General features: G+C 42.8%; 11 protein-coding genes, 2 long non-coding RNA genes and 1 pseudogene across 27 annotated transcripts; 11 read left to right on the top strand and 3 right to left on the bottom strand.

The window, feature by feature from the left end:
- Nucleotides 1-150,925: 150,925 nt before the first annotated feature.
- Nucleotides 150,926-154,367, top strand: LOC137452393 (uncharacterized). Its single transcript, XR_010990065.1, has 3 exons — nt 150,926-151,139; nt 151,328-151,408; nt 153,823-154,367. It is a non-coding gene; the product is annotated as an uncharacterized lncRNA (long non-coding RNA).
- A 13,384-nt stretch (nt 154,368-167,751) lies between these two features.
- MYLIP (myosin regulatory light chain interacting protein) lies at nt 167,752-187,324 on the top strand. The gene is made up of 7 exons (XM_068160821.1): nt 167,752-168,008; nt 169,052-169,242; nt 182,697-182,882; nt 183,662-183,859; nt 184,197-184,361; nt 186,235-186,655; nt 187,006-187,324. The coding sequence occupies exons 1-7, from the start codon at nt 167,922-167,924 to the stop codon at nt 187,093-187,095; spliced, it is 1,338 nt and encodes a 445-aa protein (XP_068016922.1). The 5' UTR covers nt 167,752-167,921; the 3' UTR covers nt 187,096-187,324.
- Nucleotides 187,325-230,707: 43,383 nt separating this feature from the next.
- On the top strand, nt 230,708-275,726 carry GMPR (guanosine monophosphate reductase). 2 transcript variants are annotated; one of them, XM_068160818.1, is made up of 9 exons: nt 230,708-230,869; nt 236,056-236,175; nt 236,799-236,882; nt 238,536-238,709; nt 245,245-245,326; nt 247,637-247,743; nt 253,239-253,281; nt 260,129-260,288; nt 275,546-275,726. In XM_068160818.1, exons 1-9 carry the CDS (start codon nt 230,723-230,725, stop codon nt 275,724-275,726), a joined length of 1,098 nt encoding a protein of 365 aa, XP_068016919.1. In that variant the 5' UTR covers nt 230,708-230,722. The 2 variants fall into 2 exon arrangements, with proteins under 2 accessions (XP_068016919.1, XP_068016920.1); XM_068160819.1 differs by lacking the exon at nt 230,708-230,869 and adding an exon at nt 230,928-231,183.
- A 9,622-nt stretch (nt 275,727-285,348) lies between these two features.
- On the bottom strand, nt 285,349-731,136 carry ATXN1 (ataxin 1). Of its 4 annotated transcripts, XM_068160811.1 has the most exons (14): nt 731,121-731,136; nt 519,836-519,991; nt 519,071-519,198; nt 518,561-518,841; nt 512,432-512,552; nt 486,379-486,477; nt 451,010-451,146; nt 399,938-400,071; nt 376,363-376,488; nt 364,477-364,558; nt 363,981-364,016; nt 345,335-345,437; nt 297,925-299,965; nt 285,349-287,377 (listed from the first exon to the last, which is right to left on the bottom strand). In XM_068160811.1, the coding sequence occupies exons 13-14, from the start codon at nt 299,803-299,805 to the stop codon at nt 286,847-286,849; spliced, it is 2,412 nt and encodes an 803-aa protein (XP_068016912.1). In that variant the 5' UTR covers nt 299,806-299,965; nt 345,335-345,437; nt 363,981-364,016; nt 364,477-364,558; nt 376,363-376,488; nt 399,938-400,071; nt 451,010-451,146; nt 486,379-486,477; nt 512,432-512,552; nt 518,561-518,841; nt 519,071-519,198; nt 519,836-519,991; nt 731,121-731,136; the 3' UTR covers nt 285,349-286,846. The 4 variants fall into 4 exon arrangements, with proteins under 4 accessions (XP_068016912.1, XP_068016914.1, XP_068016913.1 ...); XM_068160813.1 differs by lacking the exons at nt 345,335-345,437; nt 363,981-364,016; nt 364,477-364,558; ... (1 more) ...; nt 519,071-519,198; nt 731,121-731,136; XM_068160812.1 differs by lacking the exons at nt 345,335-345,437; nt 363,981-364,016; nt 364,477-364,558; ... (2 more) ...; nt 519,836-519,991; nt 731,121-731,136 and adding an exon at nt 517,729-517,959.
- On the top strand, nt 651,498-660,914 carry LOC137452407 (uncharacterized; annotated as a pseudogene).
- RBM24 (RNA binding motif protein 24) lies at nt 694,551-704,363 on the top strand. The gene is made up of 4 exons (XM_068160810.1): nt 694,551-695,092; nt 695,649-695,772; nt 696,848-696,902; nt 703,681-704,363. Exons 1-4 carry the CDS (start codon nt 694,925-694,927, stop codon nt 704,018-704,020), a joined length of 687 nt encoding a protein of 228 aa, XP_068016911.1. The 5' UTR covers nt 694,551-694,924; the 3' UTR covers nt 704,021-704,363.
- A 7,255-nt stretch (nt 731,137-738,391) lies between the features above and the next one.
- CAP2 (cyclase associated actin cytoskeleton regulatory protein 2) lies at nt 738,392-819,149 on the top strand. Of its 2 annotated transcripts, XM_068160816.1 has the most exons (14): nt 738,392-738,625; nt 740,594-740,686; nt 750,301-750,425; nt 754,412-754,512; nt 772,601-772,678; nt 789,345-789,488; nt 789,742-789,827; nt 791,849-791,954; nt 808,976-809,162; nt 809,998-810,173; nt 811,977-812,100; nt 812,320-812,402; nt 815,941-816,081; nt 817,585-819,149. In XM_068160816.1, exons 3-14 carry the CDS (start codon nt 750,302-750,304, stop codon nt 817,666-817,668), a joined length of 1,434 nt encoding a protein of 477 aa, XP_068016917.1. In that variant the 5' UTR covers nt 738,392-738,625; nt 740,594-740,686; nt 750,301; the 3' UTR covers nt 817,669-819,149. The 2 variants fall into 2 exon arrangements, with proteins under 2 accessions (XP_068016917.1, XP_068016916.1); XM_068160815.1 differs by lacking the exon at nt 740,594-740,686 and having other exon boundaries at nt 738,394-738,625.
- A 7,511-nt stretch (nt 819,150-826,660) lies between these two features.
- On the top strand, nt 826,661-835,570 carry FAM8A1 (family with sequence similarity 8 member A1). The gene is made up of 5 exons (XM_068160820.1): nt 826,661-827,428; nt 830,946-831,066; nt 833,643-833,766; nt 833,945-834,084; nt 834,350-835,570. The coding sequence occupies exons 1-5, from the start codon at nt 826,882-826,884 to the stop codon at nt 834,492-834,494; spliced, it is 1,077 nt and encodes a 358-aa protein (XP_068016921.1). The 5' UTR covers nt 826,661-826,881; the 3' UTR covers nt 834,495-835,570.
- Nucleotides 835,571-838,288: 2,718 nt separating this feature from the next.
- On the bottom strand, nt 838,289-887,881 carry NUP153 (nucleoporin 153). Of its 3 annotated transcripts, none has more exons than XM_068160806.1 (22): nt 887,303-887,881; nt 869,189-869,405; nt 866,753-867,001; nt 865,437-865,576; nt 865,184-865,312; nt 863,321-863,437; nt 863,146-863,190; nt 862,997-863,050; nt 859,164-859,310; nt 858,278-858,330; nt 855,263-855,395; nt 853,409-853,546; nt 852,152-852,244; nt 851,819-851,909; nt 851,405-851,530; nt 849,703-850,317; nt 847,571-847,765; nt 846,228-847,067; nt 843,689-844,057; nt 841,291-841,572; nt 839,869-840,028; nt 838,289-839,409 (listed from the first exon to the last, which is right to left on the bottom strand). In XM_068160806.1, the coding sequence occupies exons 1-22, from the start codon at nt 887,405-887,407 to the stop codon at nt 839,325-839,327; spliced, it is 4,383 nt and encodes a 1,460-aa protein (XP_068016907.1). In that variant the 5' UTR covers nt 887,408-887,881; the 3' UTR covers nt 838,289-839,324. The 3 variants fall into 3 exon arrangements, with proteins under 3 accessions (XP_068016907.1, XP_068016910.1, XP_068016909.1); XM_068160809.1 differs by having other exon boundaries at nt 851,819-851,906; XM_068160808.1 differs by having other exon boundaries at nt 869,189-869,402.
- Nucleotides 887,882-889,693: 1,812 nt separating this feature from the next.
- On the bottom strand, nt 889,694-902,512 carry LOC137452414 (tRNA selenocysteine 1-associated protein 1-like). Of its 4 annotated transcripts, none has more exons than XM_068160798.1 (9): nt 899,540-899,621; nt 898,486-898,562; nt 898,254-898,387; nt 897,593-897,724; nt 896,553-896,672; nt 894,507-894,708; nt 893,833-893,878; nt 892,889-893,055; nt 889,694-890,005 (listed from the first exon to the last, which is right to left on the bottom strand). In XM_068160798.1, exons 2-8 carry the CDS (start codon nt 898,513-898,515, stop codon nt 892,919-892,921), a joined length of 801 nt encoding a protein of 266 aa, XP_068016899.1. In that variant the 5' UTR covers nt 898,516-898,562; nt 899,540-899,621; the 3' UTR covers nt 889,694-890,005; nt 892,889-892,918. The 4 variants fall into 4 exon arrangements, with proteins under 4 accessions (XP_068016899.1, XP_068016901.1, XP_068016902.1 ...); XM_068160800.1 differs by lacking the exons at nt 889,694-890,005; nt 898,486-898,562 and adding exons at nt 900,880-901,056; nt 902,425-902,512 and having other exon boundaries at nt 892,664-893,055; nt 899,540-899,620; XM_068160801.1 differs by lacking the exons at nt 889,694-890,005; nt 898,486-898,562 and adding exons at nt 900,880-901,056; nt 901,948-902,041 and having other exon boundaries at nt 892,664-893,055; nt 899,540-899,620.
- Nucleotides 901,989-911,216, top strand: PAK1IP1 (PAK1 interacting protein 1). 3 transcript variants are annotated; one of them, XM_068160795.1, is made up of 10 exons: nt 902,193-902,317; nt 903,099-903,261; nt 904,238-904,358; nt 904,452-904,526; nt 905,161-905,213; nt 906,402-906,547; nt 906,641-906,738; nt 907,529-907,628; nt 909,309-909,438; nt 910,050-911,216. In XM_068160795.1, exons 1-10 carry the CDS (start codon nt 902,255-902,257, stop codon nt 910,202-910,204), a joined length of 1,104 nt encoding a protein of 367 aa, XP_068016896.1. In that variant the 5' UTR covers nt 902,193-902,254; the 3' UTR covers nt 910,205-911,216. The 3 variants fall into 3 exon arrangements, with proteins under 3 accessions (XP_068016895.1, XP_068016896.1, XP_068016897.1); XM_068160796.1 differs by lacking the exon at nt 902,193-902,317 and adding an exon at nt 902,719-902,927; XM_068160794.1 differs by lacking the exon at nt 903,099-903,261 and having other exon boundaries at nt 901,989-902,317.
- Nucleotides 911,217-913,641: 2,425 nt separating this feature from the next.
- Nucleotides 913,642-922,037, top strand: LOC137452415 (transmembrane protein 14C-like). 3 transcript variants are annotated; one of them, XM_068160802.1, is made up of 5 exons: nt 913,642-913,791; nt 913,970-914,053; nt 917,145-917,246; nt 918,991-919,078; nt 919,273-922,037. In XM_068160802.1, the coding sequence occupies exons 2-5, from the start codon at nt 913,978-913,980 to the stop codon at nt 919,328-919,330; spliced, it is 324 nt and encodes a 107-aa protein (XP_068016903.1). In that variant the 5' UTR covers nt 913,642-913,791; nt 913,970-913,977; the 3' UTR covers nt 919,331-922,037. The 3 variants fall into 3 exon arrangements, with proteins under 3 accessions (XP_068016903.1, XP_068016906.1, XP_068016905.1); XM_068160805.1 differs by lacking the exons at nt 913,642-913,791; nt 913,970-914,053 and adding exons at nt 914,448-914,760; nt 915,556-915,628; XM_068160804.1 differs by lacking the exons at nt 913,642-913,791; nt 913,970-914,053 and adding exons at nt 915,324-915,341; nt 915,556-915,628.
- A 13,656-nt stretch (nt 922,038-935,693) lies between these two features.
- On the top strand, nt 935,694-947,913 carry LOC137452416 (uncharacterized). The gene is made up of 3 exons (XR_010990078.1): nt 935,694-935,885; nt 940,229-940,349; nt 947,686-947,913. It is a non-coding gene; the product is annotated as an uncharacterized lncRNA (long non-coding RNA).
- Nucleotides 947,914-951,915: 4,002 nt separating this feature from the next.
- On the top strand, nt 951,916-1,034,250 carry GFOD1 (Gfo/Idh/MocA-like oxidoreductase domain containing 1). The gene is made up of 2 exons (XM_068160793.1): nt 951,916-952,612; nt 1,026,636-1,034,250. The coding sequence occupies exons 1-2, from the start codon at nt 952,360-952,362 to the stop codon at nt 1,027,553-1,027,555; spliced, it is 1,173 nt and encodes a 390-aa protein (XP_068016894.1). The 5' UTR covers nt 951,916-952,359; the 3' UTR covers nt 1,027,556-1,034,250.
- The last annotated feature ends 1,349 nt before the right edge of the window (nt 1,034,251-1,035,599 follow it).

Genomic DNA, 1,035,599 nt, shown 5'->3' with positions numbered 1-1,035,599 from the left:
TAGTTTGGGGTTTTTTTGGGTGGTGGGGGTTTTTTGTTGTTGGGTTTTTTTTAATTATTGGGGGGAGGGTTGTATGGGTTTTTTTCCCTTCATTAACAAGATGTTAGTCATCTGTCATTGTGGCCTTTCTGGTGACAAATATCATCCCACAAGTGAATTTAATTACTTTTTAAAAAAAACTGTTAACTCCTCCTCTTGTTTGCTGCTCTTGCTTAAGGCAATTTTTCTTGAAGTCTTCTGGCTGCCTGCCTAGCATTTGGCTAATAATTCTGTGCAATTGCCAAATTCATACTGTTTCAGTGTTTGAAATGGAATTCTCTTTCCTCTGTTACTGTGGGTCTGCTGTTTACTAGTCTATTATGCATAGAATCTAATCCACTTAAGCTGTAAATAGCTTCAAGACAGAGGGTTTTTATCATTGTCTTATGTTTTATTTATTGAGCATAATTCAATCTGAATGAAATGAAATAGTCATAATGATTCTTGTACTGTTGCAGAACTTTCTTATCACAGTGCAATTTAGCAGTTTGATTTATTTTATCTATTTACAGTTGTTGTGACAACCCAGAGTTGCTTTACATCAAAAGTACTTCATCCTCCTGGAAAGTACTCTGTATTTCAAGTTACCTGGCTTCAGGGTGGACCTGAGAATCGCGTAGGTGGGTTTTGATTTAAAGTGTCATCTGCTCTCTCTGTGTATTATTTGGTTTGGGCTTGGTTTTTGCTTTTGTTGTTTTTTTAAGTATACTTTTCATTTACAGAGTAGCTGTCATTGCTGCATGTCAAGGTGCCTATTGTTCATATGAAGCAGAGAGACCAAATGCTCATATTTAGGGGCCTGGATTTACAGAACTGACTTTTAAGGTCATTGAAAGTAGGATGTGCCCATTCTGCCACATATGACATTAAGAGCACATCAGTGCCAAATTTAAGGCACTATGTTTGCTCATCCTGGCCTCTATGTCTCAGTACATAAAATGGAAAAAATGGACTGCACCTGTTTGTTGATGATCTACTGCTGTGGGATATAATATTGGCTTCTGTAGGAAGTCTTTACAGCATGAACTCTCCAGGAATGAGAGAGTGAGGTTAATGTTAAGGCCAAACCTTTGACATGGAATATATGGGAGGCTTAAAGAGCCTTCAGCAAAATGTCTGTATTAACTTGAGAAATAGAACTACCTTGCATTTAGAGATGCATCTGAAACCTTGCCTTTTCCCAGTAACAGAGATAAACAACACTTGCAGCAGAGTAAAGGAAGTAGATAAGACTTGAAAATACAATTTTTGTTCTCAGAAGAGTTGTAAATGTTATTTGTAATCAGAAAACTTTCATAGTATCTATACTTTTCTAAGAGAGTCCCAAGCTTTCAAATGCTTTAAGAGTATCATGCATCCTTTCTTCTGGAAAAGGTCAATAAAAATAAACCCAGACAGAGTGTTTCTAGCATTCCCTTACAACAAGGAATTGTACTTCAGCATTATTTAAGTTCTTTTAGTGCTGTGTATTGAACCTTGCTTCAGTAATACATGCATTCAACTTTCAAACACCCAAACCTTACATGCATATTTATGTAGCAATGATATATATGCCTAGTAGCCAAATACCCTTTTGCAGTATGCTCTCTGGCTTTGAGTTAGAACTAATTCCGTTCAGTGATTTTACTTTTCAGTTCAGTCTCTTCGAAGTACCTGCACTTTCTGCAGTTAGTGGCATGTTTTTGCAGACAGTGATAATGCTCCCTGTTTATAGTTAGTACCAAGGATAAGTGTGCAGACCAAAGTCACTGCTAAATTTTGTGCATCACATCAGGGATATGGGGTAAGAAGCTGCCCTTGCAGGGAGAAGTGGACAGTTCAGGTGACCTTAAACTGACCAACAAGGAATTGCATTCTGTCTACATTATATTCATTATAAAGCTGAGGGATCGTGAGGGTCAAGCCTCTTCTTCAGTGGCCAGTGTCTGAGGAGGACTGTTCTGCCTTTGATCCCAATCCATTAACTCAATTCAGTTCCAGAATCCAGATCCTAATCCAGTTCCTGTCTGCTGCAGAGTCCAGTCTGCTACAACATCAGTGGTGACAGTGGTGTAGTTGCTCTTAGGGAGTTGTGCTTGATAGTGGTTTTCTGTATATTTGTACATTTTTTATTTTATTGTTATTATTTTAATTAAAGCAATTTTAGTTTTCCAATCCATACGGCACTCTACTGCATTTCTTTTCCCCTTTGTGTAGGGAGAGGAGTTAATAGAGAGTCTGCCACTCAGCAGCCAGCCCAGCCCACACCCTTGACACGTGCCTCCAACAATTGTGTGATAAACTAAGAATTTCGGCATAATTTATTGTTTAGACTCATGTTGGACCCCAGCACTATGATAGAGAGCTGCAAGGACTATGAACTGCTAACAGTTTTTAAACTAGAAACTGGTTTCAGTCCAAAGATAATGTATTAGAGGTCTGGCTTTAAATGCCTAGCTTAAAGTCCCTAGCTCTTCCATCTCTGAATCTCTGTTAGCCTCAGAAAATACCAAGTTTTTATTTGTTTGTGTTCATAGGTATACGCCAGCAACTTCAACTAGGAAATTATTTTAACTAAGCAAGCAGTAAACAGACTTAACCACTGCTGCACGTATTAGCTCTGACTGTACATCCATCTACCTTGATGTTGCAAAGTCACCCTGTGTATTTAAATAATATGTTGAACGTGAAGAAAGTTTATTTTGTGAATATTATTTTGTATGATGGGTTCTGGTGAATAGAGTAGAATAGAATAGAATAGAATAGACCAGACCAGACCAGACCAGACCAGGTTGGAAGAGACCTTCAAGATCATCGCGTCCAACCTATCATCCAACACCACCTAATCAACTAACTAACCCATGCAACCAAGCACCCTGTCAAGTCTCCTCCTGAACACCCCCAGTGATGGCGATTCCACCACCTCCCCGGGCAGCCCATTCCAGTGGGCAGTCACTCTCTCTGTGTAAAACTTCCTCCTGACCTCCAGCCTGAACCTCCTCTGGTGCAGCCTGAGACTGTGTCCTCTTGTTCTGGTGCTGGCTGCCTGGGAGAAGAGACCAACCTCTGCCTGTCTACAAGATCAAGTTGACCATGAGCCAGCATTATGCCCTTGTGGCAAAGGAAGGATGATGATGTCCTGGGCTGCACTAGGAGGACTGTTGCCAGGAGTGCTGAGCTCTCCAGTACAGGAGAGATATGGATGTGCAGTGAAGGGCCACAAGTATGATGGAGAAATGGAGCATCTCTCTTATGAGGAAAGGCTGAGTGAGCTGGGGCTGTTCAGCTTAAAGAGAGGGCTCAGGGGAGATACATACTGCATGATGTCAATGTGTGTAAATACTTGAAGAGAAGGTGTAAAGAAGACAGAACCAGGATATTTGCAGTGGTTTCCAGTGACAGAGGCAATCGGCACAAACAAGCATGGGAATTTCCCTCTGAACACCGGGAAACACTCTCACTGTGAAGGAAACTCAGCACTGGCAGGAGGTGGTGGCATCTCTGTCCTTGAAGATACTCAAAAGCTGTCTGTACATGGTCCTGGGCAACTGGCTCTAGGTGGCCCTGCTTGTCCAGGTGACCTCCAGATGTCCCTGTGATTCTGTGATGTTCATATAATCTTCTTTGCTTGAAATACTGTATTTAAATTTTCAGCTTATGATGATCTATGACTGTATATATACTTCCTTATCATTCTTATGTGCAACTTGTGGAAGTAGCCTGTACGCTGAAGATACATATCTTTGAAAGTAGAGGTTGCCTTGCATTTTATGTGGAAGTCTGGGCTAAAATGGTGATTCTTTCATTCTTACTGCAATACCTTTGCTGTATTGCTTTCATCAGGCAATGCTAGGTTTTGGGGTTTTTTTTCCTTCCACTAAATCATCAGTCTCTGGGAACAATTCAGTAATTTCAAATTAGCTCATTTGAGGATTCCGAAAATGTTTTATCAGTAATTGAAGACTCAAATACATGCAAGCAGAAGATTTTAGATATTCAGCAATTACTGATGGAATTGTGTAACTAGAAATCAGGTCTTCTCAAGGTTCTCAGTCTTAAATATTCCTGTTAGTCCAAAGATGGATTTCAGCATGAGATTCCATGCATTTTTTTCTATTAAGAGCCTAAATACATCTGAGAAAAAAAAATAATGGTGTGGTATACATCATATTTTATCTGTGTAGGTGTGTGCACGTATAAATTAATGTAATGACTGTAATATTTTCACTTTTTGTGGTAGCAGAGGAAAATCTTTGCTATCTAATTTATACTAGACATTTTTTTTTCCAAAAGTTACTTCATTTTAAATAGACCATTAAGTGTCTTCAAATTGTCAGAACAGACATTGGGAGATGAAAAACAACCCAGCTTTATTTACTAATATTTAGGGATTTTATTGAGTCCATATGAATTGAGTTTACATAGAGATATTGATGATGCCATTAGTCCATTCTGTCATTACTAGAGTAAGAATGCCTACTTCATTCATCTTTCTGTTTAAAAATCTAACAGCTCTTGCTTTACATTGGCTTGGTCCTATAAAAGCAGAACAACTTGCTTTTCGTTCCATTCTCAAATGAAGCATAGCTTCTTTTCTCTCCAGTGAAATGCATCTTCTTATAAATAAATCATCACTTAAAGAAATACAGACTAAAAGGCAGAATAACTTATGTTAAAGTACATATACATCTTCTGCCTTTATCCAAGGCAAAATTTACAGTTTTAAGATACTGAAATAAGTTGTGTAAACAGTAAAACTAATGAAGTTTTGAACATTATTTTTCCCCCACATTCCTCAGTCCTTCCCATCTTCAGGGCTGAAATAGGATCCAGGGAACTATAGACCTGTCAGCCTGACCTCAGTGCCTGGCAAGGTTATGGAGCAGCTCATCCTGAGTGCCATCAAGCAGTATGTACAAGACAGCCAGGGGATCAGGCCCAGTCAACATGGGTTTAGGTAAGGAAGGTCCTGCCTAACTAACCTGATCTCATTCTATGACTGGGTGACCTGGCTGGTAGATGAGGGGAGGGCTGCAGATGGAGTCTACATAGACTTCAGCAAAGCCTTTGACGCAGTCTCCCACAGCATCTTCCTGGAAAAGCTGGGAGCCTGTGGCTTGGACAGATGCACCCTTCACTGGGTTAAAAACTGGCTGGATGACTGGGCACAGAGAGTGGTTGTGAATGGTGTGGCAGCCAGCTGATATCTGTTGACCAGTGGTGTCCCCTGGGAATCAGTACTGGGCCCGCTTCTTTTTAACATCTTTATTGCTGACTTGGATGAGGGGATGGAATCTAACATTAGTAAATTCATGGATGACACCAAGTTGGGGGGGAGTGTCAGTCTGCTGGAAGGTAGGGAGACACTTCAGAGAGAGCAGGACAGTTGATGGGCTGAGGCCAAACAGTATGAGGCTTATCAAGGCCAAGTGCAGGGTCCTGCGCTTTGGCCACAATAACCCTATGCAGCACTACAGACTGGGGAATGAGTGGCTGGAGAACAGCCTGGCAGAGAGGGACCTGGAGTGCTGGTTGACAGCTGGCTGAACATGAGCCAGCAGGGTGCCCAGGTGGCATGGAAGGCCAGTGGCATCAGTTTGTATCAGGAATAGTGTGGACAGCAGGACTAAGGATGTAATTTGGCCCCTGTACTCTGCACTGGTGAGGCCTCACCTCGAGTACTGTGTGCAGTTCTGGGCCACTCACTTCAAGAAAGTTACAGAGATGCTGGAGTGGGTCCAGAGGGTCCCCTGGTAAAGGGAGAAAGGGAAAGTCTTATGAGGAGAAGCTGAGGGAGTCGGGGTTCTTTAGCCTGGAGGAGACTCAGGGGAGACCTTATCACACTCTACAACTCCCCGAAGGGAAGTTGTGGTAAGGTGGGGGTTGGGCTCTCCTCCCAGGCAACTTGTGACGAGATGAGTGGGCATGGCCTGAAGCTGCATCAGGGGAGGTTTAGGTTGGATGCTAAGAGGTACTTCATGACAGAAAGAGTAATTGGACACTGGAATGGACTGCCCAGGGAGGTGAAGTCACTGTCCCTGGAGATGTTTAAGGAAAGATTGGATGTGGCACTTAGTGACATAGTGTAGTCAACAATCTGGACTTGATGATCTCAGAGGTCTATTCCAGCCTCAATAATTCTGTGATTCTGTGATTCAGTGTTCAAGTATTTCTTCCAGCTCCTTCTCATGTCTTTTGCCAGTTTGGCTGAGAATGTGGCAACATATGCTGTTGCTGAAATAATCCTCCGCTGATTGCCTCTTCATTATATCCACGGTGATTGGCCAACTGGCTGAACTGCAACTGGCTTTTCCTTAGAGGTAGCACTAATTTTGATCCATCTCTATAAATCAGTTTCCACAAAATGTATAGGAAGGTGCTGACTTTGAGCGCTGTGTATCTCTCTGAAGGTTGAAATGCCCAAGGGACTCAGGTTTTAGATGGAGAGTTGTTGAAGTACAGTTGTGTAAAGGCTTACTTTCTTGGGAGATCAGGTTTAAATTTAGTGTCATATTGTGCTTACCTCTCAGAAAAAAAGAATCTGGAAGTCTGAAGTTAATAAAATTATCAGAACTATCCGTTCTAACTAAAATTTCTCAGGCCAACACAATTACATTTAATTCTGTAGTGCTATTAAAGGGAGAGCCATTTGTGAAGTTTTAGTGCTTTTTGAAATTAATGAGGTTATCTAAGTGTAATGTTGTAGAATAGAATTCTTTAGGTTGGAAGGGACCTTTAAAGGTCATCCAGTCGACACCCCCCCCCCCCTGCAGTGAGCAGAGAGACAACTTTAACTACACCAGGCTGCTCAGAACCCCATCCAAACTGACTTGGAATGTTTCCAGGGGTGGTGATATGAACTGTAGTTTTGAAATACTATTATACTATATGAAATAAAGTTTGAAATTGTTCTTATACTGTGTTTTCCAGAGCAAGTGAAAGATTAATCTTGATGCAGCAAAGCAGAATACTCAAATTGTAAAATAACATCTGTATCTCTCAAGGGATTATTGAAGCTACATGAAGTTAAAAACAAGTGGTATATGGTCAGATCCACTGATACACAGGCACAAGGCAGGTTATCCCACTTTTCTTAAAGGCCTTCTCATTAAGGAACTCATTTAGACCTGAAATGTCAAGACAGTACACATTTTTGTCTAGGTCCAGCTTGCATCTAGTGTGTCTTTGTGTCTATAAGGTGTGGCTATTATTACTATTTTTCCATTACAGTATTCATGTTAAGTGATTTCAAGGAGCTCCATTCCATATATTAAAGAAGTAATTCTTGCTGCCTCACTGAAGACCTCCTCATCTTCCCTGGAGAAGAGGAGCCATGTAGCAGAAATCCATCAGCCTGCAGAGTCTGACAGGTGAACAAGGTTCCTGCTGAGCAATTTCAGTGAGTAGATGCAGTCTTCCATCAGTTATATTCCATCAAATTGGCATTTAGCATTTGACGCCTGGTTTTCAAGACATTTTCTTAGCAGCTTTTGTAAACAAGAAGAGTGAGCTGAATATTAATATTCTTTAATTTGCTTATTTCTTGTGGTGCCTTGTTTTAAAAAAATGCATGTTTAATTTCATTCTTTTCAGACAGCTTGGTTGAGTTAATTGCATTTATCAATAGTCCAAGTTATTTGATATGAGAAACAGGATTCCCAAACACTTAAACAAAATGACTGCATCGTCTATTAAGGGTAGCAGTTACCTGTGGTACACTGGAGCGAGACTCCTTGTTGGTTGTGAGAGAACTACACTTTGTCTTAGACTGCTTTCATCAGAGCAATCTTGAGTTTAAGGTATAGTAACTATTATGAAAACTTTTTAGAGACCTACAGAAATTATTGGAGCTGAAGTAATAGATGCCTCCTGATTTCTGGAATTAAAAAGGGCTTAATCTTGTGTTTCTGTGGTAGGTTAACTGTAGCCAAGGGCCAGACTTCTACCCAGCCATTTGCTTACTCTCTCCTCCTCAGCAGAACAAGGGGGAGAAAATAGGAAGAACAACAGGCACAAGAAAGCTCATGGGTCAAGGTAAAAGCAGGGGAATTGTTACCAGTTATTGTTGTGGGCAAAGCAGACTCAACTTGGTAAAACTTAATGTAAATTATTGCCAACTGAAATAGGTTTGGGTAGTGAGAAACAAAGACAAATGTTACACTTTTCTCCCCTTTCCTGTGTTCCACTCTTTACATCTCATTCCTCTGCACTGTCCTAGAGAAGCACAGGGGAGAATGATGGGATGCACTACAGTCAGTATACAGTGATTTCTCTTTGCCATTCTTTCCTTCTCCCACTTTTCCTCTGATCTGGCATGAAGTCTCCACAGACTGCAGCTGCTGTCAGTAAAATCTTGTCAGATATAAGATTTTCCACAGGCTGCTTGAAATACCTGCTCCTGCACTGTGGAGTGCCTCTTCCTTCCCCTTCTCTAACTATGATGTCCCCTCTGTTTCTCACTTTTTTCCCTACCTCTTCCTGTGCCTCTCCAGCATTTTTTGTGCTTTGTTAAACATGTTTTCACTGAGGCACCACAAACAACTTTGCTAATGAGTTCAGCTTTGACCTGTTTTGAATCTACTGCTGAGCCATCTGGGAAGGGCTATATCCAGCAAGGGCAGCCCCTCAGCACTTCGCACAGAGACCACTCCTGCAACTTCTCCTGCTATCAAAGCCTTTCATTTACACCAAGCAGTTTCTTATTATTCTTATTATTTTCCTTCCTTCAATACTAAAATACCAGTGATCACAACTGTATATAGGAATAATAGTGCTATGTAAGAATAATCTCAGTATTATACATGGTATATTCAAGACTCTGTAATAATAATAGGCAGTCACTCCAAAATGACATTAAGAGACTTCACAGATCCTTTTGTCCCATTCATTATGGATGAAGCCTTGGTGTGATGCTCCTTTTCAGAAGTGGGATGCAGCTACAAGTTGTCAGTTCCCAGCTCTACCACTTCATTTCCTTAGCAGGTTTAAACCAGCTATTTTATAGATGATCCCTTTCCATCCTACAGACTTGAATGTGGAATTCTTTGGGGAGTTCAGGGAAATTATAATGTCACAGACACAAGGATAGCTCTCACTGTCTTCAAAGAGAACTATGATAGCAAAAAAGCAGCAGAACAAGACCTGCTTATCATAGGCCTGATAAAGTATTCCAACCCCCTGGCTGTTGGACATGTATTAAATCCTTGCTCTGCATATGGACTGGGAGTTTATGTACTTCTAAACTTTCCAGCTCAATACAGATTGCAGGCAAATACTGTGCCTTTCTGGGCACAAACTGGGCTACTCAATGTAATTGTAGTGGTGGTACCTCACAGACCATGAGCTCTAGTCACCTGGGAATCCCCCTGTTGTAATTAGCATCCCTGCTAGTCCTGCTTAACACAAACAAAACAGTGGAAAAGGAATTTGAGGCTAAGTAGGTGGTGATTAACTAAATCTAAACTTTCTAAGGAAACTGCACTTTCAAGAAAGAGTTTGGAAATTAGGAATATTCTCCTTCTGGGGAGTGCTTTCAAAGCAAGCCCAAATAAGAATGGCCAGTGAGGTACAAACTGCAAACACTACAGGGAAATAGTTTTGAGCAGTTATTTGACATTTAGATTAATATAGTTAAACTGAACAGCCCTGTCTGCGGTCTTGGCCTGTGGAGCTGCTCCATCTCTGCGGCAGACATTAGGAAGAAGTTCTTCACTGTAAGGGTGGTGAGACACTGGAACAGGGTGCCCAAAGAGGTGGTGGAAGACCCATCCCTGGAAGTTCTTAAGGCCAGGCTGTATGTGGCTATGGGCAGCCTGATCTAGTGGAAGGTGTCCCTGCCCACGGCAGGGGGGCTGGAAGTAGATTCATGAGGTCCCTTCTAACCCTGACAATTCTGTGATTCTATAACTGAAATACACTAGCTTTAGCTTTTGCTAGAAGAGACAATTGTTTAAAGTCCATGAACTACTAGAGAATGAATGCTATGAGCTGCAGCCTGCTATTTATAATTATTTTCAGAAGGGAAAACTTTATGGGAAAAGCTTAAATTTATCCAAAAGTTGCTGGGTGTTAGATTGTCTGACACTCAACCAGTAGGAACTTTTCCAACTCATCTGAGGTCACTGTTGTCTAGGAAAGACTACGATTCCAACTGATTATTTCTATCTGGTTGGACATTTTTCTGTGTTGGAAATTCTCACTAATGACAGTCTCATTAAATAATCTAATTTAATGATAGGGACAATAATGGAGGTGTTGGCTATAGGGGTAAGTGAAGAAACATTCTCACTGGCATCCAGTGAGATTCCTTCCTTTGAAAATTGTGCAATTTGTAATGCCTATTCTTTTATCAAATTAATCTGTCTTAATAAGATCTATAATTATGAAGCAGGAAGGCATAACAAGATTGGCTGATCATAATGCAGGGATCATAGATGAGCACTTCTAGTTCTCCAGAGGATGAAGCACTCTGGTGATGGTGCTAGCATGCTTAAGACTGCTTGGCTGATGATTTTAACATCTTCATTTTGAAGGAGTTGTGTTTACGGGATCTTACACTGCACTGGTTAGGCCGCACCTTGAGTACTGTGTCCAGTTCTGGGCCCCTCAGTTTAGGAAGGATGTTGACTTGCTGGAACGAGTCCAGAGAAGAGCAACAAAGTTGGTGAGGGGTTTGGAACACAAGCCCTATGAGGAGAGGCTGAGGGAGCTGGGGTTGCTCAGCCTGGAGAAGAGGAGACTCAGGGGTGACCTTATCACTCTCTACAACTACCTGAAGGGAGGTTGTAGACAGGCAGATGATGGTCTCTACTCCCAGGCACCCAGTACCAGAACAAGAGGACACAGTCTCAGGCTGCACCAGGGGAGGTTTAGGTTAGATGTTAGGAAGAAGTTCTATGCAGAAAGAGTGGTTGCGCTATGGAATGGGTTGCCCGGGGAGGTGGTGGAGTCGCTGTCATTGAAGGTGTTCGGAAGGAGACTTGATGGGGTGCTTGGTGCCATGGTTTAGTTGTTTAGGTGGGTTGGATTGGTTGATGGGTTGGACATGATGATCTTGAAGGTCTCTTCCAACCTGGTTTGGTTTGGTTGTTTTTTTTTTTTTGTTTTTTTTTTTTTGTTTTTTTTTTAAGTTATTAGTCTGGAATGCTCAGCATATTTTCTTGTAACTGCTGTTTGCTTTATTTCTGGTACTAATTTGTGCCTCTAGTGGAAGTAGCACACCATAGTAACAGAGAATCTGTAGAATACTGTTGGAACAACTCTGCTTCTGTGACTGCAGACTCCGGGCCTGCAAGAATTTAATAATGCAGCTTTTCAGCATGGTGGCTTATTTGGATCAGAAAGGCCTTGCTGCATCTCCTGACCTAGTGGGTGACCTGGACAATTTCTTCAGTTCTGTCTTAATATCTGTTTGCATAAAAATCAAACTTCTTCCAGATCTTCAGTCTGTCTTACTTAGGATTCCCAGTATGTATGGCAGATGCTTTGAGTTGAGGACTGAGATAAACAGTATTTTGGATTTTGTCCTCATTTCTGAACTGAAATCTAGCTGATGGGAAGCTGGAAACCTGCATCTCTCACCCTGCTCCTTAAGGTAGCTACCCCTTGCAATTTATCTTCCTGCCCATATCCTTAGCATCATGCTAAGGACGCTAACCTTCAAATGAAAACATAATATCTATGGAGAATCTGAGGGTTGCTCTCTTTCCTGTTCTAAGCATTGCCTAATTCATTCTCTCTTCCTCCTTATTGCTGTGTGGAAGTCTTTGCATTTTAATGGTAAAAAACTTGTCTGTGGTGTTTTGAATGGCTGACTGGTATGATGACAAATTAAACCAGATGGCTGTACTTGCTTAGTAAAAGATGCCAATTGCAGAGCGTGTGAAACTCCACAATGAGGGGACTTATAAATGAGCAGAAGTTTGAAAGAATGTCAGGCCCAGGTCAGGGAGAGGTTCATGATACTAAACTGCACTAGCTATGCTTGTCTCTCAAGGTAACAAACAAAACATAGCAGGAATAAAATGCTCTTCCCTGTTTTATCTGTCACTACCTGTTACAAAGGCAACTGCTCAGGTAGGTTCAAGAAAGCAGCCTCTCAGCAGGCAAACACAGGAACTGGTGGAAAAGAAAAGAGAATACCTGAGACTCCAGATGTCATCTGGGAGGGAACACCAACCAAGACAGTCAGCTGAAACAGCTGATGAGTATTTGACACTATGATGATGATTTGCGTGCTGTATAAAGAAGGAGCTGGCTGGGGCAAAGGATGATGGGGCTTGGAGTTCAGACTGTGATGTGAGATGCTTCGTATTTCTGGGTTTCACTCTCTTTTTCTACTGCTTCCAGGTTTTGTGCCCTCTCTTGCCTCTCACTTTGCCTTGCTTTGCCTCAACTTGGCAAGTGGTGGAGTCGCCGTCACTGGAGGTGTTCAGGAGGAGACTTGACAGGGTGCTTGGTTACATGGGTTAGTTGATTAGGTGGTGTTGGGTGATAGGTTGGACGCGATGATCTTGAAGGTCTCTTCCAACCTGGTCTATTCTATTCTATTCTATTCTATTCTATTCTATTCTATTCTATTCTATTCTATTCTATTCTATTCTATTCTCTATGAAAAAACACAGTATATTTTTACTATTCCATTAAACTCTCCTTATCTCAAACCACAGGGCTTTTATTTATTCTTTGGTCCTAATCCTCCTAATCCACCAGCAGGCTGGTGCGTGAGTTTTGTGTGAGCGGCTGTGTTGGAACTTGGCTGCTGGCTGAGTCAAAACCATAAGAGCTGTTAAACATGTGAAGCAATGCTGAAATTTTGGAACTTTGCAAAGGGGAGAACAACTTTGCAACTGTGACTATACAGTTTTCAGAAACTTTAATGTGCACCTATTTACAAGGATGAGAAAAGGATAATATTTTCCCTAAACTAAGATTTGTCTTTGCTACTTTTGCCATTTCTTAATGCAACTTAGCAGTTAAATTGAAACAGACATTGATTTTGTAAACATGTTGAAATAAAATGAAACCTGACTGCACACTTTAACTGCTTTCCGCATTAGAAATTGTAATATAGAAAAACTGCTCTCCTCAGAATTTGTCTACACACAACATAATGTTATGGCAGAGAGAGAACCAATTCAAGAGTTGAAATTAGCCACGGGAGAGCCTCTGAGGGAACACAGAAGCCACTCAAAGCCAGGTCAGATCCCTCTGCCTCAAGCTGTGCCATGCAGGATGTGTTTAAGTATTTTAGCATCTTGTTTAAAGCTCTTCCTGATTGTTACTGTCACAGCCTCTTCATAACAGAATTTATCAGGATGTCATATTTCTTAAATCATTGTAATGCAGTTCAGTAGGATGTTGTATTTCTAATTCTGCTTTGCAAGGTGGAAAGATCCAAGGAATTATTTTTGGCTCAGCTGAGTTCTCTCATTGCCATATAAACCTACAGATCTTGGAATTCTGCAATGCAGCTCACACATCCAGTAAAATGCTACAAGTATTTCCATGAACTTGACTCCCTTGCTTCAAAACAAATTTGTAAGAGATGATAAAATTTTGGAAGAGACCTGAATCCTGCCCTAGCAGGTTAAAATATACTCAGATGTAATACAAAAGCTTTTAAAATCACACTCAGTTCAGCTATTTTACTTTTGTTCAGGTTTTTGGGGTTTTTTAATCATTGTTGGGCTTGTTTTGTCAGATTTTCTTGGTGTTGTTTTTTTCTCTCTCTTTTGATATTAAAAGTAGTGTCCAGTTTACAATAGGGTTTGAAAACTTTCATGCTTTATAAACTGCTCAAGGATAGAGCAAACCACCAGTAGCCTACATCAAGTATGCAGATGGTATCCATGTCTCAACAAACACCTGAAAAACCTCAGGTTAATGGGAAAAAGAAACTTGAAAAATGAGTTAGAATAAACTCAAAGACTAGAAAAGAAAAGAAAAAAAAAAAAAGAAGGCATAATTCCCTTGCTTATTCTTGTAAAACAGACTCTCTGAACTTTCTGAAATAGAATATTCATATGGGTAAAGTTACTCACCCTTGAAAATGTTCACCCTAGGGTCCATCTGTTAACCCTTAAACCAGAACAGCATAGTAACCAGACCTGCACATGTTCTTGCAATGTTTACATTTCAACTTGGCAAACTCCCTGTGAAGTTTACTTCCTAAATATATTGTCCAAGGTTTTGAAACACTGCTGCACCTGCCTTTACATCATGCCTATTCATGAGTTCAGAAAGGATGTCTCACAGAAAGAAAGAGTAAGCATCTAAATAGATGCTCTCCCAATCCCTACATGAAGTCCTTTTCAGATCTTCTCCTGGTTTAATGGCATTTATTTTGTCTGTGCTTAGTTTTGCTGTACATCTGTGAATTTTCAAGTGTGTAATCAGAGAAGCAATCACACATCACCCTGTGCTCTGCATGGGACTAATAGAAAACCAATATAACAACCTTGTTAACTGCTTATGCCTCTGTTACTCTTATCTGAAATGGGAAGTGCATTTTAATTTTTTTTTCTTATTATTCCTCTTAATTGTTTATGGGAATGAACCTTTCCATTTGTTTTGTTTTATGAATGTATTTCTGCTTCTGGATTATGGTCACGTTCTCTTTTCTGGTTCAATCCTCTCTCAAATGTAGGTATACAAGCTCCTGCTTACTTAGCAGATGCAAATAGAAAACACCATAAGGAGATGTTGCCATAGGGAATTCTGAAAGTCACATTCTTCTCTAGAGTTTCTGCTCTGGATATTGTTATTCCTGAATGCTGCCGAATGCTTTGAACAAAATCCTTTCTTTGTAATATCCTTCATTCACACATACTCTTTCCCTCCTGACTCCTAATCCTGTTCTCTCTTCATTCTCTCATCTTTCGTCTTATAATCTTCCTAGGATAATTTAACCTGAAAGGCTAACTGGAAAATCCCCTCTGAACTGTAAAATTGTCATGTTGTCTGCTGCCACACCTTGGCTGGTAATAAATTGCACTACTTTTTTCTCATTCTTTCTTTTTGCTTCCTGTTTAGAGCCTGAGATCATTGCCCAGAAAGTCTTACTATATTACATCTGAACAATGTCTGGCACAATTAGGCCCTGCTCTGAACTGTCCCCCACACATTGATGCTTCAGTATCTACCTGCTAAGCCAAGGGGAATCAATAGTCCTGTTGGTAACACTGGGGAGAGGGAAGTACTTTACCCTGTGCCTTTAGGATGGAAAGAAGCAATGACTCCAGTGTATGTCTTTGACTCACCCAGCAGCTGAGTTCCAACACACAAAACTGACATGCACACCAGCCTCCTGGTGGGACAGGAAGGAAGATTAAGAGCAAAGAATAAACAAACACCCTGTGGGTTGAGATGAGGAGAGTATAATAAAATACTGCAAAACATAATGGATTTTTTCATAGAGAAAAGCAAGGCAAAACAAAGTGAAGCGAGAGATACAAGAGAGGGCACAAAAGCTGGAAGTGGTAGAAAAAGAGAGGGAAACCCAGAAATAGGAAGCATCTCATGTCACAGTCCAAACTCTAAGCCCCATCAGCTTTTGCCCCGGTCAGCCCTTGTTTTTCACAGTGTACATGACATCAGTATGGTGTCAAATACCTATTTGGAGTTTCAGCTGGCTGTCTTGGTTGGTGTTCCCTCCAAAAAAAAAACCTGGACTGCAGCCCTTCGATTTAGGTCAGGTTTTTGCTTTTCTGTGGGTGGTCTGCCAAAGAAATGACCTTTGAAAGACTTCTTGCTGGTGGACTGTTCATGCCACAAAGCAGAACTTTGTCTGTCCATGCATATATCAAATGAGGATGGGTTTGCTATTGCCAGTGTATTAAGGATTTCTTCCTTTTATTTTAACTATCCCTTTCTCCTTGCCCTCAACCTATAATCTACTTTTCTTCAATTATTGTGACCTGGCTTTATATCATTTCTGTCTAGAGAGTGCATTCTTTTGTCCAGGGTTTATCAGTAGAGGCTGTTGCTAAACACGATACTGAAGCCTTTAACACAAAAATTGCAAGATGTTTGTTGTACAAGAGTGAGGGAAATCATAACACATCTTTAGAGGGGAGAAGATATGAGGAGGTCTGCCCATGGTCGGACCTGTTTGGGAATTGATGTTGGCCTATTTTGGCACTTCTAAGTCTCCCATTTCTGTTTCAACAGCCATTGTATCACCTGCTGGAACTGTGGAAAATATGGGAAAGGTTCTTGAAACAAACACAACATCACAGAGGAAAAATGGATTCTTGAGAGGATTCTTCAGATGAGAGAATTTCTATTGGTGGCACCTTGTGTACACAGACAACTTTTAAGTAATATGCTGCTCAATAGCAGCTACATTCATAGTATCGTAGTATCAGTCAGGTTTGGAAGGGACCACAAGCATCATCTAGTTCCAACCCCCCTGCCATGGGCAGGGACACCCCACACTAGATCAGGCTGGCCAGAGCCTCATCCAGCCTGGTCTTAAACACCTCCCGGGACGGGGCCTCAACCACCTCCCTGGACAACCCATTCCAGGGCTTCACCACTCTCATGGGGAAGAACTTCCTCCTCACATCCAGCCTGAATCTCCCCACCTCCAGCTTCATTCCATTCCCCCTAGTCCTATCACTACCTGAGATCCTGAGAAGTCCCTCTCCAGCCTTCCTGTAGGCCCCCTTCAGATACTGGAAGGCCACAATTAGGTCACCTGGGAGCCTTCTCTTCTCCATACTGAACAGCCCCAACTCCTTCAGTCTGTCCTCATAGGAGAGGTGCTCCAGCCCTCTGATCATCCTCGTGGCCCTTCTCTGGACACGTACATTGTTGAGCTACATAATTTTTTGTTAATATCCATGTTAGCAGGGATAGAGTACTACATCCAAAGCTTGAAAGTGTTTACTGAGAAGTGATTATTCCTCTTTTTACAAGGAAAATACGTTTCTTTCATAATAAGTTACAAATCCTAATTTCCATGGGTTTATTCTATCATTTATTTTATTATGTTTACACAATTGTCCAGATTTTCTCATAGATTAAAATTCCATGCATTGTTTTCTGCATAATCTGATTCTACTCAGCTGGCTTCCATGCTATGTCACAATTTTCTGACAAAACATTACATGTCAAAGAGCTCTCAAATGTCAGATGAAGATGTTTTGTAATCTCTTCATGTGGCAAAAATGAGTTTGGTAAAATCAAATAGAGCTACCATTTGAAACCTAAATTCTCTGTAGCCCCAGTAAAAATTTCACCATCTGTTATGGCTTCATAAAATTCTCATAAAATATCCTTGATGACAAATGACTTTGTATAGTACACATAATGGACTTGTAATTTCTCTCTCTCTCTCTTTTTTTTATCCCTTTTAGCTCCTAAATGAATTACTAAGATTGCTGCAAAGTAAAGTGGTAGTGCACTGTCTGTCCAAACCCCCTAGTTAGGTGCACCTTTTTGTAAGTGACATGAGTCTTTAAAATGCAATACAACTAGCACTACAATTTTTTTAATTACTTCCCCTCTGTAGGGGCCTATTAACTAATTATATATTAATACTAGCAGGATGATCAAGTTGTATGTACCTTTCTAGCTTCCTGATGATCTATTTGATTGACATAATTAGGCTTTTCGTTATGGAACAGCATCTCAATTATGTCAGTATAAATGTAGAGAAATGTATATTTTTTCAGTTTAGAAGTCTATGAAAATTGTCCCTAATCTTGAAACCCTGTAATGTTTGATTTTAGACCAGAACATATAAGAGCTTTTACTATTCTTACTATTGTTATTACATGAAAGGCACTTATTATTGTTATGAAGTAAAAGGCAAACAAGAGAAATGGAGAAAAAAATGTCATTGGCTTTTTAGAAGTTTTAAATACTGCACAAGATACTATACACGAGTAGTACAGGAAGGAAGGTATGGAGCACAAGCCCTATGAGGAGCGGTTGGGGGAGCTGGGGTTGTTTAGCCTGGAGAAGAGGAGGCTCAGGGTAGACCTTATTGCTGTCTACAACTACCTGAAGGGTGGTTGTAGCCAGGTGGGGGTTGGTCTCTTTTCCCAGGCAGCCAGCACCAGAACAAGAGGACACAGTCTCAAGCTGTGCAGGAGGAAGTTTAGGCTTGATCTTAGAAAATTTTTCACAGAAAGAGTGATTGCCCATTGGAATGGGCTGCACAGGGAGCTGGTGGGGTTGACATCCCTGGAGGTGTTTAAGAAAAGACTGGATGAGGCATATAGTGCCACAGTCTAGTTGATTAGTTAGGGTTGGGTGACTGGTTAGACTTGATCTTGATCTTCCAATCTGGTTGATTCTGTGAGAAAAACACAACTATGTATTTATTTTCAAAGTTGTTTTGTCAGTAGATGTGCAGAGATTCTGCTTTTATTTTCCCTCAGTTAAACCCATACAGGTTAGAATGAGAGATCAGTCTGGCAAGATTGCATATTTAGCATCAATTTAAAAATGGAGATAGAATAAAATGCAATACTACCATCAGCAAGTTTATTCTGGTAGCTTACTTCCTGCAGCAGTCCTTGGAGAATACCTTTCCAAGAATTATTCCTATGTCTGGATGCTGTTGCATTTTAATTCAGCCAATTTAAATCCCTTCTACCAACACTTTAGCATGTGCTGTATTTATAATAGTTCACTCTCTGAAGTTTTTCTTACATATATGAATTTGATCCATTGGATGAAAGCTTCATTTATTTCAGAAACTAAAAAATAGCTGCAGTCTTCAATTTGGTTTTGGAGAAGTAATTGTTTGATGATTTCATGAAAGGCATTTGTCCTGCCTTCTTGCCAGAGGCCAGCAAAGTTTATGCAAATGACAATTTGAATGCCAACTGTGAGTTACTAACAGGGGGATGGTCTCAACTTGGAGCAAAAGAACTGGAGGGCATTAGTAATATAACAAGCTACAAAAAAGAAATCATGTCAGTTAATACTGTGTTCTTGCCTGGAAAATATAAATTCCCTTTATGTTTTATAGAAAGAATTATTCTTTTTTCTGTCCACCATAATTGGAAACCACAAACGTATCTCAGCAATTTAATAACTGCATATTTAAATCAATAAGCTTTTTTTTTCCCCCTTTGGGTTCTAGAAAATGCTTCCCACCTAGTGTGTAATCATAAATTAATAGAATGGTTTGGGTTGGAAGGGATCCTGTAGTTCCAACTCCCTTGCCATGGGCAGGGACAGCTATTACAAGATGAGGTTGCTCAAAGCCAGCCTGCCAGCATCCTTCTAGGGTTGGAGCCCCCACAACTCCTCTGGGTGACCTGTTCCAGTGCCACACCACCCACATGGTAAAAAATTTCTTTCTAATGTCTAATCTAAATCTAGCTTCTTCCAGTTTGAAGCAATAAACCCTCATCCTGTCACTACATGTCTTTGTAAAGAGTCCCTTTCCAGCCCCCCTTCAAATTCCGGAAGGCTGCTATAAGGTTTCCCCAGAGCTTTTTCTTCTTCAGGCTGAACAACCCCAACTCTCTCAGTGTGTCTTCGTAGGAGAGGTGCTCCAGACCCCTCGTCATCCTCATGGCCCTTCTCTGGACCTGCTTCAGTAGTTCCCTGGTTTTTTTTGTGCTGGGGGCTCCAGAGCTGGACACAGTACTCTGGGTGGGGTCTTAAGAGAGTGGAGAAGATACTCATTTACCCCTTCTTTTTACTATGTGACTCCTTATGAAGAGGGAATCTCTATCCCTCTTGTAGCCACCCTGCATGTGCTGGCACATGGTAATAAGGTCTGCCCAAAGCCTTCTCGTGTCATGGCTGAACAAGCCCAGTTCTCTCAGCCTTTCATCATATAGTAAGTCTTCTAGTCCACTGTCATTCTCATGGCCCTTATCTGGACACTTTCCAGCAGGGACCAAAGGGACAGTACTCCAGGTGTGGTCTGACAATCACTGAGTAGAGTCAGATAATGACTTCTTTATCTCTGGTGGTAAACAGTGTTGGGCTCAGTATCAGTCTCAGTGGGTCCCCACTTGTGATTGTTAGCCAGTTTGAGAAAAAACTATTTACTGCCTCCCTCCCCTCGGGGTGCAGTCTATCAGCCAGTTCCCACCCGTGGCACAGGCCACTTATCTAGGCCATAATGTGTCAATTTTTCTAGGAGGAAATTGTGAAGGGCCATGTCAAAAGCCTTGGAGAAATCCAGGTAGATAATGTGAACTGCTCGCTCTGCATCAATCAAGCGAGTTACTTTGTCATAGAAAGTGATTGGGTTTGTCAAGCATGATTTGCCCCCCAGTCATGTGCTTCAGTTGACTTGTGACAGTCCCCAGGAGGATTTGTTCCATAACTTTCCCAGGAACTGAATGTACAATACCTTAGCATATTTTTTATGCCAAACATGGGGCAGCAAAAGCAGCTGACTTAATTAAGGCAGTCAATTTTGGCAGGAGATAAAAGGGTTGAGATAAACGAGTAAATGAGAAGCAAGATAACAAGAGGATTCAGTTAAGGCTTGAAGCTTGTTAAGAGAGTATTATGTACGTTTTCTTTTATGTTTTCCCCCTCATCTCCCTTTTCTGTGGCATGTTGTATGTCCTTTCCAGGGGCTGATGTGCTGGGGTCCTGTATGTGCTTGCAGTGGTGATGTGTGTCACCTTAGGACAGTGGTGAAATGTAGGGAGAAAGAAGCATAAAGTAGTTTGTCCTTCAAAAGATAAGGATGAACCAGGGAGCAAGAGAACAAGAAAAATAGAGAGGTGATTGCTGTTTGCTCACTCAGCTCTTATCAGGCTTTAGAAAATGGCCAAGGACAGTAGATAGACCTATCAAAAGCCTCAGGGAAGTGAGAAAAATATCCCCTCCTCTCTACAGGCCTGTGTTTCAGCCATGAGGAACAGATGCTCCCCTGTCTGAGGGAGAGAATCTGGGAGGTACCCACCCCAGCATAACCTGTGGTATTACTTGTGTGGCCGTGGGGAGGACATGAGTAAGTGGGATGGAAAACCCACTTCAGTCCTAGCTGCATGACTACATGAGTTAAAGGGGAATTGTCCCCCAAAGAATGCTGCCTCAATATCCAGGGGAAAAATCACCCAACAAGGGCAAACAAACTGATACTGATTCTGGTCCTCCTGAAGGGACTCCCAAGGCATCATCACAACATGAGAAAAAAACTTGTTTACTATGAAGGTAAACCTCTGTTGCTGTGAGGGTAACAGAGCACCAGAACAGGCTGCCCAGAGAGATTGTGGAGTCTTCTTCTCTAAAGATCTTCAGAACATGCCTGGATATGTTCCTGTGTGACCTGCCCTCAATAGGGTGGTTGCATTTGTGGGAGGGAAGTTGCAACTTCTACTACCTGTAACCTGGCTTCAGCAAGAAAGACTGTGCACTTAGTTCCACCCCTCTGCCAAACTGCTATGAGGATGGTCTAGCTTCAGAGACTTATCTCAGTGACTGATCTCTATGATCTGGCCATTATGAACAGATTAGAGGGTGTTTAAATAGCTCACATGACTCTGCAATGCTACCCACACTTTGCCTGCCTCTCACTTGACCACAGCCAGCTTGGTGGTGAAGGGTTGATCTGTTCACCATGTGTAACCTGGCTTTGGGGAAAAAAGACCCTGTATGCTGAGTTCTACCCTTCTGCTGAACTGCCACAGGAACGGTCTGGCTTAAGAGGCTGATCTCATTGACTGATCTCTATGGTCTCACTGCTAAGCTCAGGAAGGTGTTTAAACAGGATGCTGAATCTTTGATTCTGCTCACATTTTGCCTGTCTCTCTCACAAGAGCAGATGCCTTGGTGATGGGGCAGTTACTCTGCTCGGCATGTGTAATCGGGCTTCAGGAAAAAAAGACCCTGTACACTGACTTCTGCCCCTCTGCCAAACTGCCACAGGGACAGTCTGGCTTTGGAGGCTGGTCTCTATGATCTGAACAGTACAATAAGATTAGAGAGCCTTTAAATAGCCCACTGAGGCTGCAACTCCATCCACACTTTGCCAGCCTCTCTCACTAGAGAGAAGCCAGCTTGGTGACCATGGTGTTGCTCCTTTCACCATGTGTAAACCAGCTTCAGGAAAAGAAAAACCTGTGTGCTGAATTCTGCCCTTCTGCCAAACTGCTGCAAGGGTGTTTCAGTTTCAGAGGCTGATCTTGGTGACTGATTTCTACAATCTGACCACAGCTGAAGCAATCCCAAGTACAAATAAAAGGTGGATGATGAGTGGCTTGAGACTATTCCTGCAAGAAAAAGACATGGGGATACTGTTTGATGAGGCACTTGACATGAGCTGGCATTGTGCACCTGTGGCTCAAAAAGCCAACAGTATCCTGGGCTGCATCAAAAGATAACGTGGGCAGCAGATCAAGAGAGGTGCAATGGTTTTAACCTAGAGCAGAGTAGATTTAGATTAGATATTATGTGAAAGTTCTTTGCTACAAGGGTTGTGGGATGCTGGAAGGTGTTACCTAGAGAAGTTGTAGATGCCTCATCCCTGGAAGTTTTTAAGACCAAGCTGTGTGAGGCTTAGAGCAACCTGGTCTAGGATGAGGTGTGCCTTCCCATGGCAGGGGGGTTAGAAGTAGATGATCTGTAAGGTCCCTTCCAACACAAGCCATTCCATGATTCTATGATTGAGTCTATGATTTTTCTTTTGGCTAAGGTACTCCTAGTTTCACAGAGCAGATATCAGGTCTTGACTGTAGGAACTGTTTGTAAATACAATGGTTTTGTGTTGCATTGCACATAAAAGATAAGTCATGAATAATGAACCAAAGCGCTAAAGTTTCGGGCTAGAACAGCAGTGCAGAGTAAGTACGGTGTATATTCTTTTCATGTGGCTTTATTTTGTCTCTGAATTCTGTCTATGATAAAATAATGGCTGCATTTTCAGTTAGTATGACCTAAGAAAAATATTTCTTGACCAAAAATGTATATTGATCTTAACTGCATAGAAAATATCTGAGAACACATCTTGTTTGAATGAGCAAATTACATAGCAGCGAGTTTAGCTTTCATTTGTGTAGATGCAAGCTTACACCACACTGAAAATGTTAAGGGCCTTAGCATAGTTTAAGCAAATATATAAATATTAGAGTATGCAAATTCTATGCTGTGCAGGTGTTGTGACTTACACATATGAATTACCTGTACTAATGGCATCACCATTGTCTGCTAAAATAAAGCCTGACATGCCTTCTGCTAAACAATTTGGATTGGTTTGTCCTTACAAGAAGGGAACATTAGAGAAATATCTGCACCTGTTTTTATTGGTCTTTTATGTAACTATTACTTTGATTCTTTTATATGACTACTTCTCTGAATCAGTTTTATGTCCTAGTATAGTACATGAGCTTTCTAGTGTTGATCAGAAAGCACTGGGCCTGCACTAGTCATTTCACAGTCAGGTGATTATTTCTCACTGTCAAGATGTCTAGGAGAAATGGCTTCTTGTAGTGAAAGGAGAGAATTACTTGATATGTAAAAGCACAGAAATATGTCTTTAGGAATCATGTGCTTGCATCTTGTGAAAGTACCTGTTTCAGTTTGCGGCAGCTCTCCTGACACCCTTGAAAGAGCATGAAGCTATATCCTTTCATACCTCCTCTACCTAGTGTCCTGTAACTGTCCTGTGAATGGTGGCTACCCCAGGCACCTTCCCTCCCCTTCCTGCTCATGGCAGGGGTCACCTGGCTTCACAGCACCACCACATCTTGGTCATTCCCCATGCTATCAACTATGCATCAGCCTTTATAATCCAGTTTCCCCACTTTTCTTATCTGACCATTCTAACCAACAAAAAAACATCCCAGTAAGCTTTCGCATGCACCTTTTAAAGTCTGAGTTGAAGTCTGGTCTCATGTAATAAGTTATCTCAGGCATCTTCCTGTTCTCGATGCAGGATGTGTGTGTGTGTGTTGTGGCAGAAACATGTATCTCCTGCAGCACTCTCAGTCTCCCACAGGAGGGCTGATGCCACTGGCACTATTAATGCAGTACCTTGCCTGAATATGTGTTGCTTTTGTATGAGAGCACAAGTTAGAAAGGTTTCCTGGAAGGCCTAGTGTATCTTTGCAGAGACTTGCATGCCTGGTCCCTTCATGCAAGCTATTGCATGGGCTTCTTATCATCTGCTTTCAGGATCTGGATCCAAATTCCTGGAGGATGTTTTGATCCTAACAAGCTTTTTGTTATTTAACAGTAGCTTGTCACTGACAGTAATGAGTTGCTGATTACTGCACATTACATCTTTCAATGTACTTAGGTGCTGAGTGTGTTGAACAACTTCAAGTGTGACATTGAATACCTGGAAGTCACTGTAGAAGCATGTAGTAATACCAGGGCTTGACCTGACCCAGGTGCAGTGCCTTGCACTTGGCCCTGTTGAACCTTATAGATTCAGCAGACCCACTTCTTCAGCTTGCCCATATCTCTCTGGATGACTTTCCATCCCTCTGCCAAGTTAACTACACTACTGACTGGTGTCATAATGACTGTATCAGATATTTAAAGGGTCTATTTTTTTCTCGGCAGATGTGAAGAATTTGGATAATTATTGTAATTTAGTTATCCCAGACTATGTTTCAGCACTGGACAGTGTGTATCAGGCATACCTGTACATGTGGGTTTCTGGCTCCACCTTCCTTGTGGAATAGCTCCTTGTGGAATAGCTCGTACCAGGTTATTTCTGTCTTGGTTTTCTGCTCTATGTGGATCATTTCCATAATGCTGTGGTGTTTGACGTGTATAGCAATTTTCCTTCTCCTGTTAAATGGAGGTTATCAGTACTACCATTTATGCTGTAAATTATAGTCCCTTCTGTAAAATTTTTGCATATCCAGAACAGATGGGAGCTTGCTTTCAAAACTCTTACAAATTGTTTACATTGTATTGCCAATCCTTTATCTCAGTAATAGTAGTTCTTCCAGAATTTCATTTTTGTTCTGCAGACTGTTTTCACCTCTCCCAGTTTCTGTGAAACTGTCATGCTGAGATGGATATTCCACACTAAAAATATGGGAAAGGGATACTGTATTGTTTCAGAGGAGTAGTGAGGAATCTCCATTTGTTCTCCACACATGTCCTCCAGTGACTAGAAACTTGTAATTGTATAATGTGCATAGATAAATGCACTTGGTGTGACCTTGTTGCTATAGGTCTAGGATCATGTTATTTCTCTTTTACTGTTTCATTACTTTTTCTTTTCTTCCATCCTGTTAGAAGTGTGATTTAATGCATCTGTCCTGAGGACAGGGGCATCCTCTTCTTGCTCTGTTTTCACTCATTTATTCCCATGGCCCAGGTACAAATGGCTAGAAATAGTGAAGTAGCAAATTCTCAGCCAATAAAAGAACTGTAATGTCATTTCAAAACTACCTTCTGGTCTAAATACTAGGAGGCTGTTTGCATTCTGAGATTGTTTGCATTTGCTGTTTTCAATGTCCTGCTTGTGGGTGGTTACTGGGAGGACCAAGGGCTGGTGTCCTCCTGCATCAGTTTTGTTTTCCTGTGTGGAAATCCCTACCATCTCTGTTTACAGTTTGGTTTCCTGTATTTATACTCTGTTCTAGTCCCTGCCATACAGAGAGTGGGAGAGAAGGCTTACATCTCACTTGCCTTCACAACATGGATATTGGAAAGAAGGTCATTAGGCAGGATGAAGAGATTGCTTGCAAAAAGTGCATAGCTACCACAACAATTTTCCCTAATCTACAGTATATTTGGAAGCATTCTGAAGGGTGGAGAGAAAAGTGAGAGAAAAGTGTCTTATTTTCCACCCTCTCTGGCCATTGGATTTTATAGGTCCCCAAAGCTGGGAAAGTCAACAATACATTGCCTGCAGAAAATTAAGCAGTCACTTAATGCTTTTGAATTCTGGAAACAAAGCTATGAAAAACAAGTTCCTTGCTAAAGAGTTACATCTCTCTTTATAAACATGTACTTTGTCCAAACTACCCTGAAATGCCTGCTGATATCTGATGTGTTACAATAAAATTGCAAGCAGAGGTAAAAACACACAGTGTTGTGAATGACAAAAAGTCAGACTGCTGGGTTGAGATGATCCTGTATAGCATTATGTCTGTCTCTCTGTTGAGCTCTTGCAGCTGCTGAACCATCCATGTTTGTCAGAATCCATAATGTCATGTTGATAGATACTCTCAGTGATATGTATCTACACCTCTGCCATCAGGGACAGTGAATCATGCTTCATGTGAGTGAGGGGGCAGATGGGAGCCTAGAACTGAAATGACAAGCAAAAGTTATTATTTTGAACATATGAATGAAAAATTGTATCATGGGAAATGGTAGCTGATGCCATAGAATTGACACAACTTTAGAATAGAACCAAAACCAAGCACTAGAAAAATGGTGTGAGCATTTTCACTTGATCTTAAAGAAAAAATCTTTACTTTGAGGGTGACATAACACCAGAACAGGCTGCCCAGAGAGGTTGTGGAGTCTCCCTCTCTGGTGACTTTAAAAATCCACCTGGATGCATTCTTGTGAAAACTACAATGTCTGTGCTTTAGCAGAAGAGTTGGACTAGATGATCTACAGAGTCATAGAATGGGCTGGGCTGGAAGGGACCTCTGAAGGTCAGAAGTCGGTTCCAACGCATGCCATTCTGTAATTCTGTGATTTTGCAAGTGCTTCAGTAGAGCCCTAATGAGTGATGTGGTAAAAAAAAAAGAGTAGAAGGCAAATAAATAGACTTACCTATTTTATCTAAGGTGTTTCTAAAATCTCTAAAAGCATTATCTAAAGCATATCTCTCCCATTTATCTAAATGAAGATGAGAAGGGATGTTTGGGTTTGTTTTGGGTGGGTTTTTTTTTTTGTGGGTTGGTTGTTTGGTGGGTTTTTTTTCCTATTTGAGAAACATTAACAGCAATCTTCAGGACCTCATTAGGTTTTCTTCTCCTACGGCATCCTTTCTCCTCACCACACATTCATTAATGTCTACTTCTTTCTCCTGCATTTTTTTGCTCAGACATCTGACCTTACTGTCTCTGTTAGGTACACTGTGACCTGATTTCTTTTTCTCCTGAATTGTTTTCCTTCTCTTCTGTCTCCTGCTTCCCTCTCTCAGAATGTGTTCTTGAAAGATTATTGCAAAGGAATATGACCTAGAATAGTATCATAGTATCATAGTATCATAGTATCATTCAGGGTTGGAAGGGACCACAAGGATCATCTAGTTCCAACCCCCCTGCCATGGGCAGGGACTCCCCACACTAGATCAGGCTGGCCAGAGCCTCATCCAGCCTGATCTTAAACACCTCCAGGGACGGGGCCTCGACCACCTCCCTGGACAACCCATTCCAGGGTCTCACCACTCTCATAGTGAAGAACCTCCTCTTCACATCCAGCCTGAATCTCCCCACCTCCAGCTTCATTCCATTAGCATTTAGTTTATCAATTATTAAGCCACAGGCATAAATAAATCCAGTAGAATACAAATACAAATACTATTGTCTAAAAGTTAGTAATTTTGAAGCTTTCCATGAAAAAATTTAATTTGATTAGTTAATGCAGAAACTAGCATGTAAAATTTTATCCCTGTGTCTATTCTTGTGTGGGCAAGAGCAGCATGAACATCTTTGTCCCATTTCTGTGTGGACAGAACTTTTACAGTTTGTGCAACTTACTGACATAATGGCATTGACCGTCAAAATTGCCAGTGTGTGGCAAGGACCAGGACTCCCTGATGGTCGGGGTCAGATGCATCTCATGTCTTCCACCATTAGCTTTGGATTGTCATTTGCTTTTTGTCCACTTGTGAGGTTGCCAGGTGTTCAGTAGTAACTGGATTTGCACCTACAGTAAATTTAAAATGCTGGGGCAGGTTTATACGGTTTCCAACACATATCAGCAGTTGATGAAAATAAGCAGAGGTCTTGGGTCATAACTTAAACAAATTTCACTAACTTAATTTGGTCAAAAAGCCTTACTTTTACCTGAAAATAGGTCTACACTTCTGAGTATCTAAATATTATCTGAAAATTTTAAAAGACAAGGTAGTTTGATATACTCTAAAGCAGTTGATTCATTAATTCCGTTGTACAGACACGATATACTGTTTTTCTTTTGGGGATGTAATTTTGTTATAGATAAGACTGATTTATTGCTAGACCACAGGAATACAGCTGTGCTCAGTCTTACAGAAAATGTCATGAATAATATCCTCTGAAATGTCCCTCAAAGATACAGAGGACTATAAATAATAGGAAATAATTGTGTAATGACTCTCTACAGTGTGTTGATTAAGGCATTCAGGCATAAAGCCAATAACACAAAGAAAAAAAATTAAGGACATAGGGCAGGGATAATATCTATGCTTGTGACTGAGATTTGAGAAGAGGGAATGAATTGATGAGGCAGAGAGAAAGAAGCAATCTGTTTTAGGTGGCAGGTTAAAGATGAGTAGTAAGCGTGAAGAAATAAGCGTGGCTCCAGACTGCAACAGTAGAAACAGATAACAGAAATGTGTTGAACTAGATAAAATTGGTGGCTTTGGAAAGCAAGAATATCCAGGCTTCTAGCTGGATCATGTACCTTGTGGAAATCTTAGTTGAGCAGGACTTTATGTATCCAATTGTGAAGAATAGAATGGAATGGAATGGAATGGAATGGAATGGAATGGAATGGAATGGAATGGAATGGAATGGAATGGAATGGAATAGAATAGAATAGAATAGAATAGAATAGAATAGAATAGAATAGAATAGAATAGAATAGAATAGAATAGAATAGAATAGAATAGAATAGAATAGAAAATGGGCATAAGACTGTAAAGGGGCTATGTTGAAAGAGATGACATGAAAAGCTGTGCTTGTGGGGTAATGATACAGAGATCTCTGCACTGGAGATTGAATCCTGGCTCATGTTAATGCTATTTCACATCAACAGCAAAAGGTTGCACAGCCCATACTTTTGAATATATTTTCAACTGTGCAGGAAACAGAATAGAGTCTTTTCTAACTGCTCAGAAAACATCCTGGATAGGAAGATTGACCAGCACAGAACTTAAACATTGCAAATCAAGGCTGAAATTGTCTATCAGTAATAACCAGGCTGTAATTAGCTTGCAGCCAGGCTGTCGGCAGAGCCCTGCTTTCCTATTGTTCTGCTCCCCCCTCATATTTCATGTTGTGCCTGTAGTTTGCAGTGAAGCATTCCTTCTCCACTGGTGCAATGAAGTGACTGAATGAGCACCTGGATGGGTGAGATGATGTGGGGGTGGTTATCTCTTAAAACATTACTCAGGAAAAAAATAGAGTTGAGAGGTGGGATGCCTGGAAAGTGGTACACTGCAAGATTTGGGCTTGTTCACCCAGGGAATGAAAGCTCTCTCCAATAGGTTAGCTTGGTAGTTGCAAACCACACCAAGCCATGCCGTGATACTCTGCCTTTCCGCAAGGCAGAGAGTCACTATATTTCTGGGTAGAGGAATTAATGTCATCCAGAAACATTCTGTTTGTATCTAGCTTTGTATTTATGAAACTAGCACAGAAGGCTGTGATTCTTTTTGAGAAGAATTAGTTGATTGGTGTTTAAAAAAGCAAAAAAGGCAAACAGAAAGTTCCTTCTAGCGCAGCCACATGGACTGGAACAGATTCCCACAGAAGCTCGTTATTTGTGGATGCCAGTATCGTGCCTTTGAGTAAGATGTTGAAATGCAGTCTGGGCATGCTACTTATGCACATTTTCAGAAAGATACATCCAGTGAAAACTAAACAAGCTGAAATAATAAGTAGTTAAAATTCTAGTGGAATAAAGGAGGTTGAGCGGAATCAGTCAGTCAGTTAATTACCAATAAACAAAAGTAGACACATAGGAAGAGGTCATTTATGCTGCATTCTCTCTGGAAGTCAAAACCTCTTCAATCATTACGAAATGAGGTTCTGCAAGAGCACAGCTCCTATTTAGATCCTAGTTTGGCTTTTTTCCTAAAGATATAATTTGTGTCGCTTTTTTCAGGTTTGGTTGGTTGGGTTTTGGTTGGTTTTTTGGTTGTCGTCTCCCCTCCAACAACAATTATTTGAACTTTAAATACAGGAAATGTTTCTTATTGAATTTCTGAGTATTTTTTTCCTAAACTGTGGGGAGCATATAGAAATCACAACAGTAATAATAATAATAATAATAATAATAATAATAATAATAATAATAATAATAATAATAATAATAAAAAACAACCAGGTTGGAAGAGACCTTCAAGATCATCGCGTCCAACCCATCAACCAATCCAACCCACCTAAACAACTAACCCATGGCACCAAGTACCCCATCAAGTCTCCTCCTGAAAACTTCCAACGACAGCGACTCCACCACCTGCCCAGGCAGCCCATTCCAATGGGCAATCACTCTCTCTGTATAGAACTTCTTCCTAACATCCAACCTAAACCTCCCCTGGTGCAGCCTGAGACTGTGTCCTCTTGTTCTGGTACTGGCTGCCCGGGAGAAGAGACCAACATCAGCCTGTCTACAACTTCCCTTCAGGTAGTTGTAGAGAGTAATAAGGTCACCCCTGAGTCTCTTCTTCTCCAGGCTAAGCAATCCCAGCTCCCTCAGTCTCTCCTCATAGGGCTTGTGTTCCAAACCCCTTACCAACTTCGTTGCCCTTCTCTGGACACATTCCAGCAAGTCAACATCCTTCCTAAACTGAGGGGCCCAGAACTGGACACAGTACTCTAGGTGCGGCCTAACCAGTGCAGTGTACAGGGGCAGAATGACCTCCCTGCTCCTGCTGGCCACACTGTTCCTGACGCAGGTCAGGATACCATTGGCCCTCTTGGATGCCTGGGCACTCTGCAGGCTCATGTTCAGCCTACCATCGACCAGCACCCCCAGGACCCTCTCTACCTGGCTGCTCTCCAGCCACTCTGACCCCAGCCTGTAGCACTGCATGGGGTTGTTGTGGCCAATGTGCAGAACCTGGCACTTGGATGTGTTAAATCTCATGCCGTTGGACTCTGCCCATCTATCCAGCCTGTTGAGGTCCCTCTGCAGAGCCTCTCTACCTTCCAGCAGATCAACTCCTGCCCCCAGCTTGGTGTTGTCAGCAAATTTACTGATGATCGACTCAATGCCCTCATCCAGATCATCAATTGCAACACAAATTAATTAACCTATTTTTCAATCTGTGGTGGTCTTGCTGATTCCAATAAAAGATTCACCTATAACAAATGGTAAAATCATTCAGTTGTTCAAGTTCCCATAGTAAATATTCATGCTTTTATGAGTTCCTGTATCTGCAACACCTTATTAGGTATGCAGTCAGCCTTTTTAATTTGTTTCCTTTTCTTAGGAGAAATGTTTTTTAAATTGTCAAACGAGTAGTGTGGCCTCTATCAGCCTAACATCTTGTTAAGCTAGTGGCCAAAAACAAGTCTGTAAAGCTATCATCCTGCATATTTTGAGCCTTTCAGTAAAATTGGCTAGCATGATGGTTCACTGCTTATTATATTAATGAGAAGATATTCCAACAATATTGGCCACCTTGAAAAGGCTCTTTTTTTTTCCTTCTTTTTTTTAAATGACATTGTCTCAGGAGGAAAAAGTTTAATTTGGTACTTCAAAGGAGCGTTGTTATACTTTGAAGATGTTTCCTGATATAGGGGCAAATATTCTTAAAAGAATGTGTGTAATTTGTTTTGGAAAGTTTTTAAAAGTCTAACATTTCTTTTGATGAACTGAGAGAGAATTGTTTTAGAAAAAAAAGACATTCACTTTACTTGCTGGAACAAGTCCAGAGAAGGGCAGCAAAGTTGGTGAGGGGTTTGGATCACGAGCCTTATGAGGAAAGACTGAGGGAGCTGGGATTGCTTAGCCTGGAGAAGAGGAGACTCAGGGGTGACCTTATCACTCTCTACAACTACCTGAAGGGAAGTTGTAGACAGGCAGATGTTGGTCTCTTCTCCCAGGCAGCCAGTACCAGAACAAGAGGATACAGTCTCAGGCTGCACCAGGGGAGGTTTAGGTTGGATGTTAGGAAGAAGTTCTATACAGAAAGAGTGATTGCCCATTGGAATGGGCTGCCTGGGGAGGTGGTGGAGTCGCCGTCGTTGGAAGTTTTCAGGAGGAGACTTGATGGGGTGCTTGGTGCCATGGGTTAGTTGTTTAGGTGGGTTGGATTGGTTGGTGGGTTGGACGCGATGATGTTGAGGGTCTCTTCCAACCTGGTTTATTCTATCCTATTCTATTCTAAAGAGAAAAGATTTTTTTATAGGTGAGTCTACCATTATGCGGTGGTTTTGTTCATCAAATTCTGATCCATGAGGTCAGTGCATTGAAGTGGTGCATGAGTTTTGGGTTAGGCAGTAGTCGATTGGCATTTGTTTGTGTAGAACACTTGAAAAAGTTTTGTGTGATGGAGACCAAATGTGGAAAACAAAGAATATCAGATTTTGAGTGAAGGCTAGAAATATAGCGTTGCTTAGCAGTGAACATGCTGTAGAATTTCAACATGTAAGAGCTCTCTCACAGCACGAAATTTATCTGCTCACTGGTTATATGCTGCACTTGCAACAGCTATTAAAACACACATTAGAGAGGGAGGAGTCTGCTCTGTAAACAGGCCATCATGACTGTCTGACTGAGGCTGCTTCGGTGCAGCAGCAGGAGAGCTAAGCTAGCATTTTAACAGCTATTTGAAGATTTACTTCAAATGGGTATGGTTTCCTGCTAAGCATCTCACACTATTTTTCTTTTCATCCTCATTTGCCTGACAGATGAATTTGGAGCCAAACAAAACCTGAAGGTACCAGAAAGAAACCTCAAGTATTGCAATTCTGGCTGGCAGGGTCAATTACAAAGTCTCGATAGGAAGACCTGAGAAAGTTCCATGAAAAAAGGATCCAGATCTTAGATGTACATGATAAGGAGCCCATGCAATAGCTTGCATGGAGGGACCAGGCATGCATGTCTCTGCAAAGATACACTAGGCCTTCCAGGAAACCTCTCTAACTTGTGCGCCCTCATAAAAGCAACACATATCCAGGCAAGGTACTGCATTAACAGTGCCAGTGGCATCAGCCCTCCTGTGGGAGACTGAGAGTGCTGCAGGAGGTAGGACAGTCTGTGCCTCTGAAAGCGTAGCCCAGCCCAGGCTGCTCACGCATACAGCTTTGCATCATATGTGCCTCTGGGATGAGAAAAGACAGACGCATAGGAGCTGTAGTCTCCTCAGGGATCCTAGGCATTAAGTTGCATCAGCACGAATTGAGTAGGACACAAAACCTGCTGCAGTACTTCATCTAACCTGTAAATCAGGTTTATCCTGTGTATGTGAAGTTTTGTGGCATTTCTTGACAGAAGCAAGGCTGTCTTTCATGAATCTCCTCTACCTATCTTTCTTGGACAGGATTAGTGCTTCCATAGCCCTGGCCTGATGCAGTGCCCAGGGCTTCTTCTTCATGGAGGAAAAACTGTGTGTGTGTGCGCTCTTCCTGTGCATGACTGGGTGGCTGGCTGCAAAGCAAAACGTCACCAAAATTTTGCATGCTTAAAACCAACAATTCTTCACTTCTTTTGTTTTCTGTGTGTCTGAGGTGTGTCATATAATTCTGGCAGATGTAATTCAACATCTCCCTTCTTTGTGTGGGGAAGTACCACACTTGGCCCATGCTGGATTACTGTTGGCTCATTCAGGTAACACAAGTATCCCCGTGTTACACTGAACTGTCTTGTCACTATGCAAATCATCTACTCTGGGTTTCTGTTACATGCAGTAGTACCTTATTTCAGAGCAGTTTCATATTAATTAGGGGATGGTTCTCAGAAAAAGGAAGGGGTACATGTCACAGACATAGTGGTTCCCACACAGGTAAAGCACTGCACTAAATGCTCATTAATAATACATAGCTTGGAAAGTCCTAATGATAATAGAAACTGCAGTGACAATGTCCTAGGTCAGGGCTTTGTGTGCATTTGTGATTCAAATGCATGCAAGGGATTCTATTAGAGCCTTAATATCATTTTAAAGGCTATGCCTCAGCAAGTTTTCATGCTCATTTAAACCCCTGGTTTATCATTATGAAGTGTATTAACTTTCCCATGTTTAAAACTTATTTCTGTCCTGAGAGGAATAAACAAATAATACTTTGCAAATGGGTTTCTTAGGAAAGGAGGCTAAGTGGCAGCAGGGTATCATTTGCACTTACAGCTGATTGCTTTAAAAAGCTCTTCTCGAGTTCAAAAGGTGAAAAAACAGATTTGGTGAACATGTGCATTTCACTTCCCTTTTTTTTTTTTTTTTGCTCAGAATGGATTTACAGCACAGTCTTTTGACAGGCATGAGGCAGTGCCAGCTATTCAAGTCTTGCATGAAAGAGGAGAAAGCAGTAAGTCATATTTGTACAGTATTTCTGTGAGACTGCTAGCCTCAAGTGTAGGCTGCTTCCTGCTGCTGCTACTATATATACCTCATGAAAGACTGGTGTAAAATGTAATGAAACCATGGTGGGAAAAGATGTGCTCCTTTTTCACAAGCAGTTAGAAATAAATAGGCATTTTTATGGAACAATAATGTCTCGTGCGCCAAAACACAGACACCCACAAATTCATGCTCCCCAATGGGATGCACCCATGAGTGCTGAAGGAGCTAGCTATTCACAGGAGGTGCCACAGGTGAGGACTGGAGGAAAGCCAATCTCCCTCCCATCTTCAAAAAGAGCAAGAAGGAGAATCTGGGAAGCTACAGGCCAGTCAGCCTCACCTCCATCCCTGGAAAGGTGATGGAACAGCTCATTCTGGAGGTTATCTCTAAGCACGTGGAGGAAAAGGTTATCAGGAGTAGTCAGCATGGATTCATGAAGGGGAAATCATGCTTGACCAATCTGATAGCCTTATATGGTGGTGTGACTGGCTTTGTAGATGAGAGGAGAGATGTGGATGTCTACCTTAACTTCAGCAAGGCTTTTGACACTGTCTCTCCCATTGACAAGTTTAGGAAGTGCGGGTTAGATGAGTGGACAGTGAGATGGATTGAGAACTGTCTGAATGACAGAGCACACAGGGTTGTGCAGGGTTCAGCCAGAGTCCTGTGGCTAGTATTGTTCCCCAGGGGTCAGAATGGGGTCCAGTCTTGTTCAACATAATCATCAATGACCTGGATGAAGGAATAGAGTGTACTCTCAGCAAGTTTGCAGATGTTGCAAATGCATGTAACTACCTAAAGGGTGGAGGTCATGAAGATAGGGCTGGGCTCTTTTCATTGGTGGCCAGTGATAGGACAAGGGTAACAGGTACAAACTAGAACATAGTAGGTTTTACTGAAGGAGAAACTTCTTTACTTTGAGAGTGACAAAGCACTGGAATGTGCTGCCTAGAGAAATTGTGGAGTCTCCTTTTCTGGAACTTTAAGGACCCACCTGAATGTGTTCCTGTGCAATCTGATCTAGGCATACCTGCATTAGCAGAGGGATTGGACTAGATGATCTCCAGAGATCTGTTCCAACCCCTACCATTCTGTGGTTCTGTTAAAACATGGGCATGCAGCTGCTCACAGCAAAGGTTCATGTAGGGCCATTTAGGAATGTGTATTAGAGGGTTGAATGGAGTTCAAATAATGTTGTTTGAATGAAAAGGAGTGGGAGTTAAAGTGAAAGTCACTGAAGAAGAAAGTGGAGGGGGTGAAAAAAGCAAAAATCAGCCCTTGGGAGCATGATCCTGTATGCTTATCGTGCTGTAGGGTCATGGAGTAATGAGCAGAGTTGCTATCTCTTGCTGTGCACTGGTGTATTTAGGAAACAGCTTTGTAAATAACCAGGGGTCACCAGGGACATTTTGTTTCATCTCTGATTGGTTTTTTTTCCTGAAAGAAGTTAAAGTCTAATATGGAAATGCCTTTTATTTTCAACAAACAGTGAACTTCACAAAAGATTTCATGCTGTCCTTCTGTACATTTAGCGCCACCGGGTGCGGCTAGTATTCAGACTTAATTTCTCCTAATCTCCTACTACCAGTTGGAATTCTTTTTGGAAAAGCAGATAGTGATTTTTGTAATGTGGGAAGCCAGTTGAGGCTCAGATGGCCATCACATTTTGTGTGATCTAGTCTGCTTTTCCAGTGGAAAAGACTACTATATTAATTTGATACTTTTAATACTAGAATTAATGGAATATGCAAATATTGGAGAAGAAGTGCTCAGTCAAACCAGATCTTCATGCCTGTTTCTTGGGATTTAAACAAAAGTAGCTTGGCTTTTCAAATAGTTCAATATTTGCATCATCCCTTGGTTTAATAAGCATATCTTCTTTGCCCCTATCACAGTACAACTCATTTATAAATCAGTCCTTATAACATCCATGGAATTTGCTTGCTATAGAAATGTGCTGTGGCAGCGGGTGAAGGAAAGGTTATAAAAAAATTATTGTAGCTGAATTACTGTAGGGCTGTACAGCAAAATTGCCTTGCAGGAGGTGCAGCAATTCTTCACAAAGACTGCAATTTATAAATGGAAACTTTTACTCTCCAGCACTTTCTCCATGCATGATTAGGCTTCTTAAAGAAGAAGAAGGAAAAAAAAAAAAAAAAAGAAGGAAAAAAAAAAAGGTGGCAACCATATTGCAATGCTAACACTTATGAGTGATGCATGATTGATGATCCCCTAAAGGCAGTGAAAGAGAAAATTACCTCCTTCCCTCATTTAAGTACATTATTAGAAGACTCAATGAGTTCAAAGCTCAGGAAATTATGTTAAGAGGACTGAATCAGGCTTTTAAAAAAAATCAGGATAAATTATTTTCTCAGCAGTTCGAGGGTAAGATTTCTTCTGATGCACTGTTACATAGTACTCTTAAAAAAATACCTGTCACATCATTTGTGATATACTTGCACAGGTTCTATTCTGTCCACATACTAAATGGACTGCAATCTGCAAAGAATGCAAATTAATACTACATGTCTTAATGCCTCAGTGAGAACAGTAAAGTGATCCTTCTGTCAGCTGTGGAGACAGCATGATAGTGAAATAACAGGTTGAGCTAACAAACTATTCAAAACATCAATGTATTCTCCTACAGGATTTGAGAGTGAGGCCAAGACTGAGAGTGAGACTGAGTCAGTGTCAACTGGCAATGTACACTTTCTGCTAAGGAAATGAAAATGGAAACCATACTAAACAGATATAAGGACTTCTTTTCTTTCATCTTTTTGTCTTTCATTCCCTGTAATTAACTGTTTTATGGCAGCAACTGGTGGGAGCTAAGCAGCAGCTGATTAGGACATAGAACTGGCTCAGTCCTACTGGGGGCATGCATGGCAGCTTCTTTTTACTGGTTTCAGAAGTAAACAAGGGTTACACAGTCTCCCTCTGTATCTGTCTGATCTATGCCTGATGACTTTAGCAGCAGTTGTGTGAATTATTCAGAATTTGGAAGAGCTAGTTGTCCCAAAGATACTCTATTCAACACCATTTCCAGGGTGCAAAGAAGCAGCAGCTTAGCAGACTTGTAAAGGGAGTATCTGCTGTAGCGTGAGCTATGTCCCTATAAGGTGCAGGAGTCTATATGCTGCAAGCATTCGAAACAGGAAGAGTTCAGCTGAAACTGACGCCATATGAAGTGCTGGTGAATCCAGTCACAAGATATATCGTGAGGAAATCAGGTTTCCTTACTCTTGTTACTTAGGAATTTTGTAAAATACTACTGTCCTCACCTGAGCTGAACAAAATGCAAGGTCCTTATTCCAAAGCTGTCAAGTTTTAGCACAGCCTTTAAGATAGGGGACATTGAACTAGTACAGAATACATTTTGTCTCAACTTATTAACCAAAATATCCCATAGAAGTGGTCTCCAAGTATGATATTAAATATCCTTAACTTATGTCAGCATTCATGGATATTGTGCTTAAGAAAACTTTTATGTTGAAAGTGTAAATACATTTTTAGTTAAAAAGTAGATCATTTGGGATGTGTAACATATGTCTGCTTTATCACAATCCCTTAATGTGAATTTAGATGTCTTTTTGGGGGGGATATGGGGACAATTTTGAGATTTTTATATTCAAGTAGGTGAGAAAAAATATTTCTCACCTGTCAACAGACAGGAAGTTCAATTGGTAATTTCCTTATTGCAGAACCTTCATTTGATGTAATAAGGAAATAAAACCCTAAAATCCCACATTATCATCTGCTGTTTAATAGATAATAAGCATAAAGAATATATTAATGACAGACCATCTAATTTTTTTTTTTGTCTGGGCCATGTTGACAGGCTGGAAGCACCACTTGAGTGGCAAGGGAAGTAAGAGAACAGCATTATTGTTCCAGTATTTTTTGAGCAACTTACACATGTTCCCTTAACTGGCATAATATCTCTTGTTCAAGGACTCGAGATTACTTCAAGTTTCAGAAGAACTCAGAGAAATTACCTGCATTGTAATAGTTACTTAAGCTTTAAGAAGAACATGTAAATCAATTCTGTAGTCTTGGTTAAGACTAATGATTTCCTAATAACCATATCTTTGCAGCATCATAAAATAATATGAATTTGAATTAATTTCTTGAAGCTACCAAGCAGAGTTGAACATTCCCACTTTCCCTTTTTTTAATGGAGATTGACTTTTTTTCTATACACAAAAAGTGTATAGAAAAGTGTTTAAGTGTGTTCAGACTGAGAATCTCAAGATCTAGAAAAGCAACAAATCAAGGAAATGTAATGCTCTTAATATTTTGCCTTAGTTGCTGTTACAAAACAGCAGCTGCCTCATAGCTACCACCACAGAAGGACAGAAACTCTCCTTCATTGGAAGTGCAGCAGACAGGAAAGTGGCAGTGGCTATGCCCTTAACTGAACCAGAGGCGCTTCTCAGCTCTTATGTAAAGGCATAGGAGTGATGTATCTGTGAGAGGCTCAGATACACACCATTTCCTGTCCACCTTCAGATTTGTGGTTTGTTTGGAAAGGAAACAGTTGTGTAGGTGTGAAGAGAGACACATTTGTCTCTTGAACAAAGTCTGCTGTTGAGACAATTGGGAACATGTGTTTAACGCACAGTTTAGAATTAGCTGTTACCTACATACCTTCACCTAGCTGAATATACCAATAAAAGCATTATGTTTTCACATGAACAGGCTTCCTCAAAAATTTGGCTTTAAAAGCTCAACACAAACCATTAAAATGCTGGCTTCATCGTCATTAAAAACTAATCAGGCCCATCACTGCTGAAACATCAGCTTCTCTTGTTTGTATACAGAGTGCATCATTAATTTATTTAAATGTCAACAACAGACTTCATCAAGGTTTCCTACACATCATCCTAAATCCCCTTGCAAGATGGGAAGAGAAGTTATTGCTGCCATCTCAGTTCAGCACAACGTAATTCAGATGTGGCCTTGGATACATCATTCAAAATCTTTGAGACTTATGTGTCACAGACTATTCTCCATGCTGGCAACTTAGCACTTTTATGCCAGGAGTGCTTGTTCAGAACATGTACATCTTTTTATTTTTCTGGATGTTTTCCCCACAGTGGCATAAAAAGCATCCTGTAAAGGCCAGAAACAGCACCAGATGTGTATGCGTGTGGCTGGGAAAGAAAGAGGATAATTGCATATACTTCTAAAGTGAAAAAACATTTTTCTTCCAAGAGTCAATGTGCTGAATTCAGCTGGTAATTCTCATTTGCTTAGCTTTGCTGCCCACTGGGACTAAGAATATCATCCTTTTCTATTCTGCCACAGCTTACTTCCCTTGCATCCTAGATGATCTGTGCTTCATGAAAGCCTGGGTGTTGTTTGGCTCAAAGGAGTTTTTTGATACAAACTTCTTGTTAAATTAAAGAGGCAGATAGTACAATTAGCATAAGGAGAAAGAAAGTCCCTGAAAGCATCAGATTCTTTAAAATGTAGGAAATGGAGAGTATTAGCATTAACTTCTGCATAATGAGATGTGCTTGACGTGAGGAGTTAATGCATTAGCCTTTCACCCTAGAAACCTGCATTCAAAACCAGAATCAGACAGAAATTAATTTGGTAGCTTCATACTATTCTCTTTTGAACATTAATGTACCTTGTACAAGTCACAGCACAGTCTGATCTGCCTAGATGCTAATGAGCAGGAGACAAACTGCACGGAATGCAGCCAGCTCTCTTCTACCTACAGGGCAGTTTGGTCCTTTTACTCCCATGAGTAAAGTTGTTTCTACTGCAGGATTTTTCTTCAGCTGATGTCTGTGCTGCCTGGCTATACTAGTTGAAAGTTTGCAATAGACAAGTTATAGTTTGTTACTTAGATTTAATTTATTTATGATGTGAACAAAAGTTACCTTAGCTAGTTATTTCAAGCTTACAGGCTGTGAAAGAGAGAGGGGTAGAGAGGCACCTAAAGTCAGCAGCCAAAATAAAAGCTGTGAAAAGAGAAGCCTGGTTTTCATCACTGTGCTCCATTACATTACATTAAAATCAAATTGCTTTAGGCTAGCAGAGCACTGGCTGACATGCACATTCAGTCAGGGCTTTCCAAAGCATACTCCCATTTTATTACGTGCATTATGGGCCATACTTAAATATTAACTGAGTACAAATTCCACTTGGAAGCATTTTGAAAATAACTCTTGATGCATTCTTTTTCAGGCTTTTGACAACAGGGTTTGGGTGAGGAGAGGGATAGTGCTTAGTTTCTCAACAATGCTAAACAGGTAACAATTAGGAAAAATTCAGGGTAAAATCCCTAGTGTCGAGGTCCTTAGAGCATACACAACTGGGAAGAGTTAAATGCAAGCAGCCAATTCAGAATCAGACCTTCAGACACAAGTACAAGGTTTTTCAAATTACAAACTTATCAAAATATCCAAATCACAAACATATCAAATTACAAACTGATAAAAACAATTCTGATTTGCGTGGTAGCAGTTCTTATGCCCACAAAAGATGAACATTTCTTCTTTCCATTTATAACCCCTCAGAAAAGATATTGTGTACTTGTGCAACTGTACAAGTTGTAGGAGTTTTCCACCCCCTGTTCCTGGCTTCACTATTTGCCAGCCTGACTGCCAGGACAGTGCAGGTCTTGGATTTGTTGTAAACTGGAGCCGCAGCCCTATGTGTTTTTGTTTCACTGATGAATCTCTTGGATTTTGTTTCACTCTTTGCCGCTGAGACACATTGTTCCCCTCCCTCCAGAGAAGGCTACACTGATGTCTCTTACAGAGACCAGCCTCCCACCATGCCTGGAACACTTGCGGGCTTGTAGATTTGATTAAGTCTTTTTTCCAAAAATCACTACTCTGTCGGGGCTATGATTAAAAAAAAGAAAAAAGAAAAAAAGAAAAGTCCTGGGAGAAGGAGCTAAACCCTAGCTGATTTAACTAAGAAACATCGTTGCCTAAAATAAAGCACCCCATCAACATTTTGGCAGTGTGTTTCGTGCCTACCTTTAGGCTTCTGTGCATTCACACTAGCCTCTCAGTCTGAGCAAGGAAGTGATTAATCTCTGTCTCAGCTCTGCTCTCAGGCAATAAAGTTACCAAACACCCTTTGTGTTTCTGTTGTATTCAGTGTGTTTATAACACTCTGGCATCCGTCTGTTCACAAAACAGGGAGCCATACTGATCCCTCCCAGCTCGTAGTGCTGGGCTATTCCTGCAATGTCAGGTTCCCTCTTGCTGGCTGCCTGTGGCAATCTAAGCAGCCCAGTGGCACAGCTGTAATGTGGCAAGTGAAAGGTGCTCCCCCAGATCATACACAATGCAGGCATTTACTGTGGAGTTGGAGGAAGTATGGTTGAGATCCTGTGAAAGATCTCCACTGAAGGAGGGCTAGAGACTGGAGCTCTCATTTCCTGAGCAAGTTCAAGGAGCAGCAAGCAATTACACAGACAATGTATCCCACTATCACACTGAGAGAAGTGTGTTTAGCCATAACAAGAGGGATGAAGTACTTAAGCAGGGAGCTCTAACTCAAGCAGATGACCTGGAAAGAATACATACAGCTCAAAAACTGCACCCTTCTGATGCAGAACATTTTTCTCTTAAGCATGCTGCAGTCGTGTTCCAAATCGTAGTAGTACCTATGGTACCTCTCTGTGTATCACCTTCAGCTTTAACGCATCCCTCTTATATAAAGCTACCATGCTTTGTCTCATCTACAAGGACCTCAAGCAATTTCTATAAACTGTTATCCACCTCTTGCAACACAGTAATGCAAAGATGAAGCTGTAACCAACCAGTTAGCACTTTATAGCCCTTTCAGCAGGTTCATTGTTCTCATCATACTTCTGTGTGGGAAGCTGGGGTGCAGCATATTATGCAGGTATGACATGTTCCCTGTATTACTATCCAAATAACTCAGTTTTGTCTTGAACTGCTAAAAAGGGGTGTTGGAGCTGCATCTTGAAGTGGTGGCATTTCTATAGTCAAAGAGCACTGGTTAGTTCATGTCAGTCTAGTGTTGGACACTGCTAGAGGGAAAAATCCAGTCTTTATCATCAGTTTATTCTGAAGGACCTGAACATCTGTAATAGAGAAACATTCTCCCATGAAACATTTTCCTATGAATCCTGGCATTTCACTACTTTACACTTCAATTATTCTTCACAAAAATAATGCAACAGGAGGATTCCAGAGGCTACCCAGTGGAATAAACAGCTGCCTTTGTTATTGCAAAGACTATAAATAAGCAGGCTGATAAGAGCTGCGTATCTGTCAATTTAAATGGCATTCAGCATGTGAACTTTTAATTGAGATGAAGCCTTGTGGCACTATGTATTCCATTTATTACTTTCCATTAACTTTCATGTGACCTATTTCTCTACCTCTTGACAGGTTCATCTTTCTGAGAACTTCACAGACAAGATGATATTTTCCTTTTCTGCCTGATCAAGTGTGATCTCAGTATGAAGCATTGCTTAGCATTCACTGCTAAAAGAAAGAATGCCAAAGGCATTAAACATTGCTTCATACTCCTCCTCTTCTTCAACTTCTTTTTTTTTTTTTTTATTTTCTGTTTCCTGACCCTACTTATCTTAAGGTCTGGAAAAAATATTTGGTCATACATCTTCCTTTTTGGCCAGTTAAAATGAGAGACACCTCTTTCACTTGATAATCTAGTGAGTAGGAAGCAAGAAACCCTAGAAACTACTGTTAACCTCAGTCCTTAAAAAGGATATGGGCATATGTTTCCATCCTTGTTCACTTGATTCCTACTGTAAAGGCAGCAAGGATGTAATTTTAGTGGTTTGGGCTATAAATATAGAGATCAGATACCTCTTACTGCGTCTTTGCTGAATTTCATCTTCCTGAAGTGAGGTGGGATTCTGCTAGGAATGTTGCCTGCTTCCAATGTCAGTTAAATAGTGGAGGCTCTGAACCTTGATTTTTATTTTCTTTTTTAACACACAGAACATTTTCAAGTCCTGCTTAAAGTTCTAGTGGTATAATGTGATCCTAGCAGAGGGTTTGTGAGCATGGTAGTTCTTGGGGCCACTGCTGCCTGAATAAAATGAGTGAAGACTACTAGAATACAATTCATACCAGCCAGAGAGTGGCAGGGGAAGGATCTATATATCTGCAAGGAAAGGGAGAAAAGAAAGGTCTCTAGTTGCTGGATAAATCACTTTGTTAGGTAAGACTTCAGAGTTTTTATTTCTCTACTAGTGCAAGCCACAGAACTACAGTCATGCTGTAACTGACAGTGATTTATTTATCATAATCAAGATACATTTTTGTATTTCCTATGGAAAAGACACCAATATGGTTTGCTCATTTACCATCCATTTTATGCTTCATTCCTAGCAAAGGAGTTTAGGCTGAGAATAATATTTTAATTTATTTATTAAGTCTGAATAGAGCTGCAACTCCATGACTGAAGGTCTGTATGAACAGTGTCATTTTAAAAGCTGGTTTTGAAGAAGTGGGGACTAAATACTTCTAGCATAGTCATAGTAGTTTACAGTAGTTATAGGGTAAGTTACATTCACATCTGAATATACTTTTTTGTATGAAATGTGTCTGTTAAGAATTGGCACTAGATGATTCTAAAAATATTGGGAAATGAAAATGGTCACTTATGCAAGATCTATTTCCTGCTTGAGTTGCACCTGGAACATATAAATGCAGATTTGCCTAAGCAGAAAAACAATTTCAAGTGTATCATCAATTGGGAAGGTTATCTGATTATGCTGAACTTATTTACCTAGTTATGTAGTTTTATAAAAACATTTGTTTAATTTCATTCATTAAAATGTACTTTAGTTTGCTCCAATGTCCCATGCAGAAAGTAGCACACATATTTTAAGCACCATCTCTTCCATACAAACCTAAGGTTATTGTAAATTGTTATCCAGATGCTCATTAATAGACAAGCTGGCTATTTACCTTTGGTCAGATAGTTCCCAAGAGCTAACATGGGAATGAAAATTTCAATGACAAATATTTGAAAGCAAATTACAAGCCTCCAACATGTTCTGCATGAAAGATTACCTGCATCCTTTGTAACCTTTTAATCTGCAGCCCAGGAAATCAACAATTTAAATTCCCATATTGCAATAAACCAGAAGATGCTGACATTCAATTGCTATCTTACTTAGCCTTTGTTCCCTGAAAGTCTCCTCTTCTTTCCCTAGTCACATAGTAGAGATCAAAAAGACACATGCAATTTCCTTACTCCAATGTCTTTCCTTCCTTTTGCTGAAGGACAGCTTATTGTATTCTGAGCTGTAAAAGGAATAGAACTGAATATTGCCATCTTGATTTATTGAGAAGAGAGTTAGACCCTACAGGCTAGTTTTTGCTTCCAGAGTAGAGAATGTGGTGCAGATAAGCTCTTCCCATAGGTACAAACACAGGACCTTCACTTCTTGTAGGTGGTTAGAAGTGCTGTGGGAGCAGAGAACTCACTGCATACCTAAGAAAATGTTTTTCCAAGGAGGACATGTTTCTTGTCCCTAAGCTGTTACATGCTCAACAGTCAGGAGCAAATGGGAGTATTAATTTCTGTATGATCAAGGCTGAGAGACTGATACTAAGTATCACAGAATGGTTTGGACCAGAAGGGGCGTTTAATGGTCATCTAGTCCAATCCCCTTGTAGTAAGCAGAGACATCACAGAATCATAGAATCAATAAGGTTGGAAGAGACCTCAAAGATCATCAAGTCCAACCTGTCACCCAACACCTCAGGACTACTAAACCATGGCACCAAGTGCCACATCCAATCCCCTCTTGAACACCTTCAGAGATGCTGACTCGACCACCTCCCTGGGCAACGCATTCCAATGGCTAACAACTCTGTGAAGAACTTTCTCCTCACCTTGAGCCTAAACTTCTCCTGGTGCAGCTTGAGACTGTGTCCTCTTGTTCTGGTGCTGGTTGCCTGGGAGAAGAGACCAACCCCCTCGTGGCTACAATCATAGAATCATATACATCTTCGACTAGATCAAGTCACTCAGAGCCCAGTCCAACATGACCCAGAATGTTTCCAGTGATGGGGCACCTACCACTTCACTGGGCAACCTGTGCTAATGTTTCATCACCCTCAGTACAAAAAAAAAATCTTCCTATCTCCCTTCTATCTAGTCTAAATCTCTGCTCTTTTACATTAAAACTGTCATCCCTTGTCCTGTCATAACAGGCCCTACTAAAAAGACTGTCCTTATCTTCCTTATAGGCTCCCTTTAAGTTGCAATAAGGTCCCCCCACAGCTTCCTTTTCACCAGGCTGAATAATTCCAACTCTCTCAGCCTTTCTTCATAGGAGGTGTTCCAACCCTGGATGAAGATGTCCATAAAAACACCAAAATATTCACTTTTCAGGAAGAATATTTAATCAAGTTTCATGATTTCTCATGGATATTTGCACTCCTCTGAGGCATGTAGCCTCTCCTCTGAGAAGGGAACATGCACAGCACCCTATTCTGTCATACCTGGGTCTGAAAGTTATTTGGAAAATGGAAAAGGAAGCATGGACTGTGACATGTTCTTTGGGGCTGCCTGCTTGTCAGGAACTAGAATACATGAGGGAGATAGATGCCAGCTAATTGAGACAGTGGTGGAAGCATTGCTGAAAGTGACTGCATTATGCCAGCAATATTTTAAGACATTTTGCTGTCTGGAGACCTTACTACCTTACTAAATGCTGCCATTTTTTTACATGAAAACAGTGCCTACTGCTTTATCAAGGTTGTTGCTTAATTCCTTAGAAAGAGCTAAAAGCCTTTTCTGCTAATATAAACATGTGAGCAGTCATTTATACTGTTTTTGTAATTGAGTTTGTTATTTAATAATTACTTGTTAACTGCAAGGCAATCAAAACTGAAGTGGAATCACAGAAACGTGGTGAATCTGGAACCCTGGTTGCATGCATTGATAAATGTTACACGTGAACTGTTTCCCTGTGTTTGGCTCATGTTCTGTGCAGCTGAGGATACAGTTTACAGAATCACAGCATGTTAATCGGGGCTGGAAGGGACCTTGAAAGGTCATCTAGTCCAACCCCCTGCCAGAGCAGGATCACCCAGAGTAAGTCACACAGGAATGCATCCAGAGAAGGAGACCTATCTGGGCAGCCTGTTTCAGTGTTCTGTCAACTTTACAGTGAAAAAGTTTTTCCTTATGTTCACATGGAACCTCCTATACTCCAGCTTGCACCCATTGCCCCTTGTCTTCACACCAAGGAGAAGAGTCTGGCTTCATCCTCCTGACACTTGGCCTTCATGTATTTATAAACATGAATGGGGTCATCCCTCAGTCTCCTCCAATCTAAAGAGACCCAGCTCTCTCAGTCTTTCCTCTTAAGGCAGATGTTCCACTCCCTTAATCATTTTTGTGTCTCTGTGCTGGACTCTTTCAAGCAGTTCACTGAGGTCCTTCTTGAACTGAGGGGCCCAGAACTGGACACAATACTCCAGATGCAGCCTCACCAGAGCAGAGTAAGGGGATAGGAGAACATCTCTCAAACTGCTAGCCACACCCCTTCTAATATACCCCAGGATGCCACTGGCCTTCTTGGTCACAAGGACACGTTGCTGGCTCATGTTCATCCTTCTGTCCACCAGGACCCCCATGACCCTTTCCCCTATGCTGCTGTCTAATAGGTCAGTCTCTAACCTGTACTGGTCCATGGGGTTGTTCTTTCCCAGATGCAAGGCTCTACAATTGTCCTTGTTGTATTTCATTAATTTTCTCCCCTCCCACTTCCCCAGCCTGTCTGGGTCTCACTGAATGGCAGCACAGACTTCAGACAGTTTTAAGTTCCTAATTAAATCTGTTCAGTATTTCCAATTATTTATCTATACTTCAATAAACATCTGCCTAAATTGCGCACTCAAGTATGAAAGTAGTTAAAGTTTACTGCTAATTCATTTCTAAGGCAAAAGAACTGCCCAACACAGTCTTGCAGTAAACCCTACAGTCACTCCTCTAGTATGCACAGTCACTCATATGTAGTACAGTCACTCCTATATATGTAGGGTCTACTCCCGTACAGTAGACCCTACAGTCACTCCTATTAAGTAATTTTTGAGTTCCCATTTGCTACCATTATCTGTAATTAGCAAACAAAATTTCATCTCTCAACTTTTCCAATCAATTTATAGAATTGTGCATTCCTGACCTGAAAGCACTTTTGAAAATCTAGTCTTCAGAAGAGTCCTACAGATCCTTACATTCACTGCCTCTCACACATCTCCCACTTCAGTTACCATCTGTAGCTATCACACCATGTCAGCAATGTGCTCTTTCCCACCAGATGCAAAGAGCATCGCTATTCATGTCCTTTCAGTTCTTAATTACATCTTGCTTTTCTAGTTACTCTGCCTCAGGTAGCTGAAGAATTAATCACTTCACAATCACTTGGGCTGACTGGAACTTGGATATCCACTTTCCTCCCTATCATCACCAAACCAAAATGTTCTGATTGCACATTTGAAAGCAGACTGGCATGCTGTTTTTTCACCAGGACACAGGTGGGGATTTTTGAATGTGTACAAACTGGTCTCAATCTTCTGTTCATTTCCTCTCCTCAGACATCTTTTGCACTATTAAGTTGTTCAGCAGGCATGCAATCAAAAATATTCTTTATGAAACTACTTTCAATCTCTCCGGAATGGCTTTTATTAACTCTCCTCAGGCTCATTGTATCTTGTTAAACTTGTTTTGCATTTTCTTCTCTCAGAAATAACAGTAATTCCCTCTGTTATTCACTGAAATACTGCTAGGAAGCCTTCAGTCTGTACTTCTGTTCCCTAGTGCATGGTTTCTAAGTGGGTTAAGTTTAGAAAACAGCAGAGACACCTTTTTTTTCTGAGATACTTAAGCTGTTGCAGTTTGCCGACAGCATTAGGAGTAGGAAGAGATAATGGGATGACTCATTTCATTTATACTGAGTTCTGAACTGATGCAGTGCTGGAGAGATGACATCTACCTATTAAACTGAGTTATCTAGAGTCTGCTTTTGGGGTAGAAGTGGTGGTTTCTTATCTGCAGTGCCCCCAGGAGGTTTAAAATTGTTCATAGAAGACAATATGTCTACCTGCCAGTGCTCACACAAGCATGCACTTATCATTGTGTTAACATTAGCAAACAATGCTCTAGGCACTATAGGTCTATCATTCCTCTAGCTTTTTATTTGGCACTCAACACTCACTTTAACAGGATGGCATTTTATCAGCTTTCTGGAAACCTGTATTTAACTGTATACTCCAATATCCCTGCTAGATCAAGAAGACAGCATTGCCCTTCAAGACAAAAAATGGGGGGGGGGGGGAGAAAGACACTTTGGATGTACATTGGGGGTTAGAAATGAGAATGAGCTGAAATCTACAGCAGGTGACCTTCAAAGAAAAACTGTGAATTGGTATTACTGAGAGTCAAAAAGTAAAAAGTCAAAAGTCTGGAGAGAGTTGAATTAAAAATCATCAAGTACATGAAAGGCTGCTTCAGAAAGAAAAAGAATGATCATTCTCTCTCTTCATGATGAATGCATTAAAAAATACTCAGCTACAGCTGCAGCAAGGAGATTTACTCAAAGTCCTAATGTGACATTGGTATACATAAGAAGTTGATTATCACCTGCTCTGTGCAGACTCACCATTCTAGCCAGGTTCTTTGCAGGCTGGTTCTGTGAAATACATTACTAGAGTATTTTTTAAAACCATTATTTCAATTTTAGAGCTCTTTGACCTTTTAATTTAATTGTGACCCTGTTTTATTAGGTGTCCTATAAGCACAAAAATAGTCCTTGCCCTGAAGTGACAACTTGGAGAGTATTAAAAACCATTATAATTGATTTTTTGCTTTGTGCTGCACTTAAAAATGCCAGACATGTTTTCAACTCCTCTGTGTGAGACAGCATGTACATGCCTGACCATCATAAATATCCAAGGGTGTTGCAGCTAAAATGCATTCTGCTCTGTGATGATATAATACAAATCTCTTCAGTTTCTCAAGCAACTATTGCTCATGAAGTGGAACAATAGCTAGTAATAACTAACGACTCATAACTTCTGAACCTGTTTCAGGCTTTGCCTAACATACACCTTTAAAACAATTAATTTGTTGTTTTTCCTTTGGACAACCCTGTGAAAAATAGGTTTACAACAAGAATAAATCTCCACTCTGATGCCACTCAGAGTGGAAATTTTATCATAGTATCATAGTATCATAATATCATTCAGGGTTGGAAGGGACCACAAGGATCATCTAGTTCCAACCCCCCTGCCATGGGCAGGGACACCCCACACTAGATCAGGCTGGCCAGAGCCTCATCCAGCCTGATCTTAAACACCTCCAGGGATGGGGCCTCAACCACCTCCCTGGACAACCCATTCCAGGGTTTCACCACTCTCATGGTGAAGAACCTCCTCCTCACATCTAGCCTGAATCTCCCCACCTCCAGCTTCATTCCATTCCCCCTAGTCCTATCACTACCTGAGATCCTGAGAAGTCCTCCCCCAGCCTTCCTGTAGGCCCCCTTCAGACACTGGAAGGCCAATTTTAAAATTACACAAAGCCACTCATCATTTAAGTAGCTTCTTAGGATGCTGCTTACAATTTCTTGACAGCTATTTGGTAATATTTCAGCTAAGTGTTGAAGACTCACAGTGAAAATTGTTCATCTTTGTTTAAAGAGGGACAATTCAATCAGGATAAGTCTTTTATTTTTGTAAATAAGGAATTTTACTGTATAGATGATTGCAGGAGACAAGTGCTTTGGCTAAGAAACTGAGTGAAGAATGGCAACAAGCCAGCATTGTTGAGATTTTTTTTTTTAAATTGCCATTGTTAAGCTTTCCACTTCTACAGCATCTCTCATTTTACTCTTGAAGTGCTGAAAAAAAAAACATTCAAAGAATCCTGCAAGACACATGGATATTAAGAATCTCCCCTAATATAGAGACACCAAATATATTCAGCCCTGAAGAGAACTTGCAAGGACACACACAAACAAGTTCATACACATGTTCTGATCAGTGAGAAACACAAGATCCAGCAAGAACATTTTCATTTATATTCTTGAATTCGCATCATTCTGACTTTCTTTCAGGAAGGTGATTGCTGTTGTACTAATGTATGAAATTCTATCTGAAACATGTAACACTCTTTCTACGCAACTTGGTGGAGAGGATTTGTGAGTGACCAGATGATAGCAATGATATGCAATGGCTGCACTTCAGAAATGGTTAATCTTTCAGGGAAGTAACTGGTTCTGCTGTCATTTCCTGTCTAAGTATAGGGATATGAATTTTTTTCCAAAGTCAAAGAGAGTTGTTAAGTAACATACCTGTATTTAGCACAAGGAGAAGAGCTAGTTCCATAGTTAATACTTGTAAAGATAAAAAAGTCTTTGGACTATGGAATAAAATTTCTTCCCCACTGCAGGGGAAGTGTATTATCTAATACACTCCCAACTGAATCATGTTCCAGTATAATCTATTTTAAGAATAAGTTTAAAGATACAGATGCATTTAAATTCTGCAGACCTTGAAATACATGGATTATACTTACAATACATCTGCTATATGCAAAAGATTGAGTGGGGAAGTAACAGGCTTCCTGCTTCATTTATTCAGAGGAGGAAACTTATTTCAGCTGTAAATCTGTTCTTCTATGACTGATGTTTAAATTGACTAGTGCTAAAACAGAAATACATGTCATCTACTCCTGACACTAACCCAGCTTGATTTTAGAATGAGATGAATGCTTGAGTTTTTGGATTGTTCACTGTAACAAACAAGTACTTAATGAGCAAAAGAATGAAAAAAATCTATGTGTTGTGTATGAGTATGTTTGGCCTGGTTTGGGGAGACAAATGCTGTCCCTCTGAATGTCCTTCTTTCCTCCCTAGTTTTTTTATGCTGAGCATGATGTCATATGGAATGGTATAGTCATTGGTCTGTTGGGGTCAACTGTCCCTATTATGCCCCCTCCCAGATCCTTATGCACTCCAAGCCGACACACAGGTGGGGCGGTGTGAGGAGCTTGAAAAGGCCTTGGCTCTGTGTAAGCAGTGCTTAGAGATAGCTAAAACATCCCTATGCTATCAACACTGTTTCCACCACAAGTCCAAATCATAGCCCCTTACTAGCTACTGTGAAGAAAATTAACTCCATCCCAGCCAAAACCAGCACAGCAAGAATGGGATAATCTGCAACAGATCTCTTTCTAATACCCAGTATCAAAGATTGACTTAAACTCTCAAACACACAGTTGGGTATTTCTTCCAGTTTGTGTATTAATAGCAGTCACTTAAGTTCCAAATGGTAGTGTTATCCTTTTAAATGTTCAGTCACTTTTTATATCATCGTGTTTTGAACTGTAGCCATGGTCTCTGCAGTTTGATTGAATGTGCTGTGACAAATAGTTCTGTAATATCTTTTTAGAAGTGTCCAGAAGAACTGGTGGACTTTTTTGCTGCTGCTGTTAACAGTGATATGTCTTAACAAAACATGCCAGCTGTCATGAACATCTCTCAGGTGCAGACTGAATTTTCTGGAAACAAGCAGCCCCACCCCGGAACAGCCAGTAAGCCAAAGGCTAGTGTAGTTATCTAAATCATTACTGAATGAAACCATGGGTCTCATGTATCCCAGGTGAATTCCATAATTGCTTGCAGTCCATTTAAAAACTAACAGCAGATGTTCCATAGTGCATTGCATATTCATAGGGTAGGGATGGCTTCTACACCTTGGCATTTTAAGAACTGGGTTGGAGTACATGAAATGGAGTCTTGGGTCTCTGCTGCATCCCAGGAAACACAAGCTAAAAATAAATATTCTGTTTGCTAGGTGGGTACCTGAGCATCCAAGTGCTTAGCATTGGTCTACTCTGTTAAATGCTGCCCTCCCTGTCAAGAGAATTATGAAACACAAAATCACATGAGGATAATAAAAGTGTGGTCAGTGGGGTTTTTTGTTTCAGTTTGGCTTTCCTTTTGGAACAAAAAAATATTTTAAAACTGAATAAATGCAATTGTTTTGCTTGTTGGTGATAAGAAATGGTGCTTCACACTGTGGTCCAGATAATGCCTCATACTCTGGTTTATCTTATGTTTCAGTACTGTTGTCCATTCTCTATTCCCATCTTTGGTTTTGGTATTGGTTTTTTCCTTTCTCTAACCATTCCTTGTATGAGGATGGAGAGCCACCATCTTCCATGCAAGCTGTCAGCAAGTCTCATTCTCAAAAGCTTGAGCCAACCAGTGTCGGATAGGTCAGCAGTTATTCTCCCTGTTCCTTCCCATATGTATTAGGCTGCATTTAGCAAAACTGAGTTAATTTGCCACCTTGCTATCTCTTGGAAGGTCCAGGACTGAAGTATTTCCCTTCTGTTTCTGTCCTGTGTGGGTACCAAATTTGCTATGAATCTCAATACCAAAGCTATGGCTAACACATTAAGCCCTGCTGACAGGCTGTCGAACTTTCAAATGGAAAAATATGACCTCACTGATGAGCACTCCTCTCTGAAATTCCAGCCTCAGAGCAATGAAATACCTTTTGTTCTCAGTCTTTTCTCAAAGGATAAACTGTACTAAAACAGTTTTAGAAAGCTTAGTTCTGCTTTCAGAAGGTCCTGCCTTTTCTCTTATGTCTGACTACTTTCATTAAAGTGTCAGACAAGTCGGGAAAGGCCACTCCTGCAATCAGAATAGGGGTAAGACTCCACAAAATGGTTTGATTTGGCCCAAGCTTGCAACAGATGCTGTAGTAACACTCTTAAATCTGACATTATTGGCTGTCTTTTGCTAGAATTATGTGGTTCATATCATCGTCTCTTGTCACTGAAGAGTTCAGAAGCATATTTTATCATTTTGTAGTCATTAACATAAGCCTATTAAAATGCAAAAGCATTGCATTAATATGGGGTAAATCACCCAGTCTGGAGCCTTTAAGGCAGACTGTGAATTATTCAATACCATGATAGATTTAGCCAGCACAACACAGCAAGCCTCTGATTAGCCTCAGGATAAATTTTGAGAGGTCGTTAAGATCGACATATTCCTTTAAATGTACCCTCTGTCTGTGAAAGTGGAAAAAAAAGTTTAAAACAAGTGTAATTCTTAGGAAGGACAATCAAAGAGATCCCAGTATAACAAGTTGTAATAAAACATGGTTGATACCAAACCCATGTGCAACTGACCTCGAGGCACCTCTTGAAATGTTCTGCTTACAGCAACAATTAGGAGAATGTAGTTTCCAATAAGAGATGTGAGCATAAATCCCAAATAACTGAGTGTCAGAGACCATTTGTCAAACACCAGGTAAATAAACAAACTTGGTTCCAGTGGAGCTGCTTCAAACAAAATGGAAAGCAAACACAGTTTCAGCAATATCCAGTCATCACTAACTTATGTGCACATATTTGTACACTATTTGTAGAGGAAGTAGTGCATACAAACAAAATATACGTAGGGTATTTTTACACTCATTTAATTGGCTTTTGTAAATTTAATCTCAGATGATACCAAGTAGTGTCTTTTAGTCTCTAATTAGAAATACCAAGCATTTGTTCCTGTAATCTGGCATTACAATTAGTTTTGGTTTGATATTGCCTGTCCTGTATGCTTCTAGCACAGACAGGAGTGCAGTACAAATGTGTTTAATCAGGTATGGGACCTTCTTGCTGCTGCATGTGTAATCAGCTTCTGCTATTAAAGCTCCTCTGAGAGCTAGTAAATGAGTGGCATATGTAATGTCTCCATTATCATACCTGTTTACTCCCAACTGTGCTTTGAAGTAGATTGGAGCAGCCTTCTAATCCAGCAAACTCTCTCCCTAGACTGGATCCATCACAGTGGGACCAGCCTTATGAAACTTAGGTAACTTGCAGTTGTTTATACATATTCTGGCACCTCTCCATCATCAAAAATGATGGAGAGCTCAACAGCATGTTCATAGGGTTTGTGGATTGGAGGTTATCATGTGCAGTTCCACTGCAGAGTGCTTCAATTCCCTTTGGGATGGTATGTGTGCACTACTCAGTTCAATACACAGAAGTAATGGAATGAAGCTGGAGGTGGGGAGATTCAGGCTGGATGTGAGGAGAGAGTTCTTCACCATGAGAGTGGTGAAGCCCTGGAATGGGTTGTCCAGGGAGGTGGTTGAGGCCCCGTCCCTGGAGGTGTTTAAGATCAGGCTGGATGAGGCTCTGGCCAGCCTGATCTAGTGTGGGGTGTCCCTGCCCATGGCAGGGGGGTTGGAACTAGATGATCCTTGTGGTCCCTTCCAAACCTGACTGATACTATGATACTAAGTGAAATCCTTACTACAGTTCCTCTTCTGCCCTCCTGGATGTAAGAGTGCACTGGGAATATATTGGCAGGTCATATATTAACTTCTAAATTGCCAGTAGATTGCACATAGTGTCTTTACACAAATCTTCTGAGGCAACTGTAATGTCCAGCTGTAACAGAAAATCAGGGTGAATTGACTGTTTATGTTGAAGAAAGCCTTTTCTTTGCCTCTGACACACAGCTCTGGCACTTCTTTCCAAAATAATTAGGGAAAACAGTGAACCTGCTGAGCTACCAAGCAAATGTTGAGACTTACCACTTTGAAATAATTGTCCTATAAACCCCCATTTCTTTATGTTTTCTGCTTCTCAGTCTACTTTCTTTCAGAGCTCTGCAGAAAAGCTCTCAACAGAGCTCCCCCTCTGATGTATTTGTGCTCTTTTTTTGGTGTTTTTGCTCTAAATTTTCTAGTGGCCCCAAAGCTCTGTGATGTCTTTCCCCAAAAAGGCTTTACCTTCACAGACACCATTTGCATTTGCTACAGTGGCGTGAAACTTTTGAGAAGGCAACCCTTAAAGGTTTTCTCAGATAGTTCCTGACTGTGCTCCTGAGGCACTGGAACAACATGACTGACTTTTTATGGCATAAATTACAGAAGTGACATGAAAACAGATGAGTATATTAAAACAGAGTGAATCACTGATGACATTTAAGTCTAATTAAGTCAGGCTACTCAGCTTAATGATTTTGTTCCAGAGGAGGTAACTATTTTGGAATTCATAATATTTAACACAGATCTTCTGGAATAGGGTATGGTACCTAGGGGTGCCATTATCAGGGTCTGTAATAGCAAATGCTTTCACTTCAAGGGCTGTGCCAAGTTAAATCATGGTGAAATTTATCTCAGCCATTTGATAATGCTGTCCCAAAATGTTGTCATGGTTGAATAAACAGTTGGGAATGGGAAGAGGGCAAAGGTTATTCCTGGTGCAAGGCAAGTCAGATTCTTAGCCTGAAATAAGACGTCAAGCAAAAAAGGTAGTTGTCATCCTCACTTTGAAAATGGCCTAGTTTTATGTTCAAAAAATACAAAAGTGAAACATCTATTTCAGTCTCAGTAACAAAAGCACCCAAATTAAGGGGAAAGCTGCTAGGTGTTATTCCCCCACCCACTAAGGTACTCCATGCTTTAAAAACAATAAATTTCCTTAAAAGTTCATCAGTGCCCTGGTTGGCTTTTCTGGTTTCTCTACTGTGCTGCAGCATTTCTGTCTCTGTGCAGCCAAGACACACTTGTAATTAATTTTGATTTGCAGTCTTTGCCTGCAGCTTAATAGTTCAAGAATATTTTGTTGTGTCAACTAAATATTGCTCCTCTGACATGGAGGCTGTTACACAGACAACCTTCCTGCAAATGAGACCTTAGACTCCCTCTTTCAGTGCTAATATGACTGGCTGCTTGCTGCTCAGATATCTGAATAAGAATGCTGTTTATTTCTTCAGCAGAGTGTGTTTAAATAGCCCTGTTACCACTGACGGCGAGCAATGCTCAGAGGGGCCATTGCCTGCCCGTATGTTGTATCTGCACCTTCTGGGACTTTCCAAAGTCGTATCTTTATCAATGTATTAGACAGATAGACTGCAAATGGAGTTGTTGTTGTTGTTTGGTTGTGTTGTTTTTTTTCTTTTCTGCTGCTAATCTGCAGTCAGCACAAAGTTACAATGGACAACAAGAAAGTTATTGACCCAGATGTAATTTAATTTAGGACTTCATTTTTTGTAGGGTTTTGCAGATGGCACTAAAGGCAGCAGAAAGCAGAACTGCATTTGAAGTGTTTCTTGATGACTGCATAGAGCAAGAATTATATCATAGAATCATGGAATTGTAGAATGGTCTGGGTTGGAAGGGACCTCCAAAGGTCATCTAGTCCAACACCCTCTACAGTAAGCAGGGGCATCTTCAACTAGATCAGGTTGTCCAAAGCCCTGTCAAGCCTTACCTTGAATATCTCCAGGGATGGGGCCACAACACCACCCCAGACAACCTTTTCCAGTGTTCCACCACCCTCATGGTAAAGAATCTAATCCAATCTAAATTTCTCTATTTTGAAGCCATTGTCCCTTGTCCTATTGCTACAGGCCTTTGTAAACAGTCTCTCTTCATCTTTCTTGTACATCCCATTCAGGTACTCAATGCTGCTATTAGGTCTCCCTGGAGCCTTCTCTTCTCCAGGCTGAACAACCACAGCTCCCTCATCCTGTCTTCATAGCAGAGGTGTTCCAACCCCCTGGCCCTCCTCTGGACCTGCTCCATGAGGTCCAAGTCCTTCCTGTGTTGAGGGTTCCAGACCTGGACACAGTACTCCAGGTGATGTCTTGCCAGAGCAGAGTGAAGTGGCAGAATCACCTCACTCGATCTGCTGGCCATGCTTCTTTTGATGCAGCCCAGGATGTTATCTGCCTTCTAGACTGCAAGTGCACTGTCTGGTCATGTCCAGCTTCATGTCCATCAGCACCCCCATGTCCTTTTCCACAGGGCTGCTTTCTATCACCTCATCCCCTAGTCTGTATTGATAGCGAGGCTTGTTCCAGCCCAGGTGCAGAACTCTGCACTTGCTCTTGTTGAACCTCATGAAGTTCACCTGAGTCCACCTCTCCACCTTGTCCAGGTCCCTCTGGATGACATCCCATCCCTCTGGTGTATCAACAGCACCACTCAGCTTGGTGTCATCTGCAAACTTGCTGATGGTGCACTCAATCCCACTGTCCATAACATTGATCAAAATATTAAACAGTACAAGTCCTAGTACAGACCCGTGAGTGACAAGCCATTGAGCACTACTCTCTGGATGCGACCATCCGGCCAATTCCACTGGTACAGTCCACCCATCAAATCCATATCTCTTCAGCTGGGTGAGTAGGATGTTGTGTGGGACTGTGTCAAAGGCCTTGCAGAAGCCCAGATGGGTCACATCCATCCAGATAGATCATATCTACATCTGTAATGTGCCTATCATCAAAGGCACCCTTTACAAGTCGTCCTCTTGCTGAAGATCTTCCTTGAGGCCTTTTGGCAAAGGCTTAGCAAGATGGTATGAAAACTCTGAGGTGGTCTCTGGCACGACTCTTTTGTAAACCCAGATTTCTGTGTAGCATGATTGGGTGTGTTTAGGTTCCTCAGTGCAAGTATTTTAAGTCAGTCATAATGAATGCAGAGACTTACAATTACATGGGCAAAATGAACACACATTTTTGCTTGCCCTTTTGTTTGCAAGGTTATCATCTTTCCTATTTTGATTTGAACAGCATCACTGTCTCAAAATGTTCCTTCTTACTATAGCTGTGTTACTAAGAAGCAATTGGCACTGGAGTCCAAATCATGAAGTGGTGCACTCAGAACATTACAGATACTAGGCTCTTACTTTGGTAATGATGATCTATATACAAAAGCGAAACAAGCCTATAGTGTTGCATGGGGTGGTTGTGGCCCAGGTGCAGGACCCAGCACTTGGCCTTGCTGATGCTCATACAGTTTCCCTCAACCTATCAATCTGTCCCTCTGTAGAGAATCCCTATGCTCAAGCAGATCAACACTCTATCTGTTCATGAAGATCATTGATGTTAAGCAGACGTAGTCCCAGTACTGAGCCTAGAGGCTCACACCACTTGTGACTGACCACCAGGTAGATTTAACTCCATTCACCACCACTCTTTGGGCCCAGCCATCCAGCTAGTGTTTTATCTTTAAATGCCTTCTCTAACTTCTCAGAGGAAATGTAACATATATGCTTTTTGATAATCAGAGAAACAAGGTACAGTAGTTCTGATCATGGACAACAAGAGTGTATTTCCCTTGTGTTTTGAAGGCAGGTGCAAGCTCGCTTTGCTCAGACTGAAAGACTTCTAGCAGTTATATAGATGGGCACTGAGCTCAGGGTATGTCCTGCTGAGAAACTAATGGCTTTTGCTTGGCTTGGAGCAAGAAAAGTGAGCTCCTGCTTGCTTGCAGAATAGAAATTAACAGTCTGATGAAAACTCCAGATTTTACTCTGCCATTCTCATTAAGCTAACTAGTAGTCTGAAAATAAAGGAAGAACTGGAACACTTAGCGGTATGGGTAAGGTGACCTTCTGAAAGCAAATCCCAGTGTCCAGGTTCAGTTCATTCTATGTCAAAACTAATCTTGGAGTTGTTGAAATGAGAGAACTCTATAAAAGACTGGGATAAATGCTGATAAAATCAGCTGGGTTTTGGAAAGAAAAAGGAGCTCATTACTTTGATAAAGTGTAAATTCTTTCTTTATCCTCCAATGTGATTGTCACATTATGAAAAATTAAAGCACTTGACTACATATAAGTACAGTAAGTTCCTAGAATAATGGAGAGACCTCAGTTATACATCTCATCCTTAGGATCTTCTACACAGAATAATCTGTCTTGGAACAAACACTTCCTAAATAGAATGCCCTTGAGGGCAGAAAGGAAAGAAGGAAAATCTTCATCAAACTCTAGAAGAGCAGAAGCTATAGCATGCTTAATTACCTTTTGTAATGTTTTTCTAAGTCAACCATATAATCTGGGGACAGAAGGAACTGAAAGCTACCTTATAGTTGGGTATTCCTTTTTAATTTAGATATTGCTTAAAATTTATCATTGGAGATACAGATCCTGTGCGGCAAATCTGAACCTACTGAATCTAGACTTTCCTTTTATCCTTAGAAGTGAACCATGTCTCTTTAGAGATCCAGAAACCACAGGCTGAAGTAACAGAGATACTCTAATTACCAGATTCCACACTTGCTGATTTTAACCAAGGTGGCATCTGCAGAATACTGCCCTGTAGATTGCTTTAAGGAAGAATTTCCATGATCAAATATGGAATGAATCTCAACGAATTCATGAACTTGTATTTTTATTGTATCCAATATTAATGCATCAATTACTTTGAGCAAGTGCTGACTCTAATCAAAATCTGCAAAATGGAAAGGAAGAGATTAACCATGCAGCCTCTCAGCTCTGGTACCAGAACACACTATATTTATCCTTATCTCTGGGTAAATACAGTTTTGTAGGCTGCTTTCTTTTTCACTACCCTTCCTTTTAAATTCAGCGTTGCACCAATGTGACATCTTCTTACCATGACCCCAGAGCATGTTGGAACATCAGATATTCTCCTTTGCCAAGAAACTGAACTGAATATAAATGCCTAATTGTCCCTTATCCAACTATTCATTCTCTAAATTTTCAGAGGTCACCAGCCTTTGCTCCCTCAGGTCTCCTTGTGCCTTCCTCTTTCCTTGTCCATTCAGCTACACCCTCTAAATTACTGACAAGTCTCACATCTGCAGCTCCAGGTCTCATTACCACCTGCTCCTTTTTCTCCTTTTTCTGTAGGTTCTACTTTGTATTACTGTTTGTACTTGAGTGATGTACACCCAACCACAAGTCACATCTTTCTTCTGTTTCTTCCACTACTGAGTGCCTTGTAAGGGCATTTCAGAAGCAGAGAAACTGTACTGAATTATTTCCAACAGTCCTCTCAAATCTTTCTCAAGCAGAAATCCCACTTCTCTCATAAAATCCTTCTCTGAGACTTTAATTTCCTTCCCTAAGCCTTCTTGTTGCCATTCTTTATTTAAATATCACAAGTATTACTGACTTCAAGAAAAAGGAGGAAAGGCTCTGGCACCAATTTTTACCTTCTTTTCTCCAAACAGCTTTTGTTCCTGGTCTTTTCCTCATCTGCTTCTTTCCTCAGTGACGCATGCCAACATGACTGAACTAACTCCTCGCCATCTGTCTGGTGCCTCCTTCTATTCATGTCCTAAATGCATTTTAATGTTCCATGTACTTAAACACCTAAAAGTAATACCATAATAATCCTACTATCTTTCATCTTGAGTATTGTTTGATGATAACCTCTAACCTTTCCCCACCTTCTACATATCCTCATTGTTCCCTATTGGTCTGTCAGAAATGCAACTACTACAACCACCTTCTCCTGCCTGACAATCAAATCATGTCTCACTGAATCTTCCATCTCTCTTTTCCATGATCAAATGCTTCATCCCAACATTTTACCAAACTAAATCTCTGACTTTGGTTCCTTTTGTGTCGGTATCAGCACCAATCCCAGTGCTCTGTTCACTGTCTCTCCTTCACTCTTCCTGGCTGCTGTGTTAGCTCCCAGCCTGTGAGTAGCTCTGTTTCCTCATTCAAATTCTTCCTCAAAGTGAATTTCATCAGAGCTGTTGTCCCTAGCCTACCCTCACCATTTTATTATCTTTTACAGGCCCTTTAATGATAAGGAAAAAAGTAGAAAGCAAAAAGAAAAGTAATGGGAATGTTGCAAGTAGTCACTTTTGCTGCACCTTCCAAAGAGTTTTTTTGACATCTATTGTTCTTCAGGATAAAGTAGGACAGTGTTTACCTTGTAGAGCGCCACAATGCTACTGGTGCCTAACAACTACTGATAGTAACTGTAACTGGTCCTTTCTTCTAAGCAATGACTAGGAATTGTCTATGTTGAGGGGTTGTATAATCATGCTGCTGTCTCAGGGGCCTGCTGTCAGTATTTCCATCCAGCAAAGAATGACTATGTATTAATAATGAGCTATGAGATGCTGCAGATTTTCAGCTCTTTCGCTAACTAGAAAAAGCCAGAGGAAACATATGTAAGAGATCCTTGCCTGAAGTGAAGACAAGATGCCATTTTCACACAGTTCTAAAATACTCTGCAGATTCTTTGCTTGCATTGTATAAGAAGCTGCTGTGGCATACAGTCAATGTGGAGAAACAAAGGCATCACTTATGTGGGACATGAATACTATTTCCTGAGGTACTCATACTGCCAGTGGGAATTGCAGTTACTCGCTGGCTGAAGACATGGGATCCTGCTACTGACTTCAACGGAAGGGGAGTTTAGTCTGGACTTCCCATTTCAAAAGCTGGTCAAGAAAGATATTAAGCCTTTAGAAAAATGTGGCCCCAGTACTGAACAAAATAGCTTACAGAGTGACTGAAGAATGAAATCACTTTCATAAACGTGTTTTCAGTTGTAAGAGCCCACATCATTCAGTGGTTTTCCTCTTCCAGCTTTCAGCATAAACTGAGATATTGGTGAGTGGTTTATCTGAAAACAAGGTCCTTGTCTTGCATCTTGTTTTCCATAGCATGAGAATGTATGCCCACACTCAAATTCAGTGTGGATTTTTAATGGCTTCTCTCAACAGATTGTACCATAAAACATCAGCAGCTCCCTGGTGCAGTGGAATATGGACACAAAAGGAACGAATGGACTTTCATCAAGGAGGGAACAATTACACAGAGACTCTAAAAGTCCATTTGTGCTACACTAAAAGTTTTGAGTTTTAGTAATAATACTAAGAAATTACAAAACTCCCTTTATGTCAAATAAGGAGTTCTGTCTTGGGTTGCTTTGTTGGTTTTTGTGATTGTTGTTGTTTTGGGTTGGTCTTTTCTGGTTTTGTTTTGGTTGGTGTGGTGTCTTTTGTTGTTGTTGTTTGTTGTTGGTTTTTTAAGGGAGAGTTGTTGGTTATTTTCTTCCCCTGAGGACTGCTACCAGCTAATTAGCACATTTTAACTTATTAAAAAAGCCTGTTTCTCCACAATCTGAATTCTCTTTTCCTACAGATTTAAAACAGAGCAGTGATGGAAACACAGCTTGGTTCTGGTGGGGTTTTTTGTTGTGTTTTGGTTTGGGTTTTTTCCTGTGAAACTGAACTCTTTTAACAAAGCAGACTTCTGAACAGATTGAAGGAAATATATACAGGGGATATTAAAGCAGAGAATACCTAGTCTGAAGGTATTTTCACTACATTGCTGTCACGTTCACTTGTACTAATGGAAAAAAACTCAGTTTCAGCAGCACTTCTTTACCCATTCAGTGCAGATCTAAATAGCCATACAATGTGTGGGGTAAGCTCTTAGGTTTCAGCTTATTGATGCTGTCTGCAGTTCATGTTGGCAGAGTTCCCAGAAGAGGTTTTATATCTGAAGGTTATCTTTGCTAGCTTTTTGATCGCATATATGGTATCTCATTCCAAAGGTGTATATAACTTCTAAGGGTAAAAACTACTCCACTATCAAAAGGAGAAAATATCTTTTTGCAATGATTTTTTTAGTTTTGTAAACCAAATGGTACACCATTACTTAGGTCTGCAAGTGAGTTTTCTTATCTGCTGCACATGAAACCCCTCGAGACACTGAGCATGTGCCTTTGCCAGTAGGTATTAACATGCTTTGCTTTGCACTCTTAGGCAACTATTTCCATTAGATCCTAACTAATACTTTAGGCAAGGGACACAAAGTAAGAGAGGCGCTGAGGGAGAGAGCAAATTCCTCTTGAATAACACAGCTTGCTTACAAACCTTCCACAGCCTGAACTAAGCCAGCAGGAGGTCTCTAAATTAGCTATTGGAAAAGCATTTCAGGATGGTTTGTGTGGTGGAATGGAATTGATAATAAAAGTTGTCTGTACCCTGTGAGCTGATTAGCTCAGGAAGAGTACACACAGTGTTACAATTAGCATTCAAAGCCTATTCATCTGTACACTGGCACAGAAAACAGTCGCTGTGGGAGGCTTAACTGGGAGAATTATTCCTTCTTCTATGCTGTTTATAGCTAGTTGGGCTTTAAAGAATCCAAAGCCTTTAAGAGAGACTTGGTCTTCAGCAAATCATCGAGGATGATAGGCGCTAAAGTGCTTCACAATTGGCAGGGCAAGGGCAACTGCTGTATCACCCTCTATCAAGCCTGGCATTTTGCACTGTTAAAAACGTGACACATCTAATGTGTCAGTGACACATCTAAAATAAAGTCAGTAGTCAGGATTCTTTCTGCAATGCTGCTGTTGCCAATATTGATCTAAAAAACCCAAGGACAAATTAGTGGTCCCATAGTGATGTTAATGTTCTCATTTTTGCTTGTATAATAACAGGTAATTTTAGCCCTACCTCTAAACAAGAAATTAAAGTTTAAAAGAATGAGGCTAAAATACTGTGGAGAACCACAACTATGTGATTTCCTAACAGCTGTTGCACTGACAACGCTCCTGCGTGAAGTTTTTTCCATACAAAGTCAAACCATCAACTTCCTTCTGACCAAATTGTAACAGCATTAGGGAAGGTTTACAGAAAATCAAAAGAAACTCACACTCCTTCCCCAAACAAATGCTACATTGGCACCCCTGGAGTCCCCTATCCCTGACTAATGTGCACAAAATAAGCTACCTTTAGACATAACCTGCAGGCAAGCTTAGGGGACTGCCAGTCCTGTGTGCAATGTTGCATTTTGACTTGTGCATCCTTGGAGCCAAGGTTTTCAAGGACAGCAGCTCCATGTGAGAACAGTTGTGGGCCACGTTGGTACTTGACAAGCCTCCCCTCATCAAAAGGAAAGACAAAAGCCTTAATGCTCTGGGCTTAGCTTGACCTAAAAACTCTCATAAACTCTCCAAGTTAATACCGGTTTTGTTCGGCTTTTGATTTCGGAATGGTCTTGCTTCATGTCTGGTTTCTTACCACTGTGGTTCTTGGCTGTCCAGCTACTATGTTACTGTCACACTGCAGGAACCTGAATGTTGTAACATCTGTCCCAAGGGTTGAAATCTCTTCAGGCCATGCCTGACACCAGACAGATGCGGGTACTGGAAATGTTGTGTGGTCAGTCATTGCAATTGTACTCATTGTACTCATTGCAATATTTCACCCTGTGTGTATTTCTTCCCAGGAATGCCTCACCAAGTATGTCTTTTGAGAATTACTAGGATGATAGCAAATTTAATGGTCTTTTTCAGACTCTGACTGGTTTTAGCATTCACAAATATACTCTCAGCTTAGTCTCAACTCTTTTCTTTGTTAGCTTGTGTCACTGTTTAAGGTTTTCAGGGCAAAACCCCCACAGGACAGAATTTATATTGCCCCCTCTCTCCCCTCTCCCTCTCCCCCCTGAGGGAAAAGATAGGCAGAGGAGGTAAGGGGTAAACAAAAGGACTTGCACAGAATTGGTAGTTAAGAAAGTAATTTTACCAAATGATAAAAGGCATTAAGGGAAAAGGGATATAGAGAGAGATTGAGGCAAGGGATATATACAAAACCCAAACTCGGATGGCAATGGATTCCCCTACAATACGTGGATGTAGGCTTGGCCATGTGGAAGCAGATCTGACTGTGTGGCAGTAGCTCCCAGCCAGCAAACAGCTCTTCATGAGGCAGGAAGGTGAAAAGGAAGAGAGTCCACAGAACCTTCCTGCCCCCTTAAATGGAGGATAGGCAGGATAGGAGAGGGAATAACATGACCAGGGGACCCCACCGGGGTTGGGCTTCCATCTGGCCTCCAGTTAACCCCTAAACCACAACAGCTTGCCTCTGTGTCTCAGCTTTTACTGAGATTGAGTAATTCCCTTCATTTATACTTGTATTTTAAAGGTATTTATATATTGAAGCTATAGTTGCTTGACTTTTCTCTGGGTTATATTTATAGACCTTTGATGACCATCCCTCATATTTTGCATTTACCTTCCAATAGCTACATACTGTTTGTTAGCCATTGCATTGCTGCCTTTCACCCCCTTCATTATTCCAGAAGTGGTGATACTAGGACTCATTTTACTGTAAACTTGTTAATTGAATATGATGCAGCCCCAGAACATATGTTATCTATCAACACTCCAGCCCTGAAAAATGCTCTTAAACAGTGGCTATTTTCTTACCTTTTAGAACCTTGCTGCTCTTGGGGCAGGGACTGTCTCTAGCTGTCTGTACAGTGCTTGGCACAGTGAATTTCCAATTGCCTCTGGATTCTTTTTGTGGTTCTGTAATGTGAGATAATTAGAAATAAAGGCAGCAGTGAAGGAAAAGTGAAGAATCAAGTGTAAAGCCAAAATCTCACCAGCTCTGCTTTTGTAAGGAATTTAATTTTCACAGTGATCATTCCCAAACTGCTCTAACTGTAAGAGTTAGAATCGAAGGTGATAATGATATGGACTGGTGCAGATTTCTCTGAACCATATGCAATATCAGTAATCTAGGCTCATAATTCAGTAACTGTGAAAGTGCCTTGAATTATTTACTTTACTTGTCCAGTGAGAACTCAGAATTTTTAAACTTTTGTCAGCATGTAAAATCTTTTTTCACAACAAGTTTTTGCTTGTGTGCAGTTGCCATAGTTTTAAACACACAGGGTCAATTACCTTTCTGTCCTCTGACAAGAACTCATTTTGAGTTATTCTGTTTATAATTTTTTCTTGTTTGTCCCAAATCACTCTTAAGTTTGCCTCTGAGTTTCAGACAGAACCTTGATCATATCTTAACTCTCTTTCTGACCTTAAAATATCTTGGCTTAAGAATTTGTCTGTGGGCTAATACAAGCTAGATTCAAGAAAGAAGAATGTACTTTCCCTCTTAGTTAACTGATTTCTGCTTTTAACTTTTCAGAACAATTAAAACTTACCTTGTTCTGAAATGACTGGGATTTTTATTTACCTCTTTCTAGGCTTTCCTCTGGTGAGAAGGCATTTTCATAAGTCACATCAAAAGGGAGATGCTTCTCTAATTTCAAATACTGGTAAAGATCCAGCTCTTGTTCTTGTTGTCATCACTCATGGAAAGCAATCACAATTCACAATGCAGTCTTCCTCCTGCATGCTGAGATCCTTGGTTTGTGAGCAGGGCACTGCGGATGGAGCACAGCCTGATCTCCATGTCTTCCTTGGGAGAGAAATCCCGAGAAATTCAGATTACCCACTCTTCTTGATGAACAGCCTCTTTGTCACTTTTCCCTCAAACTTTTCAAGCAGTTTTAAAAGCCCAGGATCTTTTCTATAGTTAATAGGAACATTGGAGTGTGTATTTGCTTTTGTTACAAATGTTCTTCTCTCTTTATCAATGAATGGGTTCAAATAATTCTAGTAAAGTGACATTTACATGGACAGTTGTAGAATCTAGGAGATAAGGGGCATATTTGAAGTATCTGATTTCTTAAGCATGCTTCAAAAAGCAACCTAGCCCACAAGTAGCAAAGGAAAAGTGTATGTTTGTTTTTCTTTTAACTCAAAAGATTTATCCTTTTAGATGAGCCAAAACCCCACATATTCAGTATCAACAAATCTCATGAACCCATCTGGGGTAGTGCAGAGAGCAGAGTAAAGCATTTGCCTTAGCAGAGGGGAGGATGTCACAGTGAGGGTATCCATGTACTTCTAAGTTTGCACATCCCACACTGGTTTAACTTTTTGTTCTGCCTTGAATCTCTGAGTGAGTGCTTAGGTTAGAAACCCACAAAAGTCCAATGGGGTGAGATAAGTGAATGCGTGGCAAGTCACAACCAGTGAGTTCAGTGATTACTAGTATGTCTGCAAGATTAATTTACACTTTATAGGGGAACGTTTCTCTGAGAGGTTTACATCATCAAATGATTTCTTTTACCCTTTTACTGGGGTAAGCAGTCTTTGAGCATAGAATCATAGAATAGCTTTGGGTGGAAAAGAGCTTTAAGTTAATCAAGTCCAACCGTTATCTAATTCTGTGAAGGCTGGTGCTAAACTATGTCCCTCAGCACCCTATCTCTATGTCTTTGAAACACCTCCAGGGATGGGGATTCAACCAGTTCCTTGGGAAGTCCATTCCAGTGTTTTATAATCCTTTCAGTCATGGGGTTTCTGCTAATACCCAACTTAAACCTCCCCTGGTGCAATCTGAGACTAGTTCCTCTCTTGCTGTCACTTGTTACTAGGTAGAAGTGACTGAAGCCCACCTCCTTTAGGGTAATTGTCTTCCCTCAGAGAAGACCTGTCCTCATCCTTCTTCAGATTAAACAGCTGCAGTTCCCTCAGCTGCTCATCATTATCACCATCATTTACTACATTTTAAAACTACAGCCTCCTAAGTGTGCAAACCCATAATGGCCATAGAGCACAATTTGAACACACCATTGCTGACAAACCTGGAGGGTGTTTGCTAAATTTTGATGCTGTTAATGGCAGCAAAAAGCTAATGGCATAATATAAGACCATCACTGGGTGAGAAAAGGCCATTTCTATAAAGAAATGCTTATCCAAGGTTGAAAATGTGTTTCAAAAATTCGGAAAGAAATACTAGAATAAAAGCTTTATTTATATCCAGAAATACAGGACACTGCTGTAAGAATAAAGTGGGGAGACACTATGTGAGCTGCTCTGTAGCACAATAATATCTTTGCTCACTTCTGTAGCTGAAAAATAAAAAGCCTCTTTGCCCCCATATTAGGCATTGAGAAGTGGTAACCTAAATGCAGTGTGCTATTACTAAGGGTTTTACAAAAAGGCATTATAGTAACGGCTGTAAAAGCTTCATGGTCCCTTCCAACACAAGCCACTCTATGATTCTGTGATTCTATGTAGCAGACTGAAAAAGAAATCCAACAGATAAATCCCCTTGTTTTATGCTGTTCCAGCTTTGACAGGCCCTCTTTCAGGACAGTTGCTCCTAAGATGCATTAATTCCAGCACTTAAGCTCCCATGTTCAGTGAAATAGAGGCATCAACTGACCTTTCCAGAAGAAAAAGGTTAATGTTGAAAAAAAAAATTGTTTGAGCAATCCATCTTCTCAAGGTAACCCTAGAGTTATGATTTGCTTAATTATACAGTCTTGCTCTTCCCTTGAAATATAACTTCCTTTCTAATGTGATCCATGTAGCTGAACCAGTATTCCTACTCATAAACTGTTTGAATTTTAATTGCCTGCTATCTATTTCATATGTCTTTGTCACCTGATAGCATGGAGCAGATGTTGAGAGGCACCTGCAATTTAGATGCTGCTGAGATAGCAGCCAGAGAGCTTTTCTCATAAAATCATTCTGGTGGTTCTTGCATACAGCTGATCCGGGAGGGGCCTGAAAATACTGCAACGGATCAGGAGATGACTGTCATAAATGGGATAACATGATGTTCTTAGCTATTTTGCATCAGTTGTTTCAGATACTCCAATTACATAACCATGATGGTAATCAGACAATTGTGTCAAAAAAGAGCTTTAGCTGAGGGTTGAGTAGTAAATCTGACCAAAGGATAATTTGAGGAATAGCATTACAACCAGTTCTTTACAGGAGAATATGTTAAGTGGGAAAATGTCATCAGTCCTTCAGTTGCCTGAAAGTGTCTAGACAGGGCTCTTGAGCAATGTTGTAGGAAATTACTTTCCATTGACTATTCAACTGGTAACCCTAACAGCTGGTATCTCACTTGATATCATCTGGCTCTGTCTTTTCCAGCAAACTTGACAGACACATCTGAGGAAAGAGTTATTTTCCATTGGAATATGCTGCCCAGGGAAGTAGTGAAGTCACGGTCCCTGGAGGGGTTAAAAAAGGATTGGACGTGGCACTTGAAGCCATGGTTTAGTTAGTCATGAGGTGTTGGGTAATAGGTTGGACTTGATGATCTCTGAGGTCTTTTCCAACCTTGTTGATTCTATGATTCTATGAATGCAGGGTTCATGACACATATCCCTCATGTCCCTGGACCTTGAAGCTACCAAGTAACAAGGAAATATTTCATATCTGCTGTCCAGCTTTTCAGCTGAGATCAGTTAATGAATATTTGATAACCTGCTGATGTCATGCCCTCAGTATGGGGAAGGAGTTGGCTGAGGCAAAGAATTGTGGAACTTGAAGTTCAGACTGTGACTTGTGAAGACTCCTGTTCCAGGTTTTTGGTGGCTCTTTTCCCACTTCCAGGCTTGGATGTTTCCCTTTTCCACTTGTGGGTTGCTGGTGTGGGTTTTGTCTCTTCTTATGCTTGCTACAAAATCTGATATTTTTTATGTTATTCCATTAAACTCTCCTTATCTTAACCCATAGGGTTTTCTGTTATTCTTTCACTCCCAAATCCTCCTTTCTGACCCTCCCGAGAAGGGTGGAGGTGGGGGAACAAGCTTTCTGCAACTTTCTGTGGCAGCTGTGGTGTACATTTGCACACCGCTGGCCCCAGGTGGTCTAGCAGTTAAGATTCCTTGTGCCTTGTGCCTTGTGTAAGATTCCTTACCGCCATGGCCCAGGCTTAATTCCCAGTCTGGGAAATTTGTGAGAACAGGGTGTTGGAACTCAGCTGGGTCAAACCTAAAAGCCTCAGAAGTGCCTCTTGTGGCTGCTCTGTGGTTCTGCATGAAGCAAGACTTCCACTCACAGGTCCTTCTGCTCTTGCTCCAGATAACCCAGCCTTCTCCTTCTTGCTTCCAAATGAACATATAATGGACATCCTTGGTATGGGTGAAGAACAGACCACTACACCAGTTCCAAAAGTTCAGCTGAAATGCCGATACAAGGGCATTGCATTAACTGCTCAGTGTGGTACTCTGTGGCCACAAAGATCAGTGCTCCATTCATTGCTTTGCCTTGTCTTGCTTTAAATGATTTGAACTAGCGATGCTTCCACCCACTTCCATCAGGATATTATTTTGCAGTTTAATGGAGTTCCAGGACCTCTGTCCTGATACCATCTGACTTCTATTTTATTTCTTTATTCAGCTTCATGCTATTAATTTCACACACACAATCTTTTAGACGTTTGTGTTTTTATATGCTCTGAATATTCTCAAGCTGTCTCATAATCCCCAAGTAACCATTACTGAAAATATTTTATTCTTCCTTCTTGCAAGCTACATGCTGTGTGTAATTGTAAGCTTGAGATTATCATGAAGATAATAAAAAGTCATTTAATATAGATCTGATTGGAAAACATAGCCGTGGGACAGGAAACCAATAGGAATTCTAAGCAAAGTCCAATAAAGATTTTAGACTGGGACTCTATGCAGGAACTAAAAACCTACATTAGGAGGTGTGATTCCAAATGCTTTGTTGGACACAATCCTTTGTATTTTATACAGTGAAAGTCTCAATATTTGCTGGAAGTACATCAGAGCAGAAATCCTTGGCCGTGGGATGCATGGGACTGGCCATTTGCTGCTTTCATTGGAAGCTGAGAGAAGATCACAACTTGCTCTAAGGACATCACAGAGTGTGGGCTGGTGCTGTACATATTTTATCATCTGTAGGTCAATGACCTTATACAAAATTTTAAAAAGCTCTGGCAGCTGACTGAGGAGGCAGGGGGCAGAAGGGTGGCCTAATCTGCCTAGGCCCACAGCAACCCATGAAAGGCACTGAAAATGGCTTTCAACCAAAAGAAACACTGATTAGCCTGATGTTTTATTCCTTATGTATGTGTAGTAGTGTTATGACAGTGGACATCTCTACAGTGCTGCTTCTGGTAAATGACAGCAAGGGATAGGAGAAGATTTGGTGGGGTAAAACTCCTTTTTGAAGCTGTTAGAGGAAAATTGCCAGTTTGAACAGAAATCAAATGGTGCCCCAGTCCTCCAGGGATAGGAATGCTGTAACCATGGGTATCCAGGGAGATGCAGGTTTCCTCCTGTCAGTGCCAGTGCCAGGCCAGGCCAGTCATCACTGACATGCGGCTGTAATTTTCCTCAAAGTGAAGCAGTGCTGGTGTGTGCCTTTGGCAGCACAGAGGGAGCAGAGGACTAAGTGTCATGGCCTGATAAATCAAATGGTTTGTTGGTCAGAGCAGACAGAGTTGGCAGTGATGCAAGGGAAGCTGCAAGGAGAAAGTGACCCAAGAAATGGGGTGCCCAGTAGAGGTCTCTGACCTTCCAGCAGTACACCAGGAGACCTTGATCCTAGAGCCATTAGTGAGGTGAAGAGCCTGGGCATAGCCCCAGGGGCATTCTCCATTGCACAGAGAACATGGGCAGTGCAGGCAGAAGCATCCTTTTTCTCCTCACAGATCAGCATCCCTGTGGAAAAGACTCAAGGCCTTCAGAGATCTCTCCAGACCAGGATCTAAACAGTCTTAGAGCTCTTCACATCTTTTGGGAACCATTTCACTATTCAATGGCAATAACGCTGTAACTCCTGGAGATCAACCACACAGACAGTTTTCTCTTCAGCTATCCTATTGACTTCTTTGCAGGCCAAACTTAACTTTAAAATATTTATGTTATTTCAAAGATTACTGTTTTAAATGTTGTTTTGTTTTCCCTGATGTTGTTTTGGCTGCTTTGTTTGCTGCAAAGATTCCTTCTTTTGAAAACCCTCCTTCATTTCACATTTTGATAGAACAAAATTTTCAGGAGAAATGTTTATTCCAACAAAAGTGGTCAGATGACACAAGCTTTCCAACAAATGCAATGATTTTAAGATGCCCCAGAGACACTGGGGAGGGAAACAACACAAAGCCAAATCTTTTGTAAGAAATCTATGCTCGGTTTGTTTATTTTATTTTAATGAATACAGGCCAAGTAGGTTTTCATCATCTTCAACCTTGATCTGTGCGTTCCTGAATCCAGTTTCTGAATCCAGTTTTCATTTGCCGCTGAGTCCAGTCTAAACTTCCCCGGTGCCTGACAGCAGCGTCAGTGGTGATGTTGGTAACATAATTGCCATCTCAGGTGTTGGGTTTAATAGTGGGTTTGTATATATTTGCATCTTTTCTTTTTAATTGTTTTTATTTTTATTAAAACTGATTTAGGTTCCCCCCCCCTCCCCCCTCCCCCCCAGTCCATACGTCTTTCCCCCTTATTCCTTTTCTTTCCTCTTTGGGAAGGGAGAGGGACTAATATCTGCCACTCATCTAGTGGCCAGCCCTAACCCTTGGCAGCTTTCCTGAACAACATCCTGCATTTGTCCTGAATATTTCTGGATCTATCCAACTGTGTACAACTTCACCTGTGAGGGACCCAAGGGCACCACCAACCCCAATATCTTCGTCCAGTCCAGGACCCCATCTCAGCTGCCCAGTGCCATCAGTCCCTGCCCCAGCAATGCTGCAGCAGTGCCAATATCCAGCTCCCCACATGCCTTCCCTGCCTGGCTGTGGATCATGTCCCAGACTAGATTTGGCTATCCCTTTCCCCTGTTCATGATGCCTCCTGGGCGTCCTGCTCCCTGCCTGGCATGGTGGGATGAGCCCTGTTGAGTCCCATGAGGATCTGCCACTCCTTCTGGTCCTGCTGCTCTTGCTATGCCTTAATTATTATCTTGTTTTCATTTTATTAATCTGTCAAGGGTGCATAATAAGATGCAAAAATAAGATGAAGAGCTGTCAAGAGCCAGTGAAAAGTGTGCTGGGGGCTGCCCTTCCTCTCCTGTGTATCTCCACTGTAGTGATTCATGTCTTTTACTTCTTGTTGTCTACCTTCTTCTAAACCCCAGGTGGACTGCTATTGGAAGAAGTATGCCCCTGCTGCTCACACTGCCTCTTGTCTAGCTTTTCATGTCCTCAAGCACAATAGTTTAGACACCTGATTTCCAGTGTCACTGCAGCAATGCTTCTAATCCCAGATGCTTTGGTTTCTTTCTTGGTGCTATTGCAAATTCCTGGAAATGCAAACTTACAAGAAACTCAGTGATAAAGGAAAAGGTGCCTGAGTTTGCTGCTATTTGTCTCTTTCAAATGGTATAATATTTTTACTTAGAGACCTCAGAAAATGCTGGTGTGGCACTTCAAGACTGTGACCGTTTGACGCTGTCTCCTTAAGAAAGGGAATATGGTGGACGGAAGTTGGTAAATGAAAAAGAAGGATCTAAACTAATTTCATTGGTAGAGTGGGAGGAAGCACCTTCTGAACTGGGAGTGCAGGAGGGTATCCTGGGCATTCCAGCACTTTTCTATCAGTCTTGCTTCCGCTCCTCTGCCGAGCAGCAGCATTCTGTGCTGGGCTTTCAGCCAAGGCTTTGGCCTTGAAACTGATAAGGCCTGTATTAACTGCTTTCCAATTAACACAACTGCTTCTAACCTTTTTTCTCTTTCTCTCTCTTTCTAACGCGCTCTGGGGAAAAGGGGGAGAGAGGGGGAGAGCGGAGGTGGGGAACCCCCTCAGCAGAGGGGGGGAACTCTCATTTCTGTGCTACTCTGTTGTATATCTTTGTATATATTGTAAATATTGTAAATTTGCATATATTTCCCTGCATATCCTATATTGCTTTGTAAATATACAGCTCCCATTGCTTTGCTAATTCAGCTGTGAGTTTTTTTTTCCCTTTCCCTTCAATTTTCTTTCCCTTTACTTTACAGGGGGGAGGGAGGAGGCTTTTGGGCCTTACCCTTCCAACCCTACGACAAAGACATGCAACAAATATTGAGCAATGTCTATTTTAGGAGCCTCCAACCTTTGACAGCCCAGTGTAGTGATTTGAAACCCATAACTAAACCCATAACCCAGGTACTGATACACAGGAAACAGCATGTTACTGCATTGGATGTACTGCTTTGCTCTTCTTTGCTGTCTCCACATCAACATTTTAATCTCATACTGTTATTACCAAAATTACATCAAGAGTTCTTCACCCAAGCCAGCATTTCTCACCACGTGAGTTGTACAGAAAGAATTACTGTGCCAAGTGCTGGCAGTATCCCAGGGTTTTTTTGCTGTGTAAGGACATCAGCTCTCTCCTTCTTGAAAGGACCTAAAAATAAATGCACTTCCTCATTACCAGCTTAGTTCTATGGGAGATAGCAGCACAGACCAATGTGATCTTCCTGTATTAGACCATTTAAGTCCTTGCAACATTTTTGTGATTTTTTAATTTGTTGTGATCTCTGCTCCAATCTCAATACACAGTTCATGAGCCATTTGGTGTCATTTCACCCCAAGGGAATTTGCACAGCTAGCCCCCACCCCTGCTGATCAGAGTTGTTAAGGGGAGGACTGGGTCATGACACCCTCATCTTATGACTACAGGCCTTTGTAAACAGTCCCTCTCCAGCCTTCTTGTAGGCTCACTTAAGGTACTGGAAGGCTGCTATTAGGTTTCCCCAGAGCCTTCTCTTCTCCAGGCTGAACAAACACAGCTCCCTCAGCCTGTCCTTATAGGAGAGGTGTTGCAGCCCCCGGATCGTCTTTGTGGCTCCAGCAGGTCCATGTCCTTCTTGTGTTGAGGGCTCTAGAGCTGGACGCAGTACTCAGATGAAGTCTTACCAGAGCAGAGTAGAGGGGCAGAATCACTTTTCTTGATCTGCTGGCCATGCTTCTTTTGATGAAGCCCAGGATGCTATAGGCCTTCAGGATGCCACTGGGCTGCAAGTGCACACTGTTGGCTCATGTCCAGCTTCTCATCCACCAGTACCCTCAAATCCTTTTCTGCAGGGCTGCTCTCAATTTCGTCACCCCACCCCCCCACCCCTCCCCAGCCAGTGATACTGAGGATTGCTACAACCTAGGTGCAGGACCTTGCACTTTGCCTTACTGAACCTTATGACAGTCTCCTCAGCCCAGCTCCCTAGCCTGTCCAGGTCCCTCCGGATGGCATCCTATCCTTCCGACTTTCCTTTCAGTTTCCTCAGCCTTATTCTCTTTCCACTGGGGAAAAAATGAACGAAGAGATTCCAGTTTATTGTGGCAGTATCATCTGAGAGCTTCCTGCAGATTTGAGGGGTGCAACAGGTTGTCATCTGTTCCTAAGCTGGGAAATGTAAAACAGCATCTCACTGTTGTTCTGACAGTTACACCACAGTGAACCTGTGAAAGTAATCTGAGGTAACTCTTAAACCACAATGTACAAACAAGTGTGCATCTTCACTATATGGTTAGCACTTTAGCTCATGCATTAGTGGGGGGAAGTAACATCATGCACTATTTGATTCATAGAATCATAGAATCATTTCTGTTGGAAAGGACCTTTAAGATCATCAAGTCAAACCATTATCTAACTCTGCTGAGACTGGGTCTAAACCATGTCCCTCAGCACCGCATCTCTGCCTCTTTGAAATGCCTCCAGGGATGGGGATTCAACCACCTCCCTGGGGAGCCTGTTTCAGACAGGGTTTGAGAACCCTTTCAGTCAAGGAAGTTTCTTCTAATATCCAACCTGATCCTCCCTTGGTGCAACTTGAGGCCATTTCCTCTCCTATCACTTTTTACTAGAGAAATATACTATCATTTGGGGGAGCTGTGTGAGAGTGCTTTGGTTTCAGTCCAGATCTTAGTACTCTTTCAGTCCGGTAGTGAACAAGCACATGCTTGTGCCATTGAATAAGCTTCAAGAGTATTTTATTGTCAGAATTTAACTGTGAATGCTAGAAGTATACAAAGAAACAACTATTTTACTGCTTAAGCAGAATTAGAAATAACAAAACAAACATGCAGCCTTTACAATGCTCCTCTATTAATGGGATTTAACACAAGTGCAGTGGGTGTCTGGTGGTCAAATAATAACACAGAATGGAAATCTTGCATGATGGCATAAGTAACTCAGAGCTATCTCTTTGCTGGACCCTTGCATATTTTTAGCAAGTAGTTTTTATGGAAAACATGCTTTTTCTACTTATGTAAGTATCTTCCCAGCAGATACTTTCTTGCTTCAATGGCAATAATGACATCTTTCCATTTTGGTCTCCAGAGCTCTTGTGGGTATCATTTTCCAGCAAGAAACTATTCCATTCCCAATGAAAGCAGATGAAGCTCTTTGCTTAAAACCTGCAATCCTTTAAAGGCTTCTTGAAGTTGCATCAGAAGTTGCATCATTTGGATCACTGCTTAGAGAGAAATTGCTCTACAATTTTGAGAATTTTTGAGTTAGTTTTCATTAATTTTTGTCTTGCGTCTTTGGATAAACTGGTGACATTTCTCCAGGACTGACCAGTACTGTACTGAGGACCGTATGCAGCTAGCCTTTTAATGGAAACTTAAAATGTGAGCATCAGGAGCTCAGAAGCTGAAAAACTCTATTTCTCTCAGCTTTTTTAATTAATTACCTAATGGACAGATTGAATGAGTAAACTGTCTGAAGGGGCTGTTATATGTTTTTCTGAGATTTCTTTTAGGAATTGCAAGAGAAAAGTCACATAGCCCCACACCCCTTAAAAAAAAAGTACTTTTTGAAAGCCACTTAAAGCACTGACATTCTGATTTATAATTGTTTTACCAGAAGCAATAGTGACTTGACTTTAATTTCTTTCACAGGAGATAAATCTGAGGTTGTTTGGCTCAGGCACAACTCTTCCCAGGGAAAAAAAGGCCAAAAGCCAATTTACAGAAAGACGAGTTGAATACTAAAGCTCAAGATGACAAGCTGACAGCCACTTGGCATCTGCTCTCAGATGGCAGCCAGCTGGCTTCTCACAACAGTACATGCACCAGAAACATTGTTAGGAAGAGCTTGCTGTGAAAGTCAATGCAGTACATGCATAGATGCAACAGCTCCTGTGAAGTTCCTCCTGTACAAAACCCACTGGGTTGGTGCATCACAGCAGCATTGCTCTAGCCCTTGTGTCTTTCCTCACAACACACATGTCCCTCAATACCTATAAGGAATTCTCAGATTAGGGTGTGAGTACATATCAGTACTAACCACCTCTTTTTCTGGGCCCCATCCTGGTAATATACCACAGGATCTAGCTTTATGCAAAGCAGGAGTACTCATTTGGCTTTAAGGGCAATGTGATTCTTGGAGGAAGGCATTGTACTGTTGATGCTTTGGAAGTGGAATTGCTTTTGTCTGCACAGTGCCTCACACAAGATGATCTCATCTATCATTGTGGTTTCTAATGCCAGTACAGTTAAAATTATAGACCTTCTATTGGGAGAAGATGAAAGTTTCCATCTCTGTTGTGCCCTAGAGACAGATGGTAAAGCAAATGGCATACAATGCTGTCATACTCTGTCACATTTGCAGGTCCTAGTGACTACAGTGCTGAATATGTGCTAGTGACAGTGGTGAGTACTTTACCTGTAAGCCATTGTCCCCCCTAGTTGTATCAATAAGAGCAGAGAGAAATGCCTGCATCTACAAAGACAGACCTCATTGCATTAAAACGGATCTGGGAAGTCTAAACCGGATCTTCTGTTAACAGCTGCTAAAAGTGTATCAACTCCAGGTTTTTTCCACATCCTGTCTGTGCCAGCTTTTACAAGTGCCCTTGGTTTTGGCTCTGAGAATCTCTATTCCATCTCTGGCTTACTGGTAGCTATCATAGCCGCACAATCCATCACCTTAAGTATTTCTATGATCATAAATTCAGTGCAGAATGTCGAGAGCTTGCCACTTCTGGCTATTAACTTGAGATAAATAAATGTGTAAGAGGAGGCATTAAGTTTCCCACCTGCAGAAGCCTGGTTCAGTTCTGAGTGCTCTCAACCGATAAGTGCATCTGAAGAAGTGCTAATTGCAATGTATTCCGTACAGTCTTTTGGTTGATGCACAGATGATTGAGGAAATGGGAAAGAAAGGAGCATGCCTCTGTCTTTGGAGTCACTGTGGAAAATACAAAGGAGCTGGGCTCTAGAAGAAGACCATTTATTCTCAGAATCTGTAGAAAGAATGCACTAAGAGCAGGGGAACAGAGGACTGATGCCATGAATAGAAATCTCCATCTGTGCTTTGGCCATGGTACAGGCTGTAAGACATAGCTCACAGGATACAGTGCCCATTTGGATTATTTATATAACACCATAGGTGCTATGAGTATTGTAGGAAGATGAGCTGTGTGACCTGAGAATCTTGTCATGAGAGTGAGACAGATACAATCCGATGATTAATTGTAAGGTGCACACATGGGAAAGAGCAGCATTGAATCAGATTACAAATAAAACTCAGGTAAAGAAGCAAATGCTTCAGGACAATAAAAATGGTGGAGAAAAGGCAGAGGATTGCTAGGTGGAGACAAAGTGCTGCAAAGTAAGGGAGACAAGGGTGAGGACTGAGAGTAGGACAGAAAAAACAGATTGGGCAGAGCTATGTGTCTCTGGGAAGTGAAGTCATGAGGATTGGAAGAAAACAGGAAACTGGGTCATAGGTATAGTGGACTGCAATATAATATACATATATGGTATGCAGTCAATGAAGCAGAAAATCTGACTTGGGCTACAATATTTGGGGAGAAAAAAAGAGATGCAGGAAAAAGACAAAGGTGTTTAGATTTGATTTAACCAGTGCAGTAAATGTCTGGCGTGATGAGAGCTATGTGAGCTGGTTGGCACTGCTCTCTTGCGGAGGGGTGCTTTGGGATGAGTAGAGTTTGTGGGATGGGAAGGAATTACAATGTACTAGCATCCCTATGGCCATAGCTAATGGAAGTAGAGAGAAATCCACCAACTAACACTGCATCCTGTATCTGTCCTTAAATGACCACTAAGTGCACCTCATGTCCACTGGACTACAAAGACCTCTCAAAAGTGAGTGTGATAACATTTGCTCAGAACATGGATCCAAATTTAGTTGTAGTAGAGCTGAATTAACCCTTTAAACCAAGTGATTCCCTCAATGTCAGTATCACAGTAATGCAGTTTCCCACCTGCACACATCTGGTTAAATGCCTCACCCTTAGAAAGGGAAAATGCATGCACAGCAGGGAAGCCAGATGCTGTGATGTGCTGGAGACCATCACTGTAGTCCTGCATTAGCTCTTCTCCATGCTATATTGAAATTATTATTATTTTCTCTATAGAGACAAAAATACTGTTGAAGAAGTTCTGAAGTTTTTGTCAGAGGTAGGGCAGATACTTTGGCTATCCAAGTGCTGCCCCTTTGGGAGAAGAGCAGTCAGGATCACATGTGGTATCTCTGGAATATCCTGGAGAGCAATACAAACATTCATGACAACTGCTGGACTGCAGCACAGAATCTGCCCTGTACAGGTCAGGAATGATGACTATACCATGGACCTGGCGTCAGCCAAAGAGTACAGCATGTTCGAAAGCCTCACTTAACACACAATTCCAGGTCAGAAAAAGCCAGGAAGGAAATTGTTTGAGAGTGTTTCTTCACTGTATTGTTTACAGGATACACAGGGAAATTTTTGGCTTAGTATTTTGGTAGTTCAAAGGGCAGAGCTAGCATAGCTGAGAAGAATTGGCAGCACTGAATTTGGCCACAGCAAAGGCAGATTTCTGTGCTGACTGCCATGGAGATTGTCTTTGCTTGTTCCTTCAGTGACAGTTCTGACAGACTCCCACATCAAATCACTCCAGCTCAGTCCAGCAGAGATATTTTGGCAGATTTTATCTGCTTACCTAAGTAGGGAAAGTATAAGATGCAACCTTGACCAGCATAACCAAGCTGTCAACAGCCTTCAGTTCAGAAACCGTTTTCCTGGAAGAACCTCACAGTTACCTGTGTGACCTGGTTTGTTCTATGAGGCTTCTAATGCCCTAATTTTTGACTGTGACTGTGTTGCAGGCTGCCTACCTAGACCTGCCCATGGCTCTTAACTCTATATGCACAAGTTGATTTAGCCTCACTGGAGTTTCCTGGAGAAGGATAGCCCAAAGTACTGTTTCTATAATGTATATATTTATAAGGTGGCAAGGGAAAGAGTGAGAGAGTGTTAGTGTGATTAAATGTTCTGTTGTAAGGACAGGGACAGTCTAATAGCCAATATTACTGTCCTATTATATTTTGACAGAAAGTTCAGAACATCTTTTAGACTAGGATTGATGACTGAATCACCAACATCATTCAAACAATATTTGGGTTAGATTTAAAAAAAGCAGGATAAACTATTCCTCCAGTGGCCTAATCCTCTCTGCCTCATTAAAGGCCTACTGTATTGCAGGAAAATGCATTTCAGAGGACAAAATTCTTCAAGCAAAAGGAAATGGCTTTAGCCTCTTGTGCGTGAGAAAAAGACAAATAAAATGATTATGGAAGCCAAATTCTGACACATTTGTTTTGAATCATTTGAACAGCTCTGGGCACGGGTTGTATTTTTCAGCTTCTTTTAAATTATTTTTTCATGTGCTGCAGTAGGAGTGGAAAGCAGCTGATATAATTGATGCTTTTATTTCTGTACAAGGATGGATCACTAATCACTGTTAGCAGCTCTGTATTAATGGCTTACTCTTCAAAGAAAAAAAGAAAGAAAAAAAGGATTATTAGGGTCCCAGAAAAAGCATATTGGCTTGATCATTCCTGTTTTAAGCCAAGTTGTAAATCTGATATTAAGAATCCTTAAAAAACATAGACCAACAGCCAAGAATTAGAACAGTTTTGTTGCTCAATTGTTTTAGCTCAATTTTAAAAGCAAAATCACCTGTAGGATGGTTTCATGACATACCAGTTGCATCAAGTGCAGAGCTGAGATCATTTCACTAGAACATTCTAGTGAATGAATATCACTAATGCATCTGCCTTTTTTTACTGAGACTTCACCTTCATGGCTCACCACTTCTGAATGCACCTCTGTAAAGTAAGTAAATTTTAATCTCTGTGGTACATAGCAGGGTTGAACTGGTCCTTCTTCCTGATACACACTCTATTTTTGGTCATTTTTCCTATGAATATCTTATATTTCTATAACGTGTTTTAAGCTATGTGTTGAAGGAGAATAGTATTAGTCCTTAACATTGCACATCTGACTGCCTAGCTGCTTGAGACTAAACTAAATAATGCTAGTAGGTTTCTTCTTCCATTTTTTACCTGAATTAATGGGGCAGGTCTGAAGAGCTCTAAGTTGTTCTCCTGATTTCTGCTTCATCCTTTCTCTCCTGCCTAATCAATGTCCCTGGAGGTGTTTAAGAAAAGACTGGATGAGGCACTTAGAGCCATGGTCTGGTTGATTAGTTAGGGTTAGGTGATCAATTGGACTTGATGACCTTATAGGTCTCTTCCAACCTGGTTGATTCTGTGATTCTGTGATTCTGTGAAGTAGACAAAAGCTAGCTGGAAAGAACGGCAAATGGTTTCTTGTGGCAATGGTCATTTGTTAAGCTCTTTGGTGGCATGAACGGATTAGTCTTGCTGAAGACATACTGGACATATTGTTAACTGAGAGTGCTCTGTTCTTGAGATGCACCTCAATCAAGATATGTGAATTTAAATCAGAACCTGAGGATCTCCAGAATATGGAGGTAAACTAACTGTAAGCTTTGGTTTTCATCCACAGCTGAGAATACTGAATTGATCATGAGGAAGATATAGCAATCAAAATGCTACTTAATCTAATGTACCTGATGTTACATCAAGTTCTTTTGACACTATCAGCAGAAGACCAGCACATTCCAGAGTTGCCTCTTGACTCAAAGCCCTTCTTAGTTATTTGTTATAACTGCTTGTTTATACTTATTTGTAAGACTTGTCCAGCACTTAAGCCACTCTATGGGGTTTTTTGCAGCCATTAAATATTTCAACTTATTCGCCACCTCTTTGTATTTCAACCAGAGTCTGCCATTCTTGGGCTCTGAGACTCAAGCAGTTGCAGTGGTTACAGGTGTACTAGCGAGCGAGTCGTTCATCATTGGAACGGGTTGCCCAGGGAGGTGGTTGAGTCATCAACCCTGGAGGCATTCAAGAGGAGATTGGACGTGGCACTTGGTGTCATGGTCTAGTCATGGGGTCTGTGTTGATAGGTTGGACTCGATGATCCTCGAGGTCCTTTCCAACCTAAGTGATACTGTGATACTGTGATACTGTAGAAGTGGCCAGGAAAAGTGTAAGAAGGAATAAAGCCTCAACCCATACTTGTTTTTAAAGTGAAAGCCATGAAAAAGTGATAAATTACCTCATATTCTTTTTCTTGGCCCATTCTTTTCCTCTGAAATTAATAAATAAACACAAAAAACAATGCAAGAACTTTTGCATTTTCCAGTTTGACTTCTATTTTGTATTATTCACAGAGGCAGATGCATATAGTCTGACAGAAGTCATTAAGCTCAGGGAACATTTTTCGGTTCAAAAGCTTCACCCCCCCCTCTAAGCAAAATACTTCAAAAGGAGAAGAGAAAGAGCAATTGCCCATTGCTGCAAACTTAGCAAACATTTTTGATACTCAGGGCACTTTCTTTCCTGCACATCAAAGGAAAAATTCAGTATCACTCTTCATTAAAGATATGTATTAATTAATCATGGGATCTAATTGATATTTCAATTCCAGCAAATAGCACACTTACATTTTTGTTCTATAGCTGCATAATATCTGACGGTTCACTGAGCAGTCAGTGTTGTGGAAAAATCATGATCAGTTTTGTAAAGACTGTCAATCATTCAGGAATTCAAGAAAAAGACTGTCTCTGAACTATATTGGACACTGTGAGTTTTAGTCTCAGGCAAAGCCAGAAATACATGAAAAGAAATAAACACCTGAACAAACAATTTCTAAGTACATATATTAAGCCCCACAGAAGGTCACTCGTTGATTCATTCTCCAAAGTGGTTATCTCATTTTAACAGGATCTTCTGGATTCTGATGTGAGCAGAAACAAGAGCCTGTTCCTGTGTACGTGCTTGAAGAGGAAATTTAGCCTTGAGCAGTCAAGGCTAAAGGACACAGTTTGTTTTTTAAAGGGTGGGAGAGGAATAAAATGGAACAGACTAGGTCTTCTTCCAGAACTTCAAGCTTACACATTAATTGTCCTATGACAAAAAGGACAGTGACAACTGCAGAAAATGATCTGACACTTGCTACAGTCCCTCAAACTTTCTTCTTTCTATGCAAGTCTGCTTCCTCTGTGCAAGTAAAGAAGGAAAGATAACCTAGATGAAAAGTCATCTTATGACAAAGTATTTGATTGAAATTTAGGAGCCCTGGTTTAATTTCAAGTACCTACTGTGGGCTGTGTAGACCTGTGCACACTCATCTCAAACTCTTAGCCCTGCAATGAGGAAGTAGCATAATTGTGTGATATGTGATAAAGTTAATGTTTGTATGGTGATGAGGCTTTAAAAATACAGAACAGCAAAACCAGCACCACCTCCAGAATCCAAAATTAACCTAAGCACGTCATAGAAAGGCTGCGTAAATAACAGGTTTTTTTCCTGGGTTTGCGTGTTTTCTGTTAAAAACAGAAAGATCGAACTTTGTTCTATTCATTTACATTTGACTTATCCCAGCTTGAACTGCCCTGAGGAATGTCTCTTTGCCACAGATCAAATTAATCTTCCCCTGGGAACTTGTCTGAGTCACTAATAGAAGGCAGAGTGCTGAATCTAGAATGAGAATCGTTGCTCCTGAAATGTTCTGGATGGTAAAGATGAGGCAGGGAAATATGCTTGCATTTGAACTACCAACAAGGGGTCACATTCTGAAAGAGAAGTTTCCAGAACATGTATTTATTCTGGTTGGTGTGGAAAAAGTTTGAAAGGAAGATGTAGCTTATCCCCCTACTCTAGTACTTTCCAACTGCTGTTGCTCATACTGCCCTTATTGTGTCCCTTTTTCTCCCTCTTCACAATTTCTTCAGGCAATGTTTCAGGCTGTTTCTTGGGTCCTTCAGACTGAAGACTGGTGTCCCACAGATCCCACAGCCTGATTACCTTTCCCTGCCCCAGTGCTTTTCAGCTCTGCATCTGTGGATAGTAGTTGCCCAGAGTTTTGAGAGCAGCTCAGGTTTTTGGACAAGCCAAAGCTGAAATGAAGATACAATCTATGGTTAATGTGAGATTGTAGCAGGAGCTGGTGAGCAGAGTGGACTCCATTCAGCGTGTGAAATATTGCTGATCTTTGGTTATAGTGGAGTCCCCCTGAGCAACAAACATGCTAATGGCCTTGGAGACCAAGACTGGAGATCTGCTTGAAGTCTCCCCATGGGCTGGCAATGCAATATATGCAAAGACCCGAGTGCCAGGGCTGGGGGAAGCCTTAAGCAGCCCTTCAGAGCTGCCTTTGTCATCCAGACATTGAGCCTGAGACCTTCTTAATGAGGCTAAGCCAGGAATTGTTTTGACTGGTTTTGAATGTCTGAGCTGGAATTCTTTGAATAAAATTGTTTCTCTCTGCAGACTCTTACAGGCTTGATTATTCCTCTAGAGACATTTTGAGACCAATCCCAAGAACATATTTTGAGCTTATTAAAAGCCTGTTTTAAAACTGGCACATACAAGCAGTAATCAATGAAAACCTGGCACTGGTACACTGAACCGCATTGTGCTGGCCATAATATTGATGTTTGCTGAATACTTATAGCATTAAAGCAACAGTTCATTTCAAAGAAGCAATTTGGAAAGAAGCTTACACTGAAAGCAGTAAGTAAATTATACCAACTATCATATGAGCTTTGATGTAGCATAAGTAAACCGATAAAGCCAGCTAGAACTGTTTTGAGTAAAGATCTGTGTAAGAAGTTCTGCATAGAAGTTAGTGAATTAACATAGGTTTTGGTAGCACAGCTTGGTTTTTTTCTCCCAAGAGGTTGGTTTTCAGAAGGCAAACTGATTCAGAAGTGTCTTGAGCAAGTGTGCACAAGAGTTTAACTTGGTTTGGCTATGTGAGTGCTTCATTTCATCTTCTGGATGGATCCAGGTCTGTGTCCAGAATGTGATTTGACTACTGTGTGTCATAAAACAGGACATGGGTTGTTTTGCCAGGAAGAAGATGAAAGAATAAATGTGTGCTCAAGAAAATGCAACTTCTCCCAATTAGCAAAGACTTAATATGTTCTCTCAGAAATGGAGAGCAGAAAAAAACTTTTCCTCAGCTCTAACACTGATGAAGTATAGGTACCTGAAAAATGCAAATTAATAGATATTTTTGTTGTTAAACAATGTAGCCTGAGCTTTTCTGCAGCATTTTCCTTACTTTGCATGCATCACTTCTAGCTAGGCAAGGAAAATATCCTTTTTAAGTCATGATTAATTTTAGTCTTGAGAGGAAACTCACCTGATACTGAAAACGCTGAAAATGTTACAGTCAGCTTTTATGACTTCCACTTCTGCAAAAGTCAAAGTGGACCATAAACAGCAACCAGCTGTGCTCCATGTTTGTACCTAGGATGAAGTACCAGCTCTCCTAGGTGGGGAAATGAAGGGCATAGAGGAAACAAACAACTTTCTTAGGATCCCACAGTCAGTCAGTGGCAGCAAAGTCAAGAATGAAGCCTGGGTTTCATCTTTTTCAAGCCCTTATTTTATCTGTTGTGCAGAGGTTCAGTCAGAGACTAACCTAATTTTCCAGGAATTATATTGGAAACAAGTATTTATTTCTCCTAGTTTTATCTGGTGCCTATCTACTATGTATGATACACAAAAGGTATAGTCAGAGGGCCATTTATAATGAACTCCAGGTCCTAGACACAGAACTTGAAAGCTCCTACCCTGGCAGAGCCTTCATGCACAACTTTGTGCAAATGACTCATTAAAAGAGACCCTGTCTCTGAAAAAAAGAGACCCAGTCTCTGAAAGCATCAGAGTGAGTTAATATTTTTGTTCTCAGTCTCAAGATCCATGACATTTGAACTCACTGTTAACTGGAATTTTCAGAGTATTTTTATACTATGCAGTATGCAATATTTTCATATTCCTTCTGCTGGACTCTGCTTTAAGCGATGTGGAGACACGGGAGGAAAATCCCTGCCTGTGAAGCGAAGATGTTCAGTTCTCTTACTCCTGTGTGAAATAGTTCCCTGCTTTTGCTTAGGCAGATGGGAAGAGTGTGGCTTTGGGATATCAGCCTCACTGGAGGAAGCTGAGAGAGAAGAAGCTGTGCTCACTTCACTCACCAGTCAAAAATAATGACAAAAAGGCAAAATTACTGCATCAGTCACCACCGTGACAGCACACAAAAACATGCATTGTGGAGTGGTTAAATAAAATATTTAAGAGAATGCACCGGTATTGGCATTCAGTTCCAAATGGTTGGGTGAGTTGGAAATATAGATAAATGGATTCTTCTAGCCTTTGTTCCAGGAATCTGAACAATAATAGCAATAGCAGACAGTGGTTTTTTCACTGCAGGAGGTGTCCATTTGGTTCTCTTCAGCTAGTGACAACTCTTGTATTTTTTCTAATTCTATTTGAATACCTGTTTTTTATGAGATTAATGGCTCACAATCTCTGAGACACTTATTTAAGATGCAGGAAGATGGATGTATCTGCCAGACACATCTGTGCTCTGCAGTCTAAAATTGCCTCCTGTTGTGAGAGAAAAAGACAGAAAGAAGTGGCTAGAGTACTCTTGAGCTGCTAATGAGCTGCTTTGTAACCTTGCCCCTGGCATTTAGTAGTTGCCATTTAAGAGGCAACTTTTACTGTGCTGTTGTTGGGCTACATTGTGATTATTTCCTATTCTAAGTGGTGCTGTTGAAAACTGTATGGTTTAAGAACTCTTGTCTTTTCTTAAAGGATACTTCACATGCAATAAAACAATACTGCTATCCATTGAGATCTGTTACAACTGCATTGGAAACCTTTTCAATAGCAAACACTTTTCCAGGGAATCTAATTCATATTTGAGATTATTTCCCCTGGAACTGAGGCACTGACAACATTCACTAAACATGAGCATTGTATTAGACAGGTATTGTGATGGGCTTGCTCTCTTTCAGTCATACATCATAAGTCTCTGTGGAAGGCATAGTGAAATGGAGGTTGTTTTCACTTAATGGTGGATGGTGGTTTGTTGAATGGCTGTTACCTGCATTTTGAAGGACTAGTTCTAATGGCTTGCAGCGTATTCTGGGATCCCACCTCTTGAAACAAGCTTTGAGTTATAAAATAGGGCAAATAGATAGTGAAGCCCAGCTGCATAATGCCTAATTCCTGCTAAAATCCATAATGGATGAGGATCCAAATGTTCCTACAGAGCTCGGCCAAACTGGCAGAGCATGAAGATAAAACACATTGCAGGGAGTCTGCTGTAGCTGATGATTGTTAATCAGCTCCCAATTCGTTTTTTTTTAGGCTGCAAGCCACAAAAAGGAATCTTCATAACATCTATTTCATATATTCTGCACCTGCAAAGGGTTGTGAAACAAGAGGGTCAGGGAACTCGGTTTTTTGCAGATATTTTCAGTCTGAAAACTGAAGTTGCTGCTGTAACTGCAGTGCCAGGCTCAGGCAGCAACAGCTGTCCAGCCTCAGTGGTACAGCATCTGAGCTGCAGCAGGAGCATATGCAAAATTAGATGTGGCCCTCTTGGTGGATGTTCATTGTAAACACTTACCAGAGCCATTGGCAGTAAATCAAGGTATCAGCCCCATCTGCAGTAATGTACAGGATTTACAGAGAGCTTTTCCAGCTACCATACTGACTTAATAGACTTGTACTGATTAATTGGTCCATCCTTTCCCTTTCAGTGAGATGACATAGATTATTAAGGCTGCAGTGAAGACAAAGTTTTCAGAAGATAAAAAAACCACCAAATGTCAAAGCTGTGCTTCTAGGCCACTACTTAGAAGTTCTGAATGATTTAGTGCCAAATAATGAACTAAACAGTCTTCAGTATACTTTTTTATCTTCTTATATTCAGACCTTAGCAACTCTTCACAATTTCACCCCTGTAAAAAGTAAGTTGGTTTACACAGTGTCACATTATGAGTATGATCCTGATGTCTGTCTGGGACTCTTACTGGAACTCTTTGAAAAATTAACATTGCTTCTCTTTTTCCACTGTCCCAGTGAGGACTTACATTGATGCATCCGCAGAATGTTAAAACAATCAAACAGTTTAATTGTCTGAAGAGACAGATACAACAGGTTTGGGACTGCTGGTGATATATGCACTAACTGCAGGATGGTCCCAGGTTAATAAATCCTGACACAGTCGGAGACACAAAGCTTTGCAATAGCTCTAATGTAAAACTGAAATGCTAGCAAAAGTTAAGTCGTATATTGAAGGCACAATTCTCACCAGGAAAGGTGTCCCTGTTAGGTCAGTACAAATATGATGGATGTCTGACACTTCATGCTATTCTCTACATGCAAAAAACCCAGTCTTGTTTAACATCTTTGTTGGTGACATGGACGGTGGCATTGAGTGCACCCTCAGCAGGTTTGCTGACAACACCAAGGTGGGTGGTGCAGCAGACATGCTGGAGGGAAGTGATCCATCCACAGGGGCTTTGACAGGCTGGAGAGCTGGGCCCATGACAACCTCATGAAGTTCAGCAAGACTAAGTGCAAGGTCCTGCATCTGGGTCAGGGCAATCCCAAGCACCGATACAGGCTGGGCAGTGACTGGCATGAGAGTAGCCCTGAAGAAAAGGACTTGGGTGTGCTAGTGGATGAGAAGCTCAACATGAGCTACTAGTGTGCACTTGCAGACCAGAAAGTCCTGCTGCATCAAAAGAAGTGTGGCCAGCAGGTTGAGAGAGGTGATTCTTCCCCTGTGCTCCCTCTGGTGAGACCCAACCTGGAGTACTTCACCCAGTTCTGGAGCCTGTATTACAAGAAGGATGTGGATGTATCCAGAGAAGGGCCATGAGGATGATCAGAGGGCTGGAGCACCTCTCCTGTGAAGACAGACTAAGAGAGTTGGGGCTATTCAGTCTGGAAAAGAGGAGGCTCTCAAGAGACCTCACTGTGGCCTTCCAGGCCTTCCAGTATTTTAAGGGGGCCTACAAGAAATCTGGGGAGGGACTTTTTAGGATGTCAGGTAACGATAGGAGTAGGGGGAACGGAGGAAAAATAGAAATGGGTAGATTCAGATTGCATGTTAGGAAAAAATTCCTCACCATGAGGGTGGTGAGACACTGGAACAGGATGCCCAGAGAGGTGGTAGAAGCCCCATCCCTGGAGGTTTTTAAGGCCAGGCTGGATGTGGCTCTGAGCAAGCTGATCTAGTGTGAGGTGTCCCTGCCCATGGCAGGGGAGTTGGAACTAGATGAGATCCCTTCCAACCCTAACAATTCTATGATTCTATGATTCTATCCTAAAAGGCACTGGTGTTGGCCTCTGAGTGTGCTTTCTGTGTGCCACAACAGGACTGATCAAAGTTCAATCATCCAACATAGTGGGCCCACAAATATGACTATTTGAAACAGAATAGCAAAATAGGCTCAGATGCATTCATTTTTAATGAGTTCTTTTACGGCTTAATTTGATCTAGTCACGGGTATATGCAGTCTTCACACAGAACCAAAACAGGATCCAAATTACTGAAAACTCCAGATTATTGAGGAAGAGGAAAGCAAACCTGTTAACAAGGAGAAAGACACAGAAGACCACCCTGCCCACAAAATGCTAGAAACTGGTGTAACAGGGCTGACGACTGAAGTGGTTGAATAAACATGGGCCCAGCAGCAGGGCAAGTAGCTCTGTGTTTGTCAGGCAGAATATCCCAGTCTGACACCTGCTCCCTCAAGAGCAGAACATCAGTAGTTCATTTTCCACTGCAATATTTCCAGCATCTGTATGATGAGCAGCTGTTCAGATTGCATAACCTTCTAGTCATCTGGGGATCTCGGTCCAGTTGGAAGAAGAAAGCAGCACAACAGTATCCAAATATCAAATAAAAGTTTCTGGAGTAGGTAGCATGATTCCTCTCCCCATCCCTAATACTTTTCAGTTGGAAGTTCCAAGTTTTTCCCAAAAAGGACCAAATTTTATAATAGGGGACTTAGACTTGGGAACTGCTTTGCCTCATCTAAGCAGTGGAAGTTTTTTCCAATCATATTTCTGTTGATTGCAAAAATACCAGTAGCAGATTCATCAGTTTACAGAAATCCTAGCCTGGCAAGCTCCAGCATGTTGATCATGTGGAATGAAGAAGGGCTTAAGAGGTAGCTGGGTAATCTGCAAGGAACAAACCTTGCAAGTTTTCTGAGTACAAAAGCCCTGTTGTAGTTTACAGGAGACCAAATGCTTCCAGGGTAGGTTCCAAGTGGGGCGGAACGGGAAGAGTGGGAAACTTTCCTTTTTAGGATACATACAATTTCTTCTTTTACATTCATAATACAATTGGGGTAATTGAATTGGATGGGTGCTCTGTTTTCCTCCATAATGATCCCATTCCTACACTGAGATAAACTACAGGGTTTAGAACTCATAGTTAGTCCCCTTGGAAACCAGATTATTTCCTTTTAAAATAGAGCACACCAATTATCCTCTAAATAGTTTCGATTATTGTGCTTACCCACATAGTAACAAAAGATGTATTATCCACCCTATCATGTACAGTTGAGCTTCATCCTTAAAGGATACTGGCAAATCTGTATGAAGGACTGAGGCAATAGCCTCCTTCAGCCCCATAATTAAACAGCCTGGAAGCAGTGATGAGTCATGCATTTAGTATATCATTATTGGGCAGCATAGCTTCATTTTAGGCCACCTTGCAAAGGCCCTCATATCCTCAGCAGTGATCACAGAGTTTGCAGCCATTATTCAACCTTCTGCATAAAGGACCTCAGTGTTAAAGAAGGCAGAAAGAATTCACCTGACATTAAGACTCAGATCTCCGAAGTCATTTAGGTTCCTAACACCCACTAGCTTCACACTGACTTGGATATTTCAGTGCCTGCAGGAAAATATGTCAGAGAAATGTTCAGAGATTTTTCAACATGAATACAGACAGATGAGCACTGTTCAGGTAGGGAAATGCTCTGTTTCAGGATATCAAGTCTGATTTTCTGTGCTCATGAGTATAGTGGATGTATGCAGACTACAGCAATGGAAAGCTGCATGATAATTTATCTTACTTTTAAACTTTAAACATCAGGCAGCAGATATGTATAACTGTGTTTTGTATTTATGTATCTGCTCTTGAAGTTACTGGTGGAGTAACAAATAATTCCTCCTGATAGTGATGTTTTAGATACTAAGAAATGCTTCATTAGGTGTTTGTTCACATGTTGTGAGGCATCTCAGTAGACATTAGAAGCATCTCAGTAGCTACTACTTTCTTAGCTTGCAGAGGTATTCATGATGTTAAGCACTGTAGACATACACAGCCCCACCCCAGAAGCTGACAATCCAGTGTCTAAATATTTCTTTCTTTTGTGCTTTTTGGAACAATAATATAAATGCTAGCATTGAGCACATACTATTTTATCTTCCATGGGAAGACTTTCTGACTTCCAGATAAAAAGCACTCCTGCTAGAGGTGTTCTGCCTTCCTTTGGAAGGCTGTTGGGAGATTGAGTGACACATCAAAGGTGGAATCAGATCTGTTTACAAGAGCATAATTCTGTGTTTCCTTCTCTCATAGCTGGTGGAGGGTGAATAGTCTGCACTGCAATGACTGAGATAACACTAAACTTGAGAAAAAGTCCACTGGATCTGCATTAAGCTGCAACTTGTTATTCTGGGCCATCAGACAGTGAAGTCAGCTCCAGCTCAGCAGACTTGTTTCTTCCTTTGGTAATAGAATTAACCAGGTTGGATAAGACCTTTGAGATCATCAATTCCAACCTATCGCCCAACCCTATCTAATCAACTAAACCATGGCACCAAGTGCCTCATACAGTCTCTTCTTAAACACTTCCAGTGATGGTGACTCCACCACCTTCCTGGGCAGCCCATTCCAAGGGCAAATCACTCTTTCTGTGAAGAACTTCTTCCTACCATCCAGCCTAAACCTCCCCTGGCACAGCTTGAGACTGTGTCCTCTTGTTCTGGTGCTGGTTGCCTGGGAGAAGAGACCAACCCCCACCTGGCTACAACCTCCCTTCAGGTAGTTATAGACAGCAATAAGGTCTCCTCTGAGCCTCCTCCAGGCTTTGGTTCCCCTCCTTCTCTGTTTAAGGCATACTCATGTGATGGCTTTGGTGACACTGTTGCTGAGCTGATCTGTTGCCATTGGAGTTGTGTGAGTAAGTGAGCCTGGGTGTGGGAAAAAGAGGTTCCTTGATAGCTAAAAACAGAGCCCCATAAGCTTCCTCCAGAGCCTGCTAGGTGTGTTAAGTGAAAAAGGCAGTGAGTGCTCACCCCTAGAGATACCTGTAACTGACAAGTTTTTTTTCTGTTTGGTGTACTCATTTCTGGTAAGACATGATTATCTGGTTCTGACTACTGCCAGCAGTACAGCACATGCCTTTTGACACCCCCCAAACCCTTTTAGTGTTCACTTTCTATGGTGAACAAGCTTTGTGGAGCTCAATCAGCTACTGTCATGAAAGGTCTTTATTTGCAGAGAATAGACTGCTTCTCTCCTCTGTCATTTTCATATTCATAGGATGATTAACTCATCTGGCTGCTTCTCTGACCCCACTGACCTTCATCTCTTCCAGGTGAACTGCCATAGCTTCCATGTTAAAGCAGCTTGCTAAACCCCATCAAAAGAGCTCAATTAGAGAAATGCAGTTCAAATGGCAAATGCAGAAGTCAGAGAGCATGTCTATGTGAATATGACATGATACATCAGAGGCCTACAAAAGACTGAAGTGATAATTGCCTGTCTATAAATACTGGCAAATATTTGAATTCATCCTGTGCTCCTCACATAGCACTGTCTGCCTCACTCAGCCACAAGTATTGCTCATTGATTTGTTTCAGCCATATTCCCTTGGCGCCCTTTCTTTCAGTCATTTGAAATCTAGCTACTATGAGAAAGAAGAGAAAGTTTATTAGAGTAAGCATGAATTATCTGCAAGGATTACATGGATATTCTGTTCACCAAACTTCACAGAATCACAGAATTAGGGACTGGAAGGGACCTTGAGAGATCATCTAGTCCAACCCCCTGCTCAAGCAGACAGGTCACACAGGAACTCATCCAGGCTGGTCTTGAGTATCTCCAGTGAGGGAGACTCCACAACCTCCCTGAGCAGCCCATTCCAGTGTTCTGTGAGGAAAACCCACAAATCTGTGGTCATATATAAGGTCTTTAAACACAAAGAAAATTTCTGGGGAATGGAAAAAACACAAAAGACTCTTCAGATCAACTTAAAATTCAGTTATTTGCCACCTTTTGTGTTCAACAGCAATAGTATTTTCTGCAGTGAAAAAGCAGAACCAAAAGGTCTGTGCTAGTGCAGTGTGAAAAGGTTTGAGATAACTTAAAACAGTGTATCTGAAGCACTGAAAGCAGTCTAATCATGTCAGAAGCCTGTTCCAGCTAATTTACACAGCTTGCTTTTACTCATCTTGACTTGTTAGCTTAGGTGTTTCTATCACAGGCTACTGAATAAACACTCTTCAGTTGGTCAGGTGCAAATTGCTTCGGATCAGTTGATCTCAAGATCAAAAAACTGTTCGCTCTTCCAATTTTTTTGTAGGTAATTAATCAGCCTCTTCCTTTCTCCTGCAAAAATTTGATCTGTTTCCAACAGGTCTCCTATTCCTACTAAAGCTAATTATGATTAATTCTCCTTTTCATTTTAGCCTGTCAGTTCAGCAGTTTCAACACAGAGAGAGCTCTTTATGAAATGTCTAACACATTTAGTTTCTTAAGTCAAAATGTTTGTGACTGAATAATTACCAAAAATGAAAGCTTTTCATGTCTAATGTTTTACCTCCAGTTGAACTAGTTCATAGATTTGCACATACCTAACTGGCACTTCTCTTTCACTCCACTTTCCCGCCTTGTATCATAGTATCATAGTATCAGTCAGGGTTGGAAGGGACCACAAGGATCATCTAGTTCCAACACCCCTGCCATGGGCAGGGACACCCCACACTAGATCAGGCTGGACAGAGCCTCATCCAGCCTGGTCTTAAACACCTCCAGGGACGGGGCCTCGACCACCTCCCTGGACAACCCATTCCAGGGTTTCACCACTCTCATGCTGAAGAACCTCCTCCTCACATCCAGCCTGAATCTCCCCACCTCCAGCTTCATTCCATTCCCCCTAGTCCTATCACTACCTGAGATCCTGAGAAATCCTTCCCCAGCCTTCCTGTAGGCCCCCTTCAGATACTGGAAGGCCACAACTAGGTCACCTCAGAGCCTTCTCCAGACAGAACAGCTCCAACCCCTTCAGTCTGTCCTCATAGGAGAGGTGCTCCAGCCCTCTGATCATCCTCGTGGCCCTTCTCTGGACACGTTCCAGCACCTCCATATCCCTCTTGTAGTCTCTTGTAGTCTCCCTCTTGTAGTCTCATACCTGTTACATATAAATTATTAAAAACTTTTTTGTTTAACATACTTTGGGTTAGCACAGTGTGGGAATAGAATAGAACAAGAAATTGATGAATGAAGTATTATAAAAATCTCAAATGCAGCTGATTCCAAGGAAAACAGTGCAGCTTTGTACATGTTGTGCATTACACTGAGTGTTCTGAGGCACTGTTCTAAGATTTACCTGAGCCTCTCAAATGTGTGGCCTGAGAAAAGTTGTTTTCTATAAGTAATTTATTGTTTGATTTGGTCTGCAATTCTCTTTTAATTTCTATGAGTCTCAACTTGGAAATTGATTTTCAATTTAAAAAGATGTCTACCCTCAGACAAGTCATGTTGTCACATTTTGTGGCTAAGAGAACAGTTGACAAACTGTGTAAAAATATCTTCAATATTATTTGCCATGACAAAAATAATTCACAGTGAAGAAAATAAAGCTATTTTTGTGGCATGAGCAAAGCATGTGACTCAAAAGGCTGTTCTGCCAGTTTAAACATCATCCCTCCTGCATCTTCTCTGAAGTTCCTCTGAAGTCCTGAAACTGGCCTGGTCCATGGTAGTTTTCCTGACCCTGAGCAAAAGAAGCAGTGTTGGAGAGACTTGAAGAAACAGGCTGGTCTGGCTTCCTCACAAGATTATGTCAACTATATTTAGATCACCAGATTGGTACAGAACTTAATACCTTCAGTAAAGAAGATCCCAAGAGCTTCCCAGTGAAGCTATTCCAGTGCTTCAGTGTGTTACTGCTAGAAAGTTTATTTTCATAGTGCCTGCCCTGAATCTTCCAACAGTTTTAGCACATTATTTCTTGTCCCATGTAACAAGAAAATAAGAAAAGAAGCTGCTTCTTTTGCAGGACTTTTATGAATTTTGAAGTCACAATGTTCCCTTTCTGTCTTCTCAAGAATAAAGAGCACCATGTTGCCTGCCTTTTTTTTGCCCTGAGTCCTAAACTGCATTCATTCACTCAAGACTTCTTCCAGTTGCCACATGCTGCTTGAAGTGCACACGTTTGTGGCTGCCAATTCACATTAACATGCAATAGAGACTTCAGATAGAAATAAGCCTCACTGAAAAACACCTGCAGCTGAATGTGGAGTTTTGAGGAGCTTCAGTCAATGGTTCTGGTTTTGTTTCTCTCTAAAAGCATTTGTACTTCCAGACTTTGTTGGAGTGTTGATTTCTTCCTGCAGGTAGCATGCCTCAGCCAAGGGTTGCTCACATCATCAAGAAGTGAGCTCTGGCACTGCAAGGCATTCTAGTGTCCTTCAGATTGTTCTCATCTCTGAACACGATTGCTATGCCCTCCTTCTTATCATAGACATTTCAGGGAAATGTCAGAGATTTTGATTTTATAATCCCCAAAGGGCATTACTATGTAGAATGTCTTTCAGAAAACAGGAAATAAATTTCATTTTTCAAAGTTTGAGGTGTATGCGGTTGACCCCTGGGAAATAGGCATACTGCTTTGCTTGCTGCTTTAATGAAGGTTCTGTGCCAGAGAACCCGAGGTTCCTTGTGGAGTTTGCTTTGTAATATTGGCTTACTTACCTATACTTGCAAGGAGCTCACATCTCTCCCACAAAAGTCACATTAACTGCTTCACTGCTGCCCAGCATGAGGTGGTACAGGTGGTATAATTTGCAGCAGCAAGACAAATTGGGGTTTGGCTCTTCTTGTTGCTAGCCAGGGAAACTCAAAGATTTGCTAGTCTCCTGCCTGCTTGGTCCCACCTTCCTGAACTGCAGTTTGTCCTTAGTTACAGATTCTGGACATCAGATCAATTCCTATAAAAGTAAGTTACCCAGTGATACATAGCTATTGCAAATGGAAAACATACAGACTGGATTGAGCATCTGTTATACTGTTGCTCAATACTCTGTAGCATGATTGATGACTACTTCTTTAGCTCCCGGTCCTGCTCCAATAGTAGTCAATATATTCATTGCCAATCTGAACAAGATTGGCTCTCTATTTCCATAAAATGCAACCCCCACAAATGTACATCTCTCTATTCATGTTCCCCATTGTGGCCTCCCAGCCTCAATGCCCTTGCTGGCTGTCACACATCCCTAAGTAACAATGCAAGGGAGGAAACTGCAAAACCAGTAAGACATTGGCAATGTGTTCAGGGTGACCAGCAGACTGGAACAAATGGCATGCTTTACTGTGCCTGTTTGTGTATGCACTGGCCTCACCTAACTTATCTGTTAATTGCTTTGACCTCTTTGTTCATTTCCTTCTCAGGAATCTCAGAATTTGCCACACTAAAAATGACTTCTGGATTGCAGCACTGAGCAAACATTGACTTAACCTTTCCTGTTACTTTATGTCAATATTTCCAGTCTATTCATATGCATGTGCTATTGCGCTGGATAAACCAGGATTGTGTTCAAAACTAATGCTCTTTCATTTATCTGGAGGTATCATATTGTGCAGGCACACAAAGCACCCACATGAACCCATATGAATGTCTTTAATAAAAAGCTTAACCCTTATCAAACAAAGAGTGTGTGCCCACAGAGTGCTGAATCAGAACAGCTCCGATTTAGGAAGCTTTTCTTCTTGTTGGTGTTCTCTTCCTCTCTGCGTGCTCTCACTCCATGACCTGTTACAGCCAGAGCACTAGGTATAAGCAGTGGACAATTTCCATTTCCCAGCAACAGTGAGCCAGCAAAAGAAAGATCAAAGATACTTTAAGTGAGTGGTGTTTGAGATACAGCCTTCACCCTTGGCTTGTACTATAAAATGGTCTCTCAAAGGGCATGATAATATTGACCATTAAGCATTCCAGGAATGCTAACACACAGCAGTGAGCAGTGCTATCAAAACTATTAACATCAATAGACTGTACAGGCCCTCACGGCAGCATTTTATACATGTTATGTGATTGGTGAGCAGAATGGGAAATGAAAGCCTTTTAGGAATGTTTAATTCTGTATTTGAGATGACAAAACCAATTATTTCAGTGCTGATATTCAGAATCTCTCTTTATTCTGATAAATTCTGCATTTCTAGCTTATTACCTGATAGATATTATATTTCTCAAAGGGCCATTTAATAAAGTACTTTGGGGACTCTCACATCTAAAGGAGACTTTGTAAAAACAAACTTTGATCCAAATCATTTGATCTAAAACCCAGCTGAGGTAGGTAAGAGATGAAGAGCTGTTTATGCATTGGCTGCCTCTTTGAATAATACTTTCTTTAAAGCAGTGAAAAGTTCAACACAGTTCAAACTAATCACAATATTTCCTTTTCATGGATGATAATTGGAATTTTTCCTATTTGTAGGATACATGGTTCTCTCCCATGCAACATTTGTCAGATTAGCCTTGAAAGCACTCTTTAAACTGTGCCTTTTTCCAACTGTGATTTTTTGTTTGCTTTTTAAACCCTTTCTTTCCCCCTTTTTTTCCCACAAGCTGGTGTTCACTGCTACTTTATGGTTTTTTTAGTTTCCACAGCCCAGCAGGCATGCCCCCTCTTCCCAAAGCCTGGAGTGCACATGTAAGTTCATGTTTAGGGGATTAAAGAAAGAAATAATTAAACAAAACAAAAAGTTTTCAGAATCCCAGATACACAGAAGGGAAACCACTGGAATATTGTCCCACTGTTAGGGTAAACAGAAATCTGGATGTTGTGGGTTTGACCATGCCACAACCAATTGGAAATTTACCCTCTTTGCCCCCCAGAATAAATTTACCACACTTTACTCAGAATTTTGGAAGTACAAATGAAATTATATTTACAAATTCAAATGAAATATAAAAATATGGAATGCAATAAACACGTTCAAGGTGTATTTACATATATTTTGCAGCTCAACGACAGCACAAAACCACCCCCACTGGACAAAGGACCCAGGGAGCTGTATTAACAGCCAGCCCGCTGTCTCTCCCTCCCCCCTGTATCTTACACAACCAAAATAGAAGACAATTCTGCTGACATGCAAGGTCAGAGGTAAAGCAGCCAGAAGCAAATCAAGAGCAGCCCGTAGATAAGAGAGAAAACAAGTTTTGTGCTACAGAATATAGGATATTCAGTAGACCAATTAAATGAGATAAATTTCTCTTTTATTATCTGTGTCAAATCCCTAAAACTTTTTATCCTTAGACTCAAATTCTCTGAATAAATCAGGCATAGCCTTGAAACAGTAACACTGGATTTCAGGAGAATCCTATCTTTACCCTCTGTCCTCTTGCCTAAAGACTGAACTCCCTGTTCACACAGACAGAAGCTGAAATTTCTTCTGTGATCAGACAGCATATCTCTAGGCAGAAGGCGGCAAGTAGTATTCTTGACATGATTCTTGACCACTTGCCCCCAGATTAAACAGGCCAAGCACTTTAAATCAATGAAAACAGTTTATTAGTTAGTACAGAAACTTATCATTGTTCCCTTTTCTTGTTATATTTCAGAAAACTAATGGACATGATCCCTTTAAAGTTTTTATAATCTTTCTTATGCGTAGTCAAAAGTCTTTTATTCTGTGCACTAGTTCTGAGTATTGAAACAAGATACACTTAGGTCTGAAGAGAATGAGTTATGTCTTAGGACCTGTCTTGAGTAGAGATTTGGTTTTGGTTTGTGTGTTGAGTGGATGCAGGATGGACAAACTAAGCAGCATTCTGGGGTATTTTTGCAGACTCTGACCAAACAAGAAGTATATCTCTTCAGTCCAAAGCCAATTCTTATAAAGTCTTAGCCAAAGAAGCATTTGGAACCCTAAAGTAGGACAGTTTTTTGGTAAGGCTGATGCAAGTTGGAAATTGGAAGCCAAAACCAGACACAAAAGGTTTCTTTGCTCACAGATCCAATTGGGGAAGTTTTAATGCAGCTTCCCTTTGTTTAAAAAGCAAAACACATGAATCAACCCTTTTACTTAAATCTTCCAGTTTTCTGAGAAACGATATCCTTTTCAATGAGCCTCGGGCATTCCCACTTGACTCAGGTTAATGCATTTGGTCTCTATAGAAACAGCAGCAGCTCCCACATGTAACATTGAAAGGTCACCTCACTTTTGTACAAAAGCTCACATTGTCTATTCCTTCTGTTCCATAAAACAGCAGTAAAAGGAAGCAAAAGGCGATGCACTGCACTCATCCAAAGTCTCAGAGCATTTCTGCTGTTGCAGACGCTGATGAAAGACCAGGCCCTTCAGTGTTTGCGCTTGCTGACCATCATGGGTCAAAAGGAAACACGAGCTTTTAAATACAAACTAAATAATACCATTGAATTGGCAGGAAACTCAAACTGCTCTGAACTGTCTGGGAGCCAGCAAAGCTAATGAGCTGTACCATTTCCAAATGGGATCTTGGTAACTCTGTCTGAGAGTTATACAGGTTTGTCTTAAAGCATAATTCAACATGGATTTAATTAAACAAGAGAAAAAAATCATATGAAAACTTAAATAGATATTAAGCAAGCTTATTTCAATTTGACTAAGGGAAAAGTTTAAATTAAACAAGACAATCCTATCATAAATAGAAGAGACCTGTCTCTTATCCAGGTCTTTCTAGTGCTTTAGCTGCTCTTGGTTTAAAAGTGCAGCCTGCAAGTCAGTTCTTAACCTCACAATCACATCTGTTAACAGATGTGAAAGTTTTGGAATGTGGTGATCGGTGAGAGGTAAAAAAGAACATCTGGACATAAGAAACTACCTGCAAAAGAAATTTTTTGTAGGATTATTGAGTACTAGAGAGAAAAAAAGTCCTGATTTCCCATATGATTTGAGAGCACTTCTTTATGTGTTCAAATGTTCAGTTAGGCAGCCTTTAGTGCAAGGGATATTGTTTTTTGCAGATGAAACGTAGGTGAGAGAGCTCTGCTTTACATGCAGAAACATTCCACAAACAAGTCCTATACACGCAGAGCAGTGATTAGTTAGGCCACAGCCACAACTAGAGATTCCTAGGGCAACCCAGTCAGCCCACCACTCCCACTCAGGTTTTCTTTCTGAGGTTTCTGGATTGCAGAAGACATGCAAGACCCATCCATATTCTTTCACTCTGTGTTCTTTACACGTGTGTTTTCTGCATTTTGGCATGCAGGGCAAAAGTAAAGCTTTATGCATACGATACTAATGTAAAGATCAGCTCTGTATTTGATAAAAGTCAGACCTTACCTGTGCAAAATTCTGGTAGCTAGATAGTGACACCAAGTCACTGGCTTTCATTAGTTACCCAGAAGAAGGAGCAGTTGTTTGCTGTCTACAACTACCTGAAGGGGAGTTGTAGCCAGGAAGGGGTTGGTCTCTTCTCCTGGGTGACCAGCACCAGAACAAGAGGACACAGTCTCAAGCTGCACCAGGGGAAGTTTAGGCTCGAGGTGAGGAGAAAGTTCTTCACAGAGAGAGTTGTTAGCCATTGGAATGTGCTGCCCAGGGAGGTGGTGGAGTCACCATCCCTGGAGGTGTTCAAGAGGGGATTGGACGTGGCACTTGGTGCCATGGTTTAGTAGTCATGGGGTCTGTGGTGACAGGTTGGACTTGATGATCTTTGAAATCTCTTCCAACCTTATTGATTCTGTGATTCTATTCTATGATGATTCTAAGACACCATCACTCTTGGGAATGGAGCACATGGCAAGTGACTCCAGCTGATGCACATCTTCAGCTCCTATTAAATTATCTGCCATCTTTGTAGGTCATGCTACACTAGTCTGACTTTGCACTTGTACCAAATCTTGTAGAAGGATGCTGCTGGAGTCTAGCCAGCCAACTCCTTTCAAAAATAATTTCCTTAGAAGTCTATAGCTATTATGTAAATTCATATACAATTTAGTTCAAACCTCTTTATGTCTTAAGTTTGCTTATATGCAAAGCGGAGAATATCTCAGGACATCTTTCAACTTTCTGTCTCTCTCCCTGCTGTCTAGAAAGTGCAACCAATCGGACTATGACTCCACAGAGACTGTCTCTAGTTCTAAGTCTGAATTGTACCTTGTTCAAAGGACTTCCAGGAGCAGGAGGAACCTTCAGATACCTCTGTAACACATACTTCAATAAATTGAAGCAGTACAGAAATGCTTCAGAAGCAGACCTCATAAATGTGCATGCTCTAAAGCCAGATTTTTGTGTATGCTCTCCATTATTTTTCCCAAGACCTGAGAGTATACATTTCTGAGGGTCAAATTTGGAACTATATGGAACTACTCTGTCTTTTTCAGTGTGAGAGATTTGGCAAAGCTATATTGATAATAGGATGCACCATTTTAATCTAGTGTTTCACAAGTCAGAGCTAAGGTGTGCCATGCAGTTGTAAGAAATATTTGTCTAATTCTGAAATGAGTCAATCCATCTTTTTTCAGTAAGTGCTCTACTAAAAGAAGTACCTGAGATACTTCCAGATACAACACTGTTCCTCACTTCCCTTCACTGACACAATAAAATTCCTGTCCTTATACTCAGTTGTTCTTTATATTCAAATCAACCAAACATTTAACACTCTGGCATTTGTTGCTAATTTAAAAAAAACTACTTTCTTTTTTTTTTGCTGCTACTCCAGCTCTGCCTGTGCCCAGTCAAATGCTTCACATGCTGCTTCTAACATCTCCGTGTTGTCAGTCCTTTTTCTGCTCACCTAGAGCTGTTGCTGTTGAAAGCACAATTTCTTTGCCCCAGATATTGCTAAGATGGAAATAATCAGTTGTTGTGTAACAGAAATCCAGCTCTGCTCCAAGCAGCCTGTTCCAAGTTAGAAAGATTTTATATCTTTTCAAGGAGCTCTGCTGGCACAATGGAAAGCACATAGCTACTCTCCTCTGCTGAAGATTTAGCAGGAGAAGGGAAAGGATCAATGCCAGCTCTATCTGCAAGACATTTGTGTATTTTGAATGCCTGCAATAATTTTTTAAGCTTTTCTAACTTCACTGGGGATTGCAGGTATTAAAAATCTCAGCACCCTCATCCCAAATCTTCACTATGCAAACCAAAATGAATGAGAGGTTTAGCAAACCACTGATACATAAATCATAATGTTCACAGAATGATAGGGGTTGGGAGGGACCTTGAGAGATCATCTAGTCCAAACCCCCTGCCAAAGCAGGATCACCTAGGGTAGGCAACAGGAATGTGTCCAGTCAGGTTTTGAAAGTCTGTAGAGAAGGAGACTCTACAACCTCTGTGGGCAGCCTCTAGCACAAAAAAGAACTTTTTCCCCATATGGAGGTAGAACTTCCTGTGTTCCAGTTTGTACCCATTGCCCCTTATCCTATGACAGGACACCAGTGAAAAGAAACTGGCCCCTTCTTGACACCCAGCCTTCAGAATTTATAAACATTCATAAGACCCTCAGTCTCCTCATCTCCAGGCTGAACAGCACCAAGTCTCTCAAACTTTCCTCCTAAGACAGATGTTGTAGTCCCACAATCATACTCATAGCCCTTCATTGGATTCTCTCCAGTATTGAAAGAATCACTCTTGAACTTGAGGAGCTCATAACTGGGCACAGCACTTCAGATGTGGTCTCACCAGGGCAGAGTAGAGGGGGAGGACAACCTACCTGGACCTGCTGGACACACTGTTTTTCATTCCATTTAATTAAATGGTTATGTGAGGTGCAGTGTAATGAAAAGGGATAATTGATTTTAGCAAGAACCAGAATTTCCAGTAAATTTTATTTTTATTTAAATTTAATACTCATGGAAGGATGTGATGACAAAGTCAGCTCTTAGTCCAGCATGCCTCGAACCAAGTAGCTTGTGAGCACACCAACAACACAATGCCTGTCTGTATTCTTCTTCTCAGTTCTTGAAAGGGACCGTGATGTCTGCCTGCATGTCAGGATGCAGTGCTTTGCTGGCTGCTCAGATCAGCTCTGAAATAAGTAAGTTCCACTCTTGGACATGGTGTCAAGGTGCCAGGTGTTGCAAGAAGGCTTGCTCACAAATGGACACCAATGCAAAGTAAGTGGGTGCAAGCAGATCACATCATATAAATAGCCTATAAGATGATGTGAAGGCTTAAACATCCTACAATGAATGTGAGCTTTTCAAGGAGACAGAGGTGATATCAGAGGGACTACTTTGACCATGTGGAAGCCTGCAATACTCCACGTGTCACTGAACAAGCAAGGCAGAGGTTGTCCTCACACTGCATTTTGTCAGCTTGTTTCAACCACCTCCAAAAAGGACAGACTCACAAAGAACTGGGCTTGGATCACCATGAGAGCTAAAGGGGCAAGAAGAGATTTTGCTACTAGGAAAAGCTTATAGCAAAACACAGAAAATGCAGGGTAAGAGAGGTCACTGCTGGAAGCTGCTAGCAGTGCCCAAGAAGAAACATTAGAAATGTAGATCTGCTCAAACTAAGACTGACAGTCATAGGCCAGAGGAAGGAAGTACAGTGAGGATTAGAAAGCTGTGTAATTATAACTTATGCATGGCATGCAGTATCAGTCACTGAGTGGGGTCTGAGATCTGGAAACAGCCTCATGAAACCTGATGTGGCCACCTCTAAATAAGTGGCTGCCTGGCAAGAATCCTTCAATGGCTGGTGTCTGAATCCTGACAGTACTGTTTGTGTTAATCTCCCTCAGAGCCTTTTTGCATGCAGATTTTAGATCACTTGTGGATAATAATTCCATTATAAAGCTTTCAGGATGAAAGGTGATACACTACAAATTTCCAAAGTCAAACTGGATATACATTGGAACTTAAATATTTTAGAACTTAAGTATGTTATATATATTTGTTTATATATATATGTATGTATATATGTGTGTGTGTGTGGGGGGGGGGGGGGGTGTTATGTTATCTATATTTGAAGTGCCAAATCTAAATTGCTGGCTAAGTTATTGCTACTTTAGTAACACATAGCACAAGGAAATCTCAAAAAGCCCCAACACTCTTTTTAAGGCCCTAGTTCATCAAAGAAAATCTAAGACTTCAAGCAATGCTGTTGGATAAACACATGCTTACAAGCAAGTACTTGTCTGAGTCTGGGCCTGACTGGCTGCATACACTCTTGCACAAGTGGCAGGATATGCTGTGTCTGGCACTGCAATAGTCTGTAAGAAGCTTTCCTTCCCAAAGTTTGCCTCCAGTGAGGGCAGTATCACAGTACATTAGAGGTTGGAAGGGATCTCCAGAGATCATTGGGACCAACCCCCATGCCAAAGCAGGATCACCTAGGGTAGTCTGCACAGGAATGTATCCAGACAGGTTTTGAACGTGTCCAGAGAAGGAGACTTCACAACTTCTCTGAGCAGCCTGTTTCCAGTGCTCCATCACCCTCACTATAAAGAAGTTTCTCCTCATAGAATCATAGAATCAATAAGGTTGGAAAAGACCTCAGAGATCGTCAAGTCCAACCTATCACCCAACATCTCATGACTAACTAAACCATAGCTTTAAGTGCCACATCCAATCCCTTACTCCACTATTACTTCAAAATGACTGAGGTCAGGTTGTGACCTACAACAAAACCTTTTCAACATTTCTCCTTTATCCAAATATGAAAACAGTATCAAGGACAAAGTACTGAATGCTCTGCCCCAAGTAGGATTCCAGCTGAATAATGTTCATTCTTTGGGTTGTATTCAAGGATTAAGCCTTTCTCAAAGTAACTTAGCTGCAATTTGATTGTCATGACTGTGACAGTTTTGCAAACAGAACTCAAAGTTCTGACACAGTCCCTCAAAACCATTATGACATACTGTGTTTTACGTTAATGATATGGCCTGAAACACTTCTGCCCCTCAAACAGCCACCCAAATAGGGTAAGGCAAATTATTCCCACCCACCCCTAAGATATTTATAGACATTGATGAGATCCCCTCTCAGTCTTCCCTTCTCAAGACTAAACAACCCCAGGTGTCTCAGCCTCTCTTCATAGAGGAGTCCCCTAATCAAACTCATGGCTCTCTGTTGGACTCTCTCCAGCAGCTCTCTGTCTTTCTTAAACTGGGGAGCCCAAAACTGGACACAGTGTTCCAGGTGTGGTCTCACCAGGGCAGAGTAGAGGGGGACACGAACCTCCCTAGACCTGCTGGACACTCTGGTGCCTGTTGTTATTCCTCTCCAGGTGCAGGACGCTGCACTTGCCCTTATTGAACTTCATGAGGTTTGCCTGCACCCAGCTTTCCACCTGTCCAGATCTCATGGGATGGCTGCACAGCCAATCCCCCCAGTTTTGTATCATCAGTGAACTTGCTGAGGGTACACTCAATTCCTTCATCCAGGTTGTTGATAAAGCTATTGAACAGAACTAGACCCAGTACTAATCCCTGGGGAACACCACTGGCCACAGGCCTCCAGGTTGACTCTGTGCCACTGATGACAACCCTCTGAACTCTGTTGTCGAGCCAGTTTGCAATCCACCTCACAGACCAACCATCTATGCCACATTTCCTGAGCTTTTCTATGAGGATGTTATGGGAGACAGTATCAAAAGCCTTACTGAAGTCAAGGTATATGACATCCACTGCTCTTTCCTCATCTACCAATTTGGTCAAGGTTTCATAGAAAGCTATCAGATTAATCTCCCCTTGGTAAATCCATGTTGGCTACTCCTGATAACTTTCTTGTTAACTTTCTCTAACCATGTGGTTAGAGATGACCTCCAGGATGAGCTGCTCCATCATCTTCTCAAGTATGGAGGTGAGGCTGACTGGTCTGTAGTTCCCTGGGTCCTCCTTCTTGCCTTTTTTGAAGACTGGAGTGACATTTGCTTTCTTTCAGTCAACAGGCACCTCTTCTGTACTCCATGACTTTTCAAAGATGATGGAGAGAGGCTCAGCAACAGTATCAGCCATCTCTCTCAGCACATGTGGATGCACCCCATGGGGGCCCATGGATCTGTGTGTCTTCAGTTGGTATAAGAGATCTCTAACCCAGTCCTGACTGACCAGTGGAGTGTCCTCTTCCCTCCAGTTCTGCTCCCTTGCTTCCAGAGACTGAGGTTCCTGAGGGCTGGTTTTAGGAGTAAAGATTGAGGCAAAGAAGACATTCAGCAACTCTGGCATCTCTGCATCATCAGTTACCATATCTCCCATATCATTCAGTAGTGGCCCCACCTTTTGCCCGCTCTTCCTTTTATCATTGATGTATTTGAAACAACTCTTCTTGTTCTCCTTCACCCCTCTGGTGAGATTCAGTTCCAAGAGGGCCTTGGCCTTCCTTGTTGCATCTCTACATTCTCTGGCTGTATTTTTACAATCCTCCCAATTGACCAGACCTTTTTTCCACATATTGTAAACTTCCTTTTTTCTTTTTGAGTTTTCTAAGAGGTCCTTACTCATCCATGCAGGTCTTCTACCTCCCTCACTTGATTATTTTTTTCCAAGGGAATAAATTTTTTTTGGGCAAACAGTCTTTCAGTTCCCTAAATTGAAACTCAACATCTCTGCATGACAATATTTGTAACCCAGACAGGGTAAACAGAGAGGGATTAGCTGCCTAAGATCAAATAGCCATGCAAGGTACACCATGCCCAAAACTGTTCTGCAGAGATCTGGGTCACAGGAAAACAGGAGCAGAGAATTCAGTGTTCATAGGTGCAAAATTTGCACAGATGTCACTGCTGTATGTTTGTAATTAATTACACTGAAACCTTTGTGTTATGAAATTAAGTATATGTGTAACCCCACCCATAATTTCTCTCTTAACAATGCTTTGTGTGTTGTCTCACTGTCAGGGGAGCTCAGCTGCACTTGCAGATCAGTGTTAACGTTGCAATGCAGCTGTCATATGCAATGGGTCAGAGTACTGAAAGGGTTTTAAATACAACTGGAAATTAATTAAATCGCAGTCTCACAAGCAATTTTTCTACAAGAGGAACAAAATACTAATACCTCCTTTGTATTCCTCTGGGAATTCAGCATTCTGATATCATATCAGTCACCTCATTTGCATTTTGTCAAATTTTCTGAATTATTCAGCATTTAACTGTGGATCCTTCTGAGTCAGTGCAGTGTATGTGCTGAATGCATATTACTAATAGTTCCACAATCAGTATGCTGCATTTGTAACATGGAAGGAATTAACTGATTTTATGTGTTTATGACATTCAAAGTAGATTATCTGAAAGATATTAATGTAGATAACATCACTGTATGCATGCATAATAGCACTTATCCAGATAATAAAAATTACAATAGAAAATAGACACTGCTGCAGTTGGAGTACTTCTCAATCAGTAACAAAATAACTGAAGTTTAATCACATTTGTGTTCTTTTTAATGGAGTCTAATTAAGGTATATTTTTCTAGAGCCTTTTGTATCTCTTTCCCTAGGCAGCAATCCTGCAGACACTTTGATATGTGCTTGACTATCAGTAGCCAAGTAAACCCAGAAGGTGACTGTTCAGATTTAAACACAAGGAAGTGCTTAAATATTTACAATATAGAGCACTTGGACTGTGCCCCTGTAAATGATAACCCTCTGAGACAGCTGAAACCCGTGGAGTATAGCAGAAATGTGCCCTTGAGAATGCACAAGCTACAAAGTGAAATTTAGTCTTGGAATGTGCAGGTCCTTTAGAAATGAATAGCCACATCAATGTTCACCAAGGGAGAGAGGGTTTCTATCCCTGACTCCTATGCTAGCCCTTGAAGTGACAGACACTTAATCCACCATCTTTGTGCATGCAAATCCAGAATACAATACTGATTATTTAGTTAAGATTACATTCAGACCAAATCTGCCACTTTTCCACAGTGTACTATTTCCTGGATGCTTCTTAGTTTTTTCCCTCTGTAATCAGATTATTATTTGAAGTTACATCCATCACACATGATTTGCTCTGTAATGCAATGAATTGGTGCAACATGTAATCTTCTAATGTCATCTGATGCTTCTTTCCCTAGTGCTGCTTCAATCATTAAGCAGCGTCTTGATGTGAAGATATTAGACAGAGGAACACATAGTGTAGGTGCTAGTTGTAGGCAAATAAAGAGATGTTCCTAACATATGAATTGATGAATGTGATGTAGCTTTACCCAGCACCAGAAGCATTGCAGCAGTCTGCAAAAATTCTCAGTTCTTTGCACCTTTGAGACGTCTTGTCCCCTGCCCTCAGAAACCTCTTACCTGTTTCCAAAGCCACTATCTTTTTAGAGTCACAAGGGTTTCAACATTCACTACCAGCCACTGATTGCCCAGACCCTGTGTTGCAGCTGGCCTCAGTTAGGGAGGGTCAAGCACTCTTTTAGATGATATTCAGGTGAGGACTATATACAGAGTGCAGCTCCTAGAGCTCAGTCAACATACAGAGCAGTTTGTTCAAAAAAGTGTAATGAAGAGGGACTTGGATGAATTTGTTCTGCTGTAGCAGTTTTGGGTATGGCGGTAACATGCCACACAATAGTTTTCCCAGCAGCTCTCCATGCCAAGGTAAAAGCTTCAATACAGAATGAGCGCCAGATGGTGACTGCAGACATGCAAATGCCCCTGTGCTTGGGGCTGCTTTCTGAGGCCAGGAGGGAGGCTGTCATTTCTGCAGGAGCTGCACTGCAGAGTGGAGGGGTTAAAGGAGAATGGCACATAGAAAAGGAAGGGGAGATAGGATCTTCTCTGAAATACAGCAGCCTGAAGAGCCCTGAATTCTATCTGCAATAAAGGAAATCAGTGTGCTCATCCCAGTATGAGGTAAATGCAATCTTTGGAGAAGGTGAAGCTGGCAAGTTCTGACACCAAGAGGAAGGCTCCTGTCCTATCTAAGGGCTTGCAAATACAAAGTTTACTGTCCTCAAATTTCAAGAGAGAGAGCATCCAGAAGTGCTGGTCTTTCAAAAGGAGCAAGTGGCTCTGTCTCATTAGACCCTATCAGCCATATGCTGGAGGATGAGGCTGGGACAGCTGAACCTCTCACTGGCTTTCCTCTTGTTTGCCTATGTCATGGGTTAGAACAGAACAAAACTATAAATTATTGGAATCTCAGCTTTCACTCAGTTTCTCTGGATGGCCTTTTTCCAAACTCTGATGCCAATTGTCATTAGAGTAATTTATTATATCCTTTGAAATTAGCTTTGCAAAATCTCTTCCTGGAACTGCAAAGTAGCCTTACTTCAAGAAGTAAATATTTGGCCAATATAGTAATAGCGTTCTTTGCTTTGTAGAGCAGGGCAAAAGTGTTAGGTGCCTTCTTTTTACCCCTGATCTGAAGTTTCTTCTGCTTGCTTTAGAGACAGTACAGATACAAGTAGAATCAGCAAGATCTTACAAATGCTGCATCTGAATTTATTCTTGTTCTAAAAGCGTCCAGTTCTATTTCAATGTTCAATGCAGCAGATAGTTCAAATGGCTGCTTTGCTTTTGAAAAGGACTCTGTTCACAAGAAACTGTTTATAAGATGGGTGCTTTGAAATTTTTATTGGTTTAATAGATAAACTTAATTTGTTCCCACAGCATAAATGTTTGGATTATGTGTCTACTGTTGGAATACATTTTTAGTGCTCAGTGTCAGTCCTGAATACAAAAAAGACCATGTGCCTGTCTCCTCTCATCAGGAACCAGCATTTTCTTAGGAGGTATTGACATTAGGACATGTCATCCATGGTCAGTCTCAAACAGCATGACTAACCTGTGTGCTTACATTGTGTTTTTTAAGCTCTGTGATATATTTTAACTTAACCTGCAATCTAATGGCTTAGCCATGCTCAGAAAAGATGACGCAAGCAGTAGCTATGTATGTAGCTCCTTTCATTGATGCATGTTTTCCAAAAAAGAAAAAAAAGGAACACTAGAGGAAAACTAAAAGCTATGGGAAGTGATACATATTGGACAGTTGGTTTTGGCTTGCTTATTGCACACAAATTTCCATGGATATCTTCATTTTGCTGGGAAATTCTGTGCCTTTGTTCTTGTGATTTATCTTTTTAATTTTTCTGGGGTTTTTAGTTGGTGTGGTTTTGGTGTGTTTGGTTTTGGTTTTTTTTTGTGGTGGTGCTTTTTGTTGTTGTTTTATTTGGTTGTGGGTTTTTTGTTGATTAGAATAGAATAAACCAGGTTGGAAGAGACCTTCAGCATCATTGTGTCCAACCTACCCTCCAACACCACCTAATCAACTAAACCATGCAACCAAGCACCCCATCCAGTCCCCTCCTAAACACCTCCAATGATGGCAACTCCACCACCTCCCTGGGCAGCCCATTCCAATGGCAAATCACTCTCTCTGTGTAGAATTTCCTCCTGACATCCAGTCTGAAACTCCCCTGGTGCAGCTTGAGACTGTGTCCTCTTGTTCTGGTGCTGGTTGCCTGGGAGAAGAGACCAGCCCCTGCCTGTCTACAACCTCCCTTCAGGTAGTTGTAGAGAGCAATAAGGTCTCCCCTGAGCCTCCTCTTCTCCAGGCTAAGCAACCCCAGCTCCCTCAGCCTCTCCTCATGTTGCCAACAGTTGCTAACTGTTGCTAACAGTTTGTGTCGTTTCCACTTGTCCTTAGGTTTCACAATCACAGATAATCTGCCATACAATTTTTCAGTCACCACATTGCCTTGAAGAGGTCACATTTCAACATGTATTTTGGGGATCCCAGTGTGTAACGAGCTTCTTGCTTATCCATCTTTAAAACACTTTATTAAATTGAAGTTTTAGTGTGTTATTGGTATTTAAATTGCACTGCATATATGGGCAAGGGTAGCTGCCAGAGCAATTTCACTGCCTTGCTTGAGGATACCATCTACTTCTGGTAAGAAAAAGGCAGTGCCATAACCATCAAAGTTATCCTGTCAAAGCAGCATACTTCTTGTATGCTTGACTGGGAACTTTTCATGGGTTTCCCAGCTGATATTTCAGCAGAAATCCTGCACTGTTATAGCTCAGCTATAGATTTTTCTGTTCAGCTGTGCCACTGCAACACACTACTAACATATGCTGCTATGTTCATGCAGACACCTCCATCTAGCTATGCTTCTTTCAGGAACAAGTGGTTTGAAAAGCACATCTTTTTCTCTCCAGTATAAATATTCTCAAGTGTCATGTGCATAACTGGGCTGCCTTACAATAGCAAAAGTTGTCTCTGATTTCTGATCAGCTTGTTTATTCCTACCATAATTGTCCCAAAACTCCATTGCTTTCCAAAAGTAAGGGGAAGCAAGTATTTAAAGAACCCTCTCAATGTCTGGGGGGGGTTGGTTGTTTGTCAGTGTTTTGGGGTGGGTTTTTTGGTTGGTTGGTTGGGTTTTTTTGGGTGGTGGTGTACTAAACCATGAGGACTCGGAGCATTAGTGAAATCAAACATGAAATAATCACCGGGTTTATATGGTCGTAAGCTTTGTAAATGACATGCTTGGGGATGACAAATGCCTGGTTTTCACCTATTCGTCACATAAGACACCACTGAATCTGGGCTATTTAACTGAAAAAAATGAAAGGGTCTGCTTGTTTCATCTGTTGAAGTCCCATGGGTGTAAGTTCAATAATGGCAGCACTACCCTCTTTGGTTTCTAAGATATTGCTAATCTATATTTAAAACCTGTGTTTTATTTAAGCCTGAAAATTAATTTGTTTTAACATCTGTGTAAAAGAGATTAGAATTAATGAAGTCTGACCCCCTTATGGGTTAGCGTGAGTGAAATAATTAGTCTTCGGCAGCACAGCGTATATTGTACTGGACTTTCTGGCTTGAATTGCCAGTTAGAGGTCAGAGAAAGTTCAGGAAATGCCAGAAGTCTTGAACTACACTGGGAAGTTTAGGTTTTCAGTTTCTCTTGATGAAGACTGAAAATGCATGTGTTAGACTTGCTTTGTGTCACTGCTAATGATAATTATGGACAAACTGGCATAGGAATATTTTAATTTGGAACTTGAAACTTAGTACAGAAAAGTTAATTCCTAAGAAAGATACTCTTTAAAATGATGCTCATGCAGATCCCAACACATTCCAACTGAAGAAATGTCTTTCCAAATCCTTTCAGCACCTATAGAAAGCTACTGCTGCTGGCTGTGACTGCTGCTTACCAGCCCAGGTGCATCCAAAGGCTGAAGTCTCATTAAGCCTCAGCAGAAAAAGAAGCCAACAACAAAAAGATGTAAGTATTACCCTGGCTGGAGATATTAACAGAAAGCACTTGAAAGATATAAGGACTTTTTTTAATGCTGGAGGTGGTGAAACACTGGCATAGTTTGTCTGGAGAGGTCATATAGCCCCATCCCTAGGAACATTTAAGGTCAGGTTGGATGAGGCTCTGAGTAACTTGAGGTAGTTGAAGATATCCCTGCTCACTGCAGAGGGGTTGGACTAAATGACCTCTGAAGGTCCCTTCTAATCCAAAACATTTTACAATTCTATGTTTCTAAGAGAAGGAAATTTAAAAACAAAAAATCACTGAGGTTTACACAGACCTCTAGTTCTTAAAACCAAACCAAACAATAAAAAGGCACTTTAATCCTCAATGCTAATGAATTTGCTTGTGCCAATATTTCTCATTGAACCTGCTGGCCCCAAGTCATAATGCCTTGCAGCCTTCTTGCAGCTCAGTGACAGCTCTTCCTGTTTAGTCCCTCAGGGCAGTCTGGGAGACCTTAATTAGAGAGATTCCCTACTGTTTTATTGCTTTGTTTTTTCTTCTCAGAATGATTGCTAGCAGGAGAAATGAAATGTGGCTGCCCTAACTGATAGATATACACACACACACACACACACATATATACAGTAGCCCAGTCCACAGTCATATAGAATCATAGAATCAATAAGGTTGGAAGAGACCTCAGAGATCATCAAGTCCAACCCATCGCCCAGCACCTCATGACTAACTAAACCATGGCTTCGAGTGCCAAAACTGTGATGCCTCCTTTCTGCTTACCAAAGAAAGGCAACCCAAGTTGCTGAGATTTTGGCAGCTTTGGTTCCCCCCCCCTTTAAAACTCTGTGCTTGGCTAAAGGTCTGAGAGAGAATCAGTCAGAAGACATATGGTTAAAAGGTGTTGTTAAAAGACATAGATTTTGGGGGAAAAAATGTTTAATTAGGCTATGGAACTAGAAACAAACCAACCAAAGGTTGAATAAACAGGCTCTGCGGATGCACTTTCTTCACCACAGAGGACTGTCTTTGCCAGTGGTGTTTCAGGTGCCTTCAGGGGCTACTTTTGCTGTCCAGCGCTTGTTCCGCAGGTGAGAGAGAAGTCTCATCCACCAGTTCTGCTGTGGGGGTGGTTGGGCAGCCCTCTCAGTCTTCTCCTGCTCCTCCAGGATACTTGGGGAACCAGGCAGCAGCTCAGCTGGAGCTGGGAGCTCAGCAGCAGCAGCCTCCTCCATCCTCTGCCACACACACTGCTGCCAGCAGGACCCAGATGTGCTTGGGCTGGACGATCCTCTGCCCTTCCCTGCACAGCATAGAGGACATTTGGAGACAATGAGACATGTTGGCAATGCCGCAGGAGATGCTGAACCCATAGCAGTGCTCCTCCAGCTCCCAGGGGTGGGGAGATGAAGCAGAGAGCCACCTCTCATCTCTTCCAACCTCTGCGGTCACTCCAGGTGTCCTGGCAACGGCCAGCCCAGGTCCTTGTGACACCTCCAGCCCCACCAATGATGTCTCAAGGAGCAAAGGCTGCTGGGAAATGCTGCAAGCAAGGGCCTTCCATATGCAAATGAGCATGGTGACACCATGCAACCAAGGGGCTTCCATAGAGTGGAATAGAATAGAATTAACCAGGTTGGAAAAGACCTCTGAGATCATCAAGTCCAACCTATCATCCAACACTATCTAATCAACTAAACCATGGCACCAAGCACCCCATCCAGTCTCTTCCTAAACACCTCCAGTGATGGTGACTCCACCACCTCCCCGGGCAGCCCATTCCAATGGCAAGTCACTCTTTCTATGAAGAATTTCCTCCTATCATCCAGCCTAAACCTTCCCTGATGCAGCTTGAGACTGTGTCCTCTTGTTCTGATGCTGAATGCCTGGGAGAAGAGACCAACCCCCACTTAGCTATGACCTCCCTTCAGGTAGTTGTAGAGAGCAATAAGGTCTCCCCTGAGCCTCCTCTTCTCCAGGCTAAGCAACCCCAGCTCCTTTAGCCTCTCCTCATAGGGATTGTGCTCCAAACCCCTCATCAAATTTGTTGCCCGTCTCTGGACATGTTTCAGCAAGTCAACATCTTTCCTAAACTGAGGGGCCAGAACTGGACACAGGACTCAAGGTGTTGGCCTAGCCAATGCTGAGTACAGAAGCAGAATGACCTCCCTGCTCCTGCTGGCCATACTGTTCCTGATACAGGCCAGGATGCCATTGGCCTTCTTGGCCACCTGGGCACACTGCTGACTCATGTTCAGCCTGCCATCAACCAGTACCCCCAGGTCCCTCTCTGCCTGGCTGCTCTCCAGCCACTCTGACCCCAGCCTGTAGCACTGCATGGGGTTGTTGTGGCCAGTGTGCAGAACCTGGCACTTAGATGTGTTAAATCTCATGCTGTTGGACTCTGCCCATCTGTCCAGCCTGTCGAGGTCCCTCTGCAGAGCTTTCCTACCCTCTAACAGATCAACTCTGCCCCCAGCTTGGTGTCATCTGCAAACTTACTGATGATGGACTCAATGCCCTCATCCAGATAACTGATAAAGATATTAAAGATCATGAGGGCAGGCACTGATCCCTGGGGGACACCACTAGTGACTGGCTGCCAGCTGGATGTGGCACCATTCACCACCACTCTCTGGGCTTGGCCCTCCAGCCAGTTCCTGACCCAGCTCAGAGTGCTGCTGTCAAAGCCACAGGCTGACAGCTTGGCCAGCAGTTTGCTGTGGGGGACAGTGTCAAAGGCCTTGCTGAAGTCCAGGCAGACTACATCCACAGCCTTCCCCTTCCCCCTTGTGGGGATCCAAGCAGCTAAGGAGGTCTCTAACTGCTTCCTCCTGGATTACAGGGGAACTGTACTGCTCCCTGACTCCATCTGCCAGCTCTGCAGGTCAGCTGTCTGGAAGACAACCTATCCTGCTATAAAAACTTGAGGCAAAGAAGGTGTTAAGTACCTCTGCCTTTTCCTCATCTTTTGTTACTATGTTCCTCTCTGTGTCCACTAAGGAGTGGAGGTTGTCCTTGCCCCTCCTCTTGCTATTAATGTATTTGTAGGAGGATTTTTTGTTATCCTTCACAGCAGTGACCAGTCTAAGCTCTAAACGGGCTGTTGCCACTCTAATTTTATGCACGCCTGTTCTGCGGAGGTGGTTTCCAGTATGACACTTTCCTTAGCAGCAGCTCTGCAAATTCAGGGTGGGGTCTGAGGAACAGGATGGCTCTCTTGGTTCATAATTTTTTTGTGAAGGGGTTTTTTATTTAAGCCTTTCATGGAGGGACCTTATTGTTTCAGGGTCTGCAGCCTAGAGGAGAGGCATGTGTCAAGAGCTGACATTGGCAGCTTCCCAACCTGTGCATCTGAAAGTACTTCCCTGGAGCAAAGTGCCAGACAGTGATCAACCCCTCCTGCTCCAGAAGCAAGGCAGGCATGGGTGCCAAGCAGGTAGGCAGGGTTTGTAGGCTGTACCTAGGCTGCCTAATAGATTACAGCAGTTTCAGCTTTATGGATTTGAGCAAGGTATTGAAGTTTATGTCCCTGTCAGCAGCACAGTACTTTGCAAGCAAGGTGTGACAGTGGTGTTTCAATACCTCATCACGTGAGATGAAGTGTTGGAGAGCTGACATCTCCTGCATCAGGTACTCCTACTTGCCTTTTTTTTTTTTTTCCTACTCACACCAAAACCTCACTGACCAAAACTGAGCAGATTGTGTGGTGCAACAAAAAAAAGGTATTGAGATTGCAGGCAGACTGCTTCCTGCAGCAGTAGTTCTGTTTGAATGGGCTCATGTTTATGTTTATGATTGGCTGGCACAGCTGTAACTGGCAAAGCCCATGATCATTTGCTAAAAGGAGAGGTGAGTCTGAAGTGCTTTTGGTCCTTATGACCCTCATTTCTCCTAACACAGTATTTCTTCATGTTCAGTCTCTGCAAATAGTCTGTCCTGACACCATTTGTGTTCTGGGGAGGAAGCAGAGCGGTGAGAGAATGAATGCTTTCAATGCTAGAAACTGCTGCATAGATTTACCCAGAAAATGGGATTCATTTGGCCTAAAGAAGCAAAATCTTTCTCTATACCCATGTATACACCCTCTAGTCAGATTTCTCTTAAAGGTGCACAATGACAGGAGAGGCAGCAGACACAGCAGACAAGTTACAAACAAGGAAACTGCAGTCAGGTACAAAGAAAAATGTTTCACAATGCAGGTGATACCATGCTGGCATGGATGTCCAGAGAGGTACCCCTCTCTGTAAGATGCAATAAAGGTCCTGGCCTTGTGCAACTTGACTTCAGCTGGTCCCTCACAACCTCACAAAGATCTGATGCTCCTAAATAGATATCTGGCTATTTCTTGTGTTCAGTAACACATTCTGCTACTGAGGTTGGTACAACCTAATCCACCCCAGTCTGTATTTTCAGTTAGAGCAATAGAGGAATGAAGTTCTATGAAAGAGACTCATCTGAAGTTTCCATTAATGCAGGATGTCAATCTATTTATAACAACATCTGTAGCTTCAGACACCTTTGATAATTTAATTTTAGAATAAATCTCTTCATCCTGAAGCCACTCTCTGCAGTACATGAAAGGTCATGGCAATCAAGTGAAGTTCCTGGAGACTGGGAGAAGAGAAACATTACAACCATTTTTAGAAAGGGTTAAAAAGAGGACCCTAGAAATTACAAATATGTCAGCCTCACCTCTGTGCCTAGAAAGATCACAAAATAGATCTTCCTGGAAGCTATACTTGAACACACAGAGAACAAGGAGGTGATCTGAGACAGTTGGCATGACTTTACCAAGGGCAAGTCCTGCCTGACCAACCTAGTGACTTTCTATGATGGTGTAACTACATCAGCAGACAGGGGAAGACCAACAAGTATCATCTGTCTGGACTGTTGTAAAGCCTTTGACACAGTCCCCCATAATATCCCTCTCTCTAAGCTGGAGAGATATAGATTTGATGGGTGGACTGTCCAACAGGTAAGGAATTGGTTGGATGATTGCATCCAAAGGGTAGTGGTCAGTGGCTCATTTTCCAGATGGAGATGGGTGGCAAGTGGTATCCCTCAGCAATCTATACTGGCACCAGTGCTGTTCAGTATCTTCATCACTGATGTAAACAGAGGGTTTGAGTAGACCCTCAGCAATTTGCAGATGACGCCAAACTGAGCGGTTGGTTGATGAGTCTGAAGGATAGGATGCCATTCAGAGGAAACTGGATAGGCTAGAGAGGTGGGCTGAGGAGAATCTCATGAGGTTCAATAAGGCAAAGTGCAAGGTCCTGCACATAAGTCAGGGCAATCCTCACTATAAATACAGCCTGAGGGATGATGAAATTCAGAGAAGCACTGCGGGGAAAAAAAATGGGGGAACTGGTGGACCAACAATGCACACTTGCAGCCCAGAAGGCAAATCTCATCCTGGGCTGCACCAAAAGAAGTGTGGCCAGCAGGTCAAGAGAGGTGATTCTGCCACACTACCCTGCTCTGGTGAGACCTCACCTGGGATATTGTGTCCAACTCCAGGACCCCCAAAACGAGACACGTGGACCTGCTGGAGCGGATCCAGAGGAGTGCCACAAAGATGATCAGAAGTGTACCTCTCCTATGAAGACAGGCTGAAAGAACTGAGGCTGTTCAGCCTGGATAAAAGAAGGCTCCATGAAAGAACTGAGGCTGTTCAGCCTGGATAAAAGAAGACTCCAGGGTGATCTCAACTACATTTCAATATCTGAAGGGGACCTACAGGAGGACTGGGGGAGGACTGTTTAGAAGGACATGAGTGATAGGATGAGGGACAATGGTTTTAAACTGGAGCAGGGTAGATTTAGGTTAGAAGGAAGAAGTTCTTTACAATGAGAATGGTAAAATACTGGAACAAGTTGCCCAGGATGTCCCTAGAGACCTGGGCAGCCTGATCTAGTTGGAGATGTCCCTGCTCACTCAGGAAGGGGCTAGACAAAATGGCCTTTGAGAGTCCCTTCCAACCCAATGCAATCTGTGATCTGTATCCTATACTCAGTGCGGTGATCCCTATTGCACAGCATTCATATTTGGCATGTGGGAGCTATTGTCCACTTCCAGAGGCAAACAATAGCATAAATTCCTTTACCAGAACTGGTATAACTAAGAAAAGAGAATTTAAGAAAAGAGATGTTGGAGGTTGGTTAGCAATGTTCCTCATGCCAGAAGTCAATCAGCCAGCAAAATGCTGCTGAAATATGTCATGTTTTAAAATACATCTCTGAGGTGTGAAATACTGGTTTGCCATTCTGATAGCCTGACCATGGTGGGGCATGATTGAAGGAGGGGGAAAAAAGCAAGCACAGCTGCTGAGTCTGGTGCCAGCACCTTAACCTGACTTAGCAGGATGTGTTTCTCCAACCAAAGCCAAAGGATCGTGCACAGGGCTCAGAGCACAGAGGACTCTGCGACTCAGTGGTTTGTTACATAGCACCTTCAATACTGGTCTTGATGTGATGTTGCTGCACTACCCTGAACTTCTCTTATTTGTATGTTCTCCCATCCTAAACTTATTCAAAACTTTTGTTCTGCCAAACCAGATATGAATTATACATGAAACACAGCAGGAAGCAGGTTTGGGGATTTAGTTTTTTTTTAGTGTTTTGTTTTCATTTTCAGGAAGTTCATAAGTGCCAAAGCATGAACTGCTTAAGAAGGAGGAGGAAAACTAGGATGAGTGATATTTGGCAAGATCCACATGTTCTTGTTGTTTGTGCAACAACTGCTGCTGCTGAGTTACAGCTTCAGAGGCAGCTGTGTAAATACAGGGCTGCGGTGGCTGAGGAAGCCAAGAGACAAGCTGTGAAGAAGGGAAAAAAAGAGGCAGATAAAACCAGACACATTGTAGATGCCACAGGGTAAGGCAGAGCTGAGCTATTCTGCAGTCCTCTTGCTGTGCTGCCTCAATACCTTCAGCTTCCTTTTTTGAAATATCTTTTCTCTTATTGTTGGGGGGTGGTTTGTTGTCTTATTTTTTTTTCCTATAAACAATTTAGATTTGTATTTCTTTATGAAAGAGACTCAAACCTTTCCTGAAACCTTTCAGAAGACACTGATGCAGGCAGCCAAACTCTGCTGACTTGCTGTACTCCTGAGCACAAGGGCCAGGAAGCCTTGAACAGATCAGCTTGTGATGTTTGCTAGCTTCTTAGAAATGAGATTTACTTGTTTGTTTTGTGGAGCAGTCTCAGAAACTGCAAAGCAATGCATTCAGGTACTGGAGCTGCTGCCACCCAGTCTCCATGGGACCTGACCTCCCCCAGATAAGACCAGTGTCGTGGTTTGAGCCTTAACTGAGAGTTAAAAGCTCAAATGGGGAAAAGGCTGAGAATCTCTTCCCCACTTCCCCCCCACCTCCTCCCTCCAAACAGGGAGAGGAGGGAAAAAAAAAGGTAAGAAGCAAACCCACTACGCAACAATCTGGAGTCAGCTTGGAAGTAGAGAGGCAAGTAATTTTTTTTTCCTTCAAAATATATATATATATATAGCAATAACAGGGAAAAAAGGTTCACAAGGGCAAGGAACAAGAATGGATGGGAGGGGGATAGAAAAAGAATAATACAAAACCAGTCTGTCTCTGAGGAGGCGCAGAGGCAGCAGGGAGAAGGATCAGGTCCGGCCACGTGGCTGAGGATCAGGAGAGCAGCTGCAGTAGCTCTCATCCAGCAGAGGCAGGAGCCAAAAAGGAGATCCAACAGCTATGAGGTCCTGCTTTTTATACCCTTGCTGGGCAGGGAGGGGGGAGTGGAACAGACTCAGCTTTCCCAGGGGGGAGATGCCCTTCAGGGAGTGTAAAGTACCCGCAAGCCCTCCACCCTGCTTTCTTCTTTTGTTTTCAGAAAAAGGTGTTAACCCACCACAACCAGTACATGCTTTTTCCTACAATGCCTGCTAATGCCTGCAGCCTCCTGGGAATTCTGCTGTACAAGTTAAGCCTTACCAGGCTCTCCAATTTCTGATAAAACAGCAAAGAGATCATGGATATAAAAAGGTAGCCTGGGCTAGAAAAGGTTATCTCTGGAAATTTTAATTGCAAATGTTTGCCTACAAAACTTATTAATTTCTGCCAGAATTAAGCATTATGATGGAGTGCAATATTCAGCAATGTTGTGACACAGTTCACAGGTAAATGATGCATCTGAGCAAGTGCACCTGGATTTCTGTTTCCAAAACACCATCTTTATCTTTTTTGGCCAGTACATTACTGCAGGCTTTCAATTCCACTTACACACAACCCTTTGTACTGTTGTATTAGTGAAGAAAGGAGAAGACATAGTAAATCTTGCATCTACTTTCAGGCCACTTAATACTTCCAGATGGATGGGAAGAGATCACAGTGCAAATGACAGTCACAACCAGTATTTTTCACTGAAATTATTAGATTCACCAATTTTGGGGAACTGAAATGAGCCAAACTTAAAGCCACACCTTATGACTTCTCTTTATGTGTGTTGATTCTAGCCTATAATTGAATACATAACTTCCCCTTCCTGAGCATGTCAGATAATGTCTCTGCCAATGACACTTATAAATTATTCAGTAGTAATTCCTACAGTATTATTAAATCCTAGAATTCTTTTGTTTCTTATGTATCTGCTACATTTATTACAATATCCTTCTAGATTCTTCCTCACCTTAAACCACTGGTTAAGTAGGCATATTGAGTGTCATTTAGCCTAGTGTTATAGTTCAGAAGCTCAGCAGGATTGTCTTAACCAGGTTGCAAACTATGCACACATTTAGTTTCTCTACTGCTGCTTACAATTTTCATCTTTTCTCTGATTTTTGCGATGAAATTCACTAATATATGCAGAAATTCTCAGTCTGCCTGTTATCAATCTCATCCTGGGCAGAAAGACAAAGTTTTGGTCATCATAAAGAGAAGTAAAGACAATTCTATAATACTCTGGACTGTCTATCATCAACAATTTAAGGAAACAGTCTTGCGGAAAAAGGTGTCTATGGCTCATGTAGCGAAAGGGGCATTTGTTTGCTCATCTGATTCTGCAAGGCATGGTGCTGGTTTTCTTTAGCAGTACCACTGTCATTCCTGTATTCCCATGTTCTGCAAAAATTTTGATTGATTTTTCTCCATGCTTTGTGCAATCTCATAAAATAACATGAAAAAATGTCATGTATTGATCAGCTGATGGAGTTAAGTAGATCTCCATCTTCTGACTTCATCCCACCAGGCGAGGGCTGTACTTGGACAGTTCCTGCAGGTTCTGTCAAAGTTTGTTATTCCCTTTCCAGGGATACTAGTAATTCACCACTGCAGAGATGAGTCCATATTCCAATTTAAATAAATAGTTTTTAACTAGAATAATAATTTATTTTTTTCCTCTATTTTCCTTGCAAGGAGAACAGTACTTTTCTGTGACATCTCTCTGGAGCTGTGTGAATTATCCTGGCCTGCATCAAGAATAGTGTGGCCAGTAGGAGCAAGGAAGTCATAGTGCCCCTGTACTCTGCACTGGTTAGGCCACACCTTGAGTACTGTGTCCAGTTCTGGGCCCCTCAGTTTAAGAAGGACATTGAGACTCTTGAACGTGTCCAGAGAAGAGCTACAAGGCTGGTGAGAGGCCTTGAGCACAAGCCCTACAAGGAGAGGCTGAGGGAGCTGACATTGTTTAGCCTAGAGAAGAGGAGGCTTATGGGAGACCTTATTGCTGTCTACAGCTACCTGAAGGGTGGTTGTAGGCAGGAGGGAGTTGGTCTCTTCTCTCAAGCAACCAGCACTAGAACAAGAGGACAGAGTCTCAAGCTGTGCCAGGGGAAGTTTAGGCTTGAGGTGAGGAGAAAGTTCTTCACTGAGAGAGTTGTTAAACATTGGAATGTGCTGCCCAGGGAGGTGGTGGAGTCACCATCCCTGGAGGTGTTCAAGAGGGGATTGGATGTGGCAGTTGGTGCCATGGTTTAGTCATGAGGTCTGTGGTGACAGGTTGGACTCAATGATCTTTGAGGTCTCTTCAAACCTTAGTGATTCTGTGATTCTGTAATTGAAATTAGACAAGACATTTCTTTATATTAACTAACAGTTTGGCTGAGCAAATCAATCCAGAAAGTGTCTCTAAAGCTTTTTAATGGGGCTTCATCCTGTATTGTTGATTGATTTCATTGAAAGATGTGAACCTTAAAGGCATGCTTCCATATGGAGTTATTTTGGAAGGGGGAAAAAATCTATTGAACCGTTGGGTAATTCTATAAGCAGATAAGATATGTAGCATGAGTGCTTTTTGATGGTCTACTTGGGTCCAAGTAGTTAAATTTAACTGCTGATACCAGCTTTCCTGGTGGACACAGTAAAAGTTATTTACCCAGTCACAACAGAATTCTGCTGTGTATCTGAAAAGACCAGGTTCAGTCCACAAAATAAGAGTTGCTTGTAAGACAGAAAACATCCCAGCATTTAAAAACTGTTTGGCTATCCTATTTAAAAGCTTTTTTCAGCACCATTTTATAGATGAGGCAACCAAGACACACATAACTTTAGCAACTGTCTGATGTCAGAAACCTGGAAAAGGGCAGATCCAAAAATAACAGCGGGGTCTGGATAGCAGTAACCTAATCACTGGCTAATATTGTCCTAGAGCTAAAAGCCTGAAGGGAAAAGCTGAAGTGTCTGTCTTTTCCACTCTATCTATGTCTGCGTATCAGAGTCACTGAGGTGGAAAAATGTGAGTGTTGCTGTACAGCATGAATGAACTAAGTTGTCTCTTGTGCAGTAAGCGTGTTTCCCAGCTGGGTAGGACATTGCAAAGCTTTTATGGGTTTCCAGCACCATTTCACTCAAGCAAGACCCTCTTGAGAAGGTCTTGGTTGAACACTGCTTTTGTTTTTTTCTTTTTCTGTCTGGAGAGACACAACAGTCTCCTGTTTTCAGAGTAGTCTTTTTGCCAGAGCCTATGACAGGCCACATAAACAGAGGTCTCTGGTGCAACAGGCAGTGCTTCGGAGATTCAGGAGTCCTGTCTGTGAGTGGAAAGGGTCTTCAACAGTTTATATTGTTACCTCTTTATTGTCTGAAAAAGAGCCTTTGCTGAAACCACTAACTAGAAAAAATTGCAACAAAAATGCTCAGAGTGCTGCAGATAAAATCAGTGCCAGCATGATTAGACTGCTGCTACTTCCACATCAGATTACTCCAACTTTGCACCAAGTAATCAGAGTTTGCCTCCTGCCCAAAGTCTCCAGAGGAAGATACCGTGAACCTTTCTTCACTTTGAGATGATTCCCAGACTACAAATAATATACTTTGTATTCTCCAGCTGCATTTCCCATTGACATGAAAGGGAGATGGTCAGGTTGCCTTCTGGTGCCTGTCTGGGCCAATAACCACTGGCAGTGGCTTGCTTCTCTGGCAGTGTTCAGCAGTGATGTGCAAAGGGAAAGGAGTTAACTGTTTGACAAGCAACAGCTTTATTTACAGAGTGCTGCCAGGCTAAAATCAGTCGAACTGCGTGAAATAATGTGCACTTGTTTGGAAAAAGAGATGAAAAGCTGTGACACTGATTGGCACTGAAAAGCCTATAAAGCAGCACACATCAATGGAGTAATTGACTGCTTCCTTCGCTTAAAGGATTTTTCTCTTTGCCATACTCCTTATGCACTTGAGTAATCTGCAATTCGTGTTGATAGAACATAACAAACTTTCTGAAATCCATGTAAGATATGAGACAGACATTGGATGAGAGAGTCTTTAATGGTAATATTCCTAATATTCATAGAATCATAGAATCAATAAGGTTGGAAAAGACCTCAAAGATCAAGTCCAACCTGTCACCCAGCACCTCATGACTACTAAACCAGGGCATCAATAGAAATAATTAATTATCTACAAAATCACTCTACTGGGGGAATTTCCTTTGCAGGAATTCAACCAAGCAGGGGAACAGGATGGTGTTGACTGCAAAGCTAACACACCCATCTCCCTGTATCCATCTGCTTTCTGGAGCTTTCAGCATCACCATCTTGAACATTCAGTTGTTACCAGGGATCTGGTATATAAATTTTGGAAAGGCAAAAACCTTTTTGTCTCCTGCTGGCTTTTTTGCTTTTAATGGCATTTCCAGCATGTGAGCATTGGGTTTGCTCCCCTTGTGAGGAGGAGGTTTTCTGAAAACCCAGCAGGAGCCTGTACAATTTATAGGAAAACCAAATGTGTGCAGGGCCTGGATGCCCAGTCCAAACCTCACGTGTTGCTGGTGCATTACCCTTCAGCTAGGCAGAATTAACCTGTGCTGCATGATTACAGGACAACATTGGCCATAGCAAAGACCTCAGGAAAGCATAATGCTTCTTTCGAAACAACATACCCTGCACAAGCAGTGATAACTGAGCTACCACACTAGGTCTGGCACCAAGCTGTTCCAAATTTGGCCTGCTTACATGTAGAGTTTCTTCATAAACATCTCCACAAGAGGAAAAGGTTGTTGTTCCTTTCTTGCTGTACTGGATTCATTATCCCAGGCATTCTGCTGTCAAGTGTGTTCACCTTATGGTTTTTGCTTAGCTGTTGTAAACTAAGGGATAGTGTGGAGTGGGTTTGGGTTTGTTTTGGTTTGTTTTTTTTTCTGTTCAGCTTTGCTTTATTTTGAAGTGAAACCATATGCTATTCTTACCATCTCACACAAGCTTTTGTGAGCTTCTGTCAGCACAAACTTTACAGATGCTGTTGTGTATCAGCTATGCAACTTTACTGCAGGATCAAAGGAGAGGAGCTGGATCCCCCTGGTATGTGTGAGAATGAGGCCTTGCTTAAGTGGAGGTATCTCTGAATGCTTTTCTGACCTCTTTACCTAACTCTTTGTGGGTTATACAAGGCAATGAGTTGCAAGCATTTGGAAGTTTGGAAACTTCCAAAGGAAGGTGTGGCAGAACAAGTGTGCCTACCTTGGTTTCTGCTCCTTGATAGGGCTCATAACTGTTACAAGCACCAAAAACTAAGAGCAAGCATCAGTTGCCAAAGATGACTACTGGTGCCTGATACTTCAGCAGGATGTACAACTGACAAACATGCTTTCCTCCATGTCCAAAGGGCAGAAGAGGATGTAATCAAAACGTTTTCTCAGTGTGCAGATAGACTTCAATGACATGACTTGAGGGATTGTGTTAGACTGATACTATAGAAGACAATTAAATCATGTGATAGTTTATCACAGTAGATGCCCAAATAATTGGTAATTTTGCAGGCCTTTAATTTGTGGGTTTGTAGCCTGGCTGTATTTATGAACTGGAAGGAGCTCCTGCAGGTTTTGCTTGGCTGTTAGGGTCTGTGGAGGGGCAATCTGTTTGTGTCTGGTTGAGTGATGCTACCCCATGAGAAATGAAGTACTGACCTGGCCACAGGCAGTAGACTTGCTTGCTTTCAAATCCTCATTTGGAATTTCACAGAGGATTAAAACCATCAAAAGTTTAAGTGAATGCCTTGATATGTCGCTTCCATTCACAACTTCTTCCCTTTGTCAGTTATTCCTTGTGCAGTTTCCTCTCTTTAAGCAAATCAGGAAACATTGTCTGCAATTCCTGTATAATTTCCTTTATTATGTTGGTTTCTGATCATGGGAAAACAGATCAGCAAACCCCCATTTCTCAAGAAAGGCCATGCACGTCGGAGTAGAGTTCCTGATTGTAGGGGACAAGGCTACAGCTGCTAGGAGATATCACACAGGAATTTATGCCCTAAGTTTACAACATTTTTCAAACCAATTTTTCCTGCCAAATTGCCAGCATACAGGAATCACAGGAGAGAAAACTTCTCAGGCATATGTGATTGTTGCCACTGAATGGTGGTGCATTCATTCCCTCTGTCATCATGTTGACTCAAAACTCTCAGCCAGTTAGGTCTCAAAGGGATTTTTAACAAGGTAACCATATTAGCCAGTAAGGCACCTCTAATAGATCCTAGGTGTTTTATTTTGCAAAAGTTCCATCTGGTCCATTTGTGTGCTTCCTGTACCACCATTTTAGTTCTTCATTTCTCTACATCAGTATCTTGGTGTATTTTCAATTCCTGCCCTAGTCATGCACAGATGCAAATTTCTACTTTGGGATTCCAAACAGACATCAGCATATGTCAAAGCTGTAACTGTGACCTGGACCCTGGAAGCCTGAAGCAACACAGTCTGTGAGAACCTGGGACTGTCTGAGTTTGCCTTGAGTGTTGATTTAGGACCTTAGAAAACCTCAGATTGGCTTTTTGCATAATTAGTCTCCATGCATGACGAGGTGTACATATGCATGTATGGAGAGAGACAAGCACAAAGGTATGTGTAATTAACACTTGCCTTCGTAGAAGTGTAATTTATGTGTGTAGCCTAGAGGCTTACATTCAGCTTACAGCTGTGTCTTTCTCACTGGGCTCAGGTATCACAACACTGATTAACTACAGATATCTTGTGAGATGTGAGATGGAGCTTTTTTAATCAGTCAATTATCATCTAGTTACTGAATGAAGAAACAATAAATTCAGAAGTCTCTTGTTTTTCCTGTAAGAGCGAAGGGGAAAAAAGGTGCAAGTAGAACTTTGTTACCCTTGCATTATTTGTAAGTCAGTCTGTTGCAATCAGTGAAACCCTGTCTGTCCAGTTCTTTCAAGATTCGAGGCATCAAATGTGTTATCTGAAATCCACAAAATAGGGGCTTTTTTTTAATTCAGGACCCAGCTGCATCAACATGAAAAAGCTGTCATACTTGGCACATTCTGCTATCGCTTAAGCACTTCTAAAAGCAAATGCAGTGACTGTGTCCTGCTTTCAAATAATTTGAGATTTAAAATAAGACTGATTTAGCAATTCACTAAGACAATGTCAAGAACTCTGTATTTCCAACTCTGAATTGCAGGAATGACGTTGCAGTCAGAAATGCTTTGCACATGTTCTTAGTTCTGTGGTACCCATCTGTGTATGTGTAAAGGTTAGATTTACAAAACACCTTGTTAAAGGCAAAGTTTCTAAGGCTCAAACACTTGTGAGGTAGGAAATGGCAGAATTAAGGCAGCTTTGTGCAGGTTTAATTTGCTATCCACATATTTTCTGTTGACGTATATACATTCGTGTGCAGTCTTCAAGGATAGCAGTTTTGGTGTGTTTCTGGGGTTTTTTTCCCTAAACTTTCTCTGGGGGTTAATTAGGGCTGCATGTAAGTCTTTAGAAAAAGAAAATCTTTCATGAACCACAGACCTAATAAAAACTGTTTTCCTGTGGTTTCCAGCCTTCCATTGCCTAAATGCCTTTCTTTACTCTTCTGTAACTTCAGTTTGCCTAAGCAAATGGCTGCATCTTGTGTCTAAGCCATTCTGGGTCCCCACTTCTACCTAAGTGCATGCAATCTTAAGAATGTTAATTATCTTTGACATCACTGACTTTCCATAAAGTTGGGCAGGAACTGCCCAGCAGTTTCCACATTGTTAAGACAGCAAAGCAGGCAGGTGCAGGGATGGATGGAGAATGAAAGTTTGACTACCCTCATGTTAGTTATTCTTAAATTATTTATAAAAGATAAACATACTGAGTAACTCCCTCTGACTTATACAACAGATTCCTGTCATATGAGCTAAGTAATTTGAGCCAATTTCCATAAACAGTCACAATTTTTTCGTCTTAATTTTGTGAGCAGCTTGTTTAAGGAGACTGACACGTGGAAGTGCTACAGCATTCGTGACTGCGTGTGAAATCAGTTGGACTCTGTAATCTTAAGCAGTCACAAAACATTAGTCCAAAAAAGTCTTAAACTGGGCCAGAACATGCTGGTGATTTACCAAGACACTCTAGAGATGACTGTCAGTCATAACCCCTGGGAAAATTTATAATGATCCTTTTACTGGGCTTTGGGTGGTGATGTTAATGGACCTTGGGGCTTTATGCTAAGCAAGAAGAAAGCAGCTTATTGAATAGCTCCTCACTAATTCAGCTCTATCTGGCCATGCTCCAAATGAGGTATGTTCCTATAAGAAAAAGAATTTGTCATCATGGCCTAAGACTCTACCATTCTGAACACAAGAAAATTATTTCCCACAGGCATGATATGAATGCAAGAGGAGAGAAGCAGCAGGCTGAATAGCCTTAATTCAATACTAACATATTAATTTTGTGCCTTAGAAGCTCTTAACTGAAGAACATTGTTCTCATATAAAACATGTTTATAGACAAATATAACAAAAATATTTTTCCAAAACGAGTTTCTTGTGGCTTCTGTGATTAAAGACTTCCAGTAAGTGATTCATATATAACTGCAAAGCAAATTTTGAAAAGCAGCTTGGTAGCTTTCATAAATCCTAGGGCTGGGGAAAAAAAGAAGGAGCAAGAGGAGGGAACTGGTCCAGCAAATCACTTATTGTTCACCAGAGACCAGATCTTGATGCTCAGTAGAGTGGAAGTATTGTGAATGTGAAATACAAGTAGAGTGAAAGTGAAATGTAATTCTAATAAACTGATATCCCTAGCACACAATCATCTTCCTGAAAATACAGCCCATGATTTCTCTGTTGGAGTGCCAGCTTTACCTGTACTGCTAAAGAATGAAAGCCCTTACCTTACATTAGAAGACAAGATATTTTCTCCTATCTCACCATCCAGACAATGCTGGAAGAATTTCCATCCTCAGATGCTTGCTTTTCCTCTAGTTTGACTCTTTTTCACTGTGGCCCTGACACTGACCAGAACTTTTGTTTAATGTTATATAGCATTTCATCTTAAATATAAGATATACCAGCAACCCCTAAGATGAGAAAATAGAAAAGGACTGTAGAATTATGGTTCCATCCTCCAGAACTGAAAACCACATTTCAGAGACAAATAGAGAAACTGTAGTTTTAAAAGATGACACCCCCCCATCATACTGGCAAGCTTGTTAACAGAGAAGAAGGTATTTATTGCTTATTGTCTAAATGCATCAGTAACTGACAAAAGCACCCAATACCAAGATACACATTAATGCCAACTGCAGGTTTGAATCCAGCACATTTGGAGATGGCTAGAAGTGTGCAGTACTTCCTCACTGTTCCATTTACTGCAGGGCTAGTCTTGAATAGTTAAATATCAGCTGAGTCCTAATTTCTTTTAGAACAGCCTCAAAATTCACTGTTGCTCTTCATATTTCCATGGTGCAGTTTGGATGTTTGACAACTTTGGTAATAGTTTGGTGACCAATTCACAACAGGGAAACTGGACCATCAGTTTTCCAATGTGCCAGTGAGGCAGGGAAATTAATGAGTTCCTTTTAAAAACAGCAAATTGAAAAAGAAAGTGGAAAAGTGATTTGCCAGTTTCCTCTTAGCAAGCCACAAGTCCTTGGTCCTTGGTGTGAGTCATTTTTACTGTATCAGAACAGCTGGGAAAAGAAAACAGAAACAAGGATCGTATGACTTGAATTCATGTCAGCTCAGAGGTAAAAACAGAGGTTCAAAGAGTAAGAAAATTGTGTGAGGTGGACTTGTAAGCTCGCTCTTTGCCCTCCAGGGAGTAGAACTAGTGGGGAATGAGGAGGATGGATCAGATTAGGATGTTATAAACTTTATTACTAGCATTGATAGTGTTGAAAAGAGTTACTGACTAAGAATTTCAGTATATATGATGCAAGAATATGAGCAATATGCAGGGCCAAGTAAAACAAGTCATCCATCAAACTGCAAAAAGAGTCTGTCCTCATCCTTTACCCTTTTAACAGTGTTTTCTTCCTTTCCCAATTTATTTTACTCTTGCAGAGGTGAAAGACATTTCAGATTGGCCAGACTGCCCAGCCATTCAGTTTTTCACCCAATAAAGTATGAACCCATCCAATCCATGAGCAGACAGCTTCTCCAGGAAGATGCTGTAGGAAATGTTCCCTCATCTACCAGGTGGGTCACCTTGTTGTAGAAGGATATCAGACTGGTTAAGCAAGACTTGCCCTTGCCATCTGTTCCTTGTTTCTTCATAACTGAGATCTGAAGCTGATGTAGAGAGCAACAAAATTAGCACAGAGAGTGAGCCATGAACTCCACATTGGTGACATCTGAAAGAACCACAGAAGCTTTAAGGTAAATAATTTCCTTTCATGCTCACATGCTGGTTTGCATCTGCAAAAGCTAATGTTGTCTTCCTGGTGGTACAAATAAATAAGTTCAAAGTATAATTCTTTCAAAGGTCAGTGTTTTGGACTCTAGTATAAGATAGACTATAGTCAGAAGGAGGTAAGACCACTTTCTGAAAGACTGTCTTATCAATATAATAAGCAAATTATTTTGCCTACAAACAACTGGTGTCTTTCCAGTTGCTGGAGTGTTTTGCTTGTGATTTCTACATTTGCAGAGCACTCCTTATCCACAGTAGCAAGGCAGGACAGAGAGCTTTCATGATCCTAGGTGCAGTGATTTAAGTTATGGATGGAGTGCTTGATCATGATAATATGAATTTAGGTCCTTGTCTGAGGAGTGAATCAGACAATGTATGAGCCTGCATTTACTATATCTGTAGCAAGTTTCTCATCCAGAAGCATCATGGCCAACCGTAAGCTATGAGTGATTCTGGCTTTGTCCTTCTTGTTGCATGGAAGGATTTGATGGGATGCATAAAATAGGGTCTAGGAGTGAAGTTGAAGAAAGTCATCTTAATGGTTGTTGCAACTGATCACCTCCATGTTGGTCGCTTACAAAAGTTTTCATTGTGGAACATGATACATGCTAAAAGTTAATCACACCCATAATAATTTTATCCAGCCTCAATTAAATAGTCTTGGCAAGACAATCCAAAGAGTAGGTCAGCAGATGTAGTTTGGCATTGGCATCCATTGACTGGAGACATAGAGAAAAAAATCCCCTTGTGTAATCTGGCACTTGTAGGATGCGCAAACAGTTTCTAGCCAAGAAGAATTGTGGTCATTAAGTAACATGGAAAAACCTGGGAAAGTAGACCATTCAGTGCTGAACAAGTGGGTGGAGAGGGCATAAAGATTCCTAGCAGCATTTCTGGGAGATACAGAGTAAGACCACCCAGGTGAGCTGAAGAAAGTTAATACTTAGAAATGGCATTCAAGGTAGAAGATTTTTGGTGGTTCTTTCAGTTTCTTAAGTCACAGAGATCCATAATGATATCCTGGAATGTATTTTAGTAACTCTACATTTTACACAATTCTTTTATTATTATTTTATTTGTCTTCTTTACATTCAGCTGCAATCAACATGCACTTTCCTCTTTAAAGATTATCTGGTTTAAGAGAGATCCTGGGTGACTTTGACAGGAGCAAGGCATACTGATTATCCACCATACCCATACTCACTCTTATACCTGCATGAGGCATGCATTCACAAAGCAGCCTCAAGGCCAGCTTAAAATGCTCCCATGGTGGTCTGTTACATGAAACTACATCATTAGACTGCCACATTAGTAGTCTAATGGATGTCAGCAAGTATTTAATTTACTGCTTTCTTTAGAGGCAGTGACAGCCTGGTGATACTTGGTTTCATAAGCCAACGTATTTGGAACTGCTATCTTTAAATTCATTTCATACAGACTATCCAACAAGCCAAATTCTTCTCAGTTTCACCAGGACTTGCTCTTAGGAGCAGAAATTGTAATGACAATATGAATTTTTGTCATTGTACACAAATCCTAAAGTTATCTGACAGTCTCTGACCTGGAATGTGTTTCAGGCTTTCATGGGTTGAGAGTTGGTGTCATGAAAAGCAAAGTTTTGAGGATAAGTCTTTCCTTTAAGGTATTGATCAGTAGTCCTCTGACAAGGAACAGAGAATTAGAGAGAAGTTTCAATGACCAAGTGTCTTCAACCTGTCACAGGCTGTAAAGAGAGAAGCAAATCAAGTACTTGTGGATGCTGTTCAGTAGCAAGGCACAGAGAGCCTCCAAGGATATGAATACTCAAGGGATGTGATTTCACTGTCCTAGAGTTCATGCAAGCTCTCAGTGAGATCTAGGTTTTGCATTCCATTCATAATGCTGAGTATTCCAACCTGAATACTAACTTCAAGAACCTGAATACTAACTTCTGAACCTCTGAAGTTCAGAGGAAAATGTTAATGAAAACAGCTTGTGTAAAGCAACTTTATAGGACTTTTAAAGTCAAACATTTATAGAGTTGGTATGACATTTTGAACTGCTGTTTTTGCCCACCCTTTGCAAGTGAAAAAAAAAAAAAGAAAGACAGAAAAAACACAAGTGCAGTATCATGTCTATGTTTTTATCCATTGATATATACACACATATGTACATATACACATATAAGTAGTTATCAGTGTCACTAAGAATCTGAACCCCTAGCATATGTGGTTCAGCATAGCAAGTATATGAACTATGCAACATGATAGTTATGTATATTCAGGGACAATTCCACTTGTTTCATGGTTTGTGGTGAATGATTTTTGATAGATGCACTAACAGAGTGGCTACAGTTGAGACACAAACTTTTCAGTATGATCTTCCGTTTCCATTTTGCATTACCCTACCAAATAACGTAGTCTTCATTTCTCAAACCCCTAATAGTAATGCACAAGGGTCATTACTGTAGTAATCCTTGTTAAGGTATTTGTGTTCACCTAAATGAAGTTTTCAGACCATAGACTTGTTTGGGTTGGAAGGGGCTTTTTAAAGCTCACATATGTAAATCCCCCTGCAGAGAGCAGGAATATTTTAAACTAGATCAGGTTGCTCAGAGCCTCATCCAGTCTGGCCTTGCTGACCAATTCTGTTAATGTATGTTTTTCAGAGAAGTTAACAGACTTTTCCCATTGACTGGCACTAGTACAAGTAAACTAAAAACAGATAATACACAGGCATACCTCTATAGTGAGCAAAAAGTTTTGGCTGGATGGTGATACACATTGTCACATAGACACAAAGCTGGTTTGCCTATGGAAAGGAGAAGCTCATATTTCCTTGGGAAAATGCCCTTCAGTTCCTCCATGCTGTCATCTCCAAAAGGATTGCTGACAAAGGCTGGATTGTGACAATTAGCACAATCTTTTATGCAGTGGCCCCTCTTGATAAGGAAGAGCTCTCATATCAGCCAGGAGCAGGCTTTCAAATTTTTCATGAAGTGCACTTGGTCGTGTGTGAACTGCACTGTCTACAGTGTGTCCTGGGTTTGAGCCACAAGCTGCCCAGGGCAAAAGGACCCCTTTCCAGGGAGTAAAATAATAAATGCTCCACACTGGATTGGAAATTTTAAATGGAAATCCTATTTACAAATATATACAAAAGGCATTCAGGTAAAAGGAATACACCTGGGCCTACCAGGCCAATACCTGCCAGAAACCTCTATCCCACTCCACCTCAGCAGACCCAAAAGCAGCCAAACTGCCCCACCCCCACCCCTTGCCTGAGCTCAGGCCCACTGCAGGCTTCACCAGGCCCTGGGCCATAGCTCAAAATTCCCTGCCAGCCAAGGCCAGGAGAAAAGCTCTCCCCCACAAAGCATAAAGACAAGACATGCATGCTACCTGAAGGGGGGTTGTAAGCAGGCAGAGGTTGGTCTCTTCTCCCAGGCAGCCAGCACCAGAACAAGAGGACACAGTCTCAGGCTGCGCCAGGGGAAGTTCAGGCTGCAGGTCAGGAGGAAGTTTTACACAGAGAGAGTGATTGCCCATTGGAATGGGCTGCCCGGGGAGGTGGTGGAGTCGCCGTCACTGGAGGTGTTCAGGAGGAGACTTGACAGGGTGCTTGGTTGCATGGGTTAGTTGATTAGGTGGTGTTGGGTGATAGGTTGGACGCGATGATCTTGAAGGTCTCTTCCAACCTGGTCTATTCTATTCTATTCTATTCTATTCTATTCTATTCTATTCTATTCTATTCTATTCATCCTGACCAGAGAGCAGGGAGAGAGAGATTTGGTTGTACACTCCCTTAGACAGAGAAATACAGGAAAACAGAATAGAACAACAGGTTACAATATCCTGGGACGAAGTGCCCATCCCCCTGGGACTCTCTAACCCTTGGAGAATCTTTCTTTGTGGTTATACCAATTAACTCTTTATTTCCCTTAACCTACCACAGCAGTGTATTCCCTTTGGCTTGTTCAGCAAGGTGGTAAAAACAGGTCCACTATACTGATCATTTGACCTTGGCAGCTTCCCTGGGGGAGCAGTAGGACAGAGAGAGAAAACAAACAGCTTCTTGAGTATCAGGGTTGCTCTGTGGGTGACCAGAGCTGAAAGGACAGGGAGAATATCTTCATACACTTCCATAAATATAAATAAGGGCAATCTCTGCATGAATTAGATGTTCTCCCACCTCCACCTTGCATTTTTCAGGAAGAATACAGAAAAAGGCCCTGGCATATGGTAACTGCCATGCCTGAACTTGAATTCTTGTTCCCTTTTGTGCTCTGAAAGGTTTAAACTCGTTCTGCACATCTTTCACTAGCAAATGACTCCTACAGCCCTGATGTTCTGCTGTGATCCATCAGTTTCATGGGGTGCAGCACAAATGCATACATTTGTTCTTGTCATAAATTTACTGTGTGTTTCACCTTCTCTCTGTGATGTTCTCCAGGAGACATGTACATTCGCTTCATGGCAACGATCTACAAGCATAGCATAGGTTTGAGGGACTGCTGAATCCACACTACAGTTTAATTGCACAATTGTTGATCAATGTTTTGCCACCATGTGCAGCCCTAGCTGCCTCTGTATCCCTTAGTAGATGTAACTGATCATCCACACACCTGTGAGTAGAGTTTCCTAGGATTGTTGCCACATACTTCTTCTGTAATAAAGGAGTCAGGCTGACTGATGATCTGCATATGGATGTCATCTCCTGTATAAAGACTCCGGGAAAGGTGAGTATGAAGTGCTGCAGTAAGGGAAGGGAAATTAAATGTAGAAATACTAGTTGGGGAATATCTGGCAGCGGAACATCATGGCGGAAAACAAAGTGTTAATAGAGAATTACAGGTGAAATATGAGCCAGCAATGTGATGCCAAAACCAGGAAATGGTACTCTGGGGCATATTAACACAAAATGTCATAAAGAACACATGGGAGATATTTACTGTGTTCTGCTCCTTCTGTAAAAGCTTCTGTGGGAGATAAGTGCCAGCTTAGGTGTGTGCCAGCTTAGGTCAGTGTGCTCTGAGGAGGCTTTAAGAGAGAACAGAAGGAGGAAGAGATTCAGAAAATATGACCTATGAATAGAGTTTGAAACAATTGTCTCTTTGGTCTAGAATCAAGAAAGTTCAAGTGAGATGTAACCAAAAAAGGGCTATAAAGGAGGGACTGATAAAACTGTGGCTGTATAATTGTCATTTTTCCTACGGGAAATGGCAAATTACTTTAATTTGCGACAAAGGAGAATTTAGCTGAACAGCCAGCTTTGGCATTTGGAGGTCTTTTGGTTGGTTGGTTTGGGTTGTATTTTTTGTTTGTGTTTTGTTTGTTTGGTGTTTTTTTTCTTGAAAATATATTCATGTGGATGGAACAATTTAAAAACTTTCTCCTCACCTCAAGCCTAAACTTCCCCTGGTGCAGCTTGAGACTGTGTCCTCTTGTTCTGGTGTTGGTTGCCTGGGAGAAGAGACCAACCCCCACCTGTCTACAACCTCCCTTCAGGTAGTTGTAGAGAGCAATAAGGTCTCCCCTAAGCATCTTCTTCTCCATGCTAAGCAACCCCAGCTCCCTTAGCCTCTCCTCATAGGGCTTGTGCTCGAGACCTCTCACCAGCCTTGTTGCCCTTCTCTTGGCACATTCAAGTGTCTCAATATGTTTCTATTTAGATCTCTGTGGGTACAAATTGTCTTCTAAACTGTACATGCCAATGCCACACAAATCTATGGGCAATGTTTTTCTCACAGGAAATAAGGCAGGATATTAGGCTCTTTTCTGAAGTCTGTCATATATATTCTATCAAAATGCATAACCTAGAGTTCTGTTGTATGCCAACTCTAAGTTGTGATCAGCACATTAAAACGATTTTCCTAATGTAGCATTTGATTTCCATCCCCACAAAGCCTTTGGCTGCTTGATATACACTTGCCTTCATTTCATCCAGGACACAAATAGTGAAACTTTACAACCAAGCAGTATTTCAAAACCTACAGTAACCAAGTTAGACCACGACCTGATCACACGCTGCTCCTCTCCCACCCCATTTCCCTCCCCAATATTCCACCTTTTTTTCCTCTTTTTTTCATAGATTCATAAAATAGTTTGTGTTGGAAGGGACCTAAAAGATGATCTGGTGGCAGGGCCACCCTACACCAGACCAGATTGCTTAAGACTTCATCCAACCTGGCCTTGAACACCTCCACAGAGGGAGCATCCACAATCTGCCTGGACCTGTGGATGGATATCATTCGGTCCATGTACTTGTGCACCTTCAGGTTCTTCAGATGGTCTCAAACCTGATCTTCAAATATAGTGGGTAAATCTTCCTTTTCCCATTCCCTTCCTTTGTTTTCTGGAGCTTGGGGCCTGCAGCTATGGCCCTTGCCAGTAACAGTGTGGCAAAGTAGTCACTGAATGTCTCAGCCTTCTCCAAACCCCTTTTGACTGGGTCTCCATTTTTCTTTTGGAGAGGCACACATCATAGAATCATAAAATCATTAAAGTTGTACAAGACCATTAAGATCATCAAGTCCAACTTTAACCAAACTACCATGATCAATAAACTATATCCTCAAGCACCACATTTATGCATTTCTTGAACATGTCCAGGGATGGCAACTCCCCACCTCCCTGTACAGTCCATTCCACTGCCTCACTACTCTCTCAGTAGAGAAGTTTTTCCTAATGTCCCATCTGAACCTCCCCTGGCACAACTTAAACCTATTTCCGCTTGTCTTATCATTAGTTACATGGGAGAAGAGACCAACACCAGTCTCACTACAACTTCCTTTTAGGTAGTTGTAGAAAGCAATGTTCCCTACCCCTTTTTTTGTCACTGAAAAAATTCTTATTTCCCTTTATGTCCCTAGCCAAGTTTAATTCTGTCTGTGCTTTTGATTTCCTAAGCTGATCCCTGGCTGCTTGGACAATTTCTTTGTAATCCTCCTATGTAGCCTGTTCTTGCTTTCATTGGTTATAGAACACTTTTTTCCCAAGTCCAGGAGCACCTTGCTCATCCATGCCAGCCTCATGGCACTCTTGGCTACTTTCGTCTTGGGATGGTCTGCTCCTGGGCTTGGAGATGGGCCTTGAATATTGACCATCTTTCTTGGGCCCCTCTTCCCTCCAGGGCTTTATCCCATGACACTCTACCAAGGAGATCACAGAAGAGGATGACATGTGCTCTCTTGAAATCCAGAGTACCGAGCTTTCTTTGTACCCTCTTTGATGCCTTGAGGATCTTAAACTCTCCCTTTGTGGTCACTGCAGCCTACTTGTTAGCAGCTGTATCTGAAAATGTGTATCTTAAATTTGAGCAGTTGAGACAAGAACTTTAAATGCCATGGATTAACACTCGGAAGGAATTTTTGGTCTTTGTAATCTGCCCTTGGGAAGGTGCCTAGCCAGGAAGGACACTGCTTCATTGATACTCTGAACCCCACAGAGGAGGTGCCATGAAAAAATGAGTGTGATAGTGCTTGCACAATCATTTTGAGATCATTTAAGCAATAGCTGCTGATGAAAGAGATGGTTGCTACACACCCCTCTGCTCAATGCCATGTTTTCCCATGCTTCATTTTGTTTCTGTTGACATTTGTGCACTCTTACACAAGTGAGGTCAGGGGGCTGCCCTGTCCAGCAAAACGCAATCATTTCTGGCCAGATTACTTTTTGCTCTGTTTCACATATTTGTGCAAGTGCCAGTGCAAAGTTGGGAGTAGCAACATCTTCCAGAGAGACAAGAAAGGATGAGATCATGTTTCAACTGCTGTTTGTGCTTGGACTGCCTTAAAAATGTGTGGTGGGTTGAAGTTTCCCCCCAGCATTAACTTCGCCAGACCAACTCAGTTAGAAGCAAATGAAGCTGTAATTACAAGCAAAAATTACACTCTACAATGGAATGCAATGAGTATGTACAAACTATACAGTATTTACAATATTATACAGATATTTACAATTAGCAAACCACACAAAAATGTCCTCTGGTCAGAGACCAGGGAAGCCATTCCACTGCCCCCCTCCCCCTGTCCCACAAGAGAAAAGTTGCTGGGTTAGACTTAACTAAACAACTCAGCCAAGGCCAGCCAACAAGCAGGTTAATCTCTCCTGAGCAAAGCAGAACAGCAGAGATCAGGAAAGAAGAGAGAGAAATGTTTTGGTACAACTCGTCTTATACTAGATATCTATCCAATGAATTTGTTTAGAATAATCTTTTGGTTTCCTTTTTACCCCCAATAGTGATTTATTTATATTTTTCTACTTTTCTGCTCAAAATTTGTAACCAAATTTTAAAGGCACAGCCTAAAAGCACCACAAGATGCCATGAAAATTTGTGCACTCTTATGCAAGTGAGATAGGGAACTGCTCTGTCTGAAAACCCAGCAAGAAGCAATAGTTTTTGGCCAGATTACTTTTTGCTCCCCTTCACACATTAGTGCAAGTGCCTGTGTAAAGATGGGAGCAGCAACATCTTCCAGGGTGCCAGGGAAGGGTGAGATCATGGATTTCAGCTGCCATCTGCAACTGGACTGCCTTAAAGATGCCACAAAAATGCAGCCTGCAGTCTGCTGCTATGCCTCAGGTTATTTGGATGAATATGGCAGGCATGTTTAAGGAAGCTTGAGCTCACTCTGGTTCATCTGTAGAAAGAAAATTGTCATGTCTCCCTTTCAGTGAACATGGGTAGGCAGTCCTTCTGTGGAGCCATCACAAGACTGCAGAGCTGGGAGTACTCACTAATGTTCCAGAATGCAGCTCTGGTGGGTGATGGTGACGTGCACTTCAGGTAGATACATAGTTTATAAAATATATAATACATATAGAAATAGGTCTGTCTAAAAACTGAAGCTACAAAATCCTTTTATGCTTTACCTTCCTAATTAACTCATTCTACTTTAGTGGATAAATTTATAACATGATTTCTAGTTTCAGTGGAAGGGTATTTCTAGAGTCAAAATGTTCCCTCTGACTCATTATTTCTGTCTTTGTTCTCACATCTTGGTGACAGAAAATGGAAGAAAAGAAATTACACAGTGAATGGCCTCATGAAATTATAAATTGTAAATGAGGAATCTGATCTGCAGTTTGTGACAGGAGATCTTGCCAAGTGCTTTCTCAATCTTTTCCTTTTTTTATAAGTAACAACTCCTTTCCTAGGCAAGAATGAATGCTGCACAAGTTGAAGTCATCATTTTATGAAACAGCTGAACACCTTTTTAAGTTCCAGTGGAACGTTAAGGAGTGTGGTAGGTGAATTCCTAGTTCTGCTGTAAAATGTTCTCTTCCTATTTTCTTAAGTTGTGTAGGAAGCCTTTAAACCACCATGACTAATAAGGCATTTTCTAAAAAAACTTGCTCTCAACATTATTCTTTGTGAATAGATGTAGTAGTTGGCTTGGACTGGTATGAATGCTTGCATTTTTGCATTGCTACAAGGGCTGTTGTGATCAGAGGTGAGCAATTTGCCATAAATTCAGCTCTGGCCTCCAGGCAACTTTGCAGGTTTCTACAACTCTCATTCCTTCCCCATGCTTCTATTATGGTAACATAAGGTGTGACTTCTTCCACTTGACTGCAAGCAAGATAAGTCAGCTTCCAGTCTTGTTCCTTTCCCCAAACCAAAGCTTCTTAAAGTAACTGAACATGCATACTTGTTTTCAAAGACCTGGCTTCAAGATGAAGACAGGTTGCATGCCTGGGCTTTGTGAATTATCACAGAATTTGAGCGTTATCACAGTCTTTTTGATGAGGTGGTGTAAACTCCTCTTTGATGGAAGCATATCTCTCTCTAAATATAACATGGGTATTAGCAAAGCTGAATTTGAAGATTCCATTAAAATAAGCAAAAGGCAAATGCCATTTACATACAAAACAAATTTATTGCTCCAGGCCCAAACTCTGCTCTTACTTGTTCAGGGAAGATTTGTGCATTGTTGTATCTACCTGAATGCTATTAGTAGTTTCTGCCTACTGCATCTATCTGGAAAATACACTTTTTAATAGTAAAATGCCAGCCTGTTCTATGCAAATAGGTTCTGTCTCTTAGATTTCATCTACCCTGAATGTTGAGGTTTGTGTACAAATACAGAAAATCCAAATACAATTCAGTTAAAAGTGTTGAGTGTGGCCTCTTTGGTGTTTATGTGACTGTCACATCTTTTCAGTCAGTAACAAAACACCTACTTGATGTTTTTCCTCAGACTTGCAAAGTATCAATCAAGGTAAGCATAGAGTATCCTTTCTTTCCCACAAATTGTTGCTTCCTTCTCCACGCTTGTACATCCAGTGTAAAGGTTAAAATCCTGTTAAAGTAGGGATTTCCAAAAGCACAAGAGTATGTAATTGAGCCTACAGAAAATTGATGTCTGACATCATCATGTGATGTAAATGCTAGTTGAAGGCATCTCTGGAAGTCCCCTTAAAGCGGAACTACTGCCAGACATGGCTTTGTCTGGCACAGACCTCAAAACCTCCAGGGACAGGGGTTCCACCATGGCTCTGTATTTTCCTTAATATTCAACCCAAACCTCTGTGTTGATCTCCTCTTTTTGCATAGTCTGTAACTACCAGGAAGAATTCGTTTCCATCATCTTTGTAACTGTCCTGTAATTATTTGTAGACTGCTCTATCTTTTGTTTCTTTTAAATCTATCCCTACCTATCAGGGAAAGCTGTGAATCTTTTTTATCTGCACAAGAGCTGTGCTAGCTCTCTGCTAGCCAGCACCTAACACAACCTCAGTCTCTCTAAACTGGTATATTAAATACTATCCTGGACTTTGAATAACTTAGAAGAGGGAATTGCCTGAATTCAGAAGGTTTGGGACTGATTGTTTGCACACCTTCCACAGCACATTAACTACTAAAGAGACAAACACAAATGTAACACTCCTGGTTTTAAGTACTTGCTAATTTGGAGACAGATTCTGTTGTTTTGGCAAATGACCAAGCCTGAGCAGCCCTGGAAGACTGCTCCACGCCCTGCTTGCACAAATAAGACTATGATCCAGCCTTTGCACAAAGGGTTTAAGCAGAAAAGCTGGATTCTCACTTCATTTCCTTTGAGTCTACTCCAAGAGCCTGAGCTTATGGTTCAGAAAGCCAATTGGAGTCTTTTCATAGGCACTAGAGTGGGCCTTAGATAAAGAAAAGAACATATATTTTCATAGAAGGTAGTCCAATAACTTAATATTGGGGCTCTTGACAGCTTTGGGGAGACAATAATCCTATTCAAATCCACAAAAGAGAAACAACTGAGCACTACCCCAGAGCTAGAAAATAGCTGTTACAACAAATCAGTAGTGTACAAAAAGAATGCCAGTTGGACATAGTTACATGTAATATGGCAGAGTAGCAAAGTCAACAATTTACATGACACAGTTTATTTAGAACTGTATTATCAGAAAAATATTTTCCACTTGCTTTGCAGATGCTTTTCTAAGGGCAAGACAAGGATTCCTTAGATACTGTAGGTGTGGGGCTTGTATGTTGCAGGTTATTTTAATTTTGTTAACATTCAGCTGTATTCAAATATAGGAACTTTTGCAAACATTTAAGTACAGATGAATAGAGAGGTCTAAATGTTTGGCAGTTCAAGCCCTGTCATGGTTTGAGACATGGGTGTCTTTAAGAAACCATAGAGAAATCTTACAAGAGGCTGGAGGCTAGCCCAGTGGCTGGACACAGGAAATTGTTATTTCATTCCCATAGTGCGCTGCTTCTCCAATACAAAATTGGTGCAGAGGCAGTGTCTGGCCCTCCTCTTCCCCTTTCTCTTCTCCCATTCCCCCCTTTTCCCTTTTTCCCTTTCACCCTCTCTCCCTTCCTGATGCTGCTCCCTTATCTTTGCAATGTGGGGGAGTAAGGCTTTGCATGGCCTTGGCAAGGGCCTGAAACTGGTGAACTGAGTTTTAGCTGCACACAAGGGTTTGGTACTGGGGGTGCAGAGAGGCTTTGTATAGGTGAGTCATTTGAGGAATGAATTTTTTGCCTGATTGGTGGAGGTTTGGAGAGGGTTTTGGCCTGATGGAGTTTTGAGTTAAACTCAGACTATGGATTTTGTCTATTTTATGCTTTGCACGGTAGATTGTAGTTATGAATAGCTCTTCCATTTAATCTTCCAATATATTCTGTATTTCTGTCCAATGCTGTGTGTGGAGTTTTCTTTAATTCCTTTGAGAAGACTCAAAGAGACTGTCTTGCTCCCTTTTAACCCAAGACAAGCCCTGAACGTACAGAATCTAAAAGACATTTATTGCAGGACCTCAGTGGAGCTCTGGGTTTCACTGTAAAAGTTTTGAGCAGATTTCATCGTCACCACAAAGCTCTAATCTCCTGCTTTTTTATTTTAGGAGAAATCAGTTGTGATTTCCTGACAGATTTTTTTTTTTTTATAGCTGGAGAAGCAGACTGTCTTTGCCTTGAGGTTGTGAAGACAGAATAATTTTACACTCTCTAGATTACAATAAGAAACATTTAAATTGCCCCTTGTAGCTCTTTTCTTTGTAAAGCCATCTGAAGGAGTATTTTCCTTTAATTCTCAGTAACATACACACATATATTTATATGTACACTTCAAACATCATCTCATCCTGTCAGTTTTCCTGTCAGCCTTCTCTTTTCCAGGCTGAATAACCCCAGCTCCCTCAGCCTGTCTTCATAGCAGAGGTGCTCCAACCCCCTGATCATTTTTGTGGCCATCCTATAGACCTTCTCCATCAGATCCATGTCCTTCCTATATTGAGGGCTCCAGACCTGGATGCAGTACTCCAGGTGAGGTCTCACCAGAGCAAACTGGCAGAATCACCTCACTCAGTATACTGATCACGCATCACACTGATGCACATCACTCTGATGCAGCCCAGGATGAGATTGGCTTCAGGGGGGTAGAGGGTAGATCACTGGTTCCTGCTGCTGCTTCTGCTTTTTGCTGTGCTTTTCTCCAAACAGGGTAAATTAATTGTGCATCTTATCATCTCATTGAACTCTCTTTATCTCAGCCCAGAGGTTTTTTGTGTTGCTCTTCCTCCCATCTGTGTGGGCAGAGAAGTAGGGCTTCTGAGAGTGGGCTGCGTTAATCCATTAAACCTTTCTGTTCTTCCGTTTCTTTGTCTGCTCAGTTCATTTATTTAGCAATAAACCTACATGACTCAAGAAGAGCTATTTACAACAGTTGTTTCAGGGCAGTTTGGCAGGGCTTGTGTAAATATAGATCTAACAAAGTACCCGACACAAATTTCTAACTGACATTCTACAGACTTCAAAACTGCACATTATCCATGGGGTAATTGGGTCTGACTGTGAGTAAGAATCAAAAAAGTGCTTTCATTTTGACCTATTGCTTGAGGTTATTGTATGCCAGATGTGATAAATTCATGGTACAGTGTATTCTCTCTGATGTGAGATATTGCATAACAGAGTCTGTATTTATTTAACACCAAGTTCAAACAAATAATGTATCATACAATGCTAAATTTGATATGTTATTAGGGCCATGATACATTTGTGGGGTTTTCTTCTTAGCATGTCTTACCTTTTGTTTATACTTGAGAGTCCCATATAGGCGGAATTTTGGTAAATAAAACCTGAACCTTGATTTTTTCATATGCCACAAGCAAGAGTTTTTAGGGAAGGTGCTGAAATCAAGAGGGAGCTAATTGTGTGGTGGTAGCCATGGGAGCACAGACAGCAAGGAGAAAGACAGCAAAAACAGCAGCTGCCTGGAAAGAGTTGAAGGAGACTCTACTGGTGTGACATGTACCAGGGCCTCCTGGGGACCTGAGCAGGAGGCGTAAGATTCCAAGCCTGGAGGAGTTTGATCTTAGCAGAAAGAAGATTTGTTAGAAGTTCTTTAGGGGATAGGGATATGATGGGAGGGGTGGGGAGCACAGCACACTGTAGATAAAAAGTTACTGGGGTTAATTGAGGACAGTCTTTGTCCTTGCCACCTTGTAGAGCAGGCACAGGCATGGACGGATAGACATGCACAGTGTTGTTCCGCACCTACCCCTTCTAGTTCTGCTTCAGGGATATTCTCCTCTCTCCCCTGCTCCACTTTTTTAGCTTTTGAAATGTGACAGCTCAAAACAAGTCAAGCAGACAAAAGTCTGCTTTCCACAAGCAGGATATTTGGTTGGGTGTTCGTAAGAACTTCCCTTGCTCTCATTAATCCGTTGCATCTATTTTTCAGTCTGATAACAAGCAAACATAGACATAGCAGCCTTCCAGTAGTTAAAAGGTATCTACTGGAAAGCTGTAGAGAGGCTCTTTATCAGACAGCATAGTGATAGAAAGAGGGGTAATGGTTTTCAACTGAAAGAGGGTAGATTTAGATTAGGTATTAGGAAGAAATTCTTTACTGTGAGGGTGGTGAGACACTGGAACAGGTTACTAGAGAAGCTCTGTTTGCTACCTCCCTGGAAATGTTCAAGGCCAGACTGGACAGGGCTGGTCTGGTGGAAGTTGTCTCTGCCCATGGCAGGGAGGTTGGATCTGCATAATCCCTAAACTGCCTTCCAACCCAAACCATTCTATGACTACACAAATATCTTTGTAATGCGTTCTGGCAAATGTTTCCCAAATGAAAAATCAGTACAATGCGAATTTATCGCTGGAGTGCACACAAAATACTATCAGTCAGATGTTTATCTCCGTAATAGCACTGTATTTCATTAGCAATGCTCCATCACCGCGCTGCCATAACTGAAATGGCAGTCTGGTTCAGAAACAGGAATAGTAACATCATATAAATAAAAGGCTGGGGAAAAAAACATCTTAATATACATTCTTAATCCTCTCATACTCAACTCTAAACACTTAATTAATGTTAGCTTTGGTATTTAGTTTCTTCAACTTACAAAAAGGGAGACAAAAAGAGAAAATAAAAAATATAACTATATTGCTTTTTTAAAAAACCTGACTGAAACTGAAATGCTTTGGGCTAGCTTTGCAGCTTGTGAAAAATCAATGTTGCTTCAATTACTTCATTGACTTCAATGTACTGATGTCGATTTACAGCAGTGGGGAGCTACACAATGATTAATAATAAGAATACCTTGGACTTTGATAGTGCTTTCTATCCTGAGTTTCCTAATTGCTTGTCAAACTCTGCCTTATAGTTTGTAAAGATGAAGTATCATATTCAGGATCGCATGGACACTTTTAACTCAGAACAATTAGAGATTTATTTGGATGAATGTCTTATTAGGAAGTCTTATTTAATTTTCTTATTTCTATGTACATGATATAAGCAAGATAAATGCCCAGAGGAGGTTGAAATCATTGTTTGTGAACAGTCCTTTCAAGCAGTGTAAAACCTTTTAGAAGCTCAAACGCAACTTTCAATCCTGTGGCTATGTTGCAATCTAGATGAGTTAAGTCTACAGTCATGGCAAAGTACAATACAAACTCTCATCCCTTGAGATGATTCAGGTTACTTACCTACTGCTCACTCTGTGCTTCCTTTGTTTTGCTGCAAATCCACAGATGTGGTCCTAGCCCTTTCTTTCCTTAAGCATAATTTGCCCTTGTCAAGCTTTTCTTAACTGTTTTTTGGGGGGAGCTCCATGGTTGGAACTAGATGATCATTGTGGTCCCTTCCAACCCTGACTGATACTATATATCACCATTTATTCCATAGCACAAACTATTGCAGACTTTTCATGGCTATTCTAGAAAAGAGATTATAAAGATGATCCTCTGTAGGGCCTACGCAGGGATCATAGATGATTACAGTTGTTATGATTGATGTACAAAATCATCCAGCATTAAAGCTTCCAAAGAACGCCTCTTGGAAAGCGGGTTTGCCCAGGATGATGCCCTGTATCATCTATTCTTGCTGATAGATGGACCTTCATGGATGTAAACCAGGGGACAGGAAATTCCACTTCAACATGAGGAAAAATTTATTTACTGTAAGGGGCACAGAACACTGGAAAAGGCTCCCCAGAGAGGTTGCGGAGTCTCCTTCTCTGGAGATTTTCAAGACCTGTCTGGATGCATTCCTGTATAGATTCTATGGTCCTCCCCTGGCAGGGAGCTGGACTCAAGATCTCTAGAGGTCCCTTCCAACCTTTAGCATCCTGTGACCCTGTAACCTGCAGGCAGGTTCTGTATGATAGATTTTCCTTTAATATGTAATTTCCTGGCTTCTTGTATTCTTTTACTTAATTTGCTTTAGTTAATTCTGGTGAAGGTTTAAAAGGCACTTTGGCCTATAAATACCACTGAATGTGAGATATTTGTTTATCCTTCAGATCTTCATTATCAGCACATTGTGCTTTCACATCGAGATGTATCCACCTCCAGACCTAGAACATATCAATATTATTTAGGGCCACTATAGCATAAGATACTGATGAATCTAATAGCCAATAACACCAGCAACCCACATTATATCAACATAGCTGAATAACTCAGAATCTGTTTCAAAATGATATCACTCTGCACTCTCCAGGAGTAGAAGCAGTGATAAGCTTTACCCCCAAATTGATCAAAGTCTCAAATATAAGACTGATACTATATTGTACATTTTTGTGGATATCTGTGATTTGAGTTTTTACTTAAATGGGTGATTTGACAGGTTAGTGATACCTATATAAAATACCTCCTGTTCTTAGATTGATACTGACCCGTTTCAATACATGGTGAAAGCAATTCCTGTTACAGAGTCCTCAATCACAGCTTTTGTACAAATATGAAAAGTAGAAAATGTATGTCCCATCTGTTGGAGTGCCTAAAACATCAGGTATGGCAGTGTTAGGCTATGCCTAAAACTATCAGGACTCTGATCCGTGCTGACGATACCTTGATATTTTAGTACGTTCAGTAACAAAGGAAAATAGTAGCAGGTACATCTAAATCTGTAGGTTGTACTGCATATCACAGTATCACAGTATAACTAAGGTTGGAAGAGACCTTGAGGATCATCGAGTCCAACCTATCAACACAGACCTCATGACTAGACCACGGCACCAAGTGCCACATCCAATATCCTCTGGAATGTCTCCAGGGACGGTGACTCCACCACCTCCCTGGGCAGCACATTCCAATGACGAACGATTCGCTCGGTGAAGAACTTCCTCCTCACCTCGAGTCTAAACTTCCCCTGGCACAGCTTGAGACTGTGTCCTCTTGTTCTGGTGCTGGTTGCCTGGGAGAAGAGACCAACCCCTTCCTGGCTACAGCCACCTTTCAGGTAGTTGTAGAGAGCAATGAGGTCACCCCTGAGCCTCCTCTTCTCCAGGCTAAACAATCCCAGCTCCCTCAGCCTCTCCTCATAGGGCTTGTGCTCAAGGCCTCTCACCAGCCTTGTAGCTCTTCTCTGGACACGTTCAAGTGTCTCAATGTCCTTCTTAAACTGAGGGGCCCAGAACTGGACACAGTACTCAAGGTGTGGCCTAACCAATGCAGAGTACAGGGGCACAATGACTTCCCTGCTGCTGCTGGCCACACTATTCTTAATGCAGGCAATATTGGATTCCCATCAAATTATTCAAATTTGAAAAATATTATTTTATTCAATAAACTGTCTGCAAGATGTAAACATAAGCCTCCACAATCAAGATCCCCTGCTCCCTGTTCAATAAATCCTTGCCCTGAGTATGAATGATGGAAAAAACTGAAATTTCACACATAATGCTAGAGTAAATAGGTTTTATTTCTACATCTTTTAGAGCACAGAAAACAATTTAATGAAATTCTGCATAACTTTCAATAAAATCACATCTTGATCTAGTACCCCTGTTTACAATTTATTTCTTAACATTGGAACATCTTTGTCTTGTTTTGTAAATTAGTCTTCATGGATTAGTGCAGCCATCTGCCAAAAGTGCTTTAGGAATCTGCTTTGCAGAGTTCACCCTATGCTACTGTTTCTCTTTCATTATGGTTATTAATTGTGGTTAACTGTAGACTAATGCCATCAGAAACTGGGATGCCAGGGTTGGAACAGGCTTCAAAGTCTGTGACTTTTATGTTCTGGACCTTCTTTAGATTTGCCGTGAAGAATATATTTAGATATATAATACCAGTGTTTGGGAGAATACTTCTGAAGAGCTGTGTTTTTAGGAAGCTTGGACATGAGCCAGCTGCCAGTGGACATGGATTACTCAGATATCTGTATGACACAGTGCTGATCAAAGTAAGATGCTGGATGAAACAGGGCTCTGTCAGATATTTAGCTCTGAATGACTTTTATTTTTTTTTTAAGTAAGGAGGAGTAGTGGTACAAATGAAAAAAATAACCTCAGTAAAGGGATGGAGCAGTTAAAAGCTCTGCAGGAGAGGTAGAGTGCAGAGGACAACTGGGGGAGGTAAAATCAGTGAATGCCAGCAAAACAGGATGATTAACAGAAGGTAGCTTTATTTTGGGTAACAGTACTGCATGACTCCATAGCTTTCAGTTAGCTCAAGCAGAAAAAGCTAAATATTAAACTTTATAGAAAAGTAACATTATAACATCTAGAAATAAAACACATTGAAACGTATTATTGAGCAGTTAGGAGTACTCAAACTCCTTAAATTTAGTCTTATGTCAGGTAGCTAAATTAGAGGGATAGTCTTCACAGATTATTAATAGAATGAGAGAAGAAGGGATGGATTGGGAGTGGGAGGCTTTTTAAAGTGTAATTCAGAGCCCCATTTAAATGCTGCAGTTGTCCTTGTAAGTGTTTCCTTTCTCTCTTCACTGACTACATAGGAAACTGTAGGAGAGGAACCTTCTAACTGAGTTATCTAAAGGTATGTTAAATATCCACAAAAGAGTAAATTTGCAGATGATACCAAGCTGAGTGTAGTGTAGTTTTTGATAAGACTGAAGGACATGATGGCATCCAGAGGGACCTGGACAAGCTGGAGAGGTTGGCTGAGGATAAACTCGTGAGGTTCAATAAAGCAAAGTGCAAGGTACAGGCAGCTAGGTCAGGGCAATCCTCCATACCAATAAAGTCTGATGGATGATGAAATTGAGAGCAGCCCTGGAGAAAAGGACTTGAGGGTTGGTGGATGAGAAGCTGGACTTGAGCCAGTAATGTGCACTGGCAGCCCAGAAGGCAAATTTCATCCTGGGCTGCATCAAAAAAGTATGGTAAGCAGGTCAAGAGAGGTGATTCTGCCACTCTACTCTGGCAAAACTTCACCTGGAGTATTGTGTCCAGCATTGGGGCCCCCAACAAAAGAGAGATGAGGGCTGGAGCATCTCTCCTATGAAGACAGGCTGAAAGAATTTGGGCTGTCCAGCCTGGAGAAGACAAGGCTCTGGGGAGACCTTATAGCTACATTTCAATATCTGGATGGGACCTACAGGAAGACTGGGGAAGGACTGTTTGGAAAGGCTTGTAGTGATAGGACAAGGGGCAAGGTTTAAACTGGAGCAGGGTAGATTTAAGTCAGGCATAAGGAAGTTCTTTACAATGAAAGTGTTAAAATACTGGAACAGGTTGCCCAGGGATGAGGTTGAGTTCCCATCCCTGGAGACATTGAAGATCAGACTCAGTGTGACCCTGGGCAGCCTGATCTAGTTGGAGGTGTCCCTGCTCACTGCAGGAGGATTGGACAAGATGACCTTTGAGGGTCCCTTCCAAACTGATAGAATCTGTGAATCTGTGATTGCACAAAGACTTTAGAAGAATAGTCTGCATCAAAGGGGGAAGGAACAAACTGATTATTTGGGGAGGCAATACAGAACTTACTAAAGACCAAAGATAATGGAGAGATGTGAGAGCACAAGTGCAATAGGCAGGCTAAAATTAGTCCATAACAAAAGAACCGTAATCTCCTAACAAGGAATTATTTTGTCCAGAACAGTTTTAGAGAACAGACAATGTTCAGCTGATGCAGTTCTGATAAACGAAGCTTGAGGCAGGAAGACATGTGGAGGTCAAAATAAGTCCGCAAAAAAAGCAACACATGTTGTGGTAAAAAAAACACAAGCAAAGCTTGCCTTTTTAGTCATAACATAAGATAGAGGAACTTCAGTGAACTGTATCACTTTGCAAGAATTTGCAAGTACTAGCAGAGCATGCTGGAGTGCATACAGCACAACAGAATGACAGCAGCACCGGCATTTCAGAATAATCACCATCATTACAAAATCCAATATTTACAGGAGAAGATGGACACCTGACAGTAAATGGGATACTCCTTTGTCCATTTCAATTGGGCAACAATGTACAAAACCACACAGTGCCCCTAAAGTAACAGATCACTGAAGGAAAGACTATCAGCAGTTAAAGAAATTACATTAAGCCCCTATCTCTGTCTCCATGAGGCATGTAATTTGCAATAGTATTATATTTGAAGTACCTATTACTGACTCCAAAATTATAGCAAGTTCTTGCTGTTATCAAGAGGTTGATCTCAGCTGAACTTCAGGACAATAGAACAACTGAGAAAGGGTTTAAGGATCTCTTCCAAGGCAAAAGGAAGCTCTTCACAGAGCTGAAAGAGTCCTGCTGGACCAGATTTTGAAACTCCAGCAAAAGGCCATGGAGCACATGACCTACAAGGAGTGTCTGAGGGAGCTGGGGTTGTTGAGTCTGGAGAAGAGCTTCAGGGGAGATCTTACTGCTCTCTACAGCTACCTAAAAGGAGGCTGGAACGAGGAGGGGGGCAGCCTCTTCTTGATGACAAGTGATAGGACCAGAAGAAATGGTTACAAGCTACAGGGGAGGTTTAGGCTGGATGTTATGAAATACTTCTTCACTGAAAGGGCTCTCAAACACTGGAATGGTCAGCCCAGGGCAGTAGTGGAGTCACCATCCCTGGAGGTATTCAAGCAGCTTGTGGACCCAGCACTTAGTGTTGACCTTGCAGCCTTAGTGGTTTAGTGTTGACTTTGCAGTGCTGTGTTGAAGGTTGGACTAGATGATCATGAAGGTCTCTCCCAAACCTATACTCTGTGATTTTGCAAACAAAGCATATGCTAAAATAATGTTTGAAATGCTTTTTTCCTCAGGAAGAAATGGGGCAAATAGAGGAAATAACATATAAAGAAAAGATGCCAAACTTCACTGAAGTAGGACCTCACATAGCAAAAGTAAGTAAATATCTAAAATATCTACTTTCTGCTGTTTACAAAGAAAGAAATTCTAGATGAATTTATGCCAAATATTTTGTCTCTTTTTCTGTATCTGCAGGGTTCTGTCAAGTTCTGTTGGCAAAACAGAGTGCATATTAGCATACACTTAAATAGCTGTCTTATAAAACACTTGCCAAACATTGCCAAATTTGTTTCATTTGGCATAAGATGTTTCACCACAAAGTGCCAGAGATTGGGTTTGATGTAGTGTAGGAAAGTTTGCATAGAGGTTGGCTTTGATCTAAGACAGACCATCTGAAAACACTCGAATACAAATTGGAGTAACAACACGATTGCAGGGCCAGGGCTGTCAATATATGATAATAGAATTAGCATGCTAGGATTGGCAAATGTATAGATACTCCCTGAGGTATTGGTCTTCACTGATAATTCTTTCCAACAGAGACGGGGTGCAAATAGTCATCAGAAAAACAATTGCTGTAGAAAAACTCCTGCATAACCTGGTTTTCCTGCACAAACAATCTGAGGGCAGTGCTCTGTCAGGCAGCCAGTACTGCAAGATGCCTGGAACAGAAAATTGAATGGAATATATGACACCAAAGGGTACTTACAGAGTCTGCCCTATGTGAAACAGACATGGGGAGTTCAGGAAGCTTACCAACACTCTCTTCTTGCAATCATAATTTATTCCTTACTGGCAAAAGCTGATAGACATGCATAAACAAATAGACATGAAAAGTGTGGCCTCAGTTTCTAGATAAAGAACAAACAAACAAAAAACACCTAAACAAAACAGAAAGCTGAGCCTGGTTTCCTAAATAAATATCATCATGTATCAGACTATTTTCTGATTCCTAATCTGGTAATTACTGAAACCATTGAATAGTCTCAGCTAAGTCTGACAGAGAGAAAATGGTCTCAAGAATATCAAGTCATACAAGTTTTGTGAAACTGGGTACCTGTGCAAAGAAGAGAGGCAGTATTAGTCTCTTCACTGAGGAAAGATTGCAGCACAAACTCAGCCTTTATTGGACACCAGAGAAACCACATGAGGCAAAGGAACAGCCTCAGTGAGGTGCAGTAGGTTATTAAGCAACTGGAAATTCAACCACTAGACAAATCCATAGACTTTATTAGTTTTGATGCTGATGGAAGTAGTTGTTATTTATGGGATGCCAGCACCCACTGAAACTGCCCCTTAATGACTTCCTGCCATAGCAAAAAGCAGGTTTGTAGAGAGATTATTTTTTTTTCCACCTATCGAAATAGGATTTGCAAATTGAATACAAAACCAGGAATGGTTCGATGTTAAAAAGGTAAAAACCCCAACAACTACAACCTTTCTGAATATCTGGTAAAACGATAGCAGAAGAAGATTGAGGCCTATGTTACCTGCAAGCTGACAGCTTAAAAAGGGAACTGTGTTTTCACAAAATGTAGGTTTTGACTCACAGAATTCCAGCTGAGCATGAGTTACCACAACAGAAATTAAGACTAGTGCACAGGACACTCTATTTCCAGCCACGAGTTAATAGGAAAGCCTCAGTAATAAGAGGAAGGAAATATTTAAAGGCATCAGGTTGGTGATTCTTAAGGCACTACAGAGAAAATGAAAAAAAAAAAAAAAAAACACAAACCACCTTTATAAACTATCTGGAGGTCATTTAGGGATTGAAAAATCTATGGGAAGAGACAGATGGTTTTATACTGGTCTTAAATGAATGTTGACATTAAAGTTGTTAGAGCTCTGTGAAAAATACAGAGCAAGTCAAGTGGAAGAGTCTGTGTTGATGGCACATGAAAAATAGGTCTCCTCAAGCAAGAGAGATGGTCCTGTGCTCTTTCATGGGTACATCACCTCCTCAAGCAAGAGAGATGGTCCTGTGCTCTTTCATGGGTACATCACCTCCTCAAGCAAGAGAGATGGTCCTGTGCTCTTTCATGAGTACATCACCTCCTCAAGCAAGAGAGATGGTCCTGTGCTCTTTCATGGGTACATCACCTCCTCAAGCAAGAGAGATGGTCCTGTGCTCTTTCATGGGTACATCACCCTTCTTTTTTTTTTGTTTCTAGTTTGGTTTTGTTCTCTTCTCAGACTGAAATAGTAATTAATATAAAGAATATATGATCCTCTTTGTAAATGGAATTTCTGAATCTTTTAGACCTTCTGCAGAAACAGAGAAATGGCAGTTTCTGTTTTGAAAGTTATAGTTGTGCATGGATTATTTTGTAGCCACACCTCCTTGTTTTCTTTAGACTTTTGTGAGAGTTGCCAAATGCAAACATAATATTTTAGCCAAGGGAGTCTTCAAAGAGATGCTATCTAATGGATGTTGAACTGTGGTTTTGGAAATTGCAAAGAATTGTCAGTTCTTAAACACTTTTTTTTTTCTTTCTTTTCTGATTCCAAGAACTGATATAGAGCTGGAAGAGAAAGTTCTTCACAGAGAGAATGGTTAGCCATTGGAATATGCTGCCCAGGGAGGTGGTGGAGTCAATATCCCTGGAGGTGTTCGAGAGGGGATTGGACGTGGCACTTGGTGCCATGGTTTAGTAGCCATGAGATCTTGGGTGACAGGTGGGACTTGATGATCTTTGAGGTCTTTTCCAACCTTATTGATTCTATGATTCCAAGAGTAAGTCGAATCATAAACCAGACATTTTCTTTTTAACTGTGGCCCACACAATAATGATGAGTTTACAATGGACAGGCTCCGACTTTAATAACTTGCACATGACTCATGCAGACTACAACCAAACACACTGGGAAATCTTTCAGAGCAATACAGCTCTCCCACAAAAACTGCAGATGCAGAAACAGAGATGGAGATTATTGTTTTTCTTGCTAAGCTGTAGAGCATACAAAGAAGCCTCTGAGAACATGGATCATTTACCTGACTTCAACTTTTGTAGCATATATTTTATAGAAATTCCTACAAGTTTATTTTTTCCCTCTTTCCAGCTATGGTCAACTGTTAATCAACCATAACATTAAAATTGTTCTGAAACAGGATTACCTATTTCTGCATATTCATTTCACCTTTTGAGAAATGTGACTGGGTTTTTGTTTCTAAGGTTAAAAGCAGTATTCTGACACACTTTCTTTGTGTTTTGTCTCAATCTCTCTGGCTGATCTTACACACTTTCACTTGTGGCAGTAAAGGCTATAAAAATATTCTGCTACCTAGAGGAAGGCATGCTCACTCATCAAATTCAAAAGATGGAAATAGAGAAAAACTTCTTCTAATATCCAACCTAAACCTTCCCTGGTGTAACTTGAAGCCATTTCTTCTTGTCTTATCACATATTACTAGTGAGGAGAAACTGATGCCCACTCTGCTACAACCTCCTTTCAGGAAGTTCAGTGAAGTTTCCCCTGAGCCTCCTTCTTTTCAGGCTAAACAACCCCAGTTGTTAGCTGCTCCTAGGAATACCAGTTCTCCAGCCCTTTCATCAGCTTCCTTGCTCTTTTCGGGACCCACTCCAGGACCTCAATGTCTTTCTTGGAGTGAGAGTCCCAGAACTGAACATGGTATTCAAGGTGCAGCCTCACTGGCGCAGCCTCAGCAGTGCAGTGTACAGAGGCACGATCACTTTCCTGGTCCTGCTTGTCACACCATTCCTAATACAAGACCAGGATGCTGTTAGCCTTCTTGGCCACCTGGGCACACTGCTGGCTCATATTCAGCTGACTATCAACCAACAGCCCCCGGTCCTTCTCTGCTTGGCAGTTTCCAACCAGTCTTGCCCAATTCTGGAGCACTGCACTTGATCACAACAACTTGGTCTTTTTAAAATCTCATACAATTGACCTCATACAGATGCTCCTTCCCAAATACTTGCTCGCCTTGTATCTTCATTAATGTTCTTTTCATGCTCCATAGTAGATTCATACCTGTACCATAGAACCACTGCAGTGCTTGTAAGCTGCAGATGTGGGTTGTGGAGCCCTTCACACATATTAGCTATGTATCTTTAAAGATGTACATTTGTGACTTCTGCTTGGATCATTTACTGTACTAGTTTAATCAAATAACATACCAAGTTATTTCTACCAGCTTTGTTAGCAGCTTCATTACCTGCTGTAAAGGCAGCTACAACCAAGTTTGGGGGGGATCTAAGAATAAAATATCTTTTTTCATAAGCTTACTAAACACATTTGTAATAAGCAGTCTACCTGTCAGCTCATACCTTTCAGAAAAATATTACTGTTTTTCTTTTGTATTCAAGAATACACTAAGCAAGTGTCAGCTTGGGGATCCAATTCATGCAAACAAATCCATTCAGAACATAGTATCATGAGCTTCGCCTCCAGTCTTAACAAAGTCCTGGTCCTGCTAAGAATGTGTCATGTAACTGTGAGACAAGTGTTTCAGAAAACCAGTTGTTACACTTCATCCCTTTCTTGAAACCGGCAATCCTTTCCATTGACTTCATGAACCAATTGGTACCACCCATTTGGGGAAACAATTACAATGCAAGATCACTAACCTTTCACACCTGGAATAATCAAAGCACAGGTACACATATACATGCATATATTATGTTTGTATTTTCAGCAGGAATGATTCTTTCTTCAACTAAATGAGAAAGTAGCTTTTTCATTTCGCTTTCCCTTCCCTAACCCTACACTAAATCTTTGATATAGGCTAAGCAGTTAATTTGTCAGTTAATTTTCCTTCAGGGCTGTGAAAGAAGCCATTGCCTACTCCATACCTCAGCCCAGAAAAATGCTCTGTGCCACCAGAGTGGCAGAATTCTGTGGCACTTAAATCTTCCCTTTTTTGTACAAAAAAGTGTACAAAAAGTGGTAAGTACTGGATCCATCAGGTGACAAAATCACTGGCTTTGACCTAAATTCTCCCTAAAATATGGCACAGAAGGAGAACCAACATACACTGTATTAACTTCTCCAAACCTACTCTATCTACAGTTGCTTATTTTGACTTTTCTTAAGAAAGAGTAAATTTTTTCCCAGAAAGGTGTAGTCATATCAGCAAAAGGTTTACTTCCCTTTTATGGCAGAGTTGAAAGTTTCTCACCTGTCTTAATTTGGTCATTGTATTTCTACTTAGCTAGAATTACCACAACTTGATTTATGTTCCTCTTCTGCTCAGAACAATTTCCATTCATGCTTTGAGCACTAAAGAAGAGGAACTTCTGGTTTGCTTTTGTTAAAAATTAGAGGAGACATTTGAAAATTATTAAATATTTATCTTGCCAATTAGTTTATGACCTTGTTATTGTGGTCATAAAACCATAGACTCTAAACTGTTTTCTAAGTATGAAGTAAGAACACTGAAGTTACTGAACATAGACCTGTGAGGGGGAAAAAAATATCACTAACAGTGGCAAATTATGTTGGTTCTAAGATCAGCCAGCTTTGCTTCTGTTTTGTTGGCAATCTTGTTGGCTGAAACATAAACCAAAACATAAGTATCAAAATGTTTCCTGAAAACTATGCCTATAAAATTGTGCAATCAAATAATTTAGTGTTCAAGCACTTTTGTTTCAGCCATTCCATTTACTAAATACTGGGACTTTAATTCCTAGAGACTACATTTGTTGGAAGTAAATACCACTGATTACTGTCAAATGCTACCTCCAGAAACAAGCTGTTTTAATAATAATAATACTTGAGAGACATGACATTTAGTGGCAAACAGTATTGCTCAGAGTATATCAAAAGACACAGAGATATATTAACTCAGGTATTTCTTATTTTTCCCTTTTAGTGTATATGCAGATTATGTATTCCATTGCTGTTAAGAATGGTATGAGTTAAATGTATAGTAATTGTAACTGAGAAATTAGGATGTAGAATAAATATAGAATATAGAATAGAATATAGAATATAGAATAAACCAGGTTGGAAGAGACCTTCAAGATCATCGTGTCCAACCCTTCAACCAATCCAAACCACCTAAACAACTAACCCATGGCACCAAGCACCCCATCAAATCTCCTGAAAACCTCCAATGATGGCGACTCCACCACCTCCCCAGGCAGCCCATTCCAATGGGCAATCACTCTCTCTGTATAGAACTTCTTCCTAACATCCAACCTAAACCTCCCCTGGCACAGCCTGAGACTGTGTCCTCTTGTTCTGGTACTGGCTGCCTGGGAGAAGAGACCATCATCCGCCTGTCTACAACCTCCCTTCAGGTAGTTGTAGAGAGTGATAAGGTCACCCCTGAGTCTCCTCTTCTCCAGGCTAAGCAATCCCATATTCTGGAGATACTAATCATTAAAAAATGTTGATAGGTTAAAACAAAAGTGTGTTACTATGAATTATAGATTAAATTAAAAATATAAACCTAATTAATAATAGCAACCAGAATATCCTTTTCCTCAGAATCAATATTTAAAAGAAGCCAAAGGAAAACCTATTGTTAAAGTTCTTGGCAGAAAATAGCCACATGCCTTTCTGCCTCTTTGTGAACAACTCATAAGATAGAGTACTTTTTAAAACTCACTATGAAATTTTTTGACCTTCACATGGATCCATGAAATCTAACAAGTAGCTCTAAAATCCAAAGAACGGGCTGTTGTTACTGAGCAAGAGAATCCAAAACAGAGCCTTTTGTCCAATCAACATTCTGAAGGAATTCACCTCATCTAATTTCAGGTTCTGCAAGCAAATGACCAGTGTCATCATTTGACTACTGAGCAGTCTCTGAAGCTTGTATTTTCCACAAAGGAAAATGTCCTTTCTTTTTTTTTTTTTTTCAATAAAATACTATTGCTATTAATAATTCTGTTACTTTCAGTTAGGCCAGTGTGGTGGAGCTCATGTTTCAGTAGTGCCTAAGAATATCATACTGAGGCTATTTGATGAAACAAAATATAGCAAGGGAAAGAAGGTAAAGAGGCAGAGGGGAGATTTTTAATTTCAAAAGGGAAAAAAAATATTACTATATAAATTCTTAAATAGTTAGTTCAAAGCCATGAACTCCAAATATTAATTAAAATCAGTGTGCCCAGGCATCCAAGAGGGCCAATGGCATCCTGGCCTGCATCAGAAACAGTGTGGCCAGCAGGAGCAGGGAGGTCATTCTGCCCCTGTACACTGCACTGGTTAGGCCACACCTCGAGTACTGTGTCCAGTTCTGGGCCCCTCAGTTTAGGAAGGAGGTTGACTTGCTGGAACGAGTCCAGAGAAGAGCAACAAAGTTGGAGAGGGGTTTGGAACACAAGCCCTATGAGGAAAGACTGAGGGAGCTGGGGTTGCTCAGCCTGGAGAAGAGGAGACTCAGGGGTGACCTTATCACTCTCTACAACTACCTGAAGGGAGGTTGTAGACAGGCTGATGATGGTCTCTTCTCCCAGGCAGCCAGTACCAGAACAAGAGGACACAGTCATAGGCTGCACCAGGGGAGGTTCAGGTTGGATGTTAGGAAGAAGTTCTATACAGAAAGAGTGATTGCCCATTGGAATGGGCTGCCCGGGGAGGTGGTGGAGTTGCCATCATTGGAGATGTTCAGGAGGAGACTTGATGGGGTACTTGGTGCCATGGGTTAGTTGTTTGGGTGGGTTGGATTGGTTGATGGGTTGGACGCGATGATCTTGAAGGTCTCTTCCAACCTGGTTTGGTTTATTCTAAGTATTCTTTCCCATTCAAATTCATCCTGCTTGTACATAGGCTTTATCATACATGGTTTTGATTACCCAGACAGATACCTGAGTGAGGATGAATCTGAGCTCGGGATCAAAGAATCATAGAATAGTTTGGGTTGGGGTTGGAAGGGGCATTTAAAGCTCATCTAGTACATTTCCCCTGCAGTCAACAGGGACATCTCTAATTAGATGGAGGTTGCTCAGATTCCTATCCAACCTCACCTGGAATGTTTCCAGGGATGGGGCATTTACCACCTCTCAGGGCAACCTGTGCCAGTTTTTCACCACCCTCACTGTAAAAAGTCTCTTCCTGCTATCTAGACTAAATCTCCCTTTTTTCAGTTTCAACCATCACCCCTGTCACAACAGGCCTTGCAAAAAAAGATATCCCCATCTTTCTTATAAGCACCCTGTAAGTACAGAGAAGGTGCCATAAGGTCCTTCTGGAACCTTCTCTTTGCCAGGAACACTCAATGATGTACAGGGTCTGTGAAACGAAGGAAAATATGCTCTCCTAAGTTCCTCTATTACAGTTGTTACAGAAATGTATTATTCACACTGAATACAATTGCTTGGAAATAGTAACAGCTGGGAACAGATCAATCTCATTTCACGAGCACTGGAGCAGTATTACATCATGCACAATAAAAAAGAGACAAGGCAGAGGTGATTAAACAATTCAGCTGATGCTTAATTTACTTAGAAATATATGCTCAGCTCTAAGAATTAAAATGTCAATATACATCAATATCATCTAGTATATTATCAAATGCTTCACTGCAAAGGTACAAATACCTCTTCAGTCTTACATCTCGTAGGAAATGTCATACTGAAAGTAGGCCTGACTTAGTTTCTAAAATTAAGTTCCATCCCATGAGATCAAATCATGCTAAAACTCAACTGCTGCTGTAAGCCTTACGCTTTATTGCTGGAAAAAACCATAGACATTAAAAAAATCAAACTTGGGAAAAACAGATGAACTAAGAAACAAACAAGCAAACAAACGAAACCCCAAAACAAACCAAGCCATAAACAAAGCAGAAGAATTGAGGATGAGAATTTACATTATTTTACTATTTTCTAGTCTCCATTGTCAGACCAAGCCAGAACGATGCTATTTGGTTTATTTCAGTTTTTCCAGCATTGACAGTGTGTTGCCTTTTCTTCAGACAAACAGTTGATGGGTTTGCACTAGAGGAACAGGGGAAATGAGTACAGGCAAAGTTAGGTCATATACACAGACGAAATCAACCGAAACCAAAGAAATCTCTATTCTGTCAGGTGTCTTTTTTAGGTGCTACTTGTAACAAAAGCACATTCAAAAGGTTTTACTGGTTGATTGACAGAGTTAAAAACACAACGCTTAGACTACAAAACTTACAAAATGACTGTTTGACAGCTGTAATAATACAGAATTTTCAAAATACCTTTGATATTAGTATTTTTTTTTATTGTACTCCTTCATATTTTGTAGAACTGACTTTAATTATGATGAAAATGTGAAACCTTCCTAGATATACCTAAGTTTCTTAAATTGTGGTTACTGGCTGTTTGACACATACCAATAACTATTATTCTATGTTTTTGTGCTGGGTTGAGGCAGCCCCCTTCCCCACCCCTGGCAACAATAAACACTCAGACAAACGGATTGCAAAAGTGATGGAAAGTTTAAATAGAAAGCAGTGAACTTCTACAGAAAGCCGAAAGTGCAGTGACAAAGAAAGATCCCAAAGCAGACCCAGAGAGATCCCATCCCCACCTGAGGGTACATCCAAGACCCCCAGGGCTCCTTCTTCCCCCTCCCACTGCTAGGCTAGTCTCAGCTGGCCAGATCTGAGACTGCCCATCCCCCCCGTGGCCTTGGGCCTAGCCAGGCCCAAAGCCAGGAGACATCTCCCCCAGTTACTGGCTGACGGAGGAGGAAGAAAAGAGAGCATGCTAGACTCCGCACTGCATCCTGCAAAGGATTGTGGTAGGAAATACTACATAATTCCCTGTGTCCACCCCTCTGGCCTGGACTTCTGGACACAGGAAGTAAACATTGCAGGGGGGCACCCAGCTCAAACTGCAACAGTTTTTCATCATATTTTAATCCATTTAAATTCCAACATATTTTTCTCAATGTCCTGGCAGTTCTGGAAGTGGTGTAAGGAAGGGGAAACAGCTTTAGTGTATGAGGTTATAGTGACAGTAGTAGGAACAAACATTAGTGAGAATTTAATTTGTGACAGCTTTGATTCTAGACCACAAGATCACATTTTAAGACTATGAAAAGAATCAATAATGACTCCATTCCACAAGCACTAAAGGAAGTAAAATGCTCAGAAATGGAGTTGATGACCTGGAAAACAAGCTCAAATTCAAAAGTGATTTGATGTTAGAAGCAATTCTACTTGATAAAAGTATTTATCTAACACAAAAATAGACCAGAAGCCCCTGAGCTGTGAATCAGTAGAAGCTTGGAGGGGATTCTAGGGAGTAAGAATAAGAGTTTCTTCTTATACTTTTTGATATACTGTGAGGTGTTGGCCTTGGACACTTTGCAATATATAGGCATCAACAATTACCTCTCGCATATTAAGCATGGAGTCTGCCACAGGACTAAACCCCCAGGAAACAAGATTCAGAGCTATGTGAATCCCAGAATCACAGAATCACCAAGGTTGGAAGAGACCTCAGAGATCATCAAGTTCAACCTGTCACCACAGACCCCATGACTAAAGCATGGCACCAAGTGCCACATCCAATCCCCTCTTGAGCACCCCCAGAGATGGTGACTCCACCACCTCCCTGGGCAGCACATTCCAATGACGAACGACTCTCTCAGTGAAGAACGACTCTCTCAGTGAAGAACTTTCTCCTCACCAATCCTTGGTCTGATCTGGTAGGATTGTTTTTATGTTCTTAAAATGACCCAGGCCAGATACTTCAGGATTGAACTGATATCCCTAACTTTTGGGTTTATGTTTTCTCAAGAGTCTGGGGGATGAGGAGCAGATAATGCTTCCTAAAGCAGTCACCTTATGGCCTGTCAGCTGCGTGGACAATCACAGCACATTGTTCTGTGTTCATTATTTAGCTAGAGCAAGCACGCCAGTCAGTGACACACACTTTTTTTTCCTAGAAGATGATTAAGCACTGAGAACAGAGTGGAGCAGAGGAATGTTTTTCAGAAAGTTCAGTCAGAGGCATGATATATATAAGAACACTAAAAGAATCTTTCAGGTAGAAAACAAAGTGTGTGTTTATGGATGGATGATGGTGTTTCTCCCAAATGACCATCACTGTCAGAACAGATCCTCAATCTTATGTCCTCCTCCATGCTTCTCAGTTGGAAGATCATTATCCATGTGAGTGATGTGTGTTTGCAACACGACCAGCAGCCTTGACAGTGACAAGAAAGAAGCTAGACACTACTGTTGTGTTTGTGCAAAAAGCAATTTCACCCAGCAAGGAGACAAGAGAAGATACTGACTACAACTGTGTCATCCCACTCAGTTTCACTTCAAATCATCCTAAGATGCATTTCTGATGATCTGATCCTTGGTTACTTGATTTGATACAGAATACAAAGAGACAGTCAGAAAATAAGAAAAAAGGAAAGCAGAACTAAAGTAAAAATGGTGTAGTACATGCTTTTTAGTGCTTTTCTTGAAGGATCTGTGTAAGTGGAAAATATACCTAATCTGGCAGCCTAAGAGAGGCAAGGCTGCTGCCACTCCATGCCCCCAGGTCCAACAAATACTGAGGCTGAAGATGTGTTCCCAGTAGATGCATGCACACAGCACATGTACACACCACAAATATACAAATATACACTGCTGGCTATACGAATAACAGACACACCAACACTGACAGCACCACCAGCCTCATCTTTCTCTCTGTTCTTACTGAGCAAGGTGGAGGTCCATAACTGGGAAAATATATATAGACACAGATATCTACAAGGTGGAGCCCTCCTGCAGTAGGGTTTAGACAGTCTGTCTAATAGTTGTGCTTTTATCCCAGGCTCCACAGTTGCTGCCATCTGGTCATGAAAATTCTCAAGGCTGCAGGTCCACTTCAGCTGCTGGGACAGACCATCATACCCATACAGAGCCAGTGGTGCCCAGGACTCCCATGGTCCCTGTAGCCACCCTCTTGTGCTCTCACCCCTACAGACATGCAGCCACTCTTACACCCAGAGGTGGCCTTCATAGACCTCTAAACCCATCCTGGCCCCTAGCCCACTTTACCACTGGCTTGTCCGGTATGATCTTTGCTAGCAATCACACCCACACTCACTCCATTTGGTGCACCACAGACACTCCTCACACACACACAAAGTAAAGAGCCTCTTACTGGAAAACAGTTGAAGATGGAGTTTAGTAAGGAAACAGAACAGAATGTGCTGGTCACCAGACAAGCATCCTGGTCAGCCAACTCTTTACAGATGAACCCTTTTATTCCCTTATCCCACACTTGTTACTGCTCAAATCTCCTAAATCCTTCCTTTGTCCTGCTTTTGGCTCTTCTCCTGCACATTTCATAATAAATCCTGTGCAATCCCCAAACACTCCTGCCCCACATTCCCTTATGTATCCCACACCTCCGACTGGCAATCCCCTTTAGTCCAAGAGGTAACCTGGAAGGCTGCTCCCCATGGCTCATGGTGATGGGTTGCATGCCTGGATACTGCGACTGGCTCTGCAGGGAAAATCCCAGAAGGCAATCAAACAGGGTTTACTTTCCTCTTAGCATTTAATTTGGGTTATTGCCTGCCATTGTGCCCTCTGTGATCCTCTGACTTATGAAGACAGGCCTTTCATGGCCTTCCTGTGATGAGTGTGGGCAGTAACCAAACAATCTCTCAGCAGCCTTACAAACTGCATCCATTGAAACCTATTTAGTATCTCTTATTTAGGCCAAGCAAAATGAGAAAGCAATAAATCAGAACAGGAGAAGAGCATATACAAGGTACAAGAACAGGGAAATATGAAGCCAGGGTCTACGACCTCATACTGCCTCTGACTATTACGTAAACTGGGATTACCATTCAAAATATTTTGTCATGCAGCCATTCATCCTTTCCAGAACAAAAGGCAGCACAAACAACTAGCACTGGGACAAGTCTGTTGGTGTTCACCTTTCCTAGAAAAGGGCAAGCTGCCATTTTACACAGGGCTACAGAAGTTCATCATTTGTCTAGGTTATCATCCTCCCTCACAGTCTGCAGAGCACACCTTTAGCACCAAGACTTGTAATAAGGCACTTCTATGCATGCCTTTAATGTGATGCCACCAATGGACAGTAAAGATAAATGATAGGTACTTCTAAATACTTGATGAAGCCTCATCCTGAGCACGTGCAGGAGATGAGCATTTTCTAGAACTGTAGAATGCTTTTGGTTGGAAAGGATCTTTGAACATCACTTAGAATAACCTGACCTGGAATGTTTCCAGGGATGGGGAATCTACCACCTTCCCAGGCAACTTGTGCCAGTGTTTCACCACCCTCTTTGTAAGGAATTTCTTTCACAGATTCACAAATTGCATCGGGTTGGAAGGGACCCTCAAAGGTAACCAGGGAAAGCTTGTGAGCAAAGATCTACACAAGGAGAGGCATTAGCTTTTACTGGACATAAGAGGCAATATGTCCATGCTGGGGTCTAACTTCATAGGCTTTCCATTCAGTTGTCAGACAACAATGAAGTAGGACATGACCAGAAATGAACCCCGTGGAGGGATTACATTAAGGAAAAATAATCAACCAGTGTTAGGCAAGGAAATTTAAATATATTAACATATAAAAAAGTAATTACTTATGCAAAGTAGCAGAAGACTGACCTATCATAAGATGCTACTGCTGTATAGTACAAAGCATTTCATGCTCTGAGTAGTTTACCTCAGTGTTGTTATTTCATCAAAGAGACCAGGCAGGAGACTGTAAGATGTTTCAGTTTTCAGTCTCAGATAGAGCCCAAAGGGTTGCAACAGGGACTTGTCGCAAGAGCTGTCTCCTGTGTGTTAATGCAGGACTCAGTCCTTTACTCTTTCCTGTACAGCATGAATAAAATATCACAGGGAGACTGTGAAATAGAATGTATTTCTATGACAGTGGTGTCCAGATGACACCCTTGAAAAGGAATACTTGTTTTACACAGGGCTTAAACAATTTATGCAGTTTATTGCCACAAGCTATTTTTGTGGCTTACAGTTTAGCAGATTTCAAAGCAGGATAACACTTCTACAGACAGAATAAGAACACCTACATTTATATTAATTCAGATAAAAGGAAAACACAGAATGGATATGAAAAAGTAAGATTGCTGGAACAAGAAATGTCTGTGTGTCTGGGCAATGCCTAACACAAGATGAACTGATTCCTACTTAGACAAGTAACATGGATCAATAAGTAAAGGTGAATCTACTAGGTATAAGCCAGCTTTATCTACTTAGTACTAGAGAAAATATGCAAGCACATTATCTCACAATTACATAAAGATTTCTTGCACTTTACTCTGTAGCATCTGATCTGAGCTACAGATCAGGGAGAGGATATCAGAATACTAATGGTATGAGTCATCATGGCAGTTTTTGTGTTTCTTCTTCATAACAACTCTAGGACTCTTTTGATTATGACAGAAACATTGAAATCACACAAACTACAGTAACATCACAGTATGTAGAAGTAAAATCAAAAGAAAACTTGCATTTTATTTCCTGCATCCTCTCCAATAGAAACTAAAGAACAAGTGGAAATCCAAGCTCTTTTCTATAGTAAAATATTCTGTGTGTTTTTTTCTGTTAGAGCTTAATGTCCTCATAATTAATGCCCTCCCAAAGAGATGGCTTCCCCCCACTCACCGTAAAGTCACATATTTAACATAATTTTGCAATTTCATTAATCTCTCTTTCAAGCTGTTTCCCTTTTTTCTACCCTTTACTCCATTGTTGTTTTAAAACTCTAAGCTCTTCAACTTAAACATTGGGCATGAAAAAAACCTGGGCATGAAAACCTGAGCTGGTAAGCATACAGGTGAAATGCAGCATCATTCAGGTTTGGCATGTCATTGCCTGACTCTTGCCTCCTACTGTTCTCCTTGGTTCAGAACACAGCAGAGTTCTAGTTACAGAGTTCACATGAACTAAATGGACAGAGCTCTATATACTGTGTTTGCAGAGTTCCTAAGAGAATGAGCATCCATTCTGAGAGTTCATTAAACACAAATTAAAAATACCAACAACCCTGATAAGCACAGCAGAAATATCCATGTGGAAGCAGGTGACCCATCCACATGAGAACAAGCTAATATTTACCCCAGTGGTGATCTTGCGTTAGTGCTTCTTCCTATTATCCTTCACTGCATTTTCAAATCTGCATTTCCTCTCTTAGTTCTTCCCCTGACAGCCTACTTGTTCCTCACCACTACACTGCCCAGTACTTCTTTGGTCTGCATTTCTTTCAGGGAACCTGCTCATTCCTTAATTTGTACATGGTTCTCTTTGCTGCTTCAGTTAGCATTGTTAAAGCAGCCATCATCAACTCCACTTGATAGACCTTGGGTAAGTTTGTCCAATATTTCTAAGGGATCACCTGGTGCAGGTGTTCCTTCCCTGGCCTTGAATGGTCCTTAAAATTTTCACATTTCCACTGCTTTGAGTGCTGCATAACACAAAGCTGGACTAAGGCCAAAGAGAGTATGAGAGAGAAGGCATTAATCTGGTCGGTATTTTCCACACAACAAGAAGGAGTGTTTGCAAAACCTAGAGGCAAGTGATGAAAATATTTGCTTGTCACATAGCTCATGGCTGCTTATTCTCAAATTAATTTTGTGCACAGTCCCCACTGAATGAATTTGGTCTCTGCTTTCATTGAGCAGAGACACTGAGGTGCTAGAGTGTGTTCAAAGTAGTGCAACAAACTTGGTGAAGGGTCAAGAGGACAAACCTTCTGAGAAGTGGCTAAGGGAACTGGGGTTGGTTGATCCAGAGAAAAGGACTCTGAGGGGAGACCTTCTCACTCTCTACAACTGTCTGAAAGGAGATTGTAGCAACATGAGTGTTGGTGTCTTTTCACAGGTAACAAGAGATGAGACAAGAGGGAACAGCTTGAAGTTGCACCAGGAGGGGTTTAAATTGGACATTAGGAAAAAAAATGTTCACTGAAGGTGTTGTCAAGCCCTGGAACAGGCTGTCCAGGGCAATAATGGAGTCATGATCCCTGGGCATACTTAAAAACCGTGTAGATGTGGTGCTGAGTGACATAGTTTAACGGTGACCTGGCAGTGTTGAATTAACGGCTGGACTCAGTGATCTTAAGTTTTTTTTCTAACCAAAACAATTATGATTCTACGAGTCTATTATTTAAGTGGACCTAATTCCAGGGCAAAAAAGTACTGGGCTGTTGCAAGTGGCGGCTAATGAATCTAATTTGGAGAGGCAAAGCCTGCGGCTCGGCTGCTCCGCTCCGCGCCCGAGAGGACCGGGGGTGTTGGGGGTAGTCCGGTGGGCGGCCTGCTGACCTTGAGATCCGTTAGGGGGCGCCAGAGAGCGACAACAACAAACGCCCCCCCCGTCCGCCGCCGTTTGCCGGGGATGTCGGCGGCGCTGATTGGTGGCGTCGGCGGCCCGCAGCGATGAGCGGCGTTTCGCCATTGGTCCGCAGGTGCCGCTCGGGGTGGGGAGGGGGAGACGGAGGGTATATGTGGAGGGAGCGGAGCCGGCGGAGCGCAAGCAGTGGGGACAGTGTGTTAGGCGGTGGCTGTGTGTCCAGGCGTGGGCGGGCTGGTTGTGTGGGCGGTGGCCGGGGTACGCGTGCTTGCCTCAGCCTGTAGCGTCAGCTGCGATTCTCCGCCGGCCGCAGCGGCTGCTCCGGGTGTCCGTGACGGCGGCGGCGCTGGCTGTCCTTAGCCATGCTGTGCTATGTGACCAGGCCGGACGCGGTGGTGATGGAGGTAGAGGTAGAGGCGAAAGCAAACGGCGAGGACTGCCTCAACCAGGTGAGGGGCCGCGCTCTCCTCCCCGCCGTCCTGCTGCCTTCCCGGGGCGCGAGAGCTCGGGGGGTGTGTGGCAGCGGCGTATGTGGGGTCAGTGGTGACCGCTGGGCAGCGGGGAGCGCTGGTCCCCGGCAGGCGCGCACCGGCTTTGGCGGAGAGAGGGCAAGAGGGGCGCGAAGAGCGGGGCCTCGGGGTTGCGTGTTCCGGCCGTTGAGGGCGGCGGTGGCGCGAGGCAGGGCCGTGCGGGGGCGGCCGCGCGGTGGGGGCGGGGAGCTGCCGCCGCCGCAGTCTCCCTGCTCCTCTCTGGCTTTTTTTTTTCCTTTTTGGCTTTTTTTTTCCCCTTTGATTTTATTCAGCCCCCCCCTTCCATTATGGATGCTGAGGTTGCCGTGGGGGCTCTCCGGCCCTTCCGCTCTACAGCGCCTTTTGGGAGGGCGGGCTTCGGCCTCCCTACTGCAGCCCGTTCCGTTCCCAAGGTGGGGGGCGCGGATGGAACCCACTTGGCTGAGATGACGCCGCCCAGGCGGTGCCAGAACCGTCTCCGTGGCCTGCTGGGGCCGTGCTGGCCCAAGCTGCCGTCCAGGTGCTTTTGCTCTTCTGTTACTGTCGCCTCGCTGCGGCGGCTGCCGTGAGGATGCTGGAGAGGGCCAAACGTAGCAGCTCAGCCTGTTGGTGGCATCTAAATAAAACTTGTGGGTTGTACTTTTTTCTCATTGTGGCCTAGAAAGTGTTACTGGCTGTGATGTTAACTCTTCTGGAAATCCGCTGTCTAAAGTTCCCTACCTGAGGGTGAGAAGGGGAAACAGAATTTGACCGTGGAATTTTATGTATCTTTCAGCTAGTAGAGACATTCCCTGTTTATTCTTAGTATTTGCCCACACGCTGTTCTGTGTGCAACTTAAAAATCCAATTAAGCAATCTTTTGTAGAAAGATGCTTACAGAATGATGTATTTTTTTGAAGTGACCAATCTGAAACAGTACTTGGTTCAGATAATACTTTGTATCATTGTGTTGCAGCCTCGCAATAAAGAACTTCTTATTTCAGGTTTGCAGAAGGTTGGGAATAATAGAAGTTGATTATTTTGGACTGCAGTTCACTGGCAGCAAAGGGGAGAATTTGTGGCTTAATTTGAGGAACAGGATCTCCCAGCAGATGGATGGTTTAGCCCCTTATCGAATGAAATTGAGAGTCAAGTTTTTTGTAGAGCCACATCTTATCTTACAAGAACAGACAAGGTAAGTTAAAGATAGCTGTAAGTAGATTTAACTTTGTTTTTAGCTTCTATAACTTATGAAAGTGATTATACATTCGTTTTATTTATTCTATTTGGTAACCTTGCTTGATGTTTCTGTATAGTTTTGAAACCTTAGTGGTGTTTAAATGTATAATTCCTTTTTGACTTTTTAAAATAACAAGGCTGGTAATAATGTAGGTGTCATGTAGCTACCAGTAAGTAATGAGTATAGGTAATTCCATGAGCACTTAGTGCTGAAAGAAACTAATCTACTAGTAGCAAATTATGTATACGGTATTTGTGTGTCCGATAGTAACCTCTCTTCAGCGGTGTTACTCTAGGTCGTTTGAAACCACTGGTACAGAAAGGCAGGAAACAATTCCTCCCACAGAGCAAAAAAACTTGCTGAGTTCCTTTTTGTCTGGTATTATGTTACACTAACTTTCAAATAGCTATGGGCCCTTTGAGGCTACAAAAGAAACAGCTGTTCAGCTTCTTCTGTGAACAGTTTTAACTGCATTGCTTTGCTGTTAGCCAGTTGTAAGAATTAAGTCTTCTAAGATTAATAGCACTTGCTTTTACTCCTTGAGTTTGATTGCCACATGAATTGCAATTGAGCTGTCCTTAAAGTAGAGCACATACCTATTTAATCCTCACCTTCCAGCATTTTTTTCTGTTAGTTTTTGATAGTACAGTTAATGTAAATGGGGTAGACTGAAATTAGTGTCTATATGACAATGACAAAACATGCTTGACTACCACTTTAACTTGGTACTTTGAAAATTAAGACCATGGATACACTACATCTGCTCTGCACAGAATATTTGTCTAAAGAATCATGCTGTAGAAAACAGTTTGTTAGGACCGTGCACATGTTTTTTGAACTGATGTGTAGGGGAGCAGCTTCTGGAGTGCAGGGACTTACCATTTGGGTTGAAGTTTCTGGGATGTTAAAGAGTTAGCCCCTAGTTGTCCTGTGTAATAGCTTTAGATAGGCAGGTGCTTTCTAAGCAAATTCCAGTTTGGATGTACCTTATTTTTTGAGAAGATGAATTGAATTCTCTATAGTGTATCATTGGGCTTAAAGAAATTTGTACTCCTCTTGAAATACTCTCAGTGAGGATAAGTATAAACCCAGATAATGAAAAGTTTTGTCATGTACCACAAAGGGAGCAAAACAATTTTATAATTGATGTTGCAGCAGAGATTGCCCTGAGCTTATTTGCATCTCTCCACACAGACCAAATCAGAGTGAATCTGAGGAAACCTAAAGCTGACATGATTGGCATTTTTATGCTGTCCTTGATGAATGTTTACCCAGTTTTTGCAGACACCTGTGTTCCTGCCTTCAACACTGTCAGTGCAAGATGTGGCAGGTTGTGTAAGTTAATAGAGGGCTTGAACTGGTGAAACATACCCCAGGGGCCTAAAAGACAGGTTGTGTGGGGAGAATAACAGCTTGTATGCATACATCAAAGGAGCAAGTGCTTGTCCACTACAAAGATGGTGGGATAAGCTAGCTTTTATGCATGAAATGAGAATGTCCTAAATTTAACATGTTAGAATACTGAGGCACAATCATCAAAAGAGATGTATTAAAAATCTACTCTGGAAATACTTATTTTGGAAAGCAACAGGCATTGAAACTAGAATTTAACATCACACTGTCTCTGAAAACATGAATAGTCCTGAAGCCTCAGCTAAACTGTTCAGAGGAGACCTTATTGCTGTCTACAACTTACCTGAAGGGAGGTTGTAGCCAGGTGGGGGTTGGTCTCTTCTCCCAGGCAAACAGCACCAGAACAAAAGGACACAGTCTCAGGCTGTGCCAGGGAGGTTTAGGCTGGATGTTAGGAGGAAGTTCTTCACAGAGAGTGATTGGCCATTGGAATGGGCTGCCTAGGGAGGTGGTGGAGTCACCATCACTGGAGGGGTTTAGGAAGAGACTGGATGGGGTGCTTGGTGCCATGGTTTAGTTGATTAGATAGTGCTGGATGATAGGTTGGACTTGATGATCTCAAAGGTCTTTTCCAAGCTGTTTAATTCTATTCTTGTCTCATCTACATCCTGAGGATTTTTAGCATTCCTGCTAGAAATCCAAGTTGTAAACTAGTTTGCAGTAACTGGCTTCTAGTTGTATATGCCCAGTAGTCTGTGGGTTGCAGACCTAGATTTCCATAGTGCCTGTGGTCAATGTGTATTTTAGTGGGTTGACAGTTTTAGTAGATGAAGTTTTACGCTGGGGTCTGCTTGAAGATTTGCATGTATACATAACTGTTTCTTCACATTGGTTGCATGTAAGCATCTGTGGTAACAAGGAGAAGCTGAAAAACTTAAGCCTGTCACTGAACTTTACATCCATAGTTATGTCATAGGCTTGTAAGGATTAGCTGTACAATTGGAGCACTGACACTTTCTGTCTTATCTTTACTTAGAAAATCAGTGTACTGCTTGACAAATCCTGATGGATATCCTTGGTTCCATTTAGCGGTTATGTGCACAACTGATGCAGAGGGTGTTTCTGGCAGAGTTTGTTGCTTTCTGGTCCCTTGTGTGTAGAACACTGAGGAAATTTGTCATGCTGCCTATGGTGTAGTTCTTAGATATAAATCAGATGCATGTTGAGACTGCTTTTGGAATCTAGGAAGCTGCAAGTAATTCCAAGTTTTGTTGTGCTTCATGATGATTGTAGAGAATGTTGTGACTGAGTTTTGCCTGTACTTAGGAAGCTTTGTTAACCTCTGTCCAATTGCTTCATTAGAATCCTTGTCTTGCACTTCAGTTTAAGACTCAGGAGTATGTATCAATTTAACATTCAGGTTTCTATAGTCTATGTGAAAAGCTATCTAGCAACTGAACATGAGGGTCTTCTGTTACCTTTCATTGGTGAGTGATCCAGTAGAAGATCAGGACATTGTGCATTTTAATCTCAAGCAAAGGAAGCTCTCTTATTACTGAGAGCAAAGACAGCAGGTTATTTGTACCTTTGACCACTGTAGCAACAATCTACCTTCACCAGGCCCTTTGTGAATGGGAGAATTCATGGAAGGAAAAACCTTCCTATTACACTTTCTTTCCTTTTACAGGGTTGTGACTGGTTTAGTTCTGTTTTTCTTTGGATCTCAGTTTTGGTTTCCAGCTTAACTGCGTTTTTGTAGATTGGAATTGTTTTCAGTGGAATCAAAGTGCTTCAGTGCAAGAATGCTTTTCAAATTTAATATGCTGCTGTCAAATAGAGTTGTGCAAACAAGTCTGAAATGTGAATGGTGTGCTTGTTTAAAGGGGTTGGAACAACCCCACATTTTTTTGACTGGAAAATCACACTGACTTTAAAAGGACTGATATCATTCTGCTTAAGAGACAGATGTGATGTCCAAGATCTAGATTGGTTGGGTTTGATCCTAAAGGTCTCTTTCAGCCCCCATAACGCTATGATTTTATAAACTTCTCCTTGTCATGTTTGTTTTCACTGCTTATGTATTTCTTGATGGAATAGAATTGTTTTGGTTGGACACCACATCTGTCTTTTAAATACCTCTACCCCTTTCCTGGCCTGTCTTTTCCAGGGCTTGACAACCCTTTCAGTGAAGAAATTTTTCCTAATATCCAAACTAATTGCAGCTGCAGTTTGCAACTGCAACTTCAGGCCGTTTTCTCTTGCTTGGGAGAATGAACCGACCCCCACCTTGCTACAAACTCCTTTCAGGTAGTTAGAGTGAGGTCTTCCCTGAGCCTCCTTCCCTTCAGGCTAAACAATCCCAGTTCCCTCAGCTGCTCCTCAGAAGACCTTTTCTCCAAACTCTTCAGCTTCCTTGCTCTTTTCTCGACTTGCTCAAACACGCCAATGTCTGCCTTGTAGTGAGAGCTCCTAAAGTAGGTAATGCTACAGTTAGTTTAAAAACAAAAAGGCAGGTTTAGTCAGTGATTTATGGGCGTTCTGTGTTTTGGGGGTTGTGTTGGGGGTTGTGTTGCTGGGATTTAGAAATGATTATCCTTCGCTGCTCAGGAGGCTGTGATAGGGGGAAGAAAAGGGGACTTACCGCGGGGCACGGAGCGGTGTAACCCCAGGTCAGAGACCTGCAGTAACCTCGGTTTGCTGCTAATCAGCGGCTGCGGCAAGCCCCGGCAGGTCGGGCAGCGCAGCTCCCGATTGGCTCGCACTGTCTCGGGGCAGAAAGTCCTGCTTGGCCTAAAAGCATTCTTTGTGAAACTCAGGGCTGAGAGGTCTTGAAACTTGCATCCACCGTCACAACGAGAGTGTTTGCTGAGCCGCACAAGAGGCCTATTGTGCCAAGCCCTCGTCCAGGAGAACAGTGTATTTCAGTGTGGCAAGATAAAGTTGACGTTGCAGGAACTGCACAGAAGCAGAAATAATCCAGAAGCAAATAATGTTTTGACCAATGTAACATTTACCCAGATGTACATCAAAATGGGTAAAGTTACTTGTCCTGTGTAATGTGACTGGAAATCCAATATTCCTATATAAGCCATGACAATTTAACATTTCAGGTGCTAACAAGTCGTGAAGTTTCACAAAGCATGCAAAAGAGCTGTATGTTGCCAGCCATGAGATGGGTAATTGTTTTGGAAGCTGTTGAAAAGTTGTTTGCCAGTATGTTAATTGTATTTGCAGAGTACCTTGGGTTTGCATCATTGTCCAGGTCTAGTAACTATAATTAAGAACTGTTTTGTAAAATACTTTGAGCAGTTAGATATGTGTAGAAGGTAGAAAATCTGAGAAACATGCTGTTATCTTACTTCCAGCACTGGTTAGCCAATGCAGCAGTGGTGTGGTTTGTGTTACAATGCAGTGAAACAGTCTGCTGTAACAGCCACCAGGGTGAGTTTAATGGATCTGTTTGTTTAAATTAGGGCTGAATTGCAGCTGGTAACCTTTCACCCACTTAGTTGAGAACAAATAAGATGCTGAAGAACATAAATTGTAAATTGTAGCTTTGCTTTTTGTTATGGAGCGGTCTTACCTGCTTTAAAGAGGATTATATTACTAAGGTACTTTTATCAATGTGTACAAGAACAGTAACATCTCTTTAATTCCCTTAGACCCAAGAGTCACAGATTTGCTTCACAGTAGGAAAGAGCCTTAAGATGTGGTAAGGGATGTCATACCCCAAAGAACAGACATTTCTTTGGGATGTATGCTAAGATTTCATGCTGGTAGTCTAGCAAGAGAATGGGGTTTTTTTTGTTCTATTTCTAGTTAAGGAATTATTAGTTGCATACAGGAACTTTATGGCTAAAGGGTTGGGATTTGTCACTTTTTTCAGTGGCAGTAAAGTTTAGAGCTTAAAACTTTCAATAGAGTCTTCTTCAGATATCTCATAGCCCTGTTTTCCTTTCCTAGATTGTAGTAGAAACAATGCTTTGTGTACAACTTTGAATCCTGATGCACAGAATTGTCTTCAGTGAGCCAAGAAAGAAATTAATCCTGTAGTGTGTATTACTCCACACTTCTCATAGCACTTACCAATTCCACTGGCAACAATGAAGTGTCCTGTAGGGATTTCATTGTAGTGAAATACTGATGTCTGTTTCTGGTAGTGGTTTTCAGTATAGTCGGCCTGCATAAACTGTTTCAGAGAAAGGCAAAAGGCAATTGAGGTGATGTCTAGGTTTGTGACTTCAGTGGCATAGTTTTTTGTGAAATTGACTGTCTGCTGAAATCTCCTTGCAGCTTTCTCTTTTTGCAGCATTTCTTTCAAATTATTTGTGCAACTGAAATACATCAATCACAGTGTACTTTTGATTTTACTGAAGGATTTACTGGGCACAAAACTTACTGTATGTAAAGCACTGACACACAAATGAGGATTCAGAATGAATATAAAATTCTTCAGTGTATCTGAAGAAACCAGGTCATCCCATTCTAATTCTAAAAATGCTTTTTCTTTTCAAAAGGAAAAAAATCTGCCTGTGCAGTGACTAAAGAAGTCTAGCTTGGGCAAACTTCATGTTTTCTCCTTGAATCAAGTACTTGTGTGCTGTTTTGAACTATCAAGCTCAGAGGAAATGCTCTGTAATTGAATATACAGGAATATCTAGTTAGCATGAGTCTGGAGGGGGAACTATAGGGCTGGTTTAGATTATATAGACTGCCTTTTGTACTAATGCTGTCATGTGTGCAACTCAGACCACAAGTGAAATGGAAAGTTCTGTTTGTTCTTAAAGCTGCCATTAGTTCAATGTCCCAACATGTCTGGCATGTTTTAAGATGATGAGGAGCCACAACCGTTGATGATTGGTAAAGTTCAGACTTTTGGACTCAGACAGCAGGGAAAGCAACACAAACCCCACAACTCTGGGTTCAGATAAAAGGTTTTACTGGAAATTATACAATACACAGTTACCTTAGTCTATTTGCAGAAAAGCACAGCAAAAATGCAGAAGCAGCAGAGGCCAGTGATAGAATGGCTCCCTCCATCCAAACACACAGAAGCCAGTCCAGCAGAAAAGACCTAACACCCCAAACCCCCAGAAACTGGAAGGAGCAACCAGAACAGGAAGTCTCTTGTTACAATCTGAACTTCAAGCCCCGTGATACTTTGGCTGCAGCCAGCACTACCATTTTGAAACTGGCAGGATGGCAGCAGGGTATTGACTATCATCTGCAGATTCAACTTAACCCATGATATTCTCCACTCCTTATTCTATACCATCATGCCCAGCAGCAATTAACATCAAACAATGTACATCATACATCATTTCACTGTCTCCTCTCACTCAAAATGAGATGTTTGCAGTGCACAGAATATTTCTCCCTGGAGATGCTTTGGAGCTCCATTGTGATCCAGTACCATCTGGATCAGTCCATGACCAGTCCAAATGGTGGAACTTTGTTTCCACCCTGTGGCAGTCAATTCTAGCAACTCCTTCCACCTATCCAAGTGAAAGCAAACTAGCTTGTGTTGCGGTGCTCTGCTTCCAACATATCCAGGTGCTGGGACCCCCATGTCACACCAGAAACACAAGCAGGTTCCACCCTTTGTAGTTTCATGGCATCAGACTACACTGTGTGCCTATGTCTCCTAAAGGTTCATATTCTTATGGGTCTGTACAGTCTGAAAAAAGTTGTCCTTCTCCATCTGGTTGGAGGCAGAAGCCCTCTAATTCTGACTGGAATTACTTGCATCTTGTGTAGATGTTTTGGGAGTGCAGGCAGATGAGAAGCAGTACCAGCTTGTCTGCTCTTTTCTACTGGAAACTGAGGCAGCATTATTCTGGGGAGAATTTCCGTGTAATTCATGTACTCATGCAGCTTATCCCACTTTGTATTTTCCCCATTGTCGTGTAAGTAAAACTAAAGGGTGTGTGCTGTGGCATGTACCTCACAGATCTTCCCCAATGGACAGGGAAGCACCTGCTCCTCATGGCTGAAACATGGGACCATACCTGTGGGGAACATAAAGTGCTCTCTTGGATTTGTTCAGTCATGTGGGACAGCTCCTTCACACCTGAAACACAGACCTGGATGAAGAGAGACTTCGCTGCATTGCCAGAGCCTGCTAGTCATGTCAGCCTCTCTTTGTCCATGGCCATTTTCTAAAGTGAGAGATAAAAAGATTGAGTGACCACCCCTTGTTCTGCTTCCCCTTCCCATGATGACCTTGAGTGATCCCATCCTTTACCAGAGGCTCTGCTTTCCTTATGTTTCTTTTTCTGTACAGGGGCAGCTGGTACTGGTACAGGCTGGTTCTCTGGGGTGGCTGCCATGCCCTTTGGTCTGTCTGTATGCCCAGAGACCTTCTCTTGTTTCTGAGCACTCTGAACAGTGATGAGAAGGGTTTAAGAGGCATGGGCCAGACCTCAACACAGTGATTTTTGTCTCTTGGGAACTTGTGAGCTGACTAACAGACTTCCCAAACATTTCACCAGCTTGTCAGGGTTTTGGGTGAAATTCCAAACCACAGGAGGTGACCACCATCTTGGTGCTTGCCAATACTTTCACATATTCTGCCTCTCATAATTATCTAGCCTCAGGACAGGTCTCCAAAGGGTGTTCTTGGAAAAGATCTGTATTATCATGGTCAAGACCAGGCACACACACATTTAAGAGACATGGCAACAGAAGCAGTCTGGTGTTGATGTCCCAAGGATATTCAAAACCATCAAAAGGTGAACAAGTGTTCTCTTTCATGTCAGCTGTGTCAGATTACTGATAAATGATAGTACTGCATGCAGAAACCATCTTAAGAACCAGTGAAATAATCCACTCATAATATCAAACATGCCACTAAACAGCACAGTACCGCCACAGCCTTACACTGTTTGCCCAAGGTGACAAAGAGTACTGTGGAGGATAGCATAGGGAGAACAAGTTGGAAAAAAGCATAAGAGCTTATGTAGTGTAATCAAAAACAGCAACACAGACAGTAAAATAAATGCCTTGACATGAAGGGGAATATACCAGAACAAGTATAGGGTGAATAAATCTGCTCTAGCAGAATTGAATTCTATTGTTATTTCAACTTGACACTTGGGCCCAGACCTCATGTTGGGTGCCAAATGTGGACTGTCCTGGGTTAACACAGCCTGCTCTCACAAGCCTTCCTCTCTCCCCACGCAGATGGGAGAGAAAGTAACACAAAAAAAGCCACCTCTGGGTTAAAATGAAGAGTTTTACTGGAAATTATACAATGCACAGTCACCTAAGCCTGTTGGCAGAAAAGCCTAGCAAAAATGCAGAAGCCAGGGATAAAATGGTTCCCCCCAGCCGAGCATGGAGAAGCCAGCCCAGCAGAAAAGATCCAACACCCTCAATGCCCAGACACTAGAACCATCAACCAAAACACAAAGCCTTTCATATCACAATCTGAACTTCAAGCCCCATGATACTTTTGCACCAGCCTCACTTTCATTTTGAGACTGGTGTGACAGCAGCATGGTACAGAACATCATCGACTCAACCCATGACACCCCATTTCACTGGCAAGTTCTGTTAACTAGTTTCTGACCTCTTATAGGAGGGGTTTTGGCAATGGACTTGGGACAGCAATGGTTTTGTTAGGTGCAGACCAATGACTTTGAAATGGACTGTTAAATACAGATGGTTTTGTCTGTTTTCTGACTTAAAGAATTAGCTTGTCATAGTGCAAGCCAGGACATCAGTTTGCATAGCTTTGGTTACTTTGCTCTGCCTATCCCTTATATGTGCTATACCTTTGGCCCCAGTGTCTGAAAAATGTAAGGTGGCTTACTTTCTGGGATACCTTCCCCTAGGTGATCCAAGCCACTTCTGGGAAGTTACTGCACACTACTTGATGTGACGCAGCTTCACGCTGTACCTTAAACTTCTTTGTCTCACTCTGTCATTGCTAGCCTTTTAGTACTGGGATGTGACAAAGCCATACCTCTGCTGCAGTTCTTTCTTTAATACATCTGTATTTGCAGGAATGATCTTTTTTTCCAGCTCCTTCTTGCTGTCAATAAGGTCTTCCCAGAAAGGGGAGAAGGCTGAGTTTTTCCTCTGTAGTCAGTGCTGTCATATGCATAAAATAAAACCACAAGCATTGAGTTGTAGTAGCTGTCAATGTGTGCCAGCTAATGAGAATAAAATTGTCAGATATTTCTTTAAAATACCGTGTGTGTAATCAATACTTAGTTATGATGAGTGGAATACCTGGTCTGATAGTGACAGAGGATCACAGGTGCAGGAAGAGAGTAATTTGTTTTACAAAGTGTTGATTGGTATTTAGGCACATGCCTACTCTCTGAATTTTTTGGCCAGTGCTTTAGTTATTCTCAAATACTTTAGATCTGTGGACTGAGCCCCAAAAGGAGCGTACATCATTTCTGAGGCCCAAGCCACACAGAAGAGAGGTAAGAATTAGGTCAGATAAAGGGATCAGAGCAGAGGTCTTGGACTTCCTCCAAGAAAAGCCTAGACAGTGGAGACAACTATTCTGTCTGAAGTTATGGTCCTCTTGCCACTGAAGCTCTAGCATGTCTCAAACTGCTTGCAAAGGCAGGCGTTGGAGCTGTGACTTGCTGCAGGAAATGGGTTGTAGGGCAGCATTTGGGATAATTTAACAGCTATTTTTTTTCCTGATTTCAAAAGTTCTGGATGTGGGGCATCTTTTGGGGGAGAGTGTGTTTGCAGCTGCAGCATTTACCATAGAGCTAAGAGTAAATACAAATTTTGCAAGCTATGTAATTGTTCATAGTAATGAAGAAGTAGCTGTGTTTGCCCTGCTACACATGGAATTGCAAGGTGCTGCAAAAGGATGTGTGTAAGATAATATTAAAAATTGCTGTTTGAAGGAAAACAAATCACTTACTAGCATCTTGAATTTCAGTGATGAGTAATTCAATACATCTCTTTAAGAGAAGTAGGCTGTGCTTTATTAGAAAAGTCAGAAGTCAATGTTCCATTACAATGGATGCTATGACACACATTCCTGTGGGCAACAGGCTTCATTTACTAAAAGATTTAATTTTTGTTCAGTGATACATAGCCACATCATCTGGCTTTAATAAATATGTTAAGGTTTAAGAACAAATGCTCATTTTTATTGTCTTCCTTGAGGCAAGATACAGATGAAGTCATGGACTTTTAAGGTAGACTGCAGGGGAAATTACCAGCCTGCTGTTAAGTGTTGTAGGAAATTTCGAGTTGTCTAATTACCTGATCTATTAGCTAATTAAGAGCAGATTTGTGAATTTTCCAACTAGATGTCAAACCTGCCTGCATCCCAAGCATGAAGAAAGGTTTTTCTGGCAAACAGGCTTACACTATAGATGTTTTTGTATTCTACAGTATCTTTTCAGTTGTTTAATTCCGTTAATCATGTTGCTGGCCAAACCACCATCTTCTTTTGGTGGCAGAGATTTCAGCTGTGTAGAGAAAACAAGCTTCTGTGGCATGACAAATAGTTTCATAGTTTCATTCAGGGTTGGAAGGGACCACAAGGATCATCTAGTTCCAACCCCCCTGCCATGGGCAGGGACACCCCACACTAGATCAGGCTGGACAGAGCCTCATCCAGCCTGCTCTTAAACACCCCCAGGGACGGGGCCTCGACCACCTCCCTGGACAACCCATTCCAGGGTTTCACCACTCTCATGGTGAAGAACCTCCTCCTCACATCCAGCCTGAATCCCCCACCTCCAGCTTCATTCCATTCCCCCTAGTCCTATCACTACCTGAGATCCTGAGAAGTCCTTCCCCAGCCTTCCTGTAGGCCCCCTTCAGATACTGGAAGGCGACAATTAGGTCTCCTCGGAGCCTTCTCTTCTGCAGACTGAACAGCCCCAACTCCTTCAGTCTGTCCTCATAGGGGAGGTGCTCCAGCCCTCTGATCATCCTCGTGGCCCTTCTCTGGACACGTTCCAGCACCTCCACATCCCTCTTGTAATAGGGGCTCCAGAACTGGACACAGTACTCCAGGTGGGGTCTCACCAGGGCTGAGTAGAGGGGGAGGATCACCTCCCTCGACCTGCTAGCCACACTTCTCCTGATGCAGCCCAGGATCTGATTGGCTTTGCGGGCTGCAAGTGCACACTGAGAGCTCATGTTGAGCTTTTTGTCCACCAGCACCCCCAAGTCTCTCTCCTCAGGGCTACTTTCCAGCCAGTCACTGCCCAGCCTGTATTTGTGCCTGGGATTGCCTCGACCCAGATGCAGGACCCTGCACTTGCTCTTATTGAACTTCATGAGGTTGGCCTGTGCCCACCTCTCCAGCCTGTCAAGGTCCCGCTGGATGGCCTCCCTTCCCTCCAGCGTGTCTGCTGCACCACACAGCTTGGTGTCATCAGCAAACTTGCTGAGGGTGCACTCAATGCCACTGTCCATGTCCCCCACAAAGATGTTGAATAAGACAGGTCCCAGGACTGATCCCTGAGGGACTCCACTTGTCACTGGCCTCCACTGGGACATGGAGCCATTGACAGCCACTCTTTGGGTGCGACCATCAAGCCAGTTCCTTATCCATCTAGTGGTCCACCCATCAAACCCATGTGTCACCAGTTTGGAGACCAGGATGTGATGCGGGACAGTGTCGAAGGCTTTGCTCAGGTCCAGGTAAACGACATCAGTTGCTCGCCCCTCATCTATTAATTTTGTCACCTGCTCATAGAAGGCCACCAGGTTGGTCAGGCAGGATTTGCCCTTGGCAAAAAAATGTTCACCTGCTGGTTTCTTCACAAATTTGCTTCTCTGCAGGGTAACTTGTAAGTGGCAACCAAGAAAACTTAAACATGTGAAACTAATCCAAATACATTTTATTGATATTTTACTCATGGAATTCAAATTACTAGGTGGCCTTAGGAGTTAAGCAGTTCCTAGTCTTATGATGTTAAAAGTGCTCATTTCTTCTAACAGTGCTTTTAGATACTGCCTGCATTTGTAGCCTCATCTTTGTAAGTATCTTCATTGATGATCTGGATGAGGGGGTCGAGTCAGTCATCAGCAAGTTTGCAGATGACACCAAGTTAGGGGCAGATGTTAGTCAGTTAGAGGGTAGAAAGGCTCTGCAGAGGGACCTCGACCGACTGGACAGATGGGCAGAGTCCAATGGGATGGCATTCAACAAGTCCAAGTGCCGAGTGCTGCACTTTGGCTGCGGCAATCCCATGCAGAGCTACAGGCTGGGGTCGGAGTGGCTGGAGAGCTCCCAAACAGAGAGGGCCCTGGGGGTGCTGATCGACAGCCACTTGAATATGAGCCAGCAGTGTGCCCAGGTGGCCAAGAGGGCCAATGGCATCCTGGCCTGCATTAGGAATAGTGTGGCCAGCAGGAGCAGGGAGGTCATTGTGCCCCTGTACTCTGCTTTGGTTAGGCCGCACCTTGAGTACTGTGTCCAGTTCTGGGCCCCTCAGTTTAAGAAGGACAACGAAACACTTGAACGTGTCCAGAGAAGGGCAACAAGGCTGGGGAGAGGCCTTGAGCACAAGCCCTATGAGGAGAGGCTGAGGGAGCTGGGATTGTTTAGCCTGGAGAAGAGGAGGCTCAGGGGTGACCTCATTGCCCTCTACAACTACCTGAGGGGTGGTTGTGGCCGGGAAGGGGTTGGTCTCTTCTCCCAGGCAACCAGCACCAGAACAAGGGGACACAGTCTCAAGCTGTGCCAGGGGAGGTTTAGACTCAAGGTGAGGAGAAAGTTCTTCACCGAGCGCCCAAGGAGGTGGTTGAGTCACCATCCCTGGGGGCGTTCAAGAGGAGATTGGAAGTGGCACTTGGTGCCATGTTCTAGTCATGGGGTCTGTGTTGATAGGTTGGACTCGATGATCCTCGAGGTCCTTTCCAACCTAAGTGATACTGTGATACTGTGATAAATGAATAGTAGGATGGAGGCTCTTTGTCTTGCGCCAGACTTTCCTCTACTTGGTACATCCATTGCAAAATCTTGATTACCAAACATCTGATACATTATCTGATTAGTGTCTTGGTTACAAATATCTTGTAACATTTTGTGAAAGCAAACATTTCTGATTCTATTGCAGGCATATGTTTTTCTTGCATATAAAAGAAGATCTCCTTGCTGGTAATCTTCAGTGTTCTTCAGAGCATGCAATTGAACTTAGTGCATTGTTGGCACAGATGAAGTTTGGAGATTATAACCAGAACACAGCCAAGTACAGTTATGAAGAGTTATGTGCAAAAGAGCTCACCACTACCATTTTGGAGAGGTAAGATTAGCACAATGATAGAACCTCCTTTTTTGAGACCAAAAAGTTCAGATTTTTGTTAAACCTCTAAGTGCTGATTGCTGATCTTGCGTTGTCAAAGGTAATGATAAGTAATTTTGGAGGTAAATATGCAGGTTGTATTTTGAACTAATGTTCTCATTTCAGTTCAGTTTTCAGCTCAATTGTGAGTACTTTTTATGAAAAGCAAAAACTACTGAACTCCAGTACTTGGGGAAATACAGATGCCTAAATACTGTGAGCAGGGTAATCAAATTGCAAGTATGCCTTAAACCTCCACTTGTGAAAGAAAGCAAAAAGAATTTATTTGGCTCAGTACCCATAAACTGGGAAGTAAACAGGGTTCCTGAGACACCCTTGTAGATAGTTCTGAATATCAAGAAACTTTGTGTGTTACAATTTCTGTAGTTTTTTGTTGGGTTTTTTTGGGGGGGTGTCTTTGGTTGTTGGTTTTGTTGTTGGCTTTTTTAATGAACTTAATGGTTGTTTAGGCAGTTGTGTTGTGGGGGTCTTAGTTGGAAAGCCTTGATTACATGTAGCTTTTTCATTTCAAAGCAGTGTCTCCCAGTGAATATTCTCAGGATGTTTTGGTAATTCTTAATTCCCTCTGGTTTGTGATTACTGGAAATGTGTAGCCAGATAAAGCAAGTCAGGAGCAATTAATCTAACTAGGTCATTTAAAAAACAAAGTTAAAACAGGCTTCTAACAGTAATGGCATCAACTTGAGTTTTTCACCTATCTTCAATCTTCTTATCAACAGCATTATTGCAAAACACAAGGAGCTAGAAGGTCTCAGTCAAGCTTCTGCTGAATACCAGGTTCTACAGATTGTTACAACGCTGGAGAACTACGGGGTGGAGTGGCATTCAGTGAGAGACAGTGAAGGGCAAAAACTCCTTATTGGTGTTGGACCTGAAGGCATATCCATCTGTAAAGATGACTTCAGTCCTATCAACAGGTATGTGCTTTGTGGAACCATTTTCATCTACTTTTCTGAAGTACTGAGCATGCCTGTAGTCTTACATAAATAGGCAAAACTGCTCTGTGAATCACTGGAAGGAGCTATCGGAATCTAGGGTCTGAGGTCACTATCTGCTTATAATCGAGATGATAGCTGGCCTTAATGCTCTTGATTTCTTTATATGCATTTTTGAGGCAGCATATTCAATCCAGCATTACAGACAGGAACTGTAGATCATTGTAACTTCTGATGAAACTCCACTGTAGCAGTGTGTGGGAAATGCCTTTATCCTTAAAAGCTAAATAACCTTTCTTTTTTTTATGTTCCTTTACAGAATTGCTTATCCTGTTGTTCAAATGGCAACTCAGTCTGGGAAGAATGTCTATCTGACTGTTACCAAGGAGTCTGGTAATAGTGTAGTTCTCTTGTTTAAGATGATTAGTACAAGGGCAGCAAGTGGACTCTACAGAGCAATTACAGAGACACATGCATTTTACAGGTCAGTACTGCCACTAGAGGCAACTGCTGATGCTTTTTATTGCAGTATTTGAATTAAGTGCTTAAGCATCTAGCAGCCTGACTGCACCTCAGTTCTTTGCAATATTTCATTCTTTGCAGTCTCTACTTTCCTCTTAAGTCCAGAAGCTGAACAGGTTTTTGCTGCTTTCCATTTTGTGGCATGGGAATGCAAGACAAGTAAGCAACATTTCTCAGTCTACTGCAATATATAACAACTCTTCAGAATATAAACTTAAAGTGGTTTTTGGTACTTCATAAACAAGATGTACAATTTTTGTCCCCATATAAGAGGGAGGACGAGAGTGCAAAGGAGATCAAAGATCCTGTCCAGAATATGTAGATGCAGCTCATATGCACATGTGGTTTTTCTCCTTTGTCTCCTCCAATTGCTAGAAGTTATTTGTGTGTCACCTTCCCATCCCATGTATTTTAATCCTCCTGCAGTTCCACTGTCATTGCCCATATTCCCAGGACTTTGTTTTGTGCCAGAAGCTATCCTGTTGTTCTTTTTATCCTGTTGTTCTTTGAAGCAGGAGTGCTAGACTCATTTGTTGTGTGCTGATTTTTTTTCCTACCCAGGTCCAACATTGATAAGTAGAACTAAGTATAGAAGACAATCAATTTTTGTATGTATTTTTTGAGGAAGCACCTTCAGTCCATCATTACAGACACCTGGAGTTCATTTTCACTTTGAAAGTGCAACATAGCAGTTTGTGGAAAGTGCCTTTATCCTTAAAAGCTAAATAACCTTTCTTTTTTTACATATAGTCATTTATAGGATTGCTAAGCCTGTTGAAATGGCAAGTCAAAGACACTTGGAGTTTTCTAACTACCACATACTGGTTTCAATTACTTCAAGAGAAGAAATGGACTTAAAGCAGAGGAAAATATGTACACTAGGCAAAAATCTGTCCAGCTTTTCAAATTAGATCATTTCAATAGTTACAGCAATTAACATCAACCAGCTGTCTTTCTAACCACTGCTTATTTTTTGGGCTTGATGTTAAATGTGTCTCGTTCTGCCCTGTGATGACATGCCATTCCATTGCTGCTTTGCACTCTTCATACTTTATTTCTAGGCTATTCAAACATAACTTCTTAAATCAGTCTTAACTTTTTGATATTTGGCTCTGCTTCTAACTTCTGCTGTCCTTTGTAGTTTCTGATTTTATTTGTAGCATAATTTTAGTTAGGCAATAGCATTTGGCTATAAGCTTAGATCTTTGATCTTAGACCCCGTGAGGCCCTGCTGGGTGTTTGTATTTTGTTTCCTATGTTGTCTAGGGAAGTGATTTGCCTTAATAGGCTTCTGTGGATTTTAACTGTAGCACAGAAATATGTGACAGGCATGGTTGGGGTGGCTGAAATACTCAGCAGCAAATGCTAATGGCTTAATTCTCTATGCTGCATTCACACTGGTTCCCTTCAGATGGTATAATACTAGTATGTAAAGTACTGGGTGGAAATTTGGTTAAAGACATTACTTGACTATATGCTAAATTCTTGAGAGCATCTCTAAAGAAAGAGCTGTTAGGCCAAAGATTAATAATTGGAATTCTTTAATGCAGTGTTTGGAAATTGCCATGTAAAGAGGTGTTGTGAAGTTGAACTCTAGATTAAGCAAGTGTTGGCTCTTTGTATAATGTGTTAAGGCCCTTTCCATGGGTGGCTCTTAAAATATCTGTCACTTTTCCACTTTATACTTTTCAGAGAGTTGTCACACAAACAGCATTCAAGAGCTTAGTTTGGTTGAATTTCAGTGCTGTTACTTTTAACTTCGGGAACAAATCATTGTAGGGATAATTTTAGTGGTATTAACTAACAAAGCTTGCATTTGTCCTGTTGTTTTATAGGTGTGACACTGTCACCAGTGCTGTCATGATGCAGTATAGCAGAGACTTAAAGGGCCACCTAGCATCTCTATTCCTGAATGAAAACATTAATCTTGGTAAAAAATATGTCTTTGACATTAAAAGAACATCAAAAGAAGTTTATGATCATGCAAGGCGAGCTCTTTACAATGCTGGCATTGTGGATCTTGTTTCAAGAAGTGATCAAACCCCACCAAGTTCTCCCCTTAAATCTTCAGAAAGTAGCATGAACTGCGATAATTGTGAGGGTCTTAGCTGCCAGCAAACAAAAGCTCTGCAAGAGAAGTTGCGGAAGCTAAAGGAGTCCATGCTTTGTATGGTGTGCTGTGAAGAAGAAATCAATTCAACCTTTTGTCCATGTGGCCACACAGTATGCTGCAAGACCTGCGCTGCCCAATTACAGGTAATTGCCATGCTGTTGACATGTGACATACCAAACACTTGACATGTTTGGTTTTCTGAATATCTGAGAGTTATGGATTAAAACATTTATGTTGATACTCTAGTAAAACTTCCTTTTGTTAAAAATACCTGTTCAGATGATGTTGGAAAAGGTGAGCTTTCGAGGTGCTAGCTTCACTGCCGTGAGGGGAAGAATTAGCTGCATGTTTCTGCATGTTTCTGACAATAGGTAACATTAAGTTTGGAGATGATGGAAAAAGTGCTGCTATGTGTGCATGGAGGGAAGTCTGCAATAAGTGTAGACACTCAAAATACCAAGTAAGCTAATTTCCTAATGTTTTTCCTTTCCAGTCATGTCCTGTTTGCAGGTCTCGTGTAGAGCATGTCCAGCACGTGTACTTGCCAACCCACACCAGTCTTCTCAATCTGACTGTGATATGATCTGCGATCTACTTTAAACCATCATGTACTCTTTAAACTGCACTAATACGAAACACAACCATTGATTGTGAAGAAGGCATTCGCTCTGGCACCTATCCACGATCAAAAGCAAAAATACTGCATTTCTTCACATAAACATTCTTCCTTCAGCATGTCCAAAATGGGTTTGGGTCATCTTTTGAGAGCAGAAGCATAAGCAATTCATGTTACTTAGGAGAAGGATGTATAAGTTTGTAGCATGGCAGCATTGCCACAAAGTTTAGTAACCTGGAGAAATGTGGTGCACACACATCAATATACCCAGTGAGAGCAATGCAGCCTTCTGTTTTACACTCTCAAAATCCTTTTTTAGTACTGGCATTCCATTTATTTTAATAGTGAGACTGGCTTTTACAAATACTGGTTTAGTATGGCTCATAGTTTTTGCTTTTAGTAAACTGCTTTAAAGAGGAGAGAACTTTTAAGAAATGGTTCTTAAACTAAAGTTACAAGGCTTCATCAAGCAGCTGTGTTTTAACTCAGAATTCTATTAAAGAGAGAATAATTCTGAGATAATAGCTTTGGAAGAGTGGGAAGGTTTAATCTCAGCGTGGAGGGTGGGTCAGGAAAGTATGGCCGGCAGCGTCCTGTGGCAGCGCTAACGCGAGTCTGCTCACAGTGAAACTCTGGATGGGCGATGCACTCCCGCATTTCCCACATCTGGTTTACCTGATCATCTCGGAGCTGCAGTCAGCTGCCCTTTCAGTTGGCTTTATTTTTGGAGACTGATTTTAAACTGTTGAACATGTACCATTAATTTCTACAATAAGGGTTGTGTATAGTTTTAAATGCTTTCTTCAGTTAACATCTTTATTGGGTATGTCATTTCCTGCTAAAACTTCTTGATCTCTACCCCCTCCTACTTGGGCATTTTGGGCTCTGGTTTCCTAGTGTATTTTCCAGGGTACAGAAGGAACTAGAGGCTGTGTTTGGGTGCAATACTGGCTTAATCAAAGCTAAAAAAGTACACTGTCACTTTACTGAGATTTTCTGACTATACTTTCATATTGCCTTAATGTAGCAGTAATGTGTGTTTATGCATCTGTTTCTTTGCACAGACATTTTGTCAAAATATTAAAACTCTACTTTTTTATGACACATTAGCATATAAACCTTACTCAAAGAGGGTATTTATTTTTTCACTTTGTAAAGAAAATTTTGTTTCCTCATGAAGCAAGAGCTTTGTCCTATATTGTAGGCAACTTCTGTCTTTTTATATTCAGGTTAATAAAGGACTTTAAAAATCTACTTTTGTGTTCTCAGTAAGACTTCAGTTTTGTTCTGAAATTCATCTGAGGCATTTCTGAACTGAAATACAGTATGAAGTAGTTTCATGTTTACGGTATTGAATGTTGTGTCCTGGCTTAAGAGGTAACATTTGCTCAGGTGTGTACAAATTTCCAGGGAGGGAAGGAAATAGAATGGTATAACCACCTTTGTTCAGGCCCTGTACTTGGAATAGCTAACATATGCCAACTGTAAAACAGCCTTTGGAATTAACTTTGTGAAGAACTTCCTGCAGTAAAGTGTCCAAATATGTGGGGTATGCTCCAGTGAGATGAGAGAAACACAAAATGTCACTTGAGAGTTGGAATTTTAGCAGAAAGTGCTTAATTACAGATGTGTTAGTGTGGTTTTGTCTGAAGCCATTTGTATTTACAAACTTAGGACTCCACTTTTCTTGAAGAGATGGAGCTTGATTACTTCCAGTGTGGTCTCAGACATACCACCCCACCGATAAGCTGAAGGATGTAAGAAAGACGTGCTGGTATCAGACCAAAGCTCTCTGGAATCCTCAGGAATCTACTCTGGCAGCTGTGAACTGAAGTCACTTAAAAAGTTGTTGTGACAACCTGTATGACCTTTGCAAAGACAAAACTGGTAAATGAGTGTTTTTGGATAAGACTATCCAGCTTCAGGTAAGACTATCCAGGTGCTGTGCCAGCGTACAGTAGTGCTAAAGCAAACCTTCCCTGCTTCTCAAGATCACTTTGTTCTGCACTAACTGAGTTGAGTTAGTAACATTAATCCATCATTCTACAGCAGCTGGATGACATAGATTGTAAATTAATACAAATAGGTGTTAATATGGGCATCTGATTTAAAACATTCAACCAGATCAAGCTGTTAAAATTGGCAAGCATTAACTTCAGGTCCTTCTAATTAAATTGGCTCTGTAATTAGACATCCCTAATAAAAATAATTCCAGTAGTTAGAACTCTAATCAAGGGGGGTTATGACATGTTTTAATGGCATCAGTGGAATGCAGGCAAAGTCTGCAATTTTGTAAAAGTGCTCTGCCTAGTCTTGCAAAGCTTTTCAGAGAGAATGGGGCAGAAGTTGTGCCGCAGGTTCAGATGGGTCTGGCGACTCCTGGTTGTACCTGAGACTGTTGGGATCCCGGGTTTGAACTGGCAAAGGAAAGCATTGAGTACAAAAAGAGGCTCATGAGTTTCTTCAGATAGGAGGGGAAAGGACAGCTGGTCAGCATGCTTCACAGCTACTGTGGTTTTAATGAAATGCTATTACCTCTTCTGAGAACTGAGCATTGGGTAACTTCTGAATGCTGCAAGTCGCTAAAAGCCTCATTTAGTTTATATGTGAGCTTGATTGGATATAAAGCAATGTAAGAATAGCTTTGATTTGTTCAGACAGTTTTCTTTAGAAGGATTGTTTGGAATAGAGTTGATCATTATATACCAACTATCCAAAATGGCTGTGGTGAGCATTGCTCAATGTTTGCAGTTCCACTACACTGTCGTCTATAGTAAGTGCTGAGTCTAACGTGAGTTGCCAAGTGCTATGTGAGTAGCATAAAAGAGGAGAAAATCTTGAACTCCGCATGCCTTGTATCCATACTGCAGAAAGAGTTGGCTTTTGTTTGCCAATGTGCTGTTGGGTCACAACCACCCCAAGCAATGCTACAGGCCTGGGGAAGAATGTCTGGAAAGCTGCTTGGCAGAAAAGGACATGGGGGTGTTGGCTGACAGCTAGCTAAATATGAGCCAGCAGTGCACTCAGATGGCTAAGGCCAACAGCATTCTGTCCTTTGTCAGAAACAGTGTGGCCAGCAGGATCAGGGAAGTGGTCATACTCCTGTACTTTGCACATGTGAGGCTACACTTGGAATACTGTGTTCAGTTTTGGGTCCCTCACTACAAGAAGAACATTGAAGTGCTGGTACTTACCCAAAGAAGAGCAGCAAAGCTGGTGAGAAGGGTCTAGAGCCTTTGTCTTACAAGGAGTCTGAGGGAAGACCACCTACCTGTGAGGTGGTAGCAAGGTGGGGGTTGGTTGGTTTGTTCTCCTGAGTAAGAAGTGATAGGATAAGAGGCAGGGGAGGCTTAGGTTGGACATTAGGACAAATTTCTTCCCTGAAAGGGTTGTATGTTCTGGAACAGGCTGCCCAGGGAAGTGGTGAAATCGCCATCCCTGGTGGTGGTTAAAAGGCATGTAGATGTGCTGAGACAGGGTTTGGTGTGATCATAGAATCAATAAGGTTGGAAGAGACCTCAAAGATCATCAAGTCCAACCTGTCACCCAAGACCTCAGGACTACTAAACCATGGCACCAAGTGCCACATCCAATCCCCTCTTGAACACCTCCAGGGATGGTGATTCCACCACCTCCCTGGGCAGCACATTCCAATGGCTAACAACTCTCTGAAGAACTTTATCCTCACCTTGAGCCAAACTTCCCCTGGCACAGCTTGAGACTGTCCTCTTGTTCTGGTGCTGATTGCTTGAGAGAAGAGACCAACTCCCTCCTGGTGACAACCACCCTTCAGGTAGTTGTAGAGAGCAATAAGGTCTCCCCTGAGCCTCCTCCAGGCTAAACAATCCCAGCTCCCTCAGCCTCTCCTCACAGGGCTTGTGCTCGAGGCCTCATTGCCCTTCTCTGGACACGTTCAAGAGTCTCAATGTCCTTAAACTGAGGGGCCCAGAACTGGACACAGTACTCAAGGTGTGGCTTAACCAGTGCAGAGTACAGGGGCACAATGACTTCCCTGCTCCTGCTGGGCACACTATTCTTGATGCAGGCCAGGATGCCATTGGCCTTCTTGGCCACGTGGCCACACCCGGTAGTGCTGGATTAACAACTGGGCTCAAAGGTCTTTTCCAAGCTAAACAATTATGATTCTATTATTCTTTCTCTTAAGAAACTTTATCTGAATGTTCCAGTGGGGAGAAAACCCTGTCAAAACCAACAATAAACCCCAGCAAATAGTTTTGGGGGAAAACTCTGTCCCTTTACACTCTTCCTTAAGTGCAGGAGGACCGATCACAAAGCTTTCTTTGGTGCCTCTCACACCTTGTATCGTTGTGTGCATACTTGTAATGAAGTCAGTTTCTGTGCTGCAATTTACTACCCAAAGCTAGTACAGCTTGACAAGAGAACTCCTGGAATATTCAGTTCTCGTTTATCTTCAAAGTTGAGATGCAGCTGCTGTAATCCCATTGGCTGTTTGCAATGTAATTTTTAAAGGCTTCTGTTTCTGCTACTAGGTACCTAAATGGGAAAATCTTACCTTCAGAGGCACTATGACTTGCTGGGTAATTCTGAGAGCGGGAGCCTTGTTAGTTTTTTGGACCTCCTGATGGTAGAAGAGCATTCAGAAGTGGCCATATGGAGAGAGGGTGGTGAGTTTCTCTCTCTTACAGTTCATTCTTACTCAAATACTGTTACACTTAAGTGTAATTAATAAACAGTCTGGGGGATTAGCAGCTCCCAGCCCTCCTCTGGTATCTGCTTTGCTTTCATCTTATCTCTGCTCCATCAAGATCTGTTTATGGGAAGGACTACAAAGACAGGATGTTGAGATGTTTCGAGTTACAGCTGTTCCAAAAGCAGAGTTGTCTTCCACCATGCATTTCCTCGTTTCAAGGTACATACAAATGTTAAAACACTAAAGCAAAAACTGCACAATGATTTTTTCCTCAAGAGCCATAAAAGCACATACACAGCAGCATTCATCTGCTTCAAGATACATTTCCTTGCTAAATCAGCACTGTTGCTTTTCTAGCGCAATGCCCTTGGGGGAAAACTCTCATCTGTCAGCCGACACTGTTTCACTTCAGAGCAGCACGCTGGTGTGTTGATCAAAGACTGGAAAATTACAGCTCACATTTCCCATGTATGGTTTTAAACAACAAACTTTCCATGCAGTGTTCAAATTGCTTCAGTAATTCCTGGTCAAATATTGTTCTTGAAAACCCCCTGCTCTGAAAATATGTAATAGTGCCATGTAAAGGGTTTGGCTGCCTTTGTGCCCATGGATTTAGCCAGCAGGAGCCTGTTCAAACTCGAAGTAGCAACTGGCAAATGGGTTTAAAAGGAAGATCTCAGTAAAGTTGTGAAGGGGAAAACCACAACTGCCAGAAGAAAGGTCGACTACATGGCAGGGCTTGAGCATTGATTTGCTGGAGGAAGTCTGTGCAGGGAGTTCCTGGGGTGGCTCCTGGTGCAGGATCCACAGTCATGGGTGTTCCTGGGACAGATGCCGCTGAGCCTCAGCATGACGAGTGAGTGGGAAGCAGTCTGGGAGAGACACAACAGGCCCAGGCAGGTGCTAAGGCATGCTGGGGCAGGCAAGCCACTGCCAGGATGGTAACTCTCAGGGGAACTCACTGGAGCACACCCCAGGCAGGCCACAGCTGAGCTTCCTTGTCTGCAAGGAGCTCATAACATCATATGACTTCAAGGTAAAGTAGCTTGAGCCCTTTGGTTCAACACAACCTTCAGCAGTAGTAAGTGGTAAAAGCTATCAAAGTCTCAGTCTTCTAATTTCCTCTAAAGGGTTGTGTGGGCTGGGAAGAGGCTCCAGGAGTAACACTGAGGAAGGACTCTTAGAACCCTGTCTGGTTTGTGCAGCAGTGGGAAAACACAAACTGTGCCAATGTTGAAAACTTAGTGGGAATCATGATTCCTTCCTTTGTGAGCACAGGATGTGAGGGACCCAGAAGATTTATGTGGCTGATGCTTGTCCTATGCTCAGAGATGGTGACCAAGGTTCAGAATGACCTCCAAATCCTGCCAGGATGGAGGAAGTGGTGCAGGCTGACCAGCAGCTAACTTTGATAGCACTCATGCATACACCAAGTTCCTGGGAAAAAAAGGTCAAACAAGAAAACCATGCCAGCCTGCCTAGAGCTTAACAACAAGTCACTTGCAGATTTCTCATCAGCTAAAAGGCAGAAGCCTTTTCAGCTGCTTGGAACCTGTGGGAGGGTGAAACACGAGTGAGAGGGCAATCAGTGTGCTAAAGCCTGATGCCTTTCTCTGCCTTCATTTTGACCCTCTCCTGAGTGACCTGATTTAGCCTGTATGCTATTTCCTGACCCTTCCTTATTCCTGAAGACTTTGGTTCTCTTCACCAGTGGTTTCTGGGATCCAGGCTCTGAAGCCAACCACCTTCTACCAGCTGGCCACATAAACTCCCCTCAGGGAAAAAGTCTGACTTTCTTTGGTCAATGCTGTTCAGTGAGGATCTGCAAAGGTCATCATCTCCATCTGCGTAAGTGAGAGAAAAGTAAGCAGAAATTAATGTTTCCTCTTACCAATAGGGTGCCTTATCAAAAATGTTTGGCTATAGCTAAGCTTTTATGGTCACTTAGCATTTACAATGGGATTAACTAGGTGTGGATCTGTGAAGGTGCTTGCCATCTCTATTTTTACCCAGTTGTTGATGTCTAGCTTCTCTGCTTCACAGCAAATCAATGCAGGTAATAATAGATGGTAACATGGCAACTTTCTACACAAACAGGCTTGTCTGAGCCAGATCATACTCCATCCTGCCAGAAAGCTGTTTGTCTGAGGAATCCAGGCATCTGGCACCAAATTCCAGTCATAATACTACAACTGTGGGAATTGCAGAGACATTGGCAGCTCATCTGAAGAGACAGTATTTGTTTTCCTTGTTTAGCATTATAAATAGTCAATAGAGGACTCTCATTCATACAGTATTGATCATTGAAGTAAACCAGGCACAGAGACACAGCCAAAGATTGGACTTCCACTCCAAAGCCAACCCAGCTTTTGCTTCAGAAGCTGAAGTTCCAAAAGTAGCAGCAAACTAGCCCTGAAGATGCACTGATATGCAGGTGTGTGTGTTTGACCTTAAAGCTGTTTGCTTGTGTCATTGTTTGAACTGGAATTTTAAAAAACACCTTCAGCTCTGCTGTGCTTTAAGCAGCTGACTTCCTCCTTCACCTCTCCTCTCCACAAAGTGAAGCAATACCAAAGTAGCCTGAGAGCACATGTGTTATTCTTGAAGGGCAGTTCCAGAGTCTTTGTATTTAGTGCACTGAGAGTGGTGCTCTGCCACCTTGTCTCTAGAGTCGTCCTGCCCTGGGGAATACACGCACTGAACCTCTCCTGGGGCTGAAGAAGTAAAGGATTTCCAGTCCATTCACTTCCTGTTACAGTATCACAGTATATTAGAGGTTGGAAGGGACCTCAAGAGATCATCGGGTTCAACCCCCCTGCCAAAGCAGGATCACTAAGAGCTTGGCCCCCCTCCACTTGACACCCACCCCTCAGATACTTATACACATTGATGAGGTCCCCTCTCAGTCTTCTCAAGACTAAATAGCCCCAGGGATCTCAAGTCTCTCTTCATAGTGGAGATGCTCGAGTTCCCTAATCATCCTTATGGCTCTCCATTGGATTCTCTCCAGCAGTTCTCTGTCTTTCTTGAACTGGGGAGCCCAAAATTGGACACAGTATTCCAGGTGTGGTCTCACCAGGGCAGAGTAGAGGGGGAGAAGAACCTCCCTAGACCTGCTGGACACACCCTTCTTGATGCATCCCAGGATACCATTGGCTCTCTTGGCCACAAGGGAACACTGTTGTCCCTTGGAGAACTTGCTGTCTGCCAGCACTCCAAGGTCTTTCTCTGTGGAGTTGCTTTCCATCAGGGTAGCCCCTAACCTGTACTGGTGTATGTTGTTGCTCCCCTCCCCCAGATGTAGGATCCTGCACTTGTCCTTATTAAACTTCATGAGGTTTGCCTGAACCAGCTCTTCAGCCTGTCCAGATCTCATTGGTGTCAGCTACCCCCCCAGTTCTGTATCATGAGTGAACTTGCTGAGTGTACTCTCAATCCCCTCATGCAGGTCATTGATAAAGATACCAAACAGAACTGGACCCAGTACTGATCCCTGGGGAACACCACTGGCCACAGGCTCTTCCATCATCTACCCATTTCATAATTTCATAGAAAGCTATCAGATTAGTCAGGCAGGATCTCCCCTTGGTAAATCCATGTTGGCTACTCCTGATAACCTTCTTGTCTTCCATGTGGTTAGAGATGACCTCCAGGATGAGCTGCTCCATCATCTTTCCAGGGGCAGAGGTGAGGCTGACTGGTCTGTCGTTGCTTGGTTCCTCCTTCTTCCCTTTTTTTGAAGAATGGAGTGACATTTGCTTTCTTCCAGTCATTCCCTGAGTGAACCTTCCCTCTGAACCATGTCTGTCTTAGCTCAATTTAAGGCTTCAGATTGTCATTTTCTGCACACGTGGTTCCTTGAACACAAACCTCAGGAGCACAGCAGCTTCATCAGCTCTACATCAACTTCTACGTGCATGCTGTTCTATTCTTTGCTACACATTGAAGCTAAAGTCCTGCAGTTACCTATAAAGTTTTGGCTCTTCCTACAAAGTGCCTGTTTCCCCTACTGTTTGCCTCTTTCATAAAGGACATTGCTGCATTTTTTGAAACATGGACACTTGCATCTCTGAGTATCAAAAGAAGCCCAAGACAACTGGCCTTCTAGATGTGCAGTCCAAAAATGGTGATGCTGCTTTATCTTTTTGAGGAAAAAGACAAATAGGAACCTAAACTCCCATAAGTAATTCTGATACTTTGCTAGTGATGTTCTTGCATCTATGGAGGTTTTGAGAAAAAAGCATGTCTGTAGCTAACTCATCCCAGACAAGAATTTACAGCAATGTTACCTACAGAGTCTCCAAAAAATGAGTTGATAATTGTTTCACCTCTGTAATCCTTTGCTTCTCTTTGCTGTGAATTAGCCTGAAGCAGACTTCAGCCTGGAATGGAATTTTTTGTTCCTATGACCAACTGGATTCCCAGTTTCTCCACAGCACTGTTAAAACAGCTGGGCTGTGTAAAAGGGACATATTGAGGTCCTATTTCATGGTGACAGCAGCATAACAAGACCTTCATCTGGCCCCTGATGGCATTTTTCTTGGCACAAATGCAGCATAATGCCAAATAGCCACAGGGTGTAGCTGACAGAGATGGAATGTGTCAGCCTCTGCTGCTCCACCTGGCCAGTCAGACTTCTTTAGCTGTGCAATGGGATTACAGGAATAAATTACTCAGGTTTATGAAAATTAAGCCTCAGGTAACTCAAAGGCTCCTTGCTGGTTGCTAATGTGGCTCTCAGTTGGGTAAAGCTTGAACAAGAATCATCAGCTTCCTGGAGCAAATGGTCCTGCTTTTCCTCCTGGCAGGTTTGAAGTGAAAAAGAAGCACTGAGAAACTTCAGGGAAAGGACCTGGAGCCTTTTGCCAAATGGAGGTAAACCCAAAGCAGGGCATTTGGAAAAGGCCTATATGAGATGAGTGCACCAACTCAGTGAGGGGAATGTACTGTGCAAGATATACCATACAGAATCAGAATATATTTGGTTAGAAGAGACCTTCAAGGTCATCCAGTCTAACCTTCAACCCAGCACTGCAAATCAACACTAAACCATGTCCCTGAGCATCAGGACCACATGCCATTTAAACACCTCCAGGGATGATGACTCCACCGCTGCCCTGGGCAGATTATTCCAATGTTTGATAACCCTTTCAATGAAGAAGCATTTCCTATTATCCAGCCTAAACCTGCCCTACTACATCTTGTACCCATTTCCTCTTGTCCTGTTGCTTGCCACCAGGGAGAAGAGGCTGGCCCCCTCCTGTCAGGTAGTCGTAGAGAGTGATGAGGTCTCCCCTCAGCCTCCTCTCCTCCAGACTGAACAACCCCAGCTCCTTCAAATGCTCCTCATGTCATGTGCTCCAAGGCTTTCACCAGCCTTGTTGCCCTCCTTTGGACACACTCCAGCACCCTAATATTCTTCCTATGGTGAAGGGCCCAGAGTTGAACACAGTATTCAAGGTGTGGCCTTGACAGTGCCAAGTACAAAGAGACAATCACCCCCCTGTTCCTGCTGCCACAGTGTTTCTAATACAAGGTGGGATCCCATTGGCCTCCTTAGCCACCTGGGCACACTGCTGATTCATATTTAGTACAACTATCAACCAATACCCCCAGGCTGCTTTCTAAGTGGCCGCTTTCCAACCACAGATCCCCAAGTCTGTAGCTTACCATGGAGTTGTTGTGACCCAAGTGCTGGAGCTGGCACTTGGCTTTGTTGAACTTCATTCAATTAACCTTAACCCACTGATCTAACCTACCTAGATCCTGCTGTAAAGCCTCCCTACCCTCTGGCATATCAACACAGCCACCCAGCTTGGTGTCATCTGCAAACTTACTGAGGGTGCACTCAGTTCCCTCATCCGGATCATTAAAAAGATATTAAAGAGAACAGGCCCCAGTACTGAACCCTGGGGAACACCACTTGTGACTGGACACCAGCCAGACTTAACTCCATTCCCCACCACTCTTTGGGCCTGGCCATCCAGCCAGTTTTTTATCCAGTGCTGAGTGCACTTATCCAAGCCTTGCACTATAAGTTTCTGAAGGAGAATGCTGTGGGAGACAGTGTCAAAGGCCATACTAAAGTCCAGGCAGACAATATCCACAGCCCTTTCCTCATCCACTGGGCAGGTCACCTTGTTGTAGAAAGAGATCAGGTTAGTCAGGCAGGACCTGCCTGTCATAAACCCATGCTGACTGGGCCTGATTGCCTGCTTGCCTTGCATGTGCCATGTGATGGCACTCAGGATGACCTCTCCATAACCTTCCCTGGCAGTGAGGTCAGACTGACAGGTCTGTAGTTCCCTGGATCATCTTTTTGGCCCTTCTTGTCGATGGGCGTCATATTTGCTAGCCTCCAGTCAACTGGGACCTCCCCAGTCAGCCAGGACTGTCGATAAATAATGGAGAATGGCTTGGTGAGCACTTCTGCTGGGTCTTCCAGTAACCTTGGGTGGATTCCATCCAGTCCCAAAGCTCAGTAAAAAATAATCCCAGCAAAGAAGGATAGAGGGATACCAATACCACCTGCCTTTGTAGCTTTATTGCAGATCAGCGAAAATCAGAGTGAAGTGACTGCAGAGCCTGTGTGTGCACAGGTGCATGCCTGTATGAGTCTGTTGCTGGTCCCATATTTTAAAATGCAACTGTACAGGTGCTCTGCCAATCTTTGAGTGACTTCATCAGGTATTTTTCCTTTCAACAGCAAATTATTTAGAAGTCATAAAAAGTATTTGACGTCCTTAATTGCATCCCAGATCACCAATCTGAGGAGTTAAGAGCTGGATCAACAGCTCAAGGAAACCAAAGGAAATTTTGTACTACTTGCAGATGACAATTGCCCAGAGAAGAGAACAAGCACCAAGGACTAAGTGCTACGGAAAGAATCTGACCCTCCTCATTAAACTGCTCACTCTTCAACAACAGATGGTGAGTTTGCAAGTGTTTGCCATTAAGGAAGTCAGAGCCTGGGACCAAAGGGAAAATATAAGCCACATTTAACTTCTTGCATATGTGGACTTTTGGAATCGTTTCCAGTCAGATATAATGTCAGACATCTTACTCAGTAACACCTTGGTTTTGTTTGCCTGTGCTTATCATTTGCTTATCGTTATGTTTGTCCAGTGACCCAACATGAGAGTGAAATGTTCTGTATTGTTTTACCATAAATAGGAAAGAACTCAGACAGCTGCTTGAGTTGCAACTCGCGAGGTTTTGTATAGCAGAGACATTTTAATACAGGCAGGCAGGAAAAAATATTATGTCTGCCTCTAACTCTATTCAAATAACTATGCCAATTTGCAGCACTCCAAACTTACTTTACTGTGTTGCCTGTCTGCTTCAGACTGATGGAGGGTTTTCTAAACCTCAACTAAAAATGATGCTGAGGAAAAAAATGTTGTTTTGCCATCTTAAAAATTCTTCCCTATGCAAACCCCTTGTGCATGTACCATCCAGATCATTTAGATACACATCATCATATATATCTATGCATCTGTGCATATAGGGAGATGTATTTTATTCATTTGTGGTTATTTTCCTTCCTACCCTGCCTCATTCAAATGGCATTGACTTGGAGAACACATTAGTGTTGGGGAGAGAGGGGGAAAACTGCTTTATGTTTAAGCAGCAATTCTCAGCACTGGTGAGCTGGATTTGAATTCTGCTTTTATGTGGAGTTGCCACATGATGCCAGACATGTGATGTAGGATGCTTTCCCCAGATGGCTGCAGACTGTTGTCCTGTACCTGCAGGACAGCTTCTATGCTCTGCCATGAGTACCTGCACCAGGCCAGCACTGTGCTGCCTGGAATTCCCATCTAGCAGCACCCCTAGGTCTTCTGTCCCCCAGGTCTTGCTCTACAGACAGGCAGTGCCAAGAGGAGAGAGTAATTACCTTTTGTAACTGGATTTTCAGTCAGATCTAAGCAGAGTCAGATTACTCCCTACTCTAGTCATGAGGTCTGTGGTGACAGGTTGGACTCGATGATCTTTGAGGTCTCTTCCAACCTTAGTGATACTGAATACTGAATATATCGGAAGCAGTGCTCTAATCATGTGCCTGTTTGATTTCAACATGTACTGCCCAAATGGATTTCCTCCCTCCTCATCAGGACATTTCCTCTTGTCTTTGCATTGAGAATTTCCTCTGTATGTTTTCTGCTGAAGTCTCTGATTCTTCTGTCTGTGCTACAATGAATTGGAATTGGTCTCAGATGCAGGAAGGCATACTCCCTTTTCACCCCATGCACACCCTGTACATGTCTTCCCAATAAATTAAGACAGTGTGCAAAATGGTTACTACCTCAGGTATGAGCACATCCTAAGTGCTATGAGCACATCAGCAGTGCCTCTAGTTCCTCTTCCAAAGTAAGCAGCACAGCAGGTAGAGGAGTGTTGCTTTCTCAGAAGAGAGCTGGGTAAATACCCAGCTGGGTAAACTCCCAGCTTTGCCAAGGTGAGCTCCCTCTACCAAGCATCATAGCATGGATCTTACAACTGGCATTAGAGATGCTAATGGGCAAAATTGATGTTCCCAGTTACTTTGGTGAGGCTGTGTGAGTACAATTTACTCCAGAGTTTAGGTCATGCAGCATCTGCTGTCACCATCAAAACAGACTCTTTAATATTAGATCAATCCCAAAGGTGTTCCTGAAAGATTAAAAAAAATCAGCCATGTTCTGTCTTTACTGGAAGCAGCAAAATTCTTTCCATTCAAATGCAGAATTAAATCTCTCTCTTTGATTTCATTGTGAAGCAATAGGAAAATGATCTCATAAGCAGGATTTGTCTAAGATTTTTTGAAACAGCTTCACAGCCTTACCCCTGTCACTGATGCTGTCAAATTGGCACACTGTATACCTTGAAACGCTGTGCACTGCACAGCCATAAATCCCACATGAATTTATCCAGCAGGCTTAGTGTCATTAGCCTCTGTTATAGACAGGCTGCATTGCTGAACGAGCACATAACTTGACAGAGGTCATACAAGGTAGCAAAGACCTCACAAGAGAGCAGAGGTTTCATAACAGCCTCTCATTTTCTGAGCGTTGCTGGGTAAGCAGCCTGGATGCAATGCAATGCTCTCTCACCATCATTTCCTTTGTGAATGCATCTGTGTAATACATAAAACCAGCATTTTGTTGCCTGTTTTCTGACCCTAGAAAAGCTACCTGTCATTTTCTAGAGTCACTGCCAAATCTCAGTGTGCTCTGCTCTTTTTAATATTGGTCATAACTGTGTTTAATGTGCTTGCTGAGCGAGCACTCCTAGCCTGTGCTGACCACTTGGAATTCAAAATTAGCACAGTAATTATATTTCACAGGCTACTGGTCAATGGGAAATTTCACCTCACTTGTGAATTTGCATGTTCTGAAATAGGTCGGCGGAGCAGATGGCTTTGAAAGAAGAGAAAAAATAAAAAGGGCTGGGAGGCAGTCTCCTGCTTTGCTTATTAGATTAAGCCCCTTCCACAGGGTGAGTGCTCACATCCAGTTAGGTGGTTCACTAGTGCTGCCTGAATCATCAGGAGTGTCTCTGGAATTTTCCTGGAGGGTATTTTCTAGGTAGCTTCCTGGAGCGTTTATGCACAATGCATCCGGAAGCACCAGCTTGTTATTCACTGCAGCTCCATCAAGGAGTGGGAAAAGAGCAGCAGATAAGCCTGACATCTAAGACTCTGAGGGCAGAGGAAAAGCAGTTTTCCATTACCATGACACAGAACTTGTAACTAAATATAGGTGTTGCCAACTGTAAGGTCTGTTAGCTAAATGAACAAACATACCTCTGGGGAAACAACCTTGGCCTGAGGTATTTTTCTCACTCCTGTGGACACAAGGAAGAGTACCAGCATCCCTACTCAAGCCCTTCTCTGACTATCATTTCAATCCCAATTAAGGGCAGTGTTAGTAAGTTAAAGTTCCTGGAGGAGCATGAACAGGAGGCCCACCTCTTCCAGTGTTTTAGCACATTATGAGGCCTATTTTCCCCCACACTATGGTGAGGTGAAAAGTAAATGAGAACAGTGCAGGGACACACAGCCTACTTCTGTGAGCCTACTTCTGTGAGTGCTTTCATGCTGTGTTGTATGAATTTGCCTCTTTCTGCATTTCTGTTTTCTCTTTCACTTGCCTTCCTTCCTGCATACCCACAGTTACTTTATCTCTCAGTTTAATAATGTCAACAAAAAAGAACAGCGTCACTTCAATCACCAGCTGTGCTGGAAGAAGCCAACAGTCATGTATAGCCAACTTGCATGCAGAGTCTTTTGCTCAGAGAAGAGGCAGCACCATATGGAAACCTGTCATAATGCCTCTTTATGTTACCTCCTCACTATGAAAGATATCCAGAACTATCACATGGCCTCAATATCTCAGCAGATAGAACTGCACTAATGGCCATGGATATCTGGAGATTGCTCACAGGCTCCTGATACAAAGATGTAAGTCCTTTCCATGTATGCTGAAGGAGAATCTCTGTGGTCCTTTGGCTGAACACAGACCATACTTGTTGGACAGCAGAACATGGAGTTCAGAGATACTTAAGTGTCAAAACTGCTTGACAAAGTCCAGTGCAGAGCCACAAAAATGATTAAGCGAGTGGAACATCTTCCTTATGAGAAGAGACTGAGGGAGCTGGGGCTCTTTAGTTTGGAGAGGAGAAGACTGAGGGGTGACAGTTTTGATTGGGATTAAATTAATGAGGCAGGAATTCTAAAAAGACAGTTATCTTTATTTTCCTGAAAACCCTGCCCCCAAATTATGTACAAACTAGTTAGCTTTTATTTTACAGCTTCGATTCAGTCACGAATTCTACCAGGATGCTTATGGGCAACTTTAGTACAATTGAGAGAATTCTGAAAATGGAAAAGGCTAAGCTACCAAATAGCTTTACCCCACTTATGAAACGGAGGCAAGCCAGGACCTTAGGGAAAACCAATGAGAGTGCAGGTTGTACACTCCAGGACGCAGCAGGAATTGGGAGATAGTCCCTAGGTCTCTCTTCGGTGGCAGGCTCCAGAACTGGAAGTTTATAATCCAGCGTGTGTGTAATGCGGCACAAATCCAAAGGAAAAGGGACCCGCCACAATCAAAGTGTCCTGAGGCACAGCTGCCGCGAGGCAAGACTCGTGCAGCAGCCCTGCCTGAGCAGCGCGAGGGAAGCCGCACTGCCGGCCCGCGCCAGCCAGCAGCCGCAGTGTAACGGCGAGCAGGGTCACTCCAGCAGCAGGCAGGGAGCAGGACCCCAGGGTAGGCAGGTTCGGGGAGAAGCCAGGTCTGAGTGCTGATCTCTCCAATTTCGCCGTGAATCCAGAGCGAGAGCAGAGCGAGTCCAAAATGAGAGCCAAAATGAGACAGCAAAAATGAGAGTGGGCGCAGGCCGCTTTCTGGTCCCTCTGTTTAAGATTTCCCTAGACAGTGTCCAGTGCCAATATACATGGGCGCGAAGAACCCAGCCAGTCACAGCTCCAAATCCCAGCGCAGGCTTTCCCCCGCGGGGGAATACCTGTGAGGGGCTTCAGCTCCCGGCGGGAAGAGTGCAGCCTTTTTACCTGTCCCCCAGCGGGAGGGGAAGGCAATTTCACGCCTTTGTCTTCCCCCATCAAACCTCCGCTGACGGAGGTGGGGGAAGGGGGTTTGGAGCACCCCGTGACAGTGACCTCATCAATGTTTATAACGATGTAAAGGGTGAGCGCCTAGAGGATGGAGTCAGGCTCTGCTCGGTGATGCCCAATAACAGGACAAGGGGCAACTGGTGGAAGTTGAGGCATGGGAAGTTCCATGGAAAGATGAGGAAATGTTTTTTTCACTGTGAGGGTGATGGAACACTGGAACAGGCTGCCCAGGGGGGTTGTGGAGTCTCCCTGTCTGGACATATTTGAGACCACCTGGATGCATTCCTGTGTCATCTGGTATAGGTGATACTGCTCTGATAGGGGGTTGGACTAGATGATTTCTCAAACTCCCTTCCAGGAGGAGGGATTCTGTGATTCTGTGTGGAAATAAAGGCTTTTACTTTGCTATGTGGTAAATTTACCTGGGTATGCCAATGCTGTAATACCCTCTTTAAAAAGAAATGTCTCAAAGTCTGCAGAAGAAAAACACGACAGGATTTTTTCCTGTTTGTTGCTCTCCTGCCTGTGTGTGGCAGACAGAGCTCATGTCAAAAACTACAGGTATGCAAGGAAGCTCCTGAGAAAAGCATGACCCAAGCATTAAGTTCCACTTATCAGAAAAGAATTACAGAATGATAGAATGCACTGGGTTGGAAGGGACTTCTAGAACTCATCTAGTACAAAGCCCTGCAGTAGGCAGGGACATCACCAGCTAGACCAGGTTGCTATGTCCCATCAAGCCTGACCTTGTATGTCTCTAGGCCTGGGGCCTTCACCACTGCCCTGGGTAGCCGGTTCCACTGTCCCATCACCCTCATAATAAAGAACTTCCTAATGTCCAATCTAAATCTACCCTTCTATAGTTTACAACTGTTACCCCTTGTCCTATTGCTAAAGTGCCTTTGTAAATAGTCCCTCCCCCAGCTTTCTTGTAGGCCTCCTTCAGGTACTGGAAGGCTACAACAAGGTCTCCCCAGAGTCTTCTCTTCCCCAGGCTGAACAACCCCAACTCTCTCAGCCTCTCCTTCATAGCAGGGGTGCTCCAGCCCTCTGATAATTTTTGTGGCCCTCCTCTGGACCCACAAACTAGGTCCATGTCTTTCTTGTGTTGAGAAGAAACTTACTTAGAATAAACCAAACCAGTGTCACAGGCTGGGGTCAGAGTGGCTAGAGAGCGTCCAGGCAGAGAGGGACCTGGGGGTGCTGGTTGATGGTAGGCTGAACATGAGCCTGCAGTGTGCCCAGGCAGCCAAGAGGGCCAATGGCATCCTGGCCTGCATCAAGAACAGTGTGGCCAGCAGGAGCAGGGAAGTCATTCTGCCCCTGTACACTGCACTGGTTAGGCCACACCTCGAGTACTGTGTCCAGTTCTGGGCCCCTCAGTTTAGGAAGGTTGTTGACTTGCTGGAACGAGTCCAGAGAAGAGCAACACAGTTGGTGAGGGGTTTGGAACACAAGCCCTATGAGGAGAGGCTGAGGGAGCTGGGGCTGCTCAGCCTGGAGAAGAGGAGACTCAGGGGTGACCTTATCACTCTCTACAACTACCTGAAGGGAGGTTGTAGACAGGCTGATGATGGTCTCTTCTCCCAGGCACCCAGTACCAGAACAAGAGGACACAGTCTCAGGCTGCGCCAGGGGAGGTTCAGGTTGGATGTTAGGAAGAAGTTCTATACAGAAAGAGTGATTGCGCTATGGAATGGGTTGCCTGGGGAGGTGGTGGAGTCGCCGTCATTGAGGGTGTTCAGAAGGAGACTTGATGGTGTGCTTGGTGCCATGGGTTAGCTGTTTGGGTGGGTTGATGGGTTGGACACGATGATCTTGAAGGTCTCTTCCAACCTGGTTTGGTTTATTCTAATAAAGGTTTATTCTAATAAAGGTTGGAAGAGACCTTCAAGATCATCGCGTCCAACCCATCAACCAATCCAACCCACCTAAAGAAGGGGCCCCAGAGCTACATGCAGTATTCCAGGTGTGGTCTCACCAGAGCAGAATATAAGTGAAGAATCACCTCTCTTGATCTGCTGGCCAATTAGCAATAGCTTTTTATTTTTTCTTTTAGGAAATGAGATCCACCATCTAAGCTGACTACCTGAAACAGGTCAGAACACAACAATTACAGATCTCTGCTCATCCATAGTGCCTCAGACACAGGTGCTGACTCAGGTCAGCCAAAAGCCAGAGGCTTTTGTGTGTGCTAGTTTATCTGTGCTCTAATTTTATGCTAAGCATTGCAAAAATCAAGAACTAATTGTTTATTTATAATTAACAGGAGCTCTTTCCCAACACTGAGGAATGAATTTCATAATGACATTCAAATCAAGTGTACATTGAGATGGAAATGGAGGATTCTTTTTGTAAATATATCAATAATCCTTGCTGCTACCAGCCTGGTAGATTGTTTTGCAATTTAAGTCACAGTGCACTGGAAAAAATTATGAAGGCAAAGGAACCTGAAGTGCAGCATCATGGGCTGCCCAGGGAGGTGGTGGAATCACCATCACTGGAGGTGTTTAGGAAGAGACTTGATGGGGCACTTGGTGCCATGGTTTAGTCGATTAGATAGTGTTGGATGATGGGTTGGACTCGATCTCAAAGGTCTTTTCCAACCTGGTTAATTCTATTCTATTCTATTCTATTCTATTCTATTCTATTCTATTCTATTCTATTCTATTCTATTCTATTCTATTCTATTCTATTCTATTCCATTCCATTCCATTCCATTCCATTCCATTCCATTCCTATTCTATTCTAATTCTATTCTATCAAGTACCTTTGTTTTTTTTATTTATTTCCTCTCCTTTTATTTTTTAAATAGCTTTACTGACATCATTATGTCACATTTTTCCCTGATAAATTTGTTATTTTGGTAAGCCTTTCTTCAAGGCTGACGATAAGATGAATTAATCAAGGCATACTATTGTTCTGCAGTTCATATTGTTTAGCCTGGAGAAGAGGAGGCTCAGGGGTGACCTCATTGCCCTCTACAACTACCTGAAAGGTGGTTGTGGCCAGGAAGGTGTTGGTTTCTTCTCCCAGGCAATCAGCACCAGAACAAGGGGACACAGTCTCAAGCTGTGCCAGGGGAAGTTTAGGCTCGAGGTGAGGAGAAAGTTCTTCACCTAGCGAGTCATTAGTCATTGGAATGTGCTGCCCAGGGAGGTGGAGTCACCGTCCCTGTAGCTGTTCAAGAGGGGATTGGATGTGGCACTTGGTGCCATGGTCTAATCATGAGGTCTGTGGTTACAGGTTGGACTTGATGATCCTCAAGGTCTCTTCCAACCTTGGTGACACTGTGATACTGTGATATCAACCTCATTTGACATTGATACCTTCTTTGTACATTGATATACTTTTTGTTTTGGTTTTGTTTGTGTTTTTTTTTCCCTATATAAAAATCAAATGAGAATCAAAATAACAAAACAAGAAAACATATGCTACAAGATTATCCAGAAAGATACCCGGATATTTTATTGTATTAAAAAGTGATGGGTGTCAATGGCAGCCTTTATTTCCTTGAGAAATCAAAAAGAACTAGAAGAAGAAGGATAATACTGATTTGCTGAGGTTTGCTGGCTTAAGGGTTTGTGCAATCTAGATTGACACTAGACCCATGCCACGGCCTACTGGTGCAGTCACCCAGAATTTTGCAATGGGTCCAGAAGTCTGACTCAAATCTCATGGCTGTCCTATATGGAACTCAAGACAGTGAATCCAAAGCAACTCAACATGGTGTTATCATACCTCTAGCTGTCGGGTGCAGAAACTTCCTCACCTTTACCCTTTGGCCTGAAGTATCACCAGTGTGCAGGATGTGCCTTCCCAGTGTATTCTGTGTTCAGAATAGCAGGAAGACAGAAGGAGCTCTGATGCATGAAGCATGGAGCAATCATAAAGCATATGAATGCAAATAAATCCCCCCAGTCTTCTACAGCAGAGTTAGGGAAACACTGAGGTTCAGAGTATACCCAGCACAGTACTCAGCTCACCAGGAATGCTCTGGACTCTTAAAATTTTTATTTGGGGAATGAAGCATGTGCAAGGGGCAGGACAGTTAATATCACTGCTTTTCAGAGAGAAATACAACACTTAATGCAAGCAATGTAACAGCAAATAAGCCACTTACCCTCAGCCTTCTCAACAAAATTGGAGCTATATAGGAAAAATGTGACAAAATGCTGTCAGCAAAGTCATGTAAACAGTAACTAAATAGTTTAGACCACAAAACATTTAAGTGAAGAAGTGGGTTTGTCTATGTCAGGGCCATGAAACAACTGCTGTAGGCCAGCCATGGATATGGGCTAAACTCAGACAGAGAAAGATGGAATTGTTCAGTCAGCAAGACTGACTGACATGCAGCAGTCATCTCCAGGGAAGACACTGATCTGCACCAGTGCTATTGGATTTACTTGTCTGACTTGATTTGACAGTTCAGGCTGTATTTTTCCCTTCTGCCTTTTGCACAAGGCACATCTAGAGCTTGAATTCATCTGGTTTCACACAGTGTGCCATCTCATTATCCCCAGGCAGGTGGTTTGAAGCTCTCTGATGGATGGGCATTAGGTTATATCATCACAGGGAGCTGGGGCATGTTTGATGCCTATCTGGAGGAGAGCTTTTGGTGCAGTTCCTTTCAATAGAAGCACAGTTCCCATATGCCAAGTCATTTTTTGTACCACAAATGGGAATGACCAGGGGGTTCATTTCAACACTACAGTGCTGCACCAAATCAAAATGCAGCTGTAGATGTGGCCACAGATAAGGCATTTCATGTTACCAACCATATATAATAACCATACATAATAACCATATACATGATCACAGTGTTCAACCTTATCTATCTGAAACAAGAGCAAATGAAAAACCAAACAAAAGCTCAGAAAAAGTATTGTTCCTTTGGAGATGTTGTCTGGGAGGAATAAACACATCCATGACATGAGTGATTTGGAAATCCTGTGGAGACGTCTGAAGGAATAAAATCCAGAAAAAGCACAGAAACTACCTTAGTCATAAAGCATTCAAAAATCTCTCCAGAGCTTCTTGTAGTTCATGAATATTAATGGACTTTGTGAATTTTATTGTTTTACAGGCTGCAGCCTGTTTGTGAGAAGTCTCTAAAGGGAGTTAGGGTTAGAGTTAGAAAGAGGTACATGAATGGAAAATTGCCTTTCTTTGCAAAACCCTGTTCAAGGCATGTCACAGCTGCCTGTTGCTAAACAGCACAGGGACTTTATTAGATAGGGTGTGGATCAATTTTATTCTTAAAATAAAGATATAGCATGCTTCTCACATTAGTCCAGAAGAAAAAGCAAGAGCAAGTCACTGGTTTTCTTCTGTTTGGGAGTGTCTGATTGACAGTTGGCTGAACATGAGCCAGCAGTGTGCCCAGGTGGCCAAGAAGGCCAATGGCATCCTGGCCTGCATCAAGAATAGTGTGGCCAGCAGAAGCAGGGAAGTCATTGTGCCCCTGTACTCAGCACTGGTTAGGCCACACCTTGAGTACTGTGTCTAGTTCTGGGGCCCTCAATTTAAGAAGGGCATTGAGACTCTTGAACATGTCCAGAGAAGGGCAATGAGGCTGGCAAGAGGCTTCAAGCACAAGCCCTATGAGGAGAGGCTGAGGGAGCTGGGATTGTTTAGCCTGGAGAAGAGGAGGCTCAGGGGAGACCTTATTGCTCGCTACAACTACCTGAAGGATGGTTGTAGCCAGGAGGGGGTTGGTCTCTTCTCCCAGGCAACCAGCACCAGAACAAGAGGACACAGTCTCAAGCTGAACAGGCACTCTTTGGGGTCAGAAGTCTGAGGGAAATAGTGCAGACTACCCTGGCATTCAGCACAAGTTCTGCTGCACTACCACTGGTCATTGAAATAAATGAGAACAGTCAACACTAGCTCACTGCCTTTCATCTTTCTTTGCAGGTAAATCCTATGTGTCTTTCTGGCTCTTGTGTGCTCTTGAACATGACACTGGTGGGCAAAGGAGATCAGACTGCAGACTGACTTTTTATACCATTGAAAAGAAAGCTCAAAAACCCCTCCAGGTAAGACCACATAATACACCATGTGGAAAAGAGGGAAGGATAAATGGCTAAAATCAACTACCTTTAAAACTTATTCCCAATGCTGCTGTTGTGTTTTGTTAAGAATAGATGGTGGCAGGCAGGAGTTCAGGCAGGTGCAAGCCATGATTCAAAGCTGTAGTGACCACCATGTAAATCCTGCACAGGATCAGGCCCTCATGTGCCTAGCTAGGTCCTGAATTTGTAAGCATCCTGAATTTGACCTCCATTCTTCTACAGAAAATTAGTATACTTTTGTAACATTCCAGAGCCCAAAATACCCATTTTAGAGCTAACTTCCTGAGTGCTTCTTTCCTTTTTCTTTGGAGGGCCTGACATATCACATTGCCTTCCCTTATGAAGACAATAATGCTTTGCAAAATGAGTATAACTTGCTGGTCCTGATACAGTTGTGGCTCATATCCACTGAGCTGAACACGGAAGTTCTGGCTTCACGCTAATTTGTCTTATTACTTCAGGGTGATTCCTCCCCTTGCCTTTTTGTTCTTGTGGGTTTTATTCAATTCTTCCTTTGTTTCACCTCATTTGGACTAAAAAGCTCTCAGGCAAATGCTGTCTCTTATTAAGTGTTTGTAAAAATCAGGCCCTGAGCTGAACTGCTGCCTTCAGGAGCTATTACAATAGCAATGAGAGTAAAAATCAGAACAATGGCACATCATGGAACCACCAGTGGTAAATCCAATTCATGAACTTTGATGATACTGATGCCTACAATTCTGTTGCTTTACTTGCATGGAGCCACGCCTAGACAGTTTAAGGTACCCATCCTGGCATAAGCAATTTTCTTCCAAACCCACTAGCCACCAGCTCTTTTTCTGTCAGGATACACCCAACTGCTACTCAGCAACATCTCCAGAGTTGCACATGACATCAACTGCCTGGGAACTAGCAAAGCTGCATCTCCCTAATCCTCAAAGCTTGCTCAAACAGATTTGCTGGCACTGTGCCTGTGCTGGAGGACAGGAACATTTAAAATCACATCATTTTTTTGGCTCATTGAAACCATTCTGTTGCCCTGTTTTTCCATTGCCATTCAGCCTGATTTGCAAGCGGTTTTCTCAATGGAGCACTTCACAGAGGTTGGGAGTACACTGTGCTCAGTACTGCCTTCTAGCCATAAGCCTCCCTGGTGTTGGTTTATTTTTTGGTGCTGTCATCTTGTGAGTAATGCTTACCTTCCCAAGTTTTGGCACAAAACACTTCCTACTTAGTCATCAGATGCCCAGTGAAGCTGACTTCATTCAGAGAGATTCTCTACCTTTTTTTTTATGTATAGCTCACTTTCAGGATTCGTTTCTGCTTGTTAATGCAAGCCTCCGAGCATGCTGCTGCTGTGCATTTTTAAACACTTACCCAAATGTCATCTCTATTATTTCCAAACTCTCAGACTCTTTGGGGATAGCTTAGATGCAAATGAGCTGTCAAAGAAAGATTACTTGAACCAACATTCAGAATGACAAAAGGCTTACAGACTGCATGCACAGCACATGGCTTCCAGCTTCCTAGTCAGCCGTTACTTGCCAAAATCAAGGATTTATACACAGTCCAAAAAACCATTCAGCTTTGTTACAACAGGCCACAGTCACTCTCCACTGGAAAAAGTTAAACCTCTTAGATCTAGGAAAACTCTGATTTCTGCAGCTTCTTAGATGTTGCTCAGTTACTCACCCCACACTTGCTTGGCATCTAAAAATTCACATTAGAGCCTGCTGTCCTCTGCAAAGTGGAGGTGTTTCTCCTTGTCACACCCTTTTTGGTGTTGTTGCATAGGTGGATTCAAAATAAAACTGTATTCACCTTACCCTGTGCAGCAGCCTCAGAAACAGCAAGTGCTGCTCTGATAGAAAAAAAAAACCTAGGACCTCGTTTTCAAAATAAAGACCCACATTCGAGAGGCTACATGAGGGGATGCAATGCAGCTACTGAAAGCAAAAGCATCAGCAAAGGTATAATTCTGTGGAGTACAGCTTTCTGTCTGGAAATGGCACCCCTGATTCTGCTGCAGTGACATACATTTTGCTGTAGAGCTGATTTCTTCAGCAGGAAGAAAGAGAGCTCCAGAGACTGAGGAATTTAAACCAAATCCTGACCTGCTTTAACACTCAGTGTTACATATAGGAGATACAAACACTCATATAGTCATTAAAGTGGGACAGTCAAATTTGCCTCTCCTACAACTACTGACATTAACAGAAGGCCTACTGTGTTTGAACAGCAGCTGTCACAATTTGTTCCCTGAATAATATTTAGCCAAAATTGAACCTGTATAGAGACAGCAGGTAATTTGCAGACATTCTGGTCTTGCAATGAGCACTGAGCAAGTCCTGGAAGAGCAGGGTTTGGGGGGTACACAAGACATGCTTAGTTCTGATTTCCCATGTCTGCTGAGAACTCTTCTCTCCCCACGCTGGCAGTGGTTCAAATGATGTCTTTTTCAGCAAGATAGTAAAATAGTTTCAAATGTAAATACATACACTGCATTTTTCATCTCAAGAGGCTAAAAAGTGCAGCTGGGCATTAATTAATCAGCACATCTCTGCAAGTTAAAGGAATGTTTTTATCCCCTGTGTGGAAACTGAGGCACGAGGAAGTGGAGTATCTCTGAAAGCTCAAAAAAGAAGTTAATCACAAGAGAAATGAATTTGCCTAATTGGTGATAACTCTGGGATAAGAAATTGATGATAATGTCTTCTGTGTTTTTCATGGTTTATTCCTGCTGAGAGATGCCCTTTGCCCACAAACTGCTGCCTCAAGACTGAATGCTAATCTGCATGTCATACCCTATTGGTCACCAGCCCAAATCACTGCAGTCTGTAATTCCTGCCAGCACATTTTTTAGCTTTATGGCACGAGAGTTTCAGGTTTTAAAACAGTCAAGACTCTGTCCCACAGTATCTTCAGAGATAACATGAAAGAAATACTGCAGTGTGGTCAAATCTACATGTTACACACTGTTGTCTTGCAGGAAAGCATTATTCAGTGGGGTGAAATGTGTCAACTGCTGACGCTACTGTTCACAGCACATGAAAGAGAACTGTTCTCATACATTGTGTCCCTATACTTGGACATGCGTAGTTAGGAATCCCTTACTGTTTCCAAGGTCATAGATTTATTGTCAAGTCTGATATAGGGCTGGACTCAGGCATACCACAACTGTCTTTCTGCCTGGTACCTTGGTTTGGAATCTGCCTCTCATTTCGAGCAGCATCTTCCCGCGGATTCCTTGAACCCTGGCATGTACACCTCCTGTCTCCTAATTGACTGGAATTGCTTTATTCTCTCACTTTATTTTGCATTTGTTCAGTAGGATGCCAGGGACGTGATTCTTGGAACCAGAATCTTTGTTAGCCTCACTGTCCATAGCAAATCAGGGGAGTGCAGCGCCCCAAGAGGATGGGGAAGAGATGAGGACTGCATTGCCCTGAAAGCACAAGCATCACCTTGGGCAGTACTAGCTAGGAAGGGACAACGCAGGATAGTTACAGTCTTCTCAACTTGCCTGTTTAAGTCTGCTCCCTTAAGAATGATTCATGCTGACCTAGAAAATGTTGCAGGAATGGATATGTCGGTTACCAGGTTACTGCTGTGCCGTGCAAAATTGTGGCAAGCTCTTTCCTAAGGGATGAACTTTCACTTCCTGCCCCAAGTGATTCTGTCCTCTGCAAGCACAGGAGTAACTGCAGTTTAAGAGGATTTAGTCGTAGCACAGTTGACACTACCTATAGGGTGGAAAAGACAGTAGCATCTGTGGAAATAAGAAAAACATTCTGCATAAAATTCAAAGAAAGAATTCTGCAGGAGCTCAGACATCTCTCCAGCTGAGCATCAGAGAAAAGCCACAGTGGGCTCTCAACACCCCCAGAAACCTCTGCAGCCACACTGTCAAATCTACAAACAAAATTTTTGTGTGTCTTACAGAAGAGAATAGCAGAACTTTAGAGACAGAGGAAATGCACTGGGCCTCATGGTAGTGATTATTACTGACTTCAGTATGAGATTGTAACTGGTGTAGAATCCTCTGCCTGTGTTCCCAAGCAGCTTGGAACAATAGCTAGGAGGATTGTGAAGCTTGCCCATTTGTTTACAAACTGGTGATAACTCTGAGACTCAAAAAGGACATTGCGAACCTATAATCTGCTGCTTGGTCCACTGCCAGGACTCCTAATCTTTTGTCCTATACCCATCATTTTCTAGGAATTTGTGTTATTCTGGCTCAACAGCACTGCAGCAGAGCAGAAAGAGAAAATCTGAGAACTAGGGGGAAAAAAAAGAAAAAAAAAAGAGTTTTTTTTTAGCAGCAGTAAAGCTGCAACTCTGGATGTGGTTTTTCCCTTCCATACTTAATTCTAAAGAGGGATTTTCTAACTAATCTGCATTTGTTACAGAATGTGGAAGATTTCTACCACTGTGCTACTGTGCTACAGACATGGGAGATCACATGTTGGAATTTAGGCTTCCCTCCCTACAGTGTATACCAGTTCTTTGTTGCAATGATGGCAGGGGGAAAAAAGAAAAATGACAAGAAAGGCTGAACAGAGGCCAGGAAGGGCTGTATGTGCTGGGGTCGTGGAGAGTAATTTGTGGCACAGGTTTATTTGCCTTTACTCAGTTAACTTGTGTTAGCAAAAATTTGCCAGGTCTGCAAGAGGTGAGGTAGGATCCAACTAAGTGACTAACAAACACTTTTTATCTGAAATGGCACATATCTGTCCAGTGAACCTGGAGGTGAAGAAGGTGAGCTTTAACAGAGTAACGCTTCTGATTTAGGATTGCTGATTATGAAAGTGTCAGAAATCTGTACATATGAAATCAAAAATCTGGATTTTTTGGGTGTTTTTTTGTCCTAGTGCTACTAAAACTAGCGTTACACATCTTGAGAACCTATCTGAGGGGGAAAATACTGGGGAAAAATGTGTAGATATAAACCAAAAGATATTTCACAACACTGCTGGAAGTTTGTTTCTCATCATTATTGTTTTGGTTATGACTCAGAAGTTTGACTTGTAAGGCAACTTAGTATTTTGTTTACCAGAACACTTCTTAGTGCTTTGGACAATGTCTGCACTATGGTTTGAGAGTTGATTTAGCAAGAGTAAGTACACAGAGTCCTGCAAACAGCACATTTTCCATCATTGCTGGCAGTGTCCCAGCTGTATTCAAAGCACTCATACCATGGTTAAGAAGAGCTGGAACTGGAATATTTGCAGGTCAGCTGACCTGTGGCATGTTTGGCCTTGCACAGTTCACACATAAGAACTTGCTCCTGATATGTGATCAGGCTCTTTCCTTGCAGAGTGCATACTTGCATGCAAACCAGTATAGGTGAAAGGTAAACCCAGTCATGACCACAGGGTCAGACTTGCATTTCCCAGCACAGTCTGCATTTCACTTGAAACATTGATGTCCTCTACCACGAAACTGGCACTACTTGTGTTCTCTGTGCTAAAAAAACATCAAAGTTAACACCAGCACACAGACTCTGGGGTTTGCAGATGCTCAGCACATCTGAAAACCAGGCACTTTATTTTGGTGCTTGCTTACAGCTGCCTTAAGGGTCTCATCTCAGAAATGCCATTTGCAAATTCAGTTCTAAATATTTTATCATGCCTATTCCCCTCAGAAGGAGATGCACGGATTACATACAAAATGCTTGTAGAGTCCTCAGATAAGATGCACTGCTGACACTGAATGTATTGTTAATCATGATTAATTATTATTATTCTGCTGGCTGACAGGCATCTGACTGATGGATACTTCCTAATCCCTATTCTTTCCCCAGAATTTCTTCCTAATTAGCATCCTCCAGAACCTTGTAATCACATGCCATGCAAATGAACTGTGTGTTATTTAGCCAAACAGATTATAATAGATTGAGGGACTCCCTGTCTCACAAGAATGCTAGGAGAAAAAAAAAAAAGACACAGAGAAAAATTACATGATGTAAATTGTTGTTTTCTCTTGTGGGGAAAGCAAGGAAGCAGCACTGCTCTGAGCAGTGATGACACAAAGCAAGCGGCAGAGGCCTATGATGCAAGAGTAAAGCTGCCCTCTGCAGGTTACTGTCACACATAATAAATCAAGTCACAGCATCTAAAGGCATTCTCAGATACAGGGGACAAACAGCTCCTTACTATGTTGTTAATAGAATGTCTTAGCTGGAAAGAAAAATAATTTAAAACCTACCAAAAAGGAATCTGTAAAATATGCCAACACCATTTTCCAGTGTGTGATGATTCCTCCATATATACATTCAAACAACGGCTCAGAGGCAAGGCCAAACATAGGGATAGGCTCTCAGCCTGCCCAGCCTGTGGTCTGAGGTGGGCACCTGGCTCACACACCTCTGAGCCCTGTGTCCTCTGAGCAAGAGTCAGCAGGCAGGTGGCATCAAACAGAGCCAAGGAGCTGCAAGTAGCCATACCCTTTGTGTCCCAGTACTAGGTGCTGAAGACAGGATTGTGGAGCCTCTAACACATAGAGGGCATTTCGCCAGTGGTTTGAAAGTGACTCTTCCCCCTTCTCCTCCTGGTTTATGCAACCTCCAGAATGGCAGTGGCTCAGCTGCTCCTAGCTGCAGAGGTGATGCTAAATCTTCCTCGCCTCAGCAGAGACTGACTAAAAGCAATTTGCAGTTCCTTGGCTGAGGAAAGCACAATGTACAGTCCTCCAATTCACTGACAGCCTGTCCTCTAACTCACTGACACCCTACTTCCCAGCCTGTCTAATACCACCTAACTCATCTAATATTTGCAACCATTTCTGAACCCTTCAGCACTCCCACAGATCCCAGAGATGCTGCCATGTGTGTTTTTCCAAGGCACTTACACCTCTGCTTGCACCAGTGCATCTCTTTCTCACTGAAACTCTGGCCCAGCCCATCATGTTACCATATATGAAAGCAAATGAGGGAATTATCTTTCAAACTGAGTAGAACTTCTAATGCAGCTGTTGCACAGAGGCACAGAAGAACTTCTGGAATGAAAGGGGTGTGAGGAAGCATGGAGAACGGGAGGAGGACTGCCACAAAGGCGTGGACAAGCAAAGACTGGACTTGCTGCCACACTGCACATAGGACTGTTTTTTACCAACAAAGCCTACAAGTTCAATGTCACCAGCAGTATCATCCACCTGTCAAAATATCTGAAGCCACAGCTATGGCATCACAGACTTGACCACTGCTCATTTGATGCCTCTACATTATATCAGACTCTCATGTCACCTCTTGGTGAGCTTTCCCTAGTGGGTGCGTACTGAATTGCTGTGAAAGAATCAGATGCTCATTCCCATAAGCTCTAAGGTCCACAGTTCTTGACAATATTTGAAGATCTTCTCCAGTTCTTGTATGTCAAGGTATGTAGTCCATTTAGAATTTCACCAGGAGTTATTTAGAATTTAGAATAAACCAAACCAGGTTGGAAGAGACCTTCAAGATCATCGTGTCCAACCCATCAACCAATCCAACCCACCTAAACAACTAACCCATGGCACCAAGCACCATGGGTACGTCACAGAACAACAGAATGATTGAGGTTTGAAAGGACCTCTGAAGGGTTTCTGGTTCAACCTTCTGCTCATCAAGCAGCAGAGCAGTTTGCCCAGGAGAAAATCCAGATGGCTTTTAAACATTTAAGCCTTCTCTTTGATGTTCCCATCTGAGCTGCTTAAGCTCTAGAAGCAGCAATGCCACCCTCAAGTTTCCATTTTCCTGAAGGTCACCTCTTCAGGAGCATACCCTAGTGTAGTGTGTCACAAATATGGCACATAACTCCCTCAACCACAAAGAGACTTCATGCAGAATTTTCAGCACTGCTGAATCTCCCTTAAGGAGCACAAAAGATGATTGAGTCAGAAAACAATCAGCATCCCAGGTCTCCACCTGTCTTTCTCATCAGAGTCAGTGTGGTCAGCTGTAATACCAGCTCTCTGCAGCCTCAGGCTATAAAACTGGGTGACCAAAACAATACAGTGCCTGCTCTATTAAGTAGGAGGACTTCCTATGGTGGCAGGGACAGAGCACTCTCCAGCATGGTAAGTGGAATCCACACCATCCTTTCAAAAACACTTCATAGAGGCATAGGTGAGGTTGGAAGGGACCTTTAAAAGTCATTTAGTTCATCACCCCTCCACTACCTTTCTCCTCTGCCACCCAACTCAACTCCCGTGTTCATCTCATCAGCTGGTTTGATTTTCCTTTTTTTCTGGTGTAAACCACACTTGACCCAGCAAATTTTAACCTAGGGATTACTTTTTTAAATATAGTCTAGAGTGACCAGGGGAACAAAGAAGCTGTGGCCTCCATACTGTTGTCATTCCAGAGGGAATTAACATTTTGCCCTGTTTCCCCACTTACACCTCACAGCTATATGCAACCCTACTCAGCTGAGATTCAGAAACAGACTCAGGCTCCTCTCTATTAAATAAGAAAATTATCATCACATTTTATCACATTATATTCTCCAAATGTCCTGTCAGTAGCCAAGAACAACAACAAAGACTGGAGGCAAGGGGAAGCGAGGGGAGCATCTTCACTTTGCAGATGCAGAAATCAGCTTTCATAGTGATGTCTGATGGCCCAATAATTGATACAACCTCTTAATGCACACACTCTTCTTGTGGCAGTTAGAGCTGTAGCTTAAGCATCTCTGGACTTCTTGGCAGGAAAGAATTGTGAAATTAATGAAAGCAAATTAATTATTTGCCCCCATAGTTTGTGATGTAAGAATACAGCTGTTCTTTAGCAGCATAATTCATTATTAATGTCTCCCAAAGCTCAGCTCAGATATATGCTGATGTTCTTCACATGCCACATTTCTGTTGTGATTAAATAGCAAATGGTTTTTAAATATGAAAATGGTTCTGCATTTCTGAGCTCTGTTTTGAGTTGTCACAAAAGAAAAAAATAAAGGACTCTTTCTGATCACAGACACAAGTTTTACATGGTGACACTATCACTGCCTCCTAAAGACATAGCCCCAGTTCACACTTAGGTAAGTGAGGGAAGCTCTCTTCCATGCTATACCACAACCAAATGTAGGCTTAAGAAAGTAATCATCAGGAGTAAAGACAGATGGCTTTTGGCCAAATCTGGCATCAGACATAGTAATTCTGCCTGACCAACCTGGTGGCCTTCTATGAGCAGGTGACAAAATTAACAGATGAGGGGCGAGCAACTGATGTCATTTACCTGGACCTGAGCAAAGCCTTTGACACTGTCCCGCACCACATCCTGGTCTCCAAACTGGTGACACATGGGTTTGATGGGTGGACCACTAGATGGATAAGGAACTGGCTTGATGGCCGCACCCAAAGAGTGGCTGTCCATGGCTCCATGTCCCAGTGGAGGCCAGTGACAAGCAGAGTCCCTCAGGGATCAGTCCTGGGACCTGTCTTATTCAACATCTTTGTGGGTGACATGGACAGTGGCATTGAGTGCACCCTCAGCAAGTTTGCTGATGACACCAAGCTGTGTGGTGCAGCAGACACGCTGGAGGGAAGGGAGGCCATCCAGAGGGACCTTGACAGGCTGGAGAGGTGGGCACAAGCCAACCTCATGAAGTTCAATAAGAGTAAGTGCAGGGTCCTGCATCTGGGTCGAGGCAATCCCAGGCACAAATACAGGCTGGGCAGTGACTGGCTGGAAAGTAGCCCTGAGGAGAGAGACTTGGGGGTGCTGGTGGACAAAAAGCTCAACATGAGCTCTCAATGTGCACTTGCAGCCCGCAAAGCCAATCAGATCCTGGGCTGCATCAGGAGAAGTGTGGCTAGCAGGTCGAGGGAGGTGATCCTCCCCCTCTACTCAGCCCTGGTGAGACCCCACCTGGAGTACTGTGTCCAGTTCTGGAGCCCCTATTACAAGAGGGATGTGGAGGTGCGGGAGTGTGTCCAGAGAAGGGCCACAAGGATGATCAGAGGGCTGGAGCACCTCTCCTATGAGGACAGACTGAAGGAGTTGGGGCTGTTCAGTCTGCAGAAGAGAAGGCTCCGAGGTGACCTAATTGTGGCCTTCCAGTATCTGAAGGGGGCCTACAGGAAGGCTGGGGAAGGACTTCTCAGGATCTCAGGTAGTGACAGGACTAGGGGGAATGGAATGAAGCTGGAGGTGGGGAGATTCAGGCTGGATGTGAGGAGGAGGTTCTTCACCATGAGAGTGGTGAAACCCTGGAATGTGTTGTCCAGGGAGGTGGTCGAGGCCCCGTCCCTGGAGGTGTTTAAGAGCAGGCTGGATGAGGCTCTGGCCAGCCTGATCTAGTGTGGGGTGTCCCTGCCCATGGCAGGGGGGTTGGAACTAGATGATCCTTGTGGTCCCTTCCAACCCTGAATGAAACTATGAAACTATAATTCAAATGCATTGATTTCAAATATCAGGAAATCAAATAGCCTTTTCCCCACGTGACAGTGTAGCTCTATGCATCTCATATAACAAATTCCACAAACTTCTTGGCGTGGCCCCAAAAGGACACTCCATTTTATCAGTTTTCCTGACAAATTCTTGCTCTGGTGAGCTATATATTGCCACCTGACAGCAGTGTATCAGGGTGAAAAGAAGTAGCCTACGGCTGAATGCAAGAGAATCCAGAAACAGGGAAGCCAAGTTAATTGAGCTAATATAATGAGGAATGAAGAAGGAGGAGTGTGAAGAAATGTCTCAGCATGTCCTGCATTTACTATCTGAGCTTTCTAAGGGCCAATTGTGTGGCTTTGGGTGAGTGCCACAGCAGCACATGAGAAAGGGTGGGGAGCAGCGGCGTAGACACAGCTGGAAGCAGCTGGTCGGCTCAGCTGTATTTGCTGTGTCCTGGCTGTGGTTCCAGTACAGTGGGGTCAAATAAGGGGAGTATAGGGAAGGCAAGGGACTGCTGGCCCTGTAACAATGAGGTAAATTATTCCCTTTCCCACAGAGCTGGGCAGAAGGGCTTAGAAAAGCAGGTTTTGGTTTGCCTCTTTCTTTCTGAGAATGAGGTGCTGCTCAGGTAGCCTGGAGAAGCTGATTGTTGCTTTCCTCACAGTCTGAAAAGGAAGTGCCTTTGCCATCTAAACACAGGGGAAAGGAGAAAGAAAGACATAAGACTTAGAAAAGAAATATACCCCTATGCTGGTCCCTTTTTGCTTAGGGACAGAATCAGCACAGACTTTACAATGTATTGCAGGTAAACTGACATGACAAATGGGAATGGGATCTGAATGAGATACAAAGGATTAGACTGAAGCCAGAAAACTCAAGGGAAATTGTTACAGAAGCTATTGAGGACAAGAAGAAGGAGAAAGAAACATTTGGTAGTAGGAGAGTCAATTGTGAGCCTGGAGAATAGCCATCCTTTTGTAAGGATGGAGCTAACAGAACAGTGATTATGATTGTGCCTAAAGCAAACATTCATGGTATTACTGAGATGTTTGACAATTTAGTCAGGGGAGCTCAAGATGAAAGCAAAACCTATTAGCACTCTGTGTGCTGCAGAGAAAAGGGAATGAATGGTATCTTATATTTATATCACACCTTTCATCCTGAAGGATCCCAAAGCACTCTGCATACCACATATGGAAGTGACTTCTACCTTTGCTGAAATATGGACGACAAGGGTGAAACATGCCAACTCTTTTAACATCGGAAACCAGCAACGTTGCACAGCTGCTCAGTAAAAAGGGAGAGACAGGTAGGCATGACTCAAAATGCAAAATAATAATTTGCTAGGCAAAGGAGTGAAATAGCAGACAAAAAATACGCAGTATTTTTAGAAGTCTTCATTGAACTGACAGAAAAAGACTGTAACCAGGATCCACGCCTTACTGACTCTGGGTGCTGCATAGACGCTGCAACGAGTAACGTTCTTGCTCCACGGAGTTTCCCAGCAAAAGCACTACAACACAAGACTAAAATCCAAGTAAATAAATTAGATTGAATTTAGACCCTTGTTAGCCTACCAGAACAAAAACTCTTAAATTCCTTTGGATTTTCTTGACAGAACACATGTATCTATCTACCACTTCTAAGGACTGTATTTCATTTTAGTTTACCCCTGGATATATTTTTAAACACATGCATTCACAGGAAGGAAAGAACAGCTAAAGGCAATCTGCTTTCTTCCTAAAAAAGAAAGAGGCAGGCAATTAATGAGAATTGCTCCATCAGTTTCATGTCATATTTGTCCTATTTGACTACTGAAATACTATGACACCCAAACCGCATGTTAGACATAAACCAATAGCTACAGATGTGCAGCTACTGTGGCCTCACATGCTGATAATCTTCACTCTCTAAACAGCCCTGCAAAACTAGTGCATATTTTACAAGATCAGGCAGTGAATTTTCCCTTCCTATTTTATCATAATGATATTCAAGAATATCTAGCAAGCTTTTATTTGCTGTAGGGAAGAGAGGCAGCATTTTCTAGGTCATTTTAAGAATAACTTTAGGCAGCGAGGAATTACGGGTTGAAAAGGCAGAGTGATGACAACTGAGTTGATGTTAATCATAATCCCCAGGTAGGTGTATTTATGAAAAAGTGTATGACAGCTGATAAATGCAGCAGCTTTTATCTGCATCCCATCAAACTCTCATTAAAATACAATAGAATTCCAAGCCAATCTTGTCTTATATTTCCCCCTGATAAGCTGCAGATTAACACAAGTTTTGTGGAAGGAAAACTTCCTGGCCAAAGCGTACAAGATATGAGAAGTTGTGGGAAATGTAATTTTAAACACAAAAGGCATAAATCCTCCTACTAATTGAGATAAAAACCTGGGAAATTCCACTTTTATTTATGAATTGCAATGATTAAAGAAAACGCTTAATGCAGTTCTGACATTTTGTAGTGTCAACAGGGAGATATTTTTTTTGCCTGTAGATGGTGCAGTAGGGCAGCAAAGTTACCAAGTTTGTCTTTAAACAAAGATTAAATTGGGTTTGAAAGCTAGTCATTACCAGATGTTCACAGTTTAGAAACATTTTTCCAGTTAAAAATTGTAGCAAGACTTCCACCCAACACAAAAATGTCAAGGAAACCCCAGAAAAGAAAGAAAACTCCACTTGGTCACACAGTGTTTTGTTGTCTTTAATTGATCAAGTGCCTTTCGTTTTGTTCATACAGTGATGGCAGTGTGCTTATTCAAACAGGCTTTAGGCACCAAACCAGAAAACAACAACCCCAAAACAATTATCAAGGCTAAAAGAGCCAATGTCCTGATCTTTCTCCATAAGCAGGAAATGGACTTTCAGGACTTCAGTCTGTCTCATGCCTGAGAGACTGGTGTTAAGTGCAAGAGAAACCATTTCCTTGTTAACCATCTTGATGCTGAGTAGCACAAGCTCAGGAATAAACCTACAACTCACTAATTCCACAAGAAATAGGCTAAGATGAAGGAAGCTGCCTGTTTATACAGATACCTTAAAAATAAGTACATTTTTTAAACAAGAACTAAACATCAATATTAGTATTTGTACTGCCTCAGCAGTGCTGTGACTGATCTACTGCATACTGCAAATTCAGGGGCTGGCCAGAAAACACTTGTGCAAAACTGCTTCTTGAATCCAGCATTATCCTCTCTTTACATGAGCAAGTTAAACTGACAATGGATTCTTAAAAAGTTTCTAGATTGGAAATGATGAAGTTCAGGTGCAAAGCTTGCATCCAAGTTTGAATGCAAACACTGCAGGGAGGAGGGACTATGGCCAGACTCATTAGAGTCTGGCTTGTAATACAGCGAAATTCTCATGCAATGTCATGACAGTAGGTGGTTTGCTGACAAAAATAATCAGCTGGTACACAGGGATCAACAGATGTTATTTTTTGCTGAATTATTCTCAGCTCAAATACTTCTGCAGTTGTGTACTATTGCTTTTATGTTTATTTGCAAATGTAATTATTTACTGAGGGAGTCTTGCTACCTTGCTTGTGTTGCCGTTTGGTCTAGCAGCTTTTGGAAAACCCTGGTAAATCAGCTCATGTCCAGCCAAGACAAAAGACCTCCATTCCCTCGATCAAACATGGGCATGTCAAGGAGCCAGGCTTTCTAATGGTATGCATTAGGCTCCAGGACCAAAGAATGAAAGGGGAGGAAAATATACAGGAGGTCCTAGAAATACCCACCCCTGCCAAGAGGAGTCTGAGGCACCATGAATGCCACACCAAAGGATTTTTTGAGAGATGTAAGGATAAACAATAGACTCCACTGTCAGAAAGCCCCTTTCCTATTAAGTTTTGTGATGTTGTTGGCTAGGAAAAGGATGACGAAGAAGTGACTGTATGGGCCATCAGGTAATGTGCGTACAAGACAAAACCTTGAGAGAACAGAGGAGGAGCTTGAACAGAGAGCATGAAGCTGTGCCAGTCTGAATATACCCCATGATGAGAATTGAGAATTCCTTTTTGGTTACACTAACAACCCTAAAAATGACCCTCTGCATGACTGGCCACGAGGACTTCACAACTGAAGGCCAAACTTCATCATGCTTTGGTGGGAAAAAAGTCTCACTAATGCTGATGGGAATGAGTTCACTCTATTTCGCTCTTTGAAGTCAACTTGCTATAGATGCCAAATTATGTAGGCTATGGCACTTCATCACTTGTCTCTGATGAGTTCACAGCCTGTTTCTCCCTGTTAATGTTACCAAGTAGGGACAACTCCACCAAAGTCAGTAGGGGTTGGGATTTACTGCTATAAAGCCAGTGTCAGATCCTAATGAGAGCTCTGATATGAAACTTGGATATGATTTTGCTTCATCCCTGAATTTGTCTTTCTGTGCTTTCCTCTTACATACATGAGTTTTCACAATGCTCATGACCACAGATAAAGTATTTATTTATGGAATTTTTAAAGTCCCTAGAGATCTTGCAAGGGAAGATACTCTGTAAAGAGAATGCAATGCTTAAATCCACTGAATCACAAAGCGGCTCAAGCAAAGTCAGCCACAGCAGGCTGCCCAGGACTCTGTCTAGTTAGGTTTTGAATGTCTCCATTTAAACAGACTTCACAACCTTCCTGGGCAACATGTACCAGTGTTCCACCACCCTCACAGGGAAAAACAGGGTTCTTTTAGGATCAGGTAGAATTTCACATGTTTCTGTTTGCCCCCATTGCTTTTCATTCTACCAGTGGGCACCACTGAGGAGAGGCTGGCTCTGTACACAAAGCTCTGTAGCAGCAAGAGAATACCTGTTCTGTCTTGTGAGACAGTTTAAAATTTCCATGGAGATAATCTTACTTTCTTTTACAGCATGTGGGACTTGGATATCATTTACAGAAATATCAGGTCACAAGGGGTAGTGTATAATTGATTTTGTCCCATTTAAACTAAGTCCAGAGACCCTTTTCATAACAGTAAAGCTCTATCTCAAACCAAACTGGACCAGTGCACGGCTATAAGGTCTGCCATGTAATGGTGCATAATTAATCAGTTAGCATCCCATGAGACAGTCTGAGGATAGTTCAGGGAGCAACATCAGAATTCCTCCAACATTCAATACAAGTGAAACCCCTTGAAGTTCACATATGGCATCTAAATGGATTTTACGTGTACAAAGTACTCTGTCTCTTGTCCTGCAGGGGCAGAACCTCCAGGGATGGGGCTTCTACCACCTCCCTGGGCAACCTGTTCCAGTGTCTCACCACCCTTATGGTGAAGAATCTCTTCTTAACATGCAATCTGAGTCTACCTATTTCTATTTTTGTTCCATTCCCCCTAGTCCTATCATTACCTGACACCCTAAAAAGTCCTTCACCAGCTTTCTTGTAGACCCCCCTCAGATGCTGGAAGGCCCCAATAAGGCCTCCTTGGAGCCTTCTCTTCTCCAAACTGAACAACTCCAACTCTCTCAGCCTGTCCTCATAGGAGAGGTGCTCCAGACCTCTGATCATCCTCATGGCCTTTCTCTAGACACACATGTCCATGTCCTTCTTGTAATAGGGGCTCCAGAACTGGACACAGTACTCCAGGTGGAGTCTCACAAGAGTGGTGCAGAGGGGAAGAATCACCTCTCTTGACCTGCTGGCCACACTTCTCTTGATGCAGTCCAGGATACAGTTGGCTTTCTGGGTTCCAAGTGTACACTGGTGGCTCATACTGAGCCTGGACACATTCTTGTGTGACCTTCTCTGGGGGATGCTGCTCTTGCATGGGGGTTGGGCCAGATGATCTTTCGAGGTACTTTCTAACTGTTAACGTTCTGTGATTCTGTGATTGGGTTGGTCTATTTTATTTATCACAACAGACTCTAAATGTGTTTCATAAGCCAAGAAAGATCAGAGTCCAACTGATCATTAATTGCTGTGACTACTTACAATTAGCATTTGAAACCTGCTAAGTACATTTTACAATAAGGGTGGAGAAGCCCTAGCACCGGTTGCCCAGGGAGGTGGTAGAAAGGCCATCCCTGGAAACATTCAAGGTCAGGCTGGATGGGGCTGCGAGCAACATGATTTAATTGAAGCTTATGCTTACTGGTGGACCCTAAGACCTTTGAATTTAATGAAAATATTTATGGCATATGAGTCTCTTCATACAAGTGATCTTCATGGATGTGGCGTGGCTAAAGTCTGCTTGACATAGCTCTGCAAGTCAAGGGTGTCAGCCCCACTCCTCCCATTTCTGGTGGCTATCAATGCCAGCAAAAGCCCTAGTGTAGATGCTGTAACACAAATGATAGTTGAGAGAATCCCCCTTATCTCCACCACCAAAAGAAATCTTCTGCTTGCACTTGCAGTGTTTGCTGAGTTAGGTCTCTTGATCTTTCTACTGGGAAATGCTATTCAGTGTAGGCAAGGTCCAAATTCAAACTGAATAATAAAAGTGATTTAAATTTCTTGTAAGAAAACCAAGGCTCTTTTCCCAAATGCACTGCTTCTCCTTGACAGTGAAAGATCATCACATGTCCTGCAGCATGTTTTTCTTTCCAGATATGGGATTGTACTGGGAAGTTGTGACACACAGTTTGCAGGAACACTTGCCAGCTGAGCAATGCTTTCACTACTGCTCACCACACTCCTTAAACATGCATGCTAATTATGTTACAGGCTGCCTGCATGGAGCTATATGAGGCTATAGCATTTTCCTAGGAACCACAGTGAAGCAGTCAGTGTGTACCTTCAATTTTGTCAGCTGTGCATATGCTGTGACCAGTTTCTGTTGATAATTCATGACAACCTCACTAAGTGTTCACCCTAGAGGTGTTTCTGGTGCTTAGAAGTGCTCATATTTCAAGGTTATCACTGAATGCTTTTCAGCAGCAAGGAGCTGGTAAGGAAATGTTCTTATTTAAATTAGAAGAAAACTAAGCTTGTATAAACAAGGGTGTTTTTAATGCTATAATACAATGAACCTGGTATTCCACAAATGGCTGACCTCTGGCTGGCTTTCATGTTCTGATCACAACCCTTTAAGCCATTTAAGTTTAGTCAGTATTCAGTCCACTTCATTGTCCTTTGAAGACATTATGGGAGTCTGTTAAAAGCCCTGCCAAAGCAAAAATAAACAATATCCATTGCTCTCCCCTCATCCTCTAAATCAATCATTTCATCATAGAAGGTAATCAGGGTAGCTGAGCATGATTTTGTCTTTGTAAATTCATGACAACTACTTCCAGTCATCTTCTTAGCCTTCATAGAGTTACAAATGGTTTCCAGGATTATTTGTTTCATCACCTTCTCAGGCATCAAAGTGAGGCTGACTGGCCTATAGTTACCCAGACCCTTCTTCTTTCCTGCTCTTCTAAAAGACAGATATTTTCTTTTTGTAGTCCTCAGGAAGCACACACACACACCCCCTTCTCCAAAACTGATCCTGTTCTTCTGAGGGTAGGTCTTCACTGCTTCTGTTCCCCATGAGTCTCAGAGGCCTGGGATTCCTGCAGCAAATATTACCAGCAAAGACCAAGGTGAAGACACCAATGAATACCTCTGCCTCTTCCATGTCTTTTGTCACCACATCTCACTGGTGAACTCATTTCTGTTATGAAACACAACAGCATTTACAATTACATTGCAAGGACAACTATAACTCTTAGATAACCATAAAGTCAGATAGATACTTCTTGAGTCATGGTAGTAACTTTGTGCATTATTATGACCACTTCTCCCTCTTCTCAAAAAAAAACACCCAAGTTCAGGAAACTTCCAGAAGACCTATGAAGCTATGCTGGCACTGGTCTTTTCAGCTACAGTGGCTTATAAGTTCTCTTCTGAGTGCGTTTTTCCATCTGCTTTTAAATATAAGTCTAAACCAATGAAGTAGAGAAAAGAACAGGTCTGAAGGAAAGTAGATGTAATAATTTACATGTGTTAATTTCTGAGATCAGTGATAGCTCATCTGCACTTAAAGGATAAATACTAAAACTACAGCCTAGTTGAACCACTCTTTCTTCCATAGCACAAAGAGATACTATGGGATCACTGCAGGTATAAAGAGAAATAGCAAAGATACAGAGCAAGGTGATCATCCTCAGTGACCTGGATGAAGGGACAGAGCAAGTTTGCTGATCATTCAAAATTGGCAGGAGTGGCTGGTAACACCACAGGTCTGTCCTGCCATTCAGTGAGCCCTGGACACACAAAATTCTTGGGTGGAGAGGAATCTAATGAAGTTGAACAGGGGTGAGTGTAGGCACCTAGGGAGGGAAAAATCCCATGCACCAGTACAGATAAGGGTACTGGGAAGCAGCTCTGCAGAGAAGACTCTTGGAGGCCTGGTGCATAACAAGTTAATCATGAGCCAGCAATGTTTTCCTGTGACCCTGAAGGCCAATGGTATTCTGGGGTGCATTTAGAGCATAGCTAGCAGGTCTAGGGGGGTTCTCCTCCCCCTCTACTCTGCCCTAGTGAGGCCACATCTGGAATATTGTGTCCAGTTCTGAGCTCCCCAGCTCAAAAGAGGCAGAGAACTACTGGATAGAGTCCAGTGGAGGGCTACAAAGACGGTAAGGAGGCTGGAGCATATCTCTGATAAAGTATTGATGAGAGATTTGGGTTTTTTAGCTTGGAGAAGACTTGAGAAGGGATCTTATTAATTTATTAATGCTTACCAATATCTAGAGGCTAAACATCAGGAGGATGGAGCTGGGCACTTTTCAGTGGTGTCCCATGACAGAACAAGGGGCAATAGGTACAAACTAAAAGAGAGGAAGGTCTATCTGAACCTGAGGAAAAACTTCTTTCCTGTGAGGATGGCAGAGCAGTGGAACAGGCTGCCCAGAGAAGTTGGGGAGTCTCCTTCTCTGGAGATGTTAAAAACACTCCTGGACATGATCATTGGAAACCTGCTCTTGGTGAATCTTCTTTAGCAGAGGGGTCAGACTAGATGATCTCCAAAGAGATCTCCAGAACTCCTACCATCCTGTGATTCTGTGATTTTGCCATCTTCCTTTCTTACTATGATATTAATGTGATTACTGATCATGTCCTTTCCACTATCTCTACTTCAGACAGGAAAGACAGAGCTGGTTCAGCAAAAAACCTGAATATTAATGACAGAAAATGTATCTTGAAGTAAGAAACCAGAAGATTTTGTAAATTTTCAAGACTACCAGAGCAGATCTGAGAGATCCAACTAGTCTGTTGGTGTATGTACACAGGGAAAATATTGGGTATCAGCAGATACTGTAATCTACAGAAAAAATAGCACAGGGAGTTCTGTGAGTGGAAACTAAAATAAAAACACCTAAAATGAAAACCAGCACCAGGCAGGATTTTCTGGGACATACAAGTATGCTAGCCTCCATCTCCTACTCCCCACGACAGTGCTGACCTTTTGCATTCACAGTGTAGTTGCAGTTGCTTCTTTCTTTCTTCCTTCTCAGCATCACATGCCTGCCATGAGGGCAAAGAGAAGACATGGTGCCAGGCACAGACAGAAGGCATTTGTTTTTAGTCCATTCTCAGTTCTCTGCTACAGGCATGCTACTCTCACAGAACCCATTCCCATCAGTAATCTTTGCTCCTGAACAAAATGTTACTTTATTATTGAATAGTAAATGATGGAAGATTGTTATATTGTTGAAGCTGGTAGAGAAACCACCAAGAGAATGGCCTCTGTCAAGCAGGTGAGAGTAATGATAAATTTCACCTGAGTATTTCTGTGAGAAATACCCATGGTGCCAAGGCTTTCTGACAACCAGATTCAAGGTCTCTCAACCTGGACATTCAAAACTGCAAGCATTCAAAGGCCCTGCTGGCTGTGTAAAGCCTAGACCTCATGCTTGGTCATACTGAATTATCTTGGTAGTCTTGGACAAGGAGGTGTAAAAGAGCTCTGTTGGAGGCAGGGTGTTGACCAGACATGCAGCTTTTAGATAAAGAGAGCACTGCCCCATCCTGCAATGTGTCTGAGGAAGGGAAGCCAGCCATGCTCCTGTGCTTCAGCTTCCAGTCACTGACAACACTTAACTCACGTGTCTTCCAAAGACAATCCACTGACTTTATAATTAAAGAGACTTTAAGGCTCAAAGCTCCTGTGAGTCATCTCATGATACCTGGTAACCCTGCACTGACCCCTGTGCCAACAGATGGAGATGGACTCTGTGTGTAACCCTGTTGCTATGGGGGTTTTGTGACTACACATGGAACAATGGCTAGTCATTGAAAACAGATCATATGAAGTAACACATAAGGTTCTGCTGTGCTGTGGAGGGGGAAAAACTCCCCCCAAAACCAACAAACCAACAAGCTTCCTGTTGCTTTTCTATTTGTACTAAAATAGGAAATTACTGTGCAGAGGCAGTTTCAGGTGGCTGGTGCTGTGACTGCTCTGCTTTGAGCAAGCAGCTGCACATTTCTCACTGTTTCCAACTCCAGAAACATATGCCAGCCCTTTGCTCTGCAGATGGGGAACCAGCTAGGAGGATTCATGGAGCTGGTCAACTCTTGGTTTTAACTGAGGACAACTGGCAAGGGGGAGGGGGGCAGGTCTGGGCTCAGCACCTCGGAAAGTCTTATTCCCAGCCCACGGAGACCAAAGCAGGGACTTTTATAGGGTTAGAGACAAAGGTTTGGACCGTGCCTCAGCCGCCTGAAAAATGCTGGGGAGCGTCTCCAGCCGCTGCCGGTGCGGTCGCCTCAGGGCTGTCCCCGCGGGTCACAACCGTTGCCGGGGGTGGAGGAAGCGGGAAGCGAGAGAGGGACAAGGAACATGTCAGCTCAACCCCGCAGCAGCTACCCGACAGCGCCAAGCTCGCGCGGCGGCGGGCCCGGCAGCCGCCCGCTCGCTCACATGGAGGCGCCATTTCCTCTGCCCTTGCTTTGCCCTTAATGCCGCTATGCCGCCAGCGGTGGCCGGGCCCGCGCCGCGCCTCGCCTCGCACTGGCGGGCGCCGCGTCTCATTCTCCCTCTTCCCCTCAGCCACACAGAACGGCCAGGCCGATGGAGAAGCAGGGGTGGCTGCGGCGGGAAAAGGGGTAGGTGAGAACCGGCCACTCAGCTAAACGCAACCCTCTCCTAATAAAGCGATGGGGCACGGGCCGCGGCGTCGCGATCCCCGCGCCCTATAAATAGGCTCTGTGCGCGGCCCGCGGGCTTTGGCCGGCGCGGCTCTGCAGGCGGCGCGGTGCAGTGGAGCGGAGCGAGAGCAGCGGGGCCACCACTGCTGCCGCCAGGAGAGTCCCGGTCCCCGCACCTCAGCAAGATGCCCCGGGTAGATGCAGACCTCAAACTGGACTTTAAAGATGTCCTTCTCAGACCTAAAAGAAGCAGCCTCAAAAGCAGATCAGAGGTGGGGGCACTTAAACCCAGCATGCTTTTTCTCCGCTCTCAGCGCCTGGCTTCCTTAACCCTCCTTCCCTCCCTGCTTTATTTTTATTCCTCAGTCTAACGTAACAATGCCCTCCCCGATCGAAACGCTCTTACGTGGCGGGACAGATGCCGCTGCTCCGCGGAGGAGGGGAGGATGGGGCTGGGGTTACGGAGCCTGCGGCGTGCCCACCCCCCAAGCCCCCCCGCCTTGGAGAGGCGAAACCCGGCTGAGCAAGAGGCGGCGGGCGCCGCAAACCGGTGCTGCGCTGTCCGCTCCTGCTCCTTTTGCCAAAAGAAAAAGAAAAAAAAAAAAAACAACGAAAAAAAGTGGTGGGGGGGGGTGGGGGTTAAGGAGGATTTTTTGCTTCTAACAGGTGCCTTTGCGGATTTCAGTGGCTCAAAGTGGGGGGGTGGCCTCCGGTTTCCGTGAGGGCAGCGATGAACCGAGCGCGCTCTCCGGTGCTGGGGTGGGGGGGTGCCTGCTTACGCGCTCCGCAGCTCGGTCCGGCAGAATGCTGGTGGGTGCGGGCCGGCTGGCATCTTTTACCTCAGCTTCGGGGACTGTGGGCAGTGCTTTACAGACTAACCAACGTTCTCGTTGTGAAAAATAATAGTACTTAAAAAAAAAACCAAAACTGAAGATGCTGTGGAGTGCTTCCCACGGCACAGAACGCCCCGGGCTGGGATCCCGGCTGGGGCGGTCGGGTTCATGGCAGCTTCACTCGCAGTAACCCCGCCGCGACCTGCCTCCCGTTGCTTAGGGACCTAAGTGGTAAAAGCCCAGCCGTAGTCCTCAGGCACTCCTGCCTGAGGCTCTTCGTCCCTGCTGGCCCTGGGCCACTACTAGCCAGGATATTGCTGTACTTACTTCTCAGGAGAGATCAAGACCCCGTGAAATCCCATGGGGGTTGCCTCTACCGAAAAAAAAAAACCCCAACAATAAAATGGCTGCCTCAGTGCCTTCTTGTTTACCTCATGTAACCTCAAGGTTAACCAAAGATTTAGTTTGACTAATGAAGGAATTACCTCGTATTGGGGGATGGAAAGCAGATTAAACTTTCCTCCAGGAGGAGCAGAGTTATAAGAGGGGGAGACCAAGACAAATCAAGTGAGGTAGGAAGACAAGACTGGAAAGGGAAGCAGAGTGCCCATGTTTATTACAGGCCTATGGCCAGGGATTTTGAGGGCAACAGTTAAGCAAAATGTTTTTGCCATTATGAAGGTGTAAGGTTGCAGAGGCCCTCTCAGTAGAAAGGTAATCTCAGGCTAGGAATTTTTCTTTTACAAAAAACAGTGTCCTGATTGAATAACTCCTCATTATTTCCTTCTGTGCTTGGTGCTGATGAGGCCACACCTTGAGTACTGTGTTCAGTTTAGGGGCCCTCACAAGAAGACAGACACGAAGGTGCTGGAGCAAATCGAGAAGGGCAGGGATGCTGATGAAGGGTCTGGAGAACAGGTCTGAGGAGTGGCTGAGGGAACTGGGATTGTTTAGTCTGGAGGAAAGGAGGCTCAAGGGAGACCACCTTGGCCTTTACAACTCCCTGAAAGGAGGTTGTAGTGAGGTAGGAGTTGGTCTCCCTAGTAACAGGTGATAGAATGAGAGGTAATGGCCTCAGGTTGCATCAGGGGAGGTTTATGCTGAATATTAGAAGAGACTTCTTTACTGAAAGAGTTATCAAACACTGGAATAGGCTCCCCAGGGAGGTGGTTGGATCTCTGGAGGTGTTTAAAGGACTAATAGATGTGGTGGTGGTTTAGCACCAGACTTGGTAGTTAGGTGATGGTTGAACTTGATCTTAAAGATCTTTTACAACCAAGCCAATTCTGTGAATCTATGATCGTGTGAAGCCTGTAAGGCTCATAGGACTTTTCCAGCCATTTGCTTGGGGAATTGTGATGGCTTTTTAAAATTCACTGTGGTGGCCTGGCAAACTGGTGGAGCTGTGCTCCACCAAATGACACATGGCTCCTTCAAATGCAGTGTTGCATATATTTAGCTGTGTGCAGGCTGTGGAAAAAAGGCCTGCTGGGAAAGGAAAGTGATAGGAGGAACATGAGCTGATAGGGCAGGGTTGTAGCGGGTGGCTATGATGAACTGTTAAAAACATTTCACATGAGAAAAAGTGCATTTCATGGGGGGGGTCAGTGAAAGCCGATGAAGGTTAAGAAATTGGACACCATCACTGAGGCTGTAGCAACAGGAATAAACAGTTTCTGTGAGAGCCAGATCTGAAATGGACAGCCTCAGTCTGCTTCAAAACAAGAATATAAATAAGTAGTTCTGGCAGAGGAGCAGAGGCAGCATACTACAGTGCCTGTTACCCAGCAAGCTGCAGCTTTGAAGCTTATATCAGCAAGTGTCTGCTTCTCTGCTGTGAATGCCTTGTTTTGTGCAAGGATAGCTTTTTATGCAGTGACTAGGATTAAGTCAGCTTCTTAGAGAGGCAGTTTGAGGTGTCTGCAGCTCTTCTTGTATGTTTGCTGTGTTGGTCCTTGGTTTTGATTCCTTATGCTGCCTTAATTTCCCATGATTGCTTTCTCTTTTTGAAAAGATACCAGAAAATTTGAAGCTTGAATTCAAAAGTGATTCATGCAATGATTGGAGTGGGAGCAGCATTGTCTATCTGTGGGGTCTCAGTAGCCTGCTATTTTTGCCTTTGCTAGACTTGCTTCTGCAGGCAAGTGTTCTGTGGGAAGTCTAGTCATTAATTAAAACTTGTTAACTCAGGTAAGTCCAGGGAGCTTTAACAGAACAGCCAATGTCCTAGTACTTTTATATGTCACACGCCTAGGTTTATGGTTTTTCTTTCTAAATAAACTTTTACGGTTGTGGAGTGATGATCAGCAATCTTAGGGTCAGAAGTTATTTTCTCATAATGCATATAACAATAAGCTATGGATTAGCTGTTACCACTCAGGAAAGAGATGATCCCGAATCTTACTAGAAGAACTAAAGAAAACCACTTAACTTTGTGATGTTCCTTGCTGTGTTCACCATGAGTACACAGTTCTGGTGATCCCTCCAAGAGAACAGCAAAATGTGCTAAATTGGGTAGATAAAATGGCAGCTGGGATGATCGCAGTATTTACTGGTTTCCACATGAGGGAAAAAGTAAACATACTAGGACCTTTTAGTATGGAGAAGCAGCAGCTGTGGTGGACATGCTAGAAGTCTGTGAAGTGAGGACTGAAATGGAAAAGGTGAAACTGATAAGTGTCTGTTGATTGTCTCTCACAAAACAAGAACTAGGGAGCACTGAATGTTATTGTCAGGCAAAGGTCATAGTTTTTATACAGTATATAATTCATCTGTGGAATTTATTGCTATGGGATATTGGAGAGACTAAAGATGTGAGGGATTCTTTGTGAATGGCTGTTCAGCACAGTGGATTGGAGACCTTTTAAGGTCTCTAAATAGAAGTCTCTTGCAACCTGGTAAGGTAGGCTAGGGAAAGACGCTTTCAAGACCTGCCTCATTCTTATGTTCCCTTCCCAGACATAGCACTGGCTGTTTAGAGGGCATCACATAAACATCTCCAACCCAGTGTGCCATTTCTCCTGTGCTTACAAAACAAAATCCTCATTAGGGAAAGCCTCACAATTATCCCTCATAAATGCCTGCTGTTATGGAATTGCCAGTTGTGTACATAATTGCACGAGGTGCATCTGGCTAGAAGTCACACATGAGCATCTATAGTAAGTGGAGGTAAGAATCATTTCTTGTGTGTTGGCTGCAGCAGAAATTCCCATAAGAATGCTATGTCATCAGTGGTGGGTGGAGAATTGGGCCTCTCTGATAATAAATGGGAAGAGGGGTAAGTCTCCATTAAAGATGTATCTTAGCTTGTTCACCTCAGTGACCCTTCCATTATGAACTTACACAAAACAAGGAGCTCTTTTACAATACCTCGAGGCACTAAGTTCTTTCTCTTATACAGGTAATAAACCCTCCATCATAATAATCAATTAGAATGTAGCCTGCTACAGTGCTCAAAATCTGTTAAATTATTGAAGTCCTGTACCTTTTTATATGGCCTCCTTTCTGTTGATGGGTTTCAGTTCATTTCAGGTCTCTGAATGTTCCTGGATTAAAGCTGAAGTAAGAAGGAAAAAGCTATAAAAGATCCTTAATTTTCACTGTTACTAAAGAGACTAACCTAATACCTTAAGAGTTGTGCATTTCTTAAGAGTTATTTTCTCGTATTTCTCTATTGTAAGATGCTAAGTAGACCAGTAGGAACCAATCTGAATATGATACTACCTATTGTAAATGCAAGGAACAAAATGACTGTTGTTACCATGATCATTTGAGGATACTGGAGGAGAAATAACTTTGAAGGAGAAGGCTGATGCAGTTGTAGAGAAATGAGCTTGGAAACTAGCAGTCTTGTGGTTTAATAAGCTAAGGTATGATTGTTCATATTGTTTGGCAACTTGCTTTATTGTATTCTCATTTACAGTAAAGACTGAGACAAAGCCCTCTGTGCTCTGCAGACTGAGTTCCAGTTCTGAATTCAGTGGGGTTAGGATATCAGCTTGAGTTTCTCAGGCAGCCAAAGAACAACTGAGGATTACTTCTGTATAAAACAATCCACAGTCCTCATTGCCCCTTCTTACCTCTCCAACCCCTTCTGACCTGTTAATGAAAAAACAAATTATTCTCTATTCCTTTAGCAGGAGCATTCTGCAACACAGAAAACATTGTTTTACTTACTGATTTTTATTTGGAAGGCAGAAGTTGTAACACAATTAAGTGAGGTCATAGTGGAACGAAAAGAGGAAGATTGAGAAGCATGACTTGTTAGATTGCAATCAGTTACTTAAAGGAATGTGTCCCTATGTGTTGCAGGTTGACCTCACGCGCACCTTCACCTTCCGCAACTCCAAGCAGACATACACAGGAATTCCCATTATAGTGGCAAACATGGACACTGTGGGGACATTTGAAATGGCTGTGGTTATGGCAAAAGTAAGTCTGGATTCTCATTACTGCAACAATTGGGAAGCCACTGGGTGACAGTAAGCAGTCTTTTCTAATTGTTACCTGTGTTTGGTGGAGAGCAGGGGGGCGTGAATTAAAAAATCCAGAGCAAGAAGGTGTGGTTCCAGTGCAAAGCAGCTGTGCTTGTGCAGCAATACAGCTACCAGAGACAGGGCTCCACGTACAAGATGGAGACACTTACTGGGAAGCTTCCAGCTTTGATGTAGCTCAGATTCAGATGAAGCTTCTAGAGCTCAGTTTGTGAGGTCTTTATTGTGCTTCCCTTACAACAGTTTTGAAAGTGTTGATTACTGGATAAACCTGCAGCAGCCAGCACTCACTGGTTAATTGCCTCTGGCCTCAAGGCTCACCTTCAGAATATTGACCGTAACTTCAGGAAACACATCAGAAACCTGATCTCAAGGGGTTGGATAAGTGTGCTACTTTTCCTTTGGCAAACTCCTTGGAGGTGCCTGGTCTGTTAATTACTGTTTTCTTTCAAACAGGACAAGGCTATGCTTAAAATGGGAATTCCTAGTATCTTGTTACTCCACAGCTGAGGGAAAGATTACTAACTTGGACATTAATATCAGTTTCCTTATTTTCGCTAGCATGCAATGTTCACTGCAATTCACAAGCATTATTCTCTGGAAGAATGGAAACTGTTTGCTGCCAATCACCCAGAATGCCTTGAGGTACTTTTCATACTGTAAATTATTATGGCTTGTTGCTTTGTTCTGAGCTCATATACACTGGAGTCTCTTGTGAATACTGTTGTCAAGTGAGGTTTTTGGGGATTGAAGATATTTGTTGTTCTTAAATGCATCAAGGGAAGTGGTTTGTCCTGGTTTAAAAAGAATAGCTATGTGAGTCCATTATGAAAGTGCTTATATTAAGATGCAAAAAAGCAAAGTTTGTGTTTGCCTGGAATTGAAACAGAGAAATGTGCTGAGCAAATAAGAAGGAAATACTTGGTGATAGGTCTAACTGCTCTGCCTCTGTTGCTGTCGGGAGCTGTGGTAGTCCTGGTGAGAGAGAAGCCCAAGACCACAAATGCCAATAGCTTTGAGTAACCCACCCTCAAGCTGGCCCTGTGTGTCCTCATGCTAGGCAGAGTCTTAGCTATTAGGTATGAAGGTGGATGCAAAGCCTTCAGGCTGGAGGGGGCCAGGTTCTGGGCCCAAGCAGGGATGAGCACTGAAAGTTAGCACAGCATATCTGTCCTCCGTTTACATCCTTGCATTAGCGCTCACACTGTGTAACTACTAGCTGTGCTGCCCCGCTTGTTCACAGGGTCCTAGCCTGAGCCATTACAGAGAAACACCATTTACTAAATTCAAATACTGACTTTTTCATATCCTGATTTCTTCTGTGTCCTTCTGACAGGCCCCTGCTATTAGAAAAGGTGGTGTAAGAGCATTCCTGGCTGTCTCCCCTCCTCCTTGGAGTTCTGTACAGTTTTGAAACCTTTTTTGTACAGAAAAGAATACCACAAAGCTGTACTGCATCTTTACCTGTGGCACATTTTAGAATTACATTATGAAGTCTATTAATTACAGGATTGTCTGAAAGCAGCCTATCACATAGGATCATCAGGATTGTTAGTATGCCACTGTAGGGTAGAAAGTGGTCCCAGGAATATCCTGTCTCTGGACGCTTGGGCACTTAGAAGGTCTATTTGTGGTTCGTAATCACCGGAGTAGGTTCTCCTAGTGATTAAATACTGACTTGTTCTGTGACCTTGGATCTCTGCAGAGGTTTTGTGGGCCAACAGCTGTGGAAACTATTTTTCTGTTGGAAAGAACTTAAGGAGGATAAAGGAGGAAGCAATCTGCTTGTTTTGAATGGTAGCTGACCCTGCTTGATGAGAGAGTTCTACTATACAGTCTCCAGAGGTCCCTTTCAAACTCAACTGTTCTGTGATTCTGTAGATCACAGTAGTATCTGTTGAACTTAAAGGCCCAGATCCCACTCTCTGACAGTGCCCCAAATTTTGCCACTCTGTCTTCCTGGAAATATGCCAAGTTAGGGCTTCTCTTTCATTTGTGTTAATATGAAGATGGCTGAGCTGTCAGCCATCTCAGGTGATGATTATATTTGTCTGTGAGAATCCACTTGTGAATGAAGAGCTGATAAAATGATAATTTTACTTTGTTTTAAAGCCTTTAAACAAAACAAAAGTAACACTGATGTTCCCAGGAAGGTATTTATTTCATGTTAAGCAGTGTGATTTTCTCTAGTTTTCAGTACAAGTCCTCTCAAAACTATACAGAAAAAGACACACAAGGTGGGTGTTTATCCCAGTTTTCACAAACTGCTACTCCCTTTTGTTCTCCCTGTCTTTCTAGCATGTAGCAGCAAGCTCAGGTAGTGGAAAAGATGATTTGGACAAGTTGACAAGTATTCTAGAGGCCATTCCATCCATCAGGTACATCTGCCTGGATGTGGCAAATGGCTATTCTGAGCACTTCGTGAAGTTTGTGAAGTCTGTCCGTGCCCTGTTCCCACATCACACCATTATGGTAAGTGTGTAGACAGGATGGAGGGGGTGTGTGGGAGTTCTGTCCAGGAACAGGGCCCAGAGTTTAGCTGGTAGGCATCAGAAGCTCTGTGGTAGCTCCATCAGTTTTAGAAAAGGAAGACAGAAAGAACAAGTATGACTCAAACCTCTTGTCTTCCAGACACACACAAGTGGACAGGTACCCTTCTGGGAATACAGAGGGCAGCTTTATTCACCTACCCTTTCAACTCAGCAAGATGTTGACTCTCAGCCATATGACAATTGTTTAATAGTGTGTTGGCTTTGTCAGTCTTCCATTACTGATAATTTCTGTGGGACTGTTCAGTGTGTGCTCTGATAGAGCAGCTTGATGTTGGCAGGACAGGCTGAGTGGATCAGATGCTTTTCCTACTCACGTCCTTCTTGCCACACCAGGTGTGACCTCTGAGCATAAAGCATGTAGGCGTATTTTGGTGATTCCAAGGTGAGGTTTGCTGTGGGAATGCACTGATGTTTCGGGCTAGTTGAGGCCAGTAACTGTTTTCATCCATTAGATCACTGTGAAGACAACTGAACATAGACTAATGTTTGCCTATGATAAGTATCATAGAGTGTTATGTAATGAACAGGGTCATTAGGGAGCAAACAGTCAGTGCTGGTGCTTTTTATATCCTTTCTGTGATGTTGATATCCCTTCTCAGTGCAATAATGCCATTATTCCTCTAGCCCTTTTGCACTAAGAGCAGGGTGTTTGCATTGACATAGGACTCCTTGCAAGAGAGCCCCTACTCCTGTGTGTTTCCCAGGGCCCTTGAAGAAGTGGGTCTGAATTTGTTTCCCTGATAATAGCAGAAATTGACAAACAAGCAGCAGATTCTTCATGAGGCTACCAGCTTTTCTTCCAGCCAGTGTAGCAAGCAATCATGTTTAGGCAACACTTTCTCACTTTTTCATGCCAGACACAAAGCTTCACACTTGCAAAGTAAACGTGGAGTAGAAATGGTCATAAATACACACTGGCTTGGTTCAGCAGGGAACTGCATGGTCAAGCCACTCAGGGGAGACTATTTTCTTTCCTTCCATATTGGAGAAAGGTGGTGTTCTTGCCTCTGAATTATGGTGGCATTGGAAAATGGAATTAAGCCTTAGGGGTTCCAGATTACCATAGGCTAATATAAATAGATGTCCTTCCACAGCTACTAGCAGACCTTAGGAACCTTTGTAGTATGGCCATATTTCCCATGGCTTTGGAGAAAGCTTTTGGAACCGTGAGTAATAGATGTGGTCTTTCTGAGGTTCTTGCTCCTTTTTCACTGCAGTGAGAGTTTGAATCTGAAGTATTGCCCTTAGTAACATGCTTACTCCAGTGTCTTTGGCTTGAAGAGTTGTGGGAGGGACCTTAAAGCATGTCGTTAAAAAATTCTGTATCAAAAGTGGAAAGGAAGTTGTGTCCTCTGCTCCTCCACCTCCCCACAGACTGCTGACTTTGCTGACTGAGGAGGGAAAACAACCAAGATGAATTGCCCAGAAAGCACAGGTCAATGTCAAAGTCACATATTAAGCCCAGATTTCAGTCTTGGGTTCTGGAGCCAGTCTCGTCTACTTCCCAGAGCTGTTAAGCTACCTGCTTAGTTTCTCTGCTTCTGTGACTGAGGTTATTGTTAGTCCAAGTCTCATTGTCCTGACAGTACCACCTGCTTGAACATACACACAGCCCTGACCTGTTCAGCTGCCTTTTCTGACTAGCTCCTTTCTGTGAAGGCGGCTTACTATGGCTCATGGTTTTAATCTCCTGCATGTGGATAATTTACATTCCTAAAAGCTTGCTAACAAACTTGGGGTGTTCAAAAAGCTTCTGTTTTCTAGAGTCTCTGCAGTCCCTGAAATTCTCTGAACCAGAGACACACACTTCTACCCCACTTCCAAATGAGTTTACTTTACACTCTGTGCCAAGATGGCCTTTTGCAGCTATTCCTGGCTTAAATGCAGGCTCCTTTTTATGATACTCTGGAAGACATGTCCTGCTGCTACTTGTTCTGTCTTCTTTGAAGTCTCTCTGCTATGCCTCCTGTAGCTCTGCTGTTGTAGCTTTCAAACAAAAGGGTTAGCAGTTAAAGAGAAGGTACAAAAATAAAGAAGCTTTCTCATAGCTGAAAGTGATCTCCAGGACCTTGCAGGCTGCCTTGTTTGCTTTCCTCAGCATGACGATTCATTCCACAGTCAGCTGCAGAGCAGTACATAACAGTAACCTAACCCCGGGGCACAAGGAATGTGTGTCCTCAGGGGCCATGGAATGGGTTCAGCTCTGAGGCTGAAAGGTGATGTACAAAGCAACTGTGCTTAACGTAGTACACTTTGTGGCTGATACTCCAGTGCAGATGGAGGATGTCTCTTATGTGATGACCTTTCAAATGCACGTTTTTGCCTTTTTAAATGCTTTCTCTTATAATCATGTTACCTTACGTTGTTCTGCCTGACTCTGACAAGCTCTTTTCACTCACTTACCTTTCATAGTAATTTACAAAGAAGATCAGTCTTTTGGAACACAAAGGATAGGGTGGACAAACAGGAGCACAAAGGCACAACATGACTTGCCTTGAATCAATCATTAAATTGAGGATGAAGGGAGAACATTATTCAAGCCTCTTACAAATGCAGCACTGCCTCCCAGAATCAAGAGTAATGGTCCAGTGGGGTGTTGTACTGTAGCACAACATCATGTGCTTGGGTTTTGCCTGCCTGCTGAAGTCTAAAGCAAAACTTCAGCTGACATTCACGATTGAGGGTCCGAGCCGTTATATTGCAGTAAGCGTAGTCCTTATTTGTTAGTGTAACTGTAGACATTATGGTTCCTCTGTGCTACCAGAAGTCTGTTTAACAAGCTCAGTTGTCTTTGCCAGCAAGCTTTTCCAAGTTTTTGTTGTGAAGTTTTCTTTTCATAGTGTTCTCTGTTCACTACACAGAAGAAACCCTAGGGACAGGAACAAGGAGTGTGGCAGGAGTGAAAAGCAGGAACACACTTGCGGACTGTAGCACCCACAAGATGTGGGCCAGAAAGGGAAGCAAGTGGAATCATAAAGCGGGAGCATAAGTAAACAGCATGGGCCAGAAACTATTGCTCCACTTTAAGTCAGCAGCAGAACTTATCAGGGCTTTAGTAGAGGGAGAATTCATTCAAAGAATGCCATGCAGACTGATCTCAGTTTCTCTCTGTAACACACAGCAAGAGTCAGTCTAGTCGTGGCATGTCCAGCATGGGGGTTCTCAGAGCAGAGACCAGCTGGGATACTAGGGTAGGGTACAGTGATACTGCCAAGGCTGTCTTGGGTCAGTCACAGTAGAGTGCAAACACCCACCTGGTATGGCTCAGCCTTGCGAAGGCCATCATCTCTCCATCTTATGGTAAAGCACCCCTTGCTTTGGTGGGTGGGAAGTGTCCTTTGGCAGTGATCCTGATAGTGTGGAGGCACAGACTGTGCTTTCCTCATAGGATACAAGAAGAAAGTTTGAGAACTGTTGTCACAGACACTTCTCCTCAGCTTGATCCATTGCCATTTGCCAGCAGCTTTCAATCAGGGCGGCAGTGTTCCTGTCTTAGTGCGAGTTGATATTTATAGCAGGCTTTTATGAGGCACAGTATCAAATGCCTGACTGAAATTCAGAGGCACTGCCCTACTGTGTTCACTGATTTTGTATCTCTGTCTGAGAAGCTGTAGCCTTTATAATCCTGTTAGGTGAAATCTTGATCCCATTAAAGTCAGTAGTGAAACTCCCTTTGACTTTTCTGAGGCCAGGATTTCCCTCAGGACTGACCCGCAGTACAGTCAGCCTCGATACGGCTGGAATGAGCCAGGGTAATGCTCACTTGAAACCTCACACAGAGTGATGGTACAGCTGAGTGTTGCCCTGAATCTGTAAGGCCTGGGTAATATTGTTGTAGCCCCTAATAAATGACCACACTGAAAGCATTACTGATGCTATTATTTTACTGCCAGGAGTGGCAGTTAGGTTAGCAGTAACATAATTACCAGGCTACACCTCTTTCAAGAAAGCCAGATCTGTAGCAGATTATGCTATAGATACAGATAAATGCATTAGTACATGGCTTGTTAGTCACATGAACATAGTTTTCACTAATAGAGTACATCCACCAATTTCTGTGGCCCTTAACTACTTGCCCAAATACACACCAAAATTTATTGTCAGTAGTGGCTTCTTAGTACAAGTTCCATTTTATATTCTGAGTTAATTTTAAGGGGGTTTCATCTCTCTAGTCTCAGACTTTCTATATTCACCTTTTCACATTTTTTTTTATAGTTGAAATATTCTGGCTTTACCTTACAGGTGGGGCTTTCAGAAGCCCTTTTGTCTCTCTTCAGCTGTCATACTGACATCAGTGGTAAAGCAAGCGTTTGTTTCTGTGGAAGCAGAGTTCAGCTGGATGTGAGAAAACAGCTTTCCCTGCTCTTCAGCTGTGAAACTAAGGTCTCTTCACATGCAGTTAGCTGTGCCTCTTGTGTTTCTGTGCTCTCATGAGGTCTGCAAAAGATTACCTAAAAGAAGGCGGCCTGTCATCAGCAGGTTGAAGCCTGCTATGTAGAGCTGCATGTCTTCCCTGAAAACTCGTTAAGGATCTGTAGATTGAGAAAGACAGAAACCACTGATGTGTGTACATGCATTCCAGGAAAAAAAAGCATGCTGGGGACATAACGTGCTTTTCCCTGCTAGGATGAGCATTTTGAATCAACATATGCAGTTCCAACATTCTCTGGTAGTAACTTAACATTAAACGTCTGGTTAGCATTTCTGAAAAGACAGTTTGACAACCTGCTATGCTCTGCTAATAAGACGACACTGCTGTTTAACTTAAATACAGACCTGATCTCCAATCTCATGGAACCACTGACTTTAATACCCAGTTGTTCCTGCAGGTACTGCAGTATTTTACCAAGTTGTAATGTGCTGCATGTCATACTGTGCAGGTAGTAGTCATCTGCCTTCCAAATGTCAGCTGCTTCTGTAATGTAAGCAGTGTGCTCTCTGCCGCACCTTACTGTGGAGGGCACAGCACTTAGTGTAACAGATTATCACTGAGACAGAAAGGAAGCACAATTAAGCTGGAAACACTGTGCCTATTCTATATTCTTTATTTCCTGACTTTTCTGGTTTATTCTGGTTTATTTTATTTTTAATCAATATCAGCAGTTTTGAGCAAAAGCAAGCAGTGCTCTGTCATAGACCACAAATTGCTGCCTTACAGTATCATTGTTTCGTAAGTGCCTCAGGTGGTGGCTTGTCAGCTATTTCAGGCCGATGAAAGGGGGAAGTAAAATCCATTAAAAATAAATAAATGGTAAAATAGGAGGCAAAAATCAGTAAGTGGAGAATAAGGCCTGCCCAACATTCCCTTGGTAGCTGTTACCTTCAGCAAGAGTTTTGTTTCAGTAGAAAATAAGAAAAGATTAAGTAAGGATTTAAGGATTTGCTTCCTGCTTTGCCCATATCAGCTCTGCTACAAACACTTGCTAAATCCGGGAATATCACACATAAGAGGTTTTATGAACCTATCTAGATCCTAAATTCAGGTGTCCACAAATTAATACCCTATCTCAGGACAAGTGCATAATGGATGATGCAGGCAATGACTTGTGGTTCCTGCAGGTTTATTGTATGCATTTTTTCCTAGTTAGGAGCATGCTGTAGACATGAAACAAGCAACAGAGCTGAAATGCAAACCATACTTAGTTTTCAAATATCCAGTAGAACAATGGGTCTGATGAGATCCAGAGTACTGACAGAGCTAGCAGATGGTACAACAGGACCCCTCTCCATCACCAACCAAAGGGAGAGAGGTCCCTGCTGACAGAAGGCTATCCAGCATTATTTGCATTTATAAGAAGAATGTGAGTGAAGACCTGGGAAACTAGAGACCTGTTAGTCTAACCTCAGCAGCAGGAGAAATTATGGAGAAGATCATGGTGAGTGCTGTTGAAAGGCATTTAAAGAACAGTGCAGTATGCAGGCATAATCAACATGGGTTCATGAAAGGAAAGTCCTATTTAGTTTAATAACCTGTGATAAGATCACCAGGCCTAATGGATGAAGTAGTGGATTCAGTGTTTCTGGATTTTAGTAAGGCTTTTGATACTGTGCCTCACAGCTTCCTTCTGGACAAGTTGTCCAGCTGTGAGATGAGCAGTCTGCAGTGTGCTGGGTGAAGAATGGCAGGGCTTAAATTGTTGCAGTTGCAGATGATGTGGTTGAGAGCATCTGGGTGAGGATTAGGAGGATGGAAAATTAAGCTGCTATCCTAATGGGATCTTGAGGATTAGGGTCTGCTGGACCAATCATGACATTTTTTGACTTGAGAATGTACCTGTGTGATTTGTTTAATCTCTGTGACATGCCCAATGAACAATACAGTGAACTATATTCTTCCTAAATCTATATAGTTCAACTCAGGAAAACTTAGGCTAAAACTCTATATTGTTGTTGTTAGCCTTTACTGCAGTAGCCTTGAAATCCCCCATATATGAGATGCTGTTCCTTCTGTCTAGGCAGGCAATGTGGTGACAGGAGAGATGGTAGAAGAACTTATTCTTTCCGGAGCAGATATTATTAAAGTGGGTATTGGACCAGGTAAGTCAAATCTAATCAAATCAAGGTGACTTAAGGTAATGGTGGTAGAAGAGTTGTTCAGGTGAAACCAGTGTGTTATGCTTTTGCCTGTCCATTGGGATGCTTAGACCCACAAAGGTTAATGAAAAGTAACAGTGCCCTTGCACATAGTATGTTTAAGAACTACAAGGCCAGGGTGCTAGTGTTTCATACTGCAAAGTGTACCTATTGCATCTTCTGGCAGTGAAGATGCCTATTATTGGACACATTTAGTTGCTGACATTATCACTGCTAATATGTGTTGTGTTTAGGAACATTTTTCCTATCCTGTTGAAAAACTGCTGAATCATGCCAACTAAAGCTCAAGTGATACTATGTTCAGGTATCCACTTCTATCAAGGAAATACAGGTTTCTGAGTAGCTTTGTGATTGTGTTCTCTTAAGCTGAGGCTGCCTATTTTGTCAAGTCTTCAAAGATGAAATAGCATTGAGTGTGAAGTATGGATAGTATTGCCTCTAATTGTTACTATTGCTTGGGTGACAAAACTTACATTAATGCACTTCTGTGTTACCTGCTACTGTAACAATCCCATGGATAATTGGGAAGACTCAAAACTTCGTAGAGGTTTTTTTTCCTCCTTTCTCTTCCCTAATAATGTTTTCTGCCATATACTACCATATTACCTTCATTTTTTTTCTTCCCTTGTGCATTTCTTCATGTGACCCTTCATGTCGGATTTTCTTCTTAGTCTGCATCTGGGGTCACCATACATGGGTTAGATTTTAAAGTCGATAACAGAAGTGTCGATAACAGTGTAGCTATAATCAGGCTGTGCAGTGCAGTCACATTTACTCTACAATACCAAACAGTTCTGGTCAATGAGTGGATAATTTGAGCAGAGCAAATGATTTAGTTATGCCCAGGAGGACAGCAAATAACAATAAACACTGCAATATACATGAAGCATAAAAACCAGAGATGTTGTGGTGAAATTGTTACAGGCAAGTTCAGGTATAATAGAAGAATTATTATAGTTCATAGCTTTGAAGTGAAAAAGTTAGGAGTAAATACCCTCCCTAGAGATCTTCCTGAACAGATCTGTACAAGTTGACCACACAAACCTGCAAGTAAAGTTCCTCACAGAAGATATGATCTTGAATCTCTTTTCCAGGTAATGGTGCATCCTGTGTAAAATAGCAGTGATTGATTATAAAGCACTACATGTACAAGTATATACCCTGAGGAGATAGTTTTAAAACTGATTTTCTTCCTACATTGCAGAAATACTTCTGAGTGGTTTCACCATGTCAGTTCTTTGAAAGATCTTTGGAAACTTTCCCTTTACTTGTATACATGGATATCAGCTGAGTGAAGGGATCCAGAGTATACTGCCATTGATTATTTTTCTGTATGGTCTGTATCTTATAAGACCTGGACTGGCAGCAAACCATCCTCATTTTAATTCTTAATTTGAAGAGAAGAATAGGGAAGATATTTCAAAAGATCTATAGCTGTGTTACCATGTTGAACTATAACTGAAGTGGGGGTTTTATATATATATGTATGTACCTTTATGTTTAGATATAGATACATACAAGCACCATGTATGTGTATAATATAGCAATAGGTAATAAAGTTTAGTAATCAGATAAAATTGGCATGTTTCCAGTAATACTACACTGTACAGCTTTCTGATGGCTACTGATCCCACTTTTAAAATACTGTGTGCTGATTTGCCTGTATTCCACAACTACTGGAATCAACCAAGTATTTCTACCATAAATACTAGGCAAAAAATGTTTCTCTCTCCCTTGTGGACTATTGCCACAAAAACCTCACAAATAAACAACCCCCCTTCCCCAAAACACTGCCCTTCCCCCCCAGATTTTCCCTATTATTTTTCAAAACATATGTAGAAAAGAGATAGAAATATTGCTTCTAGTAAATAGTTGGGCATCAAATGTTTCTGCTGAGTCTCATGGCTTATGACTTTAGTCCTTCTTCCTTTTGGGCACCTCAGTCAGATTTGCTTTCTTGTGATGCTGTAATTCCCTCACCAGGTAGCACTGCTGATGTTACCTAAACTGAGAATTGTGGTCCTGGAGAGGAAAGGATTGGTGTTAGTCACCTCAATTACTGCTCTCACAAAGTGGTGAGATGGCATTTCAAAACTCAAGTTCCTACGTGTTCCTTTTATCCACAGGAAGCCAACATGGGCAGTAGAAGGAAAAAATTAATACAGACAGAAACTTTTTTTCCCTCATAAGCAAAAGAAAACAAGCACTATTTTTCCTGACTACAGTTTTGTTTTCTTCTGTTCTCTTTCCTAGGTTCTGTATGTACCACTCGGATTAAGACAGGGGTGGGATATCTGCAGCTAAGTGCTGTTATTGAGTGTGCAGACTCAGCACATGGCTTGAAAGGACATATCATCTCTGTAAGTAAATATCATCTACTCTCACATTCCCACTGTGCAAATCTTTAGAGAATAGAAGAATCAAACAGTCCAGTATCCACTGCATGTTAAAGGCTGTCCTTCTGCCACATCTCCAGATGACCCCTGTACTTGCTCCTAGGGTGGTCAGTGGAAATTCAAATGTAAAGAAACCAACTCCCTCTCATGTTTAAAAAGACTTGAGCACCTTGCTCCTCTGTGTGCTTTTGGAAAGCTGCTTCTTGCTCCCTGAATGCAGTAAGCTGTTAGGTGAACAGAAAAGGAAGCCTGATAGCATTTTCACATTGAAGCAAGCAGTAATTGTTATAAAAGATTTCTGAAAAATGAGTGAAATGAAAGCAGGGTCTTCCCCAGGGAGAGGGAGTGAGGGACAGGCAAGCAGTAGAGGGGAGCACAAGACAAAACAATATGAGTCTGTCTGTGCTCTAGTAGCTGGACTGATTCAGGTAGCACCCTTGCAGAGCTCTCTGTGCAGGGACAGGAGTGCTTCAGAGGTGGCTCTGTTGAGCTAAACAGGCATGTGAGCCACTTAAGTTATCACAAAGTTCTAGGGGAACAAGTCTGTAGAGAAAAACAGTGCATGTATTTATATTGATGGCTAATAGTAGCTTGCATTAGCAAGACCAGATTCACCTCACAGAAAAAGTAAATCCACAAGCAAGGCCTCAGTCTGAGCTAGACCACAGCCTTCAGCACCCAGAGGTTCTGTGTGCTTCAGCATGCCCAGCCCAGTCACTGTGACACACTGGCTGTGTCAGGCTTGCACAAGGCACTGCAGGCTGTCTGTGAGACAGCCGGTAATCTGGAAGGCATAGGGACTATCCATCATGCTGTGCTCACAGGTACACTCACAGACAGCCCTGGAAGAGGCCACACTGTGTTTTAGATCTACTGCCAAATGTAATCACTGCAAAGCCCAATGTTGTTTGACTTGGTTGTGGCTAGTATCCATCTGAGGAAGGGTGTGTGCTGTGTTGTTAAGGAAGGAGGGGAAAGGAGAAAAAACTCCGGATGGGCAAAAAACGTGGATGGGCAAAGGGCTTGACTGTATTTCTTGGAGCTGTGGGTGTATTGGAGCAAGAAAATAAGTGTATGTTACAGTCAGATCATTCTTGCTCTTCATTATCAAGGCACATTCCCTCCTCTCAATAGAAAAACAGTCTTGCACTTTATGACTTGGGTAGTATTACAAACGTTTGTCTATTGCAGACACAGCACATGTGAGTAATAGAGCATGAAAGACTGGTTAATTACTATGAGTGCTGGATAACTATAGGTGTCATCCTAGCAGTGGTTCAGAAATCCATCCTAATTTGGCCATAATTATTTTCTGCAAGCAATCTTTAGAAGAATGTTGTTCTGATTTTACAAGGAAACAGGGAGTGTGTATTTAGACTGTGGAAAAAGGTGATGATTCTGTATTATTTATCCCTCCTCTCATTTCCTGCTTTGGATATAGATCAGTTTCTAACCTGCTTAGGTCATGTTGGCTTCAGTGAGCAGCTATCAATCCCCTAGCCATTAGGGGAGGGCAATTTAATACCTCTCTGCTACAACATCTGGGCTAAGAGGATTACCTTCAGCTGTTACTGGGGTCTCTAACACCACTGTAACTCAACTCTGTCACCCAAACTCAGGAGACTAAAGCAAGGGTGAGAACATTATACCTGAATTCTGCAACATTCAGGTGCATATTGATGGGTTTATTTGGGAAAGAAAAGACTGAACTGCATGGTCATTGCCAGAGCTCTGACAAAGGTATCACAAAAGAGAGGTGTCTTCCTGGGGGAAAAACACCACATGGGGGCAAGCCTAGTATATAATTTGGTCTAGTGGCAAAAAGTATATGTGGCATCCCTTACAATGTCTCACTAGTGTCATTATATAGATTCAGGAGTGGGCCCACCCAACCTGAACTAAAGGAGACCTCTATAGTCAGAGTACTCCCGCAGCTGTTTATGTCCATTCAGCAGGAAAATTTGGAGGACTTCTTTCATTGATATGGAAGTAGAGGGGAAAGATGTGAAAAGATTGAAAGCCTACCAGCTATACCCATGCAAATTATAGCTAATGGTATGATATGGGTTAGAGCATTGGGATGCCTTCTTGCATCCACTTCTGGCTTGTCCAGTACTTTCATCAACCTGCCCCTCTTGTTACATTATGAGTCCCACTCACTCAGAAAATTCTGGTGCTGAGAGCAGTACAGGCACTGTGAGGAACACAGCACAGTTGAAGCTCATTCTGTAGTAGCTCTGCTAGGATGGCAGCACAGACTGGGATCTAAAATATTTGTACTGCTGAAGTGATCATGTATGATTTTTTTTGAGCTGATACAGCCCCAAAGAATGTGGCAATATTTAGGCAAATGTGGTAGTCCAAGTGAACATCTATTGTCTCTACAGAGTCATTTACTCAGAGAAGGGAGAAGGCAAAAATGCACCATTTGCTTTCCTCATGCTAAATTATTTTGAAGAACTCAAAGCTCACATCAGAAATGAATCTTTCATGACTCACTGAAAGAAGAGTGGAAACCCTGTCAAAGATACAAGCACTGTTTCTGTCCTTTGCTATTCGTCTGAGGGCCAATGGTCTCAGTTTTTAGTCTTGCTAATCCATTGGCCTTGAGAAAATGCAGTAGTGAGTTACAGTGGAGGGGCCATTTAGCAGGAGAGCTCTTTCAGAGATGTCCTACTTGAGATAAAGTTTCTGTCTCTTGTAGGTCAGAGAACTGCTCTGCTGGACAGAGAGGCAGTCACGTATTCTAGTAAGCCATCTATGTGAGGAATGGAAAGCAACCTTGCATGTGACCTCTCTTGGCTATCCTTTGATAGAGATCACTATTTCCCCTTCATCCTGCTTGAGTGATGGGCCACCAGAGTTCAGTGAAAAGAATGACTAAGGGGTTCTTTATGCAGCTTCTGCCATACCATCTCTTCCTCCACATAGAAAAAGGCCCAGCATATGTAGTTCAGAATAAAGCACCATATGTATTGTTTCTGCTGCTGTATGTGCCATGGACTTTATATATCTTCTGCATAATAAATAGCTGTCTTGTTTGCTGATACTGTGAAGTGCTAGTTAGACAGTTTATTATAAAGGTTGCTTGAAATACACAAATCATCACTATAAACATAAGTGGCATGTAATACTAAATATTCCACCAGTTCATACTGTTTTTCTATACTGTATTTCTTTTCCTCAGGCCAGATTTTGTTGTAAAATGCTTTATCTGTTTGGAGAAGGAGATTGTGGAAAATAACATTCTTTTAACCAGGTTAAAATAATTCTGTTGACTGGAAAGTTGTTTTGCTCTCTCCTTCATATCAGCATCCAGTTGTCTCTCACTCACACCTTCTACAGGCCCCATGGCTACTCTTCCAAGTAGGCTTACTTCAGGATAGTGTAGGTTGTCATGAATTTCATGGGGGCATTTGTACTGATACATTTCCCCAGAGCTCTGAGGTAGGGGCTGAGCCTGCAACAAGCTCCATGACTCAAGGACAGCAGTTCTACCAGCCATTTTGAGTCCAGGCCAGGCCTCTGTTGGGACAAGCTGAACTGCAAGGGGAAGCTTCCCAGCCAATGCAGCAGAATCAGAGTCTTGCTTGCTCAAGAGAGCATTTGACTTTTTACATGGAATGAATGTATAGCTTTATTATATGACATCCTCTGGCATAACTGCTTAGTGTGTCCCATTTTTGTTCCCCTTTCTGTGAATCACTACATTTACCTGTTTATGTGAAGAAGTGGAGGCATCTACAGATAAAGAAGTGCTGTGACTCATCATCATCAGTTCCTTTTATCTTAAATGGTAACTCGTGAGCTCTTTGGAGAGTCTCTTAATCTGCTCAGGATTTTGTAATTTAGTGACATTCAAAGTGATATTTTTTGAAGCACATGATTAATGGTTGCACACTAAGGCTTCCATCCCCATGGTACTTCTGAAAGCATAAAGCCTCCATCACTGCTACTAGTGGGTTAATTATAAAAGTCAGAAACTGAGCTACTCAGTAAGAATAGACTGAAACCCTTCTGCCAGAGAGCATTCATAGCCAGCCTGTCTCAGTCAGACAGTGAGAGTCAGGAAATTCCTGACATTGCTCTTTGAAGATTATTAGACCCCTCTTTGTACCTTGACTCTTCCTCCACTGACACATGCACACACACTCACACCCTCCTCCAGGCTCTGACAGACTTGTCAGAGGGAAAGAATTGCACAAGCAGAGCCCTTAACAGGAGCAAGAGATTCAGCTGTCAGCCCAGCACTCCTTTCTGGAGCTGACAGCAAGAGTGTCTAGCTTGACAAAAGGGGTAATATGCTAGAGGTTATCAGCAAATGGAATAAAAGCCTTTCAAGTTGTACCAGGCACTGTTTGCAGTGGGATGCCTTTTGAAAAGTCACTCACTTTCAGACCCACCTGCTCAGTTTGTGTCTGAAACCTTTTCTGTGCACAGATAGGTTCTAACACTCAGCTGCACTGCCAGCTACCTGTGACAGCCAGCTCTAAAATGGCTGCTGGTGGGGATCTCTGGCTATGCTCTGCTGCAGGTCTCACAGGCATGCGTTTCTGGCAATGGGGAAGTGAAACGAAGTAACCATCCAGTTGGCAGAGCAGCTTTGAAAGCAGGAAGGCTGTCAGCAGTCTGCAGTGGACCCTGATCCTCAAAGGACTGGGGAGCTCTCTTGGTACAGGGACTGCAGAGTAGGAGGGCCTTTCACCTGATACTCAGACCTTTACAAAAGCTAAGGAACTGCAGCCTATGATGAGCTGTGCTGTGTGCTGTTCCTTTTTTACAGCACATACACATGTAACGCCCCACAATCGAAACACCCTCCTCAGACATTTCTTTGCACTGAAACTGAAACACCTAGGTCTAAAATGCTAAAGATCTGAAAGTGCTGTTTCCTTACCAAACCCATGTCAAACAGGAGTGTGATGATTCATTTCCACTTGACAAAGACTAGATTACCCGGTTTGCTAGAGATTATCAGATCAAAATCCAACATAGCTGATGGTTTATTTCCTCACCCCTCCCACTGTGACCTTCTAATGTATTGTAAACTGCTGAGAAAGTTATTTTAAATGTTTTTGGTGGTTTCAGGTGGGGGTTTGTGGTTCCTCTGCATCACACAACCTTTTAAAATGTCAGGTAGTGATTCAGGGCATCAGATGAGGTCTTGTTTCTAGTTTCTGTGATTTAGGAAATTTCAGACAGGAATTTGCATTGCTACTGTTACAAGTGGTAATATCAGTGCAGTAGAGTAAATGAGCCGAAAGAAAGAAAGCAATAGAAAGGATCATATGAATGGTGTAAAAGCTCAGCCGAGATAATGTGTATCAGTGGTGCGCAGTCAGCTCTTGACACCCTGTTCCTGAGCAGGGGCCGTTCTGCTGCAGGTCGCAAAGCTCCAGTGCTCGCTGGGTCCCCGTGTGAGCCGGTTGCCACTTAACTGTGTGCTTTTCTTTCTGCAGGACGGAGGATGCAGCTGCCCAGGAGATGTCGCCAAAGCGTTTGGTAAGCACAGCGCCTCGTGCCACCCGTTACCCCCCCGCGTCCCCAGCACCCTCACCCGTGGCGCAGGAGTCAGGCTGACCCGGCGTGTGTAATCAGCAGTAGGTTACCTTCGTCCCTCAGGGTAACTCCAGCGAAATTAATACACCAGACACGAATTTGCTCTTTGCACCAGTGCACATTATGCAGCACAAAACATAGAGTGGTCGAAGTCCTATTTAGAAACTGTCTGCCAGGTGTGTGTGGGACACATCCACTGGGACAGTAATACAAAGAAAACTGTTATGAGTTTCTTTTGAGTGGGATTCAAAGATGCCTGTAACATTGCCAGATCTGGCCTTGAATGGACAAAGAGTTAGTGGAATGTGAGTTGGACAGAAGAACAAAACAAAAAGGCAGGCCAGATCCCTGGAGATGTTCTTGGGATCAGCTGTCTGCTTGAAGAGACAAGGTTTTATTTATACTCTATCTCCTAGAGCTGAACAGATGTCTAAAACATCTAAGTTAATCATTAACAGATTTTGCTGTCCTGCCATTAGCTTCAGTGAATGGCACCAGCTCTTGCTGATAGAACAGAGGATTTAATCTGTGGGTATTTTCTCTTGGGCATGAGTGTTACATTGGTGTGGGGAGTCAAGGTCAGGACTGCCATTTAGCCATAATCTTGTTGCAGTGGTGTATGTAAACCAGGCACCAAATGCATTTTAGGCTGACAGGACTTAAAGACACTTCTCTACCCCCAAAATGCCAGACCTTTTGGAGATGCCACAGTCTGATAGTACCTAGAATACAGTGAGACAGCACAGTCTCTCACTGGGATTTCTTGGTGGTATGATACAAGAGCTAGGACATTATGATGCAGCATGCCTGCATGGCAGGAAGCTTTGCAAGTATGGAAAGCAGGGACAGTCTCAAACTCAGATTACAGACCTGCCAAGAAAAACTCAAGGCCTCCTGGAAAGGTTGAAACCAAAATCTGTCTTCTAAGTTTGCAGACAGCTTCTGTTTTTAGACAGGTCAGATGATAAGGAAGACTTAATTGGATAATTTTAAGCACAGCCATGAAGGGATTGGTACCAGCAGGGAATCTGCTCAGTCACAGGATTTCACAGCACACTTGTGTTACCAAGTGGGTGATGTGACTTAGGGAATAGATAGTTTCAGTTGGGTGATTATGACATAGCTGAACAGTGGCATCCACCCTCTTTGACAACAGGACTGTGTTAAAAGACAACCCGACCTCTCCTCAGCCCAGCCCACTCTGACTTCATACCACCTGCAGAGAGGCCTTTGTTCTGCCTTTCTCTGGCTCCACAGCTCACCCAGTTCTTGCTGGCCTTGTCACTGGGAGCTTGTGAACTGGGATTGTGACCTGACCACATTCCCAGCTGCCTGCGCAGCAACCCAGCCTGTAGAAAAGGTCTTTTTTCAACAGCATCTCCAGAAGTTAGAACAACAGGAAGCATCTTCAAGCTGTTTAAAATGTTTTCCTTTGTGATGTTTATAGCAAGTCAGAAGGGTCCTTTCAGTCTCTTCAGCTACCTGAACAGAACCTTACTTAAAACCAGTGAAAAGGCAGATTTTTGTCCAGGAGATTCACAGTGGTATGCAATAACTACCATGGGTAGTCCCTGTAACAGACAAGCATCAGAAAACTTGGATTATAGAAGCAGTAATTCTACTCTGATAGTAAGCCAAACAGATCAGTCTGACCGGTGTGTCACAGGTACATGGCTGAACCTGATAGAGATTACCCTGAGGCAATAAACTTATATATGGTTATGTATAAATTGAAGCAGACATACTGTGGGCATCTGACTAGCTGGAGCCAAATGTGCATTTGTCAAAGATGGGTGGTGAGATGAGCTTCTAGATAATGTTATCACTATCAAGTGTTTATGGATTAGTGTTGAGGTGATTGGCTGTGTGAGCCATGCAATGGTAATCTCCATGCCCAGCCTTTACAAGCCAAAGCCTTGATATTGAATTGGCTAGCACAGAACTCTGCACTTGCTGAGAGCCTCTTGGGTGGGGAGGAGTTACATAAATACATCGGATAGCAAATGCTGGTTGTTACACAGATGTGCACTTTCACCTGTGGATGGAGGCCTGGACAAAGCATGGATGAGACATGCAAAGAGGACTTTTGGTTAGAGAGAGCATGCTGGCAATTTTTGGCAGATCATTGTGGTCTTCATGAAAGGTATCCTGGGTTAACATACCCTGCTCTCACAAGCAAACCTCTACCCCTGCAAGATGGGAAGGAAAGTAACATAAAAACCAGCTGGGTTGAGATAAAAAGTTCATTTAGATGATGTGCTATACAGTTACCTCAGCAAAAGCAGCAGCAGAAGCCAGCACTAAAACAGTTCCTCCCACCCAAGCATGCAGCAGCCAGCACAGCAGAAAAGACCAACACCTCAAACCTGGAAACCAGAAGCAGAAACCCGAACAGGAAGCATCACATGTTACAATCTGAACTACAAGCCCCATGATACTTTGCTCCAGCCAGCACTGTCATTTTTGAAGCTGGCAGGATGGCATCATGGTAGTGAATACACATCAGCAGATTCAACTCAACCCATGACAAAAGGGATGTTGAGGTAGTCATTACAAAGCAGTGACAAAGTAGTCATTTGAGTCACAAAAAGTGTGAGACAGGGAGTCCCAGATGTGAAGACCAGCATGGAAAAATGGCTTAAGATGTGACAGGAGGAGGCAAGTTCATGGGAGCAGGAATAGAGTGGATAGAGTGCAAGTAAAAAATTTTAAAGAACCACAGGGAAGATGCTGAGGAGCTTTGTGAGTGGAAGGTAACACTACTGACTGGTGTCCGGAATTGGAAGCAGACTGGGCACCTGCACAGAGGGGAAACAAGGTAGAAGCCTATTGGGAAAAACAACAACAGAAAAGCACTAAAGTTGTGGGACAAAACTCCTGGGAGGGACAGATACTGTGGGAGAGATTGCTGGAATTCTGAAACTGCTGGATGGCAATCTTGCAAGGATTTGGGAAACTGAAAATGTCACCTCCACATGGATATTGGAGATGATAATGGAAATGATCTGGGTTTATCAGGAAAAGGAGTGAGAGGAAACATGAAAGAACTTTGCATTAGGCTCTTGGATGGTTCAAATGGAAAGGCTGGTAACATAAATACATTTCTCAGAATGCCCCAGGGAAGCACTAATGTCTTCTTTTTTTTAAAGATGAGAAGTCAAAGCACAGAAGTGCTGAGTTCAATTGCCTGAGGTCACATATATTTTTGTGGCACAGCCAGGAACAGAATGTGCCTTTTGAATTCTATGCCAGCATCTTTAACACAATACTGCTGTTCCTTACAGCAGTGGTGAGAAGAGATATAGGAGCAGGGAAGGAAAAGGAAGGAAGAATCACATGGAAAAGTCAACTGGGGACATATCCTGGTTCAAAATACACCTGACAGATCATAGTGGCTTTTTTTCCCTATTGTAAGTAGCTGTGTGTGTATGCCTATGTTACAAAGGCCCGCAGGCTCAGCTGGAGCACAGGTGAATGCTGCTTCCAGGGCCAGCTGTGGTCCAGGCAAACTTATGGTGCATCCATCTGGAGGGCTACCCAGGCTACAGATCCAGGCTGACTCCAGCTGAATTAGTGCAGCGCCAATCTAACTATCTGTAACTTTGTATTGTCAGCAATGCAAAAGATATCTGAGGGACTCCATCCAGGTCCAACAGAATTGTGTGAGTGCATGGGCATCAGCATGCATGTTCTGTAATGGCTTGAAAGGCACTATGAAATGTGAATGGGCAAAATCAGCCTAGATGCAGTGTAGGCCTCGAGGGGAAGGTTCTTTCCAGCACCAAGGCATGGAAGTGGCTGTGTGTGGAAACAGGACAAGTCTAGTAAAGTCTGGGCAAGCTACTAGAATGCTTGTATGTGACATACCCCATCGCATCCTGTTATCTAGAGGGTTGTTGCCAGATGTTGCCAGTTCCCCACAACCAAAAATAACAGCAGGCTGTCTATCTGTACTTGAAAATTAAAGACTACAGCTAGGTGTTACAAACATGACCAATGCTTCTGGACACAAATCATACATAAGCAAAGCAAGACCACAGTGGAAACTACAGCCTCCTGGTTGGATGTTAACTGGTACGAAGTAGTTAAACAGACTTTATATTTTCAGACATCTTTGCAACACTGAAGCAGTGTTAAAAGTTCTGGAGAGCATTAGAAAAATATGTCCATTTAATAGGGACTTGTCATTGCTGGCACTGCAGGGCAGTGAAGCTGTGTCATTCCAGTGTTTAGATGTGTTGCATCTGTTGTTACATGGCTACTCTCTTCTGGAAGAGCTTGATGAATTATGTTGTAGTTTGCAAAAGTTAACTCAAGTTGGATGAGTTTCAATCATGTTATTCAAACATTTGCTTTCCTTCCAAAATACATAGTCAAAAGAAAAACAATAAATAGATACTTAAGAGCACAAGAACCAAGATTCTGTGATTCTGAAGTGCTGATTTCATGTGACTCTTTTGCATTAGTAACTTGGAGGCTGCAAGACGCACAGCCAGAAACAGGACTAGAACTGCGGATAGTATTAACAAGGCAAAGAGCCTGGAGTGTCTTTTGGCAGGCCTTTGCCTTGTTTAAACAGCCTCTTTGAAACCTTGACCTCAAATGTGTACCTCCTCCCTCCTGTTGTTTTCTTCCACCCATGAAGAAGACATCAAGTAGATTTCTTAGGGTACTTGTTTTTGTAAAGGTGGAGCAAGATTGTGCCAGGGAGTAACAGGAGCAGTAATTGAAAATGTCTTAAATCATGAGCATTCCCTTTGATTTTGGCAGGTTAATAGTAGTATTACACATGACTCAAACTGAGAGTTTAAAACTCAGCCACCTGAAACAAGAGAGCTCAGGAAAAATGTGCCTGGTAGCTGGCATGATAGGACACCTGAATGGGTGGTGGTTATAAATACTGCTCGTGATGTGCTCAGCATGTTGTACAAGCCTCATTTTAAACATCTCTTTACCATGGAGGTGTTTCAGGTTGGACTCGATGATCTTTGAGGTCTCTTCCAACCTTGGTGACACTGTAATGGACATACTGTTCCTTTCAAACAGCAACCAGGCAAAGGGAGGGGAGGTCAGCAGAGCAGCTGGGTGCTCTGCTCCCAGCCAGTGCTGCTAAGTCTGCTCTTGGGCACAGGGATAGAGGAAGGGAACAGCCTTTTATAAATCATTGCACACTCCACAGTTGTAATGTTTTTTAAGATGAAAATATTCCCAAATTCAGGTTTGTCTGCAGAGCTTTTAAGCAGATGGCAGAAGCTGAGCAGATTTGATAATTATTTCACTCACTCTTCAGATTTCAAGGTCTAGTGCCATTGTTTGGATAGCAACAGAGATCACAGCAAATCTTAATGCCAGACTTACCTAACCTGAGATCTCCCCAGAGTTTGAGCATATTCATAACACCATGGGGTTAGTTCAGGCTCATCTGCTTTCTATGAAGTGAATTCTGTAGTCCTGTTCTTTTGCCAGTTCTGGGAAGAAGCTGGGCAAAGGGCAAGCCTGTTTTTACATATACACATTGAAGAAGCAGAGTCCAAACAAGAAAATGCTTTGTTTCAGGGATGGGTTACCACAGGCTTATAAAAGACTAAAAGCCAAAGTTTTCCTATAAAGACTAAATATGCCCAGCTGGAAATCATATAATCATAGTATAATGCAATCATAGAATGAGGCTGCAAGGGACCTCCTGAGATTATTGAGCCCAACACCCCTGCAAAGCAGGATCACTTAGGGCAGGTCACACAGGAACGCATCCAGGTGGGTTTTGAAGGCCTCTAGAGAAGGAGACTCCACAACCTCTCTGGGCAGCCTGTTCCAGTGGTCTGTCACCTTCACAGTAAAAAAGTTTTTTCTTATGTTGAGATGGAATTTCCTGTGATTGGGTTTACATCCATTACCCCTTGTCCTGTCACTGGGTATCACTGAAGAGAAACTGTTGCTATCCTCCTGTCAGCCACCCTTCAGATATTTATGGACATAGATAAGGTCTCCTCTCAGCCTTCTCTTCTCCAGACTATTGGAAATCACAGTAAAGTATCAGAGTGATTCCAAAAACCTTCCTAATCTTAGCCCCAGTGGAACTGATTTAATGAATTGCAGAGGCAGGGAAGATGGACAGTCTGAACAGGCATGATTGAATATCCAGTGTTGTTGTTCAGTATCTGGAGCAGATTCAGGAGTTGTAGCTAGGGGTTAGACCTCCTTTGTGGTGCCTGCTGAGAGCCACAGAACCCAGGGGGGGTGGTCCTTGGCCCAGCATTTCTAAACAAGAAGAATCAAATACGGATCCATGCAGATCTCTTTGGCAAGGGATCACCCAGACTTGCTCTGGACACATACAGCTGATGAACTTGAATCTCATTGAAAAATCTGCTTGGTTTATATCCATGTTGGGAGGAGGAGATTATAGTCATGCGTATACCTTCCTTCAGGATACATTCCCACTCAGAGTCTGTAGCCTAGAAAGGCCTTGAAGTAGGAGCTGTCCTCTTCCCTGTACATCATGGAGTTCAGCAGGTCCCAGCTTTATGATTAGGGGAGTAGAATAATCTGTGTCTTTGTCATAACAACAGAGAAGGATCATTTCCATTTATAGTATCAGAGAGATACAATTCAGGGTGTGTAAGTTCTGCAGCAAAGTGTTTGTTCCAGGTGTGCCACATCCACTACAGGACAGGACTCTCTGTGCCAAGCTGTTTAGGGCTGGCAATTGTTTTTGGAGGCCATTGTGTTCTTGCTTTGTCATTCACCAGTTTCTCTCTTCCTTGCTTATGTGTTACTTTGTTGATCACAGGAGCTGGTGCTGATTTTGTCATGCTTGGAGGAATGTTTGCAGGCCATGACCAGTGTGCTGGAGAGATTATAGAAAAGAATGGCAAGAAGGTGAAACTCTTCTATGGAATGAGCTCTGATACAGCTATGAAGAAGCATGCAGGAGGGGTTGCTGAATACAGGTATGAATTCCACACAGGAGCAATTGCAGTGAGCCAGCTATCCAGTAACTTATGGAGTGGAATTGTGTAAAAGGCATCTCTTGGAAGCAGGCCCATGCCTGTTCAGGAAGCTGTTAAAAACTACTTTGGCAGCAGATCTGGGAAAGGGATGACATGAAGGGGGAGAGGGGGAAAAGGAGCGGGAGGTGGCTAGCTGGGAGCAGCCCTGTTCACTTGATCGCAGCCAGTGCAGTGTGCTGTCACTGCAGCTGTGTGGTCTGGGAAGTCATAAGGCACAGTTCTGACTTAGAGCTCAAAACAGAATTCATGCTTTGACAAAGAGACATGCTGATAATAGACATCATGCTACATAGAAGCCATCTTCAATCCTACCTCCTGTCCTCCACCCTGACACTGGCTGCACTGCTTCTTGTCTGCCACTACTGAAAAGTTAAAATGCACCATAAAAACGTGCACTAGTTCACCCAGCATTTTACAAAGCAGTAAGACACAGCCTACTTCAGAGCATTTACACCTGTCTTCTTTGGCCTACCTCACTTAGAACCACAGAATGTGTGGTTGGAAGGAATCTTTTAAGGTCATCTAATCTAACTCCCCTGGGGTGAGCAAGGACATCTTCAAATAGATCAGGCTGCTCAGAGCCCCATCCAACCTGACCTGGAATGTTTCCAGGGATGGGACATCTACCACCTCTCTGGGCAACATCAGCCAGTGGTAAACCACCCTCAATGTAAAAAATTTCTTCCTTATACCTAGTCTAAATCTCCCCTCTTTTTGTCACCCCCCCTGTCCTGTCACAACAGGACCTGCTAAAGTCAGTACTTTTCTGTAAGTACTGAAATGCCACAAAAAGGTCTCTGGAGCTTTTCTTCTCCATGACAAACAACCCCAACTCTCGAAGCCTTTCTTCATAGGAGAGATGTCCTAAATCTCTGATAATTTCTGTGGCCTGCTTTGGACACATCTCAACAAGTTCATGTCTTTCCTTTGCTGGGGACTCCAGAGCTGAACACAGCACTGGGTTTCCCCAGAGCAGAGCAGGAGAATCACCTCCTGCAGCCTGCTGGCCCCACTGCTTTTAGAACAGAATTAGAATAGAATTAACCAAGTTGGAAGAGACCTTTGAGATTTTGATGCAGCCCAAGATGCAGCTGGTTTCAGGACCATAAGTGCACATTACTGGCTCATGTCCAGCTTCTGCTGTAGAGATCAGCTTCAGTGCAGGTAAGGCTGTGCTGGGCAGGGGATCTGTAGCCTAAAGAGCCCCTGAGAAGCTCTTTTTAGGGCTTTTTGAATCCGGGAAAAGTGGCTTTACTGTGTTGGGGGCTGGCAGCTTGTGGGCGGGCTGCTGAGTTAGAGTGGGTGGAACCAGCACCTCCAGTATTCAAACGAGGCATTAACATGGCAAACGGCCTTCTGCTGCAGAGAGCAGCACTGCCCACCACCCACCCGTGTGGGCGGCACCGGCACCACCCATCCTTGATCAAGTGATAAGAAGTCTCTGGGAGAAACAGGCAGCACAGGGTGATCAGACTGTGATTGTGGCTGCCCCAGGGGTTGTTGCAGCTGTTCCATACCTTGTTGGGCTTGGTGACCCCTGTACACAGAACAAGGTCATTCAACAAGCAAGGTAAGTTATCTGGGTGTGTCCCAGCAGCCTGTGAAGTCAGTTAGTGATAGAGATCCAGCAATAGTTATAACCAGGCTGAAGGCTGTTGTTAGCAGAAAACTGGGTACCCAGACAGAGGTTCTGAGCAGACATGGAGGTGTCCAGGCCCCTGGCTGTGGTGAGTGCTGGAGCCTGGCAATGGAGGGTTGCAGAGACAACATAAGTATTAGATGTGAGCAGGTGAATCATCATCTCACCCTGGTCGCTGAGCTCAAGGAAGATGTTGTGAGGCTAAGGACTACAAGGGCCTATGGAGGGGAAATAAAATTAGGGAGTTGGACTCTGCCAGCCCTGGGGGAGGGTCAGCAGGTGTGGGTGGCACAAGAAGCAGGAGATCCCATCCCTTCTTGTCACCTGGAAATAGGAAGAAACCTAAGAGATGGGTAGGAATGGAGGCAGGTCCCTCTCCAGCAAGGCAGGAGAGGCAGGTGAGTCCCCTCCCAGTCCCCTCGGTCTTCCCAGTTGTCCACACACAACAGCCTCTTGAACCAGAGGGCCAGATGAACAAGGACAGGGATGAACATCCATGCATGCAGCCACCCAGGACTTGTCAGCCAGCCCCGCAACTTAGGACTAGTGCAAAGGACAAAAAAAGAAAGGTGGTAGTAGTAGGTGATTGCCTTCTCAGGGAAACAGAGGGCCCAATTTGCAGGCCAGATCCATCCCATAGGGAGGTGTGCTGCCTGCCTGGGGTATGGGTTAGGGACTTGTCTAAGAGACTCCCTGATCTGGTGTGGCTATCAGACTATTACCTGCTGTTGGCTGTGCAGATTGGGAATGATGAGGTAGTGCATAGGAGTACAAAAGCACTTAAGACTTGAGGGCTTTGGGGAGATTACTTGAGGGCTCAGGAGCACAAGTGGTGGTTTCAGTCCCTCTAGTGACAGGAAGTAATACTGAAGGAAAGAAAAAAAATCCATGTGATTAACACATGGCTTAGAGGTTGGTGCCACCAACAGAACTTTGGGGGGTTTGGCCATGGGGAGGTTTTCTTGGCAGTGAGTCTGCTGGCGACAGATGGATTTCACCTGTCCCATAAGGGGACAAGAATCCTTGCCCATGAGTTGGCTCACTGACAAGGCTTTCAACTAGTTTTAAAGGGGGATGGTGATGTAGCTGGCCTTGACACCAAGAACTCTGGGTGTAGTAGCCCAATGCTTGTGGAGCAGTGTGTGGGCATCTTAGATAAGCAGAAGGTCTACTCCACCTCAAGGTTGAAAACTATGTACTCAGCTCCCTCCCTGAACTGTTTATACACCAATGCACACAGCATGGGCAATAAACAGGAGGAGCTGGAGGCCACTGTGCTACAGGGAAGCTATGATATAATACCCATCACAGAAACCTGGTGGGATGACTTCTGCAACTGTAGTGCTGCAATTGATGGGTACCAACTTTTCAAATGGGATAGGCAAGGAAAAAGAGGTGGTGGACTGGCTCTCTGTGTTAGGGAAACATATGAAACTATGCAATTTAATGAAGGTGATGATAGGGTTGAGTCCTTGTGGGTAAGAATCAGGAGTAAGGCCAGCAAGAGTGATATTGTGTTGGGAATCTGTTATAGACCAGCCAGGATGAAGAGGTAGATGAAATTTTTTTATATGTGGTTAGAGGTTTCACAATTGCTTCCCCTTGCTCTTGTGAGAGACTTCAACTTCCCAAATGTCTGCTGGGAATGCAATACAGAAGGGAGACAATAATCCTGGAGGTTCCTGCGGGATAACTTCCTGACACAAATGGTGAGGAAGCCAACCAGGGAAGGTGCTCTCCTGGACCTGCTTCTTGCGAACAGGGAAGAGCTTGTGGGGGAAATAAAGGTTGAGGTGCATCTAGGACTCAGTGATCATGAGATGATTGAGTTCTCTATCCTTGGGGAAACAAGGAGAGGGGTTAGTAAAACTGCCACCTTGAACTTCTGTAGGGCAAACTTTGACCTGTTTAGGAGACTGATTGACAAAGTCCCTTGAGAGGCCACCCTGAAGGATATAGGAGTCCCAGAAGGCTGGGCATACTTCAAGAGGGAAGTATTAAAGGCACAGGAGCAAGGCTGTCTCTGTGAGTCAGTGGTGCTCCTCAGGGCTCAGTGTTGGGACCACTTCCATTTAACATCTTTATTAATGACCTTGATGAAGACATAGAGTGTCATCAGTAATAAGGTCACAGATGACACCAAGTTAGGTGGGAGTGTTGATCTTCATGAGGGTAGGGAGGCTCTACAGAGGGACCTGGATAGATTGGATCCATGGCCCAGTGTTAACAGGATGAGATTCAGCGAGGCTGAATGCTGGGTCCTGCACTTGAGTCACAACAACCCCAAGCAATGCTACAGGCTTGGGGAAATGCGGCTGGAAAGCTGTCTGGCTGAAAGGGACTTGGGGGTTCTAATCTACAAGCAGCTGAATATGAGCAAGCAGTGTGCCCAGGTGGCCAAGAAAGCCATGGCATCCTGGCTTGTGTCACAAATGCTGTGTCCAGCAGGAGTAGGGAGATGATTGTTCCCTTGTACTCAGCTCAGGTGAGGTCACACCTCAAATACTGTGTCCAGTTTTGGGCACCTCAATACAGGAGAGATGTGGAGGTGCTGGAGTGAGTGCAGAGGGCAACAAAGCTGTGAAGGGCCTGGAGAACAAATCTTACGAAGAGTGGCTGAAGGAGCTGGAAAAGAGGAGGCTGAGGGGAGACCTCATTGCTCTCTACAACTACCTGAAAGGACATTGTGGAGAGGCTGGTGCTGGTCTCCTCTCACAGGTAATTGGTGATAGAACAAGAGGGAATGGCCTCAAGCTATGACTGGGTAAGTTTAGACTGGACATTAGGAAAACACTTTCCACAGAAGGAGCAGTCAGGCATTGGAATGTGCTGCCCAGGGAGGTGGTTGAGTCACCAACTCTGGATGTGTTCAAGGGTCGTTTGGGTGTGGTGCTTGGTCATATGGTTTAGGAGTGAACCTTATAGAGTAGGGTTATTGGTTGGACTTGGTGATCCTGAGGGTCTTTCCCAACTGGAAGGTTTCTGTGATTCTCATACACCTGTACCCACAATTCCTTCTCTGCCCAGCTTCTCTCCATCCCTTTGTCTTCCAGCCTAGACTGATACTGAGGATTGCACCAACCCAGGTGCACTTGGCCTTGTTGAACCTCATGAGATTCACATGGGACCACATCTCAGGTTTGTCCAGGTCCCTCTGGATGAAATCCAGTCCGTTAGGATTGTCAGTCACACTGCTCAGCCTGGTGTCATCTGCAAACTTGCTGAGAGTGCACTTGATCGTGTTCTCTGTGTCATTGATGAAGGTAATGAAATCGTGATGAGCTCCTAGTCTGCAGTAATAATGGAAACTAAGTTGCAGGAGAGAGCTGGAGACAAATGAAGACATTAGCTTTCCTGCTCTGACAGAAAACTCAGGCTTATTGAAAGGGAAACCTCTGTGAAAATGGGGACATGGAGAGCTTGTGGATGGTTCTTAACTGATAGTGTGTGCCTACTAGGCACAGTGTAGTTTAGTACTGCTTTCTGACAAAGACTTCTGAAGAGAAGAAAATTAGTTGGACATAGGGATGGGAGGTAATGGTGAAGAGTTTTTCCAAGGACAAAAAGCCTCTGAGTTTTGGCAAGTTCCAAGGGTTGTGTAGTGGTGGTTGTTTTGTTTTGTGTGTTGTGGGTTTGTGGTGGTGTTGGTTTTTTTGCTTTGTGGTTTTGGGTTTTGTTTAGTTGTTTTTTGTTGTTTTTCAGGAAGTGAAAAAAGGCATTTCTTAAAAGGCAGAAATAAACAATGACTGCTGTAGTTTGAGGAGAACATATGTATCAGCACTAATCATTATCTCACAATTTAAAACCAGCACCTGCCATTTAGACAGAGATGCTGGCAAATTGTTATCTGAACTACAATTACTTACTGGCCTTTGCTACCCTGTACTTAGGTGAGCTGGAGTGTGGGAAAGGCCTGATGCTGGTAGTTAACAGCAGCTCCCTGAGAGATCAGAGATCACAGAGCAGCCCAAGCATGCTGCATGGATCTCAGAGGAGCATAGTCATTTAGGGCCTTGCCACCACAGAGATGGTCAAAGTCACAGGAAGAGTTTGGGAAAGCTTTGGCCCATGGGTACAGCTAAGGCAGCTGTCAAATTCTGTTCTGCCTAGGTAAGTGTGTGTGTGTGATCTGGTCCCCCTCAAGAATGAGATTAAATGCAAATATTGTGTGCTGTAGGAGTAAAGGATGTGCAGCAAAGTGCTGTATTAGGCACAGCTTAGATAGGCCTTTTTGGTTCCTTATGGGCAATACTACATAAATTCTGCTTAATCCAGAGCTATACTTTGATTTGCTTCCTGATTTTAGAGCTGCCTGGGGATCAAGATCTGAGACCTCAGCAACAAAGGAGAAAAAGCACAATCTGAAATCTTTCATGTGTCCCCCAGGGATCAGTGCTGGGCCCCATCCTCTTTAACATCTTCATTGATCATCTGGATGAGGGGGTTGAGTCAGTCATCAGCAAGTTTGCAGATGACACCAAGTTAGGAGCAGATGTTAGTCAGTTAGAGGGTAGAAAGGCTCTGCAGAGGGACCTCGACAGACTGGACAGATGGGCAGAGTCCAATGGGATGGCATTCAACAAGTCCAAGTGCCGAGTGCTGCACTTTGGCTGCAGCAATCCCATGCAGAGCTACAGGCTGGGGATGGAGTGGCTGGAGAGCTCCCAAACAGAGAGGGACCTGGGGGTGCTGATCGAGAGCTGCCTGAATATGGGCCAGCAGTGTGCCCAGGTGGCCAAGAAGGCCAATGGCATCCTGGCCTGCATTAGGAATAGTGTGGCCAGCAGGAGCAGGGAAGTCATTGTGCCCCTGTAATCTGCACTGGTTAGGCTGCACCTTGAGTACTGTGTCCAGTTCTGGGCCCCTCAGTTTAAGAAGGACATTGAGACTCTTGAACGTGTCCAGAGGAGGGCAACAAGGCTGGGGAGAGGCCTCAAGCAAAAGCCCTGTGAGGAGAGGCTGAGGGAGCTGGGATTGTTTAGCCTGGAGAAGAGGAGGCTCAGGGGAGACCTTATTGCTCTCTACAGCCTGAAGGGTGGTTGTAGCCAGGAGGGAGTTGGTCTCTTCTCCCAGACAACCAGCACCAGAACAAGAGGACAGAGTCTCAAGCTGTGCCAGGGGAAGTTTAGGCTTGAGGTGAGGAGAAAGTTCTTCACCGAGTGAGTCATTCGTCATTGGAATGTGCTGCCCAGGGAGGTGGTGGAGTCACCATCCCTGGAGGCGTTCAAGAGGGGATTGGACGTGGCACTTGGTGCCATGGTCTAGTCATGGGGTCTGTGTTGATAGGTTGGACTCAATGATCCTCGAGGTCTCTTCCAACCTTAGTTATACTGTGATACTGTGAGAATCTGCCTTTTTGTGCCATTAATAGGTAACATAGGAGGAGTCCTCTGGTCTCCCACTAGCTACACCAATGCCAAATATTAAATGTGTAATCCTTGGTTGTTGACTGTGGAGCTGATTCTTCTCTTGTTCACATTGCAACTATGATGCAGAGCTAGCTACCCATACCAGCCTTGGTCTTGATATTGCTTGGCCTATCCCACTGTGAGTGTCACCATGGCTTAAAAATAGCAACTGTTATGTGTCCATCACTGTAAATGTGCTGGACATTGAGGGGATGAGTTAAACAGGGCAAGGCTTTGCTCTGAATTGCACTTACAGGAAAAGTTACAAGAAGTTTAGTCACTTACTGGTTTAGCTTATGGCAAACTTGAACTAAAAAGGTTCTAAGTCAGCGTTTTAAATGCTGGATGCCCCAAACAGGTCAAGTTTGTGCAGCTTCTTTATATGCTTCTACAAAGCCCAGCTGTAAGTCTTTATCAGTGGCACCAGTAAGCTGTTTTGTCTTTCAAAGAGCCTGAGCACTCAGAATGATTTTTTTTCATGTGCTGAGGAGCTCAGTTTGCTCAGTCCTCTGCAGAATAAGACTGTTTGTCACTTAACTTCGTCTTCTCAAAATGGCACATTTTGGCTGGAGAACTTGAGCCTCCATCAGACAGTTAAAACTGACAGGTAAGGGGAGATGGCTGCAGCAGGGGATGAAGCCACGAGAGCAGTTGTTTTTGTAATGAATGTATCAAATGGCTTCCGTTCAGTTCTGTATGAAATCTGTTTACCCAGATGAACTACTTCTGTATCTTTTATACAGGGGTTTATTTTTACCTCCTTCCATAAGGAACACAGATCCAAGCTGGGAGTTTCTGAAAGGCAATTACTAAGCTTCTTTTACAGGAGAAAATAAGGCAAGCAGGAGAGGAGACTGCATGCAGTATTGTTCTGTTACAGCCAATTTACTGTTGCTAACCCTGAGATTTCACAGGATTTGTGTGAATGCTGCAGTTCTCCTGTGGTCACTCAGTAGTTCACAGCTGCTGCTAGGCTTGGTTTTGGCACTTCATAGTAACTGTTAAGATGGAATTTGGGCCACAGAGACAGAAGAGCACCAGCAGCTGGCTGCTGCTTACTGTCTTTTTCTGTAACCCAAATGATAGTTTGGAAGACCTTCCCCCAGTTCCTGCCATTTCTTACATGCTTCACTCCTAAGGTTACCCTATGCTGGGGCAGCCTGACCCACGTTTTGCTGGTCTGACAAAGCACCATCACCTGTGCTTCACTCCATCCTAGCAGGATCCCACCCACTGTGCCAGTGTTAAACTGGGCAGGAATTATGTGGCACACCACAGACTGGACCCTGTGCAAAAAAAGTGTAAAGCAAATAGGTCTCCCTTTCTGTTCACAATTCAGTGGCTAGTGAAAGACAGTGTGTCATCTGAGAGCATCTGAGCACCCCTTTCCCAGCTGTTGGGAGTCCCAGCTGCTCCAGCTTCACCATTCTTTTCTGAGAAAGGGTTAGTTTCAGGTCATAACTTGAGGAGAGATCTTGGAGTGGCAAATTCCTCAGCAGTTCCTTCTGACTTGCATATGCAGCTCTCTGCCAAGTGTGCCAGCTTTGTGACACCCCTTGTAATCCGTGTGCGTCCTGCACACAGGCATTTGTGGCTGGCAAAATGGTCTCAATTTGGGGAATTTTTACTTAGTTTCATTTAATAGAAATGTCAATTTTTATCCACTGCTGGGTAATTAAACAAACACCTAAGTAAATGCATTTCCACCTCCTTTTCCAGACTCCAACAAAGCCAGACAACTAAACCTCTTTGCCCCACCAGATCTCAGCTCCCCTTAAGTTCACCACGGGTCACATTCTTGCTGTCTGGAAGCTTGTTCCACAGCAGTAACAACTGAGCTCTGATCTCTTTGCTGTGGGCACAATTGCTTAACTCAGAGCTCTAGATTTCTGTGCCACTTCCATCCTCTACTTGTCCTTTTCCTTCTGGAATACCCATTATTCCCAACATGTAGGGTGAGAGGATGGAGAGTGTTCAGTCCTTTTTGACAGTTTTGTTAAGGATGAACACAAAATTGTATTCTCAGTATTTTTGGTGGAACTCATCTCAGACCTCTCTTCCAGTGTGCTTCCCCTGGTACACTATCTATAGATGACTTGATCAACAGGACATCCCACTAGCTTACCAGATGATACTAGAGGAGCAGTAGCAACTGTCTAGCTGTCAGTCCTTTGAGGCTCTGATGTTAGGAGGTCACCAGTTCAGTAGGTTTTGGTCTCCAAAACCAAAAGTGGCATGCCACAAGCTTCAGCTTCCTAACACCACCATAGCTACTGTAGAGGCAGTGGCAGTAAGTGTCCCACACTTCTGTAGTTTTGCTCTGAAAAAAGGACCTCCAGGTGTTTGCACTCTTGAGAGCAATGTTCCCATCTCTGCAGGTCTGTTGAATCACTGTAACTGGTGCTGCCTTTGTTTGCAGTCTGCTCTCTGCTATCAAACCCCTGCAGCTTCTGCCCTGTATGATGTCCAAGCTTGAATTAACAGGGCATCCATGTTTGAAGTGAAGGGACATTCATGCACACATTAATTGGGCTCTGCTGTATGAACTGAGTGGGCAGTAAACCCTGCATTTCTTGCCCAGTACAGCATGCAGATGGCAGGATATGGTTTGTAGAATTTGCACTGGTTTCCCCAAATCCCAGGCAGGCACTGTCTTACTGTTCTGGTTTTAACTCAGCTGTCAGCTCTGCATGTCTGCAACCTGACTTGCTTAACCATCTTCCTCAGCAGCTTCTGCAACCTTCCACCGTTGGTGTTTTCCCACTATGTGACAGGACCTGTCAGTGAAGAGGGCATACTGCTTTTCATTGTCTGGCCATTTGTTTTATGGTGGGGCCTCTTCAGCACATAACCTCTGCTTCCTCTGGTGACATCCCAAAATCTCTGCCTCCTGGCCAGTTCATGACAACTTCCAAGATTCCTGGGTGGCTAGGGCTCCCTATTCAAGTGTGTTGCATTATAAGTGTGATCAACTTAATGCACATGACATCAGGTGCATGATGGGGAGAGGAGATTCTTCCTTTGAACATCCATCCCAGCACTGGTAGTCAGGGTGCCAGGAGGAGCTGTGTTTCAGTCCAGGCACCTCCAAGGCAGCTCAAACTCATTCATACTCTGCCAGTATCTCTTTTTTCAGTCAGAGTGTAGTTTGCCTCAGATCCTTTGTAGCTGTGACTCCAGAATCCTAGGCCTTGGGTCTCCCTGAATGTTTTCTGCCAAAGGCTTCATTTAGGACCATTCTTCTCAGCTGCAGTGTTGAGCATGTTTGTAACATCTTGTCCTGTCTGGACTGGCCCAAAGGCTACTGCAGGCTTAGTCACCTATTTGACTTGCTCAAAGGCTTGTCCCTGCTCAGGCCCCCATTGAAAATTATTCTTCTTCCAAGTCATTTGGTAGAGAGGGCTCACAGTAAGACTACAGTCTGGGCTATGCATCCTGCATAAACCCACAACACCCAAGAAAGCCAGGGCTTCCTTGTGATTAATGGGTGGAGACATAACAGCAGTCTTGTTAATGATATCCAGTGGAATCTGGTGATGCCCATCTTTCCATTTCATCCCTGGAAACTGGATCTCTCCTGTGGATCCCTTGACCTTCCTTCACTTTATAGTAAATCCAGCCTTCAGAAGAACCTGGATTATTTTCTCTGCTTTCTCAAAAATGTCTTCTGCTGTGTCACCCCAAACTGATATCATCAATGTACTTGTCCTGGTTTGAGGCCAGACAGATCCTCTATTGCTCCTGAAAGGGGCAAAAGAATGACACTCACACAAATGGATTGGAAAGTGATGGAAAGTTTAACTGGAAAGCAGTGTTTTACAGAAACTACAAAGCATAGTGACAAAGAATCCCCAAGTGCACAGAGTCCCTTACAGCACACCCAAAGAACTCCCAACATTTCCCTTCTCCACACCTGAGGGTATACCCAAAACTCCCAAGGCTCTTTCTTTCCCCTCCCACTGCTAGGCTAGTCCCAGGCTGGCCAGGTCTGAGACTGCTTTCCCCCTCCCCTCCCCCTTCCTCCTGGCATTAAGCCTAGCCAGGCCTAAGAGGCCTTGAGAAACTCCCCCACTGTTACCCAACAGGGCGTATCTCCCACAGGAGCAGAGATGGAAGAAAGAGGAAGAGAATGCCTTTGCAGGTGGATTTACAGGGTGCAGGCTATTATGGGTATGAAATACACTATTTCCTGTGTTCACCCACTGGGTTGGACCCTCTGGACACCAGGGGTGTAGCTTATGTGGCAGTAACAGGAGGCACCCAGCTAAAAACTGCCACAGTTCTGCAAGTGTTCAGAGCTCCACCCTGCTCCAGTACAGTCTGGATCAGTCCATGGCAAATGGTGGGGCTGTGTTTCCACCCTGGGGCAATTGATTCCAGGTGTGCTGCACATCCCTCCAAAGCATTGTAAGAATGCTTTGGAAGTCCCTTCAAGAGGATCAGAGACAGGGCCCCTCTAATCCTGACTGAAATCACTTGCACATTGTGGAAATGCTTTGGAGGTCCCTTCAAGAGGATCAGAGAAGTATTAATTCATCTGCTCTTTTGGGGAGACTTTCTAGTGGAAACTGGGACAGTGTTCTTACAGGAAGAGTTTCCTTGCAATTTACAGACTCATGCAGCTAGCACTGAAGTGGATTTTCTGTTCCACTTTCTAATGTTCTCCCCAGGATCATGTAATTATAACCATAGCATACACTGTGGTGTGTGCTTCCCAGATTCTCTCTTGGACAGGGAAGTGCCTGCTCTTACTAGCTGAAATAAGGGTGAGTACAGGTGAGGAATACAACATGTTCTCTCGGAGGAGAAGCACCTCCCAGGACAGGTCTTTCATGGCAAAACACAGGCCTGTACGTGAGAAGAGAGACTTCCCTCATAGTGTCAGAGCAGGCTAGCTGTTTCATCCGCTCTTTGTCCTTGGCCCAGGTGTTACTGCCAATGAACTAGCATATGGTGGTGGTGCACTCTGTAGAAACATCCTCCTCATGGCTGGTGTGCATATGACTTCATCTGGATCATTTCCTGCACAGCCAGTTCCTTCAAGCACTGGATGCCTTTCTCCATGGTGATCCACCTTTCCAGGTGATCGTCATACCGTCTTTGAAGGGGTACCTATCCTTCATACCTAACAGAAGTTGTCTCCAGAGGCTGAGGGCTTGTGTCAGTTTTATGGTGACCTTGGCAGTGCCCCCTTCCCGAGACAGGGATCCCAACTGTTTGGCTTCCCTGCCTTCTGAGGCGGTGGAGTTGCCATCGCTGGAGGTGTTCAGGAGAAGACTTGACAGGGTACTTGGTTGCATGGGTTGGTTGATTCGATGGTGTTGGATGATAGGTTAGACGCGATGATCTTGAAGGTCTCTTCCAACCTGGTCTGGTTCTATTCTATTCTATTCCCAAACTACTGCTTCCACTATCCTGGCATCAGAGCAGCCAGGTGGGCATGGGCTTGCCTGAATGGTGGCTAAAGTCCTTCCGTATGTACCACAGCTCATGGGGATAAAGACCAGGTGATTACCTCTGGCTCTTCCTCTTGTTCCCATGATGACCCTGCAGCTGCCCCAGTCTGTCTGTAGGCCGAGTGATCTCCTCTTCCCCCTGAGCGTGCTGAATAGTGCTAAGGGTTTGAAAGGCATGGGCCAGCCCCCAATACATTGCAGTGATGTGCAGTTCTTGGGAATTTCCAGGCTGACAACATCCTTTTTTCTAAACATTACACCAGGTGCTCAGGGGTGAAATTCCAAAACAGCAGAGGTGATCACCATCCTAAGCACTTGCCCATATTTTCCCACCTACTCTGCCACTCATAATTGTCCAGCCTGGGGGGCAGATCTTCAAGTGGTATTGAGAAAGATCTGTGTTACTACGGTCCGGACCAGGCACACATGTAGGAGACATGACAAAAGAAACAGACTGGTGGTGGTGTCCCAAGGATATTCAAAACCCTCAAAAGATGAAAAAGTGTTCTCTGCTGTTCCCTCCATCAGCTGGGTGAGATTACTGATAAATGATGACACTGCATACAAATACCAAATCTCATGCCTAAGGATATGAGCGATCTGATCATACCATATCGGACATGCCAGTAACCAGCACACCAACACCATAGCTTTAAGCCTTTTCACTGAGGTGAAAAGAACCACCCCCACATAGAGTGCTCTGTTCACATAGAGTACAAATGCATTAGATCCTATGTAATGTAACCAGAAAAGCAAATACATTAAAGGCCTTAACACAACCAAGTTGGGAGCAGGTGTTGATCTGTTAGAGGGCAGAAGAGCTCGGCAGAGGGACCTCAACCGACTGGACAGATGGGCAGAGTCCAACAGGATGGCATTCAACAAATCCAAGTGCCAGGTGCTGCACTTTGGCCCACAAAAACCCCATGCAGAGCTACAGGCTGGGGTTGGAGTGGCTGGAGAGCTCCCAAACAGAGAGGGACCTGGGGGTGCTGATTGACAGCTGCCTGAACATGAGCCAGCAGTGTGCCCAGGTGGCCAAGAAGGTCAATGGCATCCTGGCCTGCATTAGGAATAGTGTGGCCAGTAGGAGCAGGGAGGTCATTGTGCTCCTGTAATCTGCACTGGTTAAGCCACACCTTGAGTACTGTGTCCAGTTCTGGGCCCCTCAGTTTAAGAAGGACATTGAGACACTTGAACGTGTCCAGAGAAGGGCAACAAGGCTGGGGAGAGGCCTTGAGCACAAGCCCTGTGAGGAGAGGCTGAGGGAGCTGGGATTGTTTAGCCTGGAGAAGAGGAGGCTCAGGGGTGACCTCCTGGCTCTCTACAACTACCTAAGGGCAGTTGTAGGCAGGAGGGGGTTGGTCTCTTCTCTCAAGCAACCAGCACCAGAACAAGAGGACAGAGTCTCAAGCTGTGCCAGGGGAAGTTTAGGCTCAAGGTGAGGAGGAAGTTCTTCACTGAGAGAGTCGTTCGTCATTGGAATGGGCTGCCCAGGGAGGTGGTGGAGTCACCGTCCCTGGAGGTGTTCAAGAGGGGATTGGATGTGGCACTTGGTGCCATGGTCTAGTCATGGGGTCTGTGGTGACAGGTTGGACCTGATGATCTTTGAGGTCTCTGCCAGGCTTGGTGATACTGTGACCACATACTAAAGCAAATACAGGGTAAACAAAATTGCTGAAGCAAAATTTACTTCTCATTATCCCATTAGGTAAAGGCAAACTTACAACAGTGACATGTGCCTGCCATGACTGTCCCTGGCTTGTAAAGGATAAGGAGAGCAATCCCTTTCCCCCCTCTGCATTTCTCTTAGGCTCCTCTTCCCAAGGCTTCTTGTCTCCAATGGAGCTCACATGCTGAGCAGAACAAGCTTGTTCTAAATCCTAATGAGATCAGCTGATACAACACAGAAGCATTTGCTGAGCTTGAGGTTGGAGAAATCTGAAGGGAAAGAAGTGAAGGTTAACTTACCTTTATTCTTCCATCTTCCAGCTCTACAGATGTGCTGTTGGGAATAGCTCAGGCTGTGCTGGCATATGCCTATACTCGACAACATTCATGGCACCGCTATCTTTTCTGGCCTTTTTGCCTGGCTCTGAACTGTGCTAGCTCACCTTTTAGCTTTGGAGGACAGCTCTGCAGCAGGCTTCCCTAACAGGCTTTCCACTTAATTTTTGGGCTCTGGAGAATCAGCCTAGGAGACAGCTGGAGCATTTCCACTGGCAGCTGGTCAGTGACATGGGACAGAGTCCAGAGGCTGTGAAGCCTCTTTAGAGCTGTGCTGAGTGGTGCCTACTGGGAACCAGCTCTGACCTTTCTCAAAGTTGCCTGAGCTTGGCTGTCCCTTGAACTGTAAAGCTTGCAAGTTGCAAGGTCAAAATAACCTTTCAATAAATGTGGAAGTGTTCCCTGCTTGTGGGCAGATGGAGGAGAAGGACAGGTCTGTAAATAGCTTGCTTATGGCATATTGGAGCATCTACAAGATTTGTCTGCTTCTGATTTTCAGTAATGGTGACTGCAGTTGAGGCATTTCAGTGCTTGAGAGCACCAAGCAGCAACAGGCAAGCAAGCAATAAACCTGATGGACCATTTGTAAGCTGCAGCATGCAGAGCATTAAGCTCCACATTGCTCCAGTAAACACACTGTTATGTTTTGCTTCTAGACATAAATTCCATAATTGATCTCTTCTCCAGGGCTTCAGAGGGCAGAACTGTGGAGGTACCATACAGAGGGGACGTGGAACTCACCATCCTGGATATCCTTGGGGGGCTGCGCTCTACCTGCACCTACGTGGGAGCTGCCAAACTGAAGGAACTGAGCAGGAGAACAACCTTTATCCGAGTCACCCAGCAGCACAGCCAGGTCTTCTCTTAGCCCGGGGCTGGGGGGCTGAGGAGAGAGGGGTGGGGGAGAGGGGCAGGTATGGCTGCTGTCTTGGTTTGCTTTCTCCTCCATGTCTAGTGGCAAACTCCTCTCTGGCTCAGAATAGCAGCATCAGCCATTGGAGGGGCTGTGGCTGGGGATTGGAAGGGGAAGGTTGTGCTATGAACACAGTGCCATTGGTTCAAAATGCAATAGCCTCATCTTTTATTGTGCCTATTTTATTTTTTTAATCAGCATTTTTTCACCTGTTTCCCTAGCCCCATCCTCTGATAAATAGCTGCTGAAACCTCAGTTAACAAGGAACTGGCTTGTACAGACATGGCTGTTACGCCTGCACACATTCACACATTCTCTTTTTGTAAGTCTGACCTGTCAGCTACCACTTCTGGCAGTGCTTTGCAGACTGGGAGAGAAAAAGAGGCAGGGAATTGTGTGGGGAAATAAAAAAAGATAAATTACCTTAATCTTAGTCCTGGCAAAAAAAAAAATACATGTTTGTGGCACCACTGCCAGCCTCCAGAATGTCAGCAGTGGATGGGGCCTGGCTGCTGGCAATTTCTTACTGTGATGTTAAAAACAATAGATCTCTCTCACTCTTGGTTCACTCATTCCATCAGGTCCACGTCCTTATGACAGTGACACCAAGAACAGTTACTGGTAAAGAGTTGACTTAGGGTATTTAGCTTTTCTAAATAGCAGTTCTTACCATCATTTTGCTATTCAGTAAGTTGTCTTTCGATTGCAGTTTCTCCTTCTCTTGCTGGTGAGCAGGAGAGAGAGAAGAGCTCCAGAAAGGTTGAGCTGGTGACATGTCTGCATCTTACCCACAGTTACATGCAGGTGTTCAGGGACAACCCTCAGCTAGGTCAGTGCTCACAATCCACACCGTACATGTCCAGCTCTGAGGGCTGCAGAACTGAAAAAAAGATGAGTGTGAGCCATCCTTTAACACCCACTTCTGTGCTCTAGTAGTTGCCCCAGTCATCATTTATCCCTGGTGGCCTGCTCCCACTCGCACAAGGAACTGGAGCCGAGGGCATGCAGTGCCTGCCAAGAGCAGAACCGCTGACAGACACCATATGCCATTTGTGGATCTACCTCACCTGCATTTAACCTTCTGTGTCCTTCTGTGGGAAATGTCATTTTTAGTGGTGGGTGATGGTGCCTAACCTGGTTGTCTTTAACCCCACCACCACAATCCTGTCCTGTCTAGACAAATGCTGTGTGGTAAATTGTGCTGTAGGTCAAGTTCATGACCTCAGCCAGGAAACTGCTGAGCACCCACGAACAATGTTGAGGTTAAAACATACCAAAGATCTACAAGCAGAGACTCTGGACAGGGGACCATTACATCATTAAAACAATCCTTGATGAGTGTGTCCATCTCTGGTTTCCTGAAATGTAAGGACACATAAAACACAATAGCTGCTCCCAGTAATTTTCTGGAGAAGTCTTACTGTTCCACATTCAGCATTGTGGTCCTGCTCCTCTAGCTTACCTGAGCTCTCCTTGGAGAGAGAGGTCTTTGCACAGCAACAGCCTTGCTCATGTCTGAGTGGTGGCTGAGGGGAGTGCAAGTGTAGACTTCTCAGGTGGGAGGCCAGCCTGTGAGAGGAGTGGGTCTTGAACCAGCATCCTGACAGATGCAAACCAGCCACCCAGGTGTCCTTTCTCTAACGAGGGGGTGTCCCTCACCCCCCTGCTCACTGCACAGTGTCTAACTTCACTGGCCATAGGGCAAGGGCTTTGGCTATGTGCTTCTGTGTAGCTTTCTTCTCACATTAGGGCACAGTGGGGTGGTGAGTTGAAGGTAGGATGGGGCCACCTTCTAAGTGTAGAGGTGTGAGCAGGAGCAGGCGAAGCTTCTGCTGATGCTTTCCCTTATGAAGTGTGCCCGTGTATTCCTTCCAGTTAGTCAGTAGCAAAGGTAGAAGGGCTGGGGGGTGAGCAAGAAACACAGCAGCAGTCAGCCAACCCCCTGGACATGATGAGAGTTCTAAGCCTGCCTTCAACGAAGCAGTCCCTAGTTTATACTTCTGGAGCTCCACTGTCTTGAAGAGATGTGCTGCTACATCTTCTGCCAGGGTGTGTACCGTGTCTGTCCATCACTGTTTCCCACTCCTCCGCATGGGAAATCATAGACTGTTGCTTTTTAGTTGTTAATGTCAGTTACATACCAGAAGTTCTTTGTTGGAGCCAGGAGGGCTTTTGCAAATGCCAGGTATGGTCTCAATTGTGTGGGAGAAGGAAAAAAATAGCACGGGCCAAGAGCAGCAGTTTGTTCACCTGTGAGCTGGGAGCCTCTGTGGGCTTCCCTGCAGGCAGGGAGCTGCCTGGGAGCAGAAGGGCTGAAGCATGTTTCAAGTAGGTATACTCCTAAACACAGCATGGACCACCTCTCTGCAGCCTTCATTTCTCTTGTGGTTCAGGTGCTTAAGTGAGGCCTCCCCAGCATTTACTTGATGCAGTGTTTACTGGTGGAAGTTTTCATACGTAAATAAACTCAGAGTCCAAAACTCCATGGTGTTGCCTGCGATAACTGTGAAGCATTTCTGCATAATCAGCCACAAAGAGCTGATGAGCAGTTGACATCCAGCGCTCCACTCAGCCCTGCTGAGGTGGTGATGATGAGCGCTGCCTCCACTCATACCTGCAGCGACTGTGTGTGCGCAACGCCACCATCCTCTGCAATAGAATAAAGCTGTAAATGATTTGATTTTGTTATGCTATAGTGAGCTTTACTCTGATGAGCTGGAACGGGTTTATGGCCACGGATGGGTGCGTGTGTACTTCTGCATCGTGCTGAATAAAGGCAAACGCTCTCAAACGAATTGCTGGGGTGTGTGCGTGTGTAAATCAGATTGGGCAAATGACTTCCCTAGAAACACTCTCCCCTGTTCAGCCATAACTGATAAAGACCAGGCAAGCGCTTGCAATTGGCACTGTTATTTTATTAGTACGAGTATACTGAAACAATAAACTTGTACTGGTATACAGACAATTTCTTTAAAACAATTTTGTTCAAATTTTGAATCAAACATTGTTTTATTATAATAATGAAATCATTTCTACCTAGAAAACCTGCAAGCACCATCAAAGAAAGGGACCATAAAATTCAATAAACAGACGCGAGTGTATCCTACAAATAGACACACCACCATTAGAAAATAGAATATGAATTCTTCCATTTTTTTTTTTAATATTTGTTTTAAAAAAGCTAGTGCAAGTACAATATTTTACACTGGAATTACAGAGAGTATGCACGCATATGGAAAAAAGTTCTCCTGTCACAATAAAAGCTCTTAACTATGTCTGTATGCACTTAAAATCTTCTCCTCTTTTCAATAAGGTGCAAAACGTTATTCCCTCCCTATTTCTCCTTTGTACTGGCCATGTCAGCTCAATTTCTCCCTAACGCAAAGCTGAAATATCCCTTTTGCTGGGCCTACACTAGGAACTACAACTGGAAGTGTGATTTGCAACAACCCTCGTGTCGGCAATACCAAACGATTTAGAAAACAGAAACAAAACCAAAGACCTTAAAAACTTCTGCTGTAGAATGGCTAAATCTTACCCGGCACGGCCTCGTGCCTCCGCCGGGCTGCTGGGAGCGGTGACATAGCTAGTACAAAATGATTTTCAGTAGCTCGCCCAAACTGAAAAAGGTTGGGAAATCCCCCTCCCCCCATTGTAACACTGCAAAAAAGGACAGTGTTGAACAAGTTAATATATTATTCCAACAGAAAAAAAAAAAAAGAGCAAATACATATATTAGTGAGTTTCAACATCAGCTGACTGTCGTGAAGAGCCACATCTATGCCTTAACAGATTAGTAACTTTGCTAAGAGGCCAGCCTGATGGCCACGCAGAAGACACAGACCAAGCCACTTTCAGCAGCCCCGGCCCATTTTTGCCCTCAGCTACACAGATCCAAACCCAACTGACTTGGACAGGAGTTCTGCAGAGCATGTTAAAAGGGAGAGTATGTGGGTCCTGGATTTTTAGAGCGAACGCCAGGGCAGGATTCCCCAGGCTGGCTGGTGTGAAGGGGCAGCTCAGCACTGCCCAGGGTGCCGGCAGTCCCGCACTGGCTCCACACCGGCCAAGGATCTGGGCCCTGAAATTCTGCTCATCAGCAATCCCATAGTACAGCAATGACAGCTTCAACGAGTGACTAACGCTTGCTGCAAACAACACTTCCAATGCATACCTACTGCATGGTCAAGGGAAAGGGCACAGGAGCTTTGACTGCTCAAAACAGAAATGAATAAAAAAGAAACAACCTTGGATGAAGCCTCCATAAAATCTTCAGTGGAAGACTTGAGTCCTTTCAGCTAATGACAAGAAAAAAACTACAGAAACCTTAGAGAGACTGTTAGGTATAAATACTACTGTTGGCTGAATGCACTTCACTGTAACACAACTGTGGCTGGTTTTTTTAGCGCCTGGGGGGGTCACTTGGAACGGGTGAGTTTCTGCCCTGTGTGCCAGTGGGAGCTGAAACCTGGGTTACCTCTTGGGGGGGAGTGGGGGGGGGTGGGGTTGGGGAGAAGCACCCCAAAACCTCACCTGTTCCACCCTGCCATCAGCTCCTGGCTGACCATCTCAGTCTTTGGACAGGAAAAGGACCCTCTCCTCAGAAACTGCTTCATGATCCTCTCCTTTTGGCTTCTGAAAAACACCAGTCTCACCATCAGTCAAGACCACAACTGGAAACTCGCTCTGTGTGACTAGCTGCTCCCCAGCATCTCTGAAAGCAGAGCCGGGGAAGAAGGGCAGTGACAGGTGCTGGAAGGCAGGCTTGCCTTGAGTATCACTCTTGCTGCTAACGCTGGGCTAGGATCCCTTGTTAAAAGCACTTCTTGCTCAGGGTTATACTCTTTGGGTTTTGTCTGGAACAGGAAGTGCTGAAAAAACATGGAACAGCATCCCAGAAAGAAGAAAAAAAATGGGACTGAAAGATTTCAGGCAGGAACTAAGCAGGTCATGTTCAGCTGGCATCGGCTCTCCAGGGCTGCTGCCAGCCCTGGCTCTTGCAGGGCCCTGATACCAGGGTCACCCTGGCCCTGCTGGTGAAGGGCATGGATGAGGCCTCCCTCAAAAGCGGCCATACCCTGTGGGCTGCCCAAGGCCCCCTTGGCGCAGGCAGGAGAGACTTAAAGCCAAAATACAGCTGGAGAGTGAGACTCTCATTCTGCACAGTAGCCACTCTTTGAAGTGCCAAGCAGCTGCACTGGAGAATTGCTGCTCCAAGGTGTATTTTTCAGCACAGGAATAAACAGTGTGAACCATGACTCCATTCCCTAGAAACGGGACCCATGTAATGTGAACAGAAAATTAAGCACAGTTGTTCTTTAAGAGCCTTTTAAGTAGTAATTCTTCCTGGCCAAAGCCAATACAAATCAGGTCATCTAGACAGGACATTTTCTATATACAAAAAACATGTAACTTTCAACCTTTCTCTGCTTTTTTGTATTTAAAAACTTTTTTTTTTCTTTTTTTTTTACAAACAAGGTATGAAACTCACTGTTCAAACAGAGCCATCTCTTTTGCAAACACTGAATGAATCATTCCAACATTCATTTCTTCTTTTGTGCAATTGTTTAAAACATTACCTGTACTCCTCAATGTGAGTGCTTCAAAAAAAGTTTCTATTTTTAATAAGCTTCTCAAATTAGGTTTACATCAAAAAATATTCCCACAAGGTATAGTGCTACAAGAAAAGATCCTATCAGTAAAGGTAACACATCTGAAGCGAGGTCGTCTATGTAAAAGAAATTGAACTCTGGAGTAGAGGTGTGCAACGCGTTTGGAATTTCCCTATCGACACAAAGCAAGGCTGTCCTCAGGACAGGGAATCCAAGCAGACGTGTAGGCATACACGTGAAAAAATTCACACATGCTTAGTTGTGTGCAAACAGACGCTTCTGTCTGGGGGGAGGGGGTGCGCACGTACACTTATCTGCATCGACAAATCCTCATTTTGCTCTTTATGCCAGGATCTGGAGGGTGGGAGGGTTGGATAAACCAGAGGAAAGGAAATTGGTGATATCTTCATTCTCCTTGCTTTTCACATCAGCACAGGCCAGAGGCCTGTTACCTGTGATGATGGGGAGGGGAGAAATGGAAATTACTGGTACGAGTGCATGTCCCATTTGACACCTGTCAAGTTCCTGGGACAGCAGAAGTGTTTCAACAGGCCAAATCCCTCCTGCCCACCTGGGTCTTACACCCTGGTGAGCCTGGATGAACCCCGAGATTTTTCCAGCTGCCTGTTTTAAGGCCAGGATTTGGCCCTGACTGAACAAAGCTTCAATTTCACAAAGATTTATACATGTGCTTCACAGTAAGCTCCTGAGCAGCCTTTGCTGGCCAGTCTGGACCTCACATAAGCACGTGTGTAAGTGTTTGTAGAACTGGGTCCCAGGACACGTACAGAGCATTGTGCCAAGAGCCCCCCTCTTTCAAATAATACTGTTAGTGTTTTAAAATATTGAGGATTTGCTCTCCTTGATACAGGCTGTTGTTTGTTTTTTTTAAAGCAGTTGCAAGTATTAACAGAATTTCACTGTTTCCTCTTTACTATTGGCAACACACTTGAACGTAAAATAAATCTCTGCAGAATGAATTTTCATGATAACCAACAGCTACAGTTCAAACTGAGCCTGCTGCTTTTGTATTGCAATCTAAGTGAGATCTACAAAGTTTAAACCATGAGATGCAGGAAATCCAAACTTGTCTGTAACATTGTACATCCCTACTCCGGAGCAGTAAAAGTGCTGCTTCTGGTCACATCAGTGTACCACACATATGCCAGCCCCATCCCTGAGTAAAAGGTGTGAAAGGTTTCTAAATGTTCCTTGATTTAAGGGAAACGAGAGTAGTGATGTCACTTCCCCATGGTGAGAAAATGACAGAAACAACAGGTCAAACAAAGTGACAGTGGGACAAAGGAATTAAAGGAATCAAAACAGGAACATGTGTTCCCCCCCTCCTCCCAAGGTCTGTGTCTTCGAGGGAAAGCGAGCCCGAGGGCAGCGCATGAAATGGTAAAACAGGTCAACAGCGACTCCCATTTGGGTCTCAACCAGAGGACTCAAGGTAAGTGACATCAAACTCAAATTCCCCATGATGTGGCCCAAACAAACTGAAACAATGCCTAAGTTAAACACTCTAAGGAACAGTCATTTAATATATATAGATATATAGATAGATTAGATAGATAGATAGACAGATAGATATTTTTTTCAGAAATACCTATAAAGAGGTTCTTGTTTTATTTTTCTTTGCCCTGACTAATTTCTTGGTGATTGTATGCATTTCGTTGTAAACTAAACAGGCCTGCTACAAAAAAGAAAGAAAGAAAAGAAAGCGAAGAAGACAAAAAGAAAAAGAAAACAACTGTCAGTTACTATTGCGAAGTGGACGCCGTGCAGAAGCAGCGGCTCAATCTCCTCCTTCAACTTCACCTCGGCATTTATGCCTGCAAGCGGTGTTCTTGTGTGCGCCTGGGGATGGATGGAAATTCCCAGGTGTGGGGATTTGCTGCAAGGGATGCTTGGGCCAGGGGAAGAGGCAAAGCTCCCCTTTGCAAAGGACTTGGTCCCAGAGGGGACTTTTCTTTCCCTGGTGGGGGTCAGGTCTCCTCTGTGTGCCATCCAGGCAGAGGGTGCCACTCAACTGTAGAGGCAGGGGCCACGCTCCACCTGGACAGCAAGCAGGAATTAATATGTATTTTTATTTTTTTCCTTTTTTTTTTGGTTTCTGGATCTTTTTAAACTCAAAAGGGTTCACGTTTCCTGGGGTGAGGGATGCTCGACCCTTCATATGTTTAATTCTTCAATTTATTTTTTTTTTGGCAGGGAGGAGGATAGGGAGGGAGTTATTAATAGAATGGGGGGGGGGGGGGGGAGGGGAGAAGAGTAAACCCAAGGAAATTAAAAAAATATAACCCAATAAGGAAAATCAGAAGAGGGTATGAGATCTAGCTAACACCACACGGGTGAGTCTAAGTTGGCACATAAAGTATTGCACATCCTACAAAAGCCAAAGCATGGAAAGGGAAAATCGTTTGGAAAGAACCAGTTATTTCAGAATTCCTCAGTCTGAAATACAAGCACAGAACTAATACATTCCTATTGCTCCAAATGTATTTATTATTATTATTATTTTTCTCTTTAGTGCTAGTTGAACAGATCCAGTCAGTTTAATAGCCCCTGCTTCCTTATTAACCACAAACGTGTATGCGCATGGTTTTACTTGAGGTTTGTGGTTTTATTCCAAATCCACGCGAAGTATGGAAATAGTGGTATGACTGTGAACTAAAATGTCTAATTCTTTCTACTCCTTTACCATCAAAGCTTAAAAACAAAAGAGAAACCAAAATGAAACAATAAATTGCAAGTGCCCTGAGCAGAGTATATGGAAGATTAAGCAACTTCTCTGAGCAGAGAGATTAACAAATAAGCACTAACTAAGCAGTGTGACTGTGAGAAGAAACCCACTCAGCTATTTGGTAGCCTGCCGAGAGATTAATAAAATTCAAGGAAATTCAAGAAAAGTTTCAAGCTATTTTCAACGTATTTCGACTTTTTGGTGCACCCCAGAATATGGTATAAAAACAATTAGTTCTGGTGTGAGCTAAATTTCAAGTAACAAATGACAGAGTCCAAGCTGGGGTTCAGGGTTAACATTTCTTCTCTTAAATAAAAGCACTGTATTTTAGGGGAGAGGGAAAACCAAGATGTCTTAAATAGATTTGTTCACTTTAGGTCATTGCATTTCTAATGACAACCTTTTATTTCCTTTTCTCCCTATCAGTATAGCTTCTTCAAAACTACCTGGAGGACGTGAACTCGCCAACCCAAACCGGCAACACGAACGCTTGCTCGCATAGGGCCCAAGCGCAACCCCACTGAAATCAACGCAGTCTCTCTAGTGGCAGCAACAGGCTTTAACTCAGCCCCCAAGTACTTCATACTTGCACTTCCCCGAGGCTCATGCAGGAGGCTGGGTGCACAGCACCTCAAAGAATCCAGCCCTACCTGGAGAAAGAAAAGACTGAACAGCGTGAATTCCCTCCCCCCCTCCCCCAATCTTACTTGGTTTGTACCAAACTCTTGAAAACTCGCCTTCCCAATGGAAAATGATGCAATTAAAATAACAAATAATAATAATAATAAAATAAAATAGGTTTGTTTTCAAAACAAACAAACACCTTGCTTACATACAGAAATGTTTCTTGTGGAAAAATTCTCTCAGCAAGTCTGAAGAAAAATATTCTCAGAGCTGTCCCAGTAGGACCTGGTTCTGTGTGGCAGATATGGTAGAAAGACCAAAAATGAACTCCAAAAGGAACACAACCCTATGAAATGGCCTAGAGCGTAGGCAGGTTAGTGAGTAATTGCTACATTTGTTTATGCTCTTTCAGACACCCCCCCCAACCCACAACATTATTAGGTAAAAACTGCAGGAATACCACACAAATGATAAACTCAAGATGTGCAAATTGCAAGATTCTTTAAAGTCCATCTTTTTCAAAAACACTGGACAATGATTTTTTTTCCTCTCTCCTTTTTCCTTTCTCTTATTTTCTTTTTCTTTAATTATTACCTGTCAGCTCACATATGCCTTTAACTCTTTCTCAAGCATTAAAGTTTAAAAAGTGCCTCCTATTAAGTAGTCCTTTGTGGACAATGACTGTCACATACTAGTTCAATAATTCACATTCATCCCTTTGAAACCACGTTAAAACTTTCAGCATCTTGCCTGTGAGAAAACTCTACATAGTTGCATGTAGTTACAGTGTTGAAGAGATTTGTTGTTTGTTGTTGTTGCTTTCTTTCCGAGCAGATTAAAGTGAGATACAGTACATACTGAGTGTTAGACCAGGATGCTCAGCAATAAAGTGTGAATAGCATTTTAAGTGCTTAAAGACATTCTAGGTTCATCTTCAACAGCGGATTCCTGTGTCACACCGAGATTTGAATAAAAGTGGCACCAGTTGTCCATAATCATGAACTAAAAAAACAGTACTAAAGATTTGCAACCTAACTGCAAACAAAGGATGCCTGTGATCTCAAAGGGGCAGTATGCGTCTACCTTGTGGAAGCAAATGTTGATGGCGTTACCCGGTCAATTTGTCTAACACTGCACAGAAACAGGAGCGAGCCCGAGCCAGGCGCATCTGGGGAGCCAGAGGCCTCCTCGTGCACACTCACACACACTCAGGACACATGCACGCACCCCCCCCACCCCCCACCATGAAGGAAAACCCTGCAGGGTGACCGGTGCAAGAGTCTGTACAGCCTCCCCATCTGCTGACTCCAAGCAATGGAACTGCACTAGCAAGCAGAAAGGAAATGTTGGTGTGGCAGTTGCTTTAGGAATAAAAATCAGTGCAGTCAGACCCCATGGGGGGAAAAAAAATATATATACATATACACACACACAAATATATATATATATGTATATATATATATATATACTGTAGAGCCTTGAGTAAGAGTTGGCTTGTTGTTGAGAACATCAGAGACTGTCTGATCCTTTTCAGTAACACCCATGGGTTGTGCCCTCAACATCCACCTGGGGTGAGGAAACCTCTTCACCAAGCCGCCACAGAGCTGCAGTTCCTCCTTGGGAGGGAGGGACACACACACACGCACGCGCGCACACACGCACTCCATGCCTGACATACACCACTGCTACAGTTCCCTTCTCCTCACCTCCCCCCAGAAAACTAGAATAGGAACCAAAACAACAAAACAAAACGAAAATGACAACAAAAAGAAAACAAAATCACAGCTGGACCCTGTCCTACACGAGGTGTTAGAAAACAGGAGCCATGACAACACATTCATTTCCACTAAGGGTGTGTGAAGCAGATACTGCCCCTTCTGTAGCTCTCAATAAACCTAGTCACTGACAAACACTTGTGGAAAAACATATGCACCAGTCTCCTGCATAATACCAGCTGCAACTATAACAACAAGGTTATAACATAAACCTAAAATAAGATGATAACATGTAAATACTGGGTTATTTAGTCTACAGTACAGTAATCTGGATAAAAATGACAAGGGATAGCCTAATTTCCGTTCCCCAAACAGCTTTTACTTTCCTACGTTGGATCGACCTTCAATGCAAATCTTAACCTCCTGAGGAATAAAAGAAGGCTTGGGAAGAGTCAAAGGTGGCTCCTCTTCTGATTTCTCTAGTTTTCGTGATTCAGGGGCTGACCACCTCCTCTTCCTCGTTGCCAGGGGTTTGCTGGGTTCTGTTTTGGTGAGCAAAGGTGCTGCAGGCAATCCTATTTTGTCCGGAAACTTCAGTTCACCATTCTCAGCTAACATCTGTGTGCTTCCCTGATTAATCCCATTTTCCTGCTCTGCATACCTGTGTCTACTTCCAGCTAGACTGTCATTCTTTGAATGCTTCAGCAAGATACTAGCTGAGTCCATGGGCTGGCCCTTTTTAATAGAGCCGTTCTTCAGGTTCTTGAGCGTGAGCGATATGCAGACGTCCCCCACTGAGAGTTTGGAGCATGGCAAATCAAAGAGCTGGCTGGTTCTCTCAGGGCAGCAGGATGACCAGCCTTGTCCAAATACAAAAAAAGGGTATTCTACCAAGACTTCCACACTGACCTGCAGAAAAACAGGAGACAACAGAGAGAGAGACAGAGGGAGAGAGAGGGAAGAGCGTGAGATCACCCATGTGCCCCCACACGTGCTCACTGCAAGCGGCTCTTGCTGCGGGGAGAGGGATAAAGCTGAAATGGCAAAAGTACTGTTCCACAAAATCAGTAACATTGACCACCAGATCTCACACTTGGCCTTGTCACACAGGTTTCTCTGAGCTCAATGTTTCTTTGCACAGGACCTCAGTGGGAGTCAAGCTTTACCCTTATCCAGTCATTCAGAGACTAAGAGGCAAAACTGCTTTGGCATCTGACAAACACCAGCCTCTTGTGGTACCAAGAGCCTGTCCTTCACATCTAAAGACACTTTCCAATCACAGGATGGTGCAAGAAAAGCTTTCAGTTCTGACATGATTTCCTAAATGACCAAGGGAATGTCACCATCACCTCTGCCAGAAGCAACATATACTTACCAGTGTGAAACTGCTGAAGGCATGCTGATTTTGAGGGGAAGGGCATGAGTATGCAGAGTTGTAGCCCCAAGAGCAGTCAATATGAACCGATCTTTCCCCAGCAGTCCTACTACCAGTCCAGCTTCCTTCCTTCTCATGTCTGCTCTCCTACTCTAGCTGAGTTCACATCCCTGTACTCCCTTAGGCAGAGGATCTCTTCTGAGTTCTGCACTGGGTCTCCTTTTCTGCCCTCACTTCACCCATTGTAAAACCACATCTAGTTATAAATCCTACCTAACCATCTTACAAGGAGCTCCTACAGCCAGAAGAGACTAGCAACAGGTGCCCACTGCTCCTTGACCTTGCAAATGCAAGGAGCTTGCATGTGGGACCTTGAGGTCCCAACATGACAATGCAACTAACACTTGCTTTTCTTTGCATGCACCAGCAGTCCAGTGCTCACTGCACAGTGCTGTCTGCAGGCTCCAGCACTTGCTGTGGACTCATGTGAGTCACAATCCATGGAGTAAAGCTCACCCTCCCCCACCCCACACACTACGCCAAGGGCAGGATATTCTATTACGTCTAAATTTGTCACCTGTTTTTAACTTGCTGTGTGTAACAGCAGTGAGATTTGCAGCTCTAAGAAGTCTAAGAAGAAGTTATGCTGAAGTCAGATACCCACTGCTCTGCTCCCAAGGTCCCCAAGTCCTCTGGAGCTCTTCTCAGGCATGTGGGACAGGATCCTGCTCTGCTGGTGTAACCCCTATTTGGTAGGTGCTAAAGGGCAGGAGAACATTTGAATAGATGTGCTCATCTCATTTTTGAGCCATTCATCAGGCATGGAGCATAGCAGCTGCCTGGAGAGCCCTTCCTTTCCAGGAACACTGACTTGCTTGAAAGAAACAGCACAGCAGCTTTGTGAAACCACCACTCACCCTTGGGAGCAAGTAACACTGTCATACAGAGCATGGCTTTGTATTGTTACAATTTCAGCTTTAAGGAACATAAGCAGTTTGAGAAGCACATTGCACTCCAGTGTTCAAATATCTCTGTTCACAATAATGTGAACCTTGGGATGAAGTTGCACAGCCTGCCTCACAAAGGAGATTCGACTTGGTGACAGTACAGCGCCCAGCAGCCCTGCTGCTTCCCTTACTCTTAGAGGCACCTTCCCTGCAAGCAAGGCCCAAGGCAGCTTCTCTTGTACTTTAGCAGCTCCACATCCCATTGGGGCAGGAAGTCTTGATCAGTGAAATCCCACAGCTCAGATACAGAGGCTCCAGACCAGAAAACCAGATATTCCCATCAGATGCTGACTGTGCTTCTGACTGGGTAAGCCCATGCCATGCACCAGCAGTCAATGAGACAGTAGATTCTGATGAGAAAAAAAACCCTTATAAAGCCTGTAAATATATGCTATATATGTAGGGGCATTGGACTAGATGAGCTCTAAAGGTCCCTTCTAACCCAAACCACTCTATGATTCTATGGCACATGCTATATTGTGTCTATACTTCTGCAACTAGGCCAACGAGTAACACTGCATGTTTTATCCTGCCACTCCGCCTGCCCAACCTGGGAGGTCACTATGCAAGGAATTTTAAAAGGAGCAGTTTAGAAGTACAAGATACCCCCCCTGCTCTCTCCTTTATATTGCTGTCTCCCTCCCTTCCTTCAGAATCCCTCCCTTTCTCCCTTCTGAATTCATTCCCTCTCTCCTTCCTTCCCTCTCTTCTTCTCCCCTTCCTCCTTTTCCCCCCGCCCTGTTTCTTCTTTCCCATCCTTGTCAAAATCTATTTTTACCTGTGAGAATCATATTTGCCTTGTATGTATCATCCTCACTGACACCCAAGTTTCTCTCGACGTGGACATGCTTTCATCACACATTATACTTTTTTTTCCCAGCGTGGCATCCAAAACACCTGCCTGAACTGTCCATCACCAAAACAAATCCCAGAATTGGTGCTGGCAATGATGAGTAACATAATAAAAGATGGTGAAATGCATGAATTTCCACGATCCCATCACAGCATGCATATACAACTATGGATTTGAAATGGGTTCCCTCACAGATTATGAAGCCCTGTTTCAGATGGTCACTGATGGATTCAGCTGACTTGGGATTCAAGGTAACCATTCTCTTCAAGCAACAGAAGTCAAGGACCTCTAAAGTATGAAAGTTCAGTAAAACAAACCTGTTCACGATTTGTTTCTAACACTGCATTTAATCACAAAGAAATTACTTTTAAAAGCAGCCTTCCCCAACATCCTGCCATGCTTACTATAGGAGAGAAAGAAATGGGGAATTTCATTTTCCAAAGACAATAAAGCAAGAAAACAAAATACTGGTCCCTCTTCAAGCACACAGAGGCTCTACTGCAAGCCACATTTTAATTTATGTTTTTTAAGACTGGTAAGTGAAAACACCCAAATGCCTCCAGTGCAGGCTGCTGAATATATGCAGTCTCCTATAACCCTTTGTCATTTTATTCCTCTGCCAACCTCAGCATGTAAGGTGGGCAATTTCAGTTACTTCACTGAAAAGCATGTAACTTCAGGTGGGTTAGTTTTCCCCAAGGTTTCCATACCAGAAAGAAGGTTGAATTTGCCAGGTGATTGGAAGACAGGGAAACGAGGGAGAATGACCTCTTGTGCTGGGGAAGGGCGGCCGTGGGCTTGCCGTGGTAAGATACAACAGCAGCTGCACGGTGCCTCCCTATTTACAGTACAGTTGTGAATATGCTTGGCAAAAAGTAATCTACCTCTGTCCCTCAACTGGAGAGAAAATGAGCTCATGTTTGCACAGAGCCTGAAAATGCAAATTCATCGATATCATAATGACTTCCCAGAGATCCCTGGGAGGAACACGTAAGTGAGCCTAAGCTAATGATAACAGTGCTATTTTTGTATGGCACTTAACTCTCTACAACTCACTCTCCCTTGATAATACCACTTGAAAAGCTCCCTCCTTCCATGAGTATGCATGAAACTTAATTGTAACAAAATACTCTGTGAAGCTACTAAACATGCAGATATATCCCCACTGTACTCCAAAGTCAAAATATATTTAAGTGCAGCAGCACTGCAGTGCCTCTGCTCAAAGCAGCACAACTAAATACTCTCGTCTCAAGGAGAAGACTAAGCCCTCTTCACACAGACCATTTTGTAACGAGTCATGACTGCCGCATGCCTGCTAACAAGACCAAATGCTTTCATACAGCCACGGCAGGCTGCGGGTGAGGTCACAGAGACTCAAGCGCATAGAAACCTCTCTCTCTCTCTCTCAACTGAGGCAAGGGAAAACCAGCAGAGCTGTCCCCGCTAAGCAGGGACACAGCTGATCTGGGAAGAGGCCCAAGTCCCGGAATTTGCAGGAAACCTAAATTAAACCCTTGTTTCTAATCATATCTCTATGTGACTCGTCCTCCATTCTGGAAGCATCCCTGGTGGGAAACACAGCTGGGGAATATTTTGGCTGCAATGATGTCAGCCTGCTCCTGATAGGCTTCTCTGTAAGGTGACACTTTGCTGGGTGAGACCCAGCGTGGCCCTGGATTTTCATAGCCTCAGACTCGGCTTGCTTTCTGCCAGAGGATGGCACTCCACCCCATGCAAACCCAGGACTGCAACACATCTCCTGCATTGACAGATCTGCAAACAAGACATGACACAAATGCTACCTGCTAATTTGTACCTCTTCTGCTGGTGCAGAAACCAGTGGCCTGGCTGCAGGGAGAGAAAGGAGAGTAAGATGAAAATTGCAGATGGGAGATTGCTACTTTTGAAATCTCATTATTCAGGGCAAATTAGATTAACTGGTCCTGATCCAAGAATGGTTCCTCTAATCACAAGACCTGAGATGCACCAAAATACAGCTGAAGGGGAGGGGAAAAAAAGGCTTCCTTAATATTGAAGTCACCAGAGGCCCAGCTTCTATCAGCTGTGCAGATGCATGCACAGACATGAACAAAACCACACATAGTATCTGTACATTTGACATGAGAAAGGAGGTCTTAAGTAGCATGTAACCTGGGAAGGGCAGGCTGCAGACTGCTGTGATTATAATAATTTTTTTGTGCAATATGCTTCTCAGTACTGTTGCTGTTGGTCTTTCTTCTACTGTCAGCCTGATGTACTTTTTACTACATGTGTCCAGGCCCAGCTTCTCTCTCTGGTTCTCCAGTGCTGAGGGTTGCAGATGCTGCAGGTTGCAGCACTCAAACTAAAACAAAAAGTTTTGCAACAAGATAATTCAAAATGAGTACCTGCTATCTAAAATCTACATCTACTTTGCTCCAGTTTAAAACTGTTACCCCTTGTCCTATCAGCATATACCCTTATAAACAGTCCCTCTCCAACCATCCTGTAGGCCCCCTTCAGGTACTGAAAGGCCACAGTAAGGCCTCCTCAGACCCTTCTCTTCAGGCATAGTAGACCCAACTCCCTCATTCTTGTCCTTGCAGGAGAGATGCTCCAGTCCTCTGATCATCTTTGGGCCTTCCTCTGGACCGTCTCCAACAGATCCATGTCCTTCTTGTGTTTGCTCCAGAGCTGGATGCGGTACTCCAGGTGTGATCTCACAAGAGCAGAGCAGAGAGGGAGAATCACCTCCCTTGACCTGCTGCCCACACATCTTTCAATACAGCCAGGATACAGTTGGGTTTTGGGGCTGCCAGCACACATTTCATAGTTTCATAGTTTCATTCAGGGTTGGAAGGGACCACAAGGATCATCTAGTTCCAACCCCCCTGCCATGGGCAGGGACACCCCACACTAGATCAGGCTGGACAGAGCCTCATCCAGCCTGCTCTTAAACACCCCCAGGGACGGGGCCTCGACCACCTCCCTGGACAACCCATTCCAGGGTTTCACCACTCTCATGGTGAAGAACCTCCTCCTCACATCCAGCCTGAATCTCCCCACCTCCAGCTTCATTCCATTCCCCCTAGTCCTATCACTACCTGATATCCTGAGAAGTCCTTCCCCTGCCTTCCTGTAGGCCCCCTTCAGATACTGGAAGGCCACAATTAGGTCACCTCGGAGCCTTCTCTTCTGCAGACTGAACAGCCCCAACTCCTTCAGTCTGTCCTCACAGGAGAGGTGCTCCAGCCCTCTGATCATCCTCGTGGCCCTTCTCTGGACACGTTCCAGCACCTCCACATCCCTCTTGTAATAGGGGCTCCAGAACTGGACACAGTACTCCAGGTGGGGTCTCACCAGGGCTGAGTAGAGGGGGAGGATCACCTCCCTCGACCTGCTAGCCACACTTCTCCTGATGCAGCCCAGGATCTGATTGGCTTTGCGGGCTGCAAGTGCACACTGAGAGCTCATGTTGAGCTTTTTGTCCACCAGCACCCCCAAGTCTCTCTCCTCAGGGCTATCCTCCAGCCAGTCACTGCCTAGCCTGTATTTGTGCCTGGGATTGCCTCGACCCAGATGCAGGACCCTGCACTTGCTCTTATTGAACTTCATGAGGTTGGCCTGTGCCCACCTCTCCAGCCTGTCAAGGTCCCTCTGGATGGCCTCCCTTCCCTCCAGCGTGTCTGCTGCACCACACAGCTTGGTGTCATCAGCAAACTTGCTGAGGGTGCACTCAATGCCACTGTCCATGTCCCCCACAAAGATGTTGAATAAGATAGGTCCCAGGACTGATCCCTGAGGGACTCCACTTGTCACTGGCCTCCACTGGGACATGGAGCCATTGACAGCCACTCTCTGGGTGCGGCCATCAAGCCAGTTCCTTATCCATCTAGTGGTCCACCAATCAAACCCATGTGTCACCAGTTTGGAGACAAGGATGTGGTGCGGGACAGTGTCGAAGGCTTTGCTCAGGTCCAGGTAAACGACATCAGTTGCTCGCCCCTCATCTATTAATTTTGTCACCTGCTCATAGAAGGCCACCAGGTTGGTCAGGCAGGATTTGCCCTTGGCAAAGCCATGCTGACTGTTCCCAATCACCTCTTCACTATTCTTTTGAGCGAGTAGTGACTCCAGGAGGATCTGTTCCATTATCTTTCCAGGCACAGAGGTGAGACTGACTGGCCTGTAGTTCCCTGGTTCCTCCTTCTTGCCCTTTTTGAAGATGGGGGCAATGTTTCCCCTTTTCCAGTCTGTGGGGACTTCACCAGACTGCCAGGACTTTTGAAATATAATAGAGAGGGGTTTAGCAACCTCATCTGCCAGTTCTCTCAGCACCCGTGGGTGTAACCCGTCGGGTCCCATGGACTTGAACACTTTCAGGTTCTTCAGATGATCACGAACCTGATCTGCACTTACAATGGGCAGTTCTTCCTCCCCGTCCCTGGCTTTGACTTCCATAACATCAGGAGTGTGGCTAGAGGCCCTTGCAGTGAAGACTGAGGTAAAGAAGTTATTAAGTACCTCAGCCTTTTCCTCATCACATGTGACCATGTCACCATTTTCTTTTCTGAGGGGGCCCACACCTTCCCTAGTCTTCTTCTTCCCATTAATATACCTGTAAAAGTTCTTAGTATTCCCTTTAATCTCCCTGGCTAGATTCAACTCAAACTCTGCTTTGGCTTTCCTGACCAGGACTCTTGCTGCTCGGGCAGCTTCCTTGTATTCCCCCTGTTCTACCTGTCCTTCCCTCCACTTCCTGTAGAGTTTCCTTTTAAGTAATAGTGTGTCCAGTAGCTCCTTGCCCATCCAGGCAGGCCTCCTAGCATTCTTACCTGCTTTTCTCTTTGTTGGTACACAGAGCTCCTGGACACAGAGGAGGTGGTCCTTGAATACTGACCAGCTGTCCTGGGTCCCTCTTCCCTCCAGGGCTTTGTCCCATGACACTTTGGCTAGCAGATCCCTGAAGCGATCAAAATCTGCATGCCTAAAGTCTAGGGTCATGAGCTTGGAATACTTCCTCCTGATTGCCCTGAGGATGTTAAATTCAACTGCTTCATGGTCACTGCAGCCAAGGCCGTCTATGAGCCTCACATTGCTTACCAGCCCTTCCCTGTTGGTGAGAACAAGGTCCAGCATAGCACCATTTCTTGTTGGTTCCTCCACCATTTGGAGGAGGAAGTTGTCTTCTATGCAGTCCAGGAACATCCTGGATTGCTGGTGCCTTGCTGTGTTGTCCCTCCAGCAGATGTCCGGGTGGTTGAAATCACCCATGAGGACCAGGGCTTGTGACCTGGAAGCTGCTTCTATTTGCCTATGGAGGGCCTCATCTGCTTGGATCTGCTGGTCAGGTGGCCTGTAGGAGACCCCCACAGTAATATCTTCTTCCCCTGTCCTGCCTTTAATTTTGACCCATACACTCTCAACTAGCTTATCATCCCTCCCCAGTTGGAGCTCCACTGATTCCAACTGGCTATTGACATAGAGGGCAACACCTCCTCCTCTCCTTCCCTGCCTATCCTTCCTAAAGAGTTTATACCCATCTATGCCTACATCCCAGTCATGGGATTCATCCCACCAAGTTTCAGTAACAGCCACTATGTCGTGGCATCCCAGCAGCACAGTGGCACTTAACTCATCCTGTTTGTTGCCCAAGCTGCGCGCATTCGCATAGAAGCACTTCAGCTGGGCTGGCCCTGTCCTCCTCTTGTGACAAATCCCTTCGGTTTCCACAGAATGTCCTGGTGGATCATTCGTGGCTTGCCTCAGGGTAGCAAGTTGAGAGCCCTTACCAGCTCTCCTTCTCTCTCCTGCTGGTGAGCTGCCCCTCTGTTTGTCACCAGCCAGCAGGAGACTATTAACCCCTTCCCCCTTCAAATCTAGTTTAAAGCCCTATCAATGAGCCCTGCCAATTCCTGCCCAGGATTCTTATTCCACTCTGGGACAAGTGTGTCCCATGAGTTGTTTTCAGCTCAGGTGCCTTGAAAACCAGTCCATGTGCCCTGGCAGAGTCTTCAGGAGGACCTGCTCCATTACCTTGCCAGGCACTGAGGCCTGTAGTTCCTCAGGCCAGACCACCATAACTTTTCAAATATGATGGAAAGTAGCTTTGCAACTTCATCTGTTAGTCCATGGGTCCATGGATGGATCTCATCAGGTCCCATGGACTTGGGCACCCTCAGGTTCATCAGCTGGTCTCAAACCTGGTCTTCTCCTACAGTGGGCAGATCCTTATTCTCCCAGCCCCCCTCCCTGACTTCTGCAAATTGGATGATGAAGTTACAGTCCTTGCTATTGAAGACCGAGGCAAAAAAGTTGTTGACTACCTCAGGCTTTCCATACTCTGTGTGACCAGGTCCCTCGTTTCCTTCCACAGAGTGCCTACATTTTCCCTGTCCTTCCTTTTGTTACTGATATAAAGACTACTCTTGTTACCCTTGATGTCCCTAACCAGATTTGATTCTATCTGGGCCTTAGCATTCCTAACCTGGTCCCTGATTGCCTGGACAATTTCTTTGTATTCCTCCTAGGTTACCTGTCCCTCTTTCCACCCTCTCTAGGATTTCTTGCTGCAACTAATAGTGTCCAGGAGCTCCCTGTTCATCCATGCAGGCCTCCTGGCATTCTTGCCCACCTTCCTCTTTCTCAGTACGCATTGCTCCCGGGTTCAGAGGAAGTGATCCTTGAGCGCTAGCCAGCTTTCTTGGGCCCCTCTCTCCTCCACAGCTTCATCCCACAGTACCTTACTAAGCAGGTCCTTGAGGAGCTAAAAGTCTGCTCTCCTGAAGTCCAGGCTAGTGAGTTTGCTATGCACCCTCCTTGCTGTCCTAAGGATCACAATTCAACCATTTCATGGGTACTGCTGTCAAGATTGTCCTTGAGCTTCACATTGCCCACCAGCCCCTCCTCACTGGTGAGAACAAGGTTCCAGTATAGCACCTTTTCTTATCAGCTCCTCTACCATTTGGAGGGGGGAAATTATTATCAATGCATTCCAGGAACCTCTTGGACTGTTGATGCCTTGTGGTGGTGTTCCTCCAACTGATATCAGTGTTTCTGAAGCCCCCCATGAGGACCAAAGCTTGTGAATGCAAAGCCCTTCCTATCTGTCTATAGAAGGCCTCATCTGCTTTGTGTTTCAGATCAAGTGGTCTGTAGCAGACCCCCACTACGACATCACCTGTCTCTGCCTTCCCCCTAACCCTGACCTGTAAGCTCTTAAGGCAGTTCCTCATCATTTTCCAGATGGAGTAACATGGATTTCATCTGGTCAGTGATGCAGAGGGTGACACCCACTCCTCTTTTCCCTTGCCTCTCTTTCCTAAAGAGCTTGTATCCATCCACATGCTCCAGACATAGGATCCATCCCACCACATCTCAGTGATGTACATGTCACAGCCCTGTAGATGTGCACGTCTCTAACTCTTCTTGTTTGTTTCCCATGCTACATGTGTTAGTATAGAGGCATTTAAGTTCGGTTCCTACTGAAGCTGACTTACTTACTGGCTCAAATTCAATTCTTATGCACTTCAGGTCATCTTCTACTGGTCTATGATCCTTCTCCAGACTCAGGGCATCAGTTACTGGTACTGGCCTCAGAGTGGTAGCAACTCTACTTTAAAGCTCTCCTTGTGATCAATACAGACTCATTCTCAACCTAAAAATAACTTTGGAAAGTTACAAGTTTTCTTCCTACACTGCAAGCCAACGAGAAACAAAGGTCAGAAGCACAGACTGCCCAGCCACCTAGATGTTTTTTCTTTCCAAACTTCCCTTGAACACACAATTTATACGAGCTGTGCAGTGCTTAAACCACCTGCAACCAACACTTTGGAAAAGTCTGTAGTGCATTTCAGTAACTTATATGCATGACGGAGCCACTCCCAGGCAGTTCCAGATTTTCAAGCCATGAAGATTCACTGCCTTGTGCTCTACCTATCTCTTAAGGGAAGATTTGAACTGAATCCAATCTGAGCGTTCTTGTGTGGAAGGCAAAAAATCACCTACCAAAATGCAAACTATATCCCCTTGCAGTGCTTATACCATTTTGTATTTTAATCCAAACCCATGAGGATTGTGTATTTCCTCCTGAGGGTTTTCTAGTTTACCTTGAAGACACTATATTTATCAGTGATGTGACCCTGATCGCCTGAGTTTGTCTCGTAGATGGATGTGCTGAGGGAAGCTGCACCCGTGGGGCCATAGCATGCAGCCCAGTCCAACCCCCCAACCCCACCATTACCTGTGCTCGATGCTCCCCAACCGCAAACTGTATGACGGCAATGCCTGGGCTATGGCTGTCTTCAATCCTCTCCACAGTGCTGGAGTCTATTTTCAGGTCGTTGCTGATTTCTGCACTCTGAATGAAGTCTTCTGTTTTCAAGTCCTCTACTTTTTTCAGCTCCCCATTGGCCAGCTGAATGATTGACCCCTTCATGAAGTAAGGGGGCAGCGTGGGAGGTGCGGCAGCAGGGGAGGCAATGGACTGCACCACAGGCAGGTGGATCTGTGCCTGCACCATGGTGGCCTGGTAGGCAGGCTGGGTGGTGAGAGGCTCCGCACTGAAGTTCTCGCTCTTGGGGACGGTGGTGGTGACAAACGTGTGAGGCACTGCTGCAAACTGAGGAGATGATGTGACAATTGCAGGTGTGACTGCTGACGGCTCAACATCTGCACTGCCAACCGGTATCAGCAAGGACTGGGTGCCAGGGATCACCAGGTGCTGCGGCAGGCTGCCAGGGTACCCGATGGCTTGCTGCTGACTGCTCAGGTAGCCAATCACCGGCGGCTGGGTCCCAGCGTAGAAGGCCGTTGCCGGCAGCCCGACAGGGAGTTGCTCAGAGCCGCTGTGGGTGGTCTGAATGACGGTGTGAGGGGACAGTGTGGCCACCGCCTTCACCGCCTCATGGCCCAGAGCCTGCTGTGGAGACAAGGCGTAGGACCGGTGTGCTGGCTTACCCAAGTGCAAGCTTCCCTTGTCATTGAGCACTGTGGGAGAGGTCTCACGGTTGGTGGCCTGCTGCACTTCCATGTCTGCTGTGGGCGTGTTGCTGTTGGGGACCACCATGACGGAGGCTCGTACACCTGAGGAATCCCGAGCACTGTACTCAATGGGGCTTGAGTGGACCACCACATGCCTGGTCTCATAATGATGGGGAGCTGGTTTATTGCCTGCTTTAACTAGACCCATGTCGGCAGAAGGCGAAATGCCATACCTCCGGCTCTTCTCTATCTCACCGTTCAGTACCTCCTTGGCCTGCATTGCTTGCAGCCGGCTGCTCTCAGGCTTCTTGGGGGCATCCCTGGTGATGAAGTGGCCTCCCGAGTCAGTGTACTGCACCACCACTTGGGAGGAAGGACCGAGGGTGAGAGTGTGTGGGATCACTGTCTGATGGGGGTGCAGGGGGACTGGGATGGTTGGAGGAGAGACGTTTCTGACAGTACTCTGAGAAGAGCTGGAAATGTGGACGTACTGATTCTGCTGGGTGGGTGGAGGAGACCCGGCGGCAATCAGTCCAGGTGTCCTGACCAAGTGCGGCTCAACTTTGTGTCCCTGCTGGCTCAAGCCGCTCATGCTGGCCAGCAAAGTGGAATAGGCCTCCAGCTGGGAGCGCTGGGATGGAGTGGTCGCAACAGCTGTGGCTGCTGCCACGGTGCCGGTCGCAGAATTGGCTGTTGGGGAAATCAGCTGTGAGGGGATGAATCCGGTGTATGATCCACTGTACTGGGGCCCAACAAACTGGAAGGTGTGTGGCAGGTGTGTGTACTGCACAGGGGAAATGGGGGTCCCTGACTGGGAGAGGGCAGGTGAGTACACTGTGGGAAGAGTGGTGGAGGCTGGAACAGACCTTGGCGCACTTGGCGGGGAATAGTCCAGCCCTGCAGATAGCGACTTGTGCAAACCCTGCTGCAAGCCCACCTCCACCGATGATGTGCCCCCAGGCCGGTGCCTGCCGCCCAGGCCCCCCTGGCTGCCAGGTGTGTTGGGGAGCCATGCTAGGTTATCTGCTCGGTGGTTTTCATTTGGCAGGACCGGCTTCACCTCTGAAGGCAGGCTAGTGGCAGGGATTTCTCGCTTCTTAGGTGGCAGGCATTCATTGCTCCGCTCTTGGTTGGATTTCATCTTTTGCCGTCCCCCCTCCACTGTGCTTGCTTCACTGTCTGGCTGGCTCTGATTTCAGTCTGATAAATGGAAAGTCACATTTGATTTCTGCAAGGGATCCAGTGACTTCATGAGGAATCATCTCCCCGTAAGCACGATTTTCCAACAGCTCTTCTGGATTCTGCAACGAGAGGATGGGCAAGGGAAGTGGAGTCACACAATCAGTGCTGGGAAATAAGAACAAGCAAGCAGACACCCCAAAACAACAAGTGAGCCATAGAAAAACCTCTGGTGAAAAAAACAAAACTGGCCAGGCATTGCTGCTCTTGTCTCAAGGAGCAGCTGCTGCACTGTGAACAGCAACAAAAATCCTGGGTACATCTGCTAAGACATCATGAAAACAATTAAAACTTAGGGAAGATTGGAAACTATCTGGCCCTAACTTGTCATATTTAGCAGCAGTCACTTATTTCCTAAAGCTCACTTTCTCCTTCCTCTGAGAAAATCCTCCATGTCTCGTAAGGTGCCTGGTTCACTCTCTCAGCCTTTCCTTCCCCTGCAACAACGACATGGACTTTAAAAAGTGGCAGGGAGTCCCAGAGACCATACATGCAGCAAATATTTACGTTAGCAACAAGGAGCTATTAGTGGTGTGGGCGAAGACAAATGGGTCACTCCTGAAGCCTTGACCTCCAAAGTCACCCACAGGGTGACTTCATGTCACACGAGGCCATGCTGTGGAGTCAAAGCAGCTGCTGCTGTCCCTCGTCTCCCCCATGCCCTGGCTTCTTACGGGCACACGTGGCCTTCATTTACCAGTCTGGCAATGAACCTTGGCCATGTGATCTGTTTACAACAGTAGCATAGAGCAAGAAATGGCTCCGAGCCAAGTCCTTCATGTCTGGGTTTTTCTCCCCAGTGTTTTGAATTCCCTCTGCTACTGACACCTTACATCCAGGTGTTTGGGCAGGATTCTGCAGTGTGAGAGACCCCCTACCACACACAGCTATGCCAGAGCCTGGCACCAACACCATCTCCAACTCATTCAGTTTCGTAGCTACTACCAGGCCACAGAGGCTGCGGGTACAGCACTTGCAGCCACGGCCACATGTCCAAACCCCATGCAAATTTAGCCCTGGGGATGCCTTGGTAGGACTGCTTGGAAAAGTATGGTTAAGTTTCCTGATCCCAACCAGGAGCCCCCACTACTGTAAAAGCTCATGATATTATATTGGGTAGTCTCGCTGTTGGAGCAAAATAGTTAAGATTCTGCGCTCTTCATTGCTTAATTCGTTGACTTCAGCTACCCAAAGGCAATACAGTCAACAGAGACTTCCTAATTCTTTCATTATCTGTGGAGGAAAAATAGCATAACTAAATCCCATCTGGCTCTGAATCAAAAAGCAAATGGAGCTGACAGTCTCCCCATACCCTCCTGAAACCTACCTTGTTTTGTCCCATAACAAACTTTATGGTGAGTGAAAGTCCCTTAGCCCCTACCCAGCCACTACTTGCCAACTGTATTTCTGGCTGTTTTGAAGGCAAGACTGTGTGCTGAGAAACTATGCACCTCACACAGTCAGCACCCAAACAAGAAAAAGCATGCATTATATGACAGAAAAATGGAGAAAGAATTAAGAGTCGATGTGAAAGATGGAAATAGGATATAGCCCACTTTAAAGTGAATGCTGAGCAGCAGTAATGATAGTTATCTTAAGGCATGTAATATTCCTTTGGGGGACTTCTTTCCCTGCTGCCTTGCTTCTAATGAACAATAAGCCTGATGTTTATATGCGTATGCAGTACTTTGAAGACATACTACACTGAGATTAAACCTATCTTTAAGAGCTCTCATTACGTTTATGATCCTCCAAGCTGCTGTAAGCCTGCAGAAAAAAGTCAAAATCTTCTACTGGTTTGATACAATCAGACTTAAGTTAATTATTCAGTTGTTTAAATATTGATAAACAGTAATGAAACACCAATAGCCACAGAGCCAGGGAGCTGGGGGAGGGGGGTGGGGGTGGGGGTAAACCACTAACATTTCAGGCTGGATTCCCTAGTTTTGAGGTGAGAAGAAAGATGAAAGGACTCAGGGTAGCCTCAAAAAAAGAAGGGCCAGTGGATGCCTTGAGCATGGTGGCTCTGGGACAGCAGCACTGCTACCCTGGCCAGCCTCAACCCACTGGTGCTGCCAGATGAGGGCAGCCAGGAGAATGAGTCCTTGCCACATCAGCACGGGTCTTCCCCCTTCTCCCAACAGTTGCTCAGCGTGTCTTGGCAACAGCTAAAATTATTATATTACACATGACTTACAGATTTTTATTTTTAAGTTTGACTAAAAATAAAATCACCAAGCTCACATTTGCGCAGTCATCTTTGGTTAACTTTAGCTCACTGTAGTCTTCTGTCCTGGACAGCTGGCTTTGGCAGGTAAGTCAGCAGCTACTGGCTGAGGAGGCTGCCCAGCAACACTGTGGTAGGACACCCTTGATGTGGGGCACTTGTCCCACTCCCCTTGCACACAGGGAGCTCATGCTGGGCTCAGATGGTGCTTCTGTCTTTTATGAAGATGGATGTGAGCTGCAAATCCAGAATTTGAATACACTCCCAAGGGGAAAAGCTGGGAGCAGAGGGCTGGCCCCTCTGCCTGCAACTGTACAGGGAGCTTGTACGTGGGAGCAAGCAGGGTCAGTCTCTTTTGCCGGGATGGATAAATTGGGCTCCCCAAAAATAGCCATTCCAAAAGCCCCAGGCATCTGGGTTCAGCTTCTCTGCTTTGGAAGTACTACTACGAAGCTCTATGAAACCTGGTGAAGCTTCACGCTGCAGGAGCTGAAGCAAAGGTTTTGTTCTGCTTAATAGCGTTGAACCACTGAGTTTTGGGTAGCCTCCAAAGTCAAAGTCAACATCCTTCAAAAATTCCAGATATAAATCTTTTGGGTTTTGAGGGGGGTTTATGTGTAAATCTTTCATTTGGCTGACTTCATCATCAGCAGTAACAAAAGGGCTACCCAAAATCTCCTGGCAAGCACCAGAGGAATGAACAAGCTTAGCAGAGACAAGGGATGAGACAGCTGTAGAGGGGCGAAGACTGCCCCACTTTTCCAAGGCCAAGTCTTTCACAGTGAGACTTTGAACTCTTAACAGACACAGCACTGGAGATGAAAACATGCAAATGTGAAACATAAACCAGCCTACTTCTGCTTCAAGACTTAAAAGTAAAATGGTAAGTTTCCAGCATATTTCAAGTTTGAGCAACAGGAAAGATAAGACAGGACTGATTTTTCTAGGGAAGCTATGAAAAGGGAGACAACCCAGCCAAAGTGTCTCAAAGGCACGAGGTACAAAACCTGGTTAAACTGTTCCCTGCTGGCTGTCCTAGAAAGACGAATGTCTGCCTTCTGTGGTGTGCCACAGGGTTTATTTGTATGGCTTTTTTTTCCCCCCAAGTAATTTTTCTGACTCTCAAGACTTAATTTCTCTTTAACTTCAGAATTGACAATCATGATTTTTGAGATATGCAAATGAGCAATAAAGACCAGGTGATGTTTTGCTACTGCTTTGTGCATGTGTGCATGTGCACGCCTGTGTAATTATGGCTGGGAAGGTAAAGGGGACAAAGAGATCAGGGACAGCAGCTGGACTTCGGTATCTCTGGCAGCGAGTACACATGGAACATTGCTAAAGTGTCTGGACAGCCAGTGTCCCCTGGCAGCCTGCCCACACTCAAATTCCTGGAAAGGCTTAAGGCAGAAAAATAATTGCTTGGAGGAGTCACCATCTGGGCTTGCTCTGGTCCCAAAGGAATTGCACACTGGAGTTCAGGAAGTGCATTTTTCATGCAAAATTCCAGCATCTCTCTGCAAGGCACTTTAAAACTAACTATGTCTCCCAAATCACTATTTTTCTATTTACTTAATCTAATAAATGCAAAACTCATTACAAGATACTGCATTACAGCTTCAGGGGGGCAACCGCCGTTATTTATCCAGAGTTCACTGCAGTCAATACAAGACTGCAAAGACACCATGATCATATGCTGCATCCCACCACCCAGGACTGAGTCTTAGGGTGCAGAGAAGTTTGGGCCAGACTCACAAATCACATCAGCACCCTGGCTATGCAAACAGTGAGGCTTTCACTGCCTTCAGAAATTGGGCAATTCTGCAGCCTCCAGCCTCCAGCTTCACGGATATTCAATTCAAACCAGTCATTGCCAAAAGGCTCCTTTCATCTCAAACCACAGTAACACACAGATTGGTATGACTTTCCAACTTTCACCTTCTAGCTCCAGGTATGACCAGTAAATTCTCAGATCTATCCATGCAATAAAGAAAAAAACCACCCCAACTATATTTCCCTTCTCTCACACACCATTGCCCTGCCTGGCACGTATACCAGTGTAATATTCGAAGAGTACACCAAATAAAAATAGTCTTTTGAATCAAGTCTGAGACGAGGCTTGTTATGTCTGGGGTGTTACCAGGCAGAACCGGCATGGTAGTCTGATGCTCCCACCTCAAATCACTCGCCCATCCCATCACAAAAGAATGAGTGGGCAATTACAGCAGCACTGGAAATCAGTGGGAAGAAAAGGCACTTAGTCCCACCTCTCGCCTTCGCTCTGAGGCAGTTGGCATCTTGCAGGATCAGATTCAGAAAGATTTAAAGACAGGCACATTGCAGAGGGCTCTGCAGCTGCATTCTGGTTCTCAGATGTATATGCCAGCTTTTCCCCCCTCTCTCTGCACCCTGCCTGCTGCCAGCTACATATTCATAGTTGTAGCTGCTACAGATTTTATTAGCCTTGCCATGTGCAGCTCAGTGCATGCCAACAATAGCTATAGGAGTTTATTGTCCAATCCAACCAACTTCACAGCTTTCTGGCAGATGTCCCAGGAGGGCCAACTGCAGAGATCCATCACTAAGACACATGAAAACCTCTAACAGAATTTGAAATTCTCCTCCCAGAATGAAAGGATTCCTGATCAATGCCACATCTGCAAGACAGATTGTCTACTGCAGTATTAGCTCTTACTATACTCTGGGCATCTGCCACAGCAAAGCGCTACAGGTTTCTGCAAAGTGAGCAGCTCTTCTTCACGGCCCTCCTCTCTCCCTGGTCAGGCTAGACAGCTTCCTCACAATATAAAAAGCAAATTATATGAGCAAAGCTCAGCAAGCTCATTGCTGGATTTGAGATGCCCAACAGCTCGAAGTTCCCATGAAATTTTATGATGCACATATGCATGTTCCAGCCTGAAGAGAGGAAGACTTAGGGAGAAAAAGCAGCATAAAGGACAGAGATGATGGGAGTTCCAGGACAGTCATTCACTTGATGACATTTATAAATGCAGGTGATACAGTTAATTATCCATTCTTGCTACTTACCACCTGAATTTTGAGGATAAGAGGAGATCTGCATGTTCTAAGCAGGGTGCATACTCCTGTAGTCCTGATTTACTACTGTGACACTGCAGTTACGGACACACAATCATTTTGTGCAATGGGCACTGGTGAGCTGCACAGCAGCGACAGCTTCTCACAGTGCTAATATTAGCTTTGGTTTCAGTTAGGCTAATTGCTGAATTAATCAAGACTTGGAAATAACTTCCAGAAGTTTGCAGGGTTCTGCCATCAGTTTATCTCTGTGCTATCACCTGATTCTGCAGGAAAAAAGACGCCAACGTTTTCAACATCTCATGCCATGACCTGGCCATGTGGCACATGTTGCTGTGCATGTGTATAGCAATGCAGCTACACATATGTCCTGATGTAGAACTATGGTGCCATGGGTGAGCTGAGCAGATTCTCAGACGTCATTTCTTCTATGTTTTTTCACCAATAAAGTTATTAGCAAAGGTGATCCCTCCTTTTCCAGCACACTTTGCAGAGAGATGGTACCACAGAGCACAGCACAAGATGCCAGGTAGGCAGACAGGCTAGAACCAAGTGAAGAACCACCAGCTGACCCTGTGGAAAGACTAACACTGAGGGCTGTGTATGCTGGTTACTTCTCTTCCCTTCCAGCCCACCCCGCGGGCAGCACCTTTGCTCCCTGGCACAGAAACTCACTTGTCACACAGTGCCAAACCCAGGCCTTGCTTCTCGCCCCTGAAACATATTTTTATAAGATTTCTTAAAATTATAGCTATGGAAGTTATTAACTTTTTAATTTTTTCTTTTATCTTGCCCTGTGAGGCCTTTCAGGCTCAAGGTCTCCAGTTTTTCCCTGCATCCCCCAAGGCTAGAAGCTTAATATTTTATCTAAAAGTGGAATTTGCCCTCTCATCATTTGGAACCAGGAAGTTAAATTTTGTCAAACTGCATCAGATATCTACAGACTAATAATAAAAATTAAGAGCTCATGATGCTAATAACACTAAAATTTTTAAAAGGGATCACCTTTCCTAACAAATTTGAGGGTGAAGCACCGGACTCCAGAGCCCTCTGCACCTATGGAGGAAGGAGAAAAAGGATTCATCTGCTAAATATTTCGGCCCTAAGGCAAAGCCGTGCAAGTTTGCACTACTTGACACTTTCTCCATTACAGGGCAGAAAGTGCACATCAGTTGACCCTATGACAAGCACCTCTATCTGCAACCACAGAGAAAAGAACTGGGGCAACTTGGACCTGGGGTTTCAGTGCAAGCTGATCATGAACCATGTGATTCTGCAGGCAAAACTGATACAGGTGTGACACTGGGGCACATTCCAGCAGTAGGAGATCTTACTGCCACTCCACACTGAAGCTTTTACAACCTAACAGAAGTCTGCCAAATGCCTCTGAAGCCCCACACCTAAAGCTTTGGAGGTGGCTGTGCCAGGAACTTCAGGGCCACCAACTTGGGTAGGCAGCTTCCCCTTTCACACGCAGCCAGTGCTCTTTGGTGGCAGAGCAGATGCTACATGTTTTTAAATGCTCCTTCAAACACACGGACAAGCAGGCTGGAAAGGTGGAGCCCATGTATGTAGCTCTGCAAGGGGCTAGATGCAGCATCTAACCTTTTATCTCCTGTAGCACACCAACTGCTGTGAGCGCAGCAGGTTTGCAGGACTGGCTTGTCTCATACTGCACAGTGACATCCTTTATTCTGACACCCATCCCCTAGAGGCACTTCTGCAGCTTAAACGAGTGAAGAGAGTTAATTTATAAACAAGTACATTACTCAAATTAATTTGTTGGTGATTTTCATTTATCTAAAATGTGCCTGGCTACAATGGGAGCTGCCCACACAATTTTCCATTGAAAATTTCACGAGTGACTATAAACGTAGCGACACCCACTCGCCGCTCATTTTAACTTGTGACAGAAACTGTCATGCCTGTATGAACACATTCGCACCGCAGATATGTCACACAGGTCTCCTTCCATGTGTCTGAAAACCCTCGCTAAATGTTCTCTCTTCTTCAGCAACAGAATGAAGAGAGATGCCTGGGTTCCCTGCCAAGAGACATGAGTAAGACCCCCACGAAAAATTACAGAAATTGGGGGCGTTTCACCCCTTTGAAGATCCAGCCAGTAACACCAGCCAGCAGCAGCCATTTTGCAGATAAGTAGAGGTGCTCGTTGGGAGGAGTGCACCTTTAAGCCTGGCTGACAGGGAGATGCTGTGAGAGCGTGGCTTTAGGGGCAGGTTTGGAAAGGTCAGCTGCACGCCTGATGCCTTTCCTTGCAAGTCCCCCCTGCCGACTGCTTCTCTGGTAGATTCCATGTGCTAGCAAATTAGACTATAATTAGTCTACCTGTAAAGTGCAAAACACAAACTGACATTAAATTCCCCTTGAAATCGTTTCCAACGCTTCACCTTCTCTCAGGCTCATTTAGCACAGCTTTAACTTCAAGCAGTTTTGCGCAAGCCTTTGCTCATAGCCTCAGCACACACTCAGTGCCTCCTTGAATCAGGATCACTGACCATCACCACTGACAAGACCCAAATGTCAGAAGCTCACCCCGGCCCCAAGGCATACATCATGTTCCCTCCATGCTGCAGAAGGCTAAGAGTAAGCTCAGCATTCCCCCCAGCAACTTCTCCAGGCTTCCTTTCTCTAGTTCATTCATCATTTTTTTAATTCTTCATTCAGAGTCAGCTACATTTGGGTGTGCCCTACAGCACTGCCCACTTGTTCTGTACAGACACTCAAACTGGCAATCTCACCACAGGCAGCATAGTAGGGTCAGCACACATATGAATGCAAGTGGGCAAAAAAACCCACCACACCAACTCCTCTGCACCTCTTCTCCCCATAAAACTCCTGTCTTGGCCCTGCAGCCCACAAAGCTAAGTGACTTGTCATCCTTCCTGATTCAGCTTTGCAGAGAGCATCTACTGTTCCATGGGGAGCATGGTGGGCAGATAAAATGGGTACAGAGAACCAAATCCAGCACTAGCATCACTTGACTAAGGCCAGCAGAGTGAGGGTGAAATTGCCCAGACTGTTCTATCTGACAAGGCAATACTGAAAGCCATTAAAAGAAAACGAAATAATGCAGGTTTATGGCAACATAGCAGGCTCCACAGTCACAAGCTCCACTTGCAATTAAAAACTCCACCCATTCCAACTAAGAATGCAAATCCTCATCAGTGCTGCTCTCAAGCGGGGAACGTTGACAAACGAAGGCGGTGTGCTAACAGGCAGTGCCAATACTCTTAATTTAAGTATGTGAGAAAGAAAGGTATGTACCAAGACTGCCAAAAAGAACTCACTTTAAACAGCAATCTGAAAGAACTGGAAGGGTTTAAAAATTACTTTTCTCAGAAAAAAAAAAAAAATAGATACCAGAAACCCTTTTGCTCCCCTTCTCCCAGCCAAATGAAGAAGGAACAAGAAAATAAAAATCACACAGCTCACATAAAGGTTATTTATACCGGAGCTTTGACCTCAGGAACCAAAACCGTTCCTCTGTTGGACGTGTGGGTCAGTGACTCACAGCCTGGAAATCTGAATCTGGATCTTTTGTAAAAGCCACTGAGCCATGAACATGCTTTCTCAGCGCTGCAATCACTTCTGTGAAAGCATCTTACCGATCTGCCACTGGAAATCCACGGCGCAGAGACAAGTGACTCCCCAACACCAGTGAAATGGACAAAAGGATGACTAGCTACCTGCAGCTGGTTTCAATCGAAAAGCCGAGTAATTATTGCAGCCCTCTCCTGTGGCTCATATGGAGCGCAGCATGGAGCTGTAAAGCGTTATGCAAGTCTAATATGCTGCCAGAGCTCTTAGAGCAGGCAGCAGCCAAGTTGCTCCCTCCCACCATTGGCTCAGCTTCATTAACTTAATCAGGTATTCATTCATTCATTCACTCACTCATTCAAAAAAAAAATTACACTAAACCTGGCAAATAGCCAGTGCCATGCATACAAGGAGCATGCTCACATCAGCTACCAGGGCTGGAAGAAGGGTAACATCTAACATCCCTCAGGCTTTCAGAGGGACATGACAGCCTGGACACACATGCACCTTTGCCACAGCCTTCTCAAAAGCACAGAGAGTGTAGGAACTGTGGTGGGGGCAGAGGCTGGTGCTGGAGATCATGAAATGCAGACCAGCACTGAGTCAGTGCAGCCAGCAGGCAGCAGACTGGAGTACTTTCCCAGAGCAATGGACCAATTAATTACTCTGACTACTTACAGGGCAAAAAAAGAATCATGGCAGGATCAACTCATGTCATTTTACTGCAAGATTGCTACCCTTTCTTTTGCACATACCACATATGCTCCACAGCTTAACCCAGACAGAAGAGAACAAAGCAGAACAGAAAGGAGAGAAGAAAAAAAAATCAAAAAGAGGGAAGCCTCACACGATCAATGTTAAGAGCAACTGGTAATGGAGATCTCTGTTTGACCCCTGTATCTGCAAACATAAGACTACCTACAGGCATGTGGCATTCAAGCATCAGAGTGCCCTCCCCTGCATAGCTCTTCACTTGTTTTTCTTAGTCTTTACATGTAAGTTCTCAAAGAGCGTTATTTCTTCCCTCTAGCTGTCATCAGAATGACTTTTGCTGCATTTTTTTTTCCCAGCAAGAAAGCTACAAGAAATCTGCTTTATGACTATTCCAAAACACAGGCCTCGAGAGTCAGCTTACTCCACTTGTGAAGAATTTCATGCAGTGAGCCAGGCTGGGCATTAAGGAAAGGGGGAGAGGTGTTACATTTCCCACAGTGGAAGCTGGGCAACAGTGGGAAAGCAGTCAGCATCTTTTCCTCTTACCTCATTCTGCCCTGTGAGAAAAAAACTGGGTGGCAGGTTACTCCAAGCTAGTCCTTGAAACACAGAAATACAGAGCACTGAGACTATTTCAAAATAGTTATATGATGAAAGCAACAGATCTTGGTGCAAATCTGGCCAACAAGTGCCAAGAGCATCCACACTTCCCATCTTTCTCCAGTAATGCAAATCAGATCTCACAACCCTACACCTTCTGTTATCATGGAGTGCACAAATCTTTCCTGTAGGAACCTTGATCACCCCATCTCTAGCTAACCTCCAATTTGCTGTTTCTCTTCAGGCAAAACAAGAAAACCCAGACCTTTTATGGTCACTGCCACAAACCACAATACAAATGGCAAATCAGACAGAGACTTTCAAAAGGGGCCAGCATTTAGCTAAAGGTCTGCAGTTCAGGTGCATTTATGTACAAGATGCCAAACCAACGCCTGTTACTCTGACCCTGACTCCTCCTCTGACCATACAGCAGAAACTCACGGTTAACTGCTGGATCCCGTTTTGAATTTCTCTGTAGGTGGACATACTGAAGAACACTTCAGTACCTAGCTAACAAGCAAACAGCTCCTGGGCAATCAGCTTTTGACAAATGTAAGGGCTACCAAGTAATGTTACATATTGCAGCTCAACCAACACGTGAACAATGAAGTATGCCTGAACATCGCCTCTGACTGCTACATGACAGCATGCAGGATTTGTAGACTAAAAAAAGTACTCAGGGTGCTTTCACTGCATTAACAGAACTCAGAAAGAGAAAGGGATGAAAAGGTGTCAGAAGGCAACATGTTTCTTAGTTCTTTGCCTTCTGCACTCCAAAACATATACAACATCAGACAAGCAGCCTCCTTGTACTCTACACTCAAATCAGTTTCCTTCACCAGGAGTTCAGCCTCAGACCTTTATTCAAGTGCTTAAGCTCCATGTCTTTCATTACCTTTGTCCCCATCTCTAACCATTCTCTAAATGGGGTCTGAAGCTTGGAAGTTGCTCCTTTTTGCTTAACATCCCATGACACAACTACTTCATTCAAGACACGTTCAGGATCCTCCTCTGCCCATGCCTAGCTTTACCTCTTCTGCTTGAACTGCTGCTCAAACCTACTTTAAAGCAGCAGTCTCCTTTCTTGGCATCAGGGTAGCAAAGCACTATGACATTCCACCTTTTGAGCCTCTCCACCATACATGGGAGCATGTAGAGAGGTGTGATTTCTGACACCAGGCATAGCTAGGCAAGCAAGCTATCAGAAGGAGGACAATAACGTAAGGGAGTGGGAGAAGAAAATCAGCCCAGGAGCACTGAGTATTTTATCTCCAACGGTCCAAACTTGGCCAGAGGTTTTAGTTTTGTCTAGACAAATAAAAGGGATGTGGTTTGAGAAATTCTAGTTCTTCATACAAATCATTTCACTTCTCCTGCTGAAAGAATCATTAGAAGAATGCAGGGTTTCACGACTCAGGGTAGAAGAATGAGATGGCAGTATTTCAGCACTGTGAAATGAGGCTTGAGTGTCTAACCATACCACCAGCTCAGAGTTCACTTCTCACAAGTGTCAAGTCTATTTTCCCTTCCGTATCTCTGCAAGCCCCAGTTCTGTCTGTTATCATCACTCATGGGATTTACCTAATCCCTGCAATGGCAGAAAAAAATCACCTTTTTTTTTGCTAGAGAAACAGAATCATGTCTCAAACATGCACTGAAAAATTCAGACTGTACTTACCATTTATTGTAGCTCCATTCACCCACCTGGTGCTGACAGTAAAAATACAAATTATGCCTATAACAAAATGCTGCAGTCCAATGTACTAGTGGTATTTCTTAGAGATTTCCCCTCACTTCTGCTGTTTCTCTGCTCCCATTCCTTACACTTCAGCACATTTTAGCATCTGCCTGTTTATACAAACAGCCTGAAACAGAAACATTGATTCTATTCTTTATCAAAGCTGCTACCTTTAGCTATATCCACTGCTCTGAATTGGAAAGTGAGGCAGGAGCAATCAAAGGTAGCAGTTCACTTACAATCGATTATCTCAATATTCAGCTGCAAAGGGGGAAACTTCCCAACTTTCTAAGCATAGAAACTCACTTTTGTGGAATTTTCTTTTTAACAGGAGTGGACTGTGATGCTGACCTTTTAAATTCATTGTATCACATCATACATGGCAGGTACAAACTTGCTGTACAGCTCCTTTCATGCACAAATACACGACTGTGCAGTTCCAGAATTTAGCAGCACTCCTTGGACCCATACCAGCGAATCCAGCAAATGACTGTGCATCCTCTCCTGACAGCTCTCCTACCAGCTACAGCAGCCTTTTACACAGCACCCACTGAAACTGCATTAGCCCTTTCATAGTGACAGATACAGCCAACTGCAGTTTGCCAACACGCTTCAGAGGATACTATCTACATGGGCTTTGAGTGCTTCTTCCTGACTGGGGCTAAGGCAAGACCTAGTGCGAAAGTCTGTTCTCTAACCAGCAATATCTAATGACAGGATTTCAGTTTCCACGTCAGCTAAGGACATTTCAAAAGTGCTCTGACTAAATTAGAGGAAGGGAAAAAGATTCAGCCTGGGATCTGACAGCTCAAAACCTTTGTGTGTTCCTCTTCAAACCAGTGTTTAAGCACTGTTCTCCCAGGGAAGAAAATAGTTAAAATAGGTTCAGATCCTCCCACTGCAAATAGAACTCAATGGGGAGACTTTCTTGGGAGATGAAAGCTCCTGCAGGAGTTCCTTGCAAAAACTGCCTCATCTCACCAAGACATCTGCTCCAACCAGGACAAGTAGGGAACACTAACAGTCAGCCAAGTCTGCTTGCAGAGGCACCCCATGTCTAATATGTGAACTTTGGAAGTGATAGGTGCGGTGCACACACCCCACCCACCCCCAGCTTCCCCCATGGCCACAGCAACATTACCCACCCTCACCATTCTTACAGCAATGCCCTGATTTTATTTACATGGATTTAGTGCTGGACTAAGTGATTCTCCATCTGATTTGTTTACCTCTCTTTCTCTCTGCCTACCTTGATTTTTCCTTTTGAATGCATCATGATTTTACATCTTCATCTGTTTTAGCTTCTTTTTCATATGTGGTTTTTGACTTGTAGACTCCTTAGGATAGAAATGGCATATAATGCTGTTTCTTCTGTCATTTGTTCTTTTTGTGTTTATGAATGAATATTGTGTTTTCTTAGAAATGTGAAATATCTACTGCAATGGATAATACACTGTGGTGGTTTGGCCCTGGCTAAGGTCCAAATGCCCACCAAAGCTGCTCTATCACTCCCCTTCTTATCTGGATAGGGGAGAAGGGAAAATATAACAAAAGCCAGCTATAAGATAGAAGCAATTTAATAATAGTAATAAGCACAAGTGATACACTGCAGAGAAGCAAAAGCAGAGAGAGATGTTAATCTCTGATTCCCATCAGCAGGATGAGGGTTGGTCTTGGGAATCAGGGCTCTCTACGCTTGGTGGTTCCTTTGGAGGACAGATGCCATGGACAAATCCCCCCCTTCCTTCTTTCACTTAGTATATATATCAGAGCTGACGTCACATGGCATGGAATACCTCTTTGGCCAGTCTGAGTCAGTGGGCCTGGCTGTGTCCCTTCCCAAGATCTTGCCTACCCCTCAGCATACTCTTGGGGCGAGGAAGTGTTGGAAGAGCACAGCCTGGATGCTTGCTCAACAGTAGCCAAAACATTGGTGTGTTATCAACTACTGCTGCAAAACACAGCACTAGAAGGATGCTTTGAGGAGAATTAACTCCAGCTCAGTCAAACCAAATACATACATAATCTATTTGGTACAATGGACATAACCATGGCACAACCATGAGAGCATACAAATTGAGTGACTAAAACATGATTGATCACAACTTACTCAGCTCCAGAGGAGGAAAACTTTTGACAACCCTCTGCTATAAAGCTCTTGAAAATAAAACCAAAATAAGGTAAACAGTCACTGTTGCCCTGGGGCTGAAATTAAATAAGAATTAAAGGTTTCTAACAGAAGTAGCAGGAATTTTTCAAGGAAAACTGAGATTAGGAAGTGCTTGCTTTCAGACCTGAATATATGGGTGAGGCAAAAATGTTTAAATACATTTACAGCCAGGGAAAACTGTTGGAATTGCTTTGTAAATATTTTCCCAGTACTACTACTAAAAAAAAAAATTAAAAACTAAAACTCATCCATTTTGCTGGGCCCAAACCCAAGGTTTGTTCTAAACATTTAATGAAGGTGTAATTAAAAATGCTGTGACCGCAAGAGAAATTTGTTTTGAAATTAAACTCTCTTCTAGCTAGGATATAGAGCTATAGGCATTGCTGTATGGTTTTGTAAAACACTTTTACCTACTATCTGATTTTTACCATATCTCAGCTTTCCAATTTTCCTCTCATTATGGCATAAGACAATTCTTTGAGATCTTGGAAATTCTCACAGGCAGAAATATAATTTCCTCCTAGGTCTAGTTTCTAATTAGATTTGAATCTTTCCTAGCTGGGACAAGACCTACTCAAGGATTCTGAAACACTGCAAGGCTGATTCCCCACGTATATGAATAGTCAAATGCTTGCTCTTGCCTGGTAAAAAACATGAAGTGCACTGGAAAAGGAGTCTTTCTTCTTCTGTGATAGCATTACTCAACTCACCCCCCAAGGGTCCAGTTCTGCCTGCAAAAATCTTTCCTTTCAGCTCAGATTGCTGCTGAAACAGCACAGTATCTTTTCTGATGCACAGTTGGGTTGAGATGACGGCTACCACACTGATTTAATGAGAGGGAAATAAAGAAAGAGAGGGAAGGGAACTGCTGGCCTGTCTGGTGAATTGAAGTAAAAGGAGCAGCTTCTCAGCAGAAGCCATCCCATTCAGTGGTGAAGAAGGGAAAAAGAAGATGTGTATACATCTGAGCTGCTGCTGCAAGACACTGGGGCACCACAGAATTTCTTGGCTGTCAGGGTGAGGCTGCCTTGGCTTTTTGCTGTTTGGGGAAGCTGTCTAATGAGGAGGTCTGCATTTCTCACATGGGATGCATTGCTACACCTTTATCAGTGAAACATTTACAATTTCAATTCACTAGTGCTCTACTGGCAAGGATGGGAATATGCTTGTTACACATAACCACTAAAAATGTTGGAAGATTCTTGAAAGCTATAGATTTTAGCAGGTGATTTCAACAGCTACACTTTGTGGCATCACTCAGCATGGCTGCAATGAAACCACTCCCCTAAGGACACACTAAGGTGGGGGTAACACAACATAACATTACTCATCAGTATACTCAAAGTGTACAACATGGGAACTTAAGGCAACCACAGCCACACTGAATCAGCATGCAATGGTTCTTCCATGAAGCTGCAATACCTACACCCATCAAAACTCCATACAGGTTACAGGTAAAGCACCAGCTGACAGCAAAACAAGAAACCTCCTGCCTACCACCTACTGCACAGAACTAAAGCTCCAACAAGACTAGGTGCCTTCTCATACAGCTCACAGAAATACATCCAGTGGAACAGGCAGACAAATCAGCCCTCTGATCACCAGCAACTCATGCTTGCTGCACACAGATTGTGAGCACATCAACAGAGATGAGCTCCTGCTCATGTGAAAATCTCCAAGATGTGGATGACAACCTTGGCTAATTAACAGATACAAGATCAGACTAGAGAAAAACTGTTGCTCAGCAGCTTAGACTCAAAATCAAGTTGGTCTGACACAAAATAGCAGCTTACCCAATTTCCAGTCTGTGGTCAAGTATTTTCTCTACAAGTTCTGGTCTAAAATTATTTTTCTCCACACTCTGTTCTTTTCTGAACTACTGTTTTAGCAATTTCGTTCTTTATTCTCCTCATCTTAGCATTCTGTCACTCTTGCTCACTCTTAAATGTTAGTTCCTGTCCTTACTTCAATATCAGTTAAAATGCCACTGACAGCATGAGACTGAGTCAGAACTGAGACTGCGCACTCGCTCGTTTCTGACTCTAGGAAGAAATTACTAAAAGCCAAAAAAAGGTACTATGGATTACATCCCCACTCACTGATGTCCAGAACAGCAGAACTGCACGAGTCCAGCCTTTCATTAAAAAAGCAGGTGACTGCTATTGTTTATTACATCATTCTCTATAAAAAAAGTTTTGTTCTGTCCTGTCTGTTCCTACCTCTGAACTTTAAGCCTATGGAAAAACACACTGAGAAGGTTGTGAGGCTCACACAGGCGTTAACTGGTATCTTTATCATGGTTGTAAGGATGATTGTCCTTGCATTGCTCCTTTTTTAGTGACATAAACCAGTGATGAAAGAGCCTTCCTAAGAGGGCTTTCCTGTACCCTTGGCAAGGGGGAGTTATTCCATTCACATTTGTTGCAGAGAATCCACTCTTCATGGGCAGATGGGTTCAAAATTCCTGTAAAAATTCAAACTGCTGAACTCAAACAGAGATTAATCAACATGGTCCCTTCCAACCCTGGGTGATACTATACTGTGATACTATGATTAAATGCACATGTGAATTGCCATTTCTTTTGGAATTAATAGTATTTAAGTATAATCTTTAAAAAGAAGAGATAATGCAAGACATTCCCTTTCTGCCTGAAGAAAAGACATTTGATGCAGAGGACCTAACACAACCAGGATGATTCTGGTCAGATAATAAAACTAGTAAAACACTTTTTGAGCAGTATTACTGAAAGTCTTGTTCCTTTACTGCCAAAGTTTCTTTATTGCAATGAGAACAAGATTGGGCCTTCCTTAATCATTAATAAGCCTAATCACAGCAGTAGCACACAAGCAATGTACCTATGGAAACAGCTACAAGAATAAACCAGGCTTTCAAAGGTTTCCCTTGCAGAACAGTATGTCAAAGATTTCAGTAAGTGCAGGTCTCGTTTTGCCTTCATAACATCCAAGAACCTCAACTGCAAAATTATTTGGGTATGTTACTATATCAGTTAACTGTTTCCAAGCTTACTGGAAAGGACAGCCTGAGTCGGTCTCCAAACCAAACTTGTGTCTTCCTTGTAGAGCAATCTCTACCTAGAAGCTCCACCATCCCAAGTGACACCAGGCCTCTAAGGGCCACATATGCTATTCCAAACACCTTTTCCATGGTGGCCACTGAAAACCTTGCAGTAAAATCAGAAATGGGATGGGCTGAATGCAATTAAATGAGCAGAACCGTATCATAGTATCAGTCAGGGTTGGAAGGGACCACAAGGATCATCTAGTTCCAACCCCCCTGCCATGGGCAGGGACACCCCACACTACATCAGGCTGGCCAGAGCCTGGTCTTAAACACCTCCAGGGACAGGGCCTCAACCACCTCCCTGGACAACCCATTCCAGGGCTTCACCACTTTCATGGGGAAGAACTTCCTCCTCATGTCCAGGCTCAATCTCCCCACCTCCAGCTTCATTCCATTCCCCCTAGTCCTATCACTACCTGAGATCCTGAGAAGTCCCTCCCCAGCCTTCCTGTAGGCCCCCTTCAGATACTGGAAGGCCACAATTAGGTCACCTTGGAGCCTTCTCTTCTCCAGACTAAACAGCTCCAACTCTTTCAGTCTGTCCTCATAGGAGAGGTGCTCCAGCCCTCTGATCATCCTCGTGGCCCTTCTCTGGACACCTTCCAGCACGTCCATACCCCTTTTGTAATAGGGGCTCCAGAACTGGATGCAGTACTCCAGGTGGGGTTTCACCAGAGCTGAGTAGAGGGGGAGAATCACCTCCCTTGACCTGCTGGCCACACTTTTCTTGATGCAGCCCAGGATCTGATTGGCTTTGTGGGCTGCAAGTGCTCTCTCCAGGAGCACAGGCTAGGCTATATCCATGCAGAGGCAGCACTTGCAAAACAGAAAAGACAAAGTCTGTCCTTCGCCGCTAGACAAGAAAAAGCCAGCAACAAAACACAGTCTTTAAAAATCACGGTTTGACAGTTACAGGATCTCAGGTAGTGATAGGACTAGGGGGAATGGAATGAAGCTGGAGGTGGGGAGATTCAGGCTGGATGTGAGGAGGGGGTTCTTCACCATGAGAGTGGTGAAACCCTGGAATGTGTTGTCCAGGGAGGTGGTCGAGGCCCCGTCCCTGGGGGTGTTTAAGAGCAGGCTGGATGAGGCTCTGTCCAGCCTGATCTAGTGTGGGGTGTCCCTGCCCATGGCAGGGGGGTTGGAACTAGATGATCCTTGTGGTTCCTTCCAACCCTGAATGAAACTATGAAACTATGATCTAATTACCATCATATCTAATGTTATATGGCTTTAATAATTCTCTGTTATCATCTAGCTGCTAACACTAAAAGAAAATGGGAAATTGGCTCTGATTCCTTGAAAGCAAGAGAATGGGAAGGATAGGCTCTGCCCTCTGGGTCGTGGTTTGGAGCCAGCTCAGGATGGGAGTTAAAGGCATTCCTGCTGGACAGCCTCTCTGCAGTGAGCTGCTGATGTCAGGCTCAGACCAATTCCACATTCAGAGAATAAAAACCATCACCACAGATGGAAGTTCTCGCAAATGTTGTCTCTAGCTTTTTGTTAGCATACGAATAGATTTTAGCATGGAATGAGGATATTTACTCCACAGGAAATGTCAGCAGCAGTGACTGTATGAAACTTGCATGCATCTTATCTTACTGTAAAACCAGAATGACTTGCCTGAAAATATCACGGGTGTTTCTACTCCTGTGCAGCTCGGTATTATTATTGCTCTTACTCCTAAAATATCTGAGCAAGGCTCAGCTTCAAGGTACATCTTGGGTCAGACTGAACCTGGAAGACCTACACTGGCAGAAAAGTTTACAGTGGGTCCATGCTGCCCAGTAGGTCACCTTAAATCCAGCTAAATGAAGAGTTAAACTCAGTTTAATTAATGCAGGTGCAGGTCAATAAAGAGCTGAACAGCTACCTTTGTTTTTTGTTTTTTTAATTGAGGATGAACTCTACAAAAGTCTAAGCGAACACTACACCCCTCAGGACCGTCCCTTTCTCAGCAAAGGCTGCAGCACATCAACAGGATGGAGCAGCTTGCAGAATAGTTGCTGTGTCTGCTCAGTGAATTAATAGAGACTTTGTCCTCTGGGGCTGTCAGTCCCAAACCTTTCAGGAGAAAAGAAATCTCCAAGAGAAAACAAAAATAAGAATCACAAATAAGTGTCTTCCTGACTTTCAAATGAGACCTGAAGCATCTTCATTTACAATTTAATATTTTAGTAAGCACTTTACTGGAAGAGGCTATGTAATGGGTTAATTTCCAAATGTCATTTATCTTTACTCACTGGGGATGACTTTCTGTAATTCACTTGAGGCTGAAACACTCATGGATTAATACATCATCCTCCAACTTGAGAAGATAAAAGCCTAACAAGCTCTAACCTGCTACACAGGCTATATTTAAGCAGTACAGGCTAATGATAAATATCTCCCATAAAATGCGTTCTCTTCACACTTCCTGCAAAAACTGCTGAGCGAGCCAGCTGGCGAGATGGGAGCCGATGGTCCTTGCCCACAGTTCCACCATCTACACATCATGAAACTGGAGCACTTCCTTCCCTAGCATCTCCCCCCTCATCCCAAATCCAGGCTGCCCACTGGCTTCCAGAGGTGAGGCTGATGGCTGATACCGGTGGTTCTACCTATACCTCATCATAACCTTTCCTGCCTGCTTGGCAGGGAAAGACTGCTACGAAGGGAAGGATGTGCGTGCGTGTGTGTGTGTGTAGTTTGGTTTTGCTTAAATGTACCCTGTTTCCTGGGTTAGAACAAAATGAGTGCCTCCTCGAAGTGCTAATAAAACACAGAGGACAACAGTAGCAGGCAGAGTGGGGGTGATGCAGAAATCAGAAGGCGGGGAGACCAGGCAGTTGCACACACTGTTTGCAGGGCCCGGATGCAAACTGAATCATTTCTCGCTTCCTTCTTTCGTGTATGAGTGGTGGATGCTGATAAGGATGCAAGGACCTCACAGCATGGATACTCAGACCACATTTCTGCATCAGGAAGCTAGTGGAGGTCCAGGCAAGTCCAACTACAGTCTATTCAAACTGCATTGTCTCCTGTTGACCAGATGTTACCCCAAGTGCTTTCCAGGACTGCTTTTAACATCACAAAGATTTAACTGCAGCCAAGTACAACGACCTCTGGCTGGAGCTGGCCTTCCTGCCCTGGGCCTGAAGTCTAAGTGAACTAAACACAGCAGCAGGATGTTAACTTAAGCTCCTTACCCTCTGTGGGAATAATCATGTATCTCCGAGCAGTGCTGACACTCAGCATCCTTTCAGCACCATCTTCATCAAGTCCCTCCCTTACTTTACATGTTTTACACATGCTCATCACTCAGGTAACCCCCATGAGAGACAGATGAGCGCTACAGCCCTCCATCTAGTTTGCAGAAGCAGAGAGAAGAAGAAATAGCCTGCCTTTCTAACATGCTGAAGAGAAGCCCTTGGCTACAGCTGTGTTTCCTAGCCATCAGACGCTGGACACGTGCCACTGGGAACTGGAAGGGTAAACCATTACAGTTAAAAATTATAGACACTTTCTACAGATGTAACAGACACCTCACCACAAACCTCCTCATCTCATTAATGATGGACTAGAAGCCATCCTCCCATCTACCATCAGCCATTTTAACAAGCTGAGCACATCCACCATAAGACCGTTTCAAAATGGCCTCTTAGGATAAAAAGTCATTTATTTTGTTGTGTTAAAAGCTCTCTAGGCTTTCACTAAGCCTGACTGTGTGGAAGCTGCAGAAATCTCACCGTCCTCTCCCAGGGAAGCGTCTTCTTCCAGGGCAGTCAAGATCAAAGTCTGGTCTAGTAAAAGCGAACTATCACTGGCTTTGCCCTGGTCCTTAATGAAGTCTTCTCACCACAGCCAGCTGTGCATAGTGCACTCACATTTACACTTTCCTCGATCTCTCATGAGTTGGAAGAGGGTTGGCCCAGAAACAGTACAATCAGATTAAGGTAGTTCCATCTTTTCCTGGTAACTCTACCTGCATTTCATTTACATGGTGCATTTGGCTTCCCAAGGATATTTCTTCTCAGAGCAGCACGATCTCATGGTAGGTTACTGTTTAAACACATTTTTGACAACATACTATTGACCACACTTTTTTTCCAAAACAACTTTGCAGAGATGTCGAATTCAGTTTTTCAACAATGGCAGAAACCCAGTAAAACACTTGTTGCAATCGTGAGCTGAAGCATGAACTGTCATTAGTGTTGTTTTCCCCGTGTTGGAATTTTAAAACATAGAGATACAAAAAGAAATACACAAAGGTATATGAATGGATGCAGTGAAGAAGTAATTCTTAGCATCTGTCATGTATCTATTTCAACTTTCTGATTTGAAATGAAGAACTGCTGAGACAAACAGCTTTTTTTTCTGATTCTACAAACAGCTTTGAGCGAATACAGGAGACAACACTAGGCCACAAGTTTACAAACCCAGCATATTTTCCTTGTAACTTTCTGCTCTATTGGTTTTGGCTTCCTTCTCTTTTTCTGTCCATTTAGACTATAAGCATTTGGTGACATCATCTTGCACAACACTTCCAGCAAAACAAAGCAAATATATTCTTGATCAATTCATAAAGCACTCCCACAGTGTCAGCACATCTGGCCTCCCAGGCTGCTGGCAATGGGCAACATTCAGTAGCCCACATAAAGGCAGAAACTATGAAAGCAAGAATAATAATGCAACTAAGCAGACATAAACAGTGTAAAGCAATAGAAAAGACTTCATCTGACCTCTGCAGCTTCCACCCTTGACTGCTGAATTGCATTGCTGATGTGAGCAGTAGCTGCTCCAACACGTTAGTAAAGAACTGAGCACGAAGGAATGCAGAGCGTAACATCTGTACACCTGCTGCTTACAAGCTTGGGTTTATGTTTGCCATTTCTGAGGAGTCACTCGCCTTGCCTCACTGAATGCTTACACTTGTAAGCAGTAGGATGGAGACCTGAGTTCATAATCTTTTTCCAGTTATCACTATGTTCAGTCAAGAGTGGACACATAGCAGGAGACCAGAAGGTACAGTCACATTCTTCAAGAGAGCTCCTCTGCTCCGCAGGGCTGCATACCTTCATGGCATTTCAAAACAGGGACAAAATTTGCACCCCAGAAGAACAAAAAGTAAAATCTCTGTGAAATTTCTCTGGTTCAGGATATTGTCATGTGTCACCTGGCCTCCTGTCATCAATATTGCTGTACAATGGAAGTTGTCTGATGATACCCTGGGAGGTTTTCTCTCCTAAAAAGCCTTTTCTAGGCACAGCATCAGGACACTGTTGGCTGCTGGGGCACTAACATGGCTTTCCAGATGAGCATACCAGTTTCACACAAACTGCACCTGTGTAGATTATGATCAGGATGCCATTCATGTTGGTCCTAGGAATAAAATAATAGATGGAAACCTGGTGTCCAACAGTGGTATCTTATACAGAGTATCTTTGATTTCTATGAGGGAAACAACTGTAGGAGGAGATAAGGTTGGGTGTTAATAGCATACGATGAAAATGAAGTTGTCCTCAACACGTCTATATAAAACCTATAAAACTAGAGAGCAGCCCTTAGAGTACAAACTGAATGGGTCTCAATTTTAATTCTGAGATCTTTTCTGTATCTAGTAAATTTTTTTTCCCCTAATAGAAACTTTTGCTTATATCCAAATGGCTTATTTCTAATATAGACTCGCTCACTGGGTATCTGGGTGCACAAAACAGCTGCTCAAGGGACTTTAACCCACTTGAGTAAAGATCAAAAGCAGTGCTTCTCTAGGTTTGGACCTAGCAAAACACTCAAATGTCTATTAACTTGTAAGCATGGGGAACTAGCCTGCTTGAAGTCCCATCACTGAGGACATTTAGTGACCCAGCTCCATGGGCAGGCTTAAGTTCTCTGCTGAATCAGACCATTGGGACTCCAGACCTACTTGCCACTGTGCCTGGCAGGGCTATCTGGGGTAGGGTGGAGGCAAAAACCCCATTTAAGTGAATGAAGACAGTGAATCCACTACTTTGCACAATAAGTAGGTTCAGTGCAATGCAGTGTTTCTTGCCCTACTTAACTGAAAAGGAGTCCTCAAGCACAAGAAACATGGACTTGCTGAAGTGAGTTCAAGGAAGGGACAAAAATGATCAGAGGGCTGGAGCATCTCAGCTATGAAGAAAGCCTGCAAAAATCAAGATTGGCCAGTCTGAAGAAGAGAAGGCTCTAAAGAGACTTAAAGGGGCCTACTTAAAGGGGACCTATAAGAAATATGGGCACAGACTTTAGCAGGGCCTGTTGTAACAGAGTAAAGAGTAAGGTATTTAAACAGAAAGAAGGGAAATTTTGATTAGATCTGAGGGAGAAATTTTTTACACTGAGGGTGGTGAAACATTGGCACAGTTTGCCCAAAGAAGTGGTGGATGCCCCATCCCTGGAAACATTCCAGGAGAGGACTTGGAGATGTCCCTGCTGACTGTGGGGCAGTAGGACTAGATGGCCTATAAAGGTCTCTTCCAAACCATTCTGTAATTCTCAGATCTTTGTGCAACCAAGCAGCTTTATTAAAGTTTGAGCCCAAGTTACACACAGCATGCATTCCTACAAAGAAAAGTTACAGACTTGTTTTCTGGGAAGTAAGTGATGCTTGTGACTGATGCATGCTGTAAACTTGCTGGGAAGAGTACACTTAGGTTGGTTGTTTTTTTAAGCGAGCAAACATAGGCAACAAATATTTTCCTTAGCATGACTTCATACGATGCACTACAGCAGAGCTGGTTTCCAGAGAAAAGGTGGAAAGGTGTTCACAGACCCTTGGCAGCTCTATGGGAGTTTTTTGCTTTATTTGCTGGTACTTGCTATTTATATTTATCTGGTCACACCTGTGCTGTTTTGTAAAGTTTTTATTCCTTCACTTAAAATACTTTTTATTAGGAAGGAATGGCTCAGTGGTTAGACTCTGGACTCTCAGATGCTGTTTCAAACTCTCCATTTTTTTGTCTAGTAACAATATGTATCTTTAACAACAAGGAACCTATTCCTAACTTTTATGGCATGAAGTGAGCCCAGGTGGCCAAGAAGGCCCATGGCATCCTGGCATGCATCAGAAATAGTGTGGCCAGCAGGAGCAGGGAAGTCATTCTCCCCCTGTACTCAGCACTGGTTAGGCCACACCTTGAGTACTGTGTCCAGTTCTGGGCCCCTCAGTTTAAGAAAGTTGTTGAGACACTTACGTGTCCAGAGAAGGGCAACGAGGCTGGTGAGAGGTCTCGAGCACAAGCCCTATGAGGAGAGGCTGAGGAAGCTGGGGTTGTTTAGCCTGGAGAAGAGGAGGCTCAGGGGAGACCTTATTGCTCTCTACAACTACCTGAAAGGAGACTGTAGACAGGTGAGGGTTGGTCTCTTCTCACAGGCAACCAGTGCCAGAAAAAGGAGGACATGGTCTCAAGCTGTGCCAGGGGAGGTTTAGGCTCGAGGTGAGGAGAAAGTTCTTCACAGACAGTTATTTGCCATTGGAATGTGCTACCCAGGGAGGTGGTGGAGTCACCGTCCCTGGAGGTATTCAAAAAGGGTTTGGACGTGGCACTTGAAGCCATGGTTTAGTTAGTCATGAGGGGTGGGGTGATAAGTTGGACTTGATGATCTCTGAGGTCTTTTCCAACCTTATTGATTCTATGAATTCACCACACCCCATCAGAAAGAGAACTCTTCTTATTATTTCCACTTCACAGATAGGAACAAACACATTATGTTCTTCAGAGGATGCTGCAAACTGGCATTAGCAGCAGGTTGCACTAAAAAGTCATGCTGAAAACTGCAGCACTGAGGAAAAAAAGCACACATCCTCTTTGAAACACCAGCAAAATGGGCTCAGGGGAGAGGAGGGAAATGGGGTGTGGACAGCTGGAAGCTGCTGCCAGCTCCGTCACCAGCACTGAATTTCAATCAATACCCTCATTACTACTCTATTTAATATTCCACAAAGAAACCAAAACCACCTTCATGCAAAGTAACAGAAAGAGTTGAATTTTGTCCATCATCCTAAAACTACTTAATTTAAAAACAAAAGTTTCTTTGCAGATAATTTAATGCCATTATTCAACTGACTTCAACAGAGAAGTATGGTATTTTAAGCCCCTGAAACTGAAACATACTTGCTGATATTCTGTTTTCTTTTAATAATATTGATGATGATGCCACTGAACACTCAGTAGCAAACTCTAGCAGTTTCTGAGTGACTCAGTACTTCCAGGGCAATGCTATCTTTCAGATTCATTAACAAAAGGTTTTATACCTGACCCTTGTTCCCTGATGTTTGTGAAATGACCCAAATTGCCTGGGTTATCTCTACAGTCCTGGCAAATCACCCCAGATTCAGTTTGGTTTAACACTGCATGTCTCTCATTTTCTACTTCGTGTACGCTGTCCTTGTGTCACCCCAAAGAGCAACCAAGGAATTAACAGGGATTCTTGGGGAGAGCAGAGATAAAAGAGGAGGATAAAGGCAAGCAACTATTTGTCTGCAATCCTGTTAGTGAAGGGAATTTCACAAGGATACCTTGCGGGGAGCATACCCTGTCCAACAGGTAAAAATCCTACACATAGCTGCTCTGTAAAATCCTAAAGTATAAAACACTTCTTTGAAACCAAATTAATGAGCCACAGCATGTTGGAAAGCATTTCTTCTGACATTTCCACAGACATAACGTTTTTCAACCCTTTTGCCTTTTGGAGCCTCAGGAACAGACTTGCTTACATTGATAAAACTCAGGAATAGAAATTGGCAGGGATTGCCACTGTGGAAACTACAATGAGAATGTACAGAGTGTATATTGTGCACACAGCTATTCTAAGTAACTTGAGGCTGAACATTTGGGGGTATAAAGGAGCTATTTTGTGCCCATTCTAATGTAAGTTAAGAATAGAAATGACAAAGAATGTAATTCTCTTAATCTGGCTTCTTAATGCTTCCTCTTGGCTTTATCTGGCTGGCTACCCGTTTGTTTAATAGAAAAGTCTTACATTTGTGAAATTTGGTCTGTAGAGATCTTCTGCAACACATGGATGATTACCTTGAAACAACAGAATTTCTGTAGGTCAAATTTTACCCCTGCCACTAAAATAAAATTAAGGAAAACCAACAAGAAAGACTGAAGGTTAAGAGATTACTTGTAAGAGAGCCTATTCAGGGGCCTGAAAGAGTACAGAAAGCCCTTGTTCCTTCAGCAGAAGCCCCTAATTACCAGTGCAGGCTTGGGCCTCTCAGACAATTTGTAGATTCCTGCCCCTATGGCCTGTTGCCTGCCCTCCACCAGCCACACCTTTCCCTCTGGATCTGTCCATACCTGCAAGGATCAGGGTGCTGCCAACAAGATCATCATTCATTCCCATGTAAAATTCTACGAAACTCTGTGAGCCTTAGCAGGTGGAGCACACCAAACAACTTTGTCCCAGTTTCTTCACATCTCATTTGACAGAGCTCCACATATTGCTGTCCTATGGGAAGGAGCTGGTTGTACATCCTGCTCTCCCTTTTTTACCTACCCACCTATTCCAGTCCTGAGTGGATCTCACCCAGGAGGCCTGCATGAGGTTCCTCCTAAGTTATCCTGTTTTGGGTATGTCTACATTTAGCCTGTATCAGGAAAAGGAGACTGAAAGGTTGAAATTGAAATAGATTTAATTACATACCAATGTCAATACAAGATACATAAAGTTATACTCAGCCCAGCAGAAGTGTAGCAGTCACAATATCAAGGTAGGCAGTCCTCAGGAGCAGGAGAAGAAAGAGTAGGGTGAGGAAGAGCCCAAGGCTCACACAAGGGCAGCCTTCACACCCTTGAGCTGCTTGCCCAGGTACTGAAGATCTGATAAGTTTTAAACAACCTCAGAAGAGCTTTAATTAAATCCTATTTCTGGCCTACAAACTGGGTGAGAGCGACTGCAGCAGTGGCTTCAGACGTGCAGAGACACAGAACTATGGAACAAAATGTATTTAACAGTACACCTTGCAGGGGAGCACTGTATGCACCACACAACAAATGCTGACCTCAGTTGCTAGGAGACTTTCCATTTATCTTATCACAACTGACAGATTTAGACCAAACAGGTAACAAGCTCAGCTCCTCAATGTGCCCTGAGCATATGAATCCAGCAAGTAGCCTTGAAACATCTGGATGGGTCCTCACCCACAGTCCCTTTCAGCCTAATAAAAGCCCTTCCCTCCATCCTTAACACATGCCTGAGCCTGCAAAAAGCAGGAAAGCATCACTGAAGTGCTTGGTGACCCGGAACAACCTCAACAGGTGCACTGCTCTTGCGGAAAACACATGTTGCTCTGTCGCTATTAATACACCAGGAGTGTGAATGGCATATGCATGTTTGTTTGCGTGGGGAGCATAAATTATGGAGTTCCCAGGTCTGCAGTCATCACCTCTTGCAGCTATAACAGCATAGTTTGTGGGTACAGCCCAGGCACAGGACCACAGGCACTTGGAAGTGAGGAGTGAAGCCCTGGGATCAAGCAGTCACAGCGAGGTGTGTGAGGGCAAACTGAGGACGCCATACAGCTGACAATCTTAATACTCTGGTGACCAAGAAGGTTCACAGATCAGTAAAGAAAACCAATCCATCATGCTGCTTCCAGATTACCTGGCTGAAGACACTCTTCCGAGAGCCTCCTGACAAGCTGCTTGCTCTATTAAGTACAAGCTGCTTGCTCTATTGCTGCTCTATTAAGTACAGAGCAGGAAAATTTTATTGTTTCAGATCTAAGAACTCAAAATAACAAGTGTAATCAATTTCCTGGGAAGTGAGGGGAAGTATAATCAAACAGTCTGTCTACACAGCATCAGCTCTGTATTCACCATAGCAAAGAGATAGCCTGTAGAACTACTAGCTGGGGAGTGACATGTCCCAGCAACAGTATTTTCCCTCTGGAACCACATATGGCAGAAAAACAAAGTCTACTTTTGTACCAAGCAAAAAGGAGCACAGATCATGAATTTATGGGCAGAAATCAGTTTACCTGCAGAAGGCACAAAACCCCATTGCCTTCCAGCATGAGCACAGCCACCATTTCCAAGCCACATTGAATAAGAAAAGGTGGGAAATGAAGAAAGTAAAGCACTCAGCTCACTTATCTCAGGACCTCCCAGTTCTGTGTACAGATAGAGGAAATGGTGTCCCTGGAACCTCTCCCTCATGGTTGGAAGATCCCTAGAAGGTGAGAAAGGTGATGATTCCAACTTTCTTGTGATATTATTTTAATTGATCAGACACCACTACTCCTGCCACTTGAAAGCCTTGGCTCAGCAGTGCATGAAAACAGAAAAACCAAGGCAGGTAGCAATATTTTTCCCCCCCTCTGAATTCAGATGCCTGTGCTACAAACCTGTATCTTCTCTGCATTACTGATGGAAGAGAGAGATAGCCAGAAGAAACACACCCTATGCACCAAGTGTACAGGGACTAAAGTGGAGAAAACCTGCATGCTCTACATCCATGGAGAAAACAATGATAGAGCAAACCAAAATGAAAATAAGCCCACTGCTGACAGCTTAGGAGAAGGAAGACTAGCTTTTCATTGCCCCAAAGGGGTCATGCCTGTGCATGGTGAAACCATAGCCATTAACAACAGAGAATAGATGTAGGAAGTGTTACCACCCATGACATCCTTTGCAGCCACCAGGGAGTCCAGACCTCACAGAAGGGTAACATATTTTTCTGCAAAGTGCACTGGTGAGGAGAGCGTTCCCACACCCTGCCTATTCCTCCCCCTTCCCCTGCAAAGGGATAGTTCACAGCTTCAGGCAAAAAAGGCGAGAATCAGCCTCGACCATAACCTCCCACTGGTGACACAATACAAACACTATTGGCCCTGATGCAAGGAGACAATGAAATTAGGATTCTGAGGAGCCAGCTAGCCTTTGGCTGCTGAGACCAGCTTTGTACTCTCAAGGGACAGCCATACATCTCACCTCACTTTCTGTTTCCCCTAGTTAGGTCCATTTCCATATGGCTCACAGTGCTCCTGCTGGCCAGTCAGTACTGTAAGGCAGACTGCATCTGATGCCTGTGCAGGAGATCAAGGAAGACCTCTGCTGTGTAAGACCTCTTTCAGATTTGCCTTCCTCTCACCTTTTCCCCACCCAAAGCCTAGTAAAAGGCACATCTATGAATGCACCCAACCTGCTGCAACCCTCTCACTGTGGCTGCACAGGACAAGGCAGACCTGGGAGGGCACAGGATGAGCGGCCCTCCATGAGAGGTGGCACTGAACCATTTTCTTCTTTTATAAAGCACAGATAAGGATAAAAAAAATAAAAGACAACTAGACTTTTATAGGTCTTTGGAAAAATAGCAGAGCAAAGAAGGCAGGAACCTGATGTTGCTGTGCAGGGCTCCCCCATCTCCACCTACGTGCAGCCTGCCCTGCCTCTCCCCCTACCTTCTCAGTGGGGTCTCCCGTGGAAGCAGTGTAGTCTACAGCACCCCAAGTTAGCATCTGACTCTGTGCAGCATCCATTAGCATGCTGATCCATAACCAGGGGATGTATCTGCTTCCCACAAGAAGATCCAAAGTGTAATATGCAGGGAAGGCAGAGACCCAATGGGCCCAAGCAATACCCTAGAGCATCATAAGGATGTCTATCAACTAATTAATCCCCTTTGCAGGGGAAAGAAAAGAAGCTCAAAGCAAACTGTCCTTTGCAGACACGACAAGGTGTTACACCACTTTTTGGCAGGAGCTGCAGTTCATACTGCATCTCTGCCCTCTCCACCCCTCTCTTGCAGCTCCCTTCCGTTCATGGAACACCTCCACTCAGAAAGCAACTCAGGAAGGCTCATGGCAGCCCCGTGACATCTTGGGACAACTGTAAAGTGTTGTTTCACTGCTCCATTTTCCTGATACTTTCTGTTTACTAGCCTATTTTCTAGGCCACCTTAATGCATGAGCAATAGGGAAAGGATCTAGAAACACTGGACTGGGAGACTAGGATATAGTCTAGTATAGTTCATTAATAGCATTGCAATGGAAACAGGGAGCAGCTGTGGCTCTCCAGCCCTCACTATCCAGGTTGCTAAGGCTTACTCCCTGCTTTCACACAATTTATTGCTTTGAAAAAGGCTGTTTATCACAAAAGCATTCATGTAATTTAACTGTCCACAGAGGCCTTGGATAACATGCTTCACAGGTCCCATTCTCAGACTCATAATAATCAGCTCAATCCCCTGCAGCCCCAAATCCCTTATTTAACAAGCACCTTTGGATCCCAGTACAGCATTACACAGCTGACAAAGAAGCAATTAAGGAGAAATATTTTTAAAAAGTAAGGATGGTGAGAGAATAATGGGAGATACAATTGCCAGATCCTTGAGTTAACTAAGGACACCAGAAAAGCACGGCTGATCCAGCCTCCTCACCACTTAATATGAATAAACAGCTTACGAGTGGGAGAGGCTGAAAGGGGAGTAGCCTCCTTCCTTGTCACGGGAGAGGGAATGTGATGATCACCAAGTACCAGAAAAGCTCCCATTTGTGAAACTCATGAAGGGAAAGAGCCTGCTGCTCCTCCCCACAGCTTCCTAGCAGTGATCTTGAGCTCCCAGCATGTCGCCTCACAGCAAGGCTCATGTCATCTTCACAATGCAGAAACACAACTGGGTTAAAAGACAAAAGCTTTCAGATAGCCTGTTCTTTTCGATGCCTTCATTTACCAATGTCTGACCAAAGGCCTTATGCTTTTGTTTTCTGAAAAGCAGCTTTGAAGTTAAGCCAGTGCCACCAGCCTTTCCCAGAGACAAGTACAAGCCTTTGCATTCACAGAAAACACAAAATACAGTCCCTGCATCTCAAGGAGAAGGATCTTCAAGGAACAGTGCAGGATACCACCGCAGATTGGGTCCTCTCCCACAGTGGGAGGTTTCTGCAGTGGGCACAGGTACACAGCTAAGTCCTAGGTCTCCTGGCCTGGCAGCTGCCCTCCAGCCACTGGCTGACCACAAGCTGTCTGTGAGCAGGGGGTCAATAGCCTTGGGTGTACAGAAACACTGCTGGAAGGAAGGGCTGAACAACTGCACCCTTTACACTGTTTGCCTAACGGCTGGCATCACTTAAAGTAAAACACTGACATTAAGTTTGGTCTCTGGCAGGCTGCAGTAAAGCAAGGCTGCATTTTTCAGTTAGCCGAGAAGCAAAATAAACAGCTGAGTCTTGACCTTACACTCACTCCCCTTGCCAATAAAGCCTAATCAAGGTGTTAGAAAATGTTTTACAAATTTAAATTAGCTTGGGTAGCTTGTGCCATCTCAGCAATTTAACCATATCCTTATTGCCTGTAAGTAACAAAGTATCTTCGCATCCTTGTCAATGAAGCTTCCACGTATATCTCTCCTTAACTAACAAAGAGTCCTTCAAAACTAGAGAAATCCAATTAATATGGTACAGAACCTGGCAAACAAAGTGATGATCTAACTTCTGACCATAAAATGAAAAGGAATTCAAAAGCTCAAAGTTCAAGCATGAAAGACCATCAGAGACCGCGGAGATTATACCTCCCAGCTGGAAGACCCCTGCCCAAAATAAACCCCCCACCCTCTGAGAACGCATAATGAATTTAAGAGAAGCTGAACCTTGAATGCAAAGCAAGTAAGAAGCTGCCCAATGGATAGTTAGTAGGTGCTGACATGAGTTGTAACTTCTACATTTCACTGTGTGTCTGTAGCACATTTCAGCTGGTGGGGCAGATCTGTGGAAATGCCCCTAGGCCCCAAATTTGCACAACTTCATACTACAGTAACACCTCCATGTTAATGAGAAACCCAGCATTAAGGAGTTTGATTCCCCATTTTGGTGACAAAGCAACAAAAGGGACAAAAGCCCAAGCCAAAAGAAATATGACAGAGTGCAATCTTCACCCACCAGCATGCAAGGGGCTGGCTCTTTCCCTGCAGAAGCACTACCAGGCCCCTCCACCACCAAGCTTTCCATGTCACAAACAGATGCACAGCCGTGTGTCTACAACATCAAGGTCTGCACCTTGCAACTACAGGAAAGAGTTGTACTGTTGTCCTCAGAGGCTTCCCTGTGAAGAATGGTTTTGCAAGGACTGGACTCTGGAGAATGGCTTTTGCCAGTTCAGTAAAACAATTTCTATTGCCTAGGTTTCACAGCCAGTTTTCTTCTCAAAAAAGTGGCCTGGAAAAGCTTCTACGTGACATCTGAAAGACAGTTCTGAGACAAGTCACTATCCTCCGAATACACAGAAAAGATACATGTGATGATGGTGCAAATACCTTAACATTAAATGATTCCTAAACAGCAAAATCCAAACTTTCCCAGGATGGGTTCAGGCTTGGACTTGGCTCTAGATCTGCAGTAGGTAACAGCTTTCCTCTGTTTTACCGTGAGCATGCAAGCATTGCAGTTCCTCAGCTTGGCCCTCCCCTAGTTCCTGGCTTGTGAATACAGCCCTCCTTTAGATTGGCATCAACAGCCCTAGCTTCTGTAAACAAACTTATCGCATGTTTAAAAGTAAAACAGAAGGGAAATGGGTCAGGAAATTATCCAATATGGTTCTGAATGAGTATTTCAAGTGGCAGAGACCTCAGGAGTCCCATAGCTACCACTGCTGGGAAATGATCTCCAGCTAACAAAGACATAAAAGACCCACCCAAGTAGGAGAAGGGCTGAAAAGCTAAGGAACTAGGAGAAGCCATGAAAGAAAATACATTATTAAGGAAAAAGAAAAAAAAACCTCAAAATCAAAGCCAGAACACCAAAGGGGAAAGAAATAAGCCTCCAGGATTAGCAGGGAGAAGTACAGATTTAAGAGAGATTCATTGTGTGAGTACAGCTTTATAAAAGCTTACAACACAACAACCTTTAAACATAGCTTTATTTCTACTGCCAAAGCACCACCACAGCCTGTATCAAATAAAGTTACAATTCTTCAAGGAGCTGAACGTGGTGGCTGTAATGGGATTTCATGGTGCTTGGTAACTTGCAGGATTGTCTGGGAAAACACACAAGAGGAAACAACAGTCAACCCTGGAGAGTTACCCTGTGCATGGAGTCTTTTGCGTATAACCGAACACTATCAGCTGGTACAATAACAAACAGATTCAATACCCCAACCTGGAATTGCTCTGCCAATGCAGGGTACTGAATGCTTCTGAAAGGTTTTCTTTCCCTGTTTTCTTTAGCTGTTTCATTGAGGGCAGAGCAAACAACCAGGCTCGTGTGCTTTGCAGTGCAGGGCGTTAACCATTTTTTCTGTGACTTATTGCTTATAAAAGCAAGGAATTGTTATTTATAGCAATGGTTATTCTTGCCATCTACCCCAAACCACCCCCCTCAACCCCCACCTTGCAAAGCCTGCGAGTCCAAGGCACCAGTTACTCTAAACTGCTGGGGGACAAGGTTAGTGCAGCTGCAGTCATCCCTTAGGCCACATTTACATTTAAACACATTTTAAAATCTGGGACTGTCAGTTTCTTAAGAGCAAAGTCTTGGCGCAGAGGGACACAGGATGTGTCCTGAGCACATCAAGGTTCCCAAGGTACAGCCTCATTCACCAGCAAGACTGAACCAGGAGGAATAGCATGGTCCCTGAAAGCATCTCCATGTGAGAAGGCTGCAGCCAGGAAGGGTTAGTTGGCCCCATGCTGTGTCAGGCAGTCATGGCGACGAAGGATGAGGGACTGCATCCCTGCACAATCAAAGAATAGGCCAAAGTTAAGCATCCACAGGCATACCTAGAGTTTCATGAGTTACTTTTGGTGACTAAGACAATTTCTCAACAATTTTTTGAAAGACAAGCACACTTACACTTTAGAAGCAGGGAGATGCCATCAAGGGCATTTTCAGGCACTGTTTTCTGTCAGGGATTAGTTTAGAGAGGTCATTTAACACAAGAGTAGCTACCATCACGCTTTTCATTACCATCAAAGCCCACAGTAACAACCACAGAGAAGACGACTTAGGATCTAAATATTCACCCATAAAAACAACAGAGTGCACAACTTGCACAAAACCAGGTGAAGAGATGGCAGGGGAAAGGGAACTGCCTGTAGAGAGAGCAGGCTGTGCTCACCAGTGAAGAGGGGAGATGCTCTGCTTGTGGGTATTGCTGATGTTAGGATTAACAGGGTGACAGCAACCCCCCAAAAAGAGGAGTTGCCTGCAATAGAAAAGATGGAGTCACCTGCAATAGTCAGGGAAGAAAAAATCTGCAGGTTGCTTGCTCAGTAGGCTGCCATGCTTCAAGCTAAGTCTGCAGTCCCATCAGTGAGTAATGTGGAGCTGAGTTTGAACTCATCAGTACGAGCAGATCAGCCTGGTAGCCTTGCCTACTTGAGTGCGCATCACAAGGCTGACCAGCAACTTGAGAACAGAATCAAAAGAGATCCCTGTAGGTTCAACTTAATCCTCAAGAGCGTGGATGGCTGAACAAAGAGGGGGTGGGTGCGTATGTAAAAATAAAGACCACAAGACACCTGGTTCTTAGTACTGCTACTAGCCTGTTTCTTCCAACACCATTAATAGCATGTTAAACTTCACAGAAACAAAAGCAAGCAGCCAGGCTCTTCTTCCCCTGAACAGCTACACAACAGAAGCAAAGATGGGTTCAATTAGCCCAAGAGCTTTTTTGATAAAGGTTACTCAAATAAGCCACGTATGGAAGCTCTCTGCATCTACAACATTTCTGCACCATCATTTGTAATGATATGACACCTCAGCTTGCAGAAGGTGCCACACTGGATACTAATAGCACACTTATTATTAGATTTTCTGCATGGTTACATAAGCCTGCAAAAGGGGGAAAAATGTAAATGATTCAAGAAGATATTCTTCTTGTGGTTCTCATGAAGTCTTTAGTATCTGAAGATGGATGACAATCCCTCCTGGCAAGAAACAATCAATTTTTATGCTTCATTAGAAGAGTTTCTTTTAAGAAAATGCTCAAAGGCAAGTCAAGTGAAGAATAATATTTTTTTTAATCTAAACATTCTGGTCAAAATTCTCAGATCTTCCAAACGCTTTTCCTAAAATAAAAGGAAACCATGTATGCAACTCTGTTTATGTCTTCCTTGTAACCTATGATCCGAGGACATTTTACCCTATCTAAATCTAGCTGCCTGAGCGGGCACACATTTCAAAGGAGGACATAATAAGGGCAAAAGCAAGGAAGGTAAGCACACTCTGGCAGAATTGAGACAGGAAAACTCCTGCCACAATACAAGCACATAAGTCAATCTCAGTCCAGTCAGAATAACATACACATGTCAGTGCAGTGGCAGCAGGTGCTGAAGAACCTGTCCAGCTGTGTAACAAAGAGCACCTATTTTCCATTTTCAGAAATGCACAGACCATCTCTTAAGCAATTGGTGACCACAGAGGACCTTTTCCCTGAACCCAATCAGTGGCATACACTGAACCCCAAAGTCCACTTCTGCACCCACTGGATCTAAGCCTGCTGATTCTCTCGAAATTAACGTGATAGGTGCCCAAAGGAATGGTGGGCTAAAAGTCACTGCTATTAAGCAAATTTATTTGGTAGGGGTTTCCAGGTAACTTAGCTATATCACAACACTGCACTCTGTATCCTACAACACAGCAGATGCAGAAAGGGTTTACAACATGCTGAAGCATCTGTCCTTACCCATCAACAAGCAGAATGCTAATTGAAGTGTCGTGCTGCCTCGTACTTCACTGCTGTGCAAATGGCACATAAATGCTGCTGCTGCTACTGGTGCGTAAGGGCTGCTCCCAGCTTAGTTAAGGGAGAGAAATCCAACACAAGTTCAGAGGGCTGGCTGACAACTAGCTATGAGCAGGAATCCCTGCTCTTCCCCCACTAAATGTAAATGGTGTCTGGTAAACTTACTTTTTGGAGTGCTTAGCACTCTTGCCTTCATGCACATGGAACAGCCCTCAGCCCAAGCCAAGCCTCTGACAGTAACAAGGAAGACAGACAACAATACCAATGCTGTGAAAGGCTTTTTCACTGCACTACCAGCTCATCTAACCCACCTTATGATCACTCAGACAGCATGACAGCTGGCTTTTTCTCTAGTAAATGTATTATTTCCACAACTTGTATGCAAATAACTCTTGTGCCCTCTGAGACACTCACTGAATTGCCCATGTGAGGAAAGCTTTAGGGTACTGTATCACTGTACCTTTGTCTACTGGAAAATAAAAGAAAAATCAACTACTGCAAAACTACTAAGACTTTGCAGACATAGTAAAACATGGCAAGAATTTTTTAGATCCTGCATTTAGGTCGTGGCACAGAAGGTCAAATTTAAACTCACTTCTTCACCTGGAGTACAGCTGAAAGGAGCGATGTCCTATGTCTACATCTCTGGTGGTAAGAGGCAACCATTACATTCTGAAGGGCTTTTTTTTTTTTTAAGTCCTCAAAGACCAGAACTTGGGGCTTCTATCTCACAATCTCTGTCTGCAGGAAGCAAAATGATTTTGGGTATTACGAGTCGTTGAATTCCCTCTTGAATTTTGGTCACTCTGTGAAAGCAGGAGTTTGAAGAAAGCCTTTTCTCTCCTGCGCTGCTCCACGGCAGTAATTACGAGGTGCAGCTCTGCACAAACAGAGCATATTTGTGTCCCTGCTCAGTTCATGGATGAAATGGACTTTGTGTACACCAGTATTTTGAATGTCATACTCTTAAGTTAGGCATCTCAATCAATTTTTAGAGACCTAAAAAAATGCTTGACTTGAAGTCAAGCACTGACAGGTGGAGCAGCTGCATCTCGTTATTTAAACAGAAGACGCAATTGTTCAGCACCTTTGAGTATCGGACCAGCTTTATTTAGGTTGCTAACTTCAGTCACCCATAGAAGAGCAAAGTCAAGTGAGATTCATACCCTTTTCAAAGCTTCATGCTTTTTATACATGCAAGTGATAAAGCTGCCTGTATTAGTGAACACAAAAACCGAAACAGCGGCATACTTGGAGCCACTTGTACCATCGACATCCCACATCTAAGTAATTCCATTGAAATGTTAATGAGATACATTGCAATTTCAGGATCATTTACTACATTTGTTTAGTACAATCACCTTGCAAGAAGTCTTTAAATGCTTTATTTGCAAAGAGCTGCAAACACTGCCCCTAGGAATGTGGATATAATGTGTCACATTTTATTTTTTTTGGTAAAAAAATTTGAATAAAAACCAAATCAAACCAAGCCCTAGAAAAACATGCTTGGAAAAATGCTTGCTGGTTTTCCCTGCAGGTGCAAGCTACCTACATTCATGGGGGTAAAGGAAGCAGAACAAAATAAAAAAAGAGTAAGAGGACTGATCTGAAATGTCTTGACTAAGTTAACATACCTATACTGAACTTGTAAGCAGGTCATTATATTATTTACAGTCTTGCCTTAAGAGGATGTGGAATTTTTTTGTGTGTGCATGCACATTTGAATTTTTTTATACATCTATAACTGCTGATATCAAGAGTTTTGTTCTTTGTCTCAGAAGAAATGATCTGATTCTGCCTTCACTTAAACTGATCTGCCTCTCAAATCCAACAGTTACACTGCTGTAAAATTACTATTATCGAGGAGAAGAACATTCTAAAATTATCGCTCCAACAGAGAGCACGAAGCCTGAAACACTCAGTGCTTTCAACATCGTTTTGTTGGGCCTGTGATCTCGGCACGGCTGGTAACGCAGCCAGCTGAAGCCATGAAAGGGAGCTTTGTGCCCAGCTACACACCAGGCCATGCAAGACTTCCAGCTTTCTGACTGGCCAACGGGGATGTTGCTCTTAGTAACACGGCAAGATCGATTAGGTACAATGACAACAACAACAACAACAAAAGGCCTTTAGCAGGACAGCAGTGGAATAAAAGTTCTTCATCTATGAAAGCTGCTACAGTGCATACCAGTGAAAAATATCCAGTTGTTGAAAAAAGGCAAAGTGCTCAATATTCCAGATACTCAACTAGTAAGTAGATTTAGAGAGTTGTTTATAATGGGAGAAACCTCAGCCCCATCTGATCCAGAATGAATGCAGTGGGATACCTCTGGTGAATCACACACAAACTTGCAACTCCATCTGCAGCATATGGCCCTGCAAAGGAAAACCCAACTACTCTCACTATCATTGTGACGTTTGCCCTCAAGATCTTATTCTGACTTCTGCTGGTACTTTGCTCCTGTGGGTGGAAGCCGGCCAACAAAAAGAAAGAGATCTTCCCTGGAGAGCTTCCTTTCTTCAAGAACCTCCAGCAGACATATCTTGAACAGGATGCCAGGGAGCAGAGAGAGAGCTGCAGTGAATCAGTCCTCTCTCTGATGATCCCATGTCCCATCTCTTACCCTTCAGGGCTGTTTCAGGGGATCTAGGCTTAGAAATTGGCTTTTTTTCCCCAGGAAGACAGGGGTTGGAGGTAAGCAGTCCTGCCAGCCAGCTAAATACCACAGAGGCAGCTCCTTCACAGCATGCTCCCATGGCAGAAGGATGTGCTGTAGTGGGCTGGGCATGGGAATGCCATATACACAACACTTTCCTGACCCAGGTAAGAACAGCACTCAGCATCTGACCTGGAGGCACATGCATCTGTAAAATTTACCCAGACATATTATACCGTAACAAACATTTCAGCAACAAATGTGCTGGTTGCAAAAGGCCCCAAACCTATCGGCTAATCTTTTCCCAGGGTGATTAAGAAGTATCACAGCAGTGATGTTTTATTAATCTGTTAAAAAATATGACTCACCATGGGCAGGTGGTGAACACCCTACACCATGAAAGGTGAACAGCAGAGCCTTCTAACTCCTTTGGGTTGAGCTGACAAACAATTAGCTGGCACTCTGTTACCTCCACTCTGCTTCCCCATGCAAAGCCTGAGCATGGCATAGCTGGTCCTCACTTTCTGCTGGCTTCTGCCTGCTCTTCAAACCAGGCAGGTAGCTGCCTGCCAAAGGAAGTGAGGAGAAAGATGCAGGTCCTGAAGACAAAGTGAGGTGGGGTAATGATTCAGTACTCCCAGTGCTTTTAAATAATCTCCTTCCACACTTCATCACTCCATGACACCTTCACGGGGTTCAAATTAGATTTTAGACTGGGTAAACCCTCTTTATTCCTTGGACTTTTTCCTTTAACCATATCCTAATCCATGTGCCCATTTCTTAGCATTTATATAGCTACCCACAAATACATACTCACATCATATATACAAAGAAATGTATATCAGTCCAGCTCTACTGCAAGTTCCTGCAGAGACAAACCCAGCTCGATTCTCCCAGTGCCATAAAGTTTGCAGAGCTGCTTTAAATATCTCTCTTCTTCAGAACACAGATTGGCTCAACGAGGTGGTATATACACATTACTCTGTATACTGTGTATGTGTGAACATATGTTTGATAGCTAGATCGCTCTATTCCAATACATAAAACTGTGTATACACTTGTTCTTTTAAAACCTCACTGCTGCTGACTTTAGCAGAGGGTCCCTCCAGGAATTTCACTCCCCTCTCTACCCTGGGAAGGCTTTCCTCCAGCCATCAGCGAGACTTTGCAGCTGGCTCCAGAGCAGAGCAACGATGCTGAGAGCATCAGGCAGAGGGGGCTGCGAGAGTGTGTTGTGAGATGCAACTGCCTCAAAGGGCTGAGCCTGCCGACTGTGCTAGAGGCTTTTCTCGCTTGCGTAAATCATTTCTTGAAATAATAATGCTTAAAATAGTTCATCAAGTCTCCAGGTTTCTCACTTTTTTTTCCCCTGCATGCAGAATTAGGCAGCCAGGATTGAAGACATACATCTGCACACCGGCCTGCTATTAACACCAGGGATACCTGTGTCTGAGACTTTACGCAAAATGAAGTAGGATTCCGATACCACCAAACTCAAGGGGATGCTGCTGTGCAGTTGTTCCCCAAACTACCATCATGTTAACTACCATGTTAGTGGTTTCTTATCCAGATAGATGTTAACAGTAAAGAAAGGGGCCAGACTTCTTGGGATAATACATTTGATGGTGATAAAAATGTTTCCATGGAGCTGTACAGCAAAACAAAAATTGCTGCCCTTTATCTGATGCACACACATTTTATACTTGCAATATGTCTAAAGTGATTTTATGACTAAATCCTGGGAAAAATGCGAAGAATGCTTGGCTAGAAGCATACTTTTCCAGTAAAAACACAACATGGCTTATTAACTGCAGCACTTGGAGGAGGCTGTTCAACATGAAGTGCACTTTTGTTTAGCTCAGGACCAAAAATGTGTTTGGATATACGTTTTCTTTAGCTTCAGGCACCAATCTGACTGACTACATCAGAGGGGTCTCCAAACCCTTTTAGCATACACTAGCTTCACTACAAATGAAGTGGTATTCTATTAAACGTGCCAGGGTACTGCAGCTGAAGGCAAGGTTAACACCTCCTGGCTTCTTCAGAATATATTAAGCAGAAATAATGGAAACAAAAAGCTCCATTAGATAAGTCGTTAAGATTTTTGTAGCTGCTGATCAGCAACCTTGTTATGGCAACACTTTTCAAAGTCATTGCAAGAAATGTTAATTGTGGCGATGGTGGGGTGGGGACAACGCACAATGAACTGCGCCAGCAGTACTATTAGTGTTACCGTGAGAACAGATTATGCCATTTCCATTCTATCTTTGAATTCTGGTGGGTGTAGGGTGATGTGACTCTGAATGATGTCAGATTACCCAGCCTACATTTTTCTTGGAAAGAAGCTCCTTCCTCCACTTCTCTAGCAGGAGGGCTTGTAAATACTGCACTTAGGAAATCTCAGTTTCATCAAGACTCTGGAACGATCCCCATGCTATCTGGAATTTCTTTAATCGGACAGCTGGGAGGTGTATGCTTCTTGAATACCTGGAAACACCAGAATATGCTCACTTGGGCTTGTGAAATTGTGAGAACCAGTAACAAGGGCTGGTTTCCTTGAGTAATCCCCAGGAAACAGGACTTTGCCCTCCCCAGTGTGGGCTGAAGTCCAGACGATCTCGGGCACATTTGTAGGCGGGTCACAATGTCACTCCTCTCCCGTGAAAATACTAACAGTAAGAGGTTTTGTCTCTAAATCTGCAGCTACCAAACCATCAACACTGCACAAGGGGGAAGAGTGCAACTCAGTCCACTGTGCCTGAAAGGTACAGTATAATATGCATGCAATCAAGACACATAAAACTACCCAAGGCAGAGCTTGTCAGGAAACAATCAAATTCTGGCTTTTGCTTTGTAACAGCCATGGGTTTGCACACCTTTGCCCCCTGCTCCCCTCCTTAGCCTACCACAAAAAGCTGTGGTCTAGAGATGTGCATAGGGCAGCAGGGCCAATCCACATCAGCCAGGGCTGCGCACACAACTCCAGGCACTAACCCTCCCCTCCTGCCCCATGAGGTTGGGGGCAAGCAGCTGTCTCCCAAGATGCACTGTTAAGTGCGAACAGAATGAGAAAATCTCCACCCTCCCTGCCCCAGCACACCCACAGAAGCAGCAGGATGGGCAGAAAACCATAGGGATTACTCAGTTTACGTTTGAACTAAAGACAAAAGATTTTAAAGTCCAGTCATGGGCAAAACATGCTCCCTCCTCTCAATCGCCAGGTCCTTTTCCCAGCCACGTGGATAGGCCCTCCCCTTACTCAAACCAGTACAGTACAAACTATCAGGCAACAGACCCTGCATCAAGTCCAGAAAGAAAACTAACATTAAATTCTGTTTATTTCTGCTGTTGCTGAACTCATGAAGGATACAGCTGGGATGAACTACAAAGATCATCTCCTTCCACGTGAAAATGACTTTCACAATGCTACCCTCCTCCTCTTTGTACTGCATCAAGCAAGCTCCCAGTGATACTGAAAGTGGAGATATGCTGATACAAGACATATGAGATGGTTCTTACATTAATCATTTCACATCTATTTTCTTTAATGTTTGAAAATGCCCCCTTTCACAGTGAAAGAAGGAGCTGCACGTGTCATATTCAGAAGCATTTGTTGCTTTTCTGGAATTAAATACAAGAACTGAATTATTCTTTTCCTACAGAAAAAATATGATGCAATGCGGTCGGGTTTTCTTCTCTCGGGTTAAGGTCTTAAAAAACCAAATCATATCTGATTTTTAGACTTCTTTAATGCTTTTCCAATGTGCACTGAAGCTTTACAAATTAATTCTGAAACTCACTGAAGAATTTTAAAAAAATAAAAGTAAGAACGCTTTGATGATTGTTCCTGCACGCATTCACCCCGACATAAGCACACACACGCAAGCTTTTCTAACAGAAAAGTCACACACAGAGGCAAAGAAGCCTGTCCATGGGTGTACACAGAAATCCCAGTCTCAGTACTGGGAAATGGAAGGATGGAAAGGCTCGGCTAAAGCAGCCTGCGGTACACAGATGTGCCAAGAATCACAACAGAACTCCTCAGCTCTTTTCACAAAATAAGAGTTATACCATCTTCTTTGAGGTGAGGCTACTGGGCCTGTGCATGTAGAAGGCAAAGACTGTCTATGATACACCGAAACATGTATTTTTATTTACCACAAGACCAGTGTGTGGGGTTTTCACTCTGCTGAATAATTTCACCCCTGCAAGTCAAGTCCCTTGCCTTCTTCCATTTCCGCCTGCTTCTCCTATAACCTTTTGGTTCCTGCTTCTTCATTCCTGAAATACAGTTACTGCTGAACCATTTATATCTCATCCAAGATGCTTGTCTCACACTTGGCAGTGCTGATGAGTTCTAAAGGGAGCTGCTGCCATGTGAGGCTGATTTGCTCTACACTTTGTGCCACCTCATCGATACTGGTGTCCCATTTACCTTTACAGCTACAACCTAGACTCACTGATATGCTGTCCGCAAATGTCAGGCCAAGATCTGAGTTATCTGTTGCTCACTTCCTCTGCCTCTTAAACTTGCAAGAGAATCTCTAAGAGAACATTTTGCTGACCTATCACAATTTAATTTTTGCCTGCTTACCCCTATCTTCAAGATGGTACTTTGCACATTATGGTTTGTTCGTGAAAAAGAGGTAATTTTTCTCCAAGCATCTTTCTCTATCCTTTATTGCTCTCTATTTTAAGCAACTTTCATCTGAGAACTGACAGCTCTGGAGACCAAGGCATTGAAGGGAGAGAAGCCAAGCACAATTCCCTTGCTCTAACAAAAGCTAAGGGCAAGTTCTCTATCCTCTTTGTTGTACTGTAAGAAATTGCATCCACTTTCCGTCTGGCTTAGTCACTGAAAACTCCCTGTTCACCAAACTGATGTGTTGGGCAGGTAAATGACCAAACCTGTCCACACAAACCCCTTTGAAGGAGTAGGACTCAAATCCTTGACTGAAAAGGATGAGTTATACTGGTGAAGGGATTGCTCTTCACTTTCATACAATCCCATACCTCCACAGACAAAGAACAGAGGCAATACACCCATGTAGGAAGGCCTCAGCAAAAAGCCACAGGAAATACACACTCCTCTGCTGCTGGCCAGGGCCAGATGGAGCCTTCCCAGCTATCAGTCCAAGCAGCCACATCGCCAGAACATGCTTGGCTGAATCATGTCCACAAGGCAAGATGGCTGGAAAAAGTGAATGCCTTGCTTCTCAAGGGGGGGGAGGGGCAAATAAAAATTAAATCAGGATTTTAGCCTTCCAGTTTTGCTGTCAGTGATGCTGAATGTCAAAATTCTTGACCAATTCCTTAGGGAAAAGAAAGTGCACTAAAGAAGTGAGAAGGGCATCTGTAATGGGAAGCTACCACCCAGAAATTCTCCAAAACCACTCTTAGCAGTTAAATGATTTTTCCCACCTGAGAAACAAAAGTATTGCCATACCCTAAGCCATTCACTCATTCAGCGATGAATAGCCTGGCTTCCGATGAGAAAGTTAACCATGTGCCACAGAAATGTTGTACCATGCCTTCTGTAAAGGTGTTAAGGAAGGCAACACTGCAGTTGAGTCATTAGGCTAAAATTAGTTTACCAAAGGATGGGGGTGACAGGAATTTTATAGATTATTCTGACATGGTTTAACCCCAGACAGCAACCTCAGTCAAACAAAACAGCTCACTTGCTCCCCCCCTCAGTGGGATGGGGGAGAGTATTGGAAGGATAAAAGTGAGAAAACTCGTGGGTTGAAATAAAGGCAATGTAATAGGTAAAGCAAAACCCATGCATGCAAGCAAAGCACAACAAGGAATTCATTCACCACTTCTCATCAGCAGGCAGGTGTTCAGCTATCTCCAGCATAGCAGGACTCCATCACGTGCAACCGTGACTGGGGAATACAAACACCATCACTCTGAACACCCCCTCTTCCTTCTTCCCCTACTTTTATGTATTAAGCATGTTATCACATGGCATGGAAATATCACTTTGGTAAGTTGGGGTCATCTATCCTGGTTGTGTTGCATCCCGACTTCTTGTGTATGCCCAGCCTGCTCACTGGTGGGATGGTGTGAGGAGCAGAAAAAGCCTTGACTCTGTGTAAGCACTGCTCAGCAATAGCTCGGTCATCCCTGTGATACCAATCCTGTTTCCAGAAGAAATCCATGGGCTTTAATTCAAAAGGTTCCCAACCATTTTTGAATCTTTTTTGTTTTATTACAAGTACACACTTAGGAAGATACAATGCTGTCTGAGAGATGACCCCAACCGCTCCTTTGAAGCTGGCATATAAACAATGAAGATGACAAAAGCACATTAAGAAGCAGAAGCACCATTTAGTTATTTGCAGGCATTACGCACTGTCAATAAATGCTGATTAAAAAAATGAGTAAATAAGGCAATCAGAGCCCAATGTATTGCTAAGTAACAAAATAAACCTTTTAAAACTCAGTTTTCAAGCCAAACCCTATTTTTGGGTTGTCGTAAACCAGCGGCAGACTAAGATGTGCATGGTAACCAACTGCTATGTTGGTTTGCCAACATCCATCACACAAATTGATTAAATATAGTCTGCATCAGTCATTTAATACAGCAGAAATAAAGCCACTGTAATAGAATACACTGTGCAGGATCAATACTTCTTTCTAAGGAAATAAATGTTTCAACACCACCTTGACATATATTTCTCTGTGGTGGTGCCCCATCCATGTTCCAGTACTGAGGTGGCAGTAGGGAGTCATTAACCTTGCCTTTCAGAGACTCTGAAAATCATACAAGATCCAGCTGTGACATCTAAGCCTGCATGAAGCTACACAAATCCTCTTCCTCAGAGAAAGAAAACACAACACTGAAACACCAGGCAGCAACAGATGCAGGATGCTGCCAGCCTGGTCTGCACACCACAGCGGAACTCTACACTGGAAACACCGTGCTCGCTACCCTACCTTCTCAATACAAAGCATCCAAGGATGCAATCCCTGCAATCTTCAGGGGAACAACCATCTCAGCATCAGACTCTTCTCTAAAATTTCATAGCATGGGCAGGACCTGAAGAAAGCAAGAGGAAGGAGGCAATAGATTTATCTCCTTAAACAATGCAACAATGAGAAAACAGGATCAGCAATCCAAAGCCCCATCACTACAGCAGTCTGGGGAGGGGCAGATAAATCTTTCCTTTCCATGTCATTCTTTTAAAGAGAACTTACTGGTACAGAATAACTATGGTGGATATGGTGCCACAAGCATAAGCAACATTAAAAACTCCATAAGCTTATTAAAAAAACTCAAGCACTAGTTTTCATCATTCACATTGTAACTTTCTAGCTGTGTACTGGAAAACTCAGCTTTATGTCCAAAAACCCTCCCAAAAAAACATAACTACATGAAAAGTGGAATTTAAGAACTTCTGACTTGCTTGGATACAGAAGAAAAGTGAATGAGTAAACCAGGCCTGTTCTGCTCAGTCATTCTCACTTGTAATGGCTGTAAAGCTGTGTGCCAACAACAGCTCTTCCTCAGCCTTTGAGAACAGCCCGATGAGCCTGTTCCAAGTAAGTATAAAATAGTTTTATCACTAGTAGTTTTACAGCAAGGCAACTTCTGCTCTCTTTTGTTAGGTGCTGGTTTGGGTTGTTGTTTTTTTTAAACAAGTACAACAAGCAAAGACAGTTACAGGGCAGAAAGTTGAACAGAGAGGTGTTTTGGTTTCTGCAAGGAAATCCCTTTTCAAATAAATGCTAAAATACAGTGTTCTTAGAAACCCCCACGTGACCTGCAACCATGGTCAGTGTTTTCACCACCCACAGATGATACGAGGAGGAGAGGGGGATGCCCCAAACATGATGCTAGGACCCCTCCCCTATGCAAGACCCTTCCTGTGCCATATTCAAGAGCTCTGCCTTTGTACAGTCCAGTTCAAATAGCTCAAGTGACATGGCTTCCACCCCTTCCCACTGAGGATTATTCCACAGTCTAACCGCTCTTACTAGCTGGAAGCGTTTCTGGATTTCAGCCTACATTTTCTGTGCTGAATTTTATCCTATTATTCCTAGTCACACTGCTTGGATGGCTCAAAACGATTCTTCTCCAAACTTGAATATTTATACCCCTGGAGTGTAGGGCTGGTAGTTTTAACATCACCCTGTTCCTTCACCCTCTTTAGCCCTCATTCAGACAAACCATACATATTTGATTCTTAATCTCTTTTCTCCTCTCTAGTCCATTAAACACTTTTGTTGCAGCTGTCTCAATTTCCTGGAATTTGCCAAAGTCTTTCTGGTAATGAAAGATCCATACACACATGAACTTTGTATCTCTTAAAGCTCTGTCTGATAAAACACATGGACTAATATGCACACACAGAGAAACACACCAAACATTTTTCAAATTCATTCTCTTTATAGAAAGAGCTTAGCTTCATTCAGACAGGAAGCAAACGGCATTTGTCTTTTGAAGTTCCCCAACAGAGCTGCAAAACTAACATACTGTACTACTTTTCAGATAAGGAACTGCCTGACTTTCAACTGTTTTCCACAATTGCTCATTCTGCCTCACAAAAGCAATGTGTTTATTGAAGCCTTCCTCTTCCAGTCCTTTAAGGAAGCTCATGTAGAAACTTCACTGATTTTGGTTTTCAGGAATTGTTTGTTGATTGAGGTCAACAGTACCCTACATCTTCCCCTTGCTCTCTCCTTTGCCTCCTGTTTCCTCTAACAACTGAGCAGGGAGACAGGCCCCAGACATTAACAGGGAATCTCAATTTGATATAACTTTTCCTTAGGATTTTAGAATTTCAAGTCCCTGATGAATGATAAAATAATGTGGAGAAGGGATAATCTTGTTTGGGACCTGCAAGAATAGGGAAAAAATGGGAAAAAGCACATACATCATCCAGATGCACTTTAAACTGAACACACTCACTGTTATGTATGACAGGGGAAAAAAGTCCTTGCAGGTTGGTGCTGCTTACCCACAGGCACATTCCCTCCCCTAGCAAGGCATCTGTGAGGATCTAGCATTAGAAACCACTTAACTCCTTGCAAATGTCTAGGGCGTTTTCACAGCAAGAGAGTTGCAAAGAAACCCAAGCACATAGCCATTGCAAACCTGACTATTTGTTTCCCTGTTTGTATGCTTATACTATCCGACACATGTTTTTATTCAGAAGTTACAGTCACCCAAACCTCTTCTTTACTCACTCGCTTCATACCAACAGAACATGCACATGCAAGTATCCTGAGCATAAAGCGAAACTCCTGAAGTCATTTTAACATTAGTTGTACCCTGAAGCAAGTCATAATTTGTATGCACTTTGCCAAATATTTTCTGTCAAAGCTAAAGTAATTATTAGAAAGTATGAAAGCAGGTGTCACTTCTGGCAAGTTGTAAGATGGTTTTGTATTCTTAGTTGCAATGGGATAAAAATGATCCCTAAAAAGAGCACAGCAGGCTATTACTTTACATCCAGTATATATGTGAAACACAACAGTTGCTGCCTGTATTTCCCCCCCCCCCCCCCCCCGCCTTTGGTATTTTAATTAAAGATTCATGCTCCTAAAAGACAAAACCTAAAAATATGTGTAAAATCAATCCCATTTAGTTTCATAACCAACTGTCAAGCCATCTGACCCTCATTTGCATGTGCTATAAGGCAGACAGCCGAGCTCACTTGCACCACAGTAAGACACATACTTTGTCCCCACTCACTCCCACGTATGAACCTCCGGATTCTGGGATAAATCTCTGCTACAGCACTTCAGGACAGAGGGGACAGAGATTGTTATGATTACAGGGCCAAAACTTTTCTAACTTGCGTGCCTAAATTTAAATGCCTAACTCCATCTTTAGGCATCTGTATAAGCTGCTAGTGTTTCAAAGGTGCTGGGCACCCAGTATCTTTTACTTGTTTCTGTCAAACTTGCCAAGAAGACCATCTGCTTTTAATTAATTCACAGAGACCTGTAGGTAGGCAGAAGCTTTGAAAGCCATCCCGCTTACTTCAGTCCCTAAATAAATTCTAAACATTTTAAAATGCTGAAAAATAAACCCCAGCACTATTAAATAAAGAAATAAATCCACAGGAAGATATACTCAAGGCCTTTGGGGTCTTGATCCGTATCTGACATGCAATCTCATTTTGTTGGACAAGAGCATTTCAAGCTGTAACTGGAGCATGGACCTTTGTGTATTACCAATAATTAATATAATTATAATAAGGAAGGGCATTCAGGGAAACTTCAAAAGCTGTTCCTCTTCCTTGAAGAAGCACCCAAGCAAACCAACCCCTCACGGTGGTTGTATTTATGCTGAGAGTTTAGGGAAACTGCAAGTTTACTAGTGTATTTATTATGCAAGTTTACTTCATTTTTTTTCATTCATCCAGACACCCACATTCCTGACAGTGTAGAACTTGAAAAGATTTTCTTTTTTTTGTTTTTTAACTTCAAAACTGGAAACAGAAGAAAAATACAGGCTACCACCTGCCTCTGCAAATCCTTCGCATGTGCATTTGTGCTTCTGAGCACGACTACCCTGTAAGAATAATATTCAAACACAGCAGCAACATTCCATCCTACCGTAGTACTGGCTCAAAAGGCAATGTGACAACACATGTCTACCTGTCCATAAACTGTCATCCTGCATCAGGGATGTCATGCTGCAATCCTGAGAGATGCTCTTACCAGGGCCAACCAGAGAAGATCCTGGCTCCAGGATGGAGCACTGCCTGCTGGACTCAGTGGAGAGACTCACTGATCTGGGACTGCCCTGTTTCTAACTGGGGCTTGCCAGAGAAGTGCATCTCCATATGCGCACACATTGTGAGCATGCAAGATTGTGCCTATGCTTCAGATTAAAAGAAGACTGCACAAACTAGGTCTACAGTAGACACACACAGCACAGTGCTAGTTTTTATCTCTGCAGAGGAAAAGCTGCTATTACCAAATGTAAACCCATGCAGTCAGACCCTGTACTGTGGCTCCAACTAAGTCATCACAGGCACAAAAACCTCAGAAGAAAAACAATTCATTGTTACTGATATTATGTAGTTTTCTAAAAAAAAAACCCACCTGAACAAACAAACAAAAAACCCTAAAAAGAAACCTCAGGCTCCCAACAGGGCAAATAGAAAAAAGAATAAAAGGGGGGAAAAGGGGGAGGTGAAAGAGAGAAAGAGAATGGAAAGATAGATAGACAGACAGATAGATGGATGGATGGATGGATGCCTGGGGAGATCCAGAACTATGTTTCACAGTCTCAAGCTGTGCCAGGGAAGGTTTAGGCTGGATGTTAGGAAGAAGTTCTTCACAGAAAGAGTGATTTGCCATTGGAATGGACTGCCCAGGGAGGTAGTGGAGTCACCATCACTGGAGGTGTTTTTAATAAGAGACCGGATGAGGCACTTGGTGCCATGGTTTAATTAATTAGATTGTGTTGGATGATAGGTTGGACTTGATCTTGAAGGTCTTTTCCAACCTGGTTAATTCTGTTCTACTCTACATAAGGCTCGTGTAATAACAAGGGACAGTCCTCCACAAAGGTCTGCTTTTCCCCAGGACCAGGATTAGGACAGCACCTGGCCCTGCCCTGCCTGCAGCAGTCTGAAAGATGCTGTTTACTTCATCAAGTGAGCTGCTACCTTTGCTATCATCTCAGAACTGTTCCCATCACAAGTCCTGCTGGCACAGTGTTCACATGGGCCACCACTTCCCAGCCATGCCACACCACCACACCACATTCTGCCCCAGGCTTCAGCATATGGACTCCCCGGGGTGGCAATGGAGGACTTGTCCCATTGACCTCTGTTTGTAAATACCAAGTCTCAACTCCCATGTGCAGCACTCACAGGCATACAGCTGACCACCATCATCTCCTCACTCACAGGAGCTCCAACAGGCTACAACTGAGGTGGCTTTGTGGCCATGCCAAGACAGGCTAATCCCCACAGCTTCTCCAGTGGCATGCCAAAAGTGGATTTTTAATCTTTGCAGACAGACAGCTGTTCCCCCCACCCAGCCGCAGCCATGTCTTGCTGCCACTCAAATCAAGGCAGGAAAGAAATGCCAGAGCTGCTGTCTAGCCATCGCTGCCAGACAGAGACATGTGGAAACTTGACCTGGTGAAGCAGCCAAAGCCATCAAGCTCCAGCAGCACACCGAGCAGATGCTCCTTCTGCTCCTCCTCACACCACATCTCTGTGCCTCTGAGCAGGAGCCAGATACAAAGCACTCTTGGCAGGGCTGCATTAGTGGTTGGACACGGTGATCTTAAGGGTCTTTTCCAACCTACATGATTTTATGATTCTGTGATTCTGTAGCTATCACTCTCTCTGCTCACTCCAACAGGATCCATCTTGCACACCTGCTCTGCTCTTTCCATGGCATGGGGACCCGCTGGAAGATTAAGGGGCTACAGGTTTGGGGAGAAGAGAGGCTGCTCCTCCCTTGAAACACCAAATGACTACTTGTCATTTGCATGTGCAACAGTTGTGCATGAGAGGATGTCTGCCCACGTGTGAAGAGGGAGATACATCTGAGAGCGTCAGAGCACTGTGCTGCATTCTATTAGGAGCATTAACTGGACACTAGCAGGAGATTGATCTCTGCTGCTCTTCTCCTCTCCCATTCTGACTTCAAAACATTCTGCTCACATCACTCTGGTTACCTCTTGGAAGGGGGAGTATTTTTTTAGTACACGGGACTGTATGAGACTTTAGGATTTAACCAGAAAACCTCGATCCAAAACAAGCAGGCAAGAAACTTTGCTGCTAAATGCTTGGATGAAGGACACAAAACCAAACACGTGCATATCTCCTCAGCCCCAAGCCAAAGATAAAATATGTTGGTGGAAGAATGTGCTAATGCAAACCCACATGCTCTGGGTCCTGGCAGTGTAGAATCAAAGCGGCAGTTCCTGGCACTGGCCTCCAATGACCATAGTTTTGTCTGGGAGGCAGCAGGACTCAAAAAAAGTCTTGCACATTATTCCAGAATGGCTTTCCTGGTGAGAAGTCTGCACACTGCATGATTAAATTGGTAAATGTTTCTACAAGTGTCCAATAACAGGCTGTTACCAGTGAGACAAGACTGATGATGAGAGCCTGGACACATGGGCTGGGCTTTGACTTACTTCAGGGAAGGTGGTCTCCAACAAGCTTTGGGATGGAAACAGAGTTGCATTTCACAGGTGGAGAGGCAGCATGCCTTTAAGAAGGAAAGTTGACACCTGCAGCTGAAATAAACCCAGCCATGAGCTGGCAAGGCTGATTTGAAAGCCCCAACACTGACACACAGACACCTAAGCGTGCTCTTGTAGGTGCTTCTGCAAGTGCTGCTGCTTGGCTTCTCATGTCACAGGCTTGTATCACCCAGGCCCACAAATGAAACACCTCTGTTATGTGCTACAGTATCCTGTCACAAAGGGACAGCTGCTAGAAACACTCTGTTTGCAGGGAGACTGAGAAGCATCACTCATCTTCCTTGTGATGCCAATAGGAAATAGCAGAGAGCTGCCGACAGAACAGCTCACCAAAGGTATTCCCAAGGGTGCACGCAAAAAAAATAACAGGCACAACCCTGTTTTCCCTGCACCTCACTACCCCGAAAACACTCAGAGCAGCCACTTTGAAGGGGCTAATCCACCCACTGCAGTATTTCTGGTAATGACTCACAAAATCCCACACAATTCTGATACCATTTTCTTGATAAAACCAAGCTGCCAAAACGAAACTATACTTTTGGTGCTTAAAAAAAAAGGAGAAAGGCAAAACCCTACTAGTTGTTATTAGTAGCAAAGCAGTGGAACACAAAACCAAGAGTCAGCATGTGGTGCAAGAACAAAGCTGATGCCTGCACACAGAGCCTCTGCAGACAGGGTTTTGAAACACAGGCTCTGCAGCTTGCCACCGAGAACTTGCCTTCTTGTATGTTGCGACTTACACAGATGTTTGCATAATTCCTTGCATATGGACAGCAAAAGGAGCATTCATTTCAAGAATGACGTGATTGTCTGTGTGCTAAGGATAAGGGAAAACTTTCAATGTGTATCCAACGATGCAGCTCAATGAGAAGCCAAACTGTTCCCAAATGAACTCAAAGGACTGCTCATGAAGTCACTGACAAAATTTAGATGAGACTTCATAGCACTCTTTCTTCCTCCCATTAAAAAAAAAAAAAAAAACAAATTAAATTACGCTCAGGCATCTTACAGTGAGATTAAGGAGCACAAAACAGATCAGAACGTCACAGTGTTCACTCACCACCACAAAGCATTAACTAAGCTTCCCCTGAAGAACGTTTTGACTATTTATAGGAAAGCCGAAGGGGAGAAGAAAACAAAAGAAGATGCTTGCTGGGCTGGTCGGGTTTTTTTTGGCAGACTTCATTTTAAAGCAGCCAAACTCCCTTCTGCTTCTGTAAGGCAAACTAACACAGCACTGGGTGTGCTGAGGTCACAGGAAGACAGAACTTAAGCTTGGGACAGACTTGTACCAGGGTCTTTGTCCAAAACATACTGAACTGCTTAAGCCCTGCCTTAAGGAGCAATGCTGCTCTTGAGCAGTCTTTTTGCAGGACCCCAGCCTAAAGCCTACTGCAGGTTAGCAGCTGACTTTTCATTCACTTCAAGGGATGCAGGATCACAACACGGGAAGTGAAAACACCAAGCGCTGAATGAAGTGCTGAATGACAGAATGGAACTGTGACACAGTGCCCATGAACTGGGAAGGGGTGCTGGAGCAAGTAAAGCACACAGAGGAATTTTTATTTGTTCTATCTCCACAGCAGAAAGTCCAAATAGGTGGCTGGAGAGTACATGCAGCACGTGAAGGCCAATGCCAGGAAACAAAACCAAAACCAACAAACCACAACCAAACCAAACAATCCACCATTTCATTTGCCCTTCTTTAATGAAAATAAATTCCTGAAATGAAGCAAACCTTGTATGAGAGAAAATTCAGGTAAGGTCATTTCAGAGGTACTTTCCAGCAACATTTTCAAAGCATACATGTCTCTCTAATATAAAACAGACTGCAAAGGAATCCGTTTGCATGTTGTCCTCCCATGAATAACATTATTATCACCAGAAACTTCAAGTAAGTTCCTACCTGCATTCTCAACTGGGCAAAACAACAGGTCTTGAGAGCTGCCATTGATTCAATGAACTCAAAGACTGAAACTGCACAGTCAGCTGCTTGGAACACATTGCCTTCCTCTATTGCTGTAATGATCTGAGCACTCAGCGTGCAAGCACTCTACATCACCTCCTTGTCCTGGTGTTTTCTACATCAGAGAGTAACGAAGAAAGAAGTAAAACAGCAGAAGACAGTCACTTTGGAAAGTTGAGCAGCACCAAACAAAACTGCTAACCTTTTGGCAAGGTGGAGGATTTTTATAACACTTTTCCCTCCTCCTCCATGTATGTACTCTTAAAAATCATTTTTCTCTGTCGCTATTTATTGCTGCACGCTGCTCAGTGGTTCTGAGAAACTGCACGGAAAAACACGATGTTGTACTTGTTAAATTGATCCTACAGGACCATATCACCAGTGCATGCATCACCCCAAGAGGCAAGCCTGCTGAAGTCACACTGTGCATGTAATCACTAAATCCAAGATGAAATGCAAATCTGGCTGTATCATAGCTTATTTGTAAATCTTTCCATTGGTTTGGTACAACCTCTTTAAAAAATGCCACTTCACTTTCCCACAGCTTGTTACCAGTTTGAGGTACTTAACAGCTTTTATACAAGGAGCTTTAGTACTTAAAACATTAAAAGACAACTAAGTGCCTTTTGGAAATAGAACATAACCTTCAACTCGACACAGGTCTTTGGCTCAGAGACAGAAATACCGATGTCCCTTTGCAAAGGGGCAGACCCCTCTCCCTCATGCACTTGAGAGCCACACAGCTTTTACTGTTTCTTATCTGATCTGCAAAGGCAGAAATATTTGCTTGCAAACTATGAAGGGCCTGAATCCAGTTACTGAGTACACTTTTCACTCACATTGATATCAGAATGGACAGCTGCCAGTTTAGTGTCTTGGCTACCATTCAAACATGCAGATTGCTGAGCCTCCTTTGATTAGGAGTTTATGATTATCTAAAAAAAAATAAAATATCCCTGAACACACAACAAAAAGCCCTCCACAAACACTTCTGAGATGCTACTGGGCTGATTTTCCTCCCCTCTTCTTTTTTAAGCTCAGTCTCTGGAAGTGAACACATACAAGCAGCACCCTGTCAAGACAAACAGCTAGGGAGTTTGGACTTTAGCTCCAAACCTACAATGCAATGAACATGAGATCTTTCCTAGCCAAGCAATTTTCACACGTGTACCAGGAGCCAGCCCTCATTCAAGTCAACAACAGAGGAAAAGATCTGTTTACACATCCTTATCTTAACTTGGAGGGGGGGGAAAAAAGAAAATTAAAAAAAGAGAGGAAGAAAAGCTTGAAATGTTCTGAGACTTGTGTCACAGCCAGGTAACAAGGAATGGAAAGGCTATTTGCCTTTCACAAACCTACTTTTCCTTCTTTTTTTGTCCCTTCTTACTACCAAAATCTACCAGTTGAAAGACAAGGCAAGAGCTCCCTGAAGCCCTCCTTCTCCTAAATGCCTCACCTCTACTTGCCACTGTGCAAGCCCTGCTTTCTGTGTCACAGCAACAGCCACTCTGTATCAGGCCACTCAGACATTTCAGTTGAAGTTGGCAGGTGTTTGTTAATCGGCTCTACAATACATTTGGGAAGGGCCACCTGGAATTGTACAATGGTTTATTATGACAGTTTAATAAGCCCAGTGCAGACAGTTCAGTGCATCTTCTAAGGCTGCAAATAACAGAAACCAAAATCTGAACCATACGGCAATGCACACCTAACCTATGACTAAGGCAATTAATGGCAAACTTATTCACAAAGCATCTATACAACTGGACCTGATCCTTCTGGGTCTGTCTGGGAATCCCTGCTCCTTGCAGGATCAGTCTTCCATATACTACCACAATTCACAGAAATCAGGTATATCTATTCAGTCACAACTGCTTAGGCTAATTATTATGAAATTCAATTTATGCTGATTTGCCTGAGGGGAGGGGGGCATAAAATTAACTTGACACAGTTATTTAACTTTTTACAGTATTATTATTATTATTATTAAAATTTTATGACAGCATTGTGCCCAGAGAACCCAGTCAGGATCAGGATCCAACTGTGCTCAGCATCCCACTGTGAGTGTGTGAATGTCCTCCCAGCGTAACTTTGAGGCAAAGGCCTTGTCCCAAGGACTGGGAGTGTAGCCGTGGCAATTAAAAACTCATTAGTCCTGTGGAAGTGAAGTAGGTGAGTTAAGCCACCACATCCTACCATGCACTAGCAGCCCACACCAAAAAGGCTCCTGTTTTGGAAGAAAGTGACAACTGAGTCACTTTTGTTTTCGTCATTAAACATGTAGACACAAACATCTCCTCCCACCCTACTGCTGCCTTGCCTTGCTTCTATCTTACAAACAGCATCATCAGCCAGTGAACGAACAAAAATCATGTGTGGGGTGAAAGACCCCAGAAAGTGAGAAGATATTATGTCAATAGCTGACCTGGAGAGCTATGAGAATCTCACCTTTTATTTTAGATAGATAATGTGTAACAACACAATTTATCCTCACAGTAAACTCTGAAGGACATTTGCCTGAGAAAAGTCACTAGCTCTTTCCACCTCCTTCATTTCTCAACATACAAACACCAGCCCTGAAAGGTCATCATTTGAATGATCACAGCCACTCACTGTATTTATATCCAAGTATGCTCAAGCTCATTAAACAACTGTATTGGTCAGACAATATTAATATGCTATCATTATTTGAACTAAAATGGATTTACCTGTTTTACAACATTTAATCAGAAGTAGGGAAATTTGGAGCTTCTCTGAGTTAGGGCCTTAAACTCTTCAGAGTATTGGCTGTACTGACATCACTTGAATTATGTCCAGAGAAGGGCAATGAGGCTGGTAAGAGGTCTTGAGCATAAGCCCTATGAGGAGAGGCTGAGGGAGCTGGGGTTGTTTAGCCTGTAGAAGAGGAGACTCAGGGGCAACCTTATTGCTCTCCACAACTACCTGAAAAGAGGTTGTAGACAGATGGAAGTTGGTCTCTTCTCCCAGACAACCAGTGGCAGAACAGGAGGACACAGTCTCAAGCTGCACCAAGGGAAGTTTAGGCTCAAGGTGAGGACAAAGTTCTTCACAGAAAGAGTTATTTGCCATTGGAATGTACTGCCCAGGGAGGTGGTGGAGTCACTGTCTCTGGAGGTGTTCAAAAAAGGACTGGATGTGGCACAAAACCTAAGTTTGGTTAAAGCGTCTTCTGCTATCCTTCTACTTTCCTCTGCTTCTCATTCTGCTGCAGATCACTGGAGTTCTTTCAAAGTTCCATTAAATATGTCATATCTTCTACATGCAACTGCAACCTTGCAGCACAAAGCAGAATGGGGGCAGATGAAAAGAAAAACCCCATCACTTAGCCACACAAGTTCTATGTATTTTGCATATCAGTCCTAATGTGGACTAGTAGCCTACACCAAAAAGACTTCTGTGTGTGAAGAAAGAGACCTTTGAGTCACTTTTGGTTTTATGGTTAGCTATGAAGACATCAAACATGACCTCCTGTCTACTGCCTCTTGTCCCTGCTTCTATCTTATGGGCAAGGCACATGTCCTGTGGTCCTTTAGAGCACTGCTTGCTTGACTTAGCACCATGACATCTGTTGGTGCATGCAGGCTATCCCGTAACTTATGGAACGTGGAAGATGCCCCCACGGCTCTGCTGAGCTGCCCTCCTGCAAGAACACAGTACCACCCTGGCCCTGAATACCAGAAAGGTACAAAAAGATCAGGTCTATAAAATGCTATTTCTGCTGCCAGTAGAAAGCACTGGCTTCGCTTGCTGCTACTCACCCCCCTTTCACTCTATCATGTTGTGCTGAAGATGAAGCACCTGGCCTCTGCCAGGTTTTGCCCTGCAGGCCATGCTTTGCCCATGCTAGCCCCATAAATGAGATACTTGGTTAGATTACAAAGTGAGATGAACTTCTTGGAAGGGGAAATTTAGCCCTTTTAACCTCTTACTCTTTGTAATGGTTGGCTCTATTATTTTTAAATCCCCAAATAACAACAGCATTCATTCTTTAGCAACAGGCCTTTATCAGATTTTTAGAAAAGAAGTCAAATGAACCTGCTTACTTAAGTCATGCTCTCATAATATTAGCTGCCATGTCATGAACAAAATGGTCTACAACTAACCTTAAACAGTCATCTGGAGAAAAACAACATATTTTCCCATGTCATCACCACTATAGCACATACTAACCACAACTATTCATCCTGTCAATTTTCAGTTTATGTTATGATAACTTTACCTAAAAGCATTTTGTGGTTCAAAAACAGCAAATGCAATGCCAAGGAAACATTTGCTGAACTGATGAGCACAACAGTGCTGGTGTGAGGAATGTGCTCTCTGCAGAAGCAGAGTAAAAAGAGATTTCACTGGGGACAACAAACTTTGCAGAAATTCCCAAAGCACTGCTTCAGGTTGGCTTTAGTTTGGTCCTCAGGTGGTGAATTTTCCACAAAAAACTCCACAAACTATGATGCATGGGAAAAGAACAGGAATCCTTTTTTACTTGCATTAGCATTTCCACTTCCACACATAGGGAGGTTTGCATGTCCACTGAGCACTTAAGAGAGGTAAAAAAGCAGAGGTTCATTGGAGCTCACGGGAAATGATGCAAGGCACAGAAGCAATGCATTTTAAAAGGACTACAGCAAATACACTTTTAGCTGTTCTGTCCTCATGATTCACAAGGAACTAAGCATGATACAGTCTTCAGTGACTTTCCTCATCTTAAGGACAAAGTCAAAGTCCTCCCTAACAAAGCACTGTGGTTCAAATTCTATACTAAACCTCACTCCCCTGACTGACAATTGTACACACTTGGGCCTCAAAAATATCCTTACACTACAGTGCTGCTTGTGCCATCACTCTAGAAGCAAAGAGAAGTCACTGCATTACTCCCCTGTGATACAGAGCAAGGAGAGGATGCTTAAGCAGGGACAGCAAACCAAGCAAAAAACCCTAAACCAAATGAAAACAAAACAAAAACCCCAACCCTTTAGAAATCTCTGAAAAGATTATGCAGCCCATGGTATCATTCTCCTCTTAGTTCTGATTTGGCCAAAGTTGAGTCACAGTGGCACCATGCAGGCTTCCATAAGAAATTGTTAGCTTTGATTTAGTACACTTCAAGAGCAGTCTGAGCCATTTTACTTTGACTGTACTTTCCCTATCCCTTCTCCTCAGCAGTACTGTGACTTCCTAAGATGTACCTTAGACACACCAAGAAAGTTTTACTCCTGGGACAAATCAGAATGCATTTCCCTTTCTTGGTTTCAGTAAGAGACACACTGAAGGTGATGTGCTCTTCCTAAGGACAGCTGATTTCCGTACCAGCTGGATGTTAAAATAAGCCTCCTTTAAAGGGCTGCTCTGAAGCCAGGTATTATTCCCACCTCCTCACTTTTTATGAATTAGGGAGGATGTGTGTTCCTGTGGGTGCCCTCTGGACAGATCTGCGTAGGAGGAAGAAGGAAACAGTAAGAAAGGGGCAAAGATAGGGGAAAAATGGGTAGGGGTAAAATGCATTTAAGCTTGCATTGATTGAAGAAGTGAGTGTTTATCTGACTGTGGTGCCCCACACCCCAGACTTACAGGCTGAGGCACAAGTTTGAGCAGATCTTCCATGATCTCAGGGTGAGTCTGAGATAGACTGCATCTGGAGCTCACACAACACACAGCTGCACTCCTTCATTGCTCTAGCAGTGGTTTATGTCTATGAATGTATGGCTGCTAATGTGCACCAAGCTCCCAGATGCCAAAGCCATCCTCTGCACAAAGCTGGGTCTGTGTGGTGCCCAGGCACAGCTTGCTATTAGCTGTATTCCTCCCCCCCCCCCCCCCATTTCCTGGAAGTTTTAAGGGAGCTGCTAGGAGAAAAGCAGTTACTCTGAAAGTTGTGTCCAAACACTCAATAAACTAACCTCAGTTTTTTAATGCAAGTGTTGCAACTCAGCAGTTCTACTATGGGATCCCAGAGAGCCTGAGACTTTCTTAATTTAGCAAAAACAACTGCATACTATGTCAACTACTGAAAATCTCTGTGTCCAGGAGAAAAAGTTTTGAGTCAACAGACTGAAAAGCAAGGCTGGTGGATTGTTTTTTTGATTTTGCAGCATGTTCAACCTCTTCAAGACAAGACTTAAGAGGATGTTACAGCAATTTGTAATTTTACTTCTCAGTTGAATCTTTCATTACTTTCAGACTGTGCAATAAAAAAAACGTGTTTCACCGCTGAGGCTTTATTCTATTCACAGTACTTAAACATCTACCTAACTTTAAATCAGGGAAGCTGACAGAAATCAAAGGGATAAGGGTGTGTTGAAAAGGTAAGTGTGCCCTGAAGTGCTGTCCTGAACAGGAATTAGACTTAAGTATATGATTAGGTGTCTCTAAAATAGGTCTTCCTTGTCTAATAATAAGCACATATCACAATATACCTTGCATATCAAAGGGCAGCAAAAGCTGCATGTCTTGAGGAGAAAAACTGAACAGAGAAGAAATGGAAGCCTCTGGGCATAAGTTGTGATTGCTTTATTAGAAGGAAGATTAACACACAGAGGGCAAGGATAACGCTGAAACTCAAAAAGAATATGAGTCAGGGAAGTTGTTCCAGATGGCAGAGATGTGACTCCACCATCTACTGTGGAAATAAAAAGGAAGAAATGAAAATGTTGTGTTGAGAGAGCAGACAGGACTGACAGGAAAATAAGAATGAACTGAGAGCAACAGAAAGAAGTTAAAGGCAGAGTGATGAGATGAGGCCTTCAGAAACTTTTAATTGCAGCCACACCACTTGAATTAGCCAGTTAAAAAAAGGCTCAGTCACTTTGCTTCAAATAAACCCAAACATCTCAAAGTCTCAGTGTCTGTCCAGAGCACAGCCCCTCTCCTTTGAAGTTTGATGTATTGTGTGGACAGCTTCTGAGGAGCGTCTTCCACTAAGTGATGAAGGGACAGACAATTTGCAGTATCCCAGTACTGCTGCTACAGCTGACATGTCCAACATCATAAACGACCAAGACAGCATTATGTTAGATTGTGTATTGTACAACTCAGGACATTTTTAAAAGTGAAAATGAGGCTGAGTATGACATAAGGCTTATTAACAACTCCTTAAAGAAGTAGAGGAAGTCATAAGGTTTGGACACTGGGAACTAAATAGGGCAAAACACTTAAAAATGCATTGCAGAGAGTTGTCTCATCTTGCGAGGAAGGGACGTGACACGATCTGCATATATAGGTCTTCTGTATCTCTTACATCAATGCAAACAGAAGGTACATGAAAATAAAACAAAAAGAATAATAAAGTATGAGCTAATAGACAAAGATCTGAAACTAATCAAAGTCCTTCTGATTCAAAGCTGTGACTTTCAGCTAGAAGTTACAGGCAATCTTCCGGGAATACTTAAGTCCATTCACTGCACAACAGCCCAGGCTACCATCTGCAAAACATACTGCAAAGGCATGTTGATTTGGGAACCAAGGCACATACTCTTTGTCCAAAACCTCCATTCTTGCCCACGTACCCATACACAGGCACATTATGACCTCTGTGGGTTGGACAGTGTTTTTATTACCATTCATGTATTCAAATACCTAGCCAAAATGGGCTTTGACCAAGGTCTACAAGCCTAATGCCGTAATAGTAGTAATAACAAGTTTGATACGAGAGATTCTTATTAAATAGCAGAGAAGTACACATCACACACATAAATAATCCCTGAGAAATAATTTAAGAGACGTGTCTGATCTTGACTTTACTGAAGGCCTAACCTAAAGCCTATGAAGTCAATAAAAAAAAATCTCAGAGACTTCAAAGCTGACTCTAGGTTACAGTATTTTTCCATGACTGATTCTTTTTCATCATGTTCCTTCCTGGACATGGCTTCTCCATTTCAACACAAGTGAACTTTAAATCCACCTGCACTAAAGCAGTTGAAAAGAACTGACCTCAGGGTAGTCAGAGTCTTGGTTTTCATATATTTATCTTTGCAGAAGACACAGAGACTGTGTCCAGCTGGCTACTTGTTTACCTGACCCTTCTTCCCACTGCAAGGATGCTCACACAGATTTTCCCTTTAAAAAAAAAATATTAACATTTGCAAACCTCTTCTCTTGCAAAGTATAAACTTGTTCTTCCAAGACACAAAATGAATCTGATCGCTTTAAACTATCTTGGCATTATCTGGGTGCATAAATGAGACATCTAACTGCTACAGCCACGTATGTCAACATGCCAGACACAGGGCTAGAAACCAGGCTGCAACTCCTGCATATCTTTCATGCTTATTCTTTCAGCCTTGAGGATGTTTTCTTGGTTAGTCAACTTTAAATCTATCTATTGTATATTCAGTACTATTGAAAAACAGCACTCAAGTGTACAAGATAAACATGTGCCCCCACTGAGTTACTAAACAGCAGATAAAAAATTTGCATCCCTGTGATTATTACTGCTACCCAGGAGCTGCCTTCAATGTACAGAGCAATACAAAACCAGAAAACCAGAGAACAGTGCCAAGTAAGTGAGAGGCCCTGTGCAGAGAAAAGCCAACACTCTGGAGGCACAAATAGAGCTGTGCAAAGGAGAAATTCAGCAGTCTCTGAAAACAGAGACTGACAAGCATTAAATATGTATAATGAGGATACAGAAAAAATTTATTTATGAGAACAGGACACACAGGGAAAAGCCCCACAGTTAAAGGGAAAGAAGGCAGCGCTACATTTGTATTTTTTGCAGAAATAAAACACAAGCAGCATGGAGCTGGAAGGTGCACAAAAGTTTTACCAAAGGTGCCAGAAAATATTCAGAGCTCTTTGTGGCACAGGGGCCCAGCTCTACACAGAAGATAAGTAAAAACATGCAGAAGGTCTGTGTAGAGCAACTAGAAACAAAACCATTACCAGTATTTTGAATGGAAGATTCAGATGGAGCCTTTCTAGTAACACATCCTATTGTGGCAAAGAACAGACAAAGAAGAGTTTGTGCTCTGTTTCTCTCCTATTGCCCACATTCACCTGTTTCTGCACCATCTTCCCCTGGCATCCCCCAACAGCCCAGCCTTGCTTCACATCCTGCCATACTAGCCAGGTACATGGACAAGAGCTGCTATGTCCCACAGAATGCAGCACTGAGAGTCAGCAAGAGCAAAGCTTGCCTGTCGCCTCCCCCTCAGCACTGACCCCTGCCTGATGAGTTTAGCAACACAAGAAGTAGAAATTTAATTGGTTTTGAGACTTCTACTTCCTATCAGATTTGATGGGAATTAGCCAAGACATTCAGTGCTACTGGAGAGGGGGAATGGAGACAGACAAGCAGATAGACAGACATCACTACTATCACCTCTATGCACACCTCACTTCCTTGGAATCCAGGCTAAACCCACCCAGTCTCTGAAGCAGAAATACCCACAAAAACATTTCATAATGCTTTACCAAGGAGTGATATCAGTATCATTATCTCTGTTTTATGGCTGCAGCACTGACTGGTCATGACATGCCTCAAGTCACCCATCAGATAGCTTTTCTGTCTGGCTCTGCTACTACATCTCCTGATTTCAAGTCAGTGCCCTACCAGTGGAGTCATCCCAAACCACAGGTTGCACTAGAGGAAGGGGCTGCAGGAGTTGATGCACAAATATCTAAACACCAGCTAGTCTGTTTGCAGACAGGAAGGAATGGGAAGGATTTTAAAGGTACCATAGGAACCAAGAAACACAGTTCTCCTTCCAAAAGGCAACATCTGCCTATACCGGGTTCCATGTACTAGGCCTCACAGATGCATTTCATGAAAAGGCAGCACAGGACAAGACTGACCACACCCAGGACACAGAGGTGATTGCTTATATTAAGAAAACCAGAATCAGAACAGAAACCTTGAAAAGACTGAACAAGGGATAAGATGGGATCTGAACTCCAGTTTTCCTATTAGGTATCCTCATAAACTTCCAAAGGACCCAACTCCAAGGAACCAGTGTTTCCACCATGCTTCAAATCTGGCTATGCTTAGCACTATTCAGTCAAGCCTTACCAAGGCTAAATTTTTACCACTTTGCTTTTTTCCCTTTGCAGGTACAATGATAAAGCAATTGGTAATTGGTTAGGAGCCACTTAAGTTTTAAAATACTGAAGAGTAGACTTAGGTTGGATGTTAGGAAAAAGTTCTTTACCATGAGGCTAGTGGAACACTAGAACAGGTTGCCCAGGGAGGTAGTTGAGGCCCCATCCTTGGAAATATTCAAGGTCAGGCTTGACAGGAGTTGGGCAACCTGATCTAATGGAGGATGTCCCTGCTCACTGCAGGGGATGGGACTAGACGACCTTTGAAGGTCCCTTCCAACCCAAACAATTCTGTGATTCCTTATTGATTAAAACAATGAAATTTCCCTTCTCTCAGCCCTTAGGTTAAAATTTTGCACATCAGAATTACTTCTTACCAAAGGAAGAATGTTTCCTGTCTTTGTAAGTTGAATCTAAAAAAAACAGAAAACAAGAAGACATGAATTACTGAATTTACTTGTAAATGCAAGAAATGGTAAGAAAGAGAAGTGCCATTTTATTTCTCTAATTGCATATCCTCCTCTGTATCTCTTCTATTGCTTCTATTGTTTTCAGGTAAGTATCAAGGATGCATACAATTTCTCCCCTGCTCCACCATAAAACAGAAGGCAAATAATAAGCCCAGGAAGGCTTGACCTCTGCCACCAGTCTCCTACCTGCTTGTCAGCCTGTTCAACATCAGCAGGGTAGAAATGCCTCAGACTGCATACCACAAGCTCTCTCACACTTAGTCTTAAGGCTGATGGTCCACACAGATAATTGCATTTGTAGTGACAAACACTGTCTGAGGTGAAAGTTATTGCAGTCTTTGCTTTGAGCTGCTGCATAGCTACCGCTACAAGTTACTGCATTAATGCAATGTGAAAAAAGTACCATATGGTGATGCCAGGAGACAGCATTGCCCTCATTTTGTGACTTCCTTCATCAAGGTAACAAATTCTCCTTCCTGGGACACCTTTGAAATACATTAAAATAAATTAAGTGAAAAGCTGTCATCAGAAAGGAAAGACTTTCAAGAACACAGTGGTTTGACACAGGGGAATGGTTCCTCAAACGAGGGCTCCTCTAATTCTTCTGCAAGCATGACCATATCATCTACTCTCATCACAGTATCACAGTATAACTAAGGTTGGAAGAGACCTCGAGGATCATTGAGTCCAACCTATCAACACAGACCCCATGACTAGACCATGGCACCAAGTGCCACGTCCAGTCTCCTCTTGAACACCTCCAGGGATGGTGACTCCACCACCTCCCTGGGCAGCCCATTCCAATGACGAACGACTCGCTCGGTGAAGAACTTCCTCCTCACCTCGAGTCTAAACCTCCCCTGGCGCAGCTTGAGACTGTGTGAGACTCATGTGGCAGGTAGGCTGGATGAGAGCCACATGCAGCATCTTCAAGGGTCAAACACTGTTGAGGTAAGACACCGGGCTGACTAAGTGCCACGAGAAAGCTTCCGACAGTCTCTGTTCCAGTAAAACAGTTTATAGACAAACAATCACCAATCTGAGCTCCTCGTCTCCCACACCATCTTCACTGACACAAAAATGGAAAGACAAAAAAAACCCCACAGAACCAAAAAGAGATGCTTTGCTATGACAAGTCTTTTCTATAGCTAATTGTTTGGGTTTTCCAGCGCAATATAGGCACTGAGACTGAACTCTTATGTGCGCAATTTCAGTTTCAGCTACGCTGATACCAGGCTAGCTCTGCACAATCACAATCAGATAGCTTGATTTGCTTCTTGTAACGTTTTGAAGCCCTAGAGGAACATTTACAAAGAAATGCCTTCATTGAGTTTAAATGCATTATGCCATAAACCTTAAAATACCAATCGTAACTCAATTAAAGGCCATTTATCCAGTTCCCATTTGCTTTCCTGAAGAAGTAATTATCACTGCTTTATACATTACCCTTAGCACTGGTCTCATCAGACTAACAGGCTTTGTGTTGACAAGGTGGTTTCCCTCTGACCACTGATAAACACCATTCCCCCTTCTGCTTCAAAGCTCCAGCTCTGACACATCAGACAGCCCTAAGAGCATGCAGAGGTCAATAAGCAGGCCCAGTTGCTCAAGTTTGGCACAGAAAAAAGCCAGCTAATACAGGCCTACAGGGGCCATGGGGTCCAAACACTGCAACCTATCCCCTGCCACTAGTGGTCTGGTGTTCTTTCATTTGCCGTTCTTCACTTTCAATCCCAATGCAGTTCTTTCAGTGAAGAAAGCTCTTGCCACTCTTTCAGACCATTTTTATGTACTTCGTGGGAGCAGATCTGGGATCAAACTGGAAACTGCCAGTCCCAATCTGACCAAGGAGCAATATTAATGTGCAGTTGTGGCTGAGTTGCCCTGTTAAGGTGTTCCTGGTAAGATCTTGTATGGCAGCTCAAGAGAAACCAGTAACTAACAGTGGGAATTTAAACCTGGTGAAATACCTGCATTATCTATATATTGTTTATACAAAACAGACTTCTTGTAGAGAATGTGGAGTACAGCTCAGTTCGAATGTAGCCTGCCTTATACAGGCTCTGGGAGTGCAGACCCAGCACACATCCCTTCACAAGAACAAAATATATCTTTCTAGTACTAGACACACTGAGCCAGTGTTTACATGCTGATCTGCTAATAAGCAGACCCAAGAATTCCAGAGCATGAGATTTATATTTATTACTATTTTACGTTACCACAGAACGTGCCAAATTTGGGCACTTTAAATTACGAGGGCTGCTCTTGCACGTTCCCTTATCAGTCTTTCACACAACTGAGTTACTGAAGCATCCTGATAAGAATGTCTAAAATATGTGCTATGTTTTAAAACAGCAAACTCTTCCTTTTCAGCTGTGACCCAGCCGTTCCAGTCAGCAAAGCTCTTTCTTGTCTTTCAAAACACTTTCTACTCACTTAATGGCTGCAATCATACTGACTGTCTTGGAAACTGCTGCTCCTGAAAATAATACAACACAGCTACTCGTTCATGGTAGTAGCTTGACATATTTTGAAGGACTACCATTTCACAATATGGAATGAAACACAGACGAGAGATCCAACTACCACACTTCAGGCTCCAAACACCGAACATAACCACACCTTTTAAACTAAGAAAAAGCAAGGAACTGTGCAACTAAACCAAACAATTTTCCAGAACCAGCATATCTTTTTGCACTTGCTTTTACATTCCCAGGCTCACTAAAATCAATGTACACACCGATAGGCGGGTGTGTATATTTATGCACTCATTCTCAACCGCATTTCTCAGGGAGGTGCCAGTCAGAGGAAGAACAGTCAGGAGTGTAAAAAGCCACTGCTATTATAACAAGCAAAAATAGTTGTATTTGTTGTCAATTTTGAGAACGGTGTTTGGCAGGGTTGTTTCTTATAGTCTCTTCTAAAACCTGTTTTCGGTGAGCTCAGCCAATGCCTTTGAAATGGTATTTTGCAAAAGCTGGAACTGAATGTTAAAACACCAGATTATGAAAGTCACCTATCCCTGCACTAATTTCATTCTGCAAGAATCCCACTTGGGAGGAAAGGAAGAAAGGAGAGGTGGAGTGGGGAATGCACAGCTAATTAGAGAGGTTTCACAATCTAATTCAACCTGCCAACCCATTTTTTCTGCCAGTCTTACACAGGCAAATAGGATGAAAACCAGAAAGTACGAGCTTTTCACACTTTTATTCCTCAGTCTCAGCATTACTGATTGTCTGCCTGCATAGTTCTGTTCCCTGACCCCCTGGGAGGTGCAGACCACCACGTCCAGAACCAGGAAGACATTCACACACAACAAAAAAAAGAACAGGACAGGAGGCACCTAGTAGCATATGTTTTTCTGAGAGCAAGGAGGGCACAGGCAGCAAGTTGTTCAAGATCTTCCCCAATGCTTAGTATCTTCACTGCAGTCCCATCAAACCACCCAAGGCTGAGTGATTAGGGTTAGCACATACAATGAAATTCCAGGAAATACCTGTGCTGCATGCACAGCTACACAGCACAGACTCGTGGGCTTGTGCTGAGCACACTCAGACATTTATAGGGCACACTGCAGGGCAGGGCTCTACAGACACACTTGTATGACTCTCACCAGTGTCAGGCAGCACCCTGCTCAGTTTAATTAGCATAATCAGAGAAGATGTAAAGGGAGAAGCAGGCCTAATTAGCCAGAGCAAAGCACCTTGTCAGCCTGGGAATCTCTGCACAGGCCTCAGATGCACAAATAGACAGACCCATCGTGACTGAGCTTCTCTTACACCCTGCAGTCAGCAGGCATTTCATTATGGCCAAGAACTACTCACTGATGAAGCAACATGCCTTGTCATCTGAGACCAGAGTGAGGTGATCCTCACTTCTCAATGCTGCTTTCTGGAAGCAGAGAGCTGAAGGGGTCTTACAGATCAATGAGTGATGCTTTCTCCCACTGCATGGGCCTAGGCAGGTAATTCAATAGTCCTTCTGCACAGTCTTTTTGGAAGGAGGAAGCTCCTACTATGTTTGTCATGTATTTGTTATTTCTATTTCCTTGTATAGCATTCTAGTTAGTTAAAAGAGACCGAGAGGAATAACACAGTGCCAATATTAGTTTCACTACTTCACTGTACCTTCCTCATTTCAAAATACTCTCCAGATGGGAAGAGTTTATTTGTAAGAAGGCAAGCAGAAGGCTAACTGAAGAAAAGTGATAATTACATTAGAATAACAACAACAACAACAACAAGAAAACCCAGAGCTAATGAAGACTGCCTGCTTCATTTAATTTAAGGAGAAACTTCACCCTATAATGAAGACATAAAAAGTTCTGCAGCTCACTCACCCTTTCTGTGAATGTCATCAGGAGCAGCAGCACTGCTCTCACCAAGCCAAACCCCTTCAGTTGAACTGGTTTGACTGGTCAATGATAACAAGAAGGAAGTGCTTGTTCTTATATCTCCCTGATCGCTCTGCAGGCTATCCCTCAGGCTGAATAAAGATAGTTTTACAAACATTTTAATGTATCTAATAAAAGTTAAAAAGAACCTTACTAATTCTCACTGTGGACATGTACTAACTCAGAAACAAGTTATGAGTACCTTTCCTACACAAATGGCAGCAGTACATGACAAAGACTGAATGACAGAGACATTATTTTGCCTCTTTTCCCCCCATAAGAAGCTGGTTTTTTTAACCAAGTTGCTTGCAGTGCACAGTTTTACAAGAAAACAAACAAGCAACACTCCTTTGAAAAAATGTAAAATAGACCCAAAACACTTGAACTGTGAACATGAAAAGTATTAGCTTCTCCAGTGCTTTTCCTGTTGCTCCACTGAGTGTCAAACTCACTTTTTACTTCACCAGAGGTTCATGTTACCCGAGGTTCCTTTTTGTGAATAATTTGCATCAGAAATGCTAAATCAAGCGGTTGAGAAGCGAGGTTTTACCTACCAGACAAACAAACTCCTGTCAGTTGAAGGCTCAAAACACCATTTGTCAGCTAGCTCTGTTATGGACATCTCTCTATCGCAAGGAATCTCCAAGCTTTGGTCACAAAGCCCACCCATCAGGGAAGCCAAATCACTCTTACCCAGCTTCTTTCAACTGGCACTTTGCAATGCTTTAACAGGGCTCACTGCAGTTCCAATGTTGGAAGCGAGACAAAGGTAATTTATAAATCACCACCCCAATTCTTACTGAAGGTTACCTGGCCCAGAAACTCACACATAACCTTCCTCTCTTCATCTAATACAGCCCCTGCTCCCCAGATTCCCTCTGTTACTAGTGCAATAAACTTGATTTACCATAGCGGGGAGGCTTTTTGTTTTACTTAAAGAGCTGCCAGGAAAACCCATTAGAAATAAATAAAAGACTACAGCATCTCAGGTTTCCTTAGCCTGTCTCTAGTTCTGACATCTCAACAGGGAAAAAAAGCTAAGAACAACCCTGACAACTTGCTGCTTTATCTTCCTCCTCTTGACCTTTGTGGCATCAGGTGCCTCTGAAACATTCATCAGTGTCTGCAGCTGGAAACACCAATGTGATTAACAACCAGAAACACAAAACTCATGGGAAGGAACACTGATAGTATCAATACTGCCAGTTTGTGTAAGAGTATCTAGTATTTCTTCCCAACATAAGCATTCAGGATCAACACACGTGGCAAGATGCAAACAAACCTGGAATAAATATGAATGAACAAGTTGTTCAGAAGAGTGCTCTGCTACAAAGGGCTTGTCATCCCTTTAACTAACCTACCACTAGCAGCAGCCTTTCCTTTTAAATGCATACTCCAAACAGAAAATGGAAAAACCCCTCCCCTTTAGGAGAGATTAGTTTTTATTCCCTTCCTCCTGCTGCTGCCACCAACATTATCAGCTTTGAGAGAAACTTCAGTGGGCTACTAGATGCTGTTAGGGTCATCATGGATATAGCAAACCAGTTCACCAGTGATGCTCACTAACACAGCAGCACAAGAAAGCAGCAATGAAACAGAGGAGAGGCAGAGGATCAGCAGAAGAAATACTCTCATGGTCATGGGACACCTGTGTTTTGGTCAGCTTCATCCCAGACACAACTTGTAAATACTAGAGAAGCTTTCATGCCATGCTATCAGTCTGTAAAGGGTGGGCTTGGTTCCCAACACTGCTTCTTGGTTTCACTGGACGTCTCTTGGACTGAGGAGTGCTGCCAAGCCAGGACCTAAAAGTTTCTCTAGGTGACAGCAAGTTAAAGTAAGAGCAACCATAAACTACACCACTGAACTACAGGAGATGCTTTGTTCTAATAGATCATGCTGCAGCCACTCTAGTATTATGACCATTAACAAACCCATTTACCTGCCTTCCTTGCAGTGTGTACTCACTAGAGTACCTCCTGGACTTCTGTAATGCCAAATCATGAAACAAAGCTGACAGCAAAAAGCTGGGGCAGCAGTTACAGTGACTGCCAAAGAGAAATCTGTTTGCTCAGGCAAAAGCTGTTCTCAGTCCAAACATGGGAGTCGTAATCTTGCAGCCATTTGCTCAGAAGACAATGAAGGGAAGGCAGAACAGACTGGGAAACTACAAGCTTGCCATGGTAAGAGAAGAGAACAATCTTTGTGCCCAGATTTCTTTGCTCTGCAGGGTAAGTTTTACAAAGCTGACAACTGGTAGCAACATGTAGTGGCCTCAGGCATCATGCCTGCCTATCAAAGACTTGGATTTTAGCCCTGGAGAAATTACAACTTCTCTGTTCTCTGAAAGCTACATCGGCCAAGAAGAAACCAAGAGACTAACGAATGACCTAACTCAAAATTATTTTAATACACAGATTGCATAAATTTAGGGGTGCAGGGAGAACTGAAGGAAGAGAGAGAAGAGGAAGACATCTTGTATCTGACAGGAACATCATAGCCACAGATTACAAAAGGCAACCAACTGGGGGTGCTAAAACAGCAAAGTCATCTACTGGAGTGGTAGGGGCTGGAACACCAAACTGAAAGTATGGATCCAGCAGATAAGCCCTGGAGACAAAAGAGGAAGCTCAGCAATCCAGGCCCAAAATGACAGCAAGGAAGATAGGTTAGGAATCTGTGAGTTGATGAGCCAGCCAACTGGAATGTAGAGAAGAAAGAGGCAAATCCAAGGAAGCTGAACAGACATGAATAAAAAGGTGTTTGACCTTGTGGTGGTCCTTGAATGCTGGTGATGTACGGCTGGACCCACTGTCACCCTGGCCACCTCCCTGCTGGATGGTGCAGACACAGCCCAGCGCTCACACACTGACCAAAGATGCCCATACACCCACTACGTATGGAATCCCCCACTATCGAGAGAGTTTGCTTGCTGTGTGCCACCAAGGCAGGTTTGCAACCCATGTGCTCAGAGAAGAGCAGCTGCAGGGTCGGTGAGCTGACCTGATGTGCTCCTACCACCGCCCACCTCACTTCTGCACAGACACAGCAGCTCTGCTGTATTTCTGCAACATCCATTTTAATCCAGTATTCATCAGTTAAACCAAACTGGCAAAGCAAAGGCACAGAGTTACAATCACAGACTGTTTTTTGAAGCCCTACAAGAGACCCAAACTGCTTCAGCTTCCTCTTCCTAAATGTCAGCCTTGAGCCATTCTTCTCTGGCCAGCAGAAACACATGATGTGAAATAGAAGCCAGAAAATAAGACTTTCTGAATAAACATTTATTTGGTGAGAAATACTTCTGATTTTTGGCAGAGAAATGTCAGAAACCTGAAGCCCTATGTATAGCATGACTACAAGAGTGCAATTTCTATTTAAAGGGAAGCTGCAGCTGTCTGCAGTTCTTAATGAAAAATAATGCCTGGGAATAAATTACTGCCATTTTTGAGAGACATTCCTCAAATGACAGTGAGTCTTCCCTTTTCCCTTCTCCCCATGAATACTGAGTGGCATGTGCTGGGCTCTTGTTTGGAAGAATGGACACACGCAGATCTCTCCTTTGTCAACAGCCTGGTAATTTCCATAGAAAACCTTGAAGTGGTTTAGTATATGGATACCAAAGTGATTCAAAAAGCAATGACATTCAGAAACATTAAGGCTCTATGTGTCAAAACTTCCCATCACTCTTCTGAGGCATGCACAGCTCATCACTGTTTGAACAGACACCAGGCATCGCGTCCAAGCACGCCACAAACTCGGTGTTGAGGCTCAAGGGGTGAGAGAAGGCTTCTCACAGTAAACTACTGCAAAAGGAGGAGAAGGTGATGCTTCAGGGAAAGGGTGCACAGAGCTCCCACTAGCCGGGCCAGGCACTTCAGGAAGCAGAACTGATATCAGCTCCAGGAGCTGCCACTCCCAGCCCCGATGTAGGTGCAGGAAAAACAGCTGGCAGCCAACAGAGTATGGATGAGATAGGACCAGGGTAAAGGAAGCAGATAGAACCACGGTGAAAGGAGCAAAGGGGGGCCAGGGAGTGGAGAAAGGAGGCCATCGCTCAAAAATGTGATGGGACCAGAGCTAAGCCTTGTGTGGATGCAGTCCCCGAGAGCCTCTCTGCAATCAGCCCTTAAAGCAGCAGGATCAAATAAAAGGCAGACAAGGAAAGTCTGTCAGAGTGAGGAGTGGGGATGTTTACTATCCTGCCATCTGCAGTTTGCCCAAAATAACAGCTATAGATACAAGATCAACTGAAGATGTTTCAGTTATTGACACATACTGGATTTAGAAATTTATTCTTCATTTTCCACAAACCATGCCAGAGGTTTTCACATAAGCACAACAGGGGAAAAAAAAAAGTGAAGAAATGCCTGCAAGTGAGGAATACGAGGAGTTTATTCATTGCTCCTGTCAGTACGTGTTTGTGCTTGTGCAGCTAGCGCTCCAAAAAAGCTGCAGCATATGTTTTCAGCATGAAGGGAAAGAAGACCCACAAACCAACCCACAACAGCAACAAAAAAAACCCAATCCCCAAAAAAACCCCAAACCCTATGATACCTAAATCCTACCAGAAAATTACAGAACCCTATTTTGGAATTTGCAATGTACTCTTCTGCAAGAGCAAAGGAGCCTTGCCTCACTTTGTATTTATCCCTCACTAAGTGAAATAAATGTTCCTCCTTAACAAATCCTCCTGACATCCTCTTTTCTCTCTGCAAAAGAGGAATATGGACTTGATTTGCACAAGCTCTGCTATTCCAGAAATGTGCTTCATCTCAATGAGTAGGGCAGGAGAAAGGAAGCGAGAAATTTGTTCTGTTTAGTAAACAGGCAGTTTCTAGGCGGATACAAGACACTAGGCCCAATTTACTGCTCCCCCACCTCTGATATTTGCCTGGGTGGCTGGGGGAGACGGTGGAAGGTATGACCACGGCTACCACTCACAAAGGGAAGTTCCAATTGCTTTCTGCATATCTTAACCTGACAACACCCTGCAAACACAGGGAGCAAGAGCAGCATTTTTCAGTCAAATCACTGCCTGTGAGGATTTCCTTTCCCCTCCTCATCTCTGGTATTCTTGTCTTTTGGAGAGAAAAAAGGACAGAGGTGAGCCAAGAGTAGGAACCTGGCCACCCACCCCATTCTTGAAGCACTGTCTTCCAAGCAGAAGCCAGGTGACAAATACATTCTCAAGGAACTTCTGAAAAGTTCTCCACCACCTATGAATGACCCCCTGAAGCAAACCAGTCCTGGATGCCACAGTGAGAGATATTCTCAACAGCACTTTCTCTCTCCATCCATACCAGGTGAGAAGAGTGTTGCTTCTTCTGCACAAACCCAGGCCTCATGAGTGTAATTTGGGGTTTTGGCACCACAGTAACAGACCACCACACTGCTTTAAGTGGGCTCAGTTTAAACCATTTAGGACAGAGCAGAATGTAATCACCGCACTGACAGCACCTTCAACAGATACTTTATTCCCTGTAATGGCTGATGATTGCCTCCTGCTCTCATGGAGAGATCTGGCACACTACATGCCTTAGAAGACCCAGGGAATGCTCTCCCAGGCATGAGATGGTGCTGCTGTTGCAATTAAGACATCAGTGTGCAAAGTAAGCCCTTGTGGTTTCACGTAAGTCCTTCCAAGTGGTAGGGCCACGTCTGCTTGGATACATAGACAGTGAGAAGCTCCAGGTCTCAGAGGCCCCTTATTCATCTTAATGAGTTACTAACTTGGCAGCTTAGAGGTACTAGCAACTAACAACTCCAAATGTCAGCTTTGTTAACTATTTCAGTGTATATTGAAGCATGCAGAAAGGAGAGAGATGCTGAAGATTTTCCAGTGTCTTCTCTAATACTTGTTTTGCAAGTGACTCTGGGGAAAGCAGCACTGCTTAAGACTGCCTCAATCTGCTTTTCAAAGCCTGAACCCAAAGGGAAAAGCAGAGCAAAGGAGAGCATCCAACTTACTTTCAAGGAGCTAGCAGGCATACCTAGCAGTCAGAAAATAAATTTGTGTTTACTAAATTTAGAAGCACAAAACTAATTTGTTCAGACTGGAAGGATCTGCAGCTGGTTTATCACTACTAGCATCCTGAAGGAGCACTGCATACTTTGGGTTGAAGAGTTTAAATCCTAACTTACCTAATTTTGAATTCTCGAGGTTCCTTATAATGAAAACATGAGAATTATTCCCCAAGCTAGCAAGCAGAGAATTCTTGTTCTTCTCTGTTTGTAAAGATGTTTACATTTGAACTGCACATTTGCCTCCTTCAGCCCAGAAAAGCACTGAGCTTCATGAGAAAAAGAATGAATATAAAAAGATTCATGCCTTCTCTTTCGCCATCCCTCATGGGAATGGTTTCCTTTATTAAATGCCACGGCTGTATCAAGTTCTTAGCTACATGACTGTGTGAGGAAGAGGAGAGGAAGAGGAGAGGAAGAGGAGAGGAAGAGGAGAGGAAGAGGAGAGGAAGAGGAGAGGAAGAGGAGAGGAAGAGGAGAGGAAGAGGAGAGGAAGAGGAGAGGAAGAGGAGAGGAAGAGGAGAGGAAGAGGAGAGGAAGAGGAGAGGAAGAGGAGAGGAAGAGGAGAGGAAGAGGAGAGGAAGAGGAGAGGAAGAGGAGAGGAAGAGGAGAGGAAGAGGAGAGGAAGAGGAGAGGAAGAGGAGAGGAAGAGGAGAGGAAGAGGAGAGGAAGAGGAGAGGAAGAGGAGAGGAAGAGGAGAGGAAGAGGAGAGGAAGAGGAGAGGAAGAGGAGAGGAAGAGGAGAGGAAGAGGAGAGGAAGAGGAGAGGAAGAGGAGAGGAAGAGGAGAGGAAGAGGAGAGGAAGAGGAGAGGAAGAGGAGAGGAAGAGGAGAGGAAGAGGAGAGGAAGAGGAGAGGAAGAGGAGAGGAAGAGGAGAGGAAGAGGAGAGGAAGAGGAGAGGAAGAGGAGAGGAAGAGGAGAGGAAGAGGAGAGGAAGAGGAGAGGAAGAGGAGAGGAAGAGGAGAGGAAGAGGAGAGGAAGAGGAGAGGAAGAGGAGAGGAAGAGGAGAGGAAGAGGAGAGGAAGAGGAGAGGAAGAGGAGAGGAAGAGGAGAGGAAGAGGAGAGGAAGAGGAGAGGAAGAGGAGAGGAAGAGGAGAGGAAGAGGAGAGGAAGAGGAGAGGAAGAGGAGAGGAAGAGGAGAGGAAGAGGAGAGGAAGAGGAGAGGAAGAGGAGAGGAAGAGGAGAGGAAGAGGAGAGGAAGAGGAGAGGAAGAGGAGAGGAAGAGGAGAGGAAGAGGAGAGGAAGAGGAGAGGAAGAGGAGAGGAAGAGGAGAGGAAGAGGAGAGGAAGAGGAGAGGAAGAGGAGAGGAAGAGGAGAGGAAGAGGAGAGGAAGAGGAGAGGAAGAGCTACTCCAATTCCCGTGAACACAAACCTCTGTGAGGAGCACCTCTACTGAAAATACTCAAAGCAATGTAACAAACTGATCAAAGCAATAGGAGTTTGGAATATTAGGCACAAATACCTGCATTTGCATTCCTCTAACTTGAAAATGATCAAATAACTCCAACCCTTTTATGAGCCTGTATAAAGCTCCTCTGTCTGACCTGTAGACTGCTGAACTGTTATCTGTATTTTTTTCTTTCTTGTTAGGCTACCTAATCACAAGCCCTTCAAATACAGGCTTAGATATTTATCTAGAAAGCGACAGCAATGTATTAAATAACTGTAGGAGTCCAAGGTAAAGAAACTCAGCATCTTTGCTTAGCTAACACTGTTCTACCCTTGAAGACATTAAAAGATAAAAAAAAGAAAAGAGACATTTCAGTCTGGCATTGCAGCCCAACCCAAACACATCTGACTTGGGTTTCGGCAGAGCGAAGAGATGCTCAGCACAAGTAAAGGAGCAAATGCATTATCACTGCTAGGAACTCACAACATTCACTATGTTACTCTTCAGGGAATTCTGGAGTATCCTCTAGCATGAAGATTTTTCAGAATCTGTTGGGAGTGCTCACCGGTCCTTGCTGTTTCTCCTCTTTCAGTTAAAGTAAGACAAGAGCTGTAAAAGAAAAGCAAAACAAAGTAAGGAAGGAAAGCAAGGGATAAAAAGAGGAAAATCTACAGAGCTGTTTCACAAATGAACAATTTATGCCTATATCTCCTAGAAGAAAATGCATTTTTAATGAGCACCCAGGATGGAGATTCCAGTATAGAGTGAGAATACATCAAACAGTGATCTAGGATAGGAACAGTTATTTGCTCTGTACTTCACATTACCAACAATTAAAACCCAGTTTAGAGTCGCTGAGGCAGATAAATAATTAAAATAGCTCTTGGATACTTCTGTTGCCATTACAAGAGGAAGGAAAAATAATACTCCAACCTTGACGGGCTGGAGAGGTGGGCACAAGCCAACCTCATGAAGTTCAATAAGAGCAAGTGCAGGGTCCTGCATCTGGGTCAAGGCAATCCCAGGCACAAATACAGGCTGGGCAGTGACTGGCTGGAAAGCAGCCCTGAGGAGAGAGACTTGGGGGTGCTGGTGGACAAAAAGCTCAACATGAGCTCTCAGTGTGTACTTGCAGCCCGCAAAGCCAATCAGATCCTGGGCTGCATCAAGAGAAGTGTGGCCAGCAGGTTGAGGGAGGTGATTCTCCCCCTCTACTCAGCTCTGGTGAAACCCCACCTGGAGTACTGCATCCAGTTCTGGAGCCCCTATTGCAAGAGGGATATGGATGTGCTGGAAGGTGTCCAGAGAAGGGCCACGAGGATGATCAGAGGGCTGGAGCACCTCTCCTATGAGGACAGACTGAAGGACTTGGAGCTGTTCAGTCTGAAGAAGAGAAGGCTCTGAAGTGACCTTATTGTGGCCTTCCAGTATCTGAAGGGGGCCTACAGGAAGGCTGGGGAGGGACTTCTCAGGATCTCAGGTAGTGATAGGACTAGGGGGAATGGGATGAAGCTGGAGGTGGGGAGATTCAGGCTGGATGTGAGGAGGAGGTTCTTCACCATGAGAGTGGTGAAACCCTGGAATGGGTTGTCCAGGGAGGTGGTTGGGGCGCCATCCCTGGAGGTGTTTAAGAGCAGGCTGGATGAGGCTCTGTCCAGCCTGATCTAGTGTGGGGGTGTCCCTGCCCATGGCAGGGGGGTTGGAACTAGATGATCCTTGTGGTCCTTTCCAACCCTGATACTATGATACTATGATATGATACTTGGGATTGTGGCTGCAAACAAAGCCCACTGTGTGCAGTGACATCCATACAGGAAGACTTTTGCTCTCAATTAACTCCTCAAAGGGGACACACAAACACTTATCTATTTCTGTATATATCTGTAAAACAGCAACAGAGGAGTATGGAAACCAAAAATACACTCATGTACTCCTGTTATTCTCCAGCATTTTTCACATCTGAGATTTTTAATAATGTGATGTTCTTTCATATTTGTTTTTTGACAGAAAGTCTTTGTGGACTTACTGTTCATGATACCAAGACTACCCTCTGCCTTTTTACTGCAGTCTGTGAAAACTGCTGTGCTTCATTTTTATGAGAACCCCACACAGAATATGCAAATTAGAGTGTGTATTTCCACAGGGAAATACATAACATATTTTCCTTCAGGTTCCCATGGTCTTCTCAAGCTTCCTAAATTCTTAGCTTCACTTTGTGCCACAAACCCTTCCCATCTCCTCGATGCAACGCTCCTTAAACATTTCACGTGTATTTTCAGGATTTGTGCCCATGGATCCCATCCCATCAGCGCTACAGCAGAATCCACGGCCCTGAACTGAAAATATGTACAGGACAAGAGTCTGCACCTCAGACAGTGCAAGCTCTCTTTACCATCACTGGGGGAAACAAGACAATCCAGAAGATTATTAAATTTGACCTATCGCAAGCATCTCCTTTAGGACAGAATGAATCATTCTCTAGAAAGGTCTGCTTCTTTCTCTCCATAAAGCCAGTCTAGACACTGAGCTCAGATTAGATGGCTACAGATGCATGCAGATGAATCTCATCCTACGTGAAGGCAGGAAACACATCAGACAGATGGACAAGTGCAGTTCATGGGTGAAGAGCAGCGGGAAGGCAACAATTACAACTACTGAGACAGTCAATTCCAGTTGAACAGACAAAGCAACAACAACTAAACCTTCCACATCCAAACCGGTATTTCTCCAGTTGATTCAGCTTTGGTGTAAAACTGCTCCTGGATTTAATGCCTGAGGCTAAACTCTCACAGAGCAGTGTCTGTGAACCAGACACTAGGCTGGTTGGGACTCTCCAAGGCACTTGGGAATGACAATGATGACCACTATTCCCAGTTACATGTGTCCTTCATCCTCTGCCCGATAGACTGCAGTAACGCTAGATGTATGCTACAGAAGTCTTCCACAGCTTAAGAAACTCTGAGCTGGAAGCACAGCTCCTGTGTGACAGAAGCACTGCAACCAACCTGAAGATTCTTGAGCTACCCAGGTCCTAGCTACACCTCTAAGACTTCAGCCAACAGCTTCTCTCCTCTACTAAAATGAGACTCTGCTGCTTACCTGACAGAGAAGCACATGGTCAGACATGATCTAATAAGCTTTTTAGGTTTAGAAAGCAAAAGCAAAAGAAAAAAAAAGAAACACCAACTATTTTTAACTCAACCCTCAAAATTTTGCTTAACCCAAAATAATTGATTTTCAAGCCCTTTATTTTTTAAGTTATGTGAATCTAAGATGAAAAAAAACCTTCCGAGCTCAAAATCCTCCAAACATTTTGTTTCTAAGTGTTGAACACCTCAGCGTTTTTTAAATTATTTGGGGTTTTCCCCCAATAATTTGGCCATCCAAAAAATCCCCTAGAACTTCCATCATTTAATCTTCATCTCTTGTCATCCAACATTCAGGGGAACCTAGAAATGGACTCCAAAGGACTACAAGAAAGAAAGAGCAGGGAAGGAAGTTTACTCCATGCACACCTTGACTCCCATACCAGATTTTGCAGCTCCTGCTTGCATGGAGCCCTGCAGTCAGCACCATGTAACACTGGGCTGAAACACTGAGTGGAACCCCTTCCATGAAGTCCAGCAAGCAAGATTAGGATTTTGATTCTGTTCAAGTTAGACAAGGTTCCAATTGCCTGTACCAGGCCTCTGATCACTGAAGCAGGAGCCAGCATTAAGTGCTAACCATGCAATTCTCTTGCTATCACCCTGGAATTTGTCTTGCAGACCCCTGCCAGCATGTGGACACTGGAATAAGACACAAGCAGCATCTGTGTGATACAGGGCAGTGGTGGTCTATGGCAGATATCCTTTTCCATGGACTCTTATTTCATAGGAAGGATGACATGAAGCATGTTAGCCTACCCCTCGGGGAAAAAAGGGGAGAGACCTTGTATATACCAGAGGGTGCACTGCACACACAGCCAGTTATTATGGAGCATATGAGGTACTGGAAATTCACAAGCTAGTTTAATCTGCTACAACTTGCTCATTTGACCTTACCCGTAGGCACTTCTTTCTGCAAAGGGCAAGGCACATTTGCCTGCAAATGTTCCCAGGTGTTTTTATGCTTCAGATTTAATGACAGCATGACACAAACTTCAGGACTCACAGGGAACACACTGTTTCTCAAAGCACAATCCTTGCCTGAAGAGCAGAGCCCTCATTCTTTAATTGGGATGATCTTTTGGTATGCAGATCTGATCAGCTGCGACAACATAATCTTCTCAGAACACACAAGAGGGTCATAACTTGGAGGGGCAATCAAAGGAAGGCCAGTTTGCAGTACAACTAGATTTTACCTAGGCTTTGCTACTGAAGCTTCATGGTCAATGAATCACATACAGGGATACCAATCACATCTCATCCATAAATGGGAAGCATTACACAAGCAAGCTGTTTTTTGTGGTCCCACAGCATCATGGCTGTTCCAATAACACAGCATAGCCTTGCCTTTGAGTACAAGGAAAGGACACTGAGTTGACAGATTAGAAATCTAATTGATAGATGAAAAGACCTCAAATCAAAGAACATGGGATTACTTCTTTAGAGTATTTTTACACTAAAGTTGGACCCCAGGGCAACCAACAAATAAGGACCACAGTACAGGCAATCAACTGCAAACTGGCCAAATCGAAAACTAGAAGTTGGCTCTTACAATAACTTGTATTTATTCCAAGAAAAGGTCATGCTCTCTATCTTGCTTTGAAGAGCAGGCAAAGAGAGAACACTATTTTTCTAGTCTTTTCCTGCAGGTTTGGTTTTTAATTGCCATTCTGTATTCTCTTGCATCACCTAATTTGGTTTCCTAATTCACAAATCAGCATAAGCTAATAAAACTGTTTAAGAGATGGCAGCGTTGTTCCCAAGTTGTTTGATTGTTCGCTATTATCCCACAACTAATCCTTTAACTCAAATAAAACCATAATTCATTTCCTCCTTTATTCTCCCTCTGCATGAAATACTTTCAGACAGGTTCAATCCTGCCCCACCACAAGTGGGAAAAGCAAGGTTGTATCTTCCTGGAGCACGTGCAGTTTCAATTAATGTGCACATCATCTATCGTTTCAGGAAAAAAAAAACCTTTTACATTCTTTTCAACAGGTTTCACTGCTTTGTCACATATAGAAAAGATTCTAATGGAAACTAAAAAGAAACCAGAATCCACCATCTTTTAGATTTCAAGTTAATAAAAGCTTCTCTCCCCCAGCCATGCCAAACTTCACCCATCTGACAATCTCCTGACATTTGTCTAGTGTACAACAGCTGCTTCTCGTGGGGCTAAGTCTTTCTGTTAACTGTTCCCCTATGGTAAAAAGAAAGACTTAAATCACCACTATGCTTACTTTAAGGCTAGGGTGAAGGAATATCACTTTATCACAGAAGAGGTTTCATTTGCATTAAACAAGCAGGCATCACTCTGATCTCTGTTCAGTATCCATTCCTCATCTGAAGCTTGATTTTCCACAGCGTTGTCACCTGAACAGGCACCTCCCATGGCTTTGCATGTGGTCTATAGTGAAATGCTCAACTTCACAAGGTGTTACACCCACTTTCTGCAGAGTGAATAACTGTATCTGGGTGTAAGGCAATAGTAAATCAAGTTGTCAGCACTTTGCATATCCTGCGGGTCCTAAACCAGAAAAGTCCCATGCAGATCATGGAGCTCAGACAAGGAAGCAATCCATCCTGCCCTGCAATTTGTAGTTGAGGGATAAAGACACATGATGCCTTCCCCTGCTCTGTGAATGTATTCATGAGCCACCCCAGCCTGGAGCAGCTTTCCTGTGTGAATTGCATTTCTAGTGTCAGTGCTCAGTTACTGAGAAAATGAAGTGCTGCAGGATGGGAACATGAGTCTGCAAACAGCAGAAAGACAGGACCAGAATATGGCATTGAAGGGGCAAGGCTACAGCTCACATCTGCCAGTGCAGGAGCCACTACCAAACATGAGAACTGATTTTGCACAACTAACATTAAGTGTTCATTGTGCCTGTCTTCAGGCTCAGGCAAAAGGAAAGCTAACGGGACCATGTCTACATTGTTTTGTCTAAGAAGTAGCAGCACAGAATTTGAAGAAGAAGAATACCTCACTAATATCTCCTATCAGATGTCAATGATATACTTCCTAACAAAAATCCATTACCCTAGTAACTGCACCCCTATTTGCCAATTTCTCATGGCTATCAAAGCAGGAATAGCCAGAGGGAAGAGGGGGAGCTCCAACACAGATCTAATCCTAGTGTGCCGGCGTTCTTCATTCTTACACAGATGTTTTAAGTAAAAAAACCACTTGTGCTGTCTACATGTTTGTAACACAGTCATTCCTACAGGTCTCCCAAGCTGAAGAGACTTGAACAGAATGCAAATGGTACATAACAAGTCAGGCTCAGAGCCAGTAATGTTGAAGAGCTATAAGAAATAAAAATAACCACTCTAAAATACTTCTGTTATACGATGTAAATATTTCTCTTTTCCTTTTGTGGGAGCTATGACGCAAACAGTGCATCTCAGCCCTGAGCTGAGACAATGAGACTCCTGCGTAGTAGAAGAACTGCAGCACCCTTGTGATGAGTCTTGGGTCAGAATGGGCTCGAGGGCTAGGTCTTTGTTAAACACACAGACATCCCACAGTAACTGCCACAGACAGCTGACACAGCTCTCCTGCAAACAGACGGTGCTGAAGGGGCATCCAAATGCTGCGAGTCTCAAACACCCAGCAGCTCCAAACCCAAGAGCTGAGGTCCTGCTTATCTGCAATATTCTAACAAGCCAAACGTAAACCACCTGAAGAAGACAGTTCTACGAGTTTAGCATGTACAAATATGGCAAAAAGCCTTGATTTTTGTTGCAACAGTAATCCCTGCAGAAGTCCACTGTACCAATTCCCTGGTGCCAGTAAGATGAGAGTTGCGGCTGTGGCCCTGGGCTCAGCCACAGGTTCCCACAGCCATTGGTCCACCTACTTAGACAAAGCTTTCAGGTAGCAGCTTCCCTATAGCCTCTACCCGTGCAGCAGGTTGTATTGAGGAGGACCCAAGTAACACAAACCATCAGGCCAGGGACACACATGCAGGCACAGGCACCAACAATGCCACCACATGAGTCTTGCTTCCTTAGGAAGCCAGCCCAGAACCCACCCTTTACCTTCTCCCTGCTTCCAGCACAGCCACGTCTCCTGCTCTGCTGATGTAACATGAAACGCAGTGCTGGAAAACAAAGGCACTATTGACTAACTTTTTTGCAGGATTAAGATGACTATGTTAGCTTACAACAAAGATTTCAATGATTTCAACACCGCGTGCTAAGTAACAGGAACTCGGTTTGGCAGTAAATCCAGAGATTACCTGTTGAAACATTAATGGCGCATACCTTTTGATGTGGGTTGCTTTATGTGGTGCACAAACCAGCACTGTAATTATGCATTTCCTTTCTATGAATCCAGCATTTAAAAGTAAAGTATTACTGGAGGGGGGTGTGCACGTGCACGTGCGTGTATGTGCATGTGCACGTGCGTGTGTGCTACAGGAAACACTGCACAGCTGAGCCTGCCCTTTACCAGCGTAGCTGCACGTAGTAAATCTGCAACAGGGGACCTTGGCCAGTTCATTCATCATGCACCAAGCTGAGGGCTAAAACAATTGCCACACTTGAGACAAATGCCAGCGTGAGTCATACCAGCCAGAGTGCAAACATGTTTGCTGTTGGGTGAGTCAGAATATCACATCCTGAATTCACAAACCAACCTATAAATAATAATTTCCCAAATTGTTGCATTTCTTTCAGACAATGTGATTTTAAGTGTGATGCCAACTCTATAAAGGCTTTCCTGACTACAAAGAAAATGTTTTTCTCCTCTTCCCTTTTGTTCTTGATTACATGTAATCAGGCCTATACACACACAGTGGCCTCTATAGGTGATTTTAGGGGCAACTGCATCAAGCCATACTTAGCAACACGCAAACATGGTTCAAAATGGGTGACAAATGTGATAACCCCCCCAAAAAAAAGGAAATAACTAAACATGAGACATAAAACCTTTTGCTTAGTGCATATGCTTCCTATATCAGCACTTCTTTGATGCTGTAACTCTGACATGCTTTAGCATGTTCAGCTTTCAGAGAAAAAGAAACGTCATGCTGGCATGGGACATACACCAGCTGAGAGAAGGAGTGGGAAAAGATGGAGAAGTGGTGAGAGAGGCCGTGACAGCATGCTGCACGCAGCCAAGGAGGGCCAGGGCCACCGTGCTCAATAGCAGATGTACAGACAGCAAAACCAGGGTCCCCACTTCAAGGAGTGCTCAGCCTTATCACGGCATGCAGAGATTATTCCCCCCCAAGAGGAAAAACATACCTGGTAACAAAATGAATGCACTGCAATAGTTGGTAATGATTATTCATGACTGCATTTAATTCAGGAAAGCATCTGAATCAGAAGTCATGCAAGCGCCTTTTGAAGTAGGGCTGAATGTAAGGATATGACCAAATTTATTCAGCAGAGTGCTGACAAAGACAGGTGATGTCTCTGCAAGCAAGGTGGGGGAAGTGGTTTTGTGTAAGGGTGTTTCTAATTTGATTTTCAGTTTGGAATTTATTCTTGTCTTACATGAAATGCAGTCCATACACATACAAATCTCCTTACATAACATCAAGACAGTCTTGCTTTCTCTTAATTGTTTTGTGGAATAACCACTCAGAAGTTCATTTCTGTTACCTTTCTCAGGCAAAACACAAGTTCTTTTAGAAATATGTTATTGCTAAAACAATGAAATTCTCCTGGGAACAACTTTGTTATGGAAATTAAGTGACAGCTTCTTTTATCTAGCCAAGCAGCAAGTCTGCATTTATAAAAGGCATTCTGTGCACGAAGTACAGTGAGTGGGAGGACACAAAAATGCTATTTTTAATCCAGATTTCAGCATTCCTCCCATACAGGTCTCCTGGAATAATAACAGTAACAACAATAATGGTAATTAATAATGCCAAAAAAAGGAGTATCATCTTAGAAGTGAGTGGCATGCAAAAAATGAAGTTGTAGTTAAGGGCTTGTAAGATTTAGGGACAAATGTAAGGTTCTTTCAAATAAACTGGCATTGCACCATGAATCTCATTTTATATTGTAATTTGTTTAAAAGGCAATACATTATAATTATGTACAACACATGCTGCATCTCTACCACTTGTTTTCTTGCAGTGATTGTTATTTTCATGAACACCACTAAATGAGAAGTTAACTGAGGAGCTGATGTTGTCACTATGGGTAAGTGACCATGACAGCTGTTAGACCTTGGAGAAGAATGCAAACCTTGAGAAAATCTGGGGCCAAGCAATGTTTCCAAACATAATGAGAAGGGTAGGATGCAGATTTTGGCCCAAAGCTTACCAAAAAAAATCCTAAAAACCCAAACAAAAAACACCCTGGAAAGATACTTTTCTGCTTCATTCACCCTTAGGCCTGTCCCTCAGGACACTGCCACAGAGCAAAGACACTGAATTAACACACAAAAAATCCCATGTGCCAAATCCTTCCTCTACCAGCAATTATCCAAGGGCAGAAGTTAGTCCTGATTATCAGAAAATTGTTATTCAGTTGTGCTATCATCTACTAGTGATAATTAGGACAAGCCTTTGCCTTTCACACCTAATGCAAATTAATGAGAGTGAGCAGGCAGTAACAAAATGCATGGGAGGCACACGCATGCCGAGGCGCAACGTGAAACCTGCTGGTGCGATCGCGCTTGGAGTAACCTCACCGCTGGAAATTCCCCATTTCACACAGAATTCGAGCAAGCTGGAGAAATCACACACGTTGTCTTTCCCTCTCACAGATTCAGCAGCTCTAACACTGAAACACATTGGAGTCTGGCACTGCCTCATGTTTCAAACTCAGGAGCACCCCCCAACATGTGCCTGCACACAAACCCCCAGCACACACACACAACCTGCACATCCACTAGCTCATGCTGCTGCCAGGAGGTACCAACTTGCTCCAAGTGATTTCACTCCGTATTTTTAGTCCAATGCAAAACCTACATCAGCACGAAACATGTGGGAACCAGCACCCTTGGCACGCTATCACCCCCCAGTGAAAAATCATCCACTTAGGTACAATCTGTTTCCAAAAAGCTATTATTTAAGGACCATTCAGGGCATGCTTGGAGGCACTTCCACTCTCTCTGCCTCCTAGAAGACAAATTTTCATGCCATTAACCTTTATTTGCCTTTTATACAGTAAAATTTAAGTCTATTAAAATATAGAGTTCCAATTTGATACTCTGATCACCTCCATCTGCTTCATGGGAAACGTATGGCGGTAAGAGAGAAAAAAAGCATGTAGAACTGGAGCAAGTTACTCCCCTTCTTGCTACTGGTCACTTGCCTAGCTCACTGTCAGCAAATGCTCAGCTGGGCACATCAGCAATGTTTAACCCTCAATAAAATCAGATTGCAGTAATACTTTGCACTCATTTAGGGTTTTACATATGACAAACACTGTAAAAAAAAAAATAAGTTGACTGCACACTCCGTAACACCCCTGCAAGGTAAGCTGACTATTAATATTCATACCTTATACAAAGGGGAATTTCACTGGAGAAGGGATAATTGACCTGCCCAAAGCTATGCAACACAGGTGCTCCTGTTTCCTGGTTCTCTCCTTATTTCAACAGACCAGCTTTAGCATCTCCTGAAATTCAGAAAGAATTTAAGAGTCCTGCCTTCAATTCTGCCTCTTTTTATTGCTGAAAGGAAAGAGGGAGCAGGCTTCTGTACCCAAGGGTACAACTGGTACATGGGTGGTATGAGAGTAGTCCCTAGGTGCACTGACTTGCGGCAAGACCAGAACTGATTGAATCCATGGAACTTGTGTTTCAATCTCCCTCCAGCAAGCAAGCATTAGCTGCAGAGAAGCTGCAGGTCTGAGGGAACGTTAGGAGCCCTTTACACAACAGACAAGTACATTTTACTCTCTGCATTTGCCTTCTAGTACCACAGTGTGGACAGCAGAGGACTCAGCAGTATATGTATGCCACACGTGGCTCCTCATCCTTCCCCTCCCTTCCTCTCAATCACAAAAAAGGGAAAGACTGAACAAACAAATGTTTTATCCAGGATAAATGGTGGCAGGGCAGGAGCAGTGCCCACTGCCTGCATTTGCGGACTGCAGCCAACCCTGTCAATTGTCCCGTGACAGAAAAGTCCATGCTTGGATTTGCCTGCAGCCAGCAGTGCTACTGGCATGTCAGACAGACCTGAATTATTTAACCACCTCTTTGAGATGAAATCCCCCATGTCACAGGTTGGACAAGAGAGAAACATAGTCAGAGATCCTGCTACAACACCAGCTGCTCATCCTGCACCACTGCCAATAGCCACAGCATAGGTGGGATCCAGCCACACACTATGTCAGGAATCATTTTTTTCTGCCTGTAAAAGATCTGTACTCATGTTGTGCAGTGACACAGTTAAAGCAGCAACCTTACCTGCTAGCACTGTGGATGCAATTATCCTAGATTTAAAAAAAAACCAAAAAGCTTTTACTAGTAAAACTCATCCCAGTTCACAGACCAAGTAAGCCCCACTTTTGATCAAAGCAGTTGTGAGTGGAAAAGCACTTGAACATGTTGATCAGCTCCTGAGCTTAAGACACGGCTTAGGCAGAAGGATTTATCTCACCTGACCTCTCACTTTTAACCACCTTTGGTTGGGTCGGGGCCAACTTAGCGTAATCAGATCCTCAGCCCAAGATGCAGGTTTTGATGGCCCTGGAGCATTAGCTCGAGCCAAAGCCTCTTTAGCTATCCCACCTAAGAACGATGTCACCCTTGCAGATCAGCAGATGAGCTCCACAGTTTAAGTGGATTAGCTACGCTGAACAATTCTGCTACAATCAGTTCTCATGTCGGCGGCACTCAGGCTTCAGTCAGCAGTGATCTTACATTCAGCTACTCTGGCAAATTTCACTGCAGAGAAATATCTGGGCTAAGGAAAAACTCAAGCCATCTCTGGGCCCAGGGAGAAAGGTGAGCTTGCAGCTTGGGCTCGATGGGCATCCTGAGAGGCTGAGTGAGCCAGGAGCACCCAAAAAGATCAACTCCTTCTGCACCTACCCTAGTACCAGGGTTTGGGATTGGCTTTCCTCCACAACACGAGACTAGGATGAAGAATATCAGCCTGACACACCACACACACCTGCTTGTCATGACTTCTGCAAAAGCCTCAGCAGTGGCACACAGTAGAGTGGTGTTTAAACCAGCACTGTCAGAGGATGCCCTCCTGATCCCACCTACCCGTGAACACCTATCTCAGTCTGAGAGGAACAGCCTCTGCCGTGTCTTATCAGCTATTAAACTCCATTCCAGCAAACTTCTCTCAGAAGGCAATGAATTGCAATTCCCCAGGTACACCATATCCTTCTTTCAGTTACTCCTCCCAAAGGCAGCAGGCAGAAGTGCCGCATAACACAGCATAATCAGTGTGAAGTTGTAACAGTGTGGGAGAATGTAGCAATTCATGGAAAATGTCATCGACCAAAAGGCAATTAGCAGCGAGTCTAAATGCAGAAGCAGAAGGGAGTGGCTTCCTAACAAAAGAAGCCTTGTTAAAAACAAAACAAACAACCAAAAACCCCCTCACAACCAAACAACATGCATTAAAAAAAACCCTCCTAAACATCACCCTAGAACTTGCTTTCCCCAAAATGCAGCATTCTCAGGAGACTGAAAACATGAAAAAAAACCAACCAAAAGAAAACAAGTAAACAAACCAACCCCCACCCAAAACCAGCCCCAAGCAAAACAAAAAACCAAACCTCTGTGAAGATTACTGTAAAGATTACTCTTTACAGGGAGATTTGGCAGCCCTTTCTGCTCTGTCTCACAGTATCACAGTATAACTAAGGTTGGAAGAGACCTCGAGGATCATCGAGTCCAACCTATCAACACAGACCCCATGACTAGACCATGGCACCAAGTGCCACGTCCAATCTCCTCTTGAACGCCTCCAGGGATGGCGACTCCACCACCTCCCTGGGCAGCACATTCCAATGACGAACAACTCGGTGAAGAACTTTCTCCTCACCTCAAGTCTAAACCTCCCCTGGCGCAGCTTGAGACTGTGTCCCCTTGTTCTGGTGCTGGTTGCCTGGGAGAAGAGACCAACCCCTTCCCGGCTACAACCACCTTTCAGGTAGTTGTAGAGGGCAATGAGGTCTCCCCTGAGCCTTCTCTTCTCTGGGCTAAACAATCCCAGCTCCCTCAGCCTCTCCTCACAGGGCTTGTGTTCAAGGCCTCTCCCCAGCCTTGTTGCCCTTCTCCGGACACGCTCAAGTGTTTCAATGTCCTTCTTAAACTGAAGGGCCCAGAACTGGACACAGTACTCATGCTCCTGGCTCCTCATGCTACTGACTATAACTATGTTAAATCAACAAGCAAAGCCACTCCAAGGGTGGGGTTTTTTCTTTTCTTTTTTTTTTTTCTTTTGGTTGGGGTTTTTTTTTGAGGTTTTCTAGGCCAAGAGAGGAAACAGTGAGATAGGAAAGTTTTCAGAAGTGGGAGTTGTGCCTGCTTTGCTTCTAATTGTAGTGAAACTGTCAACCTCTGCGTTGTGTTTCAAGACTTTACACTTCAAAATCATTCCCTCTGTGCTTTGAATTGCTATACTTTTAAGCTAACTACTTCTAAAAGAGCTGTTTAACAAATGACATCTTCAACCATATTTAATGTTGAGAATAGATCTAAATTTGCAAAGTCTCATTGGGTCCCTGCAAAAGTGCAGGGGTTTTTAGTGGCTTTTTGGGTTTTTTTTTGCATTTTTGTACTTGACAACCAATCTCTGGGAAATTATTTGTGCAGAAATTTTGTTTAAATTACTTCATATCAAGACATTTAAGAGAAAATGTGTTTTTCATTTTAAGCTAAATATAACGATGTTCCTTCTGCCTTAGATAAAAAAAAAACAAAACCAAACAAAAAAAAACACCCAAGAAAACCCCCAACCAACAAAACCAAGTCAACACTCAAGCAGTGAAACCAATTAGCAATCTTACAGCCTAAAATCCTGCCTCTGTGCAGGCATGCAATAACTGTATTTCAGAAATGAGCTTCATAAAAATGTGGCTAAAAAAAAATATGGGCTAAGCGGACTTGCTTTCTCCCTAACTAACCACCAAAAGAGAAAGCACATCCGTGTGCTGTGGTGTGAATTACAGGCACTCACTTCCCTTGGGAAGATGTTCTCTGCCTCTGAACACTCAGGTCAGGGAATTATCCCACCAGTACCAGAATGGTAAACTGACAGGTAAGCCAACGTGCTATATTTCTCTCCAGTGCCCAGACTCAATCAAGTAAGGAGACAGATACTTGTCAAACGGCAGGGAGCTGAGGGAGCCCAGCACTTTCCAAGTGGTCTTGCATACATTTGAATTTCAGGGCAATTAGGAGCTCATGTGCCTTTTCATGCTGTTGGGAAACAAAGAATTTTTACCTTGCTTTGCTTTAATTATTTTAAAATATGGAAGACAATTTGGGGATAGTAAAGACAGTTCAGTTCTGTAAGGCTTTAGTATATTTACACTTTGTTGCCCAATGTGGTTAAACCAATTCAGAGTAAATGTTCACTGCTGAATGTTCAGGGAGACAGAGAACAAACAACTCTGAGTTCAGCCAGGACCTACCTTCTACCTAGTGAGACAATGCCCAGCACAAGGAAGCGCCAAGACTGACTCCAGTTTACAAGTGATACTTTCACCAAACAGAAAACTACACTGTACCTAGCAGGGCTGAACAACTTTGAAGTATTACCTTGAGGTCTGCCAAGGTTTGAGGTGTTCCAGATGTCAGGTTTCAATTTAAGCTAATCTATTTTTCATATCCTTCTGCTGAACTCTCATCTTTTTGGTTTAAAGGAGGACAGCACAGCACTTAACCCTGGGGGAAAAAACCTCTTACCATTGCTCATGAATGACTCCTCCTTGTAACATTTGGAGTCTGCATTAATCACTTGGCAAGGAAATCCCACCCCATTCTTTGCTCACTGCACAATGCATGGTGGGCTCGGTCAAACTGAGGTGCTACAAACAAGCTCCCACACTGGCACTGGTTATTCCTGAATCCCTTGAGAAGCTGGGATATGTGGCTTTCCCTCTGCACTCCTCTCCTAAGTTCTCCATGCATGGATATGATTTCTCCCCATCTCTTCCCAGTTCAACATAGAAAAACCCTTGACTAGATGGGCAAAATGCCTTCTACTCCAAACTCCAGCACTAGCTTTGGCAAGAAGGAAATGCAGCCATGTCACATGGGAAACAGCTGAGCTACTGCAAACAACCAGCAACCTTCTCAACTAACCAGAAAGTGCCCAACCCAAATCTAGTTTCCAAGTGGAATGGCTGCCCTCTGCTCCCGCTTCAGACTCCAGCAGAGCTGGATCACCTTCTCAAATATCCCATGTCTGCCACAACAGTCCAGTAAACATTTCCATCTAATCATTCCCACAGTACACAGAACCAGAACCCTTCTTGGTTTTTCTGTAAGGTGAGCACAGGGGTTTTGCTGATTTGGCATTTATTTTAGGCTGTTTTCTTTCCATGTCATGTGAATCATCCCTGCTTCCCAGCATCAAAGAGTTAATGGAAGAAAGAACCACCCTATCTTTTGCTTCACACAAGGGTAAGTGGACTGGCTGGCTACCAAAGCAGACTGTTAAAGACCGCACCAAGCTCCTCATTTTTTTCCCCTTGACTGCAATAAACCTAAGAATTGAATGTGGACAGAAATGTAAACCTACACCACATCTGCTGATAAAGCAAAGTCTTTGTACTTGCACAACTGCCATTAACTGTACACAAAATACTTTAATTTCATGAATTCTACATTCAAAAGCTGACCTGCAGCCTGCCCGAGGCAGCTGAAGTGAACTGCACGCTCAGCAGAATGGCACATTAAAGACAGAGGGGAAGCAGATTATGCTGTAACGCAAAATTAGACTGCTAGGAGAGTGAATCATTTGCACACCTGTTAAATGTTCACAGTGTTTTGGGCACACTTCACCACACCAGATTAAAACACACTTATTCTTGTTCTCATCTGAAAGGCAGTGCAGGGTAACAGGTTCATCTTATTAGTCCCTTTCACCACAGGCACAAGCAAAACTGGTGCCTTCAGGATTCTGTCATACTCCACTACTAAACTTTTCCTTTGAATTAATTGAGGCCACTCTGCTCTTTGAAGATTTTTACATTCTTAGCATTGTGTTAATGGCTTGGAGAAGAGTATATGTGTGTACATACATCATTTCTTCCCAAAATCTCTGGGGAAATGTCAGCTGAAGATCTTGGCCATCAGCATTCATGCTTCTTCTCAGAAGATAACTTTATTCTGATATAGTATTCTAATTTTAACTAACTTCTTTACATGATACTCTCTCCTTACAGGCACATGTCAGACATGCATTGTGTTTCAGTAGAGTTCCCTTGGTTAATTACTACCAAATCACTTGAAGGTTTCTCCATTGCACGTCAGGTATAAGCAGCTAGGACCTACCTACCAGGACTTCATCTTTAGACAGCTTCAATTTGGAAGGCATAAATGACCTTGGGCCAGCTTATTTCCCTGTTGGTTCATGCTATACTCTGCTGTGTTTTCTTCTCAGGAAAACAAATCATGGATCCACTTGCCCCAAACTTGTGATTCATATGGAGAGACAGCCCTAACAGGGAAAAAGAAAAACAAAACCACCACCACCACCAGCCTGCCCCCAACTCTGTGCAACAACAAAAACAAAAGTAAAAATTGAAGTTGCATCTTTGAGTTGAGAAGTGCAGTGATTTCGCAGAGGAATTGCACATACCCCATCTACTGGCTTTTCAGCAAACTGAGAATTTTAGTAGCAACAAGGCAACTGTATTGATATTATTTACTGAGCAATGTCTATGAGCTTAGTGCTTGGTGAAGATGCAGGAGACAACCACCTACCTAAGGTGAACCACAAAGCAATCCAGAACTGACACAACTGTTCAGTTTATAACAGTACAAACACAGAGCATAAGCTAAACAAGTCACCCAAACTGTCACAGCATCTTGCATGTTACAACAGAAATGTAACAGAAGAGTTGGAAGAGAAAATGTTTCAGCTGACAAAGGCCTTGGTCATGCTGTGTGCCAGCTGTGCAGCCTGCCTTGATCCCCTTAGTGCAGGGGCAGCATCTAGTAGAAGAGATAAAGGCAGCAGACATGAACTCTCAGCAGACTTTGGTCAGTGTTGCTGTTGTGCCACCGAGGCACTCAAGGAGCATAACCACTGTAATTTTTAATTCAGGAAGGTTGCATTCCACTTCATTAGAGGAACTCACAACAGACATAAGTCACTGAGTCAAAAAGAGCACTCCAGTTATGCTGTGGCAATCAGGATGCTTGATTATTACTAATCAAAGACACTGCCCAGCTCTTCTGAAAGCTACCCAAAGCCAGTGCAATATGCTGCTCCTCTAGTAGTTTAGAGCGCTTTAAAAGCTGATTTGAAAGAACTGTGGTTAAATTCAGCGCTAGCAGCAGCTGAGAACACTGGCAGTTTTGCTACTGGAGTGCCAAATTGTGAATACCCACACTGCCATGCCAAGGGTATCAGCCAGAGCTTGCCTGCTCATTTCTAACTCCACACAGTTGCAGGCAAAAGCTCACAGAAGCGGCCAGCAACAGCCATGATGTCAATCTGTAGTCTTAGGAGACTAAATACATTGAGATTTGTCCCTACACTCTTTATCTTAACGTGAAACTTTCACAGGCAAGTGAGCTGTTGCTGATGGTTGTACAGAAATACATGGTGGTCCGTGATGTAGATCATGAGAGTCTCAACCCATTTTCACTTGTGACCTACCCTGGATTACAAAAGAGTTTCTTCAGGAAGCATTTGGTATTAATTCACCAGTGCTTTGTCATACTGATGCATAATGGATATGATTTCTGCAAAAGCCATAATGATAAAATCTATTTGCATATAGGGTCAGAGCTGTTTTGAACACAGTCTTTCCAATTATCTATGATGTTTGGAGGAACTCACTATGACAGAAAGAAAACAGGATTTTTCCTTCTTTTTCTACTGTTCTCATCATAGGCCAATGTGTGTCCTTGCATCCAGTACAACCTCTACAGAGAGACCTGGGGTAAGAATGACATGATGCATTACATGTCCAATTTTCAACTAACAGACTGAATTTCTGTTTAAAATACTGTCTTTACTCAAAGCGTTTAAACCCAACTGTTAGATAAGAGGCCACTGCTACTGTGGACCCCTTGTTTCCATTTTCAGTGCCTAGAGCTGTGAAGGTATAGTACCATTTTAAGCTGTACACCAACCAAGAAGAGCACAGTGATGTGAAACTGGTATTTGTGTTTGTCAGTACGGGCAGAGGTGTGTCTGCACAAAGCTGTGATAACTGTCAGCACCTCAAAGCATTTTAGATCTTCTCTTGTTTGCCTGCCAGGCAATCTTAAGAGCTGCAGATCTCTAGCTTCTAAGTGTTAATATCTTAGTAACTTCGGCAGTACAACATCCTCAGATTTAAACAGCACATTCATCCATTTCTAGGAATACACCACAGTTTGCATGACACGTTATTCCAGTGTTCAGTTTCTTCTGGACACAAAGGCATCCTAGAGGTCTTTAAACTCAGCCTTTCTTCAGCTCCAGCTGGAGCTGACCCAAGAGTCCAGGCACTGGCACCAGCCCCACTGCAGTGCCAGAGCATTTCAGAAACTAATCCAATAGCTGGGGAGATGTTTTTAGGAACCCTTTGCAGAAGGTACCTCTGCCAACAAGGTTCAACAAAGTTTCTGCTGGTGACTTGAGAAGACGTACTGAATGTCAGCTGCTTTGTTTACCTTCTTTAAACACTGAACTTCCTTTCAAACAGCATCTAATAGGACAGCTTTACTGGTTTAATACTAATGGAAATTCATCGAAACACCCTAGATTATTTGGTTAGCTTACCTTAAAACTTTTTCCTGCTTTCCTTTCCATGCAAAATAAATCAAGAGTATTCCTATCATTGGAAAGCCTATAAATGAAGTACTTAAGGAGATGGGGAGAACATTTAAAAATGGGTTGTGGATAAACTTGCCAGAAAACCCCCCGATTAACTTAATGACCAGCTCCACAGATTTCCACAAGAGCTAGTTTGAAAAAGAAAAAAAAAAAAGGGCTCAGGGAACTGTGCTATTTAAGGACATCTGAAAATGCAATTCCTTATCTACCAACGGCAGTTTCTTCTCAGTTGCCATCACGGTTCATTTGGCTAGGGGAAAAAAGTAGCTGGCAAACCAGAGTAAAAAGGGAACGAATTAATTCTGACATTGTAAGAACTGTCTCTAAGCAAAGCTGAACAGCAATGGTCAAATAACAACCAGACAGCTCTCTCCCCATGCCTATCTGAAAGGGCAGTGGCTGGGAACTACCTGGATTGAGCCTGTTAATCCATTTAAATGCAGAAAGGCTTTCATGATTTCAAGGCAGAACAAATATTTCTTTTTGTCTACACACATTTTAGGAAACATGAACAGTAACTACAGAGCAGAACATAGATGCCTATTAACAAAGCCAAGAACAATTACTGCCATGTCTAAGAATCAACAAAAAACCAAATACTAGCGTATTCCAAAGGCATTCGCTCACAAAGCAAACTCACTCCACACAAGCCCAAGCACAGAAACCTGATAGTATCTCATGATTTATGTTCCCTCTCAGCAGGTTGTACTGGGTCCTCCAGATTCCGGGCTTGCCTTGGGAAGCAATTAAGTTTCTAGCACTTCTAGCAGTGACAAAAGCTCTCACCACGAAAACCTGCATGCTGTACTCTCGCTGAGTCTGCAGCCTGGCAGACTGAAACAACGGCACCCACAGAGGTGTGAACTTCCCCCCCTTTAACTCATCTGGGAGTGTTAGTACATGAAGAGCCATCTCTAAACTCCAACTTGTGTCTATATAGAGCGCTCAAGCAGCCAGTTGCCACGCTGACTTGCAAAGCCCTCTGTCGCTCTGAAAACCCCCTTTCCTCATGAGCCCACATGAAGGAAATTCAACTTTAGCTAGTGAGAACTATCCATCAGCAAGATGAGTACCCTCATTTATGTTACAGCATGTCCAGAAACCAAAACAAAACCTAGGTCCTGCTGTACCACACACTGTACAAAACACACATTACCAGAAGGCACCTGCTCCATGGAGTTTACAACTTAAAGAGTAAGCTGGACCCAAAAAAAGGCAAGGGTGGGAAGCACATTTACAGAAGTGAGCAAGAAGCACTTCACACAACTAGTGTGGCGAATACTGCTTCTGTATTATTATAGTATAGGAATGCTATCTGACCAAAAATAGATCTATGATATACCCCTGGCTAAGTAACACAAACAGGATAGCAGCAAAGTCAAATTACTAAACACCTTGCCCCAGAAACAAAAGTCCAAATGCTGCTCAAGCCATCAGACTGCCTGGACAAGGCACATCATCTTTACCTCCTCAAGAAATAAAAAAAGCCAAAGGCACTTCATATCACCATGCTTACTCTAGCTGTACTGCAGACAGAAACTACCTCTTAAAGCCAGAGCAAGAGAAAGCATGCCTCAAAGTGAGATGGGCTGGGTGCACAGAAGGATGTATGTCCAGCAGTGCACTGACAGGAGCTGCAGGAGCTGCCCAACACTGGATCTTAGCTCCAAGCAAAGCAGAAGGGCAGCTCCCTCCAGGCAGGGTGGTGAGGCACCTCTTGTTTACCACAACCATTAACCTAGTCTATTGTAAAAGTTTTATACAACTTCTTTATCATTCTTGAAAACTTCTTCTTTCTTTCCCGTGCTCTCAGCATCGTTGAAGCCATGGGGTTGTGAGAGAGTCCACTCTTGAACATACGAATCACTTTGTGATGTGGTGGTTACATTAAGAACTGAAAAGTGTCTCAACAAAGATCAGATACTCGTGAATGGGTCACCTGATGTGTCATCTCTAGCCACCGAGACAGCAACTGCCCAGAGGGGGTGTGGTGGCCACTCAACCACAGACCCCTGCAGACACAGGGAAGACTCCCCCCGCAAATCCATTTATGCTTTGCTGATGTGAGCCAGGTGGGGCTATGATGAATGGACCAGAAACCTAATAAAAGCCCTGAGTTATGCCAACTTACTGGGGGGAACACCACCAGGGAGATCTGAGGCTGGAAGCAGTAGCCCAGGAACATCTCTCCCACACCACCACCAAAGAAGGACCATAGGGTGGTAACTCTCTCTCCTGCTCTCTCTTTCTCCATTCTCTCTCTTTTCATTCTGTTTTCTTTGCTCCATTCTCTTTTTAATAGTCCTGTCTTGATATATGACCTCATTGGTGTCTTAATTTCACTCGTGGGAATGTTCAAAAAGAACCATGTCTCCTTCCCAACTTCTGGACTGAGACAGTTAGAAAAACCATTTCTCCTCTTACCTCCTTCACTTGAAGTTGCAGCAACTTTTAACAATGAGAGAGAAGTACTTTGGGGGGAAGAAATATGCATAAAGTAGTGTACTGGCAGAAGTGTAAGATGCTTTAATGTCCTGTAAACCCCCTTTAAAGTGCTTAGCATCTTTGGACAGCAAGTACTGAGCAACTGCAAACTTGGTCACAAACAGTCCATTTCACACACAAGCATGCAGAGGCATGTCAAAAATGTTGTCAAGCACTAAGAAGACAAGGAAATGCCAGAAGTACAGCCAACTCTGCAACTTTTTTTTTTCTTTCTTAATTTTATGCCACGCAGGGTTTTATTTCCACAGGAAACAGTGTCATTCATGGTATAGTAGAGCTGGTGTTACTGAATAAGCAACACTCAGTAGCTTGCTTCATTCTCACTATTAAAAATGGTCAGAACAAGTTTTTTCCTTATAGGTTATTTCCTGACTGTCACCATATTATCTAAGTGCCCAATACACTAAAATTAGCACATGTTCACAACACCCCTGTGAGAAGCTTTTTTCCCCCCATCACACAAACAGAACCAAGACTCAGAGAAACTGAGGCTGTGGACAAAGGTCCCTTCCAAAACCAGCTACAGCACTTAATGAGGTTTTCCTCCCACACACAGGCTCTGCACCAGCTGCCCCTCTTCCTATGACAACTCATCCTTCAGAAGTGCTAGCAGTGTGGTGTAAAAGCATTCTGTAATCCATTATGGTGAAAATAAACTGAAGCAGCTACAAACTACACTCTTTCATGCTAACCCAGCTCAGCCACACCAGCTGGGCAGCACTCACTCCACCTCAGAGCAGACTGAAGAGGGTGATTTCCAAGGGAAGATGTGGTGAGCACATGGAAGCTTATGCTGACACAGGCAGACCCAAAAGAGGACATCTGCACTTAGGTACAGGGTCAAAATCATTACCAGGACAGACACTTAAATACAAACAAAAAGATCCCTTCCATTGGAGGCACAAGTGGAAACAGATGACAGGACCTCACATGAACCAAAACTCCCAGGTTTAAGACAATTTGCAGTCACAGATTCATGCTGACAGCAGTGACAGCAAGATTAAGGGGCACAAGCAGGTGGAAAGAGATGTATTCACACGAGGTACTACTGCCAGTGAGACACTTGGTGGAGATTGCTTTCTCACGACTGAGCTGCTTGAAAAAACTACATGAATGCTTCTCATCCACTTCATTGCCAAGTTAGACACTTTGAACAGACTTAGCAACAGTTTAAGCTGAACTGTGTGGTTTCACAACAGGGGTTTTGCACTTATGCAGAGGGACAGCACCTGTACAATTCAGTTTGCTGTCTCAGTGGGGCTACAAGGCTTTATCAAGCACTTGGACTACAACAATCAACCAGGGGTGGAAAGGTATTGTATCTTTGCACCAGACAGGACAAGGAGCATCCAGCTGCAACCTCAGGAATCACAACTCCATTTCAGTGTATAGAATACATATCTCCCCATGCCATTCTCTTCTGTTGCTTCAGTCCTGCTCCTTACCTCATACTCTTTACCCCCGTTTCCTTCTGGGTCCTCATCTTAATCCCATTCCCATCACACAATGCATCCCCAACAGTCAGGCCAGCTCCAAAATGCTGTAGCCACAGCTGATGCTTGCAACTATAACCACCCTCACATCTCGCTGTTTGGAACAGTCCCACACAGCTTCTTCTGAACCTCTCCCATACCTTGCATTCTCTCACTATCCCTTACTTTCATTGCACTCTGTCTGGGAAACCAACAGCTTTGCTGAAAACATGGGAAGATAATCCTCTTCCTATGCTCAGGACCACAGTGCTCCTCAGGAGACAGAGGCAGCAATATCAAAGTAAGTCCTTCAGATAAAATACAGTATGTTCAGTGCAGCACTATCCAACAAGCTCCCGCTGTGTAGGTACAAAATGAGACACTTCAGAGTTTTTAAAATGACTGATTATGGACACATTTTCATGCAAATGAGAAGGTAGATTCCTAATACTGGGGCAATTCTACAGCCAGATTTCAAATATCCACCCTCAAATGTGAAGGTGGTACACAGCTCCTCAATGAAATAGCTGGCCTATTTTTAAACAAGGTACAAAAATGCAGGGCTTTGTATCTTGTTCTCAAGACAACCTGAATCATTCATGCTGAAACACAAAACAGAAGAAAAATCAACATGAAACTGCCACCAAGCTTGGAAAAATGTCACTTTAAAAGGTTACCCTGGAAAAATAGTAAATGTTGTGCAATGCTAATTGCAGCAGTACAACCAGCTTTTCTTCTATTACTTGCTATTTCCTACAGTTACTACTGAGAAAGTCCTTTAAACAAATCCACGATGCAGGATAAAAATGGAGAAACACAGACTGTAATTTAATGAGGCAACAGATAGTGAATGTTGAAGACAAGACATCATTGTGTGCAGAGATTTTTTTGATTCAAATATGCAAGGTACAGGAAATCCAACTGCCTCAATCGCAGTCTATTTACAAAAATTAGGAGGAAGTGTTGACTGGTTTCTATAGACACAAACATTGATACTCACACTAGAATCAAACAATTGTTCTTCTGACTGGCAGCAAGGTCAAACTCTGATCATCGTAGCTCAGCAAACACAGAAAGAGAGCAAGAAAATCCTGTTGATACATAACCTTCACCATCTAGAGTCAGATGATTCAGCTACAAAAAAAGCAAACAAAATTACTTTAAAGCAAACATTTAGTTCTTTCTTCATAAAAATATGTAGCTTTTCAGTAGATGACTCAAATGTGAAAGTTTGTGGTCTTTGCTCTGGCAGCTGGGCGGGCTGGATTCTGATCCACTATGCAAATGACTCAAGTGTTTTTTTATCTTCTATGGTGCCAGTTGCACTCCTAAACCCTCTCTTGCAGAGGGGACCACGGCTGCTGCTGCAGAAGAAAAGAGCAGCTGGGTAGGAAACATTTTTTCCCTCAAGGTGTCTAACCACCCAGTTTTAATGCACAACAGAGAGAGATGTTATAAAATCACCTTCTCCTCACGTAACATTTCTGAAAGAGAGAAGTAAGATGTCCAACTTTCTAATTGTATTGAAAAACAGGCAGATTCTCCCACACTGCACATTTGTGCTTTGCAGAGCATCCTTTCAAGACTGATGTTCAGCCCTTCAGATCATAAGAAAGGTGTACAAAAGGTCCCTCATACACAGGATCTTTTCCTTGACTGGATGAGACCTTACAATGAGGACAAACTTCACCCACAGGCTTTCGTGCTTACAACTTACCTCCCCACACAAGAGGCAAACGTGTTGCCAGGAATCATGTAAAAAAACAGAAGAATCTTAAAGAGCAGCAGGCTGCAGCCTCCAAATGCAGGGATAGAGTGGAGCTACAGATAAGCTGATCTCTCAGGCCCTCCAGTGGAAACCAGGGAGCTGGGAACGGGTCTTTGAAAGGTCTTAAAGCACTAATGACACTTCCTGAAAGCCTCTTAAGACAAAAGTCAGGGATCTAAGCCCCATCATACTGCATGCAACAAACTTTGTCTTGCTCATGTGACTTCAAACAGCACAAACCCCGCCTATTTCTAGTAGTAGATACACAAATACCTGACTTCTACTACCCATAATAGACTACTTCTGTGCTGCTCTATGTAATCATGATGAGAGCTGTAGTATAAGGAAAGCCTGTATAATTTCAGTATTCAGTATCATTTATCCCAACTGGACACAGCCCTAAAGTGGCTGACTCCTGTATAACGTTGGACTTCTGTCTCTCACCCATCTGAATGAAACATATTCTGCAAACCTTATTGTCTTGTCTTCAGCATTCACCCATTACATAGATCAATCACATGGACCAAGCTGAACGTTTTCCTCCTCTAAACAGGTAAATATATGTGGGAAGCACCAATACTGAGGGCAGCACAGGTTACAAGGCTTTCCTGGTAACCCTAAAGAGTTAGTCAAAACCAAAGAAGCAGCAAGGAAAATGGAAAACTCCAACTGGAGAGAAAACAAAACTAAGCCTAACTAAGGGTTTTACCAGTGTGCTGGGGAGACCTCTGGCTGGAGACCTCCATTCCTCCAAGCACTGAATGTATCTCAAGAAAGAATAACGAAGCACAATGGACAGTAGCTACAGCTTGGTGCGAGTGCCAGGTTGAGCAATGGGTTCACTCAAATCCTCTCACTCCCAAGCAGAACTGCTGAGAAGACTAAGTCTAAAGATACTTATTTTCTGCCAAAGGGTAACTGTGCAGATCACAGTCATGATCTTTTTTGTGGCCCTTTTTCTCATGAGGCATACTGGAGTTAATTCTGATTAACATGAGTTTTTGACACCTTACATAATAACATCTAAATCCCTCAGTCCCAAGCACTTAGGTCAATAGTTGAGGCAGGTAGGCAATAATAACTCATCTTTCATGTTCTTAAAATCATCCTGATTTTCCTTTGAGTCTGCCAGGAAATTCATTTATACAGCTCTCTCGTCATGACAATTCTTTCATCTCTAGACTATGAAGCAAGTCCCCATAATGTTCCACTTTGGCTAGCACAGCAATGAACAGATGTGGAAAAAAATTCACTGACTAGTGAAGAAACTCAGGACAAGAAAATAACACAAAATTACCTGGACTGTGTCCAGGCCTCTTTACATTTTTATAAGAAAGAAGGTTAAGAAGTGAGGACATGTGTTTGGATCTGAGAGAACCATTTTCCTGAGCACAGCATGACAGAAGCATGGACTATGAAAGGCTGCAAGGAAGATTTCCATCACCATAACTGAACAAGGAGAATGGAGTCACCATGCATACTTAGAACATGGGTTGAGAAAAGTGATACACAGAATCACAGAATTGCCTGGATTGGAAATGACCTTTAAGACCATCAAGCCCAATCATGAGCCTAACACTGACAAGTCTTTGACTAAACCACATCCCTAAGCACTACATCTACACAACTCTTAAAATACCTCCAAGGACAGGGACTCCATTACCTCCTTGGGCAAGCTGTTCCACAGCTCCCTGCCCAGAGAAAACAGCTCAGGGTTTAGCCTCTGCTTCAGTGCTGTAAAACAGCTTTGAAAAGCTGTAGAGAGAAGAGAGAAATCTGGGACAAATGGCTTGATTTGTTACCCATAGTTTTGATACAGATTTGTGGGGGGGTTTATGGTGTTCATGAAAGCAGAGAGAGAAAGAGAAAAATAGCTGATGCAAAGGGGTGTCTGAAGGTCTATGTTTCCCAGCAATTGCTGTCTGAACTTGGAAGGCAAGGCAGTAGCTGACAGAGAAAGCATAAATTGAAAAGGAATTTGCTAAGATGAAGCTTCATCGTCAAGCACTGTTGCTCCATTTTGTTTTGAAACAACAAAACTCCTCAACTAAGTGCAGAAGCCACATAGAGGGGGTGAGCTGCAAATTAAGATGATTGGGACATCAGGAGCTGATACACAGACTGAAGTCTGCTCCATAGCCTCGGGGCAAACTTCACTCACTGAAGCAGTACTACAGAGGCAGAAACTGCTCAGTGACATGACGCTGTGCCTAAACACTCTTAGGCAAGGATGTGAATTAGCTGAGGTAACAGAGCTGTGACCACGGTGGAAAAAAGGGAGCTGAGAGAGCGATGGAATGACACTGGCACCAAACAATAAATACTGGTGAAGGATCCTTCTTTGCAGAGAGGGTTATCATACACTGGAATGGTCTGCTTGGGGCAGTGGTGGAGTCACTGTCCCTGGAGGTGTTTAAGCAGCATGTGGACCTGGCAGTTAGGGACATGGGTTAGTGTTGACCCTTCAGTGATGGATCAAAGGTTGGACTGGATGATCTTTGAGGTCTTTTCCAACTGGATGTTTTCTGTGATTCCAGCAGAAGGGTGACCTACAGGATATTTCCAGTATTTGGAAAACTGAAGTCATCAAATCACAACATTACTGAGCTTGCTCTTATGAGTGTGTCCTTCAGCCTTTCTGTACCTCATCTGCAAAACTATGCAGTAGTAGTGAGCACATGTGAGGTGCATTCAGGCAAAGCAACTCCTCCACTAAGTGACAGATCTCCAGGAGGAGGCCACTAGGTTGAGCAGTATCAGGCAGTGTGAGAGAGAGCAACTGCTGGAATTGCACCCTACATTCCCTAAGACCAGCCAAACTGGCAGACAAGACACATGAGACTGAGAATTCCTTATCCTCTCTCCATCTGGCTGAACACAGTAACTCAAGGGACAGAGGGCAATAGAAACAAGTTCCCTCCCAGTGCAGTAGGCAAGTCTCCTCTGACCACTCCATCTTCCCACGCACCCTTGCATAAACAGGTACAAGTCTCTGCAAGTGGAAATAAACAATAATGGGGACAAGGGTACTTAATGCCTTCTTTGCCCTCTTTAAGAGTTAAGACCAGGCGTTTTCTGGGTACCCAGCCCCCTGAGCTGGAAAACCAGGATGAAAAGTAAATGAACCCCACTCATAAGCCAAGGGGAAATGATTAGCAACCTGCTACACCACTTAAGGCACACACAAGTCTATGGGGCTAGGTCTTCAAGGTCTTTTCCAGCCTAAACAATTCTGTGATTCTAAAACTGGGGTAAGAACAGTTGCCTAGCTCATACAGAGCTCTGGGAAAGAAACCATGAAGGAGAGCAGAGTCTTCAGAAGCTGGGTTCACAGGTCAGTGAAGAATGAATGATTCCCTGTGCAACCAGAGCCTTTGCCTGCCAAAGAAACATAATTTTTTAAGTGGTTGCACCCCACTATAGAAGCTTAGAAGCTTGCTTGAAAATGAAGACACATGCTCAATCCCTGGGGCAGAGAGCATGTGAGAGAGATTCTCTGTTTCCTTTGGCACTGCAGGATTAAAGGAATTTACTTCTTTTCATTATTTTCTCACAATTTCAATTATCCACATCTAGATTTACTGCACACTTAGAAAAGAAGTACTGCTGAAGGGACCATCAAAGTTCTTATTTCATCCCTCTGAAAGCTGAAATTCTCACTAGAGCACAGAAGAAAGGATTTCCAAGCACAAGGCCTTTGGCACATAGAAAACCGGACAGACTTTAACAACTGCTTTGACAGACTCTAAGATTCTGTATGCTAGGAGCCCTCTTGACGTTAGGTAACACTATCCACCAGCAAATACTGCAGAAAACCAGAAAAATCTGAAGAAAACCCTGAAACAGGGTCTTTAGAAAATGCAAAGCACATGCACTTAGAACTCAGAAAAAAATCAAGTTACTAGGTTTCAAATACAAGCTACCAGAGAAACTTCTGCCTCAAATAAAACTGGAAAATACAGAATCTGACTGAGCTTTGTCTCTATCATTTCCTAAGATCACTTAATGGTGGTACTTAGTCAGATCAGGCTTTTGTAGTAGTCTTTATTAGGTCACAAATTCACGCCAACTATTAACTCCTTCCGCTACTGTCAGCAAGGATCTCCTTGAATAGAAGTCTTTGGCAAGTCCCTCAGTTCAATACTTATTTTTCAGATGCAACACTTTACTAAGGAGATGGGGGGGGGGAATAAATAACTCTGACACAAACCAGCAAATCTTAGGCCAGAAATTCATTGGTATTTAAGAAGAAAATACCAATGGTAGAACCAAAAATAGCTCTTCAACCGTTTGTCTTTCCAAACCTGCTCTTCCTTTTCAGAATCCATGCTTCTTCAAATGAAATGTTTCTTATGCTTGCACTGGGTCTCAGAAAGACTCTCTTCCACTGAGATAAAAATATGCATTTTTCTCAACCATGTTATTAACAATCACAGCAAGTGGTTTTATTTTTTTTCCTCCATGACCTTTCTCAAGTTCTGCCTGCTGTTTATCTAAAAGCAAAAGCTGGTTGATGCTTATCACTTTTTTGTCTTAGTAAGTATTCAAATCAAAGTGATGCTGCCTATTATTTTATTAATGTATATTCGAGCTATCTCTAGTTGGGGAGGGAGAGGTAGCAAGCTAGGCTTTCCCTGTGGCAGAACTGTGCCAAATATATTTTCCTCCTACCTACCAGAATTTCTCGTATCACATCCACCTCTATCTTACTTTTCTTGTTTTTTTTCCTCAATATGTGACTTGTTATCAGAAAAATTTTCCTCAACCTCACAGAAGTCAATTTTTGTGCTACCCCAGCATAAATTGAAATGACAACCAAAGCAACAAAACAGCAAAACTATCAAAAGTCACCTGTCAGAACATGAGTACAACTGCTTGTAAAAGTCAATAAATGCCGTATCTTCTGCGTCACGCTGGCATTTTGCTGCAGTTACTCCTCCACAATAATTAACAGATGACAGTTTAGTTTTAAAACAAGGGTGCTCTAAAATCAGTGACCCATCTATGCTGGTCAACCACCTGATCTGTTTCAAGGTCACTGTCTTCAGTAACTGAGTAAGAATTACATCATCTATCCTACTATAGGATAATTATATCATTGATCAATACCTGAGATTTGAGTGCTATCCACAAATCTATGTTGGGGATGAGTTACAACCGGGCAGACACCGCAAAATTAAACTCCTGTTTTGTTCAACTCACATACCCATTAAGACTACATCATAAAACTATCAATTCTATTACTATTAGTTCTATTGAAGCATAAACTGAGAGCTAAGCAGAGATGGGCTGGAGATGGTGCCACAGCAGCAGGCCCTCTGCAAAGACAGAGAAGCTGGGTCTTTGCTTTGAACAGCTTACAGCAGCCTCAAGTGACAAGATTAACGGAGGGTGGAGGAGAGAGGTGTAAGCAGATGGCAGTAGACCACATGTTATTTCTGTAAGCTTTTGGTGGCAATGCAGTCTGAGGCAGTCACATGTTCACCTTCAAAAGCAATATTTTAAGCCATTTTAGTTTCCTCTGCACTGAAGCAGACCTGGAGCAAACAAGCAGCAAGCTACTGTGTCTCAGTGAAAGATGCATGAGTGGACAGCCTCTGGGTCTTCTGCTCCGCTGCAGCTGATTTGGTAGCAAAATATGAGGCTCTGCACTCAGTGAGCAAGAGATCACCTGAATGGAAGGAGAGCAAGTGAATGCTCAAGTAAAAGATGATAAAGACAAGCCAGTTAAGAGTGAAAATAAGGCACAGGGAAGAGGGGAGGCTGGATCAAAGAGCTTTGTGTAGAGAGGATTTATATGCAGCTGTGGCCCAGAGTGTTTTCTGACTGCTTTTGCCATTGTGCCTCTTCTAGCTCATCTTCAGGAAGGGGCAACTGCCTCATTCCCCCTTAAGCGAACGCGTTAAAAAAGATGGAGCTTGCTCTGCCCGCCTTTGCTCATCCAGGGCTCAAGCAGCCCTCAGGATTAGGGTAACCTGAGCAGAGTCCCACAGTTTCAGCAAGAACACGTACATTAAGATTCAATAGAGGTGGATAACTCACCCATGGGGGGATATGTAATATACAGTAGTACCTAGAGGCGCTGACCTACTTGGCTTCTGTACAGGCATATAATGAATGACAGCTCCGGTCTCAAACACAAAGAGCAATGCAAGGAATAGGAGTCCCGGGGAGAGACAGTACTAAGCCAACATTTTCACTCCTGGATACACTAAATTAGGTACCAATCCATACTTTGGGACCTACATAGCTGGCCTCCTTCACAGTAGTGCTGTGTGCACCCAGAGGCCTATTATAGTGAAATGAAGGGTTGCAGGCAACTTGCCTGCACTTGAAATCAGGCCAGGACTAACCAGATTTGATAGCTCTGACCTTAACAGATACATTTGTGAAACACAGACAAGACTCTAGCACCAGCATGGAAATTACATGAGGTTTCTAAAGCATAAATTCAGTGTCGAATCCTACTGCAGCTGCATGTCTTGAAATATCTCTAAGAGCAAGAACCGATAGAGTCATTTAAAATGCTGGATTTTAGATCTCTCAATTGTGCAGGATGTCACTCCATAACCTGAAGGACAGGCAACTTTCTCTCCTAATACTACCAGACATACATAATGGATATTTACTGCCTTTCACTCCAATCTTCTCCCTGTAAATACACAGAAACAGGCAGAAACAGAGTGGTTGTCTTTAACACAAGAAGTCAGTGAAAGCATGGCCTCAGGGAAAAGATTGCAGTGAACTCACCCCAGAGAAAATTTTTTTATTTCAGGCTAAAGCCAGGTAGTTAATAGTAACTGTGGTTTCCTGGTAGGGCCCACTCATGTATACCTCTCACCTTGAGAGAGGAAAACTCACAGAGTTCTGCCTTTGGAGAAAATAGCAAGGCAAAGTTTGCCTCTGCGGGGCTCATTACAGGGTAAGGGCTTAGTTCCTTTTTCTTGTATTAAATCCTTGGCGTACTTGCAGTAACAAAAAATTACTTTCAAAGATTTGTTTCAAGTACTCAAAAATTCAAAGTGTTCAATGCCTTAGATCACATTTGCAGCAGATTTAATAAGGCAAGTGATACTGGCCTCCAGAAAGTACTTCTTACCCTTGCAGACTACAGAATAATTACACACAAAGAAGCTAACTCTGCCTTTCCCTGTGCCAGGTTTATGCTGAAGTAACTCTGCTGTCTGATGAAATGAAGAAGGAGTGAGACTGCGATAATCTAATACTGAATTGGGACATAAATCATAAAATCTGCTTTGTCAAAAATGTAGTCAACTCAAGAGATTACTTTCCTTGTTCCTTATGCAGAAAAAAAAACCCTTGTTTTTTCACATGAGGAATTTTGAAAAAGCAAAGCCCCTGTAGGATTCTGGGTTCTGGGGTGGGTTGGTTTTTTTTTATGGACTATAATGTTATGTGCTCTCTGGGGAAGCTCATCACAAAGTTAAGTGCAAATTCCTCAGAGGTAACAGGAAATTAAAATGCAACAGGAAAATAACCCATCCATACAGCTTACCATGTGGCTTATCAAGCAGATAAATAAGAAGTTAAATAAAAAGTTAAATGCTGCTTCAGTTTCATGACTGCTCGCTCTTTATCTGTCTCAGAACCCGACTATGCTCTGTGGAGGAGGAAACATGTCAGTGCAGCAAATTTCACCTGTGATGAAAAGTAATTTATTGTGCCTAAATGTGAAAAGCAAATTGATATCATCATCTAGGAGTTTGTATCTCACAAGGGCTGTTTCTGTAATTTGCCTTTCGTTTACAAAGAGCTAAGATTAGAATAACAATGCAAAAACTTGCATCAAGCTGGGTTTCATGAAAAGTTGCTAGATGAGAAAGGTCGGAAGGAGATGTACATACAGCATAAAAAAGAGGTACAATATGGTTAGGAAAAATAAAGTTATTTCTGAATTGCTAGGGAGATATGTTTGTCTTAGATAGCACAAAAATACCAAGAAAAATAACTATTTGCTCTAAAAATGTCTTTCTAGGAAGTCAGCTTGTTCATTTTAGAAAAAAAGAGCAAAAAATGGACATTAATTCTGCTGTGTTATCTGAAAAAACAATCTGCACAAGCACAAGTGAGATGGGTGAAAAGGAATAAAGGGGAAAGCTAAACAATCAAATTAAAAATTAAACCTTTACCCTGGAGCACCTCACTGTTGGGTTCCTTTAAAACACAAAAACATCATCACTTTTCCTAGCAGCAAGGATGATAGTATTTGTATTTTGCCACTAGCTATGGTTAAGAAAACTCGAAAGGATGTGGTGGGACAAGGGTTAGAACAGGAATTGAGAACATCTCTGAATGTTCCCATTGCTTTACAACTCCCCTGACTGCATAAGAAAGACTGAAGATGAGACCTTTCCAACAACTGGCTTATGTCTGCTGTGGCAGATCTCTTCACTTCACAGCCACACTGTTTCCAGAAGGGTAAGGTATAAAAGCCTGAGCATCAACACGAACAAACTCCAGCCTTTTACACTGCTAAAGTATTACATACATCCACTGCCAGCACCTTCTGATACATGCTATTACTACTGATGCTCTAGCTCCCATTGCATTTATCTTCCCAGTCCAACCTTCAGCCTGTAGGTCGTCCCCCCATGTTACTTGGCTTTTCTATTTCTCTTGCAGACAGTTGTTACCATTCTGTTGCTCCTTCTCCCTGCTAATAGACTATTTCTAATAACAGGCCCTGGCTTTTTTCTTTACCTAACACCAAAAAGTCAGAAAACCCCTAACAGGTATGTCGAGCTGACAACAGATGAAAGCATTGCCTTTCCCTTTACTCCTTTTTAGAAGGACATGAAAAATATCACCAAAGGCACAGATCAAATTCATAAAAGCTTACTAGAATCAATTTTCAGGACAAATGGCTTCTTTTCCACCAAGCGCTGATCTCACAGCACCTATTACATGATTTCAGAAAGAAGGAATCTTCATCAGCATAAACCTAGGAGATGTTCAGGCTGTGTTGCTCAGAACAGAGTATGGAAAATTACACCCAGATGACTCTGCAAGAAGCCTTCCCATGTGCAAAGAGGGAATTTAAACTCCATAATATAAGAAGAAGAGGAAAATAGGCAAAGAGTGATCAAGTGTAATCCCTCCGCAAGTAAGATTGCAAGTTGGCAACAACAACACAGCCAGAGAGAACCTGGGGCTTCCTGGATCTGGGTCTTCCTTACACCACTGATTTATCTTAAGATGCTCCTCTTGTTCACTTTTAACTTCCTTTGACAGGTTTAACTCTAAGAAGGCCTTGGCCTTCTTTGTTGCATCCCTACATACCCTGACAATGTTCCTGTAATCCTCCCAAGTGACCAGTCCCCTTTTTTCATGCATTGTGGACTCCTTCCCCATAACTTTTTTCAGCAGCTCCTTGCTCATCCATGCAGGTCTCCTGCCTCTTCTACTTAATTTTTTTTTACTCAAAGGAATGCACCTATCTTGAGCTTGGGAAAGTGATGTTTGAATACTAAGCATCTCTCTTGAACTCCCTACCTTCCAGAGTCTTAGTCCACGGGATTCCTCCCATAGGTCCTCCTGAAGTCCAAGCTTAGGATTCTACTTACTGCCTTGCTTCTATTTCATATAATACTAAATTCTACCATGTTGTGATCACTACTGCCAAGGCTGCCTCAAACCTTCATGTCCTCAACCAGACATTCTTTGTTCGTTAGTAAAAGGTCCAGCAGCACATCTCTCACTCTCCTTGCTGGCTCTTCCACCACCTGCATCAGGAATTTATTGTCAATGCACACCAAGAACCTTCTGGACTGGCTATGCCTAGCTGTATGATCCCTCCAACAAATATCAGGGTGACTGAAGTCACCCATGAGCACCAGGGAATATGATCTTGAGGCTGCTTCCAGCTGTCTGCAGAAGGCTCCACTGACATCTTCCTGGTTTGGTTGTCCGTAGTACACAGCCACAAGTTTCTCCCATATTTGCATGCCCCTTTATTCTTACCCGTAAGCTTTCAACACATTCTTCATTCCCCCTGGGTAGAGCTCAATGCATTGCAGTTGCTCCCACACATAAAGAACAACTTCACTGCCTTGACTTTTCTGTCTTTTTTTCCTAAAAAGTACACAGCCATCCACGACAACATTCCAGTCCCACAACGTCTCAGTAACTGCAGTGACATCGTGGCCCTGAGACTGCACACAGATCTCCAGAAGTCCTTCTGCTTATTCCTCATGCTGTGTGCACTGGTGTATAAGCATTTCAGAGAGGGAGTGAAGTGGGTGGTTTTCACCTCTGAGGGGTGGTAGGCCTTCCGGTTCTCAGAACTGCTAGCATGCTGTCCCACAAATGCTGAGCTACTACCCACAGGCCTCACTGTCAAGCCCAGTTACATCCTCCTCCCCCTTCAAATCTAGTTTAAAGCCCTATCAATCAGCCCCACAATCTCCTGTGCAAGGTCTCTCTTCCCCCTTTCAGCAAGGTGTTTCCCATGAGAGGCCAGCAAGCCTGCTGCTTTATAGGCCATCCCACTGTCAGCAAAGCCAAGCGAGTGGTGCAATACCTTAACTGCTGGCCAGTACAGCAAGCATGCTGCATTTCTTCAGCAACAGCAGCTTGGAGCATGAAAATTACTTTTTTTGTCCTTTATTCCCCTCCACCTTCAAAATGAGCACCTTCTACTTGCTGGTACAGCAAAAGCAACTTTTCAAGGGAAGGACCCTGGAGAAAGCAGAACTGCACACCGGCAGCCGTAAGAAAGAATTTGCCTTGCAAAATGGCCAGGCTCCCAGAGACCCAACTGTGATGGGAACACACAGGTTCAACATGTGTTCAACAGCACAGCAAGGTGTACTGTGCAGCCTCTCCTAATAAATACCCATTTTAAAAAAGCAAATATGGCTTTTGGTGCAATGGGAAGGGGACTGGAAAAGGCCTTTAAAAAGAGAAAGAAGGGGAAAGGGCACTCAGCAGGGAAATGAAGGTGAACAAAGCAGAACTGTTTCAAAAAAAAGACTTTGGTGCTCACTGCTGCTGGGGAAGAAGAGCTGTACCCTCATCATACACACAAGATGTCCAGTTTCAGGATCCAGTCTGCTCTTCTTGACAGCTCTTTCGCTGCCAACAGCAGACTGCAGAAGAACTATTGCTTGTTCTTTCTAGCAGCAAAAACAGGACCAGGCACATACACAAATTGATATTGATGCTACGTACTCTCAGTTTTACTCTCAAACAGCAGACACTGGTAGTAGTCAGTAGAGGCTTGTTAAGCATATTCAAATGAAGGCAGAGCATTTCTACATGCAATTAATCATGATTTATTTGAAGGCATTCTGTTAGCACTCCCTTTTTCTGCTTCCTGAAACTCTAATTAATGAGGGCCAAGCCTCCACCTGAAACTGTTTATCTGACGTGTTGAACAAAATCGATGGGGAAAAAAGGGTTATTATCTAAACCAACAAAGTGCTCTGGAAAAAAAATAACAATAATCCCTCTTTGCATCTTTGAGTGGAACAAGTACCTCAAAAAGAGAGGCTGGCTAAACTAGATTAAATAACTATAGCAACTTAAGAATTTGGAAGCAAAGCAGTTTTTATTTAATAAGAAGCTAAGTGGTGTTTCTGCCATGACTGCTGTTAGTCCTCTGTGTTCAACTGTTCTCTGTTTAATGTCTTCATGCATTATGGTCTCAGAAAACAAACTAGTTAACAATGTCTCTGCAGAAAAAGAACAAGGAAATAAGCATGCCTTGTTTGTGATAGGTTAGCTGTACATCTTTTTGAATCTATACTTTGCCTGTTTAAGAACATTTCCAACGGCTCTTATGCATTTAGGAGAGAGAAAACCCCATTATCCCTAATATTACAAGTCAAGTGCTTAGGTATAAGAAAACCCAGAGTATTTCTTGAAACATTTTTAGCTGATGTAGCCAGAGACAGCGCTGGTCATGGGTTTCAGCGATCACAGCTCATCTGCTGAAACACTTCATCTGTCTTCCTTGAAGAACTTGATCCCATTACTAAGGTTAGATCCTCTGCACCAAATTCTGGTAAATTGACTATATCCATGGACTGTCCTTTGTGCTACAACATTCAACAAAGAACGAAAGCAACTAATTTTACTGGTCCATGAGGTTCCAGTTATCCTCTAAGACTGAGGAGGGAGCTGCTTTTATTCCCGTAAGCTTTCATGGTGAGACCGCTAAATACTGCATTTTGACATGGTATAAAAATCTGCAGATTTTGAAAATACTTTGCAAATACCTTTCCCTTATGTCAGTCAAACAAGATAGCTAACTATACATAAGTTGTGCTGGAGAAGCATGTTCTTTTCATAATATACTAAGTGCTTTGATATGATGCTGGCTGCCACTTCAGACCCTACACCAGGTTTGTTAAAAATCTGTCCAAATATCACTTACAAAAGATGAAGAAGCTGTGCTACAAATAGAGCAACTGCAGAGGCTATGGCCCTGCCCACATTTGTGCTTATGTATTTTTACACAGAGCCTAGAACTGTGTGATGTGGGTGCCAGCTATAGCTTGTACCATGCTGCTAACGTAACAGGATCCAAAAACAGGTAACAAGGAACATTCCAGGGCAGTTTCTGTGTACTATGAGGAATAGACTTTGTTGGGATTTTTAAGAATCGCCACTGTCACATGTTTCACAGACACCAAAAGTTTCAGAACAATCACCAGGCAGAAATCATTTCAAGCTCATCATTTCCCAGAGGATTTTTTTTTTAGTAAGGTTCTGCTTCACCTCCTGCCCCCACTACAGACAGTACCATATCATAATACAATGTCATGACAGGTTTGCAAAGCAAGCTGGACCTGACTATGAACAAGTCCATTTTACAGTCACAGACGTGCATTCTTCCAGCTCTGATAGGACACACCAAGCCACCACACAACTTCAGCACAGTAAATCCAGTAGCACAGAAAAGCTTTTTGGGCTCATAGGCAGTTGGGAAAGGCTTTATGAAGTAATTTTCCAGCAACATTTTGCAGCACCAAGTTTGACTTACTTCTTTCCTCCCTCCAGGCTTCTTAAATCGGAGAAACACTGCCTGGCTGTTCTCCTCGTGCCAGAACAAACCGTGGTCTGTGTCACTCAATCTTAACCACAGTAAACTTTTAGATACTGACATGAGAAAAGAGAAAACAAAACAAGAAATGCCACACAATCTTGTGAAAGAAAAACATCTGAATTGTTTCTAACATAAAACCTTGACTTTCTACTTCATTAAACAATAGCCAGACTTTATCTCAGAACAGAAATTTACAGCCTGAGCTGCACATCTCTACTAAACCAGCTGCAGACTCGCTCAATCATTTACTTTCACTAGGGATTGAATGAATCAACAGGTTTGTTATCCTGCAAACATTTTAACCTTTCATTTCCCTTTATTCCAACTATATGACAGGGTGCAATAGTAACATTCTGCTTGGCAGAGATATAGAAGACCCAGAAGTCTGTTCATGTTGCTCCATGTGTCTGCAGAGGAAGCATCTCAAGAGCAACATGATCTACCCTTCCCAGCTTCCCTGGGGTTGAAGGTGCCACCCTTACAGCAGCCAGTGCCCCACTCTGCTCATAGTGACACAAGGCTCCTCTGTTTGTGACCCGCAGGAATGCAGTGCCAGTTGGCACCTGACAAAGCATAGTAATATACAAATCAAAATGAGGGTTTGACAGGAACATACAATGCTCACAAGGTAGTTGGTCTGAGGTAGTCATGGTAAACAAATCCATCTCACAGGCAAGAAGTGCATCAGATGAAAAACTTCCAGTTACAAAGAGCGCACAGCAAGTCCCCAGAAAGAGAGATGCCCAGGCAAACAGCAGATTTTTATGTGCATGTTCACTGATGAATCCTAAAGCACCATGCTGCAGTGCTACTTGCTGGTCTTCCAAGTTGCAGTACAAAATGGAGGGTGCTGAAGGGAAAAGAACATACGGTACTTCCATGGCAGATTTTAATACTCTGGGTTAGAAGCCAAAGAAGCAAGCTGGCAATTCATCTCCTCTCCCCAACCTGCACCCAGAGTGGTCACCAAGGAAACTTACCCTCACTTTTCTGCTATGCCATTTAGATAACACACATGGCACAGGCTGACACCTTCCTCAATACAGTCCAGTCAACATTAACTTCCAGGCCAAGCCAAAGTAATGACCCATCCAGTTTATCACACAACACATCCCCATTTATTATCTAAGATAGCTGCATTAATAGCATTACATCTGGAACTCAGTTAACTCACCCTGTAGACTAGATTTTAACAACATTTAAGCCACTGGCTTTTCCATCAAAGGTTTGAAGGATTTGGTGCTTTCCTGGGGTTTTTTTGTTCTTTTTAATAACCCAATGAAATGTATGAGGGTGGTTTGTAAGACTCCTGACAAGCCTGACTTCTTTAGAAAAATAAATTTAAAGAAAATTTAAGACAACACAGAGTAAAAACATTCCTAGCAGAAATAAGAGATGTCTTTCCTGTCTCTGGAGATCAGGCTAAGCACACTTTAACACATACTTAATTTTGGGGGGTTTTGCCTTTTAATTGGAACAATGTCAGACAAAACTCCTTGATTGTTTCTGCGCCCCAATTTCCAGTGATTTCCTTTTCCTTCCCCCCTCCACCTCCTGATTTCCACTGATTATTAAAGACTGTGGCTGATAAATACTATCAATTTCAGCTAGCAGCTTAATCCTAATCAAGTCATAGCACAGTTCACTGCCTGGGGTCCTGCTCAGCAAGCAACACTAGCCCAGCAGAGCCATCCTCTGTCCCTTGGTTGCCATAGATACTCCTCAGTGACCTCCTGACACATTTATTTGGCTGGCAAACAGAAACTGTCATCACATCAAGTACTGGTCCCTCTTCTTCTCGTTATTAATACCACTCTTTTTCCTAGTTGCACTGAGGAGATCGCTGCATTCATATTCACTCCCTGAAACCACCGTATAAGCTTCACAGCAACATATGAACTGCTCCAAGCATGCCTCCTGTAACTCTACTAAAACGGCTCATACTAACCTCTAAATGCACCCCAAACCCTCTTATAAGACACTGTGCTAGTGGAAGGCTCCAAATTAGAAATCCATTTTCAAGATCAAACCCCAATCACAAAGAGTTTTATTAGCTTGGGGATTTATTACCAAGTGCCTCAAATTTCTGTTTTAAATTATTCCTCCCAGCAGGCAAGCTGTCTTTTCACACTGCCTCCCTTTCCTTCTAAGGCATTTTAGTATCTTTATTTTTACCATAATCTGGAGAATAAAAGAGGTCCCTAATACCTTTACTAGGCTTGTAAAGCTGGAGAACATTTGGATACTAAAATGAAAACAAAAGAAAAGAAAGCAAAAAACCCAAAACAACAAGGAAAAAAAATCACCACCATGCTTGTACCAAGAAATCAAGGGTTTACCTTTACTAAGAACACTCAAATTCCAACAGAGGCAAAGTATCAGCATCTCCCACAGAATAAGTGATTCAATTTTCTGTCATAGAAAAATAGCTATATTTAGAAAGGCATAATACCTTACTTTTTCTTCTGGCAAATTCAGCAGAATTAAGAGAACCAGATGGGCAAGTATCTATGAAGTGATCAGATCTATTACACTGATGCAGAAACATTAGAGAGGAAGAAATCCTACATATCTTGAGAGCAGCCTGTGTGGACCGCATCGTAACAAATGAGATCATTACGTGCAGCCTCGAAGCAAATGGTCTTTTGACTTTCAACAATATGTGCACTGTGGAATGTCAAGTTATCATCATTTTTTTTCTATTAAAAAAAAAGATTTCCTGAAGCACTATTCCTTCTGATTGAGCACAAAGATTATACAATGATACAATTATGCTCTCAATATATAATCATTTGACAACTCCAGTGATCCCAGGATTTGAAAACGCTGGCATTACAAAACATTGGTTTACTATATGAGTGCAAGTGAAAAATGAAGAGCACAGCTCTGAATTCTAGCCTGAAAAAAGCAACACACCCACCAGAGCATCACTGATGCACACAGCAACAAACCACCGCAGTAAAGCTGAAACATTATTATAGCTTTAACACTTCCAGCAAAGAAAGCTTCCCAGGAAAGCTGTGACAGTGGCTCCACAGAATCCTCTCACAATGGAACAAGTTTCACTCGTGCAAGTCAGCACACTTATGACCATTTTTCAGTATTAAATACATTCCAGGTCTTCAAAGTGCAGAACAGAGACAACACAGTGCCAAGAGCCTGAGCATGGGCCTTGGAAGATAAGACTCAGCTCCTTGCCATTCCTCTAAAAACTGACCCTTTGGCCCAAGCATGAGCCTTCCTCCAGGCTTGATTCACAACCATAATATCCCCAAGCACTGTGGGGAAGTCCAAGATGCTCAGATATCTATTGACATGCTACACACAGACTCCCCAGATTGTCCATGGAAAGCAAATTCTGCATTGCTGTATTCTGCTCTTCACCAAGCAGGCAACTGAAACTGGAGGGGATGGAAGGAAGAAGAGAGTAATAATATCACTGAATCATTGAATCATTTCACTTGGAGATCACCTTTCAGATCAAGTCCAACCCTAGCTGATTACAAACTATCTCAAGGCCTGTCTCTATACATGGTGGTAAAAAAAAATTGAATGCTCTGTTGTACAATATGGAACTGAAAAACATGATGACAACTGCAGAACCACATGAAACACAGGCACTATGTTTTCAAGAGGTTCATGGCATGGAAGATCACGAGCAGGTTTTCTAATAGTACTTTCTTCCCCCCCCCCAGCAAATTTTAGTATGAGAATGTCCTACAGTGACGCATCCCTCAAAGGATTTCCCTCCTGCTTGCCCACAAACTGTGCTGCCCCCACAAAACTGAACGGATTGCACATGTCAGCCCAACTAATTAATTCAAGCTTACAAATAGCAACCCAATCACTGAAGGATATGTACCTACACAGTGTTTACCCACACACATTCCACTTGTGTATTTTAGACAGCTTAATATACTAATCAGTATGAAAAGGGCAAGAAGGCTAAATTAAATTAGATCATTTATACCTGGTTCAAGATCTTTTTACTTGCCTCAAGAGTATACAGTGGCCTTTATGTTTATGAAGACCAAGACCTGGAATTTGTATGTTTTTATCACTGGTGGGAAAAGGCTTGACTTCAGTGGTTACAATCCCCAAGAAGGAACATGCCTGTATCATTATTTATAGATACAGATGCAATCCCAAAGGCCACAAGGTTCATTCTAAAAGACACTGAATATGCACTGAAACCTTTAAGCCCTGAGTAACTCTCCTAGGAATACTCCTCAATCAGGCCTTCAACACAGAAACAATTGAGGATTAATTCAAACACGCTGCCCCATGTCCCCCCTCTTTTTTTTCCTTCTTCCTTTGCACTTGACTGAATTGAGGCTTACAGTGAGAAAATACAGTCATGAAACTCAACTGTGATTAACTGGTAGTAACATTAAAATTAGTCAGGAAAAAAAGAAACTGCTTAAAATAGATAGCTATCTACACATACATAATTACAAGCAACTTCTTTGACACCAGATACACCATGCATTCTGCACAAATGGCTGCAGCTTCAACCATGAACTTATCTCCATTTAACCCTTCCAAACACAAGCAAACTGTTACATATAAAACAAAACCGAAACACAGAAATCAACCTCCTTGTGGTTTCCTTAACTAAACTACAGCATCATGCCCTATGCAGGTGAAACCTCAGTGTTTATGTGACCGTGAATCACTTTTTTAGCTTCCACAGTTAATTCAAATCTTTTCCCCATCCACATGTATCAAGCTGTCATAAACCAGGTGGTGCAAATGGACACTCAGGGACAGTACATCAAGTACCTTGTCTACAAGACTACGCGCACCCCTACACAAGCCACATGCAAGTTGGGCCTTTGGTATAGATTTCGAGAATCCTCTGGATTTCTGTCCCAGTGAAGTGCTCTTTATCACACGCACACTCCACACTTGACACCAAAGCTGGCTGGAAAATAGCTGCCAGTGCTACTACACTTAGCTCCACATTTCCATGGTCAGCAATCTCTTACAGCTGAAGCCATGTGCTTCCTCTCAGCAACAAGAGGTACATCATCCAAAATATCAACCTGTAAGGGAAGGGATCAACATCAGCAAGACAGGGGGGTTTGGAGGTTCAGTGTTTGGGGGGTTTTCAACCAGTTTCAACATATTATAACACTAAAGCAACATTACCAATGTTAGCAAGTCCAGCATCTCAGCTTTGGTTATTTCCTTCTAGGAGAAAAATCTCATAATATCCAGTACATTACATCTACTTTTAGTAATGCACTAGAAACTGATACTTAACCAGAAGGCCTAAGTAACAGCTCTGCATCTCAATCACAGGCACAACAGAAGCAGTCACAGCCCAGAGTGCCCATAGCATGTACTACCAGCACCTTGTAGGCTTGGGGATGACAGCTGAGGTGTCACTCCCGCCCTTTCCTCTAGCAAATGTTCCATTGGTCAGCAGTGAGAGATTCTGCTAGGATTCTGCTGTTTCGAAACTAAAAACTTATTTCCATCAAATCACTGGGCAATAAAAAGGGATCCACCTAAGAAGAGCTCACTATAATAAGCACAAATTAGGGTAAGACAATTTCAGAGGAGTCACAGAAAGAGGAGATTTGTCCTTCAGCTATAATCAACAAAGACCAAAGACAAACTAGCAGTTTGGCATGGAAAGGCCTCAACCCTTGAGGAAGAGGTCTTCAGTCATTGTCACTCAGTTCAGTGACAGGTAAATTAGGCTGAGATAGGTGTCTGTTCTTGAACTTTCTCGCATAGCAGATAAAAAGTCAGGTAGAGCAGATAAAAAGTCAGGTAGAGCAGATGGATAGAGAGACAGCTATTAAAAGCTCCACAGATAACCCTCAGTAGTACCACCCCCATAAAACATAGATACTGAAGAAATTTCATAAGCAATAGTCCTGAAGCTCAGATACCATAATGCAGTTAAGAGCCAACAAATAGGTTTTTAAAGTGGCCCAGATAATTGTCCATTTATTTCATAAGAGAAAGCCAGCCACATCTGACAACACACTCCACAACCCATTAACACAGTGGAATTTATTTATTGCTTGTAACTCTCAGTAAACACACAGAGAAGGAATTAATAAGTATCACCAACTGGAGCAACACCAGCCTGCTAAATAGTGATCCATGTAATTTCAAAATGCTCCTTCTGCTGAAATTTAGTGAAAACTTTGTCCCTCTGATCTCCATAACGGCACAAAGTCAAACTGACACAAGTTACAATCTGTGACAAGTTTTTAGGCGCAGCATTTTGAACTTGGAATTGAACAGAAACTATTTTGAAGGACATTTCATTGAATAGCTCACAGAAAAAAGGCTGCAATCTCAGACCTGTAAGGCTTCACTCCCACTGTGTTCTAAATGCTGAGTAGATACCCTCACTCCACACGCACTCACATGTACATGCTCACACGCACTGTCACACCGTGTGCTTCACTTCTAATAGTAAACCTGATAGAAAGGAATTCTATTTTTACACTTTCACACCACCTACTCCTAATTAATGTCAATCAGTATCTTATGCATAGTACACACTGCAAATATACATGACCTTATCTGTGATGGGGGTTGGCAAAAATTTCCACTGCTGCTAAAAACTGAGTGTACTCTGTGTGATGGATTCACACAGAAAGAACTCAGAGACACACAACCCTCCTGAGGGGTGATTAAAATGCTCTGACTTTTGGGGAGACATTTCTCTTAGCTGGTTTGTGCTTTTCCCCCCTACAGATAGGAATAGGAAATAAGCCTGTGCTTCTGAAGAAGCATTGCAGACTTCCTGAGGTGCAAGAGGGAGCATGGACTTGCCAGTATGCCTCGACAGCTGCCAGTTACAGTGGCAGCAGTGGGAAGGAGAGCAAGAGAATTTTGCTGGTGACTTCAGTGGAGCCTGCATTTCAGTCCACACTGTTTAGACAGCCACGGACCAGATCCAGACAATTAAATACACTGTATGGGTACTTGCCTATACTTGCACTCCTCAGCTGTCACAATAAGCATCACAGCAGCAGAAGTGAGAGTGGGAAAATCTTGCCCCTCAAACCCAAAGCAGCCAAACTTGGTTTCCCAGCACACACACCACACACTTCTTTTTATAGACTGCTTTTCTCTTGGATGCAAAGTAAATCCAGCTCAGATGATTTCCCTGCTTTAACTTTTGTACAAGAGGAAGACAGAAAGCTAAAAAAAGAAAATTAGACACTTCATGAAATCCATGATTAAGACACAGAAACTAACAAGACAGATGGGCTGAAACGTTCAGGGAGCTTCAGTTCATCAGCCCATGTTTTTCCAAGATCTACAGTAAGCTATTGTCTTCCCCATTTAGAGCTTTTAAATCCTGTTTTTCATTGCAATAATTTAACACCATTTCCGAACTTGGAGTCCCCTTGTTGGGGACTCCAAAATAAACCCCAACCAGCACGTGGCCCTAGAATCTAACTGTGGGTTTTTTCTCTCCTTTCCTTTGCCTTTCTTTAGGTGTAGATAACAGCCGCTGCGGCTGGCTCAGAGACGGTGAGTTTTCTGGGGAGGGAGAGCAGGCGGCGGATGGTGGGGGGAAAGCAAGAAGCTGCTCAGGCAGCAGCTGGCTGCACCTTACTGTGCTGCTACACATTTTGCTCCCATGTGTGCACCCACAGGAGGAGCTGCCGTCACTGGCTTTAGTCAGGTTATTACTGTACAGACAGAAATACAGGGCCAGCTGCACAGCTTCTTACAAATTCTCTCCTACAAACATTTATCTCTTGGGGGTAAGAAACAGCAGTCAATATTGAACGCTCTAAACTGCAGGGCTGATTGCTCCTAGCAGGGGTGGTCTGGCCCTCCACGAATTCCTTGCTCACATCAAGGAGTCAGGCTGGTCCATTCCTCCCCCGCATCCCTTCTTCCACCACAAATTAAGTCCTCTTTTCTGCGGGGTGCACAAAGGAGCCACTCACCCAGGAAAAAAATGGAGGGGGTCAGGGAGAAGAGGAAGGGGGAGTGGAGGGGGGAAGGAAATCTGCGATTGTGTCTGGCAAAAGCCAGCCATCAGCAGCAACTGCCGAACGCTGAGTCACTTCTTTCCCTTCCACCTGGCGAGTGGCTGCCCGGATCCATTCAGCAGAAAGCCTCTTTTCATCAAAACTGGCATAAATCTGGAGTAATTCCCTCTGTTTCAATGGAGCTGCTCAAGATTTAGGGCAGCGTGATACGACAAGCAGAATCCCGGCTGTTAAGATCTACAGTCCCAGGTTTTCCTGCACGAGACCGTGCTGCACTGCTCTTGCGTGGTGCGAGCTGTGCAAAGGCACTGATGCCATGGCTGCTTCTGTCTTTCCTGACGCTCTCAAATCCAGCAGATTCTCCGCAAGTAACACCTTTGGAGAAATCACCCTCTTTCACATGCTTCAGATTTGTAATTTTTTTTTTACAATCTATGAGCAGAAGAATATTGAAGAGTTTGAATTATTTCTTTTTTTTTTTTCCAGACTGAATTTTTTCCTTGGATTTCATTTAATGCTCTAATTTGGTTTTGCAACGATTTATAAAATTATTATTTTTTTTAACATCTCCCTGGACTGTGTGAAACAGAGTTCAGAAGACAGCAGAAATATCTTCTGTGCAGATGATGTGTGAATAGAGCAAGGGATGAGATCAAGATTTAAAGAATACCAATCAGCTTTACCAGACAATTATCTATTCTATTTATGTTCTCAGCTTAAGAAAAAACCCTTGCTAAAGGATTTATGCATGCACTGGAAGGTTTCTATAAGCAGGGTAAGACCCTAAAACCCCCACGTATTCCCCCTCCAGTATGCAAGGCAGTGGCAGTCAGAATAACAAGTGGCAAGCAAACACAAAACCCAATCTTTGCAAGCAAACTCTTCTAAGACAAGAGTTTCTGCTTCATTATAAACACAACTCTTATGTAAAAAAAAAAAAAAAAAGCAGCACTCACACAGAGCAAGGGGCTGACAGGGCTTTCTAAACAAATGCACTGAATCTTGTCTGTCCTGGTTAAGCACATTTATAACATTCAAGAATAGAATTGAACTGCCTAGAAACAGCAGCGTTCATGTAGTCCTTTCAATATGGGGAACACAGAGTGCTCTACAAATATTAATTTAGCCTGAACAACAGTGAGGTATGCAAATATTGCTCCCAGCTTCAACTGGAGAAGATAGAGCAGAGAGAAACAGAGAGGGGGATTTTCAGCAGTGTTTCAAGGAGTCAGCTCACAGCCAGGGTAAGCTGGGATCATGCACGCCTGCAAGTGCTTTCAATACTCCTGCCATGACCGACTTCTTAGACATGCTGTATAGGCAGAGTCTGAAATTGAAGCCCTCATTTTTTCTCTTCAGGAGACCTAGATGAGGAAATATTTTCTGTATCCTGACTGGTTATGCTGTCAAAAATCAACAAGGTGGTGCACAGACATGGGTACACTGACCCCTCCCAGGTCCTGGTTGCCCCAGTCGTGACGCCTAGCTGGGACTTACTGTTGTTCCTTCAACATCCACACAGGAGCTCCCTCCCCCTGGAAACCCAGCAATGAGAGGTGAGCAGATCAGGTTTGCTCCAGAGGTGGCCTTGAGACAACCAGGCACAGGACCCTGACTCATAACCTGGAAAGCAGAAGGCTCACTAGTTTTGATGTAGTCCAAGAGAAGTCCTTCTCATTTTTTGAGGAAGGAAGGTGCTGAAGAACCCCAGGGGCTCAAGTCACGAAGAAAAGCCCAGTGCAAAAGAGACTGAAACAATGCAGATCTCAGTGACCTGGAAAGAATGATCTGCAGGATCCATTTTTTATATCACTCCACAAAACAGCAGCAGAGGAAAGTGGAAGGTGGAGATATGCTTATCTCAAGGACAGGGTATGTAGTGCTGCAGCTGCTTCCACCTTTAGACCAGCAGCCTGAAGAAGGTGATTCTCATAGCAACATGACACTTACGACTAGTCAACCCTCTCTCTCAAAAGCCTTGAGTTTAGCTTTTTAGAACTCTAGCAAATATTTTAATTAAAATCATTCATGCTAACATCTGCCTTATCTTTTGTGGGAAAGTTTCAGCAAAAAAAATATTCAGCCATTTTGGAGAAACAGAGCAAACACATAAATATGTAGCTTTGTGTTAAATTTACTTCTGCTGCTACTGCTACTGTTGTTACTAATTTATTGAGATATAAAAATGGCTTCAGGATGTGGATCAAGCCTGAAAATTTGGGGAAAAGGGATACTCTGATCCAAAATGTGTTTTTAGCTGTTCTGTGAAAAATCATCAATATTTTGTTAATTTTAAATCCCCGAGGAAAAATAATAGCAATAAAAATAGCAGCTGAAGTCTTCAGACCTTTCTTCAGCGTAAACTTCACACCTCAGGCTTTGACACAGCTCCATACAGGCCATGGTATCAATGAAAGGGTCTGTCCACTGCAAAACAAAAGGCTGAGCTCTTAAGCAGCTTTGGGACTTTTTAAGTCGAGAAACAACAGCTAGTAAAGAGTTATTTCAGTGCCCTGTTCTTTACTTGAATTCATCCAGAAACAAGGAACAGGTACAGCAAATGGAAGAAACACTTGCAACAGCTTGTTAGTTTGATTTATTTATTTTAAAGGAAATAAATCCCTATGAGCAGCAAAGTACACACACTTAAAATATCCCCACCACAGAACTTACTAGGATAAATATTTTCTGGTAACTCAGCATGCCTGTATTGAAGATTTATGGTCTGCTGTGCTCTAAAGTATTTTTCTCTTTCAGGAGCAACACTCAGAAAGGTTGATGCTGCAATGCCAAGTCACCCTCTCTGTATTCCAAAGGACCTCGACTCCAAGTGCCCCCAAATGCCACTTCTTCATTGTCAGAAATCTTTGTTAACAAATTTCTCCTTTCTTGTTTTTGTGAACTGTGCTCTCCTTTTTTTGTTGTTTGTAAACAAAGAAACTAACGAAAAGCCAGAATGTAGAAAGGCTCTGCCAGAACTCAATTAATAAATAATGAGCATCAAGTGTTTTTGATCATTTTCTTCTGTCTAAGTCTCACAAACGGACCGTAAAACAAGAGTATGACCCTTCACAGAACAATTTTACTATCACATTACATTCTCATTGCAAATTAAGCAGCACAAATTTGACATTTGAAATGGGAAAGGCTCATCCAATCTGGTGCAACATTACCCACTGGGACGTCCACTGTGAGCCTGCAGGGCAGGATTTGCAAAGCATCTATCCCATCACACAGTAACTCCTTGTACAACCCGCACAAACTTTTCCCTCACTAGTAACTAACACTTTTCAGCCCATAGAGCTGTCCTGCTTTGCTGGGCTTTTCACACTGTGTGGATAAAGACCTAACCTGAGCTTCAGTTCAGGTGCTTCCTCAGGATGTGGAATCCAGAGGGAAGGCTACAGATGAGCAGAAGAGGAGAGGAATAAAGACATCCTTTATGTAGCAGTGAGAGAAGTGACTTTCATATTCCAAACTGGAAAAAGGAAAAGATGGGAATAGAATAGAATGGAATGGAACAGAATGGAACAGAACAGAACAGGACTGGACTGGACTAGACTAGACTAGAATACACCACACCAGACCAGACCAGGTTGGAAGAGACCTTCAAGATCATCACGTCCAACCCATCAACCAATCCAACCCAACCAAACAACTAACCCATGGCACCAAGCACCCCATCAAGTCTCCTCCTGAACACCTCCAATGACGGCGACTCCACCACCTCCCCGGGCAGCCCATTCCAGTGGGCAATCACTCTCTCTGTATAGAACTTCTTCCTAACATCCAACCTAAACCTCCCCTGGTGCAGCCTGAGACTGTGACCTCTTGTTCTGGTGCTGGCTGCCTGGGAGAAGAGACTAACGTCCACCTGTCTACAACCCCCCTTCAGGTAGTTGTAGAGAGCAAGAAGGTCTCCCTTGAGCCTCCTCTTCTCCAGGCTAAGCAACCCCAGCTCCCTCAGCCTCTCCTCATAGGGCTTGTGTTCCAAGCCCCTCACCAACTTTGTTGCTCTTCCCTGGACTCATTCCAGCAAGTCAACCTCCTTCCTAAACTGAGGGGCCCAGAACTGGACACAGGACTCGAGGTGTGGCCTAACCAGTGCTGAGTACAGGAAGAGAATGACCTCCCTGCTCCTGCTGGCCACACTGTTCCTGATGCAGGCCAGGATGCCATTGGTCCTCTTGGCTGCCTGGGCACACTGCAGGCTCATGTTCAGCCTACCATCAGCCATTGAATGGCAGTTTAAAGAAGAGGAAGAAAGTGAGACCTGATGGAAAGATAATGCTTGGTCACCTGGAAAAAATAAAAAGATGACCAGGGAACACCTTTTGCCACAAGACAGTGTACAAGAACAGTACAAACACACATACAGGGACAACTATACAAGCAGTTTCCAGCATTTTCTTTAAAATGTGTGGCCAGGAGGACAAATTCCCATCCTGCCTCTGTTGGCACAACTTTACTTGATGGGAATGTGACCATTTACAGCAGCCATACATCTGTTCCTTTTTTTTTTCTAAGATATGGGAGATTAAACAAAAAAAAAAAGGGGGGTATTAATACCATCTTTTAAAGTCCTGGTGTTCCTGAGCACACCAGCTGTTTACATTTGGAAACTGCAAGGAGCAAGATGCCTGCCATACATGCTGAATTGCCAGGATTCATGAAGTGAGTGAAAAGTCAAGATTTCCATGACTTCAACCCTAATTTGACTAACACCAGCACCAAGTGATCTCTTTCCAAAGCATAAACACATTCCTTACAAATGGCTGCAGTGCCAGTACTTTAAAGGCAAAACTCTTTGTGTGTTGTAATCATTCTAATGAATAAAATTCAATCATATCTGCAAAGAAAAGGAATCTGGGTTGGTTTTTTTTTTTCTTTGTATCATAGTATCATTAAGGGTTGGAAAGACCACAAGGATCACCTAGTTCCAACCCCCCTGCCATGGGCAGGGACACCCCATACTAGATCAGGCTGGCCAGCACCTCATCCAGCCTGGTCTTAAACACCTTCAGGGACGGGGCCTTGACCACCTCCTTGGTCAATCCATTCCAGGGCTTCACCACTCTCATGGTGAAGAACTTCCTCCTCATGTCCAGCCTGAATCTCCCCACCTCCAGCTTCATTCCATTTTTTGAGACATCACTGAAAGGAAGACACTTATGTGGCTCACAGTACTAAGAAACCTGATGACAAGTATAAGGGAAATTATCTTTCAAGTAATCTGTGCATGACCCCCACGGGTTTTGGTGGACTAGAAGGAATACAAACTCAACAGCTCCATTTTGCTCTCACACTGATACTTAATTTCTTTTATATCTATACATTTTTAATGTGTGTTTACTCTCTTTTTAAAACTCCTTAACTGCTCTGGAAAGAAAAGAGTAGAATTGGCCTCTTGGATGAATAACATGCACAAGCCTTATCAAAAGAGGCAGGTGGGCAATCAGATAAAAGAGGACAACTTTCCTTCTCTGCCTCTTTAAGATGCCACAGCCTTTCAGGCACACAGTGAATGCTGCACTCAAGTAACAGAACATGGATCTCTCTTAGTTACTGTAGCTATAATTGTAAGTACTGCTTAGCTGCTTTCATCTTATTACTCTTATAATTGTCCAAAAAGTAACAATCAACTGAGTTGCCTCAATTTCTGATGAGAATCTTAATTTTTATGCAACAGGGGGAAAAAAGCCACCCTCAGAATGTTACCCCTCTCCTTATTCTGCTTCTTTGGCACCAAGAGTATTAAAAAGCAACACTGCTTCACCTCCCTTTGATGTCTGGCAGCCTTTTCTTAAACCAAAACATTCAGTGGATGCTTTGCCCACTATTACAAATCACAGAATTGTCAGGGTTGGAAGGCACCCCAAGGATCATCTAGTTCCTACCCCCTGGCCATCAGTAGTCACACCCTCCACTACATCAGGTTGCCCAGAGCCACACCAAGCTTGGCCTTAAAAACTTCCAGGGATGGGACTTCCACCACCTCCCTGGACAACCTGTTTCAGTATCTCACCACCCTGATGGTGAAGAACTTCTTCTTAACATCTAATCTAATCACTCCTCCTTTAGCTTGGATCCATTCCCCCCTAGTCCTACCACTACCCAACACCCTAAAATGTCCTTCACCAGCTTTCTTGTAGACCCCCTTCAGACACTGGAAGGCCACGATAACCTGCCTTCTCCAAATCTGAGTCTCTTGAGAACAATTCAGGGTAGCTTTATTTTTAATCATTCTCCAACTATTATCCCATTTAGCATCTAGTAAGAACTGGCTTTTGGTGTTTTCCTCTGCTGCATATGATACCTGCATGTGGTTACTGCAAATCATAAAAAACTAGTAATCAAAATAAATGGTCTATGTTGTCATATTTACTCATACACAGAGCACAGATCCTGGGCAAAGACACATTTTGCTTCTCCTGTTTCATTATGATGAATAAGTCATAACCATGAAGAGCGTGGAAATAGCATGGTCATCCATCTCTCTGCATGGAAATAGCAGGATCATCCATCCCTCCTGCACTGAAACAGCATGCTGGGCAGAGCAACAGCAGTCAGAAACCCAACTTTACCAACTGTTATGTCCCTGTATTGACAAGAACAAAACAGTCCTGCAGAGTCAAAATACTAGAGTAATCGAATCATTTAATGCAATCAGTTACTCCTCCTAGGTTTCAGTCTGTTCCACTGGGAAGCAACTTTTCAGTAGCATTATTAAGGTAGTGTATCATGATTTATTCTTACTCATTGTTTTTCAGCTAAAAGTATGTTTGCCTTTTGCATCTCTCTTTTTTGTTGTTGTTGAAAGGAAAGATGGCCCAATAAAAATTTAATGAGGAAAAAACCCAGCAGAATATACACAACTCTGATTTATAGGGTCAGGAGAAGAGATTGGAAATGTCCACTATAACCAAACACTACTTGTAGTCTTTCTTCTTGAACACTTTCTATCTCACATTTTTTCTTTCTGTCCTTGCAGTAACATATGGCCAGGCCAATCACACCACACATAGTTGCTCCTAAGTAATAGATGCCTGCCATACCATCATCCCATACTGCCAATAGTTATGAGTCTTCTTGCTACCCCATCACAATAAAATGTCAGAATAAGGAAACAACCTTTGGTGCGTGTGGGTCTGTGGCATTTTCACAAGTTTAAGAAAGACAGGAAAAGGTAAAGAGGGGAGAGAGGAGGAGAATAGGAGAGAAGGACAAGAGCAGTACTCACACTCTCACATGGGAATGCATGCCAAGAGGGCAGCCACAGTGCTTCACAGTAAAGCTCAAGAGAACTAAATGGTCTGCAGCAATGAACTGATCTGGGGTACTGAGCACCTGCTGCTCCCACTGAGGCTACAGAAAGCAGATCACTGCCTCACTCAGTAACCAGCTTTCTGAGTCACAGACCATCATGTTCCCTGCAGCACCCAGCATGACAAGATGTATACCAATTGTCATCCACAGGTGAGGTGCTTCCAAGCACCTTTCTTACTACCATCACATGCAGACATCTACAACACGAGATGGGGAGGTGACCACACATATACTGCAGCAAATACCTATCAATTGTTCTACTGTGACACAGAGGTCAAACACAGCAGCAAAGAGAAGCTGTTGTTTTGATGACACAATGCTGGGAAAGTCAGAGAAAAAGTATTAACTTACCATCCAGTGCATCTAAGCCAAGTAATCTTCTCCCTCCAAACACTCTGAAGGAGCACTAAATACCCTCATTAGCTTACCTGAAACAAGTCCTAAGAAGTTACATCTCAATACTTGCAGAATCTTCCTGCAAGCTTTCTGACCATCCCAGGAACACGTGAGTGCACGTTATACCTGTGCATCTCACAGGCCTGCTTCTTCTCTCACTGAAATCAGCAGCCCTTAATTTTAACAGTAGGAGACCTGGGCCTTTTTGACAGCTGTGTTCCTTATCCAGGCTCTATAAATGTCATACCTTTATTTTATCGGTGAAAGATGTATTTTATAAATTAACACTAAGAGCATTCTTGTCTGTGAGGGTTTTTGGCTCCTGTTGTGTCACTGAATTCTTGAAGGTCAGAAAAAGCAGTCTGTAGAAAGGGAGAGAAGAAAATGCTGTGCAATATCCTGTTAACGAGCCTCCACAGTAAAAAGACAATAAATAGCTGATTTGTTACATGGCTTTGAGGGTAACCACGAATGCTAAGACCACAGTTAAATGAACCCAGCCATGAAAGCAGCAGCAGCTCGTCCAGTACTGTATCTGCATTGGTTAACTCTTTTTATGATTCAAGTCCAAGACTTTGTATTGTTCTATTTCCGCCTATTCCTCTGCTCTAGATTCCCTTTGTGACACTTTTATCAATGGAAAATCGAGGGAGGGGTTTCCAGCTGGGAGCCCAACAAAAACCAGGAGGTTCAGTCTGGTTTTTTCGCCTGCGCTGCAAGAGCCATTTTAGCGCCAATAATGAAAGAAAAACTACACAAAGAGAAAGAAGACATGACCTGAAATTATTTTATCATCCTAAGTGCTGCATGGCTCTTTATTCTCTGGTACAGTTAGTCTCACACATGGGCACGATAATTTGCTCGTTCAAACACAGCTCCTTGCAAATAACCTATTTGTATTAAGGGATGATGACAGCTAGAATTCCAGAGAAATATGAAGGAGAAGTTAACAGCACCATCAGTCAGATCTACTCTTTGTCATGCCCTCACCATTTCTTCAGATTTATAGCAGCAATATCACAATTAAAATAAAACTTGTGGTGTCCTCTGAGAGAGATGGGGACAACACAAACAACAAGGGAAGGCAGGCTAGGAGCTATGCAAGATGGATTCTGCACAGGCACATCTATGTGGCTACACCTGGGGGTGTCATTACAGAAGCTGCAGCGCAGGCACAACTGCAGCCAGTTGGGTGCTTACATCAGAGTTGTTGTAACCTTAGAAGGTGGTTTTGAAAATGAGATCATTTGCAGGAAGAGGATTTTCAAGGTAAGTCAACTGATAGAGCTGGTCTCATCTAGGTCCAGAAAAGACTATTAGTCATAGATTGGAACGTTATGGCAGCACAGACCATTCATCTTGGGAGGCACTTTGTACAACAGAACTCACATAAATGTCCAGAAGCACTGACACATCTCCACACACACAGCAGCTCCTTGAACGCTGGAGCAATCTACTGTAGCCGTTTTCATACACCACCAAGAAACTCTGCCCACTACCATCTTCTCAAACAAAAGGACAGGTGCCTCAAAACCTTCAAAAGGCAATTATTCAGCCACGGCAGGCTCTGCGAGTGTCACAAACACAAGAAAAATGTCTTTCTCTCCCATACATTGCCTGAATGAGATGTCTAATGGCTCTTCTGAGAAAAGCACCATTAGATACAATAGAAATCACAGAATCACAGCATGTTGGAAGGGACCTCCAGAGATCATCAAGTTTGGCCTCCCTGCCAAAAAGCAGAATCACCTAGGGTAGTCAAGGCAGTCTATCACCAGAAAGCTGTAGCTATTACCCCAACTGCATAAGTTTAGCAAAGCTGCAACAGGACAAGAGCAAAGCTGAAAGGAAAATGCAAGGGTGGAGAATTAGATGCAATGGCTTCCTGCTTAGATACAGAGAATACTTAGAGATGTGTCTTGTGATGAAAGAAATATGACAGTCTTCATCAACAAACAGCCTAGGAGTTCAGAAGGCACCCACGAGAGCATGGCATGATACCTGAACTCCTAGACAGCAAACTTTAGTCTGCTGGACAACTTCTAATAATGTTTTCAAAAGGTCCTTAGATTCTCAGGTACGTAAACCATAGAAAATAGTAAACCAGTAAACCTTGAGAACTGCCTGCTGGCATTCTTGGAATCATTACTGCAGACCTGGTACAAGAAACAAGTATTTGGGGCGACTCATGTGCTAGATATCTGCCCTGTAGATGACTCTACCAAGAGAACATGCCAAGCAAGTGGGAATAAAACACTTGCAATGTTTGTGATGATACTGGTGACTAAGTACCTCAATTTGTAATGCCACAAAATCATAGTTTTTTTTTAATAGGCTGATGTAAACCTGGTACGTGCTCTGTTTTATGAGCTTTCACGAGTGTTGGTTATATCTTTACTAAACAAATAAATGGACTGCATCAGTGATTACAACAAACCCGTGGATCTGGGGCTTGTCTCCAGCTCCAACCACTTACTTAACTGTCTTCCACAACACACAGAGCAAATCTCATTAAGTATTTGAATGTGAAGCAGCTTAGTAGAGAGCTAAGAAAATGACCAATCCAAAACTAACCTAAGGGGCAAACTACATGTGGAAAAAAATAATTTAACTTATGCAAAGTCATACAAAGCAACTGAAGGAAGCCTACATGATTCTGGCAGACACAACCAATACCATGTAACATAAAAAAGGAACAAGAAAATATCACAGTATCACAGTATAACCAAGGTTGGAAGAGACCTCAGAGATCATCGAGTCCAGCCTGTCAACACAGACCCCATGACTAGACCATGGCACCAAGTGCCTCGTCCAATCTCCTCTTGAATGCCTCCAGGGATGGTGACTCCACCACCTCCCTGGGCAGTACATTCCAATGATGAATGACTCTCTCGGTGAAGAACTTTCTCCTCACCTCAAGTCTAAGACTCCCCTGGCACAGCTTGAGACTGTGTCCCCTTGTTCTGGTGCTGGTTGCCTGGGAGAAGAGACCAACCCCTTCCCAGCTACAACCACCCCTCAGGTAGTTGTAGAGGGCAATGAGGTCACCCCTGAGCCTCCTCTTCTCCAGGCTAAACAATCCCAGCTCCCTCAGCCTCTCCTCATAGGGCTTGTGTTCAAGGCCTCTCCCCAGCCTTGTTGCCCTTCTCTGGACACGTTCAAGTGTTTCAATGTCCTTCTTAAACTGAGGGGCCCAGAACTGGACACAGTACTCAAGGTGCAGCCTAACCAAAGCAGAGTACAGGGGCACAATGACTTCCCTGCTCCTGCTGGCCACACTATTCCTAATGCAGGCCAGGATGCCATTGGCCTTCTTGGCCACCTGGGCACACTGCTGGCTCATATTCAGGTGGCTGTCGATCAGTACCCCCAGGTCCCTCTCTGTTTGGGAGCTCTCCAGCCACTCTGACCCCAGCCTGTAGCTCTGCATGGGGTTGCCATGGCCATCTTTGTCAATGTCACTTTTCAGCTCCAAATCTCGAAATCAGAAGGTCACATTAATCAAAAGCACCAAAGAAAATCTTCATATAATTTCTGATCACCACTCTACCTGTCTAGGTCTCACCTTTCATTGTGGGCAATTTTGAAGGCATCAGAAAAGGAAAATATATATATATATATATATATATATAAATAAATAAGATTTAAATAGGAAAATCGCCACACTCAGAACTCAAACCTAGTAATTACAAGCCAAAAATTGAAGTGGGGAAAAGATTATTTCCTGTCCCTGAAGATATGGTTCAAATCCTAAAGTACTAGACTTGAGAATAATTAATTAGAGATCAACAAGTTAGGCTAACAGGGTCTTTTTAATTTAGTAAATAAATTTTGCTTTAATCACATTAATAGTTCAGAAATCTACAATGATCTTTGTGGTGCAAAATGACTTTGTATTCATTTTTTAATGGAGAGTATTTTTATTCATCTAATACATTATCCTTTTGAGAAAATTACCATACTTGACTACAAGCACTTAATGAGGTGCTAATTAATACTCCTCTTTCTCCCCATTTAAAACTCCTTTGAGAATTGAGGACAGAAACCTGGCTTAAGGCACAAGACACTTCTCAGAGGCTGAAGGGGAAGGGACCCACAAGACACCTGTCACTCTTCACAGAGGACATTCCCCTTGTAAATTGAAGCCTAAGATGACATGGATCCCATCTCTGGCTGAGCACTCATCTGATGCCAGCCTCCTGGGCAGCTCGTGATGACAAGAAGTAATTTCCTTGCTTTCTGTTTAACAGGATGAGATTCACTTTTCCCACTCTCATCAGCCTGCCTCTCCCTGAGAACACAGCTGAAGGGCTCATCCTACTACAGCATGCTCATGAAGCTGCTTATTCCCCTATCTTGATTCTGTCAAGCACCATAACACAGTGACGGGCAGCTCCGCCTTCCTCCAAACATGGCTCTGCCAGAGACATGGCACCCTGCCAGCCTCTCCAGCTGTCCCCATGCCTTGCCAGGGGTGAGGTAGGCAAATGTGGGTTATGAACACCTCTCAGATCAGGAGTGACTGTTTTGGACTCAAAGAGCTGCTGAAGGTTTAAAGAGCAAAAAGCAAAGACCAAGTGCAAGTGTTTCTGGAGCTCTCTGGAAATTTGTGGACACTCACCCATGAACTTAACACTTCTGGGTTTCTCTGCGCTGCAAACTAATTGCAACTATGTAAGAGTGACTCCACAAGGCGAGGAGGGGAGGAAGGCTTCCTTTTGGCACAGCTTCTTCAGAGTTCAAAGGACACATATGGCCTGCAAGCACAGCACAGAGGCTAATGCAAAATGAAAGCAGGGGTGGGAGGAAAATGAGAACTCAGCAGGGACAGGCAGTGTTGTTCTGATCTGCTTGACTGGAATTTAAAATAAAGGACTGGGGGGGTGGATATAACGAAACCCCTTCCATTATTTTAACTCCTTATCTAAACAGAGGGAGGAACCCACAGGAGGGATCTCATCTGAAGGGCAGATCTCCATGGAGCAGACCTGAGCACGGCCTTGGCCAGCAGCAGGACTCAGAAGACCCTCCTGCTCAGAGAGCAGGACTGAAACAGCCAGAGAAACAATGGCTTCCGGAAGCGTACCACTGACACCTCCAAAGAGACAGAAGGGGTTCATTTCAAAATAAACACATGCACAGTACCAAACCTGCAAGGAGGGACAACATGTCCAGAGAAGGGCAACAAAGCTGGTGAAGAGTCTAGAGAACAGGTCTCATGAGGAGTGGCTGAGGGAAGTGGGATGGTTTAGACCGAAGAAGCAGTTGAGCAGAGAGCTAATTTTTCTCTATAACTACCTGAAAGGAGGTTGCAGTGAGGTGGGGGTCAGTCTCTCCTCCCAAGTAACAAGTGATAGAATAAGACAAAATGGCTTTGAATTGTGCCAGGGGGATTTAGATTAGGTATTAGGAACAATTTCTTATTGAAAGAGTATTCAGGTATTGGAGTATGTTGCCCAGGGAGGTGGTGGAGTCACCTCCCCTGGAAGCGTTCACAAAACGTGTGGACATGGCACTTACGGACATGGTTTAACGGTCATGGTGGTCTTAGGTTGACAGCTGACCTCAATGATCTTAGAGGTCTTTGCCAACTGAAACAATTCCATGATTCTATGACTGCCCACAGAGCAAAGAAAGAATGAAAACGTACCTCCCCATGTGCTTTGCAGTGCCCTTGCAGCCATGCAAAGGGAACCACATAAAAGCCAACAGCCTCTGAGATAGCGCCTGTGCCCACGATGAATCCTGACAACCGCTTGTGACCCTGTCCTTAGTTAGGGCAGATACCAAAGCCTGCTCTTCCTGCTGCAGGGCATGTCAGACAAAAATAAATAAATAAACAAACCCCCTCATCCACAACAATCCTCAGTTGTAATTTCTACATAATTATTGCACAACAACTGCCCATAATGAGAGAATGAATTTATAATCACACACAAGCTATATTTAGCAGTGGACTGGTTACAAAGCAAAACAGCAGGAAACCACAGTGTGTGTCTTCATATTAGCTCCTCACCAGTGGTGTGGAGCAGGGTTGCTCATGCAACAGGGCAGGCTGGGCAGGTGAAATCCAGGCACATGGGCCAAAAAGCAGCACAGTCCCACAGGGATGAAAGCTGGACCCAGCAAGGCATAAAGATTTCACAAGATCTTCAAGACAAACTGTTGAGGTGGAGCAAGAAAGATCTGTTTGACTTCAGGGTTATATAATAGGCCACTCAAAACCTGAAAGGAGTCTTACCTCCCAGCTTTCCCAGCTTCTATAAATGTTGATCCCTAGAGAGAATTAAAAAAATAAAACCAACACAAAAAAAGTAAATTCCTCCTCAGCTAACAACGAGGAGTGCAGCCCACTGCAGCAGCCAGGACCCAGGAGGTAAACTGCTCCTGCCCCTTGAGATGAACAGCCAGCTCCAGAGATCACTTTACTCTCCTTTCCTGTCAGCTGTTTAACAGCTGATGCCCCCCAAATACGTGCAATTCAACCCAAACTGGGATGGCACCTCAAGAGGAGGCCTGACAAAGTTAGCAACTGAGCCCCTACTAACATCATTGTATTGCTGGGGATAGCTGACTGGGTTTGTCTACCAGCCACCACGTATCACTGAGCTTTCAGGCAAATTCAGCCAAAACCAATCTCTCAGCTTTGCAAGTTACTGGAAGTGCAGCTGGGCTGATGGACTCGAGGAAAGACAGGCAGCATGCTCACAAGATACTGAGTCCCATTCCCAACCACCTCATCCTAAGTACTCATTCCCACCTCTTCATGGACCAGTACAAGCCCTCACGCTTTCCAGGCTGGTGTGAGAGCAGCGGTGAGATAGATCTGGGAACAGATCTTGCTGAAAAGATCTCTTTTCTTTTTTTTCTTTTTTTAAGGGATTATTTTTTTACTTGGCTCCTTTCCCAGACCTGGCTCAGAGCATGACTACACAACGCTTATGTCAGCACAAGGAAGCCATCTAATGAGTACTCACGGCGGGGGGGGGGGGGGGAAGGTGGTGGCAGGAGTGCTGCCTTCACCACCCTGACCACCTTAATGAGCTTGTAAAACAACAGCCTATGGACAGCAGGTTAAAAAGTCACAGAGCTTCAATTAACTGAGGAAGTCAGATGAAATTAAAAACAGTAGTCCTACACACATACAGGTGATCGACTCACTACCATGTCAGGCTGCCAAACACAGTGAAAGTGTGGAGCCTTCTCTTGAGGAAAAGGAACCCCATGCTCAGCTCCACCACAGCCCCAGCACAGAAGGACGCCTGGCACACTCTCAGAGAAAAATTTTACTCTGTACCAGTTCCTAAGCAGATTCACAGAAAACATGCACCTCATGAAACACTGGTATGCGGAAATTATGCGTTCTCTTATCATGTTCTCCTTGCTCCGTGTTCTCACAACACCACTGAAAAGCCCAGCCCCAACTCACAGTGGAAGCAAGAAGGGAAGAAAGAGAGGTGTAAATGTGAACAAGGAAAAAGCCTTCCCCAACGGAGTATGGGTACAAAGCCACTACAACAGACAGTGTAACCCTAAACACACACTACATGGAGACAAAAATCCATGCTCAGTGCTCCTGGTGCTTGTGCTGACCTGTGTGCTATTATTACTCTGGCAGCAATCAGTGAGCCTGCCATGAAAACAAAGGATGTTGGGCTTGCTATCGATCCTCATAATTCCTGTCTAAGTACAGTCATATCATCCTGAAATGAAGCCCAAAAGGACACTGTTACTCCGGGACAGAGCTGCTTTTGGAAGATGAGTCAAAAGCAGTTCCACAAACTTAGATCTCTTCTTGAGATTGCCAACAATTTTTTCTGGCCATACTTTCTGATCCTTAATGTATTTTCTTTGCTATTGCTAAGAGAATGAGCCACACAAATAAAGAGAAATCTGACTATCCCGGAAATTATGTAACTGACTATACACAGAGGGCTGTCAAATATGCACAAAGCAAACTAACTGAAATAATATGATTTCCACCCCCCACCCCCACTTCAATACCCTTCATTTATAGTCACTGTAAGTGTTAAGGTAGCAACAGTAAGTGGAACAATTTTATACAGCGCTTTCCAGACTGAGACAGCTATTCTACAAAGCCAGGCTACATGGGGCCTTGAGCAACCTGGTCTAGGAGGAGATGTTCCTGCCCATGGCAGGGGAGTTGGAACTAGATGATCTTTAAGATCACTTCCAACCCAAAACACTCTATGATTCATGATTCTATGATCCTCCTGTGCAGTAGACAGTTCCTGTAGCTCACTCTGCATTATGGCAACAGAGCAAGGTACCTCAAATTAAGCCTGGAGCAGTAACTGTTCCCTAGAACAAGCACTAAAACCTAGACTAATGAGCGGCTGTGTCCACAGCCAGATCAACTCCTCCTCTCCAGTAAAGTCTGGACATCACTAGCTGGTAGGCAGAAACACATGCCTCTTGATGGTACATCTCTTGCCTCCCAACAGAAGCACCCAGCAGCTTAAGCAGTGAATGCATTTTTTTCCCAACCCCTGCTCCAAAAATTGTATCATTTTGGGATGGAATACATGCAGAGGACCTCCTAGACACTACAAGGAATGAGGCTTCTGATTGCAAAGCCTTGGAAAAACACTGGGTAAGAAATATGCACTGCTATTAGTACAAGGCTCATGGGGATGAGCAGAAGCCTTGACTGACAGCACTGCTTCCCTTCCATTGTTCATCAATCACAAAGAAAAAAACACTCAGTTGAAACGAACCAACAACAGCACAAAACCAACCAAAACACATGGGAAAAAACCAACCACCATGAAATGCACCAAACTCACAACATGTCCAATCCAAACAAAGAAACACAAAAAATAAACCCATCCTGACCACCCACTGTATTTTATGTTCATTTTTGTCACCCATTACAATTCCCGTGATGTTAATAATGTGTACAGTCACAAATAAACTCAAGAGCACCCAGTAAGACACATGATGAGAAGGTCAATGCATACCACCAGCCATGACATGTCACAAACACTGAGAAGATATTTAGACTAGAATAAACCAAACCAGTTTGGAAGAGACCTTCAAGATTATCACGTCTAACCCATCAACCAATCCAACCCAACCAAACAACTAACCTCATGAACACCTCCAATGACGGCGACTCCACCACCTCCCCAGGCAGCCCATTCCAACGGGCAATCACTCTCTCTGTAGAGAACTTCTTCCTGACATCCAACCTAAATCTCCCCTGGTGCAGCCTGAGACTGTGTCCTCTTGTTCTGGTACTGGCTGCCTGGGAGAAGAGACCAACATCCACCTGCCTACAACCTCCCTTCAGGTAGTTGTAGAGAGTGATAAGGTCACCCCTGAGTCTCCTCTTCTCCAGCCTAAGCAGCCCAAGCTCCCTCAGCCTCTTCTCATAGGGCTTGTGTTCCAAACCCCTCACCAACTTTGTTGCTGTTCTCTGGACTCGTTCCAGCAAGTCAACATCCTTCCTAAACTGAGGGACCCAGAACTGGACACAGTACTCGAGGTGTGGCCTAACCAGATAACACAACTCAGCAGACTAAGCATCACTCAGTACCAGTCATTATATTTTTGCATCCAAAACTAGGCCCAAAAATACATACAAAAACACAGATCCCAAGCATGGTTTAAAAACAATAGCCCCAAAGAGAACACATGACACTAGTTCAAGTGTTAAAACAAATTGTCCATTGTGGCTGGGAAACAGAAGAACATGGCCCTGAAAAAAGATGATACCAACCCTGACCTAACAATTTCCAAGTGTTCATATTTAACATACATTCTAGTATACTCATGAAACAGCATAGTAAAAAATAATAATAAAGGGGGGGGGGGGGGGGAGGGTAAGTAAATAAAATAAATCAAAGACATGAATCGGAAGAAATGTGGGCTAAGAAACATTAAGAGATTTTGTGTACATGAATGTGAAATTAACACAATTCCTACTTCAGGTCTCTTAGAGCACCCTTATGTTTTTCATACCTCAGTTTCAGAGGTGGGTTTGTTTGTTTGTTTTGGGTTTGGTTTTTTTGTTGGTGGTGGTTTTTGTTTGTTTGTTTGTTTTCCAGGCATGGTTTTAGAATAGAACAGAATAAACCAGGTTGGAAGAGACCTTCAAGATCATCGCGTCCAACCTATCATCCAACACCACCTAATCAACTAACCCATGTAACCAAGCACCCTGTCAAGTCTCCTCCTGAACACCTCCAGTGATGACGACTCCACCGCCTCCCCGGGCAGTCCATTCCAATGGGCAATCACTCTCTCTGTGTAAAACTTCCTCCTGACCTCCAGCCTGAACCTCCCCTGGCACAGCCTGAGACTGTGACCTCTTGTTCTGGTGCTGGCTGCCTGGGAGAAGAGACCAACCTCTGCCTGTCTACAACCCCCCTTCAGGTAGTTGTAGAGAGCAAGAAGGTCACCCCTGAGTTTCCTCTTCTCCAGGCTAAGCAGCCCCAGCTCCCTCAGCCTCTCCTCATAGGGCTTGTGTTCCAAGCCCCTCACCAACTTTGCTGCCCTTCTCTGGACACGTTCCAGCAAGTCAACATCCTTCCTAAACTGAGGGGCCCAGAACTGGACACAGGACTCGAGGTGTGGCCTAACCAGTGCAGTGTACAGGGGCAGAATGACCTCCCTGCTCCTGCTGGCCACACTGTTCCTGATGCAGGCCAGGATGCCATTGTCCCTCCTGGCTGCCTGGGCACACTGCAGGCTCATGTTCAGCCTACCATCAACCAGAACCCCCAGGTCCCTCTATGCCTGGCCGCTCTCCAGCCACTCTGACCCCAGCCTGTAGCTCTGCATGGGGTTGTTGTGGCCAATGTGCAGAACCCGGGACTTAGATGTGTTCAATCTCATGCCGTTGGACTCTGCCCATCTGTCCAGCCTGTCGAGGTCCCTCTGCAGAGCCTCTCTACCCTCCAGCAGATCAACTCCTGCCCCCAGCTTGGTGTCATCCGCAAATTTACTGATGATCGACTCAATGCCCTCATCCAGATCATCAATAAAGATGTTAAAGAGCACAGGGCCCAGCACTGATCCTTGGGGCACACCACTAGTGACTGGCTGCCAGCTGGATGTGGCACCATTCACCACCACTCTCTGGGCTCAGCCATCCAACCAGCTCCTAACCCATCCGAAGAACTGTTTAGAACCCATTTAGAAGAACTGTTGCCTCTAAGAGTGAACTGCCTTCCAATTCACACAACACATTTCCACTGATTACAGTCAGCTTCAGTTTAACTACAAATACAATGAAAAATCTGAGATAGTTTGATGCCTTTATTTTCCACTGTTATTTTTTCCTATGTATTATTAGGCTATTCATAATGAATGTCAAATGAACATCATTTTTTTTAATTAACATGTAGGACAAACAAAGGCTCTAATATTATACAAACCTATTTGATGCAGAATACTAGATGTATGGTTTAGGCCTCCATTTTTTCAGACTATTATAACTTAATTCGGCCCTCTTTTCATTCCATTAGTGCTCTCAACAGCTTATTAACATAAAGCAGAGCCTTGCTAATTTGCAACCATGTTTAGGATACCTACTCTAAATTAATGGAAGAAACCAGTACATTCCTCAATCAACAAAAAGGAACAGAAAAGATTGCTGTGGCAATCCTAAATGGTGTTTCAATTACTCACACAAATCTCTGTAATGCATTGCTAAATGTGATATACAGCATATTGATTTCCCCCCCCTCCCCCCCCTTTCTAAGTCTCAGCTCCCATGTTCAGGAAGATGGTTCCTTTGAGGAATACAAATGAGGCATCTCAAGACTTTTTTGTATTTGGTTTTACATACTCAAATGCTGTCCTGCTTTGCTCCAGAATACTGCAAGATAACTTGCTCTCCAGTACTCTCTGCTGAGAGCAGACTCACACAGAAAGTCATACAACATCACACCACCTGTAACAGACCACACAACACAACTGTGGGGCAGGAGTACCTCACTATCACTTCAGCCGTGGCCAACAATCAAATTCCTAGAGCTGTTGCTTGAAAGGGGAGGCAGCCAATATCCCACATTTTGGCATCTCACTGAGAAAACAAGGATAAATAATGAGCTAGAGAGTATCTCTGTGAAGAGAAGCCATGATCTCAATTCCAGGCCTGCCTTGCCAAGCCACTCCTCCTTTTACAACAAGACATAAAACTCCGTGCACCTTCTGCATTCAGCTGTCCAGGCTATGCCATTCCCATTCATAGCCCACCCTGTAGCTTCATGGAGGTAGTAACTATGCCTCTCAACCCGGGAGAGGCATCAGGAGCAGAGACAAAGCTTCAAAACCCATGAGTGCAATTCTGGGAAGACATGGAGTTTCATGTGTTTCAGAAGGAAGTCTCAAGTCTACAGAGTTCAAAAAATACAGCCCCTTTTCATGTCAGCAGGGGAAATAAAGGGTTAACAAGCCACCACTGCTTATTTATTCATCTCACCCCTCCCTTATTTAGCAATTTCCTCCTTAAGTCCTGGCATCTCTTCTCCATTTCCCTCAACATTTTGGGTCCCTTTCCTCCAGAGATTATCAGCTGCTGGAAGTTCTTCCTTCCCTCCACTGCCCACATTCCAGTCTTTGTCCTGGTTCCCTGCAATGCTCAGCTTCTGGTTGATCTCCATTCTCACTCTAAATTTATTGCTCTCCTGCTCTTCCCAGTTTGAGAAGCAGGTTTTCAATGAGCTGCCCTCACCAGCCAGGAGCAGAAGCAGTACATGGAAGCTATAAAGAACAGCTCATGAACACCAGCCACCAGAAGAGCATTAGAAACTGAAGGTGGAAATGCATGCTGTGTGTCTTATTTAGTTCAAAGCTGAAATGTTTCTGTCTAGGATGTCTGTTTGTACCTCAAGTCACAAAGAAGCCATTAGTACCAATAATGTGTCATTACGGGGGCGTAAGCAGCGACTCTGCAGCTAAGGTTAATGTGAGATGCATAATTTAAAGCAGAACTAAAATCCCTCCATTTCACACTTTAGTGACTGAATTCAAATCATTCTTCAAATTTGACACAGCTGCTCTTAAGGGGACACTGGCATTACTTTGTTGTTGTTGTTTGGGGGGTGCAATTTTGAGTGAAATACAAGCCACCTATTGAAGAAAAATAACACAACCATTTTAAACTGTTCCCACTACAGATTTCTTTTCACAACTTGGTATTTCATGAATTAAGACATGTCAGAATATGCCTGATACAGACCACTTCTGCAATTTAAAACCCTCCAATACTTAGAGTTAAACATTTTACTCATTGTAACTCTGTGACTCTGCCAAGAACAGCTGACAACATTGCTTATCTTAAACATACCACATCACTTAGGTAACAGTAGTACCACACAATTCTCTCTGTCCTTTAGTATTTCTGCTCTCAGCACACTGCTAAAAAACAGAAGAGATGTAATCCTTGTTCTACGCACAGAAAACCAAGGCAAAGACAGAAGGATGCTGTGGTTCAACAAGTGCCTCAAGCTGGTCCAAGTCTCCCAATTCCACTGATAATTTGTTTTGTCAGGCAACTTCCCTCAGCACAGCTGATAAAACACAGAAAATAATTAAGCAAAAACTCACCACAACATAATGAAGTGGCGTGACAGGGAACTCTCGATGCTGCTGAAGCGGAGATGCAACACCTCCCTATCAAACACCTCCCACCTTTTACTGTGTGTTCCTCAAAACAGCTCACATAATGCTAACTAAATGCATGGAGGCATACAACAATTTCTGTCACCTGACACAATTCAAATTTGTTCTGAATTTAAAATACTGCAGTTCAGTACATAGACACCCTTCGGAGAAATGCCCTCCATGGTAAAAATGGTAATGGAATGGGAAAAGAGGGAGAGTAAAAAAAAAAAGGGGGGGGGGGAGGGGGTGAAGAAAGAAAATTCCAAGAAATCTTTGACTCATCCATTGTTATTCATCAGGTTTTTGGAGCAGAGAATGGAATGCCGTCAAAGTAAGACTGACAGCGCTATTTTCTGATCTCTAAGTGATGTCAATCCTTTACAAAGCTACAAATGCTGAAAAAAATGTTCTCTACAAAATTCTAAGAATGACTCTTACATTTTGTTAGATTGGAAGGGAGTTGGGGGGGGGAACAGAGCTAAAGGAGGCACCTGAAATTCAACTCCTGCGTAGGTGTGCTATTGAATACTGAGAGTATTAGGCTTCACTGCTTTGTGCCATCTGTGACTCAGACCTGCTGCCACAGGTGTCAAGAGACCTGGGACCTATCTGGAGCTCTGTAGAAATCTCCTGCTTTGTGGTTAGTATTGGATTTTAAAATGGTAAAAAAATTCAACCTCAAAGACAGGGAAAAAGCAGGTTTGCACACTCAGCACAGACCTGAATTTGACTGATGTTACAGTCCAGTCAACCCTCACCTAAGAAACCAGATTTTTCTACTGTTTAATTCTTAAGGTTTTCAGAACAATGCGACGTCAACTAAGTCATAACAGCCAAAATGGCTTCAATACAGTTCTGAGAATAACACAGCTATTCTGACATGGCCAACACACTATTTTTAATTGTGGCTCATTAAAGATGCAATAGAAGAAGAATTATATTCACTTCCAGCACTGATCCATCAATGCAGTGAGATAATTATTATGGTGCTGTATCATACATAAAGCAATATTTATGTACAGTGGTTTAGGTAATCTAATGGAAAGGCAGAAAGCAGTGATTCATTCCTTGATCTATCTGTTGCTGCAACATGGCTTTTGCCCAAGCAGGCACACACAAGTGATTGGTTTCAAATGCTAGTAAAACAGAGATCTGGAAAATGAAAAAAGACAAGTCAGCTGAAATGTCAAACAAACAAAAAAAAAACTTAATCTGGTTTGCAGATGAGAAGTACTTTGCAGAACAGCATAGAACTGCAGGCCTCTGAGGTAATTTAAACCAAATGCAGACTGAAACTGAAGCATTTTGGTGAGTCAGCACAGTAAGTAAAAAGACACTGAAATTACATGTGAGGAAAGTGCAATCCTTTCTGTATAACACACTGTATTTTATTCCAAATTTACCAGAAAACAAATTACTTGCCTCCTTTGTGTTGTGCCTCCTTCATTTCCTTTTGGACTCAACCGCTACCTTCCAGAAAATAACGGGAGGCTGACTAGCTGTGAACTCTGATGTCTAGGACTTTAATTTCCCTTTCACACAAAAATTCATCTTCAGACCACAAAAATGTTAATAAACAATCATTGGTACGAATGCTACTGACCATCTTCCAAGTTAAGATTACTTTCCTCTGGAAGTAACATTTTTTAAAATAATAGTGATAATGGTTAAAACCCAAACTGGAGAGACTCATTACAGGCTCTGACAGGGTTAGATGCCTGCCAGATTCTACCATTCCAGAGGCTTCAGCCACCTACAGCTTGGTGCAAACCAGGACTTGAGTTTTAAATATGCTTACAGTAAGTCAAAGAAAGCTCAGCCTCCTATCTGCCTCAAACATTTTTAAAACCATAGGAGTTTTTTAAACTTACAAAGCAATTTTCATCTTCATTTTCATCTCATTCTTGCCTCATACTTTCACAGGAACGTAATTCTGTGAAAGCCACAACAATTGCTGGTTCAACGGAACACTCTGAGTGCTTTCTGAGATAGATTTGTATGGACAGACGTGGGTAGGAATGAATAATCCAAAAATATCCACAATAGATAATGAGTAGAGTCTACCAAAAAAATACCACGTACTGCAAATGCAGCCCAAATTGGAACGAATGCCTACAGTAGCAACAGCACAGGAAGAGCAAAATGTTATTGTACATTACTGGCACACAGCCTGCAATTACAAAAAATTCTGCAGTATTCCACAGTAACAGCGTAAAATATTATCACTTCAAACAAAGCAGCTGCAGCACCCTGCCCACAGCAACCATGCTGCAGAGAATCAGGGCAGGAGAGGGCAGCCAGCTGCCGACGGACTCCCCGCTGCAAAGTATGAGCCACCGCAGGGTCGCCAAGCCCTCAGGACAGCATCTTGCACCCACAGCTCCACTCTGTCAGGGCATGAAGGGCTGTGGCTTGGCAGCCAAGAGCTCCTGCATGGGCTCCAGCTGCCCAGCCCTGAAGCTGAGGGGAAGCACACTGATAGCTCTGCATTCAGGCTCTTGCCGTAGTATCCCTTCTGCCAAAGTTTTTTTCACAGTGTCTTGGGTTCAAAAAAATCTTCCTCACTCCAGCTCTCTGCACTAACCCCTGTCACCTGGCCCCTCTAGCACTGTGAACAGGTTATAACAGAGGGCAAATAAGAGGCTCCCAGGCATGGGCCAACACACACTGCTGTTCTGATGGCTACCATTTGCTTTCCTGGATGGTGAGCAGCTGCTCTGTTACATACCAGTAAAATGGGACACAAGTGTACATGAATTTGCAACACTCTTCTTGACCACTCTGCTCAAGGACCACCAGCACCAAGCACAGTGTCATCAAAGAAAACAGAAAAAACCAGAAAATTACAATAAAGTCTGCTCACTGGCATGCACAGCACACAAATCAGTAGACCTTGCTCATCCTTTGTAAAAACAACACAGAATCATAAAGTTATTTCCAACCGCAACAACTGTAAGATCACTGAGTCCAACCATTACCTAATTACCAAGTCTGGTGCTAAACCATGTCCCTTAGCACCACAGGCACCTTTTAAACACCTTCAGGGCCAGGGATTCTATTGCTTCCCTGATGAACCTGTTCCAGCATTTGGGAACCCTTTCAGTGAAGGATTCTCTTCTAAACTTCCCCTGGTGCAACTTGAGGCTGTTTCCTTTTGTCTTATCGCTACTTGGGAGAAGAGACTGACCCCCACCTTGCTACAACCTCCTTTCAAGGAGTTGTAGAGAATAAGAAGATTCCTCTCAGTCTCCTTTTATCCAGGCTAAACAATTCCAGTTCCCTCAGCCACTCCTCACAAGACTTGTGCTCTAGACTCCTCACCAGCTTCATTACCCTTCTCTGGACCTGCTGCAGCACCTCAATGGGTGAACACAGTGTCCTCACCAGTGCTGAGAACAGGAGGTCAGTCACTTCCCTGGTCTTATTTCTCACGCAGACCAGGATGAAACACCTATCACATTTGGTCTCTACATGGATCAGTGGAAAATGGCCACCTAAGGAGTTAAATTTTGTCCAAACCTGATGTGCTTGCAACCTGAGGAAAAGAAATATAGAACCCTGAACAGTGAGGTTTGTGGAGAAGGAAACACTTTTCAAATTACTTATTTCTGACTCAGGCTGCAAACAGACAGATCATCCAGACCCCAATCTGCAGTGCCTGAGCTTTGTCTTAGCTTGCCACCTCAGGTATTTGGCATTTCCCCACCGTGTGACAACTCTGAGGTTACTTTTGAAACACCCAAATATTGTTTGGGCAGTATCTTTTAGAGGTATCTGAAGCATCATGAGCTTTCCATATTGCAAACCAGAAAGATGATGTTTTTCAGCAGGGTGCAAATTAACTGCCATACCTAAATAATTCCCAGTTCACCAGCACTTATCACCTTTCCTATACCAGCATTTCTCTGCCAAACACATATTTCTCTGCTGTAGCACACATATGCAATAAGCTGCAGTAATATATGCAGTAGATTGAAATTCTGCATTTGTGTACCTTCATAAGCCATTCACTGGCTTATGGATTCCCAGTTCCACAGGGAGTGCTACAAATCCACATAAAGTCTCTGGGTGCTGGATTTGACTCTCTGACCTATGCAACGGAATGTGTAAAGTAGAACATAACCAGATACCTCTTTAGTAAGTGCACACAGAGACTGAAAAGCCCTAAAAATGTTGTGTCCAGGTTCAAAGGAGAAGAATAAGAACAGTGTTCTTTATCAGACAAGGAAAGAAAAGTTTAGTGTTAAGTCTTTATGAACTTCTTGTGTGCAACGCCCTAATTCGTCATGTCTGTACTTCAGCTACAGTACCATGAGAAAGTGCTTGTTAGGAGGTGGGAAGTCCAGCAATTGTGGCCTGGCTTGCTCCATGCCAGGCTGACCAACTGTTTCTTGGTGTCTGCTAAAATTCCAAGGTCCAACCTCCAAAGCCTCCGCTGTGATTCCAAAGACCTTCATCAAGAAGGGAGGTCTAACTTCTCAGAAGAAAAACTCCTCTGCAAAAATAGGAGATGGCTGTATAATGGTCACCACCATGGAGGTGCCTCCATACACCCTCAGTGGGTATGTCCTGGCTATAGTGGCTTGGAGAAAGTAACTGCTGTGCTTACACAATAACCTTCTAATGAAGAGAATGGTGGGTGAGAAAAAGGCAAGATCTTCTTTAAAAGTCTCAATTTAAAAAATTCTGGCTACTTTGATTTTATGGAGTAAGTTAAAACCACTCGGCATTAGAAACTGTGTGAACTACTGACTTCAGATCTGGATCCTGCCTTCTGTGAAGCTGCTGGTGGGCTTGGATCCAAGCTCTTATCTACTCCATACTAAAATGACTTACACCATACGTCCTTTATAATAAATAGCCTCACAGTGAGGCAGCACAGTATTGGCATGGTTCGTATTTACATCACTCTTTTGAAAGCCAATGCACATGGTTTAAGGAAAGTGTTGGAAATATTACAGCTTTGTAATGTTCTGCCTTATGTGGTTTACAGCTCCTACATTCAACGGCTGCATAAGCCTCGTGCATTTTCATGTGACATGTTAAGTGGTGTGAGTCTCAAGTAATAGTCTCAGGTGCTGAGTAGAATGGACACAGTGGCAGCAGCACAGGCATGGCCATGTTCCACCGCCACAGCGCCCTGGGCTATACCACTGCACTTTCCCAACTCCCCACAGCAAAGCTCTCCACTCTTTCTCCTCACCCTCTCCTCTTTACAAAGGCTCATACACACAGAAACAAATGAACAATTCCATTATATGCCTGGCAGCTCGTGCCCTTTCTTTCTGATTCACAACAGAGAAGCCCCATTGAAAAGATCCAGATAGAGGGGCAAAAGGAATGTAAAACTCTAAGCAAGACTCTGGCAAACACACATATTATCAAGCCTCATTTCCACTTAACACAAGTTGCTTTGGGAACTAATGCAGCAGACTTGAGGGGAAAACACAACCAACCAACCTCTTTTTCCACTAGCTGGGATGGGGATTAGGGAGGGGAGAAAGGGGAAGAATTAAAATCGAACCGGTGCCATCTTTTTTGAAGAGCTCCACAAAACACATAGTTTAGGAGAGCTGAGGAGCAAGGACAGGGGACAATTTGTGGCTGATCACTGCCATCTGAACATGGCATGCTGACAGCTGAAAGAAGAGCAGAGAAAGGCAAAACAAAACAGGCCATGTGTTTCATCTGGGCAGACTCAGTCCTGCATATTCACTCCCAGAAAAGAATAAAAGGCAGCAAAAAATTATTCCCTCCTCTTGATCAGCTTGGCACCCACAAAACTCCCTGACACACACCACAGGACCTTCTCTGGGCACACGAAAGGGGGCATTATTTGTTCACATAGTGAAAAAATAATCAAGAAAGGGCAGAAATAGTGGTACAATTTAATGTATCTTAAAATGCATCTTTCACGACCAAAGAATGTCTCTTTCCTTAATACTCCTCAAATGAGCTCCTGCACTCTCCAACACACAGAAGACTAAAAGAAGATTTAGTGGTTTTGTGACTGCAGAGAGCTGATCAAATGCTTACAAAGGCCATACAAATGTTATGAAGATACTTCCCCCTCAAATTCAAATCCTCAGGAGCAACGAGAAGACAAATGTGAAAGGAAAATCAGGCACATGATCCTGGTCTGACATCAATGAAAGGAGGACACGAATAACAGTATTTTGACTTACGCTCTGCAGAGCTGAGTATGAATGCTTGCCACCAGGACAGTGGACAGAAAGAAGGCAAAGATGGACTGGGAGCAATCACATGTGGGTTGCGGCAGCACAGCTCTTCTCTCACTGATTTGGTCAGGACTGTTGCCCTACACCTGAAACAGGGCTTGCTCCAGGGAAAAAAGCATTTATGCAACTGAGCTACAGGGATGGTGAGAGAGAGGGATAGATAAGACCTGGAGACACTAAAAGCCATGGAGCAGCAGTGTCAAACAGATTTGCATTAACACCTCATTTAACAACTACAAAAATCACCTCAGATTCCTGCTGAAAGAGTCTTGTATTCCTGCCTGGCCTCACAGTCCCTAGTGCAAGTCAAAAGGAGCTGGCTACACTAATTTGCAAAAGTTTTGAACATTTTGGATAAATCAGTACAAATGTCTACAGGACTGTTACAATTTCGTAAGCAATGGCTGTCTGCTGACCAGAAAGGAAATACTGAGCTCCCTGCAGTGATCCTGTTGATTACAAAAGAAACTTAATAGCTTAATTCCTACCAAACAAATACAGAGCAATCACCAGGGCTGGGTAATGCTCTGCTCTCTTCTGAAACCTGGTAAGCAACAAATGTCTGCAAATGCTACGAGCTGGAGGTTTTTGATATTCTGTACACCTGTGGGCTTGTATCCCCTGCCCCTTCTATGTTATCTGGATCTTTACCACTCTGCAGGTTTCTTAATTTTTCTCCTCCAGCACACTTGTGGGGTAGAATGGAGTAAATAACTTCACATTTTTATTTAAGAAAGAAGCTGGAAGGTATTAGTTTTAGTTTATGCAGCATTTTCAGTGGTTAAAAGTTTTATGAGTGTAACATTTTCTATTTACTAGACCAAAAAAAAACCCTCAGAGGTCGTTCTTCTCTAATGAGAAATAAACCCAAACCAAACGACTCGGGGGGAAAGGTGAGCTTTTCCCTGTGACTCACCATTGTCTTTGTTACAAAAAATTATTAACTCAGGACAGCACAATTCGGCCTCAGTCAGGGCAAGTCTTAGTTCGGCTGCTATTCAAATATCCAAGTGCAATTTGCAACTCTGGTTATGAAAGGGGACATTATTTTCTTCATACATTTAACTCTGCCTGCTCAGAGACAGACGGATGAAGCAATTAAGACAGACGTATTATTAAAACTGGTGTAGAACTTACAGGCTGTGTTAAGAAGTTTGGTATTTCAATGAGGTGTTTAAACACAAAAATGAGAACTATGTAATTAATACAAAAATATCACTTAAGAATGCTGTCAAATCAGATTACTCATGACATTATCACTAACAGTAAGAGAATTGTAAATGCATTTTTCTGGCTGTGCATTGTATGCTCTTCAATAGCTTTCCTCTGCAGAGTTCCTGTATCATATAGATTCCACTTTTGGAAATATTCAGGCACATGCCTAACTTTCCTGGAGAATAGCCTCATTGATTTACACAGGGTTTAACCCTTATAAATGTTGGAACAATTGCTTGTTGGTGGGTTTGGACCTCGCAGGGCCAATTTTCCAAACTGTAAGTGCATTGCACATTTTTACTGCTGCTTCTGGGTTTGCCATTAAGCTTCTCTCCCATCTAGTTTTATTGCCTTCAATAGAAACATCATAACACTCTGAGGTAAATAATTATTAACTTAATTATAAACTAACTGTAACTTAGGAGAAGATCTTCCAATCACTTACCTCAGATCATGCGAGTGTTTCAAGAGGTGATTGCAGATCTCTTTTTTTTTTTTACCCCCCTCTCTCACTGGAGATGTTGCAGCCTTTTTTTTTCCTCTGATGTTTTGCAGTAAAACTTTTTTCCTGTGCTCCAGGATCTTAAACAAAAACAAAACAAGAAATGCTCAGAATGAAAATGTCATTTCAAGCAACTGGTAGGTGGCACAGGGGAAATCCCTGACCTTTCTCTGATATATAGTTCATTATCTAAAGCAAGTGTGATAACTACCCCCAGCAGATGCAGCATGAACATTCTTTTGTAGGCTGTACTTTAAAAAATAAACTAAACCATAACAAAGCAAGCCAACAAAACCAAACCAAACAAAAACACACACACACAAAAACCAAACCCCAAACCCCCACTCTGTTAGACCATTGAAAACTATGTTATTTTCTAAATCTGCAAGATAGTACACTACAAGCATTCATTTAAAGCACAAACTACTATGAACTAATTTATGAAGATGAGAAGAAAGCCCAGACTTACAAATAGTAAGAAAAAATCATTATGTAAAGTACCAAACTGTTACATGGGAGAGCAATCGTTGGTTTTATTATTACTACTACCCACTGTTATTACCACTAATAATACACATATGGCCAACACCCTGAATCCTCACTGAGTTACTCTAGTATTTCTGTAGTAGAGGCATGGGGAAGCAGTGGCCATGCTGGAGAAGCAATCTGGCATTAGCACTGCAAAACCCAGCCCGTCTGAGAGAGAGGAAGGAAGGGAGGAGGAGCAACAAAGCAAATGAGTAAGAGAAACTGGCAGGTCTCTAATACAATCAATTCTGACATTCTCCACCATCACCAAAAAAGGTCTGAAGTGTTTTGAATTTTCACGAGTGCTGCTACCACAACACTTTCTCACTGCCCCTCCTCCCTTTCTCATACCTGCAGCAAGGCAGGCCAGGAGCTGGCTGGGTATGTAAGCCTCCAAACCAGGCTCTGTCAGCAGGAAAATCCCCTGGCTACAAGAAGGAAACACTGCCAGCCAGTGCAGAGTTCACTTTCCCTCTGAGAGCGCAGTCTTGCATTTGCACGGCCCCTCTGGATTACAGGCATCTCAGTTATTTCTATACAAATAGTTTTTAGGACCAACAACTATGCTCATTCTTGCTCTGTAAAAAGCCTGAAAGACAAACAGTTCCCAGGGCTACACCTGTGACTACCCCATTGAAGCCAATAAACTTTCACAACACAGCAACAAGAAGGATTTGGCCTTGAGTGCATGTAAGCCAGACAGCTTTGGTTTTCTTCCTCAGTTAGGACAGACAGCACTGAAAAATATTTTCCATTGCTATTAATTAAGAAAGAGACATTATCTGCAGCCTTCTGTGGCTGTACATACTTCACAAAATACCCCTTTTCCAAAAAGCAGGCAGGAATTCAGTAGTACAGGTTTCTACATTGCAGTTTATTCCCACGCAGCCCCCAGAAAAAAAAAAACCTAAAACTCAGAGCAAAGACCAACATACAAAGGGGACAGATGGGCTTCCCCTGACACATGCACAGAGGCTGCACCTAGATGGTTACTCCCTGGAGTTGCTTACAGTACAAACCAGTCCAAAATACTCTCTTTAAATCACCCTGCTCCCCAACAACACTGTGCTTGTTCCTGCTTACGTAGCGTTGCTGCTTGCTAAAGGAGCTTGCTTCACTCAGCATGAGTAAAGGTTTCAACAGCCAAGCCTACAGACTTGCAGGAAGAGGATGAAGCCCTCTAAAGCTGTGACACAAATCCAGAGAAGGCTGGAAGTTCAAAGTGAAATGAGGACACACTGTCCATGACTCATACCACCTAGAAACTATTCTTAAATTAAGAAAAAGTGTTAGAGACTATTTTACGCAGCGTCACCCTGCTGAATCAAATAGGTTCTGCCTTTTTTCTTTCTTTCCCCAACTCAAATACAAGATGGCCAGGGATTCTATTTTAAAATGAAAATCATTATTAAACACTCCTGTTCTCACTTACATTTTTAAAGCTCTGTTTAAAGAGACAAATAATATTTGAGGGACAGATACAAAGCTATCCTCCAGGCTTTGTGTGTGACCTACGGGCAAACGCTTTAACACTTCCTGAAAGGCCGAAACAGCTTCGAATGACACTGAAGTTTCTGTATTGGAACTAAACTATGAGCATTTGGCAAGCAATGCACATTGTCACATAAACCAAATTTTCCTCTGCCTCAGTTTCCCCCTTCCACTTATAGCAAGATAAGAGTACTCCCCCATCTCAGAAGACTGATGGGAGGACCATGACAACCATGCCAATTTGGTGGATCACCTGGTAATGTGGACAAAGTTCAGGTATCTCTTAACTTCCATGAGACTGAAACTTCACACCCACAGAAACAGACCATGTGAACCAAAACGAAGAGCAAGATCTGCTTGTCTTTCTGAAACAGTTTTGCTGCATAGTTATTTCACAAATACGAATCTCTTCTCCCGGGTGCTCTCAGCAAGTGTGGGGGAGAGTGAATGGATTCACTGTAGTCACATAACAGCTTTACAGCTGCTGAAAAAAGGCCTATTGTAACCCTGAATTTTACTATCTTGAGTAGCATACATTAATTTGCTGTACAGCTTGCACTACCCACATGATCCTTACAAAAACAGGAGCAAGCAAATCAGGGATTGTCAAATTAAAAGAGATTTAACTGTGATGGGGGAAAATTTCTGGTTTAACAAAAAAACCAAACAAACACAAAAGAAACACAAAAACCCCACAAACAAACAAAACCAAACACACAAAGCAATGGTAACAATTCATACAGTAGAGCATAAACCACTAAAAATTCAGCATAACAAAAATACTTTAAACTGGTTCTGCCTTTTTTGGGTTTTTTTGCTACATCATGATACTGTGAGCCAAATTTCACAGTCAAAGGAAGCCTGCCACATACATGTGTGCTCTCCCCGCAGTCACTGTCCAGTCATGTCTTGTACCTCTGTGCTTTTATGGTATGTGCTCAGTCATTTGAATGGTATCAACACCAGCTGTGAACTCTTAATACAGAACTATTCAGCCGCACACAGAAAGCCTCACTCAACAGTCAGATAATGCTGGACTTAGCAAAAACACATTGACTGAGTAGATTTGACAGTTCCTTTCTAAATGTCTTGATTTTTCCTGTAGTATCTGTCGAGTCAGGGAGGAAGAACAGTCCTGAATTAGGCACATTCCTCCCAGCATTCAACTACTCCACTCTCCCCCTTCTGGAGAAATGAATGCAGCTTCAAACAAACTAAAGGAGTATTTTGTCAGCTCTTTCACTCTTCCCAGTGCAATAAATGAGGCGGCGCCCAGCTTCTCCGGTACCCAGCAGAGACAGATTAAGGCTCACTCTGAAGTACAAATCCCCCTTCCCCTTCCCCCAGATACAGCACTGACCTTGCCAGCTGTGAAGAAGCTGAATTCAGCCAGGATGCCCTGAGAACCTGCAGCGTGCTATACTGCTAACTCCCCAGAATGAAATGATGGTCAATCAGCACACATCTCCCCAGAACATGGTACTTCCCTCAAAAGCCACAAGACTGGACAAAAGCCAGGGGGCTTTCAGCCTTCCTAGCTTCAAAGATGCAAGAATACAACAGATGCAGTTCTGAGCTGAATTCAGAAGACTGAAATATTTTGTTTTTCAACAAAAGCCAAGACAGACAATACCCTTTGCTTTGGCAGCCTAGGACCTTAAGAAAACCTTAGCTATCATGAGAGTAGTAGCCTGATAAAATGCCACCAGTGGGACTTCTCGTTTCCCCCAGCCTTCCTTTCACAGAGATGCCTCTTTCAAAAGGTCAACGTGCTGAGCTGATTTTTCATTCTAGTCAATTCATACACTTGCTACATTAACACAGCTCTAATCAAAACCAATGAAAAATCACAGCAACAGAAAGAAAGAATCAAGTAAAGAAAGAAATGAACCCCAAGGACACACACTACAGAAAAACTTGGCTCTGACTTTTTTTTAACTGGGACAGGCTTGCCCACCTCCACGCCTGGGCAGCAGATGGGACTGCCAGGCTTGCTCACCATCTACAGGGCAAGCGGTTCTGAGGTGGACCTGGACAAAACCACTATAATACTACAACATGTGATGCGATAGGGCCAAGGCCATCCCAGAGCAAAATGCATTGCTAAAATACAGTCTCATTTTGGGGCAGGCTGTGAAGGATGAGGAAATGGCAGCACTGGGCTCACTGTGCATCTCCTGTCACAGGAACAGGAACTCTTCTTCAGGTCTCACAGGAATGGACCTGCTGCCCTCCTTTGCCTCTGCCTAGTACCTATCTCTGGTATGTATTATTTTTCTTGCCTTCTGCTCATAATCATGAGCACCCTAAATGCCCCTCTTTCCTTAACAGCTGAGAGTGATTTTATCACATGGAGTTTGGAGCCATGACACCTGGCCCACCCTCACTGCCCCATGCCTTGACACAGTTATTTCATCAGAGTGGTGTCAGGTCTTTCCAAGTCAATCACCTCTGGCCTCACCAGACACTGACTTCAGGCTCTTCTTGGTACCCTCTGAAGTGCCTCTTTATCCTGGCATCTAAGCATGGCACAAAGGCCTGCCACAAAGGCCTGAGAGACACTGACTGCACCACAAGTCAGGGGCCCCATCCTGCTATATGACTGCCTTCAACCTTCCTTAGCTTCTGAAAAACAGGATCACAAACAGATGAAGAGCTGAACACCGTCAACCAAGGCTCCCACTGGCCAAACTTGCTGGACAGTAACACCCTTTTGTAAAACCTCGGTGTGCTGCCCATGAAAAGCAGCAGGTGAGCATGTCTCTGTGCTAAAGGGCATGTAATGTTTATAAAGATATTTATAAAGAGCTATTAAGAGGTATGGTGTGATTTACAACATCCAGATACATTCCTGGGCCACATCAAAGGAAATGTGGTCAGGAGGTTGAAGGAGGTGATTCTGCCCCTCTACTCTGGAGGTGGAGACCTCACCTGGAATACTACATTCAGCTCTGGAGACCTCAGCACACAAAACACATGGACCTGTTGGAGTGCCTCCAGAGAAAGGCCACGAAAATGATGAGAGGGATAGAACAGCTCCACTGTGAGGACAAGGCTGAGAGAGTTGGGGTTGTTAGCCTGGAGAAGAGATTCTCTGGGGAGACCTTACTGCAGGCCTTCTAGTACTTAAAGAGGCCCATAAGAAAGATGGGGACAGACTTTTTAGCAGGGCCTATTATGACGGGGGATGAGGTTTTGAACTAGAAGAAGAGAGACTCAGACTAGATATAAGGAAGAAAATGTGTACAATTAGGGTGATGAGACATTGGCATAGGTTGCCCAGAGAGGTGGTAGATCCCACCCATGGAAACATTCAAGATCAGGTAGGATGGGGCTCTGAGCAACCTGATCTAGTTGAAAATGTCCCTGCTTACTGAGTGGCAGGTTGGACTAGATGAACTTTAAAGGTACCCTTCCAACCCAAACCACTGTATGACTCCGGATTCTTCAAGTGAAAGGCTCTAGAAAAAAGAAGACATTTCATGTTCTTTGGGACAGATGAGTCTGGTATTTTTTTCCTACTACCTTCTGCTTCACTTCCTTGGCTCACTTGCCTTCTAGCTATATGAGGCTGGATTTTGAGATGCAGTTGTTTGTTGCTATATAGAAATATTGCACAATCAATACTTCTTATACATTCACATAGCTCCACTGACACAAAGTACAGGACATTTCAGCAAAAACCTGCGGTGACCTTTGTTGTAAGGAACTTTGGAGGCCTCACCATAAGTTCTTTTTAGACAAGAAATCTGACTAAGCCACAACCACCTTAGCATCATTGTAGTTTGGTCTTACTTTTTGAGATCAACAGGACTATGCCAGCAGCTTAGCCAACAAGTAAATCTTCCAGGCAGAGGGAAATGTCCTCTGCCTAGATTCAGTGAGTTGCTTGGCTACAAAAGCTTGTTGACTTTTGTAGCTAAATCTGGTCTTTCAATCAGAGACAGGACACAGGGAAAGATTAAGCTTTTGTGTAAGTCTACTTGTCCAAACTTTTTTTTGTTCTTTTTTTTTTTCCCCAAAGCAAATCATTGTACTACTGCTTCTACTGTCTCTACTTTACTTCTACTTCCTTTTCTTCAGCACAAATCATAACATGAGCATTTCAGCAAATACCAGGTTTAGTAGTATACTCTCTGAGCTGCCAACTGTCAGATCCAGAAAGCAGGACTGTCACATCTGCCAGACAGGCTCTCACATCTACTCTTTAAGGTAACATCATATATTTTTCCAAGTCATCCTAGCAATAATATGACATTACATCTCACTATGCCATATGCTCCTTCTCTGCCTTGGGATACACATCATAAAGAACCTACACACCTTTATTTAAAGAATGCCCAGCCAGTGTCTAACCATCCTCCTCAATTTAAGGGCATAAGCACTGTCTCCAGTAGCATACACTCATGTTAGCAAGTCAGGCACAAACTGCTAGACACAGGTCACTCTTGGTTAAGAATCTAATGTGCATTTGGCATTGTATAAGCTCCTTAAAGAAGGCATGATCCTTCTTTCGGTAGAAGATTTCTTCTTTCTAACTTCTCAAAACAGCCTTCCTTCCCTGAGGCCTACTCACGCCAACCTTCCCCTTTCAGTAATAACTATGAAGAAAAGGGAAGAAAGAACATTAAGAAAGAAAAGTTATGAAATGTGGTTTACTCTCTTGTACAACTACAAGACCAGATCACTGAAAACCACCTTTCTTTCCATCCTTTCATTCCACAGGTCCACACAGAGTACAGCTGCCTTACTGCTTTTGTTCAGATCAAGTGTGTAGCTTTTGAAGCAAGTCTCCAGATAATTCACCCTACCTGGGCTTTTGAGTATACTGTGGGATCATGTGAATTTGGATCATGTGAACTGAATCATCATTGAGAGAGACTCACTCTTGAGAGGGAAGCATCCTGCTCTCCAAAGCACAGTCAGCAACGCCAGACTTCTCAGAGTAAAAACAACCCTGAAATGCGCCTGGTGTGAACCTCAGGATCCCAGCACTAAGCTTTTCTCTACAGAAATACCTCCAAGTTGGTCCACACTACTTGTTAATACAGACAAAACCATAAAACCCAAGTATTCTGCTGCCATTCATCTTTATGCCACCAAACATGATAATGAGACTATTAAACTGTACTATAATATTGCAACAGTGCAATAGTAACAACAGTAAGAGCATCTTGGAATAAGCAAGAGAGAGAACACAGATCAAAGTTGTTTCAGCTATAACTAACCTAATTTCTGTAGTTTCACAATGAGTTCTTCTACTCTTAAAATACCAAATTAGTAAAGAATGATTATGGAAGGGAAAAAGTTAAACTGGATTAAAAAAAAACCAAAAAGTATTACCTTTCCCCCAGTAAAACCCATGGAAAGTAATAAACTTCAGGCATTAGTTGTAAAAACAATCAGCAGAAAAATTTAGGCAGTAGCACTTCTTTAGGGTGACCATGCTGTCATCTGAGCTTATGCCAATTATCTTTTGCTATTTTTTTGCTCACAGTGGTTCACCTGTCTCTTTCCAAATGTCATTAAAAAAGCCTCACAATCTATAAATTTCTCATCGTTAATTCAAGTAGTAAGACAGTCGTCACATCTTTTTCAGTTCATGAAAGGATAAGAACCCTCTGAAACAATGTCTAACTTTCTCAGCCTCTTTAGCCACCTACTAAAAATTACCTGCTGATCCTATGGAGGTTTACAGGCCACTGGCTAGAAACCACCTGTCTACACAATCCACCACATTTGTTGAAAACATAATCAGGAAGGGGAAAAGGATGTTCCCCTCGTAAGTTGTTGGTCTCTAGCAATAACGAGCATAACATTCCAGAGTTTCACTCTGTTGCTAAGCTGTTAAGAAATACTTTGTGATGAAAACCACCTTTCCTGGTGAAGGAAACCAACTAAACCTTGTTGCTCTGTTTACCTTTCGTCAGTCTTGGACCTGACAGCAAAATCATAAACAACAGTGACATTGACCACTGTGCTGAGGACCTCACCAAGATCAAGAGAACACTGTCAGAGTACTTCAATACATCTTGAAAGATGCTCTTCTCTTTCACATGCCTTCCACTGGCCTTCCAAGCTCACTGTGAACAGAAGGCCCAAGAGTGGAGGAAGTATGTGTAAAATCCAGAGTGTCACATCACCACCTTTCATGAAGGTAGGTCAGTAGGGTAAGCTGGGTCCTCTCACAACTGCTACCACAATGCTGTCCTCTTTCTTCAAAGCACTGCAGACCTGTGATCATTTCTTCCAAATATGATTGTTTCTATGTATTAAACCAGCCAGAGACATGGTTTCTAATTTGGTTATTTTTTAAGACAAAGCAGCTTTATGCCTCACTCCTCATCTTGCACTTTCAAGAGCCATCTGAGAAAGTCTGGGATCTCTAATAATAATTCTGTGTGTTTAAACTGCACTCACTGCTGACTCAACAGACAGGACAGAAGATATGAGTGGCTGGGCTCTAACCCCCCCAGTGCTGTGTTACATCTCCTACATAGCCCTGGTCACACCACTCATGTGTCTGTCTCAGGCTCCATTTGCCTCTGGCAGAATATGGGAAGTGAGTGACGATGTTGTTTGTATATGGCAGAGGAATGCTGGAAACCTAAAAATACTACATTTATTAAGAAAGTGTGGGAGAATTAAAAGGGAGTTAGGATAATCTCCTTTCTCAAAGGATCACGAAGTCCCATAAACAGTGGAATCCATGGAGGGTGGTTTCTCGTGGCTTTGCCTCTCAGAGCAATAAGGGCTCTCATTCCTGCGTGCTCTCACATCTGTATGAAGATGGGCAAGCCTTTCCTTCAGAAAGATCACCAATTTCTGTCAGTGTCCTATATTCAACAGCCCCTTTCACAAAACTGCTAGGAGTTCACGGACTTTATGGATCTCAGCCTGTCTGTTAAATTTAGCTAGAGCTGGCCCGTGGAGTCCAACATTACTGCAAGGAGACAGAGAGAGATAGCATGCTCCAGAAACAAAATAAACTGAAATATCCATCTTGGCCCATGAAAAATTATGTTGAACAGCCAAGAAAGGTAAACAAATGGATCTGATGTTAAAACTTGGAACGGCACTGCCAGTCCTGCAAGATTCATTAGTATCAAATCCAAGAATAGTCTTGCCCAGGGAGGTTTATTTTATTTATGCTGGTTTGAAACATAGCTTTACTTTTACTTACTGTGAATTGCATTCTGCTTATAAATAACATTAGGTATGTTTTCTGAGGGCTTAAATTGGTATCTTTTCTCTGTTCTATTTATGTAGCACAGTCAGTTTACTACTGTAACTTGCTTGTGATATTACTGAGCTGCAAGTACAGAAAGTGGGACAATATTTTGTTCCTATGCAAGACAGAAAAAGTTATATGTAGATTTAGATACAGATAACAGATTCAAATCTGCCTCAGATAACATAGGACAAGCAGGTGTCTGGGTTTTTTGGGGAGAGCTGAGACACAGTAAGGGGTTTTCCCCTGGAGGATCAAAACAAGGCATTTTTTCTTAATGTGATTCATAATAGAAGACAGATAATGACAACATCAGGAGCAAAGCTAAATTTATGGAACATTTACAACGTTGAGTATGTCATATTAATTTTGGTTAATGGAATTTGCAATCAGAAGAAAACCCCAAACCTCTGATTTGTTTAGAATATTGCACCTCTTTACATACAGCCTACTAATGTGGGCTGCAGTGCAGCCTAATATCTCCAGCATTTATTCAGACACAGGACAAGACTGCTTTCAACCAGCAAGTATTCATCATTACAAAGCTAGCACTCCATAGTTTCTTTTTCCAGCACCAGCCAGTATCCATGTTAATATTACCAACAAATCTTTTCCAACATTCCTCGATCTTACATCTAGGGTTTCTTTTTGGTGTCTACATCTAGTGACTGCAACACCACGTAATTTTCCTGTCACCACTGCTCTGTGGAAAATGAAAGTAGCCCTTCAGCCAATCTCCACAGGATGACCAAGGTTTGCAAGAAAACCAACTCTACAATTCTCCTTCAAAGGGGCAGATCCTGCTTTCAGCAACCAGTACCAATGATCATTCCTTAACTGCTTTAAAAGTAGAGCAATGTCTAAGAAGCTACAAATGCATCTCCCTGTACTAGTTCCCTGACTCGTATTTTATGCTGAAACACTTGTGTCGCAATATAGATATGTATTGAAATGTAATACAAACTAGAGAAAAATCTACTGAAGGCTGTAAGTAAAGCAATAAGATTTTGGAAGTTAGCAAGGCCCATTATGCTCCTTTAGGTTTACAGTAATCATTGTGACAGTCCATACAATTTCAGCCTAGATTCTTCCCCCACCCTGCCCTGTAGCGGGAATCATCCCTTCGCAACGTACAGGTGAGTAGCACTGAACTAACAAACCTGCAGAGTAGCATTTCCAAACCCTTTCTATAGAAAGGTATCACCCACCCATGAATGCACTGGATTCCTAGGCCTTTCCATAGTTATCACTGGAATTTTCTCATTAACTTTAAAACCAAACTGTTCTTCATTGTGAGAGAGTGAACTGTTCCCCCTGCTCTCCCAAGTCGCAATGAGTGTGATTTTCCCTGTGTTGACACATTTGTACTATAGAAAAATGTTTAATTAAAGAAAAAAATCCTTCACTCTCATTTCAGTATTTTTTTCAGAAGTGCTTTCCACATATGTTAAAAACTTCCTTAAATTAACATTTGCTATTTAAAATCCACGTCTTTGAAAAATAACGGCAGCTGATCTGAAAAATAACAGCAGCTGATCTGCACACACACATACAAACTCATGAGATATTTTAATTTGTTGAATCTTTTTGGAGCACTGAAGATTACTGGCACACATGAACAAATGGACGTGGATTTCCTTCACTTCATATCCTATCAATATCAGGAGCCACTGGGGAAGCAGGAAAAGACTAGTAATTTGGGGGTTTTCCTGCATGATAAAGTTTTGCTGCAAAGTCTCCAGAATGGTCCAAAAAGGCTCTTCCAAGCCCCAAACCATTTGTGTGTTCAACTTCAGAGGCTTCAAGAAGTGAGCACGGCTGCTCAGATTTGTAAGTTAAACACCCACACAGCCATTAACTGCAATCCAGGCCAGCCAGCAGGACCCCTGTGAACTGTCCTGAGGAGCTGAAGATCTTACCTCTGTCTCTTCAGCTTTCCCTCTTTGTATTTCCAGGAGCAAGAAGGATAAATGTGCTTTCTATTTGTGCTAATCACCTGTTAGTCACACTAGTCTGAAAGGCAAACTGACACATCCACTCATTTTGACTGTTTCCAGTATTTATAGTATTATTTCTCCAGGACTGTAAAGTAGCTGCCAATTATTACTAGAGTTTGGCATGCATAAGCTCATGTACATGAAAAAACAGGACCAAACAATATGCAGCTCATTACAGGAAGTTTCTAACGCCATTCCCTGACTTAATACTTTTTCTAATCTCCTGGAAATATTTACCACACCACCTGATTAGGTTGCATTTTGAAAATACAAATTATGCCATCAGTCATTCCTTGTATGACAGCAAACTTGCAATTAGACAACTCCACAAGCTCTTGGAGTGCACCAAGGCAGGCACAACCCAGCCCCGAATGTCAGCACAACACAATGAGCCCACCCAATCTTTACTGATCTTAAACTCTGGTGATGAATCATAGAATCAATAAGGTTGGAAAAGACCTCAGAGATCATCAAGTCCAACCTACCACCCAACACCTCATGACTGATCCCGGGGGGACACCACTAGTGACTGGCTTCCAGATGGATGTGGCACCATTCACCACCACTCTCTGGGCTTGGCCCTCCAGCCAGTTCCTAACCAGCGCACAGTGTTCCAGTCCAAGCCACGGGCTGACAGCTTGGCCAGCAGTTTGCTGTGGGGGACAGTGTCAAAGGCCTTGCTGAAGTCCAGGTAGACTACATCCATAGCCCTCCCTACATCCACCAGGCAGTCACCTGATCATAGAAGATCAGGTTGGTCAGACAAGACCTGCCCTTCCTAAAATCCATGCTGGCTGGGCCTGATCCCTTGGCCGTCCAGCAGGAGTGCTGTGATTGCCCTGCCCCCAAGATGATCTGCTCCATAATTTTTCCTAGCACTGAGGTCAGGCTGACAGGCCTGTAGTTTCCAGGTTCTTCCATCTGGCCCTTCTTGTGGATGGGCATCACATTGGCCAGTTTCCAGTCATCTGGGACCTCTCCAGTGAGCCAGGACTGGTGGTAAATGATGGACAGTGGCTTGGCCAGCTCATCTGCCAGCTCTCTCAGTACCTTAGGATGGATCCCATCTGGTCCCATGGACTTGTGAGTATCCAAGTGGCTCAGCAAGTCCCTAATTACTTCCTCATGGGTTTCAGGAGGATTATACCGCTCCCTGACCCCATCTACCAGTTCAGGAGGCCAGTTATCCTGAAGTCTTCCTGCCTTACTGTTGAAAATGGAGGCAAAGAAGGTATTTAGTACCTCAGCCTTTTCCTCATCTTTAGTTACAATGTTCCCCTCCAGGTCCAATAAAGAGTGGAGGTTCTTCTTGCCCCTCTTTTTAGCATTACTATATTTATAAAAATTCTTTTTATCGTCTTTCACAGAAGTGGCCACTTAAGTTCTAACTGGGCCTTTGCCTCTGTAATTTTTCTCCTACATGATCTAACAACATCCTTAAACTTATCACGAGTTGCCTCCCGCCCTTTCCAAAGGCCTCTTTCTTTCCCTTAATTCCTTCAAGAGCTGCTTGTCCATCCAGGCTGGTCACCTTCCCCGGCAGCTCATCTTTCAGCACATGGACACAGCCTGTTCCTGTGCCTTCAAGAGTTCCTGTTTGAAGTAGGTCCAACTGCCCTGGATGCCTTTGTTCTTAAGGGCTGCTACCCAGGGTACTCTCCGAATTAATTGCCTACATAAGCTGAAGCCTGCCCTCCGGAAGTCCAAAGTAAGAGCTCACATTCTGAGAAACATGTTACAATCTACTGTCACTCGTCTTCCCTCTCCTCCAGTTCACTTTTGAGCTTCTGCTCCTCACACACAGGAACACTGAGGATTCAGTCCTTCACATGTGTGCAGGAATGAACTTCCAGGGTGTTGTTACCCTTGGCCGCCAGGAGCAGAATCTTTTGGACTGCATTGGCTCAACATAATTTGCCTTACTACCACTGAGAGAGACATGCAGTTTAAGGACCTTGAGAAATCTACTCTTAAACTTTTACACTCATCTTCATTCCTGCCTCTCCTATCACACTTTAAAGCCTCTCCCTACACAAAACTGTAGCTAATTAGCAAGCAGAAAAGTAAGAAATTACAGTGTATGTATGAAACCCATGCTGTACAGCCACATACTTTCAGTTTCATATATCCATCCCAATGCAGTTCAACAGCTCCTCCAATGCTAAACAGCTGTTTTCCTCTCTGTTGATCTGATACGCTACCTTGATTCACATGATATGGGATTTGATCAAGTCAGCAACTCATTCAGAAAGCCAGCACAAATGTCATGTCCCATTTATGATCCAACTAAGGCTTTAAAACATTAGCCTAAGTGTGAATAAACTTCATGCCCGACTCCTTCAGAGCAGAGAGCATCACCTGAGCAGGGCTTTCTGCCCCTGAATGTCCCAACCTAACTGGTAGGTAAAGTGGCACAATACAGGTACCAGGGGATTGCTCTTCTGCATCTCCTCATGATGTAGAAGAGAACTGCAATTGGTCCCACAAAGATCTGCATGGCATCAGCAATTTATTTATACAGCTCTAAGCAGCCTGAAACTCTGCATAGAAACCGCAGCCATCACTTGAGTTCTCAAACTGAGGAGGGGTGGATGTCTCTAATTCTGATTTCTATGGTGTTCCCTGCAAAAATGACAATCATTGTAATTTTGTGTGGGGGAGAGCTCCCTGCATGTTCTGCACATCTTTCTCTACAGCAGCTTCAAGATTCTTACACCTCAAGGATTACCAGCCTTTGTCACTTGGTTTCAGATTCCACATCTCTGATTAAATATGGCCACCCAAATTAAATCCAGGATAACCTTTCCCCAGTAGATCCAATTAGCAAGTAGGCACTGCAGCTTTCTCCTTTTTTCTTAAACACATGACAATAACAAAACAACAACAAAGAGTCATTTAGAGTCATACTACATCCAACTGTCATTTACAGTGCTATTAGTCAGAGGTTGTGGTGCCAATATAACCTCCAAGACTGAAACTTAAGTGGTTTATATGTCATCAGAGCCTTAGATAAAAATGCCACCTTATAAAGTGGGAGTATTTCATTTTTTATAATACTTTTGTACTACAGTAAAGCATTCACTTGATTTACATCAGTGACTTCTTTTCTTAAGGTATTTGTAACTATTTGATCTCCTACAAACATCTAGTTCTTCAGATCTAATAGTGCTTGAGTACTTCAGAGACATTTTGTGATGGCTTATTAATCAGAATTCCTATAAACCTTTGGAGTTTGGATGCTTTGTTGTTTACTGTGGGTGGGTGGTGTAGTGCTCCATTTTATTTTAGGGTGGGGTTTTTTTGTGTGTTGTTTTGTTTGTTTTAACCAAAGCAGGGCACAGCAAAACTGGAACCCCCCCTAACCCAATACCACATTCTCTCCATGAAGACGCATGGATTAGCTACGTTACTCGGTAACAGCTGCCTGCATAGTGGTTGGTACTAGGTATCTATTCAAACACTTGTCCACCAGCTGTAAAACAAAACCAGACAATTTTGTAGTTCCTGGAGAAAAGCTAAGGCCTGCTGGAAACTGGCTGTGAAGGAATGCTGGGACTCAAATTTATCCTAGCCATAGCTGCAGACACTACAACACAGTACTAGTAAATACATAACCAGAGCTTCATTACCGACTTTCTTAGTACTGAAAATGCTCATAAAAATTGAATGTTATCAGAGCAAGACCAGGGTCCTTAAAACTGTGCTCCTCAAAAAGTTCGCCTGGTCACAGCTTGAGGTGAAATTAAATGCTTGAAAGGCACTGAAGGTAAGGAAACGTTCAGGTTTAGCAAACTAAAGTCTTGTAGCATTTCTACTAGTTAGGAAAAATCCCATAGTAGCTTTGGAGATTTTCATCACCTCTAGCAGTTTTTGAATAATGCAGAGGACTTTTTGGCAGCTCCATAAAGCTGTAAGCTGCACAAGAAGTCCAACAATGCCTCAGCACTTCCTGGGGCCTCACAGCAGTAGAATAGCCTTGCAACACAAGCAGAGATTAATCATTTTCTAATGCAAAGTAATAAATAATGTAACCCCCATAGTACATAAATTAAAGCTGTAATTCCATCCCGGTTCTGTGATGACACCAGAAGCCCAAGATGGAATTTCAGCCTCGTTATGACCAGTCAGGATATGCATTATTCCTAAAATTATGTTCTTAGAGTTGATAATGAACTGAGAAGCTCTGAAGGCATTACCAAAAAGAAGTAATACTTAATTACAATCAGAAAGCAAAATTATTAAGTCAAATACTGCTTGCAGAACTTGCTAAAGCAAGCAGTAAATCTCCTCCCTGAAAAACCCACTCAGCATATTTGTAGCAAGGCAAGCAATGATCAGTACTACTACCAAAAAAATTAAAAGTTACTCTAGTAGGACCACAAAGCAATGTTCTTATCACAGTAAAGTGAAAGAAGCTGTATGTCAAAGACCAGGTGTGTACATTACAGAGTCATTAGAATGTTGAGTAGAACTCCTCCTACAGCTATACACAGTATTTCACTCACAAATCAAAGTAGTATCCTACAGGTGCACAGTGACAAGCACAAAATATGAAGAGACAGTCATAGGATGCCCCACATCTGCATTCCTATTTGACATGAAAGCATCTGAACAAAGGAAAATGCTCACAATGAGAAGTGTTTTGTCCTTCTAACAAATAAATATACACTGTTTACACACTGTAAATCAACTAAAACAATTTGCATTAAGAACACAGTCCTACTCTTTACTGCAGACAATTTTAAGAAACCTTATGAAGGCTCTAAAGATATTTTACAATTCAGCAAGTGTTTTAATGGAAGTAAGTCTAGAAGTATGAAGACAGAGAGACAAAACAATCATCTATCTGGAGTTAACTGCTACTTTCACCCTGGACTTTTGTTACCAATTCCTAGGATTTTTAGCAAATCTCACAAGATTTCAAGTAGGTCTGGAGCCAGTTTTCATGTCTTGAAGAAGAAAATAACTTTCTGATCATCTTACAGAAAACTATACAGGATTATCCATGGCCTGGAGTAGTTCCAGGTTCTGAACTTTTTTGCACATGGTATTATTCACAAATCTATCTTCCCCCTATCCCTCCCACCACATTCTTGATAATGTGACACTCTAAGTCACATTCACTCTCTCTTACTCTCCCCATAAAGTTTCTAGCTTACTGAGCTGTAAAGAAGGAGAAGCCTGAAGATTCCAACAAAAGGTCTAATAAAATGGTGCAGGAAGTTAGTATTTTCAAAAGCTGAAAATATTTAAGCCTAGAGTAACTGGTTTTGAATATCTGATGCTTTCCCACAAGCCACAATATTATCTGTTCCTTACTTCCTGAGTCTTCCTCTTTCCACTTCCCCTTCTTATAGTGTTCACACCTCAACTTAACATTTCCTACATTCACATTTGAGTACCTTAACAGCAATGGTCTCATATTTAAAGGGACACTCTCACAGAGGTATCTACTGACTTTTCTGTTCTCTTTTAATCACTTTGATAACCAGCAACATTTCAAATCTGAATGTAATTTTGTGCCTACAGCTGTATGTAAGGACACATATTTTCCAAGAACCCATTTTTTCCCCTTTTCCCCTTCCTGACTATTCAAACAAAAAGGTATCAAAAAACATGAGAAAAGGACAAAGAAAAAAAGAAAATTAATGCCTATAGCTCTTTGCCTCCATGGTATCTCCACAAGCAGCATATCATCACCTCTAAATAGCAACCTGAAACCTACTCAAGAGACTTACGTAAGTCGTGACTCAAGAACTGAAGCAATGAGTGTCAAAACATTCAAAGACACAGTACCCTCTGCTCCTAGTAGTAAAGGAGTAACTACTGAGAATATGCAAAGCAGAACCTTGCACTGAAGAAAAGTATTAGAGATCCACAGACTCACAGAAGGGATTGGATTGGAAGAAACATTTAAAGATCATGCATTCTGGTCCCACCCTTGCCATGGGTGGGGACATCTTTCACTGGATCAGGTTGCTCAAAGCCATCCACTCAAAACCATCTCCACGTAAGCTAAGCTACACACTTCAGTAACAGTAGTAACTTACTAGAAAATCTTCAACCAGATGCTGTCTCAGAGGTTTCTTATGTCTCAAAGAAGGTGATGTAAGCTCCAGAAACAGTGGTAACCCAAAGCCTAGTGTATGCTCCCATCTGCCTTTTACTACGAAGTTGGGAAAGAGAAGGCTTTCTCCAAGATCTCTTAGCTAGTAGGTTATACTGCTTGCAAGAGATTGTTCATAAGGAATGGCAATCTAACAGAGAGACTAAAAGGTGACCCTGTAAATAAATGTCAGCTGCAAAATCGAATAGCCCTCCTGGCCTGAGCTGAGCAAACACTGCTATATTGACAATGCAAGCAAAATGCTGAGAAGAGAAATAGATCTGCAATGAAAAACAAAGAAGGAAAAAACCGTCTAGAAGTAAGCAAGAGGGAACAGAGAGGGAAAGGACACACAGGGAATTTACATTAGTGCAAGTCTGACTGACTCAGGCTCTTCCCAAGCTCATCACTGTACCATCTGTGCTTAAGTATAAATGGAAGGGTTCCCTATCATCTCTTCTTTCTTTGTCTAAGTAACATATCCATATGCATATATTCTGAGGACTATGTAGATTCCAAGGACTATGTGACTTATTTGATTCTGAAATTCATGTCCAATTATGTTTATATAATACACACCACATTGATTCACAGCCTCGTTGCACTGGTCATACAAACACAACCAGGCACTGCTGTTCAGAATGCTTTTCTTCTGATCTGGGACTAATGTTACTACCCTCAAACTCTAAATTTAAAGACATCACGTACACCAAAGACTGAGCACCAGCCTCTTAATCTAATAGAAAGGAAGCAAAACCAATTAACACACAACACAAGACATGGGTAAGGACTCACACCAGCAGCAATGAAAATTTCAGTGGTTGCAATCCAAGGAGGGAAGCAGGACCTCAGAACCATGTAATTATAAGAAAGAAGAAAAAGTATGATTAGAGAGTCCCTATTTCTAACACAGCAAAACTCAAACACCAACACTAGTTACAACTAACTGTGGGGTGAGGACTTTCCCACTGATACCATATGCAGAGGTGTGGGCTCTTCACCACAGAGGATTTAAATTTCCCTCTTGGAAACCCAAAGGAGGAGGAAAGAAGTCTTCCCCTCCCCCCCCAACACTTTAAAATTATTTAATTCTACCAACTTAAAAATACTGATTGCCAGAGACTTACAGGGTTGTTCCAATGCAGGCATTAAGAATTCAAAAACAGAAGCCCTTGCTGTTCCTCAGATTACTAGTGGTGATTTCTTCTTGACAAAATATAGGACAAATGAACATACTGCTAATGCATACTGTGTTAATTATTCTCTGGTGCCATGTAGTAACCCTGATGGAAGTTCAAACGGATTGTGACAGATACAGCTAGAAACAGCATTATATATAGAGCTTACATTTGTATTCTCTCAGGTTTGCAGCCATAGCATGTGAGGACTGAACTGTGAGGCTGTGTTACTGCCTAAATCATCTCACATTATGCTATTAGATTAAATACTCCCAGAAGCTAAAACACTGTAGAGGGATGAAGCTCAGGAAATCAATCTCAGCACTATTTTGTAAACTTCAGCACAGCTCCAATTCGCCATTATTGATACGAGTTCAATGAACCACGTTTTCTTTCTAAGGGTACAGGCAGGCTTAAAAATCAACTGGTTAGTGCACAGCACTGAGAGTGCCAGGGCAGACACTTAGAGACAACATGCTGCCAGAAACAAAGCTTTAATTTAGAGGAAAGAATTCTGGCCTCTGGAGCTGCAAGAACCACCCTGAGACAGGAACTTCGAGTACATGGATAAACAGGAGCAATGTATGAGTGATTTCCAAAACTCATCCTCCCACAGCTTTAGCAAAAAGCAGCTGGGTGAGCTGAGCAGCAGCAGTCAGCTTCCATCAGGGACTCCTGAAAGGCTCTGAAACTGGGCAAAACCCTGCTTGCTCTTCAGTCCAGCTATCCAGGACACTCATGCCCAACCTGCAGCCTATGGGCCACAACCTGACCCCTAAGACACCCAATCCAGCCTCCTGCCCACTCACACCTACCCACCCTCCAGCATCCTTCACCCCTAGGGAAGCATGGCAGGGGCTGCCTCACTTCAGGACACCTTCACCTCAGCTCCTACCAGCCAAGAGCAAATCATAGGCTGTAGTTCAAGCAGGATTTGATAGCAAGCCTCTCTCAACACAGTAGAGCCATTCCACAGCAAACTCCACCTGTCAGAGGAAAGCCGGGGTCCAACCACTACAGCTACCGCTCAACAAGGTAACAATGTGCATCTAAACTTAAGACGCACCTAAGCATATAAGCTACACCTGTAAGATCTTGCTATAAAAACACATTCATGTGCATTTGCAACACAGTCTTATTTTTTGATGTTGAAGTTTGGTTGCCTCCTGCACACTCCCGGCATTAAGAAAAAAACACAAACCAAAACAAACAAACAACCCACCCCAACCCAACCCAACAAAAACCTCTGTTAGCTTTCCTCAATCATTAATCATATTAAACTAATAAACATTCTGGCACCAACACCATTTAAACAGCCCCCTCTCCACCCAAAATCCACTGGCAAATATTGTCACATAGAAGATGACCACCCCACAAGCCTGCTATTGAATGCTAATCTAAACTGAGCCCTCCAGCCAGCAGAGTAAAGAGTGGCTCTTTGGGAGGGGGGAGTGCAGAAAGAAATGAGAAAGGGGCCTTTAAGATGAAATAAAAATAGACTCCCTTGATCCCACCATGACATGGCCCAGACATTCTCCCTGTGGGGGAAGAAAATATTTCTTACTGCAGTGAGAGTTTTTGTAACATTTTCTTGTCTCTTTTTTCTATCCCCTGTGCAACTTTGCTTCCTGGAGAACGCTTTATCTAAAAGACATGACATTTGGCAACCCAACTCTGCTGCTTTGTGAAATTCTTTTGGCAAGTGCCCTACGTGCTGACTGCATTAAGCACATCAGTGGTTTTTTCTTTTTTAATTTGTTTTTTTTTTTATTTAGGCAGAAGTCAGAAGGAGCAAAGCCATACAATTAATACACCGAGCAGCACTGCTTCATCCAAAAAAATAACCAGGAGAGGAGCTGAGAGGAAGGGAGGGGCTGGAGCCTCTCCTATTAGGAAACCTCATCATAGGAAAGAAGATAGTTTTGCAGCCTCAAAGTGCTGCTGCTGCTCTGGGGTATATGTAGTGATTTTTGGAGCTCAAGGCATTTAGTGAACATCAATTAATTAATTAAGCCTCAATTCCACAACTAAGGCAGGTTTCATTACACATCTATTTTGTGTATGAGTAAAATGAGCTACAGAGTAAACCTAAGCCTATACATATCCTGCCCAGTGTCCTGAGGCAGGAGGTACACTGCCTTGCTCTTGCCAAAGCAAGAGCTGCCCAGCAGTAATCAGTAGGAGAACGTGGCACCAGATGCCCACACACCCACACTTCCCCCCTCACACCCCGAGTGAAACTGGAAAATGGAGAGGTCTCCACATCCCACCCTCTTCCCAAGGGTGCACCCTAAGTGCATGACTGAGGCACACAGACCTCCATCAATAAGCATCCATCTCCTTTGCATTATGTCTTACTTCACTGGAAGGGTTGACAAGCCACCCAGGGAACAGGCTACCCAGGGAAATGATGGAGTCACCATCCCTGGAGGGGTTTAAAAGTTGTGTAGATGAGGTGCTGAGGGACATGGTTTAGTGATGACTTGGCAATGCTGGGTTATCAGTTGGACTTGATCTTAGAGGTCTCTTCCAACTGAAACTATTCTATGGTGCTTTGTTGTGTGCCCAAGATGTACATCAGCATCATTCGCAGCAAGTTAGGGACAGTACTATGTACACACACATCTGTGATCATGTTCTCACAAAGGTAAGCTCTCCACGGGTTAAGGAATTCAAGGAGCTTCCTACTCAGATGCCACATGTTGGGCAGGAAGACCACACATTTGTGGTTTGAACTTATGCAGCATATTACCTTAGGCTTACAAGAAAACCAGATGCTTCCCAGAAACCATGGCGCATTTTTGCTTACGATCACAATTGGTCCCATTTACTTACACCAGAGAGGGACAAAGCATGGCAGCACACCACCAGGGACACCCACCAAGAGCAAACTCACAGAACCACAAATTTTTCAAGCTAAATAGGAAGGAGAAATGGGAACAAGAGAATACATGACACACCTGACCAGAGACCAAAGCCAACAGCTAGTCAATCCCACAACCTTGGAAGGGCAAAGCTTCCGCACTTTACCACATATTCTCTGATACTTTCAGGCTGAACTGTTAGCAGCAAAGGGCCCGATTCATTCAAGGCACCATTCAGCAGACATACCACCAGGGAAATGCTGAAATGTGGTTAAAACCTTCCATGGCAAGGACCTATTAAGTCTCTAACCAGCATGACCCCCTGCAGATCAAGTACAGAAATCACTTTTCTCCAAGAGCTGAGATAGGACTGAAGAGTGTGCTTGATCAGGTGGTGCTGCTTCAAAGGCTACAACCAAGGGCACAGATAAATCTATAATGCACTTAGCCTCTGGAAAAGGCTTAAAAGCAGCTTGGTCTAAAAAAAAAAAGTTACACATTTAACATAGAAGAGTGTTTTCTAGACACATCTACATGACACAGATGTGTGTTATCATTCGTATGCATCCCCATTAGAAAAAAAAAAAAAAAGTGTCATTACCCCACCTCCTGTTGTAAAACTTTTCCCTAGAACTTCTGTCCTTTGTATCTAGGCCAATTTCTATGACATCAAAACAGTTACAACAATATACAAGCCCAATTCTACAAGGTTTATTCAAGGCAAACAGATTTCAACCAGACTGCCAGTTTTAGCTGAAGTTTGCCGTGACAGTTTTAACTGTACAACAACCTCTGCCAGTTATCTGTCCTCTGCGGAGCATACACCAGGCTCTCCTTGGAAAGGGTTTAGAGATCTTAGCACTGAAGAGGGCCAAAAGGACATAAATTTGTCTACAATGAAATCACTGACAAAACCCCCCTCACCAGAAGCAAGAAAGGGAAAACTCAACACAAGTTTTATGAAGCTGTGGTTTCATTAACCCAACACACAGCAAATTGGAAGTCAAGAGGCTCTGGATCTGTGTGTGTATACTACACATCAAGATATGAAAGAGGCATGTGTTGTCCCAACTCAACATTTTACACCAAAACATTAATAAACACATTTTTCCATTAAAGAGAAGAAAGGGAAATAAAATTCTCCATCATCTGTGAAGGCAAGTAAGAAGAAACAAAATGTTTTAGGACAACCCTGGCAATCTCACGAGCCTCAGCTGCACAGTGAAGAGATGCTATGAAAGACAAAATTACACAGCTTAGAATGTTGTCACAGGTGGTTTACCTGAAGAGGAGGACATGATTGTGACACAGGGACAAGACTTGACAGTAAAGGAATGGGACAGGACAGACACATGAGAAAGGGCCAAGACTAGATTGTTTCCAGCTTGACACTTGTTGAGTGAAAAAACAAGTGTGAGTCATAGTAAAGTTAACTGAAAGTGTGATGTGACTGCAATGGGGAGCTGAGCAGACCACACTACATGAGTCAGCAGCACAGATAAAAAGGGTGATAAGAAGCAGTAGATGGAATGTGTCTTTACTGAAACGACCCTTCAGGACACAGGACTTCTTTACTCATAAAATGGTCATGCCAAGCTGCCATGTGCTAGCTCATACGATGCTTGTGATCCCATGAATCACAGAACACCATGCACAGAGATTAGGAAAGCAGCAGGCTAACAGGTGCAGACAAATCCATGTGTGAAAAAACACAGAAAAGCAAAGCAACAGCCCCCCCTTTCAACACACAGACCCTGATGTGCGTCCTGGGACACCACCCTCCAAACCACTCAGGCAGCAGGGTGGGGAGGAAGGGAAGAGGGTCAGGAAGCTGTCACTAAGATCATGGCATTCAACCTGGCTGGCAGCCAGCTTTTCTCCTCCTGCTAGTTGGACTCTGCCTTACTGATGAGCAATGGCAGCAGGAGGCTGCAGCATAGAAGCCCCCACCCCCACACCCAAGTCCCTTTCTGCCTCCCCAGCATGCACTTGGCAGAGCCAGGATGCAGCCACAAAGCTTATACATGTCCCAAGAAAGGGTACCCATGTACCCAAAAGGGTAGCTGAGATTATTTGCAGAGCTGTCTGTCTGCAGCAGGTAAAAGTTGGGTTTAAATCCCCTTCTTTTTGTTCAGGATTGCAAGCCCTGCTTTACTGTGAAAGCAGAATATTTACTAAGCACCAGGCTTCTGGGTGGCAAAAATCAAACACTCACACACAAGGCCGCATTACCTGCAAAATGCAGCAGCTGCTCTGACCACACAAATGACCTCCAATGGTGGTTCTTTGCTGTCAGGATCCCTACTTACAGTGCTTTTGAACTGGTCAGGAAAGACGAGGCACCTCTGTCACAGCCTCAGAGGAAACATAAGGCAAAGCTCAAACCACCTTTCATCTCACTTCTTGGCTAAGGTAAAATTATACCCTGCCTGCGAGGGGCAAGACGGAAAGTAAAATGGTCTATTTTTAGACAGCAGATTCTGCTTCATCAGGTTCCTCTAATTTCTAAGAAACAAACCTTGGTAAAGGTCTGCATTTAAAGGGGAGGTGAAAGATGACTTCTTTTCTCTTCTTTTAATGCAGCTCATACCATGACTAGCACAAATCTAAGCAAATCTGCTTTAGCCACACACACGGCAGCTGGTTTATTTGGGAGTTACAGTCCTTATATTGTGTGTATGTATATATATCTCATTTTCCCCGATCTGTCCTGCCAAAATAAGCATGTTGTGTCCAAGTATTTCAGTCAAGCTAGAAGGTGTGTCCTACTCCCCCTGCTCCAAATGTCCTTAATAATAGAATTCAGAAGTTGGCAGGTATGCTGAGGAAGAGCAGTTGCTGAGGCTAACACAGTACACAGCAACAGATCTGTTGTAACAGATTAACAGGCAGCGAGAGAAGAGCGAGCCGTACTTTCCTTCTTTACACATGTCCTTGTGCTTTCAAATGCAGCTTTATGGAGATAATGACAGTAACTGTGTGTCTAAAATAAAGCTGGACCCAGAGCCAAGGCTCTTGCAGCCTGACTGACAGCAGAGCTTGGCTCTGCACTTCACTCATGCACTTTTCTAACCCAAGCGTGCACCTTCCAAAAAGCAGGTAGAGGAGCTGCTCCCCTACGGACACATTGAACATTAGCAAAGGGGGAGGGCGGTCAGCCTGTAAGAAAAACAGTGAAGATAGTTTTCCTTTCCTGTCAGTTTTAATCTTGTCTAGAGGCTTTTCTGGCTGCTACTTCCATTTTCTGGCCTGCCTGCAGAAGAACTGTTTCCTTAACTCATTCACAGAAGGTCCCTCTTAGCTGCGTGCAGTTCAGGTCTTTCATGCTCCTGAAATCCACCCCACCCTGGCCACCATTTGCTGGCTAGAGCAACACTATATCAGTCTGCAACCACAAATCACAGACTGTGTTGGCCTCCCCTTTGTAGCTCAATAAACTTCACCAGCAATTTGTATAACAAAAAATGAAGTATGCACAGGATTCACAGAAGCTGACATACAATTTTTTTTCACAGTTTAATCTTCCCATTGCCCCTTGAAGGGTCTGACCACAGAGAATCACAGAAAGTCAGAGGTTGGAAGGGACCTCCAGAGATCAAGTCCAACCCCCCTGCCAAAGCAGGATCACCTAGGGTAGTCCACACAGGAATGCATTCAGGCAGGTATTGAATGTCACCAGAAACACCCTCATATTCATGTTACTGCTGATTTTCACATTCCGTGGCTCTTTCATGTTCTCTGAACTCTTGATGTGAGTGCTTTTACACATTCTGCAGGTGATTCCTGAAGTGCACTGCGCGATTTGCGCAGATGTCAACTAACCTGAAGACAACTGGCAACAAATTGTGATCAAATTCAGATGCATGCTCAGCTAGGACTCCCTAGTAATAATAAACCAGGTTGGAAGAGACCTTCAAGATCATCGCGTCCAACCCATCAACCAATCCAACCCAACCAAACAACTAAACCATGGCACCAAGCACCCCATCAAGTCTCCTCCTGAACATCTCCAATGATGGTGACTCCACCACCTCCCCAGGCAGCCCATTCCAATGGGCAGTCACTCTCTCTGTATAGAACTTCTTCCTAACATCCAACCTAAACCTCCCCTGGCACAGCCTGAGACTGTGTCCTCTTGTTCTGGTACTGGCTGCCTGGGAGAAGAGACTAACATCCACCTGTCTACAACTTCCCTTCAGGTAGTTGTAGAGAGCAATTTTCCTAGGCCTGGAGAAAGTGTTGCACCTATGTAACTCCCCTCAAGATGCTCACAGGCCCTGGGCATGTATGCTGCTAAACTGTGATGAATCAACAACAAACCATTACTGATAGTTCTGCAAAAACACTCCTATGTCTCCTAGCCACAGTCCCTGGCAATATACGCACTTGCACACATCTGCTTTCAAAAGAAGCCATCAGACGCACTCCTCAAACTCAAGGTGCAAGACACAGCAAGGCCAGGGTGACACCCTGCATCAAAGGTGGCCAAGGATAAGTGTCAAGCTAGGAAAGCAGAAGGGGAAGATGTAAGTGATAGAGGGCAGAGCTCGTGCTAAGAGTCAACCATCACAACACATCCAGAAGCAGTAACTTTTTCCCTTGAGTGAACTGTGACCAGGAGCAATGCCAGCAAGTGTGCACAGCTGGAAATGAAGTCATGGCTAAGAGAGCTGGAAGAGGGAAATCACCTAATCCCTTTGCCCATGAACATCTCAGAAGATTTATCTCAGCACCACATCTTTAATTCCTTCACCAGTTTTCAAGAGGTTGCTAAACCCCTCTCTATTATATTTCAAAAGTCCTGGCAGTCTGGTGAAGTCCCCACAGACTGGAAAAGGGGAAACATTGCCCCCATCTTCAAAAAGGGCAAGAAGGAGGAACCAGGGAACTACAGGCCAGTCAGTCTCACCTCTGTGCCTGGAAAGATCATGGAACAGATCCTCCTGGAGTCACTACTCGCTCAAAAGAATAGTGAAGAGGTGATTGGGAACAGTCAGCATGGCTTTGCCAAGGGCAAATCCTGCCTGACCAACCTGGTGGCCTTCTATGAGCAGGTGACAAAATTAATAGACGAGGGGCGAGCAACTGATGTCGTTTACCTGGACCTGAGCAAAGCCTTCGACACTGTCCCACACCACATCCTGGTCTCCAAACTGGTGACACATGGGTTTGATTGGTGGACCACTAGATGGATAAGGAACTGGCTTGATGGCCGCACCCAAAGAGTGGCTGTCAATGGCTCCATGTCCCAGTGGAGGCCAGTGACAAGTGGAGTCCCTCAGGGATCAGTCCTGGGACCTGTCTTATTCAACATCTTTGTGGGGGACATGGACAGTGGCATTGAGTGCACCCTCAGCAAGTTTGCTGATGACACCAAGCTGTGTGGTGCAGCAGACACGCTGGAGGGAAGGGAGGCCATCCAGCGGGACCTTGACAGGCTGGAGAGGTGGGCACAGGCCAACCTCATGAAGTTCAATAAGAGCAAGTGCAGGGTCCTGCATCTGGGTCGAGGCAATCCCAGGCACAAATACAGGCTGGGCAGTGACTGGCTGGAGGATAGCCCTGAGGAGAGAGACTTGGGGGTGCTGGTGGACAAAAAGCTCAACATGAGCTCTCAGTGTGCACTTGCAGCCCGCAAAGCCAATCAGATCCTGGGCTGCATCAGGAGAAGTGTGGCTAGCAGGTCGAGGGAGGTGATCCTCCCCCTCTACTCAGCCCTGGTGAGACCCCACCTGGAGTACTGTGTCCAGTTCTGGAGCCCCTATTACAAGAGGGATGTGGAGGTGCTGGAACGTGTCCAGAGAAGGGCCACGAGGATGATTAGAGGGCTGGAGCACCTCTCCTATGAGGACAGACTGAGGGAGTTGGGGCTGTTCAGTCTGCAGAAGAGAAGGCTCCGAGGAGACCTAATTGTCGCCTTCCAGTATCTGAAGGGGGCCTACAGGAAGGCTGGGGAAGGACTTCTCAGGATATCAGGTAGTGATAGGACTAGGGGGAATGGAATGAAGCTGGAGGTGGGGAGATTCAGGCTAGATGTGAGGAGGAGGTTCTTCACCATGAGAGTGGTGAAACCCTGGAATGGGTTGTCCAGGGAGGTGGTCGAGGCCCCGTCCCTGGGGGTGTTTAAGAGCAGGCTGGATGAGGCTCTGTCCAGCCTGATCTAGTGTGGGGTGTCCCTGCCCATGGCAGGGGGGTTGGAACTAGATGATCCTTGTGGTCCCTTCCAACCCTGAATGAAACTATGAAACTGGCTTCAGGCACACACTAGAGAAAGAAAATTGCTTTGTCTAGTACCTTTACTTCCAGCTTACATTTGCAATCTCCTGAAAAAGAAAAGGCCAGACTCTACAAGCTTGCTGCCCTCCATGGGACCAACAACCATTGCTGTAGTTCTGAAGGGATGATGGCATGAAAAAGTAAGGAAGTGTTTTGCTTGCTTTTTCCTGGGAGAGATCATGTAGCATGCTCTCCTAAAATCTCTCAACAGCGCCCAGCCTCACTTCCTTCTTTACAATTGGATGAATTTGAAAGACAGAGACACTTTTGCAAGATTCAAGAATGTGACTGGAAACACAACAGCAAAGTCCCAAACCCTGTTCTTCAGCCTGCTACGCAACCCTCTGCTCTCCCTCTGGGCACGGTGGAGTTGGGTCACCACGTTCTGCATACCTAAAGTAGAACTATTTAAACTAGCTTGTGTTCAAATACTGTACCTACTGAAACTGTCTGAAATCAGTTCGGTTTTTTAAGCAATATTTAGAGAAGAATGTGTTTGCTGATGAAGTCCCAAAGAAAATCAAGCCTTGGAACTGACATTAGCTACCCATTACACTACTTAAACCAGGACTGACTAACATCTTACATCAGCTTGCAATGGCATTCTCTTCTGCAAAGCCAGAGAGAATGTCTTCATCATGCCAGTGCATTGAGCATGCTGTGCTAAATACCTCACTCAAACACAAAAAAGGAACTGGAAGATGTGAAAGTAAGAAAATGGGAGTTCAAATAATTTCTTAATTGATGTGCCGTGCAAGAGATCAGGATCTCCGATTTCCAAAACTCTTATCTAAGATATTGGGACCAAAAAAAAAAGGCTTAATAACTACAATTAACTGTTCCTTTTAAAAATGGTTTAATTCTCATGAAAAACTGGGTTTTGTTGTCTTTTTCTCCTTCCTAGTTCCCAGCTCCTATTTAAGGAAGCATTTAGTTACATCAGAGAAACGTTTCAAAACCTCATTTTTGTGCATTTTGCTGAACACTTATTTTCATGTGAATGCAGCTGACACAAGTCACATGCAAAATTGTAACCCAGTAAACAGTCAACAGAACACACATCACTGATTAAAATAAAAACCAGAACAATTAGAGGCCCACAGAAATCTATGTTGGACCAGACTCCTGGTGGAACATCTGTAGAAACATAATGTAGTCTATGTTTGAAGAAAAAAAATTAAAAATGAAATTATTTTAAATACTGAAAGCATTCTCCTCTTTAGGGACAAGAACTAAAAAGAGTAAATGAAGGACAAGATTTAGAAACGGATTATTTTACTAAAGTTTTCCTGCTTGCTGCTTTTCAGTCACAACTGAAATAGGGGATTTAAATCCCCCTGAAGAACCCTCCACAGAAGGAGCAGCGCTGATTCATTTCTCCCTCAATGGGATGCTCAAGATCACGAAGAAGAATACTCGTTTGCCAGCACATGGCAGATATCCCAGGGCAGAGAAATGCACACCAGTATTTCAAAAGGCAAGAGGATTAAATACACACAGATGTGTGCATGTGTGAATATATGTCCTCATTCACTATGGTTCTTGATCAGGACACAGACCTGCAGAGCAGGGGACTAGAAGGAGGAAGGTTTTGCAAAGAAGTAATGGTCAGCCCTTGAGTGCTCAGGGCAGTGCTTTCAGATGCAAAAGTACCAGCTCTGGTTCAGCAGCAGGTTTCTTGGCATAAGCACAGCACTGCGTGGCCAGAGCCGCAGGGCCAGGGACATGAATGCGTGGTAACGTCTGACCGCTCGGGGTTAGTGCGGATCCTGCCGGGATTACGATAAGCCTTGCTAAATCCATGCTGGGCACATGGTGACTCTGCACCATCCTCCGCCAGTGCTCCCACTCCGAGGATGACAGTGACGAAACACAGCCTTAAGGCTGTCAAGCCAAGAACCAAGCAGAAGACAAGGAGCCTGGCTGCTCTCGCTGGAACCAAACTGCATTGCCCTACCTATCTTCTACAGGTGACCTGTAGTATCTCCAGCCACCCATGTTGCTCCCACAACTACAGCACACAGACCTCCTCTTCCCTGTCATACATAACAACAAAGGTAGAGGAAGCTGTGCTTCAAAATGAAAATCACCTTTTTGTTCCATAGCAGAAACTGAATTGGAAGGCTCCGGGGTACCTGCAAAAACTTGGGAAGTTAAGAAGGTGATCCTCCAGAAAGAGCAGGAGAAGGAAAGTATCCATGAGGACAACATGAAGCCATTTCACGAGGAAAGAGGTTAAACTATGGGAAGGAACCTCTCCTTTTTCCCCCCCTCTGTCACCCCCATACACTGAACAGCAGACACCTGGGAAGATGTAACAACAGTGGCTGTAGGAGCTGCTGAAATGCTTTTTGGCTAAAAGAGCACAGGACAAGTTTGAGGTTTGCTCTTCAGTTGCTGCCTCATGCACTTAATGTAATGAGACAGCAGAGTAGAGTAGCTCGTGTATATAGATAGCAATGAGGTAATTAAAGCTTTGTTCTTCTCAGCCTGCTCCCCAACTCCACATAAAAGCAGTACACAAGTACACAAACATCTCAGCTGAAAACACAACATCACACTCTGGGGTAAAACTCCTATGCCTCATGGGCAGTGCTGGCTTTACTACGGCCACGTTATCTGTCAGCAGATACTGCCTGTGTTTGCACAATACTACAATAAGCAGAGCCAACCAACATCACTTCCTTTCTTTCTGTATAGAGTAATATATTTACAGGAACAGCCTTTTGAAACGTTCCAGTAAAATTCGCTTACTCACAGAAAATTTTTTTAAAGGAGAACAAAGAGCAGAAGGATAACATCATCTTTTCTTTTTGTGCAGAAATCAGCTGTCTAGTCACCCCTCATATGTTGCAATAATGAACTGCCACTATCTTCTAAATTTAAAAAAAAAAAAAAGGAAAAAAAGGATTTCTTCATTATTTCCTGGGAAATGACCTTCAGAAGCATGCATTCCACCTCCCTCAAGGCAATGCCCACAACATTCCTGCAGTGACAATGCTTCCCTGGCTTCCTCAAAGGCACAACACTCATCACTTGAAAGCTTTCTAAACTGTTTACCTAAGTCTTACCACCTTCAAATTCAATCTATTTCTTCTCACCCTAACCCCAGCAGTCCTGCAGTACAGTTTATTCTCTTCCTCCCTGTAGGAACCTTCCACATACTTGAACACTACTATCATGTCTGTTTCTGGCCTTCTCCTCTGTAGACTAAACAATTCCAATTCTTTCATCTTTCCCAGGTCATGTTTTCCAAATCTTTAATCATTTTCACTGCCTCCTCCATGGACACCATCCAGCTGGCTCTTGACTATGTTGTGCCCCAAAGTAGATGTTGAGCCATTTCCAATCCTGAGTGGAGTGAATGGGTTCTTTTGTGTCTTTCCTTTACCTAACCAAGAACAGTGTTTTTTTGAGGGGCAGAGATGAGGAAGTCTTGTTTCTTGTATGACTGTATGATCAGTCTCAGGTGTGCTGTTCTGCACAGAGTTGCGCTGAGGCTCTTCTCCGCAGGTGATGATGATGGAGCTGCAGGGTTGTCCACTCCAGGGTCAGAGCTGAAGCAGTCAGGGGAGGGAAGGAAAAGCTGCCCACTCAGCAGAGCACTGGCAGCCCAGCTCCCAGGGGATCACTGCCAAAAGGGCGTGCTACAGGACAGTTTTCTTTAGTGGTCTGAGAATTAGTTGTGACTTTTAACACCCTATTCTGGAACAGGTTGCCCAAGGAAGTGGTGGAGGCCACATCCTTGGGAGACATTCAAGATTGGGGGGGATGCCCCCACTTACTGAAGCGGGTTGGACTAAATGACCTCTAGAGCTCACTTCTAACCCAGTGCATTCTACAATTCTATGATCCAACTCAACCAGGCCAAACTGCCTCCAGCACAGTCCACTCGAGATCAGAGACCTGTTGTAGGCCCATTACTGAGTCAGCCATTCCCCACCCTGTGTCATACAACTGGGTATTTCCATCCCTCTACAGCACTTCTAAGTCAGTATCCCAATTTTTTTTTTTCAAAAAAAACCCCATTCTTCCAGTTAACCAGGGTAGGGCTGAACTCAAATCCTGGCCTTCAAGGAGCCTGCAGCTCAACTTCAGGCTTCTTATCCTATGTAAATTTAATAAATGTTCTCTCAGCTCCATCAATCATTTCAATAATGAAAACAATGAGTAATACCAAAGCCAGGACAGACCCCTGGGGAATCTCACTCACACCACTCTTTGCAGTTTAACAGCAAACCATGAATAACTACTTTGAATAGTGTCTGGTGAAATTCTGTGCACCCACATTACAGACCAGCCAATCACACACCCAGCCTGCTTCAAAGAAAGCCCTGCTAGAAAGCATCTAAAGACCCCCATTGAAGAGGAAGCAATTTCTATCAGAGAGGTCCTATTATATCATCCTAAGTGCTGCTGGAAAGTCTTTGCTAAATACTGCCATAAAAAAATGCAATGTATACTGATAAGAGGAATAGGAGGGTTGACAGCCAAGCTTTAAGATGACATGAAGAACTTCAGCTGAACTGAGACAGCAGGAACCTGACTTTGCTTCCAGCTTGAAAGAACTAACCTGAAACAGTATAAAAACTACAGGAATTTCATACCTGCCATCAACTGCTGCTGACTTACCAACTGAAGCAGATACTAGCAAAGAGGTGTAGGTTTGGGGGTCTTTTTAACAAATGAAAACATTTTCTTAGCTCTACCAGATGTTTTTTTAATTGCATTCCTTACCGCTCCCTAACAGCCTATCCTGTTCAGGGATCACAAACAAGCCAGCCAGCCAGCCACAACCATGGGTCCCAAAGTGCCTATTAATGCTTTAATCACCCACTGAAAGCATCCCCAGCCCCACACCAGCAACAGAAGCAGCAAGTGGCAGCGGCCGGTGCCTGAAACCAGGAGAAAGGGTAAGTTCCATGGAAAGTGAAAGGTGAGGCAGCTTTCCAAGGCTGGCTCCCTATGTTTGCCAAAATAGCAATGCCCTGCCCACGCCTCACTCCGAGTTCTGAGAAGATGCGCTTGCTTCCCAGGAGAGTTTACTCTCGCAATGCAGATGTGCTTGACTGAGGCAATCGCGTTGCGTTGCGTAACGCAACCTGGAATTGAACAGTATATGCTGCTTGGTGCATTTGGAAAATGTAAACCAGAAGTTACTGCGGAGCTCAGTGATGCTGCCAAGAATGTTAACGCTATGATTTTAGAGGGGAAGAATATATCATCTCCTCCCTCCTCCCACAGCTTACACTTGAGTCGCAGTTTCACTAAATCCCTTTGTACTTGTCAGTAAAATACAAAGACACACATCTGTGTGGCTTTCATTTTAGTCCTCGGTGGCTGCGGGTATCATCAGCTCAGGACCTAACATGGCCACACCAGCTACAGATGCAGGGCATCTCTGGCAAGATCCTGGTAGGTGACTGCTCTCAGCTGCACAGCACTGAACCATTCACATCACAAACAGACTCTGGTAAGGGGTCTGGAGCACAAGCCCTGTGAGGAGCCGCTGAGGGAGCTGGGGTTGTTTAGCCTGGAGAAGAGGAGGCTCAGGGCAGCCCTTATAGCTCTCTACAACTACCTGAAAGGAGGTTGTAGACAGGTGGGGGTTGGTCTCTTCTCCCAAGCAACCAGCAACAGAACAAGAGGACACAGTCTCAAGCTGCACCAGGGGAAGTTTAGGCTGGATGTCAGGAAAAAATCCTTCACAGAAAGAGTGACTGGCCATTGGAATGGGATGCCCAGGGAGGTGGTATAGTCACCATCCCTGGAAGTGTTTAAAAAAAAGACTGGATGAGGCACTCTTGGTTCCATGGTTTCCTTGATTGGATGGTGTTAGGTAATAGGTTGGACTTGATGATCTCAAAGGTCTTTTCCAACCTGGTTAATTCTGTGATTCTGTAAATATAACATAAGGAGCAGAACCTGCATCCAACTATTTCCCATCCCCTAAGTGAACCAGGAGGAACAAGACTGTAGATGCTGAGGCATACATTGAATACAAATACATTTAGATTCTTCTTACAGTTTCCAGGAGTCACACAACACCATTCCTCTTTAGAGGAATGTCTTTTCTAAAAGATATTATGCATAACCCATTTTTCCTTAGCAGAAAACTCACCAAGGGAATACTGTTTGCTCTTATCAGAATTGTATCCCAAAATTACAGTAATTTGCATCCTCATTTTCACTGACAAAAGAAATAATATCATTCTCTTCTGACAAAAATCAGTAAATTGAAAAAGGAATAAATGCTTATAAACAGGTATCAAATAAAGCAACTATCAATCACTGCAACATTTTAATTAAGGAAAAAAAAAAAGACAGAAGCAAAACCAAGTGACACAATCCAAAATCAAAGTAAAAATCTGTCTATCATGCCAAAGCAGAAAAACAATCCAGAGCACTAGAACACCACGACCTGTTAAAGGACTGGTCATCTAAGGGTTATTTGTAAAGCTCCAAGTATGCTAAACAAGATAAATGTAGAGAGTCAGTGAAGTACTTAGGCATGTGACAAAGCATGTCTGTATTTTTAAAACGTTTTTTATGTGACAGGAAGCTTGAAACTCTGGAACTCTTCATGCAGTGCTCCACAACCATTTATTTTTAAGAAACAGAAAGTACTCAGAAAGGGATCTGCACTGTCCACATTTTAGTATTACAAATCAAATCAGCATTCAGCCTAAGATGAATACATATTTCTGGAGACACATCAGAAAGAACCCCAAGGATTAGTCCTAACACAAAAGGATGAGGGAGTTGCCTGCTGTCATCCTGCCAATTTTGCAGAACAGAAGAGTTAGCAAATGAGGCATGAAAAGATGTGAGCAAAGAAACTCATACCTGCAAAAACTGCAGCAATATCAGGTCTTCAAGAAAATTACAGTAAGTAGTATTGGGCCCAATCACAAGAACTGCTGACCAGCTGAAAGTCCTTTTGACCTCCGCTGGAAATATTGAGCGCCCTTAAGCCTAGTTAAACTTATACAACATACTAATTTAATGCTATCAATTTAATTTGAATATTCAGCATGTAACTTTTTAAGGTTCTGACATTCAATCTGAATCAACAGTAAGGTACCAGCACCAGCGGAAGCTCTAGCTACATCAGTAAAATCCTCCTGTGTGCTGTTACTACAAAAGATACAGCTCTCAAACTCCTGATAGTGACAGCAGTATCAAATATACCTATCTTACTGCTTTAGGAAAAGCCCAAAGCTTCTGTTTCAGGCTTCAAAAATCTCATTAATGCAGTTAGTGGCTTTCAGAGTTCAATGACAAAGGGAGAGCATGTTTCAAGGTGTGTGGGTGCATGCACACACACGTGCACAGAAAGCAAAGACAGAAGAGGCACGCACTATATATTGTAATTCTCTGAACCCAAATATGGCACACAACCACAGTTCAGTGCAGGTGTACAGTCATGCTATGAAACTACAGAGTTGACTCAACCCTACCATGTCTAGCAAGGTGGGCTGACAGGCTCCATATGGCAAAAGCTACTTCTGGGGGAGGGGGAAAGCTGAAGAGTTCCACACCTACCTGAAGATACTTTAAAAGTCACCTTCATTAATCACATAAGATTCAACAAAACGACAGGGAAAATGTATTAACTGAAGAAGAAAAGGCTTAACTTACTGAGTAAGACACCACTTTAAGGGTTTTCCCCACTTGCCCTGCTGTAAAGCACTTCTGAAATATTCAGCCACTGAGCTACTGCTTTTCTTGACCTTTTCACTGAAAGAGAGCAGAGTAAAAACAGTAAACAGCTAAAATGGTATGCAATAAAGATGCTTCATGGTAGGAAAGTCTTTTGAGTCACAGTTGCAAATTCATTCTGTGTCAGATTTGCCAAGGTAATACTTGCTAAGAACTTACCTATTAACAGCACCAGCAGTTACAGCAAGTGTATTGCCTCTCAGCTGTTGCAGCAACACCATACACACCACACAATGCAGCTACACAGCACATGCATCTGTTTGCTAGTTTTCCACACCCAAAAGCTCACTTCATGTCTTATGAGTAATTTACAGTGCCCTGAGCCCCAAGGAGATTTTCTTTTCTGATTGCCCTTCTCTTAACAACACCACAAATAAACATGGAAATCCATTGTCTGAGGAACCCTTCCATTAATTTTGCTCTTTGATGGTTTGGTTGATTCAGTTTAGCCAGGAATCAAGAGTAAAGTGGATCGTAGCTTAATGTGGAGTGTGGTTAATCTTCCCTTTGCATAATTCTGGTACACTATGGCCCAAATACCAGAGATTTATTTGATGTGTACATGCTTTCAAGCATTAGTAAACAAGTCGCAGCCCATTATGAAAGAAGAGCAGACTCCAGCAGTTGTGAAGCTCTTTAGGTACTAGATCGACACAGGCAGTGCAACACACTCAATATCGGCATGTTAAGTACAACATCCGTTCTAGCTTTGTCATTTTGAAGACAATTTCACCAGGAAATATCATTTTGTAAAACATGACTAAAAATATGGCTGAGATCACTTCCCATGTTTGTCTGAATCATGACAGAACTGGCAGAGAGGGGCACAGTCATCTTTGTCTCCTTTTCTAGTTGATTTTATTCCTCATAACGTAGCCAAAAAGAGGAAGAATATATACTAAAGCCTCACAAATGTATAGACACACCAATTCCCATGAAAAAACAGAAAGCTTCTCTCACTTCTCATTCCTCACTCTTCCATTAAAGAATGTGCTGCAGAACACACAAAAATACTCTACCAGACATTACAGACTTTATTTTACTAGACATATCAAATAAATTATTATCCTACCTTCTGTAACGAAAGCATTTTCTGTTGTTGTTCATGTACAAATTAAAGCAAATTGGTCCTGCATAACTTACTCATAAGAGCAAAATATTAACTTCAACAAAAATTAATTTTATCAATGAAGTTTCAAGCAATGGTACCATAGAAGCATTTAAGTGCACAAAAGTTCCTTCCATGCGGCAGTACGCCCTGAGTCAGAGGCTCAGTGAGACTCTACAGCATTTTAACAGACACAGACAAAACCCACCCAAGACGTACTGTCAGATATCAATGAGCCATTCTCACTATCAGGCACAATTTTTTCATCCAATTAGAAGAAACATGCTCTCACACTCAGGCACTCACTTTAGAGGACAGTACCCAACTCCCTGCCCTCTCACATTCATGCATGATGGTCAGTAACTCTTCCAATGTTTATAGCACACTCACTGACTCCCACATAGGCTACAACTAGACATCATCATTACTTACTGTCTCTGGTTTAGATTTCAGCCTATTCTGCGCTGAACACTTAACTTGAGAAGACTCAGGAACCGCTGCCTCTGTTTCCCCTTTCCCCCTGCCCCATAATAAATGAAGAAGTCACGACAAAGATAGAGATAAAGTGGGGTCTGGAGTGGGAATGATCTCTCAGACAGCAAGTCTACAATCTCATCTACAGACATGTAGACAACCTACACTTCTGGAGCAAGCTCTTCAGATAAAAGCCCCAAATCTTGATGGCAATTATCAACTGGACATAAAAACACATGCCTGTGAAGGAGGTGCTGTGAGAACAAACATATCAGTGACTGAGAGACGCCAGGATGCCACACAAAGTAACACAGTAAGAGAGGATGCCAGTGTCTCAGATAAGCAATTATGGTCATGTTTACTTAAACTGTTCTGCTGTGTTGTTCCCATTTCAGGCAGAAAACTTTGATTTAAGGAAGAGACTGGCAATTGTGTTGTCTTCCCCCCCCCCTTCAAAGCATGAAAGAACTTCCTTTTTCAGAACCAAATTAACACAAGTTTACATCCAAACGCTCCCATCCCAAAAGTCTCAAATCTGTACTCTATAAAAAACAGCAGTTAGTGCAGCCAAATGCTCCAACAATGTATTTCATAACCTATAATATTTCTAATGCTTTACTGCCTCAAGTCTATGATCTGGAAAACCCACCCAAGCACACCCACCCAAGAACAATGACTGTTACAGGGAAGACTGTTATCACCATTGGCTATGGCCCTCCGCCACTGCTGGCACGAGCAGACCAGGGTCTCTCCAACTGCAGACAGCAGGCACACAGACCACCTCTCTGGCAGGAGGAAGCCTGAAGGAAGGAGACCAATTAGAAATGAAAGTTGTGCCAAGCATGTAAGCACAGAGCTACTCTTTCAAACTTAAGATCCCGTGGTTTTATGGGTGTGCTTTATTATTTGGTTTTATTGGACACTCCTCCTAGCCTACTGCTCCCCTCATATCAGACAGGGTTCCTCCCATCCGTTCCTACCTCACATCCTTCAGGCTGAGAGATTTCTCAGATCACTTCCCCAGTTCGACTCACAAAATGAATTGAAAAATTCCCTTGATCCCAGTAGGAACCAGATTAGGTATATGCCTTGTGCTCAGGTATGAGCTCAAGTGTCCTGCACACCAACCAACGCTTCTCCCCAGCTGACCTAAAGGATGTTTAGGAGAAAAGCATTTTCATGCAGACTTCAGACTTGCTGGTTGTGACACTGGAAAATACAGTTCCTGCTGTCACCAGACAAAAAGCCATACTGCATGTTCTTCTATGTAAGGTGTACATGTAGGCAAGTAAAAATGTATTTTTTCGTAAAGTTATGCAAAGCTGAAACAGCCTCCTGGTACTATTAAAGCCAACTGGAAGCTAAAATGATATTAATTATCCAGTTCATTTGAACCCCAGCAAGACTCCATGAGCCCTAGCTGTGCTAGCACCAAGAGCACTGCCTGAGTGAACTTGTCAGGCACCCTCCTGCCACAATACGTAGGCAGCACCCACTAAAGTGCCACAGGAACACCGGCAGGAAGGGCAGGCAGCTTTCCTGCCCAGGTAGAACCTGCTGCTCCTCCATCACCCTGCACCACGGCACCAACAGGCACAGGATAGCAGCAAGGCCATGCCCATCTGAGTGAGAATTTACTACCCGTGGCACGGCTCTCTACTCCATCTCATGACTTTTCTAAGCATCGAACCTCCTGCTGAAGAGCATTTTCCACTCACTTGCCAGCCTGACTGCTCAAGATTAAGCAAAGCTGAGGATGACTCTGCAGCTCATTCCACATTATCATGCCAGTGGGTTGATGTGGATTCAAAACAAAGTAGGAGAAGTAGCACAGTCAGCTATGAACCAGGCTGAACTTTCAGGACTAGTTTCTCCTATTTCAGGCCCATCCAACAACAGAATTTTTAAACAGCTGTCATAGATAGCACAAAGCAGGGGGGGAAAGGATTTGCATATATCTAAATAATGAAACATGGGGGTTTTTCACTTCCACGCTGCAGTATCTCAAAAATGGCCAGGGGAGTATTACTATTTACTACAAGATCTGACAAATGGATGGATTCCCACAAACACCAACAGTAAGAGTATTCCTTTTCATAATTAAAACAAGCAGGAAATATTTCACTCTGACTTTGCCAGCAAGCTCTCAGGTTCTCTGGAAACAGCCATAACCATAATGCTGCTCACTGAATGTCTGGTAACTTTACAGAAGACACCTTAAACATTAATTTTTAAATAAATTCACTAAGGTATTACACTGTCTTTTCAAAGTCACCTTGCTGAATTAATCTATTAGACAAGAAATAGTTTTGGGTATCAAAAACCTGCACATACATTCAAAGACAAAGACAGAGATCCCTATTGACCCAAAATGGACAGTTAAGAAGCAGGAGGAATTATGTGAACATGAAGAAAACATAGTTAATAGTCTACAAAACAATTAGCACACCAACAGGGCAACTTTATGATCTCACTTAGCCGACATAAAGGCTGAGCAGACTTTCAATCTTTTTACATTTGCAAGTTCCCTAAGGTTTTCCCAGTAAGAGTGAAGCCCTCTACAGAGTGAGTGGGCTCCCGCTGACAGGTGCCTTGTTTTCCTGAGTCACTGTTCTTCAGAGGTGGCCTCTCAGTCAACTGGTTCACATACACAGTCACTGGTCACTATTGCCACCAAAAGGCACAAACTAAAAACCACCATTGCATTCCAAACCAATTAACAACATAACCACCACGGCTCTGGCACCACACAACCTCCAGCAAGAGCTACAACAGTGCATGTTTTCCTACAGTTCAGCACACAGCGAACAAAATTCCAGGTTTAGCAATTAATTTACTGGTCCATGGTAGGCTGAACATGAGCCTGCAGTGTGCCCAGGCAGCCAAGAGGGCCAATGGCATCCTGGCCTGCATCAAGAACAGTGTGGCCAGCAGGAGCAGGGAGGTCATTCTGCCCCTGTACACTGCACTGGTTAGGCCACACCTCGAGTACTGTGTCCAGTTCTGGGCCCCTCAGTTTAGGAAGGATGTTGACTTGCTGGAGCGTGTCTAGAGAAGGGCAACAAAGCTGGTGAGGGGCTTGGAACACAAGCCCTATGAGGAGAGGCTGAGGGAGCTGGGGCTGCTTAGGCTGGAGAAGAGGAGACTCAGGGGTGACCTTATCACTCTCTACAACTACCTGAAGGGGGGTTGTAGACAGGCGGATGATGGTCTCTTCTCCCAGGCAGCCAGTACCAGAACAAGAGGACACAGTCTCAGGCTGCACCAGGGGAGGTTAGGTTGGATGTCAGGAAGAAGCTCTATACAGAGAGAGTGATTGCCCATTGGAATGGGCTGCCTGGGGAGGTGGTGGAGTCGCCATCACTGGAGGTGTTCAGGAGGAGACTTGATGGGGTGCTTGGTTACATGGGTTAGTTGTTTAGGTGGTGTTGGATTGGTTGATGGGTTGGACGTGATGATCTTGAAGGTCTCTTCCAACCTGGTTTATTCTAAATTCTAATGGCCTTAATATTTTTCAGGTATGCTGAAACAGAGCAGAAGGTATGCAGGCTTGCAGGCAGCCCCCACATGCCACATCACCCTTCATACCCCACACTTTAGTTGCCCCACCAGCATCAGGTGCCCACAAGTGCACATTCTTGGGATAAACCTGATCCTGCAGCAGCAAAGAGAAGTGAAAAAAATCCTTGTGAGGAGCAGCCACTGCTCCTGGTCTCAAAGCAAGAGAGAATCTGGCCACATGCCTGCATGCCATTGCTCCAGGAAAGGTAGTGGGGCTGAGGTTCAGAAAGACAGGCTGGGTAGGGGAAGTGTCCAGCTGCCTTGCCTCACAGCATCATAGAATCCTTCTGGTTGGAAAAGTCTTTGAAGTTCATCAAGTCCAATCATTAAGCCAGCATTGACAAGTCACACTAAACCACATATCTCAGCAGCACTTTTAATACCTCCAGGGACAGTGAGGGGTCTCACACACCCTGGGAAAATCAAATGCCCAGAACTCAGTGGACTTGCTTAAGGCGGAGGATGGATTTCTCACTAAAGCTTAGTGGGGTTTCTACAGGAGTAAATGACAGGTATAACAAATGCATTTCCATTTAGTGCTTTTATCACACAAAAATCTCACAAATACCATGCACTGATCAGCCTCACCAATGTGCAGCAGCAAAGAGCAGGTAGAGGCAGATGGCAAAAATGGAAATCTGGTCATCAAGACCCTGTCCCTCAAGAGCACACCAGCAGGTGAAGCCCCAGCAGTAAGTTTCAGGTGAAAGACCCCCCGAGCATGCCCATAAGCCAGACCCTTGGTCTCTGAAATGTTCCCCCAAGAAGGACAGACCTCAGTCTATTTTCCCAGGGTTTGAACTCCTATTCCCAGTGGTTCACATGCAATTGGCTAGCTCCAACCACGGGCATGAGCAACTTCTTTCTCTTTGAAGAAGTGATGCCAGGAAAACATCTCCAGATTAAACTACAGAAGGCTCTCTGGTCTTGCATGCTCCCCTTCCTAGCTATCCATTTTTCTAAAAGGCAGGGTAATAAACTGCACTGGGGAGGCAAGGCATTTGGTTAACAGGCTTCAGTACTTCACACATATTAATACCAGGACAATAATAATGTTAAATCTTTCTGGGTCACAGTTTCTGATTGAAAGGTTTTTAAATCACTAGCTGGGAAACTCACTCCCCAGCTGGCTAATGAGTCAGCTTTGAAAGCAAATATTTAATAATTACTTAGTAGAGGGAAGTTGTGGACAGTTACACCTCAGGGTATTTCCAGAAATGACAAGTACTGTAAAATGCAAATTCACAAATTCTGCAAATTCTGCAGCATACACAGTTTGAGTACCTAGTGTATACATCCTGGCCACATACCACATCACCAGCAAACACCACAGTGCAAACAGTTTGTCCAAGACTGCGTATGCCCCCGGAGACACATCCGAATGTAGTTTTGAACAGTAAGACAAAGATAAAAGCATGCTGTATATGGCATGGTATGGAGCAGTTACCATATGCTCTGTCAAGAATCTATGGATTAATAGGGCCCTGATGTACAATAACATGTTGGCCACTCAGTTCCATGGAATATTATTCCATTCACCACAAAAATTAGCTGAGGGTGAGCCATAGGCCGTAATTTTTCATTCCTATTTTTTGACTTGGGCAACTCAGTGATAATGCTGTTGTAGTTTAGAAGATTTTTTTCTTATGCTTTAAAGGTCGGACCCTAATTCCATTTAATTTGCATTAATATGAAGGGAGCAGGTTCAGGGACTAAATCAGAAGACTAATGTTATCTTAACAATTTACTTCTGTATCCCCAAGAGCAGCTAGAGCATTTTTTCAAACAAACAAACAAACAGAAGATTTCCTTAACCTATTAACCTACCATTGAGAGTTAGATGTAGCTGAGACACTGATACTTTAAGAAACAGGTGAAGAAATAGAGGAAGTATAGGATGTACCAAAAAAAAAAAAAAACCAAACAAGAAGTGATCTGCTTTGGTATAATTGCTCCAGTTTGGGCTGTCTTTCCGAGCAGATCAAAATGCTTCTCTAAATCTTGGTGTTAGCAACAAGCAGTAAAATAGATCTACATTACCATCTGCAACGGCAACCCACCTTGTAACAGGCCAAAGTCTCCTGTTTTATTTAGAACAGAGGTCTGCATAGTCAGGGGAATAGCTGTCCACAAAATCAAATATCATTTATGAGTTAAAAATTAACCTAAGAGGTAGGAGATTCATCTTCTACTCTTTGTAGCTCTAAAGGCTCCTCATACAAGCAGCAGCATTTAGGCAAAACGACCTCAGAACAGTAACAAACTAGAACACTTCCAAGACATTTTCCATCCACTCTGTACAACATGCTGTGCATCACCCCACAAGCAGCATAGCCTCCACACATTACTATTTTGTCCAGGTCTCCTTAGTGGAAATGAGATTGTCCTTAATTAATTCAACATTGCAAGCAGGCTGTAACACCACTGGCATCACCTGGGGGTCAGGAGTCTGCCCAGTTTGTGTATGTCCCAGCAACAGCAGAGGATTTGCATTGCATAATGGAAGTACTGTTGTTGCACCCTTTGAACAGGAATGCTGATGAATGCCAGGGATCAGAGATTCCCCAACATTCCCCTGCAACAGTTGGTGCTGTGCAGGGTACCACCACTGAGACACAAAGGCATTGCAAGGGTCCAAGTTCCATTTCTCTTCCTAATTACAGTGAGTAACACAGAGCTAAAGGGAGCTGCTTGCACCTAGCAAAGCAGAATGGTGCCACTGTGGCACAAATGTATTGCTGCACCTACAAATATGAGTATATAAATATTTCAGAAGGCAAACTGTATCTTAGCGGTGGCTGGTTTTTAAATAAATACCTATGCTTTTAATTTGTCTGGTAAGCAGTTTGTGCAGAGAGGAGTATTATACAGTGCAAAAGTAGGCTAAAATTGCATTTGCATTCTGAAGATAAAAGTCACCATTAATCATATCGGAAAAGAAGATCGAGTCTGAAAGTACATCATATTTCTGAAGGGAAAGTCCCAGGCACCAAAACACTTTCAGAAAGGAGGCTGACAAACTTTTCCTTCCTGTCCTCAAAAAAGAAAACTCCTTTAGCTAGCTCACACATAGCTAAACAGATAGAATCAAATTGGCACACAAAGCCCAAAATGAGCTTTATGGAGTCCAAGATAATGAATTCTGGAAAGCAACGTACCTATCAGCACTGTTACCATCATAAATGACATACCAAATCACCAATGTAAGATACTTGCCAAAAGCTATCAAGATTTACCAGCAATGGGGTACCACTATCTACACCACAGGACAACAGACTAGAAACATTCTTTTTTCCTCATCTGGGCCTGGCTTTGACTGGCCTTTTCTGTCTGTCATTTTCACCAGTCTTCCCCCAAAGAGGATGCAAAATAAAGAGGGGAGTTTGCTATACTATGAGTGAGAAGAGAAAACAGTCCTTGGGCTCTGTCTTGTAGGTAGGCTATAACTTACTGCGTATTTGTATGTGAAGTGCTGCATTCTCCTGATCTCACCACACATGGCAAGCTGTGGTGAGCTTACAGTGAGGGACTGTGCATGCACTCATCTGCACACACTCACCTGCACAGGGAGAGCAAGCTTGCTTGTTTAAAAAAAAAAGAGGGAAAGTCAGTCCTTCTTTATGCTTACAAAAGAAAGGCCTCTCTTTAATAAAGCAACCTGTAGCCAAAACCAGACATGAGTGGATTACTTAAAACACACCTCAAGCAAGCTTGAGAATGGACAGTAAAGACTGTATCTTTTCATGGATCTTTTCTTGCACCCACATGCACTCAATTTGTTTGTACAAGTGAATCTAAACCACTTTGCAGCCCTGTGCTATTAACCTTTTTGAGCAAATCTACATCAAATTACAAATGGGAGAGGAGAGGAAAAGGCAGAAATGACCAGAGAACATCTCTCTCTGCTTCCACTTTCATGTATACAGGGATACTCCCCAAACTGGAAATAAAATGTCTAGGGTAATTTTGGCCTGGTTTTCCTAAGACATTTTTAAAACCTATCTGAAGGGCTTTTAAAACTTTCCTGTCTTCATCTGATGAAAATGCTGTCCTTCCTCCTGCAGCCCTGGCATTCTTTGTGGTGAGACTGTTTCAGTATCAATATTAATATTAAAATGTCAAGCTTGTGACATTTCCTGTGCTATTTAAAGCATTCAGTACAATTATTATCCTTGAAATACTAAACAGTAAACTTTTGCTACCTGCTTACAATTTCAGCAGCCCTGGCTGTGACTAAACAGCACTTAGACAAGTCACATGCAATTTTCCATAGAGATGTTATTATTCAGCTTTTCTAGCAGCACCCATCCATTTCCCCAAATTGGCTTTTGTTGTTTTTAGCAAAGCTACACATTTATTCTTTTTCTGGAGCACAACCGAGCCCTGAATATCAACTGAATTTATAGTATTTAGTATTTCAGACTTCTGTTCCACATATGTTCCCTAACTGATAGCGACTTTAACATATAGTGAACCATTGAGGGCTTTTTTTCCCAAGTATTTATGGAATAGTAATCCTGTCTTTCCTTTAGCATTTCTACTGCTCTGAAGGGGAAAATAATTAAAATCTTTCAGTTTTGCTTTTTTCCCCTGTCTCAGTACAGAGTTGAGTCTTTCTTTGCTAGTTATCTGGACTGCGGTTATGTATCTTTGGCTGCAAGGGGTATTTTTATTACGGATTTAGAAGCAACATACATTCTAGCTGCACAGCTCAGCATGCACTGGACTGCCATCCCTTCCTACCAAGCTGCCAAAGTCTCAAAGACACTTTTATATAATCGTACGAACTGAAAACAATGCCCTATCTATTGCTACATGCAGAAAAGCCCACAGTACCTGGTTACATACATTTTTGTCATTGTCAACAAATAGCTCTATAAGGAAGCTCAACAGGAGCTCTCAGTGTGCACTTGCAGCCCAAAAAGCCAATCAGATCCTGGGCTGCATCAAGAGAAGTGTGGCCAGCAGGTCAAGGGAGGTGATTCTCCCCCTCTACTCAGCTCTGGTGAGACCCCACCTGGAGTACTGTGTCCAGTTCTGGAATCCCTATTACAAGAAGGATGTGGAGGTGCTGGAACGGGTCCAGAGAAGGGCCATGAGGATGATCAGAGGGCTGGAGCACCAATCCTATAAGGACAGACTGAAGGAGTTGGGGCTGTTCACTCTGGAGAAGAGAAGGCTCCAAGGTGACCTAATTGTGGCCTTCCAGTATCTGAAGGGGGCCTACAAGAAAGCTGGGGAGGGACTTCTCAGGATCTCAGGTAGTGATAGGACTAGAGGGAATGGAATGAAGCTGGAGGTGGGGAGATTCAGGCTGGAGGTGAGGAGGAAGTTCTTCCCCATGAAAGTGGTGAAGCTCTGGAATGGGTTGTCCAGGGAGATGGTCGAGGCCCCGTCCCTGAAGGTGTTTAAGAGCAGGCTGGATGAGGCTCTGGCCAGCCTGATCTAGTGTGGGGTGTCCCTGCCCATGGCAGGGGGGTTGGAACTAGATGATCCTTGTGGTCCCTTCCAACCCTGACTGATTCTATGAATGCACAAAAACCATAGTTAGCTTTCCATTAACAGGCAACACTACAAAGCTACAGATTACAACTGAATGTCCCAAATAACCTAGGGAAAACTTTCTTTTTGGTGCATGGCTTCATCACACAGCTCTACAACTACTTGAAAGGAGGTTGTAGAGAGGTGATGTTTGGTCTTTTTTCCTAGGTAACAAGTGACAGGATGAGAGGTAATGGCCTCAAGTTGTGCCAGAGAAGTCTAGATTGGGTATCCGGTAAACTTGCTTCACTGAAAGAGTAGTTAAGCATTGGAACAGGCTGCCCATGGAAATGGTGGAATTACCATCCCTATTAAGTGTTCAAAGAACATGTAGATGTGCTGCTGAGGCACATGGTTTAGCAGTGGGTTTGGCAGTGTTAGATTAAAGGTTGGATTTGATGATCTTTGGTATCACTGTATAGGTCAGTTATTTCCGCTCCTCTGCCCTCCCACGCTGGAGGCCTGTTTCAGAATGAGCACACTTCTTTCAATCTTAACTAATTTCATTCCAAATGTGAGCCAAAGGGGTCTGATCCTAACCCTCCAAAAGTCAACAGAAGAAACGCCAGTAGGAAAAGGGCCTAAAACAACATGCCTACAATAGTCCACAACTCCAAGTTACATTAGCAAGTGTTTATATATCTGTATTGACTGATCATCAACATTTCCATTGTAATCCTTGCTCTTGGGATGTCAGTATGATGGATGCAATCCGTACCTCTTTCCAGTCAGCTGAAAAGAACTGGGTAAGATTGATACAAGTCACTGTCACTCCATCATAGATCTGCAGCCAACTAACAGAACCCTCATTTTTTGCACAAATCAACAGGATCCTACCATCTTCTGCTGACATCTGGTTCACCTTGCTTTGCTACGATGTGCTCTTGCAGGCTCACAAAAGGAATCTTTGTGTTTGTTTCAGGAAATAAAGAGGTACCAGCTTTTCCATGTAGTATGTCGTGATGTGAAACCACCAAGGCTAGACACGCAACAACCAGGTTGAAATAACTGCCCGTGAATAATGTGCCCCACAACTCCTCATTTATAACTCTCAATTCAGTGCAAGCAGGATGATGAAGTAATAAGCAGCAAAACCCAATCTGCCAAAACAACAAGCCTGTCACAAATGCTTTCAGAAAAGAACATAGTAGGGGTAATAGTAACACCACAACCAGTATTCTTCCCACTCCAATCAGCAAAACCACCCTTGAAGTTAATCAGTTGCACCCAGAAGGATGGCTATGTTTGTCTGCAGAGCCACAACACTGTAATAGCTGAACCCATTATTTTAAAGTGTCTGAAGTACCTTGAGCATGACAGAAGCCACAGAAAACAAATTCCATTGGACAATATGCAATGCATGCTAATGTTAATTAATTTACATTCACAGCTTATGCTGAAGCTGTTCTAAAAACCCCATTATGGCATATTCTGAGAACAAGAACTAGGAACAAAACACAAAACTTGGCTTAGTTTAACCAACCTACCAACACAACTTTACACATCATTCTAAAATGAGCCTGAGTCTTCCTTCTCCTTCCTGCTCCTGGAAGGATGCCAGTAATAGGCCTATCAAACTGCACTGATCAAGGATCAGCTCTAGAAGTAGTTCTCCTCCCTGCAGAAATCCATTGTCAAGGGGACTAGTTTTAAGAACTTTTAGGAGTGATGTGGGTAAAATGTCTGTGAAACTGCTTCATGCCTTAGTTAAGAAGTTTAGCTGAAGGAACGAGCATATGTGTTCCTCCAAGCTTTTACAGCCAAAGAGGACTGCTCCTTCCAGGATTCCTCTGCTGATTCATCTTCAGGCCTCCCTGAGTACCTGGAAGCGCAACTACACAATGGACAGGCATTTGCAAAACGGTCCTACTACTATCAGCCTCCTGAATTTTCAGCTGCTCACCCATATACGACAATTGTGCTGAGAACTTACTCTGAGACCCAAGAGCACTCCATGCCACTGAAGCTGGGCATGCTGGACACCAGTAACACAGCACTAGCTAGGTAAGGTGAATGCTATGTGAAGGCTTGTAGCAGGCTCTTTCTCAAGAGTTTTTCTCTGAGGTACAAACACACAGAGTTTATACACTTTTGTTGAGAGGTGATCAGTTTTGCTCTCAGTAGTAACCAGAATTTCTTGTGAAGTCCTGAAGAGATGACCCAAGTCAGTATTCACACATCACACACCACACCCTCTCTCAAACACAACAAATAAAAAAAGGGCAACAAAAAGCCCAGCTACAGAGTAAACTCCACTTGCACATGCCACAAAAGCTCTTATTTTCCATGCCCATCCAAGAACACAAGTTGTCTAAAGACTGAATACCAGCTTTCCACAAAGGACCTCTGAGACCATCAGCATGTCTCACATCCCTGCCAGCCCGTCAGCTCCAAACAACCTGGCACTTGCACGTAACAAAACTGCCTTCAGCCAGCTACAGCAACACAGTTAGCACCCAGACAGGCTTCTTTTCATTGCATACCTACTTGTACAGGTCTCTGTTAAACACGCATGCAAACTTTACTGGTGGGAAGGGAAAAATCAGTGGCTATGACTGCGAAGCGCCATGTTGCTAGCCAGAGACAAAGAGCACACAATCCAATGCTGAATGGCTGCCAGCAAGGAGGAGTCCCAGCTTAAGGCTTCAAAACTGCTTGGGAAGCTGTTGCCTGGCTGATTACATTCCTGCTGAAAATGTAAGGCTCCAGAGCAGTTTGCACAGCAGATTAGACACAGGGCTCCCAGCACCACCAAGCAAAAGCTGCAGATCAAAACCACCACGTGTGCTCTGCAAGTACACCCTGGTCCATACTCGTACTGTAACGTGCCTTGGAGACATACAAATACAAAAGACAAATAGTAGCCACATTGGTGAAAAGGTAGTCCACGGGCAGTAATCACAATACGTGGTAAAATCCCTCTGAAATTAACTGGTCCATAAAATATGTTAAAAACCAGGTGAAGGTTGTGGTAAAATTCCCATTAAAAAAAAATTAGTCAGGGCAGTCTTGCTGAAAAAAAGGGACAATTTGGCGTTTGCAGTGTGTACAAGATGTCTTCATACACTTTCCTGATTTCTTGCCAGTAACTATTCAAAAAAGACCACTTAACAAGCAAACAGGTCTTCAACACAACAAATAATAAAAAAGAGAGCAAAGCTTGTGCTATTTAAATATCATGAAACATTCTGCTAATCATGCACAGATGGAAGTACAGACGCTTCTGCCAGACGCCTTGTTCAGAAACTTTGCTCTATTTTTAATTATTTGATGCACAGAGGACCTGTTTGCTGATTAAAAGGGCACTGCCTTTAAAAGGACTCTATCAATATGGAGTCTAATCTCGTTTTTAAGAGAAGATTTTAGAAGTAGTAACTCAGACCCCTGAGTTCCTCACAGCCATTTTTTTTCCCCCCATCTTATAGGCACGTGGTTGGAGGGTTTTTTCAGACGCTTCTCTCACCTTGTCTGTGTATGGGAAAAGTGAAACTAACCACACACAACCTATTGTTAAACACTCTGAGTAAATCCATTAGGAAAATGAGTATTTTCCTTTAATATCCTTTAGCTTGTATCATTTTTTATGCTATTTATAAGATGAGGAGTATCAATTTTCACATAAAAGCATTATTTTTGACAGTTTTCTATTCAGTCAAAAGCCTAGATTTTTGGGGAAAAAAAAAAAACCACACCACATATCATCTCCAAAATGATCAAGCAAAATACTTATTAAATCATGCTTTTTTAGATCTACTAGAACGGTATTATCGTCCCAGTAGTCAGTTCCTGGCAAAAACACAGCAATACACACACACAAAAAAAAGCCACAAAACCAACCCTCACATTTTTTCACTTCATACCTTCTGCAAATTTCACTCACTCAGTGGGTGCTTCATTCCTGTACTTCTCCCCAGCAGTCCAGGATTTTTTTCCCCCTCACTGAAGAGTCTCACTCAAAGTGCATATCATGTCCATTTTATTTTCTTTTTTTCTGAATGAAGTGGTTTCCAAACATTATTTTTTGGTTTATTTTATCTTGGGTGTTTTGCAACCTATTACTACTGAACTTTGTCACCGGAGCAGAGTCGTGGTAAGAGAACAACTGGAAGCTCAAGAAAGATTGCCCAAGCAATTTTGTCCCACCAGCATGACAAGTGAAAGATGTATTATATTTTTAAAGCTTACTAACATTAACAATCTGAAGTGCTGCTATTAACAGAGTGAAAGAATCTTTTGCTCAGCAGATCACATGATAATAAAGTACCAGTGACCCCATCATCTTATGAACAAATGACCCAAGGGGGTGGCTCCTGGCTCATGCTCAGGTACAGAGAAAACAACTGAACGACTTTTGGTTTTTCTTACAATGCCAGCATGTACTATTATGCAAACAAATGTATGCAATTGATTTGTTAGAGACCAGCTGAACAAGCCTGAAAAGCAAAATGCCTGCTGAAGAGATACTGCAGCTGGAAACCAGGGACACACAGGACTGAAAATTCAATGTTTGGCCAGGGAAACAGGCACCTGCAGTGAAGCTGCAGAGAAGAAATAAAGGAAGGGGGGTTTCCCCATGAGGAGAAGGAAAAGGCTGTATCGAGTGAAAAGCCAGCCCAGGCACATCACTGGGGCCACAAAGCTCAGAATCCAGCTATGACTAATGAGGAAGGAAGAGAGGTAGATGAAACAAAATTTACATTTGTAGTTACACAGAAAATTACTGAGGCATGGAAACCCTGCGAGCAGAAATGGATTTTTGACACATAGGAATGCACACAAAAACCAACAAGCAAACAAGAACAGGGCAACAGACAACCAAAGTATTGTGCAGGTAACAAACTTAGCAATGGTGCTGTGCAAGCAGGTCAGAGATGCAGCAGTGAGAACTGCTGAGCAAGGGAGAATCTCAGCAGAGAAGGGGCTGAGGAGAAAAATTGACCAGCAATAAAAGAATAAAGTCTGGAAAAGGTTAACACAAGACAGAAGGATGAAAGGGCAAAATACTGCTTAGGCTATATGAAGAAAGATTACTCCACCATCACCAACATGAAGCATGAGAAGGAAAGAAGACACCTGACTGAGGAACAGTTTTCTTTCCCGTTTCACTGGGGGATAAGCCAAGCTCCTCATCAACAGACAAGGAGAAGGCTGAGGTGGTAATTTTTTTGCCTCAGTCTTCACTGGCTATCCTGATTTCTCCTCCTCCCAAGTCCATAGATGACTAGGTGCAGACCAGCAGGGTAAAGTCCCTCCCACCGTAAGGGAAGATCAAGTTCAGGACCACCTGAGGAACTTCAATACATGTAAGTCTATAGGACCCAATGAGATGCATCCCAGAGTTCTGAAGGAACTTGCTGATGTAGTTGCAAAGCCACTCGCCATAATATTTGAAAAGTCCTGGCAGTCAGGTGAAGTCCCTGGAGACTGGAAGAAGGGAAACATTGCACACATTTTTTAAAAGGGTAAAAAAATTGGACCCTGGAAATTACCAACATGTAAGCCTCACCTCTGTGCCTAGGAAGATCACAGAACAGACCCTCCTAGACGCTATACAAAAGCACATGGAGGACAGGGAGGTGATTCAAGACAGCCAGCATGGCTTCACCAAGGGCAAGTTTTGCCTGACCAACCTAGTGGCTTTCTGTGATGGTGTAACTACATCAGTAGACAAGGGAAGATGTGGTGGGTGGAAGGGTAAGGCCAAGAAGCCAACAAGTGTCATCTATCTGGACTTTCATAAAGCCTTTGATACAGTCCCACACAACATCCTTCTCTGTAAGCTGAAGAAATATGGATGGGTGGACTGTTCAGCAGGTAAAGAACTGGCTGGATGATCACATATAAAGGGTAAGTGGTTACTGGCTCAACATCCAAATGGAGATGGGTGACCAGTGTTGTCCTTCAAGGGTCTGTATTGGACCAGTGGTGTTCAGTACCTTCATATAGAAAGTGAGACTAATTGCACCCTCAGCAAATTTGCAGACTGAGTAATGCAGCTGATACGCTGAAGGACGGGATACCATTCAGAGGAAACTGAATAGGCTGGAGATTTAGGCTGAGGAGAGTCTCATGAGGTTCAATAAGGCAAACTGCATGGTCCAGCACCTAAGTTGGGGCAACCCTCTATCAGTGCAGGCTGGGGGATGATGAAATTGAGAACAGCTCTGCAGAAAAGGACTTTGGGGTACTGGTGAACGAGAAGCTGGACATGAGCTGGCAAAGTGCACTGGCAGCCCAAAACCCCAACCTTATCTTGGGCTGCACCAAAGCAGCATGGCCAGCAGATTGAGAGAGGTGATTCTTTCACTCTATTCTGCTCTGGGGAGACCCCACCTGGAGTACTGAGGCCAGCTCTGGGGCCTCCATCACAAGAAAGACATGGATCTGCTGAAGTGGGTCCAGAGGAGGGCCACAAAGATGATCAGAGGGCTGGAGCACCTCTCCTGTGAAGACATGCTGAAAGAATTGGGGCTGTTCATCCTGAGAGGAGAAGGCTCCAAGGAGACCTTACAGATACATTTCAGTATCTGAAGGGGACCTACAGAAAGGCTGGGGAAGGACTGTTAAGAATGACTTATAGTGACAGGACAAGGGGTAATGATTTTAAACTGGAGCAGAAGAGACTTACGTTGGACACAAGAAAGAAGTTCTTTACAACGAGGGTGGTAAAATACTGGAATATGTTGCCCGGGCCACATCCTGTAGATATTGAAGATCACACTTGATGTGGCCCTGGGCAGCCTGGTCTAGTTGGAGGTGTCCCTGCTCACTGCAGGGAAGTTAAACAAGATGATCTTTGAGGGTCCCTTCCAATACAATGCAATCTGTGAATGCCTAACCTTATCTACCAAACTTAACTTCCACAATAAGCAGTGCCTGAACACCAATGCAGATCTGTCAGTCCAGAAGGCTCTCACACATCTCAGAGACCTCACCCCAGATCCCATGCTCTGTCACACAACATTTACATCCACATGGTTCCATTTATACCACCCAAGTACACAGCAGAGGTAGGAACCTGACCCTTTATTCCACCACAGCCTTTGGCTGAGCACCTCAGTGCGACACAGAACATACACAGTTCACATTAAAAAAAATGAGCATGAAAACCTGGTTGCTGCAGCACAGGCTGCACAGCACTACAGGTTTCACAAAGACACTCTGGCTGAGCTGTATAAACAGCACCAAACACTGCAGCCATGCAGCTGACAGCTCAGATGAACGCACTTCATAGCAGAGCTGCACACATAGCAGAAGCGTGTCTTCGTTTGCATTTCTTCCATTCCACACAGCCAATGTGACACTCAACAAGTGTGGCTCCTTAGGTAACAGGGGTGTACTTGCCTGCTGCTGTTCAGTGTATTTGAGGTGCTTACTATATACCTTCTATGCATCTCATCTTTCCTTAAGGCTCTTTCTGGCTGTGCTCTTACCAGATATCAATATCTGGATAGTACTGTCATGTAACAAATGCCAACCTCCCACTTGGGAATCACTTTAATTCACTCTCCACTACACGCTGTATCCCCTCTGAATCTGCTGCCGAGCTGCAATCAAAATAAACTGGAGGTGACCAACACATGGTAGGACATACACATAGAATCATAGAATTGTTTGGGTTGGAAAGGACCTCAAGGATCATCTAGTTCCAGCTCCCCTGCCATGAGCAGGGACACCTCACAGTAGGTCAGGTTGCTCAGAGCCACATCCAGCCTGGCCCTAAAAACCTCCAGGGATGTGGTTTCTACCACCTCCCTGGGCAACCTCTTCCAGTGTCTCTTCACCCTCATGGTGAAGAATTTCTTCCTAACATCCAATCTAAATCTACCCATTTCTATTTTTATTCCATTTCCCCCAGTCCTATCATTACCTGACACTCTAAAAAGTCCCTCACCAGCTTTCTTGTAGGTGCCCTTAACATACTGGAAGGCCACAGTAAGGTCTCCTTGGAGCCTTCTCCAGACTGAATAACCCCAACTCTCTCAGTCTGTCTTCATAGGAGAGGTGCTCCAGCCTTCTGATCATGCTCATGGCCTTTCTCTGGACCTATTCCAGCATGTCCAGATCCTCCTTGTAACAGGGGCTCCAGAACTGGACACAGGACTCCAGGTGGGATCTTACCAGAGTGGAGTAGAGGGGGAGAATCACCTCCCTTGACCTGCTGGCTATGCTTCTCTCGCTGCAGCTTTGTATCATTCTCACTGTTGAAGACCAGGAACGATTTATTCTATCAACTTGTACAAATGTAGAACAACATACAGACTTTTACTCCTTCTTCTGTCCCTTCAGTATTCTATTATCACATATATTTTAAGATTGTCTATGACATACTTTGTGTGCAATCTAAACAAGCACATAATGCAATGTTAAACTGTAAATTATTGATCCATAAGATCCACCACCATCCCCTATTACCCTCAAATAGAATACAGGTGAGTTAGAGACATCACTGAAGTGTCACTTATCTCCCCATAATTTAATTAATCAACTGTCAAGTTCACAAAGGAAGTCACAAGTGATTTCCGAGACTGTGTCATTAACAACAAAAAATATCAGGCCATTTCACAGCAGAGATCCAAGAAAATTTAGCAGGACTGATAAGCACGAAACCTGAAACTCATCCTTGATTCAGAAAGGAGACAGACAAGACCTAAGCAAAGAGGTGAAGCAGCATCTCAGTTCTCCAGACTAGGAGAGGCAAAGCATCCACCAGTTCATCTTTGGCTATTCCATTAGTAAATGTTGTGCACAGAAGAGTGATGCCCAGGGTAGCTGGTGGGGGAAAAGGGAACAAGAATCCAGAGTGGAAATGAATTAAAAAATAACTAAAATCTAGGATGTATTAGGTCTCTCATTTGTAATAAAGAAGGGGGAGGAAGGTACCACTTCATCTGGGTGCAAGGAAGACAACAGCAGCTGTCAATAAAGAAAATAAAGTTAAAAAAAAAAAAACCAAACCAACAACCCTCCACATTAATGAGTTGGCTTTTATTTGTTTGTCTGAAACCAGATGCTCAAACCTTAAGACATCAGTATGTCAGTAAAAACTTGCCTTAACTGAAAGATCATGCTGATGATATTCACATCGTACTGTTTTACTTGCTCAAATATTAAAAGAAATAACAGTTTTGGTGGTGGGGTCCAAATATTTCACTCCAAAGTTCAATCTTAATGACAAGCAATACTGCCTCCTCTTGCTGAGGGAATACCCTGGGCCAAATCTGCAGTCCTCAGGCACAGTCTCTTTTGAAATTAATCTCAGTCTTTAGAGAAATGCTGCTGTACCCAAAGGGAAAGAACAGAGGGTGAGTCGGACAATTCACAGGTAGACAAACCACCTGCGAGCAAATGGTTGAAGATTAGCCTAAATCACCATCATTAGATGGTTTGCTGCCACCATAAAATGAGTATGACACTGCAGCCCATGATGCAGGTCCCTCCACAATGGCTGTAATGGTTTGTAGAAGGAACTGTCAAGAAACAACTCCCGGGTGTGTAAACAAACCTTTCAGGTCACAAGTGGAGCATTATGCTCATGGCCGTATTCCTTTTCTGATTTTTATGTCATTTTCTCATTTCAGCAATGCCTATACAGCACTAACTGAGAGACTTTCAGTCATTAAAAAATTAAACAGGATAAAAAAATAAGATTTTAAACATTTACAAAGTGGATCAATGACCTTCTCCTGGCTTTTAGTTGCTTATTATGCTCCCTACTTACTGCACTTTAGGAAATGCAAAATTTTATGTTTTATCCTCTAACAGCTTTGCTTTTAAAACATGACACATTCTGTAGGAAACAAAAAAAAAATATCCAGAAAGAAAACTTGAACTTCTTGTTGTATTTTAGAACATTTTTCAATAATTACCCAAGCTACAGCAAATATACAGACAGACTGAAAGTAATTGTGTTCCTATTTGGATTCTGTACTTCAAGTCACCTTTGATCAGCTTGATTAATATTCTTTTCAAAATATTTTATAGCTGGTGTACTTCATGAACACAATTAAAGTAGATTAATCTGCTCTGATTTCTAGGTTTCATGAAGTTAGTGTTCCTGTGATTAATTTTACAAAAAAACTCATGTAACTATGTACAAATGCATTTTTTCCCCATTGATAAAACAAGCTGTGACACAGCTTCCAGGACGTGCCAAGAGATACCACTGTGAATATCTGATAAATCAGGAAGTCTGATGATGCAATGTCATGTGAGCTAATATACAAAATACTACTCTTCTTATTCAAGTACAACAAAAAATAACCCATTTTGCAGCTTACAGCACCAGCTCAGCTAAAATGCAGTTTTTCAGGTACCATTATTATCTGTGAGATCATGCCACCAGCTAGTCAAAGTGACTGCAGCTGATCCACAAACCTTCCTCTACCGAAGTCAGTAGTAAAATTTTAATCCAACATAACTATTAAGTTTCACACTAATTTCAGAGACACTGGGTCTGAACAGGACCCATCTGACTTGTGATCTGCAAGAAAGACTCACTTTGACCTTACCAGGCCTGCCATGAGCCACCTGATAGCGCTTCACCCCATAAATCCCCTCGCCTGGCACTGCATTTAAGTGCCGCTGAACTCAGGTACCCTCTAGGAACACTGTGATGTTGTAATGAGCAGTGAGACTTGTAATGCATTCCCCAGACAGAAACAAGGGTTGCTGTGGCCACTAGAGTAAAAGAATGTGAAAAGGGACTGGCGGAGGGTAAAAAGACAGGTAACAGCAGAGAAAAAACAGCCATCATTTATTATGTATCTCACATGAAAACAATGCAACAATCACCAGGATCAGCTGAACTGTCAAATGGATATTACAAGAAACAGTGAGGTTTTTTTTTAAAGAGTAAACTTTCTTTTAAATTGATTATTTCAGTGGAGAGGAAAAATGATACACAGAAGGTAACTCTGACTGACTGGAGCTTTTGCTTCTTACCCCCTAAATTATACTATGTTTTGGTTTTTGGAGAAATTATATATTTATCATCCTGTTTGCAGTACAACAATAACCCAAACCCTCTTTTATTCTTTGGCAAGTGCTGCACAATCACTCACGGTAAACTTACCCTTAGCTGTGAACTGTTAACATGTCCTACCGTGGTTTCAGCGTTCCTATGGCAAGCCTAAACAGCATTTAGAAAACAACGATATCCCCAGGCCTGCACTATAGCTTCTGAAGCACAGATTAAGCACGGTATTCTGCTCAACAAGCTCATCACTGTTAAGTAACTCATCAGAAAATAAAGAGGGAATTATCAAATGGGAATTGCCAAGTAATTAGTTCTCTGAAGCAGATGACATACAACTGTTAAAGGGAGGGGCTTCCCTGTTAGTCATATGTCAGAGTGGAGCCTACTAATCTGTAAATAAAATGCATTACATGTGATTAGTGCTATGGGTTTTTAACTGCTACTGGTACATGGAGAATAAATCTACAACTTCTTCTAGTGGAATAATCTACCTGGATTTTTTTTTTGGTTTTGCATACTGTGAATCTTCAAACCATTCTGGCTCTACTTGCTGTCAGGCTATCTAGGGAAAGCTATGAACACAGCACAAGTACCAGGCAGGGATGCACTCAAGGGCTTGGGAAGAGGAGAAATGCATTTACTATCATATTCATTTGAAAAAAAATCACTCTCTACTCAGCTACTACACATGGCACTGAAAAGAAACCACAGTGAGAAAATACTCACTACCGTTAACATTTCCTCGCACAGTAAAGGAGGATCGAGCCTGCTTTTTGTAATTATCCTTCTCCTTTCAAGCCTGACTTTCTTTCAAGTTAAATTTACAAAACTACAGAGGCCTTCCTGCGTGGGTACCTGACAAACAAAAATGTGGCAACAGTCACAACCACACTCCAGTATGAGTGAATAACTTCAACATTTGTACTTTTTATAGAGCAAAGAGTGACTCAATAAATCCTTGAATCAGGTTTACAGCTAGTCCCCAAATGGGCTGATCACTGCTAAGTAACTGATCAGAAAATAAAGATGGAATTATCAAACTTGGAGTTTGCCTTCATTGCATTATCTCACCACGAGAAAACCCTCAGCTTACACATTCAAATCCAGAGGCTGCTGCTTGGCATACCTTTCAACCAAAACTATACTCCTGGTACTGAGGCACAGCAAAAGCCATCAGCACACCCCTGCCCAGCACACCCCTGCCCAGCACACAGGGCCGAGAGAGAGGGCAGGAGGAGGGCTTGTACAGATGCTGAGGCTTATACACAACTGCACATCACAGACAGTCATCTCACCACTTTCAGCCTTCAGCTTTTTTAAGTTCTACATCTCTCCAGTACTAACACCTGAAAGCCCACAATTTAAAGCAATGCTAACAAGTCACAGTGCATGGGACAAGTCTCTTACTCTTTGCAGATATCCCTTTTTCAAACACAGGTTGGAAGGTGAATCCAACCTCAGGTCATGGTTTATATCACACTATAAACATGAGCTTTGTGTTTTTATGTAGACAGAATGCTACAGTCATCTCCATTTACACTTTAGACCACGTTACAAAACTTTCAGACACCAGACCTTCAGTATGTGCTGAAGGAACAGAGGGAAAATATGAAAGCTCACAGCTGAGGTGACAGGGCAGGAAGGACCAGACCACAAAGCCTCATTTCTAAGACACCAGCCTGTGCTCGTATCACTTCATTTAAGTTATCTTTGAGTTACAAAACAAGCAGCTAAAAAAAATTAAATGCTTTCTAATTACTATCTCCCATCTCCATTTCACGTGGACAGTGGAATTGATTAAAGAGAACTCTTCTTCCACTGTTAAAATGTTTAGTGTCTCATGCAAAGTCCTCTCAACACAACTGTATAAAAGAAAGTATTGAGTCATTTGCCTGCATGGAAGGAGGCAGTGCATGCTCTGAACAAGTAACAATAACTCTGTTTCGTAGAGCAGGCTAAAATTAGCTATAGTAATAAATAAAATCAAAAAGCTGTATCTCTGTCTATTTTATTTTTACTAATCCTTGTGTTCTTATTCAGGCAGGATGCTTAGCAAGCTCTGCAGGAATGCTTTTCGAGTGGAAAGGATAAGATACCTGGAGCTTGCAGACAACAGCAACCTTAGTCCCTGAAGCCATGAGATTCTTCATGGAAGTAAAGGCTTGAACACACATGTAGGGCCACCATTAGGCCCAAAATAAGGTTTCTGAGATGTGATTTCAGATACATTCAAATGCATCCAATGTTTGGTATCTGACAGACGCTGTGGTAATAACCCAGGTAAAAAGGAAAATAACCCATGTGAAAACAGAGCAGGGCTGTTGCCACCTTCACTCCAAAACAAATACAAAAGTCAGCAAGATGATGGAGGGCTCAGCATGTGATGGTCTGCCTCGAGCTGTCACTGCTTGTGGCACAGTGCCTGCTCACGTTTCTTTCATGTGTTACTACTGTGAGCTCCTACCAGCTACATCCAGTGACACACACACTGCTTGTAATCAGGCAGCCTCTACTCCGTAGCTTTTACTTCACTTAGTTTTACAGTGGGCCTGAATCTGATTGTTTCCTATGGAAAATGAGAACTAACTAATGGCCAGCAGCGGTACCCCAACCTCAGTGACTAAAATGTCCAGTGAGAGAAGAAGCCAAAACAAACACAACCTAAGGTCCATAAATCCACTATACTTTAAACTGCAGAGAGGCATTAAAAAAAGGCAGCACAGCACTGTATTCCTGTCATGCTTCTGCTCCAGACTCAACTAGGTTACTTTTTTAATCCAAAGAACATTTAATACATTCTTTCTCATGTAATCACAGGAAATGCCAGATGCTAAAATATTCGAGGTGACCTAGCAATACATTGTGGGTAACACAATCTGATTATTCATAGCACTGGACCAATACACTATAAACAATTACTTCTTCTAATTAAGAGATATAAGCCTTTCCTGGAGTAATCACTTCTGCAAATAAAATTCATTTCATACAGCCCAAGCTAATGCTTACAAAAAATGTAAATGCTTGGTGGAAATTATAACGTTTCCTTCTACTCCATCTCCCAAGTCGATAGCTGCTACTAAGTCAGTTTTCTTCCAAAACTGAAAGACATAATGTGTCAGCAGCACACAGGCACTTTATCTGATTTTTCACTCTCAAGAAATCCTTATTGCTCTGAAGAGGTGTAGTGGTTACCATTCACCTCTACCATTCAGACTCACTTGCAAATGGTAACAGGTACACCTTTGCATGTAACAACTTACTCAGACAACTTCCCTACAAAGCATAGCACCCTTCACCATAGCCACAATAAAATGTGTATTATATGCTGTATAGTTCTATGACATACTGTGTCCATTAAAAAGTTATTCTGAAACAGAGGCTTTCTGATCAGCCTCTCATAAATAGAGCACTGTAGTAATAGAGTTTTCTGGCTGTAAACAAAAGAAATCCTTTGATTTTCTACAAGTAACTGCTACACTTCATTTTCTTTTATTCAAAACCATATGCAATGTTCTTAGAACCCTCTAACGTTCTTTTTAAGCATTAGGAGTATTGCCATTCCCAGGCATTCAAAAATCATATCACAGATCCAAAAAGCCAGGCTGGCTTAATGACAATCAGATTAAGAAAATAAAATTAAAATCTGTGTTCTTTTAACTAGCAATATGACTGCTAAACCTTGAGACTTGGTCTTTTCAAGGTGCTCTCCACAATCACATATGTGAAGGAGAGAAAGAGGAGAGGGAAAGCAGGTTGACATATGTGCACTATTATATGCCCCATTTCAGGGGTAAAAAATAAATCAGATTGTAAAACACTCCTCAAACCAGAGTAAGACACCCAGGCAGGTCAGTAGTGACTTGTTATGCCAGGAAGTATCCTTACAGCAGACAGTTTTGTGCACAGAAAGAATTCAGCACACTGGAGAAATTAAGCAGGCTGCAAGCAACAAGCACTACAAAGAAGTTCATGCAAGTACACTAAGGATTTATGCAGTTTTATGCATGCCATTTCACAACAAAAATCAACGCCTGGTAACCTTTTCATTCATACTATCACCTTTTAGTAACTGAACATGCTCTGACCTGCGGTGAGCACAAAACCACTCATCTGGAACCCACTGTCCTGTAAGTCACCGAACTGAGTCACCACAGTTAATGGAATTTTTCTAACTAGAGATTCTCAAGGACCTCTACTGCCAGGCAAGGGAAGTACAAACACATCATGAGGAGATAACTGTACAGACACTGGTAAGGTGTCCACGCTGATTAAAGCCCAGAGAAAGAAAATAAAAAGCGTTATATTCTCACCTTATTGGCAGTGCATATCTGTTTGGTGAAGACAAAAATGAAGGTGGTCACTGTCTTAGAGGGGTCAAGAATAAATTCACAGCTTGTATTGCTTGCCCATCTGGCTTGGCCTGCAATGTGACTGTTGATCCAGGAGATGAGGAGACGGAAACCAAAACAAAAAGAAACAAAAACAAGACCAGTTTAGAGTCAAATAATTTACAACATGCTAAGGCATCCTACTGGAGACAGAGAGAATGCTTTTGCTGTTATTCAAGCACAAATAAACTATGGATTTAATCCTGCAGACAGAGCACATACAGTAGAGAGGAGAGCCCATTTATTCAAACTGAGTGCTCTTTTTCCTAAATGGGATCTTAATGAGGTGAAGAATCATAAGCGAGTTGAGATGGCTGTCTTCACTTGCCAACAGAACATATTTCACTTGAGGAGGGGCATCACCCAGAAAACATACTGCTGCAACTACTACATCAGGTGAAAAATAATCGGGTTTGTCAATGTGACATTACCTTGGGCACTCTGTTTTGTCACCAACAGTTGCACGCTGGACTTCATGCATATTACTGCAAACTCCTTAATAATATAAGCAAAGGAAAACCCTCCCAATGTGCCCTTTCCAACATGTTTTTTTTTTTTTTCTCTGTATATTTGCTTAATAAAATTACAAAAAGTGCTAGCATTGAATTTCTGCTGACATCACACATAAAACTAAGGGGTTTTTTTAATTTTCTTTCACTTGGAATTTTGCCAAATATTTTTATTACTCTTGGAACAATAAAATGATTTAGCGGGACCATTTTCTCCCTCACTGAGAAGCATTTTTGTTGTTTCGGTTTACGAGCATACTACTTGTTCCTATTTATGGAAGGATTTACACAGATACTTAACTCTAGATAGGTTCTTTAATCAATCCTCATTCAGCAAAACCCTCGCTGCACACGTACTAAAGTAACTTCACAGACTGGGGCCAATGCACACATGCATATTTGCATGTGTCGTACAATTACCTCAGTCTACAGCTTTGGGGGGGAAAACTCAAACCTTACATTCTCAACACATGCACTGAGATAAAAAAGGAATTACAGTCACCAATCTGTTTTGATCTTGTTTCAAAAGTCACATAGCAGTTCAGACAAAATCAAGGAAAAAAAAAAAAAGTTCAAGTTTTTTTTATATAAAGAATGCAAACCACCAAAGAGGATTCCAAAATATAGCACCTTTGTCCAAATACTATTTGTTTTCCACACTTACAAGTCTTGCATAAGAGTAAAATTAAAGGATGAGGTCAGGATTTTCAGTTTGCAATGCTCAGGCTATTGAAGTCACTGGAATATAGCACGTCATTTCTTTGCAATGAAATATTTACCTGTGCCAAGCCTGTCGTACTTCTGTTTCTCATGCTAATTATATTTTTATTTCTTAAAGCAGAGCTGCTTACAGCAGTCTCAGAAGAGACCTACAACTACATCTGTTATCTGTCCCCTATGAATTGTACACACCATATCTGTATGATCCTCCAAAGCAGCCAAATAATTCACAACCTGTACACTCAGCTAAGGCTGTCACACAGCCTGACTTCCCTCAAGTGGCATCAGTGTGAGCTGCCTCACACACTGGAGTAGGTTTGCAGCCAGCCAGAGCTTCAGACCATTTATGCCATTCTGACACACATTTCCTTCAGAGCCTGCCATGCTTCTTTATTGCATTTCCCCGTCCATTAGTACACCACAACAAAAGCAGCACACTGCGTGAACTGCGACAATGACAATCCTGACTGCTATCTACTAAGGTGCTGCTAAACTTCAGCAAGGGGAAAATCAGGCCCTGATTTTGCTTTAGTAAGCTATGTTACTGTAACAATGGATTTTTAAATGCTCACATTTAAATCCTTAGCTGCTTTTCAGATGATAGCATTTAAGTGTTTATTTTCTTAATTAACAGGAAACCAGGCCACTGGATCCATTATATAAAATTGTTTAAGTAAAATTCCAGGTCTCTTGTAAAGGTCTTTTAAAACAAGACTATGGCTTTTTTCAACCTTTCAAAAGAAATTCAATCAGGCCATACAGGGGAGGGAGAAAAGTTACACCATTTGGTTTTCAAAAAGTCTTTTAACTATGTAAATATGGCCTTTTTGAAAATAATTACTTTCTAATGCTCTTAGTCACACAGGTAATTCATCTTGCAATAAAATATGTACAAGCAGCATGCAGCACACAAAGGCTGACTCTACAGAGGCTGTCCTGCATGCTATTCTCTCACTGTCTTCAGCCCATCCTCCTAACAGGCTCCTCTAATTCAAGCCTCCTACTCAGTACAGAGACCCAAAACAGAGGCAGCCGTGCTGAGCAGAGAATGTTCTCTCCTAACCAGAAGGGCAAGTTAGTTGTAAGCAGCTGCACTTTAGGTGTAGGAAACTGCCGGTAAGCTCCCTGTCCCCTCTACCCTTCAAGAAGAGATGGCTCTGCTCAGTAGGCAGGCTGAGACCTGCAAACTTATCACACCAAACCCAAGCCTGCCGGCTGCCTGGCACTATCAGAGCTGAAGCACCAATAGGCATGAGAACATTACCTCCTCCAGCTCCAGTGCATTACCATCAGTGTGATTAAAATGTCTATTTTACTGAGATATTTCTGGATTGCATTATGTTCCAGCCTGGTACTATGAATGCTCAGGAGCTGTGGGTGCTGATGATTTCTCATCACTGAGACACGAAATCCTCCAGGCCAAGCTCAATATTAGTGTAAGTGCACACAAGATTAGCGACTGGAACAGGGGGTGTTAACCACTTCTGCAGACACGCAATGCAGCTCCTTAATCAGGCAAAAATCCTATTTAAGCCCATAGCACTTTTTGCCATAAAAAGATACAGAGAAACTAATGGCGATATGCAGCAGATCACTTTCAGAGCTCCGCTACTCTACTACATGCCTGGATTAGGTCCAATAAATGGAGTTATTCTAGATAATACACCCATGTAAATGGCTCACAATCCCGTCCCCTGGAGTCACTCAATGGAGACATTAGAACAGAGTGCCAAATTTCACGTCTTTGAAAAATTATACTTCCATCTATGAAAAAGTGGCTCCAAAAAGTGGTTTCCAAACACTGGGAATGAAGACAAACACAATTTCCTTAGTGAATTACATTTTTAAGAGCAGTGTGCAGTTCAAAGCTGATCAGACTGTGTACTTTTTCTAGGTATTACTTTGTGGCAGCAAGTCTCCTGCTCTCAGCTATAACATTTCAATGAGCACAAATGACCAAAAAACAACCCCAAACCCACACACACAGAAACCCACCAAAACAACAAACAAACCACCCCAGCAACAAACCAATATCAGAAATTAATTAAATGAATTATTTGCTGATGAGAAATTTGTTCTTAATAGTATTTAGGGTTTTATTATGATAAAATGATGCAGCTTTCATTTAAAACAAAAGAGCCCGTTACCAACCCACAATGTTACAGCCACCAAATGGTTAAACCAGTCAGTGGGACAAAAAAAAAAAGGGGGGGGAGGAAAAAAAAAAACTCTACAGAAACTTTTATGCAAGCTTTTATAAGCTGAAGCATTTTTACGAAGTACCACACCTTTGTTAATTTACTAATAATAAAGGCATGTGGAGCTGACAATTTGGCTAACCCGCTAAGCGTGCCACGTACCATCCCAACTGCCTGACACTACAGCAGGCAAGGAACAACCTTCCCAAGAAGTTCAGCCACCAGGAAACCACCACTGGTATCTTTCAATTTTCGATAAGCCCGCAGCGGTGGCCGTGCTGACCGTACACCACCAACACAGCTCACAGAGGACGGGTGGTAGCCCGGTGGGTTGCCCGCCAGCCACACACACACCTGACTGGACGGTGAACACCGTCTGTTACCATGGCAGCCTGATCTAATTACATGACTGATCAGGGCTGGAGTAAGCACGCTGAAAGCCTACTCCTCTGACATGTCGCTACGTGATGAGAGAGACAGACAGGCGAGAGCAGAGGAAAATCTATTGACCTCTGCCTTACGTAAAAAGTGAGGCGATTACAGCCACCCGTTAAATAGAACTGCTGCCCGTAAAATTCCGGGCCAGTTTTATGAACAAATTAGGTGCAGTAACATGCAATTACAACTTACTATTATCTCGCAGCATCTCAAAAATAATTACGGTGTAATATTTTCCCTGGCCATTCTCAGTTTCTCTCTCCCTCATTCATAACCCTTGCTCCGCATCACAAAACTGAACCCTCTCCATCATCCAAATAGAAACAGATGAAAGCAAAGCTGGGATTTTCTTTTCAGGGAAGGCTTCGTTAGAAACTGAAAAGTCCTTGACTTCTCCGTGTGTAAGCAGAAAACTCACTATGCCTGACCACATCTGACACGTAAAGTAACCATTACTGCATAAAATACATAACCATGAGCGTTAAAGAGTAACCTGCCTTACAAAATATGAATTTATTTCCCATATGGAAAGGGAAAGGTCTCCAGCAAAGGTCATCTACCTGCACCCTTGTCGATTTGTACACAGAAAACATTTGTTAGGGGGGAGGCTTTACAAACACGGAGTTCTTCATCTGGGCATAACAGGAATGCTTAAATTTTTTTGCCAAATTCTATCTAGAGTTCGGGCTCACGGGGGAGAGATGCTGCTTGAAGGAGTCCCTATTACACAGCATACGGTAAACAAAATAAAAATAGCCTGTCGCTCTCGTTGTCTACACAGTGCATTATATAACGGGCTTCCGACTTGTTTTCTTTTCTATTATTACTCTTCAGTAATTCCTTCTCTTCAATAACAAGTAAATCGCTCCCAATTCTGTCATTTCATTATTATCGCTATTACTATTACAGTAGAAGCTAATGTTTTCCAGCATGGTTTAATTTAGACTTTAATATTCTCAGGGATTGCACTGACGGATTCAGCACCCACAGACAGACAAGGGGTCATTTATTTGTTTCCTACCGGTAAATTACGATGCTTTAGGGAAAACGAAAAAAAAAACCCGACACCCAAACCCAACACCTCCGCGAGCCAACCACCCAGCCCGACCCAGGCAATCCCCGAGGCGGAGGGAGGAATGGGGTAGGTGAGCAGCAGGAGGGCAGCGGCCGCCGCCAGAGACGAGCGGAGCCCAAGGCGGCGGCGGGGAACCCCAGCCCCGCTTCCTGCGGCCACCGCGGGACGCCGCCGGACGGACCCCGCTGACAGGCAGCGGGGCGGGGGCGGTAACCCCCCAGTTCCTCCCTCCTCCCCCCAGCAAGGCCCTCCCGCCCCCGCTCCCCCAGCCGGCAGTACCGGGTGGCGTCTGCAGCCGGCCTGGGCCCTGAGTGAAGCGGAGCAGGGCTGCTGCCGGGCACATCCCAGCCCCAGCGCCGCCTCCTCCTCCTCCGCCGCCTCCTCCTCTTCGCTTCATTCACCCTCCGGCAGCCGCCCAGCCCCGTACTACCATACGCCGTGCGGCGGCGGCGACTGGCCCTGCCGGCACCCAGCCCGGCCCCGCGCTGCGCCCCGCCGGGCCCGCCCGGCGCACACGCACCGCACGGCTCCCCCCTCCCCCTGCAGCTACACGCACACCCCCCTGTGTCGCCACACAGCGCGCGCAGACACCGCACCCCCCGCACACACACCGGGGGCAGTCGCGGCCAGCAAAATGTCCACCGTCCCTGCGGCCACCCACACCCCGCCCGGGCTGCGCAGAGGGGGAGTGAGGAAGGAGCCGGCTTGGGGGGGGGGGGGGGGCAGGGCTGTATAAGCAGTTTCTTCGGAGGGCCGCCCCGGCCCCACTGCCCGGCCCAGGCCCCAATTCCCACGGCGGGGTGCCCGGTGCTCCCGCAGCCCCGTTCCGCTCCATTCGCCAGTGCCCTCGGCCATTTCACGGCCGCCCCCCTCCTATCTTCCCTCCCCCCGCTCCCCTGGGGCCGGGCCCGAGGCGGCAGCGCCTGCGGGCCGGGCCGGGGGTGGCTGCGGCCAGGCTAGCTATATCGCGGTGGCGGGGTGGGCAGTGCATTCCCCTCCCCCGCAGCCCCGTGTTTTTCCAGCTGGAAATCTCCGGCGGTTTGCAGCCTAAACAAGGGAAGAAGCCGGGAGGGAGGCAGAAAGCAGAGGAGAAAAAAAAAAAAACACTTACTGTAAAGTGTCAGTGGAGGTGGGGTTGGCGGGGGGGGGGGGTCAGAGAAAGACTCGTACACAAACGTCTTCCTAGCTGATCACGGGGCTTGGGTCTGCTTTTTTGTTTGTTTGGTTTTTTTCCTTCCCCCTGCAGTGACACAGGTCCGGGATGTCTCCAGCACTGTAGTAGAAATGATGTCTGCGGTACAGCGCTCGCTCCCTCTCTTCTCTCCAGCATGTAAATGGGTAATAGAAGCCAAATATGGAGCAGTTGGCTGCCTCTGCAACAGCTCAAGGATCCTACTTCATGCAAAACGGGCGGGGGGGGGGGGGGGGGGGGGGGGAGAAGGGAGGAGGAGGAGGCAAGGCAACACTCTGGCAGGCGGCCAAGAGAGCCACACAGATTATTGCATACGCACAGTACCGCCGGGCCAAGGCGGCCTTAACCCTTTGCGGAGCCGCGGCACGGCGCCCGAAGGCGGCGACCGCTGGCCTGGGGTGAGGTGGGGCGTCTCGCCTCGCCGCTTACCTCTTTGGTCTTCGTGTGACACTGCAAAGGCCAGGCTGGCCCTCCACGGTGGGATTAGTCTGCGCCCGCCGCTATACCACACAAGTCCCCGCTCCTGTGGCAGGCTGCGTTGCAGTGATCTCAAAGCACTTTGCAGGCAAAAAGAAACGAGCTGGTGAGGGGAAAATCCCCCAACCCCAAATCTGTATTGTTTAAGGGAGAAGCAAGAGACAGCTAGCGAAGCGTGCTGTCCTTCAGAAATGGCAGGGAATGCTGATTTAAAGGATGCATGAAAATCAGTTGCTCAGTCAAGGCTGGTCTGTCTCTCTAAGGGAGGAAATAAAACAGTGCTGGAAGCCAGGGAATGCTCTGAAGCAGCCTTTGCGAGAGTCAGAAGAGGGTGATTTTATTTAAGATGCCATATTGCATTTCACCGTGGAGAACTGCAAAGTGTTTTAGAGCAAGAGCCTGCATCCCACTCCCTTTTTCTGAATTAGTTTTATTTATCTGGATCCTTGGCATATGCTTGAGTTGCTTTGTAGAAAGTACCTTCCACTTCATTCAGACCAAAGAGGCTCTGACTCATACCGTCACTGAACTACAAGACAGGCAGGGCTGAACCACGCATGTTTGGGTACTAACTCCCTCTGGATTCCTTAGCACATTTCATCAAAGATCCCCACACATCTCTTCCAGCTGTATGCAGATCACTGTGATCCTTTCCCCAAATCTCTCGCCTTTCCCCCTCCCTCCCCCCTCCCTCCCCCCCCAATTAAGGTGACTTACACTTCCCTGGCACTCCAGCATCAGCTCCTTACTCGTCCCAGCACATGTCCCTGCAGTGCCATAAACTGCAGCGATGGGCAGATAACAGGCATGGACGCAAACCTGACACTGAAGAAAATATCCTCCTTCTGGTTTGGCTCAGTCTGGTCTTCAGGTCTTAGAAGAAAAGACAAAACATCAAATTAAAAAAGCCAGGTACCACTTAGAGAAATAAAACAAATTATGGAAGAAGTGAATGGGAGAAGTATAGCCAAAGGATAGTATGCTTGCAACCTGACAGTAGTCCATAAGGAGCCCTTCACTCTCTGCTTTGGCATCAGGAAGGGAGGTACAGTACAGAGAAGGCCTCTCTCCACCCCAAGGACATTGCAAAAAATGTTGCATAAATACCAAAAGCCGTTATGTACCAGCACACTGTGGTGTCACAGGCCTCAGTTGTGCACTGCCTGAAATGTGGCCACCCAGACTAAGCTGTTTATTGCAGGTTATACCTACCTGTTCACCACCAAGGTACTGGGTTTTAGTGCAAGTCTGTCTGTTATGTGTCCATTATATATTATCACTAGATTTCAGCATTCAGTCTAGCATTACAGCCTAGATGCAAAGTACTCAGCCTACAGATCAGCAAAGCAATCCCCTCTATAAATGACTACTAGTTGACCCTAATTGCTAAAAAATATAATATTTTATGATGCACTTCTCTTGATTTTGAGTTGATACTACAATACAGACTAACTTTATGAAACATGATGATCTTACATCACAGTACCTTCTGTACCTTTAGTTCAAGTTCACTATGAAACCCAACCTCCTTTGCCATTCTAGGAGTGGTCTGGGAACAGAAGCATCATCAGAGCAAAAGACCTGGATAAAAGTGCTGCTCAGTACGAGAGAGTGAATCTACAGCAGCAAAGCAGACAGTAAAATCCTCCTCACCCAGCTAATGCAAGGTTCATTGATTTAATACAAGCAACCAAGGGAGAGAGAAGGAGACTGGAAATTACTGAATATCAAGTGAAAGCCCCAGAGAAGCTTCAAGCCCATCATCAGGGTCCAGTTCTGAGTACACAGTATTCTCCCATCTACCACCTTTTTCATTCCAGTTGTACAGTATGTTACCTCAGGAGAAAGGAATCTTTCCTTCTCAAACGTTCACCTTGCCAAGAGGTGTGGCATGTACAGAGAAAGAGAAGCCATATTCATGCTGAAGCAAGCTTTGGGCAACTTTCCCTTTTGCAGCAGGCTCATGTAAGACGCTTGTGTATTATCCTACTCTGTGGCTATGGTGTTTGCCACAGGACCTACATTTTTTGCCACGCTCCAGGCTCTATGCTTTGTCTATGATGTGTTACATCTTTATGTTTTTACTTCAGAGTTTAAAAGAGACCCCTAAAATGTAAGTCCATTGTAAGTCAAAGCAATATGGTTTTCCTGAACCAGGAGGCAGCTTTAACCCAAGGCTTTAGGAATAGCCACAACCTCTGCCAGCCACATCAGGTTCATAACCTGTTTCCCACCTCCATTTTGACTTGATATATATTGGTTGCATTAACAGACAAGAGATGAAGGGACTATGCCTCCACAGACATTGCCTGATGCACAGGATATACTGTCATGTCACAAGATGTCCTTGTACCTCTGCAGCTGCCCTACACATTCCCTCCGTAAAGAATGCCACAAAATAGGGAGGTGCTGGTGAAGGCAGAGGGGGTGGGAAGCAGCACCTGAGTGTGATCTTGATGAATGACGATGACAGGGGTCCCTCAGTATATATTAAGTCAGTGCAGCCTATTGACCAGGATATACAGAACTAAGAAGAGAAAGTAATTTGCTGTGGAAAGTAGATGTGATTTTACCTACCACTAGGATAGTTCAGACAATAGGAATAAAGAGAAGGAATTTTGCAATGAAGCAGTCAGGTCCTGCTCATGGCAGGCCACCCCGAATACCTGCAGTGCACTCCAACAATATAAGTGCCACCCTAAACCCCATCACCTTGCCCCATCTGGGGAGGCTATATAGCAAGGGCTATATCACAAAAGTAGCAGCAAAATTTCAGAGCAGAACTGTTCAATCCCAGACTTTCTTGCCTGTGGGGAGAGAAAGACAGCAGAGACCTGACAGATGCTGCACACAGTAGACACAAGGGTTCTGACACCACATTTGTGAGTGGGACCAAAGAACCCACATCAGCTTAAGCACCTTTATTTACTCCTGGTGATGTGGTGAAACTGATATAACTCCCAGCTGAATACAGTCCTGACCAAAAGATATGGATCAATTTGACATGTGAGATGCACACCGTCTAGAAGAAACTCTTTCAATTCAGTATTTGTAACATGTCATCCACATTGCAGGGTTTATGCAATTAATAGTGTCTGTGAAAAATGGGATAATAAGAGGCATAGGAAGTTGGACTATTTTTTTTTCCTAAACATTCACATTCAGGGAAATCCAGCAATTGACAATGTATTGAGTGTGAAAAGTAATTTAGCAATTATTGATCGGTACAGTCTTAAGTCTTCAATTTGTCATAAAATGACATTGTTGGTCTCATTACAGCCTCTAGTGGACAGTAGTAATCCACAGACCTGTCATACCGTTCGCTCAAATGATAAGTCTTAGCAAGGTGGAGGTTGCTCCTAGAGAGCAGGAACTAAGAGTCATTCTTACTCCTTGATAAAGAGGATTTCTGAATACAATCAATGGTTTGTTGTTGCTTTATGTTTCAGGAGTTAACACTGGCTTGTAAATAAACAGAGGGCTTCTGCTAATCAGTTCTGTTTCAGAAAGCTTTCATTAAAACTAAATCTCAAGCATTTTTATAACAGTAAATGCTGGTTGCTGTATCTCTGGCTTAAGTAAGATGTTTTTATTCCAACTCAGAACAAGCTGACTGTCCGATCCACCACTTACCTATTTATAGCCTTTCTCACATTCAGATAAGTTTTGCTAATGCAGTTATTTTCATTAGTATTTCAGACAAATGCATCTGATTTAAGGTATTTTAACAGCCTTAACAAATGAAAGCCTATAATTTGGTTTACGACTGGCTAATTAAGATATGCTTTCCTCAAGGATGTTAAGAATGTAGATGATCTGAACAATAATGTATTTCAAATGTATTCTTTAACTTGAAGTGCCGCTTGTGTGAACATAATAAGATATGACTAACATCCCTTTCTTTGTGTGTATGCACTTTGAAATGAGTGCACCTCCTGTCAGGACAGGGATGTTGATGATGTTCTCCAGAACTCTCTGTTTTCAGATGGAAGGAAATTAGATTGGTAGACACAGAAAGGCAATGCTGTCTCTTTAAAGCCACAAGTATCTCATGCAAATTAACATTTAGTGAAGTGAGCGCAAAGCACATTCATGAAGACTAAGCAAGTATGTAGTACTACACTGTGACTCAAAGAGAAAAATCTTATCATCTACAACGTCCAAGTGAATTCAAAGGACAGGCTGCTGTCAACTCCTTTATTTTACCACACTGTGGGTAGGTATTGGCTGTAGGGTGGCTGAACAGATCATTATTTGTTATTCCTTATTGTATAGGTAATAGGATAATCAGGTTAAAATGTTTACCTTACTGTCTTAACCTTTTAAAAGCAGCAACCAAGCTCTCCTTTAAATACCAACAACTTCACTTCATTTACAATAACAATAGGTCCTTAGTGCAGATGCTCTTTTGTTGTTCCTGTTGCTTTTCTTAAACAAGGAATGCAATTAATCAAGGGATTAAGAAAACAGATAAATCCTCTGAAGACTTAAAATCAGGACTGATTTGCCTTTTGCGTAATTTCTCAGTCAGCTACAGGTCATAGATCTGGAAGGAAGATCAGCTAACCGACCAGTGACCACACCTGGATGGACAGCAGCCACAGTTAGCCCCATACATTGTCCGCAGTGACTAGAAGAATAAAAGTGCTAAGCCCTTTTTTAGAGGTGCCTAACTAGTCTAGGAACTTCTCAAGTAATAACTGTTACAACCTGTTAGGTGCTTTATGGCCTATGGTCTTAAGCTGCCTGAGGCCTCCATCCATGTCCTGGTCTCCACGTATCTCCTCTGAACCTGCAGTTAAACCAAAAGGCCAAGGGTGAAGCACGAATGGAAACTAACCTGCTCTTATTCCTATAAGTGATCACCTCATCTTGGGATCAAAGTACGCCAGAGGGGAAGCTCTGGCCTGCAGCAAATGCAGTTTCCAGCAATGTCAAAGCAGTGCTGTTAGTGAGGATTAACATTCAACCAAAACAGGGTGAAAACCTCAGGAGAATTCGACAGCCCCTTTCTGGGAGAGGGCTCTTGGCTGCTGGGAGGGAGTAGTGAGAGAGAGGCCACAAGCCCTTGTAAGATACATGTATTGTCCCTTTAAATAATACCTGGTACAGAGACTTATCTGGGAGTTCACTTGCCAGGTTTTTTTTCTGTCTGTTCAGGGCGTTATGGTCTAGACAGATTAGATTAGCATCTATCATGTAAACACTCAGGGTTGGGAAATAACTCTTGACCTTTCTTAAGGCGTCTTACCCGCATATAAGGCCATGTGGTTTCTAAGGTTTGGTTCAGTCTCTCTGATCAATGCTTTACATACTCTGATAAGTGCAATGAGTTTTTAGGGGAGGAGGAGAGTGGGCTAAACTAGGCTGCTTACCTGTTTGAAAAAAAACCTAGAAAACCAGAGATTTTTGACTCCTAAGTCCTTTGATGGCCTCAGATGAACTGTTCTGGTCTATTGAACAAATCCTTCCTACCTCATGGATCATTGACCTACCAGACCTTCAGAGCCAATGTGCTCAATCCTGCTGTCAAGCCTGCACTTTTTGTTCACACACTAAAAATCTTTATCTTCTGTTGAGAAATAGTGCAATATAGGAATACCAGCTATTTTCTACCCTCACTGACTCTGCCTCTTCACAAAATACAATACACATGGGCTTTGGTCCCAAAGCTCTCATGCAAATTCAGAACTGAAGTTCACCAAATTCACTCAGCATTGGTAAATCTCAAGCCTTGGTTTCAAGTCAGAGATAAGTGCAAGGCCAGGGTTGTTTTGTTCCTATATTTTCACTGCACTGCCAAAAAGAAATTCAATAACTAATAGAGTATTAACCAGAAATACTGGGATTAGTAGCAGTCCTGCAACATGGGCATCCTTTCACAGCAAAAAGCTGTATTTCCTATTTTTCAAATGCTGTCATATGTCACAGAGTTGCACCTGCAGAACGGGAATGACAACTTTGAACAGTGCAAATTTAAATCAAAATTGAATGGGATCATTTTAGGATGAAGGAATTGCTACACTGCTTAGATTTGATCCCTACTCATGGATTTTCAACTGGAAAATGCTCAAGCAGAGATGTACTGCATGCAGTACAGTGAATTGCCTGGAGGATTAGAGGTCCTTAGCCTGCACAGCTTTGACCAACAGCCTGGGTGATCATGGTAAACATTTACTTTTTATCCAGTTACAAGCTGAGGGGGTATTTGTTCCTGTTTCTTCTACAAGGTCACAGGGATATGTCCAAAGAAGCCTGAAACATTATTTTTTTTAAAAAGAAAGAGTCTTGGGAGAAGTGACAGACAGCCTGAAGTCGAATATTATTTTAAATCAGAGCTATTTCTGCGTGTACAGATAATTTTGTAATGAGACTGGCATCAGTTTGACTTCTTCCTCCATAGAAGCAGCATCTTTCCCTCAGAGATTTTCCAGATCCCGATGTTCTCTCTTTACCCTTCAACAGAGGCCTTTGTACAAAGGCAATAGTTGTTCCTCTATTGGCTGAAATGCCATATCATGTGTCTCTTTCACTTGGACAAGAGAGCTCCCATTTATACCTGTCTTCCTACTCTGGACCTGCTCTTATACCATCCTTATATGATACTATTTATTTATTTATACTTAATGTAATGAAAGATACCTGTTCAAAGCTCTAGAAGCCCTGGCACATGGCACAAGAGAAAACACAACAGAATGAAAGCAATTTTCTCAAAAGAAAATTAGCTGGGCACCCAGATACAAACGAAACACCACCCCCACTGAAAGCACATCTTTAGCCTTCCCTCCAAGTATGTCTCTTCTGCCACAATGCCGCTCCAAAAATCCTGAAACCCTTGTGAAGTCTAGAATGACTCACTCAGGGATTGTTCTGCCATAGATTGAAGCATAACCAAGAGAACGGAGCAGACCATCTTGTGACAAGCTATTCCTACTCAAGACATGCTAGTTCTGAAATAGTTCCTCATTATAGTTTTTTTACAGCTTATATTCTCATATTTTCATCTTCTTTGCACAACATAGGAATGGCCACACAATAGCCATAGGGCAACATCTGTCATAAGCAGATGTTTAAGGAGACAGACATTGTATATTTCCATGTACTCTCCAGCCTCCCACTATTTTCAGCTTGAGGGAATTCCTGAGCAGGATATGGTTTCTGCTTGTTTAGTAACCCTCAATGGATTTATCTCCCAAGACTTGTACAGACTCCTCCTGCAGCATGTGTAGACTCTAAGCATCCACAATCTGCTACACCACAGTGCACAGGTCAAGTTCCTGTTGCAAGAAGCATCACCTCATTCTGTCTCTGATTCATTCAGTGTCAGTTCTTGTACCAAGACAGAGTGGCCAGTGCCCATCCATACTTTCTGTGCTTCCCAGAACTTTGCAGACATCTATCGTATTCCCCCTAAATTATCCTTCTTGTGGGCTGGAAGGGTTGTTACGCAAACCATCTATTAATGACTTCATGGCTTCTGCTGCAATTCTAGCCTGGGTTTGGGTCCCTGTGTCCTGGTCTTAATCCTGTGACATCCTCACTACCTCTATTTTTCTGCCTGTAGAATAGGAATAGTAAAAAAATGTTTTTTGTCTTGCAGAACAGTGATGGCACAGTCAAGTGCATGTATTATTACTATTAAAACAATACAGAATACTTTCTTTTTCCCAAGGCTTAGCCAAGGACTCAGAAAAGCAACAATTCCACCTATCAAGGGCAAAAGAAAACAGTATTAATATAAACAAAAATAAACCCAGGATTCTATCTGCATTTTTTTCATACTTGTTTAGCAACACAAACAGACTAAAACCCTTCCCATTTTGTAAACTATCTCTGTCAACCAACCCACTCTGGTGTTAAAAATCTGAAGTGATAGGACGTTTCCCACCAACCTCAGGAGATTATTTCACACACTCATATGCATAACAGGTCTGAAAAATATGACATGCTGCAAAAGTGGGATTACCAGATGGTTTTCCTGTCATTTCATCTGTCTCTCCCCTTTTCATGATACATTTAATTTCTTAGGACATAAATATTAAGTCATTTCTCTCCTGTATTTGGCCCATCTTTCAGTGAGGTGTGTAAACCTGGTGTCTGATTTAATGTGCACAGGTTGTCCGTTGTCTTAATGATTCTGAATCATACATTTAAAGTTAGTTATGTGCTTCAGGGTACATCTTTGTGAATGTGTTACAGTGAGGCAGTCAAGGGTGTGGATTTATGGGACACCAGCTACTCTGCAATAACTGCACGGTTGAACAGCCTTTGCCTGCTGATAAACGCAAAGCAGTCAGCTTGGAAACAGTCCCAGCCAAGATCACCTCTGCCTCCTTACAGTCACTTTTGCTGCCATGTACTGCTCCTTTTGCCAGTCTGTCCCTAGCAGTAACACTATGTGTGGTGGTAAACATGATTGTTGCATAGGGAGGCACTACCACCTCCCTCACTTCCAAGGTGATCCTCCTCCAGACACAACACAAATTACATTGGGTTTTTTTGATACACCCCCATAATTTTGCAAACTGAAGTTCATAGGAGACCTTGCCTCCCTTGCTGCATTACAGCTTCATCCCTTTTTAAAGCTTATATAGTAAGACACATTCTTTGTAGAGTCTTCATAATTCATCACGCATTGGTCCTCAAACTCTTGAACCCCTCTGTTTCCCTCTACCAGTTGAAACTGTAGAGTGGGGGGGAGCCCGGAGGGTGGGAAACAGCAAGCAATCCCTCAAATAATTCTTAGTCAAACCACATGCCCAGTGTGGGAAGAGTGGGCAGAGGGAATAGAGCTTACAAATACTGTATACCAGTGGTTGCTGCCCTAAAGATACTTATGGGAGCCTTTAGGTATTGTTGCAAAATGTATATACTTCACAAGGTCCTGCACAAGAGTTTATCAACTGTACAGAAATTCCTGCATAGTTTATAATCTGGGCAAGCATCCCAGCCCCAGTGTCCTCTCTTGCTTCAGAATATTAGAGGTTCCCAGGAATGCTCCCAGAAGCTTTTAGCTCAGTGCAAGTCACTGCCAAGTTGAACAGTTTCTTTGAATCCCTTGTAGTGATCATCCTGAAAACTGCAGAAGAGGAGCCTGTAAGCTCTCTGAGAGTCCCTAAAAAGATCAACTTGTACAGGAGTCACTGTCTGGCCTTCAAAAACATTTATCTGAACTAAGACAAATTTATCTCAACCTTGCACGCATTTAAGGTCTCTCCAATGATATCACAAAATCCATGTGATATAACTTGAAATAAAAGCCGTCTTATGGAAGTTATTCCTTTGAGTGGTGTCATAAAACATTTTAAATATTCTGTTAATCCCTCAGATCCCTAAATGAGGATCAATGCCCCTTTCTTGTTTGAGCTAGATGCTTAAATCAATTATATGAAGCCAAGTTTCCTCCCCAGGCAGTTTACAACTGTTATGGTTTAACCCCAGGCAGCAACTAAGCCCCACACAGCAGCTTGCTCACTCCCCCGACAGTGGGATGGAGGAGAGAATCGAAAGAGTAAAAGTGAGAAAACTCATGGGTTGAGGTAAAGACAGTGCAATAAGTAAAGCAGAAGCCACGCACACAAGCAAAGCACGAGGAATTCATTCACCACTTCCCATCGGCAGGCAGGTTTTCAGCCATCTCCAGGAAAACTGGCTCCACCACACCATCACTTCAAACATCTCCTCCTTCTTTCTTTTTCCCTTGGCTTTATATACTAAGTGTGATGTCACATGGTATGGAGGATCCCTTTGGACAGTTGGGGTCAGCTGTCCCAGCTGTGTCACCTCCCAAATCCCTGTAGACTCTCAACCTACTTGCTGGTAGGACGGTGTGAGAAGCAGAAAAGGCCTTGACCCTGCATAAACACTACTCAGCGATAGCTAAAGCATCCCTGTGTTATCAACACGTTTCCAGCGCAAATCCAAAACACAGCTCCATACCAGCTACTATGGAGAAAATTAACTCCATCCCAGCCAAAACCAGCACAGCAACACAGGCACACTCCATGATTTAGCATGTCTCCCAGAACAGTTGTTTTCTAAGAAAAGATTGTTTTTTTCAGACCAGCTGATTTTTCAGAAATAGTGGGGTAAAACAGTGGAACTCTCCAAAGGTGAAATGAAAGAGTTCTCTGATTCCAGTCTACAAAAATTATGATTTCCATAACAAAATGGAAGAAGACAGTCCAACAACTACCAAGCCCCTTTTTATTCTTCTGAAGATCGGTAAGCTGATACTCCCTGAAGATTTGCCAGCCTTCTTGCATGTCAGCATTTTTAATACTTCTTACTAGCCAAATTGTTCACTGTGTTTCTCAAGTTCCAGCACGTTGCTTCCTCTGAATCTGCTACTTTTGTAGTAGCACCTTCCCTTAACAGCATGTTGAATTCATGTGTTTTACAGTCACCAGTTCCTAGATTCCTTATAGTGCTCGAATCTTTAATGAAAAGAAAGAAAAGCCAGGAACATTTACCAACTTGAAATCTCTGCTGTCTAGAAAACAGACTTGTTTCAGGACTTTGAACTCTGAATGTCTAGCTGTATAAATAATATCTAGATTGCTTTGTTTTTTAAACTGACCCCGAAGAATTTCACTCTCGTCCATTGTGGTTACCCAGCTGTCTTTTGTCAGTTTTGTATGTAGTTGTTATATACAACTCTCTCTGCTCTTCCACTTTTGCTCTTGTATGCACTGATTAACAGCCCTTCTGTATTGATATTACTTTTAGGAGAGTTAGGAATGCCTACCAGATAATCATCTCCATCACTCGATGCCACTGTGCCTAGTTTGTTGTATAGCTCTTTTATAGGGATGCTTGGTATGTAAATACACTCTCCTTAATCTTCATCTTTTGTTTCAAGGATAAACTAAAACAATAACAAACCCTCCTTTATTTTGCATGCTGGGAGCACATGCCATTAATATTAATTTATTTATTTAAAGTTGGTAAAAGAATTTGCTCTTAGGCTGGGAATGTGGCTGCCAAGTTTCCTGCCTGCAATTTGTTACGGCTCAGTAGTAAACTCCTGAAAACAGGAATTTGAAATGGAAATAGTGACAGGCCTTTTAACTATGCTATAATAAGCAGGGTGTTTTATCCTGCATACTATATATTGTTACACAATGGCAGCCTATCATAATGCGCACAGAAAACAAACAGGGTCTCTTTAGATTCCTCTCCTGGCTAAAACTGGGCAGACAGAGGAAGTAAAACAGGCCAAAAAGACAAAAGACTAGAAGGTCAAGAACACCACACCCAGACCTAAGCCCTTCAGCTACGCAGTGGAGCACAGGGATCTTACAGAATAATTTGACTTTGATCAGCTTGCCATAAAAAAAGAGGTGTAGTCTGCTACATTGCTAAGGAGAATAAAGAAGAAGTACCAAGCTGCAAATTAATGTACCCAGACTTGCCCTGTTACACAGAACGAAGCTCCAAAAACTGTCTATTGCTGGCTACTGTTTCTTACCCACCTACAATAGTACTTCCATTTAATATTGCACATATAACACATAAACTTTAAAGCAGGTTTGCATAGCTGCTTTCAAGCACTAGCTGAAAAGTGTAATTTTTCAGAGTTGCTGAACATGCAGCGTTCTAACAAGTCAGAGCTTCTCCAGATTTACACCTGTGTAAATGACAGTGGTACTAAATCTTGGTGAAAATAAAATACTACCATTGGGTTTTGCAAGGTATTTGCAGCCAGGAAAACAATTTAATCATATGTACAAAAAAAAGTCTCTGGGACTTGAACTGAGTGCTTCTGGTTTGTAGCACACATGCTTAACATGCCATATATTGAACTGCCACATCATGTCTATTTTTACTAATTGAGTTTGCTTACTTATGTTTGGGCACCATACCAGCTACTCAGCAAGTCCAGGAGAGTAATGTAAAAGCCTCTCTGCATTTAGAAAATATAGACACTCTAGATTTACAGATGCTTATTTTGAAGGTGGCTGACTGCTGATCCTAATGTCTCTGAGTAACAGATGGTTTTGTGAACTACACTGATAATGAAAATGATGCAATTTGCCTCTTAACATTAAAATAAAGCACAGAGGCAGAACAAAAGAGAAAGCAATATATTCACCTTCAACAAATGGCATACCTGAATATGGGGCTGGGGAAGCCCAGGCAAAACTGAAGGCTATCAATAGCCTTGGAAATTCACATGAGGGAAAACTTGCATAAAATAACCCAGCCTGATCTGGACTGTGAAGGCATCGGCCCCTGTAATGTTAGAATTTATAGCTTTAATCTTCTTAAGAGCTGCATGGCTCTTCTCACATGCAGGGAAAACTGATTTGATGTTTCTGAGATTAAAACTACTGAGCTGAACTTTGCTTGTTATTGGCCAGAAGCATTTGGAAACCTAATAAAGCATTCCATTAAAATCTTGGCATTTTAGTAACACAAAAGAAATAGGCTTCTCAAAATGTGAGTCCAAGGCAAAAGGACACTTGGGGGGGGGGAGGGGGGGAGGGGGGTGTGAAGATTGTGGAATTTGGATTTTAACGAAGTTTGCAATGACTTAAAAGTAGATCAAAGGAAATGTGAGGTAGAATGGAAGAATAAATGCTTGATGTAACTAGCAATGTGCAATTCTTTGTTATTTAAGCTTTATTACATTTGAATACATTTTTTCATGTTCGTTTAAACCTCCTATTTTGTCAGTACAACACTAGTAACTGACTAGCTGTGTGTTCTCTAACAGGTAACATAAGGCCTGATTTCTTAAAATTGTGTACAACCACAGCTGAGGTCAACGTGAGCTAGTAGTATTCTGGGCTTCAGATGACTGGCTTTACTCTGAACAATAAAAAAAAAAGGAAAAAGAAAAAAAGCAAATCTGTTAAGGCTGGCTAGGCTACAATTTTAGCTGCACAGGAAGCTGATGATGAACACAGTTATGCACCATACAGTCAGCGTATGGTATGATTTGATTTGATCTTTGAGGATGTAACTAGTATTTCTCTAGGAAGAGGCACAGCACTTGTGGGGATGGTATGATCCATGAGTTCAAAGCTGTAATGTGACTGAACAAGGGTGGTGCTAAAACACAAAAAAGAAGTGGTGAAACCTTGTACAGCACCATTTCAGTAAACGAGATGAGAGCTGCCTGGTGCCAGCTGTACTGCTGAGAGCCCTTGCTTGCCTGCTCCACCAAGGTACAGTGAAAAGGAACCTCATAAACCGCTGCTTTTACTGTGCTCTGCAGGCAAACAAACAAAGAGAAATAAAGACTCATAATCAGGAATAAAAGAAGTAAAACTTCATAACCAACCCTAAATACGACAGATCACTTGCTAAAGTTCATTGAAGAGGTCTGGGGTTTTGTCACAAGGTAAACAACATTAATTCCAATGTGCTTTGAAATGGCTTGGTCTTGTCTGTACTGGTAAAGCCAACCACAAAAGCTATGCTAGTGTTTGCCTGTACAAGGTTTTATCTAATGCAGATCTTCTAATTACAGTCTACTTACAAGTTGTCCTATACAAGCAGAAAGTACACAGGCTGTGGCTAAAACTCTGGAATGCCTGCAGTGGTAATCAGGCAACAATCAAATGCCTACAAACAGATTTTAACCTGGATTTTACCCTGCCTAGAGAACCAGAGTGTTGAATTTGGGTCACACAGCTGATATGAATGAGCCCCACACAGGTTACATGAGCTCATCCCACTGTAGATGATGACACAGAGTTCATTTATGCAATTCCACTTTCTGTCCTTTCGAAAGAAATTCACCTTTGCACAGCTGAACATGGCAGGGTGCCCACAAACTGGCTGGTAACATGGGTTTTTTTTGTGGCACTAACATAAAGAGTTTTCTGCTGTAACAGGTGCTCTTTGATGGTGCAAAATAATAGCACTCACACAAATTGTAAATTGTGAACATTCCCTCTCTAACTACAAAATGAATACACAGAATGGGGAGTCTTGTCAACTAAGATATTAGTAAATGAAGTTGAGGAAGACAAATTATTCACTGAAGTTAAAGTCACTAAAACTTTACTCATTTATAACTACTGCTATAACTATTACCATAATTAGTAGATATGAAAGAGAGTAATTATAAGCAACATATGGTAAAATCAGTTATGTGTTTCCTTGCTATCTAAAAGCAACAGAAAGTTTCTGTCTTCCTTTTCATTAATCTCTATTGGTAGAAAAGGTGCTACATAAATACTTACCACCGGTAAGATGTCTGGCTGTGTCAAGATAGCTCCTTCCCAAGGGATTTCATAATTATGTTTTCCCTACCAAACCACAGGGAGGGCCATAAATTAAAAGTGATCTTGTTGGCCCAGTGGTGCAGCTGCCATATATTTGATTACAAACTTATTAATACCAAGGAGGGGAGCTATGACAGAACTGAAAATGAGTTCAAGCATAGCATTCTGCACAGAATGTCCCTGGTAACCTGGCTGCAACAAGCATTCGATGCACAAAGACTTTTCTTTTTAACCTTTAAAGAAAATGCATTCCTCCTGACCTCCTTATCTCTTCATAAAATCCTGACACAAAGTTCTCCAGTAGGATTTGCTTGGTGCAAATACCTTAAATTACAAGCTCTGCAGCAACATCTAGAGTGCTTGTGACATCTCACATCTAAATCTTCTTCAGAAAGGACATGGAGGGCTTGGGAGGTGCATGGGATGTACACTGTGTTGTACAGCATGGTCGAGTTCCTGTGTTATATAGCGTTATGGGGTTCCTACCCCATAATGGCAGCCTCTCAGGAATTCAGGAACATAACCCTGGGGATGGTGAACATAAATCTGGCCTTACTAAATCTATGCAACTGCTCATGATCTGCACGAAGGGGCAAAATGAATCAGTAGTTCATTACTTTCTTCAGTATGCACTGGGAGACATTTCTCTGTTGCTCATTTCAGGATCACGTTTGCAAAGCCTGATTCTTATAGCTTTGGAAGGAACTGGTATGCACAAGAAAAACTCTGACAGCTGTCTGCAGGTAGAATTTAAGACCCTTGCATTTCATGGGGATCCTGTGCAGGAGTCTTAAACTCCTCTTCATGACTAATTCAGCCAGGTTTTATCCCATGCATTTATACTCCCTGCATCTCCTACAGTACCTGGTGCTAGATTCCCAATGCCAGAGTTAAGTGAAGGTATGCATGGATAAAGCTGCCTTATCTAGGTCTTGTGTGCAGGAAACAGGACTAACCAAATGGCTCTGTGAGAGCCAAATTTCCCTTCTTTCTCTTACACAGATTGTGAAACAGGCACTCACCCCACCGACTTTGCTAATGATAGCTCAGGACATGCCCAGAGGCATAGTTCGGGTGCTCAAAGAACTTGACAGCACTGAAAGACCTAGCACAGGAAATGCAAAGGGTCAGGGCTCACCCTCCAGTGCCTGACACTGAGGAAGGAGGCTCCTTCTCTTGCCCTCTCCGTGGTTCTCTCCCATTTCCCTGGAGATCCAGGGTATTTGTGTGTGAGTTATGAGGAAACCAGCAGACCAGTTAGCATGCAAGGGCACCCAGCAGTCTCAGTTAAGATTGTTCTAGGTAACACTGCTTTACTTGGCTCTGGCTCCCATATGACAAGTCTCCTACCTGGGAGCCAGCCCAGCCACAGGCTGGGTAGTGGGGAGGTCCCTCATGTCCCTCAGTCCCTCCTAGTTACAGCTGACAAGTATAATGAATTCAATAGCCTCATTTTAATGCACTTAGCAAAATCACTCTACAGATCTGCATGATGGGCATTTTGTGCCCGTGATGCAAGCTAAACCCAAATCAGGAGTCATAAAATAAGGATTGAAGTTCAACAAGGATGCTGATAATGAAGAAACTTGCCCAGACTATGCCCTATTCTAGCCAGCATTACATTATCTTCTAATTTTAGAACAGATGAAAATTTTTCCCAGACCAGAAGTTGATGAGAGGGCTGAGCAATGCCAATGCCATTCAATCTTTGTTTTCAGGCACAGTGTTGTCTCTACACTGCAAGAAGTTGTTTCAGCCTGTGAAATTCTGCAGGAAGGCACACACTGTTTTGTGGATGCCCATACAGGGAGCTATGTAGTGCACTGAAACCATCTGGCATTTTGTGGTTTTACAGTATCAGTCAGACGCACTGTCTGGAAACACAGGGCTCAAACCCAGAGTCCTTGATTCAGGCTAGATACCTACAGATGCTTGCAGACGTTTGGCTGGCCCAAGAGCTGCAGAATAAAGCACTTAATTAGGTAGCTGAATTTTATGATTGATTTCAAGGCCAGCCAAGCTTAGAAGCCTATTATTGCTAAGGAAGTTTTAGTAATGTAATTATTATGGCATGTTTGATATAATGCACAGTCTTCCTGAAATGCTGCAAAATATCTTTTTAAAGACTTGTTCTGTTGCTGTTATGATTTGTACCTTCTGACTAAAGAACAGATGATGCAAATCCTGATGTGAATCTTACTGAAAACTACCACTAAAATTAATAGAGCCTAGTTACAGAAGAGTATTTTGTACAGAATTACCTTCTGTGGAGTGTGAACAATGCCGCTGAAAGCAGGCTCTGGGTTATATTATTCCTGTGATCCAAATTTTTTTAACCAGCTGATGTCACTAGGGAGATTTGAAGTCTTTATAATTACTGCTCAAGGCCTAGAGGAAAGGGGGAGGAAAGACAATGAAATTATGTTTCATATGTTGATTCAGAGAGTAACCTGCAGTGGCCTGTTAACTTGCTTCGTCTGTCAGGAAAAGCAAATTAATTCTGTTTCCAGTTGGGTTTATGAGTGGCAGCTCAATTCGCTTTCCCAGTTAGGCAGGGAAGAAAGTGGCCCTTTTGTCACAAACAATTGCTTCCTGCAATGCTGCAGAATAAGATGTAAAATAGGCAGAGAGCTTTGGATACAGCTTCCAACGTCCTACTAAGAAGTAAAATTTCTTTCTTTCATCTTCCCTCAGAGAAGGAATTCAGGTTATGCTCTGCACTAAATTAAAGTGTTCTGCTCAGTTATGTACATGTACAGCTTTGAAAACTGTTCCTGCTTCTAGGTCAAGGGCTCTCCCTGTGGCTGGGTGCCAGCTTTATCCCTGGACTCCCATAATCCCTTGAAATAAATCAACTTTCCATTGAAATCCTCTGCCAGTTCCACTTCAGACTAAAATGTGCTGTCTGTAGCATGATGCTCTTTTATACTTTTGTGGAAACAAAACAAAACAAACCAAACAAAAGAGAGAGGAGAAATAATGTGGTCATTGTATACTGGACACAGTTCAACATAACCCATGTTGCATATGTTAAAGGCTAATTCTTTTGTGCTGCACTAACCCCATATCTCTGCATTTATGATGAGAACTAAGAGAAATACCTTCGACCAAAGAATAATTCAAGTGCTTGAAAAGGATCCCAGCTTTGTATGCGTGTGTGTGCATGTGTGTGCATGTGTATTCCATTACTACTCTGCTCATGTGGACTGAAGTGTGTGGATACGTTATACTACTTCCCAGCCTGGGCAGATGAAGCCCTCAAAGATTTTATTCTCTCCCTCCCCCTCCCCCCCCCCCCCCCCCCCCCCCCAATATCAATTTTCTTCTCTGTATGTTATAAATGAACCTGAATACATTCACACATTCTTGTGGAAGACTAAAAGCTGTCACTTCATTTCAGGGAACCAGGCAGCTTTAAACTCAGCTGCAAGAAAGCCCAGATGCTACTACATCTCAGGGGGAAACTTATCTATTCAGAAAGGGGGAAACTTCTAAACAATAAAAACAAAACATGGCTTAAAGATGCTGCTGCCATTCTCCTGCCAATGCTGAGGTCAGTACTTTGGAGAGTGGGTGCCAGTCAGAAATTGCAGCTCTCTCCTCAGAAGACTGACATTTCTGAAAAACTCTGCTTCTCCCCAGATCTCAGTAACTTTAAATGGTCTGCCAGTTAAATCAGAACAGCCTGGTATAAAGCCTCCAACTTTCTGACAACCTTTATATTCTCTTGGCTCCTAGAAGGCCCTAAAGCTGATCGTGTATAATCCTGAACTGAATGTAAAATAAATATGAAAACCTGTCATGATTTTACAGTTTTCCAAAGGATATTTCACTAAATAAAAAGAGCTGTACTTTTGGCACACAAATGCTTCATATAAAAATCACAGTTAGTTCTTTAAAATGAAGTTACACACTACAGTGCCAGACTCTGCCCTCCAAAGTTTCTCCAAGTGCTGGGGAGCAGCTGGCTACATCCCCATGAGCCAGTCAGCCCCAAAGGCCCCATGCTCCTTTTCCCTGCACAACTGCTGTATGAATCAGGGCAATGACACAGGCCTGAGCCAGCCCAGCCCCTGAGGATCCCTCAGCAGCATGAGAGCTGGGGGAAGTTCTTAGGTCTCACCCATGCTGAGATACAGTCCATGGTGGCCAGCTAAATCTAACACTGGCAATTGCTTCCATGCTTATAGTGCAGATACAGCCTCAGCAAAATGAGACCCAGAACGTACCCAGCCTTTAATGCCCTTGAAATCTCTGCCTAAGAAAGCAACAATTGTTTGTGGAAACCTCTTCTGCTAAGCCTGCATTATTTAGCTATCTATATTACGCATGTGTCAAGGCACAGGCTCTAAGCCGGAATGTCCACAGGACTATGGCACTGAAATGAGCTTAAATCACTGACAAACAAGAGCTAATTTCAGGTTCCACTGGCTTTTCAGACCTCAAAAAGATCTGCATGTACAGAGCATGGCTACAAGGCCAGGCAGAGACACCTAGATCTAGCAAAACAGGAGCCAAGAATGGCAACCTGGACAATGGACACAAGGTGCAGCTCGACTGAGACTGTGGCCAGACTAACAAAGCATCTATTTGCCCCCCCAGCAGGAAATCTGTAAGACCTATCTTGCAGCTCCTGGCATAGTTCATGGTTAAAATCACAACATGTTTTATTTGCACTGTTGGGAGGGAGCAAATGAAGGCAAGGCAAGGGGATTCAAAAAAAGGAAAATATGCATTGTCATTCACATTTCCAGGTTTTTCTGCAGAAATCTTCCATCTGAGGCAAGTTTTTAATGTTACACACCTGCTTCTCTTATATTTTCCTCCTGGAACAGGGTACAGGCAACTGCACTCAATATAAAAACCACAGTAAACCATACACGTAGGGCTTTAATTTTAAATCAGACCGAGTGAAACTATCTGGTTTTACACTAGAAGGCCTCAGTGGACAGTTTCTTCAGTTAACTTCACCACCTTCAGGCCTTCCCTTTAAGTGAATCCAAAAGTTCAAAGCAAAACTCAGCTGAAACACTTATGTTTCATCTGGTTACACATCAAAACCTCAAACCTCATGTACACAGGGCTCAAATTATAAACCCATCAGGCTCAACCCCAGAGCCAGACTCAGGTTTGCCCAGACAGCCTGTGAATCTTTTTGAGAAGCTGATAGGAGTTTCAAGTTCAGCCTGAGTGGTAAACCTGAAATGGCCAGGGGACATTTCCAAGGTCAAACAGTGAGTTAGAAGGCGAGCTAAGAAGAGAACCACAGTCCTGGCCACTTCACACACTTTGCTACCAACAGAGGTAGACATTCACTTTGCTTGAACTTCAATCCGTATAACCTTTGCCAAACCACTCAAAATAACAACTTCCCCCTCCCCCCCCCCCCCCCCCCTTTAATTGTTTTAATAAGTCACATGGCAGTGAATGACTAAAGCTACATCATCCCTCTAAGGATTCAGCTGTGGAAAAAGCTAAATGCTGCAGGGTAGTGATTACTGCATAACTTTGATTTTGTTACACAATGCACACCCTGGTTATTGAAATGCTTACACACTGCACTGGATGAAATCATCATTGCTTAAAGGTGTGCTCTGAAGCTAAAAGAATGAGCTCAGATCCACTCATTTAGATCCCAAATGAACCCTGTCCACTTATTCGGATATCCACAATGCTCTCAGATGCTGGTTAATGCCCCTTTGGACATTTTTTTAATGCTACACAAACCTCTGCATCTAAAGCATGAACATAAAATTTCAAGGTGAGAGCCAGTTTCAGTTAGAATGCCTGCCCCTTCCGGTAGCTCGGCTGATTGCCATTTCACAGGGCTCACTGGAGAGCACTGGGGTGATTTCAGTTCATGGTATAACAATATCTTTTCCCTTTTGAATCTAGACCATCATGCAGCGGTCAATTATTTGCCTGTTTCTTATCAATACTCCCACAGCTTTAATCTCTAAGACTTTTGGCAACATAGCAGACAACTGCTCCAGGATCTCGGCTTAATGCTGAAATCCCATCAGGTCTGAGGATTGCTACATACTGCTCTCTAAAAGTCCCTGCTGTTTGACACCTGGAATGGCATCAAGGAGCTCTGGCACTGTACCCAGAGTTTTCTACCAATGATCAACAGTACTGCTACAAGATGGTAAGAGGAGGGGGATCAGCATTCAAGGATTGAGTCTACATACTATACTGAAAACCCTTTTGTGTGGTGATGGGTCAACATTTGAAAAGTGAGGCATGGCTTACATATACACAGTAGAAAACTGAGATTCCAATACATACCTTTTTCCTATTCAGATTAATTAGGAGCTTGCTGCACTCCCAACTAGTTTTGCTTGCAGGCAAATTTCTGTCAAGCCCAGCATCCATGACTGTATCTAGGGCTAAGCTTTCCCACCGCATCACTCCAATATCAAAAGAATTTTTCTGGCTTCCTGTTACATCATGCACTGATTACAAAATTCTTTTCCTTATTTAGGGCCAGATTCAATAAAGCTTCTGTCCAGCTTCCACATCATGCAAGGCCACAAAAGCCCTGAAATATTTTGGTTTTGAAGCACGTGTGGGCTTCCATGGCTCGGATGCTGGGTAACTATTCCAATGAATGTGGTCCTCATAAAGATTTTCAAGGTCCTGCTCCATATGGACCTAGTGATTTCTCTTTATTCTCTCCAGTGTGGATTACAATCCACTTCAGAGAATCTTTGACTTTTGCCTCTCGCTACAAGTTAAATCCTAGAGAAACAGGTCCATTTCATATCAGGTCACATCTTCTGCAGAACACTGACAGAAATTAGTGTTTCTGGAAAGTAAGCAGCACTTACAGAAACCTCGAATATTTTGCATGCTTGATATGAGCCTAAGCAAATGGTAAAATCTAAAAGGAAATTCAATAAACTACTCATTATCTATATTCATATGACTAAGCTACACATGGAACGTAGCTTTTATCCTCCATAAAAAATGTACAGATGTTCTATAGAAAACTGTATGAACAAACTTTAACCTCACGACTGCTATTATTTTGTAATAAAAGGCTTACAGCATAATGTGAGCTTTTTTTAGAATGTAAGTTCCATGTGAGTAGTGTGTTGTTAATTTAATATTAATGCAATGCACCAGGAAGAAGTCTGCACAGAATCTCAAAGAGAGAGACTCACAGTGATGCAGACAGGAGATTTGTGGAATGGGTTTTATTTGCTTCAGCACTCAACACAAAATTCATTGACCAGGATTCCCATTGCCACAGGGCAGCGAATTCATCTACAACTGTTTTCACATGCCTTGATATGAGAATTTTGTTGCAGAATTCTCACTACAGTTCCTGGGAATCATGTGGTTAAATCACCTTGCACTGCACCGAAAATTTACCTCTCGCTGTCAAGTGCATATGAATGAGCTTGGATTTTTTGGGAACAGCAAACGAAAAAAAAGAATCCATTGAATAAACTTTTGAATTTCTTTTGCTGAACCATCCTTCAGGTAGCAGGTGTGAAGGCTTTCACCAAAGTTGCAGACTGCAAACGCGGCACCTGCTGTGCCTGCACCTCAAATGAATTCAAGTGTGGGAACAGAACAGAAATCCAGTTTCATCCAGTCTCCCTTTCCCAGTTCCTGAGCCCTCTCCTCTGCAGTCTGCCATTAAGAATACCCATCCTGTATTCCTCCAAGGAGCCAGTTCACTGTCTCATCTCCAAATGCATTGGTGAACTAATTTATGACTGCCATTATTATAATCACGTCGCAGCTCCCAAACGCATAAAAATAGCAACAACGATCTCTCCCACTTTTCCTTCCTTAGCACCCTGTAGGAGAAAGAGCATGATTAATTCTGTAGGGGTTACCCATGCACTTGTGTGTTGCTGTAACTTACAGAGGGCATTTGATGCACTCTGAAAGCAGTAATGTCTACTGACATCTTATTCATTGCAGAAATACATCTCCTCGCTCTAGATATGGCTTCTGGGAAAGTCTTGTATCCAGAAGCCTCCTTCTACGGCTTGACAGTTTCATTACTTCTGCGAAATGCACTTGCATGCAATCATGATCGTAAAGGAAGGCCCCATCTCAGAAACAGGTAAGGCAATTTCCTTGGAAGCCTTCCAGGATCAAATTTTAAAACCTACCCAGGACTCCATGCAGCGAAGCAGAATTTCCACGCATAGCAGAGAGAAGAAAATGGGGAGACAATTCTGAACAACAGGCCTATGGCAATGTGTGCATGGTAAGCTGACAGACTGCTTCCATTTGTTCCACTTTTCTGGGCATGTGATTTCAAACACAGTTATCATTTCATGTGGACTGTCACGGCTGCACTGCACCCAAGAGAGTGAAGGCAACAGTTTGGTCCTCATGGAACAGAGATGGAGCTTTCCTATTTCTGTGCATGTTTTGTGGGTGAGTTCACAGAGGTGGAATGAGAATCAAAGGCCCTTATCACCTGGAATAGTTGCAGAAGGAAGAGTTTCAAAGTACTCCTAGTCATCACCTCAGTCTAAACTGCTAGGAAAAATTATTTCAGCTCCTCTTGGGGTATAATTTTAAATCCATTTCAGTGAAACTGATGTAAAAGACATCGGATGTTCTCATACTTCAGTGCTGAACTATGTCTGGTTTAAGTTTAAATATGCTTAGGAGCTGATTTATTATTTGCAAATAAGGGGGTCTTAAGCTAGCAGAGTCCATTTAATTAACATGTGATTTTAGGTACCGATGAAGCCATTTAATACAACTGAGATCTCAGACTCATTTCTGGTTCACTTTGCTCTGCAGTGCAAAGCCAACTTTAGGTAGTTACTAAGATAATTAGGAGGAGGCAGTAATTATGCTTGCAATAAGGAATGTGAAGACCTAGATAGCATCTACAGCAAAGCAGGCACTGTACCTCACCATATCATCTCCCCAGCTCTCCGCTGTTTCTGCGCATGTATGGAGGAAGCCTTATTAGCTTCCAGAGATGAGGAGTTTGGACACAGGAAAACAATTACTGCTTACCACTCCTCTCACTTTGCCTTAGGAGAAGGAACAAAATTTCTTCAAGCTCCCACTGATAGGCACAGCTTCTGTAGACATGTTAGCAGCGTTTGGTGATCAACGGTATCAAATATCAAGAGTGATCCAGCAAATAATTGCGCACTACCATTTTTCACTGGCCAAAGTCACAAGGACGGCCTCAGTACCCTGTACTGCCCTGAAACCTCAGTGACAGGGATCAAGTTACTGGCTGCCTCACAGCTGATGTTAGAGATTAATTTTTGTCAATCTGTTTACTGGAGGACAGTTAAGATTTAGGTGGTAGCTTGTAGTATCTCAGTCTTTGAAAGACTGATTCATGAATAAATCTTACTGAATTGCAAATTAGCTGTGATGGACAATTCAAATCAAAGGAGAGATCATAACCTCCACTTACTTATACCACAAATATCCTGTTTCCATACCCACTTGCTCTAACCTGGGAAAACTGTGTTACATTTTTTCTCCTGATTCAGCTTGAGTGCCTAGGATGTTTCATCGGCAGCTATGAAATGAGATATACATGAGACGTGACAAGGTGAGTAGTGTCACATGAGGTTTATAAAGCAACATTTGTTGGGCTCCATCTGTATCGTCAGGGGAGTAGGCACCTGGCAGTGGCAATGTATGTTGCAGTACGTTACCTCCACATCAGTGTCAGGCAACATTTCTGCAACTGGTAGTCACGGGCTGTCTTTCAGTTCTGCAACAGTCATTCTTCATTTCTGAGAAGGACTGGAGACAAACAGAAGAGCAGAAGCTGAAGACTGGGTGTGCCTGGCAGTATTTATATCTTTGTCTCATTGATCTGTGGATATTCCTAATGTTTTCTAAAACCATGGGCAACACAAAAAATAGGTTGAGTTGGCCTGCTTTGTACTGCTCCAACCATATTCCCTTTCTGTGATCTGCTCATTGAAAAGACTGGAGGATTGCTTAGAGAGCAAAGCCCCACAAGCATCAGATCTTTCAGTCAGACTAATGGGACTTGCCTTCTTCCTGCATCAGTGACCATGTCTTCCTTTGCAAATAACTGGAAAAACATCTTGAGGAGAAATACTTCCTGTGTAGCTGATGCTCCCATCTGCAGTAACCTGCATCTGCATATCTATGCCCTGGTCCCTTTTGGGGTAGCGTAAGAACAGTTTTCCTTTGCCAGTAGCCCTGTAACAGAACCAGAACTGAACCTTGCATCTTTTGGCTCCAGATTCTCCTAATTGCCATCAGACTTTGCATGGTCACACAGAATGATGCAAGTGATAAGGACACACATTTCTCAGAGCCCTGCCCTCACCTTTTAGGTGAGGAGCACTGCCACATCCCTCAGAAAGCTCCACATATGCTATTAAAAGAAAATGACCATCACTTAAAAACAACTCAGCACCTTCTATGCTTTAAGTAACAACTCACAGGCAAACTATTCATCTATTAACATTTTTCATTAAAACAATCACTCTCAGCTGGGACTTATGAAAGACCCTGCCAGGCCAAAATGTCAGCCCAGTTTACGGCATTTATTATTACAACTGTCAGGCCAGACAGGATTGCTGCAGAGGATCCAACAGGCATGCTCAGACAGGAGCTCCTGCCTGTGGGCCAGCTGCTTCATGAACAGAATTGGGAAATGTCAGATGTCAAGTTCTTGTTTCACGTCCAAACGTCATCCTCTTTGACCACCATGGATCATTTTAGCCATTTAGCAACTGGCAAAGACCCCATCGGTCAGGGTGAGCATCAGTGCTGTCCTGCTCTTAGAGCTGATGAAGGTCTTTGTCTCAGCTTTTCTTATTTTTAAACTACTATAGCATGGCATCCAGCAGCAGGGGAAGGACAATCTGGAGGATAAGTTTTAATTCCCTCAAGGCGGTGGCTGCTCCCCATAGCCACATGCCTCAGGAGAGGTGGCTGAGGGCCTCTGTAAGCTGCAGATCTGCATTCAGGAGTAACGGGCTGGTCCTGGTGCAAAGAGAAGATTGCACTTGCGTTTCACAATGGAGTTCATGGAAGTCAGTGGAAATTGAACAGCAGCCAAGGTGGAGAGCCATGTAGAACAGATGTCTTTACAAAGGATAAAACAAACAAAACAAAATACTCAGAGCCCAAGTTGGAACTCTTGGCCCACACTAAATCTGTAAAAAGCTCCAAAGTGCTCTAGAGGGAAGCTGTCCGATACTTAAATTCCACATGTATAAAGTAAAACACATTTGCATTGCTAATTTAATAAAGGACTTCTTGACCCAAAGTCAAATACTAGCACAAGTCTTCTGCCTGGAAAAGCTCTGATAAACACGCTTCTCTGAACATTCAGTAATGTTCCTTTCTAAAAGTCCATGTGCTTCTCCTAGTGTCTGATGCTAATTATCTTATCAGATAGCAGGCAGCCCTGTGCTGAGTAGGTATGTAATATATTAGCCTTGGGGAGGGATGGAAAAAAAAAGAAGAGAAAAGGCTTATCTCTCAAGTTGATTTGAAACTGCATGTGATCTTTCTGAATCTGTGGAAAGTTTCCTCTGCAGTACAGAGCTTATATAAGGAAGATAAAGAAGAATGTGTGTGTGTGGGGGGAAAGCAGCAGCAAACTCATGCAGCTTTTGGGCTGCAATTCTCCAGACTGTTCCTTTCTGTTGAATTTTCTCCTCTATCAGTATTTTGGAATGACATGCAGGTTAAACTATTCATCTGGCGTGGAAAGCAGATTTGGTAATTGCAAGTTTACATTACACTATAAATGAGCAGATTATAGTAAACAGATGAACTGTGTAAATAAAATAACACCGCTTAGCTCTCCTTTGTGACTTGTATTCTGATACCACTACAACTGCTTTTACTACAACTACTACTACTACTGCTAGGCTTCAGCTGACAGCTCAGCCTGAAACCTTTTATTCATATTTATTACTAGGTCTGCTATTTTGAGAGCAAAAAGGCATGGAGGGCTTATTGGCCAGAGGCTCTCTAACCTAGCAGGCCTGCCTGGGAAATCAATATGCTGCACTCAAGAGCACAAGGAAGGATTGTAAAGCCAGGGCTGGCGAAGGAACACGCACTGCATCTGGAAGGACATGGAGACAGCCAGCTCTGCTCTGCCAGAAGCCTTCCAGACCGCGCATGTTTGCACACCAACCTTGTGGCATCCTTCCAAGACAATTTGTGAACCTTGGTTCACACCATTTTCAAAGTAGGTCATACGCAGTAATCTCAGCTGAGGAGAGATACACTGTCAGCAGCAGTCGCTGCAAGGAGCCGATAGCTACAACCAATGAGAGAGCTGGTGCAAGCCGAGAGCCTGGGAGCTGTGGAAATACTCGATCTGGAGCCAGCTGCAGCAAGGTGCTCACCCTGCTCAAACAGCTGACAGGCGAGCTCCAGCAGACCCAGCCTCTTACCATTTATAGCTACAAAAGGACTGACTGTTCTCATGGACAAAACCACCAGTACGGCTTAAATATTAATCTGAATGAAAATACAGTAGGAGAAGAAATCTAACCTTTGCATAGCTCTGTGTTGCTGACAGCAGGAATCACAGCTAGTTCTGAATTGTAAGATTTACATTTACTGTGAGTTTTAGATTATTGCTTTCTAACATACTTCTGTCACCTGTCCCTGCTCTGACAGACAAAACACAGATGTGTTTTCGACAGAGAGGATTCCTAAAGAGTTTCCTTCATTTTCCTGTATCCATTGCTTGAGCTGATTTAAGGGCACAGAATAAAAATGGGCACATTTAAAGGTCTATTTTTGAAAGGTAGTGTCCAGGCAAATAAATGGAGAAGTGAGTATGCAGCATATGTTACAGTTCCACACTGTAATAATACAAAGACCATCAAAGAATTACCAGTTTAAAGTGACAGCATGAAACTTTGCAGGTATAGAAGCTGTTAGGAATGCATTGCCTTTAAACACAGCCTGCACATCATCAGAGATGACTTGATGCTAGAAAGCTGAAGGATTGCCTCAAGAGTGCTACTGTGTTATGCAATTCTGTTAAAAAATGGGTTAATTTTAAACCAGGCTGAATTTAACCTTGCTGCTGGTCTACAGTTACATGAATCCGAATGAAAATAAGCTGTCTGCAGAAATTCCCCTAATATAATGGGTGTGCATCATTTTTAGCACTGAAATCGACATGGAAACAGCAGAACTGGGCAGTTGTTGCTTTATTGAATCTGTCAAAGGAAAAGGACTGACTTCCCTCTGTTTGAAAAGTCGTACTTTTCTCTTTTCTTTCTTTCCCTGAGAAGTCTCAGGCTGGAAATCTTAAACAGAGAGGTGCAAGAGTTTCTTGAAGTTACCGTGCTCTACAAAAAGAGAGAGGGGATATGGCATGTTGTAGACTAACAACAAAGCTTATCCTCCTGTCCACGAAAGAGCACACAGAATGATTTTCTGCTTCCTTGGGAGTGACCTAGCTAATCAATTGCTTGTCCAGACAGTTGTAAGACAAGCAGAAACATGCAACAAACGGCTACTGTTATCAGCTAAAAGACTGCTGTAATGACTTTCTGTGCAAGTTTACAGCAAAATCCCTCAGTCCAGACAGGGTTATCACTCAGTACATCATCAAGGGAACAATTTATTCTCTAATATGGGATGTGATACTTACCTGCCAAAAATCATACTACTTGCTCGTTATTACTAAGCTCAGGAAGAAAAGTAACCACCAAAAATCCCTTTTGCTGCATCCTCCCCAGAGGAAAATTCCTTTAAGTTAAACTGTAACAAAGAAAACACCCAGACGCTTTGCTATTTTTTTCCCCAGAATGACAAAGAAATCTTGCTGTGGTTTCAAAAGGGCCCAGTATTGTACAATTGCAAGTCATGTGAGTTTTATTACTTTTCAGGCTAACTTTTGCTTTTTCTCAGCCAACTGCTTACAGTTGTCATCTTAGGATTGAGAACAAGTTACTTTGAAAACAAATTTGTTCAGAAACCTTTTAAACATGATACAGAAAAGAAAAAAAATCTTTTGTGGTTTTCATTTCAGCTTGGATGTAACCTCTTTATTTTTTTTTTTCTCCACTCTTTGAAAGGAATGAGTCTGAAATGCTAAACAGGTCACAGAGTAATTATGCATCCACCTGAAAATTAAACACACATTCAAAAGCTTAACTAACAGCATCTGCTAATTTACAACAGGTGTCTGTCACTCATTTTTTTCATGGCTGATCATTAGGTTGTAAGCAAACCTAGATCCCAGCAAACCCAGAGAAAAAATGCTGTCATCTTTCTGCAGGGTTAATAGGAAAGAGACAACAGCAAGGTGATGCTGTGTTGATGAAGCCAATCTGATACTGCAGGGCAGCCACAGCAGGCCTTGCATGTCTGAAATCCTAGTGTCAAGGCTGGGATGGACAGGGAGTAGGGTCTCTGGGGGTCCTAAGGCGTGGCTGAGCTCCTGTGCTCCTCTGGACCAATCAAACCTGGACATCTGCTTTCAGTGCTGTAAACCTGTGTCTCAATTGAACAGACAAAGATTTTGGCAAATCCTTTTATGTTCTGCCCAGAGCCAAATTTATTTTCTGGGACATGCACATCTTCTTGCACTAGCGTTACTGAATATTTTTGTTAGATTACTGTGTTTTCCCTGATCTTTTCTAGCACAGGTTTGGCAGCAGCATTTCAGAGGCACAAAAAGAATTGAATCTGCATTTCTCTCACACAGCAGGGGTGTTTGAGTTAGTAACATCTCTCTTACAGATTTCTTTGCTAGTAAAAAAAAAACCCAACATTTTTCTTTGACCTGGAGAGGGGCCACAGCACTGGCAGAGATCAAAGGCCCAGTGAAGAAGTGTAAAGGACCTCAGCATGGCATTTACAGAGGTGCACGGTGGCACATGAGAGCCGTGAGCTAACATAGCTGGTTTGTGTGTGACCTGCCCATCTCCAGCTGAGCACCTGCTGTGAGTTTGGGAATTTTTGGAATAAGTGCTGCAGTACTCTTATTAAACTGATGCTGGCTGAGGGAGATCTTTGGCTAATGCTGAGACTGAAAGTGCATTAAAGATGGCTTACATCAACCTTTGCTTCCTTATCCCAAGTTCTCTGAGATCAGCACAGGTAAGGTATGAGTGCTAAGCTATTATTTATTACCTTTTGGATCTGCTGCTGCAGTGAGTTTGAAAAGTAGCATGACCTGGCTTTTCCCAACTATCTTTGCATGTAGTAAAAACTCTGACTTCACAGCATGCCAGATACCTGCTGTATCAGGGAGAGGAACCACACACATCACCTCCCAGACAATTCTTAAACTAAGCTAAGGCTTTTCTCCTGTTTAACAAGTTTTCCCATCCTCCTGATGCTATGGTTTCTGGAATACTCTAGTTAGGAATGGAAAACTTCACATGGTCTCTTCTGCCTAGGTCAGCAGACAGCTAGACAGGAGAAGGATGGAGATAATAAATGGGATTTTTACTACTGCATGTTCACTAACATGCACATACTGAGATATTCAAGGTTTCCATTACAGCATGGATACTGCTGCATAACTCTTGGGTGCTAATGGTTGTTCATTACAGCTTCACAGTTCTTGCTGGCCAGAAAGAACATCCTCTACTTGAACCCCATGAAAGGGGTTTTGTTCCATTCACTTCTTTCTCCTCCCTTCGATCCTCTCAACTCTGCTCTCAGGAGCCTGGGAATAAGCCTGATGTGGCAGCTGTACAGAATTCAATGGATTTATACTGACATAACTGAAGGCAGAAGAGAGCTAAGAGGTTCCAAGATCTGTCCTTATGCATTACACCTGATGGTACTGACCAAACTGCTTAGTTGACCTCTACTGGATTAGCTGCTTTAGTTTAGCGTTTCACACCTCCTACACCCAGAATGTCAAATCACTTAAGCTTACATAACAAAAAGCCTACTCCTCCATCCCATTAATTCATGACAAGTAGCACAATAGCTGGCTCAGCCAGGAGTACTCCATGCCCCAGGGCCACCTGTGTACCTGGGCTTTTAAAACCACCTGATGATTTGCAACATGTTAGTTTAGCACCACCCAGCTAAATGCAACTCTTCAGTTTAAACCACATGAGATTTTTCTTGTGCTGGCATCAAGCATCATAACATACTAATCCGTCTGGTATTAGTGAAACAGGGCTTGAAGAGCCACTCAGATGTTTTGCAGTTGCAAGATTTTCCTGGCAAGTATAGACACTGGTCTTAGTTATGAATTCCCAACAAATCTAAGCTTTTGTTAAGAAAAAAATTAAATACCTAAAAACTGTATGGCAGCAAAACCTTCATTTCCAAGCTCAAACTGAGTGCAAACGGATGGGATATTGGCTTCCTGATTCTGCAGAGACAGAGCTCCTGTGCTTATGCTGCTGCTCTTCCATAACAGTGCTGCCAGCCAGCACCTGCTGATGGAAATGACCAAGACCTTGACCTGTTCTCCAGTGGGGCCTCATGCCATGCAGGGAAACCCAACAATCCCCCTAATTTAATGCTGAAGCTTGCAAAAGCTAGAATTGCAGGCAGGAATGGGCACTGCAATAATTCCCAAGAGAGAAAGATCTTGAAGGAAGAAGGCTGAAGAAAAGGACAAGGAACAGAAATAGCTTGCTTGCTTGCTTTGTCTTCCAGAGAGGCAGAAAGGAGGGTGAGGGATGCTGAAATGAGAACACAATTCTTTTTCCCCTGTGGCTATTGGGAATTTGACAGGAAAAGGAAGACCTGCTCTAGTTCAACAGCTAGGAATGGGAGTTTCACACAGAACAAATACTTACTAACTATAAAATGAGCTGAAGAACATCATGGATATCCAGGCAGGCTCCTGAAGTAACTTCTTTGCAGAAACCTCCCCAATCTCAAGTGCCGGTAGGAGTAACAGACTGAGCTTCTCAGAAAGACACTAATAGCAGCGTGTAATAGAGGTTCTCTCATCATACTGTAGCGTATGTACCCACATCGGCCTTCTTGGTAGAAGTACATTTCTCAAGAACAATTTACAGTATCACAGTATCACCAAGGTTGGAAGAGACCTCGAGGATCATCGAGTCCAACCCATAAACACAGACCCCATGACTAGACCATGGCACCAAGTGCCACGTCCAATCTCCTCCTGAACGCCTCCAGGGACGGCGACTCCACCACCTCCCTGGGCAGCACATTCCAATGACAAACGACTCGCTCGGTGAAGAACTTTCTCCTCACCTTGAGTCTAAACCTCCCCTGGCACAGCTTGAGACTGTGTCCCCTTGTTCTGGTGCTGGTTGCCTGGGAGAAGAGACCAACCCCCTCCTGGCTACAACCACCTTTCAGGTAGTTGCAGAGGGCAATGAGGTCTCCCCTGAGCCTCCTCTTCTCCAGGCTAAACAATCCCAGCTCCCTCAGCCTCTCCTCATAGGGCTTGTGCTCAAGGCCTCTCCCCAGCCTTGTTGCCCTTCTCTGGACACGTTCAAGTGTCTCGATGTCCTTCTTAAACTGAGGGGCCCAGAACTGGACACAGTACTCAAGGTGCGGCCTAACCAATGCAGAGTACAGGGGCACAATGACTTCCCTGCTCCTGCTGGCCACACTATTCCTAATGCAGGCCAGGATGCCATTGGCCCTCTTGGCCACCTGGGCACACTGCTGGCTCATATTCAGGCGGCTGTCGATCAGTACCCCCAGGTCCCTCTCTGTCTGGGAGCTCTCCAGCCACTCCGACCCCAGCCTGTAGCTCTGCATGGCATTGCTGTAGCCCAAATTGTTCCAATTTCCTTATATTCAGTAAAATGGTGAACATCAACCTGCTGATTATTTTTAATTTCATAGAATCATAGAATCAATAAGGTTAGAAGAGACCTCAAAGATCTTCAAAGTCCAACCTGTCATCCAAGACCTCATGACTACTAAACCATGGCACCAAGTGCCACGTCGAATCCCGTCTTAAATACCTCCAAGGATGGTGACAACCACCACCTCCCTGGGCAGCCCATTCCAACAGCTAACAACTCTGTCTGTGAAGAACTTTCTCCTCATCTTATGTTTTAATGAGAGTAAATACTATAAAATAATAAAAATGTTCGTTGGGATGCATTATTATTTTTTGTCACAAGCTTAATACCCCATGCTTTACTAATTCAGGGTACTTTTCTCTTGTTCACTCTTTTGTTCACCTGGCTAAGTCAACAGGAAAGGCATAGCTCTGCTGGTATCTCAGTGGTCAGTGGTACTCACGCAATCACTAAAACTGAGACTTGCCTCAATGTAAACAATGTAACTTTTATTTCTTCTTTTGTTTTTGGCACTTCAGTTGATTTGGCTTAAGCCACATAATGCAGAGTTCTGTCCCATCTGTTTGACTTAATTATAATAATTGCAGAACCTAATTTTGGTTCCAAATATAATTAATTAATGTTATACTACAGGCTGGGTGGGTAAATGGAAGAATTCCTCTGTTTCCAATTCCTAAAAAAAAACCAAAAAGAACCAACACAGCCAAACCAAAACAAGGTCAGGAAGATTTTTATGTTATTTTTCAGTGTTAGTGCTGAAGACTTAATAACCACAGAATGTGCTCTGTGGTCTCTTAATTATTTCATATCACAAGCAAACATTGTTTGCTGGCAAACACTTTGCTAAAACATTTTAACTTGAATTTTTTTCTGTGCCAACATACAAAAGATTTGCTCCCTGTAGGGAAATGTACAGCACAGGATATATCATCCTTGTAAGCTGTATGTAATTAGAAAAATTTGACCAGTTACTAGTACCTGAATTAAGCTGTAGGTAGAATCATTTTAGACAGGTTAAATTTGGTTGATTCCGATCAAGTTGCAAGCAGGGGGGTGGAGAAAAGCCATCTAGTGGACAAAATGCAATTAGGTACTAGAAAATATTTTCAGGCATGAACCTTTGCTGGAGAATTTTTATTGTCACTCATCAGCACTGCTTATCTAGGAATATCCTATAAGTCTCTGGGAAATCAGGGGGTCTACTGGTGGGGAACAGAATAGATCTCTAAGTTCAGCTTTTTGGCAGATTAGTGATTGTCATAAAACATATGAGCTGCTTAGTCCCTCCTATGCCTCACAGAGAATTTATCAGCATATTTCTTACAATCTTATGAGGGTCATCAGTTGACCGAATATCTTATCACTAGATTTGACACTATCTGCCAAGCAGACTGCATTGCCACAGGGCTTAAATAGCTGAGCTAATATTTAAGCTTTTGTCCCCTCTGATCCCTGGAAAATAATGAGAAGAGACTTTGTGACTTAGTAAATGGATGAGCCACATAGCACTTAGAACAGCCTTTTACTCCAATTGTCTTGGAGGTAAGATTGGGAAGATATGGGGAGTGTGATGCAGATCAGCTGAACAGGCCCCCCCCCCAACACGTGTCCAACTCATTCAGCATCTAATGTAAAAAGTGGGGAGAAGGGAACAAAAACCTTTCCTCTTGATGCTATTTACAACACTCATTGGCCTTCACTGAAATGCTGCCTACTAGAGTTGCAGTGACTTGTGCCATGAGTTAAGTAACTGAATATATCGTGAGCAGATGGGCCCAGCTCTGCACAGCTCTCCTTTCATTTAAGCCGGGGAGCTCAGGGGAATAAACACAGCAGACTTTTCTTATGCAACATTTTCAGAGACTCAGCCCCCAATTCACCTTCTTTTACCACAAAGTTCAGAACACATAACTAGACACTTTCAGCTAATCTTGAAGAGCATATGATGATCACTCGTGCCCAGGCAGGCCAAAGTATTGAAACCAAGGTATAATTTCTGTGAGATTACAACAACACAAGCCATCGTCATCAGAGACTATAACGTGATGATGCAAGCAAACATTTGTAACTCCTGCTGCTCCAGGCAGAATACTGAAGTGGGATTAGTGACCTGCCACTTAGAGACTGATCTGATACTGAAGCAACAGGGTTTGTAACCCTTTCATTTCATGTAACAGGTAGCCCCAGGTATTCTGTGCTCCTATTAAAATAACAAACAAATCCCAATTCAGTTTTTGAAATGGTTGGTCTCAGGAGCATCCCATACAATAATTTCCACCTGTCACCTTTGCAGGGGCATGCAATTACCTGGAGGTCTCAGTGGCATTCCTTTCCCATTAACCCTGCATATACATGCTTAGACGTCTCACGTAAGTAGCAAGCATCACCCCGCATTGCTCCTCTGTTTGCCCCTGCACGAGGACTACTTAATGCATCACTTTTGACAGAGCCACCATTGCTGTGCTCACACAATCCTTGGTAAGAGACAAGGGAGCAGAGGCTCCCAAGCTACCTTGCGCAGACTTTTTCTGCAGCTTCTTATTCATCCCCTAATGAATCACAGCCTCTTTTCATAATAACCAAATCAGGATTTCAGGGTTTGGCCCATTCACTACATTCTGTTTTAATACAGACAAAAATGGAATACAAAATACTGCCAAAAGTTTAGCAGCAGGGGCAACCTTTTTGCTGTTTTCATGTCTGCAGTTCCCAGTTCAACAATGCCGACTGGCTGTTCTGCACGACCACAAGGCAAGGAATTCATAAACAATAATAATAATATTAACTGTCCAGCAAGGCCCCATCCCAGCAATGCATAAGTGCAGGACTGGCAGAGAGCAGAAAAATGCTGCTCTGCTCCTTTACAAAGCCTGTAATATAAACTTTGCACTGTCGGTTTAAAACTCTGGCATCTGCCTCTGCAAATGGGGAGGAACCCATTTTCAGATACTTGTGAAATATAAACTTCAGCTGTTGCCAAGCTCAGAGATAGATTTTGCTCCTTTTTATTTTTAAAAGTTTCCTGAATATGTGAAGAAAGCCACAAAGCCATTTTCGAGACGCGGAGCTATGAAAAATGTAACAGGCTTCTGTTTTTTTAAGCAGCATTCTCAATCATTGTAATTATTCCTTGAGAATGCTTTTTAAAAAACAGAACCACGGCTATTTTTCACAGCTACAAACCCCTAAAACAGCTCCAGAGCTTTCTGTGAAAGTTAACAAAAAAAAATTGCTTTTCAGCTAAGAACAGTAAAAATAGATCAAAAACCAATTAGCTGGCCCACATGGCAGAAGACAGGTGTGCCTTGGATGTGGCGCTTATACAGAATCAGGAGAAGCAGTTTTTCACTTTTACACAGATTCTGGAAGACTATAAATACCACAAACCTCTTCTTGCCAATGCCCATCACACCTGTTTAAAGCACTGGCCACTCAAAGAATAACCTTAGGATGCAGCCTGAAACATTTCATCTTGCTTCCTACCAAGTTATAAAGCAGAATTAACATTAAAAGCAGCTGACTGATTGGTGAATTATGGTAATAATGAGCCTTCAAAAGCAAAAACAAGTAAACTCCTTTGGAAAGCACAGCCAGAGAGAAGGCTGGGAATGCTGAAAGCAATTACAACTGCTTTAGCATTACACCTGTTTCAATGAATGCCAAATCCAGCACAGAATTATTTACATTATGTCATTAACAAAGGGACGTATGAGTAATGGGAAAATAGAAGTGGTTTACGCAAAGAAGATTTACCAAAACCAGCCTGAAAGTTCAGGTATTTGTGGTGGAAAGCAAAGGCTGTGGTCAGACGTGCAGCTCCAGCTGTCCCTTCACAAGGCAAGGAGGCTCCTGCTCCCTGAGCCAACTCCAGCTGCTGGTCACTGTCGTCAAGCTGCCTGCCTTATACCAGGGTAAATACTCATATAATTGCCCTGTATGCAATTCAGCCAGAATGATCTTCCCCCTTTTAGATACTTGTAACAGAGGTTATTTTCTAAAACTAAACTGCTCAAGCAGAAACAGCTTGAGGAACTGATCATACAAGAAACTGTGCCAGGAGATCCAAAGAGGGATTACCTCTTGCAGGCCTGTGGTGAGTGACAAGCAAATGGGAAGAAGCTAAGAGCACCAACTTCTTCCCCAGGCCACAGTCTTACTAAAAAAGGAGGGATCAGGACGTTCTTCTTGGAGCTTACAACTCCTCCTTTCCTCCCAATTTTTGAGCATTTGCCTCCATACAGGAGGTATATAAGACACTTCATGTATTAAAGCATGTGACAGGCAAGAAAAGAACACATTTCTAGCTGGACCAAATGCAAAGCTGGGAGCTGAAGTACCTAAAGGAGCCTGCCAAGGCTGCCCAGGGTCAGGGATACCTGTGGAGCCCAAGTCCCAGCCTCCTCTCCACAGGGTTTCTTCCTGAATACCCTACCTTTCTGTCACCTTGAAGATCTTGTCCAATTCCTGATGGTTTGGGTAGGTGGCTATCAATGGAAATTGCTAGACCATAAAAATCAAGCCCTCCTCCTCACTAATCTCATCCTGTCTTGGGAAAATTGCAGGCCATCCCAGGCAGATTGCTTTGATCAGACTTCCCCAACACTAGCTTTAACTAAAATCCTTTTCCTCTCAATTAAGCCTTTTATGATGCACTGACTTTAACTAGTTCAGAGATGGTCTCTCAAGCCAGAGGACAAATCAAGCTGTCTCCTTTGCTTCCAGCAAGCACATTTGATGGCTTTGACCTTGCAATAACTATTGTCCCCTCTTGTCATAGCCAGGATACACATAATTCACCATGATTATTTAACTCAGCAATATGACAGAAAAAGACCTCTCTCATCTTATGCCAAATAGAGCCGCCTTACAAAAGGACTTGCTCTATATGTGTATCTATATATAAGTTGCTATCAAAAGCAGCAAGTTCCACAACTCAAGTTTCACTTGAGCAGCAAAATGAAGAGGCTCTCCTCCATTCCCATACCTACCACAAGCACAACACAGATAAGAAAACAGAGGTTTCTGCACCCCAGCAAAGCTCTGGGGAAAATAAGACCGGAAATAAACATCATATAAGAAGCAGCACAGCACAGAAAGAAAAAAGGCAGAATTCAATGTTATGTTCAGAGGACTTTGCCAGCTCCTCTCTGTCTCCTAAAGAAATGTTCATTCCAAGAGTGGTTGAACCCCGCAGAGTGACCATGGGCTCCAACAGAAGTCTGTGAATCTGTTCCCAAGAAGCTCCCAACCATGCTTCAAAACCCAAGATGACTGCCATTTAAGGTTCTCCAGGGCTGAAAGAGCTTACACATAAGATTTTCCTCTCACAACCAAGAACATCAGGACCCAGAAAGAATTCCAGCTGATTTTCCAAGCAACAAGGGACTGGATTTCTCAACTACAGCTGCTTTCTTCATTAAAAGACTAAAAATAGTTCTGCTCCTAGCAGGCTGACTTCCTTTTGAGCATTCTGCCATATCCATGCGTGTATTTCATTCAGGGCTTCTACATGTCTACGACACTGTGATTCTATTTCAGCCTTTAAGTACATTCAAGAAATTTTTCATTTCCCTCTCCCATATTCATTCCAGATGTCCTGAACTGTCCAAAACTGTTTCATGTTAGGAGAATTTGTAGGGATATTCTGGCATTCAAACTGCTCCCATCTGCTTCAGTATTTTCAGGAAAGATCAACTTTTTTTCCCCAACTGTTCACAAATACGTACAATGAGTTTATGCGTTTAAAACATCCACGATTAACAGTAGATGTTTGGATTGTACTCTGTGCTATAAGAATATGTCAGGCTCTCACTATCTTGAGACATATCCTATGTCTCGGAGGGCATACTGAAACAGAAGTAAACAACTCTTCATAACGTGGTGCTAGCAAGCAAGAACATAGTTTGGAAAAGGAAGACTGAACGTGAGGTGTAAGGCCATGGGAGCATATGCTGCAGTGGTCCTTTCGGTCCCAGCCACCTTGTTTTCCAGGTCAGAGGAAACTGGGCACTGCCACTCTCTTCCAGCTCATGAAAACATCATGGGTGTGAAAATCAAAATGAAAGAGGGTACATAGGAAGGGAAGAATCAGGGGAAGGATATGCTCCCATAATGCAAAGTTGGCATATGCTTGGATCCATCTAGCTCCAGACTCTTCTAGATGTCCCAGTTTAGATCTAAAGTAAAAAGCTGTGGCATATTCAGTTCTGAGTGAAAATGTTCAGTGCTGGACAAACAATGTGTTAAAAATTTGAAGGACACACTCATCAGAGCTAGGCAGTATCAGAGGAATGCATTTACTTCTATCTCAGGAAAGCTTCAAACTAGAGACACCACACCCAGCCTCTGATGAATATTCCCACTGAAGTAAATGGAAAAGTTCCAGGCTTTGGTAGCTGTTCCTGTCCCCCACAAAAGTTAATTGATATCCCATTGATATAAAAGAATGCAGCCTTTCAGACAACAGATAAAAAGTAACTTCACCAACAAGATCAGCAAAAAGGCCATTCAGGAGCAGCTTCATTGCATATAAGGAACCAAGGTTCTCCAGCTTCAGCAAGTGCAAGGCAGCTTCAACCCATCCCAGTACTCTATGTCTTGAACCCTTCAGCATGATTCTCTGCATTGCTAGACAACTTCAAACATCATACTTTGTAGTGATGAGAACAGCAGTGGAAACAAATAAATGGTTGAACTCCTAAAACTCTAGCCTGAGGTGTATTCACTTTTCCAGAGTTTTGGTCGTAAGTATTATGTGCTTCACTGAATCTGTGCAGGATGAAGCTGGGAAGTAACACAGATCCCAGTACTCGAGATATTTCTGGCTGAAAAGTATTCCCATAAGCATCATGAAACTTTGTTAGCATTTCTGCCCATCCTTAATCTTCCTGCAAGTGTAGCTGTGATATCAAATAAGCTTCATTGAGTACAACCTTTCTAATACAGATAAGCTGGCTTCAAAATGTTTATGCCAGGGACGATAATTAAAAGAGAATCTGAGGTCTTTTATTTCCAGTCTTGAGTTTCAGTAATGTGAGTTGTGTCTGAGAACACAAAGACATCCACAAACTCTTCTAATCTGATTTACTTCCAGAATAATTGAGGTTGGTCGTAACCTCACAGTCTCAGTCAAACTTTGAGGATGCTATCACTTTGGACTTTTTGAAGAGGAAAGGGAGAAGGCATTGAAGCCCAGGTAGCACTATTTAAAATAAAACATGATAAATGGTATCTATCTTCTCTCTCAAATGTATACTAGATAGGTTCCTACAGGGTAAATAGTCTTGGCCATTTTCCCTAGTGCTAAAAAATGCAGGTTTCAGCTCTTCCTTCTTGGTAAACAGGAGACTATAGCTCACAAGAAGGCAGTCTGGTGAAGTCCCCACAGACTGGAAAAGGGGAAACATTGCCCCCATCTTCAAAAAGGGCAAGAAGGAGGAACCAGGGAACTACAGGCCAGTCAGTCTCACCTCTGTGCCTGGAAAGATCATGGAACAGATCCTCCTGGAGTCACTACTCGCTCAAAAGAATAGTGAAGAGGTGATTGGGAACAGTCAGCATGGCTTTGCCAAGGGCAAATCCTGCCTGACCAACCTGGTGGCCTTCTATGAGCAGGTGACAAAATTAATAGATGAGGGGCGAGCAACTGATGTCGTTTACCTGGACCTGAGCAAAGCCTTTGACACTGTCCCACACCACATCCTGGTCTCCAAACTGGTGACACATGGGTTTGATTGGTGGACCACTAGATGGATAAGGAACTGGCTTGATGGCCGCACCCAAAGAGTGGCTGTCAATGGCTCCATGTCCCAGTGGAGGCCAGTGACAAGTGGAGTCCCTCAGGGATCAGTCCTGGGACCTGTCTTATTCAACATCTTTGTGGGGGACATGGACAGTGGCATTGAGTGCACCCTCAGCAAGTTTGCTGATGACACCAAGCTGTGTGGTGCAGCAGACACGCTGGAGGGAAGGGAGGCCATCCAGAGGGACCTTGACAGGCTGGAGAGGTGGGCACAGGCCAACCTCATGAAGTTCAATAAGAGCAAGTGCAGGGTCCTGCATCTGGGTCGAGGCAATCCCAGGCACAAATACAGGCTGGGCAGTGACTGGCTGGAGGATAGCCCTGAAGAGAGAGACTTGGGGGTGCTGGTGGACAAAAAGCTCAACATGAGCTCTCAGTGTGCACTTGCAGCCCGCAAAACCAATCAGATCCTGGGCTGCATCAGGAGAAGTGTGGCTAGCAGGTCAAGGGAGGTGATCCTCCCCCTCTACTCAGCCCTGGTGAGACCCCACCTGGAGTACTGTGTCCAGTTCTGGAGCCCCTATTACAAGAGGGATGTGGAGGTGCTGGAACGTGTCCAGAGAAGGGCCACGAGGATGATCAGAGGGCTGGAGCACCTCTCCTATGAGGACAGACTGAAGGAGTTGGGGCTGTACAGTCTGCAGAAGAGAAGGCTCCGAGGTGACCTAATTGTCGCCTCCCAGTATCTGAAGGGGGCCTACAGGAAGGCTGGGGAAGGACTTCTCAGGATATCAGGTAGTGATAGGACTAGGGGGAATGGAATGAAGCTGGAGGTGGGGAGATTCAGGCTGGATGTGAGGAGGAGGTTCTTCACCATGAGAGTGGTGAAACCCTGGAATGGGTTGTCCAGGGAGGTGGTCGAGGCCCCGTCCCTGGGGGTGTTTAAGAGCAGGCTGGATGAGGCTCTGTCCAGCCTGATCTAGTGTGGGGTGTCCCTGCCCATGGCAGGGGGGTTGGAACTAGATGATCCTTGTGGTCCCTTCCAACCCTGAATGAAACTATGAAACTATGAAACTATGAAATGCAAGTGAAAAGCAAATTAATCTGGCCATTTTTCACTCTGAACTATGCTGCTGCACTCCTATGGTAACCCCAACTATGAACAAAGTTTGGCTTGATGTATTTTTTCCCTCTAAATGTCTCATTCCAACCATATAACTACTCTATTTTCTGGTTAAACATTAAAGGGAGTGTGTTAGTTTCTGCTTCAGCTTATTTAGCTACACTAAATGCAAATGCTTCCTGTACTTATGAATACAATCTGTTCATAGTGAATAGTTTTGAAGATTTGGATGAGTTAAAACAGCAACAGTATCCATGTGGGACCAATCTTCCCTGGACAACTCTTATGCTTTGATTCATAAATTCTTTCCATAGGAAATATCTGTGGAAAATCCCCAACTCATCCAGAAATGCACAACTCTGTTGCTGGAGTTATTAGGAGTTCTTAATACTTATTGCTTTTCCTTTTATTTCTTATTTTTATATAAGCACTGGCTCTCAGGTTCACATGAGACCTTTATGCTTATATTCCATTATTATGGATTGGGAGTTTTTAATAAATGCAGTAACATATGTCATTAGGACTGTCACATGAATCTATTAAAAAGCAGCTTCCAACACTGCAATATCTAATTTCTGCATCTACTGGGTGTGTTAAGGCACCTCTTCACTTGCTATGACTGTTCTGTATGTCTGACTTACTCTGTGGAATGAAGATCCAGCTGCTTGATTATGAAATGTGCATACTATAATCTGACAGATCACAGAATTTCAGAAAACCTTGAGAAAACACTCAGCCTTGTGAGGGTGATGGTGGGAGTGCAGTGATCAACCTACAAGTGAACTTCTGAGACTCTTAGCATTCACAATTCAAGAAAAAAATGGAGCCAAAGAGCAAAGAAGACGAGTACGGCTACTGGGATGTCGGAATGTGCCCACTTTGTCAGACATTGGAGGCTGAAGAGTTTGTTTTCACCTTTCAGAAGTGCAAGCCCTCTGCACAGTTGCCCAGAGTGGAGAGTTTAAACATACCTGTGGGGTTTGCTGCTCATCTCAGGCAATAAGAGCAATTTCAATTTGCCATAGATCTCTGCCAGAGGAGTTTGGCTCTTTACTCTGGATTTTGCAGACTCCTTGGGTATGCCCTGTCTATCCAGCTATGGTGGGTTGAAGTTTCCCCCAGCATTAACTTTTAAGCCAGACAAACTCAGAAGCTAATGAAGCTGTATTTACAAGCAAAACCTACACCCTACAATGGAATGCAATGAATATGTACAAAGTATACAGTATTTACAATATTATACAGATATTTACAATTAGCAAATACCAAGGAAACCCCTGGTCCAAAAGACCAGGGAAGCTGCTCCACTGCCCCTCCAAACCTCTCCCCCACCCTGTACCAGAGAGGAAAAAAGAGAGGAGCTGGGAGAAAGCAGTGTTAGCTCCTATCTCAAGGTCAGCCAGAAGCATTGTTATCTCCCAGGCGAAGCAGAACAGCCAAGATCAGAGGAGAAGAAAAAAGGAATGGGAATAGAAGTAAAATGTGAAGAATTGTTATGATACAGCTTCTTTTACCCCAGACATTCATCCAATGAATTTGTTTAGAGTAATCTTTTGTTTTCCTTTTTACACCCAATAGTGACTTACTTATATTTTTCTACTTTTCTGCTCAAAATCTGCAGCTAAATTTTAAAGGCATAGCCTAAAACTGCCACACCAGCCTTTTGTGCTGCAATGCCAGGTGTGGCAGGAAGAGTTCTGAAGCTGTCTTGTTTCACCAACCTTGCTTGTGATTTTGTTCCACCAAAGAAGTCCAAATTTTCCTGAATTAAAACTCATGAACTTTATTAGAACTTCAGGCAACCAACAGGAAATTGCATCTACTCAAGAAGAAAGAACAAGAAACTAGTACTTATGGTCCATGTGGGTCCAGGAACAAAGTTTTTAAGTCTTGATGGCACCTTATTAAAATGTCTTGTCAAAGAAAATACCTTAGGAACTTTTCACTAAGCATTTGTCCTCTGATGTTTGCATTTGATAGACTCCACTTTATTCAACACCTCTTCTCTCTTTTTTCTCTTTCTGCCTCCTTCAAATGGTATCTCTTCCTTGTGACTTCACTGCTCAAGAACTCAGACAGGTTCCTGGGTATAAGCTAATGTCCAGTGGATGCTGCAGCCCTCATGTGTGAGCAGTATTTCTCTCATGCTTTGTACAGATCTTTCCTGGCCACTCCCCTCAAGGCTAGACCAGTAATTACAAATACCATCATATTTCTCACCTCCCAGATCAAGACAAGACAAGTTCACTCTTCCTCTTAGTAGGAATGCTGAGGCAGCAGAACTCTTGGGGTAAGCACTCTGTGGGTTTCTTTACAAAAAAAAACCAAATTAGTCATATGCAGAGTATATCTAGAGTGGAACAGAGCCAAAGATAGAAGTCCATTTTCAGATCTAGCTATGCCAAATGAAGATGATCTTTCCAAGCCAACTCTCACACTTGCCAAAAATTACAGCAAGTTGACATGCTAGTGAGTGAGCACACTTCATGTGAAATGAGGGAAGAAGGTGACTTCAGATGCTTAAATATTTACTCTTCATTCAATCAGTTTACCTTGACTTAAACAGGTTTATGAGATTCTAGCAGGTTTATGAGTGGCCCCCATGATGCTGAGCCACAGGTCAGAGGGGACAGTTATCTGTAGTGTGGGTAATAAACCTCCAGATAGGAGAGGGCTATTAGTAGTAATCTTTTCAGATGGCAGCAAAGTACACAAGAGAGAATATGCTTCCACAGTTCTGGGTTAACATGAATACTCTTCATCACCAGTGTAGTTCTTTTCTTTCCCTCATAAGATTATCCTAGCAGTACAAGCAACTTTATGTAGTATCATCACATTTTCAGATCCTCATGGGGGACTTCAACTATCCCAGTATCTGCTGGAAGAACAACAGAGCAGGACAATAAACAATCCAAGAGCTTCCTGGAGAGCATCAATGAGAAGTTCCTCCTACAAGTGATAGAGGAGCCAGTGTAGAGAGGTGCTCTTCCGGACCTCAAACACATCTGCAAAGAGGGTTTTGTTGCGGATGTGAATATCAAAGTCAGCCTTAGCTGAAGAGACCACATGATGGTGAAGTTCAGGATTCTGAAGGCAGGGAGGGTGAAATGCAAGTTCACAACACTGGACGTCATGAGAGCAGACTTTGGCCTCTTCAAAGATCTAGTTAGAAGTGTCCAATGGGATAAGGCCCTGGGGGGCAGGGAGGCCCAAGAAAACTGGCTTAATATTCAAGGATCATCTCCTTCAAGTTCAAGATGGTCCATGCCAATGATTTAGAGAATGCCGTGAGGCCTGTGTGGATGAACAAATAGCTCCTAGTCAGACTCAAAAGCAAAAAGGAAGCATTAGAGGGTTGTCATGGGCTGAGTGTTCAAACTGCTACAAGGGTGGATGTAAAGACAGGCAGCGTTGGAGGAACATGGACACTTTTTCCAAGCATCCAGGGACAAAGTAAGAAAGTCAAAGCCCAAATGAAATTGAATCTGGTAAAGGACAAACAGCAAGAAGGGCTTCTACAAATACATAGGTGGCAAAGGAAAAGCTAGGGAAAATGCAGGTCTGTTCCAACAGGAGACTTAGTAACACAGGACATGAAAAACACCAGGTCCCAGAAACCAAGGGGTAAAGCTGGAAGAAGGAAGATGTACCCTTGGTGGAAGAGTATCAAATCAGGAAATCATTGAAAAAATAGAGATATAAATATGTCCATAGCCCTCAATATGATGCACACATAACTTTGATCAGTCACAGTGACTGGGGAAAGTTCCTGAAGACCGGTAGAAAGCAAATCTCACTCTTGTCTTCAAGAAGGTCAAGAAGGGAGGATTCAGGGAAATACTTGAGCCTGGGAAGGTGATGGAGCAGCTAACTCTGGAAACCATTTCCAGGAACACTAAGGACAAGAAAATCCCTAGGGAGTAGCCAGCATGGCTTCACCAAGGGGAGGATGTAGATAGCTGAACTTTAGTTGATGCCAGATTATAAATAAATTTTTAAAAATTAAAATCCTTTTGTAAGAAATGGTCTCTGTACTTAGTTCTCAGAACATTTCTCTCTAACACTCAGTATATCCCAAGTAGTTTAGCACAGTTCTGAAGATTTTATTTCAGGGGCACAGGAAACTGGTAAGCAATGTCAAAGATTACCTTCCATTAAGCTTGCCAGTCTGTAAACATGAGAGAAAACACACATAGCATTTGACTATGCTCTGATACTGGCTGATCAGTCTAAGCAAAAAGCAGGTATGACAAATGTTCACATTTAAGTTGTAGTCATTACCTCATGCTTCATCCCTTCTGTTGATAGCAACCTTGTCATGCAGCCAAACAAACAACAACCAGCATAAACAAAATCGATCATTCTCCTTCTTATAGTACAGAAATGTACATAATAAACCCCATCAGTTCCCACAGAGATACACTTTAAAACAGCTAAGTTGCAGCTAGGAAAAAGAGACATAAACCAAAAATAGGCTAACAGCATCTAAAGCTACTCTGTAGAAATGTCTGCAGCTGTAAATGGGTTGGTTTGGCTTCTTGAGTTATAGTTTGCAGATACATCTATACAAGATTATGGTTATGAGCTACTCCCATTTATGTTTAATGGATTTTCCCGCTCTGCTACTGCAAGTTCCTAGAGTCTGGAGTTTTGCTTCTTGCCAGATCTAATCAGCTAATACTATGTTTTACAATATTTACTTGTTAGCTACTAAATTTTGCATTCTCAGACCAAGGAATGAAAGAGTGAGTGCTACACGTTTGATTTGATTATGTGAAAACTGTCACTATTTTAATCTGCTTGTGCTATAGATATATGTGCCTTATGAAAGTCAAAAGGCTTATGCTGCTCCTGCATCTCAGATAAATATTTTACTATCCCTGTTTAGATGAAATTTAAAGCATAGCTCTGTTATCTTAACTTTACATATGATTGCCCTCTTGGTAGTCCTCACACAGTTTCTGTTAGCCTATATATGCTGGGGCCAGTCCAGCCCCATCTTACAACCCTCCTTCATGCAAACAACTTTTTCAAATGCTAACACATGTGAACTCTTCCTTGCCCAGTAACTACCTTAGTTGATAAGGACATTATGAAAAAATCTGAAACAACAGGTAGAAGGCACCTTTCATTTTCACCAAATTGGACTTCTAGTGACACCAGCCGTTTGCTATGGCTCTGCTTAGTCACCCCTAAGAGGCAGGTCTTAAAACACCATCACTTAGCCAAACTAAGATTTGGGACAGTACAAGGACAAACTTACCCTGGAGATTTCTATGTCTGATGTTAAATTCCCTGTAAAGAGTTCAAAAGATCACACTTAATTAGAGCAAGATACACCATAGATTTGCATAAATGATACCTCTGACATCCAAACAGCAGTCTATTGACACCACATAAGAACAGCACTTCAAGGGAAAACAGACAAAGTCTGATGTGGAGTCAATGAGAACTGTGAGATCTACAAGGTCAATAAAACAAGCTTTTGTGTGGTGCAAGAGACTGCTGGGAAAACGAGCATGAAGGTAAAGGATGGAATTTCCAATGTGAGTGGAGCAGCTTTTAGCATAGATTGCAGATGAGCAGCACAATGATAGTTTGCTGTGGTTTTACTGGCAGTAACCAAAGACAGTGCTGTGAAAATTTTAACCATCTTAGTAACTTGGTTCCTCTTTGTACTGCTTGTCTTTCAAAAGCACGTATCAAAGTACCACAAAATGCAACACATGACACCGATCAGCCTCAAACATCTGTTGTGTCGCACATGGCAAAGCATGATACAGAATTTCTAAGGAAAGCTGCCTTGAAAATACACAGGAAAGCTTTACTGCTTCTCTTCTGCAGGGAATTAAATTCAACTAAAAATTACAAATTCGAAACATTAAGAAAAACATACATGGAAAGCAGGAAACTGCAGCAGGTTGGGGTTTTTTTAATTCTCCCTGTGCCTTCTTAACACTAGAGTATTTACATTCAACAGCCAACAGCTGCCTTTTCCATTGCCCCATCAATCACCCTGCACAGCCTGATGAGGGTATTGCAGTGAGTGCTTCGTGACATGGAGCGCTGCCCAGCTCTTGGGTCCAGCTGTCTGTGCTCACAGTGGCTGTCAGTGCATTAAGATTAAGTGTGATTGTGCACCATCTCCTCCCACCTTGATTCCTACAGGAAGGAGATTCAGGTGGGGAGAGCTGGGGGAAGGGGTGCCAGGAGCTCGACTGAGCTGTGTGCGCTGCAGCTGGCAGTGAGCTGCAGCTCTACTACATGTCTCACCAGTCAGAGAATCAAGTTACAGCATGATTCAGATGTGTGGGGCAAAGCAAACTCAGGATATGTCGTAAGCTAGCTAAGACTGGAAAGGTGATCAGCCCTGTCACTGCTGCAAATTGAAACCATGATGTAAGTGGAGGAGGAGATGACTGCATTATTAATAAATGAGAGAGTAGCATCTGCAGAGTAGACAAACCCTACTAATCAAAGATGCGCTCTCTCTCTCTCTACTGACCTTATCACTCGAGGTAAGCCAGTGAGAGGGTATAATCCCTGCTGACATTGCTCAAAGCTTCCCTGCCCAGATTTCCAGGGCAGGCCCTAAATACAAGCACAACAGATGCCTATACTGGGCAGCAAGCATTTTTACAAAGGCGCTTGACAGGAACATCTGTCAATTCCTTCATCACCTCAGTGTTTCCGAGGTCAGCCAGGCTGTGGGTAGCACAGATGCATGGCAAGGGGCAGCCTCACCACTCCCTTTGGCCAGTGCCATCTCACCTGTATGGTCATTCAGCAAACTGCTTGTCATTCACTGACACCTCAAGTGGTTTCTCTGATGGCTGAAGTAAACTCTAATACCTGCATTATGTGTAATGCAACAATTTATCTTGTGATAAACATTTGATATTTCTATAACTGGAGATGAGAGAGGAAAAAAAGCTGTCAGAAATAGATTTACAGATGAGTCTTCTCATTGTCTAACAAGATTTTCATTGTTTTTAATTTTCATTTCTCTCCATGGTTCAGGGCACTTTGGAAAAAAAAAGTAAAAATCTATTCAGCAGTTTCCCACTCATAATTCAAGAAAGAGAGTCATGTATTATAATAGAGATAATTAGCTTTGACTGAAAATAATAAGCTTGGCACCAAATATCCCCCACTACTGCACAGAATAACCATTTATCGTCTTATATACTCTCCATCAAGCCTAATTACTGCAACAGTAATTACTAACCTGTTGAAAGAACAAAAGAAAATGCAACTAGCTCTGCACTGAAATAAGAAGAGCATTGCTGATACTAATAAGAAGCTCTTGGTTGCCCCCTCTTAGAGCACGTGTACTGGCAATTTAGAGCTCATCTGAATACACCTGCTTGTAACTCCAAACAAGGAAAATACATCCCCAAATAGTGTGATTACAATAGTTAGGTCCCACCCTCTTAGGCCAAGTGTCTAGTTGGACTGAAAGAATGACACTGATTTTTGAATTTCTGGGAAGTTAAGGGAGCAGTGCCTGTCCCAGGCTGTGTGCTGCAATGCTGCAGACTTCCATATGCTGGACAGCTTTGCTTGCCTACTCTTCTGACCTGCCAAACCTCTCCCTGGCTGTTATTCTGTCTTTTCTCAATAGATATTCTGCCAATCATGCAAAAAAAGATTAAACAAATGCATCCCTCTGTGTTGAAAGAACAACACATGATGCTTAAAGGGTTGGAAGTATAATCTTTATCTGCAGAAATGCACTGAGTTCATTACAACATTTCTCCCTAGTTCCACTGCATCCCACTGGTGCTTCTGATTAAATTCACTCATGGAGCTTCACTTCTGACAGCTGAGTAAGCCCTGGAAAATGCTTGCAGTACCAAACCCTTTTGCTCCTCAGGGATTCCCCAGGCCATAAAAGAACCTGAGGACCCAGACAGGCTAGAGAGAAGAGTGGAGAGGAACCTAATGAAGTTCAACAAGGGCAAATGTAGATTCCTGCACCTATAAAGAAATAATCCCATACACTGGTACAGGTTAGGAGTTGACCTGCTGGAAAGAAGCTCCACAGAGAAGGACCTGAATGTCCTGGTGGATAAGAAGCTCACCATGGGCCAGCAATATGCTCTCGTGGCCAAGAAAGCAAAAAATATCCTGATGGGCATTAAGAATGTGTCCAGCACATCTGACACATCTGGAGTACTCCATCCCCAGTAGAAGAGGAGCATGGAACTACTGGTGGGAGTCCAGTGGAGGGCTACAAAAACATCTCTCTTACATGGAAAGACTAAGAGACCTGGGGCTGTTCAGCCTGGAGAAGACTGAGAGGGGATCTTCTCAATGCTTATTAATATCTAAAGGTCATCTGACAAGAGAATGGGGTCAAACTCTTTTCAGTGGTACCCAGTGACAGAACAAGGGTCAGTAGGCACAAACTGGAACACAAGGAGTTCCACCTAAACATAAGGAAAAACTTCTTTCCTGTGAAGGTGCCAGAGCACTGGACCACGCTGCCCAGAAAGGTCGCAGGCTTGCCTTCTCTGGAGACTTCCAAACCCTGCATAGATGCAATCCTATTCCATCAAGGTCCCTCATTGGAACCTATCCCTTTCTCTATCTTTGCCAACGGGAGTTTAAGGAAACTGGTGTCTTCCAGACACTATCAGTACTTTCAAAATCTGGACTGCCAAAGTTGGTCTGCTTATCGAATCCAGGAACTGGAACAATGCCACACAGCATATGGAAGCATTCACAGCTAATCAACCCAGCTGAAATTTCAAATATTGAGTATTCTGCAGGAAACTGTTCGCTATCAACCCACAGCATATAAACAAGACAACCCTCCCACCTCCAAAAACCCCACCAAGCTAGGAAGTGGTTGTATTTGTACAACGAACTCAAAAGTACCACCTAGAAAAACTGAGAACCACTAATCTGAAGCACTCAAGTGTGAGTTACACTCTGCTTCAAATAATGGGATTGGTTTAAACCAGGATAAGTTTGCAGCTTTTTTTTTGAGTTCTTGACTTTCTGCTCCCCACATTTGTGAAGCCTTAGTGCCATTATGTTTCAGGGCTTTACCACAAGAATCATGAGGCCTAGCAACTTCCTTTTCCCCCTCCACTTGTTAAATAATTCCTTCTCTCCCTCACGCAATAACAGTCAGTACAAACTTTTAAGGAAAACAAAAGAAAGACTCCAAGAATCTTTTGTAACCAGCATGTTCTCTTCCCCCAGCAGACATGCACTGCTAGAAGGCATTCAAGTCACTGTGAGAGGGCCTGCCAAAATTACAAGAGTATCATCCAATACAGAAGCCATGACACTCCTAGTTATGCTCAGAAAGGGGAATGACATGTTTTGAAACTACAGGTAAAACTTAACAGCCTGGTGGTTATGTCATTTGTGGGTTTGATAACCATATCAAATAGGATAAAATCACCACCGTTTTCTAGAACTTTGCTTGGCTACAAGAACTACATCAGCAGATTTTAAATAAATGCAAACACATTTTGCCTTGCTCAAAACACAGTACCTGAATATAATTGGATATTGTGGTTTAATATTACTGATTTTAGAACATGTTTATATCAGGATGAGAGCCTAGCAGCTACTTACAACTTAAGTTGTAAATGAAAATTTAAAACATCAGTAACATCATCTTTAAACAGCTGAGATGGAACTGAGCACTACTTAACAATGAGAAGGCCCAAAAAAGTATGTGGTGTTCACCACTCAGAATTAAGACAAAATCAAGCCAGGCATGAGAAGCTAAGGGAACGAGTTAATTCTCCAGTTTACCCAGCAATAAAATGTTCAGTTATTGGCTCATTCTGCACACTACCATAAATTTCCCTACTAACTAGTTGGGAAAACCCCCCAACAACCAACCAAACAGAAACAACCAAACAAAAGAGGAGGAGAGGAGGAGAGGAGGAGAGGAGGAGAGGAGGAGAGGAGGAGAGGAGGAGAGGAGGAGAGGAGGAGAGGAGGAGAGGAGGAGAGGAGGAGAGGAGGAGAGGAGGAGAGGAGGAGAGGAGGAGAGGAGGAGAGGAGGAGAGGAGGAGAGGAGGAGAGGAGGAGAGGAGGAGAGGAGGAGAGGAGGAGAGGAGGAGAGGAGGAGAGGAGGAGAGGAGGAGAGGAGGAGAGGAGGCTCAGGGGTGACCTCATTGCCCTCTACAACTACCTGAAAGGTGGTTGTAGCCAGGAAGGGGTTGGTCTCTTCTCCCAGGCAACCAGCACCAGAACAAGGGGACACAGTCTCAAGCTGTGCCAGGGGAAGTTTAGGTTGGAGGTGAGGAGAAAGTTCTTCATTGGAATGGGCTGCCCAGGGAGGTGGTTGAGTCACCATCCCTGGAGGCGTTCAAGAGGGGATTGGACGTGGTCATGGGGTCTGTGTTGATAGGTTAGACTCGATGATCCTCGAGGTCCTTTCCAACCTTAGTTATACTGTGATACTGTAACCCCCACCCACCCAACAACAACAAAAAACCCCACACAAACAAAACCCAACCAAACAAACACAACAAAAAACAACAAAGGAGAGACTCACCAAAGAAACTTCAGTGCAAACATGTTCACACTGGAGAAGGGAATCATGGCAAACAGGGCCAGCAAGGAGCTCTTTTGGAAGGCTTTTTGAAGTCAGCAAAGCAGTTGGCCTGATCTGGGGCAAGCATCTCATGGACGGGTTGCCAAGACAGCGTGGGGAAAGAATTTGAGGCAAAAGGGGCTGAAAAAAGGCATTTTTAGGGGGTTTTCTAAAGCCACAAAAGCCACTGATGGTTTGTGGGTAGGCTGCTGAGGCAGTCTGGGCTGAGGCAGCACCACTGGCGGCTGAAATAAATGCAGTGTCGACACGCCAATGGTCACTTGCCGAGGAGACCAGTTCCAGTAGCAGGTAAACCTGCACTGGGGAAGGGATTTGATGCAAAAAGGGTGAGGGAAAGGCTTTTGGGGGGATCTTTTTGAAGACAGAAAATTGGCTGGCCTATGCTTGGAGCCATTCTATGATTCTTTGAAATTACTTCTCTCCTGGCTTGAGCTAGAGCAGAACAAATTCTGTTCAGTGATTTTACTTTTCAGCTCAGTGTTTTCTAAATAACAGCACTTTGTGAAACCAATGTCATGCACAGAGTGTCTGATTCTGCTAATGATAACACTGATATGTAGAGTTAGTACCAAGGATTGGTGTGCAGACCAAGGTCACTGCTAAATCTTGTGCGCCATGTTGGGGAGCAGTGAGTAAGAGCTGGGACCTGCAGGGAGGAGTGGACAGAACAGGTGACTCTGACGAGCAAGGTATTCAATTTTATCTTTATGATGTTCAATATAAGGCTTAGTGATCATGAGGGTCAAGACTCTTCTGCAGTGGCCACCATCTGAGGAGGATTGTAACCATTCTCCTGCCTTTGAGCACAATCTACAAGTTCCTGAATCCAGTTCCAGAATCCAGCTCCTGAATCAGGCTCTCATCTGTAACTGAGTCCAGCGTGGGGCTCCCCCAATGCCTGCCCACAGCATTAGTGGTGATAGTGATGTAATCACTCTCAGGAGGGATTTGGTTCAGTATTGGGTTTTATCTATTTTTATCTACTTGATTTTCTTGGTGTTATTTTCATCGAAGCTGCTTTGGTTTTCTTTTTCAACTCATCAGTTTTTCTCCCTTACTCCCTTTCTCTTCCCTTTTGGGAAGAAGAGGGGTTAATAGAGAGAGTCTGTCACTTGTCTAGTGGCTGGCCCAGCCCTAACCCTTGACAGCTTGAATGGGATTGTTTATAAATTTCCAGTTTTCCCACCTTCTTGATTCATTTCTTCTTTAACCACCCTGAACTGCATTTCTCTGAGACCTTTTCCAAGCAGCACTTCTCTCATTCATAATACACTAACAGAACCATAAAAAAAAAAAAAGAAGAAAGAAAGAATGAGTTGTAAGTTGTAGGCATTGCTCCATCCAAAGAATGTCTATATAGGTTTTCAAAGACAACAGGAGTTTAGCATGTCTAGGATTTATATAGTTTGACTTTTTACTCTTCCGGAAGCTGCTTTAACACATTCCAAACTAGTTTGCCTTACCCTGCATGAGTCACAGTGAAAAAGCCCACTCAGGGGGAAAAAAAATCCAAAGAAAACATGAGCAAATCTGTGTTTCAGCAAAACTAGAAACTCAAGCATATCCAAACTTTGGGAATATAGACCTTAACTTCAGCTGTATTCCCCATGTCTATAATAGGTCCCAGGAGACTAGTTGGTGTCATTATTTCTACTTGTAATTACGCTGTTTTGCAACTAGTACCTTTTGGCTGCTTTGATGCTTTCAGGAAAGGAAGTGGTTTCCAGAGACAAAGAAAAATGGAGCATAACTATTCTATTTGAAATTCTTACTTTCCTCACTACTAAATACAAGTTCTTTAAGGACTTTGGAGAGTCTTGCCATCCCAATGCATAAACATGCCCCAACACAGTCACAAAAAGTATTCATATCTACCTTCTCTACATATAAATCTGATTTTTGGCTGAACAGAAGCTGCAAGGGTCAATAAACTTAAATTTTCAGTTTTGCATGGATCCAAAATTTTGTTCAAATCTAAAGTAGATACAAAATACAGGTTTGGGGTTCAATACAAGCATTCTTAGCATCTGACTATCTTTTGCCAGAATAGAATAGAATAGAATAGAATAGAATAGAATAGAATAGAATAGACCAGGTTGGAAGAGACCTTCAAGATCATCGCGTCCAACCCATCAACCAATCCAACCCACCTAAACAACTAACCCATGGCACCAAGCACCCCATCAAGTCTCCTCCTGAACACCTCCAGTGATGGTGACTCCACCACCTCCCCAGGCAGCCCATTCCAATGGGCAATCACTCTCTCTGTATAGAACTTCTTCCTAATATCCAGCCTAAACCTCCCTTGGCACAGCCTGAGACTGTGTCCTCTTGTTCTGGTACTGGCTGCCTGGAAGAAGAGACCAACATCCACCTGTCTACAACCTCCCTTTAGGTAGTTGTAGAGAGCAAGAAGGTCACCCCTGAGTCTCCTCCTCTCCAGGCTAAGCAACCCCAGCTCCCTCAGCCTCTCCTCATAGGGCTTGTATTCCAAACCCCTCACCAATTTTGTTGCCCTTCTCTGGACATGTTTTCTCTTCAAGATTCATACTAGTATCTCTGTTAAAATCTCACAATAACTCTTTTCAGAATAGGTGGATTATCTGGATTATCTGATGGAAAACAGTCACAGCCATCCTATTTTACAGGATAAGCTGCACAGAAAATATGTTCTACATTTATTCTTACACAGAAAGCACTGCTATATACATCTAGTCTGAGCAGATTTTTCACTTCATCGCAAACTCTTCTTTCCCCTTTAGAAGACTTTATTAAGGATATAAGATGGGCTGCAAAAAGAAACATATCATGAACTTCTCTGAGTTTTAACTGCCTGCACAGCTGATTCAATAGGACCTACAGAACCAGGTATCAAAAATAACACACACATCTGTGCAGACTGGGGCATCTTAACACCTTCACCCTCTTCAGGCTTTATGATAAACCCTGCATAAATTATGTAATGACTGGACACTTCTCTAGGATTTTATGTACATTCTTTTCAAAAACTTAAAATGTGGTCAGTGGTATCTTAAAACTCTGTGAATGAAGCTGTCAGCTGGTCTGGAATGTCTTAAAGTCACAAACAAAAAAAAAAAATCCAACCCACACAACCCCCCAAAACCCCTAAACCAAACCACAAAAACCATTACCAAGTGAATTAACATTTGCCTTTACAAGATTTTCTGTTGTATACAAAAAGTGTCTTTATCAGGTAGATCCTCACTGTGTATAATTTGGCTTTGATGAAGCCTGGCTGCTGCTGGCTACCTGCACTATGTTCATTCTTTTCCTCTGCTGAAGAAAAGGTCAAACATTAACATCCTGGTTTGGGTATTCAGACATCTTTCTTGACAACACTGCAGCCTGACTGTTGCCTGTAAGTGTTGGCATCTTAAGGCAAAAACTGAACCTGAACAAGATCTAATGAGTATATAAGGAAGCACCATCATCCCATCAGCCTCTCCCAAGAGCAACAAGAGTTTTCCTCCATTCTGTTTTGCTGTTTTAACCACCAAGTATTATAATTTTTGCTGGAAGCACCAAAGGAGAAAACCACTGGAAATGCTCTGCCCACATACTGCTGGATTATTAAAGCCCTACCTCTGCTGTAATCACACAAAACTCCCAGGCTCTGTCTTCCCCTTACTACTGCAACCATCTCATCCTATGTCTTTTTTTCCAGTCTCTTTGCTCACACAGATCCATGTAGCCTGCTCCTGCCTGCTCCTTTGCACTAACAGTATCTCCCGCAGGGAACACCCCAGAGATCAATATCAATAGTATATAGATACAATGAGGTCTTTACATTTCTCTGCGCTAAACAATACTGCAGTGGTCTGACACAGCTACCGGGGTTTCAGCTGTCCTCTGAAAACATTTAATACTATCCCTTCCCTCCTCCAGATGAGAAATGTGTTTCTTCAAGTTTGACTAGTCATGCCTTAAAGTAAACACCTCTTCCTCGACTAGTGCATTTTGTATCAGCCAAGAAAAACTGGCTGCTTTCACCAGCACTCCTTGGCTTCCAAATGTCCTGAATGGATCATCTTTCTTATTTCACATCTGAGACAGGAGAGACTTTATAGTGGCCTTCCAGTAGCTGAAGGGGGCCTACAAGAAAGCTGGGGATGGACTATCGACAAAGACTTATAGCAACAGGACAAGGGGCAATGGTTTTAAACTAGAGAAGGGTAAATGTAGATTGGACATTAAGAAAACGTTCCTTATTATGGGGGTGATGGAACACAAGGAGGTGGTAGAGGTCCCATTGCTTGGAAACATTCAAGATCAGGCTTGATGGGGCTCTGAGCAACCTAATATAGGTGGGGATGTCCCTGCTTACTGCAGTGGTGTTGGACTACATGACCTTTAAAGGTCCCTTCCAACCCAGTGTATTCTATGATTCTATGATTATTGATCTGCAGTACCTTCACCTTTAGCTGTCAGTTCAGACCTAAGATCAGCTCTGCACAAAATGACTGTACCTCTGGGTTCTGTTTTTTCAGTCGCAAATTAACTTTCACATTTACAAGTTTGTCTCATCTGAACCAGGCAATAAATCCCTCTCCCCCAAATCACTGTCAGTAACACAACATCTAAGTAGAAGCCTGTAAATTTCCACAGTTTAGTGTACACAGTGTCTTTGTTCAAAGCACAGACTGCTGTGGCACAGAAAGGGAATGAATACCTCTTCTCCCATGATAGAGTGGTTGCTTCAGGCTAATACTGACCAACACCAAGCACAGTTGAGTAGTGTATCCTGTCACGAGTAAATAACAGCAGTGCTGCCAGACCTATATAGGAACATCCAGAAAAACTATTTCATGTCTCTGACAAATACCATTTTGAAGGCATGTATCACAGTTGTCCCAGAATATCCCAGTCATACAGCAACAAGTCCCAAGAAAGCTTCATAGGTGTCTTCACAGCTATACAAAGAGTAGCTGGTTTTAGAATCTTAACAGATATTTAAAAACAACTGCATGAAGGAAGTGTAAAATAGAAGTATTTCTTATCAATGCTTATCAGTGTCTACAGGAAGGAGGTAAAGAGGATGCGGCCAGACTCTTTTCTGTGGTGCCCAGCAGCAGGACAAGAGGCAATGGACACAAACAAACACAGAAAGTTTCACCTAGATACAAGAAAAAAATACTTCTTTCCTGTGAGGGTGCCAGAGCATTGGAACAGACTTCCCAGAGAGAGGTTGTAGAGTCTCCTTCTCTGGAGAGATTAAAAACATGTCTGGGCACAATCCTAAGCAACCTGCTTTAGTAGCGGGGTCAGACTAGACAGGATCCCTTCTAAGCCCCAGCATTCTGTGACTCTGGGACTTAGCAGTGGGTGAGCTGCAGCCGGTTTGCACAAGGAGTGTATGCAACTTTACATAGGGATCCCCAGAACTGAAGTTACTGGAGCTACTGATTGTGTATACAATATTCTTGAAAAATCTGACCTGTTGTAATGACAGGGATAAAAATTTAATCTTCTGTATCTGTTAGTGGCTCTTCACCTCCAGCATGCCTAAGACTTCTCTGAAAACAGGAATTACAAGTCCAAGTCATGTGAACTTGTCTGTGAGGTCACCAAAGATTAAATGCGGTGACCTAAGATACACACACACAGAGCTTCTGGGCAGTCCGATGTCCACCCTGCCCCAAGCATATTAGCTTTTTTCTGCTTTTGTGACTTAGGTGAAAGGTCAAGACAACATGCACTACAGCCTTCTTTCCCTTCACCTCACAACTTTGGCATGTTTCTTCCAATCAGAGGGAAGACTGCTGTGCCCAGCAGAAATAGGACCATGTGCCTGGAGAGACAGAAACCCCAGGCATAAACCACCTTCTACTGGCTGTGAGCATGCCTGTGGTGTGCTAACCCAGAGCCTATTCAGAAGACTCTCGATGAAACTACATTAACCCCAAACCCTGCCTGCCCCTCTCCAAGCCAAGCATAAGTGTCGCTTCCAAACAGGGCTTGTTGCAAAGTTGAAATAAACAGCATTAGAAAATGGGTTCATCTGGAGCTGAGAGTGCTGAAGCACTAGTGGGGTTTATACTTTTCTTGATCCCAGAGGACCTGAGACTTTCAATGCAACAAGAAAGAAAATGGATATTTTAAGCAGCCTTTTAACCCACTGGCTACATGGGGCGGGGGGAAGGAAGGAGGTTGAAATGGAAGCTGCCTAACAACAAAATCTGTGAACTCTGACCTTCTGTCTGAAGATGAAAGCTGAGTTAGATGATTTGCTATGGATGTCATTAGGGCAGCTTTTAAGGCTACTGTGCTTGAACTCTGAGCTACACTTCAGTACTGTAAACAACGGCCAGAGGGAGAATTAAGTGAGTGGAAGTCCAAAAACTAAGAAGCATTTTCAGCAGCAGGGAATATTGATCACAGTGAGAAGCTATTTATGCCCTGAAGGGCCATCAGCTGTCACTATTTCTCTGGCTCTGGAGCCATATTTAGGTGCCTAATAGGAGTTAATTAGCATATTCATTAATAGGTGGGTGGAGTTGTGTCAGTCTCAACAGACAGGGAACACTGACATCAAAATAGACTAATTAACATAATTTGAACTGGCCTAAACTCATGATTGGTACCAAAGACAGAAACTGCAGGATCATATCAGATGGCATAATATGTACTTAATTCAGTATGCGTCCAGTGAGGGGCCAAAAACAAGCATGCAATGTTATCTGAGTGGTCAGTTGAACTGGCACCCAGGAACAGCAGCTAATCAATAAAGGACTTACTTGATTTTCAACTCACAGCCCTCTAAAACAGTTTATATCTTATCTAAAGCAGTTCTGGAACATTGTTTTATCTTTGGAAGCATCCATAGATGGCTTGTTGCAATGTCTTCCACAGGCTTAATAGGTATCATATAAGACTGCATTGCTTGAATCAACTTTAAGTTTCCTGCATTCAATCTTCTCCTTGGCATTTTTATGCTAGTCATTAATTCATCATCTAAACGCCAAAATTTAGTTGCGGGTATGGCCGCAACTCCAAGAGATCCTGGACAGTACTCAGAAACAGATCCACTTATTCCCTTCTGCTGAGCTCCCAGGTGCCTGATAATGCTGCATGGAACAGCAGGTCCTGCTAGAAACATTTTGCTACAGCAGATACAGCATAATTTCACCTTCTAAGTCCACTGTTAGGATAAGCATTTAAAAACCAAAGCCAAAACCACACAACACAAACCCCACAAAAACAGTTCAGTCCAAACCCAGCAATTAAAACAAAAAAAAAAAAAACCCCAACCTGCTAGTATCAGAGAGGGAGCAGTGAAAAGGAGAGAGAAAATGGGTCCAAAGTGAGATCCTAGCAAATGGGAATGAGATCTCACTTGCTGGCATGCACTTCAGTAAACAGGTTGCACACTACACTCTGCTTTCCCACCACATTCCAATTCAAACGCCGCTCACATACGGAGTGTGAATGTTCTTGTTCAAATCCCATAAGGTTTTTATTTCCTTTGCTTATTGACAAAACAGTAAAAACACTATGTTGAACAATTTTGCTACAAGAAAACAGCAGTTTGTCAGAACGATCGGATCAGGCATTCCTCAATGGAAAAAAACACCACGCCATTAGGCAGTGGAATGTAACAGAGAGAGTTCATTATATGGATACTGAGAGACTGCATCATTTTCTCTGAAAAGGTAGCATTTATACAAGCTGTACAGTATTAAAGGCATATGAAAATTACTTGAAAAGAGACAGAGCATGATGTTGAGAGGTTAAGTGGGGTGCTCCCCTTTATCTCCTCAGACAATACAAAGCAAGTTGATACGCAAGGAATCTGAAAGGCAGGGAATTTACCAACAATGAAAGGGACTTTTTTATTCGGTGCATGATAAACAAGCTATGAATCTTGCAGTCTTGAAACATTATTAAAGCCAACAGCTTATCAAGATTCAAAATGAGATTTTTGTATATGCACACAACAGGAAAACTGGCAGTAGCTCAGAGAGGTAGGTTCTTTGAAAATTTCCAGTGAGACCTGGAAGCTAAAGTTCTGTTTTCAAAACCTGTTTAAACAGAGTGATTACACTTGCATGAATAAACCCCACTTCTGTAACTGACTTAATTCAAGACTCTGATGGTACTAAGAGCCTCTTAACTGAAACTTGCCCTACTCTGGTTGTACCTCTCTGGGTGGCAAATCCAGCTACCATCCATGCCTGCCCCTGGTTTTCTCTGAATATTATTTGTGGTGCCTGTATCTACAGTAACCTCAGGAGGTGAGACCAGATCTAGCACCACAATTGAGGTCCACTGGTAAATTCTCCAAGATACAAGTTCTAGACTCTGCAGAGGCTAGAACGACTGTGGCTGAAGGCAGAACTTGGCCTCCCAGGTGCATTAGCAATATACATGTATGAAGGGCTTTAAAGGCCATTCTAGATTCTTGCCTTGCTTTTTAAACTTTGACAGAAAGGGGCAAAACATTACCATGCACAAAACTACCATAAAGTGAGGCAGGACCTGAAATCGGCAGGGAATTTAGCAAGTAGCAAATCCATGACTGACTGCAACTTGCTTTATTCACAAATACACATTGAGCTCACCAGCTACTTTAATCTAGCAATGGCTATCCACTATTTCAGTATTATTTCAGTAAATGATGAACAAACTGGTTACTCATTTAGTTACTCATTAATTACCCTATTTATAAACTACTCAAGCAATTAGGATAATTCCTTTCAATGGCCAAAGATAACAGATCCCATGTTTGGGAGCAATCCTTCTCCACAGTCCTACCAGATGTTGCCATTGTGCAGTTTTCCTCTTTGCATAAACACACATTCACTAGCAGAGGAACTCAGGTGCTTACCCTTGCAGAGAAGAGCACTAACCATCAGGTTGTTTTAGTCTCACCAGCTCATTTCTCTGCCTCTGCTCTTAAATAGCAGAGTCTGAAGTTCTCTTGAAGGCTTTTGTTTTAGCTGCTTGCAAGCAATATACACTTGCAGCTCAGAAGCCAACTGTATCCCAGGCTGCATCAAAGCAAGTGTGGCCAACAGGTCAAGGGAGGGGATTCTCACCCTCTACTCTGCTGTTGTGAGAACCCACTTGTGGTACTGAGTCCAGTTCTGGACCTTCCAACACAAGAAAAACATGGAACTGTTAGAGGAGGGCTGGAGCACCCCTCCTATGAAGACAGGCTGAGAGTTGGAGTTGTTCAGCCTGGAAAAGAGAAGGCTCCAGGGAGACCTTAGAGAAGCCTTCTAGTATTTGAAGGGGCCTACAGGACAGCTGGAGAGGGACTTTCTACAATGGGTCAGGTACCAGGGGATGCATGTCTAAGATTCTATTCTTGCTGCACTAAAAGTTGTTAATGCAAATTTGGAAAAGATAATGAATGTATCCTTCCACTCAGCAATGCCTACTGACATGGCATCACTGGTGAAAAATAGGAATGTCAAGCCTCTTACAGAATGGAGGAGAACCTGAAATTCATTCTGTGATGTAAGATGCTGGTTTGGACAAAGCTTTGAAGTGGACATGCATATGTCTTCTCCTGCAGTAAGCTCCCCAACAAAGCCTAAAAGAATTTCAACTGAAAAATACAGAGGTTTTGTGATTACAAACTACAGAAGTTATGCAAACAGAGAAAACTCAAGAGCAACTTATATATCTCTCTACAACCTGTGCATACAGGCAGTTCCTTGGTTATACTTAATGCTGGGAGTTGCACTTTTCCAGGCTTAGGATTTCACAATGTGAGCACAGTGTGAGGTATCCTTACACAATACTGTTAAGCTCACTACTTACATGACTCTGTATCATGTACTCAAACAAAACACATCCATCTGCTGCTGTTGGAGGAATGGATATGTGTTTCCTTCATAAAAGAACTTATTTTTCTGTTCCAGACAGAGCCTCTCATCTATAGACAGGAAGTGGTTCCTTGCTGTAACCACTGGTTCCCTCTAAAATATCAATTAGGTGGGGAGAGAAAGTGTTTAAGGATAGTGACAAACAAATCTCTCCCCCTCACCTGCTTCTTGAACAACTATACATAATTTTCACCAAAGCAGAGGAAATCACCTTTATTTCTCCATGTCCATACAAAAAGTACATAGTTCCTTCTGTCATACACTTTACAGAAACATAAAGAAAACTCCCTTTCACAAAACAAAAGTAGCAGTGCAATGACAGAAATGCCTCTGTAAAAGTGACATTGAAGGTCATCTTCTTTCTACTTAAAAGGGAATCTACAGAGCACTTACATGAAGAATTAGTCTGCACTGTTAAAATATTATCAGCTTTCATTGGAGCATCACACACCAGCCGTTTTACAGAAATTATCCTAATGAAAAGAAAATTTTCTGATCAAGGGACCTTAAATATCATCTAGTTCCAACTGCCCCTGCCATGGCCAGAGACACCTTCTACTTGCCCAGGTTGCTCAAGGTCCCATCCAACCTAAATCTGAACGGTTCCAGGGTTGGAGACTTTGCAGCTTCTCTGGGCAACCTGTTCTAGTGCCTCATTGCCCTTATGGAGAAGAATTTCTTCTTGATGTCTAATGTAACTCTAGATTCTTCCAGTTGGAAGCCATTACCTCAAAACATTCTATGATTCTATCTCTTGAACAACCAGAAAAAGGTTTATTTACCCAACTAAGACGACAGTGGCCCTGCTAAACTCAAAGCTGAGATGTACCTCTTCGTGCTAAGCCTGAGTTGGGAGCCTTTTCTCTATCAAAGGACTACAGAAAACAGATGAATGCTACTTATTTGTACCCTAGTGCTGCTAATGGGTTTGATCAATGTTCATGCATTGTTTTGAGGATGTAAGTTTTCTTCTGGAAGTCTCTACCCATCTCTGTTGGCAGACTATTTTCAGCTCTGAAATAATTTCAAAATAGCTGTATGAAATTCAATGCAACAAGGCTAGAGAAAAGTGATTGTGATTATCTGCTGAGTATACACATAAGAAGAGTAAATGCTTTAGACGCAGATACTTCTGAGACAGATCCCATTTGCTGTTCACAATTACAACAGTTTGACAAAATATGGAGATTTGCCAGAAAGGGTAGCAGAAATGCTGCATTGTTTGGCATTCTTACAATGTGCCCCCTCCACTAAATGTGCCTGCCTTGACTGAATAACCTCTAATCTGCATTTATATTCTTGTATCTTTATCTATTATGCATTACGTGCACATGAAGCCAAGTCTCTGATCATACAGAGATGCTATTTAGAGTACACAAAACTTCCCTGGAGGGTTTCCATTTAGGGAAAGAAGCAGATTATCATAACTCTCATGCAATGGTAAAAAGAATACAAAAGGCTCAGCTATTTCCACTGGAGAGTATCAATGTCATTCATGTGTCCCTATTTTAATATATACAAGTACAGCAGCATGGTCCTCCATGAAGAACTGGGGACCAGTTTCCAAGAACATCAGGTAGGAAATAGCTTTTGTTCTCTCTCCTGCTGTTGTCCAACTTAAACAGCAAAGAACTTCAGACCAAAATTTACAACAGTCTGTTATTCGACTCACCTGCAGTACTACAATTAGTGACTTCAGAAGGTTACATGCTGCCTTTCATTTTCAGCATGCTTGGTCTGCACCGAGGGAGGGAAAAAAGGGCAACGTAATTAACTGATACGGCAATAATTGTACAGAACAAACAAAGGGAAAGAACTCAACCAAAGAAAAAGAATGAAGGAAAAAACCCAACAACCCAAACTGTTTTTTCCCATGCAAACTCATGCTGCCTACCAATTTCCCTCAGGACAGAACAGCAATTTGTAACAAAACACAGGTTAACAGTTGTGCTGAAGTGCTCATGACTGGGTTTTGGCAAGGGATGGGAAGTGGAAAGTAAGTGTGTTGGTGGGGTGCAAGTTTCTGAATTCTGCTGCATCTTATCCTTGATACTTAACACTGGGTCATTTATGAGAACACACTTGCATGTCAGGTTATTCCCACGGGTCAGGTGGGAATCTCTCCAAGGGGAGCTTGTTCCAGTAAGGAAAACACTTAGACTAAGTACGTCTGCATATACCAGCTGGAAGCCCAACTCTTGAGACCGCAGAGCTGAAATTCATTCCTGTGGGACTATATCAGGACCCCTGGAGTGACAAAGATAACTTTTTTCTTTTTTCTTTTTAAATAAGAAATAGAAACTACCTTATACTACCTTAAGCTCCTTTTTTGTATTTTCATTGGGTGCAGCTTGTTTTCTTCAAGGAGGCTGCAACAAGTTAGACATGTCAAACCAGTCCACTCTTACCATTGATTTTATAAGATGACTTGTAAATAATATTTTACCAAAATGGGCAACCAGGCATGCCTCATTCAAGTGCTGACACTAAAGCAAGCTTCTTAGTGCAACTGGGAGGGATAAAATCTCTGCCTCACAAGAACTTCCAAGTCTGTGATCATCTTTGCTAGCAGTTTCACTAGAGGTCAAAGGCTGATGCCACACAATTGGGATTGTCCAGATGGCACAAGGCTGTCCCAGTATAAATTTGTAGATATGATGAACTAAAGTAAACACAAGATCAGACCGAACCGTCTTCTAACCTCTCCAGCTGATTCCCTCCCAGTTACAGCAAAGCAGCTACATCCACAGAAAGCTGGGAAAATGGAAGTGATCAGTTAAACGTCCTATGCCCATCTATTCAATAAAAGAGCAAATGGTTTGTGTCCTTTCTCAACACTGACAAAAGAGGGAACAACTCGAAGCCTTATTTCTCTCAGCCCTGTCAAGTTGTTGTGTGTTCTACTGAGGTAATGGGTATAAACAAGAAAGAGGGGGAAGGTTTGTGCAGAATGAGTTTATCACTTCTGCTACATCACCAGCCTCATCCCAACAAGGTACAAGTTCTCTAAGTCAGGAGAGGGTGTTTTGCCATCTTGGCTTATATGGACAGTGCAGTCAATAACTGGTTCAGCCATGTACATGTGCTAAGGGATGGGGCCAAGTTTTGTTCTTATAGACAGACAACTAGGAAAGAGGACAAAAAATATTTTGGGAGGTGACAGCGCAGATCTTAGTGCTGCGATCACTTGTGCTGTAATTGGCTATCAGCAACACAGTTGGACCTATAATGTGAAGTGATACTGGCAATTAGTGCTTTGCAAACAAAAGGGCTCATGACTCTCTCCAGCATACTGGCCAGTTTACCTTCCATGGCAGTGGAAATGAGATTTCACAATCAGTACTCTCCCTCAAGGCCCAGAATTTAATTGACTTCTGGCTGCCACATACTCCTCACAGTATTATCCACATCAAAGTCCACTTGCCTTTGCTTCTCTGCAGTGACTTTTCCTTCCACCAGGATAAGATGACACCTCAGAACACCAGCTGGATTGCACTCCCATGGTATGCTGGAAAGACAGTCTTTTGTAGTTACTCACTTCATGGATTCTCTGTGGCCTGGAAGAAAATGCAGGGCAGGATGCTCTGACCTATGAAGAAGATACCCCAACTGAGTCTTTGCTTCTGTCAACTGCAGTGACTGAAGGGGACATTTGGCTCTTGGTTCATCACCTTTGATTGCAGAGAATCACAGGTGAAAAGAAGGTGGCTGTTCGCTACCCTGGCAAAGGAGTCATGCAGCCACAGGAGATACTGGTGTGCCTTCTAGGATGACCCAGCAGGTCGGGTCCTGTCCCTTTCCTCAGTGTGCACAGGTTTTGGTATTTTTAAACATTTGGAACTAGCACCTTACAGTGGCTGGCATGAAGCAAACCTCTTTTGGCTTTCCTGGTATCTGCACATATTTCTACCAGGAATTCCTGCCAGGAGAAGAGCCACAGAGGAGGACACAATCATCACAAATACATGAATACCTTGCTCCCCACAAAGCCTTGGCCACATCTCTCTGTGCTGATACCTTGCACACTAAGCAAGTCTTTCTAGAGCATCACCTCAGCGGTGTGGCTTGGAGATACTGGGCCTGAGGAGGTACTTTCAGATGCAATTTTTTAATGTCTGGGGAAGTAGAACCTTGGCATGAGGGGGAGGGTGTGCTGATATAGCAGTACCAGAAAACTCTACAGGACTTCAGAAAGGCTTCATTCCCCCTTCAGAGACCAAGCTATCATAGGTGCCTGTATGAGGTGGACAAAATCAGAGGCTGCAAATAATCACACTGTCCCTGTACAAAAGAACATGTGGCTGGACAGTTTGTCTTAAAGATTACAAACATTTCCTCGATATTCTTGGCCTCCTTTTCCTTGACTTCTCTCAAAAAGTTCTCCTTATTTAGAAAGAGACAGAACAAGCATTAAAGATCCAATTCTCTATTTCATAGCTATACAGAGGCTAACATACTTCTGATTTAGAATAGTTGGTGTAAAATGGTGGAAAAGGAAGCACCTGGTACCTAGTGAGATGTTACATGCTTGTATTTGCAATGAAAGTATACAAATTCAAGAGGAAAATGGACTCATGTGGCCTGAAGCCAGGAAAATCCAACGAGTGATGGACTGATCTTTACGCCTTCAACATCAATAGAAGCATTCATACCCTTAAATATTACGTGTATTTTAGCACCTTGCTAAATTAGAGCCTTAGATAGCAGATCAGGAGAGTGCAGCTTGCTTTCAGCCTGCAGAAAAGACAACTGAGTTTGAGAACTGCACTGATTACCCTAGTTTATAATTCCCTTAATATAAAAAGTTCCACAAAGATACATTTTGTTCCCTAGAGCTCCCCAGAAATCAGCTAAACATATGGACTGCTTGCTTACACCTACTACAGAAGGCTGAGTATTGAAGATTTATATATTTTAGTCTATGTGGTGTAAATATGTATAAATTTATATTGTGTTAATTTATGGCATACACTACAGAAGGTTTTGCGTGAGCTACATTGCATTCCTTCCCACGTTTCTGCTGAAATATTCATCTTCGGGTCTTTTTCTCCATGTTTTCCTTAGTCTCGCCACAGATGTTTGGGCAGCTTGCGTTAGAAGGGAATGTGCCTTAGAAGTACATTTAGGAGTTTAGGTGATGAGAATACCAAACTCAAGTGTGTGGCTACAGCCTGACAGGACTAACAGGCTTGGTGAATGCTCACCAGTGTCTCAGACCTGCCTTCTGATGCACAGGCAAGTATCACAACATAGCTTGTCAATTAGCACCACCAAGACAGACACCCAGTGCACAGAGAACTTCTGTCTCCAGGGTTGCCAAAGCAATGCCTGACAAACATTGCATTCGCACACACAACACATACATAAAGTTTCCGTGCCAAAAGGAGGACTGATTCTCACAAGAACAGGCACCTGTGTATCAACAAACTGCACTCAGCACTGCACAAGCAGGCCCTCCCATCTGCCTTCACAGAGCGCTCAAGAATGGAAGTGTATTAATGTGTTCCACTCGCTCCAAAATCAATTGGACTCTTGCTGTTGGCTCAACAAGAGCAAGGTCAAAACACTGGTCCAAAGCATAGCCCTTATCTCCTCAAATCCTTATCACAACTCTATCAACACAGCCTTTGTGTACAAGGACTGGCAGTAACCCAGGAGCCCCAGTGCCAAATCACAGTAACATTAAGAGCCTGCTGCCTGCCATGACATCCAGCAAGAGATACGAAGACACAGAGAAAATTTTATTAATGCATGACCTAGCAGCAGAAACTTACATTCAACTATGCATCAACATGTTGCATTTCATTGACTTACTGGAACGTGGAAATGCACAGCTACAGAAATAGTACCAGAGGGAGTTACCTAAATAAATAAATAAATCAATCTTATATAGCTAAATAAATCTTTCAGCCCTTACAGAGTCCCAAATAGTACTAACTGACAGAGGAATGAGTAAGAGGATGTGCCTGCAAATATATTATCACACACAACTGTGAATTACTCCGAATTTTTGACCATCTTCCCCCATTCACTGTCCAAAAGCATTTCTATGTTTTGTGTTTATGGCAACACAATGAGAGATCTGGATTCAAACTCCAGCATTGCTTCACATTTTCCATTCTGGGAAAGTCACTTTCTCTTTGAGGTCCTCTGGGACAAACACAAGCATGGACAGTTTTCTCCACTACTCTTCACTTCTCTTGTCTACCTAGGATCAGGAACAGATTTTAAAAGGTATTCTGATAACTGAAGCTGCAACCAGCACCCTTGACAATCCCACCCAGTCATTTCACTTTGCCCTTGAGAATGACAGATCTCCTATCCCCAGCTGCCTACAGATCCTCACCAGATCTGGCCCTACACTCCAGGATAGAGTGCTCAGCACTCTATATATTGTCTATACAGGGACGTTGATATTTCACAGGAGAATATTAGAAAAATAGAACATACAGTAGCAAAGAGTCACAGATCCCAGTAGAGTTTAATTTAGCTTTTCTAGAAAGCTCTTCCATAGGTACAGCTATACCACACATAGCTATACCACACAATAGCAGATGCATCCAAAAGTGCTGATAAAGCATTTTTCCATAAAGAAAGGGAATAATTCTAATTTAGCAGGTAAAAATTACAGTAATTGAATGAAGATGGAGGTTACATTACCCTGCAGTATTACTGGATAAAGGTTTAAATAGACCATGCATTTTCCTGGTTTTATTTTATAAACAGGCCAGCTAAAGCCTCACATGTAAAATGATCCATAACCAAAACCACAACTCTCAGACTGCTGCTACTCTTCTACCTCACCTCTCCTTCCCAACCTATTGCAAATCCTTCTTGCCTCACCTGTGGAAAGTATCCCACAGTGGGATGCCTGAAGTTTCTCAGCCAAGGAAGAAGACACCAGGACTAAGTATGGAAATCAGCACTGCTGCCTGGCTGACCTTAACCCTCTTCAACATGAAAAGAGCTATATAACACTGGGAAGATGCTGTTTGGCCCTCTTTTCCTTGCACAACAAAACCAGATTCTTATCTACAGTCCTAAAACAGCCCTCAAAGATGAAATATAGATGTAATACTGATTGGGACTCCCATGTGGCTGATTTCTGATTCTTCTACTTTCCTCCCCCTTTCTTCATTCTCCTAGGGTTTAAATAATGACTGAAAGATTAAAAACAACAGAAGTTAGTAATCACGCCTTCAAGACAACAGAATACAGTCAGTGTTGATGGTCTGAATACCTCAGTAGGCTGGAATATGTTAGTGTTTCAGTGAATTTAGGTAAATGTGGAGAATAGTTAAAAAATACCACAACAACGAAAATCCCCAAAGTCTGATCTCGGATAATTAACAGCAGAAACAGGACTAAACTAAAATAAATTATTCAGTGCAAGTACTTCAGACAGCTCTTAAGAATAACACATGGATCTGTGGCACTCTTTAAGGGACTTTGTGCCTATAAACTAATTAATAGATCTGACTTCTCCATATGTAGTTTTTCCATCTGTAACAGATAAAGTATGGATAGGTTTCTTCATCTAACAGGAAAAATTAAAACTAAAAGTTATTTTTGTAAGTTGTAGAATATTCCCTAACTTATTCAGAATGTGAATGTGTGAAATACCATGACAGAATGGAAATTGATTTTGTAAAATGTGAGAGCGAACGACCGCGCACTGAAACATGTGGTGCAAAGTCAGAGGAAGGGCGTTCTGCTTCCTTCCCCTCCAAACACCGCCCAGGCATGTTGAAGCCCAAGGGGGCAGTTAGTAACCTGCTCCTTGCTACGGTGAGCAAGCAAGAAGGCCACGTCTAAAGTGGTTTCACTCAAAGGTGAAAGAAAGGCTGCAAGTTTCTGGCATTGCACTGTGCACAGCAAAGCTTCGCTTGTCCTAAATGGCTTTGGAGACACGCCTGCCATTTTATGGCCTGATCTGCCAGATTGGGGGAGGTGCTTGGGCCCCCTGCTATAATCAGTGCAAGAGCTTTCAGCCGCTTTTTGGAGTGCTCATCATGCTCTCTGTGTGTGAAAACATTTCTCAAGAATTAGTGCTGGGGCAACCACTAAATGAACGACAGATGCTATCAACCCCTCTGCCTTCCTGAAGGTATTAAGGGAGAGAGACTTACAGATTGGAAAAGGAAACAGTTACAAGTTGCAGCAGGGAAGGCTTAGGCCAGAAGTTAGAAAATGCTTCTTCACTGAGAGGGTTATCAAGCATGGGAATGGTCTGCCCAAGGCAGTGGTAGGTGTAGGACCTGGCACTTAGGGACATGGTTTAATGCTAACCCTTCAGTACTGGGTCAAGGGTTAGACTGGATGATCTTCGAAGTTTCTTCCAACGGGATGTATTCTGGATTCAGGAGCTGGATTCAGGAACACATGGATTGGGATTGAAGGTAGGAGAACAGAGAGTCCTCCTCAGATGCCAGCCACCTGCAGAAGAGGAGCTTGTTATACTGAGCATGGTATAGATGGAACTGAATCCCTTGTTGGTCAGTTTAGAATGACCTGTTCTGTCCACTCCTCCCTGCAGGTGCCACCTCTTACTGCACCTGCACATGGTATAAAAGATTTAGTGGTGACCTCAGTTTGCACACCAATCCTTGGTACTAACTCTAATCATCAGTGTTGTCACTACTAGAAGCAGACACTACCTGTAAAAACATGTTGGTCACTGCAGAAAATGCCATTACTTAGAAGAGCCTGAGCTGAGATGTAAATTCACTGAGCAGAATTCACTGAACATAAAACAATGTTGCACAGCTTACTAGGTCAGGCAGAGCTGCCACACATGAGCTCATCCAGCCTCTTCAACTGTTTAAGAAATAAGACTCCAACCATTTCATCTAGCCCAGGATTTGAATGCTGCTAGGACACAGCTGATAATTAGCTCACTTCTGTTTTTACAGCTAATACCTCACATTTTTCAAGATTAACCTTGACTGCTGGATTTCAGAGATAGCTTCCAAAGTTTCATCTGAACTAATGTACCTTTGTCAGAGTCACCCATATACATCAACTGGATCCCATCTGTGGGGATCAACAGAGTCTTGCATGCTTCTGTCTCCCTGCCTACAGCCAGGTAGAGATGTGGTCAGGGTGGGAAGCTACCATTCACACCGATGTTAGCATACTTATTTGTGAAGATTAGGTATTTTTAAACATTACTTACCATACAGTTTATTAGCAAAAAGTGACACAGTCTTACATTTCAATATTCAAAAAGGAAGACATTTGGACAACGAAATCACCATTAATACTCACCAAAACATCAAACCTACTCAGAGTCTCAGAAGCGGGCAGACAGACTGGCCACCTCCACACTGGAAACCGCTTCTTATCCATCTTAATCACCACAGCCTGATGCCCAGCAATAATCCTGCCCTAGTCTTGAAATGCAACATTTGCTTGAGTGTGTTGACATCAGATCTCATTATAGACATTTAGAAGAACACTGAGAAGAGTTTCACTTCACTTCATTTTCTGTTGCTGAATAGAACCAAGAAGCTTTAATTAGTATGAATAATGGTAAACTTTGGGAGATAAGCTGGCGTTTCATCCAATCGGAAGTTAGGCCTAAACCCAAACTAAATACTCCATAGCATGTTCGAAGATGGTACTCATATGTGGGGGTTTGGTTTCACTTCCCCTGTAAACTGACTCTGCACACAAGACTGCTAAGATATTTCTTCTTTTTATCCTAGCATTTTTTTTCCCTTAGACTTCACTCCTTATCACAGAACACTCTTCCCAGAATTGCCTGGTTGTCTCATTTGGGTTAGTCAAAAATACAACACTGAAGTGTGAGTACTTAAAAAAACCAACCATACACATCTAGACTATTCTAGATTATTCTTTTGTGTTGAGGTTTGCTTGTGAAATTTTGGGGCTTTTTTCTGCAAATGCACATGCCTTTCTAACATAGTTGGAATTAATTTGCTTTTGGCCCTTTATTCGTAGTTAACTTGCATCTTCCTTTTCCCATTCCCCACACAGCTTACACTTTACCAAGCTAAGAAAATAGTATCATATGCCATAGATCAAATTTGGGCTAGAAAAGAACTATGAGCACACTTCAAAAGGAAAAGTGCACATTTGCAAGAGAACCTATTGCACTCTACCATCAGTCTCAACCACCCAGTTGAACACTACTTAGGCAGAATCAGCATGGTCTTTCACAGGGTCCTCCTCTTTCACACTGAGTGTATTAAAATAATTAAAAATAAAAATTGACAATTAAGAAATTCTTCCACTGTTTCATTTACCCTTCTGCTTAAGGAAACAAAAGTTTACCCAGCAGTTTCCCTGATGTAGCCTGGAAGGAAGCCAGCATGTGTGACTGCTCCTCCAGGTGCCTGTGCTCCCATGGCCAAAGTGAGGGCAAACAGGGAAGCAGCAATCCTGTTTTGTCAGCAGTCATCCTATGTATGTTGCTCTTGTCATGGAGTCATTGCATGGCAAGGCAAATGCTGCTCAACAAAACAACCAGCTTTACACTTCCCCACCCCACCATGAGATACCCTGCCATGGGGATATGTCATCTTCACTACAGCTATGCAATTAATAAGCACCTGCTTTGCTATCACCTACTTTGTAAGCATGCTGTCAGGTCAGAATCTACATGAATGCAGCCCAAGAGCCTGGACTCCAGCCATAGCCACTATTCACTGTCCACACAGACCAGAAAAAAAAAGGAAAAAGAAAAAAGAACACCTGCTCTCTGGGGGCTGAGCTTGTTTCCTATATAGTAATTTCAGAGAGGTGAATCTTCTGCTAACCTGGTTGGCTGACACAAATTGTACAGGGAACAACAGGAGGCTTGTCAGCACTGCTCCAGCATACAAATGAACATAGCAGACTGGTAGCATTTAACTCACCTAAAGATAAAATTATGATCTTCAGTCATTGAGAAAGATGATAACTTAACCACAGGATGTATCGCAATTAGCTTCCTCAGCAGCCTACAGAAGCAATATATACAAATTACAAGATAATCTTCCGCAATTTGAAACCATTTAGGATCTTTAGCATCACATACTCAGATCAATTTAAATCTTAAAGTTGCTATCATCTTTCCTTCTTACTCAGAGATAAATATCTTCTCATTTTTAAGTGAAACACAGTTGACATAGGTTTTATCTGGTCTTACTATATAATTTCTTTCTTTTAAGTTAGGTGGTTGAACCATAACAAACTCCACAGGACTATGGCTGAAAAGCAGAAGCAGCACTGCCCACCACAATATCTGTATTAGATTGCCCCCAGTGGCACAAGCTGTAAAAATTCTTTTGCAAAGAGAAATTAAAACTTCCAATCGAGAAATAGGTTTGCTGGTGGGGAAAACCAAAACTAAATTGCTGCATGTAGAAATCTTCAAACTTTCATCCATTTCTAGGAAACTGGAATGGGAAGATCGTCCCTCCTACTCCTGAAGACATCTGTACTGTGGCGATACAGGGAAACAACTGCAGTAACCCAAGGTTTTAACAAATTAAAGCTTGTCATAATGACAGTGAAATTCCCATTCATCTGAGCCCATTTATACTTTCATTACCATGCTCTGTATGTCTTTCAGATGTGCCCCTTTGTCCAAAATACTGAAAAACTAGCTCAAGAACTTCAGAGGCTTGATTTACTGCACAGTCTAGAAGTAGCCAAGACATTTATTTCTATGGCCTTCTCCTTCTTCCTTCTGCCTTGTTTTCCATTTAGCAACTGGCAAAACTGGAAAAAGCCGGGACATAAAAATTCCCTTAACTGTGAGTAAGCACTCATTATTATGTCTTTCTCTATAAAATGGCGTGTTTGGTTAATGCCTGTTTGCATGGAAAATTCTCTCCTCTCTTTTGCTCTCCCCTGCAATTGCTTTGTGTGTTAGTGTCTGCTTTTGCAAGAGGAAAAAGCTGGATGCTGGGTTAAATCATGGCCCCGTGTAGGAGAAGGCTGGTTTCTGAAATCCGTGGGACTTCTGCTGTTCATTTCCATGGCACCAAGATTTGACCCTTATTCTTGACAGTGAGAGCCTCCAACAGTGGCTTACCAAACCATTTTAAGTCTCTGGAGAGAATGACTGAGTCCAAAGTTACTCTTTAAAAATATCAATGATTTTTCAATAGCCTGTTTTTTTCATTAGGCTTTAGCCAACCCCCCCCGCCTTGTTCAGACAAATCCAGCAAGCTGTATTCTTTCATGCTGCCTTTTGCCTTCTAAGTAGCAGCACTTTTAACTTTGCATAGAGTAAGAAAGTACCTCAGAGGGAGAATTTTTGCTGTTGAAATCTGAGACTGATACTTGTATGCATGATGATTTGAGAGTGACTGAATCTTTGCTGAAAAAAAAAAAAAGGCTATTTAAAACCTGAAGAGGAGACTAAGGCTTTGAAACAGAGTAGTCTCACTTGAGTTTATGGAAACCAATAACGGATCTGCAAACTTTCACATACTCGGTAAGGATGGGTAGCTGTCTGGACTCACAGCCAACAGAATTAAACATTTCAGAGATTGTGATGCATGATATAATCTGGTTATGAAGTTAATTACACCTCTTGTCATTGTTGACAATGTATGATTAGAGAGACAAAAATCTTGCTTCTACTAATCTAGTTCCATGGGAGGATACAGACAAAAGGAAAGAAAGCAAAGAAAACAAAAGAAGTCAAACCAACCAAAGTTTGAGGAGTCTGTTCCACATGAAACTGAAATTTTGAACAAGTCTAACTTTTCTTAAGATCATGTTACTGCACTCAGGTGAAAATTTCAGTGACCTGACTGAAAAGCAAATTGAGATTATTTGTGCCTGCTGAGAAACTCGGAGAGCCAGAAGGAACAAATTCAAGTAACATTTGTGACACACGAATCAAAGAAAACCAACCCAACGACCCAAAACAAACACACACACAAACTCCCCCCCCAAAACTAAACCAAATCAAAACCCCACCAAACAAAACCCCAACCAACCCATCCCCCCCCAACCCCACAAAACCCCACAAAAATCCCAACCAACCCCTCCCACACACACAAAAACCAAGCTGAGAATTTTGGTAGATTGAGGATAGGCCCATCATTTTGAGCTTTTGATTGGCACACTGCTACAAAATGAAGAGAGATACTCTTTCATGGTTTTAGAAGCAATACTATACACTGGCCCCAAAAACCCTGCAGGGCATGCTACAAAGCTTGCTTCTTTGTCTTGCCTTGTAGGTGATGAAGAGTCTCTGACAGGAAAACAGTGTCATGGCTTGCTTTTACCTTTAGTTAAGCATTATATGGTTTTGTATAGAACAGTAATTCTTCCTATTTTTGTCCTTTAACTTATCTATAAAATAATTTCTTCAGGCCCACCACAGATTGCTAGTTAGAGGTAGGAAGAAGTAAGGAGCTGAGATTATGCTGTTCCCAGTGGCATTTCCTTGTTTGTAGTTTGTTTGTTGGGTTTTTTTTAGTTTGGTTGGGTTTTTTTGGGGAATTGATACTGCTGTTAAAACTTTGTTCCCAAATCCACAAGTGAGTCCAGTAACTACAAAGATGGTAATAAAAATAGACTTAGAAACAGTCTCCTGAACAAAAACCAGTCAACTCAACAGATGCTCAAGTCTCCTTGTGGCTCTGCATTGGATTCTCTCAGCAGATCCCTTTCTCTTGAATTGGGGAGCCCAAAACAGGACACAATACTCTTGGTGTGGTCTCACCAGGGCAGAGTACAGAGGGAGAACAACCTCCCTACACCTGCTGGACACATTTTTCTTGATGCACCCCAGGATACAATTGGCCCTTACTTAATTTCATACATGCGTGACAGTAAAGCCTGACTGGTTAGTTCTAGGAACAAACTTCAAAAGACTATTTAAAGTGTGACAGAAGAGAACTTTTGTTTTGTGTTGTGGTTTTGTTGTTGTTGTTGTTTTCTAGAAATAAGTTTATATCCTAGCCATAGAAATGTGAGCTGCCCCCAGCCAGGCGCACATACAGCCCTGAAAATGCCATTCCCTTTCATGGTTGCAAACCAAAACAACAAATCATTTCAGAAGGATCATTTTCTGGTTTCTGCTTTTTTATTATAAATAAAAGGCAGACATGGGCCTATCCCATTTTCAAACAACAACAACAAAAAATCCTTTGGGGATTTAACAATGATTTAATTTGTATTAACGATGGCACAACATAAACGTTTTCCTCCAAGCTGAAGCACAAACAGCTTACGTGCATTTTCCATGTGTGCTTTTCTTGTGTGTCTCTGAGCTGCTGCAACTGTTTTCATTAAAACAAAGAAAAAGAACACTTCCCGTATGAATCAGAGTTTCATATTTAAACTGCAGGACTCCTCATTTAATGGTTTACTTGTTGATTGAATTATGATGGTTGTTTAACAAAGGTGGGCCAACTAGAATAACATAGTGAGAAGACAGGGAATACAATTACAGGACAGAAAAAGGGAAGAGAGAGACTCAGCTAGCATAGTGCCAGAGCAAACAGATGTGACATGAGGACTTGTACCTCCTTTCCCACCATTTCCATCAGTTTTAATCTGTGACATACTTCCAAGCCTTGTGGAGTAAACACCTTGAGGCAAGACTATGAGAACAACCTTGCTTTGGACTAATGTCAGAAAAAGATAAAATGCAAAGTACGTAAGCTTTAGCTGTGGCGACTGATGTTGGCACTGTCAATGGACCTCATTCAAAAGCCTGCTATAGAGAAGCCAGGTGTTCACTTAAAATGTCCCTACAGCTTTTTTGTCCATGATCTACATAGAAGGCACTCACTTGAAAAGTGGGCAAGATGGGTGGGAAACTGGCTGTTGTTGCAGGACAAGCCACTTGCCATGGCTGGGTCACCAGGACCCAGCATGCTCCCCATGAGGTGATACTGGTAGACCCATGGGACCTTCAAGAGCACAGGAGAGTAAAGACAACAGACCTGGAACCTGGACCAAGGATTAGGTATTCCTACATGGAGAGCTAGAGGGCTGAATGGCAGCTCTAGACTCCATTCCATCCTAAAGTTATAATGAGCTCCACATGACAAAACTTTACTTGTAGGTGTCTGAAGTTTAATGGACACCCAGAAGGTTAAGGCACTTTTGAAAATGAGACCATGGCATCTCAGTTTGTCAGCATCTTCTAGTAGATAAGTCTTTTATTTGTTTCAGGTATGGGCTTGGTATAATAATTTCTTCTGAATGCTTGTCCCATTGCACTAGGAATCACCCTCCTGACCCAAGTTAAAGAGGATTTAAACTCACTGCTGTTTTCTGTCAAGAAAGCAGCGTCTTTCAGCTTTCTGTGCCCAGCGGCTGAGATGTTAAAATTAGCCACAAGCAATATATTGCTCCCTGAATGCAAAAGAAAGGTACTGCAAAGGAAATTTGTTAAAACCATTGAATTCACAGGTTTCAGCAAAGTTACCTCTGGTTGGCCAAGACAACTGCCATGCACACAAACATCACACAAATGCATATGTTTGGGTTTTATTTGATCAAACAAGAACCACTGTAGGGTCACAGCATCTTACAACCAGTGTTGAGATGCTTTTCAAACCATGGGGCACAGAGCATGCAGAAACTTAGTTGCTTTTTCTGTGCCTCCTATTGCTTCTGCTGGTAGCATAATCATTTCTGTTGTTAACACCTCAGTTAATACCTGTAACATTTCCGAGGCCAGTGGAGGAGCTGAGGGTCTTCCACTAACTTACCGTGTTTCCTACAACTTGGCAGGATATATGAATTGTAAAATGATAAGCAGGTAAAGAAGAAAACACCCTCAGAGTTCACAATGTTTGTGTTCAAACTAACCATGAAACAGATGCAGAATCAGACCCTACAACATGCCAAACAGGTTGTTGCTGCTTCCTACTTCCCTAGGCCAGTAAAAAGGCCTGAGTGAACATCCAAGTGTCTTACCATGCTGGGGATTGGGGGCTGGCTCCATAAAACTCAGGGGTGATTTAGAGAGAGCTATCTCCTTCCACCACTGTGCACTGATTTAACGCACTACTCTGGCAGAAAATGAGCCTAGCTAGGGGAAGCAAGTTGTAGAGGTGGTGAGAGCTGGAGCTCACAGAAAGCATCGTGCAGCTAGAGTAAAGATGACGGAAAGCAGCAGAAGGAAGGTGCAAGTGAGGGCTCCCCAAGAGTAGATAGTGCATTGTCATATTCGATGCCAGTATTGCAAAACTGTAACAATTGTGTGTGCAAATCCCAAGAGCATCTTTAAAACAGAAACCAACACAGATTTTTTTAAATGCACAATTGTTTAGAACCGTGAGCAGAAGCAGAATTTGCCTAGACTGCCAAGTGATCTTTGTCTTTCCCAGAGAGGAACAGCTCTGTGAGAAGCAGATCCAATGAGAAACTGCATCTCAGGTTTTCTTTCCACCATAGTCGAGTCAAGTCGAGTCGGGTAGAGTAGAGTAGAGTAGAGTAGGGTAGAATAGACCAGGTTGAAAAAGACCTTTGAGATCATCGAGTCCAACCTATCATCCAACACTATCTAATCAACTAAACCATGGATGTATGATAGGCACTGAGTTCTGGATCCTCCAAGCCTCAAAACCTTCTCATTGCTTTCTCATTTCTCCCCAGCCACCTGCTTTTGAGAACTTTATAGATACTTAATACATTCCAAGCCACCGTTAAATTTGCTTGAAACAGACCACAAGTTCATAAAAGATTGGTCACGGTATGTGGAAAGAGAGATTAATAATTAATACAGCCTGCCCTAATGCATAATTACTCCTTTTTCATTTGGAAAAGATAAACACAATCCTGTTTTGTTCACAGCCAGTTACAGACCAGTAACCTATAAGCACAGAATTACTCTGAATCATCAGCTAACTCCAGAGACAGGGGAGGATAACCCAAAGGTCCTAAATAGACTGAAATACACTATTACAGTTCCCTACCTAGCAGATAACAGCATATTTATGAGATGTGATGGGTGCACGTCCTGGATTGAATTGAACCTGCTGCTGTTATTCACACCACACCACGCTCATGCCAGCCTCAAAAAGTGAAAGTGCTAACTGGGACTAAGTATTATGGGGCTTGAAGTTCAAATTGCAACATGGGAGGCTTCTTGTTCCGGTTGCTGCTTCTGCATTCACAGTATCACAGTATCACTTAGGTTGGAAAGGACCTCGAGGATCATCGAGTCCAACCTATCAACACAGACCCCATGACTAGACCATGGCATCAAGTGCCACGTCCAATCTCCCCTTAAACGCCTCCAGCCAATGACGAATTACTCGCTCGGTGAAGAACTTCCTCCTCACCTCGAGTCTAAACCTCCCCTGGTGCAGCTTGAGACTGTGTCCCCTTGTTCTGGTGCTGGTTGCCTGGGAGAAGAGGCCAACCCCTTCCTGGCTACAACCACCCTTCAGGTAGTTGTAGAGGGCAATCAGGTCACCCCTGAGCCTCCTCTTCTCCAGGCTAAACAATCCCAGCTCCCTCAGCCTCTCCTCATAGGGCTTGTGTTCAAGGCCTCTCCCCAGCCTTGTTGCCCTTCTCTGGACACGCTCAAGTGTTTCGATGTCCTTCTTAAACTGAGGGGCCCAGAACTGGACACAGTACTCAAGGTGTGGCCTAACCAAAGCAGAGTACAGGGGCACTATGACCTCCCTGCTCCTGCTGGCCACACTATTCCTAATGCAGGCCAGCTTCTTGGGTGTGGTGTCTTTTTCCTCAGGGATGGCAGCAAGGCGTGTAGGAGTTGGGTAGAACTGCTGGGTTTGGCTTTCTGTTTCATGCTGGGTTTTTCCTGTATTTCACTCTAAGCTAAGGTAATCATGCACTGTTTTATTGATTATTAGATTAATTAGATTATTAGTTAAGGTAATTATGCATTGTGCTTATGATAGCTCACATTATATTAAACTCTTATCTCAACCCTGAGTTTTGTGTGTTACTCTTTTCCTCACTTTTGCGTTGGGGGAGCAGGCAGGTTAGCCCTTGTGCTAAACCATTACATGGCAGCACAATTCCTTGCTTGTCCCTGGCAAATTCAAACCCTTGTGTGCTGGGTTGAGGCAGCCCCCTTCCCCACCCCTGGCAACAACAAACACTCAGACAAACGGATTGCAAAAGTGATGGAAAGTTTAAATAGAAAGCAGTGAACTTTTACAGAAAGCCGAAAGCGCAGTGACAAAGAAAGATCCCAAAGCAGACCCAGAGAGATCCCATCCCCACCGGAGGGTACACCCAAGACCCCCAGGGCTCCTTCTTTCCCCTCCCACTGCTAGGCTAGTCTCAGCTGGCCAGATCTGAGACTGCCCATCCCCCCATAGCCTTGGGCCTAGCCAGGCCCAAAGCCAGGAGACATCTCCCCCAGTTACCGGCTGATGGAGGAGGAAGAGAAGAGGAGGTGCTAGACTCCGCACTGGATCTTATAGTGGTGCAAAGGATTGTGGTAGGAAATACTACATAATTTCCTGTGTCCACCCCTCTGGGCTGGACTTCTGGACAGAGGAAGTAAACATTGCAGGGGGGCACCCAGCTCAAACTGCAACACCTTGAAATAGCAGGTAAGATTTCAAAGCACTGTACAGCATATGTTGATGTTCCCTTTTTAGTGGAACAAAAGAAAGAAGAATATTTAAACACATTCCAGAAAAGCTTGTACTCCGTTGCTTGAGGTACAGTATTTTCACAGGACATTGTTAATTCAACAAACAGCACAAGACACAGCAAAATGAACTCCCTTTGCTACTGACCATTGCTGCATTATAATAACAGATTTTATTTTTTTTAATGCAGTTTTATATCATCATTTTATGCCTACTTTTGTATTTTATTGGATTAGAACAATTAGATCAATTTGTCCTAGTTTTCTTTCAAGCCACTTTTTGTGGCCTGGGTCAGCAGCAAAGCTCTATTTTGTTAAAAGAGAACAAACTCACAACAATCTTCAATAAATTTTCCATTCATGCTACAGTTGCTTAAAAAAAATAAATTAACAACTTTAACATCTGGGTTTAGACTGGCTGGAAAGGGAAATTTCTCAGTAAATGACAACACTTCTTCAAATAGTTGTCTTCAGCCCATTTTTTAACACTTTATAGCACTTCAAGCCTTGGATCATTTATTCTAGCTAGCCAAATTCTTGCTCTTACCCCATCACTGACCACTCTGCTCTGGCAGGAAAACCTCAGATACTGCCAATGGAAGAACAAGATGTGGCTTCATGTTTTTTTAAAAAAAGCTTTCACAGGCCTCCCCTCTCCTGTCAGACTGCATCTTCACTTGCCCTGAAAGTCTCCTTGCTGGCCAGAGCAACATTAACATCACCTTTGGAAAGCAGGGAAGCCAGCCCCAGATATACAACCTCTCCTACCTCTGAAATGGGGAAGCTTGTACTGTAGCCACCCCAACAGGTGCCCTCTGTGAGGCAGGGCTCAGCTGCTGGGGCAAACTGGCACCCTCTCCCTGTCTCACCCAAAGGCCTCTAGGTAAACAGAACTTCCCCCCGCAGCATCCTGCCCACTTTATGTCTAATCAGGTGGACTGCTGTCCTTTCCTTTCACCAGCTGCAGGTATTCTTATGCTGAATCACTTCAAAACACATGCACAGAATCTAAATATTCTCCCGTAGCTTTATTTTCTGCAGCATACACAGCAGTGTGCTTTTACCCCTGGTAATTGACATTTGCACTAGCCTGGATTCAATGAAGATCAATTGGATTCCTTCCTAATAACAACAGAGAGTCATCTTGAATGACAGATTTTAGCTGCTAACTTAATTGATCATACTGATAGAGACTGGGGGGAAAACTCAACATAAGTCAAATCAGACAAGCAGACTGAGAGAGTGGTGAGTAACTTTCCCAGAAATGAAATGTAGTTTTACAATATTTAAGGGCTTTGAATGCTATTTTGATACAGAGAAAGCAAAGGAAACTAAGTAAAAGTAAGTCCAGAAAATGCAACAGCCAGATCCCACTGCTATTCCTTAAACTCATTATCTCCTTCCCCTGCAGTAAGTAACACTAAAAACTCCTCACACTGTAGGGCAGCAACAGCAGCAGTTCCCTAGCATTTTGTTCATGGATCACTGTCAGCTTTCTAAATGCACTCTGGGCTACCACAATGCCTTGTAACACCAGCCTTTTAAGGCAGCATAGCTTTGCAAACCGCTAGTGATCAGTGGAGCGTCACTGAGAATCACTGCTCTCAATAATGTGACATCAACAAATCTTGACTGGACTAACAACAGAGCTTGCCAAGGTCAAGTTGTTCTGCTGGCTATAATTTTGCATTTGAGTTGCGTTGAGCTGGGGCAAATGGAATGGTGACAAATACAGCACCTCTTCACTTGGAGTTCACTTAGTTAGATCTCAGACTACTGTAACTCCTGGGATTTTCCTCACCTGTTCAACCCAGAGCATCCTGCTTTAGCAGTTCACTGGACTTTAGCAGCAGCAGCCACCTCGAGGAAACCATCTAGCCTTGTCCTAAGCCTTCTCCTGGAGTCAAATTGCACAGTAACAAGGAATTCCTGGCACTACAGTAGAGTAAACAGTTCTCCCATGTCCAGGATATAACACCAGAACAGATGATAATAAATAAGCCACATCAACAGGGCTGTGAAAAATGATCTGTGACATATCTGTAGTGAAGCAAATGTCATCTCAGAACAGGCTTGTCTGGATGCCTACAGGAGAGCACACCAACCGTCTGGCTCAAATTCACAGCCCACTCCTAGGCCGGCACTGTGAGCGTATTGGGGACTGACTAATGCTGCACAGCAGTTCTCTACCTCCTGAGCGCTCTCTCAAGCTATTAGCATCACACCACATCAAACAGTCTGTCACAAACCTATTTATCGCTCCCTTCCTAGATTCAGGCAGGTATCCAGCAGCAACTATTCAGCATGGATATATGCACACAAGTGTCAGCTCTCTAGTCATCTGGACCACTGCATCGAATTCAGGGCAGAATTACAGCCCTCATGTCTTTGGAGCTCAGCACAGTCATGTAGGATTAGAAGTGCAGCTCCTTGTATTAAAAGCCTCTCCATGTTCACCTGAAGAGCTATTCACAAAAGCTAGCTTCAGCCTGGCAAGACATCTCCTTCTACAGTCAGTGCAGAAGCAGCTCCAATGGAGAACAAGGTGATCCAGAACAGAAGTCTAATTTACCTGTTCTGGTGCTCCCCTCTATATTCACTGCTGTCTCGGGAGACTATACAAATACCCCCTCCTTTTATGCTGCTAACTCCTAAGACTTTATTATGAATCATGTAGTATTTGAAGTTTCTCTTTGTCCTGTTTCGAGCTAGAACAGAACTAATTCTGTTCAGTGATTTTAATTTGTAGCTCAGGCTCTTCTCAGTAACCACTTTCTGCAGACAGTGTTTGCTTTTAGCAGTGATAACACTGATGTTTAGAGTTAGTACCAAAGTCACTGTTAAATCTTGTGTTCCATGTTTGGATGCAGTATAAGGTGGCACCTGGGGGGAGGACTGGACAGGAGAGGCAACTTTAAACTGGCCACTAAAGGATGTAGCCGAGGGATCACAAGGGTCAGGCTTCACTTCTTCAGTTGCCAGCACTTGAGGAGGACTCTGCTTTCCCCTACTTTTGATCCTAATCCATGTGTTCCTGAATCCAGCTCCTGAAACAAACTCCCATCTGCCCCTGAGTCCAGTCTGGGACTTCCCCAGTGCCCGCTCTCAAATTCATGGTTTCATAGTTTCATTCAGGGTTGGAAGGGACCACAAGGATCAGCTAGTTCCAACCCCCCTGCCATGGGCAGGGACACCCCACACTACATCAGGCTGGACAGAGCCTCATCCAGCCTAGTCTTAAACACCCCCAGGGATGGGGCCTCGACCACCTCCCTGGACAACACATTCCAGGGTCTCACCACTCTCATGGTGAAGAACCTCCTCCTCACCTCCAGCCTGAATCTCCCCACCTCCAGCTTCATTCCATTCCCCCTAGTCCTATCACTACCTGAGATCCTGAGAAGTCCCTCCCCAGCCTTCCTGTAGGCCCCCTTCAGATACTGGAAGGCCACAATTAGGTCACCTCGGAGCCTTCTCTTCTGCAGACTGAACAGCCCCAACTCCTTCAGTCTGTCCTCATAGGAGAGGTGCTCCAGCCCTCTGATCATCCTTGTGGCCCTTCTCTGGACATGTTCCAGCACCTCCACATCCCTCTTGTAATAGGGGCTCCAGAACTGGGCACAGTACTCCAGGTGGGATCTCACCAGGGCTGAGTAAAGGGGGAGGATCACCTCCCTCGACCTGCTGGCCACACTTCTGATGCAGCCCAGGATCTGGTGACAGTGACCTAACTGCCATCAGGGGGTCATACTGGTTTTGCATATATTTGGATCTGTTTCATTTTATTGCAACCATTTTAGCTTTCTTTTCCAACCCATCAGTGTCTCTGCCTCCTTCCCTTTCTCTTTGGGAATGAAGATTCGTCACTTATCTAGTGGCCAGGTTAGCCCCTAACTCATGCCACTCTTGAGGGTCCTTTTTCTAAAGTCACTTAGTTTTACAGTAATCTTGCCTTTTGCTAAATACATAATACACAAATATCTGAAAAAATATATAATGAAATACATTTTTTCTGTGGCGGAGAAAACCACAATGTGTGAAGATTAAAAAAAACCAAAAGAGTGTGGGGAAATCAAAAGGCAAAAATAAGAGTAAACCAGAAAATACCACAGCTTTTTTTTGAAAGCCAAACTCATGACATTTCAAGGTTGACACTAGCAATACACTGCTCAGTATTATTGCAATAGTCTAAGAAGTCATTTGAAATTTGCAAAAGGAAGACCTACATTTGCCTCCTGTCTCATTCCAAGGAGTTTTAATATGTTCAATGTTTGGTTTTCTCAAATTCCCCCCTATATTAGAATTCCATTCTATTTGTTATTTTAAGGCCAAATCAGCTTTTCACAGCAGAATGAAGAAAAGTTTGCCGCCTCTTAATATCTGCGCAGATATGAGTTGTAGCAAGTTTTGCTAAAACATCATGAGCATTGCTTATGACTGACAGCCACAGCTGATTTAAGTGCAAAGGACTTCCCAAAGGCATATTGTAAGAATCTAATAAGTCTTTTTAAAAAATTCAAAGAAAATCACAGTTTCTGAAGTTATTTCAGTATCTTTTTTTTAAGGGCACATCTAAAAGTTTGGATGCTCTTTAGAGCAAGATGCAGTCTTCAGTAAATGCTGTCATTGTCAGCTGATGATTTACCCAGCATTAAGACTATATTTTAAGCCTGTTCCTATTTTCCTTCACATGAATAATTTTCACAGATTTTTTTCATGTATTCTGGTTGTGATCTTTTGATGAAAATAGGGAAGATGTTCCCACAATTTAGAGTGATCCACTTTACCAAAGGAACCGATGACTCAATACCTGAAGGTTACCTTAACAAAAAAACAAAGAAGACAAAATTTGAGGTGATGAGGACTTTATTGCTGTTAGACCTCTCTAAACAGCCTCAGACTGGATTTTTGAAAGTTCAAGCACATAACCAGCTAACCCCCACATTTCTGGTAAGAATGAAGAAACTTAATGAAGGGATCCTCCATACTGCTCACTGACATTCAACTAGTAGCAGTACCTTGCACAGCCTCTGGACAAGTCTTGATTCTGTACAGGTCTGCAGCTCACAATCTGCAGACAAGGAATCAGAACTCCAGAGAACGTATATCTTGCCCAGACAGGCAAGTCCTAGACTCTCTCAGTTACAATCATCTCTCTGACTAAACTTTAGGTTATAATTTTGAGAGTTCTCTAATGATACAACAAATTAGAGTAGGGAAATGAAGGGATAATCAGTGGATTACATTTTTTTCTGACCTTATGAGCTACGTATCTCACCTGTCATGCAGCAAAGGGCCATAAGACATGGACCACAGGACACAGATGAGAAGAGGATATAGCAGAAGCTTTCTCTTTTACATACTATTCTTGACATATAGCTTCCCTAATATTTTAGGAATTAAAAAGAAATAGCCATTTTATATAACGTCCTCCAAGCACAGTGGAAGTCTATTCTGTGCACCAGTGGAAAACTCCATTAGGAAATTACTCAACAGACATTCAGTTTACATTTTTTCATATTAAGTTATTGATCTTTCCCTTAGTCCTAATTTGTGGTCCACACTAAACACAGCTGTCTGGGTTTGCCATTAAAATCTGAAGATGATTAACAGAAGATTGATGCAATCAAATTTCAGCTATTCAGGATGTGTACAGACATTTTGTTTTCTGTTCCTCTTTGTAGACTTAGTGTTATGGTAAACAGCATTCTTTATTTATCCTTGGAAAGAGGATGAAGAGTCACCCCGAGGGAAAAAAACTCCCTAATATGAAAATAAAGTCTCAGAGAACATAGGCCTGGCCTATTTATGAAGAGATAGACATGGCATGAAAGAAACAATGGGAAAATTATTTTTCTTCTTGGTAAGTAAAGGTCATGAAGAGTGGGAAGACAGAGGAAGATTATACATCCAGTCAAGTCCCCAAACACATCCTTTGATCTTGAACCCCATCACAACCTGCTTGTGAGACATGGCATAGTTTCTTTAAGCACAGGTACAGAGACTTAAACACATTCCATAGCAAGACCTTCACCTTTCATGTTATTAGTTCATCCCGGTCCCATAGCCTAAATTGATAGTCTTCACACCACCAGTTAATATATAAACCTGGTACACAAAAACATAAAGAAAGATCAGAAACATTGGTAAATACTTGGTATACTTGGTATCCATAGTGAGCTCTGGGCTGCCACAGCTGTAGGATGCCAAAAGCTTAAAGTTTTTGACAGCTGATAAGTGTCTACTCTCAGGTAAACCAAATCACTTGGATCCATAAACTGTGTTGATTAAACTTCTATTAAATACAATGGTAACTAGATTTACACATCTAGATAAATTTCTGTGTAAGTAGCTACAGTTATACTAGGTCTCTATAAATTTCATTTAAGAAGTTTAACCCAGGGCTAAATTCCACTCCAAATGGCAGGAGGAACCCTGCATGGAAGATGACTTGGAGAACCAAAGGCTGGTTTAGGATTACAAGATGTAACATTTAGATGCATTTGATGAGCAAAATCTCTGGTCTCACCAATGTATTACACAGTGCAAGTGTCAGCTGCATCACTCCAACAGATATAGGTGTTGAAAGATGCTCATTGTTGGATTGGACCTTCCAGAAGACTGGTAAAGAGGTATGCACACAAGTGACTTTATTTAAAGCAGAATTCTGCAACATTTCCTTTGTTGCTGTATTTGGCCATGCTGTTTTTCAGACTGACAGTCTGGTCAGAAATAGAACCAACAGTCATATAGATCTCTTCAGGTGCATGTTGTTGTGGGAACATAGCACTTGGTATTCAGGTCCATTGAACTGCTGGAGGTGGCCTCGAGAGCAACATAATTTCTACCTTCAAAACAATATACCTAAAAAGGTTGTCGTATGAGACAGGGTTTGGCAGTAGAGCAGCCTGTGACGTGAACATGTCAGCTTTGCCCGTCGCTCATTGCTGCACCAAAGTCTCCTGCTCTGTGACACGACCAGAGGTCCCAGCTGTCAATTTCTAGCAGAGCACTAGATACAGCTGCAGTCCCACTGAAGCACCAAGACCGATATCATAGGAACATAGAACAGTTCGGGTTGGAAGGGAGCTTAAAAAATATCTAGTTCCAACTCCCCTGCCATAGGGACACCTCCTACTAGACCAGACTGCCCAAGGCCCCATATAGTTTGACTCTGAACACTCCCAGGTTTGCAGTCCCCACAACTTCTCTAGGCAGCCCATTCCAGTGCCTCACCCCCCTCATGCTGAAGAATCCCTTTCTAAATCTAGCTTCTTCCAGTTTGAAGCCATTACCCCTAGCCTTTTCAAGCATCATTTTCACAGCAACCAAGAGATTGAATTAACTGGTTCCTCCTATTCTTTTTCTTACCAATCCCCTTCTTACAGGAGAACATGTCATCAAGTCTCATAATCTCAACACCTACAACCCTATTACCATAAGAAAGGGAAAAAAAAAAAAAAAAAAAAAAAAAGAAAGGCAAGGTGATATCCTTTATGTGCCCTTGTGAAGTCCTCCACATGTTTCTTGCTGTTCCCTTAGCCATCATGGGTCAGAGTCAACCCATTTCCTCACTTCATGACTTGAAGACAGCCCTCTGCAGACACAGTCTGCAAAAGCCTTTTTTCTGCAACGCAGCAGAACCAGCCTGCAACAGATCTATTCATAGAGCCAGAGAGAAAAAACGTCTCAGGATTGGAGGCTCCTAGGTGAGCAGCTACAGTAACTGATCCAAATGTTTCCCTTGTATTATATGATCAGTGAGAACGTGTGTTTTCATTTGCATTTTCACCCTTTGGTTTTCTGCATTTGGTAAATACTGGCAAAGTAAATGTTAAGATGTCAGCTCTCTCTTCTCGGAAGTGATTGACAGTCCCTAAGTGCTCTGGGCTTTTTATAACCAATGTGACTGACAGCTTTTAAGTGGAAGCAGTTCCTGCGAGTTTCAAATGTTAGTTGTCTGCACGAATAATGTGGAATATTGGCTTTTCTTGTATCTATCTAATGGTATTTCCTCCTGTGTCGACAGCAGTTCTAAACCCTCAGTTGTTAAAAGGGGAAAAAAAAAGAAAAAAGTCTGTGTTCTCTGCTCTGCACATTTCTAAAGCTCTCAGTCTAACAAAAGGCAAAGTAAACTAATGCCTGTATTTTACTTCCTGCATTTCAAAGCAGTGCAGCAACAAATAACTCATTTCCCTGCATATCAGGCTTACCTAAGAGGCAATGCTGTCTTCTACAGTAACATTTCTATTTAATCATTTTCAAGCATTCTGCACCAAAAAAAACACCATCAGGAAATCCGGTAGCATTATGATCCCAGACAAAGCAGTTAGCAACCATGCTACTGAGTCTAGTATATCTCTTGCTGTGCTAATAATAACAGGCACGCTAAATATTACACCAAAAAATTAAGGTAAATGCCAGAAATGTACTCCTATTTGTATTTGCTTCACAAATAAATGTGACAAAATCAATATCTTGTACAATTCTGCTTTTCAAGTCCAAGCATAGGTGAAAGACAAAATAGTGTGTTTAGTGCATGAACATTTGCTTATTTAAATGCACCCACTTTGCAACAGAGAAGTAATTTCAGTGCCATGGTAAGCACATTTCAACCATGAGATAGTAACTTACAAAAATGCTGCTGGCCATTCTTCTCAGTAAAGAGTGAGGGATCCAACACTGCTCATTTCCTGAAAAAGCTTCCCAGAATGGATTTGAAGTAGGAGTTGTTGAAGGGCAACCTGGTTATAAAAGTTGCAGAAATATCCTTCATTTCATGTGTACTTTTATAAGAAGGACTTTAATTTTGTACTTCTCCCATGCTGTGTAACTCTGGAAATGTTTTCAGTATGAGCACTTCAGTGTGAATTGATCAAAAAAAAAAGTCTTGTGCTTTCTGAATAAAGCAAGGGATAGAAGCTCTACACAAAACTGGGCTGCTCAAGGGGAGAAAAGCAGCCCATTGGCCACAGAAAAAAGTTATCACCGTCCCATTGTACACAGCCACCATGACAAAAACCAGGTGAAGGCACACTGCCACAATGTGGTGGGGTTTGGCAGATGCCTACTAAAGCCACTCTATGGTTTGCCTTCTTAGATAGACAGGGAAGATGAAAAATATAACAAAAGACCCACAAGTCAAGATAGAAGCAATTTAATAAGATAAAAAGCAAAACTAAAGGCCACATATGGAAGCAAGAGTAAACAAAGATATTATTCTCTACTTCCCATCAGCAGACAGTGTTCAATCATTCCTCGGGAAGTAGAGCTTCAATACAGGTAAGCAGCTATGCCAGAGGATGCTCAACTCTCCCGTTTTCCAGCCCTGGCCCAACACCACAAACACCCATCCCCCAAAACAAAATGTCCAGTTACTGCCCAACAGCAGGGCCAGCAACAGCTGCAGCAGCTAAGCCAGCAACCCGCAAGACATGCTCAGGCTTTGCAGAGCTGTGCCTGTCCCCAATGCTGCTCTCTCTGAGGTGACAGAGCCCTGTGGTGCAGGTGATTGACACAGGATATATGGTGCAGCAGAGGAGAGACTTGCTCTTTACTTCCCCAAGAATTTTTCTTTGCTGAAAGCACCTCAGCATAGAAAGAACTTTGGGTGTTCAAAAGAGTGAGACTGCAGAGTCAGTGAAAATAATCAGTGGGGCACTACTGAGATTCTTCAGTTCCATCAACATACAAAGATTACTTGCACAAAGATGTGCAAGTGTTAGGATAAGGAACAGAGTTTTTCAAACCAGTAAATAAGATGCTACTCTCAGTGGTGAGCCTTTAGTTTCCTATGAAAGACAAAAACCATTTGGATAATAAGTGATATTCCATCTTACTTTCTTGGATACAGTGACAGATTTTTATAGCTGCCTTACTCAGTTACATGACTTCAATGCCTTTTTTTTTTTTTTAAAGGAATGTAAGTGATCATCATTTATTAACAGTACAACATAATCTACCTCAGAGAGTAATACAATTTCCTCCTCTTTTTTGCTTCTCATTTTTCTCATCTTTAATGCAGTTGTGTAAGATTTTCCCCTCTCAAGAGGGCAGGCAATAATCAGGTTAGGTTGGTATCTTTATGACATTGACCTTAAAGTTCACTTAATTTTCTCTCTTGTCCCCATTGCCCCTCCCCAGCCTTTCCTAAGTCCTTTCCGGTTCATTTTTCACTGTTGAATACCCTTGAAAAGAAAAACTGGACAAAGATTAAATCATTTCACCTAAAAAAAAAAATCAGTGTGAAAAACAAACAAATCACTGTCCAGTAAATGCAGAAATTTACTTAGACCTTTAGTATCAACTGTGTCCATTCATTTTCTGTCTTTTTATAAGAACAAATTTAATCTTAAAAAAATATTAGAAGAAGGCCAAGATACTAGTTTTCTTTCCTTTAAAGAAGATTAATGAATGTCCTTCTGCCCTAGCAAGGCCACCTCTGGAGTAGTGTGTCTAGTTCTGGGCTCACTAGTTCAAGGCAGACAAGGAACTACTGAAGACAGAGCACTGGAGACTATGAATATGATGAGATGACTGGATCATCTCTCCAATGAAGAAAGGCTGAGAGATATGGGGCTGTTTAGCTTGGAGAAGAGAAGACAGAGAGGATCTTATCAATGCATATAAATTTATAAAGGCAGGAGATCAATAGGATGGAGCCAGACTCTTCTCAGTGGTGTCCAGCTACAGGACAAGGGACAGTAGCCACAAACAAGAACATAAGTTCCAACTAAACATAAGGAAAAACTTTCCCTTTGAGGGTGCCAGAGCTTTGGAGCAGGCTGCCCAGAGAGGCTGTGGAGTCTCCTTCTCTGGAGATTTTCCAAACCCACCAGGTGGAGAGGGACCTGGGGGTACTGGTTGTTGGTAGGCTGAATGTGAGCCTGCAGTGCGCCCAGGCAGCCAAGAGGGCCAATGGCATCCTGGCCTGCATCAAGAACAGTGTGGCCAGCAGGAGCAGGGAGGTCATTCTGTCCCTGTACACTGCACTGGTTAGGCCACACCTCGAGTACTGTGTCCAGTTCTGGGCCCCTCAATTTAGGAAGGATGTTGACTTGCTGGAACGTGTCCAGAGAAGGGCAACAAAGTTGGTGAGGGGTTTGGAACACAAGCCCTATGAGGAAAGGCTGAGGGAGCTGGGATTGCTTAGCCTGGAGAAGAGGAGACTCAGGGGTGACCTTCTTGCTCTCTACAACTACCTGAAGGGAGGTTGTAGACAGGTGGATGATGGTCTCTTCTCCCAGGCAGCCAGTACCAGAATAAGAGGACACAGTCTCAGGCTGTGCCAGGGGAGGTTCTGGTTGGATGTTAGGAAGAAGTTCTATATAGAAAGAGTGATTGCCCATTGGAATGGGCTGCCCAAGGAGGTGGTGGAGTCGCCATCATTGGAGGTTTTCAGGAGGAGACTTGATGGGGTGCTTGGTGCCATGGGTTAGTTGTTTGGGTGGGTTGGATTGGTTGATGGGTTGGAGGCAATGATCTTGAAGGTCTCTTCCAACCTGGTTTGGTTTATTCTAAAAAATAAAGGTTTATTCAAACATTGCAATCCCGGTCAACCAGCTCTAGATAGCCCTGCGTTACCAGGGGGTTTGGGCTAGGAGATCCCCAAAGGTCTCTTTCAACACCTACTTTTCCAAGTTTTGGACACTGGTGCTTTAGATAATATATTTAAATAATATAAACAGTTAAATTAAAAAAAAAAATCTCTAGCTATAGATTTGAGCACATTTATCTAAGCCACATTATCTCCTGGAAATATTCTCTTTTTAACTGTCTTTAAGGCTACAAATTCTACTCCAAACAGAGCTAGTGGAAGTTCTACATTACAATTTCCTTTCTCATTTTTTCAAAACCTCTTGCTCCCCCCTAACAAATGGCAGTAAAAAGAGGAAGAAATACATCTGCAGTTAAATGGGTTTTGGTTTGGGTTTTTTTTTCTTTGTTTTGTTTTTTAAAGGAAAGAAAATTTCCCATGGATATCAATGTTTCAAGTATTTACACTAAGTAACCTGAATTTAGGATACTTTCATTTAAGTTCCTTCCACTTCAAACCACTCACTTCAGCACTAATAGGCACCACCTGCATTTTTAGAAAGCCAGAATTAGGTTCTGACAGTATGCATTTGCTAAAATAACATATTCCTATGTTTTACTTGCTATATTAGCAGAGATCTAGCTAGAGATAATTTATTACAGAACATTCCACTTGGCGTCTGCTAGACACATTGGTTACTGCCAAGGTTAGCTACACAGAGTTTTCCCTGACTCCAATCTCTGTTTCAGGAGAACATTAAGATGAGGAATATACACTCTGTGATGGGCATATGATAATTACAACACCATCAGCAAAGAAGATGCTCTTCAGAGATTACTTCATTATCCCTCGAAGATGCCCCAGGAAATATATCATGTGAAAAAAAAGAAAAAAAGATCAAGCTAGTCCTAAATTTTCACAGAATTCTCCAAGATGCCTTAACAGAAATGGAGTTGCAGGAATGTCTGTAGGTCAGCAGCAGAATATGAAATCCTGAGACATGAGATGGGAGAAAATTATACTTTTCAAGTTCAGCAACACTGGTTTCTGAAGTTGGGACTTTCACCTGGTCCATTAGAATACAATGAATCAGAACAAGAAAGTTCTAGCTAATGCAGTCACAAAGAGGAGAGCAGCCAGAGAGATGTGTTATGTATAAATGTAGAGTGAAGAAGCTGATCCCTGTTCTGTATCTGTGCATGGCTCTGCGGGATTGTTCCTTACACCCCAAAGGATGTGACTTTTTTGAGGATGGAGGTTTATATGACAGATCTCTCTTTTCTGGATAGAGCATGTTACCATTTAGTTTTGTCCTAGTTTTTAATTATGAAATTCTTTTCACTCTTCAAACTGGGCTTTATCTGGTGAAAGAAAGCAGGCAGATGAGAAAATTTTCATACAGGCTGGAGACAAAGCTTCTTGCCCATCTTACTGTTTCCTGCATGAAAATCTGTTGACTGTTGGTATTGTTCATAGACAGTGACATTTCAGTACACTAAGTGGGATTACACAAAGGCTCTGTGTCCTCCCTGACTCAGCTAGGCATAAGTTGGTATGACTGGAATGAGTTGGTCTATTCTGAATTGCTCAGGGACCACAGCATTTCATGGAGAACATCTGCAGCGACTCAGATACTGTGTTTGCAGAGGGAATTGGGACTAACCTTTCTTTGGCTGTGTGGAATGCCTGGTGATATTATTAAGGTGCATCAGGGATTAGGGAAAATTATGTCACTAAGGGATGATCAGGAAAGTTCAGTAATGGACACTGGTAGTTTACAATCTTAACAGGAAAGAAGTTTCTTCTGCAGCAAGCTATGTTATATAAAAGAGAGAGAATATATCTATAATTGAGAAAGGTATTAGAAAGCTAGGATTTCAAACCACTAGCTTTTAAAGCGTTCCTGCTACCCTATTCTCTTCTATGTATCCCAAATCTGTCATATTTGCAAAAAAGGAAATAAGAGTAAAAAATCCTTGTCCTTTGGGGAAAATTGAGTGTAATGTAACATTCTCTAGCTAGCCGTCAACAGCTCTAACTGCTTAGCTGTAACAGCTTCCTGATCTACTTTTCGAGGGGCTCTTCCTTGAGCTGACATATTCTAATGATGATACTTATGCTCAAGGCCTCTAGAACCTAGTTTTCAGTGGCAGATCACTTAAACTCTGTTGTATTTTGACAGGTCTATGAATTACAGACAATTAAACCCTAGTAAGGGAATACAGTGACTAATACAAGTCCAAGCTGCCCCTGTAGACTTACATTTTCTTTACAGTGCATCTCCATTGAAGACCAAGGGCTTTTCTAAAGGAAAATTCCCGGGGAGTTCTCAATCCCCTGCTGCTACGAAGACAACCAGCTGCACACCTCTAAGCTATAACTCAAGGAGACCTGCAAAAGTACCAAGTTATTTCTGCATCTGGTAACACTCATATCCCATCTTCAAATTTGCATTTAGAGCTACAAATGCTAGGAAAAATCTTTTATTCACATATGTATCTTATTTGTTGAGCCATGATGGTGATCTAAGGACATAGAAAAATGTCTGGTTTGTTAGTAGGATCTGTGTTGCCAGAAGCTAGATCCCATTTCCCAGGTACCAAATCTGGTCTAAAAGAAGACATCAGAACCAAAGGTCTTCTGCTTTCTAACATAAAACTAATCATAGGTGCAAAGAAGTAGGTATATTTAATCAGAAGAAGAGGAATAAGAACAGCCAGCAGGAAGAACAGTTAACAACCCACATCCATAACTGCACGAAGAGAATCACATGGTGTTCTGGATTATCAGGAAGACCCCAGTCTCACTAAGCAAAAGGCTAAGGAAAGTCTGGGCCAGAACAAGTGTGATGAATTAGGTAAGAGAAAATGTCTCCTTGGCCGAGCATGGAAAGGAAAAAACACAAACTGGAAATGCCTTCTTTGGTTAGACCAAATTATGTCTAGAAACTAAGCTAAGGAAGCATTCTGATCTCAGCTCAACATTGTCCCTGTGGGTAGATCCATTTGTTTATTTCGCCTCGAATCTTCCAACATCCCCTTTGAACAAATCACTTGGCCTTCAAACTCCTGGGCACTGTCCTCCTTCAACCACAGCTTGTAAGGCTCCTTCACAAAGCTCCAGACCCATTATACTTCAGCCTGCTTGTCACAAAGCCTAACAAGCTATTCCAATAGCTTCCTCACAATTGAGAGTTACTGAGCTTTTAGTGTTCTTCACCCTTATTTAAAAGGGGCTGTTATTGGAAAACTTAATATATTCAATATGACAGGGCCATGTTTACAAATCTACTTGTCTGGTTTCTATTGACATTTAAAAACAATGTTAGTGACAAAAATGTAATTATTCCTAAATGATGGAAGCAAGGAGCCAGGCGTACTGAATGAACTTTTTTTGAACCACTATTCATTTCACTTCAAATTTTGGCAGAGGGTTGCTATTTTATTCTAACCAGTTTCTCCATGTTCCAGACTTTGTATGTTCTGTGGCTGCAAAGCTTTCTGGTGGAATTCACCCACTGCCACAGAACTGTGCTGGAGGAACTCAGCATGCCTCTGAGAAAATAAGAGAATTTTCTGGTGCTCACACACAAAGATAAAATTGAGAGCATGCAGGGAGCATTTGCTGATGAACATAGCTTGCTTTCCATCATTTTCCAAGCTGCTTTAAATTGCAGTTCTGAAAGGTGTGAACCACCTCAGTCTCAGTTGGGGCTGGAAGGATTCCCCTCTTCCAGTCTGTAGAATCTGGTATCTGTTCTGTGCCATGGAAATTCAGCACGTTTTCCGGATGAATTCCCTGTTCTATCACACTCTAATACTTTGTTTTGTCTTTCCTAACTCCACTAAGATTCATCTGCCTCTTCCTCTGTAATTGCAGTGGGCACAAATACAAGTGAAATACAAGTACTTTATTTAAATGCCCATTTAAGAGAAGACTTTTACTGTAAGAGTGATCAGACAGCAGCATAGATTGCACAGAGATTGCATGGAGTCTCTATTCTTGCAGACAGGCATAACATAGGTGGACAAGGTCCTGGTCAAAATGCTTTGAGTGGTGGGCATGGACAAAATTATTTCCAGTGGTTTCGCTTCACCTCAGCTGTTCTGTGACTTGGTGAGTTTCTCCACAGAGGAAGATGTTTGTTGTTTCATAACATTTATTCCTCTTGCACCATTCCACAGACACCACTCCAACCCAACTGCAGACCTAATGAGCATACAAAGGTCAAGAGCACATGTTTCAGCCCACCAATCAATACTCTGACCTAGTGCAGCTGGAAAATTATATAGCAAAACCCTGCAAAACCAGGAATGAAAATTTCCTGTCCATATGGAAAGGTGTTAGGAGTTTATCAGATTTGTCTGAGTAGGAAGCTAACTTGATAAATACCTGTTACCTGTACAGCCTGAAAGAGTTCAAAGAGGAATAAAGCTAAAAAAACCAAAGATGAGTTTTGGTGCAGAAAAATCAAAGAAGATTCACAGATGTAGGAGCAGTAATGCAAGAAATCTATGGGTCAGGGAGCTGTGTTTATGTCACACTGTTACCACCACAAACAGCTGTCCTGACCAAATTAATTTCTGGTTCTTCCTGCATCTCTAAGGCAAGGTAATGCTGAGACTTGTGTCACAATAAGATAAGGCTCTTCATTGCCCATTTTGGCTCCATGCTGTCCACCTGCAATTCATTTCTTATACTACCATTAGGTTTTGAGTTAAAGTCAGGTGGGATTGCTGTTGCACATTTGGCTATCTCAGATTTAGAAGCTTAGTATGAGATGCTCATCCAGGCTCCCTTCACAACAAATCAAAAGATGTAGCCACCTCAGAGAACAAGATTTTGCTTCCTAGGATAAGTTTCTGAGACAGGTGGAATAAATACAGTTCCAGAGATGGCTGTTGTGCATCTTAAGTTTACTTTAATATTGGTAGATAAATTATAGACACCAACAATTGCTTAACATTCTGGTAAGATTACAGGGTTACTGCAATGCTGCTTCCTATGATGGGGACTCACCTTGTTAGTGTCTCCCCTTGTTGTCTCAGTAAAACCAATTAAACTTCTCACACCACATTTACATATCACAAGTAGCAATAAACTACCACACAACACTAGTTATCCAGACTGAAACATTAGGACCTGAAAAACATATCAACAATAAAATATTTTCTTCCATCACAAATCACAAATAAATGTTCTGATATCTCCTGTAGGTGACAAAGTGAGAGCAAAGACTGGTCAGCACATTTTCTGTTGTTCTCTAAGCATGTACTAATCTATAGAAAATGCTGTAGAGCCACCATCACAAGCTTCACAGCGGACCAAATGAAATTCACAACATGCTTTATTAACAACTGGAAGTGAACGGGGTGAGAGGGATGGGGGGAGGACTCAATCTTCAAAGCCATTAAGAAATGAAAGCTACCTGTGAGATACCATGACAGCAGAAGTTCTCAAATTGAATGAAGCATGAAAATTGCTGGAACAGTAGGACAGAAGTGGGAGTCAGAAACTTTTTTGCCTAATTTTGTCTCTGATGCACTGAAATGACTCCAGGAGATCTTTTATACCCTTTCATTGTGCCTTTGTTTCCACATCTGTAAATCAGCTCACAGTTAACTTCAAGCCTTCTTCTAACCTTGCAAGAGAGATGTTAGGAGATCTTTTCTGAGATCAAAGATGTGGCTTAGGAGGTGCAATTATTAAAAATGTGAGTGCTTGGGAAATGATCAATAGTACCTCTGAACAGTATTTCAAAGTCAGGAAGGGCAGCGTTCAGACACCAATCCATAGAATCATAGGATGCTTTAGATTGGAAGTGACCTTTAAAGGTCATCTAGTCCAAATGCCCTGCAGAGAACTGGGGCATCTTCAACTAGATCAGGTTGCTCAGAGCCCCAAACAACCTGACCTGGAATGTTTTCAGGTATGGAACATCCACCACCTCTCTGGGTAACCTCTGCCAGCATTTCAACACCCTCATTGTGCGGGAGGGGGAGAGGGCGGAGAAAAGGGAATCTTCCTTGTATCTAGTCTATCCCCACCTTTCTTTTCTTACAGGTTCCCTTTATGTAGTGATAGGCCACAGTAAGGTCTCCCCAGAGCCTGGGACCTCTATTCACTTCTAGAGGCACACACAGACTACCTGCAGTGTTGTGATGCTGTGATGCAGTGTTGTGATGCCTAAACACAGAACAAAAAATCCCTAAGCCAAACTGTCCAGACTTCACAGAGCTGCAACTTCTACCACTGAAACAAAGGTCCAATAATCTCCTTGATCAGTAGGAACAAGCATTCCAGGAGTAAGTAATCCATGGAGTAAGGAAGTGCAAGAGCAGTAAAATGCCCACAAACACATAGGCAACAATGCAGGCAGGAATTCAGCTTTAAAGGACAGAGACTTAAAAACCATGCATCATGAGTGAAAGCCAGTCCCATAGAGCACTAAAGGTGATTGAAAAAACCTACATAGTACTGCACATTACATTCACACTTGTTCAAATGTGTATGTGAAGAATAATGTGAAAATTAAGGGAATTCAGTTACCATAATAAACCAGGACAAGATGAAATGTTAGGTAATGGTGTCCTTAAACTAGACTAGAAGACTCATTTCCTTAAAGACTGTTCAAGTGCAAAGCTGTCAGTAGCATTAGCATTAACTAATGACAGCAGGAATTTTGTCCCATTTGTAACAGGCTGTCATGTTTCCACTATCTGTGAAAAGCTGATATAGTTAAGCCACGGGAAATAGAAGAAAGTTACTGGAATTAGTTAGGGTGCATATGTTTCTGGGTTTCTAGGAAGGCTGAAGTATGAGAATTTCACAGATGTGGGAACTTTTGATATCATTCCAGTTTAAACAAACTTGTAAAAAGCCCTGTGGAAAGGTTCATTCAACAGAATGAGCAAACTAAGAAAACAGCCATTTCTGGCTGGTTGCATCGATATTAGCAGCAGCTGTGAACTCGGTAAACAGCTCTGTTTGCTGGTTGTCAAAGAGCTGCTAAAGCAGATGTGAAACTCAAAAATAGGTCACAAACAGAGAACATGCAAGGGAATGCATCAATATCAGAGTGATCTGAAAATAAGTAAGGCTGGAACATCTCAGTGGTGTTTATAGCCCTGAAGTGTACCCAGCACAGAGCTGCACCCAACAACAGTCTGTTTGATGCAGTTCTTAGGACGGGACCTACTGCAGACTGCATGGTCTGTATGAATAGTGGAGCAGCGCTTCCAGCAGTTTAAGTGTCAAGCAGCAGAAAAGGTACTGAATTACACTCTGCTTTCCTTTGAATAAGGTTTTCTGAGAGGCTTTCATTCTCCCTCAAACTCTATAATTAACCCAGACTGAGGTATCGTAATGAGCCAAATACAGAATTTGCCACTACAAAGAGATTACAAGATCACTCTGTCTGACAGGCAGCTATCCTGCAACAGCCATTCCTCCACGGACAGGAATCATGGCCAACACAGCAATTACATTCCTCCTTTTTTGTTCCTTCCCTTTTTAAAAACCCACAGGATCCAATTCCTCAGAATTCCCTCATATGGAGATTCACTTGAATCTACTTCTAGGACTTGTGCAGTACATAAAACACGTCCTTTATTATTGCCAGGTATATGGAAAAACAAGATTTAACTCTACAAGTTGCAGGCTAAGAAAAAAATCATGTACTTTGGCTGTAACAGGACTGACCAAGGAACATGTGTACCCTATCATTCTCCCAGCAAGCCTCCAGGGCTGGCATTCACAGCACAGGTGTGCAACTGTCTTTGGCCAAACACTGTTGACAAGACAAGTCTAACCACCATAACCTGAAGCAGGTTCAAACACTTCCTGCATCAGTCATTTGCAAGGTGAGGACAGACACGCCCCCACTTCCATTGCAACAGCAGGTTTTACTGCTCCAAGACTTAATGACATTGTCTAATTAAAATTAATAAAAAGAAGGGACTTAGAGAAAGCATCTGTTGTTCTAGTTGACCCATATATGTTAGGGTCAATTCACACATTGAATTGAGAATACAGGTCTTCAGTAAATATTCAGCAACTACATTCCTTCATTTAAGAAGTGGTGGCTCAAAACCAGCACAGGAACATTGAAGATGCTTCACATTATTGATGTTTCAAACCAGCAACCAGGCTTCCAGAATATTTGCTCTCCTTCAGAGGAAGGGAGGGGATAAAAAAGCACAAGATAAACTTGCCTCAGAAAAGGCTTCCAACAAAAGGTTATCTTCATTTTAGCATGGATTTCTTATAGCCCAGTATCTAGGGTGAAATTAAGTAGCTCATTACCATCTTAAAACTGGTGAGATAACTATTAATAACAATTATTACCTATGTTTAAGTGACAATACCTGAAGCTGATTTGAAGACTTGTTTAATAATATTTTTTTAAGCTAGTAGGGCTTTTGTTATCGTTGTTCATCTAAACAATAACTCAAAAATACTTCATTTATTGCAATTACAGGTGTGAACCTTGGAGGATGAAGCACAGTGAGGCACTAGGCTCTTTTGAAGAATAGTTTTCTAGATAAGGAAGCTGAAGAAGGATACTAGAAAGCTGTTACTTTCCTAGGAGGGCATTAAAGAACTGTTTCATTCTTTCAGAAGAAATCAGGCTACCTACTTGTACCCAGTTCTTGGCCAGACTGTTCCCTCCCTTCCTTGTGGGGCAGCACATTAATTGCATTTGGCTGCTGTTCCTTGACTGCTGGGGGTGCTTTCGTTCCAGCAGCGATGCGAGTTTGATGAAGCAGCATGGGTGGAGAGGGACAGGAGTGGATTTAAAGACAAACCATTTGAGAAGATACTTTCTGTCCCTACAGGTTGCAGTTCATGGCTAAACTTTCACTTCTGAGAACACAGCAATCTGCGTTTTCACCAAGAGCAGACAAATTAGATGATAACTATTTCAGAAAACTTGGCAGAAGTTCAGTTTATGCAATGCTTTCCAAATGTTCCATATTTGCAGAATAAAGATGAAAACTCTGATCTTTGTAGTTTGAACTTGTCTGTTTGGTTTAATGTTCCTTTTTGGCCTGATTATAAATTTTGTGTATATGAATTCTGATATAATTCAACAAACCCCAATGCAGTCAGGACTGTCAGCTCTTGAGATTTGGCTCAGAATTTGGGGCTTATGACATCTGAACTCTGGTTTCTCAATTTGCTTTGAAATGCATTTGGGCTGGACTCAAAATGAATTTAGTACACTCTTTCTCTGGATTTTTATTGACTCAGTGACAGCAAAATCCCACCTCAAAGATAACTCATCAGCTGTTAGTCATCAGATCCTCAGTTACAATCAGACACCAAGTTACCTTTTGTGCTGTAATCTGGTGATAGACTGTTTAAACTGGTGCTTACCCCAAATTTCCACTAGCTGCAGCATGTTTTGAAAATTTCAAATGGCTTACTTCAATTTGCCTGCAATGATCTGTGTATGTCTAGTAGGAAGCATAAAGGAAGTGAATGATTAATCACATTCTTCCTAGTAATTTAGAAGTGTTGATGAATGCCAGGAAACATTGCAATGAATACTGGATTTAAAAAAAAAAGAGAGAGAGAGAGAGAGAGAGAGAGAGAAAGAAGGCAATACACTGGGAGCCTTACTGTCGCTTTCAACTGAAGCAAAGTAATTATGCTAATTAGATGTTACCTTTTAAAAGAGAAATAACAATAGACACATTTCATGTACTGTCCATATTTGTGTGCAAAAATCCTAAACTGAGCAGATACAACTATAACACATAATCATTCACCATCACAGCTACTTCATCTCAAAATTGGTAATGAACACAGGCATACACAGTAAAACATTTTCTCTTCAACAGACATCTTTTAGCCTCTCATTTCCTCAGCAGCTCTGTACTTTGAGTGTTTACTTTGGGGGAATAAGCATTTATATGTTTATTGTATTTCTGTTGTATAAATAATGAACATATAAATAATATTTCTGCTTTTCACTATCTTTCTGAGACTGTAAGGCACTGCCTTTATTCTGGGCTGTGGTTCAGAGTCTTTTGAACAAATCAGAGAGGAAAGCTGCACCTTTGCACATTGGAGGGAAAAAAACCCACAACCACCAAACAAACCCACAAAACCCCACAAACAAACAAAACCCCACAAACCAAACCAACCCACACACAAAAAACCATACACACAAAACCCCCAAACATGTTGCATAGTTAATTTAATTATTCTGAAGGTGTTATAAAACTGTTAATTATGCACACCAAGAAGTTGCAAATGGAAGTTGAGTGTTTTCTCTGACAGTTCAAAGGGATTTTGTTGCTCTATTCACACTATACTAATTTCAACTCAATGTTGTATAGAATTGATTGGCTCAATAGCTGTACAAACCCTATGACCTACATGAATTTCAATAAACCAAGTTTTAAAGTTGATGTTCTACAGAGCTAACAGGAAAACTGGAAAGTTAATGCATGATAAACAGGTTAACCCTTCTGTTCCCTCCCACCCCCAACACAGAAATGAGGGAAATTCTGTATTGAGACAAGAGTTCACTGAATAAATAAGATAATAATACAAATGCACAATTACCTTAGCCTATTTGCAGAAAAAGCACAGCAGAAAGCAGCAGTAAGAAGAAGCAAAGGAGCTAAAAACCCAAGCCAGGGAGCTACTCCCCCATCCCTATCTGTCCTGCTGCTTAGTGGAAGATAGCCAACACCCAAAACCCCAGAACCCAAAAGCAGCAACCAGAACAACAAGCCTCTCATATTGCAATCTGAACTTCAAGCTCCAGCCAGCACTTTCATTCTGAAGTTGGCATGATGGCATCATGGTATGAATAACAGCAGCAAATATTCAACTTAACCCATAACAACTCTCAGAAGAAAAGCACATAAATACTTCCTTTTTTGCCATCACAAATGGTCAAACTAAGTAGGAAAGCTCTGTTGTTACCTGCTCTGATGGCTGTGGTCTTGTGTAGGGATAGTATGAAAAAAAAAACCCATCCTTTATGGCAAATAGCTGTTTATTTTATTTAAAGCTTCTATCAATATACTTAGAAACTGGTAACAAAATGGTAACATTTCTCTACAAAACATTTTAGCAAAGAGGAAGAAGTGTAAGGAGGGACAATTAATTACTACTATTAATACCAAAGCGTCCCTAGCTGGAATTATCACTGAAAACATTGTTGCTTACAGGGGGGTGCCAGCATATTCAACTGCATTGGCTACAGAATTGAAGTCTACTAACCTTAAAGCTGACAAACAATTTTGACAGATAAGACTTCCTTAAGACTCTGCTTTAGGGGCAGAACACCAAAGGACCTTATAAGCCAACTTTAAATAACTCTGGGGATGACTCCTCCACTTCCCTGGGCAGCCTGTTCCAGGGCTTGACAGCTCTTTTGGGGAAGAAGTCTTTCCTAATGTCCAACCTAAACCACCCTTAGGGCAACCTGAGGCCATTTCCTCTTGTACTATTACATGGTCCCTGGGAGAAAAGACCAACCTCCACCTTACTACAACCTCCTTTCAGGTATTTGTAAACAGATAGGGTCTCCCACGAGCCTCATGTTGTCCAGGCTAAACAGCTCCAGTTTGCTCAGATGCTCCTCAAAACACTTGTTCTCTAGACCCTTCGACATCTTCATTACCCTTCTTTGAATGCCTAGCAAGTCACAGAGCAAGTCAGTGTTTAAGAGAGGTAAGTACACAGAGAGCAACTAGTAAATCTGCTGCTATTTCAGAACTGGAAAACAAAAGGATCAAAGAAACAATCTTTTTGAACTGGAAACAAGTTTAGGCTAACTGCATTTGAAAGTATAAAGTAAGAAATTGTTAGAATTGTGTTAAATTTAGTCACATCTGAACTGGCTACAAAGACCCTGCAAAACCAAAAGCAGTTTAAAACAAATTTAATGGGAAAAATCACAAGATCCATGTGAAGACCTGAGCCAGAATACTGGGAGAATTTTCAGAGTTTACATTAAGAAAAAAAAAAATAGAAACAAAAGTAAAACTAAGCAGTGTTAAAACCACCTCCATCCCACCCACCCTCCAGCATCACTTTTCATTCTTTTCAGAGGTGAACACTCTCTTTCAGAACAAAAGCATTCACAGATTGTTCACACTGATTATAAAAATACTACTGATTAAAATAAAGAAAAGCAAGTGTCCTGGCCACTTATTTTGATGTTTGAGACAGCTCCCTAGTTCTACATAAAATGTTCAGTCTTTATTTTCACATCCATAACCTGTGGGTAGCAGGGCTGCCACGTCACGTTAGCAGCTGTCAAGCTTATTGAAGCTCATAATCAGCGAGAGAGAAGCACCTACCCCGCCAGAAAACGATGTGTCCCTGTGTGTCCAGCTCTGCATGAGTTTGCAGAGGATGAAAGAAGTCTCAAAGAGTAATGAGGAAAAAAACAAAAAAAGAGACCTCAAACCTCTTCCTTGTATGACAAGAGATTTAAACTTATACACACATTATATATATAAATTTACATATTTCTTATCACTTTTGATTACTTACTAAAGACCTTGTGGTTGAGGAACATGATCAAGTGAAAAATAAGCCAGACATGATGAGGAAAGAATTCTGTTTGGGAATTATCAAGCACCCATTTCTTTGTCATTTTGTTCCCAGAGCACTGCTGCTCTGATGAGGTACCTTTATAGGGCAAATCTTAGCCTTTTTCTTTGAGCTTAAGCACAAAGAATTCCAGTTGCAATATCTGAACAAAATCCAAGGATAATAGCGAGCCACTTCTCCATTGCAGCACCTGCATTTGCTAAATTAAATTACTACAATCCAGAATAAAGCAAAAGTGAAAGAGGTTATGCCATAAAAGTGTAACAGGCAGATGTGAATGTCTATACACACACAGAAGATTTTTAAGCTGCAGATAAAGTGTTGTGTCTAGTGGTTACACAGCAATATGCCAACAGGAAACAGAAACCACCATCCAAATGGCTGGAATGCTACAAACATCAACACAAGGCTTAGCATGTGGCAAGAGGATGAGTTAAACAAAATTCCCAGAAAGACAGAGAAACATATCAAATCTGCTTTAGAGAAAGTATCAGAATTCTCTATGGGAATAGCTAGTAATACAAATGAGATCTCTAAGAGCAATCAGAGATGCTCTCTGTGCCCTCTTGGGCAAGACCTAGCCCAGGCCCTTGGATGCCTGAGGTCTGCAGTCATGCAGAACAGTGAGGCCAGAGGTGGCCAAAGCAGCATAAAATGTCATCAGAGGGCATAGTGCTGAAGCATGATTATGATCTACATGCATGTTCCTGTGTGATCTCTAAAGTGCATGTAGAGAACATACATGCTGCTTCATACTGCATCTGCCATACTGCTCTTGCAGCCACAAAACTACAGAAAGAAATATCAATTATACACTGAGGGGACAGATCAGAAACCACATTTTTTATTGTCCCATGAAGCATTAACTCAGCCTGGGATGCTTACTGTCTTCCTATTTCCTTTAGCTTCAGCAATACCTATTGCCAACGTCCTTCCATATTGCACATCCTTAAGAACAACTCAGGGATCAAGAGGCCCAGCCTGAGCTGAAGGGAACAACTAGTAAATGAGGTCCATCTTCCCCCAGAGACTGAACGCTGCAAAGCAGCTAAGAGCAGGAGGAGCTGAGAGTGACAGATTATCACTTGTAGCTGTCAGCCTCCCCTTCTCAGCACTGCTGTGTAATAGATTCACATGGACTGGTTGTTCTCTCTTGTTCTGTCCCGAGAGAGCAGGAATGACTCGTCAGAACAATCTAAAGTCCAATTACAACCCAATTTATGTCACCACCGCCACCCTTGTGCAAGACAAGGCAGACCTTCAAAGAAGACATACCAACTCGACATCTGCTGACCCAGAGTGAGGGAACTTATTTCCCCTCACAGCATATGGATGCTTGTATTTCACAACAGGCACAATCAATTATAATGATTGATGGATCAGTAAGCAGCATTTTGAATGCTCAGCCTGAACAGTAGGGGACTAGAACAACCTGGAGTATTCCCACCAAGACCTGAGGCTCACGTTGCTTACATAAGAAGTGAATTTCAAAGAAAAAAGCGCATAAGAGGTCTCTGTTGTAAACTTTACTATGAGAAATCTAGTTGGACTTTCATCAATGTGGAAAAAAACAACATTCTAGCATGTTAAAAAGGAAATCCTAAGACTAATTGAACAGAAAGTGTTCTGTTCAAGCCCTAAGCAACAATTTATGGCACATGAGGGACACAAATTCATTTTAATTTTATTAGGTAGTTACTTGAAATAAGGTGATTGAGGAAGAGACTTTATCTAGGGATAAAAAAAGCTCAGCTATTTTTTCCTCCAATATAAAAATGTTGCTGTAAGGATGCCAGCCTGAAAAAAAAAAAAAGCCCTATGCTATAATAAATGTAGAAAAGCTCCCAGTGATTTCATAGGTGCATGCTGTGCATTCAGAGTAGATATAATCACTACATGTCACACTGGCAACTACGTGGTACTTGCATCCACATTGGTGCAGCAAACTAGGAAAAATGGCTAAATTAGAGATGGTACTGAAAGGGGAAGTAAAACTGAAAGGATTTGGGAGACAGTGAAAAGGAAATGTTAAAGCAATTGTTTGTTTATCATAGCATCATAGTATCAGTCAGGGTTGGAAGGGACCACAAGGATCAGCTAGTTCCAGCCCCCCTGCCATGGGCAGGGACACCCCACACTACATCAGGCTGGCCAGAGCCTCATCCAGCCTGCTCTTAAACACCTCCAGGGATGGGGACTCAACCACCTCCCTGGACAACCCCTTCCAGGGCTTCACCACTCTCATGGTGAAGAACTTCCTCCTCACATCCAGCCTGAATCTCCCCACCTCCAGCTTCATTCCATTCCCCCTAGTCCTACCTCCTATCGCTACCTGATAACCTGAGAAGTCCCTCCCCAGCCTTCTTGTAGGCCCCCTTCAGATACTGGAAGGCCACAATTAGGTCACCTCAGAGTTTAGTCAGAGAAAAAGCGATGAAGGACGATAATAGATTCCCAAGATGTAAAAGGTTGGGTTTTTTAAACTCAGAAAGACGTTACATGACCCTTTGTTCATGTATTACCTTGAGGGCAATTTTTGGTAGAGAGAATTTAGTTAAGTGTTAAGGGAAAAGCCTTTCTAACTGTAGGTACAGTTAAACAGTACACTCAGCTACCTAGGGGGTCATGGTATCCTCCTCATTGGAGGGTTTTAAGTTAAAAATCCATCTGTCAAATGAGTGAAGTACAGATCCTGCCTAAAAGCCAGTGATGTACATGATGACTTCATGAAGGGCACTCTGGTCTTGCATTTCAGCTGTGCTTCGTAACCTGGAAAGATGTCAAATTGACAATTACCATCCAGGTCCTTATTGCTCCCCTTTTGAGAGCTGGCCTCTTGAGCATTTTGGTCACATTATCGGGTAATGCTCTGAGTGCCCAAGCATTGGTATGACACAAACCTGATCCACACAAAAAGCTGTGTTGCTCCACAGAGTCATTTTTCCTTCACTGTACTCTGTAGCACAAGTGATGCAGCAAAGCTGCTCAGGAGAAGCCTGCCTGTGCCAACCACCAGCTGGCTTTTCACAATCACAGAATGGTAGTGGTTGGAAGGGATCTCTACAGATCACCTAGTCTAACATTTTCTTCTAGAGCATGACCACTTCAATGTCATAGTTAGTTTGCTCTCAAGACCAACCAAAATATACAGAGGCAATTCTGATGAACATGCTTCTAGGTGTTGATCCTCAAACTCCCCAAATTCTGTTTTATTCACAGGTGTATTAATGCTGTGCTGATACTGAGCCCCCAAAACAGTCCTCTGTCAGTACTTCCATCATTCCGTAATCTTGCACTGGAACAATAAGAGTTTCCTTCCTCCTCAAACCTCTTAAAGCTGCTTCATCTGCCTCAGATAACTGTTTTCCCTCCGTTACTTTTGGGTCCTTAGCTAATGTAGCTAGAACAGGCGCAGCTTGTTCCCCTCCCATCATTGATACGTGAGCAGTTGGCCACACAGTTTTCCACAGGCTTTGACACTGGGAGCATGGAAAGCAGCCCAGGGCCAGCCCTTGGCGCCACCCAGCCCTTGCACCTGGGTGTGGCAAGAGGGGCAGCACCATGAGGAACCACATCCATGATCCACTGATCACAGGTACTGCCCTGGGTGCTGCATGGTTCACATTGCACTAAGACGAGTGCGTTAAAAACGGGTTTTAAAGTAGTTTTAAAATGACAAAAAGTAATTTAAATTGGGGGGACGAGACAAAAAAAGACTAAAACAAACAAACAAACAAACCAACCACAGACGTTACCGTCAGCTGGACGTAACCGCAGGAAATTACGCCCTGTGCTAGGTCATTTCTGTGGCGGGAGCCTCGGCCCAGTCTCCTGAGGAGAGGTTCACGCGCGGAGTCCCAAGGCACCCCGAGCAACGCAGAGCGAGAAGAGCGCGCGGAGGCAGCGCGCCGCCTAACGGCCGCCACCCGCTACCGGCGGCGGGAGCGCGCTCCGTCCGTCCGTCCGTCCTGCCTGCCAGAGGTGCCGGCCAGCCCCCCGGCCAGAGCCACCGCTTCGTCCCCGGCAAGCGATGAATCAGTCATCGAATCGTTTCGGTTGGAAAAGATCTTTACGATCGAGTTCAACCGTTATGTAAATTAACTAAGTCTGCTGCTAACCTGTCTCCCTCAGCAGCACCTCCAGGTGTCTTTTAAACCCCCGGGGATTACGACCTCCTCCCTGGGGAGCCTATTCCAGTGTTTGAGAATCCTTTCAGTGAAGAAATTTCTTCTAATATCTAACCTAAACCTCCCTTGGTGGAACTTCAGCCCATTTCCTCTTATTCTATCATTTGTTATTCAAGAGAAGAGACTGACACCCTTTCTTTATAACTACTTTCAGGTAGTTATAGAGAGTACAAAGGTCTCCCCTGTGCCTCCTTTTCTCCAGGCTAAACAACTCCAGCTGCTCTTCATAAGACCTGCTCTCCAGTATGGACAGAAGTGGGCTTTTAATCACACTTACAGAAGACAAAAATGAATGGTGCGGTGGCTTGGATATAAAGAAAAAAGATCTCTCAAATAGCAAAAGTCATAATGAAGGGTGCCTGAAGAGGAAATACAGGGCTGAACTCAGTAAGAGGGTCAAAACAGAGCACGCTGAATTGACTCTCAGCATAAATACAAAACTGAACACACAAGCAGGTGGGAAGCAGGCACACAGCAGTGCTATCCACGGGAGAAAGGAGGAAGAGGTCAAAGACTAAAGGATTTCATTAACCCTCTCTCCAAATCATGGTGTAGAAGAGAAAAATCTCTTTCCTGGTTCTTCACTGACAGCTGTGAACAGGAGAGAGACCAGGCAGGGGCTGGAGAGAAGGAAAGCATAGCAAAATAGACTGTGAGTGCAGAGGAGCATGAGAGTGATTGTCAGGGAAAAGTGCTGCCCAGGACTATGTAGAGGCAAACCTGGGATGGCTCTAACCCACACAGTCAGGAAAAGAGCGGTTCATTTAATCTTTAAAGTTGCAGGTGTTGCACCAACAGGGCTTTGCTGCCCTGCACTTCTCCTGCAACTCTGAGTCAAAGACTCATGGAGACCTCAAGAGTGAGACACACCACAACTCTCCTCTTCTTCCCTCTCCTCTAGCCTGCTGCAGCTATAAAGTTACCTGCCTGCCCTTTCCCATGGTTTTCAAAGCATATCCTGCTATCATAAAGCTTTAACAGACTATATAGTACAAGGTAATACTGCAATCTATGGGGACCTGCAGCTGCAAAGTGATTTTGACATCAAACCACTAGGAAAACTGAAGTAACAAGGTTAAAACCTGAAAATCACAGTTTTTAACCTGAAGTCTCAACTATATTTTTAATTTATATTTTCTGATAAGTAAAGCTCAGATTGTGCTGGTTATTTATTTTTCATTTAAAATTTCCACACATTTGAAAGCCATCAGGTGATTGTTTCTGCTCTGGAAGCATTCCCACATCTGCCTGTCTTTTCTCCACAACAAGATCTACTCCTGCATGGTTTCTACATTGAAACCCACTCTGTTGAACTGCCTGCCTCAGCATGTGGGGGCAGAGGAGGTTTGGTCAGCTCAGTGCTGAAGGTGTTTTTCCTCCCAGGTCACGTTGCATGCTGGATTATGATCTTGCAGCTAGTTGTTTTCTGTTAATGACTCCCGCAGGGCTGGAGGCATGAATCCACCAATGAAATCCGAACACGATCATCATCCCATTACATGAGAGAGTATTGCTTCCTCACAATTTAATTTAGCTGTTTAAACAAGCACAAACCACACAGAGTGTTTGTCCTCTGATTACTCTAGAGATGGTTCAGTGTTCGTAAAAGAGATTCAAGGACAGCAGAATAAAATAGTACAAAACACTCTCTTGCTTTCCAAACTTAAAAAAAAAAAAAAGTTACTTGTTACCAGTTCTACATGGAGAGACAGGAGCACACACATAAAAAGCCTAAGTCCACTCCAACTGGCAGAGGGAACTGTAAGCACCAAATAATTTCAGCTTCCTGGTCTGGCAGCATCTTTGTCTAACCAAGCCAAGTCCCCCTTACCATCCTCACTCCCATAGGTCCAAGACTCAAGAAAACATATCTGGAATATCTGACAGTATTTATTTAGTTTAGGAAAAGCAATTCTTTGAAACAGCTCATGTTGACAGTTTATTTCTTCTAGTTAATACAGTCCTTTTCCAGGGTCATGGCCACATCAAGCTAAGCTATCTCTCTATACAATCCCCATTCTAAAGGGATATAAGGGGGGTCCCATTTCCCCCTGGGAGTAACACATGGAAACTGGGGAGTCTCCTTACATCTAGTGCAGTAGCAGAGTTCAGCCTGCATTTCATGCTTTCAGCACTGCAGCTACAACCTCCATTTTGCAAAGCTCGCTTCTGAACAAACACTGTGCAACAAGCCCACCTCATCTCTCATCTTTAAGGTCCTCCCAAAGAATGTGCTTGAGAATCTGCCTACGTACAATTTAATCACAGTTTGATTTAGCCTATTTAAGAATACCTGTACCCTATCAGTTCCCAGCTCTGATTTACTTCAAATGCTTTCTGCCGAGTGCTGCTCACATGCCTACCTTAATAAAGGGTCCTCCCTAATTGCAGAGCTAACCAAAGGTTGTTTACAGTCAAAGTGATCTGAGCAAGTAGATAGGCCCTTCATTTTGGAGTTTGCTTACAGTCTCTAACTCTAAAGAGCACTCAGAAGTGATAAGGAAGCTAAGTGAGCAAAACCACCCAGATGTTGTACCACATAGCCCGGATCTGTGTATTTCTTAGTATCATTAAATTGTTTCAGTTGGAAAAGACCTCTTATATCATTGTGTCCAACTGTCAACCTAAAACCACCACAGCCATTAAACCACATCCTGAAATGCCATGTCCACATGTTTCTTGAACGTTTCCAGGGATGGTGACTCCACCACCTCCCTGGGCAACCTATTCCAATGCCTGACCTCTCTTTCAGGAAAGAAATTATGCCCAATATCCAAATTAAACCTCCCCTGGCACAGTTTCAAGCCATTTCTTCTCATTCTATCACTTGATACTAGGGACAAGAAACCTACTCCCCACCTCACTACAACCTTCTTTCAGGTAGTTGTAGAGAGCAATGAGGTCTTTCTCTCAGCTTCCCATTCTCTAGACTAAACAATCCCAGTTCCCTTAACCACTCCTCATAAAAGGTGTCCTCTAGACCCTTCACCAGCTTTGTTGCCCTGGGCTCTGGGCACACTGCAGCAATTCAGTGTCCAAAACTGAAGACAATCTTCAAGGCGCAGCCTTACCAGTGCCAAGTACAGGGGTGTGATCACTCCCCCAGTCCTCTTGTCACAGTATTCCTGACACAGGATGTTGCTGGCCACCTTGGCCACCAGGGCACACTGCTGGCTCACGTTTAGGCAGGTGTCAACCAGCATCCCCAGGTCCTTCTGTGCTGGGTAACTTTACAGTCACTCTGCTCCAAGACTGCAGTGTTGCATGTACTTCTTGTGACTCAAGCACAGCACCCAGCACTTGGCCTTGTTAAACCTCATACGACTTGACCGATCGATCCAGCTTGCCCAGATACCTTTGCAGAGCCTTCTTACCCTCAAGCTTGACCTCTATGCACACACCCCCACACACCCCTTGAATCCAATAAAGGACATAGAGTCTTCGTAGACCTCCTTTTGTTGCTTATATATTTGGTAGAAGGATTTCCTCTTTGCTTTTACAGCTGAATCCAAATTTCTGATGCTTCCAAGAGACTTGGTCTAAAAACTTCAATAGAGCCTATAGGTTTACTTGTTTTCAATACTATTTGTCTGCAGAGAACTGTAAATACAGAGTGGCCATCTGCTTGTAGGTCTCAGAGAAGTTGCACTTCAACTGGGAAATCCTCACTTCATCAGCACTCACCTCTGTACGTGGGAAAATCATGGAACAGATCCTCTTAGAAGCTCTGATAAGGCACATAGAGAACAGGGAGGTGATTCAAGACAACCAGCACGGCTTTACTAAGTGCAAATCCAATCCTGCCTGCCCATCCTAATGACTTTCTACAATGGAGTGACTACATCAGTGAATGGGCAGTGGAGGTCATCTATCTAGACTTCTGCAAACCCTTTGACATGGTCCCCCACAATATCCTTCTAAGTTGGACAGGTAGATTTGACAGGTGGACTGTTCAGGGGATAGGGAATTGGCTGGATGGTCATATACAGAGGGTAGTAGTCAACAGCTCAATATCCAGATGGAGATGGGTGACAAGTGGTATCCCTGCCTGGTCCATACTGGCCCCAATGTTGTTTAATATCTTCATTAGTGATATGGACAGTGGGATCAAGTGCACCCTCAGCAAGCTTGCAGATGATGCCAAACTGAATGGTGCTGTTGATATGCCACTGGGATGGGATGTCATCCAGAGGGACCTGAACAAGCTAGAGAACTAGGCCCAGGTGAACCTCATGAGGTTCAACAAGGCCAAGTGCAAAGTCCTGCACCTGGGTCAGGACTATCTCTATTATGAATACAGTCTGTGGGAGGATGTGATAGAGAGCAGCCCTGCAGAAAAGGATTTGGGGAGTGCAAGTGGAGAAAAATCCAGACATGAGCCAAAGCAGTCCCCTTGCAGCCCAGAAGGCCAATTGTATCCTGGGCTGCATCAAAAAGCAGCTTTGGCCAGCAGAACAAGAGAGATGATTCTGCTACTGTGCTCTAGCAAGGCCTCACCTGGAGTACAGCATCCAGCTCTGGGGCTCTCAACACAAGAAGAACATGGACCTAAAGGAATGCGTCCACAGGATGGTCGTGGCACATCTCCTACATAGACAGGCTTGGAGAGACATGGAGTTGCTCAGCCTGGAGAAGAAAAAGCTCCTGGGAGACCTTATTACAGCTTCCAGGAACTGAAGGAGGCCTACTAGAAAGCTGGGGAGGGACTATTTAGAAAGGCACGTAGCACTAGGACAAGAGGCAATGGTTTTAAACTAAAGAAGGGTAAATTTAGATTGGACATTAGGAAGAAGTTTTTTTTCTATGAGGGTGGTGGAACATTGGAACAGGTTGCCCAGGGAGGTGGCAGAGGCCCCATCTGTGGAGACATTCCAGGTCAGGCTTGATGGGGCTCTAAGCAACCTGTTCTAGTTGGGGATCATATAATCATAGAATCAGTAAGGTTGGAAAAGACCTCAAAGATCATAAAGTCCAACCTGTCACCCAAGACATCATGACTACTAAACCATGGCACCAAGTGCCACATCCCTGCTTACTGCAAGGGGCTGGACTAGATGACATGTAGAGGCCCCTTCCAACCCAATGCATCCTATGATTTATGTATGAATTAGTGCATCAATATTTATGCCTGTATGTCTGAATCTAAAATGCAGGTAGATATATACAATACTTACTGAAGTACCTACTGCTTTAGGAGAGGTCTGAACAGAAAAGTGACTAAAAATTCATCTGAAGTTTACACATCTCTTCAGCTGTTCACTTTCAGACTATGTCATGAGAAACAGTTATGCAGACTCACATGCATGCCCTTATTATTCTAGCTGGAGTCCAGACTGAACTTGTGTTCACCCCACTGCCCTGCAGAACCTCTTTGTTTTCCTGCTGCACAGGCACATAATGAAGCTATTTCCAAACTCTTTATTGCAGGAACTTGTGTGACAAGGAATTGGGTGAGAAGGAAGGGACAGATGAGACAGGTTGTTCTATGTTCCACATAGAACAGCAGCTGTCCTTTGATTTTTCCCTCAGACACACGGAATATTTGCTATGATGGAACTGAAATAAAAACATGAATGTCAAAATGTGACTTGTCACTGTTTTCCTTAAGTTCCAAGATGTGTGTGTGAGGCAAGCCTCAGATGTAACAACACTTATAACAGTAAAAAATGTGATTTTACTGCTGTAACAATATTTTTGTTGTTTAGGTCCTGTTCATAGCAGCCAGTCCCTTGAAGAACGGAAACTAGGTTTCTCTGGACACTGGTCTCTGCAGCCCACTGCCTTCCTTCACCCTCTTACCAGAGCATTGTTCTTATGTGTTCCCAAAGAACTCATGTGCTTTCCAACTGGGCAGTTTTGCAGCACTCTTCTGACAAAAAGGACAGACAGAATAGAATAGACTAGACTAGGTTGGAAGAGACCTTCAAGATCATCGTGTCCAACCTATCATCCAACACCACCTAATCAACTAACCCATGCAACCAAGCACCCTGTCAAGTCTCCTCCTGAACACCTCCAGTGATGGCGATTCCACCACCTCCCTGGGCAGCCCATTCCAGTGGGCAATCACTCTCTCTGTGTAAAACAGATTTCTGCTTCCCTCCATTAGGGCACATTACTCAGCAACATGCTTTGGCTGAAGGTAGCAGCTGTGCAGCCAAACACTACTGGCCAATAATTTGAAAGTGCTGTTTCCTTGAAAATTTCCTTTAAAAAGTGCAAGCCTGCTACATGTCAGCCCCTACCTGTTCAGCAGAACACCAAAAATGCAAAAGCTATCCACGAACTGAACGTGTCACTGCTACAGACATCCCAGAATCTTCCTGTGGGAAAAGACAGCCACTCTTCCCAAAGGGAAGGCAGTCCTGGACACACTGGAGCAGAGACTTCACACCCACACATATCCCATACACACACCTCAGCTGAAAAAGACCCTGAGAAATACCCCTGACAACCCACGAAGTAATGAGTCACATTTTCTAAAGCAGACAGTGAGCTACTGACAAATTTTTTGTTTGGTTGGTCATCTTAAGTGTTTGATGACTAAGTAATTTTGAATTGGGCAAGCAAAATACACTTGCACATTTACTAATTACCCAGCTAATTTGTACCATGGTCATAAAGAAAAGCAGCCCTCTCCCTCTACAGGAATCTGTCTCATACGTTTAGAGATGAATACACAAGAGAGAACCTGCTGTTCCAAGACCACAAATCACAAACTATCATTTGGATGAAAGAAAGATCCCTCACAACCTGCCCCTAGCATCAGCAGCTTTCAAGGCTCCACCAATGAAATCTTTCAGCCTCCCTGGTTCCTATGTTTGGAAACTGGTCCCTGCAGATTTGCCAGTTTAGGGCAATGCGACTAAACACAGTGGTCTTGTTTAGTAAGTGCTGATCAGGCAATAGAAAGAACATGTAAAACTGACAGGACACATTATAAAAGGTGTCTAAATGCCAGGTGTCTGGCTCGTATTGCAATTTCTTCAGCCATGGCTCCATGGCTGCATCTGTACTATAGCTGGAAGCAATGCTCAGCCGTTGGGACTGTGCAGGCATGCTAGACTTGACAGACCAAGATCCAGGTATATTCCAACCCTCCCATACAACCACACTTCATTTCTCAGGCAGAAAGCTCTTGTGCACAGGGGGGAGAGAAGCCATGCTATTGCAATTACAGGCCATACGTGAAAGAACGGTCCTTGTAGTCTAGAAACAGATTTACATTAAGTAAGATTTATAGTCACCAAATGCTTCCTTTGGCCTGTGATTCCTAAAATGCTGCACCAGGCCCTGAAAATATTGTGATGAGCAGCATAGAAAGTGCTGAATAAGGAATTCAGTATGCCTATAAAAGCAGAGAAGCCCCCGGGGCCAGGAGCAAAGGGAGATATCACTTCCTACATGAGCTGGGAAGAGAGCAGTGAAAAAAGATGTGTGAGATCAGGGGAATTCCTTCTTGAACAAAACCAGAAAAAAACAGCCCAGAGGTGTGTGAACCCTGGAAGAAGCAAGTGAAGGGAGGGAAAAACCTGGTTTCCCACTCTCCTCCATAATCCCTCATGATCCCTAAAATAGTTGGGGCACTAAAATCATGAAAGAACAGAAGAAATCAGCTATTTAACATAACTTGAGATTGGGCTGTACTAATCTTTCTATTTAACTTTCTGTTTTCAGTTCTGTATTTAAGCACTTCATTGTGTACTGCACTAGAATCGCAGCATTTTCATTTTAAGCATGACCAGTGTTAAGAGCAGCTCAAGCAAGCGGTGCCTCTAAATAGCAGAGTGCCAAAGACACTCCTCTTCTGTTTAGAAGCACCAGGCCATATTCCTCATCTCACTGACAGTGTCAAGTGTGCAGATACAGATAGGTTTTCCTCTGCTGGGTGCTAGCCAACACCCTTTTCTCCCACAGTCCTGGAGCAGGAATGAGACAGCGCCCAGCCTCCTATCATCACAGACACTTTGCCTGCTAGCTCATTTTCAAAAAGCAAATAAAATCTAATTCTACCCTCCTCTGGGTAAAGAACGGGGTGAGATGCACACAAATTAAATACCTTGTTTAAAATCTCTGCCGCAAGAAAGCATCTTAAAGATGTTTTGTATCAGACATGACCACCATGGATCGCTTCCTCTGTATCCTGGAAGGGACCAGCTATGAGGCAAATATTTTGCCCCCCAGTCTTTAGGCAAGCAGCCTGTCTCCATGTTATCACTCTGCTCCAAAGCTTCAAGATAATGAAGGGGGAAAAAAAAAAAACACTCAAACCTCTAAGACTCTCCCATGCTGATTTTAATACACAGTATGCTAGCTTGTGGACCAGGCTTTTGTACCAGAAGAGATTAACCAGGATCTACAGTAGCACAAAGACAAGCACGTGTTCTGCCACCTATAAATAGGCTCTCCACATAAAAACACAACCCAAACAGCCAGTTGTTAATAACTAGACCATAGAGTCTATGCAGCAATTGTTATTTGCTAAATAAATCTGTGCAACCTGCTCATGCTACAATTGGCAAATGATGTATAGATTAAAGTTTGATGAGAGGAGATAATACTAACATGATCTCTGAATAAGCAGGAGTGAAGCATGCTAAGCATAAAAATAATGTTTGAACTGACATTCAACAGGGCTGAGAGCAGGGCTTTCCTAAAGGGAGTATTATTTTTCCTCACAGCAGCCACTGGCAGTTTTGGCAAGAACAGCAAGGATTGGCAACAGGAGGAAGGCTACCTCTGTGCCTAGGGGGTTGTCTTCAGCCATGAGAAAAGTGGGTAGAGTCTTTCATCCTGCCACAGGTTTCCCACATGATTAGTTGTCCAACTCCATGCCAGAGATTCAGAAGCTCCCCTTCTACAAAGGTATTGCAAGGGTGAATATACTGAAGGCAGGACAAGCCAAATTCTACTCATCCTAGATATGGCCCTCGCAGAGCAGGCTTGGGCCAGGGCACAGGAATGCAGACAGAAGTTTGCATTATGCCAAGCTCAGCTAAGCTTGGCAGTTTTAAAGGACCAGTCCCCAAAAAAGCCAGCCTGCATGTACCCTACAACACCACCACCAACCCCAAACCAACCAACCAAAAACTAACAGCAAAATACCCCACAACTTTGAAGGGGTCATAGGAGAGCCAGTGGAAAACATGGTTTCTGCTTGGTGCAAACTATTTACCAGATCTCCATCATCAGTCCAGTACCTTTGTGCCATTCCAAGCTCCCATTTGTTGACCTGACTGTTTGCAAGGCAGAAGACCTGCAAGGCCAACCCAATTTGATTTCCCAATCCAAAACCACCAAAATAAACAAAACTAAACCAAAACACCCAACACAAAGCAAACAACAAACACCTTTGCTTCAATGAAATATCCGAACCCTGTCTTTGGGTCATTCCACTGAATATTTGGTCCAAAAGGCTAAGCAAGGTTATGCCCACATCACTGGGCTGCCAGACAGTTTACATGACACAAAACACAGCCCTTCTGCCAAGACCAGGCTATGTCTTGTGCCCTGTGACATACAGGTGGTTGACACCTGCCAACTTGATTTCAGTTCTGTGGTTAATTAGGAGTTGAAGCTGCTGTTCCATCTGGTTTGTACCACCCATGCCAGAATGCTTGCTCCCTGGCAGGCAAGTCTAGTTTTAAGTGTTTGAACCAGCTACACAACAGAGGTCTTTCATCCCATGGAATGACTTTGACATCAAAATAGCTGTGTAGATAAAATATGTCATATATATCATGTCATAACCTTCCCAACTTCTTGGCCTGCCTGCACCCTGCCCCTCTCCCACCCCCAACCCCCTTTTTTTTTTTTTCTTTTGTGTGTGTGTGTAACTAGAGTGGATAAGAAGAAAATAACATCTTTACACCTCAGTCTGAGCCTGCAACAACTTCCCAGGGTTTAGAATCACAGAATGGTCCAGACTGGAAGGGACCTCTGCAGGTCATCCCCCACTGCAGTAAACAGGAACATCCTGAACTAGACCAGGTTGCCCAGAGCCCTGTCAAGCCTCACTTGAATATCTCCAGAAATGGGGTCCCAACCACACCCCTGGGCAACTTGTTCCTGTGTTCCACCACCCTCATAGTAAAGAGCCTGTTCCTAACAACCAATCTAAATCTGCTTTTCTCTAGTTTGAAGCCATTGCTCCTTGTCCTGTCACCTCAGGCCTTTGTACAGTCTTTCTCCACCCTTCCTGTAGGCCTCCTTCAGGTACTGGAAGGCCACTATCAGGTCTCCCCAGAACCTTCTCTTTTCCAGGCTGAACAACCCCAGCTCCCTCAGCCTGTCTTCATAGCAGAGGTACTCCAACTCCCTGATCATTTTCACAGCCCTCCTCTAGACCTGCTCCATCAGGTCCATGTCCTTCCTATACTGAGGGCTCCAGACCTGTACACAGTACTCCACATGAGGTGTCATCAGAGCAAAGTGCTAGAATTACCGCCCTGCATCTGCTGGCAACACATCTTTTGATGTAGCCCAGGATGTGATTGGCTTTCTGGGCTGCAAGTGCACAGTGCTGCTTTAGGCAAGCAAAAGCAGAACTATACTGAGAATTTGGAAATGGCAACTACCACAGAAACAAACCAAAAAATTCATCCACATCCTGAATGACCCAGGAAGAAGGTTACAACTCACTTAAACAGGCACTGCTGATTTCAGCCATGATAATTCCAAACTGCCACCCTTCTTTCTCCACCTTGCTCTCACAGCCAGAGGTTACTGCTCCTGCAACAGGAATGGCAAAATATTGGTCTTGTATGTAGTCTTCACAAGCAGCTTATAGAATAATTTAAATGGGGAAAAAACCCTTTAAGGCCAACCATTAAGCTAACACTCCCAAGTCCACTGCTAAACTCTTTACAGGTTGGACTCGAAGATCTTTGAGGTCTCTTCCAACCTTGGTGATACTGTGATACTGTAAACCATGTCCCTTAGCACCATGTCTGTAGATGTTTTAAATACCTCCAGGGACAGTAATTGAGCCACTTCCTGGGGCAGCCTATTCCAGGGCTTGACAACCCTTTCAGCCCTACTGTCCTACCTCCTCAGCACAATTTGAGGTAATTTCCTTTTATTTTGTCAACTTGCTAATTGGGAGAATAGACTAACCTCCACCTCATTACAACCTCCTTTCAAGTACTTGTAGAGAGCCAGAAGGTCTACCCTCAGCCTCCTTTTCTCCAGGCCAAACAACCCCAGGTCACTCAGCCACTTCTCATAGAACTTAAGTCACAATGTTGGCTGTATGAAATAATATAATGATATAAGAGATCATGTCAAAATGTGTCAGATCTCACCTGCCAGAGCTCTTAAACTAAGGCCACAGTTTAAAATTCATTCTAGCACTATTATTTTAAAGGCTGTCATAAACTTTATGAAGAACAGAATGCTCACTTTCCCACCGCCAGCAAGACACCCTCTAACTAAGGCAAACTGTATTGTAAATGTTTGCATAAAATGACAAACTGCATTAAAAGCTTGAGACTCCTGTCAGAGGAAACAAAATATAAGTCAATAGATCTCAGAGGAAGATCATAGCACAGGGACAGGGAAGATGATTGATGGCTGAAGGCTGGAGGGAACTTTTGACTCCTTCTGGCTGTGAAGCTCTCACCTGGAAACTGGTTTTGGAATTTTTTCTTCCTCAGTGCTCCAGCACGCATGTCAGATACCCATCAGTTCTAGAGTAGGCACAGTGTGAAATACTTTGAGAAGCTGACATTATATCAATAAGCCATATGTTGTTCTTTAATAGCCACAATGGGAGCCCCTTGTAAACAACAGAAGATGTTATCATGGATATTTAAAGGCTGAACATTTGCTTAATTTATTCTAAGGAGAAATATTACTAGTACCATTATGTTGGTCATATGTTAAACTATATACAGCATTAAAAATCCCTGATGACAGGTATACAAATCACATCACAGTCCCAAATCGACTGAAATCCATTTGCAGTCTTCCTTTATAGGGATGCAAGTTCCAGAGCTCACACGTAACTGAATGTTCTTATCAGTGTCTTTTTCATCATTATATTGTGATCTTACAACTAAAGGTCTCACTTCACAAATGCACAGTGAAACATCATTTCCCCTCACAATATGATGGCCATGCTTTGTTCTAAATACACTAGGACAAGCTGCTAAAGCATTCCTGCAAGGCTTTATCAAAGTCATGAAGGCCGGGGTCTTCCCAAGTCTTTGAGCTGCACCAAAATCCCCCATTTTCACACTCATAGCAGACCTTCTGAGGAGTGGTTGAGAACTGGGGTTGTTTTAGCCTGGAGAAAATGAGACTGAGGGGAAACCTCAAACTCTACAGCCACCTGAAAGGAGGTTGGAGCAAGGACGGCATTGATCTCTTCTTCCTAGCAAGAAGTGATAGGGCATGAATAAAGTGGCTTCAAGTTGCACCAGGGGAGGTTTAGGCTGGATGTTAGAAAAAACTTCTTCACTGAAAGGGTTCTCAGACGCTGGAATAGGCTTCCCCAGGGAGGTGGCTGAACACTCCTGGAGGTGTTTAAAAGACACGATTGTGGTGCTATGGGACTTGGTTTAGCAGCAGACTTGGTAGAGTTAGGTAATGGTTGGACTCGATGATCTTACAGGTCTTTTCCAAATGAATCAATTCTGTGATTTTTAAACTTGGGTTTGTGTGTATATTTCAGTTTTCTTGAAGAAAACCACCCAAACAGAGGAACCTGCAATTATGCTTTGCTTTTGCAATGACTCAAGCACTTCTGAACAGGAAAACGCAGATCCTGGATGCAGTTGCCAAATTGAGACAGTTCTACATTTTACATATCTATTCTCTGATAACCACTGAAATCCTATCTGTTAGTAACTGAATTCCACATGCTATCATCCTTGACAGCAGCAGGCTCTCAGGCACGTAAGTTCTTGTGTAATAATGAAACCATTCTGAAGTGGGAAAAGTACACACTAGGAGAAAGTACAAAGTAACTCCACTAAACATCAGCCCCATCAGTTTTTAAAGCGAGCAATTGGAATACAAGGGGTGAGATTTTGCTGTGCTTGCATTTTGTTTTCTCCTTTTACTGTGGTAACTGACTGCTTTGTCACAGTCACATGGTCCTTCACCAGTTACACTGCAAAACCCGAAGTCATTTGCAGAGGGAAATCAGCAGAGCATCTGTCAACAGAAGAGTAAACATGATGGTCCCATTATCACAGCTCAAGCAAAATGTTGACTTAAGCTGCAGCAGCCTGGCAACCTTCACCAAAAGCTCTGCAAGCCCACTGCAAACTTTCACGTTAGGATTTCACCTCTGATAGATCACATGTCAGAAAGCACAGGATTTTTGTTCTGTCTTAGGAATGCAGAATGCATCTCATGCATAAGGACAGTACATAGCCTAAGAACCAGTTAAATCCTAAGGAGTACAGTTTCCAAAACAGGAGTTAAGTAAGATGCAAGTCTCTTGCTGTCCTTGTACACAGGGCACATCTTCCATCCTGACAGAAGGCCAACCATCTTTTCTTCTGTCTCAGTGCTCACTGTTCTGGACACCTGAAAGGAACAGCTCTGCACTGTAATGCTGATTTCCAAAGCTGACATTTCAAGTGCTTACAGTTCCAGGGCATAGCACGAAGAGCTCTTCTGCAATGCAATAGTTTTTGTTGCTGTGGTTTAGATTGTTCCTTAGCAGTCTTACTACAGGCATGCAGCTGTGTCCATGCTTGTGTGGTTGTATTTCATTTGTCATCCTTCCTTAGTAATTCAGAAGAGTCAACCACGAAGCGAGCTGTGGAAACAGCATGATCCTGCGCTCTCCTGTGTAATGCTGCTGCACAGTACTAAAAATAGCTGCTGCCTTCCACTCCAGAGAGGGAGGCTTCCTGAGAACACAGCATTTCTGTACTCAGGATATACACACAGTACACAGCACTGCTTTACCACCACTTGGCCATATGTGGAGTGAATGGATCTGTAATATTTTCCCAACCTTAAAGCTATCCCAGCCACGAAGTTGACATGCTTCTAGTAAACACTCGTCAGCCTCACTCCCTTCCCACTGCCCTAAACCCCAGCCTGAACGGTTGCATTTTAACTCTAGATATTTTTAGTACTATTTCCACAAGTGCTGAGGCAGCTACAGGTTTCTGCTATTTAATTTATATTTTTTTTCTGAAATAAGTGAAAAGTGTTTCAGGAAGAAATTCTGGTACCTGGTTGGATGTTAGGTTTGTTTAAAAGAAAAACTCCAAAAGTTTGTTTACATAGAAGCCAACAATAAGTTTTTGATCTCAGATCTTACATACAAATCTGGACCATTCCCCAGACAGAAAGATGGAATCAATCAATTGCTGAACAGCTTTTGCATTAGGACTGAAAACACTCTCTGCATAAAAGGATAGCAGAGGACTTCAGAAATTGTGAACAGCAGCTAAATATGAGGGAATATTTAGCTGATTCTTAGCCTGCATATGAAATTTGTTTCCAAATACTACTACACACCACAAGAATGTCTAAAACTCTTACCAGGGCAACCTCAGTTCTAGCCAGGCTTATGCAAGGAAAGCTACAGCCTCCCCAAAAAAAACCCAAGACAACAAATGAAACAGAACTGGCTTGGGGCAAGGATAGGCAAAGCATGAAGGACCCTCAGTATGAAGTGGACAGAAGCTGGAGGGATAGAATAGAATTAACCAGGTTGGAAAAGACCTCTGAGATCATCGAGTCCAACCTATCACCCAACACCACCTAATCAACTAAACCATGCAACCAAGCACCCCATCCAGTCTCTTCCTAAACACCTCCAGTGATGGTGACTCCACCACCTCCCTGGGCAGCCCATTCCAATGGCCAATTACTCTTTCTATGAAGAACTTCTTCCTAACATCCAGCCTAAACCTCCCCTGGCACAGCTTGAGACTGTGTCCTCTTGTTCTGGTGCTGGTTGTCTGGGAGAAGAGACCAACCCTCACCTGGCTACAACCTCCCTTCAGGTAGTTGTAGTCAGCAATAAGGTCACCCCTGAGTCTCCTCTTCTCCAGGCTAAGCAACCCCAGCTCCCTCAGCAGCTCCTCATAGGGCTTGTGCTCCAAACCCCTCACCAGCTTTGTTGCCCTTCTCTGGACACGTCCCAGCAACTCAACATCTTTCCTAGACTGAGGGGCCCAGAACTGGACACAGGATTCAAGGTGTGGCCTAACCAGTGCAGAGTACAGGGGCAGAATGACCTCCCTGCTCCTGCTGGCCACACTGTTCCTGATACAGGCCAGGATGCCATTGGCCCTTTTGGCCACCTGGGCACACTGCTGGCTCACATTCAGCCTACTATCAACCAGTACCCCCAGGTCCGTCTCTGCCTGGCCACTCTCCAGCCACTCAGACCCCAGCCTGTAGCACTGCATGGGGTTGTTGTGGCCAATGTATAGAACCCAGCAATGAGATGTGTTAAATCTCATGCTGTTGGATTCTGCCCATCTATCCAGCCTGTCGAGGTCCCTCTGCAGAGGTCTCCTACCCTCTAACAGATCAACTCCTGCCCCCAGCTTGGTGTCATCTGCAAACTTACTGATGACGGACTCAATACCTTCATCCAGATCATTGATAAAGATATTAAAGAGCATGGGGCCCAGCACTGATCCCTGGGGGACACCACTAGTGACCAGCTGCCAGCTGGATGCTCCCTTACAAAGGGAAGTGACCAAATGAATCAAGGAATGGAAGAAGTGATGACAAAAGGTTAAAATACAACAAGCAAAATGCATCAGTTTCATGTAAAAGAGGCTGGGAGTCTAAATGAAGTTGCTGTTGAGAAAAGGAGTAAAGCTGTGGTGCAACTTCCTTAAAAGCTTTCACAACTTCATATTAAACACCTGCTAAGAGGGTATCAGGTCACTGTGCAAAAAGTCTGTCTCTGATGTTTTGCTTGCAGCAACAATGGACTGTGACAACACAGTAAACCCACTACCTGCCCCATGAACCAAAAAGACCCAGGAAATGAGCAGTGCTGGCTCCATCTTGTTGCATGGCCAGTCTCCCAGCAGCACAGAAATGCCACCACAAATACATAGCTCCTCATCTCTGCTTCTTATTCAGAGAACTCGAGAGGCCAGCACTTTGTGCTTTGCCTCTTCAAATGCAGGAAAATGGTGTTTGAAGAGCTTTGCTCAGCACAGCCAGTATTCTGTGAACAGCAGCAGAGCTCTAATTAACAGCACAGACTGCATCTTAGCAAACTGTTTTAAAAGAAATTTGAAAGTACATGACTACTCCAAGTTTAATCCAGAAGGCAAAGAGCTGAATCACAGGCTCTGACAAGGCAGTCCCTGGAAAGCAGCTATTTTACATGCTCTGTTTCTCATTCCAGGATCACATCAAATCCAATGTATAGCAGTTCTCTATGCAGATAAGCTGAAAGGAGAACACCAGTTTTCCTCATGGGAAAGTTCAAATCCTGAGTCTAATTAGCTTCACAAATATTCTATGCCTATAACATAGGATAATCACAGTCAAGTCAGGCAGTCTCTCTGTATTTCTGACCAGTCACCTGGATTCCAGACAATGGTATTTCTCCTGAGCCCTTCCACAAACCCCAAACTGCAGACAGGAATAGGCAAAGACACCAGCTGCCCCAGGATATAGAGCTATCCACCATCCCAGGCCACTTCAGAGCTGGCGCTTCTCAAGGAGCAGAAAGGGGCTGTAGTGTCACTATGTAACAGAGTAAGGTTGATGCCTCGAATATTCCCAGTCTGCTCCAGCACCTACAAGTGCATGGGAGCACAGGCCCATTTCATTCCCTGTGGGGCAACTTGCCCCTGACTGCAATCTTATCCCAATGATGCGTAGAAGGTCTAGGTTCTGTACAGTCATTAGCACCTCATCTCACATAGCTTGCTCCCAGGGTTGGAGAAATATTGACAAGCTATCTTCACTTACACACACCTTTCTGACCACACATTTAAATTCCCTTATTCTGAGAGGGCTTTGGTTTGCCCCTTTGCATGGGTTTGCAATTCCAGGTTCCTGTATTCCTTTATGAAATTGTATTTTGGCTTAGCCCAAAAGCTTAGAAGGAGAACACTTAGCAACGTCCACAGTATCGAGAACTTAGTCATTACTGTCACCAGCTTCAAATTTGGTGTCAAACTCAGCATAAAATAGTCAGGTAAAATTGCACAGGTCTAAAAAGGCCTGGGAGAAAAGGCAAGCTCAGTGCAACTGATTCAAGACTTCTGAACTATTCTGAACCCATCTGATACAGAAGCTGCCTTCATCCACTGAATGTTTTTGGAGAACAAATGCCACTGTAAGTTGCAGAGGACTCTTTCACATCATGCAGTTTACAAAGACTCCAGTGGCAGAAGCATAATCTTTCTCAGAAGACCAGAACATCCACCAGTTCAGTGAGGGGTGACAACACGGATGCCATGGAGACCAAGAGATACATTTAGAACACTTACAGAGAGTTGCACCAGACAGAAAAGGATGCTGTATTTTACCTGAAAGCAACAGCATTCAAGAGAGAGACATGAGTGGCTTTCACAGAGATTGGTTTAACAGAAGAGAGGGAAACTTTTGCTGTTGCTTTGTAGGACAATAAGAACAAAAAGGGATTCAGGCAGAAGATGTACTTCAGAGAAGCAGCATCTTGCAACTTTAGGAAGTTTTTCCAGTTAGCTAGAGAAACAGAAAGCAACTTTCAGGCATGTTGTGTTCTACAGAGTGTTGGATGCAGATGTGGCACACCACACATGTTCTGAACAGCATGAAGATTTGTCCTTCAAAACCCTTAGGGCAGACTTAGAGTCAGATACCAGTGTCCCCCATCTACACACACAGAGAGCATTTTACCATAGTGCAACTAACCCCATGAAAGCCCAGCAAGACACCACTGCAGTGGTGTTCAAAACACCACTGCAAAAGCTGCTTTGAATACCACAGTAAAGGGAAAATACACTGGCACACCTTACTCTTGGCTAAGTAGCAGAGCACCCAACTCTTCTAGTTGTAGTAACTAGTAGAATTAACTTGCTTATGCTGGAGAGGAAGGAAGACACCGAGTTTTGTCTAAAAATACTATTTCCTACTTGTCAGGCTGTCAAAAGTATCCCATGTTTGGGAGAAACTTGCAACCCCAAAGAGAGACTTTAAGCAAACCCTAGTATCGATTCAAGCTAGGATTCAGTGCCGTTCAGTTGAATGGCAGTCAGTCAGGGAAGCTGAAACAGCAACATATGTGAAACAGCTTGAGTCTTGAGGATGTGAACTATACAGAATTAGTTAGGAATATTTTTTTTAATTGAAACCCACACACTCACCATCACATTCATTTAGTAAATCTGAATAAGAACTATATTCAATAGCAACACAATCTGCACGTGAACATTCTGTGAAAATGAAGATTCAATTCCATGAATCAATAATTTGTTTCAATTGTCTTGGCACTGTTTACTATTTATACTATGAGCCGTAATGTTGGGACGTCATCTGTTTTAAGTTTGTCTGAGGCTCTGAGTGAACAAGGCCTGTCTCTACTTTGACTTCAAAGGGAATTAAGCATCTGAGAAGTGAGCTCCAGACTGAAAAGGACTATTAGCTCTGCTGTCGTAAGTTCAAGGGGGGAAAAAAAAAAAGAGAATCACAAGGTCATCTAAATTTGAGACAACAGCCTTCATAAAAGAGATACTGGATTTTGCAGAAATAATGTTATTTGTCATTTTGCAAAGCAGTATCACAGAATGGTAGGGGTTGAAAGGGACCTCTGAAGATCATCTAGTCCAATCCCCTTGCTAGAGCAGGATCACCAAGAGTAAATCACACAAACACAGCCAGGTGGGCTTTGAATGCCTCCAGAGACGGAGGCTCTACAACCTCTCTGTGCAAATATATATGGTATGTTAAACATGTTGGTATGATATATAGTGTTGTAGTTAACATTAATGGAATAATGACAAAATATCTATTACAATGTTGGCATGTTGATTTTTAGTATTGACAGAGGTGCCTGAAACATCTACTGTTTACAACATTTGTTCTAGCTAAAGTGATTTGGTAGAATTTGCTAATCAACTGCAACCACTTCCCACCCTTAAAACTGATGCAAAGAAGGGAAAAAACAGTTAGTGGGATCCAAAGACATAAACACTTTTACTTATAACTCTGTAAAGAGAAATCCCTCTCTCTCTCCATATGGTTTATCTTGGCTCTTAATCATCTTTTCATTGGCTTCCAGCTGGCTGTCTCACTATCATCTAGCAGTAGCACTAGCAAGACCAACTTGTTATTCCAAAGTCAGGCACAGAAAGCAGAGAGCTGCAGAGCTCTATGATTGGATGCAGCAGGCTTTGCTAGGGGCAAATCCAGCACAAATGATGCATGGCAGGGTCACTTCACTTGCCTCAGCAGAGCAACCACTGCTGCATTCTCACAACACAGCAACAGATCTGTGCTTGCACTTTTTATAATGGGAGCGAAGAACAACTACTACAATTGAAGCTACAGGGAAATTCTGCAGGCAGAAGTGTAATTACCTGAGTGGGAATTCTGGCAAAAAACCCAAACCTCTTTCTCTCCTTAAATAGAAAGAAATGCTGTGCAGTCACCATGGAGAAATTACGTACAGCATTTGGATCACATGCAGCACTGAAATACAACACACACACAAAAGCCAGTCATGGAGCTGGTTTAGAGAAGCACAGCTAACAGTTCCCCATTGACTAAAACCAGCTAGTCAGTGGCTCCCCTTCTAGCCATCTTGCCTTTCCCAGTCTTGCAGATATTAAGCTATATGTCAAAACTCTGGCTCCACACTAAAGGCCAGCTCTGCAAGCTGTTTAGCCCATCTGGGAGACACCCAAGAGCCTGACATGGAAGAGCTATTAATGGAAGCCCTGACAAATTCATCCACTACCACCCAGGTGAGATGTCAAACTGGGAATAGAAGAGAACTACAGGGAAAGACTCATCAGAGTGCCTGTGAAACTGTACTTGGATTTAACAAAGCAGCCAGTCTTTGAAGTGCAGCAGTTCTTGCACAGTCTGTAAAGGCTTTGACTTCAGTTGCAAAAATTCTCAGTTTTGGTCCAACATCTCTGGTTTCCAGTCACCTCACACAGCCAAGCCCACCTCCTCAGCTCCATCCCTGCCTCTTTCTTCTGCCCATTCCACAGGTCAGCTTATTTTTTTGTCCTCCACCCCCATCAGCCTCAAACTCAGCTGCAGCCCCCCTGGGGCAGATTTTTCTCCTCCACTCCATCACCCACATTTCCAGTAGACAGCAGCAGCACCCCAGGGGGAGAGTCACTAGAGCACAAGGAAAATGGGCACCCTTTCCCTTCTTCAGGCACAGTATGGGCTGGAATTTCAGAGTCTTTTTGGCCTCAGATTCTCCCCTAAACAGCTACTTGTGCTCACTAAGAGTTAGAGCACTTCCTCTGTAGCTGCCTAACTATTCAGTCCTATTTTCAGGGAGAAATATTGCTGCATAGTGTCCCTGAAAAAATTCACCCTGGTGCTTTCTATTGTTTGAAGTCAGCAGGAATGCTGTTAGACTAAAAATGTCAGAAATCTGCCTCTCTCCTTCAAATCAGCCAAGCTTTGTTTTGTTAATAACTTCAGCCAGCATCCAAGCCTTAGGAGAGTGCTTTTTATCTGCACATGTCAGGCTGGTGATGATACTACATGGGAATCTTACACTTACTGAGACCAGGAAAGTGTTGCTGTGTCTCAGGAATGCTGTTCCACAGATAGTCCTTTTCTCGCCTCTCTGCAGCAGCTCACTAATCTAGGAGCATAAATCAGAAACAGCTGATAAGGTTGTAGACACCAAGATGTCCTGCCTCCCATTCAGTTTCCTAATCATCCTGCAAGCCACCAAACAGCTTGAGATTCAGGAGTTTTGAAAACAACTCTCCTTATTTTAAAACACACATATATTTACATTTCCCCCTACATACTACCAGCCACGATAGAAACAGCTGGGTTTGATTTTGTAGCATTTTGTAGCAATTTCTCCCCAGTGTGCACATCCCTGTGGCTGGCTTTTGTTTTCATTCTCACAAGACAAGGCAAAAAGAGACTGGGACTCCCACCCCCCACCCCCACCCCCCCTTTCCCACCATGAGCAGCCTCCTCACAGCTCATCTTTCTCTACAGTTTCAATGTTGTGCTCCACACAGGCTCTGTTCCATGGGTTTTCTGAAAGGGAAGTAGCCTATATTTGTATTTATGAAGAATGATCCTCTATTTTTCAACCAACACACACAGTGCCTTGGCTGCACTGAAACTTGCTCATTTTTAATTCTACAGATTGGTGAAAAGCTGCTAAAATGAGAGGCAGGGTTTCTGTTGTCAGTCAGCTTCAGTGTGAGAGCAGTCTGCTCTCGAAAGCCCATATCTCCAATTGTTCAAAAACACTGTTCACCATGTCAATTTAATCATGTCTGTAAGATATTAAAAGCCCAGGCTCTAAGTGCACAAATCCTGGTGAGATCTGAGAAGGTCCTTTTTGTAAATATGAATGAGGGCAAATTTCATGCTGCTTGTTACAAGCCATGCACTCCTGTTGCTTCAAACTATCACTTGTCTTTCTTCTTGTGTGCCTATGATCAATCTGTAAAACATAAAGTACCCAGGTTTGGAACATGTTACAGCCTATGATTTTTCCACTTAATAACTTTTCTTACTTCGATAAGTGACATTCAGTTCCAAATTTATCACCTTATTTGTGTTTGGAGGAACAACTACAAAAATCACCTTTTTGCCAGGATTACCATGTCACCTATTATTTACTGATAAACAAGTTTTAGAACTGCACCATCCCCACAAGCATTTAATCAGAAATGCAAACAAGGAGTCACAGTATCACCAAGGTTGGAAGAGACCTCAAAGATCATCAAGTCCAGCCTCTCACCACAGACCTCATGACTAGACCATGGCACCAAGTGCCACATCCAATCCCCTCTTGAACACCTCCAGGGATGGTGACTCCACAACCTCCCTGGGCAGCCCATTCCAATGGCAAACAACTCTCTCTGTGAAGACCTTCCTCCTCACCTTGAGCCTAAACTTCCCCTGGTGCAGCTTGAGACTGTGTCCTCTTGTTCTGGTGCTGGTTGCCTGGGAGAAGAGACCAACTCCCTCCTGGCTACAACCACCCTTCAGGTAGCTGTAGACAGCAATAAGGTCTCCTCTGAGCCTCCTCTTCTCCAGGCTAAACAATCCCAGCTCCCTCAGCCTCTCCTCATAGGGCTTGTGTTCAAGGCCTCTCCCCAGCCTTGTTGCCCTTCCCTGGACACGTTCAAGTGTCTCGATGTCCTTCTTAAACTGAGGGGCCCAGAACTGGACACAGTACTCAAGGTGTGGCCTAACCAAAGCAGAGTACAGGGGCACAATGACTTCCCTGCTCCTGCTGGCCACACTATTCCTAATGTAGGCCAGGATGCCATTGGCCCTCTTGGCCACCTGGGCACACTGCTGGCTCATGTTTATGTGGCTGCCAATCAGCACCCCAAGGTCCCTTTCTGTTTGGCAGCTAAATAATGGCAATACATCATTTCTGCCATACACCAAGCAGCAATCACATTTCAGCAGTGTCACATATGACCTGCAAATATCTACCAAAGAAATTAGAAAAAAAAAATCTAAAAAAATACAACAGCCAAAACAACCACCCCACACAGTTAAAGGTTATCTGACTTTCATCTGCATTAATTCAAATTGGACACAGGAACTAGACCTGTGTTGATGAGGGATAGAAAAAATTAAATTCCTTGGAAGACATTTGTTTCTCAAGGGACAGTAGACACAGATTTAAGAGGTCCTTGAAGCTCTAGGGTGGCTGCCAGCACAGGTAGGTACAGTCATACATATGCACTCTGAGCTGGGTAGACACTGGCTGCAACCTGGAAGCATATAGAGGAAACCTTCACTGTACAAAGCATTGCACTAAATAAGGCACACCGAGGCAGGGAAGAGCACTTTAGGCTCAGTGCCATGCAAATGAGTTTATTCAGCTTTCCAACCAGACCAGCTGAGCAGTTGGACTGGAGACAAGAACACCACATAGGGCTGCCTGCAGCCAGTCAGCCAGCCAGGGTGATCTGGAGTCTGTTAGGCTGGACACTTCGGCTCTTCGGTGACTCTTAGGCTGGAGTCATTCTGTCTCAGTGTTGAGGTTCCTTTGATTCTGAAAGCCCACCAGCTCTCCTACTTGAAAGACATTAGTCATGTAAACTTCTGTCTCACATACATGGAAAAGCAATCTGACAAGTTTTGCAGAAAGTTTTCCACTGGAAGTCCAAAGTCACAAGCTGACATTGATTTGTTACCAGGGTCTCAGGAAGTAAAAACAAATAAAATCCTCAAGCAGTAATTATTACTTGAGGATTTTGAATCTTCTGATTTGATACAAAGAGATTGTTTCATGTGAATTTGAGATAATTAAAAGAAATAAATTGGTTTTTATAACAGCTGATGATCAGGTGACCCAAGAGACAATCTTCAAATGAAAGCACTGCCTTAACATTTCTTTGCAATCTCTTATATCAAATTCATAGTAACCTCTTTGAAGCAGAAACCATGGCTGTTTGGGTTTGGGGTGTTTTTTTCCTTTTTAAAATCTCCTGCAGACATCTACTTCTAAGTGTGTGAGCAGACTCAAACAAATCAAGAAATTGCACAAGGAATGATTAAAACATTTTTCTCTAGTCAGCGTGCCCTTGTCTTCTGATGACTTCTCCCATTTAAAAGCTTGCCTTGCTGCTTGGGATTCCAGATTCAGGATTCGTATTCCCCAGTAGCTAGTGATGCTGAATAATGCTTAAGATATCCAACTAGAGACAGAAATGTGTAATTTGCATAATGTTATCTCCTTTATCTAACACAAAGTGGGGGGGGAAAGGAAAAGGAAAAAAAAAGGCTGCAGATACTCAAGTGTCTTTGCTTGAGTTCCCACAGCTGGTTCACTAGTGCCCTGAATTACCTGCACAGATTTGCTGCTTTCAGACCAACATCCCAGCTGCACAGAAGAAATATTCCCTCTCAGCTTCAGAGGAGGGTGCCTGGCCAAAGACAATGACGTCTGTATGCCAGGACATAAGAAGAAAGCCTTCTGTGGTGTTTATTTATGTAGCAACAGGCCCTGGCAACAGTTGGACTCCATGGTGATAAGGAACAGCCAAGTTCTGAAGGAAGAGACTAGGGCATTCCTTCACCCTGGACTTGCAGCAAGGGGAAGCAGATGGTCACAATTTCACCATGGACTACAATATTTCTAAGAGGGCTGGTGTCACACAGGTGTCCTCCAAGGAGCTACAGAACAACCAGGAAGCCAAAAGCCAGGTAGTGACTTCTCGGCAGACTCCGTATAAAGTACATTAAGAGGTGCCTTAGCAATTGAGCGTAGAAGGATACATGCATAGAGATGAATGAATTTGCTGATGTTGACAGTAGTTCTAACTCTGTCAGGGAGCTCCTTAAGAGACAGGCTCACTCAGCTTAACACAACTCTTACACTACAGGGATGTGGCCACATGCAAAATCTGATTTTACAGCACTTGAAAAGTTGCTTTTCATAGTTTGTTCCCACTTGCCTCATTAAGGATACAATTAGAGGCACTTGTCTCCCACACCAGTGAAGAATTACACCACTGCAGCAAGGTGGGGTTTGCCTCAAAAAGCTCTTAAGAGGCAGGGGACTTGTATAGGTACAGATATTCTGGGATAGATGTGCACAGTCACTTTGTATAGTTTGCAGAGTTGAGTTGCTTCAAGCCCAAACACAGAGACAAGAACACATCTAGGCTCTAGTTCTGCTTTATTTGGAGGTTCAGAGTTGTTGTTTAGAAGGTCCACAGTTTACCACCTTAACAAATGCTGCTTTAAAACTGTGTTAAATTCTAACCAGAGATCCACATACAGAAGCCACTGAAAACACCAAAACAATATTCCGGTATAGTCACATGGATCATGGACACAATGATGCTTGCGGTCATCGCTTCCTTTCCAAAATGCTCTGGGAGACCTATCCTCATCACCAATATCTACCTGTGACAGAACATGGAATAAGTATCAGGAACACCTCTGTTGCCCACTCCACTCAGAACCTGCCAATCCCATGGGACTATTCTAGATAGCACCTTAAATGTTTAGAAGCTGAATGATCTTCTCTCACTTCTTTCTTCATTATCTTGTAGAATAAAAATGAAAGCATTGCTGGAACAGAGGCTGTCACTTCACTGGATGGGACAACGTGGACAAGGGGCACTTCAAAGGATGGAGCTAAGCTTGAAGATAAGGCCAGTGAGGGAGTCTTCCCTGAGGAACTACCAGAAAGATTCACATTTCAGAAAAGCAGCAATGCACAAAGTGGAGGTAAACAGTAACTTTAGTTCATACCAGCTCCACAAATGGAGACTTAAGAGAAAGTTAACTTGTGATCTATTGCTGCGGCCAGCTTCTGCACCCAGATATGTTCAAGCTGTGACACCACAAGGACCAAGCTCCTAGCACTGGGTTAGAACCATGTAATAACAGCAGAAAGCATTTCCCAGCTGATGGCTATGTTCTGCAGTATGACTCAACCCTCACAACCAGAACAGGCAGCAGAATAGATCTACTTTTCTTGGCAGATTCCTGGAACAGACCAAGAGAACACTATAATGCCTTGTCCCTAGGGTCAGCCCTCACTAACTGGGACTGCAGCACACTGCAAAGATACACTGCCCACATGGGGGCCGTCAGTCTGCTGTTATCATGAGCTGGTTTTTACAACAGAAGGGTCAATACAGCCTGGTAGGGACAATAGGAAATACCATGTTATTCCTGAAGTTTGCCACCAAAAGGTAGCATGGCCTGTTATCATATAGAGAAAACTATAAAACCCTCCAGAAATGGTCACAACAAAGCAAAGGTCTGCTAAGAATTTTTTAAGTACAAGTATCACAGTATAACTAAGGTTGGAAATGACCTCGAGGATCAAGTCCAACCTATCAACACAGACCCCATGACTAGACCATGGCACCAAGTGCCACGTTCAATCCCCTCTTGAACGCCTCCAGGGACGGTGACTCCACCACCTCCCTGGGCAGCACATTCCAATGACGAATGACTCCTTTGGTGAAGAACTTCCTCCTCACCTCAAGTCTAAACCTCCCCTGGCGCAGCTTGAGACTGTGTCCCCTTGTTCTGGTGCTGGTTGCCTGGGAGAAGAGACCAACCCCTTCCTGGCCACAACCACCCCTCAGGTAGTTGTAGAGGGCAATGAGGTCACCCCTGAGCCTCCTCTTCTCCAGGCTAAACAATCCTAGCTCCCTCAGCCTCTCCTCATAGGGCTTGTGTTCAAGGCCTCTCCCCAGCCTTGTTGCCCTTCTCTGGACATGTTCAAGTGTTTCGATGCCCTTCTTAAACTGGTTGATCTTCAATAATGGAAGTGGCTGGGGTTAGAGATCTGATCTTTAATATGATGCTTGACAAGAAAAGAATAATGCTGAGCCAAAATGTACTTCATGTTATTACTTGGAATGAAAAGAAAGTGGGCACTAGTTTCTTAGTCAAATACCAAATCTATACTTTTTTTTCCCAATCTATTTTGTAATAATTTCTTAGTCTGAGATCGAATGTCAGTTGTAGATTTCTCAGACGTGAATGTTTGGGATATCTGAGGTTGTAAGTGTAATTGAAAGCCCTGCCAGCAGTATTTCTTCCAGTTTTGTGGCCTTAAGAAACAAGCTTGTGGCAGGTAACTTTCAGAGAGTTTTTCAAAGAGCAAGTTCCTAGCATTGTCACTGTCTTATTTGTACCCATTTGAAGTAAGCCCAGAAGCTATAAAGAATTGAAACCTACTGCTTTCTGCTGTACTAACATTCCGATAATACAGTCCTCTGATGTTCAACAACTTGCTTCTAAAGCTAGAGAATATATGCTTGGATGCTTTGCATGGGTGCAAACTTTCTTGGAGTGCTCATGTTGGTGTCAGAGCCATAGCAGGGGTCCTGTCTCATATAATGACACCTACCTTGTTTTCACACCTTTCTTCAGTCCTGGCAATGGTACTTTGGCTCTTGATTATTCCCTGCACCCTCAGCTCCTCAAGAATGTCTGATGATTTTTGCCTCCCTGTTTCTTGTAAGGGCCATGATTTACTGATGAACTTGCTGGTGAGCAGTGCGTCTTCAAAAGATGAAAACATTTAAACTTAATGCTTGTGAAGCACTTGGCATTCAAACCAAACTTTGTGATGTATTTCCAATGCCAGAGTTTTTATTTCAGAGGTTACACACTTGAGAACGTCCAGTGGAGAAGGCCTGCTCAAGGCTCTCTTCTTTGCAGTAAGCTTTCAGTTGCTTTAGAATAGAATAAACAGGTTGGAAGAGACCTTCAAGATCATCGCATCCAACCTATCATCCAACACCACCTAATCAACTAACCCATGCAACCAATCACCCTATCAAGTCTCCTCCTGAACACCTCCAGTGATGGTGACCCCACCACCTCCCCAGGCAGCCCATTCCAATGGGCAATCACTCTCTCTGTGTAAAACTTCCTCCTAACATCCAGCCTAAACCTCCCCTGGCACAGCCTGAGACTGTGTCCTCTTGTTCTGGTGCTGGCTGCCTGGGAGAAGAGACCAACCTCTGCCTGTCTACAACCCCCCTTCAGGTAGTTGTAGAGGGCAATAAGGTCACCCCTGAGTCTCCTCTTCTCCAGGCTAAGCAGCCCCAGCTCCCTCAGCCTCTCCTCATAGGGCTTGTGTTCTAAGCCCCTCACCAACCTTGTTGCCCTTCTTTGGACACGCTCCATTTAAAAACAGTACAGACACCTAGTTCAGTTTCTCGCTGTAGTCAGCTCCACCCAGAGGGGCACGTTCAGGAAAGCATGGAAGCATGTGCTGAAGGCCTGTGACACCAATTTTTGAGCATGTTCTCAAAAAGAGTCCATAGGGAGCTCTTTACATTTCAAGTTCTCAACAGTTCTGTGATCTGGTCAGAGAAAGCCAGGCTGGGATGGAATAGTACAAGCCTACTAATGGGCTGTGTTGTAAAGATCACTGTGTTCTTCTGCTAAATGAACTCGAACATTCATATGCTTTCATGGTCTACGGTATTTGTTGTAGCAGCATTGCTAAATTTGAGTCTGATCATAAGCATTCCAACACTTAATGATACATTTCTAAATGGCAATTAAGAATAAAAAACCACATTCTTTTGATAACCCTTCTGAGTGGCTGTTCAGTTTCCACATATTAGACATGAATAAACAACGAACAACTTCATTGCCAAGACGCATCAGGTTTTTCAACTCTCAGTTGACAGTTTTACCATCTGCCCAACCTCTATTGGCAACAGTAAGAGCTTTTTTATGAAGAATGCTTGGACCAAATCAAAATCACAGTTATTTGACATCTGCCAGTCTTTATAAACAGTGGGTATGACAATGTTGGCTTATTTTTCAGTTGTAAAACAAAAATGCAGACCATCTATCACCTTGGAGAAGCTGACTCCATACCTTTCCTAAAATAACTGCACTAGTCAGTGACCCAATAAGCACTGGGGTTCAGCTGTCAGTCAGAACATGCAAATGTCAGAAGCCAGTATATAGCAAAACATAGCTTGGCAAAAAGTAAAAACAGGATGAGTGGGCAATGTCAACAAGTGATGTGAATTTGTATTGGGTTTACTAATCTATTCATTCAGGAGAAAAATGTAGTTGAAACATCTTGCTATGACATGAGGATTGTGTTTGTCTTGAAACAGAAGACTGAGGTCTCTTCCAACCCTTATCATTCTGTGATTTTGCAAACTTTCTGTTTAGAAATTTCTGTTTAGCAAGTGGGAGGAAAAGGAGATTGAAATTAAATGAAAATCAGTTTCAGAGGAAGCAAATAATTCTGTTCAATCTGGAATGAAATCCTTTCATTGTGTCCTTCTGTAGCCTTGGGAGCTAAGTCCTCTTAATGAACAGCAAACATCAATAATGATTTTTGTGTTCAGTTTGGAATATTTTATTACAACCCTTGTTTATTACAAAGAGTAAACAACCACTGCAGATTTTCAATTTAGTGTGTTTGTGAAATGTAAGCTGTTTGTGGCACTTGAGAAATACAAGAGTTAAACTACAAAATTAGGTGGTTTAAGTGTGCTGAAGATGCTGCTGCTTTTCCATTAGCAACTCTTACTACAGCGGTATCCTAAGATGACAGAGAAGTTTGGGTTTAAGTGTTACCAGTGGCGTCCCCCAGGGATCAGTGCTGGGCCCCATCCTCTTTAACATCTTCATTGATCATCTGGATGAGACAGTCAAGTCAGTCATCAGCAAGTTTGCAGATGACACCAAGTTAGGAGCAGATGTTAGTCAGAGGGTAGAAAGGCTCTGCAGAGGGACCTTGACTGGCTAGACAGATGGGCAGAGTCCAATGGGATGGCATTCAACAAGTCCAAGTGCCGAGTGCTGCACTTTGGCTGCGGCAATCCCATGCAGAGCTACAGGCTGGGGTCGGAGTGGCTGGAGAGCTCCCAAACAGAGAGGGCCCTGGGGGTGCGGATTGACAGCCACCTGAATATGAGCCAGCAGTGTGCCCAGGTGGCCGAGAGGGCCAATGGCATCCTGGCCTGCATTAGGAATAGCGTGGCCAGCAGGAGCAGGGAAGTCATTGTGCCCCTGTACTCTGCTTTGGTTAGGTCGCACCATGAGTACTGTGTCCAGTTCATTGGAACGTGCTGCCTAGGGAGGTGGTGGAGTCACCATCCCTGGAAGCATTCAAGAGGAGATTGGATGTGGCACTTGGTGCCGTGGTCTAGTCATGGGGTCTGTGTTGATAGGTTGGACTCAATGATCCTCGAGGTCCTTTCCAACCTTAGTTATACTGTGATACTGTGATCAAACAGAAACTTCCATAAGAAGGGTTAAAAAAAGGAAATGTCACCTTACAGGCTGATCACTGGGGCTGCCTAACATTTTCCTTTGGCAGCATTTTGGAAAATGGGACTGAGGCGTAGCTGAGTGCAGCTTCTCAATCACCTTCTCTTTCCTCAGACAGATTTCTGAGTATCTGAGAGGATTATCCCCTCTGTGGCTAAACTTAGGTAACATACTGCAGGCAGGTTTTTATATTTTTCCCTTTCATAAGATAAGTCAGTGTCTGGGGGGTTTTTTGGTGTGGTTTTTTTTTTTTATTTCCCCCTGCTGTATTAAAAGCTGTCTGGTATTAAATTACACACACTGTTGTTCACAGAATCTCAGTCTGTGCTATTTCACCTGAGAGGCTTTCTACCCTCCCAACAGGAGGAAGGCACATGCTTGGGGTTTTTTGGTCTTAAAATCAGTACAGGTTTTTTAAATTAAGCTTTTCACTAGCAAAGCCAACTCTTCCAAGTGCGATTTTACATCTGAGTTGGACCCACTGCTGGGTAACCTACAAGTGAAAACATAAATCTTCCACTAGCTGTTAACTATTAGAGCTTCCTAAATAGCAAGAGAAAATTTGGCCCATGCTACCTGCTGTAAGAATAATTTATTCCATTAGAGCTCATACCCAGCAGATGACCTGTGAGTAAAAGGACTAAATGCACTGAACACAGACACAGTAGAAAAGGTCTACCACCCAGACATACTACAAGTTACAACACGCACCTCTGGACTTTGAGCATTAGCACACGGGCAGATTCACATCTGAAATTCTGGCATTGACCAGGAATAAGCATGAATAGCTTCATGCTGGATTTCAGCCCAGGAATGGACTGAAGTTCATTCAGTCCAGTTCTGCAAAGAAATACTCACTATCCTCATAGCATTATGAAAAATCAGTACAACCAGGTTTGGGACTATATTAGAGAGAGAGATAACCCTGCAAGATCTTCCCTTCCTGTGCACAGTTTTGCTCCATATCAGTATCTGCAACCCCTTAAGCCCTGGCAGCACTACCGGTCTTCAGGTATCCTGCCACTGCCAGTGCCATGAAAATATGTCTAGAAGCCTTCAGTCTGTTAAGTATAAAGTGAAGGACATTCAAAAGAGGAACTCCAATACCTTGTGATACCTCTTTCTAAGTGTTACTGCTCTAAAAGAGAAGTGCTTTTGAGACCAGCATGTTGTGAGTCTAGCATAATAAACCCAAGACATTCTGCCTAAGATACCGGTATCAAGGCTTCTTTGCATGATTACTTCTCAGCATTTAAGGAGAGGGATAAAGACCAGAAGTAACTGCTAATTTTCCCTCCAGGGCTTCAAAAAGATTGTAAAGAATCATAGAATATCCCAAGCTGGAAGGGACCCATAAGGATCCTTGAGTCCAACTCTCTGCTCCTCGTAGGACTACCTAAAATTAAACCACAGGACTAAGAACATCATCCAGGTACTCCTCAAACTCTTGACAGGCTTGGTGTCAGGACCACTTCCCTGGCAACCATGTTCCAATGACTGACTACCCACACAGTGAAGAGCCTTTTCCTGAAGTCCAAAGAATCATAGCTCATATCAAATATGATCTCATGTCTGAAGAGTTACTTTAAGCTTCTACTTCCAAGAAGTGGCAGGACTTGAATTGTAGGCAGCACTGGACACATAAGTCATTTGTGTGCCAGCAGCTGCAAGACATCATTTATCAGGTACCTTTTTTCCATATCTATCTTTAAAGACAGTCCTATGGGTGTGAGCTAGAGGGTCAGCAAGAGGACCAAAAGCTGCAGTTTCAAATTGAACGGTCTACAGGAATTTTATCCCCCTACCATGAATTAATTCCGTACAAGGAATGTGCACAGGTTATTATTTTAGCATTTCCATTGCTACTAGTTTTCAGTGTGGGTTTGCTGAAGCTATGAGGATTCTTGATCTCCCAAAACTGTTTAGCTCAAAGTTGAGGGGGTTTTATCTCAGCTTAGAGAGATACAGAACAACCTGGAAAGCAACCTGTTTGCTCTGTTTAGTTTAGACATATTGGGAAGAATTTTCCATTCATCTCTTCCTATGCAATTCTCAGTTTATCTTTGTTAAGGAATAACATGCTCAGTATGCAACACCTTCCCTCTCTGGACTTTCTCTAGAATGGCCTTTGACATTAGATAGAAGAGTTTCTATTTTCCTTTTGAACAAGTCTTTTCCTTCATTTTTCTGATGATTGAACATTGCTTTGTTCAGATTTGTGTGTGTGTGTGTGTGTCATCTGCATTCAAAACGTCTCCTTTGTACATCAGTTTCCTTCCTACTGATTCATGCTCCACCTTCATCTCACTACATGAGTCATCTCCTATACTATTTGCAGCACTTAACACTTCTGGCAGCGAGGCCTGATTTGTTGAGTTATTTATGGCAATAAAAGTCTGGGGAGCAGATAGCTCAGGAAACTTGTAACAAGATAGTGATTATTTCAACCCTAGGCTTTTGGGGTGGATTTAACCCAGCTAAAACTGCTTATCATACAGAGAACAGAAGAATTCAGCCCATCAAATAATCATGACATCTTTCCAGAAGTGAGCACTCTAGGATTGTGGAAGCTCTAGGATTGGACTGCTCATTTGTATGCAGAGATCAGCAGTATCATAATTACAAAGCTCTAACAAAACCATTCTTAAATCTCTTCAGCAGTAATACAGTAACTTCTCTAAGAATTTAGGGCCTCATTATCAAATCCCCACATCTGCTGGATGTACAGCAACATTGCAAGCTTCACAGACATCACTCAGCAGAAAAGGGGAATTCTCACTGCAGACCACATTCATGAATGAGCACCAAGGTTATGAGCACACTGTTATTTCTAGGCTTTCAATGGCATCAGAGTCCATCATCTCCACAAATTAAAAAAGCAGCAGCAGAAGGCAGGCAGCAAAACATCACCCCAACATCCAAATACATGCTGCTGAAAGCTTTTGTCTCTACACAGAGATGACCTGGAAATGACTCTGAAGAAACTACCAACTAAGCTGGGGGGAGAGGGAAATCAGTTTGGAAACAAGGAAGTGGGCGGTTTTCTACAGTGAAGGCCACGAAGACTTCTGCTGATGCAAGAAAATAGGTCATCTAACTCTGCTGTGTATTTTTGCAGTGTTTGCTTTATCACCTAAATCTCCCTACTTTTTTTAAATCAAGTTGATGCAGAGAGTTTATGTACAACCTACTACCAAACCTTGATTAATGGCAGAGCAGTGGGTTCTATATTCATCTCATGGATGTTTGAAGTCCAGGTTTATTTTTGCTGAAAGCCTGGAAGAGTACTCTAAAAATATGCATAAGAGAGGAAACTTCTGGAGCAGTTTCCCCCCCACCCCTTAGAGAAAAGGATGCTTCTTCCACCAGAATAAATTAAGTAACATTCTGATCACATTAGGGTGGAAAGAGAGAAAGAACTATTGCATGTGTTTGACACAAATCTACTTCCATCACTCATTAAAAAGCATTGCTGGTTTTGTTGTAGGTTAAGGAAGAAGACCTGAACAAAAGGCCACAACACTTCACATCTTTTCCAGAAACTTCCAACCAAACTACATGGAAACAGACTGTGAAGGACTGCCCAAGTTTTGCAAGTTAGGGAGGTATAGACAGCCCTCAACTGTCATCTCTAGATGGTGAGCCAGGGGTGCTGCTGAAGGAAATAACTGCAGTAAGCCACAAATAATTATACTGACAACTCTGTCATCGACTCTTATGACTTATAACTGCATCAGGGAAACAATCTGGATCTAAGCTGTCTTGCAAAAGTGAAGAACTCCTCTGCTCCCTGCAGCTGTCTTTTTTGGGGGCATAAGTAAAGGATTTATCATGGGGCACAGCTGAAACTTGCTGCTACCTATCTCACCTGGAAAAATTTTATTAATCTTAATTGTTACACAGTAATATAAAGTAACAAGCATTCTATGATGCTATTAAATGAGCCAGGAAGAGGCAAATTAGCAGCTAGCCAGTCACTGAGTTTGAGCACATACATATTATCAGGATTCTATCAAATTTACTTTATTATCAAAGTTAGCTCACTTCTTGGACAGCTCCATGAATAGAATCCCTTTCTCTAGGGAGCAGGAGGTTGGAAAGGCATCGTATACACACATGACACGACAGCAGGAGCGTGCAGCAAAAGATCTGTGACCAGCAGGGATTTGGGGCTGTAGAACATGGTGGGACCCTAATAGCAAGAACAAAGCCTTATAATTTATTGTGCAGAGCAACTGGCAAGAAGGCAAAAGCTTCAGATAGCAAAGTGATAACAAACCCCAAGAACATCCAACAATCATTGAGCATATGAGCAAAATACAGAACAAGGACCAAAATTATAATGGAGAAAACAACTAATGGGATCAGACATACCAGGCACATGTGAAGGACATGGAAGGAGATGACAGTTTCTGTTACAGAGTGATGTGATTGGTCACTCTTTTGACTTTGGAATCCCCCACAGCTTACCTCACGTGTGCACACAATATTTACTACAACCAGCTCTTCCAAAACCAACAAGTAAAGCAATTGTGACAACTCACACTCTCCTTGCTACCAGGCTTGCCACCCACTTCTAGTCATCCATCTCACCTTTCATTTGGGCCACTGACTCTACCTCTCTCCCTCCTCCATTAATCCCACACCCTGTTCACCTCTGTTCCTACTCTGTCTTTTTACTTTCTTACCTGCAGCTACAGGAGACACACTCTTCCTTTCCACTTTCTAAGCCAAGGAAATTCAGCAGCAGAACAGGACGGCTCTTCTCTAAAATCACAGACCAGGCGCTGCAGGAGAGATGAAAAGGTAGTCCTGATTTTTACAGCCTCATAGTAGCTCTCCCTGTCACTCTCAAGACAGAAAAATGTTTCCTCCTTTCTCTTCTCTTGCTAGACTTGTACTAAATCACCAAGGGGAGGAGCAAGAGCTCATCTTGTTTTCAAGCAGCTGAGATCCCACCTGAGAAGCTGCATAAGGCAGCCCATCAGAAACAGCCCTATCTTTTCAGCCCATCTGTTTGGGCAGGCTCTGTGGAAAAAAAACCCTATGATCAATCAGGAAGAAAACCTGAAAATCAGCCTGGGGGAAAAAAAAATAGAAAATTGAGAAAAAAACATAGGAAATAGAGAAAGTTTACTCAGCTGGTTCACAGTTACCCAACAACCTGACAAACAGGAGAAGTTAGAGCTCTGAGGGTACATTCTCACCACAGGTTTAACCCAGGCTATTCGCTGAATTTTGTCTCTTTTATACTTTAAGCTAAGGCTGCCTGGGCAGCCCTGGAATAAAATCCTGGTGTGTGTATGCATATACATATCTGTTCACGCTCTTCCACCAAGTCAATCTGCCTCCCTTTGTGGTGAAGTTATTCAAGTGCTAATTGTCTCCCAGTGCCTGTATGCAGCCATTGCCATTTTTTCCACTGTCTCCTGGGTGAGGCTCTTAGCTCCCTGAAGTACAAACATAGTAAACCCTTGTGATACAGAGAGAGAAACACAGCATCAAGAAAGGTGCCTTTTTGAAAGAGGACCACTCATGGGTACTTGTCTGGCATCAGCTGTGATGGCTAGTTTTTCAAATCAATTATGCAGCAAGGATACCCTGGGGGGGAAAAAAAAAGCCACAAGAAACAAAAGAGCCTTTACAAGTGTCATTACTTAGAAAAACTTCCTAGGATCAAAGTTTTGAGGTGAAACTGGCACGGTGTAGTTCAGCTGGTGGGCTGAGAAGTAATGCTGTCTAGCTTCTCAGCTTGACTTGGGGAGGGCACAGACCCATTTCAGAAGTGATACACTCAATTCATCACCTGGAGCACATCTGAGAGTTTAAGCCCAGAGCAGGTAACTTTTCCACATCCCTCTCATGGAGCAGGGTGGATATAAAAGGTAGGTGGCCAGGCATATATACTTTATGAAGGTGGTGTTGTGTTACCTAGCTGACCCTGTTAGACAAACTGGAGTAACAGTCTGAGTCTTTCTAGGCTGCATGTTGGAAGAGGCTGAACACTGTGTACAAGCAGTGGAAGGCAATCTCAGAAAAAAAAAAAAACCCTATGGATTTCTCCTTGTACAATGTCCACAATAACTTCAATTGCTGCCGTTGTTAGGAGGACCTGTGGAAACCGACAGCTTCACACTGTTTGGCACAGTACGTTTTGCAGCCTTTTCCTGCCATAGAAGATACAAACTCTTGGTTGGGCACACAGTTCAAATCTTTCCTGAACTTGCAAATAATTTTAAAACAAAGACAAATTTGTCTGTTGACTAAACTAATGATTGTATTACTAATAAGAGAAGCAGCTAAAGGTTATCTGACTGAATTGTGACGGAAGTTATCTGATACTGAATTCATCTGAACACTGATCTGACTCCCATGTCTTTTACCTTCAGTGGATGTTGGACTTCTCTCTTGGTTCATATGAGAATAGCTAAGTGGGGAGAACAAAGCTCCAGTTCTGAGCAAAGGAACAGCCTGCTGTTTCAACTGAGTTCAGACAAACAGGACATTGTGAATATTCCTGTGTATAAAATCATACTGAGCTATCACTGACAACTGCAGGGCTCCTAGCCATTGGCTAACTACTTGCACAAAGTAAGCAGGGCAGCAAGCAGGTGGCAAGTGTCTGCTTTTAAAATGCCTTCAATTATTCACTGTTCTCCTGTTTGCCTCACAGATCTTGCTAAAGACCATAGAGCACAGTTCAGTAGTGCCCACCACCAAGAACTACTGGTTTGTGTCACAGCCACACTTGCACTAATCCCTGTCACTTGACAGATCTGGAAAAGGTAACAGGTAGGCAGGAGAGCCCACAGTGCCATAGCAACTGTGCAAAAAACATTTGACTCCTTGTTAGCACTGTTCTCTTTCTGCTAGCCAGGAATGGAGGGAGAAAGACACACAAGCCTGAACAAGGGCAACTTGACCAAAGACACCTTTTCTTCCATGCAAGAGTGGTGATAGGTGGGGAGGCAGAAGCATCTCTGTAGGCCAGACCAGCCAGAGCTCACCCTCCTCAGACACTTACATCCCTTACAGACCTATTTCCATAGGACCAGTTTGCCTGAATTTGGTCCTTTAAGGTTTTCTGGAGGTCAGCAACTTTATAAAACCAACCTCAAACTAGCTGAGCAACTGGGAGAACAGAGCCAGAGCATCTCATGTTTGAGCATGGCATGTATTGGCATCACCATTGCTCAGGTTATGTGCAGGCTAGAGGATTCCTTTCTCACTCCAGTACTTCTTCTCAGTCTCAGCCCTAAACACCTCAGACACCTCTGTGGGAGGCTATGAGCCTTTGTATAGGTAATATGTGGCAAGAGGCATTTTGGAGCATCCTGCATACATGATGACAGAACAGGCAGAGTATGATGCTATAACAAAGACCTCTGAGCTTTTAAATCTCTCTAGGGATGAGGACTCCACCACTTCCCTGGGCAGCCTGTTCCAGGGCTTGATAACCCTTTCTGTAAAGGATTTTTTTCTAATATCCAACCTAAATTTCCCTTGGGACAACTTGAGGCCTTTTACTTTTGTGCTATCACTTGTTACTAGGAAGAAGAGACCAAGCCACACATTGCTACAACCTCCTTTCAGGTAGTTGTAGAGAGCAAGGTCTCCGCTGAGCCTCCTTTTCTCCAGACTAAACAACCCCAGCCACTCCTCATAAGACTTGTGCTCTGAACCCTTCTTACCCAACCTGGGCACACTCCTGGCTCATGTTCAGTCGACCAGCATTCCCAGGTCCTTCATCTCCTCGAGTGTAATTGGTCCAGCTGTTCCCAGGCTCAGCTTCTACATCTCCTATCCCCAGGCAGCCTCACGCTCTCCAGGGTCCAGCGGCACACCCCATCGCCTGCGAGCCGCCTGTAGCTCCAGACAGAAGGAAATGCCCAGCAGACCTCTGGCGCTGGCCGCAGGGAGCAGGAGCGAGCCGTGCTCTGGGCAATCCTCCCGGAGCGGCGGGAGCGAGCCCCGTCCCGCCGCGCCCCCGGCAGGTGTCACCCTGCCCCGCGGAAATGCCGCCGGGTACGCGGCCGCGCCGCTGCTGCCTTCTGGGCCGGAGTTCCGACAGAGGATGCAGCGGAAACAAGAGCGGCCTTGCCGACGGGAGACGAGACCCCGAGGAGCCGGTGCCCAGCACAGCTGGCCCAGCCACGGCGAGAGTCCGCCCGCAGACTCCTGGCCGCCTGCTTTAGCACTGCTAGCAGTATGTATTAGGTATTTATTTCTGCCCGTCTTTTTCCACGAGATTTTGACAGGAAGGGAGCACATACCTGTATGCTATTTCTGTCACAGCCACTTTCAGACACAGTTTCTGAAGGTTCTTGGGCCTTCTCCGGCCGATGCCCATGTTTGTGGAGCTGGCTCCTGGGCAGGTAAGAGTGCAACAGTGTGCCACGGCCAAGGTGGCTCCCTTCATGAGTCTGTGTTTCTGCTCCCTTACATGTGATTTTGAATTTTGCTCCTGCCTTCCTCATTTTGTTCACCTGTTCCTCAGACGTTGTTCTTCTTCCTGACCAAGTTCACCTTCTCCCCAGCATGCAGGAGAGCCACTAGTCTTCATCCTGTCCTTGCTGCACTGCAGTTCTCTATAGGCCCAAGAAGAATGTTCTATTGAAAATATTGATGCTTGCTGCTGGACCACCAACATTACCTCATTTCAAGATGGTGTGTGAATACCTGAGGCAAACAGCTTTCTCACAAAAAGCAAGACACAGTTGACCACTATGCCCTACATCTCCAGGGAGAAATGCAATACACACCTTGACAAAGAGGAGCATTCTCAAACCAGCCCTTAACTCAACATCCAAATGGTTATATTGTGCATAAATCTGTTTTACAAACAGCCTTTAGTGCTGAGCCAGTGAGCTGCAGCAGCTCTCAGGAACTCTCTTTTATGAAGTTGCACTGTTTCCTATCTTGCCCTATGCACGCTTCTGATATTATCTGGAATGATGAAACTAAATTCAGTCCTCAGAGCTTAATTTAAGCTTTGCTTTAGCTGCCTTCTCTGTTAATGTACCTCAAAGCAAGCCAAATTACTCTGTGGTGGGGGTATAATTGTGCTACACAATGAGATGCTTTGGCCCGAGTTCAGGAAGCTTAATTCCAGGAAGGGCCAGTAAATAGTGTCATCTGACCTCCTATATATACAGAACACTATGTTTAGTTACTGAGTGTAGTACTAAGGATATAGACATATCTTAAATTAAAAAAAATCTGAAACAGGGGCCTTCAACATCCCATTGATTCTATGTTCATTTTACATTTCCAAACAACTCAGCTGCTTTACAACAGCTGTTAGAAGTGAGTGGCTCCTTCGAGGAGCCAGTAAGTTCATATTTCAGGCAGCACATCAAGAGAAACCATCATTTCTCTTCCCAGCACAGGATCAGCAAGTACTGAAGAGAGACTTCAACTATTATATAAGCAATGACTGAAGAAATCCCAATTGGCAGAACACTCCTAGGTCTTAATGTGCTAGGGGAAATTTGGGGGCAGAGAGCATAGGGAGGGGGCAGGATTAATGAGGAGAGAGGGCTGGATACTGGGATGCTTTAGAATAGAAAAGACTCTGTGGTTCAGCTCCTCCCAGAATGGAAATAACAAAAATCTTTCTCTCCTCCTTTAGGAAGACAAAAAAAAAAGAAAGAAACGCCAAACCAAACCAACCCACAACAAAACAAAATCAAAACACTAAGTATTTGAATAAACAAAGAGGCAATTTTCACAAAGTAAAACCAATACCAATCACACACAGCAGGGACTCAATTTAGCACAGTGAATTCCTTCTTTTCCTGTCATCTTGCAGATTAGGAAGGCACAGGATAAAGAGATCTTGTCAAGGATATTAACAGAGCTCTCCTGCCAAGATATCAAGATATTGTACCTAAGCTCTGGTCACAGCCTCTCCTTACCATGATGTGGACAGCTCTGGAGATCTCTTTCCAGCTGACAGACACTATCTTGGGGAGGGTGAGGACAGAGCAGAGTTAGAATTTCCTACTTGGGTGTGTGACCCCTGCATGCCCTTGCTCACAGCTGCCCCATTAACCCTTCTGTCTGGGATTTTATGTTATGGAGTGATTTGTTCTGAAATAAAGACCTGATAATAAACTTGCCCCCTATCAGAACTTTCCCACTCTACTGATCCTCCATTTTCTCATGTTCCCTTTCATTAAGAGGTCATCTCTTATTTTAATATTTGAACATCTCTGGCAGATGCTAGATCCAGATGCTAGATCCATTCTCCCTCTCTGGCAGTTTTAGCACAAGAAGTGTTTTGGTTTGGAGAAGAGGGAAGTGGGAGAATGAAAATTAATAAGGTAAACCTAAACTCAGAAAATGCTTTACAAAGACAGCACAGGGAAATTTTTCTCTCCTCCACATTTATTTAGTGTGCTGTGGCAATGTGCAATGCCTAGCTACTATAGTGTGCTGACATGACTGCTTCCATTATTTTGAGCCTATTTATATTCTGGAAAATACCAAAGCCAGCTAGTGATAAGGAAGTTGATGATTATTGGCAATGGCATCTCTGAAAGCCGCTTAGGCTAGAGTCATTTAAAAACCAACTGAGTAAAGTCCAGCTGCAGAATTGCAAACTGTAGAAAGTCCCACTAGACACAAAAAACTTCCTTCTGAAGCTGGATTCTCACCAACCCATGAGAGCCATTACCTTTCCTGTCATAGTCCCTGGATGCTTAGAGATAGAAACATGAGCTATTACAGTTGGGAGTTATAGAGCCCAAGTTCTCAGGCTAGGACTGCAAGGGATCAAAATGCTTAGTAGCATACTGTGTTACACTGTGATTCCTCTGCATTGGGAAATTAAACATGCCTGAGGGCAAGTGGTATGGAATGACACCATCCATCCTATTAAATGGTCCTCGATCCAGAGCATCTTCTGAATTGTGGGAGCTGTTTGGGAAAATGCTTAACCACTGCAACAACTGCCAGAGATTGTTCTGACAACTGAATTTAGGACAAATTTGTTTGTATTGAGAAACTATCCTTGACACTGTTTAAAGTACTCGAGTGGACAGCCTTGCCTGAAATGATGTTCTCCTGACTTTTCTGACCATCTGATCATCTGTCTTCTATCCTCAATATGATTTGCCTTTGACTACACAGCCAAAATACTTAATTAGCCCATGATTTGATACTTACTGGGTAGAAATGAGCTATTTTAGTTAATAAGCTGTCATATTGAATAAAAATTTCACTAAAGTGTACCCAGCCTGCTTGATACAAATACTGTGTTTTTATCACAAGAGTTGGAATGATCAGTAAGAGTCATGCTCTGCGTATTCCTTTTCCTGTAGGAGTTCCTGGAAGATCCCATTGCAAAGACAGTTCAGCCATTCTTTGGGAACACTTGTTCACTACAGCAGGTTGACAGGCAAAATAAAAGAAAGGCCAGCAAAAGAGAAGACTTTCTGATGGATAACCTTTGTGAGCTAGGAAGTCAGAGCCCTGTAAGTGTTCTCCATCAATTAAGATGCTCCGTAGCATATCCGTTCCTCTCCTACTACATCAGCATTCAGAAAAGACACTTTGCAATCCTATAGAATACTGAACACAAGCACTAGATGGAGCAGCGGGCAAACTTCTGGACCCTTTCCCTGCTTTTATATTCAATCCAGAGAGTTACCACATAGCCCACTTAGAATCTGAGATGTCAAGCTGACTCCAGGTTGGTACTTTGTAAAGATAGAAGCATGCCTTGTGTAGGACTGAAATGGTTAGACTGTATCACAACATTTTGGATTCAGTATGATTAATCCTATAACTGGTGGCCACATTCATAAATATTTTCATAGATGTTTGTACCCATTTCTTTGTCTAACAGTTTTGACCAATATATACACTTTTTCCTTGGAGTCCAAGTGTACAGCAAGTTCTCCATGGGACAACAATGTGCCCTTGTGGTCAAGAGGGCCAGTGCTGTCCTGGGGTGCATCAAGAAAAGTGTGACCAGCAGGTCCAGGGAGGTTCTTCTACCCCTCTACTCTGCCCTGTTGAGACCATACCTGGAGTATTGTGTCCAGTTTTGGGCTCCCCAATTCAAGAGAGACAGGGGCCTACTGGAGAGAGTCCTATGGAGTGCCACAAGGATGATTAGGGGATTTGAGCATCTCCTCTATGAAGAGAGACTGAGATCCCTGGGGCAGTTTAGTCTTGAGAAGAGAAGACTGAGAGGGAATCTCATCAATGTCTATAAATATCTGAAGGGTGGGTGTCAAGTGGAGGGAGCCAATCACTTTTTGGTGGTGTACAGTAATAAGACAAAGAACAATGGATACAAAATTGAACAGAGAAGGTTTCACCTCAACATGAGGAGAAACTTTTTTACAGTGAGGGTGATGGAGCACTGGCACAGGCTGCCCAGGAGAGTTGTGGAGTCTCCTTCTTTGGACATTCTCAAATCCTGCCTGGATGCATTCCTGCATGGACTACCCTAAGTGATCCTGCTTTGGCAGGAGGGTTGGACCTGATGATCTCTGGAAGTCCCTTCCAACATCTTTCTGTCATTCTGTGATTCCAAGATTTTCAGTGAGGATCCACAATTCCACGGAGTCCCACTAGTCATTAGACTAGTAAATGAAAAGATGACACTTTTATTTAACAATGAATAGTACTTTGCACCTTGTCTGCTTACAGAACTACCACAGCTTTGTCCTAGCTGGCAGTCCACAAAGCCTCTGGGTCTCCTCAATATTTGAAGATTTCCAATGTAAAGCATCCCTGACTTCACAAAACAAAATGTGTAAAGTGGGGAGAATTTTCTTAAGGCATCTGTTTTGGGTTCCCGGCACTTCCCTAGCTGGGAAGAAGTTATCTTGTTGGAGGGGGAAAAGCATACTGTTAGAAAACAGCCTTATCATTCATAAAGTAATTTGGCAGGGGAGGAGGGCACTGACATATATAGCTTTTAAGCTTTGGGAAATTCAACTTTTTTTTTAAAGAACAAAAAATAGAAAACAAGAGAGTGTATTTCCACCTCTTCCCTTGACAAAGCCAATCTTTGTTATGTCAATCAACAGCTAGTACAGAGCTTATCACTCTCTCCACTTTGCCCTGCTCTCTCACCTCAGTTCCACATTCTGGCTTCTGAAACTCACACCTTTTGGAGCTGATTGAATGATGGACTTCTCACTTCAGGCTTTGCATCAAGTAAGTGAAAAAAAATCCCTTGGGTTGGATATAGAGCTATTTCGTTTAACTTCAAGACCTTACATTTAAGCTTCATTGTAAAATAAAGGAGGGTCATTTTTAAAAGTGCTTCAGAAAAGACACAGGTTCTAAGGCCTTGCCCTTCCTTGTTCCTCCCCCTGTGGCCTGTTTATCAAAATTTACCCTAGTTTGCCAATTCCTAGGCAAATGGCTTCAGTTCTACAGAAAGTGCAGGTGGCCCTCACCAGATCACTATGAAAATAACAGCCAAGTATAAAATGTTTGCTTGAGAGCTACTTGAATTATTTGTTTCAGCAGGTAGTCATCATCCAGATCATCAGAAAGCTGATGACAACTCCAAATCCATATTTTTTTCCCCCAGTGTCCTCTTTCCTAATGTACTTCCTAAATTTCTCCAATGATTTGCCCAGAAACAGTCTGTCTTTATGCCTAGTGCATGCTGCGAAGAGACAGGAACAGCTTACAGCTTGGTTAGAAGGACTCAAGGTTTGATTTACCCACACAAACTGTTAGCTGAATTCATGGATCAGTAGGCTAATGGTTGTTGTCTAGCTGCAAACCCAATTTATTTTACCTTATAAGGCCCAGGGTAGCATCATGCTACATCTCTCAATAGCCCCAGTAGCATCTCTCAAAAGAGGCATCGGTGATTTTGGATGCAAGGAAGAACCATTTCCAGCCCTCACAACAGTAATTATTGCTTTATTCACCTTGTTCCCCTTCTTGCTCTGACAGCTTCAGGCACCAATGACAAGAATTGATGCTCAGGCAGCATACAGTGGTCAAATAACTCATTCTCACCTCCATCACAGGTACCCCAGGCAGTTACAGACTCGTAGACACAAGAGATTGCCACTTTATCTGTGCCTGAAGTTGGCTCTTTTCAAGGTGTGATGGCAATACACATTAACATGTGACAGCAGACCTATTTTCAACATGTATGCAAGATGGATGCATTAAAACCTGGGTCAGAGAAACTTTGGCAATAAGAAAGGAATGCTAACAGCACACCTTAAATCCTAGTCCAGAGAAATGCAAAAAGGCATTACAAGAGCACTAGGTGTTGGAAAGAAATCCCATGCAAGACTGGCTAAGTTCACAGAAGAAGACCTCTTTCTCTATATCTCTGTACATCCTTCTTCCCTAAATACCTTTTATTTTTTCTAAATATTACTCTAACTTCTAATCTCTCTTCAAATCCACCCCTTTTACTTCCCCCACCTACTTTTTTCCTACAGGGGGAGTGGGAGGGAGAAGATGGGGTAACCTCTTTCCATCCCATGGGTTTTAGCCCTGGAAACCTAAACGGTTGACACCATCACAATGAGTACAAATGAATCATTTGTAGTTGTGTACATGCTTTGTTTGAAAAGTAACTCTAATTGATTCTGTGAAGAGAACTGCACTCATGTTGAGGACATGAACAATAAATACTACACCACTTTCACATGCTTTTCCATTGGTTATGCAGGAGACAGAACCTGTTCACATGCAAAACTGCAGATGCAGATGTAAACAGGACGATGCTACAACAGTGCCTCCACACACCATACTCTCCATTTGCTTAACATACACATATTAGTGTATTCCATTTCAAATTGCTCTGAATTGTTATAAGGTACTTTAACTAAAGATTTTATACTTGGAGAACAAGGTTAACATTTATTGAACTTGAAAGCCATGCACTTCTTCAGCAGTGTGTTACTTCCCTTAACGGAATACTGAAGACTAGAAGCAAACCCAGACTACCTGCACTCCTGTGGCATACTATGTAACGTTTGTCATCAAAGTGATACTGTGGCAAACAGAACAGCTCAAGAGCATCTACAAGCTCTGAAACAAGCTATGCTATTATGTGAAAGTTCCCATGAAGCCCCAGTCCCTGTTAAATTATCAAATGTGCTTTGCTTGAAAAATGCAGCATTTCCAATCCTGCCTTTGCAAAATAGTGGCATTTTGGTCACTACTGAATGGCTCAAGCAATAATAAAATCCAAGCACAGAATCCCCAGGCAACAGTGGATTAAAGAGAGCTATGATGGTATAAAGTGCTACTGTATTAGAAGTTTGGATTCAGTGCATCTGGAAAGAAGAAGAAAAGCCTAAAATAAGAACCTATGGATTCATCTTCTGGTAGCATGAAATGCAACTCATTTCCCTATGTTTGCACTATGGGAAATGAGTCAAAATGAGTCAAAATTATTTGGCTCAGCGCTGTGAGCTCTATTTTGTTATTGTCAGGAGACAACACTGCTTTTCTGCCAAAGGGCTGTCTGCAAAGCAGGAGGATTTGAGCTTTCCCCCTTCCCTTTCCCTCTCCTTTTATTAACCGTGCTTTGCTTTGGGACATAAAAACAGGTGTTTTATTGCTGAGAACCTGCCAGAAGGCTGTGATGATGGAGAACTCAGACTGAGGGGCTGTCAGTTTATGCCTAGCAACTTGCATATCCTGCATTTCATATTAGCCAGTTTGATATGATTATGGGACTTTATTTTCTCGCTGGTAGAGTGTGTCTTATTTAAGAAGAGGAGCATGGGTATGGCTGCTCTGCCTCGATGCCTCTTGGGAACTTTCTCTAACATTGAAAACCTTTTTCTGGCAACCAATTTGTTCTCTAACAACAACAGGCTGGGAGTTGCAATAGATCCCATTTAGTCTTTTGAGAAACAGCTAAATTCTGTGAGTTAACTTGTCTTCTTTTACCATCTAAGGAATATTGGCAGGCTGCAGCCATTTTCCTCTGTTAGCTCTTGAAATGATTCTTCATGCTTTTGTCACATAATTAAAATTAGATTATTGCAACTCCCTGCTGGCTGGCCTTGGAGCTTTGTAAACACTCCAGCTGGCCCATAGGTTCCTAGTGAAAGGGATGCTCTAAGCATATTCTTTCTTTGTCCTCTCTTCCCTCATCTGTGTTGAAATCACTGCACTTGCTAACTGCCAGCAGAATGTATTTGGTTATTGCTTTCTAAGGGCAGTGAACATAATGTTAGAGACATTATGTGCCAAAGTCTCTCTCAAGCTTTGCTTGAAAGAGTCTGGATGCAAGAGCTTTCAATCTATTTTCTCTTTGTTGGTGAGGTCTCTCTTTGCTGAAAAGGAGAACGGAAAGAAGGGGGAGGGAAAGGAGGAGCACAGGCTTTCCAACTGCAGCATTCAAATGGAAAATTCACACAGCTACATCATTTCAAAACCTGGGACTGGCTCTCTTTGACCAGTATGTAAACGCTATGGACATCACGCAGTTGCTTCTTCTCCCAAGATAAAATTATTCCCTTCCCTCCCAAAAGATGAAAGCTGTTTTGAAATAAGAGCATCTCCCACTGCAGCTGGTCTTTCTGAGTTCAGTAGGCTGCTTTCCTGTCTGAGGTTTTTTTATGTCACATTTGCTTATGGACCATTACTCCCACATTCACATCCAGCCAGTTCCGTCTTATAAATCTTGTATGCAACATTGCAACTGGGTGAGATTTGCTTGATAGGCTTGTAGGGATTATTGTATTAAAGTACTCAAGGGCCTGAATGACTAATTGTTAATGAGAGAGAACAATGCAGGGATAATGGCACTTTAAAAGTAAGTAATACTAATTGCACAGTTTGTGTTTGAATGCATTCATGTGTTCATCTTACTCTCACATGCACAGATCATCTCTTGGTGTCCTCTAGGTTTATGGGCCTATAGCCTCTCAGCTCGGTAATGAGCTAGTCAGTAAGTACTTATTTCTCTGAAGGAGAATTACAAAGATGAAGAAGCACAAAGAGGCAGTAAAGGTGACTGTAGTGAACTCTCCACAACTGTCAGTGTCTTATCACCTCCACTGAGCCAAGAGGACATTTGTTAGGGTCAAATTTTTACACAGATTTCCAGAATGACTACTCCCTCATCCAACTGAAAAGTCTGAGCACTGCAGGTCTTTGGCAGCTCTGCAAATCAAAACTGGAGCTCCTACAAGTCTGAAAACACAGTTGATTCTTACACTCAGCTTCCTGCCATGGTGTGGTTTGTGACTGCTGGCAGCCACAACATAACATAAGCTCAGTTTCTTCTTTTTTTTTCCCCTGTCCCATCAGGGCTTTTGCTAACATAAATATGTTACCACGTGTGAGCAAGTGCACACCACCACGGTTAATGCAGAGAATATCTTCTCCTATGACAGAGATGATATTTTGCCATGCTCTGCTGACTTCCCAGCATAAACATCTCCACTGGGGACCTCACCACTGCAGTGCTGGCATGTCACTGCCTTTGAACAGGGACAGTGCCAGCCTCCCAGTCAGCCATAAGTGTGTGAAGCCAAGACACCATGTATCAGGGCCTGTGCATGTGTCAAGGACAGGTTTCCCAGCCTGAAATGTCAAAGCAACTGTTTTTCCCTCAGGAGGTGCATTTGTCTCTATGGTGAAGAAAATGTATTATCACAAGTATTGCCTTTGAGCTCAGAGTTGGATAAAGACCAAACAGACACTGAACCCAGCAAAATTTCACCATCTCCCTCTTCAGAAACATTCACATCCTCTGACAACTCTTTTTCTTCCAAGAACCAGTTCGCTTCCAAAAGGAGCAAACTGCATACTGACCAACACAGTCCTTGCTTCCAGACTTCACATGACAACAGACTTTCCAAGGAAAGCGACACTTAAAGTTTGTTCTGCTGAAGACTACTCTCAAACCTGTGTCCTTGTTAGCCATCTTCAAATGTTTTCTGGTCATGACCCCATTACAAGCTGGGACTCCACTTCTGGTGAGCCCCTGACCCCAAATATTGGCACAGATAAATGGCCTATAGCTGGGCTCTCTACTTTGCTGCTAATGTTACAGACCCCACACAGAGACACAGCCCCTAGTTTCAGACCTACAGAAGCAGAGTACTTTCAGCTTGCTCCAGCCAGCTGCTGGGGGCTTGCAGAGGGCTGTGCAGTGGTGCTGCTGAGTTGGCAGTGCTAGGTTAATGGCTGGACTTCATGATCTTAAAGGTCTCTTCCAACCAAAATGATTCTATGACTCTATGCTGCTGCTGCCAACTCTCAAAGGTATGAAGGGGGCAACTAATTTGAGCATGCCACCAAGTCAGTCCTGCTCCCAACCACACACCAGCTTCTTTCTGGGTCTCAGCTGTTGACTTTCAATTCAGTTAGTTACAACTGGGAGCCAAAGGAGACAGGACCTGCAGGGTATTTAACACTTAAACCATCTTGCGATGCTACAGACATGCAGGCTTGTGGAATAAAGCAGATGGTTAAGCAGAAGGAGGAGGATACTTTATCACTTGACTAAAATGGGCAAGAGGAAAATCTCCAGTTGTCTACCACAAGTAATTTCATGTTAGTTCCCTTGTGCTGCTGTGATCACATCTTTCTCTTTCAAAATAGCAGGAGGGAGGGTGGTATGGTGGGTTTGCTTCCTGCTTTCTGTAAAATTAGGACATCTGGTCAGTGACCAAGCTAAAGCCTCATCTCCCTAATAACTTGCATCTTCCAATTTCATTCACAGGCAAAGACTATCTATTTTCCAAGCATTTTCACTCTGTCATAATCAAAACACAAATTTTAGCTTAACTTAAAATAGGCATGTCTGAGACACTTGACATGACCTGCGTGCCTGTCAGCAAGTGATAATCAAATTTCCTTGCCACACTAAAGTTGGGCAGGAGACATTTCTTTACAAAAAACCCAACCAACAACCAACCTATCTAGTTTCCATTTCGTATTGAGTTTCTGGGACACAATGGGAGATTTTCTTTTATGCAAAGGAGTTAAAAAAGGAGTAGAAGCAGTTAAAGGGATGTCTGCCGAAGCCGGGAGGTGGGTAGGAGGCACAGTCCTCTTTGAAACAGACTGCATGCAGTGTTGCTGAAACTAAAAGAGCAGAGGGGGGGATTATTTATCTACTTTGTCTGTTTATTTATTATGTAAATCCAGTGTCCCTTGTATAAATATTTAGCTTCTCCCTTTCTCTCTGAAAAATCAAACAGCAGCAATGGTAGAAAAGGAGGGAATGCGATCATTAAATTGGCATACAGTGAATTTGTGTAGGTTTGAGAGTAAAACCAAACTGTAATAAATTTATTGTGAAGGTAAAACCCAAACTGACACCGTCCCTTATGATACTACTGTCGAAGAAATAACACAGTACCAAAAGGAAACTGTAGACAGAGAAAAATTCCTTTAAAAGAATACAGTGATAAAATAGCACTGTACTGCAGAAGAAGGAGAGGAGACAAAGGTGTAAGAAAAGAAGTTATTCCAGTCACTTTCTGCACAGGCTGCTTCTGGAAGTGTTTGCCAGACACAAAGAGCAGGTCCCAGAAGTATAAACAAAGAGGCCTGTGCAGTACAGGGTTAAAATTATCAATGTCTCCCCAAGCTGTGATCCAGGCTAAGCAGGGTATTAAAAAATCGAAAAGAGCACAGCATCTTCTATTCCTGAAGAGCCCGAAAGGGTACGCTGACATAACAGTTTCCAACAGCTGTCATAACAGCCTGCACAGGGTCATGCTGGAGCTGATGGACAACAGCCTCTTGCACACAAAGAGCTGGAGCCGTGTTTCATGGGGCTATGTGTTGCCAGGTTCAGCTCTGGTTACCATGTACAGTATATCACAGCTTAATCCTTCTGGGATTGTCTGGGTTGTCCTCTGAGGGGGTCTCCAGCATATCCTTTTCTGGCTTTGCCAAGGCAGAGGAATGCCTGTCCCTGCCTCCTTCATTTGATTTTGCCTTTTTCAGCTTCTGACACAAAATGGCCCTCCTCACCCCGAGGTGTGATGAGATGCATAGAAGAGGATTTTTTCTTTCCCTACTAATTGTACTGTTTGGGGGTGTAGAAGTTCCAAATCTGATAAATATGGCACTGAGAAAAAAAAAAAGCACCTGGTTGTCATGCCCTCACTGCTTTAAGGCATGAACTTACTGAGGCAAAAACTGAGACACTTCTTCATGTGAACAATCTCCCACTAAGTTCAATGCAACTGTATGGAGAGAAAACTACAATGCAGAACATAAAAGCTTGCAATTGTCAAATAATTATTCCAGAAAGGCTGCTGCTGTGGGAGAGATTGTTGCTACTGCTCCCATGAGACAGGAGAGTGAACAAGACAGAGACAGCTTTAGTACCCCTCTTTGCCCAGCCTTCACCTCAGCTCTGGGCAGGCTGCTGTTCCTCTCTGAAAAGCCCTTCCATGGAAGAGGATCATTGCAACCCACCCGAGAATACTTCAGCAGGCTAAAATGGAGGGCAGGCTGCCCACAAAACACACATGGTGAAGTAAGAAAAGCAGATACCAGGCCTCCAGAGCTACTGGATAGTCCAAAAATTAATGCTGCAGGAAGAGACCTTGCTCATGTCCAGCAGCACAGCGTCAAGAGGAACATTTCCTGACCAGGTGCTGCCTTGGTGAGTAAAAATAAGGAGCCCCATGGCATAGATTTTGCTATAGGATGTTTGCAAATACAATCTCAGAATGGTTTGACTGTTTCCTGTGGATTCACAGTGCAATGTAAGAATGAATTCTGAAGTTTGGTTCACTCATCTCTCATTGTACATAGTCTGAGGGACCTGGGGTCTGGGTCTCTGTAAGTCTAAGAAAACAGCAAAGACCATGTAATTTCTGGGCTGAGAATCTGTGAATGGCACCTCAGGGAAGCTGAGGCGCATAAAAAGAACCCCAGCCTTTTCAGTAGAAATGTCACCTCAATTCTGACTCAGACAAAACCAGATTTGCAAAGCAAGAGCCAGACTTCAGAAAAGACTGAGTGCAGAAGGCTAGGAAAGGTGTCAAGTGTTTGATACAAACTGGTTTGAAAGTCTGTGAAAGGAGCATGGATAAAGATGAGGTGTTAAACACTCTTCTGATAACTTGTCTGCAGATGGCAATTTGTGTCATTGTAATTAAGTTGCTCCCTTTCTGTTCCTCCAGTTTCAGCTGTCTCTTGCTATCCCGATGCTGGACAACATGCTAATACCCCCTGATGTGCCAAATGTGGAGAGAGCTGTTGGCATATGCCATGCATTACTGGAGGGGATAAAATCTCTGAAAAGCACAGGAATGGTGAATCTTTTAACCTTTTCCTCTTGCCTCTCTCCCTCTCTCTCAAACTGACTGTGTGCTTGCATTAATATCTGGGACAATGCAGGGTCAATAGATGTGGAACTCATAGTCTAAGCACCATTTTGAGGTGTTGGAATGGGTCCAGAGAAGGACAACAAAGCTTGTAAAGAGCCTAGAGAACAAGTCCTTGAGGAGCAGCTGAGGGAACCAGGGTTGCTTAGTCTGAAGAAAAGGAAGCTCAGAGGAGACCTTCTTGCTCTCTACAACTACCTGAAAGGAGGTTGTAGCAATGTGTGTCTTGGTCTCTTCTTCCTAGTAACAAGTGACAGCACAAAAGTAAAAGTTGCCCCGGGGGAAGTTTAAGTTGAATATTAGGAAAAATTCCTTTACTGAAAGGGTTGTCAAGCCCTGTAACAGGCTGCCCAGGGAAGTGGTGGAGTCCTCATCCCTGGAGGTATTTCACAGATTCACACAATGTTAGGGGCTGGAAGGGACCTCGAAAGATCATCTAGTCCAACCGCCCCCCAACACCTACCCCCCCACCCCCACCCGCCGGCAGCAACGCAGCCTTATCAACAGGAATGTTGTCCCCTGGAGGTAATGAGCAGAGGCACATCAGACCCCTGCTTCTTACAACCAAAGTTCCTTACAAAGACACTTCCAGCCTCATCGGCCTTGAGGGCTTTTTTTGTTCTTGTCGTTTGTTTGTTCTTATTTAAAAGATGTGTAGTTGTGGTGCTGAGTGGCATGGTTTAGCAATGGACGTGGTAGTGTTAAGTTAATGGTTGGACTCTAAGATCTCAGACTTTTTGAGCCTAAACAATTCTATGATTCAGAGGACCTGCAAGACTTTTAGCACCTGACTGTGCCACTTTCAAGAGGATCTCCCTGAGGGCTGAGGGGACCTGATCTACTGGAGATTACACATACTGCATGCTCAGTTTGCACATTGTCAGAAAAATTCCCTTTCAGGTAATTGTAAAATGCACGTGTTTCAGCCATTTTCCTAGCACTAGCACAAACAAAAGTCAGGAGAAAAAGGCCCTAGAGGATGACTCATAGAGGCTGAGGATTAGTGAAAGGAACGTGACACCATGAAAGGTGTATATGCCCATATTTTCTCTAATGCTCACAGCAGCTGCCAAGTAAGCAACTGGCCACTCCTAGGATGATTAATGGTGTAACTACTTAAGGACTTATTTCCACTGGAGTTTACAAAAGTTAGATCAAACCAGACCAGACACTTAAAACAGAAATGCTCACTACCTGCTGTGAATTGCATCAGGCTACTTCAGCACATATATGAGTTTAAGCACATACAGAGTTCTGTTGAATGAGATGCAATGTTTAAGTTGTGTGCTCGCATTAACTACTCTGATGAAGTTGGGGCTCCATCTGTCCAAAACAGAGCTGCACATCCAAAGTCTTCACAACTTTGCAGCCAGTACTTTTAGCCCCATGGGAAAGCTATTTAAAAATATCTGAATTAATTAAATCAGATCTGTACAGCAGAAAAAAAAATCAACTAAATATGGTCACTACGGCAACATTGCTTCTTAATCAGCAATGGCCTCCCCATGTTCCTAACAATGGCAAAAGTTACTGGGCTTTTCTTCTTTGTTTGTATTGAACATGTTTCTACAGAGTAAGATGATAAATGTTATGTCCCAGTATTTTAGACAAAGGTCCCTTTTCAGTAGTGTTTTACATTAGTTCAGAAATTATTAAGAGCTTGAAATGGGGATCCATTGTTTTCCCTTCTTCCTAGAGCCTTCTGCTTCCCTCATACAGCAAGAGTCTCTGCTACAGGGAGACATTCCATGGGCTTTGACTCTAAATTCAGATATTAAAATGACCCCTTCACCACTAATATCAGCTGAAAGGAAGTCTGGAGAAGTGATGGCACAAAGGAACCTGTTGCTTTCAACAGACAAGTTTTAGCTAACCCCTGTGTCCACACTAAGCAAAAGCAGAAAATAAAAGGTGCTAACACTTTGCCAGACCCTGTCTGCAAAATATGCTCCTGGCCACGTCAATCACGAAAACACAAGGCCCTATGTGCAGCACATGTAGGAAATGTCCAAGGCACAGTCATGCATAGTCTCTGAACATTGCCACAACTTCCTTAGAGTTTTGCAAATGCCTTGCTTCGTGGATAGAGTCATTAGTGGGTAGTAGGTATTTGAAAAGTTTTCTTGAGCTTGTCTGCATGTTGGTGGAGCTCAAAGATACCAAAGGGTTGTTTGTGGTTTTTTTTTTTCTTTTTAACTTTTTTATTTTGTCTTTTTTCTATCTTTTTATTACCCCTGGGTAGATAAGCCAAGATTTTTTAAATGGTTTCAAACAGCACTCTTGCCCATTGCCAAAAGAGGGGCATTTCCAGGACAGGTCTATGTTTTGCTTCTCTTTTTACCTCCCTCTTTGTTTGTTTATTTGTTTGTTTGTTTGTTTTAACAGTGGCCTCAAAGGTATGTGGTCCCTTCCCTGAAGGACTAGCAAACCCACAGTATCACAGTATCACAGTATAACTAAGGTTGGAAGAGACCTCGAGGATCATCGAGTCCAACCTATCAACACAGACCTCATGACTAGACCATGGCACCAAGTGCCACGTCCAATCCCCTCTTGAACGCCTCCAGGGACGGTGACTCCACCACCTCCCTGGGCAGCACATTCCAATGATGAATGACTCGCTCGGTGAAGAACTCTCTCCTCACCTGAGTCTAAACTTCCCCTGGCGCAGCTTGAGACTGTGTCCCCTTGTTCTGATGCTGGTTGCCTGGGAGAAGAGACCAACCCCTTCTTGGCTACAACCACCTTTCAGGTAGTTGTAGAGGGCAATCAGGTCACCCCTGAGCCTCCTCTTCTCCAGGCTAAACAATCCCAGCTCCCTCAGCCTCTCCTCATAGGGCTTGTGCTCAAGGCCTCTCCCCAGCCTTGTTGCCCTTCTCTGGACATGTTCAAGTGTTTCAATGTCCTTCTTAAACTGAGGGGCCCAGAACTGGACACAGTAAACCCATTGGCAGTGTCGAGTAAATGCCCAAACAGTGGAGTTTGCACAGGTTTCATGAAAACAGTTCTCTTGCAGATGAAAGAGATCCTGCCCATGCCCTGATTGTTAGCAAAGTTAGGTCATTGTCTTTTAGGTGTGCAAGAACCCACATTAACACTGGAACAAGTGGTGAAAAAAGTGCACATGCTTATGACTGCCTCAAGTCATTGGAGAAGCTGCGGTGGGAGCTGACACCTTTTTGAAAAACTGGTATCAACCAGGGCTCTGCATGAAATCAGCCTTGGTAACTCCCAGTGTGTCTGTCCTTGCCAGTCTTAAATGAACAATTAAATAGTTAATATTCCTCTTTCAACGTCTCTTCATAGTAACCAGTGTCTATTCAGATGTGTGCATTCAGACTGCGATCACACTTTAATGCTGATTGATTGATTGATTGATTATAAATTGTAGTAACTATTATAGAAATATAATATTTTGGAGAATGGGAAAGTAATCTGTTTATGCAACAGAGGTAATATGTGTGTAAAGCTCAAGCTACACCTTCCACTCCACACAACCGAAACTGCAGCAGAGCTGCTCATGAGATGCTGAAGCAAAGGAAACCTGTGGCCAGCCTCTGATTTTGCAAGCTTTGGGGCTTTTTGTGACATGGATGCAAGACATTCACAAAAGCAAAAGAGCTGGAGTAGAAATAAAATATATAGAAAATCAGTAACAAAATGCTGGAGCTGACACTCCTATGATGTTTAGCTTTCGAGCCTCTCCTGGCACAAGTGACCTTCTGGGGACTGCAGAGAGAACAAAGGAAACTCATCGGCACCCACAGCAGCAGTATCAGCACATCAGCCCAGGCTCCTCTGGGAGCTTACCCTTGGAGTTTTGACATTTTGTTATCTTATTTATTACTATAGCTTTTAAAAAGTAAATCTTTCTAGTAGGATTAAGTGCTACCAGACTTGTCCTATTTTAAAGAATAAGGTCACCTCCCTCCATGAGAAGTTCATGAAAATCTGAGTCATTTATGGTTGGATTGAGATGCTACCTCCACCCGCAACATGGTTTGTTGTTGAAGGGGTGACAATTGCAATGCAGGATTATCAGACACTTGTTTTCTCATGCCTGTGCTGTTTGACAAGGGATGATGAAAATTTAAATAAATGCAAAGGAGTCCTGGGGACACAGAAAGGCCTTTGAAGAAACTACTTAATGAAAACTACATATATTGCTTCATCTTGTGTCACTGACTATATATGTGTGTGTGTGTGTGTGTTAATTCCTCCAAGCCTCATTTGCTTAACAGCACAGAAACTGCCAGCATTTTAAGAACTGCTATCAGATGACTTGAAATGACATTAGACAGACCACGCACAGCAAGCAGGCTCTGGTGACTGCATTCTTGAATCTGATCCTACAAGGTGCAGAGTGGCTTTAATACATGTGGACCTTAAGACAGTGAGACACAACCTGAGTCCTCAAACTTCTGTGGTAAGAGGTTATGCAGCATATTGCAAAGATGGAGCTCTGAGAAATTTCACTTGATGGGGACTGATTTGACAGTCAAATTTATACCCTTGCCACTGCAGGGGGTTGTTTCTCTCTGCTTCCATCATCTTGTGCTTTGTTTTCAATTCTCAATCAGCCACATGAGAAAGCTGTTGTGTAATACCTGAATTTCACTTTTAGGCTTGTTTTGCTGACACTTTCAAGGTCTCAGCTGCACAGAGAAACCCTAAGTCAGAACTTCCTGTGCTGCATGCTAATGCAAGGCAGTCAGACTGGCAATATGGATCCGAACCACAGAGATACTCTGAAAGCTTGAAAAACTTTATGCACAAACTCAACTCATTATCAGGAACTTATCAGGAACTTCATGATTTCCAAGGGGTATTCTCAGATGTTTAAGAAGATGCCTGCTAGACAGGATGATAGCACAGACAAAATTATTGACAACTACCAAAACTTAAACAGGATCCTTTTACATCATAGGGAAGAGAACAGAACAAACTCCCCAGAACAAACTCTGTACTTCCACCCCACAACCATACATCCTTTCACAAAGATTTCCTCCCCTTAAATAAGACTTTCCCCCTCTCCCCATCCTCCTGCATATAACATCAGCTTTAAATAATTCCTCTTACTCACTGATATTTCACATGAGCTTCTAATCTGGTTGCACTTAGCTTCTCTATTTTTTTTCCCAAGCTAACTCTCTCCTACTCCCATCTTAATAAAACTTGATTAATGTGCTTGAGAGTCAAACATGAACAAAAATCTCCTATTCCCTCCAAAGGATGGCATTCATGAAGCTATCATGAATAAGTAAACATTCTCTAGTGTTCTGTTTCTTTCGTCTAGCTCATTGGTGTTGAGAAACTGTCTTCTTCATTTATTTATGTTGGTATTTTATTTCCTTATTGAGTTTCAAAGATGAACAGAGAAAAATAAATAGCAAGGAAATGGCTGATGGGCTGAAATGACAGAGTTTTCCCAGGGAGGTTAAAAGTGTTATGCTTTAATAAAAAGGTGGTGTTTTTTTCCTCCTTACCTCATTTAATATACCTGCTTTCAATATGCAATGCCTGGCAGTCTGAGTATGACAGTAGCTAGCAAGCCAGTGTGGCAAAATCCTGTTTATCAGCGTGCAGGAATCCAGTTTCTTCTCATGGTTCTGATTTAATGCTATTGCATTCTAGGCCCCTAAATTACTACTGTACTTTGAAGTGAAGCAAGCCTGCCTAGTTCAGGCTTATTTAAATGGCAGAACATGTACAGATCAGACAGCAAGTCAGTTCTGCACAGAGCTCACCAAGGTCCCAGACACACTCCTGCAGCAGATCCTGTCTTCCAAATTCCCTAGGGAGATAGTGCACTGCAAGACACTTCCAGCTCCCAGTGGGAATGTAGTGTGCAAGGTACAGGTCAGCAAATAGACTAGTTCTTGCTTACTTGACCTTGCTAACCCCCTTATGAGATCTTTGTAAAATGATCAAATGCCAGGAAAATTATTGCTCAGACTCCGTTTGTAAAAAGTAATGAGTTGGTAAAAATTTCAGTGAAAATCAACAGACTTCAGTAAATGCTAATTGGGTAGGAAGGATGCACACCTTAAGACTGAAAGGACAATCTACATTGTGCTGTGCATTTTAGAAAAAACAATTGCTATACCTAAGCCTTATATAAGATTAACACGAAATTTTATTTCACATTGACTGGATCCATTTTGCAAAGCCATGAGGGTTCTTCAGTAGAATTAAATTGGATTCTATCCCTGTCCGTGGCTATCCAAAGGGCAATGTGATACCTTTTCAACAGCACTAACTGCTAACATGCTCACAGCTGTAGTGTCTTAGCAAAGATCCTTTCCAGAGGTGAAAATGGAGGCATTAGAGCATGACACGTTTTCTGTGTCCCACTTCATAACGTCACACCTCAGATGAACTGTGAAATGTAAGACTAAGGGGCAAATATCACAAACCAGCAACCAGTACTATTTTTATTCTCATTACAAAGTCAGAAGGAGTTTTTCACTTCTTTGTATCGTGTCTTTTCCAACAGAGGACAATAAAGGCTGTAAGAACGCTTAAAACCCTCACATTACCTCACTGGGTTGCAGCAATGTGTGTATAGATACTACACTGATGAAACTCCCACTGCTCCAGTAGTAACACACTCTAATTTCCATTTGTACTGCAAAACAAACAAACAAAAACTCCACAGCCTGCTGCCTTGTTTTAAAGCAATAGCCCCCAGGTTTTACAGAAACTTTAACTGAATTTAACTTTCAAATTCATAGGATAGAAAGAGAAAGCAATGGTGATTCATCACAGGCAAAGCTCCTCCCTTCTGAATCACTTCTGTTTGGATACCACAGGAAGATGGAAGAAGTGCTGTACAGCTGCAGGTGTCACCTTACTAAGAGAACATATTACAGAGATCCTGACCTTTTGGAGAGATGTGAGGGAAGCCTCCATGATCTCTCTCAGCTGGAAGTTTGTTTCACTTTAGTGTTCAGGCCAAATTTTAACCTAGCTTCTTCTGTCTCCCCCCCAAAAAAGAGGAAAATATCCCAGCCAGGAAAAAAAAATCTCTTGCAGAAAAGATACTCTGCTCTGACATTCCTTGAAGAAGAGGAAAGTTGTGTCACAGTAGAGGGCTAGCTGTAGCACAGCAGCAGGTGGTGAGATTCATCATGGGCTAATAAATCTCTCCAAGAACCTTCTGGAATGAAGGCACCAAAATGCTGTCACATGTTGCCTTTTTTTAACAAGTCACATCTAATCCAAAAAATGGAATCACCTTAAAAGCTATTGTTGTCTTGGAGCTATTTTCAGTTGAGGAAATCAAGGCTGCAAAGTAAACTCAGAAGAAGCTCAGACTAAAAATACTTGGCAGTAACAGCTGATAACTTTGGATAAGAAAACATGACTGAACTCGTAAACAAGCTGCACACTCCTACAACACAACTCACCAGCACTTTAAGGCAATATACTACCCTGAAAGAGAACAGCATGTAAATAGGATGACCTCTGGCTAAGGTCCATCTTCCCTCCAAAATGCTCTCTTCAGCAATTGCAAAGGAGGCCTCACTCTAGACTGAGTGTCTGAGTCACAATATGAAGGACTCCTCCACAGCCCTAGCAAAGGATGCTGGGTGAAGGAGACAGAGCACAAATTTAATCCATCCTCTCTTCTTCTACATGCTTTCATGTCCCAGACTCCTTGAAGGGAAAGGAGAGGACAATTCTGTGGAGCAATTGTCCCTCTATCCCTCTTTCTTCACTATGAAGCATGGTGAGACACTGGAACAAGTTGCCCAGAAAAGTTGTGGATACCCCATCCCTGGAATTGTCCAAGGCTAGGTTGAACAGGGCTTTAAGCAACATGGTCTAGTGGAAGATGTCCCTGCTCACTGAAGGGAGGTTAAAACTACGTGGATCTTCAAGGACCCTTTCAACCCAAACCATTCTATGATTCCATGATTCTCTGATTCTCTTTCTCTGCTCACGCTGGGATTAACAGATATGTCCCTGGGTGAGGACTGAGGAACACTGAACGCTCCCTTTTTCTCTTAATGAAAAGCAGGCAAGGGAATGTTTTGGACTTTCTTCCAATTGCCTCAGCATTTAGGTGAATGCCAAGCTGTTCACCAACTCATTTTCTGCAGTGCAAGCTATGCAAGTCCTTTAAAAAAAAAAATAATCTTTGGGTTGAACTAGGCAAATGAGGGCGTGGTATCTACTGGCCATAAATCAGAACCTTTCAGCTCTCTGACAGCAAAATGCAGGTCACTCCTCTGGAAAGCTGAGAGGCCACAGAGAACGCAATTCCTGAGCACAGAGCTGCAGTGCTAGGATGTTCATGTGACAGGTAATTAGCTGCTCACTGAAGACTTTCCCCAGTAGCATTCCTCCAACATGGCTTAAGAACTGGAAGGTCTGAAGTGTCTTTGAATGAGTTCCTGGCATTTTTATCCACTTACCCATGTCTTATTTCTTTTCTACTAACCTAATTCTGGTAACAGATGTGCACTGTTCTATGAGGCTAATGTCTAGCATGCAGCTTGTCAACTGTCACTTTAATCTCTTGTAATAATAACAGAGTAGGTTTTAGTGGCTTTGTCTTTCACCAACATCCACATTTTTTTGTTTCTTTTTTCCCTGCTCATATTGAGTGAAGGCCAGATGTAACCCTATGTAATTTGGTTTGGTTTCTTTGCTTTTAGCAGTGATCCACCAATTTAGACAGGCTGAGAATTTCTTCTCAATATTCTTTCTATCAGGACTTCTTTTGCATACAAAATACAAGCAAGCAATGAATGATGTGGAATTATGTATAGCGGTCCAGTACATGGCTCAGCAGTATATGGTTCAGCAGGCACTGCTCAGTATACAGCTAAGCACTAGTTTTCCCATCAGGTGTCACAATAGGGGTGAGGATGAAACACTTTAAAGATGCACAGGGAGTGTGCTTAGCATAAAGTCTTCTGTCTGTTACACCCCACAAGTCAACATCAATGGGATTTTGCAGATTTGTTAGATATCTGTCTTTTAGTTGCCTGTGACCAGCAGGGGTAAGTATGAGAGCCTGATGTTTCACACTCCAGTTTCTAAATTTCAGATAATTTGCACATTCATGTTCACTTCTACTCCTGCACAACTACCTTGCTTGTTGTCTCCTGATTCTCAGCGTGTCACGTGGTGGGTGTGGGAGCTATGGGATTTTGCAGGTTCAGCCTCTGGTGTCAGCATTCCCTCCATCAAAGCATTATAGGACAACTTTTGACAACTAGCTTCGTTCTACCTTCTGACCTGTTCTAGCACTGGGAAGCACTATTCAATATAGCACTCATGGTTTGGCATTCATAAACCCTTTTGTTTTTTTTCTACTACTCCTTTGCATGTGTTTCCCCCACCAACATCATGTGTTCACTGTAACCTTTATGAATGCATTCAACCTTCTGGGTACACTTACCATTCACCCTTGCTTCACCTGACATGCCAATTACTTTCCTATATATAGGCACTGTGTCTTGCATCTGCAGTTTCACAAGCTTTGAATTTTGTTTGCTGAACCACTCAAAATCTGTGTCACCTCTTCCACTGACCTTTAAAGGGAAGAATATTCCCATCATATAGAAACTAACTTTGGTGGTCTACATATGGTGATTTAATTGGGAATAAAGAGGTTACAACAGTGGAAGATAATAAGGATTAGTGCTCAGATACTACAGCAAAAGGGACTTTGGAAACCAGTAAGATTAATAGATTTCAGGGAAAAAGAAATTCCTATGATAAAATCTCTTATAATGAGGGGACACTACTAGCAGATAGGCAGTGGAAGTTTCTCCAAACAGGAAATTTTTAGCAGAAATTGGCAATTCAGGAGCTAATCATAGATAAAGACTGTATGTAAAGAAGAGGAGTGAGAAGAGAATGAGGTTTCGGAGTTTCTCACATTGTGGAACATTTAAGAATGTGATTGTACTACATACTGCTCTACTTCATGCAACCATTGCCCATGTAACACACTGAGCAAAGCAGGGATTAGACATTCTGCTCCTCTCTGTACTGGGATATACAGGCAGAGAGAGACCTGAGGGTACTGGTTGATGGTAGGCTGAACATGAGCCTGTAGTGTGCCCAGGCGCCCAAGAGGGCCAATGGCATCCTGGCCTGTATCAGGAACAGTATGGCCAGCAGGAGCAGGGAGGTCATTCTGCCCCTGTACACTGCACTGGTTAGGCCACACCTTGAGTACTGTGTCCAGTTCTGGGCCTCTCAGTTTAGGAAGGACATTGACTTGCTGGAACATGTCCAGAGAAGGGAAACAAGGTTGGTGAGGGGCTTAGAACACAAGCCCTATGAGGAGAGACTGAGGGAGCTGGGGCTGCTTAGCCTAGGGAAGAGGAGGCTCACGGGGAGACCTTATTGCTCTCTACAACTACCTGAAGGGAGGATGTGGACAGGCGGAGGTTGGTCTCTTCTCCCAGGCAACCAGCACCAGAACAAGAGGACACAGTCTCAAGCTGTGCCAGGGGAGGTTTAGGCTGGAGGTTAGGAAGAAAGTCTACACAGAGAGAGTGATTGCCCATTGAAATGGGCTGCCTGGGGAGGTGGTGGAGTCCCCATCATTGGAGGTGTTCAGGAGGAGACTTGACAGGGTGCTTGGTTGCATGGTTTAGTTGATTAGGTGGTGTTGGATGATAGGTTGGATGCGATGATCTTGAAGGTCTCTTCCAACCTGGTCTATTCTATTCTATTCTATTCTATTCTATTCTATTCTATTCTATTCTATTCTATTCTATTCTATTCTATTCTACTTGGTGGAAGTGCAGAGATTAGCAGACAAACCTGTGCCTGATGTTATCAGCTGAATGCTTTCACAGAGCTGTGGCATTATGGAACTGTGGCAGAAATGTCAGGCTCACTGGCCAAACTGACAGTCTTACCAGGTTAACAGAAAAATTAGTTTCTTTTCAGCCCTGCCTAAAAGCCATGGAGTTTTAGGCCCTAGGCATCCTAATGATGGTGTCAGCAAATAAAATGTATGTATATAGAGAAATTCCAACTGTGTTTAATTGATGCTGCACTGAATGTTCTGAAGACCACTATTATTTACTGAAATGAAGCAGTAGCAATAATGGATGCTGTGCAACATAATCAGGGGGCTTTGTTGTTTTCAGAAAGCTAATGAATGAACACATAACATCCACTGGTTCCCTACATGACAGGCATATGGTGCTCATAAATAAATAAAAAGCATGATATTACAGTCATGCTGATACCGGGGAGTGGTAACATTTGGTAAGCTGGCAAGTTGTCTGGTCTATCTTACTTTGACAGGAAAAAACCCCCAAAATTTATGAGTAAAACAAATCAACTGTTGCTGATAGCTTTTGGGGCTTCCTCCTGTTAAGACATGTTACCAGGTTCCAGAAGAATTAGATCACTTCTTAATATATAGCTTCAGTTGTATTCTAAGACCCATTAAAACTACGTAGAATGTAACTGTCAACTGCAGCAGCCTTCAGCAATACTACCTACATATCTGGGAGAGACTCACAGTGATAACAAAGAGTGCACAGGACTTAGATGCCTGCATTCTACTTGGGGTCAAAACTGAGATCTTGAAAATACCAAAATAGAACCGTAGAATCATAGAACATTGAAAGTTGAAGGTTGGAAGGGACCTCCAGAGATCATTGAGTCCAACTCCCCCACCAAAGCAGGATAACCTAGGGTAGTCTGCACAGGAATGCATCCAGGAGGGTTTTCAAAGTCTCCAGGGAAGGAGACTCCACAACCTCTCTGGGCAGCCTGTGCCAGTGCTCCATCACCCTCACTGTAAAGAAGTTTTTCCTCATGTTGAAGTGAAAGAGCTGCCTATGGGACCAGTATTTTCCCCACATTTTACAGTGGTCTGCTGTTTGTGGTACTTAGCAGAATGTGGGTAACCCAGGTTCAATTTCCAAATCTCTCTCTGGTTTGAGGAACCCCAGTTTCACTTCTTTCACAGGACTGCCCTGTCTACCCACCCCTCCTTCTGCATGCTCTCACTGCTTGCCTGAACTGTCAGGCCTTCACCAGTAATATCACTACTGCAAAATTTGCAGGATATAGGATTGAATTTCTTTCTTCCACACTTGCATCCCACAGCCACAACCACACCCCAGGCAGTAAGTCATCCTGCTGACCCATCCCCAAACACAAAATACATATTATCTGAAGCAACTGGGACATTGCTGCTGGTGAAGTTGCCCACAACCTCCCTGCAGCTCAACAGATGCATGTCTTTAAATCTTCAAACCTATTAATCTGACTCCAAACTTAGCCATGCCTCCAACATAGCCAGGTAAACACATGCAACCAACTGCAACCAACAGCTAACTCTAGCCTCATCTCAGAAGTCATCCAGTTTCCTGTAATACCTACAGGTTCTACAGATGAACCCTGCTCTTCAAGCATCATTGCACCCTACCCCTAGCACAAAGATCCAATCCCAAACCCAGGCCAGAACACAGACAAAATGGGTGTCACCTGAAAGAACTACCCTCCTGCACTGTATGTCATCACCTCCTTTGGGTTAAGACTAGCCTGAAATTTAGAGCTAACATACAATTTAAGAGAAAAGGATACAATGAACACTAAAGTTTTCAAATGGCCTTTAATTAATTTCCATATAATAGAGGTCACTTCTCTTTGGATAAACCTAGAGTTAAAATGATGATTAAGACTGAGAAACAGAAAGTATTTTTATTTCTGAAGGCTGCTGAAGTTATATATAGACAGGTACTGGTAGCACCAAATCAGCCCAAATTTGATAGGAAAGATTATCTATCCAACAGTGAGTGGGAGGCCTGTGTTTATTTTTCAGTGGGTATGCCATGCTGAATGGCCTGGATTTAGCTGCAGAATGGCAAAGATCTCTGGAATCTAGGTTAAGATTGCTGGGAAATCCTCAGGCTTGAAAATTGTATCCTAGACTCTAGGATTTTAGGACCACTAAAATGGAAAGAGGTCTGATGCTGGAAGGGGTGAAAGGTAAAATTGAGTTTTGAGAGGTTACCCCTCAGCAGCAAGGATTCTCTTCCTGTGATAATCTCAGTGGTACAGTTGGATTAGGGGGAAGAAAAGGGTGGAGAACTGTATTTATTCCTGAACTTTATAGGGATCACCATCCTAAATTGAAGACACTAATCCTGTAGTATAATGGCTGTAGCATAGCTTGTAGGATATATTTTGATCTGTTAATGGTCAGGGTTGCTTCTGGCTTTAGAAAAGAAGATGTGTTAGCCTTCCAAAGTAGTCTGGAAACTGTCCTGTCCGTACTTTGGATCATAGCAGAAAGAATTCTTGTGCTAAGGCTCAGTTAGTGTTTAAATTTGGAACAGAGCTCAGTTCTGAGAGAGAACTGGAGGAGAATTGTGTCATCATCTTAATGGTCTAGGGAATATCAGACAAGGGGGACAGTAATAGTAAGATTGAACAGGATACTCACAGATAGTAGGGTCACCTCTTTTAGGTTGAAGATTCTGATTATGGTGTGAGACAAATGAGATGAGAGGATTGTGGATCCAGGATGATCGAGATCTGCAATGGTGGTGATAGCAACAACCGTTAAGGTTCAGCTGAAGGTTAGGAAAAGAAAGTCAAGGAATGCTAATGGTAGATGTCACATGTGAATCCTGTAGGTGCAACTGAGATAGGATGAGGTTTGGCCCATAGAAAAATCTAATGGACAACCATTTGGGATGCAGATCTGTTTTCAGTTCTTGTAGGATTGGTAGGCTTGTAACATGAAGGTAGTGCTGTAGTGTAAGTTAGGTCTGTTGCTGTGGGCGCTGCCTTTAAGGCTATGTTTTGTTGGAACGGGTTTGTGCCTTAAGAGAGATGGACCAGAAAGGGCTTGTTCGTTACAGGCACCTGTAAAGGCTGCAAAAAATAGTAAGCAGATTAAGGACCTCTGAGGGAAATAAATTGTGAGACTTTCTTATTAAGAAACACACCCTGGACCTCAAGTTAATGATGTGACAGAAGGACTCAGACTAGAGAAAGGGCTGCCTGATGAGCTCTACCTAGACACAAGAAGTTTGTCCTTTGTTTGAACATAGATGTGTAAAGTTTAGTTTCTGGATCCTGGAAGACCTGGTTTTGCTGCTAGACCAAAAAGGTTATATTTTGGGTTTGTCACAGTCATCAGTCTTAGACTTGGATTGAAAGAGGAAAAGTCTTAGGTACACCTGCAATTAGTTCTGGGATAGCCAAGTGTTGCTTTTCTGGCAAGAAATTTTTTAATACATGAGCTTGTATAATGACTGCAAAATTAGGGTAATTCACCATTCCTGCAGTTTCCACAAGACACACAGGAATTGGAAACACAGGAATTCTGGGCACAGCAGAGGAAAGGAAATGGGATGGGCTGTTTGGTTTTAGGTGAAGTTCTCTCAGGCCCACAAGGGGCTGAGAAGTTAAGACTACTCCTAAGCAGTTTGTGTGCTGCAGTTCTTTACTGAGCACCAAGACCTTTTTTTGGGTTAGTATTTAAGTTCAGGTCATTAGACCAGAGTTTAAGGTTAAGATTTGCCCTTGCTATAGAAGCAGATGGAGTGACAAGTTTAACACAATACTCCAGATCAACACGAGAGCCATGATGGTAGAAATTTTGGGGCAGGGTTAGCTGGCCAAACTGGATTCAGGCCAAGGTTAAGAGCTTGTCATAGCTTGAGCTGAAAAGCTACATTTACATCTGGGTTCTGCTGGGGTTACTAGGCTTTGACCTGAGTTACTCCTAACATATTAAACCAAATTATTTAAGCTGGGAGTGAAGAATTAGGTAGGGTTTAGTGACAGCATGGCCTAGTATTGAACAGACCATTAGAACTAGGTCAACAAGTGCTGAAAAAATTAAATGGGGCAAGGATAGATACGGACCAGGCAGGGCCTAAGTTTAGGGATATGTGTTGTTATTATGGTTAATATTTGGTGCTGGAGGGGCTGAAACACTCTGAGAAAATCCCTCCTGCAACTGACACATTGGTTTTTCTTCTAAGGAAAAAATTCTGACAGAAGGAAGTAGAAGAAAGAGGAAAGAGAGACAGTAGTACATATAAAGAGTTTGGGACCACAAGGGAACAATTCAGAAGCCTATGCATGTGTGTACATCTGTTTTCCCCAATCTTTAACCTTTCTCCCATCCTTCCTGTCTCAGTGAGTCTCCCTTCCCCCCAGCTCGCAGAGTCCTCTGCCTCTCAATGTCACACAGACATTTGTTTCTTTTTAAATTATGAAATAATAGTACAGGGAACTTTGGGATTAAATATTTTCTATAGAATAGAATAGAATAGAATAGAATAGAATAGAATAGAATAGAATAGAATAGAATAGAATAGACCAGGTTGGAAGAGACCTTCAAGATCATCGCGTCCAACCTATCATCCAACACCACCTAATCAACTAACCCATGCAACCAAGCACCCTGTCAAGTCTCCTCCTGAACACCTCCAGCGGTGGCGACTCCACCACCTCCCCGGGCAGCCCATTCCAATTCCTTTTTGTCTGTCCCATTCCCAGCACTGGGCACAGGCAACAAGGGAAGAGAAAAAACAAGGGAAGCAGCTTCACAATTTTTTTTTTCATCCTGTATTTAAACCAATAACAAGAACCACAACCACCATCACCACTACAACAATAATAATGCAAGTACTGTGGCACCACAGCTTTCCTAGACTGGGAAGAGAGGTAAGTGAGGGTGGCTGAGGTTTCACCACAAGCCTTCGGGGAGGGATTGAAGCATCTGAGGACCGCCAGCTCCCAGTCAGCTGTCTGACCACGCCGTGGTGATCCCACAAGACCCTTGCCTCCCAGCACTTTCTATGTGCACAACCCCCGGTCAAATCTGCGTCAGAGGGCACCGAGCTCCCGGCAAGGCACTTGTGGTACAGCCCCTTTGCCTGGCGGCTCCAAGGGTCGCACGGGGGAAGGGGGCATCCAGCTGTTGCCAACAGCTGTGTGCCAGCCCCGGCGGTGCCGCGGCCAAGGGCGGGATCCGCCCCGCCGCCGTCCCCGCCCCTACCAGGAGGAGGAACCGCGAGTGCCCGACCCGGTGGCTTTTAGGGGGGGGGGGGGGGGAGGCCACTCAGTTGTTAGCGGCCAGGCCCAGCGCTTCTTTTCCAGCTGCTGCATTTGTTGGCGCTGCGGCCGCCAGGCTGGCTGCTGCCGGGCCTCCCCTCCGCCTTTTGCCGGTACCTACCTCAAAACCTCCGGAGGCTGCGGGGCTCCGCTCTTGAAGGAGGAAGCTGGGTTTGCAAAGGCAAAAGGGAATTGCATTGTAACTGGGTGGCGGGGAAGGGGAAACCTGGGGGGGTGCAGAGAGGAGGGGGAAAAAACTACGTAAAAAGAGCGAGCGAGTAGGGCTTACTCTGGCAGCGGGTCTCGCCGCGCAGGACCCGCACGCCCCAGCGGCCACGCGTGGGTGCAGAGCGCGGCGCGGCGCGCAGGGCCGGGCGGAAGATGCACACGACGCAGAAAGATACCACATACACCAAGATCTTCGTCGGGGGCTTGCCCTACCACACCACCGACTCCAGCCTGCGCAAGTACTTCGAGGTCTTCGGGGACATCGAGGAGGCGGTGGTCATCACCGACCGGCAGACGGGCAAGTCCCGGGGATACGGCTTTGTAAGTGCCGGGGAGCGGCGGGGGGATGGGGGTGGCCGGGACAGGTGGCCTGCGGCGTGGGTAGCGCCGAGAAACTTTCGCGGGGGTCATTGTGAGGGACGAGGTAGCCCCGTGGGACAGGAGAGTGTGTCGGCCACTTCTACTTCTTGCTTTTCTCCTTTATTATTTTTTTTCTCTCCGTTTGGAGAGAGGCGGGGAGGAGTGGTGGGGGATGGTGACAGGGGGAGGTGGTGGAATGACTGAAAAAGGACATTGAGGGGGAATTGCTGAATTTCTCGCTGCGCTGCCGGCGCGCCTGTTGCTCTCTGATACGGCCTCGCCGGGGGTTATCTGGCGGCGGTGGAGCTCGGCCCGTGCCCTCCGCCCTCCCCGCTCCCCGGAGCGGCTGCTCCGCTCAGCTCGGCGGAAGGCTGGGGTGTCGGAGCGGAGGCCTCTCGCCACCCCGGCTGCACCGTCCGCCAGCGCTGCACGCGTGGTCAGCTTGGGTGGCTGCAGTGGGCGAGAGACTTCTGCTTTCCCGCGGAAAGGGATCTAACGCTCATCATCGCCCGTTAAGGTCACCATGGCTGACAGAGCTGCTGCTGAAAGGGCTTGTAAGGACCCCAACCCCATCATCGATGGCAGGAAAGCCAACGTGAACCTGGCGTATTTGGGGGCCAAGCCGCGGATAATGCAGCCAGGTGAGGAGCAGCCCTGAACGGCATTTCTCTCTCTGTAAGCTGAACTTTCTGAAGAGAGTAAAACTTTGAAACAGGTAGTGCTGCCCTGCACTTCTCTGGAGTATGCTCACTGTTTGGACATGTTTTCTGTTTGGGTGCTAAATACAGCATATAGTAACTCTCTGGCTGTTTTGTACATGTGCCCTACCTAAAAGCCAAAAGCAGTCAGAGAAAGTATCCGCCGTTCCCCAGGAAGACCTCCACAGCTCAGACACTTCATTGGTTATTCCCGCTGCTGGGAATGTGGTGGCGCTGACCATTTACAGTATCATTGCAAGGAAAGATTGGCCTAAGAATGAATCGCTTCCAGTGTGTGCAGTCTTATTAATACAAACAGTATCTTAATGCAAATGCCTCAGACAGATGGGAGCTATTATGCAGACTTGAAACGGCTCTTCCTAAGACCACATCTGAGCCCATCTGATGTCCCAGTCACTTTGCAAACTGCTGCTTGGCAGTAAGACAATAGGAGCACAGTGTGCATGCTTGTGCTCTAAAGGAGGTTGCGCTGAATTCCTTCTTGTTTAACCTGAGGAACATTTGTGCCAGTAATTGTACTCATCAAGGAAAGAATGGATTTATGCTTGGGTGCTTGAAGAACAGAAGGGAAGTTAGGGTTTCACTTCCTAGCTGTCCTTGAGATGGCTTGAATGATTGAAGAAAGTACACGGTTACACTGATGAGTAGAACATACCACTCAATCAGCTTTTCAGAGGCTAAAGTTAGGGACCAGAATGGAGCATGAAATAAAACATGAATGGAAACCTTATATTTGTTGTTTGAAGAAAGTAATTCTTCTAAACATCTCTAGGGAGGCGTATGCTTTCCTTTCTCTATGCACATGTATGTGTGTCTTGAATATGGATTGATACATTTTGCTCTCTGAGTTTTTGGTTCTACAGCCTGTCAGGCATCACCACTGGAGGCTGTTAGCAAGGGTTGTCACTCTGTGTGTGTGTGCGCCTGTGTGTATATAGTGTAAATAAGTGGCCAAAAGGACACCCATACAGAGAATGTGATGTCTTTCTGTTGTTAGGTTTTGCCTTTGGTGTCCAGCAGCTTCATCCAGCTCTCATACAGAGGCCTTTTGGGTAAGTGTTCAGTGGGACCTCAAACAGGGGAGGAAAAACCTATATATGTGTTTTTTTTGGTTGGTTGGGTTTTTTTTGTTGTTGTGTTTGGTGGTTTATTTTTAAGAAAAAAATTATGATCTTTCAAGGCCTCTTGCAGTAGCAGCCTTATAAACCTTGCAGCAATGCTGAAGTCATCAGACTTATAAATGTCTACCTGTAAATGTGCTCACCTTGTTGGTCATACTCTAAATGCTGCAGCTGAGTCAAGTTGTGTGGGATGGGTCCCGGCCTCCTAAGCGGTCGAGTCCCGTATGACCCTATGATAAACCCAGGAGGTATGACTTGATGCAAGATTGCTGTGCCCCTCTCTTTTTTTTTTTGGTATTTTTTTTCAGCTTGACTCAATGTTATTTATCTCTTTCTAATCTGACAGGGATCGTTTACAGTTAAGATAACTGATCAGAAGGATATGATGATAAGAGGTGGAATAGTTCTGTTTGGAATTAAACTCTGTAACCAGTAGACTCAAACACAAGCTAAAATGGTGATTAACGATGCATGTATGTTTTTTTTTCATATAGTAAATAGACCTCCGTGTGCTTTTTTTTTATTTATTGATTTATTACAGTAATGAAGTGGTGTTGATAGCTAAACTGTGTGCTTTTATTTAATTGAAAGAGCTGTAGTGAAAGTTTTTTTGGGGGGGGGTGGTGGTTTGTCTTTTTAATTGTGGTTTTGTTACTGAGGAGTGACTTTGCCATGGGGAGCAAGGGGACTTTTTTTTTTCCTTGCTTTCAAGCTGTGGCCTGTGACTTTTTTAACCATATTTTGTAGTGAGTGCTAAATTGTGTGAGTTCTTGATTTTTAAGTGAATCAACGTATTGCTTGCATGTTCACAGTTTTTTGAGGGGAGTGGGATTTGCTCTTGGGAGGGGTGTGGAGCTCCTTATTAACAATGTGCGTCCATTTGGGCTTTCTAATTTGAGATACTTTTTATTTTCTTCAGCCTGTCATTAATATGTAGCACATCTCTCCCCTCCTTGAGGACACTGTTCTTAAGCGGATCTAACTCTTGCTTCTTCTAGGTGTATAATCAGGAGGTGAAGTCTGCTTTAAACTTTTCCACACAGTGTCACTTCACTAATGCACACTGACTGAGAAACTCATTGCAACATAATGCATTTTGCCAATTAAGTTGCATTTTGCTAATGAGTAAGTTAACATTAAGACAGGGAGGATGTGTCACAAAGGTATTTGGTTTATTTGGCTAGGGTAGCTTTAGAGTATATTACCTATCTGTAAGAAGTAACAGCTTCTTGGTAGTTTGATTTATTAAAGTGGAAGGAAACAGTTCCTGCCCTCAAAACTATAGGATAAAAGTTTTCCTAGAAACTTTATGTACTTTTAAAAGCAAATGCTGATTCTTCAGAGAATTGTGGAAAACTTTTTGTCCTTTTTTCTCCTTATGATTATCCTCTACTATATTTGGTTTGATTCCTTTGAAGTGTGAGGAGACAACGGTGTATATGCAGCAGTTGGTATACGATGCCTGCACTAAGGTAGGCAGGAGGTGAGGCGCGTTGTCTCCAGAGCTGTTAAAGCACTTGTTGCAAAGAGGAACCAGTGGACCACCATGGGATCAGCCATGGAGAGACTTAAAGTGCTGAGCACTACAGAAAAGGAGAACCTGTGGCAATGTGTTGCTAAAAGGACTGTAGGGCTCTTTCTTGCTTTCCTTACCCAGAGGCAACAACCGATGATGTAAATTGTGTTCAGGTCAGGGAAATCCTTGCAGCAGGCAGGATAAGGTGTTTATTTCTAATGCAATGTACATAAATCCTAAGAAAAGGAGTGTCAGTCACAGCGTTAGTTATGTATGAAATTGGTCATTTTTAATCCTTGGCTTTTGCCTTTCTTTTACCGTGTGATAACAAAGGAGATTACTAATCCTGCTTCCTCCCCAAAACTTTCAATGAGCTGTATCTTCTCTAAAGAATGTTGTTCATATTGAGGTCTTGGGTGACAGGTTGGACTTGATGATCCTTGAGGTCTTTTCCAACCTTATTGATTCTATGATTCCATGATATTGAGAAGAACAGCATTTGTTGGGATGAATGAACATCCTCACGCCCTGTATTGCTTGAGAGTAAGAACTGTTGTTTCAGTGCTTACTTGAATCTACTTCTACTGAAGAGTTCACTCTCACAGGATGTTACATGAATTGCACTGAACTACATGGTCACCTTAAAGCTTCCTGTGTAGTACCACTTTTTACAGGTGCATTTCTCTGATATGCTGTGTAAAATGGACCGTGGTGTTGATTCACTGAAAATACTCTGCCAAATCATACACCAAGGCTTTGAGACGTGGTGTGGTTTTTCTTTTTTTCCTACCAGAGTGCAAATTAGTGAGGTGCTGCCATGTTCTGACATGATCAGCAGTGTTTAGATATGGATCCCCACATATCAAACAAGAAACTGAAAATAATTGGATTAAATTCCATTATTTTTACTGTGAAGATGCAGAAGGACAATATTGTGAGTTGAGTACAACATTAAGCTTGGGTGGGGACTATTTATAAGGGGAGGTAGCCCTAGGACAAGGAGGAATGGTTTTAAACTAGAGAAGGGTGGATTTAAATTGGACATTAAAAAGGAATTATTTTTCAAGAGGGTGGTGTAACACTGGAAGAGGTTGCCCAGGGTGGTGATGGAGGCCCTGTTCCTGGAGACTTTCGAAGTCAGGCTTGATGGGACTTCAAGCAACCTGTCTAGTTAGGCATGTCTCTGCTTGCTGCAGGGGAGTTGGACTAGATGACCTCTAGAGGTCCCTTCCAACTCCGTGCATTCTGTGAGTCTATGATTATTGTGGTGGAGGGAGCCAGAAACTACATTAGATTCAATGCATGAATCAAGTAAAATGCTGGGAATTCTTCTTTATTCAGTACTGCAGAGATCAATTAATCCTCCAAATAACATTTCCCCATGCTTTTCACATGTAGCATCTGACTGTTCATGTGTTTCATAGAAAGCTGTTGGCCTGGTTATTTATACATGCTTTCAAGATTTTTTTATTAAAATACCATCTCTGAATTCAACAGGAACTTATGGAGGCCTCCTAAAATAGCTTTTCTCACTTTGAGTATGCAAATTTTACTTTAATACTGATGTAAAAATACAGGGTTATACAGAAGTACTGGTGTAGGATGTGACTTGTTCTGTTGGGAGGTATTTTTTCCCCTTTATTCTCTGTCTAAAGCTAGTACCCTGATCAAAATGAGAACATTCCCACTGCTTTTATTAAGACCAGAGTTAAAACCAAAGTTCACTATCAGTTGCACCTGATGATCTTAAAGGTCTCTTCCAACCAAAACAATTCTACAATTATCAAATAGTTGATATTCACTGCTTAGTATTACCTTTGCAGAGTGAGGCAATTCTGCCTTTCTTAAGAGAGAAGGAAAATCCCTCTGCTGAGTTTATGATCAAAAGACCTGTATAGCTCCAGACTATGGATAATCTGGAAGGAGGGAATGAAGCTGGAAATTAATCTGCAGAATGCTGCATGTCCTCTCAGTGGTGTCAGGCACAGGAAGCATATTAAAGGTCTTGTATATCTTGGTATTTTCATAACCAGTTTCTGCTATGAGGAAGGCTCTGCATTGGTGAATATCTACTCTTTCGTTATGCTTACAAAACCAGATGATGTCATGCAAAACTTTTTGTTCCAAGTTAAATACCTGCTTTCACAAGAATTGAATGTTGAGAGTCAAGGACATGCTACTGCTGCTGAATTTCTGTGTGATGCAGCTCTCTGCATTAGTCTAGAAAGTCTTTCCTTTGAGACAACTAGCTTTCACTTTATTACTGCTTATAGGATTATTTTTGGGGTCTTAAGTTAAACACAAATCTTCTGTTACAAGAGCAATGAAGGCCTTAAGGCACATGGCAGGAGTCTATGTCATTCAATTTTGAATGTCCCAAAGCTGCAGTTACTGCTAAACGTAAATGTTAAAGTGTGAAACAGTAAATACAGGTTCCAGAATAAAAACCACTGCCAGAAAGAAAGCTTAAGCATATATAATTCTCACACTCTTACTCTCAAAAGTGAAGCAGTAGCTTTTGTTTAAAATTAGGGATACTAAGGATATCCAGTATAACTGGGAATTGGTTTTTCAGCTTATGACCTGGCAGAGCATTAAAAGCAGTTGGGTTCTGAAAGGCTGCGATCTACATGTGCTGGCCTCAGCAGTAGGTAGAAATTTACTTTGGCCATATAAAGCCATTTTACTCGACTCAAAACAGTTGTAGCATGACAGATGATCAAAAATAGCCTCGCTGCAGCTTATGCCGTCAATCATCATGTGTGAAATGGTATGGTGGTGAGGAGCCTGCACAGGGTTTATGTTTATTGTAGGGCAAGATGTAGCAAACAGATAATGTTTCATAACTTCACCACCTGTTAGTTTCTTGGCTTAAATAAAACAAGCCACAAGAGTTTAAGTGAGAGCACATGTATCTTTCCGTCTTGTTCAAGGATATGGCCAAGTGTCCTAATATCTTCAGAAAATCTTAGTAACATCAGTTTAGGTCAACACAAGCACCTAGATAACCTTGCTTACTGTATCTTCTGTTAGAATTACTTTCTTTCATAAATGGTGCATATAAAAGATTTCTCTGATGTGATGTTAAACAGACATTAATGATGCTGAAGAGGCCCTCGGTGACTTCCAATTTGGATTTATACCTCTTTCCTTAATACTTAAAAAGGTGGTGTTTATATTTATTAGGACGGTATTTGACTGGTGACCAACACAAACTGCTTGTTGATGCTCATCCATTTTGTGTGGAGAGCTCAGGTAATGATGTGTATTTAAATGCACAGAGCCAGCTTAAGTATGCTTCAAATGCACTTCTGGCTAATCACTTCATAAATTAGGTGAGTGTTAAAAACCCAACTGATGGTTTTGGTTTATGTTTTCTTTCCCTTCCCAATCCTTACTTGTCACTTTTTCCCCCTCCACCCCCCCTTCACGCAGTAGGAAATCAATTTCATTGACATGTTGGGTTTTTATGATTGTGGTGTTCACATCTTAAACACAGCAGCTGAACGTTTTTCTCCACTAATATTCCTGTTCAAGCAACTGAGTTCTCTTTTTCTTATAAACTAGGCTGTCCTAAAGCCTGCCTATCACTTAATCTATTTTGCTGTGAATCTAGTTGACAGTGGCCCTTCTGATTGAAATGTTTCCTTATTGACCAGTTAAGTCAATTTGGAAGTTACTTTTAAAATGAAACAAACAAAACAACACTTTCCATAAAATCCTGAATTCAGAGCAATGAGGACACTTTTTACTGTTGCAATTCATATCCTTGCTCACAGTGTGCTAAAAGGTTGGCAAAGTCTTTAGAGCTGTCTGGAAAAGTAAAGTTCAGTATGAAATAGTGAATCTGCACAAGCAGTTTTTCATGGATTTATAACAATTCACTGTCTGGAAAGGCATTGCATGTATGAAGGTCTTCTCTGAGGAAATGCAGAGGCAAGACAGGGTTATGGATTTAAATGAAAATTATACCAAGTCTATTATTTTTATAAATCATAAGATAAAATACAACTTTGAGATAAACTTGTACATACATTTGTGTGCTAAGATAATGATATAACCAACTTGCAAAGCTGAAGGGTAAACAAGCCAAGGAAGCACACTTTGTGAGTTGGAGACGATGGGAAAATGTGTGCACTGATCTGTTCAGGATGGTTATTTCTTAAGCTGTAAATTTGGGGTTTTTTTGCTTTTGTTAAGCACCAGATCTATTTAGAATTTATCCTAGCCCTACCTCCCAAAAACTCTATGCTGTATGTCTTGCATAGAACTAAACAAGCTGGCACAAAACAGGACATCAGTGGCCTGATAATCAAACAGGTTTGACCCTCGTGTCCTTACAACCTTTTACAAAAGTGTGATGCACATGTACTTAGGAGTCACTGTTATGGATTTTAATAGCATCTATGTAGCTTCCCCTCAATGGCCTCTTGTGACGGAGTGAGCTGCACTATCGTTCGTTTGGAAAGTGTGATTCTTGCTGTGTTTACCACACTTGTGAACTTTATTTAAACTCCTTTGTCGCCTGTGTTGTTGGTTGGTTTTTTATTCTTATTTTTAATAAGGGTGACTGAGGTTGCAGAGAAATTAATGTGTGCTGAGTCTGCATAGCAACTTAAGTAGGATTGCCACAATACACTCTGCCCTCACTCCCTGAGAAGACTTTACATAAAGTCAAAAGTTCAACCATTTTGTTGTCTTATTGGCTATTATTAAGCTTCTTATAGTGATGCTGTCAAAACTGTTAAGTTACTAATAACAGAAGTCTTGCAGGAAGTAATTTTACTAAGAGTCGAGTGGTTAAGTGAGAAGCAGGGTAATAAAAATTACTTACAGGTGATTTGATAAATAAATACCACCATTTTCTGCGTGAAATAATCAAGCTTACTCTTTTAGATTTGTCTTAAAGCTGACATCAGTAATCCTGGTCCTTCTAAGGATTTTAATAGTATTAAACATAATATCCTCAGGCAATGATAAATGCTCCTATTTAACTCAGATATAACACTGCTTTGGAGTGATGCCTCTCCTTGGGCTAGTGAACTGATAATTGGTCCATTGAGTCTAGTTATTGTGGCAACCCTATGCACATAACAACAACTAAATTGAGTTTGTTTTAGTTCGGAGTCTGGATGTGACACTTCGATGCTGTCTTGTGTACCGACTCTAACTGCCTCTCCCATCTTTCAACAGGATACCTGCTCACTATGTCTATCCACAGGCTTTTGTGCAGCCAGGAGTGGTAATCCCGCATGTCCAGCCCGCGGCAGCCGCCGCTTCCACTACACCCTACATCGATTACACCGGAGCTGCCTACGCCCAGTACTCAGCTGCTGCTGCTGCCGCTGCAGCCTATGAGCAGTACCCATACGCAGCCTCGCCAGCCACTGCTGCTGGGTATGTGGCGGCGGGGGGCTATGGCTATGCGGTGCAGCAGCCCCTCACCGCAGCGGCGCCTGGGACGGCTGCTGCAGCCGCTGCTGCTTTTGGCCAGTACCAGCCCCAACAGCTGCAGACAGACCGTATGCAATAGCAGATGGACTCCTGAGGGAAGCTCACTCTTTCTCTTCCTCTTTTCAGCCTTCCAGTATAAGTAGTTAATCAGAGACAATTGATATTAACTAAGGAGCTTTAAGGAAAGTGAGGCTATGGCAAAACTAAAGATTCTTATTCCACAGTCTTTATACACATGCATCCAAATCATGTTGTTAGAGGGGAGGGGTAGTGCAGCATGTCTAGTTTCAAGTATCAAACCAGAAGAAAATGTGGGAGAAAAAAAAATACTGTACTGTCATGAAAGAGTGGCAGGAGTAGCAATGGGACTTCATCTTTTCAAACAAACAAACAAGAACCAAAAAAAAAAAAAAAAAAGCAAATACGTACTTTCTACAGTATCAGGGAAGCAAAAACTGCCTTTTTTAGCTAAGAAAATGGTATCTGAAAAGTTTGAACCAGGGAAAAGAACTGAGTCAGCAATATGTAACCTTTATCCATTTTGAGAGGAAACAAGCTTAAAGCACTGATTGTCCTTTCTAGCTTTCAGAAGTTGTCTTCGTGAGATAGTACCTTCTCACTGTCTCACTAATGGGCATCGAAAAACCCAAGGAAGATGGCCACCTAGTAAGATGGTGGACAGGCACCAAAGTTATTTTCTTCTCTGTCCTCTGGATGAGTGGAACTATGGAGCAAGTGATGTGGAAGTAAGGGGTGCAACAGCTGTAGAGACAATCAATAACACAGACAGTTCTGGACAGAATACATCACTCGTGCTCATGTGATGAGCTTGTCACATCCTAATCCCTCGCCCCATCCTGTTTCACTTTTGGGAAACTTTAACTGCTGGTGTCAGCTATTCTGATTCTAAAATAGGATCAGCCCTGTACTACAACAGCCTTCTCTTTCTATTTATTGCATCTATTCCTAACTTGTGAATAAAGGCAGGAACAAGCTTAATGAATTAAAACCTTTGAGAACTGTTTTAAGGGAATTTTCTTTTCCGAAACCATTTGTACAATTTTAATATCTATTTCAGGATGATATTTAAAATATTTATTAGCCAACATAAAGTACACGAGGCAACTTTTCTTACCAAGACTGCAGTTCTTGAAGGGTTAATGGTATGTGATTTATACTGTGCCTTAATTGTTATGCTATTTAAAAAGAAATATTTATTTTGAAAGTTTTACTATGCTGCGCTCTAAAGAAAGTGACTTTAGATGTGACACTGTAAAATTATGTATTCATCTCATGGCATAAATTATTTAGTAGGCTTAGATGTAGCATATTAAATATTAACCTAATTAACTAAGGATGTTGACTTGGATTTATTTAAATTCAGTATGTGCACTGTATGAGGGTATTCCTAAATTAACACTTTTTAGGTTTTTACATAAAATATTGCTAGCTCAATCTGTTTCCTTCTCCTAGTTTTTCATGTAGACCTCTCAAATGCATTAGTGCCGTTTTCTCACTCATCTGTAATGTAGACTGACTATTTTTTTCCCTTTGCTAGAAAATGCTGCTTTACATTGTCCTGTGAAACTACAATACTTGCAATTTTTACTCTTGACCGAAATGGAATTTAATATTTTACACTGTATTGGATTTTTTTATACTTGAACAATTTCATACAAGGGAAGACAGGATAGCATTTTTACGGACTTTATCCAATGTCACTGGATTTATTTTAAGTATTCTGAATACTAGCCAGTGTTACAATGTAGACATGACTCTCCTGTGCATATTATTTATTCAGTATGTATACTGCTTTATGACATTTCAGATCTCTTAATCTATTCACTCGTATTAAAACAATGAAAAAATGTTGTGGCGTTCCGTCTAGTGCTGTTCCTGCTCAGATTGTCTTAGATCTGGTTTAGTTACAACCGGGAGGGCCACCTTCTATGGAATTTTCCTGGTCTGTGGGGTGAAGAGCAGCATATGCACTGACTTTAAATACCTGGATTGATATGACCTGTATTACTCGGAGGAAATTCCACAGAGAAGATCAGTCCTGAGAGTTGTTATTCAGAGGGGAAGGGACTTCAGGAGATCCCAGGTTGCTTATGGCTTTGTCAAGTCGGGTCTTAAAATCCTCCATGTGAAGACTGCACAAGCCTTCTGGGTAATCTCTTCCACTACTTGATTGTCCCCATAGTGTCATTTTTTTTTTTTCCCTTCTATCTAGCCAGAACCTCCCCTGTTAGTTTTTGCCCTTCATCTCATTCTTTGGCAGAGAGCCCAGCTCTATCATCTTGGTAACCTCTTAGGAACTGGAAAGCTGCTGTTCTCTTGTATAGGCTGAACAAACCCCAGTGGCTCAACTTCTCATGCTTCAAACTTCAGCCATACTGCTTGCCTTCCAATAGAGTCACTCAAGTTTATCACCAGCTTTCATGTACTGGGAGACACAGGACTGGACCCAGTATGCCAGCTATAGTTCAATGAGTAATAATCGATTCTCTGGATCTGCCAGCTGTGTTTCTGTTGACCTTTGATGTACTTTCACTGCTGCCAGAGTTTACCCCTGACTCCTGTTCAGCCTATCCCAAGCTTCTCATGTCCTTTTCAACAGAACTTGTGCCAAGTCTGTTTGGTCCTGGGGTATGTAGAGAGTTATTGTGTCTGAGATGAAGGACTGTGTAGTTGTCCTCAGTGAATTTCATGAGATTCCTGCTGGCTTAGTCCTACTCAAGTGTAAATCCCTCCGAAGGGCAGGCCTGATCTTGAGCATATCAACTACACCCTCCATCCAGTATCATCAGTCCACAGACCTGATAGTGCTCTAACTTGTCTCTTTCTCTGAGTCATTGATAAAAGATATCAGACAGGACAGAACCCCAAGGAACTCCACTGTAACCAGCCTGTAGACAGAGCATGGGCCATTTTGACCAATGATCCAGTCAAGTTTTTGCCTGTCTATACTGGACCATGTGAAATTGGATACAAAGATTCTGTGGAAGACTACATGGAAAGTCTTGCTAAACTCAAAGCAGACAACATTATCTGGTTTCCTGTCATTGATAAATGAAGTCATCTCACCACAGGAGGCAATAAGGTTACTCTGGCATGATTTATCCTTGTAAATCCATGCTGGCAATTCCCAGTCACCAACACTGCCTTCATGTGTTCAGAAATACTTTGAGATAGCTCACTCCATGATTGTTTTGTAGTTCCTGGATTGTCTTTCTTGCCATTTCCAAACAGTTGCATCATCTATTTGCCGTTCTGCACTCACAGAAGACCTCCTCAACCTCTGTGACCTTACAAAGATGATAACAAGCAGCCTCACAATGATTATAAGCAGCTTTCTTGGAATCCTTTGGTGCAGTTCAACTGGTCCTATGGACTTAAATTGAGATTCCTCAATATTCATTTGTCCTTGAATCCTAATGGTCCTATGGACTTAAATTGAGATTCCTCAATATTCATTTGTCGTTGAATCCTAAAAACCTGAAGGCTAGGGCACCTTTTTGTGTATAGCACTTGAACTAAGAAACACAGAAGTTGCTGCTCAGATCCAGTTGCTGGTGGATTTGTAATCTTTAGGAATGCTCAATATTTCAATATCAGTCTAAGCCACTAATGACCAAAAGCAGTCACTACCTGATGCTTGAAAGAAGTCTGTGTGAAAGACATGACAACCTTCAACAGTTTTTTGAGGCATAGTGGGGCTGCTCATATATTCAGTATACTTCATACTGAAATTCATTACTGCATCTGTCACTTTTAGAGAGACTTAAGCAGAAACCCAGGTTTGACTGTAGAATTTGAGCTATTCTATCCACATAAGTAGTCATTTCCATCTGTGACAGAGGGTAGAAGTTAAATTGAAGTAACAGAAAATATTTTTCCTGGTCTTCCAGTCCAGAAATGGTGGACTGAGTAACACCCTGGTGCTGTTGTGTTCTGTTCTCAAGGAGTGATTTTAGATGGCTGCTAACCATTGCAAAACTGCCTTTTTCAACCTGACCTTAACATCTGTGACCTTGCAGAACATAATTTAGTGTTCTTTTTGCTAAGAAGCCTGTAAACACCCAGCAGGGAAGTGAGGAAGAAACACTTAATAAATTCCACTTTCTATCCTATTCTCCTTGTTCTTCTACCCCTAAAAGACAGGGTTTCCAGCGGGAATTAAAACCAAAGATCACTCTGAATGGAAGGCAGGGGATACTGATGGCTCAGAAAACTGCATGGCATGATAACATTTGATACAAGAAGAAGAAAACATCTTTGCCCTACTTATATACACCCCCAAAAATGTCCTTGGGCCTTTCCTTGACTCCATCAGCAGGTGACAGGCACCCCAGGGTGGGTTGTGAAGGGGGAATGCTTGCTGCCTTGGAGGGAGCCTGTGCTGCAGTAAGCGACAACAGGAATAGAGTAAAAGTTTATGCTTTGGTTTATAAAGGTCAGTTGCATGCTGGCTCTGTAACTTGACAGATTACATAACCTCTGCAAAAATACAAATGTGCAGGTTCCACTAGCAAACCTAGCTTTGGGCATACAACATGAAAAGAAACTTGGTTTTTGCTAAATGAGTAGCTGAAGAAACCTTTGTACCTCAGCAACACCTCACGCACTCAAAATGCCAATAGTTCATATTACCAGAATCACAACAAAATACCTGAGAAATAGCAGCACTTCATTGTGAAATACATGAATACTCAGCAAAATTGTTAGCACTTCGGGATATGGCATGTATGTGAGCAGCAAGAAATTGCACACAATACAATTTCCAGATTTTTTTTTACAAAAACTTCAAGAGATTTTACACTGAAAAGTGGCCAGTGCCGAGTTCCTTCCAGAGGAAGAGGAGGAGGGAGAAGCTGAAACAGGAACTACTGCTAAGGAATGTGTAGATTTAAAAGGTATAGTACCCTAAATGGTTATATTGATTCATAGATTCATAGAATACCAGGTTGGAAGGGACCCCAAGGATCATCTAGTCCAACTCTTCAGGGTAAGAACATAGTTTAAATGAGATGCCCCAGCACCCTGTCAAGCTGGACCTTGACACTGTCTAACATAAGAGAATCTGATGACCTGGCTGCTGGAAGAGTTAGTTTGCCTAATACTTGTATTTAGCTATTAACTAGTGACTATAACCTGGCATTACTAGATTTCATTGTACTCACTTTTTTCTGGCTTTTTCAAATACATGAATGGTCTGTATTAGGATTAAAATAATGCTGCAACCATTCAAAGCACCTGTTAGCCTAAGTCAATAGATGTAAGAGCCATTTCAAATTAATCAATTCCCTAGTTATGCTGAAAAAGCATTTGATTCTGAATCTATGTTTCAGTCCCAAAGAGGATTCACATGATTTTACTTGTCTCCAGTTCAATTTATTTTCCAGGTTTTTGGTACACATAAGCATGTAAGCAGTGTATCCAGATGGCAAAGTAGGTACCTTTTGGTTTGGGATTTCCTGTGCGCTTGAACTTCAAACTATTAGGCTATACTTCCTCAAACTAGCAATAAAATAGATTACAGGCAAAGTCTAGCTGTAAAAACCTCAGGCCCTCAGGAAATTTTCTATGAAGAATTTATAAGTAAGTAAAACTTGAGGATTATGATGGAATTTGGCCTTGTAACTATCACCTGAATGCATAATGCTGTGAATGGGATACAGTAGAAAGAATGGGATAATGGGATAAGGGAAACCATTCAGCCTTACATTTAGCTTCACTATGTATTGGCTAGCAAGACTATCTTAAAGATATGTGCTAGACCTTTGCATCCAGCTGTTCTCTCTAGATTCCTGAAAACAATGGGGAAATGCTCTTTTAAGCTCATTTACTACAATCGTGCCACCACACTACTGGGCATAAAGATCCCAAGGGGAAGGTTCATTATATAGTTAATGCTGCATTTAACAAAACCACCACACAAGGAAACACCTGACAGTAGCAGCAATTAAAGATTTGTAAGGATTCTGAAAATAGGATGCTTTGGGGGCTTAGTTCCCAATTCTTTTTTGCCTCCAAAGCCTTGTTTAAAATGCTGAGAAAAAAATAAGCTTGACATAGTGTCAAAGAATAAGGAGCAAACTACATCTATGCCTATGTTCAAACATGCAGATGTGAACCAAGAACAATTATCCACTTTTCTCAACATAAATAAAATTAGCTCTGGAACTTTTCCCAATTCCATGTGCCAACTTCACTGTGATCAGCCATGAATTTGGGCTAGATTACACTATCATTATTTTTTGACCTAAACAAATTCTGTTTTATCACCAAGCATCTGAAAGTCCAAATTAATTGGTGGGAGGTATCTGAGATAAATATAGTCCTTAGCTCAGGACCAGACTTCACTGCGCCTACTGCTTCTTCTCTCTTCAGATGAGGCTATTGTGGGCAATGTGCTCACCAGTTCTACACTGAGGTGAGGGCTCTTGCAGGAATCCACCCACTTCCTACTTAGGACCTAAACTGGGTAAGATGTTTCCCTGACATTAAGAAAACCCCACAGCCTTTCACCTCAGACTTTATGAAATCTGGGAATATCTTTACATGAAAGCTCTTCCTGTCCACAGTTTACTTGCTTCTGAAGTCACCAATCCTATCTGAACCAGAGCAAAGATGTCAAGATACCCAAACTGACAGAGTCCGTGAATCCAGCATCTGTTGTTCAGCTGTTTTTTTGTCACTGAACTTGCAAAAGCCATGAATCAACCTTTAGCACACACTTGAAGAACAGAACATGTATTCATCCAGCACTGCAGATAAGGAATTCTGCCACCCTGTGAAAAACTTTAATCATTTTGTTGGGGTTTGTTTGTTTATTTGGGAGTTTTGGGGGGGGTTGGTTTGGTTTTTTGGTTGGTTAGGGTTATGGGTTTGTTCAGGGTTTTTTTGTTTGTTGTTTTTGTTTGTGGTTGTTGTTGTTGGTTTCTTTTTTTCTGGATTTGTGATGTCACAAATAAGATGAAGCTGCAAACACCGCAGTAAAGAAAACTCCTTCCCTCAAGATCAGGCAATTTTTAAGCAGCTGTTGTTTTCAAACAAAACTATTAAACAAGAAATCATAAATTGTTTAAAACCAAAACATCCCTGCACTTAGAAAGTATCAGAGTAGAATGTGCTGAATTTTTTTCCTGACAAGAACCACTGCGATGGAATGGTTTTCAACAGAAACACATCAGTGTCTTCTCCAGCTGTTCCAAAAGGAGAACTGTTACTTGCTTAAGGCTATGAATGCCATTCTGTTGCCAACAACTGGAATTCCTTGGCTCTTTGTTAAAATCACTGGAATTCACCTCCTAATTTTTCCACTAGTAATATTTTTGAATTAAGGTAGAAATAATGAAAGTTTAGAGGCAATTCACAGAGGATAATTGGACAATTTGGGAATTTGTTATGCAGGCAAGAAAACATACTCAAGAGAAACAACCCAAGCATAACCAAGCTGAAGTATAAGCTTTTTTTTTCTCAAGATATGCCCAAAGTTTTTTGACATGGTGGTCAGTCTCAACTTTAATGTAATTTCTTTATCACACTAGCAATGAAGGACCTTAAAATAGGGCTGCTGTCTTTGTCTAGTGTGCTCTCTTCCTAGCCTTTTAAGATGGTAAGTAGCACATTAGTGCCATAACAGATGTCCACAATTTATTTTTCAGTATCTGGCTATGCAGAAGTGTGCATTCCTTGGCATGGATATATCTTATGAACACTACTTCAGAATGCAAGCCTTAATCACAGTCTGCAAGTTAATGTGCTATTCTTTCCTAATTTTCATCAATATTGTCTCTTTTCCATTAAAGAACTACTTAGCAAGTAAACTCTTTCTCATTTACTGTGAAGTGCATCCTTTCATTCTCCTGAGTGCCATCATAATTTATACTGTTTTTCATGTAAGAGAGACTACAAAGATCTCCAGGCTTTATTGCTCTATAAATGTCACCAGTTCCATGTACACTACAGTACCTTGAAACTGGTTTTCCTCTGACCTTATCTGGAACAGCAATTTTCCTGTCAATTTTAATAGCACCTGGAATCTTGCCAAAAGAAATCAAAATCTAATGTAAAGCTCTGAGAGCAGTGGCTGAGTGTGAAAACACAAGTGTGCTCATCAGCCTTCAGAGGGCTTAATGTCAGAAAGGAGCTGCCCCTGATATGGCTGCTGTGCCTCAGCTGAGTGAGTGCCTGAGAAAGGCACACCATTTCCTTAGCATAGTAAAACCCAGACACAGGGCAAAGAAAGCAGGACTGCTGAGGAAGAAAGCCTTGGAGCCCACTGAAATCTCAAAGACTGAAGCTGCCTTCAAAGACACTGCCTCTTGTCTTTCAATATAATGCAAACCTTATGCAACACCGTGGTCTCATCTCAACAATGGTAGTGCCACTTGCCAGCAGTTCTCTAAGAATGCAGGATGGCAGAGATATAAACACAGTGTGTGGAGGAGCCTCAAGAAATCTGGCTTTGCTAAACTCAGAGAATGCAAGTATTAGGGAGAAGCAAGCACTGTCTCTGTCTTCTATTACATTTAAGACATGGTTGGTTTGAAATAGGGCTGCTCTGTATTCATACTTTGCTTCAGCAGGACAGCTTGGTTGCTAACCACTACAGCCCTTGCTGCAGACAGAAAAGAATAGAAAGCTTTGGGCACAATCAAGATGAGCTCAATACACAGAGAACTGGAGCCAGAGCTCAGACTGGCAACAGAAGATCTGCGTGAATATACTCTGAGATAACTGCTGGAGGCCAGAGAGGTTTGCTTTAAAGGGGTCAGAAGTACAGTCTGCTCAGTGGTGGTAGAAGTTCTATTCCTTGCAAACATCAAAAGATGTTAATGGATTCTTGTGCTCATGAAGGTGATTCAATTGTTTGGAGTTTAAAAACTAAAAGTAGATCTTTGAAGTCTTAACTGGTTGAGAGGGAAGGTAGTTATTGCCCATCTGGTGACACCTGAGGACAAAGTAATGAATGCATCAACAGGAAAACATTGTTTCTCAGTGGGATGTTACTAGGCAGCATTACCTGTAAAGTCTCAGATTCTGTCAGTCATACAGGTGAAAGACTTACATATATTAACTGACTTTTAATTCCCAAACCAGCAAGGATCTCAAGAAAATAACTATTTAACTTCACTGCTCACAGGTCCTCATGTTTAGAGGATTAACTTGTTGTGTTTGCAAGATAATTTTGCTACCCTGGAGCACAGCTCGTGAAGGCCTCACTGTTGGGCAGAGCAAGGTGCATGTAAACCCTCCAAACAGCACTTTGCTGTACCAGGCAAAAACTGTAGTATGGGAACACCAACACTCGTGTGTTTAGTGGAAGGATAATTCTGCTGTTCAATGTGATGTGCTATAAAGAAGAAAAGGGTAGCCACATGATCATGTTTGCGATGAACTTTGGGTCTTCTTCTGAGGAAAGAATGGGAAAAAGAAATAGCCAAGTGATGCCCAGCTCATTCCCCAGGATCTGAACAAATTTTGAGTGGCAAACTCTCTCATGCTGTTCTTATTCTCAAGCAGTGGTAGAAGGCACCCCACCTTGAGATGTTTTGAGAAAAAATACATAGCAAGACAGCATGTGGGGGAACTATGCCAGCTACAAACCTGAAGTACTGAACTCCATTTAAATGAAGCCACCAGGGCACATCTCCAGTTTGTAGACTTCACAACAGCTTGTCTGGATTTATGGGCTCATGCTCCTGTTGTAGGAGTCCAGCAAATTCAGTCTCTCTGCCACTGCCTCATGTTAATTAAAACTATAACTAATCAAACCATTCTTCCTTCTGCAACTGAAACTGTCCTTCCTTCTCAAAGGCTACGGCTACCTGGACAGCCCCCCTGGGTGAAATTCTCCAAGGTCACCAGGTGGTAAAAAGCCACTAACAAAGGTCTTCTTAATCTACAGGCTGGAAAGCAGGATATGTAGAAGGCAGAGCTATTTCAACTATCAAAGATGATGCAGTGAAAAAAACAGTTGGACAGTGCCTCCCTCATTATTTCTCAAATCCACTGTCCTGCTTCTTTTCGGCTAAGTGCACCTGCACTCACTTTTCAGACACACAAGTTGTCAAATACATCAATATTTACTCCAGAATCTACAACAACACAGGGCTCAGACTGCTGCTAATCGTGGAGAGAATGAGAAAGGGAAGCTGAAGGGTCTATTCTATTCTATTCTATTCTATTCCATTCCATTCCATTCCATTCCATTCCATTCCATTCCATTCTATTCTGAAGTTTCTTATTTCAAGCAAGAAATTTGTTTAAGCATAAAAAGTGCAACACTATGTTTTATATGAAGAATTTCTTGTATGTTCCTGCTTTTGCTTAATTGCTCTGTTGGGGGAATATAATGTCAAGGGTTTACACAGTAAAAGATCTTATTTAAAATACATAGTCAGAGGCTTTCAGGTATCTGAAAAGTTAATTGAAATGCTTTCTTGAAAACAATTAATTTGCACCATGAACATTTCTTCTCACTCACTCCAAGTACTTTGTTCCCCATGCCAGACATGCATAACTTTCCCTGGCAAGTAGTCTAGCTCTCTCTGTCTCATTTAGCATTTTATCAGTTTGGATTGTAAATCTGTTGACCTGACCTTATTATTTTTGTTATTTGAACTATTTACTCTATGCCATGCAATGACTTGCATTTCAGCTACACTAAGCTGAAAACAGTCAGATGTCTTCCATAAAATGTTCGGTCTAATATATTTTCATTTGCATTACTCTTTCCCCTTCTCAATTTGCTCTGCTATTTCACTATTCCAGAACTGCTGCTGTTGCTCTTTTTCTTAGAATTATTGAATTGTTTTGGTTGGAAAAGACCTCCAAGATCATTAAGTCCAAGCATCGACCTAACACCACCATTAAACCATGTTCCAAAGAGCCTTGACAACATGTTCCTTGAACACCTCCAGGGATGGTGACTCCACCACTTTCCTGGACAATCCGTTCCAATGCCTCATGCAGCAGTGTAGGTCAAACAGTGTGAAAGCTATCAAAAGTTTGCTGCTTGACTAGGGTTTTGTTGCTGCTGGAAAATAGTAATTGACTACCTCCGTTCCCTCGCTTCCTTTGCATCCTTCCCTCTGAATGTTACTTTTTCTTCTCTCAGGCTTCAAGCTGCAACCACGCTAACATTTTCTAGTTTATTGGAGGTCATTAGCAAACAGCTTCAGAGAAGCTAGACAGCATGTTTGCTCTTTGCATGTTGCTGTATTTCAGTTTTTGATGGGACAGAATCTATTAAGATCTTCTCTTGTACTCTTCACATAAGCTTTTTGATTCTTATGATCTATGAAAAAAAAACCCAAAACACCACAGATTCTGTCTTTTGGTTTCACAGCTAAAACCAGCAAAGCCACCATTTCAATATGGAATAGAATAAACCAGGTTGGAAGAGACCTTCAAGATCATCACATCCAACCTATCAACTAAACTATGCAACCAAGCACCCTATCAAGCCTCCTCCTGAACACTTTCAATGATGGGGACTCCACCACCTCCCTGGGCAGCCCATTCCAATGGGCAATCACTCTCTCTGTGCAGAACTTCTTCCTAGCCTCCAGCCTAAACCTCCCCTGGCACAGCTTGAGACTGTGTCCTCTTGTTCTGGTGCTGGCTGCCTGGGAGAAGAGACCAACCTCTGCCTGTCTACAACCTCCCTTCAGGTAGTTGTAGAGAGCAAGAAGGTCACCCCTGAGTCTCCTCTTCTCCAGGCTAAGCAACCCCAGCTCCCTCAGCCTCTCCTCATAGGGCTTGTGTTCCAAACCCCTCACCAACTTTGTTGCCCTTCTCTGGACACGTTCCAGCAAGTCAATGTCCTTCCTAAACTGAGGGGCCCAGAACTGGACACAGGACTCAAGGTGCGGCCTAACCAGTGCAGTGTACAGGGGGAGAATGACCTCCCTGCTCCTGCTGGCCACACAGATATTGGCAGATGTCTTTACACCACTGATGTACACAGCCAGACTAGATTAAAATATCTGATCAGATGCAAGTAAACTATAAGCTGTATGTATAATAAAATATGTGCAAAAGTGCAGGTGTAATTGTTTACATAAAGCCTTGAAAATCTGCCTCATTATGCATTTTTATAGTTCCCCTTCCAAAGTCACAATGTTCTTTCTACAAACTTGGTTTAGACACTGGCAGATTCTACAGGCTGTTCATCAGCCCCTGCAAGCCTGCCAGCTCCTCCAGCTAACCCTCTGTCATACAAAGTCTCATTCTTATAGGTCCCACTCAGAACAAGATTTGGAATTACTGAAAACAACTGCTGCTAGCACAATTTCTTCACAGGGGTTTTCACATTTAGGGTGACAAGCAGGGAAAGTCTTGATAGAGTCAGAAAATAGTTAAAATACTGGCTTAAGAGACTATTTAACTACTGAACAGTATCGTCTGGAAATACCTACTTTCTGCGGAGGAAAGAACCAAAACCCAAAAGATCAAGAAGAGGAGGAGGTAGCAGAGAAGGACTCTTGCAGATTCTGCAGAAAGTGGTAGTTTGTGAAAATAAGAGGAATTTATGAAAGCAGAGAGAACCCCCCTGATACTACATTCACTCATTCAATAGTGTTAGCAGCATTTGCATACCCATCCTGTTTCAGAGGCTTTGAAATTTCGTTTCCCTCCAGCTGTTGTTCTTATCATTTTGGCATGTTTTCTCATCACATGCAGACACACAGCTCTCAGATGCTCCCACTAACAGACTGCTGGCATCTCTCAGCTGCTCTCAGGCCTTCCCTTTCCAATCTCCCAGCTGCCTCTCTTACAACCTCATAACGTGACTGGCCAACTTGTCTCGTGCATTTTTTTCCAAATCATTTCCAGATACCACATTTGGGGCTTTAGATACTTTCAGCTCTCTCCCTGAGAAGATGGTGTTTTGGAGAGCTTTTGTGGGATGTGGGATGATGGGATGACAGGCAGAATGGGACCTGGGGGTGCTGGTAGATAGTAGGCTGGACATGAGCCTGCAGCATGCCCAGGTGGCCAGAAGAGCCAATAGCTTCCTGGCCTATGTCAGGAATACCATGGCCAGCAGGACAAGGGAGGTTATTCTTCCCCTGTACTCAGCACTGGTCAGGCCACACCTTGAGTACTGTGTCCAGTTCTGGGCCCCTCAATTCAAGAGAGATGTTGAGGTACTGGAACATATGTAACACATCCATATTATGCACACAACACAGATTTTTTGCTTATTGGTTATCTTTTGAGACACTTGAACGTGTCCAGAGAAAGGCAACGAGGCTGCTGAGAGGTCTCAAGCACAAGTCCTATGAAGAGAGGCTAAGGGAGCTAGGGTTGTTTAGCCCGGAGAAGAGGAGGCTCAGGGGAGACCTTACTGCTCTCCACCTGAAAGGAGGTTGTAGACAGGTGTGGTTCAGTCTGTTCTCCCAGGCAACCAGCAAAAGAATGAGGGGACACAGTCTCAAGCTGTGCCAGGGGAGGTTCAGGCTGGATATTAGGAAGATGCTCTTCACAGAGAGAGTGATTTGCCATTGGAATGGGCTGCCTAGGGAGGTGGTGGAGTCACTGTACCTGGAGATCTTCAAGAAAAGACAGAATGAGGCACTTAGTGCCATGGTCTAGTTGATTGGATAGGTCTGGGTGATAGGTTAGCCTGGATGATCTTGGAGGTCTCTTCCAACCTGGTCGATTCTATGATTCTAGACAAGAAATTTCCAAAGCCACTTGGTGCCCTAACCAGAAACTCATCCAAATCCTTCCAAGACTTTCATGAGCCAAACTGAAAATTTCTTGTGGCTATCACGGAATGCTGGGAGGCAGCGAGGTGTGACATCACCAACATGGTAAAAATATCTTGATCCATGATCAGGTAATCAAGTCTCATCTCTTGCTCTTCAACAGATCTTATGTATCTTGTTCTCTGTTCTCTTAAGTGTGGCCTAGTCTCCCACATTGTGTGCAAGCCCTCTGAAATTTAGAAGACATTTCAGCTAATTTCAGCTTACAATGTGGAATCACTCACCCAATGGTGTCCCCACTCCTTACAACACTCTGGCAGACTGAAGCCTCTGGAGCTGGCAAGGGAAAGGCTCTATGTCTTTTTAACAAACATACTTTGGCATATGTGAATCTTTGGACTTCCATGATCAAAAATAAACTTTAGACACAGATTCCTGTTAACTGTGTTACAGTTTAGACACACACCTGGGGATTATTCTCATTCCTTCTTCTGCACTTGAAGAAGCGAGGAATGCTTTTATGTTGCATTTGCTTTGCAAAATTTGATCCCAAACCTGCTGGTTACAGGGAAATCTAATAGTCATCTAACTAAAGGTACTCCAAATGAAATTTCAAAATTATTGACCTCCCTTTTTTCCATATTTTGGCAAAAATAAAATGAAATCTGGCTATGGGAAGTATGTAAACGTTCTGGATTCCTAACTGGGTTTTCTATAAGCTCTATTTATCAATGTCACTTGAATAAACATGGTTAAAGGTTCAGAAAAGAACAATGATTTTTAAAGCCACCAAAAATCTTATCTGCATATCATCTACGTTTCTATCTGATTCACCCAGGGCTCTTTCTTTTTATTCAAGACCTTTTCTTATCCAGACAGAAGCTTAGATTTACCCACTGATGAGGGCTGGGTGAAGAACCTACTCTGCAACAGGTGCCCACTGTCTGCAGATAAGCCATGACAGAATGTGTTGGCATCCAGCACTTGCTTTGAAATAGGTCATGAACTCAGAAAATCCATTTATAAATGTCGCGCCAGGCACATGTTTGGAAGTGCCCAAGAAAGGAACCCTCATCTGCCTTTTCCTTTCTGAAACTCCTGGCACTGGGAGAGGAAAAAGGACTTCTGGATCTGCCTGCTCATTCTAAAATTGTTGGATGGAGAAAGGAATTGTATCCTGAGGCTTTGATAAACACTAAGAGGAACTTGCAATTTGAGTTTAAGAACCAATTTGGTCACTGCAGTGTTCAGAAGAGAGCATAAAATTGGCCAGATAAAGTACAGGAGAGGCTAGAGGAGAGGTTTTGAACAGAATTATGGATATTTTCATACTGACTGAAAACTATAACCTTCTCTAGGGGTCTAGCATCCTTCACCACAGCCAAATTAAATCACTGGAAGCTCTACAGATACCTGCAGAGAACTTTGGGTCGGGTCTTGTGGTCTTGTCTTCAGATTAGATGTTTTTAATAAAGTGGATTAAGAGATCTTTTCAAACACTCCTAAAGTCAGGACAGCCATGGCATCTTTACAGCACGTGAGACTGTTACTAGACCTGAGAACAAAAATCCTAGGTTCCTCCCCAGTTTGGTTTCTGGTGCTTGCAAAAAGCTTCTCTGATAAAAAACAAACACATTTGCAAGTTAGGTCATGAAATAAAGGAGAATCCAATTCCATAATAAACTAGGCCATCATCTAGCACATGCAATTCTCCATACCTGCCAAGTACTGTCAATACTCTAAACCAAATCCTATTAATAAGAAATGTTGTTATTTGGAATAGACTGAGCTGGGGTTGCCTAGTTCCAAAGAAACCAAATATGCTGACCATGACACAGCACTCTGAACTTTCCATATGAGATCACCAGATATCTTTGACAGTGAGAAATGAGAGGGGATTACATATTCAGTAATCAAAACACAGAATCACTTTCTATATCTAGGTTTGCATCAAGTTAAATGGCAAAAATTGGTTCAAGTATTTTCCCTCTTAAACAACAATGAATCATATGAGCACTATCTGATGAAGCCTAACTCCAGAATTTTACCAGTGCTGAATATCATAATCTAGTGCAAAGCAGAACTTGTTTCTAATAGAGAAGAGCTATTTACAAAGGCTTAACTTTAGGAAAATTAATCTCTTACTCTTGCTCCATGGCTAAGAGACACAGATCCTCTGAATTATGTCAGAATGAGCCTATTTCTGCTGCCTGTAAAAGGATGCAAGGGGGACTAGCTCACCCGTTGTAAAGCTCCCTCCTGTAGATCATTCACCCAGTTTTCTTCTGTGTGAAATATTTTCTGCTAAGACAGGGATTGCCTATCTCTGCCTCTCTGATTAAAAGTGACCTAAATCCTGAATATAGTTCACAGAGATAATCATAAATACAATATAGCAACACAATAAATTATGAATGCATTGCATCAACTGCAATGCTACTCTGCTGCTACCTCACAGAACAATCACTACCAGCTTGAAAGACATAACATTAACCATGAAACTAAAAAAAAGGGCAGTAAACAATAGTAGTGAGTGTAGCCTGTGCTTAGACAGAAGAGTTGAATCCACTGGAGGAAAATGTTCATGACATATTTCAACTAGTTTCCATTGCAGAAAAATCGAGATGGTTTTGTGACAATTTGTATTATCAAAATGTCTACTGGTAAAAGGGGCATGAAGAAAAAACTGTTTAAGAAGAAATGAAAACTGGCAGGAACATCTTCCACCATATTTGCCACTGCTTGAAACAAAATATTCTCCAGAAAAAAAAAAAAAAAAGTAAATCATTATACCAGAATTCTGTCAGTGTGTAGTCCATTTAGATGTTCTTTATGAGGGTGAATGGAGGTGCACAAGGACCTCTAAGTACTTGGAGAGAAGGACTATATTTTTGGTTTGGTTAATTTTCAGGTCTCATCTTCCAATAAACCTAGTGTCACCAAATCACAGAATGGTGGGGGTTCAACCACCCTGCTAATGCAGGTTCACCCAGAGAAGACTGCCCAGGATTGCAATGTCCAGGCAGGTCTTGAAAGTCTCCAGAGAAGCAAAGTCCACAACCTCTCTGGGCAGCCTGGTCCAGCGCTCCGACACCCTCCTTATGTTCAAGTGGAACTTCATGTGTTCCAGTTTGTGCCTGTTGCCCCTTGTTCTGTCACTAGGCAACATCAAAAAGAGTCTGATTCCATCCTCTTGTCCCCTGTCCTTTAGATACTGATAAGCATTGCTAAGGTCCTCTTTTGGTCTTCTCTTGTGTGGCTAAACAGCCGCAGGTCTCTCAGCCTTTCCTTGTCAGAGAGATGTTCCAGTCCCATAGTCATCTTTGTAGCCTTCCCCTGGACTCTCTCCAGGAGAGTTCTGAGAAGGCCAGAACTGGACACAGTACTCCAGATGTGGCCTCATTAGGGCAGAGTAGAGGGGGAAGAGAACCTGCTGGTCGCTCTTCTTCATGTCAGCATCTAGTTAATGGAAGTGACATAACATGGATGCTGTACTACACTTGTGTTACATGCAATACATATTTTGATGTAGCATTAACAAATGAACATTCGTTAATTCCACAAAAGTCACAGACTAGAAACTAAGAACAGATGTCACAGATTTGAATCCCTATCACTGAACACTAAGGTATGAAAGAATGGGAAGAATTAACCAAATATAGTAAACCATTTCACGTCATTGCACACTGAATTCACATATGCAGTGGAATACCAAGAACATGTGTAACACACATCCATATAATGCATGCAACATTCAACACAGATTTTTTTGCTTATTCGTTATCTTTTGAGACACTTGAATGTGTCCAGAGAAGGGCAATGAGGCTGGTGAGAGGTCTTGAGCACAAGCCCTATGAGGAGAGGCTGAGGGAGCTGGGGTTGTTTAGCCTGGAGAAGAGGAGGCTCAGGGGAGACCTTATTGCTCTCCACAACTACCTGAAAGGAAGCTGTAGACAGGTGGGGGTCTGTTCTCCCAGGCAATCATCACCAGAACAAGAGGACACAGTCTCAAGCTGCACCAGGGAAAGTTTAGGATTGAGGAGAGGAGAAAGTTCTTCACAGAGTTATTTGCCATTGGAATGGGCTGCCCAGGAAGGTGGTGGAGTCACTGTCCCTAGAGGTGTTCATAAAAGGATTGGACGCGGAACTTGAAGCCATGGTTTATTAGTCATGAGGTGTTGGGTGGTAGGTTGGACTTGAGGTCTTTTCCAACCTCATTGATTCTATGATTCTATGATTCTTTTTATCAACAATTTTTTTTAGTGTCAAGACCAAGTTGCCTGTTTGGACTTACAAACATCAATGAACACATTTGTCTAAAAGTCTCTTCTCCATAGCATTTTTCTCAGATGTTCTACAGTTTTGTTGCACAGTCTGTCAGTTCTGTTTGACCACTTTAGCTCACTGCAGTGTGAATATGTATGCACACATCTGTGCGTAGCTTGAGAGCCAGACAACATGTGGAATGACAAAATATGTTTGACAGGTAACTAACACAGGTGGGGTAGCCCAAAGCTGCAGACCTCAATGCCTCAGGCTGTACAGGAGTTTGAGATAAACTTAGTATCAGTGGGCCAGGTTTTCACAGAATCATAGACTTGTAGAATAGTTTGGGTTGAAAGGGACCTTCCAAGGTCTAAACAAACCTTTCTGAAGTGAGCAGGTACATATTTAACTAGATCACATTGTTTAGAGCCCCATCCAACCTGACCTGGAATGTTTCCAGGGGTGGGGAACCTGGCCCAATGCATGACCACCACAGTATCACAGTATCACAGTATAACTAAGGTTGGAAGAGACCTCGAGGATCATCGAGTCCAACCTATCAACACAGACCCCATGACTAGACCATGGCACCAAGTGCCACGTCCAATCCCCTCTTGAACGCCTCCAGGGACGGCGACTCCACCACCTCCCTGGGCAGCACATTCCAATGGCGAATGACTCACTCAGTGAAGAACGTTCTCCTCACCTCGAGTCTAAACCTCCCCTGGTGCAGCTTGAGACTGTGTCCCCTTGTTCTGGTACTGGTTGCCTGGGAGAAGAGACCAACCCCTTCCTGGCTACAACCACCCTTCAGGTAGTTGTAGAGGGCAATGAGGTCACCCCTGAGCCTCCTCTTCTCCAGGCTAAACAATCCCAGCTCCCTCAGCCTCTCCTCATAGGGCTTGTGCTCAAGGCCTCTCCCCAGCCTTGTTGCCCTTCTCTGGACACGTTCAAGTGTTTCGATGTCCTTCTTAAACTGAGGGGCCCAGAACTGGACACAGTACTCATGGTGCGGCTAATCAATGCAGAATACAGGGGCACAATGACCCCCCTGCTCCTGCTGGCCACCCTCACGATGAAGAAGTTCTTCCTTAGATCTGATCTAAATATTCCCTCTTTCAATTTAAAAGCATCATCCCTTGTTCCGTCCCTATACTCCCTGACAAAAAGTCATAGAATCATGGAAAGTCTTGGGCTGGGAGAGAGCTTTAAAGTTCTGTGCTTCTGTGGCTTTCACTGGGTTTGTCTTTTGACATTCTGTTGTGGCTGTTATTTGAAGGAAAAACCTGCTAGAAAAATGCACATTAAAAAGAGAGCAGATTTTCAAAGTTCTTTCAAAGTACTCAAGCTGGAATTATTGTGGTTTTAATGTCCACTTTACAAGACAGTAGATCAATACAAAATGTCTCTTCAGCCACTTCTCTTCAGAAAAAAGAAGGTAACAGGCTTTTTATGAATGAGCAGTCATAGCAAATCCAGAATGTTTGAAGTATGGCTTATATAAGAAGTTGTGAATGGGCATAAAAATTGTGGCATATAATGAAAATTATTGTTTAAAAGTTCCAGTTCTTGATAAAGTTGCACCAGAACGTCACAGATGATCAGAGATCATGCTACAAAATCCAGCATTCCCTGAATTACTGAAACACAGCAATTGTATAAATTAGAGCAGTACATTATGCATCTCTGTTTTGGACAGCATCACAAGTGTATGGTCAGTAGATACAACCCACAGTGAAAACCAAAAGTGTGCGTGGAGCTGGTAACGGGCAATCCAATTTCATCCCACACAACAGCAGCCAAAACAAACAGTGGTGCTGCCTAAGTCAAAATACCAAAAGACAGGAGTCTCACAAATTCAGATCTGTCACCCTTCTGAAACAGATGGAACTTGATGGGAAAAGTGTCACAAATCAACTGAAGAGCCAATTGTATCATAAAACCTGAGTGAGTTGAGCCAACTGACTCATAAAACAATTAAACAGCCAACTGACGTATATTTCACTGGGTCTTTTTTTACCATGCATGAGAAAAATCTGTCTTTCTTCACTGCATATGTAGTTACTGGTATGCAGGTTTGATGAGAAGCATGTAAAAAATTCTAGGTGACTGTATTTCAACACTGTGGAGATATCTGCCCACAGAACCTGCAGCACCGAGAGGTATCCCTGGGACTCTCAAGTACAAGTTATTGTTACAAAGCCCAGTTCAAAGTTCAACCACTGAGCTTTTCATCCACAGTATTTGTTCTGTGACTCACACAGGAATTTGACATACCTTACTCCGTACTAAGTGCTTTGATTGAGGTTTCTGAGATTAGTAAAAAATTAAGAGTGACATCTTCGACTCAGATCAGTCCAGGATTCACTGATCCCTGTCAGCACAACTTCACAGCTCCCACTTTCCAATGTCTTTGTCCAACATCTGAATTCTAGCTCCATTAGGGAGTCTGTGTGGGCATGACTGGACAATGATCTGACAATATTTGCTACAGAAGCCACTGTTGATTGGCACATATTTTTTGCTACAGTAGTCACATAAATAAAGTTTTAAACTATCAGCAGCATGCACATTCCTAGTTTCATATTGTATTTCAGTGCATGATAGCTGCATGAACACTGGGCCAGACATGCAGTGGCTATAAATCAGCAGATCTCTGCAGCTTTCTGTGCAGGTCTGGAGACCAGAAGAACTGAAAGTCTGACCTGCAACATGGAATAGGTAGAAATGACTACTCCAGGTAAGAGTTGACTTCCAAAACATTACCATAAATATTCACACAATTTTCTCCAAAGATACATTAGCTGTCTAATACTACCCAAAGACAGTTCTTGCCCTAAAGATGTACACCAATCTAAGATGCAAATGAACAGAGAGAAAGAAAAACAGGGTAAAATACAATACTGGAGAGATTTAATACAATAAAATCCTCAGCATTTGCAGTCTTTTCAGTACTACTGCCCATTTCTCACAAAGAGAGGTTTAAAGGAAGAGGATGAGAAGACTACATATTTGTTCTGGCCCAGATTTAATCTGCAGTTAAAAATAAAAAAGCCCCAAGCCACTTTCACAGCAAAACTGCCACCTGAAGCCACCTCCAACTGTCAAAACATTTCTGTGACTGTGTTTAAAGTAACTGGCGATGGCCTGCCCAGATTTTGTACCCAAAAAATGCTCCCCTAAAATAAAGGCAATGAAGTCCTGCTCCCCCTAAACTTTGAGAGAACAAAAGAAGCCACGAAAATGAGAGAGTGAGATGTGTACAGAACCAGATCCTGTGAATAAATCTAGAAAATCTGCAGTAAAATAGTAAAAAAAATCAAATTGGAGATAATGTAGAGGGAGCCACAGGATGAATTTTAAGCACTTCCAAAGCCAAGTTTACTTCCATTGTACTGAAATCACTCTCCCTGAGTATGAAACTCCATTCAACACACAAACTGTGCCTGAAACAACAACAAGCAGTAGCTTGGCTAAGTTTCCTAGCAGATCTGTGGATAAGACCACAAAGCATTAGTCTGCAGGGAACAGCAGTTGCCTTGGCAAGTCTCTCTGTGACATGCTGACCTTTTTTCAGAAAAGGTCACCATGGAGTCAGGTTCCTGAACTTCCCAGGGATTCTGCAGCTCTAAAGCTAGGGATCTTTTAGACTGTAACATCATGATAGCCTAAAGCAACATGAGCTAATAAGCCTTTTTGTTTAATTCCCACAAATTCTTTTCTGCAGTCAAGGAGCAATCAGGAGTGGTATCGGTTCCGTTCCTTGGTGATCAGCAACTGCAACCATCACTGAACATAAAACCAGCTGCACACAGGGGAAAGGTTGAAGGTTTCTGGGTTTATATGACGAGGTCTGATTTTTCTGTTCTGAGCACAATTCTGACAGTTTAGGCTACAGCACTATTGAGATGGCTATTTTTGTTGCATCCATGGGGGGGGGGAAGCCAGTGATTGATTTTTTTTCTCAATTATTTTTCAGTGAAACGAAAGCACAGCACACACCTCAGACCACAGGAATCAGGCTCTGAACCAGGGCAGATGGTAATAACTTGACCTGCCAAATAAACAGCACTTTGAGCAAGAAAATGCCAGACTGAAACAGGTTTAACACTGATACCAGATTAAATCTTAAATTAGGCATGCAAAGACTTTGGGTTTTTCAGGGTGGGGCTCACACGCGGAGTATCACAGAATAACTCAGCGAGTTGTAGATGTTATAAATCATCACTTTGTTATTCATTCCAAAGGAGAGAGAGCTGCACACACTGCTCAACTCTGTGATGATCCTTTAGGATGAAATTATTTTAAATTATCTAAAATTGCATTTATTTTCTATAGTTCATGTATCTTTGGGGTTTTTTGGTTTAGTTTGGTTTGGGTTTTGTGGGTTTTTTTGATATCATACTAGAGGGACATGGACAAGCTGGAGAGGTGGGCTCAGGTGAACCCCATGAAGTTCAAAAAAGTGCAAGGTTTTGTACCTGGGCTGGAACAATCTTTACTATCAATACAGACTGGAGGATGAGGAGTTAGAAAGCAGCCCTGTGGAAAAGGATTTGGGGGTGCTGATGGATGAGAAGCTGGACATGAGTAGGCAGTGTGCGCTTGCAACCCAGAAGGCCAATCACATCCTGGGCTGAATCAAAAGATGCACTGCCATCAGATCCAGAGAGTGAGAGTGATTCTACCACTTTGCTCTGGTGAGACCTCACCTGGAGTACTGTGTACAGGTCTGGAGCCCTCAATATAGGAAGGACATGGACCTGATGGAGAGGGTCCAGAGGAGGGCCACAAAAATGATCAGGGGGTTGGAAAATCTCTGCTATGAGGACAGGCTGAGGGAGCTGGAGTTTCAGCCTGGAGGAGAGGAGGCCCTGGGAAGACCTTCCAGTACCTGAAGGGGGCCTACAGGAAGGATAGGGAGAGACTGTTTAAAAGGACCTGGGGTGACAGGACAAGGGGCAATGGCTTTAAACTAGAGAAGAGCAAATTTAGATTGGATGTCAGGAAGAAATTCTTCACGATGAGGGTGGTAGAACACTAGAACAGGTTGCCCAGGGAGGTGGTTGAGGCCCCTTCCCTGAAGATATACAAGGTAAGATTCAACAAGGCCCTGGGCAACCTGATCTAGCTGGGGATGTCCCTGCTGACTGTGGGGAGGTTGGACTAGATGACCTTTGGAGGTCGCTTCTGGCCCAGACCATTCTATGATTCTATGGTATCAATGGTTTAAATAAGGCAAGAGAAACTGCATTAAAGGACCCCCTTGCTGAAAAGGAAAATAATTTGGGGGGAAAAAGTACATTTAGGAACAGATGGACAAGATGATCTCAAGCGGTCCCTTCCAACGTAAACAGTTCTGTGATTCCCTGATATTTATGTATTTATGTACATTATATGCTATATATAATATAACTTACAGTGTGTGTGTGTATATATATCCACATTCTGTAATTATTATACAGGATCTAGCTGATGTCTCTACTTACTGCAGGGGGATTATACCAGCTGACCTTTAATGGTGCTTTCCAACCAACAACTACCGTGTAGTTTATATCTTCTATATATCATGCAAAGAAAATTAAAGGGGTTATTTTCTTTAAATAGAACTACAAGATAAATAGATATAAGCAAAGAAAAATAGTAAGAGAGAGAAAAGGATATTTCTGTGTTCCTGACCTTGTAATTGAACAGCACACTCTCCAACTCAATGTCTTTAATGGCAACAGAGAAGTACTACTCTGACTATTACTATTGCAATTCCTGATACCAAATAGATCACTCATGCATAGACATACACATGACAAGCCAGTCCTAATATGATACTTGTTCCTTTGTTCTTTTCATTCTGCGTGCAATCACTGCTTTCCAGCTCTTCTGATGTTCATGAATGCAGCACAAGAAGGGCTGGAGGAGCATTTCTAGCATCCATCCAGCATCTATCTAGCATCTAGTTTTGAAAAACAGAGAATGTCAGTTCTTTTTGACCAGGTATTAACACCAGGCTGAATCCATCACTGGTGTAAAGAAACTGAGTAATCTTGCCCTATGCAGGTGGAGCGTGGGAGGTGAAATCCACAGCCAGTGAATGAGGTTGCCGAGCAAGACACATACTCCCCCACCCACATAGCAGCTGCTCCTGTCAATAGCTTCAACATATGAAGGAGACAAGCTGTCTTCAAAGGTGAGCTGACTCAGCTGCACAAAGGTTTAAGGACATGTCTACTGAGATGTTTACTAATTATTTGCTGAATTACAGCTATCTCCTATTAAACAAAGGTATCAAATCAGTTGACTTCTGCTGGAACAGCAGTAGACCCCTAAGGACGACCATCTGCTCTTTCAAATTAACTGCTAAACTTGTGTTGATTTCAATCATCCTTTAAACCTGAGGCTCTCTCTTAAATAAAATAGGACCAAAATCAGCAGGTGTTTCAATCAAAAAGGCTCCTGTATGAGCTTACATTGCTAAAAGCAGCCCCAGGACACATACAGATGCATACTGACACTGCCTATTGTCTGTTTAGCGTCTGTAGGAATCACAGAACCATAGGATGGCTTAGGTTGGAAGGGACCTTTAGAGACCATCTACTCCAACCTCCCTGCCATGACGCCTCTCAATGAGACTTGGTTGCTCAAGGCCTCATTCAACCTGACCTTAAACACCTGCAGGGAAGGGGCATCCACAACCTCTCTGGGCACCCTATTCCACAGTCCCACCACTCTCATACTGAAGAACTTCTTCCTAAGATCCAGTCTAAACCTACCCCTCCCCTCCCCCATCTCCTCTTCTCTCCTCTCCTCTCCGAACCTCTCCTCTCCGAACCTCTCCTCTCCGAACCTCTCCTCTCCGAACCTCTCCCATTATTCCTTGTCCTGTCACTAGGCACCACCCTCATCACCAACTCTTTAGATATTGATAAGCATTAATAAGAATTCCTCTCAGCCTCCTCCAGGCTGAACAGCCCCAGATCTCTCAACCTTTCATTGTATGTGAGACACTCCTGTCCCTTCATCACCTTTGTAGCCCTTCTTTGGACTCTCTTCAGTAGCTCCATGTCTCTCTTGAACTGGAGGAGCCCAGAACATGTACATGGGAGATCACAGAAATCACTCAATTGTGCTGAGACAAGCAAGCCCAGGCAAGGAAAACAGGTTTGGCTGATTACTACAGGCTCAATGAAGCTGGTGGCTAGAAGAGGCTGACATTTCAGGGTTGGTCAGCTCAGATACACACAACAATCTTTTATATTCTGTAGCAAAGACATGTGCCTTTAATACTGGTTTGACTTTGTAAATGCCTGCTTCATGGCAGTGCACAACTATTTTGTTATTACTATTTAATGTTTTATAAACCTCATAAGAAACACAGCTGTGAAACAACACAAGCTGCAATGCTTGAGTCTGTCTTACAGTGGAAAAATGAATTGAGGTCCAAGTCCAAAGACTTGGAGATAACTCAGATCAGCATCTGGGCAGATGACCTCCTATAGATTAGAAGGACAAGATGGAGCAGAAACTGGGATGCTGAAAGGTCTCTTGCTGAACCGATGTGTACATCCAGTACTCTAATGAAAGACCTCTCAAGTGCTTATGGGCCACAGATTCTCCATGAAGGTGCTTCTGGGTTTCCTTTGCATCTAAAATATTTGTATTTTAACTTAATAGGATGTGTAGGTTTAAACAATCCTGGATTAAAAGCTCTTTTATAAACTGCAATTGTATTTACTGTTGAATTTAAGTTGTACCCTAATCACTTCTGGTTTCCTTCAAATCCTACATATATAGTCAGCTACATTAGCTCAAGGCTTAAATACCAAATTTTCCTCATATTTCTCTCATGCTGCTTTTTTTCATGCTCTGTAATGTCAGCTATGTTAGTGGAAATCTATATACAGCCAATAGTGGTGGTTTCAAGGTAGTGATATAACTGGACTAGAAGCTAGACTGAAACTCTTATTTATACCAAGGCTTTATAAATTTTTAATGTTCATGGTCTAATTCATATACCAGCCTTAGAATGTTGCTTTCCTTTCTTGTCCTTTATGAAGATTCATGAATGGCACATTTGATGGGGGAATAAAAGAGATCTCCAAGATAATTATTCAGGAGAGCAAACGATATTCTTCTCTAAAGAAAGTGATAGCTTTTAGAAATACAGTGCAGTATATACAGAGCATGTAAAAATACAGGAAAGCAAGAAAATACTTATAGAAACAACTAGTTTTAAAACAGCAAGATTATTTCTGATACCTAAATAATTGGTCAACATTGACTCGAGTGAAACATTAATCCAGAATGTAGGGCGAAGTGCCGACCCTGTCAGTCAGTGACAAAACACCGACCTGAGGGGAACCAGGATTTCACCCCATCAGTGTGAAATATTTACAGTTCCTTCCAATCATAGAATCATAGAACTGTTTTGATTGGAAAAAAACTTTCAGATCATTGAGTCCAACCACTAGCTAACTCTACCAAGTCTGGTGCTAAACTGTCTCCCTCGGCACCCCAGTTATTCTAAATACCTCTAGGAATGGGGATTCAACCACCTCCGTGAGGAGCCTGTTCCAGTGTTTAACAATCCTTTCAATGAAGAAATTTCCTCTAATATCCAACCTAACTTTTTCTGCTGGTGCAATTACTTTCAGGCACTACATATAAATATAGTTTATTCCTTTTCTTTACTCCTCCTTCCTTTTTGGGAAAAAAAATAGAAAGACACAAAGATAATCTGGCTACATGGACCAGATGATCATTGTAGGTCCCTTCCAACTTGTCTTTACCATTCCATGCCACTCTATTCCATACCATTCTATTCTACTTCAGTATTTGGCTTAACTTATCCTATTTTTTTCTCTTTCTACCCACACAGTTCTTCTAAAAGAATGAACCCTTCTTTACTCAACATAGGAAATCCTTCTGCCACAGCTGCATAGGAAATACATGTACTGAGATGGACAGATTTCAGAAAAGAGGACTGGTCTTAAAAAGCTCTCCAAATACTGCAAAATGAAAAGGTGTCACTCCATTTGCCATGGAGAACACAAAGGGTAGAGCAAATGAGTGTGCTAGGCTCTATGCTGCTGTGCCTAGTAAGCTCCTTGTACCTAATCTAGACAGTCATCATCTGTAAAATAATAATTTATGCTGGCAAAACTGCATATTAATACGAGTAAAGTACTGTACCTAAGGATTTTTTGCCAGGAGTTTCATTTTGCAGGAGGATATAAAACTGAGACATCTTCACTCTTCAAGTCCTCCGTTGAAGAAGCAGAAGAAAGCTGACTGTGCTGCTGCCCCTGGCATTGAGGTTCTGTAATGGAAAAGCATAAATTGCCTCAGCATCTTTCAAGAACTAAGTAAAATATTTCAGACTCAAAAAAAAAAAGCTGTGGTCTCTGGCCCCCTACTCTGTATTAGAGTAGTAAGTGTGTTTACAGAAGACAGCTGTCAGTACCTAAATAGGTCCTTACAGGATGAGCCTAAGCATTGTCAATGTGGCGAGGTAAATGTCTTTATTTTCTGCCTGAGTGAACAGATCTAACAGGGCCTGAGTGCTTATCTCACTTTCCCCTCACCCATCCAGCACAAAGGAACTTGGAGATGGACAAAACCAGCAAGATATAGCAGTGGCAGAAGCAGGGCGGGGGGGGTGTTTGGAAATGTCACCCAGTAGCTAATTAAGTGTTGTGAAAGAACAGAGGAATTCTGTCTCCAAGGGGGTTTCTTTGACTTACTTGGTCTGCACTAACTGCGATTAGGGTTATGCTACTTATGAACTGCCTGAATAGAGGCACAACGCAGTTAAGTGCTTGGAACAACAGGACATATATAACTGTCAGAACACACATTGCTTATCTGCCCACATTGCTAGTGGATTATATCCTACAAAGGGTTCTCTGTAAAAAATTACATCACCAGGTTATCAGTTCATGTGATTTTATCACAAATTATGCACTTTCCCCCCCATAAAATTTACATAATTTTGTAGAATCTGGTGACTGTGTAATTATTTCAAACAAAAATTAAGTTTCTAGCCCAGTGGGTTACATGCTAAATCTTGCATTCATTACTTGATTACTCCCCAACGTGGCAAAAATAGCAACAAAAAGAGTCTAAAGTAGTTGCAGCTTTTTAGAAGAAAAAAAAACCCCAATCATGCTTTCTGTGTGTCTGGGTTTTCAGTACTTCTGCCGCTCCAGCTGTAAGGGCTTTCCTAGGCAACAAGAACATTGATCTCAGGGAACCATCAGTAAGTCATCACAGGAGGAATTTTAGAGCTGGCTCTATGCTTTTTACCTCTAGGGGCTGAGGAAGAATATTTGCACTCTGGATTTACTAAGAAAGAAAACAAAAAAAGTAAACCATAGCAGAACCTCCTCAGCAATAAGCAGAAGTGGCTCTTCCTGAACATAAGATGAAGAGATTTTATGGAATAACTACGGCTGGAAAAAACCTTTAAGACCATAAAGTTCAACCACTATCTAACTCTGTCAGGGCCACTAGCACACCATAGCCTTGAGCACCATGTCTAGAGGGCTTTTAAATACATCCAGGGTTGGCAATTCAACCACAACCCTGGGCAGCCTGTTCCAGTCTTTGAGAGCCCCTTCAGTGTAGAAGCTTTTTCTAATGTCAAACCTATACCTCCACTGGCATAATTTGATGCCGCTTCCTCTTGTCCCATCAATTGTGACTTGTGAGAAGAGATAAACATCCACAACTCCTTTCAGGTAGTTGTAGAGAGTGATAAGGTCTCACTCCCTCAGCCTCCTTTTCTTCAAACAACCCTAGTTCCCTCAGCTTCTCCTCATAGGACACAGTCTCCAGACCCCTCATCAGCTTCATTGCCCATCTCCAGACAAGCTCCAGCACCTCAATGTCCTTCTTGTAGCATGGGCCCCAAAACTGAAGGTGAGGTGTGGCCTCCCCAGTGCTGAGGACAGTGGGACAATCACTCCCTTGGTCTTGCTGGTCACATGATTCCTGATCCAGGAATACTATGACAAGATAAAGAGCACAGACTTGTAATCAGCTGCAGTTATCCTAAGACGCTTCACAGCTCACATGTGGAGCTACGACAGTAGCCAGCACCACAGTAAAGATATCCTGATACTCTGTCAAAGCAGAACTGTGTATTCCCCTACAGAGCTTGAAGTAGTACCTCACTTTGTTTAGTGGTATCAGTGTATAGCTAGAAGACACTGATGGTCTCCTAATGGACCCCCTGCACCCTAGACTGAATGAAAGATGAAAATAGAAATAAGAAGCTCAAAGATAAATGCTAACAATTAGAAAATTAACACTGACCATTGAGTAAGACCTCATAATTCCTTTTGACAACTGCTTCCACTGTTTCATACACAGCAAAAGAGTACTTTCAGGTGACATGATAACCCTGCACTCACACACTTGAAAGTTATACTTTCCCTCCTTTCTCGCTAAAAGTTCCTTGCAAATTTCTGCCTGTAATTAAATGAAAAGCATTAAACTTCGGTAGAAATTCATATCAAACCCTGGTACTGTATAAACCAGAATTTTTGTCAAAAAATGCACCACAGGCCCTTATCTCATGACAAAGAAAACAGATAAGGCAAGAGAACTACTCAGCATAACCAAAGACCAAGCCTACAATATTCACTGAGCACCTTTCCCAAAAGAACAGCTCCACAGAACTGAATTAAACCAGGAAACTACCATTAGTAGAAGTCATCAGGAGGATTAGTATTTGTGAGATCAGGACATTTTCCCTTTGGATTCAGCAAAGCCCTTAACCATATACTGAATTATAAACAAGTGAGTAATTCCATCCCTATGTGACAAGCTGCTTAAATACAGCTGGAATGCCTAAGTGCTCTGCTACATGGGGATGCCATTACTTGCATACTTAATGATAAGCACACACTTATTATTTAACTTTTCATGTTGCCATGCCTAAAGAGGAGCATACAACTAATTAATGTACAATTATGAACTGACAGTCCACACCCTCAGAGCTTACTGCATAAAAGAGACTACAAAGGAGGGATCAAAAGGCAGCAGAGTGGCATTTATGAGACTAAATGTAATTTAAATCTGCATTAATCACATTTTATAGGTGATCAGATTGATGACAGATTCAGCTGTATTTCATGCTGCTTTGAAAGGGGAGAAACAATCCACTTTTTTGGGCAGACTCTTCCTTTTTTTTTTTCCCTGTCTCTTTTGACATGTGATCTGTACAAGATACCCACAAAGTGCACTTCACAGATGCATTTAGTTAATTAGCTATATGCTGGTTTTCAAACTCTGGAGGCTAAACAGCAGATATGGTAAGCAAGAGGAATCTTCACATGTTCTGAATGCACTCCGATATTGCTTAAGCAGATCTAGCAGGTCACACTCCCCAAGATTTTCACGGGATATTCCAATTTCATAGAATCACAGAATCATTTTGTTTGGGAAAGACTTTAAGATCATGAAGTCCAACCATTATGTAAATACACAGAATACATATAGAATACATAGAATAAACCAGGTTGGAAGAGACCTTCGAGATCATCACGTCCAACCCATCAACCAATCCAACCCACCTAAACAACTAACCCATGGCACCAAGCACCCCATCAAGTCTCCTCCTGAACACCTCCAACGATGGTGACTCCACCACCTCCTTGGGCAGCCCATTCCAATGGGCAATCACTCTCTCTGTATAGAACTTCTTCCTAACATCCAACCTAAACCTGCCCTGGCACAGCCTGAGACTGTGTCCTCTTGTTCTGGTACTGGGTGCCTGGGAGAAGAGACCAACATCCGCCTATCTACAACCTCTACAATCTACCAAGCCAGGTGATAAACCATGTCCCATAGCACCACATCTGTGTGTCTTTCAAACACTTCTGTTTAAAGCTGGTTTATTTTAATGTCAATAAATGCTTGTGCAATTTTAGTTCATGTTATACTTTCCACCTAGACTTCATGCATTAAAGGAAATGAGTGGCGATATTTGTGGGTTTCTGCAAACTGATCTATGAATCATTTAGAAGCAACCATAAAAAGGAAAATTTCACATTTGTATACATTGAAAGTCCTTTTTCAACAAATACTGGGAAGGGGAATCCTGAATATTTTCAACAGTTTAATTCTGTGAAAGAAAAAATTGTATGCACATAAAAGATGCACCAGAGTAATTCCTTCTAAGTAGGTTACACTGCCATCATTCTACAGAGCTTTTGATCGCCTGTCTTAGCAACCTCCGATGTGCACTTTGGGATCCCTACACAATTTTAGAAATACATTCTGCTATAAAAGGGAATAAAACATGGCAGCCTTGGCACAGATTGTCTGCAGCAGCAAAGGCAGAAAGTAAAATGGGAAAAAAAAATAATTCAGAAGTTGTGATGTTTCGTAAACTATTGCATTTTAATTGTGCAACATCCCACAAGAGGGCTGTTAGTGTGCTTCCTGGAGAAGAAAAGCTCTTCATCATTTCAGGAGGACTATAGCATAGATTAGAATTCTAAGGGAGTTTGAACATTTTGATCCTGAAGGAGGTGATCCTGTCCCCACTAAACAAACTGTACAAATAAAAACTTCTAATGCTGAAATAACTGCTATCAATGTACTTGCTGCATATAACTTTAAGCCAATACATGAATGTATTGTTAGACTGAGGACAAAGTACTCAGGTCCAGTTAGAATAAACCTTTATTAGAATAAACCAAACCAGGTTGGAAGAGACCTTCAAGATCATCGTGTCCAACCCATCAACCAATCCAACCCACCTAATCAACTAACCCATGGCAAACTCCCCAAACTCCGATCTCCGATCTCCAACCTCAAACTCCAAACTCATCCCCAAACTCCGATCTTCCAGTCATTCCTTGCTCAGAATCACAGAATGGTGGGGGTTGGAAGTAACCTCTGGAGATCATACAGTCCAACCCCTCCTGCTAAAGCAGGTTCACCTAGATCAGGCTGCACAGAATCCTGTCTAGGTGGTTTTTGAAAGTTTCCAGAGATGGATATTCCACAAGCTCTCTGGCAAGGCAGAGCCAGTTTTTCTTCCTGTTCAGGTAGAACTTCCTGTTGTCTATTTTGTGCCCATTGCCCTGTGTTCTATTTTGTGCCCTTTCCTTAATGTTTTGCTTAATGACATTGCCAAATATTTTCAAAGCATATGTTTTATTGCTGTCCAAGCTTTCTTTTTCCTTTATGTCATCATATAGTCAGTATTTTCACACACACAGTATTTTGCAGAGTCCAAAATTTGCACACCTCTCATTCCTTTCTTCTCTTCACAGAGCTGTTGCTTGGCCTGAGTTAGTAACTACACATTTCTTTAAAGAACTGTCTTTTAAGATTACTTTTTATATAGAAACTGTAAGGCTCTTTAATATCCTATAGCTTCGCTTGCCACCGAGTTTCCTCTCTATTATGAAGTCACATTACGATTACTGTATTTCCCTTTTTTCCCTGACTATATTTAGTACATACTTTTGTTTCCTTTACCTTAGTCTTAGTTTGACAACATTCTCCTGGGGGAGACAAAAAAGAACTTGTTTGTTTTCTGAAGGAAGCACTAGAAGACAGGCAGGAAGATGTGTTACAGGTAACTTGTTTTAGATATGTATGGCATCCACTGGTTTGGTAGCCTCAGAAACCTTCCCATGGAAAAAAAAATTCCCAATCATTTCCCCCTTTTTTTTCCCATGCCTGTGATGTAAAGGGATGATATGGAGTGCTGGACTGTGCTCTTGTAATAAGAGCTTGCAAAACTTTGATTACACTCTTCTCAAATTAAATTGACATTCTACAGCAATTCCATTGTATTTATCATCCTAAACTTTCCACTTACAGTATAACTAAGGTTGGAAATGACCTCGAGGATCATCAAGTCCAACCTATCAACACAGACCCCATGACTAGACCATGGACACTGCACAAGTGTTAGGAACTTTTTATTTTTTTATATTGTATAGGATATGGATCTTGAGCTTTTAATCAAAGGGTCCATATTCCATAGCAGTAAATGTAGTACTTTCACAGTTTCTTAATGGTTTTGGCTTTTCTTTCAGAATGAGCTCTCTTGGGCTTGTTTCTTGCTTTGCTTTAGCAGTTTGTTTTCTGTGCATTTTTGCCATGAGGTCTTTGATTCCATACTGCCTTTTACTCTTTTGAAAAGCCTGGTAAGACTCTCTGGTTTAAAACCAATACTATTCTGTTGATTTCATCGGGTTGTTTATACATGCCAAGGAGAAGTAATTCTTTCCATTGTGTACAGGAAGCTGCAGCACTTTTTCTGCAGTTTCTGATGTTACTTACATTGTCTGCACTGGCAACTTTGGACCCCAGGCTGATGCTTGCAGTCAGCTTGCTTTTTGCTTAATGCTGTCCTTAGGCTTGTGAGGTCATGAGCTGTTTTCCTGTTAAAATATGACTTTCCTTATCCCCCATTTAACTGCTGCACAATCAGATTCTTTGTTCCATATTTTGTAATGTTGAGAGATGGACCATCAGAAATTAAATACAACATCTTCTAAAATAAGCTATGTATTTGATAGGGAAAAGTACTACTCATTTTCTCACAACCACATGTTTGACTTGAAAAATACAGAATAACAGAATTTGGGGGATTGGAAGGGACTTTAAAGATTGAGTTCCAACCCCCACGCCATGGGCAGGGACATGTTCCAGTAGACCAGGCTGCTCAGTATATTTGGTCTTTTTTGTTATCACTAACTAATGAATTATTTTTCCACTCAAGACCAAACTGTTCCTTGAAAGGCTGTGAATTCATGGTCTTCTCCCAAGACTTCTGTGGAGAAAGCCAGCTTATGTGATACTTGGAGGGGAAGCAGATTTCATGTGGACGATCAGATGTCCCTTGGCACCACATTCGCACAAGCACTGTGTAATTGCAAAATGCACGTGCTCCATTTGGCCAGTGGTACAGGCTACTGGGAAGCCCACAGAGCCTGACAAACAAGGCCAAGAAGTTTCCCTACTGGGGGAAGTCCTGGTTTTGTGTCCATGCTAAATGATGGCAGTAGCCCCACTATGGGCCCAGCTATAGTAGTGCTCAGGCTGGTACAGTTTAGTCCACCTGGAACAGACAGTGAATTTTCTCAGTGTATATGAGGCTGCCCACAGCCTCCCCTGTCATTTGAGGGGTCTGTCAGTTTCACCCTGACTCAGCTCTCCCTTCCCTGTGTGAATCTGGCCTGTGTGGCATAGGGCGCTCACTTCACACTCACCTGTGCCTCATGGGCAGGGGAGGCCACTATACCATTGACGGGAGATGATCCTTCCCTGAGTGCCTGCGCTCTCCCTGCTCCTCCGTGATGCTCCACCACTGCCATTTTCCTTTCAGGCTCTGAGCCGCCGCACCGCCACAGAGAAATACCTCTCCCTCTCTCTCCATTTTCACACTCCACCCACTTTTTGCTTTCTTTCTCCATCTCTGCCACCGTCTCTTTCTGGACTTGTCTTTATTTGGCACTCCCGGAAGCTGCCGGGCATTTCTCTCCCTGCCTGCCCGGGCAGCTGATGTGACTGACTGACACCGGCTCCCGCTGAGGAGGAGGAGGAGAAGAAGAAGGAGGAGGAGGGAGAACAGCGCCGAGGCGAGGGAGGGGGGAGCGAGTGACCGGCCACGGATTTTCATTGCAGAGAGGAGGGGAAAAAAAAGGCTACAGGGGTCATCAAAACAGGTAACTCAAGAGCAGGCAGCGGCGGGAGGGGCGGGATGCGGGGAGCGGCCTGACCTGCCCCGGCCCCGTAAAGGCTGGGGCGGGCCCGGCCCGGCGCGGACGGGGCTGCGGGTGCCCTCTCGCCGGCGGTGGCGTGGAGGGGCCAGGCCGCAGCGGCGGCAGCAGCAGCAGCGGCAGCAGCAGCAGCAGCCGCAGCAGCAGCCGCGGACATCTTGAGGAGGGGGTATCATGATGAGGGGACGTCTCGGAGCTCGGGCCGGGGCTGCGGGACGGCGGCGCGGAGCGGGCAGTGCCCTGGGCGCTATCTGGGTCAGGGCCCCACGGGCGCGCCGTGCTGCCGGCCCGGGCTCTGCTCAGCCTCTCGGCTCCTCCTGTCACCTGCGCCGGGCTGCGCGCGGAACGCCTTCCCCAGCCCCGCGGGTGACAAGTGCAAGAAGCTGAGGCAGGGAGTAATAGAAGAGCGGGGAACCCGAGCGAAATACCACAGCAGATGAGGGATCCTCTTTGGGGCTGAATGCGGACCTCCTCCGCCAAGGTCCTGGTCAGCGCCAGCCAGCAGCCGTGAGGGACTCCCGGGGGTGCTTTCAGCCATGCTCCAGCCCCCTCCCTGGATCCCAGCAGCTCAGCTTTCCGACAGGTTATTAAAAATGCCCTCCACTCGTTTATGCAGACCTGCCTCTGTCAAGCGATGACGATCTTGAACTCTCCTAATCAGCGTAAAACGATCTAATTTTGAGAGAGGCAACTGCGCTGGTGGGGAGCTGGGCTGTCAGGCCTTGGGTCCTCCCTTGCCTGTAGCCAGAGGTAGGTGTGTGGTGAGGAAGAACTGAACAGCCTTCAGGTTTAGCTCAGAGTAAAGGGTTAAACAGCATCCTAGGGTGACAGATCCAAGGATGGAATATATACCTTTACACAAAAATACATAAGGAATTCTTCAAAGAGAAGATGATGCTAAGAAGGGCAGGAGGAAGGCAGAAATGACGAGCTGTGAAACTGAGAGGCTGCATTTTTCAATAACTAGACATCTGAAAGGAAAAATCCCCCCAGAGACACAGCTAGCACAAAGCTGAGAACTTGTCATGACCTCACCTAAAAATGTGAAAATCTGTCCTTTGCTTCTGGGATTGCTGTAGAACTGTATCATTGCATTACAAGATCAACAGTGAGGATTTTTATGAAGTAAAATTCAGATACCATAACACATAGGGGCAGTCTTAAAAATTAAGACTATCTGTTGGGAAGGAAGTTTTCCTTACTTGCATTTACCTAAATACAGTTGTTTTCCAGTGATGGAAAATGCTTTCAGAAAAAAAAATCTATATGGGCCAGTCCATTAGGAAATAGTTGGAAGAAGTCTATTTAGTAGTGGGGCTGTGTGAAATCAATAGTACACATTTAAATTGTTCTAAGCCAGGCAAAAGAGGCAATGGTTCATGGACTATTATGTTTAATTGTTCTGTGATGCTGCACCCAGGCAATTAATCCTACTTCAGAAATGTAACTTTAGAAACCTTTGGAATAGCAAAGTGGTAGAATTGAAACTCAGAGTAAACTTGAACTCAGTACAGTATTCTCAAAGCAGGCCTTCTAAGATACTCCTGTGAGTTGGATATCCTAGTTTAATGCAATTTTTATCCTAGCATTTTAAAAAATTACTATGCAAAGATAAACTTTTTTTCTGATTCTATACCTTTTCAACACAAGAGTTTCATAACACTGATTCTATTTTGAGCAAGTTTGCACAAGAACAAAGGCAAAGGCAACCCACCTTCTGTAGTATAGCCAGGCACATACAACAATATGGCCCTTTTTGGTCTTTGGCATAATAAAAATGCTAGTCTTCAAAATATTCTTATGATTCATTTGTCTCTTCCTCCTTGAATGCTACTCAACTCCAAATGTCATGAATAAAAAAGATTTTCTCAATTAAATAAATATTAAGAGGATGTGCATTATTTACTATTACAGCAGAATCAACCTATGACATGTTTTGATTATTGTCAGCTATGCCACAAACTTCAGTGGAGATAACAGCTTCGTGACATGCCATAAGGAGCAAAGGTACTAAGATTGCATGTATTAACCCCCCCTCTCATAATTAGATTTTCTAATCCCAGTGTATAATTTTTATTCACCAGGTAAAATACATTGTAGAGCCCAAATTAGTGAAAAAAAAACCCAAACCAAACATTGAAGATCCTTCAGGACTAAAATTCATGGGAATGTGAATTAGCAGGTATTGGAAAAGCAGCAGAGTACAGCAAGGAGGTCTGGAAACTAGATGGATTGTGTTCAGTTCTCAGCCTTGCAACTAATCTGGAACAAGTCAGATAATCTCTCCATGTTTCATTCTGGGGCCTGTCAGTGACTTATGTTTGCAAGTGGTTTGAACTTCAGAGAGAAAAATTATGAACTGCTGAATGTGTTAAGGAAATAGTCTTTGTGGTTCTGCACCAGTTTGAAGATCATGTGCAACAGCAGCAAACACAGTAGTTGCAGTTGCTGCCTACCACATGAAAGACAACATGATTATCATGCTTACTGGGGCAAGAACAAAGAAACATCTATGATAAATGAGGTATAAATTACTGCAGTTATTCAGACAGCTATTATGAACTGGTTAAAACATTTTGCTTGATGAAGCACCTTTAATATATATAAATAAACTCCCTTCTCTAAAATGTTAAGTTAATCTTTTGCAAGAGGAGGAGCAATTGGGAAACTGTAATTTTCCTGAAGTACAGAGCCAGCTCCAGTTGCTTGGATAAAAATGAGCATTTTTGACAGGTACAGTTTATTGACTTTTTCAAATAAGAAATTCTTTGAACTCTAAAGGCTCATTTACCCACTGCTAGAACTATACCAGAATATCAACATCTTTACTAAGCAGTGTATGTTTACAGGACAGAAGCACACATAAGCACAGCTACATCTATGGCAGGTGTTCTGCTGATTGAGCTGCTTCAGAAGGGTTATGTGTTTGGGGGCTTCTTAAACCCTGTGATCTCTGTCACCATGTTAGCAAGACTTTATGGCATGGACACTGCCTTAGTCCATACAGATACTGGCTGTTTTCTTTGTTTCATTGTGTCTGTGAGATATTCTGCCTGTCAAATTTCAGGGTCTTTTTGTTACTAAGGTCGGTCCCATTGCGACTACTTTCTTGAGTGTATGCTAATGGGAATTGCTCTCTCTGACACACAATATTTCAGAGAATAGCAGACTAAGGAAATTGCTTGTAGAATCCAAAACACCAGTAGTGGTATGCTGGGAATCAAAGGCTTAATGCTTTTATGACATGTATTACAAAAAACAGGTAAGTGCTCAATTACATAACTGAATAGTGTTGTGTATTTCCAAGGAGACATGCTCAGATCCTGGGCATTAAAGTTACGCTTTGTATTAGTTTAATTAGTTTAATTAATTCCTTTTGGAATGAATGCAAAGAATGATTTACATTTCCATGTGTAACCTGTCATTGTTTAGAGAGAAGAAGCAGCAGAATAATTCACCTAACAGCTCTGGGTCCTCTAAAGCAACCACTGTAGAAAAGGCTGGCTTTACAAGCAACTAGGATAGGTCCAGTTTGATACTTAGAGGTTTCACAGTACTTCACACTAAAGCAGATAAACAGCCTTATGCCTCAGATCTCCTAAATGAGCAAAGTTGCATGGACTGTCATTAAAACTCAGTAGTATTTACCTGTAAGTAGCAACCAGGTTATAGCAGGAAATAGAAAGGTCAGTTTTAGTAGCAGGTGGCCCATTTCATACTGAATCATAAGCAAAGGCACAACTCATTGCAGTGCTACTGATATTGCAGAATCAGTGGGCTGAGTTTTAGAATGGGAGATGGGTGAGGCCTTGAGTTGTGATCAGTAAATGTCACAAGTGAGCTGCAGAGGAAAGGGAATACTCAAATGGCAAAAAGTTTGCTTCAGCCTTCCTGGCTGCTGCCATGCTGGGAAGAAGTGCCACAGGCTGTAGGCAGAATGGCACAGCCATGATGAGCCTGAGACTGTAAGGCACAGTGTTGAGATCATAATGGCAGCAGGATGTCTTGGTAGGAGCAGGAAAGCTAGATAACTTGTCTGAAATCAAGCCAAACTATTCTGGCTTGGGCATAATATGGATATGCATGAGAAGAAGGGTGTGGAAGTATTGTGAAAGGCCACCTTCACAGCAGACAAAACCGTTATTCACCTCGGTACTGAGTAACTCCAGTCTCCTCTTTCTGCAGAAGCTGTTCCATAGTTTGAGTTTTTAGAACATGAAAACAGTATCTGCTTAGTTTCAAGTGTCCTCCTTTGCTCCTCTCCCTTCACATCCCACTCCATATGGGTTTGTACTTTGTGGAGCTTGCCCTTGCAGAAAGTGCAAATTCATTTTGGTTGTAAGCATAGCATAAAGACTCTTACTGCTCAGTTATTACGAACTGAATTGAATCACTAAACTACTTCTGTACTAAAATCAATGCCTACATGCGGTATTTTCTTGGTTCAGTGAGGCAGCCTGCTTATGTACAGTAATTGGACTTGTGACAGGTAATTAAATGGCTTGTAAGGCCTTTAGGATGCTTGATTACATGAAGAGTACCACACTATTACATAGTAAATGAGGTGGCTAACAACATTGGGTGTCTGTTGATTGGAGAGATACTAAAACTCTTACACTTCATTGGAGGGGGAGAAGAAAACAAAACCAAGACAAAAGACTATGAGGAGTGGTGACATAAAAAGGGAGCATGAAAAGAATAGGAGAATGTACTTAGAAACTGGGTTGCCTTGGTTATTTTAAGTCAATCATGCTTACACAGACTGTCAAGTCTTGACTGTTTCAGTATATCATTAAATAATGAGCTCGTTCTTTGTGATCACAAAATTGATAAGACAGGCAAAATTATTCAGCGAGGGATAGGAGCTCTCCACAGAACTTACATATAATTAGGAAGCAAGCTGATATTTCAAGAGATACTAAGCACATACATGGACATATTTTAAAGAATCCATATGAAATTATCAGAGGCTTAAGCACAGTCCATGCTGTTATTACACTGACTTGTACACACACAGCTTGATTTGTGCCCTTGCTCACCCATAATTATGGGACTAAACTGGGATGTGATAAGAGATCTAAAATGCTTCGACACTCTTAGGGGCACTTGTCAAAACAGAGATTGCTTTACCAATCAGGTTTGTAATTTTTTTTTCAATAGGGGGATACAGAAATGCCCCCTGTTCCTTTCCTGCATGGTTTTGTAGACAGCAGCCTCATCACTGGGAGAGGGAAAGAAGCAGAGAAGAGCCAGAAAGCAAAGACAAAAGTGTGCTTTGTGGTACCAACAGCGTAAAGCCAGACAAAGGCAGAAACATAGGTTAAGTGGAAAAGGTTCAATATGAACCTGCTTTTTCCTCTTCCACACAAAAATCTTTTTGGCTTAGGAAAAAGTAACCCTTTAAAAATACAGAGGTTATGCCACAGACAGAAAATCCACAGCCAAGGCAGTTTATCTAGCACATTTATGCACATTCATAGCATATCAGTGGTTTTAACACATACTGAGCTACAGACAGAAGTATTTTATGGTGAATATAATAGAGCTAGCCAAGACTTCAAACCAATATCAGTTATAAAAGCACAGCTACAAAAGCACAAGTCACACAGACATTTTTGTCCTTTCGCTCTTCCAGGTATAACATTTGTCCATTTTGACAAACAGACAGTTGTCAGAATTCTAGTGGTTACATACACAAGACTGTATCTTTTCCTTGGACAAGAGGTATTTTTCTCTACATATTTAAAAAAGCATTGCTTATGAAGAAAGGGCAGAACAAGAAAAGAAAGTCGCCAAAGGCTCTGATTTGAACTCTGGATCATTCTTCTCACACAGTGCTTTTCTGAGAGGTTTAATCCAACTTGACATCAGTCTGGCAAGCCTCTGTTTACATTCCTCCCATACAGCTAATGGGAAACAAGACACAAACCATACAAGGCCATGTTTCTGTCTGTCTACCAGCACATGCTTTCTTCCAACCAATACTCACTTGCCTTGCATTCTCCACCCAAAGTCTTCCATGGTGGTAATCTATACAGCTTCAGGAGCTCCTCAGTAGCCACTCAAGTAGAAACAGGCTGCTTCTGAGTTCTGCCTGGGAATGAGCAACCCCTGAGGTGCCAAGCTAGTGGGTTTTCATTGTCTGGAGCAGAATGGGATACAAGCAGGAATTTTGGTCTAATGCCAAAGGTGGCAAAAAGACTGCCTGCTCCACACAGCTTGGGGTTGGGACATAGGTTTGAGTGATGGTGTATCAAAGCCAGCCATTTAAAGCTCAAGTTGACAGTGTTCTCTTCAGAAATGAAGTGCCGTCAGATGGTTTTGTATATTGAGGGGACGTTCAGGAACATTTTCCCTCCCTTGACATATATTGTACTGAAGAACTCTTGGAGGACACAGTACTTTGGATCTCTAAAATGTTCATGAATGGCTCTATGATAGCACCAGCTGGCAGTCAAGAGTTTTGTATATTTTATTTCATATCTCAGTAGCAATGTATTAAAAGGCTAAGAGAAGGTGCATGTGCAGGCTGCCATACATTCAATAAGACTGTTTTTCCAAGCAGTGCAGGAATGTTAGTTAGAATTAAACAGCCAGAGCGATGTCTGTATTCTGTTTTATGTATCTGCCCTTTTTTGGCATAGAAAGGTAGAGCAAAGTTGAACCTGTAGCATCTCAGATGATGAGCATGAGTGAGACCTGGCTTGACTTTTCAGATGCTAGGTGGATAGCATCTGGGGGTAAAAATAAATTAACAAGGTGCTTCTCTTTCTTCTGAATTAAAAAGTAGGAAGTAAAGCAAAGCATTATACCATCTCTTGCTGATATTTGTCAGAACAATATCATACTTCACAGGTTGGCAACATTCCTGTGTTCAGAGCTGCCATTTTTACATGCCCGATGATATATTTTTTCCCCTCTACTACTATTCTGATTTTCCCTGTGGGCTTGTACAGCTTGTTTGTTCTTGAGGTAGAGCAATATGGTCCTCTGTCATAAGCTATATACAGTGATAACAGGAAGAGTACCTGTGCGTTTTGGCTTCAAGTTTGACTGCTATTTGGGATGAGTACGTCAGGGAATTTTAGTCTACAGACAAGTGTTTTTCCCATGATAATAGATAAATGATACTTTGAGACAGCTGTCAAACTGGGGAGAAAAGCAGTGATCTCTCAAGCTCTGTCTATAACAAGACATCTGCTTTTTGGTTTTCAGCATGCCTTGTTCTACCTGGTTTTGCCTTTACTTCTTTTGGGGAAGAAACAACAGATGGTAGTATTATCACATGTCTTTAGCATGCTCAAAAAAGATATGCCTACCAGTAAACAGGGCAGATCTGTGGATCCTCCTTTCTATTTTTTGTGCACAATCACAGAATCACAGAATCACCAAGGTTGGAAGCGACCTCAAAGATCCTCAAGTCCAACCTGTCACCACAGAGCTCATGACTCAACCATGGCACCAAGTGACAGTTAACAATGTCAACATTTACTTGATTATCAGTAGATGTCGTTTAACACCTTTCCTAGCTCTTCCTTGACTTTATTTTTCAGTGGAGGATAATGTACTCCACCAAGACAGCAACTGGATGTAGGAATACAAGGGAGTTGAAGCACTATTGCTTTTAACAACTTAAAGTGGTCAGCATCAACTCCAGGAAAAGACACATGATTAACCCTGACAATAAATTTAAAACCCAAACTTTTAGTTTAAATCCTAGTAGAGGTGAGATAGAGAATCTATCTGGATGAAAAAATGTGCTTCATGAGGGTGGAGGCTTCCCACAGACATATTTATATCCTCTACTTTTCATTAACCTGCAAAGGTTTTGCTGGTACTCTAAGTAGACCAGCCTTATTATTTATTTATAATACAAGCTCTGAATGCTGTATCACACTGACAGTATCTTCACAGAGTCAAGCTGTACCATTTGTGTTCTGACTCCTCCTGAACTGCAGCTTTGTGGTGTTGGTTTGACCACGCAGAGCGCGGTGTGGAATAATGAATCAGACGAACACCTGAATATAGGTCAAGAAAATGCTGAAGGTTGTTGTAATAGGAGCCAAATATGTGAATCCCTAAATATAGGCAAAGATATCAGTTCTCAGATTGAGAAGATCTGAAGAGAGTTAGCACAAAATAGCTCCATGGGGTCTTCACCTCAGAACAGTAACATTAATTCCAGTCTTGTTGGTAAGGTAGATACCTAGTCAAGTGATGATAAAGAGAAGTGTAAATGTAAGGCTATTACTGATTTGCTCTTTTAATGTTACATACAGTAATGGCAAAAGTATACTTGCACTCTATTCATGCATGACAAGGATACCTGTGTGTATACTTACATACATGCATATATGCAAATATCATGTGGTCATGATATTTATTTATCATGTATATCAAATACAGGTTATTCCTCCCCAGGAAGGAAAATGTCCATAGGGTTACAGAGTTGGGTTATTCTTTGAGCTTCTGACATCCTAATCCATATTCTAAGCATTTTTCAGAGAGCATTTTGTTGTATAGAACATTACAAGTCTGATCCACCTCTGTTCATTTGTGAGATTTCTTAGACCTCCAAGAGTATTCTTTCAAACAGGTTTGGTTTGTAATCAAATAATCCTTCCAAAGGCACAATCAGGCTGAAGAGGCCGAAAAGTAATAGGTCTTCCAAAGAAATGTGTACATGTCATCAAGGAAAATTTTAAGGCAGATGAAAAGAACCCAAACTATCAGACTTTATCTTAAAATGAAGATAAATGGGAGCTCTGCTGAAAATATACTTTAAAATGCTGATGAAATTAGTCAACAGTTGCTATGTTAGACCAGCCTGACTTTAGACTAGTTTACAACACAGTTTCTAAAACAGACACTATTTTAGGCCATTATGTAGCAAGGTAAAATGTGTAAAGAATGTGTCCATAATATTTTTGAGGATTAACAGTACTTTGTTTTAAGAAAAAGTTTAACCTTCTTGTAAAAGTTAGAACATTTCAAAAGTTGTCCTGATATCTTCATCTCATCCCTGCCAAGATACTTGTAACTTTACAAAAATTTAAGGGGCTTTAACAAAATGTACTGATATTTCAAAAAGAACAGTGGCATTCATTCTGCCCCTGTATTCAGCACTGGTTAGGCCACATCTTGAGTACTGTGTCCAGTTCTGGGCCCCTCAGTTTAGGAAGGAGGTTGACTTGCTGAAATGTGTCCAGAGAAGGGCAACAAAGTTGGTGAGGGGGTTGGAGCACAAGACCCATAAGGAGAGGCTGAGGGAGCTGGGGCTGCTTAGCCTGGAGAAGAGGAGACTCAGGGGAGACCTTGTTGCCATCTACAACTACCTGAAGGGGGGTTGTAGCCAGGTGGGGGTTGGTCTCTTCTCCCAGGCAACCAGCACCAGAACAAGAGGACACAGTCTCAGGCTGCACATGGGGAGGTTTAGGCTGGATGTTAGGAAGAAGTTCTGCACAGAAAGAGTGATTGGCCATTGGAATGGGCTGCCCAAGGAGGTGGTGGAGTCACCATTACTGGAGGTGTTTAAAAAGAGACTGGATGTGGCACTTAGTGCTACGGTTTAGTGAATTCAGTGGTGTTGGGTGATAGGCTGGACTCGGTGATCTCAAAGGTTCCAACCTGGTTAATTCTGTATTCTGTATTTTCAGTATAACTAAAGAAAGACCCTCTGAGTCTTGACCATGTTTATATGCACACTGCCTAATGTCATCCTTTTTTGGGGGGTTGCTTTTTAATTTAGTGTCAATAGGAAAACCTTAGCAAAAGAAACCACTCATAACCTTACATGAAGAACATGTACATTGAACTTGTTATGTAATGATAGAGGATTTTTACAAAGGCATGTAGTGCTGGATAAAGGGGTGATAGCTTCAGAATGGAAGAAGCTAGAGTTAGACATTAGGAAGAAATTCTTCCCATGATGGTAGTGAAGTACTGGAACAGGTTGCCCAGAGAAGTTTTAGAGGCTTCAACCCTGAAAGTGTTCAAATCCATGTTGGATGGGGCTTTGAGCAACCTGGTCTAGTAAGAGGTGTCCCTGCTTATGGCAGGTGGGCTGAACTAGATGATCTTAAAGGTCTTTTCCAACCCGAACCATTCAATGATTCCATGATTTGAACTTAGTTTTGTCTTTGCTTATATAACCATTTCCTCAGCATGAGGTGTATATAGCACTGTGTTCCCTGGCCAGTGTTGAATAATGTCAATGCCTATACTTCCTGACATGGAAGAAAGCAGATGATTGTATTCTGGGGTAAGCAAGCTATGAGTTGTTAAAAATTTAACCTAATTTCTATTCCATAATAATTCAAAACCATTGTAGCAGTACTGCACAAGCCAGGCCTGTGGATTTGGTGAGTTTTTTTTCTTTCCAAAGGTTAATTAGTGCTTGATTTAAAAAGCTTTGGAAACTCTGATTCACATCACGTGCTTCTGGAAGAAAAAATTAAGTGATTAGAAATCATGCCAGAAGAACAAAACCCCTTTTTGACTTCTTGTGTAGGCTTCAATAAAGACCAAGGCAAAGTTCAAAATGTACCTTTCAAAAATCAGGAGCTGTACATTGAAAATCTGCCTTTTGGGAAGTATTAATGTGGTCTGTATTTTACCTCTGTAAGTGGTTGATGCAAATCAGTGTAGGCATAATTTTTTTACCAGCTGCCTTTGTAAGTATTTCAATAACTGATTGAGAGCATATCCCTCTATTTGTCATAAATTGTACACATACAGACTGTCCAAAGCTACACTAGCAGTGGTTTGAATCTGCTGTTTACAATGCAAACCCAGGGCTGAGTACTGTAGACAAAAAAAGCAAGTTACCATGTGTCAGCTGTTTCTCTGTATGCAGCTCTGGAGCCCTCAGCACAAGGGTAACATGAACCTGTTTGAGTGGTTCCACAAAAATGATTTGAGGACTGGAACACCCCTCCTGCAAGGACCAGCTGAGAGAGTTGGGGTTGTTCATCCCGGAGAAGGACGAAGAGAGACCTTACTGCAAACTTTCAGTACTTAAAGGGACCTACAGGAAAGATAAGGACAGACTTTTTAGCAGGGCCTGTTTTGACAGGACAGACAAAGGGTGATGGGTTTAAACTTACAGGGTGGGATTTAGACTAGATACTAGGAAGACTTTTTTTACAGTGAGGATGGTGAAACACTGGCACAGGTTGCCCAGAGAGGTGGTAGATACCCCATCCCTAGAAATGTTTAAGGCCAGGTTGGATGGAGCACTGAGAAATCTGATCTAGTTGAAGATGTCCTAGCTTACAGTGGGGAGGTTGAATTAGATGATCTTTAAAGGTCCCTTCCAACTTCAATTGTTCTATGATTCTGTGTTACAAAAGACAATACTTAAAAAATACGAGTTTTAGCATAAAAGGTGACCTAAGATAAGCTAAGATCTCAAAGGTCTTTTCCAACCTGGTTAATTCCTATTCTATTCTAGTCTAGTCTAGTCTAGTCTAGTCTAGTCTAGTCTAGTCTAGTCTAGTCTAGTCTATTCTATTCTATTCCGTTCCACTCCGTTCTATTCTCAACACAGCTGTAAGATGACAGAGTATGGCCTTTACTCCGAAGAGTCTAAGACAGTTTCTGTCCTTGGTGGTTTTTTTCAGAATGGCAGAGAGTCATGGTTTGATGGAGAGACTGGAGAAAGCAGTGACCCGGCTCGAATCCTTGTTTTCAGATTCACACAGATCTGGTGGAATGGAGTACGATGCTATCAATGGAGTCAATGGGAGTAAGTAATTTTTTTGAAGTCTCTCTGTTAGGATAAAATTGCAAGCAGAGCATGTGTTTGTCTTCTGAGGGGGAGTGCAATCCCATTCCTTTGAAATCCCTATCAAAGCAAGTAGTATTTTTAAAAACTGTTTTATAAATGTCATGTGACAAGCTTAGTTGTATGCACCAGAGCCTAGAAAGTCAAGATTTGACTAATCTCTTCAATATCCTGGCCATATTTCAAGCTTTGTCACTCTTTCCATTTTAGCATTTATATTGCTGTAGGTGACTCACCAGCCACCAGCTGAAAATGTCTGCTTGAGTCCAATTAGCAGAAGAAATGAGACATACCCAAAATTTACAGCATAAATATTCCTAAAGAAGCCAGCAACATAAACATTGAAGGGTTTTGCCAGCTCTCTGAATTTCACAGTGCAGACCTACTTAATTATTTACTATCTTTAATCAAATATTCATTTGTTTATAAGTATTTGCTGACTATAGGCTGCCACACATCCATGAGCACCTTTTGTTACCTCTAGAGCTCTCCCTTCTCAAGTGGATCTCCAAGGCACAACACTGGAGAATACACCAAAAGAGTGTATCTTAATTTTTTCACATCTTACCACCAAATAATATTTTTCACTCCTTCATTTTTTGTTGTTCCTGAAATTTACAGTGTAAATAACCTTACAAATGTGGCAGTTCTAATGCTGATTGAAGTGCCCTTTCCTTGCTCCACAGCTTGTTTTATCATCAAGAATCCCAACACAAATCCCTTCATTAGCTTCACATCCTTTGCTTTCTGTATTCCTTGGCCCTTTCCAGCATTGTCCAGAGAAAAATACATCCCAGCATGGGCTTCGTTGCTGTAGAGAAGCTGCAGAACAAGCAAAGTTGCAGGCAGCTTCCTTACTGACACAGAAGCGAGTTGTGTGTCAGCTGCTTCATTGTCCCTGTATGCCAGCCATTACCCACCAACACATGCAAAGGACCTTCCCCACAGTCCCCACATATGCCATGGGCCTACACACTGGCAGCTGCTGTGGAGCAGCTGATGGAGAACGACGTGTTTCAATAGCAAGAAGGGAGCATCTTCCAGCAGGCTTCCACAGCAGATGACTTAGGCAGTCACAGTAGGCTTACAGCCCACAGAAAACTTAGACAGCTAGTAAACCATAGTGAAGTCATGGAGAAACATGGCCTGTGTACAAACTGACAAAGAAATCAATCACTGCTAGGAAATCTACATTTTAAAAATACAGGCTTCCATCCTATGCTGAATCCATTTAAGTCAATATCTACATTCATCAGTCCACAGCTCAGTATTGCAGAACCAGAGCTGCTTTCAGAACAGGAGATGAATGTGAGGTACTTCCATGAAAAGAGCTGTATCTAAGAGCTCACTCAGGTGAAAAGATTCATCCCCCAGGGAAGCAGAGCCTGAAAAATCCTACAGATCCCTAGAAGTACCCAAATGACAACCCTTGTTGGAGTGAGATTATAAAACACACCTACTAGGAGACTGCAGTAAGAAGCTGAGCTGAGCAGTACCATGGGACACTTGCCAGCCTGCACCACATCCCCAGGCAGAGCTGTCTCACATGGGGCCTGGGTAATTAGTTTTTGCAGATGCAGTTAGGAAAGACTGTACTGGTTCTTCACTTTGAGTGACTGATACACATATAACGTCATGAACATCACGTTACTGTGCTTCTGCAGAGGTCTACATAACCTCCACAGCAGCTGCAGAGTTGAAAGTCTTACAGAACAGGTCTCTTTTTCTCCTTTAAAAGTATGGACGTTTTTAAGTCTCTAGTGGAAATGGAGATATATTGCTTTCTTCTACTGTGATCTCCTCCCCTAAAAGACCATACCATAAGTAGAATTATTGCAAAAAAATAACCTTGACTTTTCAAAATTAATAATTTTTTTTCAGAAGCAACAAAATAATGAGGAGGATGGGAGAACTGTACCTTTACTGTTTGTCTAAATGGCACTGTAACAGCAGGATTGCAGACAGATCATTCAATTGCTCTGCCTGGCCCACAGCAAATTCTAGTAAACGCTCCTGGGAGTAAGCTGCATTGATCAGTAAAAAATAGCACAGTTGCTTTCTAGTTTTTCACAGGACAATTGTCATTTGGTGAATTGCTATTTAAAACTCTGCTCTAAAGTAAAAGGTTACAATGACTCTCTTGGAGACATACACAGATTTTTGACAAAGAACGTAAATGGGTTTTGGAAAGCATCTCCACAGCTAAACCCTTTTGTACACTAGGTCATTTGAGGGGTTTACATGCAAACGCTTAGTATGGAAGAAAGCCCAGAAATTCCTCAAAATTAAAGGTGAGTGACATCAAGAAGACAAAACAAGCCTTGAAATCCTGCCCAGCTGACTAACAACTTTTCTTTTTTCACACAGACTATTGCAAATTCCAATTGCCAGAGTCTTTCTTTTTTTCTGTCACGGAGCCAGATGACTCTTGTGGAATAAAGAGGGCTTTCAAGATTATGAATTTGGACACAATTGTCATATAGTGCGAAAAGGTTAAAGAAACTCTCTGGAGATGGCCTGGTACCTCTTCAGAGCAGTCTTCAGTCTTCCTTAATGAGGGAGAGAGGCTGGGAAGAATTTTAACCTTGGTCTCTCAGATCCTACAGATGCCATAAATACACACATGCGTCACTCATGCTGGACCTGGCAAAGGTTCTGGGACATGAGGATATGTGAGGGAGTAAAGGCAGGGCTGGAAAGCATCCAAGAAAAGATTACTTTTGCTGTTTTAAAAGATACCATGCAAAGCCATTTAGAAGCCAAGTACATAAGAATCTGAGTCTTATCTTCATTTTCTGATTGTCTACTCTATCAAGAAACTGCTGTGTATACCATGTAGAAAATAGCATTTTTATTCCCCAGTTAGAGCATCTAGTCTGTATGTAGTCAATGGGATATACCAGCTAGAAAACTCATTTGGGACTTCTTTATTCAGTAACAGTTTTTCAAGGTCAGATAACAAAATAAGGAGAAAGCCACCATTTAAAGACAATCATGTTTATCAGCAATCAAGGCCAGGCTGAATGGGGTTTGAGCAGCCTGGTCTAGTGGAAGATATCCCTGTCCGTGTCAAGGGGTTGGACTAGATGATCTTTAAGGTAATTCCCAACCCAAACTATTCTGTGATTCTATGATCAGGTCTTTGAAGAACTGAGAAATGCTGATTTTAGCACCTGCTATTTTAAGACAAAAGAGGGTTCCTACTACCTTATACAGATGTCACCATTTAAGGTTTCACAGCAAAAACCCCACAAGACAGAATTTGGATTACACCCCTCTTCCCCTCCCTCTACCCCCTCAGAGAAAAGATAGGCAGAGGAAATAAGGGGTTAAAAAATGGGCTTGCATGGAATTGGAAGTGAAGAAAGTAGTTTTAACAGATAATAAAACATATTAATGATGTACAGAGAGATTGAGAGAAGGGATATATACAGAGGTATGTGAAAACCCGATCTCGGATGGCAATGGATTTCCCGACAACACATGGATGCAGGCTTGAAACATGTGGATGCAGGCCCAGCCATGCTGAGGGTTACAGCAACCAGAAACCAGCTCCCCACTAGGCAGGAAAACAAAAAGCAAGAGAGTGAAAGAACTTCCTGTCCCCTTAAATAGAGGATATGCAGGAAAGGGGAGGGAATAATATGACACGGTGACGTCTCTGGGGTTCTAGGGTCCACCTGCCCACCCTTAAACTGCAGATTAAATCCTCTTCATGTTCCTAGCCACGTTCTACCAAGAGTAGTTTGGTTTTCTCCTTTCTAGCCAGGAAAGAAGTCATTATGCGTCCTTTTTCACTGATTTCACAACTCCATGAGCACGGCAGAAATCAAGTTACAGCAATTTCCTCTGTTTCTATGGTATTTCTCCTCCATCTGCTACAAATAAATGTCCTATGCACTATGTACTTTATGAACCCATTATAATGGCTTGCTCTTCTTCTGTAGGCATAGCACCATATGTTGAAGCCTTTGATAGGCTGCTGAATGGAAGTGTTGCTGAGTTTCTCAGATACAGCAAAATTCTTGAAGGTGATGTGAAGATACATGTAAGTATTCACTTAAATTGTTTCCCCATAATAGAAATTCAAATCTGTGTGATCAGCTTTGATTGCTGACTAGAGGAGACTCTTAATAGCAGTACTCTAATATTAGTTCTTGTCATAGTAATAACCAGCATAACACACTGGGGACATTTGGTTCAGGAAGGGCAAAAGGCTGTATGGATTCATAAGACGATACTGTTCCCCTCTACAGCACTAAAGGCTGAATATTCTCAGCTGGAATATTCTGTGGCCAGAAAAATATGCAGTCCTGCAAGCTACTGGGATTTACACTGCAAGGCCAGCATAAATAGTGACAGCCAAAGTAACCTGTCTACTCACAGAGCTCTGGGATTATTCTGTGAACTGTTTTCTTTGTGGTGCTACGTGTTCTTGTTGGTAGGGTAGCCTTTCTGACCTAGTTAGGCCTAGAAAATTGGAGGGAGGAAGGAGATAAGGCAGTTCTAAAGGATCTTTGTGTCTCTAAGGAAGTGCTGCACTGCCTTTTTATTTGAAAAAGCCTTTTCACCTTAAGATTTGTACTGTCAGAGTCCATAGATGCACTTCGTTCTTGAAAAAAAGATGAGGAAAAATTAACAAACTGGGGGTAGGGGAGAATTATCAACCTAACTGATCAGAGAATTGCCTCCTGAAAATGACTGGTTCTAGCTTTAGTCATTACATTCATTAGAAACCATTATTTTGCAGTTGATTTCTCAATAGTCTAGAGCTGAGAGATACAGAAGTAGATTTAGTACCAACAATAAGCATGGGAAAAATTGCATCTAACATTCTCAATTACTAAAACCTTTTTAGTGTACACTATCTCTAAATGTTACCATCAGTAAGTATATTAATTTATGCATTTGATACTCATGATTGACTCCATATACAAGATTATCAATAATTTATCTGCTGAGTTTGTAGATAATCCCTAGCATATTGTTGATGATAGTGTAATGCAAACTGTGATAAGGAGTATTTGTTTGGACTATGTGATTAGACAAGCAACTTTCCCTTACATAAAGAAACCAGTAATTCTGATAGCAGCCTACTAAAAACTCTGAAATCTTAGATTCTGAATTTACAACATGAAGCAGACTGTGGTTGCCTTATGCTCATGCTTATCACTGAAGCAACATCTGTGCTTTACCTTAACAAGTGGAACAAGGAGTATTTTTCTTCTGGGTGTCTTACAGACCATGTGTCCTCTGCATTATACTTGCAGCTGCTGCCTCTTTCATATAATGAGCTGAAGGGGAGGTTGTATTTTATTTCAAAAAACACCTGTTGCCTAGAAAAACCTCACATACCTGACTGACCAGAACGGTAATATGAGAGAAAGACAGACTTCATATTATGGTAAAGAAATGAGGCATTTAACATGATGGTTTCTGTGCTGATTGTTGTGAGGATTGTGTGGGTTGTGTTTCTGGCAAAAGGAAGAACACAGCCATAAGTAATATCTGTTGGGGAGCCCCAGTCCTATTTTGTCAGCATGATGAACTCTAGATACTCTATTGAAAGAGAAGGAAATGAAAAACAGAGCTAACAGCTAGCTCCTGGCTCTGTTAAACGATAGCAGCATGGTGGATTTTACAAAGATGAGTTTGTCAAGGAAGAGTTCTGCTTAGACTCAATCTTGAGAGCAGCTTATTTCTCATTCAAATTACAGAATGTGCAGAGGTGAATCGCTGATGTCAGCTGCATTAAAGAAATGCACTTTTACAACACAGAATGGTTTCAGTTTCGACTTTGTCTAAAACAAAAGATCATAAATGGCTAAGACAAGATCATTTTCCTGTCACTGTAGTATAAAGCTCTGGTGATGATATGGATATTTGCATGAAATACAAAGTTCCCTGCAGTCACAGATTTTGTGAAACCACTTTCTGATGTCCATGACATAACTTTATAACATGTGGTGTCAGTGAAAATGGGAGTATGGTCAGCACTGCTGCCAACCACTCTCCTTGGCCTCACATACCAGTGTCTTGGAGACTGTCACAACGTTTGCAGGTTATAACCAACCTGTGGCTGATTGACCATGTGTGCCAACACTAAGCCATTCTTCTGTCAGAATGAGGGACATTTAAAAGTAGTATAAAACAGACTGTGGGTCGAATGTAGACAGATCTCTTATGCCCAGCAGATAGGATAGCACTGGCTGAGACACTTGAACGTGTCCACGAGACACTTGAACGTGTCCAGAGAAGGGCAACAAGGCTGGGGAGAGGCCTTGAACACAAGCCCTATGAGGAGAGGCTGAGGGAGCTGGGATTGTTTAGCCTGGAGAAGAGGAGGCTCAGGGGTGACCTCATTGCCCTCTATAACTACCTGAAAGGTGGTTGTAGCTGGGAAGGGGTTGGTCTCTTCTCCCAGGCAACCAGCACCAGAACAAGGGGACACAGTCTCAAGCTGTGCCAGGGGATGTTTAGGCTGGAGGTGAGGAGAAAGTTCTTCACCGAAGGAGTCATTGGTCATTGGAATGGGCTGCCTGGGGAGGTGGTGGAGTCGCCATCCCTCAAGGTGTTCAAGAGGAGATTGGATGTGGCACTTGGTGCCACGGTCTAGTCATGGGTCTGTGGTGACAGGTTGGACTCGATGATCCTCGAGGTCTCTTCCAACTTTGGTGATACTGTGATACTGTGATAACAGACCACAAAGACATAAGTCCCATCATTTTGCCCTACAGAAAATGTGTTGAGGATGACAAAGCACTGCCTGTGGAAGACATGGTCTGCCTTCAGATTGTGTCCCAGCGAGGAAGCTGGTCAAGCAGGTTTGATAGGCTTTTTGCCCTGTCAAAGCAAAGCCAAGCTAGCCAAAGCAAAGAAGCATGCTTTGGTGATGCATTTATTATGAGCTTCTTCATGTTGTTTTTGTTTACATGATATCCCAAGTGGCAGAACACTTCGGCATGAGTTTGACTGCTGTGCCTGATGAGACATAATGATAAGAAGAGAATGTACTAGTTTTACAAGTGAAGAACAGATAACATAAAATTTCCATATTGTAGTATTTTAAGTGGTACAGAGCAGAGCAGAATCACAACCTTCCTGTCAAATACATAGAGCAATACTTGCCTCTTTTTTTATTGTTTATTTGAAAAAAAATCTTTTAATCTCTCAACCCCACTAGCTGAAAGAACAGATTGTCTTGAATGATTCAGTTATGTTCCCTCTTCTCTCATCCAAGCTTTTTAGCTTGGAAAGGAAAACTAGAAATATGGATGCCTTCTTCCTCCTCACTTCCATCAACTTCCAGCTGCTGAAACGCAGAGCTCAGACAAAAAACTGACTGCACTTTGGGTTTGAAGCATTCAGAAATACAAAGGCTGTTGGTTAACTTTCTGCCTACTGGGGGAGAATTTAGATACAAATCATTACCTGTAACTACTCAAACAAGATGGCAGAAAGCAACAATTCACAGCATGCTACCCAGTCTCCAGAGGCTCCCTGTGTGCAAGCAATCCTTTGTTACCATCATGAGCAGGGGGAGCCATGTTCACCCCACAACCATTGTGCAAATGCACATCCCACGGAGTTTCTTTTCTTTATGTTGCATGAAAGCAAAGACATTCTCCTCTCCTCCTTCCAGGCCTAGTCCATGTAAATACAGACAGATAACTGAAAGCAGGAGTTCTCCTTTAAGAGATATACATGCATTTTGCAAAGTGCAGCTCCAGTTTGGACTATGAATGAAGTTAAAAAATCCCAGCTTCATCATTTTTGCCAAAGGGCAGTTATCACACTTCAAATACCTGTATCTTGTCTTGTGAGAGATGTTGAATTAATCAATGACTTTCATAGCCCTGAAATCTGAACAGGTTGTGCTGCTGTCTGTGATATACCAAACCCCACACTTTATTTTACCTAATCTAAACACAGGCTATCAAAGCCATTATTTGACTGATTCCTCATTAACAAGGCAATGTGCTTACAGGGCAAACAGAATGCACAAGTGTACACTCGTGTTCATCTTTTGTGCCCAGAGGCTGTGTGGTTTTAGGCATTGTGTTGAAAGTTGAATTAGAGCTCAGAGAGGAGGATGATGTCAACGTGCCTAAAGAGAAGCTTGTTGTCAGCCTGCCTTTGCATTTCTGTGATAGGTATTTTCTGCCACATGAAGTCAACACCAAACCAAGTAGCTACCACAGAACTGGGAAAACCATAATACAATTTAAAAAAAAGACAGTTGTTTTTTAGAGCATACAAAATGTGCTCTGCTGGAAGAAAGAGACCAAGTGTAGAAAACAGTACTACTAACCAGGAGGAGACTTGACAGGGTGCTTGGTTGCATGGTTTAGTTGATTAGGTGGTGCTGGATGATAGGTTGGACGCGATGATCTTGAAGGTCTCTTCCAACCTGGTCTATTCTATTCTATTCTATTCTATTCTATTCTATTCTATTCTAACTACCAAAAGTGAAATAAACCCCACAAATAATCATCAGTGAGAAAAAATAACTATGGATACCTATCACTATTAAAGTTACTTTTATAATGCTAATCCAGCTCCGTTTCTCACCTCGTATGTGCACTACAAGATACTTCATATTATAAGCAATAAAGAATGTTCACTTCAATGTGCCAGGAAAGACAGAAAAGCAATATACACCATATAGCAAAGTGGCCAATCCAAAAAACACCAGTTTTAGGAGCTTTACAGCTTTTGATTGCTCTGTTCCAAAGGAGTACTTCACTTGTGTCCTAGGGATTGGCTCTGTCTTTCAAAACAATCAGGATTTATTGTGGCAAGTTGCAGTGATGTGCAGGCATGGTTGCATGTGACACCTGGTTGGGAATAAAGATGGCTCCTGAGCGTGGAGAACCTGTCCTTTGTAAGTCAAGACCAACAGCTTCTGAAAGTGGGGGAGTTTTTCCATTAATTTTGATCAGGATGCTTATTTATTGACACTGGCAGTGCAGTAAACACCATTTGCTTGTCTTATAATTTAAAAAGGCAAAGAAGAGACAAAGGTCAAAAAGACTCTATTGAAAAATTGATGCTATGATGGCCAGTAGTGGACATTTAGTCATGTACCACAGGCATGGGAAACATGCACCTGCCAATATAGGGTGATGGGAATATATAGTGAGAATGTTCCATATGGCATTGCCTCAGTCAGAAGCATAAGAAACAGAAGCACAGACAGTTTTCAAGGCACATCTTTGCATGTAGAGTAGTTTCTAATTAAACCCAGAAATAGATCTGTTGATTTCAAGGTAGTACAGTGGATCAGGCACCATTTTTTGCGTAAGCCCCCTAAAACCAGGGATTATATCTGTATGTGGTTACCCAGTACAATGGGATTTTCTGATCTCCAAAGAAAAAGGTATCATAATTATTTGAGTGGGGAAACTGTCCTGGGTTAACACAGCCTACTCTCACAAGCCCCTCTCTCCCCACACAGACAGGAGGGACACAACCCCACCAAACCAAAAACCCCAAACCCTCTGGGTTGACCTAAAAAGTTTATTGAGATCATATACTGTACAGTTACTTGAGCAGCCAGCAAAGCAGAAAACCAGCACCCCAAAAACAGAAAACAGGAAGCCTCTCACGTTACAATCTGAACTTCAAGCCCCATGATACTTTGCTCCAGCCAGCACTTTGATTTCGAAGCTAGCATGACAGCAGGGTGGGATTGAATATACCCGTCAGAAGATTCAACTCAACCCATGACAGAAACCTTCTATGCAATGGCAAAGCATGAAAACTCTGCCGTGCTTGCCCAAGAATATGTTAGAAGATAACTTACTCATATGAAAAGCTTCCAGTAGTGAAGGGCTCTTTAACTGACCAGATGAATTCAGGATAATATCCAGGGTTCAAACTAGATTTAAGGTCCATGTTTTATCAATTAATGTAATTTAATTAATGATTGGAGCAACTAATTGAGGCATGCATTATATTTTCACTTATTTGAAGTTTAGCTAAGTTTGCTACCCTGTAAACAATTTTCATCGAAGCCATGATTTGAGAGTAAATTTTAATCTACTGACAGGAAAAGTGGTTTTGTGGGTTTTTTCCAGAAGTAGTGTATAAACCTAGAAGCATTAAGTGTCTCACAGGCTGAAAACCACTGCATCCAGCTGACCAAAAATCCTAAGGTGCAAAACTATCATGGTTAAATTATCCAGCCAACTGACAGTGTATGGACCAGCTGCACTCACAGCCACAGATACAGTGTGAGAGGGTCTCAGTGAGCCTGTTGCATAGTCATGGTACAGGACATTTTTTAGTGTAAGGTCAAGAGAGGCTTAGGGAGAATTGGAGACATGGAGTTGGCACAGATCCAAGGTCTATGAGGAAGCCCTGAAAGAGTAACCAGAATCACAGTTTGAGTCAGAAGAGAGACCTTCCAAGTTCCAACCCCCTTCCACGGGTATGGGCACTTCCTACTAGACCAGGCTTCTCAAGGCTTCATCCACCTTGGCTTTGAACACTTCTAGGACTGGAGCCTTCAAAACTTCTCTGGGCAACCTTGTGGTAAAGAATTTCTTTCCTAATGTCTAATCTAAATCTCATACATCTCTAACTTCTCATAGTTTGAAGTCATTACCTGTTGTCCTGTCACTACATGCCTTTGTGATGAAAAGTCCCTCTCCAGCTATCCTGTAGGTCCCTTTCAAATTATAGAAGGTTGCTAAAAGGTCTTCATGAAGTCTCCTCCAGGCTGAACAACCACAACTCTCTCAGCCTGTATTCATAGACCTTTATGTTCTCTCTGATTCAAAGCAGTCCAGGCCTAGAAGAGCATACATAGGTGGCAGTCAGCTCAGGAATTCAGCCTTGGAACAGTGAGGTCTGTGGATCACTGTCAAATTAAACTCAGGAAAACTGAGAGAGGAATAGTGAGACAGTATCCCTGCTTTTGTCATCAGTATATACCTCTTGTGATGAAAACTCTTTACTGGCATCCAGTGCTCATGGTTCTCATTTCTCTGGCAAATAATTACAATTTTTCAAGTCAGAGTAGTAACATTCTTTAGGCCCATTTATTTCAAGATGAGAAATACGCACCCATGAATGTCCAGGTTTTGGGGGTTTTATGTTTGGTTTGGGTTCTTTTGTTTGGTTGGGGTTGGTTTTGTTGTTGTTGTTGTAGTTGTTCTGTTTTGGTTTGGTTTTGTTGTTTAGTTTTTGGGGGTTTGGGGTTTTTTAAACATCTTTTGTTTTGTTTTGGGACACACATCTCTGATGTGTGGTTGATGTAATTTGTTGCTACAGGTTATGAGCAAGTCTTTTATTAATTTCCAGTCTCATTCTTTCCAAAACGTATGTGCACACTCTTGTCACTCAGCCTGCTTGTCCATCCCTGAGCTGCTTTTATTTTGCTAGTTGGTGGTTGCAACTGTTTTGAGTGTATAGAAATGCTGGGCTTAGAAACTGAGAAGGCTGTTCATTGTAGTCAGCAAAAAAAACCCCAAACAATGAGCTCAGAATCTGGCTCTTCGGTCAGTTTCTAGTAAAAAGGAGTTGAGTGAATAATGAGAATTAAGCCACAAGGGAAACCAATGTGCAGTTTGAATGTTGTTTTAAATAAGCTGGGAGCACTGTCAGGAGTGATGAGGCTAGAATGTGGCCACAAATGTGCATTGCCTCTTTTTATCCAGTATGAATTGCATGATTAATATGGCCAGATTTCTGAATATTTCAGAGTCCATTAGGACAGATTAAACCATGTCACTGTCACCGGTAACTTCTGTTAGTCTACTGATAGCTGTGAACTGAACTATGTATTTCCACCACTAACCTGACCTGTAAAGCAGTTCAGTTTTTGCTGGTTTCTTTCAGAAGTTCAATAATATGTTTTATTCTAAATCCCAGAACTGTAATAAAAAATACTGGTTTAGGATCCTGAAGTAGATCCTTGAGGCTGAAATACTTCCTTTTTGTTGCTTTAATACATGTGCTGTTTAGAAGACCACATCACTGTGCACGTGGACAAACTACCTCACCTTTCAGAGAGCCTGAGATTTCCTCCCCAAGTAAATGTAGGCTTTTGGTATTTAGCACCTCTGAACAGGAAAGCACAGTTCAGGTGGGAAGAAACCTTAAATACCATTACACTGTGTCAGCTTTAAGCATTCACTTCCTTCCATGTTAGCACATTTTGTTTGGGATCTGGGATTCTTCCAAGGTGATAAAAGTGGAAGTTACAAGGAGGCAGATTCTGGTACTTTTAGCCTTTGAGCTGCTTTCAGGGAGCTCAGTGGGACTACTTGCAGAATGAGGTGGGCAATGTCACCAGTTGTCCTGACGTGTGAGAGACAGAACATGCACAAAACCACTCCAATAGGAGAGCCTGTTTATCGAAGCTCTCTGAAGACAGTGCAACTTCTTAGAAATGAGTGGTTCTCCAGTTTTTGTATCAGGGAATTTGGTATTTCTCAGACACAGAAAGTCAAGAAATCAGCTCCTCAGTACAGTGCCTGGACTGCTACAATATTTATGAAGTGATATATCAACGAGTGCTGCAACCTTTTTAATGTATAGAGATATGCATCTGAAACTTCCCCAGAATTGTATTTGTTTAATCAGGGATACATGGATGACATCCTAAAGCCTATGAACTCTTAAAGCCTTTTCTGGTATTTCCTTAGCATGGATTTGGACCTTCACTGAAAGGGGCTTCTGAGAGAATAGTTGGGGATAGAAAGTGAGAAGCAGACCTCAGGGGCCAAAAAGCCCATCAGAGGAACAACTGGAGTGCTTCCAGCCAGTGCACATCTCAGGTCACTGAGATCTCTGTGGTTGTCTGATGTGCTGGATTACAGCATCTGTTCCATGTAGGAAATGTAGGTTTGCCATTCCTCAGGGAAATGAGGTCTCTCCACAAGTAAGTCCATGACACAGGCAACTGCAGCCTCCAAACAATTCTGAACTCAGATGTCCATGGGGGAAAATCTGAATTTTAGAAGTGATTAATCTTGATAACAGCCAAAGTTTGGGTTCTGTCTATTCAGTATGTTATAGCTGGTTGCTATTTATTTAAGGGCTAATGCATGCATTCAGAGATACACAGTGTAGCTCCAAGCAATAGTCCAAACTGGAAGCTTAGGAAGTCTGTGAAATTTCAGTGTACCATAATTTCTGCTCCTGATTGAAATCCTGAAGAAGCTTTCCCTTCATATCTCTCTGAGAAACTTGCTTGCTTTTGCAGGCAAGTGGGGGTGAAGAGCTCTCTCAGGAAGGTTGTAGCTAACTTCTGTAAATGCCTGTGCATGTCTCTACTCTCCTTAATACTGACTCTCCCAAAACTGCAACTCTCTCATGGCATAACCTTTGACATGTGATACAAATTATATTCCTCTAGTGTCATTAGTTACGTTTATTTTCCCTGGAAAATTGCATACTTTTCTGAGTTGTCATTCTTTTACAGTGTTTCAGGAGTCCTGGGGACAAAACTGGTGGCAGGTCAAAAGCAACTGATCACCATTTGCTGTTACTCATAACCTAAAGCTTATAAAATACACTATGACAGACTGGTTATTAGCAGCTCAAGCCAACAATGGTAGCCTAGTATAGATTTCAGTGATGCATCCTCTGCACTGTAAAGAAGCCATTTGTTCTTACCATGTTTTTATGTTTGTTCTTAAAATGTTTGGCTGTTTTAATCAGCTATTTGTTTCTATCATTATCACTAATTATACATGCTAAGGGCAGAATATAACAGCACAAATTCTGTGGAGCTGAACAACCAATTTATCCTGGTTTTGCTGTGACAGAATTATTGGCCCACCATGGGCTGCCTGCTGCTAGAAGTATTGAGTTAGCCAGGGCAGCTGACCTTTGCTGGCTACAGGTGAATCCCAGACCAGAAACATCATGCTGAGTATTAAGGTGGAAGTTTGCTGACAAGAGGGAAGCCTGTTGCTGGAGCTTCCTGCTCACTGTCCTCCTTACCGTCCTTACTCTGCTCCTCACCCTGCTCCTCACTCTCCTCTTCCTCACCTTGCTACTCTTCCTTCTCTTGCTCTTGAGGACTGCTTTCTTGTTTAATGTGACTTTTCTAAGTTTGCTGGGATGAGTATAACTTTATGTACTCTATATAGGCATTGATATCAATTATCTTGCTTCATTAAATCTATTTTCATTTCAACCCACAGGTTTTCTCTCCTATTCCTGATCCCCCTTCTCTTCTGGGGTCATCAAGTGACAGAGCAACTGCCTGAGTTTAGCCCCATATATGGGCTAAATGTAGACCAATATCTAGTCAATAGATAAGCACCAGGGACTAGAAAATCAGGTGTTGCAATGCACCTATAGCATCTTTCATTTCTACTGATGTGGAGGCCTATAAATGTAGATCCAAGACTGTATGCTGTGCAACAAGACAGCTTTGAAATCTCCAGCAGATTACACTATTTGCAGAAGCCAGCAGGCTACAATGTAATTGAATTCTTGAACAAGTCAAAAAAACTGTTCAAAAAAGACAACAAAACCCACTTTAGTCTGTAAACAGAACACATCTTCAGTAATGTGTGGACTAGTTATTTTTGCACATGATTGTCAGCATTTTTTTATGCTGGATCTTCTGGAATCCCTAACTATCAATACACTACATCTGCTTTTGGAACCTGGCATGTAGAAGTTGAAATAAATGGAGTTGTAGATACATGACTGTCGTAAAAGATCCATAAAGAATTTGTGAATCTGGAAGACACAAAAGCAGCCTGAGCTTTAGGAGAGCATCAGCTAGTCAAGAGCTTTTGTCTGGACTTGCTCTTCTTTTCTGGGGCGTTATTAGAGCTGTTTTGGGAGAAGATGATCTACTGCATCATCTGGCATAATCGGTAACTGCAGTGGCCCTGCAGCCAAATGCTTACAGCTCTTTGAAACAGTGACAACCAAAATAACTGACTGCTTCTGCTAGCAAGTTTAATAATTCATTATTTATCAAAGTTGCCATTTAAATAGTGTTTGTTAGGTTTTAAAGTTAACAATTTCTTGAGATCAATCAGCACAATTCATGTCACTTAGAACTAAGAGTTTAGAGAAAATTCTGGAACACTGGGGCCACTTTTATTGGTGCAGAAGATGCAGAACCTCTATATTCTTTATGCAGGGCAATCATTTTGTAATTAATGTAAAAAGAACTGTCCCCTTTTACTCTAGTGCATCTGTACACTCTGTGTTTCAGACAGCAGCAATGATTTACCCCGAACAATTCTATCCGTATCTCTTACGTCATTAGCACTGAAAGGTCTTTAAGACCTCTATTGTTTGAGCTTCATCAGAGGTAAGAGCTTTGAGTGATTTAAGTCACAGTCAAGCTTGCTAAAAGTTAATGAACCTGGATACAGATGATACTCTGAAATCACCAATAAGCCCAGCACTGCGCACAGTTGCATGGCACAGCATTTAATACACTGGCAGATGTAAACAGCCAGAAGGACCAGCACTGATAGAACCTTAGAGTGGGACTGGAGAGGCAGTAGCAGTGCTGAGAAATTTTAGCAGAAATTCCCTAATATAGACATAGCCATGGAGACTGAAAAACACTAAAAGAAAAAAAAAACAACAAACTCCCTACTAACAGAGGACAGCTGATTTGTGGTAGTCAAATGTATCTGCTTGAAAACAGAAGAGCAAATATTTGGGGTGGTGTCTGACTCTGTCAAGATCCATGGCAAATCTCCCATTGACTTCAACTTTTAATAGCATTTCAACCCTGTTTTCTCTATGCATCAGTAAGAGAAAGGTGACAATTTTTTCATTTCTTTCCTTGTCCAGTATAAAAAGAGCTCTGTTTGGAGAACTGCCCCTGACTCTTCAGCATTTGGCCCAGATAAAAAAAAATATCTCTATCAGCCAATTAGCTGTATAAAATAAATACTGATTTGTTTTAGCTGATCTGGAGAGTTTCTATGGTAGCCTCAACCTTAATCTAAACTTTTTTTTTCCCCATTTCTTACCTTTTCCTGCAAAAAAAACCAGCCACTTAAGCACTTCACTTTGAATAGGGTATTGAAAGCAGAATGTAAAAGACAAACTGATTCTCTTACTCCTACAGTATTGCCCCTTTTAGAGAGAGACTGGAGCCTTTACTCAGGGTAGTGAAGCTCCATCTGTAGTTATGTGCTGTCAGTCACTGTGTCTTTTGTTAGACCCAAAATCTACAGAAACTACAATTAGAAATCAGGACCATTAAATCCCAGTTCTTTTCATAGTATCATATTATCAGTCAGGGTTGGAAGGGACCACAAGGATCATCTAGTTCCAACCCCCCCACACACTAGAACAGGCTGGCCAGAGCCTCATCCAGCCTGCTCTTAAACACCTCCAGGGACAGGGCCTTAACCACCTCCCTCCTTCCAGGGCTTCACCACTCTCATGGTGAAGAACCTCCTCCTCACATGTAGCCTGAATCTCCCCACCTCCAGCTTCATTCCATTCCCCCCAGTCCTATCACTCCCTGAGATCCTGAGAAGTCCCTCCCCAGCCTTCTTGTAGGCCCCCTTCAGATACTGGAAGGCCACAATTAGGTCACCTCAGAGCCTTCTCTTCTCCCAACTGAACAGCCCCAACTCCTTCAGTCTGTCCTAGTAGGAGAGGTGCTCCAGCCCTCTGATCATTCTCATCCTTCATGTCCTCTTTACCATTTTGTTTCAGAATAAAGTCATTAAGTATATTTTAGAAATCCTAAATGCATAGAGATCTGTATTTTGATGTGCTCACTGTTAATGTTAGCATATCTCTATATGAAGATTGTTTCCAAGAACAGAAGTTCGGTGAATTCTGATTCTGACATTATGCTATGACTCTGAGGAAATACATTATTAAATGTATTATTAAATACATTATTAAATATAATAATATTCAACAAATTTCATACAATCAGGTCAAGAGGGTAATCTGCTTGACTAAATTTCATTGGGAAATATTTTGTTTGTTTCTCTTATATTTAGTTCTATTATTTTCTTTTCAAAGACTGAATTTACTTGTAACTTGAGAACTGAGCGCATCTGCCTGTTCTTGAAGTTTGCCAAACTTGGTGCATAAATAAGAGCTATAGTATTTACATTTATTTATTAGTGCTCAGATAGCAGAGTGATTGGCATCTTAGACTGAATAAAACATTTAAAATCACAGAATCACAGCATCACAGGATGCTAAGAGCTGTAAGGGACCTCAAAAGACCATCTAGTCCACCCCCCCTGCCAGAATAGAATCACCTAGAGCAGATCATGCAGAATGCATCCAGGTGGATTTTGAAGATCTCCAGAGAGGGGGGCTCCACACCCCCCATGGGAAGTCTGTTCCAGTGTCCGTCACCCTCACGGTGAAAAATTTTTTCCTCCTGTTTCCATGGAACTTCCTATGCCTCAACTTCCACCTATTGCCCCTTGTCCTGTCATTGGGCATCACCTAGCAGAGCCTGACTTCATCCTCTTGGCACTCACCCTTTACATATTTATAAACATGAATAAGGTCACCCCTCAGTCTCCTCTTCTCCAAGCTAAAGAGACTCAGCTCCCTCAGTCTTTCCTCATACGGAAGATGAGAATGAGGAAGATACTAAAATCAAATCTGCCAAAGCAAACTGGTAATTTAAGCTCCAGGGTCAGTGCATCGACAGCTACTCGGTCTGAAACAATGCAAATGTGGGTGGGATCCATGCTCACACTACTTCAAACAGGTCAGAAGCATTGTCACCATTAGAAGACATCTCTCACAGAGCCTCTGGCTATTTTTCAAGCAGTAGCTTCTGAGAAATATCAAAAGCTGACATTTTATTGTGACAGAGAAGGTCAAACCAGTTGCTATTAAAAAGATGATCTCTACATACCTATGATTCCTCCATTAATTTCTGCAGGCTTAACTGTAAAGGAGCCTTTCCATGCTGTTACTGCAGTGGCGACAGAGATCACACACTGTAGTCAGCCACAAGTTTCGGTAGGCATGAAAATATGGCAGACACTGCAAACATGTCAGATTTGGGCTCTTCCAACCATATCCATAACCTAAGTTAGATATGAAACACACCTGAGGTAAAGGATTTAGACACTTTGTGCCACACTTTACTGATGGGGAAACTTACAGAGCAACTGGAATGACATGGTCCTGGCATTCAGGTCCACAGTCACAGCTATCGCCTCCAACAACAAACCGACAAAAGCAAAGTAGGAACATCCTTGAGAAACTTACTTCCTTCAAAATACTGACCTCAGCTGAGGAATCTGATTGCTGTGTCCCTGCATATTGCCAAAAGGATTACCCAAACCTTTTAGATGTTGATTTTCTTTGCTCCAAAATGTGCTCATTTCTGTCTGCAGATAGATGTGTGCAAGTTAGTGTTCTAGTCTACTCTGATAAATCTACTTATGATTCCCATGCATTTTTGACACTCAGGCTTCATTACTGTCATCCATTATAACTGAAAGAGTTTCAGCTGATTTGTTCTGTGGCAATCTTTTGGCTGAGACACACAAGTTATTGAGAAAAATCCCTCTCCCTCGGCCCACTTTCACTCATTAGTCTTCACTGGATGCAGGAGTCTAATGAAATAGTCATCTCCCTGTAAAAAATAGTGCTGTCTGCTTAGTTACACAGGCTGCTTGCTAAAGAGAAGGAGGCAGCAATGAAGTGTCACATTTCAAAGACTACAAGAAAGAATTGGAATGGTGACAGACTGAAAACTAATGCATTCTTAATGAGAAGAAGCTCTTCTGTTGCTTTGATGGGATGCACAGGAAGAGGTACTGCATGTTCGGAGATAGTAAAACTCAGAAAGCCATTTTTAATGCCGTTGGAGAAAGAAAGAGGTAGCTGTGTCAGAAGTCTTGTAAAATCCTGCTTGTGAACTGCAAAACCTCTGTTAGCATGATCCTTTGGATAAGATTTAAATTCATAGGTGGGGATGTGAGTGTTCTGGTCCCTATACAACTGAAAGGTTTGGGGCATAGAAAAATTTTGGGCATACAGCACAAGCCTTGCAATCAACATCTAGTCCACTGACCAATGAATGTTTCTGAGATACTATAATAAATTCAGGATCATAAGAAAATGCAAAAGGCCACATGTTTACTGAACTTTTGATCTTTTCCTAAGAAACTGTAAAGTCTACACAATCCCCCAAAGTAACTGTGTTGAATACAGATAATCTGGTTGTACTTTTGAATTTTCAGATGTGTTTTTAATCACTTACTTCAAACTTGTTCTAAAGTGCACAGCACTGAAGTCAAACTAACAGCCATGAAATCACTTGACATACTCCTTCCCCCCTATGCTTGGGCATATTTGCCCAATTCATCATGCCTACTTCTGTTATCTGGTAATATATCTAAATCATATATATTTAAAATCTTTTCTACTTCTTCTTCCATCTATGTGGTGGGTTAACGCCTTTTTCTGAAAACAAAAGAACAAAGCAGGGTGGAGGGTTTGCAGGTACTTTACCCTCCCTGCAGGGCCTTTCTCCTGGGAAAGCTGAGTCTGTCCCACTCCCCCCGCCCTGCCCAGCTAGGGTATAAAAAGCAGAACATCATAGCTGTTGGATCCCTTTTTGGCTCCTGCCTCTGCTGGATGAGAGCTACTGCAGCTGCCCTCCTGCTCCTCAGCCACGTGGCCGGACCTGATCCTTTTTCCTGCTGCCTCAGTGCCTCCTCAGAGAAAGACTGGTTTTGTATTATTCTTTTCTGTCCCACTCCCATCCACTCTTATCCCTTGCCCTTGTGAACTTTTCCTGTTATTGTCATATATATATATATATATATATATATATATATATATAGTTTAAAGAAAAATTCTTTGCCTCTCTACTTCCAAGCCGACTCCAGATTGTTGTTTAGTGGATTTGCTCCTTACCCCCTTTTTTTTCTTTCCCTCTCTGTTTGGAGGGAGGAGGTGGGGGGGAGTTGGGAAGAGATTGTCAGCCTTTTCCCCATTTGGGCTTTTAACTCCCAGTTAAGGCTCAAACCACTACAATCTATCAGTGTCTTCAGTACTCTACTACAAACATAATATGGATCAAACAATTCTGTCACACTAAGCTACATATATTTGACTTCTTTTTCAACTGATGTGATTCCTATTGATTTATCATCATTCTCCTTAGCTATACTTTCAATGTCTTCATGTACATCAACTTCCTTGAAATTGGGGGAAAGCATTCATTCAACAGCAGGTCAGCTATGCATCAAGAATAACACAGGCATGCCCAACTTACCCTTCAGGTCACTGCCACGACCTCACTTCATTTTTTAATTCATTGTTCCAGTAGCTACAAAAATATGGCTTTGTTGTATTTTTCTGTGCAAGATAGAGTTCAGCAAGGCCTTTATCCATCATTCCTTTGCCTCTGTATTTTATAATGCCTGAAATACAAAGTTCTTGATAATCACGGCCTCTTCTCACTCTGGCAGTTTCGTACCTGTTCTTAGTATCTTTCTTTAGTTATTTATTTTTTCAGGCATTCTAGGCCCTTCCTACAGTTTTTCCTTCCTGCCCAGCATGCATAGATTTTTCCATTCCTAATGTAAATGTATCCTTTCCTGCTTTCAAGTCATTAGGGTCCTCAGACCAGTCATTTTCATTCACTGTTTTTTCTCTTTTTCTAGTTTGCCATTCTGAAAGACCAAACCTTAGCTATAGATTTATTTTTGTCCTTCTTACAATTTTAGAAGAACCAAATCCATTCATAATCACTTGAGGATTTGGTCAGCTGTTCTGCAGGATCCTCCTCACACACGCACACACAAGAAAAAAACCCAAACCCCAAAGCTGAAAATAACACACCCTTGGTTGTTTTATGAATTTCTGTACCAAAAAGCCAGTCTTCTGAAAGGTCTAAGAATATCCACACCTGCTGTTATTGATGGTATTTATGTCTATGACTGGAAAATTCAAGTCTCCTATGCTCATACAGTTTCCCTTATTATTTATTTCTTTATCTATTTATAGAGATGATTACCCTGTTCCAAATCTGAGCCTGTCAGGCCATAAAGCCTCCTTCTCCCCAAGTGCTGTACAAGTTGGGCCTCTTTTACCGTCTTCCTTCCAGTGATTTTCATTTTGACAGGTTATGTTTTATTCATGCCATCACATTTGAACATGAATAAACACAATTTGGCTGGTTTACCTTGCTACAACGTCCAATTTCCTGACTTTCAGGTATTTTAAGTTGCATCCACATAGGCCTGTGTATAAAATTTCCCTGTGTTCTTTTTAGATTGAAGAAACCCTAAGGAAATACAGCACAAGCTTCCCCACCCTTTCACAAAGTCATTATAAATGTATATATTCATACTGGATTAACTTAACAGCATTTGGTTTGGGTTTTATTTAGCAATATACACTAGTTATGAATAGTTCTTTTCTATACCAGTAGTGTTTTCTCCTAAGTCTCTGCTCATCCACTTGCATGAGGTATAGGTGATGCTGAAATAGCAATCTGATTCTAGTCAATGTGCAACATTCATAATGTACAGGAAAACGTGCAGTGTTCAACAAACCCTAAAAAGACCAGAAATATGAACAGTAGGAAGCACTGGGAAGTGTAGAGCTTTACCTTCCATCCACACTGTTAGCATGCAAACTGCCAGATGCAGCTTTAAGCCAAATTCTAGACTTCTGTGGGGCTGTCTTCAGCCAGCATCTCTCAGCCATTTATCTTGAGGTGTGCTCACAGAGGACAGGCAAGGAACGACTTACAGCACAGTCCCTCAGCAAATATGCCAAGCCTTAAACATCACTGTAGCCTAAGTTATGATTCACCAGAAGTTTGCAGATTGCTGTTGTCAGCACTCAAGTATAAACCTCCCCATTAAAATGCCTAGACATTCTCTGAAGTGTTAATTTAAAATTAAGTGCTCCTATGACTAATCTTACAAATGATAACCACAAGACTGCATATCAACTCATTTTGTTTTCTATCAGAAGAAGATAGGGAACTTAACCTTAGATTTCAAAACAATTTATAGCTAAACCAGTACTGTAATAGATTTCTTCCAGTCAGCATTGCTGTGATTTAGAAGAGAAGCAGCAAGAATTATATGAGCTGTCACACTTGACTTTGAGCTGCCAAGAAGAGGTATTGGAGGTTTCAGGCTAAGGTTTAATTTATATTCCTCCTTTTGTTACAGGCAGAGATGGTACGTGCTGCTTTCCAAGCGCAAAGATCCTTCCTGCTGTTAGCATCCCAATGTCAAGAGCCTCAAGAGGTAAGAAAAGTGACCTAGAGTTTCAAGAGGCAGTGTATGAAAAAGGCTGTGTTCCCCTATGCTTAACATCAATCCCTGCATTTGCTTCCATTGGTTACTTTATTTATACAGTGCACTTAAGGGGCTTGCTTTCAGCATGATGAGCATGGTGGTGTAATCACCAGAAAGAGTTAAGAACCTTTTCTGTACCAATACATAAAAGATCATTAAAGGAAACCAAGGAGGTTTCCACTTTATGGCTGTAAGTAGGATCATTGTTTCCCTAGAAAGCTGGATATGCTGTGGAATAGAATGGCTCTTTGCAAGCCACACAGGCATGCTCAGTGACAGAGTTTGAAGTCAGAGGATAAGTTGTGGAGAGAAAAATCAATACTGGGCCCTAAACTCAGTATTCTACAAGCTGAGGTGTGGGAGAGTCCAATTCTGGAAGGAAGGCATTGAGTTTTGTCAAGAAAATGAAAAAACAGTGTATGTCAAGTTGATTTATATACTTATTTTAGTGGCAACTGTTTAAATTCTCTGGAGAAAAGGAGGCTCACAGGAGACCTTCTTGCTCTCTACAACTACCTAACAGGAGGTTGTGTCAAGGTCAACATGGATCTCTCCTCCCAAGTACCAGTGATAGGATGAGAGGAAATAGCCTCAAGTTGCACCAGGCGATGTTTAGATTGGATATTAGATGAAACTTCTTCACTGAAAGGGTTCTCAAACACTAGAGTAGGCTCCCCAGGGATGTGGCACAATCCCCATCCCTAGAGGTTTTTAAATGATGCATAGATGTGGTGCTAAGGGAGACAGTTTATCACCAGGCTTTTTAGAGTTAGATAATGGTTGAACATTAATGGTCTTTTCCAGCTGAAATGATCCTAAGATTCTAAATCCTTCCCTCACAACTAGAAAGCTCAGGGAAGCTGTGGAGTTGTTACAAAATCTCATTTGTAGTTTCTAGAGGGCACAAAGTTTGGGTAAATAGCGTTCTGTCATTCCTGGGCACAGCAATTGTGTAACCCTCAAACCTTTATTCTTGGAGGATGTGAGGAATGATGGCTTCACTTGCAATGTCTCTCCACAGCCTTCAGTTCTGTCTTTTTCCACTCCCTACCTGCTTAATAGTTCATTAAACTCATTGTTTTCAAATCAGAACTTTCTGCACCTGATACAAATTACCGAAATTTTGCTGTCACTGTTGTTCTTAGAGACACAAATTGAAAGTTTTTCTAATAAGGATGTTTTAAAGACAAGGGTACTCAAGGAAAATTTAAAATAAAACAAAAAGAAAAGGAAAAAAAAAACCTCAGAGATATTCCAGGCGAGACTTTAGATTTATAGAGTTCCAAGCAAGGAGGTATCAATTGTTTTTCCAGCTGCCCTGATCTTAGAGAGTAAAAGTGGGTTGTGACTCATAGTGAACAGGCAGAATTCCCTCTGGTTCAGGCCTCAAGCAGTCATTTATATTGGCTGTGAACATGATTGCACCCAGTGGCCCACAAAACTCCTCGTGCTCATAGGTAAAATATTCCCCAGTGAACACTTTCCAATGGCCCATAACGTAATGCAGTGTTCTGAAGGCTTGTTCTTGTGCCCGCTCTGGCAAAAGCTGTGGCTTGCTTTGGAGCCTCCTGTTCTGATGTACATCAGTGTGGTTTCCTCTGCTTTTCCAGTGAAAACGACAAAGGCTTCTCCCCACTTTTTCCCTTAAAACTTTCTGACCTCAAGTCATAGCTTTGAGATTTTTTTTTCAACTGTAAAGTTTAGAAACTTTCATTTTAAAATTGACAACAGAGAAGCAATAAAAACCCACAAACCAAGACAACCTGCAGGAAGATTCTCCAGCAATCCAGAACGACATATACAGAAGAATAGAGAAAAGCATCAAATAATAAAATCCTTGCTATAAAGTTCACCAGAGCTGACCATATGTATCCATGTATCTTAGGTGTGCATTATTAGGCTTATGTAGATTTCTGCAACTTCTTCAAGGCAAGAAGGTATCATTTTATCCTTTTCCTTTTATCCTTTAACTATCTTTTAATACCAAGGAAATGCCACATGATATGTGTGTATACATCATTCCAAAGTTAAAATACCAGCAATACTGCAGATTAAAGCTCCTTTCTCTACAGGAAAAAAACACAACAACAGCAAAACAGTCCAGTTACTTACATTTTTCTAACATAGAGACTGTTAGGTACAATTTTAATAGGCATTTTGAATAAACCATTTATTTAGAATAAACCAAACCAGGTTGGAAGAGACCTTCAAGATCATCGTGTCCAACCCATCAACCAATCCAACCCACCCAAACAACTAACCCATGGCACCAAGCACCCCATCAAGTCTCCTCCTGAACACCTTCAATGATGGCGACTCCACCACCTCCCCAGGCAGCCCATTCCAATGGGCAATCACTCTTTCTGTATAGAACTTCTTCCTAACATCCAACCTAAACCTCCCCTGGTGCAGCCTGAGACTGTGTCCTCTTGTTCTGGTACTGGCTGCCTGGGAGAAGAGACCATCATGCGCCTGTCTATAACCTCCCTTCAGGTAGTTGTAGAGAGTGATAAGGTCACCCCTGAGTCTCCTCTTCTCCAGGCATCCAAACACATGTTGTTGCTTACTCTTTTTCTCTTTTTTGCATATATTTTTTGCACTGGTACATTCAACTATGCTACAGACAGACCTGAAAAAAATCAAAAGCTGCCTATTCTGTGCAGCTTGAACAGCGTTTGCCACTGCAGAGAGTGGCAGTTCCAGGAATTAGGCTTTTTATATCTCCATCTTAATGAGGAAAAAAATCCTCTTGTAAAGCCACAATGGTTAATAACTTTTAAAAAGCTGGTTATCACCAGCTAACCTAGAAGGAAAGAAGTGGTTCTTCCCTGCACCCCCCAGGACCGTACTGATGTGATGTCATCTGGGCTCTGGTTGTATTTATAGCCTAGAGCGGCAGAGTCAGTGTGGAATCCAAACAGGAAAGCTAATCATTAGCGTATCAGAATGCACAGAGTAGAGAAAAGCAAATGAAGATGACAGCATATCTATAAATGCAAGAGAAAAGAGAGTAATTCTGTCATTCAGCTGTCTAGACTGTTTGCTTTATAATGTAAAGCTGTGAATGAGCCAGTGCGTTGCGATTATGGCATAGGAGCTTTGTAGACATTCAGAGACAGCGGTGTGGAGACTGAGGGGATTTACTGAGTTCCTGTCATGTTGGGATGTCATATATGGAGCCTTTTAAAAAAAAGGTGTGGGGGAGGGGAAAATGCCCTGGCAAAATAAATTAGCTCAGCTCTTGCAGCTTACAAACTAATGAAGAAGGAATTCAAACAAAAAGAAAGCTCCTACGTGTATAATAATCCTGCACTATTTTGTGCCCAGCAAAGAGAGAAGTGTATATCATGCAAAAAGTAGTGGGTTTTCCCCTCTATGAAATTATCAAAGCCTTAGGATTCATTTATCTCTTTTAACTCCTGCTGTGAGTCATGAGCAAACATTTGCAAACAGTTCAGCTCATAGAAGCTGCTTTTGCAGAGGTTGCTTCTTGTTCATAATGTTGATATGTTTTCGTTTGGAATCTCTTGCAATGCGCAGCCTTTATTATCTGTGTGTGAAAATAGTAGGAGCCGAGAAGGTAATTCCAGCTGGCATTCCAGTCTAGCATCAACTGCAATAAATTACTTCACAGAGAGCATGTTCTGTTACTTTTTATGGTCATGTTCTATATTTGTATGCACAGTGGGAGAGATCACATGATAAAGCCACCGGTTGATATTCCAGTTTGTGTATGTCCCAGCTAATGGCTGCTGGGTTCAGGCTCATTCAGCAAGATGGAATTCTTCACTTCATCCATTCCTGAGAAATTATTTTCTGATGCCAAACTTCAAACTTGAAAGCAAAAAATTATTATTGTAAACTGTTCACTATATATAGTACATAGTAAAGAGAAGATGGAGGAGGGAAAATAAATTAGAATATTGCTGTATTCTGAGGGAAGTTGTTTTAAAAAGTATTTTGAGACCACATGTTTATATGTTGCTTGGGCAATTCAGATGATCTATTTTAACAGAATCATTCACAGAACATTATGAAATAGTTTGGTTCTGAATTTTCTATTCCACACATTCTAAGCCAAATAGTTGTATGATAGGTTTAAAGGTTCTCTCTGTTTAAAAGTCCTTTTAATTTATGATCACAGGATCACAGGACGTCAGGGGTTGGAAGGAGCCCAAAGAGATCATCAAGTCCAACCCCCCTGCCAGAACAGAACCATAGAATCTAGCTCAGGTCACAGAGGAACACATCCAGACAGGCCTTGAAAGTCTCCAGAGGAGACTGCACAACCTAGAGAGGTGGGGAGCCTGTTCCAGTGGTCTGTGACCCTTACGGTAAAGAAGTTCCCCCTTGTGTTGAGGTGGAAGCTCCTGTGCTGCAGCTTACATCCACTGATCCTTGTCCTATCACAGGGAGCAAGTGAGAAGAGCCTGTCCCCTCCCTCCTGACACCCAGCCCTGAGATATTTATAAACATTTATTAAATCCCCTCTAAGGCTTCTCTTCTCCAAACTAAAAAGCCCCAGGTCACTCAGCCTCTCTTCATAAGACAAATGCTCCAGTCCCCTAATCATCCTTGCTGCCCTCCACTGGACCATCTCCAGCAGACCCCTGTCCCTCATAAACTGGGGAGCCCAAAACTGAATGCAGTACTCAGGATGAGGTCTCACCCAGGGCAGAATAGAGGGGGAGGAGAACCTCCCTTGATCTGCTGGACACAGTCATCTTATTACATCCCAGGATCCCATTGGCCTTCTTGGCCACAAAGGCACATTGCTGTCCCATGGATAGATAACTTGTTATCCACCAGGACTCCCAGGTTTCTTTCCACAGGGCTGCTCTCCAGCAGATCACCTCCTAGCCTGTACTGGTGCAGTTTCTTATTCCTCCCCAGATGCAGGACTCTACCCTTGTCTTTGCTGAACCTCATTTGGTTCCTCTCTGCCCAGCTCTCCAGTCTGTCCAAGTCTCGTTGGATGGACACACAGCCTTCAGCTGTATCAGCCAAGCCTCCCAGTTTGGTGTCATCAGCAAACTTGCTGAGCAGACACTCTGTTCCCTCATCAATGTCATTGATGAAGATGCTGAACAGCACAGGTCCCAGCACTGATCCCTGGGGTCTCCACTAGTTACAGCTCTCCAGCTGGATATCATTGCTCAAAGTCATGGCACTGAATTCCTTGTGAATGGTAACTTAAATACTCTCTTCTCTTTCTGAGTTGTTTCACTTCACTTTCAGAGGACCTGAATAATCCATTGTTCCCATACCAGGAGCTAGTTAGTGAGAGATGCTTTTCTGTGAATCATTATAAATATGTGCAGGATGAGCTCAGTCATGGTAAGAAGTACTACAAACAGATTCAAATGACCGATGCTGTTCAGACTATAAATGATTATGTAATTCCTCATTAAAAATAAATGCTGAGTTCATATGACTGCCAGAGCACATGGATTTAATTACCAGCACTGTGCAGGGAAACATTCCAGTTAAAGACAGAGCTTAAAGATCCAGATTCTACACACAGGTGGGAGGACAGGGATGGAAGAGAAATGGAGAGGTAAAGGAGTATTTTCTGGTTTTTCTCTGGGAAAAGGGTGAAAAAACCCTAAAACCCAAAAACCTGCATTTGTAGTTAGAGTTGAGCTCTGAGGACAAATCGTCAGGTTTTTGGGGGTTTTATAGTCAAGCGAAAAAATCTGTTGTAGGAACAGGTTAGTTTTGGCAATCTCACTGAATAAAGGACTCATTCTCAGAATTTTTAGGTAGAAATCAAAGATGAAGATTTACAGTTCCTTACTCTCTGTCAGTGTAGGACTGCTCAGTTTTTCCTCTCTTCTATTTTTAAACTACTTCAATAAGAGGACTCCTGGGACTTCTTGTTCTGCATCCTAGCAGGAGTTATTTTCTAATTACATTGACTTGCTTATGTCATTCCATTTCCCAATGCTTTTCCTCATGCTTACTGGGATCACCCTTAGAGTCTTCCAAAACCATGAAGAGCAGGATACTCCTTACCTCATGAATTTATTACTTATTTGGGCAAAACACTTTGAGCTGAGTTTTGCTGCTGTTCTACTCAGCTGACTACTGCAAACCTGCACCTCTGTATCTAGAAATAGCTTAAAGAGGAATTTGGTTCAGTCCTTTTAAGGTCCTCAGGTTGCAGACTTACAGAAGGTGCCAACAGTGACATGGACAGAGCCTGAGAGTCCTGAGCTCCAAAGGGAACCCCTCCCCCATCCTGTTCCCTGAAATCTTGCCAAACTGTTGACATACTTCTGTTATCAGCAGGCCTACAATTGCATGGGACATGTGGCAGCAGTCACAGTGATTGACCAACTGACAGTTTTCAATCACTGGCATGCTCCCTTACACTGTTTACAGACGTGGTTTTGGAAATTGTTGCAAATTCCTATTCAGTTTCAGGTTGACTTTAATCCTTGATTATTGCTTCACTGTAAATGTTGCCAGCCTCCAGACAGCCCCCTGACACCTGTTATCTCATAAGTTTGTCTCAAAGGTGCTTGACTGAATTTAACCAGCCTCCAGCTAATTATATTTTCTAATCATAGAATCATTTAGGTTGACAAACACCTTTAAGATCATTGAGACCAACTGTTAACCCAGCACTGCACAGTCTGCCACTAAACCATGTCCCTCAGCAACACGTCCACACATCTTTCAAGTCTCTCCAGGATAGTGACTCAACTACCTCCCTGGGCAGCCTGGCTCCCATCAACATGAGACATGAGGCTCAGACTCTCCAGCAGTTCATGTTCTGTGCAAGAACCAGGCTTCAGGAAGCAAAGGCTCCTTGTGCTTGTTCAGTACAATACATCTGTACATGGGCTAAGAACAGCATCACTCCATAAGAAGGACTGTATCAAAGGTGATGTTCTCTATCTTGTTTAGCTCCTCGTCTCACATACCTTCTAAGTGACTCTAGGGATCCTACAGACAATTACTGGAATTCTGCTGTGTCCTGAAGTCACCAGGTTAGTTTTCAGTCCCCATAGCAAAGTTCATCTTCAGATTGTGCCACGTACGATCCGATTGAGCTATGCTGATAGCACATTTCCTTTCCTATTAAGTATCATATTCTTTATTTCTGATAAACATCAATCCAAAACAGTATAGTCTTTCCTCTGTCTTACACAATTGATGCCCAGGATTTCTGGACTGAGCATGATCTTCTAAAAAAGGAAAGCCCTGGGGATACAGCTGACTAAAATGTGGGGCTTTTTGGCTCAGGAGTTATTTGGAGTGGGTCCAGACAAGGCCACAGAACTTATCTGAGAGCTGGAACACCTATCCTACAAGGCCAGCTTGAGAAAATTGGGGTTGTTCAGCCTGGAGAAGAGAAGGCTCTGGGAGACCTTTTTTCAGCCTTTCAGTACTTAAAGAGGGCCTAGAAGAATGATGGACACAAGACTTTTTAGCAGGGCTTGTTGTAACAGGACAAGGAGTGATGGTTTTAAACTAAAAGAGGTGGGGTTCAGACTAGATACAAGGAAGACATTTTTTTACACTAAGGGTGGTGAAACACTGGCACACATTGCCCAGAGAGGTGGTGGAAACTCCATCCCTGGCAACATTTAGGGGCAGATTGGCTGGGGCTCTGAGCAAGCTGATCTAGCTGAAGATGTACCTGCTTACTGTGGGGATGCTGAACTAGATGACCTCTAAAGGTCCCTTCCAATCTAAAGCACATTATGATTCTATGTAAATTTGTTTCCTTATTTTACTTTGGTCTAAATCAGACCAGAAACAACAAATTTTGAATTCTGAAAGATAAGCAGACTCTAAGTCTGCTTATTGAACCTGGCAGCCTTGCAGTTTGTGTCTGGGAATATCTCAGGTGAACCACATGAATGTCCAAGGCTGGAAGCCTGCCCCATCTAATATGAATATGTTGGGGCTTCCCCTGTGTGAAACCTAATTTGCCTTAGCCAAGACTTGTCAAGTCTCCAGTGTTGTGAATAGAACAACTGTGGCTCAACCAAACACCATTTTCTGACAGAACTTTGCTACCTGGAATGCCCTGAGCCTCACTGACATAGGCTATGAGCACAGTAGTGAGGACTGAAGAGTAGTAAATCAAAAGGTTGAAAACAGTTCATTAGTGTAATTGTTCGTGTTGATTAGATGTGGAATGTTGCCTGTGTGCCTAAAACAGGAGAAGCCTTCCTTGTTGAACACACTGCCCATGGAGAGCTGTAGTGGACAGGAAAACAATCTATAGAGCAGTCAAATCCATGTGAAAACCAGCCAGAGCCCTGGCCAAAGGCATTAGGGAGTGACTCGGCACTGCTGTAAACTGATGTGTGCAGTTTTTACCGAGCCTGGGATTTCTCCACTGGTTAGAAGCTGTTTGTCTTTCATGTTCTTCTCCATCTGCCCTCCCTCAGAGTTTACATTTCAAAATAGACCCACAAATGACTAAACTAGTAATTTGTCATGTGGAATTATGGTTTGGTCTTCCCTGTTTTCTTCCCCCACAGCACAGAATTGCTACAACTAATATTGGCTGTTGGATGGAGAATTTATGTGCTATCTAAGAGGAATAAAAGCCAAATACCAATTAAGTCACTTTGGAAGCACACAAATGTGTCTAAGCTTCTGTGCTGATGAAGCTGACCAGACATTTGCGCAGATTTGTCTCTGTGTCACAGTCCTGCAGTTGCACAGCAGTGAGTTGAAGTGGCAAAACTTGTACTATTGACAAACAAAACTTGTTACACCACTCTACTGAAGATTTACAGTCCAAGAAAACAAAACCAGAATGAATTAATGTCTCTCTGTAGTGAGTTAGGAGACCTTTGAATCCTGAAAGTAACTGAATATTAGAGGGGCATGAATGTAGTAATCATAGAGAAAGATCTCAGTGATGGTTTCTACCGCCAGTCAGTAAATGCTTGGAGATAAAGCATTGGGTTAAGGTGCAGCAGGTCATACTACAATTTTAAGACCAAACGTGGTAGCAAATGTGAAATACTTTCTGCAAGGAGAGATGGAGACAGGCAGTGAAAAAGGCACTTGAGGAATCTGGATGCAGCATTGGGAGGCTCTAAGTTACCAACTAGGCTAAATTCACCTCTGGAAAAAAAACCCAACATTTTCTATCTAGTTAATGAAAGAGGTTATTCCTCAGACTAATCTGAACACTGATTCCATTTAGACTGTTGCTGTGCAGTTACAACAATGAAGACAGGCCTTTCTTAAACTACATATATAAAAAAAAAGCTTAAATTTTAGTCTTCCTTACAGATTGCCTTGTAGAAAACACAAACCAGGAGAAATAACAACTACAAGTATTTGAGTTCTAGAAGCACAGCCACTCATAGCAGAAATGCATCTCACTGGTGCTCACTGAAGCTACCAGTATCTTAGAATCACAGAATCAGAGAACTGTTTTGCTTGGAAAAGACCTTTTAAGATCATCAAGTCCAACCATTGTCCAACAAGTCTGGGGCTAAACTACGTCCCTTAGCACCACGTCTCTGCATATTTTAAACACCTCTAGGGATGGGGATTCAACCACCTCCCTCGAGAGCCTATTCCAGTGTTTGAGAGCCCTTTCAGTGAAGAAGTTTCTTCTAATATACAATCTAAACCTCCCCAGGTGCAGCTTGAGGCAATTTCTTCTCATCCTATCACCTGTTATTTGGGAGAAGAGATTGATACCCACCTTGCTACATCCTCCTTTCAGGTAGTTGTAGAGAGCAAGCGGGTCTCCTCTGAGCCTCCTTTTCTCTAGGCTAAACAATCCCAGTTCCCTTAGCTGCTCCTCACCAGCCCTGTTCTCTAGACCCTTATTTTTATAGACCGAGGATGCAATTCTGCTCTTCAGCTATAACTGTCAGGAAAGTCTGTTGTGTAAGGTGCCTTTCTAGGCTGTCTTTAGAGTAAATGGCAGCACCTCTAGAGTGCATTATTCACATCTATTAATGTCTTCCAATATACAGTCTTCTAAGATCTATTAATAGGTGGGAAGAATTCCTCAGGGTCACCTCTTTCTTCACTTACAATAGAGAGAATCAAGTTTCAGTTGAGAGGAGATCTCACCTTTTAAAGTGTTAGAACTGAGTGTGGCAGGTGCTGTCTGTGACATCTTTCATCCTTTGAAAGGATGAAACAAGGGATGGGACTGTACTAGGCTGTTTGCCAAGATAATAGCTGTGTCTACATTGGAGTTTCAGTTCAAAGTGGGACTATTTACTGTGTTGTGATTCACACTGTAGAGCAGTCTTCCTGTTTACAAAAAGGGGATCTTTCTGCTGAAGTTAAATGGAAGGCACACTCCCAGACAGCACCTAAACCACAATTTACTACTAGTCCAAAATACCACCCCTCCACACACCAAACACGTGTAGTGTGAAAGTTATGTCCTCAGCACCAACTGTTTTGCTCTGCAGAGCCACTCCTGTTAGGCTGCACTGATTTGCCAACATACACAAAGAAAGCTGATTCAAATCAACTCTGTGTTTCAAACTTGCCTGTGAAAAATACATTGTGAGTACAATAGAGATTTGGAACGGACAGAAGAAAATAACAAAACTGTAGACCGTGGAATAAAGGTTGTGCTCATGCTGTTCTGCTTGCAGCTGAGTAAAATCAAGGAGCTGCTGATTCCAAATGCTCTGTTTTCTTTTACTGCTCCTACACCAAAGGTTGTCACCCCCTCAGTTAGCATAACTTAAAAGAGCATTTGTTCCCTCACCATGATTTTTTCATAATAGATCACATTGATTTAAAGACTGTAATAGTGAGGTCTGAATTGTGTCTCCACCCATCAACATAAAAATCCTTTGCTAAACAATCTCACTTGCAAAACCATGTAAGATTAGCTTAAAAATACAGAAGATCTTTTAAAACTCTGTTTTTGTTTCCCTGTTGGGTTTCATGCCTTCATGATTCATGCTGGCACATTTCTGGGCAACAAAGGTGTGGTGGGTTGAAATTACCCCCAAAATAAAATGGCCAGACCAGCTCAGATGGAAAGCAAATGAAGCTGTATTTACAAGCACACTGCAATCTAGAAATATGAAATGGAATGAATATGTACAAAATGTACAGCATTTACATGTATTTACAATTTATAAACACCACAAGAACTCCCCTGGACAAAACCAGGGGGTTACCAACAGCTTCCCCCACTTTCCCCACCCTGGACAAGGGAAAAAGAAAGAAGGAAAAAGCAGAGAGTAGCTTGTTAGTACTTAGCCACAAGAAGAATGCAGCCAAGGCCAGCAACAGCCAAGCAGAAGCACCAGCTTGTATCTGCTAGAGCGAGGAAGCCAAAAAGAGAAAGAGTTAATTTATACAACTAACTTTACGTTAATTATCAGACCAATGGGATTATTTAGACCTTATCATTACTTTGGTCACAGCAAGCCCATGCATCACTACAGGCTAGGGTCAGAGTGGCTGGAGAGCAGCCAGACAGAAAGGGACCTGGGAGTACTGGTTGACAGATGGCTGAACATGAGCCAGCAGCGTGCCCAGGTGGCCAAGAAGGCAAATGGCATCCTGACCTACATCAGAAATAGGTTGGCCAGCAGGAGCAGAAAAGTCATTCTGCCCCTATACTCAACACTGGTTAGACCACACCTTGAGTCCTGTGTCCAGTTCTGGGCCCCTCAATTTAAGAAGGACATTGAGACTCTTGAACATGTCCAGAGAAGGCAACGAGGCTGGGGAGAGGCCTTGAGCAAAAGGCCCTGTGAGGAGAGGCTGAGGGAGCTGGGGTTGTTTAGCCTGGGGAAGAGGAGGCTCAGGGGAGACCTTATTGCTCTCTACAACTACCTGAAAGGAGGTTCTAGACAGGTGGGGGTTGGTCTCTTCTCCCAAGCAGCCAGTGGCAGAACATGAGGACACAATCTCAAACTGTGCCAGGGGAAGTTTAGGCTTGAGGTGAGGAGAAAGTTCAAGACAGAAGGAGTAATTGGCCATTGGAATGTGTTGCCCAGGAAGGTGGTGGAGTCATCGTCCCTTGAGGTGTTAAAAAAAATGACTGGATGTGGCACTTGGGGCCATGGTTTAGTTAGTCATGAGGTGTTAGGTATTAGGCAATAGGTTGGACTTGATGATCTCTGAGGTCTTTTCCAATCTGGTTGATTCTGTGATTCTGTGATTATTGTCCCTTTTACATCCAATGGTAATTGATTTGCATTCTACCACTTTTCTGCTCAATCTGTGGAAAATTTTCCTAGGCACAGCCTAAAACTACCACAAATGGTCCTGTTAAAATCCTTGCTTTCTCAAATTAAAGCTGAGATTTTTCAAGTAATCACTGGTTCAAGTGGCCAAAGTTTAAGCAAGCTACTCAGTCTTCACAGGCAGATCACAAAACCCCACAAGTTTGTCCATTCTCCTGAATGCTGCAGTCCTGTTCAACCAGGTCATCTGGGGAACAACTTCTGTGGGTTTTGCAAAAAATGTGAAGGAGAAGACAATCTGGTGCAGTCTGTTGGAACTCTGCTGTGCTGGGGCATGTTATGAGACTGGGCTGAGACTCCTCAAGTCTCTGAAGCCTAAGACAGTTCTTGTTGCATGCTGAAACTTTTGGAGGGTTTTGGCCAATCACTGCAGTTGTCTTTCTACTCCTGATTTACTACTAAGAATTCTAAGATGTGGATCAAAGCTGGCTGGTTATTTAGATATTAATATTTTAAAGGAGGAGGAGGTTCTTCACCATGAGAGTGGTGAAGCCCTGGAATGGGTTGTCCAGGGAGGTGGTTGGGGCACCGTCCCTGGAGGTGTTTAAGACCAGGCTGGACGAGGCTCTGGCCAGCCTGATCTAGTGTGGGGTGTCCCTGCCCATGGCAGGGGGGTTGGAACTAGATGATCCTTGTGGTCCCTTCCAACCCTGACTGATACTATGGTTTCAGTAATTTTTTAAAATGGCACAGGCTTGCTGGGAATTACTTTTGCTGTTTCTAGGTTGTGCCACTGTTGCATTTTTAAACATTTCAGCAAAACTGATACATAATAGGAATGGTGTTTGTACAAAGACCATTAAATTTCTATTAAACAACTGTGCTGTCTTAAATGACAAGAAATTTTATCTAGCACATGCCAAAGGCATGCTGAAGATTTTTCCAACAGCTCTGATTCATCTCCTTGAATTCATATTTTCTTAGAGATACAGTATAGACGTTTTATTAACAACCAGCTGCTCTAATATTCATTGCAAATGATTATTCTTCTAGAACTCTCAGTGCAATTGGTTCTGCATTTTAGAGCCAAACAAGACTGATTACTGCCAGAACTAATGAGCCTTTCTATACCCACATGCCACATACACTATAATTCATCTGCAGTTAAATCACTAACTACAAGATTAGAGCTGACTGCAGAGAGACAGGACTCAAGAGAATCCTTGCAGGACAGTGTTCCTTTCACCAGGAGGAATACAGAGTGAAGGGAAGGCAGGCTGTTCTGCTTTCCTGTACATCTTACATGGGACAGAGCTGAGCAAAGCTTCAAGGCCTTTGTGGCTCTTTCTGGTGTCATTACAGTGCCAAGTCAATGATTACACTGAGCAATTTTCCTTAACAATGTATACTTCATCTTTAAAACTCCCACAGGGCACTTTTTAATTTTTCTCTGTGAAATTACATTGCATTTTTATAAACAGTTACCTGTTGGACAGGTTAAGTCCTGTGTGCTGAGGGAGAGAAATTCTGTCTGTACCACTGATGGAAAACCTCCACAAAAGTGGTTGGGAGTTTTTCTAGAAGGAAGCATGGGTCTTCAGGAAAATATTTGGCCATAATTTTGCCTTCTTATCTGTAGATATCAATGTGTTCTACAAAATAAACCAGCTATATTAGCATAATTTTGTATCTAGGAAGTTAAGCACAGAAAGGTAAGACAGCTTTCCTGAAACCTGACAGGAACTCCGTGGGAGAGCTCCAAAGAGAGCCCCCATTTATGGACTTCCACTTCTGTGTCCTATCCGCAGAAACGTGCTGCCTCCCAGTGCTGTCTGGATACACCAGGCATCTGTGGAGCTGTATTTTTAGACCTGATACTCTTTTTTTTGGCTGGAGCTGGTCCATGAAGATTCACAGTAAGCTAAGGACTGTAAATATCCCTTAGACTTTATGTGAGAAAAGCTGGCATAAGATCAAAGCAGAACGAGCATTTTCTTGAATTTCAGTTTTGTTAATTCTGTCGTATTTGAAAGATTTCCTTGCAAAACAAGGAAGAACCAACCAGCTGCAGCATGTTGCAAACAAGCAACAATTAGAAAGAAGAATTCCTGCAGGCTTCATAATGTTATGGCAACAAATTCAATTTTTAAGAAGTACAAACCATGGAGGTTTCAGGGCTTTTTTAGATTGAATGTCTTATGCTGGTCATTAAGCCATCAGCAAAAAAAAATCTTTTAATCTCCAAGTAATACTGTAAATATTTGGGTTCTCCCAAAACCCACTTTGTTGTAGAAGACCAATTCTCCCCATGCACTCAGATGCACAGGCCTTTCTCAATAGTACCTTACCACTAAAATACTGAAAGCTTCATAGTTGGATCAAAGCTTTTTGAAAAATGCAGAATCTCTTTCTGTCATGCTTTTGGAGTGTCTTTTGACCTCTGTTGATCCATACCAGATCTGCTTATTTTAAGGTGACATCAAATTCAACAAAGTTTGTGGAAGGGTGAAAAGAAATACAGTACAGAGATCAAGTAGCACATAAGCACACATTATCTTGTGTGTGTCATGACAGCATTAGTTCTTAAGATCATTAGGATTAGTTGTCTCAAACAAGCACTTAATTCCATTAAACAAGTAGTCCTGAGAACAGGTGAGAAGAAGTACAGATTTCTGCTACCTCCTGAGTGATACAACCCCATGTATCATTATAGATTGGGGACTGACCTGCTGGAGAGCAGTGAAGGGGAAAAGGACTTGGGGGTCCTAGTGGATGGAAGGTTGACCATGAGCCAGCAATGTGCTCTTGTGGCCAAGAAGGCCAATGCCATTCTGGGGTGTATTAGAAGGGATGTGGTTAGTAGGCTGAGAGAGGTTCTCCTCCTCCTCTACTCTGCTCTGGTGAGGACACATCTGGAATATTGCATCCAGTTCTGGGTCCCTCAGTTCAAGAAGGACAGGGAACCGCTTGAAAGAGTCCAGAACAGAGCCACAAAAATTATTACAGGAATGGAACATCTGCCTTACGAGCAGAGACTGAGGGAGCTGGGGCTCTTTAGTTTAGAAAGGAGACCTCATTAATGTTTATAAATATGTAAAGGGTGAGTGCCAAGGGGATGAAGTCAGGCTCTGCTTGGTGATGCCCAATGACAGGACAAGGGGCAATAGGTGGAAGTTGAGGCATAGGAAGTTCCATGGAAACATGAGGAAAAAGATTTTCATTGTCAGTGTGACAGAACACTGGAACAGGCTGCCCAGGGGGGTTGTGAAGTCTCCCTCTCTGGAGAAATTCAAAACCTGCCTGGATGCATCCCTGTGTGATCCGGTACAGGTGATCCAGCTCTGGCAGGGGGGGTTGGACTAGATGATCTGTTGAGGTCCCTTCCAGCCCATAGCATTCTGTGATTCTGTGATTTCTAAGTGGAGTGCAAGGGAAAAGCAGACTGGTGCATTCTCCTTGGTATGACACAGTATAGGTTCTGCAGGCAGACTTTTGCACTAACGAATTGGCCTGGTGTTACAGAAACATTGTGTAGGGTTGCAAGATGCAGCAGTTGTTCTGCTTGTAAACCAACAACTCCTTGTCCCTCAATGTGTTGTTTCTGAGTGGAAGACTTTTTCCCAGGGAGTCAGAGCTCCAAGTTACTTTCTCTGAGAGCTCCAAGTTAGTTTCTCTGAGACACTGGGCCAGTGTGATTAGCATTCACTTTGCAGAGGAAAGAGCCTGGATAGCTTCCACATTCATTCCGCTTTTCTCTTCACTCCAGACACTATTTCTTCTGCTCAGCAGTCATTCCCCTGGATACCATTCGTTTCTGATTAACACAGGAGAATCTCTCCAAACCATGGCTTGCAGGCAGTATGTTTCCTATTAAATCCTCCCACATTGCTTGCAGCCAAAGGAAGTGAAACCATTACAACTTACAAATAGGGAAAGCTAAAATGGATATTGCCTTCAGTGTATTAGTTTCTCAATCTTGTTGCCTGAGGGCACTCTGATAATAAAAGGCCACTAACCTAACAAATAGTTTGTGTTTCTTACAGAAGGAACAACTTGGCTACTAACTTGAAAAACTCAAGTTAGTATAAAGACTCTCAAAAAATTTCAGGGATATCAGAGGATAAATAGAAGCATTCTGCTAACTCTAAGCTATGAGGTCTCTGGGTCTTAAACTGGGCAGCAGGTAGTAAAAAATTCTGCTAGTGCCAAGAACAATTTTTGCTGCAGCATTATTATTACTTAATGTCTGTGCATTTTGCTGCTGCAAAAATTACCCAGAAAAGGGTAATTAAATTGTTACTTTAATGTAGAGAATATACTGACCAACCTTTCCAACAATTAGATCAGGAGGGGTGGACAGTGTTAAACCACAGGTTGATTTTGGACCAGCCTTTGTAACAGCAGTGTCATCTTGGTTTTTGTTGTTTGTTTTTGGTTGGTTGGTTGTTTTCTTCCAGAATGAAGTGGCAATGCTTCTCAAGCCAATATCAGAGAAGATTCAGGAAATCCAGAACTTCAGAGAAAGGAACAGAGGAAGTGAAATGTTCAACCACCTCTCAGCTGTCAGTGAAAGCATACCTGCCCTTGGGTGGATAGCAGTGGTGAGTGACACACAGGGTAGCAGGGACATGTGCTGCTGGATGGTATGGCCCAGAATAGTTCTAAATCTTGCAGAACTCTGTAATCTCATCTGGATAGTTCTTCAGTCTGCTGCACCAAAGAATTATTTTGTAATATTCCTAATACATCAAGTATCTAATATAGGTGTGCAGGTGTACCTAATACAAAGTGTCTGACTGATGTTTTACTTCCTTTTTCCCACTGTTTCCTGCTACCGTGGATTGATGGTCTTAGTCTCCTAAACCAGGCCCTTATGTCAAGGAGATGAATGATGCTGCTACCTTTTATACTAACAGGGTATTAAAGGACTACAAGAACAGGTATGTTGCCAAGCCCCAGTATCTACTAAGTCAGAGAACAGAGCATTAACCATGCCAGTTGGGTTCACAATGCCATCACAGAAAGCATTTTGTAAACTGAAAAGTGTTTGGCTCCTTGTATATTTTCCCCTCCTCATCTTTGACCTGCAGCATGTTGCAGTGATACTGGCAGCAGCACAAGCAGTGCTTGTTTTCACTTTCTGCAAATTATAGGATTATATTTAATTTCTGACATCCCAGCATCATAATCTTATATGCAAATGCATATTTAGTTATCAATGTATGGCTAGCTAATTGCTATATGTCCTTGTCTTGTTTGTGCACTCATACTGCTGACGTGCTTGCTCCTTGAGAATGTGCATTTAGGTGGTAGATGTATGTCACCGAGCATCTAAGTTCATCGTTCCCTATTTGTTGGCCTTTGTTTTTCCTGTACTACTGCATTATTCTTAAAGAGCACAAGGAATATGCAAAAGGTCCCATGAAAGAGATCTGTGATCTGACAGAGAAAAAGGAAAAATACAGGTCTTTCCTATGCCTTCTTTAAAAAGTCATGTATAGATTCTGTTGACTTGATACTTCAGGAGGCCATCATTTGGCTCTCCATTTTTATATCCCAGTGAACAGTTTGAGCATTGCTATGGAGTTTTTCCTCTTTGGTGAGGAGAACATTATATATATAAAACCCTTTTGTATATATTTCTATTTATTGTATCCAGAATCATGGAATCTTTAAGGTTGGAAAGGACCTTTAAGATGATTGAATACAACACAGCACTGCCAAGTTACCAAAAAACCATGTCCCTAAGTGCCATATGTACTAGTTTTTTTAACACTTCCAGGGATGATGATCCTACTGCTTCCTTGAGCATCCTGTTCCAGGGCCTAAGCACTCTTTCAGTAACGACATTTTTTCCTAATAACCACTCTAAACCTCCCCTTGCACCATTTGAGGCCATTTCCTCTTGTCCTGTCAGTTCCACCTGGGAGAAGAGGGCAATTCCCACCTTGCTGCAGCTTCCTTTCAGGAAGTTTTAGAATAATATACATAGTATTTCATATTATATCTAAGATATGTAGTATTTCATGCAGTATATATGAAGTATTATTCCCAAAGCCTTAGATTACCTACTGAAGATAGTTCTACTGGAGGAACTGAAGAATTTTTACAGTACTATTCTGCAAAAGGACCTAAAGAGAGTACATTATTTAGGTATTTAGTTCATTCCCCTAATAAATTCTTGTCTAGTTTTTTCACTGAATCAGATCACAATGACTTCCAAAGTAGTGAAAGGCTCTCCTTTGACCTCAGTAGTGAACAGATTAAATCTGTTAACCCAGATCCTCAGCAGTATTAAGCATCAAAGTCCAAAAGAAATAAACAGAAGGTAGACACCCAAACCCTTGTAAGCATCACTATAGCTGTCACTATCCAAGAGATAATCCTTCCTAATGAAGGACTCCATCTTACAAGCAGTTTCTCTCCACATTTCTTTTTTTTACTTACTGTCCCATTGGAAGACTAAGCCTTCCAGATAACAACTCCAGAGCCAACTTGCAACTTGAAGTTTAAAAATTCTTGATGTATAAATATTTTTGTCTAATGACTTTAGCATGATTCAATATTACCTTGGCTACATTTGAACTTGAAGCTCAAGTATCTTACATAACCCACAGATGTTTAATTTTCTACAATTCATCACCTGAGTCTGCTGCACAGCTCCATATACTCTTAGTGCTTCTTCAGCTGACTTTGAGCCTAAACAGAACAATGGCACACCTTCCAGCAGAACCACTCTCTGCTAGAGACAGCATTTGCCCTTGTGTGTCCTGTCCTCTGGAAAGATCTAAAAGCATTCCAGTGTTGTAGGCCTCACCATTTTCAGCACTGGGCTGGCTGCAAACTGATTTGTTTATGGCTTTAAGGCAGACACTGGATTTTACCTGCTTTAAGCAAGAGCAGCAATGCTTTCTGGGTTTACATACACTCACACATATAAATCTTGTCTCTGTTTTAATAGTGACACGCGACATGTTGATTGGGTGAAGTCATATCTGAACATCTGGTCTGAACTTCAAGCTTATATCAAAGAGCATCATACCACAGGACTCACCTGGAGTAAAACTGTAAGTAACCTTCTTCATGAAGAACCATAAAACACGAGTAACCAATCTGACTTTCAATGCAGGCTGTAGCTCAGGAAAAACACATATCTAGGCCAGGGACAGAAGTCATAGTCCATGAACTTCCCAGTGAAGACATTAAAAGTTTGAAAAACAGGTGGAGATGTGCCATGACATTGTGATACAGATTTGGAGTAAGAGGGAAGAATCTTTTAGGAATATTATAGCCATAACTCCCAGCTTCAGATCACAAAGAGCGACAGACGCAATTCCCCAGGCCGGCTACAGCAGAAGGTAGGAACAAAAGCAACCCCAAAAATTTAAAGGACATGTCTGACTAAATTGAAAAGTGGGGGAAGGTGACAGGGAAAGGAGAAGAATAGTGAAAAGAATCTGAAAAAAAGAGAGAGATTTCATAACAGGGGAAAGAAACAAGGTGCACATTACAATTTATTACTTCATAGGCAGCTAATTTATTTTATACATACAGAAATAATTTCTGAAATGCATATATAGAGAGTAAATATAACTGTAGTCCTAACTCTGCTCTCTATATATACTTATATAGACATCTTCTGTGTTACATCTGAGATGATCCATAGAAAGATGAAGGCAGGGAACATTGTTCTCTAAGAGAGGTATCAGCACAGAGAGTTAATTTTCTGTTGGGTAGATGCAGTGTTCTGTTAGTCTAATAATGTGCTTGTGTTTATTATCAGGTTAGCAGAATCACTGAACTCAGCAATATATCATCAGCCAGCTGTTTGCTGTTATCACCTTCTAAACTTACCAGTGCACTCCTGCAGGTGCAGTCTTTCACACCAAGTTTATCATTTCATCTGCAGAGGAAATTTTTTTTTTAACTGAATGACTATTCAGAGGACTGATGTAGGCCACCAGGTCATTTAATCCCAAGACACTGTAAGAACTCAGGAATGTAGGGAAGTAGAACTTTGGGATGGAGTGTATTTTCACATGGAATAAAAACCGGAACGCCTTTCCTATGAAGAAAGGCTGAAAGTTAGGGTTGTTCAGCCTGGAGAAGAGGAGGCTCCTGGGAGACCTTACTGATTGCTTTCAATATATAAAAGGAGCTTATAAGAAAGATGAAGATTGTACCATCATTTTTTCATGATGAGGGTGGTGAATCATTGGCACAAATTGTCAGTTGAAGTGGTAGATGCCCCATTGTGACTGTTTGAGGCTGTGCCTCTAAGAAAGGGACACAGAAGCAGAAATATTCCAGGTCAGGTTAGATGGGGCTCTGAACAACCTGATCTAGTTGAAGATGTCCCTACCCATGACAGGGGGTTGGACTAGGTGATCTTTAAAGGTTCCTTCCAACTGAAACCATTTTGTGATTCAGTGGTACCTGGAAAAGTTACTTTAGGTCCCCCTGAGTGGAGATACCCACGTAAGAGAATGTACATTACCTGAGCTCAGCAACAGACTGTACAACTTTCCTTTCACACCCTTCACTGGGCATTGTACAAGGCCATACAGTACTCAAGTATTCAAGTGCAAGTTGAAACACAGGAGAGACCATGATCTATGTGTACTTCTTACTTTGAAGCCATGTAAAGACGTTTAAACATGATGAATTAGAAGACTGAAATGATCTGCTGATTTGTAGGTTTCTGTTGTAAAAGTTTTAAATATTAAACATGATTTTCTTCCTTAATTTAGTACAAAATTCCACCCTTGATACATCCTGCTCTATTCTAATCAGTGAATTTGAGAGGAGCTAATGATTTTTAATGACTATTAGATAAGAAAAAGAAAATGTAGTACCCTGTTAGCTGAATTAACCTGAGAATCTGAGATAAATTTCGTTAATACAGAGGAAGAGTCATTTTCACCTCTAATGGGACTTTACAAGTATGGAAATAATGTTGTAATATAAAGATTATTATATTTTAAATAGATATATGATCAGTCAGGGGAAACTCTCAGTGCTGTTCAGTACTGGTAATCTCATTCAGAAGTGTAGCTGTTGTGGATTATATTTTACTGTTCTCAAAACCAGCATATCAGCCATCACATCTTTCTATTTTCTCTTTAGTCGCTGAACACAACCCTAGGTGCAACCTGTTTATTCCTATTAAGCAGAATTTCCTGCCAGCAGTGCTCACTCCATCATGAGTAATGAGCCCATTACTGCATCCAAAGTACTGATTTCACTAACTTTGGATATCACTCAGATCTGAAATTTGTCTTAGAAGTATGGCTCATTTAAATTATCACTCATGGAATGGGTGTCAGAAAGATGAAAATACAAACACATTTTTATGGATGTGTATTTTTTTTCCAGTTTTACTTTATGTCAATGTAAGGAGATTAGAATCCAGTAAGTCTAAAGATCTTGTTGTTTAAATGTTGTTTAAACATTTCTGTGAAGCTTGGTAACAAACACATTCAAGAAAGCAATGAGTTGCTCAAGTGATAATTTCAGTTTGGTTATACATTTTAAAGGGAGAATTAAAGTCTCGGATTCATGCTGGGTGAAGTTAAACATAAAGGTTCTGCAGAATCAGGGCAGAGACAGAAACATGATGTATATAAAAGCCAGAGATTCCAGACACAGTTGTTAATCATTGCACACAGTGGCTCCCACTTATATTTATAAAAGAGAAAAAAAAGGAAAAAGCAGGGGTTTGGCCAGGCATTAAGAAAGTGGCACATTTGTGGAAGGGAGACCTTGGTGCAGAAAAGCTGAGAGGGAGGAAAAGAGGAAGCTTTTCACCTGTGTAAGTACAGATTTCAAAGTACATTTTACTGATAATTTACCCTTCATATCTGCAGAAGTCAACAAAGCAATGCTTGAAACTTTATATAGAAAGATTTAAGTGACATACTTGAGTGTTTCTAAAGAGACTGAAGAGTCAGGGAGAACTTTAACTACTGCTTCTCTCAGAGCTGTGTTCTCGTTACTTGAACTGCAACAGAACCCCAAAAGCATCAACCTACTAGACCAGACTATGCCTGGGTTTCCAAAAAGGAGGGGACAGGATTTTTCAGTGGGTACTTGGCTCCTTTACCTATAGATGCTGTATACTGTGATGTGCACATTTCTGGCCATATTCCATGGCAGTGTCCCAAAGTTATGCCAGCTCTAACCCCCTTTACCCTTCCATTAAGCTGCACAGGGCAGCTGCATCAAGCCTTGGAACAGATCACTAGTGCATGCAGTAGTGTTCCTGTCTCTGGCAGTAAGCATGCAGGCAGATATTTTAGGAGAAGGAGAAAGAACAGACATTGAAACAGGTGCAAAAGGTTGAAATAATGGCTAAGCAGTCAGTTCTGACAGTAGCAACTGTCTCCATCAGCTTTAGAATAAATTTGTGATAAAAACAGATGCTTACAGATTTTTGGATCCAACACAATTCTCTCTCCTTACTCACTTTGGCTCTGGTTCTGCCAGATGTGTGACAATATTTTCCTCTTTGAGGGCACTGTATTGAAATGTGTGAGACTGTGTCAGGAGAAAGCCAAGAAATCAGTGGAGTTAAAACACCTTGAGATCTTTGTGTCTCTGAGCCTGTTTTGCTACCCGTGTGGAATGGTGGTGCAAAACTGGACCCTAAGTAAACTGCAGGCATTTCATAGTATCATAGTATCAGAGTATCAGTCAGGGTTGGAAGGGACCACAAGGATCATCTAGTTCCAACCCCCCTGCCATGGGCAGGGACACCCCATACTAGATCAGGCTGGACAGAGCCCCATCCAGCCTGGTCTTAAACACCCCCAGGGATGGGGCTTCAACCACCTCCCTGGACAACCCATTCCAGGGCTTCACCACTCTCATGGTGAAGAACTTCCTCCTCACATCCAGCCTGAATCTCCCCACCTCCAGCTTCATTCCATTCCCCCTAGTCCTCTCACTACCTGAGATCCTGAGAAGTCCTTCCCCAGCCTTCCTGTAGCCCTCTTCAGATACTGGAAGGCCACAATTAGGTCACCTCGGAGCCTTCTCTTCTCCAGACTGAACAGCTCCAACTCCTTCAGTCTGTCCTCATAGGAGAGGTGCTCCAGCCCTCTGATCATCCTCGTGGCCCTTCTCTGCACCAAGACATGATGGATGTGATTGGGATATTTGTGGTACTGTGATCTCAGAAGAATACTGCGTATTTCAAGCATGTATGCTTGTGAGCAGGACTGTCCCAGGAGTAAAGTGTTCCATTCTGTATTTTCACCATAAGCTGAAGTATTACTTTCCATTGTTTGTGCATATGTCAGAGAAAACATGCCTGTTGGTGAAAGACAGATAGCTCTGCAGTATCTCCTTAAAAGTGTAGTTTTGTAGTTCATTGTTTCAACTGTAAAGTGTGAGCCTTCATCTGCCACACACCCCCTGAGGTGAGCAGCAATTCACTGGAATCACTATGTCTCAATTTAGCATCTTGACAATGGGAACAAATAGCAATTACCAACCTAATGGAGATCTGCACCAGATCTTAATGGAGATTTGCTACCAGATATGACACTCTCAGATGTCAGTGAGTGTTATGCAAAGGCTGCTACCACAATTAAAGGTTTGAAATGCCCAGTGCAGTATTTTACCTGTGCAGCCACTGCCATTCTTGGTTGCTAAAACTTTCTAACTTTCACATGAAATCTACAGCTGTAACAGTAAGTGATGTCTTTTTTCAGCTCTTACTGATAAAGTGTCCTTTCCCCCCCCCTTTTATTTTTTGCCTAAAGAAGGGATTCCATTGAAGCATGGCTCTTCCCTCTCTGCTATATTTTCAGGGTGCAAAGAAATGAAGCTAATGAGAATGCCTAAGATTTTTGCTAAAAATACTTCTTGAGTAAACTGGAGGAAGTGAAACCTCTGCTCATGTTTCTGCAGGCTAACCTTGCAGCAAGAAAACAACTATATTAATGACAGATTGGTGTAGTTTCCAGTGCATCAAATAAGTGTTTGGAAACAAAACTTTCTCAAGGATAATTGTCTTGAATGTTTCTCTCAGTTGCAGGTGGATCTGCAGTTCATTTTGTGGTCTTTGTATATATCATATTCATTTAGGACAAAATTTGCCAGCAGGATTGTTTACAGATAGGAAAAATTTACAAACTAGCAGTGAATTTCATAACAGGTGAGGAATGTTCGCCCCACCTTTACAATTCAAACCAAATTCTTAGGAGGAAACCTGCATCTTTACAAGCAGTTGAGATTTACAGTATCACAGTATCACAGTATAACTACGGTTGGAAGAGACCTCAAGGATCATCGAGTCCAACCTATCAACACAGACCCCATGACTAGACCATGGCACCAAGTGCCACATCCAATCCCCTCTTGAACGCCTCCAGGGATGGTGACTCCACCACCTCCCTGGGCAGCACATTCCAATGACGAGTCTAAACCTCCCCTGGCACAGCTTGAGACTGTGTCCCCTTGTTCTGGTGCTGGTTGCCTGGGAGAAGAGACCAACCCCTTCCCAGCTACAACCACCTTTCAGGTAGTTGTAGAGGACAATGAGGTCACCCCTGAGCCTCCTCTTCTCCAGGCTAAACAATCCCAGCTCCCTCAGCCTCTCCTCATAGGGCTTGTGTTCAAGGCCTCTCCCCAGCCTTGTTGCCCTTCTCCGGACACGTTCAAGTGTTTCGATGTCCTTCTTAAACTGAGGGGCCCAGAACTGGACACAGTACTCAAGGTGCGGCCTAACCAAAGCAGAGTACAGGGGCACAATGACTTCCCTGCTCCTGCTGGCCACACTATTCCTAATGCAGGCCAGGATGCCATTGGCCCTCCTGGCCACCTGGGCACACTGCTGGCTCATTTAGTTATATCCTGTTCCCATTGGAACCAATACATGATCTTCAAGTCTTTTTCCTAAAATACAACTTTAAAAAACATTTACAACTCATTATCTAGTAGTCTAAAAATGCCCTTTAAAAACCTGAAATACTCCACAGGCTCCATCACTAAGAAGAACCATTGTAATCTCTGTATTGGCCTGATTAGGCACAATGGCACCAGTTTCAGCACAGACTTTGGCCATTTCATCCTTGTCTAAAATAATCACCTCCAGACATTTGCTTATAAAATGGCTCTGCCTCCCTCCTACTGCCAAAAGCCTCCTACTGTTCTTCCAATATCTCTTTTGTGCTGTGTTTAGTTTGACCCACTAATCGAAAAGCCATCGTCAGAGCCACTTCACTAAGGCTAAAAGGTCAAAACCATAGTGCCAAATTCCAGCCACAACTGCAATCCCAGAGGCCTCACTCAGACAGAAGTAAGGGCAACACAGACATACTGGTTTAAATGCCTGCATCTTGGATAAGCTGTAGACATTCTCAGAGTGCTCAATTTGTCTTAGTCATGGCCTTTCCTCTCCGTTCCTGCCCTGCTTTGATCTCTTTATCTTCCCTTCCCTGTCCCTATTTCCTTATATTTATTTCTTGGAAGAATTGCACTCTTTAATCTCCACTGTTTCTTTCTCAGAAAAAGTAATGTTTATATTTTTTGTCAGTTTAGAAACTGCCCATCCTGGCAGCTCTACAATAGTTGCCTCCCTTGTGGAGACTGCCTCAATTACATCAACATCCCTCTGAAAGAAAGTAGTTTTACTCCCTTATTCCAACAATAGCTGAGAATATTTGTCTTGCCTGTCCTTTTAAGATCAGTGACCAAACACCATTCAGACAGGTTGGAGAGGCTGGTTTGACAACAGCTGTCAAATGCAGCATGACCTGTAACATAATGCAACCTACTCCCTGTGGAAAAGGGAATTGGGGGGGGAAGTGAAAGTATGTAAAGTGGAGAGAAAAGGAAAAGGTACATCTATAAAAACTTTACTGCATGGCTAAAAGGATTGCTCATCTTTTTAACTGAGTATTTATGTAAGTAAAAGATGGTTTAATGTGCCTCTGGGAGCACATTGCTTGTGGACAATTACATTAGCATGCAGTTCTCAAACTATTTAGAAGACCTTGTCTGCATAAAACATTTCAGGTTGGCTAATGTAGAAGATGTAAACACCATTTTAAATCCTGAACAGGTGATACCTGGCAGAAGTGTATTAAAAGAGGCTTCAAAGTTTGCAGACTCAAAGGTAAATAATCTGCTGAGACCCAGTAACAAGAGGCTGGCCTGGTTTCTGCTGGTTTGTGTTTAAACTCACACTGATCGCAGGCCCTGTAAGTCAGCTGTTTCATCTAGTAAATTGCAGATCTCAGGGCAGCAGAACCCCTTTCAGACAGGTGGCTCAAATGGGGTAGATAATAGAACTGTTGTGCTAAGCTGCTTTTACACAAAAAAAAAAACCCACCTTAACAAGAGCTCTGTGCCCCTGAGTCATAGTCCAACTGTTCCCAGAGGTTGATAGATGATATTCTGAGCTCTATCAGTCCCGTCTTTGGCTGTGCATATATGGAAAGAACAATACAGAATGCTGTCATCATTTTAGGTGTGAAACTGGATTATAAAGGAGGAAAGGGAGAAAATAGGGAAACTGTTTGTTGGTTTTTTTCCTGAGATACTTTTTTTTTCTTTTAATGAGAGGAATGTTAGGATTCCTGTTTATCTGCTGCCATGAAAAGAAAGTTCTTTTCATTAAATTAAGGAAGTGATTTTATGCTTCTATCTATCTTACCTGTTACCTCAGCCACAAACAGATACTTAGAATCATAGAATTGTAGAATAGTTTGGGTTGGAACAGACCTCCAAAGGTTATATAGTCCAACTCCCCTGCAGTGAGCAGGGATATCCTCCACTAGATCAGGTTGCCCAGAGCCTTGTCAAGCCTGACTTTGAATAGCTCCAGGCCCAGTGCCTCAACTACCTCCCTGGGCAACTTCTTCCAGTGTTCCACCACCCTCATGGTACAGAACTTGTTCCTAACATGCAATCTACATCTCCTCTTCTCTAATTTCAAATCATTGTCCCTTGTCCTACAATAAACAGTCTCTCTCCAGCCTTTGTGTAGGCTGTGTTTAGGTACTGGAAGGCCACTATTAGGTCTCCCTGGAGACCTCTCTTCTCCAGGGTGAACAACCCCAGCTCCATCAGCCTGCCTTCATAGAAGAGGTGTTACAGCCCCCTGATCATTTTCATGGCCCTCCTCTGGTCCTTTAACTGGAGTGACAAATTAAATAGGTACTACACATTCTACACATGCCTATATAACTTACATGCATTATATAGATGTTTGTCATCTGTTCTGAGTAAAAATTACCACTGCAGCTACAAGAAATGTGTGTTCATTCATGTGCTCCACAGCAGGTTCCCACCACAAAAACTTTGTTCCCCCCTGTTTCCATGCTGCATTTTGTCAGCCTAAAGCTGGATAAACACAGAACAGGGCAAGTGTTTGTACAGGGGCTGGCACATCAGCCACTCATATCCCCAGAGATACAAGCCTCTGACTAGGGCTCCTTGCTGCTACAAATACAGTAATAGTGTCACAGAAGGCTAACCCAGGGAACTGTTCAGCAAGAACAGCTCAGGAAATAGTAACATCTGTGATAAGACATAAAAAGAAATTCTTACTGTCTCTCAGTGATTGGGTTTACATCTAAAGACATGTCAAGCTACATATGGCCACCAGAAGTTACTGACACTGTGGCACCCAGAGCACTTGTCTTAGGTACCAACAGCATTTTATTTCTCTAACAAGATTGGCTGTCGCCCTCTGCTTCAGGGGAAGCTTCTAGGAGAAATGTGCTGTAACAAGGCCCAGCTTCTCAGAGGCAAATGGCTACACTTGTCCCTACTGTAATTTCAAGGGAATTAAATGAGATTCAACATAGATTAATTTTAACCAGCCAGCTGCCTCAGCATGGACAGTCATTTCTTTCTTCCAGCAAGCCAGCTAGGTAGCCAGCAAAGAGAACGAGTACCTCACCCTTCTGTCAGTCATACAAGATAAAGGTAGAACCATGACATACTTTGAGGTTGCACTGTGTGGCAGTTTGGGCTGGGTGCTTGCTGCTGCCATACAGGGTGCACCTCTGGTGCCCCGGCTGTCCAGCCCAGTGGGTGGACACAGGCAATAGCATATTTCATACCCATAATGTCCTGCTCCCTATAAATCCATCTGCAAGGTCTCACACTTGCTCTTTCTTCCCTTGCTGCTCCTGTGGGAGATGCTCCCCATCTGGTAATGGAGGGGGAGTTATCTCGAGGCCTCTTGGGCCTGGCTAGGCCTAATGCCAGGAAGAGAGGGGAGTGCTGGGAACTTCTGGGCATGCTTTGGGATCTCCTTTGTCACTGTGCTTGTAGTTTCTCTGTAAAACACTCACTGAATTTCCATTTAAACTTTCCATCACTTCTGCAATCCATTTGTCCAAGTCTCATTTTTCTGCCCCAGTAGGGGGCAAGGGAGGATCTGCCTCAACCTGGGACACACTGCAATCCTGCAAACCCTTGCACAGTGATAATATACATTTACCAGGCCTGGCTCTGTGAGCAGCTTCAGACACTATCAGTAGAGAAAGCTACTGAGCCACAGTCATTGGGAGGCCCTTGGTCTCTCTGCAGATGGCTCTGGGCTACCTAGCAAGGGGCAAACTTGAACTGGTTCCTGTCACCTTATTCAGAGCATGGTTTAATTGGAGAATGAAGACAATCTTTTTCCCTGGGAGGAAGTTTACAGAGTGTTCCAGCACCTACAGAGCTGTTACTACCTGGCTGCAGGCTCTATATCTCCTGTTCTTGATAGGACCTTCTTCAGAAAATTGTGTTTCCCCCCATTTCAGAAAGCACCAGGAGCAAGATGTAAAGCACCTCAAGTTCACTGCAATACAAAGCTAGAGCAGGGTAAAAGTTGATGGCTTCATTGCATGCTCATTTTCACAAAGCACAGCCAAAGCTACCTGTCCCTCTGATAATTCTTACAAAGGATGTATTTGCAAATGGTGGAAAAGTGACCGCACCAAGATGTTAATGGGAGCACTCAGCTATCAGCATAAATTGATGTGATGTCTATAGACACCACGGCACTGAGAACAGCAGCTGTTACCAAGGCAAACAGCTGAAATAAAAGAGGAAGAAAGGCAGCTTGCAAATAACCACTTCTGCTAGTCTAAATAGCTCTCAGTACTCTTTGTGTAAAGATACGCTGTTGTTAACATCTGCTTCAAGTTGTTCTGAAGAGTTGTTTGCAAATAGCAAAGCTGGTAAACACCTGCTGCTTTAGGATAGATGAACTTTTGTGGGAATATAACATGCTGTTTTATTCCCAGCAGCTCTCACAAACACCACCCTATACAGAAGAGAAATGAATGGACTTTGTGAAGGGCACTTTGGCTGAAATTGGATAGGACTATCCACAAGTATTGCCAGATATCAGAACAGTTTAAGGATTTGGTTCAGAAATATTCTAGAGCCTGAGGATCTAAATGGTCTTAGAAGAGTGACTAAGGAAAGCAAACCAATTGCCAGTGACTTAGGTTGGTAACTTAGGAGTTACTAATACGATTAGATATTAATAGATGTTAAAACTAAGCAATAAAGAAAGCTCCTGGAACCACTTCACTAGGCTGACTTGAAAACTGTCCATTGTGTAAGCATGTTGGACTGCAGCACAGGTCCCACCTTCTTGGCATGCAGGGAACATAAGAATACATAGAATAAACCAGGTTGGAAGAGACCTTCGAGATCATCACGTCCAACCCATCAACCAATCCAACCCACCTAAACAACTAACCCATGGCACCAAGCACCCCATCAAGTCTCCTCCTGAACACCTCCAATAATGGCGACTCCACCACCTCCTTGGGCAGCCCATTCCAATGGGCAATCACTCTCTCTGTATAGAACTTCTTCCTAACATCCAACCTAAACCTGCCCTGGTGCAGCCTGAGACTGTGTCCTCTTGTTCTGGTACAGGCTACCTGGGAGAAGAGACCAACCTCTGCCTGTCTACAACCTCCCTTCAGGTAGTTGTAGAGAGCAATAAGGTCTCCCCTGAGTCTCCTCCTCTCCAGGCTAAGCAACCCCAGCTCCCTCAGTCTTTCCTCATAGGACTTGTGTTCCAAACCCCTCACCAACTTTGTTGCCCTTCTCTAGACTCATTCCAGCAAGTCAACCTGCTTCCTAAACTGAGGGGCCCAGAACTGGACACAGTACTTGAGGTGTGGCCAAGAAGTACAACATGTTTTTTGCACTGCCAGTTCACTTCTGTGTTTTTGTTCCCCTGTTAGAATTTTCCTGAGCCATTCTTCCCACAAAGAATTTCACCTCACTTGAATGTTTGTTTTATTTCAGTCAAGTAAATCAAAATGGCAAAGAAAAGTTAAAAGCCAGAATGAGGCTGAAACACTCTTTATGGCACGTCTTTGTATGCCTCCTCTGGGAGACTGGGCTGTCTTTTCCGTGCTGTTCTACTTCAGTGGGAGGTTATACTACTGGACGTCTCCATGCTGTAAGATGACAGATCTACAGGGGAGCACTTTGTCCTTCCCTGTACTTTAGCAACTTTTATTTCTCTTAGATTTGTCCTTCAATTTTGTCTGGCCTAATCTGTGATTGAATTAGTTTTCAGAATGGCTGTAGATAGAATCATAGAATAGAATCAAAGAATCATTAAGGTTGGAAAATATCTCTAAGATCATCAAGTCAAATTGTCTGCCCAACACCACCATGCTCACTAAACCATGTCTCACAGTACCATGTGCACACATTTTTTTAACAGCTCCAGGGATGGTGACTCCACCACCTCCCTGGGAAGCCTGTTCCAGTGCCTGCAGACTGTTTCAGTACAGAAATTTTTCCTAGTATTCAATCTAAACCTCCTGTGGTGTAACTTGAGGCCATTTCTTCTTGTCCTAGATGTTCAGACATAACTGAAAGTATCATGATGCAACTTCTGTTAGCTTGTGTAGCTGTAGCTTGGGTCATAAACTAGGCAAGAATTTGGGGAAAAGTTAACAACAAAGGTTCAGTCCACCTCTTATTTCTGTGACTGCACAAAATTAAGAGGAAAAGTTGGTTGGGTGACTGAATTCCAGGTGTCTTCTGAGACCTTGTGACAGTACCTGTGTTCTTAATTAGACCTAACTCATAAACTTTTGAGGTCAGTAGAGGTAGCCACAGACTTTGGTGGAGGGACCAAGCTTGTAAAGAGAAGAGCAGGCAGATGGGCAGCATGAATGCAAGGGAAGAAATATTTTTTCCTGCTCTTGAAACCCACTCAAGGAACCAGAATGTCTTCACTCTTTGGGTCAAGGATTGATATTTTTGACCAAACTTGTATTTTTCTCTGCTGTAGAAGGGAAAGACATTCCTAGTTTTCCAGATGTTTTCCTACCTCTGCTAGACCTTGAAAAGTAAATAAGACATTCTGCAGTCATACAAAATCATGTCCAAACTTGAGTGAGATATTTAAAATCCTTTCTTTTTGTCTGTACTTTCACAAGATAGCTCTTTCAGGGTTCTGGGAGAGAGATCATCCACATCCACAGACAAATCCCTCTGAGTTTTGCTTCCACCTTGGTCACGCAGACAGTCCCATACTTTTGTTGTGTCCTGGGATAGAATCATAGAACCAGTTTTCTGTTTGTGTTTCTGAGAAGATTGCAGCACCCAGTTTCAGGAGAACAAAGTTGATAAAGCACTGTTTTCACTGGTGGCCAGACATTGTATGCAGGTCTTCATAGTGAGCAAGGTCTTTAACAGTTTTGAGTGAGCCAGATAATAAAGCCAGAAGAAGTGGAAGCCAGGGCAGCTGACCCAAACTGGCCAACAAAAGTATTCCATACCATAAATGTCATACTTACCATAAATTAGAAAGTGTATTTGGAATGGTCTCTTCTCCTGGTGGCTACCATCCCTGGAGGGTTTGTTCCATCATTCTGCAAAGGACAGTTTGTTCCATCATTCTGAGAAGGACAGTCATTGAAGGACAGAACAACTGTCTAAACAAAGACAGGTTGCCATTTGGGGATATGCCTTCAATGCCCTACTCAGCAGCATCATGATCTTGAAGGTCTCTTCCAACCTGGTTTGGTTTATTCTAAATAAATAAATGGTTTATTTCAGCCTGCAGCCTCCTGTGATGGCCTTCACTTTGGCACTTTAAGCAAAGAGAACTGGCAGAGTGACCCACCACTCTGTTGTATGCAGCGTATCCAGATAACTTTGTTATCTTTATTTCTCCAATGCATTTTTGCAGCCTTTATAGAACTTTATTGGTGTTAATTCCTAATGAACATTTGAGTGAGTCCCACACACACAGGTTTCTGGAAAACCACAGAACTATATTTGTGCAGTCAGCAGTAATAAGGAATGTTTGGAAAATCAGATGTCACCCTGGAATTTGGGAACTCAGATTTTTATCTCAGACTACAAGTTATTAACCACTAGCACTGCCGCTACTAATCTCCTCTCATAAAGCACGCATATAACTCAGATCTGCACATTTACACTGCACTGTGAGCAGTGAGTGCCATTTCTGGCTGAGTATTTTTAAAAGCCCTGCAAATGCAATGTTCATAATTCTAGATAACCAGGACACAGTGGATTCAGTTGCCATGGTTGCAGGCAACAGATATGGAAGATCTCTGTTGTACCTCAGGCAGCAACAACTGATTGTGCCACTAAATCCATTTACATTCTTCTTTTTTTATTATTATTACAATAACTGACAGTTGTGCTGACTTTGCTGCAGGTAACATCAGTGGCATCAGCAGAAGCAGGAAGACAATCACTGTAAATTCAGGGCCCAGTAAAGTTGTCCCCAACCTAAAACAACAACCTGTAACTACTAAGTACGTAAGCAGAAATGCTCTGAGTGAAATGTATCCACACAACAATGAAATGTCTCTAAAAGGAGAGCACATCACTTCCAGTATATCATGACAAGAAACAGTAACCAATTCCCAAAGTGGACCTTTCTCATTTGTTTGCATCTGATCAAAAAGATTTAATAGCATAGAAGAGAGCTCATTACCTTAAGAGATCTTGGATCCTTTCAGAAATAAACTGTAGCACTACCTCAGTTTTTTTACACATCCAAGTAGCAGGGATTCAACTTTTGTTTTGTTCAATGAAGTTTTAATGTCACAGATGTGACAAAGAATCTTGCTGTGCATTGGTCACTAACATATTACAGGCACAAGTACAGGTTAGGAGCTGCCCTGCTGGAAAGCAGCTCCACGGAGAAAGACCTTGTAGTCCTAGTGGACAGCAAGTTCTCCATGGGACAATGTGCCTTTGTGGTCAAGAGAACCAATGGTATCCTGGGGTGCATCAAGAGAAGTCTGTCCACAAGGTCTAGGCAGGTTCTTCTCCTCCTCTATTCTGCTGTGGTGAGACCACACCTGGAATACTGTGTCCAGTTTTGGGCTCCCCAGTTCAAGAGAGACACAGACCTGCTGGAGAGAATCCAACAAAGAGCCATGAGGATAATTTGGGGACTGGAGCATCTCCCCTATGAAGAGAGACTGAGAGACCTGGGGCTGTTCAATCTTGAGAAGACTGAGGGGGGATCTCATCAATGTCTATAAATATCTGAGGGGTGGGTGTCAAGTGGAGGGGCCAATCTCTTTTCAGTGGTGCACAGTAATAAGACAAGAAACAACAGATTCAAACTTGAACATAGAAGATTTCACCTCAACATGAGGAGAGACTTCTTTACAGTGAGGGTGATGGAGCACTGGAACAGGCTGTCCAGAGAGGTTGTGGAGTCTTCTCTGGAGATTTTTAAAATCCACCTGGATGCATTCCTGTGCAGACTACCCTGGGTGACCCTGCTTTGGCAAGGCAGTTGGACCTGATGATCTCTGGAGGTCCCTTCTGGCATCGTAAATGGTTAAAGATACCCTCTGAGTCCAGTTAAGCAATATCTGTTTCCAGTATTGATTACCAGGGCTACACTTTTAACAACCTGCATCTCTTAACAAAGACAGTTAGAGGAGCTGTGACTCTAAATCCCTGTCTCTTTCCCATTAATAAATATGTACTGGTGCGATGCACAATCTCTGTAAAGCTGGTTAAATTCATCAGAACCAACCCAATTTTTCCACAACTGTGCTTCTAAAACCATCCCTGCTCTGCTATAGAGAGGTGGGAACAGAGTGACACTCAGTGGCAAGACAGAAAAAGTGATTCTCAGATTCAATCTGAGAATTCTATCTGCTCTGTTGAGACCTCACCTTAATTACTGTGTCCAGCTCTGAAGTGCTCAGCACAAGGACATTAACCTGTTGGAGCAGGTCCAGAAGAGGCCACAAAAATGATCTGAGGACTGGAGCCCTCTCCTACAAGAACAGGTGAAGAGAGTTGTGCTGCTTCAGCCTGGGGAAGAGAAGGCTGTGGAGAGATCTTATTGTAGCCTTTCAGTACTTAAAGAGGGCCTAGAAGAAAGGTGGGCACAGACTTTTTAGCAGGGCTTGTTGTGACAGAACAAGGGACGATGGTTTTAAACTAAAAGAAGGAGGATTTAGACTAAATAAAAGTAAGTGGGTTTTTTACACTGAGGGTGGTTAAACACTGGCACAAGTTGCCTGGAGAGGTGATAGAAGCTCCATCTCTGGAAATACTGTGGCAGTTTAGGCTGGGTGCCTCCTGTTGCTGCCACACAAGATACACCTCTGGTGTCCGGAGTGTCCAGGCCAGTGGGTGGACACAGGAAAAAGCGTATTTCATACCCATCATATCCTGTGCCCTATAAATCTATTGGCAAAGCCATTCACTTCCTCTTTCTTCCCTCTCTACTCCTGTCAGAGATGCTCCCTATCAGGTAACGGTGGGGGAGTATCTCAAGGCCTCTTAGGCCTGGTTAGGTCTAATGCCAGGAGGAGAAGAGGGAGGGGCGGTCTCAGACCTGGCCAGTCTTGAGACCAGCCTAGCAGTGGGGGGGAAGAAAGAGCCCTGGGGGTTTTGGGTATACCCTCAGGTGGGGAAAGGGGAAGAAGTGTTGGGAGGCTTTGGGGTACGCTTTGGGGATTCTGTATGCTTTGGGACCTCTTTTGTCACTATGCTTGTAGCTTTCTGTAAAACACTAATTGCTTTTCCATTTAAGCTTTCCCTCACTTCTGCCATCCATTTATGTGAGTGTCATTCTTTTGCCCCTGTTGGTGGCAAGAGAGGATCTGCCTGGCCTCAAATCAGGAGAAACATTTAAGGCCAGGGCTGGCTGGGGCTCTGAGCAACCTGATGTAATTGAAGATGTCCCTACTCACTGCAGGGGGGGTGGACTAGATGACCTTTAAAGGTCCCTACCAATCTGAAGCATTCTGTGATTCTCATCTAACATCAGTTGGTACGATGCTTAAAATTTTTCTCAGCTCATAGTTAGTATTTTCTTGCTGTTTACTAATGTTCTATGTAGGTATTATAATTCAGACCAAAACATGTACTTTTGATCATGTAAACTGAAAGTAAGATTGGACTATTTACTTTACCAAAGTTCTCCTCACTCATAACTCACTTGCTGTCATATGCAATGGGGGGGAAAAAAGAAAGAGAGAAATTTAACTAAACCCTCAAATGCTGGATTTCAGAGGTAAGAGACTATAATCACCACAGCTTTACATTTTGCTGTATTCAAATCTTTGCTGATGACTGGAACAGTCTGAAGAGCAGCATTTTACATTTTGCATATAATTTAGCATGTTGCTTATGTATAACTGACAGGTCATGAACTCCCAATTCTTTGTGTTAGATCAAACCATTTTCTTGATGTTTCTGAATGCACACCAACCTGTGCCTAACTGAATTTGATATTTGATGAAAAGGAGACATTATCACTTTTATGTAAGCAGATGATGGAATAAATTAAGGAATCTTTACTATTAAAGATCTTTAACATCAGTCTTGACAGGCACTTGAGAGAAGTATTTTAAATGGAGTAGTTCTGCAGTAAGTTAGTGCTGTGGACTGACAGTATTTCCAGCCTTGCCTGCTTTGATGTAGGGAGTCATAGTACTACATTTGATTGCGATGCCAAACATTCTTCTGAGCCTGCAGCTACCTAGACTCAAACTCCCACCATTCAAGGATGTTAATAAATAAGTTATCATAATACAGTGTTCCTTCAAACACTGTATGTAAACTGCTTTCCATCTCTCCCAAACAGGGTCCTGTTGCTTCGCCCATGTCTATGCGATCAGTTCTAACAAGTGGGTCATGCCTGTCTCCACCGCCACCGCCGCCACCACCTGGACCTCCCCCCGTCTTTGATACAGAAACCGTAAAGGATGAAGGAACTGCATCTCGCTCAGCCCTGTTTGCACAGCTTAATCAGGGAGAGGCAATTACCAAAGGTCAGGAAAAGAGAAAGCAAATGTTGGTCCATGAGTCAAAATACATCAAGAGCTGTGCTATGTATTAACCCAAACTCCACTGCAGTAGCATTTAAGCAGGTCAGATCCTTCTGAGGCCTGCACTGATGGATGAGGCTGCATACCAAAACCTCCATTAGAAGCAACAGCACCAAAATATGTTCAGCATACTTGAAATTCACACCATTTATTTAGAGACATCCTTTTATGTTTAAAGCATCCAAACAGGACATCTTCAATCCTCAGTGGCTGGTGAAGCTCTAAGTTGCAATTGAAATAAAAATTTATCCCCCCAACACACATTCAGTGTGTCAACCTGTGTCAAAATGTGTTACATGTCAGGTGGAAAGGCATGGCTTATAGCTCAGTGTGGAGCACAGTAATAAAGCTTGGCATTTGCAATTAAAGTGGGTGTTTATGAGTTGAAATATACACAACTGATAGACCTGCCTTTAATGCTGCAGGGATAAGTCAAATATTGTCATAAATTAGAAAAATAATCTAGTTTTTATGGATGGAAAAATGTGATGTAACAAGCTCTCAGAGCTCACTACAGACAGAGAGGGACTAGAAGACATAGTGGCATTTCCTGTTGAAGATACTAAGACAGTTCATCCACAGTAAAAGACATTTTACATGAACTGCTAAAGCTGTGTCAGCAGTTACACTTTCAGTCATTGGCCAGGCTGAGCACGAGGAAATAAAAGATAAATTAATATAATAATTTTGCACAATCACAAATGAACCTTTTCTGCTTAAATATGAACACCATTAGGACTGGAAATCAGACTCTCATAAAAACTCTTTCTTTTTTTAGGGCTTCGGCATGTCTCCGATGACCAGAAGACTCACAAGAATCCCAGCCTACGTGCCCAAGGTCCAGCTGTTCGTTCTCCCACAAAAAGCCAAACTCCGAGTCCCACCTCTCCTAAGAACTCCCCACAGCAGAGCCATGCCCCTGTCTTGGAGCTAGAGGGAAAGAAGTGGAGAGTGGTGAGTTCCAGTCACACCTCTGAATGGGCTGAGTCTTGTGTTGCTCTGCCTTGACACAGTTTAGTTTCGTTACTGTTCTGTAGCATCTGAAATTAATGCATTTAGCTCTGAGAATCATGCACTAGCTCATATGAACTGGAGACTGTCAGAACCAACATATAAATTCCTCACAAAATCAGTCCCCCAGAAATTAGTCCAGTAGAGAACTCCAGTTAAAATCCCTTCTTGCAGGCGGTTGTGCAACTGAGGTAACAGTGTTATCACAGAATGCTCTCTCCAGCTTTGTTAACCAGCAGGATGACACGTTTATTTTTCGTCCTCTATTCCATGCAAGCATTTCTTCCATGCTTAAAAGTAGAGAAGTGTTTTCCTTTTGCTCAATCTACAGATAGAAAAGATATGTTTGCTTAAAGATATTTCTGTAGGTGTACACCAAAGACTATATGAGTAAAAATTCATGTGACTGTTGGTTAGAAGAGGGAGGAAACAATGTGCACTTTAGTCATGCAGAAGGGTTGTTAGTGTGGAGCTGAGTTTGCACAAGGTGCAGTCACATTTTGCCTGTGTTATATTGCCTTAAGGTTACAGTACCTGGAACTTTCCTTGCAGAGCTCTGGTCTTCCCTGGACATCCACAGAGTGTAAATGTTATTTTACACTTCATAATGAAAAGAAATTTCTTCACCTATTACTCCTTATTGTATATGGTAATGCCTGCACCTATTCTTAACACACTTTATAGACCATTATTGAGCATTTGTGGCCAACAACGCCAACAGCATCCTGGCCCGTATCAGGAACAGTGTGACCAGCAGGACGAGGGAAACGATTGTGCCCCTGTATTCAGCGCTGGTGAGGCCACACCTTGAGTACTGTGCTCAGTTTTGGGGCCGTCACTACAAGAAAGAGGTGCTGGAGAGGATCCAGAGTAGGGCAATGAAGTTGGTGAAGGGTCTGAAGAACAGGTCTTGTGAGGAGTAGCTGAGGGAACTGGAATTATTTAGCCAGGAGAAAAGGACCCTGAGGGGAGAACTTGCTCTCTACAACTACCTGAAAGGAGGTTGGAATGAGGTGGGTATCAGTCTCATCTCCCTAGTAAAAAGTGATAGGATGAGAAGGAATGGCCTCAGGTTGCACCAGGGGAGCTTTAGTATTCAGTATTCCTAAGGTTGGAAGAGACCTCAAAGATCATCGAGTCCAACCTATCACCACAGACCTCATGACTAGAGTAGGGAGGACACTACTGCCCACTGCAGGCTTGAACTCACGATCTAGGTTGGGTATTAAAAGAAACTTCCTCACTGAAAGGGTTCTCAAACATTGGAAAAGGCTCCCCAGGGAGGTGGTTGAATTCCCGTCCCTGGAGTTGTTCCAAGAACACACAGATGTGGTGCTAAGGGACCAGAGTTGGAAGAGTTACATAACAATTGAACTCAGTGATCTTAAAGGTCTTTTCCAACCTAAACAATTTGGGGGAGCAAAAGGGTTGTCATAGTGCTGTTCTAAACTGGATGGGAGTAACAGTTTTGTGAGGGTATTTTTAACTTGAAAGCATAATATCTCTGCTACAAAATTATCACAGTTTTGTCAAGGTCTGTGCTAAATTCTTTGGTTCTGCAGCTTTAAAATATACAAGTGTCATCTGAGAGTGAATGAGATAAAATACTGATCACCAGGCAGATTAGATTTTTAAGCCCCAGGAAGGATATAGCTCTGTTGTAACTGAAGATGCAATGACTCGAGGATAAGTTGTACTAAACTCTCTCTGACTGTTAGCTGTTAAATAAACTTTCTTTTCAAATAGGAATATCAAGAGGATAAGAATGACCTGGTCATTAACAACACTGAACTCAAGCAAGTGGCCTACATTTTTAAGTGTAACAAATCTACACTTCAGATAAAAGGAAAAATCAATTCCATTACTATTGGTGAGTGGATAGCTCAGCTGGACTTTAAATGCCAATCCTAAAAACTTATTTGACTAATAATGCATCTGAATCATTGCATTCCCTGTAATGGACTGATGGTGTGAGTGAAGTCACTCAGCTGTGCAGTGCAAGACTGGGAATTTCTGTAGTTAATGTAGCAGGTCTGCATACATCTGCTTTTGTCCTGCCTTTCTCATTTATCATTGCTTCTGTTTTTAGACAACTGTAAAAAGTTTGGCCTTGTGTTTGACAACGTCGTGGGAATTGTGGAAGTGATCAATTCCAGGGATATTCAGATTCAGGTAAATATGACAGAATTCAGGCAAACAAAGACTGAAAGAAGAAAATCAGGGAAAATAAAAGCCCAGCATGTAGCTACAAGAGATTTTAAAAACTCACAGGAGCACAATAGAAATAAGAGATTGGTCTACTGAATTCTACTGATATGTTTAGAAGATGCCTATGAAAACTATTGACCTTGCTTAGTCCAGTCCCTTCTGGTTCCAGTGAAGCTGAGGGATGTGTACCCTCTGAGAACTGTTACTTCTAGCCCTGATTTTCTTCTGTCATGCTAAAAACATCCTAGTACTTGGAAGTTCAGTGATTCTTACGGGATAAATTCTGGCATTTAGCTAATTGATTTATAAGCCCAGAAGAGGGTATTCTTTTTGCCCTTTTCTCTCAATGGAAATGTTCTAACAGACTGTCAAAGGACAACTAAATGACACAAAGGGAAAGTAGATGCTAACAAACCTTACATGAATAAGTAGTCACTTGTCCATAAAGGGGCTGTGGGCCTCTACTGGTTTTGTCTTTGATAACCAGTAAACAAAGCTTCATCAGAGATCATCTTCCTTCTTACTCCCATGAAAAGAAAATACACATGTTTTACATGCATATATTGCCCTCTCTGTCTGGGAAATTTGCCCTGTTCAAAACAGTCTACCTGACATTTGCAGCACTTCATTCATCCCATTCCAAAGAGGTCCAACTATACATGCTCTGATACCGGGTTGTGTCCAACAGACATGACCTAGTCTGAGGGATGGACATTAGGATGCACTATTTAAAGTGAGAAAGAAATTAAATGTTAATTAAACTCTATTGAGCTGCCACTCTGCCAAGTGAGCTCTTTAGATTTTAAGGTTGTACCTGCTGTATGACATTAAACGTAGACAGTCCTGCTCCCAGCTTCAGAACTCCCCTCCCTGGAGGTGTTCAAGGCCAAGATGGATGAGGCCTTGAGCAATCTGGTCTAGCAAAGGGTGTCCCTGCCAATGCCAGGGGGGTAGGAACTAGATGATCTTCAATGTCCCTTCCAACCCAAACTATTCTATGAATCTATGAAATACAGCCACCACAGGGAATGATAGCAAGATGATGTTTTATATTCTGAGCCTCATGCAAGTGATGGACACTGCTGCTAGCTGTGCATCATCTTCTGAACTGTCACAGGCAGTTTTATTCATCATCACTACATGTCATCTTATGGTAAGGGCAGTTACAGATCCCAGGCATTTATTTGCTTTTTAAAATATTAGATTATTTTTATCACTAGCTCTAGAACTATTCCTGAAAGCTGAACAGTTCCTCTCTAATGAATAGCAAAACCACAGCTTGTTAATACTCATGTAAGGGGCAATATCTTTTCTAAGAATTAAAATTCTTTTGATTAAACAGGCTCTATGAATATTGCATAAGGCTTTTGTGCCATGCAACAGAGCAGAGTTCCACTTCAGACAACAGAGTCTGGCTATATGCTGCTCAAATCAGGCAGCTTCTGCAGGGTTTGAGTGTGCCAAGTGCTGAGCACCTCAATTTTCTCAGTGCTTTGAAGACCTGAGCTTATAATTTCCAAATACATGATATGTTAATGCAACAAATTCATCCTACAGATTTTGCTATGAATAGCTGCTTCAGTGCCATACTGCCTGGCTCTCTTTTCTCTCAGTGGTACATTTTTCTTTGCCAGATGTTTGCAGAATTCATTAAGCATACCCTCCTTTTGTTCTTTATTTTACATGAGAATCCATCAAAGAAAAGAAAGTTGAAAATGCAGTGAGGTCAGACTTCAGGACCAAGCTGGGATGCAAGAGAACAGACCACCTGTTCTTTGTTTGCTTTCTCATTCAAGGAACTGAAACTGAAAATAGATTCTTAATTTGAATTACGGGAGACATGACTTCATTGCAGGTTGAAGTGAAGTGGGGGTTGTTGTGTTGGTCTGCAAATCACATGATGAAAGGAAATACCCTCAAGTTGAGTCAGGGGAGGTTTAGATTGGACACCTGAAAAAAATTTCTTCACTGAAATCGTTGTCAAGCCCTAGAACAGAATGCTCAGGGAAGCAGTTGAATCACCATCCCTGAAATTATTTAAAAGATGTGTGGAAATGGTGCTGAGGGACATGTTTCAGCAGCAGATTTGGTAGTGTTGTATTAATGGTTGGATGTGATTATGTCCCTGCCCATGGCAGGGGGGTTGGAACTAGATGATCCTTGTGGTCCCTTCCAACCCTGACTGATACTATGATACTATGATAAATATCTTTTCCAGCCCAAATAGTTCTGTGGTTCTATGGTTAACAAGTATGTAGCTATCACATGCTGTTACGTCTTTATGGCTTGGAAGAACCTCTGCCTTTCTGATGCACGGTCCACAGTATATATTGCTGTCCCTGCTAGAGAGGGCAGCAGGAGGAGGAGGAATTTTTGCTGACAACCAGCCAGTTAGCCATGAAGAAATCTTTTAATCTGTAGAACTGTAAACAAGAGAAGATTTCCCTTTCTCCCCTCAAGTAAATATTGTGCTTGCTTTAAAAGTGACATAAGAAATAACTTTAGAGGTTTAATTAAATTATCTCAGTATTTTTGTAGAACTGAACCTTGCCTGAAGGGGATAAAAACCTTTTCTGTTGTATACTGTAAAACCAGGAAGAGCTTCAGAAGGCACTTTGACTTGTTGAGTACCATTGTATGCTGGGATCTTGCATTTGTCCTTACTGGGCTAAGCTTGACATATTTGATTTCTTAATCAGTTCTCACTGATGAACAATGTGAACACTGCCTAAATGTCAGCATAGAAGCATCACTGGAATTAGAGAGAACCAGGGAAGCACTTTCATCAAACTGTGGGACCGAGAAAAGAATCAAGAAATAAAAACTTGTGGGTTGAGAAAAGAAGAGTTTCACAACTAAAATGAAATTAAATATTATAATAACAACAATTAGTGATAAAATAATAGTAATGAAAAGGAATATAACAAAGAGAGATTAAAAATAAAACCCAAGAAAAGACAAGTGATGCACAATGCAGTTGCTCACCACTTGTTGACTGATACCTGAGCATCAATCTTTCCCTCCTCCCCCCGACAGCAAACTGCAGTATTCTATGGTAGGGAATATCCCTTTGGCTAGTTGGGTCAGCTGCCCTGGCCATGCTCCCTCCCAGCTTCTTCTGCTCCTGCACACTAGCAAAACGTGGGGAGCTGGAAAGGATTCCTTAGCAACAACTAAAAACATCAGTATATTATCAGCATTCTTCTCATACCAGTTGCCAATCCGAATCCAAAACACAGCACTATTCTGGCTGTTAAGTAGGGAAATTAGCTCTACCCAGCTGAAACTAGGACAATATTTTAAGTTTTCTGCTGTGTGTAGATGTTTGTTACCACTGCCAAGAATTTTCACAAACAAATCAAATGTAAGTATTATGCAGGCAGCTGACACACAGAATCAGATGCTGGCAGCCAAAATTAGACCTGGTAGGAAATGAGGATCTTGTTAACAATATCTTTGTGTGCACTTTAAGATTTGATAGTAAGCAGATTTTATTTTGCAGGTGATGGGGAAAGTGCCAACCATTTCTATTAACAAAACAGAAGGCTGCCACATCTACCTCAGTGAGGAATCACTAGATTGTGAGATTGTGAGTGCCAAGTCATCCGAGATGAACATCCTCATCCCCCAAGATGGCGATTATGTGAGTGTGATATTTTTAAAGCCTTCTTACCCCTTCCACACTTGTCTTGGTAGCTAATAACACTTAAACTGCTAGGAAAGAAAATAACAAGCCACACATATTACATCTCCAAATAATGACACAAACCAACTGAATAGCTATGTACCAATACTCCAGCTATCAGTGCAGGAAGAACTCCTTATTTGCTGGGTCACAAAGCAATTCCAAAGACCAGGCATGACATTCTTTCTTTCCATTTTGAGAGATACTGGCTTCATCTCCTGCCCATTTAATTTTCTTTTTTTTTTGATATCTAAACATAATCTCTGGAAGAAATTAACTTCACACAAGAGCACTCAAGCCTGAAGATGGTGGTGCTGAAACAGATAAATACAACACTACTACAAATGAAATAAAACAGGGTAACATACTTCCTTTTTTCTAAAGCTGTTGAGACATGGGTAGTACCTGTGGTACTTTGTAGCATTTTCACCCTAAGTCCTTAAAAGCCACTTAAAGAGGTGCATTTTCCTGGCTCCTTTTCCTGGCTCCTAGTAAGATTTTCATCCTATGCCCACTGGCCTTTCTAGTACACTTCACACACTAGCAAGGAGTTACGCAGGCAAACCATACCCATAATAGTTTCCTGAATAGAGCAGTGCTGAAATTGCTCTGAATGGCCATAGACAGAACTGCAATTCCTCATTAACCTTTTGGGCTGAAATTTTGTCTGGTAAAGGGGTTTAGGCTTTGTAAAAGAAAATACTCAACAAGAGAATTCTGATTCTCTCCAAAATGACTGTGGGATGCTCAGCTTCAGAGAACTAAAAAGGGAATGATTTTTCAGTGGGTGTACATTCACTCATTTCTTTATAAAATGGTCCTTTTGATCAGTCTTGCCTCAGATCACCGTATCAGCTGAAGTTAGTGGCGATCTATTTGGGGTCTGAATGAAAAAAAACCTTCTCTTCACATCACTTTTTGTTTAATGGGAACAGAGAAAGACCTGACCACACCTCCCCTCCTTTCACCAAATACATGGAGTGGAAGGATTCCCTACAAGGGATGCCAATTCCTTCAGTGCCTCACGCTTAAAATGAAAGGATGTTTTTTATATTATTCTTCTTCCCTATTATAATATTGCTTTTGACCTTAGAAGTAAACCCCTTGCTAAATTCCCACACTTAAATCCTTTCCACTGTCTTCCAACCCAGACACTGATGGAATCTAAAATAATTTCTGACATGAGGCTTATTTACTTAGTTGCTCCAAATAATGGTGTGAGAGGAATTATTGCAAAGTATTACCATACCAAGGCTATTTGAAACTAGGTAGCAATAAGGCTTTTTCCTGTGTGGCATTGTAAAATAGCTTCCTAGAGTAATGAAGAAGGCTTCTCTCTAATCCTGTAATGTCTGAGCTATCAATGCTTTCTCAGTCATGCAGCACTAATAGTATGCCACTGGTCTTCATGAGATATCCACTGTTTATTTAACCATCATTGTTGCTTTTGTTTCTTACCAGAAAGAATTTCCGGTTCCTGAACAGTTCAAGACAGCATGGGATGGATCTAAGTTGGTCACTGAACCTGCAGAGATTGTGGGTTAACTTCCTAATGCCATACAGCACTTGCTGACCATGACCAGACCGCAGCCAGCACAAACAAGGCAGTGAAGAACTAGAAGTAGCAGTAGCTCATACTGCTGTGATAAGCCTTCAAAGCATTAGCTCTGCATGCTCAGAACAGTAACACATCTGGCACCCTTCTGTTAGGCATCCCAGTACCTTTCACCTTTCCACACAGTTTGCCTTCACATACAATTTTAATTCTAAATGATTTCATGTGAATGTAACAGATTAAAACCCTTCACCCTTCAGTCACCTCATTGCTTTGACATACTTCTGTATACATACTGCATGGCACGCTGTCACCATCTCGCTTCAGTGCATTCTGGTTTATGTTTATGCTAATCAAAAACAGCACTAAGACTTTAAGATGTTTATTTTTATCTGTTAAGCAATTCCTGTATGATGCAGTTAAGAATGCACCCCTAAAGCACACACAGTTCCTGGTAGTTCTGTGGAAGCCTCAGTGGGGTTTGGTTTAACCAAGCAAAAAAGGACAACTTTCAGCAATACATTTTGGTAAGGGAAGAGAAAAAATATCTAATATTTTAATAAAACACTTTTCTAATATGTATATTTAGAAAATCCCTATGTTTTCCATGAGGTAAGATTTTTATCATGGTTCATAACCTTGCTGCTGCCCTCTCCTTTCTTGAAAATTACTAATCCTTTCTAAGCTAAAGCCTCATCTAAGCTAAAACCTTGCAGCAAAGCTCTTGGGTTTTCTGTTCCTTGGATTTCTCTCTTTTTTTCTTCTTTTTTTTGTGAGACAATCTCTCATTCTTCACAATTTCACACTGTACTTTGCATCCTGTTCAGAAAACTGGGGGAGGCATATGTCAGACTCCAGCCAGTTTCTGTACTAATTACAACCCTTAAAAATAATTCTATTGTAGCTCACAGCCATTACAAATAACTTCCCATTTCTTCCCCATATTTGTAGGACTTACTCAGTTTCAAGTATGTCCACAAAGCAAAGCCATACATTTATGTCATACTCATCCTGAGCCCAAACAAAGGGGTCATTTCCTGTCTAGCCCTTTGACTCTCATTTCTAGTCCCTACTGTAGATGCTTTTTTAACACAGGTGGAGTGTTGTATAGATTTGTACTATTTCAGCACATAGTACAAATACAATTTTAAAGATTTAAGAAATCAGCTTCTGGTTTTGATCACATGTAACACTTTGTAACAGTGAAATCACAGTGAGATGCTTGCAGAGCTAGTTATAAGCTACATTTTGTGCCTCATTTACCTTGGAAGTACATTAATTCTTGAGGGTTTTCAAGTACATCTTTGCTTGTAAACCCTATACAATGCAACGAGTAGTGCTCATTCCGTAAGGTTTTGCTATCTGATGGTTATTCCATGTGTATAATGTGTTTGCTTTAATATATACCTTTTTTTTTTCAACAATAAACTTCTTAAGAAATAAAAGGGGAATGTACTTGTTTAAATACAAACGTGTTCAGAGCTTGCTCTGTTACAGTGTTTGCTCTACATGCTTTCTCCATCTTAAATGCTGTTTTAAAAGCTTGAGAAAAAGTAGCTGTTCCCCCTCCCATTTCATGCAACATTCTCACTTTTGCTGCTGTAATGCCCCTGAGAGGGGACAGCAAGTACTCTGCCTGCTAGCAGATACACTTGAAGTTTCAAGCAAATAACTTTGGTGACAGCCAAAGAACTAACCTTTTCTCAATTCTCATTTCTAGATACACCTGTATCTTCCAGAGATTATGTCTAGGGAGGTGACCACAACCTGCTGCAAATTTATGAAGTTTGCCTTCTGCTTTTAGCTTTTCCCATTGTTTCCCTTGATGGCTTTGGATGTGTCCATCCTGTCCTAACAGGTGGTCCACTCCATATTTCACTTGGGTATGCTCTGAAAATGAGCATCATGTACTTGTTACAACAAAAGGACTACTGAAGGGTTGTGTTTGTCTAGTCCCTAAATCATAATTTGTTCCATAAATAGTATCATCCTGAAGCACCCTGCCCTGAAATGCTGACTCCTGTTTTCATCCAGGGATCAAGTCGTTATGCAGCAACAGGAAGCCACTTAATCCTTTGGAGGTATAATACAAAACAGCTACCAAGTGCTTACTAATAACCAGAAAGCAGCAAGACAGCTCTGAATCACTACACAGGCAAATTCTTTTAGTTCCTCCTAGGGATTTAATCCCCCCTCAAAAACAAACTGTGTGAAGGCTGGTCTGATTCTTCATTTATTGTTCAAACCCACTCATGTTCCTGAAATAAGACCCAAGTACTTTTCTTCTGGTTTTTTTTTTTTAACAGAACAAAGTCTTCTGCAGTAAGAGTGTGTGCCTGACTGTCTGAACACACCCAAGAACTTTGTCAGAGGGCAGGGGAGTAAATGATAAGGGGAAAGGCTTTGCATAGACAGACCCAAGGCACCTGCTCCAGCTGGAGAAAAGGCTAACAAGTCCAAGTGTTACTGGACACCAGGAAAATAGGAGAGAGACTATTTAATAATGCAGAGAGCTTTTATCCAGTACTCCTAATCTGCCACATGACACCAAAAAAAGTCTATAACCAGCTTTTGTTAGTTCTGGTCCTCATAAAAAATAGCTCTCATACATTTGCAGTAGGTTGGACTGTTCCTTCCCTGCAAGCTGTCTTTGACTTCAAAAATACACAAACAAAAAACAAATCCAAGGTTCTGATTCTACCCTACCTGAATTTGTGTACAAATTCATGTTAAAACTCATTTTCTGAAAAATCAAGGGTACCTTGAGGTGGAAATGGTCCACAAGCTGCAGAATGATGATTTGATGAATCATCCCAATCATGATCAGTTGTGTCTACCAAGTGTACACCAGCAAACTTGACCTGTGTTTAATGGTTGACTCCAGCAAGGAAAGAACTGCTAAATATTGAGCATCACTAAGAGCCTATTAGTAATTTATTTGTACTGTGTGCTGTCACAATAAAAAATGCTCCTTGATGCTCAACATTGTACCAAAATTGTGGCTGTGCCCTGAATCAGTGCAAATGGTGCATATGTTGATATGGAACAAGTATGTGTGGTGTAATTAGCCAGGTCATATCTATAAACCTTCATGGGTCAAATATTCACTGGTACAGATACTGTGAGTTAGGGATCAAAATCCATGTTAAAGAAAAGCAAATTTTTTGCCAAACATCCACATGGCCTGTGAAAATCTTCAAGGGATCTCATACTCTCTTAAATAGAACATCTGTAAAAGTACTCATGAAGTACTCTCTCTAAGTACCTCATGAAGTTCAACAAGGGGAGGTGCAAAGTACTCCACCTGGGTAACAACCAGCCCATGCATCAGTATATGCTGGACACTGCCCACCTGGTGAGCTGCTTGGCAGAAAAGGACCTGGGAGTCATGGTGGACACCCAGTTGAACATGAGCCAGTGAAGTGCCCCTCTGGCAAAGGCGGCTAATGGTGCTCTGGGCTGCAAAAGGAGGAGCTTTACCAGCAGGCTGAGGTAGGTCATCCTTTCCCTCTACTTGGCACCGATGAGGCCACATCCGGAATGCTGTGTCCAGTTCTGGGCTCCCCAGTAAAAGAGAGACATGGAACCACTGGTGAAGGGACTGGAGCATCTCTCCTTTGAGAAAAGGGTGTCAGAGCTGGGGCTGTTCAGCCTGGGGAAGAAAGAGCTCAGGGGAGATCTGTAAATGTGTATAATTACCTGAAGGGAGAATGCAAGGAGGACAGAGCCAGGCTGTCCTACATGATGCCCAGTCACAAGTCAGGAGGCAATAGGCACAAACTGGAACACAGGAAATTCCTTCTGAACAGCAGGAAACATTTTTTCGCTGTGCAAGTGACTGACCACTGGCACAGGTTGCCTAGAATGGTAGTAGAGTCTCCTTCCTTGATGATATTCAAAAGCCACATGGAAAATGGTCCTGGGTGACCATTTTCAGGTGGCCCTGCTTGAACAGCCGGTTGGACCAGATGAATTCCAGATATCCCTACCAACCTCAACCCTTCCGTGGTTCCATGACACTTGCTTAGTTATTTAGAATATTGGTTAGTAAGAATTCAAGGAAATCAGAAGTACTGAGGTAGTGACTCCATGTATCCAGCAGATGGCAGAACCCAGCTGACGCCTAGGCCCTGACAGGCTCTGAGAGTCCAAAAGGCTGGACTACAGCATTTGCACAAGATCTGGACACTGTCGAAAGAACTGGGAAAGTCTACTCTCTGAAAGTCACTGTAAGAAGATTTCAGGATGACTTTGATTTTGAAACTATCATCTAGGTAAAAGGAGGAAGTTTGATTGGCATGAAAGAAGAAGAAAAACACAACTACTTGTTACCAGTAATTAATTGGATTTTTTGGCTCTCTGACCACTGCTCAGTATATCTTCATTAAAAGAACATGTAAGAAAAAAAAAATGATTAAACTTAAGTAATATCAAACAGAGCTATAGGCAAAGGAGTAGGAAATTCTGAGTCTGCCTCTGAAAACCAGAAATCTATTCAATGTCCTAGGGAATTAGGCACTTGCTAAGGCTTCCCAGTGCCATAGGTGTTATCCAGACAAACCATTTCTGGGCCCTCATTGTATCTGGATCTGCATGAGATCCATCAATGTTTCTGTACTATATGCATATGCATAACCCCCTGCATCACACTTCTTATCCAAAGATCAAGCATTTGTCCATTTCAAATCCTTCAGGGACTCAATTCAACATGCATCCTTAGAGCACTCTCCAGATGTGCTCTCCAACTGGGCTTCCTCTGAAATGTGGAAGCAGCTGTGTCCAGACAAATGGACATGATAGGCCAGCAAGCAGAGCCGTTATCAAGAGCATACAAGACAGATTCAGCTCCCTGCCAAAGGTGATCTGGGCACCCTGCTGTGAAAATAATTCCCAGAAGTACCTGCTTCCCTCAGAAGGTGCCCATAAACAGGCCCCTGATACATAAAACAATCATTAGATAAAATTCATAAATAACACTTACCAAGGAATGTTATGACTATGAGAAATCAAGGTCCTGCTTCCTCTTATGGTAGAAATAATCTGGAAAAAAAGAATTTTTTGGTGTCAATTTTTTATCAAACAGAAAACACTCCCTACTCCACCACCTAAAACCCTGTGGTGATCTTCTGGGCTTAACCTGAGTCTTTCTGCCTGCCAAATACCCCAAACTGACCACCACTGACCACCAAAGACTCTTCAGCTCTGAACCCATAGTTCCAGTGCTGCTTCAACAGAAGCACACTTGTATTTCCTCTCTGGGAACACTGAAGAATTTGATAGGGAATTGGGTAACTGGTAAGGCTTCAAAGTGCCACACTCCTGAGTAAAACTATTTTTCCAGTTACTCTTCATTCAAGCCAAGGCAAGGAAAAAAGAAAAATAAAGGTGTTTACACACAACTTCCAAAACAGTTTGGGGAAAAGTTCTTTTTCCTCTGGCTCACTTGCAATGGCCTTTTTATCAACTGCGACTATGAAAATTCTGTTTTCTGTCTGTATTACACCTGAAGTTGTATGTACAGAAAGGAAATGTCTCTCCGTGGACCATGGTAGCTTTTAGAGCAAATGTCTCACAGAAGCACAGAATACCAGCGTGGTTGGGGTTGGAAGGGACCTCTGGAGATGATCTGGTCCAACCCTCCCTGCTAAGGTAGAATCACCCACAGCAGGCTGCTCAGGAGTGTGTCCAGGTGAGTTTTGAAAGTCTGCAGAGGAGACTCCAGGAGCCCTCTGGGCAGCCTGTTCCGGTGCACTGTCACTCTCAAAGTAAAGACATTTTTCCTTATGTTTAGGTGGAACTTCCTGTGCTCCAGTTTGTGCCCATTGCCCCTTGCCCAAAATCCTCAGCTGGATGAGTCAGATGAGTTTCAGAGTGAAAGACTAAATTGACTCAATTTGGGAGACAGTTGTGGCATTTTCTAAACTGAAACATACAGTGTTTTACTTGATATTTATGCAAATGCATATATTTGGGGGTTGGCACAAATTTCATGCTCTGTACCTGGCTGCTTGCCCCAACAAGGGGTAAAGTTCTCATTCTTCAGTGACTCTCTATGTTTCAGAGATAAGAATCTTTTTAACCAAGATGTGCATTAATTTGATTCTGTACATGGACATACACACTTGACAGAAATGTTTAAATAGTATGAATATAAGTAGCCTTCTGGGCACAACAATAATTAACCACTTTGGAATGACAAGAAGTTACTGTTGATTAATGTCCAACATCTTTCATCCAAGCACTCTTCAAAAGCGTGCCTATTATTAGAACACTTCAATAGGATCCAGATGTCATCTGCATCCCCCAAGCAAAAAGAAGAAATTGAACTTCAGTTTCTTCCACTCAGATGCATTCATTCCTTGGGTTTCAGGATTGCTTAAAATCCTGCCTTGAACACAAGGCACTACAATGCCTATCAAAAATTAGCAGATACATCTCTGTACCTCTGAACAACAGTTAGATTTGCAGCAGACCAGTGTTCTACTACTTCCTATTCCTATGCCTTTTCAGCATTACCTACACTTAAAGAGCTTAAGATGGGATTCCAGATTCTCCTTAAACTTTAATTATTGCAGTATCAGCTTTAAGGTGCTTACCTCTGTCTTTTGATCTAGTTCAAAACATTGCCTCTTGTCTAAATCTCATTTATAGAAAAAGGATATGTAACTGCCAAGGCACTCAGCCACTTTTTTTCATCAATTGATACAATGAACTACCCAAGATTATCTCCTGTCTGGCTCTGCTCTCAAGAGAAAGCAAAGCAGGGAGAAGATGGGGCTGCAGAAGATTCTAAGTACTCCCACAGCAAATGTGTCAATCTGACACAACAATGAAAGACTCTGCCACCAAAAGTCTAATCTATGAGTTCCACATCATGGTAAGCACCTTTGTAACAGCCTTGCTTTATCACATGCATCCCAGAGTAGAATAATCTCAATACTTGCAAATTTGTGGGTCTTCATAAACTAGACTGTAGCTGATAAAGGAAGATTGAAATATTATAAATACATTGAAATATTATAAATACATTGAAATATTATAAAAGCAGCTCTGTTATGCTACTTTACTGTCAGTTTTCCCAGACAGCTTTTCTGTTGGAAGTCAATACCAGATTTAAGACCATGTTTTTCTTTTATGCAATTATCTGTCCTCCTTCCCGTTCTGATTCTTCATTGTCCTTCTTGATCATGGTAAAAATTGCTGAGATTCCCAAGTCATTTACCCATGTTGATTTCACCAAGGTTTGGGCTACAAAACACATGCCAGTCTAATCAGAACCATACCTACGAAATGAATGCCAGCACCTAACCTAACTGTAGTTAATTAAGGTGTTTTGGATTATTTGCTAAGCACTTTGTCAGTTCACCTCTACTTGTCTTTAAGACAGACTCACACCACAGAGATTACTTAATTTTTAAAATGAGTTAGAGTTGCATAGAAGAATGATGTATTTGGTCAGAGAAAAGGAGAAACTTGGATTTTTCAGCTGCACTATTTGCTGTGTTAAAAGTGGGACGGTGCATGTTTATTTTATATATCACTAGCATGGAGCTACGTATAAATCTGTGTTTTATGGAACTTGTGGTATGGTTGAGATGCTTAATTATACCTTAAATGTTACCTTTCATAGAACATTGAAGTTTAATTTAAGGAACACTGTTTACACTTGCTGTATGGCTTGCTGGCTCTCTGCTCAGTGTTTTTGCACAGGAAGACCAGGACGTGACACGGAAAAAGATGAAAAGGGGGAGATGAAAAGAAAGCAACATTTAGACAAAATCAAACTGCAGAAGTAAAGCAGCACAGTTTAAGACCTTTTCCCTCTCAGGAGAATTTTAAATCCCATAGCAAAGACAAAGTTGTTAAAGGTCAGGATCAACAGCTGCAATCACAGGTGGCAGTGAGTGGAAGAGCAGGGAAGTTTGTCCAGCTGCACCTGCTAAGAAGCAAGGCAGTGCCTTATTCAGACTCAAGAGAATCGTAGGCGCTGAAAGGGAATTCTGGAGATCAACGTCATGGATTGAGTTGAATCTGCTGCTGATATTCAACACCGTGCGGCTGTCAGGCTAGCTTCAAAATGAAAGTGCTGGCTAGAGCAAAGTATCATGGGGCCTGAAGTTCAGATTGTAACATGAGAGGCTTCCTGGTTCAGTTGCTCCTTTCGGTTTTTGGGGTGTTGGTCTTTCCTCCTAGACGAGATGCCGTTTGGGAGGGTGGAGCTAGGTCGCTGGCTTCTGGTGCTGCTTCTGTATTTTGCAGCGCTTGTCTGCAAACAGGGTAAAGTAATTGTACACTGTATCGTCTCCAGTAAAACTCTTTATTTCCGCCTAGAGGGTTTTTTTGGTGTTACTTTTCCTCCCGTCTGTATGGGGGAGTTGTGAGATCGGGCTGTGTTAACCCAGGACAATCATCTAGTCCAGCCCCCGTGCCCAGAGCAGGCGATCTGAGACAATTCAGAAGCCAGCTGTAAGAACAGGAAGTCTTGGAGACATAAATCCACTCCCTGGCCCCTCAGCGTGCCCATTCAGAGTGGGCTGAGCCTTATGGAAACAAAGACCCACGCAGAAGCTGGGAGGCTCATTTTCCACACATGAAACACCGTGCTGGAGCTGGTAACTCCACCATCCAAGGTCAGCTTTCACAGCTGCTGTCCGGCTCCCAAACCAGGGCTTGGGCTTTAACTGAGAAAGAGCGACTTGCTGCCAGGGAGCGGCCAAGAGAGGCGCGGGCGCAGCGCTGCCACCGCTTCCCTCCGTGAGGGGATGGCAGCTTCCCGCGCTTCCTCCAAGGGCCGGCGACTGCGGGAGGAACCGCCGGGGGCGGACGCTGGTGTTTGTGCTGAAGACAAAACTACGCACCAACTCCGCAGACTCAGCTACCAACAGCCCTCTTAGGAGAGCGGACAGCACTGCGCACAAGGCGCTCAGAGAGCAACGCTCCGCCCTGACAGCGCTTGGAACCGCCCTGGCAGATTGCGTTCCTGCCTCAGCGCTCGGCGATACCAACTCACCGTGGAGGGAAGAAGCTGGTTCCTTGTCGCATCGGCAGAAGCGAGTCTGCCGGAGGGTGGTACGCTCCTCGTCAAACTGCGTATCTAGGATTCGTCCTCTTCCCTGCTACCCCCCTCCTCCGCCGCGAGTGGGAGAGGTGAGGTGGCTCCCCCGCGCAGGCGCACTGGGCGCAGACGATCAGTGTCACAGGGGATGGAGGAGATGCCGGAGCCAGGCGCGGGTCGGGCTGGCGCTGGGGCGGCAGCGATGGCGGAGGGCGACAGCGAGAAGAGCGACAGCGTCGCTAGAGGGGAGGCCGCGGCGTCGTCACCGCCGTGCTCCCCTCTGGCGGCCGCTGTGGGCGAGGGCGGCGGAGCGAAGCCCCTGAGTGCGGCGGAGTACGCGCGGCGGGTGCACCAATGGCTCTGGGACTCGTACTGCGGGTATCTCAGCTGGCAGAGCTGCCTGCCCGCCCTTCTCGCCGCCTCCGCCGCGCCCGCCTACGCCAACGGCCCCCCTCGCGTCGCCGCGCCGCCGCCAGGGGTGGCCGCCGCCGCTTACTACAGCCCCTTCTACCTCTTCGCTCCGGCGCCGGTCCCCACGGCCACCGCTGAGCCGGGGCCCCGCGCCGCAGCCTCCGCCGCCACCCCCGCTTGGCCGGGAGCGGCGGGCAGATTGGCCCCTCTTCCTAGAACGGCCTCCAGCGGCCCCGTCGGCACCAGCGGCAGCGGCGCCCCCAGGGAGGCGGGGCGGCCAGCAGGTAAGGGCCCCGGGGGTCGGTCTGGGTCTCTTCGCTTCGAGTGGGTTGAAAGGAGGTGGCCGGCCTGGCTCTTGGGAACCGTGGGGAGGCGGCTGGCAGCGCCCGAGCTCTCGGTGAAGGGTGGGCAGGGGGCTGGGGCGGAGACGTCTCCACCCCTGGTGCCCGTTGACTTCCCGGCCGCAGTGCCTCCAGCCCCTGAGGAAATGGAATCTCGAGGAAGAAGGTGGGGGATTGGCAACGGTGGGGGTCGCTGCGCTTCTGCGAGCTGCAAACCTGGGCGTGTAGCTGTGCCTTGTAAAAAGTGACAGCCCGAATATCGAGTTTGTAAATCCAGAGCTTAATCCATAGGCATATTTGAGAGGGTTGATGTGTGTGCTTAGGCTGTAACGTTAGTGCTTGAAAACATCTTACGTGGACACGGAATAGGTTTCCCGGTGAAAATTACTCTTGTGGTCGCAGGTTTGTCACGCATCTAGTAGCCTGCTGGGACAAAGACATCTAAACTAACTTTGTCTGTTTTAGTGGGCTGTTGATGCTTGGATAAAATAACTGTATTTCTCTGCTTCAGTTTCAGTAAAACATGCTTACATTTCACAAGCTAGCAGCAGGACCTGAGGTAAACAGAAGTATATTACGCCATAAATATGAGCACTGTACAGAACAGTGCTTCTGTTTGTGTGTGTTTGAGTGCAAAACAAATTTACTCTGATCTCATCAGAGATAAAACCTGGAGCACAAACGTTTCTTTACAAGCTGAGGAGCACTTAGGTGACATTGTCAGGGTGTTTGGTAGCACCTTGAATAACGGTAGAAAACCACAGAGAAGAAAAGACTGCTGAAGGACTTTGGAGGCAAGCCAGATCTATCTTTCTTTAGGGTGGAGTAAAGCATTACAAGTCTGTAGCAGCAGCTAGATGTGAGGAGAGACCGTTTAGTTGCTTTTTAGTTTCTTTGGAAGGGAATCTGTCTTATGTACTTGCTTCTTTCATGTAGTTCTGAGCAGATGTTGTTTAAACAAGATTATAACCCCAAGGACTATTTTCTTCAGTTGTGCCCCGATTCTGTGTTTATAGAGTGCTTATAAAGAGGCATTGAGAAGAAGGATAGGGACAAAGATTAGACTGAGATGATTCTTGTATTTCTTATCTAGCTTTTGGTGAATTAGTTCTGTATGTTAAAGGTAATTTAAGGCATGAACAGCATTTTATGCTGCTGAACGTGGTTATTCTGAATGCTAAATACTGTTGCAGTGCCTGGCCTTCTTCAGGGAGCTCTGTATGTAGTACAGTGATACGGTACAATTATAAACAAAGACTGTCGTGCCAGTACTTTGGCTCCAGATTGCAGATGGATCTCTCTGGTACAGCTAAAGCGATTACAGCTCCTTCCTTTCTGCTGCCGATTATTGCCCAGCCAGCAGGCTTGGCGGGGCAGGTCATACATCTGTCCCTACACCACTGCAGTTTACAACCCAGTGTGCTTACGTAAGATGAACTAAGTGACAGTTAATATTGCCAGTTTCAAACTGGGATGTCAAAAGGTGAAATTGGTAACTGCCTCTTGCCACTCAGTCTCCCTGCAGACAAGTGCCAGAGCATGAATATTAGCAGCACTCTTGTGCGTGGTCCTCATGGCTTGACATTTTTCCTCCTCTTGCCCCTCCCTGCCTTGCTGCAGGAGATAGCTGCTCTTCTGGAGGCAACAGCAGGGCAGAAAGTGCATCCAAGCCTCAGCTGCCCTGTGGTGACTGCTGGAAATTTGTCTTTATTATGGACTTGATGTACAATCCTCGACTTGGAGCTGAGATGGATGCATGTTGTGTTTGGCTCTCCCTGATGTTGAAGTAGTAACTTCTGGCAAAAGAATGGGTCCCCAGTATGAGGCAAATCTCACATTGCTGCAATGGAAATCTGCCAGAGTCTGAGGGGTACCAGAGTGTCTTAATATAATCGAGTTTAGCATAATTTGAGTACTTAATATTTTAGCCCCACTTAGCTTCACCCTTATTTAGTCATTGAATAGTATGTATTCAAACTGAAACAATGCCCCTAAATTCAGCAAACATACTCCTTTGAACAGAGCAAATGAACACTTTTATCTGGTGCTGTTTGCTTAAGCTAGGGCTGGGAGACTGACTGTGCTCCTTTCTGCCTTTGGTAACAAAAAAACAATTCAGTTAGATTTTAATTGACAAGTTTGATGTGCTTTGACAAAACTTGATCCATTTTAATGTTATAGATGTATGCCATTCTAATTGATAATGTTAATGCAGAGATCGATAAAACAGATGTGAAACACAGATATATAAAGCAAGGTATGTTAAATAAGAACTTGCTCTTTCTTAATCACTGCTTGATTATAAAAAGTATCCAAGTGCCATGGGCTTTTGGCTTGCACAGCTTGTGAAGCCAGGGATGGCAGTGTCAGTCCCAGCAGCTGAGCTGTGAAGGCTTAATTCAAAGTGACATCTGAGGATATTTTTTGGAATCAGAGAGAGAAATTACATTCTCCCCTCTTTCCTTCTCTCCTTTCTGTGTGTGGGTGGACATTCTCAGAGACACTAACAGCTCCAGTCACTATTCCCCACAAGTTGCATCTAAGAGTGTTTGGACTAGATGATCTTGAAGGTCTTTTCCAACCAAAGTAATTCTAAATGATGCTACTTGGCAGTTTCTAAATGAAGTTTTGATCCAGGGCCTTGCTGATTTCATGCCAGTCAAGTTTGTACTTTGGGGCAAACACGGGTGGATGGGTCCATCTGAAATTGTTTTGCAACATTATTCCTTGAAAACTTTCTAAGATACTCTTTAATGTTTTGTCTGCTTTAATCGTTTGAGGTAGCGTTAACAACAAAAGCTTGTAACTGTGAGTACTTATTTTGCCCCTGTTTGCACTTGATTAATTAAATGGGACAAATGTGTTACATTTTCTGGCTCATGCTAGGGCAGCAGGCTGTGTTGTATTATAGTAACTAGGTCTATAGGAATGATTATGTCAGGTATGACTAATACTTTCATCCTGCTCTGTATCTGGGTCTGACTGGAGACAAAACAAGCTGTGTTTTACTTTCAGAGAGCTGGTGTTTGGATAGGGAATCCTTGCTGCTGAGTGATAGAGAAGTTGGGGTAGATCTGAGATCTAAGTTTCCTTTTATCTGAGGTCTCAGATGTACTGAAATCTGTTCTCTATGAGGCTTTTCTAAACAAAAGCATTCAAAAATTGATGGATCTTCAATGTTCATCAGTCCTCTAGCAGGGTAGGATTTTGCCTGCAATCCTAATTATGAGGGGATTCAGTTCCCTAAGGGTTGGGTTTCATATAAGAAGGTTCTTATGACTCAAACAATTCAGATGACTTTTGATTCACACATTTTTAGAAGTTTTCTTGAAGATGTAAGTGGAAATCAGTCTTGATTACGTTCTTGCAGTGGAGTTAATATGAAATGTTCCTTAGGTGACAATGTGAACTTTGTGTTAGTGCAGTAACATCAGGGTAATGTTCACTCTTTGTGTTACAGGTCGGGAATTCATGATCCCTTCACTGGCACACAGGTTCATAGCAGAGATGGTGGATTTTTTTATTCTCTTCTTTATAAAAGCAGCCATTGTTTTAAGTATTATGCACCTCAGTGGAATAAAGTAAGTTGAACAACTTAAAAGTTTTGCTATATACAGCATTAAGCTCTTTGAGGTGTGGTGATGTATATGTGGTGTTCCTAAGTGGTATTTAATAGCTGCCAAAAGCTGAGGAGGAAGCACCAAGAGGTTCACCTCCTATCAAATACTTCCTGATTCAGAGTCAGCTGATGGAACCAAAGAATTTATACAGGTGTCTTCATAGGCTTATAAATTCCTTACTAAGAGTAGATTAGATTCACACTCTTACTTGGGGGGCAGTTGCAAGATGTTTTAAAAGTTCTTTAAAAATGTTTTAAAACAAAGAAACAAACAAAAGCACTGACAAATTAACCTGGGGAGGTTTAAACAGCCTTTAAAAATACACTGGATCTGGCTGGGATGGGGTTAACTTTCTTCATAGCATCTCCCGTGGTGCTGTGTTTTAGATTTGTGACCAAAAACAATGTTTACCCACAACAAAACAAAAGATCCTGCATGGCAGATAAGGTTCTACATTTGAAATATGTCTGGGAATGCTGCTGTGCTGCAGTCTTTAATGAGCAGAACTTGGATTTCTTAAAGTATGATTAAACATCATATCAACTTTAGCCTGGACCAAAAGAGTCTTCATTTCTTTCACTTTTTATACTTGAAGCTGGTAATTCATTTCAAGGACTGTTTCTTTTTTATCTGCTGCTTTAATTGTAGATGCCTTATTCCATAGCTCATTTGGTTGCTGTGCTTTGGGTTAGTATAATCAAATATTTTGGTTTCATCAGATGAGAGCTTGATGTAGTCAGTACTTTCATTACCTACAAATGTTTCAGAATCCAAGTTTTCTGCTAAAGGACCTTCTAAATGCTGTCTGGTTGTAAGTAAATAATACACAAATAACATGTTTCAGATGCCTTAAACTGCTGCTTGAAGGGTGTTAGAAGATGGTAAAACCCAACCAATAAATATGTCAATGTAAATGGTCAGTGTTTTTTGTTCAGATAAGCATGTGACAAAATGCCTAACTCAGTTCTGTTACTTGACAAACCCTCCAGGTCTAACCTGACAGCTTGTGTTTCCATTGTGGTTTTAGTAGGCTGAGAATGACATGAAGTGAAGCATTGGAAAGATGGGGACCAACAGTATGGATATTGCTGCTGTAATGTAGTGAAGGTGAATAAAAGAGAGGGACTCTTTCAGTTAATTTCCAGTATATTCAAGGAGTGCTAATGGTTAGGCTGAGGTGTTGTCATAGAAAAAAATACAGGCTCAAGGCAGACTTTGGGATAAGGTGGTATTGGAGGGAATGAAGCTTGTGGTGCACTGGTTTCTTAATTCCTTATCTTTTTTGATCCTGAAGTCTGGATAAAGAGGAGGGCAAGTAGTAAGAATTAGATGGACTGTTTTAAAGTCCTCACCCACTAGAAAAAAGGACATTGAAGTGCTGGAGCAGGTAACAAAGGTGGTGAAGGGTCTTAGGAGGAGTGGTTGAGGGAACTGGAGTTGTTTGGCCTGGAGAAAAGGAGGCTCAGGAGAGACTTTCTTGCTCTCTGCAAATATATAAAAGGAGGTTGTAGTGAGTTGGGTGTTGGTCTCATCTGACAAGTAAGAAGAGAGAGGATAACAGGAAATAGACTCAAGTTGCACCAGGGAAGGTCTAGGTTGGATATGAGGGAAAAACTTCATTGGAAGAATGGTTGAGCATTGGAAGTAGCTGCCCAGTGCAGTGGTGGAATCACCATCCCTGGAACTGTACAAAAGAAGCATGTAGATGTGATACTGAGGGCCATGGCTTAGTGGTGGGCTTGGTGGCGTTAACAGTTGGACTTGATGATCTTGGAGGATTTTGCCAACTGTTACGATTCTGTGTGGTAGGACTGCACATATCTATGCAACTTAGGTCCATGAGTGAAAAGTCCTTGCATAAATACCCGTTCCAAGTTTGTCCAGTCTGGGTATCAGATGAGAATGTTAAATCTGTCAAGTTTATCTTGTGAAAATATCCAGCTGACTGGAGATTGATGCTTTGTGCAGGTTTGTTAGGGAAACAGCTGAAAGTTTTTGGTTACTTTAGATTAAAAACTTCTTGCATGCCAGGGTGCTTGCCTCTGGAGGAGTAAGGTGAACAGTAGTCCACAGAGAATAAGGATCCCTGATCATACAGAGGGAGGTTTGTCCTCCCTTGCTTTCTTAGAAAGACTTGCCACTTCGAGCTTGCATTTCTGGAGAAGAGTGCTGCCATTTCTTTTTCCTTGGGAGTTCCTTTTAAGAAAGAGATATAGGCAATCACAGGCAGAATCTTGTTTGTCTCCCAAGAAGCGTGAGAATTTTCACAGCAGTTCTGCAGCTCACTACCCAGGAGTAATGTTGCACACAAGTGGCAATAAAGAATGATCTCTGCTCAATGGAAAGGACCAAAACTAGGCAGCAACTCAGAAGGAGACCTAGTGTTCTGAATTTCAATGGCTTGTTTAGTATCAGAGAGGCCAAGGAGCTTTTGTTCTTTTACTAATACCAGAACTGAAGGAGTGAATTGTAGCATTAAAGGGGTAACACTGGTGCCGGGACAAGGAAGTTTTAAAGGCTGTTCCTATTTTGTACAGGGATATCTCTAAATTTGCCATGCATTACATCATAGAAGAGATAGATGAAGATACATCCATGGAAGATCTGCAGAAAATGATGGTGGTAGCTCTCATCTACAGACTGTTAGTCTGCTTCTATGAGGTAACTACTCATAAACATTAGTTCTTTAATTAATAGTTGTCAATTATGATTGACATTTATTCAACAGTTGACCTATAAAGGAAATCCTCTTTTCAGTAGCTCAGAGGAAACCCACATTACCCAGAGCCCAGTCAACAATGTGGTGGCATGTGGAATTGAAGTAACTTTTCTTTTCCAGATAATCTGTATTTGGGGTGCAGGTGGAGCGACCCCAGGGAAATTCCTGCTTGGACTGCGCGTCGTGACGTGTGATACGTCAGTGCTCATTGCGCCCAGCCGGGTGTTAGTCATTCCATCCTCTAATGTCAGCATGACAACGTAAGTGCTCTTAGCTCAGCCACCTTGCAGTCAGACTAGCAGTGGGGGAAGTGTGTAACTGGGAAGGAAAGAAACCATTGCTTCATTATTGCCCTTTGCAATAATTAGATTGCAAGAGCTGTTGTTAGATTCTGTGCTCAAAGAGTAAAACAATTATTCAGTTGTGAAGGTTTTTCGGGTTGGGTGGTAAAATAATCTTTGAACTCTGGGGATCTTGATTAGCTACTAATATAAACAGGTACTGAATGTTTTCCTCTCGTTTCAGGTCCACAATACGAGCTTTGATCAAGAATTTTTCTATTGCTTCATTTTTTCCTGCATTCATTACGCTGCTGTTTTTCCAGCATAACAGAACAGCCTATGACATTGCAGCAGGGACTATTGTGGTGAGAAGAAATGGAGTCAGATGATACCGAAAGCTGAGCTTTTTCAGACTGGGTTTGAGCATCCCCTCCCACCCCTGGCAAACAAAGACCTACCCCAAAACTGAAATAGAGGTGTCTATCAGAATCTTTTGCCCAAATTAAATGGGAACTGATTCAGAAGCTAAAGAAAACCTTTTGCTCTGGTATGATGCCAGCAGCTACCTTCAAAGTATTTGGAGTTTTCAAAAATGCCAAAGAAGTTTGGGAGAAATAATACCTGTTGTTTCTGGAAGTGTTAACTTTTTGCCTCTGAGGCAAAAGCAAGCAGCTGTATTACATGTATTCTGTTTGTCATTTTGTGGAAAGCAGAAAACACTCCACCTTAAAAGAAGAGTTGCTCCTGCAGTTTGGGATATTGGCAGGTAACTAGAAAATCGTGTTGGTTTCCAATCAGTTGCTGAAGTCATACAATAAACTGTTTGAGAGGAGAACTGCAGTATTAGGCAGCTAGGCAAATCAAAGCTGCCATGCGCATGTAGAAAGAGATGAGCAGTGTTTTCTCATGTCCCTTATTATTGCTTCACTGATCATATTCCTTCACCACTTGAAGTATCTTACCAGAAAGTGGATGTGAAGTTTCTTGCATGATTTTCACAAGCATTGTCACTTATTTCACATGTCAAGAGCTCATAAAGAGGTGAAATCACAGCTGCTTTCTGGGAAGGGTGCATTACGCTGCAGTGTTAGTGAATCAGTGTAAATAACTGGAGCCGTGAACAACACAGGCCATGCTAAAGAAAGGTAACAGTTTTGCTTCTGTTGGGAGTGAAAGCACCAGGCTGTTCCTTGTGTATAGTACTAAGCCAAACAATGGGATGTGTTTTGGGAGCATGCAGAAAACATGAACTGAAATGTGTTATGGGTGTAAACCTTCTAAAGTACAAATACTGGTTATTTCCACTTCATAACTCTGGCTAATTGTTTGTATATTCAGAATAACTTAAACACTGAATAAAGAAGCCTGGTCTTTTGCATGATTACATAGGTTTGATTGTTCTCATGTAATTAGTATCTTGGGAAAGGAACATAAACGATGATATTAAAGTTTTATTAAAATCTGAGTAAGAGCTTAGAATTCTTCCAGAGCCTGGGTTGGTGTTGCCCCAGAATGGCACTTCTCTCCCTACCTTCAGTCTTGGACAGTGGTTGGGTTGCTAATAGAAACAGTGAGAGCTTGATTGTGTCTTGGAGGTGTGCAAAATAACTTCACCAGTAACATGCAGTATTGTAGTGTGACAAGTGGTGTTCTGACCTTCGTGTACAATGATGTTTTGGGAACAGACCTACTGCTTAAGAGCAGACATACTCCCATCAGCTACCTCTCCAGAATGAAGCCACTACCTTTATAGATAATAACTATTTAGATATTTCTGAAGTAAAAAGTAAATCATCTGGGCTGGAAACCTGATTCTGAAGGCCTTCATAATCAGCAAGTGTATCTGGATCAAAACACTTCATCAGTTGGAGGGTTACCATCATCTTACACTCCTAACTTACTGCCAAAGACATTGCCATCTGAAATGAACCACTAGCACTAGAGCAACATTCCTGATGTGCATCACTGAGGTAAAAATGTCTGATGGCAATAACCAGGCTTGAATAAAGCATCTTTTTTGAGGTTGTCACACTCAAAGTGTTTAGCTGAAGCAGAACTTCAGATATCCCTTAACTGTTCTTTCAAAGAACTGCATTGTTGACTTAAGCACTGAAGGTGAACGTTCAGGCAGAACAATCAGCCTGAGAGAGGCTGAAGCTGCCAGGCCTCACTGAAGTCCCTTCTAGGCTGAATGGTGCCTATTTACAAAAAAAGAACTTCATTCCTTTCCTCTAGCAGTGACCTAAATACTAGGATTCAAGATGGGGAGGGGAGTGGGTGGAAGGAAACCGCACACCATTCACTGGAACTTGATACTACTTCAGGCACAAGGGAAGGTAAAAAAATACCACCCCTTCCCTTAGCAGCTAAAGCAAAAACTTGCAATTCAAGGACATGGAACCTGTCCATAGGAATGTGAATGTTACCCTGTTATAAATGCTGGCTCTGTTTGTCTCTTATGCAAGGTGCACCAAAGATGCAGCTGCTTTGTGTGTAGAATGGGTACTTGGCAAGTGCTGAGCAGTAAAGAGGGGATGGGGGGGTGGTGACATTTTTTAGATTTAGAAATAAATCATTCCATAGTCTTTCCACTGCCCCAGTGGCAGTATGTGACCAAGTAGCAACCTAGGCATGTGGCTTTAGAGTCTAGTTGATGATTACACAGAGTGGAGCTCTACCCCTGTGAAACAGGCAGTTAGCCTTTATCCTGCCGTCGAGTTCCGTTCATGTTTTAAGTATCTCATTTCATTGTACCAGTACTGAGCAGCACCAGGGTGGATGGCAGAAATACTAGCAGTGACTAAGCCCCAGCATTAAGTTTAAGTTCATCTGTGGTCCCTAGACCAAAAATAGCATTTCCTCTCTTCTTACTAGTGCTAGTCAGTTCTCCAAGAAGTTCCTCCAATTGCATCTGGCAACCCCTCAAATTACTCATTTCCAATTTGGTGTACTTTTTTCCTCTGCTGTTAGAAGGGTGCTGTGGATGTTTGCAACATTCAGTTCCTTGCCGCTTCTGTAATAGCTCTATAAAAATTAACTGCAGGCAGCTGACGCTGACACAAGGCTCCAAGATGAAGGCTATACTAAAACTCTCCTTGCTAACAGGGAACCTCTACCCAATGATGTAAAAGCCTCTATGATCATGCTGGGCCCCATCCTCTTTAACATCTTTATTGATGATCTGGATGAGGGCATTGAGTCGATCATCAGTAAATTTGCTGACAACACCAAGCTGGGGGCAGGAGTTGATCTGCTGGAGGGTAGAGAAGCTCTGCAGAGAGACCTCGACAGGCTGGACAGATGGGCAGAGTCCAACGGCATGAGATTTAACGCATCCAAGTGCTGGGTTCTGCACATCAGCCACAACAACCCCATGCAGTGCTACAGGCTGGGGTCAGAGTGGCTGGAGAGCAGCCAGGCAGAGAGGGACCTGGGGGTGCTGGTTGATGGTAGGATGAACATGAGCCTGCAGTGTGCCCAGGCAGCCAAGAGGGCCAATGGCATCCTGGCCTGCATCAGGAACAGTGTGGCCAGCAGGAGCAGGGAGGTCATTCTGCCCCTGTACACTGCACTGGTTAGGCCACACCTCGAGTACTGTGTCCAGTTCTGGGCCCCTCAGTTTAGGAAGGATGTTGACTTGCTGGAACGAGTCCAGAGAAGGGCAACAAGGTTGGTGAGGGGCTTGGAACACAAGCCCTATGAGGAGAGGCTGAGGGAGCTGGGGCTGCTTAGCCTAGAGAAGAGGAGATGCAGGTGTGACCTTATTGCTGTCTACAACTACCTTAAGGGGGGTTGTAGACAGGCAGAGGTTGATCTCTTCTCCCAGGCAGCCAGTACCAGAACAAGAGGACACAGTCTCAGGCTGCACCAGGGGAGGTTCAGGCTGGAGGTCAGGAGGAAGTTTTACACAGAGAGAGTGATTGCCCATTGGAACGGGCTGCCCGGGGAGGTGGTGGAGTCACCATCACTGGAGGTGTTCAGGAGGAGACTTGACAGGGTGCTTGGTTGCATGGGTTAGTTGATTAGGTGGTGTTGGATGATAGGTTGGACGCGATGATCTTGAAGGTCTCTTCCAACCCGGTTTATTCTATTCTATTTCATTTCACTGTTTAAAAGGAGAGGTTGGAGCAAGTATGTGCCAGCATCGCTCAGGTGGAGGACCACTCTCAGTCACACAGCTGCCTTCATGGAGACTGAAGACTTCCAGACAGTATTTCATAGTTTTTATTGATGGCATTTATCCCATGGTTTAACATGTTAATTATACTGTAATAAACATGGCTTTAATATTAAACTTTTCCTTATTATCCAAAGTCACCACAGTCCATTTCAGTAAATAGAAAAATATATACTTAATACTTTGTACAATACTGGTTTTTGGTCCAAACAAAAATGGATCAGAAAAGCCAATAAACTTACTTTAAGAATTCCCAATTTTAAAATTTTCCAAATGGATTTAGGCAACTTTGAATAATGGGATTTACATAAAATCTGAGACAATACTAAACAAAAATGGCCGTAACACACAAAATTAAAACTTCCATTTCACAGATTTGTTATGCCAAAAAAGTACATAGAGAAACAAAATCGTATTTACACGTTCCATAATAAAATAACCAAGGCGAGACAGGTGGTAAGGGGCCGTAAGAATGAAAATATAGAAATAGCATATCATTATTAAATGAAGAACTACAGATCTAACAAGTCCTTAGCATGGATCATCCTTTAATCAGTCTTCCTCTATCAGAAAAATTTTAGTGCACGATACACCCAAACTCACTCACTTCACACATACACCAGCACAAACTCAGCATAGAAATCATTCGTTATCAACATTCTCTACTCTATACAGCATCCCTCGCCGGTATAATTACAATTTGGAGGCGTCAGTAAACGCAGATGAGCGCACGTAGTGGTGCAGATGAAGAGGTATTGTACAAGCCATTCACTGTGCAGGCTCTACTCACGGCTACAGCCAGACCATGCCGAGTCAGTGAAAGAAAGAACTTGCTGGAGTCTAGGATAGTTTCGCTTGAGAATGGCTCTGTTGCCAACTCTATTACAACTAACTGGGGAGAGGGAAGGGAAGGAAAGGGCAGCAGAGTTTTATATTCCTTTAGGCATATCTGACTTCAGCTAACCCAGCATGAGGTACGATCCCAACAGCTGAACAATGCAGGGTAGTAGCTGCTTCCAAAGTTGCTGTATTGATTCAGCGGTTATTTTCTACGTCTAACTGCAGTCTTTATCTTCCGACCAGAACTTGATGATCCGGAAGCAGAGAAAACATTTTTCCCATTACTCCTATCAAAAGAAATGAGTAGTTCAGAGTTTAGGACAGTGTAGCTGAACGTGCAGCAGTAGCACTGAGTAGCTATTCCAGAACAACTGTTTCATAGTCTTGTTTCACTAGTTACCAGCTGGCAACAAATGGCGTATGATGAACAGGAGGAAGAGAGTCCCAGAAACCAAAAGCAATTAAATCTCTCTTATTCTGAAGTAGCAGCATTACAGCTAGACACGTATTTTACTTTTCAAGAACAAGACAATTTCCCACAGGCTGATGTGTGGTATTTCTGACTTTTATCCTTTAAAGCTACTGTTGCTTAGTTAGCCCGTCAGGCCAATTGAAGGCAGGATGCCCAATTTAGTTTCAAGCTTCAAGGTCCATCTGAATGCCTCATGATTTAACAGCAGCAGAGGCTGGACACTGTCCACTGATACTCCCCCAAACTCAAGCAAAATTCTGATACGATCTCTTACCCCATTGTAAATGTTGCAGGCTGGCTGAAGGAAAATCCTGAAGAGCCTGAAGGCTGTGCCGGTGCTGCTGGTGCAGGAGGGTTTGCATTAAAAGTAAATACTCCTGGGCTACTTGAGAAGTTGAAATTAGAAGTATTACTTCCAAACTGGAATACAGAACCTGGGAAGATGGGGTGGAAGCAGAAGGGAGTGAGAAAGTTGAAATGTGAGTTCTTTTCCAGCAAAATCCTCATGTTCTCCCTACTGCCTTTAAGGAATGTGTTTTACAGAGCACTCAAAAGGACAAAGTTTGGGGAGGGGGCGCACCAAAGTGCCAGATTACTGCAGGAATGGTACACGGAGGAATCATTCACCTTATAATAATAATCATAAAGGACTGCGGCTCACCAATAATAAATTGTTTGCTAACTTCTGTACCATGACGATGTTTATACCTCTGCATACTGAAGTTTATTAATAAACCCTTAAATTCTAGTATTGAGTTGTGTAGATTGATATGGAAGTAACCTTTCAGGTGTCCCTGCAGTCAATCTGGGGAAAAGTAACTGACAAGCAACACAGACAATCCAGGGAGAATCTTACCTTTGGTAACTGTCACCTGATTGATGACTGAGGAATGCCCTGTGCCCACTAAAATTCACTGCTTGGAACAAAATGTTGTTGAGTTTTAGTAATGGAAGCTACTCTGTAAAACTTCTGAGAAGAAGGAAAGGAGGCTCTTCCTTTTAAGTGTTTGACATTGTGATGTCAAATATATACAACCTAGCAATGTGTTTTTAATACTTACAAATGCAAAACAGATCTTTCTTACACTTTAAAGATCAGCCTCTGCCCCCTTCCCAAGATATTTTATACTTCATCAGCAAAGAAGAATTTCAAATAGTCTTAACTCATAAAAGCTTTAAAATAATTTGGACTGTACTCTTGCACAAAAAGCCCCTACCTAATCCAAACAAACTGCAAAGCCTGTTAATGAAGGCAGAGAGCCAAGAACAACCTAACAAACCCTAAAACAATAATTTGCAGTGCTTCTGCCATTCTGATTTGCAGGGAGTATTCCCTCAGTGTGTGTTCAATCTTACCAGTGACTACTCCATAGTTTTCAACACTTTCTTTTGATCACTCTATTCCTTAAGAAAACAGACCCCACTGTTTAGAGGCAGGGTTGTAAACTCCATGTCTGCCTAAGTCTCATGCGGAGAAGGCTTAGTGTGAAGCCAGAGTTCCTGTGGCACATCCTCCAGAGTCAGGAGTGAGACGTAATGACTTAACTCTACCTGTAACTGTTGTAGAGGGCAATTCTTACACTTAATACCTGTGCAAGGCAGAGGCTTTTTTACTCCATATCATTTAAGGTGCACTTCATGAAAATGAAATACATGACCTTGGAGATCAAAAGGGAAGAGGAAGGTCAGCACTCACCAGTGCTGGGCGTACTAGAGCCAAACCCTGGCTGTTGGGCCACTTGCTGTCCGAACACAGAAGGCTGAGTGCTGCTTGTCACTGAGCCGAAGGCAGGAGGAGCAGCAGGAGCTGGCTGAGCACCAGCTGAAAACAACGTTGTCGACAGCGAGCCAAAACTCGGAGCACTTGGCTGGCTGGACCCCTGGCTCTGGCCAAATGCTGGTGGCTGGCTGGCGCCAAATGCTGGGCCAGCAGCAGGCACTGGAGGCCCAGAGCCAAACAGAAATGAAGAGGATGGCCCTTCAGAAACAGAAGAGAGATGTCAGTATATGCTGGGGTTTTTTTTCCCCCCTGCACAAGAATCAGTCTAGGAACATATGTTCTAAAATCCCATGTTTCTGAGGTCTGGGAGACAAATACTCAATTTCCTGTTTGGTTTGTAAGTATCAAACAAACACTACCTCAGCCGCAACAGGAATTGCACCTCTTCTTGTACATAACACAAGAAACACCACGTTTGATAGCCAGGGAAAACGAAACCTCAAAACACACTGGCTGTCTACTCAGATTGTTGCATTAACATCCACTTCTAGGAACACATTCCCACCACCAGTATGTTTTAACATGTAGTTACTAAAAGCTGTTTAGGTCACACACGGAATATTCAAACTGTATTTTTCAAACACACAACAGAGAGCTCCCCATTTATGAGGGTGAGGAGAACAGGAATCTTAGCAGCAGCTGCACCCCTCCTTGCCCAAGCGTTTACCATGACCAACTTCATGACCCCAAATACAGCTTGCAGGGAGCTCCTGTACTCAAAAAAACTCAGTTTAGCAGAGTAATTCTCTACATAACACCAAAACACAACCAGCCCATCTGTTTGGCTGCTTCAGCTCTGCACATCCAGCAGAAATAACTACGTGAAAGTCCACAACTGAAGAGTGACTGCGTTTACACAGCAGACCTGCTATGCAAAAGAGAACATTTTAAACAGCCCTATGAATGCAATTTAAGCAGTCTTCATGCAACAGAAAGCACCCTCTCCTGTACTTAAACTTGGAAAGGCTGCATAAAACAGCTCCACACCTTTGTGAAAGTGTTTGAAATACAGCATCACCAACTAAGGCAGTTACTAATTTGCAAGACGGTTAAATCAATCTGCTGGTTGTTTTAATCCAGGACTGTGCCATGGATTGAGTTGAACCGGCTGCTGTTACTCATACCATACTGCAGTCATGCCAGCTTCAAAAATGAAAGTGCTAACTGGAGCCAAGTATTTTGGAGCTTGAAGTCCAGATTGCAACATAGGAGGCTTCCTGTTCTGGTTGCTGCTTCTGGGCTCCGGGCTCTTGGGTGTGGTCTCTTTTCTGCAGGCATGGCAGCAGAACAGGTGGGAGTAGCTGCCGGGTTTGGTTTTCTGTCTTATGCTGGGTTTCCCCCTGCATTTCACTGCACTTCTGCAAATAGGCTAAGCTAATGCAATCATATATTGTATTATTAGATTAATTAGCGTATTAGCTAAGGTAATTATTCATTGTGCTTATAATATCTCATGTTGTATTAAACTCTTATCTCTTCATCTCAACCCTGAGTTGTGTGTGTTACTTTTTCCCCTCACTTCTGTGTTGGGGGAGCAGGGAGTTAAGCCCTTGTGCTAAACCATCACGGACTGTTTTCTCTCTTGTTTATGATACACAAAAAGTGTGCAGAGTTAATTTCTGTGAATGATAAGGATGAGCAAACAGATCAGCCAAATGAATTCCCTTCCTGACGGGTTCAATCGTGTTTCCAACATGTGGCTAGGCTGGCAGGAACACAGATGATTTGGGTGGATTTAGTCTTGTGCCGTACTGCTCAAGTCATGCAGTGAGGTAATGAACATAATGTGAAAAAACTTCACAGATTCTTTATCTTCTGTAAATTGCTTGAAGATTAACAAAGGCTCACTGTAATGTTTATCAGAAGCAGATCCTTATACAGCAGCAATTGCCTATAGAGGTCCTGTGTTTATATATAATTGCAAAGGAATTATTTTGCAAAGCTTGAAAGCTTGACATTACAACAGTTGAAGAGTTTTAGGTATGGGAAAGAAAAATCAGGAGAGCTGTAATCCACTGACTTATGACTGTAGGCACTGAATGGATAGCAGGAAGAAAAAAAGCTCACTCTCATGGTGAAAGTTCCCATACAAATGGAAAACTAGTAATCACGTGAAACAAAGCTGCTGCCAGTTCATTCCTCAGCTGTACTTCCCAGGCTATGAAAACTGAGCCCCAACTTTTCTTGTGAATATAAATACTCAGTATTTTCCTCTACTTCCATGCGTTCTCCAGAGTAAAATAGTCACGAAACAGTATTTCCCTGGTCCACTGTGTAATGGCAGAAAAGAGAAAAGCATCTGTTTCAAACGTACCTGTGGAACTTGATGTGGTTGTGGCTCCGAAGGTGAAGCCTGAATTTGCTGCATTGCTACTGCTGGCGCCCGAACCAAAGACAAATGAAGCAAGACCCATGCCGGTGCTGGAAGATGTGGTTGCTGGTTTGTTTTCTTGGGAGAAGCCAAATGACTGAGATGCTGCAGACTCTCCAGAACCACCAAAAACAGAGCTGCTCACAGTGTTGCTGGGTTGTCCAAACACAAAAGGAGTAGGAACTGGCTGAGGATTTGAGGAAGAGATGGCGCTGCCAAACACACTGCTGCTATTGGCTGAAGTGGTGGGTACCACTGTGCTGGAGGAATTAGAGCTCAAGAAGCTGAAAGATGGCTTTGCTGCTCCTTGATCTGAAAGGAACAACGGTCCATAAGCTGCTGCAGAAATACCAAAGGAAGTACAGCAAACTGCCTCCTATTTCAATCACCGTACAAGGAAGAGTCCTGAATGACACCTCAACTGCTATTCCAGCTAATGTTGCTTACCTAAGATCCAGATTTAACATGCTGATTGCTGCCATTTACAATTAAAGGAATAGAGGAATTGTGAAGAACAAAGACAACGCTGTGGTCTAGGCTTCCTTGGTTGCAAACACTAAGCATTACCTGAACCAGTATTAACCAGTACTTCTGAACTCTTCAATGAAAATATTTCAGATGTTTTTAGGAGAACAACATCAATCACCTCCACCAACTTTATGCTTCTGCTCAGTGCAGTAATGAAAAACACAATGATACAGTTTTGTTTGTAGCTTATTAGAAAATGCAGTCCTGTGCCTACGCATGTAAGTCAGTGTGGCAGTTTTAGGCTATGCCTTTAAAAGATAGCTGCAGATTTTGAGCAGGAAAGAGGAGAAATACACACAATTACAGCTGGGTGTAAAAAAGGAAACCAAAAGATTATTCTAAACTAATTTCATTGGCCGGATGTGCAAGATGTACCCTAGCAATCTCACACATTCCATTTCATTCCTTTCCTTCTTCTCTGGTTGTTTGGCTGTTTCTGCTCAGCTGGGGATAATCTTATCACTGCTAGCTGAACTTGCAGATAAGACTAACATTCCTTCCAACGGCTCCTTTTATTTCTTCTATTATGGGGGGAAGGAAAAAAAGGGGGTTTGGGGGGGAGTAGGGCAGCTTTCCCTGGTTGTCTTGACCAGGGGGGAATTTTCTGTGCTGTTTTCTGATTATAAATGCCTGTATAATATTGTAAATGCTGTATATTTGTACACATTCATTGCATTCCATTGTAGAGGGTAGTCTTTGCTTGTAAATACGACTTCCATCTACTTCCCGACTGAGTGAGCCCTGCTTTAGTTTATGTAGTGGGAAATTCCAAACCACCAGAGTCCGGCAAATCTCCCCATCCTCCAGCCTAATTCTTCCCAGCTTGACTGTACTTAAGGAGCCTGCTTTTAAGAGCAACAGAGAACAACCCTCCATTAAGACCACTGTTATAAAGGACTGAGTGCAGTGTTGCCCGTGTAGAATGGAGCTGCTCTTTAAAGCCAGTCCCTCTTCGGTTTTCCCTAAACTGCTTGGCTAATTCTTACTATTTTATGATTTTGTTTTCTATTTCTCACCATCTGTTTTTTTCCAGTAGTTATGGCCCCTTTTCATCTATGCCATTTTTCAGGGACTATGCCACCTTTCAGAATGCTTGTTATAATTTCCTTTTTGCAAGAGGTGCTTCATCAAATTTGCATGACTAAACAGAACTCCACAACTTTACCTGGCAGGTAAAAAAACCAACCCAGAATTCAAACCAAACAACCTCCTACCCACCCATTCATCTCCCCTAAAGCCCACAACCCTCTAATAACCTATCTGTTGAGTAGCAGTTTAACCTAACAGTGCTGTGCTTAAAACCAGTATGAATCCATGTACTGCCTTTTTACTTACTGATGCCCTTTTCTGTATCACTTCAGAAATCAAGACACTAATTCTGCTCTTTAGAAGTCAGGAGTCATACAAATGGAATTTAACAACCTGCATTTTTCCAGTGATCACCACTGAAGAACTTTAATTCTCCACTGCAACTTTCAACAAATTAAAGGAATACAAACCTATCTATGGACTGACTTTTATACTGTTGTAGCTGTAGAAAAACAGCAGTACACCCTGCAGCACAGCCACAAGTACAAGGGATATTCTCTCTCTCTTCCTCTTTCATTATAGAAAATAGTGCTCATGTAAGGTCTCTGTACTGCACCCTACTACAGATTTTACCACCAGCTCTGCTGCTTGCCACTGAGACAACACAATTCCTGTGTTCACACAAGCAGTGATACAGATTCCTTCAGGCATGGTGATATTTGCATCCAAACCTAATGTTAAAACTCACTGAAATCTAAAAAGGACTTGCTACATATTGTCTACACACCAACTAGTACTATAGACAGGCTGCAGGTAGTAACTGAGCTCCAATGCATACACATATCAAATCAGACAGATTTTGCCCAGTATGACTTGAGAGGTATGATGGACATGAAGCATACAAATGAAGAGATGTTCCACTCACCTGAAGTACTCGTTTGTGCCCCAAATGCAAAAGATGACTGTGTCTGCTCACTTTCCTTCTCTGAGGGTTTAACAAAACTAAAATTGAACATAGGTTTTGCTGTGCTCTCCTCTTTGGTATGCTCGGCCATCACAGCTGAAAAAATAGGTTGTGCCTTTAACTCTTCATTGTCAGCTTTCTTCCCAAATGCTAAAGGAGCAGCAGAAGTGACAGAGTCCTGCTTCTCTTCCGTCCTTCCCAAAACAAACTGTGAGGCAGGTGCAGACTCCACACTGCCAAAAGAGAAGCCTCCCTTTGCTGAGACAGCTTCATCCTTTTTTTCATCCGGTTTCTTAAATTCAAGACCAGGTGATGCCACCTCTTTTTCTGCCACAGTTCCAAAAGTGAAGCCACCAACCCCAGTTTTATTCTCATTGGTAGCTACAGAAGAAGTAGAACTTGTGCCAAAAGCAAAGCCTCCCAAAACGGGTTCCTCTTTCTTTTCCTGCTGTCCCAGGTTTGCTGTCCCAAACTGAAATGTTGAAGGAGCCTGACTATTTGTAGATGGAAGTCCAAAGCTAAAACTGTTACTTTTACCTTCTTTTTTACTTTCTTCTGGTTTAGAGTCTGAGGAAGAAACTCCAAATTTTATGTCCCCTGAACTAGTAGGAAACTTAAATCCCCCAGTCATAGTGTTGGAGGATGCAGATTCAGAGGCAATGCCGAACTTGAAGCTCCCTTGTTCTCCAAATTTAAACCCCCCTATGCTACTTAAGGAATTAGAAGATTCAGAGGACGACTGGACACCAAATGTAAATGATGGCATTGCAGCACTTGTGGACACGGTAGCAGTACCAAAACCTGCAGAAATCATTAACAACATTAAGTTTGCAACACATCACACAATATACGTAAGGCTTCACCTACCTGGCCTGAAAACAGTCAAAACTGTTAAAAAAACCCACCAAAACCAAACCAACCACAGAGCAGGTAAAACCCCACACTTCCTCTCTACACAAACCTTTCTGCAATGGTACTCTTCTGTCCACTAACTGGCTTTGAAAAGTGTGCTGCTCATCTCTTTGAAAGATCATGTTTTAGCTTAAACTCCAAAGGAAATAACACATAAGGCTCATAAAGAACAACTGCATGACAAATACAAGCTTTTCTCTAAAAAGCATGACCTTTTGCTGGGGAAAGGGTGTGGAAACAGAAGCATGTTACCTTACTTAAGCAACATTCCTAGAGGAAGAGAGAACAATTTTGCCATACCTTAAAGGAAAACAATTGCACTTTAGAAAAACAAACCTACAGAAAAAAGAAACTGCAGAACACACACCTTTGTCCTTCTCATTAAATATTACCTTTGAGCTCTGCTTTGGTGCCTGGCTTTGCACTTTCACAGGCTATACATTTTGTGGCTTCTGCCTTGTTTGTGACCAAGCAGACCTCACAATCCCAGCTTCCTTCAGGCTTCTTGAATTTGTCTAAATCCAGAAATCCTCCAGAAGCAGCAGAAAATGCAGAAGCACTGCTACTGGTGACAGGCACTGAACTCCCTGAGAAACAGGCAAGACAGTTAATCACCCTGCTTAAATGAGAAAGTGAACATGGGCTTTTTAAGAAACTCTTAAATGCTCACTAATTAACAAAGCAGACAAGATTAAGAGTAAAAAAACATCAAGTTAACTTCAGTCAAACTCAATATGAGAACAGAAACAACAGAAACACCTAGATTCATCTTTACAATTTTAAGCACAAACTGAGCCAATGACATGTAAACAGCAACTGCAGTTCATACAATAGAGCAAGCCAGCCCATTTCAGATCATTACTCAACTAAAACTAATAGAACTTCTGCTGACATGAGTAACCCATAGTCAGAATTAGCACTGCTTAAGTTAATGGTCACTTTCAAGTCATGAGAGACTCAGAATTTACCATCACCAAATCCCAAAGACAGGCACGTTCAAAATTACACTGTAAGAAAAAAACCCAACCAAACAAAAAACCCAACCAAAAAAAACACAACTACAAAAACAAACAAACAAACAAAAAAAAAAAAGGAAAAAAAAAACAAACAAAAAAAAAAAAAGATGAAAACCCAAAGAACATCAAAACCCAGAGAGGAACTCAAAGCTTCCAAGCCCACAAGTCTGTGTTCACTACACAGAAGCTACACTGTTTCCGACAGCAGCAGAAACCTTCAGAGGCCCAAAAGACAAAGCTCGCCCTCAGGTGTGTCTACTCTGTAGAGAACAGATGTCATTTGGTGCTGCACTCCAAGAGAAAACTTCAGTTCTATAAGCCTGAGGACTGAAGTGGACATCCAAATGGCAAAAAAGCATCAGATAAGTATTATGTTCATCTATGGTTTTAAACCTCTGAGGGTGGCTTTTAAGACAGAGGCAGAAATTAAAGTTTCAGATTCAAACCAGACAAGACAGGAATGGGTCTTCCACAGCATATCCAGTGAATTTTTACCCTCTCATTTCACTTGCCTCACTTGCCCCCTCGACAGATGTAACATAACTGTGCAGTTCTCTGCACCATGACAGTCACAGAAAACCCATCACATTTCCAACTGCCTCCTTGTAGAGTCCCAGACAAAAGTGCCAACTGATCAGTCTGAGGATGAAAGTCCAGGAGAAAAAGCTCCCTCTAAAATTCTTACCTGAAGAAATTCCACTCTTACTAAACAGGATGATCACAAAAGCAGAATCTGGTCCATCTCAGATTACTCCCACTCATCCCCTCCCCCCCCGGATATATTTGCAAAGGTGTTTTTGGATATAATAGTACATTATGTTAAGAGCCAATGAAAGTTAACACTAAAAGAAATATTTGTGCTTTAAACACCACACTCAAAAGCAATTACAAATCACATATGGGAAATAACCCAGTGCTGCACTGAAGAAGGCATTCACCTCCTCAAAGTCTGGAAGGACCTTGACCTTCCAGAACAAGGTCACCCATGTTCTGGAAGACTACTACTGAACCTCAAAGGCACAGATAAGCATATGGCTTTGTTTTAGTTTACAGTGACTACTTAAAGACTACACCATCTTGGAATCTGGCTTCATCCCTCTGCTCAATTACACAAAGTTGCTGAATATTTTTATCCCTGTTCTGTAAACACCTTTTCTACTTACACTTTGAACAAGGAAAAACCCAGGAATTTTTTAACTCTTGCAACAGAGTTCCTGTTTTTCATCAATGAAAATGAGTGCATTGGTTTTAAGTTAATTAAGACATCCTCACCAGCTGCAAGGCAGGGTATACTCGCTTCAATTCAGCCCTGCACTAATACATTGAACATTCACTTAAACTCATGTGACAGGCTGGAATCCTCAAAAGTGCTTGTAACTTCCTGCACAGGCAGGAATCTGTCCTGTCTTGCATACAGCCATGCTGCTGAAGGTATTTTGATATGCAACATTTTATTCTGCAAAGAATGGAGGCTGAGATTGAAACAACAGAAAAAGAGAAGCACACACCTGGTTTCTCGGACTGACAAGCTACACATTTGCTGTCTTCTGCCTTATTTGTTACAAGGCACACCGCACAGTCCCAAGAGCCTTTTGGCTTCTTAAATTTCTCTCCAAACCCCAGAGTGACTGTTGTGTCAGTGTTGCTGGAGGAAGATGTCACTGTCACCGAGTTGTCTGTGACCACTGGTAATGTCAGAGCAGGCATTACTCCTGTTCCAGGCTTTGGTGTCTCACATGCTATACATTTTGTAGCTTCAGGTTTGTTGTGGACCAGACAGGTATCACAATCCCATGTGTTAGATGATGTTTTAAATTTGTCTTCAAAGCCCAATGTCCCTGCTGTAGGTACTGCTCCCTTAGAGGAGACACACTGACTTGAGCTTATGGTCTGTTTTGTACTGTCAAGCGTTGACACTTTAGCAGCTTCACATGTTACACATTTGCCATCTGAGGTTTTGTTTTGCAGACAGGGGTCATGCGTGTCAGATTGCCAAAGTGAGGATGCTTGCTTAGGTGTGTCTTTACCTGCAGAAAAACTGCTTATTGCAGGCCTTGTATAGACCACTGTGCTTGTAACAGGCTGTGCAGACACAGAGGACTGTGTTTCCACAGACATAAAACCTAGGGAAAAAATGAACAGGAAGAGGTGTTATTGATCAAACAGTACCCTTACCATATGTAAGTTACTTTTAATACCAGACAGCATAAATTTGAACTAAGTGCCAATGGTTGCAAGAGGAAGTCCCTGGAAATCTTATCTAAAGGGTTGAAATTTCATTTGCTGCACTGTGTGCACAAAGTTTTAAATACAAAGCTTCACTGGTAGATACAAGGGTGATCAAGCAGTACTGAAAGCCAACTGTCAGTCATGAAACACGTCACGAAAATAATCTAGTTCATTTTAAGACGCCAGGCCAAACTGAATCAAGTTTCTAAGGCTATTTTTGCCTTAGTAGATGACTCACATTTAGTAGCTGCAGTTGGAGCACCAATGCACATGGTATTTCCCCACATATACTGAGTATTAGTTGAGTAATAGTAATGAAGACAAGAGAATAATTGTCATCTACAATCTTTGCTCAAAGTGTACTTGGGTGCCTGGCAACTCCTTATTTAAAGGTGCCAATTTTAACAGGAAAGAACCACCAATAATGTGGAAATACTGGAGAAAACGCTACAGCAGCACATCTTAAATAGCAGCACACACTACTTGTAAAGCTAAAATGAAGAATTTGGTGAATTTATATTATTGTTTTGAGGTTTGTTTGATAGGGGTTTTGTTCTACAGTTTGGGGTCTTTACTATTCTGAATTCCCAGACACGGTGAAAGCCGAAGGCGAATGCTTGCAAAACATTTAACAACATTTATTTTCCAATTCCACACATTTTACTTATTTAAAATGAAACTCTGATTACTTGACTGCTTCTCTTAAAACTTAATTTGTAATTAATCCTAACACAGAAAGGGGAAGCAATGTGTCAGGTTTGAAGTTTTCCTTTCAGCAATGAAAGCCACTTCGAAGGGGATATTAACCCTAACTGATGCAGTGTTCAACGTAATGCTCTCCTGTGTATTTATAGCTACTACCACATCAACTGCAACAAGTGCCTTTGCTGCTGTGGTTGTGATGGGGTTTTAAGAATCAATGGAGTTATATGCTGGCCCATTTTTTGCAATATCATCTTAAAAAAGACTTCATGATCTCACCAGGGCTTTTTAGGATGTCTAACACACTTCCTTCCTTCAACACCTTCGCAGGCTTGGTGGAGCCATCATATTCCTCTTTTTTCTTCTTATTGCTGGTGCTGTTTACAGGGGTAGTATCTTTAACACCTAAAGAAAAAAAAAACACCTTTCAGCAAGAAATCTACTTTAAAATACACTCACATTTGCTAGACACAAGAATTTCTAAGTTCCATGCTTCTTATATAAGAATCTTCAAAATTCTGACTTGTTCACAACAGTTGATAATTACGCTTTGGTTAAAGGCAGATCTGTCACTGAAAACACACTTTGCCTGGCATTGCTAATATGCTCAGAAAAGACAGATTTACTATTTTATATATTAAAAGAAAAAAGGAAATCAGCACTCCAGATCTGAAATGCTGAAATTTCTGTTACCTTGAGTAAGTAAGGACGTCACAGATGTATCGCCGGCTCCAGAAAGCTCTGCTGATTTTACAACAGGAACACTAAATGTAAACCCAATCTGCTATGAGAAAGAGAAAAAGATTGTTCAGTCTTGGAAACTAAAGAAATTTGAATTAAGTTTCACACACTAATAATAATCAAAAATCCAATCTTCAAGCTTTTAGTATCCACACTGGATGACAATCTGTAGGCCAGAAACCTATATATTTGTTTTCCTTATTATTTGGGATAATTCTGCTTTCATATTCTCCAGTATTCTACTAAAGCCATGAAAAAAGGTTGAGCTTTTATTTTTTTACTTACAGACAATGGAGGTAGCACTTCTGCCTCAGTAGATTTCACAATTGGAGATGAAAATCTGAACACAGGACTGCCAACATTACTTGCTGGTTGTATCTGTGGTTTGAAAAGAATGAAGGTTTACATCTAGAAGAAAAACACCCTAGCAAAATAATAGCAGCTACTTGAATTTACTATCTAACACATGTTCTCTCTTACAAGGAGAGAACTGGAGAAGACAGAGATGGAATCTTCTCAGTGTTCAGCAATATTTAAAGGGTGGGAACAAGAGGATGGGGCCAGATTCTTTTCAGTGGTGCCCAGTGACAGGACAAGGGACAAGAACAGGCACAAACTAGAACATGGGAAGTGCCACCTAAGCATAACCAAAAAACTTTCCTGTGAGGGTGACAGAGCACTGAACAGGCTGTTCAGAGAGATTGGGGGAGCTTCCTTCTCTGCAAAGATTCCAAACCTGCCTGGACACGATCCCATTGGGCAACCTGCTCTGGGTGACCTTGCGTTAGCAGGGCAGTTGGACTAGATGATATCCAGAGATCCCTTCCAGCCCCCACCACTCTGCGATTCTGCAGTGAAGTTGGAAAACTTGGTATTTATTTCTAATCCACAGATAAGAGTTACCATAAAAGAAACTGAAATATGCAATTGAGCATGTAGTATAGTATCACCAAACCCAAATCCCATAAACATGAGAAAATATCTGAGATGCTACTCTAAATATATTTAAGTATATGGAAAAGCAGACCAGGCATCTTAAGAACCTTAAACTAAGTCAGCTCAATTGTAGTCAGAGCTTCAGCAAATATCTCAACAGGTTAAAGTAGATATCTGCTGCAAAACACACAGAAATATTTCAAGTACTCTGGAACAGATGAAAGTTCTTTGTACTGAAATAATATTCCAATTATTGCACCCTAGGCTTCTATTCTGCACTGGACTTCTATGAGCATTAATACTACTTCTCATTTAATAACTTGGCATAAAATCCTAAGATCTCCATAGCACTTGAAGCAGTTATACAATCATGTAAACTAAACATTTACAAGGTAAAAGAGGGACAGAGACCAAATCAGATACTTTATACCTTTTTTTTTCTTTCAATGCCCACACTTCCAGCTTGGAATACAACCCTGCCTTATTCAGTAGGATATAAACTCACATTGGCTATTTTCATGAGCACCATGGAAGAGGTTAACACGCAACAAAGCAGCTGTATATTCATCCTAAAAAAACTCTTCAGGATGCACAACAAAGACTTACCTTATTCATGGCTGCTTTTGAAGCAGCGCTTGGTGGCGATGAGACAGTGTTACTGGCAAGAAAACTGAAGTTGAAGGAAGGCAGCGTTGCAGTACTGATGGGCAGAGGAACTTGTGGTAGCACTGGTTCCTCCACTTCCTAGGAGCAAAATTTAATTGTGGCAAATTTTAGTTTCACCTCTTGTATAAAGAAGTTGCAAATCTTAGTTCTTCTCTTTTATAAGACATACTACCTTCCTACCCTGTCTCACCCTTAATTTATTAACAAAATGAGAGGTATCTATAGATTAAGACAAAGAGAGCTATAGATGAAGACAAAAGGAATCCTAACCTCCCACCTCAGTCTGCCAGGGCATTTTAACTCATTGCAGGCCTGTTTCCATGTGGTACTACATTCATCCGTCCCATAAGAATACTGAAAAGTTAGCTCAACATTGTTACCTGTGCAAAACACAGAGGGGCACAGATCAGGTTTACTGCATTTTCTGTGCTTTAGTTATTACAGGGTGATGAGGCACTGGAACATATAAGCTCAGAGAAGTTGTGGATAGATGAGGCTTTGAGGAAGCTGATGGAAGGTGTCTCTGCCCGTGGCAGATACCTTCAAGGCCACTTCCAGCTTAAATCATTACAGAATTACATAAAAGATCTAGGGGAAAAAAAACATCACCCTTTCTAATTATCTCCTCAGCTCCTCAATTCAGAGTACACCCTGAAGACAAGTGAGAAAGTGTTCATTTTGCAGAATTAGATAGGACAGCTGCCAAAGTTTCTACAGGCACTCCTGCAGTGAATTGGAAAATTATAATCTTTAAAGTACGTGGGTTCCCTGGGCTACCAAATGCCAGAGCACAAAATGCCAGAGAAGAAAGCCTGAGTATGAGCACAGAAGATCACAGAATGGCAAGTCTAGCCTGGATTATGTATCAGGATGCATACTTGAAAATCAAAATCAAGTGTATCTTAAAAACTTTTGGTATTATCTTCACCTTTTAAACTATTTGGTTATCAAGATTAGATTAATTTGGTTTAAACAGGAATAGCCAGACCAAGCAATTTGTACAGTAGTATCAAGACCTACCCAGATAGAAGCTGCTCCTACAGAAACATAATGCAGCCTACCAGCTTACATCTTTCACAGTTTTGATCCACTGAGTCTGTTGGACTCCAATATCCAGATCATTTGTATTATAGAAACATTATCTAATGTTTCTTCATTTTCTATCAGCCAGAAGACTCATTTAGTTTTGGGTTTTTTTTTTACATTTAGGATCCAGTAGTAGGCATCTTACCTAACACCCAATCAGAAAAAAATTACCTTTGGGATAGTCATGACCAGTTTCATTAAATGGATTTTTCCCATTAAAACAAGAAAAAAACACTCTCATAATGAGTTTGACAAAGTGGCAAAAGCTTTTTATGATCATTACCAGATATGCCGAACACTATCCTGCTTCAGACTCTTGGCTTGTATCTTTCTACATGACTTAGATATGAAATACCAAATGAAATCAACTTTGTTTACTTGGCACTTCTTTAAAACAACATTCCCTTACAAAAACTCTACAAACCTTCACCAACATTTGTTCATTCAATTGCTAATGAGAAACTTTATTGCATGAAGCATCTCCAAGATAGCATGAGTAAAGATTTCAAAAACATAAAACCAAAGCTGAGGCACTTAAACAGACAAATACACTGAAGCCTGCCCTGAAACCCACAGCACCCCCTTCCCCCCCCCCCCCCAAAACTAAAGTGGCTTTATTACAATTTACTAAGAGGCAATAAAATAGACATTCTTAGCTTGTTACTTCAGTGATCTCAGTGAAAGCAGCTAACTTCGGGAGTCCCTTACCTGTTGTTCTTGCTCAGGTTTTGATGTGTAGTGTACTCCTCTTTCCCTTCTCATCTTGCCACCACCACTTGCTACTGCTCCTGAAGACAGACCATTGGATGCAGGAGTACTGACCTTGGGGTAGGTCAAATTGCTGTCACAGAACAATAAAACATAGGTTGAGGAAGGGGGAAAAAAAAAAGACAGAAAAGGCAAAATAATACTATTTAAAAAATCAACTTATCAACTAATTGTTTCAAGCTGTTATAGCCACTATCAGTCCTAGAGCTGACACTAACTTGAATCAAAACAATCTGTTCCACAAGTTAGTAAATGCTGGTCAATATCTGATGTTCTACACAGCAAAAGCTGCATTAATAATAGCAGTGATGAGATGGATACATAACAGTCATAATATCCATAAAGGAACGGTGACTAAGCCAGAAGACTTGAAATAGAAGAACTGATTTAGATTGTTATTTTCTAATGTTTCCTTTCAATAGTCCAGACAGTGGAAAATGTGACTGTCAGGTCTCTGATTCTGTGATGAGTGAGTATCTTTGAAGGGCTATAAAAAATAACTAAAAATATATGGAGGTAGGGAGAGTGTGTGTATGTGCAAGAAAATGCTGCCAGCAGCTCTTAGGGAAGAAAAAGGCTTAAACTTGTGTGGCAAGATAATACAGCAAAAGCTTCAGAAGCATCTCTGGCTTTCCTCGGGCCATCAGCAGAAGCAGCAGAGGTGTTTGGGTGTGCCAACATTCCAGAAATCTTTTCAGACATGAATACAGATCCCTTTTGTAAGGCATACAAAGGCATTTCTCTGTTCATTACCAAAGCCTAGATCCAAACCAGAAAGATTTCCTAATACAAGTAGGAAGGGGAAAGAAAAACAAAAGAAACCCCTCAGAAAAAAAAACATAAACCCCCCACCCCCAAAGCCCACAACATAGCCTAAAAGAGAAGTGAACTAGGGAATAACAAGAAGAAAAAGCATTGTAGCATCAAAATGAAGTACCACTGGAAAAAAATTACCATATCAAAGCTTATCCTGCAGCCAAGCAGTCAGTCATTACAGAAGTACATTTGAAGATACCAGGTCAAGTTACCAGAAGACTGAGAATTGGTCTAAACTTGTCAGATACTTGCAAACAGTCTGCTTAGCATTGTAACCACTGAGAGGAAGCCAGATCCTTAAAGCCATATGCTCAAACTTTTCACTAATCCAAACTGACAATCAATTCAAATTCTGAAAATAAACTTATGTCAAAATAGAGCTTTATTCATACAATTACAGCCCGTCTGTAATAGCCCATATTCCTCTTTTCTGTTAACACCTGTCAGCTTCTAAGGGGCAAAGACTGTTTTCTATCTTCAGATGAGTCAGTCCAATCCACAATTCTGCTTATGATTTAAAAATTAAATAGCAGCCTTCAGCAGGCTGAACAGAGAGGTTCCAAAGTACTGCAAGTTAGCTGCATGAAGGACTCTAGCCAGCTGCCCCTTAAGCAGTGTTCTGCTCCTGCTCCAGACACCCAACAGAGACTGGCTTTATTAAAAAAAAAAAAAAAAATTAAAAATGAAAATGCTGTCAACTATACTGACAAAAGTAGAACACAGCAGTAAAACCTGCAAATCAAATAAAAAGCACTATCAGTTTCCTGGATCTTCCTTCTGTATGAAAAAGAAGAAAGGAGTTCGACCAAGGAAAATTTACAACCATTTGAAAACCCATTATTAAAACCTAACATCTGTCTGCACTTACACCAAAAACCTTAGAGGCTATCTCTTACACCCCTGAAAAGGTGGCTGCTGTGAAGTCAAACTCTTAGATGGTTTTTTTTGTGCAAGCCAAAGAATGTCCAGGGCAACATCAGAATTGCTTGGAAGATGAACACAAACAAAATACAATTCCCTGATACTGTTCTTTGAAAGGTATTCTTTGAACATAGAATGTCTTAACTCAAACATTACCCAAAAGACTAGCTGTCCAGAAGGGCTGTCTTCAGTATTATCTCGTGGTGAAGTGATCCTAAATTAACCCAAGCAAGCAGTGCAAGACAGCCTCCTTAAGAGCCCCTATCACAAGAGGGATACAGAGGTGCTGGAACATGTCCAGAGAAGGGCCACAAGGATGATCAGAGGGCTGGAGCACCTCTCCTATGAGGACAGACTGAAGGAGTTGGGGCTGTTCAGTCTGGAGAAGAGAAGGCTCCAAGGTGACCTAATTGTGGCCTTCCAGTATCTGAAGGGGGCCTACAGGAAGGCTGGGGAAGGACTTCTCAGGATCTCAGGTAGTGATAGGACTAGGGGGAATGGAATGAAGCTGGAGGTGGGGAGATTCAGGCTGGAGGTGAGGAGGAAGTTCTTCACCATGAGAGTAGTGAAGCCCTGGAATGGGTTCTCCAGGGAGGTGGTTGAGGCCCCGTCCCTGGAGGTGTTTAAGCCCAGGCTGGATGAGGCTCTGGCCAGCCTGATCTAGTGTGGGGTGTCCCTGCCCATGGCAGGGGGGTTGGAACTAGATGATCCTTGTGGTCCCTTCCAACCCTGACTGATACTATGATAAATATTAACTCTCTTGGAATTTAGTGTTTTAGAGACGAGCTGGCATTCGGCCTCAGACAACTCTAAAGGGGTCCCGGTTTTCTTGCAAACTCAGAGCAAAGGAGTAACTTCACTGTGAAAGGAACATTAAAAACTGTCTTCCTCTGGGTTTTTGCTTTAAAAAAAAAAAGAAAAAAAAATCCTGAACTCTAGGCTATGTCAACTTACACAGATTAAGAAAAAATAATTCCTTTAGAACAAAGCTTCCAGACTCCAAACAATTAAATAATTAGTCAAAACTAATAGCTGCCCCCCACTGAACATCAGGGTGCACAGATGGATCAGTTCTTGCATAACAGATTTTTCCTCCCTGTATTTTCCATTCCCTTTACTGAGAACTGTTCTTGCCCTTCCAAAAGAATGCAGGCAGACTGCACAGACAAAGGAGAGAGCGCCTTCTTCAAGTGTTTTAAATGAACAGAATTGCCATACCTTTCAGATGTTTTCACTTGCTGTTCTGCAGGAAAACTCTTCTCTATCATGCCCTGCAAGTTAAGTTTGAATGCAAGATTTATCTCAATGCATTTATAAACTACATAGAAAGAGAAGACAAACAATCATACATGTTCTGTGTTTGTTCCTTTTTAATTTATACCACTGAAGTATGAGGTATGCTTCTTCTACATAAGCTTGTTCCCTAACAGGAGGAGATTTGACAGGGTGCTTGGTTGCATGGGTTAGTTGATTAGTTGGTGTTGGATGATAGGTTGGATACGATGATCTTGAAGGTCTCTTCCAACCTGGTCTGGTCTGGTCTGGTCTATTCTATTCTATTCTAAGTAGGGCTATTCACTTTGACCTCTAACCAAAAAGCCCATAGCTTTAACACCTGGATTACATTCAGATTGGACTGCAACCATGAATGTTTTTGTAATGAAAAAGATGTCAGCCTTGTTTTAAGGAATGTTTCTCAGGGGCTCCATCTGCACTCAAGCAATTGCCACGAAATCGCACTTGGAGCCCACTGCTCACCTGAAAGTTTATACACAACATCAGCACGTTCCATCAGTGGCAGCAGTACACAAAAAGGAAAATAATGTTTCTGTACTTTAACAGTCTCTCAGAGAACATCCCTACCCAAGAGCACATCATGACATTCTGAAACTAACCACCAGCCCCTTACTGTTTAAAAAAGACACGATGAAATCCCTAAAACCTCAAAGCACCTATTTCACAATGACTCCCACTGTCTTAATGCTTATCTCAAACATAGTATTAGTATACTCTGCTAAGAAAGAGCACCTTAGTAGAGTAACTGATTAGAGGCATGCCAAGCTTATAAAAAAAGCAGGTAGATAAGGACCAGAAAATTACTTACTTTGTGCTTCATATCTACTCTCTGGTGACTTTTGCTGGAATCAGTCGCTGGAGTCAGAGATGGTTTAAAATACTGGGCCCTACTCACTGCCAGAGTGATTGCCTTTGGTGTCACGAGTTTCTGGACAGGTGGATGCTGTGATTCCATCTTTGAAAGAGAAGCAGCAAACAAATCATCTTTGCCTCTGTCAGAACTACCACAGCAAAAGAACTATAAACTTCCCATCAGTCTGAGCACCCAGTGACGAAAGCACTTAGCTTGCAGAGGGAAATTATCAGAAAACCAGATATGAATTCCAAAAGGCTACAGAAGTAGTCAAAGTCTGACTGAATCCTGTTTCAAAATTTGGCAGATGATTTTGTAGACAAAATAACTCCTGTTACTATCAAATGCTCCCATCTTTTTGCCCTCCTCTGCCTACAGCGTGATATTTTTTTACTGGCTTAATCCATTCATTTAACATTCCAGGCATTGAGCAGCTAATTACACAGAATTTGGGGATTTCCTACATTTTCTTCCTTTGAAGTTGCTTTCAAAGAAAAAAAAAAAAAAGGCAGAAAAGGAAAAAAGGCTGTAAAATAATTTCAAAATCATTTCATCCATTAAATATGTTCCAACATTTTAGATTTCCATTAGATGCACTTAAAGTCACTGGTCTGACTTTCCTTGTTAAAGCAACTTCACAGCCATGAGTTCACTTTTAATAGGAAGAATTGTACAGTCTGCAGAACAGATTTCACTGAATTGTGACAGAAAGACCCCAAAGGCTACAAAATTTACCAAAGGCTCTGCCTGCAGACTTAGGATGTGTGCTATTATTTAAAGTAGTTTTAACAGCAAATTGTGTTTACAATGCCGCTTGAACTTCACAGCATCTCCCACCGCTTGGTAATAAAACTCACATTGTACTATCTGTAACATGAATAGAAGCGCTTCTTTCTAAAGAAAGTGACACTTGCTTTGAAACCTAGAGTAAAAAGTGGTTTCATTAAGTTCATAAACCCACTATGAGTCCACTGCTAGTTTTAAATGCAAATAGAATCAAATCAGGATAGAATAGTTGAGTTGGAAGGGACCTACAACAATCATCTAGTCCAACTGCCTGAACAAGTCAGAGCTGACAAAAAGTTAAAGCATGTTGTTAAAGGCACTGTTCAAATGCCTCTTAAACACCAACAGGCTTGGGGCACCAACCATCTCTAGGAAGCCTGTCCCTGGGTTTGACCACCCTCTTGGTAAAGAAAAGCTTCCCAACATTGAGACAGACCCTAACACAGCTTTGTTACTGGATCCCAGGGAGAACTGCTCAGCATCTCCCTCTGCACTTCCCCTCCTCAGAAAACTGCGGAGAGCAATGAGGTCACCCCTCAGTCTCTTCTTCAAACCAGTGTCCTCAGATGCTCCTCACAGGATTTCCAGTCCTCTCACCAGCTTTATTGCTCGCTTCTGGATGCATTCAAAGACTTTCATATTCTCCTTTAATTGTGGGGCCTGGAACTGCATGTGGTAATCAAGGTGAGGCCACACCAGCACTGAATACAGTGGGATAATCACCTCTCTTGACTGGCTGGTTCTGCCATGTATGATGCACCCCAGGATGTGGGTTTTCCTCTTGACTGCTGGGGCACACACTGCTGCCTCATTAAGCCTGCTGTCCACCAGCACCTCCAGATCCCTTTCTGCAGGGCTGCTCTCCATCTGATTTTCTTCCACTTTACACTTGTGCCTGATGTACTCCATTCCCAGGTGCAGAATCATAGAATGGCTTGGGACTCCAGAGCTGGACACAGTACTCCAGGTGGGGTTTCACCACAGCAGAGCAGAGGCAGAATCCCCTCCCTCAACCAGCTGGCCACATTGATTTGGATACATCCCAATCTATGGTTGGTCTCTGGGCTTCCAGCACACATTACTGGCTCATATTCAGCTTTTCATCCACCAGTAGCCCCAAGCCCTTCTCTGCATGTCTCCTCTCAATTCCTTTATCCCTCAGCCTGTGCCAATATGAGGGGTTGCCCTGACCTTGCATTTAGCCTTGTTGAACTTCATGATGTTCACATGGGCCCACATCGTAAGCTTGTCCAGGTCCTTTCTGGATGGCATCTCGTCTCTCAGGTGTGTCAACCACACCACTCAGCTCGGTGTTATCAGCAAACTTGCTGAGGGTGCACTTAACTTCACTATGCCATTGATGGAGAAGCATTTGTTCTTGCTCAATTTCATGCAATCATTGATTGCCCAATGCCACCAATCAATCTAGATTCCTGTGCAAGGCCTCTTGTCCCTTTGAGAGAGCCAACAGCACCTCCCAGTTTGGTATCATCAGCAAACTTGGTAATGGTACATTCAACTCGTGCATCCAGATCATTGATAATAAACACTGAACAGAACCAGCCCTAGAACCGAGCCTTCACCCACTAGGCTGAGTGACATCACTGTAGGAGGATATCAAATTAGCTAGAAATGTAGAATGAAAAAAACCTAAGTCACCTAGTTAGATGTTTAATACTCCAAGAGCTATTCTGTCTGGTGCAGATCCTCAAGACAAGAAAAATACCACCAAAAAATATCTGCAAAAGTTTTGCCTAAAGTGCTCAATTGTTCTGTCACCATATGTCTGCTTTTGGAGGAAAACTCAGCCCTCTCCTTGGCACACACAGCCCTCTCCTCCCCTTCTCATCAAGGGCTGCCCTTACCCTGCCAAACTTCATGAATTCTAGTATTATGATCAGACAATCTCTCTACTTTTACCCAGTGACAGCTGTGTGGAACATTCACTTTCTGACTGACGTCAAGCTCTACGCTGCAAATAGAGTAGATCTTTCTTAATGCCTCATCACAGGTGTAGTTCCACAATCTGACAGAGAATCCGTACCAGCTTTGTCTTCAATTGTCTTGTCTTCAATATTTATGGTAAATAAATACATAAATTGTACACTCTACTTTTTGATATTCTTGTAATTTAGCATTTGCTGAAAGATAGTAAAAGCAATGCAAGATGTTTGAGAAATCTGAAGTGACTGTAAAAGTAATTACATTTCTAATGACAGGATTACCATAGAAACTTCTTGAGACATTCTGTCCATTTTCTCATTAAAAAAGCAGATTAAATGTTTGCACAGAAGAAAACTCACACTTGTGGTCCTTTGGCTCCTAAGGTAGCCATTTCTGGGTTTCACAATTAATAAACTTCATACCCAGAAGTAAAGTGATTAAAAATCATTGCTAGTTTTAATTTTTTTTTAATAAAAACAAAGGAAATAATAATTTTCCACAGCACTACCACAGTTCAGTGCAACATCCAAACAGGAAGTTAGAAGCATAAGGTTACAGAAGTGACAACATTTAATAATTGCCCTTCTCCTTGCTTTGAGCAGTAACAAAAACGGTAAGCATTTCCTTTTTCTGCTCAAAATGAGTAAGGAAATCTGCACAAGTGATCTGTATGATCACTCAGTCAGGATTTTTCTATTCCTAATAATTTCTGCAAGAGAAAGCTTTTCTAAAAGGAAATAGTAACGTGGAACTCAACCCCAAGTTGCAGGACTAGATAAAATGACTTCATGTGTTCTAGAGAAGTTGTTCTTGATTAACATATTAAGACATCACCACATAAAGATAATTCTTGAGTAATCTTCACAGTCCTCCATCTACTGTGGGTGGAGAAGACATTTTTAGCAATTTCCACACAGCCAAGACAGCTGTAATCCCCATAGTGCTAATATTGACTCAAATTCAGGAGTATTCTGTCACTGAGGTCTGTAACATTTCTTCCAATAGCTCTAGTGAATAGGAAGTTATGTATCTTAGCTTATGAGGTGACTGTTTCTTACCTGTTTCTGTTTGGACTGGAAGCTAGTAGCATTCAGCACACTCCTGTCCACAGGCTGCGGGGAAAAAGTCCACATGTTAGTGGATGATTTCCTTCCTAAGAGAGTTTCATCCAACAAAAATGGGGTAGGGGGGACTGCAATAAACTTACAGAAGACAGTGGGCTAGACACAGAAGATGGAATCCTTTTAGCATCCTGTTGAAAAACAAACAGCGCAACAAATTAAACCGAACACTGCATGAGGAAGATCTTCACCCTACACTGGCACATTCACTGTGTTTTTCAAGTACATTAAATGAAACAAATTAAAAGAAGAGCCATTTACCGCCAAAGGACTTGACATCTTCTCCAGCGACTGCAAGATGCGCCGCGCTGTGGAACTTGTCACACCATAGGACTGCACACTTGCTTGTTTAGCTTTCATTTGTCTTCTTACTGGTGGCTGAAAAATCAGTGTGGCAAATGTTACAATGCCTGATTTTAAACTAAACATACATGTAGTTTATGCCCTATGGCTACATATGATGGTACAACCAATACTCTGGTGATGACAGAGTAAAAATGCACTCAATTAGGCGTTCAAGCCATGAAGAAAATATACTCCACTGACTTAAAAGTTTAAGTGGGACCCAAAAGGAGGAATATTTAAATGTAAAAGACCATAAAAGGGAAGATGTTAGGCATATAGGGTCTCTGAAGCAGTAATCAGGAAAACAGAACTGAAGCACAGGCTTGTGCTGCAGAAAGTGCTTTCAGTAATAAACCAGCTCTCACTTTCAGAATGCTGCAAGCATCTTAAACCCACCCCAAACCCAACCTACATAACCATCATCAGGAATTTCTAGTTTTACTTCTCCTGCTTCCTCCCTTCCCCCAAGATGACAGTTGACTGCAGATCTTTTAACTCTGTTTAAAAAGATAAAGAGCTGATGTGAGTTGTAACTGATGAAACATCTTACACTGAAAAAGTAAACTGTTGCATTTGCACCACATGACAGAATATAACAACAAAAAAATCCCCAACAACTTCTCTCAGCCTAACTTGAAAATCATGTTAAACCCCCCAGGTAACCACATCATGCTTACCACAAAGACAGGAAATAGATCATACAGCATGTAAAAAGCACAAGCAATACTCACTGTAACCCAGAGCACACAGCAACAAGCAAGCTTCTCTCTCCTTTAAAAGCCTAGCAGCTTGGTTCCTCTTTTCAGCATAATCAGTATTTATTTTGTAAAAAATAAAAACAGATGACTAAAGAGGCCTTCTAACTTGATTTTTTTAGTGTTCTGAAGTTCAATTTAACAGCAAGTCAGAACAAACCACCCGTTTTCAGGATTTCCCCTAAGTCAGGTCCCCTTGTCCTGTGGTAGAAACAGACTAGGCCAGAGTAACTCTGACAAACTCTTGTTTCCATTTCCTTAAAGTTCATTTTGACTTTTGATTTTATTATTTTTTGAGGTTATGTTGATTTAAACACATTCCAAATGAACCAGATTTTAGTGACTTCCTTTTAGCTTCAACTTTAGCTATTTGTAGCTTCCTAAAGATCACACTAACTCCAGATCTCTTTAATACAGACAAGTCTTACACAATGAAAAAGTCCCCTAACACTCTTTTCTCCAGCACTCTTAACATTCAGAGTACTTCAAACAGATCAATTTCACACATGGTATGAAAAACAAGTAGTCAGCACTTTCAATTTGCTGGTTAGTTTGAGAACACAACGAACTCTTAAAAGCAAGATAGCTCTTTTCAAGAGCTAACTGGATGCTATTAAAATAGAAAGCATTTTATTGCTTATCTTGAGAGTGTGTTTAGAAATGCTTGCCTCCCTTTAACAGAAGAGCAAAGGATCAGCAAAACTGCCTTTTAGATACTACTAAAGAGTGCAGCTTCATGCAGTTTAACAGTCAGAGGCAGACAATGGCAAAAAAATGGAATCAGAAGAAGAGAGGAGATCCCAGCTACAAATGACTAGCTAGATGCTGCTGCCATTCTTGTGTGTTATGATGAGTAGTTCTATGCATAAGGTTAAAAAATAATTTAAACATAAATTGTACTTTTCTGCTCCTGCAGGCCAAGAAGGCAAATTAGGAATTGTTGCCACATTTTCAGCTCTCTGATTCCAGCTCTTCTGTATGTCAGCTTCTGTATTTCAACTACGTTTTCCCTCACACCACATACCTGGTAAGGAGCAATTCGGGCCTTGGTCTCTCTTGCTGCTGCAGCTGCACCACCGTAAGTGGTCTTTCCAGGGTAAAATGGAGAATCCCCAAGCTGGCTTGTCTTAAAGACAGAAATGTTTCCAAGTGACTACAGAAATAATACAGTAAGTGGTTAGTAAAAATGGTTAATAAAATGGCTACACATTCAAATTGATTACAATCATAGTGGGCTGAAATTCCACCCCCAACAATTAATGCTGTGCAGTACTTACAGAAGAGGGAGATCCAAAAGCAGATAAATTGAATGCAGGTTTTTTAGAGCTAGTTGCAGGATGCTGTGAGAGGGAATGAGATCTTTCACCCTCTGTCGACCAGAGCAGCGGGGCTGAAGTATTTTTTGAAACAGTGATATCTGCCAAAAAGACACATGCAACATTGTAAATGTCTTATGTGCAGAGAGAACTTTATCACTAAAGATCACTCTAACTGCAGAGCTCTTTAGCATAAGTCTTTCTCCAGCACTCTAACCTTCAGACTTCTCCAAAGAGATCAATTTCACATATGCTCTGAACTTGAAATCTCTTCACAGAGCTGTAAATGTTACCTTTCAGTAATATTTCAAAAGCAGACATAACACGCTAACAATACATTTCAACGCAGAGCAATTTTATTTTCTTCTTTCATGGTAAAATAAAAGGGAACTACATAAGAACTGGTACATCTATAGTGATACAAAGTTGTTTCCATTGGGGAAGGGTAGGGGGTCAGAATTGCACAGGTTTTAAACCAGGAAAACTCCCCAAAGGTTGAACTAACAGAGTTAACAACCTATTTGCCATGTATGTTTTGCACAGACTCACCAGAAAGCTCTAGTAAACTAAAGGTACCTTACTAAACTCTGGCAACATCTGCTCTGAATTGTAAAACTGCATTCTCCAGAGAACTTTTTGAGCATGCCTCAATCCCCTAGAAAGAGAGATGGCTTGCCTTTCCTTGGTGAGATTGCTTCCATCTATATCTATACATAGTTTGTTGGCTTTTTTTAACTTTAAAATGGTGCACATTCCTTTATGAATTCAGCAAAATACATGGCAGTATTGACAACAGATGCCTTCTACTCATAAAGGTCAATAAAGCAGCCCAAAATTTGCTCAGACAGAAGAGCTCCTTTATTGACTCCTGGTGAAAACACTGGAAAACTTCTTGTGTATCTGTTTGCCTCCTGTATTTATTCACATTTAACCATCTGTCAGATATTCTGACACTTCCTTCTTAGGCAATCAACCTAGCTGTCCAGATATAGCGAGTCATCTTCAGTTCCTACTATCCCAGCTCAAGATTTACAGCTAACCTAGCTAAAAGTGTGTTTATCAGCATCCACTCCCTGTAGCAGCAGGGTCTCATAAGCGTATTCCAAATCATGGTTATATTAGAAAGGTGACAAGATTATACACTTCTAAAATCAAATTTAATTCTAACATCCAAAGCTGACATTCACCTACTTCATTTACTAAAGGTGATGTGGAATATTAAAGAATGCAAAGTACTTCAAGCTACCTAAATATCTACTGGAGAACCTGGAAGTTACCTTTATCAGATGCTCTAGAGGAGAAGCCACTGGTTGTTGAGATGTTATCATCATCGTGTTGAGAGGTAGAATCTTTTATTTCTTTTACCAGAGACAGTCCAGGACTGCCAATACCAAGTGAAGATGACGTAGAGGGCTGACAATGTGGTACTGTGGAATCCAACATGGTACAGTTCAAATGGCTCCGATGGAGAGAGGGCCTCGTTAACACATCTGAGTAGTTCAGTGCAGATCTACTTGTGGATGGTTCTAAACAAGAAGAGAGACACAATTAGCTTTCCCAAGCTCATAGAATCCAAAACCTGTTTTCTATCAGCAGTGATGCTATTGCCAAGTTCTAAGCACAAAAATAGAGAAGCCGAATTTAACTTCTTCCTCACCCAGCTAAGGTTTCATCTCATTACGACAGCAATGCTGCTTGCTACCCCAAGTATTAACGTCGTGCTGAGAAGCAGGTAATGATGAGCTTTTACAACACCTAATTCTGACTCCGTGCTCAAGTGCTCCGCAGCTGGGTCTTCCCCTACATCAAACTCCTTCTTCTGCAGAGCAAGCTTGTGATAAGCTTTCCAGAATTTAAGATTACACAGCAAGTTACAGACAGTTTGCACAACCATGTAACCAAGACGACGTTAATCGGAACATGGAAAATGACCGTGTGCGCTGGCAGATATTTTGGGGGGGGGTTATTTAAGTGTCGTCACCTCCCTTCCCAAATTCTACCAGAGCAGCTCATGCTACAGGCAAAACATTATCTACTATCCTGTTGAAATTTTGGCAGAAAGGACAAGTAAGCACTGGAGCCTCAGCTGCAAGATGGGCATTACTTCCTCATGAACCACAGGGTCTGTAAACACCGCAAGTGTCCTGCAAGAGATGGACTCACAGCTCCAACTTGCCACACGAGTAGAAGAGCTATTAATGGATACCCTACCTAATATCCCTGTAAATCTACAGTCTCTCTGGGGAGTTCTGGGTATGAACATGATTTTGAGTCACTATCCTCTTGATATTTGTACTGAAGATTAAACTACCAAGTTCAACCTTCATAACCGCCATGGTACTAAGTAATTATTTCTCCAGCGTACTGGTAGATTTTTAGGACTGTCTTGTTTGAGATAAAGGAAGTGTTACCAGGCTGAAGGCTGCCAAGCAAAAGCTCTTGCACATTGGTAACGCAGAGCTGAAGAAACAGGCTTTCTAAAATTGTAACAGTAGTAATAATTTTTTTCAATCTTACAATTAACTACAGCAAAAAATATTGGTCTACTACACCCACAGCCTGCAACATAAGCTACTAAAGGTTCTAGGATATCCATCTGCTCCTGATTTCTTGGAGCTAGAAAGTTTGCTGTGCAGCTGTTCTTACTGAAAGGTCCTTTCATACAATTCTTCAGGAAAGCCAACACATGTTCCTCAGTCATGAAGACCTTCTCTATTCCTTTACCCAAACTTACTCTCAAGCTACAGCTACACAGAAAGCAATAAAGCTCCTTATTTACAACCAGATTACATTGGTGGTATTTCCTCATTTTTCATTCTGCCAGCAACAGAAGCAACTGATTTCCCACACAGATGGCTAGGTGTATGTGCTCAGACAAAACTTCTCTCCTTATCAAGTTACACAAAAGTGCTAAAAGAAACAAATGAGAGCATACATAAATTTACAGAGAAACACAGAAACAGTGAGAGGCAGAGGTACAATACACAGATTAATCTTTTATATGGTAAAGGGGTTGCAAAATTCTTTGCCAAGAGGCCAAATAGGATTTGAAAGACCCCATGGTAGCCATATACACCTTAGTGTTACCAACTATTTCAAAAGTAATCATGTCATAATCCAAGTTCCTCAGTTCTAACTAACAAGGAACTTCACTAAACTGACTGAAAAAGCTCAAAGGAAAAAAAAAAGCAACACACAAAATTGGGACACAAGACAGAATTTTCCTCTGGCATCTGGTCTTTTGTTTTGAGGACAACAAAATAAATTAGTGTTTTTATTACCTTATGCAAATGGATTGACTTCCAGACCATTACACAAAACAAAAACAAACCAAACCAAGAGTAACCTAGCACACTTGCAAATTAACATTATCAATATTTTACACCTGGCTAACTGACTACCTGAAGTTAACTGATGACCTCCAAGAGCTACAAGACAATCTCCAGTATGTTTCACTATTATGTTGGCAGTTTAAAGCTAAGGCAGATTCATTAATAGCTGCTGAGGGGTTTATGGTTTGCCTTTTTGGGGGGTATTTTCATTTTATTTTTGGGGGGGAGGGGGGTTGGGTGCAGTTTTTTGTTTGTGTGGTGGGTTGGTTTTTTTAATTCTGTCAAAATCCTCCCTCCAGCTTCCCTCAGAAATTTAGATGCAAAACTAGAAATCTGTGAGTAAATACAGATGGCCAGAATACTAAATGATTTTTCACATACCTTCTAAATTAATTCTTGCTGATTCAGGCGTGACTCTCCCATCAATCACTATGGGATCTTCATTTGCATAATCGTGGTGATAGTTTACTGGATTCTCTTCCTGGTTTGTAGATTCATTTGTATCTACACATTTATCTTCACTTCTATTGAAATACTTCTGTAGCCATCCTGGTACAATGTTTTTCACTGATTCTGTCACTCTGCTAATGATTCCCTGCTTGAAAGAAAAGAACCCACTTGTTAATGACATAAACACAGCCAATACCATATATTGGGATGCAACCTTGCACAAAACCTGAAGATAGATATAGAACAGTTCATATTTGGGACAATAATAAGATAGAAGGGGTTGATTCTTGACATAGGATCTCTCTAATTCTGGGGGACACATGCCAAAAATTCACCTAACGTTGATTTACTACCAACCCAGCAGTTAACTGCACTTCCCAGTGATCTTGACAATGTTCAAAAGTCTGAAATTTCAGACAAAGTTCACCAGAGGCTTGTCAAGTCTGAGGCCATCAGGAAGTTCTATATCTAAATATCAACTGCTGTAGGTACTTCTCTTGAGGACTCCTCTTAACACCTTCACTTGAAAGACCTTCAAAACCAGAAGCTCAGCAATTACCCTAACAGCTGTTAAAATCAGTGAACGTAAACATCTCTAATTTTCCCAATAATGAACTGCAGTAACAAAAAAACCCCACCCACTGTCATGCTCTGAACAGTCAGGGTATCCTGAAAGAAATCCTGGAAGAAACATCTATAGTTGAATCAATGATGCCTCACTGCAGAGCTGTTAAGTAGATCCATTTGGATCATGTTTAATTTCACACTATGTTTAAGTTTTGGATCTCCAATATTCTGTGATTACTGAATATATAAAAGCCATGTACATTTTGACATTTACCCATTATTTGCAATGCTTGCATTCTATGTTTAAGAAAGGCTTGTTTACCATTTTGATTTGGGTAATCACTTGTTCCCCATTACCCCCCTTGAAATTTCAACACACTTTCCTGTCAAATCACAACTCTGTTTGCAGCATGGAGCTCACTCCCTCTTACACTGACTGCAGCCACAGAACCAGCTGCTAAACTCTGCAAGCTGCAAGCAAATGTGAAAGCCAACCCTGCCATTTCAGTGCTTGAGAAGCTGAAAAGTAGCAAGAGTTCAAGAGAATTTTGTTGAACTCCATGGTCAGTTGCTAATGCAAGTACCAAAGGCTCTGGAAAAGCACTCTGGGCTTTTTCCAGGTTTAGGTAAGACAATTTTCTAGTCAAACCATTCAGGTGCAGAAAATTGAGAAGGTTTTTAGAACATGCAATAGCTGGAGTCTAGTAAACAACTCTGAAACAAGAACTCTGCTGTATTCAACTTCTTTAGAAGTTTATCACACCAAAAAAAAGAAGCCCATATCACTTATTTAGGTCTTTCACATGTGATAACACAAACACCAAGGTACAGGAGCTATAAACAACTTAGACAATCTTGAATTTCAAGTTAAGGGGGAAGGGAGGGAAAGACGAGGAAGGGAAGGTAGAAAACAAAAAGCCTTTTCTTAATTTACAATTTGGTATTTTTCAAAACTATCTGTAATTTAACTTTGTACTTGCACACAGACAGAATAACTATCCAGGGACAGTTTAAACCAGACAGAACACAACAAAATAAATACATCCATCACAATTACCACACTAAGATGCACACAAGTATGCCATGCTCAGGATGTTGCTGCTGTTCTGCATAAAGACTAAGCCTCAGCTTTCCAACGAAAAATAATGTCGTGTAATACCAGAGCTCACAAAGAGTTGAACACATGGTACCAGCAGACCCTACTCTATCATCAGCCCCTCATTTCTACCTTTCCCAGCAACACAACATCTTCCTCTTTTGGGGCAAATATTTTGCCACCTTGGAATAAGACCGTAACAGGAACTCACAGGACATAAAATTTGCTGAAACAAGCAGATGATCAGGCCAAACAGTATCCAAATCAATGCTTTTACCAAAAAGCCAAGCACTACTGCATTCAGTATTGCTAGAGAATTTCTCCATCAGAGAAAAGATATTATTTGCCATAAAAAAGGCCTTTATGATTCTTTTGCTGAAGAATCCTGCCAGGACCTAAAGCTACCTGAGACTCAAGACGGAAGAAGTTGTAGGCATCCAAAAGAGTAAACACCCAATCATTAGTAATCCAAATGAGTAACTGGAGAATCTAACTAGACTAATAATTAACCAAGGTGACATTTTACCATCCATATCTAAAAGGACATTGGTTTGAGTCTTTCTTGCATATGGCAGCCTTGCCTGCACTCTCTGTATCATCAGTGCTTTAGCACTAAGCTGGGTTAACATATGGTAACTTCCCAAACCAATTCAGGAGCTGGAACTTGCCCAGCACAGCTGTACTGTAGCAAGTACTACTGGCATGTGCTGCCTGGCATAGCACAGTGGAAGACAAGAAGCAAAGTTTTATGTTGCGGAATTCTGCTTGCTTAGTGACAAAGAAAGGAAAACCAACATACAGGGAAGTGCATCTCCATTTGCAGTCCATGAGATGAAAATACTGATTAAACATGTTGTGAAAAAAATACTGTCCCAGTCTGAGGCCAGGCAGATCCTCTCTTGCCTCCCGCTGGGGCAGAAAAATGAGACTCAGACAAATGGATTGCAGAAGTGATGGAAAATTTAAATGGAAAAGCAGTAAAGTGTTTTACAGAAGCTACAGGCATAGTGACAAACCCAAAGCATACAGAGTCCCTTACAGCATACCCAGAAGCCTCCCAGCATTTCCCTTTCTCCCTACCTGAGGGTACACGCAAAACCCCCAGGGCTCGCTCTTTCGCCCCCCCACCCCCACCCTGCACCACTAGACTAGTCTCAGGCTGGCCAGGTCTGACTGTCCCCTCCCCCTCCCTTTTCTCATCCCGGCATTAGGCCTAGCCAGGCCTAGAAGGCCTTGAAACACTCCCCCACCATTACCAGATAGGGAAGCGTCTCTCACAGGAGTGGGGAGAGAAGAAAGAGGAAGTGAGAGACTTTGCTGATAAATTTATAGGGAGTAGGACATTATGGGTATGGAATACGCTATTTCCTGTGTCCACCCACTGGGCTGGACACTCAGGACACCAGAGATCTATCTTGTGTGGCAGCAGCAGGAGGCACTTAGCCTAAAGTGCCACTGGCATTATGAACAAATCATTAATAAAACAATCAAGAAAAATAACATTTCTTTATGGCATCTCCTACCTGCTCATCACCGCTCTAAGACAATAAAGCACCATGGCTGAAGTCCTGTCTAAGTCAGGCAGTTAAGGTTCCACTGACCAACCACACTTTTAAACATGCATGCTCTTGCCAGGACATTTCATCAGTGTCACACCTTATGTTGTTTAAAGCCAGCATTTTAATCCTACCCAACTTCTAGGTTTTTTTATTCTTCAACTTCAGCACGTGTTTGAACACTTTCCATCTCACTGTCAGCAGCAGAACACTCTCATTTTACCGCTTCTGTACTACAAGCTCTGTACTTTATCCATCCCAGGTTCCCTTGTGCTACCATCTTCCTACACAGACAAAAATTAATGCTTCTAGAAGCCTGACAAGGATAGCACACGTATCACAGAATCACCAAGGTTGGAAGAGACATCAAAGATCGTCGAGTCCAGCTTGTCACCACAGACCTCATGACTAGACCATGGCACCAAGTGCCACATCCAATCCCCTCCTGAACACCTCCAGGGATGGTGACTCCACCACCTCCCTGGGCAGCTTATTCCAATAGTGAACAACTCTCTCTGTGAAGAACTTTCTCCTCACCTCAAGCCTAAAGTTCCCCCTGCACAGCTTGAGACTGTGTCCTCTTGTTCTGGTGATGGTTGTCTGGGAGAAGAGACCAACCCCCTCCTGGCTACAACCACCCTTCAGGTAGTTGTAGAGAGCAAGAAGGTCTCCCCTGAGCCCCCTCTTCTCCAGGCTAAACAACCCCAGCTCCCTCAGCCTCTCCTCATAGGGCTTGTGCTCAAGGCCTCTCACCAGCCTCACTGCCCTTCTCTGGACACGTTCAAGTGTTTCGATGTCCTTCTTAAACTGAAGGACCCAGAACTGGACACATCTCACTGATGCAAACAGATCTTCAGAGGTGAAGTACAAAAGAGACAGCAAAAGACAACCCTAACACACCTATTCCTTCAGCAAAATCTGAGTGGGCTGCTCAGCTCCCATTCTCCCTGTGCCACAATTATGAACCAGTCCCTTCCTGAACACCTTCATTTACTACAGCTACACCAAACATGCTACTGCACAACTTTTCTGCTTCCCAATGCCAGGCTGGGACTTGAGGGAGCAGTGCTGGCATGAAGCTTTGATATTTGCAGCTCCTCCTTTCTACAGGCCACAGAGGCACCAAACTTAATGTCATGAAAGGACAGAATATGCCATAGAGCAGTCTCAACTATGGGTAGCAGCTATAGTAAAGTGAAGGTGTTTTAGTCCTTAATTGACTGATTTCAGCAGTTTGAGAGCTGCTGTCAGTATCAACAGTGATCTGCACATCTTAAATGCACTCCTACTCTAGTCTCATCCTAAAACACCATCAGGAAAGCAGGAAAAAAAACAACCAACAAAAATTTCACTGAAAAGATCCAGTTATCTTCAGAATAGACATTTACCTCAGTTATTCAAATTCCCTGTATTATCCTAAGTGTCTGCAGCCCTTTATAAACACCACAGCAACAGTCACTACAGTTACAGTTACTCGAGGCATAGGGCTCTGAGATGCAACTCATAAGCAAAAGGTTACAGTCACAGTTCGATTTCCAAACTTAAAAGCTGGATATTTCATGGCCAAAAATCTTTATGGAATAGGACAGTTATCCCAGCTTGTAAGGGTCTTTCACATAGCACAGGAGGTAGAAGTGCTAGCAGAAGTACTGAGCAATGATACATTTCTGGAAAACATCCATCTTTGTAATTAAGTTTATTTCTGTCTGAGAAGTCTAAGTAAATCTTACTACAGAACACAGGACATACTTTAAAAAAATGATATACAGATTATATAAAGGTCATCCTCTAATACAAATTTGTCTGATAATATGCAAAATACACAACCAGAGCCAATTTCTACTTCCCTCTGAAAAGCATCAAGCTTTTTACCTCCAGGCCTCTGAGAGATTTCTTTGCTTCCCATTTCAAAGTTCAAGTTATTAAAACACATGAATTAATAAGTCCTCAAACAGAAAGCCTGCACATAATGAGGAAGTTCACTAAGACAGAGCAGGTCAATCTAACCACTTCCAACAAAAATGAATTTTCATGCTCTCTCCATCCCCCATGGTTACCTCATGCCAATTCTGGCTCATAGCAGGCTATGTTCCTTACTAGCTGAATTCAGTATCTGGCAAAAAAAGCACATTGCTGGACTAATGAGTTCAACTGGCTCGGTGCACCAGAACTGGCCCAGGAGAGAGAGCAAGATCATGCAGCCAGGACAAGTGGAAGAAGAAACAAAATTTCTCCCTTCTTCTAACCAGCCTGTGTCTGTACTGCCATGAGAGAACTGTCCCTTTCTCCAACTCGCCCTTCCTTTGTGCTGCTGCTAGCACACATAATCCAGACAAGTGACAAACTACATCAGGACTCTATCAACCAAACCCAGCCAAAAATTCATCTACAGACTGTGACAGTGAGGACTACCCCTCAGGGGCGTCAGGTCACTGGTCCTGCTCACTGCATGCCTGCACAGTGCTGATGCAAAAGGAGGAATAGAAATGGAGATAGGATACGATTGTCTCTTGCAGCAGCAGACTTGAACTGGCTTAGACTAACTCTGCTTTTGCTATTTAGGGAGTGGTTTCAATCTGGATGTAGGACAGGCCGTTTGATATTTCATGTAGGAAAAAAAGACAATAAAACTTATGACTTAGTACAAACAACATGTTGCAGGAATGGCATTGACTATGTAACATTTGAAAAACAAGTTTTGTTTAAGGCGTGTGGACTACTTCAGATTTATGTCTAAAAATCATCAAGAAGGGATTATTATACCAGATGCCAGTCTATTTCCTTCTTACTACTTGGAAGTGAGACTTATTTTCCTTAGTCTAGTTAGCTTTGGAATACACATCCCAAAGAAATTCAGGTGCCGTTTTTCTCTTTGGCACTGCCTGCACATCTGTATCCATCATTAGCACTTCCACATAAGGGCAAAAGGCCTGCATATGCTCTGGTAAATAAATCAGTGTCTAAGCCGCTAAGTTAAATTCTTGTGATGCTGAATGGGTTTACTCCATGTTTTGTCCATGCCTTTAGTTGACACAGTGACAATATTACAAAGAGAGCAGGAAGTGCAAGGCACCTTCTCTTCCTTCCTTGCAGGAAGCACTGCATTATGCTTGATGGGTGCTATAAATTACTAAGCATACACCCAGAGTTACATTTTAAGGCAGAAATCTATCAGCATCAAAATCAAAGCATGAAAGCTTGAGGAGACTACTTCTACTTACACCTTTACAAGCAGTTTGAAAGGAGTTCTTTCTTAATCTAACAATGGACTACTTTACGTATACTTAACATTTTTTTAGTGAGAGACTGAAGCATTTATGCAGTATGCCTGCAGCTAAATTTCATACCCAGTATGGAGAATTACATTACCTGAAACACTGCTCAGACTATTTTTCTTTCCTATTAGGGAATCACGTAGTCTAATCTGATTATTTTTACTTAAAAAGTACAACTGTAGTTAAAACCCATGGCACCAGGATAACAAATTGACAAACCTGTATGGACAGTAGGTTTAAAGTTTTCAAAACTAGAACGATCAAGAAATACTTTCCAGAACACCAGACGGTCTTTACAAAGCCATTAGGACAAGTTACCAGATTTTGCTAAGTATGATGACAAACATTTTATATTTAAGATCTAAAGACACACTTTTAGGCATAAAATTGTCTCCTTTTTATAGCTATTCTCTGTACAGTAAAATTAATTTCATTACAATGTTTTGACATCACCAAATGTAACTGATCACAGAAATGAAAACTCTTCCCCTTTTCTGCATTTACAGCAATTAAACTTATGCATATAAAGGCTTTTAATGTATCATAGAATCATTTAGGCTGGAAAAGACCTTTAAGGTCACTGAGTCCAACCATTATCCTAACACTATCAGGGCCAATGGTAAAACACATCCCTTAGCACCATGTCTGCATGTCTTTTAAATACCTCCCAGGGCACTGATTTGACCACTTCCCCCTACTATGAATGTGCTACCTCTTCTAATATGCTAGACTCCCAGCAAAGAATTAAACATTTTCAGGGCCATTTTACCCAACAGCACTCACAAAGACAGTACCACAGGCCAATCTATGGCACACAGTAGTGAGGACGCATTATGTATGTAAAGCACATGCAAGGGCAGGCCCAACTCTGCAGCAGCTCCTGAAACAATAGGTAAATGCCGTTCAAGGGTGTCCCACAGCTTGCTGATATTCACCCTATTGTCCAGCAAATGTTCTAGTGCAAACAAGGTTTTACGGCAACTTGAAGCATATTTCACAGAATTAAGTACTAACTGCTCCAGAAGTTCATTTCTACAGCACTCTGAAGTGGCACTCCAAAGGAAATCACAATCTTCCAACAAAAAGACTGGAATTACATTTTTTTAACTACATGCAGTGTTAGCAAAAGATAGCAAAGCACTCTCACTCTCCTGCTGAAACATTTTTTCTACCCATGCTAGTCTACAAACTGAGCTGACCATGCAACATGCTGGTGGGTTTGCAAAACGTAGTGTGTCAATCTGTTGCACATTCAGAACGTCATCGTACTCACAATCTTGCACACCTATGTTCAAATGAAGCAAACAATCAGCTTTAGCTACCACCTGTGACAATCTGGTATTTTTAGCATAATTTAAAGCCTTCCTACTTTTTCAGTATCATACACAGACATTCTCTAGCATATAAAACTTAAACTGATTGATTCATCCAAGCCAGCAGACCCCACAATTACTTTAAACAGAACACATTTAAGCCTGCTGCATGCACCGCCTGACAGATTTGATAATAAAAGAACTGGTGCCATGGAGAAATTAAAACACTGACCCTCAGGCACAGCTACTTTAGCTGCACCAGGGGTGGCTACTCTTATATTTTTGACATTTTAAGGAAACATTCTCAAACTGTAAAGCCATGGCAGGCTCACCTCTGCTGCAGGGCAGTCATCTCCAAGCGTTAAAGGCTACAACATATTTCTGGCTGTATTTTTTCACCCCAACTCAACTGACAGAACCAAGATCATTTCACAAGCATATAACTAATATCTCCCAACACTGCTCTCTTACCAAAAAATTGCCATTGCACATTATTTTTTAGCAATTGAAGGTAACAGCATCTACAAACCTGTATATATCTCTGTAAACTAAGTTTAACAATGAATACTAAGGGCTGACATTATAACAGGTGAAGTTATAGCTAAATTTAACGTGTATCTAGTTGCACCAGAGTAATTCCCTAATTCAGCTACATTTGAATAAGTTTAAGCCTTGTTTATAGCTGCTTAGCTCAAATGACAAACTACAAATGCACTTGTATTACAAGCTTGCACACACAGGTATGGTTTTTCCTTGGCAATTTACTATTTTGTTAAAGCAAATATTTCAGGGCCTCACTAGATGTGTAATCCAGTCTCAAAGCCACATCAGATGAACAGTAAGTCTTTACTTGGTTCACTTCAATCTTGGGAGGTCACGAGACCTTAAGCTCTAACAGAGGAAGGAGTTGTGAAATGCAACTGCTTCAAAAATTAATTTGATTCAAAATACAATCAAAACTAAAAGCAAATTCAGCAACAATCCAATAAACTCTCACAGAGCTCCTTCCAAGAGCAGAACTACAGAGACAATAATAGCCAGCCTCAGCAAGGATAAAGAAAAAGTTCTAGTGGCACAGGTATTTGCCACGCCAATGTGGGTGCTAAAACGGTAGCTGTAGGACTTTGACACATGTTGATGTCTATGTGCTAGCATACACATTTTCTCCCAACAAAGGTGAATGTAGAGATGAGCTCATGCTTACATTAAAAAACAGGGTGGTCACAACCAAGCCAAAATACACACAAAGGCACTAATTAAACACAACATGTAATTATGAGTTACAGTAACTTGAAGGAAACCCCCCCATCAGAAATATTAGCACTACTGCTCTAATATGAAAGCTTTAGTGCTGCCCCACATGCTCAACAAGGGGAAGAAAACAAATCTAACATTGTCAAATAAAGGAGAATGTACTAGTAAAGTCTGCAATAAAACACAAAAAAAAATCATATTTGCTTCTCTTTGTTAAAAGAAGATCTTTTAAGTCTGTAATTTTGTCCACCACAATGACAAATACTGTATCAGCAAGTTGCAAAACTACTCACGCTTCAGGCAAAGTCAAAACAAGCCAGTTTGTACTTGTCTTCACAGTTTTAAAGAGGTTCAGGGAGCACTTAAAAGGTCCATTCCACCAAGAAGATTAGGGGTATCTCCCACCAAAGGTGGTGACAAATAGCTGTGAGTAACACCACCTTCAAGTGGCTCATCTGCTTCTCTTAAAAGGTGCATTTAAATTGTACATTCAGTTAGACAGTTTTAAGAAGCAGATGAAACGTGCAGGGTTTATGTATTAGGACACAGCAAGCAAAGACTTTTAAGCAGCATTATAAATGAAAAAGAAAACAAACCAACACAGAGTGTAGTGGCAAGAAAGAAAGATACCCAGCACAAGAGACCTGAATATGGAAAAATAAGAAGTATGTCCAAAATTAGGGCAGTTGCTCATGAAACTGAAAAGGAAGTAATTTAATACCCTAGTAAGTAATAAAGTTTTTACCTAATGGTTAGAATCCTTAATTAGAAAAATATTGAGGTCTATCACAGAATGCTCACAGAATCACTGAATAAGGGTGGTTAGGACCTCTTGAGATAATCTGGTCCAAGACTCCCAGCTAAAACAGGTCACCCAGAGCAGTCTGCCCAGAATCATGTCCATGTGAGTTTTGAATCTCTCCAGAGGAGACTTCACAAACCTCTCCGGACAGCCTGCTCCAGGGCTCCAGCTCCCTCACAAGGAAGAATTTTTTTCCTGTTCAGATAGAACCTCCTGAGTTATAATTGTTGTATGTTGCCACTTGCCCTGTCACTGGGCACTACTGAAAAGTGTCTGACCCCATCCTTTTGACCCCCATCCTCTATATATTGATAGGCATTGACAAGATCCCCTCTGTCTTCTCCAGGATAAACAGTCACAGGTTTCTCAGCCTCGCCTCTTAAGAGAGGCGATCTAGTTCCCTCATGATCTTTGTAACCCTCCACTGGACTCTCTCCAAAAGTTCCCTGACTTTCTTGAACTGGGGAGCCCGGAAGCAGACACAATACTCCAGACACACCCTCACTATGGCTGAGTACAGAGCAGGGGGAGAACCTCCCTTGACCTGCTAGTCACACTCATCTTTATGCACCCCAGAATACCCTTCACCTTCTTGGCCACAAGTGCACATTGCTGGCTCATGGCCAACTTGTTATCCATCAGGACTCCCAGGTCCTTCTACACAGAACTGGTTTCCAGTATATCAACCACTAACCCATACTGGTGCAGGGAGGTATTCCTCCTCAGGGGCAGAACAATACACTTGCCTTTATTGAACTTCATTACATTCCACTCTACCCAACTCTCCAGCCTGCCAAGGTCTCCCTGAATGGCAACACAGCCTGATGAAGTGTCAAGTATTCCTCATGTTTTGTACCATCAACAAACTTGCTGAGGGTCACCTCTGTTGCTTCATCTAAGTCATTGTTCAATATATTAAACAAGGCTAAACCCACTAGTGACCCCCAGGGAACACTGCTAGCTATAGGCCTCTGACTAGACTCTGCACCACCAGATCACAATCCTCTGAGCTCTGTCATTCAGCCAGTTGAACTTACACTACATATGACAGAAAGCACAGGCAAGTTTTCATTGCAAGTCTTCATAGCACAAACCAAGAAACGCATACTGAGGAATATCTCCTCCCCCTTCTTTCATGTTGTATCACCACTATTCAACACATTGTAGATGTACAATAGCTACACACTATGTACTGGATAGACTACCTAAAACACTAAAAATAGAAAAACACTACAAAAGAACATGTTTTGCTATTCAAAATTTTAAAAGCACATCATGTGACCTACCACTACAGAAGCAGAAGACCTTTTTTAACAGAAATGATGTGGAAAACAGCAGCCCAATAGAAGACTCTTGGCTATTCTCTTCTTGAGGGCAACCCTTCAAATTTCCTCTAGCTAAAATGCAAGCAAGATAAAGACATACATTATTTCTTCCCTCAAAAAAGCAACACGGCCCTGAAGACAGAATCAAGATGAAGGACGATCAAAATGATTAACAACCTGCAGTAGCACTGAGATCCATGCTCAAAACACATCTCTGTGCATGCTCTGTGGTCAAACAACAGCACTGATAAAACTTCTCATACACAGAGGCTGTATGGCACCCCAGGTCACCTACTCCAACCTCTTGCTCAGGCAGGAGCCAAGAACAGCAGGTCACCCACAGCTGTGTCCAACTGGGTTTTGAACCTCTACAGGGATGAAGACCTTTCACAGAATCACACACAGAATCTCCAAGGTTGGAAGAGACCTCAACAATCAAGCCCAGCCTGTCACCACAGACCTTACGACTAAACCATGGCACCAAGTGCCACGTCCAATCCCCTCTTGAACACCTCTTTCTAGGCAGTTCTTCCAACATGTTGGCTACGCTCATAGTTAAAAGATTTTTCCTAATATGAAAGTGCAATTTCCACTTTTGTTGTGAGTCCATTGTCTCTTTTTCTATTCCTATGAACCCTCCTAGAAGAGCCTTGCTCTATCTTCTCTATGTTCTCAGTTGGCATTTGCTGTTCCTAAGCAGCCAGCTGCCCTAGGTGCCTAAACATTTTGGTGTTCCTTGACTAAACTCATTCAAAAGATGCCAGCAGCTTTTATTTTTTTTTTGTACTGAGAGGCCAAAACTGGACAATACTCCAGATGCAGTCCTGGGAATGCTGAACAGGGTAGAGAAATCATCTCCCTCAACATCCTTTCAACATTCTTACTAGTACTGTCCAGTATGTAGTTGGCTTTCTTCACCTCAAGGGCATGCTGCTGACTCAGGTTCAACTTGCCCTCCAGCATGTAGGTGAGGTTGTTTTGTCTCAGATGAAGGACTTAGCATTTGCCTTTATCAAACTTAATGAGACTCCTGGCAGCCCACTTCTGTCCAGATCCCTCAATGGCATCCCTGCCCTTCAGTGTATAAAGTGGCCGATGTTTCCCCACTTTTGTTTCCATCTGGAAATCTGTTGAGGATGAACACCATTCCTTCATTCCACATTTATGAAGACAGGTAACAGTGTCAGCCCCAATATCAACCCCTGAGAAGCTCTAAGAGGAATCATCTGCCACTGGAACTTGGTACCTCTGAGCACAACCCTTTGAGGCCAATGGTCCCACTAATTTTCCAACCACTTTACAGTCCACCTGACAAGTCCATATTTCATCAAATGGACTAAAGGGATCACATGGGAGACCATGCTGAGGGCCTTGCTAAAGTCCAGGTAAAGAACATCTACTGTGTGCCCCATGTCCACTGAGCCACCCCACCACGTTACAGATTTGTTATGCGATGCTAGCCTGCGTCTACACCCATCTGAAACAGCACTGCTCAAACTACTTCAGGCACACGAAAGACATTCTGAACTCTGTCCTCTCACAGTCCTTAGAATCAGCAGCAGCTCAGTTCCTCCATGGCAGAGGAGCAAGAACCGGTTCTAATTACTGACTGAAGGAATAAATAACTCAGAGGAAGTGATGTGCTGCCAGCAACCAAAAGTAATTTGCAGTGTCCTAGCTAACACAGTCAATTACTTAATCTCCTTTCTTCTCCAAAGATACTGCTCACCAATATTGTTTTTCTTCAGTACTTCACAGACTCCAAGGCTGTCATGACAACACTTTGAAAGCTAAACCCCAAAATATTAATAAAATGTTACAGCAATCATCGTCTACAATTTGTTACAACACTGACAGTACTGCTAGCCAAAATAAGAGAAAACTGACAGCACCTCAGTTTCAAAAGTTCTTCCCAACTGGGACATATTTTTGTTTACAGTAACAGTAGAAAGCCAAGCATCACATTTCAACATTTTGGTAACACTGCTAGGACAGAGACAAAACCTCTGGTGTTAACTGCCAGCCTGTTTTTTTAAAACAAATCCTTACATACATATTAAACATTTCTTCAAACCCACTGAATGTAGCTACTACTAAATGAAAACAAGCAGAGGGACATATACAAATAAATACTTGTGTGATCCCTATGGGCATTAACAAGGATTTTCTTAATGATTATTTTCCTGCTTCTGGTTTATGAAACATTACCTGGTTTATATTCCTCAGTATGACACTGTGGGAACGTTTTAGCACATGTCTTAAAACTTCCTCCCAAAATGAATCTTACAAACCATCAGGTTTCTTCCACTGTTGCTGTCCCCCAAGAAAATCTCATGCACACATCAAACAACACTTTTTAAATCATCAGCAGGTGACAAAGTAATGATTTAGCAACTGCTGCATGTAGTTTAAGTTCCCAATCCTGTAGCCACTCCATCTGAGAAGAACCTTACATGATGTCGCAAGTGACCTTCTGAAATCCTCCAATGCAGAGGGGCTTTCACGACCAGAGACAGCAAACGTGCCTTTCAGTGGCCTCCTGGTCCCCCTAGGTAATGTCCTAACTACCTCAGCACAAGACTAACTACAAACATGCAGATATGTTTGCTGATTTCATCAAGGAAAACATCTTTGGACAACCATTCTCTTATGTATCAGCGTAGCACATCTATGTTATAAATATGCACTGGCACGTACACAAGTAAGAGAAAACAAAACCATATTGCTCCCCAGCAGAGGTTTCAACCTACAAGTATCATAGAATCATAGAATGGTTTCAAGGGACCTTAAAGATCATGTAGTTCCAAACCCCTGCCATGGGCAGGGGTACCTTCTACTAGGGTGCTCAAGGACCCACCCAACCTGGTCTTGAGCACTTCCAGGTTTGGAGTCTCCACAACTTCTATTATCTCTGGTATCAAACAGCTCTAAACTGAATCTTAACAAACACAAAGGTTTATGAGAAGGTTATAAAGATTTTGCAGATAATTGGTTTTTTCTCATGCTTAAATCTCCTCATGCGAGTTTAAAAGTCTGGGAGATTTGAAGTTCTTTGACACTTCTATTTAAATGGTTCATTACCAAATATAAAATAACCAAAAAGGGTATTTCAGTCTGTTCTCCTGTAAGTCACCTCTGGAAATTCTTGAAATCTGTATGTTACCTGGATGAGAATGTCACTATTCCAGGCTAAACCAGCACATACATGAAAGCACAAAACATAAAACTAACTGTAGGAGCATACAAGATAGAACAGAACAGAGAACAGAACAGAGAACAGAACAGAGAACAGAACAGAGAACAGAACAGAGAACAGAACAGAGAACAGAACAGAGAACAGAACAGAGAACAGAACAGAGAACAGAACAGAGAACAGAACAGAGAACAGAACAGAGAACAGAACAGAGAACAGAACAGAGAACAGAACAGAGAACAGAACAGAGAACAGAACAGAGAACAGAACAGAGAACAGAACAGAGAACAGAACAGAGAACAGAACAGAGAACAGAACAGAGAACAGAACAGAGAACAGAACATAGAGAACAGAACAGAGAATATAGACTAGAATAGACCAGACCAGGTTGGAAGAGACCTTCAAGATCATCACGTCCAACCTATTATCCAACACAGAAGCTGTTTAATAAGGCAACAATGTAAACACTCCTCCCATTAACCCTCATCATTCCAGTCATCACTTGTCTACCTAACCAACTAGGACAAACCAGCATTTAGAAGCACTGGGGCCACATCTGGAAGATGAAACCCAGATGTTGGACACAGCAGCTCCCTCACTTCCATGTACTCAGCTCTCAAAGCTGTAATTTTAACATTTTAATCCAAGTGCCTGAACTCCTTACTAGGTACAGAAGGAGGCTGGATATTTCAGCATGAGATGGCTAAATAAATAGGTAGCATGCTAAGTAAGGTGTAATCTACAGTCAATGTGAAGTCATTAACATTTAGCAATTAGGAAAGCCCAGTCAATAAGAAGGGCCTCAATTCTACTCACAGAATGCTCAACAGAGACACACAAAAAAGTTCTTTTCATTCCGAGATGTCATTATGACCACACACACCTTCACAGTGGGTGAGTCTATACCCTCTTTACTTCACAGTGTTGCTACTTCTCGTTTGGTGGTTTAATAATACAGATACTGAGACAGTACTTTTTGTGGTGGGTAGGATAGTATCGCAGAAAGAAAAACAGTTTAGTTCCTCCACTAATGGGGGAATTTGTAAATGTTATCTCACATCTTGCAGGAAAATACACACACTGCAAGTCAGTCTTCTCTTCCAGACTGTCGGTTCATCTTTCCTATTTGAAGCTGGTTTAAGAAAAGGCTCTAGATTTTAAAAGAACAGACACACAAACATAAAGGAGATGGCTCTGAAGTTTAATGAACAAGCACTTGGGGAAAAATCAAGGATCAGAGCCTCCATGTTTCCAGTTGTGGAAGACAACATCTTCTTAGACATCCTCCTTCTGGCTCAGTGGATCATACATTCTTCTTCTGGATAGTAACACAGCTTCAGCCAGGAGAACTGAAGGCAACATACAGCTTGGCAGAAAGTGGAAGATGTAGGTTGATCCATCCAGACAAAAAAAAAAACCAACAATTTGAAGTGTGGGTCTATCACATTCTGAGCAAATGCTTTAGCTAATAGTTGTTAAGAAGCATCAGCACCTCCTCTTCCAACTGTCTTCTAAAGCTGTCACTGTACTTTATGACTCTGCAGCACATGTTGGTCCTGATGGGAGAATTCTCACCTGATTGAACTCCTTGGGAGACTATGTCAAAATAACAACATCCAGAAAGCAAACATGAGCCAGGCATCAGTCAAATCATCTCTTGTACAGGTAGAAAAAGAAGCAGATAACCCAAGAACTTTAAAGCTGTTAGGTATACTACATACAGTGCTCAAGCACTTTCAGAGCTTGGTGGCAAGAGACTGAGGTTTTTCAAGACTGCAGTTTTAACCACAAGGACCTAGAATAGCTCTATTAAAGTATTTTTACAAACCTCCTCATTGATAATACTTAATGTGAGCAAGAGGTCACAATCAAGAGGTGTAACCTCATACCATGATTAAATTGAGCACTTTGGTGTCTTCCCAAACTCATTACTGAAAGACAACACAGCAACACCAAATACTTCTGCAGAGCAGGTATTATATTGGAGAACTTGCCACTTAATTCCAATTTAAGTTAGCTATCTGCTCAGAGCTCACCTTGTTATGCAAGTTAACGAGCAGCACAGGGTTAAAACCTATGCATTATAGCAAATGCACATCTGACATCTGTCAGTTTGCCTCTTCATTTTACCCATTGCATGTTTTTTCCCCAATATATTATTGTTGATTTGACCTATGTTCTCAATTTGCAGCACCCATTCTCTGGGTATCCCACAGATATCCCCAAGCACGTGTTCATTTTGGCACATTGTTTAAATAAACCTACTAGAAAATGCAGAGATAACAGACAGCAGAGGAGTCACAGAACCATCTACACTGATGACTTTAAATCCACACATAAGGTTTATCAGTAATCTACACAGTATCAACACATGCAAGATAAAGCAATATCAACATTATGCTCTCATTCATGTAAGAGCTTCCAACACTTGCCCTGCTAAGTGCAGGGATCCTTTGTATAGAGCATCACCACACTAGCTTTACAAGGACAGCACTGCTGGTCTATGTAAAAAACTAAGTATACTTCCCAAATAATAAAAATTAATTGCACAACAACTCGTGTGGTTGCTCCTTCAACTGTACTTGCAATACCCAATACCTTAGTTTATGTTAACAACTTAATAGTGTAAAGGTTTTGGCTGAACAGTCAACTTTAGGTTAATATGTACATGTGGAAGGCATTTCCAGAGCACTGTCTCTGGGCATCTTGAAATCTCTTGGCAAACAGCTACTGGGAAGGATCTCTACTTCTCCCCTCATCAAACCACTATAAATGGCAGGGGATTTTTGTGTTGCAATTGACAAACTGTTTTTTGTTATCCATCTACTCTGTCCTACAACACAAAGGAGAACAAATGCCTTATGAGTTGCATTTCACGAACACTGTATCAGCATATTTAGTTACAGACAAGAGACTGAAGAAACTACCAGATGCAGACCTCAGGGTTCTGCACGCAGCATCCTACAAAAGAACAATCGACGATGCCCAATTACACAGCAGCCTTACAAACTCATCTGCAGTGTGAAACTTGTCAAGAAAGGCAAACATTAGAAGCGATGCACTTAAAGCTGAAGAGTAACTACACGAAGTATCGATTTAACTAGAGAGGTTCATTCTGAGATGGATGTCCGCAGAGAGCACGCACAGCTTATTCTTTCTAGTGCTGGCCCCTAAGGAAGTGGTCAGCCTGAAGACAAAACGACTACCCTGCGGATAAGTGCCAGCCCACCCCAGCTGCGGTGCCGCGGGTGCACGGCGGGGAATGGAGCACCTACTCCTTTCCAGCTGCCTCCTCCCGCCTTTGCTCCCCGGCATCTCCATCGGCCGGGTAGGAAACAAAAGGGAGGCGAGAATCACACTGCGGGCCGGGGCTGCCGGCGGGGCGGGAGCGGGAGCCAGGCGGGAGCGGGACGAGCGCCCGGAAATCCCACAATCCCCGCGGCCCCGGCGGGAAACCCTTCCCGGTCCCCGCCCCCCCTCACCGGGCCGCCCCACCGGGAAACTCCGGCCCAAAGCCTCGCACGTGGGGTGGTGGGGGCGGGGGGGGGGAGAGAGAGAAAGGGGAAAGGACCGCCTCTGAAGGGGCACGGGGGGAGAGGCGACATGAGGCAAGGGGGCCTCTCCTGCCCAGGGTGACCCACAGCCTCCCTCCGTCTCGCCTCACCTGCGTGTTCCTCGTATAAGGAGGCTTCGCAGCACCCAGGTGGTACCGCCGGGTCCGGATCTTGCCGCCGCCTCCGACCCCGCCGCCGCCGCCTCCCGAGGCCATAATGGGATCCGGCCCCTCTGCCGCCTCCTTCGCCCCCCACCGCTCCTCCGGCCCCGCCGCGCGCGCGCGCCGGGCCCGGCCCCCGCCGCCGGCCGCCTCGTGTGGCCGCGTTCCCCCGCTGCGGCCCGGCCGCTCTCTTCTCTCTGCGCTGTCACCGTCTCTGCGGGGATGTACCCGGCCTGCTCCGGCACCAGCCTCTTCGTACCGCTCGTTCACTCTCTCCAGCTGCGCGGCCTGGCGCGGGGGTTCCGCGGCCTGCCCCTCCCCGCCGCGCCGACCCCACGCGCGCGCGCGCTCACGCGTGCTCGTTTGCGCGCGCGCAGGCGCCGGCACGCGCGATGCCTCTCACGTTCCTTGTGCGCTCCCGCGCGCGCACCCTTCTGCTCGCGCTGCTCTGGCGTCGGCCGGCCTCGCGTCGCTCGCTCGCCTGCGCGCCCTCCCGCTCGCTCGCGGCCCAGCCGCTGCACCCCCTCCCCCCCTCCGGCCCAACCAACCACACAGGGCCCGCCCTTACGTCATTGAGCCGCGCTGCTGCGTCACCAACAGCGCGACCGACCGGCGAGCCCCGCGCGTCTGGGCACCGCCCGCTGGAGGAAAGCAGGAGGGGCTGCGGCCGCCTCTTCGTCCGGCCGCCTCCAGGGCGCGAGAGGCTACCAGGACCGGCGAAGGGAAGTGGGCAAAAAAGCCGCCCTAAGACCATGAAAGAGCGCGGCTGAGGCCGGGCTGGGAAAGGGGATTTGTGACGGAATCACGCCAGAGTGAGTTCCCGAGGTGGCGGCGGCGGCGGCTCTCTGGCTCCCTCTCTTCCCGCGGCGCTTCACCGGTTCTGGCGATGTTACCGTCCCGGGGACACAACTTTCCTACCTTGTGCCGAGCACAACGAGTGCCTCCCCCAGGGGATGGGAGTGGTTCCCGTATGCCTGCCGGGCAGCCGGCGAAGGGCAGCGTTGGGAACGCAGGGGGAAAGGTTGAAAATCGGTACCAAGGAAGTGGACAGTGTTCCCTGGCTGGGTGCGTGTAAGCGGTAGGAACGCCAATATGCAGGCTTGTCACCCAAAATCCTGGCAGATTTGAAGCAGGTACGGGGAAAAAAGCTTTTACAGAGCTTTTTCCTCGAAACGAGGAAAAAAGACCTTCTGCTGGAGATTTTAAAAATCTGAAAATATTTTTTTCTATTCTACCGAAAGTAGAGAAAAAGCTACGGTTCTGCATCTAATTTAGCGCATCGTGTTGCCCTGGGAATGGTGGAGCAGAGCACAAAATCACAACCATCTTCCTTATGTCTAAATCAGTAAAACTGTTCAGCAAAAATAAAAAATAGAATGGGCTAGAATTTACTGACTAGAATGAGTGAGGGTACTTAGCAACGATGTAGTGCACACCCCTCCCATCTAAAAGAAAAGCCTTTGTCACAGCATGCACCAGAAGGAAGCCTTTCAAGCTCAGGGGCTTGGGGGAACTCAACCAGCAGGAGCAATTCTGAAGGCCTGAAGAAGCACGAACTTCCAACAGCAGCAGAGCAGAAACCACTTTCTGGAGGGGTCACTAGGGAGGAGTTTCATACTGCTTGTTGCTTCATAGTGGCTTTTTAACCTCATCAGTACAACCCTAGCTCTCCTACATAACTAGTTTCTCCTTCCTTAGTTCTGCTTTCATAGTTCCCTTAAGGAGATAAGCATTTCTGAGATCACAGCAGAGTGAAATTAATTTAAAGGTATTTCTCCTCACAATCCACATCTTCGTAACTCCCAGTCTGTTTCTCTCCTTTTGTACTACCATAAATACAGGTTTGGGTGCCATGGGATGACAGTGACAGATTATCCCTTCAGGATGTGGAACACACACTTAGAAGTCACCCACAAGAACCAGCTTGTGTCACCTGCTGCTGTGTTCCTGGAGACTGATTCTGGGATGAGGCTTCACATCAGAAAAGATCTACTCTGACATAATCATTAGAATACAAGAATTTTGGCCTGGGTTTTTAACTCTTTTTGTCCAGAAGGCAATTACCATGCTAAAATCCATGGGGAGTGCAAGATGCTGCAATGTATTTTCATTAGAGAGGGATGTGAACCCTTTGGTAACAAAGATTCATCACTAATGATCCTGACTTCTAAAATGGTATGTGGGTGGGGAAGTGACTGAAGTCACTCCTGCACTGGACACAAGAGCAAAGGGGCAGGTTTAAAACAAGGTTCCCTCTTTCTGATGCATGCCAAGTATATAAAGGTAATCTGTAAACACAACTTTCTCTTCCATGTAAGTGTCAAAGGCAGCTACACTAAGTTTGCTCTGTAAATTCAAGTGCTGCTTTATTTATTTTACTTCCATTTTACTTATGTAGAACAATTTCCATATGGTGACATGCTATTCATGACGCTCAGGACTCAGATACTTGTTGATGTAGTCAAACAATGTCTACTGACATGAGTCACTGAAGTTAAATAAAGGTTATTAAAAATGAGACAAAACCAAAGGCATATATGTATCCAGCAGAACAATAGGGATCATCACCATTTGATCAATCTTCCCTGTGAGTTTTATCTGCAAGTTACTTTGAGGTAGCGCTAGAAAGAAGCTGTTGGTCCAAGAGCATCCCTGCAAAAAGAAACATTCACGGCTTAAGTTCCATTTAATCTTTTTATACCTTTTTAAGTACTCTTTACCCTTTTTGACCTATTTCTATTTCCCTGGTCACTGACTGCAGGATTAGTAGCCCCTCAGACCATTGATTATACTAGTCTTTCTGTTCAGAGATGTGATAGAACACAAAACCAGACTCTAGAGAAAGTTAGTGGGTTTTGAGTGAAGGCACTATCTATTGCAGCTCAGTGCAATGAGTTTATAAAATACTAGAGATTTGTGAAGAAAGAAGGGAAGGGGGGGCATGAAACCACTTTATCAAGCTTAAAACAAAAACCAACAACAAAACAAACACCCACAAACCAAAGAACCCCACATTTCATCTGGGTAAAACAGAGACAAAATACAACTGCAGAAGCATGGTGTGGAAAGTTCCTTCTAAGTTTTTGGGTTTACTTTAAATGCTCCCACTGCAGTGAGATCTCTAGAACCAGTGGCTGGCACCTGCATGCTGTATTCAGGTCTTTGCCTAAGCTGTCTAATGCAGTGCGGAAGAGGTGAGCAACAGCTCTAATTCACTTAAATACACAGCAGTGTATTTAATGCTTCTGATGCTTTCTCCAGTACTTTGGGTTCATGGGTAGCATATCAATACAGTAAGAAATTTTGCCTTCACAGTGAAGAACATATACTGTGCATAGCATCTTCATCCCATGTATGTGATCCTGACTGGGTGAAGGCCTAAATTAGTGAAGCTCAGGAGACAGGAAAAGAGATCAGAGCCGTATTTTGCAACAGTACCACATGGGCTTGAACAGACTCTCCTCATCTCATTTGTGTGTTCACTGAAAGAAACATACATTGCACATTCACTTCCAACATTTCTGGGCTTTGGAGAACTAACAGCCCACACAATTTCTTCCACTGCATTATCTAAGCAGTACTTTCACTGTGGGTACTTTACAGCCCAGAACAAAAGGTGCATTTGTGCCTGAAAACAGCCCCTAATACAGACTCATCTTTAGCATCATATTCTTAACTGGTAAGATGCTACTGAGTACTTAAGTACAGTGTTAAGTGATGCCATGCAAGCCACTTCAAAGCAGGATACAGCCCAGGCACAGCTGTTCACCTGCTCTTGGGATTGGTGTCTTCTAGACACAAAATCCTCTGCTTAGCAGACCAGGGTGCACAACCAAGCTCAAGCATGACAGCTATGCACTGCAACTGAAGTGGCATCAAATCCTGCAGCTTCAAAGCTTTAACATACTCATCCAAATCCAAGAGGCCTTGAGTCTCCTCCCTACTGCAGTTCCCTGAAACTATTATATACACATAAACAAGCACTCCCTTACCCACCCAGATTCTTGGCTTAAATTATTCCACTCTCAGTCACATGGTCCTTAATGTTGTCCCTACCACCACCCTGCAAAAACCTCAATTGACATGAAGCCAAGAAATCCAAGTTCCCATCTACCTTGCAACCAGCTCTCCCCCAAGCAAGGGCAGTTACTAAAACTGAGGGCTGAGGTGAGATTTCAGGCTTTGCCTCTGCCTCCACATTCATCTGCACAAAATCCAGAACTAACTTCCTATAGTATTTCAAAACATTTTCTATCTTAGAGCATCTGTGTTTTATAGGTGGGACTTGGAAAACATTCTTAGTGGGAATTCAACTGTGAAGAAGAGAAATGACATGTGAACAAAGTCACTACTCTGCAGAGTTTTAAAGAAAAGCATGAAGGTTGTGGCCATAACCATAAAAAAAAATAAAATCCGAAGAACGTTATTGCTTTCTACCAACATGGCAGTTAGTTTAATTGCCACCAAAACACACATGACTGTACGAAAACATCTTAGAATGAATCTTTAAAGGTTGTCTAGTTGATGTCCCTGCTCACTACAAAAGGATTGGAGTAGAGCAAGTTGCCCAAAACCCCATACATCCCCAAATGTTTCTAGGGATGGAGCCTGTCTAGCTTCAGTTACAGCTATTAGGTGTACTTTCTGATACTTTTTCTTGGGAGAGTATTTTCTTATTTCCAGCCTCACTTTATAATCCTGTACATTAAGGAGTAAATACTTCTGCATACGCATGGACTTAAGTAGTCTCTAGGACTGAAAAATACTTCATACTTGCCAGGATGAGAACAGGAAGCCACTCAGAAGTTGCTTGCTTAAAGCAGCACTTTCCTCATTGCCATCTCTCCTAATCTCCTTTGACCTGAATACTGAAAATTGTCACCCTACTAAACTTTCATTACTACATCATTATAAAACAACTGAGAACAAAGACTGATGTCAAAGATGTTTAGGATAGGGTGCAACTTAGTTGTTACTAAAGATACTTATTTCCAGGGAGGTGGTTTTTTTCCTTCCTTTAAAGGAGTTTTCTCCAACGATTAGTAGGCTCAAGAACATGGATTATTTTACACCAGTTTCTTTGCTGTCAAGTGTCAGCTAAGAATAATGATAAGCAGGGGAGGAATAAAATTGTCAGCAGGGGTCATGCTTAGTCTTTGGAACATTTGCAGCTACTGCAGCTGAAAGTTTGCCCCTCTGTATATATAGTTTGTCAGTGTCCTGATGAAAAACACTACTGCCTCCAGCTGAATTCCACAAGCCAGAAGAGAACATGCTTCACAGCTGCAAGTAAAATCCCTTGCTGGCAGGTTTGCAGAAACAAAATTTTATTTACACAGGCAAGTCTATCTTTAGACCCCAATGAACTCTTTACATTTCTAGAATATTTACACAATTTCAAGATGCTCTGAGTGAAGAACAAAAAAGAGAAAGATACAGAAACTGTGAAAAGCATAGCAAAAAAAACAAACAACCTATCATTGTGCTTTAAAACTTATGATCTAGAGTAATGTAGAAGAAATGTAATTTTAGCACCTTGATCATAACGGTCATGCTATAAGACACTTAAATAGCAGGGGGGATGTCAGAAGTGACCGTATCCAGAGGCTGCCAGTGACAATTCATGAGGGAATCATAGAGTTCTTCGCTTGTCTCCATAAATTGTCTGTTCATTTCATCAACATCAAAGTAAAGCTGTGGATCTGAAAAGAAAAGCCTGGTAAGTGCAAGTGTCAGACCTTGAGGTACACACACACAAAAACATGAAGCAACTAGCCAAAAACCCCACACTTTGTAAGGCAAATATGATAAAGCAGTTGAGTAAATGTAGTAAGATGTTTATTCACCAAGATTTTAGATAAACCTGACAAGTCCAGCTTCTTTTGGTGCTTATGTATTCAAATGTTAGGACTACCTTGGTATTTCAAGATAAAGAGCAGATTTAAGGATGAACTATGACATTTTCCCCAAACCCATTTAATTACTTTCTGTTACAATGTGTTAGATGAGTGTTCACCATCAGAGAAGCTTAACACAGGTGTCTCTATGGAAGTAATTGCCTGCAAACCTTCCAGGCCAAATGAGTTTTGTGCCAGATCTTCAAGTACAGATTCAATCCACCTTTTAGGACCCACAACATAAGCTTTTATTTTTCCAAACATGAAGTAAAATCTTTTACCTATTAATAAGTTTAACACAAAAGATGCTCTGCAGAAGCAATACAAAGATATTATGAATTCTGTATTACACTATTTGAAAGGTAAAGCAAAGTTACAAGAAACCTACTGTGGAGTGTTGTGGACAGCATTCCATTATGTTCTGATGCACACTATCAGATTTCAAATCCTACCTCAGCTATAGCCCATAGAGGATCCCACTATGAATTTCTAAGATATTCTTCATCCATCAGACACTGACTTGTATTGCTAAAGGACACAAGTAGGGCTAAATTCAAATTGTAGCAGTAGAATCATTATTACCTTCAGTTATTAGGTCATCATTGATTTCAGTCATAACTGAAGTTTCCTAATAAAACAAAAATTGTTTCATGAGTTTAATCAACTTGTTTCAGAAACTATCCCAAATCAAAACTAATTCTGTATTCCCAAATCATTCCATCCTACTACAACAGACATGGGTGTGTTCTTCAGGATGGTTGGTGTTTTGTGGGGTGGTTGAGTGTGTTTGAAGGTTTTAGTTGGGGTTTGTTCTGGTGGGGAAGTGGGGTGGTAGCTTCAGTCTGATTTTCTTGAGGGGAAAAAAAAAACAGAAATCATCACACCATAGTATGATTCCATTGGGAAGACTGCTGGAAGTGGCTGATTTAAGGTAAGATTATCTTACAGTAACTATTTCATTTGCTTTAAGCAAAGAACATCAGAAAAACAGGAGGTATGGGAGCCTACCAAATTACAGTCAGAACTGTGCCTTAGCATACACAACCAAACAACAGTGTAGAAATATAATTCTACAGGTGCAATACTTATGCACTTAAAGATACAGCTGATCAAAGCCTGCTACTCTCCACACTATGCAGGAATCAGAATTTCTGTTTTAGCACTTTGTTTGCTCTGACTTACACAATTCATATAGATTACTGTATGCCACTTCCCCCTGCCTTATCTCCTTTAAAGCAAGTATGTAGTATCTTTACCTCAAAAACAGCTGGAGCCATCACAGCATCTCCTAAAGAGCAGTCTCCAACAGCTTGCATACTTTCATATGGAGCATAGGAGCTGTAGTTGTTGTATTCAGTGTAAGGATCATAATTCCACTGTGAAGAGTAGTAGTTCTGATAATCTTGGTAATAGTCATTGTAGTTGTATGACTGGTACCGCTGGAATTCTGCTTTCAGTCTGAAATGTAAGAACAATAAACTGCAAACCATATTCTGAATAGTTGCCTAAGCAACAGTTTAAACTCATAGCACAAGATCTGATGTTCATATAGAAGTGAACCCTCATCTCCAATAGTGGAAATAGTTTTCAGCAATTAACTCAAGCCATGACACTTAACTGTATTCTTTTGAGTATTTTTAGTATGCATATAAGCAAGATGCTGATAAAAGTTTATTCAGATCAGACACATTTATGAAGCAAAGCTGCTTTAGAAGACACAGCCCTTCCACCTTCTGGTTAATACTAAATCTTATTATTCACAGAAACAAGGAGATGAAATCAGAGAAGCATCTGACTGCCTGTCAGTTGCCCATGTCTACCTCCACCTGCTCAGTTTTCAGGCCATAAACAATTACCAAAATACAGTTGTCACGTGAAGTCAACATAGCCATTATCCAGTACGAAAACTCCTTGGGTCTTAATACCAAAGAGCTAGCTGCTTGGCTTTCATCACTTTCCCTCTTCTGAAGTGATATTCTTAGGGACAATTTCACACTAATGACAAGGATCAATGCACAAGTGCTGTCTGTGCTAAATCAGAGGTACAACACATGAAATACATTCAGAAAATGCAGCTGCATGGTCAAAACTCCCCCTATGATTAAGAGACCTTTCTTCACTAGGTATGTACAGGAAGACTTCCTATTTGCAGAGTCCAGTGTCTCTGCATCACCATCCCATTAAAGTTCCCTAGACTTACTTTCAGGAACAAACTCAGATTGTTTTCAGTAACTTACAGACCAGCTACTCAGATGGATGGATGTTTTGATGCTAGAAGAGCACAACAGCCAGCCACTCAGAAATAGGTATCATGGTCCACATTAACACACAAATTTTTCCATTACTGTAAAGTCACACATAGAGTCTAAGAAATACATATTCTATTGTCTTGCATCTGTGAACAAATGACTACACAATGTCTAAATCCTGTGCTTTCAACTTCTCTCCATACAGCTGATGTTCCTCTGGTAGAAGTGAGGAAGAGCTGCTTCTTTGATGAACTCTCCCAGTTTTTAGAATTTAGAGATATTCTGGACACTGCTCACTTCTACCCCAGAGAAGTGAAAAATCTTCAGGGTAAAAAGCTGGGTTTACCACTTAACAGAGCATGCAAGCTAGCCTTGTGAAATATACTGAAATCATTTTATATTAAGTGCAGTCTGTATCTTTATCAAATTTGCTATCAAGTCTCCAACTCTTCTGTGACTTTAATTGCCTTAAATAACAGAACTGAGCTGGCAGAGTGAAAAATCCTCTCAAAATCAACTTTAAATTCCTTGCTGCCCCAATCACATGAAAAGCAAAGACTGGTGCTCTAAATAAATCATTCCATCATCTTCCTTCTGCTTCTTCCTACATGTATTCTGTGTTTTCCCCAATCAAGAAGTTCTTTCCTCTGCCAGCCTATGGTAAAAGCAGCATGTGCTACCTTGCCTAGAGAGGAAGGGCTAGAAAAGCTCCCTAGCACACAAATCTGTTTTTAGCCCATTCTACCCTCTTCTCATCCAAACATGGAAGATATTTATAAATGCATTCTGCTTTGCTCATTAAGAGCTAAGTCTGGTTAGAGCAGCAGCTAAGCCCAAGTTACACAATGTGGCTGGACTTAAGATCTGGATTCACTCAGCAATCCTGCAAGAGCCTGATGAACCAAGGCAGTCACAACATAATGCTTCTGTATTTTTAGTTTTGTAGACTGCATCACGTTTACAGCCCTTATAACAAGGGCCACAGAGTTTACAAAGGCAGGACACAAGAATCAGATTATTTAGCAGTACTGTATTCACACACACATTTGTTACCTTTTAGAAATTCCTATGCTCAGCCGGATTCGTTTTCCCCCCAGGCCTGGTGCATTCTGGCAGTCCTGCAGTGCCCTCATCTGATCACCTTGCTCACCAAACCTGACAAAGGCATATCCTCTGCAATTTTCAAAAGAGAGAAAACAAGTTAGAACTAATTGATTAACTATTATGCATACTATGTCTTCTCCACAAACATTAGATAGTGGTCACTAGAGCTACTACCTAAACAACCCCTGTGGCACATACACAATGCCCAGAAGACACACCCATCAAATTAAAATCTTGGGTGATAAGCAGAAAGCTTCTTCTACAGTATTTAGATGCAACTTGCTGAGAGCCAGCAAGACATTTTAACTCAGCACAACTAATCACTCTTCATATTTCTGCATTTACAGGAGTTGAATTACCAGTACCATTAACCCACTCCTACTACTATACAGAGCTAACATTTTTATACTTATTTCTTAAGGTAGTCTGTTACAGTCAGCCTTGTCAAACAGGCATGATCAAGTTTGCTGTTCAGACTGCCAGGCCAGTCAAAGTTCTCCTAATTTTATTTACAATTGTCAGGGTTGAAAGGGACCCCAAGGGATCATCTAGTTCCAGCCCCCTGCCATGGGCAGGGACACCCTTCACTAGGATCAGGGTACCCAGAGCCACATCCAGCCTGGCCTTAAAATGTATTATCAATATTAATAGTCTACCAACCCCCTAAGATTTGCAAGGCCTTATGTTTTTGCCCATGTTCAAAAAGGGAATGGTCTCCACTACTGCAGATGACTAAGTGGACAGGCTGCCATATACAAGCATAGCAGCACATGTCTCAGTGCACAGCTCACCTCCCCATCCCACCCCTGAATGCAGATGGCTAAACTGAAGTTAATATGATAAACTACTTAAATGAACCAGCAATGTTTAGAAACCCTAAAAAGCAGTGGTTTTGAAGTAATGCTATAGACTAATCCCTCTTCCTGCCTCTGAAGAACAGGCAGGATCGGTTCCAGAGCAAGTTCCTATAGATTGTCAATAAACATTACCTGGAATATCCCAGCAGGTCTGTTGCTATTTTGCAGTCAATACATGAGGGGTACCTTTTCAGGAAATAGTCATAAAGCTGGAAATCATCCACTTCTGGAGTAAGCTCCCCAACAAATATCGAATAATCTGGTCTTTAAAAACATAAGAGAAGAGTTGTCAAGTTTCAGACTAAAAGGTAGCCAACTGCAGTATTAAGACAATTAACATGTAAGCAAGTAGTTATCAGTAGATAAATAAGGAGACAAAATCTGAAGCAATTATTTACTTGGCACAGTTCTGCAGTTATGTACAGAACTGCAATGCCAAACTCCAGCATCAAGTGCTTCGTTTTCTTTGGGGTCGTTCGGTTGCTTTCACAAAAAAAGCAGTTCAGACTCACTGTATTAAAGAACACTTAAAAGTTGGTTTTAAAGCCCACAAAGATAACTCAAATTAAAGGCATGATTCAAAAGAGGTATGACTATTACACCATCACCTCAGTGATTACAGGAGAAACAAGTTATTTAGCCCCATTTTTTACAGGCAATCCATATCCATGAGTAATGCTCAGCATACAGGCACTACATTTGCCATTTCAGGACATTAAAAGTGATGGCATTTGCAGGTCATTATCAATTTAAACAGGTAAGAACTCAAGGCCTTCTTTCCAAAGGTCTTTACCTGACTGAATTAGTACTACTAGGGACAAACTCTATTCTTCCTGGTTTTATTTTGTTCTTTTTCTTCCGTTTCTTCTGTGGTGTTCTCCACCAGCTGTAGGCCTGGAGACATTCTCTCTTTTTCGCCATCAAGTCCTGTAGAGAGAGGAAAAAAATCACCTTTATAGTATTTAGCCTCACTTACATTCCTCCCTCCCACTCCCCATCACCACAGGTGATTTCCCCATATTCACCTTGCCCTTGAAAGAAGCCTGGGGTCCCATTTCTCCCTCCGCCTCCCATGAGGGAAAGCAGCCTCTGGGGAAAACGCCTGGCAAAAATAACAGAGCCAAAGGATTGTATGAACAGCCACATTCCCCTGACTTGTCAAGCTGGCTAAAGGATTGACAGCTTCCTCTTGGGATCAGGGAAAAAGCAGACAGCCCTTCGTCGTTGGCCCATCCTAAAGGTTAATTAGCTTCAGGACTGGACTGTGTTCCACTTGAGCTCCAGGATCCCAAAACCCTGCAGCAGCATAGTTGGAGTGATGAGGAGGCCAGGAAGTCATCACTCTTGCCTAGAAAGAATCTCAGCTGTCCCTGTTTCCCCTCATCTAGGAATCCTTCTCTTGTGAGAGATGCCTCTCCTCACTATCCAGCTGTGAGCCACTCTCCCAGGCCAGGAACAACAGGAGGCAAATGAATGGAATGTAAGGAGAAAGACCGGGAACAGGCACTAGCTTGGCTGAGGGAAAACTCAAACCCAGACACAATGCCAGGAAGAAAGAGGCACACAAAAAAAAATGCCTCAAGAGAAAAAAAAAAAACAACCAACCAAACCAGCAAGGAAAAAACAAACCCAAAACCCCAGTTTAAAAAGGAAGTGGGGCAACTACACAAAAGGAGAGGGAAGCAACAACTGTATTAGCACAGGTTGCCTCCCTCACTTTATATTCTGAAGAGCAAGAATTTAAAAAGAAAAAAACAAGAGACCTTTTGCAGCATTTTTTACTTACGCAGCCTTTAATGTTCTTCCTCTACAACACCTCTATGTATATAGAGAGTGTTATGCCAAGGTCCTTCAGAAGAACTCATTCAAATAATCCGAACTGCAAAGCTTCATGTTATGCCCCAACCTGCTTCAGTTGATACTATTACTTGTCCAGAGGACTGCCACCAATTATGGCAGAGGACTAAACACCCAACTCCGAGCAAGCTAGCTATTTCAGCTTTACATCGACTAGGAATTCCAAGTATGATTCTGGAATCCATTTAGGCACCACAAGCCTGAATTTCTGACCAATCTTACCTGGCTTGCCATGGTTCAAACGGTCTTCTGCCTTTCTCAGAGACTGTGGCTGCACAGGTTCAGTCTACTGCAGTCCCTCAGCTGAAGAAGATGTGGAGGAGAAACAAGAACATAAAGAATCTTAGCCCTGATATCAATTACTTACATGTTTTAACTCTTCTTAAGGTTGTAAGTTCTGACTTGCCACTGCTAAAGTAAAGACATAAGGCCAGTGGGAATATGATTACAAGTCACCTCCATTTTCTTAAATGGGAATAGTCCCACTATCCAAAGCACCTGGAAATCACAAAGACTCCAAGTCATCTATATACCTCACTCTTATTTCTGAAATACCTAAATATAATAGTACAGCATTTCAGAACACCCAAGTTCTAAAACAGTTTAAAACAAGACAATAAACAGGCCTCAACATCTTGTACCGGCTCTTTTCTCCCCTCCCTTTTAGCCAAATTAAAGTTTACCTGTACCACACACTATGCAGCTGAAAAAGCTTTGAAAAGAAATGCTGGCACTGCAGGTATGCCCCTGTCTCTGCACCCTTTCTTAGGTATGCCTTCTCTCTTGCCTCTTCATGTACACATTTCACTCACTCCCAGAGTTAGTAACAATGAGTAACTTTTTCATTGTTATCACTACACCAAGGGATAGACTTTCCTGAGGAGGTATGCACCTGTTTGTTGATTCAACATCCTCTATGCTTTTTTCCCTTGTCAATGAAGAAAAACTGTTTCATTTGAAAGATATTTTGCACTGCTTCCATACACAACTCCTCATTCATCACTGATGATTTTTAACATCCAGTGTTGCTCCTTCTGTGCTGACATTCCACTGCTGAAGCTGTAATTCCCATTTCCATGCAAGAATTTATGTAATTTATGTACTGGCTAGTCAAATCCACATTGACATAACACAGTAATTACAGCCTTAAAGGCTTACCCACCCAGGGTAACACTTCCTAACACTGCTTCTGAAAGTGGGTTAGGCTAACCTGACACAGGATAGCCATACCAGACCATCCATGTATGGTGTTATTCAGAGTAACTGCACACTTCATCCCTACACCCATTCTAAAGCCTAGAACACAATTAAGTACAAGCATGCCCTTAAGCATAGCTGTATATTAGTAACATCAGCATATGCCCTCCTACCAAACCAAAACATGATCATTACAAAAAACTATGAGCAGCAACTTCTTCCTGTTAAGGAAGATTATTAAAAGCATCCACATACTGATGTTCTCCCGATTCAAGCATTCCTATTTAATAAAAATAACCATCAACTGTTCCACGCCCTCAACACAAACACTGATTCTTGAATCCAGAAGTGCATGCTTAACTTACCACTCTTTGTTCCTGAAGATTTGACAGAAGATGGCACACACTACAAAGTGGTTTTATTGCAAAAGGCTAAACAGAAGTGATGCAACTGTTTCTTGATTAGTTATCAGACTTTCATGCAAAACTTGAGTTTTGTTCTCTTTCCCCGCCGTCTGATCCTGTCACTTCTTGATCTTTCCACTAGAACACAAAATATTTTAGAAGCAGTTAGAATAACATGTATTAACATGGTATTTTCTATATTTGCTTTAACTCTAGCTAATCACAGCTATCATGTAATTTATGCAGTGGGGCTGCCTTAACCTCCAGAAACCAAACACTTCCTTAATTGGATTACACACGTTTTACCTACCCGTTTATTCCATGCTTTTGTTACTGTTTGTACTGGCAAAAGGGTAGGTATCTACAAATAAAATCGCCGATGCCAACACTGCTCGCCCAAGCTCGGACGCCAATCCGCCCTACTCTGCATGCATTTCTCACAGCAAGAGTTGGGCCAGGGCCGAGGCAACCTCCCTGAGCGCCTCGGGCCCGCACTGTGACCGGAGCCCAGCCAGCCACCGAACCCGAGGCCGACCCGCAATGTGACGCATTTTCCTCCGCCACTCAGCACGACGGGAAAAGCCTCGGCGCTCGGCACCAACTACGCCCCGCCTGGCCGCTGCCCTCCACGGCGGCCACACCGCCGCTGAGGCCGCCCTTCCCTTTTATTGTGCTACGTGATAAGGGAAAAAAAAAATCCAATTAAGTAAAATTTTGAATAAAATAAATTAAAGAAAGAGGCAAGTGTCCGCGGGCCGCGGAAGAAGGCCGGGGTGCTCCTCTCGCCGCGCCTGGGGCTGGTTCGCTAAGAGGGCCTCGGCCCATCGGCCTCCGGGCCTTCCCGCCCCGCAGGCCCGCCGTAAGGCGGCGGCTCTGAAGCCCCAAGGGAAGGGAGGGGACGGGGGCCCCGCTCCCGTTGCAAACTAGATCGGTTCATGCTCCCTTTCGCCGCCGAAAACTCCCATACCCCAGCCTCGCTCACCGCAATCCCCCATTTCCCCCCCTCCCCACCCCGCTCCCGGCACTAACGTCTCTCAGCTCCGCGTCGCCATAAGCAGCAACGCGAGCCCCGCTTCCGCCCTGGGAGGACCTCCAGGACGGGCTGCCCCGCGCCGCGCCTGATCCAAGGACCCCATGCTTTCGCCACCCCCACAACGTTTCCCCCTCCCCGGCAGTCGACGGAGGCCAGAAGCTATCCTCAGAGAGAACGCCATCGGCCGCCAACCGCGGTCACAGCCCAGATCGGCGTGCTTCGGCGCAGCCGCAGGCAGTGCGGAGGACGGACGGTGGCCGAGGACGGCAGGGCCTCAAGCTGGCGCCGAGCGTAACGAGGGGGATGGAGCTGGTGGCGGGCTGCTACGAGCAGGTTCTTTTCGGATTCACGACGCGAGCCACCGAGGTAACGGCAAGGGAGGGAAGAAGGAAGGCACCCGGTGGTCATTAGCTGCGCCCTAACGGTCCCCCGCCAACACTTCTCCAACCCATGGCAGCTGCCTGACTACTCACCAAGTCGTGTCTCCGCGGACACGGGGCTAAACGCCGTGTGGGCTTTTAAAGGGCCGCGGGGGCGGGGCAGCGTCCCGCAGTCTCTGGCTCGGCCACTCGCTGCCTGCACGAGGCGTGGGGGAGGCCAACGGACCCCTCGGGAGGCGGGAAGGGCTGCTGGCGCGAGGATCCCTTGAGGCGCGGGCAGTGCGCGGCCGCGTGGGAGCAGCGGATTGTGGTGCCAGCGCCTTCCTCTCAGCTTTTCGGAGCGCAGAGCGGAGAACAAACAGCTGCGCAAGGCAGAGATGCCACAGTGTCTGGGGAGGAGGTGGCCGGTGCTGAGTGGAAGGCGTGTCCACGCTGCAGTGGTGGGAAGAGAGATAATTCGCTTTCCTTCTCCACGAAATTGACCTTTGTGCATATCCTGTATCACGTATAGTCCCATCTAAACCCAACACTGATTACAAAACGCAGTTTGCACACTTAAATCGTTCGGACTAATCTCCTAACAGCACACTAACTCAGTAAGATCCCATTATACTTGTAGCCAAGCATAATTCCTTTCCATTTGACACTTTTTCAGGTTTTGCTTAAATTAAAAAGAAAAAATAAATTAAAAGAATACAGTATTATGGAATTGGAATTCACTATGCTAAGCTTCGGAAAGATGTGTTTGTTTTGTATTTCATCTCTAGCCCTGGACAGTTGTGCCTGATTTTACACATCACGCCCATTCCGCCTCGTTGTCAGCAGTAGCAGTGAATAACAGATACGTGGTCACTGGGAGCAGAGATGAGACAATCCAAATCTATAACATGAAAAAGAAGGTAGAACATGGGGCATTGCTGCAGCACAATGGTAAGGGAGTTTTGCTTCCTAAAAAGTGGTTGATAGAAAGTTAGAGCTGACAAACTGGCCCTTGCCAGACCAAGAAAATTTTGGGTTTATTTGGTTTTAATAAGTCTTTAATAGCGATGGTATTGCAGCTGTGTTGGTGTGGCAATACAAGCAAGATAAGCTTAAACAAAAATTACAAGCAAGGTGAGCATAAAAATCTAAACATTATTTGGACTATTAGCTCACAAGAATAGCTACTTCTTCCAGTTATTTTTAATTTGAACTACTTTAAGAAGTTGTGGCCCACAGATGTCATGAGAGCCATTTTAGTTCAACCAAGACAGTTTATCTAGACCATGCCTACTCCCAGCAACCATCTTTGTGATGTTATTGTTGTGTCATAGCCACACAAAAGTTCTGTGTGTGAGAGTAGGGTGCTGCTGCCAGAAGAGGTAACCTGGTACCTTTCCCATTTTATGTCCCTACTGAACTACAGTTGTGTAATACATTAGTTAATGGTCATCCAAATAACCATGTTTGGGTCATTTGTAGTACAATTCGGATTGTCCTTTTCTCATGATAACTATGGAGCTACACTGAATGTAGTACCTGCATTCAACTCATATGATTAATCTGGTGCCTACAAGAAGCACCATGCACAGTGAATTCAACTATGTCATGATCAGGGCTTCAGCATATGAGAATTCCTTAACACCAGTAGAAGTTCTGTGTCACCTGAGCTACAGTGTTTGAGTATTGCTCTTTGGGGAAAGCAGCAGGTGGCTGGAGTTCAGACCTGTATGGCTATAGAGGAAATGACAGAGCATATCAGTGATAGAGCATAACATCAAAGCTTGAGGGTTTCCTGAAGAATACTTAGGAAATTATTATAGGACATGTTTTGATGCTAGAAGGTTCTCTTTTCATGTATACATTCTCTGTGTGACAACTGTTCAATATGTATGACATTGTTAATAGCACTGGTTTGTATTTCTAGGAACAATAACTTGTTTGGAGTTCTATGGTACTGCACATCTACTGAGTGGGGCTGAAGATGGACTGATTTGTATCTGGAGTACAAAGAGATGGGAGTGCCTGAAATCCATTAAGGCACATAAGTGAGATTCTTAAACCTGCATATTCGTGTACATTTTTGTTTATCTTCTGTGTAAATAGTACATGTGGCTAATATATTTCTTTCTTTTTATCAGGGGGCATGTGACATCTCTTTCTATTCATCCTTCTGGTAAATTAGCTTTGTCAGTAGGAACAGATAAAACACTAAGGTGAGTCAAAACTGATGAAGGAATGCCGAGAATCGTAATTCAGCAACTCCCAATGAATTGTTATATGACACAATTTCATGCTGGGAGGAGACCATGCTACACTGATAAAACTAACCTGGACCTCAAGTGCTTCAAAGATCCATTAGTGTGTCTTTTTAACTTCTATATACCAGCAGTATTTTAAAGTCTTTTAAAAATAGTCTTTGCTGTTGTTAGCTTCTTGTTGTGCTCTGACTCTTTATATTCACTTCACATACATAAATACAGCTACATTTTGGAACACAACTTAGTTAAACTTCTGGAAGCTGTCAGCTTTTATTTAATGTGAGAAAAGTAATTTAGCATTTGAGGTGTGTATATGTTGCTGTGCTTCAAACACATAAAATGCTATTTTAGCAGCATAAATTGGTATTGGGCTCCCTTGGGGCTCTGCATTGCAAACAGTGGTTTATAAAATAAATGCCACAAATCCAGTCTCATAGTCTGCGAGCAATACACAAAGTCATCATTTTATGTTGCATTAAGAAAGGAGTACAATGCATAGAGATGCTTAAAAGCTTCCTTTGGGTGCCTTATGTTAGCAGCTTCCCTGTGCTTTTTTTAACCAGAATGCACGTTATCTACTGTCTTTCAGAACTTGGAATCTTGTAGAAGGACGGTCAGCCTTTATCAAAAATCTGAAGCAAAGTGAGTGTATCAGTCTAAATCCACCTTAAAAAGTGAAAGTAGAAAATTTTACTTTTTTGTGTAAAGAAAAGTAGACTGAATTAGTCAGCCATTTAATTGCAAACAGCTTTCACAATGTCTATTTTAGACATGCAGCCAAGCATATGTAAATTGGTCAATGGTAGGCTGAACATGAGCCTACAGTGTGCCCAGGCAGCCAAGGGGGCCAATGCCATCCTGGCCTGCATCAGGAACAGTGTGGCCAGCAGGAGCAGGGAGGTCATTCTCCCCCCATATGCTGCACTGGTTAGGCCACACCTTGAATACTGTGTCCAGTTCTGGGCCCCTCAGTTTAGGAAGGAGGTTGACTTGCTGGAACGTGTCCAGAGAAGGGAAACAAAGTTGGTGAGGGGTTTGGAACACAAGCCCTATGAAGAGAGGCTGAGGGAGGTAGGGTTGCTTAGCCTGGAGAAGAGGAGACTGAGGGGTGACCTTATTGCTTTCTACAACTCAGGGAGGTTGTAGCCAGGTGGATGTTGGTCTCTTCTCCCAGGCAGCCAGCACCAGAACAAGGGGACGCTGTCTCAGGCTGCGCCAGGGGAGGTTTAGGCTGGATGTTAGGAAGAAGTTCTACACAGAGAGAGTGATTGGCCATTGGAATGGGCTGCCTGGGGAGGTGGTGGAGTCACCATCATTGGAGGTGTTCAGGAGGAGACTTGATGGAGTGCTTGGTGCCATGGTTTAGTTGTTTAGGTGGGTTGGGTTGGTTTATAGGTTGGATGCGATGATCTTGAAGGTCTCTTCCAACCTGGTTTAGTCCTATTCTATTCTATTCTATTCTATTCTATTCTATTCTATTCTAGACTGTTAAAAAGTTTATGTCCTTAATAATTTATCAAAAGGAAAATATAGTGATAGTAAAGTAATACTAAAGTAATTATTTCCCTTGAAATCTGATATCACAGCATTTAAATGAATGTCATTTGGTGGTTTTTTTTTTTTTACATGGACGTCAGATAACTAGAAATAAATATTCAAGAGCATAGTTGTTTATTGTAGGTTATTTGATTTTTTCGAATTCATTTTTCTCAAGTTTAGATAGAAAACAGTGCCTAATAGCTTCTAAGGATTCTTATGTTTATATTCTCATGCATTATAGAGTGCAAAAGACCTGTGTATGTGTGTTTAAAAATGTCTCAATGTGTACAGATGCCCACATAATTAAATGGTCCCCTGATGGAGAGAGGTATGTGACTGTGATAACAAATAAAGTGGATGTCTACAAACTTGACACAGCTTCAATCACTGGCACTATCACAACAGAGAAGAGGATTTCTTCACTTAGATTTATTACAGTAAGTACAAAAAGAAAAGGCACTGGGAAAGTAACTTGTTTGAAACACATGAAAGGAATCATCACACTGACATTTCTTTTTTCCCATTCCAAGAATTCTATCATTGCCATAGCTGGAGATGATGAAATTGTAAGACTCTACAACTGTGACTCTCAAAAATGCCTGTGTGAATTTAAAGCTCATGAAAACAGGTATTCTATATTTGTTTACTCTTTAAATATTTATGGCAAGGAGGAATACTCAGTAAAGTTCAATGACATGTAATGTTCAGCATATTTTATTACTGGTTTAGTATAGAAAATGAATTTATTTATGCACTAAATTCCAGATTTTGGATACACTTACTTGCTTTTGGTGTGAGCACAAGTACTGTGCTGTCCATGCTTGTTACAAAAGCAAGAAAGCAAGAGAGTATAGAATTAGAAATACTACAGTTCTAAATTTATGTGTGTTTGTGAAAATACACACACACACATACCCACTTCTCTGTGTATGGTCTATGCATGTTTGAAATTGAGTATCAGTTTTTTCCTGCAAGACCATCTAATGTATGTTGAAACAGTCTTTACAGAATCTGACTCTTTAGAATGCTTAAATAAAACAAGCCAGTTGTAGTCAGTCCAGACAATAGGAGGGTAATAATATATTTTGTTGTGGCATACCAAATATTTGTTCAAATGCTGCTTTTAATTAATCAAAACACAAAAGCATTAGCTAAAATGTCATTGATGTGGTTAATAGTGTGTGCTTAAAAGCATTACACTGTTCTGAACTGAACTGTAGCAAGCCTAGCAAAGGCCAGCATTCCTACTGTAAGACAGCACTCAAAACAGATTACCATTGAAGGTTCCTGCCTGTCATTTGTAGGGTTTCTGGCCATACTGATTTTTAGACTGTTGCTTATTCATCTTGAATTTCTGTCAGCTTCCCAGAGTGAATTGCCATGCTATGAAGTGACAAAGGATTGTGTTTTTTTCACAGAATAAAAGACATCTATAGTTTTGAAAGAGAAGGAAAACACATTATTGTTACTGCATCCAGTGATGGTTACATTAAAATGTGGAATCTGGATCTCAATAAGGTTAGTCTGTTAAACTGCTTTTTACATTTATAGACAAATATCAGACAACCAACATTGCAGATAGTTCTGTTACAAAGATGAATTTTAGATCACTGAGGAAATTTTATTTGGAATCTGGATGTCTTCATCTTCCTTCATGTTAGATACAGTAGAGTTTTGCAGACTTTTGTGTTTCTGTATCTTTGTAGGTTGTTTGTTTTCTATTTTTTAAGCAACCTATAAAATCCAGTGATACTATGGAGATCCTCCCTTCCCTTTATGTAATGTCAGGCTTCCCTTCAGACCTACCTAGTCAGACTTAACAACTATCTAATGAGTCATGCATGCTCTAAGGACTGCTGTTAATTTTTGTAGTGTTGATGCCTGTTGTTCTTTTAAAAACACAAACTCTCTGGTTTGTAGTTGTTCATGTAGGGGTAAAAAGTTGTCCTGAAAAATTCAAGCACGTTAGTGTACTGGGTACTTTTATTTCCTGTATTTTCAAACAGTTCTGACCAGCACAGGTCAAAAAGTATTTAAAGTTTCCCATCTTTATTATTTGCTCTGCAGTTGGCTTTTTAAATCAGAAATTTATTTTTTTTAAATATAATACCTACTAATAAATGATCTAAAATATTCTAAGTATCTTCAATAGTTCAAATAAGTATCTGTCAACAGTTAACACACCTTATATCTCATCTGAATTCACTGGCTTTTAATTTTACCCTCTAGTTATTTTTATACTTTGAATTGCAGTAGTGAAAATCCCTCTTTTTTCTTCACCTCAAATTTCTGTTCCCCTTACACATAGTTGACACAGTGGCACAGAACTCTTTATTATTCTCTGTAAAATCTTTATTTTGACCAGAGGTGTGATTTTTTCCCTGTGCAGGCAGATTTGTGTAAAACTTTGTCTAATTCTGTAGGCTGCTCTGCCCAGCTCTGTGAGGCAGAATATCATAATACAGGTAGTTTAAAATGAGTTGATGCTGTTACACTGCTCATCTTGTTGTCACTTTATCCCCCAATATTTGCTCAGGTATTCTCAGAGCTGACTGATAGACCTGTAGTTAAGCTATTTGAAACACTTTCTGAAGGGAGTATTTTTAATCAGCAGCCTTGTGTTTGTGAGGAAGAAAAGGAATCTGCTACAATAACTTCAGATTAATAATCACTAACTTCTGGGGACGTCATTTAGCAATGGACTTGGTAGTTACTGGGTTAATGGTTGGATTTGATGATCTTAAAGGTCTTTTCCAGTCTAAACAATTCTATATTTCTGTGATTTTAACTTAATTCAAATTATTTTAAAAAAAAAAAACATCCTTTACTCTCCAGAATCTTCTGAAACCATTAATAGGTTGTTTGGTTGGATTTTTTTCCTGTGAAGACTCACAGTGTGACTTATCTACTTAACTCACTGTGTGACTTATCTACTTAATTCCTTACCCTCATGTGCCTGAAACCCACTGATCTTGCTTACCAAGATATGTTCTTAAAGCCATTGGGAGCTTTTTGTAAAGCCACCTCTGGGGAGTGGTGTGAGAAACAGGACTATAACAATGGGACCATTAACACAGCCTCTAGTGTTAAACACAGTCAAGTTGTGAGTGGCAAGATACTTTCTCACTTGAAAGACTTCAGTAAATGTAAAGATAAATGAAATAATGTTTAATTGATCTTCTTCTCTGTTATTTTCAGATTGAAGATGGGCCATCTTTACTGTGTGAGGTCAATACCAAAGCTAGGCTGACATGTCTTGCAGTATGGCTTGACCCAGCTTCAGAAGTGAAAGAAAATTCTGATAGAGATGTAACATCATCATCTCAAGGTAACAGAACTGTGTGTATTTTTGGTTGACAACGTGGCTGTGAAGCAGAATATGCTAAGTGGGAGACTTTCACTATACACACTGAGGAAAGTTTTGGTATCTTGAAGAATTGGGGAGATGACTCTGGCAAGTGATAGTGATATCCTTACCAATCTGATAGCTTCTCACTCTGATGCCCTTTCTTCCTTCTGGAGGGCATAAGCCTCTTTCACTTTTGTTATATGAAAGTTTATTTTCTCTTTACTAATGTACCAAGGAAGCTACTGTGAAGCTTTTGAGATGGATGAGAAAAGACTAAATTGTTTGATAGAACTGCACTTCTGGCTTTCCTGTGACCAAAATGAGGTCTGAGGCCATTGCAGTTGGGCAAACATAGGAAGTCTGGCTCAGTATACTTTTTTTGCTGTTGTTTTCCTGTATTGTAATATATTTGCATACTTGACCTTTAGATATTTTCATATAACAGGCAAAACAAGCATAAATGGTGCATTTCACTGTAAATAAAAAAAGCATTAATATCCCTTTTTAAAAAATGAGATAAAGCTCTGTGCCATTTTAGCCTGCAGAGGTGATGTGAATATCAGTATGAATCATTCCTTGCTTTTTTTCAGCAAACGAAGATGAAATATCATTAATAGTTGGGAAAAACAAAGTTTCTTGGGCTGATAAAAGTGATAAAACAGCAAAAAGAAAAATAACTCCAGAGAAACCAAAACCAGAAGTTCCACTGCAAAAGAAGAAAAAGAAACGGAATAGCTCACCATGAAGGCAGCTACTTTCTCTCCCCAATAAAAAAGTAAATGCTGGTGTTACAGTTTTTATAAGGATGTGAGCTCCTGACAGGACATACACCTGAACTGATTTCCTTGTTCAAAAGTAATTAATGTTTTCACCCTTACAATCTGCTCTGAAAAAGCCAGGTAAAGTGATAAAACCAGCTGCATCTGTCTCAGTTACATTTTTGTCTCGCTTAAATGCATATTAAAAAGACATGCACTTTAGCATTTTAAGGTTGGAAAAGTTACTATTCACTTGACTCAAAATACAATCTGCTTTTGTCACACATTAGTTTTCCTGCTGTAAGGAGGAATATGTTAAAATTACTTAAAATATGGTAATCACATTCCATTCATACATGCACAGCAAATCATACTTTCTAGTTCTTGACAGACACACACATAGCATTTATAAGCAAAATACCTGGTTTTTTTTTTACTGTGTCCATACTTAAGGCATTTAATTTTCTTAGAAGTCTGCACCCATGGTTCACATCCAGAATATGATACCTATTTTTAGGTGGAAGAGTTTGTATCCCTTCCTGCTTCCCATAATATTTTTCCAAGTCCTTAATCTAAGATGTATTGATTAAAAAAAAATAAAAACATTAACATTTGAATTGTTTGTCATGCTGATGAAATGTCACCCATCTGTTGTGCACTTAAACAGTGGATTCCTGACCTCAGTGGGAGCAGGATTTTATGCAGAGTGTTACTACAAATCCACAGTGGGAAAAACAAAGTTCAGTTGGAGAGAGAGCAAGGTCGAATTGCTGTGCTAAATGTTCTCTTTATTTCTTTCGAAGTGAGGCATTTTAATGTTGTTTTCTGCACTACCAGAGTAGTCATCATTTCTCCTGGGTTTTATTCAGTGTAATTATGCTTTGTTCTGATTCACTTTAATGCTTTATTCTGATTCATTTTAATACTTTATTCTTCCTTCTTTGTGTATCAGCAGAAAAGGTAAAGAGAATGAGAAAATAAAATTGAGCCAAATCTGGAGACAGGAATGTAGGCTGTCTTAGGGATGTAAAACAGGATGTACCTCCAGATGCATCGCTCTGTGTGTTCCAACACTGAAACAAAATGAGCATTGTGAGTGCTGTTAGGAGATAGTTGATGTGGCAGTGGCAGGATTAGAGGTGGGTGTCTTATCTGTTCTGAAACGGTTTACCTCAATATTCTCTACAGTTGATTTATAGGAGCTCAGTTAAATTTGACATTAAAGGGATTTCAGTTCTACTTTAGCTTGAACTTAACACAGCTTTAACCTTAATAATACCCTGACTCTGTGTGTGCCAAACAGACAAGTAATACAGGTCTTAGAGGTCTGCAAACTTGTCAGGAAATGTCCTGAATCAGATTTTTAACTGGTAACAAGGCCCCTGTAGTAAATAGAGGTCTTACAAAGTACAAGCTTAAATAACAGTGAAAAGAATGTTTTCACTTGTAAAGTGTTTATGTGTGTTCTATAGTACTTCTGTCCTTCACAACACAGCTTCCACTACTAAAACACTTTTTATTTGAATGTTTAAATCCATGAGCTCATGGACACGACAATTACAGAAGCAAGGTCTCTGAAGCACCAGGAAAAAAATCCCATCTGTGTGGAATTTTAAGAATTAAAAAGCAAAAATTGCAGAGAGTGTTGGTTTTAAGGTTTAGGCTTAGAAGGAAATACTACACAATATGCAGTAACAAAGAATGTATGCATCTCAAATGTAGTTAAATATAGTAACAGAGACTTACATATCTCATGAGACTCAGAACAATTTGTGAACTGGAGACAGAGAAGATGAGACCCAACCACTTTTAAGGTGAGATACTGAAACAGTCCTGTGAGAATTCACCTTGAGTGAATGTTCAGCTATTGCCCAGTACCTGGCAATTTTTTGTTCATGTTTCCTTATGGACAACCTCTTTTATAGACAGCACAATTCACATTTTAGTCTCCAGGGAGCTGCTTAAGTGATATAGGGGAGGCAGCACTGCAGAGAGAGATGTCAGCAGCAAGAAAGCTCTTCCTGTGTCAGAAGGGGTCAGCATGCATGATACTATAGTAGAGTCCAGGGAACCATAGCTGCAACAGCATCTCAGTCAAACTCCAGGTGAGTTCAGCAGCTCTGGCAGCTGTTGTCTTCCAGTTTTCCTGCTTCCCCTCTTAGGGAAACTCCAGTGCTGCATTACTAAACAGGCTAGTGAAACTTGAACCTTATACCAAATACACAGCTTGGACAGAACAGAGAATCCCATCCATTATAGTTTAGATTCGTGTTGCTTGTAGCACTTTGCAGGGAGACAGGAGATCTCCATCTAAATCACAACAAGGGAATGAAACTGCTCTCCACTTCCTTACTATTGGGCTAATTCATAAAGATGGGAACATTTGAAATGCAGCTAGAGGAAGTTGCACTTTGCAGAAAGCACAAGCCTCTGATGATTTATGCCTTCTGTTCCAAAGAGAAACTGCAACTCCTCAACTCAGGGACCTGCCTGCAGGAGTGCCCTTTCATTCTACATGGTTAAATGTCAATGGGAGGTAAGTGCATAGGCAGCTGGAATAAATCATGCAGCACCATTTACACGAGGAAACCCAGTTTCAGCACTTGAAAGAGTTTATGAACAGAGAGTTGCAATACTTCCTTTATTTAGGTTCTGAAGAAACAGGTGATAAATCACAAATCTAGCCCCTGTGAACTCAAAACAGCAGCAGTTTATATATGGTACAAGTAACAAAGAAATTACATGACTGGTTATATGGTTTTATATCACATAAATCTTTGTACACATGCTCTATCAACTACCTAATTCAATATATTATCACCTAATTCATTATACTAATGTGGTCCTACATTTACATATAAAATAATTCTAGAGGTGTGGGGTTATGTAGGAGATAGTATTACAAGCCCTGCAGGAGAATCTTTGATGTTTTGATCATTGTCCAAATCAGTCTTTGGTTGTAAAGAAGCCAGAATAAAGCATTAGCTACAAAGGCTGACAGAATTGTCTTTAGATGCTGCTTTTAATTATTCTGTCTTTGTTCTGATTATTTTAACCTTTGTCCTTTAGTCTTAGGGGCATTCCATTCTTCTTGTCCTGCTTTCAGACCAGTTTATTATAAGCTTATTCAGCCTCAATATTTTTAACTCCTGGCACCAGAAGTTGAAAACCCAAATTCTCAGCTGTACCACATACCCACATTTCTGGTACAGGACTAGAACGGATTGGGTGCACACAAATGCTGTTATGCCGGAGCTCTGCGTCTTAACGGGCAACCACACTGTGCCAAGTCTCTCCTCATCTGCAGGCAGCCGGACTTGCTCTGCACCTCGGTACCCTCCCGCCAACAGCGAGAGAGTTGCCCACAGCTCTATAGGCACGTGAGGAGCCACCAAGGCTTCTCCGCTGGAATGCCACACGCACCCTGCCCTGCCTGCTCGCTTCTTTAGTTTGGTTTGGGTTTTCCTTCATAGTACAGCCGGAAAAAGGAAGCATTCGGCGGTGCGTTCCTCCTTTGCCTCCCCTTCCGCAGCTGGCTCCGCCCCGGTCGCTGGGCAGTGGAGCTGCCGGGCAGGTGAGAGCTGAGTCCTAAGAAAGCGGCTTTCCTCCCCTGGGCTCGGTTCAGGGCTTAAGCTGTAGACAAGCCTTGCTTATGGAAAAGCCCCGCATAGCAAAATGCTTTCTTTTTTTTTTAATTTTTTCTCCCCTAAAAAATTAAGAGCTACAGACCCTCACCCCAGTTTCTCTTCTAGTTTTCAGAATGGCAGTGGACTGGCTCGGCTTTGGCTACGCTGCCTTGGTGGCATCAGGAGGGATCATTGGCTACGCAAAAGCAGGTACGGTGCGGGAAGATGTCTGCATCTTCCTTCCCCCCACACCCCCCACCCCCATCGCAGCCCCCTCCCTCCTTCCCCCCAATAACTTTGTGTGAGTTGGACAGCTTTTTACCAACAGCTCGTATCTCAAAGTTCACACATATACGAAGTTTATCAGTTTGTACCATGTGCTGCTAACTTGGTGCTCTTGGGGTGTGGTGCTTTTTGGATTGAGTGGGTGCTTTAGGATGATAAGCCCACAATTGCTTTCTGCTGGATGCTGGTACCTTGCTTCTCTGTTGTGCTGTGGGGTGAACTGAGATAAGGTTGTTTGAGATAGGCTTTCCCCCTACTATTTTAAATACATGCATTCTGTAAATTTTATGTATCTTAAAATTACATAATTCACAGGGGGTTTGTTTGTTTGCATTTGTTTTAAATATTTATTTCTGTTTTAATGTTTGATAGCAACAGCTCTGCAAGCTGCAGAGAGGTTTTCAGAAGGATCCTTGCTTCCAAGTAAAGCTGAACAATGCAAATCAGTCCTTAAACTTGTTCCTTTTCTGGGCCTTGCATCATGAACTTGTCCTCTGACCTACTGCTTTCATTTCCTGGCCTTCCTCTGAGTTTGTCCTCCTTCCAACAGAGCTGTGGGTTCTTCCCTGCTGCAATACTCTCTCTTTCAGTTGTGAAAATCCCTAAGCCATTTTAGGGCTTGTGATGTGAAGGTATGTTGCCAAAGCCAGTAAGACTTACAAGTGTGTTTGACTACATAGATGCTAATGCCTATTCCGGTCTGTTTTGTATTGGCTTGATTTATCCTTTGAGCTGTGAGTAGGGTTTAGGACAGGAGAGACAAGGCCTATGAGGAGCAGCTGAGGGAACTGGGGCTGTTTAGTGTACAAAAAAAGGAGGCTGAGGGGAGACCTGAAAGGAGGTTGTAGAGAGGAAGGCACTGGGCTCTTCTCACAAGTTACTAATGATAGAATGAGAGGGAATGGCCTCAAGCTGTGCCAGGGGAGTTACAGATTGGACATCAGGAAAAAAAATTCACTGAAAGGATTGTCAGGCACTGGAATGGGTTGCCCAGGGAGGTGGTTGAATTGCCATCCCTGGACATGTTTAAAAGCCATGTGGGTCTGTTCTTTGGGGGCATGGTGTAGTGACAGACGTGGTGGAGTGGGCAAAATGGCTGGACTTGATGATCTCAGAGGTCCGTTCTGGCCTGGATGATTCTGTGGCTCTGTGACAATACTGAGAACTTATGTAATAAATTGTATCTATATCTCTGTGAGGCCATTATGAAATGGTAGGTGTCTGTCTTACTTTCTGCACCCAGATGGGACATGCTCATGCTTGAGGCAAGGAAATAAGAATTTTTTTTAAGGGTGGAACAGAAACTTTTATGGTGACTTACAGTGAGGAAAAAAGAGCTATCATATCCCTACTAATAATTTGGAGAAAGCAAAAGAAAATGGAATTTTAATCCACAGGGCTAAGATGGTGTCTTCTTTTATACCCAGGTCTGTTTACCCACAAACTTAATGGTCAGCAGTAGGTGCCATGGGAAGAATATGAGAACAAGGCAAGAAAAGTGTGAGTGAGTGATTGTCTGACTGGTTGGTTGATTTTTCTTCTCACTTAATTTAACAAATATTCTGGATTTCAGTGTTTTGAGACTCAGGAATGTCAGCCACAAGTGGTGTGGTTGTCTTAGTAAGTATATGTGTAATAGCTACTTAAATGATGTCTCAAGGTAAAATTGAAGCTGTGATGACCACTTTTGGCTCCCAGACCTGTGGAAGGAATTGTAGCTTTCATATGTTGGTTGCTAAACTGTATTCTGTGCAGAGCAGCCACTTTCTAGTGTCCACCTTTTCCTTACACAAGAATTTCTGGTGCTTTCTAATTTCTGGGTAATTACTACTTTAGCAATATGCAATCCTCCCGTAACTGAGAGATCTTTTATCAGCTAGCATTGGTGATCTCTTATTTCATAGAATTACAGAATCAATAAGGTTGGAAAAGACCTCAGAGATCACCAAGTCCAACCTCTTGCCTAACACCTCATGACTAACTAAACCATGGCTTCAAGTGCCACATCCAATCCTTTTTTGAACATCTCCAGGGACAGTGACTCCACCACCTTCCTGGGCAGCACATTCCAATGGCAAATTACTCTTTCTGTGAAGAACTTTCTCCTCACCTCGAGCCTAAACTTCCCCTGGCACAGCTTGAGACTGTGTCCTCTTGTTCTGGTGCTGGTTTCCTGGGAGAAGAGACCAACGCCCCCCTGGATACAACCTCCCTTCAGATAGTTGTAGAGAGTAATAAGGTCTCCCCTGAGCCTCTTCTTCTCTAAGGTGAGTTGAAAAATGGGCTATAAAAAGGATCACCCTCAGTAGCATTAAGTCCTGAATTCTCCATTAGCCTTATTGAGGGCAGTCAGCACTCACAGGGGTCATGTCACTTCATTGCTTGATGCAATCACCAATTTGGATGTGGTATTCTTTATCTTCTGGTAGTTTGAGATTATCATTTATACTGAGGATTTCAGAGAAAAGCTTAGGTGAGTCCAGGGAGCCTTCTTCCAAAATCTGCAGTTACTTTTGGATCAGATCTCAGGTGTACTTAAGAGATATGACCTCTTTTATTCAATTCTGCTCTCTTTGGCAACTCTTTGAATGCACTCCTACCCAGTTCAGCCCATGTGTCTTTTTTTCTGCTCTTAAATCTTTACTGTTTAGTCCATCTACTTTACTGCTCCTCAGGAAATTCTGGTATTACTGTGTTTAAATAACATATTTCCATTTGCACAAATGCCAGTTCTTTTGCCTTTCTTACTATTCTTTCCATCAAAAATATATTAATGGCTTTGCTGTTAGAGAATTCAATACTAATGCTATTTGTATCTTATGCAAGAGTATTTAAACATGTGTTGTGATGCAGTTCAACATGGTCTTAATATCATAAAAGAACACTTTCTAATCTGCTTTATAACAGTGAATGCTACTTCTTGTTTAATTGTTGCTGGTGTTTTACAAAACAGATAAGCTGATGAGCAAATTTATTCTTGAGTGTATAATAAATGCATTATCTTTAATCTGTCCAGGTAGTGTCCCATCACTAGCTGCTGGCCTCGTCTTTGGGAGTTTGGCTGGACTGGGTGCCTATCAGCTCTCACAGAATCCAAACAATGTGTGGATTTCTCTGAGTAAGTAACTTAAAATATTACTTGGAAGGGATTATGTTTAACCTGAAATAACTGCATATTTAAAATGAGTGCCTGGAAGTCTTTGCAGAAGAGTTAAACTGATGGTGTTGTATATCTAGTTTCAGTCCAGTCTTGGTGTTTTAGTGAAAAATCTCCCTTATTGGCCAAATGCCAGTGCTCTCCCTGGAATGGGAACTGTTAGCATTACTTAATTATATTCTTTAATAATATTAAGAATGCATCATGACAGCTGCTTGTCTTGGTGCATCTTGATCAGTGATTTCTTATTACATTCCTTCCTCCCTTTTGCAAGTATTGTGTGTTTTGGGTGATAGTTCAAACTTATATTTTCCTTCCTTTCATACAACAGGAGAGGAAAATGCCTGTTACTTACCATAAGAGTTTGTCTTCTGAACATCAAAAAACCTGCAGATTGTGAAGAAATATGTGTGCTAGGATAAAGTGAAACTTAAGAGATTTAACAAAAAATAATCCAACCAAGCACCATTATTTCACATCTTTCCACAAAAACAAATTCAAATAAGCATTTTGGTTTTAATAGCCTGTGTGTAATGTGGTGTGGATCTCCAAAATCCACTTTTTGTGTTTCTGTATTTACAACCAGAGTTGTGATCAAGTTAGGATGGTTATCACCTATCACTTTATCTGTGTGTGTCTAAAGCTCACACCAGTTGCAAAATAATATGATTTTAATCTTTCTGTTTCACTAATAAGCTGGGGTGCTTTGCATTCAGGTGGGCTGAGAAAATAGATGTAGATAATTCCTTTGGTTCAACTGATGCTTAGAGTGCTTTAAAGAGCTGCCACCAGCTATAGCATTTTTCCACTGAAGCAGTGACACAGCATCTAGCTCTTTGATAAATGAAAGTCAGAAGTAAAAGAAAAAGGTTCAGCATTTCTCTCCACTTCATCACTGGCTACAATGTAGTCTAATTCCACATCTGCTCTGTGTGTGTGTTCAAGCCTAATACCTGGAATAAAGTGCAAATGCAGCAAGCTTAACAGGACTGAGACAGTATTTTCCCAAATGCAAGAAACAGATACATTTCAGTAATTCAGAAACTTGTGGACTCTTTTCCTCATCCTCTTCAGGCTTTGAAATTTTTGGAGGTGTGTTCTGCTTTCTTAGATGAAGCTCATGTCCTGTTTTAATTTGGAACAGAACTAATTCTGTTACGTGATTTTTACTTTCCAGCTTGGTCTCTTCTAAATGACTGCACTTTCTGCGGTTGAGGGCACGTTTGTGCACATTTCCCTTCTGAAATCTTCTGCAAATATAAATTAGTTAATTCTTAGAACATTAGCACAAGTTAGATGTGAAAATGCTCTCTTCCTTTTATGAGAAGTTGTGAAATTCCATGCATAGCTTTAGTGATCTTCCTGCACACAGATATACTCTGTCTCTGCATGAGTTCCAGAACAGTGCAGCCAGTCCAGTCTCCCAGGAACCATGTTTTGACAAAGAACTTTGAGGAGTGTGTGCAGAAGCATATGGAGTGCACTGTCTGCCAGAACTTGATTTAGAATGTTTGCACTGCACATACTGAGGTATTCCAAGATTTATACAATTAATCGATTCTTTGTCCATTACATGACGTAGCCCTGTTTCACTTTTCACATGCTGCTACTACTTCTCTGTTGTGTTAGTTTTGAATCATAGTCATAGCATCTCTCTTGGACATGTGCTTCTCTGCTAACTGGATTTTATAATCTCTTACTGAAGTTACATCTGGAACATTGACTGCCATCATGGGAACAAGATTTTACAACTCTGGAAAATTCATGCCTGCAGGGCTAATTGCTGGTGTCAGGTACAACACATTATCCTTCTTTGTTTTTTTTAACCTCCTATCTGTGATTTCTTATCTGCTTAATTAAACCAAGAGGGAGTGAATAATTCTGTGTATCTTTTTTGTTTTCATGCACCAGTTACATGGGAAGTAGTTGCAAATGATTTGGCAAGTTCTTATTATTGTTTAATTCTGTCTTTTTTCCCTTTATATAGCTTGCTAATGGTTGGGAAATTAGCGCTGAAGATGCTGGAAAAGCCCCATGATAAGTAATTTTGCATCTCAGTATCTGGATGAGGAAACCTGATAGCAAAGTTGCATGAATGCAGAAGCAAGAAGATGGAAGAAGTTTCTTTATCAAGACAGTATTTTTTTCTTCATATAAAGGAGAATAAGATAATGGTATAGTTGACATACACGGTGCCATTTGTTTCAGTGATCTGGTAGAGGTATTATCATGCAGTGAGAAATTGGTCCTGTATTTGATGTGGTTTTTTTCCACACACACTTCAGTATATGAAAATAAAACCAAGTAATGTGCAGTGTAATTGCTCCTCACCTACCAACCAAGGCCCAGCCTGCTCTCAGATACTGATTTGGGGAGAAAACCCCAAAATTGCAATCATGGAAGAAAGCTCCATCTTCCTGGCTAACCCTCATTTATATGCTGAACCTGACTGTTCTTCTTCCCCGAATCGGGCCGCCATTGGGTGACGAATGAAGGCACAAACCCTACTGCTGAATAGCAACAAGATTCCAGAAATGCAGAGAGCAGAGAATCTCAGAAGTCCTCCAAAAAATTCTTTTATTGCTACATTGTAGAATCCCTAGCATTACAGAGTCTCAGAGTCCCACTTACAGAAGTCCTGGAAGCCCTTAAGAGACGAAGCAGCTAACAGAAGTAGCAGTTGCAGGCATATCCCTAGCAGCATCTCTACGCCAAAGCCCTAGCTGAATCCCTGACAAACCTTCCTAGAGAAGCCCTCACCCTGCAATCTGCCTTATAGCTCAGAGTGGCTGTTTGATAACAAAGAGTATAAAAATCACCTAAGCAGTAAAATCCAACCATGTATATAAGCTGAAATCTTTTCCCAATAAGAGGTGCCAACATGTCAAGGAGGTGGCTTTCTGCAGCATATTCCAGTTGAAGGGTGCCAAAGTGAGGATGTTGTTCTTGGCACACATGAAATGTTACTGTGTTGCTCTACGCAGCATGCTAAGGAATCTTGCACTCTGCATGTGTCCAGCAGCTGCCCTCTGAACAGTGGCTGCAACACCTGACATTGTGTAATCGAAAGTATTCTACTGGCCACTTTGCATCCATTGCTCTGATCGTGTTCTGTTGCAGCTTCTTAAGCACCTGCACACATGGGAAATTGGGGTGGCCTGAATTTCTTATCAACAACTGAAAACATCAGTATATTATCAGCATTATTCTCATAACAAATCCCATATTGAATCCAAACCACAGCACTATCCTTGCTACTAAGAAGGAAACCTAGTTCTACCCCAGCAGAAACCAGGACAACCTGTAATTAAGAAAGTATCCACCAAGAGGTACCAGGAGTAATCAGCTCAGTATCAAATACAAAATCAGTGTATACTATACAATTCATACAGAGTAGTACAGCATGTTTTACCTCTTGCTCTCCAAGTTCACATGCCATGTCTGCATAACACCATGTATCTTTTTATTGTGAAATTATGCCAAAATGTTGTTTTTCTACAAGTAAAATCTGTCACAAACCTTAATTTGGCATATTTTTTTTTATATCCTTGTGTAGTGGGGGAGGTAGAAGGTACTTTTTTTTTTCTTCTTGTTTTCTTCATAGTGGAGGTCTTTGCAGTGACCTGTTAGTATCCCAGTGCTCTCATTCAATTACATTTTAAAATCACTTTTTGAATGGAGGGGCAGCAAAATAAATTTGGAGCCTCTATTACCAGAGCATTAAAGCAGTTGTTGGAAAGGAACTTTGTAGATTAATTAAGCAAGATCCGTGCTAGGTAAAATGTGATTGGCCAAAGGACTGTATAAACAGTAAAATAGCTTAACTTTATGTAATTCTGGTCTTACAGGCTTATTAGAGTAGAATATAAGCAGCATCATTGTGGTGAGGTATGAAGCATGGAAGAGGCATCAGTGGCATCTAGTGCCACAATCTCGATCACTTCTCCCCTCAACCTCTGTTAGTGCAGGTACAGCTAATGTGTGCTTAGCACTGTAATGGAAAGAAGAGGCAAGAAGTGTGAAAGAAAATTACTAAAAAGTAAGTATGTGACTACTGATAATCTAGGATTCTTACAGTGTATAATTTGTCTTGTAAAGTGGTATTTTATGTACTGACTATCCCAAGATTTTGGGATCTATACTTGTCCTTGTTTGAGCTAGAGCAGAACTAATTCTTTTCAGCTTCATCTCTCCTCATTGACAGCACTTTTATAAAGTTAACAGCATGTTTTTTCACAGAGTTTCTGCTTCTAGCAGTAGTAATGCTGATGTTTAGAGTTACTACCAAGGGCTGGGGTGCAGAAAGCCTCTTGCTTATGCTTGCTCCTGTGCAGACAAGGTCACTGCTAAATCTTGTATACACATTGGGAGTGCAGTATGCAAGAGGTCACACCTGCAGGGATGAGCAGACAGGACATGTGACCCTAAACTGACCAACAAGGGATACCATTCCATATGCATCGTACTCAGTATAAAGCTGAGACACCATAAGAGTCAGGCCTCTTCTTCAGTTGCAGGAGTCAAACAAGAACTCTGATCCCAATCCATGAGTTTCTGTATCCAGTTCCAGAACCTAGCTCCTACATCCATTTCTGTTCTCTTGCTGAGTCTGGCCTGGGACTTGCCCAGTGCCTGCCCATAGCATCTGTGGTGATGTCAATGTCATCAGGAAGTAAGGTTCAGTATTGGTTTGTATCTCTGTAATTTCATTCATATTATTTTCATTAAACCTGTTTTAGTTTTCTTTTTCAATCTATCAGTCTCTCTCCCTTACTCATCCTCTTTTGGTGTGGCCTTACTAGGAAAGAGTAGAGGGGGAAAAGAACCTCCCTTGACCTACTGGGCACGTTCTTCTTAACGCACCCCACAATATCATTGGCTCCTGTGGCCAGCTGGTTCACAGTGAATCTGTCCACCAGTGCTCCCAGGTCCTCCACAGAGCTCCTCTCCAGGAGGTCATCCTCTAACCGATACTGATACTTGGAGTTATTCTTCCCCAGATGCTGCACTCCACATTTGCCTTGGTGAACTTCATATGCCTAACTCTCCAGCCTGGACAGGTCTCACTGAATTGTAGCAGTGCCTTCTACTGTGTCAGCTGCTCCTCCCTGCCCCTCCTGCTGATGTGTATCAGCAGCTGCCCATGGTGTGAATCCATTTGAGCTATTGATTTTACTCCCAACATTGGCATGCCACTCCCAGGTTCATCTCTAGTGAGGCTAGTTTTATCCCCTTCCCTCTTCAAGCCTAGTTTAAAGCCCTCTCAAAGAGCACTGCCAGTTCAGGGGCAAGAATCCTTTTTCACCTTTGAGATAGATAACCTGGATTCCATCTGTTTCCAGCAGGTCTTGTGCCATGTAAGCCTCCCCACAATCAAAGAAACCAAAATACCAACAGCACCAGCCTCTGAGCCGTGTGTCCTTTCCCGTTCCTTTCAGTATTCTTCCCTGTCACTGAAGGGACTGCAAAAAAACATTACCTGTGCCCTGATGGTTCAGCCAATTGCTCCAGTGCCCTGAAACCCCTTTTGATCGCTTTTGGACCTCTCTCTGCAACTTCGTCACTGCAAACCTGCATAACCAGTAGTGGGTAATAGAGCGCTGTACCAGACCAGGTAGTTCACGAGCAACATCTTTAACCCAGTCCCCAGGGAGGTAGCAGACTTCCCTGTGGAAGTGGGGTCTGGTTGGCAAACTGAGCATTCAGAAGGGAATCACCTATGACAGCTACCCTCTTTTTTCTTCTTAATGGAGGCAGTCGTAATGACTGACTCACCCTAGGCATGTGCCATGTGCCTCCTGCCTCAGAGCAGGAGGAGTGAACTCTGACAAGTGTGGCTCAGCGCGGGCAGGGACAAGAGTGACAGCAGCAGGTCAAAACCCGGCATAGCTGTCACTGCCGAGAAGTCACCGAGGCAGTCTCCAGGGCGGAGGAACCTTCCTCAACAAAAGAGCCATAAGGTTGTCCTTATGCAATAGGTATGGGTGGGGCTCTGGAACTTGAGGGTCAGGAAAATGGGGACGTAGATGGAGTCCCCTCTCTCTGTGCTTTTGCCTTTGGTCTTTCACTATGGTTTAGCCAGTTAGGAAGGTTCCACCGCCTCAATCCTCCACCCTGGACTCCACGACTCCACCTCAGTGAGTTCGCTGAGATGGCGGCTACAGCGGGTTTTAACCTGCCGCCGCCACTCTCGTCCCTGTCTACGATGAGTGAGAGCTGCCGCTTGTCAGAGCTAAAACTTCCCGCGCTCAGAGGGCGGGAGCTGTAGTTACCCTCCCTGTTTAGTTTTCTCTTCGCTCTTTTGCTGCGGTTTCAGCCCCTGTGAAGCCTTCGCCTGGGAGGCTTCGCTGAAATGGCGGCTCCACGGGTTTTAACCTGCCGCCGTCACTCGTGTCCCCGCCCACGCCGAGTCAGAGCCGCCGCTTGTCAGCGCTCCCCCCGCCGTGAAGCGGGCGGGTCGCCGGAGCGTCACGCTCTGTGACGGTTTTGCCTTCGCCTTTTGCCGTGGCTTAAGCCGTTTTAGGAAGGTTCCTCTGCCGCGATCCTCCACTCTGGAGTGTTTCGCGTCAGTGACTTGGCAGAACTGGCAGCTGTGCTGGGTTTTAAACTGCTGCCACCACCCCTGTCCCTGCCCAGGCCGAGTCAGAGCTGCCACTTGTCAGAGTTCGCTCGCCTCGCCCCCAGATAAGACCGGGAGAGACTCTCTCTACACTTTTGTCTTCGGTCGTTTGCCGCTGTCTAGCTTCTTCAGCAAGTATCTTCCACTGTGGAGCCTTTGCCTCAGTGACTTCACTGAAATGGCTACACCAGGTTTTAACCTGCTGCCACTGTAGCTCTTGGCCTTGCCCAAGCTGAGTCAGACCTGCTGCTTATCAGAGCTGCTGCTTATCAGAGCTGCTGCTTGTCAGCGCTTAGTCTTCCTGCTCTGAGATGAGGTTGAGAAGATGGAGAGACCCTCTCTCTGCACTTCTGCTGTAGATCTTTTGTGTTTCAAGCCTTTTGAGGGGCTCACTCAAGACTGGAGGAAGGAATTTCCTATTCAGTTTGTTAGATAAATGGTCTCCTGACAGTAGTATCTTGCCCTAAACTTTTTTAGGGGTGTGTGTAAGCATAACCTTTCTGTGTAACAGCAGTTGCTTACTGTAAATCCTAGAAAGTGAGAATGCTGGATTCACTTCAATTCCTGCTCTGGATGGATTAAACTCCCTTCCCAGGAAGAGTCTCTGTGCCTCAGACAATGGGATATCCTATGGAGAATATTGCCTGGAGAAGCCCCATCACAGCAGAGGAGAGAGCACAAAGATTCCGAGACCTGTGGGAACAGGAACAACTAGTTTATTTTTTCAGTCTTCTTTTAGAGCTAAATAGGAACTGGCAAATTCTGGAAACATTCTGAAGCTGAGAAGTGGAGCCCAAGTTCCTCTCTACCCATGTGAAAAACCCATGGGACATCCTAAATTTCACCTCTGCTAAATCTGCACTTCTGGCTAACCCTAGGTTCTTTCCTATTCGCAATCTTAGCTATGGTGTCCCAGTTGCTCACAACGGGGACAGCCCCAGGCATGTACAGGCTGGTGATGTGATGCACCACACAGTTAGCAGAAATGTGAGCAAAGATTCAGAGGGAGGGTCAAAAGCTTGTATTTTTTAGTGCCTCAATTGTGTCTCAGTCTTTACAGATAGAACATTGAGACCTCTATTATAGAAATAATGTACTGAGGCTCAATTGCAGCACTGAATTGAGGGGAATTGAGGGGAGGAAAAGCATTCTTTTTAGTTACCCATTTGATAGATGTCATGCCCTAAGCTGTTCTTTCAATTAATATGACAGTTCGGGGTAGCAAAATCTCTTTAATTTAGTACAAATCTGTGGTATAGTATGAGAATATAAGTAAGGGTACAGTAGTAGTACAGACCAGTGTCTTACAAACTAGCAAAGGAGGATGAGAGAAGGATGGAAAATCTTTCAAGAGAAATGGTTTAGAAGGGAAATATCCATGTGCTGTCCTACTTTATCCCTCATTCTAAGAACATAGTACATGGTTCTTCTTAATGCAAAGTGTATCCCCTATCTCTGTTGCTGCTACAGGCTTCAAAAGTGCACTTTGCCATGTCCCAGTTCTGTCAATCAATGTGCTGGGAACTGTTGGCACTCTGCCATCCCTGGATGAGGGTCAGTCTATGCTGAAAGTAATATGGCTTGAAGTATTACACAGTTACACTTCTATGGTGTTAAAATTGCTGGCTTCTTGGTGTTACAGCCATGTCTTTGACTACACAGGTTAATCACATGGAAAAATGGGAGGGGGAATAAAGGTCAGGAGAACCTCTAGGCAGTCATAACAGAAGGAAAGTCTTTTTTTTTCCTCCAGAATACCTGCAAGTGAAAATGGCAAAATGCTGTGTCAATAATGACACGGAGAATGCTTCTGCTTCCTTGAAATTCTTTCCTTCTGCTGGAGAAGATAAAAATTATTATGGTTTTGTGCCACATGCCCAGCTCAATACAGTGAACAAGTGACTTTGGGTGATCCCTTTTGTCTTCTGGTGCTTCTCTTCTGAAACTGTGAAATGGAGATACTGTTTTTCTGTCTTCTACCTTGCTGTCTTACACAGTGTGTGGCATACGATGTTCCCAGCTCCAGAAACGAGAATTGGTAGGTCTGAAATTGGTTTATTGTTGGTAGTTAATGCAGTCTTGTTTTAATTTCATGCTCTTTTACAAAATACCTAATGAAATAAACTTTGGCAGGACAAATGTTTATTTCCCTTCTTTCATTAAGTGTTGACACTTAAAACTGTATTTTGAGATCCTGTCCTGCAAGTACTATAACTAAGTTGAGCTGAGCTTTAGTACTAACACTTCAAGTCATAGAGTATCCTGAGCTGGAAGGGACCCACAAGGATCACTGAGGCCAACTTCTGACTCCACACAGGGCAGCCTAAAAGCAAAACCGTGTATCTAAGTGTTATACAAGTGCTTATTGCTGGGAGATTCTTCCAGTACTTGATCATCTCCCCAGCAAAAAACACACTCTTATATTTTTTTTCTCCTTCCTTTTTTAGACTTTTTTTTTCTTTATTTTTCTTTCTCACTTTTTTCCTTTTTCTTTCTATATTTTTCCTTTTTAAAAAAAATCAATCTTTCTTTCTTTCTTTCTTTCTTTCCTTTCTCTTTCTTTCTTTCTTTCTTTCTTTCTTTCTTTCTTTCTTTCTTTCTTTCTTTCTTTCTTTCTTTCTTTCTTTCTTTCTTTCTTTCTTTCTTTCTTTCTTTCTTTCTTTCTTTCTTTCTTTCTTTCTTTCTTTCTTTCTTTCTTTCTTTCTTTCTTTCTTTCTTTCTTTCTTTCTTTCTTTCTTTCTTTCTTTCTTTCTTTCTTTCTTTCTTTCTTTCTTTCTTTCTTTTCCTTCCCTCCTTCCTTCCTTCCTTCCTTCCTTCCTTCCTTCCTTCCTTCCTTCCTTCCTTCCTTCCTTCCTTCCTTCCTTCCTCCCTCCCCTCCTTCCTTCCTTCCTTCCTTCCTTCCTTCCTTCCTTCCTTCCTTCCTTCCTTCCTTCCTTCCTTCCTTCCTTCCTTCCTTCCTTCCTTCCTTCCTTCCTTCCTTCCTTCCTTCCTTCTTTCCTTCCTTCCTCCCTCCCTCCCTCCCTCCCTCCTTCCTTCCTTCCTTCCTTCCTTCCTTCCTTCCTTCCTTCCTTCCTTCCTTCCTTCCTTCCTTCCTTCCTTCCTTCCTTCCTTCCTTCCTTCCTTCCTTCCTTCCTTCCTTCCTTCCTTCCTTCCTTCCTTCCTTCCTTCCTTCCTTCCTTCCTTCCTTCCTTCCTTCCTTCCTCCCTTCCTTCCTCCCTTCCTTCCTCCCTTCCTTCCTCCCTTTCTTTCTTCCCTTCCTTCCTCCCTTTCTTTCTTCCCTTTCTTTCTTCCCTTTCTTTTCTATATGTCTGTCTGACTATCTTTCTTTCTGCCTTATTTTAATTTTCCTCTTTTTCCTTTGATTTTTCTTTTGTTTTCATTGTCTTTGTCAGCTAGTGGCTGCCGGTGCTGGAGATGCGGTGTTGCAGGGACTCTCCAGCGTGCAAAGCCAGGAGAGGGCGCCAGTGCTGCTCCCATGCGCTGCCGTTAGGCGAGAGAGATACCCTACCCCGAGGGATGGAGGCAAGGACAGATAAAACAGCTAACAGTATTTAGCAGCTTCTAATTTGGGGTTTACCTTCTTGTAGTCACCTGACCCGAAACACCAAATGCGTTCCTTTGCTCACTCAGCCGAATGTCTGCTTCCTTGTTACCTTTTATGATTATTACCTGATTACTTTTGCAATGGCCTGAGCAATGAAAGGACACCATAGTGGAGTAAAACTGCTGAATGCTGCTAAGTGCTGCTGCTAACTGCTGCTGCTAACTGCTGAGTGCTGCTGAAGAGCTGATACCGATCACATGAAGAATTAAAATAAGATCCTCCTACCGATCTTCCTACACACCCCGAAGGAAATCTCATCCTATCTATGTTGGAAGATCAGCCCAGCCTTTCTCACCTGTATGTTTATTGCAAGAAACAAAACCTGCAGGTTGTCAGGCTGGACCAGGAGCAGAGGGAATTTAGCAGTCCAGGCCTCCTTCTCTAAACACTGTTAAGGAGCACATACACGTTAGAGTTTTGTAAGCTGTTACAGTGTGTATACAATCAGGGAGAGGATGCTGGACATGTTTATTTGGAGGTAGTGCTCTTTCAGCCATGCTGTAACAATAGGAAATGGCTGGAATAAAATTATCTGCTGTTACCTGAAGGCAGCCTGTCGGTAGGAGTTATTTGATGCACTGAAATTCCTTCTTGCTCCTCTGTTCCTTAATAAATGTGCACACAACTTCCTTTGGGAATGGGCCAAGTATCGCTCTATTAGTATGCAGCACCACGGCAGCAAGGCAGGAAAATACACACCAGGTAGAGAGAAAATAGATGAAAAGCAGCATGAGCAAAGTAAATGCTTCTACATTCTGTGTTTAAACTTCCTTTCACTGAGATTCCTGCTGCTCTCTTGGGTTATGACAAGACCTCAAATATTCTGAAGTGAGAGTGAGGTTGGTCTGCTTACCCAAGTTCTGTTTTCAAAACAAAAATGAAGTCTGAACTAGGATGTAGGGAATTATTGGGGGGTTTTGTGATGGGGTATGAACTCAAGAGCCACAGAGAGAGTGACAACCCTAAAAATCCTCTGAAAGTATCTGAATCCATAGAGCTGTCGTGGAAATGATCATTCTGATTCTCTGGGTGGTTTCATATTCCTGGTGTTTAGCAGAGTGCTAATTAATTCATTCTGCATTGCACTCACCCTACACCCAGCAACACCTTAGTTTCCAGACACTACCTCACCTGGCATCCCTGCAGCATTTACATCAGCTGAGGGGTTGTCATGAGTGTTTCTCCTCTATGTGCCATTACCGTCTCATCCCTGCCAAACAACAAGGGCTTCCTGTTCAATTTGGTTTTATAAATACAATCTATATACATTCATTTTCATGTCATTCCATTTATTTCTGTGAAGGACAGGTAGGTAGTTTAGCAGATAGTCCCTTGGGCAACACAGACCCAATTTCAACTACATCCTTCTCACAGCCAAGTGTGCATCCAATACAAATGTTCATACATGTGCAGAGCAGCAGACAGTACCAGGAATGCACAGGAAGGGGTTTTATTTATTTATGTATGTTTTATCAGTGAATATAACATTTATTTCTGTGTATCCCATTCCCATGCTCTCAATTAAGCAAATATTCCTGATAGTCTGTAGGAAAAGGCTAAAAACTGCCAACCTTCAGAGTTCTCTTGAGAATGGTGTATTGCACAGTGGCATAGATTTTGTTCTACATGTTTGGTTTATGGAATATATCCCACAGGATGTCTTTCAGGATCAGGACTTTCCCCAAGGGTACTCCTTGCATGTGCAGCAGACACACTGGAGGGAAGGGAGGCCATCCAGAGGGACCTTGACAGGCTGGAGAGGTGGGCACAAGCCAACCTCATGAAGTTCAATAAGAGCAAGTGCAGGGTCCTGCATCTGGGTCGAGGCAATCCCAGGCACAAATACAGGCTGGGCAGTGACTGGCTGGAAAGTAGCCCTGAGGAGAGAGACTTGGGGGTGCTGGTGGACAAAAAGCTCAATATGAGCTCTCAGTGTGCACTTGCAGCCCGCAAAGCCAATCAGATCCTGGGCTGCATCAGGAGAAGTGTGGCCAGCAGGTCGAAGAAGGTGATCCTCCCCCTCTACTCAGCCCTGGTGAGACCCCACCTGGAGTACTGTGTCCAGTTCTGGAGCCCCTATTACAAGAGGGATGTGGAGGTGCTGGAACGTGTCCAGAGAAGGGCCACGAGGACGATCAGAGGGCTGGAGCACCTCTCCTATGAGGACAGACTGAAGGAGTTGGGGTTGTTCAGTCTGCAGAAGAGAAGGCTCCGAGGTGACCTAATTGTGGCCTTCCTGTATCTGAAGGGGGCCTACAGGAAGGCTGGGGAAGGACTTCTCAGAATCTCAGGTAGTGATAGGACTAGGGGGAATGAAATGAAGCTGGAGGTGGGGAGATTCAGGCTGGATGTGAGGAGGAGGTTCTTCACCATGAGAGTGGTGAGACCCTGGAATGAGTTGTCAGGGGAGGTGGTTGAGGCCCCGTCCCTGGGGGTGTTTAAGAGCAGGCTGGATGAGGCTCTGATCTAGTGTGGGGTGTCCCTGCCCGTGGCAGGGGGGTTGGAACTAGATGATCCGTGTGGTCCCTTCCAACCCTGAATGAAACTATGAAACTATGAATATTAACCTTATAGTGTCACCTATAGACACTTGAATTGCTTTAGAGAGCATTCTCTTTAACTACAGAGCAAAAGACCTGCTAAAAGAGGGTGTTGAAAGCATGCAAATCCTTCCTATCAACTGTAAACAGGGTGTGATGCACATGTTAAAAGCCCACAAGGAAATAAAATAGTTAACTATTTAAGCAACACTTTTAAGTGAGACCTAATTACTGCTAATCTCTGTTGTGGTGGTGGTGTGGTTTTTGTTGTGGTGGGGTTTTTGTTTGTTTTGTTTTGTTTCCCCCCCCCCCCCCCCCCCTTCTTTTCTTTTTTCTTTCTTCTTCCCCCGTGGGCAGTGAGTGTACACTAAAGAGGAGGCTTGGGGGAAGAGGGTAAGAGAGGTCAGCCTGCTATTAATTGCACGGTGTTTAGCTGGGTCACTGCAGCCGACCTCATTCAAATCTTTAATTGATGTCTTGTTTTAAAATCCGAAGTGGCAACACCATGCAAGATTTGTGCTCCATCAGAGTCATGCTGTATTCATTACCCTCTCATTCTTTATCAAGCATGTCTTCCACATGCAGCTGAACATTTAAATTCAGCTGTAGCATTGTCCAGAGGTAAATGAATCTTGTATTGCCATGATCTGCTGCCAGGTACTGCATTTCCACTTTATCCACAGTATGCCCCTGTTTCTGTCCAGTGTGAGGGGAAATAGGATTGTGCAACATCCTTGGGAGCCAGGGAAAAAATGAAAATACAGGTATTCAGCTTAAAAAAAAATAAAGACAAGAAAAAAGTAGTGAAACATCTGAAGTGCTGTGAGGATGTTGCCCTGGATGAAGGCTTCTGAAAAGATCATTTGACCTGTGGCAAGGCAAAGTGCTGCTGGCCTGAGGTATGCTGCGCCAACTGACCCACCTGAGTTCCTGTCTTTTTGTCCTTAGATTTCTGCCTTTCAAGAGCGACATCTGACTGTGACTGACAGTGAATTGATTTGTAGATCTTGCAAGAAAAGCCCTCACAGAAATCAAAGTATTTTCCTACAGAGGACAACATAAGAAGGTAATTTTTGTGTTAATTTCTCTTGAAGTTGCTCTGCAGTTTATGGAAAAGGAAAAAACTGAAACAACACTTCCTTTAGGTGCCTCTGGAGGCAATGCTGATTCAGGCTTAGTTTAATAACCATGCCTGGGTAAGCTAATATTCACTAATCCACTCAAAATTGGTTTTTAAAGGAGATGCACTTATGGGATCTTCTCTCTGAAGATAAGGGAGTCTGAGGCACCCTTCAACTGTCCTGAGTGAAGAGGTGCAAACTGGAGCAGGCTGAGATCTCAAGATCTCACAGTCAATGTACTTTATCTTCTCCCTCAAAACCAGTTTCCTAATCGCCCAGAGCTTCCTCTGCATGGGGAATGAGGCTCTGCATGGCTTTGACTCATGAACAACACTGACAGGGTAAGTCATCAGAAACTTTGGGGGAAAGCTTCCAGCTGCATGCATCTGCACCCATAGCAGAGCCAGGAGAGGGAGTGGTGTGGCTGTTTATCCCCACATGGTTAAAGACATTGTAGAGCTCCTATAAGGCATGTTGGCAAGTCTTGCAGGGGTTGTGAGGCCAGCTGAGAATGATGTTAAGTGCCATCACGTATTGCTTGCACTTTTTCCAGCCCCTCTTACCTGTTAGGCATCAGCTGTGGTCTTTACTATGCCAGAGGAGCTCTCCATTGCCTGTGTACAGCCTGTCTCCTGAAGAGGGATTTTACCAAATTTTAGACAGTGTCCTCTTGGAGAAATGCTCTTGCAGCCTTTTGTGGAAAGTCAATATGTTTTGTCATCTTCTCTCCCAAAGAACTGAGGTTTGTATGGTGATGCAATGTCCTTCCAGTCATTCCCCCTTCTGCCAAAAGTCTTGAACTTTCTGTGACCTTCAGCTAAATTTCCCACAGAGGTTAAAGTCCCAGCAGCTTCAGTTCTTTAAGATTTTTGAAAACCATTAGCTGAACAGAGGAGTAGAGGGGAAATTCATCAGAGTCTATTTGATATTTGCTGACCACCCAAGAGTCATTCGTATGGCTCCTGACCAGCCACACTAGGTGTAGTCTCCTGGCGGGAAGGTAGAGACAGGGAAGGGAGATGGGATTGTTCAGCCTGGAGAAGAGGAGGCTCAGGGGTGACCTCATTGCCCTCTACAACTACCTGAGGGGTGGTTGTGGCCGGGAACGGGTTGGTCTCTTCTCCCAGGCAACCAGCACCAGAACAAGAGGACACAGTCTCAAGCTGCGCCAGGGGAGGTTTAGACTCGAGGTGAGGAGAAAGTTCTTCACCGAGCGAGTTGTTCGTCATTGGAATGAGCTGCCCAGGGAGGTGGTGGAGTCACCGTCCCTGGCGGCGTTCAAGAGGAGACTGGACGTGGCACTTGGTGCCATGGTCTAGTCATGAGGTCTGTGTTGATAGGTTGGACTTGATGATCCTCGAGGTCATTTCCAACCTTAGTTATACTGTGATACTGTGAAAAGGCAGACTATTTTGGTAGGATCTGGTGTTGGGCATGCATGCATAGCAAGGTATTACATAAGGGGGCATGTAGAACACACAGAAACAGGCATTGTTAGTCCTGCTGCTGATGGAGAAGTAGCAAAAGGCTTTGAGGATTATGAACACTTTTATAACAAGAAAAATGATTTTACATTGCTAGGATATAATCTTCTGTTTCTCTGGTGTTAATGTTATCAAATGAGAGCAGGGCCTAGTGCTCCTCCTGGGGATGGAAGTACCAATGTGCTTGGTGCTGTATAGAGTCTCTGTTTCACTCTGAAGAGACAAGGGATGGAGGCCTCACCCTAGAGTTCAGATCATTACTGACTGACTTTGAAATTGGTAGTAATGCATCTCCAGATTGGAAAGAATGAAATACAGTTTCATGCTTGGGCAAGTTCAAGGAGCCACCTCAGAAGATCTGATCTGAAAGAATTAGCCTTTAGAAAAGGAATTGCAATGATCAAGGTTGAGGAAAGATGACTTTTTTTGTGCAAGCTTTAATCTTCCCTGAGGCAGTCGCAGAGGAGGGACTAGAGCTATACAGCATTTATTTACTGATGTTCATTTCTGCAAGTGTTTGTCTGGGATGCTTCTGACTGAGAAATTGGCAAAATGTTGAAATACTGAACCCTGGAGAGAGGGAACATTTCTGGCCTTGTGAATGGAGAGTCCCAGCTGGGCACTAAAGGGAAAATGGTACAGCACAGTAAGGTACATTTCCTGGCTCAATGAGAATTCTCCCATTGTGTGTGTTAGGCTTTAGTATTGCAGGCTGCTTTGTCTTCCCTAGCTACTGTAGGAGACTGTGAGGCTGGAAACTTCATCACCACAGCCTGGAGGGGTCTTCCTTGTTTTAATAGTGTCATCTCCAGAGTAGTTCACCCCTTTCCCTCTTCCCTCTTGTTTTTCACCCTTAGGTCTCTCTTTTGTCAGATCTCTCTATTGTCAGATGCAGAGGATGAGTGTCTTGGGATCACACAAGACTTTGTATGGGAGGTTCTGGGGAGGAAGAAAAGTTGAGGATGGGGAGGGATCGAAGTTATCTGGAGAGAAACAACTGTGGTAAAATAGGGGAATAAGAAGATAAAAGGGAAAGGTTATGGGTAAGCAGAGGCTGGCCAGGGTGCTTGTCTGCTCCTGGCCCAGTGCAGTGCATCATGTCTCTTTGTTAAACTTTTTTCCTGGCTGAGGAACTCCCTGTCAGCATGTGCCTGTGTGTACAGGGTGCAGTACCAGCCACCAGAGTGAGATCAGAAGTGCCCAGGCATTATGCCAGCAGCTGGAGCCAATCTGGGAGTGTATGTCAATGTGTGATAGGGAGCAAATACTGAGCTGGACTAGCTGGCTGGTCTCCACTCAGCACTTGTCAGACCACACCTGGAGTACTATGTGTAGTTCTGGTCCCTGCTGTACCAAAACCAAAATGAAACCAAACCAAACCAAAACAAAGATGCAGACAGAATGGGAAATGTCCAGAGAAAGGTCATGAGAATGATCACCTGGAGTACTGTGTCCAGTTCTGGGCCCCCCAACACAAATGAGACATGGACCTGCTGGAACAGGTCCAGAGAAGTGCCACAAAGACAATCAGAGGGCTGGAATACCTCTCCTATGAAGACAGGTTGAAAGAACTGGGGCCTCTAGAACGAAAAAAAACCAGCTTCCTCAGACACTCCTTGTAGATCATGTACTCCAGGCCCTTCACAAGCCTTGTTGCCTTTCTCATGGGCAATGCATTGCCTCCTGCACACTGCAACTCAAAACCCTCAAGAAGAAATCTTTTTCCCAAGGAACAAGGGGTAGGACAAGAGGAAACAGCCTCAGGATGCACTGGGGAGGTGTAGGTTGGATATTAGGAAAAATGTCTTCAGAGAGGATTATAGAGAACTGGAAGAGGCTAACTAGGAAAGTGGTGGAGTCACCATCCTTGGAGAGATTTAAAAGATGTGTAGATCTGGTGCTGAGTGATATGGTTTAGCACTGGGTTAATGGTTGAACTTGATGACTGTAAAGGTCTCTTCCAACCAAAACTATTCTGTGAAGAGGCACTTGCTCTCCCAGACAAAGTGTCATCCCTAAAGCCTTCTCAGGGCAGCAATAGATGGGGGACAGATGGATGGATGGATGGATGGATGGATGGATGGATGGATGGATGGATGGATGGATGGATGGATGGATGCATGGATGTCCAGCTGCTCCATGCTGCTTCCTGGAGTGTACCACCATCTCTGATGTCAGCTTTGTTGCCTTGGCCACCTCTGCTCAGGACAATTGACTTTTCAGTCCTTGCTCAGAACTAACCCAGTAGATTCAGACCCTCACAGGGGTGAGGTGCAGCAGACAGCAAGCTGCTGTCTCCAGAGCAATTAACTGAAATTTAAGTCAATTAATACAAAGCAATTAGTGTTGCTACCTTCCTGAAGCCTGGTGTTGCATGGCCTGTCCATGGCTGGGATGTCCCTTATTTTATTTGGGAAAATGGTGCCTGGGAGCACATTTGCCATCCTTGTGAATACCTGTGCAGCTGAAGGTAGTCACACTTTGCTTCTCTGAAGGGCTTTGTAACAGAAGATGGGGAAAAATCCAAAACAGTATGATGAAAAATGCAACTCCTCAGCAGCCTGGAGAGGCAGAGGTGTATTCTGTAGAAGTAGGAAGTGGCTCACGGCTTGCTTGAGGCTTGGGCTGGCTGTCTCACACTCTCCAGGCTGGTGAGTGTGGCTGCTGAGTGAGACTCACCCTGTGTTGAAACAGCAAGTAGACCTCAGTGGCCACAAGCTTGTGGCACTTATGGTGCATCTGGGCTTCCTGACCTGCTTGTGGTTCGATTGTTGCCATCTCACAGAATCACAGAATGGTATGAGTTGGATCTAGTTGAGGATGCCCCTGCTTACAGCAGAGGCAGTTGGACTAAATGACCTTCAGAAGTCCCTTCCAACCTAGACCATTCTATGACTCTAGGAAGGCACCTTTGGAGGTCATCTGGTCTAACCACCCTGCTAAAGCAGGGTCACCTAGAGCAGGTTGCTCAGGATCTCATTCAGATGGGGTTTCAAAGTATTCAGAGGAGGGGACTCCACAACCTCTCTGGGCAGCCAGGGCTTGTCTCCACTAGTTGATTTGAAGTCTTTTTCCAGCATTCCCCACAGAGTGCAAAACTGCAAAAGATTTCATGAAAATGGAATGTGGGGATGTAAAGGAGTAAGGGATAACACCCACCCTGGCTGGCCAGTTCAGCCCTGCAGTGAAGAACTGCCCTGCAAAAGGAACCAGCTAAACCCAACCAGCTAAAGTAATGAAATTCTACCTTCAGACTGAAGCTTTGTTTTTTAAATGTTTGCTGGGATGCTTGGAGGGGGGAAGGGGAATGCTGAAAGATGCTGGAGTTGCAGCTGCCTGTCTCTCAGAGGAAGACACTGATTTCTGCATTTTCAGTGCCGTTCATTTGTGTTTTCCCTAATGTGACTGTATTATACATGCAAGGATATACACTATATTTTAAGGGACTAGATCTCTGAGGAGAATTTAAATCCATTTATTTAACAAATAATTCCTGTTTCTCAAGTATATCTCTGATCTAAAGCTAGGAACTGTACATATTTCAACTTGGAAGCTCTTTTTCTATGCATGATTAATGCAGGTTTCTAACGTATACAGCGCTGCTTCCCCTGCAACCTGCTTCATAACTTGGAAGGAAAAATTCAGTGCTGTCTATTGAACTGTGTCAGAGACAAAGGAATTTTTAGAGGACAAATGAAGGATGCTCTTGGAAACCAGGGCTGTTAATTATTACACTGATCTGTATTGATCTCCCTCTTCTGCTTCTGAATTTAACTGAGATTCTGCAACCCTAGCCCAGGCAGACTGCCACTAAGGAGTTGTCTGCATTAACCCAGCGTCATTAAACCCTTTCTGGTTCTGATAGCTGCCTTTAGAAACACCTTTCCTTTTTCAACCAGAGATGCTCACCTGCCCTAAAATCACAGGAATTTGCACATCCAACTGGTCTACTAAAAATTGTCCAGCATTCCCTGAAAAATAACCACCCATATGGCTTTGCTTAGTCTTTTTGTACTTTCATGTTACATCCTGCAGAATTGCTGGTAGTGTTGTAGCTTTGAGTTTCTCCACATTAATTGCAGTGATATTTTCCAGTCTTTTTCTGCCAGCCAAGCTGCTGGCTTTTGATCAGAAATCACATGTGTGCTAGAAAGAAGCAGTGGATTGCTGTCAGCTGGCTCTTGTCTCTTTTGCCATGGAAGGAAGGGTGAGGTGCACAACATGGGACTTCTGCACCTGGCAAGGTGATCTTGGTTAAAAGTTGGTTGTTGGTACTCTCTGGGCTCACTTCTTTCCAAGAGAAGGTTGGGTTTGTTTGCATTGTGTGAGCTGACAACCTTGAAAACACTTCTTTGGGCTTCACATCCAAGGGAAGGTCTGCAGGGTTTTGCCTCATGGATAAACCTCTGCTGGCAGTTTGAGAGGCTTCTAGGCTTTATGAGCTTTTCCTCAGCTGGGAGGAGACCTGAGAAGCTGCTGGACTCAGGGCAGGGCTATGGCTGCAGGGAACTCACAGTTACCCCTATGGAGACAACATAGCCCTTGCAGAGCCCTTGTGCACCACAATCAAATCCCCTCTTTGCCTCTCAGGAGCTGTTGCAAAGAGCTGTTTTTCGAATGCACAATGTTATCTCCACCTCCTTTGCTCTTACCCAAATGCAAGTGTTGAGGAGAACTTGTGGCAAAGGAAGAGGAATGCTTCAGGGAGGAAAGGTTACCAAAGGAAAAAAGGAGATTGTCAAAAAAGTCCAGCTTACTAGTAGCAAACATTAAACTCACCTCTTCCTAGAGGAATTGCAGGGAGTCCAGCTTTGTTTGGAAGGGACATTTTTTGGGACCTGTGTGATGGATAGTGTGAAAAGTTTCCAGGAAGCAATTAAGGAGATGGGGTAGGATGGAATCCTTTTAGCATTTTTCCATGACTATTTGGTAAACTAGAAGAGCTACTTGTGGAGCTCTGAAGCAACAGTGAACTCCTGGAGAAAGACAAGATGCCGCAAGCTCTTTGTTTATGACAGAAACCATTTTGAGTTTTGCTCCCTGCAAACAAAAAGTGAGCAAATGCCAGACCAGTCATCTACGTCACTCTGCTCTTCAATGCTTCTTTTATGCCATCTGTTTTGGGGACCTCTTATAAACAGAGTTGGTTTGTTTTGTTTTTTGGTTTTTTTTTTTCCAATTTCCCTGTTTTCTCTGTCTTACTCTGTATTTCTTTCAAACATCTTCATCTTTATTACCTAAGGCAGCAAATTCTGCTTCTTTCTTGTCTCTTCCTTTCCCTTGTGTCTTCTGTGAAGAGCACAGACATTTCCTCCGTGTACTGACTGGACCTTCTTGCTCTGGTAATTTCTGTTTTGTCTCAAGCAATTCAGCAAGTTTGCATGATTAAAGTGGTAATGTCTCTATGTGGCACATCTCTCTTCCCCTGCTCAGGAGTTTTTTCTCTACCAGTATATTGGGTGTGGCAAAGTTCTTCCAACCTTGAAGAAGAACTGAATATAAAACCAACCAACCAACCAAGCAACCTGTTTGAACCAGACTTTTAGAAGTCAGCAGAAGGAGCACTGAACAGTTACAGGCACAGCAATTGGCAAGATCACAGTTTTGCCATGCAAGCTGCAGTTTGATTAATGTGGCAGCTGTTTAACAGGAAATTAAGAGAAAGTTTGGAGAGTTGTGAGAAGAAATTAGGCCATTAGGCCATCTTATGTTTTTGAAGCTCTTTACAACTCAGTGGTACTCCTCTTCCTCTGGAGGTTTGTGAGTATGCAAGCAACTTCTGTATTTAATCAAGCAAGCAAGCACAGCAAGAAGGCTGAAAAATATTTTCCATGGGCAGCAGGGGTCAATCTTCACATGATAACAGAGCAGAAATCTTGATTTCTGGAAATCATGACCTCAGCATCTTGGTTTGCTCAGTCATACATGTTGCTTCATCCAGTGCTGAGGTCTAATTTAGAACCATTCCACAGGACCAAGCACAGAACGTGACCTGACTGGCACCATCCTTGACCTCAAAGGGATCTCTCAGTAGGTTGGACTGTCTGTCCAGAATGGATTTTGGTTCCCTCCAACAGGGGGAATTAGACCATTTGTCTGAGCTATTTGGAAAAGACAGTTCCATGGTCTGAATCATCCATTTCCCCTGGTGAGAACAGGGTTCTAATCAATGTGTTACAAGAAAACCCCAGGGAAACCTCTTTCCTGCAAATGATCAATGTAAGCTGGCTGTCGAATTCAAGAGGTGTAAAGTTGGAGTCAGTCAGCAGTGCTGAGGAAGTTTCATGGTGTTAATGAAGGTTTCACTGTGACTTTCAAACTTTAAAATGGTGTTTTTTTTTATCAGACATGGGTATGCAAAATGAATGCAGATGCAATGACTATGGCCCAGTGGACAGGTTTTTGGGCTGAAACTCAGAAGATCTGGGTTTTGGTTTGGGATGTGCTGATCTTGACATGGGAAAATACTCTGCACTAGATTCAAGAGGGTTTAGTATTTCTGGCAATCACAAAATGCAGTTTTATCCTTCTGTGCTCCCAACTTTTCCATGAATTTAGCTTTTCAGTGGTCAAGTCTCCAAAGCCAAAGCTTTTTAACCTCCAGTCTGGAAACTACTGATGGTCTGTAAGATCTCGGATAAAGTTATCACCAGTGACAGCTTGGACAGTCAGAATTTGGAAAATACAAGTACTGGTCACCCCTAACTGTATTTGGTTGCATATAAAATCTACTGTGGCAACTGCACAAAATAGCCTTTTGATTTGTTTCCTGAAAGATGTAAGTTGCTCTGAGAAGCTTTGCTTTCAATGCCTGGGTTTTTGCTGCTGTCCATGCAGCCAAACATACACATCTCTGACAAGGCTGAGCTGAATTTCTTGTGTTTAAATGCCACCACAGTATCCCGACTGGTGCTTCTCAACCTGTTCTGCATTGATTAGGCCACACCTTGGGTCCTGTGTCTAGTTCTGGGCCCCTCAGTTTAGGAAGGACATAGAGACACTTGAATGTGTCCAGAGAAGGGCAACAAGGCTGGGGAGAGGCCTTGAGCGCAGCCTTGACGAGAGGCTAAGTGAGCTGGGATTGTTTAGCCTGGAGAAGAGGAGGCTCAGGGGAGACCTCATTGCTCTCTACAACTACCTGAAAGGTGGTTGTAGCCAGGAAGGGGTTGGTCTCTTCTCTCTAGCAACCAGAACCAGAACAAGAGGACACAGTCTCAAGCTGCGCCAGGGGAAGTTTAGGCTTGAGGTGAGGAGAGAGTTCTTCACTGAGAGAGTTGTTAGCCATTGGAATGAGCTGCCCAGGGAGGTGGTGGAGTTGCCATCCCTGGAGGTGTTCAAGAGGAGATTGGATGTGGCACTTGGTGCCATGGTCTAGTCATGAGGTCTGTGGTGACAGGTGGGACTTGATGATCTTTGAGGTCTTTTCCAACCTTGGTGATACTGTGATACTATTCAAGAAATGTGTGGAAATGGCACTTTAGGATGTGGTTTAATGACCATGGTGGTCTTAAGTTGATGGTTGAACTCAACAATCTTAGAAATCTTTTCCAGTCAAACCAATTCTGATTCTATAAGTTTCTAGGGCATGCAGACAACTGGGACCAACTATATCTGAAGGGTAAAAAACAGCGAGCTGGAGTTTGGTATCCTGGGAAGATGAAAAGCAAAGAAGCCTTGATGCATCGGTTCAGCCCAGGTAAAAAGACACTGTCTATTATGGTGCTTGTTAATTGGTTCTCTTTTATGTCTGACTCTCAGAGGCACTCCAGCATTACACGTCTTGCCCACATTTTGTACTAAACCAGCCTAGGCCAAACACAGCCTAACCCCCATGGATGCCCATGGGAGAGTTTCAGAACGTCCCTGCACCACTCACTGCAATTACATCCTCTTCCAGGAATAGGAAGGACTGGACATGGGCCCTGTGGCATTTCCAAGGGCAGCCCAGTCCTGCTAGGATGCTGCTGTGCGTGCAGATCACCAAATTTTCTGATCCCAGCTGTTGCCTCTCAGTTATTCTGAGACTGTTCAGCATTATTTTTAGTTGCTTTTACTATTTTGGTGGTTTTTTGTTTGGTTGGTTTGGTTGGTTGTTTTTCAAAATAAATATGCCAAGTGCAGTACACTGGCAGAGATCAATATTCAGATCAAATACCACTGCATGATGCACTGCCCAGGGGATAGAGACAAATAGAAGATGACACCGGGAGCAACTAAAACTTATTGGTTACCAGTTAGCTCTACTGCAAGCCTGACACAGTGGAACTGCCTCAAGGCAGGTTTGTATGCCTTGACTGAAGGGCACCACTGTAGGATTGTAAAGCCTTGTGACTGTGCTTATTTGGAGTGTTTGACACAAAGAAGGACAGGATTTGCATCCACATGAGACTGCTTTTAATCTTGGCTTAGGGCATTTGCTGTGAGAAAAAAAAAAAAAAGAAGTTAATATTTCCTCCTCCTTAATTGCCATGAAAATGAGTCACCATTTTCTGTGCCAGCTGAATGGCACAGTGATTCTTTCCTCAGACATCTGAAATGATAGTAACAATGCAAAGATGAGAACATCACCTTCCAACACTCAACTCGTAGAGCTACTCCTTCCTTTGCTAGGGATCTGAAAAGCCTATGTTTTTTCAAAGGTAAAATAAGTGAATGAAAATGCAAGCACCTCTCCTTTCAAAATGTGCATGACTTCATGGCAACTGCTTCAGGATTCTCTATGACTTGCCTTTGAGCCTTGCCTCATCACAATGTTTTGTGGAATCACAGACTGGTAAGGGTTGTAAGGGACCTCTGGAGATCGTCTAGTCCAACTCTACTGCTAACACAGGTACCCCTAGATTGGCTTACATAGGAACATGTCCAAGAGGGTTTTGAAAGTCTCCAGAGAAGGCAGCTTCACACCTTCTCTGGGCAGCCTGTTCCAGTGCTCTCTCATCCTCGAAGTAAAGAAGTTTTTCCTTAAGGTCAAGTGAAACCTCCTATGCTTTAGTTTGCATCTGCTGCCCCTTGTGCTGTCACTGGCTACCACTGAACAGAGTCTGCCTTGACACCTGCCTTTTAGATACTGATAAGATACTCTCTCAGTCTTCTCAGGTCTCTCAGGCTTTCTTTGTTAGAGAGATGCTCCAGTCCTTTCAGCATCACCTCTGCCCAACTCTCCAGTCTGTCTGGGTCTTGCTGAAGGGCAGCACAGCCTTGGGGTGTGCCAGCCACTCCTCCCAGTTTTGTGTCATCGTTAAGCTTGCTGAGCATACACTCTGTTCTTTCATCCAAGTTGTTGGTGAATATATTGAGTAACAATGGACCTAGTATTGACGCCTGGAGAGCCCCACTAGCCACAGCCTCCAACTAGAATCTGCACCATTGATCACAACCCTCTCTTCTCTGTCATTCAGACAGTTCTCAATCCATCTCACTGTCCACTCATCTAACCCACACTTTCTAAGCTTATCTGTGAGGATGTTACAGGAGACAGTGTCAAAACACTTGATGAAGTCAAGGTAGACAACATCCACTGCTCTCCCCTCATCTACCTAACTAGTTATGGGATTGGTCAAGCATGATTTTCCCTTCATGAAGCTATGCTGACTGTTCCTGATAATCTTTTCCTCCACATGCTTAGAGATGGGCTCCACAAAAAGCTGCTCCATTACCTTTCCAGGGATGGAAGTGAGGCTGACTGGCCTGTAGTTTCCTGGGTCCTCCTTCTTGCCTTTTTTGAGGACTGGAGTGACAGTGGCTTTCCTGTAGTCCTCAGGCACCTCCCCTGCTCTCTGTGACCTTGCAAAAATGATGGAGAATGGCTTATCAATAACCTTAGCCAGCTCCTTTAGTACTCATGGGTCTGTCGCATGGAGGCCCATTGATTTGTGAGTGTCTAGCTTGTCCAGGTGATCTCTAACTTGACCCTCCTTAACTAAGGGAAATTCTTCCTCCAGACTTTCTCTGTTACCTCCAGGGTCAGAGGACCGGCTTTAGTAGCAAAGACTGAAGCAAAGAAGGCATTCGGTAACTCCACCTCCTCTGTATCCCGTCACCAGGTCACCCACTCCATTCAGGAACAGACCCACATTTTGTCTGGTATTTCTTTTCCTACTGATGTACTTGAAGAAGCCCTTCTTGTTACTTTTTACATCCTTTGCCAGATGTAATTCTAAGAGGGCCTCAGATTTCATGGCAGGGGTGTTGGACCTAGATGATCCTTGAGGTCCCTTCCAACCCTAACAATTCTATGATTCTACATGCTGTGGCAGCATTCCTATATTCCTCCCAAGTGGCCAGTTCCATTTTGTACATACTGTGAACTTTCTTCTTCTATTTGAGTTTTTCCAGAAGCTCCTTGCTCATCCATGCAGATCTCTTACCTCCCCTGCTTGATTTCCTCTCATTTCTTCTGCTTGATTTCTTACTCATGGGGATGCACCAATCCTGAGCTTGGAAGAGGTGGTGCTTGAATATTAACCAGCTCTCCTCACCCCCCACTACCTTCTAGAGCCTTAACCCATGGGATTCCTCCAACTAGGTCTCTAAGGAGGTCAGAGTTTGTTCTCCTTAGGTCCAGGACTGCAATCCTCCTTACTACCTCTTCACATGATCCTAAACTCCACCATCTCATGGGTACTGTAGCTGTGGCTGCCTCCAACCTCCACATCCCCTACCAGACCTTCTGTGTTCAGTGGTATAAGGTCCAGCAGCACACCTCTCCTCTCTGGAAACTATTTATCTGTGAAATCAACTCTGTTTAAGTCTAAAGTCTGAGGGTATAATGCTCTAACCTGGATTTGTAAAATGGTTTACAGATGTGATGAAAGCCAGCCTAGCTTTTCATGGGTAACAGTAAAAATCAGACATCTGACAGATATTAAACTGAAGGCTGCCAGTGGTTGCATTGCTGCATTCAGCAGCCTCCTTTGTCTTGTCTCTTGTTAGAACAATAGGAGCCCAGACATACATTTTACAGTGTCCCACATAGAGTTTATGTGGGACACAGTCTGATGCGTACTGCATTAGATTTGTGATTCCATAATGTCCTTAATAAAGCTGCCCTACTTTCTTTGTTGCTATGCTTTTCTAATGTTAGAATTGCTGAGTGCTATAGCATAGCCTTATTAATATTAAAAAATATATTCTCCTACTGCTATGTGGTTCTCATTCATCCACTCATCCACTTTTTGTCATTTGCCCTACACTGAAAGGCAATGTGTCCCTAAAGATTGGAAAGGCATGTATGCAGGTGGAATGATATTCTGGGTGTTGTAGGTGAGATGTGTGGCAACTGGGAACTCCCTGCTGCATCCCTCGCTCTCCTGAGGAATCATGAAGTCTTTACATCAAGGTTTACTAAATAAACAGCAGTTGCTGCACCAGTTCCTAAATGATGATTATATATATAGTACCTGAGCTGTTAAAATACATTTGAAGAAACGTTCTCCTCTTAGATAAAGTTCCTTTGAAGGATCATATTTTCATTTCAAGAGGAAGAGTAAACTTTGCTTAAATACTATTAGGAATTTATGGTGTGGAAATTATCTGTTTATCCTGGGTTGGGAGTTGGTCTCTAGCTGTTATGCTTTCAAAGAACATCTTAAAAATGTAACCCCATTAAAAGTGATGCCTGGTCGCCTGCCTCAGTTTGGAGATTTCATCAACAAGTTGCTGTCTCCTGTGTTGGGCCTGGTTACCAGAAATTGTTGACTCTTACCATTTTCCTGTGGGCACACTAGCAGAGAACCTGTTCTGAGTGACAACAGGCACAGGGCAAGGCAGAGAGGAAGGGGAAATTATTAATTCTAATTTCAAGCTTTGAAAAAGCCAAGAAATACCTTTGAGTCTTAGGAGGGAGAAAGCTAAAAAAACATCTGATTGTTTCTTTGTTATAAGAAAACCAGTGCTGCAAGTTTCTGATCCCCTGAAGCAAAGACTCACAGTGTAGTCTCCTCATTCATATGACTGGGGACCCAAGGGAGCCATAGAATGGACTAGCCTTCCTTATCTGAGCAGGAGACATTACTGCCTTCCTGAGTATTGCAATACTCACTTCTTCACTATGGACATTATACAGGTTAAATATTCACCTGGATTGAAGAAAGAACCTCCAGAAAGGACAAAAGAAAATGTTTTTACTATTATAGTTAAAGGAGAATATGCTAGGAGCCAATATTTTAGAAACCACACTGGAGTGAATTTACCCTTTGTGCAATCAAAACACATGATTAACCACTATTTAGATTTAATGAAGCCAGGTCACAGAGTGGGGCCAGACTTCAGCACAATGGAATCACTACAGTTGGTAAATACAAAGCCTGAAGTTTAATAGTATTACAGTCTTAAAGAACATGATTTTAAGGGAGCAATAGCTGTGCCATTTCAGTCTGTTCAGAAAGCTAACAAGTCTGGATTGGGACAGATCATAGGGAAAAGTGCAAGTTTCTGTTCTGAATGTCATAAAATAATATGTATATAGACCAGCAGCAGGACATGAGCCTGCACTAGAAGCGAGCACTATCCAGAGGCAATTAGCTGGGTTCAGCTGTTCCCAGGAAACAGATCCTCATGGGATTCAGTATCTTCTTAGTGTGCTCAAGCTTGTTGCAACAGGTCGACAGAAATTCCTGCCTACCCTGTCTGAATCACTGAGCCTTTGTTAAACTGCAGCAGGTTTTTGCTGTGTAATGTAACTGATTTGCAGTATCCTGGAAGGCTGTCCAAATCCACAGTATTTCACAACTCTGACATGCAAAACTTATTCAGGCAATAGATAATTTTTTCTTTAAAACCTGTTCCATAGCTGTCTTCCTTCAGGCTCCTTGCAAGCCTCATTGAAGTCCTAGCTGCTTTCAGAGACAGGACACTTGAGGAGGAGGGTGACTAACTACAGTGTGGAACAGTCTTGTGCTACATTCCCATATAAAAGGGAGGAAAACCCACGCTGCATGGGCAGGCTTAGAAGTCTGAAAGTCACATGTGCTGGCTTTCATGCACTCCTGCATGACTAACAAAGTGATGATTCTCTGCTATTTTCATCCCAAAGTAACATCTCAGCTGCCCTGCAAGCAATGTGCAGCGTTTCGTTGCTAAAATAATAACCACTTTGGCAGCACATTATGGATATTTGCACAGTGTTTAGCAAGTGTGATATGACACAAACTACTGCTTAGGCTCAAAACCATTTTTCAGCACTGGGAACTTCCCTATGACTCCTTCACCCTGTTACCTCTTTTTCCCCAGCAAAATACCAACAGAAGAATCCCCTTCTCCATGGGTGTGCTTACACATTTCAACAACCATGGATTTGCCAAGGTGGCTTAGTAAGCTATAGTTGCCTCTGCTCAGTCTATTGCATTTGTCCAGGGTCTCTGGATGCTTGGCAAGAGCCCAGGCAGAGCAGTAAATGGCTGAGGCTCAAGTATAGAAAATTAAATTTATTGTGGACAGGAATCCTGCCTCCTATGCAGATCCAATACTCGGTGTTATGTCCTACGTATGTCTCAGATGTGCTCTATGTGTGTCTCAGATGTGCCCGACATACTGAAGGCTTCTCAGGGATTTCATCAGATGATTCAGTGCTTGCACGTGTGCTGCCTGGTGCATACACCCATGTTTCTGTTGGGAGGGAATGACTGATGTGAGCTTCAAGCACACATTACACCATCACAGGGCATGGTTGCACCTATGTAGCTATGTGCCCATTCCCCATGTTCATTAAGGGATACCGTGTCTATTTTTGCTAACAGGTTTTCTGCTTTCTCACCTCATTGAACTGTGACTGATAGGAACTTAAAAAAGCCAGCTAGATCAAAACTATCTACCAGCTCAGTGCCCCATTTTGGGTGCCTATTTGCCCTCAAGCACCCAAAAAACCCAAACAACACAGAACAACAGATAGCATTCCACTTCTTTCCTTTGAGCCTCAGTTTCTCCACGTGTAAAGTGGGAATAGATGCACTTGTCTTCTTTCATAGGATGTCCACATTGTCAAAGGGTGGAAATTGCACTTGCTTATGTCCTCCTCCATGCCTTAGTGACTAGATCACCAATGCCTATAGAAGTATCTTGTTAGTGATGTAGTTTCTTGAAGCCTCACTGGCTTCCTCGTAGCCCATTCACACCTGACATACACAACTTCTAAAGAAAGGCTCTGGGAAGGAGTAAACTTAAATGTACTGAACAGGCTCAGGGACTCCAATCATAGGCACAATTCTCACTGATCAGAAGGGCTGAATGTGCTGTGAACCTTTTGCTAGCTCATATGGTCTATTCTTCTCCAGTTCTCTCTGTTGCACTTTGGAGCATTTGATAAAGCAGTTCCTGTCTTTAGATCTCAGAGCAAGAACTTTTGTGACTCATCTCAATGGAAATGCATTCAAAGAGATGCTAAAATGAGGTATATGATCTTTTGCAAGTATAAATCCCTGTTGGCCTGAGAAACTGCCAACTGTGTAGCATTAGGAGTAAAAAAGGGACTTGAGTAACTCATATTCATGCATAACTCATGCTTTCTCATACCTCATACTAAAGCTGTGGATGATGAGTCAGTACAGCTGAGTGGGAGAACCAGACAGGTCTGAATCACCACTTTTTCCTCCTCTCCAAATCACTATTATTTCCATGCAAATAATTTCAAGGCTCAAAGCCATAGAAGAAGCCCAGTAGTGCTGATGGCAAACCTCATACCATAGACGGAGCCAGATGGTAAATGAAAATTCACGGCTGCTTCATGTTTGGAGACACTGATTAATGTGAAAGGAAATTAGCTAGTTAATACCCTGAGGGAAAAAAAAAGTATTTGGAGAGACAGTAAGCTCTATTTCAGGATTTCACTGAAAGCTATGTATTATTAAGGTCTTTCCATTGTTGTTCAGACTGATGTATGAGAGGTTTGAGGAACACAGCTGAGGAGTCTGACAGGATAAATGTTTAAGAATTCTGAAAAAGACCAGATTTTCTTGTAAGTACAGAGAAGTAAGAAAGCAAAAGTGTGGGATCCTGGTATATCAGGCAGATCTTCATCTCCTTGTTGACTTCAGTAGGTTCTAGATAGAAACCTCTGCCATATGTGAGAAGACACCTTCAAGCGTTCGGAAAGCAAATTGAGGACTTTCATCTCCATCTGTATTGGAAGACCACCAACTTTATGCATTTGACTTATACCAACAGATACCATGTATGTGCATGTCAGGTATGCTTGATTGATTCTTTTATACCTTTTGTATATCCTTTTGTATATCCTTTTCTATCTATATCTCAACTTACTAGCTATTATTATTATTATTACTATTACTATTACTACTACTATTATTATTATTATTATTATTATTAAATAATAAATGCAAAGCTCAATAAAAGTTAAAGGAAAATAATTCAATAAAAAGTAAAAAAAAATTATGACTTACTGATTTCTATAATTTCAACATTTATTTAAGAAGAAACCAATATAGTCCTATGGAAAGAAATTAATACAACATATGAAATACAACCGAGAAGACAGTTTCAAATCTTTGCAAGCAACTTGCCTCAGAATCCTGTAGAAGAGCTGCTAAGCTTTCTCACACAAGGTTGGTAATGTACCTATAAGTACATTGTACTGCATAATCACCTGGAGCTGTGAAACTCAACTGAAATATGTAAAAGGAACAGAACTGTGGCTGCAACACCTTTCTTAGTTTCTTGCTGGTTGTTTTCAATTAAGGGGTTTAGAAAAAGGATGCATGAGATTTTTATGTTGGTTTTGTTTGTATGTTACATGCAACTTAATGCAAATAACTTATTTCAGGCTAAGAAAAACCTCAAGGAAGAACAAAATTACCGTTTCTGTGAGAGAAATCTCTGTGTGTGATAACTGAAGGAAGCTTTAGCAACCTTAAGGACAAAATTCTGACTCTCTTTTTCAATGCATACAAGCCATGGAACCTCGGTCCTGGTCAGACATATATTCAGAGTGAGGTATTTTGCTGCTGCTGCCTTAGCCTTTTTTGACTTGCACAGCAAATCTTGCACAGATTTGATAGTATTTGAAGTTAGCAGTAGCTGGCAGCACTATGTGGATTTGAGCAAAGTCTCTGCTTTTACTGATGTTTGCAGTCACCTGCATTATGGTGAGAACATGGTCTGTATTACTGAAGGTCTGGTTGTCCTTCATTGGCATCTTTCAGTACTTCTCTGTCCTCAGGAGAACAGGCAAGTTTAGCCTGGTAGCCCTATTTCACACAATTAATTGAGAAAGAACTGCACTCTGCACCACTGCAAATGGTATGGACTATGTCCCCAAAAGTTTCTGCAACAAATGAGGGGGAATGTGGGGCCCATGCATATGCAGTAATTTAGATTTGGCACTTTCCCATGTTCAGAGGTTGACTTGGTTACTGGAGTGATGAGACCTAGTTGCCCTTCACAGAATCACAGAAAGGTGGGGGTTAGAAGGGACCTTTGGAGATCATCTAGTCCAACTCCACTGCTAACACAGGTACCCCTAGATCGGCTTGCATAGGAACATGCCCAGGTGGGTTTTGAAAATCTCCAGGAAAGGAGACTCCACAACATCTCTGGGTGGCCTGTTCCCATGCTCTGTCATCCTCAAAGTAAAGAAGTTTTCCCATGAGGTCAAATGAAACTTAAATGAAACTTAAATGGTCAAATGAAACTTAAAGCTATGCTTTAGCTTGCATCTGCTGCTCCTTGTGCTGTTATTGGGCACCACTGAATAGTCTGGAACGTCCTCTTGACTCCTGCCTTTTAGATATTGATAAGCATTGAGGAGATCCTCTTCTCTCCTCCAAGATAAATAGTCCCACGTCTCTCAGCCTCTCCTTGTCAGAGATATGCTCCAGTCCCCTCAGCATCTCTGTGGCCCTCCCCTGGACTCTCTCCAGTAGTTCCCTGTCCCTCTTGAACTGGGGAGCCCTGAACTGAACACAGGAATCCAGATGTGGCCTCATAAAGTGGCTTGTGCTAACATATGAAAAGTGATATAATGACTAAATAGGCACACAGTATCTATTTCTCTTCAAGCTTCAGTCATTTACCTTGTTCCTGGCTACTTTCTTGGGGTTATTATTGTGCACAGGCAATTAAATAAGAGAGGAAAGATATTCCAAATTGCTCATCCTGGGAACACCCACCATTTGAGTGTCTGATGGATAGCCCCGGTGCAATCTTTCTGTTTTAAGGAAAGGTAACACCACTGTGGTTATTTGACAAATGGGTCTGGATCATGTTTCAGTTGTCAGAAGCTAAAGAGCTTCACTTCAGTGCTAATAGCACACGGGAAACAAAACATATTTGACTTGTGGCGATCCTTTCAGCATCTGTGCTCTTTGTAATGAAGAATGTGTTTGCTGTGAGGTGGTGGCAGGGAAAAAAACCATACCTCTTTCTGGAGTATGGGAAAGGGGTGCTGGCTTCCAAGTCTCTTTTTTCCAGTAGTGGTGGATTACGTTTGCAAAGTTGTCCCTGACATGTTTCCAACAGTCTAATATAAGAAATGTTTTTAACTGCTTTTGTCTCCCCTTCTCTCCTCATTTTTTTTCCTTTTTCCTTCCTTACTCTGCTCTTCTGTTATCCAAGGAACCAGTAAAAGAAACAATATGTGGAAAAACAACATCTTTATTCTTATAATTTAACTGGAAGCAGTAAGTTTTGTATTTTTTTTTTAAGAGTGGGATAGACACCAGTGTAACTGTGTGGCCTTCATTAGAGCCACTCTGCTTTCAGACCAGCTGATTCAGGGCTCAGACTGACCTTCTTGAGAAGGATTCCTACACAGATCTGTGCAGGACCAAAGGGCGGTGGTGTCCTCAGCCACTCCTGGACCCACTCAGCAGCCCCTGTGTCAGCCTGGAGACCTATCCCAGTTAGAGGCAAAGGTGGGGTGAAGCAGGAGCTGGTGGAAGGCACTACAGCAGTGATGGAGGCTTTGCTTTTCTGTGATCCTGGATGTCAGCCTTCCAATGTGAACCAGTATCCCAATAAAGCTGAAGAGACACAATGTTTGCAGGAGGAGCAAATGTCCAACAGTCTGGTACAGGATAAGTGGTGGGGACTAGAGCGGGGCATCCTGGACAGCTAGGCCTGATAGGAAATGCAGGCAGGGGAGCCAGTGCCCAACACTCTGCACACAGGGTTCAGGGCAGCTCTTTGGGACATCACAGTTCTGAAGAACTGTCACAGGAAGAGACACACTGAAGATAAAGAGATATGACCAGTTTATGCTTGTTTGCTGCTGGGCCTCTCCTAGCTCTTCTGTGCCTTTACTAGATATCACCCCTCTGGACAGGCTAGAGGGTTGGACAAAGGGGAACCTAACTGAAAGTCAGCAAAGGCAATGTATGAAGTCCTGCACCTAAGGAGGAATAACGTCATGCGCCAGTTGGAAAGCAGCTCTACAGAGAATGACTTGGGAGTGACATCTAGAGTCCTGTGTTCAGTTCTGGGCTCCCCAGTTCAAGAGGGTCAGGGAACTACTGGAGAGAGTCCAATGGCGAGCTACAGAGAGACTGGAGCATCTCTCTGACAAGGAAAGTCTGAGAGGCCTGGGGCTGTTTATCCAGGGAGGACTGAGTGGATCTTCTCAATGCTTACCTATTTCTAAAGCATGGCTGTCAAGAGGACAGCGTCGGATTCTCTTCAGTGGTGCCCAGTGAGAGGACAAAGGGCAACAGTTAAGAACTGGAACTCAGGGAAGTCCTGTCTGAATATGAGGAAAACTTCCTTCCTGTGAAGGTGACAGAGCACTGAACAGCCTGTCCAGAGAGGTTGTGGAGTATCCTTCTCTAGAAAATTTCAAACCCTACCTGAATGTGTTCCTGTGCAACCTGCTCTGGCTGAACCTGCTTTAACAGAGCAGTTGGACTAAACGATCCCCAGAGGTCCCTTCCAACCCCTACCCTTTTGTGATTCCCTTTTGTGGCGCCCCATAACCATGGCCCATCAGCTGCTCTCCCTTGGGGGAGGAGATGTGGGCGGATGGCTCATGCCCGGCGGCGCAGGGGGATATGCCCCGAAACCGACCGGCCAGGCGGACCGGAAACCCTCTTGCGGAGTGATAATTGCCGCGGGAACCACCTTTCCGTCGCCCGCTTTTCCCCCTCACCCCGGTCACACCGGGCAGCCTCCACGGCGAGGCGAGCGAGGCGACGCCCGCCAGCTGCCAGAGGGCGCCCCGCAGCCTCGCGCCTCCCGCTGGTGCCGGGGCGGGGCCAGCTCGGGCGGTGGCCAATGGTTCGATGGGGGCGGGGCGGGCGGTGCAGGAACCGCCGGGAGGTGACAGCCAGGCCCCGCTCCCCCCACGACGAGCGGGCGCTCGCGGCGAAGATGGCAGAAGGGTGCTGAGCTTCGCGCCGCCGCCCCTTTCCATCCCCCCCATCCTCCCCACTCTCCTCCGCAACCCGCACTTGTTGGCCGCCTCCGCCGCGGGGAGAGCGGGTTATCCCTGCCCACCCCGCGTTCGTGAAGGGAGGGCAGCGCCGGCGCCTCCGTGGAGGCGTGTGTGATGGTGCGGGCATGGCGGGGCAGCCGGCGGCCGCGACACTGCTGAGGCGGGGGGCGGCTGGTCCCGGCCCCGGCGGCGGCAGCAGCAGCAGCCACAGCCAGTGGGGGCTGCCTCCCTCTCCCGCCAACCAGGCAGCCGCCTCCTCCCGCCCTGGCTGGCGCTGAGGGAAGGAGGGAGCGTCTCGCCGTGCAGTGCCGCCTCGCCCCCCACCGCCGCCATGCTACCCGGGGTGGGGGTGTTCGGCACCGGCCTGACGGCGCGGGTGATCGTGCCGCTGCTGAAGGCGGAGGGCTTCGCCGTGAAGGCGCTGTGGGGCCGCACGCCCGAGGAGGCGGAGGAGCTCGCCAAGGAGATGAGCGTCCCCTTCTATACCAGCCGCATCGACGAGGTGCTGCTGCACCAGGACGTCGACTTGGTCTGCGTCAACTTACCGCCGCCGCTCACCCGGCAGGTCGCCGTCAAGACCCTGGGTGAGTGGGGACGGCCGCGGGGGTGATCTCCGGGGCTTGGGCTTTGCCTCACGCTGAATGAAACGAAACCCCGCCTCAGCGCGGAGTTTCTCCTTTGCTTCCCTCTCCATTCTCCGTGTATTTAGATGGAGGAGGGCTGGCTGAGCTGTGGGTGCCCAGCGTTCCTCGCTGTGGCAAGGCTAAGCGCCAGCGGGATGGCTGGGATGGCGCTGCGGCAGCTCGGTGTGACATCTCGCAGCCCTGATCCCCCGTGTTCACCGCCGGCGTGGTCCCAGGCAGTAGGTACCCGCCCCTCCGGGCAAGCTCGGGCAAGCCTGGACAGGAGGAGCTTGACACCCACGCAGCAGGAGGAGGGAGCAGGTGTCATCCGCGTCGCAGTAAGAAGGAGAAAGTCACAATAAAAGAGAAAAATTATCCTGCCAGTATTTGGCCGGCGGTTCTCCTATGCGCCTGGCAGGGGAGCCGGTTGCTGAGTATCACTCCCACTTTAGGGGCACCCATGCTGGGGAACTCTGGGGGATGCCGGCTCTGAACCCAGCGTCGGATCCCCAGCTGTACACCAAAGAGGAAGGCAGGAAGCGGTGACAGCGGAGGAAACGTTTTTACACCCCAGGCTTCATTAAGATCACGTACAAAGGGAAGGAGGGACTGAAGTAGACACGCACTGTTGTCGGTTTCTGTGGTTTCAGTCGGGCAAAACTGGGCCGCATCTCCCCTCCCCTTGTTTGCGTCTAAGTCTGGACTTTGCTTTTCCAGCGTTATGATCTCTGGTCCTTAAACACTTGTTTTCTGGTGAATTTTAGTGGGAAAATACTCCGGACTAAGGAAGCCCTAATTTATCCCCACAAATAGAGGTAGGAAAGGTTAAAAGTGAGACGAAAATGCTGTGAGTCATGGTTGTTGCAGATCCTGTCGAGGTTAACGAGTCAGGGTGGCTTTTTTGGCTGTGGGGCTGCAGCGGTTTAGGCTGATGGCTATCGCTTTCAGCCTTATATATGCATGTGGAATGTCCTAGTTACATTGCTGTTAGCGTGCTCATTAGTATTAGTTACCATTCAAACACTGCTTTTAAAATGAAGCAGTTAAGGGACGTAAGGCAGTACCTGAGTATGCTTAAGTGCAGCATAGGCATTTGTCTGGAAGCCTCACTTAGTGTTGGTTTTTGTACTTGGAAATGTGTTTCAGAGCGTTTAATATGATCCTGACTTGTTCCTCGAGATAGGCTTGTACCAGAAGTCTGCTGGCCAGAATGATGTGTGAACGGATTTACAATGTAGAAATACACATACCACATAAACCAGCTATGAAAAGCAGTATCAAGGTAACAAGGTTTCACATTTGACCCACATTAATCTGATGACAATTGTGTCACTTTCCTGTGACTCTTTCCTGCAGGTGTTGCTCACGGAAGTGCTCTAAGAGGTAGAATCCCATGAGGTTTCAGGCGGACACAAGGCATCTGGTACAAGAGAAAAATTGTGAAATAATAAGGGCAATTAGTGTGTTTTGTCTTTTTCTTTCTTTTTTTCCTGGAGGGCTTAAAATACTGTCATGTTTTGTCTCCTGAATATTTGCAGCTGAAGAAGAAAAAAAATCTGCTCCTAGATATGTGCTGAATTGGTGAATTATGCTGACAATTGATGTAGCTGGGATGTTACTGATAACTTGCTGATGCAATGTGCTAGTAACAGCCTGGAAGTGACAAAAAGGTGTTTTCTCTCTATTTGTTCTGTACCATTCTCAGTTCATGTCTAATTAATTTGGTTTCCTCCCATTCCTCAAAAGTTGTTATTTATATGTTGCAGGGGTAGTCAGATGTGTGTGACAGGGCATGGAAAAGTCATTAGGAAGGGATTAAGCATGTTACGTGGTGATAACGTATATCATGTGATAATTTTTTTTATAGTGTATTCTTAAATAGTTATTTAGAGAGTATCTCTTGGACTGTAACCCTTCCTGCAGTTACTTCAGAGTTAAATGTTTGTTTGGCTATTGATCTTGGGTTTCGGGGGGGATTTTTTTGTTCTTCTTTGAATTTTATCAACAAGAAAAGCTTTTACATGTTCATACAGTTACAAAGAAGGGCTAGAGCAGCAGTTCCTGAACTGCAGAGCGGAATACCACCCTGTTGGCAACTTCTTCTGGTCCTGCTTTTGCTTCATTGTTTGGGGACTGCTGTGCTCTAGAGTGATTACTTTGCTTTAATCAGTGAATTTTCTGTTTCGAGGGTAGGAGTGCAATTGCAGTTCATCAAGTGCAGAGTTCAAAAGCCTCTGATAAGTAGGGCAATGTTGTACGGATTGAGAAAAGCAGAAGCTGGGGAAAAATTCCGTACTATGACAAGGAAAGCATACAGGGGTCTCCTTTTCTTTTAAAACTTGATTTTGTGGGGGTTTTTACTTTTTTTAAAATTATTTTTTCCCCCCAATGTGCAGTGGCTTCTGGTAGGACATAGGGGATGCCAGAAATTCTAGTCATAGGTGGCACGCATCAAGAATAATGTGGCCAGCAGGAGCAGGGAAGTCATTGTGCCCCTGTGCTCAGCACTGGTTAGGCCACACCTTGAGTACTGTGTCCAGTTCTGGGCCCCTCAGTTTAAGGAGGACATTGAGACACTTGAATGTGTCCAGAGAAGGGCAACGAGGCTGGTGAGAGGCCTTGAGCACAAGCCCTATGAGGAGAGGCTGAGGGAGCTGGGATTGTTTAGCCTGGAGAAGAGGGGGCTCAGGGGAGACCTTATTGCTGTCTACAACTACTTGAAGGGTGGTTGCAGCCGGGAGGGAGTTGGTTTCTTCTCCCAGGCAACCAGTACCAGAACAAGAGGACACAGTCTCAAGCTGTGCCAGAGGAAGTTTAAGCTGGAGGTGAGGAGAGAGTTCTTCACTGAGAGTCATTCGCCATTGGAATGTGCTGCCCAGGGAGGTGGTGGAGTCACCGTCCCTGGAGGTGTTCAAGAGGGGATTGGACGTGGCACTTGGTGCCATGGTCTAGTCATGAGGTCTGTGGTGACAGGTTGGACTTGATCTTTGAGGTCTCTTCCAACCTTGGTGATTCTGTGGAGGTTTCAAGAAGTTTCATGAGGTCTAAACATGATGCCCTGCATTGCAGCACAAAAGGTTGAGAAAGACATGAGTTATTTGTTAATACATCCACCTGGCTTCCGTATGAGTGGTGACATATCTGGCCTGGGAAGACAGGGACAAGCTTTTCTTTTGCACTTGTATTTTATTTTAAATTGTCTTGTTGCCCAAAGCTGTGTCTTCATTTGCAGAGTATTCATGATTAAGAGCATGGGGAAGCAGTTTGCGGTGTTTCCATCGCCCATCTAGAGTATTTGCACTCTGCCTGGTGTGTTTGTGGTGTGGACTGTGGAGGTGAAGGTAGGGTGAAACAGGTGTCTCTGCAGCTATGTTTAATTCAGACCATGCCAAGTGGAAAGTCTTTGCTTTCACTGATGCATCTGATGTGTCAATGCAGTGAAAATGTTTTGGCACGGCACCCCACCAACCACTATTAAAACATGAATGTGCGAATACATGCCCTGGCTGAGGAAGTCCTCAAACTGTGGCTTCCTGGAAGCTGGTGGAGGGAGAAAATAGGAGAGAGATAGCTTTAAACTTGCCCCGTTAACTTTACCTCTAGGCCTCTGTTGTCTCTGTTAGAAATAGGATCCTGAGCTAGGTGTGACTGGCATTTTTTTGGGGGGCTCGACCAGTGTTGGGCAAGTCTCCGGAACAGACCGAGTTCATGAGCAAACTGGAAACGAGGCTGCTTTGGATGATGACCATAAGCAGAAATAATACCTGTGGTGGTTTATGTGAAATACTCTGATGGCTTCTGTTACTTCTGTGTGAAAGGAATCAAATCCCTTGTTTGCTTGTTCAAAATGGGGCTGGTTGACCCTTTCTCTTTCCTGCCTCTGGTCTATTGTGTTCTCTTAGAAACTCTTTTGTTTAGCACTGTACTCATTCTCTGTAGCGTAATGCTCAACCAATATCCTGACTGACATGCCGCTTGGTGGTCAAGAAAGATCAATGGCTGAGTGCTTAGGTAAGCATAGAAAATGGTCCTAGTATTGAGTAAGGGTGTTTTCCCTTCTCACTGGGCTGAAAAGTTTGGCATGTTTGCTGGAAGTGATCTGCTTTTCTCCTGCCTGCTTGCATTGGCAGCACAGTCATATCCCAAGCTTCATGAGGCATGTGTTCAAATATGGCATTCATCAGATCCTGACTGAAAGGGTTGCCCAGCGTGGCTAAATAGCTGCTGCATCAGGTGAAGTGATGTAGTGCTGGTGGCACTGAGAAGTCCTTGATGCCATTTCAAGTTGAAGGGTATGGCACAGACATTTCCATGTGACTGGTTCTGTTGGTCCTTGAGTCAAGTCAACTCCTACTAAAGAGATCCTGTTCCTGAGGTTGACCTAAGTGTTTCTAGGAAGCAAACATTTTGCTTTTGGGAAGAATGAAGTACTAGGTGTTTCTAAAGCATGTCTCTGGAGATGATACTCTTAATTCTTTTTGCAGTGTTTTTTCTTACTCTTTCATCCTGAGTTAAGGACAGGAACACTGATCTGTGTGCTGAATATCCATTGTATATGTTTGCAACCATGTCTGCATATTACTACATTTTAAAATGTTTATATCATAGTAGTGCATGGTAGGAGTCCATTTTGCCTGGAGACTATACATAGAGTATGACTTTCCCAGCCCTCCAGAAGTTGTTCCTCTTAAGAAGCACTTAAACTTGTTTGCTGACTGGTGCTTCTTTTATACTTGATTGTGGTCATGAAGGAGCATCTTTATTTAGAGAGGAACATAAATAGCATTGCTTGGATCCTTACCTTCCCACCCCTTCCCAGGAAGCACTGGCATCACAGAGGCATGCAGTACAGCCCTGTTGTCTAGAATATAATGCTGAGACCTCCTTGTTAAAGCACTGGCAATGTTATCACTGGATCTACCCCTGAACTGGGGAGAACATCAGCTGAAGTGAAGTAATTCACAGATTTGATGCAAACTCTTAATTTCTGTATTCCTCTGCACCTGTACAAATCAGGCAGAGATTATAGGGTTGTAACAGTGGATAGAACTTAGTCCAGAGTTTAAGTGGTCAAGACCTTTTGGGATGAGATGCTCTATTAAGGGAAAACATTATCATGATTATTTATTATTAATAGCAATGTACTACCTGTCCTGCAATATTGAGTTTAAATTTGACCTAATAGCAGTGACTTTCAGCAGAACATGCTCCTGTACTTGAAAGGCAAATGACTTTGCAGCATATTAAATGTGGATTATGGTCATCTTATTGCAAAAGAAAAGGTCAGATGAAGTGCTGTCTATCTTTAATTGGCAGAGCCAGCAAAGGCTATGATGCTGTTTTGCACATATGAGAAGGTCAGCTCAAAGAGTTTGCTGGCCATTGCCTACAAGTCTTCCTGCTTGAGTGATGTAGGTGAACCACAGAAACTGGCACCTAGCTCTTTCTATCAACCTTTTATCTCACATTAATGAAGACCTTTTAGTGTTAATCTTATAAAACTCCTGCAGAGATGCTGTGGGATTGGACTTCCAAGACAGTTAAGGTAAAAAGCAGTGTTCAGGTAGTGTTGAAATTTGAAAAAACAGGCAAGCCTTTCCCTTCTGTTGTTTCTTTTCTGGCCTCAAATCAAGGATGTGTTCTAATTTTTCCCAAATTTCTTCTGTCTGAAAGTATCCACCACGTCTGTTGTAGTGGTAGGGTAGGACAGGAGCTCAGTATGGACCAAACTTGGGATGCTGTGGCTCTTAGCTCATGCCATGATGGCAACATTCAAATTTGCTTAGACTAAGGAACAGCCGGTTGTGATCGAAGTGGCTGCATTAAATTGTGTTAAGCATGAAGACCACTGCTGTGGTCCCATATTCAAGCAGGGTCAGTTTGTGTTGTCCCAGTTTCCTCTGCTGTTTTAAAATGGAGTGCCTGGCCTTGGCTGCAAAGACAAGCTGTTCTGTTGTTGTCCCTGGACAAGGGACACTGTGCCCTGTATGCGAGTTGGCTGAAACAAATGCATGCCCAAACTCTCATCTGCCAAACTTCTTCCAATGATTCAGATGGCAAAATGTGCTGGAGCATGGACATCCTCCTTCCACGTGCTCTGCTGTCAGGGGCTTAGGCCTTCATCACACAATCAGCAAGAGTGGTGCTGAGCTGCATTAATGTTTGATCTTTCACACTGTTAGGCAGAGCCATAGCCAGCGTGGTGGTACTTCGATGAGAAAGCTGACTTCCCTTGAATACACAAGTCAAAGGTGCTTCTGTCTTCCTCTTTTTTTATCCTTTATATGGGGAAGTCCTTATCACCTTTATTTCACTGCACTTTGAACACTATTCTTCTTGTCCTGTTGTGGTCTTACATTGATGTTTGCTGTGGTGGCAAATACAGCTATATTTCTGAGGCACTTGAAACACTCAGCTGTTCAAAGACTAGTGCATACCAGTGCTACTTCCAGTACAGGTTCTCCCAAGGCATCCTTGTAATTTTTAACAGGGATGAACTAGCATTAGCAATGCCATAATGTCTTGATTTGGTGTTGAAAATGGATGAAGGAGCTAAGTAGCTCCCTTAAGCATGACTTCTGGCATGGCTGAAGAAGATTTGCCTGATGTGCTAACTAGGAAAGGGCTGAAAATAATAGAGTAATTTCCCATTATCAAAGCAGGCATTACTGCTAAAGGTGTAGGCTTGCATGTCTGGCCTTGTGACTATGCTAGAGAAGATGGCCTCTTCTATTTCTGTTGCTGGCACAGTTGGTAGAGTAGATTTCCCATAGACAGCATCTTGTGTACCATTGTTAAAATGGCACAACTGTGCCATGGATGCTCTTACAGAAACAAAATGTGTGGCGTGGCATTTATGAGAGGATGAGAGAAGGGCCTCTTATATAGATCCAGTCTCAGGAGGATGGAGCCAGACTATTCTCAGTGCTGTCCAGTGGCAGGACAAGGGACAGTGAGCACAAACTGGAGCATGGGAAGTTCCATGTGAACATAAGGAAAAGATTCTTCATTTGAGGGTGGCAGGGCACTGGAGTAGGCTGCCCAGAGAAGTTGTGAAGTCTTCATCTCTGGTGGCCTCCAAAAGCTGGCTAGATGTGGTCCTGTTGTAGTAGGGGTGTTGGACTGGACGATCGTCACAGATCCCTTCCAACTCCTACCATTCTGTGTGGTTCTGTGAAAGGCATCTTTATACTGTTAGAGCTGTGCCCAGGCTAGGTGTTATTATTTAACTTCTGGAGTAAATTGTTGCCTCCCTGTAACATGGGAAACAGGAGGAAACGTATCTCTTATTATTCCTCCTCTTTCTTGCACAGCTTTGTGCCTTCATTTTGACAAGCAGTTGCCACTGTGACACCTGCTGTGGTACTGAGCTGTCTGATCTCCCTTTCAACATACTCTCCCTATGTGACTTTCTGTGTTGTTGCTGTGTTTTGAGGACTTGTGTTGATGAGTACTTGATGCTGTTGGTAAAGGAAGGACTTGTATCCTGCTTCTGTTTCAAATTTTAGAAGAATATTAAATAACACAGGAATTAAGGAAGAATGTGTAGATAAATGTGGAGAAAGAAAATACATTTGGCAAATAAAATCACTAGATTTTCAAACCTTGCACTGTTGCCCCCTTTTTTTCTTCCTTATTTTTTTCCCCTTTAGATCCTTTTTATGCCTGAGATTGGCATTACGTGACAGACAGATTTTCTCTATGACTCCAGACATTGGTAGTTCAGCACAACTGCTGTAGGAGGCATGGTAAAAGCTCTGCTAATATGCTAAATATGTCCTTTTCTTTGTATGTGCAGGGGATTATTTTGCTCGTTTAGCAACAGTGGTGGCAAAGCACCAAGGGTGAGACTGGAGTTAAATTTCCAGAACAGCCCAAACTGGTGTTTTTCACAGGCCACTGCAATGCAACAACACCCATCACTGTTAGTTTCACTTTCACTTTCCTCTTTAACATCTTCGTTGATGATCTGGATGAGGGGCTCGAGTCAGTCATCAGTGAGTTTGCAGATGACACCAAGTTAGGAGCAGATGTTAGTCAGTTAGAGGGTAGAAAGGCTCTGCAGAGGGACCTCGACCGACTGGACAGACGGGCAGAATCCAACGGGATAGCATTCAACAACTCCAAGTGCCGAGTGCTGCACTTTGGCTGCGGCAATCCCATGCAGAGCTACAGGCTGGGGTTGGAGAGGCTGGAGAGCTCCCAAACAGAGAGGGACCTGGGGGTGCTGATTGACAGCCGCCTGAACATGAGCCAGCAGTGTGCCCAGGTGGCCAGGAGGGCCAATGGCATCCTGGCCTGCATTAGGAATAGTGTGGCCAGCAGGAGCAGGGAGGTCATTGTGCCCCTGTACTCTGCTTTGGTTAGGCCACACCTTGAGTACTGTGTCCAGTTCTGGGCTCCTCAGTTTAAGAAGGACATCGAAACACTTGAACGTGTCCAGAGAAGGGCAACAAGGCTGGTGAGAGGCCTTGAACACAAGCCCTATAAGGAGAGGCTGAGGGAGCTGGGGTTGTTTAGCCTGGAGAAGAGGAGGCTCAGAGGTGACCTCATTGCCCTCTACAACTACCTGAAAGGTGGTTGTAGCCGGGAGGGGGTTGGCCTCTTCTCCCAGGCAACCAGCACCAGAACAAGGGGACACAGTCTCAAGCTGTGCCAGGGGAGGTTTAGACTCGAGGTGAGGAGAAAGTTCTTCACTGAGAGTGTCATTCGTCATTGGAATGGGCTGCCCAGGGAGGTGGTTGAGTCACCGTCCCTGGAGGTGTTCAAGAGGGGATTGGATGTGGCACTTGGTGCCATGGTCTAGTCATGGGGTCTGTGTTGATAGGTTGGACTCGATGATCCTTGAGATCCTTTCCAACCTAAGTTACACTCTGACACTTTGTCACAGTGTTATCTGGAGTTGCTGTGAATTGTTCTGGTTTCCTCAAATCAGGAAAGCAGAAGTATTCACCCTACTGCTTTTTGTTTATTATTCATATAATAAACTCCTGCCTCACAAGTGTGAGCTGTCAAAGTCAGGGACTCAATTGACAAGGTATGTGTGCATGCAGGTAACAAAACCACACCGCTTACAAAGAATTATTTTGGGTCTTAAATCTTGATTTAAACAAATTGATTTTAGTGGCAGTGTAATTAAGAGGAACAAACCCTTGTGTAGGTTCCCAAAATTTATTTAAGGTCTAGTCCTCACATAGATTTTTTTTCCTGCCAGTGTATTTATGACTGCAAGGGGTATGATTTCTTTAATGTAATTGCCTCATTGCCATTAGAAGTCCAGCTGGTGTGACTCCTGGCATGGACACTTCTGGCAGAATTATGGCAACTGTACTTGGTATATGTTATTCCTGTTTCTGTGCAGGCATAAATTGTCAGTTTGGAGAATCTAGCTGGTATAAATGTGCCTGTGGTACTGGTGTAGTCCATCTCTATATGTATTGCAACTGTACTCTTCCTAAAGGCGGTTAATGTAGTCCTCTAGGTGATTTGTTGTGCATGCTAAGAGCAACCCTGTTTGCTTTTGGGTCACTATGAGTTTGGAGACCTCTGAGCAGAAGTCCCCAAACAGACCAAGGAGTTTTTCTGTGTATGTGTTCAGGATTTGGCTATGCTAAAAATGTGGTGATGAAGGGCAGAGGATACCAGGTCTTGCTCCACCATGCTGATCACCAAGGTCAGACAAGACTCGTGTGCCTGGCAAGTGTAAGTGTGGTTATCCTTGATCACTGCAGCTGTCTCTTACAGCTGTGCTTCCAGATGGTGGAACTAGCCTTCAGGCTACCATAGACACCAGGTCTTATTAATACACAGATCTGACCCTCAGGATAGCAGGAATTTTAGGGAATTGTGGAGGCTGAGAGTTTACCCCCCTCATCTCCTTATAATAAAATCATTCATTTTAGCCCATCCAGAGCTAATGAGGAAAATTACTATTTACCAGGTTTAACTAGGTATGAGCATGAGGAAGAGCACAGAAGATGAGAACATGGTGTGAGGAACTTGGTTGGTACTAGTATATGAATAAATACTGATTTAACACAGGCACTAGATTACTTTTGTCATTTGCTACTGTGCTAGAATTTAATCTCAGAATGAAAACTGGTACCTTCAACTCCATTGCAGCAGCAATCACAGCTTTGGTGAAGCAGATGGAGGTGAAAAAAAGGTAGCAACTTCATTTTGCATTCTGATATCATAGTATCAGTCAGGGTTGGAAGGGACCACGAGTATCATCTAGTTCCAATCCCCCTGCCATGGGCAGGGACACCCCACACGAGATCAGGCTGGCCAGAGCCTCATCCAGCCTGGTCTTAAACAGCTTTTATCAGCAATAAAGACACTTGTTTTGGCACTTCTTTGCAGTGAATGTTTGGCAGTCTTCAGGTCTTCCATCTTGCCATATTGTTTTTTTGGCCAGGAAATGCCCAGAAGGGAAGTCATGGTTGAATTAAATACTGTCTCAGGAGTACAGGGCTTCATGAGATATAGAGTGCTTTTCACAATCCAAGTAGAGTCAAGCAAGGAGAGGGAATTCTACAGCAGGAGCTGCCCTTGCTGAGCTGGAGTGATACTGCTTAAAAGTGTGAAACTGAAGGCTAGCCTGAGCACTCAGAATGATTTCTCTTGGTGTCCAGACACGTGCCTTATGTATAATTCCATATATTTATAAAATAAAATCCAACCAACAAAAACATAAACCCCACGTGAAGGTGGAAAATATATAAATTAAAAAATCCTGGAAACCCCTCCCCTTCCTTCGTTTCCTCAGCCTATAAAAGACAATGTGGCTGTTGTGATTTCTTGTGGGGATAGGATAGGGGAGAGAGAAGAGGTTGGAGAACATCTGAAAACGTTGCAGCCAGGCTTGTTGCCCCTTAAAATACATTCCAAAAAATGTGCCTGAAAGTCTCATGTAACTGTTCAGATTCTGATCCTGCTTGCTCCACTGTAAATGCAAGTTCTACTGGATCAAAGGAAATGGTTGAAATTTATGGTGATGTTACTGAGAACATGTTGTGTCCCCCCAAAAAACAACTTGCTGTGCTGCAGGGAGAGCAGCCTGGCCTTGCAGATCTGTGTCCTCATGACAAAGGCATCTCTGTCAGTTTAGGAAATGATTGGTGGGAGTCTTGGGACATGGTTCTGCTAACGTCTGCTTACTTCAGTAGTGTCCTTGAAGACAAAATCCATGGTTCCTTACAGGGAATGTTTGTCAGGCACAATAATTCACCTAAGTAGGAATTTGCTTGCACACTGCTTTTGTACCAATCCATCAAAAATCCTCCAAAGATGCAGCCATTTCAGTGCAATTCCACATCTCAGTGTATTTGTGCTCCTATAAAGCGTTACAGCAGCATGTCTGGAGGAATAAAAAATCAGATGGAAAAATACTTGGAGCGGGGTGCTTAGCAATGTTAACCATAGCCTATGACTACATGAGCTTGACAGAGCTTGCAGAACTCTATTCTGTGACTTGCTGCTTGAAAGAACTTGACAGTTTAGTGTTGTGGAAGATACTTTGTGGTTAAGCAATACAAGATGCTCTGATAAAGACTTGTTTCTTAAGCAGAGCACTAAGCAGCATTCCCTGAGACTAGTTTGTGGACACATCCAAGTCCATGGGAAAGTGTCCTGAATTTGGATCCATGGCTGACAGGCATAACTCATTATTCACATTCCTAAAGAATTCTGCTTAAAAATCTGTGTCACAAGGTAGTCAGTTGGTGTCTTTGATTAAGTGGTCAAAGTACATTTGGATATGGTCTCTAAGATTATCAGCACAGCTTGAGAGAGTCATGGACCTGAAGTGTAATTCTGGCTATGTTTTTTACTGGACTTCACCATTTATAGCCACTGGGAAAAAAATACTTTGCATCATATGCTTAAAATGAGGCAAGTCTGTGTTCAGAAGTTCATAAATGCTGATCTGTTTGCTTGTGAGATTGGATGCTAGCTGCCAGACTTGTTTCTGCCTTTTATCATAGTGCTGATGTGCAGCTCTTCCTATAAATTTAGTTGTGTTGTCACTGTTAGACAATATGGATTTATTCATGTGGGTGAATGTGATCCTTCACAAGGCCTGATGTGGACAGATGTCTCAGCAGCTGCTGAGACCACACCTGCTGCCATCTGTGTGCAGAAAGACCTGACCCCTTACATGTCAGGTGGGGACAAAACTGTTGCATTATACCCTTGGTGTGCCTTTGACAAGACTCCTGTCATCTCTAAGCAAGAGTGGCAGGATGAGAAGATGACCAAGGATTTCTGACCTGAACTTCATTCTCTGGAATGTAGATCATGTGTTTTAATTAGATGGCATTTATGTGCCTTCTTGAAGCTATTTTCACCTTTCAGAATTCCCAGAACGACAGATGAGGGATGGGGAAGCACAGAGAGATTTAAGAGACTTTGCTGAAGTTTGTGTGAGACAGGTGACAAGGACAAAAGCTGGGTTCTCTGATGGCTGCTCTTCTCTTTCACTACTGTGGCTGAACGCTGTTATAGAATAGAATAAACCAGGTTGGAAGAGACCTTCAAGATCATTGTGTCCAACCTATCATCCAACACCACCTAATCAACTAACCCCTGCAACCAAGCACCCTGTCAAGTCTCCTCCTGAACACCTCCAATGATGGCGACTCCACCACCTCCCCAGGCAGCCCATTCCAATGGGCAATCACTCTCTCTGTGTAAAACTTCCTCCTGACCTCCAGCCTGAACCTCCCCTGGCACAGCCTGAGACTGTGTCCTCTTGTTCTGGTGCTGGCTGCCTGGGAGAAGAGACCAACCTCTGCCTGTCTACAGCCCCCCTTAAGGTAGTTGTAGAGAGCAATAAGGTCTCCCCTGAGTCTCCTCCTCTCCAGGCTAAGCAACCCCAGCTCCCTCAGCCTCTCCTCATAAGGCTTGTGTTTCAAGCCCTCACCAACTTTGTTGCCCTTCTCTGGACACGCTCCAGCAAGTCAACATCCTTCCTAAACTGAGGGGCCCAGAACTGGACACAGTACTCGAGGTGTGGCCTAACCAGTGCAGTGTACAGTGTACAGGGGCTCCTGCTGGCCACACTGTTCTTAATGCAGGCCAGGATGCCATTGGCCCTCCTGGCTGCCTGGGCACACTGCAGGCTCATGTTCAGCCTACCATCAACCAGCACCCCCAGGTCCCTCTCTGCCTGGCTGCTCTCCAGCCACTCTGACCCCAGCCTGTAGCACTGCATGGGGTTGTTGTGGCCAGTGTGCAGAACCCGGCACTTGGATGTGTTAAATCTCATGCCGTTGGACTCTGCCCATCTGTCCAGCCTGTCGAGGTCCCTCTGCAGAGCCTCTCTACCCTCCAGCAGATCAACTCCTGCCCCCAGCTTGGTGTCATCAGCAAATTTACTGATGATCGACTCAATGCCCTCATCCAGATCATCAATAAAGATGTTAAAGAGGACAGGGCCCAGCACTGTTCAGTGGATGGTGATCATGATAAATGCATCTGAGCTGCTGGAAGTGGACTAATCCTGGTCATCTCGTTGGGACCTTTCCCTGGATGGTTGTGCAGGTGTAAAACTGGCACAGGAGGAGAAAAATGGGGACAATGCAGGGAAACCTCAGCCCCAGTTGAAAATAAGCTTTTTGGCTCTCTTATTGGTGTCCTTTTTTTAATGTTTACATGGCAGCTTGTGAAGGAATTGCAAGAACTGTTAAGAGGAACTCCCTTTTCCTGGGAAGACTCATGGCTGGGATAGAGTGATCCATGGCTGTGTTCAGTTTGGGGACTGTATATGGTGCTGAATATTTTGTGGCTTGTTAATGGAAGTAATCATCTTCCCAGCACTGGAGCTTTATTTAACAGATGCTACAAAATCCTTTATTAAGCCAGCTTACTATAAGCAGTGATGGCTCAGCAGCTGGGAGACTTGTGTATTTATTATTAATGAAGTTTGGAGTTTCTCTTTAGTATATGTTATGGTCCTCTGCACACTAGGAAACCCTTTAGCAAATGAGCAGGACTTTTCTGGGCTGACTGGAGCAACTGCCTTTTTTAGAAGACAGACAACAGCATACTCATAAATAATGCTGACTGCATGTACAACCTTGAGCATCAACTTAAACCAATGTGAGCAAGTTCAGATTTACAGCTATTGTTAAGAAATGCTCAAAGATATTTAATTTCAGGTCTGGATGTTTTTTCAGCTCTGTAGAGTGTTGCTTAGGGTTTCCTGCATCAGGCAGAATCATTGTGAGTGACAGAGCACTCCAACAGGCTGACAAAAGAGGTTGTGGAGTCTCCTCTGGAGAGATTAAAACCCCACCTAGATGCAGACCTGTGCAACCTGCTGTAGGTGACCCTGCTTTAGCAGGAGCTTAGACTAGGGGTAATCTCCAGAGGTCCCTTCTGACCCCCACCATTCTGTGATCTGAGAGGCCTGGGTGACTGTGAGTAGAGTGCTGATGGTTGCTGGAGTTGTCTTGTACCATCTCAGCATAATTATGCTTACAGGGAATTCTTGCAAGATGGAATTGCACTGTATGGAGCCGTGTGCAGCGTTGTTTCCTTTCTGGCTATGTGTGCCCTTTAGTGCCTTTCACCCAGCTAGTAAACACGCAAAGTGTTTGAAAACATTTCCTTCACTTGATGCTCAAAATAAAATCCTGGGGTGATGCTCTACCTGCTGAATCAGATTTTGACAAATCATTAAAGGTTTCCTTGAAGAGTCTTACATGTAATGTAACAGGTGTGGTATTAATTAGCTGTGTAAGCCCCTCAGTGTCTGACAGAGAAGTGGATTTTGGGACTTTTGCTCTCACATCTCCTATCACTGAGGACCCATCAAAGAATTAACAGTACAGGAGATATATCTGCTCTAAGGTTAACTTTAATAGCCTAAAAGTATAAGAAACTGCCTTTCTTTTTACTCCTAAATAATACGTCTTTTACTAAGGCACTGACAGGGCATGGCTTTAGCCCTCTTTTTGAGAGGACTGTGTTTGCAGAGTTTCCTAGGAGGTAGGACACATGCCAATGTGTCCAGAGAAGGGCAACGAGGCTGTTGAGAGGCCTTGAGCACAAGCTCTATGAGGAGAGGCTGAGGGAGCTGGGATTGTTTAGCCTGGAGAAGAGGAGGCTCAGGGGAGACCTTATTGCTGTCTACAACTACTTGAAGGGTGGTTGCAGCCGGGAGGGAGTTAGTTTCTTCTCCCAGGCAACCAGTACCAGAACAAGAGGACACAGTCTCAAGCTGTGCCAGAGGAAGTTTAAGCTGGAGGTGAGGAGAGAGTTCTTCACTGAGAGTCATTCGCCATTGGAATGTGCTGCCCAGGGAGGTGGTGGAGTCACCGTCCCTGGAGGTGTTCAAGAGGGGATTGGACGTGGCACTTGGTGCCATGGTTTAGTCATGAGGTCTGTGGTGACAGGTTGGACTTGATGACCTTTGAGGTCTCTTCCAACCTTGGTGATACTGTGAATAAAGTTTCCTGCTTGCAAGCTTCATGTTTGTACCACAGCTCCAGACCAGGGCATGAATGGATATTTCTAGGCTTTCGTAATGACCTGTCTAGTCTAGTATGCTAGCCTAAATTCCATGTGAATTGTGTGGTGCTTACAGCTGGGAACTCTTGAGTGTAGGAAGCAAGCAGATCATATGGAGTATACTCTTGTGATTATAACAAATGTAAATATATGTATATATTCTTCTGTGTATCAAAAATTCCTAGGGCAAACATTGAATGGGCTTGTGCTGCAGCTTGTGAAGTTGCCACAACTGCTAATGCAGGAAAAATATCACAGTATCACAGTATAACTAAGGTTGGAAGAGACCTCGAGGATCCAACCTATAAACACAGACCCCATGACTAGACCATGGCACCAAGTGCCACGTCCAATCTCCTCTTGAATGCCTCCAGGGACGGTGACTCCACCACCTCCCTGGGCAGCACATTCCAATGACGAACGACTCGCTTGGTGAAGAACTTTCTCCTCACCTCGAGTCTAAACCTCCCCTGGCACAGCTTGAGACTGTGTCCCCTTGTTCTGGTGCTGGTTGCCTGGGAGAAGAGACCAACCCCCTCCCAGCTACAACCACCTTTCAGGTAGTTGTAGAGGGCAATGAGGTCACCCCTGAGCCTCCCCTTCTCCAGGCTAAACAATCCCAGCTCCCTCAGCCTCTCCTCATAGGGCTTGTGTTCAAGGCCTCTCCCCAGCCTTGTTGCCCTTCTCTGGACACGCTCAAGTGTTTCGATGTCCTTCTTAAATTGAGGGGCCCAGAAGTGGACGCAGTACTCAAGGTGTGGCCTAACCAATGCAGAGTACAGGGGCACTATGACCTCCCTGCTCCTGCTGGCCACACTATTCCTAATGCAGGCCAGGATGCCATTGGCCCTCTTGGCCACCTGGGCACACTGCTGGCTCATATTCAGGCGGCTGTTGATCAGCACCCCCAGGTCCCTTTCCATTTGGGAGCTCTCCAGCCTAATGACACATGAGGTTGTTGATGCAGGTGCATGTCCTGTTGTCCCAAGATAACTTTCTGTGTTCATAGCTACCAGTGTCCTGCTTTAGTTACATGCTGCAGGCACAGCACTGTTTTGCTACACTGCTAGCTGGCTCTGCACTTATGCTGAGCATGGCCTACCACCATGTCAGGCTCTAGGCCTGCACTGCCAGATTGCTCACACTGCTTGTCACTGGCATTGCCACAGTGTACCACAAGCCTCTGATCTGATTTAATGATGCTTTGCTGTCCCAGTCTCTAAACCTGTAATTACAAGACTATGAGTGATGGATTGATGTGGACAGTAGTTGGGACATTAATTACAATACCATGGATGATGTAGGGAACAATATGCCTTACGTGCTCTATTTAAAGGAGCTGGGGAATAATTCATTCAAAATGCCGTGAGTTGTCAGTCTTGTGTTCTTCTTCTGCTTTGGAATGTTCAAACATCTGTAAACTGCTTCATGGGATGCAAGATAATGGACATCTGCAGCCCTAAGTCAAAACAAGATATTTCTAGTCAAATGTTCATTTTAGTAGGATTAAAGTACTTAAAACTGGCCTGTTGCTTTACCAGAAAAATAGAACCTGTGTGGAGTAATCTGAGATTTACCTCTGGTTTTCCTAGAATTCAGGAAGTTAATCTTTTGTGTTCATGTGGGTATCTCCCTGTATACTCACACAACTCAGAACTCTTTCTCACAAAAACAGAGATGCAGTTGGGTTGTCTTCATTCCTTATTGGGATTAAATTGCACAGAGGTGGTACAGTGGAAGACTGCTTTTTGGCAGCTGGGGACAGGAGTCCATGTGTCTCTGTTTTCGTGTTTCACAGATCCTATAGACCATAACACAGCTGTGAAAATCCTTTTTCTCCTGCACTTCTTCACATCTCCCATGAGAAGTTTTACTGTGGCAGAAAAACTCGATGCTGTTGATAGCTGCAGGTGTTAGAAACCATTAATTTGAAACACATCAACAGTGGTGAGTGATCAGAGGCAGTGCCAGGTTGCACTACCCTTCCAGTAAGCAAGATGTTGTTTGCATTAGGGGAGGAGCAGGGAGGTGGGAAATCTTTTCAGTTCTCTCCTCAGCTGTCTTGCACACTGCTGTCCTTGTGCAGTGCCTCAGTAGAGCAGTGGGTTAAGAGTGGGCAGGACAGGATCCCTAAGCAGTTTGTCCCTCTCTCTGTTGATAAAAAGCAGTAGAATAGATGCAGTTGTCCTGTGGTCAGTCAAGTTTGTTGGCCATCAGTGCTGAGATGACTTTTACTTAATAGGAAACACCCAGGAAAACTGAAGCAAATTTGCTTTCTAGCTCAAGTGCTAAAAGATCCACAGCCCTAAAGAACTATCTCTCTCTCTTGCTTTTTCTCTCTAAGATTTTTGGTCATTGAAAATCTTTCAAATTTGGTTCAAAACAGTTTGGTCATTATTGGGATTGTGTCAGGGCTTCCAGGAGAGACTCTAAATAAACATTCCTGAAACCTAAAGACTTGAAAGCCTTCTGGTTTACTACTGGCAGAAAGTCATCTGTTTGAAGTTGCTTTCTGTCTAGCAGTTGTTGTTTTGTCCAAAACTCCCAAAGAAACTGGTTTTCTACTGCACACAGCACTACAAGAAATGGAAAGCCAAACCCATTTGCTTGCATTGTCTGGACACTTCCGTGAGACTGAATAAAGTGGCTGATGCCTTGCTGCCAGGTTTCCTCTCGGAGCAGTTTTTATGGTTAAGCTGTAAATACTGGGAACAGGATAAAGAGGGTGGAATTTGTGGTGGGAATATGTAGTGGGCCATACCCATGCCATGCTGCCACTGCCACCTGCTCAGCAACAAACTGTAGTCACATCAGAGAAACTCATTGATTTCTGAGTGGCTGATTTTCTTATATTTGGTGGCTTGCTTACTTTTAGCTTGTTGGCCTCATTTGGAAACGGTGACAAAGGAGGAGACCTGTGAGGGAGGGAGTAGCATGGCTTGTTGAGTAGTTGAAGCCCTGGATTTAGGGGTAGAAATCACCTAAGTGTGTCCCTCTCTGCAAGAGGCAGACACTTGCTGCAGGTTCTCTGTAACAGCGACGTGGTAAGCCATGTCCAGCTTTGTAGAAAGGCTGGTGTTGCAGAAATGTAGCATTCTTTGGTATTTCTTGTCTATGAAAACACACATTTGAAAATAGCAGATAACATTGGCCTGAAAGAGGAGGATGTGTTTCAGTGAAATGATAAGAGAGGAGGGGCTGCTCTCAGGGGCCTGAGCATGAGACGCCTCCCTTATTAGAAAAATAGATGAACACAGCAAGTGGAAAAGCACTCGTGATGCTGACAAATTTGGCCAGGAGAGGGGATGGGAGAGAGCCAACACAAGGAGGGAGTCAGTGTTCAATGCAGCATGCTCTGCTGCTGTGACTGGGCTTGCAAAAAACAGAAGAAGGAAGAGGGTGTAGCTGGGTGGTTGTGGCTGTGACCCTCAAAACTGTGCCCATGGCTGGCAAGAGGGAAAGCAGGCAGTGTTCCCCATCTCCCTCCTGCTGCCAGGCTGTAGGCTGCATACCCAGAAAGGACTGGGCAGCAGTCATCCCCAGGATGTGCTGTGGGGGGCTGCTGTGGTCATGGACGGGTTACTGGTAGTGAGATGCAGCTGAGAGGAGAGAGAGCTGAGGCAGGACATGGAGTAAGGTTTGCATGGCACTGGGAAAGGGTGAATTGTGAGGGATGCTGGGTTAGAGGGAAGATTACATTGACTTCAGTGGGAGCTGTTATATTTCCTGGTCTAAGATGCAGTGAATTGATGAATTTTTCTTGGAAGTGAAAGTGCTAACCATGCACTTTGGTGGAAAAGGTTAAACAAGCATTTTGCCTTCACTGGCTTTTCAAGATAGCTTGAACTTCCCAGAGGAAGATGCTGTCAAGGCAATCTCCCTGTGGAGATGAACTTCACAGATCAAAACTCATGAGTGGAGAAAGAAAGTAACCTGCCTGGCATCATTGACTCCCCCACTGAGTTACCAAGAAGCATTCTGGTCAGGCAGAAAATGCTTTGGGCACCAAATTCAGCAGAGTACTTTAATACTTTACTGTAGTGGTGAAGTATAGAAATAACAACTTTCTAATAAGGAGGCACGGAGAAGTTGAGCCCAGCTATCACAGAATCACAGAATCACCAAGGTTGGAAGATACCTCAAAGGTCATCAAGTCCAGTAAATTCCCGCTTTCTAAGGCATAAACAAAACTCAGCCAGTGCAATGCTGAACAGATAAATTAGTTCAGCTTTTAATATTGTGCTGTCATGTAAATAAAATGCTGTTGAGAGAGGTTCTCAGAATGACAGGTGGCTCTTGCAGAAGTTAAAACCATGTGGAATTAACTGGCTTTGCAACATAGGTATGTTAATTAGAAATAATTTGGGTTGGGGTTTTTTTTGTGTTTGTGTTTGGTGGTTTGTTGTTGTTTGTGGTTTTTTTTTCCTCCTTTTATCATTCTCAGGCTGAATTAATGGAATTGAAACAAAAGCAGAAAGGGGAAGCCAGGACAAGGGCACTTCAAACAGAAGAGGTATGATGCAAGAACGCACAAATGCAGAATACACTTAATGGGATTCCTGTCTGGAAAGGGTTTCAAAATTGCAGGCATTCGTGCTTTTAGATGAAAATTGCAATGGGGATCCCTGACCTTGCCTCTGCTTTGACTTTGCTTTCAAATGAGCCACTAATATCCATCATTACAACTGCTCACTGTAATGCAGTATGACCCAGAGTGCCTTATTCACTTTATCCTATCAGCACAGGATACAGCACAGGGTAGAAACTATTGGTAGTTTCATTGGTAACTGCCAGTACAGTACTATCTACCTCCCTACTTACCCATCTATCCATCTATCAGTCATCATCCTGAGTTAACTGAGGGGGGAACACCTCCTTGTTCAGCTCAGCCTGGGCTGTGGCAATATGTTTTTGTTTATAAAACAGAGGTGATGAATAGCTGTTTCAGCATCAGTAAGTTGAGACAGGTGATAAGAGCCTTTTTTTAAGTAACTTTTGTGCCAAACAAAGTAAGGTCTGTTTAAAGTGACCTGTGATGTGTCTGCATGAGGCATAGTCTTGTGTACTTTCAAGAATGAGAGCTGTTGTCTTACCAAGATGGTTGCTGAAGGAGTTCACAGGAAGCTGGTGTCACCTAGCCTGAATTCCAAGCTGGGTGCATAAAATGATAGTATGTTTAAATCTGGTCTTTGGTGGATTTTTGGGGTTTTTTTTTGGAAGGAGGGGTGGGTGGGAGGGAGGGCTTCCAGGTCAGTATTTCTCCCCTGCTCTGGGAACGCTATAGTGCTGGTCAGAGCTTGCTCTTGATTGCTGCTTTCAGCTCTGTCAGGACCCTGCCATCTGACTTGTTTTGCTGATGCAACTCATCTCCTCTTAATGAAGATAGGTATGTATTAGCCTGACCTGCTCTCTGATGCTGTCTGATTTGGCAGTGGTTCATTGCAGTGTATTTCAGTTGTGCAGCATTATTGTTAGGTGGCACAAACTTATTTGTGGTCATGTTTGAGTGGGATTAAATTCCCCACTAGTAAAAAGATGATGTTAATAGCATTCCTACTTTAGGATTTCCCATGCCTTTATTGAGACATGGGATGAACTTTCCTAGTGCAGTACTTGAGCACGCTCCTGGCATCCCCAGGAGTACCTAGCCAGTGGTCTGTAGGCAATAAACTGCATGTGAGTGTCTGTGGCTCTGCCAGGCCCAGATGGAGAAGGATGGCAAATTAAGCAATGCTTTTATCTGCTCAGCATTGCTGCTTATGGATCAGGCAAGGCTTAAGATAATTCTTTGGCTTCATGTCCTTCATGGGGAAGGAGAAGGGAGGAAGAAGGATGTTTAGGTCCTAATGAATCCTTCTTGAAAGTTTTGTTTATTTTCAGTCTTCAGAGTGGGAATGTATGACAGGAGTCTTCTGCTTTCTGTTTTCCTGGGGCAGTATTTATGCTTTGTGAATTTGGCTTCAACAGAAATGCAGCTGTGAAGGTGAGTGATGCTTCATCCTAAGGGTTAAAGGTACAGTCCATCAGTGTTACTCAATCTGGGGTCTGTGAGATAAAAGTCTGCAGATGCATACCTTCCTCTAAGGGAGGCAAGGAATCTACAAGTAGAAGTTGGTACTTCAGGCTCAGTATTGATACGGTTGCAAATGACACAAATACAGGATCAAGATAAAAGAAATCTCTTCTATTTGGGTTTTTCCCCCTCCAGATAAGCTTAGTGGTCCTTGGATTAAAAATTGTTGAACAATTTGCTTGTAAGTTATAGGTAATTGTTGCCCATCTCATGCCTGGTTCACAGCCCATACTGGCACATTTCTGAACACTTGGCTTGAAACAGAGAGCCAAGGGAGCTGCCATGGTGACTTGATTGATTTGGCCCAGTGAGCAGCTTAGCCTTTTCCTAACATGGCTCTGTCTAGGATTTGCATAACTTTGTGTAGTTAAGCTATGTTTTTCTTCTCCTGGTTTCTTCTTATGCAAGTTTTTCTCATGTGAAATATTTTGGATTAGATGCAATTTACAAGGAGGAGTTAACATTATATTTCAAGGTTTGCTTCTGCTGTTGCATTGGCTTAATGACATCATATCCCCTGGGGTCAAACCCCTGGGCTAAGAGCCAGTATTTTAAAAGATTTTTTAAGATTTTTTTTTTTTGGTAATCCTGGGTGGAGGAACATTTTGTAATTTTACCCTCTATGAGTTTGCCCTCTCAATGTTGCACTGCTTCTTCATTATTTCAGATTCCCTCTCTACAACATGGAAGACAAGGCTGGTTTAGCCCTTAGTGTGGTGCTTTTGTGCTTAACTACCTGCTTTGGAGGCATTGATGATACTACACGCAGCTCAGTCTCCTCCTGACTCATTTCAGAATTGGCTGGCACATTCCTGTGTGCTGTTAAGCCATCTTTGAACCTGTTTCATAGCAGTATACATGAGAAGTAAATCTACACAAGTCAGTCAAGTAGTACCAGTGTGAAACTGGAGTGACCAGAAAATCCTCTCTCCTTTCTTCCAGATTACATATGGCTGAGAGGAGGAAAAGCCTCAAGTGAGCAGAGAGAATTTTGAAAGCAGTTATTACATTTGCCTACCAAATAGACTGGCCAAGTATACTGAAAATAATGTCAGAGACCACAAGCTGATGTGAAGTGAGTCCCTGGAGCTGCATAAAAGGGTAGTGCATTATTCATGAGCTAGCTGAGCTTTTGCCCTCCTCCACCAGATTAGGATATGAAGAAATGTGCTTGCTTGCTTCACCTGGTTGACTGGCCCTCTGGGAGGGGTCTACCCTTTGCAGAGTAGAGTGAAGACTGCTGCTGTAATTGGACTGATTTGCATTGTGACTTGTGAGCAGTTACAGGATGCCCATATGAATTCATGTTGATGCTGTGTTTGGCAGGCAGTAGTCAATAGGGATCAAAAGTTTGAGGGATGCAAAAGCAGTGCAAAAAGAAAAGACTGCCTGGGAACAAACATACCTGTGCAGTGACCCTGTGGGCTCAAACACAGCTCATTCTTGTGCTCCTGCATTGAAGAAAACAAAAAAAAACCTGCATTGAAGAAAACAAATAATGGTGGTTTTCATTAGAAGGTGTTGGTTGTGGCCCCTTTCAGTTTATTTCTCAATCATAACCTTGTACAAGGCATACCTCACCCAGCAAGAATTCAACAAATCCAATAACAGGCTTATGATGCTGAATCTGGTGTGAGATGTTTCAGCTCAGCTGGCCTTAACCTGGCCCGAGAGCAGAGGGCTGTTCTTATTCATACTGACAGCTATGACACTCACATGGAATGTGTGTGTGTAAGAACTGAATGTTGTGCATGGATTCTTCTTGCCATAAAATGCAAGCATTTTGTTACAAGGGAGTTAAGAAGACATAGAAATGCAGACTTGGAGGAGTTGAGGTAGCCACAAAAAAAATACTGGTTGGTGGCCATTACCATTTCCTTTATGGTGTATTTTTCATTGCTGTGAGCTCCAGTCCTGACTGCTTCCTTGGTAGCTGCCCTTCTGATTTTAATCCAGTATCAATTGTAAAGTTAGGGTTTTTTTTTCTCCCTTTTCCATCCTCCACTGCTAACTTTACTTTAGGCGCTGAGACTACAACAGTTGTAATGTTAATGTACCATGAGCGAAACCTACTAAAAATACAGTGATCAATCAGAGAGCAGATTAATGCTGTCACTGGAATGTATTCTACCAAGTTTTATTAGTGTTACATGTGTAGTGGTGGGTATTTAGCTGGCATGTTTTATGTTTTCAGCCCCAGGACTGCCATTTTTTGTAGGCATTGCAGTTCATTACAAAAAAAGAGCATTCAGAGAGCTAGCATAATCATGGCAGACTGGAAGAACTGGTAATATTACATCTTTGCAATAAGGTGCTGTGGATTCATCATGGGGGAAAAAAAAAAAGCCACACCATTGAGGTTTAGATTTGTCTCTGATAGACAAGCTCTTACTGTGCCTTGTGTTCCTAGCCATTAGAGACAGACGGAACTGTTGAGGTCACCTAGGTAATCTCCTGCACAGAGCAGTTTTTCCTACTGCCTATTTTTATGATGTATCTACTATGAAAGATTTTCCCTGGTGAAGATTCTACCATCTTCCTCAGAAAGCTGTAGTTCAGATTGGGGTCTTTTCTGGAAGAGGTATCTTTGTACTCCAATGTTTTTAATTCAGTCACATCATTTCCATGCACCTCCAACTTTTAATACCTTAATGAGTTTCCATCAATCCATTATGTCACATTCTTTGGCTTTGTACTTCTGTTACAGGCTTATACATTAGTGTGTTAACTATTTTTTTTCAGAGTGATTGCTGTGATTATTTGTTTGCTAATTGCTTGCATCATATTTTGAACTGCTTTCAGATACCTTTACAATGCATTGGAGGGTTAGACCATTGGGATAGGAAAGCTTGGAGTTGGATAATCCCCCTATTTGGTTTCCAATTTAACAGTCCTCTGTGTGGAGGGCAACAGTAACTAGCTGAGCTTGCCTCTCAAGCCAGGAGAGGGGACCAGTTACCTTCAACTGAACTTAAGTCTTGTACTGGCAGGGCTCTCCACACCCTAGCCGCGTGTGCTTCATCACAAACTGCAATGACCTGAGTGACGCCCACTGGCTGCTTGTTGGCTCCCGAAGAGCTGCTTCTGTGACGGGAGGGTGTGGTGCTCTCAGCCAGGGACCGTTGGTGCCTTGCCGCCGCTCTTAGCTCTGCCGCCGGGGGTGCTGGCTCCGCTCGCGCCGCCTCAGCAGCCCGCCCACCAGCATCCACCTCCCAGCACAGGCCAGCCGCTCTTCCTGGCTTAAAAATCCCCAAGCACACCGAACCCCAAAAAGCCTTTTCCTCACCCATTTTGCCTCAAATCCCTTCCCCAGTGAGGGTTTACCCGCGCTGGAGCTGGTCCCCTCGGTAAGTGACCTTTGGCGCGTTGACGCCGCGTTTAGCTCTGCCGCCGTTGGTGCTGGCTCCGCCGGCGAGCTGCCGGCCCCCAGCACAGGCCAGCTGCTTTCCCGGCTTCAAAAAGCCCTGCAGTAGAGCTCCCTGGTGGCCCTTTCTCGCTGCGATTCCCCTTTCCCAGTGCAGACTTCACCTGCGTTGAAGCGGGTCTGTTTGGCGAGTGGTCGCAGTCCGTTTTCTGGTGTGTGGTCGAAGTGCATCAGAGGCTCTAAACCGTTAAAAGCCTGCGAAGACAACGTTGAACGTGTCAGCAGTCGCCATTGTAGAGCTGGATGGATCAGGGAGAAGCAGGGCAAGAAAACTGTAATGTGTCTTCTGAGACTTTTTGGAATGACTGTGCTGTGAAGGGGTTTTGGTTTTCACTCCATACCATTACAAGCAGTCTGCAGGATGCGATGTGCTTTCAAATTGCAGTGTATGAGGACAATCTACATGGTGCTGCTGGATCTGGCATGGTGGTTGGTCACAACCATGTCAGACACAGCTCTTTGGTGAGCAGCTCAGTCTATTCACTGCAAGCCTGCCAGCAACAAGTAGGTGACCTTCCATCAGTATTTGAGAGCTGGCAGAAAAGGGTGATGATCAGATGCAGCCACTTAAAAATGAGCATATGCTTTACAAGAGCACTTTTTTTCTGTATCCTGAGCTGTAATTTCACAGCATCAAGGCACAGTCTCACAGAGGGGATAGTGGCAATTCAGAGAGCCTGGTTAAGTATTGGATGTACTGACAGGGCATGTAAGCTCTGCATTATGAACCTCAAGGATTTTGCTATGCCAGGAAACCCAGAGGAGGATATGGCTTTTGGAATGTAGAGGTCTTGTTAGTGAATGTGTTGAGTGTGTTATGTAAATACAGCCCAAGTAGGTGGGATTAATGCTAAACATTAGTGTAGCAGTATTAGACCCTGGGGTTGTATAGATGTTGTATCAACACGTAAAGTAGGGTTGTAGCTGAGGTGCTACCCCATGGAGAGAGAGATTCCCTCAGAAGAACCCCCCTTGGATGCTCTGTTGAGCTTTGTGAGACAGTCTCTTCTGTCTCTGTTAGGTGCTGTGGGAGACCAGTTACATAGCCAAGTGAGCCTACTCATCCCATGCCATGTGACCTCAGCTGACAACTGATTTTCTCTTGTAAGGATGGCTGAGGGCTGAATGAGCATGGAAGCAAGAACCCCTGTGCTTTTGGGTATTGGCCACTTCAGGATGGGTTGGTTGGATATTAGGAAACAATTCTTCACAAATGGGTTGTCAAACCTTGAAACAGGCTGACTATGGAAGTGGTGGAGTCACCATCCCTGCCTGTGATGCTGAGGGAAATGGTTTAGTGCTGGATTAATGGCTGGACCTGATGATCTTAAAGGTCTTTTCCAAACAAAATATTTCTACGATTCTATGTGAGTGCTGTGGAAAAACTTGAAGCTGTTATACTATTCAGGAGCAGGATACAGGACTCTGGGGATGTCAGTCTCATGCATCCACCAGCCTTAAATTCACAGAACAGTAAAATGCAATTGTATTATGAGACCTAAATGTAATACATGAAGAATGTGTGGCACATCAAAATCTTCTGGTTCATACAGAAACTCCTGTATCATTCACAGTCTCTGTAAGTATGTCTGCTTAATGTCTCTCTGGCATCTATCAGCAAGACTCTCTCTCTGTTGTGTTAGTCAGATCTGACAGCTTCTGAAATCAGACCCTGAACTGTGTGACAAGTGGTGCTGAACTCTGATAATTCATGAATAACAACTAGTTTTGAATTCAGAAAATACAAGATTTATTTTTTTTTAACCCAAAGATATTTTTTCAAGTTCTTCATTGTCTCAGTACAATTTTGAGTTGTCATCCTTGTTATGATGGAGAAACCTTTTACTTTTTTAGTAGGACAGGATTACATCTAGACATGTACACCGCAACCAAGATTCTATTATCCTTCCTTGCAACACATTACCCTATAATGTCTTGCTGTTGGTGGATTGAAGTTGTTAGCCACATGATAATCCTTCCAGACACACATTTGTAGTTTAATATGTATGATATTTTTCTGCAGACTGTAGCTTGAATACGGGTCATTTGCTAATACACTGCAGTGTACAGGGCACAGAAATGTGCCGTGCCACAAGGCTCTTGGTGACTGGTATGATGCGTGTCTACCTTTCATTAACCCAATTACCTGTGTTCTGTTGACAAATTGAGCTGCACTTAGGCAAAGTCTGTGAGAGAGCATGATGTGTATTTGCTGCTTGCAAGCACTCCTTTTGTTGAGAGCATTAGTCTTCTAAGTAATCCATAGAAAGCAGCAGCTTGGTTCAGTCACAGCTACTCAGAGGAGGAAAAAATTAATTCCCAAATGCACTATAGGCACTATGAAAATAATGTTAAATAACAACACATTTTACTCCGTCTCAGTCAGCAACACTGAAAACTGAGAGCTGTTGGGCAGTAAATTGCTAAAGCACACTGGTCCCTGGATGCTAATGTAGTTCGGGCTGGAGCCAAAGTCCATAATGTCTAAAGATGTTGTCCTGTGAATTTAGCCTTCTTTGCACTGGGTCCTTGGATGAGATTTTCAGCAGCAGTCAGCAGTGCTCTACTCCATTGACCCTAACTCCAGTGGGAGTAGAGAATCCAGTACTGAGCTTTCTTAGCCTGCTGGATTTAACAGTCTTTCAGTGATTTAAAAGCACTGAGAGGAGGAAGAATAGCCTGCATTTTCAAGTCAGATACAGTATATATTCTCTTAAAAGCTGGTTTTACAAGTGACTGAAACTTTGCTGTAAATCTCTTTACCATGTGGCCTACGTGACTTGATTTAGTCTGTGCAGATGTGCCAAACCAGGGGCAGTGAGAGGTGAGTTTGTGCTGCTGAGCACAGCTATTTGGCTGGAGCTGGGAGCCCTCTTGGGGAAACTTAATGGTTGTCTGAAAAGGGAGCTAGAGCAAGAGATTTTAACATCTGGAAGACCTCTGAGGGCATGTCTCCTTAAACTCTACTTCTTTGTCTGAGCTCTGGTTCCTTCTGCTGTCCTCAGGCTGACATTTATCACCTTTCAACAGCCGGTGGAAGTTGTGTCACAGTCTTCATACCCTGTTGTAGGGTAGTTTTTTATTCATTCTCAAATTCCTTTTACTGCTGTAGTTGGGAAACAAAACAAAACCTATCTGTAATAAAAACAGGAGAAATCTTCCTGCAAGTGCAATAGCACAAAAGCTGACTGCTGTTTCCCACTGAGGCTATATGAACCAAGCAGCCTTTCCCCTATCACCTTCAGAGGTCTTGATTTAAGGAAAGGGAGTGATTGCCTAATTATTAAGGATAATGGCTATTTACTTTTGGAAACAATGGACTTGATGAACCACCAAAAATGATGTAGTTTTCAGAAGTGCATTTGCCTTGGAGCACACTAGGTGGGTTTGTGATGGAAGTGCGTATGTTCTGTTCACGAGGTGGTAAAAAAGTGACCTTTTGTTCTCTCATAAATCACCAGTTATTTATTTTGCATCTTCAGGATTGACATGGTCCCAAGCATGTAAATATCAGGCTAAGAAAAATACTAGTACTTAAACTAACAAATACAGAATAATAATTAAAAAGAAGAAACAAACAAAACTACCAAAAAAAAATATATAGCTTGCTAGGTTTTCCTGATGTGATGGCTTTGCTTATACTAAGTTTGTATTTTTGTCTGCAGTGGAATTTTACCATATGTTCATCAGCTCCTCCTGTTTCACAGAATCATAGAAGGAACCTTTAAAGATTACCTAGTCCAAGCGTCCTGCCATGGGTGGGGACATCTTTCACTAGATGAGATTGCCCAGAGCTCCCTCCAGCCTGACTGTGAGCACTTCCAATGATGAGGCATCCACATTTAGATGTTTAGACATAGCCAGTTAATTTCCAGAGTAGTTCAAATATGTTGAAATCTGTGTAGGCAATGTTAAGAGTGTTACTGTGCTCAATAATATATTCTTGGAAAACAGAGAGTACTGCAGGACTTGGTGCATAAGATGAGTTTGAGTTTTATAAACTGGAGGTCATGGGATAGTGGAATTATTCCCATGCCTGTCTTAATTCTCCTGGTAGAACTTCCCAACCTGTGTGCTATCTACAGTGTAGGCTGTGGGTGACTACTCAAGTTGTAGTCTAAGATTCACTCCTGATTTCCAGTCTGGAAGCAAATGCCACCTAAAACTCAAATGATGTGTTTGGCCTGTCAGAAGAGGTCCTGGCAGGTGCAGATGCATGGTAGAGATTTTGATGACAGGATTTTGTTGCTGTTTGTGTTGGCTGCTGTGCAGTAATCACTAACAGCATGTGAACTAATGAAGAAATAATAATAGCAGACTCTTCAATGGCAAGATCTAAAACCATGCAGAGAAATTAACTGGGAAAAAAACTATCTGAATTTTTAAACCTGAATAGCCCATGGCTCTTTGTAGGTGAGTGGCTTGTCAAAAGCTTTAGATGAAAGCATGACACATTTTGATGTAATCAGAGTAATCCAGATTTTACATGCATTTGATTAAAATGAGGTGGCCATACACCTCATTCGAGGTGGCTTTGACAATTTATCTTGGCAAGTTTAGGCCTACTGCATTTTATAAAACCTCAAACTTCTCTTTGGATGGCCATGTATCTTCCTCTTGCCCATGAGTGCTTTCTCCTTGTGGAGAGCTGTGGATGCATTTCTTGTCAGAGACATGCTTTGATTGCCTTGGGCTCTGTGCTTGGTAGTTGTTTTTCTGTAAAATACCCAGTGATTTTCCTGATGTTTATCTGTCTGAAGCTGAGGTAGAATTTGAGGATAGGAATTTTCTTGTGACTATTGTGCTTCTTCCTATTGTAAAAATGCTTTGCAAAGCTCAGGTAGTAAGCATAGAAACATTTTATGTCTGCTTTAGACTTAGGAGAATGGAGTGAAGGGGTCTCTGGGTAGGTAAGAGTCAGGCTCATAATACTTGCTATCTCTGAAGAATGTTGTTCTATTGGCATCCCATATGTTCCAGTTTCGAGGACTCTGTTACTTGGCTCTCATTGCAAGCTTAATTCCAGTGGCTGTGTAAACTTTTGGTATGGGGACAGTGCTTGTAGCCTAGATGAGTGAAGCCTCCCTCTCTTCACCCTCCAAGAGACACATGAGAGACCTTGGCAGAGCTCAGGTTTTGGTTTTTTTTTTAGTTCAATTTTAGACCATTTCAGCATTTACTGCCCTTTTGCTGTTGCTTAGTTCAAGGGGAATACACAATCCAGCTTGTCTTCCTACACTGTATGGACTTCTGCCACACACATGATGTGTCCAATGTGCTAATGAACTTCATAGAATAATGAGTAGAATAAATGCCCTTTTTTAGCCTGTTTAAACACAGGAATTAGATGATTAATAAAAGTATGTATATTGACAGTTTCACTTCACACATAGTGTCCTGAGGGCCTTGTACTGCATCAAAGGAGTGATTCTAAACTCTAATATGGCTGATTTGGCTGACGAAAGAATTTATTACAGCAGTAGCAGTAGTGATCTGTGTCTTGAAAATATGAATATGCAGGTGTATGCATATACAGAAAGGGAGAGCATCACCTTTTTAAGAATTGCATACACTTTTGGAGTACATTTTAAACTGTTCTATTGCAAATGCTGTGTTTTATTGGCAGTGTGCACTTACAGTGGGTGAAGGGGATCTAAGGTCTATAGGAAGACACAGTACCCTCTGACCAACTAATGAAGTTGGTAAAAAACCCCCAAGCTTTTAAGCACACAAATTGTTCTTTGGGGTTACTTGTTTGAGTGTTGGGAGCCTTAATGATTGAGTCAGATATGCTGAAGCTTCATCAGACTTTCTGTTCTTTAGTTTTATTTTGCATTCTGGGCAATGAACCATGCTAAAGCTCTTTCCACTTCGCTGGTGTACGCCACAGAAGTGTAATTGAGAGCTTTCATGTTTTGAGCAGATGCTGCAGTGAAATTCACTTCTGACCCTTTCTGCCATTCAGACTTGTACCAGTGCTGCTAAGTCACCTAAAAAGCTGGATTAAAAATATCTTACACAGTCAGAGGTGGTTAGTCTGTGCTTGGTTTATATGTCTGGACAAACAAAAAGTTCTCTTTGATTTGTTATACTTTTTACCTTCTTGTAGGGTAGATTTGACCACATTTGTATGTGTTTCCATCCTTTTAACATGTGCAGAAGACCAAGATGATTTTCTCTATACCTCAGGCAGGTATGCCTCACATCTCAGGCATCCTGGACTGTAGCAGCAAAAGGCCCAGACTCAAGTCCAGAAGGTGAGAGCACAACAAGAAGAAGAATAAAAATGTGGTGAGAGTCATACCTTTCTGCTCCAATATCTTTAAACTGTCCCCAAATACAAAGTTGTCTAGTTGGTGCTCTGTATACCCTAACCTGGGTACACTGACAGCAGCAGTGAAACTGGAGTAGCACAGGCATTGGCACAGCCTATGCCAAGTCACCAGGCATGCTTTGGTCTGTGACAGTGTATGCTGCTGTGGTTTCATTGCTATTGCTGCTAGAGTAAAACTCACTCAAGTGTGTCAGCATGCACAGCAGTCATATTCTGCTTACGGTGTAGACATGACCTTGGAGGACAGTGGTAAAATGCTGTCTTCAGGTATGAGTAAAACATAAAGCTTCACTCCAGAATGTGTTATAACTGCTTACATTTAAAATGGGGACAAAACTTAAGGTAGATTAAAGGTGGGAATCCTCATGCAGGCTTTCTCAATTACTCTTATTCAGGGTGGTAGTTCCATATGATGATATAGATGAGTTTGACATGATGAGCTAAACTCCATCTTGAATTTTTAATTGTGTACTGGTTTAACACAATCTGCTCTCGTTTCTGTGCAGGGGAACTGATATGGGCACAGGCTGGTTCTCTGGGGCATCTGCTATGCTGTGCTGCTCTGTGCACCCAAAGATTTCCTCTTGACTCCTAGTGTACTGAACAGTACTGAGAAGGGATCAATAGGCATGGGCCTAGCCCCAAAACATTGAAGTGATTTGTATTGGTTGGGAATTTCCGGTAACACACTTTTCCCAAACATTTTGCCAGTTTGTCAGGATTTTGCAAGTGTTCACGGTGAAATTCCAAAACATTGGGGGTGACCACTTGCCCATGCTCTCCCACATTAGCCTTGGGGCAGATCTCTGAGTGGTATTCTTGGGAAAGATTTGTGTTACTGTGTTCAAGACCAGGCATGCATTTAGGAGACACAACAACAGAAGCAGACTGGTGTCGGTGTCTCAAGGATATTGGTAATCCTCAAAAATGAAATAGTGTTCTCTGATGTTCCATCCATCAGCTGGGTGAGATTACACCTAAACCAAGTTGCTAGTGGAGTAACCATATCACAATATGACAGTATACAGTACAGCCCCATGATAGTATTAATCCATTCCCCTGAGGTGATAAACACAACCAGAAAGAGCATGAAGAGTACAAGCGCATAAGGTTTTATGTAACGTAACCAGGGCTGGGCTCCAGTACATCAGCCCCGGCTGTCCCTGGAAAGCTAATGCATCAACATGGTAAACATACCATGGGAAAAGAAAAGTATACAAAACTTTTTTAGCATGCCATAATTGAATCTCTTTCTTATTGTGTTTCTTATCTCAACCACTTTTGGTGCCCAATATAGAGCACCAAAATAGGCTGTACTGGTTTTCACAGTTTGCTTTCACAAGTAAGCCTCCCCTCCCTGCCCCCTCTTCCCCCACCAAAGTTGGGAGGGAAAGTAACATGAAAATGCCCTGGCTTGAGATAAGGAGTGATTAATGAAAATAATAAAATGCACAACTACCTTGGCTGTTTCGGAGAAAAGCAAAAGCAGAAATAGCAGAAGCAGAAACCAGCCATAAGATGATCCCCCTCCCCACCCAAACCCACAGCCAGCTCTGCAGAAAAGTCCCACTTCCTGAAACTGGAAACAGGAAGCAGCAACCTGAAGCAGAAACTGAAAGCCTCGCATGTAGGGATCTGTACTACAAGCCCCATGCTACTTTGCTCCAGCCAGCACTTTCATTTTAAAGCTGGCAGGGTGTCAGCATGGTATTGAATATCAGCAGGAGATTCAATTGGCCAAACTCGCAACGACTTGTTAAGCTATTATGAAACCTGAAATACTAACAGAAACAATACTGCTGCAGCTGTATAATTATAAAGGTGGTTTGCAGTGGTATGGTTTCTTCCTTTAAGAAAAGTGGAATTATCTGTGCTAAAGTAAAGCACTATACAGATACAACTATTTTCACAGTAGACTATTTTCACAATGGACTGAGGTGTCTTTGAGGGCTTGGGAAAGATTTTAAGAATGATTCCAGAGTTTAGAATAATTTCTCATTTCTGTGGATGTCTAAAAGTAAATTAGGACACTTGTTATTCTAAAATATTTCTTAAAAGATTTGAGATTTACATTCAAATAGCAAAACCAGCAGAAGCAGTGCTGTATTTTGTTTGCCTCCTTCTACCTCTTACCTCTTTTGGTACACAGCGTGCTTGTATCTACAAAAAGCAAAGGTACACATGATCACGTTAGATCTGCACTGTTACCATGCATTACATGGCGCATATGTACAACACAGTATGTAACACATTAACATACCATACCCGTGGCACATGAGCAACAGGACTTGAACTGAGCTGGTGAAGATGGTGGTCAATGAAGCAATAGTGACACAGGCTTGGACTGTGATCTTTGCTGAAGTGTCCTGAGTGGGAGAGAGCAAACTTCTTTCTGTGAGGTTTGGAGGAAATGATGTTGGAGTCACTGAGGTGTTCAGTGCCAGATGCCTGAGAAAGGAAGAACTGTACAGGCACTGTGTAAAGCATATGTGCAGGATGTCCTGTCTGCCCCTCTGTGTTAACACAGCCTGAAACAAATTGTGAATTTAAAGTGCATTTACTGCTACTAACTGCTCCACTTGTAGGCAGCTCTTGTTTGAGAATTACAGACCAGATTTTCTATGTAGCTTAACCCTTTTCAAGTGAAACTGCAGAGAGACATGTTTCTGGCCTGGAAGAAAAGTGTCTGCCTGCAGAGTCAAGGAAATTTGGAGCAGCTGTTAGGATAAGCTCTGTCTCAGCAAGTCCTTTAGCATAATCCAGATATGTAGTCGTAAAAGAAGTGCTTATCCAGGATGACAGCTAGTGATACTAGGTTGAGCTGTGTTGTCCCTGGGCTAAAAGAGAAGAGGAGACAAAATCTGAAAGGAAGTGAAACATTCCACATTTATTTTGCCCTGTTGTGCTTGAGCTGAAAGCTAGATGTGCAGCCCAAAAGACAGGCCAAAAATGTACTGAGTAGTGAAAGTTAGAAGCCTGGAAATAGTTGTGCATCTGTGTGTCATCAGTGCACATCCAGTTGAAGCTGCTGATAAAATGAGCCAGAGATAAGATGCAGAGGGGAGAAGAAAAGCCAATCAGAGTAATGCATGTAACAGGACCATAGAACATGGGAGAGCTGCAAGGGGACATGAGTAATCAGTTTTGGACAGGCTCAAAAATTATGGGTTTGATGTGTCCTGGCAGAGAACCTGAACAATTGTTTTAATGCTGTTGTAAAGTCACATTAGTGATGCTAGGTGCTGTATTGATGCTATTACAGTGTTTGTGTAAGAAGAATATAAGCAATCAGTGGTTATATTTGCATTCCAGTCTTGACAAGCAAATTAACGTTGTGTGTGACAGTGACGAAGCAAGAACCTTATATGATGATTAATTGCTCGGTGCCGGCACTGCTGCTCAGTTATGGCAGAGTGCAGGGCTGGTTTTGTAATTCTGTGAAAGATTTCAGCTGTAACAAAAATGGTTTGACATTGTAGATTTTGAAGACTTTTTTTAATTTGTGGAGGGGATTTGGTAACCAAGCTGGCTAATGGGGTACTTCTGGTTCTAATCATCACAGAATTACAGAAACATTCAGCTTGGAAAAGACCCTCAGGATCACCAAGTCCAACTGATAACCCTACTCTACAAGGTTCACCCCTAAACCACATCCCTGAGCACTGCATCCAAATGATCTTTAAACTCATCCAGGGTTGGTGACTCAACCACCTCCCTGGGCAGCCCATTCTAATGCCTGACCACTCTTTCCATGAAAACTTTTTTTCCTAATGTGCAGTCTAAACCTACCTAGTTGCAGCTTGAAGCCATTCCCTCTTGTTCTATCACTAATGAATCTGTGAGAAGAGACCAGCACCAGCCTCTCCACAGTGTCATTTCAGGTAGTTGTAGACAGTGATGAGGTCTCCCCTCAGCCTCCTCTTTTTCAAACTAAACAGCCCCAGCTCCCTCAGTCCTTCTTCATAAGATGTAGATGTCTTTCAACTAGCTGAGTTTTTGATTGCCAGAACTTAGAAGCACAAGAAAGGGGGGTAGGAGCAAGGAAAGCTGTTCAAGACTGAAAGATATGTACCTTTGTCACAATGTAAAAAGTTCAACATTTTTACTGAGGAAATGCAATTTCAGTGTAAAAGCCATATTTCATACTGGGGTAAATGTTTTGAAATGCTTTGAATCAGCCTTCACTCAGTCAAAATACAAGGTTGGCTCTATTCTTTCAAGTTAAGCAGTACAGTGCTGGTGGTGTCTGTTACTGTATTTTCCTATGGGATAGCTGAACAGGGTGCAGCAGCACAACTTAGGCTGGGTTTTTCTTGGAGGCTGGGGTCTATGAGGGACATAAAATGAGCACAAGTGGCCCAGCAAGGAATTGGTAGGCTGGTGTGGGACTGGTTGTGTGGCCGTTCTGGTCTGTGGTAGGGTACCCTTCATGTTTGTGAGGTCTGTGGCTCAGTTAGTTGTATGTGATTTCTTGAGAACTCATCAGTGGCGTGGCAGCATGAGGGTTCCCATTTGTTCTGAAGTTTAAACAATTTTTGAAGGGTCATTTGGGTTTTTTAACCTTGGTTCTTTTCCCCTTTCCAAATCTACCTCCCAATGGAATGACTGAATAGACAAGAAACAAAACCAAACCACTGTCGAGGAAATAATTGCTATGATCCTCTCCTTTCTGAACCTCTTTCCTCCTGTGTTTCTGCTGTCTTGTGTTTAGATATTCTGCCTGCTCCTGTAATCGATGGGAATTTCTGCCCTAAAGAGCTGAGCAATGTAGCACCCATTTGTTATCCTGTTATTTCATTAATTATTGAACTTTCAAAGATGTGAATAATGTTAGTCAGACAAACTGCAAACATGACCTGATGCACTATTCTGCTTGTCCGTTTAGTATAAAGCAATTGTAAAGCTGCTGCCATTTGAATGGGGTATCAGTTTGTGGTCTTCTTGATCTCTGTGCTGGTACATGAACCAGTATGGTGTGTAGTGTAATCTAGTTGTTAAAGACTGATATGGATGAGTTCCAGGAACGAGGCTGAAGCAGAAACAGGGTTGTATTTAGAGATCCACGTAGCATATGAAATTTGTTAGATGATGATTTGCACAAGGAACATCTCATTTTGGATGTTCCTATATTTGTTGCTGTAGTTTGCCTTGGTTTTGCAAGAGTGGTCAAGATCTCTCTAGATGTATTAATACCAAATTAGCAATGCTAATGCCAGGTTACCTTGCTGCTGTTTTAATGAGCTTGGTGTAATTCAGTGTGTTCGCTGGCACTTGTATGCGTGACGTTCTGATTCTTATTTTACCTCATCTTTCTAATAACCGTTGCCATATTCTTCCTCAGCTTGCTACATCAAGCAGCAGTCATTGTCTTAGGGCTTCTGGCTGTTTTCTCTGAGAGTACAGACAGTTGTGTTCTACTTTATTTTTTAAATGTAACAAGAAAGAGAAGTGATTGAATGCTGGGGACAGCTTCTTGTCTGAGCAAAAAGGTTTGCAATCCTGAGACTGAGTTCACAACATTTGCTTCTGGAACCTTGTTTAGCAGTCAGATCTCCTCTGCTTTCGTAAACTTTATGGAAACCACATCTAAACAACTGGTTATCACAGCAGTTCCTGGCTGGCCAGGAAACATGAGCAATTGGCTCCTTTGTTGACCCATAAAAGCAGAATAATTGTGACAAGCAGTAATTAGTGAAATGAAATTTCACTCTGCACTAGTTGTCCTTGCATATTTATTATACTTCAGTTGTTGGCTGTCACTGGTCTACTATTAATACAGTTTTAAATGTATTGGTAACAAACTGGCCATCATTAAATTTCAGCACCCATTGCTCAGCCAGGACTGTGGTAACTTGCTGTTAATCAAGTTTTGTGAAAATTTGGCAGTGATTCCCACTGTCTGTGGGCACTATGTTATGGTCCCCCAAGCAGTAGCACCACATTACGTCCCGAGATTCTCAGAGTCATGGTAAGATTCAGGAAGCAACCATATAAATAGAGCTCAGCTCTCCAAATAGTACCTTTACATCATTGTCATGTGTTTCCAGTCAGAGGATAAATACTTCCTCATTCCAATGGTGATATCACTTTTCCAGACCCTCTCTAAATATAGTCATAGAAAGTGTCTCTGTGCCTATAAAGGAAAGCGGTTGAGTCATTTAAGACCTTGGAGAATCAGAGAGGATGTGCTTTGTCACACATCGCTGACAGTACTATAGGATGTCTTCATTGTAATTGGTAAAAAAGGGAGGTATGGTCTTGAAGTGTAAGTTTTGGAGGTCAGTAGTTCTGTTACATATGAACTGGCCTTGCATAGATGATTCTGTTTGTCTGTCTGTTGATCCTTAGACTTACAGAACACTGTCCATCACTGGGATATGGGAGTACCTGGAGGAAGCTGTGGAATCCCCAGGCAGCTTCTTGACGCTTCTGCTAACTTCCACTTTTACAAGTAAAAGTCTACTGGAAGTTGCATTCACTTTTAAAGAAAAATGAGTAAAGAAGAAGGGGGATCCTTTGGGACTGATTTTCATGATTGCTGAACATACGTACTCATTTCATCACTGAAAACTTCTGAAGCAGCTTCACCATAGGCTTCCATGGTAGGCTTTCAAGTTCAGAATCATCTGAAATCAGTGGCAACTCCTAAAAGTGTTGACTTCTAATGTCAGAGTTTCCCATCTGGTTTAAAAATGACATTGGATAGGAGTAAGTAGCATAAGATATGATCAAATGTTTGGGCCTGACACAAAAGTCAGTAGCATTCATCAGATGAAAAGAACTTGTTTACACAAGTCATGGAGGAGGAGTTCTCCTGACACTTAACACTTTTCATGGGTATAACTTCTCATTCCTCTACATTAATTCTTCTTCCGCTACTGATTGTGGTGGAGCTTTGCTAGTTGTTCTTCTAGCACAGTTCAGTCTCAGAAGGCAAACAATAACCGTGGTACATAGACATCAGTTTAAACTAAAGGTGGTGGTTTCTTTTCAATCTTTGAACGTAGAAACACAGAAAAGAAATCCCTGTTTAGATCTGTGGTTGCTAGGTGGCCAGATGAGCTGATACTCTGGAAAGATGCGTGCTCTGCAGCACTTGACAAGCTCTACCGCCCACTACCTGGGCAGCAGTACCCCCAGATTGGCCTTTTAATCAAGGCAGGCAATTAATCAGGGAAGACAATATTTCACTTGTAAAAGGAGGAGAATGTAAAAAATAGAACTTGCAATTCTGGCACAAAGTCATTAGACTAAACTAATCAACATGCTTGTTTGCCTGTTGATGCCCAGAATGCATCTCTACTCTGCTGCCTTTTCACTGAACTGCTGGTGTTTGAGCCACCAGAGAGGAAAAAAAAAAGAAAAAGGAATGCTTGGCATGCAGAGGGCATGTTTCTTTGTTGTATGTTTTCCAAATAGGAATGCCAAGACCTCTCTTTATATCTTGTCTTGGAAAGATTTCTAAATAGTACTTAACTATGAGGTTTTTGGCTGGTAGTTTAAGTGAATAAATCTCCCTTTAAAAAAAAGCTCCAAACAAGTCTGAAGTTTCAAGAAGACTTGGGGGAAAATATGAATCTCTTAATCCACCTGTAAGCCCCAAAGGAAGCAATTTTTCCTTCCACCATGCCTTGTAGTCCCCTCAGGTAGCATCCCAAATGAAGGCAGAGGCCTCAACTGAGTTGTGCCTGGGAGGAATGGTTCTGAAAGTCTAACTGATCAGAAACACTTGGAATAGTGAGCCAGGCAGAGTGGGATACCACCAAAAGCCAGTCTTCTAATCAGAAGCATTGGATCAAATTACTGTCCTAAAGTTTTGCTGTACACCACAAGGTTGTACTTTTCCAGTTATGGTCAGATATTCTGTATATAGAGAAATGAGAACCCACTTTTGGAGTTTTTGCACCTTAACTTGCAGATGCAGATAACAGTTTTGGGTTTGGGTTTTTTTTACACCTTAACTTGCACAAATAATTGGGGGAAAAACATCTGGCAGGTGATGCTTAAATCTTTCCAGCAAGAACCAGTCAGCAGAAACTCATTCACCAATTTCCAAAATGTTAGCATTTCAGTGCTGGAAGGTGCTGTTTGTCAGGCAGCTGTTTGTCAGAAGTGCTGCCCGTGCTAGCTGAGCCAAGGGAGGGAGTTGTGTGCTCTTTGTCACTATGAGCAAATTCATGGGTAGGTAAATGGTAATTTTCCAAACCAGAATTTAGCACAATAAAACAAATTTATTCTTTGCCTGGAATAATAAGGCTGTAGTTACTGGGCATAGTGATTTATTCTCTCTGAGATCCATCCGGAAACAAACTGGGGGGGAAAGGAAGTACAGCCGTGTGTTTGCCTTCAGTTCCCACTTCTTGCATGCAGAAGCCTGACTGGAATTTATGTACTATCTGGGTGAAAATGTCCTCCTCTTCAGCCATCAGGTTACTCTTTCAGTAACCAGTCTTTGCACTGCCTGAAAAGATGTACTCTGTGCAAGGCATCAGCTTAGCTCTTCAGGCACAGAGAGGCTGGAAAAGCTTCTTGTCAACTGCCAAGAAATTCTCTGCTATAGTAACTAAACAAGGAATTTAATCTTAGAGTAAGTTCAGCATTCATGTGTTCAGCTCTGTCTCACAGGAAAGAAATTTTTACTGTTTCTTTGCTGGTGCCCTGTCCTCTGACCCAGGTAATGCTGTAACAGACTGGCTGCTTCATGCTGCTGTCTGGTCTGTGTCCAGAAGGGATTGGGGAAGCTCGGCCTTCATTTCTTTTGTCTTGTTTAGCTATATCAGGCTGCACTTACAGGTTTTGCATTGTAGTATGTGGTATTCCCTCTGGTATGTACCTTCTCTGTTTCCAATTCATCAGTTATAAAAGGAGATACCATTTGGCTTGAGCTCAGGGAACATGAATCTTTATGATTCTTATAGTGACCCCAGTTTCTTTTGGTGTTTGCTTGTTCTTCAGAAGCTTTTGTAGGATGCAGGGGATTGGCAGGATGTAGAGACATATGTTGTGGTCAGCCCTGGAATATGGTATCTTTTATAAAGTGTTTTAGCTTTCAGTAGCATTAATTGTCTTGCCTCTCCTGACTGTAAGGAGCAGGGAGATTTGCACAGACCAGGCCCGATTCAAGTCAGTGGTCTGACCAAGCTGCTTGTGTATTTTCTTGCAGCATCCAAAGTTCATTTCAAGGCCAAGCTAATTATGTGTAAAAATAATAAATAAACAAATACATGTGTGTGTGTGTGTATTCCTTTTGCTGAGGGTTTATGACCTTCTTTGGCACAGAGATGGGCCAGAAAGAAAATTTTGCTTGAATAAAGTTACATTTTCTCACAGAAACACATAGCCTGATGCTAGAAGAAAGAAATAGCAGGAATCTTTCCATCCATTCTTGTGGCTTATTCTATCATTATAGTGGTTTTGGGGCAGCACATTCAGGAGAGCGTGAAGTGAAGCAAAACTAAATGACTTAGCCCCTCATGGCCATGCAGACAATATGTGCTAAATCATCAGGAGATATCTTCTGCCTGTATTTCTGACTAGAGCAGCCTCAGCATGAGCCCTTCACTCTTAGAGTTAAGAGACTTGTGCAAGCAAACCACAGAATGAAACAACTAAAGAGCCCCTTTTTCCATGCAGCTTTTGGGGAAAATCTTTTGTTTAAACTACAGGAACCAAGCCAGTAGTGCCTGGAAGGATGTGGGATTCTTGCTGAGATGTAAATTGCTTGAGTCTGTCTGGAAGATACATTCTGAGAACAGAAATGAGTAACTTTAAGAGCTGTGAGATGGGAAGAGTAGTTGGTGATGACCTTTATACAGTGTGAGAAGGTGATGACTCTCTTTATACTCAGTGCTCAGAAGAGAAGGAAGGGTCTCATCTTGTTACTGAATGGGCATGATCTCCTTGGAATTGAGTCAAGTTAGTAAAAAACAAGTTAAAAGGCTTGCTCTTGGCTGGTGTTTTAGGGTTGCCAACTATTATACTTGCACTGTGTTAGCACAAGGGAATGCGGTGTGAACTCCTGTAAACATGGAGCAAGAAAGCAGGAGCTCCTTCCTCAGATGGCTCACAATCATGATAGTCACATTTCTAGATAAATGCATCCCATCAGGACCCAGCAGGTTGGGTGCAGTAAAAGTTGTCCCATGATAGTTACAGTTGGTAACCATCTCTTCAGGCAAAAGTAGTAACTTCCTGTATGATGGAATTTCTGAAAGCCTGGCCTTTTGCAGCAGACCTGTCCAGGATCCTCTGGCAGATGAAGCTGCCGGTAAGGACAAGATTTTGGAGGTGTGATGCTGGTTCCCTGAAGAGGTTATACTGATGCTGCATGACTGGTGGGTGCATCTGTGCTAGTCCTAATGGCATTAGTGCAGGTAGTAAAGTCTACAAAGATGCAGTAGTGTGGGATGCATTACGCTTGGGGCGTTGTAGAATGAGTCATGGAATGGTGTGGGTTGTAAGGGACCTTTAAAGGTCATCTAGTCCAAGCTAGATATCCTGTCTAGTCCTGCTACAAGGGTAGCAGGCAGTGGGTGTATATACCTGGACACTTAAGCAGGCCTGTACCCTTGTTGCTATTTGTGATGAAGCCTGCTACGACTTCTTCAGCTGACTATTTCAAAGCCTGTGTGAAGGTGGCTGCATGAAGTCCAGTTATGCCATTGTATGCTGTGCAGACACAGAAGGTGGTGCCTGGACAGAAGGGGGCAGGTCTAGTGCTGGTAAAGAGAAAGACTACAGCAGTAATAATGGGAGAGGCAGTAGAAAGTCTCTGCTTTTCTGTCTCACTTACTAGATGGGATGAAACTAACTGAAGACCATCTATGTTTGCTCCAAAGAAGCATCCAGTGGATATACTTTGGAAACCCTGATGTTCTTCTGCCTAGGCCAAAGTAGAAAAGGTTTTTAAATTAAACATAGGCACTGTCCCTTCTTTTCATTTTAGTCTCTTGTAATAGTTGACTAATTTTCTTACTGATGATGAGAAGTTATGGTAGTCCTTGACTCTTTAGTGTAAATTAGGAGTAATCCCAAGGAAGTATTCCTTGGAGGTATTTCCCTGGTGTCCAAATTGCTTAGGGAGCCTAAGCTAATTATGAAAGGCGTTAGCAATTTTAACTTGCTCTTGAAGGGAGTGGCCTCATTCTTGTCATCTTTGCCAGTGTGAGACCAAGGAAGGTGCATTGGTATTGTCCCCCAACAGATGAGATGTTTATGTATTTGTTCCTGATGTAACACGTGTAAATGAGTAAAAGCCAGTAATCTATGGTGGTTAAAGATGCCCCAAACTGGGATGAATCAGTTTTCAAATTTGGTAGGTCATGCTTTTCTCACTGGTGATTCAGAAGTCCATGTTGTTCTGTGCTGAGTTAGGATCTTACGCTACTTGACAGTAAAGTTCACTGTCATGAACAATCAGCTTCATGTGAATGTTCATATGACACATGTAACTGAAGTTTTAAAATGTATTTAGTACCTAGACAGAAGACAAGAAGCAAGACTCAAAGGCAGGGTTATTTTCCTAATATTTAAATGGAAGAATATTTATATGGAATATTCAAATGGAGGTGGTTGAGGCCCCGTCCCTGGAGGTGTTTAAGAACAGGCTGGATGAGGCTCTGGCCAGCCTAATCTAGTGTGGGGTGTCCCTGCCCATGGCAGGGGGGTTGGAACTAGATGATCCTTGTGGTCCCTTCCAACCCTGACTGATACTATGATACTATGATAAGTTCACTTAACTTGGTCTTTGACAGTCAGTTGGACTCATGCTGACCTATTTCTGTGTTCCTAACTGTGCCAAAAGATTGGATGCAGGTGAAAGCTAAAGCAGGAGTTGGAAGAGCCAAAGTAAATTCTTCCTGCCACTGATGACAGTGATCATTCCTTTAGAGGATGGAAAATGTTAGGTTCATACAGTGCATGTATAAAGGCTCTGCACGCCAGATAATTATTGCAATAGAAAAACAACAGTGACAGGGTTAGCAGAGGAACTACTCCTCCACATCCTCTGATATCTGTTGAAGTCCCTTCTCAGTGTTCTTCTGCTCTTGTTGTTCAAAGCATGCATGCTCTGTGCCTGGCAGGCATGTTTGTAATGAATGTTTCCGAGATCATCCTGATGCTGCATGCTGCCTTACGGAGAGGACGTGTTCCATGAAGCTGAACTGTCATGTGGAACGCTCAAGGGTAGCACTGAACTTTCATCAGGCTGCTGCATTATAAGCCAATTGTTGTGCAAAACAATAAAAGCAAGCTTTATAGACGTGAATACACTGGGATTCTTAGGGTCAAAGCAGGTTTGAAGAGGGAAGACCATGAAGAGCATCAAGGCTGTCAGGGGCATCCATGAAAAGAGTTTGCCAGGCTCCTCAGGATTATTAATGCTGCTAAAGTGAAATGACTACAAATATATGGTTGTATAAAAGCGTGCTCATCTGTTAGGGAGTTGATCCCTCTGGGACAGGGAAAAGGAAGAAAATATTTGTAGCCTTCCTTTTCAGTAGTCTTTATGAATATTGGCTGCTGCCTTGTTTGGATGCCTATTGATTGAGAATTTTAGAGCACCCAAGTGAGCTAATGGACACTGTGGAAATCAATCCCATATTAAGTGCCTTGAACCAGCAGTTATCTAGCAGTCAGGCATAGAAAGATATGATAAATGCCCAACTGGGTCACACCAATGTTCATATCTGGGCCTGTATTCTCTCCCAGCAGTGCTCAAAGGATGTTCTGATCACAGAGAGCACAGGATACTGGCTTCTGTCTTCACTCTCCTGCATCTACTACTCTTCTTCTGGGGATGTTAGGAGGAACATCTCTGCCTCTTCCCTGTACTGTTTATGGCCCCATTGTCCTGGGATTTGGCTAATCCCTTTCTGAACCTGCTGATACTGTGTGCCTATGGCAGATGTTACAGGTCATCGCTGTGGCAACATTCCGGAAATTCATTGCCGTCTCGGTAGAAATGCACTTTCTTTTATTTGTTTTAAAGGATTTCCTGCTTGTTTCAATGAATGCCTGTGACATGTAAGAATACTGAATTTAATGAAAAACATCTCTTTAAAAACCTTTCCTACAGCCTTTATAATTTTGTAAATCTTGGTCATACCTTCTGTCAGACTTTTTAACCTGAAGACCTCCAGACTTTCCAGTCTTTCTTGGAAAAGCAGCTCCTCTGTCCCCTGAATCATTGCAGTTTCCTGTCTGTACACTTTTTCTCTGTTAATGTCATCCTTTAAATGCAGAAATCAGAAATGCCCCCAGTGCTTGGGAGGCCTGTATGTTTTGTGCAGAATAAACTTGAAGATGGAACCAAAACTCTGAAGAATTTGGCACACAAAAGAACCATCACAGCTGCCAGTTCAAATGTTCATTAGGTGTAGAGCTGGAAATGTATTTGTAAAACACTAAAATCATAGCAGCAGTTTCTAGCATACTTGATGCAGTGTACTGTAGATCAGAATGGTACATCACAGAAAAACAGAGATAGGGTGGGTCGAAATAACATCACACTACCTCATGCTTTGTGAACAAAATGGTTTAACACATGGTCCCAACCCTGCAAGCGTTTCCAGCTGTAGTGTTGCCAAGAACAATCAACATGAATTTGTATGGCAGTAAGCCCCATTGTTGCCTCTTATCTCAGGATGCTGAGGTTTGGATATACATATGTGCGTATATAGGTAAGGGCTTTTTTTAAAGCCTTGTTGTATTTTGCCATTGTAAATGTCAGTGCCTTAAAAAGGAAGAGTGAAGGTTGGTTTAATTGTGTGGAATGACTGTGGGAATTTCCCCTTTGTGTACAAAACTGATAGCCAGACTGAGATATACCTTTATGCAACTCAAGATTAGAACTGGATCTGAAGGTCTCTACCCTTGATTATCTGGGTAAGGATTTTTAACTCTGGTGATCCCATTTCTGGTGAGTATTTTTGCAAAGCTTTTTTGTGTTGAAGCTCTCTGCAGATGGAGGGTTAACCTTGAAGGGGCGAATGAGTAGTAAGGACTATCACTTTTTTGGCATTGCCTGCTGGAACAGTGAAGGAATATCCCATGTTCTTGCTGCATGATCAGCTTTGTGTGATTTTTAACCTCTACGCCCTCTGAATGTTGTCTGTATGCTATGAACCTGGTTAATCGTGTCCTGGTTTTGGTAGACAGTTTCTTGAAAGCCTTAGAGACCACCACTCTTGCCAGAGATCAGCTGTGAAGTTTTACACTATTGACCTATGCTCCAAGGATATCCATGTTTTTTTACTGGAAGTTATAAATTATTGAGCATATCATGTTTGATTTACTAATTGGCAAGGAGAACATTGAGAGAAGCAAGAAGCATTGCATGTGAAAGGCATCATATTAGTGGTGAGCAGGGAGAAGTGACAGTATACATCAATTTGAATTTCAGAATGCTCTATCAAGGTAACAGGAAAACTCATTTACATCAACATTTGTTCCACTGAACTTTGTCTTATGAATCTGATTGCCAGTGGTTTAAAAAGAGCAGCACATTTCCTAGTGTAAATATAGTCAACTTTGGCACCTCTCTCATCAATTTTTCTGCCTTTTCTCACTTCATTATGAATGATAATCCATCCAAAAAGCTGCAGTGGCGTTACAGTGCAGCTGTGATCTGTATATAAGCACTTTGGCCGCCTTCCCATAATGGCATATTTCAACGATGGCTGTCATAAAAGCTGCTACCAAGGATTCTAATCGTACTGATAGACTTATGCTTGGACCAGCTTCATTTTATTTTTAAGTCAGGTCATATTCAAGAATATTCCTGGCTCCATGGTACAGCAACACTGAAATTTCATCTCTTGGGGCATCAGCTGTCATTTCTGAGTCACTGAGAAATGAGTTTGATGATATCTTCCCAGTCCTTGGTGAAACATTTGCTCATAGAACCATCTGCACCTTTAATAGAGTTGTCATTTCAGCATTGCTTCAATTTCTGCAGCAGCTGCCCGTTGATAATAAGTCAGATGCGGGGTTGTTGGGGAGGAGAACAGCAGAGCCTGACTGCAGTACTGTCATTGCCTTCAGCTCACTCCGCCAGTACAACATCTCCCCAATTAATGAAATCCCCATTGCATGCACTGCCTGATCCACCCTTCAGATTTCTTCTTGAGCTGTCTCCAGTCAGAGAGGCAGGTCATGTGGTAGCTCAGACCAGATGCTTTTTTCATGGCTTCCACTTAGAGTGTCTTTCTGTGCCTGCTGAGAGGTGTTTTTATATTAGTTTGGCTAACTCAGATTAAAATACTGGATTAAAAGGTAAGGGAATTTACTGTTTCACATGGATTAGCATTTTTAAGTTCTCTGGTAATCTCTATTTATTATTAGACTTGCCAGACATTTGCCTTTCAGCTCTCCAAGTGAGCATCCTCCAGAAATGCTGCAGATCTGACCGGTCTTGTTTGTAGCACCTCAATAGTATTGAGCACCGAAGTGACTCCCACAAGGAAAGAGGAGCTGACACCAATGCTGTATGCTTTTAAACACACACAACTTGTAGGCTCTTCAGTATGAGTGAAAAACCTGTGGTTTTGTAGACAGCCCCAGGGCCAGTGACTTTCAGCAGTGCTTCTCTTACAAGTGTACACTGTTGCACAAATGTGCCAGACACATGTTATGAAATCATGCAGGGTAAGAAGGGTTGTTCCAATAGTTTGCCCATTAGCCTGAGATTTGGAAGGTGCAAATTAACTTTTCTGTCCTGCTACTAATACCTGCCTCCTGTATAATTAATGGAGGCCTGTCTCAAGTAATTTTACCTGTTTAGACATCTGGTCTAAAAGTTGTATATCTAGTCTTGACTGGTAACCAGGTCTCTTTGTGGGTGGTAGTAAAATGGGCATCATTATAAAATGTGTGCTTAAAATAGATGACCTTCTGGCAGTGTCCACTGAGTCCAGAGAAATCCCAGATTGTTAGTTAGTTTCGATTTAGATGCTTAATTTTGAGGTGGCAGAAAAGAGCAGAAATGAATCCAGGGCCTGTAGTTTCTCTATGCCCTTTTCACAGGCTGTACAAATCATTAATGATTATCTACTGTTTTGCAGGATGTTGTGGTTGGGAACGATGAAAATGCCTGGAGATTTTATAAGTAACTAAATTATGCAGAAGGGATACCTGCCCCCATGTAGGCAGATGTGACCCAGATGAAGTGACAGTGGACTCCTTTGAGTGGAAATCCAAAAAGAGAACTTTTAGCCTCTTCTCTAACAGCTAGCTTTATAAAATCTATGAAGCCCAAAGTAGAAGCAACTTCTGTGGTAATCTTGGCTCTGTTTTCTGCTCCCCTACAGTTGAAGTCTTTCATAGATGTATACATTTCAGTATGTGCAGCATCTGATCACAAATTCTTGACCTCCATCCAAGTTTTGAGAGTGAATAAATTCCCTTCTTTTTTACTTCTGTAATTCTTTCCCCTCTCTGATTTAGAGTGCTGTCTTTGAGGACTAGGAGGATGAAAGTACAACAGAAATGGTGGCTTGAATCTCTGATGTGTGATTTAGGTGCTGATGGTCTCTAGCTACCACTTCCTTTGACTTACCAGTGTTTTTTTTTCTGTTTGTCCCTGTGGTCACATGGAAGGCTCTGAGGAGCTCTGTGCACATTGTTGGATTACTTTGCTCAGGACTTCTCTCTGTTTTTTTGTCTTTTGGATCGTTTTCCAGGCACTAAGAGGGTAGCAACTTGCTCTTTTGTTTGGAGCATTCATTGTATATTAATAAAATAGACTGTTAGGCAAAAGTGCAGCATGCTCCAACCCTCCTGGGATCACAATAATTCTTCTGGGGTTTGTAAAAGAGACACTGATGTGTTTTTCTGTTTGGGAAGCATGGTCAGGTTCATTGGGCCCAGCCGTAAGGGAGCTGTGTATCTCCCTGGCCAGAGCTGACCACATGAGTAGAGGGTGAGTTGCCATATGGTACCCTGACACTTGGTGTGTCTTACACAGTGGTGGGAATCATGAGGCTCTCTGGCTTCTAGTTTGGTTTTATTCAGCCCAGCAGGGTATTGGTGAGGACATACAACCAGGTGGTTTAGCTCAATACCCACTGCTGAAAGGACTATGAAGGCATTACAGCATTGCCTGTTGGGTTTCGGCTGTGTGTTTTGTGCCACCTTACAATCTGGAAAGGCTTCAAGGGCATTGCCTTGAGTAGCCAGGTAAGACCTGCATAGTCACCATTAGTTGATTTTTTTTCCTTCTAGATCAGATCCCTCTTTTGGAGAACAGCTCTGAGGAACAGCTAAGGGAAATGAACTTGTTTAGTCTGGAGAAAAGGAGGCTGAGGGGAGACCACCTCACCCTCTACATTTTCCTGAAAAGAGGTTGCAGTGATATGGGGGTTGGTCTCTTCTCCCTAGTAACAAGTGACATGACAGGAGGAAATGGCCTCAAGTTGCACCAGGGAGGTTTAGGTTGGATATTTGAAGAAACTTCTTCACCCAAAGGGTTCTCAAACACTGAAACAGGATTCCCTGGGAGGTGGCTGAATCTCTATCCCTGGAGATGTTTCAAAGATGCCTACGTGTAGTGCTAAGGGTGCGAAGGGACATGGTTTAGCACCAGAATTGGTAGTTAGATAATGGTTGGACATGATGATATTAAAGGCCTTTTCCAGCCCAGATGATTCCATGAGTCTATGTTGGTTTAGCAGAACCTACCGGAATCTATATTTGCACACACCTCTGAGGCAGTATTTGGAAACAGCTTCACCAGTCTGGAGGAAAGCAGCCTGTTTCTTTTAGTGTGGAATGATGAAAGAAAGGGTTTTTGGTTGCCCTGTCCTGTTCTACTTTCATCACAAAAATAATTTTATTCACAATTTTCTGGTTGGTTGTAAAAGCCACCCAAGGACTCAGACTTGAGTACTTTCACAGCTCTAACCCCAGTGGGGCATGACTCATGGGTAATTGGAACATTTTCCCACTCCTTTGCATCTACACTTACTGAGGAAACTAGGGAATGAAGTTAAGGCTTTGAGTGCTTTTCCATGAAAATCTGCTATCATGGCTTTCAGTTGTGAAAAAATTGGCACTTCCCACCATGCAGTTTACGCTTTGTACTGTCCTTGATCCCCTTAGTGGTGCCTTCCTCACCATGAACAGGAGATGTGATGCTTCTTGTTTACTCCTAAGTAAATGTTTCTGGTGGTAGATCAGTACCAGGTTCCATGTGGTGAGAGAAGAGCATTTTCACTCACAGGTGCACGTTTGTGCTTCAAGTGCTATCTTTAAAGAGACTGACTGATGTTATGGCACTCACACAGCTGGGGTTGTTTTGAAGCTGTGTGTGGTGCATGTGAAACCTTCTCCAGGTGTCTTACTGTTAGATGTTTTGCACTTGATCTTCCTCTAGAGAACTCCCTCTTGCAGAACAGAACTCCATGGTAGACAGGGTAAGTTGGCAGTCTGGTGTGTGGGAAAGAAAACTCTTTTTTTTAAACTTATTTCCCTTTGCTTCTCACTCTTAGACACATTCTAATGTACATTATTAAGGAACACAGACTTCATTTTTCAGTGAAGTTGCAGATTATGACCTGGTCTGGAGTTCCTGTACCACCAGTCTGTTTACCCGTTTCACTGTGTTTGGTTGTAACAGTGCTGGGTCTTTATCTAGGGCAGGGAGCTGGTGAACATGAACTTTGAGCCCTGAGATTTCCTCCTGTTTCTCTGACTGAATGCTCACAGGATCTTGCATTTTGGCATTTGGCCACAGACTGAAACTCTGTGGCCTGCTGTGACCCAGAAGCTGCACAGATCAGACCTAGAATTTGGCTTCTGACTGTCATTTTTTGTTATATTTTCATTGTGTTCCTAATGCAGTGATGTATAAAGAGACGAGTTTCTGAAAGAGGCTTTAGGTCAAGCTGACAGAAATTGCTGTTAAATGACACTGATTTTGTTTTATGTAACTGGGGCTCTTTTTTGAAGTCCTTCTTTAAATATTTATTGACACTTATTCCTCTTTAACACAAGGGTTGCTGTCTCGGATTGGCCGATTGTCTGGGTTCCCTTGCCAGCATACAGAGGTCGCCAATTGTTTCTTTTCATCTCACCAGGCTTGGCTTTCCACCATGTCTGTAAGCAGTGCTTGAGTGTCGTATCCAGATGATGGTCCCGTTCCCTGCAGCTAGACACTGCTCACTGACTTCCTCTAACAAGCTTTTCTTTGCTGGCTGGGATACTCTTCAGCCCTTCTTGCATTACTCAAGATGGGTCAGGGAAAGGCCATGTACTAGTGTAGTTTTCGGTTTCCTGCTTATATAGCTTATCTCCTCTCTGCTCAGCACGTCTGCAGTCTGAATCTAACTCCCTTCCTGGGCAGAACAACGCAATTTTCAGGCAGATTTTTACATCAGTTATGTGTGTCTTCATCCTGTCATCACACAAGCTCCCCTCACCCTTTTTTTTTCCTTCTTTTTTTCCTCCCCCCCTTTCTTTTTTTTTGTCCTGAGATGCCCACCTTGTCATCATGACACTTCTGTTTGTAATGTGTTGTACCTGCAAAGGTAAAGGCATGCATTGCTGAGCAGTCAGAGAGTTTTAGTCATGGACTGTTTTGATAGATCCTTCAGGTGGATTCAAACACTTCTGTGAATAGCAGAGCTAATGAAACCTCATTGTCACTTTTTTTTTCCGTGTGGAATTACTGAACATGTAACAAGGTCACCAGGAGTCAGATGGTCTAACCTTGGCCTAGCAACAAATACACACAAAGTGTGATCCCATGAGCTTTGTTTCTCTATGAAATTAGCCTAAAAATGATTCTGTGGCCCAGTCCCATCTGGCTCTTAGGAAAAAATTAGGGAGAATTGAACTTCAGAGCTTTCTCATAGTCAAGCTGGTTTGCAGGTTTGCAAGCTGTTAAGAAATGGGAGCTTTATCCCTTCTCTTGTGCTATTTTGTTTGTTTCTTTAGTCTCTGAATTCCTAAGGCTAAACTTTAAGGATTTGAAGGAATAAAAGTTTATGAAAATCTGGCATATAAACCAGTAATAGAGACAGAAATATTTGATCCCAAATGTTTTCGGTGTGCTTGGTAACTCAAAAACAAAACCAAACAAAAAGAACTCCTAATAAACCAAAGAAACAGAAGCTGTACACAGCCAAAATTCATGTTGTGTGCATCAAATTTCTCCTTGTTGTCACTACATTTGATCCCACTGCAGAGTGACATTGGAGAGGGGCAAACGGGGATAAGCAGTTCTTGTGGAGGGGAGTGAAGACAAGAAGCTGTGGGTAATTTTGTGTGGAAAATTAAATTAAGCTCTTTTGAGGTAACTGGAGCAGGGTCTTACCCAAGGAGAGGCAAGCCTACCCCTCCTGCTTCCCTCCTGTCATATTTTTGGGGAGCACAAATTGCAATGCCTCCATCAGAGCACTACAACATCCCTGCACAAAGCAGGCCAGAGGCGAGCAGGACAAAGTCCTTGCAGACATCTCTTCTGTAACTGTAGTCAATAAAAAATGATGTTGTTTAAGTGCATTTGGTATATTTTGAGGCAGGAGCCACCAGTATTGTCTGGTACATTCACAGCAAAGAAAGCAGTAGCATTCTTTTTAGATACTAACTGGACTGGAGGTAATAACTTAGTTGATTAAACTTAGTTGATTAGGTGGTGTTGGATGATAGGTTGGACGCGATGATCTTGAAGGTCTCTTCCAACCTGGTTTATTCTATTCTAATAAACTGCTTACATCTAGCAAGGAGAGAAGAAACCTAAAATGTACTGTGTTTTTATAGAGTTATGTGGGGAGAATGGGACAGCAGACCTCTGCACTCTCACTTTCTGGAGCCATCCTCCATCCTGTAACTGGCATCCTCTTTACAATGCCAGTGCTTGGCTGAACAGCACAAACAAGTGCATAAAAATAACCTAACTTTAAATTTTTGCTAGGCTAGGGTAGCAACAATATGGCTGTTTACATATCTGCATGGGGTAGTCATTAATCTGATGGTTTGTGAGGTTCATTTATTTCCTCCTAGGAAGGGGTGTTTTCACACTAATTGCTTCCATATGAGAGCTGGAGGTGTGCTGCTTGGTCCTCGGCACTGGGAAAGGATGTGATGAAATGTTTATGGTAGATGCTTGCCATGAATGGCAGGTCTTGCTTACATCCTTTCAGTTTGCAGCAATTAGTAAAATTGTTGGAGGCTTTTTAGAAGGAAAAAAAATCCTGCTTAAGTTACAGATAGTATTAAACTAAGCTTTTAACTTCCTCCAGTGGAACCTTTGTCTATTTTCTATATTCTTTGTAATACTCTCACCTTTTCCCTGGCTTTGTACAATAACACCAGAAGCCAGAAAATCAGCTTCTTTCTTGCCTTCTTTTGTTCTCTGAAATTGGAGTTTCATTACCCACCTCAAATTTTCCTGGGCAAATGACTCAGCTAGAGACCAAAGGTGGACAAATGAAGACATGTTGCAGCCTGGTATTTTGTTTGGATGTGTTCATTGCTTGCTGTGCTTTGGAGGATTATTTGCAGGGCAATGAAAACTCTTCAGTAAGGCTGCAAACATGCACATTGGGAATGTTTGCTTTCTGAAAATGAAGGGATGCATTTGAGGCTTTCTGAAATATAAGCAGGAGAGCAAGAAATGATCTGGAACTGGCATTGCTCCCCCTCAGCAGAATGTTATGACCAGGTGACCAGATTTGTGTTTTGTCAAATCTCACTGTGAAAGGGACAATTTTAGATGAACCAAACCAACAATGACAAACAACAGAAGCTCCAAACCAAATATTCTCTGTAGACTTAGGAGGGCCAGTTTTGTTGGGAACAAACAGCATATTTTTTTCCAAAGGATAAACTGGATGTGACTCAGAAGGGAACCATCCAAATTTCTATGAAGTCCAGCTTCTTTTTGGTGTCACAGAGCCAAGTGAAACCTGCTGTATTGTAAAATCACTGGCATCAGCATAGGCATGTGCTTTGTTCATCCTCAAGTATTAGGACATTAAAAGTAGTTTTATTAAGGGGAAGCCACACCTACAGTGTAACAGTGAAGTTAAGGCTTGTCCAAGCTAAAGAAATTTGCATTGCTGTGATGATGTCCTATAGAGGTGGAAAGCTCTTCGTTAAATGTGCTGCTACTGTAGTGGGAAATGGAACTTGCAGTGCAGAGGCTGTTCCAGCATGTAGCCAACATCCTATCCTGTCAGGCCTCAAGGACAAATAAAAGTTGACCAGTTTAGAAAAAAATATTTTTGAAACTAAACACGTTTGCAGTGAATGAAAACTCACTTAAGGTATCTAAATACCAGGCAGCATACAAAATGTGTGCAGCATTTTTGCAGGCACATGTAGGCACATGTAGGCATGTACATGTAGGCACATGTAGGCATGCAGGCACATGTAACCTGGTTTGGTTTATTCTAAATAAATCAAGGTTTATTCTAAGAACAAGAGGACACAGTCTCAAGCTACACCAGGGGAAGTTTAGGCTGGAGATGAGGAGAAAGTTCTTCACAGAGAGAGTTGTTAGCCATTGGAATGGGCTGCCCAGGGAGGTGGTGGAGTCACCGTCCCTGGAGGTGTTCAAGTGGGGATTGGATGTGGCACTTGGTGCCATGGCTTAGTAGTCATGAGGTCTTGGGTGACAGGTTGGACTTGATGATCTTTGAGGTCTCTTCCAACCTTATTGATTCTATATCAAATCCCGAAGGATCAAGCAGCCTGTTGTCTCCTGGTACTTCGGGCTTCTGGAAACGCGAGCAGCTTGATACAGTCTCTGCTGCAGCAACTAACCCTGGCAGCAGGGAAGTGTCTCTGTTCAGATCCAAAGGCATGCCTTCTCTGAGGTAGTGGTGCAGACGATGCAAGCAGCACTCACACAGACATGGCAGTGCAAAGGTACACTGACTATTTTCCTGTGGCAAGAAATCATTCATCTCCTGTGTCTGACCTTGCCCGTACTTTTTTGGATCATCTTTAAGAAAATGGGAGGCCTATGTGCAGATACTGGCTCAAAGAAGACCTACATACTGATTTGTGTCGATGTGCCCTGGGAAGGCAAAGATGCATTCAGTAGAATAGCTCAGGTGTCAGTGTCCTGGAAAACTAATTTTGACTTGTTTGGATTGTTTCCTTGACTTGTGCCTCAGGGACAAAGCCAGCTGGTGCAGTGTCCCTGACAGAAACACATACGATTGTGGGGCAGTGCAGTGTTTGGTAGGATATGCTTACTGCTGAGACAGAAACATCTCCTCAGTGCATGCTACTAGTTGTAGGCTGATAAATCTGGGAAACAAAATGCCTGTAGTCAGGACAGCTTATATATTTCAAAGTAAGGCAGTGTGAGCACACGGTGTGTGCCTTGAGCCTGGGGTCAGTTGATGGGCTCTATATTTGCCCCAGACATCCTGCTGGAAGGGCTCTGAGAATTGTCTTGTCAAGAGTGATTTTGATGATGGTGATGCTTTAAAAGTGCCATCTGGAGGTAGGGCAAGCCTCTCATTCCACCCAGGCCACCGTGCATCTAGCAGGTGTAACAACATGCAGTTGGCCATTACTAAGACTCATCTGGGCTTGGACGGGAAATACATTACTAGAGCAGTTCCCTCTGAGCAGCTGAGTGTCCTGTAGCACTATGTTTGGACAGGAATTAACTCCTGAGGCACTGCAAATAATTGTATTAGCATCTCCTTGTTGGTGCACTGAGTCATGGGACAACTGTGGCATTGGCCAAGAAGGCCAATGGCATCCTGGCCTGTATCAGGAACAGTGTGGCCAGTAGGAGCAGGGAGGTCATTCTGCCCCTGTACTCAGCACTGGTTAGGCCACACCTTGAGTCCTGTGTCCAGTTCTGGGCCTCTCAGTTTAGGAAGGATGTTGACTTGCTGGAACATGTCCAGAGAAGGACAACAAGGCTGGTGAGGGGTTTGGAGCACAAGCCCTATGAGGAGAGGCTGAGGGAGGTGGGGTTGCTTAGCCTGGAGAAGAGGAGGCTCAGGGCAGACCTTACTGCTCTCTACAACTACCTGAAGGGATGTTGTAGCCAGCTGGGGGTTGGTCTCTTCTCCCAGGCAGCCAGTGGCAGAACAAGAGGACACAGTCTCAAACTGTGCCAGGGGAGGTTTAGGCTGGATGTTTGGAAGAAGTTCTTCAAAGAAAGAGTTATTTGCCATTGGAATGTGCTGCCTGGGGAGGTGGTGGAGTCACCATTACTGGAGATGTTTAGGAAGAGACTGGATGGGGTGCTTGGTGCCATGGGTTTAGTTGATTAGGTGGTGTTGGATGATAGGTTGGATGCAATTATCTCAAAGGTCTTTTCTAACCTGGTTGGGTTGGGTTGGGTTCTATTCTATTCTATTCTATCCTATTCTATCCTATCCTATCCTATTTTTGTTTGAGGCTGCTGGAGCACTGGGGCAGGCTGCCCAGAAGAGAGGTTGTGGGGTCTCCTACAGAGATTCCAAACCCAACTGCACACAACCGTGGGTAACATGCTCTGGGTGAATCTGCTTTAGCAGAGAGGTCAGACTAGATGAGGTCCCTTCCAACCTCTACCATTCTGTGGTTCAATTAACTCCTCACTTGGAGTACTGTGACCAGCTATGTCACACCCAACACAAGAGGGACACAGACCTGCTGGACTGGGTCCAGATGAGGGCCACAAAGATGATCAGAAGGCTGGAACATCCCTCCTGTGAAGACAGGCTGAAGAAATTTGGGCTGTTCAGCCTGGAGAAGAGAAGGCTCTGGGGAGAGCTTATAAATACATTTCAGTATCTGAAGGCGACCTACAGGAAGGCTTGGGAAGGACTGTTTAGAAGAGCTTGTAGTGGTAGGATGAGTGGTAATGGTTTTAAACTGGAGCAGGGTAAATGTAGGTTGGACATAAGGAGGAAGTTCTTTACAATGAGAGTGGTAAAGTACTGGAACAAGTTGCCTAGGGATGTGGTTGAGGCCCTGTCCCTGGATACATTCAAGATCAGACTTTATGTGGCCCTTGGCAGCTGGATCTAGTTGGGGAATGTCCCTGCTCTGTGCTGTGTGGTTGGACAAGATGACTTTTGGGGGTCCCTTTGAACCCAGAGCAATCTGTGACCGTGTGATTCTGCCAGCAGCAATTTGCCTGTGGAGAAATCAGCCTCTCCTGTGTTTGGCACACTGTTTGTTTCTAGTTAGGTGGTGTAAATGTTAACCCTTAGCTGGAAACAGAACAAAAGGTGCATTGCAAATGGTCTCTTGCACACAGTGCTCAGCTCCTTACAGGGCTTGCAGGACTGACTGGTGGCTCTCCACATGGACCTGTGCTGCTGAATGCTGTAACTATAGCCAGGTGGTGTTTCTGCCATGTTTTTAGGGAGTTTTTGTCTTCAGACCCTCCTTAATTCTCTCTGCATTTTGGTATAGAGCAGAATAGCCAGAGATGAATCCAGCTGAAAGTTGACTGCATGGCACCCACAGCTAAGTGTGTGAAGGCAGGAGAAAAAGAGCCTGGTGGTTTTGTTACATGTGAAATCTCTTCCCTTCAGCAGTTAAACCAACACTCTTGCCCTCTTGCCTCTGAGACAGTCTTTCACTTCCAGCTAAACAGAAATCACTTCTAACCCAGAAAGTTGAGATATTCCCACAATCTGCTAAGTGCAGGTACAGCTTTTAAAGATCAAATGAAATTAAATTTTGTTTAATTTAATTTCATTGTTTATTTTTTAAAAGAAAACTGGAAATGATGGCAAAATTGGATAAAAAAAATGGAAGGATGGCCAAATTCTTGACGGTGCAGAAATATTACTGGAGGAGGAAGAGGTTAGATATAATTGCTGCTTTTGCCATTTTTACAATGTATCTGTACCAGCAGAAAGCATCGGACTTCTTGGCTCCTCTTTTCTCTGTCTTTGCAATGGGAGGATGGTATCCGCTTGGCTTTGACAAGTGCTTTGAGATCCATGTGTGAGTGAATTGTGATGCATAATAATTCTATATTCTATAATTGAAGCCTGGCTGCTTTCAGTAATTCTGTGGTTTTGTGGTTCTTGGATATCCTTGTTCCTGCAAAGGGATAATTAGACTTCCAGTTCTTTTTCTTTGGCAGGTGCAGGTACAAACTTGCAGTTAAGGTGGAAGTGTGAGATGACACTTCAAGAGTCAAAAACCTCAGCTCTGATGCGTCCTAAGGAGCCTTCTGCTCAGAGTATGGAGATACTTAGTTCAAGTTTAAATAGAATCCTAGAATAATTTTGGTTGGAAGAGATCATCAAGAGATCATCAAGTCTGTTAGCCCATCACTGCCAGTTCACCACTAAGCAATGTCCCTTAGCATCAAGTCTACACATCTTTTAAATACTTCAAGGGATGGCAGTTCCATCACTTCACTGGGCAGGCTGTTCCAGTGCCTAAGTAGGCTGGAGTTATCAATGAAAGAGAAAATAAGAGGATGGTTTTATGAAATTTACCCCATTCCTAAGCAGCCACAAGCAGATGAATTTGGAATCAGCCCCTTGACACACAAGACCTGAGTAGCACCTCTGTGTGACTGGCCAAGAGGATTCCTCTCTTATGGCCCATGAGCTTGTGAACCTCAGCTGGAGTGCAGAGCAAAACTTTTGTGTAAATCTACCCTCACACAGTCACATTTGTGTTTCTAACCAGAAACTTCATCCAGACTGAAGCACATCCCAAATGATACAGACCTCCCAAGGAGGTGTCTGTCTGACCTGTGTGGAAATTAGTCAAGATGCGGGCCATGATGTTTTATGTAGAGTTGCAGAGGTATGGCTTCTCATGTGGCTGGTTACACGGGGATAAAGATGACCTATAGAAATAAGCCAAGCCCCTATAAAGTATTTTAAATTAGTTAAACCATGTGTGTGTGCTTGGGGGTGGGATGGTATTTTTTTAATGCATCATTGTGAAATAACATTGAACTGTGTGTACACGTAGCTTAAAAAGCATGAAGAATCCCAGGCTCACTTTCCATTTGTACTTACAAGTGTCTTTTGGGTTATTAAAACCTAGGGCTATATTAAATGATTTTAAAGATACAAGCTTGTTATTATGAAGCCACTTGAGATCTTTCATGGTCCAACTGCAGAGCTGTGCAAATTTGAGTCATTTCCATTTGATGCATGCACTGTAATTATTGAAAGATTTTTCCCCAAACTTATTTTTTATGCCTGCTGTAGTTAATTCACAATCTCCTTTTAGCATCAGCAATTATAATTATTTGCCAAGAGCAAATCCTTGCTAACAAAAATCCAGTTTTCTTTAGCCTGCAGCTTTTCTTTTGATTTCATGATGAGGTGCTGTTAATCAGAGGGAACCAGTGCTGGCCTCTGAGTATCCAGCAGGGCAGAAAAACACTGCAGTCAGAGAAAGAAATGCAATTAATTAGGCTAAGCTGCTTTCTCACATCCCAACCCTTGGCTTCCTGAGTTTCTGTGTTTGAGTGGAGAGGTGAGATCAATCAGAGTTAGCATCTCAATAGGACTTACAGTGAAAACTGTGCCCACTGTGAGGTTGCTCCTCATGAGTCCTTGCTTATTATTCTTCTGTATTTGGGGGAAACAGTGTTATTAGGTGGAAAAAGTCTTTCTAGGGCTGTTTTGTGTACAAATCTGAGCCAAATCTATGACTGAAAAATACAGTTGCCGAAAGGCTTTAGGCTTCTAGTTGCGTACTGTCATGCAGAAATAAAGCGACTCTTGCTGGCTTGAAAATGCCTCATACTTCCTGCCCTCGTTTTCCTTGGAGATCAGTGTTACACAGCTTCTAAAAGGAAACATAAGTGCAAGTGCTTTCTAAGAATTACTGACCTACTTTACAGGTATTTTATTCTTCACTGAGTCAGAGATTTAACCACCACAAGCATGTAGGTGGTTAAAAATTATATTTATTTCACCTACTATGGCACAGGTCAAGCAGAGGAACATTTTCTCCTTTAAGTTTCTACCTCTGGAGTATTACTTCCAAGTTTTCCTAAGGCTTCAGAGGGATGAGGTCTGAATATAGCCTTGCAGCAAGCTCGAAGCAGTGTGAGGCATGGCAGCCTGGGCTGCACTTCTCCTGTTGCAGAAGGTCTGTCTGAAAGTGATACAATGATCCAGGTCTCCTGTGTATACGTTTTAAAGCTAAGCCTGTTGTGTGTTTTCCATTGTACTGTTGGAACATCTAGCACAAGAGAGTTCTGGAATCACCAAACAAATGTATCAAACCCAGGCACTGATGCTGATGAAGGATGCATCAAGTTGGGCTACCATAATCTACTAGATCCATCCTACTGAATATAATGGGGAAACATTTCAGTGCTGATGTTTTCCTTCAGATTTTCAGTGGTGGCGAAAAATTCCTAGTGTCCACTAGAGCAGGCTGTGAAAAAGCCTAGTGAAATACGGATTCAGCTGCCGCTGTAGTGTGGCTGTGTCTTGTCCAGTGCACGCTTAGACAGCGTGAGTGTGAGTGGTTTCCAAGAAACCCTTTTGGGAGGATTATCTGGGGATTGACTGGGAAGGCATCCAGACAGACTGCACCTGATGAGTTATTGCTATCTGAATCAGCTGGTTGGGCTGCTGCTGGGTCCTTGGCTCTTTTGTAAGCTCTGCAGTATGGGGAGTAATTAATCAAGCATCCATCTTTCTTACAGACACAGGGTTGGAGCCAGGGAAGCATGATGTCAGCGGCTCACATAGTTAGGATTGCTGATTCACTTTGATCCATTCTTGCTGCTGCTTTTCAGAATGGGTTTATGGCTTCTCTTTAGCAGCACTTAGCTCTCACTGACAGCAATAAAATACTACCCAAGAAAGTACACCAGTTCTAAGGCTTCTGCCTTGGGTGAAGGTGGAGTGCTTTATAATTTATTTAGAAGTTTCTGAAAGAGCCTGAGAATTACAAAGTAGTGTTGGATGAGAAGTTAACAGAAGAGCTGTTTAAAACAGTGTGTGTGTCATCTATTTACTGTTGTTCCAGTGCCTGTGTTGCTCAAAGAGCCAGACTAATGGCCAGTATGACTGCTTTAATTAATGGGATTACAACTGAGGTAAACTTGATCTGAAAATTGCTAAGGCCTGATGCCACCTCCACAGAAAACTCCATTATCAAAATTCTCATTAACTTCAAAATGAGAATGAGGCTGAACTTAAGAAACCAGGCCCAGTAATGGCTAGGATAGAGCTTGGAGAGGTGGAGGTCTTCTAGGAGAATGTGTGTTGGCTTGACAGCTTCCCAACAAAGGGATTTCATTACAATCAGAGTTTCAGTGAAACTGGCTTGATTTTTCACAAGGGCCAAGTTAATTTATTTTCTTCACCTGTGTGTTCTGTCATGATCTTGCTGTTCTTGGCAAGATATAAAAATCACCAATGGTCTGAGCAGCAGACTTCAACTGTGAAGTGGAAATCAGAAGCCATCAAGCCATGGAATCATCCATAAATAGTCTTAGGCAAATTTTGATGCAGGTGTGGAAAAATCTGTCCTGCACACTGACTGCTGTGTATATATGCTTTTATGCTCTTCCAGATTCTGGTGAAATAGCACACCAGAAATAAGTAGATAGAAAAGGCAGCCTTGAACCCCTTAGGTGAAATCAGGAGATTTCAGTCATTTCAGCATCTCCAGTCCTGTGCTAATGCCACTTAGTGAGCAGAGAGGGGACCTGCTGACTGAAAGAACCACTGAGAGAACATTCAGTATGAAATCACTGAATGAACATTCTTTTCCCTGAGATGTTGTAGAACCTTGTGTTCATCCATCCCTGCATAACTTCATATCACTCTGGAAAATGTGGTTCAACTACCAGGCACAGCCTTACAGGCTCTAGCAGAATTTGACCAGTAACTATAAACTGATGTTTCCAATCTCTGCAGCTGTATATTTGAAAGAAAATCTGCAATAAGCACACAGTGTGCTTACACTTGCTACTGAATTAGAGGAATAACATAGCTCACCTCCACCTGCCATGTATTTATATATGCCAAAGAGATTCTCTTTCACTTTCTCTGCATGTGTGTGTATCTGTCTGTGCTGATATACTGAAGTCAAAGCTCTGAGTGTGTGCAGCTTTCAAATGCATCAGGTACCAGTCTGTAGTTGGGTGCTGTGGTGTCTGTAGTTGGTACAGTGTCTGGGAAGGTGAGTAGTGATTTTAGAATTTATTTAGCCCCTAATACCAGAAAACTAGGTCAAATGTATTCTCCATTCATCCAGCACTGCAGGGCTGACACACATTTTCTTCAGCACAGAGACAATCTTCAGACTTCACTGGGCAGGAAAAGAAGTAGAAATGTTCCAGCTGAAAATATTGCAGAGAAATAAGGTTAGGGAAAATGTTGGGAGCAGAGGCTGGGTTAAGTAGGTAGCATCACTAAAAACTGCAGCATGTCTCAGACAAACATTGTGTCGATGGATGTTTACTGAAGAGAAACAATCCTGAAATACAAAGTGCAGGTAAAAGTAGAGGCTTTCGTGCTCTGCATGGTCATGCTCTGTGAGGTGCAGATAGGGATCTGATTTGGGGGATTTTAAGAGTTGGATTTCCTGTCACTTTCCTTGTCACTTGGGTGCTGAGATGTAATTTTTCAATGTTCTTAAAGCTTCATGAATCCTGCACAAATCTGCCAAACTGATGGCTGCATTAATTACTCACTGGCATTAGTCTGATGTTTATATTTTGTCTTTTTTTTTACTTAGTACTCGATTACAACTTGCTGATTTTAATGGGAGTATAAATGGGAGGCAAGAGAAACAAAAAGAAAATTAACTATATTTGTCATCCATAAATTTATCTGACTCCATACATGTAAACAATTCTGTGATGGTAAGGCAGGCTGAAAGAAATAGAATGGCTTTATTTCCTAATCCTCCCAAAGCCTTTACAGCAGTTGGGCATTTAGTTATTGTCAGCTAACACAAAAAGAAACATATTTAAATATAGATAGCAATGTCTCAGGAGAGTACAGATCAACCATAGGCTGTGATTGCCCTGTGATCTTATTTCTGTGGAAAAGAAAGGTATTAAAATATACTGGACTTAGGATGTGCATTTTGCTCTAGAAGTTGAACAGAGAGAGTGAGAGTAATTGGAGAAAATAAATGACCAAATACAGAGATTTTTGCTGAGGGTTTTATTTAGTCCTAAAATAATAAAATCCCATTGAGGTTATGAGTGTTTGATTGAATAAGGTCTCAGTAGAATGGTTTTATTTTCTCAGTTGGAGTATGATTTTCTTTTTTCTTGCACAGGGAAGAATTCAGCAGGGATGAGGCCCTACACTTTTGATGGGAATTTGAAGATCTAGAAGTTGAATATAAATTTGGGAAGGCCAGCATGATTTGCCCTATATACTTTTTCCCAAGAGCATATGAGAACATGGAAAGCATCCAAGTAGGGCTCAGGGAATGTAAGTCTGAGCACGTTTCACATGCCTGAACAGATAATCTTAAACTGAGACCCCTGAAGTGTTTCCTTATGGTGTGCAAGTTGCTGGTTTGTCAGGGTGTATTTGCACCTTCTCTAGATTTCCCAGCAGTCCAATGCTTTTAAATAGTTTAAAAAACACTCAGTACTTCATCTATTTTGGTCTTCAGTGTTGTTATTTGCCTAAGTGCCTACAGAGAAGAGCTCAGAGGGACTTAATAGGTGGGCTATATACCAAACATCAGACTCTAGCCCCTGTTAGGAAAGGGCAAGAGAATTTTGCTTGCCTTGCAAAGTGTGCTGACCTACACAGTAACAGAAGATTTGGTTGCTTTCTTTGTTCTCAAGCTTATTGCCTATAGATTCAGTGATTCAGATGCTCTCTACTCCCAAATAAAAGGTCCCAGCTAGCCAAACTAACAGATAAGCAATCAAAAATTCACAGGGATCTTGACCTTCATGTTGTCAAATCATATAGATAGGTGTGGTCTTTGCAGAAGAGGTCATATAGAACTTCTTAACTTGAAAGAGAGACGTAAGGATCATTGAGTCCAACTCCCGTCTCCTTGCAGGACTACCTGAAACTGTGCCAAGCAATCCTGAGTCCAATATCAAACATGAAAGGACTGTATCTATTTCAGAGTGCATTGAATGCTGCTACAGCAGTGGTTTGCCCTGCAGCTAGAGTAACATATGCATAGACATGGCCCCCGTCCATAACCCTAGTGACTATCTTTGTGCAAATAAAAGCTAGTGTCAATATTAATACATAATGAAAATGGTGTAATCATTACAATCTTCTCTCATTCTGATGAACCATCCTGGTTCTGCTTAGATGGCCCTTAGTCACCTGCAGGCATCGTATTGTCTTGGAGTCAGTAGGGGAATTTTCTGAGCCCCGACACTGCACCTCAGCAGTGATCTACAAAGCACCCAACACCTCTTATTTTATTTCAAGACAAACCAGTTCACTAGTTTCCTGTTTTGTTAAATGCCTTTACAGACTGCTAACCTTGAAATTGCTTCTCTAATCTCACAGTTCATATTATCCTTCGTACTGGTTGAGGCTGCTTGCAATTCTTGCACTATTTGAGCTGTGCGTGTGTGGTTAGCTGAGTGACAGCTCAACTGTTGCTGAAGTGCCCGTCGTTGTCACTAGCAGCAGGGTGTCTTTGCAGGGGTTCTTTTCATCGTGCAGGTAGTCACTTGAGTAAATTTCGTTTTAGCCCATGGTTACAGGACAGCTAAGGCAGAGACAGTCACAAACAGGTTTTTTTCTTTGCCTGCATATTTGAATGTTCCATTCTTTGTTTTCAAAGTGCTTCTGTGGAAAAGAGATCACACGAGTGAGAATAAACCAGCCTGAAAACTGGAGCCATGGTGTGATACACCAGGGCCAGAGGAAGGTGCATGAACCAAGACCCTTGCTTTGGGCAATGTGTACAGTTCAGGCTCATGCGTGTTTACTGTATAGAATTTTTCATTTAGTATTGGAATCATAGAACCATTTTGGTTGGAAAAGACCTTTAAAATTATTGAGACCAACCATTATCTAACTCTATCAAGTCTGGTGCTAAACCATCCTTCAGCACCATATCTCTGCTTCTTTGAAATACCTCTCAGGGATGGGGATTCAACTGCCCCCCTAGTGAGCCTCTTCTACTGTTTGAGAACAGTTTCAGTGAAAAAATGTCTTCAAATATTCAATCTAAACCTCCCCAGTGCAAGCCGAGGCCATTTCCTCTCATCTTGTCAGTCGTTACTAGGTAGAAGGGACTGACCCCCACCTCTCTGCAGCCTCCTTTCAGGTAGTTGTAGAGAATGAGAATACTTCCCCTCAGCCTCTGTTTCTCCAGTGAAAAAGTGAAGTTGGGATGTAACAGTGCATGGGTTCTTTTACTTTGTAATATTTTGATACAGGAGGAGATGCAGAGTTAGTAAAATCTGTAGAAGCCATTGATTTGCTGTGGCCAAATGAGCTGTTGCTTATCATCAGGGTGGTGGATTACTCCCTGCATGCAATTGCTGTCTGCTTTAGCTGCAAAGGAAGACATGTTCCTTCAGTCATGTTGCTTCATCAGACTAAGGAAACACACATGCCCTGTAAGGATGAATCAGTTCATGAGCGATGACTCATACTATCGTAACTTGGTTTTTCCTAACAGCTATGTGCATCTGTGATTAGCAAAGATTGCCTTGGCCAGTGTTGGAGCAGTGACTAATGACAGTCTTGTTAGGAATTCATCATCCAGATTTATCTCCTTGTCAAAAGTTTTGTTAAATAATGTTTCCTCAAAGAAACATTGTCTCATGATCAATTTTCTCCTGATAGATGTATTAATTGAAATAAATATGCTTTTCATGCCACTCAAGGAACTGAGTGACAGATCATGCACTGAATGCAATAAATACAACCATTGTTCTCATTGTCACTGTAATTATTACTGTGTTGCAATATCAAGAGCAGCGGCATGTAAGAGTAACAGAGACACCTAGACACCTCTGTATGCTAATAAACCCCCCTCATCCTGTGTGAAAATGTATTCAAATCACCTGAGTGATTATTTGTATGAGATAGCCCAGAGCAGAGCAGACTTCTATCACTCTCTCACTTCTCTTGCTAGAAATGTACATACCCATAATTGTTTAGACCATTTTCAGAGGGATTCAAAATCTTTTCATCACTGTGCAGGATGTGATTCATGCATCTCCACATATAATGCTTCAAAAATTGTATCAACCCAGTAGAACATCCTGTCCAAGTATTGCATTTCTCTAGACTGATGTAGAAATTGGGCAGTAGCTTAACTCACACACATATCACTGTTTTAATGTTATTACTTCATCATTCCCTCCTGTCCAGTCTGGGTGTTAATTTCCTCTGAAATCTATTTCTTCTCCCTTGTTACTACTTTTTTTGTCATCAGAATTGAGGCTATAAGGGCTTACACAAATATTGGACTGAAGGAGAGCCTTTTAGGATAGGCCTTCAAAGACTGGGATCTTGTTGATACCATTGGGGCTTGCTATGCAGCTTCTGGAGTGGCTGGATCTCCTCTGGGTTGTTTGCACTAGTCCTTTCCAGCATCCTGCTTTCTGCCTTGTAGTGTTCTTCCTTCCTATTTCCTCTTTTCTGTTCTTCTCCTACTTCCTCAGCCATCTTATAGAATCATAGAATCAGTAAGGTTGGAAAAGACCTCAAAGATCATCAAGTCCAACCTGTCACCACAGACCTCGTGACTAAGCCATGGCTTCAAGTGCCACATCCAATCCCTTTTTGAACACCTCCAGGGACGGTGACTCCACCACCTCCCTGGGCAGCACATTCCAATGGCAAATCACTCTTTCTGTGAAGAACTTCTTCCTAACATCCAGCCCAAACCTCCCCTGGTGCAGCATCTTCCTGCTTTCCTCTCCTGCTTGCTCAGCTGGAGTCACTGCAGAAAATCCCTATGGCCACCTTGGGTTCCCTTGGAAGCTCCAGGAGGAAAGCAGGACTATGGGCTTCAAGTAAGTCCTCCCAATGCCTGGGTTACCACTCCCTTCCCATTACTTCATCACCCAGATAAGCTTCATATTAATGAGCACAATATCACTCTCTGCCTTACAGCAGTTTTGTGGTGAAACAGTCAAACAAAAGAAACGCTTCTTGTTGAGATGACTGTTTGAAAACTCTGCCTGAGGACCCGGGCATTGCCTGCTGCTGAAAGCCTGCAGCCAGGGTATCTTCATAAAATCATAGAATGTTAGAGGTTGGAAGGGACCTCCAGAGATCAAGTCCAACCCCCTTGTCAAAGCATGTGAGCTTGGAAAGACCTGCTTACAGAGTTCTCATTATAAAAGGGTACTGGTTACTCAGCAGTACTACACTGATTGAAGAGCAGATCAGAAAATAATTTTTTCATGCTAAAGATTTTGGGTTTATCACGCATGTAGCAGGCTGAGCTAACATATGATTGCTGTAACTCTGAGAGACTGAAGAGCCACCCTAGCTATCAAAACTTCAAATAGATGAACAGTGGCTGTATGAGCCAGTGTAGATAACAGATCTTTTGAGGTCCTGGCTAAATTACAGTCTCCAAATGTTGTGTCTTTTGCAAATTCAAAGGAAAGGGATAGAAGAGAATGGTTCAAATAGCTGTGCAGATTTCTGAAGTCTTTGTGACTGAGGGAAAAAATAATTATGTTTTTGCATATAAGTATACACCAAAATTCATGGATATGCAAAGACATTTTCTAAATATCCACTGGGGTTTCAGGAGTACTATCTGCTAACATGATTGATGTTGCAGATCCCTGGCTAGTATGGCAATGTGCAAAATAGACAGTTCTGCTGATCCTCGGCTTGTATCAAACATCAGTGTAGCTGTAGGGAACCACACACTGGCTCCTGTTGCCTAATGTGGTTTCTGAGGTGGTTTCTGTGCTGCAAACCCATGGAGTTGACAGTGCATGTACAGCTGTACAGAAGAGAAAATTTCTGTAAATCAACTTTAAATGAAGGGCACTGACTTTTGATTTAAGCCATTTGTTTTGACTGTGGTTTCTGATACATTCCTAAGGAAAATTGTCAGTGTGGCAAACCCAACTGTTTGCATCAAAGTGCAGCCTGGTAACTAAATGTGCTGCTTTTTGTTTGTTTTGTTGGTACATTTATGAGTAGCTGTCAGTCTTATTTATAAAAGTGCTGAATATCTCACCTTATTTTTTCAGTGTTGCAAGGCTGGGAAAATGTGGGTGAGATACTCCTCATTTGTGTGCTAGATGATAACTATTTTGTATCTGTAAGCTGGGTCAAACTGCATTAGGATGGAAACCATGATCACAGCTAATAACATGGGTACTAATAATACAGCACACATCATTGCAGCATGTCATACAAGCTGTGAACAGAGCTGAGTGCCAAAGATGATTTCCACTTTGATTCTGCATGGGATCCAAAGGCAACAACAGCAGCTGCAGTGGTCAGAATCTGAGAAGAAACATTTGCCTGTATTTATTTATTGTAACTGTGTTACTAGTGCCGTGAGTTGTCACCACTTGGAGTGACTTGGTTTGAATCTGACCTGACCAACCTGATCTCCTTCTATGATCAGGTGACCCGCCTGGTGGATGTGGGGAGGCCTGTCATGTGGTCTGCCTGGACCTCAGCAAGGCCTGTGACACCATCCCCCATAGCAAACTCCTGGCCAAGCTGTCAGCCCATGGCTTGGACGGGACCACACTGCGATGGGTTAGGAGCTGGCTGGCTGGCCGAGCCCAGACAGTGGAGGTGAATGGTGCCACATCCAGCTGGCGGCCAGTTACTAGTGGAGTCCCCCAGGGATCAGTGCTGGGCCCCATCCTCTTTAACATCTTTACTGATGATCTGGATGAGGGCATTGAGTCCATCATCAGTAAATTTGCTGACGACACCAAGCTGGGGGCAGGAGTTGATCTGCTGGAGGGTAGAGAGGCTCTGCAGAGGGACCTCGACAGGCTGGACAGATGGGCAGAGTCCAACGGCATGAGATTGAACACATCCAAGTCCCGGGTTCTGCACATTGGCCACAACAGCCCCATGCAGTGCTACAGGCTGGGGTCAGAGTGGCTGGAGAGCAGCCAGGCAGAGAGGGACCTGGGGATACTGGTCGATGGTAGGCTGAACATGAGCCACCAGTGTGCCCAGGCAGCCAAGAGGGCCAATGCCATCCTGGCCTGCATCAGGAACAGTGTGGCCAGCAGGAGCAGGGAGGTCATTCTGCCCCTGTACACTGCACTGGGTAGGCCACACCTCGAGTCCTGTGTCCAGTTCTGGGCCCCTCAGTTTAGGAAGGATGTTGACTTGCTGGAACGAGTCCAGAGAAGGGCAACAAAGTTGGTGAGGGGTTTGGAACACAAGCCCTATGAGGAAAGACTGAGGGAGCTGGGGTTGCTTAGCCTGGAGAGGAGGAGACTCAGGGGTGACCTTATCACTCTCTACAACTACCTGAAGGGAGGTTGTAGACAGGCTGATGATGGTCTCTTCTCCCAGGCAGCCTGTACCAGAACAAGAGGACACAGTCTCAGGCTGCGCCAGGGGAGGTTTAGGTTGGATGTTAGGAAGAAGTTCTACACAGAAAGAGTGATTGGCCATTGGAATGGGCTGCCTGGGGAGGTGGTGGAGTCACCATCATTGGAGGTGTTCAGGAGGAGACTTGATGGGGTGCTTGGTGCTATGGTTTAGCTGTTTGGGTGGATTGGATTGGTTGATGGGTTGGACGCGATGATCTTGAAGGTCTCTTCCAACCTGGTTTGGTTTACTCTAAATAAAGTTTATTCTAAATAAAGTTTATTCTTGCAAAGAAAATACACCTGTGTTTAGAGAAGATAATACAATCTGCTATAAATATATAAAATAATCATTTTGAACTAACTTGCTAAGCATGCTCTTCCACCCTTCCTGTGTTTGCTGAAACTCCCAGGCCATTCTTTTGAGTTCCTTTTCAAGCTTTAGATATTTTTTGCTGTGACTAATTTAACTTAATGCACCAAAACCTTATTTTCCTCTTTCATCTCACCCCCTCCTGACCAAGAGCAATAGGTAGCAACTGTGAATTAATGAATCATTCTGGTGCCAGTGAAGGTTTTGATTATATGCCCAGACTCCAAATAGAGCCCTATTTGATTTTCTTGTGAATAGGAGGAGAATATATTGCACTGGGGTCTCATGTCCTGAGCCCAGTGGATAGAGGACGAACCTTGTGCCAGTTCCAACAACGGACACTCTTTTTACTTTTTAATGTTTTTGAAACAATCAGAGCAGATGGGGAAAAGGCTGATTGCAGGCTCCAGACTTGATGAAGCCGGGCCTTGTTAGAGCTGCTGCCCTAGGATGTTGCTTGGGTTTAGGTTGTGCCGCACAGGGATGTTACATGGACAAGAAAACTTAGGCTGCTGGTAGCCAAGGAGCTAAAGTTGTCTGTAAAATGAGGAGCTGCAAAGCTCCAAAATCTTGCTGTAGTTCCTTATTCTTTGCTTGTATTTGCATGGGAAAAAAAATTTACTGCTACTGCTATCCTGGGCAGTATCTACTTGGCACTCACTTCTGGGCTGTTTGGCTTTCAAAACTATCTGCACATTACAAGGGCTTCATTTTTGTAAAAGGAAGGCTGAGGTTTGCAAATAAATCACACGACTTCCTGACCAAAGGAATTGCTGTGAGATGGATGACAAGCCATTAGATCATGGTTACACTTTGACTTTTCAGCAAAAGGTGCAAGAGAAATGACAGTATCACCAAGGTTGGAAGAGACCTCAAAGATCATCAAGTTCAACCTGTAAATCTGCCTTCAGATGGTAGTACCAATGACAGCATAAACTTTTGGGTTTTTTTTTCATTGCTCAGCTGCTTCTAGAGAATTGATTAGACCACTGCTTCCTCAGAGAAGATCAGTGGGGTTTAATAATGTTAAGATAAATGCACACTGGTATCTAAGCTATTGAAGTTTGGTTTGGGGAATATATGCACTCTTGGAGATACAGAGTAGTCAAGCTGGACCATTCAGCCCTTAGCCTTCCTTGTGAAACACTAGTGTTAGTAGTGGTTTTGTGATGTGGACCTGTTCTGGAAACTTTGATTCATTTTAAAGAAGAACCAAGTGGTCATCTTCTTCCATTCTTTAGCAAACAAGCATAGAAGTCAAATTCTCTTGTGTCATTTTGCTCAAACTTGTGTCCTTTCAAATTTTAAAGAACTGCTGGAATGAGTTAGACCCTAGTTATTGCCCTACGGATATTGTCTGTCCCATGGATGGTTATCTTCCAGCTTTGCTATTGCTCATTTTTTCCTGTTTTCCTATTAGAGAGAGAAGATAGAAGACCTGTGAGGTCTAAAATGATTGCTACCTTGTGGCCCCACACCTGTGGACACAGTTGTGACACCATGGCATGGTGCCTCTTAATGGAGATTCTTGGCATTTCTGGTTGTCTGTTGTTGAGGAATGGCTTGAATTGCAGGGACATGGTTCTATGGAACAGTTGTTTGATCAGAGTGTATAGGCCAGACTCCATCTTGCTGTTTACTGCTCACAGCTTAGCTGGTATGCTGATGTAGCAAGGTCACCACAGCCCTGTGACTGTGCTTGCAGTTTCTCGTAAGATAGCACTATGTGAAATAGTTACTTACAAGATAGTAGTATGTGAAACAAAGTATATATATGAAACAAAGAACTACTGAGAAAGGAGGTTGTGAAGTTGCACGTAGGCCTAACTGCAAGTAGGTTGGATAATATGATGTAACCCTGGACTAATAGCTAATAGAATAATGACACGTATGCATATTTAGCTGAAGATACTATATAAGCTGTGCTTTTGAACAATAAAGTTGAAGCCTGATTACCAATCATATTGATTGTCTGCTCGATGCTTCCCACCGCAACAGTCTCTGCCTGGAGCAGTGGGTGAGTGGGTCCCAGGCTGAAGGGCCTTCTGCTCTGCCTGTCACTGCTTTAGAGAATGGCTCAAAGGTGACTTCTCCTTTTGAGAAGGGAGTAGAGGGGAAGAGAGCAGAAAACTATGGTGTTTTGATCTGCCTGTTTCTTATTTTAGTTGCATAAACACACCCAAGTATTTCTTAAATTAAATTAAGCAAACCTTTCATGTTCTCTCCCTGCTTCAAGAAAGCTTAATGTGGCTGCTTGTAGATTTGCAGCTACAGAGAAAACAAAGATCTGCAGTGTGCACAGACTCGAGTGCTGAGCAGTGTCACGCTGAAAGAACCTGCACAAGCTTTAATAGAATATAAAAGCTTTTTGGGCACCAAACAAAAATCTGTTTAAATCCCTGACAGGGGTGAGAGCACAGCATGTATTATCAGCAAATGCACAGAGACAGAAAAGCTCTCAAATTTGCATTTTGGATTTGCTGTAATTAAAAAGTTTTGACCTTTCCAAAAAGGTTGAAATAGTGGAAGGACTAAGCATAAGAGACTACCCTTTCCCTGTCTCTGCATAAATATTTAGAACTCTTTCCTTTTCACTGTATTTGTGCTTGATATGCTTGCCTTACACTGATCCTAATGGCAATTTCTCTTGAATGTAAGGGGTATAAAACCCTATAGGCTTCATTCTCATATTTATAACCATCATGTGGTACACACATTGTGATAGTCCCAAGTATTCCCTGCCTCACACAGTGAAGTTTTGATCCCAACAAAAAAGATTGTCCCTGGGCTGCAATTCCTCATGAAAGCAGATCCTTTTCCTTCCACATGTGCAGAGCTGCATATTGTGAGAGATTAGTGCCTGCACAGACCTCACATAAAATGTGACAGCCGCCTGTGAGGCAGAATAATGCAAGCTGAGCTGGAGCAGAAAGTGATGCCTGTGAATCAGTGGTGAAGAGATCAGGTGATGACATACGGGGTTTTTGGTAGGGAAAAGGTTAGGCAGGTTTTTTCTGACTAAGATTTCCTTTATTTTGATGTTGACTGATTTGCCAGACTAAAATCACTTCTCAGAGAGTTTGTGTTAACTCAAGGACAATGATATTGGTGATCTGTACTAAGTGGTGTAGCCATGGCTGCCATTTAGAGGAACATAGGGCAGGTGGATGAATGCTTTCTCCAATATCAAACAGTTGCAGAGAAAAGTTATTCAGGAGCAGGAAAAAAAGTGCTCTGAGTTTGAAAATGTCAACTCAGTCACCAGCAGCAGTCTGTAAAGATCAAATAGAAAAGTGAGAAGGAAAGGCCGTGTCCACTGAACAGATTATTTCTGCCTAATATAAGAAGCAAGTTGAAGGAAGATCTTTCCCTTCTTGGCTGTTTACTAGATGTGACTGCCACTCCAATGGTGATAGCCTTCCCTCCAGTTTCAGCTACTCAAGTAGCAGCAGACAAAGACTCGGAATAGGCAGCGCGAATAAGCTGGTTATTGAATGTTTGGACTGTGACCCCCTTCTTCTTCCAGTCAGGCTGTTAAATATGCATATAAGTGGGCTGAGGCAGATTCCTGCCATCTGTCTGTATTTATATGACTTCATCCAAACAGCTCCAAAACATGTAAAATTTTATCCTCACATCAGCTCTTTAAAGAAATACATATCTTTTTCACCTACCTGAAGGGAAAAAGAATCAAAACACAAAGTGATTTAGTGAGCAACCAGATTTATTCATGTGGGTTCTATCAGGCAGGATCCAAATTTATGTCTTTTAAGTGCCAGGCCCAGCTGTAGCCTGAGGCTGTCTAGGCAGTGATCATATTTAGTGCTTCAAGGTGTTGTATTGCTCACCTAATGTTGCTCATTAAGTGTAAAACCATATTTGTATGAAATAAAAGGTAGACTCTGTCACAGTATGTGTGTGTGGGCACAGAAAAAAAGTATTTGACAAGGAGAAATCAATAATACATGCATTATTTAGGTATCTCAGCCTGCACTATATTCGGTTGCACACCTTGATGGCCAGATAAAATAGGACCTGTCATGCAAGCTTCAGTAAACAGTGTGCCCATATGGGCAATTCTGTGAGAGAACAGATTGTCACAGCTACGTTTGACCTGGTTTAGAACATTCATGGCTCTCCCTTGGCACCATGGATGTGCTGTTGACATTTCAGAAGAGCTGATTAAAAAAAAAAGTGAGTGCCATTGTCAGAATACCATGACATTTTGTGAGCAAGAAGCAATCTCTACATATCAAATCAAGCCACAAGCCCAGTACTTCTCCCTCTCTTCAGTCAGAGATCTTCAACAATCTAAAAGGGAAAGATGAAGCACAAGACCATTGAGAAGACAAGGCCAGTTTTTAGTGTACCTACCTTAAGTTACTGTGTACACAAAGTTGTGTTAGCCATATGCTTCAGGGATTTAAGGTGAAGCTCAGATTCAGCTCTTGGATGCCCACACAATGGCATGTTATCACAGATGAGATATCTTTGAGGTGGCTGGGTCAGGGGGGTTGTTTTAATACCTGTTTCCAGAAGTTAGCAAATGTAGGGTAGCGGTCCACTTTAGCTTAGCTTCCTTTCCTATCTCTCCAGGTGCTCATTTTCATGCTATTTTTAGATATGAGTGAATGTTGAAAATAAAAAGTGGAATATTTTCACTGTGGTGCTCAAGAAAGTCTTACAAGTATTTTGGAAACATGCCAGAGGGGATCTTTGTGTCTTTAACAGCATATTGAAATGTTTTCTTCTTTCAAGGATCTTTGCCCTTGGCTTAGTCTTTAAATCTAAGACCTTCAGTTTACTCAACTGATACATTTTTGTTGATGATTTTTTTTTTTTTTTAAACTCTTTTTCAGGCATTGGAAAAAATGTCATCTGTGACCGAACGGCGACTCCCCTGGATGCCTTTAGGATGATGACTGCTGCTCACTATTACCCAAAGCTCATGAGCATCATGGGGAATGTTTTGCGCTTCCTGCCTGCTTTTGTGAAAATGAAGCAGATGATCCAGGAGGGTTACGTAGGGGAGCTGCTGGTGTGTGAGGTCCAGGTTCATAGTGGAAGCCTGCTAGGCAAGAAGTACAACTGGAGCTGTGATGACCTGATGGGAGGTGGGGGCTTGCACTCAGTTGGCACCTACATCATCGACCTCCTGACTTTTCTCACCAGCCAGAAGGCTGTGAAAGTACATGGGTTGCTCAAGACCTTTGTAAAGCAGACAGACCACATCAAAGGGATACGGCAGATCACCAGCGATGACTTCTGTACGTTTCAGATGGTCTTGGAAGGTGGCGTGTGCTGCACCGTGACGCTCAACTTCAATGTCCCTGGGGAGTTCAAACAAGACATTATTGTGGTGGGTTCAGCAGGACGGCTGATTGTAATAGGCACTGATCTCTATGGACAAAGCAACAGCTCTCCTCAGCGGGAGCTCCTTCTAAAGGACTCTACACCAGTCAGCAACTCCTTACTTCCGGAGAAAGCCTTCAGTGACATCCCATCCCCCTACCTCCGGGGCACCATTAAGATGGTTCAAGCTGTCCGGCAGGCATTTGAGGACCAGGATGACAGGAGGACCTGGGATGGGAGGCCCCTTACAATGGCTGCCACTTTTGATGACTGTCTGTATGCCCTGTGCGTGGTGGACACCATTAAAAAGTCAAACCAGTTGGGCGAGTGGCAGAACATTTCAATCATGACGGAGGAGCCAGAACTGAGCCCAGCATACTTAATCAGTGAAGCCATGCGGAAGAGCAGGATGTCTCTGTACTGCTAGCTCTTCTCAGCTCCTAGGCAAAAATAGGAACCAGACAGCTTTTGAAGGAAATGGTAATGCAGCCCTGTGAAGGGCTTGGGCATTTCAGAAACAGCTGAGGATACAGGAGAAGGAAATACAGTGTTTGGATCAAGTAAATCTGTTGGTGGCTAAATATCAAAGTGTCCTCAGAAATGCCCCAAACAGGTAGGAGACTTAAGAGCTGACAAAACTGTTTTAATAACAGTATTATCTGGCTAATTGAAAAGATAAATCATGGACTCATCTCCTGCTTGCAGGTGCTTTAGATTATCCAATAGTGTTTACTGTGAAAGGCTGGGAAGATCCTTTTAGATTTTCCTAACCCACCAGAGGGCTGTGAAGGTACTGTCATGTCGTTCAATTTTCTGTACTGTCTGACATGAATGGTTCCTATCGTAACAGCTGACGCCCCAGTGCTGTAGTGCTACACCTCTAACCAACACACAGAGTAATAGAGTTGTTGTGAAAGTGTTGCGTGATACGGAAAATCTTGGCAGCTCACTTTTCATATACGTTGGTAGGAGCTTCTCTGTGTTGGCTTAGCTAGTTGTTCTTTGGGTTTGTTTTTATTTTAAAGCACAATTTAGTAGGAAAATGTATAGCTTTTAAAACAAAGTGGTCCTCAACCACAGTGTGTATGCAGGGAGGGTCTTCCCTGAGCTCCTGGTAAGCTTCAGTGTTAACTGCACAGGTTTGCTGGTTAAAATAGGTTGTGCAAAACCTTTGTGGATGGCAAGTGGCGTGATACAATAGTGATCATGGGGTTTATTCTACAGCTGAACTCAGGCTATTCATATGGAGGTTTACATGTGATTTCCTGTGTCTGGGACTTCTGAGTGAATTCATTATGCATTTTGGTTAGGTGGAAACCAGTGGAAATTCAACCCAAAATGTGACGCTTAGAGAGGGGTGGTGTTCTTTTAAACCTTTGTGAACTCACACTTGATAGATGCACAGCTTAATTTCATATAGCTCAGCCCAGAAGCTTTCCCCTCCACCATGAGGTGATTGTGAGTGAAAACCAAAAGTTACGAGAAAATCTCCCATCCATTTCCAGGGTCAAAAATTACCTAGGACCCCCCCATCCCTTCACATCCTTAAAGTGACCAACTGCTGGTACTGTGGTAAATGTTCCCTGTCATTAGTGCAGGGGTGGGTAAACTCTTGATATGTTTGTCCTGTCTTCTTTAATACTTTAAATTGCAGTCTTGAAATAATCTTTTGAGGATACATTCTTGAAAGAGTATAGTAAAAGGCACACAAATTATCTGAGGAAAGAGAGATCCTGCATAAAGCTGCTCCACTGCTTATGTGTTTACAATGCTAGGTCCTCAGATAGGAAAAAATGTAGAACATAAGCAAATAGCACTAAATGATATTAAACTTGAGAGAAACCTTTTGACTAGGACATAGAAGAGAATGTTTGGTTAAGCTGTAAATGAAAGGAGATAAATATGACCCTCTTTCTCAAGGCCATCACATTAGTGTTGCCATTTTAGGTTAGAAAGAGAAATGTCAGAATAATTTAGATATTTTTAAAAAGCACTTAAGAGTTTTGCTATTTTTAGGAGCACTAAGGGCTTCTCTAGGGCTTCTCCTACAAATTACTTCCTCTGATTGCTGTGTGCTCCTGCCTGTCCTATGCCCCATTTTAGAGCTTCATTTTTTTTTGAACTTGAGGCATCAATAGTGTAGTTCTTCTCATCTGACTTCAGCCAGCTGAAACTCAAGTGTCTTGTCCAGATCAGCTGTGCAAGGACACAGTAGTCAATACAGAGAGAGCTCTCCAAAGGCTAACTCAGTTCATCCCACAGTTAAGGAGAAACCCACTGGAAATTCCTGCCCTCCTCCTTCACAGACAGTCTTGGCTTCTACATTTTTAGGTGGCTAAAGTTAGAAAACTTGGGAGTTAGAAAACTCCCCAGCCCAAAATAATTCATCTGTACTTAATTTTTTAGGAGCATCTGTGTATCCTTTCATGAAACGTCCTCCAAGGTAGGACAGTGTGACCGGTGAAGGAACAGTGTAATACTGCAAACTCACACCCAAACAGAATTCTCCCATGCTGCCCTGCCATTTCTAACAACTGTCTCTGGGGCTGACAGCTTTTGCAAAGACCTTGGGCAGGCTTTGGATGTTTTGCCTAAAAAATTATTTCTCTGATAGTTCCTGAGGCAGTAGCTGTGCCAACAGGATTTTCCCATTATAACTGTCATGGTACAGCATGCTATCCAGCTCCTGCCATGAAAATTACACAGAGGAATACAGAAGAGAGAATTTGATAAACAAATTGTCTATCTATGCCCTGAAAAAATGGAATTAAAGTTTTCATATAGTAAAGTAAAAACCATTTATTGAAAGTAGCACCTACTTCAAGTCATGAACACAAGCCTGGTGGATAATTAACTGTGTCTAGTTAAACATCATCCAAAATGGACCAAAATATTTGTGAGTTCCACTTCTTAGTGGTTTGACCATTGCACCAGAATTGTTGTTCATGTCTTTGCACCTCTTTTTAGTTCACAAATGTTGACAGTTTTTCCTATCTGTATTTTCTTTTTTTTAATGTGTCTTTCTGAGTTTTGCAAGGCCAGCTAGAAAGATAGGTGCTGGAATCCTGTTCCCTGCCCCTGCAGTGATCAGTCCCCAGATGAGACATTGACTGTAGGGATAGTACTACTGAGCTCAACCTTTCTGTCCCAGATCCAAAGGTATAGGTGACAGGAATGATCCTTCTTCTGTGTGGACTTACTGATGCAGATAGTGCTGCTTAACAGAAAGAAAATCTACTGCTTTGGTGTGGTGTTTAACCCACCACATTTGGTTACATGGCCATTGAATGCTACTGTTAGTACTGGCTTGCAAATGCATTGGATCCTATACATCTTACTGTACAACCGCAGTGGTGACCCCAGAAAGGCAGGCAGAAGGAGCAAGTGGCAGGGTGGGACCACCTCTTTTTATGGAAACATTGATCTTACACTAGATTTAGGTAAAGGTGTTACCCATCTGGGTTGGCATCAGTAACTGCATACGTTCAGGATTGTGTGACAGTTTTTCCATTCTCTAGGAGGTGAAGGTGCTGTAGTGTCAAGTGTAAAGATATTCAACTTCCATCCAGCTTAGTGGAGGAAGGAGTTGGTTTATTTATAGAATGTGTATTGCTATTCTGATTGTTACTCTACAGCCTGGGATCTTTTCTTGGCAGCATCAAGCCTTCTGCTCTTTTGGTACAATTGGATATAGATTGAATTGCCCTCAGTAGACTTTGGAGTTCACACTGTTAAGGATTTGGGCAGCACATAGCAGAGATGTACTTGACTGAACTCAAAAGCGGTACCACACCAGGAAACTTACATTTGGAATTGCACTTTTAATGCTGTTCTTTAATGCTGTGCCACAAGGTTTGAGATGAATGCTGCTAGCATTGGTACAGGCCTGATAGCCAAACTGTGGCTACTGCTGGCATTTACAGTAGCCCTCAAACTATACGTTAGGTAAGAAATGTTCATTCATCTTTCTTAGGGCTGCTGTTGAAGGGGCTCTTTCCTTTGCCGTCAGCCTGTGCACATAGGATACTGAATATTATGGTCTTGCCAAAGACAAAAGAGCCAAAGGGGAGAGCCAGGGTGAAATGCTCTCCTGCTCTGCAGGGGTCTGTTCCAATGCTGAGGTGGTCAGCTGAGAGGCAAGGTCTTATTTTCCATGGGAGTTGCATTGGGGTCCACACTGGGGGTAGGGCAACCCTATGCTGTGTGACAGCAGGGTACAATTAAAGTCCTTCCACATGCCCAAAAGGAGATTGGTGACTGCAGCAGGGAGTGCTGCAGGTCTGCCTGCAGTCTGATGTCTGCACCAACAGGGTCAATGTGCTATGATGTGGAGGGCGAGAGCTGCACCTCCTGTGGGTGACAGCAGCAGCCTAGCTTCACCTATGTTTGGAAGCCCAGGAAGGGACCCTGCCCTAAGGGGAGCAGCATCCGTCCTGTACACCACCTAGATAGATCTGTGCATGATCTCAGTGCTGAACCTACGTGGAGGAAGAACTCCGCAAGAGCTTGGGGTTTCCTATATCTAATATCATGCATGTGTTAAATTAGTAGTACTTTAGCTGTGTAGTTAGAAAATACCAAGTAGAGAGGATATGTCCTTACCCATGCAGCCAAATTGGCAAAGAATCAGGGCATGTGTAGGCAAGTTTAGGCTCAGGATGGACTGCTGTGGAGTTCATCCTTTGCTTTGGCTGAAAGCATGAGAAATTCCTGCCCAGCCAGCACAGGGCAATCAGAGGCACTCTCCACTTTGTACTTAGTGTTTCTTTCCTTCAGACAGTTTTTGAATCAGTGACTGTGCAAGTGAACAGTTGTCCTGGAAGTTCAGCCATTGGAAAAAGGAAGGCTTTTCTGCTGCATGTGGTCACAGCACAAGGACAATTCAATTTCTCCGTTACCTTGTTTATTTATCTGTCCATAAACACGTGGAAAAGACCCAGACAATACAAAAGGACTCACTGATCTACAAAAAAAGGCATTTTATTAAAAGTAAACATGGAATCTTGATGTCTTTGCAGAGATTCAGAAAATACTGATGACAGAATTTCTTTTTCTGGGAAGTTTTATATTTTTTTATCTGTGGCCTTCAGTAGAAAATAAGACAAATTGAAGTCTATTCCCTTTTAAGTTCTGTATTTACAAGGGTTTAAAAGTCCCCAGTGGACTTTTGGCTTTGTGCAGATATTCAACACTGGTGTGAAGTTCCAGTGGCCCAGTGATGTACCCTGAAGTACGTATGAAACTCAGCACTGGAGTGTTTGGCCTCTGCAGGACCAGTTGTGAAATGGCAGCATCATTCAGGACAGCAGTTTCTTATTGTTGTGGTTGAATTTGTTACTTGTGGGAGAAAATTTTGTAGATGTTAGAGATGAAGTATGACTAAATAATAATTGGCAGTCTTATCTGCTTTAAAATTTCCACTTTCTTGAGCTGCTGGATGAAGTCTGTCCAATAAAAATAATTTCCCCTTAACAATAACTGCCCACATCCATTTGCTCATGGAAAGATGAAATTTTAAGGAATTGGGACTATACATAATGCTGCATTCATGAACTGATGTCATAACCTCATGACTTACTGAAGCCAGAGCCCAGGCAAGTAATGATTTTTTTCCAAGCTGCCAAATTGAAGCCTTGGGGTTGGAGAATGAAGGACATCAGCTTAGGTCAAGCTGAAATAGCTTTTATTCAGCATTTTCAGTTAGCGGAATAAACAGAATGGAAATGGTCAATCCAAAACAGAACAAAAAACATGTCTGTAGAAGGTCATTTACATTTTTTCTTTGCAGAATAATTCCCATTTTTAAAGAATGCTGTATTGAAAAGTTAACAAAATGCAATCTTGTACTATATTTTGGTATGTGTGAAATTAACTGTTTGGGACTGGGTGAGATTTTTTGGTGTATGTGTTTGGTTAGGGGCTTTTGTTTAGTTTTTTTTTTATGTTGTTTTGCTAGTTTTTTAAAGTTCAAACTTTTAAAAATCTCCTTCATTAGATTCAATGAATGTCCATTGAGGATGTTCAGTGAATCCAGCTGGCCTTGGGCAGGTTTGGCTCTGAACCTACAGCTTGGCAGCATCACACAGTCACCCCACTTATAGCCATCCGGATTTCGTTTGTGTCTTCTTGTGGCAGTGGGAAAACTGGTTCATTACGTGGAGTTGGCTACAGATAATCAAGATACTTTTTGCAGCAGTGCCAGAAATCATCTTTAGAAACACTTCACTATTAACTTGTTTACCATGGTGATTTATGACTTGCCAGCCATTACTTACTTTTCTTTCTACACCAGCCACCAGACTCACTTCCCTCTTCTGTTTCTCATTCCATTGCAAGCCACAAGGTGAGTCTCCTTGTTTCTCACTGAGCTCATGCTCGGTCTGTGTTACACATGGCATACAGGGTGGCTAACCTACAACTTGACATAACTTGGAATGCCAGTTCATTACAGAGTATGGGAACACCACAACTGCTCAAGGACGTGGCATACTGAATGCCCAGTCAGGGCAGGAATCAAAGCTCCCTGCTATGCTGTGCTTCATGAGCAACACTTACTGCTTCTCCCTGTACTGGTTTTCTTTTATTTGAGTTTGAAAATGAGAATATGTTCAGTTTGTTGCTGTGTCAATATTAAGTATGTATTTATTGTTTTCCAGACATACATACCTATATATAAACGCTATATATATATATATAATGTAAACGCATGGACATATGTACAGTAGATATTTTAAAGAGCTATTTATCAAGAAATGTGTTATAAGAAAACAGAGTTTATATTTTATATATCATGTAGATAGAAAAAAAAAAAAAAGTTAAATTATAGTAGGACTTCTTGGGGTGGGGTTGGAGAAATGGGCAAGGACTGGTTCTATCATTTTAAATAGCCAAACTACTTTGTATGGAAGCTGCCTGCTGTGCCTCTCGGCTGCAATATCTGTTTGTTTCTTCTTCTGGAAGACGATGTGCATTGTTACTTTTACATTGCTTGGGGAATGTAGTTAGTTTATTCTCAGCCAACTGATATGTGCTGCTTAAAACATGGTTTCCTGCTGTTCTGCATATTTGCATTGATGGAATAAAAGGATCTTAAATAGCAAATAAACATGTAAAAGGATGTGATCTCAGCTGTCTCTTGGTTTTCAACACACTTGTATGTGGGGGGGATGGAGAAGGAAGGTAACAACAATTCAGCATTGCTTGGTTTCTGGACCACTTGTTAAGCTCATCACATCAGAGTAAAATACAGGGGCTTTTTGCTGGAGGGAGAGAAGGAAGATTTAATGTTATTAGAAGGACTGAACTAACTAATGCCAGGAGTGATGTGTCCTGAGGAGATGGTTTTATTGCCAAAGGATGCAGGTATATCCAGTGTCACAGCAAGAAGTGGGCACTGGACATCCCTGCTGAGCACAGCCTGGAAATCTTCCTACCTCGTCACTGGTGTCCTGGGATGCCTTTGCCTTCCTTATCATCAGCTTTTCCTGTGGCTTCCCCGTGCCTACTCAGTCCTTGCTCCTATCCACTATCAAGTCATTCTGCTTACACTACTGCTCATTTTCTCCCTTGTATATGGATGTCTCATCACCCTAGTGAGGAGCTGGTTACTCCAGCTGTTCTGATGCTGAAGAAAACCTCACTTGAATACGAAGCAGAAGACAGTATGAAGCACTGGGAAGTTCGAGGCTCTGAGGAAAGATTTAGTGCCTCTGTAATGGATTTGTAAAAATGGAGCATTTCCTGTGTTGGTTTTTTCTGTTTTCCAGTGAAGCACAAGAAAGATGCTGGATTCTACTCACGTCAGCACTATGGAAGTACAGCAAATTGGAGGCACAGATGTGTGAAGAAATGGGAAATCTTCAGCACATAAAATGCACACCTCCCTTAGATGGCATGGTCTTCTTGTGAACTGTCTGTTATGCATTTACTTCATCCCAGAAATGCAGCCCGTTAGCAATTTCTGTTACCACCATTGCAGTTATCACATTTTAAAGACATACCAATGTTTAAGTACACATAAAATAAACTTTTATCAGTTTTAATACACATAATTTTCTTAGGCTGAAGAGGAGAAGAGCACAAGGCAAGGAAGAATCAGTGCCCAGGTCTTCAGGAATAGTATTTTAATGTTTACCCTCATGAGCAAATGCAGTATAACCTTGCTTAGGTCTCCAACTAATCAATTATGTGCACTGAAATAAAATAGGGCCAAAATGTATAGCATATCCTTTCCCACCAACTTCATACCAGAACAAGGCTTACTTCTGCTTCAAAGATTAAAACATGGAAATCTTTGGAAAACAGCACCTGGGGGAGCAACTACAGTGCAAGAGTCTCAGAGATTCAGTGGTATTACTAGTATGCAGTTCCAGCACACACTATAGGTAAGTGCAAGTGCAGGGGCGAGTATAAACATTCCACACTAACGAGGCTACATAAATGCTAAGGTAAACACGTTCAAACATGGGTCA

The sequence above is a fragment of the Melanerpes formicivorus genome, unplaced genomic scaffold, assembly GCF_026170545.1.
Source record: "Melanerpes formicivorus ecotype bairdi unplaced genomic scaffold, bMelFor1.0.p_v2 SCAF_53, whole genome shotgun sequence".
Taxonomy (NCBI): Eukaryota; Metazoa; Chordata; class Aves; order Piciformes; family Picidae; genus Melanerpes; species Melanerpes formicivorus.
This window is presented reverse-complemented; position numbering and strand designations above follow the sequence as displayed.

Excerpts from the sequence above, each read along its gene's own strand:
- GFOD1 (XM_068160793.1), top strand. The coding sequence starts at position 952,360 with ATGCTACCCGGGGTGGGGGTGTTCGGCACCGGCCTGACGGCGCGGGTG. Across the intron at positions 952,613-1,026,635 it reads GGTCGCCGTCAAGACCCTGG|GCATTGGAAAAAATGTCATC; the intron begins GTGAGTGGGGAC and ends ACTCTTTTTCAG.
- FAM8A1 (XM_068160820.1), top strand. The coding sequence starts at position 826,882 with ATGGAGGAGATGCCGGAGCCAGGCGCGGGTCGGGCTGGCGCTGGGGCG. Across the intron at positions 827,429-830,945 it reads GGAGGCGGGGCGGCCAGCAG|GTCGGGAATTCATGATCCCT; the intron begins GTAAGGGCCCCG and ends TTTGTGTTACAG. Across the intron at positions 833,767-833,944 it reads TGTTAGTCTGCTTCTATGAG|ATAATCTGTATTTGGGGTGC; the intron begins GTAACTACTCAT and ends TTTCTTTTCCAG.
- MYLIP (XM_068160821.1), top strand. The coding sequence starts at position 167,922 with ATGCTGTGCTATGTGACCAGGCCGGACGCGGTGGTGATGGAGGTAGAG. Across the intron at positions 182,883-183,661 it reads ACCACTACCATTTTGGAGAG|CATTATTGCAAAACACAAGG; the intron begins GTAAGATTAGCA and ends TCTTATCAACAG. Across the intron at positions 186,656-187,005 it reads CCTGCGCTGCCCAATTACAG|TCATGTCCTGTTTGCAGGTC; the intron begins GTAATTGCCATG and ends TTTCCTTTCCAG.
- NUP153 (XM_068160806.1), bottom strand. The coding sequence starts at position 887,407 with ATGGCCTCGGGAGGCGGCGGCGGCGGGGTCGGAGGCGGCGGCAAGATC. Across the intron at positions 863,191-863,320 it reads AGATGTCAAGTCCTTTGGCG|GATGCTAAAAGGATTCCATC; the intron begins GTAAATGGCTCT and ends GTTTTTCAACAG. Across the intron at positions 852,245-853,408 it reads CAAAAGCAGCCATGAATAAG|ATACAACCAGCAAGTAATGT; the intron begins GTAAGTCTTTGT and ends TTCAAACCACAG.
- ATXN1 (XM_068160811.1), bottom strand. The coding sequence starts at position 299,805 with ATGAAATCCAACCAAGAGCGGAGCAATGAATGCCTGCCACCTAAGAAG. Across the intron at positions 287,378-297,924 it reads TTGGGGAGCATCGAGCACAG|GTCAGTGTGGAAGTCTTGGT; the intron begins GTAATGGTGGGG and ends GTTTTTCTGCAG.
- PAK1IP1 (XM_068160794.1), top strand. The coding sequence starts at position 902,053 with ATGCTTTCGCCACCCCCACAACGTTTCCCCCTCCCCGGCAGTCGACGG. Across the intron at positions 904,359-904,451 it reads AAATCCATTAAGGCACATAA|GGGGCATGTGACATCTCTTT; the intron begins GTGAGATTCTTA and ends TCTTTTTATCAG. Across the intron at positions 905,214-906,401 it reads TATCAAAAATCTGAAGCAAA|ATGCCCACATAATTAAATGG; the intron begins GTGAGTGTATCA and ends CAATGTGTACAG.
- RBM24 (XM_068160810.1), top strand. The coding sequence starts at position 694,925 with ATGCACACGACGCAGAAAGATACCACATACACCAAGATCTTCGTCGGG. Across the intron at positions 695,093-695,648 it reads AGTCCCGGGGATACGGCTTT|GTCACCATGGCTGACAGAGC; the intron begins GTAAGTGCCGGG and ends TCGCCCGTTAAG. Across the intron at positions 695,773-696,847 it reads GCCGCGGATAATGCAGCCAG|GTTTTGCCTTTGGTGTCCAG; the intron begins GTGAGGAGCAGC and ends TTCTGTTGTTAG.
- GMPR (XM_068160818.1), top strand. The coding sequence starts at position 230,723 with ATGCCGCTATGCCGCCAGCGGTGGCCGGGCCCGCGCCGCGCCTCGCCT. Across the intron at positions 236,883-238,535 it reads ATCACCCAGAATGCCTTGAG|CATGTAGCAGCAAGCTCAGG; the intron begins GTACTTTTCATA and ends CTGTCTTTCTAG. Across the intron at positions 253,282-260,128 it reads AGATGTCGCCAAAGCGTTTG|GAGCTGGTGCTGATTTTGTC; the intron begins GTAAGCACAGCG and ends TGTTGATCACAG.
- CAP2 (XM_068160816.1), top strand. The coding sequence starts at position 750,302 with ATGGCAGAGAGTCATGGTTTGATGGAGAGACTGGAGAAAGCAGTGACC. Across the intron at positions 750,426-754,411 it reads TATCAATGGAGTCAATGGGA|GCATAGCACCATATGTTGAA; the intron begins GTAAGTAATTTT and ends CTTCTTCTGTAG. Across the intron at positions 810,174-811,976 it reads AGGGAAAGAAGTGGAGAGTG|GAATATCAAGAGGATAAGAA; the intron begins GTGAGTTCCAGT and ends CTTTTCAAATAG.
- LOC137452414 (XM_068160798.1), bottom strand. The coding sequence starts at position 898,515 with ATGGGACCCCAGGCTTCTTTCAAGGGCAAG. Across the intron at positions 897,725-898,253 it reads AGTAGTACTAATTCAGTCAG|ACCAGATTATTCGATATTTG; the intron begins GTAAAGACCTTT and ends ATGTTTTTAAAG. Across the intron at positions 893,879-894,506 it reads TGGCTCCAGCTGTTTTTGAG|GAAACTTCAGTTATGACTGA; the intron begins GTAAAGATACTA and ends TTGTTTTATTAG.
- LOC137452415 (XM_068160802.1), top strand. The coding sequence starts at position 913,978 with ATGGCAGTGGACTGGCTCGGCTTTGGCTACGCTGCCTTGGTGGCATCA. Across the intron at positions 914,054-917,144 it reads CATTGGCTACGCAAAAGCAG|GTAGTGTCCCATCACTAGCT; the intron begins GTACGGTGCGGG and ends TAATCTGTCCAG. Across the intron at positions 917,247-918,990 it reads CAATGTGTGGATTTCTCTGA|TTACATCTGGAACATTGACT; the intron begins GTAAGTAACTTA and ends CTCTTACTGAAG.